General features: G+C 45.4%; 10 protein-coding genes, 3 long non-coding RNA genes and 1 other non-coding gene across 48 annotated transcripts in view; 5 read left to right on the top strand and 9 right to left on the bottom strand.

The window, feature by feature from the left end:
• Window positions 1-16103: 16103 nt before the first annotated feature.
• On the bottom strand, window positions 16104-661528 carry TSPAN4 (tetraspanin 4). Of its 14 annotated transcripts, none has more exons than XM_039535296.1 (12): window positions 560252-562347; window positions 543256-543331; window positions 424986-425065; window positions 371532-371579; window positions 369786-369866; window positions 299439-299518; window positions 107989-108180; window positions 79670-79744; window positions 38444-38545; window positions 24658-24789; window positions 19567-19650; window positions 16104-16427 (listed from the first exon to the last, which is right to left on the bottom strand). In XM_039535296.1, exons 6-12 carry the CDS (start codon window positions 299499-299501, stop codon window positions 16359-16361), a joined length of 717 nt encoding a protein of 238 aa, XP_039391230.1. In that variant the 5' UTR covers window positions 299502-299518; window positions 369786-369866; window positions 371532-371579; window positions 424986-425065; window positions 543256-543331; window positions 560252-562347; the 3' UTR covers window positions 16104-16358. The 14 variants fall into 14 exon arrangements, with proteins under 14 accessions (XP_039391230.1, XP_039391232.1, XP_039391231.1 ...); XM_039535298.1 differs by having other exon boundaries at window positions 369786-370159; XM_039535297.1 differs by having other exon boundaries at window positions 369786-370169.
• Window positions 125236-128718, top strand: LOC120403746. Its single transcript, XR_005597710.1, has 2 exons — window positions 125236-125359; window positions 128583-128718. It is a non-coding gene; the product is annotated as an uncharacterized LOC120403746 (long non-coding RNA).
• Window positions 661529-661582: 54 nt separating the features above from the next.
• On the top strand, window positions 661583-667483 carry POLR2L (RNA polymerase II, I and III subunit L). Of its 2 annotated transcripts, none has more exons than XM_039535304.1 (3): window positions 661583-661718; window positions 663392-663499; window positions 667052-667483. In XM_039535304.1, the coding sequence occupies exons 2-3, from the start codon at window positions 663405-663407 to the stop codon at window positions 667158-667160; spliced, it is 204 nt and encodes a 67-aa protein (XP_039391238.1). In that variant the 5' UTR covers window positions 661583-661718; window positions 663392-663404; the 3' UTR covers window positions 667161-667483. The 2 variants fall into 2 exon arrangements, with proteins under 2 accessions (XP_039391238.1, XP_039391239.1); XM_039535305.1 differs by lacking the exon at window positions 661583-661718 and adding an exon at window positions 662072-662290.
• On the bottom strand, window positions 665352-678061 carry LOC120403745. Of its 2 annotated transcripts, none has more exons than XR_005597708.1 (3): window positions 677812-678061; window positions 671002-671085; window positions 665352-666700 (listed from the first exon to the last, which is right to left on the bottom strand). It is a non-coding gene; the product is annotated as an uncharacterized LOC120403745 (long non-coding RNA). The 2 variants fall into 2 exon arrangements; XR_005597709.1 differs by lacking the exon at window positions 665352-666700 and adding an exon at window positions 667443-667728.
• An 8396-nt stretch (window positions 678062-686457) lies between these two features.
• CD151 (CD151 molecule (Raph blood group)) lies at window positions 686458-760048 on the bottom strand. 3 transcript variants are annotated; one of them, XM_039534373.1, is made up of 9 exons: window positions 759962-760048; window positions 720925-721035; window positions 708876-708979; window positions 707380-707571; window positions 700852-700926; window positions 697964-698068; window positions 695392-695547; window positions 692294-692380; window positions 686458-691133 (listed from the first exon to the last, which is right to left on the bottom strand). In XM_039534373.1, the coding sequence occupies exons 3-9, from the start codon at window positions 708957-708959 to the stop codon at window positions 691074-691076; spliced, it is 759 nt and encodes a 252-aa protein (XP_039390307.1). In that variant the 5' UTR covers window positions 708960-708979; window positions 720925-721035; window positions 759962-760048; the 3' UTR covers window positions 686458-691073. The 3 variants fall into 3 exon arrangements, with proteins under 3 accessions (XP_039390307.1, XP_039390306.1, XP_039390308.1); XM_039534372.1 differs by lacking the exon at window positions 759962-760048 and adding an exon at window positions 751240-751422; XM_039534374.1 differs by lacking the exons at window positions 720925-721035; window positions 759962-760048 and adding an exon at window positions 751240-751425.
• Window positions 757463-760112, bottom strand: LOC120403373 (late histone H2A.1-like). Its single transcript, XM_039534375.1, has 2 exons — window positions 759962-760112; window positions 757463-758057 (listed from the first exon to the last, which is right to left on the bottom strand). The coding sequence occupies exons 1-2, from the start codon at window positions 759974-759976 to the stop codon at window positions 757644-757646; spliced, it is 429 nt and encodes a 142-aa protein (XP_039390309.1). The 5' UTR covers window positions 759977-760112; the 3' UTR covers window positions 757463-757643.
• Window positions 760113-771610: 11498 nt separating this feature from the next.
• Window positions 771611-851890, bottom strand: CRACR2B (calcium release activated channel regulator 2B). 5 transcript variants are annotated; one of them, XM_039538244.1, is made up of 18 exons: window positions 851732-851890; window positions 817044-817280; window positions 815969-816080; window positions 805885-806056; window positions 801527-801673; window positions 800726-800816; window positions 799598-799690; window positions 792508-792695; window positions 791245-791316; window positions 790551-790605; window positions 782703-782782; window positions 780094-780400; window positions 779722-779857; window positions 779042-779123; window positions 776489-776603; window positions 774460-774675; window positions 773137-773213; window positions 771611-772062 (listed from the first exon to the last, which is right to left on the bottom strand). In XM_039538244.1, the coding sequence occupies exons 2-18, from the start codon at window positions 817245-817247 to the stop codon at window positions 771978-771980; spliced, it is 2232 nt and encodes a 743-aa protein (XP_039394178.1). In that variant the 5' UTR covers window positions 817248-817280; window positions 851732-851890; the 3' UTR covers window positions 771611-771977. The 5 variants fall into 5 exon arrangements, with proteins under 5 accessions (XP_039394178.1, XP_039394181.1, XP_039394180.1 ...); XM_039538247.1 differs by lacking the exon at window positions 851732-851890 and adding an exon at window positions 817389-817598 and having other exon boundaries at window positions 774493-774600; XM_039538246.1 differs by lacking the exon at window positions 851732-851890 and adding an exon at window positions 817389-817598 and having other exon boundaries at window positions 774460-774600.
• Window positions 851891-858338: 6448 nt separating this feature from the next.
• On the bottom strand, window positions 858339-909018 carry PNPLA2 (patatin like phospholipase domain containing 2). Of its 3 annotated transcripts, none has more exons than XM_039535831.1 (9): window positions 908052-909018; window positions 879914-880146; window positions 879572-879637; window positions 866855-867064; window positions 865806-865866; window positions 864409-864585; window positions 863410-863542; window positions 861923-862045; window positions 858339-860613 (listed from the first exon to the last, which is right to left on the bottom strand). In XM_039535831.1, exons 1-9 carry the CDS (start codon window positions 908236-908238, stop codon window positions 860349-860351), a joined length of 1455 nt encoding a protein of 484 aa, XP_039391765.1. In that variant the 5' UTR covers window positions 908239-909018; the 3' UTR covers window positions 858339-860348. The 3 variants fall into 3 exon arrangements, with proteins under 3 accessions (XP_039391765.1, XP_039391768.1, XP_039391767.1); XM_039535834.1 differs by lacking the exon at window positions 908052-909018 and adding an exon at window positions 902064-902094; XM_039535833.1 differs by lacking the exon at window positions 908052-909018 and adding an exon at window positions 897957-898060.
• An 11989-nt stretch (window positions 909019-921007) lies between these two features.
• On the bottom strand, window positions 921008-929002 carry RPLP2 (ribosomal protein lateral stalk subunit P2). The gene is made up of 5 exons (XM_039539101.1): window positions 928849-929002; window positions 927750-927873; window positions 923935-923983; window positions 921696-921788; window positions 921008-921127 (listed from the first exon to the last, which is right to left on the bottom strand). The coding sequence occupies exons 2-5, from the start codon at window positions 927870-927872 to the stop codon at window positions 921051-921053; spliced, it is 342 nt and encodes a 113-aa protein (XP_039395035.1). The 5' UTR covers window position 927873; window positions 928849-929002; the 3' UTR covers window positions 921008-921050.
• On the bottom strand, window positions 923600-923732 carry LOC120405476. The gene has a single exon (XR_005598591.1). It is a non-coding gene; the product is annotated as a small nucleolar RNA SNORA52 (small nucleolar RNA).
• A 15692-nt stretch (window positions 929003-944694) lies between the features above and the next one.
• PIDD1 (p53-induced death domain protein 1) lies at window positions 944695-1024758 on the top strand. 3 transcript variants are annotated; one of them, XM_039533464.1, is made up of 16 exons: window positions 944695-945020; window positions 947052-947465; window positions 948416-948619; window positions 949771-949825; window positions 950464-950665; window positions 951980-952108; window positions 954422-954601; window positions 959254-959401; window positions 964046-964181; window positions 964895-965045; window positions 966477-966600; window positions 967867-967985; window positions 968470-968577; window positions 969807-970012; window positions 970616-970886; window positions 1024718-1024758. In XM_039533464.1, the coding sequence occupies exons 1-15, from the start codon at window positions 944756-944758 to the stop codon at window positions 970851-970853; spliced, it is 2679 nt and encodes an 892-aa protein (XP_039389398.1). In that variant the 5' UTR covers window positions 944695-944755; the 3' UTR covers window positions 970854-970886; window positions 1024718-1024758. The 3 variants fall into 3 exon arrangements, with proteins under 3 accessions (XP_039389398.1, XP_039389396.1, XP_039389397.1); XM_039533462.1 differs by lacking the exon at window positions 1024718-1024758 and adding an exon at window positions 975871-976279; XM_039533463.1 differs by lacking the exon at window positions 1024718-1024758 and adding an exon at window positions 973822-974713.
• On the top strand, window positions 1007435-1126052 carry SLC25A22 (solute carrier family 25 member 22). 10 transcript variants are annotated; one of them, XM_039533471.1, is made up of 13 exons: window positions 1007435-1007602; window positions 1009547-1009853; window positions 1010527-1010582; window positions 1048299-1048415; window positions 1052057-1052102; window positions 1057286-1057411; window positions 1058932-1058987; window positions 1068159-1068249; window positions 1079626-1079744; window positions 1082215-1082386; window positions 1083609-1083763; window positions 1086964-1087039; window positions 1087857-1089591. In XM_039533471.1, the coding sequence occupies exons 6-13, from the start codon at window positions 1057398-1057400 to the stop codon at window positions 1088008-1088010; spliced, it is 837 nt and encodes a 278-aa protein (XP_039389405.1). In that variant the 5' UTR covers window positions 1007435-1007602; window positions 1009547-1009853; window positions 1010527-1010582; window positions 1048299-1048415; window positions 1052057-1052102; window positions 1057286-1057397; the 3' UTR covers window positions 1088011-1089591. The 10 variants fall into 10 exon arrangements, 6 of the variants coding, with proteins under 6 accessions (XP_039389405.1, XP_039389400.1, XP_039389401.1 ...); XM_039533466.1 differs by lacking the exon at window positions 1052057-1052102; XR_005597352.1 differs by lacking the exons at window positions 1009547-1009853; window positions 1010527-1010582; window positions 1052057-1052102 and adding an exon at window positions 1125921-1126052 and having other exon boundaries at window positions 1087857-1088456.
• Window positions 1126053-1126077: 25 nt separating this feature from the next.
• CEND1 (cell cycle exit and neuronal differentiation 1) lies at window positions 1126078-1128481 on the top strand. The gene has a single exon (XM_039533472.1). The coding sequence runs from the start codon at window positions 1126122-1126124 to the stop codon at window positions 1126515-1126517; it is 396 nt and encodes a 131-aa protein (XP_039389406.1). The 5' UTR covers window positions 1126078-1126121; the 3' UTR covers window positions 1126518-1128481.
• A 9412-nt stretch (window positions 1128482-1137893) lies between these two features.
• LOC120404900 overlaps window positions 1137894-1153433 on the bottom strand; it is a 16755-nt gene continuing 1215 nt past the window's right edge. Inside the window, exons 3-5 of the long non-coding RNA XR_005598241.1 lie at window positions 1153411-1153433; window positions 1141287-1141371; window positions 1137894-1138065 (exon numbers count right to left, since the gene is read on the bottom strand). The exon at window positions 1153411-1153433 is cut by the window's right edge and continues 64 nt beyond it. This is a non-coding gene — a long non-coding RNA (uncharacterized LOC120404900). The remainder of the gene's footprint in view (window positions 1138066-1141286; window positions 1141372-1153410) is intronic.

The following is a 1153433-nucleotide window of genomic DNA, read 5'->3' on the forward strand; positions in this document are numbered from 1 at the left end:
TCAATTTTATGGAGACCCAGAGGAGTTGTAGGGTGGAGATGAGCAACTCTGCTACCCGAACAGAGAACTTGCTGACACTTTAAAATGAACAAACATTTCTGCATGGAGATATTAAAGGTGAATGCAAAGATAAAATTATAATTGAGTCAAGCCTAGAGATGTGTGCCCCCAATAACCCATGTGTGGAGGCTGTTCAGCATGAAAATGAATTTTAACTTGCATTTTAAAAACTATTCACCTCACCCTCCTCTGCAAGATCCTCTGGCATGTTCTGATTCACTTAAACATTCCAGCATTGCAATATCCTCTGACATCAATAATACCAGCCGTACCTACCCAGGGTATTGATGTGGTCACAACATACTGCATTCTGAGATGCTATCAAGTGAACCAGAAAACCACAATATTTCACAGGAGATCAATTAATATTTTTAAAAGACAATTTACTACTATGCAGAATGCCTCTGATAGCTGAGTTACTGGAGAATTGTGCACATATTTATGGGGATTATCTCTATTTTCAATTTAACTTTTCAGTTTGCCATTAATGTGCTCTTAAGCACTTAGGGAAACTAATTTTAAGGGAGAGCTCACTAAATGAAATAACCTTGCACCATCAGCAATAACAATGAGAATAACATCCAGTATTCTGGTTTGCATACTGCAATAGCTCTTCTTGTAAACATGGCACTGGAACGTTCAGCTAGTCAAGAATAGATCACATTGACCAAACGTTCTTAGGTGCTCTGTGATAGCATTTATGTTCCTGATGATCAACCTTTTTAGCCTACAGGACACCTGTGCTCCATGTATGTCTGTGAACTGGTGACACATTGCCTGATGGACACTAGATGGGGAGAGCTCTGAGAATTCTTGCCCAGGTATTTGTCTTTCCAAAAGTCTCGGGGTCTAACTGATCACCATATGTAGGGTTGGGGAAGTACTTTTCCCCTGGGTCAGATTGGCCAAGACCCTGGGTTTTTTTCACTTTCTTCTGAAGCATGGGGCACAGGTCACTTGCAAGTTTAAACTAGTAAAAATGATGAATTCTCTGGAACTTTAAGTATTTAAACCATGAGGACTTCAGTAACTCAGCCAGAGGTTATGGGTCTGTTACAGGACTGGGTGGGTGAGGTTCTGTGGCCTGCGATGTAGGAGGTCAGAGTAGGTGATCACTTGGTCCCTACTGACCTTAAAGTCTGAGTCTGTGGTGCACTGAATTTTTTTTAAATGTCTTGGAGCCCAGTAGTTTTCCCCTCATAGTTAAGTTACACACAAGTCCGTCCATCGTTCCCTGGGTCACATTCCATTGGCTGTGAATGCTGTGTCTGGCTGGGGAAGTACTAAAGGTATGTAGACACTAAGAGGAGGAAACGTCTTGTTCCCCTCGCGTTTGGTAACCATTTCCATCATCTGTAATGTCTTGTGTTCTTAAACAGCCATGAGCTTAAGCTGTCTAGGACAAGGAGTAACCGGGGATTTCACTCAAGTTAGTGAGGGGGCAGGAGAGCTGTTGGAACGGGATGAAAGCAGAGTGCAGAGAAGAACAAATGAGCAATATTGTAGTGCAGAATCTTTAAATCCTAGACATTGTTTGTGACTGCTTCTCTTTCTCCAGACATTGCCTGTCACATTCTGCAGCTGCTGCTGCAGGCAAGTTGTGTGTCTGCCATTGTGAGATGCTGGCTGTGTCTAAGGGATTAGTTGCAGTTCTAGAAAACCAGGGCATCTTCCAGAGCACATCATGGCCGTTGATGTTTTGTGGATCTAAATAATAGATGTTCGGATAGCACAGTGCTGAGCATTGTACAGATTGGGGGGAACATGTCTGTGTTAAACCTGAGAGACCCACCATCTCTGAATTAACTGAAAGCTTGAAAAAAATGGTGTGTGGGGAGGGGCGGGGAGCAGTGTTGAGAATTGGGTTTCTCCGCTCATTTCCAAGTTAACTCTCTCACATTTCCATCCTCCTAATTATACACTTGGCTTCCATCATCCATTTTCTGATCTCTCTCTCCTGACTGCAACCTTCCCTCATGCATCCATCCCATCTCTCACTCTTCATTTTCACTCTTCAGCACAGATCTGCCCCAGGTGTCAAATCTTGCTGCATTCACACTGCTCTCCTCACTCCCTTATCTATCCCTTCCTTTACTCATCCAGTCATTATGCCCCTTTCCTTCTCAGCTGCCCCCTTTCTTCTCCTCACATCCCAACTTACTCTCTCCTCTCTCACCCACACTTCCCCTTGTCAGTCTCCCTGCCCACTATGCCTTCCTTTTTATCCACTTTGTCTTTCCTCCTTTATCCAATTCCTTACTTCCCTTTCCCTTCTTGAGAGGGAGAGAGAGAAAGAGAGTGTGGGACTAGCACAGGACTAGATTAGTTTTACAGTTTGTGACAAAGTGGGAATGTTCTTGCTGTGTTATGTGAATACTGAGTGGGGAGTTTTCAGTTTGAAGCTGGCTGGGAAATGGAGAGGGGCGCCTCGATGGAGCTTGGGCTTCCCAACGAGGCTGAGGCCTCCCTGGGGGCCCCAGATGGACCTAACTAAAGGGGGTCCTGTTGTCTGTACTGGCAAGACCTGTTTTGGACTGTGTTCCTGTCATATCAATAAACCTCTGTTTTACTGGCTGGCTAAGAGTCACGTCTGACTGTGAAGTGGGGGTGCAGGACCCTCTGGCTTCCCCAGGACCCCACCAGGGTGGGCTCGCTGTGGGAAGCGCATGGAGGGGCATATGCTGAACGCTCCAAGGGAAAGGAGGCTCCCCAAAGTCCTGACTGGCTTTGTGGGGAGCAGTTCCAGAGCATCGCCCGGGGACTCCGTGACACAGCTATATTAGAAAATGAATGATTGGTTATTTCATTTACCAAAGGTAACTGAAGCAGATATTTATGAAGTCATTGGGAGGTGAACTATCTCCAATTCAACAGGTTAATCATTAATATTTGGAGCATTTTCTTGCCATGATGTATTAGGAGGAGAACATCACCAGACAGACATTTAAATTGTTTTATTTAACTAAAACAACAACGTTAAGTATTCTGGATTTTTTTCTTCAACAGCAAACATATAATATTTTAATAAAAACAAACATATGTCCCTTGCTTCTCACGTTTATCTCCAGACTTTCTTCTATTCATTGAACTTTTTGAAACTTTGCACTTTTAGAGAGAGGTAAGGGGTTGAATCTATTGTCCCTCTGCAAATTTGCATACAGAGAGTTGAGGGCTGTTATTTCTCACCTCTATTTATTTATTTATTTATTTATTCATTTAAAAACTTGTTTGCTGTTAACAAGCATGTTACCGCTGGAGACACAAATCCAGTTTGAGAACTGCAAAACTAAGCATTTCTGACGGTATCTTCTAGACTGAGCACTGAGTCCTGTTGGGTAGATAGATTATTTAGATTAATCTTTCTATCCAGAAGCCTGTGGAACCCCATACGATTGGGTCCCTAATCCATGAACTATTGGAACTCATTTACTAAACTTTTCTTAAACATCACATGAATATATTGTCTCATACTATAGAATTAGAATTTTTAATCCCTATTCCGTGATGAGAGATCTTTGAGCTATAATGTATCTTAATTAAAACTATCTTTACATAGGTTTTTTTCCTCAAAAAGCATTTTATCAAATCTGATTTTTTTTTAATTGTTGATTTTTATTCACCCTGGTTTATAAAGCTCTCTGAAGAGTGTTCTGACTTCACACAACAAAATCTGAAAAACTACACAGGCACAGTGGGGTCCCAAATAACTGTGTTTACTAGATAAACACAAACATACAAGGCCTAGCTACATCCATGCTGCTTCTCTGATGGGGTTCTGGCAGCTTCTAAAACATAGAACATGGTGCCAGCCACTAGAGGATTCACAAACTATTTAACAGAATACTACCCTTTTCCTACACACCACAAAAAGGGAAAGTGCTCTTTAATTGCTAAGTATCATCCTCTTTACTTCTCTCCATTTGCCTTCACGTAAGAACAAAAGAACGGCCATACTGGGTCAGACCAAAGGTCCATCCAGCCCAGTATCCTGTCTACTGACAGTGGCCAATGCCAGTTGCCCCAGAGGGAGTGAACCTAACAGGTAAAGATCAAGTGATCTCTCTTCTGTCATCCATCTCCACCCTCTGACAAACAGAGGCTAGGGACACCATTCCTTACCCATCCTGGCTAATAGCCATTAATGCACTTAACCTCCATGAATTTATCTAGTTTTCTTTTAAACCCTGTTATAGTCCTAGCCTTCACAACCTCCTCAGGCAAGGAGTTCCACAGGTTGACTGTGCACTGTGTGAAGAACTTCCTTTTTATTTGTTTTAAACCTGCTGCCCATTAATTTCATTTGGTGGCCCCTAGTTCTTATATTATGGGAACAAGTAAATAACTTTTCCTTATTCACTTTCTCCACACCACTCATGATTTTATATTCCTCTATCATATCCCCCCTTAGTCTCCTCTTTTCCAAGCTGAAAAGTCCTAGCCTCTTTAATAATAATTTTTTTTTTTTTTTTTAGTAATAGGAGATATACCAATCTCCTAGAACTGGAAGGGACCTTGAAAGGTCATCAAGTCCAGCCCCCTGCCTTCAATAGCAGGACCAATTTTTGCCCCAGATCCTTAAGTGGCCCCCTCAAGGATTGAACTCTCAACCCTGGGTTTAGCAGGCCAATGCTCAAACCACCGAGCTATCTCTCCCCCACATCTTTCCTCATATGGGACTCGTTCCAAACCTCTAATCATTTTAGTTGTCCTTCTCTGAACCTTTTCTAATGCCAGTATATCTTTTTTGAGATGAGACCACATCTGTACGCAGTATTCAAGATGTGGGTGTACCATCGATTTATATAAGGGCAATAAGATATTCTCCGTCTTATTCTCTATCCCCTTTTTTAATGATTCCTAACATCCTATTTGCTTTCTTGACTGTCGCTGCACACCGCATGGATGTCTTCAGAGAACTATCCAGGATGACTTCAAGATCTCTTTCCTGATTAGTTATAGCTAAATTAGCCCCCATCATGTTGTATGTATAGTTGGGGTTATTTTTTCCAATGTGCATTATTTTGCATTTATCCACATTAAATTTCATTTGCCATTTTGTTGCCCAATCACTTAGTTTTGTGAGATCTTTTTGAAGTTCGCTTTGGTCTTAACTATCTTGAGCAGTTTAATATCGTCTGCAAACTTTGCCACCTCACTGTTTACCCCTTTCTCCAGATCATTTATGAATAAATTGAATAGGATTGGGCCTAGGACTGACCCTTGGGGAACACCACTAGTTACCCCTCTCCATTCTGAAAATTTACCATTTATTCCTACCCTTTGTTCCCTGTCTTTCAATCATTCTTGATCCATGAAAGGATCTTCCCACTTATCCAATTACAATTTAATTTACATAAGAGCCTTTGGTGAGGGACCTTGTCAAAGGCTTTCTGGCAATATAAGTACACTATGTCCACTGGATCTGCCCTTGTCCACATGTTTGTTGACCCCCTTCGAAGAACTCTAATAGATTAGTAAGACATGATTTCCCTTTACAGAAACCATGTTGACTTTTGCCCAACAATTTATGTTCTTCTATGTGTCTGACAATTTTATTCTTTACTATTGGTTCAACTAATTTGCCCAGTACTGACATTAGACTTACCGGTCTGTAATTGCTGGGATCACCACTAGATCCCTTTTTAAGTATTGGCGTTACATTAGCTATCTTCCAGTCATTGGGTACAGAAGCTGATTTAAAGGACAGGTTACAAACCATAGTTAATAGTTCTGCAATTTCACATTTGCGTTCTTTCAGAACTCGGGTGAATGCCATCTGGTCCCGGTGACTTGTTACTGTTAATGCAGCAAAGAGTCCTATGGCACCTTATAGACTAACAAACGTATTAGAGCATGAGCTTTCGTGGGTGAATACCCACTTCGTCGGATGCATGAGGGTATTCACCCATGAAAGCTCATGCTCCAATATGTCTGTTAGTCTATAGGGTGCCACAGGACTCTTTGCTGCTTTTACAGATCCAGACTAACACGGCTACCCCTCTGATGCTTGTTATTGTTAAGTTTATCAATCAGGGTTTATCACCCTGTCTTTGCAGCCTCATCTGTATCTTCCATTCCTGTGATTCTTTCCTTTTTCTTCCTTTCCTCCCTTTCTGTGATAGATTCAGAGCAACAGGCTTTGTGGACAAACTGGAATTTTGTCATCCATACCAAGCAAGTGCATTTGACCATTATATGTCTGAAAAAAGTAAATGTATGTATATAGATTGAATCTGCCTGTGAGAAGAGAGACTGATTTGTACATAGCTTTAAATAAATGCCACTTTTCCAGGTGAGAATGGTTCTGGATCCAAGTGAGCACTTCTCTAGAATGACATTTCAGAGACGAAGGGAGTGTTGTATTGAGGTAATGAGCTTTGGAGCACAGCCAGGGAGTTAGTTGCCAAATATGTAACAGGGAAGAGCCTGGACTCATAAGACCTATCCTGAAGTGGGATTTAAAGCGTCAGGGTTTGAGGTAGTACCAATTAGCGAGTTTCCATGATTGCAGGCTATGCTACTACTCTGATATTTAATTTGGGGGAGTGTGAGTGGGATAATGTACCCGATAACAATGCAGCATATAAACTCTCATCTATTTGTATTTACAAATGTACAATTCCCACACAGACTGGGCTTTACTTATATGTGGGCCCGAGTTTCCCAGTCTGAGCTATCACAAGGTTTTGGTTTGATTCTCTCTCTTTCTCTGTTTGACACCCCAAAGCAGCATAATTCAGCTGTTCACATGGAGGCTAACAGCCTTTCCTATGGCTGCTGTGGAAAATTTCAATATTTCGCTTTCTAGCCTAGCTGTTTGCTTTCGGTGTGTCCAGATGTTGCAGTTGTTCTCATATTTGAAAGAGCTATGCGTCCACAACTCCTCCCCAAAAGTTCACCCATAGTGAGTGCTTTCCTTACTTGGCTAGTGGCAACCTGATTTTAAAATTGAATTGGTTGCAAGCGTGGTGGCCATGCATGGGAAATGGGTGGTTTCTCAAGGGATCTAGAGAAGCTCTTTGTAGCCTGTATTATCGTAAACCCACCTGTGCTGCATGCTTATAATATTAGAGGGGGGTTTTCAAGAAAGCACTGGAAATCTTGACAGCATTTATGAGCTGTTTTTTCCCCCCTTGTCTCTTTTCCTGGAGTACTTGTAGCTACTCTACCTTAACTGAGTCTGGAAATGGGGCGAATCAATGGTTTGACAACTGAAAGCCAGCTAAAAACTGCTTTCCTTGCAGATTCCACCTACCTCAGTAAGTTGTGCTGCCATATTCAAACCTTAGATCCATCACATCAGGTAAAAACTAGGAGTATCCTATTCCATTAACATCAGAAGTGCATATGTGCATTTGAAATAAGACTTATGGGAACAATTCTGATCTGTGGTGTTTTTCAGATATTCTGTATCACAGGTGTTAATTGTCTGAACTATGATTTAACTTCAGAGCAAGTTAACTGCATATGTATATGATGCACTTGCTGTGGGTGAGATTCCTGGCTAATCAGGTGAAGAGCCCCTACATTGTTAGCCTCTGGAGAAAGGTAAACCAAGTCTTGATAATTCTTCTAGTTAATAATACTTGGTGCACATATAGCAATTTACATGTTCATATCAGTGGCTACTCAGGGCACTCGGTACCTGGCATGTCTGAGCCCTTTGTAATCTAGATGCTTGTCTGTTGTGAAGGCGAGTGTAAACAGCATTGTGGCAGGAGGCAGTGTTGAAACAGCTATGTGCATAAGCACCATAGTCAAGCATATTTTTAGAAAAGCAAGATGAGGTGCATCTGAACAGACTCCCAACAAGCCAGTTCCTGAAATCCATTTATTTCAGTGGTAGTCATTAGTATCTCCAGAATGAGTGCTTTTACACCTAAAACTTGTATCACTGCCAGTATGGTAAAATAAATACAGAAACAACAATACATTTTAACATTCTCTTTTTTTATGTTGTACCTTGTACAAAAACTAATTTTGTATTATATATAATTATATACATAGTTATATTTTTTGTTGGCTGTCATTGAATAAAGTCACATACTAACAGTTCCATGAGAACATATTGGAAGGTTCATATTGAGTAAGGATCTCGTTCCTTTAGTCACAAATACAGGAAAGCCTCTATTTAAACACCTCTTGTGCATAACCACTTATAGACCAACAATTTCTGAAGACACAAGTTTTACCCATGCAGTGTAATGGAGAAACCATATTAACTGATAAAGCGTTTCGACATTAAAGGAACATACACTGTAGGGCAGTGGTCCCCAACCTTTTTCATCTGGCGGGTGCCAGATGACAAGCCACGGAGGACCGTGGTGGTGGACGAGCATCTGCCGAAATTCTGCTGACAAGCGGCAACATCAATAGGCGTCACTGCCGAAATGCTGCTGATTTTCAGCGGCATTTCGGCAGCAATGCTTCTGGATGCTGCTGCTTGTTGGTGGCATTTTGGCGGATGCTTGTCCACCGGCCAGTACGCGGGAGCACTTAGATGCCCCAGCGGGCACCATGGCGCCCGCGGGCACCGCGTTGGGGACCCCTGCTGTAGGGGATTGATGGCTGTGAGGTAACCTATATAATTAGCTGGTTTATACTGATTTAGGTATTGGTGGATGTAATCCTATTAACAGCCTGCCAACTACTAGAGGAAGTGTAAACCAAGCTCTTCTTCCATGAAGGTGAAAGTAAAATTTTCTACTGAATAGAATAACCGGTGTTAGTTATATGGGGAAGTATTTATATAGTAAGGAGCATGGCCATAGGCAGAAAAGTGATGGTGTAAGAATGACAAATACATGCAGCCATGGGCCAGGGTTTTTGTTTGTTTGTTTTTAAACAACCTCTCAAATTACATTTGCAGTGTAATGGTGTAATTATCTGATTTTTCCATGTCAGTACCACTAGTAAAATCTATGGAACCCACATCTACTTGCAGTCTGCCAGTCCCCAAATTTTGGGTGCAGTTTTAAAGGCTGAGTTGAGGCCTGTTGGAAAATTTACCCTAATATCATCTCTCAGCACTGGCAGGCCACAGAAGTAATAACTATTCTACCGCAAAAATATTGTCAGGTAGGTTTGGGTTCCGTGGCTTTTAGTAATGGTGATGAGATATGAAGCAGAGTTTCTCACATCTTGATTTTTCAGATGGCATGCTAGGTATTAGCTTGTTCTAACTTCGTAAATTGAAAGTAATTGGAAAATCAGTAACAAAAGAATATAGAAGGTTTTGATTTGTAACCATGCACTCTTCTGTCCTTTTCTACACTTGTAAAATATGGATTCCCAAACTGGGTAGTTAAGTAGGGTTTTTTTTGTTTGTTTGTTCTCTTTCCTCTTTTGGAATCTAACTGCTGAGCTCAAGTTTTTAAGCTACCCATAAACTTGAGCTGAGTGTATCTTTTAACCAGTTACCAATCGATGAGAGGACCTTCCCTCTTATCCCATGACAACTTACTTTGCTTAAGAGCCTTTGGTGAGGGACCTTGTCAAAGGCTTTCTGAAAATCTAAGTACACTGTCTCCACGAGATCCCCCTTGTCCACATGCTTGTTGAGCCCCTCAAAGAATTCTTGTAGATTGGTGAGGCATGATTTCCCTTTACAAAAACCATGTTGACTCTTCCCCCAAAAAATGTTATGTTCATCTATGTGTCTGACAATTTTGTTCTTTACTATAGTTTCAACCAGTTTGCCTGGTACTGAAGTCAGGCTTACTGACCTGTAATTGCTGGGATCATCTCTGGAGCCCTTTTTAAAAATTCACATGTCATTAGCTATCCTCCTGTCATTTGGTACAGAAGCTGATTTAAATGCTAGGTTACAAAGTACAGTTCATATTTCTGAAATTTCACATTTGAGTTCCTTCAAAACTCTTGGGTGAATACCACCTGGGCCTAGTGACTTCTTATTGTCTAGTTTATCAGTTTGTTCCAAAACCTCCTCTAATGACGCCTCAATCTGGGACATTTCCTCAGATTTGTCACCTAAAAAGAATGGCTCAGATTTGGGAATCTCCCTCACATCCTCAGCCATGAAGATGGATGCAAATAATTCATTTAGTTTCTCCACAATGGTCGTATCATCCTTGAGTGCTCCTTTAGTATCTCAATCGTCCAGTGGCCCCACTGGTTGATTATCAAACTTCCCGCTTCTGATGTACTTTAAAAAAAATGTTGCTATTACTTTTTGAGTCTTTGGCTAGCTGTTCTTCAAATTCTTTTTTGGCCTTCCTAATTTTATTTTTACACCTCATTTGCTAGAGTTTATGCTCCTTTCTATTTTCCTCACTAAGATTTAACTTCTACTTTTTAAAGAATGCCTTTTTATCTCACTGCTTCTTTTACATTGTTGTTTTGCCACTGTGACACTTTTTTGGCTCTCCTATGATGTTTTTTAATGTGGAGTATACATTTAAGTTGAGCCTCTATTATGGTGTCTTTAAAAAGTTTCCATGCAGCTTGCAGGGATTTCACTTTTGGCACTGTACCTTTTAATTTCTGTTCAACTAACTTCCCCATTTTTGTGTAGTCGCCTTTCTGAAATTAAATGCTACAGTGTTGGGCTGCTGTTTCCCCGCCATAGGGATGTTAAATTTAATTATATTGTGGCCACTATTACCAAGCGGTCCAGCTATATTCACCTCCTGGACCAGATCCTGTGCTCCAGTTAGAAATGTCCCATGAGGATAGGCTTCTCCATTATGAGGTTTCTTGCATCTTCCTCTGAAACAGTTTGCTGTATCCACTCCCTGGCAATGTCTACACTGCAGATTTCTGCCAGCACAGCTGTGTCAGTCGGGGATTGAGGGTGAAGAGGTGTGATATATGATTGACATGCCAAAATTCTGCTTTTCCTGGTATAGCTTGTTTTGCAGTTGGAATAAAAATTAAAAGCATTGTTGTTCTTGCTAGGAGTGCTTTATCGGTATAGTATACCAGTATTCTTATACTGGTAAAACATTCATAGTGTAGATATGGGCTCAGGCAGGATACCCAATTAGATAGACCTCTCTTTTGATTTGCCATGGCAATTCCTATGTTTCATTTTAACATATAGCCAAACATTATTGACAGCCTCCTGCTGTCTCAAAAAAAAGAAAAGGAGAATCCCTTTTGTTTCGAAATATATTATCCCAATCATGTTCAGCTAAATTTAAAAATCAAGCAGAATAAAACGATTTGTGTATCCATGATTAAACAAGTACACTGACATGAATCCCCACTGTCATCTTTTTAAAGGGATACTGGCTTGTGAAATCTGTAAAATAATCTGCTCCTAACCAAAGAAAATTGGCCTTCACTTTCCTGGTAGAATTGGCAATCTGCTTATGCAAACAATAGATATGATAAAATAGATTAAAATTAAAGGCAGGCTATGGGAGATGAGAAAATGGAAGCAGGCTATGCAGTTTCTAGTGCATATATACACGTCTGTAAGCATATACACACTGTATATATTATAGCATAGGTATGTACATTATAAAGAACACAAGACATTCAGCTGTAAACTTTAAAGAATATTTAATAACTTTTAAAAAATAAAATGTATATTTTAAATTTTGTTGTCCTCTATATGGTGCACAAAACTGTATCATTCCTTCTGTTGCAATGACAAAATCCAAGTAACCAATAACTGTCCAATGAGATATTGTACAGATGATATTCAAATTGAACTCACAATGCAACTCCAAACAGAATTTTCCATGGCGATAACATTACTGTGAACAATCTAATATACAGTGTATAAAATTCATGAATATCCCCCCCCCCCCCTTGTGAACTAAAGTACTAGTTTAAAGATCAGCCATGTCCCCACTTTCTCTCACGCTATGTTTATAGAATGGCTGTGAGGGTATCAGGTATGCCTCATGCTGGTAGCCCACTCCCATCAAGCTGGGACCATTGTCACATTTAGCAATGTTGGAAGGGTTTTGGGGGGGGAGGGTGTCACAACCCCAGAGATATTCAATTGCGCAATCTTTAATTTGTTTTTTAGAGGCTTTTGTGTAGCAATCATATTTACTGATGCCAGATTAATATTTTTATACAACATCATTGCAGTTCACTATTCATTACTACTAAGTCCAAAGGGAATCAAGAAATCCCATGTCCAGGGTTTTTTGGCAGGTAGATATAGAGCAGAAACTGGAGTGAATTTTATTGAGTCTGTGCTACAGGGTGTAGAGTTAATAAAAGATGGCTGCTATGGACAGCTACCGGAAAATAAACCCTTATTATAAATATATTTAATAGTTATGCTACAGGACAGCAAAGTTAAAAGTATGGCAGACAGAGACTTAAAGACAAATCCTGGCCCCACTAACTTCAATAGGACCAAATTTGGGCCTTGTACAGTGAAAGCAATCAAAAAAGGGCCTGACTCTTTTAATTAGGGACATAGTCTAAACCTTAACTCTGGGTTCCCTGGTTTTGGTCCTGTTTTACAAGTCCTTTTTTATTAAAAAAAAAACAACAACCCAGCCCTTAAGTCATAAAAACACTGATTTAGGAGAGCAATTGGAATGACCTCTGTGCTGCTCCGGCGACATAGAGCCTTTTAACATGTGCCAGGTGTACTATGTGATGATGATAATGAACCAGTCTAAAGTTAAATGTGAACTAAGGAAATGTCTCTTACAAGGTGTGGTGGTTGTTACAGATACACCACCCAATCAGTTCTCTTACTCAGAATATCTCATTTAAAAAAAATTGGAGGTGCTTAAGTGGATTGTAATATGGGGCAATGGTTTGACGTCAGATTGTGTTGGTAGTGTCTGTAAGCTTTGTACCATCTGTCTGGTGGCCTATGTGAAAAGAGTCAATAACATAGAATGCAGTCTTGAGTTCACTAATATCTGCACTGGCACCGTGCTGGAGACCCAGATTAGACAAATAACAAAGTCTTGTTGCATTGCTGTTAATGCCTTTCTGGCTTTACACACCCCCAGTTACTTTGGTTTAGAAAGAGATGCTCACACCTTATCTCCTAGGAAGCTAAAAAACAGAGAGGCAATTTACATAATTGTAAAGCAGTACAAACCGTGGCAAATGATTTCAGCACAATCAGAAGGAGTGTTCTAGCCTTCAGTCATTTTACCTTTTCTCCCTGCATTCCTTCAATGGACTTGGCCAAAATCTTGCAGTCTCCACTGAGCTCTGCATGTGAACTAGGGGATTCACATGTGGAACGGGTTGTACTCCCTACCCTTGAGACCATTTTGTAGAGCCTCCAATCCAGTTCTGCCACAGGATGGTGCATTGTTTTCAGCTGAGCCAGTAGGACTACTGCCTGCATGATAATTTTTAATGACAGACAAGTCTATTTGTAGCACTCCCACTTATCATTTTTAAATCAGTGTCTTGGTAATGCATTCCTCACTCCATTATTCTGCTCCTCAGAGATGGAACCCAGAGCTGTCAGCAGGAATGCCTGGGACTACAACTGTTCTAATGAGCCAGGGCAAGAACTTATGCTAATTGTACAATTCAACTTTGGAGTAGGTGGGAGAGGGAGGCAGGAATAGAAGAACACACTAAACAAAAACTGTTCTTTAAGAACAGAATTAGCCTCAGTCCTGCTCACATGTGGAAGATTTTCTGCATCGTGCCAGGTAACGGCACACAAAAACCTGATTTGTGATACATACCCAGGAGCTCTTTAGTGGTGCTTGACTTCAAGGCTTCATCATCTTGTTTTCTGCATTTGTGAAACTCCCATTAATGTTGCTAGATGTCAGTGCCCACTAGAACGGTGGTAAGGAAGTCCATTCCTCACATGTGTGAACCACACTACAGCAAGAACCTGCACTAAGCCATTAAGAGTCTGGATACTCTGCTCCAGCTGTAGTAACTCAAGGATGCATACATGTGTTCTTTAGAGAGAGATGGTGGCGGAGGTAAATCTTCTATTGGGCCAACAAATGATATTCCTTCACCCACTTTGGCTATTTAGTAGCTTGGAATCAACATGCCTAAACCAAACTACATACACTTGGCTTTGGAAGTCAAGGAGGAGAAAGCCAGCAACTGCAATTGCCACTGCTCAGGGTTGCTGAAGAGCCTTACCTCAGAGCAGCATGGTGTTGCTTTGGGCAGGTTCCACACCCCTCTTTTGGCCGTAGGGATGGTTCTTCTCACTAGGCCCACTGCTTCCAACCACAGCAACCCTGTTCATGATGTTACAGCTCTCTGAAAACATTGCCAAGACTGATCACTTATACCACCACCTCAGGATCTGACAGAGTTAAATAGAGGGTTCATTTAAATCAGTTTCTCACTTGTTATGTAATGGCAGAAGGGCAAGGGTGGTACAGAACATCTATAAATCACCATAGTTGTAGCAACTTTTCTCTAATACGGTGGTTCCCAAACTTGTTCCGCCGCTTGTGCAGGGAAAGCTCCTGGCGGCCCAGGCCAGGCCGGTTTGTTTACCTGCCGCATCCGCAGGTTCAGCAGATTACGGCTCCCAATGGCTGCGGTTCGCTGCTCCAGGCCAATGGGAGCTGCTGGAAGCGGCGCGGGCCGAGGGACGTACTGGCTGCCGCTTCCAGCTGCTCCCTTTGGCCTGGAGCTAGGAGCCGCGATTAGCCGAACCTGCGGATGCGGCAAGTAAACAAACCAGCCCGGCCCGCCAGGGGCTTTCCCTGCACAAGCGGCAGAACAAGTTTGGGAACCACTGCTCTGATAAATACTGCCCAGGGCTTGGCTGTCAGGGTCAAGATGGAGCCTGGCCTAGCAGACACAGTAACTCAAGGCTGTATGTCTACATTGCATAATACTGTAGGCTGTATTGGGCCTACCCACTGTTTAGAAATTTGCTGGATGAAAAGTTTTCTTACAATTCAATTAAAATTTCCTCAAAGCACAATTCACACATTCTCTTCAATTATGACACTGGGGGAACACACACGGAATTTGTTTTCCTGCACTTAGGAGTTGTGACTGATGCTTGTTTTGCAAATTCCAGCAGGGCCAGGTGTTGCTACTGAGCAAGCCTGCACAAGGGGAGAGGAAAAAGCTTGAAAGTTGACTCCAGTTCCCACTGGGAACCATTTTCCTTAGATGTTGTAAATAAGTAGTTGAGATGTTTTCCTGCTTAGAAATGCTAAAGGCTTAAGGACTGTGTAACACATGTTTCTTTGACAAGGCAAACCCTATACTATCTGCAGATGATATTATCCCAGGGAAAATTAATGACATTCAATGAAGAAACAGCTGACAGCTCTTTAAGTGCAGAAATGAGTGATAGTTGCTGGTAGACTGACTTGAAACAGGAATGGAAAAAATAAAACCATAGGAGAGTGACAGAGAAAAGCCCACTCACAAGTTGTTTACAGAAATGAAGATACAGCTGAAAGTAATTACTTGTTTCCCCAGAGGTAATAGTGATAGTGTCTCCTACAAGAAATAATACGCCATTATTTCCCTTTGAGTATTTGTTCACTTGGAATGTGAAATGGGGTAGAAAGCTTCCATCTTCTGAGGTGAGATGCAGGGTTATTTTACCTCCCTTCAGAATGGTAAATGTCTATGAATATATCATACACGTACACCCTTATTGGTTCTGTACCACTGCAAATTAATAAGTGACACAATAGCCATTAAGACTTTTTTCCCTTACCAGGCAGATCTCATTACTCAGATCCTGATTAGCTCCTGACTTCAGAGCACATGAAACTAAAAACACTTCTGAAGATGACCCACGCCTGGCTGCAAAAATCTGCTTGAGACAGTTTGGAGGCTTGCTGTGACACTAGCTGCATACAAAGACAAATCGTAGTAAAATGACAGTTCCAGCAATATTAGCTATTCCACGCCTTCTTTTTTCAATGTGGAAGGCTAGTTAACTTTCCAGTCCTCCTCTACCCCACACACACATCAGCCCATGATATATTCTGGAAGGAAACCGTTCTGGATTCCTGGAGCTCTTTTCAGTGTCTGCAGACTATGCTAGCACTGGTTTGCAGACCAGCTCCTCTTAAGCAGCATCTTCAGTCCATGCAAAGGAAACTGTTTTCTTCTGTTACGTTGGTGCATTCTTTTTTTTTTTTTTTTTTTTTTAAAGACACTGCTTCTTCCTCCTGCCTATGCCAATCCAAGTACTGATCTTCTCTTGGCTTTTTTTTTTCCATCCCTTTTTTCCTCCCTCAATAAACTAGGGTGATTTACAAAATCTTCAGAGATATAGGATTATACACAGTTTATCTTACATAGAAAAAAGATCAGATGAATGAACATGAAGGAGCTTTCTCCTATGTCCTTTTGAGGAGAAACATAGCGGCTTGAGATGGTTTCTATGCACAGTAAGTGTCTGCCTTGACTACCTGGCAATACATGGTCATTGCGAAGGTCAGTCCAAGAATCTAAAGAAACAAAACAAAAATTAAATTGACAGACATAGTATTACAAAAAAGGGTTAGATCCACCTTATTGAGGGTGCAAAGTCAAACACTGAAAAGTCAGGAAATGCAAGAATTAAGGTTACTTGTGCAACATGACTTTGCCCCTATATGCATATGTCTTATGATATAGTCTTTAATTTTGTGATCACAGGATCCTGTTCTGCTCTGCTTCACTCCTCTGTGCCCCTCTGCTCCCATCTACACCACTCATTCAAGGGTGCCAGCAGGAGGACATGGACAGACAATGGCCCTGCTCTCAGTTCTGGTGTCAAGTATAAAAACAGCCCTTATTTGCCAGGAAATAATGAGGTGTCAGTTGCTGAAAGATATTTTACTTTACAGTAGCGACCCACCCAGACGGCCGTGGATCTGTATTTGTCACAGTATCCATCACGATGGGAGACAATGTTTTTGTCTCAAACTTAAGGATAGTGCCGTTCTTCCCATTTTCCAAAGCTATGTGATCTCATGAACACATCCATGGAGGGAAGAGTGCTGACAATCATTAGGGCCAATCTCTGCAAAAAAATAAGCAGGCTCCATCAACAGTGCACCTGCTCCCAATAGGCCTGAGCAAAGCCTTGAGATTAATCAAGAGGCTGTGGCCCTACATTGAGAATTAGGAGAAATGGTTTCTATTCCCAGCTCTGCCATTGACTTACTGTGTGTATCCTCAGAGGTATTTAGGTGCCTAACTTCCACTGACTTCAAGGGGAATTAGGTGCCTAGTTACCTCGGAGGATGTGGGGGCTCATCTCTTTTCCTAAGTTTTCCTACATGTAAAATAGCAATCATGATACTTACCCTCATTTGTAAACTACTTGGATAAAAGAAGGAAGTGTAGCTGCTGCTATTTCTGCCAAAGCTCAGCTGTAATCACTTCCTCAGGGTTGAATGTTTATCATGTAGCAGTTCTTTATATATATATTCTTTGAAATGATTATTTTGGCCACTTTAAAATCAATTGATAGTCTGGTTAAATGGCAATTCCCTACAAGGATTATTTTTTAAACAGACTTTGAGCAATGGTATTGGTAGTTTTATCTGAACACAGACACAGACATTTTTAGGTTAAATAAATGACTCTTGATCTCTAACTTCCAGACTTTGCTCTGACTTTTTATACCACGGAATGGAATTCTGTTGGCTATTAAAGCAGCTGCTTTATTCATTAGAACACTGACCTTTTCCTGACTCAAAGCAAATCAGCGTGTCAGAGAATGCCTGCATGTCGCAGTCTCCAATAGGGCGGGTTAATTTGCACATTTGTTTATTGAGGCCCCTAGCATGCACCAACTCAGAAGATTCTCCTACTGCACTAGGTACATGTTGTTGTTTTTTAAGGGGTTACTTGTGTATGACTTCCTTGCACAAGTGCACTTCCTTGCACTTCAAAAGTGCTAGCCAAAAAAGTTGTCAAGCAATTAGGGCCTGATCCAAATCCCAACGAAGTCAATGGAGAGAGTCTCATTAACTCACAATAGGTTTTGGATCTTTAGTCAATAATTAGGTTCAAACAGGTGTGTGGAGGGGGGGAGAAAAGGGGGAAGACCCTGGCAAAAGCTTTTGAGGCTTGAAGTATTTTCTGTGCATTTCATAATTTTCACTACAACCTCCAGTAAACATTTCAAAAATTGTCTAAAATTGTTTTCCTAATGAAAACAAGTCATTACAATTGGTCAGATGTATACAATATGATTTTAAATGCTCTACATATAAACACTGTCTATTGGGGATGGATGATACGATCTTATGACCAGTGTCATAAGAGTCTTTTAAAGACTCCCTAAATGCGGCAAGTGTACTCAACAGCCACCCTCTAAAGTGTGGTTATAGACCAAATAGGGAGGTGCAAGCTCTGTTTGCTACACTATTTCACTGCACAGATCCACTCCCTAAGCATCTCCACTCACCTCTGTTTGAGAAGAAAGTAAGTTTCTCATCATTATAGTTCCCTGCTCAAATATGTGCTTTGCCAAAGCGGGGCCATAACCTGCCGTGCCAGGAGAAGACTATGGAAGTGTCAGATGTATGCAGTTCTGCCTAATGCATCATCAGCAACACCGTGAGCCAGTTCTGATTCCAGACTCTCTATTGCTGGAGGCATGCAAAGCATAAAACCACATCTTAATTGAGAGTTACTGCACAGTTAGTGTAGAGTAACCATGCTTCCGACTTGTAAGCTGAGTATGAATGAGATTCAAAAGTCAGTGCTAGAAAATAAGGGTATGTTTATGCTGCAGTCAGAGGTATGTCAGAGTCTAGCTTTAATCTAGATAGCGCGATTACCAAAAGCAGTGAAGCCACAGCAGCACTGATTTTAGCTTGGGCTAGCCAGCCAAAGTAAGTATCCATGGTCCTGGTCAGGCTTGGACAGCTCACTCTGAAGCCTGTGCTGCTATTGGCACTCCTGTTAGCTGGATTAAAGCTAGACTGGGTATGTCTCCATGTGCTGCAGGCATCCCTCTGATTGCAGCATGGGCATACGTAACCATAGGGCATTAGCATGCTGTTAATATTTAGCCGTCTTTCTGGTCATAGCCATGCTTGAAGTACAAATATAGGCCCTGCGCCTGTAAAGAAATATATACATGCCTGACTTTATTCATGTGCATAATGCTATTGAAGTTAATGGGAATACTCACAGAAAGAAAATTAGGTCTATGATTGTGTATGCAGGATTGAGGCTTTCATTTAAGTGCTTTGTTAAAATTTAATATAAAAACATTCCCTTGCTGGTATTGCAAGCTAAACCCACTCTTACGCTAAGGCAGGAGAACCGGAGGATGAAACTGACCTGTCTGGTTTTGCTGGCCATGCTGAGTGACAAAAAGTAAATAACTAAATCAGATCCTAATCATTTAGGGCATTAAAAAAAGGAAACTGTGTGTGTGTAGATATTCATGGTAACATATGCTGCATGTAGTTTTGATTATTGCAGTTTCCCTCTGATATTTTGATTACATTAAAAATCCAAGGAAGATTTAATAGAATATTTTGGAAATTGTTAAAAACAGGCTGGGAAGAAACCAGTTTGTTTCCATAATTTGTAATCCAACTGCAATCACTCAGGCAATAAGAAATTGAAATAAGAGCCTACCTGAACCAAAGCTGTGCACAGGGCAAAGATCCCCACTGCTAGCAGGTTTTCCTGGAGCCATATTTTCACTGTCTCATAACACGGCTAGGAAACAGAGAGTACTATATTAGACACAAGCATAAGCCTCTAGTCCACTGGAAACGTGAAGGCACATATAGGAATGAGACAGGTCAAACTGAGCTGCTGGGTAGCTAGAATTGTCATTTCAGCATTGTAACCAACACAATGACTTCCTGGCTTGAGACTTTCCAATGTAACATTGATTTTTAATGACACAGAAGGATGTGCATCCAAAAGGCTATATGGGATGGGCAGTAGGCATGAGGTGCTGCTGCTCTAAAAGATACAAGTCCCGTACTAAAAGTGAGCAGGTGCTGGTTTCTAGCATGCTTTTTTGCCCTGTAAGAGCTAAATATCAGCATTTTGTAATTTTGAAATACATTTTACTGTTTTCCTGGAACACAGAAATATGTGAAAAGGTTGAAATAACGTATTATAAAGAAAACAGTTAATCCGAGTCTCTAGTAAGAGCTGTTATGTTGTGCCTCCTGCTTTACAATATGTATTCACCCTATACCATTCTGCATAACTTAGGTTTGCATTACAGAAGTTCCTCAATTATTTTCTTCCTAGTTTAATTACTAGACGTGGGGCACACCTAAGAATATAACATACAAATGGCCAGACTGGGTCAGACCAATGGTCCATCTAGCCGAGGGGTCGGCAACCGGTGGCTCGCGGCTCGCCAGGGTAAGCACCCTGGCGGGCCGGCCCGGTTTGTTTATCTGCCGTGTCGGCAAGTTTGGCCGATCACGGCTCCCACTGGCCGCGGTTCGCGGTCCCAGGCCAATGCGGGAGGCAGGAAGCGGCGCGAGCCGAGGGATGTTCTGGCCGTGGCTTCCTGCCTCCCGCATTGGCCTGGGACCGCGAACCGCGGCCAGTGGAAACCGCGATTGGCCGAACTTGCCGACGCGGCAGATAAACAAACCGGGCCGGCCCGCCAGGGTGCTTACCCTGGCGAGCCGCGAGCCACCGGTTGCCGACCCCTGATCTAGCCCATTCTGACAGTGACAGATGCCAGATGCTTCAGAGGGAATAAAAAGAACAGGGTAGTCATCAAGTGAGCCATCTCATTGTCCAGTTCCAGCTTCTGGCAAACAGAGCTTTAAGATGATGGCGTTGAATCGCTGACCATCTTGGCTTACAGCCATTGATGGACCTATCCTCCATGAACCTAACTCTTTTTTTAACCAAGTTATGCTTTTGGCTTGCACAAAACCCCCTAGCAAGGAGTTCCACAGGTTGACTATGTGCTGTGGGAAGTCCTTCCTTATGTTAATTTTAAAATCTGCTGCCTATTAATTTCATTGGTTCTTGTGTTGTGTGAAGGCATAAATGACACTTCCCTGTTCACTTTCTCCACACAATTCATGGTTTTATAGAACTCTATCATGTCCCCCCTTAGTTGTCTCTTTTCTAAGATGAACAGTCCCAATTTTTTAAATCTCTCCTCAAATGGAAGTTGTTCCATACTATTAATCATTTTCATTACCATTCTTTTTCAATTCTAATAAACCATTTTTTTTTAGATGGGCGACCAGAACTGCATGCAATATTCAAGGTATGGTCATACCATGGATTTATATAGGTGCATTATATTTTCCATCTTATTATTTTATTCCTAGCCTTTGTTTCCCATCTTTTAACCAGTTACTGATCCACAAGAGGCCCTTTCCTCTTATCTCATGACTTCTTATTTTGCTTACGAGCCTTTGACGTGGGACTTTGTCAAAGGCTTTCTGAAAGTTCAAGTGCACTATATCAACCAGATCACCCTTGTCCACAAGCTTGTTGACCCCCCTCAAAGAATTCTAATAGATTGGTGAGGAATGATTTCCCTTTACAAAAGCTGCGTTGACTCTTCCCCAACATATTGTGTTCATCTATGTGTCTGATAATTCTGTTCTCTAGTATAGTTTCAACCAGCTTGCCTGGTAATGACGTTAGGCTTACCAGCCTGTAATTGCCAGGATTGCTTCTAGAGCCCTTTTTAAAAATCAGCTTTACATTAGCTATCCTCCAGTCATCTGATATAGATGTGGTATGTAACCTGTTGCTTAAATCAGCATTTATTTCTGCAATTTCATATTTGAACTACTTCAGAACTCTTGGGTGAATACCATCTGGTGCTGGTGACTTAGTTTATCAATTTGTTCCCATACTTCCTTTACTGACACCTCAGTCTGGGACAGTTCCTCAGATCTGTCACCTAAAATGAATGACTCAGGTTGGGAATCTCCCTCACATCCTCTGCAGTGAAGACCATGTTCTGATGTTACTGGCCCAGCCCTTTAAGAGCTCTAGCTGCACCATAGTAAGATGTATCCATCCCTTAAGAGGTCAAACATGCAGTACAGTTCTATGTGACTATTGAGAAGGTGCTGGGAATAGCTTGTATTAAAAATGAGTTGTTTTCCAGGCTCATTATCGTTTAAAATTGGACAATTAATTTGTAAATGTCTGAGGCCACAAATATTTAATTCTTCATAGACCTTTTCCCTGCCATTAGAATATTTCCTAAGGCTGAACATTTTGGTTTGGGGAAGGGTTTGGAAGGACCTTTCTATCTATTCTTCCTGCTCCTCATGAATGGTCACAGCTCCTCTTGCTATGCAGCATGACATAAATTACATGGGGAGCTTCAGAATACTGGCACCCACCCACCAAGCTCACATAAATGGTCATGAATCTCCCTTACCTCCTTAGCCCGATAAGCAACCCCTCCAGGAATTTGTGGACAGCCAGGAGCATGATTGCAGGCTCCTGAGAGTCATGCCGGGGTGGGGTTTTCAATATTGCCTAAGTAACTGGTGATCGTAAGTCTCATTGAAAGTTACTTAGGAGCACAACCCCCATTGCATGAAGTGTTTTTGAAAACTCCACCCCAAGAAGAGGGCTGCAGCTGATGAAATTGTTTATTATCAGGGCTGACTTTTCAAGAGGAGGTGCTTGACCAGTGGAGCTCATGAACTCTGCCTGAATTCTCCACAGCAAGTGCCTCCTATGAAAACATTTCCCTGATGCCTGCATTGCCTTTAGCCTCCTCAACCACTGCATGGTGTGCTCTCCACCAACCCCCTAGATGGCCATTCACGTGGCACAGAAAGGGATTTAGCATGTGCAGCTGACTTACAAATAGGAGAGTGCGAAGGCCTTATGCACATACACTGAAGTGGCTGGTTTGCTTCCTTTGTGCCAGTCCCAGCCCTGGCTGATGGACTGTGTAGTTGTTAAACATCTAGTCTGTGTTACTTTCACAATATGTATAAGGGAAAAGGTATTAATCTACAGCAATGACTAGGGGTTTGGCCCTGCTCACCGGCTCTCATCCCCATATTCAAGAACAAGAAAAGCTGTTTGTTTTTTTATCCAAAGTGTTCTGTAAAGGTAACTGGAGGCTGTACAGTAGAGCTGGGAGACGTGTTGATTAGAACCAAACCAGCTTTGGCTGGAGTCCAGCCTCTGTTTAGAAATTTCAGCCCATGCTTCTGAAGTTTCATTGAAATCAGGCTGAGAATTTAATTTCTTTTTTTGCTTCAATTGGAAAGCAGCAAAACTCCCTTATTCCACCTCAGTAGCTGCCCTTGCCCCAAGACCTTCCCTACAGCTATCTATGGTATAAAAGGAGGGTCCTAGGACTCATTTAGGAGATGGGAAGGGTGTCTGGCTACCGGCTCAGGGAGGAGCTGGGTGAGGATTTGGGGGTGGGGCTTACCTCTGGAGGCTTAAGTCTGATGAAAGCAAACCGCGAGGGTTTATTCGTTTTTGAGCTCTGAGAATAAATTCCAGCATTGAGCTCACAAATGCTGGGTCTGATTCAAAGACCACTGAAGTCAGGAGAAAGGATTCAGTGGGACTTGGATCAGGCTCCCAGTCAGGAACTGAACTCTGCAGGGTTACACCGCTCTAGTGCCTGGTGAATGTCTGTGCCACTCCAACCTGTCGCTACCGGGTTCCACATCAGGACCTCTGAAAATCATGAGTGTGTGTGTTTGGCTGCAGCCTCTTCCACCCCTACAGATGCAACACTAAACTGAAAGGCACTGTCTCCTTCCTAGTCAGTCGGAGCTCCTCTGCTCATGATGTAGGCCAAAAGCCTAATGGGAAGAAATTGTCTCAAGTAAAATTGTACTTTATTTTGCCTTATACTCTATTTTGCTAGCTTTGGATTAGTAAGAAGAAATTGTTCTGAGTTTATTTTTTGCGGATTGTGTTAACATTTGTTCTTAGAAGGATGGAAGTTTTATGGCTGTAATTGCCTTATTTACTGTTTGGTGTGAGTGAAGAATGTATGGTAATTAACTGAGAAAGGACAACTGGGCCGGATGGCAATTACTTATCAATCACCAGGATGGCAGATTAAAGCAAAGGCATACACCCCAAGGACGAGATAAGGAGTTGAGCCAAAGGGACAGATAAGAAACAGCTGCGGATCCTCCTGGTAACAACTCAAAATAATGCTAATTAAGAGCAACCTTGAAAACCTCGTGATTGACAGCTCCAGTGTTACACAGCAAGGTCCAGAGACTTGTATGGGAACTTATTACTATAAAAGAAGGATGTATTGCCATGGGACTTTGGGTTCGTTCTGCATCAACATCAGAGCTGCAGATGCTGATTTTAATGCTTAAATTATACTCCCAATAAACGTGGCATATTGCCGTATCCCCTTTTAAAAAAGATTCTGTGGGCTTCTTATAAGCATAACAATGAGATCATTATCAGCAGTAGCCATGTGTCCGGAGAGATGCATGTGACTTCCAGAGCCCAGTGCTGTCTCTTGGGAGAGAAGAAGCCTCAGCCCTCTGGAAAACTATTCAAGGTGCTGGCTTCACTGCATGGTACAAGGTGAAATAATGGCCCTTGGCAGCTCTGTGAGGCCATTTTATGATGATCAAGTTTTAACGTCTCCAGTCCACCTTTGCCTCCTGTAGACCTGTTAGTGGCCATCCCCCATAGCTCCCTTATGTCGGTTGAATTAAAACAAGGCTTAGGTAACTGCCCGTGCAGCTGACTGAGAGGAATACTCACAGCTTTCCACCAGGTCCCCGGGGAGTGGAGTCCACAATTCTCACTGAATTCCAAGCAGCACGAGTCTGGCACCCGTGTAGTATTGTACACTTCAAACCAGTCGGTGTAGTTTGAGACTCCACAGCATCTGAACTGGAGGAGGAAAAAGCAAGGATGACGTTGTGAGTGTGCTCTGCGGTTTATGGGCAAAAGACATCATTCATTACATAATGCCGCATTTTTACTTATTTTAAGGAAATGGAAGAATCTTCCACACCTCCTGCTGGGCACAAGCATTCTCTTATTCCTACTGCCTCACTCTGTATATTGGGATTAGGCTAATGGGGCGAGGAGGGCCCGTTAGACAGTAAAGAAATAAACTCCTGTCTCCCTGCTTTGCTCAGGTAGTTTTCTTTTCCCCCTTCCTTGCATGTCTCCCATGCTGTTTAAGCTTGTTGTCCCATGAGCAGCTTGGATGGGAGAACCACTAAGCAAAACCAAACATTTGTAGTGGCAAAACAGTGAAGGAGCTGAGACACAGGAACCACAGCCATGGGTTAGGATTATTCCCACTTTGCCTAAAAGAATTAATCTGCCTGAGAGCAACTAACATGGTGTTTTACTCCTTGCTGCCAGGAGTCATGGCCTTGAGATGCTTGTCTGCCATCCTCCAAGTGGCAAAGGGACTGTGTTTTGTATTGAACACTGTAGCAGACAGACTCATGATTAGAGTCACCACCACACTGTCCTCCTCTGTTGTTCATTGCTAATGACTGACTCTCAAAGTCTTTGTTCCTCAATTAAAGTTTTTTCCCTTCCTCCCCCGGCACAATTCAGTAACATCATAGTTTGAGGACACTACATGACGTCATGAGCACAAACTTGAGACATCACTGAAGCAATCACTCAGAGTGAAAAAACTGATGCAGAAGAGAAAGCTTCATTACATTTCAGCAATGGGAAGGAAAATACAGAAAATGTACATAGCTCATCCATGAGATTGGCTCTATAGCCACCTTTCTCCTCTGGGAGCTGGGTTCAATACCACCCATGTCACATGAAATGGGCTAAGGCTCACTGGCATTTTTCTCCCATCCATCACCTCCCGTGCTACTCTTATAGGCATGGACTCAGTACTTGTTTTGGCGCTTGAGTTCCGATGAATAAAAATACCTTGCATGGATATACAAACATTAGTTCTCACCAATCATGAGCAGGAATGTAACATTTTCAAAGCTCTTTTAAAAATCAGCTAATTAGTTTACAGCCACGATGACCTCTCAAGGTTTTATTTTTAAAGTTGATTTCATATCCAGGGACATGGGATATCTTTTGAAATCTGTATGGACGATTGCTGCTATTTGTAAGGGATGCATGGTCACACAGGAAATGACAAAACTCAGGTCCTGCTGCTTTCATGGGAGCTAAAGAAAACTCTTCTTTATAACAATAGTATTAGGGCTAATTGGCACACAGGTGTGCAAGGATTGGCTCTGCCATTCTAGCCATTAGAGTTGCACAGTACCCAGCACATCACACCAAAACTAGTGTTCAATAGAAACATTTCTCTGTGCTCTCACATAACACCTTTTTCCCCAGCAAAACTCAAAAATATTTGCTGGGAGAGTATTTCCCCTCTTCCATCCCCCACACTTCTTTGATCTTTGGCTGGTGCTGTAGATCAGTCATTAGCATGCACTTTTTTGACTTGTGAGATCAGAAAACAGCCTTTTAAAATATATTTAAATTTTTTTTAAAAAGAGTGACCTGCAAGGAAAAATGTTTGTTTCTTTTTGCTCTTTTACGATATTCATCTTTGTCTTTCCCTTTAACATTGTTCTTTCACTGCTTGTTTTTACATTTGAAATCTGAGGGCTTGTCTGTTCTGTTTTTGATGGTGGACTCTTGGATGACTGGAGAGCTAGCAGGCGTATGATACTACAAGAGACTGAAAACTGAGCAATTGAATGGGGAGGAGATTTTTAGTCAAGACTGTCCAAAACTATTATTTTAACTATTTGACTTAGCATCTGACAAATATTTGAGAGTAAAAAACTCTGTTAAAAATTCGAATGCCTCCAAGTTGATTTTTCCAACTGAAGACTTCGAAAATGCCTATCCTAGCTGGTTTTCATAGAATCATAGAACTGGAAGGGCCTAATCCAGTCCCCTGCACTCAAGGCAGGACTAAGTATTATCTAGACCATCCCTGACAGGTGTTTGTCCAACCTGCTCTTAAAAATCCCCAATGATGGAGATTCCACCACATCTCTAGGCAATTTATTCCAGTGCTTAATCACTCTGACAGTTAGGAAGTTTTTCCTAATGTCCAATCCAAACTGCCTTTGCTGCAATTTAAGCGCACTGCTTCTTGTCCTATCCACAGAGGTTAAGAAGAACAATTTTTCTCCCTTCTCCTTGTAACAACCTTTTATGTACTTGAAAACTATCATGTCCCCTGTCAGTCTTCTCTTCTCCAGACTAAACAAACCCAACTTTTTCAATCTTCCCTCATAGGTCATATTTTTTAGACCTTTAATCATTTTTGTTGCTCTTCTCTGGACTTTCTCCAATTTGTCCACATATTTCCTGAAATGTAGGACCCAGAACTGGACACAATACTCCAGTTGAGGCCTAATCAGCGCGGAATAGAGGGGAAGAATTACTTCTCGTGTCTTGCTTACAATACTCCTGCTAATACATCCCAGAATGATGTTTACATTTTTTGCAACAGTGTTACACTGTTGACTCATATTTAGCTTGTGATCCACTATGACCCCCAGATTCCTTTCCGCAGTACTCCTTCCTAGGCAGTCATTTCCCATTTTGCATGTGTTCAACTGATTGTTCCTTCCTAAGTGGAGTACTTTGGATTTGTCTTTATTGAATTTCATCCTATTTACTTCAGACCATTTCTCCAGTTTGTCCAGATCATTTTGAATTTTAATCCTATCCTCCAAAGCACTTGCAAACCCTCCCAGCTTGGTATCCTCCACAAACTTTATAAGTGTACTCTCTATGCCATTATCTAAATCATTGATGAAGATATTGAACAGAACCAGACCCAGAACCGATCCCTGCGGGACCCCACTTGTTATGCCCTTCCAGCATGACTGTGAACCAGTGGTAACTACTCTCTGGAAACCATTTTCCAACCAGTTATGCACCCACCTTATAGTAACTCCATCTAGTTTGTTTATGAGAAGGTCATGTGAGACAGTATCAAAAGCCTTACTAAAGTCAAGATATAGCACATCTACTGCTTCCCCCCCAGCCACAAGGCTTGTTACCCTGTCAAAGAAAGCTGTTAGGTTAGTTTGACATGATTTGTTCTTGACAAATCAATGCTGACCTATTTTCACCTTATTCTCTTCTAGGTGTTTGCAAATTGATTGCTTAATTATTTGCTCCATTATCTTTCCGGGTACAGAAGTTGAGCTGACTGGTCTGTAATTCCCTGAGTTGTCCTTATTTCCCTTTTTATAGATGGGCACTTCATTTGCCCATTTCCAGTCTTCTGAAATGTCTCCCGTCTTCCATGACTTTTCAAAGATAATTGCTAATGGTTCAGATATCTCCTCAGTCAGCTCCTGGCATATTCTAGGATGCATTTTGTCAGGCCCTGATGATTTGAAGACATCTAACGTGCCTAAGTAATTTTTGACTTGCTCTTTCCCTATTTTAGACTCTGATCCTACCTCATTTTCATTGGCATTCACTATTTTAGACGTCAATCGTCACCAACCTTCTTGGTGAAAACCAAAACAAAGAAGTCATTAAGCACCTCTGCCATTTCCACATTTTCTGTTATTGTCTTTCCTCCCTCACTGAGTAACAGGCCTACTCTGTCCTTGGTCTTCCTCTTGCTTCTAATGTATTTGTAGAATGTTTTCTTGTTTCCTTTCATGTCCCTTTGTGCTTTGGTTTTTTCTAATTTTGTCCCTACAGACATGTGTTATATGTTTATATACATCCTTTGTAATTTGACCGAGTTTTCACTTTTTGTAGGACTCTTTTTTGAGTTTTAGATCATTGAAGATCTCCTGGTTAAGCCAGAGTGGTCTCTTGCCATACTTCCTATCTTTTCTATGGAGTGGGATAGTTTGCTTTTGTGCCCTTAATAATGTCTCTTTTCAAGAAATCCTCCCTCAAAACAGAAAGACAAGTCTTCATATACCTGACATCTATGATTTTTAAAAAATGGCAGTGGGGTTGGGGGAGAAACTGGATCTACTCAGGGAAAAAAGGCTTGGAAAGGGCTTAGGAGGAATCTGCAAAGGGACCTAGTTGGAGGCCTAAGAGACAGGTTGTCAGAAAGGTTCAGAATTTTAAAGAAAGGTAAGCTGTGTAGATTTTGTTACAGAGCAGTGGGCATGGGGGCTGGTAATAAAGGGTTGTTGAAACGTGAGGAAGGGGTTGTGTGTGTCAAGCTAGAGAACCAGAAATAGCCAAGTCTTAGGAAGGAAACTAAGGGACCTGCAGAATGAAGGAAGGGGTTATGGACCAAGGAAAAACAGAAAGTGTGTTATATGAACTTTGAGTGCAACTGCTGTTTTGTAGCCCACAGCCAGAGGTTCTGAGAGAGGGGTGAGTGGAAGCTCCCCTGTATTGGGGTGCTCAAGAGGTAGCTTATACCCTTGAGATAAAAAGTCTGCAGAGAACAGCTTGGAGCCATTGTTTATGTGGATTTTCTTTTACCCCAGATGGGGTAAAGCATTTGCCTTGACAGGTGCATAACCAGCAAGGAGCAATTGAGGCCATGACACTTGATAGTGGAAAAGTAAGCTACAGGCACAAACCCACTTCATTCTTTGCAGTTCACATTTAGAGTCCTGTATTGTCCCCTTCATTTCCCCAGTAACAGGGTTAGGCAAGATGGGCTGATTGGTTTATTCTGCCCCTAATTTCCATGACTTTATCAAAGAGAGGGAAACGAAACACCTACATTTTCAGAAGTGACTCATGACTTTTAGTGCTCTAATTTTTGGGTGCCCAGATTGAGATAGCGTAAAAGGGAGATAATTTTCAGAAAGCACTAAGCACCCTCCCTCTGGATATCAGGCCCCTTTAAAGGGTCTCAAGTTGGGCACCAAAGTCACTTGTCCCTTTTAGAAAATATAGTCCAATAGTTTGACAGAATATAGGGTTAGAAAAGAAATCAAGCAAAACTAGCTTCTGGACAGCTCTTCACTAAGTCCCTGGTGATGACCATCTCTAAGAATATTGATGTTTTCTGCTGTTACTTTGTTTCACTTAAAAAAAACAAAACAGATTTTCTTCATGTAGGAGGCTCTATCTCCCAAAATGTCACAACACTTTATTTTTCTCCTTTGTAAAAGAGACACCAATCACACCCCCATATTGATTACCCATCTGGTGCGCTGGAGGAAGGTTCCCAAATGTTTAATCAGCAGGCTGCAACTCCAGACAGTATGAGGCTGACCAATACTATATCTGGAGGGTGTGTTGTTGGAGAGACCTTTGCCAACTAACGAGCATTAAAAAGCACTGAAGCTTCTGTGCTGTGTTTATGGGATGCAACGCTGCTCCTGGAAAGCTTTGTTTCTGTGTTAACAAGCAATTGTTACCCTTGCATGGGATATCTAGTGTTCATACTTAAAGCTGTGCACAAGGCTTCTATCTTACTGCAATGAAAACAGAGAAAGGGTTACACTCCGGCTTGCGTATTTATTGCCTGGGGCTGTCACTTGCACTGTATCTGTTTTACTCACCCCGCTAGTAGTTAAGGCAAATTTTGAAAGATCCTTTATGCAAGCTACAGTCTGCTTGTGGTCTCTGTGCTGAACACTCATTGAAGTCATCCAGGTTGGGATATGGCCTTATGAATACAAGTGAAAAAGCCCAGACACTGCGGCCCAGTCCCAGCAGAACGTAAGCAACAGCATATTCTGTTCTTGTGGCAGAGACAGTGTTTGGCAACAATGGCACTTCATAGCCTGGATAACTACACAATGGTAGCATCATGGTTTAGATCTTTGAGAAATTAGCATTGCTTATTAAATCATGATGTTTGCTGGATGGTCCGGATTACCATGGCAGTATCCAGAAGTTGGTTTTGAATCAAAACTGGGCTCAATTGCATGGAAAAATTACATAAGAGTCAAATTCTGTCTGAGTTATACTGGTGTAAATTGAAATGAATGGTATTATTTTGGATGTACATAAGTAAAACTGAGCAGAACTTGGTTCCTCTTGCTTTTTTCCACATATTTCTCAAATACTTTACCTAATTACTTACAAGGTGGTCAAACAAAAGTGCTCAGATCTTGATCACAAAGATGTTGGGTATGAAACTATATTTTAAAAATCAATTCCCAATTCTCATCACCTGATGGTTTTGCACCTCAGCTCAGACTTGAGTCCTAAATTAGTGGGATTTAAGTCATGTTTATTCAAATAACTATATAAATCTATGTAGTGCACCATGTCCTAATATGTAAGTTCTTCCCTGCACTTTGCAGACCACAGAACCTCACTCACCCACTCCTGTAATAGACCCATAACCTATGGCTGAGTTACTGCAGTCCTAGAAATCATGGTTTAAAGATTTCAAGTTACAGGGAATCCACCATTTATATTAGTTTAAACCTACAAGTGACTCATACTGCAGAGGAAGATGAAAAACCTCCAGGGTATCTGCCAGTCTGACCTGGGGGAAAATTCCTTCTTAACCCCAAATATGGTGATCAGTTAGATCCTGAACATGTGGGCAAGGCCCACCAGCCAGACACCTGAGAAAGAAGACTCTATAGTAACTCAGGACACTAGATGGGGAGGGCTCTGTCAGGAGACATTTGCTGCTAGCAGTTGCAGATCAGCTACATGCCATCATAGGCAGTCTCTTCATACCATCCCCTCCATAAACTTACCAAGCTCAGTCTTAAAGCCAGTTAGGCTTTTCGCCCCCACTGCTCCCCTGGGAAGGCTGTTCCAGAGCTGCACTCCTCTGATGCTTAGAAACCTTTGTCTAATTTCAAGCCTAAACTTGTTGATGGTAAGTTTATATCCACTTGTTCTTATGTCCCATTGGTGCTTAACTTACCTCCTCTTCTTCCCTGGTATTCATCACTCTGATGTATTTACAGAGAGCAATTGTATCTCCCCTCAGACTTCTTTTGGTTAGGCTAAAAAAGCCAAGCTCTTTGATTCTCCTCTCATAAGGCATGTTTTCCATTCCTCAGATCATCCTAGGATTCCTTCTAGGTGAGGTCTCACCAGTGTCTTGTAGAATGGTACTAACACTTTCCTGTCTCTACTGGAAATACCTTGCCTGATGCATCCTAGGATTGCATTAGCCTTTTTCACAGCCGCATCACATTGGCATCTCATAGTCATCCTATGGTCAACCCATACACCTAGGTCTTTCTCCTCCTCTGTCACTTCCAACTGATAAATCCCCAGTTTATAGCAAAAATTCTTGTTGTTAATCCCTAATCCCTGACCTTGCACTTTGCACTATTAATTTCTATTACTCTGGTTTTCAATATCATCCAGATCTTCTTGTATGATATTCCAGTCCTCCTCCATATTGGCAATGCCTCCAACTTTGTCCAGCCACAAATTTTACTTTTTGTGCCACGGTCATTAATAAAAATGTTAAATAAGATCGGTCCCAAGACTGATCCCTGTGGAACTCCACTAGTGACCTTCCTCCAGCCTGACAGTTCACATTTCAGTATGACCCATTATAGTTTCCTCTCTAACCAGTTCCTTATTCACCTTTCAGTGCTCATACTAATCCCCATCTTCTCCAATTTAATAATTTCCCACGTTGAACTGTATCAAATGCCATACTGCAATCCAGGTAGATTCCAGGTATATGTTCTCTGTCCTGGTGCCAGTGGATGTCTCTCTCTACATCACAAGAGGAATTGTCAAAACTGATCTCTTTATTGGCAATCTGAACAGACCAGTCACGGATTGCATAAGAGTAAATGACCTAACATCTCACCCTAGAGATGGGATGGAAGGGATTGGCCATTGCTCGGCCCCCAGTGTTGTCATTCAGAGAGGATGTAAAATACCACTATTCTGATATGGTGTAATTGTACACTCTTGTACCTGTGTTTAAGTGACTAACACAAGATACAAGGCAGTGGAGAAAAGAGCATTCCTGCTGCCAGTGCTGCTTATTTCCGATGGATTAACAAAGTACTTCAGGCTCCAAAGCTGTCCAGGTCACCTTTCACTAGCACCAGCTCTCTTTTTCAGGTTAAAAATATAACCCTATCAATTCCACACACATTGGGGGTCTCTATCCTGTGTTTGTTAATGTCTAAAATCAGGTCATGTATGTGCATATTTAACACATCCATCTGGGTTGCCTAGGTTTCCCACCTGAAAATGTGTCTTTATTACAGGGTAAATACTCAAAATGACCATGGCACAAATAGTATCACTGTCTGTCCTGGATGGAGGGATAGCTCAGTGGTTTGAGCATTAGCCTCCTAAGCTTAGGGTTGTAAATTCAATCCTTGAGGGGGCCATTTAGGGATCTGGGGCAAAAATCAGTACTTGGTCCTGCCTAGTGAAGGCAGGGGGCTGGACTCAATGATCTTTCAAGGCCCCTTCCACTTCTAGAGATAGATGTATCTCCAATTATTATTAGAAATGTCATCACATTTTCTAGGGTTTTTCCTCCCTACACTGAAGATATAACTCAATGATTTATGTGAAGAGTGCTAATGATTTTCACACTTGAGAAAGAAACAAAATCAGCCTTCAGGGGTGACTTCATCTATACTATCTTCATTGCCTGATGAAATTCCTCTCCAATAGGGGATCAGTCAGGGACTCCAGATCACCACCTGCTGGATGTGATTCTGTTTCGGGCTAAATTGTTTTTCCTCCGGTGAAGTATGATAGAAAGTATAGCACTATACAGTATGATCAAGAATATAGAGCTATACAGTATGATAGAGAGGCCCAAGCTGAGTTTGGGGGTCTCATTGTACTAGGTGCTGTACAAACTCCTACCAAGTGACCATCCCATCCCTAAATAGACAAAGGGAGGGAGAAATGAACTGTGGCAGAGCCACAATTGCTAGGGTTCCCAGTCCAGAGCCTTAAGCACAAGGCCATCCTTCTATGCAAGCTAAGCGTGGTGTTTTCACAAAGATGGGGACTGTGGGGGTGGAGGGAGTAGGGACAGAAGATAAACTCCATTAAGGCTCCTGCTATTGCTCATATGTTTTTTCCCCCCTGAGGATGCTGTTCTCCATCTATGTATGTGCATGGCCCATTGCCCAACCAATGACTGATCTCTACTGGGTCCACTAGAGAAAGGAGTACTGAGAACCATTCTCCCATATGGCGCTATGATTAGCTCTGCTGGCTTTTATGTCAATAACCACTAAGGAACAGGAATACAAACATAATGCCGGAGCCAGGATCTCTCATACTATATACTAGACGTGATAACATCCACCCTCTAACACACACACATTTCTCTCTCAAGCTATTTGTTCTCTATAGAAAAAATATTTCTGAGCCTCTCTCGTGTCCTCCCTATATACTCCTAATTCCCCCATAGGTGATTACACTCTACTGATTAGGAAAGGAAGGCAATAATTATTCTTGAATGAAAAAAACAAAACAAACAAAAGATTGGCACTTATACAATGCTATTCATCTTCAAAGTGCTTTACACAATTAACTATATTGGGATTTGATGTTGCTGCATCACTGCAACAGCCTGTTACTAAGTATTTGTGAAGGATAAGCATGAAAAGCAATTAGACAGAGTGCTAAAAACTGCTCTGGGAGAGCTCTTTATTGTCCGCCCTACTGCCCAGCACTGAGACTTGTGCATGTTTAAAAACTACAGCACAGACACAATCTAACAGTTACCATGCTAGCAAGCGAGAGCTTTAACACTGTGCAAGATTGAATTTTTCTATTATCTTGTGTGCTCTTTCCCGAAATATAACAACTAATAAACCTTTCATGTGAAGATCTCCAGAATCTCCAAACAGCAGTAGATCCTAAGGTCAGAAGGAACCATTATGATCACCTAATCTGACCTGCATAACACAGGCCATAGAATTTCACCCAGTGATTCCTGCATCAAGCCCATCCCTATTAGTTAAGCTAGAACAGACCTTTTAGAAAAACATCTGGTCTTGTTTTAAAGACTTCAAGTGATGGAGAATAAACCATTTCCCTAGGTAAGTTGTTCCCATTGTTAATTACCTTCACTGTTAAAAATTACTACTATTCTGATTTGTCTAGCTACAGTTTCCAGTCATTGCATCTCGGTATTTACCTTTGTCTGGTAGATTTAAGAGTCCTCTACATGGGGAGAAGGTTTCTGAAAGTAGACTAAGTTACTAGTTACTTCTCTATCTCTCTATTATTAAAAATTGATTGAGCTCTTTTCTTCTTTCACTGAAAAGGGTTTTCTTCCATCCTTAACATCCTTGTTCTTTTCTCTTTCTCTCTTCTCTCCAGTTTTTTTTTTTTTTTTTTTTACAACAACAACACTGACATAGTATTAAGTAACAAATTTTTTATTTGGGAAGTAGAGATAGAGGCAGCTGGGCTGGGCCTCCACAGAACAACCACAACACAATCTTGACTGCTTGGTGCCCTGCATAACACCAAGAAACAGGACTCATTCTCCTAGCCTCCTTCTTGCACTCTGAACTCTCTCTCTCTGAACTGCAGCCAGTTTATTTAAAGTTAGAAAAAGTTAGCCAGGGAAATACACAGCATTTACATTTATTATTTTACTTTTTTTTTTAGTTTAATATTAATAGATCAATATAATAAAAAAATAAAAATAAAAAATATTAAAAACCTTAGAACAGTAGACCCACCAACAAACACCCTGGGAATGGAGGATGAAAACTCTGAAAAACTCTCAACTCTGAACAAGACATTATGGTTGTTCTTTCAAAAGTTTACAACTGAACATTGACATAATACAGTTTTGAAACTTAACTAGGCAGAAGTAGTTTATGTTTAACATAGTACTGTACTGTATTTGTTTTTTCTTTCTTTCTTTCTTTTTTTTTTCTTTGGTCGCTCCTGCTGCCTGATTGTGTACTGCCAGTTCCAAATGAGGTGTGTGGTTGACTGGTCAGTTCATATCTTTGGTGTTCATAACACTTAGGTTCTACTGTATTTCATACAGTCTAGTCTGCCTACTGAATGTTGCTGGCAACTGAGGATAAATTTACCTTATGAGCATTTAATACCCAGTCTTTATTTGATCATTATAGAGTCTCAAAGTGAAATGATAGCAGATATGTAGCATTGAAACCTTTGTAACTGTAACAGGATGACCTTCCCACATTCAATTCTTGGCATCAGGGAGGAGAAAACTAAAGACATATTCAGGGGAAAATCACACTGGCAAGAAAATCAATTTCTATTTTTTCCATATCTGTTGTTTCTTAGTAGTATTTTTTTTCCAATCACACGTCAGTGAACTGTTTGTAAGCAAACATTTTATTCTCAGCACTAGAGTGAAATGATATTTATTTTCCATATGTGCTGTTACCACCAGGAAAAATGAACAGCAAATGAAATGGTTACTGCAATGAAGCCTGCTCTATTGTATTTTTTTAAAGATGAGTGGCTTCAAAGTTCCACAACATTCCAACTTGAAATTGTATATGACATTTAGTAATATAGATATTCATGATCTAGGTACTGTGATTGCAGGCAGCAAACTTTTAGAAATTGCATATACTCAACTTTGATTTTTATCTCTTCTACCTTTCCTCCTCAGAATGTGGATGAGAATTTTAGTGCTCATGAAAGCCAGAGATATAAAGCACTGGCTAAATGAGAGACTGTTTGCTGGTGTTGTTCTACCCGTTTTCACACACAGTTCAGCCAAGGCCAATCCATAGCACTCCCGGCTATCCCACTCCTGAGATGCTCTGTCAATGCACCTTGATCCTAATTTGTATCATCCTCTGGTGTCTAGAACTTGGTCCCTATGCAACATTGACAACACACTTTAACTCTAACCTGTAGCATCCTCTGATATCTCAGTTCTGGGCCCTGCCAATGATCCTTAATTGTTCTAGTCCTAGAGGTCCTTCCTGAACAGTGTACCATATGTTATGACTTGTGTTGTATAGGGTGACACATCTGTGAGTCTACGCTGGGACCAAACCAAAAGGCATAATTGAAGATTTCAACCCAGATTCAACCAAGGAAAGTCAAGGGTGAAGAGGATGATTTATCACAGGGTAGTCTGGTTGGATAGCAAAAGGAAAAAAAATGTGATATCCCATCTGTCAGTTTGGATAGCTTACATAATTGTGGGGGATATCCTTGGAGTTGGTGCTCCCCTTTGGCCATTCGGAGAGTGCTGCAGTAAGGTACAGCAGCCACATGGGGGAGGAGGACAATTTGGAGGAGAGCTACATGAGTGAGTGGGAAAGAAAAGCAGGGCAAAACAATGGCTGTGCTCATCTACCAATCTACCTTTTTTGCACAACGATCCAGTTGTGGCATGAGTGACTTTGGAAGAAATGGCCTCAGGGCCCTTCCATGTAATGGCCATAGCAATGCTGCTAAAGGGGAAATGAAGTTAAGAATAAAAAGGGGGTCCCACCCTCTGGAAAATGACTGCAAACTCTTCCTAGTTCATTGTCATAAACAGATAGTTAAGGGTTAATTCCTCTTTTACCTGTAAAGGGTTAAGAAGTTCACCTAGCCTAGCTGACACCTGACCAGAGGAACCAATGGGGGACAGGATGTTTCAAAAGGAAGGAGGGAAGTTCCCTTCGTCTTGGTCAGTTTCAGTTTTGGGCGGAGTGGAAAAGATCAAGGAATCAGCCTCTTATCAGAGTAGTGAGTATTAAGGAAGGGAATAAACAGGTTTATGTTTATTTTCTTTTTGTAACTTGTCTTGGCATTAGGGGGATAATCAAATTGGGTATTCTTGTGTGTACTAAGGTTTTTGCCCAGGGGAACATCCTGTGTTTTGAACCTGTTGTCTGTGAGATCAGCTTGTATGCTATCTCCCAGAGGGTTTTTTTTAACCTTTCATTAAAAAACCTTTTTTTTAAGAACCTGATTGATTTATCCTTGTTTTTAGATCCAAGGGGATTGGATCTGGACTCACCAGGGATTGGTGGGGGGAAAAGGAGGAGGGGGGGAATGAGTAATTCTTCCTTGTTTTAAGATCCAAAGGGTTTGGATTGGTGTTCACCGGGGAACTGGTGGAGGAGTCTCTCAAGGCTACCCAGGGAGGGGAAGGTTTTTTGGGGGAAGACAGAGTTTTCCAAATGACTCAAATATTTGGATGTTGGCAGCATATTGATCTAAGCTGGTAATTAAGCTTAGGGGTTCACATGCAGGTCCCCACATCTATATTCTAAGGTTCAGAGTGGGGGTGGAACCTATGACATTCATCTTGGAGAAACAGAAGCAAATTACCTTTCATGTGCCGTTCCTCTGTACTATTATACATTGGGTTAAACTGTGTTATGGGTTGAGTTCAAACCTCATTGGAACTGATGCAAACATGCTCTTGATGTAAGATAATTGTAAGAGTCTGTTAAGAGGGCACACTCAAAACAAGGAATAATGGAGTCTGCACAGAAACTAGCACTGTGTGGGTGAGGGGGTCCACTGGATATTGTGACCAGGTGGGTGGGTCTGTCTGTGGGTGTGGAAAAGTCTAGCTTGGGGGGAGGGTCAGGCAAGAAATAAAGAGAGACATGGTGTTGTTGGTAGCACATGAATGTGTAATCCCAGAAGAGACCTCTGAAGAGACCAGAAATAAATTAAGAGGAAAAACAAAACAAAAAACCTTTAGACTTACATCTGTTTGAATGATGCTCCATGCATTAGTTAGGCCAATATTTCCATCTGTCCCATACAAATGAAGCCCTTTTTTCAGATCCTGCTGAGCATACTTATCAATCTGAAAACAGAACAAATAACACTGCATATAAGTGCACTGAAAATTAAAATGTTCAGAGTGCCACCTCTCAGATGAGTTCCCCTGGGAAGCCAGGGTGACAGTGATATAGCAAGTGGGTGGGGAAGCTTCACACTGGGAATTAATCACCTAATGCTACTCTGTATATGAGTGGCTTAGAGAACTGGTTCCTGCCTCTCTCTATAACAACTGTTAAGTGAATACCTAACAGGGAAGTCAGTTTGATGGTCTATCCTTTCTTCTGTCACAGACCCTCCTACCACAGGGTCCATCTTCCTTCCCTCTCTCTCAGCTAACCCTAAGGCAAGCAGGTCTGAACTAGTTCTAGTTACTCTTCAGAGGAGGCCTAGAAGTGATAACATCCACCCTCTAACACACACACATTTCTCTCTCAAGCTGGCTATTTGTTCTCTATAGAAAAAATATTTCTGAGCCTCTCTCGTGTCCTCCCTATGGTGTCAGCACAAGCACCTGTCTTATATTCCCATGCTCCAGCTTTTTCTTTATAGCAGCTGTGGGACTGACAGAGAGGGATGCAGGAGCATGGAGAGGCGTAGGGAATAGCTCTCTAATGTAGAACGATTATGGACACTCAGGGGACTGAGATACAGTCTGCTAAGCGGAGGTGCTCTTGAATAAATGCATTCATATTGACGTAGTACAAGTGAAAGGTTCTGATTAATGGTCCTTCCAGCTGAAGTTGGCTGTTTATCCATAGGATAGGTATAGCACGATGAGTGCACAGTTATACTCTGCCCCACCAGTCTGCTTTAATCCTACCTGAGAAGGGGAAACAGCCGGCCAGAGCCTCTAGTTAGTCACTCTCTAACTGCCTTGCTGAGACTCTCAAGAAGAACACGAATGCAAAAATCAAACATTCTGCATATGCACAGTGTCAACTAATGTACAGTGTCATAGTCCATACAGGACAAAGGAAGTACAATCCATGACCTTTAGAGGGTCCCCTTCTGGCCCCAGTTATTCTTCCAGTTGAAGGAGACAGAACTGAGTGAAGCTAGTTCTTAGTTACCATGGGCTGCAAGGGTTCTCTAGCTCCAGCACATCCTGAGGGCCTGATTCTCCACTGCCTTGCAAGTTGGGTAGTCGCACTTGGGCAACGTGGGTTTAAAATGTTCCCAGAGGCATGAGGGGAGGATTTTGATTTGGTAGTGTTGACATCTGTATAAAGCAACAGTAAAACGAATACATAACATGCAAGGCAGTGTGGAATTGGGCCTCAAAAGTCTAGGACATCCTCCATCAGGAAATCTCCACTGTGTGCAGAGGCTATACTTGGATCTCTGTTCCCTCGCTTCCTCCTCTGATTCTATGAAAACAAACTTAGCACAAGAGGCATTATATTAATATGAGCCACTGATAAAAGGCCGCTATGATGCTTGTAGGAGAGAGTCATATTTGATTACCAACACTGTAATTGCCATGTTAACACTTTATATTATGTGACAATCCTGAGCTGTGACTTCTATGCACTCTACTATATTTAGCATGTAAGCAGCTTGTGATTTTAGTCAGGTACCCTATTTACAGGAGAGTTCTGAAGGTGAGCACTGTCAGTAAATTTGGGATTCATTTAGTAAATTACAGAACATGAATGATAAATCTGCAGGAGCAGGGGATACTTACCCCTCATTTCAGAATTAGATTAAACTTGGGTTTCATGTTCTCTGCCTACCCTCCTTCCCTCTAATTTATCTAGAACCACTGTTATGTGGAGGAGAAGCCACCAGATAGAATGGAAACGTGGCTGATCAGTTGGATTGGTGCTTTATTTAGTATCTTTCAGGAATGATGGGGTGAATGAATTGTTGACAAACTACTTCCCATCTGTATAGTTCACAGTGGTGGGAGGAACGAAAAGGAGAAGGGCTATAATTGAGGGGTGAAGTCTGGGTGGGGAAAGATATCTAGGCAAACAACTTTGTTATTCTGGAGGTGAAAAATGAAGGGATATTTAGGAAATTGATTCTTAGGCTTTACAAATTAATCTTCAAAATTAAGAGACCAATATATCATCCTCAAGTTCAAATCTCCACTAATCTGAACAAGGGTGCCCAGGTCAAATGAGAGAGCGGGGTGTTTGCCTGAAAGGCAAATGATGTACTGTTAGAAAGATACAAAATGCCAAGATTCCTTTTCTTCAATCAATTCTGCATTTGCAAACCATTTGACACAGCAGCACAGCGTGATAATCCGTTTTAGTGGGACTCAGACACCACCCTAGTAAATGTAATCTTCATGCTCTGTTTCAGATCAATACATTTTAATAACCCAGTCAGCATTTATAAAGAGCCTGAAAGATCAGAAGCAATATTTTGATAGTCCAGGTACGCTTTAACATGCTCTCATTTTATCATAATAGGTTGCTTAACCATGCATTCCTGCTCAACATTTTACATGTAACACATTCACTAATGTGCAACTTGTAGCGGCAGAAAAGAACAGCCATCTTGGAAAGATTACCACTGTTCCCTGGTTGGGAGACAAAAAGAGCTGTATGAATCTGCCTGACGTCACAGGGCCACCTCCATAGGTGGATTTAACAGCACACTGCCCACTAAGGTTAATGGGCATCACATGGCTAAATCCCTGTGCACTGCACCAAATCTTAGCCCCAGTCAACCAATTTACCCCTGTTGTGTGCTATTGATTATTTTCACTATCTGTTGGATTAAGGAGACAGTGCCTGTTTGCTTTTCATTGGAGAAGTAAGCACTTCATGTAATCTCATGTCTGTGTGTGTCTCTCCTTTTGCTTGTCACTGCCCAAAAAAATAGAGATACTGTCTTACAGTTCTGTAGATTGGTGGCAACTCTAGGTAAGTGGTAGGTCAAATGCTGTTAGCTGAGTACACCTACATCAGCATTCTCTTCTGTATGCACAGCTGATTAGGTTGGTGCAACTAATAGTAAGTGTTAGTGACAGACAGCTTAATATGTAATGGGGTTCATTTATAGTGGCCCTGGCCAGTTGGCCATACACTGATATACAACTGTCCTTTCCCCTACCATCGCAGAACAATACCAGTGATGTACCTCTAATGATGCAATTTCCTGCAGCAAGTGGATGCTCTGCTAGCCACAGGGACTTCCCTCGCTAGAGCAATGCCTAGGAGAGCCTAATCTTTGCTCCTTGCAGGCATAGTTTTGACCTGCAGAATCTCTTGGTAGCAGTGATGCATGAGGTAAAGGACCCACTTGACTCCCAGAGTCCAGGCAAATTTGTTATGGAGACAAAGTAGGAAGAAGGCTGCTTCTTCCTGTAGAGTTATTTTTTAGACTAGAACCACATTTGTAGAACAGAATGTAAATTGTGGTCCACTTGTGTCAGGAGAGAGGAGTACTAGGCACATAGCCCTTGTTCTCCCTGCCACTTGGCCTGCAGCAGAGATGTGCAGAAGCCATGCAGGGGAAGAAGGGCTATGTGGCATGCATGGCTGCACTGATTCAAGTCAAGTCTTTTAATTGTTAATAAATAACATCTTGCATTAATTAATGGATTTTATTGCCATGAGCTTGGGGCAGAAGGAGCTGCTGACCTCAGAGCATCTGTTGGATAGCTGTTTCTTTTAACAAAGATAATACTGCTAACTGTGCTATGTGTGACCACATGCTACCTTGCTTGAGCACTGTAACCTTCTCTGTGAATTACCTGCCTCTTGGGGTTTGAAGTCATGTTTCCCCTAAATGTTTAAGGTCTGCTTGAGGTTCTAGTCATGTGATTCTCATTGACTTTGACAAAGGGCTTTGTGTAACTAAATCACAATGCCACTCTGAAAGTGTAGGCGGTAGATATTCCCCAGAAGGCACTCATTTTGTGCTAATACCAAGTTTGTTTCCTTCACCAAAATATTTTTAGAACACCAGAAACTGTTTAAAATGTCTTGATATCTAATTTAATTGCCTCTTACTTAAATAAAAAATTCAAAACAATCCTGAACTTCTTGCACATTCCTCTTGTTATGCCTTCAGTTTGGGTTGTTCAGGAATGAACTTATCAAAAACAAATAGCGGAGAGATCATCCCACCCTGCTGAAAATGTTCCCACCTAGTCTGCCAGCTGTACTTGTTTATCTCTGTGCTACCAGCTTACTGGGTTTTTAACAATCAGGATAGATGCCTAACACAAACCAAATACTCTGCACCATGAATCTGCTGTGTTCATCTTTAGGCAGGTCATGTCTTTCATAATGCATGATTCCATTTAATGACCAGGCGCAAAGAAGCGTAATAAAATATTGTCTTGCCTGTTGAGAGATTTTAAATAAGACACCTATTGTTAGCAGTGTGGAATACCAGAGGTTTCCTTACCTGAAATGGACAAGATGGGTGACTCTCCCATTACCCTGGAACTAGAATAGAAACAAACTCCCTCTCTTTGGGATTCATCAGGCAAAGGATAGGAGACATCAGTTTCTCACAGATGGCAAGTTGGAGTGTGAATTACAATAACTGCTTTGGCTCCATATCCAGAGGAATCTTACCCATCCATGTCCATCCATAATATCAGATTTCAGTGCACTTTCTGCTAACATGGCTTGCCTGTTTGGTATGGACCAGGTAAATCTATTTTAAAACAGTGTTAGAGAACCACTTGCTAGAGCAGCATATTAGGACCTCTAAGGTCAGATCCTGTCCCACTGAAATTAATGTGACTTTTCCCCAAGGAAGATCTGGAGCGTGTCCACCTCCTGCTATGGCATGAGGTGTGAAACTGGGAATGCTCCATGGACGAGCCTTGCATCTCCACTTCTGGCTCCAGATGAGATAACACAAGAACTAAAGAGGGTGAACCAATATGCTGCATCTGTTTGCACAGCAATCAGCTAGTTCCAGTCTTTACAGTAATTGGAAGTGGATAAAATGTAGGTATAATGGTGCTAAAGAGCCTTAAAGTCTGATTCAAACCCCACTGAAGTTCAACGGGGTTTAGATTAGGCCCTTAGACACAGATTAAAGGTATTTAAGTACTGCTCTTCTCAGCCGTGCAAGGCCTAAGTGATTTAGGAGCCTTAAATCTGGGCCTTAGTGCTTTGCAGTCACAATTCTGGCATTGGTTAGGTATGTGGGGTATGACTGCATCAGGCCCTCGTACCTCATTCTGTCATCCTGGATGTTGAGCTGTATGATGACTTGGTGAACTGCCCCATGCATCTCCCTGGGAGGCTACATCAATACCATGCCCACAGAAGAGACTGTGGCAGGAGAAGAAAGCAGAGGACCAAGCCTGCCTACCAGCCCTCCCACCCAAGTTGCTATACTGTAGCGCTGGGGTAAGTAGCAGGTGGCTCTGCTGTTACTCTTGGAGGGGAGGACGCCTCCTGCCACCTCCCATACTGCTGTCCCTGCCTCTCTGGGAGGGGAGGGGAGTGTCTATTGCCACTTCATGTGTGAGCAGGACCACCAGGGGGCCGCATGTGGTGTTCCCAAGTCACCATGGTGTCTTGCTTGTTGTTACATGAGTCAGTGCTGAAAGTCCCTGGAAAAGCTTTTAGAGAGAGTCCCCAAGGACCTTGCCGTCAGCATTCCCCAGGTTTCTAACCTGCGACTGAATAGAGAATTTTAATTTCAAGCCTCATTGCTCCCTACAGCGTCATGAACAAAATATTGCCCCAGCCCCCACAAATTACTGAGATCCCAAACAGCAATTATCAAACTGGGCAAAGCTGCTAAGCAGCATTTCAATATTGGTAAGTAAATGTTCCTGACCTTTCTGGTGATTGCTTTCCTGCCACCTTCCCTCCCCACCAAAGGAGGAGAAGCTGTAAGGAAATGACAATATATCCAATTGTTTCCCACTGGGTGAAACTTCTAATTTCATGCCTTGATAATCATTCTTTACAGCTAGCATGGAGAGGGACACTGAATGTAAACAGAAAGTCCCTAATCTAAAAGGTCATTCATGGGAGCTCTTTTGCTTGCTAGGGAGAGATGCGATTGATTGTACTGATAGGTAAGTCTCCCCTTAAACTGGGCAGGACTTAACCCAGCACCTGGGTTGACTGTATGGATGAAAATCGGAGGGGCTTATTTTGTGCTGGGGACTGCACCGCATTCTGGCTCTTGAAACCCTCCTTGCCCCATCTGCCAAAAGAATGAACATCATGTAGGGCCTGATAAAAAGCCCAGTGAGGTCAGCGGGAGGCTTTGCATAAATTTAATTGGATCAGACTCTTAGGAGCTATTTGATCCTATGTGGGGAATGAGAGAACGTGCTATGGACCGCTAACCATTGCTTACTTAGTATATATGTTAGTAGCATTGGTTTTAACGGTGCGTTTCCATGGTATGGCTTGTAGGATTCGAGTGGGGGGCAGGAGGGGAAGTGGTTGTTTCTGTTCAAATTTGAGATGTCTCTAGTATTGAGTAGAACTTTTTTTATTGTTTTGGAGTATTTACTGTGTGAATTGCTTGACTTTAGCTCATTCCATAACACTTCCCACCTGGTCGTACCTTCATGTTTAGAATCATGTTGGCTGGAAAAACGTGCACAGTCAGATTTCTTAATGCTTCCCTAAATTCTAACCAGTTCACTGATGTGCTATTAGCACCCAACATTGTCACAAATACTACAGGCAGACTTTATCCAAGAGTGCTACTTTGTGTATGTGTGTGTTAATACATATTTTATATTAGAAATTATTTAGACTTGGGCAACAGAGGTCTAATAACTTAGCCCTTCAGTAACATGCATTTGATAAACTATTTTATATAATTTTCCTGAGAGCACACACATATATATCAACAAATTCATATGCAATATGGGCCATTTGATACCATTAGCCCAATACACACTCTAAACACAAACAAGTGAACTGTTCATCCAGCTTGTATATATGGGCCATGGTCTCAAAATTTAGCTTTTGCATCCTCCTGCTATGAATCAGAGGTTTCAGCATTTCTCATTTTATCCTTCATATGTTGTCCAGTGATTACACACATTCTCTCATCCATCATCCGCCTATGTGCCAGAGAGGTCAATCTACATCATACACCTGCCCTATTTGTGCTGGAAATTTCACTGAGCTTTGCCCTATTCACACTGACAAGTGCAGTCCGAGCCACGACACTCTAGATACATTCTTTACTCAGTCAACTGTGCCCCAGAGTATCTCATGCATACGGGGCTTTATTTCTGTGCCTCTCCCTACAGAGTAAAGCTGGTACTGCAGATAGTTTTTTCCTGAGCCTCCTTTTACCCTGGGCAGCAAGCACTGATCAGACTAGACTAGACTAGATCAGAACTTTGGTCCTAATGGACCACCAGATGTTTCAGAGGAAGGTGCAAGAAAAGCTGCAGAAGGCAGATGTAGGTATTCTGCCCACCCCATGAATATTTCACCCCAATAAAGATTGTTTCAAGGTTTAAGGCAAAATTCTATATTTCTTCCATCCCCATCCCGCCCCCTTTTATTTTTGCATTAATTATAACAATGCTGGATACTGGTATCCATTAAAACATTCAAGCCCTCATTAATATTGCAATATTCTTGTGCTCAGTGACATCCTGTGGCAATGGGTTCTACTTATGTATTATGTGGGAAAAGTATTTCCCTTTTATCAATTTTGAATATGGCACCTTTCAGTTTCACTGACTGTCCACCCATTCTTATGTTGTGAGATGAGGAGAACAGAAGTTATTCTTGCAGTATCTTATTTCAAATCAGTGTCATCAACAGCACATTATAATGCCATGTTTTATTGAAATAACAGGAAACATCTGAACAATCCTCACTTAGTTTATTCATTTTCAATTGCTGAAAATTGCATCACTCCCTCCAAGAGCATATCTGTTTTCTATCAGGCGCCATGAATAAGAGCTATGTAACGGCTTCCTTCATTAAAACAAGGATGGGGGGAGGGGCATTTAGCAGCAATGACTTTCATTTTTGAACCTTCTTTCATCCACAAGGATCCCAGCATGTCTTACAAACCAATTTACAAACTCTTCACCAGCCTTTGAAATGCAGTTACATCAGGAATAACATATAGTAACTGTTGGTGGCGTTTAGAATTTCCACGATGCTTGAGATGTTGCTCTCAAGGGAAAAGGGTTTACAATTGTGTATATAATGTGAGTGGAAGCATCTTTGAGCTATCACAGATATTATCAGGCAGATCCTTAATTGGAATAAATTCAAGTAGCTCCACTGAAGTCAGATTTGTACCAGCTGGGAACCCGGGCCTATAAATTCTGTTGGCATATGCTGTGATATTTTAAAAATTTATTTTAATTTATTTTTGTGTAACTGCACCTCAGTTTTGGATAGGAAGAAGAAAAGAACGTTTCCACCAGAGACTGGAGGGTGAATTTAGGTAAGAATGTAATTAATCCCACTGGAGATTATCCAGGACATTGGGGTAACTCACTGCTCTTTGAAGACAATACCACATGATATTTAATGACTGCAAATGGTTGTTCAATTGGTTTTCCATCAGCTCTGAAAGACGGTAACTGTCAGTCACTAGATGAATGCACCTCTGATCCCCTCCTGGTCTCTTTGAGCACAACCGCCTCAGGCCTTGAGCCATCACCTCTCTCTTGGGGTGGAATCGCATGATTTTCCCACACTGACTGGGTGGTAGGCTCCCAGTATAGCACTGACAATTGTCAAGTACTGTTTTCCCCACCTGATTTAATAATCACAAGGAGTTCCTTATATTTTACATAGGAAGCCCTTTGTTCACACAGTGAACAGTATGAGCTACATGTGCAGAGCTACCTCTAGTTTACATCAGCTGAGGAACTGGCCATACGTAGTTTTCTAATAAACTCATACAGCTTAAATCAGGGGCGGGCAAACTTTTTGGCCTGAGGGCTGCATCGGGTTTCATAAATTGTATGGAGGGCCGGTTAGGGGAGGGGGACATGGCCCAGCCCCCACCTGCTATCTGCCCTCCCCCGGGACTCCTGCCCCATCCAACCCCCCATTTCCCGACAGCCCCTCTGGGACCCCTGCCCCATCCACACACCCCTGCTCCCTGTCCCCTGACTGCCCCTGGAACCCCTGCCCCTGACTGCCCCCTGCCACTCCATCCACCTCCCACTCCTTCCTGACTGCCCCCCCGGGAGCCCTGCCCCCATTCAACCACCCCTTCTCCCTGTCCCTGACAGCCCCCGGAACCCCTGCCCCTGACTGCCCCCCGCCACCCCATCCAACCCTCCCTCCTTCCTGAATGCACCCCTGGGCCACGCCACCACCGCCACCACCATGCAGCTCAGAGCACCAGTTCAGGCCCAGCTCTGCAGCTGTGCTGCCCCAGGAGCTCACAGCCCCGGAACGAGCGAGCTGAGGCTGTGGGGGAGGGGGAACAGCAGGGGAGGGGCCGGAGCTAGCCTCCGGGGCCAGGAGCTCGGGGGTCGGGCAGGATGGTCCTGTGGGCCGGATATGGCCTGCGGGCTGTAGTTTGCCCACCTCTGCCTTAAATATTTACAGGTGTAGAATTTACCCAGAGTGCAGATTAGATTTTTTTTCCAATCAACATGATAATGGATGCCGGAGAAATATTTGACTTGATATAATTGTAATTAATTTGCTGCTTTGGCCTCTTGCATGTGTAATTGATTTTTTTTTAATCTGTCGCTTTTCCCTCATCCCTTTCTCTTAGTCTCAGCAACTGTGGAATTGTTTGTAATTCATAAGCTGTGAGCCAAGGATAACTGTTCATGGAAGATTTTTGAATGTTTACTACAAATATATAAATAAGATTTTTTTAAGAGCGGTCCAGGACCAATTTAAGAACACATATACATACACAATTACACAAAATCAGTTAACTGTGTTTGAAAATTCATTTAATGAGGCAGTTGCACACGGTTACCTGATAGGTATGCACAATTCTAGTAATTTTGTAGAGAAACGAGGGACACATTTGCATACATGGTTGCATCCCAAAACAGACTGAAAATCAGATGCCTACATTTCTGAACTAATTTTGATGTAAAATATGCTCTGTTCAACCACATTGTATTGGGCTTGATGCATGAATTAATGGGTGAAATTCTATGGCCTTCTATGCAGAAGATTAGACTAGATGATCACAATGATCATCTTTGGCCTTAATGAAGATACTGTCTAATGTTGTCCTGTACTCTTTGTCACAAAAATGTGATTCTTTTAACCAGTTACCACCAGTAGGAGACTTAAGATCAATTTTAATTTAAATATGTATCTACAGCAATTGAAGTGTTTCTCATCTCTTGGACTTTCAGGATGCCAACTTGAGCAAAACGGGTAGTTTGCTATAACGCTTTGAGTTTGTCCTTACATCACCTAGCCTCATTATCCCTTATATCCAGCTGGCTAATGTTCATATATCCAGTTAACTTGTCAAGCTTCCACCATCTCCAATATGCAGTTCCTTTTGAAAGGACTCAGAATCTGTGATGCTGCCGTTTCGGTCCCAGCCTGTTCTGGTTACTGCTGATGGCAGATAGAATCCAGTTTGATTTAAGGCACAATGATGGAACTGAGGTCCTTTTTGGGATCTTCTGTTCCAACGTCTTATTGTAAATCAATTCTGAGGTTTTTTTCAGAGTCTAATGCATTACCTGGCATCTCCAGACCCATTTCCACTGCAAACTGAATCCTACTGTGTATTGCACAATTGTGAATCCTGAAGCACATAGTCAGCGTAAGCTGTTGTTTTGACAGCATAGAAATGCTTCAGACTGCTCCTTATGTGGTATCATTTTGTGAAAGAGACAGAAGTGTGCAGTGGGGGATATATCTCAATCTTCTTTCTGTAGCCGTAGGATGACAGACCTGCTTGTCTCACCACTTTTAGAGGTTGGCTGCATCTAACACCTTGTCTCCATGGCAAGTTACTGTGTGAAACCAGTTAGAACATCCAGCTGAACTCTGTGAATTTCACTGCTCTGTGGCAGTGTCCACACGGGATGGTACTGGTAGCAGGCTTGTGCACTGTAAGTATATTCACACCATGACTTGCTGTGCAGTAATTTGCCATATAGACAAGTCCTGAGCGTATGCAATCCTTTAAAAGGCCTTTAAAGCCACTATTGGGATTAATCAATGTATTTACTAGTATCAGTTTGTACCTTTTGGGGTAATGGATTTTCAAAAATTGGCTTCCTCTTCTGTGGCCTCAACGGTTTGACAGGTAGGGATCTAGGTACTGGATATGTAACACAGGAAGAAGCTTCTGTCCAAGTGACAATGACGGAACCAGCAATTATTTTGGAGCAACATAATTTTGGGCTGACAACCAGGCCTTTCGATTTCGTGTTAGCCTTTTTAATATCAGAGGCACTGCAGCTACTTGGGTCTTTTCAGTTCAATCATCTTCTCATTAGTTTGTTTTTTTCTGATTCAGGTAAAAATGGCTTTTTATCAGTGTAAGGCCTCTGGGTACAGAGCTTTTCTATGCTAGGAACTTCAAAGGTGGAAATCTCTCCCTGAAATCACTCCAGATAGTCACACGTCAGCTCTACTGACCAAGTATCTGTCCTGTTTGGTTCTCAGCATAGCCTTAGTAGCACAGAATGATGTATATTGTAAACCACTTGCATGGTACAAAAGGCACAATATAAACGTGGTATTGTCCTGTGCGTAGCAGTGCTCCCAACCTATGAGTACCACTAAAAGGTAATTTGCCCACTACTTACTATAGTAGTAACTGAGATACTGCAGTTTACCCTCATATTTAGAAGGACATCTGCTGGCAAGTATTGACTCCCCCCACCCCCATAGCAATGTTGTTTTATGGTAATGTCTAAAGGCCCCAACCGAGATCAGGCCCCCATTTTGCTAGGTGCTACACAAACAGAATAAGATAGTCCCTGTCCTGAAAAGCTCACAATCGCAATAGACAAGTATTGCCCCATTTCACAGATGGGGAACAGAGAGATTAAGTGACTTTCCTCACAGGAAGTCTGTGGAAGAACCAGAAATTGAATCTTGAAGGGAGATTACTGGTACATATCAGGTCTGGGGTAATTAATGTGCAATCAGAGACTGAAGTATCAGAAGAAAGAGTGCTGGAACAAATTGGTAATTAAAACAACTAGTAAGTCACTAGGCCCCAGTGGTACACATCAAGAGCTCTGAAGGGCCTCACACATTAAGTGGCTGAGCTGCTAGCAAAAATATGCACTCTCTCATTAAAAACAGCTGCTATACCAGAGGATTGGAGGGTAATAAATATTGTATCTGTAGTTAAATAAAAAAACTTTAGGGGATTACAGACCAGCAAGCTATACGTGACAAATAGGTTGAAATGGTAATTAAAAATAGAATAATAAAACACCTGGAAGATCATGCTACAATAGAGTCTAAGCAGCACAGTTTCTGCAAAAGAAAAGAGTATCTGACTACTCAGAATTCTTTGTTTTGACAAGGTCCCTCACACGAAGCTACTAAAGAAGCTAACTAGTCCTGGGTTGAGAGGCAAAGTATTGTCATGAATCAAAAACAGACTAAGGGGTAGGAAACAGAGAGTAGCAATCAATGATTGATTTTGATCATGGCAAAAAGTTAATGGTGGACTGCCTCCGGGTTCTCTATTTGATTCAGTGATGTTTAATATAATCATTAATGAGCTGGAAAGTGGGGGTGGATGAACAATAAAGTAGTAAAATTTCCAAATGATAAAGTGTTTTTTGTAGGTTAGTCAAATCCAGAAAAGACTGCGAGTCACTTCAAGGGGACACAACCAAATTAAGTGAATGGGAAACATGATGACCAATTAAGTTTAATGTTGATAAATGCGAAGTAAAGCACATAGGAAGGAAAAAGATAAACTGCTCACACATCTTGCAGGACTCTAAATAAACTAATGTCAACTCCAGAAGGGGATGTAGGCATCTTTTGTACACAGATGAAGAAATTTCCTCAGTGTTCTGCGGTGGTCAAAACTAATGACATTAGGATGCATAAGTAATGGAATGGCAAATAATACCAAAAATATTATAATGCCTCTATATAAATCAACGGTGTCGCCTCATCTGGAATATTATGTACAATACTGCTCACTGGATTTCAAAAAGGATATAGCAGAGCTTGAGCGAGTTCAGAGAAGAGTAGTGGAATAATCAAGGGCCTAGAGAAATTTGTATGAAAAAAGACTGAAAAGATTGGGATTGTTGACTTTAGCAAGCAGATGAATAATAGGGGACATGACAAGAATATATTAAATAATGAAAGGCATCTGGAACAAATGTTCCACCATCTCTATTGTTTAATTGTTTTTTTCCCACTGGAAGGTTGCATTTCCCCCCTGAAGACTGTCCTGGTGAAGATGGTAGGTGGTGACTGGAGAAGAGAAGGGAGTCATTTCCCAATAGCTCATGGATAATAAACTGGGACAGATGGCAATTTCCCCATGTGGACAGTATGTGTAAAGAGACTGCAGTTTCCCCTCCAGCAGAGCAAAATGATGTAGGCTGTATTTCCCTATCACTAGAGCAGCATTTGATGTGCAAACAACAGAAACCATGCTAAGCAACAGTAAACTTAGAAAAAGAGAGAAACTTTGAAAATCTTGAGGAAAAAGCCAAATATCAAGCTGATTCTGCTGGAAAATCTGTAATCCAGAATGTGACATGTGCATTTTATGGCTGCCATACACAACTGTGAGTTGGCTAGAGGTTTGGCTCCTATCCCAGACAACATCAAGGAGAGCAGCAGAAGACAGTAGCGGTGCCTCCTGACAATGGCAGATGCTGTTTTTAGAATTACACAGGGTAGGTGCCAGGTCCATTTGTAATAGCATCACAGTGTCAACGGAAACGTGCAGCCCATGTGTTTAGATATCAAAGTCAGCATTTGCCATGGAGGGCATTCAGCTCTCTCTTCTCAGGGGCTCCGGCAGAGAGACAAGCTGGAGCTCATTTTCATAATGTGTAAAGATTTCATGGAGTTTCTGGATCTCATCCAAAGAGAAGGGAGGCAAAGATACAATCTGGTGTCATAAATCTCATCCATCAACAAACCACTATGTTACACAGGAAGAAGGAATATATTGATTTAAAAATGACACTGTACTTTGCAATTTAAAACTTTTTTTCTTTTATTGAGTTTTTGTGTTTATAAAGGGCACCAGCTTGACAGCTCCAGAGTCTGAAAGTCTCTGCCTGGCCAAAAGAAAAACAGTTCCCACCAGCAGCAATACCAGCTTATTTATATTGCTGTCACCAGGGGCGGCTCTAGCAATTTCGCCGCCCCAAGCACGGCGGCACGCCGCGGGGGGCGCTCTGCCGTTCACTGGTCCCGTGGCTTCGGTGGACCTCCCGCAGGCACGCCTGCGGATGCTCCACCAAAGCCATGGGACCAGCGGACCCTCCGCAGGCACGCCTGCAGGAGGTCCACCGGAGCTGCCTGCCGCCCTCCCAGTGACCGGCAGAGCATCCCCCCGCGGCATGCCGCCCCAAGCACGCGTTTGGCGTGCTGGGGCCTGGAGCCGCCCCTGGCTGTCACCCTGACCTGGAAGGGCCACAGCTAGGAATGAATGGGAAAGTTCTTTGTGACTCAGTTTAGTCAATGGCCTCTTTATTGAGACTCAACACGGGTGCAAGGTGATGTCAAATAGAATTTGGACACCTGTTCAGTATGAAATGGACAGAGACCGGCAAATCAAATCAGAAAGGCCACCACACCACCTTCAGATGGCAGTCACTTTCAATCAGTTCTGAACCCTGGCTGCATTTGAATCAGTGCCCTCAAGTATCACAGGGGTAGCTGTGTTAGTCTGGATCTGTAAAAAGCGACAAAAAGTCCTGTGGCACCTTATAGACTAACAGAGGTATTGGAGCATAAGCTTTCGTGGGTGAATATGTCTGCCCTCAAAGGGTATGTCTACACCAGAGATTTTACTTTGAGTTGACTGTCTGCCAATTACCTGCCACGTTTGTAAAGGTTAGTCTGAGGAGATTTGATTTACTCCAGTTATCAAACTAAAGTAATGTTAGTTTGGCACAAATGTTTGGGGGAGTGTCCAGACTAGGCTATACAAATGTGCTAATTGCCTCAAGCTATTGCTAAAACAATACTCTAGTGAATACAAGCCTACAGCGGAAGATTTCATATCCTATTAGCAGGCCCCTATGTTAACCCCTCCCCCCACTTTTTTATTTAATTTAATTCAGCCCTAAGAACGTCTTCTGACAGGAGGGCGCACATCTAGCTGTGTTCCCTGATGAGGATACGTGTCTTGAAACAGACCTAATTTTGAGGGACTGTATAGGGCTAGAAATGTCACTTTCACATACTGAGAAAATGTTTCTGATGGGGGATGAAGTCTACTAGTTCCATTTCCTAAGAGACACCACTACAGTCTACCACAGCAGTCCCCCTTACCTAAGGTTGCCAACTTTCTACTCGCACAAAACCAAACACCATTGCCCCGCCCCTCCTCACTCCATCTCCCCCCCCTTCTGTTGCTCACTCTCTCCACCCTCACTCACTCGCTCACTCACTTTCACCGGGCTGGCTCAGGGGGCTAGAGTGTGGGAGGGGGTGAGGGCTCTGGCTGGGGTGGGGCCAGAAATGAGTTTGGAGTGTGGGAGGGGGCTCCCGGCTGAGGCAGTGGGTTGGGATGTGAGAGGAGGTGAGGGCTCTGGCTGGGGGGGCGGGCTCTGGAGTGGGGCCAGGGATGAGGGGCTGGGGGCGCGGGTGGGGGCTCGGGGGGGGGGGGGGGCGCCGAGGTGTTCGGAGTATGGGAAGGGGCTCCAGGCTGAAGCAGGGGGTTGGAGTGTGGGAGGGGGTGAGGGCTCTGGAGTGGGGCCAGAAATGAGGGGTTCAGGCTGTGGGAGGAGACTCCAGGCTGGGGCAGGGGGTTGGGGTGTGTGAGGGCTCTGGCTGGGGGGTGCAGACTCTGGGGTGCAAGAGGGGGCTCTGGGCAGGGACCAAGGCATTTGGAGGGTGGGAGGGGGATCAGGGCTAGGGCAGAGGGCTGGGGTGTGCGTGGGGGGTCAGGGGTGCAGGCTCTGGGTGGCACTTACTTCAAGCAACTCCCGGAAGCAATGGCATGTTCCCCCTCCAACTTCTACATGGAGGCACGGCCAGGTGGCTCTGCGCACTGCCCCATCTGCAGGTACCACCCCCGCAGCTCCCACTGGCCGCAGTTCCTGGCCAATGGGAGCTGCAGAGCTGGCACAGGAGGCAGGGGCAGCATGTGGAGCCCCCTGGCTGCTCCAACACATCAGAGCGATAGGTGGGACATGCCGCTGCTTCCAGGAGCTGCACGGAGCCAGGGCAGGGAGCCTGCCTTAGCCCTGCTGCACCGTCAACTGGACTTTTAACGGCCCGGTCAGAACCCAGACACCTGGCAACCCTACCCTTACCTCGTCCATGCCCCCCAGCCTCCCTCAGAGCTGGAAGAGGGGCTGAGGCTGGGGCTGCAGCCGGGAGTGGGTCTGGGAATGGGAGTAGGGCCATGGCCAGGGACTGAAGCTTGGTATGGGGGTGGGAACGGAGCTGTAGCCAGACTGTGGTGGGAGCTGGCAGCTGGGCCCGCAGCCAGGTGCAGCCCTGTTCCCACCCCCACCCCCAGCCTCTGCCCTGGGCTGAGAATGTTGCTGTGGCCAAGGCTGGGGGCAGGGCCGGGAGTGGAGCAGCACCAAGGCTGGGGATGGGGCCAGGCGCAGGCCCGGGAGCCAGGGACAGGACCAAAGCAGAGATGAAGGCAGGGAGGGGCTGGGCGGTGCTCCCACACACCCCACTCCCTCAGACATTCCTCCATACCTCCCCAGGGGGGCGCAGACCACAGGTTGGGGACCTCTGGTCTACCAGTTTCTCTCCCACTATTTAAGAAATTCTTAAAACTTACAGGGAAGACTTTAGGGACCTCGCAGAGTCCGAGCATCGCCAGACCTTTGCCAGGTTAACCCTAATGATGGGAATAAAGATACACCCTGTCTTATACCATAGCCATCAACTGCTGTGAATTCCTTGGGCTGGCCAGCCATGTGTATCCCATTTCTTAAAGCACTAGCCCTTAAGCTACCTCTTACCAGTCCCTGTCAGGCTTTTCAGATGACAGAAAGTTAGTGTGCTGGCTTGGTGACACACTGTCTTAGGAGGGGAAACATTTCCTGCCGCTTTCATACATGCCTGTCGTGATGTTAACCTCAGACTCCTCTTAGTCACAAGGCAACAGCATAAACAGAAACCAGACCCAGATCTATGGAAGGAGAGTGAGAGAATAGGAACCTGCAGTGCGATGGTGGATGACTACTACATGCTCCTTTAGAACTGACCTGAATTGTCAAGAACAAATCATGTCAAATCAATGTAATATCCTTCTCTGACAAGGTAACAAGCCTTGTGGATGGGGGAAAGGAAGAAGAAGATGTGATATATCTATAGTTTAGTATGGCTTTTAATACAGTCTCACATGTAATTATCAACAAATTAGGGAAATATAGCCTAGATGAAGGTGAATGCACAACTGGTAGGAAAATCATATTCAGAGAGTAGTTCTTAATGGTTCCCAGTCAAGCTGGAAGGGCACGTCATGTGGGGTTCCATGGGGATCTGTCCTGGGTCTGGTTCTATTCACTATCTTCATAATTGATTTGACTAATGGCATTCAGAGTACACTTATAAAGTTTGCAGATGATATCAAGCTGAGAGAGGCTGCAAGTGCTTTGGTGGGCAGGATTAGAATTCAAAATGATCTTGACAAACTGGAGAAATGGCCTGAAACAAATAGGATGAAATTCAATAAGGACAAATGCCAAGTACTACACTTAGGAAGGAACAGCCAATTGCACACATATAAAATGGGAAGTGACTGCCCATGAAAGATTACTGCAAAAAAGGTTCTGGGGGGTTACAGTGGATCATAAACTGAATATGAATCTACAATGTAATAGTGTTGCAAAAAAAGATGTATTAGCAGGAATGTTGTAAGCAAGACATGAGAAGTAATTCTTCCATGCTACTCCGCTCCCGATAAAGCCACAACTGTGTCCAGTCCTCGGCAGCACACTTCGGAAAAGATGTGGACAAATTGGATAAAGTGCAGAGAAGAGCAACAAAAATGATTAAAGGTCTAGAAAACATGACCTATGAGGAAAGACTGAAAAAAAAATTGGGATTGTTTAGCCCAGAGAAGAGAAGATTGAGGGGGGACATGGTAACAGTATTCAAGTATGTAAAAGGTTGTTATAAAGAGGAGAGTGATAAATGGGCTTAAATTGCAGATAAAGTTAGACTTTAGGAAAAACTTCCTAACTGTCAGGCTAGTTAAGCACTGGAAGAAATAACCTAGGGAGGTTATGGAATCTCTGTCATTGGAGGTTTTTAAGAACACATTAGACAAACACCTGTCAGGGATGGTCTAGATAATACTTAGTCCTATCTCAGTTCCAGGAACTGGACTAGATGACCTACTGCAACCCTATCCACTCCTACATGTCTGTGATTATATGCTAACTGCTAACGCTGTTCTCTGATGTTTCAGGTACTCTATGCCGCAGAGTAACTCACTATTGCTAGTGACACAACCTGGAAGAGGGACCAATATATGAAATGCAGAAAACCTATCTGGCAGAAATCAGGCCACTGTCTCTCTCTCTCAAACGTTTGATGTCTGCTAGGCTCCCAAACAATTAATTCTTGCAAATCTGAAACGGTAGTGGGAAACTAACCATCAAACAGCAAATTTATTAGAAATCGCACAGCAAACCCATAACATGCCTGTTTCTGGTTTTGCTCAGTTAGGATTGCTCCCTTCTGAGAAGACTCTTGCAAATAGGATTAATTAGCCATGGAGCTCAAATGATCGGAGCTGGAAGGTCACAGCTCATATTGGGTCAGCTTGTGAATGTCACCAGTGCATCTCCTAGCCTGTTTCGTGGTGCTAATGCTTGCCATGGTGACTCAAATCACCTAAGGTCTAACAAGCAAATAGATGTTTGTGTGATCACCTGCAGTACCAACAGCATGGAATTCATGGGCACCATCTGGAAAAATCCCATGAGACTCTCGTATAGAAAAAAACAAAAAACAAAACAGGAGGTACATCTGCTATCACACAGAAATAGGAATGAATCTCTCTTGGATTTCTCTGCTGAAATAGAAAAGCACGGCATGTAATTCTAATGATACTGAGGTAGAGAGCATTACTGAGCCCGATTCTGATCACAGGACTATCCACCCATCTCAACTTTTGTGTTGCTCCTGCTGGCCAGACAGTCACTGATTCTCCCAGTGTAGGGGAAACTCTGGGTGACATAGAGCTTGGCTACGCTAGCTCTACATTGCTTTCCCTTGCAACACTGGCATGCAGGGAGAGTGCATGACTGGGGCACTGCCGCACTATGGCAATCCCTGGCTGGCATAATGGCTCTTCAGTGTAAAGCTGTAAGGGAATCAGATGATCCCTGCATACACAAACATATATTATGGGCCTGATTTTCCACTGATATCCACTGAGTCTGACCATTTACACCAGCGCAAAGTGGGAGAAGTGGAATGCTAGCTTTCAATTTGGCAGTATATTACCCCCATGTAGCACTGTTCTAAATGACCACAACCAGCACAGAGCAATAGCAAAGTGAGCCCCTATCACTTCAAAGGAATGATATAATGGCCACTGGCAAAAGACTTGGAGTCAGTGTCATCTTGCTGCGACAGCTCAGGTGCTGCACCCAAGAAATTGCATTGAATGGCTCCTGACGGTAATCCAGGCAGGCTTAGACACTGTCAATTATAATCAAGTTTATTCAGACATGGCCTCAGTCACAAGTGGTGAGCTATCTCATCTCTCATGGCTGACAAAAGGTCAGGTCCATCATGTATGACAAGGGTGTCGGGAACGTCTCCATGGATTGTACTACACATGATTGCCCCAGACTTGTTTTGCATTTACTTGCTTTTCTTTTCCCACTTAACATGTTAAAAAGAGTGTTACCCTCCACTGTTGCACTGAGAGAACAGCCTCTCTATTAATGCAGCTAATAGATAGAATTCCTCACCAAAAGAACTGTTGAGTAATGAAGCCAGAATAAGACAGGATTATAATGTGGAATTCACAAGATTGTGGGAATGTCTCTGTCATTCATGACAAAACAAAAATAAAGGGGACATGACTATATGCAAAATTGAAAACAAAACTAGCAATAAGATCATTTTTCATGCCTGTTTAAGAGAAATTCACACTGGGATTTTCAAAGGAGTCTAACAGTGTTAGGTGCCCAACTCCCACTGACATTCAGGGCTCCTGTTAAGAATCTAATCCTCATTCTCAATTGGCAAAACAAAACAAAACAAAACAAAATGGTAAAAATCACTTAATTCAGTAAATTTCACTTTTCTATTCTATTCACAAATTATCTGCAATCAGTTCACAACTGTCTCCAATGCACTTGTTTGAAATGATTTGCCAAATAAGTTTTGTAAATAATTTTGATCGGTAGTTTGTTCACACTCATTTCCTTGAAATAGTGACTGCAGTACTCACAATTGAGAACGGTTTTGATTGGCTATGCTCAATCACTTTCTGTTCCCTATGTGGATCAGTGTAACTTTTAGAATCAGATTCCTGGTGTGAATACTCATGGCTACCAGTTCAGAAATGACTGCTACTCAAGAAATTCAGTCCTTCATGCTGATAATTTGACTAATTTTCATTCTGTATCTAATACATAATTTTTAGTTAAGACTACTGAAAAGTTTGTGGCTGAATATTTAGTAGCCTCAGTTTTCTTTGACTCCTCACATTCCAGGTACCAATTGGGCTATTGTGCTGGCTGCATTGGTAGATTATTTTTTCTTGGTGGTGGATGATGACTAGGGTCCAAATTCTTTGAATATTTAAAACAGGGTGACCTGAGAAACTATAGGAGGATTAGCCTGACATTGATCTCGGGCAACATCATGGAAAGATTGATATGGGACACAATCAGTAAAGAGTTATGGTACGGTGGCAAAATTAATGGCAATCCACATAATTTACTAGAAATTAAAACTTGTCAAACAAATTATATTGATTTTGATAGGATCACAAGTTTAGTTGATAAAGGCTATGTTGACATAATAGACTTCTGCAATGCATTTGATTTACCCCCATATGACTGATAAAAAAAATAGCACTAAATAAAATCAATGCATCCCCTATTAAATGGATTAAAAACTGGTTAACTCATAGACCACAAAATGTATGTGAGGAATGGAAGTGTTTCTAGAGAGCTCTACCTAATGCTATCCAGTAACTTCATCCCTACTCATCAAGAAAATATAAAATCATTGCTGGCAAAATTTGCAGATGATACAAAAACTGTTGTAAATAATTATGGGAACATACCAGTTATACAGGCCACCTGATCACTTGGTAAGATGGCCTCACTTGATCAACATGTGTTTTAGCAAAGCCAAATGCGAAAGCATACATCTAGGAACAAAGAGTAGAGGGCACACTTATAAAATGTGGGACTAAATCCTGGAAAGCAGGAAAGCTGTGAAAAGGACTTGGGGATCCTGGTAGATAATCAATTGGACATGAGCCCCCAGAGCAATGTGTAGCTATCCTTGGGTGTATAAGCAGGGGAATATCAAATAGGAGTAGGAAGGTGGTATTACCTCTGGTATATGGCATTAGTGAGACCATTATTGGATTACCGTGTCCAGTTCTGGTGCCCACACTCCAAAAAGGATGTAGAAAAATTGCAAAGGATACAAAAAAGAGCTACAAGAATGATTTAAGGTCTGGCAAGTATGCCTTATAGTGAGAGATAGAGAGGCTCAATCCATTTAGTTTATCTGAGAGAATGTTGTGGTGACTTGATCACAGTCTGCACGTACCTTCATGGGGAAAAGATTTATGATCATAGGCTTTTTAACAGAAAAAAGGCATAAGGAGATTCAATGGTTGAAAGCAGAAATAATGTGCAAATTTTTAACAGTGAAGGTAAATAATCATTGGAACAATTTACACAGGAATAGGGTGGAGTCTGTCACTTGTCTTTAAATCAAGACTGGAAGGTTTTTTGTTGTTGTTGTTTTGTTTTTGTTTTTTAAGATATGCTACAGCTCAACCAGACGTTATGGACTTGATGAAAAAATTACAGGTTGACATTCTATGGCCTATGCTATGTAGGCCACACTAGATGATCATAATAATCCTTTCTGGCCTTAAAATCTATTAATTTGGCCAGCAGGTTGCAACTTTTTCTTTAGGAATGGTACCTTGCTCTTGGCATCGATACTTTGTCCACCTTGAGATTATATTAATACAACGCAATGCACATGGGGCTTTACTTTAAATCCATCTAGAAACCAAAGCCTGCACAAAATGCAGCTGCCAGCTTTGTGCATCTCACCGTGAACACTTGGCCCCAATTCTCGAGGAACTGCAATGACTGTCTGTTGGGTTCATGGCATAGCTTAAGGTGTTTGGGTGTAACCTATAGTGCCGTAAATGGCTTATGACTCATGCACTTGGAAGATCAATTCTTTCCTGTGCAATACTGCTGCAGTTATAATCAGTGGGAACTCTTTGCTATGAGAGCTTCCTCCCTTCCTTGCTTCATCTGTTGGCTTTGCAGTATACCCTGAAGGTCTACCTCTGTCATATCTCCTGAAAGTCCAGGCCTTTGGGGAGACAGAAGACCAGAGAGAATAGATGTGGTGCTGATGTTTATTTCCTTGCTTAGTTTATTCCTGCAATGGGGGCTGAGGTGAAATTGCTGGATCTATAAACTAAAGAGATTTGAATCTTAAATAACTGTCAGGGAAGCCCAGATTTTGGGATAGGCATTTTTCATTATTTTGTACAAAGCTAGATAAATAAATACTCCCCAAGCAGCAACAAACATGTCAAACCAAAGGCACTTTTGAGGAAAGTTTTCTTCTTCACGGAGTTGCTAAACAGTCTAGAGCAGGGGTAGGCAACCTATGGCATGTGTGCCAAAGGCAGCACATGAGCTGATTTTCAGTGGCACTCACACTGCCTGGGTCCTGGCCACCAGGCCGGGGACTCTGCATTTTAATTTAATTTTAAATGAAGCTTCTTAAATATTTTAAAAACCTTATTTACTTTACATACAACAATAGTTTAGTTATATATTAGACTTATCGAAAGAGACCTTCTAAAAAGGTTAAAATGTATGACTGTCACGCGAAACCTTAAATTAGAGTGAATAAATGAAGACTCAGCACAGCACTTCTGAAAGGTTGCCGAACCCTGGTCTAGAGACTCCCTCTCTCCCCCATCCATGCACACTGATGAAAGTGACCATTTAAACCTATTAAGAACCCTTAAACCTCTTTTGGGTAGATACAATTGGCTTAGTCCATAATTCTTGAGTGTGGGACAACATTGTGTGTATTGTTGTTGTAGCCATGTTGGTCCCAGGATATTAGAGAGACAAGCTGGGTGAGGTCATATCTTTTATTGAAGCAACTTCTGTTGGTGAGCAATGTTGGCAATATTAAGCAGTCTAGAGCCTGGAGCACAAGACTGGGAACCAGAATTAGAACCCTACAGTGTCCTGGCTAAGTCACTGGCCTAGGCAAGCTGTGAAACTTCTTTTGCCTCAGTCAAACCAACTGGAAACCTTGGTTAAAATTTGAGGCTGTCACTCAAAACCAGTTACTGCATCCAAGCTGGAAGAATAGGTTACCCATTCCAGCACACACAGCAAAGGGGAGAGAGTTATTGCAGGAAGAGGCAAACTGTAATTCCTTTTAAAAAATAATAGTAATTCCTACAGAACCACCTCAATTTTGACCCAGTACATAATTTATGGATGAGGAAAATGCCACCTTTGAAATTACTTTGGCCCTGTAGTTTTTAACTGTCAGAGGCAATTTCTTTGAAATCTAATTCACAATTTGCAGGCTTCATTAAGTTTTCGCAAGTAATTTTAAACTTAAATCACCATTGGCAAATCCATCATTTATTGATAGAAACATTAGGACGCTAATGGAGTGTGACTCATGATGAAAACAAGATAAGAAGGGATGAGGGTGGGGAAAATGTTCCCACCTTCCACACAAGAGGAAGTCCTAGCTCTTTTGACTGGAATACTAAGGAGAGCTTATAAGCTGCTACTGAACTGCCTTCTAAAACCCAGGCAGAGAGGAACAAGCAGAACACAAAAAATAATGTTTTCTGATTGAGATGCTGAATCAGACCCATTTTTGGAGGGATTAAGGTGAAATTCCTTCCTCTCCTAGAGAAGGGAGTAAATAAAATTCCAGAAGCAAGTGAAATAGGATAGTGACATCAACAGATCACGTCAACCCATCTCCTCAGAATATTGAAGAACGAGCTCTACTCAACTGGGGATCTGCGGATCTGGCAGGGAACATGGGGCAGAAGAGGGGGTTGAATACATTTTAAACTATTGTATTGCTAGCTGAAACTCTCCCAGGCATACAACCTTCAAATGATGTAATGTAGGTGCCTTCTGAGAGACTTCATTGCAAGCAGTCACAGCTTGTATGCATCTACCACTGTCTTTCAAATATTTCCACAACCTCCCTTGTGCTACTCTTATCCATAGGTAGCTAGGTAAACAGGATTAAAAAAAAAAATTTCAGCTAGCCAGCCAGTAATTCTACTCTTCTACTCTTTATTTAAAATATAGCTATTCACTTTCTCCAGCAATTGTTGTCTGTGCTGGTCATATATTTTGATGGGGTATGATAACTAACATACTTTACAGATAACCAGTAACTCTGAAGGTGACACTAGGTAAGGTAGCTGTAAGAACCACGTTGTCAAAGAAAGAAATGGTTGACCAGGAAATTTCTATATTAGTCAGACAGATGTCTGCTCCTCCTCTTCTCTGTGATAGCAGCAGGTAGTAATGGAGACCAGGTTAACACCAATGAGTGTGTTGACAAAACAAATCTCGGCACATCTGATAGCAGTGAAATTAATTTCAATTGACCACAAGAAGGGTTAGGGAACTGGAATGTTGAAAAGGCACCACAGCTTCCCCCCATGCTGGTATCACATGAGGAACCAAAAGAGTGAAAACTCTGAAAACTTGGAGCAAATTGAAAAAGAAAGGAAGAGCAGGGCTAGAAAACAAAATGAACATGGTCTGCATGGGTGAATCCCTGCACCCACAGAAAACCCCACTGACTTCAGTGGGCCTGTGTTTGAGTCCACCTGAGCAGAGTTCACTGAAAGATCAGGTCCTAAACTACTTATGGAAAAGGTTGGGTCTGTTTTAAAACAATTGCTCTGTTCACTTTGAGTAGGTTTATAGTTTTTGTAATAAGAATATTAAATAAGCTGCCATGCAAAACATTTTAAATAAACATACATCTTCTTCATTAGATCTAAATTAAAGGCAAAGAAAATAAATTTAGAATGCTTGGGGCTAAATTTACAGCTGGGAGCTTAATGGTTCTGCTGATTAAAAATTCACACACACCTGTTGTGCCCATAAATGAGAGCATTTGCACACACAAATACACATGGCGGTGCATCTAATTTTTCATCTGCAAATATGGTTACCTAGTTAGTACGTGCAAATAAAAGGGCAAAACTGATGTATGCAAAGTTCAGGGTCTGTCTTCATTTTAAAGTAGTGTTAGGACAACTAAAGTACTTGCTCAACTTTATAACAGTAGTGGGGGCTTCCACTCACAATCATTAATTCTTCTAATAAATACCGTTATCGAGTTTCCAGCATTGTACAATGCTATTAATGTTTTTCTCCATGTTAAATCATTTTAACATGGGGATTGTGATATTAACGGTACTTTATATTGCTGCTTTCAACAATTCTCCTTATTGTAATATACAAAATAAACAAAGGCTTTTGGGATTCCGTTATAGGTTCATTTTTATCTCAAAGCAAAGGCTGTGCAAGATTTGTGGCTTCAGACTCATAACTGGTGATAAGCTTCCCCCTCCCTCCTTGTCCCAAACTAAATATATAAAGAGAGACTTTAACAAAATTAATTGCAATATTCACCATGCATGAATTTCAATGCTCATGTAATTCATTTTCCTGCAGCATAGAGGATCTCTTGCTGCCAAGGTTACGGGATTCATGAGCATATCCACTCAGGCCTAATGGGGAATAAGTAAAGAATCACTCCTCTCACTGGGAGCTGGCTTTTAATCGCACAAAATTACTTGTGCTGTCAGTCCACGTTCCTACCGATGTAAGGACATTAATGTAACAACTGCTGCATTTAGCATTCTGAACAATCATTTCTAGCTGTCACTGTATTTTTTAATCATGAAAAAATAAGAAAACTGGAATCTTCGTTCCCAGCATAGAGTAGCTCTTATCCTAGTCTGACTCCCCTAAGCTCCACCCCGTTTCCTCAGCCTACCCAAATGCAGGGTTCAGGTATGATGTGGGGAGGCAACCCCTGCTCTCTGGGAACTCCCCACTGCAAGCAAGCAGGTGGAACCTGTGCTCGAGCCCCACTCTACTATTCCCTGGCTAGAGCACATACGAGGGGGAAGTGAGCTGCATTCAGTAACTTGCCTCTGCAGAATAAGAGGGGAACAGAAAAGGCATTATGACTCATTGGCCATACCTGCCCAGGGCTAGACTCAGTCTAGCCCTTGATCTATTACTGTAAACCCAATGAAGTTCCACATTTAAATACTTTAAATATTTCTTACATTAACTAGCTTTTACACATACCAAATTTAAAAAGATCAATGCTGGGTTCCTCACCTGCCATCCACCCTGCATTAAAACTCCAAATCCCTCCTTTTAATGCGTCTCCTCCCGTGTCCAGAACTTTGAGGGAATCCCGTTAGGCTTCGGAGCTATTTGTTTTGTTTCCTCTCTTCCTCTACAACTTTCTGGCCTCTTTTATAGGCTAAGGAAAGTCATTCTCATGTTCTGTAACCACTCTATTTCACTTTGTAGTTGTCTCACCCATACCACTTGTGAGATGACAGCCTCACACCACATGAATCTCTAGCCTAGACTGTGTGCGTGTCTGTGTGTGTAGAAAAGGGAATGTCACTCCCTGCCTATCTGTTTCTGGAGCTATACATTTAAATGTGTGAGCCCTTTGGGTAGTAGAAAGTAGGTCCATTGGAAGTAGGGACAACTCTCTACATTTACCCTTCCATGCTCCTTGGCACATGAGCCAGGACAGTCAGTGGAATCAGTGCAGTTAATCTCTCCATCCTTCCAATTTTGCCAATATACAACCTAAGTACATCCATTATTTTGGGAAAGGGCATAAACTGAACAGGAATCTCCCTCTCTAGTACTTGGATTTTCTTGTGGGTGGGGAAACAATCAATTTTCTACATTTTGAGTATAATTCACCTCTGATTCCCCACTCACTACCTACTTTTATAAATCTGTCTTGTAAAATGGAATCATCTTACTTTATTCTGCTTGGAATGGAGGACAAGTAACTCCTCAAGCACTGAGTGCACCATTAGTTTATGAGAATTCAAGAAACTCACAGGTAAAGTGATCCAAAACCAATATATTAACCACCAGGACTGCATTTTTCTTCGGATCGTCCCCCACACACACGCACTCTCTCTCTATGGGGAGAGTGGAAGGCTTACTACTGTGGCCATTGATCACTGACCCACAAAAGGGGATTCATTAACATGTTTTTGTTTAGAAAGTGACCCTCCTTGAGATTCATCCTAACTCCAAGAAATCTTCCCTCAAGCAGTTTACTCCTGCAAGATGGAATGGAAGAAAGATGGTGCTCAGATGCAAGAGTGATGGGTATCATATAAGAACCCTCAACCAAGATTTTCAAACGTGATGGGTGATTTGGGGTGCCCAACTACAGGTAACTTAAAGAGGCCTGATTTTCAGAAAGTAGCAAGCACCTACCCTCTGAAAAAAACAGGCCTCTCTAACGTGTGTCAAATTGGACACCTAAAAAATGAAGCAGCCAAAATTACTAAGCACTTGAAAAAAAACTCTTGGATATAGATAGATAATTGCCTCTGTAGTCCCTAAATAAAAGGTATGAATCGAAACTTATGCTGTGTTTTTTTTCCTTTAGCAGCCAGAGTTCAAACAGTTTTTCAGCAGATTGCAGCTTCCAACAAGTAGAGCATGGTGCTAGATTACGATCAGACACAACCAGACAAAATATAGTAATTTGGGCTCCTTTGCAAAATCATTGCTGACCTGAACTGGTCACAGTGCTGCTCCCACAACCATTGAATACTTGCAATGGTGATAAAACCCTTCTCTCCTCACCAAAAGAACCATATACACCAAAACTAGAGTCTCATAACAATAGCATTTCACTTAGCTGGCTGTGAAATACGGGATTTGACCTCTAAATTTAAACAGCCTTTTTAAAGACAACAGCATTTACCTAACGAAGGAAAAAGAGAGACCTGAGTAACTAACTCACAGGAAAGCTAGAATGGTACTTTCCTACTCAAATCATCTTTCCACACTGCAGAGCCACTGAAACAGATTGAAATATAGCATTTCTACCTCCTGGTGACAAAGGAAACAGAGGAACGGGTGAATCGGTCTTTGCTGCACACAATGCTTGTAGCAGTACCATAAACTTGGATCCTCTGTAACATTGCAATGCACAGTCCTTTGTGCTAGTCCACAGAGAAGGTTGAAGAGGGTTTGGGAGTGGGAGAGAGATACTAAGAAATCAATCACAAGCAGAAAAAAATCTCGGCTCCTTGGAAGTCAATGGAAAAACACTCATTGACTTCAATGGGCCCGGATTTAATTCCCAGGTGGTGCGGGCCCACGCATGTTTCCTAGTAACCGTTACCTGAGGATGTCCTAAAATGGACACCACAGAACTGTTGTAATATCCTGAGGCCCAGAGCCACTCCGCTGTCCTGGCCCTATTTACGGAATTGTCTCTTACATATAAACTGACACTTGGAGGCGGGGGAGAGGGGAGACATGATCGGCTATCAGAAAAGCAATCCTCACTCGCTGCTCAGTGCTCATCTGTGATAACAACAGTCATTATGAAAAGGTTGCCTTTGCTGCTTGTATATAAATCAGTGTCAAACACAGCTCTAACCTCCAGAGACAATGAGCCAGCTTTCCATTGAGCACAGCCTGCCATGTGAATTAGCACATGACTGCTGAATGGCCAGTATTGTTGATGGTAGCAGCAGGAGCAGCCCACTGACATTTACTTAAATACCAGGTGATCTTTTCAACAGATTTGGAGGTTTGTGACACATTTTCCTCCTGCCTTCCTGAGTGCCCCCTTCCAAAGAGAAAATCAATTTCCTTCTTTCCTCAAGCTGTCTGACCTTGAAAAGCCCATTGCTTTGCTTTGTTGGAATATACTGAGCTGATCTTCTGCCAACTATAATTTATCAAGACGAAGGTGAAAGGAAACAGCAGGATTTTTTTTTTTTTTGGTGTTGCATAAAGAATAATGTTGCTTTTTCTCCTAGCTTTTCAATATTCTATAAGCACTTTTGGTTAATTCAAGTGTTGTTGTAACTCTTTTGTTACCAAATCTTTGAAGGAAAGACTAATGGGTTAAGTAAAGGATCTAAATAACATGTTTTCCAGTCATAAGATCTTTTCTCTTCTGTGTTTCATGACTTGAAGTTTCATTGATCTCTTGAGAAAAACTTTTCAATTGTTCTTTGCTTTAGGTGAACAGTATGTAATCACCTGCTTGGTCTTCACCATTGGAGATCACTGATCAGCAAGTACTGCTGGGCTATGATGATTATTTTCAATACGACTCACTGGATCCAGGATCTCAACTGAATTAAAGTAACTTGCCCATATTATATACCCTCAAAAATGTGCCTAATGTATCTTAGTGGCTCCAATCCCTACTCATATACTTGGTCCTGGTACCTCTGATCTCCAGCTAGTTTGCTTCCCAGCAATAGTGAAGCCAGGCTTTGAGCATTGGTGGAGCCAGGGAGAGTGATAGGTTATCGGTGGTGCTACCTTCAGTTATACCTGGCTTGAAAAGGCACAACACATACACGTAAAGGATGCTGGAAGGGGACCGGGGTCACCACCCCTGCCCACCTATTAGCTCCATCACTGCTTCCAAGCATTTTAGAGAGCTGGTATCTATAGCACTGTAGGATGTCCTCCATCATATCTTTGACACCAATGGCAAGGACTCAAGGCACATATATAGGGAGGAAAAGCAGATCTCACAGTGTGGTTATATGCATGATCTGGTGTTTGTAAGAGAACACGATATGTCATTTTATGTGCAAAATGGGGTTTGAATGACAGAAGTCACCTCACCATGCTCCAGGTTGCCTGGATTCTAATCCTAGAGCTCAAACAAATCAGCTATTACCTATTAGGAGTATGGTCTGTCAGCTTGTCTGTCAGGCTCCACACCAGTTAATAAAGAGAGATGCATGACCAACATACTGATCATACTGATTTGAGAGATACATGACCAACAATTTCAGCTAGAAGTTATTCCAGGTACATCACTGCTGAGTTAAATAAAAGGGAGAAAATGAAGAACTTCAACTGCAAATTTTATCTAATAAAGTGGTCTATTCCCAACATTATTTTCAATGGCAGCTGGCAAATCTAAGATGAAGGGTGTATTCCACTGGCCAGCCTTCAGTCAGATAACGTGACAAGTCATTTTCTTCCCTCTTTTTTATATGTAAAAAATGCTAAACATTTAGTTTACTGTCAACTTAAGTTGTCTAAAATATATATTCACACTACAAAAATGTTCGTAGAGTGAATAAAAAAAATGTACTGTCAGTTTCAATATACCACTCCAGTCGTTCCTTTACAGTTGTTGCAGTTTGGTTTTACATGGCTTGTTCTGCCTCCATTATTTATTGATTATATCAGCCCTTGAAATTTCTCTTTTCCTTTCAGCTGCTCTTCTCTTTTTGAGACAGAATCCTGGGGGCAAGGGCGGCAGCAGCATATACTAATCGGCAGAGCAGAGTCTGGGCAGCAGGAGCTATGGGGCTAAATCAGCACCTAAAATCAGTGTAGCTCAACTGCATAAATTGGTGGTGTGCTACTGACTTCAACCAGGTGACGGGCTAGCCCATTGCCCTCTACCCAGAGACTTCAACTGGCTTCCTGAATGACCCTGGATGAGTCACTTAGAGCTTGACCCTGGGAGATGCTGAGTGCCTCCTGAGGGGTGCTGGGAGCTCTCAATTCCCATTGACTTTACTGGGAGTCAGTACTTCTCAAACGCCACTCTGCACCTCACAGGATCAAGCCCTTTATCTCTATGCCTCATTTTCTCCATCTGTAAAATAGGAGCACATCTACTTTTCCACCCTTTGAAATGTAATTCGAGATCCTTGGATGAAAGCTGTTACATTACAGTACAAACTATTAATTATTAATATGTTCATATTGCAGCAGCATCCTTGAGAGAAGCCAGCTGAAGAGATTAGGTCATGAAACAGCAGAGGTCACCTGTCTTTGAAAAAGCATCCATTGCAAAAGCTCCAGTTCAAGCTACAAGTCTGGGAAACAGCTGATCTAATTATGGAAAAGCTTCCCATGACAAAAAATATGAAGATGTGCTCCACTCCCTCCATTGTGTGTTACCTGGGCACTCAGCTAGCAAGAAGGCTGCAGAGGTGATTTACCCTCTGCCATATGCTACCTGAATGGTACCAAATCATTTAAAAGAAAAGCCAGAAGTAAAATTTCATATTCCTGAAAGTAAGGGACTGGTGACACTGATTTGAGCCAGGCATAGTGCAGATAGCAACCATAAAGGATTTCCCCACACAGTTCTGGAAATGCACTTCCAGCCACCCATCTTAGTAGTCCAGCCCTGAGCCTCTCCTGAGTGGAAGCTCTATGCCAAATTTGTGATGGTTTTGCAATATGAATAAATATCCAGTGGTGACAGTGACAAGACACATGAAGCTCACTTCACTTGTGAATGGTAACAGACCACTGAAGTAGCTAACCCTCAGGCAGGTGGGTACTAGCATTTGGTGTGGAGTCATGCTTCCCTTTTATTGAGGAGAGTTGAATTTTATTTTATTATTTTTGCTAATGCGTTATTCTAAGATTCCATTAAGCTCTGAGCACCACAGTTCAAGCATTCCCATAGGGGAACCCTAATGCATTTTATATGCAGTTATTGTTTAATTTGCTTTTGAGGAACACCTAATTCAGAGTGTGCACTTAACTCTTGTCATCAGTACTTTGGTATCCCCCAGTGACCAATGCTAACAGCATTTTGCATCTGCGCTTTCAGTTCCTGCTTTAACAAATGAATTAGAAGAAGTAAAGGATTTTCTTTTTTGTGTTTGTTATTTCAAACACACAGGCAATGATTTCCTCTGCCTCAAATAAAAGGTTAATACAGGGCTTCAAGACTCCAGGCAGGGAGCTGTTATAGAGGATAAAAAGGAAAATACAACGAATAGAGCTTTATAATTAATCAAAATTAATTAAATGCCACCAGATTCCCTATGGAATTAAATAGTATACGATACATCCATTAGAGTGTCCAAAAGAATTCACCATGAGTAGAATTTCCTCAATGAGGTCCCAACCCAGCAAGGCAATTAAATCCATGAATTAACTTTAATGAGACTTAGACGCATGCTTAAAGTTAGGCACATGGTCTTAAGCATGTGCTTAAATATTTCGCTGCACTGGAGCCAAAAAGAATGGGGTACAAGTAGCTGCTTGTGACAATGCTGCTTCATCTCCTAAAATATGGTATCACCTTTGAAATACAAATAGCTTGGTTAAGATAAATGGTGTTACCATGAAAAATAAACCGCCCGCCGCCACACCTAGCTGTCATTTCCATTTTAACTATCTCATTCTTTTAGCACTATTCCGTGTCATTGAAGTATGTAAAGTGCTTGACCGAGGTCTAATACATCACCCTTATAACAGGCAATTAGAACAGAGAAATTTCTACAGAGGACAGAATACAGAATTCTTGCCAACCAACCTACTTACTACTGTAAGTTACTCACTAGTTATAACAGACACGTTCCAGACTTTTACGGATATCAGTAGTGCTCTGAAATGAGAGAGTAAGTGCTAACAGCAAGATGAGGGCTACATGTTCAATCCACTCCTTTAAATGTAAAACAAAGAGAGTTTTAGCTGTCTGCTGAAGAGCCATTCACACAGGTATTAAAACCAGTATTGCCGGAAATAGTTTTAAACATGGCATGTTACCACAGCAAACCCAGGCAGAAATACCTGAAGGAATTTATGACGATCCTGTTAGCTTTCATTCAGGGGCTCCTGCTGCTGCACACTATCCCATCATACCATCCCCTCCATAAACTTATCAAGCTTAGTCTTGAAGCCAGATATGTCTTTTGCCTCCACTACTCCCTTTGGAAGTGTTAGGCCTGAATAAAGATGTAGCACAAAACCAGTTATGCCAACCTGACTGAAGTCAGGCTAACAGAGGTTTCTGGGTAATCCCAGAGTGGAAAAATACTGAGAAGCAGCATTGTCTCACAAAGCCCTGGGAAAGAGTGAGATAAGTGAGGGGTTGGTACCAGCTGTGTTATGTTAGGAACAGTGTTTGAAGAACTGATAAGAAACACTATCCCACAGTTCTGACTAACTCCCCGGTTTAGTTTTCGGTGTGTTTTTAACTCCCTTACATTCCTAACTTTTGGCGCTTGTTAAGATATTAACAATTTAATACTGTAGAGACAAGGCATGCGTATATATTAAAAGGTGTCTAATTTCTAGTTGTTAGACAAAGGGGGGTCAGTTGCTCAAGTGAATGATCTATGACGTAATAAAACTGTCTATATAGGCTAATACTAAGCTGTAAAGGGGGGGGCTGGTTCTCTCTGGAGCCGAGCTGCTCTCTATTGATGCGTACACTTGTCAATAAAGAGCTTTTGATCGGACCTTGCTGGTGTTGCCTGTCTCTCTGCGGTCAGACAACGAACTTTGCTGTCGGGGTTCGAGTCCCTGACAGAAGGCAATTCCAGAACTTACTCCTCTGATGGTTAGAAACCTTCGTCTAATTTCAAGTCTAAACTTCCTGATGGCCAGTTTATATCCATTTGTTCTTGAGTCCACATTGGTACTGACCTTAAATAACTCCTCTCCCTCCCTGGTATTTATCCCTCTGATATATTTATAGAGAGCAACCATATCTTCCCTCAGCCTTCTTTTGGTTAGACTAAACAAGCCAAGCTCTTTGAGTCTCAATGGGCTTTCTTTCCCAGAATTTTTGCAATGGCCCTTCTTTGTGGTGCACCCTGGCATCTTTGTGAGAAGGGATGGATCCCGCAGTGCTTTCCGATGCTCTGTTAACTGTCATGAAGACATTGTGGATGGCAGTGCAGTTAATCTTGAAGTTCCTAATTGAAGAAGACTCCCAGGCACCCAACATGATGCGTGATATGGATAGGAGCAACTTTAGATTGCTTTTGGCATTCACAGAACAGCTGCATAGGGTAGACCGTCGCTTTTGGGCTTGGGAAACAAGCACTGAATGGTGGGATCATATCGTCATGCAGGTCTGGGATGAAGAGCACTGACTACAGAACTTTTGGATGCAGAAAGCCACCTTCCTGGAAGTATGTGTGGAGCTTGCCCCAAAACTGCAGTGCAAAGACACCAGAATGAGAGCTGCCCTATTGGTGGAGAAACATGTGGCAATCGCTGTGCGGAAGCTGGTGACTCCAGCCTGCTACCAGTCAGTCGCAAATCAATTTGGAGTAGGGAAGTTGACAGCTGGGGCTGCATTAATGCAAGTATGCAGGGCAGTAAATCGCATCCTGCTACGAAGGATCGTGACCCTAGGAAATGTGCGTGAAATAGTGGACGGTTTTACAGAAATGGGTTTCCCTAACTGAGGGGTGCACCTCATGGGGAAAACAGCTCTTTGCAAAGGTCATGGTGCAGCATTCTAGGGGGAAAAAAATCTAAAATTCTTCCACACTTTTCACAGGCAGGGGTCATTCTAGCAGACATCTCACTGCTAAGGGTAAGCAAGGAAGTGAGGGCACATCTACCCCATGCTTGTGGCTTCTGCCCTGCTCCCTATGCTGCTTGCCTAAGTGCCACTTTGGTCCCTGCACAGGTGATTGCTGAATGGTGTGGGAAAGTTTCCTACAATGGGAAAAGGAACAAAGCAGCTCTGCCAAGGAACCTTGGGCAGAGGATTGCTGAGTACCTCTAGGAAATTTTTTCCGACAAAAGTCACATTGCAGTGTGTTCTCATTATCTGTTTGGTTGACCAAAGGCAATTTTGGTTGACAAAACTTGGTAGCATAGACAAGGTCCAAATAACTTTAGCCCTCTGTTAGCAACTTCTTGTATAGGGTGCATGATCAGCTCTTAATCCACCTCAGCTTCTCCATCTGTGAAAAGGTGTTAACTGTAACAGGTTGGCCATGTTTGCTTTAAAGCACCTCAAGCAGGTCTTGATCCTGCTGAGAGGAATGTTAAGTGGATTCTTTTGTTTTAATGGTACCGCTGACATGCTGCAGATATGTGGAAGGTGGAAGTGGCTTTTTAGGCCTTGTCTACACTTACCAAGGGTTCGACCCACAGTGATCATGCATCAGCAGTTAATTTAGTGGGTCTAGTGAAGACCTGCTAAATTGACTGCCGATCACTCGCCCATCAACTCCTGTACTCCACCTGAATGAGAAGCGCAAGGAGAGTCAATGGGAGAGTGATCTGCGGTCGACATCGCAGAGTGTGGACCCTGCGGTAAGTACATCGACTTCAGCTACATTTTTCACATAGCTGAAGTTGAATAATTTAGATTGATCTCCCCCTGTAGTGTAGACAAGGCCTTAGAGAGGAAAGGATGCAGTGTATGGGCTGAGCTGTCTGGAGGGAGGAATCTTGGGAGCAGTGAAGTTTAGAGAGGATGCTTAAGATGAACTTTGTTATGTTAATTTCTTTCCTCAGACTGTGAACCCCTTCCTCATACTGGTGAGCAGCTGGGTACAAAGAGACTATTCCTGGGAGTAACTGCTCATCGGTGAGAATAAGAGTCTGGCCCTTTGCTAATAAAGCCAAACCCCCAGGAGGGGGTGACTGTGGCCTCTACATAGTATATTTGAGAGCAGGTTGGTAAAGGCCATCTGCTCACATTAATCTACCTCACAGGTGTGTAGCAGAGATTAGGTAACACATATGCACATGCTTACCTGTGCTGGTAATGTTCAACACAGGTGCCAGGATTCTAGGTGGCAATTTTCAATGGGTTTTAAGGGAGTCAAGTGCCCAATTCCCACTGAAAATCCCAGTCCTAACCCTCAATTTCCAATGGCACTAACTGCTCATATAATCAACCCCATGCCCCTTCAAAGAGCCCTCACTGTTTCTATTCCTTAAACTGCCCTGTATTATTTTAGTCTGTCATTTAAAATAATAAAGTTAATGTTTATTTATGCCTTTCCATTTATGGGTGCTAAATAGCAGGAGTACATACTACTACCTATAAATCAGAAAAGGGGGCCATGTGAATTAACAAACATACTGAAAAATGATCTTCATAGTTACAGAAGACAGTAAATCTAGACTTTTTCTGTGCCTCTGGGAAACCAGTCATAATAAAAATAAAGACAGATGTTCAAAACAGAGGGACTGAAAAGTTATTACTGGTACATCACCCATGCACCTTATCTGCATTGCTTATATTCTTAAAGGGCCCAAATCTGTGAAGTGCTGAGCTCAACTGGGAGTTCATGGGGTTCAGCAACCAGAAGCAGCTCAATACCTCATAGGATTGAGCCCCAATGCTTTGCTTTTGTCAGTGTAAAATTGAGCTTAACCTCTTCATTATTGCCTCTTAGAATACCTAAGCACCCACACATCATAAAAACTAACTCATAAAAAATGGCCTGAATATGTATCCTAGGTCAAGTGCTGGTCTGTGCCGATGAAAGCAAAATGAACACATAGTAAGGGCCAAATTCAACCCATACATCGGTGGACATACCTCCTCTGATGTTAGTGGTGTTTGGGCTGCTTCCCCAGGGCTGAATTGAGCATTCATGCTACGGAAGTGGCAATAATGGGAATAGGAATTCTCCTGATAGCAGCAGCTGCACACACAACCTGCTCCATTTAGACAGATTATTCTTGCCCCAGGGTAAAACTAAACTGCACGATGCGTATGTGCATGCGTTTGTGCATTCACAGATGTCATTGCCAGCTCAGGGATGTATATACCCAAACATAAGGCGAACTCTCTGTCATGCCACCCCAAAACACACCTCTGTTACTACTGTGCAGGGCACCTGGATCAACCTCTTTACTGCTTTTGAAGGACTCAGAATCAGAGGGAAGAGTTTCACCTCCCTTTCCCCACACCACCACCAGTCCCCCCCCCCCACCGAAGTGGCACCTATACGCAACACTCCACTAGATCTGCAGCACTCAAGGTGTAAGTTATGGAGGGTGAGTGGCAAGGACATCAAGGGGAACGGCATACAGAAAGTGATCTCAGACTATGAAAGAGAGATCCGCAGTGCAGCTCTGAGACGCTACTCTCATTCCCCTTTCATTCCAATGCTACGTATTGATGGGTTGTTCGCTGAGCATCTCTCACTTTTGAACGAGGAGTACTTGTGCCACCTTGGAGACTAACAAAAGCTTACGCCCAGATAAATTTGTGAGTCTCTAAGGTGCCACAAGGACTCCTCGTTCTTTTTGCTGATACAGACTAACACAGCTACCACTCTGAAACTTCTCACTTTAGAGTGTCACACCTCATGAGCAGTTCCTGGAGAGGACCATAAAGCAAAGCAGAATGCTTCTCTCACCCAACCTGAGATTGAGACAAGCTTTCACACATTAGAAGCAATTCATTCTAATGCATGAGCAACACTCAATAATTCATTACTCAGAGAAGCCTCTTTTAGTAAGAATGGAAACAAACATAATTTTTGAGCACCGCCCCCTCCGTCCTGACTAATAAGAATAGCCCAGTCTGAGCTGATGAGCTTTCCAGGGAGTTATTTTGCTCATCTGGATAGCAGCATTCTCGTCCAGAGCAAAAGGAGCAGCAGTTCTTTTCCCAAAACAGAAAAAAAAAAACCTGATAAGTGATTGACTGTAAAATAAACAAACAAAAATAAACAATATTTTTAAAAATGCTGGTGCTATAGAATACTTAACATGCTGTTCAAGTGTGTGTCATGGTGATTTACATAGAAATAGTCTTCTTTGCAGCCCAAGAGACAACAGTAAGTTACTGTAAACGTGCAGCCAGATGCATAGTCACTCCCTCGCTAATACTGCGCTGCACTCTCTAGTTTATCATTGTGCACATTCTGCAGCAGAAGAAATGAAAGAGAGGCATCCGTCTGTGGAAGTACACTATTAAATCAACCACTGAAATCAGCTCAGCCTTTTAACTTTTCTGTAGATTTTTATTTTCTTTTAGTCTTGTGGTTAAGGCAAAGCATTGGGTTCTAGTCCGAGTGCTGATACCATCTTCCTTTGTAGCCCTGGGCAAGTCCCTTAACCTCACTGCTTCAGTCTCCCAATCTGAGTGGGGATAGCAGTACTGCTCTACTTCACAGAGTGCTGTGAGGATTAATTAATGTTTGTAATAAGGGAGTAGAGTATTGGCCTCATGAACTTTACACTGTCAAAGAAGCAAGGGGTGATGGAGGGCTGTTGCGGATCCTGGTCCTTCTCCGTTTAGCCTCCTCTTACGCCAACAACAGAGTATAATGATCATTCCCCATTTTATACCGGGAAGAATTTTATGTGCGCACTTACATACACCCAGCCAATCAACAGCAGGCCTCTGGGTACTACAGAAACCTGTTGCTTTCTGAATATGTTTATTACACAGAAGCCTGTTGAGTCTGACTTATTTGTGATAAAGGCTTGAAAAGCTAATACTGTTTTCTTCTGATGTGTGGATGTTAGCATACAGTGTTCATTAAAAGATATTCCAACAAGCCGCATTAACTGGATAACCCCAGTGATTAGGCTCAAACTTCTCTGATTTAGACACATTTCTCACACCAGTATGTATAACAATATTGTTCTTCAGATCAGGAGGGCTGACATTACTCTCACTATGCTGTAAGGAAATATTAGTTTTAGACTGCTAATGTTTTATTTATTTTTAGTAAGTCTGGTATAGAGCAGAAACACAGGAAATGCAACCCAGACAATGACCACTGATCCACCTAGTCTAGTATTCTAGATTTAAAAGATTAAGGAATTATGATCATTTAGTCTGACCACCTGCATTGCACAGGCCATAAAAATCTCACCCAGTGATTCCTGAAGCAAGCCCAATAACTTGTGGTTGAACTAGATCATATATTTTAGAATGAGATTAGTTCTTTAGGTCAAGCTTGTCATGGTTCCAGCACTGCTCTATATAAAATAATTCAAAGGAAAGTGAGTTCCTTCCCCTCCTCATCAATAGCATAACCAAACAATGTTGCAAATGTACAGGGCATGGGGAAATGGCGAATGGCATTCCTTCCTGACTCCTGCTAGCAACCAATTTATGACCTGAAGAATAAGGATTATTATCTTTTGTAACTATTAACTCAGCCAGTGTAATAGCACTGAATGATTTATTAATGTAAACATCCAATCCTTTTCCTTCCACCCACCCACATTTTACTAAACTATTCGCCTCAGGGAATTCTATGGGTTGATTATATACAACATAAAAAGTGTTTCTCCTCTTCTGAACATGCTTTCTTTACATTTCAAGTACACCTCCTGTGCTTGTGTTAAGAGGAAAATGTGGTTGGCCTTCACTACACCGTTCATTATTTTAGATACCTCTATCATCTCTCTTCTTAATATCGTCCCTTTCCCAAACCAAATCATGCTAGACTTTTTAATCCCTCTTCATATGAAAGTTCCCTCCCCCAGTGCTTCTAATCTTTTTCATTACCCTTCTCTGAAATGAGGTGACCAAAACTCAATGCTGAATTCATGGTGAAGTCATTCCATCAATTTACATAATGGCATTATAAAATTTCCACATGACTCCCCTTCTTCTACAGCCAAATGTTGTATTTGCTTTATTGAGTGCTGCTGGACATTCAGCAGATGCCTTCATTAAACTGTCCTCTGTGACGTGTACACCTTTCTCCTGAGAAGTCTCAACTAACTTCAGAACCCATCAGTGTGCATGAGTAGTTTTAAATTGTCCCTTCCAGTGTAAATTATCTTGCAAGTCAATTCTGAGTTTTACTTGCCATGCTGTTGCCTAATAAACTAATTCTTTTAGGTATTTTTGGAGAATCTCTCACAATCATCCACAATTTTTATTCTTGTAAATAAGTTTGGGCCTTCCAATAAAACGGTGGCCATCTTGTTATTCACTATTCTATTCCTAATCCTAGAAGCACCTTGCTATTAATGACTGTTTCTCAGAATGGAAAGACATTTATTCCTGCTCTTCACTTCCCAGCTCCTAAACAGTTTCTAATCCATGGCAGAATTTTATCATTCAACCTGCAGTTCCATAATAGTCTATTGTAAGAGATGTCAATAGAAGCCTACTGAACGCCTAAAAATATTGAATCCAATGCTTCTCCTGGACTCCTTATTTTGTTATCACTTTTCAAAAACCCTAGTGGGTTAGAAACATCCAGTTTATCCTTATAACAGCTGTGCTCTTTTGTGGGGGAAACACAGGAATTGCCATACTGGATCAGACCAGTGGTCCATCAAGGTAAAATCTGAACACAGGAAACGAAGGGCTCTTGTGTTAACCCCAAACACTGTTACTGTGGCAGTTAGCTGGAATTTCATTAGACTGTCCAGAGGTGCTCTCGGGAACAAGTTTGACAGATGACAACCTATTTGTCTCTGCCTTTTACATCTCGGGCATCCAGACTTTCTAACAATCTCAAAGTCACTTCTGAAATGTAAACATAATAAAAAAAATATTCAATTGCCATTAGCTTCCACCTCTGAGGTACCTTTCTCTTTCCCATCCCTTCCCAGCTGAGAGTTCCCTTTTTTCCTAAATGGTGATTGCTTTGGTAATACCTCTGACCTTAACTTGTGCATGAGAGAGGGGGAGAGAGAACACGTGCAAGAGACACAACTCAAGCCCTGGAAATCTGTTTATGTATTCTGAGAGCACATCTTCAGAGGGGGGTGACTTGAGAAAGAGGGAAGCATAGTGTGTATGCCAAGGTGAGCACTTCATGACTTATTTATAAGGGAAGGGGCATAAAAAAAATTGCTAAAGGAGAAAGAAGAGAGAAGAATCTGACTTACCTTGTCGGTGTAGACGAAGAACAGAATCACGATGGTGAGCTCCAGCAGGAATATAATTAACAGCATGATAAAAAACTGTCAAGAGAAGAGGGGACAGGGGAAGAAACAAAAACCCAGAAATATCAAAATCTGATTCATCTTCCTCCTACTGTACAATAACTACATTCAGCAGGTCATGCATGAAAAGGGGATTTTGTTTTATGGACGACAGGGTACAGAGTTACTGCTTTGAGACCAAGAGAGGTGTTTGCACCATGCAGCATTGGAAAGCACACACAGGACTAATCAGGGACACAGTATGTGCAGACACACACACAGCCTACTTCTGCTCCTACTAACTTCAGTGAGAACAGAGGCTTTTGTTTGTTTGTTTGTTTTGTTTAACCAAATTTTTTCAGTTAATGAAGTGGCATGGACATCTCTATTCTTCTCATTCCGTACAGGGTGCTTCCCTCTCTGGAACAAGGAAGCCACAGGTCACTCCATTATGGCTACTGGGAAAGTGAAAGGAACATTTAAATGTTTGTGTACAAAGTTAGCATGAAGAATGCTTCATGCTAGGTATAAAAATGTCTCAAAAGTTTGAACTGGAAGCTGTCTCATTTATACTTATAGCATTAAAAAAAATTATTCAGTTTAGCTTCAGGGCTCTGAGGAAACATCCCATCTAATGCCAGAAATGGGATTTATAAAAAGTACCTGAATTCCTGGATTACGGATTTCAGGTAGGAGTCTCAAAAGGGCTCAGCTCTCATTGACCTCAGTGGGAACAGAGGTAGGCCAACACTGAGCACTTCTGAAAATCCCACCTTTCCCATTTTGTGATGAGGAAAAAAAAATGTTGCCCCTCCAACTCTAGACAGGCTGTGGTGCAGTCATGGCAGAATGGCACTGTAGAGTTAAGAGACTGAAGAGAGCTACTAAGCAAGCTAAGCTATCTTTGTCATCTCCAAGGATTCCCTGCAATAACCAGGCCTGATGCAAAGTCCATTGAAGTAGGCAGAAAGAGTCTTATTGATTTCAATGGGCTTTGGAACAGCCCCTAATTAACAGTTCATGGTGTTATGAAAAGAGGATTATTTAGAAATCACATAAAATCAGGAGGAGGACATAAGATTGCTCACAGGCTCCACTGCCCCCTACAAGTTCACACACCTACCTCCCTGCAAGACTAGAATTTTATAACTGAACAGTACTGCTTTGATTGAAACCTCAGTTTCAGGGGGGGGGGGGGGAGAAATCTACTGCTCCTTTTGCTTCAGCCACTCAGCAGCAAACCTGTAAAACTTCAATGGCTAAAAAAGTGTTATCAGAGCTTTTCTTTGCCTGATGAGTGGAAGCCAAACCTTTGAACCTATGAATTTCTGTGATAAAATAAAGGGCAGAAGATCTGGAGACAGAAAATTTTCCACCAGTACAATGACACACATTTTGTTGCATTGGGCCCCAAAAGTTTTAAATTATGGTTTATTTTCACTTCGCTGGAATCTAAAGACTAGAGTGACCCTAGTACAGGAATCTACTTTCAGCCAGTTCTAGGTCAGGACACCCATTCATGGCAGCAACCTCCCAGGCAGGCCTCCTTGTCATTATCATCCAGAAATTGGATGAATTGGTGAATACCAGCCCATGTGTCATTGGTCTTTAATACTGTGATTTCAGACTGCAGCATAGTATTCAGTGAGCAGGGACAAAGTATATCACCATGTACTTGAATGCCCTGGTACTGCAAGAACACTCTGTTCCTTGATACCTACCTCTACTGGGACATGTCACCCCTCAGAGATACTGGCATATCCATAAAATGTATGTGAATTATATTGTGTATGTCCATAAACTGCACTTTCCCTTTGAGAGTGTAGGGGGTCACCCCGCCAAAGCTGGTGAGTAGGTATATCATGGCCACTCCCTATTATTAAGGTAGCCTTACACTTCTGATTATAAGAATTTGTTTTCAGTTGCTCATAACTTTTCCTAACTTTGACCATTTTGGCTGAAATTTTCCATGCCAGGTGTCTTGCTCAGGCTGCCATCCCCACAGACCAATGAGCATGCTCCAGCCTGCAGTGCTGACCAGACTGCACATGTGCTATCCCCCACAGAGCAAATACTCATGCTCCATCCCCTCACAGATCCTATACATAACAGGACTGTGTATGCTCCAGTCCAGGTGTACAGGGATTCAGAAGAACTTTCCTTATAATGGCTCCTCCCAGCTGCTCCGGGCTGGAGTGAAGCCAGGTGCCATCACTGAGAGCAAGCAATTTATTCCTCCTGTGCTTTCAATGACCCCTCTGCTGGGACACAGGCACTGTGACAGAGGAAGTTGTCTGATTCGAATACAGAGAGGATAAAAGCCAGACCAGAGGGGGGCGGGAACGTGGAAGGAATAGACTGGGACAAGGTGTCTGTAAAACTGGAAATAGTCCCAGTTCCTCTCCCCCACCACACTCTATGTGTGGGGAGGAGTAGACTGGAAGTTGAGGGGTGAGATTAGGATTCAGACAAGGAGTCTGGAGGGGAAGTCTAGAATGGGCTGAGTAAGGACACAGGGATGAGAAGCATGAGGAGACGGACCTGGGTAGGTTAAGAGAATGGGACTAGGATAATGACCCAGAAGGGGGTGGGGGAGGAGACAGGTCAGTAGAAATGGGGCAGAAGGGGCCAAACTTGGGGGAAATGGGCAGAAGTGTCTCTGTACACTAGACCAGAGACTTCTCCAGAGCCTGGAATAGAACCCAAGATTCCCGAGTCTCTCCTTCCTCTGCTTTCAACAAAAATCTACAAAACCCACTCACAAAGTGTCTCTCTCATCCCATTCTAGGGTTGGTTCACACAAGGGATGACAACCTACTATTGTTATCATTTATGCTTTTAGCTCAAGTAGCAGAGGTGTGGGTGGTGGACCCACAGGGTGGGTGTCAATACAATGCCAACCTGCTGGAATTCAGGGATAGCTCAGTGGTTTGAGCATTGGCCTGCTAAACCCAGGATTGTGAGCTCAATCCTTGAGGGGGCCACGTAAGGATCCGGGGCAAAAATCAGTACTTGGTCCTGCTAGTAAAGGCAGGGACTGGACTCAATGACCTTTCAGGGTCCCTTCCAATTCTATGAGATAGGTAGATCTCCATAAAGAATACCTGCTCTTTAAGTTTGCTTTTAAATAAAAAAATATTAACAATGTTGCAAAGTCAAAAGATAGGAAATGTCCAACTTAAGGTTGTCTGTGGAAATCTCATTTGGTTTCCTTATACATCTGCATTATGATACAATCTTTAATTACAGGATCACATGCTGTTTTTGATACAGGACTGATGCCACTTTCTGTGCACGTGATGGACCTGCTCTTGTGATGAACTGGGGTTTGCGTAGTAAAGGAGGGTGTTGTCTACAGGTTCATTTGTTGAAGTTGGAATGCGTGTAGTGAAATGACAGGGGATTGCAGGAAGAGAAAGGATGGTAGGAAGCTGAATGTTGCCCTGGAAAAGTGGTTTACATTTCTGCCTCTGCCACAGAGGTCTCATGTGTAAGTCTGTGAATCATTCTCTGTGACTTTCCGTGACCTCCATGAATTTTGCAGTGCTTGTGTGGCTGACCCCAGGACCACCCCAGCAGCCTGGGAAGCCCCGGGGCCAGCCGCACCAGCCGCTGCTCTGGCAGGCCCAGGCAACTGGTTCCCAGCATTGCCCTGAAGCAGCAGGCCCCCGGGCCGCACCCCAGCGGCAGTCTTCAGGCATGCCCCCCTCCCAGCAGGTAAGATTTAGTCACGGGTATTTTTAGTAAAATGGACAGGTCATGGGGCCATGACTTTTTGTTTATTGCCCGTGACCTGTCCATGACTTTTACTAAAAATACCCATGACTAAAATGTAGTCTTACTCATGTGATGCCAGGCAAGTCACTTAAGCCAAACTTTTCAGTGTCTATTACTACTGTGTATTCCTCATTTTCTGCAGTTGAGCATGCTCAGCACTTCTGTAAATTAGTCCCGAGTCTCAGGTTGTCTGCCCAGATACTGATGATGATAAGGGCAACATAAAAATCTATTTAGAACGGAATAGCTCTGTGAACTTTTCAAAGCACAATATGTTAGGATTTCTCTCCATCTCCAAAGCCACAAACAAAACAAAACAATGATTTTTCTCCACAAAATAATAGTATTGTTTTAAACAAGGCCTTCAGCCTTATGTCTCTCATATCTTGTCTCCACTGACAAAACAAGGTACATTTTTACTATGGGTTAACTAACATGCATGAGCTATCCTGCTGTAAAAATATAGTGGAGACAAGGCACTGTAGTTTGACTGCCATGTAGGTGAGGTCAACCTCAGGAAGGAGGTGCAGTGCTCACCTCACCTACCTACCCTGTGGTAAACACTGCAGGTACCCTGTCTCCACCTAGGATTTTACAGAAAGGTAACTATTGTGTATTTCTCACTGTAGAAAGACACCTTTGTAAGGAGTGAATTTCAGTGTCCCCCAGATGTAGTGGTATTACAGCTTAACCCTGCACAGACTGATCTGATGACCATAATCTCAGACACGCACTGCTCCACCATATTCCTCCACCATACTCCCCCAGAACCTACCGCCACAAACTGATCTGATTTTTTCATTAACTTCCAAGGTGGAATTAAGTCAAACATGAGAGCCAAGGCAGGATTGGCATATAGCAGACAAGTGTGAGCCTATACAACCCCTGCATGCCCCCTGAAAACCCTCACCATTTCTTTTGCAGCTCCTGAACTCGGGTGATAAATAAGAAGAATAAAAAATAAGCTTTGCTGCTGTCCTGTGAGACTACAGGCTGTTGATATAATAAAGATTTATGTGCTGAGAAACAACAATCCCAAAGCAAAGTGTTCATGTAGAACTCCATAAAGAAGATTGATCTAACCTTGTAGCTAGAGATACTTCACCACAGCGCTTGTCAACATGGCAGAGGTTCACAAGGGGGGGTTAAGCCAAAAATAATCCCACGGGCTCTAGGACTCAGTGGGAGTGAAAGAAGGGCAGGAAAAGAGCTCCCTCCCTATTTTGCTGCTGCTGCTCCACCCATAATCCAATTCCAGCGCGACTTCTCAGCCCTTCCCCTCCATTTCCTTCACACCCCTCCCTCACCGCTTCTCCACACAGAACTCAGCTGAGGGAGTAGAGAAGAGGACACTCACTGGGCTGAAAAGGATACTTTGGAGTTGATGCAGCCCCCAAAATTAAGCACAGCCAATGTGTGTGGGGAGGAAGGAGAAAACAAAAGGAGGAAGATCCTCACTTGCAACCCCACCCGCAACCGGTGCCAGCTTCCCTCATCCAGCACCGGGCTATGACTCAGAAGATCTGGGTTTATTTCCTTGCTCTGCCACAGACTCTGTCCAACCTAGGGCACGTCACAATCTCTCTGTGTCTCATGGACCCATCCGTAAAATGGGGATAATACTTCCCTTCCTCACAGGAGTGTTGTGACGATACATTTAGGAATGTTTTTGAGGCACTCTTACAAGTCTGCTCCAGCCAGCAGGAAGTTAAATTGTGCTGGGGACAGGTTTGGCCTCTGGCAGCCCCAGGATCAAGAAAAGAGAAACAGGACTGACAGTCACCTTTCTTCAGCTGCATTGAGCATGACCTTCGCGCAGTGGGGGGTCTAAACCTTTAAGTCCAGGTGAAAGGCAGTTTGCAAACGACTCTGGATAAACAAATCCTGACTGTTCAGCTTATGTATCACTGCTTCCTTCCGAGATATTCATTTCCCCACGTGCACACTTCTGAAATTCAGAAGCCCTCCTATTTGACTACACCTTTTGGCCCTTTCACATTAGATCTCAGAACGCAGTTGTATTGATTGACTGGCAAGGGTTTTAATTTGCCCTTTGGTAGAAAACTACACTGAAGTAGGATGTTTTTAAAATGTATATGTTAGATCAGACAATCAAAAACAGTCACAAGCACTTTATAACAGATTTATAAGAGAGGCAGCATGGTCTGGTTTGTTACGCACAGAACTGGGGCTTCAGAGACGTACAGCCTAATCTTGGCTCTGACACTAATTTGCTGCTGTGTGGCCTGGGACAAGTCACAATCTCTGTTTCCACATCAATAAAAAAAATTAATATACTTATCTACCTCACCAGGATGCTCTAAGGATTTAGTACAGTGACATTTGTATAGAACTTGGAACATGTGAAGTGCTAAGTAGTAGTAGTATTTCTACATATGCTGTCAGAGTCACCCTTATGGTATTAGCGGCCTTTCATCTGAAGATTCATGCCAAAACACTTTTGTTGCACTTCACAGTTCTCTCAGCCATACCAAAACACAAGATGACTCTCTCATAACATGCAAGGTTCCCCTCCACTCGTGGTACATGCTCATAAAAATTATACCCAGTATATTTTCAGTACACGCTATCTGGAGCATGGTGCATACCTCTAGGTTTATTAATGTACCTGGTGCTAAAGCATACTGTGACGCTGCACCCCATAATGCTTTATGGGAATATGCTTATGAATGTATATATGACCTAACTGGAATATGTTTTATGCTACATATGCCATGTAACATATCTGCAAAGATTATGAGCTACTGAATATGTTCATCCTATTTGTATGCATGTGTCATTTTTGTATTTAAAGTTATGAATATTGGCTGTGTACTTTTTTTAGTTTAAAAGAAGCCTTAGTAAAGCATTTGGTCAGCTTCTTAAGAAAGGAATGTGCAAATTAATTGCCCAATCAAGAAACACAACTGATAATGGATCTTGGAAGACCCCAATCCACATAGGAAGTCTTCCTGGAGATATTCAAGATAGCATGTGGGCAATGGCTGCTGCCTGTAAAAACTGAGTCATGCATGGACATGTGACTTGCCCATGTGACTCAAACTCCATCTTGGAGCTAGAGTTTGCATAGGAAAGAGGACAGAGTCACCACCCACAAGAGAAAGTCTATTTAAGCCCCTGGGAGCCCCTCCATTTTGTCTTCAGCTGGCTCAAGAGATATCCTTTGGGGGTAAAGAGGCTACCTGAAAGAAACTGGAACAAAAGACAGTAACCATGGGGGTGTGAGTGATTGCTGGACCCAGATTAGAAGGAGGCTAGTCTGTAAAAGAAGCTTATTGGAACATCTCTGAGGGTGAGATTTCCTCTGTTATCACTTTCTTACTGTATTAGACTTGCGTGTTTTATTTTATTTTGCTTGGTAATTCACTTTGTTCTTTCTGTTATTACTTGGAACCACTTAAACCCTACTTTTTGTATTTAATAAAATCACTTTTTACTTATTAATTAACCCAGAGTATGTATTAATACCTGGGGGGGGGGGGCAAACAGCTGTGCATCTCTCTCTATCAGTGTTATAGAGGGCGAACAATTTATGAGTTTACCCTGTATAAGCTTTATACAGGGTAAAACGGATTTATTTGGGGTTTGGACCCCATTGGGAGCTGGGCATCTGAGTGTTGGAGACAGGAACACTTCTTAAGCTGTTTTCAGTTTAGCCTGCAGCTTTTGTGGGACGTTGTTCAGGCCTGGGTTTGGGTTTGTAGCAGGCAAGCGTGTCTGGCTCAAACCAGACAGCGTTCTGAAGTCCCAAGCTGGCAGGGGAAACGGCTCAGGGGTAGTTTCAGCACATCAGTTGGCAGTACCCCAGGGGTTTTCTGTGATCCAACCCGTCACACATACATATGTGAACATGTGCACAAAAGCCTGGTGGACTATGTAAAGTGAAAGTGGGCAACAGCTGACAATAAAGAAAGGCTAGAATGACTAGTTCGGAGTTTGTTGTCCAAGACAAATAAAATGCAAAAAAGGAGACAAAGAGCATAAATGAGGGAAAGTAAATCAGATTTTCTGAACTATTTCAGTTTTAATAGCCTAGGGTGTTACAAATAGAGCAACACTGGCACAATGTTTTATTTTTAAAAAATATAGAAGTACATAGCACCAATGAAGCCAACAGAACTACATCAGAATTTACACCAACTAAGGATCTGCCCCCATGAGTTTCAAGCAATCTGCTGAACTAAGAATTGTAACCTGTATTTAGTGCACTAAGCGATTCTCCTGTCAGTAAATACACAAAAATTATTATTTATCCTGAAATATCACCAACTAGCCTCAATCAGATCAGAGGCCCATTGTGCTAAATACTCTACAAACACACAGAATATGACTGTTCCTATTCCTTACAGTTTCAGGCTCCTATCCTGCAAAGATTCATGCACTAGCTTAAGTGTTTGCAGGATCAGGGTACAGGAGAGAACTTACAATTAATAGTGCCAGGTTGCTGCATTTCTTGTGTAAGCATTTGAAAAAAACCCACACAGCTATGCACCTACACCCACCTATTATACATACACAAAATAAAACACAGAGTCTTCAAATTGATACATGTATTGGACTACTGAGTATAGAATCTCCTTCAAACACAATATTTGCCCTTTCCATCACAGGTCACCAGAAGGTCAGCCATCTTTTTTTTTTTTAATTGGAGTTCAACCTTTCAAATGCCCCTGTGAGACACGAATGAGAATGTGAAGCAATTGTTCACTATGGCTTGCCATCATCTCTCCCTTTACAACATCTCAGATCCCAAATTTAAACTATGACCTTCCCCTTAGAGGTCACCAAAAAGCCTTAAGTCTTCTTGCATTTAAACCATTCACAGGGGTCTTCTGAGCCAAGTTCTTAAAGTCTGGTTTACTCATTCATTACACACCTCATTAGGGGAGGGGAAAAAAGAAAAGAAATTTGACATTTCTATCAAACTGTGCGTTACCAAAAGGTCACCGATCTAACTTAGGTTGTAAGCTCTTTGGGGAAGGGACTTCTTTTGTCCTGTGTTTGTATAGTGCATCGCACAAAACTGGGGCTTCTTGGCCCTAGGAAAATACAAATAATGAAGAGCAGTTTTCAACACTAACCTCATGAGCCTTTTGCTATCTAATACACACCTGCTAAGACTACTAAAGTTCCAAACCTTTGTTCAGCTTCAAATTTCTGCTTTTTTAAAATCAACCTGCTACATTTCCCTCTCCCCCAGTGTGAAATTTCCCCTCCCCCCTCCAAAAAAAAATTAAAAAATGGATTTAAGGCCTGTCAACTGGCAACTCTACAGGGTAAAAAAATTAGTTGCCAAGATTCTCAAAAGTAAATAAGTGATTTTTCGGTGCACCCCCAGGAGAAACACTTTAAAAGGACTTCATTTTTAGAAATGCTGAGGTATCTCCGGTTGGGTACCGAAAACTGAGGAAGTCCAATTCACCACTCTGAAAATGTTGGACAGGAGCTTTACTGCACTGGAAAGTGGAGATTTCTGCCCTTTCACTAGCATGCACGACACTTACTTCTAGTCAACATAGAGAGATAACAGACTTTTAAGTTATGCTATTTATATGTGTAGGAAAGGTATTGGAGGTCAAGTTTAGAGGCTTTTGGATTTTTATTTTAAGGCTCCCTTCTCAGCCATGTACAGTTTGACTTGTGGAAAGTAAGGCTGGGCCAATATTTTTAAACTTAGGTACCTAAAGTTAGGCACTTAAAGTGGCCAAATTTTAAGAGGTGTCGAGCACCCACAACTGTCATTGATTTCACTAGAAGTTATATGGGATCCAGGCCTCTGAAAATGAGACCACTTTTATTTAGATAAGAAGCAAACCAGCACCCACGGAAATCAATAAAAGCACTCACTGACTTCGCTGAGCACTAGACTGGGCCCTGAACATGGATTCAGATGCTTATCAGTGGTACTAGTGTTTGAAAACGTTAGCTCTGGCCGTACAGGTAGAGGAATACAAAAATCATCCCAATACATTTGTTTTTAAAATCTCTAACAATAACATTTCTGTAACATAATGGTACATGACATATGCAGAACACAGAGTGGTGTGGTGCAGTATAAAAATTTTATCAATGCTCATTTTAAAAAATCAATTGTGTTTTTCCCCACTTTTAAAAGCAAAAGCTTTTAATATTTAATTGGTCTCGTAAAAAGTCTTATTTTGCATAATTCCCAGAAGGCATCTTGATTTGACATGTTAATAGGGAATAGGAACATTATGAAAGGCTTACTTATTTCTTTACATTGTCTTGGATAATATTTTTATGAATACCAAAGTAAGGGGAGGAGGAGGAAAAGATGGGAAGGGAACGGCCCTTGCACCTTAGAAATGACTCCTCCTGCTGTTTGGAAAACTTCCCCACAAAGTCACTATAGGAGACAATAACAAAAGATGCCCAAGACATGAACAATAACCATGACTGAAGTCAACAGCAAATAAAATAACGATCTAGGAGTAAAGGAGTTTCTTAGGACTTGTCTACACTGCTCTGCAGTTTGGACTACGGGTGAGTATATAACCGTGCACCAGAGTGCTGTGCTGTAACTTCTCTGTGTGGATGGTGCGGGTGCGAACTAAAAGGTTCCTATTTCACATTAATGCACACTCCTGTATGAAAAGGAGGACTATGTTAATGCAGACTAGGAACCTTTTAGTTTGCGTCTGCAGCATTCACACAGGGGAGTTACAGTGCAGCACTTTGGTGCCCGCTGCTATTCACACCCCTGTAGGCTTTCAGTGTAGACATGGCCCTATATTAGAAGCATGTCACAGCAGGTATTAGATCTTCCTATATGTTTTTACAGCACCTAGTACAATGGGGTCCTGATCTTTATTGGAGCTCCTTGCGATAGCATAATGTGATTTTTTTTAATGGAAAAACGGGGGCGGGGACTTGGGCGGCGCGGCACGGCACTCGGGGGGCTTGGAGCTCGGGGGGGAGGCGGGCTTGGGTGGCGCGGAAGGGCTTGGGCGGCGCGGCGGTTGCGGGGGGGTGTTACCACAGGGGGGCACTTTTTTTTTTTTGGCTTGGGGTGGCAAAAAAGTTAGACTCGGCCCTGCTCAGCAGAGACTTTCTAGAGCTTCACAGCTAAATTCCCAAAAGACTGTCTGCACTGGGCATGCTCCAGCTGGGCAATTGCTGCTCTGGTCTGCTGCAGGTCAGGCTGGGGATGGATAGTAGGAAGTCTGTCTCTCCTTTGCTGTCAATACATAAGCAACCCCAATTCTGGCATTCCCTAGCTTCTGAGTGCTTGGCTTTGCATCTTAAATAATGTTCTTTTAATGCAGTTTGTGCATGTGTTTACACAACAAGTTAAAGACCAGTGATTAATCATAATTTAAGCACTGTCACCTGATAAACCTCTTTACGTTACGGAGTCACCACGGAGTGCTATTTAAAAGACAAGTTCTAGAAGCTTGGCCTGCATATTGTCGTAAAATATAGATCTAACGTGGGCTAGCCAAATTCACAGTGGATAGCCAAACAAATTATTTGTGGTCTGGGTTAACTAGATCAATACTTAACCAAGCTGGAAGCCAGTGTAGGAGGTTCTTCATCACATTAACAGTTTCCCCTCTCCATGCATACCTCTAGGTTAATTGTCCTGCATACTTTCTGAGCTTCCTGATGCAGTCTTAACTAACAAATGGTTTGACAGAATAGATTTAGAGTGATCACCAACCAGCACAGCAATAGTCTTATTGTCCAACACCAAGCCGGGACAAACGCATCAGTTAGATCAGGCTAAACCGGTGATTTTGTAAGAGGCACTTGCAGCTGCCAGAAAAGGCAGGGGCTGTAGTTTCACACCACCCCCCAGTGGAGAAGCATATTGATTGGAGAGAGCAAATAGCTATAAAGCCATCCAGAGCAATGCAGGATTGTCCCCCACAGTACAATTTCTATTTTATTTTAGTCTAGTTTTAAAAGTCCTATGCCATGAAGTTTCCACCTCTTCCCTTTGGAGACTATTCCACATCTCACTGTCAGAAAGTTTTTGCTGACATTCAGACTAAATTCTCCCATTGCTCCAACTTATAACCCTTTGTAACGCACTATATAATTCCTCTCTGCCGATAGTATTTATACTCCTGAAATATTTGTAGATTTATGTTCCACCTGAGTCTTCTCTTAGCCCCGCTCTGCGTATTTAGCTCTTTTAATCTTCCCTCAGAAGTAAATCTCACCAGCCCCTTGATCATTTTTTGCTACATAAAAATGGTAAGTTTGCTCTTATATATTACTGCATTTTTACAGTTTATGAGCAACCCTATGAATAGAAACTCCATTATTAAAACAGCATGTATCTAAATTTGGTTCATCAGCTATTATTCTGTAAAAGCCTTAATAGTTAATCCACTGGGATCCTGACAAAGGCTTGCAATGCTTGATGCCTGCCGGATATATCTTACAGATCTGTGTATATTTATACTCTATTTATGTGCACACACAGTCATCCATCCTGATCAATACAGCTGAAAGGAATCTGCAGTCATTATCTGCGTGAAGATATAAAATGAAGCACCATGTTTTGCTGCATGGTTCAGAAGTCCGACAGTACAGTCACAAAGGTGGCCTTCCTTTGTTAGACAGGGAGGATAACGTAACTCATTTATTCAGCAAATCAAATACCACCATTCTGCATCTAAACCAGTGGTTCTCAAATTTTTGTACTGGTGACCCCTTTCACAGAGCGAGCCTCTGAGTGTGACCCCCTTTATAAATTAAGAACACTTTTATATATATTTAACACCATTATAAATGCTGGAAGCAAAGCACAGTTTGGACTGGAGGCTGACAGCTTGTGATCCCCCCATGTAAGAGCCTCATGACCCCCTGAGGTGTCCCAACCCCCAGTTTGAGAACCTCTGATCTAAACCATCTAATTTGTGCATGGACATGGCTGTGCATAAAACCTGCATGTAAAGATTCAAACTGGAAATATCCAGTTTGAATATCTGGACTTGCGTGCCCCAGAGAGTGGTAGCCATATGATCCCAACTGTCCATTCTTGCATTCTATTGGAGAGGACCACCACGTGTTTAGCCCTTAGCACAGCATCATCAATTTCAAATCCTAACTTAGGTCCTAAGTAAGAACAGACCTTTTGGTGCCCTCCTACACAGTTGCAAATATTTGTCCACATTACAAAACCAAAGCAGGAGGACAGAAATGGATTGACAGAGGTGATACAAGCTAGTACTGAGAGGCACTAGGAGAGCTTTCTGTAGGGTAGGAATAGGAAGGGGAGGTGTTGCAACTCAGCAATGAAATTAATGAAGAAAGTCGTGATGTAGCACAAGGACTGCACTATGCCTTACTAAAGGTCAGTCATGGCAAATACAGCAGTTGCAATAGTGTACAAGATATACCAGCACTCAAGGAGTTAAGAGGAAAAAGACTCAATTTAGATATAGAATTTTTCTGAGGTCTTTTATTCTAGTCTCACTTGTGCTTTCTACTTAAATTATCCAATCTGATTAGTTTAGCAATTTAGAATGTATTCCTTGAACCATATATCTCAGCAGTTTCAAATGGTATTTTGTGGCCTTTCTAGTCATTTTATGACTTTTGTAAAAAACGTATTCCAAATCAATGAAATATCATAAAATACCAAAACCATGCATCAGTCACATCACAAGCACACGCTCAGCACAACCTCAGCTAAACATGATCACAGAATATTACACTATGGCTTAAAGGAAGCTCTCACTGGCTTTTTCACGCTCTTCAGGTGTTATCACTTCCCCTGCCCTAAGGGAATGCACAGGTAAGATATGACCAGAGTTACACCCTGGTCCTTCATAATGAAGTTCTACCATCTGTTATGCAGCAATCTACTATACTAATATCATGATCCCACTTAGACTATGTCATGGGGTACACTCATTGCTAATAGTGCCTCCTCCTGGCCGTCCTGGGGATTAGTTCTGGCCAGGCATTGAACGCTCCTCCAACAGTGTCTCCTGTTGTTTACTCACTGTCTGCCACGCAGGGGGCTCCCTCTTCATGCCTTGGCCGTCCAGGCAGGTCACCACACATTTCCCCTTTCAGGCGGTGGGGGCGGGGGGAGAAGAGGGGAGAGAAGGGGCAGGCAGTATCCAAGTCCCTCCATACAAAATGGCAGTCTTCCCTTTATTGATCCACTGTGCCACTCCTCCAGAGGCTGGTAGGTGGATCCGGGCCCACCCTCTACTCTGGGTGCCCACTCAGGGGCACTCTCAGCAGCGGCTAAAGTCTGACCTGCCCCATAGCTTGCTGCGTTTCCCCTGAGCCTTGCCTTCCTCTCTGGCTCTCCCTCTTCTCTGGGCTTGCTAACTCAAACTCCCCCACCCAGGGAGTAACCGTAGGCTACTTGCCTCTAGCCCCAAACACAAGTCACTTCTCCCAGGGAGTGACAGCAGCCAACTTCCCTGCAGCCTCCTCTTTTGCCAGCTTACTGGTTTATACAGGCCCCACCCGTTCCTGCTCAGCTGAGTTTCTTCTAATTAAATCCCTGCTCCCTGTCTCCTTCTCCAAGTGCAGCCTAGGCAGTTAATTGGCCCACTTAGCCATCTTAGCTCCTGCAGGCCTTGTGTGGAGTAGACCCGGGCTAAAGAAGTATGACTGGAATCTCAATGATCTGCATATGTGCAAGCCATTCAAAACCTTTGAACTGGTATTTTCAAATGTGTCTCGGGGAATTAAGTGCCCAGTTCCCAAGGAGTTTCAAGGGGACTTAGGAGCCTCACTGCCCGAGTCTCTTTTGAAAGTCCCAGTCCTGGGTTTTAGTAGAATATGCGGATTTTAGAGCACTTTGAAAAATCAGCTCTAAACAGAAAGTTTCACTCAACCTTAACTATGATGAAGCTGTGGCATTACCCCATAACAACATTTAAGGGCCACAACCTCAGCTGGGGTAAACTGGTGTAGTTCCTTTCCCTTCCATGGAGCTGTGCTAATTTACACCAGCTGAAGAGCTGGCTCTAGAAGTGAGTTTACAATGTTCTTTTCAGAATTAGCCAATCAGAGTTCTAACAGAATTTTCACTGAAGTCAATGAGAGCTCCATGCATGCTGGGTTGCAGGATTGGGCTGATAATATTGTAACTGTGCATGGTACTTTTCAGCAGGGAAACTAAAAAGAAAAAGATTCCTGCCTCAAGAACTTGCAAGCTAAAGGGACATTCAGGTACAGTACTATTAATAGTGATAGAGACAAAGGGAAAGGCATTATTGGTGCAGGGTTTCAGTGAAGAGCAAGGGTGTTTTCAGAAGGTTTCTTCTGAAAGAGCAGGGGAGGGGGCTGCAGGCTAACATTAATTAGGAGCTTTTTCCAGGTGGATGGAGCAACATAAAAAAAATGGGCCACGTTGTGTGTGAGAGCTGAGAAAGGGTGCAGTCAGGAGGGAAGGTCAGGTGGAGTGTTGGCTGCAGGAGGACAGAAGAGCAATTATGAAGGAAGAAGCAGAGTTGTAGAGCATTCTGGATTGTGGAATGAATGCCCCAAGTAGCAAGAGAAAGGGCATATTCAGAACATAATATTTTTGGAGGGAGGCAGTCTCAAACTGATGCCAGCTGAGCCCACTGTACTACAATACCATTATAAAATCAGTGTCCCTGAGACATGGTATTACTGATAGCATCATAACACCTTCCAGCATTTCTGCTGTGTTCTGACACGTTATCATCCTTCCTAAAGGCACCTTTGTTTCAAAAAGTTCCTTCTAAGAATGATGGGGTGAAATATGGTCCCACTCACTCCTACTCCCCTTCCACACCAGAGGCAGATAAAGGGACTAAGTTTCAAAGTATCTTTCCTAGCTGAGAGTCAATGAACATGCCAAGATTTCCATTTAGGGCCACATTCTGATACCCTTAACTCATATTGAATAGCATCACACTCCATGGATATCCTGCTGAAATCAGTGCAGCTCTCTGTGGAGTGAGGTGCTACTTAATATGGACAAGGGCATTAGAATCGCAACACATTCCCAAGTATGAAACAGTAGCTGCTCTAGTCCATCTGACATGGCTAACTGGAATGTACCATGCAGCTAAAAGGCCCTGAGATTGGTTTGGATCCAGTACCACATTTTGAACAGAGCACACAGACACTGAATAAACATCCAAACTCGCACCCTTCTTCAGGTTTCATTTTAATAGATACTCTAAGCAGTAACATCACAGAACTTCAGCCTGAACTTCTTGCCTGGACTTAGCATCTCTAAAGTTTTCCTCCTGTGTGGAGTTCCTAGAGTTGCCAACTTTATAATCACACAAAACTGCACCTCCCAGACTACTCCTTCCCAGAGGCCCCACCCACTGCCCCGCCCCCTCCCGAGGCCCTGCCCCCACTCACTACATTCCCCCTCCCTCAGTGGCTCACTGTCCCCCACCTTTGCTCACTTTCACTGGGCTGGGGCAGGGGGTCAGGCTGCGGCAGGGGATGAGGACTCTAACTGGTCTGCATGGATTGGAGAAGGCTCCTATTGTCCTGCTTCCTCCTGCTATCCCACATGAGCTCCCAAGAGCAGCTGAAAAGGGAGGAGGCAGCACCTAGATGTTGGGCAGACGTAGGGGGACAGGAGCTGCACAGGGGGTTATAGTATCTGTAGTTGGGGGAGGATTCTAAGGTGCTGTGGGGTTTAGAATCTAAGATGGATGATGCCAGAGAGCAAGAAGTTAGAAGTCTAGAAGCTGGGCTGGAACAGGGAGAGGTGCTGGGGAGCAGAAGATGGAGAATACTGGGATAAGAGGTAGGAGTAGGACCTAGTTGTGTGGAGGAGCAGAAGCCACATGGTGGTGGCCAGTAGGGGGCTGAGTAAGGGGATGGGGGCTCAGAGCTTATCCTATTCATGCACTAAGGGAAGTGGTACTGGTTAATGGTGTGGCAGGAGATGGTGTTTTTGTGAGGAGCGAGGAGGTTACAGTGCAGGGAGAAGTGAGCGGTAGGAAGAGGGTATGCTAATTCATTTATATGGTGTACGCTGGGTTGGAGGGAGGCCCAGAATCTGACCCTATATCTCCATGCACTCTGGCGTGTGACCTGGGCATTGCATTTGTCTGAATGTGATCGTTAGCTCTTTAGTGTGAAGATCCTGTGGCGTTCTGTATGAATAACAGTAATTGGCTGGGTCTGGCATGTGTAACAGTGCCAGGGAGGAGGAGAGGGGGGAATCTGTAAGTGGCAGAGAGAGGAGGGAGCAAAGAGCTCTAAACAGGAATAAAACATTAAAACAAATGGGTTTTGTGTGATGGGGTATAATAGTCATAAATAATCCATACAGACATACTGAGCCAGATCCCCCACTGGTCTAAATCAGCACAGCTTCAATGGAACCACATTGATTTCCACCAGCCCAAGGATCTGACCCATTTCTTTATTCATCATCCTGACAAGTACTTGTGACTGCCTCACTAAACAAACCCATTCACATTATTGAGCACTCTGAGGAACCTTATGGAAACCTGAACTAAAGTGAGAACAAAATTCTTTTTGTAAGGAAGCCTTGAGCATGGCCTACGTTCTGCATTCATACAAAGACAGGGTGAATGTGCACATGCCATCATGTCAAAATGTTATTGAACAAATAGCGGATACCGACAACGATCCTTATATGCTCCAGCTCCGATGTGAAGGAAGATAAACTCTCCCAGCATTAGGTTTCCCTGGGGAAATCAGAGGCACGAGTATCTCTTGAAATAAATAGACAGCCTTGTGGTGTGTAATCTCACAACTGAATGCAGAGGCAAGTTGACGGCTGAAGCTGGGGAACAACTCTCACTTGGTTTCAGAGAGTGACATTCTGTGGCATTACCTTTCTTTGGTTTCTGAAAATGTTACAACAAAAGCTCATCTCTTTGCAAACACTGTTGGGTCTTGGAAGCCGAGTGCCCCTAATGATCACCGTGCTGCAGTATAAGGTGTAAGGGCAGCGTTGTTGACAAGTGAAATTTGGTGAGCCGGAGCCTCTGTCCTGAGCAGGTGACTGAACCACCAACAGTCTTTTCCTCTCTGGGCCTGAAATATAGTTTATGCTGTAAGGGTCTGATCCAGCGCTCATTGAAGGGAATGGAACGAGTCCCATTGGCTTTAATGGGCATTTGATCGGTCTCTAAGGGTTTCTCTCAACATACAGCAAATCTTTATAAACTACTTTGCAGTAAGATGGGAGTGCAGTTCTGCTTCCTCCTGGGAATGTGTTTGTTCTCATTGTGAAGACTTTGAGTACCAATGCTCATCACCGTCCATGTGTTCCCTCTCTCCCTATAATCTCTATGGGGCATCTTGCATCCATTGTAACATACTGGCGTGTGCGTTTGTGTGTGCGCGAATGTGCACATGCCTGTGCGCTCGCATACACAGTTGTTCTCTGCTAAATAGAGTCACACTTGCTCAAGTTCTTGTGCCTGTTTCCCTATAGTGGCTGACCTATAAAAATCTCTGAATGAGTAGCGGCCATAAAGCAAAGGTGGTAAAGGCCTGTGTTTACGGAACTGAACTGCCTGAATTCTGTCAGTATCCTTCATATAAGTGGTTAGTGGGAATCTATAGCAGTTTTATGTTTGCAACCATGAAGTCATTATATGACACATAGTGCATGTTAAAAAAAATCCCAGCTGTGGCTTTTAAATAATGATTGATTTATATTATTATTCATTCATTCATTCATGCCCGTCACCCCAACCGGGGTATGGGCCGCCAACAACAGATCTCCTTATTATTAATTTGTATTAAAGTAGTCCCTAGGGGCCACAGTTGAAATCAGGGGCCAGTTGTGTTAGATTCTGTACAAACTCTTAGTGAGAGACAGTCTTGCCCTGTAGAGTTTACTATCTAAATAGTCAGGGCAAATGGGAAGCAGCATTATCCTCATTAAACAGATGTGAAGCTGCAGCATGCTGAGATTAAGTGACTTGCCCAAGGTAACAGACGGAGTCTTCTGGAGAGCTATCAACTGAACCAAAATCTTCCAAGTGCCAGTTCAGTGCCTTAAACACACTCCCATCCTTTCTCTGTTTAGGGCAGTGTGCTTCTCGGGGCTCAATCTACTGCACTAGACCTTAAACAACCTTTTAGCTTTCTAAAAAAAGGTAATTTATATTTCTCTTTTTGCTGTCAGGCTAAAAGATGAGTAAACACTCCAAGACAGAACTAGGGCTCAGCTTTTATCTTGCTGAAAGTGGCTAATTGGCTCAATTACCTAATTACCCTGAGCCCTGCTTCAAAATGGTAAGCCAATCAGCCTAATAACAAAAATACCTTCAATTAACTGTGAAGCAGGAGATTCAAAGAAGCCCTATGAAAGGAGTTCCTGACCATTGTGTAATGCAAAACCTTTGAAAATAGGAATCCAGTGCTCAATCCCCATAATTAGAGTCATTGGTAAAGTTAGTACTGTGTCCTTGGAGAGGTGTTGTGGTTATTTAACACACACTCCAATATCCATGATGCTTGAAATCATTTGTGTTTTAGGACAAATAATAGCCCTCCTCCTGGAAGGAGGCAAGGTATTAGAACCCTTTTTCTGCATCCTCTTTCATGCTGCCTGTTTTTTCAGGGTTTGGTGCAATGAACCAGATCCTTGGCCCCAGAACTGACAATGGAAAGTGGCCAGTCAGCTGATCTAAAGGGACAGCCAAGGCTTCTGTTTGTGTAGGGAAATCCTTGGAGGGGATAAAGGCAGCACAGTTGGCTCTATACCACCAACATCCCTCACCGCTGCATGTGTGTCAGGATTGGGCAAGGCCATGCCACACAACCGTGCGGGACACCAATCCTTATCTGGAGCAGCCATCTCTAGTGAGCCATTGCGGCCAACATCTACATTACACTGTAACATAGGCAATGTCTGTGCTGTAATTGGGAGGTGTGATTGCAGCAGGTGTAGACCTACCTGAGCTAGCTTTGATCAAGCTAGGTCAAAGCTAGCTTGAGTAATAACAACAGCGAAGCTGTGACAGCACAGATGGTTGTGTGAACTAGCCCACCCGCCTGGGACCCTAGGTAAATACTTGACACCCATGCTACTGCTCCTTCCCTGCTGTGGTTCCTTGAGCTAGCTAGGTCAAAGGTAGCTCAGGTAGGTCTGCACATTTTGTAGTCTCACCCCCCCCCATTGTGTTAGGAAGCTATTTAATCCTCCAGTCAGACTGAGGCTCAGGGGGAGTGGAAAGATGGGTTAGATCCATCTTATTTCTCCTTCCCTTGAACTGTGCTGAAGTGAGGCTAGGACAGGAAGCAATGGGCTTAAATTTCAGCAAGGGAGGTTTAGGTTGGATATTAGGAAAAACTTCCTAACTCTCAGGGTGGTTAAGCACTGGAATAAATTGCCTAGGGAGGTTGTGGGATCTCCATCACTGGGGATTTTTTAAGAGCAGGTTGGACAAACACCTGTCAGGGATGGCCTAGTCCTGCCATGAGTGTAGGGGACTGGACTAGAAGACCTCTCAAAGTTCCTTCCTACAATTCTGTGATTCTAAGATGGAGCCCAGAATATATATAGAAAAACCTACCCATCCACTGTATACTGTTCAGGGTGTGTGTGTTTGAATAGTGCTCTATTTGAAAGTGCTAAGAGGGCAGCAATGAAGGGGGTTCATGGAGTGAGAGGAGCTGAAGAGTGGTTAATTAGAAGGTTAAAAAAAGAGAAAGATCATTAAAAGATGGAGCTATGCGTTCAGTTCCATTTAGTAAATGTGAACCTCGTGTAAATAAGGAATAATTCCAATAAAGTCACTAGTGTAAACAAGATCAGAATCAGGCCATAAGACTGTTTGCTCAGCACTATCTGTGAAAAGAGCCTTGACCATGCCTATGTCTACACTATGAGCTAGGATTGTGATTTCCCAGCTCACATCCACATACTACAGGTAGCTCGATGAGAGCTTCAGGTGGGTTTGTATTTGGCACTGCAGCTACTACCACAGCTACACTACTATTCATACTCACGGTGACTCTCGTCTACTACCATGAGTATGTGTACGTGAGCTGGGGAATCACCCTGCTAGCTTGTAGCTTAGAGGTAGCCCAACAGGCAACTGCTTACAAATGGTCTCATACTGCAGAAGATCTTATCTACGGAATAGTCTCTGTGGGGAAAATGACTGTCCCTGAGGTTTTATACTGTGCATTCAAGGTTTCTTTGTACCCAACCCCAGCTCATCTGTGAGCAGAGACAGAAATTAAGAAAACAAGGAAGAAATGTAATGACTGGGAAGAAGAAGAGAACCAAAAAAGTGCCTTCCAGCAGCGTCATTGCACCCTACCAAAAAGCTGACAGCCAAAACTCTATCAGTGACAGAATTTATTTTGGCTCAGATAAATAGGAGCGAAAAGCATCACGAATGACTTCCTTTCAGTAATGTTCTGCCACAGACCAAGTAGCAGATTTAAAAATGTTATTAAGATGATGTTTTAAAAAAAAAAGAACGGTACAGAGTTTAAGCATAGAAGTTTCTGGTTATCAGGGAATAACATACAGATTATCGAGGGGTGCAAAGTTTGGTTTAAGATCAGTGACATAAGGAATACATAATCTGCAATATCCCCGATTGGGGTAAAAAGTTGATGGGTCAAAGTACAGACATTGAGATATAATGGCTACATTTGGGTGTGGAGTATAATGAGTGGATATGATGATGAGGATGGATTGACCCTCATTTGGCAAGATTTAATGTTCAGGGAGTTTATAGTTCCAGTTCATATGTTCCAATGGAGAAAGTCTCTTGGTCCTGTTCTTGTAGTCAAAGAACGATGTCACTCCGGGTCATGCCTCCTGGTACTGTTGGTGGCCAGTGATGTGTTCGATGTAGATATCCCTGGACCATTGGATGGTATCTGAGACCATAAGGCGCCGCCTTAAGTCCCATCTAGTGTTTCAGCCTCTCTTCTTTTAATGGCCTTAGACAGGGCTAGTAACAGAGAATAATCCTGGCTGCAAATAGAGCTATTGGTGGGCAAGAGATGCAAAGACCATCAGAGGATCAAGAAGTCAAAGGGAACATAGATCTGCAGCTCCAAATGTAACCTTACAATGTCATTCACCATCACCGTAGACCACTCCTTCCCCTTCTACACTAAACTGTAGCATGGTACCAATACTAGCTGATATGCTATCTGACCGTAATACACATAGACAGATGTCTTTTGTTCCATTACCAAGAAAGTGCTTTGACAGCAATCAAATGCTGTAACACTATAATGTACAGATGTCAATGAAGCTACACTGATTTATGCCTGCAAGGGTCTGGTCCCTTTGTTTAAGTGACTGGCTGGTGCTGATGTTCCTGAGTGATGACTGTGTGATAATGCGTTTGCTGCCAGTTGCTGGCAGACTAATTAATATAGGCTTCTAAAACATTATAAATACATCCAGAGAGCTCAGTGTTGACTTCAGTAGAGTTAGGCTGTTTTACATTCACTGGGGGACTGGTCCATAGAGTCACTTCCTTCTCCTTCCCGTCTAGCCACTGAGCTCACTGTCACTTTTCTTGTATTAAAATGGAACCCAGGCCCCACCCATTTTAGGAGGAGGCACAGAAACTCAGTCTGGGCTTGCCCTGGGACTATGGCACAAGTTAAAACAGGTCTCTCTAATAAAGCCTAAACTGGCCTCAGAGAGGGAGAAGGATTCACTTGGCCTGTTAAGGAGAGGGAAGAGCAGAGCAGGAAGTGCCTGCTCTGAAGGAACTCCTGAGTTTTCCTCTGGATCTTAACAACATTTCTGTTTGCATCCAAATCCTCTGTTCACCATTCCTGCTATGTTAACAGCACATTGTAAAATACACAGATCATTGAATTCCTTTCATCTCAGGATCTGAATTACCTGAGCCTGAGAATGCCCCTGGCAGTTAGTTATCCCTATTTTGTAACAGAGGACACTGATACAGAGAGGTTAAAAATCACCCCTTGGGAGGGCAGATTGGTGGCATTGCCATGGGAAGGTGCAGGTAGAGCTTCTCTGATGCTGCAAGGCTTTTGTATTTCCCTGTATGAAAGCAGATTCAGCTAAAAGAAATAAGCTACTGCTGACTTTTCTAGCATTAATTTTTGTAATGCCACTGCGAGATTGCCCGTGAGCATGCCTGACTCAGCACTCCCTGGGAAGCTTGTTTGGAACAGGACCTAGCCTGGACAGGGAACAGGACACTGGAGAGAAATCAGACAATTTAGCTAAGGAGAAATTAGCATTGCTATAGTGGGGCCTTGGTTTGAGTACTCATAGGAGAATACTCCTTGCCCCTCTCTCCCTTCTCAGCCACCTCCCCCTTACCCTTTCCTTCACTTGCAAATGCAAGCATTGCCAACACTCCTTCAAGACCCTGTTTTCCTCTCATTTATTTTAATTAGCAGGTCTAGTCATTTTGTAGGGTACAGATGGGGGTGTAAATTAAGATGAAAAGCCTGACAGTTCGGGAGCTGTTTTTCTTCATCTCGTCTTAGTCAGTTCTCTGACACTGTCAGCTGATCAGCACTCTCAGACCTTTTATCCAAAATGGTTAGAGGAAGAGTTGTACTAGCTCTGCTTTTCCTGACAGAATGGAGAGCCAGGTGTTAGAACTCTGTATAAAGTGGCTAAAGTTGACTGTGGCTCTTGGTAGAGAGGACGACAGGACGCAGCTTGACTAACACTTTCCTGATACCAGAGGACAATGCAGATCCCTCCAACCTCATTTCACTTAGGAACAGCTAGGGCTGCCAGGCTTCTAGTCTTCGACTGGAATGCCCAGTTGAAAAGGGACCATAGTGGCTCTGGTCAGTACTGCCAATCGGGCCGTTAAAAGTCCAGTCAGCGGTGCTGCAGGGCTAAGGCAGGCTCGTCCCTACCTGTCCTGGCACTGCGCTGTGCCCCGGAGAGGGCCAGCAGGTCCACCTCCTAGGTGGGAGTGGCCATGGAGCACCACGCGCTGCCCCCGCCCTGAGCACAGGCTCTGCACTCCCACTGGCCGGAAACTGTGGCCAATGGGAGCTGGGTGGGGCATGTGTGCCTGCAGGCAAGAGCAGCACGTGAAGCCTCCTGGCCCCCCCGCCTAGGAGCCGGACCTGCTGGCTGCTTTTGGGGTGCAGCGTGGTGCCAGGACAGGCAGGGAGCCTGCTTTAGTGCCCCTGCTATGCCATTGGTCAGGAGCCACCGGAGGTAAGCCCATGCCCCAACCATGAGCCAGTACCCCACCCCTGAGTCCCCCACAAACCCAGAGCCCCCTCCTGCTCTCAAACCCCTCATCCCTCAGCCCAGAGCCCATACCCCTTTCTGATCCCCTACCCCCTGCCTCAACCTGCAACCCCCTCCAGCTCTCCAAATCCCTCAGCTCCACCCCCCATCCTGGAGCCCCCTCCTGCACCCAAACCCCTCATCCCCGGCCCCACCCTAGAGCCCACACCCACAGCCTATACTCCCTCCCACTCCCCACCCCCCTGCCTCAACCTGCAACCTCCTCCTGTACTCCAAATCCCTTGGCCCCACCCCTCAGCCTGAAGCCCCCTCCTTCATCCCACACCCCCTCCTTCATCCCAGACCCCCTACCTCAACCCACAGTCCCCTCCCACATTTCACGTCCCTCATCCCCACCCCCCCCCAGCCCAGAGCTCTCTCCTGCACCCCAAACCCTTCATCTCTAGCCCCATCTCTAAGCCTGTACCCCTAGATGGAGCCCTCACCCCCTCCCATGCCCCAACTACCTTCCCCAGCCTGAAGCCCCCTCCTGCACCCTGGACTCCTAATTTATGGCCGCATCCTGGAGCCCACACCCCAGCAGGGGAGAGCAGAAGGAAACAGATACTGTCGTTCGAGCAACATGAGGGGATGCAGTGCAGGTGATAGCAGCAGAAACTCTGATTTGGTCTCGGGAATACCCCATGTGTCTGCATGGTTTGCATAGTCCCAAGCTCGTCTCTAGATGCAGGTAAGAGGCTCTTGAAGGAGATTTCAAGAGAATTAGCTTGATGTGGAGTATGAGAGGAAGACAGTGAAGGATTTAGAAGAGAGAAACATATGGGCAGAGCAGCAGGAGCGTAAGAGGACTGTAACATTAGGGGAGCTTTACTGCCAGTTATGGTTAGTATTTCATGATCACATCTTACTCCCATGCTGTACTGAGAAGAGATTGGAGGGAGATAAATGAAACATGCTAACTGGAGATGTGCAGATATTCTACTGAGTGGAATCAGCATCTCTCCATGGATACTTTGGTGAAACCCAGATAGCTGCCAACTTGCCATACCCTTACAGTATTCCTGGAAATACTCCTCTAGCTTTGATGGCTGAAACTCCTTTTCTTTATGGCCTCCCCCAATTCCACCTTACCAGACTCCAACAGGGGCAGAATGCCACAGCCTTGTTTCCGACATGAGCCATGAAGAAGGAATACGCCTTCATCTTCAAACAACGCTATTGTTTCCCCTTTCATTTCAGAATCCAGTTAATAATTTCTTTGTTTTTAAGCCCAACATAAACTTGCTCCAGCCTTCTTCAAAGACTTTGCTGGTCTCTGCCACCCATCTAGCTCCCCATATTTGCCGCCTCTCTCATGGACCACTAGAGCTGGCTGATTCTCAGAAAAACGAATTAGTCAAATATGTTATTCAATGAAAAGCAGCAAATTTAATCAAGCAGTGTGTTCAATTAATAGTATTAAACCAGCTCTATCAGCCCACCCTAAACATACCTTTTCATCCTCACTGCAACTATTTATTATTTTAGGCTGGTATTTCTGAAATGGCTTAAAGGAGTTAGGTACTCTGATCCCATTGAAATCTAACGGGTATTGGATGCCTAAAACCCTTAGGCTCCTTTGGAAATCCCAGCTTGACTTTTTAAAAAATAGTTAGCCTGAGAGATGCTATTACCAAAACAAAATTCTACCATATTGTGCACGGTCTAAGAAATGTGTCACGGACATCACAGCCATGACAAACCTCTATCTGCAGTAATGTCACACCATTCAGAAAGGGCCAAGCAGACAGTCATCACAGGAATTAGGTTTAAATAAGAATAGACTTGAGGCTAGAAACAAGGCGAGATGTAAAGACTTGCCCTGGTAGACATCAAAGGGAGTTTACTCGCCCCTTTGATGATTGCTAAACACACTGTGAGTCGTGTGCAGACAAGATTTCCAACTCTTAACTGCTTTCCCATTGCCAAAATTAGCAGGCTTGTCCTGACACTCCATTGATTTCACAGGAACATTCCCACAGAAGGGAAAGTACAGAACTAACAGCGGAAAAGTTGAACAAAAACTCACTTTGTATGTTTTGGGGCAAGAGGTTGGGATTTTTAAAGGGCACCCAGATTGATTCCAACACCAGCCCTTTTTTGATAGAAGATCATCTTGGGAGTAACCGTGAAAATTGTGTTGCGTAAGGAAAGGGTGGCCTGGGATAGTACTTGATCATATATGGAGTGAACAAAGCTATATTAAATTAGTTACTTCAGTCAGTTACTGTGTTCATGAATTTATTTTGATTTATAATTTATCTAGGAAAAAACACACCTGTCCCAAGCTATAGATACTCCTGTGATTAATTAAAATTACAATTTAATCAAACCAAACCAGCAGCGTGAACCAGAATATTATAATAATAAATAATAAAGTAGAAACAGACCCATACAATACCCCATCTCGCCCACAAACAGCAGGCCTTGTTATCCCTTTCCCTCCCTAAAAGGCTAGCAGTGGGATTGTCAAAAGCACCCATGAGAGTTCTGAATCTCACTAACATTCAGCAGGAGCTGGTAACTAACTTAGGCTCCCCTGAAAATCCTAGACTTGGTAAAGGGATGATCCGTATATCAGATCCTGAAGGCCAACAGGTTTAAGCTATTTTCCACACTAAAAGATGGGGGAAGTAAGGTCCAAATCTGAGAGTCCATCCAGCGGATTTCCACCTAGACTCTACTCTGATGCTTCCACTAACTGGAAGCTGATCAAGATTTTTCCCCAACTCCAACAGGATAGGTAGACACCCGCTATCAACCCATAGGTGGTAATGATCAGTCCCTGACACTGGCACAATTTCTAGCTGCCTTGCCCCAATATGACCCCCAAAAGAGCAATGGGCTGTGTCCCAGAGCGAGCTGAGTACTCTGGCTGTGATCCAGCAAACATCTTAAGCACGTGAGTAATCCCATGGGACTTGGCACCTTGCCAGATAGAGTTGCATGAGCATGGAGTCAATAAGCATGTGGGTTAGCCACATGGCTGACATGACAGCCACATAACTTATTCAGAAAGTTGGTCACCCATGAGGCTATTAAAGTCGTCAAGCAGTCTCAGCCTCAGACCCTCCATCCCACCCTGGTAAAAAGGCCTTAAAGGCTTCTTGGTTTCAAGGGACATGGCTCATTTTAGTGCCAAAGTCACCTACATTCCACAGAAATGTGGTGCCCCTCACTTCCACTGTTAAAAAATACGTCAGAATCAAAGAATCATGAAACAGAGGCTATAGAAAGCCTTCTATACACTAAAGAAAGGGATCTTGCAGAACTAAAAATATTTTTACAAAATAATTTGTGTCCCCCTCATTTCTGGTCACTTTCACACACCTGACCCCACATTTGGGCCCTGGCAGGCTGAGGTGTGTGGTGGGAAACAACTTCAGCTCACACACAGACTTTGCAATGCAGCAGGGGAATCAGGTTACCAGGCCTAGTCCCAGCTTCACTCCACCTTGGGACACTGGATTCAATCCAGTTGTGGGGTGTGAAACCACTTATATTTAAGGCTGGATAAACAGTGTGGCCATAATGCCATGACCTCACTCATCCTCCTTTAGCCTCATGCTACACAAAATATTCACCCAATATTAACTGTAACTGGCACCAACTGTGGTAAACCAAAGCAGTGGCATCAAATCAGGTTTCAGTAAAACACAAGCAAGATCTGTGGCCTCAGTTAAATCTGGACTATCCACACCTTATTAACCCTTAACCTCTCATTTAACAACCTAACTCTTAGGTTGGGATCTTTGCTTGCCAACATCCCAACCTTTTAAGAGTTAACTACTGGCAAAACCAATGGTGGCATCAAGATTACACATCTCAATTCCAGTTTAGGCCAAACTCATAATTTCTCTCTGCGCTGCCTCCCCTCGTCAGTGATCCCCGCCTCAGGCCCTCATATCACCAGCCCCACTACAGTAGCTATTGAAGGGATGTAGCTGCTAAAGCTGGATGAATAAGGACAAGGAATTCAAGGGCATGTTGCAAAAGCCATCTAGGCAAATCCCTCAACCCCCAAGAAGCACACAAATGCACCACCACCATCACTAACCCCTCCCTTCTTGTGAGCGTCTCATCTTTGGAAGAAGTGTTAATAGAAGCAGGCGTGGTCAGGAATGACCTGGGAGATCAGAGAATGACTGAACCATGACTCATGCCTCGTCCCGGCCCAGAACTGACCAGTCTGCTTCTTAAATACTGTACATCACTCTAACGTGCATTGCAGTGACACCAGCATCAGGAAACAATGGACACCATTGCTGACCGCGCATGTCTTCATACTCACACTCAGCAGGAGGCCCTTGTTTTCTTTGATGGCACCTATACAGCCGACGAAGCCGATGATCATGACAAAAGTCCCTGTGACAATCAGCAGGTTGGCAGCCGACAGGGATGGGAAAGAAGAAGAGAGGGTAGCAAAGTTCCCTTGGGTAACAGCCAGCCAGATGCCAACTCCAAGGATCCCGCAGCCTCCCAGCTGGGAAAACAAAGAGAAACAAAGAAACTCTGTCAGAGTATCCATTATTAGGATTATTTTTATCATCTATATCACAGTAGTATCTAGAGGTCCCATTGTACTAGGCCCTGTGAGCGCGTGCGCGCACACACACACACACACACACACACACACACAGAGTAAGAGATCATTCCTACCCTAAACTGCTTTCAGAATAAATACACAAGACAGACAAAGGGTGGAGGAAAGAATAATTATTATCCCCATTTTACTGATGGGGAAACTCAGGCACCGAGACATGATGTGACCTGACCAAGACCATGCTGCATCTGTGGCAGAGTTGGAACCAAGATCTCCTGAGGCCCAGTCCAGTGTCTTAACCACAAGGGCAACCTCCTCCTCTCCCCTTCTCTGAGGGAAAAGCAGGCATTCTGGGAGGCAAGGGTGAAACTCCCATAATTTCTGGTCTGGTTGTGGGCCAAAATAGAGTGATCAGACAGCAACTGTGAAAAATCAGGACGGGGTAGGGGGTAATAGGAGCCTATATAAGAAAAAGACCCCAAAATCGGGACTCTCCCTATAAAATTGGGACATCTGGTCACCCTAGGCCAAAATATCCCCAGGCACTATTTAGGCAGCTCAGAGAACTGCACATAAAGCAGTGTGTGCTACACCCCCTCTGCCTCTTCCCCATGACACACAATCTCCCACTCCTGGCAAGCCCCCTACATCAAGGCTTGCAAGAGGGACTGCATAGTGCTCCTTACAGCTGTCCTAGGCAGTGCCTGTGCTAGGGAAATTCTCCATGGCCAATTAAGGGGGGAGGGGCTGTAGTGGGAGAGAGGATCCCTTCCCTAGTATTGCAAATAGTGACACTGATCACCCGTACTGTGGCCTAGTTACTTTGATAATTCAATTCTCAGCAGAGAACTTGAAGACTCCTTGGGCTGGTCTAGAACAGGATCAAGTGAGAAGCAATAGTACACGATTCCCCAGATACGTAAAAAGTGAAAAGGCTGCACTAAGGTGTGGGCAGGCGCCATCACAAAAACAACATCTCTGGTGGCTATATTCAGGGCCGCTCTACCATTTTTGCTGCCCCAAGCAAAAAAAGAAAAGAAAAGCCTCTTGGACTGCCGCCTGAACTGCCGAAGCAAAACAAAAATAAAATTAAAAAAAAAGCCGCTCAGACTGTGCTGCCCCAAGAATGGACGGAATGCCGCCCCTTAGCATGTGCCGCCCCAGGCATGTGCTTCCTCCGCTAGTGCCTGGAGCCGGCCCTGGCTATATTCACTGGGACTTTTTTAAAAATGTGTTCATTTATCAGCCTGCTGTTTATAATTGTGAGAAAGCCCACAGAATTGTAACAATTCAAGTAAAGTTGTGAAATTAAATAGACTTAAACAAAAGGGGATTTCATTTGATAACGGTCCCACAGCAGAGCATCACTTAGGTTTCTTTCAGTCTCTCTCTTTAAAATAACAGATTTTTTTATTGAGTTTTATAATTGCACTTTATTATCTAAAATCAATTAAAGGCTGGGAAAGAAACCATGTTTACATAGTAATAAGTCACATGTATCATTCTCTTTCAGATGCATATCAATTAAATCTGCATGAAGTGGGCGAACGTAATGCAAATCATGAACCAGGAAAGGGAAGAGAAAGAGCTAGCCACAAACTCAGGCATTAGATCTCAGAAATGGAAAAGAGAGAAGAAATCCAAGGAAACTGCAAAGTAATCTCTCAGTTCAAATACCTCTAATCAGTTATTTAGGGCTGGATTGTGCATCTGCACTGCCCCCATCCCCCTGAGGGCCAGTGCAGAGCCACACAGCTCAAGGCAAGGCTGAGGGAAGGTGCACAGACTGCACCATCTTTTTAGTATGTTTTAGCTGGTTCCCCCAGTTGCTCCCAACATCTTTGGCAGGGTGGTAAAGGGCTGTGGCAATACCTCACACCCGCCCCACAAGATCAACAGAGTGTCATACAGAGGAAATAGTCCTTGTGTTTCCCTCAAACACAGGGACTACAATTGTCCTTGGCCCTTGTGTGGGATGCCTGAATGTCAAACAGTTTCTTATGCTCCAAAAGATTTAGAAAACCTGACCTACAAGCAAAGGTTAAAAAAAAACAACAGGCCTGTTTCATCCAGAGAAAAGAAGACTGGAGGAGGGGGTGGACCTGATAACAGTCTTCCAATATTTTAAGGGCTGTTATAGAGAGGACTGTGATCAATTGTTCTCCATGTCCGCTGAAGGTGGGACAAGAAGCAATGGGCTTAATCTGAAGCAAGGGAGATTTAGCGTAGCTATTAGGAAACACTTTCTAACAAGGGTAGTTAAGCTCTGGAATAGGCTTCCAACGAAGGTTGGGGAGTCCCCATCATCGGAAGCTTTTAAAAACAAGTCGGACAAATACTTGTCAGGGATGGTCTAGGTTAACTTGGTCCTGCCACAGTGCACGGGGCTGGACTTAATGACTTCTCAAGGTCCCTTCCAGCGCTACATTTGTATGATTCTATCTCCTGCCACACACCCTGCACAAGAGCCAGGGACAATTCAGCCCATATGATTCCCCCAATTATATATAATATAGGTACACAATAACCAATCCATGCGTCGTGCGGTCATTGCCAAGATTTCCAAAGAGGTGTCGTTTGACTAAACAATTTGTGTTCATGCTTCAGGTACCACCCCTCCCCTTAGTCTCTGTTTAGTGTGCTTCAAGGAGGATGCAAATAACAGCAATGAAAATAAGCAAAGGAAACAACAGCTTAAGAAAAATCTCTTAAGCACAAAGGTCTATTAGACTGGAACAGCATCTACAGAGAATCCCAAAGCTGGACTCAGTTAAAATCAGACTGGTCAAAACAACTGAAATACACTCAGGACATTCCTGCCCTAGCAGGGAAGATAGGTGCAAATACCCCTTAGTTTTTTCTCTCTCTCTCCAATTTCTATGATTCAATGCCTCAGAATCAGCCTCTGAGCACGGGGCACAACAAGGCTACACAACTGTCTCAATAAGGCAGTAACGAGTGCAGATCCCCAGAAGCACTGGAGGCATCCATTTGCAATCCATTTAGCTATTATCTTTAATACAGTGCTTATGAAATTCCTAGGCACCAATAACATGCAGCATATGTCATCCCCGTATCATGGCACTTATCATCGTTATTTTGTTGCCTTGACTGATAGTGAACGTATATGACTGTACTTTGTAATCTGCATGAAGTGCGTCTCACTAGCAAGCATTATTATTCACGCAGCAACCGAAAGATTTGATTGCAGCAACCGTTCCAGCATCACCTGTTAAATTCTTTGCCATATGAAGGGCATAAAGGATATAAAGTCCTTCAAACACCATTGCCCCTAGGATCCTAGATTTCCCCCAAAACACCTCTAGTATCAGACTTTTAGTTATGAGTACATTGATCCTGCTCTCCCCACACCAGTACACGTTCAAACAGAAGCACTTGAACATGCAAATGCTGGGGTTTGCGGGTGTACGCATTTAGCCCAGAGCTGAAAACTTAAGGCCAGTTTGTCAGCCGGTGTACATCACCATAGCTCCATTAACTTCAATGGAGCTACACCAATTTATACCAGCTGACAATCAGGCCCAAGTCTTCAGACTTCTAAAAGGAAAAGTTGATTGACCAAAGCTGACAGTCTGGAGACAATCGCACCAGCATTCCAGTGTCTTGGGAATGACTCTTTCAGCAAGAGGCCCAATTAACTCACTCTGACTCACACCAGGGGATTGCACAAAGCCCTTCTCATGGGAAATGACAACCATGCCCAATCCTTCTTACTGCAGTTCCGTTCATTCCTCCCACATTCCAAACCGTTCTCTCCTTCCAGTGCCCCACATCAAAACCACTACATGGCAAGCTCTGTCCTGAGAGGCAGGGACTCCCTTTAGAGCTAAGCAATGCAGCTTTTAAAAACCCTGATACCACAAAGCACTTAAGCACACTCCCCATTCATCAAAACACTTAGGTGTATGCTTAATTGTAAGCGTGTGTTTATGTCCCCTTGACTTCATCAGCACTTAAGCATTTGCTTACGCACTTTCCTTAATAGCAGCCTAAAGGTCTGATCCAAAGCCCACTGATGTCAATGGGAGTCTTCCAGTGGGCTTTGAGTCTGGCCCCAACTGACCAAATGGACTGTTGCTGAGCAACGAGATACACTGGCCCTCACCATTCTCTGAGTACAAGCTGCTACCTCTGCCATCCTGAGAGTCTGTGGATTTGAGAGACCTTGTTTATTTACATTATAGATTTTGAAGCAAAGAGAGACTAACGTAAAAGTTTTGTTGCAGTTGATTCCCTGCTGCCTGCCTGTCTGTTTTGATTTCTACTTGACATCTGAGGAGCTGCAATTTATGGATAATTTTACTCGGTTATTTATGCTGTTTTTTTCCTCCTTGTTTGTGCCAAACACTTGGAGGAAGAGTGATGAGATGATAGCTCTTGACAGCTTTCAGGGCTTGCGGTGATGTGAAATAAAACAAAAACAAAACCACTAACGGGGCTGCTTTTGATAGCTTTCCTGTGTTCAGGAAGGCTCCAAAATTGTTGTGGTTAAAGGAGATACTAATCACTGAAACAAAAGAGTGTCAGAAAGACTGTGGCAGTGGTGTGATATATTGGCAAATAAATACAAGCCCTTATTGAGTTCATGTGGCAGGTGAGAGACAGGACCTGCTTATCACAGATGACGCCATATGCCAGATTTCTGATTATGGCTTCACTCATTCTCCTTTGAATTAAAAAATTTATAACATTTTGCCCAATTATTTTTGATGTACCATTCCTTTGCCAATGGCACCCCAAAAATTAATCTCAAGACAAGATCTGAAACTGATCACAGCTCATCTTAGCAAGGTTTTGTTTCCATAATTATATACTTTATCCTTCTGTAGCACATTTCCTTCAAAAACCTGACAGTACTCAGAGGAGAAAGATAATTTTGTGGTTAAAGCACTGCACTGGGACCCAGGAGATTTGGGTTCAATTCTTGGCTCTGCCACACACTTCCTGTTGTGAATCTTAGACAAGTCGCTTGATGTCTCTTTGCCGTAGTTTGCCAACTGTAAATTGGGGATGACAATCCTTCTGTTATCCATGTTGTCTATTTTTGTAGAAGATTGACAGCTGCTCAGAGCAGACTGTTTCTAACTATGGATATGCACAGTGACGAGGACAACTAGGCCTTGATCTTGGCTGGACTTTCTTGGCACTACTATAACACACATAATAAAGCATTTCACAAAGATTAGCTAATCCCCTCAGCACCCCAAGTGGGATAGAGATTATTACTACACCTCTACCTCGATATAATGCTGTCCTTGGAGCCAAAAAATCTTACCGCTTTATAGGTGAAACCGTGTTATATTGAACTTGCTTTGATCCACTGGAGTGTGCAGCCCCACCCCCCTGGAGCACTGCTTTACCGTGTTGCATCCAAATTCATGTTATATCAGGTGGTGTTATATCGAGGTAGCGGTGTACCTACTTATTATCCCCAAGCGTAACCTTTGACAGAGAGAGGTTAAGGGATATAACTGTGGTCCAAGGGTCACTAGCAGACCTAGGAAGGAAATGTAGGGGCTTGAATCTACTCTCACTGAGCCCAAGAGAGAATCCAGAGAAACTCCACTGAACACAATTTCACCAGTGTAAATCTGTCTGTGTATGTGATCAGTCTACAGTCCTAGGAGTCCTGACACTCACGTCCTGTGCTCAAATGACTAGACAACACCTTTTTCCAATAGTCCCAGCCATGAGATCTCAGCCATGCTTGGACCAGGAATGCATAATTACTAACTTCACGCAGGTGGCAGGCACCACTCTTCAGTGTGCCTTGCTCGCCAGATCTCAGTTGAGAGACAGGGTACCAAATTACGCCTCACTGTATTTAACAATGCCTTGCATGAGAGAACACACTGTGGTCTCTTCACTGTGTGTTGCTAAACTAATAATGGAATTTAACTCCTTGTGTGCCTATAGCCCACAGCACACAATAGGTCCTTGGAAGCAGCATACACATTAGGACTAGATGAACAGTAAGAATCTAGCCTATTTCAGGAGCTATAGGGATTACAGTGCCTGTAGAGAGACATCTATGTTTTAATACAAAATAGGCCCATTGTTCAAAACAATGGCTAATGCTGCTGCGAGACTCCCCAGAGATGTAATGTGCACATATCAAACTGTGGGCCCAGTTCACCAATCCAACCCATGTACACTAGGTACCAATTATGCTGAAGTCAGTGGAGTTCTAGGGAAGTGAATTGAGCCTGCAAAAAAGGAGAATTAGGCCCCGCATGTTTGTGCAGCGAGTCTTGCATGCTGTGCAAACTGCAAGAACAAAGAGAAAATGATTTAAGTGTTCTCCTTTTGTGCATAAGCAAAAAGAGAGGAAAGAGCTCAATAGCTGTGTCTGTACCAGGCTCCTCCGAGCTGGCTCCAACTGCACTCATTCCTTGGCCTCTTTGAAGGGGACCAGAGGTATATGATATTCATCAGTTGTAGAAGGAGCAAATACTGAAAAAAATCAGTAAGAGCCCCTTTTCTTGACACCCTCCTCCCCCGCTTTCCTTTTCCTCTTAAAATAGCAGTGAGCAGTTTCTTGCCTGGAGCTTTAGAATATGCCCAGCCAAAACCCCTCTCTTGCACAATCAGAAAGAAACTAGAAGCATCTACGTTAAGTTTACATGACATTAAAAGGACCACCTCGTCCCAACTGAGAGACTCCCCACTCTCAGCTTAGACACTCAGGACATCCACAGCAGGACATCCAGAAGGCAAATAGACTCAGCTTCTGTCAGGAGCAAATTCCAGAGTGAAGAGCGCGCCACTGAACATGCCCAGCACTCAGCCCTCAATTACGTAAGCCTAGGGACTCTCACATCAAGCTCTCCAGCAGGTTCAACTACCTGGCTAAAATGCTGGGAGAAAAGTGCTCCCTGAAATAATTTGCACCAAAACTAATCAAAATGAATATTCTGAACTGCACCTAGAAATAAACTGGCAGCTAGTGCACCCTCTAGTGAGCTGGAGTCCTGTGTTCCCTGCAAGATGTACTGCTAAGTAAGGGCTGGATTGAAATCTTGTAAATCCAGCCTGAGGAAGGAACCACACTTCCCCAGGAGCAGAGCCCAGCATATTGTGAGTCAGAGTCGCAGTCCCTTTCCTGCTTCCCCCATGCTCCTGGCGGAGGGAAGTCATTTCTGTCAGCCCTTTTGCAGGCACAGGTTGCTCCCCCTCGGCGCCAGCTCTGATGCATGGACTGTTGCATTGCATGGGAGTGGAACCAAATCTCTACCCACACCCTGGCCATAGCCACCCACTGCCTGCCAACCTGCACAAGAGAGAAAGCAACATCTTAGTGGCAATTGCTCTCCCTTCTGCACAGGTTTCAGTGATATGGGTAGACCATGCAACTGAATAAGGGGGATCTTTATGTCCCTTCCTCCCCTGCATAGGCATGCAGCAGGGCTCATAACTGAGTCCTAAGTAGCTAGGTGCATTCAGTACCACCAAATGGTCTTCAAGTTTAGTTCCAAGTACCGTGCACGGTTTAGTCTGGTGGTGACAAAGGCATGGACAGTTATAGCAAGGTTCAAAACTGAAGGTAACATCCCACTAAGCAAGCAAAGATAAAATCTCTCTCTCTGACTGACACACACACACACACACACACACACACACACACTCTCTCTCTTTGGGTGGGAAAACGGCCTGTAGAATTAGATCTTTAGAATAATTCTAATGGGTTAGAAAATAAATTATTCAGGCTTCAGCACATACGTTTAAAATTGATCTTACAGCACTGTCAACAAAAGTAATTCCAAGCAGCCCCAGATACATGCATGCAACTGGAGGAATTAATTCTGCAGCTACAGCTACTCGCTTACGATATAGTGGGAGAAATTGCCTCATTGTTCATCATAATAGCCCTGGTGTCCTTAAGTGATTTTTTATTGGTTTTATTGCATAGAAAATGCATCTAATCAAGGATTTTCATGTTGTATCTGATTAGGATCAACACACCCTATCTCATCGTTTAGATAGATGTTCTTTTGCATTTAAAAAAAAATCAACTGATATTGGTCGTACATTACGCTCAGATTATTTGGTTTTGCAGTAAAACTAATTCACATATTCAGATATTATTATTATTTGTGTTTATAAACTAACAGGCGAATCGTGTTAGCCTCTTAGAATCACACTGGCTATAAAGTCATTTCCTGAATGCATACGCTATCACCGCTTTAACTACAAAGCAGAATAAAAGTATACAATGGAACAGTAATGTCATAGTATTAACATTGTTAGTAATAGTTATTGGTCTAAATAACATAAGGCATACCTAAGCTATTGTTCCCTTTATTCCTCCAACAGCTCTGGTTTGTCACAGACATATTCAAAAGAAATGAGAACCCTTCATTATAAAACAGCTTCTTCCTCTGTGCTGATCACAACTTGTTAGAGAAGTACATGTGGGGGACCTGCCAGTGGTTCATCCAGATGAGGTGACACTTTAGAGGTTATCTATTATGGAGAAGAAAGGGTTTGGGAGGGGGCCACACAACTGACTAGCTCTTCCTTTGGGAAATGGGGTTCAAATCAGCAATTAAGCACAAGTGGAATATGTCAGGTGGACTCAGTCAGATAGCCTTGTGGACATTTGTCCATCCCACAAAAATCTCACTGGAGTGTGGCACTTGTTTGTTCAGTGTGGACCTAGGACTGAAATAGCAGAGCATGTCAATATGGCATGAATGGGATGCTTTCGCAGAACTGCTGGGGAAGGTGACAACTCATACAGGCCTCCATACCTACATTCAGCTAACGCTATGTCTCTTACTTTCCAAGCTCTGAAATTCACCAAACGTTATGGAAAAGAGGGGAAGGACAGTCATCTGGTTAAGGGTATGAATTGAGATCTAGGAGATCTGGGTTCAATTTCCTGCTCTTCCACAGAATGACTGTGGGAAAATTACTTAATCTCTCAGTGCCTTGACTCACCATCTATAAAATAAGCATAATAATCCTTTCTCCCACCTCTTGTTTAATTAGATTGTCTGGGCAGGAGAGGGACTGGTTTTTACTGTGTGTATTTACGGTACCTAACACAATGGGACCCTGATCGTCTCTGGGGCTTTTAGCAATAATAGTAAGTAAGTAAATAAATAAATAAACAAACAACGAAATACATAAAATTAGAAAAAGATTCTGAAAATGTTTTGGTTAGTGGGGACATGATCCTTTCCTTCATCCCCTGAGCTTGAGCTCTTATCTCTTTTGCAGAGTTCAACAGATCTAGCAACTGTTTCCTGGCTACATCAAAATCCATTTAAAACATCCATACTAGAGCAAAATTCTCCATGTAACACCCTGAGAACTGGATTATTCTATTCAGATACTGCCCTGAATAGGGAGTTGCAGGAACTTCATTGTCTGTGAGAAGGAGCTCAGGGAGGGATTGTCTCTCAAACCAGCACAATACCTGTCTTCACTCCCTGATATTCAGACAATTCCATCCTATGTTATTGAGGTTCTTAGACCATGCCCATCACTAGGTCATCTGAATGCCTTCCAGTGATACTATCCTTTAGTGCACGCTCTACCCATTCTTGTGCTCTACAGACCACTGGGAGGAGGGAGCAAGGCTTCTGAAGTCTCTTTCATGCTCTTGAGGGTGAATGGAGCTAGCAGTCCCTTGCGTTTCCCAGGTTTAGATACTCCAGTTCCCCTGGCCCTTGTGTAAGGTTCCTTTTCCTCTCATTCTGGGCATCGCCACGAGGGCAAGGGACAATCTGGGTCTAAAGCGTTGGCTGTAATGAGATTGACTTGGTTTGGAAAGATAACTACAACAGAACAGTTAAAGGTATCAATTGCCCTGCTCACACAGAGCAGAAGAGCCATTTTGAGGTGAAGGCCTAAATAGATACCCTAGGGGAAAATAAAAGCCTGAGTATTTCAGACATAACTTATTATGCGGTGACAAACTAATGGGAAATGGAGCACTCGAGAAGGAGACATCTCTGCTGTAAACTGAATGAATGTGTCACCTCCATCACGAAGCACGCGTTATTTGTTTTACACTACCTGGGACTAAAGACACTGAGTTTTTCTCTTACCTGCATTGGGTAACTACTTACTAATGCCAGCATGTTTGGAGGGAGCGGCTGAAGGATTTGTAGCCACTAGGAGACAACTCTTCAAGATCTCCAACGTTATGTGACTTAGCATATCTAAATGACGAAGGTAAGCTATGGAGATGAACACAATGGGCCAGACCCCAGCTGGTGTAAACTGGTGTCACTCCATTGAGTTGAGTATTCACTATCCTGAAATGCTAAACTTGCCATCTTCTCCCATTTCAGAGACAAATGATAATACAAGCCCCACCCTCCTTCCCTCCCCACCACCAGTTTGAATGTGAACTTTCTAGTGCAATTTTAATTTCTTGCTTCATTCGTCTAGCACCAGCCTATTCTCAGGGGTGGGGGGCTGCAGACATGCAATTAGTTAAACCGCTCCTAATCCTGCTACTCGCCTAGCTGTAATTCAGCTCTGATTGTTGCACCTGGGAGAATGCTACTCTTCTTAAATCAAACAACAGAAATCCCCAATGTAATTAGCTACAAATCAAAATCTCTCTCTTTCTTGCTCAGATCCATTAGGCATATAAACCATATTTCCTTACAGATGGGCACAGGAATCCAATGGAGGTTTGTCTTACTCCAAAATTACCAGTGGTGAGGGAGTCCTCTACTGGCCTGACACGCAGACAATTTGTTACAATTTCTGCACTTTTGATCTGTGACAGTTGCAAGCATATGCTAGATGAGGTGCCTACAAGAAATGGATTCCAGTTTCATCACTGATTCTGAGAGTCACTCTCTGAACTAGAAACAATACTTGCACCAAATGCGTTCTGCACTCGAGTCATGATACACTGAACAGATCAAAGGAATTTTAACTGTGAGCCTTCTAAACACACAATTCCTCCTCCTTTCTACTGCTGTCACCCCTGCTTCAACCCCTTGGGTGAGCGTTTCAAAACAGCTTAAGGGAGCTGGATGCATGGGGCAGATCCTCAGTGTATATGAGGATAGCTCATTCATTCATAGCTCCATTGCCCCACAATTCCTATGAAAATCAAAGGGAAGTGGCTATCCAAATCCTCTAGGCAGTTATGAAGATATCTGCTCTTATTTTAAAGTACTGGGCAGCCTTTCTAGAGCGATGTTAATGCTCATGTGAACAGGAATGCTTCAGGAGGGCTGGTGGAGCACAGTGAATGAAAGTCCTACCCTTTCCACAATAAAATCAGCCATGTTTGCAAATGAAAATGAGTCTGGTAGTCTCAATATAATTCCTGGTGAACATCTATCTAGGGCAGTGGTTTTCAACCAGCGGTCCACAGACTATGTCTTAGATTTTCAAAGGGGTCTGCACCTCCATTCAAAAAATGTTAGGGGTCTGCAAATGAAAAAATGTTGAAAACCACTGGTCTATGGGCACAACACAGCATAAGTGTCTCTAGTGTATTTCAACCCAGGATTGCAACAATAGGATGTACCACTTGAGCTGTAGGGGAAAATTTTGCAATGTGCAAGGCTGCTCTAAATAGGACTATAGCCTGGGCAATCCATTCCTCACTAAATTCACTTTAACTTGTAATTCCATTGCTTCCAAAACACACACTGCCTCAGCTCAGAACAAAAGTGCCAACTCCACCCGGCATGGAGCTGATAATTCCATGTCAATAATGCGTCACAATGCAGATATGCCTCTACTACCAGGTTCAGGGCTTCATTTTAAAAACGAAATATATTTCTTGCTGGATTTTTTTTTATGTTGGTATTTTATTTTGCTTGGTTGTCATTTTATGTTGCTGTTGTCTTGTTGCACTGAGATTCCTGCAACCCCTAGGTAAGGACTTTCAGATGGATAGGACTGAGTTAGGCACAGAGCATTACAGCTGCCACTCCTTGCAGTTCTGCAGATGATAAACAGAGCACAGGGATTAAAAATTAAAAGCTCTATGAAACTAAATCTTTGGCCTGCCATCCCACTTCCTTTTCATCTGGTTGAAAAATGAATTTATAACAGCAAAAAGCTACAATTTGCAATGCTGATAAAACTCTGAGCTTGAAACATGGGCCATTATTTACATACGCACCAGACAAACTCCTTCAAAAGTTACTAGTTTAGATCCTCAGCTGGGATAAATCAGTGTGGCTCCAATAAAATCATTGCACTAATTTACATCAGCTGAGGATCTGGCCCATGGTGTTGTCTTAAACATCAATACCTTGAATGGCAGGGTAATGTGCTGCTTTCCCTGTTTCTGAAATGAACCTCCTGCCCAGCAGTGCAATCTGCTGCTTTCCATTGTGCTGAGCATTAATTGAAAGGGAAGTTCAGTGGGTCATTATCCATGGTCCTGAAATCTATTATCCCGCATAGTGCAATGTGTCTTATTCCAGGTTTGTGGGTGGAAGGGCTTGTTTGTTTGTTGTTTATCTGGAGTTTACTGCAGAGTACACCGACTACTTATACCTGTGATCCTGAACTGTATCAAGTCTGTCACAACAACATCCTGCTCTCTGCATCCTTGATCCTCAGTGCCCTTTCTGGCAGTGTAATCTGTTGTCACCTGTTCCAAGCAATGCATCTCTGCAATTTATATTGTTATTTTATTTCCTTTGAATAAAATGTAGCCCATAAGTTAAGCTTTCTTTCGGGAGCTTTGGTATTTGCCAGGCTAATACACCGTGCTACGCATTTTCTTGTCAGTCCTAAAAATTCTACAAATAACTCAGCAGGCCACTAAAAGGGCCTTTGTTTTGATAGTATCAATAACAGCCACATTTAAAATTACACTTTTCTAGTTTCCATTGGTGAAGTAATGTCCTCTCCAGAAATTCATTACTCTTCTTCTGCCTAATTAACCTTCCAAGTTGCACTCCTGTATAATCAAAGAAATATATTTGAGTACAAATAGTGACATCAAAATAAAGGAAAGGAAATTAGAATGCTGTGTTTATGTTCCTATTGGGAAAGTGTACCAGAGGTTATTAGGTTGATCTCTGATGTATTAGTAGCATTCCTCTAAGGTAGGTTCATTCCTCTAAGATATATTCCCCATGTCAATTGCATTTGCAAGCAGAACAAAACTACAATACCTGTAACTTAATCATATCCAATCCAAAAATGTATGTGGTGTTCCTTGTACAAAAACTTATTGAAGCTGTCTTGGTTGGGGCTCAGAGACCCCAATTCAGCAGAGCAATTAATCACATGCTTAAGTCCATCCTTGTTCAGCAAAGCATTTCATCATGTTAAGTACCATTGACTTTAATTAGTAATTTCTGTAGTATGCTTAATTGCACCATACTGCAAAGCATATCAATGACTGAGGATGCAAAAATGCAGAAAGATAACAGATGAAGATGGCCTACAGTGGCAGTGTTACACATGAAAGATTAAAAAATTATCTCAGAGTGGTTTGAAATTGATACTTATCAATGCCACGAGTATCTAATTTGGAAATTTGCCTAAACTTTAATTCACATGGAGGTATGATAAGTAAAGCACTGAGTTAATAACAACTTAACTGAAAATGCAAAGCAAATGCATGTATTAGAACGAGATCACAAAATGATTAAGAACTGAGAAAAAGATTATACGTCTGCTTCAGGTTCTAGTTTTAATTGACGCAAAATTGAAAATGTTAAAGCTTATTCATCTGCTCCTCAAATGTCATTTCCAAATCTACCTGGGATGGTCATAATGAAATCAGTATAGTTGGAAAGAGAGAGATGTGTACAAGCTCTGAAATCTGAATCCAACAGAGGAAGTGAATGCTGTTTTGAAAAGGCAAACAGAATTGGAAGGATACAGGTTGTGGTCTGGAGCTCCTATGTTCTGAAACGTGATCCAAAAGGTCTCAAACACAGTCTTTAAAATAACACAAAACAGTGTAATGACACCACTGCAAATGTTGGCAAGGCCACATCTGGACATCTGTGTCCAGTTCTGGTCAGTCACTTTAAAAAAGCCATAGCAGAGGAGATTGAAAAGAGAAATGAAAACTATGGGATTTAAGGTATGAGATGGACTTACACATAATGCAAAAAGCATGATGGTTGCAAAGGAGATGAACTAGAGGGGACTTACTTACAGGATCCTGCAGTATGCTGAAAGGAAGAATGGTCCAGTGATTGGGGCAGCAGCCTGAGAGTCAAGAGACCCAGGTTCAAATCCCTATTCTGCTACAGACTTCTTAGGCTACGTTTACACTATGAGCTAGGGGTTTAATTCCCAGCTTGCATACGCATGCTAGTCTGAGTGTAAAGAGTAGTGTAGCAGTGGCACAGTTTAGCAGTACAAACCCACCTGAACACTTTAGGTACATACTTGGCTTTGCTAAGCTGGGCCTGTGCTACTGTGGCTATGCTATTTATACTTGTGCTAGCATGAATATGTGTAGGTGAGCTGGGAATCACACCCCTCGCTCATAATATAGACCTAGACTTAGTGTGACCTAGGGCAAGTCGTTCATTATCGTTTGTAAAATAGCACTTTCCTCTCTCACAGGGCTAACGTGAGGATTAATACACTAAAATGATAAGTTGCTCGATAGTGGGGGACACACAAGTTCCTAAGATTAGTAGATGGAGAATCATGAAGGGTACAGGAACAACTGACAGAGTCCCTCCTTTTTACCTTCACTCAAAATATAAGAGTAAGTAGTGACTTGATTATCTTTGAAAAGGCAGCATATACCAAACAAATAAACTCAAACATTAATTTATGATGAATGTACAATCATAGAATACAATATAGAATTATTCAGATACTATAGGGCTGAGGGCTTCAGAAAACTTTATCCTGGATGTAGGTATAATAAAAATTAAAAAGCAAAGTTGATTTTAACTATAAAAAAGAAGAAAAAATACTGCCACTGTAAAGAGCATGCTGAAAAATTCTGAAATCCTCTTCAAAAAGAGAGTCTTATATATAAACCCAGGTTTGATTTGCAAACATGTCTGAATAAAAGGCAGAAGGGCATGCTGCTGTCCTTAGTCCTGAAGTAGAAAGCAGACCAGCATGCTGCTCTCCTTAGTGCTGAAATATAGGAGGGGGTTTTGACAGCATGATCCACTGCTGCACATACACTTGGTCCTTAATAATCTGCGGGTGATTTTAAGAGCAACCTCCATTGTTCTTAACCTGCACAGTGCTGCCATCTTCTAATGTAAGGTTCCATAAATTTACTGTGTATTTACTGCTTGAGCCCTTATCACAGTAACACTACCTGTATTTGCAAGGATATAGAATGCATGATCTAATAGGTCTTCTCTGACTCACTGAATACATATATTGCTGTCCCGCACGTCCCATCAGATTCAAGCTCCTGAAGCTTAATAGCTTGCTTGGCAGTCCAATGCACTGCTGGAAAGGACGCAGTGGCAATAAAGGTAATGCACAGGGCAAATTCGGACAACGCTGCCAGCTCTGCAGCCCTAAAGGGACCCAGGGTCAGGGACAGGTTCAAATGCTAGTGTGATGCTTACTGCATGTGATCCAGCAACACATGGTGTGGAGTATGAGCTGCTTTGTTCTGACTGTGTGCTCTGTGCTGATAATAACATATATGTGATATATCATAACCCTGGCTTGGGTACACAGTAGGCTCTTCCCTCTTCCTGTTTGATAGGAAACTGCCACCCACAATTCCCTGAAGCCCCCCAAAAACACACACTCCAGTTCAGGGTACATTCCTATTCTCCCAACTTCTCCCCTCAAGGAACTGAATCCTTCCCCAGCTGACATGGCACAGAAATTTGGAGAAGGATGGTTTGAAGCTCATTCACTGAGTCTCAGTCACTGGAACTGAGGAAGCCCAACAACAACAACAAAATATGTACAATAAATAAAGATGCAGACAAGGACTTCACTTTCTGAAGCTTAGCCCCTTCACTGGGAGGGGGAAGCAAATGTGTCTCTCTAAACTGGGCTTTCTATGGGGAGATGCCTTTTAAATGTACTCTTCAATCAATGTGTAGCATTCCAAACCTGTAGCAACAGGATCCCCCAGTATGGGGCATTGAATCACTGATCTATACCATATTGGTGAAAAATAATCACATTCTAATGACAAGCGGAAAATACACAGAGCAAAAGCATCATCTGGTTGCTTTGAAATTAAACAGAAGCTGAGAGAAAGTAATTCAGAATCCTTTCAGGGTTGCTTTTAAATGTATTGTTCATTTGCTTATATAAATATTATTATTCTAATTACATAATACCACCATGTGAGAAGTCCTTTATAATAAAACTGTTTTTATCATCTCTTGCTTTTATAGCTTAGATTTTTTTCCTGTAAAAAAAAACTTTTCTACATAAGCGGGGGTAAGAGAGAGAGCACAGACCATCCTCTCATTTCATTTTAGCCATTTTTAAATAATCACTTATTTATCGTAGGCTCTGCTGTGCACTAGCTCATCTGAGGCTTTCCTACACTCTTAGCTATGCTCTTTATACACCATGGACCATCTCCTGAGCTATCTACAGACATGGACAGTGTGCCACAAGCACCACCTCAAATAAACCTTTCTTTGCACTTGCAATGTCCGAAGGAAAGCGTTTACCCCCGTCTTTTCATCATGCTAACAACTGGGATGGGGGCATTTCTACTATATGGAGTATAGATGGGTAGCCGATCAGTAACTCCATAGCCATGTACAAAAGGAATGCCCATGGAATTGTTTGCTTTTGGATTGCATTTCTTTTGGGAATCAGCAAATGAGTGGGAGTATCACAAAGCTCCTGAAGTAAAATCAGAATCAAATCATCTGCATTGGGATTGTCCAAACAGGGAGTTTTGACTCTCTGCCAGCTACAAGTATTCCTTTGGCCAAATAACTGCTGCTGCATCATTTGAGCCCCAGAAGGAGATGCCTGGGTTTATCTTCCTAGTAACCTTGTGACATATTGCAATATGTCATCATATAGCATATGTCATAATGTAACCCTGAAAATGCCATTTCTGGAGTCGTATCATGAGATCCCACGATACTCCCCACGTTAATTCAACAATCAACTCATCTGGACTTTTTAATTAGAACAATGTATCGTGTGTTCTTCCTTCCAATAGGAATATGAGGTTTGTTAGCATCCTGTATATGTACATTAAATGTGGAATTCAGATTATGTATATGTTTAATAAGGACTTTCCAATTGATATCTATGGAATGTATTTAGGAAGCTCTGCTTATGTTCTTACATTGCCTGGTGTATATATTGCTTAGCACAGCTTGATGAAGGAGTATGACTGACACCAATTCATAGCATTTTTATTGCTTTGCTCCCTCGTCTTATAAATTCCTAATGCAGTTGTAATTTATTGCATTTTTTATGTTTGTCGATTTTATTTACATACTCTCCCTTGCTATCAGAGGGAAAAGGGATTTGGATTTCTGGAGAGTCTCAATCTCTCTGTGCTCTTGCCTAAGATGGGAAAAAAGCGTTCTAGCCCAAATCAAAATTAAGCAACACCTCAAATGCTTTCTCAGCATAACACTTTCCATCAGGAAGCATCATTAAATAAATATGATTTTATAAATTATCTCTCTAAAGCCTTTGCAACGCACAGAACTTTACAAATAAATGTTCCACTATAGCTGTTTTTCTTTTTTTAAAAAAGGTACAAAATCATTGCCAGCAATGATGAATTCTTGTAGCTTAACAATAGTTGAGGTGACAAAGCTGAAAAGTCCCAGGGTATACCGTGATTCAGATGCCACAGGTGGAGGCCTTCACACAAATGCAACAGCATTCAGCAAAGAGAGGCAACCTGCAGAAAGCTCTTATGAACTAGGCTGTCTAGTAATCCCAGGATGCCCACCAAAACAGAACAGAAAGGTAGAGATTTTGGTGTAAATTAAATGGGGTTTATCACCCCAAACTAAACTGATGCCCATCAAAAGACTGCATTCCTTTAATACAACGTGAGACACACTGACACATGCAAAGGCAGCACTTAAGTGCTGTAACAGAAAGAAAATAGGAGAAGCCTGAAGCAATGAGGTGTGTGTTGTTTGTGTTTGATTGATTGTTGTGGGAGTTTCTGTTTATTTTTTATTGGGAGGTCCTGGTTTCCTTAAGGGGAACAGCAGGCTGGGCTCCTGGTTCCAGCTTCCCTGGACGCCATTTCACAGTGGTATTGCCCACCCTACCCCACACTCCTGTACTAAAATCTTGTCCACATACATTTTGAATGAGATTACAGTGCAACTGAGCTATATCTATGGCTTACTTATAAGGCCAGGAAAAAGCAAAGGTACCACGTTCAGCAAGGTTTGTAGGATTTAGCCATGTTTACCACAGTTTTAGGGCTAAGTCCTGTGTACCATGCTGAGCACTGAACACAAATCCAGTGCCACAAAATACAGCAGTGGAGTACTGTAATCCTGCATGGGTTGAAAATAAACCACAGCATGGTAGGTTTTGTGGGACATTGTATCCCTTCCTCATATATAACAACTGGGAGTTCTTCGGTACAAAGTGCTAACATACAAATTAATTAGCATTATTCTCATGCTTTTGATAAAAACTACAATTCAGAAAAGCACAGCAACACTCGTGGCATAAAGTCATACAGAGCATCCACAGATCATTTTTTAAAGGCAGGAAAAATTAAAAAAAAAAAAAAGGCAGAAAGAGAGGAAAGATGGCCTTGTGGAACTGGACTGGGACTCAAGAGATCTGGGATCAAAATTCCAGGCTCTCCTAAAGATATATAGTGTGACCTTCGGTAAGTCACTTCACTTCTCTGCTTTTCATTTCCCCATCTGTAAAAATACAGTAGTGCTTCCTTTTCCCCCACACTTTGTCTTTTATCTAGAGTGCAGTCTCCTTAGGGTAGAGACTGACACTGTTGGTACAGTGCTTAGCACAATAGGTCCCAGTCCCAGCCAGGTTCTCTAGAAAAAACAAAGGGTTCATCCCAAATGGATTTAGAAATTACATTTGAGGAGCAGAGGAATAAGCTCTGATTTATATCAACAGACCTCTCAGAATTAAGGCAATTTTTACCTAGCATGTGGAACTGCCCACAGGAAAAAACACAAAGAGAAGGAGAACTGTCTGGAAGAAACCTCTTATTTGACATCACTATAAAAACAACACACATGCAAACAGCAGCAAGATGTTCTCTTTGATTCACCAATATGTCACCATCTAGACACTTAGAGTCTGCAGCTGTACTGTAGAGAAGCTGCTGCTAATTAATGACCCTTGGCCACCTAATGCTAAATGATTGATTTCAAAAGGTAAATGCATGAACAGACCAGTAATGAGAAAGCATCTCCTGATGATTTTAAAAGGTCTTCACTCCAATCACATTAACTATTTAACAGATGAAATGCAGTAAAAGGGAAGAAAGCTCTTCCTGCATAGTGTTCCTTCTAACCACTCACCTTCAGATGACTTAAGAGTCCTCTGTGGGGCACCGACTTCAATACTCTGTCTGGGCCTACCACAAAAACCTTTAAAAATCCCTGGGTAAGGGCTTACCTATTGGTAGTAACTACAGACCATGCAATAAAATGCCAAGGTTTCAATTCCAAGTTTACTCTCTCTAGGGCAAGTGAGCCACATATCTGATAACAGCAAGGCTTGCTGGCTAATCTAGAAGTAGCAATGCAAGAGTTCCACAATGAACTCCATGCCTCCTGCATACCAATAGTTCTGATGCAAGGCTTCCTGACCACAGAGGAAGACGGTGTGGAAGAAACATGGCTTTTCAGGGGCTCACATTCACTTCAGTTTCCCTCTCCTCTAAAGCCTGCAGACTGATTGGGAGGGCTGCATAGTAGGTCTCTTTCTTTGGAGATGGAGGATGGCTTCAAGAAATAGTTTTGTGGCTGTTGTGAAGGAGTGAGGATGATTGGAAGTCTGAGAAGCTTCAAAAAAAATGAGTAAACCTAAAGTAAGGTAACATCAGGTGAAATGCCCCTGCATAAATGGCCTACTCTCCTCAGCGATTTTCCTTGCTTCACTGACCTAGCTGAATCTTTCCACTACATCCTCCTCTACGTTAATTCTGAAATATAGAACCGCAGTGGTTTTGCTACTTTAGAGGAGCCCTTTATTCCTCAATGATATGAAGATTTTCCCTTTCATACTAAAATGGGAAGACTCTCCACTCAATGGCCATAGCCTCTGATCCACCTCAGAGGTTTGTGGCTCAAAGAAGCTCATCTCCATCAATTTGGGTAAGGAAAGCATGAAGCACGACCACCCAATAGAAAGCTTAAATTGCTCCCATATGACCAGTTCTCTAAGTCTGAGACCGTCATCATAAATTTCTCTATTTTGGGTTGCAGGTCTTTGCAAATTGGGAAACCACTGGTAAAGTTAACCTCTGATGAAGAGATCTGCAATTCACCTTTCCACAATGTTTCTAAGGTCCCAGGCTGAGTGGAATGCTGAGAGATGACAGTCTTCTGCTAACTATTCAAACTGCGTCCTAGTTCTCTTATCCACTCTGCTCAAATGATAACATACACATCCGGGGACAGGGCAGGATCACTTGCTGCTCAATTGTTAAAGTGCTGTCACTTTCTCTAGCAGCTCACAGGTTTAGGAATGTTATTGCAAGTGATCATTCAGAGGCACTGATTGCCCCTATCTTTTGTAAGCAACCCTCCTAAAATAATTCGCAGCAGAAGCATAGAGCACCAGCTATATCCTGTGATGGATGCTCCATGCTGGATGCCAATCAGTTGTTGAGTGGAAAGAAGCAGTAAGTTCTACTCCTTGATCACTGTTGCCCCAAGGGGCATTAAACAGAGAGGAACATCTCATTATATAATCTTGGCCCAAGGTGGCAGGGAACATAGATGGAGAAGACTTGGGGGAAAATGGGGACGAAAGAGACACATGTGAGTGCATGGGGAAACATTTAGCAAAGAAAGAAAAATCAATTAGAAGGAACCAATGGTGGAAAAGCCAAATTTTTTAAACATAGGTACCAAGTTAGGCACCTAAATCCATATATAGCTATCACTGTAGACAGCATATAAATAGTACTTCTAAGATTATAGCAAAGGCTCGGTGGTGCTATTGCACAACAGATCCAGAGATGAGTAATCATTCAAATTTTGCTAAAATAAAACAAGTGAATAATCGTGGCCTGATTTTCAAGGTGCTGAGCAGCCACAGTTCTCACTGAAGTCAATGGGAGCTGCAGGCACTCAGCATCTCTGAAGACCTCTTTAATTGAGGTGTCTATATATGGCTTTAGGGCCAAGATTTTCAAAAGAGACTAGTGATTTTGGGTCCCTTCCTTAAAGAGGCCTGATTTTCAGAAGGTATTCAGCAGTTTCTGAAAATCAGGCCCCTTTAAGGCACCTCAAATTTGGCTCCCAAACTCACTATTTATTCTTGGCTTTGGTGCCTAACGTTAGGCATTTAAGTCTGAAACTGTGGGGCCAAGCAAATGAAACACGCAGGCACAAATGGAGAGAGAGAGAGAGAACAAAGAGAACAAGAAGACACAAGGAAGATCTAAGTTATTGTTTCTTCTCGATCTTTGTATGTGCATGTTTTATAGAAATTTTAACCTCCCTCAAATTACCATACAATGCACACACCAGGAGGTTTGACACAACACCATCATGTAGCGTAGGGTCCTGGGATACAGGCATGGGAACCAGGAGTTCGTACATAAACAGGGACAAAAACACCTTTGTTCATGCCCCTCTAACCCCACACCGCCTCTGCATTGTAGTGCCTGGCATTTGAGAAGAGATATATACACATGTGCTCGGAATCCAGTAGTTTTAGTGTGCATTTGCTGGTATGTCAATAAAATATAACTTGTCATTAGCTAGTTACTCTACTGCTGAAGTCCAGATAGACACGTGCCAGGTAAGCGCTTACATATTTTGCATAGTGTTTTTGTTCTGAGATGTCATATAAATCTGCTGAAATGCAGGAAATTGCATCTGGCATTTCAGCATTTCCCAGGGGAGAAATCCTGGGCTTCCCTATTTTAATTTTTTCCCTACGCTGAAGATCTGTGTAACTTGGGTCAAGTCTAAACATCAGCATGTTTGGAACTAGGAAATGGGTCTACCAGGTATCTACCCTTCCACATCTCACCACAGCACACACTCCTTTGCTTGGGGGAAGAGAAGGTTGTATTTGGGAGGGAAATGCGCAAACATTGCAATGTTGATTAATATGCTATCTCCGCTGTCCAATTTATGCTTCACTCACTTCTTTAAAATGGCTCCTGCCTTTGACCCCAAAGGCATTCCTAGTGGCATACTTTACTTGTATTAATCAGCTGTTCACCCTCCAGATATCCCAGCTTTCTCTTGGTACCAATTCCCCTTCAGGCCAGGCTGTCACTAGGGCTGAATGACAAATTCACAATCATTTTGGTCAAAAATGTTCCCAACTGTTTGTCAAATTATGAAATTGCATCCAAAAATTGTTAAATTTGAAGAATTTTCAACCAGATCCAGCCTCTCCCTGCCACATGCTCTCTACCTGGGAACTTGCAGCAATAATATACAAAGCATGTATTTTGTGACAAGCATTTACAGTGACGAGGGACTAAGGCAGGAAAGGAGGAACAATGGGAGATCATGATGATCAGACGCACTTTTGTTAGTGCGCCACTAGTTTAAAAGATGGGCTGCTGGCAATGTGTTGCCTTGAGGGGTCTGAGAGTTGTTGACTCTGGAAGTCACTTCCCTCCTTGAGTCCAATAAATCCTGAGTTTCTTGACTTTCAGTACAAAGCTCATCTATTTTCTCTAGGACTTGTTAGTCTATAAGGTGCCACAGGATTCTTTGTTGCTTTTACAGATCCAGACTAACACGGCTACCCCTCTGATATTTTCTCTAGGTTTTCCAGAGGTCTTAGTTACAGGACTTGCTTAACTGTGTCGCATTAATATGAATGATCATGATGAAATCCTCAAGCCTTACTAGGGTCTCTGTGTTACTGACATGTTCTGAAGCAGCTTTGGCCAGGAAAGCCTATTTCTTACAGAGTATCTTTAATTGTAGCTCATAATCTCCATACCCAATGCAAGCACCCAGGATTAAATGAGGTGGCTTCGAAAAGAATAAGAGATAGATTAGATAGATGATACTCCTGAGAGGACCTTCAAGGAACTGTGATCAAAGGGCAACATTGCGTGTTCTCAAATCTCTTGATACCTGCATCAAAGTCAGCTCTATTCAGGCATTACATATAAAATCTTGTCCAGCTCTCTCAAGCCCAAGAAAGTATTTGAAAGCAGAAAAGACAAGAATCAGCAGTGGAATTAACATGTCTAGCAGATCTTGACACACACCCCGCCCCACACACACACATAAGAAACACTGAAGGGGAAAGGCACCAGGCTGACCCTCCTGCTGCCCAGTGGAACCTATCAAGTATATACATCCAAAGCAAACCTCTTACCTTTTTAGAGAAAACTTCTCAACCACCAGGCCCCTTTAAAATAATGTCTTCTTCAAGATAGGAGAGACTTTGCCCAGATATTCTTCTCTCTGTCCCGATTCCCAGTGGCCCCCTGCCTGCTTGTAAAACAGCACTGCTTTCTTTTGCACTGATTTGGAGAACTTTTATTTAGACATCACCGCCCATTTCTTTTGAATTCATTCAAAATTGGATCATTCCCCTTATACCAATAAAATTCAGGGCAATCTGTGTAACAACACATCAGTGAGTGTAGGCAGTAAAAACAAACCAAAAATTCCAGCAGCTCAATGGTACAATAAGCTCTTGGCAATTACCTCATTCAACAGACTTTGGGACTCTCCCCGAAAAGGGTTTTCAACAAATAAGGCATTTGGCTTCTCTCTCTTTCTCTATTAAACTGACAAAACAAGCACAGTATTACCTCAGAGCTGGCTAGAGGGGGGAAAGAGGGGAAATTACCTTTGACAAGGGGACAATGGGCTCACAGTAAAACTTTCCATCTCCTAACCAAGTGCAGCTCTAGACAAGGTAGTCTTATTAAAGACACAGTTGGCTTACAATGAAACTTTGCTATAGGGCGAGAAAACCAACAGCATACAATCATTTTGCCCTGAGAACCTCTGCTGAATTACTTTAGTGCTGTTGCCAGTACTCACTGCAGAATAAAACAATGGAAATATTTATAAGGAAAGCAAGGATGCTCAAAATCTGTTCTGAGGAGCAGAGCCACCTCCTACCCCGAGGGTGCAGAGGGCCCCACACAGAGCGGGCATTGTGTGGCTCTGTTGCGAGTACACAGAGAAGGAGCAGGGTCTGGAGTTCAAGATGCTGTACGGTAGGTGTGCAGCGTATGTGCTCTATGTGAAGCATAACTCTATGGGGGCAAACAGAAGGATTTGGAGGTGGGGTAAAACCAGTGAATCTGCTGCTCTGTGGAACCACCAGCCATTGCCCTCAGTGCAGTGAAAGCTTAAGATAAGAGGAGGCTATTCCAGCCCCGATGTTAAAGTAGCATTCAGTGTGTTTGTGGCCACTCCTCAGTCCTCAGGGAGAGTTCTGATTTTTTAGGGGGAATTTAGAGGACCATTTCACAGCATCGTGTGCAACGCCCAGGCCTGAGCATTACATTGTACCTCACCATAGTGCCCACTGCAGTGTGTTCTGGATGGCCCTGGCCATTGCAAAGCTCACTCTTGAGAACCAGAGTGCCCTGCGACCACCTGTCCTACTGAGAACAGATTGATGTGGGAGCAGCCATAGTCATCCTGGCATTGACTGGGAGAAAATATCAGCCAGGCAACTGATATGGGGGAGACCGAGGCAATTCCAATTCCATATATCCTGTCTGAGACGTTTTGAGAGATTTAGGTCTGGGAGTTGGCAATTACTGAGGAAAGCAGTGGCTGTGCATAGAAATACTTGTGGAGGAAGACTCACCTATGCACTCAATTTTCTGAATATCATATGAAGCCTACTCTGCTGAATTCAGAGTATTTTACAAACATGTAATTCACAGACAAATTGCAGGCAGGTTGCAGTTACACATCACTTTTCTCCTCCGCTCCAGTATCCTTTTCCCTGGACTGACTGTAGATGACTTCTTTATGAAAAATTCTTTGCATTCACACACCATGTTTTCTGCTTAGATTTAGCAATAAACTGGCAACATTGGGGCATTAATATAGATACACACCATGAGCCTGCAAGCCCAGTAGTTGGATTTTAATCAATAAACTGCCTTTTCCCAGGGGTTACAGCTGTTTTATGTTGGGTATGTGGTGGAATCTGAACATGCCCGGGAAAGTTTATCCAAACCTGATCTGCTATAAACGATCTCTGCTCTCCACGCTATAATGAGCTGAGCCTGCAGTCAGTCAAAGCAGATGAGAGAGAAACAAACCAGTTGCAGTCTCTCTCTGTGCTTCAGATCATATCAAATAATTCCACATTCAATGCAGTAGGTGTTAAGGTGAAGGGAAAGGAATTGCTAAACAGAAAATCTATTGAAAAACTATATATGCTCATACATGCACAGGTATGCACATAGAGAGAGAATATATTATGCAAATTCTTTGAGAGTATCAGAGTTCTCAGGTCAAAACTCTGATGTAATGCAGGTGTTCCCAAGGTTTCATAGCATTGACCACAACTTAACATTAAGAGGGCCAGATTCCAAGCTGGGGAAAGTCAATGTAGCCGCATTTACTTGAGTGGAGCTATCTATGCCAATGTACACCATCTGAGACTTGATCCTGGACTGTCTTGTGGCCCACCTTCCTCTTCCATCTGAGATGGCATAATACCCTTGTGGCAAACACTGCAAGTACTTAGAAAAGGAAAATATTTATGTATGCTTCACTGTCTAATTGAACGTAGCTGCTGGAAATAACATGTAACCAGGCAGCTTGCTGCAGAGCAGCAAGAAATATTCGACAAAATGTCAGTGGTAGACCACAGTGTTTGAACCACTGATTTTATCCTGCACTCATTGAAGTCAATGGGATTGATCTCATTGATTTCAGGAAAAGACATTTAGACATTTCATGTAAAAGAAAAGAGGATCTGGAATAGTATTAGAACCTCTATAGAGCGTTCAGTGCTAGAAGCAACATCAAGAGTAAAGAGCCTAAGTCAATTTCTCTCTTTCCTTTTTTCTTTAACTAAACTTTCTCATTTCCAAGTTTGAACAGCTGAGAATATCATCTTTTTAAATAGAGAGGCAGAGCAGCTCATGTTACTTATGAAAGTGCTGGGGCACAGTGAGTCCAGATCTTTTTAAAGTTGTATTTTCTGAAGGAATCCTGCTGGGATTAGACTGAGGATTTGGTACGAAAGGGAAGGATAGGACCTGCAGGCTTTTCTTTTCTCCAACATCCTCCCACACTGCATGGGCCATGAGGATGACACACCCGAGCTTTGGAACAAAGAATGTACAAATCAGTGATATACCAGGTCAGGGAGAGTTAGTAGAAAGAAACTTGTTAGTTCTCCTCTCCCTTGTGCCTCCCATTGAATCATTTTCTGAGTGACATTAGGTTCTGGAAGTGAAACATTAAGGATAGCGCAGTGGTTTGAGCTTTGGCCTGCTAAACTCATAGTTGAGTTCAATCCTTGAGGGGGCCATTTGAGGATTGGCCCCCCTTTGAGCAGGGGGTTGAACTAGATGACCTCCTGAGGTCCCTTCCAACTCTGATATTCTATGAAACACAGAAAGCTGCATTTAGATACCTTTTGAAACCTGCTGCAGGACTCTGGAGTTCCTAGCTGCCAGTCTTGCAGTCACACCATGCCACTCTCTAGACCTGATCCAAAACCCAGACTCCCTTTGATTTCAATAGGCTTTGGGTCAGGCTGTCTGTCAGTCAATAAACCTTAGCATAGTCAGTGGTAATGCCTTATGGTCCCAATGCCACTGTTTGGTACAAAAAGTCCCCAAAATACTCTGCACTCATAAGAGGACTCTGACTAGCATCAAAAATAAAACTTTTTGAAGGACCCTCCCATGTTATAATTAATTTTGGGTGGGGATTACACATACACAGTTTACTTCCCCCATTCTGAGATAAAACAAATGGCCAATTTTTTCAAAAGTGAGCACCCAAAAGGGAGCTGACTGCCCGAGGATGGGTCCGTCACACTTTCTGAAAGCCAGGCTCCTTTAAGATGTCTCCAGATGGGCACCCCAAATCACCAGTCATTTTTGATAATTTTGACCAATATACGTATTGCAGTGTCTTTGATGGATAATCATCTCATTTATTTATGTTTATATGCATGGTTCTTGAGTGTTTTATATTTCTCAAATGACTCAACTGCCTTCTTTAAAGGACACTGTCTGATGGATACTGCTTATTCTTCATTGTTTACAGAAGACTTCTGGAATGTGCATTCTACAGCTGGATTCACACAGAATACTGCTGTGCAGCCTCACCATAGGAAGGGTCTGTTTCCCTTTTATTTGACTACTTCTTTTCTCCTTTTGTTGCATGGAAGCAAAAGAAGCCCGAAAAAGGCTGGTTTTATTACAGCCATTGCATTTTTTGGTGTTGATGTGTTTAATATTTATTTTATTTCTCTTTTGTAAAACGTAAAATCCAGTAAGAATGGCTTTTCATTTTGTTGCCACAATGACTTTTTTTTTAATTTCACATCACAGCTCTATGAAGAAGCAGAGAAACTGCCACCTGGCACAGCAGGGGTTAAAAGGCTCAGCTAGCCTAACCCCGCTATACCTGCAGCCAATGACAGACCTGGAGGGGGGATAAAAGGAGGGAGCCTGGCTCAGTTGCAGGCTGTCTGGCAGGAGCTCTCTGTTTGCCTGCCTGAGGGGACGGATCAGGGACCGGCCAGCCAGCCAACACAGCCACTGGAGGCAAATAAGCCTTCCCCTGCAGCTAAGCCCCAGCTGTGGGGTAATTGAACTAACAGGGCCACGCCCCAAACTAAAGAGTCTCTAATAAGAAGTAGCCCAGGGAAGTAGGTTTTGAACCCCCTCTTCTGCCACAGAGAGGCCGACCCATCAACCCCTGTTTAGGGGCTGAACTACACAGGGCCATGGGGAGGGTCGGAGTCCCCCTTCTGACCAACCATCTAGCCACTAGGCCGGCTGGCGACCAAAGGCTCTATCACAAGCTCAAAAAAATCTTATAAGAAAATAAAGCATCGGAATACAGCAAAAGTAGAATTGAGATGCAGTTCTTTTCATGTGTGAGCAAGTTTTTCCATTACAGTTCTTTCTGAAGTCAGATTTGAATGTCTTTAAGCAGCAAGCACCACAGTATGGGGGGGTTTAAGTGAAGAAAGATTCAACAGCCCACTGAACCCAAGGGCTCTTTTGAGAGTCTCATTAAAAGTTCTCTGCTACTCTTCTAGCTATTAAATGCCATGTATTCAAAACATCTGACGGTGCATAGTGGAACATTACTAATATTAGCCTAATTGACATGCCCTTTAAAAATTACTTAAAGGAAATGTCCAAGAAAAATTAAGCAGGCAAAAAAAAAAGAACTGGATGATGCTATAAATGCAAACTGATATTACCACATGTGCAATAAGGGGAAAAGGGAGACTAATGGGACAGATTCTCAGCAGGTGTAAATCATCATAGCTACATTGACTTCAACAGACCCATGTCTGGTGTTGTCATATAACACCTCAACTCCCAACACCTGCTCTACGCTGGACTCCCTACACTCACCTTTCTCATCGAATCTAAAAAATTTCCTGGCTAAAATAAGCTTCGCCTGACACATTCCCAATCATGTCCCTGCCCTCTTTGAATCTGTCCACTGGCCTCTTTTCTATTTCGTATCAAGTTTGAGTGTCTCATTCTCAGCTTCAGGACAGAGTATAACTGTGTGTGTACTCTGTAGCTCTGCTCATCTCCTTCTCCTCCTTCATAAACACCCTTTTCATATTCCTCTGCCATCCCTTGCTCCTTTTCTCACCGTTTACATTTGCAACTCCTGCCCTTCCCCTGGTTTGAATCCTTCCTTGATCTCTCAAAGCCTTTCAGCCACAATCCACCATAAGAAGATAAATATTGTTGGCTTGTTTGTTTTTAAAAATCCCTCTGCACTGGTTCATGACAGAGTCTTCATCTAGATATCTACTGTACAGTGTGTTTAAAAAGTACTGCCTGTCTAGATTACTAAGGAAGCCCCTTGGGGCAGGAATTGTATGTTCTGATGGCATACCATAAATAAATAATGGCGTATTTTTGCTTTTTTTTAAATCACCCCCTCCACCCCCCACCCCAGAGAGTTCTGTATTTGAAGATTTTTACTTAATGTGTGAGAGGAACATGGAAGAAGCAATGCAGAGAGTCTGATTCACTCTAACAATAATAAAAGAGGCAGCAGAAGACATTCAATCAAATCTGAAAGATGATAATCATGCTCTTTGTAGATCACTGTGTGAGACGTAAGGGAATGCTACTTTGATACCAGCATTCAAGGGCATTTCAGACAGAGAGGCCCAAGGCAAAAGGCCTCGTCTTCCATTAGGTTTTGGTAATGCTATGCTGTGGTCATCTAAACTCTTCTTTACACCAGCAACCCACATCCCACAAACCTCACACCCGTTCTGAAATGCCAGTCCTAAATGGGCTACACCAGGGGTAGGCAACCTATGGCACGCGTGCTGAAGGCAGCATGCAAGCTGATTTTCAGTGGCACTCACACTGCCTGGGTCCTGGCCACCAGTCCGGGGGGCTCTGCATTTTAATTTAATTTTAAATGAAGCTTCTTAAACATTTTTAAAACCTATTTTTAAAAATAAGTGATGGTCACATTAACACCACCCTATACCAAAAACCTACTGACCGCTATGCCTACCTTCATGCCTCTAGCTTCCATCCCGGACATACCACAAGATCCATTGTCTACAGCCAAGCACTGAGGTACAACCGTATCTGCTCTAACCCCACAGACAGAGACCAACACCTAGAAAATCTCCACCAAGCATTCTCAAGACTACAGTACCCACACGAGGAAATAAGGAAACAGATCAGCAGAGCCAGATGTGTACCCAGAAGCCTCCTACTGCAAGACAAACCCAAGAAAGAAACCAACAGGACTCCACTGGCCATCACATACAGTCCCCAGCTAAAACCCCTCCAACGCATCATCAGGGATCTACAACCCATCCTGGACAATGATCCCACACTTTCACAGGCCTTGGGTGGCAGGCCAGTCCTCACCCACAGACAACCTGCCAACCTGAAGCATATTCTCACTAGCAACTGCACACCGCACCATAGTAACTCTAGCTCAGGAACCAATCCATGCAACAAACCTCGATGCCAACTCTGGCCACATATCTACACCAGCAACACCATCACAGGACCTAACCAGATCAGCCACACCATCACCGGTTCATTCACCTGCACATCCACCAATGTAATATATGCCATCATATGCCAGCAATGCCCCTCTGCTATGTACATCAGCCAAACTGGACAGTCTCTAAGGAAAAGGATAAATGGACACAAATCAGACATTAGGAATGGCAATATACAAAAACCTGTAGGAGAACACTTCAAACTCCTAGCCACACAATAGCAGATCTTAAGGTGGCCATCCTGCAGCAAAAACTTTAGGACCAGCAGGGCGGGCTCAGACCAGCAGCGACAAGCACGCGCGGCGGCGGCGGCAGTTGGGGTCAGGGGCGGCAGGGGGGGCCCCATGCGGACGGGGCGGGTGGTGTGGTGCGGCTCGGCTCCTCCCTCTCCTGAGGCATGACGCTCAGCGCTCAACGCGAGCCGCCGACCGACCAACCAACCGCCGCCGCGGCGGAGGTCCAGCCGAGCCCGGACCTCACCCCCCTCAGTCAAGCCAGCGGCCGGCGGCGGGCGCGCGACGCCTTGGGGCGCATGGCTGCTTGGGGCGGCCCGCTGAGGACCAGACTTCAAAGAGAAACTGCTGAGCTCCAGTTCATCTGCAAATTTGACACCATCAGCTCAGGATTAAATAAAGACTGTGAATGGCTTGCCAATTACAGAACCAGTTTCTCCTCCCTTGGTTTTCACACCTCAACTGCTAGAACAGGGCCTCATCCTCCCTGATTGATCTAACCTCGTTATCTCTAGCTTGCTTCTTGCTTGCTTACATATACCTGTCCCTGGAAATTTCCACTACTTGCATCCGAAGAAGTGGGTATTCACCCACGAAAGCTCATGCTGCAAAACGTCTGTTAGTCTATAAGGTGCCACAGGATTCTTTGCTGCTTCTACAGAACCAGACTAACACGGCTACCCCTCTGATACTTTTAAAACCTTATTTACTTTACATACAACAATAGTTTAGTTATATATTATAGACTTATAGAAAGAGACCTTCTAAAAATGTTAAAATGTATTACTGGCACGCAAAACCTTAAATTAGAGTGAATATATGAAGACTCGGCACACCACTTCTGAAATGTTGCTGACCCCTGCGCTACACAGTGTCCCAGGTCATAGAGGAGATACTGTTCCACCAATGGCCTTTTCTCCTCTCCTGTTAATGTCCGTGGGATCCACGTGTCTGCATGGAGAGGAGAACAGACTGTCCCAATACATCCTGTACTTGTGAGTTTGATATTTCATGGGGGAAAGGGCAAAAGGACTTAAGATGAAGAATCTTAATATCCCTGTTCTTCTGCCTGTGTAAGCCTCTTGGGTCCTACCAATTTCATTCCTTCTCACCTCATTTGCAAGTTCCCTAGCCATGCCAGAAGGGAAACAGAGAGGTGTTTGCCTGGACCTCAGAGACCAGCACCTAATAGCTATGCTTGGAGAGTCAGTCATTTAAGGGGATGTAACTGCCAATCTTGGTTCCCTTTACTTTGGTAGTCTCCTCCATGGGGTTTAAGATCCTGCAGCTCAAGTTTCAATAGGAACCGGGCAGCTGCATGAGTCCATTGCATGGTCTATGACAGACCCAATGAATTATCAACCTTATGGCAACCCAAGGTTTTGCCAAGCAGGCAGATGCTTTGAGCAATTCTTACTTCTGAGCTTTTGTTTTTGCAATAAACTCTCTTCTTGTGCCATGTTACGGCCACTTTTTAGGCCCTGAGAATTATTTTAAGCAGATGAACTTCATTCCACTAAAGTCACATCCCTTGTAATACTGCATCTAAATAAATATATTACAGAAATCTTCACCAGAGCATATTGATTAAGAATGCATATAGGGCACAGTGCTGTCTCCCAGACAACTTCTCCAGTTGCTGATGAAGCATGCACCTGCTATTTGATAGCAAGGCACTTGACAGCATTGTGGAAGACCAACAGGTTCAAAGCCTGTTTGCTACATTCTATTTGTTGCCCCATGTAAAGCTGCTTGTCTTTTAATAGCTTCCATTTGCTAACATAATAACAGAGGCGGCAAAGGTTAATCTCACACCTGTTTCAAGATCTCAGTAGACCAACTCATTATGCCCACTGGAAATAAAGGTTATGGCTGTGTTATACTTAATGTAAAAGCTCAAATAATTGCAGCGCATGATGCTGCAATGGTGCAAAGAACACAAGTCACCAGCGTCAGTATTGCTGGCATGGTGGTGCAGTGCCAGGGGGGTGCACTGCACAGTTAGAAGTGCCTTCCCTAATAGGTTATTTCCTCCAGGACTCCAACAGGGACCCGCGGAAATTAAAAATTACAAACTGCACTTTTTGAAAACTCTAGGTAAGAATGTTGGTATCCTGGCTGAACATTTTGAAAATTCAGTCTGGCCCCTTTGTAAGGGCTCCGTCCTGCAGCCCTTATTTACCCAAGCAGTCAATGGGACAACACACACTAATAAGGTCTGCAGAAGCAGACCTTACATGTGTAAACTAAAAACATAGTAAAGAACTAAATACTAGCAAATAAGGAAGCCCAGATTTAGTATGCAGGTAAGGGGGGCGGGGGCAGGGAGAGAAGAGGAAACTCTCCGAACCAGAGTCCCACCATGCTTTCTACTGCAGCCCAATGCTTGATCATTAGCTCATCCTAGGAAAATGGGATACTAGTGCCCTCTTTACTGTAATGCACCAATTTTTTATGAAGTGTGTTTAAATTTTGATTGCCCTTTGCGGGCTGATTTGATTTTCTTGCAGAGCACTATGACATGAGTTTGTTCAGGAGAGAGGATGTGTGCATGAACTACAATACAAGACAGCACAACAATTATTCATGCCAGCTCCTGGTTTCCACAACCCCAGCTGCATGCTGTTTTTAGACAACTGCAGGCTGGAGAGTAGCTTGGGCTGATTGCCAGGAAAAGGATTGGGTGGGAAGTTAGCGAGTGAGTTTTTGCATATTCAAGAGCATGGAGCAAAATATAATGTAAGGTGGTGAGTAAACTTGCCTGAATCTTTATAGGACAATATGGTCTAAAAAATATCTCTTGCCCCTGAATTTTTCAGCAAATAGGTGCCAGAAAGCAGAAGCTTTAGTGACGTGACCTGATTCCAAGTTCTGCAAAGCTCAGCTCCTCATGGAAGCAGCCCTGTTTCTGGAACTGTGAAGTCAGCATAGCAGTGGAAAACACAGCAACAGTCAGAAGTCTTTTAAATCACTGACCAGCATACAGGAGATAAGATCGTATATGGCGAAAATGTCCCCATAACCCAAAAGGAATCTTTGCTGTAGTGGAATTCCAGGCTTCAAAGGCACTTGCTAAGGAATTGGCTTTGTAATAAGGGATTTCCCTGTTAAGGCACAAGTGCTACAAAAGGAGCCCTAACATTTTCACATGCCTGCTCTGAGCTGAATAAAGATAGCATTGCTGAAGTGCTGCATTACTTCTCCCAAAGCTGCAGGGGTGCAACTGCTGTGACTAAGGGCTTGCCTTCACTACTGGGGAGGGCGACGCTGCTGCAATCGATGCAACAGGTGTCAATTTAGCGGGTCTAGTGAAGACCAGCTAAATCAATGGCAGAACGTTTTCCAGTAGATTCCGGTACTGCACCGGAATGAGAGGAGTAAGTCAACTGGAGAGCATCTCTTGTCAATGCTGCATAGCAAAGACACCGGAGTAAGTAGACCTAAGTTATGTTGACTCCAGCTACTTTGTTCACATAGCTGGAGTAGCATAACTTAGGTCGACTTACCCTAGTAGTAAAGACAAGCTCATCATAGCATATTTCACTTTTTTAATTCAGTTTTTGAGTGCTTTACCACCATTAATTAACTTAGCCTCACAAAACGTGTGAGGCAGGCAGGGGTGAAAGTAACTGAGGACACTTACCAGTACGGGGCGGGGCCTGAGGCGGAAGGGGTGGGGCTGGGGGTCAGCATCCCTAGCCAGCCAGCCCTTCCAAGCCACCTGTCCTGCGCTGCCTGGGGCTCCTGTGTTGATTTAAAGGGTCTGGGGCTCCAGATGCCACTGCTGCCGTAATGGCAGCAACGTCCAGAGCCCCGGGCCCTTTTAAATTGCTGGCCCCAGGGCAGCTGCTCCCTTTGCCTCCCCCCCTCCCGCCCCCGCCGACAGGGGAGGCAAAAGGGGCAGGGACATTAAAGTGCTGCCGTGGCAGTGCTTTAATGTGGGCTGGGTGTGGGCCAGTGCAGGTTCTTACCGGTACGCTGTACAGGCCCGTACCAGCTCACTTTCACCCCTGGAGGCAGGTAACATTATCCCTATTTTACAGAGGTATAGTGAGGTATAGACGAGGTGAAATGGAAGGATGTCTGTTGGAATGGAATGGAAACCATCTCTCCTGGCTCCTGGTCTTGTACTTTAATTACTAAACTATCTCCTTCCTCAATGCAGCGTTAACACAGGACTGCTCCGAATGAGGAAGTACTGCCTCATCACATTCAACTGCCCCAGTATCCACAAAAACACCAGCTTCAAGTAAGCAATTCAGATTGTGTGATCTCTATGGTAATAGGTGGTCAAGTTGATGTACGTTAACATTGTGGCACGCACCAGTGTTGAAGTTAGATCCTGTCTACACAGAAACTTACACCAGTTTAACTAAAATTGATTTTTATTTTGATTTAGTTAAACTGGTACAAACCCCTGAGTGGACACTTGGTTTAAAACTGGTTTATATTGGTTTAGCTTGAGTTGATTCCTTGATGATGGAGGTTGCATCCATACTAGGGGGAATAAAAAGGGGTGTGTCTGTACTTTGTGGTAGCTAAAGTGGCAACTAACATCGGGTAAAATCCTAGAGAAGACAAGGCAGTTTGTAGTTTTCACATGTTTTGGCAGATTCAGGTTAATCCTAGGCTCACGCATAATCTTGACCCCGACCTGCTAACACATGTGAAAATAAACTACTCTGTCTTTGCTAGGATTTTACCTCCTGTTGCTTACCATGTGTTAGCTAACATTAGCAAAAAACATGCCTTTTTTCTTAGTGAAGAAAAGGTCTGAAGCTAAATCAATATAAAGCATTTTAAAACTGATTTTAGAGAGAGCATCCACAGAGCAGTTCTCACTGGTTTAACTAAATTAGGTCAGACGTAAACACTTAGTTAAAACTAGTGCAAAGTCTGCATGTGGATAAGGCCTTAAACAGGGATGTCAATGCATTCCAACAGGGAAGATTCAAAAGCCAATGGCAATGGATTAACTCTGGTATATTACGTGGTTTTGCTAGCCCACTCATTCCAGACAATACAGTCCACTGTACGCTGATGGAAGTATTCGGGGGAGGGGGGGTAGGAGATTCTTTGCCATGTAGTGGCACTACCCCTAGAGAGCCAATTATTGACTCGCCAGGAGCCACGCAATGTTGTATGTTTCCTTTTTTACTTTGAAATATGCTCCATGAAGATGTATTTGCTTTTATAACTGTGGATATGAAATGTAAATCTTCTCCTTCCCCGGACATTTTTTTTCCAATACACAGTTTATAGCAGTTCACTTTCTTTGATTTTTTTTTAGTAACTTCTGTTGTGTCTGGCACTTTGGGGAGCACCTGCGACGGAAAGCACTTTATTACTTCTCTGTTTGAGTTCACTGCAAGGCACTCACCAGTTGATATCAAAGAAAGGATGAGTGTAGGCAGCAATTTAATCAAGCAGCAACTGAAAAATTAAATGGGGTGGTGATTGATATGGATTCAGGACTTCTTTTGTTTGAATGGGTTTTAGGTAGAGAACTCGGTAATTATTTTTTGGAGAGGAGGGCAGGAAGGATGAACAAAGGAAGCCTGTTTAGGCAAATCATTTTCATCCCAGTTACAGTCAAATAAAAGAAAGGGGAACAGGTTGCTTCTCAGCAGGTAATGAGGCTTGTGTTGTCTTTGGGAGCTGTTCCCCATTAATGGGGGGAAAAAGAAGGCTCCTAAGACACTGCATGAGGGTCCAATGGATTCCAGGAGAAGTGCACACTAATGCTTAGAGCAGGGCATTCCTATTTTGCATGGGGCACTGGCAGTTAGTTTGGTGGCATGACCATCTGGCTACGGGGGACACATCCAAGCAGAGGTAACCTATGAAAAAAAATTCTTTTCTGATCTACAGAAGACCTGGACCAGGCAGGGAGGTCCAGACAGCCAGAAAGTATCAGGCAATGAGGATCCACTGCCTTGTAAGTTGGAAAAGATAAAGGAAGCCTGGCTGTTGTAGATGAGGGCGGCACACTGGTTCCATGTATTCTGGAGCTTTGTTTTGATTTGCCTTTATGCCAGAGGGGGAAGACGTTTAGGACCTGATCTGGTAAACTGTTCAGTGTAGGTGGATCTCTGTGCCCCCAGGGAGCCCCTCACTGATTTCAATGTGGCTCTGCACATACATAGGAGTCTGCCCATTTGGAGTAGCTGGCATGATGGGGACCTTATTTTGGATTGATGTCGTGATTGGGAGGAAAGGAAGGATTTTGTCTAGGGCCTGGGCAGATTACTGTAAGTCTATGGGCAGGTCTACACTAAGGGCGGGGGTCGAACTAGGGTATGCAAGTTCAGCTACATGAATAGCGTAGCTGAACTCGAAGTACCCTAGTTCGAACTACTTACCCGTCCAGATGCCGCGGGATCGAAGTCCGCGGCTCCAAGGTCGACTCCGCCACCGCCGTTTGCAGTGGTGGAGTACCGGAGTCGACCGGAGCGTGCGGGGAGTTCAAACTATCGCGTCCAGATTAGACGCAATAGTTCAAACTCCGAGAAGTCGAACTCACCACGTTGACCCGGCAGGTAAGTGTAGACTAGCCCTAAGACAACCTAGTTGGGTAAAATACCAGGATCTCATATGCTTCCTCTGGGCACAGCTTCACAAGTAAATAAATAAATATATTTATTAAAAAGCGTAGGGGAGATTGGAATAAAGTCTTCAGAATCTGATAAAAAAGCCCTAAATCCCACTTAACAGAGACAGGAGCAGCAGGTTGGAATGACCCTAAAGGGTATCACTCCATCTCAAGAAGAATTGACTTAAACACAGTCTCCATTTCTCAGTTCCAACAGAAACGTAGGGTATTGGAACCCTCAGCTGGCCCATGCCAACTGGCTTGGGCTAAGAGGCTGTTTAATGGCGGTGTAGATGTTTGGGCTCAGGCAGATGCCTGGGTTTTGGGACCTGCTCCTCTTGTGTGGTCCCAGAGCTTGGGATCCACCCCTAGTGTCTACACCACCATTAAACAGCCTGTCGCAGGGTAGGTACACCCCGTCATGGGGATTGGGTCACGTATGGGGTGAAGAAGGGATAAAGAGCTGAACAGCAGTTTGTCAGGTCCTATGTTTGTGACCCTGACTACAAACATGGTAGTACAGCCTAGTGACTAGAGTCAATGAACAGCCCTTTCACTCAGGGCAGCAGGGGCCTAATGGCCAGAGTCAATAAGGTAGCCCATCTCTGTGGGGTTGTGTGACCTATTGGGAGAGTGGGACACCACTTAGGGGGTGTGTGGCACCTAGGGGAGAGGGACTAGGGCCCTCCCTGCTCCTCTGAGTCCCAGCCCAGGGCCCTGGCGGTGGTGCTCACCACCGAGTCAGTGGGGATCCTCCCGAAACACACTGACCGGTTCCCACTTCCATTCACCAGAGAAGATTCTAAGCCCTCTGAACTGCTTCCTCCCCTTTCTCCCTCAGTGAAGCTCCATGTTTTCCCCAGGTGTCTGAGGTCCTCCAATGGCCCAGCTCTCAACGGCGCGGTCTTTCCTGGGGCTCGTCAGGTAGAATGCAGTCCGTCTAGGCCTCTGCACGCCTTGCTCCTGGGGTCGGGGCCTGCAGCCACTCCCTGGAGAGAGCCTGCAGTCTGTGTCCTCTCCCTTCAGCAGCCTGCCTAGACTGAGCTGGGCTGCTTCCTTTTATACTCCACCTCCAGGCTGAGTATGCCCAGCAGAGTCTGAGGGGAGGGGCTACCTCAGCCTGTGAAGCACAGTTAATCCTTTCGGGGCTGGTGTGGGGTAGGTACACCCTGTCACACAACCACTTAGTGTGAGCCCCACAAGCTCCAAGTCAGCTGGTGTCTAACTGCAATGTAGAAATAACCTTAGGGCAAATTCACTGTTGCTCTGCTTCTTCATGTACAGTCATTTACACTAGGCAAAGATCAGGTAGTCTATGTATTTTGCTGCCCCAAGCACAGCAGTCAGGCGGCTTTCGGCGGTGTGCCTGCGGGAGGTCCCACGGTCCCACGCCTTTGGCGTACCCGTCGCCGAAACTACGGGCCCAGCGGACCTCCCGCAGGTATGCCGCCAAAGGCAGCTTGACTGCCGCCCTCACGGCGACCGGCAGGCTGCCCCATGCAACTTGCCGCCCCACGCACGCACTTGGAGCCGCCCCTGCAGGTAGTGCATTGCACTCATTATGCACTAGTGTGAATGACTACAGGGTGATGATGAATTCGGCCCTTAGCAGGCTATAGAACCCATGGGTATGAGAATCATAGAATATTAGGGTTGGAAGGGACCTCAGGAGGTCATCTAGTCCAACCTCCTGCTCAAAGCAGGACCAATCCCCAGATTTTTACCCCAAATGGCCCCCTCAAGGATTGAACTCATAACCCTGGGTTTAGCAGGCCAATGCTCAAACCACTGAGCTATCCCTCGCCCAGTGAAGTGAGGAAGAAAGTGATGAAAGCTTTTGACCTTGTCTATACCCAGACACTGCATTGATTTAATTAAAATTGGTAATAAGCCAGGTTTTTAAATAGATCAGATTGCATGGGAAAATGATATCAGCCAAGTATGAATTAAATTAAGACTGTGCACACACAGTTTTGCCTCTGCTTAACTTAAAGCATACCTTTCATTAAACTGATGCAACTTTGTGTATGAACCAGGCCTTAGTTTCTCCCCCAGCAGCAAGTCACTACTGCTAGGATGTCTTGTACAAAAATACTAAAGACATCTTGCATCTTTCACACAGCGTTGCAGAAATTAAGGGGAAAGCACAAAAAAACATCATCAAAGAAAGAAGGCAATTTGAGAATTAAAAGCTGCCTTTTCTGTGAGGTGCTTTCATTATATCTAATATCATTCACACTTATTTCCCCTCCTTTTACTAGGGAAGGGGCTACCTGTAGCAAGAAGGTGATTCACTACCTTTAAGAACATTTCCCACAAACACTATGTCTCATTTTTTGGTGTGCAGAGGGATGTCATGATTATTCATCTCTGGAGAGGAGACGGCATCCATATTCATAGGAATTCACTTGAATTCCTTCCATTTTGGAAAGGGACAAATAATTATTTTTAAAAACCCAACCTTATGAACAAGACGGGGCTCTGGAGATAAGTGAGCATCTTGAGCTAACTCTTCCTATCTTACTCTTATATAATTATATGATTCCCAAGGGGGGCCTTTAGTTGAATTATGGGGTGTCTGAGTGGAGGTGGGAGTGCTGGGAAGCAGACTCTATAATTCAATTCTATATACCCCTGGGCACATGCATAATTACGCTATAAAGCAGTTTTGCCAAAAAGAAAAACAATTAGAGAACACTATGTAGTTTACTGTTTACAGTTAAGAAGGATGGTTTAATTCTTTGCACATACACAGCGGTAAATGTAAAGTGGAACAATTCAGTGAGCTCTGGTGGAAAAGATGGTAGCGAGATTTTTTTATGTTGCGTGAGCAGGAGGCATTTTATATCCTGAATCTAAACTTTGGCAACTTATAGCCAATAAAGTGCTCTAATTGGATGAATGTTCTTAACTGGTTTATAATCATTCAAATCAGAATTTTAATAGCAAGGAGGGCTGCGCACTAGGGATCTGCAAGAACCCAAATAAACCTGAACAGCTCTCTGTTTTTGTATTTGTTTTTCTACAGGGTTTTTCTCTGCACCAGGGAGCCATTTATGGGGCCAAAATAAAGCAAGACCTATTTGTACCAGGCAGGAATTGAGAAGTTAGAAAAACAACCTGTATATAACACGAACACAGGTTCCAATACTAGACCCCTAATAAGAGGGGAGGGAATGCAGGTGGAGATAGGGGGGAGTGGGATACGTGAAACACAATAACATGTATAAAGAAGGGTTTGTGGTGTAATAACTAGAGCAGGGGAAGATGGGTCAAGGCAATTTACAATGTTGCCACAGATTCACTTGGCTTGAAGAAGTCACTTCTGCCAACATTTTTAAGAGCAGTTTTTGCCTGGCACCCCAATATGAGAGACATTCTGGCTTTCTAAGGGCCAAGCACAACAGCTGAAGTCACATCAGCTGGGAGCTGCAGGTGCTCAGAACCTCTCTCAAGCAAGTCTTAAGGCATCTCAGGTTGGATACCTACAGACAGAGGTTCCTCAAATTAGTTAAAGCTTTAGAAAACACTGTCCTTGACCTCTGTGCGTGTCAGTTTCCCCATCCATAAACACAGTCCAACAATATTCTCACACCACTCAGGAGTATTGGGAGGTGTAATTGCTTTTGCAGACCGCTTTGAGCTGGGGAACGACAGCTCCTATAGAAGTGCAAAATATTATTATTACTATGAAGGTGTGATTCAATGACACAGACCTCTTTGAACGCTGTCAGAGGTGGCCTTTTCCTAGCAAGGTGTTTAATTGACCTCTGACGACAAGTAGCCACAAGTAAAATAAGGAGAAGTGCTTCCGTGGAGACACAGAACCATGAAATGTTATGTGGGCAACTGAGCTCCCACAAACCAGTGTGAAAAGTCTGGCAGGTATGTATGCAGTAGTGACTTGCTACCAAGCAGGAAACTAATCTCTTTGTACTGTGGGGTGAGACAGGACTCGAGGTCATTTCATCTTGTGGTAAATCTCCTAATCTAGTCACCCATACAGCATCACCTGCAGTAAACAGCTAGCTGCCGCCCACAAAAAATGAACTCAGCAGCAGCCAGGAGCTGTCAGCAGCCAGGAGCTGTCAGCAGTCAGCTGCCACACACAAAACGTGCTTACCGGGGAAGCACTGTGGCGGGATTTTGTCATTTTAATTTTCTTTAATCAAGGTGGCCCTACAGAGTCATATTATCAATTGTTTCCTCTCATTGTCCCCCGTTATCCCTTCGTCTTTGCCTACAGTTTTGATAGATGTGGTAGAATCAAGCATATCTACGTGCCAATTTCTGTCGGCTGTACAGCCCATTACATGGATGAGATTAATGCACATGCACAGACCCGTCAGCCTGGCCCTGACTCTACTGTTCTTTCGCACAAGTCTGCCAAATGACTTGCAGAGCTGCTGTGTCCTTCCCTTTTCCTCCCTTCCCCTGGATTTTGCTCAAACTGGTCTTCGTTCCCTGTTACCAAATATCTTTTTATAGACCCTAAGGGCCCAAAGGAGGAGCCACATGGCTCATTCCCAACCTATCAGCCAACATTATTGCTTCCCTATAAAAAATTAGAGGTAATGCATAGCGTAAATTGTTAATATTGCTCTCTTTCTCGCCTAAAAAGACACTGCCAGTACCAGACTGCTGTGCCTCGTGCATAATTCATCAGGTTCCTTAATGTGCAAAGCTCTTCTCTGCAGCTCATTTCTTTACATAAGAATTAGCCATAAAAATCAGGTCCCGCGTGAAAAGTGAATTTTAAGGGGCCCATTGCCTGCTTCAACAACAACAAAACAGCATCAGGGAATGGAGATATCCAAGTGATTGCAGGGCAGCAGGCTGAGGGTCATGGCAGAGCTATGAAGGTGAGGAGAAGCAAGAACAAATGGCACAAACATTATGTTGCAGGTGGGGTTGTAATACAGGGCACTCATTCAGTTGCAAACAATGCTCCATGAAAGCACTAGACTGAAGCTCATGCAGGGCCAGGTACAGAATAGAGCCATGCACTCCCACCAAACAGGCACCACTTTTCTCCCAGAATGTAATGGAGAAACTTGCTTCATGGGAGCTCTATCAATTCCTCAGGGAACTGGCACTGCACATTTTGTGGAAGCCCTTTGCAATGTTGCCACAGGTTTTTAACCATCTCCAGGCTTAACTTTAGGCTTTCAAAGACTCCCAGTTTTCAGCTGGACACTAGTGCACCATCTAAGTATCCGAACCACAATTGCTAACCACGGATGCTCTGCCAACACTGATTCTACTCCACCCACCTGATCCATCCAAGCCACGTGTCAAATCATTCTCTTCTCCCACACCTGTTCCCTCACCTTCTATACAGCCTCAATGTCTGGATCTAATTTACCATGTGACTAATTTACCATGTGACACCATATTCTTCCTCCTTCAAACAGACTTCATCCAAAAGGACTAAATACCCTAGCCGTCTCCTCTGACAAGTAATAGGAGATTTTGAACAGTTCTAAGCGAAAGAGGTAGAATTACCAAATTGCCTCCTACTTCCCAACACACTATCTGTCATCTATTTGTTGTCTCTTCTCTGCATATATTGACTGAACTGCCTAGTATATTTTAGGAGTGATAACTAACAAATGCCTTACCAGCATGCCATTTTGGGTAGCTGGCAGAAAACCATCACTGGGTGGGTTCTGTGGCCTGCATTATGCAGAAAGTTAGACAAGAGGGTCATAACGATCCCTTCTGACCTTAAAATCTGAAGATCTATGAAAGCCAATGCCTAGTGTAGACAATGCCAAAGTTGATTCTCTCCTTCTATTTGTCTGCTTTGACCACAATGGCCTTTCCACACTGCATTTACAAGTGGATGCTTCTATGAACTGATCCATAAGGTCACTATACCCTTCTCCTTCAAATCTACCAAGATGCTGACAAGAAATTAGTCAACTAAATATTGGATTGAGGGCAGTTGAGGCTAGCCAATATTTATAATTCTCTCTCTCTCTCGCTCTCTCTTTAAAATATAAACAACCCAACAAACAATGCTATGTTAAAAGAACATTTAAAAAAAAAAAATCAAGCAAAAAAAAAAAAAAAAATTGAATTCTTGTCTCCTTCAGTACACAGAACAAATAATGCTCAATATTTTCTTTTCCTTCATTATTCAAATGTGGCCTTGCTCTACGGACAGAATTATTCATTTTATCATGGCCTCTTCTATGGCATTCATTACTACAGTATCTGAGCACTTTATTAACATTAATGAAATTATTGACACAACACCCCTGTGAGGCAAGGGGGTCTCATTAACCCCATTTTCCAGATGGGGAACCAAGACAGAGAGATTAAGGTCCAAAATATTCACTGAATTTTGGATGCCCAATTTGAGATACCTAGGACTTGATTTTTCAGAGGATGTGACATTATACTTCACTCTATATGTCCAAAGCACAACTACCATTGACATTAGTTGCAGTTGAGAGTGCTCAGCACTTCTGCAAATCAAACCCAAGCATATCAAGTCAAGCACTCAGAAAATGAAGAACACCTAATTAAATTATTGAGCACCTATGAAAAGTATGGTTTAAATAATTTGCCCAGCAGCACATAGGAATTCTGTAGCAGAAGAAGGGATTGAATCCAATTCTCCAAGGTAGCATTCAGCTGATGCAACTGTGAGACAAGTATCCCTTCTTTTTCCACAATCCCCTGCATCATTCACTCCCCAGCTTCCAATATCCAAAAAAAAATGAGGCTCTCTGGATATCCCCCCTCCACCACCAAAGCAGTCCATCCCTGTGCACTGAATGGGGGGAGAGGCCTAATAAAAAATATATGTGATTATGTAATTAAAGACTGCATCATAAATGTAGTTTTGGGCCTTGAAAAAAAAAAAAAAAAAAAAATGATGATGGGCCTATAATGTGTTGTGTAAAAAAAGAAAAAAAAACCTTGTCACCTTTTGTTTTTTCACATAATAAATAAAGCATATGTTGATTTCTGAAGTTAAAGCCCTCTAGTAGATCTGGTGTAGCTACATCAGTGCAGACCCCAAGTATAGACAAGGAAAGCTGTATATTTGCTCCAGTGGAGCTTACCTATTACAGAAAACAAGACAAACTCACCAGTATAAACTGTGTCTGTCCTTGTCTACTCTAGAGGTTTGTACTGGTGCAGCTCTACTTGTTGGCCATTGACAGTTAAAAGCAGAGCTGAGCCCATGTATAGACAATGCCTCAGTCATTGCCTATCTGGGATTACATCCCTCTAACACAGCACAGAAAACAAGGACACTCTCGGCCACAAAAATAACGCAACATCTATTTTTACAGTAATGAAACAATTACCGGCTAACATGAACTGACCAAACCAAGCGGCACCAACATGATTGCACACGAGCATGAGGAGGAAACACATTTTTCAAAAAAGTCACTGTTTACTGAAGCAGCAAAGGATCACATGACCTTCACTCTGGCATTTTGGAGAACAATAGGAGCACTTTGGCTTTGAGGCTGTCCATAAAAATCTAGCTAATTTGTTTCTGTTTCTCCTCCTCCCTCCCTCCCCCCACCATACATAGAGGAGATGCCTCAGTCTGACACTTTTCCATTTAACACTCAATTAGATGCAACACGGAGAGTGAAGCACCATCTATAGCTGTAACATTAGTCTGAAGGGGAGAATATATGATACTCCAGGAGCAGTAGTCTGCCGAGAGAGAGTCATTTAGTGGCTAGAGCACACCAAAGGGCATTATGACAGATGGGCTCTACTCCTGTCTCTGTCTCTGGCTCCATGTTTCAAACAAACCAAGTCACTTGGGGCCTGGTTTTCAGAATCCCTGCGCTCCTAAACTCCAATTAAATTCAGTGCGACATGACAGCTCAGCACCTAAATTCATCAGGCCCTCAACATTTCTGTCTCTCTGCTCCCCCATCTGTAACATGATCACAATAATGCACCATCACTCTTTGTTAAAGCACTTGGAGATCTTTGAATGGAAAATGCTATACAAGTTATTTTTATGTCCTTTCTCCTATTTAAAGTTGTGCTCCCCAAGGAGTCCCATGTTGAGACACAATGCTACTTTGCAACAGCCAATGATCTGAACAATTAAATGAAACACTATAAATTATTGGATCACTGGGATCTTTGGGTGAGATTAGAAAAGGAATATGAGGCTCCTTTAAAAAAAATCTAGTGCATGGGAGACAGCTGGAAAACTGTTCAAATATTGAGCCAGATGTTGGCATGTTTGTGGCAAAGAGAATGTTTTCCACCTGAATCACAGCAGCTCTTGACATGCTTGCTGAGAAGACGTGTCTCTCATAAGCTCCTGTGGACCTCCTACTCCAGAGATCTGCAGCACTACTGTGGTGGTTGGCCCTACCCATGGAGCCCTGATTGTCTGGGGATTGGCAGAGGGGAAGCTGGCCTCTTCACTTTCACACAGCCTTGGATGGTTGGCTAGAGAAGCTGGCAGGAAATCCCATCCCTACTTCCTGCTACCAAGCTCCCCTCCAATCAGAGGATGCGGAGATGCCATTCGAGAAGGGACGGGTGAGCGGCAAGAGGGAGGACGTGCTGCCACTGTAGGCTGAGAATCTGAACTAGGAAGTAGCTTGTGCATATGGTCCCTCCGAGTCGGCGGCCCACACAAGAATCAGCTGCTGCCCAATAGGAAGAAAGAGCCTTGGGATTAAGCTCACTAAAACCAGGTGTGAGGATGCTGCAGCACAGGCTTCCATGTTGGCGGCACAAGCAAGTACCTACACACTGACTGTTGTACTCCCACTGTCTGTTCTTTTCAATGACAATGGGCATCTGTCCATGCTAAAGAGGCAATGGGAGAGATCTGTGCATTGCTGGCAATTTCTGCCTTCACAAATGATTTAAGAGTTTGGAATAACCTAGCACCCCCATCACACTGCACATGAGAGCATATATAGCATTCCAGGAGGGGAGAACTGGAGTTTATCCAGATCATCCCCTATTTTCTCTGGAGAACAAGAGGAGGAGGATGAGAGGCTTAAATGACTTGCAGGAAAAACATATGCATCACATGGGTGTTATATTTGTGATGCTCTATAAGACTATATTGAGAATCAAACTTATGGGAGGAGAGGCACAGATTTTGTCCCCTCACCCCACCCCCATTCCCATAAAAGAAGTGAGTAGCTCATGGACAATAAGAAAAGTTAATTCTCTCTCAGGTTTTGTGGACTCTTGTGTCAGTCACAGATTGGTTTTTAAATAAGATTCAATTTTGATTCTTATATGAGTTATGCTTCTGTTATTACTGGAACTTGGTGGGTGATGAACAGAGTATTTTTAGCATGCTTTGCAGCAGGCTGGCTAAACCTTTCTACCAAGCCTGCTCTTTGTAATGCCAAGATAACAGCAAAAGCACCTGGAAAAGATATCAGGCTTAGATGTGGGAAGAGATCGGTTTCAATCATGTGCTCTGGGACAATCATGGGAAGCCACGAAACGAGATGAAGCAGTTAGTCGAGCTGTGCCTGCAGGGCTCCAGAATCAGTGATTTACCCCGGAGAGGAGTTCTGTTGCTGCAGTCTACAGGGCACATTGTTAAGATGGGGTTCCCCGAGTCATTTCGTACCTGTGCGTGGGCACAGTATGGGATGCTCCGCTACTGACACGTGGTTTTTGTTCATATAGTTCAGCAATGCATGTTTGATTCCCCCAGGGATGAAACTAAGACCATGAGCCTGACTCTCATTTACATTAAGGCCGCTGTAAACTATTCTGGCTGTGAAAAGGGGCCTCAAAGTGGGTGCAACAGTAATTTACTCCTACTAACTTCCCTTTGCGCTGCCTGAGTAGAACAAAGGGGCCTTAGTGGAAATAAGAATCTAGCCTTATATTTCGAAGTCCTGACACTTTAAAATCCTGTGTGTCTTCACTTATATCCCTTTTTTCTCTTCCCCACCCCGGAGTTTTTCATTAAAAAAAAAAATCATCTCCTGCGGAGCAAAGCTATTTAGCTGAATTGTGTCCAGCTCCATGATGCTCATGAGCCCTAAGGTACAGTAGCTTGTTCATTTTTCTGCCAAGTCTAGGTTACGTTAAACATGCTGGACCTTTGCAGCTTTCTGCTAAAAAGTATCTTGGTAACAGTGAAATTCATTTGTCTTTAAACTTACTGGAAATGCTCATGAAACGTAAGTCATCCTCCCGTCCTCTACTCCCCTCCCCCATCCATATTATATATTCATATGGTTAATACAATTATATGTAATCATAAAGGTAAGCTGTGGCTGTGGTTGAAACATTTTGGCAGGTAAGTTATAGTCTCAAAGACCAAGGAAAAATATTGGGGAACATTAGATATATGAGAGTAAGAACACCAGAAGCAGGATAAAATTAAGGATGAGGTCATTTAAAAGGCTGGAAGCGCTCCAATTTCCCAGCAAGAAAGACAAATGTAGTAAGGGCACTGGAACACTGTGTCCCACTGGGGACTGAAAGCAGATGAAGTTTGGACAGAAAATTTGCATTTAAGTTCATGATGATGTTGGTACTTAAACTATCGGTCTAACTTGCCTTTTTTCCTTCTTAAATTAGAACAGCAGAACTATACACCGTAAGTGCCTTGTTCTCTCTTTAGAGATGTATTGCAAATATTTACACTTCTTTTAAGTTTCAATAGATCATCACACTCGAGGGGCTTTGAGTAGGATGGCAATATCCCTTAGAGATGGAAAAGACAACAGAAAAGGAAGCGGCAAAGCTTTGATTTGTGTTTTGTTTTTTGTTTGTTTTGCTTTTGTTTTGTTTTGTTTCTTTTGGGGTTTTTTAACCCTCTGTTTTTAAGGTTCCCAGGATATAAATTGTGCAGACTTCACAATTATTAATACATTTGTATTTAAAACACTACCAGTTTCTTTTTCTTGTACCTGCCGAGTGCTGAGTGCAGGATTCCGTGTTCCCGTAAACAAGCGGGATACCATTAGGAACACCTACATCGCCGCACAGAGCAGGGAACTTTGTACAGCTAATGACCATATTGGCAACTCCTAAAGAGCCTTAAGGCCAAGCTTGTGTCTCAGCAGCACATGCTTAAGTGACATGGAGATCAATGGTGTTTCCACACTGCTCATTAAACTAGCCCCCTAGAATAATCTTTCTGCACTGAAAGAGTATGATTCTGCAACACTTGCACACATGTTTAACCTTGCGTACTGTAAGTAGTCCCATGGACTTTAGAGTATTGAGGTGCACTACACAGACTTCAATGAAGTTATTCAGTATAAGATCAGGTGTTTATAAGTCTTTGCAGGATCAGGCCCCCAAGCACCTCCTACTCCGTCGTTTCATAAATTCACTTGTGTAGAGCTGCGAGTAGTGGTATGGGAATTGTGTGCATGCGTCTGTCCATTCATTTTTGTTATACTACTGTTATTAGGTTATTTGATTTTATCTTGAGGTAACTGATGGGTCTGTGTTTTTTTATTAGTGTGTTTCTAAAAGACAGTCATGGGCTCCCTGAGCACTGCATAGGAACTTGTACTGCATAGTAGTAAAAATAGAAATAAATAAATATGGCCCATGGAATCCAAAAATGCAGCTCACTGATGTCTTCATCTTTAATCCTGAAGTGTAGCCTATGATAATACATGTGCACTGCTTCAGCCTAATTAGTGTGGCCGTCTCGGCTAGTGTTTACTGGCAGTATAATTCATCATCTTGGTATTGTGACACCAGCAGTCGAGGTGGAAACCCACTAATCAAGATGCCACGGTGCATGTTGGGTACAGGTTAAAAGAAAAGCATCTACAAGCTACAAACTACACTTCAGACCGCTGTGTTGAGGGACATACATTTCTACTGCATAGGTAGGGGATGGTAATGTTGCACTTAGACTAGTTTTACAAAATTTGTGCATGAAGCTGGGGTCTAATGGTTCAGTCCTGCAAAGTGCTGAGGACACCAATGTCATGGACCAGGAGGTAGGTGGTCAGACCTAGTGGTCACAGCAGTGGTGGTTAGGCCTAGTGGTCAGAGCAGGAGTTGGGCACCAGAGCCAGGAGTCAAGCCAAGGGTCAGAGCCAGGAGTCAGCAGCCAGGAGCTGGGTGTAGAAGCAGGGATCTGGAACAAGGTAGAAGGGCAGGAATCTGGTACAAGGCAGGAAGACAGGATTGAGGAGCCAGGCAAGAAGGTGGGGTCTGATAGAACAGCCAGCTAAAGATTCACATAGTTGCTTGGACAACTTCCTGTGCCTCCTTCTGGCTTAAATACTGAGTCAGAGGCAACTGGAGAAGCCACAAGTCTCCTCTGATTGGCAGCTTTGTGGGAGATGCCAATGGTGAGCAAGAGTCACCCAGCCCACACTCTCCGCTGGTACCAGCAAGCTGCCAGATGGTGGCTGCAGTATGAGGACTGCCTGAGGTCCTGTGAACTCCACATCTGCTTCCTGATCCAGTCCCAAGAGAACTCCCATGGCCATGGTAGGATTAACTTCTTTCACCTGAATTTCAGAGGCATGATGGTTTCTTTGGCATATGTCAATGGTCAAAACAGTGGCTGAAAAGGAGACCATAGTCAAATACTTGGGGGCTCCTTACTCCACACACACACACAATCACCTGTGTCATTGTTTGAGTTCGGAATCTTACTGGGTGGTGGTGAGGATGGGGAGTTGGACTCAATATAACACACAAATAGTAGGTGACGAGTGCAAAGATTTTCTGACATTGGGTTTGAAACACTTGTCAGTATTCTGTAATGCCCTGAGCTACGTTAGGTTATGTTATTTAATCCAAAGTCTGTTCTGTCCCCATCTGCAGCCTCAGTGAAGTCTATAAAGAGTTCCACAGAAATAATTTTAAATATTCATACAGTGTGCATCCAGTAAACTTACAAAGTAAGTCCCAGTAAACTTACAAAGACACCTTGGGCATCCTAGGCAACCCCTCTGTAAAAACAACACGCTCACATGCCAACATTTTGCTGTGTACTGTAATAAGACCATACTCTGCTGCTTGCAACATTAAACATTATTCAGAGGAATAACATTCACAGTATTAACACTACAGTATACACACTATGAAAAGCCTTATGCCCTTTTTCCTGGGGCCAAATGGGATATAGAACTCAATTCTTGCCATTTCTGAAATGACTAGTCAAGCATGCCTGCGGATGCTCCACCGGAGCCGCGGGACCAGCGGACCCTCTGCAGGCACGTCTGCAGGAGGTCCACCGGAGCCGCAGGACCGGTGACCGCCAGAGCGCCCCCCGCAGCGTGCCGCCGTGCTTGGGGTGGCGAAATTGCTAGAGCCGCCCCTGATTCCACCTACTACACAATAACATCATGAAGAGATATTTCTGGACTCCTACAAGATTTTGTTTCAATCAAACTTCCATTTTCTGCTGAGTGTTGGAGATGTCAACATTCCCCTGTATCTTTATCTCCTATGCTTTGGTACCATGATAAAAAAAATCTCTTCACTATGGCCAGAAGTATGCACTTTTATCTTGCAGTCAGCTTCTATACAACGAGGCCTATTTGAAATAGACAAGAGGTAAATCCTGAGAAAAAGTGACAGCAGCACTCAGCTCTTTTAACAAGATTCCTCCTGCATTGCTGCAGGATCCCAGTGAATGGAAAGACAAGATGACTTCAAAAAATTACCTCAGACAGAAATGCTAATCTGAGTCTTCTATTTCACCCAGGATCTTCTACTAGGTAAAAGTACTAGGTACAGTAATAGCAGTTACAGCCACTTCCAGTATTACTGTGTGTGTCAGTCAGACTGTCTCTTGGCAGCCACCTACTCTTCCAATTTACTATTACGAATTATTTGTATTACAGTAGTCATGGACCAGGACCCCACAAAAAAAATAGTCCCTACCCCAAAAATCTTACAATCTAAGAATAAGACAAGAGGTAAAAGGTGGAGACAGACAGGTGGGGGAGCCCAAGGAGACAGTACTGGTCAGCATGATAGCACTCACATCAGACCAGAGGCTTAACCATTGACAAGTTTTTTGCAGGCCTCAGAGCTGGGGCCCTACCAAATGCACAGCCGTGAAAAACATGTCACAGCGTGAAATCTGGTCTCCCCCGTGAAATCTGGTCTTTTGTGTACTTTTACACTGTACTATACAGATTTCACAGGGAAGACCAGCATTTCTCAAACCAAAAAAGGGTTATGGGGGGAGGGAGGGTTGGGCCACCCTTGTTTCTGTGCTGCCTTCAGAGCTGAGTGGCCAGAGAGCTGTGGCTGCTGGCCAGGCACCCAGCTCTGAAGGCAGTGCCCTGCCAGCAGCAGCACAGAAGTAAAGGTGGCAATACCATACCAAGCCATTCTTACTTCTGCGTTCTTGCCTTCAGAGTCGGGTCAGAACCCCTACAGTTACAACACCGTGAAATTTCAGATTTAAATATCTGAAATCATGAAATTTACAATTTTAAAAATCCTATGACCATGAAATTGACCAAATGGACTGTGAATTTGGTAGGGCCCTACTCATGGCAAAGGAGATTTAAGGACATATTTGAAGAAGGACACACATCCTTTCCCAACCTTGTTTCCTGTCCTCCTCTTTTCCTCTGTTTTCATACATTAAGCCTTATATTTTGGGGTTTGTTTACCATCGTTGGTCATTTACTAAACTTATTTACTTCCTGGGGCCTGGTCGAAAACCCACTGACCTCCGTGGAAGCCTTTTCACTTTGGATCAGCCCCTTGACCACTATGCAGGGAGAGAGCGGGAGACCCAAACGATTTGGTACACTGAACTCCATTTTTATTATATTAGATATACATACATATATACTGTATGTCTTGTCCTGTGATTGCACACAGGAATGAATTCTTGATTATTTGTATACTTTAATATGACAATTCAGTCATGGATTAAATTTACTGGAAAAACCATTTAGAACAAGAAACTCTCTCAACTGAGAATGAAACATGCGTGAGATCATTGCTAGTAGGATACTGTACCATCTAGAATGCCAGCTATTTCCTTTCAACTTCAGCCTCTATTCCTCCTCCCTTCCCATCATGCATAATCAGCTTTAAAAGTTCATTTCACGTGAATTGCTCGCTGGGGTTATATTTGCAGATGAAATCTGTCCTAGAGACAGTTATTAGCAGTGGTTGATGCACTGCTTTTCATCACTGGGGCACAGAAGCCCCTCACTTTGTGAAGGTATGTGGACAATGCCTGTGTCATTCTGACGGTCAAATTAAAAGCCATAACAGAGCACAGAAGGGTTTTTCTCTGCAGAATCACTTCTCCATGTACAAGCACAAAGAAGAAAAACTGCTTATTGGTCCTGTTCCAGGAAAAGAACGTGACATGGAATAATTATCAGAATGATTTTTAGATGGGAGAGTTTATTCATTCAATCAAAATTGATGTGTAGGAGCTGTATGGAAAGGAAAATTAATGTCAAGGGCCAGTCTAAATATTCTCACTCTCATCAAAAACATACCTGATTTGAGAAAGTTTTTTTTTTAAAACAGCAGACTGACAAGGGATGAACTCAGTTAACTATGTACACTCCTCAGTAAACTATGGATGACCTGGATAACAGAGATTCCAGTTAATTAAAAAAAAACCCAGAAGAAATAAAGCACCAGCACTAAGCAGCTGGATTTAGTCCCTCAACAGACAGTACATGCAGTTAAGCTGGAATAGCTGAGGAATAAAGTCTCAGAAACTGGACAGTCTCAAGCAAAGCCTTCAAAATACTTTTCAACTGTAACGTGAAGGGACAGTGTTCAATGCCTTTAATGGTATAATATAATACACATGACTCCCTGACTCTCAGAAACTTGTAAACAAAATTTGCTCACAACTTTATCTGCTTCCTTTTGCTATATTGGGCCTGATACTCCCATGGTTTTTACGCCACTGGAATTCCACTACAGTCATTGTAGTAAGTAAACAAACACCTGCATAAAACCCTAATAATGGAGTGGAAAAATCAGGCTCATTGATTGTACTCCTCTGCCTCCCCCAAAAATACAACTTGAAATTCACTGAGCAGCTTTTGTTTACATTGTGCATAATAACTGATTACAGCAGGTCTGTGTAGTTCTGGGAATAACACTGGTGAATTTACAAAAACGGCTAAGGTAGAACCATCAGAGGCAGCACAAAACATCGTGGTTCTGGAATGTTTTCAAAACTCCAGAGCCCTGACTGCAGGGAAGAATCCTATAGAGTACAATGGACCACTGTACAATAGACAGTTTCTACGGAAAGATTTTAAAAGGCAGTCACCTGATTCCTATATTAACCTCCATTTGTGCTTTTGGAAACCTCCCCACTATAGGTTTTTTTGATCCATCCTATAAGGCGGGGTGGACAAACTACGGCCCGTGGGCCGGATCTGGCCCTTCAGGGCTTTGGATCCAAGCCGTGGGATTGCCACTCATGGCCCCGCACCACTGCTGGAAACGGTGGCACCATGTCCCTGAGGCCCCTGGGGGAGGGGAACAGAGGGCTCCGTTCACTGCCCTCGCCTCTAGGCACTGCCTTCCGCAATTCTCATTGGCCGGGAATGGGGAACCGTGGCCAATGGAAGCTTTTGGGGAGGTACCCGCAGGGGAGGGCAGCGCATGGAGCCCTCTGCCCCCACTCCCCCAGGAGCTGCAGGGATGTGGTGCTGGCCGCTTCTGGGACTGGCGCAAAGTGGGGCCAAGGCAGGCAGGGAGCCTATCTTAGCCCTGCATGCCGCTGCCACCCCAGAGCCACTCCAGGTAAGCGGCGCCAGGCCGGAGCCCACACCCTGAACCCCTCCTGCACCCCACACTCAGGAGGGGTGCACCCTGAGCCCCCTGCTGCACCCCTCCTGCACCCCAACCCCCTGCCCTGAGCCCCCTCCCACACATCCCAACCCCCTGCCCTGAGCCCCTTTCTGCACACCTCACCCTCTCCCACCCCCTCTTTTGCACCCCAACCCTTTGCCCCAGCCCTATATTCATGGCCCTGCATGCAATTTCCCCACCCAGATATGGCCCTCAGGCCAAAAAGTTTGCCCATCCCTGCTATAAGATCTAGTAGAAAATTTACATCTTTACCATAGGATAAAAGGGATTGCCCTACAGTGACACCATCAGGAAATAAATGAAAAAAATCAAATGTCTGTAGAAGTACAGTTTAATCTAGTCTGAAACTACAAACACTATTATGCATTAATCATAATTATACAGTTGTATTAGGGTGTCACTACCAAGCTAAAGTTCTTCAGGTTCCCTAATCCGAATTGTGCATTTCCATAACTTAATGTGTTTGGATTTTTTTTAAGTTTGACATTAACTCTGAATTTCCTGAGTTTATAGTGATTGTTTTGGGGACAGTTGAAGCTCCCCTGTAATGTTTTTTGCCCTAAGTCACTCATATATATACACTTAGCTCCAGGGTAATTTTTTGTCTGTATGTTGCTTTGTGTGTGAAAGCTTTCACAACATTGCATTTTAGTAATAATGCTATAAACGAAGACTGTCATCCCTACTGAGACTGGTCTAAACTTAAAAAGTTACGTTGACAACGGGTGTGGTGTGGATATGCCAACAAAACCCCCAGTGTAGACACAACTATGTCAACAGACAACGGCTTCTGTCGATACAGCTAATGTCACTCAGGAAGGCGGTGGTCCTGCATACATACTAGGAGACTTTGCAGGCATAGGTTCTATAGTGTAGACACATGCTGAGGCTATGTTTTCACTTCAGTTAACTCAAATTATCTCCATTCAAGTTGACTCCTCTCAATTTAGGCCAAGTCTACACTATGAATATTTTGCCTATATGGTTATACCAGTATACTATACCAGGAAAGCATTCCTATCATGGATGCAGCTTACCTAACATAAGTGAGCAAAATAAGTTAAAGCAGAAAAAGTGTGGTTTTGCTGATAGAACTGTGTCTACATTAGGGGCTTTTGCTGACCTACATGAGGGGCTGTTGGTCACAAATCACACTTCTTCACCTCCCTGGCTTTGTAGTTGTAGTGTAGACTTTGCCTTAGCCTACCTTGAGTGAAAGCAGCCATACTGAGAAATGACAATGGAGCTCACAGAGTGATTGTGTTACTGCACAGAGTAACTGCATTAGCAGTACAGCATGACTACATTAGCAGTTGCTGAGTTGTGCTAACTCGAGCTATAGTTTAGCCCAGGGATCTCAAACTCAGATCACCATGACGGCCACATGAGGACTAGTACATTGGCCCAAGCACCGCATCATTGAATCCTTTTCATACAATGATACAAAAGTATAGTTAAAAATGAAGAGTAATATAGTATGCTATTAAAAGTCAATGTATTAACTTTTTAAAAACTGTAATACGAAAAGTCAGTGCTAATTTTGACAGTCATTTCATTTTTGGCCACTTAGCTGGCAGCGTTAATTTGTTAATTGTAGGAGTTAAAAAAAAATACTGTCAGCCTCTGATGGGGTGTCCATCCCACACAAGCCCTGAGTGGGTAAATGTGGGCTAGAAAGGGCCAATTAACCTTATATGTTGCACTTGGAGGGAAGCCAGGGATTGATAAGAACTAATGGAACATGAAACCCAGCAGGGGGAAGACCTGGGCTAGGATGATAGAGTCAGGAAGTGACAGCAGGAAGAAGGCTGCAGGGTGGAAGTTTGCAACCACTCCCTAGAGCAGGCCTGCACAACTCGTAAAGCGGCAAGGGCCATATTATTCCAAAGAAAACAGCTGAGGGCTGAACCCCCCATGCCCCACTGAACCCCACCCCCCAGAGCCGCCAAGCCCCCCTGAAACACAACACCCCCCCCAGCGCTGCTCAGCCCCCCTGAAATACTGCCCCCCCAGCAGCACCTGCCCTGTGGAAACAAACCCTTCTTCCCCAGCGCTGCCCCACCAAAACAGCGGCATTGAACCTTGGTAATATGTTATAGTGGGCCCCTAAGGTAGTATAATTAAGGTAAAAGAAAAATGTCTTTTTGCTAGAAGTAGAATAAGATCTTCCCCCAACTTTGTAATCAATTGCCCTGTTGAATGAATGAGGTGTGAATGAGGAAGGCGTGGAAGGCAGGACCTCCAGACAGCTGCAACCCTTGGAGAGGGGCTGGGAGCCAGACCAAATCAGTAGAACAGGTCAGCCACTGACTCCTCGCTTGCCTCCTCAGCCCACCATCTCCCCACTCCTGCCTTGCCTACTCACCCCCCACCACTGCCCGCCCACTCACCTCCTCAGCCCCCCTCCCTCACCTGCTGCTTACCTACTCACCCCCCGTGGGCCGCACAGTGAGCCCACGCGGGCCGCATGTTGTGCAGGCCTGCCCTAGAGGGAAAGGGAGTTCGCTAGAGACAAGGAGGAGGTCAGAAGGAGAGTAAACCCTATGGTTCTGTCCTGGATTAGGGATTCTTACAAGAGGCCTAAAAGGGTGGGGTACCCACAAGGAGGTGCTCCTGCAGTGAGTGGACCCCTTTACACAGATCTGCAAATGTACCTTGTAATTTCAGTGCTGCAGTGTTCTTTCTCATTTACGCTTCTTCACCAGTACTATATTCTGCAACTGGAATTTCTAACTCCCGTTGAAATCAATGGAAAGAATGTCATTGACTTCAATGGGGGCTGGATTAGACTCATGATCAAAAGTTCTGTTGATGATGCATAAACCAGAATAGCATACAGTTCATGCTCCCTCTCCCTGCCCCTATTCCAACCCCTTCCCCAAATCCCCGGCCCAGCCCCACCTCTTCTCCGCCCCCTCCCTGAGCGTGCCATGTCCTAAGTGTCACCAAACAGCTGTTTGGCGGTGGGAAGCGCTGGGAGGTAGGTGAAGGAGCGGGGATGCGGCAAGCTGGGGGGAAGGGGTAGAGAAGGACAGTCAGCACCTATGGCAGACCACAGGAAATAGCTCTGCATGTTTGAGACCCCAGGGTTAGCCTATATCCCCTGATGCGCCAGTCAACTCAACTTAAAAGTACTACCAAATCTAAGAGTTTGTGTGCGGGGACAGGACTCAAATCAGTGGCAACACTCCAGTTATAATTCCACTTAGCTCTGCAGTGAAGATGAGCCCTGAGAAATGAGCTGGGTTGGGCAAAACCCACTGACTAGACCTGAATTACAAAGTAGTTTTCAGTCCTTTCACAATGGATGTATTGGCCTCAGAGTGCAATGGGTTCCTGTATACTAAAAAAATAAAATAAAATAAAAGACTCATCCCCGTTAAGACGGGCAAGATAAAGTCTCCAGGAATGTACATTTACCTGACATTGTACAGTCAGTTGTATGCTAACAACCTCTCCAGCTATGAGTTATTTTAAATGTAAAATGACCAGTAGCAAAGCACTGGCATTAGTTCTGCTTTAGTTAAGGATGCACTGCCTAATACTTTGGTGATAAAACAAGTGTCAGAACCTGAACAGAACAGAAGTTAGGAGAGCCCAATTTCTGGGTTAATTTCAAGGATTTGAATTTTGAGATAAATCCTTGTGTCACAGGGTGAGCGCAGGCTCTCCCACTTTTGTGCCTGCACCCTGTGTTTAGGCTGGTTTAATAAAGAGTGTTCACTCCCTCTTTTGTTGAATCACCTCAGTGTCTTTATTTACAGTGCTCGTGAGTGCCCAGATCCCCCAACAGTTAGTGCCCCACAGACCCTCCCCAGGGTCTCCTGGCCCTTGAGGCTTCCTTATTGGCAAGGAGACAGATACTGCCCTCCTGTCTCCTCCCAGGCTAGCCTCCCCACTGAGGTTTGCCCAAGGCTTTTACAGCCTTTTCCTGCCTCAGCCCACTTGTCACTACTTACCCCAGCAGGTTCGTCTGAGCCAGCCCTCGTTAGGGCTTGCAGTTGGGCTCCCTGCTGAGTACCTGCATCTCTACCCCTGGCCTACCGGCCAGAGAGCAGGGCTTTAAAGGGGTTTTACCCCTACCCTGCCACACCTTGCCTAAGTCAAGATATGAGTGAACTGAGGCTGATTTATGACTTTGGATGCACACTGTGTGAAACATAGTGGCTCTGCCTATGCCTACGAATGGTGGGTTTTTTTGTTTGTTTGTTTAGGTTTTTGTTTTGGTTTGGTTTTGTTTGTTCACTTGAGCATAAAACTCAAAGACAAACCAGGGGTGGGGGTGGGTGGGAAGAGGGCTTAACATGAAACAACAAAAATTTTGCAAACTGCTGAGAACTGAAAGCACCAACTTTCACAGAGCCCTTGCTCATAACTTAGCCAACATTCATCTCAACAACAACAAAAATTCACATTCAACTTGGACACTGTTCACCATCACATAAGGATACTGTATTAAATATTTTAACTAATTTTCTTTACTTACTTGCTGTTTTATATTAACCCCATTGCAAGCTTGAAGCTTAAGCCAATTTCCTCCTTTACCGGTTGTCTTTTTCCACTTTCATTATGCATGCACAGCAGCTTCTCTATCGTGAAGCTGTTCACTGCTCATTGCATTACTTTAATTTTTTAGGGAAAAGACTGTTGACTTGAAAATATAGTGTGCGCCCAATGCACTTCATTTCTGGCTTCCATAGAGCTGTTAGGGATGTTACGCACACATTTTCATGAGATAAAGCTAAATAGGAGCAATATATGAAGTGTGATATAATGATGGCGCGCAAAATACAAAAAGCGCTTGATATCAAAATTGCATCTCAGTTTGTATTAGCGAAACATAGTATCAACAAAAAGACACAGCTATTGCAAACTGAAATTCCCATTACAGATTCACTCTCTTCATAGGAACCTTTCCCAGCATGCTTTTCTGATAGTTGGCCCTTGAAATTTTTCAAAGAGTAGCTGCAGCACTAAAATAGCTATGTGGCAGTCTGCTGCTGCATCTCTCTCCATTCCAATTCCTACCATGGCTTCTTCTCTCTTATAATGGAGGCAGTGACGTGACCTCACAGAACATGGGTGCACCAAAGAAATGTAGTGCGGAACAGTAGTTCCGAGCTGTTTCTATTGTGCAGAGAGGTCTGTATTAGAGATGAATTTTAAGCAAAACCTCAGACCTAAATCCCTGGAATTTGGGGTGGGAGTCCAGTATCTGCAACCAAATCTGTACCCAATTCAGAGTTTCAAAACTGCCTCCTATCTTTCTAATGGACTGATACAACACCTCAGATTCAAACAGTCTCAAACTTTGGGCATTGAAAATCTGGATCTGAAATTTGCAGCTTAGACCACTTTCTAATTTGCGCTCATCTAGTTCTGGCATCTACCCATATAGAGTCAGATTCTGTTCTCCTTTAAGTCACTTGGCTCCCTTTAAGCCATATGCCTGCAATTGTTTTTGCTTCAGCCCACTGCACTGCAGCCATGAATGTTCCACTACAGATGGTGGGCTTGGTACCTAAAGAAAACGTGCCCACCATTATTATTTGCAGACAAGTGCCGTTTCCACGCAACCCCATAATGTTCCCTTTCTGACATGCACTGGTAGCTGCAGAAACAATTTTGTCAACAAAAGCACATTACAACTTCAATTGTAAGCAGCAGGAATAGAGTAACCAGATTCTGCATAAATTAAAATACACAACACAAATAAAACTATTTAAGCCCGAGCCTGCAAAACATGCAGACCTTTACACATGTGACTAGTCTCACAAATTCAATGAAACTTCTCATATGCATAAAGTTACGCACGTGCATAAGTATTTGCGGAACTGGGGCCTCAATGATTATTCATTTTGCCATGAGACAGAAATAAATGAATGCCAACCACCTGACAATGATAAAATAAGCCCAAACCTTTGGGCCATCTCCTCAGGTAAAGAATAGGAAGACATCCTCTGCATTTAAAAAAACAACAAATGAGAACATTAAAAAAAACAGTCTTAGAAGATATGACTTAGTTTACATTATATCCAAACAGATTTTTTTTCAAAGTTTCTTATAAAGTATATGTGGGTCTTTAAATAAATTCTATTTTTTTGCTATATAAAGCTAGCTAGGCTTCTATTTAGCATATGCAGCTACTGTGCGTCTAGAAAGGTACTTGGTATGGAAGTGTCCTAGATAGCTGTCATTGTTGTCCAAAGACAGTGGTGGGATGTTCAAGTGGTTTTAATGATGCTCCTCCAATGGAGAGTGCTTCTGCTCAGCGAGACAGAAAAGGGTTATCAGTGCTGCAGTCACAGATAATGGACTGTCAGCCCTGTTGACCCACAGCACATAAGATGATGATAACTGCTTTACGGTCCCTTGCTCTGCATAATCATCATTATTACTCTGTTTGTAAAATACAGGTGACTATAGGGAGAAAGAGGGAGAGTATTTAAGCAGGCTGGAGTGCACATGTAACTTCCAAGCTACTTTAGTTAAAAAAGGCTCTTATTTCTTTGTCCTAGGAAACCTGTTTCATCATTGGACTATTGCAGATTATCATCATCATCATCACAGATACAGGAGGAAAATGCTGAGGAGAACTTATGTGCTATATGTGGACTTAATGCATGGGAGTAAAGTGAAAAGGTCTATAAGTATTGCCAGTGTTTATAATTAATGGCAAACAATCAGGAGTAACAACCTACATGTTTGACTGGTTTATTTTTGGCTCCTGAGAGGCGTGGGGTGAATTATTTGCTCTGCCAGACTCCCTGTGTGACACTGGGCTAGCCTCTCTGCACCTTGACTCCTCATCAGTAAAATGGGGATAGTAGCACTTCCTCACCTCAAAGGAGTGCGGTGAGGATAAATACATTAAAAATGGTGAGGCGCTCTGACACTACAATAATGACGAGCATACAGTACCTACAATAGATAGTTCTCTCACTGATTTGAATCCAACCCAGTCAAAAGTCACCATCTGATGGCTGCTTGGTGACCCATGTGGGATGGGTTTTAGTGGTCTTGGTCCAAGTCATAACACAAGAGCCACCAGCATGATGGGCACTACTTCACATCCTTGTTTGAAGTCACACCAGAGATGTTCAGGACGGAATGGGCACAAGATCTGAGCGATTACTCTCTCACTCCAAGGTGGCCCCTCACAGCAGGGGTGAGGCATACTTGTGGGGCAAAGTGAGAAAGTTTGATATGCTTGCTGCCTATGTGGTATGTGTCCCCTAGATCAATAGAGGACTTCACTCTCTAAGGCTGTCAATCCGACATTGTTCACAAGGCCCAAATTCCTTTTTAAAAAATTAACACAAAAAATCCTACAGTTTGCCTTACTTGTGCATTCTGTTCATCTCACTTTCAAGCATCTTCACTATACAATTATTTCCCTTTCATCCTCATCCATGCTAACCCAGTCTTCGCTTTGAACGTATCAGTGGGAATTCTGCCACCTAGATGCCACTAGGGGATTACTTTGGTGACCAACCTGTCTGACACACATTCCTTATTTGTCTGTCTGTCGCAATCTACTAGCAGGGAATGGTAAACTGCACGTACCTAAACTGACAGCCTGCAACTTCTCTCCCCAAAACCACTGACACTACCACCAATAGCAGCAGTTATGCTTGTTGATGGGGGAGGGGCATTTAGAAGAATGGAAAAAGGTGGCATGCCAGCCTTTATGAGAATCTTTAAGGACACTATTATTCTCAGGACAGGTGTTTCCTCTTAAAGGGAGAGGGGACATGGTTGCTGAAGGAGAAGAGGTGGAGAGTTTGGAAAGAAACCTAGTCAGCTGTGTGTGTAAGGTCTGAGCTGCAGTTCTAAAGTTAGATGATGGGCAGGAAACTTCCCTCTTCCATTCAGTGGTAACTAATCAAACTGGTCTGGTGTGTTTCCAGCCAGTCTCCATCTCACCAGAGCAAGACAGCAGAGCATGCTGGGAAATGTAGTGCCCATAACTGTATAGTTAGATTCATGGTACCTATAGCAGTTTGGATGTATGGGCACAGTGGTATGAAAAAAGTATCTGTTTTGAGAAAAAAAAAACTCTGATATTTCTAAAATAGCTCTTCTCTAAAATATGAGGCATATGCTGAATACATGATAGTGTATTGTAGTACCTTATAAAGATTTTATACTTGTTTGGGATGATATACATAACTTGATATTACCATAAAACTTTTGCCAATAAAACTCATGGCAATAAAAATCTTTTATACCATGCCCTCAAGTATTCTCTCTGTGTCTAATTATATAGATAGAAATAAAATAATGTGATGAACAGACATAGGACATCAATGAGATATTCCCATTTCTAAGTTAGATGCATCAGAAGACATAAACCAGTCAAAATCCAAATAGCAGTAAAGTCAGGGAGGTTTAAAAATGATTATGGCCAATAGATCTGTGATTATCATACAAGAGCTGTTGCCTACTATGGCAATTAGTTGTTCTCACAGAGCTACATTAAGGCTTACAAACATTTGAGCTGCTATAAAATACTCTTGGGATGGATGGGCTCACATGACAGCACTCTCTAGTAAAACTGATAGTCAAGAAGAGCTGCTCCCTTTGCACTATGGTCTAAGACTTGTGCCTTAGGAGTTGAAGATCCTGGGTTTGCATACTGCTGCCTCTATTTGATGCTGCATGTGCACAGCTGGCTAATGACCATGTTCCATTATGTATATGGTCATTTACTGTTATACAGTCATGTTACTAATATCCCATAGAGTATTTCTCTGAGGTGTGACTGTGGGAAATATTAACGCTGGATAGTATGAGAACAAAGGCAATTCTGATCACAAGGCAAGAAGAAAGCTACAATGCGCCAAACATTTCCATCTGCTCAGAAAACAAATAGATATTAGGGGCCTGATTCACCTCTTCTGATGAGTGTGGGTTAGTGGCTGACAGAGCTCTGGAGATTCACAGGAGCCCTGCTTTTGAATGCTGCCACTGGACTGCATTGAACTGCCACCTCCTTTGGTTGATCACCATGTACCTTCCTCCTTAGCCAACACTCCTCCCTTTTAGGCTGTGTTGGTCTGCTACAGCCCACTTTGGCGAGCATTCCGTAGTGCAGCAGCCTCCTTCAGAAAAACCTTCCAGTGGCTAAGAGTACTGCATCCTCGGATATCAGAGCAGAAGCGAGTGTATTCTAAATACAGATGACTTAACTTTCAACATTTTGTGCTTTGTTTTACAATATGTTGTTGCATTTTATATCCTATTTGCCCTTAAGGTCCTCCACTGGAAATGCAATCAAAATGTTGGAATGTATTATCAAAATGCAGTTATAAAAATAGAAACAACCTCTTTTTTCCTGTCTTAGATTTTCAAAAATTATAAATTAATATCTGTGCCATCACTATCTCCCAAATCAGACAGCACAAGTACATTGTTTCACTGTTTTTCAGCAAGGGACCCTTAACTCTAGAATTCAAATGCCCCCTTACTGACTCCCAGCTGAGTTTCAGGGAATGCGACAAAATCCATTTATTTTCCCAGGCTTGTCTGAAGGGGGACATTTTGTTAAAGGGGTGGTGGGTCTGTATTAATCTTTATGAGGTGAAAGCTGATGGAAAGATCAAAATGTTTGTTTCCAATATTGGTAAAATTTGCTAATGTATTTTAATGGCTAGGTGTAAGGATAGGCACTCTTAAAAAAACGCTAAGGTCCATGTGACAGTATACACCTCCCTGTTCACACCCTACTCACTACTATAATAATTTTTGCACAGTGCATATGTTGTAAAGAATCATTTGAAAATTCATAATTTCTTGGTCAGTATCATCCTGATAAAATGTGTGGCAACATTGTATGTGAAGTTACAGGATTCCACTCTATGGTGTTATTAACACATGTTCCAAACCTCACAGCTCAGCCTAAGCTGAGGTTGGCAAACAGGTCTGTCCTAAGAAAGGAATGTGTGCTCTGCTTAATTTGCATTTAAGCAGCAAACAGAACCATCAAACAGGGAGTGAAACAAAGAAAGCTCAAACACATGAGAAAAAAGAAGCTGAGACTATCCTTCCATATGGATTCTTTGTCTCCTAGTACCCAGCTGGAAATGCTTTTCAAGAGGGTACTGAAACTAAGGAAGGGACAAACACCCCAAAGGACACCTCTTTCTCTCCCTGCCCATTGCATTCGCTGCACCTGAAGCCGCAAAGGAAGCATTTGTTAGAGACTCTAGGAGGGGTCCTGACCTACAGAGTTTGGTCAGTAAAACTGCTAAAAGCATGTGGTAAGAAACTCTGCTTGAATCTGGTAGAGTTAAGTTAGGTATTAGTAAAAGTCTTATCTTTATTTTTCTTGTTACCATTTCTGATTTGTATGCCTTATTACACTTTTACTCACTTAAAATCTCTCTATGTAGATAATAAACTTGTTTTATTGTTTTATCCGAGACAGTGTGTTTAAATTGAGGTGTCTGGGTAACTCTATTTGGAGTAACAAGTTGTGTGCATTTTATTCTCTTAAAGGAATAACAAATATTTTGTACTGTCCACAAGAGGGCTGGGCACTACAGGACATATATTTCTGGGGGGAAATCTGAGACTAGGGGTATGTTGGGAGTCACCCTGCAGAATAACCAAAGCTGGTGAGAGCCAGACAGTAACCCAAGTGTGGCTGGCAGGCTGCAGTTACACACAGACAGGCAGAGTGTGACATGCATGCTGGAAGACTGTGAGCAGCCCAGATGGGAGTTTCTTCAGCAAGGTATTGTAAGACACCCAAGGGTGCAGGGCATGGTGACACAGCTGCTCATTAGTCTGGATTGTACCCTGGTAGGTCACAGTGCATTTTTTTTAAATCAACATTAAAAATAAAACATTTGTCTGTACAAAACATTCTGATTGGGGAAGTGTTGTGACACTTCTGTTTGAAAGGCATTATACGTAGAACAAGACTCTGTTATGTCATGTTACACGTGCTCAAGACACCAGGGGAGATTAGTTGCTGTCAGGTGTTTTTCCTGTGGAATCCTATCACTCACTGATCTCTTTCCTATGGAGGCACTTATATGTGGCAACACTCAGAATCAGCACACGAGTAGTGCAACAGAAAAAAGAAATGAATAAGTCCACAGGGTGAGTAACATTTGTTTTTGATGTATGCTTTGCCTATCCTTTTCATTACACTTAACTATGTGCTGATGACAATAGCATTCATGCGTACACTCAGTTGTATGTTGTGACAATTCATCCCTAAAGAAATGAAGATTAATGTTCCAGCTAAAACTGAGCTATTACAAGGTTTATCAAAAGGGGCTATAGTAGTTGTTCTTTGCAACACTTTATATATTAAAATGTTCTGGGAATGTGGACTGACTTTTTGGCTCAATATGCTGTGTCTCGCCTGCCTTTAAATGGGAGTTGCACGCTCTTTGACTAATGAATAGAGAGGTTCTCTAGTTTCACTGTAGTTTCGGTAAGTACCTCTCTATCCCCTGCTGAAATTCTAAATATCCTCTCAGTGAATCACAACTGATATCCCTATATTGATGGTACCCCCAGAGGACTCTCCCCCCCTCTGCCCCCGCAGTATTGATAAAACACCAGTCATAAAAGCTGTGTAGAATCAGAATTCTGGTCCTTTCTGACCTACCACTCAGTCCAACCCTTAAAGCACAAGCCCTGATAGTGAGTTTGGGGAAAGCGTTGCCAGTCAAAATACTGAGGACTTATACCATATTGAAAGAAGTAGCTAACAAGACCAAAGGTCTTTATTTCAACATTTTGAGCCTTAGCCTTTTATTTTAAATTACAATAATAAAACTACCACCATACAAATTATTGGGGCAGTTACCATTCTGTGTGCACATTGTAGATTGTGAACGGTTTTGACAGCAATAGCTGTTTTTGCCTGAGGGACAGTAAAACTACCGAGATTATAACAGTAGTTATTCCACAAAGCTGATTATTACACAAATGACTTAACTCTTCTACCATGCAAGAAATATTGTACAACAGCCATGTGTCAAGAAGTTACTTTACACTCTGCTATACATTTTACATGGAGAGTTCTCTTGAACAAAGTCAGGTGTGCTGCATCAACCATTTTGAGAGCCTAGCATGTCTGAAAATGTGCAGACATCTATTACTTTACTTGTAAACTACTATGAACAGCAACCTCCTCTGAAACCAGTGCCTTTTTAGCTTCACATGTCAGACAGCAGAGGCCACTAAGGCACCAATTCAGCAAAACGTTTAAGCATAGTCTGCAGTCCATCTCTCTTTAGAAAAGCCTTCAAGTGTATGTTCAACTTAAAGCATATGCTCAATGGTACTTAAGCATATATTTAACTTTTAAGCACTTGCTTAAGTGTTTTGCAGAATAGGAATAGTCTACTAAATTGGGGCCTAAAGGAATATCACAATTACTATGTCTTCTCTTTCCATCCTTCTCTCAAGTCTTCGACAAGTATTTTGCTGTTACTTTTTGCCATTTGTCCTCCTCTACAATCATCAGGGTGTTTTGCATCTCAGCACTCTGGCACTGTGTGTTCATACTGCCTAATGATGCAACGGCCCCAAACATTAGCCCTACAAGCCGAACGTGCAGGATGTAAAAATCATGCCACTGAAATCAGGATAATACTGAAAAATTTGGTCTGTGCAGCATTGTCCCAAAACATTTCCATAATAATAATATAAGAACAAGATGAAGAAAACATCCTACCTGCAAAATTAAATGTGCCTGGTTAAATGAATATATTTGGAGACAGATGTTTCTCTGAATCAACACCTGCCATCCACTTGATAACACTGATAGCTTTCAAGACGTGCTAAAATGGAGGATACAACAACAGCGAAAAAAAATTAGTGTTGCTAATTATACTATTAATAACACAGACTATCTGCTGCTAATCTTATTGATATAAATAGTGTTATTAATTCCATGAGGCATCAGCATTGATGTTGAATGGCAGTGTGTATAGTAATCTCCCTTAATGACTTGTTACGCTTATGGAGAAATATCACCTCCTCCCAGCTGAACCTGGCCTGCCTCAGGCATTAATTACTCAATTGTCTTTGCTTCCTCTCAAACACTTAAATAGTGCAATAAAGAGACACGTATTATTATTACATAAAAAAACCCTATATTTAATTAACATTAAGGTTGCAAAGTCAGGATATGCCAGAATCAAGGCTGCCCAAGCAACCTTAATTTGCCCCCTAGTGCACATGCATTATAATATATGGTCATATACTATGTTTTCCACAGGACTCCTGACTCGTTTAACGAACGTGTTCAATATTTCTTCTCATCCTCCACATTCAATGTGTGGCCTTATTTAATGCACACCACCTGAACCCTACACTGATTGCAGCATTATTACTTTCCTCCAGGGCATTTCTGTGATGCTCTCACCACAGTAGCTGAGTGCTTCACAAACATCAAATTAATTTATCACATGGATATTATGAAGAAGCAAGGTCTTCAGTTGCAGTAGTGAGCACTCCGTACATAGACACATCTGGCCCCAGGTCTCTCCAGTTGGGCACCCAGAAAATGAAGCACACACAATTAGTGACCAAATGAACATTTTTCTTGAAGTGACTTGTCTACCATCATATAGGAACATTATGGCAGAGGCAGGAATAGAATCCACTTCCTTAACCAGGAGACCATCCTTTTTCTTCTGGCAATTCCCTTCCTCATTCATTACACGTCTTCCAATTTGTGCAGCAAATGAGGCAGAGGTCCTACAGACCATTAATGACACAACCCTGACTGATTCCTAGAGCACCATCTATACTATGTGCTGAATGAGATAGGGGTTCTGTGGAAAAAAATAGTATGAGACTATGAAATGAAAGACTGCATCATACTCTAACATGTTGTGTCTGTGTAATATTGTCTGATTTTGTATTGTCTGGTCTTGCACAGCACTGCCAACTTGTAAAGTTGTGTAATTGCATAATTTTATTGTGAAATGTGTGGCATTTAGTAACATATACAAGCTCTAAGTTGTCTACCTTTTTTAATTCATTTGTTTCTTTAGGAAAATTAACAATCACAGAAGACTGCATCATAATGCATCTGTACAAATAGGACAAATAAAAGTTATACAAGCACCTTAATTCTAAAATTTCATAACAACTGAGTGCTTGACTTTGCAACCTTAACATTATTTAATGTCTTTTTTTTAAAATTAATGTGGACTGAATCTTGAATGTCTGTCCTCCCATGGACCCATGCCTCTCTTTACTGCCTGAGAAACTTATTAAGAGCTCACACACACCCCTAGTTCCAGCTCCTCAGTTATTAAAAAACTGAAATTCCATTATGTGGAACCCCACTGACCCCCAACTTGGGTCACCAGCTAGGTTCTGACCTTTAGATCCACAGCACATTTGAGCTAATAGAGTAAATGGTAGCAGTAGTAGGCTGCTGTCCACTATATGGACCAGTCACTAGCTGGGGAATGAGATATACGCAGCCAGTGGGCTTCAGTTATTTGCTGAGAGCAGAAGAATGTAGAGACTCAGAACTTCGAGGTTCAATTCAAGTGGTTATAGACCTTTTTGCCCCTGTTCCCCTAGGCTGTCACTGTCCCCACTGCTCCTATCTATTACCCCACTCTGGTTTCTGCCCCCCTCCAGTCTTCTCCTATCCAACTCCCTACCCCCACTCTGGATCGTCCCCCCGCCAACTCTCCTCTGCACCTATTCACTTTGACCTGATCATGACGCCTGCTCTAATCAAACCCGCCCTATCCCCCTCCCTCTTCTGCCCCCACCTTCTGGCTCCTGCAATCCCCTCTTCCCTTGTTCCTCTCTTTCCATCCCATTTCTCATATATCTGCATTGCAGTGTGGCTGCTTCCTCCTTTTCCTGCTTACTGCCTGAGCAGCAGTGGGAGCATGGATTGCACAGCTCTGGGGTCTGGCATCACAGTGGCCCCCAGCAACCAGGAGGAGTAATTGCAGAGAAAGTTTTGTTCAGCCCCTACAATCATTTGATGGAGCATGCCCAGTACAAACAATCTTCAGGGAATTTGGCTGCCAAACTCTAACAAGTCTGGAATGAATATGGGTCAAGAGAGATTTTTCAGAGACTTACAATATGTCAAATTTGTGCAAATTTTCACAGGAACAAAGGGCAGATCCCTTGACAAATTTTAAGTCCCTGCTTCAAAGTATGGAGGCAGCACTAGGGTTCTCAATGTACATTTATCCTCATCCATTTTTTAAATGGGCCAAAACAAAGCATTTCCCCGTAACCTCACCCTCTGACCCAGTTCAGCTGAAACTTAAAAAAATCTGCTTAAGGCAGACAACCAGCATGGAAAATTTCAGCCCAAACCAATAAAGTTTGGCAGAGTTGTAAGCAGCTGAAAAGACAGGGTTTCATAGAGGGAAGCTGTGATGCTGGGTGCCCCTCCATGTCCACATGGTGGACAGCGTACCATACTGTAACTCTTATCAGACCTGACACACTCATTACTCCCTATACAAGACACTGTTGTCATAATATGTATCTAAAAGGTGTCATATAAGATATCTTTGGTAAACTGGTGACATGCTGGTCCTGAAAAATTATTGTATGATGTATGTAGGGGTTGTGTGCAAAGAATTATATATGCATGCTGGAAATATGTTCTGAAAATGTATTGCAGAAACAGGCAGGGGCCCCCGTCATAGACCAGGGCACTACTTTGCTGGGTCAGACATTCCCTGCCCAAGGATTTTTCTTATCTCTTCATAGTATCTCTGCAGGGGCTGAACAGGTCCTTTACTTAGCGGGGAAGGAAAGCTGCTAATTGATGACATCAAGAAGGCTGAGGTGTTTAATGCCTATTTTTTCTCCAGTCTTCAGTAAAAAGGTTAATGGTTACCAGATACTCAACACACTTAATATTAATGAGGGGGGAAGAATGCAAGCCAAAATAGGGAAAGAAAGGGTTAAAGAAAATTTAGATAAGTTAGATGTATTCAAGTCGGCAAGGTCTGATGACATTCATCCTAGGAACTAGCTGAAGCAATGTCGGAACCATTAGCAATTCTGAAGGTTAAGATTTTGTCATGGATATTTTTGATAAGTCACGGATAGGTCATGGGCAATAAACAACAATTCACAGAAGTCTGCAACTTGTACCTATTACTAAAAATATCCAGTGGGAATAACAGTCTGAGCCCTGCTGCTGAGGGCTGACCACCAGCCGCTGCTTCAGGGCCACTGTTCCAGCCATCAAGGCTGCTGTGGCCATGGGGGCTGCTCTGGCTCCGAGGACTGACCCAGCCTTGGCTACTACTCCAACCGCTGGGGCTGCTCTGGCCTCCAGGGACTGATCCAGCCCTGGGGACTGACCCAGCTTTGGCTGTCGCTCCTGTTCCTCAGGCCAGGGCTGAAGCTGAAACAGTCATGGACATCCATTAAAGTCAACAGAATCAGTGACCTCCGTGACAAAATCATATCCTTAGCAATTATCTTTGAGAACTCATCAAGGATGAGGGGATGAGGATGAGGTTCCAGAGGACTAGAGAAAGGCAAAGTACCTATATTTAAAAAGAGGAACAAAGAAGACCCCGCGAATTATAGACCAGTCAGCCTAACTTTAAAGATACCGGAACAATTTATCAATTTCTGAGCACTTAGAGTAAAATAGGGTCATAGGTAATAGCCAAAATGGATTTGTCAAGAACAACTCATGCCAAACCAACCTACACTTCCTTCTTTGACAGGGTTACTGGCCTAGGGGATGAGGGGAAAGCAACACACGTGATATATCTTAATTTTAGTAAGGATTTTGACACAGTCCTACATGACATTCTCATAAGCAAACTAGGGGAATGTGGTCTAGATTTATTTACTATAAGATGGGTGCACAAATGGTTGAAAGACCATACTCAAAGAGTAATTATCAGTGGTTCCCTGTCAAACTGAGAGGGTGTATCTAGCAGAGTCCTGCAAGGATCAGTCCCAGGACGGATGCTATTCAATATTTCCAATATTAAATAATGGAATGGAGAGCAGGCTTATAAAATTTGCAGATGACACCAAGCTGGGAGAGGTTGCAAGCCTTTTGGACGGGTGGATTAGAATTTCAAAAGGACCTTTACAAAGTGGAGAATGGTCTGATTCAACAAGATAAAATACAATAAGGATAAGTTCAAAGTGCTTCACCAAAAAAGGTAAATACATGGGCTGTTGATTAATTGCAGTTAACTCACGCAATTAACTTAAAAAATTAATTGTGATAAAAAAATTGTATTTTTTAATCACACTGGCAGAGCCAAGAGAAGCCAGGCAGTAGAACTCTGAGCAGCTAAGGAGAGAAGTCTGAGCAGCTTGACAGGCATCCTGTCCAGCTTATAGCAGCCCCTCACATAGGGACATCCAGAAAAGCCAGAGAGGGGGGGGCCCAGAGAAAAGAGACAAAACCCAGGACTCTATACTTACTCTCAACATCTGTAAGCCCTTCTTCCCTGTATTACTTGTTCTACATTCCAGCTGATACCATGCCATATATCTGTCATTAAAATCTGAATGGAATTTTATAGCTGCTATTTGAAGTCAAATCTACCCTCCTCAGAAAAGATCTCCTCAATACATTAAGTTTGGAACAGGTTAAAAAAAAAAAGCCTCCTTGCCATCTCTCTTCGCCTCCTTGCACTACTGAATACATTACACAGAAGCTAATCTTCTTGTCTGATAATCAATACTCATCAAAGTTCAGAACCTTAGCTTCTAACCAAAGTCTAAGGATAATATTCAGACTAATGATACACAACACCACTTCATTAGCATTCCTGGATTCTAGGGTCTAGGCATTTGGATAAACTACTAATGCATTGACTTGCTGATCCAGACCAACAGAGCTTTCAACACATTGACTTGTTGATAACCCCTATAAAATACAAATATAACTGAGAACTGCTGATCCACTCTAATGCACTTACTTCATGATACAGTCCAATAAAAATACTAATGCATTAAAACTGCTGATGCAGTCCCATTAAATCAAGGTTTCTTTACCATGGAGGTGTCCTAGTTTTCTTTCCCAAGAGCAGCCCTTTCAGCACGAGTGAGGCTGTACTGCTTTGAGAAGGACAAAACACTGAGGAACCCTGCCCTGAGTCATGACAAGGTTATAATGGCTCAGAAAAGGTGACGTGCTTGACAGGAGTTTGGCAAAGAAGACATTCTGCAGCCTATTTCAGACACAGAGAAGGTGTGGCGTGGCTAAGGTAGATAAGCTCAAGGATGGGGAAAATGCAAGACACTTTTCCATCATCTTCAATTTCTCACGCAGAACTGGTGGGTAGATTTGCAAAGGATATGTCTTTAGGGGCAAGGACATCCTGTCATAAAATCTAGGGAGCAGGAGGTGCTGTTTTGACAACCACTAAGGATTCTGCGCCAGCCAAAGGAATTCTATAACATGAATGCCAGTTTTATAGGATTGCCATTATGTGCCCTCGCAGATGTTAAATAATAGGACTTTAGGGAATGTAGCTTACAAGAATGTTACTTCTCTTGTTAAGATGGCATGAGGCAGGGGAGGACTGACTCATTATGAACCTGATAAGCTTCTCTAAAACTCAAGACCATCCATCTGGATAACGTATGATTTGAAAACAGGCAATTCCAGTGTTACCAATTTCCAAAGACAAATTATTTATCACCTTGAATCACTGTGTTGAATCCAAATACAGTCTGTTCTATTTAGTCTGTCATTTGTTGATGTACACAGTCTTAGGAAAGGGGTCTTATTAATTAAATTTCAGAGTTAACTGAAACAGCCAAAATTACTTCCAGCAAAACAACAGATCAAGCTGTGTAAACAGGGCAAAATTAATAAGTCTCACAAAGAGATTGTGTACTCTGAGGGCCTGTATCTCTTCTAATCAGAATTAGCACTAACAAAAAGTTGGACATATGAAGTATGTAGATTTTAAACACTCCAATGTGGGCTCCAGAAAGGACCCCACGGCTAAGCGTAGATTTCATGAATCAAAATATCAGTTAAAAACCTGGGTTCAGTTCAAAATATATCCGTAGAACTGGGATGTAAGATGCTCTATAAGACTGTACTTAGAAAGCAGAAATGGTTATGGAATATTCTCTTCGACCAGCTGTTGTAGCGTGAAACGCAGCCTTAAATAATGTAATCTGTGATTGAGTTAGAATACAAAGTATGCGCAACCAATACATTTAAGGAATGGTAAGGTTCCAAAGTGAAGCCCTCCAAGGTCTGGAGAGGACACAATGAAGGTTGCCTGTGCCAGCCTGACTCTGCCCCCTTGTGAATATGCATTATGATACTGTCTTTAATTAAATGACCAGTGTCCACCGCACACGAGACAGACTAGGTCTTATTAGGTGAATTAACCTTATAGGCAGCACCTGCAGGAGAACCAGGGCTCAATAAAGCCTAACCAAAGATAAAGTTTGTCTGGGAAGGAGCAGGTCAGGCCTGTGTAAAGGGATAAAACTGAGAACAGAAGGGGGCTGCGGGGAAAGTAGTCTGCAGTCACTCCCTGGGAGAAGGGAGGTTTGTTTGGGGCTACAGAGTTTGGCAAATTGTCAAAGAGGGGAGACAGTCTACACTTACTCCCTGGGAAGAGTTTGGGTTGGGAGTGGGGAGGAGAAGATAGAAAAGGGAAGTAAGAAGGTGTCCAGAAAAATAGTGACAGGGTCTGGAGCAAGTAGATCATAATTGCTGAACTCAGGGTCCCTGGGCTGAACCTGGAGCAGTGGGTATTCTCTTGGGTTCTCCTACCAGCTTCTGGGAAAGTGGCACAGGACCTGGCTTGGGACCAGAAGACTGTCTGGAACAGCATGTGAACAGCAGATTCAGTGAGACTTTGAAACCCCGGAAGGGGAGGACCACAGTCCTGGCTGGAGGGCTGAGTCATAAAGAGGGAGCACTGTCTGCGAGTCCTGTAGAGCAAGAGGGATGCAGTGTGAGCAACCAGTGGAAGGGAGCATCTGACCTGAAAAGAGCCACTGGGATATGCAGCCACAAGGAGGCAATTCGACAGCGAGTAAACCCCGTTACAATCACAAACTATTTTTTCTGCAGGATCCCTCTCTCATTCAGTGCAGAGGACCAACTCTGCTGAGTAAGAGAGGCATCTTATCAATATTCTTTTAAACTTTATTGTTCAAGGTGTGGCCCTCTATCTCATTTACTGCCCCACTATCCAGCCCCTGCACTAGAGAAAGCATTAGGCTTCTATATGGCTCTAACTGTTCTCATCACTGAGCGCCTCACATACCTTGAGGAATTTATACTCACGATACCACTGTGAGGTGAGGAGGTATTATCATCACCAACATACAAATGCATAAATTAGATGCCAAGAGCTAAATTCTTTGTTACCCTACAGACCAGAGCTAGCACATGAAGAATCCACAATCCTGACTGCCACAGCACTAGTACACGGGGAATCCATAATTTAGCATTTACATAGCACTTATTTATTTAATTCAGAATTAAAACCAGTAAACAACCAATGCACAGAAGTTGTAATCTAGATGCACACAACAGTAATTGTATGTTCTGATTATAAATCACTAGGGTACTGACTATTTAAAAATCTAGATCCAAACAACATTGCAAATTTCACATTTATTCCCCATAACAAGCTCATTCCTTTTTTATTACAATGTTCACATACAGCATGTTTACTATAAAATGGACAAAACCCAGCTCAGACATGCTGATGACTTATATAATCTGCAGGCAAACACAGTATCTTTATGGCAGCTGATGCCATAAAACGGCCTTCATTCCCCACAAAAATAGGCTATGTGCCATTATTCAGCAAAGTAATAATCATCACAAGACACTTCCAGCTGGACAGAAGCCCACGATACACTGAGAATCCAATACCCTTTCCCCCATCCAATATTATCTGAAATTTGAAGGAAGCAGAGAGAAGAAAACAAACTGGGCAATGAAATAACAAAATACAAAGTAATCTTCATGTTAAAAAATATTGCTAAAAATACTTAGAATCTGGGTTAAACTGATTAAATAGATTTAGAAGGCTCTTGTTTTGTAGAATATGTCTAAACAGCACGGTGTGACATATACACCTCTACCCAGATATAACGCGACCCGATATAACACGAATTTGGATGCAACACGGTAAAGCAGTGCTTCAGAGGGGCGGGGCTGCGCACTTCAGCAGATCAAAGAAAATTCAATATAACACGGTTTCACCTATAACACGGTAAGATTTTTTGGCTCCCGAGGACAGCATTATATCGGGGTAGAGGTGTACTAATAATCTCAGGTTTTACATTCTTTGGGCTCTAGGGACGGATTACTTTTAATTATGTCTGAAAAGCCTTTTTTTCTTATTTTAAGAAACCTTTTTTCTCAGATTAATTTTTAAGAAACTTTTGTAAAAACACAAAGTTGATGCTCACACTGCCTGCTCCTACAAACAGCAGTTAGTGTTAGCTGGTAGGCAGGACAAACTCACAGCTCAGAAAATCTGAAAATCCTCAGGATACAATTTTCTTGTGAGATTCCCTGTACAAACAACACATATCAGAAATATACCAAACTTTTATTTCCTTCTCTCTTTCTTACGTACTCCTTTTGTTTTCTTTGGGTATCGAAGGACCTGTGGATGTTTTAACAAAGAAGGAATATAAAAACATGTTTTTTATCAAAGCATTGGAAGGTCAAAGCTGAGTCAGTGAAGAGAGGAGGACATAGGCAATAGAGGAAAATAAATGTCTTGGATGAGCAGTCAAAAGGGCTTGTTGGAATGATCATAATCAGTGGTGGAAAAGTATGGTGCAGAGTATTGAGGAAGCCTCTAAAAGACATAATCAGAAATGTGTATTTGAGACTTTGAAGGTCCCAGTTGGATGTCCATTCTCACAGCTTCTGCCAGTATTGGATAAAAATAGAAAATACTGCCGAGATATATGCACAATTTAAGCATTGGTGTGAGCATTTTTGTGAATTAATGATCAGATTCTCACCAAGGTGTAAAAGGCAACTTAATCCAAAAATGAACCCAACAGAAAAGAAGCCTGTGATAGAGAAAGACTTACAGACAAAGAGCTACAAAATGATAAAGCACCTGGGTCTTGACAATATTTCATCAGGATTGCTAAAGAGTGGAGGTGCGAATTTAATTCACTGGCTTCACAGGGTTGTCTTAAAAGTTTGGGGAAAATGGCCACATTCCAGTAGATTGGGAAAGGGGGAGCATCATCCCTTTTTCAGAAAAGGAGAGTGATCAGCTTGCTCAAATTATAAGGGAATAAAACTGCTGTCAGTCCCAAGGAAGGCGATTATGATCATACCACTGAACTGACCGGAATACTGTCTCAACCCAAAAATGAGAGACAGTGTGGTTTCCATACAGGTCAATCTACATTATATATGCTCTGCAGAAAGTTACTGAAAAATAACTAGAGTGACAAAAGGAAGTTAAGCATCCCATTTATAGACTTTGCAACCACTTTTGACTCAGTGCATCCATCAGCACTGTGGATACTGCAACACCAATATAGGGTGCCTGAGGACTTACTGGGGCTAGTGGAGGAACTGAACCATGGTACATTTAGCTATGTGAGGGTCAACAGTTGTATTAGGCAGGTTTTCAGTAGAATCAGGAGTATGCCATGGATGTGTTCTCTCACCTATGTTTTAATAGACTATCTGATAGTAAAGCTGCCTGAGGCCAAAGTATGAGGTATAAAATTTAAATCTTAGAGGATATTGAATATGTTGATAGATATTGTCTTACTTGTAGAGGCTACTTGCCAACTACAGCTAATGCTGGAAGAGCTGTGAAAAACTGCAGAATCTGTGGGATGTAAGATCAATGGTGATAAAACCAAAGCTATTCATTGCCTCCTATAAAATGGAAATGAATGATCTGCTGATGCTGCACGTAGATGGCAATGACATTGAATGGGTGAATAGGTTTATCTATCTCGGTAGTTCTATAACGGAAGAAGTCACACATTGGATCAATCTTCCATCAATGGCATTTCAGCATCTTCAAAGACTGCTGTTTGGGAGGCGGGGTGTCTTTGTGATGACTAAGATATGAGTGTTCAACTCAGTAGTGATGACAACACTGTTATATGGAGCAGAAACATGGCTGTTAAAAACACATGAGGAGAGGAAGCAAAACAGTTTTCGGTGTCAAAAGTTACGGCGTATTCTTAACATCTATTGGCTTGATTTTTGTCACAAACGAGAAGATACTTAGATGATCCTGGGAAGTTGTAGTCTGGCACCAATTGAGAACACAATGACTCCAATGCTGGGGTTAAATCCAACATTTTTACAGAAGGTTTATAGAGCTGAGGCTGAAGAAAGTAGAGCACAAGGCCAACCACAAATGAGGTTGGAGGGAGCAATTCTGAGGGATTTAAGAAATCTAAATCCTCCCCTACTGACTCTTGCTGAAAGGAGCCTTGCAAAGGATTGTTCAAGATGGAAGTCTATTCTACGCACCATCACAGCCATGTGAACCTGCTACTGTTTCTACCAAAGCAATATAAAAGTGCTGTTGAATGTCTGCCCTGAGGTTGGTACTCATGCTCGTGAGCCACTCCAGATAGCCTGACACATGGACCTTGTGTTGCCCTTCACTCTCCAAGAGCTAGATTCAAAGGGGATCACACAATTATTTCCCATTTTTAAAAATATTAGCATTCCTGTTCTTAAAATTTGAAAATAGCTTAGCTCTGTAGTAGTTCTACCAATAATTCTCACATTTTCTTACTTACAGAACACTCAACCATCAAATATTAAAATGCTCCAATATCTACCTATAGGCAGGTTTTCTTGAAGTTACAAAAATCAGTAAATTATCCCCAATGGCATTTGTTATTCATCTACTTACACATTTTAATGAATATAGTTATTAATTATTATTATTGCTACACACATTTATATGGCCTTCATCTTAGTATCTGGGCAAAACTTATGTGACCATAAAGACTAAAACTTATCCTTTTTATATATTTATTATACCCAGGGCCGGTGCAACCGTTTAGGTGGACTAGGCGGTTGCCTAGGGCGCCAAGATTTGGGGGCGCCAAAATGCGGCTCCCCCCAATTTTTTTTTCAGTGGTTGAGTGACCACTGCTGCTGGGATGGAGAGGGAGTCTGAGCTGCCGGCGTCAGCGGCAGCCGGCATCCCAGGGGGTCCCCTGGGTCAGGGCGCCGCCGCAGCAGCCGGCAGCCCAGGGGGTCCCCTGGCCCAGTGCACCGCCACGGCAGCTGGCAGCCCAGGGGGTCCCCTGGCCCAGTGCGCTGCCGCAGCAGCCGGTAGCCCAGGGGGTCCCCTGGGTCAACGCGCCGCCGCAGCAGCCCAGAGGTTCGGGCTGCCAGCGGCGCGCTGACCCAGGGGAATCCCTGGGCTGCCGGCAGTGGCTCAGAATTCCTCTCCCTCCCAGAGCAGGGGCTCCAGCCTATGCAATTTTTCTCATTGCCGGTGGAGGCGCCGGCGGCTGGGCAGAGCTGCGCAGCTCTGCTTAGGGCACGTGGCAGGAGCCCTGCGACGGCACGACACCAGGGCTTCTGGAGGAAAGGGGCGGCTGCCTCCTGGCTCAGCCTCCACGTCAGCCCCAGCGAGGGGCACGGAGAAGAAAAGAGCCTCAGGCGGCGGTCTGGTGGAGCGGAGGAAGAAAGAGGAACCCGATGCCCATGCGTTGGGCAAGGTAAGCAAGTGCTTCCCCACAGCTCGGCCTCAGGCGCCTGTGCTCCTGCCCCCTTGGTCCTTGGCTGGTCCCTGCTCCTGCTCCCCTTGTGCGTGGGCAGCTGGAGAGAACAGCAGCCTGCAGAGCTGAGCTGCCCCAGTGCCCCCCTCTCCCTGCTCCAGCCTCTGTCATGCCTGATATTTGAGTTCAGGGCCACCCGGGGGCGGGCAAGTGGGGCAATTTGCCCCGGGCCCCGCAGGGGCCCTCACGAGTATGTCGGAGGCTCCTGAGACAGGGGGCAAACGGCATGATAAGGGGCTGGGGCCAGGCACCCCCCTGACCTCATCCCCCCCACAGCCCTGACCCCCAGCTCTAAGCCCAGTCCCTCTGAGCTGGAAACCCCCCCACAGCCCTGACCCCCAGCTCTGAGCCCTGCCCCTCTGAGCCGGACACCCCCCTGACCCCATCTCCCCACATCCCTGAGCCCAGCCCCTGTGAGCTGGGCACCCCCGAACCCAGAGCCCAGCTCCCCACCCAGCCCTAGGCAACAGCAGCACCACCCCCAGGCAGCGACAGCCCATTGGTACCAACCATCACCATCACCCAGCAACAGCCCATTATGTAATTGCAAATGTATACATACCATTACAGCTTTTAATGTTTTTAAATAATGTATTTAGTGTATTTTCAAATTACTACAAATTAATTTTTGAATGTATTTCACTAGTTATTTTTTACATTTCCTAATACATGTTACTACAGTATTGCAAATGTTTTGTGGAAGGGGCCCCCAAATTTGCTTTGCCCCAGGCCCCCTGAATCCTCTGGGTGGCCCTGTCTGAGTTTTAAGCCATGCTGCTGTGTTATGCCTGCAACAGGCAGGACTAAGCCTGTGAGTGACCCCCATAGCAGCTGCCTGAAGAAGTGCTTGGGGGAATCATGCAGAAGGAGAGTGATATTTGTTTGAGTTCTCTCCTCATGGAGGCTGTGCTTCACTTGGTGCAGGACAGCAGTCTCAGCAGGACTCTAGGCCCAGCACTTTGCCTCAGTTTGTAGACTTGTAGTCCACCCGTCACCGGGCTCAGTCTGGCATCGCTACCCCTCACCAGTGCCCAGGAAGCAGTCAAAAAAGTTGGATGGACTGGTTAGGTATTTGTCATGCTGTTGCTTGGCCAGTATAGAGACCACTGAATGCATAATATTCCTCTATGATGTTCTGTCCTGAGCAAAATTGGCATGTTATAAGGTAGTGCCTGTGAGGGACAGGTGTCTGTTTATGTCATCCAGCCATCATGTCTTAGGTCTTCTTGGGGGGGAGCTTTTCCATCCTGCTTTCATTGGATCAAAGTCAAAGATTATTTTCACAGGGAAGTTAGTAGGTATTTAGAGCAGATGAGCATACCACCACAGAGAGCACTTGGCAACCATTTGAGTGTGTGTGACCTATTTAGTTAGAAAATGGAACTTTTCATTCAAATTGAGTTTGTACCATTTGATGTTTTTAATCATTTGGAGGTGCATGGCTAGTTAGACAGAATGGGTTCCGCAGCACTCCCAGTCAGATTTTGATATGAAGGAAGGAAGTATACGTGACTAAAAAGGTGTATTTCTGATTACAATCAACATTGCTTAATTTTAAGGGAAAGTCATCTTGATCTCTTAATCAATATTTACGTCAAACAGTTGATGACATTCAAATAGTGAATTATAGTAAGTGACATGCATTCTCTAGCCTTTACTTTTAATAGTGAACAAGAAAAAGGACTGATAGGAATAAAATTTCATTTTTTTTCGTTTTCAATTGATGCAGCCTCATGGCAGATAAAAAAAAGGTCTGGGGCACAATTTCATAAGCGGAAGGCTGATAAGCAAAAAGAAAGAAAGAAGGTTCATTTCTGAAATATCTCCATCCACTGGCCAGAGATGAAGGTAGTTCAACATCAAAAGATCAAGCAGAGATGGAGGTGGAGGTGGGAGTTTCACAAGCTGAAGAAGAGTTTGAAGAACATAATCTGAATATTGAAGACGAATCAAGTGAGACACGCGAGGATCAAAATGAAAGCGAAAATGTCACTCGTTTGAATTTGAGCTTTAGTGATCCTGCTACTTGGGCCAAATGTGATGATCAAGTCCGACAAATTCTGGTGGAACATGGGCCGGAACAAGTTCAGCAGTTCGATTTTCCCAAAGATAGTAAGCAAAGAAAATTCTCGACAATTCATTACAAATGTAGACTTGTTAATGGAGAAGAAATGCACCGTCAATGGCTGCAGTATTCCACATCAAGTGATTCTGTCTTTTGCTTCTGCTGCAAGTTGTTTGGCAGTAGTACTATTGGCATATCATCTCTTTCTGAAAAAGGCTCAAGGGATTGGAAAAACATGTCTGCAATTCTTTCATGGCACGAGAAAAGCAGTGAACATTTGACGAATGTTCAGACATGGAAGGAACTTGAACTGCGATTGAAATACAAGAGGACAATTGATGAAGAACATTTGCGCTTGATTAAGCAAGAAGAAAAGTATTGGCAGCAAATACTAAAACATCTGATTGCTTTGGTCAGAGTTCTTGGTGTGCAAAACCTGGCCTTTCGAGGAACACATGAAGAACTGCACACTTCTGGTAATGGGAATTTCCTCAAATTTGTTGAATATCTATCTTTGTTTGACCCACTTATGGATGAGCATCTTCGCAGGATTAAGGACCAGGAGATGCATGTACATTACCGAGGGAAAGACATACCGAATGAGCTTATTCAGCTCGTGCTGCAAAATACTTTTCGATCATTCTATATTGTACACCAGATGCAGGCCACGTTGAACAAATGACCATGAGCATTCAGTTTGTGGATAGGCCTACTTCAGAGACTGAGAATTAAACTGAATCAGTATGTATAAAGGAACACTTGTTGGGATTTGTGTTGCTTACGGAGACAACTGGAGCTGGTATGACAGAAACTATTCTTCACCAGTTAGAAGAGAGGTCACTGCCTAGAGAAAACTTGCGTGGTCAAGGCTACGGCAATGGGAGCAATATGAAAGGGAAAGAAAATGGTGTCCAGCGAAGAATTCTGGATATTAATCCACGAGCCTTTTTCGTTCCTTGCAGTGCACATTCATTGAATTTGGTTGTTGATGCTGCAAAGTGTTGCTTGGAGGCAACTGCCTTCTTTGATTTAGTTCAACGTGTGTATGTGTATTTCTCAGCTTCTACACATCGCTGGGAAGTTCTAACACGCCATGTATCTAATCTCACAGTTAAACCATTGAGTGAAACAAGATGGGAAAGTCGAATCGATGCCTTGAAACCTCTTCGCTATCAGCTTGGTGATATCTATGATGCTCTGGTAGACATCTATAAGACACTACTCTGACAGGATCATCTGGCAATACATCATGAGTTGATGCAAAGGCGCTTACAAAGGCCATTTCTAGTTTCAAGTTTCTTGTTTCTCTTGTTTTGTGGTATGACATATTGTTTGAAATCAACATAACTAGCAAACAACTTCAGGCAAAAGAATTTGATATATGTGATGCCATTAATCAACTTGGAGAAACCAAGAAGTTTCTTGTGGGCCACAGAAGTGACGCAGCCTTTGAGAAAACATTGGTATATGCAGGTGAACTTGTAGAGGAGTTGGATGCACCGGCACTTTTTGAACCAGATCCAATCCGTATTAGAAAGAAGAGGAAGCAGTTCATATATGAAGCAGATGATGAACCTATTTATAATCCAAAAGAAAAATGCAAAGTGAACTTTTACTTTGCAGTCATTGACACAGCAATACATTCGGTTGAAGAAAGATTCACATTGATGCAGCAAATTAGTTCAGTATTTGGCTTCATATATGATGTTTACAGTTTGCAAAATAAAAAACAAAAGCAAATTATGGACCATTGCTTGAATCTGGAGAAAGCTTTGCAACATGGTGAATCCAAAGATATTGATGTCTTTGACTTGTGCAGTGAACTGCAAGCTATTGCAAGACGAGTCCAAAGGAGTTCATCACCACAAGATGTATTGAACTTCATATGCACAAATAAACTGACAGATAGTGTCCCCAACACAGTTATTGCTCTTCGCATCCTCTTGACTCTCCCAGTTTCTGTGGCCAGTGGTGAGCGAAGCTTCTCGAAGCTCAAGTTGATAAAAACATACATGCGAACATCAATGTTGCAACAAAGACTTGTTGGGCTATCTACCTTGTCAATAGATCATGACATTGCTCACATCATTGACTTGGAGGAGCTTGTTTCTGAGGGCTGGTCCACACTAAGAGCGGGTCAAACTACTAGGCAAAATTCAGCAGCTACGTGAATAGCGTGCTGAATTTGAACCTAGTTCGAACTACTCACCTGTCCCAGGCCTGCGGAATCGGTCCGCGTCCCAAGGCTCCACTCCGCCACCGCCTTGGTGGTGGGGTGGAGTGGAGTAGTAGACTCGAAACTCGAATATCGTTCGCAGATTAGGATTAGAGAGCGATTAGTCGAAACTCGAACGAACTCACACTCACACAGACCAGTAGTGTAAGTAAAGACTAGCCCTAAATTTGCTAAACTTAAAGCGCGGAAACATAAATTCTAAATTATAACATGTTACTCTGTGACCTTGTATTGTGTATACAATTTTGGGCGGGGGGGAAGAGAACGCAAGGTGGAAGTTTCGCCTAGGGCACAAAATATCCTTGCACCGGCCCTGATTATACCATAGAACTATCCATCACACATGTAACAACAACTTTGAAGGACAGAATTGAGAAAAAACATGCAGTAGACTAAATGCCAAGGTAACAGAACAGGCACTTATAATGTGCATATCTACCCCTTTAAAGAATGCAGTCATATCTATACAATATAATAAAATCTGCTTTTACTTAGTCTCGTTCCTTTGAAACTCAAAGTAATGCATTTCAAAATGAGTTAAGAATTTGTGCAGTAACTATTCAGGCAAATTTTGAAACCATTATCTACTCAGCAACAGCCTATATAAAAACATAGGGCCACATCCTCAGCTGGTGTAAAGAGGCATATCTTGCTCCACTGAAGTCAATGGAATTACACCAATGTATGGTAACAGAGGAGCCGACTCATCAACATGGAATCTCTTTTACTGAGAGGGGAAGTGTTGGTCAGGATGAAACCTTCCAATTTTAAATGTGCCATAGGAGCTTAAACATCCAACAATGGACGGACTGGACTTCAATTTAACGTTACTTCAAAGTAACAGTGCAGCACACACGTTCAGACACTTAGGACCGTGCTGGACAGGGAGAAATGAATATGAGCCCAAGGGCTGGTGTATATTTTGAAGTTATAAGTTTCTGCCCCAGTTGCTCCCCCACTAACACTGTCCTTCCTTCAATCATATTTATGTGCTATAGTTCCTTTCACAAGAATGTCTAGAGGAAAAAAATTTCTATAGCTGACATTTAAGAATGGGCATTGGTATAAGGAAAACCCCAAATCACAATATCAGCCAATAAAGACATTCACATACCATGGAGATGAGTGAGGCATAATAATTTAAATAGAATAGAAACAAATGAAAACATACACAAAGTTACTGAAATGCAATGCTGAAAAAATGGATCCACAGAGAATGTAGTTACATGACTAGGAGCAGGAGGGAAGGACTTGAAATTGGTTCTTAATAGTTGTGATTGTCTTTTTGCTAGCTTAGTTCTTTGGTATCTAACACCACCTGCTTGACTCCATTGTGAACAATGTGCTTCAGTCAGAATGTTGCCTTTTAATCCCAGACTGACGGCTTGTATCCTCTGCAAAACCTTCAGTATGTCAGGCTACCAGCCTGGGAATAGAGAACTGATAAAGGCCAAAATAATAGCTTTCTGTGAAAGGGCAATGTGATATTTAACCTCTGAAATAGAAAAGCCTATAGTAGCATGAGTAACAACTTTACCTAAAACCCATCCTGTTCTATTAAGCCATATCTGCAATAACAAATTGACTCATTGCTGACAAGCGGCATCATCAACAGGTCCAGAGGAACCAATGCTGAAAGCTGTTTAAAGGCTAGTATGTATAGGACAACACTATTTTCAGCACTGTTGCAAGAGTCATTCTTGAGTCCCAAGGAGAGGGCCAGATTGAGGCCATCATTTCAACAAGTGAAACAGAATCAATCACAGGACCTAATCACATCAGCCACACTATCAGAGGCTCGTTCACCTGCACATCTACCAATGTGATATATGCCATCATGTGCCAGCAATGCCCCTCTGCCATGTCCAAACCGGACAGTCTCTACATAAAAGAATAAATGGACACAAATCAGACATCAAGAATTATAACATTCAAAAACCAGTTGGAGAACACTTCTATCTCCCTGGCCACTCGATTACAGACCTAAAAGTCGCAATATTACAACAAAAAAACTTCAAAAACAGACTCCAATGAGAGACTGCTGAATTGGAATTAATTTGCAAATTGGACACCATTAAATTACGCTTGAATAAAGACTGGGAGTGGATGGGCCATTACACAAAGTAAAACTATTTCCCCATGCTAATTTTTCCCCCTCTACAGTTCCTCACATCTTCTTGTCAATTGCTGGAAATGGGCCATTTTCATTACCACTACAAACAGTTCTTTTTCTCTCCTGCTGATAATAGCTCACCCTCCTTATAGTGTGTATGGCAACACCCATTGTTTCATGTTCTCTGTGTGTGTATATATATCTTCCTACTGTATTTTCCACTGCATGCATCCGATGAAGTGGGCTGTAGCCCATGAAAGCTTATGCTCAAATAAATTTGTTAGTCTCTAAGGTGCCACAAGTACTCCTGTGCTTTTTGAGAATCAATCAAGCAACTGGCAGTGCAGGTACAGAGGGGCAGGGACTTCACTTGACTATGTTTGGTGGTTCAGGAGAACAACAACAGAGGGCTAAGGTCTCAGGAGAATCAGACAGCACATCAAGTATTGTATGGGTGTCCAAGAAACAGCAGGAAGCATCAGGGAACTGTTAATTCTGGGGGTCTAAGACCTTCCTTACCTGCCTGCATGGCATTAGTACTATTAATCCTTCACTCTCATGAACATCAAATTCTTAGACTTTCAAATATAAATGTATGTCTAATATTACATAAATACACACACACACACACACACAGGGGGGGAGGGATGGTAGCACCATCTATTTTTAAAGTTACCTGACACTTCCCCATTATAAGACCTTGTTTTCAGTTGCTTATAACTTTGTCACATTTTAACCATTCAGGCTGACATTTTTCAGGCCAGGTGTCTCCCTCAGGGAATGGATAGGTGAGAAAAATGGGACTGGAATGAGGAGACAGGAATGGGGAACAGACAGGACTTGGACAGGTTGGAGAGGATGGGCACAGAGGTTCAAGTTTTGGGGGAGTCAGGCAGGAGAGTCAATGCTAAAGTACCCACTGAAGCAAACTCTCCGCCAGAGCCTGAAATGGAACCTATAATTCTCACCATTCCTCTGTGGTCAGCAAATATCTGTCAAACCCACTGGCAAAGTATGTTTTTTCATCTCACACATAGAGGATGACAACCTACTATTGCTATCAGTTACTCCATTAGCTCAAATAGCAAAGGTCTGGACAGTGGATCTAAAGGTTCCAACTATGCTGATGACTCATGGGAGTGTCAATATGATGCCATGTGATGGCGTTTCTATTTTTTCAGTTTGCTTTTTTTTAAAAAACCTAGGAAATGATACACATACTAGATTAAAAAGAACACTAAGACAGTTGCAAAGTCAAGCTCTCAAAAGTTAGAAAATGCCAGAATTACAGCTGCCTGTCTTCAGAGCAGGGCTTGAATAATGTGTAGTAAACAAAGCCTAGGGCCACACATTGAACAATAAGGATAAAACAAAACATTGAACAGATGCTCATTAAGTGAGCATAGTCCATTCTATGAATTGAATGAGGCAGGGATCCTGTGGAAAAAATGTGTGATCATGTAATTAAAGACTGACATAAAAACACATGGGGGCTGAATTATGATTCCACAGGCAACCTTAATTCTGACATTTCCTAAGTTTTAAGTGCTTGACTTAACACATTTTTAACAATTTGTGTATGTAATATGTATATAAACACAAACACAGAGTATGATTTACATTATTTATGTGGGGTTTTATGCTGCTAATGAGAACACTTAAATATCCAAGGGGGAAACTCACAAAAACCATGCATGTCATCGAGGTTCTGGTTCTAAAGACATCTAACAAACAAACCAAAGAGAGGAAGGATGGCCCAGTAGATACAATGTTCGCCTGGGACTCAAATGACCCAGGTTCTATTTCCCTGCTCTGAGACCAACTCTGTTTGACCTTGGACAAGTAATTTAGTCTCTCTGCACCTCTGTTTCCCGTATTTAAAAGGGGGATAATAGCATTTCCCTATCTCACGGAGGTGTTATGAGGATAAATACATTGAATATTGCAACGTGCTCTGATACTACAGTAAATGGGGATACATAAGCACCTTACATAAGGAGAAATATTCCAGAGAATTAGAACTTGTTTCCCAGTTAAATTTCAGGTCAAGGAATATGGACATCCTCTCAAACCTTTTTCTCACATGTTTACTGAACTGGAAACCTAGTTGTCTCAAACTTATCTCAAGCTCATCTGGTGGTGTCTAGCACCCAATTCCCCCAGTGTGCTGGCCACATGCACTCACCTACTCCATGGTTCTAATTCCATGGTGCTGATGTGACAGATGCAGTCGCTGAAAGCTCTTATAAGAGCAGGAGGTGTGAAATAATAAAAATGTCACATCCTGTAATTGCCTTTTATACATTTGTTTTTTAAAAAATGATACAGTAGACTCACTGACACTAACTTTCAGAAGAGACTTGAAGAAGTCTAGCTTCTCGTTTTGCTGCAGCTATCAAATCTGTGTTCTGTCATCCAAGTACTTATAGGGCCTCCATAGTATCTGGGTGCTTGTGAGTGCATTGAGTTAATATTTTTCAGCACTCAGCTGTGCACAAAACGGACAATGATAATTTTCGTGCAGCTACAGAGACTTATTTTTAACATAGTAGTCAAACCACAGGTTGCTTATATAAATTATATATTATACTCTCTCTTTCTCTCAAAAAGATCTTTAAAATGGGGTAAAAGTTTCAAAATCACCTAAGTGATGTGCTCCTAAGTCACTTAGGGTATGTCTACACGGCAATTAAGCACCCACCGCTGGCTCGGGTCAGCAGATTTGGACTTGCGGAGCTAAGGCTTCAGGGCTAAAAATTGCTGTGTAGACATTCAGGGTCAGGCTGAAGTCTGGGCTCTGGGACCCTCTCCCTCACAGAATCCCAGAACTCTGGCTCCAGCCCAAGCCTGAACATGTATATAGCAATTTTACACTCCTGTGGGTGTTTAATTGCTCTGTAGATGTATCCTCAGGCACTTTTGACATTTATACCGAGGGTGCCTATAGTTAAGCTGCTTAGCCCATCGGCAGATATCTAAATGTAAGTGACTTGATTTTCAAAAGTGCTGAGCACCCAGGAGCTCCCATTAATTGCTTATTTCTTAGCAATTTTTTTCCTGACAAGAACAGCTGTATTTGTCCAATTATGGGGTTTCTCAGAGCAAATATTACACACTACTGAGGAAACAGGAAAGGATTTGCTGCATCTATTTGGTGATCCCTTGACCAGCACCCTGAAACAGAACAAGGATCAGTCCACGGGATGAATGCCATCTCTGATTGTTTCTTTCTTCTTAATAAATAATGGTTCACTACAAATAAGGTGGCTTGAATCTATGACTACATATAGACCATCTCAGAGAGATTAAAAGACCTCTGAATGAACTCTAAGGGAGACAGGGTAGGAAGTTACCTATTCAAGATCCTTAGTCAAAACATCAGGGACTACACTATCCTCTCCTTATAAGGAGTTCTACAGTCAGATGCATGGGAAATGCCCAACAACTACTGTATGTACCAGAACTGAATAGGACAGTGGTCTTCACAAAGCCATGAAGAAGTCCTTTAAGGTTGAGGTCTCTGGCAACAGTTGCTAGGAAAAGCAGAAATACATCCCAGATGTCAAATGAAATGATCTCTTGGTCACTATTTTGATGTCACAACAGCAACCTAGTTCAGTCAGCAAAGAATTGGCATAGGGACCTTTGAAATTACTAACAAGGGAATCAAGGTTCATAGGAGAGGATCTAGACCAAACATTCTCTTTTTCCCCTCCCTTTGAACAACAGGTTTATTAAGGCATGGCCCAGAAGTCCAGGTCAATTACCAGAAAAAGGCCAGGGCAATTGGATGACTTTCTACCTCATTAAAGGTGAAAATAAAAGGGATTTGGGCAACAGCAGCTTCTTGAGTGCTTGCTGATGGGATTCAAAATTTGCTATTGATTTTCCAAAGTGGAGGCACTTAGTTCTTCTTATTCTGCTGAAAGGACATTGTGTCATTGAAATGAATGACAACAAAAATTAACCCTCAACTACAACTAAAGTTAGAGACTCAGAGTTAGGTGATACTACACCCTGGAGGAGGAATATTTAGTATTATTACAAGACACGCCCCCTCCCCTCAAACAATGGTGTTATTTGTCTGAGATAATGAGGAGGAGATGAAAGAACCTTTGTTAAGTCTAAGTTCTAAAGTACTCCAGAACTGTTCAGAGGTCTAATATCTCTCAGAATAAAAACACTCTACAAAAACTTCCTAAAATTCCTTCTCTCTCTCCCTCCTCCCACCCTGCCACCACCTGTGAGGGTACTAAAACTGGAATACTACCCTGAATAAATTACTTAAATTAGAGCCTGTAGGTTGAAAACATAAATATGTAGAGCTAAAACTGGACAAGCCCCATGGCTGGAAGGGTTCTTCCAGTTACTATGAGTCCAATTTTGCCACCCTTAGTCATTGATCTCAGTGAGACTACCCACAGAATAAGCTACTATTTAACGTCTGTAAATGGTGGCAGAGTTTGTCCCTATATACGATTATGACATCACAAGTAAATAAGTAGGACCTTCAACTAGGCATATAAGCAGAAGGCACAAATGAACACTGACGGGTTCGGTCATACAGACGCTCTTGGGACTGTCACCTGACGTGCTGGAATTACCTCTGAGCCCATTTTCCCTGGCAGCTTGGGACTCCAGAACCCTGACTTGTTGAGCCAGACATGCTAGCCTGCTGCAACACAGACCGTGGTCTGGTCCATGCCCCCAAAGCTGCAGAGTTTAACTAAAAACAGCTCTGCAGGTTACTTACTCCAGCACCCAGACACCCAGTTCCCAATGAGGTCCAAACTCAAAATAAATCCATTTTACTCTGCATAAAGTTTATACAGAGTAAACTCATACATTGTCTGCCCTCTATAACACAGAGAGAGAGAGATGCACAGCTGTTTGCTCCTCCGGGTATTAATCACTTACTCTGGGTTAATTAATAAACAAAAGTGATTTTATTAAGTATAAAAAGTAGGATTCAAGTGGTTTCAAGTAATAACAGACAGAACAAAGTAAGTCACCAAGCAAAATAAAGCAAAAACATGCAAGTCTAAGCCTAATACATTAAGAAATGGATTACAGATAAAATCTCACCCTCAGAGATGTTCCAATAAGTTTCTTTCACAGTCTAGACGCCTTCCTAGTCTGGGCCCAATCCTTTCCCCTGGTACAGTCCTTGTTAGTTCCAACAGACATCTTAGGTGGAAAACAGGGGCTCTCTCATGACAGACCTCCTTTGTTCTCTTCCACCTCCTTTTATACCTTTGGCACAAGGCAGGAATCTTGTGTCTCTCTGGGTCCCCACCCCTCCTTCTAAATGGAAAAGTACCAGATTTAAGTCACATGTCACTGAAATACCTCATTCTTCATTACCCACGGGCTGGCCCACACGTACAAAGGAAGGCTTGCAGGTAAATAAACCATCCACAACCAGTTGTCCTAGTCAGTGGGAGCCATCAAGATTCTAAACCACCATTAATGGCCCACACTTTGCATAATTACAATAGGACCTCACAGTTATACTTCATATTTCTAGCTTTAAATACAAGAATGATACATGCATACAAATAGGATGAACACACTCAATAGATTATAAACTTTGTAATGATACCTTACAAGAGACCTTTTGCATAAAGCATGTTCCAGTTACATCATATTCACGTTCATAAGCATGTTTTCATTAAACATATGGAGTGCAGCATTGTAACGATGCTGGTTCTTGGTGGGACCCAACTGTGAGTGCCAATTCAAGACAAATTGCTTAAAGCAGGGCAGTTACAGCCCAAGGCTGGGGTTTTTCCACCTCTGAGGCAAACCAAACCAGCCAAACAGAGAGGACTTTGGTTTTACCCCACTGGCTAACCACAAGTCATACAAGCAATTCCCTTAGACACTCCAGTTTCCCAGTATCACCACCAGTGCCATTTGTTATTGGGATGAATGGTTATGAAAACCAATACCCCAGTAAAAGAAAAGAGGTTCTCTCAATCCCAAAGGACCAAGCCCCAGACCCAGGTCAATATACAAATCAGATCGTACCCACAAATCACGCTGTTGCCAATCCTTTGAATCTAAAATCTAAAGGTTTATTCATAAAAGGAAAAAAGATATAGATGAGAGCAAGAATTGGTGAAATGGAATCAATTACATACACTAATGGCAAAGTTCTTGGTTCAGGCTTGTAGCAGTGATCAAATAAACTGCAGGTTCAAATCAAGTCTCTGGAGTACATCCACAGCTGGGATGGGTCATCAGTCCTTTGTGTAGAGCTTCTGTTTGTAGCAAAGTCCATCCAGAGGTAAGAAGCAGGACTGAAGACAAGATGGAGGAGCTGCAGTGGCTTTTTATAGTCTCTTGCCATGTGGTCTCTGCTTTCTTTGTCCCAAAGACAAGCTGTCCATCACATGGCAGGGAAAAACCTCAGAGTTCTGTCCATAGGCATGTACCTGCATACCTTGCTGACTCACAAGGTGTATCTGCCTTCTTTCAATGGGTCAATTGTATAGCTGATGGTCCTTAATGGGCCATCATGCAGGCTAGGCAGAGCTGACATCAACTTCTCTGGGGTGTCACCCAGAAGCATAGCACAAGTTTGGACTAGAGAGAGTCTAGGGCCAATATTTATATCTTTAAGTACAAAAATGATACATGCATACGGATAGCAGAATCATAACCAGCAAACCACAATCTTGTCGTAGACACCTTATTTGACCCCCTTTATACAAGATTTGGTGCCACTACAGGACCTTGGTTGCAACAATGATTTATACGGTCCCAGTTCATGTCAATAACATCACAAACGTCACAAACATTTTAGATATAGAGGCTATTTTTCCTGAAATATCCTTAGCAGGAAAGAGTAAAGGAAGAGAAACAGAGAAACTAAGTGTGACAAACATTACAATTCCATGCAGTATCTTTGGGGCCACTGTATTAAATTTATGAATGGTTTTTGTATGATCACATTCTACTCCATGATGGAGGGTTACCACAGTGCCTTCAGGAAATACAAACAGTGGTGGGTGTTTAGTCTCAGTGACTCACCCTAAACTACTCTAGAAAGGTTCCCTCCTCAAGAGTGGTTTGCATATACTGGCTCAAGATGGGTTTTCCAGAGACTAGGAGACAAAGAAATGGCTTCTGGTTTAAAAGGGATGAGCTTGAACTGACACAAGGCTTCTTTCTGATTCAGGAAATGGACAGGAGCTTCTGTCCCAACTCTTGAAGATGGGTTGGAAAGACTTTGGTCTGCTAGTGACTCCTGGCATGTTTAGTGTGTGCTTAAATCTATGAATTATTTTTACTAGGTTTTCTCTGTATTGCTTTTACCTTAAAAATAAAGATGCTTGGCTTAGAAAGAGCTGTGTGGTAACTTGTAACTTCTGTAAATACACTGTTCATAGCCTTTGGAGAGAGAGAGCAAAGCACAGGTACTGGCCTTGAGGCAGACTGGCTTGCCATGGATATCACAGTGTAAGACAGTAGCTGTGAAGCCTTACAAAAACCCCGATCAGAGGAGAGTGGGACAAGGGTCCATACCCCAAAACAGGTGATGACAGATGTTCGGAGACCTTAATTGGGTGCCCTTGAGGGACCAGGGAGGGGAAGTGCGGGTGCAATTACCCTGGAACTGTGATACTAATGCAGGATATTGTGATACTAATGCAGGATATTGGATAAACATGGTGCCTAAAAAATGTTCAGCAAAGATTTTCATGGCATCGCCACTCATTAAATCTTGGAAAATATTCTTACCAATATTTAATATTTGTGTTACAGTAGTCCCCAGTGTGCTAGGTACTGCAGAAAGGCACAGTAAGAGACAGTTCCTGCCCCAAGGAGATTATAATCTTAACAGATAAAACAAAGCGTGGGAGGGGAAAACTATAGGCACAGAGAGGTGAAGTGACTTTTCTATGGCCACAGAGTAAGTCAGTGGCACAGCCAGAAGGAGAACTCAGGTCACCCAAGATCCACTCCAGTGCCCTATCCACTGGAGCACACTGCCTGAGATAGATATAGCAGAATCTAGATCATGGTTAGATTTGGTTTACCAAGGGGAAAAACAGTTCCCTTTAAAAACTCTAAGCTTTGCTTCCAGGGCAATCTCTTGTCATTCAAAAATCTGCAAGTATCCTCACCAAGGAAAACAAAACTACAGAGATGAGCATCCAAGGGTCAATACAGTCCAATGCCATTTTTTCCCCCCACTATATATCTGAGAACTAGCCGTGTGTCCTCTTCTGACTGCTTCTCAAGAATAGTTTCCCAAGATCAGAGACCCCATGGAGCAAAACTGAGCCCTAGCAGAATATAATGGAGTGTTTTTTAACTTGTATTTATTTTCAGTTTGCTGTTGATATTTAAAATAATATTTTCAATTTTTTTTTAATTTAATGCTATTTGCCTTTGAAACATCCTTGGCAAAAATGGGGAGTGAAGGGGAAGAAAAATTTAAAATCCTCAGTGCCCCACACAAATCTGAATTTTAGAATATGGAAGACATGATTTTTTGTAATGCTTTAATATGGAACTAACTAAAGGGAAAAATCTAAATGGCATCCAAGAAACCAACAAAATGACAGTGATCTTTTTCATCATAAAAAGAGGGATGTAGATGGCAGCAACTTTCTATCATAGACCAGGAATACATTTTGCTCAGAGGAACCCATCAACTAAACTGAACAGAAGCAGGAAGCACACAACTAAGCCTTCGACTCCCATAAAACACAGGATAAATTCTTGGCTTCTTTTGTCACTGCAGAGCTAGTTTTAAAAAAAAAATTCCTTTTACTGTGAGTATTTCAAGTGCAGAGCAAAAAGTAGTACATGTAGTTAATCAAGTAAATTGCTAATGTCTCATTTTGAAAAGTAAATTGCTTAAGTTGTATTTCCTCTTTCGGCAGCCTAGCTAAGGGCACTGAAGGCTGAATTGGGAGTCTTTCAGCATAAAAATGAAACAAAAATGTCTATTTAATATAATCCCATAATTAATCACTCACTGTTCAAAAAAAAAAAAAGCACACGTGGGTGTTTGCTTCTCACCTTTCAAGCAAACACGTAGCAGGACCGAGAAACCCATGAGGATTGCCAGATCCATGCCCTTGCTGAGATATCCAAAGGAACTAAAGGCTGTTATGTGACATTCAATGGGAGTTGGAAACTTAACTCTGTTAGTCTCCTTTGAAAATACCAACCATACCGGTCAGGGCAGTCCCTAGACATTTTGGTGCCCTATGCAGCCCCTCAGCTGACCCCAGGCCTCCACAGGGGAAGGCGGTCCCCAGGCCTCCGTGAGGGAGTGTCTGTGGCCCCAGGCCTACCGTGGAGGGCAGGAGCAGGCTTGGGGGGCGGGGGGAAAATTGCCCCCCAGCATGAGCTGGCAGAGCGGAGCAAGTTGGGGCTGGGTCACTCCACTTCCTGGTGCCCGGTGATTGCAGGGCAGGCGTGACCATGCACTCACGGGGCAGCAGGAAGTGCCGTGACCCGACCCCAGCCCACTCTGCTCTGCTCCCCTGGCTCCCAGCCTTGGCACTTGGGGGGCCAGGGAGGAACCGCCCCCCAACACTCACCAGCAGAGCGGAGCGGTTTGGGGCTGGGTCGCTCCACTTCTCAGCGCCCGGTGAGTGCTGGGCGCACCCGACCCCTGCTGCAGTCCCCCGGAATGTAGCTCAGGGCAAGGGGTGGAGTGGGGGCAGGGCTGAGGCACAGCAGGGGTGGGAAGAGGCAGAGCAAGGGCGGGGGCAGCTTTCCTGGCCAAGGGACTGGGTTCGCTGCTGGAGCAGAAAGCAGCTGCATAGGGCACCAGGAAATTTGGTGCCCCAAATTTCCTGGTGCCCTACGCAGCTGTGTAGTTTGTGTATGGGAAAGGACGGCCCTGATAACGGTTAATGTATAAGAACATTTTGAAGCAGTCTCTTCTCTCATGTATGGTATTTAAATGTTTCAAGATCCTAAAGTAACAGAATAGTGGGAATCCTCCCATTATATTCTGATCATGCAAACACATTGCTCTTCCCCATACACACATCACAAGTAGACAACGAAAGTGCCAAAACTTCCAAGTGTACTTCACGCTAGCAAGATAACTTGCTTGATGCTCGGTTTCCCCTTGAATGACTCAAAATATTAAACCAATAATGGAAATCAGCCAGTCTTGAAGCACTTAATACAATTTATACATTTTCAAATATAATTTAAAAATGCAAGGCCAAATTCTGAAATATAGCTGCATAGGCCCCCATCCTGCAAGCTGCTCTATGGGATGCACCGTGGATCCATGACCGTGCGGAGCAACTTGCTTTTAATTTGGACCCTCAATTTTGTGCATGTAAACCCCTGAATTTGCAGCAGTGATTGTAAACCAAAGAGCTAACTACTCCATTTGCCCTCACAAGTGCTCACCACATGTGAAGAGGTATTGTAGGGGTTTCATATGAAAAGGGCCTGGAGCAGCAGCTAGGAGAGAGACCCCCTGACCGAGATGCTATTGGATGCAAACCTCTTATGGGGGCGACACCCTCCACAGGCACCGGTGGCCTTCCCTGCTCCCAAGTCTAACCCTGTCTGCTGATTTGTTGTTTGCCCCTCCCTCCTTCTCACCCACCCTCCCTCACAACCCTTCTGCTACCAGCCTCACTCTCTTAGGCCTCCATTCCCCACCCTTCATTTTTCCTACACCCTGGCTCCTATTTGCTTATCCCTTCTTGCCTCCCACCCTCATCTCACCCATAAAACTAAATACATAGTAAACGTCATAGGCTCATGACCACCCTGATCACTTTGCTCATATGTTGTACTACCTCCCACCCTTTGTCTGCTTTTTTCTTATCAGATTGTTTGTGTTTATGAGCAAGGACCAGGTGTTTATCCAGCACATCACACACTGGGGCCCTGGAACAGACCGCTGGGAGCTACCACAGTATTAACAAACAGAAGCAAAAATGATGTAGACATAAATTTAAAGCCCTTCTGAAAATCTGGCCCTTATCACTTTTAATGTGTCTTAAAGAGTACACATACTAAAATGCAATTTAAAAAACCCCCATGTGGTGGGTTGTCACCCCAGGGTGCTACCTGGAACTGGGGTACCACTGAGCCCTCTGCCTCACCAGCCTGGGCTCCCTCTCACACTGTGCTGCTGTGACAAGCTGTAGACCGCTATCGATCCTTCACTCCTGTGAGGGGTTGCCCCCCTCCCATCAAGGTGCCACGTGATGTGCTGAGATACCACTGCGCCTGTTCTGCCAGCCTGAGCCCCTTTAACCTGCCTTGCTGAGCCAGGCTCTTAAGCTTCCTCTAGCACACACACACACGCAGGGCCACACCCAGCTGCAGAAAGACACAGACACTGAGATCAGCTCTGGGAAGACTCAGCTTAAGGGACTTGCCCCAGCAGTCAGCTGCCCAACTCCCTTGCAGTGCAGACCCAAGGGTATATTGTCTTGCACTGTATAGAAAATTCTGCACAGCGCAAGCTCAAAAAGATTTCACCCTCTCCCTCAATGTGAAGAGAGATATGCACAGCTTCTTGTGCCCCGCCCCCAGTTAGAAATTGCACAAACTGGGTTTAATAATAAACAAAACAAATGTAACTATAAAAGGGAGATTTTAAGTGATTATAAGCGATAGCAAACAGAACAAAGCAAATTACTGAGCAAATAAAACAAAACACACAGACTAAACTTAATACACTAAAGAAATTGGCTACAAATAGTAATTTCTCACCCTAAATATTGTTTCAGGCAGATTGCAAAGATTCTTGAAAGCCAACTGCATTGGCCTGCAGCTTGAAACTTCAGGTATTACTACTCACAGGCTCGACACCCTTCCAGCCTGGGCTCAGCTCTTCTCCCCCCCAATTCAGTTCTTGTTTCCCTGTGTCTCCTTGGGCGGGGAGGCAGAGGAGAACCACAATGTCATCACTCCCCTGCCTTATATAGCTTTTGTGTATGGCGGAAACCCTTTGTTTTCCAGTGGAAAAACAATGGCATTCCAAGGTGGGGCCCAGTACCAGATGACTCAGTCACATGTCTCTGCAGGGTCATAGCAGCCATTACTCGCAAGCTGTTTGGAGCATCCATAGGAAAATGAAGCTCTTTCACAGTCCATTGTTGTACCCGAAGGGCTAGCTGTGGGTGTCGTCCGAAGTAGCACATTTGAAATACAGATATATGCTCAATATTCCTAGCTTCAGATACAAAAATAATACATGCATCCATATTGGATAAACACATTCAGTAGATCATAACCTTTTCAGTGATACCTCACATGACCCCTCTTGCATAAAACATATCTTAATCATGCCATATTCATATCATAACAATATTTCTATGAAGAATATGGGGTGTAATGTCATAACTCCCACCAGCATTCACACAGGCTGGGCCACACCCAGCTGTAGTTACATGCAGGCTCCGACCAGCCACTGCATGAATCAACAATACAGAGGCTAGAGCCAAGATAGGCTGCGGAGCTGGGGGTAAGACCCTAGAGCTGTACTGTCCTGCCTTGGTCAAAACCCCGACCAGTATGAATGTATTACTCAGTTCGCCCTCCCTTGATGTGGAGAGGAATATGCAACAAGCCTGTGTTAAATAAGCTGAGATTTTTCCCTAGGCACTTCAATCAAAGGCAGACTGTGGTTTTGTTTATTTACTTAATAATCTGTTTGCTATTACTCATCACTTAAAATCTATGTATTGTAGTTAATAAACTTGTTTTTTGCTTTATCTAAACCAAAAAACAAGTTTATTAACTACAATACATAGATTTTAAGTGATGAGTAATAGCAAACAGATTATTAAGTAAATAAACAAAACCACAAACTAAGCCTAACATACTAGACAGATTGGATACGAATTAGCAACTTCTCACTCTGGCTGATGATACAAGCAGTTCACCAGGTTTCCATACACAGGCTAAAAATTCCTTTAGCCTGAGACCAGTGCTTCCCCCAGTTCAGTCTTTGTTCCTAAGATGTTTTCAAGAGTGTCCTTTTGTGGGGATATATATACAAAATGATGATACATGCATATAAATAGGATAATCATATTCAGCACATAACTTTTCCAATAACACCTTAAATGACCCATCTTGTACAAAATGCATCATAATTATGCCATAATCATATAATAATATCACCATGACAAATATGGGGTATTGTGTCACACCCCACATAAATATAATATTATTATTACATATATTAGATTGTTAGCTCATTGGGGTAGAGACTCTCTTATCCTGGGAGACCATGTTTGTTCATAGTGCCTACCACAATGAAGTTCCATTCTCCATTGGGGTTCTGAAGGCACTACCATAAAACACTAATTAACTGCAACAACAACAAAAAGGTATTTTAAAAGTTGGGAGAAGCAAACAGACAGATGGAAGCTGGGGAGTCAAAAGTTACACTCTAGAAATTGCCACAGCAGTGACAGAGAAACCTCTAATAAGTAGGTGCTGTCAGAGTGCAGCTACACACCTGGATACAGCTCAATGATCAGGCTTCTAATACAGCCAGATATGCAGTCCTTCCACTGATATCTTTTACCACAGTCCATCTGCAGATACAGGAACTCTTTCAGCATAGTATGTAAAACTGGCATGACCCTGTTCACCCCTTGACAGAAATATGCCAAAGCAGATCTTCTTTGGGACAACACTGATGGGCAGAATCCACTAACAGCCAATTGCTTCCTATGGTGAAAGCCATTGTTCCTCATTACTGTCAGAGCCAAATTAAATCAAAGCTGGATTGGATTAGAGAGGAGCTGTTTAGCTTCAGTGAATGCACAGAGGCTATCTCTGGTTAGATCCCATGCTCATTAAACACTCAGAAAGATGTGGGTGATGGAAGACAGAAGGGGGAAATAGGGGAGAGAGATGCCCTCTGTGCAGAATTTTGCATGGAGTCAATGTTGCTATTAGTAAGATGGGCTGTTAGAGACAGCTGCATCAGAGCCTCCTTCACTCTCAGAGGACAATGAATGCTTCAGGTGTCAGAGAGTCTCATCAGATTAGATGCATTTTATGGAGCTTTTAGGAGGAGGAGGAAGGAAGTGAGAGGCTAATGTTTATCATGAACAACAACCTTCACTGTTGGCTGTAATGGCAGAATGGAAGCACATTAGAAGTGCACAGCAAGGTACTAACGGATTCCCAATGCTGGATCAGTCTCAGAGGCAGCCCAGCATTTCTGAGCTTCCCAGAAATGGAAATGTGGCACAATCATGCATTTGCTTTTCTGTTTATTGCAGATTGAACACATCTGCATAGTTTCAAAACCTAAAAAGGCAAAAGGTTCCAATTTAAATCAGACATAATTGCATAAGAAGGGTTAGAGCTGTTGAAAGGAGTAAAAAAACAACATATTTTGTTACACACAGATCTTATTAGTTCCTGGTTTTGTTTTTTATTTTACCATCACGTATAATAATTGGAGGAAGCAAAATCAAGGAAGACACCAGGGGAAAGGGTTAGAATAGTTTTTTGTAAACTTCATACAGCTGAGCCCCCATTTCAGGAAAATGGAGCAACTTGTGCCCCCACACCAGGTATTATTAAATGCCTACCTATCTTTATTTACACATCTGTGCTCACACTCCTTCATCCTCCCTAAAGAAGAAGCACCTCACATGATGGGAAATGCTGGGTTCGCAGAAGCTCTTGTATTAAATCTGTGCATTGTAACGTAAAGCATTAATCATATATATATTCTCCACAGTGCTTCACCAACTCACCACAAGACAAGCTACTGTTGTCACTGGCACAGTCCTGCACTTGATAGGTACTCGCGTATATATATATATATTTTTGTAATCCACAGTGTACCAATTAAGCCGCAGAGGCACTGTGCTCGTGACAACAGTACATTGTCTTGTGGTAAGTTATTTGTACGCAGTGGAGAGGACATCAGAGACCTTGTAAGATTGTGCTGAGCATCTGCTCCCTTTGGAAGCCACATATATTACAAGATATCAGTTCAGAATTCTCTAAAAGAACAAAAGACTTTAATCTTTCCCAGACTCCTCATCTTAGACCCTGTGTTGCAGAAATGGGATGGGGAAGGAATAAGATTTCAATTAAATGACCAATTTTGCTTGGTAGAAATGATAAACTAGCCCAAGGCATTATATACACCCTCTAACAATAATCATTTCTAAAGCTTTTATACTACCACCTTAGCAATTTATGTTTTTGCATGTTGCCATGACTCTTCAGTCATTTCCTCCTAAGCTTTATGACGTATTTGCACACACAACACCCACACCCTCTAAGATTATTGGCCAGAAGAAATTGAAACAGTGCTGCACAACATATAAAAACAGAAGGTCACCAAAGAAAGTGTAATTAGAGCATAGGACTAGGGTTCAGGATTCCTGGATTCTATTCTGGCTATGCTACTGACTCAGTCATTGTGGCCCTTTGGACAAGTCTCTTAACATCTTTGTGCCTCTATTTTCCCATCTATAAAATGAGTATAACACCTAGCCATGAGGCCTGATCAATGTTTTCAAAACACTTTGACATCCCCAGATTAAAAGCACTATAGAAGTGCAAGGTGTTGCTATTCACAGATGAAAAACAAAAGCAAAACAATTCCAGTTTAATGCATCTTTTTAAAGACGGACTATGCTAATTGACGAGGGGAGGAAACTACAAGAACATTGCAATTACCCAAAAGCAACCTTGAGACAGCCAGGAAATTCAGAATTAAGGTTAAATTTAAGGAAAACCCAAACATTTATAAATATGGAAGTGCACTGTTAACACACCCAAATGAAAACACACTTAACACCATTCCTTTTAACAATACTAAAGCCCCATATTCCCTAGTTTGTTCCCATAAGACCTACTTTGTAAAATGGGTTATTTTTGGATCAAGGACTTCTAAGGGCTTTAAGAAGTCTTCAACAACTAGTTTGACTTCTTAAACTTGAAATAGGCACTGTACTGGTTGGATAACCAGAACATCAGCATCATCACATTCTCTCTTTTCTTTAAATCTCAAAGAAAGTCTACAGCATACGACTGCAAACTTTTTGTATTAAGAAAAAGCACTCATGTACTTGTACAACTTGAGCACAGAATATTGAAAATATGTAATTCCAAAGCATTGTTTTCATACCTGCTTGTCCCTGGTACTGAGTGTGTTGTTTCACTATCACACTAACCTTTGTTCCTTTCGTGTAAATGCCCTTAACTTAATGATCTTAGTGTAGGAGGTTTGTCCAAGTAGATACACTGGCTCTGGGTTTAATAACACTTGTAATACTTGTTTAATAACACTTATAATTGGTGGCATGTGGAATCTTAATGAAGTCTAAGGAATGTTAAGCATATTTTTCTGTGGACTCTGCATAGCCATAGAGAAGTCCAGAGTTCCACAACAATTATCGGATGAAGGGCAAAGTAGTCCAGTCTTTGTGGTCACTGATGAAATTATGCTATTTAACATGGATGGATAAGGTTGACACAGTGTTTCTGAGTTCTCTCAGGACATTGCTATGGGGGCACTGTTACGTTTGTTTGGGGCCTTTATTCTGAATGTCCATAATTTGAAATATTTAGCACAATCAATGAAGTTATGGGGCAGAAAATGAAAAATCAATACAAAGAAAGACTTCTTAAGGCAGCATATAGTCAGTATGTGGAATACACTGCTGCTGGAATTCCTCCTGACAGATGCAGGGCATGGATTTTAAACAGGGCTGGATAATTTTCATGGCCTCTAATAGTGTATGTCACTATGTAACTGAAGAAAACATAGGTAAATAAAACTCCTATTTGGGGTGTAAACTGCCAGCTTCAGAAGCCAGAAAAGAATCTTCCCACCCACATCACCATAGATAATACTGTACAAGTGGTTAGGTACATTAGTGAAAAGGACTTGGGGTCACCTTGCTTTGAAGGGTCAGGTAGTAATCACTGTTAGAGGCTGTATATGCTCACATACTGATTGAACCAATGGTCTAATCCAGTGAGGACAAATTCTATGTTCCCATAACATCACGTTTCCTGTTATATTCCTGACACATAGACTGTGAAGAGTGGAACACATTCACCATCTTCCCCAAGACATTACAAGAGAGAAGGAGAGTGCAAAATTTGGTCTGCTGTATGGTATTGGTGACCTTGGACATCTTTGAAGTAAAATAACTTAGATAATGTTTTCACATTTTAGCTCATAGAGCCGAGAAAATCTACAAAGAGCATGCACTTCTGGCCTAACAGAGTCCTTGAGACACATCTGTAACTACTGAAGCTCACATTTTGAGGAGAGAGACCAGACTAGTCAAAGGGGAAGTTCTTTGCAGATATTTCATTTCAGATTAAGGCTTTCTTTTGTTCTCACTTGAAGACCAGTGTCTGGACACCAGTGGAAGTCAGTTTCAGTCTGGCAGTACTGCAGAGCAGCCAGATAAAGGAAGCTTCATCCCAGCTATTTACAGACTCTGAAAGACTTTTACTAAATTTTTATTTACTGTCCCTTGCCCATGATATAGCCACAACCTCATTTAAGAATGGATATCAAGGGGGGCATTTTCAGAAGTGCCTAAGTAATTTCACAGAAGTCCCCAAATCCCACCCCACGTTATATTAGAATAGGAGTGACTAATGCCTGTGGCTAAGCTTCTCAGCAAGCCTAACATGAACTAGAGGTTACCAGAAACTTAAGCAAGCTCTGTTTAAACTTGCTGCTCTTGTGCCTTCCCTCCCATCAACCTGACTCTGGGTGCTCATTTAACATTATACATTGACCCTGCATTCCACCTGCAGAGAAAGTAGACAAGAATGTCCCTAGTGTCTCAGCACCCTGTTGAGAGCCTCTGTGTGGTGTGCTGGTTTCAAAACCACTAAACTGTTGGCTTATCAAAAAGGAAATTTATCCCTATGTTACCCCCAAAAGCATAAAGGTCACAAAAAGAGTAGGGATGGGATTTAGAGAACAACTCTAACAAGGTGGCTGTTATGTTGGCATTTCAAGTGGGTGGGGCTTGACTAGTGGATGGAGTTTACAGGACTACCATTACTGGAGCTAGTTGGGACTCCTGTCAGAATGATTTTCTGATGGGAAATGCATTTTTTTTTCCATTTTCTGTCAGAGAAACCAAAATGAACTATTCCATTTTGGATCCGTTGGATCCTTATATTTTGGGTTTTGGAAATAACTCAAAATATTTCATTTTCCTATCAGTGTGTTGCCTTGTGGGAGCTGTAGTTCACAGCCCAGGGGCTTGTCTACACAGTGTGTTAGTTTGCACTAGAGGGGTGTAAATCCTAGTTCACAATAGCATTTGCACACTAACTGGCCTGTTTGGACCCTGCTGGCATTCATGAAAGTTTCCTAGTGCATATTAATAAAATCCCGTTTCAAACAGCACTACATTAATGTGCACCAGGGAATGTTTAATGTGCACCAGCAAGGTCCAAATCGGCCTATTAGTATGCAATGCCCTAGTGTGCACTGGAATTTACATCCTTCTAGTGCGGAGTAATGCATGTCGACAAGCCCCTATTCTCTATTGGCTGGGTACCTGGAAAGCTACGTTTCCCACAATGCAATGCAGATTTTCCTCTGACCAGTTTGCATGGCACATCAAGGGAGTCACATCTTTGTGCGCATTATGGGAGAAGGCCAGGGAGCCTGGAGGCATCAGGATCCCGAACTACAGCTCTCACGAGTCCACCATGGGAAAAATGAAACTTTTCAGTTTGGGGAATGTCAAAATCTTTTGTTTCAGTCAAAAACGTCAAAGTGAAACATTTCGACATTTCCAAATTGAAGTTTTTCAGAATTTCTCTTCTGTGAAAAATTTCCAAATGTCAACTTCTCATCACAATTTGGGACAAAACCAAATAGTCATGGAGTTGAAGGGCAGAAGAGACCCCCAGATCATCAAATGTTGAACAGCTGGAACTTCTGGCAAGATGGAAATTCCAAATTTCACTCAGCTCTAACCACTACTTTTTTCTTTTGCCCATTTTAGCCCCTGGGCATAGTGAACCTGGGGGCAGAGGTGCCTGATTATTTGCTTACTTCAATTTTATTTAGAAAATAAAGTGAAATTTTTCAAACTTGGGTGCCTCAAGTTAAGCTTCTAAATCCATCATTTAGCCACCTAAATAAAAGTGGCTAGATTTTTAGTGATGTTGAGCCCAATGGGAGATCAGAAACTGGGCAAAAAAATCAGGCTACTTTTAGTCAGATGCCTAAAAACAGATCTAGGTGTGCAACTCTAGTCACCTAAAATTGAAAATGTTGACCTCATGTGCTGCAAAAGAAAGAAATGGCTTCAGCTTCTAAACGAAACTGCTATGTAATCTAATCTTTTTCTCTCCAATTGTATTATGAACTGTCCATGCACCACCATGCAATGAGACATGAAATTATTTTCCATCCTGTGACACACAGGAAAACAGTCCTTACCCTTTTGCCCTATGTATGTATGTGAATTCAATCATGTGCCCAATGACGTGGGCTGAGTAAATCTCAGTGACAGGCAATCAAGCACAAATGGATAACAGAGAGGTCAGTGGCAGCAGGGGAGTTGTGGAATGTATGAAAAGCTCTGCCTGTTCCTAATGAAACATTTATATGCTGATTTCAGGGAGGAGAGGTGACATTACATGTTTCTTACAGGTGAGTAAGGAGAGATGCCAGCTCCTCAAACCAGTAACTAATCTTTTCAACACTTCACACTACTAATAGCACAAGCCTCTTCAGTATGAAATAAAAGTTCCCAGCAGAAAGGCTGAAACAGTCAGATTCTATTATTTCCAGAGACAACCTATGATTTTTTCTTTTAAGCAAAGACCAGAGAGCTCTACTGGACCATATTTTTCATGCTGCTCCTCCCAAACACCAGGTTAACCATTCTCTCTTGGCCTCTATTACATCTGCAGGCATTCTAGAAGTGACACATTCAATGTCAGATTAACAAAAAAGGCAAATGTTATCATCCTCTTCTTCCTGGGCTGAATTGGTAAAACTTTGGGCTATACGGTAGTCCAGTGCTTCTCAAAACTTTTTGCCATCATGTGCCCATACTGTTATCACAGCAAGTGAGCTCAGGAGCCCACTTTCTTGTGCGCTGGAGACAATGTTCCTACAGAGCAGCTGTTGATGAGGAAGGAGAATTCTAAAGTGCAAGTAGTTACACCAGCCCAGAGTTACCCTGGCTCGTTCCATTAAGATGGAGGATCTTGTTACTGGGTGCACAGAGAGATTATCCAGACTGGAGATACGACCCAGACTGAAACTGGAGAGTGACCTACCAGTCTCCCTTTGGCTCAAGGGAGAACACACATGGAGGTGAACAAGGGCTCAAGGGGAACCTGTATCTCCCCAGCCTGTCCCCTCACTCTTCCTCTCATCTCCTTGCCAGCAACACCCTGAGGCAGCCAGTGACCACCAGTACAGTGGCTGGGTACCTGCTGGCAGGGCCGGCTCCAGTTTTTTGCCGCCCCAAGCGGTGAAGAAAAAAAAAAAAAAAAAAAAGATTAAGCCGTGATCGGCGGCACTTCGGCAGCTGCACAACCACACCGCTTCATTCTTTGTCGGCAATTTGGCAGCAGGTTCTTCACTCCGAGAGGGACTGATGGACCCACCGCCAAATTGCCACCAAAGACCCGGATGTGCCACCCCTTTCCATTGGCTGCCCCAAGCACCTGCTTCCTTCGCTCGTGCCTGGAGCGGCCCTGCCAGCTGAGGCAGCCTGGAGTGAGGAAGAGGAGAGACAGTTTCCCTGCCTCAGTGCTGACACCACAGCAGCCCCTACATGCCAGAAGGAGTCTCTTCGGGGGAAACCCTGCTGGGCTGGTTTAATGAGAGACCACAGTCAGAGTCAGAATATCCTAGGCAGCCATTTGCATTTTCTTATTTTCCAGATTATGAAAAAAACTTAGGCCCCAGTCAGCCATTGTCTAGGCCCCACCACGGGGTTTCAGCCCCAATTTGACACAGCCAGTCTTAGTCCCATACCAAACACCACCACAGAGACTAGTCTTCATGCATAGATCACCTATGTGAGGTGGGTGCACAATGGCGCACTTCCCAACCCCCAAAGAATTGCTACCCACAGAGGCTTAGGAAGTGTTGTGACATTCTTAATCTTTCTCAGCATTACTGGTTTGCAGCTATGTACAAGGGAAATGAAAAAGATGAGAGAGAAACATTGCCCTAGGCTGCCCATGCCACAGGCAGCTACTCTGGGGATCACAGGGACACCCAAGCCCCATCCACCTTTGCCTGGCTATGCTCCCTATATAGTGTAGGAGGAATCCTGGGAGCCATCAGAGTTTGCAGTGGCTTAGTGCCACCAGACAGGCGAAAGTGGCCAGATTACACTGGTGAGTCAAATGCTGTATCCTTAGGACTATCCTCATGGAAATTCCCATGATTGAACATTTCTATGGTAACGTACCAGAAAAGCTCCATTCTCCATACAGCCTGATATCCTGTCTCCAGGTGTCACCAATGTGGGATTCTTCAGAGAAGGATGTAAACCCCTCATTCGGCACTGAATTGTACAATACTAGCCTATAGGGAAAAGTTCCACCAGATCCTAGCTTTTAATCAGCTTATGCCCTGAAGAATTTACATTGCTAAGATTTGCAGTTTTCGATAAATCTGCATCATCAGAGAGGCATAAAGCCATTAGTAGCTTGTCACACACACAGCAGCCTAGAGAAGACTCTTCTGGTTTTAGGGAAATTCCTTTCAGGATTTTAATAGCTATATGGAAGGTTCCCCTTTGCCAATTTCTGTTGATAGGCTGTTCTCAGAAAACACCATAAGAAAGAACATTATTTCAGAAATTTTCCATTTATTCCTTTTTGTAGCCCAATTGTTTCATGTTGACCACATAAATCTTAAGGCAAAAACATTCACCACAAACTATCAGCCATAAGAGGATTAGAGTATCAACAAATTGAAGCTGGAGGTCTTCAATTAGTAAGAGCAAAAACATCAGGAGGTTCTTCACCATCTTTACAGAATGCCGACAGGAAATGGACGAATTAGACTACAGAAAGTAGGAGCCCTTCAACTTACGATCACCAGCTCAAACCCAACCCAGTCAATAGAAGTTGAAAGTCATTATTCCCTGAAGGTTATTTACATTGGTCTATGTGAAATGAGTTAGTGGTTTCAGTTCTTAAAGGATTAGTCTCCATATTATTTAATAATAATGAAGTATTCTAGACTAATCTCTAATGCATGGATCATCAGGCACCAAATGCTAGAATTAAGTGTTACAGAAAATTTGCACCTCTATTTACAGTGTGGCTAGAGAAACAAAATTAAATGTCTAATCAAGTCACAGATTCATAGATTCCCAGGCCAGAGGCGATCGTTGTGATCATCTACTTTGACCTGATGTATAATGCAGGCCATAGAATTTCCTCAATATAATTCCTAAAGCAGATCTTTTAGAAAAACATCCAATCTTGATTTTAAAATGGTCAGTGATGGAGAATCCACCACAACCCTGGGCAAACTGTTCCAATAGTTAAATTACCCTCACTATAAAAAAAGTGTACACACCTTATTTCCAGACTGAATTTGTCTAGCTTCAACTTCCAGCCATTGAATCATGTTATATTTTATTTTGATACATTGAAGGGCACATTAAATATTAGTTACGTATAAACTGTAATTAAGTCACTCCTTACCCTTCCCTTTGTTAAGAGGAGTAGATTGAGCTTTTTGAGTCTATCACTGGAAGGCAGGTTTTCTAATCCTTTAATCATTCTTGTGGCTCTTCTCAGAACCCTCTTCAATTTAGCTACATCCTTCCTCAACTGTGGGCACCAGAACGGGACACAGTATTCTAGCACCAGTCACACCAGTGAAAATATAGAGAGAAAATAACCTCTCTACTCCTACTCGAGATTCCCCTGTTTATGCATCCCTGAATGACATTAGCTCTTTGGCCACAGAGTCAGATTGGGAGCTTGTGTTCAGCTGATTATCCACCATGACACCCACATCTTTTTCACAGTCAGTGATTCCCAGGAGAGAGTCGCCCCACCCTGTAAGTCTAGCCTACATTCTTTGCTCTTAGATGTATATATTAACATTTAGACATATTAAAATACATTGTTTGCTTGTGTCCAGTTTACCAGAACCAGCAACCTGCCTCCTCTTCATTATTTACCTCTCCCCCAGTTTTTGTCATCTGGGAACTTTATCAGTGATGATTTTATGTTTTCTTCCAAGACATTGAAATCAATGTTAAATAGGATAGGTCCAAGAACCAATCCTTGCAGAGCCCCACTAGAAACATAGCTGTTCAACGGGAGTCTTCCTTTTGATTTTAATAGGCTTTACATCTGATCCTAAATGAGCGCAGAAATTAAACCATCCTCACACCCCTAGAATAATGGTGCCTCCAGAACAAGGCTGCCACACCTTGGCAGAGGATCACAGTGGAAGCCAGAACTGTGTCTGTCTATACGTATCTGTTTCATTCAAAACATTAAATTCATTAAGTGCCAAATCCTGCCAACTGCTCAGTAGTCCCAGTGCACCTTGCATCATGCATAGGATCCACAGAGAAGTCCAGCAATCTGTGTGCTGGGGAAAGGGAAGGAGAGGGAAGAATAGTTTCATGTATGCCAGCGGGAGTCTCAAGAGGAATACAGTTAACAGGCAAAAGAAGGATAACTTTCAGAATCGAAGCAAATGAAATTAATGTTACATTTCACATATTTCAAAGATCAAGGAAATAAGAAGAGTTTAATTCCACATATCACAGCACTCAGATGTCTTATGTTTCTCAACTCCAGCCAATAAATTCCAACAATAGCTTAAAAAGCACCAAGGAAGGCATTCAAAAGGAACGTAGGGCAGGAAATAGGAAACGCAAGTTAAATATGATTGTAGTAAGAGACTGAACTGGGAACTTTTTTTTAAGCTTTGGTTCATCCAAATGTATTACAAGTAAAGGGGGTAAAACAGCCAAAACTTCTATGCCTCATTCAGACTATAAGTACATAATAAAGCTACTGAGGAATGTGATTTGAATGAGTATTTTATAAAAAAGCTTATGTGATGTAGATGTGGTTTAGCTGAACGAGGGGATAAAAGTTAATGGAAATGCTCCCATTAACTTCAATGCGCTGTGGATCAGGAGATCCTTATGAAAAAGAAGGAGGCTATAAACCAACAAGCATGTTGAACTGGATGGATATTTCTCCTCCTTACGATTTCCTATGCTTCCCTAGCTATGTTATTAATATGCAGTACATTGTGGAAAACTTGTTTCCTGCCAAAACAAATATTCATATTAGGACAACAGAGCCGTCACACAGTCCAGCTGCAGCAAAACTATAGGGACAACAAAACAAGAAAGAAAACCCACAAAGGCTGACCTCTTTTAGAAATTCTTATTTGGTAGCTTCTTGCAGTCTGGGCCTTTGTTTTTCCTTTGTATTGAATGTTCTTTTTTTTAAGGGTGTTTCCCTGGATTCCCTAAAACCACTGCTCCCTCAAAGACACAGAGGCATGTTATTCTGACTAGCTGTACACTCCTGGCAACTGGCTGTAGAATACTTTCTTCTGAAAACAATCAATAGCATTAGAACAAAGCTTCAAAATGCAGTTGATTATCATGAAGTACAGACATAGCACTTGGCGTCTTTGATAATGTTATTTGATGCTATAAACAGTCACTTCAGTTGGTGCCAAGAATCTGAGGCTACATACAAAGACATTAATTTTCCTGATTTGAAACCTATTAAAATCTGGGTCTCATACATATATATATTCACACAGGATGTTTGCTATCACCACCTGATGTATTCTAAACGTGATGTTTATTGAGCTTGACAAAGATGACCCTTGGTTTTCTAATTCCAGCAGTGTTTTCTGCATTATTAGCATCAACATACAAACTATGTAAAGTACAGGATTAAGGAATAGCCAGCAAGGATTTGTCAAGAACAAATCATGCCAAACCAGTTCAAAGTCAGCTTATAAAAGCTCTTCATAAAAGTCATTTTGGCATTGTATAGATGAAGGATATAGCCCAGAGTCATGTCCGGTGACTGGGGATAGACAAAAGATGTGGAGAGAAAGGCGAAGTACTGTATTATAGGTCAACAAATTCAGCATGATTTTGGCCCTGCTCGTCTACACCCTTGGTCATGGACTCGGACTCCTTGGACACATTCACGTGGACTTTGCCATGTGATTAGAAGTTTGTACATTTCTGGCCTTAGTCAACGTCCATTCAAAATGGCCAGCAGTTTTCAGAATAACTTTTACTACAGCTACCAGGATCACTGGACATCTTCACATCTTCTTTAACCAATCTGGTCTACCATTACAGCTGGTAAGAGACAATGGACCTCAGTTCTGTTCTGAAGAACATCAGAAGTTCCTAGCTTCAAATGGAATTCAGCACATATGTTCTGCTCTATAACATCCTTTCTTGTTTGGAACACATGGGCGCCAACTTATATGGGCTCCTGGGGCTTTAGCCCCAGGAATATTCACAGACAGGGGCTCTGTTCCAGCAATATTTGGAGCTAGGTTTCTCCCCTGCTCTGCGCTGCCGGCAGCCCAGAGCCCTTTAAATCTCAGCCGCGGCTGGGAGTCAGAGGGCTCTGGGCTGCCTGCAACCGCGGGGAGCCCAGAGCCTTTTAAATCCCAGCCGCGGCCGGGAATCAGAGGGCTCTGGGCTCCCCGCCGCAGCGGGCAGCCCAGAGCCCTCTGACTCCCGGCCGCAGCTGGGATTTAAAAGGCTCTGAGCTCTCCGCCACAGCGGGCAGCCCAGAGCCCTCTGATTCCCGCCCACGGCTGGGATTTAAAAGGCTCTGAGCTCTCCGCCGCAGCGTGCAGCCCAGAGCCCTCTGATTCCCGGCCGCGGCTGGGATTTAAAAGGCTCTGGGCTCCCCGCCGCAGCGGGCAGCCCAGAGCCCTCTGATTCCTGGCCGCGGCTGGGATTTAAAAGGCTCTGGGCTCCCCACGGTTGCAGGCAGCCCAGAGCCCTTTGAATCCCAGCCCCTGTCCGCTGATTGCCCCCTTCCCAGACCCCTACCCCAACTGCCCCCCAGGACCTCCACCCCCTATCTAAGCACCACTGGTCCTTGTTCCCCGATTACCCCCTCCCGAGAGCCCTGCCCCTAACTGCCCCTTGGGACCTCAGCCCCTATCTAAGCCTCCCTTCTCCTTGTCCCTAACTGCCCCCTCCTGAGACCCCACCGAACTTCCCCCCCAGGACCGCACCCCCTACCTGTCCCCTGATAAACCTCCTAGACTCCCATGCCTATCCAATTGCTGCCTGTCCCCTGACTGCCCCTTCGAACCTCTGCCCCATCCAATCCCCCCTGCTCCTTGTCCCTTGACTGCCCCCCAGAACTCCCTACCTGTTCTCCAACCCCCAAACCGCTTACTGTGCCACTCAGACCAGCGTATCTGGCTCCGTGCAGCTCCAGACAGTTGCTGCCATGCTCCCCCATGGAGCCCACAGCCCTCTCCCACCCCCAGCACCTGCCTTCCAGATTTGAACACCTCAAAATTCAGGAGTGCTCAAGCTCGGTTTGGGCAGCTTTTACTTCATTTCTCCCAAATCAATTTCCCCTGCAAGGTGCCAACTGAAGGTGTTGGAGAACAGAGAGATCGGGTGGCCTTCTAATGCCTGGAAAAGAGACAAAGGCCGGAGGAGGGAGTGTCAGTGCCTGTGTGGACTTCTGGGAAGTGCACGGTGTGGAAGGGGATGCTGTGATGCTTTGGAACAACTCCATACAAAGCCAGTCAGGACTCTGGGGGAGCCTCCTCTCTTGGAGCATACTGTCTCCAGGGCAAGAAGCTTACACCTTCCTGGGTCTGACCTCGGAGCATTCAGCTTGCCCTTCCACACCATGCACTTTCCAAAGTGAGTCTGCCCAGGCTGGTCCTGGGACAACCAGAGGGCCCTGCATCCCAACTCCGCAGTCAGATGTGACTCTCAGCCAGACAGTACAACAGAAGGTTTATTAGATGATGGGAACACAGTTTAAACAGAGCTTGTTGGTACAGAAAACAGAACCCCTCTGTCAGGTCCATCTTGGGGGGTGGGGAGCCCAGAACCAAGTTCTGGGTCTCTCCCCATTTCCCCAGCCAGCTCCCAACTGACACTCCCTCCTCTGGCTTCTGTGTCTCTTCCGGACAAGGAGGCCACCTGATCTCTTTGTCCCCAACACCTTCAGTTGGCATCTTGCAGGGGAAACTGAGGCACCCACACAGTATTCAGAGAAAATATTAAGAACATTCCCACTTCATCACAACAGGTGCAACAAAATATAATACTGTATATTGAAGTAGGCAAGTGCTGCTTCTGACTTTCCACTTTTAATTGACCCTTGTAATCTTGTGGCACTGACGCGTTGTAACTTCATTTTATATCGGCTTACAGGGCGGGAGCGGGGGGGCACCACCATTTTGGGCCCCACCAAAAATTATACAAACCTGCCACCTATGACCACATGCTATTACCCAGGAGTCATCTGCAACTCATTTTTTAAGAGATCTTTGCATACCTGTTGGGACCTGCTATGTCCTGATGTTGCCTCACATGTAGCCAAATCCTAAGCTAAGCAAATTGATCAACAACGTGAGATCTGTCATCATTCTTTTCAAGTAGGAGACTCAGCATGGACTTGCAGCTCTGGTTGTGGAGTGAAATGGGTACCTGGAGGACTTGTAAAATGCAAGGTACCTGTTTCATTCATGGTTAAACTATTTGGCAGTACTTTATAGAAACAACACATGGATCAGTTGCAGCCTTGACAAGTACAAGAGTCCAGGGATGTTCCAGTAGGACTTTGTTCCTCTGCTAGAACCTCTTTCCATTAAAACTCCTAATTTTGACCACTAGGAAGAAACTTTGATACCACATCCAATTGATTCCATACTAGATCCAGTTGATGCCTTACCAACGACTGCTCTTATCACTCAGCCCCACTGCCGTATCACCATCACCACATTATCCTAAGACAGTGCAAAAACCAGTGGTACACCTGAATTTATAAATTGTTTAGCTAAGTGAGTTGCTATTCCAAACCAGAATAATCCCTTGCAGTTTAACAGTCTGCAGTAGTCCACCTGTAACGGTCACCTGACACCTGTCCACCTGTAACTTTTAATTAGGTTACACAGTGTTTTATGATGCCATGTAAATAATAATTTATATAGATTTGGAAAGTATTTTAAAGTAGTGTGGAGGACCGCAATGTCCTGAGCTTTAAATGGTTTGGTCATTCTGCGCTCAGTCACACTTTGATTTTGGTTTCTGTTTTGCTGTTTGAACAATAAAGCTACCACATCAGACGGCTGTGTTTCTGTCAGCTCCACCTGTGTCTATCTTTGTTTCTGCTAGATCCAAATATAACAATGGTGATTTTTGCAGTGTTCACATTTGTCCAATATGAACTGGACTGAGATCACTAACTCATTTTGTAAAGGACACTGAGCAGCCATCTTATGGTAACAACTTTTCATCTCTAATGAACTGGGCTGGATTTGAAATGAAAACTGATGAAGGACTCCAGACCTCTATCACCTGAACCACTCAATATCCTGTCATTTTAGATTTATAGTGCTAGATACTCTTTAACGCGCTCCAGGGAAGGCTCACTCCAGTATGTGGGTAATTCTCCAATGGCACTGAGCCAATGTAGAAGCTCATACATCATACAGACTCTCTGTTGTCAATGTAACAGGGAGAAGGCAGCATGGTCTTCTTATTCATCCGCCATGCCAATCTAGGGCTACATTTTCAGACTCTTGTAGCTGTTGCTGTCATGCATTAGAGTATCCTTCAGGCAGGGGGACTGGCCACACACAGAGCAGCGTCAGGATCTGAGTGGTGCAAGGAGGAGATGCAAGACACTCTTGAATACCACTCTGATTTGCACACACTACCTTTTGGATGCACTGGACAACCAATACTCTTAGATCAGTGCCACATGTCTCAAACTGTTATTTCTTCTATTAAATCCAGGAAGTCCTAGAGATTTTCATTTCCCCCCTAATTTTACTATCTCTTCCTATGCTTATACTGCATGTGTTGTAGCAAAATTCTCTGTTAAAAAAAGCATGGCTTACTTCAGAACAGGCTAAGCACTGCTTTTTCTGGCACTTGTTTGGGGAACAGTTGCCAGTAACAAGGTTGTTCTTACTCCTCAAAAAAAAAAAAAAATCCCATAGGCTAATCACACAACTTCCCCAGCACTCCAAGTGTCAACTGGCATGGAGGCCAGGAGCCCAACTTGTGACCACAACTTGGATCTCATAAATGGCAGCATGTTGCCACTACATCAAAGGGACTGGCCCACTCTTTTCAGTTCTAAGTATATGGCTTAGAAAAACAATCCCAAGTGCTGATGCTAAACTACCTAAATCATAAGATGATTCAATACACCACCATTTGTTATTGCCAAACAGAGGAATTATTGCTACCCAAACCCAGGGGATTTGGAACAATTTTTATAGTGAGAGTGCTGAAAGCCACTGAACTAAACTGTAAACCCTGTATATGATGGAAACCATGTCTTTGATTATTACTACTACTTTAAGCCGGGAGTGCTGCCGCACCCCCAGCACCCCTACCCAAAACAACTCCAAAACCACTTAAAAAAAAGAAAAACATAGCAATCACATTCCATACAACGCTGGCTTTTCCATTCAAAGTCTGATTCAAAGCCCACTGAAGTCAGTGAGTTCTTCCATTGACTCGAACAAGCTTTGGGTCAAGTCCCATAACATAATAGGGTGCATTCTTGAACACTCTAAAAGCTCTTTGCTTCCTACCTTTCCTCCCTCCTTTCACCCCCACAGGATCATGCTTAATATTATGTCCATAATTACTCTGACTCTTAAACAGTGACAAGCTGTGAAGGCCACACAAAAGGCTATTCCATCTTCTATTTTAATAATCCTTGTAAATAAACCTGACTCAATTTAGAATAACTGCAGAATTACAGGATTTTCAGTCCAGTGTGAAATACCGGCTGCTGCTGCTTTATACTAGAAGAAAATAAAGGTAGGGGAATAGTTCAACTTTTCTTCTAATTCAATAGAAATTAGGGCTGAATGAAATATAAAGCAACATCAGTGAATTTGCAGTTGTTGTGAAAATTATGTTTCCTCCCAACACTATACTTTGAAAGAGACTTTCAACACAAAATGAAGGAACTTAATTCCCCTTGATGCTGCATGCAGCTAACCCAGGGATTGTTCCTGAAGTACCCAATGGAAAACAAAATGTAATGAGAGGAAGGATAGTTGTGTGGTTAAGGGGCTAAACTAGGACTCAGGAGATTGTGGTTCAATTTCTAGCCCTGCCACAGGCATATTACCTTGGACAAGTCACTTAATCACTTTAGTTCAGTATCTGTGAGCTCTTCAAGACAGAGACTGTCTCTTGCTATGTCTGTACAAACCCAGTAGGACCCCAATGTCAGTTCCGATGTGTATATTTACATCTGTGATTCACTGGTTATAAAATTTTGTATGGTTTCCTCCTAACCCATCCTCTAGAAAACATTTTAACAGTCAACACAACTGATTTAGAGGCATTCCTACTGTATATATTGGCTTTCAGTCATTAACAGGTGGCTTGCAAAGTACTTTGCTGATTTTCAATAAAAATCTTTTAAAGTAAATTTTCCACAAAACACTGAAAGTGGAAAATGTTAGGCTGAAAACCAATGATGCACCATGTCTGCCCTCTTGCTAAGCCACTACATATATCACAGGAGTGCCTAGACACAGGGCATTATGGGAGATGTAGTCTAGATGGGGAACCTGGCCCATAGAGGAGAACAGGGTAATGACACACCTGAACTACAACATCAATGAGGCACCACAGCAACATTTCCGAATTCAGATTTTTGAGGTTTTGGATTGATTTTGTTTTCGTGTGTTTGGGGTTTTTTTTTAGCAAAAAGTCTAATTTTTCCCATGGAAAGGAGATACTTCTTGTGAAGAGCTTCATTTTGTCAAAACCCCAATTTTCTACCAACAGGGAAGGGAAATTTTCAACCAACCCTAATATCTATACTACAAATAGAATACATATACATATATGTATATGTATTATGAATGAATTCAAAACACGACTATTGAATGCTAAAAATATATGTATAGAATACCATTTTTATAATATATCCACATTTTCAGCCCTGGATATATTGGGTGCACCTGTTTTTTCGAACAGAAACCCATATTTGTACATGGATTTCTTATAGATATGTGCTTAACTGCCCATTAACTCATGCTGCAGATTTCCTGAGGTTGAATAGATGCTTTATCTGTAGGCTCACCACTTGTGCCCTATGCAAAGAATTTGCCCTATGCCCCATTCAATAAACCACTGATCACCATTTAACCTGGATTTATTTGCATTTTCTACAGAGAATTACCTGACAAGAGATGCCTGAGAGAAGCCATTTTGGCTATAAATAACTTTTAATTTAGTCTTTCATATTTCCTCCTATTTGAAATAACTCTGCAGCACACCATTATATCTTATGCATACCAGTCTGTTTTGTATTTTTGAGAGAAATGAAAAAATGCTAAATAGTCATCTTTAATAATCCATCACTGCTTTGGGGGGCAGCTCAGTTCAATTGCTTTTTTATTTTAACCACATCTGATCCTAGATAGCAAGAAATCAGAACAAAAACTCCTGAAAGTATTTGCAAGCCTGGCTTCATACACTCTCCATTATGATTATTGCATTAAATGGATAGTATCAAGTAGTTTAGACCCAAAATGTAGGTTTGGAATATAAGGCTCACATTCTCCCCTGTATTCATGCCACATCACTGGCACAAAGCAGTCCTAGCACCCATATAACCTGCCATAGGACTGGTAATCAGTGTAATTAGGGCATCTTTAACTTACTCTGGGGACAAGCCACATCTAGCTTTAACTTTCGCCAAGGAGTGGGGGAGCATAAAGTTGGCTAAAAGCCCTTTATCACACCCCTGAATTTTAACTTCTTGTGTGCTCTAAGCTGAAGATGGGGTTCTATGCAAAAATTTATTCAACTTAGTATGAATAGAAATATTAACTTTTTTCCCAAGAAGATAAGATTATTTAAAAAAATAACCAGTCTCTTCCAGCACTGAAAATCCAAATTCAATAGCATTGTGTTAGTCAATGAGAACCATAAAGTGAAAATAACTACAGACCAAAAGTGATTCACTTGGTTTCATCATCCCAGGCTAAGCAAAATGCAGAAAATAAATAAAGTGAGCACAAATGGTGAAAATAAAAGTAGAACTTTTTAAACTTTCTGTTGTAATATTGCTAGTAATACAGGGGATGATTCTGGAATTTAAGTAAATTATTTTTATCTTCGCAATATCCATTTAAACCATAGAAATCCAGGATGAAACTTTAAAATATAGTTCCCCAAAACAAATATAATTATGAATGAATTCAAAACACAGCTACTGAATGCTAAATATTAATTATGTTACAGCCCTGACTGCTGTGTAAACCCAAATTATTATGGTATATTGTTTGGCCTTATGCAACTTTGTAGTTACATGTCTCCTTTAGTTAAAAACAAGTGCCCTGAAAGAAGCAAATGCAGAATTTATCTCAGATGGTTTAATATAAAGTACCATTACATAGTTCACTGAATCATAGTAAGAAAAGTTCTCCCTATAAATCAAGATCTTAGTGGATGGAACTTGAATACAATTATGAGGATGAAAGAAAAAGACTTGATTTGAAGGACAGTGAGAGATAGGAAGGTTAACGGATTAGAAATTGATCCATGAAACTTTTGAGCCAAGATAGGCTCTGTACAAGCTGAATTCCATAGAAGTTCCATAAGCACACACAAAGCCACAGAAAACACATTTGTTGGGATTTCCTATGGTCAAATGAGGACTGATTTTGACTGATTCAGGCAAAAGACAGCAGAAACCATTTAGGGTAATCCAAGAACAGGCAGAAACCACCACCACCACCTTAAAACTCAACATGAGAACACACCAAAGCTTGAGGTTTAAAAGTGTTTGACTAATGTTTCTCCTCATTGTTCATTGTCATGTGACAAGTCCTGGAGCAGAGATGCTGAAATACCAAGTAGAAAGTTGGGTATGTGATTATGTGCCTGACCAGAAGTAGGGAGCATCAGAAGTGTCAAGAGAAGGCCTGGTCTCCAGCTAGAATGACAAGACAGCAAGTGTGAAAAATCGGGACGGGGGTGGGGGTTGATAGGATCCTATATAAGGGTATGTCTATACTGCCCGCCGGATCGGCACGTAGTGATCGATCTATAGGGGATCGATGTATCGCGTCTCGTCTAGATGCAATACATCAATCCCCAAATGCGCTCCCCATCGACTCCGGAACTCCACCAGGGTGAGAGGCGGAAGCGGAGTTGACGGGGGAACGGCGGCCATTGATCCCACACTGCGAGGATGCGAAGTAAGTCAATCTAAGATACATCTACTTCAGCTACGCTATTCTTGTAGCTGAAGTTGCGTATCTTAGATTATCCACTCCCCCCTCCCAATATAGACCAGGCCTAAGAAAAAGACCCAAAAATCGGGACTGTCCCTTTAAAATCGGGACATCTGGTCACCCTATCTCCAGCCTACTTTGCATATTTAGAACTCAGTCCTGCTCTGGCCCCATCCAGCAAAATACTTCAACATATGTTTAACTTTAAACATGTGACTAGTCCTACTGGCTTCAATAGTGCTGCTGATGTATTTAACATTAAGCAAGTGCTTAAGTGCTTTGCTGAATCCAGGCCTACGTGCTTTGATGGATTGAGCCAGGGTGCTCGGCATCTTTTGGATTGATCCCTCAGAGAAGCCTGATTCTGATCTCACAATAATGCACACCACGAGTAATCCACTGAATTCAACTTCCATTTACTTCAATGAAGCCAACATTTAATCCAATGGCTGAAAAATCAGTGTAAGTGAGAATCCAGTCCTAAAAATTCAAGCTATTGTAAAATAGAGAAGTGTCCAAACTGAAACTGAACTTGGAGGTTCACCCAGGACCAATTCTGGCAGATGATGAACCAGACATGGTTTGAAGACCAAAATGGCAACAAAAAAGTAGATATTGAAATCTCAGCTCTTTCTGAAAATTGTTCAACATTTTTCTAAAGCAAGAATGGAGGAGTTGTGTTTGTTTATATTCTCAGTATGAAAAGATTATTGAACAAATGATCCACTCTAAGGCCCTGATTCAGCAAAGAACTTAAGCATGTGCTTAAGTCCTATTGAAATCAGTGGGATATAAGCACACGCGTAAATACTTTGCTAGACTGGGACCTAAATCAGTGTCTCTGTAGAAATCTGATCAAGCTCTCCATTCAAGTTAGTAGATGTCTTTCTACAGACTTTAATAGCAGCTGGATCAGGAAATAAGTAACGTGAGACTGAACCTGAATCAGAAGATGGAGAGACACAAGAGACAATCTCCTGGAAAAATAGATGCTGAAAGCCAACTGCTTGGTAACATTCTCTTATCACCTAAAATTAAACAACAGCACTAATAATATACAGTATCAAGATATTAATTATCAAGCCTCAAGCTAGCCAACTAGGCTGGTGCGGTGCAATTTAAAGAAAACCACTAATGCAAAAGTGAAATTCGCTGCATTTGACATGAGCAGAGCCAATGAAAAAAGTTGATTAGAACCAGGCAAAACTCCAGGTAATTAGCCTGCAACAGCTTGGCATTACCCAAGGAGGGTATGGATAATTGGGTTCAGCGTCCCTGCAGATCTGCTATGTTATGCTGGCTTCTCAAACCCAACCCATTTTACAAGGGCTATTGACCCAATAATTTGCTTGTCAAAACTTGTTAGTCGAGCCAGGACAAAAGCAACGAGGCATGTTGTTAATCCAAGAGATTAATTTGTTTTAATGACTTTCAGGGATGCTAACTATTCTGCAGGAGATCAAACCCAGCTCTGGGCCAGTTTACTCTGAGCAGGAGAGCACGTGGTAGGAGAGGAGATGCAGTGTGAGGATTATTATTTTGTTTTATTAGAAAATGGCTAAAGCCAAAGATATCTTGGCATTAGAGACATATCATATGCACAAAGGAGTTTTCTGGTTTAATGAATGCAACAAAAATTTACAAGAAAAAGGAAGAGAAAACTGAAAAATAAGAAATAGTATATCTCTTGATCCAGCAAAACAACTGACCATGTGTGTGACTTCAACCATGTGAGTACTCCTGGGATGAGTCACCTGGTTAAAATTACACATACTTTATTCCTTTGCTGGATTGGGGCCATAATGGAAAGATATATTTAATTAATAGAACTGGGAAATTTTTGCAAAGAAATTTTAAAAAATCCTACAAATTTTAGTCCTGTTCACATTTTGCTACAAAATTGAAAGGCACCCCATTTCTGATAAAATAAATGAAAAAAATATTTTTCCATTTGAAAATAAGCCTTTTTTAGACCCATTTTCTAGCCATAGAACATGAAATTGCAGTTGAAAACTGACTTTTTTGGGAAGTTAGGGCAATTTTTAAATAAAGGTAGATTTGCAATGAAATCAGGCAAAAATAACTTTTTCACCTTTTTTAAGGCTGTCAAACGATTTAAAAAACAGTTATGATTAACTGCAGTTTTAATCACACTGTTAAACAATAATGGAATACAAGTTTAAATTTATTATAAATATTTTAGATATTTTTCTACATTTTCAAATATATCAATTTCAATTACAACACAGAATACAAAGTGTACAGTGCTCACTTTATATTATTTTTATTATAAATATGTTCTTATGTTCTTAAATATTTTCACTGTAAAAAATAAAGAAAAGATAGAGCAATCTACAAGTCGAAGCATAAACGGGCATATGAATGTTTAGCATATCTGGCACATAAATACCTTGTAATGCCCACTACAACAATGCCATGCAAACGCCTATTCTCACTTTCAGGTGTCATTGTAAATAAGAAACTGACAGCATTATCTCCCATAAATGTAAACAAACTTGTTTGTCTTAGTGATTGGCTGAACAAGAAGTAGGACTGAGTAGACTTGTAGACTCTAAAGTTTTACATTGCTTTGTTTTTTGAGTGCAGTTATGTGAAAACAATAATTCTACATTTGTAAGTTGCACTTTCACAATAAAAAGATTGCACTACAGTACTTGTATGAGCTGAACTGAAAAATGCTGTTTCTTTTGTTTATCTTTTTTACAGTGCAGATATTTGTAATAAAAATAATATAAAATGAGCACTGTAAACTTTGCAGTTTGTGTTGTAATTGAAATCAATATATCTGAAAATGTAGAAAAACATCCAAAAATATTTATAATACATTTAAACTGGTATTCTATTATTGTGTAACTGTGCGATTGAAACTACATGTACATGTTCGTGGATGGTTTTGTAAAAAGTGATGCTGGCAAATTAGTGCCAAACAATTCATTGTAAATACATGGTAACTTACGTTACTATTACATGGCTGTGAACTTATCTTGATCAAGTCCATTCCTATCACTTTGGATTGATCTGCTATCTGTATGACAACCATGGGTTGCTGTAGCCTGCATATCGCTGTGTGGTGCTTACAGGGCCCAGTTTTTGAACTATGGTTGAAGAGCTGAATACATAAATGTGCAGCCAAGGGCAAAGCTGGTATCTGTGTATATGCAAGACTCAGTTTTGCTTGAGCAAACCCTTAGCCTGTACACAAACAGAAATTGCACATGTAAAAGTGGAGCTTCCTTAGCCATTTGCTCCTCTGCCCTTGATACAGATTCCCCAGCCCCATTTTTCAGCGCAAACAGCAGCTGAGCTGGCCTGTAGCAAGGTCGAGACTCACTGGTGCGGTGCCTTCTGCTGGCAGTCCTGGGAATTAGCTCTTTTCCAGCCTTGGAGTGTCCTCTGCTGGCCAGTGGCTCACCTGCTTCAGGCCCCCCTGTGTCCCTCCTGGACCCCAGTGCCCCTTTACCTCAAGGTTCTGCCCCAAGCTGTTCCCACACTCTGGGTGTCCCCTCCCAGGGGAACCCCCCAACCCTCTAAACCCACCTTGCCTCAGTGGCTACTGCCAGTCATCACCTAGCACTCTCTCACTGGGGCAAACTGCAGTCCATAATGGCCACTCATCTTTGGCAAGGGGGTTGGACCAGCTGCCTCTACCTATTCCCAGGCTGCACCTCCCAGCCCCAGTACCTGCGTTGGCCTTGATCAAGGCCTCAGCCTGGGGAGTTGCCAGGCTGGAGCTCCTCAGCTCCTCTTGCCCTTCCCTCAGCACTGCTCTGTCCAGTGTACCCTTTGCGCCTTCAGGCAACTAGGTCCATCTCTCTCCAAAGCTAGAGAGAAACTCTGACCCAGCTCCTCCTTTAGGCCTTCTTATACTCCCAGCCCAGCCCTGATTGGCTGCCTCAAACCGGCTCCTGATTGGCTCCCCGGGGCAGCCCTTTCCCAGGGTTGTTTTTAATCCCTTCCACACCAGACTGATCGCCCCACTACATGGCCCAACAGCATTTTCAAAGGGCTCCTGGCTCTTGCATTCAGTTCCTCATGGCAGTAGTCCCCTGAGCCATCACTTGCTGCCACAAAGCTTGAGGAATGCTTAAAACAATCAGTTTTGGAGGTAAGAAGGGTTTCAGATGAAGGAGGAAATGGCCAGCAGGCTTTGAAATAGCTTCTGGCTGTGCCCTAGAAGAGAATGTGTGCTGGCTGTGCAGACCAGCTGGCTTTAAAATCTGGTTCTGATATGAAAGATGACACTGGAAAAATGGCAACGTGGGCATGCTTGTGTGAATAATTTCCAGTTCAGAGACCAATTTACAAATGAGCTCAGATTCCAAGATTACAAATGAGCTTTTTCCCCCTCCTAACTGCCAGTCCTACAAACTCGAGCAAGGAACTGAGAACCAAGCTGTTCTCCTTCCAGCTCTCATAACATCACCGATAAAAACATTCCTGATGGCCAAATTAGGCCCTCAGTGACACCTATATGGACCCACTGTCTCCAAATTATGCCCTGAATGAACCTTGTGCTACTACACTGGCTTTACTGGGTTTGCCAAGGTATATAACGGGATGGAATTCCGTAACATTAAAGTCTGATAATGAGGCACAATAAGGAACAGAATCCAGCTCGATGTAGTATTGCCAACCTCATGCACACAGAAACCGCAAGTCAGGCCCCTCAAAATCATGAGATTGACCTTAAAATCATGATTAATATATAGTTCTTTTCATTTATCTTCTGGTTCTGAACCTTTAAGGTACACTTGGCCCACATTTCTCTGCAAACATGAAGGCTAAAAATGTATGGTTTTAAAAAAGGAAACCTAAGATTTCAAGTATTGACACGACACCAGCTAGGGCTTTAAGAAAAAGAGCAAGGCTCTGACTAAAACTATCAGAATTGGTAACTGTCTCACTGTCCCTTAGCTATGGTGGCTTTGCAGGGTTAATAGGGCAAAAAGAAGTAAAATCTTCTATTTGTCCCTGAATTCAGTACCTCAGAGGCTGAATACATACAGGATCCAGATCTGAAGGATAAGGTGGTGCCATTTGTATATAGCCACTTTTCAGAACAGAACCACTTTTCAAGAAGCCAAAAGAGTCGGAGCACAGCCCTGTTATTACACCTAGCTGACAATCTCATTGCTCTGTGAGGCTGGGCAGGGAAAGCATACCTGAAATGTGAATTAACCTGGAGTTTCAGCTAACCAAATGTCAGTACCCTGGAACTTTAGAGAGCAGTTTGATCCCACTCTATGTTACACCTATGAAAGCCTCCCTTTAACCAACACACCCTGTGTCTGCATGTGAGAATGTTTAACTTTAACAGAGAAGAGGCACCAAGAAAAAAAACAACATCAAACCAAATAGTCAAGGCCTTTTGTTTCCTTACCATTATCAGATTATCACCAGCTATGGCATTAAAATATCTTTTCTTCTCCACATGCACATGGCAGAAGCATGAACAAGATAATTCCAAATGTGAATCTCAGAAAAAACTCATCACGTAAAAGGTAAGGATAAGAGGGAAATCCTAGAATTTTTTTTTTAAAAAGCCTATTTAATTTAAAACAGAGAGATTGGCTCAAGGGCTTTTTGTTTGTTTTCTTGTTGGTTTTAATTAACAGTTCTTCATTTTCCTATTTATATCACTCACTGAATCCTCTCCTCACACCAAACAGTGAGACACCTGGTATCTAAGAATCTTAGCAGGGCTCCCCACTAGCTTTTCCACCCCCAACTTCCTAAGCAGCAACCAAGGCCATCTGGTTCACATATGGCACATTTATGTCACATGCTATCTTGTCATAGTGAGGTACTTATCTGTCAAGATTCACCTCTCCTATTTGTAATGACATCTAGGCTTCCAGCCACTGTCTAATTAGGAATTTGCCAATAAGCATTAAGAATCACACATGGAATCATTACTGGATCTTTGTCCATAAAAGCACAAGTTCTTCCTTGACTCAGACAACAAAGATAAATACTATAGCTGAAGAAAGTGGTGTTATAGCCATATCAGTCCCAGAATATTAGAGAGAGAAGGTGGGGGAGGTAAAATATATTACCTCCCCCACCTTGTCTCTCTAAGTGTTAAAGAAAGTCCAGCATTTCCCAGACAGGCATAGTAGCATATAGACTTGGAGACTGCATGCTGAACCCAACCTAATAGTAACCTCTGCAGGCTAACAATAGACTCGCAACCCTATCGACCAACTGTTCCCCAAAAATGCATGCAGCTGTCTTCTAAGCTGTGTGGAAGGAGGTGGGGAAAAATCAGTCAATTTTACATCACCGACCCAGGTGAACAGCCTGTGGAAGTCTAGGATCTACATATGGGGAGGGCCAGGGATGAGGGAATGTGCTCCAAAGCTTTTCAAAAGAGGCGTAAAGAGAGAGAGTGGTGGGAACTGGAGAAGCAAGAATAATAAAAAGATTATTGCATTTAGGATCTTAGGACAGCACACACAGCAGTGCTGTCACTATGTTCCAGAGAGGGAAATATTCGGAATTTCTACAGTGCTTCCCAGAAAGCAGTTCAAGGCACTTCACAAAGAATTCAAAGTCAAACACAAGAAATTTGATTATATTATATTGTGGCTCAATGCAAGAGCAACTGGGTGAAATTCTCTCACCTGTATTATACAAGAGTCCAGATTAGACGGTCAAGCACTCCCATTTAGCCTTAAAAATCTATGACTCTGTGAATAACGAATGAGCTAATCTTCACAAGAGCACCAGGAAGTGCTATTTATCTGTATATAACAGATGAGGCTACTGAGGCACAGAGAAGTTGAGTGACTTGCCCAAGGTTCCACAGAACTTTCTGGCAAGGTCAGGAATGCAGCACCCAGGCCTCTGACTCCAACTTTTGTGTGTTGGCTACAAACCATCTTCTTTCCTTCCCCTGTCTACCCCCCTTTCCCAGCATAAATGAATCCTTGGGAGGCAGGGTGGGAGGGGAGAGTAAAACATTGACTGTTAACATCATCCAAGCGCACTTCCCCCCACTGTCAAATGATGTGGAAGAGAAAAATCATTTTACAGCAAAGAGTTTCTTAAGATAATAATATTCTGATATTTCACAATGCCTCATAACCAGCTTGTTACTACTTGTTTAGAACAGGGGAATGATGAGAGAGAGAAAAGTCATTCCATTCTCATTAGGCATTCAGACATCTCAGAGCAAGTTTCTCTGTCAGCATCACTTTTTTCCCCCTTGTACATTTATAGAATAGACACAGAACAGAACGTGATTATATTATATTGTGCCTTCCAGACCCAAGGTATCCTGAAGCATTTCCCTAAGCAATCACCTTGACGCTGGCACTGCAATTACTGCTGCAGGCAAACAGAACAGCGCTTTGTGTTAGTGAGGACCCTGAGGTTACCCCTTATGATTTAAGGGCCTAAGTCCAGTCCCACTTCAGTCAATAAACACTTTATCTCTGACTTCAGTCAAACCAGGATTTTGCCCCTAAATAAAACAAACCATGGAATTTGCTGCCATTGACGTCAATGGCAAAATGTTTAATGACTTCGATAGACAAGACTGAACTCATTAACAGGCTCTGAAGATGGGCAAGGAGGAATTAGGTTTTGCAAGTCATTAAAAACGAGTGCCCCCTTGTGCCAGACTACTATAAAAGCCATTGCTAGGAAATGACGTTATTTAGTATAGGGGTTCAATCTGTGATCTTCCTACTATTAATTCAAAGAACCAAAGCACTAGAAAGCAGGACTAAGATATGATATATTTCAAAATCAACCTGGTTTCATTTTTATTCTGTGTTTACTTGTTAATAAGGTGGGCCAGATCCTCAGATGTGGTAAATTAGCACAGCTCCATTATTTCAACAGAGTTGTACTGAATTACACTAGATGAAGATCTGACCCAAAATGTTGAATAAGGCATGATGTTGTGTACCATGTAGCCTGATTCTTTTTCTTACACTCGAGTCAATCGGAAGCAACTCCATTGAAATCCAAGGTGTAGGATCAGAATCAAACCCCTAATGTGAAATGATTTTTATGCACTGCACACATCAGGACCCACATTTTAAATCTCTGACACCTCCCTTATAACCACCAGAGGACTGTGCTGATCCTTCTATGTAGACTGAATAATCTAAAGAAAGTGCTTGCAAAAAGTATAAAGACTAAGTGGTGAATCCTTATTATTTCTCTTCAGATTCATTGTGAACACCACAAACCAGGAAACAATGATGGAAAATTTATCACAGAAGCAAAGATGGACCTTTTTTTTTTCCTTTAAGAATTATCATCTTCTAGTCCAGTGTTTCCCAAACTTGGGCTGCCGCTTCCGTAGGGAAAGCCCCTGGTGGGCCGAGACGGTTTGTTTACCTGCCCCATCCGCAGGTCCGGCCGATCGTGGCTCCCACTGGCCGCGGTTCTCTGCTCCAGGCCAATGGGAGCTGCTGGAAGCGGTGCAGGCTGAGGGACATACTGGCTGCCACTTCCAGCAGCTCCTATTGGCCTGGAGCAGCAAACCGTGGCCAGTGGGAGCCACGATCGGCTGGACCTGCGGACGAGGCAGGTAAACAAACTGGCCCGGCCTGCCAGGGGCTTTCCCTACACAAGCAGCGTCCCAAGTTTGGGAAACACTGTTCTAGTCCAATAACACTTTCCCAGACACTCTCCAATGCATGAAAATTTATCAGAGAACTTCAGGTCAATGCATGCATTTAGCCTGTCAAGTTTCTCTTTGCAGGGGTTTCAGATAAGAATGTACACTCCTAGCCAAGGACCAGTGACCACCAAAAAGCCCACAATGAATGGGAAGTCATTTTAAACCGGTCAAATCCTGAAGTGGTTCAGAACATTCCAGACTGGAATAAGGACTTTATCTGAAAGGCATGTTAGTGACTCTCATTCAACTCTTATTGCCTTCTACTGGAAAAAAGCAAACCCTGCAGCCCAAAGTCAAATTCTAACTAACTAAGAGCAGTAATGCGCACTACAAGGATGTGAATTCTAAAGCACAGCAACACGTTCCCTGCTAACCGGCCAGTGTCTACGCTGCTGGCCGAAACTAAAAGTTCCCTAGCACAGGTTACTGTTTCAAGAGGATTACGTTAACACGCACTAGGGAACTTTCAGTGTGTGCGCCAGCAAGTTTGATGTTGGCCAGTTATTGTGCAACACGTTCATGCGCCTTAGAATTCACACTCCTCTAGTGCACATTGCCACACCATATAGGCAAACCCTAAGTCAGCTGACTCACCTCAGAGCCGATTCTTATCAATAACTAACAATTCCGGGCTTCCTTCTTTTCCATTTACACTCCCCGCACACGCACACACAGCTACCAACCTTATCATTAAATTACACTAGAAAGACCTACTTTGTTCAGCTAAACTACTCCCCATGCCTTGCTATGTCTCAAGCAACAGGACCTTTCCTGACAAAGTCTTTTCTGAATTTCATCCATTCACTTCTAGTTACACATTCCTGATATCAAACTAATTCCTCTCCCCTCTATTAAAATACGTGTAGGCTTTTATCATGACCCCTATCTCCCACAATTTGTTGGTTTCTTTAATCAAGATGCACAATTAACCCATCTAATAGTTTCCTCCTAAGTCACTTTCTCCAGCCGTTTTATAATTTTTGTCTGTCATCTCAAAATCCACTCAAGTGTGCTGACAACATTCTGGTATCAAAGTGCCCATAACTAAACCTGGTACTTTGGTGAAATCTTATTTGAAGCGTATGCATGAGACAGATTGTCACCTTCCTGTGATACCTCTTCAAATAGCCTCAATCCACATTGGTGTTTTTACTGCCCTACCACACTGCAAACTCAACTCTAATCTAATGTGTCCTGGCTCCCATCACTGTGACAGGTTTCCATCCTTCCATCAAATACTTCTGATGTGACTTTTATTACTGGAAGTATTAGCTTACATACTTCAAAGTTGAATTTAATTTATTTTCCTCCTATTTCTAAACTTTCCAGGTGCCTTTGTCATATTTTTCTGTCCTTGTTGGTATTCACAAGACCTCCCAATTTAATTGCAAATGCAATTTTAAATTAATATTCTCTTTACCACTTCCTCCCTTCAGATAATTAAATATACACCTCTACCCCGATATAATGCGACCCGATATAACACAAATTCGGATATAACGCGGCAAAGCAGCGTTCCAGGGGGCAGGGCTGCGCACTCTGGTGGATCAAAGCAAGTTCGATATAACCCGGTTTCACCTATAACACGGTAAGATTTTTTGGCTCCTAAGGACAGCGTTATATCGAGGTAGAGGTGTATTAAATAAGACTACACCCTAATACTGATCCCTGTGCTAATCCACTACACACCTCCTACCTAACTCAATAAGACAATGGTAAAAATCTCACTTAAGGCACTGGGGTGCAGGATCAGACCCTCTATTGTCATTTATTACTTCCCTTTTTCCATGGTTCTTCATCCGGTTTTCAGTCTGAATGACTATATTGACATCCAAACCAATTGGAATTAATTTTGCAAGTAAATTTTCCTGAGGCACTGTACCAAATGTTTCCTTTCATCTTACTATACAACCATTGCAACCATTATTAATTGGTTTTAGAACCATTCACAATGTACCTGCACAATGCTGTGCAGGCCTAAAGAAAGCTACTTTTTTTTAAACCCACATATTTCCATTGAAGTCAGTGATGCTAGGCTAGTTTACACCAGCTCAGAAAGTGGCCCTATGTATTTTTGTTAAACCAAGGAAAAGTATTTGTTAAAGTACATTAACAATCTGACAGACAGACAACTACATATTTTGCTTCATGCTGAAAGAGCTAGTCATAGCTGCTCATTAAACAGTTGAGCACTACAGCTGAAATGAAGAGAAGGATGTCATTCATTCTAGTCCCGAACCATGTCGTTTCTGGGACGTTTCAAGAAGCAAAAAGGCTCAGAAAACTTTAAACAGTACATCAGACCTTGACTGCGGTTCATCAAGGCCACTGGGAATCACTATGCATCAGCTAATAACTCTTTATTTTTACAAGCCCAGAAGAACTCCAGCCCTGTGGTATGGAAATGAAATCCATGAAAAACGTTTTAATTAAAAGGAAAAGGACAGCTGCCGGTGAGAGGTGGAAGTAGGGCATGAGAGATGAACCGGGGGAGTCTTGGCTTACTGTGGTCTATTTATAACTGAGTGGTTTTTAATGATGTCTTATCTGGAAGGCAGTAATGACCTTGAAGTGTATCAACTAAACAGAGGAAAGATGCCAAAGAAGAAACACACCTTTGTATTGTCCACCAATAGATTCAAAGAACCACCTTGAACGGTTATATGTCCCCTTCCTATACGTAGACAGCTTCCTTTGCCTGAAGCCTCCTGGTCCCCAACAATAATTTGCATAAGGTTAGAGGAGGAAAACTGGGAGTCAGGACTCCTGGGTCTCATTCCTGGCTCTGTCACTGACTCACTAAGGCAAATCATGGCACCTCTCTATGCCTTAGTTAACCCTTATGTAACGTTTATCTCACAAGGGTCTAGTGAGCCTTAGTTAATATTTGCAGAGAGTTTTGAGGTGCTTGTCTGACAGGCATTCTGTAAGGGCTCAGTCCTGCAAGGTGCTCTGCACTGTGGCCTTGAGCCAGCAAAGCACTTCCTCATTTGCTGAACTTTATACATGACAGCAGTCTCATTGACTTTAATAAGACTCCTCACGTGCTTCAAGTTACACTTGTTTAAGAGCTGTGCTGGATGGATAGTGCATGCCCCTTGAAGGATTGTACGGCAGTCCTTGGTTTTAGAGCCTCCACCCACCAGAGGCGTACAGCTTGTCCTTTAGGCTTTGTATCCAAAAGTCTCCAAACACAGCATGATACCGTCTCTATTTTCCTTCCAGAAATTGGTTCTCTGCTCCACAGGAAATGGCAGCACCACACTGGTACAGTGCCCTTCCCCCTGAAAGGAAGATATTACTGTTCACTAACTGGAGGTGTGGGCAGCCTCAGGCAAACTTCATAGCAGCCAGTGCCCAACATTAACCCAACCATTTTCAAGCAAAATATCTCCTTTTGTCCTTTTCCTTCCCCTCCATGTGCCACTATATTTTTCCTTGCATTGACTCTGATCACCCTAAGTAAAATAGGAGTTATTTTCCATATAGATACTAATAGTTATTGCCGATGTGTTAAAGTCAGAAGAACATCCCCATACATAGTCAAAGACTCAGCATCCAATTTAAAATGGCATATGCTACAAAGCAAGAAAAACAACATACAGCAGCCAGTGTTTAAAATGTGTTTTGCAATATCACTGAAGCATTAAAGAGGCTTTCCCAAAAGATGTTGCATTTCTATTGATAAGCCTCACTATTACATCCACTTCCAGAAATACAGGCCAAGCCTATTAAATTTTGTATCAATGGAGCCTCCCATAAGTACGAAATGTCTAGCACTCTACAAACGTGTAGCAAGTGAAATCATGTAGAAGGCAATTTTAATTTAATCTTCACTCGGGATGTTTCCAAAATCGATGAGAAAAATGTCATCTAAATCTTTGCATTTTAGAATGTCAGAAGCATATTCTTATATATCTCCTTTCATCTTACTGGTCATTTGCAAAAAGGGATCCAGAAAGATCATCTTGATTTTCTCCTTAATAGCTAACACAACAGAATAGTTTGTGTCTACTAAACTTAAATCCATAGAGCCATTATGTTCCTATGATGGTGAGTTAGGACAGCAAAGAGCCTGCCTGCCATCCTGAATCAGGCAATTTAAACCCAATAGGTATGCAATGGTTACTCATTTAAAAACATTAACCCATGTGTAAACGGGCCGTACTCACCCCTGCCGCGCCTCCTGCTGGTCGGTCCCGGGATGTCCCTCAGTCCAGCCCTGGAGCGCCCTCGGCAGGCTGGGCCTGTTCTCTGTCTCTCTCCCCCCTCCCTCCTGGACCCCCCTATATATATAATTCTCCCCCTCCCAGGGGACCCCACCCCGCGCCTATCCGCCCCTCAGTGTGGTAGTGGACAGTGCAGAGTCATGGTCACCCCACGGGGGGGGGGGCAGCAGCAACTCATCACAGGCAAGGGGGCAAAGGGGGTTTGGGCTGCTCTGCCCCCCTGCCCCTCCTCTGCCCCTCTGCAACCCACAGCCAGGCCCAGAGCCTAGCCCCAGCCCTGGGCTGGTCCTGGCTAGCTCTCCCTGGCTCCTCAGCTATCCCCCAGCTCTGCTTCCCTCAGGTAACTCATGCCCTGCAGCCCCTCATCTCTCTCCTCTGGCAGAGAGAGACTCTCTGCTCCTCCTCCCCTGCTCTGCCTTTGCCCCTGCTCCTCCTTTTGGGGCGGGGCTTGGCAGCAGCCCCAGCTCCTCAGCTCAATCCAGCTCAGCTCAGCTCAGCTCTACCCCAAAAAAAACCCCGCAGGGTCCACCCTGCTACACCATGATAAAAGCAGTGGACCCCAAAGGAATTACTCAAATGACCCAGAATAATTTAAAAGGCCTGATGGAATGTGGACAATAAAAAAAAATCCCAAACACAAACCCTTTCTATATAAAAATGCATTTAGCTTTTAACTTTTACATGAATAATATTGTTTGATCTTTACTCATAATCAAGACCAGATTATAGCTGGAAGTACTTACACTTTGTATAACCTATCTATGAAAGTAACTATCACTGACAACAGCTCTTCACTGTAATAATGGAGTAAGCCCATTGTAACAGGAAATTTATGTTTACAGGGAATGGATGGTAATGATGAACATCTGACGAAGTGGGTTATAGCCCACGAAAGCTTATGCCCAAATAAATTTGTTAGTCTCTAAGGTTCCACAAGGACTCCTCATTGTTTTTAGGGTGAAATCAATGGCCAAACTCTGAGAAGCTTTCCTTCTAGCTTTGATTATTAGGATCCAGGAGGGGTTGATGGTAACTTTCCAGTTACTATCACCTGACTACTGTAAGGTACCTACATGAACAAATGAGCTGCTGGTTTGGGTTGAATTTCTAGTTGACAGGTGTCCACATGATCATTTATCATGGCAACCCTGAGGACAATTTCAGCAGAGGCACCAACGACTGAACCATCAAATAATGGACCATCTTTATGGGGGGCAGAGATGGGTCTCTCCAGATAGCATGTTTCAGGGGATATGGCTCTGGACTGGGTGTCAGCTTCTATTCCTTTCTTTACCATGGATATACTGGGTGTAAGAACCTGCAAGGATAGAACTTGTGATCATGGGGGTTCTGGGCTGTTGCTGCCTCCACATCACCATATGGTTGCCAACATTCTGGCTGCAGAAAACTGAACACCCTTTCCCTGCCCTGAGCCCACCCCCCCCCAACTCACTCCATCCCTGTTCCCTCCCTCGCTCATTTTCACTGGGCTTGGGCAGGGGTTGGGGTGCGGGAGGGGGTGAGGGCTCCAGCTTGGGGTGTGGGCTCTGGGGTTTGCCCATGGATTAGGGGGTTGGGGTGCCGGTGGGGGCTCCAGGCGGGGGGGAGCAAGGGGTTTTGAGTGTGGGAGGGGACTCTGGGCTGGGGCAGGGGTGTAGGAAAGGGTATGGCTTCTAACCGGGGCTGCGGGCTCCGGGGTGGGGCCAGAAATGAGGGGTTCAAGGTGTGGGATGGGGCTATGGGCTGGGACAGGGGATTGGGGTATTTGAGGGGGTGAGGGCTCCAGTTGGGGGTATGGGCTTTGGCATGGGGCCAGGGATGAGGGGTTTGGGGTGAGGGAGGGGCTCCAGGCTGGGGCAGTGGGGGGCATTCTCTGGGAGGGAGTTTGGGTGTGGGAGGGAGCTCAAGAATGGGGCAGGGAGGTGGGGCGCAGGAGGAGGTGCAGGACAAGGGCTCTGGGTGGTGCTCATCTCGGGCAGCTCTCCCCAAGCGGCAACGTCTCTCCTACTCCTAGGCGGAGGCATGGCCAAGCGGCTCTGCATGCTGTCCCCGCCTGCAGGCACCATCCCCACAGCTCTCATTGGCTGTTGTTCTGGGCCAATGGGAGCTGGGGAGCTGGCGCTCAGGGCGGGGGCAGCACACGGAGCCACCTAGCCATGCCTCCGCCTAGGGGCGGGAGAGACATGTTGGCCGCTTCCAGAAGCCTCACGGAGCCAGGGCAGGTAGGGAGCCTGCCAAAGCCCTGCTGTGCTGCTGACTGGACTTTTAACGGCCTGATCAGTAGTGCTGACTAGAGCCACCAGGGTCCCTTTTTGAATGGGCACTCCAGCTGAAAACCAGACGCCTGGCAACCCTACCTCATCACTGGAGGCTTAGGCTGGGTTCCACAGGAGGATCCTGTGAAGGTAGGCGCAGCAGGAAATTCCACCCAGCGATGTCTCAGTGGCAGCCCCTCACAGCCCACTGATTGGCTGATGCCAGAATTTAAACCAGGAAGCTCTCATGAGGAGCTGTCTGAGCAACAACACAGACTACCTGCCTGCTTCTACTAGGTGCTAGACTCTAGCTCCTGACCCTTCTTTGTCCTTGACTTGGCTATTCAATGGCTGTCTATAACCTGGTGCCCAACCGTGCCTTCCTGGTATCCTGACCTAGCTCCCCTCAACCCCTGCTATCTGCCTGCCACCTGCAACTCCACGCCTAACCCTGACTTCCTGGCATTCTGACCTGTCTCACTCCTGACTCCGCAACTCATGTCCCGATCACAACTTAGCAGCTGACCAGGGCGTCCCAGATGCCTACGGCCTGGTCCTGACTCTGGGTAACCTTGGGCAAGTTCTTTTTACCTCACTTTGTTCCAGGGCTCCCCATCTGTAAAATGGGGCTAATGATACTGCCTTTCCTTGGTGAAAAGCTTTGAGATATTCATGGACAGAGAAAGCTACAGAAGCACTAAATGAGTCCCTCAGTTAACTGTTGCCTACTGTCAACTAACAGCAGCAGCAATCCTGTAAAGAATACCTGCAGAGCCACTCCAATTGCAGGGGCTTTGTAGGAAGGTGCTTTAATTCTCATCCTGCCAGAGCCTATGTGCTAATTCACTAAGATCCAACTGGCTTTTAGAAACAAGATTTTTTCTTATTGGTGGGGAGAATGCTCGCAAGCAACCCTGCAGTAACAACTGAGGGTGTGCGTAGGCGGGCATGTGCGCACATGATGGAGGGAAACAAATTGATAAATATCAACAGGGGAAAGAAAAGACGAGGATTTAAAAATACTCCTGGGCAGTGTCCACTTTAAAGGGGGGAGATGGGGTTTAATTTGGGGACTGGTAGTTGGAAGTGCTGTGCAAAACACAGAGTTCAATCCTCTGCCACAGAGTCTCCGGTTTCTTGGGGCTAGCATTGACTGTGCCTATTATACAGGCTGCACACCCAGCTGTGGGAATGCAACTGCTACCCCCTTCATTCTTAACTAGCCTCTCTGGCTGGAATGAGGAACTTTGAGGTGTGTGATACAGAATAATAGAGGAAAATAGGAGATTTTCACACCCTCTGCTGGGACACAGAATACCTTAGTGAGGAGAAAGGCTATTAAGTAAATGAACTTAAATACAGCTATTATTATTAAAGGTTATTTATACTCTGAATTTAAGCAGATATGCAATAACTTCATATCAAACAAACACATAGAAATAAACGAGATCCTCATCTGAGTAAATCAGCATCGAGAGCTCACTTCACTCAATGGAGCTGTACAATTTACACCCGCTGAGTGTCTGGCCCAATATGTAGAGCCCTGCGTGGATACAAAATTTGTATCTGCATCCAGTCCGTAAAAATGGTCTGTGGATATCTGCGGATTTGTAGGGCTCCACCAGCATGTCCTGATGCAATGGTAACATTTCTGGAGTGACACTGAGCTCCTTGTCCAAGGAAAAGTTGGTTCGTTGGTTCTAGTGTTGCCACCTGAACACTTGCCCTCCATGCACAGATGGCAATATGGCATCTGCTTTCGCTTCCATCAAGCTCCCACTCTCCCTGGTACTCATTCCACCTCCAGGCTGCCACCTAGCAAAGCACTGAAGGCAAATGGGATCCGTCAGGGGCCCTTGGAAAAGGACATACGCTTAAGGATAAGCAGGGAATGTGTCCCAACAACAAGCATGTAGCTGGCACAGGCAAAGGAGATGTCAGCCTGATTCTTTCAAGGTCAGCTGCCTTTGTACATTCCTTCTCTCACTGTGCCCTTGCAAGTCATGCAGATAACTCCTGAATGATGCAAAGTGAAATGCAAGTTGGCATTTTAGTCTTGAAAAGGGCAAGATGTCTCTCTGCTGCAATAACTGTGCAGAAAAGCTCCCCTCCTCCTCACTCTTTCTGCCCAAAGCTGCCATTCCAAGATGGTTAGAAAGCTTTACACAAAGCAGATTCTCTCTAAAGGGAAATCAAACCATTTATGGCTGATCTCTCTTTAAGGATCTATACAATACAACTCCGGTTAGCTGAAATTGAATTATGGCCCCTGAGGATGAGCTGGATGAGAATGCCAGATGGTTCTGAACTAACTCAAACTAGTGTGGCCCCCTTAAAGCCTGCCAGCCCTTCAAAGCCAGCTGGCATGACCATCATAGTCCAGGATGCTGGTACGACTCTTGGCACAGCTGTCTGACTTTGACTCCAGTCCTGACATTCACCGTCACTCCTAATCCGAATTCCAGATCAACCTTTTGTGTGACTCCTGAGCCCACCTTCAGCCCTGACCCTTGGCACGATCCTTACTCTGTCTTTGTCTCTCACCCTGGCTTTAGTTCCTGGCTTCCAACCCCAGTTCTGACCACTAGGCCTGACCACCCACACTCTGGTCCCTACAGCAAGGATTTCAGGAGGAGTTTTGATATGAAAATTCAAGCGGAGAACAAGGTTCAAGTCAAACAACAGGGTCCTTCCCTTTGTCTGAGATTGTAGTGAGCAGGCAAGCCACATGTGAGGATGCACTTCAATTCTGGAAGTAAATATTTCTTCTCTGATCTGTACTGCAGATCTCTTATCCACTGCAAAGTCCTGATTCTCTTTTGCCCGGCACCTTCTGTAGTCATTTACTCTAGTGCGGTGGTTCTCAACCAGGGGTATGCATACCCCTGGGGGAACACAGAGGTCTTGCAGGGGGTACTCAACACATCTAGATCAGTTTCTCAACCTGGGAGTTGCACAACAGGTTTAGGGGTGTTGCAAGTGCAGGGCTGGTGTTAGGGGATGGCAAGCAGGGCAATTTCCCAGGGCCCCACGCCACAGGGGGCCCAACGAAGCTAAGTTACACGCTTCAGCCCTGGGCGGTGGGGCTTTGGCTTTAGCCCTGCCACCTGGGGCTCCGGCTTCAGACAAGGCTCAAATATCACACTGAAATGTAAGTACACTATTTATAGTCCAATCGATTTATTTTATAATTCTGCGGTAAATATGAGAAAGTCGGCCGTTTTTCAGTAATAGCGTGCTGTGGCACTTTTGTATTTTTACGTCTGATTTTGTCAGCAAGTAGCTTTTAAGTGAGGCGAAAGTTGAGGTACGCAAGACAAATCAGACTCTTGAAAGGGGTACGCTAGTCTGTAAAGGTTGGGAGCCAATGCTCTAGAGCAAAGTGATCATGAAACGCTATTTTTCAGATATAGTAGCCCGGTGTAAGTGATCAACATAAAGTGCAGTGCAATGGTGAATCAGGCCTTGTGTTTCTCTATTACAATGAGATTTCCACATGCTGAATGAGTACAGGAGACACAACAGAGATCCATAGGGGTCAGGGGAGCACTAAGGTTTGAAACAGAGAAGAGAATGAGATGCATCCCCTGCTGAGCCACTGTGAAAATACATCCCCTGCTCTCTGGGCCAGAGACAGCTGAGGAGGCTGCCCTCAGCTACTTCAGGCCAGGACAGATTCCACTGTTGGCAACAAAAAAGGTTGCTCTTGCCTTGGAGACAATGTGGATTCATTACAGATCCCCCATGGTCTCTGAGGCTTTGCTGAACTTTAGGAAGAATGCCTCCTTCTGAAGAGCAGAGGTTCCAACTGTGCAGGTCTCTAGTACAACAGTTGCACAAGTTGGGACTCATCAGCCAACTGTACAGAAGTGCAACCAAAAATTAAAATGATACAAGCTACAACCCTTTAAGCAGTTCAGTTATATCAAATAACTACAAGCTGCACACGTAGTCAAAGGCTTTTCAGGCCAGGTCCTCAGCTGTTGTAAACCAGCAAATCCATTGACTTCAATGGAGCTAGGCTGACTTACTCCAGCTAAGGATCCAGCCCTTGGTCTTCAAGTTCATGCCTCCATGCATGCAGCAGAGCAGCACAGACATGAACTACATGGGGTCCAATCCAGCACCTTCTTAAATCAAGGGAATTCTTATCCATTGACTTTAATGTGCTTTGGATCTGGCCCTAATTGCATGACATGTTAGGGCTTATTGTTAATATCTATTTTACACTCATAACCTTCAACCTATGAGCAATGAGCTTAAGCTGCTTTGATCATGCAAATAGCTGAACTAAGAGCTTTCAGTGCTCTGGTTTACTGGAAACTATACAATGGATGCTTCTCTCCATTAATGCTGTCAATTACTGGTTGAGTAAACTAAAGTGCTCAGGTTGCGGGGTCCTCTTTCCCACCTGCTTCTGGAATTAATCAGTGGCTATAGGTCCTTACTCGATTTTTACCCCATTTCACTGGCTCTTTTCTTTCCTTTTAATTCCGATTATTTCCTGAACTGCAATGCCGAAAGGCCAGCGACAGAGAAAAGCCAAATCAAAGGCATGTAGCAGTTATGTGCTGGTCACTCCTGCTTCTCTGCTCTCCTCACTAAGTCAGTGGTAGTTGGCCCCATGCATTCACTAACACTAAATTAGAATGTGGAAATGCAAAGAATAAAGACTCAGGTTTTCAAAAGTAGCCTCTTAATTTGGGTGTCCAATTTTTGCAATCTAGGATCTGGTTTTCAGAGGTGGTAAGTTCCCACAATTCCACCTACACTTTTAATCAAAAGATGTTACTTGAGGCCAAAACGTTCAGGACTGGCTGCTTATTTTGATGGCCCAGCAGTGACACATGCAGGGCTTCTTTGTCAAAAGCACTAAGTCTCCACAAATCCAACTGAAGTCAATGAGAATCCCTTTGGGCTTGATTGTGCAATGATTTGAGCACCAGCTGCTCTCATTGACGTACAGTCAGTGGGAGCTGTGAGTAGCCAATATCTCCCGTCAGCACAGGCAGTGTCTACACCAAAGTGCTACCGTGGCATAACTGCAGCGGCGTAGCTGTGCCGCTGTTGCCTTTTAAGCATAGGCAAGCCCACAGATTATAAACTCTGAGACAAGGACTGTGTTTTTGCTATATGTGTATGCAGAACCAAACACAATGGTGTCTTTATCCCTCATTGGAGCCTGAAGATGCTACCAAAGTACAAATAATGAATTAATAATAATAATAATGCGAAGAAACAGGTCTGAGGTGAGTTTTGTTTGGTTTCTAAATTCACTCATTTTTGTTCAGGAAAAAAAACCTCACAGCATACCCAATGTATGTGGGTGCCTCCGTTTCACAGTACCACCCTACTATACAGTGAACATATGGCTGAAACAATATATTGATAAAAATATACTGGCTGGTACTTGTCATAAAATTCACATGTTGGATGGGCTACATCATGAGTGGCAGCTCCCACTCCAGTGATTCATATTCTTCTGCTTCTTCCCCACTGCTATTTTTCATTATGGTAGGGAAAGGCTCCAGCAGCTCCCCCCACATCAGTGAAAGGCTCCAGCAGTGGGGAGAGACTCTGGAAGGGGGGAGGCAGTGAGGAAAAGCTCTGCCAGCAGAGCTGCCTCCCTCCTGCCACAGCCTGTCACTGCTGCATATAGCAGTAAGCGTGTATGGAGCCTGCCTTTCACTGTGGCGTGTAGCTACCCGTACCCCATGCTGCTGTAAGCAAGGTCTTAGGCCTGGTCTACACTAGGAGTTTATGTCGAATTTAGCAGCGTTAATTCGACTTAACCGTGCACCCGTCCACACCAGGAAGCTAATTAGTTCGACCTAGAGGGCTCTTTAGTTCGAATTCTGTACTCCTCCCCGACGAGGGGAGTAGCGCTAAATTCGACATGGCTATGTCGAATTAGGCTATGTGTGGACGGAAATCGACCTTAGTAGCTCCGGGAGCTATCCCACAGTGCACCACTCTGTTGACGCTCTGGACAGCAGTCCGAGCTTGGATGTTCTGACCAGCCACACAGGAAATGCCCGGGGAAAATTTGACACGCTCCGGCACCTTGTGGATGTTCTGCAGGACCGCAGGCAGGAGGACAGAGCCCCCCTGCACTGTATCTGCAACCGCCCTCCCCCGCCACAAAGTCCCAAACCCCCCTCACCCAAAGTAACAAGAAGGAGGGGCGACAGGGGCCGTGAAAACTGTCACTGCACCCCTGCAGAGTGCACAAATACAAGAAGGCTCTCATTCCCTAAATGTTGAGAAGTCCTTCCCTTCCTGGCTCACCGAAGCCCCAATCCCAGTTTCATCCCCTAACTGTGTAGTTGATTATTAAAAGTAGTTTGCTGTTAATTACTATTTCCGTCAAGTTTTTCTACAGAAGACTGTCTGTGAAGGGGGGGGAAGGGGGTTGTTAATTGCATAGGACAGTCACCTTTACCAGGGTACAGACACGGGGGCAGGATCAACAGCAGGTCACACACACAGTGCAGTCAGTAGGCACCCTGGTCGGTCTGGGAGGTGTTTTCCATGTTCTGTGTGGGTGGGGGGTACGTGACTTTGTGGCATGGGAGGGCGGTTACAGAACTTATGCAGCGGTCCTTGTCCCGGACCACAGAGCCACGCAGCAGGGGAATCTGTAACCGTCCTCCCCCGCCACAAGGTCACATAGCCCCCGCACACAGAGTCCCGAAAAGGAGGGATGGCAGGCTCTGTTGAAACAACCAGTCCGGCACTGCAGACCGCTCTAGGAGCAGGAGCCTATCATTCCTCGAGTGTAGAAGCGGTGTTAACATCACTGCACACCCTACCCACCACAGTCTGCGTCCCTGTTTCAACCCTTTAACGCGAATTCATTAATAAAGAAAACGTTGTTAATTAACAATGTTCCATTAACTTTATTTTTAAACGTGTGTTGGAAGGGGGGAAACGTGGTGAACGGGGTATGTAACCACAGAAGAAAGTCAACAGTAACTGAAGCAGGGGCAGGTTCAGCTTCTCTGTAAAGAAACTGAACAGTCACAGGTTACCCTGCTCCCTGAGGAACCTAGCTTTCAAAGCCTCCCGGATGCACAGCGCTTCCCGCTGGGCTCTTCTAATTGCATGGCTGTCTGGCTGAGCATAATCAGCAGCCAGGCGATTTGCCTCAACTTCCCATCCCGCCATAAAGGTCTCCCCCTTGCTCTCACAGAGACTGTGGAGCACACAGCAAGCTGCAATAACAATGGGGATATTGGTTTCGCTGAGATCCGAGCGAGTCAGTAAGCTCCTCCATCTCCCCTTGAGACGTCCGAAAGCACGTTGAATGATGACAGTTACCCAAGACCACCCTCAACACATTTTTCCCCCCAGCATGCATTGTGGGGAAATCCCAGAATTCAAATGGGCAGCGGGGACTGCGGGAACTGTGGGATAGCTTCCCACAGTGCACCGCTTCCAATGTCGATGCTTGCCCCATTAGTGTGGACTCACAAAGTCGAATTAGTGTCCTTAGTGTGGACACAAATTCGACTTTGTAAGGTAGATTCCACAAATTCGAATTAAGTTAAATTGAACTACTCTGGTAGTGTAGACATACCCTAAGAGTGCACAGCATTTTGGCATGCAAGAAGCTAGACAGATGCTAACACCACTAAAATTCCCAGCTGCAAGTTTTTGCACGCCTGGGCTATTTATGCCCCTTCAGCCCACCTCATATCCCTGTGAGAGGCCACTGGGACAGAACATTGTGCTCAGCTGACTTCAGAAAACGAGAGGTGTCAGTGACTTATTTCCAGAAACCATCTGCCAAGGTTCCCTTAAATATTTATCACATGACATGAGTAACCCTCCTCAGATAATTCTTTTTCTTCCCATAGCTGAGGTTAACTCTAGCCAGAAGGGTCTTTCTAAGGTCTAGTCTATTCCCCAAGGCAAACTGCAGGAGGGTCATTGCTTACTGTCAGAATCACACTCTGGGTTTAACAAAGTGAGATAAGTACAACTCTAAAAACACACACTCTAAAATAGCTGAGGCAGACTGCACCTACAGACCTAGCCACAGTCTCTTGCAAATTTTTCTGCACAGGGACAGTCCTGTGCATTTTCACTATTCACAATACAAAACAGTACACAAGGAAAGCAAAATATACAGAGAGGACATATGGTCCAGGGGTAAGGTCTTGGCCTGGGACTTAGGAGACCCAGGGTCAATTCTCTGCTCTGCCAAACACTTCTTGTGTGATGTTAGCCAAGTTGCTTAGCCTCTGCCTGCCTCTGTTCTTTGTCTGTAAAATGGGGATAACCGTATTTCCCTATCTCAGAGAGGTGTTGTGAGGATTACAGATTATATGGTATTGGGAACTACATAAATACTTTGAACAGATACTGGCTCAACAGCCTCTGGAAAATAAAGAATTCTACAGCTTTTCTACCTGTTTCACAAGTGGTCTTCACCAATCTCAGAGAGTGCTCCCAGAAGTCCAGCCATCTAATTACACCCTTTAGCCGGGTATCATTCAGCATAAAAAGATGTCATAAGTGGACAAAGAACTGAGCAGAAAAGGCCTGCACTAAGGATCTGGGCATTCATGTCCTATGGAAGTATTTAAAAAAAACCACTTGTCTTAATCAAAAGATGTTACATGAGGCCAAAATGTTCAGGACTAGCTGCTTATTTTGATGGCCCAGCAGTGACACATGTAGAACCTCATTGTCAGAAGGGTTAAGCCTCCACAATTCCAACTGAAGTCAACCAGAGCAGCTGATGCTCAAGACATTGGACAATCAAGCCTCAAATGGCTTGAATTGGGCACCAAATTCAGAGGCTCTTTTGGAAAATGTGGGCCTCCATTTTTCATCTTTTCTCTTTGTGGAAGTTTGCAGTTTGGGTGCAGCACTTATTGTTGTCCATGAGGGCAGGGCCCCTTTGCTGAACCAATGGTCCCAAGGAACTGGAATGCAGATGATGCTGTTTGAGTGCTGGAACCTGCAAACCTCCTACCAGGTACCTCCTACCTCTAGTAATTTCCTGTGGCAGAGTAGAAGCCAAGAACTTGTAAGGGAATGGCTATCAAATGGTGAGTGTGCTTTCAAGTTTGCACATGATATGTATAACTATGTGAGATGGAAACCTATCTATGCATGAAAGTATAGACATAAGAGAATTAAGACAATAGCATATGTTTGTATGAATAAGACAGGGAAAGCACATAAGAGAGATTGTCTAACTAGTGCCCTGATCCAGCAAAGCACTTATCCACATGCTGAACTTTAACATTGGTTTAAGTGTTTAAAGTTAAGCATGTGCTGAAGTGCTTTGCTGAATCGGTGCCCTATATGAGTAAGGGCAAAGAAAGAGGGAAACTTTTGATTTTACACTTCTGAAACCTGATACCTCCAGCTTGCTAGCTTGGTGGATCTGCCTGCTTTTGACTTCCATAACTTCTTAACATAGATATGCATTTGGATTAATATGCAGGTATAAATATGTGTGTGCACACATGTGTGTGGATGCATGTGACAGAGCACAAACACGTTTACAAGTGTGCATGAGTGTGTGAATTTATGACACTTTTTCTTGTGCTATAATAAAATGGAACTCCAGCCTTCAAGAAATGACTAGCTGCATTTATCTGCATGTCAAATCTCTTGCACTTAAAGCAGCATCTTCTAATAAAAACAAAACAACACCAATTAACAGTCTGTGAACAAAAGGACAAATTGCTACACGGCAGATGACAAATACCTGTGTCTGCATTACACATCATTAGGGTTTGGGTTTCTTCATTTTGTTCCGCAGTGTTGCAAACTCAAAATTTTATTGCAAATCTCAAGATATTGGGGCTTTTTCTTAAAGCTCCAGCTCCTGGAATCTTGTGATTATGTGACGATTTCAGCTTTCGTTTTTTGTCTTTGTAGGAAGTTTCTAGTCCTCATGGTTGTAGAAAAAAGCATGACCCGAGTTCACCCAAAAGGCAACTAAAGATCCCAACATTATTTTTTTAATTCCATCATTTTAGAATCAAATCTCACGGTTTTTTGAAGCCAAAACTTTTTTGCCTGATGAAGAACACTATTTTTCATTTTTTGGCCACTCTGAAATTCAGCTAAACCCCCAAAACTTTACATTTTCTGTTTTTCAAAAAAACCCAAAACTTCTGAAGGAAAACTGTGATAAAAAACTTTTTTGTTTGGGCTGAAATTTTTCACTGGGGGTGGGGGGAGGCGGAGAGGGGGAGAGCCATTCCTAAAAACACCTTTGAATAATTGGTCCATCAGAGCAGAATGGGCAATTCCCTTCCTTGTACTGTTTCGTCAAATCAGAAGATGACACTGGCAATGCAGAGTCAATTTCACTCCTGTTCTGAAACTTGATGGATCCACTGGGCATAACCACAAACCATATCCTAACTTGGTGGAAAATTATAAGACGCGAGCATGGCATGAAAACTATACCACTCCTGGAGATGGCAGCGAGACTGCTCCTGAATGCATAGCTTGGGAAGAGGTTCCCAAGTTCTGAGTCTCCAAACAACAAAAGCTGTCTTTGCTAATCAGTTGCTGAGCTCAAAAGCTGGTGGATCAGCTAGACCAGCAAAGTAAAAGTAACCAGTTAGGTAAGAGTAAAATAAGCAGCCCCTCTTCTATGTTCACTTAGCGCTGTTTTCCCCAGCTCTCAATTCCAGTTTTGGGTCTGCTCTATTTCTAAGCAGGATTTAGGACTTCATAATCCTTTCTTTCCTAGTCTCCATGAAATCTTCAGGAACAGTAGGACCAGCCTCCTAAATCAGAAGTGAAAGGCCCAAAACGTCCATTAAATGTGTGGAATTAGAACGAGTATTTGTCATTAAAATCACAGGATGCTATGGACCTACATTTGTCGATGACCCCTTATGTAAAGGTAGAAATGGGATCAAGCCATGGATCTAAAAAGCCCTGCGATTTGCAAAGGTGCTAAGATGCAGAATCCAGATCAGAATCTTACAGCTGTGCCTTCTTTATATAATGGTCAAAACTCTTAATCAAAACAGACTCAAACTGAAATGCAAATGTAGATCTCAATCAACATTTTGCACTTCAGATCTATCTTCAACTGAAAATGCAACTATAGAGGCTAATTGTGCCCAGACATTGCACAGCCATGCTCCCCCTGCCCAGCAGCTGGGCACAATGGCAGAGCTTGCTCCAGGAGCACAAAGACCAACTAAGACTAGCACCCACAGAAATATTACCTTCTACACCAGGAGCAGAGAGATAGCAGGGCCAGGACCAGCTACAGGAAGAAGTAAATACTACAACAGAATTACACAGTAGCTATGCTCTAGACCAGAGGTGGGCAAACTACGGCCCACAGGCCACATCCGGCCCGCAGGACTGTCCTGCCCGGCCCCTGAGGTCCTGGCCGGGCAGCTAGCCCCCGGCCCCTCCCCCGCTGTCTCCTCTCCCCTGCAGCCACACCACCGCACAGGCAGCGCTCTGGGCAGCGGGGCTGCGCGCTCATGCAGGGCAGCATGTCTGGCTCTGGCCAGGAGGCACGGCTCCAGACATACTGCTCTGAGCAGCATGGTAAGGGGGCCGGGCCCGGAGGGTTGGATATGGGGCAGAGGGTCCTGGGGGGCAGTCAGGGGACAGGGGGCGGTTGGATGGGGCAGAGGTATTGGGGCAGGGGACGGGGAACAGGGGGAATTGGATAGACATGGGAGTCCCGGGGGAACTGTCAGGGGGTGTGGGTGTGGATAGGGGTCGGGGTAGCCAGGGGACAGGGAGCAGGACGGGTTGGATAGGGGGTGGGGTCCCGGGGGGCAGTTAGGGGTGGGGGTCCTGGGTGGGGGTGGTCAGGGGACAAGGAGCAGGTGGGGTTGGATGGGTCAGGAGTTCTGAGGGGGGCAGTCAGGTAGCAGAAAGTGGGAAGGGTAGGATAGGGGGCAGGGGCCAGGCTGTTTGGGGGGGCACAGCCTTTCCTTACCCGGTCCTCCATACAGTTTCACACCCCAATGTGGCCCTTGGGCCAAAAAAGTTTGCCCTCCCCTGCTCTAGAGGCTTGGAGTTCCTGTAGGGGCAGCTGCATCTCCATGTTTCCAATCCCCATCTTCCATTGTGGGGCTAGGCTCTAAAAACATCACTGAGCCCAGTCAGCATAGCGACTGTATAAATGACATTGTGGGCCCTGCATTTATTGAATTTGTGCTCAGTTTGTAAGTCAAGATAGCAATTTTTTTTCTGTCAGCCCATCATCACCCAGCTCACGCAAGGAGTGGAAAAATCATGTTGTGTTCCTCCTGCCTATTACAGGGCCACAGGTAATAAAGACTCTGAGATTTCATATCCAGACTCAGCTAATGATTTATGTTAAAGATGCACTAGGCAGAAAAGATTCCAGCTCACTCTTCCATAGTTTTATGGGCTCTGCAGGGAGAAGAAGAATAAAGACTTGGATTTCTCAAAATACACAGATGACTTGAAAACACACTGGGGGCAGATTCAGGCATAAGGAAGGAGTCATTTTTACTTAGTCACTTCTCTGACCGAAACTATACTTCCATATATATATTTCCTGGCTTTAAAACTCCTGGAAAGACAGCAAATAGCTCATCAGGGACAGCAGTGGTGCAAAGTTAGTGGAACAACATCCAAATGTCTGTGCAGTACAGAAAGTCAATAAACGGAGATCAGTGAAGTCCTATGACAACGGGGGGGAGAGGGGGACTTTGAAATCTCCCATATTATTCAAGTACAGCAGATGTAGCCGAACTAAAACTGGACAATTTGGTTTGAAGCTGGAGTGTCCATTTCGGAGTCACTTACAACAGCAGCATTTCCTGTGAGGCAACACAACAGATTACTTTCATTGCCTGTCCCACAGCGGCAGCACTGTGCTTACAAATTTCAATCTGATATGGCCTTTGGATTGAGAGGTGGCCTCTGGCAGCAATGCAGCAGCTTCAAAGCTAAAATATTTCTACCTATTTACACTCTTCATTGTTTTATGTATACATTTTTTCTGTACTGACAGGCATTGCCTTCTCCAGGCAGTTTGGTTGATATTCTTCAGTCCTGGCTTGCAACACCTCCTGTAGGGTGACCAGACAGCAAGTATGAAAAATCGGGATGGGGGTGGGAGGTAATAGGAGCCTATATAAGAAAAAGATCCAAAAATTGGGACTATCCGTATAAAATTGGGACATCTGGTCACTCTAACCTCCTGCTATTCCAGGTATGGGGCCCTTCTCAACAGAGACTGCCACTCATGTCAGCCTACACAATAACCATATGTACCATGCATGAGAGGACATCAGGACTTGTGTTGAGTCTGTAGAACTCAGTTCATTTATGATAAATGTTGATGCTTGGATTGCTGGTGGTGAAAAGGCCAGCTATCAAACTGGTAGCAAGGTTAGCCTGCCTGCACCCAAATGACAAACATGTAAAAATCAGAGCATGCCTTTGCTTTATCTGACATATAGCTTGTATTAAACCTGGCTCTGGCACAGATTTCCCATGTGACCTTGGGCATGTCACTTAACCTCTCAATTGCCTCGGTTTTCATGCTCTAAAATGGGGTAATACTTCCTCTCTCACACCTTTTGTCTTTGTTGTCTGTTTAGACTGTAATTTCTTTAGGTGCAAGGATACTCTCTTACTATGTGTTTGTAAAGCACCTAGCTCAATGGAGCCCCAATCTCAGATGGGGCATCCCTCTGCTGCCCTAATGCAAATAAATAATTATAATCCAGTTTCTCCATCATTTCTACCCCTGAGGGCCAGCTCTAAGCACCAGCAAACTAAGCACGTGCTTGGGGCGGCACATTCTCAGGGGCGGCATTCCAGCCATCCTTTTTTGTTTGTTTGTTTTTGTTTTTTGCTTCAGGCGGCAAAAGCCTAGAGCCAGCCTTGGCAGCAGCAGCATGTCATGCACGGGGGGGTGCCCTGGGGCCACTGCGGTTCACGCCACGGGGGAGCAGCACCCACACCCTGGGCTGAGGTGCGGCCTGCGAGCCCTGCTGCTTACCCCGACCCTGCCAGCGCCAGACTGGCTGGTGGCGAGGAGGGAGTGGGCGGAGTCAGCATTGGTGGGGGGGAGCCCAGGGCTAGGGTGGCAGAGGATGTGGGTGGGGGAGGGCACTGGTGGGGAGGTGAGAGCCCAGGGCTGGGATGGGGGGCAGCCAAAAAAATTTTTTGCTTGGGGCAGCAAAAAACCTAGAGCCGGCCCTGCTACCCCTGCAACCTTCTCACACACTGAACACTCTACGCCAGGGGTAGGCAACCTATGGCACGTGTGCCGAAGGCGGCACGCAAGCTGATTTTCAGTGGCACTCACACTGCCTGGGTCCTGGCCACCAGTCTGGGGGGCTCTGCATTTTAATTTAATTTTAAATGAAGCTTCTTAAACATTTTTAAAACCTTATTTACTTTACATACAACAATAGTTTAGTTCTATATTATAGACTTATAGAAAGAGACCGTCTAAAAACTTTAAAATGTATTACCGGCATGCGAAACCTTAAATCAGAGTGAATAAATGAAGACTTGGCACACCACTTCTGAAAGGTTGCCGACTCCTGCTCTACGCTGTGGTTAGGGACTGCCTGACTAGTCAGTTGCTTCTGAACAGAGAAATTCTGGCTCATTACCAGTCTTCAAAATCTTATCAACAACAGAGACCTACCACCTTGAGGAAGCCTTTGGTCAAAGAGCTTTTCTCCAGAACAGCTGCTGCTGAGCAGCCCTTGCACAGAGCCGGAGTAAGTATTTAGACTGCTCAATAATAAGCAGGGAAAGCTCCATTAAATTAGGCTGAACCGAGTGTGGGAAGCCAGGACGGTCCCCAAGAAGAACTTAAAAATAAATTTTTTTAAAAAAAACCTTCCTCTTTCACATTCACCTAAATGTGTGAAAACAAAACAAGTTTGTGCTGTGAATATTTTAAAGGGAAGTGCTTTTATTTCAAGACAGACATTTCTGCTGGAAGAGCTGCGTGGTACCTAGGAGTGAAAACACACCTCTGCCTGCAATAGCTCTTGTGTGTGAAGTCTGAAATCTGATCCTATAAATATGTATAAAAGGGAGTGGGAAACACACTGACAATAGAAGCATGGGAAGCCTGACAGGATAACTGCTCCTCTGCCTACATGTACTAAAGCATCAGGTAAATATGTACACAAGCTTTGGAGTTTTGCCTCTAAATAGCCATTATTTACCTGATAGAATCACTAATGACACCTCTTTGGAGCTGAGTCATGTAAACCTGTGTTTAGGTGGAATTGTTCTTACACTCACAGGGAGAACAAACTGGAACAACTCAGGCCACATGGGCAATTAGCATACACTCTTCCACTTTTCACCCAATGTAAGGGCCACATGCTGGAATCTGTACTCTCATGTCAAGAAGTAGCTCAATCCACAAGCTGTCCCACTAAAGTCAATGAGGCTAAGGTGCTTCTCTATGTGAGTAAAGGCAACAAAATCTGGCCTTTTATAATCTTAAGGACAAGATGTTTAAAAGCGACCAGCGATTTTGGGGCTCAATTTTCGGTGCCTGATTTGAGACATCTCAAATGGGCCTGATTTTCAGAGGCGGGGAGCCCAGCATTTTCTGAAAATCTGGGCCCTTTAAGGTGTCTCACGTTGGCAGGGCCGCCCAGAGGGGGGGGCAAAGGGGGCAATTTGCCCCGGGCCCCGGGCTCCGCAGGGGCCCCCAAGAGAACAGCGGGGGCTCCCGCCTCCGCCCCTCTCCTGGAGCCTCAGCGCATCAACCGCCGAGTCTCCGCCCCGCTCAGAGCCGCGTCGTCAGGGAGCGGGGCTGGGAGCTCCGGGCTGAGCTCCCCTCCCTCCGCTCGGCGTGGAGCTCCCAGCCCTGCCCCCTCCCCACGCGGCTCTGAGTGGGACGGGGCTCAGGCCCCGCCGGCCACACGCTGCGGCTGTCGGGCGAGGCGCTGAGACTCCGGGTGAGGAGGGAGCCGGGGGTAAGAGGTTGGGAGCGGGGCGGAAGCGGGACCCGCCGCCGAAGCGCAGCCCGGTCTTCGGCGGTAATTCGGCGGCGGGGGGCCCTTCCGTTCCGGGACCCGCCGCCGAAGTGCCCCGAAGACCCGCGGTGGGGGCCCCCCGCCGCCAAAGACCCCGGGCCCCCGGAATCCTCTGGGCGGCCCTGCACGTTGGAGACAACATTCCCTCTTATTTGTCTCCCCTACAAACTACACGTCTGAATCTGTGCAATCACTCTTCATATCAAACTCTTTCCATGCCTCTTAGTAATTTACATTGCCCATCTATGGACCCCTTCTTTTATGAGATAGGGTGACCAGGACAGAATTGCCAAACTGGCTGAGACCAGTGATCCAGCTATCCCCAGTAACCTGCTTCCACAAATGACCAAAACCCAATGATTTCAAGGCCTGGAGGCATAAGGTTAACTTACCCTTATCATTATCATGATCTTAGCCTGCATTGTTAGGAATGTTATTTGTGGCCTAGGAGTCATCATGTCCTTTTAAAAATCCAGCACTTTATTTGACTCAATAACCTCATGCAGCAATGAATTTCACAGACTGACTATTCACTGCATAAAGCAGTATTTCCTTTCATGGGTTCCACATTTCCTGCGCTTTGATTTCCTAGTGTGCATTTTCTTATTGTATGATGGGACTTCGTAACACAGAGGGTCTGAGCAGTGCACCAGAGAGGATTCCACTTGAGTCAGCAGAAACATGATGCAAATACACTAGGAAGCAGGAAGGCAGCTACCAAAATGAGATTTATTTAAAATTAATTTAAAAAAAAAAGAAAAAGAGAGGGTCATATTGAAACAATTGTAATTTTAAAAGCAATAGTTCCTTAAGCCTGGTTTAATACCAGCCCAGTTCACTGCTCATTACAGTGTGGCAGGGAAAACAAAGCTGAGGGAATTGCTAATGATGCCAGGAATACGTATTATGCATTTTGTGGTTCCCAATCTTTTAAAACAAAAACAAACAAAAAAACCCAGCGGTTGCCAGTCCCTTGATTTCAAATCAAATTGCTAAATGATTCCACTTAAGAGCACTGGTTTAATTAGATTCCATCAGAGAATCACTGAAAGTCACAAGTTCTTGTCTCTAAGCAGCTGAGTGAGGGCACGTGAAAAACATCTTGTCTACCATCAGCATCTGCTTCACATCCATCTTTTAATGGAGTTGTTGATAACTAGTCTATTCTGCCTAGGTCTAACCCTCTTCTTTCTTATCACCACACCAGGCTGTATTATTGATCACCTTCATCTCCTTTAGCCCAGTCCTTCTGGATCTGCCGGACACCATGATTCCAGTAAAAAGCCAATGCAGATCATCCTTCCCCATTAGGGCCCAGATTTTGCAAATGGTGAAAAACTAAGTGAACATATATGACTTAGATGAATAAGACCCTTGATGTGGGCACACAAATCAGGGTTGTGCAAGTGCATCATTTTTTGTGTATACTCCTATGTCAGGCAAGCACAACAGCTCATGTGAAGTTTGGGGTGCACCTTGGAAAATTTGAGCCTAGATGTCCCTACAGCAGCCACTCCTGTCAGCAGGAAAATGGCCACCTTCTCTAGCCTGCACATGATTTCTCTGGTGGTTCTCCAGTGATTTTGTTATTCTTCTCCTCTGAAGAATAAGTGCCTAATGCAAAGACCATCCCCCCAGCTGATTTCAGTGGGTTTTGGATTAGGCCCCACATGCACCGATACTTTCTGCAGATCACTGTAGGATTTTCAGTACTATTGCTTTACATAATACTTGTTCCTTCAATACTCCAGATAGTACTTAATTCTTCTTTGTTTTTCCATTTTTGTTAGGGGAAATATCTGGTGATATTTGGGGTCAGTGAACCAGTTCTCAGGCAGCATGGACAACAGATCCAGTCCCACTGGAGACATCCATATCATTCAGCTAGTCCCCAATCTATATGTGACAGTCTTTCTACCCATCCTGAAAAACTACAATCCCTGGAAGTGGAGTGTGCATTGCGCAGGTAATTTTTCTTTCATGATCTGGCATGACAGTCAACCCATTGTGACCAACAGACACCTTTGTAGAATTCAGTGCAAGACTGAATAGTATGTTCATTCCATACTGAAGCCAATTGCCAACATCACTCCTATTCATTTTTCCTAAAACATTTGGCCAGCGACACTGATCCAAGCGGTAGATTGATATATACAGTGATGCAGCACTGTATAATGGCCATGACTACTGTATGGAATTTTAAAAACACATTTCCCTTGACAAGGGAATATGGGGATAACAGTAGTAAGGTCGTCACCAGAGATAGCAATGTGTCAATCTGGTTTTGTATATCTGATGTCTAGCACATTTTGGGAGGCTCACAAATACTAAATAATGGCTAGATTCTGATCCCTTTAGCTTCTTCATAGTTGCTATGGAAAACTGTTCCACCTATCTTCTCCTTCCGTGTCTTTGAAGCACATCTGTTTACTTCACTATCACAAACAAGTCTTTATTCATTTACACTGCACAACCAAGTACAGTTATCAAAGAGCACAGTAGATTTTTTTCTGCCTTGCATGTCACCAGCCAAATTATCAGCAGAATTCTGACTGCAGAATCTTTATTACTATTATTGTTTAAGCACAAACATAATACAACAGGAGCAGAATCAAAGTGTATATTCAACAAATGATCATATTGCTCCTCTTTGCTGCTTGTTACTATCACTTGTTTTGCCTAAAAGTAGATCATAATCTCTTTAGAGCATGGGTGAGATCTTCACTCCCACTCCAGTCCCTTTACACCATGCAGAAGGGCTGAAGAGGCATAACGGAGCCCCAAAAGCCCCATAATCAGCACCACTCCAGTACAGCAGCTGAGGACCCGGCACAAACCTTATATGTACCATGGGTATGATTTTCAAAAGTGCTCAGCACTCACCTAATTCTTATTGCTGAATACAGTGGGAGCAGGGTTGGGCCAATGCTGGGAGCCTTTGAAAATCTGCCCCACCACACATGTTCATTAGAGGCCTGACTGCCCTGCACCACTACACAGTAAACACAAAGTAGGCATAAAATGCTGCAATCCTCCCACCATCAGAAAGCATTTTCTCCAGAAGGCACATACGATGGGTGTTACAGTTGCATTGCAGTCCAGCTCAAGTAACAAGCTATTCCAGCCTAGCTTAGGTAGTCAGCAAAGCCTGGTATGGCACGTGATGGCTTGTAGAGAATGCTGACGGCAAGGTCGAGGTGGGGGAACTAAACAGTGCAGCTAAAGCAAAGACGTATCAAAAGAAAAAGACAAATACCATTGACAAGAGCCAAACTATCTGCACTCGGGTTTTTTTGTCCCTTTCCCCACTTTTTACTTAGTAGTTCTGGATGCAGAAGCAGAGCCTGATCCAAAGCTCACTGAAGTCAATTAGATTCTTTCCAATTACTTCAATATGCTTTGGCTCAGGACCTGTCTTCAGTTCTTAATATACTATTGATTTTACCTTCCTTGAAACAGGAACTATAAACGCTTAGAAAAGGATGGAAAGATTGTTTATTTTCACTCTGAGTCTCGTTTCTCCTGCTTAAAGAGGAGCATGGCCAGAGGAAAGGGGATGTGGCTGGAGCAGTGCTGAGCTCTGGCCATCCCTAGTTGCCATGACAGCCACTAAGGGGCTCTTGCAGCTGCATGTAATTTAGAGACGCCCTGAGGATGAGGGGTAGAGGGCATAAAGCAAAATACAGCCACCTTTGCCCTCCCCACTCCAGTACTAAGCACAGCGTAGCCAGACATGAAGATTAGGCCCCTTGCACCAAAACTTTGTATTGCGGTTGTTTTAAAAGATCCCATATAACCTTACACCCAAATCCACACCATTTCCAATCACTAAAGCATACTGCAGAACATATCCTATGGTCATACCATACATCGCTGATCGTCCATGCATGGGAAAGTGCCAGTAGTCCTCTTGCCTAAGAGTGTGTGAGATGCCATAGCAAAGGGGTGTTGAGAGATCAGCCATGGTGTGACACTCCCGTCGGTAGGAATAGATTTCCCCTCTGAATTACGAGCAGACCTTCAAATTGGCATTGAGTGTTGTTTCCTGTCTGAGAATGGGGCATCAGTCAGTCAGAGGTGTAATAGGCTGGTTTCATCTGTTACAGCTCTCCAAGGAGACTTAACAGTAGGTCTGATACAGCCATGTGCAGAAGCACATACAGGTTGGATGTTTCTGTATAATTCAAGCATCCACTAATAACACAAGTGGCTGCATTCAGCTCCGTGTTGACAAGCTAAATTTATAGATCTTCACTTTCAAGTGTTCCAGGTGAGGCCAGTATGTCAGGCTATGATTGAGTTTTACTCCCAGGTATGTGACAACCAGATAGAATGGCAGTAGCCCTACTTGGGCATGGACCAAGATGGGCTGATTGGCAAGATGACTGTTTAGAGGGAAAGTAGTGCCTCTGCCTTGATTTCAATGAGAATTAGTCTCCTTTGCTGGAAGTAAGTGGTCAAAGTATCCATGTATTGGTTGAGATTCCCTTCAATCTTGTGGAAGTATTTCTAGTGTCAACAATACAGATGTCATCAGCATACACATACTTCTTGGCCTGTCTTTCAGGAAGGTTATCTGTATATAATACATTGAACAAAAGAGTAACCAAGAGTGACCCTTGTGGAAGACCACTGCAGAGGCATTTAAGGGGACTGATTTTCTCCCCAATTTGCAGGATAAAGCTTCGATTGTTAATCATTTCTTGAATGAACCAAACCATTGGCCTACAAGGAATAACTTGCAGCAGCTTACACAGATGATCAGCGCTGCCAGTGAGTGAAAACTACCTCCTTACAGAGTGGAAGCATCAGTGAGAAAGAGTCTAACAAACTAAATACATTCATAAGTCCATCGCTTGCCCTTGTCTCCTTGTCATCGTAGAGCCTGGACCAGCCTCCTCTCTGACTCTTCCGGAGTTGCCACAACCAGGCACTGGCTTGGCCTGGTTTCCAGCCACTAAGTGATTGTGGGGCGGCGCTACAGACAATAACTCATGTAATGGGAGAGTGCTCATCCTGACATTTGGAGGGTAGTTCACCATGCCTACCCTCCCTTGAAACAGGGCTGTCCTCTGGTTAAGGAACCTGGACATCAAGCTCTGATGTCTGCATACAAGAGAGAGAGATCATACATGCACTGCTTACTGCAAGGTACCTGGAAACATTTACATGCCTAATTCTATACCCAGCAAGGTAGAATAAAAATGTAAGCCAGATCTGTTGAAATATTAGTGAAATTAGGGTGACCAGATGTCCCGATTTTATAGGGACAGTCACGATTTTGGGGTCTTTTTCTTATATAGGCTCCTATTACCCCCCAACCCCTGTCCCGATTTTTCACATTTGCTGTCTGGTCACCCTAAGTTAAATTCTCTGCCCATCATAGGACCTTCTGGTAGTTATAACATTCATTCCTATGACTTAAATTGGGGCATTCTTATTTCCATCTGAATGATTGGCTCACAGCATGGCAAACACTTTTAAAATCTCACAGAAAACTATGCTGCATCTGAAAGTAGAGTATGAAATTACACTATCACTGTACAGCAATTCCCACATCAGATCCAATCAAGTGGCTAGAAAAAAATAGAGAGTACCAGAAAAGTTATAGGAGATAAGATTGATCCCAAAGTCAAGAAGCAGTCTAGAAGAGAAGTGAAAGATAACAAAATCAATCCATGCTGCACAGACTGTAAGAATAGTTTGCTAGAGATTAAAAAAAAAGTCCATATATCATCTTCTCTGGAGTGCATGATGCACACTCAGGTTGGAGTTTATTTCTGTACAACTGAATGTTAAAAGGTCAAGGAACAAAAGGGAAAATTGTGGGGGGTCAAAAGTCAGATGGGAGTAAAGAATACGATTAATTTTATATAAAATCCTCACTGCAGAGAATTATAAAACACTATGTCATGAGCCAATCATAAAAAGGGAACAGTAAAGTTTTAAGGCAAGATAAGTGGAGAGGAATTTGCTGAGGGAGAAGGAGGGAGACAGCATGTATAACAAGGAAACACAAGGCGAAAGAGTAGCTCTGTCACCAGGGAAAGTCAAGGGAAGTGGAACAAAAGGAGGTCAAGATTGGAGTAGTAGCTGGGTACGAGCTCAAAGAGACGCAGTTTTAAGCACATCTGTCTGTGGAGAGCTTGAAAAGCTAGAGACAGAAGTTTTTTTCATTAGGATATTTCTCTCTGGTTGAACAGTCATTAATTAGATGACATCTGAATATCAATGGAAATAATTCAGTCAGAGCTGACTGGTGCTTTCCATCCAGACCCACCCGCTAGTGAACTAGTATTAAATATTGTTATGTCAATTAAATTAATCGTTTTGGTTTTGGGCTAGAAGGGTTCGTTAGCATCTAGTGTCTGATCTCTTGCATAACACGGAGGGTGGGGGAAGTGCTGTGCTCTCTAAGGCAAAACTCAAGACCTTCAGATTATGACAGAAACACTAGAAGCTCTGCTAAGAACGTACCCCCGTAAAATGAGTCCAGCCAGCCGGCCCAGGGTCCTAACACTAACGCACATGTACACATGCAGTGTTGTTGTCTCCCATGTTGAAATCTTCCGATAAAACATGGCATCACATACATGCTGATTAGTAACATATTAATGTCTACCTTGCCTTTGTGTTTCAGCACTCCTTCCACCTGCTACCAATCCATATTCCCATCTCTTCTTCCTGCACAGCACCTCTTTTAAGCCTACTATTTTCAAGGTGCACCTGTGAGTCACTTGCCTTCAGTAAATCCCCTGTACATTGAAGGATTCTCTCCCCAGAAGGAAATCCCATCCTCCTCCTCATCTGTATTCATTGCTGCCTTCCTCTGAAGAAGGCTGCACACGCCAGCAATCAATTTCTTTAGGCAGCTTTCCTGTCTTTAGCACTAAGTGACTACTTCTTAGATGGATAGGGGAAAGCTGTAGCCTGTGGGCAGTAATATTCATCATGGCAGTGAAGAGCTTTCCAATTCGGTATGTGGCTGGGGGCTTGGAAGGAAGAAGAGGGCTAAAATTCTGCCAGGACTGAATCCTGGCAATTCAAGGAGTCCAGTATCCTGCAGGATGGGAGGCCAGATTAAATAAAATCTATCCCCATCTCCATCTTCCAGCTGCTGAATGCCAAGAGAAATATTGTTTTCATTTCATCGTTAATCTGCAAATAAAGTTTGTCTTTAGGAATAGCACAGAGGGGTGGGGAGGAAAGTGAGGGGCAGATTAATTATTTTTCCCCTTCAGACTAGGTCAGCATTACTCTATGCATAAACAAACTACAGCTCAGAAAATGAACCTTGGTGGAGAAAGTTCAGAGTAGTATTGATTCTCTAATGTTACTGCAGACGCTCAGGGTCTGCAGTGGAGTTTTAATGAATTAACGAGGAACAGAATTTGTGCCTCTCTGGGCAGACTGCATCTACGTACATGCAAAGCCGCAGAGCCAGCTGTTTGGTTTTGTTTTTATCCCACCCATGAACAGCTTCAGATGGCCATGGAATCGGGAACAGAAACACACAGGTGCATTAGAGCCTGCAGACATCAAATGATTAACCAAGCCATTAAAAGAAAAAGACTAAACATCAACCAAAAAACCCCAAGGCTTTCCTAACTCGGGCTGGAGATTTTCTGTCGGAGAGGTTTCAGAGTAGCAGCCGTGTTAGTCTGTATCCACAAAAAGAACAGGAGTACTTGTGGCACCTTAGAGACTAACAAATTTATTTGAGCATAAGTTTTCGTGGGCTACAGCCCACTTCATCGGATGTATGAAGTGGAAAATACAGTAGGAAGATATATATATATATATATATATATATATATATATACACACACAGAGAACATGAAATAATGGGTGTTATCAGACACACTCTAAGGAGAGTACAATAATATTACAACAAAAAACCTTCAAAAACAGACTCCAGCGAGAGATTGCTGAATTGGAATTAATTTGCAAAATGGACACCATTAAATTAGGCTTGAATAAAGACTGGGAGTGGATGGGCCATTACACAAAGTAAAACTATTTCCCCATGTTTATTCCCTCACCCCCACCACGCGTTCCTCACAACTTCTTGTCAACTGCTGCAAAAGGACTATTTTGATTACCACTACAAAAAGTTTTTTTCTCTCCTGCTGGTAATAGCTCACCTTAACTGATCACTCTGTTACAGTGTGTATGGTAACACCCATTGTTTCATATTCTCTGTGTGTGTGTGTGTGTGTGTGTGTGTGTGTGTGTGTGTGTGTGTGTGTGTGTGTGTGTATATATATATTCCTACTGTATTTTCCACTGCATGCATCAGATGAAGTGGGCTGTAGCCCACGAAAGCTTATGCTCAAATAAATTTGTTAGTCTCTAAGGTGCCACAAGTACTCCTGTTCTTTTTCTGTCCGAGAGTTAAGCAGATCAGCAGTGTCTTGGGGAAAGGTGCCAGAGGGAAAGACTCTTGTGGCTCGGACAATAGCTGGGTTTATGTCACACACCAATTTTTGCCCCTGTTATAGCAACATCACCTATTAGCCCACAAAGCCTGTCCATATCCAAACAAAGTGCAGGAGCAGAAATGGAAACTGCACAAACTGATTAAATAAATGCAGCTCAGGGATGATGTGCATGGCAGTGTTGCCAACTCTCATGATTTTGTCATGACTCTCATGACAATTACTGTGTTCCTTAAAGCCCCAGCTCCTGGAGTCAAGTGGATACGTGATGATTTCAGCCTTCATTCTTAAAGAAAAAGTACGTTTCTAGCCCTCATTGCTGTGGGGAAAGCTTCCAAGTGTGATCGCAGTGCACCATAAAGACTCACCCTAAAGCAGAAGGCAAATAAAAAGACCACCACATCTATTATTTTTACACAATCTCATGATTGTAACGTCAATCTCATTTTTGGTGAGCCTGACTCATGATTTTTGAACATCTGGGGTTGGCAATATTGCACAGGTTACCTCCCCTTACGCTCAGCCTCCCTTAGGCCTACTTACACCTACCTCCTGATTGTACAGGAGTCCAAACTGCTGAAGCTTACCTGCTGAGACGATGGAAGGAAGTGCAAGTTAAAACAGTCTCCTACCAATTTTAGCTTACACCTTCTAACTGGCACGTAAGTTTAACTAGCCCCCCCATACCTGGTGTGCATAAGTAGATCTAAAACTAGTGTAAAGGAGCCATATTTTCCTCTCATTTACACTGATGGAAATCTGGAGTAGCTTTATCGACTTCAGTGGTGTTACTCTCTATTATATTAATGTAACTGAAAGCAGAAATTGTCGCAGGAAGTCTAACTTACACCCCCTTACGCGCCACTAATTAATTTGGTTCTTCAGATCCAAAATCTGGTTAGTTGATTCTTTTAATAACGTAAGTTAAAGCCCATTGGGAAGGAGAAAGGCTGGCTCTATGAACCAGCCTGCAACGTATAAGGGAGCAGCAAAATGTTTCCTAACTGGGGCTATGTGGACGGAGGGGAGTAGGGGGAAGAGATTTGCTGCTTTGATGAGGGCAGCAGAATCCGTAGAGGTAGCTCTGAGGTCCTAGCAGCTCACAAATTTAACCTTTGACCCAACTATTTCATGAGAAAATTGCTGTAGTACAAAAGAAATGGAAACTCACAAGCCCTTTCTTGTCTCTTTGATCTGCTGACTACACTTACAAAGAGGTATTTGTTTAAATCAATGCTGTCACATGTCTATAATTTTAGACAGGTCTGTTCCTTTCATCCCTACTGTGAGCAAGAGTCTCAGCAGGTGTAACAAGGCATAGCTCCATTGATTTCACTAGCGCCGCTCCAATTTACACAACCAAAGATCTGCCCCATTTTATTCTTTTTTCCAGGTAACTCTGCTGGATTTTTGTGATGCTGCTTTTAAGGCAATGAAATAACCAGTGGTCACTGCTGAATCCTCACCACCAAATGCAGCCACCTTTCTCTTAAGTCACAGGCATTCCCAAATTCTGTAGCTGCTATATGGCTTCAACAACGACTTCCAAAGGAATAAATAAGGGCTGAGGGGCAGATTTGTAAAGGTATTTATGTGCCTAAAGATGCAGCTAGGCACCTACTGGGATTTCAAAAGCACGTAGGCACCTAACTCCCATTGTAGTAAATGTGAATTTAGCATTTTGTAAATCTCATGCAACAACCATCTGCATCCTTAGGTGCCTAAATATCTTTAAAAATCCAGCCCTCAGCCTGTGGGGTAATGCAGCAGAAAGCTGGTCCGAATCTTTCCTCTTTATTCTCCTAAAAGCAAAGGATTATTTCTTCCTCTTCGGCAGCTGGGATCTGACATCCTGGTGCCCTGCTGTGTTATTAATCATTGAAACACTCTTCTCTCCCTCATTCCCCCTGAACTTGTGGATTTGTTATGCAAAAAAACTGTAGCTCAGAAAGTAGTTGACAAAACACAACCCTGAAAGCAGCACAAATGCCAGTCTTAAATGCTGCTAACATTTCCCCCTCTCTGCCCCAGAAAAAAGGGGACAGTGAGTGCGGTGATGCTGGGAAAAGGTGTATCTGCTTGGTGGCAGCAGTGCAATATGTGAACATACAATTCTAGGACTGTGACGTTTGTACTGCAGCATTGCTGGGGATGGGAGCAGGAGGGTAGTCAACTGACTCCCATTCAACATTTTTCACCCTCATGTGTTTCTTCTCAAAGGTTTCTGTCTAATACCAAAGCAGTACAAGGGGATGTATTTTCTAGCATGAATGATGGGGCTGTGATGTAACAAGAAATGTTTGGTTGAGAATTCTTTGGGAGTGTCTTAATCATAAGCACAGCGAGTATTTTGGTCTCATGGAGAGAATGAGACGTGGATTAGACCGATTCTTTATTCTAGCTGAATTCCAAGGAAAATGAGTGCTGACAACTCCAAATTCTGCACGTAAGAAGATAAGAGTTCAGATTCTGATACTTTTATTCTCATTCTTGAATAGATTACTCCGCAAATAGTCCACTGAAATCAGTAGGACCACTGATTGTGTGCAGAGTGCTATTCAATATGAGTAAGGGTATAGGAATCTGGCCCATAGACCAGTCAGACTCACCGTGACTTCTGACCCTGATTCATACAACCAGGCTAAATTTAAATTTGAGTTAAATTTAACCAGAGATGGACAAAGGACACCATAATGGAAGGATGGATGTATAGCACCAAACTAACACCATGATGGCAAAGGGCAAGGTGAGATTCTATCAGGGATCTGCACATGTGCTGCAAGTTGTTTGTGGGTCTGTTGGTAAATACAGTAGTGGCACTGGAGCTTTAACTCTCCTAGTAGCTCTAAGAATTCATTACCACCAACATATAGTGATTTAAAGATGTGAAGCCTACCAGTTATGGAGGGATAGTCATGATCAGTGTCGGACGAATAAGAGTGGTGCATTTCTAGCAGTGGACTCTCAACCACAAAAAATAAATCTTCAGTGGATACAAATATTTATTAAAAAGTAGAAATCTGAAGGCAATGGAGAGAGAAGAGGAAGAGGAGAAAAAGAATAGAGAAGTTAATGAAGGAGAAGCAGCATGGAGGAGAGAAGAAAATAGCATTGGTTCATTCTGTATTTGCCATATGACACTATATAGCCTTTATGGAACTGAAGCTGCAAGTAAAAAGACATATAGCATAGATGGGGAATAAATAGATGACTGGTGAAACAGGCAGATTAATATTAGGACAAGCAGGAAAAACTAAAGAATTCAAAGAGAGAGACTGAGAGCGCAAGCGCATGCACAAAGTTCTGAGCTGTCCTTTTATTGTGTCTTGCAGATAAACTCTGAATCATAAGTGTCCTCAGCAATAACTTCTGCCTGTCAGCTGGTGCTTTCGCCTGTCCAGACATAAGGCAAAAGTCAGATAAACTCTCTTCAAATGGGTGATGTGTGAAAAGACCCTCAGTCAACAAGCAACTCTACAATAGATGTATTTTCCACTCATTTTTCCTACCTACTTTAAAAGGGAAAGCGTGTCCACCTGGCGGCTTCGCTATCTAGCAAAGACAATATTCTGTGGCATCTCAGCCCCAACCAGCTCTGTTCCCATAACAGCATGGCAGGCTCCCTCACTTCGCTTGCAGGAAAATGTTCTTTCTGAAGGTGGATTTTCACATCAAGGAAACCTTAGAAATCTACTGCATATTCTGAAGATCAATTAATATTCCTCCTTTTGTTTCTCCTACTTTACCTTTCAGTTTTTATAAGTAAAAAATATAATAGTACTTTGCATTTCTATAGAATCTTTCATTACAGTAACATCAATCATTTTACAAACATTAAAGAAGTCTCATAACATCCTGTGAAGTAGAAAAAGGTACCTCATTTACAAATGAAATGAAGTCACCTTTGCATTGGAATGCAGCACTTGTTTAATAGTACAAAGGAAACAGCACAGCAGTAAGACAGGAATGCAGAATTCCATATCCAATTGAAACTGCAGGGGAAATATAGGTTGTTGGACTGTAATTATTGCATGTTTAAATTTGATTAGGATATCAGTGTTAACACTATTTTCTGACTAAAAGTGCCATGGGATCTTTGGTGACCACAGACGCTCTGAACCTCTGTTGGATGTCTCATCTGAAAGACTTCACCAGCCTCCAGCAGCACAGTGCTCCCTAATGCTAGGCTGAGCCACTGGTTCGGCATCACCTCAGAAGGAAGAATGGCACTCCTCCAGCAGCACCATCACCTTCTGCAGAATCTTCCATGACGTTCTCCCCACCTAGCCCAAACCCTGTTTAGTTTGTGAAATCTGACCACAACCCAAGCTGCAGGAGGACACAGTGGGACATACTCTGATAAATGGGTTTGGTGAATTTTTGTGGCTGCCTGCCCCATTTCCTTACAAAGCATTTAATGGGAACAAACCTCCACATTCTAGTGAGCAGACACTAAGTAGCACCAGGGGCGGCTCCAGGCACCAGCACGCCAAGCGCGTGCTTGGGGCGGCATGCCGCAGGGGGCGCTCTGCCGGTCGCCGGGAGGGTGGCAGGCAGCTCCGGTGGACCTCCCGCAGGCGTGCCTGCTGAGGGTCCGCTGGTCCCACGGCTCTGGTGGACCTCCCGCAGGCATGCCTGCAGAGGGTCCGCTGGTCCCGCGGCTCTGGTGGACCCTCCGCAGGCACATCTGCAGGAGGTCCACCGGAGCCACGGGACCAGCAACCGCCAGAGCGCCCCCCGCGGCGTGCCGCTGTGCTTGGGGCGGCGAAATTGCTAGAGCAGCCCCTGAGTAGCACACACTGTGGCTTACTCTAATGGGCACATCACTTTACGCGCAAGCTTCACCATTTGTTCTGCCGTCTAATTACAAAATGTAAAATGAACATCATTCATAACTGCATCATAAAAAGTGAGCTATGAGTGATTTAAAGGCATGGGGTAAGCTCTTTATTTAATGCAGCAGGCATTTGCTAGGTTTTCCCTGGGTCATCTTTCAGGCATTCAACTGGAAGAAAGTAGAAGGTAACTGCTTTCCCTGGATATCGTAAAATGTGTTCCTGACAAGCAAGGATTAATTCCAAGTGTTTTCCATGCAACCTTAGTTTTACAGTAGTGTGTGCGCATTATTGTCAGTTTTATACAAATACACACATGCATATTTTAAGAACAAACATACAACACCAAACTCTGACGATGAGGTCAAAGTCCAACTCTGGCCCCATCTACACGGGCAAGTTTCTGTGCAGTAACTCCTGAGGTGTACACACTGCCAAGCCACTTACTGCACAGAGACGACACAGTTGTAGCGCTCTAAAAAAACCCACCCCGACGAGAGGTGTACAGCTTTCTGCGCCGGGGCTACAGCGCTACAGTGCCAATGTAGGCACCATGGTGACTTACAGCGCTGTGACTGGCCTTGGGGAGGTGTCCCACAATGCCTGATCTCACCACTCTGGTCATTGGTTTGAACTCTACTGCCCTGCCCTCAGGTGATCAACTGTCATCCTCACCCTGTAAATTCCTTTGCAAATTTGAAAATCCCCTTCCTGTTTGCTCGGTGATGTGTGCAGTGGTCTCAGCGCATCTTTCCAGGCGGCCATGCCTGCTCCACGCACCAGGCGATTCCCCGCTTCGAGCAATGCCGAGCTGCTGGACCACATCAGTATTTGGGGAGAGGAGGCAGTGCAGTCACAGCTGTGCTCCAGCCATAGGAATTATGATACCTACAGACAGATTTCACAATGCATGACAGAAAGGGGCCATGACCGGGACACACTGCAGTGCAGGTCAAAGTGAAGGACCTGTGGAACGCCTACCACAAGGCACAGGAGGCAAACCGCCACTCTGGTGCTGCGCCCACTAGCTGCTGGTTCTACAAAGAGCTGGACACGATACTCGGTGGTGACCCCACCTCCACTGCAAAGTCCCCGGTGGATACTTCATTGGCTTCATTGCCAGTCGAGAATGGACTGAGCCAGGAGGAGGAAATCTTGGATGAAGAGGGGGACCCAGAGGCAGAGGATGACTGGGAGAGGCCAGAGATGCATGCAGTCAGAAGCTCTTTTCTACCCTGGAGGAGCCTAGCCAGTCACAGCTGTCAGATCTTGGTGAAACGCAAACAGGAGAGGAGGCCCCAGGTAAGTGGATCTGATTTTCGCAATTGCTGAAGCGATTTGTTGGGGGCAGAAGGGTTGCAGAAATCAGGCTTGTCTCCCACCGCATGCCTAGTCTGAGTGGCAGAACAGGCTGCTGATTGACTCTCTTACTTCACGGGAATCTGCCTCAGAGATCCCCAGGAAACTCTTGTGGAGATACTGGGCAATCCACTGCCACAGGTTCCTTGGCAGAGCTGCTTTGTTCCTTGCCCCATTAACGGTAACTTAATGGCTCCACTCTCTACCTGCAGCATTCCACTCCTTTCTCCTCACAGTCTAGCAGTGAGGACTCCCACTACCCACTGCACTCAACACCCATCTCTCTGCAGTTTGGCCCTGCTGAAGTACAGCACCCACTGCACTGTACTCCAAAGGAGAAGGTTGGATAGATAATCCCTGGATATACGTAAATCTGTAGCCATCTCGGGACCCCTCCTCCTCGTGATACCTTCCCTTCCCCCATCCCCCTCCCTGCTGATGAATTTTTTCGTTTGACTCTCTCCTCCGGTTGTTGTTTTTCAACAAAAGAATTGTGTTGATTTGAAAGCAATCTTTATTCTATTAAGTGGTTGGGGGGGAGGGTAGCTCGGTGGTTTGAGCATTGGCCTCCTAAACCCAGGGTTGTGAGTTCAATCCTTGAGGGGGCCATTTAGGGAACTGGGGTAAAAATCTGTCTAGGGATTGGTCCTGCTTTGAGCAGGGGGTTGGACTAGATGACCTCCTGAAGTCCCTTCCAACCTTAATCTTCTATGATTCTAAGTGAAAGCAAAAAGAGCACTGCAAAGCAATATACAATTATGTTAAGGCCCCTTCTTCCATCATGTGCACCAATCACCTCCTAGCATTCCAAGCACAGCAACAAATATTAGTGGCTTGCTGCCTCAAGGCATCCCTGATCCTTATGGCCCCGCGCTGTTCCCCTCTAATAGCCCTGGTCTCTGGCTGTTCAAACTCAGCCTCCAGACACCGAGCCTCTGCGGTCCAGCCCTGAGTGAAGCTTTCACCCTTCCCTTCACAAATATGATGGAACGTACAGCCTGAGGCTACAAGCATAGGAATATTGTCATCGGCCATGTCCAGCTTCCCATACAGGCATTGCCAGCGGGCTTTTAAACAGCCAAAAGCACACTCCACAGTCATTCTGCACTTGCTCAGCCTGTTGTTGAACCACTCCTTGCTGCTGTCAAGTTGCCCCGTGGATGGCTTCATAAGCCACAGCATCAAGGGGTAGACGGGATTGCCAATGATCACAATGGGCATTTCGACTTCCCCTACAGTGATCGTCTGGTCCGGGAAGAAAGTCCCTGCTTGCAGCTTCCTGAACAGGCCAGTGTTCCGAAAGATGCATGCGTCAGGTACCTTTTCAGACCAGCCTGTGTTAATGTCTGTGAAACATCCACGGTGATCCACAAGCTCCTGGAGGACCACTGAGAAATACCCCTTGCAATTAATGTACTCAGTGGCTAGGTGGTCTGGCGCCAGAATTGGAATGTGTCTGCCATCTATCGCCCATCCGCAGTTAGGGAAGCCCATTTGTGCAAAGCCAGCCACAATGTCATACACGTTGCTGAGAGTCATGGTCTTTCAGAGCAGGATGCAATTAATGGCCCCGCAGACTTCCATCAACACAAGTCCAAAGGTCGACTTTCCCACTCCAAACTGGTTAGCAACTGATCGGTAGCAGTCTAGAGTAGCCAGCTTCCACAGTGCAATCGCCACACGCTTCTCCAACGACAGGGAATCTCTCATTCTCGTGTCCTTGTGCCGCAGGGCTGAGGTGAGCTCATCTCACAGTCCCATGAATGTGGCTTTCCTCATATGAAAGTTCTGCAGCCACTGCTCATCATCCCAGACATGCATCATGATGTGATCCCACCACTCAGTGCTTGTTCCCCAAGCCCAAAAGCAGCATTCCACAGTGGTCATCACCTCCGTGAAAACCACAAGCAATCTCGTGTCATAGCTACTACATGTGGTGAGATCAACGTTGCACTCCTCTTGCCTTTGTAGTTTAAGGAATAACTCCACTGCCACTCATGACGTGTTGGTCAGAGCGGGTAGCATGCTGGTCAGCAGTTCGGGATCCATTCCTCCAGCCTGAAAGAGGCAGGGCATGCAGTACACAAACTGTTGAAAGATGGTGCCAAATGTGGCTGGAAGCACAGGGTTTGCTGGGATGCGAAGCAATGCATCACAGGGCATTGGGACTGGACCCAGGATGCCCTGCAACCCTCTCTGCCTTCCCACAAGTCTTAGCGGCAGAAGAGAAAGAGGTGCTCAATGGGACAGCTGTCCAGAATGCACCACTCCAAGTGCGAACACGCCATTGACAGCTGCCTGCGCAGTGTGAACACACGACAGCAGTTTTTCTTCGGCGCTCTCTGAGCGGCGCTGTGACTGCCAGCACTGTAACTTTGCCAGTGTAGATGTGCCCTATGACACTTTACCATGGATTTGTGTGTCTATTGCATTTTTAATAGAGTGGGTGGCACACAGCTTTACCCTACTGGGAATATCGGGTGGGGGGGTGGGAGGATTGTGCTTACTTTAAAAGTGGATGGAATTGCTGCTGTGGCAAAGCAACAATAATGAATCACCATAATGGAAGTCTTAATTATTCAGCATGTCAAGGCTACAGTCGGCATTGTTGTGAATGGGATGTATCTAGCCTGTAAAATTTCAAGTGTTCTTCACGACATTCTTGTGCACACTGGAGCCCAAGTTTCTCATATGCACGATAGGCTGAGGTGGAATGAGGGGAGCCAATAGAAATAAGAGCAAGCTCTGGAGTTGTATTCTGTGACTGTCAAAGTGGCAAACAGCACCTGACCATATCCTGGGGTGCTGTTATAGGAACTGGTTGTCTTCATGTGGCCTGGAACGTTGCAGATATGCACACCACTGTGCTTTATTAGCAACTAATTCTCTTACCAAATATGAAGCTCTACCCAACACGCCTAGCAGAATACATGCTGCGTTGCGTACATATCAGGGTCATTTTTCCAGGGGGTTGGGGATGTATGCCATTTGATACCACAATGGATGGCTAGACTGACTAGATTTTAAGCTGCTTTGAGTCTTGCACAATGTCAAACATAGCACTGGGGACTGAATAAATCATTCAGATATACTGTTGTTGTACTGATCAGGTGTGGAGAGTCTTGAACCCAGGTCTGTTGGGTTACCAAGCTAGAACTTCACACTCTGTGCCATCACACTGCAATGTCAGACAACAAAAATGTAGCTAAGACCCTGCTGCCAGAAACTACACCCACTGACTCAGCTTCCTACTCCTGTCCCATCCCATGTCTGAGCAACTAGTTCAGAGGTGGGCAAACTAGGCCCACGGGCCACATCCAGCCCACGGGACCGTCCTGTCCGGCTCTTGAGCTCTCAGCCAGGGAAGCTAGCCCTCAACCCCTCCCCTGCTGTCCCCCCTTCCCTGCAGCCTCATCTCGCCATGCCGCCAGCGCTCCTGGCGGCGGGGCTGCGAGCTCCTGCCGGGAAGCGCAGCTGTGAAAGCTGCTGGGTGTAGTGTATTAAATTGCTCCCCGTAGGAATGTGCTACTTACAGAACACCAGGACTGGCAGCCATTAGTAGTACACCGTAAGCACATTCCTACGGGGAGCAATTTAATACACTCCATCAGCCCTCCATACACTTTTGGAACCCCAATGTGGTCCTCAGGCCAAAAAGTTTGCCCACCCCTGAACTAATTGCTAAGGCTGCTACTGACCAGATCTCTGAGACCAAGTCCCTCGCTCCTTGCCTGGGTTCCCACTCCTTGCTCTCATTATCACTCCTTGTTCCTTCTTCCTCACCCTAATCCCAGTGACTGACTCTGGATTGACCCTTGGCATAACTACTGACTGAGACCTTGAGTTCACCCCCCGGATCTAACCACTAAGCCAAACTACCCTGTGACGGGCCCTGACCTCAGTTAAAAAACCCTGCCTCTGATAATACGGAGAGGACTATAAAAAAGACCAAGTAGTAAATGGCTGTGATAGACCAGCTCGCTGATAAACAGAGAGACGTGATAACTGGCATGGCCTCTACCCTGGATTGATACCGCTCATGGTCCGCTGCTAAGAAGTGAACAGTGCTTAAAAAGATGAAGAGTCCATATCAGAGCTAACGCCTGGATAGGCAGCATTGTCCATCCTTAGTGGAGTTAAAAATCCATCCCAAATTCAGGTCCAGTTTTGTAAAGTTCATTGCAAATCAGGTCTGAGATCCTTAGACTTGAGGCAAGGCATCATGGGATTAACGGCACTGTCTGAATAGTACCTGTGCCTGATAGCTCAATACTTCAGATACCGACGTCTGTGTTTGAAGACAAAACAAATGGTCATTTAGGGGTCAATAAAATTCCTGCTAAAATAGGACCTCCCTTCTACTGGCCAAGTTGACAAGAAGTTGTAAAGCAAATCAATAGAGGTGGGTAGTGATAATATTATTGATAAAGCATCCTCTTTGCCAAGACACTCTGGGCTCTGTGTTACACTAAAAACCACCTTCTAACATTCAGAAACATTAATAAAAAGATAACTCTGTACCCAGCGGCCAAGGATAGATCAACAACAGATGAACTGGATGAAAGACAGGCAGAAATCAAAGAGATACATTCTGGAATAGTATCCGCATATCAGACAAGGGAGTTAAAAGAAAAATAGGCATGCAGCCAAAAATAAATGTTTTAAATGTCTATATACTAATGTGAGACGCTTAAAAGCTAAAATAGGTAGAACTGGAATGCCTGGCAATGGAAGAGGACTTTGACATAACGGTCATTTCCTAAACATAGTGGAGTGACAAAAAGCAATGGGACACTATACAGAAAGGACAGAATAGATCACAAGCATAAGAGAACATTGTTATATCTGAAAAATTCCATAGCATCTACTGAGATAACATTATTGAGTGGAGGGGACTACACAGTAGAAACTGCAAGGATACAAAGCCTAAGTCTTAAGAATATAAATCTATTAGTAGGGTTATGCACACAAGTCCAAAGCAGTTAAAAAGACTTGCAGTAAATTCCTGGCCCCACTGAAGTCAATGGGAGTTTTGCTATTTACTTGACTGGAATCAGGATGTCACCCTCAACATTCATCTGGATAACAAGAACATACACATTGCATCAGATAAAACTAAAAATATATATACCGAAATAAACCTTCATGTTTCAAAGTATAAGTCAACCACAAGCTAATGGGGATTAGAAAGAAATTCTCCCATTGGGAGAGGTTTATACGTTTCCTGCTCCTTTCTCTGAAGTCTCTGGTACTGCCTGTTTGCAGGTGTGATACTGCATTAGACAAACCACTGGTCTAATCCAATATGGCAAATTATGTTCCAAATCCAGTGATACAGTGCAAAAAGGAGATAAGGGGCAGAGATGCAGGTAGTAAATATGGACTCAAGAGTGATCATAAAAACCCACCTGCAATAAAAATATCTAAAGGAGATTTTTAAAACTGGGAAGATGTGGACTAAGAGGGATGTCACCCAGAAAAACATTCAGGTCTACAACTCACCACTGCACAGGCATGATCACTGGCAAACCTGAGACGGGATGGTGAGATGCCTACCTAAAAGGTGGGTACTGCCAGAGCAGTTACCCATCAGTACTAAGTTGAAAGAAGCTGTCTCAAATAGAGCCAGAGCCCACAACTGGAAAAATGATTAGATTGCCAACTTTAAGCCAGAGTGAAGAATGCTAGGCGAGAGCAATAGGGCTAGAATTACTCAGATCAGCGAGCAAACATTCTGAACAAACTGCCAGGGACCTGCCACATGATCCAGTTTTATGATAACAAGTGCATATGTTATTGTGTTATGGGTTAGTGAAGGGTACATAAGGGTGCAGCTGACACAAAATACGCAACTGAAGATAACACTTTCCTATCATGTCCGATGCATGTGGCTTTCAGAAAGTGATGCCAGCTTTCTTATCCTGCCTCACAAGCTCAAAATGTGTCCCATCAGACAAGGCAGGAGCAAACACTTCTCTTTTCTCTGTGATGAGGACGAGGGAGCTCCAGCAAACCCAGCCAATGACATTAGCCATGCTCTCCTAATCAGAGGTCATATTGGCAGGTTACATGGAGCTAGAGATGTATTGTTATGTATCGCAGCTGTACTGATGACAGAACCATAGAAATGTAGGACTGGAAGAGACCTCGAGAGGTTATCAAGTCAAGTCCCCCAGGCGCCCCACCCCACGTGGCAGAACCAAGTAAACCTAGACCATCGTTGACAAGTGTTTATCCAACTTGTATTTAAAAGCTTCCAATGATGGGGACTCCACGAGCTCCCATGGAAGTCTATTCCAGAGCTTACCTACTCTTAGGGTACATCTTCACTACCCGCCGGATTGGCGGGTAGCAATCGATTTCTCGGAGTTCGATATATCGCGTCTCATCTAGACGCGATATATCGAACCCCGAACGCGCTCCCGTCGACTCCGGAACTCCACCGGAGCGAGTGGCGGTAGCGGAGTCGACGGGGGAGCCGCGGACGTCGATCCCGCACCGTGAGGACGGGTAAGTAATTCGAGCTAAGGTACTTCGACTTCAGCTACGCTATTCACGTAGCTGAAGTTGCGTACCTTATATCGACCCCCCCCCCCCGAGTGTAGACCAGGCCTTACAGTCAGAAAGTTTTTGCTAATATCTAACTTAAATCTCCCATGCTGCAGATTAAGCCCATTACTTCATGTCCTACCTTCAGTGGACATGGAAAACAATTGATCATCATCTTCTTTATAACAGCCTTTAATATATTGAAAGATTGTTATGAGCTCACCCTCTAGTTTTCTTTTCTCAAGACTAAACATGCATAGTTTTTTTAACCTTTCCTCATAGGTCAAGTTTTCTAAACCTTTTATTATTTTTGTTGCCCTCTTCTGGACTCTTTCCAATTTGTCCACATCCTTCCTAAATTGTGGTGCCCAGAATTGAACACAGAACTCCAGCTGGGCCTCACCAGTGCCAAGTAGAGCAGGATAATTACCTCCTGTGTCTTATATACAGCATTCCTGTTAATACACCTCAGAATCGTATTAGCCTTTTTTTTTTTGCAGCTGCAGCACATTGATGACTCATTTAGTTTGTGGTCCACTATAACCCCCAGATTCTTTTAGCAGTTCTACCACCTAGACAGTTATTCTCCATTTTGTAGTTGTGCATTTGATTTTTCCTTCCTAAGTGAAGTACTTTGCACTTGAAATTCAGTGCAAGTGGAAGACATCTTGTTGAATTGAGACCAAGCCTCCAATTTGTCAAGGTCATTTTGAATTTTAAACCTGTCCTCCAAACCTGAATTTTAAACCTGTCCTTGCAACACCTCCCAGCTTGGTGTCATCTGCAAATGTTATAAGCATACTTTCCATCCAAGTCATTAGTAAAAATATTGATTATTACCAGACTCGGGACTGCGAGAACCCACTAGATATGCCTCCCAATTTGACAACAAACCATTGATAACTACTTTTTGAGTACAGTTTTTCAACCAGTTGTCCACCCTCCTTATAGTAAATTCCTCTAGATCACATTTCCCTGGACTGTCATGCAGAACTGTCTCAAAAGCCTTACTAAAATCAAGGTATATCATGTCTACTGCTTCCCCCTATCTACGAGATCAATAATACTATCAAAGAAGTAAATTAAGACAGTTTGGCATGATCTGTTCTTGACAAATCTGTGCTGTCTATTCCTTGTAATCCCATTATCCTTCAAGAGCATACAAACTGATTGTTAAATAAGTTGCTCCAGTATCTTTCCAGGTACAAAAGTTAGGCTGACTGGTCTATAATTCCCTGGGTCCTCCTTGTTCCCCTTTGTAAAGATAGGTACTACATTTGCCCTTCTCCGGTCTTCTGGGACCTCTCCTGTCCTTCAGAAGTTCTCAAAGATAATTGCTAATGGCTCCAAGGCTGCTTCAGCTAGTTCCTTAAGTACCAGAGGATGATACTCCTATCTAGACTCATCTCACAAAAAATACTTCAGAGACACTAGGCAACAGGAGAGATATTTAAGGGAATCTGCATTTCTAACCCCTTGCTAATGACATACTGACTTGTCCATAATGACTTGTCCATCAAAACCAGTTGATTCTTGTCTTCTCAGATTTACTGAAGCTACTGGGGGGGATTTAAACATACCGCCAACTTCCTTTAGTAGCAGAAGCAACAAACAGCCCATGGTCGGTCACATCAAGAGCTGCAAAGAGGGCCAAATCAAACATCCATTAGAGATTCTTGCACTAGACACAGGGAGACACAGCCAGACTCTTCCCCCAGTGAAACAGGATCATTGATGCAATCATTTTTTACAGACATCTGCCCTTTGAGATGCTGCATTTGAAGTGGGCAGCAGAGAACTGGTTTGCTACATAAATGCTACATCCTGATCTTAAGTGTGCAAATGCAAAGCTACCTTCAAATTTGATGAACTTGGTCAAATAGATGCTCAAACAGCTTTAACAGCTTACTCAGTGCTGGATTAAACTCTTCTGGTCATGTGATCGTTCTGTCAAACTCACGATGCATCTTATTAGAGGGAAGAGTCAGAAACCCAGCAACAGGTGTTATTAAACACAAAAGATTGCTACATATAAACCACGTTCAGGTCATCGCACAAACCCCTTCAAGTACCGAGGTAGCAACAAAGAAAACTGCACACCTAATTAATGAGGTTTCCAAAACAAGCAGACAGTTTTGTAAATTGGGCTTCCTAAAACAGGGCAGCCAGGAGTCAGGAGAAAGGAACTCTTGGGTAGAATCAGTCATACATAGGTACATGCAGGCAGCTCATTAAAAAGTCCCTTGGTGCTGAATCTACCTGGGAATAAGCAGGTCCATTTGTCTTGTGGTCCTAGGAGATGCTTTCAGGGACTTGCGAAATGCAGGGATGGTAAAGTCTGTACAAACAGAGAAAGGGAAAACAAAACAGAAATAATTCCCTCCCCCGCCCAAATTTGTCCTGTTCATCCATGTACCAAATTGCTACATTCACCTGTAGAGTGCACTCATCAATCTGAAAACAGGACCTCCATGGATATAACAAGCAGTGAGACAGCAATGGAAGGGTGAAAAGTTAGGCAAGGGAGTAAGGGTTCCCATGGGGTGCTAAGCCACAGCTCTCTGGAAGGGGTGATGAGGATACACACTGCCCCATCAGGAGATGGAAGGACAGTACAGCTAGGTGCAGTGTTTGTCTGCATGGGTCCAGCATTACTGGTCTGCATGGAAGGGATGAATGGGACCAACATGTCCTATTTGCCTCACCCTAGGAGACTCACACCTATGAGGGTGCTAGGCTGGAGCAGTCTTTGCCTCAGGAGAGGTGCCCAGGGGCATACCATGGGTGAGGAGTGTCCTTGTCCCAAAACAGGGGGCTGGACACAATTAGGGCACAAAGAGAGGCAACAGACTGAAGAACCTGACATCCAAAGAAAAAAAGGAGTAAACTGATGCCTAGACGGCAGCCTTACAAAACCTTGAGATGGATTTAAGCATCTCCACTGCTGATCAGCTCCAAGACCAATGAATCTTTTCTGAACACAAGTTAAAACCTATACCAGGATTTTCAAAAGCTACCCAAGGGAACTGCTTGCCAACAGCTCTACCGCTGCCTATGACACAGGCCCCCCCATTCTCTTTATCATGATTTTTGCACAGAAGAACTTTCTGTCAATTTCCTTCTGTGTCGGAGGTGACAGACTCCTAGACCAAAATCCTGGAACTAAAGTCCATAGCTAAACACCTGGTCAGCCTCAGCAAATTTTAAACAAAGTGCCCGGGAAAGGTTAAAAACATGCTCAAAAAGCAGAAAAAATAATTCTGTAAAGATTCTAAGGTGTCCATGTTGCATCAGTACTGTTCATCCTCCTCATCCTCCTCAGTGCAAATGCACCAGCAGCTTTCTGAGGATAAAACTGACTAAATGGAAGAACTGTTTATACGCTGAATTTAAAAGAAAAAGAAATCGAAAAGCTACACAAGACCATCAGAAAAGGGAAAGAAATCCAAAGGTGATCATAGATTCCCTAGCATGAGTCCTTATTAAAAAAAAATTGTGATTAAATTTTCAAACGTGACTCATGATTTTGATTGAGTGCCACAATTTTGGGAGCCCTATTTGAAACACTTTAAAAGGCCCTGATTTTCAGAAGGTAGCTGATCAACACTTTCTAAAAAACAGTCCCCTTTAAGGTGTCTCAGATTGGCCCCCAAAACCACCCAAAAGTCAATTTAGGCCTCAGACAGGTTTCACCACATAAAGAAAAAATATTTGATTCAAGTTACTCAAGGTACATAAAGTCCTGGCTGAAACCATGTGAAGCTGTCCTTAAGGCAGATGCCTCACTTCCCCCATCAAGAAAACTCACTGGAGGGTGCTACAGCACTCCAAGAGCCAGCAGACAAACACACCAAGTGCAATTCACAGGAGGACTACTACAGCCCCACACAAATTCACGTCCTGTATTGTCATTGCTCTGGCTTCACTTACCTGTGTCAAGAGACTATATCAGATGATTAGAGACAGAGCTAGAGCTCGGTTTATTGAAAATCACCCCAACCTCCAGACTTCCATGTAATTTATACAGTAGAGGACACTGCATGTGATACGATTCATTTTTCTGTTAAGTCTCTACATTTGCCAAGAGTATAATTTGGCTCGGAGCTAGGAGGGAGATAAAAGCAGCTCTTCAGAGCTCCTGTGGACAAAACCAGGGGCCCCATATTGGAATAAGATAACTGTTTCAAGAGGCTAAAGAGAAAAAGTTTTCAATTAACTGGAATTTTTCAAAGGGCCTGAGGGAATTAGGGTGCAAAGCTCCCACTGAAATTCAAAGGAAGCTGGGTACCTAAGTCTTTTAGTCCTGGTCTACACCAAGTGGGGGTGGATCGATCTAAGTTACGCAACTTCAGCTATGTGAATAACGTTGCTGAAGTCGACGTACTTAGATCGACTTACCGTGGTGTCTTCACTGCGGTGAATTGACTGCTGCCGCTCCCCCGTCGACTCTGCCTTCGCCTCTCATGGCGCTGGAGTACAGGAGTCAATGGGGGAGCACTCGGGGGTCGATTTATCCCCACTGGATCAATCACTGCCAGCCGATCCGGCAGGTAGTGTAGACATACCCCACTCCTTTGAAAACCCTAAGCCTTAAGTACTTTCTCTAGAGCAGAACCCTCATCAGCAGAGGTGGTTTTGTCACAGTCAGCCTTGGATATGTTTTAATTGACGACCTAGAGGAGGAAGGATTCATACTCCATTAACAATCACCTGGCCTATCCAACCTTAGCCTTTATGCCCCCAAATATATACGTGTGTACTGTTTGCCCAAGAGATCCAAAACAAAGCTCCTTTGGAATTCATCCAGCTAAAATATATGGGAGTGGGGGAATATTTTTAATGAATTAAGTACCTAATAGACTGGAATAGCATTGATTAGATAAATAAGTATGCAAATAATTGTTTACAACAAAGGCTATAATAGCTACTTTATTGTATAACACACATTATATTTAGGATGCATTTTGAAAATGCATGCTGAAATTCTTTTATAAAAGTCACTAGCGCTCTTCTGTAGTAGCTACTTTTGAGTGCAGAATATTGTTAATTAAGGACACCCTAAAATCCTGATTATTGTCTTGATACAGTGGCCATCACAACTAAACGCCTGTTTTTTTAAAAAATTCTCTAAGACTTAAAGCTGTTTGTGGAATAAGAATATGATAATCATTGCATTTCATCTTTATTTCTTCTCCCCCTAACCTCTGTTTGGCAACTTCTGTATCAGAAGACTGGGGCTTAGAATTGGAAATCTATTTCACATGGAGTTAAAAACCACATCGCTATATGATATTGTCTAAATATACCCTCATTTCATAATATTTTTATTAAAACTGTCCCAATTAAACAATAGTCATTGCCATTCACTATCATTAATGGGACACCAGCTTAAAATTGAGTTGACTTAAATTATATATAAGGGTAAAATTTTCAAAAACACGTAAGTCACTTAGGAGCCTAAGTCCCATTTTGAAAAGGTACCCAAAAGTAATTTCAGCTACTGCATCTGTCCCAGAGCCCCCTGCCAACTCCTTTTTTTTTTTGGCATTTTTTTGCAATCACTTCTTCATATTTAATTTTTTTTCTCCCCTGTTGCTGTGTAGAACAATAGGGAAAACTGTCACAGTACAAAAGGAGAAAATGGTGAAAATGACTGCACACAAAGAGCTGAGAAATGAACACCAAAACATAGACAAAAATAACATTTTTCTTCTAATATTTCAGTTATTGTAATATTGCGTGTTGATTATAATAGCAAAGAAAGTTTCAGCAAAAAGTGCAACTTTTAAATTGACAGTGTCACTTTAAGTTAAATTGGTTACTTGGGAAACTTCCCAATAAAGCCACAATTCAAATTCAAGACCCAATCCTTCTCCCTTAAAGATGGTGCCAGAACTCCCAGGAACTTCAAAGGGAGCAGGATCAAGTCAGAACAGCCTATCCGGTCTCCCCGCTGCTTTGAATTAATTTCCTTTAAAAAACTAACTGCACTTAGACCATGTTATGAACTAACCTCGTTCCCCTTTCCACATACATGGAGTTTGTTTAGAATTGCACAAAAAACCCATGACTTCCATTGGTGACCAGTCACTTACACAAGTAGTCCCATTCCCTGCAGTTAGACTACTCTTGCGAGTAACTGCTAACCATTGTTAGATATAAAGGGTTCACACCAAGCAGCCCTAAGCTATTCTTTTTCACACTTGCATAGTTTAAAAACTTTAAAATATTTGCCCTCAAACAGATATTTAGGCCTCTTATGCCAAAGACAATGTTTTTTTACTTCTGAAGTATGAAGTTTTAAACAAAGGAAGATTTAATGGATACTCTGGCGCAGCCTGAACTAGTGTCAGGCAGATGTGCCTCTACAATGCATTCTGATGCACTAGTTATATCGTCATCAGAGAGTTCTCTTATTACATCTCTGTCAATCCAATCTCCAGCCCAGGAACTTGCCCTAAGAATCTGTGATAAAGCAATTGAGTGGAGAAGGGGACTTGCTCGGCTGCTATTGTTTTAATGCTCAAGTGGCTTTCTGTGTTTACTTCTGAGCTGCTTTTTTTTTAATTGGATAATAAAAGGGAATTGGTTTTTCAAACCCGTGGAGACCTCCCCAACAACGTTAGATCTGATTTTCTATTTTTCAAAAGCAGTTTCAAATAAAGTTCTGCAAAAGATAAACAATCTGATTTATGAATTCTCTCTTCAGCATATATCCTGGTTCAAAAAAAAAAAGTAAAAAGAGGTTTGTATTTTATCAACTATGGGTCTTGGACATTTAATTATTTTCATTAAGTTGCTCTTTGCACAGTGTCTTTTGAGTTCTGGCTCTTATCTATCTGTATTTATTTCAACAGAATTGATTGAACATGCTTTTCAAGTCCCTCGTACAACCTGATGTATATGTTTTTGCCATGGGACAAAATCAGTCTGTTCAATATGTACACCTACTGTTCTTATGTAATCATTAGAACATGACTTCCAAAGCTGGCACATTTCTAAGTCCCACAGCTGTCACTTGTTATTTAGAATTCTAATTGAGGCAGAATCTTGTTAGCCAAAATTGAACGCCCACTCCACAAAAAGCCAGCTCACACACACAAGTGATTAAACCATTTGGATAAAACAAACAACCAGCCCAATTCTACAGTATGCACAAAACACAAACTACATCTGAGCTGAACCCCATTTCTTTGTTGAAAGCTGAAAGTTTTTTCAAATCTATTTCATTTTTTCAGGCTCTTGTTTTCCTGGTTCTGGACAGAACTAGAAGCAATAAAATATCACAAGAAAGTCTGTCCTTGCAAGGTTTCCAGAGAAACTTGGTAGACTGAGGCTATATCACTATAGTATAGGCACTTCCTACATTGACTGAACGGGTTTTTCCATTGATGTATGTAATCCATCTCTCCAAGGGGGAGTAGCTCAGTTGATGGAAGAATTCTTCTGTCGACCTAGCTATATCTACACTGGGCATGCACAGGGCTCAGGGTATGCAATTTGTCACAGCCCTGAGCTATGGAACTAGGTTGATCTCAGGGCTGATAAGGTTCCAACTGGCAGAACAAGCACCCAAGCTTTTGAAAACCTTTCAAAGGTTGCCCATTATCACCCATTCTTATATACCATGCTTTATTCAATAAAACCCTACCTTTACCTTTCTGCACATGGAAACATATCTTCATGTGCACCCATACCACACACCACATTCCCCCACTAATGCATACACTTACATTCTTTCCCAGATCTTCACTAGGGCCTGATCCAAAGGTCAACGGCATCCTTTCCACTGATTCCAGTGGGTTTTGGATTAGATCTTTACATTGCAGCAGTTCTTGAAAATGTTCCATACTTTCATGAATGAGGCCAAATGTGTGTCAGAAAGGGTAGCATGCTGCCTGGATTTGCATTCACCGTTGGGTTCTTCCATCGATGACAAATGTCGCTGAAATATAGGAAAATAGGCCACGCATGCATACCATCCCTCTGAGACACCTTCTTTATATTTTTTTGGACAAGGACAAACAAAATAACAATATATCATTTGTATTGATATTAGCATCCTTAACTCCCATTCTGGAACAGGGCTCCATTGTGCTAGGCACTGTACAGTTACACAGGCAGAAACAGTGTAGAACTCATCATCTAAGCAGGCAAACAGTGAGTGCAACAGGGGATGTGTGTGTTGTGTGTGTGTGTGTGTAAAAAAATACACACACAAATTGTTAGGTACAAATATACATTGGCTTTCAGTGGCCTTAGGGATCAGTTAAGGGACAGTGTTCATGTGTTAAGGGGTGACATGTTAGAAAGGACTAGCATGTTTGTGGGAGAAGTCAACAAGAGTGTGTGGAGGCTGGCATCACAAGTGGGTAACACAATACGAGGTGGGATTAAACTACAAGAACATAGGTACCAGAAGTGTTTACTGAAACGCAGCTGGCCTCTGATGGAGTTTAGATTGATTCTTTTTGTTTTATGTTGGTTTTATTGCTTGTCCCTCCTCTGTTGCCTCAACTGCTTCAGTTATTCCCTGCAAACCTAGTGATTCCACTGACGCCTACTGACAAGGGCAGATCATTTCAACTCCCAGTAACCTTGTCACCAAGCTTAGCTATCAGGTTTGCTCTGCTTTCTGGGGTAAGAAAGGAACTGTACTTTATTCCAAAACCCTCTTTCCCCTCAGTGAAACGATTTAACCCTCTTGAGAGATCAAAGCAAACTCAGCTCTAGGCTCAGAACAAAGTGCTCTGATCTCAGCAATGTCAGGCAAAGGACCCCAGAGTCCCAGCTAAGATTAAACAGCCCTCTTTCTGTTCTTCCTGGTGGAAGCTTTGCCCGGAGAGAATGAAGAAAGGAGGGTACTACAACAATGTTCAAGAGGCACAGAAAGGGAAGCATATTTTACAGCTGGTTTAATCTCACTAGCTCTGCACATTTACAGCTTGGCAGTTTCATGTGTCCCTGTTCTCTCTGCATTGCCGTTAGTCAGCTTCCTTGATTCCCCATCTAACGCAGGCAGAGGTACAATGTCTGGCCTCCTAACCCCGCTGCTGTAAGAATATCTTTTATATGACATGCACAATCGCCTTCTGAAGAGCTGCTGATTGGTAATTGAACAAATGAGTTCAACCACAAGTTACTAGACTCGATTGTGATGGCTTGGATAGGGTGACCAAGTGTCCGGGTTTCAACTGGAACACCCGGTCGAAAAGGGGCCCTGGTAAGCTCCGGTCGGTGGTGCTAAGGCAGGCTAGTCTCTATCTGTCCTTTCTGGCACTGTGCCGCACCCTGGAACCAGCCGGGAGCTTGGGGGCGGTGCCTGCAGAGCAGCACGCGGAAACTCCTGCCCTCCTCCCCACACCTACTAGCATCAGACCTGCTGGCCACTTCTGGGCACCCTGCACCACTGACTGGGAGCTGCCCCAGGTAAGCCCGTGCCCCAACCCCTAGCCCCAGCCTTGAACCTCCCCAACCCTCACCCCCCCTGCACCTCAACCCCTGCCCCAGCCCAGAGCCCCCTCCCACACCCTGAACCCCTCATCCCCGGCCCCACCCCAGAGCCCTCACCCCTCCTGCACACACCCCAACCCGGAGCCCCCTGCTGCACACCCAGCTGGAGGCCTCACCCCCTCCAGCATCCCAAGCCTCTGCCCCAGCTCAGTGAAAGTGCGTGAGGGTGGAGGAGAGGAAGCCACAGAGAGAGGGGGAATGTAGTAAGTGGGAGACGGGGCCTCGGGGAATGGGTGGGGCTAGGGTGTTTGGTTTTCTGCCATTAGAAAGTTGGCAACCCTACTTCCATAGCAGGGCAGAATAATTCCCTCCACTGCAGGAATAACTTGAGTGAAATTCGATGGTTTGTGTTATGCAGGAATCCAGACTAGATAAACATATAGTGGGGTTCCGTCTAGCCTTAAGAGTTTATTAAATGGGAGCTGAGCTATTTTGGGGGAGTGAGGGAAGTTTTTCCCTAGCAAAAAAGAGTTACTGGAGAGTTTGCTAAGGAGGAAAGTCCAGTGTGAGGAAACAATGGAAGACTGCATGTCAATTTTTCAATTGTTCTACTCTTTGCAAAACACAAAGTTTGGGACTTTGTGTGGTTTTGCCAAGAATGCAAGTTGTTTCTGTGTTGCAGATCTGCCCAAAGCCCTTTTTCAAACATATTTTTCTTGCAAAATGATCAAATGTCCACCCCAAAAATTCTCCTGAAACTGAGGAGCCTGAGAAAGAATTGGTGTTTGCCTCTCCCTGCACTCCCAGTGGACAACAATCTTTGCAGCTCTTTCTGGAGCCATTACCTCATTCTGCCTCAGCCATCAGCTGGTATCTTTCCCTAGAGATTAAACTCCCAGCTTCCCAGCCAGCGACTTGGAAACCTGTCTGTGCAGAAGGCTACGTTTCTAGTGCCATCTACTGCTGTCTCATAATTTAAACACACACACACACACCACAACAACAACAACAAAAAGCCATCTCCATTTCATTTTCATGTAGCTAATATCCAAAGCAGTGAAACCTCTTAGTCCAGACAACTCTTGGAGTCAGAGTCCCAAATTTCAGATATACAAAGACCTCAAAGGGTTCAAAGTCATCTTCGGAGAAGACTAGACCAGACTTTTAAATTCCCATAAATTAATCCTCTCCCAGTATCAATCAAATGCTCTCTCTTCAGTTTCAGAACCATCTGAAATAAACAAGGACAGCACTGTTTTTCTTAGGTCTTGTCTACGAAAAGAAAGGTTTTGCCAGTATAACTGTACTGACAACTCCCCACATGGTGTGGAGACACAGCGTATGCAGGCAAGAGATTCCTTCCCCCGCCCGTAATGCTCATACCAATTTCCCAAACTAAATAAGCTATACCAACAAAAGGATTTCTTTGCTGGTATAACTGAATCTCCACTAGGGATTTTTGTTGGTTTAAAAATGTTGTAAAGAACCAGACCCCTAACCAACATTATTATATCAACAAAAGATCTGGCCGTATCCTCATAAAGAGCACACAAATTTCATAAGAATTTTAGTTTACAATTGCTTAAAAAGAAAACCTAAATAGGTCATGCTCTCAAGAGTTTATTCTTCCATTAAAAAAATTCATGTTAACAGATATAGCAGTATGAGCACAAGGACTGGGAGCCACGATCCACCAGGTTCTAATCCCACTTCTAACACTGAGTCAGAAAGGTGACATTTTTTTCATGAAAATGTTTGCAGAAATTGAAAAAAACTGCCCACATCAATAAATACTTAACTTCCTACCTCACATGAATGCTAGTGTTTGAAAAGCACTTTGCGGGTAAGTACTAAGCATTATAAACATTTTGGATAGATATTTTCCAAAGCACCTTAAGTCCTATTTTCAAAAGAGGCTTAGCCATTTAGGTGCTTTTGAAAATTGTGTCGTTTGTCCAGTGTTTGATAACTAATATCTCTAAAAGTGTATGACACAGAAAAGTCTTGTAAAGAAGAACAAGGTGAATTTTTACAGGGAAAAAAAACCAAAACAACAAAAATACCAGGTGGAAACATTCATCTACATGATTTTTTTCTCATAATTTTTTTTCTTAAATCAGATAGGAAGTTAGGGTGGGCCTGAATTGGGAAGGGACTTGAAGGTAAGAACAAGAAGTTTATGGCTGGAGTGAGGGAGAAGGGACTCAAAGAGAGGGATGGCATAAAGCAATAGGCTAGGATGATCATTTTAGCAGCAGTATTTTGAATAGATTTGAGAAAGGACAAAGTGAAAGATGTTTAGGGCTTGGATGAGAGTTTTGTGACTATGGGTAGAAAGAAAAGATCATATTTCGGAAATGCTGAGTGGAAAAAGTGGCAAGATTTAGATCACAGATCTACAGTCCTAACATATAAACCCCTTGTTCCCCTACAATTGCTATTTCAATTGCAGAGAGTCTCTAAGGCCAATCTCAGACAATTGTTCTAAATTATGTCAAACGGTATGATTTTTTTCCAGGTATGTTTCAAATAAGTTTTTTGGTTTTTTAGTTAGAAGAGATTTTGAGATGCATTACAGTCTGACTGTCCAACTACAGCTCACAATTTAATTACGTTTACTTATATGGCATCTTGTAACAGTTTGACATTTTCAGCAGAGACAATTGTTGACAATTTTAAGAAATATAATCTATTGATTGCAACCCTCATAGGTATTCTTCGGTTGAAAGCCATATCATATAGCTCCAAATTTTCATTTTTTTTTATAAACCAAACAGTGCTCATTTATAATTTCAGCACTATCCAGACTTTGTTTCTCATACAAATATGCCATGTGAACCAAAAAAATGTATTTAATAAAAATGAAGCAATAAAATAGCAGTACCGTTCTTATTATGAATCATGTTTATCAGAGTAATTTCTAAGGATCACCCCAAAATGGGGCCCCCTTGTGTCAGGCACTGCACAAACACAGAGTGGCAGAAAGACTGCAAACTCTTCTAGGCAGGGACTAAGCAAAAACACAGGCCCAGGCTGGAGGAAAGGGGTATAACACAAACAGAGTGAACTATGTGATGGCAGATAACATTATAATGCCATGGATCGGAAATCATGCGTGAGTCGCAAGCACAGGCCTGCCATCAAAATCTTCCAATTCAGTACAACAGAGAGACGGGGCTGGGAACGATCTCATCCCGATTTTTTACTCCCAGCTGTGTTGAATTTACTATCTTCCATTGGCCTGCACAGAAAATATGCAGTAACCATTATACTGATCATTTTAGGCATGCCAGCTTCTCCTTAGCCAAACATGCCATATTCTACAGTCCATTCTGTCAGTCACTGGGGTTTCCCAATTCTTTTCACTTATTGTTTTTTAAAGCGGGCAAAATGAGATGTGGTGGATCTACCTGATAGCAATTCTGGTAGATAGGGTTGCCAGCCCTCCAGGATTGTCCGGGAGTCTCCAGGAATTAAAGATTAATCTTTAATTAAAGATTATGTCATGTGATGAAACCATACTCGTACAGCCAGATGTGGCCCGTGCCCATACTCATGTTAAAGTGTACTTCATTATGCAAGCAGTTCCATGTAAAGCAATGGGACTACTCGTGGATTAAGGCACTACTCATCGTGAGTAAGGGGAGAAGGTACCTAGCAAATAGGCAACTAGATATAAAGACAAATCCTTCTCTTCTGTTAACAAGCCTATTTTTCTTTCCAGTTAAATTCTGCCCCAAAGGTTCAATTTTAGGGTAAGACCACAAGCGGTAAATAAGTGTCCATATTCCTTTAGCAGAAAAGGGAACAACTGCTCCTGATTGCAGGATCTCAGGTTCATGACAGTAGCTGCACCCCTTAATTTATCTGGATGAGCACTTACTCACACACGTTATCCTGTTGAAAGCAATGAGCCTATTCACCTGCTCACACCAGCCTGCGTAATGGCTCCACAATCCAACCCTTAGCTTTCTACCAATTTCTCTACCTACTCCCTCCCCTTAGAAGAAGGGATTAATCACATAACACTCCCTTACGATCTAACAGCTGCAGCATTCCTCCTTCTATTTCAGTACTACAAGAAATTCCGTGAGGGGATAAAGACACAAGGCCCAAGCTGATACTAGTGGAAGAAGGGGGAACTTTTTGCCAGTTAATCAATCTATTGTTGTATTGTTTCTAATAATTTAAAGTTGGCTGCCTAGGACGACTGGGAAATGTTGGCGATCCTCAGCCTTTAACACGCAATGAGATTCCTGGCCATTTTAGTTATTCCCAGTCCTATTCCGGGGAATGACATATACAGAGGGGTGGGGAGCCTGGTTCAACAATATCACCTTTTTTTCAGCATTCACAACTAGGGCAGCAAACATGGGTTCAGCCAAAAGCGCTCCTCCCAATTTAATTTCGTCGGCAGGTTTCTGGTAGAGTTGCTCGCTCAGAACTGAAGAAATGTCCCATCTCCTCCCAGTGATCATGCTCAGAGGAGGTCAACGTGCATAGGTTGAAATGTTTACAGAGCAGCCACCCAATAATACATTTGGTTCCTTCTCGTTTCCAACTCTTGGGGACGTGCAGGATTGCCTGTACATTTGGAGTATTTTCCTCTTCCAGACATAACATGCCAAGGACTAGAGTTGTGTCTCTAGAACAGTGGTTCTCAACCTGAAGCCCAAATTAGCACACAGCTGCAGCCCAACTATGCTAAAAACAATTCAAAATTTGCTGCTCTGATCTGGCAGGGGGCGGGGCTGACTGAGGGACAGGCAACGGGGGCGGGGCTCTGGGCAGTGAGGAGGTGGAGGTGCTGGGCAGTGGAGGGTTTGTGGGTGGTGCAGGGCAGCATAGGCCTCAGAACTATGGGTGTGCGGGGGTGCTGCAGCACCCCCAGGTTTTACTTGGGGTTCGGCTCTTGGCCCCACGGCGCAGGGTCCCGGCTCCTGGCCCTGCTCTGTAGAGGGGTCTCTCTGTGGGGGGCACTGGGCTTAGGGGTCTGTGTGGGGGGTCTCTGGGCAGGGGAGCGCTGGGTATAGGGAGTTGGGGGAGTGCTGGGGGGGCAGCAGGTGGTGTGGGTCTGCCCCCAAGGGGAAAGGGCAGACTGGCAGTGCAGGGTGGGTGAGCCAATGTGTGCCTGGCGCAGTGGTTCTCAGCCTGCGGCCCACAATGGTAAATAGGTTGAGAAGCACTGCTCTAGGACACAACCTTTAATAAAGGGTGGTGCATTGCTGTGCCACCTAAGGAGTTATACAAAGAGGGAACTGTAGCTGAATTCCCATCTCCTCCTCCTCCCCAGTTGCTCCTAGAGGGCGCTGACACACCAGCTCAGCTATGCTGGTTAGTGCATGATGAGGACAGAACAAAGGCTCCACCCAATCCCCATCTCTTCATCTGCTCTTGTGTGTGCATGTGCGCATGCGCACGTTCAGGGGGCAAGCTTGTGCTGCGCTTTTACCTAGGCAAACCCAGATATCCTGTACAGAGGTGTAAGGGGAGGGTCTTACAACCCCACCTAGGGGCGCAGCCAGCCTTGCAATCTAGCCCTAAACTATGCTTACTTCTGACATGGGCCAGTGTCCTCTAAGCACTAGAAGGTGATGCTAAGTATCATTTTTTCACTTGTGACTTACATTACAATTGGAATTAATCTATTCAGAGGTGAAAGGCTAATGTGCCAACCCAGCAAAGAGAGCTGGGTGGTGCAATGCTGGAAGTTTTAAACAAGAATGACCTCTTTTTTAAAAGCAGTGACCGCAAAGCTGTCACACATTGTCTAACAGTGCTGCATTTCAATCAGAGAAACCATATTTCGGATTGTTGCAGTTCAGTGTTTAAAAGGACTGCATTTTTCTGATTCAGAAGCCATGGTGAAGCGGTGCCAGACTTTTCAGAACTGTATCAGTCAAAAACTTTATATGGATTAGAAACTGAAACAAAAGGAGGATTTGTTCAGCACTAGCAAAGCAGACCAAGTGTCTTGCTCTGAGGCTTCCCAGTTACTCACCACACTCAGATGTGTCCAGTAGGTAGCACTGTGCCAGTCTACCAGTAACACAAATTACAGCACTTCCCCTCCCCCTGCAGTGTTCTCTTTGGTACGAGAGAAAATGTTCACAAGATAGGGATTTCAAGCCTTGGAACTAATATTAGAAATTACCTAAAAACATGGGGACATTTCCATAGAAATCATCAGCGATAACTACTAGGCTTCTCTGCCTCTGACCTTCTTCCTTTGGTTTTTGTTACTGTTTGTTCTCTATGCAAGTCTTCTTCCAAATCATTGTTGTGCAGCTTCTTTTCTTTACTGATGTTTTTATTGGCTCGTGCATTATCTGTTGCTTCAAAGATAACTCTTAATTTTACTGATGGCAGAGGTGCTACCAATCCTGTCCCTGCTCCAACAAAGGACTCTGTATGAAAAGCAAGAGACACTGGAAACACGAGCAGAAAAGGGAAACACACAGAACCATACATCTTAGAAACAAGTTTTGGGGAAAGAAGGTGGGAACATGTGGAGCAGTTTGGGTAGTCACAGAGGGTAAAACAGCATCAATATTCATCTTTTAGCAGCGCTCAGACTGCCCTAAGAACATATCCAACCTTGGAAACAAAAAGCCTCTAGCGCAGTGGTTCCCAAACTGAGGTTCATGAACCCCTGGGGGTTCACGAAATGTTACAGGGGGTTCTTGGGAAAAAATTCCCTAATGGCGGACAGAACTGTCCTTAGGGACCCCGGGCAGCACGGAACCCTGGACTTCCAAGAGCTAAGCAGATCAAAGCAAGCATCTCTATCACACTGAGGAGATTTAAACCTCAAGACTCCTTATAAGAAATGGAAAGGGAGATGGATATTTTCTGCTGTTTTTAAAATTAAATAGGCAGCTAGTCTAGTTTTAAAAATTATTGTGAAGAACAAGTTTAAGCTTTGTTGTAACGTGCGTTTGCCTGAACTACTCAAGACCTGAATGCTTGTATAAGAGGAACTCTTTGAGTTGGCTTCTTAGATACCTTCATGCTGTTTCACATCTGATACTTCTTGATGAAACATAGGAGGCTTGTCTTATAACAGGCGTATTCAAAGTGATACAAGCTACGAAAGTGAGATCTTGGAAGAGTGTTGCCGTTTTCATAATGTAATAAAAACACTGTAGTGATAAATAATAATAATAAATAGTGTGTAATGTGTAATAAGCATGTCACAAAAACAAATTTTATATTTCCAAGATCACTGCTTTTACAATTTATACTCAGGTAAAGTGGAAAATCCCTGGAAATATTCTTTTTTAAGAGGAGGGTCGTGAGACTTGCCATTTTGGTGACAGGGGTTCACAGGTTGTTAAAGTTTGGGAACCACTACTCTAGCGAAAGGAACAGGCACAGCAGTGTCTGGGGTTATAAGCACAAAAGCAAGTTGTTCATTTCACTGACTGTCATGAGGAAACTTTGTGAGTGAGGAGGGCAGAAGGGAAAGAATTTGGTCTTCCCTGGGTATTTCACAAGGAGAATATTCTGCCTAGTGATCAGTAGAAGAGGGAGATCTGTAGACTTCAGAATTATGGAGATTCAACAGAGGAAAAATATATATGGGCAAGTGTTACATAGCATGTGTCTAAAGCTGGGAGCGTTTACAAGCCAATGCAGTGATACAATAATGACTGTATATAGCAACTCTCAGGGAACTGTTAACACTATGGCAATTCCTTTACAAGTGATGCCTTCTAATAATTACAGGCCAGATTCTGATACGTGTAGTCCAACTTAGTAGTACTCTACTTTATGAGTAAGGGCTGATTTCAAATGGGATGCTTCCTAAAGGAAAGAACTATTGTCTCAGACTATTAGAATCTAGCTCTATGTAAATAACTTCTTGCACAGTGTAATAGCATTTAAACTCCCAGCAGAATGGTTCACATTCCCAGCATTGGTCAGGCCCTTCAGTCAATAACACCTGCAAAACTTCCCAGTATTTTACCCAGCAACGGGAGAGGGGAGATTTTTGCTCTAATTTCACAAGTTGTACAACAACTTGTACTGTCACAATGAAAGTCCAACACTTAATCCAATAAAGCATGCCAGGAATGTTTAAAATCCAGACCTTTGGGATTTCCTCTTCTATAAATGCAACGCAGTCAGAGCCAAGAATAGCTCTGAGATATGAAATACTGAACCCACTGGAGCTACACACTGGTGAACCATTCTCCCCTATCCCCCATTTTAGGTGGGAGATCACCACAGGTGAATGGAGAGGTATGGCATGCATGGAGCCTAGCAATGGGAACAGAGGGACGGTACAAGAGAGTAGAATTATACCTTACGAAAAGAGAATCTAAGTATTTGCTCATCCAGAACATAAATTGGGAACAGTTTATTGGAGACACGAGGTTTCTGTCATTTAATGCAATGCTTTCTCTTTATTCTTGGAAAAAAACCTGCTGTTTCTATTTAAAAGGCAAAGGATATCAAAATACTGTCTCTTTTCTGGCTTTCTATTGCCTGCCACTAGATAACCATCTAGAAAAGTTGAGGGAAGAGAAACAGGATAAGGGGATAGCAAAAGCATTGGCAGGTACTCATGTAAAGATAAATCCTGCTTGCACAGACACTTTGAAAACTCTTTCTTTGGTTTCTCAGCAAATGCAGTAGCCATATGACTGGCAACAGCTTTAAAAACAAAACCCAAACCATCAGTCCACAATCACTGCAAAATTGTCAAGTGTTGGAAATACACCCTTTCTGCTTTTCTTTAGAGAGAATCCACTTAAACCTATATGCTTGTTAATAGCTTATATTTATTTACTCTCTGCAGTATGAGAAGCCAGAGATCTGCAACAGTTACAGCTAGATACCATGCAAACCTCATTCGGACACTGTCATCGTCAATCATCCCTCCTGTGCCGGAAGCATGTCAAAGGGAAACAAAATAGCGAGTGTGCTGCAGCACTTGACCCCACCTCCTCCCCCTGCTTGCACGGCTGAGTTAGTTCAGAGCCTTCCTGGCTCAATGGTATTCTCTTTTCGAACAGTCCCCCCCATCACCACTACCCAATGCTTGGAGAAAGCTTTGATGTCTTCAGGGGAGAAAAGCAAACCCTCTTTATCTGTCACTCTGAACGATTGCTAAGGCATTGCCTTTGTGAAACACTCCAAAGAAACAGTCTGCCATCAGCCCACTGTAAATGCATGCACGTTACATGCAGAAATACCTTGTAAAATATATGGGTATGCATCAGTGCAGGATGAATGGAATAAAAGGAAGCAGCACACAGAGAATATCCCTTGAGGGGCTGCCATGGCTAGTTTCAAAAAGGACTGTTCCTGCCAACATTCTGTGGGATTTCTCCAGCACAGGCTTCAGCTGGCTGACTGCGCTATAATCTCAGCCGGAGACGGACAATAGCCTTAGAAGAAGCATAAGGCTTAAAAGGGCAAGAGAGCCAGTGTTCCCATCTTTTCAGGAAGCTTTGGGGGTAAGCTGGGATAGACATCAGGAGATATTTCTGCCCCCAGCAGCGTGTGAGAGAATGTGAGTTGGAAAACAGACCGCAGTCCTACTCAGACTCTTTCTATCAGCTTATCTGAGGCTTTAAAAGGGCACCCTCTTTGTATTTCATAGTGCCTCTTAGTACGAGGCCAACTCAGTGGACTTGCATTAGTTTATCATGTCCTGAATTCTTGGTACCAGAGCGTTACACTAGTGCCGGAGGAAGTTACCTACACTCAGTGATTTCTGATGCACAAGGCACTGCAGCATGCGTGGAACAGACAATTGTACGGTAGTGCTTGATAGGGAGAATAACACTGTCACACACACACAAACCCCCTTCCTTATACCTCTGGCAACACATGAGAGAATGGAGAGTCTGTAGTAAGCAAAGCATCATTTCCAACCACAGCCCCCCACGACCACCCCCAAATGCCAATATGGTGCTGCCATTGTTTTACGACACCCCATCCTTCCATTCCCTGCTTATGATCCACCATGGGAAAATTCAGATGGAGTTGCTTAAGATAGGCACTCCAACAAAACACCTTCCCATGCAGAGATCTGGATGGGGCTACTTTGAAACAGGAGGAACTCCCTTTCTCTTCTGCCTTGCCAATCAAGTCACTTCATTTTTACATGGGGAACAGCATTCATGATCCATATCCCTGACCATGCTTCCTCAATCAGCCTCCAAACCCCTCACTTTCCTGCGCCTGGCACAGAAACACCCACTAGCTGGCGTTTACCAGCTGTTTTATCTATTAAAATGATGGCATGTACGTGCGTACATCTCTACGTCATCATGTGTGCTCCGGTGACGCGTGAGTATTGGGTAAATCCAGGCCACATAATAATAACCTCAGATAACTCAAACTAGGCGAGGCAGGCATTACATTCTACCCATAGCTCAGAGACATTCACACAAGGACCGACAACTGCCGGGGAAGAAAAGTCACCTCCAGACTCCTGATACAGGGCTTAATGCTGCAAGGTGCTGATCTAAAAGAACATTTAAGCATATGCTTAACTTTAGCCATGTGAATAATCCCTCTTACTTCAATGAGTCTATTCATGTACTTAAAGTTAACCACTGTATTCAGGTAGACAAAGGCATACATACAAGTGACCTTCTGTTCAGTATGTTTTGCCCTATATCGGGGTTGCGACCTACCTGTGTAGAACACAGGGAAACGGGAGGGTAATGAGGGTACCTATATTACCTTGATCCTGACTTACCACAACCAAAGAAAGATTGGCCTAGACATTGAAAGTTGGATGTAAGCAGTGCTCACAAATTGGAGGAAACAATTAATAAAAAAAAAACTCAATACCCAGTGTTTTCCCCCCACCTCTTACTAAAAAGGGGGGCACAAAGGCAAACATCTCTTGGTCTCAGATGCGTACTCACCCAGAAGAGAAGGTTGAAGACAAACATTAGGTACTTGATGCACTGCAGGCAGTTGTGAGCCATGCTGCACCTCTTCAGCTCTAGGAGAAAAATAAACGAGAGATCCAGGTAAAAGACAACGTACTTGTTCCCCTTCGGGGACGTGTACTTAGCCTTGGTGGCTTTAGGGCCCGGGTTGGTGTGGAATCCAAAAAACGAATTGCTGGCGGCCCCAAACTGGCCGCCATACATGCTGCTGTAGCGACGGAAGGCGCCATTTGGAAAACTGTAATCCTTGCTGTCCAAAGAAGGACTCCTGTGATAGGTCGATTCATCGGTGCTAGACCTGCGCATGGTGACTTCCGATTGTTCCACGGTTACTACTGATGTGATAGTTGTTGGATGTTGGCGGTGGGGGGCAATATGTTTATTTATTTTTTCCTCTCTCCTTATCCCCCTATTGCTTTGCACCAGCTGTTCTTTGGTCTGCCATTCTGTCAAGGAGTTAAGTGTGCTGTAAAGCAGAGGTTGGCAAACTGGAGTCTGCTCAGCCAGGAGTTAGGGAACAGCGTGCTTCCGTGTGAGAGAGACTTCTGAACAAGTAAACATTCCCTTTGGTTTCACGCTTTCCCCCCCCAGCCCGCCCTACTACCAAAAAGCAAATGAAGAGACAGAGATATACTGTACCCAAAGCAATTAATTTAAAAAAAAGGAAGTATGATCTTGCTTTTGTCGCAAATGCCATATAAAACCCTGGCTCCACATGCTAAACACACACAAAAGGGAAGGTGCACAGACTTGTGGGCAAGAACAGAAATTATCCAAAAGGCAAGCAGCTCCCATGCCCCATTCCTCTTTGCCACATTGCTCTGCCCTGAGATGCTCAGCTCACTTTAAAGATCCCTGTTTCTCCTCACACAGACAGAGCCTATGGTAAGTGAGCCACGGAGCTTCATTCACAGTGCTGCTGACACTCCTCTGTGACTCCAGTCCAATCATGCTCTCTGCTAGTATACAGTCACAGCTCTGTGGTCCATCCCTGCATCTGAAGCGAGAGGCAGAGAGAATGAGCGTTCTTACTGTATCTCATGAATGCCTGCTCAGCATTCTCTCTGGCTTCTGCCCTCCCTCAGCCAATCAAAATTACCCTCAGACAACATTACTCCGCACCACCACTACCTTGTTTAAAATAAAAACCTCCCCTTGGTTTCTTCTCAGCAAATCCAACATAAGCTGCTTTTAACCAATCACTGCACAGGTGGAGGGACTACAGTATGTATCTTAGATTTACCCAGGTCCATTCCCCTGGGTAATTCTATTCTCTATCAGTCCTGTGTACATCAAAGCTTGGAGCAGGTTTTAATCATCCTAGCTGCTAGTGGCTCCTCAGATTTATAGTTCTCAGCAAAGAGCAACTGAATTTAGATTTGGTCTGAAATGCAATTGGTCCTGCAAGGATTGGGTATGCATATATTACACATCCAGATTCACAGGCACACACATAGAATGTGCTGCATATGGCATACACATAGAGAGTGCTATAGATGACAGCAAATGTATTAATTAATCCACTTATGACTATCAATCAGATTTTAGACCCCAAAAATTGTAACAGTCCCATGCATATATATTTGTTTTTGCAGGAGATGCTATTAAAACTCACTTGCCTGAAGACTGGTCTGACCTATCTATTATGTTTACTCAGTGTGGGGACTTCTCTTTTACTTTTTTTCAAATCAGTATCATTTGACTTGTCACTCAGTTTAATGCTATTTCATTACATTTGCTTCTCTACCTACCTATCTGTTTTCCATACTCAATCTATTGGATTGGCATCACGCTCTGCGTGTGGGGCTCACCTCCCCACAACTGGCCCAAGCTGCTCTAACACTTCAGCAACTAGTAGAAAATCTTTCACACAATGCAACTTTCTCAGAGAGGAAGGATGTGCTTGTAGTTAAAGCATTGGACTAGAATGCAGGAGAGCTAGACTCAATTCCCTGCTCTGTCACAGACTCCCTGTGAGATCCTGGTAAGACGTTTTTTATTTCCTTCTGCCTTTGCTCCCCATCTGTAATATTAACACCTCATTTCTGCCATCCTTTGTCTTAGCAATTTATATTGTAAGCCCTTGAGGCAGGGACTGTCTGTTACTATGCATATTGGGGCAGCGTGAAGAGGTGGCTGGCTGATATTTTTAAAGATTTGTTCAGGTGAAGAAATAGGCCAGATAAAACCAGGTCATGTGCGCACGCACACACACACACACCAATCAATTTATTTAACAGCAAAGTTGCCTTTCTTAGTTCATTCCTGCAAACAAGCCCCTGATTCAGTTCATTTATAAACTGTGAAGACTTCCATTCATCTTCTTCCCCAAGATATAAATATACAGCACACACCTGCTGCTAGTATTAGAGAGAAAGCACTGCACTAGGTGCTCAGAACATTCCAACTCTGGCTCTTAGCCCAGACGCCTCTACAGCCTTGTGTAAATCATAACTTTTTGGTACCCCAGTTTCCTTATCTATAACAACGAAGATATTTCACAAGTGGGGCTCTTCCAGGCCTACAGCAGCTGTCCTTCCCTTTCCTTACAAGTACAAACTCCATCCCCAAGATAAACTCCTTCTCATCTAGGATACACAAAAGGTCCAAAACAAACAATCCTTCCAGCTCTGAGCTTCTGATTCACCACTCACTTCTCCTGTAGCTTCCCTCTCTGCCTCCCTACTTCCGGCTGTAAGGCAGGCAGACCCATTTGGCTGATGAGCTCAGCTGCCTCAACCTTACAGGACCTTAACCCTTCCCTATCTGGTCCCTGATTGCTGCAGATAAGCCCAGAAGAGGATGAAAATTTGAATCATCTGACCTCTATGAGGTGGCCCCAGTGTCTTCGTAAGACACAGATCGGTAGTGTACCCTGTCCATAACAATACCGACCCACCTCACAAAGGGATGATGGGGATTAATTAATGTTTGATAACAAAAAATTTAGATGAAGAGTACTTAAGTATGATAACAGCCTCTCCATGACCATCTCAACACAAATTGTTTGCTATCATCATTTAATTCTGGTTGTTTCTTTTTAAACCACTTTGCTCATACCAAACATATCTAGGTGCCTCTGATGCACACATCCACTTGGTGCAGCCCAATGTACCTGGCAGCTCTCAATATCCCAGAATGTGGGAAGGGTGACCAGATGTCCCAATAAAATTGGGACCGTCCCAATATCTAGGCGTTTGTCTCGATATTTCGCGGTATTCCTTTTTTTTTTTTCCCTCCACCGGTGACACCACCCCCCTCCGTGTCCCGATATTTTCTTCCTCTCATCTGGTCACCCTAAATGAGGGTAATGAAGGGAATGATAATCCAAAGGGAATTTCCCCATGCATTTTAGAAGCAGGCTTTCTGTGCCTCTGCCCATGCCATCCAAGTTTATCCTTACAGGGGTCCTGAGGAAACTCAGGGATTTTAATCATTAAACCTCCCTTACTTCCCATCTCTGTGCTGTACAGAGCAAATTCCATTCTCCAAGCAGGGAAACCCACGACCACTTCACCTAAAACAGCCTGAAAAGACGTCCCTGGGAAAGAGTGAAGCACCTCTGCAGCAATCCCCACCTCTACCAACATGGGGGATGGGAGAGTGGTGTAGGACGGAGGAAAGATTAGCTCCCTGTTTAAGGGAGTGGACTTAGAAACAGAAAATCTGGGTTCAATTCTCAGCTCTTCCACAGACTACCTGTGTGACCTTGCACAAGTCATTTGGTAGCTTAGTTTATCTTCTGCAAAATAGGGGTAACAATACTTCCCAAACTCACTGGGGTGCTGTGAGATTAAAATAATGTCTGAGATGCACTCAGCTACTGTTATGATGGGGCCATATATGTGTGACCACATGCACCCCTGTATTCACCCATCACTGTAATAATCTGTACAAAATATGCCTTGTGAGGTATCATTTGAAAACTAACAACAGGCCGGTCAACATAATCATGGTGAAATGTGTGTAGCAACATTATATGTGAAGTTATGAACATAAGTTGAAATCATGACCGAAGTGCGTTCACCACTTGGAGAATGAGTAAACCTGCTTCTCAAAGAAAAAGGACAAGCTGACACCTTACCAAAGCTGATGGGCAATCACCTAACAGATGGAAACAGATCTGCATCTAAGTGAATAACAGCATGGAATCTCTTTCAGCACTTTGGAGGGGGGGGCAATGGACCTAATAGATCTGGACTGTCCAGGAGAGGGCTGGACAGTGCTGCACACACATTTTGGGGGGGAAATCCAGGACTGGGAGTGTGTTTGGGTCATCTTGCAACTAGTAACCAAAGCTGCTGGAAGCCAGAGTGTGACTGGTGTTTGCTGACAGGCTGCTAGTGTCAGAGTTGCTGGACCAGGGCCATAGCTATATACAGACACTCAGGGTGTGACCTGCATGTTGTTTGGGAGGAGCCCAGGTTGGGAGCTACAGCAGCAAAGCATTGTGAGGCATCCCAGGTTGCAGGGCAGGGGTAACACTGGGACTTGGGCGGTGCAACCGACACACACGCGGGGGCGGGGACGCGCGCGCGCGCGCGACGCCGCCTGGTTACACTGCCCCACACTGGTTTGGATTGCAGCCCATAATGCCATAGTGTGTAAATAAAAAGAACTACCAAACTAAAAGAATGGAGTGGTGTATGTAGGTTGCTAAGCACTGCCTCTTCCTTAGGGGCCAGCAAACACCCATGTGCCTCCAGGATGTACAATGTGAGTGAGAAGTGATTCACACCATTTAGCACACACCCTCTGTGAGCCTACAGAAATGCACACCATTATAAATGAAGCAATATAAAGAAAAACTACGGTAGATAGAATGCCTCTCATACTCTGCTGAAATAGCGTCATGTCATCATTTATTACTAAAATTGGTGCCCCACAGTGTTTCCAGAGTGTAATAGGGACCAGTTTAACATCTCCATTATAAACCCTATTTCTGAGGAGCTCAAAACCAGTTCATTTGTACTGGCTGCCAGATGTCACATTATGTGCAAATGGCATCCATTAAAACAGATTTGACCCTCCCTCATGGCAAGAAATCAATCACCCAATAAAAATAAACAGCAAATTCTCAAGCTTCTTTTCTCTCCTCCCCGTTTCCCCCCCACTTCCCAACATAAGGTCCTGGGGAACAGGAAGGAACCTGACACTCTTGAGAGGATGGCACAGCACAAATATTAAAACCTGCCGCACAATCAGTCCTTAATGCACATGTGTGGATTTATTTATAAAGCCAAGACGTGAAGCAGAAGAAAGAGTTTCTAAAAGTGGCTCCTGGGTAATAAATAATAAACATCATACAGGGCTACCTTTAAGACAGGAGTCTTTCCACACTGAGGTAGCCAGACATGGGCTAGTGCCAGGGCACCCCCATATGAAGGATGGTTCCACCCTCAACCTTCACCACCCAGTGACAATAGGTCTCACAGTATTGGCAGCTCTTTTAAGGCAGCGTTTCTCAAATGCGGCCACCAGGGGCTTTTCTTGTGGCCACAGCCTCCTGGGCTGTTATGGGGCTGGGGTTGGTGGTGGGGAGAAGTAGCAAGTGGCCCCTCCCCCCGCCCCCACTGTTGCTCCTGGATGCACTGTCTTGATGTTGATTGTTGGGGCACCAGCATGGGTGACACCTGGGGCACAGTGTTAGAGAACTAGACAGCCAGTGAGTTCCCCACCTTCCCAGGGGCGGTTGGGCTCAGGCTTCAGCCCTGGAGTGGTGGGGCAGCACCCTCTGGCCACAGGGCTTCGGGCTCCGGCCCCCACTGCCTCCCTCCCATCCACCCCATTCCTCCTGGCCCCTGCTGCCCCCCATCCCTCCACCCCCATATCCAGGGCTTAATTTATCCCAAGGCTTGACAGGGCTGAGTAAATCTGTTGTGAAAAGCAATACTTGTATGTCTGTTAATATCACAACAGACTTACTAGCTAGCAATAAAAAATTTACAATGATTTGGACACATATATGTGCATATTTATTTGTTTTTCCTAAAGCTAATTAAGTATTTTAGGAAAAAGTGTGAGAGCGGCCACCAGCAAGAGTTGGTAGCCACACTCTGAGGCCACCAAAAAATTTGTCCCGAGAACCCCTGTTTTAAGGCATCTTTTTGGCAGGGAGATTGCTATTCTCTCTTCTGTCTAATACCTATCTGTTGCTCACTATTGGTTTGAGCATTGGCCTGCTAAACCCAGGGCTGTGAGCTCAATCCTTGAGGGGGCCATTTGGGGATTGGTCCTGCTTTGAGCAGGGGGTTGGACTAGATGATCTCCTGAGGTCCCTTCCAACCCTAATAATCTATGATTCTAATATACAGTAATTCAGTGGCCGATAACATGCACATATAGAATCCACCTCTTTTTGATCAATTGTTATAAATTAGAAATTCCTGCAGGAGACAGGAAGAAGTTTTGCACCTCAAATGCAGAGCCCTATAGAAACAGCATTGCCATCAAAGGGCTAGATTCTGACTTGGACTATGTGCCCACAAGGCAGTCAAAACCCTCCTAACCACTATCCAAGGGCTACCTGGACTTTAAATATGGGTGATTATGAGTAAACAAGGCTACTCACTTGTTCCCTGCCTGGAGCAAGTGAGCAGGAAAAAGCAAGGAATGGGCAGAGCCCCCTTGGTCTCCAGCCAGAGTAGCTGAACCAGTCCAGGAGGGAGGTAGTAATTTTCTGCTGATATAGGCCAGCAATAAATTAATTCCCCCGTTGAGCAAGGAAAAAACAGGGAAGGAATCCCAAACCAGCCCACATTAATCTTTATTACCCATCCACTTTCCACATTCTCAGTTGCATCTGTACATTGTTATCCTTTGGCCAGTTCATATTGATTCTCACATACAAGAAAGAAATCACTGTGCAGCCTCACTAACAGAGATTCAGTTGGTGCGGGTTTCAGTGATACACTAACATTTATGTTTGACACCTCTGTCCACATTGGTGTGAGTGGAAGTGTCATGTCATGGTGGAGTAGATTTACATCACAAAATCCTGGCCCATGGAGTAAAGAAGATTGCACAGTAATAACGTAAAACAAAGTCCTGGCAACAGATCAATACCGTAACAGGCATAGATGTTAAAAGCACAATTGTAACAACTCCATTACCCTTTTATGTCCTATCTCTGAGCAATCTCATCCATTTACGTGGCTTCAGGTATCATCTCTATACTAACAACTCGCAAATCTACCTCTTCACTCCTAATCTGTCTCCTTCCATCCAACCATCTTGGCCTGTCTCTTTGACAACTCCTCTTAGCTGCCTCATCCTCTGCTTACACTTAACAAGATGAAAACCAAACTCCTTATCTTCCTTTCCTAAACTTACTCAACTTTACCCTTTTTCTATCATGATTAACCAAACTGCCATCTTTCCTGCCACATGGGCCTGTAATCTGGGAGTTATATTTGGCTACTCCCATATCCAGGCCACCTCCAAATTCTCTTCCTTCCTCCTCCTCAAGAGTTCCAAGGTCTACGCTTTCCTTTCCATCACTGTGGGTAAATCTTGCAGAGGCAGATTTGAAGTCAATTGAAACCAATGGATTTTGGATCACTCCTTCATTGTGTCCACCTTCACTACTACATCCTCCCTCCTCTATGACCGCACACACACACACTCCCCTCTTTGATCCATACAAGATACAGTGACTTAACTCATCATCTTTCCTCGTCAGGTTGTGCATGTCACTCCTTTCTTTGAATCATTCCAACGGCTCCCCATTTGCTATTGCTGGAACTTCAAGCTTCTTTTCACTGTCTTCAAAGCTCTAGATAACTCTGTCCTTGCCCTTAATCAAGCTGGTCTCAACTTGCATTACCCCCTCTCCTATGCTCCAGCAGTGTTGCTACCTTCAACAGCCCATTTGTGATCTTCTCACAGAAAAACCTACCACATATTCTCCTATGCTGCCTCCTACATATGGCCCAATAGTCCTTTGCTCATCTGCAAGAATCCTACCTTGTCTTTCTTTCCAAGAATTTTCCCTTTAAATTGTGGAGATGATTCCAGAGCAGTCAAAACTGTCACCAAGTAGCTGACCAAATAAAAATGACAAACCACCACAAAAAAATATAGTTTATTTAGATGTCTCCATCTATTCTTGCATCATGTGTATGTGCAGCACTGCACTCTACTAGATCGAAAATGACACCGTTCAAATATGTGGTTCTAAGACCTAATACTATCACAGGAATGTCTCTTTCATAGGTTACTGTGATGGTTCCATGGGTTAGTATGATAATAAATCAATTATGGGTTTATTAATACACAGTAAATACTTAAACATGTTAATTAAATATACATACACAGAGACCTTCAGTGCTTCACATTAAAGCATTAATTAAAACCGATCGCACTGCTTCTCTCTCTGCAACAAGATAACTAGTAAATAAACCTCCTTTCTGCTGTTTTTCCAATGCGCACGTAACGCCTTAAGAGCTGCTGTGAGGTCAAATTTGGCCCAAAAATATAGGTTTGTAAAAACAAGCTCTTCCAAAGGCTAAGCCTAATATAAATGTTTCTATTATACTTTTAAATGTTACAAGAGAATCTTTTAAAAATATATAAATAAGCATTCCTCTGGCCTCTTTGCAACTCCAGTACTGTGAGAGTGAAACTGAAAAGAAAAAAAAATCATGAAGCTGACAAGTCTATTTTCATTGTCTAAGCCTAGAGAAATGCAAAAAGTAAACAAAGAACATCAGCAGTGAAAGATGCATTTGAAAGATTTTTTTTAAAGTTCTTTTGCTGTTAATAATCCACAGCTATCAAAACCACAAATAACTAACTTCTTTCACAATATGGGCGTCCCTGGCGTTCCACTGACCTGCACCGTGTGTAGTAGTTTACACTCAGCCAAAGTGGGGACAACGCGCGTGCTCTGATCTGGAGACATTTTACACTCATTTTGCACAGCTGTAAATGATTTTTACAAAGTGCAGGACAACAGAGAATCAGGCTTACGATTTTTGACCTGACCATGTCCCTGTAAGATAAATGATGGAACAGAGCCATTTAAGGTACATAGTCTCTGTTCAAAAGGCAGAGAGCTCTCTAATGTGATCAGACATACATGAGCACGTTGACAGATGGCTGTATTATTATTATTAATTATTTGCGTTGGAGAGCAGCATTCTCATCTATAGGGCAAGGAGTCGAGGATCTGGTGAATCATTGTCATAGTACGCTAGCCTTAATCGATGTAATGACCCCTCTCCTCCCTTTCTCCCACATAGATTTTCTTGATTTTCTGACACGCTGCACCCTGGGTCAGAAACTTGAATGCCGACGGTAGAAAACTAAGGCTGAAATAGACAGGCTGAAACAGAAAAAATATGGTTAAAGTCCATGATCAAAGGATATATCTTGCTGCCCCCTGACTCCTGTGTTTCTCCTGCATTTGCTCCTTGTGGGGAGGCAATGGGAAGTAGTGAGAGCAGCGGGTTTTGGAGATGGCTATCAGGCCTCTGTGAGGGGGACAAAGCTCCCAGAAGAATGTGCGTTGGGCCTGGTTACGCTGTTTCTGTATGTACAGTTCCTGAACAAAAAGGGATTATACGTAAGTGAGATAGGCCCAAAAAACCTAATAAGAGCTGAACAGGCAAACCAACGACTTGTTTGTCACATTCTGGGCTGCGACCACAGGGTTCACCTGTTTCAGTAGCAATATTTTGGCATATGATGGAGTGGGAAGCTTAGGATGAGTATCAATTTAACAGCCTTTTATCATAGACAGAATTATGAAAAAGTTCATAACCACAGTGGAACCTATTTCAGGAGAAACCGAATGAACAGTTAAAGAAGAAGAAGGAAAAGGCCCTAGGGATTTGCCTTGCAGTTGTTTATTCCAGCATGGAACACATTCCTTCCCTTCTGTTTACAGGGTCCTTGCTTTGGCATTGGCAATTTTAGTAGCTAGACTTTCAGTTTAAAGAGGCTAAGCCATGGATATTAGAATGTAAGTGATGCTCTGATACGGGAGGGGAGGGAAGGGGAGAACAGACATCCTAGAGGTTTGCTCAACTATTTGAATTTATGTCTTTTGGTACCCAAGCGCCCTGTCTAACTTTTTTTCTTTTAAGAGCTACTGATGCCGCCAACAAAACTTTGAAACACATTCAACTCAGAAGCAATTCCACTTATATAGCAGATATGTTTTCTATAATTATCTTTCCTTATAAATTAAGGAAATTTGCATGAAAAAGGATATTCACTTAACAGCTCTTCCTCTCCTCCTGCTGATATACACCTGAAGTCATGATCTTTAGTTCATGGCATAATTAGTTGCTATGGAAATAATAAAATCATAGAAAGAAGATATTTTGGGCATGATTTGCAATAGCCTTTATTTATGCATTAGCAAAGTTGCATACGCAGGAATTGCCCCACTTTTTATGCGCATTCACCTACGTGCAAAGGCGGGCACATGGGATTTGCTCATGACAATTCTAGCATCTGCAAGCCCAAATAGCAGTGCAAAGAAAGCAGAGGAGCTGATGCGTGTGTGCATGAGCAAAGTGCTTGCTCCTAAGCCCAGTGGAATCAGTGCAAAGACTGTCTTTGACAGAGGATTCTGGATCAGGCTCAAAGTTCTATGTGCATGACTTGGAGGCCTCCTTTTCCATATTGGGCCAAGTTTCTTGTACATTTCTCTGTTAACACAGGAGTTTTCCCTGGGTGTTTTAGTGCTTTGTGCTGTCTAATATTTAGTTTCCCTAGGAATAACTGTTTATTTTTATGTCATGAGCAGAGAGGATTATTGCTTCAGATGAGGGATAAGCAGCTCTAGCAGATGAACTCTTAAGAAGCAAAAGACCAGTTCTCCTGCCAATGCCCTCAGTAATAAAGAACAAAGGAATAGAAATGCAGATCACGTGACATTCTGTATAAGCTGAGTTGTTGCCCAAAGAGAATCGTTGCCAGACATTTCCATGCAGAGTCAGCAGCACTGTACAGCACCAGTGCAATATATGTGGTAGCTTTCTTAAAATTAGGTTGCATCTTCTAACCTGAAAGATCAGCTGAGGTTCAAAGAAATAGCACTTCAAACACACAGCCAGTAAACATACTCCTGCTGTCTAGTACAAAGTGATGAATCAGACCTAAAAATCACTGTAACTGCCCACAGGCATAGTAACCTGAGATGGCAGATATTTTAAAGCAGCTGTGAAAAGGGAAAAAGAAACACCATTGGTTTTTAACAACGATAATCATTTGTTGTATCCTAGCCAGCATATAATTTTTATTACTCTCAATACTGCAGCTGCAGAACAATAAGTTCAAAATTAACTGTTTGCTTCCACGCATCTTCAAAAACATACATTTAAAGCCAACATTTTCAAAAAGCCAAAAGTTAAGCTCCTACATCCACAAGCAGGCTCCTAAAATAAGTTTCAAAAGCAATGAATACCCAGACGTCCTCACTGATTTTAATGGGAGTTGCTGGGTGCTTGGCACTTTTGAAGATCAGGTCACTTAGGCCCAAATTCAGCAAAACACATGAGCATGAGCATGAGCTTAATTTGCAACTCAGTGGAACCGTGGGCGGCGTGTGAACTGCAGGCTGGGGGAAGCTAGCCCCTACCCATTCCGCTTGAGGCCCCGCCCCTTGCATGCACCTCCCCCTGTTGGAGCCCAGAGCCCCTCCTCACTGTGGCCAGCGGCCCTTGCCCCAGGCTAGTGCCCAGGGGTGGCTCCAGGCACCAGCACGCCAAGTGCGTGCCTGGGGCAGCAAGCCACTGGGGGCGCTCTGCTGGTCGCCGTGAGAGCGGCAGGCAGGCTGCCTTCGGCAGCATGCCTGTGGAGGATCCGCTGGTCCCACGGCTTCGGCGGACCTCCCGCAGGCGTGCTGCTGAATCCATGGGACCGGGGACCTCTCGCAGGCAAGCCACCGAAGGCAGCCTGCCTGCCGTGCTTGGGGCGGCAAAATACCTAGAGCCACCCCTGCTAGTGCCCTCAGCCCCAGAGTGCCGGGAGGGTTATAGCTGTGTGCCACCCACCTTCCTGGCACTGGGGAGCTAGGGCCGTGCCCACCTGCCCTCCCGGCATTCCAGAGCTGGGGGGCTAGCCTGGGGCAGGGGCCGGTGGTGAAGAGCTCCCAGCTCCGGCAGGGGGAGATGCATAGAAGGGGGGGGCTGGGGGCTAGCCTCCCCCAGCCTGCAGTTCACACACTAGGGCCATTGCACACGGGGACTGGAGCCACACTGCCACACACAGAGCGGACAGGAAGCAGGAGAGGGGAACCTAGGGGCTCCGCATGAGCGAGGCCACGCCTGGCTGTTTGGGGAGGACCCGCCGCCCATGAGTGGAACTACTTGTGTACATAAAGTCAAGTATATACTTAAATGCTTTACTGAATCAGGGCCATATTTAGGGGTGTGAGACTGTGATTTTCAAAGAAGTCCAGCTGGTGCCTAACTCCCTTAGGCTCCTTTGAAAATCCCAGGTGAAATATAAACAAACTTCTGTTTTTGAAAAGGACTTAAACTCCCGTGGGGAGCTACAGTTTCTTTTTGACTCGGTCTTTCCCATTTGAAAGATCGTAACTTCTGAGGATAAGTAAAAGAACATTACTTTTTATAGGCAGCTAAACCAAAATATTAGGGAGGTTCTACAGCACCTATCCAGAATGGAATCCTTATAAAGCAAGCTTCACCGGAGAGCGTTTAAAATTAAACTGAAATATGAAACAGTCTGCAGCAAATTAAATGACTTAAACAGCGTATTTGGAAAGGAATAATAAACAAAACACTAGGCGACTATTAAATTTTAATATGAAAAGGCAATGCACCTGTTTAAGGGAAATGTGACAAGCCAGATATATACAATGCCATCAGCTATTATCCTTTCTTCTTGATGTATAAGCAACCATGGAGGCTTATCTCATCCTAAATACTGACAGTAAACAGCAGGGGTTCTTTTTCCCTGACATCTCTGTAGCCACTCAAGCAAAAAAGGGGGAACTCCTGCTACCTGAGAAATGTTATGTGCAGGCAGGGGCACGAGCTTTTGTCTTCTGACTCCTCATACTTAGCATACAGAACAATGAGAAGTCAGATCCAGCTTTAGAGGCAGAATCAGCAGAGAAGCTTCAGAATAAAATATTGCAACTCACCGCACAATGTAAGTGCCTGAAAATGAAAACATTTAAATTCACAAAATATTTAGTTTTAATTATAACAAAAGATATTTAGGACCCAAATCTCCGCTGGCATAAACTGACCCCACTGAGGTCCCTCTTCTCCTAAATGTTATCCACACTCTAGCTGCCAGGCCAGCCAAGCTGCTGTGCCCAGCTTCTGTCCCTGGAGGCAACCTGGTCTATCACCTAAGCAATATGAGGGACCTCAGGCAAATCTGAAAAGATCTGGTCTGACCAGGGGCGGCTCTAGGCATTTTGCAGCCCCAAGCACGGCAGGCAGGCAGGAGGTCCGCCGAAGCCGCGGGACCTGCGGACCCTCCGCAGGCATACCGCTGAAGGCTGCCTGCCTGCTGCCCTCGCGGCACTGGCAGAGCGCCCCCCGCGGCTTGCCGCCCCAAGCACGCGCTTGGTGTGCTGGAGCCTGGAGCTGCCCCTGGGTCTGACTATTTACAAATCTTTAATTAATTCCTATCAGATGGAGGCTATGTCACTCTCCTTGACCCTTCCTTCCTTTTCTTTCCATTCCTTTATTTCTTTTCGCCTTTCCCTGTCCTTTGGGGAGAAAAAAAACAATAAAATATAAACAAAACAAATGGACCCAGCTACATTTAAATCACTGGATCAGCACCCACCTATTTACATCAGCACACAGATGACCTTTAACCTTATATTCCCCTGTTGAAATTTCTTACTTGACTGTTAGACACTAATGACTTTTATGTTGTTACTCAATGAGGCGTCAATTCTGCAAACTTAAGTTAAATAAAATGCATGGTAAGTCTATGCCTATTCACCAAAGCAGTTAAGCCTATATTTAACTTTAACCACAGACTTAAGTATCAATTGAAGTCAGTGTAACTTAAGCACATATTTAAATGCTTTGCTGATTGGAGAAGAGCTAAAGCATATAAATTTATGCATTTATTGAACAGGTGCCTAAGAAGAATTTTCAATTTTTAAAATATTCCCCCATTTTGAATATTTGCTGAACTTCTGAATTTGGATAGAAAAACAAAACAAACGTATTGTATATAAAACTAAGCCACTGCACTCTCAGGGTTAACCCCGCAACCAGAACGCAGTTGTTACTTTGTTATATGTATGGCCATTCCTCAGGGTGGCCATAGGTAGGTTGGTTTGTTACCTCTCTTCATCGGACCATTATGAATTAAACAAGGAAGTTGTCTGAGGTTGTTTCCATGCAAATGACATTGTCAGGGATGGCAGGGAATGGACACTGAAGAATGCACAGTGATCACCCATTTGCTTCCTTGATTTACAACTTTTTCCTTTCTCTAACTGTATATTTTATCAAGTCTCCCAAAATTCCCACAGCAAAATAGCAGCCAGGGCATCACAGTAATGGTTCTGAACATTAAACGTTAAGGGTCAGATCCATCTTTGGCTTAAGATGGCATAATTCCATTGATGCCAATGAATGCAAAGTCAGCTCCGTGGATTCTAGTGAATTTGACCCAAGGAGTGTAATTCTGAGTTTTTCTCTAACTGTTCAAACCTGTAGGCAAGCTTTCCTATCGCTTTTTAAGAATTTAAATAAATAAATAAAGCAACTAGGAGCACTCAGCCAACTGGACTGCTTGAATGTTCTCACCTTTCCTTGTGGAACAGAGATGCCATCCTTCCCAATTAAACACCCATACAACACTTTAGGCTTGATTCTTGGCACCCTGTAAATTCACATTGCACTGACAGAGCAGCACAAACTGACCATGAAGCAGATGAGAACTCCCTGATGTGGGAGAATCCTAGCCTGGTACAGCTTTATGCTACTTACTTCTTCACCTTCTAGCATAAGAAGCATATCAGGAGTGGGAGCCAGCTGATCCTCAGCCAGCAAAATGCCTCATAGGGAGCTGTTCCTGTTACCACAAAATAAAGCAGGCTTGAGGCTGCTCTAAAATATGCCAGGGGCTACATCTGCTCCTGACTAGCCCCTAAATTGCTGGGGATGGAAAACTTCAGCAAGCTCAGCTCAGGTGCATCTGAGGATTGATCCTTATACCTGAAACTAATGAAGGCAGGGACATAAAACTGTGGATGATCTAAAAATAACTTCTAAGAATATCAAGCTGGTTTATGAAATATAGAAACAGAGATGGTGATCTTTCCATAGGAGATTCAGACCGTCTCTCTTTCCTTATTACAGTGCCCAGGTGTTTTCACTAGGGTAAAAGAGAATCTCTGATTTGATTGGGGGCACTTAATATGCATAACCATCTCCAGACATTTGAAGATTGCCATATAGGTCTAGCAGTACCAGTAAAATTACTATAAAATGGTGTATAATTGTGAGCCTATTAATCTTTAATTAGAATGCCTGATGGACTTTTCTGAGGGCCACCCAAGCCTTGTGTTTGGGAGAAGACATGCTTACTTTAAATTACTATTTGTTAATGTCCACCCATTATATCTGGGCCCATGGTAAACTATCATAAAGCTACAGCTGTCCCTACTCTGTGTAAGGAGATTTGTTACGTCAAAGGCTGGAAAGTATTTCTTAGGCCAAAGTCAATTTGAAATCTGCTAAAACTGATCTTCACTTGCCTCCATCTGTCCTGGAATAATAATAAATAATAATAATAATAATAATAAAAACAGCAAATAGCCCACTAGACCAGTGCTTCTCAAAGTTGGGCCACTGCTTGTTCAGGGAAAACCCCCGGCCGACTGGGCCGGTTTGTTTACCTGCTGCGTCCGCAGGTTCAGCTGCGGTTCGCTGTACCAGGCCAATGGGGGCTGTGGGAAGCAGCACAGGCCAAGGGATGCGCTGGCCGCCGTTTCCCGCAGCCCCCATTGGCCTGGGACGGCAAACCACGGCCAGTGGGAGCTGCGATCAGCCGAACCTGCAGACATGACAGACAAACAAACTGGCCCGGCCCACCGGGGGCTTTCCCTGAACAAGCAGAAGCCCAACTTTGAGAAGCACTGCACTAGACCATCTCCATTCTTCCAGTTCTCAGAGGACCCAGCTATAGAGATGCTAGAAACAAACCTTCCCTGCTTTCTTAGCAATTTAGACTTGAGGGACAGTGGCTATTTTTTGTGACTATCACAGAGGACAAAAAGCCTACTGTACTAGGAAGCAGGGGCGGCTCTACAAATTTGGCCGCCCCAAGCAGTCATGCACGGGAGGCGCCCCGGAGCCGCGGGAGCAGCGGACCTCCCGCGGGCATGACTGCGGAGGGTCCGCTGGTCGCGCGGCTGCGGGCGGTTCGCTGGTCCGGCGGCTCCGGTTGAGCTGCCGCAGTCATGCCTGCGGGAGGTCCAGCCGAGCCGCGGAACCAGCGAACCGTCCGCAGTCATGCCTGCGGCAGGTCCGGTCATCCCGGGGCTCCGGTGGACCTCCCGCAGGCATGACTGCGGCAGGTCCACCGGCCCAGCCTGCCGCCCCCCTGGGAAACGGCCGCCCCAGGCGGGTGCTTGCCCCGCTGGGCTCTAGAGCCGCCCCTGCTAGGAAGCCAATCCAAAGTTCACTGAAGTCAACAAGAGTCTATCCATTTACCTCAACAGGCTCTAGGACAGGCTACTCTCAGTTACAGCTGTGCAGCCCCGTTAACAGAATTCTCCCCTCAGTTAGCCACACAGATCTCACTGCCAGGGTGTGGTGTAAGCGTTTCAGACTGGGATTAGTTACACAACTATCAGACTAGGTTTATAACAATCATGCAGACCCAGTGATGCCTGTTCAGTTAAATTACTGTGGACAAAGGCCGCATTTTAACAAGCCTTGTAATTCAGCAGGAAGGGCAGTCATCTGCTCCCAAGATTTCCATTTGAGGGTATAACCTCTGCATGTGACAGGAGGCAGGGGGAGCAGAAGGAATGAGTTTGGAGGCTCACCCAGTTGCCACAGAATCAGGATTCTCACAGGACTGGTGAAGGTCAGGCAGAAATGTGACAGATGTGACAAGTTCTTAAACCGTGGGGGTTGAGAGGAGAGGAGGGGCTGGAATTGTTACTCTATTTGAGTGCGCCCTGTGATGGTCTGCCGACAGTGTGGAACTGACAACACTCCCAGAGGAGCCATGTGTCCACTCCTCCCACTTCAGCCAGATGCAAGACACTGTACTAGGATGACAGCTGCCTCGCCCCTCATCCCCTGCATAATAACCATCCAAAAGGCTTCAGTAGAAACATACCCCCATTAAAATTCACTTTATCATACAAGATTCCTTATGGTTAAAACTTGCTCTAATGGCATAAACCTCATTTTCCTTGACAAACCTACATCACAAATTCCACAATCCGTGCACTACATGGGTAAATTGCTCCAAGGATTCTCACCCTGGGATCTTTTCACCCACCGCTGCAACATGCTCTATTTGGCAACTCTGAATGCAGCCATAAGCACTATGGGTCCTGGCATGATCTCTCCTCGGCCTCACCAGTTCCTGGGTGTCGAACTCTGATAAAAAGGGAACCGTGCCACAGTCAGCCTTGGCACAGGCTAATTTACAAATCTGATTTCCCTGAGCGTAGCTATTTGCATACCTTATAAACTAGTGTGTCGTTTCACTGGAAGCCAGTGTACCACAACTTCATATCAGAGGGAGGGTTTTTTTTTCTTTTTTTAAATATTAGATACTCACTGATTGCAGCTTGACAACTCTGGAGTCAATTAGATGATAAAGGGCCCATTACCTGTTGGTTGGCTCCAAATCTATAGAAAGCGACACAATCGGCACAAAGAAATGCACACTTTACATGTCTCCTGGTTTTCTTAATCCCAAACTACAAATCATAAAATCCACATAACAAAAACCACAAATCAGAGGATTACACAGGAGGTTCCCCTTTCTCTGGCCCTAGGGATAGTCTGGTCTCAGCTGCTTATTCAAGCTCAGCAACAGACAGACTTCAAAACAACTTCTTCTCTTCTTATAGTCCCAGTGGTTCCCAATAAGAAGATAACTGGCTTTAGCTCAACTTGGCAACATTCCCCCATGGCTGCATTCCCCAGCAAGCCTGCCTGGCACCCGCTTGCAGCTCTCCACTTCCCCCGCCAAAAAAGCAGGTGGGAGGTTATCCACCTTGTCAAAGAGATAACCGCAAGGCTGGCCAGGCCACTGTTGGGCCTACCTTTACCTCTGTTTGCAGAGTCCAAGTGCTTCTAGATCAGAGCGGACAACATTTAAAAGGTTCTTTTTCATTAAAAAAATAAAACGAATAGAATGTAATACCATCATCCTAAAATAACCCTACCATGCAAATGAGAGAGCAGGCTGGGCAGGAGCTGGCTGGTAAGTGCTCTAAGAGGGATTTAAGCCACTGACCCATGCTGAGCATTGATGGGAAGGGGAAAACACATTCAGGATTGAGGAAAATAGTAGGGCATTAAGGCAGCTGCTCCTCTGTTACTGGACAGGCTGCCCTGGGGACTGAGGAAGGATGATCTTGTGGTTAATGTACCTGGCTAGGACTCAGGAAATCTGGGTTCAATTCTCTTCTCAGACACAAATCACTAAATTTCTCTGTGCCTCAGCTCCTCCCAGGGGTAAAATGGGGGAAAACTGTTTCTTTCTCCACCTAGTTTATGTCAGATCTCCATATGTTCACGTCCAGCACAATGAGGCCCACATCTTGTTTGGGCCCTCTAGATGCTAGTTTAAGGGCTTATCTACGCAATGGGGTAATGTGCACTACAGGGGTGTGATTTCTAAAGCGCACTCCTGTGATGCACATTAATTGGTCCATGTAGATCCTGCTGATGCACACTAACAATTTCCTAGTGTGCTGTAACGTATGTTACCTAGGTTATGGTGCACTAAGAATCTTTAGTGTGCACCAGCAGTGTCCACATGGAGCAATTAATGTGCATCACATTAGTGCACATTACTCCACTGAGCATTCGAGCCCTTACACAAATAATATGAACAACAAATTGCAAAGTGTCACCAGGCTGTTCTGAAAGGTACTCAACTGGAAATCCTAAAGCAGCAGTCAAGAATAGGAAGGAGGAGGAGGAAAAGGAAGGTAGGCTCTGAAGGAGAAAGCCACAGAGAGAACTTCTTAGACACTTGAAGCAGAATAACTGGAGAAGGGGGTGCAATGCAGTATTCTTCCAGCAGAGGATCTTGCATCCTAGAAGGTATTGCGAGGGGAAACATACAGACCTGAAGATGGAGGAGGAAGAGACAGCAGTGACTTAGCAAGGGATGAACATGTAATAGAAACTGAAATTGCTGGGTTCAGATGGTGCTATCACATTTTACCAATTTAATTTGTTTGTAACACCCCTTTCCATTCCTGCATCCAGTGTGCATGGTGCATGTGTTGGTATTAACAACAGCAGAAATATACACCAGCATCCATTTCAGTCTCTGCTCCATCCTGATTATCTTCTCTGACATACCATGATGCCTTAGATGGTAAAACAATGGGCTTTCTGGTGCCACAGCACCGCTTCATCCCAGTTTGGAGACACATACCAAAGGAATTGAAAACAATATCACTGCCATCATTTAATTTAGTTTATTGACCATGTTAAGCTCTGCCAGGAGACAGAGGCTCCAGCAAGAAGACATGCTCTACTCTGCCTTTAGATGTTACATAGAATCCCTAAGATGTCGCAGGGCAACAGAGGTGTAGCACACAGCATTTCAAAGCAAAACACTTTGCAGTAATAACATTCAAACACTAAGGAGGCTTACAAGATTTGTCATTATACTTCAAATAAAAAACAAACACTTTCCATGTGGAAAATAATACAGCTTTAAAAACAAAAAAAATTCAGTAGACTGCACCCTGGATGGCAATGGCCCCAAACCAGCAGGAGCATGTTGGCATTTTTCCCCAGGGTGGATAAAGGTACACTTTCATTCTTTGCAAGATGGATGAGGCTCTTTGGGGGTTATTCCAACCTCAGCAGTGTGGAGAGAGCTACTTACAGGGATCTAGACGTACATCAGTAAAGGAGAGGGTGGGGTGGTGGAGGTATTCATTGGGATATAGTCACACTTCAGTACAGGCAGGAGTTACCCACAGAGATATGTTCCCATCTGGGTGGAGGTGTTACCCAGAGATGGCCACATGTCAGTAAGGGTTAGTAATGCAGCCATGTCAAATTCAGACCCATAAAACCTTCACACATAGGGATTAAAGTAAGGGGTAGGGCAGCAGGGTGCAATTCTGCCTTCCCTGATAATAGCAAAGTTAACAGCTGCTCTTTTGAAATTCTTGCAAGGACTCGGATGAGCAGGGCAATGTGAGGGGAGAACAGCTGGGGTTTTCCTGAACACTTTCTGCATCTCCAAGAGTCCTTATTTGTGGGCTTCGTGACTTGTCTCTGTGTTCTTGGGCCGAAGGCAGACAGTTAATAGTGTCGAAATGGCAAATTAACCAGGCCCATCTGCCAAATGAATGCAGTAGTTTATCTCCTCCTGCTCCTAGATAAACCTCTGTAGTAGAGGCCAGGGTAGTGGGGTTTCTTCCCAGGGACCTAGGAGCCTCCTCTTGCAAAACAGGCATGCTCTTCGCTCAATGTCCATTAGCGGCAATAGCCAGAGCTGATGCTATTCCCCTACTACAACTAATGGATTTTTGGCAAATAACTTTAGCAATAACCACAGCACACACAGAGTTCCCTCTTTGGCTGAGCAGAGCAGAGGGATAGTAGAAATCAATACTTTATTCTCATAAACCTGGCATCTTTTCATTAAGAAAAGAACTCCACGCCTTCAAAAAAGTTTTGCCTATGCAAAAAGATGCAGAGATCAAGGGGCCATGAGGAAGGATGGTAAATACCAAAAAGGACTTGAAGATACAGAAGTCAATGAAAAAACAACAAGAAGTCCTTGTGGCACCTTAGAGACTAACAAATGTATGTGGGCATAAGCTTTCATGGGCTAGAACCCACTTCATCAGAATTCAATGAGTTAAACTACCATTCTTTTGAGGGGGCAGGGCAGAAGAGACACTGGAAACAATTTACTACCTCTTAATGAAGCAAAGGAAAAATACAGCTGTATTTATTCTACAGCTGTGCAAATTTTCATGTAGTCAATTAAGTTATCCCCCTTTCACAGTTTAGAGTTTAAGGCCAGAAGGAAGAATTAGATCATGTTGTCTGACTTCCCGTATATCACAATACATAAATTTTCCCGCAGCTACCACTATATTAAACCCAAAGCCTACAATTACACTAAAGCATTTCAGTGCTCGGGAAATTGCTTTGCAAATCATCTATGAGATGACTCTGAGTTTTACAAACATAGCCATTATTAAAAATATACTGAGAAGTGTTTTAAAGGCTCAAATGGAAATTAGGCACCCAATTCAATGGAAGTTGTGTACCTAAGTGTTCTTCATACCTTTGAAAATCTTCCTCTAACTCATTATTGGTTAATGGGAATATATTTCAGCCATAGTAGCTTGTAAACTGTTCACTGTGACTGTTGCTTTCAGTATTCACTTTCCGATTTACTATTCTCACCTTGTTTGCTCACCTAAGTCACAAGTTTCTTTATTCCCTGATTGGACCAGACCCCCTAAGTCCAACAAGTGGTTTCAAGATGGCTATGCAAATGTTACCAGCACAAATATTCATGTGAATACATTTCTGCATGAGTATTTGTGTCTGAGCACATATTCATTGTATTGTCTCTTTACACAAGCATTCTGGTGAACAGAATTTCACTGACAAACATTGGTGAAAGATGAATAACATGTTTATTTTTAAAAACTGTTTTTGTCAGGTTTGAATTTCAGTGAGAAGAACATCATGGCCAAGTTCCCACCTGCCCTAAATTGGCACCTCTCTGATACTTCAGTGACAGAGACCAGTTATCCATCTAGATGGGTGGATTGGCAGGCTTCACCAGAGTGGTACTTGCCTTTAATGCCATATGCTGATTAATCATCAGGCTCTGAAATGAACTGCTCTGATGCACACATTTTCAGTCATGATTCAGATTTATAGACCCGATTCTCAGCCAATGTAAATAAATACAGCACCACTGAAGTCATTGGATTTACGCAGATTTACACAAACTGAGGATCCAGCCAGTGGCCTTTAAATTGCTCAGGCTTCAGTCACCCAGGCAAACAATGAGACTGATGATATATTTTCCCCTGTGTACACCCAGGTACACTGGCATTTTCATTCCTGCTGATACCTTGAAAAACGTCTGTGGCAGCATTTGCTTTAGTTAGAATTCAGATTAGATTTAGGTAGATTTTGCCCTCTCTCTTCCTCTCCATGGGTTTTGTTTCCCTTCTTCAATTCAGCTGCATGTTCAGAGGCTTGATTCATGCAGCTTGCACTGGAACTGAAGAGAAGCAGGTGAGACATCATTCCTGAGCTCTGGCACTGGCCCTGCAGAGGATTCAGCCTTTAGCCAGCCTCGCAGCAGCAGCTCATTTCACTTTGGTCTAATGGATGTGGGGAAACCTCAGGGGGTTTGGACTCTGAATGAGCCCTCTTAAGCTGCATCTCTGATCAAGTTTGACCTCTCTCTTCCCAAAGGCAAACAGCCGATGCAGGCCAGAGGTCACCCTACAGTCATCTACTGCCTGCCAATCCATACAGTGCAAGCCAGTTGCATTACAGAAGGCAGGCTTTAGGTTTACTGTTTCCTTCTAGGCAGTAATGGGTAGCAGGATACTGCTGCCAATTACGTTTTTATTATAGCCTTTGCTTGGTACTGAGCACCGTAGTTAACTCTGTGTCAGGAGTTTCATTATAACTCCACTTTCAGCTGGCTTTTTTGGGGGGAGAGGGGAAGGGGGCGGGTAAATGCACCTTTTGGGCTGAGATCCTCACTGAGCAAGGCCCAGGTGGGTGAAGGGAGCAGCAGAATGTTGCATGGAGTTCTGGCCAAAAGAGTCAGGATGAGAGGGAAAGAAATGAGAGAACAACATGGCTTCACGAAGTATGGTCAGAGCAACCCATGGCCATGAAGCAGCTGCAGCTTCTATTGGGATTTATTATTTTGGAATCTGAATTACATTTTTATTAGTCTATGGGTCTGAACCTGCATCCACTAAATGCAGTGGGAGCTGAAGTTTTCCTTTAAAAGTAAAATCAAAAAGTATCCTGGATGATGTATACTGTGATGAAGCCATTCTAATTAATTTTGGTTTCTGTTTCTTCATGTTGTATCATAATCTGTGGCATTCCAACCTCAAGCATTTAAAAATCATGAGCCAGCCCCAAAAATTATGAGATTGGTTTAAAAATAATCTTTTAAAAATAAAGTTTTGGTTCCTGTTATTTGCCTTCTGGTTTTACAGCCTCTGTCCCCAACCAGAAAGTTCAGAAACTTTTTTTTTTTTAAATAAGCTGAGATTCCCATGTAATCACAGCCACTGGGATTCTAAAAGAAATACCGAATACCACAAGATTCATGATCAAACCACAAAAGTTGGCAACAGTAAATTTGCTGAGCACCTTCATGCTTGGGTCACGTAACAGAGAAAGTTGCAAGATTAACTCAGCTATTCAAATTGTCAAGGCCTGGTGGGCCAGAAATGGCCAAACCATCCTACCATGTATTGTCATGTCCCTAAACACTCAGATGAGCACCAGCCAAGGAGAGGAGAGAAAGAAAATGGGTTAAGAGATAAACCAATGAAATGTGGAGGTGCATCAGAGTAACAAAGGGTAGTGGGTAAATTACAAGGATGTTTTGTGTAGTCCTCAAAAAGCCACTTAGGGCTAGATCCTGCCTCCTATTGTAAAATGTGCTTGAGGGGCTCTAAAGGGAGAACATTTCTCCACCCATCTTCCTATTCAGTGACTCCCTCCACCTGCTTGCAAACCACCACCAAAGATATGTGCAGAGGCCTCGTGCTGTCCCCCAGCAGCCTGCTCCCTGGCAGCACAGCTCCACCAGATGAGGGCTCTGCAAAAAAGATAATACCACAGTAGGCTGTTACACCTGTGTCAGACTAAGGTAATGCAGTGGTGAATCGGACCCTGTGGGCTGGTTTCTCTGATCTGTCAAGTTCACTTTGCGCTGCTCTTGCTTTGTTTTGTTAACAAATCTCCGTCACCAGGTTTCCTTAGCAATAAGCGACGAGGCAGGCATGGCGTAGTTGTAGGATAGAGATCTTTACTGAGCATACTGAGAAGCCAGTCTTACGTTCTGAGGCGGTACTGTTTGAGTGCTAGCAGCGTTTTCCTGCCTTGTCTTATTAAGCACAGTTACCACATATAATTAGATCCCTCCTGAAGCCTCACCCTCATTCTCCACTTCCCCTCATCATACTATTGTTTATAGAGCACAAAGCAAACCTAAAGCAGACAGAGATTCCAGCTGGAGAATTCCCCATCTAGGAGGAATCTCTGCCAGCACAAAACTAGTGCAAATGGCTCTACAGTCTCCAGTATTAGAATTCCCACACCCTGCTATATGGGAACAGAGGTGGGGCAGGAGAGGGGCTGGGACACCATGAAGATCCTCTACACCTGAATCTCCACTGGTATACAGGCCTGGAGGGAACCCATGTCAGTGGCATCAGTTAAAGCTGACTCCTGCAGTGGGGCTGGGCAGCTGAGAATCAAGGATCCGCAACCGTTCCGACAGCCTCCCCTCCCTAGCGTGCCTGAGAACAAGCTGCCTGTGTTTAGGAAAACCCAAACTGTTTGCTGTGTTTCACTGAATTTAAGGAAATGGTGCCTTCTGGGTGGTGTGTGCCTGGTTAAGGGGTGTGGGCAACAACTGGGACAGATGAGAGCTGTCTCCCTCAAGAAGTGTGTAGCCTAGTACACTGGAGTTAGACGACCTGTTTTCTACTCCTGTCTCTGCCACTGACCTGCTGTGAGGCCTTGGACAAGTCACTTCACCTCTCCGTGCCTCTGCTTCCCTCCCCACCTTTTTCTGACTAATCTTCTTAGACTACAAGCCCTTTGGGATAGGGACTCCCTCGCTATGTATGCATATAGAGGGCACCACCCATCTCAGTGGATGTTTCTAGGCACTCCTGCAGTACAGTTAGTGATAAGTAGTACCATTAGAAATCTGAAAGTTCAGTGGAGACACAGAGCAAAACGACTTAGGCCTGGTCTACACTGGGGGGGGGGGGTCGAACTAAGGTATGCGACTTCAGCTATGCGAATAGCGTAGCTGAAGTCGAACTACCTTAGTTCGAACTGCCTACCTGTCCAGACGCCACGGGATCGAAGTCCGCGGCTCCCCCGTCGACTCCGCCACTGCCGTTCGCGGTGGTGGAGTTCCGGAGTCGACAGGAGGGCGTTCGGAGTTCGAACTATCGCGTCTCGCGATAGTTCGAACTCCGAGAAGTCGAACTCTACGCGTCGACCCGGCGGGTAAGTATAGACCTACCCTTAGAGCCACTAACATCGTGCAGGTGAATTGCCAAGACAGAATTGTTCTGAAGCTGCTTTTATAACAGCACCAATAGGTGCCAGCAAAGGGCTCTTCTGAGCAAAATGTCAGATACGTTGCTAATTGCCATTATAACAACTCTCAGCCTGAATTACAATGCTTCGTGATTTTATTGGGAGAGCAATTCCATGTTACCAGTCACCCTAACATTGATTAGTTTCTACTTGTTCCATATAGCACATCAGCTGGAGCAGAAGATAGAACTGTATGCAACCTCGGCCCTGTTTCAGTGAAGTTAATTTCTACACACACATACTATATCAGTGATGATTGTATGTTTTCTTACAGGTCATCAATAAACATGTTAAACAGCATACGGCCAAGAAAGATCCCTGAGGGACTACAGTGGAAACAAACCCACTCAATGATGATTCCCTGTTTACAATTACATTTCGAGACCTATCGGTTAGCCTGGTTTTAATCCATTTAATGTGTGCTCTGCTATGTTACTATAATTTCATATCATTCTCCTTTTTAATCAGTGTCATGTGATGCCTTGTGAAATGCCTTACAGAAGCCTAAGAATATTGCAACACTCTTACCTTTATCAACCAAACTATGTAATCTCAGGGAAAAAGTTAGTTCGACAGGATCTATTTTTCCATAAATCCATGCTGATTGGTATTAATTACATTAACCTCCTTTAATTCTTTATTAATCCCATACCAGCCATTCCATTAATTTGCCTTGGATCAATATCAGGTTGACAGCCCTATAATTACTGGGTCGCCCTGTTTACTCTTTTTAAATATTGGCACAACATTAGATTCTTCCAAGACTTCTGGTACTTCCCCAGTGTTGCAAGAGTTACTGAAAATCAACATAAGAGCCCTGCAAGCTCCTCAGCCAGCTGTTTTAAAACTCTTGGATGCAAGTTATCCAGACCTGCTGATTTTGAAATGTCTAACTTTAGTAGCTATTTAACATCCCCCTGAGTTATTAGTGGAATGCAAAGTGTTTCATCATCATCCGGATGTAACTATGTCAACTGGGTTTTTGTTTCCAATACAGAAAAGCGGTATGTGTTGAACATTTCTGCCTTTTCTGCATTTTTATTGACAATTCTACCATTTCCATCTAGTATTAGACTCCCATTAACTTCTATGGGCTTTAGATCTAATATGGGTAAGTCACAACCTCTCTGGGCCTCAGTCTGTAAAACTGAAGCAGAAGTGGCCAAATCAAATATGCTCAAGTCTAATGCCTTCATACTTTACAGGATAAAGTGTTTTTAGATCCTTAGTGGGGAAAGGCAGATCCAAGCCCAATGAAGTTGATGGAAAGATACCCATTGACATCAGTGGGCTTTGGATCTGTCCCCACACAGTGCAAAGTATTATTAATGCCCTTATGTTTTATTGTTTGCTCACTTACCTGATAAGTTATGAAAATCAGTCATTTGCAATAATTCTCGCAGAAATTATGGGGAATCCATTTTATTCTGTACTGAGACCCTTGCTACATAGCTCATGTCTGGATATTTGTTATTTACCAGTGTTGCAGTATTTTGTCTGATAGACACTGGTTTGTTCAAAAGATATTTCTTCTAACAGTACAGAAAACCTGGATTCTTGAGGTGATAGGCAACACTGTGGATCAGGAATCCTAGTTTACCTACGTGCAACTGAGTTTAGCATCACACTAGTTGCATAGGATTATTGGACAGGAGGGCCATGTTGGACATTTATACCATTTTACCACATGCCCTACCCAACTGGCAGGCTCTGCTCAGCAGAGGCTCAGGTATGGAATATGCTCAGGATTAAAAGGTACATTGATGGAGTAGGGGAGTCTAGGCCAGGAACAGACGTCAGAGGGGCTTCAGGGGCACACTATGGTGCACTGGTGTAGCTATGTTTGGAGCCATGACTGGCCTAGCAGAAGGGTACTGCTGTGCAGAAGGAGCACTGGAGGCCAGAACTGGAATAGCAGGGGGTGTTGCAGGTCCACTGGAAAAACAGTGAGATGAGTATGGTGGGGGGAAGCTGAGGAACAGCATTAGAACAGCAGTGTTGCTGCCAGTCAGGATGTAGTACAAAGAGAGTGGGAAGCAAACTGCTCACTACCAGCTTCCTCTTTGGTCAGGCTCTAGTCAGGATTAATCTCTCTCTGTAAGAGTAACAAATTCACCTTCAATTCCATTCTGATTGGCTTTGGAATTCAATTGCTCAATACTTCTGCCAACCAGAAAGCAGTCATAAAAATACTTTATTAAGAGTACTCCGCACCTTAATTGGGGGGGGAAACGGGTTTTTACTGCTCCAATACTTTTTCCCCCTCAGAATACAAACAGCCAGCAATCTGATTGGCCAACATCAGTTTCCCGCAGTAGTTCCATATAAATCTGATTGTTATGAAGACAAATAAGCAGCAAAGCCAACATTCCAAAAGCCTTTTGGTGGCACTTATTGGTATGGTTAAGAATTTCACTCTGTTGCTAACTTCCCTTTTGGCACAGAACGACATCTTCCATTGTTTCAGCCAGGTTGGTCCCAGTATATTAGAGAGACAAGGTGGGTGAGGTAATACCTTTTATTAGATCAATTGCTGTTGTCTAGAGAGCCAAGCTTATGAGCTACATAGAGCCGCTCTTCATCTGGGTAAGTTTGAAAGCTTCTCTGTCACCAACCAGAGTCGATCCAATAAAAGATATTCCCTCACACAGCTTGTTTCACAGAATGACACACAATTCTTTTTTTGTTTTGAGGGTGATCTCTTTTGACACTTGCTTTGTCCCTGTCGCTGGGAGACAAGCGAGAACAAAAGCGTGTGCATCTGTGTCCACTTGGAGAACGGGCCAGATAAAGTTTTCACCTAAGGATCACCCCCATGTCTATATTTTTTGGCCACTTGGTTTCCCTCACACTGTGCAGCACCTGTGAAGCTCTGCTTGCTTTCCTACCAGATACAATGGGAGCAACATGTTGGTCACCAGCCTGTGAGATCCAGCACTTCTCAGTTTACATTGAAAACAGTGATTTGTGGTCACAACTCACTACTGGTAACAGTATTGGGTTATCTTCCAATGCCACTGTCTATTGCTCAGCAGCTCTGCCATTAGGACACCACTGTAGTAACCCAAAATATAGCTTAGAATCAAATCCAGGAACTACCTAGCAGGAAGATTTCTTCTCCTACCTCACCCATGTCACACTATCACAAACTGAGATCGGCAGGGGCGCCTGAGCTAGAGCCCTATTGGTATAAATGAGGCAAAGCTGCTTGCTAGGCATTTTCTGTGGTGCCCGGCAGCTATGGCATTTGGCTACCTCGTTGGTCCAAAACAGCCCAAATCCTACTGCCTTTACAGCATTTGAAATTGGGAGGGGCGCTGGTGGGCAGTGTTAGAGTAAAAGGGAGATTTGAATTTTTAAGTTTAAGTTGCTGGTGTTCAGTTCTGCTGAGTTTTCCTAGAGCGTTTTAGTTTTGCTGGGAAATTATTTTTGATGGTATTTTTAAGTTACACCTAGAGGGCAGGCACTGATTGTAGCATTTATCTAAGTCCAAACAAACAAACAAAGCTTTTGCACCAGAAAGGAAAAAAAGCAATTAATGTTGTAAATCTAGGACACAGGTTGCAGATTGGAACACTGGGGCATTAGAAAGACATAAATGTATAGTGACACATTGGAGCTCACTTTTATTAATAGCTGAAGAGGTACAGGCCTGACAAAACAATGCATTTTCCATGTGGCAAGATACCAAAGGAAAGCCTTTTAAATAAATAACTCATAAAGGGATGAATCTAGGAAAAGAAAAACCTTCCAGTGTTTTTGAAAGGGACAATACAACAAAAATCTGATGTGTTTAAAATAATAATAATTGTACAAATTAATGGTTGATGGAAACAATGCTGGTACCGGACTAGTCTGGGGAGACGCAGGATAAGCAACTGCATGAGGTACCTGGGTGTAAAGGACATCCATGTGACTAGTATGTTGTGAGTATACTTGTTTCCCACAAAAGAAGCAACTACTCCCTTTCTGTCATGTTAACCACTTAAGAACGGCCATACCGGGTCAGACCAAAGGTCCATCTAGCCCAGTATCCTGTCTACTGACAGTGGCCAATGCCAGGTGCCCCAGAGGGAATGAGCAGAACAGGTAATCATCAAGCAATCCATCCCCTGTTGCCCATTCCCAGCTCCTGGCAAACAGAGGCTAGGGACACCATCCCTGCCCAATGCAGCATCTCTGCAGAAGAAGAATGGAACACTAGCATATGATTGGTGATATACTGGCTATTTTAGGCAGGATTAAAGGAGTTAATTTTAAAATCAGTCTCAGCCCACTGGCTTAGAATTATTGCCTATGTGTTTTTTTTAACTGAATAGAGGCAGAGTTCCAGACCCCTCCAGCTTGCAGATTGCATTAATCAGATCTCTGCTGACTACCAATGGAGAGGATGTGCTTCTCTTGGCATCCTTTCTTTGAAGTCAAGCTTAATAAGGCAGCTTTTGTTTTGTTTAAAAATCTCCCACTGGACCCATATAAGGCCCTATCAGAAGATCAGAAGCACTAAGGCTCTATCTGATAAACCCAAAGTATATTCTGGAGAACAATGCAGTCGAGGTGCCACAAGGTTCCTAATTTAACAAGGTTTAGCTATAATAACTTGGCACATCATGGGGGTAACAATAGTTCATGGCTATCCATTATGGTCATACTCCATTGGAGGAATGGTGATGCTAAACTGCTATTGTTCTTACGGCTGCGGCTACCCCGGCAAACTGAGGATTCATCATTCGCCATTTGAACTAAGTCAGTGCTAACATTATGTGTTTTTACCAGTGTCAGTGGAGAATTACAGGTCCTTAACTTATCAGTGTAGACACAGCTATAGGAAGATCTCCACCTCAATATTACCATTCCACCAATGGCTGTGTCTATGATGGATATCCTTGGACTACAATTGCTCCAAAATTTAGAACAGACTATCGCTTTAGGCCACTCTAGTACTTCTACTGAGCATTTGGGTTGGAGATACCTAATGTACCACAAGACCAACAGGAGAACAGTTTAAAAAACTCCGGGCAACCCTGAAAAATCAAGTCAGCCTGGAGCTTATTGCTACTTATGTGGGAAAGACAAAATTGCTATGGGGTTTATTCCTGCATTTTATATTAGTTTAACATTTTATGAATGAGAGTTTTTAACTTTGAGATCTTTTAATATATTTACATTTCAAGTGCTTTTGGGGTGGAGTGGTGGAAGAATTCTGGTTGCCATAGAAACTCACATCTTACCTTACTTGCAGAGGGAAATTAACTTGACCTTCACATTTTTGTCAGGTAGAACCTATAATCAGCAGCCATTAGCATCACACTAGGAAGACATTTACTTTCTCACATGAAAATAGGTGGGGAGAAATTGACACCTTCAGATAAGAAGAGCAATGTTCCTTCTGTCTAGCACATACGTACCATTTCCCTTTTAGTAAGTGAGGCAGTGGTGGAGCAAGATAATACCACCTTCTAAGAAACCCTTTAAAACAAAACAACATGCTCTTCCTCAGCTGTGCTATTGTCAAACTTTTTTCAAACCATTGTGGTATCTCAGGGGTTTCCTAGCATTGCATCCATGGGTCAAGACAGAGAATTATAGTACAGTAACTTCTCACTTAAAGTCCTCCCAGTTAACGTTGTTTCATTGTTATGCTGCTGATCAATTAGGGAACATGCTCGTTTAAAGCTGCACAATGCTCTCGTATAATGTTGTTTGGAAGCTGCTTGCTTTGTCCACTGCTTGCAGGAAAAGCAGCCCGTTGCAGCTAGCTGGTGGGGGCTTGGAACCAGGGTGGACCGGCAGCACCCCCCCATCCCAGCAGGCTACCAATTGCCAGCAGTTCAGCTGTCCCTCCCCTCACTGCCATGTGCTGTTCCTTCCCTCTGCCTTGGAGCTGCTCCTGGGATCTCCTGCTTGCTGTGCAGGGGAGGGGGGAAGAGTGGGGCTAATGTCAGGGTGTCCCCCTTCCCCCTACTCCTACCCCCCGCTTACCCCTTCTCCATATAGAGCAAGGTGGAGACATGACATGGCTCAGGACAGAGAGAGCTTGCTGGTCACAGCTGCTGTCTCAACTTTCTGATCTACTTAAAAAGGCAATGTACTTAGAGTGGTGTCAGCGTACTTAAAGGGTCAATGCGCATCTCTCTCTCCCCCACACACAGGGTGTGTGTCTCTGTCTGCCATGCTGTCTCCCCTCCCTCCATTCGTGCTGCCTTGTAGAGTGTGAGGCTACATTAACAACGTGTTAACCCTTGAGGGCTCAGCCGAGTGCTAGTTCATCATTTAGCAGTAAGGCATTCCCTGGGAAATATCCCACCCTCTTCCACCCTCTGACTTCACCACCTCAACCAAGCTTCACAATCATCATTGCTGTGTACAGTATATAATTGTTTGTTTAAAACTTATTGTGTGTGTGTGTGTGTGTGTATATATATATATATATATATATATATATAAAATATATATATAGTTTTTTGTCTGGTGAAAAAAAATTCCCTGAATCCTAACTCCCCCATTTACATTAATTCTTATGGGGAAATTGGATTAATTTAACATCATTTCATAACAATTATTTTATTTTTCTTCATAAGCCAAATCACATTAACATGCTAATTCGTGGGACTGCCTGCGTGGCTGCTGTATCTGCAGAGTGCTCCATACAATGACAAGAAGTGATACAGCAAAGCAGTCCAGTCCATCTTCTTTTTATGTGTTCTTCATAGGGGGTGGGCTTGACGTGATCTCTGTGATGGCTATTGCTTTTTAACTGTGTCACAGCCCGCCCCTTCCTGGGCACAAACATTGTCCAGCAACAGTGTCTGGGTTGCTAGTACAACCCTTTACTCCTCTCAGGACACTTACCTGTGCAGAGCAGGTGATCCTGGCTGCTTTCTCTAACTCTTTTTCAAGGGCCCCCATCAACTTCTAGGTTTGAAAAACCACTAAACTTTTATTTAACCAGAGTAAATGAAACATCAGAATAACAATAGCATCCAGTAACCCTTCTACTTATTCCCAGAAAGACTAATCTGATAAGGGCCCTGCAGTGCTTCCCTTCTCCATCACAGTCTAGCTCTCTGACCCCCTCGGATCGTGCCCCCTCTCCCTTCAGGAGCCAACTGATGACCCTTCAAAGTCAAACCCACAAGGTTCTACATGGGTAGTCTGGGTGGAGCACCCATGCAGGAGTCCCAGCCTCTGTCTCTGTGCACCTAGCAGCACGTGTTATTTTGTCTTCATCCTACAACAGGGGTGGACAAACTATGGCCTGCAGGCCGCTTCCAGCCCGTGAGATGTTTTATCCAGCCCTTGCGCTCCCACCGGGGAGTGGGGTCGGGGGCTTGCCGCGCTCCAGCCAGCACTCCCGCTGGGGAGTGGGGTCGGGGGCTTGCCGCGCTCCGCCTGGTGCTCCCAGCCCCCAACTCAGTGATGAGCAGTTTGACTTTGAGCACCATCTTCCTGGAAGATTCTTCTGCCACGCAGAAGAGCCACATTGTGCAGGTGCGACTTCACCACCCCTATGCAGCAGTGCATCAAATCCTCCCCCAGTCTCCTACGGCCCCACCCTCGAGATCCTCGAGCGGAGGGAAACCGCCCAGGGGCTGCAGCTGCACCCATTCTAGCTTGGGTGCCTCCGCACGTGGCACGGCTGCCTTGGTGTCACACTGCCAGTAGGGCCCCTAGGAGTCCCTGGTATCCCACCTGTAGAGCCCCTCATACACCACACCTCATGAGTCCTCACACCTCACCTCAGTAACATCCCTTACCATATACAGACCTTTAATGAACGCAACAGTGCAAACAGAACTCAAAGTACAACAGTAAGAACATTCCTGGGGGGAGGCTGGGCACAAAGTAACAGGTGAGTTTACACCTGCCTCTGCCTCTTGTCCACATGGGTTCTGGGATAGGGCACCATGGCTCAAAATTGTCAGGGGCACTGACGCCTGACAAATACAAGCTAGAGAGAGGGCCCAGTTTTTTCCACAGTGCGTGCCATCTTGTAAAACAGCAGTTTGAAATAAGGGCAGCAGTTAGGATTTTCTTTTCCCTTTCAAAAATGAGTGCTGCAAAAAAAAAATAGAAAAGTGGACAGTGAGTGTCGGGTTTTCAACAAAGAATGGAATGCAAACTATTTTTTCACAAACGTGAACTTGATGGCTGTATGCCTGATTTGTCAGGAGAGCATTGCGAGGTTCAAGGAGTACAATTTGAATCGCCATTTTTTCAACGAAACATCCTAATTATGGCAGCAATTTAACAACCGAGGAAAGGGCAAGAAAAGCTAAGAAACTCGCCACGAACTTAAAAACTCAGCAAAATATTTATGTGCGACAAGCTGCAGTTCAGGAAGCTACTACAAAAGCAAGTTATGTTCTGGCGTTTAAAATTGCTAAACAAAATAAACCTTTTGCTGAAGGGGAGTTTTTGAAAGACTGCATGGTTGATGTTGCTGGCATGCTGTGCCCAGAATACCAAAACAAATGTGAGAACATTAGTTTGTCACGAAGAACTGTTACTCACCATGTAGAAGTGACTGATGAACATTTGGCTTCTGAGCTGAACAAGAAAGCACAGGGCTTTACGTTGTTTTCATTAGCTCTCGATGACAGCACTGACATTAAGAACAGAGCACAGTTATTGATTTTTGTCAGAGGAATTGACGACAAATTTGAAATCACAGAGGAATTTTTATCAATGGAATCAATGAAAGTCACAACTAAGATATTGGATTTATATGAGAGGGTGTCTGACTGCCTTGAACATTTGAAGCTCCCCTGGAGTAAACTGGCAAATGTAACCACAGATGGATCATCAAATTTAACTAGGAAAAAAGTAGGACTTTTAAAAAGAATTCAGGACAAAATAAAAGATGACGACCCTGATAAAGAGGTGATTTTTCTGCACTGTATTACACATCAGGAGGCCCTCTGCAAAAATATCTTGGACATTGATCATGTTGTTCGCACAGTAGTGAAAATAGTGAACTACATAAGAGAGAGGGGACTTAATCATCGGTAATTCATTTCCCTTCTTGAACACACTGACGCCGAATACCAGGACTTACTTTATCATACAAATGTCCGCTGGCTCAGCCTACGAAAGGTACTGCAGCGAGTGTGGGAGCTCAGAGATGAAATTCATACTTTTCTGGAGATGCAGGGGAAAGAAAATGATTTCACTGAATTAAAGAATTCAAACTGGGTGTGCGACCTCGCTTTTGGTGTGGATATCTTGGCACATTTAAATTAACTTAATGTAAAGCTGCAAGGAAAGAATGTGTTTGTATAGAAACTGAATTCTAGCATGACAGCTTTCAAAGCCAAGTTAGTCTTGTTTTCTAAACAAATTAAGGACAAAGTGTTCGCTCACTTTCCAACACTGAAATACTTGGAAGTGTCACCAGCGCAGACAGAAAAGTACAGCAAAATTTTGAGTGACTTGCACAGAGAATTTCCTCGTCGATTCTCTGACTTTGAGAAGATAGAGAAGACACTGGAGCTGGTGTCATGCCCACTGTCATTTGACAACAAGAAAGCCCTGCAAGAATTACAATGGGAGCTCATTGATCTCCAGTGGGATTCCACCTTGAAGGAAAAGTACAATTCAGAAAAACTGGACAAGTTTTATGAAGTGAAATAAACTTCCTAGAGTGAAATAAACTTCCCATACATCCGCAAGGTGGCACAGAAAATCCTTGTTTTGTCTGGCTCCACCTATGTGTGTGAACAAAGATTTTCCCTACTGAATTACAGCAAATCTTGCTACAGATCCCAGTTAACTGACCAGCATCTCAGCTCAGTATTGCAGATTTCCACAATGAGGATGACATCGGATTTTGCTGTCATTGTAAAGAAGGGTGACCAGCTGCATTGTTCACATTAATCAAAGAGGGCATGGAAAGAGGTTAAGTTTGGTTTAATTATTGCAATACGTTGTTACAATGGTATATTTACAATAGTAAGGAAGGTTTTATGTTTATTTCCACTAAAATGTATCCTTATTAAATAGAGTTTATTTGAATATCTCTGAATTGTTAATTTTGTTAGTGTTCATGGCCTGCCATACAATTTCCACACCCAGATGCAGCCCTCAGGCCAAAAAGTTTGCCCACCCCTTTCCTACAACATGCCCCATCTTACAGTTCCATTTAACACTTCTCCTATAACATCTTCTTTCACACAATTTCAAGTTAACAGAGCTGCTTCTCCACACCTGCCCTCTGTCCCCCCTCTCTCCTCACATGAAAGATAAACATGATTTGTGTGCACACTGATCTGGTCTTAAGCATAAATGACTGCACGGGGTCTCATCTGCCCCTCCATCATCAGGATCAGAGGGGAAGGCAACTCATTGCTCAGCCCAGCCCTCCAGCAGCTCGGGGCCGTGTAAAATGACAGGGCAATCCCCTGGGCATACATCAGATGCTACAGCTGGTGTCTTCCCTCCCTCCAAAGCAATCCAGGACACATGCCAAGCACCCTCTCACCTACATGAGGCTGCGACTTAGTACAATAGCTGGGCAGGCGGTGAGGCGTGGAGAACATTATTCTGTCTTCTTGGTTTCTCCATCTGGATATATTATTCTAATGCCTCATCCTATAACAGCATCTTTCTCCAGGAGTAAACCACCACCCCAATTCCTACCTCTACCAAGTATCATCTCCGAGCCTCCACCAGTCCATAAGGCAAGAAAGATGCTTTTTCTGTCATTTAGGTCTATTGTGTCATTAATGCAGGGGGGATTTATATAAGCAATGCCAGCAGGAACTACTTACAAAAATCCCCTGTGCTTTGATGGAGAAGAGAATAATAGAGATCCACCACACACAGATGGGGTCACCATTAAAAGCAAGCAGTTTTACTGACCCCACCAGCTTATCTTTTGATTGATGTGGGAGCTGATCCTGTAGTCAGAAAAGTGACTTTAAAAAAGGTTGCGTCATTCACCGTATTTGCGTCTGCAGCATTATCCCCGATTAAAGAAATACCAATCTGAGTTGGAGGAAATGTATGACTTTTAAAACAAATGCTTATCACAGCAACTGAAGTCATCAGGAGGCCAGTTCTGCATCCCTATGTTCAAATACAGGGCAGAGTGTGAGCCAATAGGGAGGCAGCACAGTGATATTTCTGAGTTTTAGCATTTGGAAAGGAAGAGAATTTGCCAGGGTGGGGAAATGCACCAATCACCACCCTGCTCATGGTACGAATTTTCTTATTTTACTATTAGTACACAAGCTTTTTCCATTACAAGGAAGCAAAATGGAGGTCTAGGACAGGGGTTCTCAAACTGGGGGGTTGAGAGGTTATTACATGGAGGGTAGTGAGCTGTCAACCTCCATCCCAAACCCCGCTTTGCCTCCAGCATTTATAAGGGTGTTAAACATACAAAAAAGTGTTTTTAATTTATAAGGGGGGGGGGTCGCACTCAGAGACTTGCTATGTGAAAGGAGTCACCAGTAAAAAACATTTGAGAGCCACTGGTATAGGAGTACAAGTGTTTGTATGTATATCTGCATGCTCCAAAGCATTATGCAGTTTGGGATATTTTAGAACAATCTTTTATTGTAAAATCAGTGCAACACGTGCAGCGTGTCCTGCCCGCCAGAGTCATCGCCATGAAGAGACGTCTTGGATGGTATGTGGCAACTGGGAGGGGCCTTCCAATGCTACTACAAAAAGACACAACCCTGGATAGGCACTTCTGAGAGGTGATGCTTTCACTTTCCTCGGAAGGATAGCATCTGCTTGGCAACAGCATCAATGAGAAGAAATATAGTGGCAGATGATCTAGAAGTCTGATGGCCAAAGTAACATGAGTGGAATGAAAACAGGGAAAAGGGCAAAGGGATGATGGTGGATAAACACCAGACATTTAGACTATGAAAGGACGTGCTTTAAATGAAACCCCAATTGGGGACACAAAGGGCAATACTTAATTAGGTGTATTAGTAACTGGAGCTTGACCTCGTAATCCTGAATGAAGAGGAGCCCAAGCAGGGCAAGATGTCATAGTTACTAATGGTGGTGGCGTCTCTATCTAACTCTGGGTGTGTAAGGTTTGCCATACTAGATCAGATCACTGATCCATCAAGTTTCGTGTCTACATATGAGCCTGGCAACTACCTGTTGCTTCAAGGAAAGTGGAAAGAAAACCATAATGCACATGTCCAAGTATATGCTGTACGAATTCTGATTCCAGCAGGTGAACAAATCCTATGCTTCAGAGCATCAGCTGATTGCCACATTTTTTTAAACGATTCATAACTACCTATGATTAATTCTGAACTGGATCTATGTCATCATGCAAAGACTGTGACCGTTCTTTTCTAGGTTCCAAGGAAACTGGTGCCAAGGGGAAACCCTTCTTTGACATAACAGGTGTGTGAGCAGCATATGGAGTGTAGGTGATGTAGACAAGGAGCAGTCAGTCAAAGTCACACTGTTGTGTTCCCTTACTCAGTTCAATGATATTGCAGCCTCTGGAATTTCAATCCATTTCCCCACTGTTTTCTGTGCCTCAGATACTTTTAAAAAGTCAACATTTGTAAACATTTAATTTGAATGTATTACTGTTGAAAAGTGCCAGACTGACAGCCCAAGTCCTTGACTAGCATATTTATCACAATTTCAACATTGCAGTGACACTGATGCAGCTCCACCAGCAGTAGCAACAGTGGGAAAATTAACAAACCAGCCACTAGTAATTAACCACCATGTCATCTAACCTGGCTCAGAGCAGTAGTGCAAATGCATGAGACAAATAAGTACCTACTGGCTTCTATGTTTATACAAATATTAGATATAGTACAGTAACTCCTCACTTAACGTTGTAGTTATGTTCCTGAAAAATATGACTTTATGTGAAACAATGTTAAGTGAACCCAATTTCCCCATAAGAATTAATGTAAATAGGGGGGTTAGGTTCCAGGGAATTTTTTTTCACCAGACAAAAGACATATACAGTATAACTTTTAAACAATTTGAAACAAACATTTTAATATTGTACACAGCTATGAATGATTGTGAAGCTTGGTTGAGGTGGTGGAGTCAGAGGGTCGGGTATTTCCCGGGGAATGCCTTGCTGCTAAATGATGAACTAGCACTCGGCTGAGCCCTCAAGGGTTAATATGCTGTTAATGTAGCCTCACGCTCTACAAGGTAGCATGCACTGAGGCAGGAGGGAGGAAACACAATAGATGCAGGACAGTAGCTGCAAACACTTCCGTGCAAAAACTGAACAGGATGAGGAGCCCACACTATCCAGCAGGAGTGCACCCCTCCCTTCTCCTGACAGCACATGCATGGCTGCACAGGTGCTGACTTTCCAAAGTGCTGGGGGGGGTGCGTGCATGAGGGAGAGAGAGAGAGACATGCATTGCCCCTTTAAGTATGCTGACGCCACTTCAAGTATGTTGCCCTTTTAAGCAGATCAGTCAGTTCAGACAGGAAGCAACAGCTTCCAGCAAGCTTCCTCCTTTCTGTCCCTGAGCCCTGTCCTCCTCCTCCACTTTGTGGAGAGGGGCTATGGAGAGGGGGACAGGGGGACATCCTGTTATCAGCACACACCCCCAGCAAGCAGGAAGCTCCCAGAAGCAGCTCCAAGGCAGAGGGCAGGGCAGGAGCAGTACAGCATGGGGGGAGGGACAGCTGAACTGCTGCTGGGCAGCTGCCGAGCCACATACCTTACAAGGAATTTAGGGGAGCTGATGACAGGGGAGATGCCGGCCCCCCCTGGTTCTAACCCCCACAAGGAGGGGCTGCTCTTCCAGAGAATCCTGCAAGCAGTGGACAAAGCAGGCAGCTGCCAAACAACGTTATAAGGGAGCACTGTGCAACTTTAAACGAGCTTGTTCCCTAATAGATCAGCAACGTAACAATGAAACAACATTAACTGGGACAATGTTAAGTGAAGAGTTATTGTACAGGCAATTGCAGTGAAAGTTTCCTACCCACTAACACATCTCCTAGCGTGCCCCAACCCTGCTGCAATGGGACTACCCTTAGCAATGAGACAGAAGTTAAATTCCAGGCCGATTCAGTCTGCTGAGCGTGCAAGGGAGCCCAATAATGGAGCCAGTTATGGCGGTGGGTTTTGTGATGTGGACATCTGTTCACTGGAAACAGGACGGAAACCATGAAACTTATTTCACACACACTCCTGAAAAATCATCCGATGTAACAACTTTCAGCCCCTATTGATTTTTGCCAGAGTCAAACCAGCTGAAGTGACAGGCTCCATATCTCATTAGCAGCTCCCTGAGCCTATCCATTACCTCCGACATAGCATTTCTTTTCAGATGCACAAATAAATTAAGGTCATGGTCAAAGCGACAGGTCTATGTCACCCGTCAATAGCTTGGTGGAGACAGCAAATCAAGAGTAGCTGCAAGGAATTAGTAAAACACTTGAGGGGAAAACAAACCATTTCTGACAAAGGTGAGAACACCCAATTTCCCACGCCTAAGCACTCCCACGCCCTGGGATTTCTCTTACAGGAATTAATCATCTGGTCAGTATATACCATATATAAATACGCACTGTAATGGAATAAAATAGCATTCTGTAGATGCTGGCCAAGCTCACTGTGAGCTCACAGTTATTACCGTATATTAAAGAGCGCCAATTATAGCCAGTGTCCCAGGAGAGGAATCATGCTGGTTTGTTACATTTGTTTTGAGCCAAAATAGCAAGTTACTGGCCGAAAGGAATTCTGTTGCCCAGAGGAATTTCTATCGCTTGTAATCCTAGCTGCGTGGTTGGCAAATGTGGGCTACTGTATCCTAGGGTACGTCTCCACTTAAAATGCCACAGGGGCGCAGCTGCCATGCTTCAGCGTAGCTAATCCATGTCCCCGAGAGGAGGTAGCTAGGTCAATGGAAGAATTTGCACCTCATAGAGGCGCAAATATGCCGATGTAAGTTACCAGTGTAGACTAGCCCCTAGATGGAGTTTGGAGTGAAACTCCCAGCACCACTGTGCCTAAGGATCCTGCTGCTAATAGCATCAGAGAATCTCAATTACCCAGCAACAAATGATTAAAAAATAACCCAACAACAAAATAAACCCCGCTATCAATCTGTTAAAGCATGGAGAACTATAAGGGCAAAATCTGTTTTAATACACCCACGCTGTATTAGCAACGTCATCGACTCTCAATGCATGGTATGCGTATATAAATAAAGTGACTGTGATCATGCTGTCTTTCTAAAGTTCAGCAGCAATAAGGGTGGCGAGAGCACAGTGAGATTTCCACCCAGCCTTGGACTTTTGGAATAATGCCGCCAGCACCTGGGATGTCAAATCATGTCAGCCCACTCTGATATACTTCTTTGACAAGGTAACAAGCCTTGTGGATGGGGAGAAGTAGAAGATGTGATGTATCTCAATTTTAGTAAGGCTTCTGAAATGGTCTCACATGACCTTATAAGCAAATTAAGGAAATATAGTCTAGAGGAACCTACAATAAGGGGTGCACAACTGGTTGAAAAAACATACTTAGAGAGTCATTATCAATGGTTCCCAGTCAAGCTGGAAAGGCACATTAAGTGGGGTCCTGCAGGGATCTGTCCTGGGTCCGATTCTATTCAATATCTTCACAAATGATTTGGATAATGGCATAGGCCATAGAGAGTACACTTCTATGATACCAAGTTGGAAAGGATTGCAAGTGCTTTGGAGGACAGAATTAGAACTCCAAATGATCTTGACAAACTGGAGAACTGGTCTGAAATAAATAGGATGAAATTCAATAAGCACAAATGCAAAGTACTACATACTTAGGACGGAATAATCAGTTGCACAAAAGCAAAATGTGAAATGTCTGCCTAGGAAGGAATACTGCAGAAAAGGATCTGGGAGTTACAGTGAATCACAAACTAAATACGGGTCAACAATGTAATACTGCTGCAAAAAAAGCCAATATCGTTATGGGATGTATTAGTGCAAGTGTTGTAAGCAAGACACGAGAAGTAATTCTTCCACACTACTCAGCACCTATAAGACCTCAACTGGTGTATTGTGTCCAATTCTGGGCATCATATTTTGGGAAAGAGGTGGACAAATTGGATAAAGTTCAGAGGAGAGCAACAAAAATTATTAAAGATCTAGAAAACATGGCCTACAAGGAAAGATTGAAGAAAAAAAAAGAGTCTGTTTAGTCTGCAGAAGACAAGACTGAAGGGCGGAGGCATGATAACAGTCTTCAGGTATGTAAAAGGTTGTTATAAAGAAAAGGGCGATAAATTGTTCTCCTTATCCACTGAGGACAAGACAAGAAGTAATGGGCTTAAATTGCAGCAAGGGAGATTTAGATTTGACATTAGGAAAAACTTCCTGTCAGGGTGATTAAGCACTGGAACAAATTACCTAGGGAGACTGTGGAATCTCTGTCATTGGAGGTTTTTAAGATCAGGTTAGACAAACACCTGTCCGGGATGGTCCAGATAATACTTAGTCCTGCCTCAGTGCAGGGGACTGGATTAGATGATCTACTGAGGTGCTTTCCAGTCCTACACTTCTATGATTCTATTATAAACATCTCTCTTTCTGGAATTCTGCTGCTGCCTCTCACACCCAATGCCACCATCACAACCGTTTTGCATTCCTCCCCTTATGCCATGTCCTTCATTTGTTCCTTTCTACTCTGAACAAATGCCTAGTGAATCAAGTCCTGAGTTGGACAGATACACACACAGGCACTGTCAGTGTTGGCTGAGAAAAGGTCTATGACAAGAACTCACTAAACGCTACTCAGGCCAATCGCTGCCACTGAACAAGTATGTGTCATGTTCAAGTAGCCAGCATCGATATACCAGATGAAGAATCTCATCTAGTATGTTGGGTGTGGGTTGCAGGGGAGCTCCTTTGAGTGGGGTGGAGGAGAAGGTTAATGTAATGTAATTCCTTCCGGAATGTAATGTTGGCTAAATGGTATCCTAAATCGAAAGTCCAGAGAAAAAAGTTTATCTTGGAATCTCATCCAAATCGGAGAAAAAAGACAAATGTGGCTCTTTCTATACTTACTATGCACTAAACCCCTGGTGTGTTGCTATCCTAGTTATGTTCAATGTCTTTACACAGTCATTGTACCAGGTAATTTACCCAGCAAGATCAGAACAGTTCATTACTCTGTACACATATTGTACAAACCCTTTGAAAAATGCCAGCATGTCTCTCACATGCTGTGTTCACAGGGTGGGGAGAGGTTGTGGGTGGGGGAAGCATTTATCAAGCAGTGTTTTGTAAAGGGAATACACCACAAACCTGCAATATGCACTATTTCCCATAGGAAGGTCGGGATAAATGATGCATGTTGTCCTTGCAAGAGAGATGTGATCACATCTTCGTTATAGTACTGATTACAGCACTTACACTTCTTGGCTCCTACATACACTGAAGTCCAACAGCATACGCAGGGCACAGTAAAGCTTTCTTGGATGCCCAAGAAAACTTAGCAACAAGGCCCATAGAGCCCAGGTGGGATAACACACATAAATCCAGTCCAGGTTAGTTATGACCAGATTCCTGGTAAATTACCTTCTTCGTATCAGCAGTAATACACAGGCATGATCACAGTCACCATCAGGCTAAAGCGAAAGGGGAAACCAGGTGGGAAGAGAGAGTGGATAGGTTCAGCTGTGTTCCTCTTTTCCATGTGCGGCCTCACTAACCCCATAAGGTTTCCATAAAGGGACCTCGGTCAACCAGCAACAATGCCATGATGTTTTGCTCACAAGCTCAAGGGTTGGGGTGAGGGGGAGAGGTACAGTCCTAGAATCCCCATGAAGCTCAGCAAAGGGAGCACAAACAGAGAGGGCTGGTGGGGAGGGGAGCAGTGCACAGACAGGAACCCTGATCAGAGATGGGAACAGAAAAGGGAACCCTGTGTCAGAGTTGATGGGAAAGCAGGAGGACTGGAGAGCCCTGCCTGCTTTTAGCTTGTGCACAGGCATGAAGGGGACAGAGAGTGTTCCTGCTGAAATGACTAATTTTTTTTTTTTTTTGCGCAGAGGGAAAAGTCCCTTTGGGCCCGGTATCAAATTTGCTGATTGCATGGCTCTGTTAATTTCATCCCAGTATTTTCTGTTTGATGACAGACTGAACTGCTGTCAAGTGAACCAGGGTTATCTCCCCCATGCATTACCAGTCTGGTAACCAGCAGGGAACCTGGCAAGTGGAACTAAGAACAAGGACAAAGTAATCTTCTCTCAGAGGCCCACTGCCAAGAGACAGAGCTGCCAGCCTGCTAGCAGCAGCAGTGCTTCCACCAGGGAGTCAGAGCAGGAGCTCCTCTTTCCCACAGGTGAGTGCGCGTCATCTACAGGGCAGCCCATCTGCCACCTTCACTACATGATAGGGACGGAGGGAGAGAGATGGTGGGAGTTAAGAAAACAGACTCTTGGCTTGTCTCTGCAATGGGTGCTCACCAATGCACTCTTTGTCCTGGCTCTTGTGCTTTATTGTTACGAGACAAAGATCTGGGAGATGTGATGGTACCCCCACTACCCTCCCATGCTGCCCCAAGCATCAATGCCACAGTGTCCACATCTCCAAGTTCCTAGGGAAACTGCAACTCCTGGTGCTGCTGGCTGAAATTTCAGTGCATACAATCAGGGCTGATTGAGTTAGATTTGACCCTTAGAGTTCGCATAGCAAAGCCTGACTAAGCGTGTTACTGGGAAGGCTCACAGAAGCTCTGGGATGCTAACAGCACAATGGTTTAGACACGGTGCTCCAGGCTCACTACTAATAGTGTTACAGGATTTCACACTGGAGCTTTAGCCCTTTCCACTAGCCATTTGCAGGCAGCTTATTGGGACTCAGCTTACTGCACCTTCAACCACAGCAGAGTGAATATCAGAGGCCTACGAGCTAGTTCACAAAGGGTGCACTGGTGCATAAACTCCAAAAGTCAAGGATCTGAGGTGCATCAAGACCGCAAGGAGCCACACTGTTTAAATCTTTTATAGGTGTAATGTCTCTAACTTGTTTGCTCATAGATATCAGCTCCAAAGGCCTGGGATTTTTCAAGAACATTATAATGAATCATCAGAGCATTGTGGGTGCCTCACAACTGGTGCACCACATGCCACGGCCCACTCCTCCCTTAACCCTTTGGAAACCAGCCCCGTGCCAGACCATGGTCCACTTTGGAGCTGGCTACATTTCCATCCAGTTGGCTATTTGTTTTTGTAGCACTGTGCCGGGCTAAGGAGCAGGAAAGGTTTCTCGCAACAGCATGGGCTCTTTGGAGTAGTAAGTCCCAACCAGGCCTCATTTATTATTTTTTTACTTGTATTTCAGTTGCGCCTAGGAGCCCTAGTCATTGACCAGGGCCCTGTTGCTCTAGGTGCTGCAAAAATACAAAACAAAAAGATGCCTCCACGCCAAAGAGCTTATATCACTGTGTCCCTCCCCATCATGGATCTTCTGGCAACATCTGTTTCCTCCTCCTGCCAGTTCCCAACCACTCTTCAGCACCAGGAAGGGTTGGTTCAAGACAATCAGGCTGCTGTTACCTAGTATTGTCTAGGGGGCGGGACCAATACAAGGCAGACCCCTCCCCTTAGATTGTCCCAATTTAGTACGGAATGGGCAAGCCAGATGGGAGCTGCCCCTAAAATTTAGGCACCATAGGTAGTTGCCTGTGTAGCCTACCCCTAATGCTGGAGGGGGAGGTGACAGGCATCAGCAACTGGGGCCAAGGCTGAAAAAGCCAAGTCAGTTTCATGCCAAAGTGAAGCTAGCAGCTGCAAGGAGTGTAATGCTCTCTGCTTAGGAAGGGCTAGGGAAGTGGGAATGGGTCCTCTTTTGGCCAGATAAGGGAGAGAGAGGAAACAGGAGCTGGGTACCTGGTTGCAAAAACAGAGGGGAAATGCAGAGGGAGATGGAAGAGAAGAAATGTGTTCTTCAGCCTCTCACTATGCCACACTGAGGACGAGCACACTCAGACCATGTCCTCTGGGCTAACCAGAGCACTCCACACAGCAGGCCACTCAGCCTCTTCCTCTCAACCCCAGCTGCTCTGTGCAATCTCTTTCTCCTGAACTGTGCATTCACAGAATCACAGATGCTAGAGGTGGAAGAGACCTTTCAGCTCATTGAGACCATCTCTCTGCCAATACTGTCCGCTCACCCCACCACCACTGACCAGCCCCCACTGCCTCCTGCCCCATTCTCAGCCCCCGACTCCTCTCTTTTCCTCATTCCCCTGGTAAATTCCTCCTTACCAATGCACTTCACAGCCTCCCTTACTCCAGTCCGTTTCATCTGGGGGTCTGAGGATTCTATTTTTTGCTATCCATCTGGAAATACCTATTCTAAAGGGGCTCTGTCAGATCCATTCAAGAGGAAAACACATGCTTTTGCAAGTGCAAATCTTTGCAAAGGTTATGACCAAGAAATATTTGCATGATTATTTCTTTTATTTCCAATGGAAATGGTTTTTCATTGGGATCTAAATATTCCTGCTCTGATGGCGGCAGCTCCAACACTGCACTAGTGCAAGGGAGCCAGAAAGTGAAAATAGCTAGAAACAAAATTAAAACCAGCATCTGCGGGGGGTATTGTCAAAGGGCTGTTTCTGCCCTCTTAAAGGCCCCTTATGCCAAAAGAGCATCATAAAGGAGGCATTCATGTGAGTGAGGATTAGACCCAAGATCGTCATCCAAAGGACACGAGAAATATTAGGTTTAAAAAAAATATCCCTTGCAATTTATCAGTGTGATGTGTAATTAGTAACAAGAATGGACAAGCTTTTGGAGTGTTTTAAGAAATGCATGATTTGATTCCAACAGTGTGCCTTTAATTTTAAATGAAAACATTTATTTTCTACACTCATAAAACAATAAAGCAAGAAAAAGAGAGTAGAAAAACCATTGGTAGAACAAGTCAGGCTGATAGGAAAGACACAGCCAAGAATTGTGCCATGAAGGCAGGAACTTTAAAACATTTCTCAAAGTCAAAATCTGAAAGATAATCATATTGTTTAAAAGAACATTTTCCTGTTCTGTAGATTTGTACATTACTGCAGCCCTTGCCATCTCCAGCTCTGCACTTTCTGCACAACTCACTTTCCATTCCCTCAGATATGCTGACATCTCTTTAAAAAGCAACATTATTCACAACTGCACGGGAAATGTAGCTCAAGCTCCGAGTCGTGCACAAGATTATTCTGAGCTTTGAAATGATACTAAATTTAAGCTGCAATTCCAAGCGGCTGCAGAGAGACTGGCAATTTAACGGCTGCCTTTCCCCCACTTTCCCCTCCCTTTTGCAAAATCATCCCTTGTGTCGGCCCATCAGGACCCTTCAGATTCTTAGCTGAATATTCAGATCAAATATCGGAATCAAATCAAGTTTTAATCAAGCATTCAAATCACTGGAGGTAGGCTCATTTGGCAGCCTCAAAAACCAAGCACCCACTGAAGTGTGAGGTTTACAGATGTGGTGCTGGAGCACTGATGCAACACAAACATGAAGGGCCCTGACACAGGAGACTACTAACTAGATAGTTCAGATCAACTTGGCCTTAGTACTTCTAACACAACACAAGAGACTCCAAACTTTGGGGCACAGAAGATTTCATAGGTAACTTCCCAGGAACCCAAGGCCTGCACCTAATTTACATATACATTAGTGGACCTCACCTGCTTGTCTGATACCAGATTCACTTCTTTTTCTGCTATGGGAGTGACTCCTTCTTATAGGTGATGGAGTCTTGCTGTTCTGATTTGTTAGTTGCTCTCCCTGGGTTAGGCAATTAGCAGAAAAGCCAAAAGGGGGCGGGGGGATAGTTCCCACACAGTACATACTATATTAATAAGCTTGCTCCTGCACTTAGTTCTGACAGCAACCCCAGAAATACTGAAGTGAAGAGTTTAATTTTCTGGAGAGTTAAACCTTTTTGTTCAACATGAGGGAATGGAGCTTTTTCCACCTGGAAAACATTAAAAAAATTGATAGGAGGATTCATAGATTCATAGAAGTATAGGACTGGAAGGGGGACCTCAATGGGTCATCTAGTCCAGTCCCCTGCACTCAGGGCAAAATATATATATATATATATATATTTGGTTTTAGGTAAAAGTCCTACACTTGTTCCTATTCACTCAGAGTCTCCCCCATATCCACAGCCATGATAGGAGGAATGTACAATTGGTCTGTCTAGTCCAACTCTGATTCCTGGTATAGCCCACCCACCTTTTTATGAGATGGCATAAACCAATATTTGTATGGAGTAGAATTTTCAAAAGCACTTGGCATTGGTGCAACTCTGCTCCCACAAGTCAATGAAGTTTTACTTTTGACTTCAATGGAGTACAGTTAGGTCAATGACGAAAGCATATGAAAATTCCACCCAGGAGTTCTGCAGTACTCAACCATTCCAATCTCCATTGAAAGTAGCAGAATATTACTTCTCCACTGAAAGTTTGTTTTTATAAATAACCTTCCCTCCCAAATGTCATCTTGGTGCCTTAGCACTCAATATGACAGTATGTTTTTCTTTCTGGTCACCCTATCTTTTTGGGGCTCTCTGCTATCCCAAGGTTTGCCCAGACTATTGTTGACATTCCACATTTTCCTTACTTTCAAGCTAGAATCAGCCCAAAGATAGATGGATTTACCCTCCCAGCCACAGCAAGACATTCAAATCTATTGCATACATGCTCTTCTCATGTCCATTCTTGGTGATAGGATAAAGGGATTTATCATTTACCTCACCTACCTCAGCAGGTCAGTTAAATATTGTGCAGAGTAACAAAGATGTCAGTGAACATCGGCACAATGTTACTCCACAGTCAGTACTCAAACTCTTTCATTTGTGAGGAAGAAATAAATAAAAACAACTTCCAGAGCCATTGCACACATTTTCATTACCATTTTAAAGTGACAGTATGGGTTGTCTTAGAGGCAAATTCTGTGTCCAAATGTTCCCCTTCTCTCCTTTGTTCAGGATAAAATAGAAGTCATGGTTGGGTGGTTAACAAACGGTTGACGTTACCCCCCACAAAGGAGAGAGGCTCTGAAGCAAAACATTCCTGATTCTGGTGTGCAGAGGAAAAAAACAGCCCTATAATTCATACATATGCAAAAAAAATAAGATAAGACAGATTGAAATTCCTATCTGTAATAGGCAGTCGGTAAGATATAAGGCACTCTTCCAGCCTTACCCATGCTAACAAACATCAAGCACTATCTGGCATGTGTTGGAATGATACATTTCCCCCTCCCACTTTCCTTTTCTTGACAAGATTAGTTTCCCTGAGATGAAGGCAAATTGAAGAATGTGGCACTGATGCATATAGTCCTGGGTCTATGATAAGCACAGACAGAATGCTCGCCATGCTGAATAGTGCCTAACATCTGCTGGGCTCATGGGAACTAGATTATGGGGTTTTGCTGTTGGTTTATTTTATTTTATTTTTCTTTAGGGAACTGAAATTAAGCCTCCAAACTTCATTCCACTTGTTGTAGGCTAAGTACCTTAACTGCACTTCCTGTATTTCTGGTCAAGAGTTTCAAAAAACGAGGAAGAGGGACTTGATGGATCAACCCAAATACCTTACATATCTGGAGATCTCAGCCTCTCTTGAGGACATCACTCTCAGGGCCAACCTTTTGCCAAGAGCCGTTAGAACAAAAGTAAAGATTATTTATATAGCAGGACTGCATTTCATTTATAGGCCAGATATAGCAGCTGTATATCTGGCTGAGAAACTCACCATTCCCTTTCTGACTTCCCTCCCTAATGCAACAACCCATCCAAAGAGAAAGGAAGACACACCCTGGTTGCTGCATTGATAGGAATAAACCAGTGGCTGTTTGTGCTACTTGTACACCTATCTACCAGTACATGTGCTTCAGGGCTCTGATGACTAGAACTCTAGGTCCGCTCCCTTCCTGCCTTAAAGATTAGCCTCTGTTTCTCATGGGACACTACTGCTTCCCATTCAATTGTGTATAATCTAATCCACCATGGGCCCTGCTCTACAAACTCTAGCCTTGTCAATGTAAGACTGTAGTTTGGAGAGTCACCAGTTCTCGGGTGCCTGCCAACTAAAAGGAGGCAGCAGGCACCAGGCGGTATAGCTGAAGTCTTAGTATGATAAACTGGTACAGTTGCCTGATATAGTCAGGCATCAGTGCACATTGTGTTTTTAAAGCTGATGACACATGCTAAGGAAAGAATTCAAACGTACGGCCTCTGCTGACAGAGTGATTAAGTTGGCAGAATTTCATCTGGAGAAATCCCTATTCACTCCTCACCCCTATTCCCTCCTTAAATGTATTCCATAACAGCTACCAGGTGGCCCCTTTCACTGTGAACTTGTGCTCCTGTCTCTTTATGAGACAAGGTGTCCCACATTCCATTCCTACAGCAAGCTACAGGGAGGACATCTTCCTTTATTTTTGTCTTTATTCCTCAACAAGTAGAGTTGAAAGGTCCACCTTTCCTGCTTGCTTGTCAGCGTGATCTCCTCCCCGGTCTTTGGCTCATCTCTTCAACCCCCCTCTCATAGCAATAAAAAAGGAAAGTCCTTGGTATTTCTCAGAAATCACACCAGCATTGATCAGCTGTCTGGCAGTGGCACCTGCTGCTAAGGATACAGATGTACAAGGTGAACTAAAAGGCATCTGTCTATACAGCAGACGGCATGGCCACAGATATGTGATATTACATATTTCTCTTACCATCTGGTAGACCATTTTTACTCAAGGTTGTACATTTTCAGAGAGGCTTAAAAAAAACCTTAAAATGTCTTCATAGAAACCTCATTAATGAAATGGGGAAATTGGATGGATTTGTTTGCATTTTAAATATAGAAAAGAGTTTCTGTCATTAATTTTGAATGGAAACATTACATTTAAAACAATGATAAATAAAACAGCATGAAAACAGAGTAATCTCATCTCTCTCAACAAGCATTTTACAACAGCAAAATCTCTCACTTGAGCAACATCCCAGCTGGGCTGCACTCAATATCTACATGTACCTGAAAATAAAAGGAGGCATGCATTAGATTAGATAGATTTCAGCATGGCAGACTCTTCTGGGGAAAGCTTCATTTCAGCAAGGCAGATCCCAAGTTCAGAGGGAATTTTAGCGAGACCCAAATATAATGTCCAGGAAAGACTTCTGTGATTCTGTCCAGGATTTCAGAATAACGACAGTAAAAACGGCCACTGGAGAACCCACCCTACATTATATACAATACCCTGTACATGCTAAGTCAAGGCACTAATAAGAGTGCTTTAGTCACTTCCACAAGGGCCACCTGGATGTATTCATTGAAGATGCTAGTTCTTTATCTTCATAGTGAGTTTTCCAAGAACTGAGACGAACATTATCCAAACACAAATGGCCAGATTCTTGGTTCCTCATCTAGCTCTTTTGTGCTGCTCATGCTATACAACGTAGTTGGAAAATTGCCCTAAAAATACAGCTAGGGAATCTCTTGCATAAAGTAATTCACAGGTGGCACAAATCTGGTGTGGGTGGTGTTGAAGGCAGGGAAAGGGAAGGAGGGAGCATGCCTGGGACAGGAGAGGAGGTAGACAAAATGCCTTATGCTACAGCAATCCATAACCAGTGGGGCAGAACCAAGCAGGCCATGCCATTACAGCTGGCATAATTTAAAGTAACCCATAGATTGCTCAAAGTTATGGAGGGGGCTGAAATGACTTTCTCTCAACCCTAGGATCAATGGAGTAGGAGGGTGGCTTAGAGCAGACCATGGTTACAGCTCAAGATTCAGCTCAAAAAGTTAACTGCAGCTCTTCCATCTTGTGCTGCAATTCTGTCAGTTCTCCAGATAAATAAGCTAAGTCTGAGGATGGGGTGGTGGGTGGTAGAAAGGAGTACTGGTGATTCAACAGATGTCACTCTTCCCTGTGAGTCAGTACTGAAGCACTGCATCAGCAGAGCACTACAACCCCATTGCCTTGGCCAAATTCAAACTCAGAAAATTATATTCTGCTTCCTTGCATTCTATCTGCATATTCACTTAAATAGGATATTCTTCACTTCTTCCTCTAGACCAGGCGTGGGCAAACTATGGCCAGTAGGCTGCATCCGGCCCTTCACATGTTTTAAATCTGGCCCTTGAGCTCCCACCAGGGAGAGGGGTTGCGGGCTTGCCCCACTCTGCATGTCCCGTGGCTTCCAGAAGCAGCGGCATGTCCCCCCTCCAACTCCTATGCGTAGCGGCATGTCCCCCCTCCAGCATGTCCCCCCCATTGGTCGGGAACCACAGCCAATAGGAGCTGCAGGAGCGGCACCTGTGGACAAGGCAGCACGCAGAGTAGCCTGGCCGCACCTCCGTGCAGGAGCCGGAAGGGGGACATGCCGGTGCTTCTGGGAGCTGCTTGAGGTAAGCACCGCCCAGATCCTGCACCCCTTACCCCCTCCTGTGCCCCAAACCCCTGACCCAGCCCTGATCCCCCTCCCGCCCTCCAAACTCCTCGGTCTGAGCCAGGAGCACTCTCCTGCACCCCCAACTCCCATCCCAGAGCCCACATCCCCAGCCAGAGCCCTCACCCCCCCTGCACCTGCCCAGAGCCCCCTCCCACAGCCTGAACTCCTCATTTCTGGCCCCAGCTCAGAGCCCGCACCCCCCAGCTGGAGCCCTCACCCCCACATACACCCCATCCGCCAATTTTGTGAGCATTCAATGGCCCGCCATACAGTTTCCACACCCAGATGTGGCCCTCAGGCCAAAATGTTTGCCCATCCCTGCTCTAGACCTCAGCAGGATTCATAACAGGATTAGAAATGTATATCGATAATGAGAATATCCACAGTTACATTAGGAAGGATTTTAAAAATGTTTTTTAAGGCGGGATATAAACTCCCATCCTTTCAGCATAAGCCAACCACTAATAAGTCAGGAAGAAACTTTCCCCATGAGCAGGCTATTCCATAATTATCTATTTTGAGATTTCCTCTTAAGCATCTGGTATTGGTCAATGTTAGGGAGAAGGGACTGCATTAGATGGACCATTGGTCTGCTCTGGTATGGCAATTCCTGTATCCTGCCTATTGGCTACCCTTTTAAACAGTTGTTACAGTTCACCTCAAACATGCTTTTCACAGCTGGTTGAAGAGACTCTTTTCTGTAAAATGCTTTGGGATGATTTGCAATGAAATGCACTACAGAAATGCATGTTGTTATTAAAGTAACACGGCCCATTGCCAGTATGCAATCTTCAGTTTGAGAAAACTATGTCCGCACTGTGGCTGACCCAGGACAGTTGTCTCCTACTGCACCCTGCTGATGGACTTTGTCCTTTAGCTCAAGTGGTAGTGCCTTGTGCTTTGAATTTAGAGGTTGTGGGTTCAATCTCTGCTGACAAACCTAGCTAGCTGGTGTTATATATTTAATTATTTACATTTGTGTGGTCTAATACCTTCTTATGTGTGGTTCATTCTATATGTGAAACAAAATGGAAACCAACTACATGACAATTACCCCCAATACTCCATCTAATAAAATGATCTTGGGGAAAGCCAAAAAATGTGGACATGTGGCAACTCTGTCTCTGTCTCACCTTGAGCACATCTCTCTTGGCTAGTTGCATTTCATTGTCTTATCCTATAACTTCCCTGTAAAGATTGTATTTATCTTACTACCAGCTTTCTAGATTTATGCTGCTCATGTTTCTGATTTTATAGGGCCTTTTATGACTGGAGCTTAAGTGATTACTGAGTATCCCATCTGAGAGGGTTCTGCATGAACTTTTCACAAAGGGGCATCAACTTTCAATTCTGCTTGCAACTTAAACTTGAAATGTGATCGATTCACTCTGGCAAAATCACCACCATTATTAATTATTCACCATCTCAAGAAAAGCTCATCTCCTGCAACTTAAAATTTCATTAACTCAACAGGCAGCAGGGAGAACTATCCAGGATGAGAAAAGGCATAGTCTGCTGCTTTTTAATATTAGCTGCTGGGCATCTCACCTTGGAACAAGGACCTCCACTTATTGGCTGTGCCAAGCCTTGTATTTAGAAATGTCCTGTGTATGCATCTCTCACATGATGGGCTTCTTAGCTCATGATCCGTAACTGAGACTTGCTATTCTGCCGGGCTATGCTAGCTGGAAATAGCCTGGGAAGCACATGCTCTGGAATTCCCAGCGAGGATGGGAGAGCAATTGATGTCTCAGTTTGATACTGTTTATTTTCTCATTTTTATTATTCTACTCTTGCTAGCAGCTGTTTCCACTGTACTTCTAAGCTGAGGAGAAGTGAAGCACCAAGAATCCACTTCAGATGGGCACAGAAAACCCCCCAGTGTGGATTCCCCATGACTGCAGCAGGCAAAAAACTATCTAACACACTAGGATCACGAAGGCTCCCGCAGATGGCACACATACTTTGGAGTATGGAAAAGGAGAATATCCTCCTCAAGTAAGCTCCAGCTTCACCTCTCACCTTCAACTATCCACTTCCATTCCTAACAACCAATAGATTGACCCAAAAGGGTTGCCATAAAACCAGCAGATAATTATTCCCTATTCTTTTCAAACACACTGTAGGGTCCTTAACAAAAGATACAAGGCAGAAGTGTCCTTGATTGAATATATCTGAAAGATAGTGCCTACCTCCAACCTCTTCCCTCCTACTGACCCACATACCCCACTGCAGCATCAGCACTGAGAGCGTGAACACAAGTTCTGCTGTGGGGCTTCAACACTGCTTCATCAACATAGGACTCAGGAAGCTGGCCTCTGTTAAAAAAATGCCTCATTTTACATGGCAACACGCAGGAGGGTCCCTTCCTCCTCCCCTCCCCAATTCACTCCCCCAAATTAAAAAAAAAATCAGACCAAGGCTGAACACTACTTATTTCTAAACCTTGAGTTCTCCGAGTCTCTCAAAACCCTAATAGAACATTTTAGGTCACCTCAAGCTAACATGGAGTTTCTTGGAAAAGACCCAATCACACAATACACACTATAGAAATGGACAGGGCCATGCATCTGGATCTCAACCATCTCCAAAGTGCTTTTTTGAGGGCCTGGGGGCTGCTGAGAGGGCATTCAGAACCCATGTCACAGCTAAGGCTGATGTACAATACAGTTTTTCGGGATGATGAGGTTTGGATAGTCCAGATCAGTATCTGACCCTTTGGATGTATCTCTGAGCTGAACAAAACCTGTAGATCATTTGCAGTTCTCTAACAGCTAACATAAACAATGAACAGTAGCCGAGCCAATCACTCTGGTGCTTCATACGCATATATTTATTTTATCTGCAGTAGGCCAAATATATCACATTTAAACTGCAGTTACTGGAAATAACTGCAGCACACTGCTGATATTTTCAATAGTAGTTGACAATTTTGCCATGTCACTTCTTGAAAATATCCCTCAAACTATTTTAGAGCATGACGATGACTAACCTAACCCACTAGGCAAAATTCAACTCCTAATGAACTTTTCAAAAGGGAAGAATACAGCTGGGCAGGGCACTGGGGGGCAGGATTACTGTATTCTGTTCCTGTCCCTGTGACTGACTTCTTGTGACATTTAACTACCCCATTTAGATTCCCTGTATCTCATTCTCCCATCTGTAAAAAGGGAATAATAATAATAATCATAATAATATTTTATGTCTCTCCCAGAAGATCTGCTGATTCCGAAGTCGGACGTGGCCTGACGGTAAATGGGTCCATAACAATAAGTCTGACAACCCCTGAGCAATTGGAGTTGGCATTTCCTGGCACATACAACCAGGGTGGCCAGGCAGTTCTGAGCGGTGGCCAAGCAAAGCTACAAGCAAGTTAACATGATGGCCAAGGGTAGTTCTGAACTGCCATTTTCCTGTCTTATGTATAAAGAGAAGTAGAAGCTGTGAAATATTTCAGCCCCGTGTACTACCCTTATTTTACCACTACTGTATTTTCTTCTTGATTCAAATAAAAACAGTTCGCTCCTCACAGTCCAAGATGCTTACTATTTTACATGCCAAGGCACCTGAATGCCTTGCTGACCGGGTCCAAACAAAAGACTACGTACTGCAGTGGAACTGCTTTGATTTTTAAAACTTTACTCCAAAAGGTCCCTGGGACCCAGGTTCTAGAGTAAAATGCTTTTCACATTAAAAGTTGTTTTTGCTTGTGAGAATTATCTTCCAGACACCCTCCTCCCCTCCCACCCCAATTACTTTTGCAAATCATCCTTACAAGTTGGGGGCTACAGATGAAAACAACATGATGCACCTGAAGTGTCAGAAGAGCTCTGGAGAGGCAATGCACTAGGAAGGAATAAGTGAAACAAAACCACAAAGAGTTGTGCAATGGTTGCTAAGGCCTCGTCTACACTACCGGGGTAAGTCGACCTAAGTTACACTACTTCAGCTATGTGAATAACGTAACTGGAGTCCACGTAGCTTAGGTCGACTTACTGTGGTGTCCTCACTGGGCTGCATTGACAGGAGACACTCTCTTGTTGACTTACCTTACCTCTCTCGTTCCGGTGGAGTACCGAAGAACGCTCTGCCGTCAATTTAGCAGGTCTTCACCAGACCCGCTAAATCAACCCCCGCTGCATCGATCGCAGCAGCATCACTCCCCAGTGGGTGTAGACATGACCTAAAATAGCACAGCACAGATGCACACAGCTTTGTCAAGGACAGATGCTAGGACAGTATATGATAGGGCCACACACCAGTACCTTTTAGGGATGCCACTTCTCCAAGTTTTCCCAGGATCATCCCTTATTGGAGGCAGCTGTCCTGTGAAATCTGTAAGGGAGCTCTGCATACACTGCCAGCGGTCCAGTTTTATGGGCTCAAGATCATCCTTCATGTCCCAGTTTTTTCTACCTCAGAGGTGGCAACCCTAGTTCCTCAGGCACCAGAATGGCACAGCTTAGGGACACACAGCTGTTCTTGGATTGCAAGCATAGCTTAGGGCACCCGACGAGTAGTGGAGGGGTGAACACAGCTGTATCCAGGACTCTAGCAAACAGGAGGATACTGCACTGGCACGGTTGCGCCTGGCTGCAAGGCTAGTGGGTAATGCACAGCTTTGCCCAAGGTGAACACATACACACAACCTGATATACACATCATGCCAAGAATTACAAAAAAAAAAAAAGGTAACTTTCTTTCTCAAGGTCCTACTAACAAGGGCCTAGGCGATATGTAAGGGTTAAAGCTTCTCAGAGAAAACAGCTTTTAAAGGGGAAACACTGACCCTAAAACCTTGACGGCATCCTAATGGCCCTCTCAATGAACTTGCTTGAAGAACAAAATGATCCTTCCCATGAAACAGTGTATTTAGTAGATAATTACTCTCTCTTTCAGACTAGTCAGATCTGGTATTGACCCACACGTACTCTATGCTTCACTGTCACAGAATTCTAGTCTTAAGACAAGATGCATGAATGAAGCATCCATGTGCTAGATAACATTTTTAAAAAGTCTCACCGCAGAATGACTTAAAGAGAGCAATCATTATTTAAATATCTGTACATTCCAGGCAGGGATATGCATGTTGGAAAATTTCTGAAACACAAAACGAGAATTTGTCCGAAGAACCAGGAACAATCCTGGGACCAACACTGTTCTGATGGGGACTGAGTAGCCAGAAGTTGCAACCAAACCTCAAATCAATACATGACATCCTAGATCTCAGGCAGCATTAATGTATACAGCTACAGACCATTGACAGAACGAATTCACACAGTAGAACCACTTTTAAAAACCATCTCGCTCTCTCTTCAGCAAGGAATTTTGCATGGCTTGATGCATTTTTAATATACAGGGTAAGACAATTAGATAAACTGCCAGAACCCAAGATATTAACATACGGTACCTTGTTGGGACTGTACAAGCAGCACAGGTCCCTCCCAAAATATTAGTGATGCCGGGGTCGGACTCATCCCAGCTAGCTGCTCCCCTCCTGCCTCCAGTTGCAGAGCTCTCACACTTGGTCTCACACAGACTGAGCATTGAGCCCTGATTCATGATTTCAGGCTCCAGCCATGGAATGCAGCCATTGAAAACTCAGAACTATTTTTACCCTTAACCAGCCGCAGCATTTCTGTCCTATAAAGACTTCTAAAGATAAAGCCTTACTCTAAGCACACACACACACACACACACAGATACACACCCTCCTAATTAACTAGGGCTGCCTGCAGTGCTTAATTTGTGCCAGGGCTTGCCAGATATGAGCCCCAGCACCTCTGGGCTTGGGAGTTCATAGCCCCAGCACCTCTGGGCTTGCTGCATCAGTTATGAATGTAAAAATATTGCTTGAGCCCCGGCACCTCTTTCATTACAAATTAAGGACTGGCTGCTTGGCATTTAATGTGGCTTTAAGCTGCACAGCTGCTATTAACAAGAAAAGGCAGTTCACAACCTGACATTATTGACAGCCGTCAGAAGTCAAGCGTTTGAACTCAGTTGTCAAAATGAAAAATTCCTCAGCAATGCTTCACTTCAGGAGGTAAGATTAACTTGGGCAGGGACCGGCCATATTGTCTGTCTTGTACAGCACCAAACACACTATCTGTATTTAACAGATATGTAACAACAACGTAGACTGACCTTCGGATTCTAGTCGCAGATAAAATCTCTACATCTCTCAGCTCTGTTCTTACAAGAAAACCCCACCACGAGTCCCACACAAATCCTACAAAACTGACAGGGAATCTCAGCTTTCTTTGACTTCTTATCAAGGGTATTGTTAAGCGTACTGAACTGTCTCAAATTCATGATCAGTATCCAATCACAGTCAGACTATGTTACAAGAGCTAAATCATAAAGATTACACTGGCCATTATGTCAAAGTTCAAAGGAATAAACATTAGCAGCTGGCACACATTGGGTGGTTCTTCCTCCTAAGGATTCCAGCCATGTATTTAAGAGAAAATAAAATCTCTCTGAGGCAGAGGGAAATACAGAACAAAACAAAAAGAAAACAAATACCTTAGTTACTGCATAACTTACCAGAATCAAACCTGTGCACATGTACTTTAGTAGAGAACAGCATATAAACAAACAGGACCATAACAGAGTTTAAAAGAAAACTAGATAAATTCATGGGGGTTAAGGCCATTAATGGCTATTAGCCAGGATGGGTAAGGAATGGTGTCCCTAGCCTCTGTTTGTCAGAGTGTAGAGATGGATGGCAGGAGAGAGATCACTTGATCATTACCTGTTAGGTTCACTCCCTCTGGGACACCTGGCATTGGCCACTGTCAGTAGACAGGATACTGGGCTGCATGGATTTTTGGTCTGACCCAGTATGGCCATTCTTATGTTCTTATGTTAACAACTGCATAACTGGACACATACAATGGGCCATATTCACTACTGGGAGCTCACTAACTCAAACCCTTGGTTGGCTCAGATCCTTTTAGGGACTGGCAAAGATCTGTAAGCATTTATGAGGAACACACAGAATGTGTAAAGTGAGATCCAAAATTTTAGGACAATTGTCAGTAAAGATCAAATATTATTAAAATCATTATTATTTGTATTATGAAAGGGGTCCAGACTCAACTGTGATAGACACCATTCACACAGATAAGAAGATGGTCCCTCCCCCAAAGAGTTTCTAATCTTATGAGGAAAGACAGCAGGCAGATACAACAAACTGAAAGGGGGAAATACAAGTTACTGGGGAGGCAATTATGATTAGCATTAATAAGCAGCTGTCACAAACTACCAGCTTCCGGGACAATTTTAGGTACCACAATCCTGACAGTGTCCCTTCAACAAGCAGCTGCAATGTGACCTATAATGCCCTGTAGTAATGACATAAAATGCAATCCTGTGATACAATGATGTAGGCCTGATCCAACATATTCAACAGTGCGATCTTGGTAAGAAACACAAAAAGGCAAAAGAATAATCCATTGGCTCATAGGGACGCCTCTTTTGGCTTTTGAGCAGAGTCCCTCAGGCACCAGATGTAATGTTTTTGCAGCACAGAAGGATGTGGCCCCTTTAAATAAGTCTGGTGCCGGAATTCTACCCCCTGCTGGCTGAGTGCATTTGGAATGCCGGTTAGGGAGCGAAGGGTTGGTGTGAGGGAGAGGAGAGCACGCTGTGCCTTGGGAGAAGGAGCATGTTGCAGTTAAGTTCTGTGCATGAGAACATGAAACATACCTTCAGAGGGCCCATTATCTGACACCAATGACCTAGCACTTGGAAAGGGCACTAAATACATAAAGGAATGATGTGAGGCTGTAATGTCTTGAAGCTTGTGCCACTTTAACCTAGTGTTGTGGGAAATAAAGTGGAAGAAATGCTGTTACTGTAAATGTCTCTCTCCATGAGGGAGTATTCCTAGTAAGCACACTCCTGCTATTTGTACAATGAGCTGACTCTCCAGCAGGTCTCTCTAAATTGCAATGAGCCACCAGAAACTCAATGAGCTGCAGAAATCCAGAGGAGAATAAGACTGGCTAAAAAAAGACCGTATGCAATCAGCATTACAGCGACAGCCACCTCTCTATACTCCGAATTAGGAAGAAAAGGCTCCCGAGCATTCAAGCAATAATCACCTGCTGGTTCTGTTGATAGCACCAACAATGTCTCAAATTACTGACTTTCCACAATGAACAGAAAGGTTAAGAGAGGCACTGAAAAAAAATCTACTGCTCTGCGGCAACTTTTGGGGCTCAGTCATATTCTACTAAATAGACTGTAGCAAAGTTCAAGTAATAGGCTTGTCTAATTTGATCGCTATGGGCCCGATACAAAGTCCACGAAATTTAATAGATTTTGAATCAGACCCCTGCTGTCTGTTTCACCGCTACCTTACTCCAGTTCTTCCCCCCTCAGTGTAACTCGCTTTAAATCTATGGCATATAACTGGAGTAAGGCAGTGGTGAATTAGTCCCTAGTGTGACAGACCCAGGCCAGTGGGGTACAGGAGTCTGGTAGAGGGCAAATATACTGGTCACTGGCTGAGTAGTTTTCTGTTCCTTGAGTGACCAGAGCAGGGGCTGCACTAGAGTAATCAGGAACCTGCTAGAACCAATTAAGGCAGACAGGCTGATTAGAACACCTGCAGCCAATCAAGGCAGGCTAATTAGGGCACCTGGGTTTAAAAAGGCGCTCACTCCAGTCAGGGAGGGGAGAGCCAGAGGAGAGGAAGTGCGTATGAGGAGCTGGGAGCAAGAGGCACAAGGAGCTGAGAGTGAGAGGGTGTGCTGCTGGAGGACTAAGGAGTACAAGCGTTATCAGACACCAGGAGGAAGATCTTGTGGTGAGGATAAAGAAGGTGTTTGGAGGAGGCCATGGGGAAGTAGCCCAGGGAGGTGTAGCTGTCATGCAGCTGTTATAGGAGGTACTATAGACAGCTGCAATCCACAGGACCCTGGGCTGGAACCCGGAGTAGAGGGCGGGCCCGGGTTCCCCCCAAACCTCCCAACTCTTGATCAGACACAGGAGGAGTTGACCCAGACTGTTGGGAAGATCACTGAGGTGAGCAAATCTGCCAATAAGCGCAGGACCCACCAAGGTAGAGGAGGAACTTTGTCACACTAGATATTTAGGGATACCTAGGATGCCCAAGAACAGCAAGCATTTTTGTTTTAATTTGAGAAGTCTTTGAGACATTACGCAATATGGCTAGATTAGTGGCTACAGTGTGCATACATGCTGTGATCACCAGAGAAGGAGACCTGTCCTCCAAGAGATGCAGAGGAATTGGAGTAGAAACTTCCTTCCCCCTCAGAATGGGTAATAGTTTAATGAAGGATAAGATGCCTAATCTTTATAATGAGAAGTCCATGTTACCTGCAGCACCAAAATCCTGTAACAAAGATGCTCGGTTTCTGTAGTAGTGTAAGAGGCACAGAAAGATATCCTAAAATGGGGTTTATAACCAGATCTTCAGAGTTCCACTGACTTCACTGGTCATCCACGTGGGCACAGTGGTCTATGCTATCAGTTCCCAATACAGGATTGAGGCCTAACTTCTCATCCAAGACTGGGCATGTACAAAGCTATGCATCCAGACAGTCAAAATCAGTTGGGCGGGGAAGGTGTTAAGGGAAAGCACCAAAGAACGATCTATGTTAAGCAAGAAACAAACAAGGTACGTGAAAGGCAGTTTGCACTGGAGAACATTTGTCCATCATGCTCTTCATGGTGAGAGATCAGGGGTATACCAGACTGGCTTTGGCTTTCTTGAGAATAGCTTGTCTGTTACAGCTGTACAAAGTCTGTTGACCTCTTTGTAAACTAAAGGTTAAAAAAAAATTACATAGAAGTTAAAAGCAAATCTTCCCCCCCCCCCATAAATGTCATGCCTTACTGAAAGTAAAGTAGCAGCACAGGAGTATTAAACAGTTATTATTCTGTTATTTACAGCCCAGTTGATCAAGAAATTGCCTGTGATGCAATCACTAGACAGCAATGGTTTAGAAATAATAATTACAAAAAAGAAAAAATTAAACACCCAAACCCACACACAACTGTTTCTTCTCCAAGCTTTTAAGTCTCAAAATAAAGAGGAAGAGATCCACAGATGTCATGCAGTAAGAATAATTACAGTGACTAGAGGAGATTTTAATACATCAAACAGAGATGAGAGGGTGAATGGACGAACTGACAAAAGCAATTAGTAATATCAGGTGCCTAATTTGAGACAACTTAAAGAGGGATCTGGATTTTAGAAAATAGTGACAGCCTGCCTTCTGAAAATCAAGCCTTTTTAAGGCATCGTGAGTTGGGCACCCAAAAATCGTTAGTTGCTTTTGAAAAATCTTGGCCTACATTTTTATGTAGAAAGGGACAGAAACAACGTATCATGAAACAACATATCTTCCTTACATGGCATTGTATAATATCCCACTGTTTTGAGACCAACATAAAGAAACAGGTAGAGAATTTGAGACTGGTTTACTGAATTTTAGTTTTTAATGTTCAATAAAAATTTCCAACCCACGACAACATAATGCAAATGCCAAAACCCAAAAAGTTTTTCTCCTGTTTTCCTTTATTGTTTAAGATACATGGCAAAGCTGTGGGCTCCAGCTACAAAGGAGAGGTTGAGGGAAAAGATTTGACAGCTGCCCTAGTTCCCACAACTTCCTAACAGTGCTCAGAGGACACAGCACAGCCATCTCTCACAGGAATTGAAAACAAAAGTGGAGAGGGAAAAAACCGAACAGCACAGATTCCAAAACAGGAGCTTTATTCCACGCTTAGCCCCCAAGTTAACTGTTTTATAATCTCTCTGATTTTTGTCTGCACACAAATGTAAACACACACAAGTACCCATACACAGACACTCATTTCCCCATGGGACAGGTAGACTCAAGATCCAGTGCCCGCAACTAATTGTCAACAGTTCCCATCAAAAAGACACAAATATTGAAGTGACAAACATGAGAGAGAGAGAGCGTGCATGCTATAATGGGGCAGATTTTCAAACAGACTCTGGGATCCAGCTTCTGTATTGTGGGCATGAGCCGTGCCCACAAAGGTGCCATACTATTGAGCAGAATTTTGCAAGGTGCTGAGTACCCTCTAGTCTCATTCACTTCTTAGAGGTCTTGACTATTTGGAATTAGCCATGGTTCAGCAGTCAGTGGCCAGGAACTGGTGTACTTTGCACCTATGCAGACCTACAGTGTAAACAAGGAAAGCCGCAGTTTGCACTAGTTGAACTTCAGTTTCAAAAAAGAGTGAGGGCAACCAGTGCAAATTGTGCCTTTTCTAGCCTATGCTCGAGGCTTGCACTGAAGCAGGTACAAGCACAGACAAAACACACAGCACTTCTCAGGAGATACTGAAATTCTTTGCAAGATCAGGCTCATTGGTAATTAGTAGTGTTCTCTAATTTGTAACTACAAACCATTAGAGGTTTCACCATTGATAACTATTCTCGTAACATTATGAGCACAAATTGTTGTGTGCGCCAAAATGTTGTCCATTAATGAAAATCCGGGACAATGTGGGTGTGGAGTTGTCGCATATGAATATTTTTGTTTGGCTGAAAACGTCTATAAAATTGACATGAAAAACAAAAACCTGGAAATCCTAGCATTAACGTCAAATCTGAGAAATCAACCTCCAGAAATCCCAGAAGCTTAGGTTCAACACTCAACTCTAACACTCCCAGAGATGAGAACTGTAACAAGCCAAGCTACCTTAAGCTAACTGTGAATATAGAATGGTAGGATCGATGACTGGAGGATCTGGGTAGGGCAGAGAAACTGGAGCTATTCCTTATTTCTATTAATTTCCTTCTTTTCCTTTATTACCTTGTGGACTGTGACTAGGGGCTGGGCCCCAGGATAGAGTCCTGCTGAAAACATGAGCCTCCTGAGGAGAAGGTGGACACATTGTAGTTAAGTCACCCAGGGAAGGAGCAAGATCTCTTGCCAGACCCACCACAAGGGTCCCTGGGCTGAAACCCAGGGTAGAGGGAGGGACTGATTCCCTTACAGCCACACCAGCAGGACTAGCCAGAAGACTCCCGATACAAGAGGCCAGAAAGACTATTGGACCTGGGATTATTGGGTGAAAACCCTGGTGTGATGCGGCCAAGTCAGACGCTAGCACTTATCCACGCTGCAGCCATTAGCTAAGAACTGTAAAAGCAGCAAAGAGTCCTGTGGCACCTTATAGACTAACAGAAGTTTTGGAGCATGAGCTTTCGTGGGTGAATACCCACTTCGTCGGATGCATGCATGACATGCATCCGACGAAGTGGGTATTCACCCATGAAAGCTCATGCTCCAAAACTTCGGTTAGTCTATAAGGTGCCACAGGACTCTTTGCTGCTTTTACAGATCCAGACTAACACGGCTACCCCTCTGATACTTAGCTAAGAACTGACAACCTTCTAGCTGGAGACCAGTTCAGGTCACCTTTATGTTAGTTTTGTTCAAAACAGGTATTAGTCTTATAAGGATGTATTTCATATTTAGACTCTATGAAATGCTTGTAAGTTGCTGCATGTATTAATCTCACTTGTAATGTCTGTATTCCATGCTAGAAGGAAATAGGAAAGTTCAGCTTTATAATTTTGAAAATGTTTGCTCTGAAGTTGTGAACTCAGGCATGGGAATCATCCCACCCCACCACATCCAGTAGGGCTATCAAAATCAGATGGACCATCAAGGTTAATCAAAATACAAAGGATTGGTTAATGGCCCTATTGCACCTGGGAAATGCTACGTGTAAGGACGATCATACTGTGGGCTGAATGAAGAAAATAAAACAAAGCCACAGGAAAATTTTTGGCTGTTTGAATTCTGAAGGGCCACAGACTCTAAACAGAAGCCAGAGATCCCCAGCGGCTGACTCCTGGGTCTGCACTGAAAGACACTTTGAATTGACAGATCACTACAACTCTGTTGCTCTTGGGAATTAGATGGTCACTCATCTGCATGTATATGCTTGCTTGATTTAACTTATAAATAACTCTTATTTTTTCCTAGTTAATAAACCTTTAAGTTAGTTTATTACAGGATTACAAGTGTTGTGTTTGGTGTGATATCTAAGATATAAATTTATCTGTGGTAAGCGACTGGTCTCTTGGGACTGGAAGCAACCTGAATATTTTGTGGTTTTTGGTATAAATGACCATTTATCACTAAGTTCAGCTTGCCTAAGTGGCAAGATAGACCGGAGAGCCTCAGGGGACTGTCTGACTCCACAGTAAGACTCTTATAGTGATCCAGGAGTTCACATTTGTTATTGGCTTGGTGAAATCTAATTATAGAACATACCAATAGTTTGGGGTGTCTGCCCTGTTTTTGACAGTCTGCCATGAGGAAAGCACTCATGGTCATGAGCCACTCCAGACAGTATGATGCCTGCAGACCAAAGGTGGGCCTTGCTGGTGGGCCAAGCCAAAGGGGAAGGACCAGCAGACCTGGTCAGCCGGACTGTAGAGCAGTGGTTCTCAACCAGGGGTACATCAGCTCATCTAGATATTTGCCTAGTTTTGTAATAGGCTAATAAAAAGCACTAGCAAAGTCAGTACAAACTAAAATTTCATAGACAATGATTTGTTTATACTGTTCTATATAATGTACTCTGAAATGTAAGTACAATATTTATATTCCAATTGATTTATTTTATAATTATATGGTAAAAATAAAGTCAGCAATTTTTCAGTAGTGGTGTGCTGTGACAATTTTGTATTTTTATGTCTGATTTTATAAGTCTTTAAATGAGGTGAAACTTGGGGGTTCACAAGACAAATCAGACTCTTGAAAGGGGGTACAGTAGTCTGGAAAGGTTGAGAACCACTGCTGTAGAGGACAAAGCCCTGCAATACCACACCTAACCACAAGGAGGGGCACCAATTGGTGAGTCCCTTTGTCACAGTATCATTACATATTTGTTGAAAAATGCAACATGCAACGAAAATTGGAATTTCTTGTACAAACTCTAATTTCTCTCTAAGCCTCATGTTCTTACCCAATCTGTTCCTGTCTCTCTCCTCTTCATCCCCTCTTTCTCAAACTACCCCCTTCCCTCCACCCCCATTCTTATTGTAAGTCTCCTGCATACAGAATTCATTCTTCTCTCTGCTCTGATTTGCTAATGTCATATTCAGTAAGGAAGATCTATTGGACTATCTGTTGGACACAGTGTCACCTGTGTGGGAAGAGGAAGTAGTATATCTGGGTTCCATACAGCGGCTCCAGCTCCCAAGTAGCTAATGCTGGTGCCTCTAGGTCAGCTCCAGGGCTGCATGAGGGCAGCTCACCAGAATAGGAAGGAGGACAGGAAGGGACAATAGTGGCCACAAATAATTTGGCACTACGGGTAGCTGCCCACACTACCAAATGCCAGCCCTGTTTGAAATTTCTGGGTGTGGTTAGGCCTCCTAATTTACTCACTCATTATGCCCATGCCATATCCATTGTAATGTCACCTGCGGAACTGAAGGATGGCACCTGGACCCCAAAATCATTTGTTTCTTCTGGGTCCTCCACCGGCAGCCTGCGGCCAGCGGTATGTCATGCTGCCTGCTTCTTAATGACTCCTTGTTCTTGTCAGGGTCCTCTGAGAGGCCCAAATCTCAAGGATCCTTCCTTAATCCTCCCACGGAGAATCCCCAAGTCAAAGTCGCAGAGTATTTCATTCCAGGCAGCACCTTGATTGCTAGTATGAAATGGAAATTCATATACATCTGTATTCATGGGGTTAAAATGGCAGCAACTTCCACCAAAAACGTGTGTATAAAGAAACCATAGCTAGTGAGAGAAATAAATCTCCTGTATTCCTACGCTATTGTAAAAATTCCCAGTCAGAGCCCTTAGTAGATAAACATGTAGGAACAGGAGGATTGTACATGACATCTACCAGACTGATGTATAATATATGGAGATATACCTATCTCATAGAACTGGAGGAGACCCCAAAAGGTCATCAAGTCCAGCCCCCTGCCTTCACTAGGAGGACCAAATACTGACTTTTGCCCCAGATCCCTAAGTGGCCCCCTCAAGGACTGAACTCACAACCTGGGACTTAGCAGGCCAATGCTCAAACCACTGAGCTATCCCTCCCCCCACATAGCTGTTCAGTGTTTTAACTTTACTAAATGGAATTGCAATGCACACAGCACCACAACAAGATAAATCACCCTGACTTCCCCAGCTTTTTAAATTACATTTTGAGCAGTGTATAAAAACAAAGCCACACGGCTTGTGTGAAAGAGCACTGCCATGTCTGCCTTATTACAAGGTTTACTTTTAAGACCATTCCCCTGGATAAGATATTTTTTAACACCCCTCCACCCCCAAGTCCCTACAGAAAAGAGACAGAAACGGTTTTGTGTTTGAGAATCAGTCACCAGTTAGACAAATACCAATAAAATATGGCAGCTTATGGCTGATAGTTCTTGCATGCGTGTACATCTGCCCACTGCCCCCTCATCTGTCAAACTCCAGCTGTCTGCAACACACTGGATTTAGGAGGGGGGGTTCAAAAGTACCTAAGCAACTTAGGTATCTAAATCCTATTGATTTGGGAGCTTTAGAAAATCCCATTGTGAATGGTTGGTGAAATAAATACCCACATAATTGTCCTGTCTGGATGTACTCTGATCTCCTTTGGAAAAGGCATTTACAAGGCTTCACTAAACAGTGTGAACTGTAATCTGCACAGAGGACCTGGGATTCAGCAAGGTGCCTAAGTATGTGCCTAACTTTAAACATGTGAGTAGGTCCACTTTAAGCATGTGTTTAGTACCTTACTGAATAAGGGCCGGAGATGAAGGCCTTTCTATTCATGTCTTACATAGCTAGTGAATAAGGGCCGGAGATGGAGGCCTTTCTATTCATGTCTTACATAGGACAATTATGTGGGTATTTATTTCACCAACCATTCACAGTGGGATTTTCTAAAGCTCCCAAATCAATAGGATTTTCATTTTTCCCTAAAAATAACACGAGTTCCCGAAGAAACAACGGAGGATATTTCATGCTACCGTGACTGACTGCTAATGGAGATTCTTCTCTAGAACCAGTGGCAGAGCATCTTCTCTGACAGTAGGAAGGAGTTAAACACAAACGATATCAGGGATTATTTGAGGCCCTATATATCTAGAGCACCATGTACCCTCAGCAACACACTGAGTTCTATATTCAGGTCACATAGATCATAAAGCCACAATGGCATCCGTACAGTTCCTAGTCCAAAGCTGAACAGTTCCCCACCCAGTCAACTTTGTAAACACTTCTCTGTCTGGAACATGGAAGCTGAAAAGGGAAACAATAGTCTCCTAGGCCAGTAAGAAGCAATGAGAATTTGCACAACTCTTATCTGACCCTCCAGTTCTGAAGCACATAACGGACTAGTCAAAGCGTGGCAAGGAACTTACATCTGCTTTGTTAGTTAGGTGGGACGGAAGGTGTGACACTCTGACGTGTCCACAATTAATGAAAGCTTGTGGCATTCAATAATAACGTTTCTGCTAGTAAACAAAGCACAACCTTCCAGCAGTGTACACCCTAGATGAATCACCTTAGACTTTTGTCATCCGGAATAAAAAAAGTCCTGTACATTTCCTCAAATGATATTCTTCCATTGTTGTCATAAGGGTTGGTATATATTCATAAGTGGTGGAACTAAGGTCCTGGGGGTGCAGCAGCACCCCTGGGCTTGAAGTGGTTTCCATCATGTACAAGGTTTACGGTTTTGTTCAATGTCTTTCAGCACCTTCACAATAAAAATTGTTCCAGCGCCACTGTATGTATTTTAACAGCCCTTAGGTTGATTGTAATCTCTTAAAGAGGCAGACTAGCATTTGGCCTTTCTTCGTCATTTGGGATTAGCCAATGTGTGACTCATTCTTTGTAAATGCTGTATTATTTTTAATACCAATAATTTGCATGAATGCTACCATAAATTCAGAGAGCCTGATGACCAGCAGATGTAAATTAGCATAGCTCCATTCACTTCAATAAAATTACACCACTTTACACCTGCTGAGGAACTGGTTCATATATTTTTAAGGCTGAAGGGACCATTATGATAATCTAGTCTGACATCTTGTATAGCAATGTCCAAAGAACCTTACCTTGTAATTCCTGCATGTGCATGGATGAGTGAAAACTTTCTTCCCTATTGCTGTCACTTTTAAAACCTCCCAGTCAAGGTTTTACATTAACCTTTTACAACACTCCGATCCCGTACATCACATAAACCCAATGCATTGGAAAATTGTAAAGTTACAATTATTCTGGTTAACATTATATACTTGACAGCTCCATTTTCATTACATTTTTGGCAACACAGAAAGCTTTTTACTCCCCATTTAACAGCTATTTTTGTAGAGGCCACCATTACTATTAATATTACAGCATCAGTGGTTCTGGCTGCATTTTAATCAGAGCTGGTCTCTTGACACTCATCCAAAGAAGCAGGAGAATCACCTGTGTGCCACCAGTTTGTTAGCACACCATTTTATATATGGGAGGAATAAGGAGATATATGGAACACCCATATGCACCCATAAATGCAGCTCAAGCCTAAGACTTCCTACTGTTAGAGACACATGGTGGGTGAGGTAATAGCTTTTATTGGACCAAATTCTGTTGGTGAGAGAGACAAGATTTGAGCTACACAGAGCTCTTCTTCAGGTCTGGAAAAGGTACTCAGAGTGTCACAGCTAAATACAAGATCAAACAGATTGCATATACCTCAACCACCTTGTCTTTCTAATATTCTGGGACTGACACAGCTACAACATCACTGCATACTTCCTATGGTTGTCACTTATTTCATAGCTTCCATCTCTAGAGAAGTGGGTATGATATTCCAGGGTGCAATTCAGACCAGTGATAGGCTGTATCACCCCTGCCCTACAAACTTGGGTGCCTCACAATGCTTTGCTGCTGTAGCTCCCACCTAGCCACTGGTCACACCCTGAGTGTCTGTGTTTAGCTGCTGCATGCAGCCACACAGATACACTCTGGCTTCCACCAGCCATCATTACCACTTGCAGGGTGACCTGAACACACTCCCAGACCCAGATTTTCCATCAAAAAGTATGTTCTGCGGTGTCCAGCCCTCTTCTGGACAGTTCAGATATATTAGGTTTGTTGCCCCTCTAAGTGGATCAATATACAACAGTTTGGTACCTTAAATGGAGTTGCCCACACAGTTCACAACACTGGATTGGTTTTGATTAAAGAATAAAATAAGTTTATTTAACAACAAGGAGATAGGTTTTAAGTGAGCACAAGTATAAGGCATTAAAGTCAGAAATGGTTACAAAAGAAATAAAGATAAAATGCTTCCTAGTACTAAAACTTAAACAAACTAGACTTGGTTCAAGATGAAGTCCCTTACCACATGTTCCCAGTAACACTGCTGACCAAACTCTCAGGCCAAGATGTGCTCCCAAATCCAACCGCTGTTTCTTTCTGTCTTCTTTGGTGAAAGAGAGAGAGATGGATAGGAAGAGGTAACTTGAAGTGTTTTGCCCTTCACTTTTATCATTCAGTCACCCTTTCAAATGCATTTTCCTGAGGATTACCCCTAAGTAAAGTTCATTGTGAGGACGGAGACAAGGAGTCCACTGGTGAAAGAGGTTCCATGCTGTTGTTTGCTAAGATGCAGATCTGTTTGTTTCTGCCCGTTTCTTGCTGAAGAATAGCCATTTGACAGGTGATTGCCCATCAACTTCAATGACACCTGGCTTGAGGCATCAGCTTCTCCTTTGTCTATGAGAAACTGGTTTACCCAGACTTGTCTTGTAAACACATTTCAGACCTAAATTTAGCTTATGTTTATAACTTTACATATAATGTTGCCACACACATTTCACTGTGATATTATTGACTGATGAGTTACTAGTTTTCAAATTATACCTCACAAGGCATATTTTGTACGAAGATTATAACAATAGTGTGTAGGATGTGAATACAGGGATGCATTCAGTCACAGTGGATAAACTGAAAGGCGGAAAATAGAGCAACTTTCGATTTAGGCAACAGACCCTTTTGCATTAGTGACTAACCTTGACAGAGTCCCTACAGGGTCCCTGCTAAACAGAACCTTGAAATGATATTGCAGTCTTGTGCTATAGAACTTACTGACAGCTGCCACTCAGCTTCTGATAACCTATAGCAAACGCTTCAGTGAATTCCTACCTGAACTGGAAACACAAACTGTTGTATTGGGAGCCTAGGCTTGAGGAGAAGCTTTGAGCTTTTGCACATCGGGTTGGTGGAAGAAGTTAATGCCAGAGCTGATGCTTCTAGTCTCCCAACTCAAGTGTCTTAAATCATGGTAAGTGGCTAACATCTCCGATGTGAAGTGTGTGAGAAGGTATTAAGTAACCAAAAAGGAAAAGTACCCAAGGAAAGATGTAGGAAAGTTACCCAGTACAGTTGGAGATATTCTCTCTCTGTCTTAGCCAGAAATCACTCAGTTTTATATTTGAAGTAAGATAATCATAATTTTGTTCTAACTTGCCTCAGTTTGTTCCATAGCTCTCTTTCTTATGCTCCTCCTATAGTTCCATATAGCAGCTTAATAGCAACACTACTCTTACTGCTTTAGTTCTAGTCAATAGTGTTCTGGTACCTGCAGTATTGTGAAACCTCAACAGTGTGTGCATTTGTTGGGGTTATTGATTTTCATGGGTCTCTCCCAATATAATGTACAAATGTACAAACAGTACAGTCTGTTTCTCCTGTCATGTATGTTGGCAATGTGACAGCTTTGTGTTCCTGTAACCAGGATAGCTCAACCACTGCATCTTTTGCAGACAGCTATTCATTGGACAGTCATGCCTAGTGCACAGATTTCTTTTTAACAGTTATGAATTCCTGATGAATTTAAACAATCCACTTATGCTCTGGTAAGGGACTAGATTCCATGGTACTTGCAGTTCCTAGTATGTGGGAGATGCACACTTTCAGATGCCATGTTACCCCTTTAAATGCCTTACAAGGCAGCCTTTACATCACACTGGTCTACCACAATATACACAGTGCATTACCTCAGACCAGTATTGATGAGAAAAGCAGTTCTAAAAACAAGACAGAAACTAGAGAGAATACTCCACCAATGAAGAGAGAAGACACTCACTTTCACTTCTGTTGCTTGTTTAGGTCTTATGATGTTTCCCAGGAAAACCTGGTGGGGAGGGGAAGAGAGAAAAAAAAAACATTATCCAAAATCTGAAGTTAAAACACCAGAAAGCTGTGAGAGCGCAGAAATCATACATACGCCAGATAAGAAAAGCGTGCCCAGGAAGTAACTGCAAACTCCACAGATGTAAAAGAAATATCACTTCAAGACTATTTAACCCATATAGGCCCAGTTACTACAAATGAATACATGTGTTTAACTTTATTTACAAGGTCAATGGGACTTGAGCATATTGTGACAGTTTGGGGGCTATATCTGAGTGAGCTATATTTTGAGGGCAACCATGATTATGTCCTTCACTGTATACCATAACTGCCATGTTGAATTGCATCAGCACTCTTGTGTTAGGGAGCCTAGGGCCTAGGTGTCTGACCCTGAAGGAGAGTCAGTCATCAAAAGGCCATCAGCCCATTGAACAGCCTTCCCTGTTGGGACAACAGGAGTTGGTCTACAGGTAGAGAGACTGATTTTCAGTGACACACTGCCAACAATCCTTTTCTCATGGGCTGGATCATGGAAAATCCCAGCACAAGAAGAGAAGCAGGAAAAGGCATAACAGACTGCTTTTAAAAAGACCCGCTCTTCAGCAAGGGAGACACCCCATCACCAACATAAACTATCCTGGGAATCAATGACTCTGGAAAAGACTTGGGGCATGGTAGATAATCAATTGAAAATGATGTCTCAGTGCAGTGCTGTGGCCAAAAGGGCTAAAGCAATCTTTGGATGTATAAACAGGGGAATGTCAGATAGCAGCAAGAGTGATATTACCTCTGTATCTGGCACTGGTGTACCTGCCAGGGCCGGCTCCAGACTCCAGTGTGCCAAGCGCGCGCTTGGGGCGGCATTTTGCCGGCAGGGCGGCAGCCGGCTCTGGCGGACCTTCCGCAGTCATGCCTGCGGGAGGTCCACCGGAGCCGCGGGACTGGCGACTGCACAGAGTGCGCCCCACGGCGCGCCGCCCAGGATTCCTAGAGCCACCCCTGGTACCTGCTACTGGAATTGTGTGTCCAGTTCTGGTGTTCACAACTCAAGAAGGATGTTGAAAAACTGGAGAGGGTTCAAGAAAAAGCCCAGAGACTGAAAATAAGGCACACATTTTTAACAGGGAGGGCAATTAGGTAATAATTGGAGATATGCCAATCTCCTAGAACTGGAAGGGACCTTGAAAGGTCATCAAGTCCACTCCCCTGCCTTCACTAGCAGGACCAATTTTTGCCCCAGATCCCTAAGTGGCCCCCTTAAGGATTGAACTCACAATCCTGGGTTTAGCAGGCCAATGCTCAAACCACTGAGCTATCCCTCCCCCCATATTAACTGATAGACCAACTTGCCAAGTCTGTGGTAGATTCCCCATCACTGGCAATCTTAAAATCGAGGATTGGATGTTTTTCTAAAACAGATGCTCTACTTCAAACAGGAATTAATTCAGGGAAGTTATATGACCTGTGTTATATAGGAAGTCAGACTGGATGATAACAATGGTCCCCCTTGGCCTTATGCTCTATGGATCACTAAAACCAGAAGACTGAGCAGGAGGGGGGACATGGGCCTCCTAAAATATACTGACTAAACCCCAAAAGGCCATCCGGGGTGTGTGGACACTGCATGAGGAACCTGCATTGAGATGTTCATTCCATAGATCTGTGAACCTCTCTTGCTCTGTATGAGTTAAGTGTGTGTTTTTAAGGAATACCAAGCAAAGCCTGCGCTTCCTTGCTTTACATGGTGGTCCCTGATGGACGCAACTGGAGAAACTAGAGGCACTGCAGCAGGTCACTTTCCCACTGATAGAGAAAATGGTGTCTTACAGGCAGGGTATTTTCTAGTGTAATTTATTTACAGAGATCTTTCAAAACTGCCTGGGAGATTCAGGCACTCAATTCATATCAATGTCCAAATCCCCTAGGCAGCTTTCAGAATCCCACCCAAAACGTACACAAATCCAGTTTATCTTAAACAGAGGTCAAAACGGCACATAGGTTATTCCCTCAGTTAAGACACCACCATCCTGCTACCAAAAAACAGCTCTCTTGGTTGCCAGCCAGTATAGAACATCCTGCCGTCTTTTAATCAGTAGCCACTTTAGAACACACTGTCCCCTTCTGCTGCCCAGGCCACTGGGTGACCTGCTGGTCCAAAGCGCATGTATTACAAGAACATCTCTGTCCAAATATTATTATTATTATTAATGCTAGAACTGCAAACAGCCTACTATTACCTGCCTGTGCGATATATTTAGCAATGCTAAATCAGTGGTATTGGAAGGGGAAAGGATTTTTTGCCAAATAAAGTAGAAACCAATACAATAAATTACTTTTTCCATGAGATGGCCTCAGGGAAAAGATCAAATATAACTTAGGAGTAATATAGCAGTGGTGTCGTGCTGCCCCATGAATAGAGAGGCCACCCAGAATTGACTGTGCCACCACCAGAAGATTGATAAGTCTGAGCCTTCTTCATTCATCGCCCTGAATCCATTCATTTTCACATCCACACACCATAAAGAATGAACTCAAATCCACCTGTTTGCTAGTGTAAAAATAACTGTATTGATTAAATATTAATTGGGCATTAACTACTTTTCATAGTTTGTTTTCATTATTCTGTTTTTATTCTTTTATTATTTTCAAATACTTGAGAGCAAAAGACATTTCCTTACCAGCTTTGACCTTTTATACTTGGCAAAGAATCTTTTTTTTTTTATAGCAAATATTTTCTATTAACAACAGTGTCTTTAAACTGTTGCTGCCTAAACAGAGGACACTGTTTTATTCTTAATTTCTTGGCAACTATAGTGAGTTTTAAAAATCAACAGCAAAAAAATACATTTTAAAATTGAGATTTCCCCCCCCCCCCCATCAGATTCTACCCCTTGGAGCAGAGGGAAGGGCAACTTTTGGACTTGTGTTACTTGACAGACTTGAAAGTGTCACTTTAAAGAACACTAAGGAGTGTGATTTGTGTGCCGAGTTAGTGTACTGTCCTTTTATCTCTAGCAGCCTGGATTCAAATTACTGTCTTTGGTCGCAAGGGAAAATTCACTTAGTGAACCCAGTAGACATTTCCACATATCACAAAATACCACTACACAGCTCGGTACAATTGACAGCTTCTGCTTGGGACTGAAATAACAGGGGATGTAGCATGCTAGCACTAAGGAAGGATTGGCTTGTGTTTAAGGAACTAAATTGGGACTTAGGAAATCTGGGTTTAATTCTTGACCTGGCACAGACTTCCTCACTGATCTTGGACAAGTCACTTTGATTCTCTGTCCTTGTCTAGGACTTGGAAGATATTAACTAATACTTGTTAACATCCCAGTGTAGACAAGGCAGTGTGCCTTTAATGTGTGTTAAGCTGTTAAAAGAAGTGTCACTCAGTTCCACATTCTAAAATAGAGATAACAAGATTTCCCAACTGCACACAGGTATTATGATGATTCATTCATTGATGTTTGCATGGTACTGCAGAGACGGAGTTCCTAGACATATAGGTGCACACAGTCTGGAGCATCATTGTTATCACTAGCCAATGATATCAGTTCTGTTTCCATGAGTATTAAAATTCACTCATAAAAATGAGAGAAATAAAGGACAGCATGAAATAACTCCCAGTACACAATTAGACAAACAACACAGGGCATTCCAAATCACATGCTAAAATCAGCTCTGCCACATCCAAAAAGGATGCAACAAGTTTGCCAATTAGGGTGACCAGACAGCAAATGTGAAAAATCGGGATGGGAGTGGGGGAGTAATAGGCGCCTATATAAGAAAAAGACCCAAAAATCAGGACTGTCCCTATAAAATTGGGACATCTGGTCACCCTATTACCAACTGAGTACTGGGAAAGCCTTCTCTTCAGATAAGATGATTTAGCTTTCAGGCATTTCTATAATTGCAAATCTCTCTTGACAGCCGTAAATTCATCTTAAAGAGTGATGGCAATCAAGGAAATATATTGTCATATTGCAGAATCTCTCTCTCTCTCTCTCTCTCTCACACACACACACACACACACACACACACACAGTCAAGGTTTCTTTCCCCACTCTGAACTTTAGGGTACAGATGTGGGGACCTGCATGGACCCTTCTAAGCTTAATTCCTAGCTTAGATCTGGTAACGCTGCCACCAGCCAGAAATCAATGTCTGGCACACTTTCTGTCCCTCCAAAACCTTCCCTGGGGAACACAGATCCAAACCCCTTGGATCTTAAAACAAGGAGAAATTAACCATTCCCCCTTCTTTCCCCCACCAACTCCTGGTGAGTTCAGACCCAATTCCCTGGATCTTAAAACAAAGAAAAATCAATCAGGTTCTTAAAAAAGAAAGCTTTTAATTAAAGAAAAAGAAAGGTAAAAATCATCTCTGTAAAATCAGGATGGAAAATGCTTACAGGGTACTTAGATTCATATAGCCCAGCGGAAACCCCCTCTAGCCTCAGGTTCAAAGTTACAGCAAACAGAGGTGAAAATCCTTCCAGCAAAAGAAACATTTACAGGTTGAGAAAACAAACATAAGACTAACACGCCTTGCCTGTGCTACTTACAAGTTTGAACATAAGACTGATTCAGAAAGATTTGGAGAGCCTGGATTGATGTCTGGTCCCTCTCAGTCCCGAGAATGAACAACCCCCAAAACAAAGAGCACAAAACAAAGAACTCCCTCCACCAAGATTTGAAAGTATCTTGTCCCCATATTGGTCCTCTGGTCAGGTGTCAGCCAGGTTTACTGAGCTTCTTAACCCTTTACAGGTAAAAGAGACATTAACCCTTAACTATCTGTTTATGACACACACACACACACACACACACACACACACAGATATTTAAAGACATCACCCTAACTTGTCTGTGCCTCATGGCCCAAGCTGTCAGGAGAAACATGGAAGTGTTGCAAACTTTTAGGTAACAAGCTTTCAACTGAGAAACTCAATTGAACGTTAACCCATTGGAACATTTCACAGCCTCTCTCTCACACAGAAGCCAGTTTAAAAATAGAGACTACTGACCCAAAATATCATTTATACGGCCAATCATTTCCCCTATGCCTTTATTATTTTTCATGTAATTTCTGTGCGAATAAAAGCTTTTCTTATTCAAGAAAGGAAAGATGGTTTGGTGTTAAGGCATAAGACTGGGATGGGACTCAGGCAATCTTAGTTCAATTCCTGGCTCCAGCACAGGCTGTGTGTATCCGCTTGAGCAAGCTACTTGCCTCATCTTTCTTTGCCTCACTTCCTCACCTGTAAAATGAAGATAATAGCACTTCCTTTATCACTCCATTTGTCAGTGCAGGGACTAGCTCTTACTAGATCCATGTACAGCATTTCACAGAATATGGTCCTGATCTTGATTGGGGCCTCTAGAAGCAACTGTAATTGAAATATTACAACAAACACCCATTGTCTCTTCCCTGTGTATCTTTTAGTAAGACTCTCAGAACTGCATCTGTGATAGCATGGAGCTATTGTTCTTCAAATTCACCATTTTGACCTAATTGCAAATTCAACATTAGACACTTTATTTAATAATCGAATAGGAGAAAATGGTTAGGAAAGGGCAAGTCCTTGTTTAAAAACACGTATCCATAATATAATATCCCCAAACCTGCCAGGAATAAATTACATTCCCATTGAAGTGTTCTTCCATTGCTGCAACAATTTTGACTTACTAAAAAAAAAGATTGCCAATGGCCTATAGAGGTGTAGTAAGATCTCATCTTTGGATTTAGAATTCAAAACCCAATATACCCCCAAACATTTGCAAACAATCCTAGCAAGGACAAAACGCTAGGTACTATAACCATCATCTATGAGCTCTTTACAGGTTGGTGGTAGAGAATAAAAAATGAGAGCAGGAAGGAAGCTACCTCTGATGTCACAATTCCACCAGCCCATGAATTTGTAATGAGTAGGACACATTCTTCAGTCATTATAAATACAGCAACAACATTCTGAGGACAAAGTGAAAGGTAAACAGATTAAGTCTGAAAAATTCCCCTTGTTTTCCAGCTCATCAGTGAAGAAAGCACCTTCCAAGATGTGGAAGCTGCAGTTGCATTGATGTGCCCAAAAGATGCAGTTACAGGCTACTTTACATTACAAATCTGCATTTAAAAAGTATCTGCATAGTTATTTATTCAATATTGCTATTTAGTAGATGTATTGTGATGGTGTCTAGAGGCCCCAAATCAGTCCCCACTCTTGCTTGTACAAGTAATAAAAAAGAGTGGATGGGATTATTATAGTCACTGCTTACTTGCATTGCCTATTCCCTACATTTTCTTATCAAGTATTAGGACCATATTGTGTTAGGTGCTGTACACGCAAACCAGTATAATAAGAGACAGTTCCTGCCCCACAGAGTTTACAGTCAAGAGGCGGATACTGTTACCAGATTTGCCCATTAGGGTTGCTCTTTGGGGAGGGGAGTTCTGTAATTCTATCAATGTACTGCTTACGTCACTTGTGTTCTCATACGGAGCTCTACTTCTCCCTTCTGCAAGTACCCTCCCAATGGAGCTACCCTGCAGGACCCAGGTTCCCCAGGGCTGGGTTCTTCCAGCCCCAGAATTAGATGAACACATGCACATATTAACAGAGCGCATCTGAGAGGACCAGGTTAATCAACACTTCCAAGCTCACAATGCAATTAGGCAGCTTCAGTATTTTGGATACCAGTAAAGGATTTATTACTAGAATTAGTCTGATAACTACTGAGCTAGGTATGTGCAGGCATGGGTTCATTAACATCTGGAGCAGAGATCCCCCATCAGGCAGTGCTTTCCTGCTTTGCTGGTCACAGAGTTCAGTGCAGGTTTTGCCTTGGAATCTCTGTTCTCCATTCTGTATGCTAATGGAGATGCCTCTCTTTCCCATCTCCAATGCAAATGAGGCTAGGGGAGTTTCCTTAATCCTGTCACCCTTGTCCAGAGGGGTTTAGGTGTGTCTTCCACTGCCTTTTCATTGCTTTTTGAAAGTCTTTCTTCTGATCGGCTTTGGTTCAAGCAGAGGCAGGGTGGAGGGAGGAGGTCTTCTGTGAGTCAGACAGGCTGGGCACTGCGCCCTGGTTCCCCAAGAATACAGAGGTGATAGGTAACAATACAGTGTTTGTACTTACTAAACAGTTGATCATAAGTAGTTTTGACAACCACAAAGATTAAAAGCCATAAGTCAGCCACCCCAACCCACACCCACCATAGAATCAGTCTTAAAAACCATGGGATTGTTTTTTAAAAGAGTAATTTTGGGTTTATTTTATTTGCCTCTGGGTTTCTGAGCCTTTAGGGGTCACTTGGATCACCTTTCAAACTTTTCTCTGCAACCATAAAGGTTAGAAATGTACATTTTAATAAAAGCTGAAATTCTCATGTAATCATTTAACTCCATGAGATGGGGCTTTAAGTAACTTATCCAATATTGCAAGACTTGCAATGAAATCATGAAAGTTGGCAATACTCCATAATGGATCCATGAAGGACAACTGACATGTATTTTATGAACAGTCTGCACTCTCATGGATTTTGTTAGAGAGATATACCCTCTTCACACGTTAAGGTAACTATCCCAGCTGGATACACCTAAATATATAAATTATCATTGTCTGAATAGTCATAATCTCATGAAATCTGCTATGAGGCCACTATAGGGAGAAACTATAAGCTTTCTCTAAGCCAGACTTCCCAGGAGCGCAGGAGAAACAAGTTCAGATATGCTTTCATAACACGTATTGGAGACAATACCAAATGGGACAAGAGAGACCAACCCTGTTGAGAGAAGTGACCCAGATGTTTTGGGAGACCAGAGGACACTGCTCTTCCTAGGACAGCCTGCTATGAACCGGGATATAGGGAAAGGAACAAGGAAAAGGCAGAAGTGGATTTGCATGTGAAATTACAGCTACCACCATTTTACCTTTGTCACTTGACCCATAGTAGTACTATTCCCCACACAGGCACTCACAAGAACATAGGAGTAAATAATTTTCTTTGTTCCTTTCTTCTCTTCCTTAAATAAACAGCACATTGTCTAACCTGAAGCTGTAATTTGGATTTGTGCCTTAATAGAAGGAACACGTGCTGCCTGTGATTCGGAGAGGATTATACAGGCTCTGTCTTCTGAAGAGAAACATCCCCCCACCAATCTAGGCAAGCCAAGGTCACAGAAAGAGTGCATGAGAGAAATCACAAAGAACTGTAAGGGACCCTTACAGGCATAGAGGGACACTCTGACCTCAGCCACTGGGGATACAGAAACCAGCTGCAACAGTAACTAAAAAATAGAGGGATTCTCACACAGAAAGTCATGTTGTTACAACAGAAGAGTTTGGGCTTCAATCCACAACCAAAAGGAAGTTCAGAGTTAGGGTTTTAAATCTGTGTCTAGGGACTATCAATGACATGGTCCCTGAATCAGGAGACTCTCATGGTTTAGGAGGTCATCAGCATCCCTCGATGGAATTATGTAGCATTAAATTAAATAGTGGATTATCTATTCTTATTTTGTCTAACTTATGAAAGCCTCACTAAATAAGGAATGCTCTGAACCACATCCTGCAAATTTTCATAAATTAGGGAGCTAAGATCCAATCCTGGCTGATGGTTTTGTTACACGGAGACGCTACGGAGTTTTCAGGGTAGTTGATTTTTACCACATTGACTTTGCAGACATCAGAGCTAAAACCTGGAAAGGGCAGGCTGAGCGATGTGGGGGATGAGAAGTCTATTCCTCCTTCTCACTGGGCAGAAATTCCCCAAGCATCCCCTTTGTTAGTTCAGAGCTGCCTCATTGTAAATCAGTTTTCATCCAGAGGGACGTGAGAGACAGAAAACACCCATGAGAGAAGGAATGGATGTGTTTCTGAAATGGCTTTTCACTCAACCCCAGCAACATGGAAATGAAAGATAAGGACTTCCAACACCCAGGGGCTAAGGGGTACATTGTATGCTGAACACGTGTCCACACAAGCACAGGCAGTGCCTAACTCTCATTAATGCTAATGGGAGTTGAGCATGCACAAAAAGGAAGACAACAAAGCCACTGTTTTCACACTAGCTTGTAGGGGAGGGAAGCACATGCTGTTTAATTTTCCTCCAACACCTTCAGGGAGAGTCCATTACCGTGTTCACTAGAGGAAAATGAAATGGAACAGAAACAGGTGCCAATTAGCTGAAACCATTCACATTACAACATCATTCAACAAGTCCCTATCTGTATCTGCATTAATTCATGCCTCAGCTGGTCCATATGAATAAGGCAAGCTGATTACATTTGCAGGCAGCAAGATCTATGGCTAAATAACTGTAAAATCATAAACAAAATGACAAAAACGAAAAACAAGTAATAAAACTTGAAACAAAGACAGTACAAGGAGGCTCTGACTGTGAATGATCAAGAGTATATGTCCTCTGGGACACAGAGCAAGACAGGAATGAATGCCTCCTAAGACAGGAATGCATGCCTCAGCTACCAGAAAGGGATGGAATAGCTCCCAGCTGGGTTAGTGCTATGTGGCATTCACAGCAGTTCAGAATGCTGTGTGATATTTGATGGATGACATCAGCAATGCAGTCCTCTAACTCCTCTTCAACCTCAGGGTTCATCTGTACATTTCCACCATTCATTCCTTCTACCATTATAAGTGCCTTCTAAATGTACCAGGAACTACACATAGATTTTCTCAAAATGGACCAACCACAAGACAAACTCACAGAGCAAAACTCTCAATTGGTATAAAGCGGTGCAGCTCCACTGAAGTCAACAGAGCTACACTGATTCACACTAGCTGAGAATCTGACTCATGGCACTGGCCAGATCACTTAAGGATGCTGAGGCAGACAGGTTATCTGTAAAACAGAGATTGTATTACCTACTTACCTGTCAGAGGTAATGACTAGTCATTAGTTAATGACTGCATCATAATACTTTGAAAATGTAAAGGTGCTATATACTATAAGACTTTGACTTTGATTATTATTACTATTGCATTCAGCAACTTCATATTATTTTTAATACTGCAGCTTTTTCCTGAAGTCACATTCATACATCTTATGAAAATCAGCCCAATAATACACATTTCTAAGATACTGCTTATGCCGACACAAGGAACGTAGTGTGGACATGTTAAAGTGATTTAATTACTGTGATGGCTGTACATTGAGGTAACTTACATCGACTTAATTTTGTAGTGTAAACTTGCCCTAAAAGCCGGATGGAGATCACACCAGAACACAGTAGGAGTGACACAGAATGGTATTAAACTAAGAACTTCATTAGGTTTAAAAAGGAATGGTGATGGTGTTAAATTAGCATATATAGGCTTCTCGGATTACGTGGGTTTTTAAGAAGGCTTTGAATTTAGGAGAGTCCTGCTTTTCCCTCTGGAATAGGGAGGTTGTTTTATGACTAGAGGGTAGTATGAGGAAAATGGGAGAAGAAAAAGAAAAGCGGCTAGCATCATCAGAAGAGCAAGGGGAGTAATATGGAAGTGATAAGAAGCAAAAGCAGAGATGCAAGTTTTATAAACATTGTCTATAGATGTATTCACATTATTTGCAACTCAGTAATAATTATTTGTAGAGAAAACAGAGGAAACATTGTGATTGCTCCAAAGAATTTACAAGTTGTGGCCCTGATTCTGTGAATGCTTAACATTATGCACTGTGGGTGAAATCCTGACCCCTCTCCCCGCACATTGATGGGATTTTTGCCATTGACTTCAGTGGGGCCAGGACCCTGAAAGTCAATGGAACTATTCACACCATGAAAAAAGCTTAGCACATAACTAAGGCCAGGTCTACATGAGAAAATATTTAATGAAAAATATGAGGTTGTTGTTATGGAAAAATTAATGCACCAATTATGTACCCTGCAAAAGAGAGGACAAATAGATACTCAGATATTTGGTAACTATTTATTCAATATGCAGACAAAATACATTCACCTTAAAAAAACCCAGCACATCCATCCTATTATTTTTTAAAATATTTATACATATTTAGCAGACCACACATAGAGATTTCACTCACTAGAAATGACATGTCATGGGTAGAGAAAAGATGCTCATTCTGTAATATGGAACACCCTATTAAATGGAGAGATCTGATGACTATATTACTCTTAAATGTTCCTCTACACAAAAAACAAGAATCATTACAACAGCAAGCTTATCTCTGATATTTACATGGCAAGGATTTGTAAACTTGTTAAAACTTTCTCAATAAATCAATAGTTTAAAAGAAGAATGTTTTTTCTAGTATAGCAATACAGGCAAATTCTCCTACCATAGATGCACCTTATACTGACAAAAAATGTGCTTTTGCCAATACAGCTTATACTGATTCAGTGAGCAAAATACGCTACATGGGCAACAGCACTTCTAGGGCCAGGATTTCAAACAAAATTCTCAAAATCTGAGCACGTTTGCATATTGTGGGAAATTCAGAGTTGGTCTAGTTTTCACAAAATGTTCATGTAAAATAGAAACACCACTGAGGGAAATTATTTTTGCTTCAAAACCATAAAAATATCTTTCTAGGTTTGCTCAGTCAAATAACCATTCATCTGAAATTTCAGTGATGCTGAAATTGGCAAAATGAAGTCTCACTGAAGATTTTGTGAAATCTTTTCTACAATTTTGCATGGCCTTACTTTAACAAACCCATGTCTTCAGAGGTAAAAAGTTAGTGTATTGGCCTACTATGCCTGACAGTCTCCAGAGTTGGATTTCAGTTAAACCAACTGTATATTCTAAAAAATATTTTAAAAAATTCCTACTTCAAAAAGTCACTATCCAAAAATGCTACCTACTGAAAAGATAAGTTCTTTGTAAGAATTCATGATCATATCTGCTGCCTTTACTTACTTAAAATAAGTTTTTATTACTTACTCGCAATAACCTTATTAGCATCAGTACAGCTACAGGAGAGTAACTTGGATTCTATTACTTGCATCTTGCATATAATCAACAGAACCATTAATTAAGCTCTAATTGCAGAATCTTTATTGTTGGTGATGCTTCAGACAGAAAGAGCCCAACCTGACACTCTGATTGCAGGTTAAGTTTGCCAGGTAACATAGGAATCATAGGCCTCATTCTGCACTACATTACACTTCTTTTACATTAATGGAGTTATGCTGGCATACAACTGGTATAACATGGTATCAGGCCCAATATCTTTTTTCACTGGGAAAAACCAGGCAGCCATCAAAAAAAAATATATGGTACCCAGTATGTCACTGTTACAGAGTCAGTTTGCAAATTAGAGCCCCATTATTTTAAGCATTTCCTCTACCTAAACTAATCTTCATAACGCTACTCCTCATTGAAGCATGTAAACCAAGCATAGCGGTCGCACTTGGGAGAAACGAGTTCCAGCATATGTATGGGAGTGGGAGAGGGATACTGTGTAGAATTACAAAGCATAGTGCTGAAATCAAAAGCATTGCTGGTGCATTCTTCAAAGCAGCAGAAATCTAAGATTTCTGGAAGTGAGACACATAATGTAACTAAATGTGGATCAGCTTCTACTAAGAAGATCTCAGGAAACAGATGATGATAGTGCACCAGCAGCATTTGATCATTTTATGAATGCAGAGCATGAGTAGCAAAGTATGTGCATATTTTTGTAGCATTGCTTTCTAGGGCGTCGTTACAGTCTTTGTTTTCAGATATTGATGATATTCCCACAGGAAAACTTTGTTTAATGTTCATTAAGTTTGCTCTGTTCTGCTTAAATAGCATTTTCCTTAGACTGTTGAAAGCTAGCAAATATCTAGTTAAGGTCAACAAACATGCTTCTGTTTCTCTACCCACATAGCAATCATGTAAAACTTAACTCTTGCCTATTACCGTCCTCTTTCCACAGCTCATTGTTAATACCCAGGGCCCAGTAAACTACCACGAAGCCTGACCTCTGACATACATAGGAGGACACACTATGATATAAAAAGCAGGAAATAAATGAACAATAGTACTCTGCATTTATATGGCACCATTTCATCCTTGCAACTCTCAGACATTCATTATGCCCCAAAAAACCCTGTACTCATTTTAGAGGCATAAATGGATTGGGATTTGCCCAAGGCAAAGAATTCTAGTTTCTGTTCTAACCACTAGATTACATAAACTCTCATAAATAATTAACCCAGTCCCTTTCATAAAGGATTTTGATGGAACAGCTGAGTCTGATGGTGTTGAAAGTATCAAATTCCAGCAGGGATTTCTGTCCCTCTGGGAATGTGCATCTCTAGCAGAGGCAGCTCCAGGCACCAGTGCAGCAAGTGTGTGCCTAGGGCAGCAAGCCGTGGGGGCGGCCCGCCAGTCACTGTGAGGGTGGCAGGCAGGCGGCTTTCGGTGGCATGCCTGCGGGAGGTCCACCAGTTTCGGCAGCAATTCAGCGGCGGGGATGCCGAGGGCGCGGCACCGGCGGACCTCCCGCAGGCATGCCACCGAATCCGCGTGACCAGCTGACCACCTGGTACAGTTTGATTCATTTAAGATTTTTACTATCTTTGACTCTGTGCTTTCTGTCTCATACAGTGCCACTCCTCCACCAGCATGACCTAATCTCATTCCTATTTTTGCTTGGGGTGGCAAAAAACAGAGCCACCCCTGATCTCTACGTCTGTGCAACTAAAGAAACTGCTCTTATTTCATTGAAACCATTTCAATTTGCAGCAAAGTAGCACCACTGAATTTTATGTTTCTATCATAGGCCTTGAAGCCACCCTAACAGCTGTGGACTGGAATACTCTCCTCTAGAAAGCATGCCAGGGATAGAGTCCCTGACCATTCAGAAACCAGCAAGTCAAATCAAAGCTAATCTGCATTCATAAATATGTATATTCGAACACAATATTCTCTCTTACACACACACCCTCCCTCCCTCCCTTTCTCTGTTTAGTGATTGTGACAGCAGGGAAATTATATACTGCAACTTCCACTCCTCCTCCTTTACATTTGTTCCTACACAGCTAGTTCCCACAGACAGGGATAAGAACAGAGCTCATTTTCTCCGCCCCCTGAAACTAGCATCCCACCAACGCATTTAATAGGGCTCAACATTTGAAATGGCGCAGGGAACCTCACCAGCCACTATGGCATGCAATTTTTTGTTTAAATTCTTGCCTTTTTAACCTGGTTATACAGCCAGAGTGAGAAAGGCAATTAGGTTAAAGTGAGTAGATTATCAGATTGAAACAACAGGACATCTGACACTCCCTAGCCAGTGGAGAGTCTATTCCACACACTCACTCTCTTCCCTCCCCTCACAGGCCAGTGTTGCAGTTGCTGGCTGAATCCCAGGCTCTTGCAAGCACTATCTGCCAGGCCCAGTGCAGTGCTGCCCTGGTACGGCCAGCCTCTGCTTGTAAACGGCTGCTGCAGCTGCTTTCCCTGGAGCTGTGGAGAATGGTACCCCAGAGCCTGCAACAGCATCTCCTGCTGGGTTGATTAGTGAGGGGAGCTGCTGAGTAGAGAATGGGACACCTGTGCGTCCTGCTTTAAGGTGCCAAGATTTCCTGGTCAGGGAAATGAGACCTGTTTTTTTTTCTGGGACAGACTGTCAATTAGGCTGAAGTCTCCTCGGTCATAAAGGTGCTGACGAACCAGCCACACTGGCAGAGCTGTGTGGAGTTCCCCAAGGAGCCACAGCCCAATGTAACCTGAGGTAAATAAAGCACATTCCCCATCCTCAGTGACACACAGCTCCCCTCCAGGCTTTCCTTCACCTTCTTCATTTTCTTCTCTCGTTCCATCTCCCCTGCTTCTCTTTCATGTCTGTTCTGTTTTGGCCCCCTCTCAAATTCTCTTCCTGACTTCCTCCTTGCATGGTTTTAAAGACAAGCAGCCTTCCCTCGTGCTGTGGGGGCCTCCCCTTGCCATTGGCGGTCCCTCTGCTATCCTGCTTTCCCCCTTGTCCTTTTGAGTCTCAGCTGGCATCTCCCTCTTTCCATTCAGTGATTTTCCTCATTGTTCCCCCTCCCACCACTTGAGCAGTTGCTCCCTTACCCTCCCTATCAGCTGTTTTGTTCTCTCCCTCACTCCATCCCCCTCCTTAAGGCCAGACAGTTGTTACGCCAGGTGACATCACAGTTGCTGTTCCCTAACCACAGTCCCTCCCCTCTCACATGCCCGGGGGTGGCTCTCTCCTCATGCCCTCTGGCACCCAAAAGGGACAGGGAGAGATGGGGACACACACAGCCCCCATTGACACAGCATGATGGGGAGCAACAAGAGGCACAGAGCCTGATAGGCACAATTCAGACCTTTGGAGGTGTCTCCTTACTCCAGTTTTCAAGGATGCCAGAGCCTTCCCAAAAGCGGGGGGCTGTCCCGCCTGAGGCCCCTACCTCCAGTCAAACCAGAATGGGAGCAGGGAGCCCGGCCCCCACCTGGGGTGGGGAGACTGAAAGCAGCCCCCTGCCTAGGTCCCCACCCCTTGGGGACTCAGCCTAGGGCAGGTGGAGGGGCCTCAGAGCTGCAGCCTGGCCATGATAAGAGTTGCACAGGCACCTGTGGGGAGCGGCGGCGGCAGACCCACCACCTGCCCACAGTGCAGGGGGCCTGCCAAGAGCAGCCCCCAACCCATGTCCCCGGCCCCCCACCCAGGGCAGGTGGAAGGTCTGCACCGTGGCTCCCCACAGCTGCCCGCACGGCTCTTACCATGGCTGTGCTGTGGCTCCAAGGCCCCCGCCCCCAGGTGGAGCTGGGTCGGGGAGAGCTGTGTGGACAGCTTGGTGAGCCGGCGTGGAGTCACGGACCCTTCACTTGCCCTGGGCTGGGCGGGGAATCCAGGGGGTAGGGACATGGGCCAGGGGCTGCTCTCAGTCCCCCCCACACACACCAGGGGCAGGTGGAGGTTCCATGCGGCTCACACAACTGCCCAGGCTCCCTGGCCAGGCTCCATGCTGGCCTGGCCATGGGGAAGGGGCCTCGGTAGGAAGAGGAAGAGGTCTGCCCCAGCGAAAAGTGGACAGGCCAGGAGCCACTACCAGTTTATTCTCCATGCTCCTTTCCCCGCTCCCCCATCAGCTTCAGTATTCTCTCTCCTTGTTTATCCCTCTTTCTAAGGCCTGGTCTACACTACGAGTTTAGGTCGAATTGAGCAGCGTTAAATCGAATTAACCTTGCACCCGTCCACACAACAAAGCCATTTACTTTGACATAAAGGGCTCTTAAAATCAATTTCTGTACTCCTCCCCAACGAGGGGAGTAGTGCTGAAATCGACATTGCTGGTTCGAATTAGGGTTAGTGTGGATGTAATTTGACGATATTGGCCTCCGGGAGCTATCCCACAGTGCACCATTGTGACCGCTCTGGACAGCAATCTGAACTTGGATGCACTGGCCAGGTAGACAGGAAAAGCCTTGGGAACTTTTGAATTTCATTTCCTGTTTGCCCAGCATGGAGAGCTGATCAGCACAGGTGACCATGCAGAGTTCATCAGCACAGGTAACCATGCAGTCCAAGAATCGGAAAAGAGATCCAGTATGGACCGTACGGGAGGTACTGGATCTGATCGCTGTATGGGGAGAAGATTCTGTGCTATCAGAACTACGTTCCAAAAGATGAAATGCCAAAACATTTGAAAAAAATCTCCAAGGGCATGATGGAGAGAGGCCACAATAGGGACTCACTACAGTGCCGCATGAAAGTTAAGGAGCTCAGACAAGCATACCAGAGAACCAAAGAAGCAAACGGACGCTCCAGGGCAGAGCCGCAGACATGCCGCTTCTATGCTGAGCTGCATGCAATTCTAAGGGGGGGCCGCCACCACTACCCCATCCCTGACCGTGGATTCTGAGGAGGGGGTACTCAGCCATGCCTGAGGATTTTGCGGACGGGGGAGAGGAGGAGGAGGAGGAGCTTGCAGAGAGCACACAGCATACCGCTCTCCCCAACAGCCAGGATCTTCTTCTCAGCCTGACTGAAATAAACTCCCAACCCTCCCAAGGCAGTAACCCAGACCATGAATCCGAAGAAGGGACCTCTGGTGAGTGTATCTTTGTAAATATAAAACATGGTTTAAAAGCAAGTGTTTTTTAATGATTAATTTGCCCTGAGGACTTGGGATGCATTCGCAGCCAGTACAGCTACTGGAAAAGTCTGTTAACGTGTCTGGGGATGGAGCGGAAATCCTCCAGGGACATCTCCATGAAGCTCTCCTGGAGGTACTCCAAAAGCCTTTGCAGAAGGTTTCTGGGGAGGGCAACCTTAATTCCGTCTTCCATGGTAGGACACTTTACCACGCCATGCTAATAGCAAGTAATCTGGGACCATTGCATGACAAAGCCTGGCAGCGTATGGTCCCAGTATTGGCTGGCATTCAAGCAACATCCATTCTTTATCTCACTGTGTTATCCTCAGGAGAGTGATATCATTCATAGTAACCTGGTTGAAATACGGGAATTTAATTAAGGAGACATTCAGAGGTGGCCGTTCCTACTGGGCTGTTTGCCTGTGGCTGAAAAGAAATCCTCCCCTCAGTTAGCCAAGTGGGGGGGGAGAAGGGGGGCATTGGCGCTGAGCTGTTCGCGTTTGGCTAGCAGGGATCTTCCCTGATACCAGCCACGCGGTGGGGGGAGGGGTAAAGCGATCATCTCAGAGAATTGGACGGGGGAGGGGTAGTTTGGTTTCTGCTGCTGCACTTTAACACGAAAACCGCAGCACTCAACGGGCTTTGCTTAGTATGGGAAAGGAGGGTGCTGCTTTTATGAAGGTTGCAGAAGCTGAAAGACAATGGCTTACCATAGCTACACATGCAAGCTGAATTCTGTTGCCCGGCCCTGCATCAGGCACTCAATATTAAGATGCAAAATGCGACCTTGTACCGAAATCACATGTGCTATGTAATGTGAATAGTGTTGTTCACCGTGAAAGAGTATACCCATTGTTCTGTAAAATTTATCTTTTTAAATACTTCTCTCCCTTTTTTCCCCTCCATCAGCTGCAAATTTTTCAAGCCTCCCTCCTCCATCCCAAAGGCTATCTCAGATAAGGCGGCGAAAAAAATGCATGTGAGATGAAATGTTCTCTGAGATCATGCAGTCGACCCGCAATGAAAGAGCTCATCTGAATGAGTGGAAGGACACAGTATCACAGCACAGGAGAGCGGCCAATGAACATGAGGACAGGAGGGACGAACATGAGGACAGGAGGGACACTCGAGATGAGAGGTGGCAGCAGAAAGATCAGAGGAGGCAGGATGCAATGCTGGGGCTACTGCGGAATCAAACGGACATGCTCCGGCGTCTGGTGGAGCTTCAGGAATGGCAGCAGGATCACAGAGTGCCGCTGCAGACCCTGTTTAACCACCCTCCCCCCCCCCCCAAGTTCCATAGCCTCCTCACCCAGATGCCCATGAATGTGGTGGGGAGGCTCCGTGCACCCTGCCACTTCACCCCAGTGGCCAGCCCAAGCAACAGAAGGCTGTCATTCAACAAGTTTTGAAGTGGTCTTTTCCTTCCTTCCTCCCCTCCTCCCACACCCCACCCAGGCTATCTTGTCAGTTCTCTCCCTATTTTTATAATCAATTAATAAAGAATAAACGGTTTTTAAATGATAGTGACTTTATTTCCTTTGCAAGCAAGCTGTGATCAAAGGGGAAAAGGTGGCTAGCTTACAGGAAAAGAGTCAACCAAGGGGGAGGGTTTTCATCAAGGAGAAACAAACAGAACTGTCACACTGTAGCCTGGCCAGTCATGAAACTGGTTTTCAAAGCTTCTCTGATGTGCGGAGCTTCCTCGTGTGCTCTTCTAATCACCCTGGTGTCTGGCTGCATGTAATCAGCGGCCAGGCAATTTGCCTCAACCTCCCACCCCACCATAAATGTCTCCCGCTTACTTTCACAGATATTGTGGAGCACACAGCAAGCAGCAATAACAACAGGAATATTGGTTTGGCTGAGGTCTGAGCAAGTCAGTAAAGTGCGCCAGTGACCCTTTAAATGTCCAAATGCACATTCTACCACCATTCTGCACTTGCTCAGCCTATAGTTGAAGAGCTCCTGACTACTGTCCAGGCTGCCTGTATATGGCTTCATGAGCCATGACATTAAGGGGTAGGCTGGGTCCCCAAGGATAACTATAGGCTTGTCAACATCCCCAACAGTTATTTTCTGGTCTGGGAAGTAAATCCCTTGCTGCAGCCGTTTAAACAGACTAGTGTTCCTGAAGACGCGAGCGTCATGAACCCTTCCCGGCCATCCTACGTTGATGTTGGTGAAACGTCCCTTGTGATCCACCAGTGCTTGCAGCACCATTGAAAAGTACCCCTTGCGGTTTATTTACTGGGTGCCCTGGTGCCAAGATAGGGATATGGGTTCCATCTATCGCCCCACCACAATTAGGGAATCCCATTGCAGCAAAGCCATCTACTATGACCTGCACATTTCCCAGAGTCACTACCTTTGGTAGCAGCAGCTCAGTGATTGCTTTGGCTACTTGCATCACAGCAGCTGCCACAGTGGATTTGCCCACTCCAAATTGATTCCCGACTGACCGGTAGCTGTCTGGCATTGCATGCTTCCACAGGGCTATCGCCACTTGCTTCTCAACTGTGAGGGCTGCTCTCATCTTGGTATTCTGGCGCTTCAGGGCAGGGAAAAGCAAGTCACAAAGTTCCATGAAAGTGCCCTTACGCATGCAAAAGTTTCGCAGCCACCGGGAATTGTCCCACACCTGCAACACTATGTGGTCCCACCAGTCTGTGCTTGTTTCCCAGGCCCAGGGTCGGCGTTTCACAGCATGAACCTGCCCCATTAACACCATGATCTCCAAAGTGCCGGGGCCCGCGATTTGAGAGAATTCTGTGTCCATGTCCTCAGCACTCTCGTTGCCACACTGCCGTCGCTTCCTCCTCACCTGGTTTTCCAGGTTCTGGTTCAGAATAAACTGCACGATAATACGCAAGGTGTTTACAATGTTCATTACTGCTGCATTGAGCTGAGCGTGCTCCATGCTTGCCATGGTATGGCGTCTGCACTGAAAAAAGGCACTAAATGATTGTCTGCCGTTGCTCTGATGAAGGGAGGGGCAACTGACGACATGGCTTACAGGGAATTAAAATCCACAAAGGTGAAGGCTTTGCATCAAGGAGAAACACAAACAACTGTCACACAGAATGGCCCCCTCAAGGATTGAACTCAAAAGCCTAGGTTTAGCCAGCTGTTGATTTCACAGAGGGAGGGGGGAGCAAATGAATACAAAACAAATCGGGTCTATTTCTTGTTTGGATCCACTCTATCTATCTTTTATATCTTAGGCTGGCAGCAGACGGTGCAGTATGACTGCTAGCCATTGTCATCTCCTGGGTGCTTAGCAGAAGATGCTGCATTATGACTGCTAGCCCTCATCATCTCCTGGGTGCTCGGCAGAAAATGGGAAATGACCTGAGTCACTCCCATCTCTGTATGATGACGAAGGCTTTCAGTCCTAATGCACCATCTGCTGCCAAAAGGCAATGAGCTGCTGCTGTGTAGCAATGCAGTCCCATGTCTGCCAGCACCCAGGAGACTTATGGTGACAGTCAGCTGTGTGGACTCCATGCTTGCCATGGTATGGCATCTGCACAGGTAACCCAGGAAAAAAGGAACAAAATGGTTGTCTGCCGTTGCTTTCACGGAGGGAGGGAGGGAAGGAGAGGGGGGCCTGATGACATGTACCCAGAACCACACGCGACACTGTTTTTTGCCCCATCAGACATTGGGATTTCAACCCAGAATTCCAATGGGCAGGGGAGATTGAGGGAACTATGGAATAGCTACCCACAGTGCAACACTCCGGAAGTCAATGCTAGCCTCGGTACTATGGACGCACACCACCGAATTAATGTGCTTAGTGTGGCCGCATGCACTCGACTTTATACAATCTGTTGCCAAAAATTGAATTCTGTAAAATCGGAGTAATCCTGTAGTGTAGACATACCCTAAGAGAAAGACTCAGCATGGTGCCCCACTGGGCAGGTACTTGCTCAAAACACAGACATGAGACTTGCTCAAGAAGTACCCACCTGATGGCAACTAGTTAGGAGGAATTTCAACCTCTGACCTCAGTTTGTCACTGCAGTGACAGAACCTATCTTCATCCTTGCTGTTCCCCTAAACCTAACAGCAACAACTACCACAACAGAGGAGTTCCGCTGCCTTACCTTGTACACTCCCTTTAGCAGTGTGATTCCTTACATACATACTGTATACTATTTCCTTTTCTCCCACCCTAGCAGAAAAAGGCACGATGAAAATTGAAATTGTACTGTTCCAGAGGGACCCTCCTTTTGTTTATTACCTCCCTCTTTAAATGCATTATTAGAGGTTCAGAATTAATAGTGGCAGTCCCATGCACTAGCAGAAAGTTTTAATTTTGCAGATAATATTACACTATTACACTACATTAATATTACACTACATTAACTTTACTGTACAACCCAGTGAGTGGAAGCACCCAAGGGACTTAGAAGCAATTAATATAGTTAGTTTATTTACTTACCTCTGACACACAGAGGGCATTCAAAGGCAATTGGAATAGTGTTTACCTACACAGAACTATAGGGCTTCTCCAATATTATCAATGAATATCCTGTCCAAGGGTCACTGTGCTACTTAACTCTTTCAGGCAATGGAAAATGTGAAAACAGAAATTGAAATATCAACTTTAAAAAACAAAAATCTTCCCTGCATGCAAGAATAAGACATTAATGATGATAGGATACAAAGACAATTCTTAGCTCTCATAGGCTCCATATTTGTCAGCAGTGTGAGAGATACTTAATAAAGGCTAACACCACCCCCTGTTTATTACAGACTTTTATCATGTTCCAATACAAGAATCTTAATGAAGATATAGTTAATGTTGGAAGCAGACATCATTTCAAATAAAACAACTTTATTAGAACATTGAATTTTTTTCTATAATTACAAACATTTAAAAACCAAGTCAAGGTTAAAGTTTAATAACAGAACTGTTGGGGGGAAAAATATCAGGAAATTCATAGTTTAGGTTCCAGAAACAATCTTAACTCTGAATATTTGTCAATGTCTATTCCCTGCCTGTCCATCTATCCTCACCTTACATCCAGCCACCATACTGCCTCATGCACATTTCCTGTGTGGACCCAAAACCTCAACTACCATACTGTAGAAACAGTTATGATACAAAGAACCAGACCCTACATTTTCAAGAGGGACTAATGATTTGGGGTGATCAGCTGGAGAGACCTTAAAATATAGCCTGTTTTTCAGAAAGTTATTGCATATTCACCCTCTGAAAGTCATACCCCTTTAAGGTGTCTCCAGTTGGGCACCCAAAAATGGAGGCACCAAAGATCACTAGTCACTTTTATACATTTAGGCCCAGGGTAACACGTTTTTATGTAGGCTGAAAAAGATCAGGTGCAAATTCAAAGAAGTAATCAAAGCCTACGGTTTAAAATTTTAAAAAGTTACATTTGAGGGTGACATCAAATGGACTTCAGCTTCTGTTAGACGCTGGGGGATGAATATCTCATTATTGCAATCAAAACAGCGGGTACTAAACTATTACTTAATTAAAACCAAGAAACAATGGGAAGCTTCCTGTAATGGGGTGGCACCCACCTCTCATAAGCACCCCCTTGGTCAAGTGCATGCCTGCAATCACTCAGTTCGTGGAACGGGGTGGCACCCACTTCTCATGAGTACACCCCGCCCCCTTTGGTCAATGGTTTCTTGGGCAGGTTTTCAGTGACTCAGCCCTCTGCCCAAGTCACACACGCTGTCTGTAGGTGGAACAGAACCACTCCCTTGTTCCGTCCCTGGTATGGGGCTATACCCCCAGGGCTTCCTCCCTGGAGACACTGTCTTCCTGCAGCCCTCTCTGGGCTCAGTTCTTGCTCAGTCCCAGCAGCCAGCCAGGAGCTCCTTCTTAGCTCCCCCAGTCCCTGCCTGCACTGATCTGTCCGTGATCCTGCTGCTCTTTCAGCCAGTCAGAAACACTGTCCTTTCGCTTCCAGCTCCAGGCAGCAACTAACTCGGTCTCTGCTGCTCCTTTTATTGGCCACTCATGCAGCCCCTCTGATTGGCTCCCCTACAGTCACTTTAGACCACTTGGAGGACTTCTCTTCTGCTCCTCTCTGGGACAGGGTGTGACAAGACCCTGAAGCCTCCAACAAGGGGCCTCTGGGTCAAACCCACCCCCATCACACTTCCATTCAGCTCTCTCATTGCAAAGTAATAGACAAAAAAAAAATCTCAGTGGCAAGAGATGAATTGACTCGTGATTTTCAGTCCCACTTAAGTGATATTGGAATTCCTGCATGTGCCAGGAAAATTGCTGACATTTTCCAACAGCTTGGAAAGCAGGCAAAAAGATGAGGGTTTGTTTTTTGTTATTGTTTAAGAATTGTGTTTTTAATTGTGTGGGAGATACGTCCCTAAATATGTAATTGCAAAGTAATATACTGAGATTTGTTGTGCAGAATGTCAGGAATGCATTACTGTCCAGAACAAGGCAGTGTGAAAAAAACTTTCCCTGTGTGTATGCTATATACGTATTGGCTTAGGTTTTCCACACACAACTCACACTAATTTCAATGGGAACTGCATACAAAATTCCCTTAGACAACTTAGCGTGTGTTTTACAATGCTAATTTCTGCCAGAAAATCAAGTGGATTTGTTAAAGAAGTCTTTTCTCCTGTAGCAGCCAAGGTAAAGAATCTAGGCTCTCCATACAGTTAACAATGAACAAAATAATACATTATATGTCTGTAAAATTAAGTAACAACATTCAACTGAAGATCTCACAGCACACCTTACAGATGTTCATTAATTAATCCTCATAACCATCTTGTGAGGTCAGGGCCAGATTCAAAGCCTATTGAAGCCAATGGAGTTTTTTCATTGACACCAATGGCCTTTAAATGAGGCCCTAATTAAGTATTATCACCATTTTACAGATAAGTAATATTTAGAACTAACAAAAAGATTAAATAACTTGTAGGTCGGGTTGGGAATAAGATCGACAATACTGGCTTCCTGTCCTCTGCTTTTAACCACTTAAACAACACTCCTACTATGTCATAAGTGACTGGACTACTACCAGTCAATAGAAATTTAATTTTCATAAAGTAGATTTACCCTTGTATGAAAGCACATGAACACAAAAAACCACATTAAAAATGTTCCCATTAATCTGCTCTCTCTCTCACTCACTCTCTGTCAATGTTGCAGCTTCTGTTTTAATTCCCAGTAAAATTTGATGGTTTGTTTTTACATTCTGAGCCTGGTTCAGTCTGATTGGTTTTCATTGCTGGATGCTCTAGTGAACCTCTGAAATCTGCTTTATTTCTTCTTTTAATATGGATATGAGCTGGCTAGAAAAGGCTCTTTGCGGGAGGGCTCCCTCATTTACATATCCTACTATTTTTTTTCCTTTTTAGTGGTTATGCTGCATATTTTGAGCTCAAAGAAAAAAGAAAACACCCTCTAAGTCAACTTAAAAAAAAATCACACACACATTTGGATTCATGTAATGAAAATCCCTGTGATTTAGAGGGAGAGGCGTGAGGAAATCTCATCCACGTCTTATATTCAATTAAACCAATCCTGCTGCCCTGGAAGTCAATGGGCATTCTCTGATCGAGCCTAATTCTGCTTCCAACTGGGTGAAATTTTCAACACCTGAGTGATTTAGGCGCAAAAGTCCCCATTTTCAAAACTGACTTAGATCAAGATTTTCAGAAGCGATTGGTGATTTTGGGTGTCTCAAATGTTGATTCCCAACTTGAGATACTTTGAAGAGGCCTGATTTTCAGGAAGTGCTCTTTACCCACCTCTTTGAAAATTAGGTCCCTTTCAGGTGCCCCAAGCTAGGCACTCAGATCATAAGAACATAAGAACGGCCATACCAGGTCAGACCAAAGGTCCATCTAGCCCAGTATCTGTCTACCGACAGTGGCCAATGCCAGGTGCCCCAGAGGGAGTGAACCTAACAGGTAATGATCAAGTTCTCTCTCTCCTGCCATCCATCTCCACCCTCTGACAAACAGAGGCTAGGGACACCATTCCTTACTCATCCTGGCTAATAGCCATTTATGGACTCAACCACCATGAATTTAACCAGTTCTCTTTTAAACGCTGTTATAGTCCTAGCCTTCACAACATCCTCTGGCAAGGAGTTCCACAAGTTGACTGTGCGCTATGTGAAGAAGAACTTCCTTTTATTTGTTTTAAACCTGCTGCCTATTAATTTCATTTGGTGAGCCCCTAGTTCTTGTATTATGGGAATAAGTAAATAACTTTTCCTTATCCACTTTCTCCACATCACTCATGATTTTATATACCTCTATCACAGGGGTCAGCAACCTACGGCACGTGTGCCACCTTTGGCACGCGAGCTGATTTTGCCTGGCACGCAGCTGCCAGCTAGGGTCCCGGCCGCCGGCCCTGCTCAGCGTGCGTGGCCAGCTGAGTGAAGCGGGGCTGGCGGCCGGGACCCCAGACTGGCAGCAGGCGTGCCCCCTGGCTCCCCCCTCACCGCGCTCGGGTTCTGCGGCTCCCGGGAGTGTGAGCCGCCGGGGCACGGGGCCCTGAGCCTGCTGCAGGAGGGGCGGCAGCGGCAGCTCACACTCCTGGGAGCTGCAGAGCCTGAGCGTGGTGAGGGGGAAGCCGGGGGGTGCATGAGGCCCGCTGCCCGCATGCATCCACTGCAGGAGCCCCCCCCCCGGGGGGACACCGGGCCGCAGCCTGGGCAGGCGCACCCCCCGGCTCCCCCCTCACTGCACTCGGGTTCTGCAGTTCCCGGGAGTGTGAGCTGCTGCCGCCGCTGCCCCTCCCACAGCTTCCCCCTCCCGCTGCCTAAGCACTCTGCGGGGGAGGGGCTGTGTGCACAGCAGCCTGGCAGCATGTTTTGCCTCCACGAGGAGCCAGCGTCTCACCGGCATGGGCCTGGTAAGGGGAGTCCCGGGGGGCAGTCAGGGAGCAGGGGGGGTTAAGATGGGTCGGGAGTTCTGGGGGTCCTGTCAGGGGGCGGGGAGTGGTTGGATGGGGCGTGGGAGTGCCCGGGGGTCTGTCTGGGGGTGGGTGTGTTCATAAGGGTTGGGACAGTCACGACAGGTAGGGGATAGGGTCATAGGGGGGCAGTCAGGGTGGGAGGGTCTCAGGAGGGGTCAGGGGACAAGGAGCAGGGAGGCTTAGGTGGGGGTGGGGCTCTGGGGGGCAATTAGGGGCAGGGGTTCCAGGAGGGGGCAGTCAGGAGACAAGGAGCGGGGGTGGGGAAGTGGGAGGGAATGGATGGGGGCTAGGGCAGGGCTCTCCCCTCTTTTTTGATTGTTGAAAGATGAGTGGGGAGCCAGGGGGCGCATGGGGGCTGGCACCCACATACATCCACTGCAGCCTACAGGCGCAGCCTGGGCAGGAGGGGCGCAGCTGCTCCCCATTAGCAGTGCCACTACCGCCTTTGCAGGGCTGCTACCCCCCTGCACCACGCTGGCTCCTCCATGGCTGGGGCTCACTGCTGCCGCAAGCGGGATGCTCTGGCTCTCTGGCGCCTCCGGAAGGTGGCTCCTCCCTGCTGAGCTGCTGCAGTGGCCCAAGCCTGACAAAGCCAGTGAGTGGACTCAGGGTGGGGTTGGGAGGGCTCGCAGGGGGCTGTGCACCCTCCAGGGGAGTTCAGGGGGTGGGGAGAGGGGAACCTGGTCTGGGGAGCAGCCCCTGGGCACGGGCTGGCCCCTGGGGTCTATAAAGGCTAGTTGGGGATTTGCCCCTCAATGAACCAATGTGCAAGGTGGAAGTTTTGCCTAGGTGGCAAAATATCCTTGCACCGGCCCTGCCCCAGGAGGTGTGTGCACCCCAGGTTAAGAACCACTGCACTAAACTGATAAGATCTGCATTTTAATTAAATTTTAAATGAAGCTTTTTAAACATTTTAAAAAACTTGTTTGCTTTACATTCAACAATAGTTTAGACTTAGAGAGAGAGTGAGACCTTCTAAAAATGTTAAAATGTATTACCGGCACGCAAAACCTTAAATTAGAGTGAATAAGTGAAGACTCGGCACACCACTTCTGAAAGGTTGCCAACCCCACTCTATCATATCCCCCCTTAGTCTCCTCTTTTCCAAGCTGATCATTAGTCTCTTTTGGAAATCTTGGCCTTAGGCACTTAGGAGTATAAACCCCACTGACTTTCAATGAGACTTAGGCTCTTAAATGCCAAAGAGCCAGATAGACAAAGGTATTTAGGCATCCACACACAGTTAGATACCTAGGGGATTTTCAAAAGCACCTAAGCATATGTTAAGCGCCTAACTGCCAATGGGAATTTAGCACTTCACTTAGTTAATTGCTTTTGCAAATCGCATTAGGCCTCTATCTGCATCTTTTGGCAGATAAATACCTTTGTAAACCTGGCCGAGTCCCTTTCAAAATGGGACTTAGGCTCTGTCACAGCTACCAGGTGAACTGTGTGCTAGACCCTTTCAGTCCTTCCTGAGTGCACCCCGTAGGCCTGACTTCCTGCACCTCTCTCAAACCTCCCAGTCCCACCACTCTTGCACTGGATCTCTGGGTGGCAGCCCCCCTGCTTGCCAACCATGTTACTATGACAGCATAACTAGGTTTGGCACCTGTAAGCCCTTTTCCTCTGGAGTCTTGTGACCAGAAAGCTGTTTCAGTGACTCACAAACAGCTTCTTCAGAAGAAAGCATTATTTATTCAACCAAAGGGTACGTAGCATGCCGAGCAAAGGCTAAAAACAATAAAGCCCAATATGCATAGTTCTCCTTAGACACAAAGGTTAATCCTTCCTTGCAAGCTTTGGTAAGTTGCATTCACCTCAGTTCTCTCCCATTTCTAGTTGCAAAAGACAAAATGAGTTGCTGCCGCATGTTCTCTGTTAGAGATTTTACCTTCTGGGAAGCTGTTGACAACTCACTCCCCCTTCCAGGTTCTATGGGGTTCTTTAATAGTGTATGGCTTTTCTATCTCCAGGTTTGCAGCCTTGGCACCCCAGCTGCGTAACTCTGCCTGGCACCTGGAAACCAGCATCTTCCCAACTGATGGCCCAGCCATTGTTATCTTAACCACTTCAAAAGGATTTACTCCAGGTGTCTTATCTTTGCCATTCTTTCATTTCCTGTTCTTTCCCTCCTGACAGCCTCCTTTGATTTAACTCCTGGCAGTCAGGCAGGATGATATCACACAGGTAAACTGAGGCACAAATGCTTTTCATAAAACATAATTCACGCATTTCTCTGTATCTCCACAGATACCCACTGGGAAATGTCACAACATTTCTCTTTCTTTTTTTTCTTTAACATCTTCAAAGGATAATTCCTGGGCAGCTTGAAACTGAAAGCTGTTTCCAAGGGTTGTTGCCCCTCCATAAAATGTGCTCACTGCTGCATCAGAGAAATTGCTCCTTAGAACTGAGCTCCTGGCTTTTATTTGTGTTTAATGAATCAACAGAACTGAAACAAATGTGTAAACATTAAAGCAGAAATAAAAACAAATCTAGCAGTGACTCAGCAAGCCACCTTAACCAAAAATATTAAAGCAAACAAGGCATAAACCTTCCCACAATAGTTATACAGTCTGACTTCACTGACTTCAATGGCGCTACACCAATTTACACCACCTGAAGGTCTGGCCCTCCATGTTAAAAACAAACAAAGGACTAGAAGTTTTACTGAGTATACTCAGCTTTGCTGGAGATAATGCTAGAAGTAAAACTGATGAAGAGGCCAGTCCCAACCAGGGTCTTATATAAAATTTAGGATGGATTCTATGATGGCTTTCTTTCTTCATGACAGATATTCCAAGCTTTGCTCAGGAACAGGAAGGGTTCTTGCAAGGGGAAATGGAGGTTTATTTGGCTCAATTATTGTTGATCAGCTGCATATTAACAGGGGTGTTTAGTCACATACCTTTCAGCTTGCCAAGGCCTAAGAGTGGGACTCAATGAGAAATGAAGCGCCAAGATGGGCAACACAAAAGAATAATTCAGGCAGGAACACTGTGGGATTCTTTCCATGAGTGTAAAAACCATTTCCTGTAGCCGCAGTGTCATCATATGTCATTTCTGATGTAAATAACAGTCAATAATAAAAGTGGAGGGACACCGTACTTCTGCATGGAACGCAGATTACTTTAGGGGGGAAATCAGCACTATCCCTTGAAAAGAGAAACATGAGAGAGATTTCCAGCAAGGAACTAAACAGAAGTGCTAGGAACATCTCTTATAAGGGGAATCAAGCTGAAACCATCAAATTCATTTTTTCACTGAGAATTCTCACTGTAGATGATCCTGGGGGCCCTACTCTTCTTTTCCGAATAGAAGTAAGTCCCATTCACTCCTGCAGAGCGAGGAAAGAGGGCCAAGGATCACAGAGCTGACACAGCTGCGGGCTTTGTTCTCTATAAACATCAAACTTCAACGCTGTCACAAATGCCGTGTTGCAAATGGCTGAGCAGAAGTGCACATCTCCTGGTTATTGTCCCATAACATTAAATACAGTGAAATTACAGCGCACTTATGTATGACACTTCTGAGCTTGACATTTTCATTGCTAATGTCACCCACAGCTTAAGGCGTTTTTCCCATAAATCAGGCAGGATTTTTTTCCCCCTTCCCAGGCAAGGTTACAAGTCTAGGAGTTCTATTTCATGAGACAATGTCAAAATTGCCATACACCCTCCACGTTCATTTAATAATAAATACATTAAGAAGAAGATTCTTTGTTCTGGAAGCCATAAAAAATGCTGATATTGAGCCAATTTATATTAAAGAGGTGTCCTCCTCACCTCACTAATGACTTTGTACTAATCTATGATTTCTGTGCTGGGCTTTTTACTTTTATAATGCAGTTACACATAAAAAAAACTGATAAATTGTAACGTACACAGCTAATTTCTGAGAATAATCCTGAAAATGCACACACACAATCTCTCGGTGTGTTTCTTTTATTTCAAAAACAATTTAACAAAACTGCTGACCCAGGTTTTTCTCTTTTCTCTGGGGGAGAATGCAAAGAGGAATTAAGGTGTAATGACTCTCCAGTTCCCCAGCTGACACCTTGTGATCTAACTCAGCCAGCTAATAATAAACCTGGGTTTATGAGGCATAGAGGTGTTTTCACACTTCAGCCCCACTCCATCAGCTTCCACATCTCTTCCTCTGCCACTGCAATAAAAGCACTCTTTTTTTAAATAGATGGCTGCGACATGGGGCTGCGTGAGCAATGGGCTCTCAAAAAAGATATTAAAATAAATGAATAAATAAATAAATAACATGGAAAGAGGGGGAAAGGACAGAGCACGATGGCTGATCTGGAACTTTTACTGCACAACACAACACTGAAAATGGATCACACACACTCCTCCTCCCAGGAACCGCAATCTTTCATATAACCTGCATTGCACTCTAGCAGAATACAAGCACAGAGACATCGCTTTCGCTGTTCCTTCCATGAGACTCCTCTCACATGTGTGTCAGGCACTGAACAGGGGTCCTGACTGTGCAAAGGATTTGTGGGTAACACTACAGAGAGATGACATAACCCAGAGGTTAAGGCATTAGACTGGGTCCCATGAGACCCGGGTTCTTCTTTTCCTGGCTCATCTGCTCTACTGCTGTGTGACCTGAGCAAATCACTTCTCTTCTCCATGCTTGTTTCCAACTTTTGAAGCTCCTAAATTTAAGGTAAAATTTTCAAAAGCACCTAGTAACTTAAGAGTCTAAGTCCCATTTTCAAAAGTGACTTAGGTGCCTAAAAGTTAGTGGGACCTGGGCTCCTAAGTAACTTGAGTGCTGTGGAAAACTTTGCCTTCATTTATTTAGTCCAGGGGTCAGTAACCTTTCAGAAGTGCTGTGCCAAGTCTTCATTTATTCACTCTAATTTAAGGTTTCGCGTGCGAGTAATACATTTTAACGTTTTTAGGTCTCGTTCTATAAGTCTATAACTAAACTATTGTTCTATGCAAAGTAAATAAGGTTTTTAAAATGTTTAAGAAGATTCATTTAAAATTAAATTAAAATGCAGAGCCCCTCGGACCAGTAGCAAGGACCCGGGCAGTGTGAGTGCCACTGAAAATCAGCTCGCGTGCCGCCTTCGGCACCTGTGCCATAGGTTGCCTACCCCTGACTTAGTCTGTAAGCTCTTTGTGGAAGGGACTATCCTTTACATCACCTAGCACAATGGGGCCCTGATCTTGGATGGGACATCAAGGTGCTTTTGTGAAAAGAATCATTTCAAATCAAGACTTCAGGAAATGTTAGTCTGGGTAGCAGAGCAGAAGTAGAGAGATTTTTATGTGGAATCACAAAACATTATTATCACTGTTAATTTGTATTACAATAGCACCTAGGAGCCTCAATCAGGGACCAGGGCCCTATTGTGCTAGGCACTGTACAAACACAGAATAATGATGAGTTTTGCCCCCATCCTGGATGGTATGGGCCTGCTACAAGAAAAAAACCCTATTACCCCAATTACATTTCAAGTACCCCGTCTGTCTTTGGGATCTCAGAGAGAAAAGACAGTGTGCACTGGAAGAGTCTCTTATTTAGCTACACTCCTCACCTCCCCTACAGTCCATTTCCTTGCCAACACAGGATTGTTCTCAGCATCATCATATGCAAATTTCAATACCACGTTAGAGGAGCTGCTCTTCAGAGTAGCTCACTCTATGAATTAGTAGCATTAGTCCAAACACCTCCCCAGTACTTACACTTATCACAGTCTTCAACTCAGACCTACGCTGAGAGAGAGACAGAAACCTAACCGTTTTAACCCTTCGTTTTTCCATCTTGCAGTGAATTTGCTATTGATTTACTCTGGCTGCTCCTGCCCTGTGAATGCATTTCTGCCTCCATCGGAAGGCCAGCACACTACTAACTGTTTGTAAACCACATCAGATATTGCTCTCCAAGACACTCTCCGTATATTACAAATTCATAATTCTCCTCTTCTTCTCTACATCCCAGGTCTCTAACATGCATCTGACAAAATGGTTGTGTATTTCCTATTGCCACACCAACACTGGAAATAGCTGCCATGCTGAGATGAGGCACAATCTTATGATGTTGTTGTTAATTACTAAGCATGAATAAAAATCCATAGGATTTAATTTGATACAAAAGTTATAACAACTAAGGACTGATCTCTGCAGGTGAGGAGATCCATGGGCAATTCGGAGGATCAGAGTCTTACTTTTCACCAAGCTACATGCCATTTCTTCCTTACACATCGCTCAATTCAGGCAGAACTTAGTTTGGTCAATTTCATTTGTTGTTTAAGGTCCCATTTTGTTTCTTGGTGTCACCCACATCCAAACGCTGTTATGTCAAGTTTTCCAACATGCAGGGCAAGGCCTGAAAAATACACATACTCATAGTAAGTAGGAAGCATCTCCTGTAGAGAACAGAGACCTAAGCTTTCAATTTTGGTAAAATCTAAGCTTTCATTTAATGCCACTTCTCCTCCCGCATTTAAAAACAAATAAAACCTAATTTTTGGAAATGTCAGAGTAATATTGGAGTGCAAACAAAAATCTCTGTGCCATGTATAGAAGGAACCCTTTCTTTATAACCCGAACAGTAATATTCTACTTCTTAGAGCTCTTGGGCAGATCCTCAGCTGGTATAAATTTACATACAATCACTGACTTCAGTGGAGCTATGCCAATTTACAGCAGCTGAGGATCTAGTCTTTTGCATGTAAATCTCTTACTTCTCCATATAGTTGTCCACAGAAGTTGTGCCTGAAAGGAAGTGACCAGCAGAATTACCATTTTTGGTTGAGATATTTGTGGCATAATCTCCCATTAGAGTTAATAGAAAACATGCACCTGTATTCCCAAAGGCTGCTTTGTAAACTTCAGCTGCTATTGTGTCTGTGATGCTGATGCTGCTTCTTTCGTATGACAAGAGAGGAGAGTAGCAACATTCAAATGACCAAATCCAGATCACGTATGTAGTGTTGTTGTAGCTGTGTTGGTCCCAGATTCATGAGCCAGTGGTTAGTTTTGGAAGTGACTTGGTGTAAATCTGAGATGCCACCAGCAAACACCTGAGGCAGGCCTGGATTTACAATGGTATATGGCATGGTGCTGCTGAACAGTTGTTACATGCAGCCAAATCTGTACACAAGCCAGTGTGTAGTCCATTTTTTTTTTCATTTTTTGTAAACTTTGCCAACTTTTCTTAAGGGAAATGCCTTTTTGAATTGTAATAATTAAGAACAGGTAAGAGGATTGTAAATGGGAACAATGTCCATTCCCCAGCATTTCCCTTTTCTTCCACCAAACAAGACTGGAAGGAATCAGCAAACATAACTTTCTCTGAAAGTTACAGTACTTGGAGCGAAATGGACCTTCAGTCCAGTAGGAGGTTTTAGCAGGAGAGAAACAGAATTTCTTCCATCAAGGTTCATTACTCCCCATCCCTATTAATTTGTTTGTTCCTATGTCTGTGCTGTGAGCTTTCCCTTCATGCAAGAAAAGTCCCCTTAATGGAGAATTATTTTTTTTTAAAGGAGCTAAACACAATCTAGCAGCCCAAGGGCCCCTCCTCTTCCTCCTCCCGACACGTGTATCTCACTTCTGGGCTCCACTGAAGTCTCAAGCATCACAGAATTTGGTGTTCCTTTTGCTCAAAGTTAATGCCACATGTCTGACAGTTGGTAAATTGAGTCTCCTTTGTTTCCCGTGCTGGATTTCTCACTCGTTATCTTTCCGTTCACTGAAAAAGATTGCTTTCAAAATTGAACTTGTCAAGTCAACCGGTTCACTTCTGAACGATTGCAGGAATGCATGCTTTCTGAATCTATTTATTTCTGTTTGTTTGTTTGTTTGTTTCTTTGAGGCACCTTGAAAGTGAGTGCAATGGAAAAAGTAGTTGCAGCCCACTCCCACAGAGGATGACAAGTGGGCTGTGTACTTCACAGTAAAGCATAGCTCGGTAGGTATTTAATATGTATACATATGAACACATATCTGTATCTACAAACACCTATGCCTGTCATTACCACTCACAGAACAGATGTTAGCAAATCTGAAATGAAATCAGAAAAGTAGATGAAGTGTAATAAAGACCAGTCAGTGAGATAATTGGATGGAACTTCTGTTGCCAAGTCAAGGATTTATACTGCAGCTTCTGCGCTATCCAGAATATTGAGCACAACAGGACATGAGAAGAATACAAGAGCTAGGAACTAAATTACTAAATTGCCAATACTTCACCATGACTAAAGGATTCTGTCATTATATTCTAAAGCCTGCATTGGAAGATATAAATGTTACCTTTCTCCCTGACAGCAAAATTAAAGGCAACATATAGTACAACTACCGGTAATTTTTTTTTAAATGCAGAACTTTTCCAGGATGGGGAGAGTTTGGATAGGTTTATAGGTCAAACATTCAGATATTCATGGCAACAACAGGAATAGATCTCAGAATCCCCTACTCTGCTTTTTAGAGCACAAGAATGGCCATACTGGGTCAGACCAATGGTCCATCTATTCCAGTATCTGGTCTTCTGAAAGTGGCCAATGCTAGATGCTTCAGAGGGAATGGACAGAACAAGGCAATTTCAAGTGAGCTATCCCTTGTAGTCCTGTCCCATCTTCTGGCAGTCCAAGGCTTAGGAACACATAGAGCATGAGGTTGCTTCCTTGATCACCTTGGCTAATAGCCATTGTTGGACCTGTTCTCCAGGAACCTAACTAATTTTTTTAAACCCAGTTATACTTTTGGCCTTCACAACATCCCCTGGTGAGGAGTTCCACAGTTTGACTGCACTGTGTGAAGGAGTACTTCCCTTGCTTTATTTTAAGCCTGCTGCCTGTAAATTTCATTGGGTGACCCCTAGTTCTTGTGTTATGTGAAGGGGTAAATGACACTTCCCTATTCACTTTCTCCGCACCAGTCAAGATTTTATAAATCTCTATTATATTGCCTCTTAGACATCTCTTTTCTAATATGAAGAGTCCCAGTTTTTTTAATCTCTCCTTGTATAGAAGCTGTTTTTAGCTGCTAGTGGTTATTTTTATTACATGGCAACACAAAACTATAGATGACAGTCACCTTGGACCAAATTCAGCAGGTTTAACGTCCACTGATTTCACAAGGAGTTGTGTTCACTTATCCCAAGACTAATTGTTGTCAGTTTCTTAGCAACGAAAAGGTGACTTATTGCTTGATCCAACTCCCAACTAAAGTAAACGGGGCCTCTATTTTCAAAAGTAATTACTGGTTTTGGGTGCTCAACTTAAGACACCTTAAAGGGATTTGACTTTCAAAGGGCAAGTGTTTGGCACTTTCTGAAAGTCAGGCCCCTTTAAAGTGCCTCAGATTGGACATCCAAAAAGTCATTGTCTCTGACATGCATCAGACAAACTGCTTCTGCACTTTCTCGTCCCCTTCCCCTTGTTGCTTTTCAAAATGTAAACCTTGGAATCTTCAGCAGACTTTAATAAGAATCAGGATCATGCCCGTGCAGAATTTGGACAGGCTTTTAGGTTAAACTGTTTTTGTAAAAGATTTCTCCATCCAGGTTAGTTCATGGGATTATAAATGGCTTGGTTCTTCACGCTTTCTTGTTTTGGTTAAAAATAAATAAAACCAATAGAAATGAAACTAGCCCTTTCACCCTGTGTCAGTTTTTAATAAGTCAATATCCAGCATGTTAACTTCCTGTAATGACAGACTGAGCATGAGCTGGGTAGCTAGGGCACTGATGGCACAGTGAGTGTGGTTTGCTCCTGGCCTCTATCCATGTCTTTACGTTCATGGCTCTCTGTCTTAAGATGAGAGAGGTTTTAGCATTTTGATATTACATGAGGGTTTTTTTGTTTGTTTGTTTTTTAAGATGTAGCTACAAATTATGGGTCAGATCCTGAGCTGGTGTAACTTGGCATTGCTCTATGGATTTCAGTGGAGCAATACTGGATTACCTCACTTAGGGTCTGGCCCTCTATTTGTTAATGATCTGTAATGATAGCTTGCTTTCTGTATTTTATCAGTGGCTGCACTGTTTCATTTTCAGATGGTGAAACACCCAAACAGACTGGCCCTTTCATCAACTGCTCATCAGGTGTGAAGCACGCTAGTTATTTGGATCAGCATGGCACTTTGTGACACATGTATCATAGCTTATCATTAGCATAAAGAAAAGAGGAAGATGAGGTCACCTTAGTTTGTAATTATCTATTTAACCATTTCACAGCTGGTCCAGCATGTCAGCATCTGTGCTGCCACACCCTACCAGGTTCCTGTAATGTGGTGAGTGAATCCCTGACAACCAAAAACTCTTAAGGCTTCTCAACATGCCCCATCCTATCCAGGTTCTTATATAGTACCCATCACCATGGTATCCAAGAGGCCTCTCGGCATTATCAGGCGCACACAAAGATATATTAATTTTCTCTCCCCCAGTCAATGGGATGGTAGCTGGCCCCTGACTACTGCACTGAATAGTGAACCTCAGTATGGGGCTCTAAAGGTTTTCAAAGATTTTTGGAGTCCATGTCTGAAATGAGCCTGACCTCACACAAAGTAGGATGCCAATTGCAGGAGCACACAAGGTGATGAGCCAATTAACTATAGCTACCAAAGTCCCTCCTTCCACACCAGGAGGTAGAGAGAAGGATAGCATCCTACATTCCCCTCCCAGATGCTGGGAAGAAGGCATGGAGAGGAAGGGACAGGAGAGGCACAGAGAGAGAAGAGATATTGGGCCATGCCCTGCTCCCACTGAAGCTTAATCGGGGCACTGTTCCAGATACCATCAATGATCATCTCCACTGGCTTCAAGCAGCTTATGGCACTGAGACAAGCAAGTGTCATTCAAATCCAGGGCAGTCAGTTCCCTGTGAACTTCATCAGCTCCCTTAGTAGAAGGCACTGCCATGTGGAATCAGAGCAGGCCTGTTAGGTTTCAGCCAAGGGTACTTGCACGCACACACACACACACGCATGCACGCACGCCAGTGCAGCTCTAGGCCTGGTTCACTAGAACTGCAAGCAGTGAACCAGAAGACACCAGAAGTCAAATGTTCAGTCATGCCTCAAGAATGTAGGGGAAGGGAGAGTACAACAGTGTAAAAGTAAGGCTGTTCATCAGCTCTGGGCGGATCCTTTGATGTAGTAACATTTAGAGGCCACTATGTGTACTGCCTCCGCGAGTGTGGTCCAGTAGACAGGACCCAGAAGCCTGCCCTATTCCTGGCTCTGACATTTATTGTGTGACTCACTCGGCCTCCTTTCCCCTCTCCCTTCAGCAGCGCTGGAACAATTTTTATAGTGGAGGTGCTGAAAGACATTGAACCAAACTGCAAACCCGGTACACGATGGAAACCACTTCAAGCCAGGAGGTGCTGCCGCACCCCCAGCACCGCTAGTTCCTGCATCCCTGCCCCTCCATGTATAAAATTGGTATAATAATACTGACCTACCTGATAGTGAAGCTTTGAAGCTTAATTAATCTTTGAGATCCTTGGATGAAAGGCACTCAGGAAGTGAAAAGCATTGGCAGGGTTTTTCAGATGAAAGTACTGCTACTCTGATCTATACTACAAGCCACATGACAAGTGCCAGTTACACTCACCTACTTGTGAGGGCCCCTGGAGAAAAGAGTCAGGAGGCCTGCAAGCTGGCAGCATTACTGAGCTCCACTTCATGCAAGAACAAGGTGCGCTGTGGTTGCAGCTGCCCTGAATAAGCAGCAGAGCCCTTCAGCTTAGGAAACTACTGCTATCAACTCAGTGTTCAATGGGTGATGAGGGAAGCATTTGCATAAAGTCAGAGCAATTTAACAAAACAACAACAAAATAATAAATGAATGAAGCTTTAAAAACAAACAGCTCCAGATTTCTTTATATAGAAACACACCTGTGATGGCCTTTGGCACTACAGAAACATGAAAAGCTGACAGTGTGTATATACACACACACACAGGCATATGTGCCAGCAATTGTCTAAGACAGGCTACTGTGTCTGAACAAGATGGTGGGCCATATTCCCTAGGGATGTAAAGAGATGGACCCCCGTCGGTTTCCACAAGCAGAGAATCTAGCCCATCAGATCTTGCTGGGCATTCCTATTAAAAATGACCCTATTTCTATTTCAGGTCTTTTCTGTCTTTGCTCCACTTTTCATCCTCTTTGTTTTCACTCCTTCTCCTTCTGATATTTCAGTATTCTCCTCTTGTCTGATTCTTTTATCTCCTTCACATTCCATTCTTTTCCATTAGACACGTCTCGCCCTCTTGCATCCTGCTTCATGTAACACATTGCTCTCTTCTCCTCTTATCTTCCGAACCAGAAGATCTTTGTCTGATTCAGGAGACAGCCTCATGTTTAAACTATATTGTTGTGAAAGGGAGGGATGCTGCGGGGGGCAAGAATGGATTGAAAGGCAGAGTATGTTTAGAACTGGGACGTGCATTTTTTACATTATGTGGAAAAAGTGTCGTTTGCTATTGCTAACTTCAAAAAAAGTGATAGGACATTATGAAGAACCTGGCTGTAGATATATCAGGACAGGTCCTCAGCTGGTATAAGTAGGCAGAGCTCTACTGAAGCTGTGCCAATTTAAACCAGCTCCAGAACAGCTATTTATGTAAATTTTCAAGTGTGGAGAAACCTTTAGGATCTGGCCCATCATATAGAGAAATCCCATCATGTAGAGAAACACCCCACAGTCAATTCTCCTTCTCTGTATTGTTGTTCAAAGTTGCCTGCTACTTCACCTTGTTTGCTGCCTATCACGTCATCTGTGTTACTACATATGCTCTTGCTTCCATAACAAGAAACAAGATGTTCTTTGTATTGTGTGGGGGTGGCAATGGGCAGGGCTATAGGGTTATAGTTTCCTTTCCCCAAACGCCTCATCAACAAAAGCCTTACACACTGGCTAACCTAGGTTGAAAGACAAAGGGCTCCTTTTACCACACCTGCTAAGGGGGAGGGGAAGCTGTAGGGGTATGCTACTTCCCCAAGCCAAAGAGAAGACAGGGAGCTCTCCCTCTGCTTTTAGCAAAGGAAGAATAGGCGTGTTGCCTCTTGCTCCCCTTTTGCTTTAAGCCAGGGGTAGGCAACCTATGGCACAGGTGCCGAAGGCGGCACTCAAGCTGATTTTCAGTGGCACTCACACTGCCCAGATCCTGACCACCGGAGGACTCTGCATTTTAAATGAAGCTTCTTAAACATTTTAAAAGCCTTATTTACTTTACAAACTACAATAGTTTAGTTATATATTATAGACTTATAGAAAGAGACCTTCTAAAAATGTTAACATGTATTACTGGCACACGAAACCTTAAATTAGAGTGAATAAATGAAGACTCGACACACCACTTCTGAAAGGTTGCCGATCCCTGCTTTAAGCCATCGCCTTACAGCAAAGTTTTAAATGGTGATGTTCATTTTTAGATTAGGTGGAGCATAAGAGTAGTACTCATTAAGCATGTATAAGCTGTGCATAACAGTAGTATCCACCCAGCCATGCATAACAGTAGTATCCACTAAGCATGCATAAAAGAGTAGTATCCACTAAGCACTTTTCTAATGAAGCTAGACTTAAAATGTGATAGGGACACATCATACAAAAGTCATTTTAAAAATCCTTTTCTTGACTGGCCAGCCAACTATATGATAAACTGGTTTAAACAGGAACTGGGCTTAGGGTCTCATTCAAAGACCACTTAAGACAATTATTGGAGTCAAATAGACTCTGTTTTTGGATCAGGTCCTTAAAGAGGTTCCTATTCAGAGCCATGAGGCCAATACCAAAGGGAAAAGAAGGCTCCCATCTCCTTGCCATTCCAAGTCTACATCCAAGTTCCATCCCACTTTCAGTCAGATAGTGGAGGAGGCATTGAAGGACTAGTGCCCATAGACTGTTTTGTCATGGGGCTAACTTGAGACCACAGTGCAGCTACAATCAAGGCAGCTTGACTCAGTCTGCCCTAGGCCACACCAACCACGGTAGCTATCTTAATTAATGCCATGAGCAACACATCATCGAGGGGGTTGCATCTGGATGGGGCTGGTGGGAACTACTGATGCAGCCCTCAAGCTCAATCTCTAGAGAAGACAAAGCCGAAGGGGCTAGAGGTTTCTTCAATTTTTCATGTGTGTTCAGCAGAACCACGCTTCTTAGTAGGTTACAAACTGTTTAAAGAGCAGAAATACTCTCCTGCTACTAAATTGATGTATTTCTGCATGGATGGGGCAAAGTCAGCCCAGACAAATTGACTAATGTGTGATTTGGGAGGTGAAGTTTTAGAATTCTGCCTCTTAGAATCATAGAATCATAGAATCTCAGGGTTGGAAGGGACCTCAGGAGGTCATCTAGTCCAACCCCCTGCTCAAAGCAGGACCAAACCCAACTAAATCATCCCAGCCAGGGCTTTGTCAAGCCTGACCTTAAAAACCTCTAAGGAAGGAGATTTCACTACCTCCCTAGGTAACCCATTCCAGTTCTTCACCACCCTACTAGTGAAAAAGGTTTTCCTAATGTCCAACCTAAACCTCCCCCTCTGCAACTTGAGACCATTACTCCTTGTTCTGTCATCTTCTACCACTGAGAACAGTCTAGATCCATCCTCTTTGGAACCCCCTTTCAGGTAGTTGAAAGCAGCTATCAAATCCCCCCTCATTCTTCTCTTCTGCAGGCTAAACAATCCCAGTTCCCTCAGCCTCTCCTCATAAGTCATGTGCTCCAGCCCCCTAATCATTTTTGTTGCCCTCCGCTGGACTCTCTCCAATTTATCCACATCCTTCTTGTAGTGTGGGGCCCAAAACTGGACACAGTACTCCAAATGAGGCCTCACCAGTGCTGAGTAGAGGGGAATGATCACATTCCTCGATCTGCTGGAAATGCCCCTACTTATACAACCCAAAATGCCATTAGCCTTCTTGGCAACAAGGGCACACTGTTGACTCATATTCAGCTTTTCGTCCACCGTAACCCCTAGGTCCTTTTCTGCAGAACTGCTGCCCAGCCATTCGGTCCCTAGTCTGTAACAGTGCATGGGATTCTTCCGTCCTAAGTGCAGGACTCTGCACTTGTCCTTGTTGAACCTCATCATATTTCTTTTGGCCCAATCCTCTAATCTGTCTAGGTCCCTCTGTATCCTATCCCTACCCTCCAGCGTATCAACCACTCCTCCCAGTTTAGTGTCATCTGCAAACTTGCTAAGGGTGCAGTCCACATCATCCTCCAGATTGTTAATGAAGATATTGAATAAAACCGGCCCCAGCACCAACCCTTGGGGCACTCCACTTGATACCGGCTGCCAACTAGACATGGAACCATTGATCACTGCCCGTTGAGCCCGACCATCTAGCCAGTTTTCCATCCACCTTACCGTCCATTCATCCAGCCCATACTTCTTTAACTTGCTGGCAAGAATACTGTGGGAGACTGTATCAAAAGCTTTGCTAAAGTCCAGAAATAGCACATCCACTGCTTTCCCCTCATCCACAGAGCCGGTTATCTCATCATAGAAGGCAATTAGGTTAGTCAGGCATGACTTGCCCTTGGTGAATCCATGCTGACTGTTCCTGATCACTTTCCCCTCCTTCAAGTGGTTCAGGATTGATTCCTTGAGGACCTGTTCCATGATTTTTCCAGGGACTGAGGTGAGACTGACTGGCCTGTAGTTCCCTGGATCTTCCTTCTTCCCTTTTTTAAAGATGGGCACTACATTAGCTTTTTTCCAGTCGTCCGGGACCTCCCCCGATCGCCATGATTTTTCAAAGATAATGGCCAATGGCTCTGCAATCTCATCGGCCAACTCCTTTAGCACCCTTGGATGCAGCACATCCGGCCCCATGGACTTGTGCTCATCCAGCTTTCCTAAATAGTCCTGAACTACTTCTTTCTCCACAGAGAGCTGGTCACCTCCTCCCCATACGGTGCTGCAGAGTGCAGCTGTCTGGGAGCTGACCTTGTCTGTGAAGACAGAGGCAAAAAAAGCATTGAGTACACTAGCTTTCTCCACATCCTCCGTCACTAGGTTCCCTCCCTCATTCAGCAAGGGGCCCACACTTTCCTTGACTTTCTTCTTGTTACTAACATACCTGAAGAAACCCTTATTGTTACTCCTAACATCTCCGGCTAGCTGCAACTCCAAGTGTGATTTGGCCTTCCTAATTTCACTCCTGCATGCCTGAGCAATACTTTTATACTCCTCCCTGGTTATTTCTCCAATCTTCCACTTCTTGTAAGCTGTTTTTTTGTGTTTAAGACGAGCAAGGATTTCACTGTTAAGCCAAGCTGGTCGCCTGCCATATTTACTTTTCTTCCTACACATCGGGATGGTTTGTTCCTGCAACCTCAATAAGGATTCTTTAAAATACAGCCAGCTTTCCTCGACTCCTTTCCCCGTCATGTTATTCTCCCAGGGGACCTTGCCCATCAGTTCCCTGAGGGAGTTGAAGTCTGCTTTTCTGAAGTCCAGGGTCTCTGTTCTACTGCTCTCCTTTCTTCCTTGTGTCAGGATCCTGAACTCGACCATCTCATGGTCACTGTCTCCCAGGTTCCCATCCACTATTGCTTCCTCTACTATTTCTTCCCTGTTTGTGAGCAGCAGGTCAAGAAGAGCTTTTCCCCTAGTTGGTTCCTCCAGCACTTGCACCAGGAAATTGTCCCCTACACTTTCCAGAAACTTCCTGGATTGTCTGTGCACCGCTGTATTGCTCTCCCAGCAGATATCGGGGTGATTAAAGTCACCCATGAGAACTAGGGCCTGTGATCTAGCAACTTCTGTTAGTTGCTGGAAGAAAGCCTCGTCCACCTCATCCCCCTGGTCTGGTGGTCTGTAGCAGACTCCCACCACGACATTACCCTTGTTCATACTTCTAAATTTAATCCAGAGACTCTCAGGTTTTTCTGCAGTTTCATACTGGAGCTCTGAGCAGTCATACTGCTCTCTTACATACAACGCAACTCCCCCACCTTTTCTGCCCTGCCTGTCCTTCCTGAACAGTTTATATCCATCCATGACAGTACTCCAATCATGTGAGTTATCCCACCAAGTCTCTGTTATTCCAATTACATCATAATTCCCTGACTGTGCCAGGACTTCTAGTTCTCCCTGCTTGTTCCCCAGGCTTCTTGCATTTGTGTATAGGCACTTAAGATAACTCGCTGATTGTCCCACTTTCTCGGTCTGAGACAGGAGTCCTCCCCTCTTGCAGTCTCCTGCTTGTGCTTCCTCCCAGTATCCCACTTCCCCACTTACCTCAGGGCTTTGGTCTCCTTCCCCCGGTGAACCTAGTTTAAAGCCCTGCTCACTAGGTTAGCCAGCCTGCTTGCAAAGATGCTCTTCCCTCTCTTCGTGAGGTGGAGCCCGTCTCTGCCTAGCAATCCTTCTTCTTGGAAGACCATCCCATTGTCAAAGAATCCAAACCCTTCTCTCCGACACCATCTGCGTAGCCATTTGTTGATTTCCACGATTCGACGGTCTCTACCCTGGCCTTTTCCTGCCACAGGGAGGATAGACGAGAACACCACTTGCGCCTCAAACTCCTTTATCCTTCTTCCCAGAGCCACGTAGTCTGCAGTGATACGCTCAAGGTCATTCTTGGCAGTATCACTGGTGCCCACGTGGAGAAGCAGGAAGGGTTAGCGATCCGAGGGCTTGATGAGTCTCGGCAGTCTCTCCGTCACATCGTGAATCCTAGCCCCTGGCAAGCAGCACACCTCTCGGTTTTCCCGGTCAGGGCGGCAGATAGATGACTCAGTCCCCCTGAGGAGAGAGTCCCCGACCACCACCACCCTCCTCCTCCTCCTCTTGGGAGTGGTGGTCGTGGAACCCCCATCCCTAGGACGGCACATCTCATGCCTTCCAATCAGTGGAGTCTCCTTCTGCTCTGTTCCCTCAGATGTATCATCCACTCCACTCTCTGCACTAGTACCTGCAGAGAGAACACGAAAACGGTTGCTCACCTGCATCTGTGTTTCTGGTACATGGACGTTTCTGGTACTCTTTCCTCTTCTGGATGTCACATGCCGCCAGTTATCCTCACTGGCCTTCTGTCCCCGCTGTGTAGCCTGCTCTGAATCTTCAGAACATTGTGCCCACTGAAGCTGATTCTGACGTCTATCCAGGAAATCCTCTTTTTCTTTTATGGAACGCAGGGTTGATATCCATTTCTCCAGACCTTGAATCTTCTCCTCCAATATGGAGATCAGCTTGCACTTTTCTTGGTGCTCTCCATCTCACGTCTCAGCACTAGGGCACAGATTTTCAAAATGGCTCATTGCTCACAATTGGGGGATGGATTTTTAGAAGAGCTCCACTGCCGTTTGGGCAACTAAATAAGGGACATGTTTCTAAACATGCTCAATACGCAACTGCTCTTGTGCTAACACCAATAGCCAGATTTTCACAGCACCCAATGTGTACCCAACATGCTGAGCACTTTTATTTCAATGTATAAATGGAAGCTAAGCACCCATGATACTGGACTGATTTTCTTATCCCTTGCATCTGTTTTACATCAGTGTAACTCTGATGACTTCACTGGTTTACACCAGTGTGTGCAAGAGTAGAATCAGGCCCCCACCTGTTGACTATATGTTTTTTTTCCCATCTATATGAAGAAAAGTTGTGACACAGTTTTCACTTTTGGATACTTCATGGGTACTGTGCAGCTTTCAGATCTGCAAAGTGAACTGAGTTGCTAGTTTCTGTCTCATTCTTCTAGAGGCCCTGCCAAAAGACACACAGGTTTGCTAGCACCTAAATGGAAAAAAGAATTCAAAAAGCAAGCACTGACCATCATCTCTACCAATACCCAGTTGTCTTTGTCTCCAATCTCCCTTTATGCACCCAGCACTGAAACTGTCTGTCACCATTGCCTTCTACAGCCTGATTCCATCATCATTTTATCACCATCGCTGCAAAACAGCCTGACTGCAACAAAAGAGTTGATAATGAAATCAGCAGACTCAAAAGAATTGTTGAAACTGGTCATGATTAAAAACAAAGAACAAATTCCCCCTCCTTCCCATCCCCCCAAAAAAATAAAAATAAAACTATAGCAGTGTGCAGCAGTAGGTAAAGGTGTGTTTGGATATCTTCACAGCAGCAATACAAGTGAGGGGATCAATCCAAAAAAGAGACAGAAGTAAGTTCCCAATTCAGCAAGGTATTTAAGGATGTGCCTAATTTTCAGCATGCGAATAGCCCTAGTGAAATCATGTGCTTAAAATTAGGCATGTGCTTAAGCACTTTGCTGGTTCAAGGCCTAAAGTTTCCCCTGCCTTTCTCCCCTCCCCCCCTCAAAGGAAGAAAAGATTCTCTGGGTTATGTTGAGTTTGTAGACTACCTCAGCTTTGACCGGATGTGTCTTTGCAGCGCTCTCCATTTTACACTGCTCGTGTTGAACTTTGTAAGTTAGTTTATAGAACCAGTAGTTAGTAGATTTGTGCCCTCGGCATTTGGGAGATGCCTGCCTTACACATCTGGCAGTTTTCAGTCAAAGAGGGAAAGCCAGAGATGAGAGTTTTCTAAGGCCCTGGGTCAAGACTCAAGCAAAATCCTTCCAGACCAAAGAATCCCCACATCATCCAGTGCACTTCAACCTGGCCTCCACGAATAAGAACAAACAGCACAGTGCATGTAAATGAAATAAAATACTAAAAATACTACTACTAATAAAAAATCCACATGCAACATTCCTCCAGTGAGAAGGTAGAAAGGTGGAAAGAACTGAATTCACTAGTGGAAAACGCTTAGCTACTATGATGGGGGCACAGGGTAAGAACCATAATAGGGCTGAATTCTCACAGCCATTAAAAGAAGAAAAAGAGAAGAGGGTGGAATTTGGGAAATGATTCACTTTGATGAGGCCCCTATTAGATATTTTTCTCTATCAGATTGGCGCTTTCTAGGTGAGTTTCAGATGTTATAACCGGTTTTGCCTGTGGAGAGCCTCAGAGTATGTTGGGTTGTAGCCTGCCAAGGACCTCAATGATGCCTGGTGAAATCAAGCCTGGGTCATTTTGGGTCTGTTAACAAGGAACAGTATCAATTCCACATGTCATGAGGGAAAGGAGCCAGCTGGAGCTCATTAAATGTATTGCATTTCAAAATTTTTACAATTTGCTGTTGTTGCAACCTCCCCTTACAGCAGGAACTGTCAGACCTCGTAAGATGCCTACATTTAGAAGCCAAACATTGGGCACCTATTTTTGAAAACTTTGACCAAGTTCTCTACTCAGAGGTAATTCCCTAGTAGCAGCGGTAACACAGAGTGCATTTACTGACCTTTGCAGAGCATGGCAGCTCGTGACCTCCCCTCCAGACTGGATTAGTGAAATGTGGTTTCCCTGCAGATCACGCAAACGTTAGATAGTGCAGAGTGACAGAGGTATCTCTTGCATGGAGAATATTACATCTGTGCAGTGAACTCAGCCCCCACCTCCAGTTTGTTCCTCACGGCAATTCAAAGTGTTGGCTTTGATCTGTAAGCCCTCATGTGGCTTGCTCATGGCTACCTCAAAGAGCATCACTCCTTGTGCTTCATCCCAACAACCGCCATCAGATGGATGATCTTGCTAACATTCCCTGGATTTGTACACGTGGAGGCTGGGTGACTCCTATCAGGAGTTGTAAAGCATTTCCTAAGGACTGGACACCAAGTGACCAATTTGAAAAACCAAAGCCATTTTGGTACACCTTTTAATTTGTGTATGGCACATCTAGACTGGGTCACTGAGGAACACATTTTTTGATTGACAACTAGAAGGCTAAGAATTGATTTTGAAAGACACCTAGCACTTAAACTGCTGTCCTACTTTGAAAAGAAACTATGTAAAAATGCTGCCTAATCAGTTCATTGATAGGCTTCCTGTTTGCTTACTCAGCGTCAAACCTGCTTACTTTTGTGACAGTATCCATCTAACAGAAATATGGTTTCGCTACTTTTCACTCCTGTTAGTACTTAACAGCCAGTACAGCTTTGGGAACAGCTGGCTTGTATTCTGCTTCACTCATCATCAACAGACTCTTTAAACTCTGATTGCCTCTGGTGGGGCAAGATAGAGTGCATCTTGACCTTCAGATTCTAGGCTGAACTTGCAGGGCTTATGTCTCTATTCTGCAAAGCGCTTAAGTATCTTACCAATGAAATTCTGAGACAGAGGTGAGAATCAAACCTAGATCTCCTAAGCACCATCCCTGTGCCTTCGCCACAAGAATACGTTTTTTCTCTATCAGGACACTTCACTCATGGAGTTCCCATTTTATGGAAAAAAGTAATGAAATATTTCTTGCTTAACATTTCACTCTTCTCAGGGGTAATGAAACAAAATCTTTGTAGAACCACAGATAAATCAAATGAATACAATGCCAAGCTACTTTAGAAATAAGCTATTCAAAATAACAGACTTATCTCAGGGGCTGCCATTAATTGCATACTTTTATGCATTTGGCAAAGATGCTACCAGAAGAAATCTGATCATATAAAAGACACTATATCTGTGCATCTCTTATGTAAAATTAATTTAGTGCTGGCAAAAGGTGCCTGATCAGCATCACTGATATGAAAACCCTCTGGCACATGCACAGACAACGCTAGCTCTACTGATGAACTCCAAGTAGAAGTGAACCAAATGGGAAGCAGTGGACAGAGCACTGGTCTGGGACTCTGGAGATATGATTTCTATTCTCAGCTCTACCACTAGCCTGCCGAATGATCTTGGGCAAGGTTTGCCTCTCTGTGCCTCAGTTTTCCCTTTTGTAAAATGGGGTTAATGATACTTTGTAAGGCATTCTGAGCTCTCCTGATAAACAGCTCTATAAAAGAACTAGGTGTTATTATTATTATGAAATGCCCTATTATAGCATCAAGCCACATAGTGAGTAAATGGAAAAGGTGTTCAGTCACAGTAGAAGCTGAAGAGTGGGTAAAGCAATACACAATATAGTCACATTTCTACTATTGCTTATTGCAGAATGATGATAGTAAGAGCCAATTCCAATAGTTATTCAGCCTTGTAACCTCACAAAACAAGGGTGCATTAGTTATACATAAAATTTTTCCTATTATGTTTTGTTAATAACATGCTATTGTCACTATAACACAGCATGAAAATATTGCACTGCACAGAGAGCATCTAGTTTTGATTAAACAGGTGCTATGGGAATTTCAGTCCATCCCTAATCATAATTAAACATTGTTATTCCCATTTTCTATGAAGACATGCGGGCAGTGAAGTCTATTCGGAAAATAATGACTTATTTCTTTTAGGGAAATGATGAATTTATTTGTTCCTAAAAATAAAGCCAACATACGTAGTTAAAAAGTTAACTCTGCTCACTCCTTTGCACACCCATTAAGATAGAGGATTAAATGCTTGATCCTGTGAGGAACCGATTCTCTGCATCTCCGCCTGCCTTCCATGGGAGTTAATGGTGCTCAGCATCCTTCAGAAGGCAATCAGCACCCTCCCACAGCGAGTCCTATGACATTCAGTGAAAGCACTTGCCTAGGCCCTTGCACTGGGAGAGCACAGGCGTGATCAGTGCCTAGACTGTGAGCTCTCTGAGGCAGGGACCAAGTTCTTTATTACTTGTTTATACAAGGTCTTGCACAATGGGGGCTCTGATCCGTGACTGAGCTATCTAGGTGCAACATACCCAAAACAAATATATGACCATATTGCTCTCTGTGTCTCTGAAACACTGTTTATGGACACTAGCAACATTGTGACTTGACACTACAGACTGCAAGAGGACGGAATGAGACCAGGAGTCTCTCTAGAGAGTTATGGGCACCATCAGTGCCAAGTATATTATCAGCATTTAGTACTGACACCAATTTCAGGAGGCGAGCATGCCACAGGCAGCACAGGGAAATGTTTGGTTCTCAAAGCTCTTACATGGGCTAAGATTGCTGCTCGTATATTTTCAGAGTTCTCTCTCAGTGTTTCACCTTCACAAGTTTTGTTTCCCTTTGTAGACAGAAGAAAAGGGATTTTCAAGTGACATTTCTGTTTCTTATTGATGACTGCTGTCAAATGAGCCTGCAGATCCCTCCCTCTTGTCAGCGAGGGGGTATTCAACGTCGAATGCCAGCCTCCTGTCACAAGCAGCAAGAGTTGAAGAACAGGGTTATGTGGGGGTGGGGAGCAGAGAGGATTATTCACCTTCATGGTGGGTCGATTTTTACCCCTCCTACATAAAGGCAAAAGGACTTGAGACAGCCCAGGGAGCATTTTAAATCCTATAGCTGTCCTATACCTTGGCAGCTGCTAGATTCCTTGCTTGTGCTTAAGCATCTCTCATACGGACTTCTCATCAAGAAAAAATAGATATCACTTCATCCAAATATTCTCCATTTCTTCCTTTTCTCTCTAGCCCGTATTTCACAGTCACCATAGCAGAATCTGAACATTTTGGTTAAATCACATCCCTTACTGAATTTGAAAGGAAATTTTAGACTGCATGTCTCTAACAGTACAGTGCTGTGTGGGAACCCCTCTCACTCCATATACCATTTACATACCTTCAAACTCCATTACATCTACCATGAACCCAAACAGGTGTTCTGAGCTTTCTCTCACTATTTTCCATCAACTGTAACAGTAACTTTGTAAATTCTCCTTTGGCACCACTGATCAAAAGCATCGGTGCTATTGCTGAGACACAAGTTTCATGAAGTCAGGCAATAAATGTCTTTTGCTGAGAAACATTTTTCGTATGTTACTTTCATCACTATTTTATATAGTCATATTGATCTGCATGATGCTGTAAAGACCGGTAAGTAGACGAGGTCCAGGTCCCATAGAGCTTCAATACTAAATTAGACAATGAACTTCAATGAATATTTACAGTTATAAAACAACCAAACCAAGCCAAAGCATGTTAAATCATTTGTTTTACTAAACTCTCTCTTCAGATGGAATCAGATATAGGTAGACCTGGTACTAACGGTGCAGCCTTAATCAATCAATCAATCATTGGTATTGTGGTAGCATGATCAGGACCCTGCACGCGCGCACACACACACACACACACACACACACACACACACACACACACCCACCCATGACTCCGGCCACAAAGAGTTTACAATCTAAGGACCTGATCTAATGCCCACTGAAGTCAATATGAGTTTTTCCATTGACTTCAGTGGGCGGATCAGGTCCTAATGCCTAGATCAGGAATTGGCAACCTTTGGCATGTGGCCCTCCAGGGTAAGCCCCCTGGCAGGCCAGGCCAGATTGTTTACCTGCCGCATCCGCGGGTTCAGCCGATCGCATCGCCGCGGTTCGCTGCTCCAGGCCAGTGGGGGCTGCAGGAAGTGGCGCGGGCCAAGGGATGTGCTGGCTATCGCTTCCCGCAGCCCCCAGTGGTCTGGAGTGCTGAACTGCGGCCACTGGGAGCTGTGATCAGCCGAACCTGCGGATGCAGCAGGTAAACAAACCGGCCCGGCCCACCAGGGGGCTTACAAGCACTTAATCAGATACATAAACTGACTCATGTGAGTAGTCCCAGAGAAGTCAGTGGGATTTACTGTTGTGAGTAAAGTTACACATGTGCTTAAGTGTTTGCAAAACTGGAGCTTAACTCCACAGATTCATCGAGTTAAAGGCCAGAAGAGATCATCAGATCATCTAGTTTGATCTCCTCAACGTCTCCCAGTTTCCCCTGCGTTGAGACCAATAACCCGTGCTTAAATGAAGTATGTCTTCCAGAAAGATATCTAATCTTGATCTGAAAACATCAAGAGATAGACAATCTGCCACTTTCCTTGGTAATTTGTTCCAATGGCTATTCACCCTCACTGTTAAAAAATGTGCCTTATTTCTCATTTGAATTTGTCTGGCTTCCAACTTCCAGCTATTTCTTCTTGCTATGCTTTTATTTAGTACCCAATATTTTCACCCCATGAAGGTACTTATATACTGTAATGAAGTCACCTCTCTATCTTCTTTATGACAAGTTAACAGATTGAGCTCTTTAGGTCTCTCACCATAAGGCATTTTCTCCAGCCCTCATTCATTTTTGTGGTTCTCTTCTGTATCCTCTCCAGTTTTTCAATATCGTTTTTAAAATGCAGACACCGTAACTGTATGTAATATTCCAGCGTCAGTCTCACCAATTCCCTATATAGAAGAAGTAAAAATCACCTCTCTGCTCCTACTCACTACTTCCTTTTTATATATCCGATGACTGCATTTGCCTTTTTTTTTACCACAGCTTTGCACTGGGAACTCATGTTGAATTGCTTGTTCACTATGACCCTACATTCATTTCAGAATCACTGCTGTCCAGGATACAGACTACCATTCTGTATGCATGTCTGCATTCCTTGTTCCTAGACGTGCAATTGCATTCTGCTGTATTAAAATGTATTTTGTATGCATGAGATTTGCTTCCCAACCAATCCAGATTGCACGATATGACACCCCTGCCCATCACCATTATTTACCACTCCACCAACCTTTGTGTCATCTGAAAATTTTATCAGCAGTGACTTTATATTGATTTGCAGATCACTGACAAAAATGGTACTAGGCCCAAAGCTATTCAACATTCTATGCAGCACCCTCCCTAGAAGAACCCCATTCGATAATGGTTCCCCATTGACAACTACTTTTTTAGGTCAGTTAGCTAGTTCTTAATCCATATAACATGCTTTATTTTAAAGGCAAGAAGCAGCAAGAAAGTGTAACAAGCCACAGGTGGGGAGGAAACAATAACCATTCCAAGCAGAAAAGTTGTTCCCAGGTAAAAGTTATCAAAAGCAGAAGCTTTCTTCAAGTGTCCTTTTTCTAAAGGGTCCCGAAGAACTAAGGGAAGACAGAGGAAGAAATAAATACTCAGAGCCCAATTTTCAAACCTGAATGCCTAAATCAGGTACTCAAACATCATGAGGGTACTCCAGGGGCCATTTAGCACAAAAGTATGATCCAGGCCACACGGAAGTTAAGAAGCATCTTTCCATCGACTTCAATGGCACTGTATCAAGGCCTTGAGACAGGCATTTGAACACATAAATGCCCACTGGAGCATCCAAATGCAGACACTACATGCCTAATTTAGGTGCCTACATTTGAACACTGGGCCCCCAGAGCATGATCCCAAACAAACCCCTACCAGTCTTGTAGTCATGGGATGCTGGTGGTCGGAAAAGAAGAAAGCCATTTAGTCTGAGTTTGACATCAGAAGCTGGCACCAGTAAATAAGCACTCTCAATACTGTTCTTGTGTGAAGCCATTAGGTGCATCCAAGTCTGAACTAAACATCGCACCTGTTGGCTTACGACTCATTAGAGGGGTGCAGACAGCAGAGTTTCTAAATCAGCAGTGGAGAGAAGACAATCACCCTGATGTCCAGTTTGAATTTTAGGACCAGTCTCCTGACCTGCTTCTCATTTCTACCAAAAGTAGAGCTGGTTCGAACCCTCGTTATCCTCCATTTCCAGCTCTGCTTTGGAGCTGCCTTTATTCACATTAGAGTTTCAGATTATAAATTAACTCTCCTCTCTAGTCCTAGAACACAGTCTTGAAAGGAAAAGTTCTCCTCTCTCTCTTTCCCCTGGGGTATGGAGACCTTTCCTTCATTTCTTTGCTGTGACTCACGTTGCCCTCCCAAAGATTTCCAGAGGGGTCTGACATCTTATAGTAGATTTCTCTTGTTTTCTGTTTTTCATTCCATTGCTTCTGTCTGCCCCATGAAGCAAAGCATTCTGGAGATAACCACCACCATTAGGATGGCCCTTCTATTAATATTGGATCATTTCAACCCAGCTGCTTGGTATTACATCATTACTGCAAGACTCTAGTGCATAATAAACTATCTACCTCAGTGTTTTGTAGAGGGTCCATCACAATAGTGTCTAAATACTTCCAAGGTAGATTACATCTACATAGCAAGGATACTAGTGGACTTCATGGAGTCTCCTGCTTCAGTTAAATACATAATCATATTAACAAAAACCAAGCAACACTATGCTCCGCCGGCAGCACTCAGCTTTTTCTTATTTATTTATTATTATTTTTTTGCTCTGCTGGCGGACCCCTCCCCCCATGGTGTCTTGATATTTTCTTCATCTCATCTGGTCACACCCTAACGTTCCCTGACTGAGTAATACAGCAAATTATCTGTAATATTTGGAGAACAGGGGAGAAATTTCCCCCACTTGCTGTCAGGCAGCATCTTCCAAGTCCCCACTTGTCCCTCTCCTCAACACCTTTTCAATTCATTTTATCCCCTCCTGGCTCTCCTCCAGGTGAGGGCACTTCTGGCTGAGAAGGACTAGATGCTGATTTTAATTGTAATAGCTTTGAAATTTCCCTCTCAAAGAACCCTTACAGAATGTCCTAAAATACAAGTCCAGTTATCCATTTTGAACTCTGATTTGAATCTATAAACTCACTCACATACAGTACCTTTCACAGGGACGTGAGCTCACACCAGCCTACGAGATTCCGAAGAATGAGGTGGCCTGCAAGGTCTCAGGAAACAGACACTGGGGGGGAAAAAAAAAAGTCTGGGTGTCAGATGCCAGGTGCCATTTGTAAAATAGAAAAGTTACTTTATAACAATTCCATGCTGGGAAGGAAGGGTCAGGGGCCTGAGCCAATGCCCAGAGGAAGGTCTCCCATTGACTTCAAAGGGTACTGGATCAGGCCCCAGTAGAGAAAGAATATTGCTTATTCTGGGGAAGGGATAAAAGTTATCAGAAGTGTTACCCAAGTGTTCAATTTGCTAGACTGGGCCTTGGGTCATCAAAACACTTAAGCATGTTTAAGTCCCACTGAAGTCAATGAAAGTTAGGGATGGCTGCGATTTTTAAAAGTACATAAGGGGTTCAGGAGCACAAGTCCCACTGACTTTCAATGAGACCTGAAACTCCTAAATCCTATAGGTACATTTGAAAATCCCACCCCATACACCTTAGATTCAGCACATGTTTAAATGCTTCATTGAATCAGAGAAATATTAACAGCTTCTCTGTATAACCTCAGTCATTTTAAACTTTGATCTGGATACAAGTTCTTTACTTGTTTTAAACAGAAAAGTTAAAAATTACACAGCTGGCAGGTTTCTTTTACTAATCCATTATTCTGGATAAAAGACATGGTCAGCCAAGGAGGAAAGGGGCAGCAGATTACAGTATTGCCAACCCAAAGCATTAAAAAATCATGAGAGGTTTAAAAATAATAGATGTTGGGTCGTCTTCTTTGCCTTCTGATTTTTCAGCCTTTAGGGATCATTTCTCCAGCTTTTCTCTACAACCACAAGAACCAGAATTTTTATGTTTTTTGTGTAAGGAAAGCTCAGATTATCCCATTATCATACGACTCCAGGAGCAGGGTTGGAAGAACTGGCAATGCTGAGACTACACTGTACAGAAGGGAAGGGTGATCACACAGAGTAGTCCATAGGATTAGGAAGGTAGAAGAAAGCAGACCTCACAAAGTCAAAATAATTGTAGGAGGACTGGAGGTGAAAAACATTCCTTGAACCAAACAATATAAAAACTATGTGCGGGCACAGTTCAATAAAGAAAGATGTTTTCTGCACTAGTAACGAATCATTCTTTCCAAAAGGATAGAGAAATGTCAGGCAATATTGTATTTCAAATCCCTATGATGAAGGAGAATAAAAATGACACACCATAAGGTTAGTTTATTGCATGTCATGTTCTTTGTAATAAAAGCAGCTTTTTCATTTCTGCAAACAGATGCTTACACACACACACACACGAGCACACACCTAGGTGTGTGAATGCAAACTTTAAAGAACCACATACGGTAACACTTCACATCAGAGGTGCTGTTACCGCATGCCCTGGCTTGAAGTGGTTTCCATCGGATACAGGGTTTACAGTTTGGTTCAATGGCTCTCAGCACCCCTGCTATACAAATTGTTCCAGCGCCCATGCTACACATTTCTAGATAAAGAAGATGTCAAGTCTAAAGACCACCTTAAAAACCCCAGTCATAACTATGCTCCACCTTTCATTTCCTAATCTATTTTCTTTGCAATCCTGCTAATACAAGGAAGAAACAGCTGTCTTTTCAAAGGCGGTGGAACATTTGGTATGTGCTGATGTTACATCCTGATAAGATGCCAGACAGCCTAGGAATCAATGAATCTTAAATTCTCCACAGACCTGTTAGCAGCATGTAGTACAAATAGGGCTTGGTGACACTTCCCTTCCTCCCACCAGACTAGAGGGTGTGGTCATGAAAAGCACATGAGGACTTTACTGATTCATGAACCTAGTGATAACAATCCCTGCCCTCCTTACCCCCATCAGCCCTGCTACGGAGGGCATGAAACATTTCATAGAATCATAGAATATCAGGGTTGGAAGGGACCTCAGGAAATCATCTAGTCCAACCCCTTTAATAATCTATAGGCAAAAAGAGAGAGAAGAAATAAGGACATTTTTCCCATTCAAGCACATTCTCAGTTTAGGATGAGTAGGGGCAGAGAAAATCTATTACATAGATGAAACAATTTAAGCACAACAGTAAAAAGTCTTTCAAATAAGTGATACACCTTAAATTTTTAAGGGAAAGGACACAGTGAACAATTGATTGCACTAGTCAATCTTTAGCTATTGTTGGACACTTCTGCAGTTAAACAAGCACATTGCATTGGGCTCAGAGGCTGTGGTACCATTCAAGGAAGCCAGGCCTGATTCTTAATTGGTATGGAAGGAGGCCAGGTGCTCTTTACTTTCAATAAGGGCAGTTCAGTGTTGTCCATTGCTAGAACACAGTATCATCTATATTAGCCAGTGCAATTTCAGTGCCATGAGACAGATTAGCGCATCAGGTATCAAAAAATCAGCTGATTGAATCTAGAATTTCTGGAGTGTCAAGTCATCAATTCCCCCCCCCCCCCAAAAAAAAACAACACAACACAACACACACACACCCTTCTCTGAATCTTTGAACACTGGGCAGCAAACTAACCCTCCTCTGGCAGAGGTCTTCACTGCCTCCCATACCAGCCACCTCCCCCACCCCCAGCATAAGGGGAGTGGTGGCTTATGTCTGGGGCATTCAGGGGGCAGGAGGACCTCCATTCCACTGTGCTCCCACTATGCTTGAACCTTACTGATGTAAGATCTGTTACGGACCACATGCCAGTGGGAAAACATTGAGGAAGTTAGAGTGGCAGGGTATTTACTCTAAGGTTTGGGCGACTGAGTAGCAGAAGCTGCAACCAGCTCCCTGCATCTAGGACAGAGGTGGGCAAACTACGGCCCGCGAACCACATCCAGCTCACGGGACTGTCCTGCCTGGCCCTTGAGCTCCCGGAGGCTAGCCCCCGGCCCCTCCCCCGCAGTCTCACCTCGCTGCACCGCCAGCACTCTGGCCCACCGCTCCTGCCGGGCAGTGCGTGGCATAGCTGGCTCCGGCCAGGCTGCGAGCTCCTGGATAGGGCGTGGTCAGGGGACAAGGAGCAGGGGGTTTGGATTGGTCAGGGGTTCTGAGAGGGGGCAGAATGGGGGCGGGGACCAGGCTGTTTGGGGAAGCACGGCCTTCCCTACCCGGCCCTCCATACAGTTTTGCAACCCCAATGTGGCCCTTGGGCCAAAACGTTTGCCCACCCCTGATCTAGGAAGTAGTGGCGAGTCAGCGGCTTTGTTCAGGAGCAGAGACAAGGCCTTCCTAATGCCCTTCGCCAGCCAAGAGGGACAGAGCTATCTACATGCCTCCTGAATGTCAGCTAGAGAAACCACGAGAAGCTATGGCATGTGTCCTGTCCTACTCCAGTGTTATCACAACAGTGGGTGCTCTGATGGTAAAGCCTCTCTCCCTCCTTATTGTTGATTTTCACCATCATTATTGTACCCTCTGCTGACTTACTACAGGGAGTATCTTCAACTCTCATCTCTAGACCTCCTTCATAGTGACAGGGCACGAGGGAAGAGGCACTGGTTTCTCTCTCTCTGCATTGGATGCACACCTGCCTCTCAGAGACCACATAGCACAAGAATGCTGCCCTTGTCAACTTGACACCAAGAGGCCAGAAGTGCAGGCTTCACAAACAGACAGAAATCTGGTAGAGTCTTACTGACATTGCCAAGCTAATCTCTGTCATTTTCCCCCCTTACACCAGAAACTAGTTTGGTCCTGAAATGATTTGTGTCAACACTGTATATGAGCTGCTGACTACTATCTAGTCATAGTATAAGCTACAGCTGCCAAATTCACTGCAAGAACAATAAAATCTCTCAGATGGAGATAAGCTATAGCCCCACAGAGAATAGGCCAGTATTGTCTATCCAGAAGTCACCCAGCTCCCTCCTTACACGACTCATGTTGCAGATAATTCCAGAGAATTAAAATCTTAGGGCTTGTCTACACTACAGGACTTTTTTTCTCTCACTAAGTCGAATTGTGGATTCGACGACAAAAATGAATTTTGTGTGTCCATACTAATACAATACAACTTTGAGTCCACATTCACGGGCCAGCTTCCTTTTGGAAGCGGTGCATGTGGGAAGCTATCCCACACGTTCCCGCACCCCCGCTGCCATTTTGGTTGGATTTTTCCCCCCAATGGGAAAATGGGAAAAAAATGTCAAATCATTGAACCGTCAATCTCTCTCTCTCTTCGCGAAGGCGAAATCTGTTCGCGCGCCCTTCTTGCTCGCCCTCTCGGCAGCGCTGACGCGCGCGCCCCGCGCATGCGAGCATGGCATGGAGCCTGCTGCATCGCTGCACTTATGCGCACGTTATCGCCCACCCTCCTCACGGTCAGATGCTGAGAAAGCAACAGAGAGGGAGAGGCCGGGCGAGAGGGCTCCGGAGAGTGGCAGAGTGGCGCAGAGCAGGGGGTGGGGATCATGGTGGCAATGGTGGTGGGATCATGTGGTGGTCAAGTTCATGGGCCGGTGAAACAAGCACAGACTGGTGGACAAAACAAGTGACTGGTGGACCATAGTGCTGCAGGTCTGGGCTGGGACAGCACAGGTGGCTGCGAAATTCAGGATGCGACTGACACTGTCCTTGCTGTGTGTGAAACTTGCTGGCTGAGCAGCCCTGGAGACACAAGGATCGACTGCAGCCTGACTGGGAAAAGCGAGTGGCCAGAGCCCTCTGGAAGCTTGCCGCCCTACCAGCTACAGTTCAACGACCAACCACTTTGGGCGGGCGTAATGGGGATGGCTATGTCATGCTCAACTGCTCAAAGGTAGTGACTGTCGGAAATGTCAAGGTAGTCACTGTCGGAAATGTCAGGTCATCATATGATGGCTGGCGCTGGGGGATCTCCAACGGTGGGTGGGGCTATAGGGGGCCTCATCCCCCTATCCTGGCGCAGATCACACCAGCAGCGGTACATTAAGGGCTGGGCTACTTTCAATGGTGCTTTCAAGCTGTGTGTGGACATGGGGGGGGGCAACATCAACAGGGCGTGGGCGTGGAACAGGAATGGCAAGGTTCCATGACGCGAGGTCTGTTTTCTTCCTCCGTCTGTTTAACGGCAGGTTACCACAAATTTCAACACACCACACGGATGGTGTGGATGCGCCAGCAGATCTCGGGGGGGCGCCTACCGCTAACCCGCTCTGCTCTGGCTCGCTATAAAGGAAGACAGTGAAAGGAGACACTGGACTGAAAGGGACGGCTGAACGCTGAGAGGAAGTGGTGCAGAATGGTGGTGGGTGCGGAGGTCCGGACTGGAGGGGAGATCTGTGGACCTTGCTGCTGCTGTTGCCGAAAGAAAGCGAAAGGTGCTCTGTGCTGTGCCTTGCTGGACACAATCTCTGTGGGGAGAGGTCGAGCTTTTTGGTGAGAGAGACACCCTTGGGAGGTTGAGGCTGCTGTTTAGGCTGCTGAAGCTGATTTCAGAAGCCAGACACATGCCTCAGGGATCAGAGCAGGGTAAGAGGGCTGCCGCAGAGGAATTTTGCAGAGTTTCTCGACTGCACTGTAACCTGTGTCCGACTTTCATTTTTTTTTTAAGTTTGATCATAAACCCAAGGAATCCCCAACTATCTTTTAATTTAAAACTAAGGATTTGTTTTTTAATTTAATATTTTTGCTTTTCGTTGACTTTTTGTTTCTGTGGAGTCGTGGAGGGGTGTAAGAAGGGTTTCTGTGCTGGTTAAGGTGGGCACTGATGTGTGGAGCGGGGAGGGGGAATGGCGGGGTGGGGGTGGGGGAGGGTGGGGGTGGGGGGTGGGGGGGGGGTGAGTATCTGGGTGCTGGAGGGGGTCTTTGGGGCTCGGGGCACCGGGAGGGAGGATCACTACGGTCCAATGCATGTGAAGGGAAGGAAAGACTACCTTCGGATCATGGATGTGAAGGACCTGGACCCTACACAAGGGGACAGACCGTGGCAGCATACACACCCACCAGGTCCCACCTGTGCACTGACTGTGACCCTGGTGTGTGTAATGCAGTTGACCCACAGTCTGTGTTGCACTGTACAGGCCGCCCCCCCACACACCCCTGATAAAAAGGTGTTGAAAGGAGAAAAACGGAAAAAAAATAAAAACAAACAGATGTACAAAATAGTGGAAACAGAAAGGGAAGGAACAGGATTTGGGACAGGGTGATTGAGTGAGGAAGAACTCAAGAGGATTTGTGGGGGTGGGTTTGGGTTGTAGGTGTGCGCTCTGCAGGCACGGCCCAGTCTGGCCTCACCCTCCACTCAGTCTTGCCTGCTGACTGCTTCACTGGGGGGCTTGGACTTCTTGCGCCTCTTGTGCGTGGCAGCTGCACTGCAGCTGCAGGTCTTCTCCCTCCTGCCAGCTTGCAGAACATCTACAAGGCTCTGCTCCGGAGCCTCCTCCCCTCAGATGGTGTAGCTCCCGCCTGAGTCGCCTGCTCCTCTCCCTATCCTCTCCCCTCCTCCCGCTCCGTTGCTGTCCTGGAACATCTCTGCTACCTCCCTCCTCTGCCTGTGTCTGCTCTGCCGCTGCCGCCTCTCTGAGACTGTCTCTGCTCTGCCGAACATGTCGCTCTCCTCTTTCATCAGTTCCCTGAACATGTGGGTCTTGCATTTCAGTCATGGATGGGCACAAGGTGAAAGGCCAGCTGTAAAGTGTTGATCGAGAACCAGGCGGGGAAGTAAGCGAAGGTAGCTGAAAAGTAGTCCAGTTCACAACAGTTGACCAAACCAGAAGACAGTCTGAGTGAACAGAGACAGGAGATCTAACTCAGACCAAGGAGATTTAGAGATAGCCTCAGAGAAGAGGAGGCGATTGCTTGCCAGAGTTGCTGAGTTGCCTTAGCTGCAGGCAGCGGGTGAAGAAGATAAGATAGTGCTGCACATCTCTGGCTTATCAGATGGTACAGAGCTGGCAAAAAGATGGTGCTGCAATGTGTGCTACAGAAAAGATGCAGCGTGCATGCTTAGCTGTGCTCTAATGCGGCGAAAAGATGTGCAAATGCTTAAAAAAATTATGTTAAGCCTGGCAATCTGGGCAAGGTCATGCTTATGCAAAGTCATTCTCTGGGTAAGTAAAACATTCATAAGCAAGTGCAATGTCATTCTTATGCAAAGTAACACTAATTGCAGCAAAAGTCTAGTGCAAGTCTACCATGCACAATAGTAGCAGTACACTAATTCCACTAATTCCATGCATAATAGAAGCCCTGCACAGACCTCTACCTGTCAGAGTACACATGCAGAGCAGGCCTATTCACCCTCTTGTGCAGCACATGCCGCTATGCTGCCATGCTGCCCTCTGACTAGAAAAACTCCTGCCCCAGAGGAGAGCGCGCTTCAAGGGTGCCAGCCTCCATCACCCAGAAGCAACTTGCTCCAGAAACCTCTTGCTGAGGCTTTTCCATTGTTTCTGTGAAACTTTTTTTTTATTTAAAAAGTTGCTGTTTTTTTTGTGCTCCTTTGCTGTTTTTTTAAATAAATATTTTTTTTATTTTAAAATTTTTTTCCTATTATATAACCTGTTTCTTATTCCTGAAATGTTAAAAATGACCGTCAGACTGCCTTGTTACTTACCGCCTATCCCTTCCCTGGTTCCAGGTAAAGGCGTGGTGGGGGGGGATGGTGACGGTGGACTGAGAGAGAATGTGATGAACTGATCCTGGCTGTCAGGGCTCGAGGTGTGGCCTCTGTCCTCTCGCCCTCTCGTCCTCCTCACTATTCACTTCTCGGCACTGGTGGACCTGCCTTCTGGGCTCGCAGCGCCTCTCGAGTCCCGCACTGCTGACCCGGTTGGCCTGAGGTGGTGGCACCAGACCCACCTCGTCCATGTCGCAGTGCCTGCCACGGGCCCACTAGCTTATTTGATCTTTTCGTATTCTCTGGTCATATATAATTTAGTAAAGGCCATGTCAAAACTGGTTAGGAGCCAGCGCAATCCTGAGGAAAACAAAAGCTTACTTCAGCCGTACTGAAGTCTCAGGAACAGATACAGAAAGGCGACTGTGAGTGACCTAAGACATTACTCCCTGCATCACTGCAGCAGCAAAACACTCTTCTGAAAAATAACAGGAGCTTTTTGCAATATATCACAAGTCTCAGACATTTGAAAAACAAGAAGATTATAAAATGTCAAAGCAATTCGATTTTTTTGTTGTTGTTCCTTACTTGGTGCTGGTGATGGGAAGGCGTATGACATGAGCAGGTAATGCAGACTTCAGAACTTCAGACTGCCAACATCAGGGAGAAATATGCACGTGACACTAAGCAAGGAAACCAGTGAAAGGAAATAGATTGCCCACTTCTCCTTGCCATGGTGTAGAATCTCCACACTGCAACTCTCTTTATGACAAAATTATTTTGATCCATTCACACAAATGAGTCACAGAACCACTGCATTCTGAGACTCCTGAGGCATCTATTCCAAAATGCCCAGCACCACTGCTAGGAGTAGGGGCTTTTGGGTAATTCCCCAAACACAGGGCAATGCATTGCAAAATGGAGTTAGGCACATTGATGAACCAGTGAAGTTGCTACACTTCCTGTCCAAACTGGGAAGACACCTTTACAGATGGCACCAGTTCAACTGGACCTGAGACAAAGAGCTCACGCCACTTCATGCACTGCAACTAATACCTGGTTTAGCTGTTTTGTGTACACACTCGGAATGGGTGTGGCCCTGGCAGGCCAAGTGTCAGCTTTTGACAAGGCTGCAGGCACTAGCTAAAAAATGACAAACTCATAGCTGGGGACCAGACCAGTTCACTTATGTGTTAGTAGAGCTCAAAACAGCTATTACCTTTATAAGACTGTACTTAGTGTTTAAACTCTATAAAACATTTGTAAATTGGTGCATGCATTAATCCCACTTGTAATGTCTGTATTCCATGCTAGAAGAAAATATGTACATTTTGCTTTATAAACTTTGAAATGTTTGCTCTAAACTTGTGAACTCAGATGGGAAGAGTGTTTCCCCACACCCATGCAGAAAAACTATCAAAATCAGATGGGCCACCAAGGAACATGGCAATACAAAGGACTGACAAATGGCCATGTCACGCATGCAAGGAAGCTCATCCTAAGGACTTGGAGACTGAATGGAGGAAATAAACCAAAGACAAAGGAAAAGTTTCCATCTCTTTCCTATTTGAACTTTCACAGGGCCAGGGATCCCAAACTGAAGCCAGAGATCCTGAGGGGTTACCCCTGGGTCTGCCCAGAAAGACACACTGTCACTCTTGGGATTTAGATGGTAATTCATTTGTGTACGTTTGCTTGCTTTAACCTGTAAATAACTCTCTTTTTCCTAGTAAATAAACCTTTAAGTTAGTTTATGACAGGATTGGCTACAGGTGCTGTCTTTGGTGTGAGATCTAAGATACAAATTGATCTGGGGTAAGTGACTGGTGTCTCGGGGTTGGAAGCAACCTGAATGTTTCGTGATTTTTTTAAATGTAAGTGACCATTTATCACGAAGTTCAACTTGCCTGGGTGGCAAGATAGACAAGAGAGCCTAATAGGACAGTCTGTGACTCCATGGTATGACTCTTATAGTGATCTAGGAGTTCACATTTCTTACTGGGTTGGTGAAATCTAATTATAGAACATACCACTAGTTTGGCGTGTCTGTCCGGTTTTTGACAGTCCCACAAATGATTAAACTGGAAACCTACTGCTCTGTGACATTATCTAAATCTCATTAATTATGCTCGGTTTAATGGAAACAATAATTTAATCATTACTGATTGTTGTTCACCTGCATACTCTGGTCAGAATATTTTGGGTTGTACATAGATCAATTCCCTGATTAATTTTACAACAACTTGTTACAAAAACATTAAAAATCCAATATAAAAATCTCTAGGCAGTGCAAACTTTCACCTTCAGAAAGTTATGGTGCTACTGTAGTAAAGTTAGACGGGTTGGTGTTCATAACTTTAAAACACCTGCATTTATAGAAAATTAGTTTGGAGGTCTCAGCACTTTACACACACACACACACACACACACACACACACACACACACACACACAAAAACCCAAACATTTCCACAAATGACTGACTGGCATTATTATAATTATTACGACTAGGGTAAAGCCAAGAAACCTCAATCAAGATCACGATCCCATTGTGCTAGGCACTGAACAAACAGAATAAGAGGCAGTCCCTGCCCAGAAGAGTTTACAATCTAACTAAACAAGACAAAGGGCAGGAGAATGGAAATATTATTCCCATTTTAGGGATGGGGAACTGGGCCACCGAGAAATTAAGTGATTTGCCCGAAGTCACTCAAAAAGTCTGTGGCAGAGCCAGGAACTGAACTCAGATGACCTGAATCCCAGCCCAGTGCTTTCACCACAAAATCATCCTGTTGGCAATTTTAGAAGAGGTCAAGGAGTTTAACACCAGAAAATTTAATGGCATTCCCATGTCAGTAAAGGTCACCCCCTCTAGGGCAGGGGTTAGGAAAACTGGAAGGAGAGAAGTTTGTGCTGCTTCCACCTGTACTGTACCTGCTCTGTGCATAAACTAACTAAACTAGCTTCATTTCCAGGCCTGCCAAGCTTCACCTACCATGAACACTAAGCTCACACACTGTTTGTTTTGCTCCACGTATTCTGGACTAATGGATGTCATCCAACTCCTGCCCCAGCACACTTCTGGTGGGGGACATGGCAAATACCTCCGTTTAGATATGATTTTTTCAGTGAGCTTTCCCCATTCATCTTCAGCTTGTCATGAGCCTCTAAAAGCTGCTTGTTCTGAAGATCTGGTTGATGGTTTATTCCAATTAGTCCTGCTGTTACAAATGCAACATAAACCAATGCCTGTATGACTAATGTGTACATCATTCCTAACCAGCTGGCATGAAAATTCTCTTCTCCTTTCCATTCTTCTTCCACTGAAGGATCTACCCTGACATCATCAATGTGAAAGCCGTGATTCTAATTCTATCACTCAATTCAGACTTCCCAAGTGAAACAAAGCATGCTACTAAGCACGGGAACAGACCCCAAAGGCGACCCTTAGTGAAACAGACCGTGTTGTGACAGAGTGAAATCAGAGCTAAAACTGGTCCCACTGAAGTCTATGAGGGTTTTGCCATGGACTTCAGTGGGTCTAAGATTTGGTCCAATGCCTCAGTTTCTATTAGTGCAGTTGACTATGCCCTTCCATAGTCTGAAGTGGAACCAACAACATTAAACACAGCTCCCTAAAAATAGTGGGGCAAAGACCATGACTAAAACCCATTGGTTCAAACTAGTTGCCAAAAACATTCAGCCAAAGGCTCTGCTTTGGTTTCCCTTGTGTTATAGGCATTACAGTGTACAGAGGCTCACGAAGTGTTGAAGCCTCATCTAGGTACATTGTAAAGAGTGGAAGAGGGGGCATAGATTGCAGGTGGGCAGGGAGCAGAAAGGTTACAACTCGTATAACCATGGTCAGGTGGTTTCTTGGAATCTGGCAGTAATGGAAACTTGTTCTAGACAAAAGTCACGCCGAGTCTCATCGGGAAAGGGGCAAGATGACTGTCAAAATTCTGCAAAATACAGCCACAAATAAACAAGCAGAACCTATATTTATAGATTTGCAGGAAGAGAATAAACCCACGGGAGTATTAGTAACCCTCCCTTTACCCTCTCAAGCGGAGGCACTCGTGTGTGTGATAAAGATTTAAAATGACGGTGAGCTAAATTCATCCCTGGTGTAATTCTATTAAAATCAAAATAATTCTACCTGGAAGAAGCCAGCTGGAAATCTTTTAGAGGTCCTTAAGAAAGGAGGGGAAAATGCAGCAGGGAGTACCTGGAAGAGCAGTTTTAGTCAATGAAGATCTTTCCAGGATTGGCAAAGCTCAAAAGTAATGCATAGCCCCTGCTTTGGGAAGCAACTCCCTGCACCCAATGGTAGGTTATCATCATCATTTGCTTTGCAGGAGCACCTAGAGGCCCCAGTCAAGAACCAGAGCTCCACTGTGCAAGGAACTGTACACACACAATAAGATAGCCCAACTCCCAAACTACCTACAGTCTCCATATGTAACAAGAAACAGGTGGCTTCAACAAACAAACGGTGGAAGCACAAAGTGATGGGGGGACGATTATGATCAGTGTATCAAGCAGCGGTCACAACACACCAGCTGCCTAGCTGTTAATTTAACTGATCACAGTGGAAATACTAAAAACCAGCTCCATTTCTTTCTCACCTGAAATGATTTTCCAGAATTAGTTGACCCTTAAAAAAAAAAACCAAATAAAAAACCCAGCAACTACTTCAAATAAAGTTTCTTTTCTTTTCCATTAAAAAGAAGAGGTGGTTTGAGGGTTTGTAACCCTAACACATGACATCCGCCCTCAAAAACCACCGCCACCCCATTCCCATCTCTGGAGATACTGATCAGAGGAGTTTGATACCATGGTTTACTGGAGTGTGATGTTTTAACTGCCTTCAGATACATGTGAGCTCCAATTAATTGAATGAAAAATCATTACAAAATCTGGGGAAAGAAGGCTGAGACAAGGAAATGTCTTCTCATTTCATATCACCTTCAGCAGCGTGTCTTCTAATGGTCCCAGGACTGCATTTTATAGGCTAGTTAAAAAGGAAAGGAAGACACCTTGAAATTTATGAGGAGCTGGGGGGAATATATGGAGTGCCACCTTTGTTGTTTCATTCCTCATGCCACAGGCATAAATTGGGTTCATCGCTTGTTCCTTCATTTAATAGGCATCTCTCTCCAGCACTAATATATCTTCCTCTGCTAGTTTTTAGTACTATTTACCAAGATTCATTCCTTCTTGCTGCCTTTCTCCCCAGGTCATTCTGCACACCCCTGATGGAGCCCAGGAAATGCACACCTTTCCCCCTTAATTTTAACCCCCATCTCTCTAGGAATCTTTTAGCAATGTATGCAGCAATCTTCTGGCTGAGGAGAACTAGCTGTGACTCATTCCCCCACCAGGGCAGAGGGGTTATTCTTTAATGTTAGATGCCTCCAGCAACTAAAATAAATAGTTTAGTATTACCACCGCAGTCCCAGATGCAGAAAACGAGAAGTCAGGATCAGACATCAAACCTAAGTCTCCCCAGCAGCAGTGCAGTGCCCAAGCACCATGCCAGTGGGCTGGCTTGGAAGAGTAAATACATGCTACAGGATCTGAGTCATGCATTTACTCCTTGTACAAAATTGTTTTCTCAAGACAGATATTTCTCATTCACTGGGTTCTCTGTGCATGTTGGACAGCAGCTGAATCTAGCTGATGAGCCACTAATGCCCAAAAGATGCATAATACAATATTTCACTAAATTCCAGCAAGGAAAGTCTTACAGAAAAGTCATTCAAGAAGCAGGAACCATTATCATCAAGTGGTCTCTGCTGCCCCTGGAATCAATATTCTGAAGTCAGAAAAACGAATGAAACTGGCTCGGAGTGAAAGCAAAACTTTTGGAGAAATTATTCAAAACAGTACTGAAAAGTTAGTTTTTCATATGGAGCTCCAACAGTGTTGAAGGTCTGCCATCAATCTGTGTGATTCAAGAGCTATTCTTAATAAAGGACAGCCCCTCTCACTGATTTGAATGATCAAACCCCAGGGAAGTAGAGGCTATAGATAATCTAGTTAAAAGGAGAGAAGGATATAAAAAGAGTGGATAGAATTGTCAGCATCATTCATTTATATTGTGGCCCTTTCAGAGATCAGGGCCAGGTTGTTAGGTGCTGTACATGTACAGATGCACAAACACGTATAATAAAGATATTGCCCCTGGCCCCCAAACACATCAAATCTAAATAAAATAATATGCAAAATGCATACTAAGTAGCCAATATTTGGGGGCTTGCGTGTTGTTTCTATTAGGAGGAGAAACTGGTGATGCAGTAAGACATTTATTTGATGCAATCTTGTTTATTTACAAAGTCCCATTTCCCTGAACATAGCAGGTGACAGTTTCTTTGCTCAAAGTTCCAAGCCTCTTTCCAGTCAGAACTCTGCCCAAAAGCTCTCCCAACTTTTTTTCAGGATCACCTGAACAAGTGCTTCCCTAGATTTCTCTGGGGCTTCCTTGTTGCTTTGTGTGTCTGCTTGTTGTGGTTTTTCTCCTGCTTTCTCCACACACACATCTCCCTCAAACAATACCCAGCTCCCTCCATTTGCTTTCAGCCTCCAGTTAAACCCCTCTGCCCAACATAGCTCAAATGCCTGACCAGCCCTGGATGTGGCCTGGCTTGGTGCTGTAACTCCAATTTTTTCAGCCACCTTATTCCATAAAGGAATATAATGGCTTCATACATTTATCCTGAATGAAGCATGGCTAGTGCCCATCAGCTTCAATGAGGTTTCACCCTGCCCCGAGCATAACAATACTGTATTGGCACATAGAATGTATTACCTCACAATCCCCCTTGAAGTTAAGAAAGAGAAATATCCATGGTCAAGATTTTCTAACATGATTAATGATTTTGGGTGAGAATTACAATGAGGGCACGTGCTCAGCACTATCTGAAAAGCAGGCCATTTGAAGACACCTCAAGGTGGGCACCCAAAAATTGAGGAACTCAAGATCACTTTTGACAAATCTTGGACCCCTTTTTACATGATGGAGAAATGGATGCACAGAGAGGTGAAGTGACTTGCCCTAGCTCACACAGGAAGTTTATATTAGAAGCAGGAAGAGAAACCCAATAAACCGCACACAGTTGTACGCCCTGACCACAAGACAATCCTTCCTCTACCTTCACATTCCTAAGAGATCAATATCATGTTTAGGCAAAATTAAGGATTAATATGGAATCTGTTTTTTCCTCAGAGAATTGCATGCAGATGTTTTCTGACTTATCCAAGCAAAACTTGATATGTTGGCAAAAACTGGGTGTGCATAAATCATATTTGTCAGCTCAGTGCAAGGGCTTCTGTATTCTATCCCTCAAAACAGCATATTATCTCTTGGGTGGGATAAACGTCTTTATTATGTTTATAATGAAGCTAATCAATTTTTTTATTGTAAAATAACCCCGCTCCGAATCTTGATGAAGCGCACGACATATCCTCCAAGGAACCTATTGTTAAAGATCCCTTTTTACTAGAATTTCAATAATTAATCATGTTTTCCAGTAGTTTTCTGTGTGGATTATCCTTTGATGATCTAATTTACATTTATGATGATCTATTCCCCAGTGGATTAATCGCTCATCTTATTTTCTCTATTAATCGGACATCAACACTTGCATTAGAGATGACAGCATTTGCATTATTCTCATAACGTTAACTGGCAGCCTGATGCAAATGATAAATACTTTTCAATTCTAGGGGTGAACTCGTACCTTGTCCCATTTAAATGAAAAGATTTTTAGGATCTTACAACTCTTTTTAAGTAGGTTGGTTATTCTTTGGTGTTTATCATCATATTGGTCTATTTGAAAGTATTTATAAACATCCTTCTCAGAAAAGCAGTATTACATATGTGCAAATATATAGCTCAATTGTAGCCAGAAACTGACCAGGAATTGTGAATCAGTCCCAACCTGGTTCTCTCCTTGCTGCAGGAAGAGGGACATCTTAATCTCCTTCAAGCCAACAGCTAGCTCAAATGACTTCTCCCAATGTGCTGGCTTAGCTGTGCTGGCCAGTATGCCTTGGCTAGGTCACTTCCTACTGCTAGCCTGCCCACTCCCCACCCTGCCACTTTGTGGCAGAGGGAGTAGCAGCTCCAGAAAGGCTGTTCTCCCACTGTGCTGCTACCTATGATACAGTTGGCTGGCACAGGGGAATAAGAAATGGGAACGAAGCCACAATCCCAGTCTGGTCCATTGTTGTTATTCCACCAGAAGTTAGTTTTTCTGCCTCAAAGTTTTCCCTGATTCTCTAACTCAGCACCATCAACAACAGATCCAGTATCCTCTAAGTAAATGCTTGTTAAACTTTGCCAGCATTCAGTTTACAACAAAGGGGAAGATTCCACAACAATAAATATTTATCCCAGTCTCTGCATTGCTATCAGGAAGGGAGCGTAAATATATGGTGTTTCACAAGCAAACATGGCAGGAGCCATGCTTTTTACAATGAGAGGAAAAGTCCCCCAAGGATATGTTGGGTAAATTTGAGAGCCCAACTACAGGCTCTCTTGCTTTTTCTCAATTGCTTTCAATCAGTGCTACAGCTGCTACTTTGAAACTTATCAAGAAAGACATAGTTCTGAGCCTGTCATCATATGAAATCCAATCTGTTTCTTTCACCCTATGAAATTCAATATTTCCTCCACTCAACCCTGATTAGATTTTGTGTGTGTGTGTGTGTGTGTGTGTGTGTGTTTGTGTGTGTGTGTGTGAGAGAGAGAGAGAGAGAGAAACACCCTTTCTGTGCAATTCCACTTTAAAAACTTTTTCTACCTCATTAGAGAAGAGATTCCATTTTATTGTATTGTATTTCATGGGTCACTGTCTGTCTCTCTCCCACCTTCTCATAGTTGGATCAATGTGATTGGATCCACAGAGAAGCAGCATTAAAGTTATCATTGTAGTCTAGTCACCAAAATCCTAAGGTGGGTTTATTTCTCTTTCCTCACCACCTTGTCTCCTCTACATCACTCTCACAGACCAGTAAGGATCACAATCTCTCTCTCTCTCTCTCACACACACACACACACCTCTATCCCCTATGCACCTCACTGTGACTGCACCATACTGGTGGCTTGCCTGTACCAACCACCCTTCTGCCAGTCAAGAAAAACTGGATGGAACTCCTTTTAATACCCACTAAGAAGGAAGGATGGACAAATCGATAGAGGACTGGCCTAGAACTCAGAATATCTGGGTTCAATTTCCAGCTCAATCACACTTTTTCCATGTGACAGTCAAATCACTTAATTTACCCTAGGCTTTATTTTCCCATTAATTAAAAAAAAAAAAAGGTGGGAGGATGCAGAACACCACCTCAGAGATGTTGTAAGGATAAAATCCGTTAAAGACTGAGGCACTTGTATCCCACGATGATGAGGGGCATACAAATGCCTAGACTGACAGATGACAGGGATGCTGAGTGATATGGACACTCCCCTTCTCACGGCAGGGGCTGAATATGCTGAATACATATGCCTGGACATGAGACCAGCAGCCCTCAGGAGCTGACAAAAGACAGCGGTGTGGCTCCTCAGCGAGATGGGTTACAGCAAGTCCTGCCAGCCTATCCCCATCTCGCTATAGACTATCTGGCTGCCCATAGACTATCACATGAAGGTCAAGATTTCAGTCCTTAACAATCTGGGCCCAGGGTACCTAAAGCTCCTGGGATGAGGACACCTGTCAACAGCTCGACTCCTCCTCTGGCACGACGGCACTATTTTCTTGGACATTGGCCCCTGGAGTTTTCTTGGGGGTTGGCCCAAGGCAGAAGAATGAATTCCCACAGGATCTAAGCTCCACTACAGATCTCACCCACCCTCTAGTGCAAGGCACCCTTCCTCACCTGAAAGCACAGGGACATCTGGATTCTCTTTAAAATAAGGAATATTTGGTTCTCATTGAGCCATTTGTTTAAAAAGTCTCCCTCTGCATGCTAACTATTCAGATGCAGCAGCGGTACTGGTACCACATTAACTTCCTTCCCCCTTTGATATCTGGTCAGCCAAAGGAGCAGGAGTAGGCAGTGCTATTAGGCCACCAAAGATTAACTATTATTTAATTCTATCACAGTAGCATGCAGGCTCTCCAATCAAGGATCGGGGCTCCGTTGCGCCAGTACTGATTGGCCTGGACTGAATAAGACAGTCCCCCATGCCCCACCAATCTGCACATCACACAGGACACAACGTGCGGATGAATCAGAGAAATAGAGCGCAGACAGGTTGGGAGGATACGGTAACAATAAAACAAACATCTTATAGAAAAGCTGAAAGTTCAGTTCACCACTTGCCTAATCAAAGCCAGATGAAAGTGATCTGTAGGCCTCATCCAGGATAGGTTTTAAGGGGGGGTAGATTTAAAAGAGGGTAAGCTGGCAGCTTTATCAATTTTGACCAGGCGTTTTTCCCATCACTCAAGGGGAACGGGGGCAGCATGGGAAAAAGCATGGAGGTGCTTGTGGGAGGAATGGACAAATAGGAATCAAGGGAGGGCTACAGTAATTAGTTCAGGCAGTTGGATACCAGCCTATGACATTTTTCTTTAAAGTTCTTTTAGATTTTGAGCAGTTCCTATTGCAAGTTTTTCCTCATAAACTGTTTCCATGTTGCACACAAGATAATCTTACACAAAATTGAATTTAGTTTAAAACTGAAATTTAAGCAAAAAATCCTATGGAGGTGAGAAGCTTCTATAAAAACTTTAAAATTATTTCAAAAACCATTTTTGACCCATCTAAATCGCACCATGCTAGTCCTCTGTGTCGCCACTCTGATTCTTCGCCATGTCTTTCTAGGAGATGTAAGGCAGATGCAAGAGAGAACAGAGCAGGAGGTTGCTCTGATTGAAACACACTGGATCAGGACCACATATGGAGAGCTGGGAGGTGCATTTTGGCACCAGCCCTAATTATCACAGCTACTCCATTTACAGTTACTATTTTGCAGTGCCACCTGGGGAGATGGTAGCTACGGAGATACTAGACGCAGATCTAATTAACCATTTCTGCTTCTGCAAAAACAGGCACATTCCTGCCAGAACAACCGCACACACCAGTGAGTGCAGTGAACTTGTCAGCAACAGTCTGTTGCACTAATTTAGATGGAATAAATGGGCCCAAAGAGTCAAAGGTATTAATGGGACCTTGTCACTGTCCAACACTGGATCCTGTCTTAAACAAGAGGGCTTGAGATACAGAGACCTTGGCCTGTTTACTACCATGGCAAACACACCAATAAAAAAACCCTTTTATTAAAGTTGTAGTAAAAAAGGGAAAACCGTTAAAACATTTGAAATGTAAAGTATTAAATACAGCTTTCATTTTAACAACATCCCTTTCCCTTTAGCTGTAGAGAGTCTCTATCAGGAAAATTCCCATTGTTTCATAGTCTCTTGGGTTGTATTACAGATGGTAATAACTGTCCTTTTGGTGAAAAGAAAAAGTAGTTCATTGAGATGGCCTGGAGCTATCGATGCTGTTGTTATTAGAGTCCAATCTCATTGTCTTGTTTTGCCTTTTAGGCAAACACGCATAAGAAGGGAAAGACAAGAACAGCAAAGATAGAAAATGCAGCCTCCAATCTCACTGCTGGAAAAACATAGGCACAGCAGACAGTATTATCAGCCACTCCAAGACCCTGGCGAACGGGTACCAGCATCTGGCTGTCTAGAAAACTGCTTTTAGCTGCCTTTCTGGTCACAGGCTTATAGCAGTGTTGCAAAAAAGAGTTTCAGCCAGCTAAGTCAGACTTTCATCAGAGAGAAGGAAAAAGGAGGGAGAGATGAAAGAAGAAATAAGATAGGGAAAGAAAAGGCTCCATGGGGGTGTCAGGGAGACAAAGTCTCACATCCCAGGTGGTTGTCAGGAGTTAGCTGGAGCTGGCAGTATCATCTGGCTCCCTCTCGCTGGCCTGGTCTGGTCAGGACTTCTCTCCGGATTAGGATGAAAAAGGTCGAGGAATCCCAGAAGATACCGGGGGTAGCGGCCATGACAATGAGGCTCACTCCTTCTGCTTCTTTCAGTCACCCAGTGTTGCAATAGCCAGTCTCTTCTTTGAAGGACCCCAGGAGGGAGTGATGTGTGTGTGTGTGTGGGGGGGAAGCCTATCCCTTCATTATTCTGTCTATGAGTTAGGCCAAATTTCCAAGACAACAATTGTGGTTGACTGATTTCCAGTCCCACCCATCTCTTGTTTACCAGGCGTCATCTTAACACAGTCCTGGAGTTATATCTGGAGGCCTTTTCGTTTGTACTAATTCAGTCAGTCACCCTTTTGCACCTTTTCCCATCAACACTTATTAATATAGGTTATGGTGAAACTTCATAAACATTCACTCACTTTTCACAGTTGAGTTCACAATTAGGGTAAAATTTGTAGGTTCACTTATCGCAAGTCCCAAGGACACGTGGGTCCCAAGGGCGTACCAAGTACAGCATTCAGGGAAACAGAACTGAGATGCTCTCCAAGTAGCAAAGGGACATTGAAGTTCAAGGCCAATTGAAAGGTGGAGGGTCTATTATACCCCAGAGCAATTAAGCCACTTTTAGAACAGTCTATCGAATATATGATATAAGTATTAGCGTACGTGGGGGAAGAACCGCCCGATTCCTCACCTCTGGCCAGATTGTGATCCCCTTACACTGAACAGTACCTGCTCCACAAAAGGTCTCAATGACTTTAGTGGGATTGCTCATGGAGTAATGTACTATTCAATGTGAGTAAAGGTATCACAATCTGGCCACTAACAAGAGCACCCTCAAATCATCCAGCTCAGGAATAAACCATACAGTACACACAAGCTACGCTAGAATATAAAACACAGATTTATTGGGGCACAATTCAACAATAATTGAAAAAGTGACTTCAGGAGCCCAAAACACACAGCCACTTATGACAAGATTTTAAAATCAAGATGGCAGCTAGAACTACTTAAAAATAGTGAAACGCTACTAGGATACCACACATGTATCCATGGGGAGGGCACAATGTAAATGTGTGGCTCTGCCAGTTCTGGATTAGACAGGCTGCCCAGTATCAGAAATCAGAGGGCAATGCTAGTTCCACTTCTACAGTGAGCAAATGGAGCTTGTGTTTCAAGTCAAAATATAAGCCACCACTCATGATCCAGTTGTGAAATGTGTCTCTTTTCCAGTGCATTGGATTTGATCCCTTAACTGGCTTCATGATCCAGCTGATATTGCTCAACAAAGTCTCCAAATAACTATTTTATTCATTGGGTAATAACAACCTCAAGTCCTGTATCTGCTAGTGGATGTTGCTTATCAAAATACACGCCGCTCAGAATGTGACGCTGTTCGAATGCATTTGACGCCTCATCGCTGATTATTAGATTCTGTCACTCCAATTTGGTTTTGGGTTTGTTTGGGTTTTTTTACACTGCTAGTTCACGCAGTGTATTCCCAGCATCACTAACTATCTGAGCTGTAAACATATTTTTCTTCATCACCCGAGCTCTGGAGAAGAATTGTGAAAATGCAGGTCTCAGCCAGGTCAAAGTAACCTGCCCCAGTGAGAAATGAAACCTCAGACTCTTGCGCTGCTCCAACACTTGTACTGTTGAGCTGCCATAATGACATACTACATCCCATTAATCTGCAATTACATGCTGACAGCGACTGTCAATCTAATCCAAAATCCATTTGGCGGAACTAAATAGACCATTACTGTCCCTCTCACCATCGCTGTGACTAAAACTCTGAGAAATAAGGTTAAATGTGGGATTTAATAGGGCTGCAAGCATTCCTAATTTCTTTAAAAGGGGGAAAAGATTAAGGTGTTGATGGCCCTACCACTCTTCGGCTTGCGGCAAAAAAGACTGTACGAGATTTGTCCAGAAACACACACACACACACACACACACACACCCCTACCTCTCACCTGCTCCACCAATCTAGCCTACCAGTTTCATGTTCCCTAAGCATGATGACTGTGCAGAAGCTTTCCAGATAACCCCTGCTCTCCTAGGTACTGCCCTATCAAAAGGCCTCCTTGTCACCAGGTATGTCTGTCTCAAAAATATCCAATACCCCTTGACTGCTAGTCTCGTTCAGCCCTGCAAACCAAAATTGATGTCAACATTGGCATCCACCTGGAGGGAACAATACAACAGCCAATGTTTGCAGTGGGGCACAGGGAAGCAGTGGATATGACAGCGTACTCGGATGCAAGACCTCAGTTCTATTCCCAGCTCAGCCACTGGCCCACATGTGACTTTGGGCCCGTTTCCTTTTCCTCCATCTTGTTAGTCTAGACCCCAGTTCAGGAAACCATCCCTGTCTGGGACATCACTTAAATGCACCCTTAATGTTGAACATTAAGTTTCAAGTGCTGTCTTGAATAAGCACGTTCCTAAATCTATTCTTAAGTGCTTTCCAAAATTAGGACTTTAGACCATAAACTCTTCAGGGCGGAGACAGTGTTTGTGCAGCACCGTGCTCAATGAGGCTCCAATCTCAGCTGGGCCCTGGAGGTGCGACCCTAATACAAATAGCAATGGGTTGGCTTTTCCTTCCTCTCCCAATACAGTTTTACTACACTTAAAAGCATTTGAATTTCATGAGGATTTTCCCCACCCGTGCATCTGTTTCTATTTTATTTTTACCACCACCCAACAACAAAACAAAACACACAGAATCCAAGTGTCACAGACGTCTTCATAATCAGCATTACTGTCTGGGAGAGATGCAACCATTTTAAACACTGGTTTTCAAAACAGAATGTTCCATATTTCCTGCTACCTCGTAGTCCAGCCTATAAAACGAAAACTCCAGATCCAAGGGGTGAAATAAGAGGACATTCTAGTTCCTATGGTAGGATTCCTATCAAACTTTCAATGTGACAGCAATATATATCTTGCTGAGGGCAAAATTAAACCCAATAAACACACTGCTGACTACCACACTTATCTAACCAATTCATTTGTCTGTCTTCTTACCAGCCTCAAACCTTAGGACATCAAAATCCTATTTCTCATTATTTACGGAAAGGCTATTGGTGCCCAGCTTTTCAGGTACTCAGGGCAGGCGCAGTTCCCATGGATTTCAAATGGAGTAGTGGGTGCTCAGCACCTTAATAAATAATCATCAGATTTCACAGGCTTCAGAATCTGGGTACCCCCAAAATGAGTCATCCACATTTATTAGTCTCTTGAAAATTTGAAGCTCAGCCTTGCTGCTCAGGCAGTGCAAAGTAGCCAAATCTAAGGGAGCTTATACTTCCTTTGGAATAGGCTACTCGCTTCAGGTGAAGTTACACTGACTTGGCAGGTAATAGAGAGCACAAAGGAAACCAGATGACTTTTGTTAGTTTTCCAAGAAAGGTAATAATTATAAAATATTCAAGGGGAAAAAATGGAAAGAGAAGATTCTGCACTGTATTATAAAGGTGACAGACTTTACGACCTTAAATAACAAAAGCAGCTCCCAGCGCAGAAAATGGGGAATGTGGAGTCAGAGACTTATTTTCTTTCTTTAGAGTTCCCACCCATATATCTATCTTTGATTTGGAAAGAGCAGACCTGGTGTGTTGGCTGCAGAAGAGGTTTTAAAACATCCAGGCCTTTACATGTCAGTGGTGCCCAGTGCATTTCCTCCTAAACAGTTTCACAACCGTGACTGTCCCAAGCAAGATCAGCGATGTCTGGACATGACCTCACAATGTAAAACTATAAAATAAGTGGATAATCAACCACATAATATTGGGTACTGCTCCATGAAGAGGTGACGTTAAAAGCCACAAGAAGGGGGTTCAAGGGGAATATCCACTGTCAGGGCCGGCTCCAGGCACCAGCTAAAGAAGCAGGTGCTTGGGCCGGCCAATACCAAGGGGCAGCCCTCCAGCCGCTATTGGGGCAGCTCGTCGGGCTCTTCGGCAGCAATATGCCGGCGGGTCCCTCAGTCCCTCTCGGAGCGAAGAACCTGCCACCGAAGAGTGAAGCAGTGCGATTGTGCTGCCGCGGCTTTTTTTGGGGGGGGGGGGAGGGGGCACCGCTTGGGGTGGCAGAAAACCTGGAGCTGGCCCTGTCCACTGTACTGAAAGCAAAGGGGGAGATTTTCAAAGGTGTGCTAGAGGATTTAAAGAGAAGCAGTCCTATTGAAAGTATTTTGTTAGAGATTTTTAAAATTGCCAAAACGCTATATTATAGCGAATAAGTACATACATAGCACAAAGATTTATGATAAGTGGGCTCTTTAAACTAGCAGAGGCGGAACAAGATCCAGTGGCTGGAAGTTGAAGCTAGACAAATTCAGAGTGAAAAAAGACACATGTTTTTAACAGAGAGGGTAATTAACCATTGCAACAAGTTACCAAGGGATATAGTGGATTTGCCATCACTTTAATTCAAGGCTGGATGTCTTTCTAAAAGATACGCTCTAGCTCAACCAGCAGTAACGGGCTTGATGCAGGAATCATTGAGTGAATTTCTATGGCCTGAATTATACAACACGTTGAAATCTATCACGTTTGTTTTTATATTATATGGTAAGTATACTTCTTTTGATGGGGCAGAACCTCGGCTGGTGTAAATCCACATAGCGCTATTAAAGTCAGAGCTATGCCAACTTACTCAAACTGGGAAACTGGCCCATAATGGATTTTTATTCTATAATCCAAAGCCAAGGGTACATTACTGCTGATGTGATGTGATGTTATACTACATGAATTACAAATGAAGGCACCAATAATATTGAGAGTTAAACTAATTTTCAGAAATTAGCAGGATCTACTAATTGAGTGTATGCATGTAAATCAATAAAATTCAATCAAATCTTCCACAAAAAACGGCTCATTCTTTAGCCATACATCAGCCTGGGTATCATTAATCTCTCAAGGCGCTGTGGGCAGAAATCAAATTCGAGACCTTGTTGTCAATAGAGGGACCATGATGATATTTACTGTGACGTACAGCACAACCCTCATCTTTAAGTAGCCTAGGACAGGGGTCCCCAAACTTTTTCATAGTGTGGCCAACATCTCAATAAAGAGACTGACTGATGGACACATCCCTTCCAAACCGTGATATGCACAGACCACATCTCATCCCATTCACAATTGCCAAGGCTACCTCCCTTCTCATTTGCTGATTGAAAAACATGCCTATGGCAACTATAATGATTGATTACCCATGGAAAAGCGGTATTGGAAAATGTTCAATGGATACTGAGCTGTCTCCAATGCAACAGGTATTTTGTCTTGTTTGAAAAAAATTATTCTTCTTTTGCTCATAATTTCATATACCCCCCCGGTCTGTTCTGGTTCTCTCAGCTGGAAACAGGGAAGCACCATGTGACCAGGTGGCTCCCAACAAGTTTGTGAACTGGTGATTTTAGGAGGAGTTCAGAGACTACCATGGCTGAGACACAATGGGTACGTCTACACTGCAACAAAAATCCCCACAGCACCGAGTCTCAGAGGTCCAGTCAAATGACTTACATTCATGTGCTCAGGCTATGGGGCTAAAGACTGCAGTGTAGATGTTAGCCTGGGTTCCAGCCCGAGCTCATTCGGACCTTCCCCTTTGCCGGGTTTCAGAGCTCGGTCTCCAGCCCTAACCCATATGTCTACACAGCAATTTTACAGCACCCACAGCCTGAGTCCTGCAAGCTGAAGTCAGCTGACCTGAGTCAGCTGCCACCATGCCATGGGTCTAGCATTAAGGAGATCTGGGTTCTATCCCTCGCTCAACCACTGAACTCCTGTGTAATTGTGGGAAAGTCACTATCCCTCAAAGCCTCCTGCCGTCCTTTATCTGACCTATTTAGACCAAGCTCTTCAGAGCAGGGACTCTCTTACTCTGTGTTTGTACAGAACTTAGCACAATGGGGCTGTGATCATGCTGAGGCCTCTAGCTAGGCACTACTCTATTACTACTAATTCATACATTTGTCCTGAATCCACAGACATATTGTGTGTGAGAGACAGAAGGAGGGACTAGTAATTTACATTTGTGGACAGCCAGAAATATGTTGGGTTTTCAAAGTAACCAGGATATATTATGAAACTCTGGCTCCCAACTGCAATGATAGAAATTAAACTAAATACTCTGAAAATGCTTTCCTCTTTCTGTAATTTCCTTTGAATTTTCTATGTCTAGGAATAAAAGCCATTTCAGCTTCAATAAATACAACAACTTGGGGTTACTTTTGCTTTCCAGTTCAAATACCTTTTTAAAAAGCTTTTTAAACATACCCGTAGAGGGACTGGCCATGCTGCATTTTCACATCATGCATACAGGCAGTGAAATTACAGGGAAAGCAGTGACTTTTGAAGCTTATGGTTCCTAAGATGCCTCAACTGAGAATGCAACTGAAAGCACTAGGATTTTATCCAGATAGGCACAATTCAAAACATTTCTCAGAGAAGAGAACGTCATCTCTATTAACGCCGGCATCGACAATTCAGCCCTGCTTGTCTTTCGTGTCTGATTTCTGTGCAGCTTCCCTTTTCCCATTTCCCACTCTCTTTCCTTTACTCTTACTGCTTTGTAAGCACTTCTGTCTACTGCAATATCCCAGACTAATTCAATTAAATGCCCACCTTCACTGCATCTTCAAATACACCACAATAAAATCCAAAAGTGTACTTTGTTAAAATCTCCACAGAAAAGTATACTAAAATCCTCACATGAAGCGTGATAAAAACTCTGCACCACTGCACATGGACATTAACATTTACAGGAATCATGATTAAAGCCTTATACAAAAGCAAATATACATTGCTCACAAGTGGCTCTTATCTTCAAAGTAGGAGCACAATGCATCCCTGACTCTGTTCTGGAATAGTTGCAGCAATATATAGAGGTCCCTTGTCTGGCTGTTTAAGATGGTCAGCAAGTCTGCCAACTTCCTCTTCCCATCCATCTGCAAGGCCCTCTCCCTTACTCTCATAAAAGTTATGCAAAGCACAGCAAGCAGCTATCATAAGAGGCAGAGATTTTTCACCTGTATGCAGCCTCGAGATCAGCCTCCTCCATCTAGCTCTTAATCTTCCAAATCACATTTCAAGGTCTTTCTGTAACTACTCAGGGTAAAGTTATACAGTTCCTTTCTGCTAGCCAACTCTTCAGGAAAAGACTTCATAAGTCAGGAAAGCCAGAGTAAGTTGGAGCTCCCAGAATGCCTGGAGGAATGGCAACCCCATCAAATTCCATAGAGACCATGGGAGCAAGAGTTCCTTTTCTCATTGCAGAAAACAGTCCAGAGTTTCTAAAGATCCTGCTGCCTGGTGTGGGGAGAGCACTACCTATCCTACCGACCAATACACACTTTATTTCCTTATACTCCCCTACTGATCTCTCTGTATCTTCTGTGGTCTCGTCTTAGAGTGTAAACTCTTTGGGGCAGGGAATCTTTTTGTTCAGAGTTTGTATAGCGCCAAGTACATGGTCCATAACTGGGACTCACTAGCGCTACGATAATACAGATCATAAATATTCGTGAACCTTCCACTGTGATCAACCAGGCCTTACAGCACCATGGAGAAATCTCTTTCCACTGATGAATGCCAAGACCTAGTGTTGCGGGCAAAGAGTATGCACCTGGGTTCCCATCAATGGCTCCAAGACAATTCAGGAACCTCAATGAAGGAAACCTATTAATAACCTCCTGTGCATTGCCCGTTCTTATGACTTGAGGGCAGCACCTTCTTGACAGCAGCACACATCTCCATGACAATGCTTTGATTTAAAAATTTAACTTGCTCATGGGCAGACACTTGCATGCATGCCAATATGTCAAGTCAGGAAGAGACCAGGGCCCTGATTCAGCAAAGCATTTCATCAAGTATTTAAGCCCACCGTTATTTATCCCTGAATAGGGGAATGGTGATCTATTGGTTATGCCTAGGACTGGGGAGCACTGGGTTAAAGTGTCTGCTGTGCCACAGACCACCTAGATGACCTTGAGCAAGTCATTTAGTCTCTCTGTGCCTCAGTTCTCCATCTGTAAAATGGGGATAACAGTTTTGACCTGCTTCAAAATGGTGTTGTGGGGATATATACATTGAAGACAGACACTCCAATACTATTGTCACAGGGCCCACAGGGGGAGGGGAGGGTCTAAGAGAGAGAGACTCAGCAAAACATTTAATGAGGTGGTTCCAATAAGACTTGTACTCCTAAAACATTGAAGTGCTTTTCAAAGTCAATGCAATTTGTGGTCTTAAATCACTCAGGCACTTCTGAAAATCTCTCCCTGAACATAGAATCATAGAAATGTAGAAATGGAAGGGACCTTGATAGGACATCTAGTCCAGTCCCCTCCACTGAGGCAAGAATAAGTTTTATCTAGACCATCCCTGACTGGTGTTTGTCTCATATGTTCTTAAAAATCTCCAATGACAGAGATTCCACAACGTCCCTAGGTAATTTGTTCCAGTGCTTTGCTACCCTTGCAGTTAGGAAGTGTTTCCTAATGTCTATCCTAAATCTCTTTTGCTGCAATGTAAACCCATTACTTCTTTTCCTGTCCTCAGTAGATAAGGAGAACAATTTATCACTCTCCTCTTTATAACAACCTTTTACATAGTTGAAGGCTGTTCTGTCCCCCCTCAGTCTTTTTGTCTCCAGACTAAACAAACACGCTTTTTTTTCCTTCAAATCTTTCCTCATAGATCATGTTTTCTAGACCTTCAGTCATTTTTGTTGCTCTCCTCTTGACTTTATCCAATTTCTCCACACATCTTTCCCGAAGTGCAATGCCCAGAACTCAACACAAGACTCCTGCTGAGGCCTTATCAGCGCTGACTGGTAGAATGGAAGAATTACTTCTCGTGTCTTGCTTACAACACTTGGGCTAATACACCCCCAAATTATGTTGGCTTTTTTCACAACAGTATTACACTTTTGACTCATATTTAGCTTGTGATTCACTGTAGCCCCCAGAGCCCTTTCTGCAGTACTCCTTCCTAGGTAGTCCTTTCCCATTTTGTATTTGGGAAATTGATTACTCCTTCCTAAGTACAGTACTTAGCATTTGTCCCTATTGAATTTCCTCCTATTTATTTCGGACCATTTCTCCAGTTTGTCCAGATTAGGGTGACCAGACAGCAAATGTGAAAAATCAGGACAGGGGGTGGGAGGTAATAGAAGCCTATAAAAGAAAAAGACCAAAAAAATCGGGACTGTCCCTATAAAATCGGGACATCTGGTCACCCTAGTCCAGATCATTCTGAATTATAATTCTCTCCTGCAAAACACTTGTAATTCCCCCACCCTCAAGCCTAGTATCATCCTCAAACTTTACAAGTGTATTCTCTATGTCATATTTAAGTACCATTGCCTAGTTCCATGAAGAAAGAGTATTAAAAGGCAGCAGCAATGCTACAGTTCAGCACTGCCTTAAATCTTCAGAATACACTTTTCCTGAAGCAATGATTCCACTGAAGCGAATGGGCGGCCACAATAGTGCAGGAGGGAGACAGAAGGCTGGGAGAGGAGGGGGGAGGATTTTAAAAATTCCATCTATCCCCATTGCAGTCAGTGTAGTACAGGGAATTAACTACCAAATGTAAAACTAACCCAATAAACATGAACAGAGACAGAGATCTAAACCAGTAAAATAAATAAAAACTATTAAACCATTTGAATGTGGCAGAGCAAGCCTATTACTCTCTCTGGCATTCAATTAACCAACAGCTTTAAAGAGGCATTACCACTTTAAATAATCGGTGTCACTGCATATATAAAACATTCATTAACTCTCTTATTGGCACAAACTGCAAAAAAAGGAGAGGTTATTGACCCTGTGGGTACTCCACTTCAGGTGCACATGCACCCATGTGCCTTTGATTGGAGACTTTGTTAGTAATGCCTGTTCGGTCCGTGCATGCACCTTACACATCCTTTTGCCCTGCATCAAGTTTAAGTAGTGCTGCGCAAGTGAATCACCCTCAGTTTCTTCTCCACCACTAAGTCCCATAAAGGAAATTCGGAAGTAGAAGGGAAGAAGGGCAGGTAAGTGGAGCACCCATAGGGACACACATCTCAAAGAACTCCAGTTACTACACTTCTCCAAGTAGCGTCTTTTTGGGTGCTCTACTTCAGGGGACTGCCAAGCATTACCCGCAGCAGGAAGAGGGAGCTTCAGAGTTGAGTTGAAAACTGTAGATAATACTGCAGTGCCAAAAGCAGAATCCAAAGCTGAATCATGGATTACTGCATAGTGTTTTGAAAAAGCGTGTATAGAAATTCAAGTTGCAGCCCCACAGATCTCAGCAATGGAAACATTCTTGAGAAATGCCACTGAGGTAGAGAGAAACTTTGTTAATTGGCTAATATCCTAGATGGAAGTTGAATATCAGTAGATTGATAAGATATCCTTCTAGAGAGTCTTTGATCAGAAATAGAAGATCCCTTCCATCTGTCAACAATTGATATGAACATTCTGGGAGATTTTTGAAAAAAATTTAGCCCTGTCCAGGTAAAAGGCAACAAGTGTATGTAACGCAGTGTCCTCCCTGATCAGAACTGGTTTAGGGAAGAAAACTGGAAGATAAATGACCTGTTTTATATGGAATTCAGATGATACGTTAGGTATGGATTTGGGGTGCTGGCATGGTGAAACCTTATCTTTGAAAAATACTGCAATGGCACATCCTCCCTTCAGAGTCCCTATTTCTCCCATTCTTTGAGCAGACGTAACGGCTACTGAGAAGTCCATCTTCAAAAAGATGTTCAGTAGAGAACCGATCTCCATTGGTTCAAAAGCATCTCTGTGCTAAGCTAAGATCTCAAACCGATGCTTGATTTGAGGGAAGAGTTTCCCAATCCTCTAATAAATGTCACTGTTGTAGCATGGGCAAACACTGAGAAACCTTCTACCGGAGAATGAAAGGCCATTATAGCTGCCAAGTAAACTCTTATAGAGCTCACAGATATCCTGGAACTGAAGAAAGCGAGGTTATCTTATAGAGAAGAAGAAATAGGTAAAAGATGTCACAGACCACACCTAGTGGTTCAATCTCTTCCAGTGGTTCAATCTCTTCCATTTCCAAAGGTACGTATTGCAGGTAGGCTCTCTCTTCTGCTGTTTAAGAAAACAAATTGCACCTCCTCAGAGCAGGTCATTTCTATTCTATGAACCACAGATGAGCCATGCTCTGAGATGAAAAACTCAGGTTGCAGTGAAGGATTCAGCTGGCATTCAGGGAAAGGAGATGGGGAACGGTTGGAAGGCTGATTGCTTGACACACTGTCAGCTTCATGAGGTAAGGAAACCATGCTTGTCTCAGCCACATTGAGATGATCAGTATAACCCTGGCCTTGTCACGTCTTATCTTGTTCACCACCTTCAATATTGGACGTGTTGGGTGTAATGCACATAATAGTTACGATGTCCACGGTAAAAGAAAGGGTCCCCCAGGAACCCTCTCGAACAGAACTGAGTGCAGTTTTTTGTTTATCGCAGTGGCTAAGAGATCCACTTCCATGAGACCCCAAACCTGAAATATATGATCAGAGACAGTCCAAGGGTCCAGCTCCCATTCATAATATGGGGAGAAACATCTGCTGAAAGTATCCACCATGGTGTTCTGAATACCAGGAAGATACACTGCAGAAACTGGGATATGATTGTGTATGCACCAATTCCATAGTCTTATAGCTTCAGCACAAATAAAAGGTAATCTTGCCCCCTCCTCTTGCCAGTTGCTATAAAACATGCAGGTCACATTGCCTGTCATGATCTCAATGCACTTGCCCCTGATTAAAAGCAGAAAATGGAAGGTGAGTGTCCAGATGTGCTCCCCAACCCAACAGAGATGTTCTTGTTATTACTGTGACCACTGGGGTGGCTGGGTAAAGGGAATACCCATGCAGACATTGTAGGAATCTTCACCAGTTGAGGGAGTTCTTTACCAAAGAACTGTCTGTCTAAACTGTTTGGAAAAAAGATGGTTCTGAACCACCCTTGAAGGCAGCAAAGATGCAACCTTGCATGGCCCTACTACAACGATACATACCACCACATGCCCCCAAGCACTGATGACAGTTTCTTGCTAATGTTTGTAGGCTGACTTGGATTGTAGTGACAAGGTTTGATAGAGTTATAAACCTGCCCATTGAAAGATAAGCCTTGGCAGTTATCACCTCTAGAGATGCCCTCTATGAATTCTAAACCTTGTACAGGGGGTTTCTGTTCCCGGTTGTATGCTATTGCTTTGGCATGGTGCTGTTGTCCATGTTCGATCACTGCCTTGACAACCAGGGAACTGGGAAAAGGACGTGAAAACAAAAACTCTGCATCCTTTGATGGAACTTTTTTTTTTTAAAACAGACCTTCTTACAGGTGGGCAGTACTGTCCCTGGGGAATGCCAAATTGTCCTGGCAGAATATAACAGAGCCTCACTGATGGATAGGCCAATTTGAGCAGACAACACTGTCTGTAGAATGTTCAGTAGTTTGTGCTGTGACTCGATCTCCTCTAGTGGTATCTGTTAAGAGTCCGCCATTTTTTATGAGGTCCTGTAACTGCTTAAAGTCATTAGCTAGCGCCAATTGGCGAGACATGACCACCTCATCGGGTGTGGTGGCTTCCTCATCTGCTCTCACCTCCTTAATCCAGAGGGTGGGGGGTTAATGAGGGAGAAGACTGTCTACCTCTTTCATGTCCATGAGTGTGGCTAGAGTTTCTAGAGAACTGCTGGTAGCTCACTGCCCAAGGGTTCCAACATGGCCACAAAGGAGGGCCATATGGGATGAATGAGACATCCAGTCGTGTTCATCTCTCCGGGATGGAGTTTCAGGGTCTCTCTCTGAGGTCTTCTATCTCCCTGTAGGGGTCTGTAAATGGGTTTCCCATAATGGTGAATAAGATAGCCCTGTATGGAGATTTGAAAGGCTGAAGAGAAATCCCCATCCTCTTCCTCAATGTTTTCTATTGGGAGCACCACTAGAGAGTGGTGGTGACTCCGGCAGTACTGGAGATACATGTGTGCCCAGAGACCAGGTGGATCTCGGTACCAATAAGGGGTCAGTACCCAACAGAAGAGAGTCCAACAGATCCGCAATGGCCAGGTCTCTGAAATACGTAAATTCCTGTCATGGCCACACAGCCATCACTACTGAGGGAGTAGCTTGACTTGGTAGCTCTCTAGTGGAGGAAATAGATATTGCCAACAGTTTCGGTTGCGCCGAGGTGTCTCTGGAGATTTGGCTGGCTGTTTAATCTTCTGTGGTACCAAAGCATCAGGTACCAAGTGTTGGGTTGTTTCCAACACTTCCGATCTGGTGGGGATGGACTTTTTGTCCTTGCCATCTTGCTAGAGTCCCATTAGTACCAATCCCTGGCTGGAGCTGAGGCTCTTTGATGCTAGGGACTTAATAGCACTGCCAGTACCAGAGGAACCTGCAGCCTCCATGGTAAGGGATCAAGAACCAGAAATCTCTGACACAGTCATCTTACATGGAAACCAAGAGCTTTTTGGTGCAGTTTCCTTATGGGAAGAAACAGATGTCCTTTTCTTAGAGAGTCTTTCTGAGAGGCCTCTGGAGTCTTTCCCTTAGACAGCCTAGAATAGTGTTGTGCCGAAGTAGCAGGAGCCCTTAACTTGCCTGGAGATGGGTGCACAGGGTGGATCCTTTGGCCCAGATCTGAGCTCTCCATTGTTAGCAGTCTTGCATTGATTTCCTGGTTCTTCCTGGCCCTAGATTTATGTACTGAGCAGAAGTTGCTTCTGCAGGATGTGTGTTTCCCCCCAATGCAATGGAACCACTGGGAATGCCGGTCACTCACCGGGATGGCCTTCCAGCAAGTGAGGCAATGTTTAAACCCCAGAGAGCCAGGCACACCCACCCAGTGAGGTGAAAACCTTCCCAGAGGGGGAATAAAAAGGACAACAATTCTCTGAGTAACAAACCACTAACACTAACTGAACACACACTAGGGAAAATAACTCCAACAAGGCAAGCTCAATGTGGACACTGCTGAAGCTGCATCTCAAGCCCAGGTGGTTGGAAAGGAACAATTTGCCTGCGCAGCATCATATAGCCTCAGTGCAGGGCACAAGTATGCACAACCTGAATGGGCACTGCTATCAAATGTCTCCAATCAAAGGCACATGCGCACCTGAAGTGGAGCATCCATTAGGACATGCTGTTATTTGCAAAATCAAAATCCACTGCAGGATTAGTGTGATGCTGTTTCTATGGCCAGTATTCTGCTGTCAACCAAAGGAGGGACAAGTCTGACAAAGGACTACAGCAGAGAAGAGAGCTACCCATCCCAGATCACACCATTGGCCCCCTTTTTAGAATCCCGATTCCAAGTTTTCAATGACTTGAATGATGGCTAGGGTTACCACCTCTGCGGTGCAAAAGAACAGGACATCTGGGATGATCTTGAGCCTATATAACTGGACAGCTTGCAGTGTGTTCTGAGCACAGTGTCATAGATTTCCCCAGACAACTACCGCAAAAAAACCAGATAGCTGGCAGCAGGTACTGAGAGCCCTTACAGATTTCCCAGGACAGCTACCTAAAAAAAGGGATGATCCTATGGACAGGTGGCAACCCTAGTTAGGTTGCAAACTGAACCAACTGCAAACCGCTGCAGTGATCCTGCCCAAAGCCTGAAACCACAATGTAACCCATTGTTGACTGCATGTCATGTGTCCCCCTCTGTGCCCGATCCACAGAGAATACGAGTTTCCTGGCAGCTCTCGGCTACAAAACTTTTTGCTCAAGCTGGTGCAGTTCATGTTTTAGCTCTGGAGGTCCCTGGTTCAATTCTCAATGACAACCAAGATGGCAGTCATCCCAACAGCTCTGACAGGGGTGAGCTGTCCCTCTTCTGCTCAGCGATAGGTCAATCCTAAAGCCTAAGTGGTTTAAATGTTGACATTGTTAACGATTTCACTGTTGACCAAAGCACACGAGATGAGTGGCGATGCGCTAGTTTCACTACATGTAGAGCATGCAAGGAGGATCTGCATGATATACTGCGAATGCACCTCATTTTAGCATCTCAAGGTTGGCGGGGAGGGGGTGAGATTGAGAGAGTACTAATATTTCTTTCACACTCCTCATTTGACCCTGGGTCCATCCCATCAGACAAACTGCATCAGTCTGTGCTGAATTCTCTGTTCCTTGTCTGTCTCTAAGGATAGTGCAGGGACACAGGCAGAAGTAAAAACATCTGTAAGCTTCTGCCTCCTACAGAACTAAGAGGCATTGGCAGAAGGCCTAGCTCCGCACCTCTGAAAAGAGAGAGCAGTTCAGGGACACCAGCTGCAGGCATATGAATGGGAACAGAGCCAATCACCTGGGAGACAAACCTCACAGCCTGGGAAATGAAGAAAGGAAAATGTGAAGCTGTGCAGGGTCAGTGACTACACAGGTCTGCATTAGCAAGGCTGTGACCTCCTGGAACGCTCGGCATGCAGCACCAATGGGAGCCGTAACAGGGGAGGGTCTGAGGCACGGGAGAGGCGGCATATCTATTACTCCGCGTTTAAAATACCCTTGTGCTGTTCTAAAATCCCTAGTGGCAATTCAGCTTCTACATACACACCCAGCTCCGAGTGCATTCTCCTGGGACTGGCTACCACTGTGAAGGGGTAAATCCGTGGGGGGATCTAACACGACACAAGAGCTCACTCCCAGACAAGGGTGTAGGCAGCTAAGCTGAAAATGTACGCATCCTACAGATGGGCTAAACGGGGAGCCATTTCCTTCTGACCCCTCAGGTTCTCAGTTAGGCTAATACCCCTTCATGACACTCTGGCAACGTAAACGGATCTTAAAGTGGGTGGAAACCAACTCCCAAGAATACTCCCAGGGCAGGAGCCCTCCCCTTTAAGTGCAGGCATAGCGTAAGGGCTCTGAACTCCCAGCTCCCAGACCCTGGCAGATGGGGCACGCCGGAGGCTTGCCAGGAGCAGGGCATGCCCAGAATGCTTTGTACGGTGGCTACTTCCTGCTTCCCAGGTCACAAAGAAGGCCATATGAAACACAGCATAAGTTAGAACAGACTGGAGGCTGCTGTGTGTCCACCAGGAGCCCAGATGCAGAGCACAAAAGTGGCTTAAAGCCACACGTCTCTCCTCCCTCCTGGTTCCTGCCCCAAAGCCAGCAACTAGGTAAAAGTTGTGGGGGTTCAAACAAATGTTTCCCATTTTGTCCCACCTCGAGTGCACATCCCTTTTCTGACTTGCGGAACCTCCACACCACTCCCTGCCAGCGACTTCTTTGCCTGTCCCTTTCCCATTACCTCCTGAGACAATGGATGAAACCTGTTCAAGCAGCATACGCAGCAGCCCAGGCTGCAGCACATTCTCTGGGGAAAGCCATCCGAACTCGCATTAGCCTCCCTTCCACAAAAGGAACCGTAAACAAACAATAAAGAGTAAAAATAAGAATAGTCTCATCTGTCTGTTCTGAATTTACAAGGAATAAAACATTTAGATAGATTTTCAGGAGGCGGCGTTTCCTGCCCTCATCTCTCCCCCAGCCCTGTTGCCATTATACTTCATGTGTCTGTCACAGCATACAAAAGACATACGCGGAGCTAATGAAATATCTGGGCTGTGGAGTATGTGGGTGTATAAATGAGCCTGCAGGGCCCCTCAGCGCACCAAATAGCTCCAGAAAACTGATTTCCAGGACCTGTCAAGCCTCATTTCTTTTAAAAGGAAAAAAAAATAGCAACTTATTTTTCCCCTTCAAAGACTGGGAAAAAAAAAGTGTATTAACTAAAAAGTAGGGAGGTTTCTGACAGGCTCCTTTCTTAGACCCCAACAGAGATCAAGGCTCCACTTGTGCCAGGCACTGCAGAACCAAAGTATGATACACTCCATTCTCTGAAGACTTCACAGTCTAATTGGAAAAGACAAAGAGGGTGAGGAGAAAAAGCTGCATAGACAAATGAAGGTACTTGCCAAAGTTAACATGGCAGATCAATGTCCTAGGCAGAAATAGGGTTCAGATCTCCTGCGTCCCACTACAGTTCCTCAGCCAACAGACCACACTGCCTTACCGGTGCTTTCCCATCAAGGGCCTGAGCTCCTCAGTTACTACCTTTCAACTGACAGAGCTAGTCTGTTAGCTCAGAAAGGAGAGGCTCATGCCGCCTGCAAACAACTGAACCAGCAGAATCAGTACAAAGCGGGGATGGGGATTTGAGCTATTGTAGGCATCTGAAGCAAAGGATGGGGAATGTATAACTAACCCAGTGAGACTTGTCTCTCTCTAGTACACAGGTGGGCAAACTATGGCCCGTGGGCCACATCCGCCCGTGGGACCAGCCAGACCGGCCCCTGAGCTCCTGGCCCGGGAGGCTAGCCCCAGCCCCTCACCTGCTGTTCCCCCTCCCCCGCAGCCTCAGTTTACTGCACTGCCAGCGCAATGCTCTGAGTGGCAGGGCTGCGAGCTCCTAGGGCAGTGCAGCTGCAGAGCCGCAGCCTGACCCGGTGCTCTGTGCTGCACGGCGTGGCTGCCTGGCTGCCTGTCCTGGTGCAGTTGTGTTGCCAGCCATCAGTGCTCCAGGCAGCACAGTAAGGGGACAGGGAGTGTGGGGGGGGAGGGTTGAACAGAGGGCAGGGGGTAGTCAGGGGTTCGGGGTGTGGATAGGGGTCAGGGTATTCAGAGGGCAGGGAACAGGGGGGTTGAATGGGGGCAGGGGTCCCGGGGGGACAGCTAGGAAGGAGAGAAGGGTTGGATGGGGTGGTGGGGGTGGCAATTAGAGACGGGGAGGTCTGGAGGTGGTCAGGGAGAAGGGGTGGTTGGATGGGGTAAGGGTCCATGGGGAGGACAGTCAGAAAGGAGGGGGGGTTGGATGGGGCAGAAGGCGGCAGTTAGGGGTGGGGGGATCCGGGGGCAGTCAAGGGACAGAGAGCGGGGGGGGGGGGGTTGGATGGGGCAGGGGTCGCCAGGGGGCCATCAGGGGGTGAGAAGCGAGGGGGGGGTCAGATAGGGGGCAGAGGCCAGGCCATGCCTGGCTGTTTGGGGAAGCACAGCCTCCCCTAACCCGCCCTCCATACAATTTCAGAAACCCGAAGTGGCCCTCAGGCCAAAAAGTTTGCCCACCCCTGCTTTAGTAGCTAAACCACAAAGAGGTTTATGAGTGTGTTACAGCCTCTAACTAATGCACCTGATCTTTTATATAAACAGCAGAGGCTGTTCATATCCCGGGCCTACCATGCAGCTCTGCCAATACATTTCACCGCAATAACGCGCACCCTCATCACAAACACTATTTCAGTCCTAGGCCCCCAGACCACTCCACCAATGCATCTTGGTATTGATGTTACACTCCCCGCTGCCATGCCACTGAACTTCAGTCCTGATGATACAACAAAACTCGACTTGCTCCCCTAAATCCCACTGGGGATATTATCAGCTGTGTGATGGGCTTTGGGAGGTGGGTGACTATCCAGACTGGACTGAGTTGCTTGTGACAATCCACATTTGAATCCAACGTGTCCTGAAACCCTAGTGCATTATCTTCACCTAAATTTTTCAATGCCAGGTCATGTGCCCAAATCTGAATATGACAAAAAGCACTCAGCCACCTTTCCGGCACTTTCCGCAGAGCCCGGAGTTCCTGAGGGAGTGGAGACTGGCTGAGATGCACATTGATCTATCTCTGGTATGTACATGCCCCCTTCCTGGGGTATCACCGTCGCTAATGCATTTGTCCTCATAATTCCTTTGTGAAGTAGGGCACTGCTATTACCCCCATCTTACACATAGGGAGCTGAGACACAGAGGGGCTAAGTGACTTGCCCGAGGTCATACAGGGAGTCTGATAGGGCAGGGAACTGAACCTGGGTCTCCTACATAGCACTGGACCATCCATCCTTCGCCAACCTGAAGCTGTGTTTTCTTTCCTATGGGGTTTCCCATGGGAATCCCTGGTATCATGTTTCTATTAGAGCTGCAGGGGAGGGGAGAGAAGGGGGAACCTGTCTACATTGGTGCAGACATAGGCTTTCATGCATGGGTCCTTGGGCCACTTCCACAGGAAGCAAACCTCAGTTCCCTACTGATGGGATGATCTCTGCAAGGGAATCCCCAGGGAGATTTCTCCTCCCCTTTTCCCTCACCCTAGACCCCATCTATGGAAATTAGAAAGAGGGAATGGTCTGGACTATAATGATCAATCTCTCTCTCTCCTTCTTTCAACAATGAAGTAAAAACATGTTATCTGGTCTGAGAACTCCCAGGCTAACAGTTAAGTAACATCCCTCTCAGGACACTGTCTGAAATCAGCTTATGTCTGGTTCCTCCTGTTTATATGAAACTCACAGTAATATTCCCTTAATTGTATGTCTAGGATTGTGTGTGGCAGAAGGGGAGGGAGTGGGGAGAGATGTGCTTTTGATTTATGTTAGTTGACAAGGATTAGTTTCTGTAATGCTCTTGAGATAAAAACATCAGTCGGAAAAACCTTTACAAATAAAACAAAACACAGGCTGCATTGTATTTTGTTCCACTTGAGTCTCCCGTCATATACCTTCCCTCTTATCTCTTCTCCATACATCCCAGGCTATCCGTAAAGCAGAAAGGCAGAATCCCTTTGGGCTTGTACACACTAGCGCTTCCTTCGGTAGAATTTAAATTGCTCAGGGGTGTGAAAAAGCCACCCCTGAGTGACACAAGTTACACCAACAGAAGCGCCGGCATGGACAGCTCTGTTGGCAGGAGAGTTGCTCCTGCCAACATAGCTATCGCGCACAGGGAGATGGAACAATTATGCTGATGGAAGAGTTCTCTCTTGGCCCAGAGCATCTGCACTGGCAGAATTACAGTGGCACAGCTACATTGGTAGAGCTGCGCTGCTGTACCAATTCTAGTGTAGACTAGCTTTATGGCTATATAAGTTCAAAACTTATGAAGTCTTACGCTGACATTCTCAGGCCTCAGCTGGTGTAGGCACCACTCTTTAAGAAAGATGTGGATAAATTGGAGAGCATGTCCAGAAGATAGCAACAAAAAATGATAAAAGTTTTAGAAAACCTGACCTATGAGGAAAGAGTAAAAACAAAAAAAACTGGGCATGTTTAGTCTTAAGAAAAGAAGATTGAGGGGGTCCTGGTAACAGTCTTCAAATATGTTAAAGGCTGTTATAAAAAGAGGACTGGTCAGTTAGAACAAGACAGAATCTGCTTAGTCTGCAGCAAGGGAGATTTAGATTAGGTATTAGGAAAAACTTTCTAACTATCAGGGTAGTTATGCTCTGAAATAGACTTCCAAGGGAAGTTGTTGAATCCCTGTCACTGGAGGTTTTTAAGAACATGTTGAACGTACAGTTGTCAGGGATGATGTACATAGGCTTGGTCCTACATCAGCATGGTGGGGGAAGGTATTGGAGGACCTCTCAAGGTCCCTTTCAGCCCTAAAATTTCTCCGATTGTTATTCATACAATTTGCTAAACCAGTTTCTAGCTCTGGATACTGGTAGCTACAGCTAGAAGTACCAGAGCGACACAACCCAGCCAGAGACACCTAGAGCTACAAATGGAGCACTAGTAGATGACATTCACCATCAACAATAGCAAAGTGACTTCTACACAGAGCCGTGGTGCTCAGTTAAATGGCATGCCTTTTTATCTGAAGTGTCTATTTGGAATATCATCACAGGACGTTGGCATGGATTTGTGTGTCCAGTAGAAAGAGATGTTGGGTAAATCTGACCTTGACTCTAACTGGCTGCTTATCAATTATGGGAAATTACTGAAAGTAACATCAGAGGGTCTAGCCAACATCAGAGTCCCACTGTGCTGTGTGCAGAAGGGAGCAGTGACTTGCTCAGGGTCACAGCTTGTCAATGGAAGAGCTGAGAATAGAACCCAGGTCTCCCACTGACTTCTTCCCTTCTGCATTAAGGCCAAGCTTTTCCTTCCCTGACCTTTGCCCTGCCTACAATCTTTCACCTCCATCTCCTCCTTTCCCATTTCTCTCCTTATTCCCCACTCAAACTTCTCCTCCAATCCTTTCTCAACTTCTTTGTCCAGTCCCATTTGCACACCACCCATACACTGAACAGCTTCCTGGTCCCTGTTATGTTTGCCAAACCCCTCCTCTCACCTCTTTCAAAACACCCCCCAAACCTCACCTGCCATGATGACCACACTGGGTTTCTTCTGTTTGTAGGGCCCAGTAATCCATTTGGTGCATCATAACTGATGGTAAAGCATCATTTGTGCTTCCAGGGCCTGATTTTCAGAAGGGCTGAGCTTCTTCTGCTTTCAGTGGGAGCTGATGGGTGGCTCAGCCCTTTTGAAAATAAGGCCACTTATCTGGTGCTTCAGCAAGGATTTAGGAGCCTACCTTTAAACACCCATTGTGAGAAATCTTGGCCAGCGTGTTCTACTTCTCAGTCCTGTGTGCTACTTCCTAGGACTCCTGCTCTATTCCTGCCTCAGTCAATTGACTTACTAGATGACGTTGGACAAGTCACTTAACTTCTCTACCTCCGTCTCCCCATCCATAAATGATAACACTCTCCCATGTGGGCACACTGAGGTTTAATTTGTCAGTGTTTGTAAAGCACGTTGAGATCCTCAGATGGAGGCTGCTGCTGAAGTGTGCAGCGTCACTATTACAGGAGACATGCTCCTTCGTTGTTGGAGAGCAATCAATCTTCGAGGGAAACAGCGGCTGCATGAAACGCGTGTCCTTTAACATTTTCAATTTCAAGTACGCTCCTGTTCGCTTTTCACTTCTCTTCCTCCCTCCCCCCAATCCCGACTTTATATTGGGAATCACGCTCAGAAGCTGAGTGCAGCCAGTTCCAATGACAGCAAAAGAACCCTTCCTTCACAGGGGCTTTGTATCACAGAACCCCTTTGTGGGGATGCCCATCAATCGAGGAAACACAGGAAACCATTACGCGTGTCACTGCTACCAAGAAAAGAAGTCTTGTTGTGCCATAGCCTCAGGAGTTAGGGAGCTACATGCAAATTAAACTGCACTTTGCACCAGGCAGATTAAATAAAGGCCCACGCCTGTAAACACTCACATCTGACTCTACCTAGGAGCATGAGAGAAGACTCAGGAAAGTCAATGGGATTGTTCATGGAGTTGAAGTTAAGCATTTGCGTAATTGTTTGCAAGATCGGGGCCTAAGCGGTGCAATGTCTTCTGTTTTGCTAAGGCTCCTCCTTTCACACATGCAGAGGCCTTCGGATACTGAACACGGCTCATACTGGGTCATTTTGGTGGAAACCCTATCCCCCTTCCCCATTCCCTGTAGCATTAGGAGCAGTACCCAGTAGAAGAAATAACAGCACCCAGCCTCCTCCTAAAAATACACGTGCCATGGTAGCAATAGATTCAGCCACTGGCCTAAATGGTGATACTAGCATCTTCCACTGAAATCGGGGTTCTATTGTTCTAGGTGCTGTATGCACCCATGCCTGCCCTGAAGAGCTCACAATCTAAACAGACAAGTGAGACAAAAGGGTGGGAGAACAGAAGTATCACCCTCATTTCACAGATGGAGGCATCGAGAGAAAGAAAGCAACGTGTTCAAGGCCCCATACGGTAGGTCTACGCTGCAATAAAAGACCTGCAGCATGGTTACAGCTGGCTCAGGTCAGGTGGCTTGGGCTGCAGGGCTAAAAATAGCAGCATAGATTACCAGGCTAGGGCTGGAGCCCGGGGTCTGAAACCCCATGAGCGCGGAGGGTCTCAGACCCCAAGTTCCAGCCTGAGCATCTACACTGCTATTTTTAACCCTGCAGCCTGAACCCAGGGAGCCTAAATCAGCTGACCTGGGCTCTGAGACTGGGTGTTATGGGTTTTTTTAAATCACATTGTAGACATACCCACAGTGTCCAGCAGAGAGCAAGGATTTGACCCTAGATCGCCCACGTACTAGAGTCCAGTGCCTTAACCACAAGCTCACCCATCCCCTCTTCTAAAATGCTGCCTTAGCAAACCATACGATTCATATCAATCTGTGCTACACACAGAGCTGGAGTTCAGATGAAAATATCCAAGCATGTGGAGATGGGAAGGGGATACAAATAAAAATAAATAAGTACTTGATGTATTACATCAGCATCTAGAGGCCTCAAACATGAGCAGGACCCCGAGTGCTGGTCTCTGAAAAGATGTGGTTGAATTCCTGCTAAAATCTGTAAAAGTTGGTCCTGAAGCTAAGGTCTAGAATGGTGGGGTAGTTGGCTTCCTCCGTGAATAAAAGGTGGTCTTCAGCTTCCAGCATTGATTAACTGATTGTTGTTTACTGTTATCTAGAAAATCCAGAAGAACGCCCTTTCCATTCAGAAATGGATTTCAGAGCATGTCCCTGGTGAATATTAGGGTGAAAGGGGAATACAGTGTAAAATTCAAAGAGGATGGGAGGAAGAAAGGAAAAGCACAGAGCTCAGACAAGTACATTTTGGCTCCAAGAGCAAGGAATATCCATGGGGGAAGGGCTGTCTGAGCAGCAGCGGCTCCAGGCACGAGCACTCCAAGTGCGTACCTGGGCAGCAAGCCACAGGGGGGCGCCATGCCGGTTCCTGTGAGGGCAGCAGTCAGGCAGCCTTCAGCAGCATTTCTGCAGGAGGTCCGCCGGTCCTGTGGATTTGGCGGCAGGTACACCGAATCCACGGGACCAGTGGATCTCCCGCAGGCGTGCCGCCGAAGGCAGCCTGCCTGCCGTGCTTGGGGCAGCCAAAAAGCTAGAGCCACCCCTGTGACTGAGGGAAGGACAGCTAAATAATATTTACTTATGTGACATTTTTATTATTAGTTAGTGCTCTGCATAAATAATAAATAATTGGTCAGGCATTTTCATAGCTGCTTTCTTATGACAACCTATGCCAGTGTCTCTGGCTTTTCTCTTGTTCTAGACAGCAGAGGTTGGCAAGCTGAGCATCCCCTCTGATGCAGATAAGGCATCATTTTTGTGTCAGTTAAGGTCACTTGCATCTGCTCAGTCTTGTATCTCAAGGGCTTCAATTCATCATTGCCAGCACAGTCAGAAACTAGGATCATCCATTTGCAACTGCTGTGAGCCTGGTTCAGAATCTCAATGCAGGAAAACCATTGTCAAGCTCTCCCCTGGTGCACACACAGAAAGAAGTGAATAGATATCCACTCTCAGTCATGATTGTGATCATTGCACATGTACCTCCGGCAAGGCCAATTTTTTTCTTCTTTCAAACCTTTGTTGAAAAGCTAGCTATTCTCTGCTGTGTATCCAACTGCATTATACAGGGGGTGACCTGGGTACTGCAAGGCTGATTATACTGATCTGCAACAGGAAAATGTGCCATCATGCAACATACCAAGAGTACATAACCTATTTTGTGTGGCATGATTTGCTGCAACACTATGGCACAGGCTGATGTGCACAGGCTGATGTGCACGGTCATGGGAGGAATGGACTGAGGGGCATTTATTTTCTGTGGTGCGAAGCAGAAAGAAGGGCCAAACTTTTGAAACTCAAATGCCTAAAATTAGACATCCAAAATTTATATTTAGGCACTATGGCAGAGCTCCGACCTTGCCCCGTGGGTCCCGCGCTTCTAGGCGGTTTATGCTAGGCTCAGAGGCTCACTGCGACCCTCCATGTAGCCCTTCTCTCTCTAGGGCCAGGGTACAGTCTACTGAGCCCTTTTCATCATAAGCCAGCAAGAAGGTTGGTGAGAGAGAACTCCCACAGTCTCTGTTGTCCCTACAGGCTTATTCAATAACAGTTGAGTCTCCTGTCCTGACAGGGACCTGTCTTCCCTTCCCAGGAGGTGTTTCTGTAGTGGCGGGTTGGGGGGAACCCAGGCCCACCCTGTAACTCTAGGTTCCGGCACAGGGACCCTAATGGCAGCAGCTGTTGGCAGTCAACCTTTCACTGCCAGAGTTGTTACATTTCCCTGGGCCACTTCCCCACAGCTCCCCTGCTTCTCTCTCTCAACGCCTTCTTCACCCTTACCTTAGGACTCCCTTTCCAGTGGTTTCAGGGTGTCTTCATTACCCAGCCCTTCAGCCGCACTTCCTCTCCTCTGGCTCCCTGACTCTCTTTGGCCTGACTGGAGTGAGCCCTTTTATAGCATCAGAGGGGCCTTAAGAGTCAGGTGAGGTTGTTAAGCACCTGACTCTAATTAGCAGGTTAATTGGAGTCAGGTGTTCTCAGTAGCCTGGAGCAGCCCCTGCTCTGATCAGTCAGGGAACAGAAAACTGCTTATCCAGTGGCCGGTATATCTGCCTTCTACTACTCTGCTGTTCCCAACTGGCCTGGGTCTATCACAGCACCTAAGAAGAGGCTTGATTTTGAGAGGTGCTAAGCACCTGTAGCTCCCATTAGAGTCATGTCAGGCATCCAAGATTGGAAATGTTGGTCATAATATACCTGGCTGTATTCAGAGTTCATTTATACCATAATTCAACTGGTTTAAATACAAATACTACACCTTTACCCCAGTGTTACTAAGCTGAGAATCTAGGTCATTGGTCTTGCATATTATCTTGATATGCTGCTGCAAGAGAAAATTTCCCAAAGTTTTTTCACCATCCAATGAAAAGGTATCTACTTAAACATAGACACTAGCTGCTTCCATAGTTAGAATCCTTTCTGCGAACAACACATCTCTTGGGTCTCTATTTCCAGCCAAAATTATGCACTCACGCATTTTATAGACAACAGTAATTTCCAAAGGTGAATAGGATTCCTCCCATACATTTTATTGGCTATAATAAAAAGAAGCTTGAGTTAGCGGAAGAGGTGAGCAGGGAACTGTTTGGGTGGGGGGGAGCTGGCTGACATACTGCAAAGAAGATGAAGGAGCTGCAGAAGAATTCCCAGGGATACAGAGAGGAGGGACTGCAGGAGGAGGAAGATAAAGGAGAATGTAGCAAAAAGGATGGTGCGTATGAAGGACACGATGAGGTGAAGTCATAGAAGGTGGTAAATATGGAAAAAAACAGTCAGAAAAAGTAGATAAAATGCAAAGGTGGATGAAAATGGCAAAAAAGAGCATCAATAGCGGATTACAGCTTCTGATTGGTTAAGAATCATGCCTATACTATTACTTTTGTTCCCCCTGGCTCCCCCACCTCGTGCACTGACACACTTTTGCTTGTCTCATCCAGGGCATGTATTGTTTTTTCAAGTATAAGCAGTTTGAGACAGGGACTTTCATCTTCTATATGTTTGTACAGCACCTAGCACACAAGGGCCTCTAGCTACTACCTCCTTGTAAACTATAAATCAAACCAACAGGTAGGGAGAACAGCTCAGATTAACCAGTGTGAGAACACAAGAATAATAAGACAATGAATGAAATTAAAAGGAGGCAAATTTAAAATGGATGAAAAGAAATTTCCCCTCACAATAAAAAAATAGTCTGTGGAACTCATTGCCACAAGATATTATTGAGCCCAAAAAGCTTAGTAGGATGCAAAACAGTATTTGCTATTTATATGGATAGTGAGACTATTCTGAGCTATAGCAGTAAATATTTTTAAAAACAAGAGTTTGGGCAGGGGTAGAAACTCTCCTGCTTTATGGCCGGAGCCAACCTCAAACTCTTAGGGCTCCAGAAGGAACAGTCCCTTGGGGCAGGTTATCCCATAACCGCCAAGCACAGGACTAAAAGAATCTGACAGGCAGTGCAGGCAGCACAGAATGCAAAGCACTAAATTCTGGTGCTCAGCATGAAGACTACTTGAAGGAGTCAAGTATCAGAGGGGTAGCCGTGTTAGTTTGGTTCTGTAGAAGCAGCAAAGAATCCTGTGGCACCTTATAGACTAACAGACGTTTTGCAGCATGAGCTTTCGTGGGTGAATACCCACTTCTTCGGATGCAAGTAGTGGAAATTTCCAGGGGCAGGTATATATAAGCAAGCAAGAAGCAAGCTAGAGATAACGAGGTTAGATCAATCAGGGAGGATGAGGCCCTGTTCTCGCAGTTGACCCATAGGGTCTAGCTCAGACCCTATGTTACCAGCACTCCCAGCTATCTCCGTGACACCACTGATTTCCTGAGGAAACTACAATGCATTGGTGACCTTCCAGAAAACACCATCCTAGCCACCATGGATGTAGAGGCTCTCTACACAAACATCCCACACACTGATGGAATACAAGCTGTCAGGAACAGTATCCCTGATGATGCCACAGCACAACTGGTTGCTGAGCTCTGTGCCTTTATCCTCACACACAACTATTTCAAATTTAATGACAATATATATCTCCAGATCAGTGGCACCACTATGGGCACCCACATGGCCCCACAATATGCCAATATTTTTATGGCCAACCTGGAACAACGCTTCCTCAGCTCCCGTCCACTCACGCCCCTTCTCTACCTACGCTACATTGATGACATCTTCATCATCTGGACCCATGGGAAGGAGACTCTGGAAAAATTCCACCACGATTTCAACAGCTTCCACCCCTCCATCAACCTCAGCCTGGACCAATCTACACGGGAGGTCCACTTCCTAGACACCATGGTGCAAATAAGTGATGCTCACATTAACACTACCCTATACCGAAAACCTACCGACCGCTATGCCTACCTTCATGCCTCCAGCTTCCATCCCGGACACACCACAAGATCCATTGTCTACAGCCAAGCACTGAGGTACAACCGTATCTGCTCTAACCCCGCAGACAGAGACCAACACCTAGAAAATCTCCACCAAGCATTCTCAAGACTACAGTACCCACACGAGGAAATAAGGAAACAGATCAGCAGAGCCAGACGTGTACCCAGAAGCCTCCTACTGCAAGACAAACCTAAGAAAGAAACCAACAGGACTCCACTGGCCATCACATACAGTCCCCAGCTAAAACCCCTCCAACGCATCATCAGGGATCTACAACCCATCCTGGACAATGATCCCACACTTTCACAGGCCTTGGGTGGCAGGCCAGTCCTCGCCCACAGATAACCTGCCAACCTGAAGCATATTCTCACCAGCAACTGCACACCACACCATAGTAACTCTATCTCAGGAACCAATCCATTCAACAAACCTCGATGCCAACTCTGCCCACATATCTACACCAGCGACACTATCACAGGACCTAACCAGATCAGCCACACCATCACCGGTTCATTCACCTGCACGTCCACCAATGTAATATATGCCATCATATGCCAGCAATGCCCCTCTGCTATGTACATCGGCCAAACTGGACAGTCTCTCAGGAAAAGGATAAATGGACACAAATCAGACGGTAGGACTGGCAATATACAAAACTGTAGGAGAACACTTCGTCGGCGGGTCCTGGAGCAGATCTTAAGGGCCATCCTGCTGCCGAAGAACAGGGCCCCCAGAATCCTCTGGGCGGCCCTGAGCTTGCTTCTTGCTTGCTTATATATACCTGCCCCTGGAAATTTCCACTACTTGCATCCAAAGAAGTGGGTATTCACCCACGAAAGCTCATGCTGCAAAACGTCTGTTAGTCTATAAGGTGCCACAGGATTCTTTGCTGCTTCTACTTGAAGGAGGCCCTCTTTCCCTGATGTACTTGGAGAAGGTGGTGGAGATTGTTAGAGGGCTTTCCCTTCACCCTCTCCCCTGGTTTTTGTCACACAGGCAGAGAGTAGAAGTCCAAAGTGCAGACAATGCGATGTTTATTACGGTTAATTTCCAGCAAACGTATCCCATAACTCTTACGCTGCAGAGTCTTGTTTCCCAGTGTTCCGACTCCCCCCTCCTCAGCGGGCAGAATTATGCCTGAAATGCATGCTCACAGTCCCACCTCTTACAGCTTATGGTCATGTTCCATTTTGGGGGGATCGTGGGTCTGAGGTCTTCATTCCTACCCCCCTAGGGGAGGGGTAAGGAGTGAGGTTGTGCTCCAGTCAGGGGCAGGCATTTCTCTGGTCTTTTAGTGTTTTACCTCCCCCCACAAATCCTCCCTTGCCCCTCCCAACTGGTTGCTTGATCTTGCCTTAAGATAAAAAGTTGAGCCAGTCTTTAAGTGTGCGCTCATATATTTTAAAATGTTATTAAAGCTAATGTTAAAAAATTATATAGTACACAGGTTGAGAAAAGTGTGTCTGTACATCTGGGTATAGTGCTTAGATTACCTAGAAATACAAAGTTTGCTTTTAAAGTGATAAGATACATATAGTGCATAATCAGCAATAACCCAAATTTAGGTGAATAAATGTAAGAATACAATTTAGGTATTAGCATCCAAGTATTCAGGTACATCACTCATGAAAAGTGATACAGAGAGTTGGTTGTGGAAAGCAAATATAGCAATGAGTGAAGATTGTCCCTCAGTCATTGAGAATTTAGGGTAGGTTATCCATTTAGAAAGTACAATCCAGAAGGAAATTTCAGTTACTTTCCCCACCGTGCTTCTCCTCGGCATTCCAGCTCATCCCTCCTGGAATTGCCAATGTCCGGTGATGTGTTCTGTGTAGATGTCCCTCGACCACCTGATGGAGTCTGACGCCATTACACTCCCACCCCGCCCAGTAACACTTCAGCTGCTCTTATCTGTTCCCATTATACTAACAAACCCCTCTGGCTTAGGCAAAAGCAACATTTACAGTGTCCATCTTTGTCCTTAGTAAGAACCCTTTTGTTCACACATATTAGTAAAAATGTATGTATATCAAAACTCAAAGTACTATCTCAGGCAAAACTACAGGCCTGGATCCTACATTGTTAGGAGTATTGGTGTCAGAGATGAGAGTTGCTCTCAGGTTTATTCACCCCACTCCTCGCCTGTGCTAACAGAGGAGCATACGAATTGCCACTCTGCACCAAACCAGTGCTTCTATCTAATCTAACAGTGGGCAGCACTTAGGGGCTACACAGGAAGGTGCAAGGAAGCCTGCACTTTGCAGTTAGTGACAATCTGCTCCCAGAGAAAGTTCCCCTTATTACCCAAAATACCAAAGGCTGAGTTAAGCTGTAGGGCATGAAGGTTTATATCCCTTCTAGTACTCTTGCGGTTGTCACAGTATTTACTGCTACAATTCCGTATGTCCTTGTTACCTACATACGTATCTGAATCCTGCTAAGCATTTGGCCTCCATGATTTCTTGTGGCAATGAGCTTCACAGACTAATGCTAGTTTTATGAAAATAATTATTTCCTTTGATCATCTTCAAATTGGCCACCTCTCAATTTAGTGCCTGTTTCCTGCTTGGGTTATAAGGTAGGGTGAACCAAAGTTCCCAGTCTCCCTTCTCCATACTAGTTATGATTTTCTCTCTTTTGGTCTTGTCCCATCATATACATCTCCGCGCAGTGCACTCTAGAAAATTTCCAGAGCTACCATGGAAAGATTCTTTTTCACATTTGTTTTCCTAGCACAGGATAGAGCTTTGTGGTCAATGAAAAACAACTTGCATGGCTAGATAAACAGCGACTCCTCAAGAAGAGCAGAAGCGTGTAGCAATTAGTCATTAAACTCCGACCCAAAGCCCTAATATGTTCTTGAGGAGCAGGGTTTTTAAAAACTGTCCTTCCACTACTTGGGCTATTAATTACTTGTGCCCTTTGAGAGTCTAGACAATCACAAATAATGCTGCCCAGGAGGAACTCGGGGGAAGCGTGATCATTTGTTTTTCTACCAGACTAAATGCTATCACCACACCATGTTCACCCCAAGGCGCAAGCAGCAACACTGGCTTCAAGAGGAGGATTAGCAAATGCCACAGCAACGAGCATTCAGTCATCATTGCCACGGTTTAGTGAAGACAAAGCTGCACTGACAGGAAGGTGAGACGGTAGTTCAGAAGAAAAATACTAAGGCAGAAAGACAAGTGCCTAATGAAGTCCTTTGCATGAGCACATCTCTCCCTTAAGAAAACGTCATCTCAAAATGATACATCTGCACTGTCTTTGCGAAAGCCAAAGGGAGGGAACCTATTTGAGGAATCCCTCATATTAAGTGGCTACAGGGCTGTGCTTTTAAAACAAGCCCGGTGAGTGAGACACAAGATGAGAAGTCACGAGATCTGGGTACTCTTCCCAGCTGTGCCAAAATCTTGCATTAGGACCTTGGGGAAATCATGTAATCTCTCTTTTGACAATCTTGGCCTATGTACATACCACTGTGTAACAGAATCTGCTGGTAGCCTCATGGCCACAATATTTTCAACAAGAACAGCCTTGGGAGGGTGAGAGAGTCATGAAAAATAGAGCTGTTGACAGCAGGCCCCTATTTTCCACTTTCTTGTCATCCCGAGAGTCAGTTACATCTTTACAAGCTGCAAAATCAGTATGGTAGCATTTTATACCCACTTAGCACACACAGATGACCACACAAGGGGTAGGGCAATGGATAATCAGTAAGGCTGCGAGTTTGTCATGGAGGTCACGGAAATCACAGATTCCATGACTTTACGTGACTTCTGCAGCAGCTGGTGCGCCTTGCTCAGGGGCAGCTCAGGCAATCACCGCGCCCCCTACCCTATCCCCAGCAGCAGCAGAGTTTGGGTGTGGGAGGGGGCACGGGACAGGGTGAGGCGGGCTCTGGGCAGCGCTTACATGGGGGGAGGCTCCTCGGAAGCAGCGACATCCCCCTCACTCAGCTGCTAGGCGGAGACACGATCAGGTAGCTCTGTGCGTCGCCTCCGCAGCTCCCATTGGCCGGGAACCACAGTCCCTGATTGCAATGCTCTTACTTGCATTGCACAGTACCTTATACCAGAAATAGTCCCATTGGAGTCAACAGGGCCAATTGAGGAACGAGGTACAATGCAGTGTGAGTAAATGTACTGGCCCAGGGTTAGCAGTGAAAACAGATCAATCCTTACCTGCCCTTGTTCCCACCCCTTAGAGATGCTGGTTAATTCTCCAAGCTATGACAACAGCAGGGATGGGCAAAATAAAGGACAGATGAAAGCGGAATGGAAGATATATAAGAGATGATTAAAGGAGATGAAGAACTTAGACTGTGAGAGCTGTTGAAATATATAAAGGCCTCATTGGTGACAAGTCAGGAAAAAGGACGAGAGACCCCATTCCAAAAGGCCCATTTGTCTAGCATCATCTTTGCCTAGGTTTTTTATGGTGGATTTTTGCCTTGAGCGGGACCATCAAGCTGTGAATATTTGAATAAGGAACATTTAAATTAAGAGACAAAAAGAAATGAGATTGTAAATGTTTCATTAAATCACTCTGCAAGCTCCATGGCAAAAGGGAAGGTATTTTACAAGCTGCCATCGGATTAAGATACAGAGAAAGAAGCTGGGCAGGTCTACTCAAGGTTTTAAAACCTTTGGTATAGCAGGCAGGACAAAAGCATTAGGTACCATGTACACACAGATTACAGCTCAATCTTGCAGCACTTAAGCACTTGCATTGCTTTATTCTGGGGAGCAGTCCAGTACACTTCTACGGGTCCACTCAAGTGAGGAAAGTGGCACATGGTTGAGTAGCTATAAAAACAGGCCTCTGTTTATAGGCCCACATTTTCAAAAGCAATGATTGATTTTTGAGTGCCTAACTTGAGATGCCTTAAAGGATTTTCAGAAATTGCTAAGCACCCACTCTGTGAAACTCAGGCCCTCAACCTGGTCACTCCAACATACTAGTCACTTGAAAATTCTAGCTAAGGGTCCATGTTCCCTTCCCCCAGTTTGTCAGATACGTTGCATGTAATAAATGCTCTTACAGTTACGTAAGATGATGTTGTTCCCTAATTACCAATTACCATAAGAACCATAAAGGCAATGGAAATATGTAACCAGGAAGTAAATACACTTCTCCAGCCACCCTCAGGCTAAAGCAGACATGCCCGAGGAGGGATAGCTCAGTGGTTTGAGCATTGGCCTGCTAAACCCAGGGTTCTGAGTTCAATCCTTGAGGGGGCCACTGAGGGATCTGAGGCAAAAATTGGTCCTGCTAGTGAAGGCAGGGGGCTGGACTCGATGACCTTTCAAGGTCCCTTCCAGTTCTAGGAGGTTGGTATATCTCCAGTTATTACCTTTATGCCCTCATTATTATTTTTTGTATATGGCATGTGTTACACACCACCAGGCTTAAAAACCACTAGAATTCTGTGAGCAAACAACATACGTTCTCTCCTCCATAAACTGGGAACCTGATGATGCAATGGAAACCGCCAGTGCAACAAGCGCCTTTTACCCCAGAGGGAAAGGAAGTGGAGTTCTCTTTCTCAGCTCAGAAGGGTAAGCAGTGCACGGTGATGGAGGCCAAGAACACAGACGAGCAAAAGAAAAAACATATAGGGAGGAAAAAAGACCCGAGTACATAATTCTCTCAGGCACATTAAAGAGAGCCATGTGGCATACCAATAGCAGGTTTATAAGTACCTGAAGGCTGAGTCACAACTGAAAGAAACCATCCCCATGACCTGATTTGTTCTCCAAGTATCAATCCCTCCCTTTTGTTTGCTAATGAATAGTTATATTTCCCCCGTTGCATGTTCTGAGTGAGAGACAGGGCTAAGTATTATATCAACCCTGCCACTGAACCATATCAGCAGAGTATTAGCATTTGGAGCATTGCAATGTCTCTACACATGTTACGCTGCTTAATTTCTCAGCTAAAGGCACTCCAAGGAGAAATACCTATAATGGGCAACTCTCTGAAAGAGCTGCTGGGAAAACTCAAAGGGGATTGTCTGTGTTCATTGCCTGAAAACACAAATCAAAGGTAGCCCAGCAATGGGTGAGAGATGCTGCCCCTAGCCATCCGCCCACTTTAACCAAAACAACCTCCCCTTTAAAGAAATGGGCAGTCTTGTTAAAAAAAAAAATTAGGGACCAGATCATCAGCTGGTGTAAATCAACATCACTCCATTGACTTCAGTGGCGCTATACTGATTTACATCTGCTGAGAATCTGAGCCCAAGATTTCATAAAAAACCTAATGCTTCCCTGTAAAATGGCACTTGGCATCAGACTTTTCATCGGCCACCTCCTTATGAAGCTTTGGGCTTCCTCGACCTTCTTTTCCCTCTCAGACACAATGGATATGAAGGCAGAAGAGTGGAGAGAAATGCTATAGGCTATTACATATTGGTAAAGTCACTCTAAATAGGGTTGGCAAACCTATGCTAGGTATTTTTACCAGCCATCAGTAGTTAAACCAAAGGCATGAGAAAGGTAAGGATGCGAAAGATATTCTCCAATGGTGCTGAATCCACTGATTCCTCATCCTTTTCCTGTTTTGTGGGACAAAGAATATCCTTCCAAAATGCTGGTCACAGAGGAAGACTACAGTATCTTCTTCTCATGGTATTATATCACACATATCCCTGCACTCACAATCAGACAACCACTGCAATAAAGCAACAAGGTCAACATATTGTTGGCCTTCCATTGACAGTCTCCTATTAAGGAGTCATACACAAGGAACTTTGTTGTGCAACAGTTCACTTTGCTGCACACAAACACACCTGACAGAAGAGCAAGGAAAGGATAAGGTGAGCTATTTCACAGTGCATCTCTCTCTGCTCTTCATAAAATATCAGGGTTGGAAGGGACCTCAAGAGATCATCTAGTCCAACCCCCTGCTCAAAGCAGGACCAATCCCCAACTAAATCATCCCAGCCAAGGTTTTGTCAAGCTTGACCTTAAAAACCTCTAAAGAAGGAGATTCCACCACCTCCCTAGGTAACTCATTCCAGTGCTTCACCACCCTCCTAGTGAAAAAGTTTTTCCTAATATCCAACCTAAACCTCCCCCATTGCAACTTGAGACCATTACGCCTTGTTCTGTCATCTGGTACCACTGAGAACAGTCTAGATCCATCTTCTTTGGAAACCCCTTTCCGGTAGTTGAAAGCAGCTATCAAATCCCGCCTTATTCTTCTCTTCTGCAGACTAAATCCCAGTTCCCTCAGCCTCTCCTCATAAGTCATGTGCTCCAGTCCCCTAATCATTTTTGTTGCTCTCCACTGGACTCTTTCCAATTTTTCCACATCCTTCTGGTAGCGTGGGGCCCAAAACTGGACACAGTACTCCAGATGAGGCCTCACCAATGCCAAATAGAGGGGAATGATCACGTCCCTCAATCTGCTGGTAATGCTCCTACTTATACAGCCCAAAATGCCATTAGCCTTCTTGGCAACAAGGGCACACTGTTGACTCAGATCCAGCGTCTCATCCACTGTAACCCCTAACTCCTTTTCTGCAGAACTGCTACTTAGCCGTTTGGTCCCTAGTCTGTAGCACTGCATGGGATTCTTCCGTCCTAAGTGCAGGACTCTGCACTTGTCCTTGTTGAACCTCATCAGATTTCTTTTGGCCCAATCCTCTAATTTGTCTAGGTCCTTCTGTATCCTATCCCTACCCTCCAGCATATCTACCACTCCTCCCAGTTTAGTGTCACCTGCAAACTTGCTGAGTGTGCAGTCCACGCCATCCTCCAGATCACTGAAGATATTGAACAAAACCAGCCCCAGGACTGACCCTTGGAGCACTCCGCTTGATACTGGCTAACAACTAGACATGGAGCCATTGATCTCTTTACCCGTTGAGCCTGACGATCTAGCCAGCTTTCTATCCACCTTGTAGTCCATTTATCCAGTCCATACTTCTTTAACTTGCTGGCAAGAATACTGTGGGAGACTGTATCAAAAGCTTTGCTAAAGTCAAGGAATAACATGTCCACTGCTTTCCCCTCATCCACTGAGCAAGTTATCTCGTCATAGAAGGCAATTAGGTTAGTCAGGCATGACTTGCCCTTGGTGAATCCATGCTGACTGTTCCTGATCACTTGTCTCTCCTCTAAGTGCTTCAGAATTGATTCCTTGAGGACCTGCTCCATGATTTTCCAGGGACTGAGGTGAGGCTGACTGGCCTGTAGTTCCCCAGATCCTCCTCCTTCCCTTTTTTGAAAATGGGCACTACATTAGCCTTTTTCCAGTCATCCGGGACCTCTCCTGATCACCATGAGTTTTCAAAGATAATGGCCAACGGCTCTGCAATCACATATGCCAACTCCTTTAGCACCCTTGGATGCAGTGCATCCGACCCCATGAACTTGTGCTCGTCCAGCTTTTCTAAATAGTCCTGAACCACTTCTTTCGCCACAGAGGGCTGGTCACCATCAAGAGGAACACACCTTAGCATTACATGCCACAGAGACTACACCCCACACCCTTCCCCTCCCATCCTCTGGATGCCAGCCTTCCAGCATCCTGCTTAGCCAACTACTCTCTCTGAACATACTCACACTTACACGTAGGATGGTATAGTTTTTGGGCTGGTGCACATCGCATGTGTATATTATAGTTCCTGGGGAAAAATTAGTTTTCTGATAGTAAATGGCAAAAAGTCCATTTTTATTTGTTTTATGGCCTCTCATTAATCCCTTGATCAGTCACTTCTTCCAACTTTCAAAACAGCATTTTGTTTCTCTCTCACACACACACCTGACATTTTGTATTTTTAAAATCCTGCCCATTTTACAAGAACTTCTTCCAGGGAAAGTCTTGTTGACTGGGTAGATAGGAAGAAATTGAATTGTCATTGCTCACTGCCAAAATCCCCTATAAATAATGTCACACTTTATTTTTTTATATTTATTAAAGTAAATAAATATATAAATCACAGCTCCCATTCTGTTCTCTGGAGGGGACCATAAATTTCAGTGTGTCTAGTTGATTTATTTGTCTTTGGAAACCTTGCTCTGACTTACATTCTCTCTGCGAGGATCCAGCCATAATAAATCTAGTGGTACTTTAGGGAATTCACTTGTTTCAATGCAATGCAACCTTCCACCACCACTACCACGCCACTATTTCACGCATAAAATTCTTGAAAGAATTTAGTGAAGAGAATGAGCATTGGTTAGAGCCAGGCACTCAGCAAGGAAATGAAAAGCAAGATTCTCCCACACTTCCACAGAAGCAACTGGTCATTGACACAACTGAGGACTTGTCTACAGGCCAGATTATTGTGCAGCAAGCCAAGGTGAGAGTCTGTAACGTACTAACACTGTACTGTAATATATTGCATGAACATTGCTATAGAATCAAAAAAGTCCCAGCGTGTGGCTTGACAGTATCATATGCCAAGCCACACTCCAGGAGTCCCATGTAGACACTTGTGACAGTGCAGTGAGTTACTGTGTGGTAAGCTAGAATCTGTAGATTCATACACTGGCTTGCCGGATAGTAACTTGCTACGTAGACTGTCCCTAAGAACCACTGCAAATCTCTCAACCTTCCACTGCAAGGGCAAGATGTACTGCACGTCACCTTTGCCTTTCTTAATATAAACACGCATCATCGTATACACATAACATGTTCATTTAAAAAAAGAGAAATAAAAAATCCATACACAAATGCTCACTGGGAAGAAGAAAAGAACCACAGGGAGAAATAGCAAAGAGATCACAGAAGGATAAATGCCATTTTCTTCCACCATGGGAGGACTGATTTATAAGGGGATACATGATTCTATGCTTGTTTTTTTACAATCTTGCCACGCTTATTAAGAGTGTACTATAAAACCACCAGTGAAACTATTCGTGCTGATATTGACCAACTTTGTGATGAGACATTAGCATACTAATTAGAACATTTTTTGCTTAGTTGTCCCCTGCTCCTTTCATTTTCCTTTTAGTGTCTCGGTGCAAATATGAATGGACCAATCATAATGAGCCAGGAATGGCACCTAGCTGTAGAATCATTAATGTTGGTCCATTGAATGATGCTCCTTGAAACAAATAGGTGTGATTATTTCCTTCCCTCCCACTACTCTCTCCTCCCATCTCCTTATTCTCCCCATCCCACTCTTTCCACTGGGAGCTGTAATGGACAGCTGTTTCTGATCCAGCATTGCTCTATTTTGAATGGATGGATGTGCTTTTTCTGTATCTCTGTGACAGAATGTAACCTGGTGTCCACACCCTATTGTAATAACCTTTGTACAAAGTATGCCTTGTCGGGTATCATTTAAAAACTCATAATTTGCTGGTCATTATTGTCCTGGTAAAAAGTGTGGAGCAATATTGTATGTAAAGCGATAAGATTCTACTGTATGCTGTTATTAACACATCCAAACTGAGGTTGGCAAACACGTTTGTCTTAAAGGAATGTGTGCTCTGCTTAATTTGCATTTAAGCAGTAAACAGAGTGCTGAAGCCAGAAGGGAAACAAAAGAAGCTCAAATAGCTGAGGAAAAAGCAGCAGGGAACATCCTTCCACAAAGAACTTTTGTCTCCTGAATCTCAGCCGGAAATGTTTTTATAGTGTGCATCCTTCTCTTGAAAAAGGAGGGACAAACAGCCCAAGACACCACCCCACCCCACCTCCCTGCCCTTCACATTCACAGCACCTGAAATGACAAAGGAAGCATTCACTGGATTCTGGGAGAAGGGGCCCTGACTGAAGAAATTTGGTCAGTAAGACTGCTGAAAGCTTGTGGTGAGAAAACAAACTATGTTAAATTCAAAGCAAAGTTAGGCACCAGTTTCATTTTATCTTTATTTTTCTTGTAACCATTTATGACCTTTATGCCTCATTACTTTACTCACTTAAAATCTCTTTGTAGTAAATAAACTTGTTTAAATTGAAGGGTCTGAGAAACTCCATTTAGGGTGGCAAGTTGTGTGCATATTATTTCTATTAAAGAAATAATGAACTTTATAAATAAACTTGTATTATCCAGGAGAGGGTAGGGCAGTACAGAACATACATTTCTGGGGGGGGGAATTTAAGACCGAGTGTGTTGGGGTCACCCTGCAGTATAACCAAGGCTGGTAAGAGCCAAGATGTGGCTGGAAGCTGTGAGTAATCCAGGCTGGAGGCTACAGCAGCAAAGCATTGTAAAGGGCACCCCAGGCTACAGGGCAGGGGTGATACAGCTAGACATTAGTCTGAATTGTGCTCTCATATGTCACAATCTCATATTCTGCTTGTGTGTTTATGTAATGTTTTATGTTCAAGGAAAATCCAGTTGATGTTCCCACTTTTAATAAGTCACAATACGTAAGGATGAAAAGCCTGAATTTTCAAAAGTGCTAGTGATTACGAGTGCCCAACTTGAGACACTGAAGAGGGCCTGATTTTCAAAGGGCAGATGCTCTATGGTGTCGCAGTTGGGCCCTCAAAAACTGCTAGTCAGTAGGCAAGAAAATATGCCCCATGGACTATTAATTTATTCTGGTCAACAACAACAAGATCTTGTTCTTTCTTTATAGATCATGACCCTTTTCCTAAAATGCTTATGGATGTTCACCTAGGATATGGGTCACTTATGGACAATTGTAGTATTATGTTTTACTTCAGTGCCTTCAAATAAATAGAAATGGTGCCCTGAAGGAGCTTCTCTTTAAGCACATTTCATCCAGTCACATTCAGCTGAAGACCTTGAGACTCAACAGTTCATGACATCTCACCCCTAAATACAGTGACCCTTCAAGGGTAAAATATCGATATTACAATTGCCCTCAGTTCAGTTTGTCCACATAATTCCTGAGACAAGAGGCAAAGTTGGTGATTTTTCCTCAAAGTCATCTGTTTCACAAGGCTGCAGCATGCTCTAATCATGTATCCAGAAAGCTTCAAAATTCACAGGATGATTTACAGAGCATAGATGCCTAAAGGTGAACTGTTGTGACAACTGTGCCTACAAATTTACCCCAATTGTGACCGAGCCTGTAAAAAGTATGTACGGGTTCATAAGATGTTACAATAACCTATGACAACAAATATTGATGGGAAAAGATACAAAAGGGAGACAGAATAACTGAATTAGTCTAAACAAAAAGGCCAACATAATATGATTCAAGGACTGTGCTGAAATTATGCTTGTTTAAAACAGGAGATATTGAGCCAGAAGTTAATGAGCCAAAATTGGTAGATAGTAGGCCTAATCAGTAGACAAAATAATAAGGGGATGAGCTATTCCACCCATCACTCCCTTTTTAGGTCCTTAAAAGAATAGGCCGGGGGGGCGGAGGCGGAGAGGTGAAGAGTATAGACGAACAAAAAGAAAAAAAAAGACAAAGAAAGAACAGACAAAGGCTATTGGTGCTAGCTTCACCATCATGGCTGCCACTCTCACTGTTTCCTGCGACTCCAGGCCTTCATCATACCGATCCTGAGAGGTGTCCTGACCAACAGGGGCCAGAGAGAGAGACACACACACACCCAGATGACATCACCATCCCTACCAGCTGCAGCAAAATCCCAAACACCATTTGGGATGACAGCTATTAGCATCTTTGATACCATCTAAGAGAAACAATTGGGGAAGGGGGAGGGGAGAGTTCCTACTAAAACCTGTCTACAGCTAAAGGGAAAAGGAACAAGGGATGTTATTAAAATCAAAGTTTTATTTAGTACTTTACATTTCAAATGCTTTAACCGTGTTTCCTTCTTTTCCGTACCTTTAATAAAGGATTACAAAGATTTTTAATGATGTGTTTGCCATGGTGCTAAGCAGGCTGAGGTCTCTGTATACCAAGCCCCAGACCTTATTTAACACTGTTTAATGTTAGACAGTGATTAGGTTACATTAACACCGTTAGCCCATGTATTCTATCCAAGTTAATACAATAGAACCATCCCATTTGATAGATGTTACATTGGTTATTCACTCACACTTGCCCTGAGCTCTTGAACTAACAGGGTATATAGCTGGGAGGGATTTGCACGTCACTAATATGAAGGCAGTCTGATCTAGCGGTTGGAGTAAGGGACTGAGAGTCAGGAGACCTGACTGTTCCCAACTCTGCTACTGACTCACTGCATGACTTTGGGCAGTTACACCCTCCAGTTGTGCTTCAAATTCTTCCATGTGTAAAATGAGAGTAATAATACCTAACCACCTCTGTAAAGTGCTTTTAGAGCCTCAGACAACAGGCACTACGCAAGTCCAAAGTATTTTTTTTATTATTAACGTGTGGCACCGTTCCATAAAAGGTTTTTTTTTGGTGGTATGAAAAAATGTTCTCGCAATGCTGCACCTGGAGGACTTACCTGTCACCACTGTGGGGTTTCTAAACTTTATTTTGGTTAACTTCAAGTGAAAGTACATTATTTCCTTTCCACCTTAATGTAGTCCTGTGCTTTAAGTGCCACCTCGATGAGGTGACGTATTTGAGAGCGTTCAGCAGGGAGCAAGTGTTTTCCTATTATAAGGACAGCACAGCATATATATTTAAAAAAAAAAAAAAGTACTTGCGCCAAGTGACAAGACTGGAAAGCACAATTCAAGTCATAACACAGGCCCCTACCCATTCAGAGCTCTCTGCAAACCACTGTTTCGGATCCACATGAAATAAGCCTGCGTTTTATGGAGCACTGTAAATTTCAGCTCACTATACAAATCTCTAGAAGCCAAGTCCCCAAACTCATAATTTTTTCCCAACGATCAATCTGCTGCAGCCAGTTCCAGCCAATACAGGTTAGATCAAGAAATTTCAGAAACAGAACTAATGGAGGTCTGTGCAAATTTATAAAGTGGCAAGGCACCAGGGCCTAATGGGCTCCCCATGGAGCTCTCCAAAACATTACTCCAAAAGCCACCTGACTCAAAGTGTTTTTTAAACACCTTCCTTCTCTCTCTCCCCTTTCTTTTAATGCAACCTATTCACAGTGTAGATGCACAGAGCTCAGTGCCAGGACTTCCTAGCTTTAACTGCTATAAAAGTCAGCCAATAATTGAGTTTGGGGTAAATGGGGGAAAGAAGTGGACTCTCACTCTCACCTCCCCATTTTTTTTCAGTCACCATATATAGTCAATATACAGGTATCAGCTACTGCACCACAGAAGTTATGGATGGATTACATCTATTATTTTATCCTGTCCAGCTCCCTACCAGGTACAGACACATTACAGCCTACATTTTCAAAAGTGACGAGTGATTTGGGTGCCCAGCGTGAAACTCTTAAAGAAGCTTGATTTTCAGAGTGCAGGTACTCAACACTTTCTGAAAATCAGGTCCCGTTAAGGCAGTGGTTCTCTAACTTTTTATATTGGTGATCCCTTTCACACGGCAAGCCTCTGAGTGTGATCCTTCCCCCCTGCCAGGCATGGCTCTGCTGCCTGGGGGATGACAGCTTGCGACCTCCACGTAACCACCTTGTGACCCCCGAGGGGTCCTGACCCACAGTTTGAGAACCCCTGAAGGTGCATCAAATGGAGCACCCAAAAATTGAGGCAGTCAAGATCACTACTCATTTTTGAAAATTTAGGCCACGTACACACACACTAAAGATGAATGTCACAGAAGATACATCAACGTAATTTGAGCAAAAGAGAGCTATGGATGTAAGTTGATGATTTATTTAATTAAAACATCTCTTCCCTGCCCACCCTGTCTTCTTAGAACAAGTCTTCAGCCCTCTTCTTACACTGCCCTGTGCTGGCCCAAATGACTTACACACAGCTTCCAGACATGCCACTTCATGCCCAAAGGGTTATGAGGAGCAGCCAGGAGTGCAAACCTTAAGAGGGGGAGGAGGAGATGCCATTTGGCTAGAAAACCAGGCAGAAATCGGATGCCAGCCAAGAAAATAAATTGACTTCTGCCAATAGTTTTTTTTATTCAACATAAGAACACAGAAAAGCAGATTGTCTTGCTGAAAAATGAACAGGTGGGGACTCTACTTAAAACCTATTTTAAAGCATGGCCTTGGTTCAAGATGAATGCTGAAGCATAAAAAAATACATCATCATCATCACTTATACCAATCATCATAATTTCTAGTCGTGAGCTCTGGCTTTCAGTTCCAGATAGACGTGGGGATGCGCAAAAGTATGCTGCAGTGCTGTGATGTGTATAAAGTGCACTGTATACACTGATAGGCTGCACATAGATGCTAAACTTGAAGGATCCCAAGAATCTTAATTTACATGAAAACAAAGACAAAGGTGTGAGTCTAAGCCCTCCATATTATTTATCCTTTTAAAGGGAGAATATTTGCTTTTGTGTTGGCGGAGGGGGGTGTGGTTTTCAAGTATGGGGCCCTTATGAGGTATCCATACATCATATCTATGCTTAGATTAGCACCATGGCTGTGTACATGCCAGAGTGCTGATCTAAACGTTCACAGGCAAATGTTGAGCATCCTATTAAGATGACCACATTGAAAAACTGGGCTCCCAGTGATGATAAATGACAGTGGGAGAGGGATCATTTCATCCTTAATCTTAATCTGAGTTGTTGTGAAATTAAAATCCTAGTAAAGCGAGGGCTGTGCAGTGAAGACCAGCAGGCACTGACTCTGTTCTGCCACTAAGGGTCACTGTTGATTCACTTAGCTGAGCAGTCTGTCTGTGGGAGAAGGGCTTCTGATTTACAAGTAGTAGTTTTCAGTATAGAACTGGCTGCTGGTCTCTGATACATGCCTGCCACGACTGGGAGACCTATATGTGAAATAGGGCTGGTCCCAGAGAGCAGGCACTAAGCAGGCTGTTTGCAGTCATATGGACGCTGAATGGAGATTAAAACCTTTTCCCAATTCTTGTACTCCCACCCCAAAATTGAGTCTCAGCTGGTGCGAATCAGCCCCAGCAGTAAATTGGCAGGATACCAGCTGAGAATCTGATCTCTCATCCCCATATCCTGAACTGGCCATTAGCAACCCGAGCCTGGGCTCCCAAAATATGCTTTTAGCTTTGCCTCTCTCTCAAGGCCGCAGAGGGAGTTGCAGCAATGGCATGGGATTCTCATCTTTCTGGCCATCTGGTCAGGAAAGCTCTTGAGAACAGCCTGTTTGCTGCTTTCAGACTATTTTCTTTACATAGCTCTCAAAGCTCTTCCTGCTGGGCTATTGTTGACTGGTCTAATTACTCAGTCAAGCCCTCCATTGTTTTTTGCTTCAAAAAGAATTACACCCATGTCATCACCTTATATAACTTAAGAGAAAAAAAGAAATGTTGTGTCCTTACGCAAAAGTTACTCCATGCCTCTGTGCCAGAGGCTATGTCTACACTATAGACCTTACAGCGGCAGAGCTGTACCGCTGCAGCTGCATCACTGTAAGGTCTCCTGTGTAGTTGCTCTATGCTGGCAGGAGAGAGCTCTCCCGCCAGCATAATTAAACCATCCCCAATGAATGGCAGTAGCGTCTCCCGCCAACATAGTGCTGTCCACACAGGTGCTTTTGTCAATGAAACTTACATCGGGCCGGGGTGCAGGGTTTTTTAAACCCTTGACTGAGAAAAGTTTTGCCAACAGAAGTGCTAGTGTAGACAAAGCCTCAGTTTCCCAACCTGTAAAGAGGAGTGTAACTGGTGTTTATAGCTTTAATGCTAATAACTAAGTTAGTAACTAAGTTAGTGATGTCAGAGCAGTGCATCAATCTTATGGATGCTTGTGAATTTAGGTTTTTAAATGGAAGTGGAAGCTGGAAATGGACCAGAAATATGCAGTGAGGGAGGAGGCTAAAGAACCCAGAGTAGAGAAATACAATGAGGTACAGAATGGTGAGGAGATACAGGCTATGTCTACACTACGGGATTATACCGATTTTACAGAAACCGTTTTTTTTAAACAGATTGTATAAAGTCGAGTGCACGCGGCCACACTAAGCACATTAATTCGGTGGTGTCCGTTCATGTACCAAGGCTAGCATCGATTTCCAGAGCATTGCACTGTGGGTAGCTATCCCATAGCTATCCCATAGTTCCCGCAGCCTCCCCTGCCCATTGGAATTCTGAGTTGAGATCCCAGTGCCTGATGGGGCAAAAAACATTGTCGCTGGTGGTTCTGGGTACAGCCTCACCCTTCCCTCCGTGAAAGCAGCAGCAGACAACCGTTTCGCGCCTTTTTTCCTGGGTGAACTGTGCAGACACCATACCATGGCAAGCATGGACCCTGCTCAGCTCAAGACAGCAATCATGGACGTTTTAAACACCTCGTGCGTTCTCGTGGAGTCTATGCTGAACCAGGACCTGCAAAACCAGGCGAGGAGGAGGCGGCTATGACAGAGCGGTGACGAGAGAGATGAGGACATGGACACAGAATTCTCTCAAACTGCGGGCCCCGGCGCATTGGAGATCATGCTGGTAATGGGGCAGGTTCTAGCCATTGAACGCCGATTTTGGGCCCGGGAAACAAGCACAGACTGGTGGGACCGCATTGTGTTGCAGGTGTGGGACGATTCCCAGTGGCAGCGAAACTTTCGCATGTGTAAGGGCACTTTCATGGAACTTTATGACTTGCAACGCCAGACAGCTACCACTTAGTCGGGAATCAATTTGGAGTGGGCAAATCTACTGTGGGGGCTGCTGTGATGCAAGTAGCCAAAGCAATCACTAAGCTGCTGCTACGAAAGGTGGTGACTCTGGGAAATGTGCAGGTCATACTGGATGGCTTTGCTGCAATGGGATTCCCTAACTGTGGTGGGGCGATAGATGGAACCCATATCCCTATCTTGGCACCGGAGCACCAGGGCACCCAGTACATAAACCACAAGGGGTACTTTTCAATGGTGCTGCAAGCACTGGTGGCTCACAAGGGAAGTTTCACCAACATCCACGTGGGATGGCCAGGGAGGGTTCATGACGTTCGCGTCTTCAGGAAGACTAGTCTGTTTAAATGGCTGCAGCAAGGGAATTACTTCCCAGACCAGAAAATAACAGTTGGGGATGTTGAAATGCCTATAGTTATCCTGGGGGACCCAGCCTACCCCTTGATGCCATGGCTCATGAAGCCATACACAGGCAGCCTGGACAGTAGTCAGGAGCTGTTCAACTACAGGCTGAGCAAGTGCAGAATGGTGGTAGAATGTGCATTTGGACATTTAAAGGCGCGCTGGCGCACATTACTGACTCGCTCAGACCTCAGCCAAACCAATGTCCCCATTGTTATTGCTGCTTGCTGTGTGCTCCACAATCTCTGTGAGAGTAAGGGGGAGACCTTTATGGCGGGGTGGGAGGCTGAGGCAAATCACCTGGCCGCTGATTACACGCAGCCAAACACCAGGGCGATTAGAAGAGCACACCAGGAAGCGGTGCGCATCAGAGAAGCTTTGAAAACCAGTTTAATCACTGGCCAGGGTACAGTGTGACTGTTGTGTTTGTTTCTCCCTGATGAACCCTCCCCACCTTGATTGACTCATTCCCTGTAAGCAACCCACCCTCCCGCTTCGATTACAGCTTGCTTTCTAAAGAGATAAAGTCACTCTCGTTTAAAAATCATGTATTCTTTATTAATTAATTATAAAAAGAGGGAGAGAACTGACAAGGTAGCCCGGGTGGGCTTTGGGAGGAGGATAGGGGGGAAGGAAAAGGCCACTAAAAAAATTTCAAAATAATGACAGCCTTCATATATCCAGCGCCCTCCTTTCCCAAATAGCAAGCAAAGCAAGTTGAGTGCTGCTTCTTTCCTGTTAACATGCAGCACCAGAACCCACCCCCCCAGCATCCAATTCTCTGGGATGATCGCTTTACACCTCCCCCCACCATGTGGCTGGTATCATGGAAGATCTCTGCTAGCCACCCACCCACCCCCGCCGCGAGGCTGGTAGCAGGGAAGATCCCTGCTAGCCAAACGCGAAAAAGCTCAGCGCCAATCACCCCCACCCCCACCCCCCTTCCCCTGCTTGGCTAATTGCAGGGAAGGATTTCTTTTCAGCCACAAGCAAACAGCCCAGTAGGAATGGCCATCTCTGTCCCCTTAATTAAATTCCCGTATTTCAACCAGGTTACCATGAACGATATCACTCTCCTGAGGATAACACAGCAAGATAAAGAGCGGATGTTGCTTGAATGACAGTAAACACCGGGACCATATGCTGCTAGCTTTGTCATGCAATACCACCAGATTACTTGCTACATGCATGGCGTGGTCAAGTGTCCTACCATGGAGGACGGAATAAGGCTGCCCTGCCCAGAAACCTTCTGCAAAGACTTTTGCAATACCTCCAGGAGATCTTCATGGTGATGTCCCTGGAGGATTTCCGCTCCATCCCCAGACATGTTAACAGACTTTTCCAGTAACTGTACTGGCTGCGAATGCATCCCAAGTCCTCAGGGCAAATTAACCATTTAAAAACGCTTGCTTTTAAACCATGTTTTATATTTACAAAGGTACACTCACCAGAGGTCCCTTCCATGGCTTCATTGTCTGGGATACTGCCTTGGGAGGGCTGGGAGGGTAATTCCGTCAGGCTGAGAAAAAGCTCCTGGCTGTTGGGGAGAACGGTGTGCTGTGTGCTCTCTGCAAGCTCGTCTTCCTCCTCATCTTCCCCGTCCGCAGAATCCTCAGGCATGGCTAAGATTACCCCCACCTTGGAATCCACGGTCGGGGTGGGGTAGTGGTGGCGGACCCCGCTAGAATTGCACACAGCTCAGTGTAGAAGCAGCATGTTTGCGGCCCTGCCCCGGACCTTCCGTTTGCTTCTTTGGTTTTCTGGTAGGCTTGTCTGAGCTCCTTAACTTTCACACGGCACTGTACTGAGTCCCTGGTGTGGCCTCTCTCCACCATGGCCTTGGAAATTTTTTCAAATGTTTTTTCATTTCGTCTTTTGGAACGGAGTTCTGTTAGCACGGAATCCTCTCCCCATATAGTGATCAGATCCAGTACCTCCCGTGCAGTCCATGGTTTTTCGATTCTCAGACTGCATAGTTACCTGTGCTGATGAGCTCTGCGCGGTCACCTGTGCTGATCAGCTCTCCACGCTGGGCAAACAGGAAATGAAATTCAAAAGTTCACTGGGCTTTTCCTGTCTACCTGGCCAGTGCATTCGACTCCAGATTGCTGTCCAGAGCGGTCACAATGGTGCACTGTGGGATAGCTTCCGGAAGCCAATACCGTCGAATTGCGGCCACACTAACCCTAATCCGAAATGGCAATACCGATTTCAGCACTACTCCCGTCATCGGGGCGGAGTACAGATATCAGTATTAAGAACCCTTTATATCGATATAAAGGGCTTCGTTGTGTGGATGGGTGCAGGGTTAATTCGGTTTAACGCTGCTAAATTCGGTATAAACTCGTAGTGTACACCAGGCCACAGACTGGGGAAGGGGATTAGTTTTTAATCATTCTATCTAGATTCTTATGTGGACTCCATCTCCAGAACAGCTGACTGCCTCCCTAAACTCCTGTGAGGTACGATCACCATTTTACATAAAGGGAACTGAGGCACAGAAATCATGGACTTGCCCAGAGCCACCCAGGGAATTTGGGGGATAGCCAGGAATTGAATTTAAGACTCCTGAGTCATAATCCAATGCCTTAATTACAAGACTAGTCATCTCTCTATTACATTTGGCACTGGTAGCAGGTCCGCCCTGAGCACTATACGAGACAGGGGTCCTGTGGAAAAAAATACTACATGATTACGTAATTAAGGCCTGTATCAGAAATTCAAGCGGGCCAAATTAAGGTTGCACAGGCAACCTTAATCTGGCATTTCCTAACTCCTCAGTGTTTGACCTTGCAACCTTAATAATGTTCTTTTAACATATTATGCAAGGGGTTCTCCACTTTTGCCACAGTAGGATCCTCTTTTTCAAACAAGGACCCCCAGCACTCCCTCACATTTAATGATATGGGAAGAACAGAGTAGTCATGATCCCCTGAGACCAGTTCATGAACCCTAAGTTAAGAACCTATTTTGCAACTAACCAGTCAGCGTGTCCATGCACAATTACCCTCAACCAGAGAGAACTGGAACGGTTCAACAGCATGTCAAAGGCCCAGTAGAATACACATAGATTCTATGTGACCAAAAGCATTAGGGACCTATGCAAGAGCCCTATGCATAGTCCCACCATGAAGATTCAAAAGGTCACAATATCCTGCATAGTGACAACCATGAAGTCCTGTGGGATCATGGGTGTGTAACATTAAAAGTTCCAGAGGTAAATATTGCCTCTGTAATAACAGAAACAGCAGATATTTTGTGCATGTCCACCATATCACATAGGAAACAGAGGTATACACACACACACACATCCTACATCAATTTGGATGATCTCCAACTTTGATGCTGTGCCTTGAAATTATAGTGCAGTGCCTGCATGTGCTCTCTCACTTTCCCTGAAGGCTTCAGCAGATTGTGTGTGGCCCTTATAACAGCATTCCACTTAGAAGCAATACAAAGGTGGTAGGAGGAAAGAGACTCAATAGTTTTGGTACCAGTGATCAGAATGCTGAGGCCATAGACCCGGATCACCAGCTGTCACCATTCACCACTGACTTGCTCAGATATGAGAAGCAATTCTGATTTTACAGTCATGAGCACAACTTCCATAAGCTTCATCACAATGAATTGCGCACACACGTCTGAGGCCAGAAATTGGCCCAATGCCCCCATAGAGACTATCTGTGCCAGCCACTCAGAACAATGGATGCCTCACTGATAAAAGTTACATTTTAAACAAAAAAAGCCTATCAGAAACTGGCTAGTTCCCATACATCTAGGAACCCTGTACTGTCACGATCAGCTGGTCAGTAATTAGCAACATGCTGCCTGCCATAAATTTATTCTCAAAATCTGTCAGAACATAGCATCAATGAAAACAGAGTGGGCAACATCTTATTCTGCACCAACATTCATCAGATGAAGTGAAGAAATGTACACAAGTCATTTCATAGAGTAGAAATAAAATCACCTTAATAGAATTCTGTCACAGGATCAATGTCTCCTGCTTTAAAAATGAACATCAAGGCTTTGCAATGTCTTTTATCTAGCAGCGGAGACATTATTCTCTAACAGAATTCAATTTCACTGACATTATCTCAAACATATTTTGGATTTCACAACACTAAACACAACTTTGGATTTCATCTGCACTAAAACCACACAGACCTGGTTACATACATGCCGCCCTGCACGGATCATACCAAGATACCCAATTTTAATTATAAAAAGTCTTAAAGGCAAAGTTAGCTTTAAAAATGAATAGTGGACAGCTGGCCTAGCAGTGTAGTGGCAGCATAATGTGCTCCAATATAGAATCATAGAAGATTAAAGTTGGAAGAGACCTCAGGAGCTCATGTAGTCCAACCCCCTGCCCAAAGCAGGACCAATCCCCAACTAAATCATCCCAGCCAAGGCTTTGTCAAGCCTGACCTTAAAAACCTCTAAGGATGGAGATTCCACCACCTCCCTAGGTAACGCATTCCAGTGCTTCACTACCCTCCTAGTAAAATAGTTTTTCCTGATATCCAACCTAGACTTCCCCCACTGCAATTTGAAACCATTGCTTCTTGTTCTGTCATCTGCCAGCACTGAGAGCAGCCTAGCTCCGTCCTCTTTGGAACCCTCCTTCAGGTAGTTGAAGGCTGCTATCAAATCCCCTTCACTCTACTCTTCTACTGATTAAATAAGCCCAGTTCCCTCAGCTTTTCCTTGTAAGTCATGTGCCCCAGAATATAAAATATAAAACACTTGGGGTTAAGTCTTTGGCCCCCTAATTCCCCAAGCTAACCATTTGCAAAATTATTTCATGGTATTTTCTTAACAACATGAAAGAAACAGAGAGAGAAAAAAAACAATGGTTCTGTATCCATAATGACATATGAAGAGATCTCAGTCTTTAACAATCAAAAGACTGATACACTGTATAATTTCTAATATTAAAAAAAAAATTAGTCCCATTCATGCTTGTCAGTCTCTGTTTCTTTTTAAATAAAAGGAATTTAGTGTTGGTTAAAGGCACTGGCTCGCCAGCTCAGAAGACTGAAGTCTTCTGTTTATGTACAGGGCAAAGAGTGCAAGCAGCAGCAAGAACAAGCTTCCTTTCGTTTTTCCCCTCCAACGTGTCATTGATGAACCTACTCTCAGGTGAGAGGGTAATTCAGCTTCCATGGTCCATTCAGAAGTGTCAAGTGTAAGGGATGCCACTACAGTTTGTGGGGATTATCCCATGCCATGTGACAGTGGTATAATCTTTTGTAATCCTAACCCACAGCATGTGACTGCGCCAAGAAATAAGGAGCAGCCTCTTACCTGCACTCCTGCATGTGACACCAAGTAGCGTCTGTAGTGGTGGATTCTGTGATGTGGACACATGTTCACTAGGAACTGATATGAGACCACCAACTTAATTCACACAGGCCAAAAGTCGGTCATTAGATGGTAACCGCTTTCAGTCACTACCAACCTGAGATGCACCTGAACATGCAAATTCGAGGTATATGACTCCAGAATCAATGACATCACAATCACGATTCATTATTTCCCCAGCAGAGTGGGAGGCAATATTTTATACAGACTAAGGTAATAGAGGTTTCTAAGTTGACAGGGTACCTGCCAAAAAATTGTATCACAGGGTACCTCCTGGACAGTTTGGATTCAGGCTAGGGGGACAGTGAAGCAAAACCAAGTAGTTCTATCCCAGAGAAGCTGTGAATGACAGAGTCTATTATAAATTTAGAGGGACACTCAGCGACCCTTGTAAATGTATTACTAAGCATTGAGATTTATATTAATATTTGCAGCTGACAAGGTCTCTCTTCTTATTTAATGACCCACTCGTGAGCAAGTTAAGTGAGTCCATAGGGGCTGTGAGGCAAAAAGATGAGTGGTTCTGTCTAGCTTCAACACAGACTGCAATAGCACGCTAATATGAAGAGCAAATCTCTGGAGCACAGATCATTATATTATCAAGTGCTCGCTGACAGTTAAAATAATTCAATTTAAAGGGAGGAAAAACACTTTGCAGTGCACAAAGAGCTAGATTTCTACACACAAATCTGGCAAAGCTCAGACTATCCACTTTGTGCATCTTGATTACTACAACCTCCTCCTCTCTGGCCTTGACACATGCCATCTTGTCACCCTTACATCTATTCCAAATGCTGCAGCAAATATTACCTAGATTGTTGCTTCCACCACATTACCCTCTTTCCATTCCTCTACTGCCTTCCACTTCCCCACAGCATAAAACACGAGTTATTCATCTTCATTCTACGGCCCTTGATGGTTTAGTCCCACCCTATCGATCCTCACGTCTATGTTATTAGGATAACAAACCCCAATATTGCCCTAATAACGATATCAGTCTTGATTGCTCAATGTTTTCCACCTTCACATTGCTGCCCGATGTAAAATTTCCACGGCCAGTCCATTGACCTCACCCAACTCTCTCCTTAAAACTCTCTGCTACTGAGGTGCCTACAAAAAAACAACAACAACAACAACAACAAAAAACAGTGCCTGGAGAGCTCATGTGCTGGGATCCCCACCAACCACACTGACTGTAACCATCTCACTGTTACCTTTTACTCCCCAGAGTTGTTTACTGAATCCACCTATTGTCTCTCATCTTACACTTGGACTGTAAATCCTTCAGGGAATAGACTAGAGGTAGGCAACCTATGGCATGCATGCCAAAGGTGGCACGTGACCTGATTTTCAGTGGCACTCACACTGCCTGGGTCCTGGCCACCGCTCTGGGGGACTCTGCATTTTAATTTAATTTTAAATGAAGCTTCTTAAACATTTTAAAAACCTTATTTACTTTACATACAACAATAGTTTAGTTATATATTATAGACTTATAGAAAGAGACCTTCTAAAAACATTAAAATGTATGACTGGCATGTGAAACCTTAAATCAGAGTGAATAAATGAAGACTCGGCACACTACTTCTGAAAGGTTGCCGACCCCTGGAATAGATGGTCTTCTTGCTATGTATTTGCATGCCATCTAGCACTACAGGCCTGAGGCTGTTAGGCGCTATTGCAGTACAAATAATAAATAAATAAAATAATAATAATAATAATAATAATAAAAAAAACAACTAGAGGCATAAGTTTAAAAGCCAAGTTGATGTCCCTTAGAAAAAGTGGCGTAGTGGCTAGTGATAAACGTAGGTTCTTATATGATCGCCATCCCCATAGTGTTTGAGCGCCTCACATATACTAATGAATGTACCCCCCTTACACCCATGTGAGGTAAGAAAGATTAAGCACCATTTTACATATAGAGAACTGAGGGTTTATGAGATTAAACAACTTGCCCAAGACCACATGGGAAGACTGTAGCAAAAGACAGGAACTGAATCCAGGCCTTAAAGACAAGACCATCCTTCCTCCCTATGGGAGCTATGGCTTGACTTCTGATCCCAGTCTTTTCATTGCTTGACAACATGCTCAGCTCCCTGGTGCCAATTAAAGAGCAGCACGAACAGGCTGTCTCTAAGGAACTTCTCCCTCCTGCTTATGTCTGTGACATGCGGTCAGAAGGAAGGTTTAGGTGGGGAGGAAACAGGAGAAATATGTGGGTGGGTTTGGGGTATCCTTTGCAATCCAGTAGCAATACAAACAACTGGGAAATGATACCTAAACTGTATTACAGAGGTTTCTAAACCAGCCCTCCCCAAGGGCAGGAGGTAAAGAAGGTAGTGTCCGAGAAAGTTTGGATCAGAAACCATTTTTTAAAATATCTAAGCCATATTTAAATACCTCCAACCCCTCTACTTCCAACAAAAGTGACAGTGGAACAACCCTTTATTGCCACTATAGACAGTGGCATCACCAAACAGAAGTCATTGAATGCCCAGCATGTTAAGCAATGTGACTGGCTGAATACACTTTGACGTTTTAGAACATGCAAGAATAATGTAATGAACACATCTTTATTTCCACAAAATCATGAATGTTCCTCTTCATCTCCCTAAAGCAGGGGTTCTAAAACTTCATTGCACCGCAACCCCCTGCTGACAACAAAAATTACTACACAACCCCATGAGCAGGGACTGAATACTGAGCCCACCTGAGCCCCACCACCCCAGGTCAGGAGGCCAAAGTCCGAGCCCCATCATCCCAGGTCGGGGGACTAAAGCCGAAGGTCAAGGGCTTCGGCTGCAGGCAGGGGGCCTGTAACCTGAGCCCCATAGCCCAGGGCTGAAGCTCTCAGACTTTGTCTTCGGCTCCAGGTGGTGGGGCTCGGGCTCCAGCAAGTCTAAGCCAGCCCTAGCGACCCCAGGGGGCCCGACCCACAGTTTGAGAACCGCTGCCCTAAATGAAGGATGGTCTTATTGTTAAGGCACTGGACTAGGAACCTTGAGATCCAAGTTTAATTCTCTACCCTGCCACAGACTCCGGGTGTGACTTCGGGCAAATTACTTAAGCTCTGTGCCTCAGTTCCTCATATGTAAAACAAAGATCGCAATACTTCCTTTCTGTCTTGTCTATGTGGATTGCTAAGGGTTATGGGTCTCTTACATTATGTCTGTATAGAGCCTAGCCAAATGGGCCCTTCTCAGTTGAACTGTTCAAGTGAAAAATAATAACTAAAGTTATGATAGAACAGTTGCTAATAGTTACAATGGAATGAGATTCCCCCCACCCATGCCCTCACATGCTGAATTATACCTGTAGGAGTGTTTGGCTAGTCCAGGAATCTGATCATCTGAACAACTTACAGTTACTTATAGTTCCAGTATGAGACCCTCACCACCACCCCCAGTAATGCACTGAGGGTTATTCAATGGCAGTGCTATAAAACTCTGAGGGGGAAAAAAGTGACACTTAATGAGAGTAGGTATAGAAAATATACAAGAGATTATTAAAGCCAACCATCTTGTAACTGTTTCTATTTAAGTGTGTCTACAGTAAGAAGCATTAGCAAGTATAATAATTGCATTTAGCTCACTGAATGCTATTTAGCAACTTCATATGCCTCTAATACAGTGGTTCTTAACCTGGGGTGCACACGCCCCCTGGGGGTGCGAGATGCCCTTTCTGGAAGTGTGAGACATGACAGATTTTTTTAGAAGGTAAATCATTGAAAACACAAATTAAGCACAGGCACGTAAGTACCACTACTTTGTTTCATCAAACCTATGTATTTATTAACATTATCCATTTTTAACGATTACTGTAATATACAAACAAAAAATATATCTAGGTTTAAAGAACTGATCTACTTCAATGATTTTTGATAAAGGGTGCGAGAACATATTTTGAGAACCAAAGGAGGTGCAGGCTGCAGTAAAGGTTAAGAACCACTGCACTAAGAAAACCTTTCTAAACAAGCTTCAAAGAACACAAACAACACAATTTACTATAGTTGGGTCCTTCACAGCACCAGAGTTAGAAATTAGTAATCATGAGGATTTATACAAAATGTTACAGTTCTACATGAACATACAAGTAACAGCTGCCCAATAAGTATGTATTTATGACATTGCAAAACACTGTCAATCATATACAACATTTATATGAATAAGAAAAGCAGCGCAGTTAAGCTAGCTATGATAAACAGGGTAATGGTTATGATTCCTCTTTCAGGGCATAAGCTTTTTACAAGCTGCAGTCAGAAAGGTGTACTCTCCATAAGATGTTGTTATATGATGTGGTGCATTAATGGGCTTTTACAACACCTACATTCCTCTGAAGCATCTGGCACGCATCACTGTCAGATCCTGGATCCCTGAGGAGGGGACCATTGGTCAGATCCAGCAGAACTTACATTTTCCTTTGGCAAATCTGATCTCCATGCAAAATGTTTCTTCTCTATTTCCCTGTCCGTTTTTTTCAGCCTGTCACAGGGTACACTCACCGGTAAGGGACCTCCTTGTTGCTGCATCTGAGTATTCGCTCCAGTCCAATGTCCCTTCCCTTGCCTCATGGTCTCTCTCTCGCTCTCTGGTACTCCTCCTTTGTCACTTAGCCCTCCAGACAGGTCACTGTACAGTTCTCCCCTTCCCAGGTTTCAAAGTTCCATTGGATGATTATCCCAGGCCATCTTTGGCTTCACTGTCAAGTCTATGCCACTTTCCCAGGGGCTGGTAGGGGGACGTGGGTCCACCCTTTACTCCAGGTTACAGTCCAAGGACTATATGTCCAACAATTATGGTCTGCTTATACCCCGCCCATGTTGCTGTTTCCCTAGACTCCTTCCTACTACTCTGCTCTTATCTTCTGACCTCCCTGAATTTCAGCTCCAACTCCCTTCTCCCAGAAAATGACTGCAGACTACCTCCCCTGCAGTACCTATCTGACACTAACTTACTGACTTTATGCCAGCTTTGCCTGCTCCTTCTCAGCTGCTCTCTCCATTGTCCATCAACCTTTCAATCCCTGGCCCTGCCCCAGGTGCAGGCTGTCAGGTTAATTAGCCTAATTTAACCTGCTCTACCCTGGGTGGGGCCAACACCCCATACAGAGAGCTCACCTTTTCATTGTGTTTATTTTCACAAGTAAGCAGAAGTCAGCACGCTACAGGAGTCTGAATTTTGTCTTTATAAAAATTATCTGCTTCACAACTGTCATATATTGCATAATTCAAGGACCAGCTTTGATCACTCATATGCTCAGATGAAAGTCACTCCCCCCTATGAATACCTCCTCCCTACCCTAGCACTCAGCCAACTTATCCTCCGTTCCAAAATCAAAATTGAGTCTAGTGTTCAAGCATTCTTTTTTTTAACTTAAATGCAACAGTCTTTGGCCTATGTCACCATCAGGTACACCTGCCAACGGCTTCTAAACTACTTATGCTTACTACTTAAATACAGCCGTTAAACATGTTTGAAAGCCCTGGGCAGGCAGGGCCTTAGCAAACGAGAGAACAGTTGAAAATGATTTTTTAATGTGAATTCAGTACAGGTAAAAGGTGCCAGATTCCTGCAGACTGATGTCTGCTATACATGGAGCAGGTACAGTACAGGCAGTGCAAGTGCAAGTTGTACTCCTGGGGGGATTCTGCACCACTGCGCATGTGCAGAATTCATGTACCCCACAGATTTCTTTGCTTCCCCGCAGAAAAATGACTTTCTGAAAGGGAAGTAAAAGGGAAGCTGCAAGAGCAGCCATGCACCACTCCCTAGCAGCACAGATACATCATTTCTGCACATCATTCCTGTACCCAGCTTGTCCTACACACAATTCTCTCAACTCCACACTTGTATCCCCCCACACAGAGCCCCTCCACACTTGGATCCTGCCTGGTTGAGCTGCCTGTCCCACACCTGGTGTGCCTGGCACAGAGAGACAGAGCCCCACAGTGTTTCTGGGGCAGGCCCAGACTTTGTGTTATGCCAGGTTCAGGTGCAGCCTCACCACTGAGTCAGTGTCCCAGGGGTAGGGAGGCTGCAGTGTGATCTCCCACCTTCGTGCAGCCAGTGACCAGTGCTCCCCACCACCATGCTGGAGCCTCTGCATTTATTTGACAAATAAAACTTGCAGAATTTTTAAAATATTGTGTGCAAAATTTTTAATTTTTGGTGCAGAATACCCTCAGGAGTAAAGTTGTCACTACACTGGCCTAATCAAGATGCCCTCATCTCTAATGTGAAATTCCAGAAGCAAGAGGCTAGTTCAGAATCCACAGCCCAGTCCCTCTCTTGGGGCCTTTCTTCTGAGACAGCCAACAATGGGGCCAGTTAATGCCAAACGTCATGCTGGATTTCCAAAGTCCAATGAGAAGGCACGCTGGTTTAATAATGTCCCCTGTGCAAGAGGATCTCCATGAGAGCTGTAAGTAAGTATGAAGTGAGTCATGAGCCCAGAAACCCAATGAACTGCAAGTAGCTCTAAAATAATTTTATTATTCAGGTATAGTAGCTATTTAAATTGTTAGCTCCTTGGGGCAGGGACTTTGCCTGAAAAGCACCAACATGCTTTTGGTGCTAGAGAAATAATATCCACAGCTTCTAAATATTAAAAAGAGGTGGTCCAGTGAGAGTGCAAAGTGTTGCCTTGTAAGAGATTTATTTTTAAGACACTGTCCTGTGGGTAGTGCTTGTGGGGCTGACGGTTGGGGGCTGTTCTGGTGTAAAGGAATCCTCTCTCATTCAGAGAAACAGACTGATTTCCAAAGGGAGCACTGCATCCATCAGCATAGTGGAGGTGGATGAGATACATGTTTGGGGGTAACTCTGTTTTGGTCTGTTCCTGAGTCACACACGTTGTGCCCAGAAACTACACTAATAGATGTCATACAAGAAAAGAAAAAAAAGAATGTAAGAGAGGCATGAAATTCACACTTAAAACAAAGACCACAACTGAACAAAACAACGAGGAGTCTTTGTGGCACCTTAGAGACTAACACATTTATTTGGGCATATGCTTTTGTGGGCTAAAACCCACTTCATCAGATGCATGGAGTGGAAAATAATTTTGGTAGGTATTCCCACTCCATGCATCTGATGAAGTGGGCTTTAGCCGATCCCTGCTCTATGTTTTGATATTTGAAACTGAGGTATAGCTATCTTGTCTTGTTAGTTGATAAACTCTTTGGGGCAAGGCCTATTTTAGCACAATGGGACTCTAATCTCAGCTGAAGTTCTAGACACTACCACAATACAAATAAATAGCAGCTAGCACTGGTTGGAGAAAAATTGGCTGAAACACATTCCACTGGCATATACAGTTCCGCTAATATAAAACATTCACCATAATTTTGTTTTGGGAAAAAGGATCTGACTACATTAAAACCTCCTGCTTTGACATTTTCAGAAAGAATTATTTCAATTTTTTGTCTTGAAATTACTTTGTTTCCATTTTAAAACATTTGAAGTTATAAAATACATTTGTAAAAAGTCAAAATCTAAATGAAATGTTTCAATTCCATCAAAACAAAACATTTGATAAATCTCCCTTTTTTCCTCCCAGAATTTTCCTTCACAGAAGATTTAAAAACTTTTGGGTTTCATTCCAACTCGGCATGAAGCCAACTTTCAAAATCCTTTATGAAACACATTTTCTGCCCTCTGCAGAATAGTCTTTTGCATCAGATAAAGTGAAGACAAATGACAGAGAGGTAAAGTATCACCAGTTTTCAAAGCTTCACTGAGGACGCATTTAAGAAATCCACCATCAAAGGGTGACTTTCCCTAATGATACCGCTGACTCGAAGACATTGCATACCAAAGAGGTACGTCTAGACTCAAAAGACTCCAAGAGCCTACAAACAGTTTCCCAGACAATGAAAGCTCAGAGGGGGAATGTCATATTTAACAAAATAAACAAGACTGGCAACTGTTAAAGGAGAACACTTCACATAGAAGAAGGAAGTTTTAAAAAAGAATACCCGGCAAATTAATCTGCTGCATTTAAAGTTAAAATACCTTTCCCAGTGTCCTGTGGCAGTCGGTCCATCTCAAAGATCAATCTTAGTACCAGATCTTGAGTAACTATAATTGTAGATAATAGTGCACCTTTAATAACAGCTACACTGCATGGACATGCATTGTTCAAACACATATAGGGACACCTGAAAATGCAGCACCTAAGCAGACAGAATCCAACTGAAGAGATGGGGAGTGATGGCAGGAGGTAGTGCAGGTTATCACAGGATATCACACCACATAGTAAGTCCATCAAGTAATGTGTGGTTAGGGGTATTAGCTTGGAACTTGGGAACTGACAGAGACTTCCTGTGTCACCTTGAAGAAGTCACAATATCTCTGTGCCCAGCTGCAAAATGGAAACAAGAGAACTTCCCTACCTCCCAGGGATGTTGTGAGACTAAAATACATTAAAGATTGTGACGTGCTCATATACTGGGGTAATCGGGGCCCTACCTGTATCTCAGATACACGGTAGAGAAAGATGCTGTGTGATGTCAGGATATCTCACAAGGTACTTTGAATATCACAAGATTTCAGACTCTAATCAAAGTGATGACAGGAGTTAATTTTCAAAGTCATTAATACAACTTTTTCAGCAATGCTTGTTTCTTCGAACCCTTCACATTAGGAATTATTGACTTTTCCATGCCCCAAACCCATAGATACTGAAAAATTCAATTTTTGTCAAAATATTAATTAATCCCTTCTCGACATCCCCTGTACCTGAAACATCTGGCAGATCTCTCTCTTAATCAACACAATCCCCAAAGGCTCAGTGTTTTAAACACAGTTACTTTAAATAACTCCAGTCATCAACACTAACTCATTTTTTGTGCTTTTGGATGGCTGAAAAGATAATTACTAGAGACAATCAATCAATTCCTAATTCCTGAGGGTGCCTGCTGAGATGTCTCGTATTTGCCATGGGCTTGATGAGAAAACACATTCGTTGGCTAGACTCTTTTGCAAATGTATGTTATTTTACAAGACAAGAAAAATTAAAGAGTGCAGGAAGGATGGTTCAGGAGATCAGTCATGATAGATGCAGTCATTCACCTCATGTCACTGAATTTGGCTCACACCGATACCAAATACAAAGAATTGTTCCATCCCAATTCCTGTTGGGTGGCCTATGTAAAATGATCTCCTAATGGATGAGCTTCCCACATCAGAATTTCACCTCAGAGATGATCCCTCTAAAGCAGGACTGAGGCATGCTGGAAGGATACTGTGGGACTCTGGTACTGCCACTGTTCATACTTTACCTGCTCTTGGACTAAACAGAAGACATCAGTCCTCAGACCTGTTAATCCCTTATTTTAATGAAGATTATTTTTTCCACGAAGGGAGGGTGTTGAGAAGCACTGGTGGAGTGGTGTCCCAGCCCAGGACTGCAGTAGCAGGGAGCGTTGAAGTTCAGAATTGGAGCTGGATTGTTAGAGCTACATGGGGACCTCGGACTCGAGATGCACTGGCAGAGCGATATGGATTAGTCAGCAGCCAGAAAGCAGAAGTGTTAACAGAAATGCATTGGGAGACTTGTAGAGAGGGAAGCCAGTTCTGCCATAGCTGGTGGTGTTCCAGAGCAGAATGGAAATCTTCTGCCAGAAGTGTGGGGTGAGGACTTGCACAGAATATTGACCCTGATTCTGCAAGTAACTATGGGGGGACACCCACATAGAACCACACTGATTACAAAGAGGCTCTGGGTACGGGGTCTAACCCAAGACACATGCAGGGTGGTAGTGGTTGTCTGAGCAACACATTATCCCACATTTTGAAAAAATAGTGTCAGATCATTGTAAGATGCAGTCAGCACCAAATTCAGAGGCAGGTCAGTGTCTTAATGTTTTAGGTCTACAGAAAACGTAACTGAGTCCCATCATGCACAACAAAATAAATGTTTCCTGACACGGATACCAAAATCGGCATTACTTCTGAAATATTTGCCTTGCACCATTTGTCACTTCAAGGAGGAAACAGCTCTCAATAAATAGAAAGGATGTTGACCTGTGGTTAAGAAAAATGTTGCTAAGGTGCATAGCCTGATTGCAACTGTCAAAAATTTACTGGCAATTACTACATCTGATGGATCATGGCCACACATTTCCTGATATCCAGACTGAACTCTTCAGGGGCATCAAATCTCCTAAAATTCAACTGCCTGGGAATATTACAGAAAGATACATAAAATAATAAAAATGTATAATACAGGTATTAGCACTGGTATCCTGACCAAATTAGAACATAAGAATGGCCACATTGGGTCAGACCAATGATCCATCTAGCCCAGTATCCTGTCTTCCTACAGTGGACAGTGTCAAATGCTCCAGAGGGAATGAATCGAACAGGGCAATTATCAAGAGATCCATCCCATTGTCCGGTCCCAGTTTCCGGCAGTCAGAGGCTTAGGGACACCCAGAACATGGGGTTGTGTCCCTGATCATCTTGGCTAATAGCCATTGATAGACCTATCCACCAGGAACTTACCTGATTTTTTAACCCAGTTATATTTTCAGCCTTCACAGCATCACATGGCAATGAGTTTTTCCAATTCTAATATACTTTTTTGAGATGGGGTGGGTGAATAGAACTGCACGCAGAATTCAAGGTGTGGGCATACCATGGATTTATATAGTGGCATTATGATATTCTCTGTCTTATTATCTAACCCTTTCCTAATGGTTCTGAACATAGCTGGCTTTTTTTGACAGCTGCTGCACACTGAGCGATGATTTCAGAGAACTATCCGCGATGACTAAAAGATCTCTTCCTTGAGTGGTAACAGCTAATTCAGACCCCATCATTTCATATGTATAGTTGGGATTATGTTTTCCAATATGCATTACTTTGCACTTATCAAAAAAGATTGCTGTAATTTTTTGTATCTTTTACTAATTGCTCTTCAAATTCTTTTTTCACCTGCCTAATTATACTTTTATACTTGACATGCCAGAGTTTATGCTCTTTTCTCTTTTCCTCAGTTGGATTTGACTTCCAATTTTTAAAGGATGCCTTTTTTCCTCTCACTCTAAGTCCTAAGTATTTTCAACAGTATTTTACAATATCAAGATTTTAATGACTATAGTTCTTCATTTGCTGCATTCCCTGATTAACTCATTGGTAGTCTCTAGTTTATTCATAACTGAATACCCAGAAGATAAACTAGGACTGAGTCAACACTATTTACAACTCCAATCTTAGGATATTTTGCACCAGCTTCCAATATCAATTCACTTAGACTTTAAAATGGTTTTTGTTTTTACTTCTAAAAAAACCTTTGTGATCTGGGTGACCAAGGTATATTGTAATGAATCATACGGTGTTCTCTCCTTCATGCTCACTATAGTCCCCTAAGGTAGGACTATTATTTGGATATTTACATAATTTAAAGCATTACTGATTACATTTTCAAAATCACATCAGTGACAAGCTCTTAAATCAATGGGACTTGGGCCCCTAAGCACTTAAGTCACTTTTGAAAATATAACAGGCTCCTAAGTCACTTTGCCATTTGTGTGCCTCATTAGTGAATTCTTCTGCTCTTGAATCTTCCCAGTCTGGAAATTCTCTCAATTTTTAAGACTCAATTAAGTAGCTCTCTTTCAACCTTGTGCTCAGCTGAAGTTTCCTGATTTTCTTATTTTATTGTGAAGTGCTGTGAGCCACACCCTTAGTATTAATTATTACTTGCATTACAATAACACAGGAAGGCCTCCGCTGAGATCAGGGCCCCATTGTGCTGGGCGCTGTACACACACACACCCTAGTGAGAAGCAGTCCCTGCCCTGAAGAGTTTACAATCTAAATAGAAAAGATGAAGCGTGGGAGAAAGGAATTATCATCCCCATTTACAGACGGGGAACTGAGGCATAGCAGGATTAAGGACCTTGACCAAGACCACACATGAAGTCCGTGGCAGGGGCAAAAACTTAACCCACACGTCTTGAGTTCCAGTCCAGTGTCTTAACTATAAGAATAGCCTTCCTCACAGCCGTATGTCTACACGATCTAAACGCATCATGCAGTATACAGTACTGGTCCTTGGCCTCAAGCCTTATGACACCATGAGAGTCATCATGATTTAAGCTCTTAGAAAGTACCACTGACTGGTACATCTTTATGGCTTAATTATAAGATGACTTGGAAGAAGGAAGCCATTCAGTTGGTTAATACAGATTCTGAGCTGTGTAAGCATGAAATATTAAAAAAGCCATTTTAAGAGCACAATAATATCCTCCAGGTTGCGCTGCTCCAGCATCATGTATTCATTTCCTAGGTGGTGGAAACACTTGGCTTTCCATCTTCCGCCTCATAGCTCCCTCAAGGCTTGCATATGAGACAAGCAGAGCAGCAACCCTTGTCATGTACCATTTACTTACGTAAGAAAATGCTCTTTGTCCAAATAGCAGCTACCTAGAGCTTCCTAATGTACAGACACTGCGTGGGAGGGTTTATTAAAATCCTTCCTGAAAGATATGCTATATAAAGAACATTAAGATTTAGTTAAAAGCAGAATCTTTAAAAGCCAATTAATGGCAATATCGTTTTTCATGTCCCTCCACCCCGTTTTGTTTTTTTTACCTTATTGTAGGATATTACATTCTTCCCCCTCCCTTTTAAGGAGCTGTTGTTTTTTGTTTGTTTATTAGTGGAAGCACCACCAAAACACTGGAGAAGCAGTACGCAATATGTAGTAAAGACTCACTGTAGAGCGCGAACAACAGAATGACATGACAGATACATGAGTGAAGAGGAATACATTTTTAATGCGAAGCAATCCATAAAACCAGCAAAGTACAATACCCATCTCAATTGATCTGAGATCAGTACAAATGAATTCTGGTAAGTACTAGGATTTGAGTACAGATGCCCTGCCTGCTGGTGTGAACTTCTATTCCTATTTTCCCCTGGTCCTCATCTTGAAGGCTTGCTGTAGCCGTACTTCTAGGGTTGAATGGAATAAGTCAATAGGGACCGAGCAGGGAAGTAAAGTGCAACCTTTCCCTACCCATGTGCCTCAGGCCTGTTCTGGAGGGATCACCCATAGAACTGAAACAGTCATTTTTACAGCTGATTCAAATTTTTCTAGTCCAAAGTAATTTAGATGAAAAATGGATTATCACTGAAAATGAAAATTTCACAGAAAAATATCATTTGACAAATTTTCTGATGTTTCAATGAACAACAAAATGTCTTTGGGTCAAAATGTTCAGGGTTTTGAAAACCAAAAACTAACTGAAAATGGTTTTCTCAAAACTCAAAATATTTCTCTTTTGGGGGTTTTGCTTTAGAATAGGGAATTGTCCATTAAAATACAAATAATTTTTAAAAATCCTAGAAAAAAAAATCAGCATTTTTCATCCAGCTCTTCTTTTCCCATGTCCATTCAATCTCTGACATGTCTACACTACCAACTTAAGTCAACTCAAGTCGACATACAGCCAACCACTATAATTGCCACGTTTTTTCATGTCCACACTAGCCTCCTTCTGTCAGTGGTACATGTCCTCACCAGGAGCACTTGCACCAACTTAAGAGGGGTTGTATGGGAGGCTGAGAGACTGGACTGTCAGCTCAGCGCCCCCACCCCACCCCCCACTGGGAGCCTGGCTACCGCCCAGCATGGACCTCCCCACTGGGAGCCCAGCTACCGCCCTGGATCTCAGCTTGAGGCTACCCAGCAGCCAGGTTCCAGCTGGTTAGCTCCATGGGGAGTGGGGAGCTGAGAGCCCAAGAGGCAGCCGGGATCACAGCTGGAGCTCCCCACCCACCCCAGGGTGGCAGCCCAAGTTGTGAGCCCAGCGAGAGGGTCACAGCATGGAGACTACCAGCCTTTCTTGTCAATGTCACCGCTCCAGCTTTGACCCCCTGCTACAGAAGGGAGCTTTGAAATTGACAAGAATGACAGCCAACACATGATGTAAGTAACGCAGTGTCTACACAGACACTCTGTCGCCCTAACTACACAGACATAAGCACTACGCTTCTTGTGGAGGTGGAGTTATGATGTTGGTGTAGTAGGACACTTACATCAGTGGGAGCAAGGCAGTAGTGTAGCCTTGTGTATGTTTAGAGGTGGGTTGGATGGGCTGGAGGATAGTATATGATTTGGGGCGAGTTGTGCGTATGTGACGTGGTTAGAGCACACATCTTAGTTGTCCTCTGCACACCTGCCTTTCCCCTTCTCCCAGGGGAGAAAGTGGCTGGGGGGAACACAGTGTGAATGGGGCAGGAAATGCCCTGCTGGACCCCCAGGGAAAAGCAGAAGGGGACAGGAACCTCCCATTACTTCCTCCCTCTAAGGGAAGGAGGAACTAGAGCTGCCTGGACCAAAGGCGGAGGCCTGCAGTCATCGTTAGATGGATGGGTAGGGTACCATCTCACTGAACCTCTCTCGTGGGGTGAGGCAGGATGGAAGGACGCAATGGCTGGCTCAGCGATGGCGTAACAGGCTGGCTATCGTGCCTGACCAATGGCAAGAGGGGAATGGATCAGCGCAGCTTAGTTTAAAAAGCAGGTGACTAACAAGACTTGTGCTTGTGCCTTTTTGTTTGTCTCCTTTTCTGGTCTCTGTAGACTAAAACTGGCCAAGCAGGGAGCTTCTCTGACTATAGGTCTCTACACCACCTAGCACAAAAGAGCAGGGCTCCTGCCTAGGGCTTCTAGGCATTAATCCAATACAAATAAAAATTCATTAGGCTGCTTTTTAGGTTTAATGTGGGGGGAGGTGGGGAGGGTATTTACATTTTTGTCAGACAACTGGAGGCTCCGGGCAAAGCTTATCTGTAAGAAACATTTACTTGTATAGCAAATAAATACTTGTGCTCAATTAAAAGAAATAAGAGACAGAAAACAGTGCTGGGAACAAGCTTCCCACCTCCTCCCGGTGGCCCTGTCCTGATCACGCCCTCCCTCCCTTCCCTGATCTTTCCTTCATCCCCTCCCAACAAAACCTCACCCAAAAATTAAAAATAAAACAAAAAATCATGGCCCTAACATGACATTTGAAAACCATCACTCTGCTCATGCACTCAGCTCCTTCCTCCTTCCCTTTGTCTGTCTTGTCTATTTGGACTAATCTCTTTGGGACAGGAACGGTCTCTTACTCAGTGTGTGTATAAGCACCTGCCACAATTCTGTTTGGCTCCTAGGCATGACTGTAACAAACATAATAAATTTTAATATCCAGCAACCCAGAAACTCAAAGACCAGAGCATGCAGAGGCTGCCACATCTTGGACTCAAGGCTGTTATAGCTCCTATTCCCCTCCTCTAGAAAGAGTTCATAGCAATATTTATAAATGAAATTTGTTATCCTGGGTCTGAATATGTCGCAGAAGCTAAAAAGAGATTTAGTCTTTTTTAAACAGTCAGCTTTAAAATGGGGATTGAGTGACAACTAGTGGAAGATTCTTATTACTGCATCTCCATGGATTTCCTCTCACAACACCATTTGTATCAAAATGCTAATTCAAATCAATAAACTATACACCATATAGTTATATAGTGGGATTGGGGAAGAAAGCCAGAAAAGCATCATATGCATCTCATATATACCTATTAATATTAACACTCTACTAAGCTGTTTATTACCTTACTGGTAATAGCACCCAGATAGCCCAGATATATAAACATACATAAAATAAGCAACCAAAAACTAAATGCAAGGCAAGCCTGATCTCTCATTGTGTGTTTCTACAGTGTCTAGTACAATGAGGCTCAGCTCACATTTGGGGCATAGAGATGCTTCCTTAGTAATAATGATCCAATAGTGACAAGTATCAAACGATTCAGGGGAAAGTGCAAGAAACTGAAATGGCGATTATGGAGTAACTGGCCCATAGGGAAAGTTTCTGGGGTTTTGGACTGTGCTATATGCCCATTTCCTGAGCACTAGATCTCACCCCCTTTAAGATCAGAATCTACTGAGATTAGTATACAGAGGGCTCAAATCCTTGTGCAACACAACTTCTGGATTTGTTATGCTTTCCCCAGAGGAGGAGGAGGAGGAGGAGGAGAAGAAAAAGTGTCCCCCAAGATACAATTGCTCCAAGAAACTTAAGCGATAGGTATCTATCGCTATTCACAGGGAGATGTTGCTTTAAGGCCTTTCAAATTAGAACGGACTCAAAAGGGTACTCAGGCATTTACAGAAGGTCGGCCAGCTCTCACGGTTTTATCAGGAGTCTTGTGACATGTTGTTTTCTTGGAGTCATGTGAATACAAGAGAATCTCAGCTTTCTTGTAAAACAAAGCACAATTACGCTCCTCCCACTCCTTGTTGTAGAAAAAGGTTTGGAAATTACCAGAAAAGTTCAAAAACCAGAAGGCAAAAAGAGTCCAAAATACATTTTTAAATTTCATTACTTGAAAACCTCATGATCTTACGGCCCTGACTTGTGATTTTTGAATGTGTCATGGGTAGGCAACACTCTTACAATGATACTAGTAAACTTTCAATTAATTTATTCAACACTTGCCCTTTCAGTTTTCAAGGCAGGCCAAGCAATATTACATACTAGCCAAAAAAAGGTGTTCATCTCCATCCAGAATATTTCATATTTTTAAACCATCTCTCCAGATTGGGAGCGTTAGCCTAAATCCAGCCTGCTATTAATGTGGCCCACATAGCATATTCAGATTCAGAAGAAGCTAAGCTTCCCTTTGAAAAAGTTTTTGTAGCCCTCATGGTTACATAGGAAGCCATCCAAATGTGACCCCAAGCACAGAATGATGCAGTATTGTCTGCCACAGTCTGCAAACAGAGAGCCTAGAGCAGTGGCTCTGGGAGGGATGAAACCCCCTCGCCCCCATTCATTCATATCATTGGGGTGTTTACTCCCAAGGCCAGGTGCCACTTTAAGTGAAACATTAACTGTTTCACTGCTGACCAATTTAACAGATGGAATGAGGAAAGGCAGAGACTGAAGCTCATAGGAGTACTTGGTTGTTGCAAAAGAGGGGGAAGAAGAAAAGGGGCGGGGGGAAGAGAGAGAGAAAGGACAGGGCTCAAAAATTGGGCATCCTAACCATGAGCCCTGAGTGATTATTAATGTAAAAATAAATATTTGAGGTCTTACATAAAGGCCATATTGACATGCAGTTTACCCTCGAGACTGACCTCAGTGGGAGCTCTAATGTGGAGAACAGTACACAGTCCTACATTTATACCCTGTTCACTAAAAATTGAATCCATCCCCCTGCACTACAGTATATTTTACTCTTCCCAGCTCACCCATTCATAGCTCTAAAGCACAGTTAGACTCCAGTATTTATTCGAGTAGCATGTGTCTAAAACGGAAAGCAAGTAGTTAAATAGTAACCCAGGTTGAAAAGTAGGTTTGTAAACAAGTTTTGATTTATTGATCAGGTTTAACTGAGAGGCTACTCTATTATCCCTCTCACTGCTAACGTGCTAACCCTTTTCATAAAAAAGTGTTGTTTCCCCAGGAAGGGAAAAGTTGTTGGGAGTTTAAACTGTACATGTGGCATGCACACACATATACATATCAAAAGTTTTCCACCACCACCCCCAAGAAATCTCTCCACCCTCCTACAGTGAAATTGATTGCGTGCAGGATCACTGAGAATGTTAAGCTAGTGGGACCTGATTCAAAGCCCACTGAATGGGAAGACTCGCATTGAATTATCAGACTTTGAGAAAGGCCATTAGCATATGTATGGTTAGCACACCTGGATAAACTGCTGGGCAGGAGCAGAAAGTCAACTCCGGGGCAGTGAAAAGGCTGTGGTCAGCCAAAGGAAACCAGTGAAAAGCCCAAAACAAGAGACCTACAGTTTAGACCCTGCCACGAGCATCCCACAGGGCATTACATACTGTTTTTTCTAAAGATTTAAAAAATAGAGCCAGTGTGAAGCCAGCACTTAGAAACACATGAACCAATATTATAGTGTGTTTATACAATATCTCCAGCTTTGCAAGCTTTATAAAATACATAAACAACTGAACCACACAAAAGCAAGAGGAGACAAAATAGGTCCACAAAATTATCAGCCAGGGAGAAAATACAAAATCACTTTTAAGGGGGCTTTGTTTGAAAATGCAGCGGGCTATGTTTTCTTTTGCTGAGGAAGAAATGTCGTCCATGAGATATGTGCTTTAGCTTTTACATAATTTTACATGTTATAGACTATAGCAATGATAAATTAACTGTGTTTATTTGGGGGTAACACGATAGAAGTCATGTGAGCTGGCATAGAGTGGCCAGTGGAGAAAGTCTGCAGTCATTATCTGCAATTTGTGCTGTAGTAGAGCCTAGGACAGGGGTCGGCAACCTTTCAGAAGTGCTGTGCCGAATCTTCATTTATTCACTCTAATTTAAGGTTTTGCGTGCCAATAATACATTTTAACGTTTTTAGAAGGTCTCTTCTTTCTATAAGTCTATAATATATAACTAAACTATTGTTGTATGTAAAGTAAATAAGGTTTTAAAATGTTTAAGAAGCTTCATTTAAAATTAAATTAAAATGCAGAGCCCCCTGGACTGGTGGCCAGGACCTGGGCAGTGTGCGTGCCGCCTTCGGCACCCGTGCCATAGGTTGCCTACCCCTGGCCTAGAGGGTCCAACCCCATTGTGCTAAGCAATTTACTTACAAATAGCAAAAAGCTAGCTCTGAGTGTAGACATAGTTTCAGCGTAAGACAACTGGATGCACGAAACAGATGCGGGGAGCACAAGGTAACAGAGAGACAGTCATGATCAGTGTGGCTAGCCCCAACCTCAGCTGAATTTTTCCATAGGCACCAACGCAGAGGATAGTTTTAAGGGGGGATCTGAAGGATGACAATGTGGTGGCTTTGGGGATTTTCTACAGGAGTGCCTCCCATGCTCACGCGACGTGGGGGAAAACGCAAAGGAGCTTGCTGGAAAATTTGACAAGTGAGCAATCAAGACTAGCAGCATCAGCAGAGCAGAGATAGGAGTTGACATCTCAATACCACGTAAGACAAGATTGGAAGGGTGAGAATAAGCTATGAAACGACTTAAAAGTGAAGACAAGTACTTTGTTTTTTATATGGTGGACAAAGGAGATCCAGTGGAGGGGAGACGATGATGTGGTCAAAGCAACACACCGGAAACAATCTTTGCAGCCATATCCCCAGTGCTGTTCATCATATTCATAAATGATCAGGAAAAAGGGGCAAACAGTGAGGTGGCAAATTTTACAACATTACTTAAGATAGTTAAATCCAAAGCAGACTGCAAAGAGTTACAAAAGGATCTCACAAAACTCGGTGCCTGGGCAACAGAATGACAGATGAAATTCAGTGTGGATAAATGCAAAGTAATGCACATTGGAAAACATAATCCCAACTATCAACACAAAATTATGTATGTCTACATTAGCTGTTACCACCCAAGAAAGAGATCTTAGAGTCATTGTGAATAGCTCTCTGAAAACATCCACTTAACGTACAGCGGCAGTCAAAAAAGCTAACAGAATGTGAGGAACCATTAGGAAAGGGATAGATAAGACAGAAAATATAATGCCACTAGATTAATCCTTGGTACACCCACACCTTGAATACTGAATGCAGTTGTGGTTGCCCCACCTCAAAAAAAGATATATTAAAATTGGAAAAGATACAGAGAAGGGCAACAAAAATGATTAGGGGGATGGAACAGCTTCCATATGAGGAGAGGTTTCAGAGTAGCAGCCGTGTTAGTCTGTATCCGCAAAAAAACCAGGAGTACTTGTGGCACCTTAAAGACTAACAAATTTATTTTAGCATGAGCTTTCGTGAGCTGCAGCTCACTTCTTCGGATGCATAGAATGGAACACACAGACAGGGGATATTTATACATACAGAGAACATGAAAAGGTGGAAGTATGTATAAATATCCCCTGTCTGTGTGTTCCATTCTATGCATCCGAAGAAGTGAGCTGCAGCTCACGAAAGCTCATGCTAAAATAAATTTGTTAGTCTTTAAGGTGCCACAAGTACTCCTGGTTTTTTTCATATGAGGAGAGACTCAAATGATTGGAATTTTTCATCTTGGAAAAGAGACTATTAAGAGGGGATATGATAGAGGTCTATAAAATCATGACTGATGTGGAGAAAGTGAAGAGGAAGTATTATTTACTCCTTCACATAACACAAGAACTAGGGGTCACCCAATTAAATTAATAGGCAGCAGGTTTAAAACAAACAAAAGGAAGTATTTCTTCACAACACTCAATCAATCTGTGGAACTTGTTGCCAGGGGATGTTCTGAAGGCCAAAAGTATAAGTGGATTCAATAAAGAATTAGATAAGTTCCTGGAGGATAGGTCCATCAATGGCTATTAGCCAAGATGGTCAGCGATGCAGCCTTATGTTCTGGATGTCCTATGCCTCAAACTGCCAGAAGCTGGGAGCGGACACAGGGCTCACTCAATGATTGCCTGTTCTGTTCATTCCCTCTGAAGCATTTGGCATTGGCCACGTTGGAAGATAGGATACTTGGCTAGATGGACCATTGGTCTGACCCGATATGGCTGTTCTTATTTTTATATTTTGTACATGGTAAAGATCATTTGTGCAGGAAACAGAGCTTCCTCAGGGCCTGTTCGAGAATTGCCTCTTGCTGTAGAACTGTACTGAAGCATCTGAGCCTTTTTTTAAAAATTACTTTTCTAGCCCCCAAGGTTACAAAGAACAACTTCAAAACCTTAAGGCATCCTGATTCCCTGCCCCAGCCTCATGGCATTGAACTGCACCCCAACTGCTCTAACCTAATTTGCACCAGCTGACTACAGTCCTCAAGAATCATGCTCTGGTCACTCCTCCTCCCTGCTCCTGGTCTGCTCCCGTGACAGAGGCTGCAAGGAGGGAGGCACATAGGAACTGGCTACCCTGGCTCTACCTGCTGGGCTCTCCCCCATGCCACAGGAATGCCTGGCAAGGGATTTGGCTCACGTGGCACAAAGACAGCAGAAAAGGGCAGAGAATCTGCCCCAACATCTGTGAGAGGTGTGAATGGCGCTATCTCAACAGCTGTTAACCCACAAACCAGAAGAGCAGAATTTAAATGGCAACACTCAACACTGCTGATCATTTTAGCAGAGACAGCCAGCTAACATGCTAATCCCACCATCCAAACTGCCTCCCCTGGTGCAAAAAGTGCCAGGGTCCCCTATCCAGCCTCCAAAATTTTCCACACTGCAGTTGTCAGTACACAGATTTGCTGACAGTTGATAACTGAAAATAGTTGGGACTGTAGGTAAAGTAAATGGAATTTAATATCAGCAGAAATAACACACCAGGCTACTGTATTGCATTGCCTGTTTCATATTTAACTCAATAAAAGTCTCCGTTTTTTTTAGTTCCCCTGCAGCTACAGCAGAACTTCCAGTCTGCCATAGTAATCAGGAGTCTTATCACAGAATATAGGCTCATATAGCCACCGACTACGCTAATGCTAAGTCTTACAGGATATATCTACACCGCAGCAGGGAGGTGTAATTCACAGCTGAGGTAGTCGCACACGCTCTACCTCTGATCAAGCAAGTGCACTGAAAATAGCATGGCTGCAGTATCATAGCCACCTGTAGGAACACCCATAGGGGGATACATCTCAAAGAACTCCAATTACTCCATGAAGTGAGTAACCTCTCCTTCAAGTAGTGTCCCTATAGGTGCTCCACTTCAGGTGACTTCCTAGCCGTACTGCCAGCTGGGGGAAGGGAGAGCAGGAGTTTGGAGCCAAATCCAAGCTTGAAGACAACACATCACTTCCAACAGCAGCATCTGAGACTGGACCATTGCACAATCTTGGAAAAGGTATGTATGGAAGATCAAGTGGCACCCCTGCTAATGTCCAGAATAGGAACATTCTTGAGTAATGCCACAGAAGTAGACAGTGATCTTGTGGAATGGGCCAACGCCCTAGGAGGAGGTTGTATATTTAAAGATTTAGAGTATAATATAATACCATCAGAAATCTAGCTTGGAGAGTCATGAATAGTCACCAACTGTCTGGGTGACCTGCCAAATTACTTAGTTCTTTCCAAAAGAAAGGTTAACACCCTCCTAAAATCCAAAGTGTGTTAAACAGCCCCCTCTCTGGACCAGTGAGGCCTGGGGGGAAAAACTGGAAGGTGGATAACCTGGTTGATGTTAAATTCAGATGACACTAGGGTAAAAATTTTGGATGTGAACATAATGAAACCCATCACACATACATCATTAAGAAAAAAGGCACAACCCAATATTGTTTTCATTGCAGGTCACCTTTAAGATTACAATCTATCTTGACACAGGGACAGTAGTTCACTTTCTAGTTAAGGTAATTCATCACTTAGTTACAATCTGAAGTGCATAGAGAATATATTCTTTGGAAATATTTATTTGCACATCTTTGCATAATTATTTCAAACATCTGATACTGGGAAGAATTTTAATTTTTCATCCTTCTCCGGGAATTGTCGTACACTACAGAAAATGACAGACTGTTCAAATTATTCACTTGACCACATGTTATTTTGAGTTATAATCTCTCCAAACAGACAACTTTTTAACACTTGTTTGTATAGAGCGCTTGAGCACTGGTGACAGAATACATAATTTTAACCTCAACTCCAACACCGCTATATTATTATAGTTATTTATTATTTGTTTTATGGTAGGGCTCAGCTGAGACCAGGGCCCCATTGTATTAGATGCTGTACATATACATAATGAGAAAAGGCCCCTCCCCAAAGAACGTGCATTCCAAATAGCCAAGATAGACAAAGGGTGGGAAAAATGAAGCATTCTTATCTCCATTTTACAAGTGGGGAATAGAGAGACTGAGTGACTTGCCCAAGGTCACACAGGGAGTCAGTGGCAGAGCCAGTAATAAAACCCAGGTCTCTTGAGTACTAGACTACTGTTTTAAACACAAGACCATCCCTCCTCTGAAAGCTTTCACCAAATTATGACTGTTTGGTCATGAATATCTTTGTCTCGAGCTGTTCCTAGTGAATAAGTTTCCACATCACTAAAACTACTGGGACACTTTTTGGGCAGTCTGAGGAGAGAGTCCAAGATTTTAACAGACCGTGGAGACTGAACAACCTTCTTCCTTCAGCTCAAGGCCGGGCTCACTGTCAGAGCAATGTGAAGAAAACTGCCTGTCGGTGTAAATCAGTATTGTCAACTCTCACTTTTATCGCAACTCTCATGGTATTTAATGTTTTACCTCAAGCTCCAGCTCCTGAAGATAAATCTGTTACAAAAGAATCTTTTTTTAAAGTAAGTTTCTAGCCTCATGGTTGTGGAGAAAAACGCATCCTAAAAGCTCAAAAACCAGCAGGCAAACAAGAACAGCAAATTATTGTTGTGACCTGCACAGGATGCGCCATGTTTGTCTTCCTTCCACAGGATAGAAGCGACTTTGTCTGTACAAAGTGCAAGCTGATCTCCATATTGGAAGAGAAGATTCAAGGTCTGGAGAAACGAATATCAACCCTGCGTTCCATAAAAGAAAATGAGGATTTCCTGGATAGACATCAGGATCAGCTTCAGCAGGCACAATGTTCTGAAGATTCAGAGCAGGCTACGCAGCGGGGACAGAAGGTCAGCGAGGATAATTGGCGGCATGTGACTTCCAGAAGAGGAAGGAGTACCAGAAATGTCCATGTACCAGAAACACAGATGCAGGTGAGCAACCGTTTTCGTGTTCTCTCCGCAGGTACTAGTGCAGAGAGTGGAGTGGATGATACATCTGAGGGAATAGAGCAGAAGGAGACTCCACGGATTGGAAGGCATGAGATGCACCGTCCTAGGGATGGGGGTTCCACGACCACCACTCCCAAGAGGAGGAGGGTGGTGGTGGTCGGGGACTCTCTCCTCAGGGGGACTGAGTCATCTATCTGCCGCCCTGACCGGGAAAACCGAGAGGTGTGCTGCTTGGGGCTACGATTCATGATGTGACGGAGAGACTGCCGAGACTCATCAAGCCCTCAGATCGCTACCCCTTCCTGCTTCTCCACGTGGGCACCAATGATACTGCCAAGAATGACCTTGAGCGTATCACTGCAGACTACGTGGCTCTGGGAAGAAGGATAAAGGAGTTTGAGGCACAAGTGGTGTTCTTGTCTATCCTCCCTGTGGCAGGAAAAGGTCAGGGTAGAGACCGTCGAATCGTGGAAATCAACGAATGGCTACGCAGATGGTGTCGGAGAGAAGGATTTGGATTCTTTGACCATGGGATGGTCTTCCAAGAAGAAGGATTGCTAGGCAGAGACGGGCTCTATCTCACAAAGAAAGGGAAGAGCATCTTTGCAAGCAGGCTGGCTAACCTAGTGAGGAGGGCTTTAAACTAGGTTCACCGGGGGAAGGAGACCAAAGCCCCGAGGTAAGTGGGGAAGTGGGATATCGGGAGAAAGCACAAGTAGGTGAGTGCAAGAGGGGAGGGCTCCAGCCCCATACTGGGACACCAGGACAATCAGTGAGTTATCTTACATGCCTATACACAAATGCAAGAAGCCTGGGGAACAAGCAGGGAGAACTAGAAGTCCTGGCACAGTCAAGGAATTATGATGTAATTGGAATAACAGAGACTTGGTGGGATAACTCACATGATTGGAGTACTGTCATGGATGGATATAAACTGTTCAGGAAGGACAGGCAGGGCAGAAAAGGTGGGGGAGTTGTGTTGTATGTAAGAGAGCAGTATGACTGCTCAGAGCTCCAGTATGAAACTGCAGAAAAACCTGAAAGTCTCTGGATTAAATTTAGAAGTATGAACAACAAGGGTAATGTCGTGGTGGGAGTCTGCTACAGACCACCAGACCAGGGGGATGAGGTGGACGAGGCTTTCTTCCAGCAACTAACAGAAGTTGCTAGATCAGAGGCCCTGGTTCTCATGGGTGACTTTAATCACCCCGATATCTGCTGGGAGAGCAATACAGCAGTGCACAGACAATCCAGGAAGTTTCTGGAAAGTGTAGGGGACAATTTCCTGGTGCAAGTGCTGGAGGAACCAACTAGGGGGAAAGCTCTTCTTGACCTGCTGCTCACAAACAGGGAAGAAATAGTAGAGGAAGCAATAGTGGATGGGAACCTGGGAGGCAGTGACCATGAGATGGTCGAGTTCAGGATCCTGACACAAGGAAGAAAGGAGAGCAGTAGAACAGAGATCCTGGACTTCAGAAAAGCAGACTTCGACTCCCTCAGGGAACTGATGGGCAAGGTCCCCTGGGAGAATAACATGACGGGGAAAGGAGTCGAGGAAAGCTGGCTGTATTTTAAAGAATCCTTATTGAGGTTGCAGGAACAAACCATCCCGATGTGTAGGAAGAAAAGTAAATATGGCAGGCGACCAGCTTGGCTTAACAGTGAAATCCTTGCTCGTCTTAAACACAAAAAAACAGCTTACAAGAAGTGGAAGATTGGACAAATAACCAGGGAGGAGTATAAAAGTATTGCTCAGGCATGCAGGAGTGAAATTAGGAAGGCCAAATCACACTTGGAGTTGCAGCTAGCCGGAGATGTTAGGAGTAACAATAAGGGTTTCTTCAGGTATGTTAGTAACAAGAAGAAAGTCAAGGAAAGTGTGGGCCCTTTGCTGAATGAGGGAGGGAACCTAGTGACAGAGGATGTGGAGAAAGCTAGTGTACTCAATGCTTTTTTTGTCTCTGTCTTCACAGACAAGGTCAGATCCCAGACAGCTGCACTCTGCAGCACGGTATGGGGAGGAGGTGACCAGCTCTCTGTGGAGAAAGAAGTAGTTCGGGACTATTTAGAAAAGCTGGATGAGCACAAGTCCATGGGGCCGGATGCACTGCATCCGAGGGTGCTAAAGGAGTTGGCCGATGAGGTTGCAGAGCCATTGGCCATTATCTTTGAAAAATCATGGCAATCGGGGGAGGTCCCGGATGACTGGAAAAAAGCTAATGTAGTGGCCATCTTTAAAAAAGGGAAGAAGGAAGATCCAGGGAACTACAGGCCAGTCAGTCTCACCTCAGTCCCTGGAAAAATCATGGAACAGGTCGTCAAGGAATCAATTCTGAACCACTTAAAAGAGGGGAAAGTGATCAGGAACAGTCAGCATGGATTCACCAAGGGCAAGTCATGCCTGACTAACCTAATTGCCTTCTATGATGAGATAACCGGCTCTGTGGATGAGGGGAAAGCAGTGGATGTGCTATTTCTGGACTTTAGCAAAGCTTTTGATACAGTCTCCCACAGTATTCTTGCCAGCAAGTTAAAGAAGTATGGGCTGGATGAATGAACGGTAAGGTGGATGGAAAACTGGCTAGATGGTCAGGCTCAACGGGTAGTGATCAATGGTTCCATGTCTAGTTGGCAGCCAGTATCAAGTGGAGTGCCCCAAGGGTCGGTGCTGGGGCCGGTTTTGTTCAATATCTTCATTAACGATCTGGAGGATGGTGTGGACTGCACCCTTAGCAAGTTTGCAGATGACACTAAACTGGGAGGAGTGGTTGATACGCTGGAGGGTAGGGATAGGATACAGAGGGACCTAGACAAATTAGAGGATTGGGCCAAAAGAAATCTGATGAGGTTCAACAAGGACAAGTGCAGAGTCCTGCACTTAGGACGGAAGAATCCCATGCGCTGCTACAGACTAGGGACCGAATGGCTGGGCAGCAGTTCTGCAGAAAAGGACCTAGGTGTTACGGTGGACGAAAAGCTGAATACGAGTCAACAGTGTGCCCTTGTTGCCAAGAAGGCTAATGGTATTTTGGGTTGCATAAGTAGGGGCATTTCCAGCAGATTGAGGGATGTGATCATTCCCCTCTATTCAGCACTGTTGAGGCCTCATTTGGAGTACTGTGTCCAGTTTTGGGCCCCACACTACAAGAAGCATGTGGATAAATTGGAGAGAGTCCAGCGGAGGGCAACAAAAATGATTAGGGGGCTGGAGCACACGACTTATGAGGAGAGGCTGAGGGAACTGAGATTGTTTAGCCTGCAGAAGAGAAGAATGAGGGGGGATTTGATAGCTGCTTTCAACTACCTGAAAGGGGGTTCCAAAGAGGATGGATCTAGACTGTTCTCAGTGGTATCAGATGACAGAACAAGGAGTAATGGTCTCGAGTTGCAGAGGGGGAGGTTTAGGTTGGACATTAGGAAAACCTTTTTCACTAGCAGGGTGGTGAAGCACTGGAACGGGTTACCTAGGGAGGTGGTGGAATCTCCTTCCTTAGAGGTTTTTAAGGTCAGGCTTGACAAAGCCCTGGCTGGGATGATTTAGTTGGGTTTGGTCCTGCTTTGAGCAGGGGGTTGGACTAGATGACCTCCTGAGGTCCCTTCCAACCCTGAGATTCTATGATTATTTGTAAACTATATCATGATTTTTGGAGGGGGCGGGGCCTGACTCGTGAGTTTTTAATGTTCGGGGTTGGCAACTCAACAAGCAGTGAAATGTCATACACACAAAACCAAAAAGCTATAAGCAGTGATGAGCTGCCAAAACTTTAACAACCGGTTCCCTATAAAAAGTTCTGATTTAAGGGGGGGGGAGCAGGGGAGGGGCCGGGGCAGGCGGAGACATACTTGTGGGGCTGGAGGCCCCTGTAGGGCCTGGGGCAAATTGCCCCACTTGCCCCCCCAGCAGCCCTAGAGCTTGCAGCCCCCTCCCCCCTTACCTTGCTGGCAGCTCAAAGCAACTCTGGAGCTCAGCTGAGCTGCCCAGCTGATGCCGGCGGCTGCAGCGGGGGAAGGGCCGGGGGAGCCTCAGCCTTCCCAGCTGGGAATCCTGGGAGCAACAGGATGGTCCGGCCCGCGGACCGGAGTTCTTTGCCCACCCTCTGGCCCTTTAACAACCGGTTCTCCATGGAGGTCTAATTTTAGCAACCGGTTCTTGGGAACCTGCTCCAACTCACCACTGGCTATAAGGGAGAAAAGGTTTGCTTCAAAAGCCATGAGAGAAACACACATGCTTCTCTAGCCAACTTGTGAACCAGAATACTCCAGCCAGAACCTTACCCACAATTTTCATTACCGCCAGTGTTTTATGTCATCATAAAAGATCACATCAAAACAAATAATTAAAAAGGCAATCACGGTGTTACTGCAACATTAAAATGGCAAATTTAAAGACACACAACAAGTCAGGGAACAAAAGTTCTCACAGTACTATCAACACATCTCTGTGGTGCATACTGTCTATGAGAAACACAGTATATACATTTAATAGCCAAAGCCTCCCAGGTTTTTACTTGAAATTCAGATCATCCTTAAAAAAAAAAAAGTTTTAACACCTTTAAAAAAAAATCTCTTACTCGCTCAGTCTCCAGGTTTAATTCTTGGGATTTCCCTTCCCTTCCAAGAAAGAGAATATTTTTAGCCTAAATAACCTGATAGTGTCCTTTTAAATAATACATATTTTAATGTTAATGTAGTGCCAGTGAAAGGTGCCACCTTGACCGCTCTGGAGACCAAACTCCTCTGTTAATCCCCAGGCTCCCTGCACAATGCCATCTGCTGTATCTTGAACTGATCTGGAAGAACAGATGGGTTCTGTCCCCCAGATCCATTAATTCCTTGGCCTCTTTGCTGAACTGGCCAGTGAGAGTGTCCAATGAGTTTGGTCAGTTATTACGTGGCACCTGACGACCAGACTGAGACCAGAGACACCATGAGAACTTTTATAAGTGGCTTATGGAGTCAGGCGCAAGGCAGGGTTACACATCAATGACTCGTTCACAAGGGAAGGTGCTGCCTTTTAGGAGTAAAAGATGGGATTTGACTGTCAGCTGCTTTGTGAAACTGCCCCTCTCCTGTCATTAGAAAAAAACATTGGCATGGTTTCAACTGGGGAATAGCTGAAGTCCAGCTTTCCTTCTCCAGTTCAGCAGGGATGAGAATTTTACCACTGCCTGACTAATGGATTTACAACCCTGGAAGCAGAGATCCTCTGTATTCACTGAACACACAAGCGGCTGTGAAAGCCTCCCCATGCCTCCTCACCAATGTACCCAACCTACAGCTGTGATGGGGATCTCTGACAGGTAGAAGAATATTTCAGTCTCCACGCCAGTTCAATTCCTGGCTGATCCAAGAATGCCAACGAGTGATGCTTCCCACTAGGAAATGGATTGAGACCAAACTCATTGCGCACCCAAAAACAGATGGCAGAAACTAAAATGCCACCAACTTGGTCTGGATTTTGACCAGCATCCTAAGAGGTTAATGCAGTGGGGTGAGATCCTCAGCTAGTATAATTCAGCATAGCTCCGTGGAAGTCAATGAAGCTACACTGATTAATGCCAGCTGAGGATCTGGCCCTGAGTCTTCATTATCTATCACCAAAACTATTCAGCGGAGCTCTCACCCCCCACAGTTCAGTGCTTTTCATTTTCCAGCTTAAGGGAAATGATTCTGTATTTGCTCTTTGCAGAAAATACTGAGCCTCAGGAAAGGGAATGAAATTTATTTATTTATTTTAATTTTTTTGGTTCCCTGTCAGATTTTTACTAGGCTTACAGGGTTGATGCAGGTCAGAGGGGATGAGATGCGTTCTTAGAGGCTAGTCCCCTGGCGGGAAGCACAGACTGAATATTACCAAGATGGTACGTGCCAGTCATTTGGATGCTAATTGACATCAGCAGGGCTCTGGTGACTGACGCAAACATCCTAGCTGTCACCACCTGGAGGCACTGCTGCAGGGAATAGCTCTGAGGAGCCCACAGGAAAGAAGTAGGTGTACGGAAGTGGAGGGGCAAGAAGACTTACAGCTATCTACAGCTGTCTATGTCGCATATTTAAACCAGAGGAAAAATACTTCTGCCTTCCTGCACCACGCTGCTAAAAGTTCTACTTTAAAAAAATCACTTTTAGTAATTTACATTTAAATGGAATTTGCTCATGAAGCAGATTCTTTTGCTGGTCATGTTTAGATTTATTCTTCCTCCCCCTTCTCAGGGCTTGGTGACATGTTGCTGCCAGTCTCCTCTTCCATTTCCTTTTCCCCCACCCTATTTCATTAAAACCTCTTCCAAAATTAACTTTTCCAGGTCCCCATCTCCTTGGACCACTGCACTGCTCTGTCTCAGAGGATCGATATGCCTGACAGCGTGCGAGGTTGCCTGAATCCTGATCAGTTGCAGCGAACCTTGTTTAAGCCTCTTGAGGTGAATGAAATGTGAGCCAGTCACAACCCAAGTACTAGGATGCTGCTCTTTCTGGTGAGAAATGCAGATTAGAATTGTCATTTTCTCTCTATCCCTGAACTCAATGTCCTATACTGAGGCTTGGAGCCAGTTGCTGTAATCAGAAGAGTGACAGATTTATATTACCTTTATTTTTAAGCATCTTGTCTTCATAGGCCCAGTATGTTACTGAACTGGCCGCTAGCTTTCAGAGAACTTGGTAAAAATTCTGACTTGGGTCACAAGTTTGATGACTTCATCATAGTATTCTAGACCTAGAGTACTTGCGCTGCCAGCATCCCCCAGCCTCATGTGCCTCTTATTTAAGAGCAAATTCAATCTAATTAGGATGCAAATAAGTAAAAACATCACAAAATGTAAACAACTAAGATTCAGCACCTCCTCTTGCACAGCCTCAGAGCCAGGAAGCAAGTGGTGTTGAAAGTGGCTCATAACTGAGGTGCGCTGATAGATTCAAAAAGTTTAGGGAACAAAACCTTTCCTATTCCCTAACTACGAAAGGAAAGGAGTTCCAACTCAGAGGTCACTGCCACTCTCCTCCCCCAAAATCCCCTTGTAAGCCCTTATTGAACCCCTTAACTTTATGGATCTAGTGAAATGCAGTCATCCTGGCAGCCTCTCAACTGGGCCCTGATTCCCACTAATCCCCACTAATTAAAAATCTCATTGGCTCTGGAGCATACACCACCACCAAGCAAGGGAAGTTTCATGCGTGCCAGGTCAGCTGCCTTCTCCCACTCCTGTCTGGAAAACAAACAGGAGACAGAATGAAGGCAGAGCTGTTTCAGGGAAGAGGATGTTTCGTTAGGGCAGGCTGAACATTTTCCAACAAAACTGCACTCCTATAGAAAAGTAGGTTTTTGACACAAAATGTTTTCAAAAAAGGGCTGCTTTTTGAGAAAAAAATCAATTTTGTTGAAAAACTGAACATTCAAAACCCAAAATATTTCAATTTAGAAATGCCACCATAGTGCCCCATGAGCGTTGTAGTTCAGATGCCTCATGCCACAAGTTCTCTACAGGCTGGGCTTCCCAGCTGGACTATGTCTTCTATGATACATAATGTCCAGGGACTCCCATAATGCACTGCCACCACTCTCCAACAGAGGAGACCACAGTGCATCACAGAAGACATAGCCCAACCAGAAAACCCAAGTTATAATGGAAAATGACAGCATGATGCACCCAAACTACAACTCCCATGAGGCACTGTGACAGAATTTCCAAATCAAACTACCTTGGGTTTTGGCTGAAATTTCTCAGTATTCAAATTCCACAAAAAGAAAAATCAATTTTTTCTGCAGAAAATGATTTTTTTCATTTTAATTCAAATTTTCCATGAGGGGTTGGGGCAGGGAGCCAATTTTTGACTAGCTCTAATTTTCATGTAGGTGTCACTATGTTTGCTGCTCTTACTGCTAGGAGCAGCAATAAAATAAAGACCTGATCCTCTGCTTCTGAAAGAAGAGAAGTAATGTATCTGCTGTTGCTGCTTATACTCTGCCCAGTGAAATTAGCAAAAAAAAAAAAAATTATTAGGTGACAGTCACATGCCGCTGTAAGACTTCATCTCCATTCCCCATGGGCTGGCCCACACGTACACAGGAAGGCTTGCAGGTAAAAAAAACCATTTGCCACCAATTGTCCTAGTCAATGGGAGCCATCAAGATTCTAAACCACCATTAATGGCTGTGACAGGGTCAGGCCAGATGGCTACAGGAGAGTGTTAGAAGGCAGATATATTAGTCCCAGATTAAGCAGATCCCTTTTCCCTGGGTAAGGTAACAGGGGCAGTTCCAGAACAAGCAGGAACTTGCTGGAGCCAACTAAGGCAGGCAGGCTAATTAGGACACCTGGAGCCAATTAAGAAGAAACTTCTAGAATCAATTAGGATAGGCTGGCTAATCAGGGCACCTGAGTTAAAAAGGACCTCACTTCAGTTTGTAGCGTGCATGCGAGGAGCTGGGAGCAAGAGGCACTAGGAGCTGAGAGTGAGAAGACATATTGCTGGAAGACTGAGGACTACAAGCATTATCAGACATCAGGAGAAAGGTCCTGTGGTGAGGATAAAGAAGGTGTTTGGAGGAGGCCATGCGGAAGTAGCCCAGGGAGTTGTAGCTGTTGCACAGCTGTATCAGGAGGTACTATAGACAGCTGCGATCCACAGGGCCTTGGGCTGGAACCCAGAGTAGAGGGCGGGGCCGGGTTCCCCCCAAACCTCCCAACTCCTGATCAGACACAGGAGGAACTGACCTGGACTGTGGCTTCTACCAGAGGGGAAGGTCTCTGGGCTGTTTCCTGACCCACATGGTGAATCTCTGAGGCGAGCAAATCCGCCAATAAGCACAGGACCCACCAAGGTAGAGAGGAACTTTGTCACATGGCCCACACTTTGCATAATTACAATAGGACCTCAGAGTTATACTTCATGTTTCTAGTTTCAGATACAGGAATGATGCATGCTTACAAATAGGAGGAATATATTCAGTAGATTGTAACCTTTGTTATGATACCTTACAAGAGACCTTTTGCATAAAGCATATTCTGATTACATCATATTCACACTCATAAGCATATTTCCATAAAACATATGGAATGCATATGTGTCACAACAAGGTTTGGTCCTGCCTGCATGAATGAAACAAAAATAATATAACTATGTTAAGCAAAGAGGACTCCAGCACTGGTGCTTTAATATGGTTATAACACATACAAGTACATAAACAACAATCACACCTTAAGGCCCCAATCAAGATCAGGACCCATTGCATTATTGTACTCCAGTGTACAAAAAAGAACTAGATAAGTTCATGGAGGATCGAGTCCATCAATGACTATTACCCAAGATGGTGAGGGATGAAACCCCATGCTCTGAGTGTCCCTAAACCTCTGACTGCCAGAAGCTGGGACTGGTCAACAAGGGATAGATCACTCATTAATATCCCTGTTCTGTTCATTCCCACTGAAGCACCTGGCATTGACCACTATAGGAAGATGGCATTGTTGGGCTAGATAGACCACTGTGGTCTAACCCAGTATGGCCATTCTTATGTTCTAATGTATGTTCTGTACAGACACATTGTGAAAGTCTCTGCCCCGAAGAGTTTACAGTCCAAATACAAGAGAGATGGGCAGGGAAGCAGGCACAGAGGCAGAATGACTTGCTTAAAGTCATACACCAAGCCAATGACAGAACCAGGTCTCCCAAGTCCCAGCCCACTGCCCTATCCGCTGGACCATACTGCCTCTAACATGCTTTAGTTCCATTCAAGCAAACCTGAATAGATGAAGCTGTGTTCAAACTTGGTCATCCCCAGATCACAGGAAGCCTGAGGCACAAACACAGTACATTGTATTTTGTAGACAAGACCTAAAATAAACCAGAACAAACTGAGAATCAGTGGTTTCCTTACTGTCGCTTCCTTTGTGCCCTCTGGGTTGACCTTCACTTTCCTATTTGTGTGTGTTCTGTCACTCAGCAAAATGTATACATCAGTTATGGATACAAAGCATAAAATGCAAAACTAGCCAAAATTACGGGGGGGTACAATGTACCAACATCATTTCAATAAAACAAAGAGAAATATTACCTACCAAGTTCCAAGAAGGTTAGTATTACAAAAGGAACAAAATATTGGCTTGACACAGGCAAAAGATCCTCCTGAATACAAATTTGTTCCATGCAGAAAAATAAAAGGAGCTACCCTTGCTATAAAAGAAATTAAGTAATATAAGGTAGAATTGGGGGGAGGGAACCACACAAATGGAAAAAAACAACAAGGGCTCTGAAATCTGTTATTAGTTCTCCCCCTTGCAAAGCAGAAGATTTATACTTTTTCCTTGGAAATGTAGTTTTTGTGAAATTGGACCTGAGTGTGTGGACTCTATTAGAATACCTCTTGTTCTGTCCCCAGAGGACTATAATACTGATTTATTGGACAGAGAAATGTGCCTTGCACTTCCATACAAGACATTCTTTGGATTTCTGAAGTTAATCTAGGACTCAGATGGATAAGTGATAGGCTGACACTGCTGGAAAGATACAGCAAAAAAAAAAAAAAAAGTTTGTATAGATAACAGAAGGTTTCTGAAGGCCAACATTGTTGTCTTGGTGGAGAAATTTCCACTCCCCAAATACAGAATGGAGAATAAGAGCAGGAAAAAAATAAAGGAGGAAAATTCAGTTCTTGGAAGTAGAACACCCAGAGACTAATCTGAACCAGTAACTCATAATTAGCTGAGATTAACAGTTAGAACTATAAGAGCACCTAGTCTCTAGTGATAATAGCATACAGTGTGGAGCTTAAAAGGTAGAACTAGATCTTGAAAAATTCACTCGCCTATTCATCCAGCATGAATGAAAACTTTCACTGGCGAGGGTGGAGCCTAGCACGATTTCTGCTAAATGTATACGTCCAGTTAAATTAAGAGTTAGCCTTTACAGCCGTAAAGAAAACCTTCCAAATAGGGGCCAAATGCAGATAGATGCCAGGCTGTCTTTTTGAGTCTGCAGCTTGGCAGCTCCAGTGCTTCTGCTGCTGGTCATAGCTTTGAAAAACTGCAACCAAGTGCTATTAAGATTCTCATCGATTTTGCTGCTCCAAAAATCAGAGCTTGTCAATTCACGTTGGCAGAACCATCTCCTGGCTCCCAGTGCGTGGACAGAACTCCTAGAACACAGCCTCACCCGAGGAGGAAGAAAAAGGACGCAAGTATCAATTTACTAATTCAACATAGTGTGTTAAGTTTAAAAAAAAAAACAGCACAAAATAAATCCGAATAATATACAACTTGACGGGTCAGATCCTTGGCTGAAGTAAGCACGTGCAACTGTTTGCAGTAATAACTGTGCCTACTTACGCCAGCAGTGAATCTGGCCTGATTAGACTGTAAGCTATTTGGAGCAGAGACTGTCTTTTTGTTCTGAATTGGTACAGCACCTAGCACAGTGGGGCCCTGATCCATGACATGGGCCCCCCCAAATGTTGCCAAAATATAAATAATAATGGAATACAATCAGGGCACCTCTGAATACGAGGACATTTGTTGGCCCTCACACAGGTTCAATATGCTGCTATTAGTGCTAACCTTTAAACTCCTTAGGAACCGGCCATCGGCCATTCTTTCACCTCACAGTGGATGTCACTTAAGAGCAGGATTTGAAAGGTAGTTCCTTAATGCTCTGAGACCACCCTCACAGGACCCTAGGAGCACCAATGCCATAGTAAGACTGGAAAACAGTTTCTACTGTAGAAACCCTGTTTCAAGCATTCGCCTTTTCAGCCATAACTTTCTATGCTTAGTGTCTGGTGCAAAATAAACGATGGGAGAGGGCAACAGAAACTCCCAACTTTCCTCATTGTAAAAAAATATAAATAAATAATTGTAAAATAAATAAATACTTTTAAAAAAAATCTAGTCAGGCTTTTCTGAGGGGCTACAACAAAGTTTGAAAGGGGTCAGTGCAATGAAAGCAACAGGAATGTCAGCTTGGCTATGCTACACACGAGGCGTTTCATACAGCAGAAAAACTAGACATTTAAAGCAGATGTTCATCCTTTACACACACGCACCTTTGATAATGAGTGAGGTGAAGGGAACTGTAATTACAGAGGTGGAGAATTATTCAAGATCAGGCAGGTTTGTGGTAGGTTAGTTTAATTGCTGCAGTTAGGACATATTTTAAATGATACCCAGGGTGCACAGAGCATATGGATGGGTGCCATTTTTATTAAAGCTAAATAAATAAGATTAAATGTAAAGATCTGTGCCTTTGTTAAAACAGATCTGATAAAAATCTTCCTCAGTCAAACTAACTTGGAGGGGTATTTTTTAATTAATCTGAATGAAATTATGAGCATGGAAGTTAAATTCCTGTAAAAGCAATTTGGCAAAAGCATTTAGCCCTGGATTAGAGCTTTAATAGAGGGAGAAGAAAAGAACAATTTGTTTTCTAGCTACGTGTTTTGAGTTGAAATCTTGAGGCAGCTCATCCACATTGTTTTTTCAACAGTTAAGGTGCATTACGCTAATAATTTTTAAAATGTCTCTCATTGTTCGTCTATTATTTGTATTGTGGCTGTGCCTAGCAGCCCCAGTCATGGACCAGGACCCCATTGTGCTAGGCTCTGTATAAACACAGGACAATAAGACAGTTTCTGCCTCAAAGAGCTTCCAATCTAAGGCTAAGACAAGAGACAACAAATGAGATACAAGAGGCAGGGGGAGCACAAGGAAACAATTAGAGAGTACTGGTTGGATAGGCAGCCATCTAGCACGAGTGCTGGTTGACAGGCCACCAGTGTTTTTATTTTTATTATTGGTATATGTCAGCAGCCAATCAGTACTAGCATACCCAGTGTTATTGGTCTTACAACAGAGCCTAGAGCAGGGGTTCTCAGGACACATTTTTTGGTGGCCTCAGGGTGCGGCCACCAACTCTTGCTGGTGGCCACTCTCACACTTTTCCCTAAAATACTTAATTAGCTTTAGGGAAAAAATAAATTTGCACAGACATGTCCAAATCATTGTAATTTTTATTTACTGCTAGCTAATAAGCCTGTTGTGAAAAGTGCTATTAACCAACATGCAAGTACTATATCACTTTTCCCAGCAGACTTACTCAGCCCCGGCAAGCCTGGGGACAAATTAAGCCCTGGATGGGAGGGGAGGGAGGAGGGCCGAGGGAGGCAGCAGGGGTCTGCAGCCTGAAGCCCCGTGGCCGGAGAACATAGCCCGAAGCTGCACAGCCAGGAGCTGGGGCTGGAGCCCAAAGCCCTGCAGCCAGAGCCTGCCCCCCTGCAACCTCAGGGCTGAAGTCCAAACCACTCCTGGGAAGGTGGGGAACTCACCGGCTGCCTGCTTCTCCAGCCTTGTGTCCCAGGTGTCTCGAGGGATGGGGGGGAAGGGAAGGGGGACCCCTGCTGGCAGCCCTAGCAACCAACACCAAGGTGGTGTATCCAGGAGCACTAGGGAGGGGAAGGGGCCACTACTTTGCTCTCCTCCCCCCCATAACAGTCCAGGAGGCTGTGGCCATAAGAAAAGCCCCTGGTGGCCGCATTTGAGAAACGCAGGCCTAGAGGTTCCAACCAGGACCAAGACCCCATTGTGCTAGGCCCTGTACATACACAAAGTAAGGGACTGTCTCTGAGATCTTATAATCTAAATAGACAAGAAGAGAGGTATCACTAGCCACGCTTTACAGACAGGCACCGAGAGATTAAATGACTTGCTCAAGGTCACACAGGAAGCTTGTGACAAAGCTAGGAATTGAACCCAGATCTCTGGCATCCCAGGCCACAGCCCAAATCACAAGTGCCTCTCCTCACTCCCTAGCACTGGTGAACCTGCACTGCTACTAGACCAACAGTGGGAGAATTCCTTAAAACCTTCTTTACGCACAAGGGCTTAGGGAATGTGGATGACTGACAGACTGACATCACTGGCAAGAAGTCAAGCATATCACACAAGGGGTTTTCCAAAGGATGAGGGATCCAGAGACCCTGTGGGGGCTAGAAGCTTACAAGCAGTTTAACTTCTTCACACAAACCAGAGGAACTCGGTGAGAGGAGGTCATTAATTATGAACTATACATACTACTCTTTGTATAATTACTGTTGGTACAGTGCGCCAGCATCTTCTCAGGGTGGAGGGAAAGATTTTCAGCTGGGATTATTAATTTTGGATGGCCGGCTTAATACACCATAAAGGGGCCTGATTTTCAGAGGGCAGAACTTTGTGAAAGCCAGGCCCCTTCAAGGTGTCTCAAGCCGGGCCCCTAAAATCACTAGTCACATTCAAAGATCTTGGCCACAGGCGTAGTAGTTGTTTTGTGTGCTCTGCTAACTCATGAGTACTAAATGGGGAGAAGACTGCTAGGTTAAAAAGCTTTCTGATATCAGAAAACAAGGGCATAACACAATCCAATGGCTCGAAGCTAAAATAGATAAATTCAGACAAGAAACAAAGGCACACATTTTTAACAGCAAGGGGCAATCAACCATTGGAACAACTTTCCTGGGGTTGAGGGAGATTCTCCATCACTTGGAATCTTTAAAGCAAGACAGGATATGTCTGTCTAAATAATGCACTCTAGCTCAGCCAGAAGTAGTGGGCTTGACTCAGGAATAGCTGGGTGAAGTTCTGTGGCCCATGTTATGCAAGAGGTCAATCTAAATGGTACCACCTGGCATTAAAAATCTATGAACTTGTTAGCTGACAACAGAACAGAAAGAATATTTGTGAGTACAGGGATTTTACTGAGTGCAGGGATGTTCTGTATTTATTAAGTTTGCTTAGAGATGAGATTTGCAGGGGGTGTTGCTCTAAGAAGCTACACACAGCATTTCAAAGGATGCAGCAGTAGTTTGAGGCTCCAGTGAAACAATAAAAACCTATCAAATCCATTTATCAAAGCTTCTGCAGTTCCCGTTTCCAGGCAGGAGAAATTTTAATAAGTATCAAGCAAAGAATCCGATCTGGAGTGAGTGGCAAGATTTGGCAAACAAAATGTCAGGAGAATTCTGCACAGGACCATCAGCACTGGGTGTTTAATTCTGGATTAATTCTAAAGGGTTCATTCTCCCTTCTACAAGCCCGTTCCAAAGCCCATTGGAATCAATGGGAGTCTCTCTATTGACTTCAGAGGGCTTTAGATTAAGCCCAATATGCACATGCAATTTCTAGTAATGATAACTAAAGCTGTGTGCACACACTGAGTGGGAAGGCTATGGGAGTCCTCCTTGTTCTCTCTGGGTCAGAGGGCAATTTCTTGACATGCTAGTTCTCTGAAAACCTAAAGTATATTTTAAAAGGTAGGAAATGTGGCCTGGCAGATAGTGCACCGGGCTGGGACTCAAAAGAATCAGAGTCCATTCCCCACTCTGCCACTATCCTGATGTGCGACCTTGGGCAAGTCACCTGACCTCTCTGTGCCTCAATTTCCCCTCCCACACTTTGTCCATTTAGGACAGAGACTGTCCCTTACTAGGTGTGTGTGGAGTGCTTAGCACAATGGGGACCTCAGCTATGACCTCTGTTCATTATTACACTACAAATAATAAACATCCTTCCTGCATCAGTCCTTTAACCTCCTGCATCCTACAATACGATGTGCCCTTGTGGAGCTGGGGTCCCCCCAGCAAGGCATGGTTAGCCCCTGCATCACACAAAGACAGAGCAAACACTCACCGGGATACATCCGGACATTCACGGAAAGAACTGAACAGGTGCTAATGGAGGCAGCAAGCAAACCAAAGCAAGCTGAGATCAGCCCTGCTCTGATCTCAGCAGCAAGCAGAGGTTTACTCTAACCATTTTAGCACCTCAGAAAGCCTCTCTGCACTCAAAGCTTCCCCTCCTTGGAAAGCCAATGAGGACACACAAGTTCTGCTGCACATGGGGCTGTCGTCTAAGATTTATGTGCTGATAATCTCCAAACTGGTTTACTGAACCCATTTCTATTCCGCCCTTCCTGCCTCATGGTCCCACTCACCTCCCAGAAGGGAAGTGTGTTTGGGTATTAAAAAGCTAAGAATAATTCAGATTTTTGCCTCTAACAAGGCAAAGCTTTGACTAAACCGTTTGAAAGAGTAATGTGATTAATCTGACCACTGAATCTCTACAGTGCTTCCCTGTTCAGTTTTTAAAAACATTTCAGAAACATTCAATAGGAAGAAAGATTCCCTGTGGGCAAGTTATTCTATAATCTCAGGGTTTCTTGCAGGGCTGGCTCCAGACCCCAGTGCGCCAAGTGCGTGCTTGGGGCGGCGTGCCGCGGGAGGGCGGCAGGCGGCTCCGGTGGACCTCCCACAGGCATGCCTGTGGAGGGTCCGCTGGTCCCGCGGCTCCGGTGGTCCACCGGAGCCGCCTGCCGCCCTCCTAGAGCCGCCCCTGGTTTCTTGCACCTTCCTGCTCTGAAGCAGCTGATAATGGCTCCTGTCAGAGACAAAAAACACTGGACTGGATGGACCATGAGTCTGAGCCAATCTGCCAGCTTCTACATTCCTATACATATGAACCTTTCAATCATTCCCCTTATTATGTTCCCCAAACCAACAACAAAGTTACTAAGACTAACCTGCAAAGGGGAACACATCATTCTTTGTGGTTCATTCCCTCTGCCTCCACTTCTTTGTTTGTGGAACAGACAAACCATGTTCTCTCCTGGAATGCCCCCAAAATGCACACAATCTCACCCATAGCACAGACGTAAGTCACGTTTCTCCCTGACAGCAACAGCTGCTGACACCGAGGGAGGGGCGATCAGTCATACAGGTCTCCCTGGGCTGGAATCCAAAGTGAGACTTTTTTTCTTTGCAACCTGGAGCCAAATACATTTCTTCAATCGGCCTGGTCCCCTGCATAATGCAGCTGACCTGTTCACTTGCCAAATCCCAGAGAACATACTTGAAATCTGAACCTCCCGGCCCAATCACCCAACCGCAGCGAAGAGTTGAGTAATGGCAGAAGAGTTGCTTGCACTATTCTATCCAGTACAGAACCAAATTAATTACATTTGACTTGGGTGCCTTTCCCTCCATTTGTTTGCTCGCTAGTTCCCCCCACTATGATACAACATAAATAAACTAATATGGAAAAACACAATTTCCAGTAAGTTCTTGGAATGTATTGGGGACAACTTCTTATTTCAGAAACTGGAGGAAGTAACCAGTGAGGGGGAGATGGCGGGGGGGGGGGAGAGGGGTGAGCTTGCTGCTGACCAACAGGGAGGAATTCGTTGCAAATCTGAAGGGGAAGGCAATTTGGACCATGAAATGATATATTTCATGAGTCTAAGGAAAGGAAGGGGTGAGACCAGCGGAATAAGGACAATGGACTTAAAAAAAAATTCAGACTTTAACAAATTCAGAACAGGTAGGTAAAGTCCCATAGGGGAAAATATCTAAGGGAAAAAGGAGTCAGTGAGTGCTGGCAGTTTTTTCAAGGTGACAATACTAAAAGCTCAACTGCCAACTCTCCCAATGCAACGAAAAGGTAGGAAGAATAGTAAGAGACCAGTATGGCTCCATTGGGATCTCTTTAAATTACCTGAAAATCAAAAAAGAATCATACGAAAAGTGGAAACATGGACAGATTGATAAGGAGGAGTACAAAAGAGCAGCACAAGAATATAGGGATAAAATCAGAAAGACTATGGAACAAACTGAGTTGCACCTACCAAAGGACTTAAAAGGCAATAAGAGAAGGTTTGTTAAATACATTTGGAGCAAGAGAAAGACAAAGGAAAGTGTAGGTCCTCTATTTAGCAGGGATAGAGAATGCTGTGCTAACGTTACCACTCCAGTGCTATATATCACTTCACTGCAGGCTGCTGGAGCGACTGAGCAATCAGGAAGGAAAGAGAAAATGCATCACTTTTCTCAGGGCTGAGAGAGAATTTTATATTGATCGCCCTGGCACAACTCTACTCACCCACCCACCTGGGGCAAGTGACTGTTTTGAAGAAGGTTATTCGGCAGTGAAGTGGTTGGGCACTGAATAGATTTTAATGCGGTCAGCAAGTTAGTGAATTTCTTCCTAATAATGTCTTGACAAGAGAGACGCATGCTGAAAGCCAACATAAAATACGCACACCTGCTGCAATACATAAGCATGACGGCACAAAACAAAGAAACCAAGAAAATCACACTAGGCCATCATTGTCCATTACTAGGCCCTGGCCAAGTAATACAGATCTAGGGTATCGGAGTTCTCATTGCCCCAGATCTGGGCAGGCACCCTCACGGAGGCCAGCCCGAGGCATGCCCATATGAAGGCTTCTTCTAATTATGATCCAAAAGCAGCTTTGGAAACCAGCACTGACGCACAGCAATTGTACAGAAATAGATGCTTGTGAAGAAATGCACTCAACCTACCTATGGTATTTATATGGCACCCATTGTCATAGCATTCAAGTGCCTTAAAATCTTTAATACACACCTGTGAGAGTAATGACAGGCTATTACACCATTTTTCAAATGGAGTACTCTCTCTCACACACACACGTATGGCATCTGCACTGCAATGTTGTATCACTGTAGCTGCAGGTCCATAAGCCATTTCAAGGCCTCCTCTGTGACACTGGAGATCATCCAATCACCTTTGAATCCATATGTGATAAATGAGCGGGGGAAGCTCCTTTTTATGGACACCCAGCCAGCCAGTTAGCTATAAACCCCCTGTTAGGAGCTGTTCTCTACTTTTTTTTTTTAACCTGTAAAGGGTTAACAAGCCCACAGGTAAAAGGAAAGGAGTGGGCACCTGACCAAAAGAGACCATGGGAAGGCTAGAACTTTTTTAAATGGGGAAAAAACTTCCCCTTTCTCTCCATTGTTGTTTCTCCAGGAAAGAGGGGAACAGGGAGCAGTTATGCTATGAGAAGCTTTAAGCCAGGTATTATCATAAATCATCAGATCATACCTAGAACTATTTATTTGGAACTCCCAAATGTGTAAGTAGATCAGGAATGTTTAGCTAGACATGATTAGGTTTATTTCTGTTTATTTCTTATACTAATGGACTCCTCTGTGCTAACCCCCGATGATTTTGCTTGCTTGTAACCTTTAAGCTGAACCCCCAAGAAAGCTAGTTTGGGTGCTTAATTTTTGAAATTGCTCTTTTAAAATCTAGCAAAAGTCTAAGTTCCAGATGTATTTTCTTTCTTATGTTTTTAATAAAATGTACCCTTTTTTTAAGAACAGGATTGGATTTTTGGTGTCCTAAGAAGTTTGTGAACATGTTGTTTAATTAGCTGTTGGCAACAGCTAATTGCCTTTGTTTTCTTTCTCTGCTCTTCCCGGGGGGAGGAGTTAAAGGGCTGAGGGTACCCCACAGGAAGGAATTCCCAAGTGCCCCTTCCTGGGTTCCAAAAGGGGTTTTGCATTTGGGTGGTGGCAGTATTTACCAAGTCAAAGTCAGAGAAAAGCTCTAACCTTGGGAGTTTAATACAAGCCTGGAGTGGCCAGTATTAATTTTTTAAATCCTTGCAGGCCTCCATCTTCTGCACTCAAAGTGCCAGAGTGGGGAATCAGCCTTGACACCATATTTGGGACACTGTGTTATGTGTTCAATGGTTTGGATGTTCTCACCTCAGTCGCACGAAGGGGAGTCTTCGATTTTCCACTTGTGCATCAAATAGATGCATCTTCCATGGTTTGTTTGGATGCAGTTCAACGTGGTCCAAAGTCTACATGGCAGGTTGAAACCAGGAGGATGGCTTGTTGGGTCAGTAATAATGTGCTTGTTTGGAGCAGTAGACGAGGTCTGACACTTTGCCATTCCCATGCCAGATACAGACACACGAGTTGGTCACGTGTGGTCCATAGTGGTTTTCGCAATTCCAGGAGTTGCTGGGATATGTTATCCATAACCTATCAGATGGGAAGTTCTGGGTAGTCTTCACAATCTTTAAGTTCTTGTGTTGTGCCTATATGCCAGCGGATATATGGAGGTTCAATGTTTGCTAACGCAGAAAGCCACGGCAGAGGTGATGCTTTTAGCATATGGGGTACTGAGGCACACTAAGGCTACATGCCTATCAAGGTCACATAGGAAGTATGTGGACACAGCAGGGAATTGAAAATGGGTCTTCTGAGTGCTGGCTAGGACTCTAACCACTGCATGCATGCAGCCCAGTTTGTACTTGTGTGGAGAATTTAGAAGACTTTGCAGTCCTGGTAGAGAGTAGAGGAAGTCATCCATGGAAGAATGACCAGTGCACTACATTAGCGAAAAGACCAAATGAAGTGGGACAGCTGAGACAGCAATGCCTGCTGTCTACTTTAGCACTGCACAAGCGCAGATTGCTGCACGAGTGAGCCTTGCTCAGAGCAAGTGCAATCCCAATGAAGTGAATACCTCTGCATGGTGGCTATCTATTGTGGGTACTGGGGCAGTCGGGCTTGGGCCCACCGAGAACTATAGGCCCACACCCTCAACAAAGGGGGAGGAACCATTAAACCAAGGCCACAAAAGAATTTGTGGGGCAATAAATGAGAAAAACAGAAATGGAATGAGCTCAAAGGTTAACAATCAGGGAACCTGAAGGGGACACAGAATAGAGAACCCCGTACAGCACCCACTGCTCCCAAAAGCATCTAAGGAGTATGTGAAAACTGCCCAGAGGAACTCTCCCCAGGTGGGAAGTGACTTTGGATGGTGTGTTACAGGCCTACTAGGGGGGTACAAAGGTGAAATGCTGTAATGTAGACAAGGCTTTGATGTTCACCTCCCACAAAGCCACACTTTGTCCCAAGTTAGTTTTGACAGATGCACATGGAGATGCCTTTGGTGACAACAGCAGGGTCTCCCAATCCCTAAACAATCCTGGTACATCTAAGGGCCAAAAGGAGGAAGGCATTCTGAATACAGTCTCAGAAGAGAGATTTAAGATCAAAGATGAATATGTGAGATTGATGTTGCAGTCCACATGAGAAATCATACAGGTCAATGTCAAAAAAACAGCCATAAGATTTTAGTTTGCAGGGAGTGAAAACCATCGGCTGGTTTACAGTGCTAATCCCTGACATTTCAGGCTATTTGTAAATAAAAACACTCAGAATCTAATCTGAATGCTCTTTGAAATAGTGCTGTGCAGCTAAATGTTATGGGCCAGATCCTCAGATTGTGTAAACTGAAGCCTGTGACGTGACACGGATTAAAATGAGCCGAGGAACTGGCCACATAAAAGTCAGGAAGCCTCTGCCCCAGGTGATGTGGTCTATCAGTTAACAGAGGATCGGTCTCACTCATACCCTTGGCCTCTCCTCTTGGGGCGCACCTGGCCTAAGCTCATAATCTACACTGAAGTCTGCTTATAAAGTGAATTCTCTACAGGCAAAGGCTACAGTCTGTGAAAGTAATGGGGAGAAACAAAAGGAAACATCCATGACAAGATGCCGTTGTCTCCTGAAAAGGCAGAGTGAACTCTCAGATTCTGTACACAGCAGAGGATCTCAGAAGCGTGTTTCATCAGTCGCATAGACTGAGCCTCCTTTTTAAACTTTCTGTGAATAAAGCAATTACTTACGTTCAATACGAAATCAAAGGAAATGCAATGCACAGCTAGCTAGCTCCAAGTGCTGCACACTGTACAGACCCCTACATTCCAACATTCCTATTTTTCATGTGATATCTACATTCCAGCTTGCAAAAGAAAAGGAACCAGCAGTGTCCAAAGAGCTCAGAAATCCCAGTAATGCTGACGGGGAAGAACAGCACTGATACAATGTGCAGCCATAGCCTCGATCAGTATTCCTATAACTTCAAATATGCAGCTTAGCATTCTGCATGTGGCATTTGGACCCAGCCTTCAAGCTGGGTAGCTGTGTTTTCTTTGACTTTGAGCCGCTGTTTTAATTATTTTTAATTAAAGTAATCACTTTTGCTCAATGCTGCCTTTGTGGCAGGTACAGCACCATCATCTACCACGTAATCTGCAAGCTCGCTCGCTCGCTCTTTGCAGGATATGATAGCAGCTTGCAAGGGTTATCTTCTGTTATTTCCCAATTCATATATTATTTATGTACTCGCAATACCAACGAAGGCTAGCATGACATACTGCATCCGTGCTCTTATGTCAAATCCTTTTAACTGAAGTTTCTTGGCTTTTTAACAGTGCTACTTGTTCATTCTCCCATTCTCGTCCGTTGTATTATATTTACTTACATAAGGGAAGCTGAACAGCAGTCTGAACACAGATTGTTCACTTCTCTTGGCCCTGACTCAACAAGGACAATGCAGGCTCAGCACCCAAATCCCACTGAAATTCAGATTAGATTAAAATTCCCTCAGCACCATTAAAAATTCCATCTCATGTCTGTGGGGCTCTCGGGTCCTCCTTAAAACAAATGCTTAGGGCTTGGCTACACTTGAAAGTTGCAGCGCTGGGAGTTACAGCGCTGGTCGTGCAGCTGTGTAGGGACAGCGCTGGTGTGTGGCCACACTGACAGCTACCAGCGCTGCAGTGTGGCCACATTTGCAGCATTTGCAGCGCTGTTGGGAGCAGTGCATTATGGGCAGCTATCCCAGCATTCAAGTGGCAGCAACGTGCTTTTCAAAAGAGGGGGGTGGGGTGGGGTGTAGTGTGACAGGGAGCGGGGGAGAGAGAGAGAGTGGATTTTTGGAGCCAACACTGTGTGTTAGCTTCCTGACTTGCAAAATCAGAAAATGTTCCCAACCCCTTAATCTTAACTGCAAACAGCCTGCATCCAACGGACTCCCGTTCTCCCCTCTGCCCCCGCTGTTCCTCGTCAAGCAAACACTCAACCCCTGTGAATGAGACAGGCAGGGGGTTTTCTCATTTAATTGTTCACAGTCAGGTACAGATTGATCACAGCAAACAGGAGCTGTGTTTGTTTTTTAGATAAGCAGCTCCCTGTGGTCCGGAGCGCCGCGGAGCTCCGAGTTCACAACAAAACAAAGAGAGGCTGCATAACAAAACAAAGAGTAATTTACTTAAAAGCATTCTGGGATATCTCCTAATACCCTGGAGGCCAATAACAGCGCTGGTATGTGGCCACACTTGACGAGCAGCGCTGGATCACCAGCGCTGCACTCGTTATACCCCAAGCAGACCAGGTGTACAGCCAGCGCTGCAGCCAGGGAGTTGCAGCGCTGGATGTGCCTTGCAGGTGTGGACAGTTACTAATTGCAGCGCTGGAAAGCCTCCACCAGCGCTGCAACTTTCAAGTGTAGCCAAGCCCTTATACACAAGACTCATTCCAGGGCTCCAGCACCACCACTCTCCCCATACGTGCCCAACATATACACACACACCATAGATACATTAAGCTCTCCAGATTGGAATGACAGATCAGACGCAGGCATCTCATTTCACAGAAAAGAGGAGCACTGTTGCAAATACTTATTTCACCCTACTTTAAAAAGGTATTCAAGCTCCACGGTCAGGTGAACATGTTCTGTTGAATTATTGATGAAGGAAAGCAGAAGATTCACAGCAAAGTCAATGGAAAGTTTGTACTGAGACTGGAAGGGGGAAATGTTTTCTTCAGAGTATTTTTAGCTCGGATTTTCAAAAGGGCCTGAAGGAGTGAATTAGGCACCCAACTTGCACTGAACCACCTAACACCCTTAGGCGCCTTTGACTATCCCAGCCATCAGTTTCAAAAGCATTAATAGAACCACACAAATTACAGATGCAAAAGGCCTATCAAAGCATCTAACCTGCCCAACTGCTACTGCTGGACTGTTACCCTATATTATATTCCAGAGTGCTTGGTCCAGTCCATTTTCAAAGCATCTAAAGGAATCATCTCTCACTACAGGGTTCTGATCCCCACTCTCCCCACCAATGTTTCCTTCTCTTTCATGATTCAAATGAAATGCATCTCAATGCAAAGGATAAATGGCATGACTCAAGATGAAAGATATATCTGATGCTGGATTTTGCTAGCAAGAGAAGGATCAAATATGCACACATTGAACTGGCCTCAAGTTAAAGTGTGGTTATGGTCAGAAGACAATGTCGCTTGAACATTCCAGGTATCATGCTGAGCTTCCAGTGCGCACATTCAGGAAAAAAAAGAAATATAGCCATTGGGTTTGGGACTGGCAAATTGAACAATTTCTCATGTAGAAAATCAACTAATGGAGCATAAATGTGGAATAACCAAGAGGTGGTTTTTACAAAGACACTTTCTGGGTCACGCAGCCTCACCAAAAAGATTGTAAGTGCAGAAACTTACCGTGGCTGGCAGTTTTGCTGATGACACACAAGATGGACCAGGATGCAGCTTTGATCTCCCACAGCAATAATGGCCACTGTAAAAACAACCAACCAACACATCTATCAGTAAACTAAACAGATAATGACTCAGAAGACACTTCAGGAATGCAGGAAGTGCAAGAGAGAGGTGATTTCTTTTCAATCCAGTCACTTTTAGAACCCTATCACCAGTGCTTAATCTGTAATGAAAGACATACTGCGATTCGAACAGTTTCTTTACTTTTATGACTGATGCCACAAGCCCTGAGCTGTTGGGGCTATGTACTGCCAAACCTAGTGGTGCCAGGGCTCAGCCCTGGCACAAATTAAGTACTGCCTAGAACCCTACCCCATAGCCCCCAACCCCTTATCTTTGCTCCTATCCACATACTTAAAACCTCAATAAAAGCTTGGTATCAAAATAAATTACTGAGAGCAAAATTACTGAGAGGTAAAAGTCACCCTAGAGTGACCAGATGGAGGGGAGGACCTCCCTGGCTGCTTTCCCGCTCATTATCAGACAAGGAAAGACCTTCTTGTCTACACAAATTTATACATAAAATAAGAAAACTGCTGTGGAAATGTGATGTTGGGACAAGTGGGGGAGCGGCAGCAACTCCAGACAGATCTCACACCCCAGAATTATAGAAGTAGTAACTGCCATCCTTCCAAGATGCAAGCTGCTATCGGTCCCAGTGAATGATATGTAGGAAACCCAACAAGAGAAACCCAATTGTGCAAATATGCTCCATGAAGAGAATGATCATGGCCAGAAACAGTAATAATTTGAAGTTTTTCTAAGACCTCTCATCTGAGTTGCTCAAAGGGTTTTATAAACCTCAGTGGATTAAGCCTGTGAAGTGGAGAAAAGGTTCTACTGTAATCAGTTCATCCCTTAGCAAAGTACAGACATCCTCTGTATGGAACATGACAGCTACTGTACAGAAACCCTGCACCACAGTTTAAGGAAGGAAGGCTGTCTCTACCCTGGCAAAAATCAGATACATAACTCACCAACAGTTCTGCAGTTTTGTCTATGGTAGCAACAACGGAAGCTGTAGTGTAGACAGGACTCACTAACAGTACCCAAGCTCTGCTTCCTACACTACAGCTTCCATCATTGCTACCACAGGTGGTGAATACTGTGTTGCCAGCACAGATGTGGCCCTAGCAAAGAAGAAGTGTGCTCTATCCATATAGAAATGCAAAGGGGTTTTAGTTAAGCACAATCCAATCATCCTAGCAGTAATTTTGCCAGACCATCAGAGTTAACATGACAACTCCTCGGAAAGTACCACAGCATCTTCACTCACCACCAGCAGTCACAATCTTGGTTTAACATCTCATTTGAAAGATGGTTGGCTTGCAAACCACTGTCACAGTTCAGGGTAACTAGACCTTTATTTCCCCTCAGGGATCAGCCAGGGCACCTACACTCAGGCTTCCAGATCCCAGCTGTTGCCTCTCTTTGATGGAGACCTGCTCCCTCCCCCTTCTGACTGGAGTATTTCCAAGCTGTACAGTTCCTTGACTACGCTATGTTATCCCCGGTAGAGACAGGCTGCCCAAACAGAACCTGCTTGTTTTGGCCTTAGAGATGGCTAACAGCTGTAACTTCTACTGTTATAACAGTACAACAGCACTTCCTATGCAAGCCTACTTTATTCTTAGGGTAAAAAGCATGACAGAGAAAACATTAAAAACAATAAAAGAACCTACCTGCATGCTAATAAAATGAGCAGTGTTAACCCCCAGTGCTAAGATGGATTCCATCAGGAACAGTCCTTCAAACCCCCAACCCAAGGGGTTACCAGTTCATCATAGTTTCAGCTCAGAACAAGCACCCAGACCTTCCAACCCTACCCAGTAGACCTGTCCATTTGCTGGATCAGGAGGAAGGCTCTGAGACAATTTAAAACCAGGCTATTTATCCAAAAACCCTTTCATTGTCCAATGGTTCCTGGAGACTCCAGTTTGAACTAATATATGCATACTTCTCCAGGGGGATGGCTTCAACGGACTGATAACAGAGGAAGTACGTTAGTATCCCCCTTCCCTAGCAGAAAAGGTACACACAATGCCACAACAACACATACACAATTGTGTTTTAATACTATGTGCCCAAAAGGTATTAACCTTAACTTGATAAGATTTAACTGAATTCAGTAAACTTTACCTTAATTCCATAAGGTTTGTTCAGGACATAGTCAGTCTGTCACCACCACTCAGATTGGTTTACCATACTTTAACTCACATTTATAGCGAGTGGCTCCAGGTGCTGAATGCCAATAATTTCCAGATGGGCCCCAAATCCAGCAAAAAGGAAATCAGGCAAGACAACGGAGATCCTTGCTAGGTGAAGGAATGTTTCTGTCTGACATTTCACTGGCATATAAAGCTACCTGGCCCTGCGGAGAATCAGTAATACTTTCCATAAAGGTTGCTTTATTTTTAAACTGAGAATTAATGAAGTTGACACCAAGTGTTTCTTGAGCAGATATAGCTGTCTGACAGTTTTTAAAAGTCTTTAAAAGAAAAAAAAATCTTACATTGACAAAATACCAGGAGCAGCAACACCTTTTAAGGCAGAAGGAAGCTGAAAACCAAGCCCTAGTTTTTAAGCATGCCTGAGTCATAACAGAGAGTCCTCCACTAAAATCAAATTCACTGTCTGGGAAAGAATGAGTTAGGTGCCTGTGTGATAAGGACTAGAAAGGATCCCTCTTTTCTCAACATTTTAACCTGCTGGAGTAAGTCAGCTGATGTGGGTTTTGTCCCTTTGGATTGACATGGATTTGGCTCAATATGCGGCTTCAAGGCTCAGCACTGAAGTCTGTATCTCTGATTTTGGGGGGGTGGGCGACAGGGAGTGGAGGTGTTTGGCTTGGAGAGTAAGAGAGATGAGCAGTCAGTGAAACAAATGGAGCTAAATAATGGTTTCAGAGAGCTGTCTATTCTTTCTCTTGACAAGAAACACATTGGAAACATCTCCCAAGGCAAGGGCAGCGTCACAGGAATCATGAAGTGATTTCTGATTTCCTCTCCCTTGCTTTTATTTATTTATTAAAAAACAAACAGAAGATACAGGGCTCCCATCATCTGCCCCCACACCCTGAATGGTGGCAAACCTATGACCGATCTCTCAAGGAATCAGCTCACACACACATTGGGCCTAAATCTTCCATCATACAGGTGTACCCCCACTGAAGTCCATATAGTAAATTGCTCAGGAGACCTGAGGGTTTTTTCCTGGCTATGGAAATGATCTGCTGTGAGATCTTGGATAAGACCCTTCATCTCCCTATGCCTCTGTTTCCCCTCCCACGTTTTGTCGGTCTTGCCTCTTAAGACTGTAAGCTCTTTGAGGCAGGGACTGTCTCTTACTATGTGTTTGTACAGTTGGCTAACATAATAGGGGCTCTGTGCTACTTTAATGCTTCTACTACTAGTAATAAGAACAAACTACACAATGTCTCAGATTAATAATACAGAGTTTCTCTCATAACTCATTAATACTATATCCAATGGTGTGTTTTATTTTATTATTTTCCAGTGATTCTGGACTGTTTTAAATGTTTCCTGTTCTTCCTCCGGTGTGCACTGCAGATACAGTCGCACTCCAGTGTACTACAGTCGCTCTAATGGAAAATCTCTGACAATTTCTAACTCTTTAGCAGATTTCTTCTGGCTCACTTCACAGTTATTTAGCCCATTCACTGGCATGATCTTGAGTGGAGGAATTGCATCCTGGAGTGAGATAGCAAACTGAGCACCAGAACCTTAATTCAAAATGCTGATTACAGACATGTCACTGACAGACCAGTTCTCTAGAACCAGGACACGTTGAACTAGAAAGACAGGTAGTGTGAATCCCTTCCCTTCCCCTACCCCTTCCAAAACCTTGGTTGTCAGAACCTGCATTGTGTTTCTCTATGTCTGGGGTAAGGAATCTGGTTTCCACCTGCAACACAGCTTACATTTCTCCAGCATCGTTTGTTGCTGCTTGCTGGAATGTTTAAAAGTGGGTGTTACGAAAACAGAGGCATAGAATCATAGAAATGTAGGACTGGAAGAGACCACGAGAAAACATCACGTCTAACCCTCTGCACTGTAGCAGAGCCACACCTACACCATCCCTGACAGGTGTTTGTCCAGCCTGTTCTTAAACACCTCCAATGACAGGGATTTCATAACCTCCCTTGGAAGCCTAATTCCAGAGCTCAACTACCTTATAGTTAAAAGCTTTTCCTAAGATCTAACCTCTCAATCTCCTCTTCTGCAGATTCAGCCAACTACTTCTGGTTTTACCTTCAGCGTGTATGGGGAAAAAAAATGATAACCATCTTCTCTGTTAAACCGTTTAACATATTTGAAGACTTATCAGTTCCCCCCTCAGTCCTCTTTTCTCAAGACTAAACAGGCCCAGTTTTTTTCAATCTTTCTCCAATTTGTTCACATCTTTCCTAAGATGTGGCACCCAGTACTGGACACAGTACTCCAGTGTCAAGTAGAGCAGGACAATTCTCTCTCGTGTCTTACATATGACACTGCTCTTAATAAACCCCAGAATATTAGCCTTTTTTTGCAGCTGCATCACATTGTTGACTCATATTCAGTTTGTGCTCCACTATAACCCGCAGATCCTTTCCAGCAGTACTACCACCTAGCCAATTATTCCCCATTTAGCAGTTGTGCATTTGAATTTTCCTTCCTGAGTGAACAACTTTGCACTTGTCTGTATTGAATAACGTGCACTGATGTTGTGCTAGACTCCCATAAACACAACTCTGGCAATGCATCCTAATCTTGACCAGAAAATAACCGCACCCACCCTATGATTACAGTTCCGAGCCTCTCAGGAAAATATACAATAAGTTGGACCCAACTGGGTGGAGACTTTCTGATGCAGAAATACATTCCTGAGTGGGATGAGATCACCTAATACATTTAGCTGTGACCCTGGCAGGAGGGGAAAGGCTGGAGTGCTGACCTACTGCTTCACTCAGCATATCTTGGCAGAAGCCATCGTAAAGCAATGTTCCTTCCCAGGATCTGAGATACACACAGGTTTGACATTTACCAGCCTTCTATTAGCCAGAAGACAAGGTCTACTACCAGAGGCCATTAAAAGAGGCTCCATTCCTCCCAGACAAGCTGGTGAGTGGCATTATTAAGTCCTCTATGTGCGCATGCACTCAGAGTGATGATCCTGGAAGGTAGGCAGGTGGCTACCTCTCACCGCCAGATCAGACAACTGCCTTAACCAGTTCAAGTGACATGGTTCAGTTTGCCTTCCGCTTTCCTACCATCACAATCTTGTTTGTAACTCTGCGCCTGACATGCTGCCTGAACAGGTTTTTATTAGCACATCTGGGCAAATTTGGTCATCTCACCCCTTGTGTCTCTACAGGGGATTCAGTAGCCAGAGACATGCACAAAGAAAGGCACCTGGGAATGTCCATTCTGGGACGTCCTGCTGAACGTGGAGCTCAGAGGAAAATAAAAACAGATGTGTTGTTAAGATTTTTTTAAAAGGGGAATAATACCAACAAACTACATTGATTTTTTTAAAGGGACATTTTGCTTGTTGCCTGTATATTTTTTCAAGTGAGAATTCAATTGATTCCAGCCTGTTTATTTCAAATTATTTTCCTTCAATTCACATTGAATGCTACAAAACATTACCTTACCCTAACAGAAGGTTAAGACATGCAACACTTCATTGCCTGATGAAACTGTCCCATCAACAGGTGCTATAGAACTGGCATCTTAATAGACAAGCTATATCCCATTGACATCTGCTTCTGCTTCAGCACTTGAAGTATCCTCTTGTGTTCTCCCATCTTCAGCACTGATGCTCCCTCATCTTTCACCTAGTCCAACACTTCCTGAACTCTCTGCCTTTCACATCCCATCCTCACCTGCGGAAACTGCCTGATTCCATCGACATCTGCCTCAGCACTGTCTCCAAAGGACACTGAACTGTTTTTGAACTTCAGACTTCATGACTAAGACCCCCAAGATCTTCTGCTATACACAGGGGTACCGTTGTTAGCAACTGGAGTAGTGGGTCTGAGCTTTCATGGAGCTAGTGCAAGGGCAGCTGAAGGCACAGTTATTAATTTGCACTGAGTAACCAGTCGCACTGTATGTCCATTCTGCAAGTCACAGTGGGAAAAGTGGGGCCCAGTCCAAAGTCCCTTGAAGTCAATAAAAGGACTTCCATTGATTTCGGTGAGTGGTGGATCAACCCCTTGGTGAATAGTAGATCTAGTAAGGCTCCGACCGTTCATAACTACGTCCCCAATAACATGACAAACACCGAGGAGTCCTCGTGGCTCCTCGTTGTTTTTGCTGATACAGACTAACACAGCTACCACTCTGAAACCTGTCATCATGACAAACACTGGCTCACTTAGCTATTAGCTCATTGGGATGCTATATTCTTGTGCAAAATCCACAAAACTGCAAATGAAAGTGACTATGGTCACTGGACAACATTCTTCTCCTAGTCTTGGTTCTGTCACTATAGTGTGATGAAGCAACTGAATAGATTAGTGCTGCCGTTTATTCAAAAGCAGTTGACCCAGAGCAGAGAGTGATAGACTTGGCAAATTATGAGATATGTAATCTGTTCTATATATGTGTTATAAAACCCTTACCACCATAGTATCAGAGTGCCTTCTAGTAGTCCACTAAGCAACATGACTAACATCTATCATATGTTGTTTATTCTCCCATCATTTCCTCAGAGGGAGACGTGTGTACAGTGGACGGTCTTGTTTTAGTAAGGTGTGTGTTTTGTTTTTTGAAAATATACACACCGCTCTGTGTTTATGTTAAAGAAGGCAAGTCAAACAAAGCACCTTGCACTTGAAGTGGAAGGTGGTACAGTTTGTGATAGCCCTGAGTTCCTGGCGGTATTCATTTCACAGTCTTGGACCAGCCCCTGAGAAAATTCTCTCCCACAGAAAAAAAGAGTTTTACCTTTATTGTAGAAGGCTCCAGTGTCCAGTGCACTAGAGGAGCATGAGATGTTGACCACAATCTTCAGCCTGGAGCTTTCGTCAATCTTTTAGCGCCTCAGACCGTGGTATGCCTTAAAGATAAGGATTGAGACCTTGAACTTAATTTGAAACTCTATGGGAAGCCAGTTTAGAAGAAAGATTGAATGAGTTTGCAGTAGCCTGTGTTTTGTGAGAAGATGCACTGCAGTGTTCTGTACTAGTAGGAGTTTTCTAAGAGCTGAAGGCTTCATACCCAAGTATAGTGCAATGCTGTAGTCCAGCCAAGAGGTGACGAAGGCATGATTAACCAAGGCCATGTCATCATCCACCAGGATTGGATGGAGTCTCCTAGTGGATGGGAGATGATGGAACACATTACTCAGGGATCCTGCTTTGTGAAAGCTTAGCATCAACAAAGAATTCAAGAGTACCACTAAACTATGGACAGACTGAATTGTGAGTGCGTATCTTCAACCAAAGGAGACTGCACCATGGCTGCAAACTCTTCAAAACACTTCCCTTTACTCAGCAACGTCACTTCCATCTTGTTCTGGTCCAGCTTCAGCCAGCTGCTGTTCATCCATCAGCCGATCTTATTCAAGCACAGGGCCATCTTGGTGGTAATGGTATGATCATATGTGAACAAGGATAAGTAGAGGTCTGTCATCTACATATTGATGGCACTTCAAGTCCATGTTGTTTGACAAGTTCATCTCATGGCTACATTTAGACATTGCAAACAGCTGGAGAAATAATTGATCGTCAGGGGAATCCACAAGTGAGTAATCTAATGGTTGAGGTGAAGTTTCCCAACACTAGTCATTGGAAGAGTTCCCTCCAGGAAAGACTTGAACCAATTTAGCACAGTACCATGGACCCCTGCCACTTCACTCAAGTGAGACAGCAGTACCTCATGGTCAACAGTCTTAAATGTTTGCACAGAGGTCTATACTCTATCCATTGACAGGAGGAGATCATCCATCAGTGCCACCACAGCAGCTTCAGTTCCATGTACTAAGTTGAATCCAGATTGTGCCAGTTCTAGAATATTAGCTTCAATTAGATGAGCATGTAGTTGGCCTTTGGCTAGCTTGCTTCTCTCTGAATTTGCTCAGGAAAGGAAGGTTTGATACTGGGTGGTGCTTCACTGGGTACGTCAGAACTAGCCTAGTTTTCTTCAGTGTGAAGGAGGAAGTGAAGGATGCATTGACTGTTTCAGTCAGGAGTAGCACCAGTTGTTCATGACTCTCTTTCAAAAGCCAGAAGGGCCTGGGTCAGATTCACAAACCTTGTGTCAAGACTCCTTTTGGGTGTTCAGAACTCCTTGATGAGTGAACTTACAGAACTCTGTGAATGCAGGTCAGCTGTTGGTTGGTGGGTGGGTAGGTATAAGCAGAGCAGATCTATGTCATTTGAGAAGGCTTCCCAAACATATGTGATCTTCTCAACAAATTAAGACGACAGTTCTTTGCAGTGGTTGCTGCTCGGTTCTGATGCAGACTGTAGACACTTGGAGTTGAAAGTATTTTAATCTCCCTGGATAGCTCCTTGGGATCGAATTTGGCAATTTCAATGGAGGCTGATAGGAAGGTTCTCTTGGCCTGGAATACAGCCTCAGCATAGGCTTTGAGGCATTTATTATGTTTCATCCCGTCTATATGAGCCTTTGTTTTTCACCGGGGCGCTTGAGTTTCCACCCGCCTCTCCTCATACAGTGAAGAATGTCAGAAAACCATGGAGGTCGGTGTGGGCAACAGGGAGGAAGGAGCCATTTGGGGGCCAGGGATTGTTAGGTGACCTCAACAATCACGGCAAGCTGCTCTAGATCATTTTTAGAAGTTTCTAAACATTTTTAGTTATTTCTCTCTCTTCCTGCCCTGTACAGTTAGCTTCACAGCACTAAGAGCGCCTGGCCTTACTGGCTGAGGAATATGAAAAACAGCACCAATACAAATGGTCTGTCCCGAACACATGGCATACACAAAACTTGACAGTGTGGTATGGGATAATAGTTATGCTGGCATTTGTTTGAGATGATGACCAGCACAACTCACTCATAACTTTCACACTCATGGTTCATACAGCCATACCAAACTTGGGTCAATAAGTGGAAATAAGTCACAAATCTTAACAATGAAGATAATTAACCACTGACAGATTACCAATGAATGAGGTAGGAAAGTATTATTATCCCTATATTACAAATGGGGAACTGAGGCAGAGAGAGACTGATTTACCCAAGGTCTCACAGGAAGTCTGGGGACAGAGCAGGGGACTGATCCCAGGTCTCCCAAATCTCAGGCTAGCATTCTAACCACCAACCATCCTTATTCGCAGCTAGTTCAACCACAAATGGTTGGGCTCAGTGCAGGAACTGCTGTGTGATATTCTATGGCAGCAAATCAGAGTGGCCCTTTCTGGCCTTAAAAAAAAATAAAAAAATCTATCATATTTATGTTTACTTTTGTGGTTTGCCAGAAGTGTTACCAAGTTTTCCAGACTTTCTATGTTAATCTAGGCTCATTTTTTGGCTTCAGATAGAAACACGGAGAAACTCAAAATGTAACTCAGGCCTCGTAAACCCAACTGAATGGCAGCTGGCAAGTTCTGCACATCACACACAGGGTACACATGGGTGTCTCAGGAATCGTTCATCACCCCAAGGAAAATAAATTTGCACTTTCACGCCAAGAACTGCCTCCCACTTGTGTCTTTAATTGACATTTCCCTGTCTATGCCTTGTGAGCACTGGTGCTCATGAAACAAGGAGATTGACAGCTAGAGCCCACAAGAGAAGTGTGTAGGCAGCTGCTCTTTCATTCCATTACAATAAAGTACCAGGCTCTTATTAGGTACCAGAGAGCAGCCGGCTCTGTTGCACAACACTACACAGGAGAAAAGTAGGTTAGGTGCAATTCACATGCAGCCAGGAACATATACAATTTGGGGCACTGATGGAGGGAAGAGAGGGAAAGCAGCCCACCTTCACCACAGTGACTTCCAGTCCCACAGTCACAGCCACCTAGTTTCCTTGTGTCATTCGACAGGCTAACTAGGCAATCACACACAGCATTTAGGCAGCTGGTTAATGACTTAGGGCTTGTCTACACTGGCAAGTTTCTGTGCAGTAAAGCAGCTTTTTGTGCTCAAACTGCAGACATGTACACACTGCCAAGCCACTCTGTGCGCAGAAACTCCTCAGCTGCAGCGCTGAAAAAAAAAAAAAAAAAACCTCGACAAGAGTTGCAAGGCTATTTGCGCAGAGGCTCCATCACTCTATTGCCGGTGTAGACACTTGATTGCTTTCTGCGCTGTAACTGGCCTCCGAAACTGCCCCATAATGCCTCAAGTGACCGCTCTGCTCATTGTTTTCAACTTGGCTGCCCTGGAGACATGTGCCCCTCCCCTTTCAAAGCACCGTTTCTGAAACCCTTGGGTGCTGTGCTGATCTGGTCCAGGACACAAAGCAAACCATTCATGTGGAATGCCCGTGCTGTTGAACACAGAGGCGAGTGTGAGTGTGTAGGCGAGAGAGAGAGAGAGCTGTGTAGAGAGCCCAGGGAGGGAAGCAGGGGCTGATGTCGGGGTTTTCCCCTCCCCTGGCTCCAGAGGTGAAAGTAAGCCGGTCCCGTCCAGTACGGCGTACCCGCAAGAGCCAGTACGCCGTGCCGGACAGCACCGGCTTCCGCAGCGGGGATTTAAAAGGCTCTGGGCTCCCTGCTGCAGCGGGCAGCCCAGAGCTCTTTAAACCCCCCTCCCGTGGCTGGGCTGAGGCCAGATTTAAAGGGCTCTGGGCTGACACGGCTGCGGTCAGCCCAGAACCCTTTATATACCCCGCCTGCGGCTCCGGCGGCTGGGGTAGGGCCAGATTTAAAGAGCTCTGGGCTGCTGCAGCTGCAGCGTTTTAATACAAGTGGTATAACTTGTCGCACAGAAACTTGCCAGTGTAGACATACCCTAAGTGTTTAACTTCCCAGTATTAGGACAGGCCACATTTTTACCTTTATAGACCCCTTTTCACCTCACACTGAGAATAGCTACCGCCCTTAGTGCATCCACACCAGCAAAAGCCAGATGCAACGATGGCAAACTGCCCTGCGACATTTTTGCCAGAGCACATGCCCCTCAAGAGGTGGCAAGGCAATGATCGTTCTATCCCTGCCCCTTCCTGTAAGCAGGCCGGCGCTGAGGCAGCACCTTCCAGTTTAAGGCAACTTTGGGAGTCCTGCTTCTCACCAAACCCAGCCAGCGGAAGCTGCCACAGTAACAGTGCAAAGCAAAAAGGAGGTCCTTTCACTCCAAAACTGAGACACTTCCATGATGCTCCCCTGCTCCTGCCTGCTCAGAGAGTACATGGGCCTGAACATGGACCCCTGCACGACAGAGCGATGACCTATCACACATCAGACACCTATTTGTAATAACACGGAGCCTTATGAAATTCTCTTTCCTGACCAGAATCAGCATACAATGTTGTAGTTCTGGCACGCATTGTAAAATGAACAGTGCGACTGACATGGAGCTGCTATGTCATAATCTAAGAATACCGCTATGTAATAATGGTATGAACACCGTTGGGACTGGCTGCTATGAAATATATTGAAAATACTGCTGTGAAACAATGGTACGGATTCTGCATGCAACCTGGTCAGTGAGGTAAAGTAACTGCATTAAATTAGGCTTGAATAAAAACAGGGAGTGGATGGGCCATTACACAAAGTAAAACTATTTCCCCATGCTAATTCCCCCCACACACAGTTCCTCACATCTTCTTATCAATTGCTGGAAATGAGCCATTTTCATTACCACTACAAACAGTTCTTTTTCTCTCCTGCTGATAATAGCTCACCTTAACTGATCACTCTCCTTATAGTGTGTATGGCAACACCCATTGTTTCATGTTCTCTGTGTGTGTATATATATATCTTCCTACTGTATTTTCCACTGCATGCATCCAATGAAGTGGGCTATAGCCCACGAAAGCTTATGCTCAAATAAATTCGTTAGTCTCTAATGTGCCACAAGTACTCCTGTTCTTTTTGTGGATACAGACTAACACAGCTGCTACTCTGAAACCTGCATAGCTACAGTGGGTATTAGAATTTCCTGGATGAGTGTCTTGATCTAACTTAAGAGGAACCCAGTGGAAGAACAAGCAGGAAAGCAACACAAGCTCCCTAGCAACCTCTGGCACACATTTGAAGAACAATGGGGAATGAGCTATTAGTTCCCAAGATTTTTTATCCTGTCTCCAAGAAAAATACAAACCTTGTTTTGCCAGGAAACAGTTACAACCCCTCTTAGGACAAGTAGAGGTAGGAGGATTAATTGCCAGGCGCTGTCTAGGGGACGGACTGACACCAAGAGGGATGACACAAGGAGTCTGAAGGGAATGGCAAGCCTTATGGAGATGCAGGCATGCATATAGGCAGTTTCATTGTTTTAAAGTCGGTTTTCTCCTGCATACTTTTGTTCTAAATAAACAAGACTTGCTCTTTAATTGCTACTTAACACAGTCATTGCTCCCAAAGAGAACAGACCTGCAGGCACTGAACGCAAGTCAAACCTGTTGAGGTAATTACGACTGATACACAGGGAACTGCAACCCAGGGTACAGTCTGAATGGGAGAATCATGTGTTTCATCCCAAGACAGGTGACAGTGCAAGCCCAAGAATGGAAGGGGGGTGCACTCAGAGACCCGGAGGGGTCAGAGGTGCAGTTAACCTGGTAACCGTAGCAACGGTACAATGTAAAACTTACCTATGAGACCTGTACTGGGGCTATAACACAGAACTACTCATGAATAAGAAATAGGGACAGATTATCAGAAGTGCTGAACATCCACTAAAATCAATGGTAGATATGGGCACTCAGCCCCTCTATAAACCAAGCTCTGAAGGTCTCCTACAGCAGCCTGACTTGGTTCTTTTTTCCTAGGGCCAATGAAATGTTGACAGACAGGATAATAATGATACTTTTCCTAAGGGCCAGACCCAAAGCTCACTGAAGTCAGTCAGCATCTTCCCATTGACTTAAATGAGCATGAGGTCAGGCCTTAAGGGTCGAAAAGTAGATTCCTGCCTGAGCCGATACTTTTTTTTTTTTTTAAACACACAGGCTACTGAGGCTCTCATTAAACAATCTGATTTATTCACAAGCTCCTACTGTAGCTCTGTGAGAAACTAATACTCACCTCCCTGTAACCTCTTCACTGGGCAAAAGCAGCATTACCCACCACCCTTACAAATTTGCAGCGCTGCAGCAGGGTGTGAAAACACACCCTTCTCCAGCGCTGCAAATTGCGGCGCTGCAAAGCGCCAGTGTGGTCAAAGCCCCAGCGCTGGGAGCACGGCTCCCAGCGCTGTCCATTATTCCCCACATGGAGGTGGAGTACGGACAGCGCTGGGAGAGCTTTCTCCCAGCGCTGGCGCTTTGACTACACTTACACTTCAAAGCGCTGCTGCGGCAGCGCTTTGAAGCGCTAAGTGTAGCCAAAGCCGTCTGAGAGATGCCATTTTAGACTGCTTTCCGCTAGTCACTGCCACCAGGCATTGCTGCAAACCCTCAGGCCTTATGTCGTCTTTTTGACTAGCACATTCCAGTTTTAGATTACTCCTGGCTACCTCCTTAAGCCATTTCAGTTATTCCCCAGACTACAGTACATCCCCAGAATTAGTCATCTTGTTACAACCCCCTCCTCAAGTCCTGTAAATATGTGGTATGCCTTAGGAAACACTCTCTTTTGGCTGTGACAAGAGGTATGACTCTCACTTTACAGATGGCTGAGAAGGATAACAAGGAATTTATTCAGGGCTCTGTACAAATTAGACTATCATCTTCCAGACAGAATCAACAACAAACATTTCCCAACCACATGTACTTAGAAAGCCCAAGGAAGCATTTTGGTCACCATCAGCAACCTCAGAATAATACGTGACCGTATGGAACAGCACCTGCCATTATGGGCAGCCATGTCATTCCACTCCAGTGGAAAACATCGCGGATCTGCTTTAATGGGGCAATCACCCCCACTGAACCCGAGGAAAACCAAACATACTCTCTTAAATCACACATGGAAACTGGGCTAGTGCTATGGAGCTGGTCTCAAAGTGTCACTGCAGAGAGGAAGGTGGGGCTTAGGCTTAAGGCACCAGAGTCAGACTCAGGAGAGCAAGGGTTCAGTTCCTGGCTCTACCCCAGAGTCTCTGTGCAAACTTGGACAAGTCACTTAGGAACAGAGTAAAATTTCCAAAAGCATCTGAGTAACCCTAAGAGCTTGTCCTTAAATCCCAGAGGTGCTTTTGGAAGTTTTACCCTGAATTTCAGCAGCCTAAAAAAGAATCAAGTCCTTAATCTCTCTGAACCTCAGTTCTCCACATCTAAGGTGGGGGTAATAATACTTCCTTTGTCTGTCTTGTCTTGAGAGCGAGACAGTAAGCTAGTTAATCAGTTGTAAATGAACGGAGGGAGGGGAAAGAGAAGCAGGACTCCACTCTAAGAGGCTATGACTAGGGTCCTACCAAATTAATGGCCACAAAAAATACATCATGGACCGTGAAATCTGGTCTCCCCCCGCCCCATGAAATCCGGTCTTGTGTGTGCTTTTGCCCTATATTATACAGGATTTCACAGGGGAGACCCATGTTGCCCAAATTGGGAATCCTGACCCGAAAGGGAGTTGCAGGGGGTCACAAGGTTATTTCAGGGGCATCACGGTATTGCCACCCTTACCTCTGCAGTGCCTTCAGAGCTGGGCGGCTGTTGGCCAGGTACCCAGCTCTGAAGGCAGCGCCCTGCCAGCAACAACACTGAAGTAAGGGTGGCAATACCATACCATGCCACTCTTACTTCTGTGCTGCTGCCTTCAGAATTGGGCAGCCGGAGAGTGGTGGCTGTTGACTGAGGGCCCAGCTCTGCAGGCAGCAGTGCAGAAGTAATGGTGGCAATACCACACCATGCCATCCTTACTTCTACGCTGCTGCTGGTGGCAGCTCTGCCTTCAGAGCTGGGCTTCCAGCCAGCAACCACCACTCTCCAGCCACCCAGCTCAGAAGGCAGTGCCACTGCCAGAAGCAGTCAGAAGTAAAGGTGGCAGTACTGCAACCCCCCCTACAATAACCTAGCAACAGCCCCATAACTCCTTTTTCGGTCAGGACCCCTACAATTACAACACTGTGAAATTTCAGATTTAAACAGCTGAAATCATGAAATTTACAATTTTTAAAATCCTATGACCGTGAAATTGATCAAAATAGACCCTGAATTTGGTAGGCCCCTAGCTATGGCAAAAAGGATCCCTTCCGGGGGGTCATAACTGAAAGAAGGAGATGACAATAGTACTGGTCACTGATGACAACACAGAGCCACATACCAAGGTAGAGGGGTTGATCTCTCAAAACAATCTAAATTAAATAAAGTGTTGCATTTCCCTGTTGCCTTTCATCTGGTGGGGTGGGGAGTGGAAGAAGATGTGGGAGGGGCTGATCAGAGCATTTTACAATCACACAGATGCTGACTAAGGAAACGCCACTGCAAGTGGAGATTAAACAGGAAGGATAAGGGTCACTCACAGGTCTGTTGGTATTTTAATAGTTCCATCGCTTGACAGCATGTTTCTTGCTAATTCCTGGGCACTGGTATGGTCCCAACACAGCTATCCCACCCCAGCAACTTCTGCCACTTTCCTTTCCATCTCTATTTTACCTTCAGCCTGCCTCAATCTCCCTGTTCTGAAACAGTTCCCCAGGTTGAGCCTTCTTGATACGATTGTTAATAACTAACTTTGTACAGCTAGCGTCATGCAGTCCTGCACACACTTCCCAGAAGCCTTGGTTTAATGCCAGCTTTCGAAAAACCTGCACACGCAGCTGTAATAAAAACAAAATGCCTTTGTGTCTTACAGGGATGCGGGGAAGCTGCTAAAATGACTGTATAAGCATGAATTCAGATCACCCAGCATACTTCAGTTTCTGGGGCATAGAAGACAAGAGAAAAAGCATGGGAATCAGTACAGAGATCAAGTACTCAATTCAAGAATGCACTTCTGCTCGAGACAGCACTTAAGTACCTGCATAAATATTGTCCTAAGCGAGAGCCTTCATGCATAACAAGAATAGAGCATTTTTATTATTATAAAGGAGCAGTGAAAGGAACATGTTTCTGTATTCTGTAGTGCTGAATTGTTGTATCAACATTACTTTTTCTTTGCGTTTACCTAGAATCCAAGTAGCTGCTGTGTGAAAATATCAATCTATACAGTGCCGTAAGTGCACATAGTACTGTGCTGTGGCTGATCTGCGGCTAAACTCTTAACAGGGCTCTGCTGCAAAGAGTTTACAGTCTAAGGTGTTAAGCCAGCAATGCGTTTAAGCATATGCTTAAAACTTTCTGAGAACTGATGTTGACTTCAGTGGGACTACCAATATGCTTAAAAGTTAAGCATGTTGGTAAGTGCTTTGCTGGATCACGGCTTTAAGGCAGAAGCAAACTGAAAATAATCAGATATAAGACAGAACAGAATAGAGTGTGAATGCTAGAGCGAGATGGTACAGATCAAGACTCACAGTTGGTAGGAAGTAGGAGCAGAATATCTACCACAGGAAGCCAGACAAGGAGTGGGATCTGGCTGAAGGAAGTTACTCCCTCAGGAAAGGCTGTAAAGAGTGAGCTGCTAAGAGTTACTCTCAGGTTGAGCAGAGCAGGAAACCAGACTTACGAAACCACCTTCTGACCCCTAAATTATGGGTTGTTTCTCATGCATCTGACCTATCACACCGGAACATTCCCAACAGCTTTATTCAGAGATTAATTCATCTCACTAGTCTGCAGAGAGTGTTAGTGGGTGAGACTCAGACATCCATATCCAGTCAACTCAGTTCCTGCCTGTAGCAGGTTCCCTGCTGGGCCCACCTGCCTCCTGCCCCCACTGGGCTGAGAAAGTCACTCAGAGTCCTTGTTACAGTGCTCACCTGGTGCTTTATTTTACAAGTAGTGTTCCCACCACCTTTTCACCACAATACATACAATCCCTTTCTACTTGTCTACCAGCCAGAGAGCAACCGGACAAGCTACTTCTCCCTTAGTGCAGCTTCCCCTCTTCCCAGCTCCTCCCCTGGCTTCCTTCCCCTGGGGCTTTTATCCAGCCCCAGCCTAATGAGGCAGCAGCTGTTCCAGCTTCTCCAATCAGGGCCAGGTGATCTACTCAGCTCCAATTCACCTCCCTTAATTGGAGCTGGAGTGACAGGGAGTTGGCTAAGCAGCTTTCTGCTTAGCACCCTGTCACACACCTCCCTCCTTTTTCCAAACCACTCAGTTTGATTGTCCAGGTCCCTTCTTCCCCTTTCTAACAGGTGGGTCCCTAGTAGGGAGGTCTTCATCTTTTGAGTGACCTACTGGGGCTTCCTTGCAAGGTTCAGCCATCCCCCATCTGCAGAAAGTACATTGCGTTGGGGGTCAGCCATCCCATAGCACTGCTTCCGCCCAGAGGTCATCACACCAGTCACACCCCTCAGTGCGCTCCTTCACCTCTGGCAGGGATTCAGGATTGGCCCTGGCTTCCTCCTGGGCACCCAGGACCTCTGATTCCCAAGACCCCTGAAGCAGTATTCGGGCCTCGTCTCCTAGGGGTCTGCCTACAGCGTTCTGTTGGGCCCACTGACTCTGCTGAGAGTCCTGGGGTGGATATTCCCTCCCTATCTTCATTCTCCTTTTCCTTGTCCCATTCTCCCTGACTCGGGCTCTGTTGTCTAAGGCTTTCAACCTTTTCCATCTCCTGTCCTTCCTGACTCGGGCTCTGTTGTCTAGGATTCTTTAGCTGAGAGACCTCAACCGGTCTCTCTCTTTCCTCACCCAATCTCCCTTCCCTCTGGGCCAGGGGTCCCATCACCACAGGGTATGGCATGGTCTCTACCACCCTGACCCATTTCCAATAGAACTGGCCTCCAACCTCAAGAGGTACGTGGGCCATTGGGCACTGCCTCTTATCCCCATGGATGCATCCCAGATTTTGGCCCCAGGAATTATCCCCTGCGGCTTCACCAGCCCCCTCCTTACTAGAGGGCAGGCTGAGGCTAAGTCCACCAGACTCCGCTGGGGTTTCCTCCCCACCTTAACCGGAATGGTGGACAGTTTTCGCCCCTTCCTCCACCCTCCAGAGTTGGTCCACCCACAAAATTCCACAAAGCCACAGTCCATATCTGGGCAGTCCTGCTTTTTATGTCCTACTCCCCTGTACTGCCAGCAGATGAGTTGCCTGGTCCCAGTGGTACCTCCCCCAGTGGTCTCCCGCTTTTTCTCCAGACCCTTTCCGGTCAGCGTTTCCTGGGATTTTCCTCCGACGGTCCTCTTCCTTGTGGGGTGCCCCTCCTTCCTGAGGGAGTCTGCCTCCACATACTCCTCTGTCAGCTTTACCGCAGCCTCCACTGTGCCCAGTTGGTGCAGTCTCACCCATACCCTTGTCCTCTCAGGGAGGCCAGGAAGGGAGCTACCTGCAGGGCCCAGGTTGTCCTGTCCCATCCTGCTCCCATGGCTACCCGCTCAAACATGCCTAGGAAGGCATCAGGGTCATCTGCCGGGCCCATTTTATATAGTCCTAAGCCCAGTGCCCGCACGCCATCCCCTCCCGGGGGACTCATCGCCTTCTGGAGGAGCTGTTGCTGAATGGTGGTCTGCTCCCAAATGGAGTCTTGCAGGCTCCTCTGCTGTTCAGCTTGCCGGCTGAGCAGGGCCTGCCTCTCCACCTGCTGGGACTGCTGAAAGGTCTGTACTGCTTTCTGCAGCTCTTCTTGCTGCTTGATTAGCCAATGCAAGGTCTCCTCCATCTCGGGCAGCCAAACTCTTGCTCTGGCACAGATCCCGGACAAGCCCCCACATGTAGCAGGTTCCCTGATGGGCCCACCTGCCTCCTGCCCGCACTGGGCTGAGAAAGTCACTCAGAGTCCTTGTTGCAGTGCTCACCTGGTGCTTTATTTTACAGGTAGTGTTCCCACCACCTTTTCACCACAATACATACAATCCCTTTCTGCTTGTCTACCAGCCAGAAAGAGCTAGGACAAGCTGCTTCCCCTCTTCCCAGCTCCTCCCCTAGCTGCCTTCCCCTGGGGCTTTTATCCAGCCCCAGCCTGATGAGGCAGCAGTTGTTCCAGCTTCCCCAATCAGGGCTAGGTGATCTACTCAGCTCCAATTCACCTCCCTTAATTGGAGCTGGAGTGACAGGGGGCTGGCTAAGCAGCTTTCTGCTTAGCACCCTGTCACACTGCCTAACAGCTCATCATTAGTCCACGTGGCCCTGCCTCATTTCTTTAATACAAGAAAGGTGACCTCCAGCAACTGTCACCTGTCCCCACCCAGACTCATTTCACGTGATTAAATGGTTAAGCTGCTGTGGGTGCCCAAAATTACATCCAAGTTCATGATATGGCACTGGGTTCTCCCTCAACAGGGCACGCTTGTCAGCAAGACCAACATTGCATATGGCCAAGTAGGCAGGTATCATGCTCACCTTCCTCTTCTCAAGCCCCTAGGTTTCCTTAGCATGTTGCTGACCAGGATCTCATTCAGTGACCGCTACCTGCGCAAGCAACACATCATGTTCCTCTCACACACGCCCTTTTGGGAACAAACTATGGCTCCTGGGACTCGATCCATCATTATTTATTATGTGTATTACCATTACACCTACGAACGCTAGTCATGGATCAGGACCGCACTCTGCTAGGCGCTGTACAAACACAAAACAAACAGATAATCCCTGCCCCAAAGATCTTACAATCTAGGTGCAAGATCAGAGACACTCTCACTTGGGAAAGTGAGAATCACCTTGTGGATTCAGCTGCGTAACTCCAACCTGGTGACAGAATTAGCAGGAACCTCAGTTACTCCACTGTTCTAAAACCTTGTCAATCAGATTCTCAGCTGGTGTAGCTTCACTCACTTTAAAAGGAGCGTGGCTGATTTTCCACATAAGTGGATTGTATGGCCAACACATCCACCCCGTTCTCCAGTGAAAGACGGGGCCGTAGCCAAAGCAGTAAAATGTTCTTCCATTATCCCAAACACTTTATTACAGTAAAACAGCTTTAAATCGTATGCTTTGAAAATGTCTCTCCCCTGTGCTTTAGTAGCCATGCTCTTCACAAAGCAAAAAAGGTTTATAGATCACTGCACTGTACTCAAAGTTATATTCTCAAGCAGTCCCCAAATGCCCATAATGATGTTCTTTCCCAGCATTTAAGAAGCTGACATGCTTGCGCTGAGAGGCCTTTGCAAATACAGGTTCCTATTTGCTGCATTAAATCCAAACAAATCCATAAATACTTCCTATCTTCCCCAGCATCTCCCTAGTTCCCCTAGAGCTAAAGAGTCACTTAACAATAATCCTTCCTCACTTATACCCCCATAATGCCAGCATCTCCCCTTCCCCGGCTTGCTTTCTGCCTTCACACTCATCCCACCCGCCATGGACAAAGCCAGGCTCCCTCACTCATCCCCTCACTGTTTGATTCCCCCTTCCGCCCTTATGATGCTGCCTTTAACTCTTGGCCTTTTCACAAGGGACAAGAATAAGGAGGCAGACAAAGCAACTGAGGGATGAATTTATGGAGACGTGAAAGGTTACAGGAAAATTCGGCATCATCAAGGTGCCTCAAAAGCCAAATACTTGGGGCAACTTTTCCCTTCCTCATCATGTCACAACAATGAAAGCATCACTTGGGCCCACTGATACAGGCACTGTTAAGACAAACAGAAATAGACTGAGCCTACCCTGAACAGCTTACAGCCAAACAGATAAAACAAAGGGTGGGAGAAAGAAAGGATAATTAACTCAATTTTACAATGGGGAATCATCACTCAAGATAACACAGCGACTTGTAGAAGGCCACATAGGGGGTCTGTCACAAAGGCAGAAATTGAAGCCAGATCAGGTCTCTTCAGTCCCAGTCCACTCCTTTAACCACAAGACCATCCTTCCGGTCAATAATTAGTGCTCTAATACACAGGAGGCCTAGAATCAGTTCCATGTTCCAGTCATTCATTACCTGGGGGATGACAGGGACTTGGAGTCCTTTTAACTGTTTTAGATTTGCAAAGGAGCCATGAAAAATTCTCATTGCAAGCAAAGCCACCCTCAACCTACTCCACCTTTCCCTTCCCCCTCTCCAGCAAAGAATCATGGACTTGGGGGGAAAAGTGGTGCTTTTCCCCAAAAAATTCTCTCCTAAGACTTATCCAAAAGCTCAGGAAAACACCACTCTTCCCATCACTGTCAAACATATACAGCTCTTTTTGCAATAAATCAAATAGAGTTGACACATTTGTGCCAGAGACGGACTTGTAGTAAGGCGCCTTTGGGGGATAAATTATTATGAAAAACTCCCTCCTCCTAAAAAAAGATGTATTAATAGAGCCCCAGATCTTGCAGTTACCTCTGCTGCTCTGCACTATGAATTAATGGATTAGCGTTACTTGTTAATGTACTTCCCTCTAGACACATTTGCCAGCCTCAGTACAAAACATACAAGAAAAGGAATGGGGAGGTTGGCAGGAGGAATAGTGCCTGACAGCCAATCCCCTCCAGAAAACGGTTTCAATTGTATCTTTGCAAAATATAATAATCTCATGGTCAACAAACCCAGGAAAAAGAAGGCGGGGATAATAAAACAAAGCAAACACCCCACAAGTCTTGGATTTATCCACTGGCAGAAACTACCTGCAGGCAGCTTAGGGGAGATAACGTCTCAGATGGAGGATACAGCCAGGCTGGTGAGCAGATGACAAATGAAGGGTAAAAGCAAACAAATAATAACCCCCTGCATCTCCACTTTATTAAAATGCTTATAGGGACATGGAAATCACTTTATTGGACTAGAGCAATGGTTCATCTACCTCTGCATAGTCTCTGTGACTGTGGCCAATGCCAGATACTTAAGACAAACAGCATTGTAACGGGGTGGCATGCTGCAAGGCCTGATGAGCCTGAGGCTAAACCAACCCTGATTACAGAATGAGCCCCACCTGAGAGGAATCAGGCAATTCCAGTATAAAAGGACCAGGAAGTGGCAGAGAAGGGAGAAAGCCCAGGAGGAGGTCTCCAACAGGACCCTGAGTCAGCAGGGGAAAAGCACCAGCTGAGAAAGCAAATTCCAGGCCAAAGGTACTGGGAAGCTGAAAGTCAGTCCCTCAGAGAAAAGGGGCTGTGCCCAGCTGAAACTAGGATGAAGGCTGTGGGAGTCTGTGTTTTATTTGAAAGATGTTATCTTGGACTACCTGGAGAGAGAGAGACTGAACTAGGGTTGGGACCTAGAGGGCCACTATGTACCTGAGGACTCAATACACTGGACCTCCAGAAGAGGATTGTTTTAACTACCTTTGACCTGAGTGAGTTCTTAAGGGGCCCTGAGGAGAGGGAAACAGAGGCAGGCTGCCTGTAGCATGACCCTGCCTAGGCCATGAGGAGGGTATGAGAGGAGACCAACCCCACTACAGGCATGAAGTCCTCGCAGTGATGTGATCTGTGCAAGATTACAGATTGTGGGAGGGGAGGGAAAATTAACTATAGCTGTTGTCCCTCACAGCTTTGCCTGCACAGAACCCCAGTGATTTAAATGGGGGCACTGCATGGGCACAGCAGTCTGCACTAGGCAGGCCCTTTTCCTGGAAGTAGCTGGCCCTCCCTTCAACTGCCCAGACACTGCACCATACTCCTCACCTTGGTGCTCAAGCATTACACTCTCAGTACCTGTATAAAAATGGCAAAAATGCCAGAGAAACTTGTTAAGAGGAGAATGCAGAAATTGTAGGTAGTTGTGGGGGGAGGGGAGAGCTAGTTTATTTTTAAGCAAAATACCTAGTTGGGAGAGGGACTGACATTCCTCCCCCGGTCCCCATTCTAGGTCACTGCCGCCTATTTAAAAACCAGCGTGAGGACAGAGAATGAATAATGTTAACAACAAATCACTGCCTCTCGCCCACCTTTCATTTATAACATAAGAACTGTTATTTTGCCAGGTGTGACTGACCAAGCTGGGAATTAACACAAAAGGGAGTAGCTCTCAGCCAGATTTACTGAGGAACAAGAATATTTGCAGACAGAACATTTTTGTAGCCAGGCTAGTTATAGAAATTAACTACATGTAGGAGGTGCTTGGAAAATGGTATGAAATCTCCTCACAACTAGGAAATAGGAGGATAAAATGACAGCGTTCAAATGGGAAATTTCCCCTTCATCACCAGCCCTTCCAGCCAAGTATTTAAATAAAGGTCTAACTGCAGTTAAGAAATCAGCAAGGCCAGGTCTACACACAGATTCTGCACTGGTATAACTATGCCATTTAGGGGGGTGATTTTTTTATCTTAGTATTTATACCAGTACAATCATAGTGCGGATGCAGTTATACCATCATACCTTATTCTCCTTCCCCTAAGGGAATTCTCCTTCTCTTTTCGCTACCAGCTGGATCATCGGGCAGCCATTGATCCAGCAGGGATTGATTTATTGTGTCTAGTCTAGACACGACAAATCGATCCCTGAACGCTCTCCCGTCGACTCCTGTACTCCAGCTCGGCGAGAGGTGCAGGCGGAGTCGACTCACTGCGGTGAAGACATTGCAGTAAGTCGATCGAATTACATCGAACGTAGCTGAATTGCGTAACTTAGATTGACACCACCCCCCCTCCCCCGCAGTGTAGACCCGGCCTAAAGGAATAAGTGATATGGGCATGAATACCTTTACACCAGTATAACTGCATCCACAGCAGGAAGCGAACCACTTTAACTATACCAGTTTAAGTAAAGCCATACAGATTTTTTTATATAGACCCAAATAAGGCTCAGCAGCACCCATTCCATGAAGGATAAAGAGATCCTTAGATCAAAGATGTAACCATCAGCACTGCATGGTGGGGTATTAACCCTTCAAAACTTGCCAGCCATATGAATCCTGAACAGCATGCATATGAACAGCTATCCCCCCAAAGAGGGGGGTGGAGAGGAAGTGAGAATGTGTTTGTATCTTTATCTTCATTTCCTTACTTTAAAGAGCACATCCATATAGTGGAGCTGTGATTGTCAGAGTATGTCCTGCAAGGCAGAAAGTTTAAGTCCATTTCAGATTAATCTCTCTTCTGTTAACACTTCATGTGTAAAATGATAAGTAAGTCCCAGTAAAGTCAAAATTGGCTTTTTCCCTCTGGAGACCTAAATGGCCTTTTCAGGAAGTATAATCGCTTTCATCTCATGGAAGCCATTTTAGTAGTGGAGGTGGATTTTCTCATTTCCATTTTATTACTATACATCTGTTAGCCATCCAGACAGCATCACATACACTTTATAGCACAGTCACCAAATGACACCTGTTTGTTGAATATATGTAGGTTGCAGAAATGAGGCTCAAGGGAATCACCTGTGTGATTTACTCCCGTAATGTCTAGCCAAACACTAGATTATTTTGGCCTCCCCTAGATCATATGGTTAAAAGGTACCTGTATGGCTCTTGCATGTATGACTTGTGAAGTTGGAAAGAGGCAAGATTTTGAAGGGTCAAAGAGATCCCTAGGAGAGTGCTCTTTGGGGAAAGGAGAGTCTTTGTTGTGTGTTTGGACAGCGTGCAGCACAATGGGGTCCCAGTCCATGGCTGGGGCTGCTAGGCACTACCACAATAGAAACAATAATAATAAATTTTAGTTGATGCAAGGTGTGATGTACCACTGGGAGCCCAGCTTTTAATAGCACAAACAAGTCTTGGTCTACATAACTTTGTCTTCTTTATAAGAGTGAAGAAAATAGGTACAATGGGATGGCAGCACAGAAACAGAGTGTTACACACAAACTCATGTCACAGTTACATGATTAAGCTTATTAATTACTATTCTTTATATTGCACAGCGCTCAGAGATCCCAATCAGCCTGGGGCCTCCTTGTGCTAGGCACTGTATCTATCCAGGGTACTTAAATGGCCCCTGTTACTATAGTATCTGTGTGCCTCATAATCTTTATTGTACTTCTCCTCACAACACCCCTGCAAGATAGAGAAGAACTGTTATTCCCATTTTACAGATGGGGAAATGAGGCAGAAACTAAGGCCCATATACTCAAAAGGTATTTAGATACCTTGAGAATGACAAGATAATTAGGTGTTTAAGGGATACTCCTCAAGCATCCTCAGGGGCTTTAAGAAACTCGCCCAAGGAGACAAAGGAAGTTTACAGTAAAACAAAGAATTCAAGTCAGCTCTCCTCAGACATAAGCTAGCATCCTAACCACCAGACCAGCCTTCCTCTTCATCTGCATATGAAATGACCATCCCTTCCCCACAGAACTGACACTACTTGCAGACAATGAGAAACATCAGGGGGAGAAGACAAATACAGATATTAACTATGCACGGGTTTGACATTGCAGGGTCAAAATTGATGCAAGAGTGCAATGTGTTTTAAGCAAGTCAGTGCTGCAGATCAACACTTGAAAAAATCTCTCTCTCCAGGAATCAGACAGACAGTTGAACAGATTTATGAAACTCTCAGAAATGGGTCAAATCTTTTGCCAACCAGCCTTAGCAGTGTCCCTTTTATCAACATCAATAACCTGTTAGAATCAGTAGCAACTCTAAAATAAGTCTAATCTTGATTAATTCCTCTGGAATTTATGGTAATAACATGAATCTTGGACTCATTTAGCATTAATTCTTCTACAGAATTTCTTTCTGCAACTCAACATTAATGTACCAGTTAATAACTATATTAGTTTTTGAAATATTACCAACTTTTTTCTAATACTAACCTTCCATTGGAACATCAGGAGAACAAGACTGCCTGGCGCGGGGTGCGAAGGGAGGAGCAGGATGGGTTTCTTTACCTATGCCCAAAATGCCATGTTTAACTAAGACCCTAAAAAAAGTGTCATATTTAAGGAATGAAAAAGCCTATCCTTTTGCAACTCATACAAAAAAGGAGGAAGGATGGTCTTGTGATTAAAGCTCTGGGCAGGAATTCAGTAGCTCTGGGTTCAATTCCTAGCTCTGTACTCCAAGGGAGACCCTAGAACATAGTCATTTATTCTCTCTGTGCTACAGTCCCCCATCCAGACAATGGGGATAATACTATTCCCTTTGTCTCTCTCATCTGTTTAGATCTTAACTGCCACAGTTTCAGGGCAACTTCACCTGTATTCCCCCTTCATGGTCGACTGACAGCACATACTTAAAGGCCTCAGGCTCCCAACAATCACCTCTCTTGATCAGAGACATCTCTCTCTCTCTCGCTTGCTCCTGATGGGGGAGGGGGGGTTTGTGTTAAGTTTGGACAGTTCCCTGGTTTAAAGTGTGATATCCCCAGCAAGCCAGTCTGCCTAACCAGGCCAGCATCTGCACTTTGCTTTCACTGAAGAGGCTGTGAACAGTGTAATCGCCCACAATTACAAGTTTCCACACAGCTCTTTCTAAGCAAGCAATTTATTCTTAAGGTGAAAGCGTGGCAGAGAAAACATTAACACAATAAAAGAATCTACATGCCTGCTAAAAGGCTAACCAGAGGTCACCCCAACTCCAACCTCAGGCTGTGGTAGGTGTCAATCCTTCATAACCCACAACTGGCTTTTCCCCCATGGTTATAAGTTCATAACTGTCTGATTCAGAACTGGATCACAGGCGGGACCCTTCAACTGTTTCTTTATACATCTCAGGCCTTTGATCTTATCTCCAGGAACAGGGAATCAGCAGACAAATAACCACTCCTCAGGGTGGAGCTTCAAAAGTCTGGATTTTTGCATAACGGGAGGTGGGGAAACTTGCATTGACCTCTCCCTGGGAAATCCATGTCACACACATTGTCCCAAAAGCCCATTTTAATCTGGCACAATTTCACTTTACAGTAGGTGCCACATGCTGAAATCAGAAATGTGATTGCATCACACAGAGATACCTGGGCTAGCTTTAATCTAGCCAGCACAAGTACCAATAACAGGAAAGCTGCAGCAGCACAGGCTAGCTGTAAGTAGCCAGGGTCTCAGGTGGCTTATACTGCCTGTGCTACCGCAGCTTCACTGCTATTGGTATTTTTACTAGCTAGATTAAAGCCAGCGTGGATATGCCTACACATGCTGCAAACACCCCTCTGACCACAATGTATACATTCCCTTTGTCTCATCCTGGAAATGTCTTTATATCCAGCTCTGCCTAATCTCACTTCCATATAACAGAGTTATTGCTGGAAGGAGCAGGAGGAAGTTGGGGCTATGACACTGGACCAAAGAACGTGTTGATGATTGAAACCAGCACCTTTTTCAGAACACTTTGCTGCAGTGTTCCACATCTGGTGAGCCTGATAATTTCCAGATCCCATTTGGTGGTGAAGGCCTCAGCACAATTAAAACAACAAAAAACAACCCTGTGCTGCTTGTAAGCTGGTATGACAGGATGGGCCAGCTCTCTCCATTACCTACAGCCTCCTCTCCATTACCTTGCACAGAAAGCTCCACTAAACCGAATCCTCACATTCAGACACTCAAGAAATTATTCTTCCTCTCCATGCACTTGCGTAACTCCCATTAACTGGAGGCAAGTTACACAAGGGCATGAAGGACAACCCTTTTAGCTGAGATTTCTCCATTCCATTCTGCAGCCAGGTCTCCAGCTGTTCCATGCTATGGGGAGCTCAGGGTTACATGGTCATCACAAAACAAACTGTTTGGTAATAACTGTTTAAAGGAAACTGAATTTCTGCCTCCTGAGAGCTAAGCAGTAGCTGAAATAACTCAGGGAACAGATGCTTTAACTATAGCATGTGCCTCTTAAATGAAAACCCTTGTGGCAGAGACAACAGATTCCTTTCACGGTGCCCCATTAAAGGAGCAGCACAATCTACTTATTTTAATAGGAAGTTTTTTTCCACGCTACTTTCTACCAATGCAATTGTTCGTGACGTGCTCTCAGATGCTTGCAGGAAAAAGTTCCTTCCCTATTGAGAGTGTCATTTACCTTTGAGGCACATATTGTGTTTTTGGTTTTCCCTATGCTGTGAAATGGAGCTTGAAAATACAGTACTCCTGAATTAGTTTGCATGCAGGGCCTTTCAAATTCCAGGTACCTCAAAGCAAGGAGTTGAATCCCACTTTAGTACTTCCTTAATTGCAGAAAGTCATGAGCAATCTGTGTTGTTGTTTATTCGTTAACTTGTTCTCCTCCTACTGGCTCTGCAGCATAGAACACAACAAATTGTGTGGGTCCTACATAAATAGTAGCTATTGCTGTACTGATTCCCCTTATTAATTTTGGGGTTGCAGAGTTGGATATTTTTATTTAAAGAATGATAATCTGATGGGGATCATCATCCAGATTCACAGCTATAATCCTGGCACTATACATCTTCTTGGAGCGCAGCAGAGTGAGGGGTATATGATGCTCCTTCAGCACTTCTATATATACTAGCATCTAGGAAGAAGTAGTCAAGGCTCTACAATAAGGTGAACAAAAGTCAATGAATTTTTTAAAAAATAGATGTTTTTATTTAATCAGATTTTTAAATTGAAATTAAATACATTTTCTTTTTAAAAATCAGCCATATTAAAGTAAAATTAAATTGACAAACTATGGTATGTCTAACTATAAACTATTAAAATAATTTTTTAAATTTACAAAAATGATGCTGCATCAATGATCCCTCAAAATGTTAACAAGTTAAAGGAAGCTGCTTTTTTAATTATATACAGAATCTAGGGGTGAAAACGTCTAACTTTTGAGGTCAACTCAAGCTCTGTAAATACATCACAATTTCATATACTTCATTAAGTATTGTGGAAGTAGAGAAAGAACTGACAGGGATTTGTAGGGGATCTTAATGCATGATAGTCTCTGTTAGCAAGAGTTAGGCTAACTGTAACCCTAATAACGCAAGATTTGTAGAAGCGAGAATTGTGTGAGGCGAGTGGAAAAGAACTGTGAGAGAAGCTGTTGTGACCTTGTGTAGAGAATGTGTAGATAATATGAAATATAGACTGGCGTCTCTTTAGAAGTGAGAAAAACAAGATATCAGGATGACCTATGTATAAACAAAATGCAGCTGTTGCTTATTATTGTCTGTAACAAAAGTATAAATGTTTGCTGTAACTGTTTACCTCTTAAGAGACCTGTCTAGGAAGGGGAGACTATGTCCTAGTGCACTCTCCCCTTCTGTAGCTGCTAAACAGAATAAAGTATCTGACTTTGCTGTACCCAACCAAAAAGTGAGAACTGAGTTTTTCTCCAACAGTATGTATCTATATGATTGTCCATTTTTACAGTGGAGTAAATGCTGGTATTTATATTTTTCCAAATGGCAAGTACTTTAGTTGATAAATCAGCTAGAAGCTGACAAAGTAGGGAAGCTTGTTTTCCTCTTCCAACCTTAAATAAAAGCAAGGTGGGAGAGGCTAAGATCTGTAAGTTCTAAAAACATAAAAGGACCGGAGCCAGATTTTTAAAAGTAGTTAGGTGTCTACAGATGCAGATAGGTGTCTAGTGGGAGAGTGCCATGAGGGACATAATTTAGGGTCAGAACTAATACCTAAGTCGTTCAGAAATACTTCACTTTGGCCCTTAGGGAGGATGTTGTGACCCTTGTTGCAAATTTGAAAGAAAAAAAAAAAAAGCTTCTGTAATAAAAACAAACACAAAATGCATGACTAAAAGGCAAATTTAAAATCTATTTAAATTCCCACTAAAACTACTATCTTTTACACTAATTAAGAATTAAACAACACAATTATCAAAACAAGATTACAACTGCAATTGAGATAATAAATCAACGAGTTAACAATAATATGGATTAAAAGCAACAAGAGACCAAATCATCAGATGAACACAATCAAGACTTAAATCATGAAGTTAACATAATACATGATCAATTCTTATACATATTAGCCCTGGAAACCTAAGAAAGCAGTCTACTTCTCAGCCCTATGAAGCAGTACTTACACTCCTTCCTGGTTGACATTTACTACGTAATTTCTACAGCTGACTCTTTCACTGAGTAATTTCTCTCTGCTATCATAACAAGTGATCAACAACCTCTAACATTCCTTATTAGCGGAGAGTGGTTTCTGTAAACACTGTTTTTACAACCCCAGGTAACACGTGATGATTTAAAATAGGATTTACTTAGCACATGAATATCCAAATTCTATTTTTCACACACACACACGTGTGCGCGCGTGCACACACACACACAAAATACTTAAGGGTTGGGGGGGAGAAAAGAGAACAGGTGAAGAGGGTTACTTAGAGAAGAGACTGGCTCTTTAATTTGATCTTCAAAACATCAGTGTCAGGACTGCTATTCAGGAAACCAGATGATGTCATCTCTGGTGGGTACTGTAGGCTGGCCAGTGGGCTTCCTCTGGGCATTTGGCTGGTCAGGCTGGCATAGCTGATGGAATTTTTGTCTCCTCTTTCCTGAGGGAGGGAGGTGTATCATCCCTTCTTGGCATTGTGGTGGCCAGGGAGGATCGCACCTCCTTTTGCGTTTACCTAGATCTTCAAGATTATGAATTTGGTTTGCTGCATCTCCCCAAAGATGATCTGAGCAACTCAGGGGATCATAGGTCTAGAATACAAATAACATGGTCTGCTTCACCTCCTGGCACCTCCCCAGAGATGATCTGAGAACATCAGAACATTACAGGTCTCGTATCCAAATAACATGGTCCAATCCAGGTTGAAGGTGGGCAAACTTGACCTTTGGTCAATCTGGAAAGTCCCATCTCCTACTGGTAGTTCTGTAGCAATACATGTCACTAGACCACAAACACAGATGTGCTCCGAAAATATGAGATTCAGAGAAGAGAATTCCATGGATGAGGTTCTGGGGTACTGTGTACAAATGATCCAAGTTCCTGTAGGTCCCTACATGCTCTAGACATGATGGATGACCCAATTATTATTTGTTACTTCGCATATACTTCCACTCATCCGTACTTCACTCTCTCAGCATTTCTTTAAATATTCTGGACTTTTTAGTGGTAAAGAATCAAAGAACTAACCATTCATAGTCTGACCAGGTGAAGGGGAAGAGAGATGAGGAAAGGCAGAGTGTGTCCACCACAGAGAAGTGAAGAAGGAGGAATTGCACACAGCTAGAAGTTTCAAACCAATACCAGGTCCTCAAAATGGAAACTAAGGAAGATACCTCTCAAGATCCAGCAGGTACAAAGGGACAGAGAAATGTAAAGGGCCACACATGTGGATGGTAGCTTGGTGCAATCTGTAAAATCAAGCTTGCCTGCAAAGAGTTATCCAACCATCCAAGGAAGATGGCCAATCCCTGTTGGAGATTCAATAGTCAGAAGACTCGAAAGAACATTCTGCAAGGGACAGGCGGACAGCAGGATGGTGTGTTGCCTTCCCGGAGCCAAGACATGAGACTTCACTCTAAGGTTGGATAAGCTTCTGAAGTCAACTGGCAAGGATCCATTGGTGATGGCTCATATCAGCACTAATGACAGTGTGTCAAGGATATCTCACAGACAGAAGATGACTTAAGGGACCTCGAAAGCATGCTAAAGAAGAATAATGTTGAAGCGATTTTCTCAGAGAAACTTCCTCTCCCATGGGTGAAAGAAGACAGAAGAGTCTAGAAGTGAACTGCTGGCTAGATAAGTGATGTAGGGTTTGGGTTCTGTGTAACATTGGACCACCTTCTATGAGAAGAAGAGGCTTTATAGTTTGGATGGCCTCTGCCTCAGTAGAAGGAGGACCAATCTCCTTGGGACAGGCTGTCTAGACTAATCAGGAGAACAATAAACTAATATCAAAAAGGGAGAGTAATAAAAGGGAAGATATAAGAATTCAGCACAAAATTGAGATGTTGAGAACAAAATTTGCCAAGGAATCAAAGGACAAGAGGAAAAGAAATTCTTGAATTGCCTATACACCAATGCTAGAACTCTGGGTAGAAAACAAAAGGGATTAGAATTGCTCATTTATGAGCAAAAATTCAATCTAGTTAGTATTACTGAAATTTGGTGAGAAGATTCACACTATTGGAATGTTAAAATCAATGGATCAAACCTATTTAGGAAGGATAGAGTGGGCAAAAGGGGAAGGGGAGTGTCTCTCAATGTCAAAAATAGCATTACCTCCTTCCGAATCACTGATAACTTGAAAAAAAATAATCTTGAATGCTTATGAATCAATGTCCTAATAGATAAGGCACAAGTTGGGTATTAGTTGGTGTTTGCTACAGACCACCAAATTGCACCAGGGAACAGGATGACCACCTCCTTAAACACCTATTTATAATCTATAGGAAAAAACGTTGTGTGATCATGGGGGACTTCAATTTGAGTGACATGCTGGAGGTCTCATGCGCCAGAAATAAAAACCTTGGAATTTCTAAACTTTATAGATAAGTTAACTAACTCAAAAAGTGTTGCAGGCAACTTGGGGGCATCTTTTACTAGACCTTGTCTGAACAGATAAAGAGGAATTTATCACAGAACTAAAAATTAATGGTAGTTTAGGTCAGTGATTCTCAACCAGGGGTCTGCAGCTCCCACAGCCAGTTTAAGAGGAGCTGGGAGCCCTAAACCTTGGCGCCCTGTGTGGCAGAAGCCCCAAGTCCATGGGTGGAGTTGAGGGGATACTGGGGGGGCTTTGCCCCCCAAACTACAGTGCCAGAACAGGGCAATCCCAGGGGCAGTTCCACCCCCTCAAACCTCCTCCTCTCCCCCCTGAGGCCCCGCCCCTTGGCCAGGTTGGAGGCGGAAAGCCAGAGCCAGGCACTGCAGGGCGGCGGCTGCTCTTGCTGGTGCCCTGGAGCAGGTAGCAGTGTTCCTCTCCCTGCACCCTGAGCTATACCCCTCACTACACACAGCCCCTAGCTACCACTCTACCTGCACCCTGAGCAGCTGTCAAATTTTGTGAGCTGAGCCCCCGCTTTGATTTATAATTTTTGTTTGTATCCCCCCCCAGCCCAGACAGACTGGGTGGGCTGCTGAGGTGAGTCAGGAAATGGATGTGGTGCTCCCTCCCTGGGTCACGCCCCGCCAAAATAGAAGTCAAACTATGCCTATGCCCAAGCCCCCACCACCACCACACAACAGCCAAAGTCTGAAGCCCCAGCGCTCCACAGGGCTAAAGTCCAAAGCACCCCTGCCCAGCAGCTGAAGCCCAGACCCCTGAGCTAGCTCCCCTTCGCCATCCCACTGGGCCCCAGAGCTTTTATAGCATGTTGAGGGGGGGATCAGAAAGAAAAAGATTGAGAACCCCTGGTTTAGATAACAAGTGATCATGATTTGTTATGTGCAAGTGGACCAATAATATATATATATATTGGTGCTTTAATAGGGCCAATTTGACAAAGCTGAAAACAATTAAGAGTTAAATCAGCTGGGAGGAAGAATTTAATCAGAAAAACATGAATGATAATTGGGAATCTTAAGAACACCTTACTTGATGCCCAAAAAGCCACAATTGAGAGAGAAGGCCATACTAGTTAAAACAACCTGGTATAGAAGGGAAGTGAAGACAATTATAAAATATATATGTATAACAAATGGAAGAAAGGGATGTTGATAGTAATGAAAATAAATTAGAAGTTAGGAATTGTAGAAAATTGATAAGATAAGGAAAGGTACAGAATGAGAAATTTAGGGCCAGCAGAGTTAAGGATAATAAGTAGTATTTTTTTTAAATATATTAGCAACAAAAAGAGTCCAGACAATGGTATTGTTCCACTACTCCATGAAAATGGCAGAATTATCAATAATAATGCAGCAAAGGTCAGAGTGTTCAATAAAATATTTCTGTTCCATTTCTCAGGAAAAAAAACAGATTATATAATCTCATCATAATATGATGATAACACTCTTTCCACTCCACTAGTATCCCGGATGAGGTTAAACAGCTACAAAGGTTAGACAGTTTTAAATCAGCAGGTCCAGATAACTTGCATCCAAGAATTTTAAAAAACCAAACTGAGGATCTTGCTGGACCATTAATGTTCATTTTCATTAAGTCTTGGAGCACTGGGGAAATTCCATAAGACTGGAAGATAGATAACGATGTGTCAATTTTTAAGATGGGTAAAGGGGATGACCCAGTAATTACAGGCCTCTCAGCCTGACATTTATCCCTGGCAAGGTAACAGAGCGGCTGATATGGGACTCAATTAATAAAGAATTAAAGGAAGGTTATGTAATTAAAACAAATCAACATGGGTTTATGGAAAATAGATTCAGTCAAACTAACTTGATATCTTTGAGATTACAAGTTTGGTTGATGAAGGTAATAGTGCTGATGTAATATACTTTGACTTGATACCACACATCATTTTGATTAAAAAACTAGAACAATATAAAATTAACATTGTGCAGATTAGAAACTAGCTAATTGATAGATCTCAAAATGTAATTATAAATGGTGAATCATCATCTATCTGATGTATTTCTAGTGGGGTCCCCCAGGGATTGGTTCTTGGCTCTATGCAATTTAACATTTTTATCAATGACCGGGAAGAAAACATCATCAAAAATCATCACTGATGAAATATGAAGATGACAAAAACTTTGGGAGTGGTAAATAATGAGGAGGACAGGTCCCTAACTCAGAGTGATCTGGATTGCTTGGTAACCTAGGCGCAAGAAAACAATATGTATTTTAATACAGCTAAATATAAATGTATACATCTGTGAACAAAGATGGTAGGCCATACTGACATAATGGGGGACTTTATCCCAGGAAGCAGTGAAATCAAAAAAGATTTGGGGATCCTGGTGGACATTCAGCTGAACATGAGCTCTCAATGTGACTCTATGGCCGAAAGAGCTAATGTGATCCAGAGATGTATAAACAGGGGAATCTCGAGTAAGAGTAGAGAGGTTATTTTACCTCTGTATTTGGCATTAGTGCAACCGCCGATGGAATACCGTGTCCAGTCCTGGTGACACAATTCAAGGACGTTGATCAATTGGAGACAGTTCAAAGAAGAGCCACAAGAAGGATTAGTAAACTTGCCTTATAATGATAAACTAAATAGATTGTTAGACTCAAAAAGTTCAAAGAAAAGCTTAAGTCTGTAAGTATCTACATAGGGAACAGGCAGTTAATAATGGTCTCTTCAGTCTAGCAGAGAAAGGTATAACACAATCCAAAGGCTGGAAGTTGAAGATAAACAAATTCAGACTGGAAATAAGGCGTAAATTTATAACAGAAAGTAATTAATCATTGGAACAATTTATCAAGGGTTGTGGTGGATTCTTCACCACTGACAATTTTTAAAATCAAGATTGGATTTTTTTTCTAAACTACATGCTTTAGGAATTATTGTGGGGAAGTTTTATGGCCTATGTTTTATGGGACGTCAGAACACAGGATCAGAATGGTCTATTCTGGCCTTGGAAAGGGTCATCTCTAAGCAAAACAGCTGTCAAATTTTGTTAACATAAACCTTATTTAAGCTAAAGAAATAGTAAGAGTTTGCAGAACAAGAAAACTTTATAGACTAGGCCTCACTGAAATAGGCACTATGAGGAAAATAGGCCTATCTGTATATTTAGATACCTAAATAAGTTTAAAAATCTGGCCAATAGTGACCAAAAACATTCAGTTAATATCTGTTTAATAAATCAGTTAATTTTAAAATGTGAAACTTGTTTTGATAAGGGGAAAAAAGTAAGTTTATGTTTCCACCATTTAAGGTAGTTTCATTTAATAAACAAACAATTTTTAAACATGGGTTTTGTGCTTTTTAATTGAATTCCCATTTCCATCCAAATATAGTTCATCACAGATCAAGAGTAAAAAAGTTATCATTCAGTAAATAAGAAATTAATCATTCACTATTTTCTAACAAATTAAAAAGAAATCTGTGTTACATTATATAATTGTTTAAATAAGTCTGTGTGTGTAGATATGGTGTATCCGCCCGGTTAGCAAAAAAGTAACATTTACTACAAAGACTAAATATAGCTGAAAACTGATGTGTTTGAATGGTTATATCAACCAATGAGAATGAACCTCTCTTTAGGAATACAACTAAAGTACAAATGCAAAACAAGATTAAAGTAAATGATTTAAATCAAGGTTTCCTGCCTGCTGATTTAAATAATGATTAGAGTCAGATTTAAATCAATCCCCCCCTGCTCCACCTTGCAGGCATCAGCCTTTTACCGCAGGGAAGGATGAACACCACTCCTTTAATACTCAATCATTGCTACTTTTTCAAATCAGGCATTCATCTCCTGTAACAAGGTATAGACAACCTCCACTTCCCCAGGGGTTAAATGCACTCTGCCTCCAGTATTCTGCAACATTCCCCGCAGTGACAGCAAGAGAGTGGGAACGAGAATCAACCCTAAGCATCCCAAATTACAGTGTGCAGCACTGTTCCCTTAAGTCACTGGGACTGATGTTTGCAATTGCAAAGAAGGAAAAGTTGACCAATTCCCACTCAAAGAGTTCAGCTTTGGCAACCGCAGATATTGTGATAAGTTTCATCACCGCAGGCCCATGAAAGAGTCATGACTGTAGCTGACCAATGGAGAAATATTTAATAAGTACCACATGCTTCCCAATTGCTTTAAGACACAATGTATCATAAAAAACAACAACACGACAACTGTGCAGCTGCCTGAATGGATCATGACTTAGGTATTTGGTTTGCAATTGTATCTTACAACAAAGCAATAAAACCACATGCAGCAGAAGGCAAGAGAATAAAGAGATGCAAAATGACGGTACTGATGGAGGACATACGATCAGCACAAATCTGGTGAGAGGTGGGAGGACACAGCTGCAACTTAAGGTACAGGGGCTTGTCTCCTTATCAGCTCTGACTGAGTTACTCCCATGGCTCTGATCTGATAATACTGCCTTATGGTACATCCAGGGCTCCCCATGTCACTTAAAGGATACAGTTAACCTCAGTATATACCTTTCCTTGCCTCTCAGGCTCCCATACCCATAGCCCTCATGCCACTGTCCTACATTTATTTCCTTCCTCTTCCCATCAGATTTACACCCTCTGCCTCCATAATATCTACATGTAATTCTTGTCACGCTGAGGAACTGCCACATTTCCTAATAAGTATAAGACAGTTTCTTGATTTAGTTAACAATAAGACACATGTAGTTAGGAGGTAGTAAGGCCAGATGATGCAATGGCATAGTCCAAAACCCTTTTATATCAGGAGTTAGGGGTTCAAATCCAACCTTCTGCAACACACAAAAAAGTGAGTTTGGTAGGTTCCTCCTAGTCCCCATTTAGGGCCTCATTCTGCGCCGGGGTAGTCTGCTCCTGAAAGTTAGTGGGTCCTCCTGGTCAGCCTGCCCAGTCATTTACAGACCTGGGAGATACTGAGGAGAGAGGAGTGGTCTCGGTAGAAAGAGGTGTTTGGGCTGGGGGCAGGGAAATCCTGTTACTGTTTCTTTAAGGGTAAAGAGCCAGGATCACTGCAGAGAGGGTGAGACAGGGCCCCTCCCCCAAATAATTGGGGATGAGCTCAGAGAAGGGGACCAGCATAAATATTGCCTCTTCCCTCAAAGCAAGGCAGACACCAGAAGACATCAGCAGGGCAAAGCTAGCCTACTGAGCAGCCTGATTAAGGAAAAGGGGTCAGCCAAAGGAGAGGCTAACAAAGATCCTACAGGGGGCTAATCCATTACTCAGCTCCAGAGAGGAGAGCTGAGGGGTCATGCGTAAGGAAGGACTGAAAAGAAATAAACCAGAAAAGCAACTGGGGAGTGTTCCAGAAACAGTCACAGGGAAGAAGGAAGGAACCAGAGAAGACAAACGTTCTAGGCATATCTGAGTAAGGTCCTTCTTATGCTTATGGCTGTTATTAATAAATGAGACCTTTGGGGGGGGAAGGAGTGGGGGCTTTAGATTAAAAAAAAATCTGTCTAGACTTGTTTAGAACCCAGGTGATGGAAAGTAAAACTCACCTATGGTGCCATGCCTGACCAAAAGGGAGCACACCAGGGTGACCTCCATGTCATCACAGAGCCAAAGCCACTGAAGTCAATGGAAAGATTCCATTTCAATGAGCTTTGGCTCAGGCCCTTTAACTTCACTGAAATCTGGCACAAGTAGCATTCTTTATGCTCAAGGAGGCCAAGTCCCGAAAGAGCAAAGGATCATGTGGATCAGAATTGGGGTGTAGTATTGGCAAAACTGTGAGGAAAACACTTGCAGTATTGTCTTGCTCAGAAAGAGAAAGAAGCCTTTTTTGTAAATAAAAATTCAAGTGTCACTGAATTCAGTCCCCATGAAAAGGCCCCTCCTCCTTTAATTATCTAGTGTATGTTCTGGACAAGGAATGCATTACTTTTTACTGTTAGCAGACTCAGTTTAATTTCATTCCTACAAGAAAGGCTTGTAAGATACGATGGAGAAAATGTCAGGGGCACTATAACTAATGGTACAAATTTCAATGGCAATTATTTCCTAGCAATCATTTTATCATTTGCAGGGTTTCACAGCATAGGTCAAACAGCTATTTTCTTCTTATACCCCGCAAGCCATATGCAGTGCAAAAAAAAAAAAAAAAAAACCAACCACGCCTAGGAAAATAAAGTAACAACATTGCTGGTTCTTGAAACAAAATTGAATTGGTGGATTATCTTTCTAAAGTAGATTTATCTACTCAACCTCTGTTTGACATCTCAGTCCTTAACTCCATTTAAAATAAAAAAAAATCACTCTATACAGTTAGTCATTTCACACACACACACAAAAATAAATTTGTTAAAATTCCCTCAACAGTCTTAGTGGGGTGACATTATACCCGTTCATTTACTGGAGGACAAAAAAAAATTTGATATTCAACGATGAGGAAAGCAGCTTAGCTGTGGTGCTGCTTTGGAGACAAGATGTGGCTTCCCTAACGCAACAGACAAGTTCCCAGTGATCAAACCAACTTCCAATATGTATATTGTTTACCCTGTGGTTTTCCTTCCATGTTTACTACCATATTCTAAGGCCCTGATTCAAAGCCCTTTGAGGTCAACGGGCTTTGAATCAGGTCCTAAATAGAGCAATCCCAACCATACATAAAATATTCTGAATTTGCACCTTTTTTTGTAGGGGAGGAAATTACTTATTTCTACTACTTGAAACTATTAACAGTGCTTTACCTGCATCCTGCTCACTGCTTTTATCCCAATAGCAATCAGATAGATTCTACCTCCCCATCCTAAAAGAACAGTGTGACATTACACCCCATATTCTTCACAGAAATATGGTTATGATACGAATATGGCATAACTAAGATATACTTTATGCAAGATGGCTCATGTAAGATATCACTGGAAAGGTTATGATTTACTAAATGTGATTATTCAATGTGCATGCATGTATCATTTCTGTATCTGAAGTTAGGAATATTGACTATGTAACAATTACAACTGTGTGCACAGTTGGGGAGAAAGGGGGATGCCCTCCAGACAATCCTCCTGAATGACCCATTTAAGAAGAACAATAGAACTCTGAAGAAACTTATCGCCCATCTTCCTGGGATGCTGCATTGACACTACAAGGTTAGGTGATGATGGAAAATAACCCCTTGGACACTGCTGGTACTTTTCCACTGTAGGGGGATTCCCACCTTAGGTAAATACCTTTTAAGGGCTGGGGGAGGAGGGTTGGACTCTCCTCCATTGCCTACCCAAGAAGAAAGACTGCTGAAAGTACCTGAGGGGAAAGGCAGAGGTGAGTCCAGATTGAGACGGGTCCAGTCTGTAAACAGAGATAACTGGAACTCTAAGCTACAGGAAATCTGCATCCTGCCTAATTCAACATTTAGGGTGAGAAATTACATTTTGTAACCTGTTTCTTTACTGAATCAAGCTTAGTTTGTGTGTTTTGTTTTATATGCTTAGTAATCTGCTTTGTTCTGTTTGCTATCCCTTATAATCCATTGAAATCTGTCTTTTGTAGTTAATAAACATTTCTTGTTCATAACATAACCCCATTTGTGAAATCCATATCTGGGGGTGCAAGAAACTGTGCATCTCTCTCTTCACATTGAGGGAGGGGGCGATTTTTATGAGTTTGCGCAGTACAGAGCTCTCTATGCAGCGCAAGACAATATACCCTTGGGTCTGCACTCCAAGGGAGATGGGCACCTGAGTGCTGGGGCAAGTCCCTTAAACTGAGTCTTCCCAGAGCTGATCTCAGTGTCTGTGTCTTTCTGCAGCTGAGTGTGGCCCTGCCTGTGTGCGCTAGGGGAGGCTTAAGAGCCTGGCTCAGCAAAACAGGGTAAAGGGGGCCCAGGCTGGCAGAATAGGAGGGCTCAGTGCTATCCCAGTACAACAGGTGGTGCCTTAAAGGGGGGCAACCCATCACAAACTGTTCTGTGCAAATCATGTGCGACTGGAAGAGTTGGATTTTGAGGCTAAATCAGTACACAGTTTTCATACTGGCACAGCAATCAGTATTCTCCAATGGAAGTTATTTACAGCTACTGAGGATAGAGAGCACAAAAAAAGATGTCTCACTGGAAATATCAGATTTATTTACAGTAACATTTCCACTAACTATGTTACCCACTTGTGGGTAAAAATGAGTCCAAAACCAGTGTAAGTAAATCTAAATATATGAAATAGTTTGGATAGTTGGGATTCTCTCCACATGGAATGACAAGAAATAGCCTCTTGGGAAGAGGGAAACTACAAAGACAACATACCATGTCATAGGTGATGTCTGAGAACACCATATTACTATGTTAGAAAGGGCCTGATTTAAAAAAAAAATTAAAAGATGCCTATTTGCATGCATGCAATTACCATGTAAATCCCAAAATTGCAGTAGGCATGCATGCAATGATAAGTGCAGATTGCAGCAGAGACCTCAGGCCTTACCTTATGAAAATCAGACCCTGAATGTCATACAATAAGCTCCAAGGGTCAGATTATCAAGGGCATTAAGGCACCTAAAGATACACATAAGCACCCACAAGGCACCTATTAGCATCTGAAATCTGGCCCTAAATGCATACCGAGAGCCAAATTCCAGCTGTGGCCCATAACAGGCGTGATGGACAGGCATGCAGCTTTTGCAGTGTATTAACCTGCACCCACATTCTAACAGAGAAAAGCCCCATGGACAGCTCTCTTCATAGAGTCTACCGGGAGTAAACTCAATCTGCATAGGGAAGGCTGTTCATAGGAGTCATTGGTAATCAAGAAACTATGAGCAGCAGCGAGGGCTAGTGGAGAGACCACAGGACTGGATCTCAAGAGCCCTGGGTTCTATTTCCAGCTCTGCCACTGGCATGCTGTGTGATCTGGGAAGGGAGTCACTTCCTCCCTCTGCATATGTCTACACTGCAGCTGGGAGTGAGCGCCCAACCCAGGTAGACAGACTCTCACTAGCAGGGCTTGAGCTATCATGCTAAAACCAGCAGCATGGCTGGGGTGGTAATTTGTGCTACCCACCTGAGCTTGGACCCAGGGGCTGAGATGGGCTGCAACATCCATGAGGCTATTTTTAGCACACTAGCTTGAGCCCCACTACCGGGGGATCTGGCTACCCACACTGGGAGACTTGCCCCCAGCTGCAGTGTAGACACACCCTCTGGGCCTCCATTTCCCCTCCCCACTCCTTTGTCTGTCTAGTTGGATTATAAACGCTTTGGAGCAGGGGCTGTCTCTCACTATGTGTTTGTACAGTGCCTAGCACAATGGGGCCCTGATCTCTGTTAAGGCCTCTTGGAACTAATGTAATACAAACAAAAAATGAAGACCAGCTCCCTCCCCTCCCACACACACCACCACCACCACCACCCTCTAGGCCATGTCTCCCAAATCCTCCCCAACTTCTGTTGTAAGTTTGGTTAATTGAGTGATTTTTGGAGGATTTGCTGAGAGTTTTCCCATGCATGGCCATACGCAGCATTAGCCCTTGAGTTGTAGAGTCTTTAAATCATGCATTGCATGTATTTAATCATTTTTTTAAACAAAAATATGCAAGCAGCAGGCTTGAGGGTTGTGCCTTTGGCATTTTATAAAGGTCACCCTTTCATGTAGAGGAAAAGAGGGTTGAAAGTTAATTAAATTATATTGAATACGCATCCAGATTCTCCAAAGCAAGCGCTTTAACATCTGTAAACAACAGCCAGTGCTTTTAGAGGTATTTTGAGGATGTGGTCATCAGATAAATCTGACTGTGGGGCTTGTAAGAAATTTGGCTGCATTGTGCATATTTTGTTTGTAAGTTCCCTCAAAGATATTTTTTACCATATTGGGAGTAGTTTACTACTTAGATGCTGAACACCTCCTGTTAGAAGCATTCTAAACCTAGTGTATAATAACAACTGTTCATGCCTCAGACTATACAGGCTTATGATGGCAATAATAGCCTTTCAGATGGGACCTTTTGTGCTGATGGGTATTAACACATGCATAGCAGAAGGATTCCGACAGTCATAAAGTAACTTGAATCCTGTCAAAGGCCAAAGTAATTTCAGCCATTATGTTAGTGGGAGCATGCTGCGAGCATGTAACAAAATACGATCACTGGGAAGCATGTGGGAAGCTTATGATTTTCTTAAATTCATCTGGCATAAAACGCGTGCATTCTGTGTAACTGGTTCTGTGGCCGTGACAGACCTGCATCTGATTCTTTCTCATACTGTACAGTGCATCCATTACATGCCTTAATTAGGCCTCATGCCTACAAGCTACTCTGGGCAGGCAGCCCCTGGCAACCATGCGTAGTAACTTGCAGGTTTGGGGCATTAGCAAACAATGACAGGCATTAAAAAAATGACAGCCAAGAGATCCACTCAATGGTGCAGCACGTTCCCACCTTATGGGAGGAGCTCCCAAAGAAAGCAGGAATTGATGGCTGCATGGAAGTGGCTGCCTGAGTTGAAGAGGATGGGAGGCGTTGTCACATATACTAACATTCATAGACAGCCCCAATTTTCACAGGGCTTCCCCATGTCCTGCAAGCCAGTCTGCAAGTTAATTAATACCACAGCACATGCCAGGCTTCCTTATGCAGCATCACAACTATTGTGCCTCTGCATACTGATGCTGTGTCAGCAAGCAATGTGTGTGTCGTGATATATGGAGGCAATGTCCCACACTGACATCAAGACATGAATCTGATGCAGTATTGTGGCATGATGTTCCTAGGAAAGAAACAAAAAAGAAAGAAAGATGTCGCCCTGTGGTAGGGGTACCAGCAGGCAAGTGCTGCTGTCATGAATGCTAAATTCTATGGGGAAGGAACAAGAGTTTAAATAGATTCCTTGCCCTGGACAAGAATGAGAAATGACAATCTACAAACAGAACAGTGAAAACCCTCCACCCATTCTAGATTGTCCTATCTACCTATCTGTTACTATCATCTGTGTGATTAGGAACATAGGAGTTGCCATATGGGATCAGCCCAGTGCTCCATCTAGTACAGGATCCTGTGACAGTGGCCAGTATCAAGTGCTCCAGATAAGGTGCAGGAAATCCTGATTGTTAGATGGTTTGTCAAAAGCCTTAAAGGAAATTCCATCAAAAGATCTGGATCAGACAGGCCATCCAAGGGGCAGCACATTTCAAGGAGGTTACAGGTTCTTCTGATAAATAACTCTATTGACAGGGCTCAGCTACCCTGCAGCAACAGGTTTAGAGTGTGGTCCTTGCTGTTTGTTACCCTCCTTTCCAGCTGGGTTAAATGAGGCACCAGTGTTACACAGGGAATCAGTAGCTCAATCAGTCTGAATCCCCAACCCCGTCTCCTACACTGAGCACTGAATTAGACATTCTTTGTCATCCTAAGGAGTAGCAATGGGGAAGATAGTTAATGAACTGGAAGTACAATGTCCCCTCTTCTTAAGATTGTTCTTGTGCATATTATATAAAAAGGTCTGGGTTTGTAATGAACTTCAAGTAGCACCCAGGGGCACAGTCAGGGCCTTTCACCAGTTACAGAAACCCCAGTACAAATTGTCTCTTCGGATGCCCAGCTGTTCTCCTCTAATAAGCATTGACAAAAAGCAACTGGGTTTATGATCTGCACATAGGTTCAGAGAGCTTAAATTAGTGTTATAACAGCAGTAGCCGTTGTTGAAAACAGGCTGCTGCTTAAAAGACAAAAAGAAAAAATTAAAAATAGGTTTCCTGCTCCAGATTTTATTAGTGGCAGACACATTGATAAGACTCAAAAGTCTAACTAGCCTGCCTAATCAATGCTGTTAAAGCAGAGCCTGTTTTTGTTCAGAAAAACAAATATCTTAAAGAGAGAGACCTTGCCTGGATCAGTGCCCTTTGTTTTAATAAAGCAGGCAATAAGGCCATATTTTGGGCCAGATCCCCAGCTCATGTAAATTATTGTTGCTCCACCGATTTCAATGGGGATATGCCAATTTACGCCAGCCAAGGATTTGGGTCAGTTTTGCTATTTTTGGATTGTTCACTTTGCTCTTATGTTGTCAAGTAAGGTAGACAAAATCCTTGTGCCAGAAAGCTTGCTGGGATCTGCTCTATATAGGGCTTACCTTCTCATGACTGGTTCTTCATTGGATGCCTTTGACCACATGGGATGCAAAATCTTTTCACTCAGTCACTGCATTCCCCCTGCCAATTCCACCCATCTAACCAGCTTCCTCACAGGAGAGAGGAGTCCACTGTGCTTGACTGAACTGACCCCAAAACACCACAGCCAATTCCCTCTGTAATGATGGGAGGCCAAAATCACTTCCAAGGTATGTCCCGCCGGACCTGCCTCTCCAGAAATGCAATGGAGACACTCTCTCCAATTAGTGGACTAATCCAAGGTTATTTTCAGTATAAGAAAAGCTAGAACTCCTGGCAGTCCACAAAGCCCTAAGCAATATGCACAACCACCTAGGCACCAGATGCCAGTTTGTCAGATTACAAAATATTGTCTTACCTGACCCAACTGGGAGGCCCCAGGTTGCAATGGATGGCCACTCTGGCTATAGATATATCTATGGCAAGTATAGCCTCACCACTTAGCTCATGTAAAAAGAAGCATCCATGAACAGAGATATTGTCATCTGTAGCCAGAGATAGACTTATCTATAAAATACCAGTGGAGAATCTTCAGAGGGGAATGTTTGCCAGCTCAATCACAAAACTCCAGCATTCTTCTTTGAGATTCCCAAACATGAAAGCAGTGGGAGGAAAGATGTATTCTTAATCCTTTTATCAAGCCCATGTATCTACCTCAAATATGGGTCAATGCAGTTTGGCAAGCTGCAGGCTTTTAGTATCAGATACTCCTCTCCTCAAGGCAGAAATAAGTTATACATTCATTCCCTGATTTCCCAAATAACAAAAACAAACAACAACCCACAGATTTGTTCAGATTCATTCCACAGAATTGAATGGCATCGCAATAGAGATTAATTTGGCCAACTATCTTTGATTTTAAGAAAGGGTAGTTGTGTTTATTCGGAAAGAATAAAAAAAAAAGTTTTGCCACACCCAGCTTATTCCACTAAATGTTTATTAATAAATAAATAATAAAATATAGGATACATGTATATACATACTCTCATCTCATCATCTTTCCCATCTTTGAGTACACTTCAGTCCCTTTGTTTGTCTAAAACATCAACATCCATCTTTTCCTCTCAAAGGAAGAGCACATCTCAAAGGACTCATTTCAAAAGCAGAAGACAAGGGCCCTCTGTTACTTCTTCTAAAGTCCTTTATGTCTTCTCCAAAGCTCTCTCCATCCACTGTGGCTTTTTTAGCCAATACTGTAGATTTTATGCTACATCTCAAATTCCCAGGAGAACATGAATTGAATATGTACGGCCAGATCTTCAAGCAGGGCAATGTGCTGCAGCTCATACATTGAAGTCAATGGGACTACATAGATGCTTAAAATTAAGCATGCACTTCAGTGCTTGGCTGGAACAAGGCCATGGTACCATAGGCGGCGAGTTCTATGGGCCCGTGGAGCCCAGGCCCCACCAATAATCCTAAAGGTGGGCCCAGCTCCACCAATGTTTGGGCCCCAGGCCTTGTGCTTTGGGGGGGTCCCCGCGTTGCAATGCCAGGCGCTCTCACCGCAGCAGCAGCTCCCGGCAGAGGCCCCAGCAGCATCTGGGCTCACAGCCCATTGGCCGGGAACCCCAGCCAATGGGAGCTGCCGGGGGTGGTGCCGGAGCTGCCTGGCCGCGCCTCCACAGCAGGGAGGGGGAGCGAGCTACCAGCAGCGTCTGAGCCCTGAGCAGAGCAGCAGCAGGGTCTGTGCCTGTCAGACAGACTCAGCCGGTGAGCTGTGGGGGCAGCCAGACACATGGACACAGCCGGGGTTGGTGGGGACAAACAGACACAGCCAGGGGTTGGGGACAGACAGACACAGCGGGGTGGGACAGACAGACACAGCTGGGGGTGGTGGGGCAGCCAGCCAGACACAGCCGGGGGGTTGTGGGACAGACACACACAGCGGGCGGGGGGGGGCAGACAGACACAGCCGGGGGTGGTGGGGGCAGACAGACACAAAGACACAGTCGGGGGGGGGGTGTTGGTGGGGACAAACAGACACAGCTGAGGGGTTGTGGGACAGACAGACACAAGGACACAGCCAGGGGGTTGTGGGACAGACACACACCAGGACACAGCCAGGGGAGTTGTGAGGACAGACAGACGGACACAGCTGGGGGGTTGTGGGGACAGACAGATGGAGCCGTGGGCGGGGAAAGGAGCAGCAATGGGCACCCTGGGGCTGGTATAAAATACACAGGATGGGGGGAGTTTCCTGAGGGGACTATAGCAACACCCCCCGCAGAGCAGACCCAGGTTGCAGCTGGCTCCGCCCATCACAGCCCCCTGCCCCACAGAGACCCACACAACCCTCTGCCCCCTCAAGAGACTCCCAATGACCCCTGTCACTCCTCTCCAGAGAGCCCTCCCCTTTGTGCCAGCCCACTCCCCTCCCCCACTGCCTCCCCTCCTCCAAAGCTCCCTACAATCTCCCCCTTTGCCTTCCGCCCCCCAGCCCAGCCCATTCCATTGGCCGGGAGGCTCCCAGTCTATTGGCTAGCAGGGACCACGGGAGCTGCACATGAGGCAGGGTGCCTGTCTGCAGATGCAGACCTGCCTGGCTGTGCCTCCACAGCACAGGGAGGGGGAGCCCGAACCACAGGAGAGCAAGCCCTGGTCATCATCACAGGCCCAGTAATTCTCTGGATATTTAATTTCACTGAGGCAAAATGTGTGCAATTTTATGGGTTGAATGATTGAATGACATAATACCCACCTGCCCGCATTGTCCATCACTAAGTCCAGTAATTTTGTCAAGTGTTTGTTGCACAACATGGTGGTGCCTACCCTTACCTTGTGCTTCAGGGGGTGATGGGGTCCAGGGCAGCCTGTTATAGCCTGTTATAGAACTACCTGATTAGTAATTGGATATGTTGGCTGGCATCTTTTTTTACGTGTTCGCTCCCCCTGATGTTAGAACCTGGCTACACCACTGGGGAGGGGAGCTTCCTAGACCTGTGCAGCTGGGGCTTAGGTGAATTTTGTGATACTGTGCCCCTCCCCAGCTACCACCCTGCAGTCCCCACTCCTGCACCATGCTGGGCAAGGGGCAGCCCCATCCCCAGTGAGGCTATGGTGAGGGGTGGCAGCAGGGGAGGCCACACGTGATGGCAACCTCCCGCCTCGGTACCCACCATAGGGGAGGTGAGTGGGCTTTCTGGACCTGAGAGGGACCTAGGAGCATGTGCAGTGAACTGCGGGGGAGAGGAGGGGTCCCTCCCCTGGAGCTTGCTGCTGCCAGGGAGGGTGGGGGGAGTCCTCTTTGGCCCTAGCCCTGGGGCAGCCTGTCTGCACCCCAAGTTCCTTATCCCCAGCCCTGCCCCAGAGTCCTCACCTGACGGGAAAAACACGCAACTTAAATTTGGTGGTCAGTTTAGAGTATCATAGAATATCAGGGTTGGAAGGAGCCTCAGGAGGTCATCTAGTCCAACCTCATGCCCAAAGCAGGACCAATTCCCAACTAAATCATCCCAGCCAGGGCTTTGTCAAGCCGGGCCTTAAAAACCTCTAAGGAAGGAGAGTCCACCACCTCCCTAGGTAACCCATTCCAGTGTTTCACCACCCTCCTAGTGAAAAAGTTTTTCTTAATATCCAACCTAAACCTCCCCCACTGCAACTTGAGACCATTACTCCTTGTTCTGTCCTCTGCTACCACTGAGAACAGTCTAGATCCATCCTCTTTGTAACCCTCTATCAGGTAGTTGAAAGCAGCTATCAAATCCTCCCTCATTCTTCTCTTCTGCAGACTAAACCATCCCAGTTCCCTCAGCCTCTCCTCAGAAGTCATGTGCTCCAGCCCCTAATCATTTTGTTGCCCTCCACTGGATTTTCCAATTTTTCCACATCCTTCTTGCAATGTGGGGCCCAAAACTGCACGTAGTACTCTAGATGAGGCCTCACCAATGTTGAATAGAGGAGAATGATCATGTCCCTCGATCTGCTGGCAATGCCCCTACTTATACAGCCCAAAATGCTGTTAGCCTTCTTGACAAAGGCCAGAGGAGGGAGTGTTAGTGCCTGTGCGGACTTCTGGGAAGTGCATGGGGTGGAAGGGGATGCTGGGATGCTCTGGAACCACTCCTTCAAAGCCAGTCAGGACTCTGGGGGAGCCTCCTCTCTGAGCAGACTGTCTCCAGGGCAAGAAGCTTACACCTTCCTGGGTCTGACCTCAGAGTATTCAGTATGCCCTTCCACACCATGCACTTTCCGCAGTGAGTCCGCCCAGGCGGGGTCCTGGGCCAGCCAGAGGTCCCTGCACCCCAACTCCGCAGTCAGATGTGACTCTCAGCCAGACTGTAAAACAGAAGGTTTATTAGATGACGGGAACACAGTTTAAACAGAGCTTGTTGGTACAGAAAACAGAACCCCTCTGTCAGGTCCATCTTGCAGGGTGGGGAGCCCAGAACCAAGTTCTGGGTCTCTCCCCATTTCCCCAGCCAGCTCCAAACTGACACTCCCTCCTCTGGCCTCTGTGTCTCTTCTGGACAAGGAGGCCACCTGATCTCTTTGTCCCCAACACCTTCAGTTGGCATCTTGCAGGGGAAACTGAGGCACCCACACAGTATTCAGAGAAAATATTAAGAACATTCCCACTTCATCACAACAGGTGCAACAAAATATAATACTGTATATTGAAGTAGGCAAGTGCTGCTTCTGACTTTCCACTTTTAATTGACCCTTGTAATCTTGTGGCACTGACGCGTTGTAGCTTCATTTTATATCGGCTTACAGGGTGGGAGCGGGGGGGCACCACCATTTTGGGCACCACCAAAAATTATACAAACCTGCCGCCTATGCATGGTACTGATTTCTATGGACCTCCACTGAGTTACACCAGCTGAAGATCTGGCCCTTTCATTTCTTCTTGGGACAAGAATTCCTTTATTCAAGTTCACATAGTCATAAGAATTTTATGTTAGTCTCAGACACAAGAGAAAAATATCATCTCTGATGTTCAAAGACAGGTTTACATGCTCCGAGAGGTTTATAAGGTTCACTTTCATTTTTTGTTATGTTGTTCCACACTGTGAATACTAATGTTACATTGCTGACACTCTAGCCTCTCTCATGATACGTGGTGCAAAATCCATGGTGAGGGGACAGCCAAGCAAATTTTACAGGGGACTGACTCCAACAACCAGCATTTTCATGCAAGGATCTGTTTTGCCTCCTCCATTTCTAACTGAAAAGGGATACAGGGAAAGAGGATGAGAGAGAACAAACCACACATAACAAATGTTAGTTTAATGCACTCCCTAGAGGCACTCAGAGTCTATGGTGATTAGGGACAGTATAGCGAGAACAGAACCGAAGGTAGAAAAAGAATATGGGTGAAATCTTGGCCCCCACTAATTTCTATAGAGCCAGGATTTCATGCTGTATCTCTATTACTTTCAAATAAACCTGTCCTTAAAATCAAAGGTAATTATTTTCCATTTAAGAGGTTCTCAAGCTGTGTCCATCAGGTAATGGAACAGTTCATTTAGGTTGACAGGTTTCAGAGTGATAGCCGTGTTAGTCTGTATCAGCAAAAAGAATGAGGAGTACTAGTGGCACCTTAGAGACTAACAAATTTATTTGGGCATAAGCTTTTGTGGGCTAAAACCCACTTCATTGGATGCATGCAGTGGAAAATACAGTAGGAAGATATATATATATATATATATATATATATATATATATATATATATACACACACACACACACACACACACAGAACATGAAAATATGGGTGTTGCCATACCAACTATAATGAGACTAATCAATTAAGGTGGGCTATTATCAACAGGAGAAAAAAAAATCTTTTGTAGTGTTAATCAGGATGGTCCATTTCCAACAGTTGACAAGAAGGTGTGAGTAATAGTAGGGGGTAAATCAGCATGGAGAAATAGTTTTTACTTTGTGTAATGACCCATCCACTCCCAGTCTTTATTCAAGCCTAATTTAATGGTGTCCAGTTTGCAATTTAATTCCAATTCTGCAGTTTCTCGTTGGAGTCTGTTTTTGAAGTTTTTTTGTTGGAGAATTGCAACTTTTAGGTCTGTAATTGAGTGACTAGGGAGGTTGAAGTGTTCTCCGACTGGTTTTTGAATGTTATAATTCTTGATGTCTGATTTGTGTCCATTTATTTGCGTAGAGACTGTCCGGTTTGGCCAATGTACATCGCAGAGGGGCATTGCTAGCACATGATGGCATATCACATTGGTAGATGTGCAGGTGAACGAGACCCTGATGGTGTGGCTGACGTGATTAGGTCCTATGATGGTGTCCCTTGAATAGATATGTGGACAGAGTTGGCAACGAGGCACCTCAGAAGTCACAGTCCAGGGCCTAAGGGCTTGTATACACAGCGATTACAGTAACTCCTTGTTTAACACTGTAGTTATGTTAATGAAAAATGCGACTTTAATTGAAATGATGTTAAGTGAATCCAATTTCCTCATAAGAATTAATGTAAATGCGGGAGTTAGGTTCCAGGGACATTTTTTTCACCAGACAAAAGACTATATACATACATACACTGTGATGGGGCAAGGCCAGATGGCTACAGTAAAGTAGTGAGGAACAGGTATGTTAGCCCCAGGCTAAACAAATCCCTGGTACCATGGTAACCAAATGGCAGTTGCTCCAGGTTAATCAAGACACCTGGGGCCAATTAAGATCTTTCTAGAAGACAGTGGAGATAGCTACATTGATTGGGACACCTGAAGCCAATCAAGGGCTGGCTGGAACTAGTTAAAAGCCTCCCTGTTAGTCAGTGAGGTGTGTGTGAGGAGCTGGAAGCAAGAGGTGCAAGGAGCTGAGAGTGAGAGGGTGTGCTGCTGGAGGACTGAGGACTACAAGCATTATCAGACACCAGGAGGAAGGTCTTGTGGTGAGGATAAAGAAGGTGTTTGGAGGAGGCCATGGGGAAGTAGCCCAGGGAGTTGTAGCTGTTGCACAGCTGTACCAGGAGGCACTATAGACAGGTGCGATTCACAGGGCCCTGGGCTGGAACCCGGAGTAGAGGGTGGGGCCGGGTTCCCCCCAAACCTCCCAATTCCTGATCAGACACAGGAGGAGTTGACCCAGACTGTGGGTTCCACCAGAAGGGAAGATCACTGAGGTGAGCAAATCTGCCAATGAGCGCAGGACCCACCAAGGTATAGGAGGAACTTTGTCACAATACACACACACAGAGTATAAGTTTTAAACAAACAATATAATACTGTACACAGCAATGATAATTGTGCAGCTTGGTTGAAGTGCTGAAGTCAGAGGGTGGGATATTTCCCAGGGAATGCTTTATTGCTAAATGATGAACTAGTACTCAGCTGAGCCCTCAAGGGTTAACACGTTGTTAATGTAGCCTCATACTCTACAAAGCAGCATGAATGGAGGGAGGAGAGACAGCATGGCAGACAGAGACACACATCCTGTATGCCTGTGTGAGAGAGAGAGATGTGCATTACCCCTTTAAGTACGCTGACACCATTCTAAGTACATTGCTTTTTTAAGTAGATCAGCAAGTTGAGAAAGCTGAGCCTCCCTACCCCCCCAACCCCATGGAGATGGGGTAAACTGAGGCAGGAGCAGGGGGGACACCTTGACATTAGCCCTCCTCTTCACACACACACACACAGCAAGCAGGAGGCTCCCAGGAGCAGCTCCAGGGCAGAGGGCAGGAGCAGCACACGGCAGTTGGGGAGGGACAGCTGAATTGCCGGCAGGGAACTTAGGGGGGCGGGGAGCTGATAGAGGAGCTGCTGGTCCACCCTGGTTCCAAGCCCCCACGAGTTAGCTGCAACGGGCTGCTCTTTCTGCAAGCAGTGGACAAAGCAGGCAGCTGCCAAACAACATTATAAGGGAGCATTGCACAACTTTAAATGAGCATGTTCTCTAACTGATCAGCAACAAAATGACATTAACCCTGACGACTTTAAGTGAGGAGTTACTGTATACAGTTTGAAACAGCAAGAGATCAAAGTGCATCAGGGAACATTTTGTGAGCAGCATCAGGATCCATGTGGCCACAAACTGCACAGCAGGCTGGTGCGCTGTAGATTTTCACCCCGGCTTGCCATTCACTGAATCACCCTACAGCCAAACCCTTAGCTACAAGACCATCCTTGCTGTGATAAAGCTCACTGAGGCATCTGAAATACTGGGTGACTAAAGACTTCATCTTACATTGTGCTGGAGCCTCTCTGGAGCGGCAGAGAATCTTGAACTGCCAGTGAGTGCAATGAAGTTGAGGGTGCTTAGCACCTTGCATAGTCAAGCCTGACACGAGTCACAAGGGAAGCCAACCTAACCTTCTCCATCTGCACCCCCGAAGCCATCCTAACCACCATAAGAGTTGGCCATGCTTGCCCTCATGTTTGAGCACACTATGGAACATTTTGTGTTTGCAGCATGTACTGTTAATTTTAAAAGGGACATTCCAATTGTTTATACCAGGGGTCGGTAGCCTCTGGCACGCAGCTCGCCAGGGTAAGCACCCTGGCGGGCTGGGTCAGTTTGATTATCTGCCGCGTTGGCAGGTTCAGCGGATCGCGGCTCCCACTGGCCGCAGTTCGCCGTCCCAGGCCAAGGCGGGAGGTGAGAAGCCGCGGCCAGCACATCCCGCAGCGCTTCCCACCACCCCCATTGGCCTGGGACGGCGAACCACGGCCAGTGGGAGCTGCGATCCGCCGAACCTGCTGATGCGGCAGATAAATAAACTGGCCCAGCCCGCCCGGGTGCTTACCCTGGCGAGCCGCGTGCCAGAGGTTGCCGACCCCTGGTTTATACCCAAAACATCAACTGTAAATCCTGTTATAATAAAGAAATGTCACCGGCTTACAAAATGAACTAAAAACAATGAAAAGAGGTTTATTAAAGGATTACCCAGCACAGACACACCTGTAGTGTTGAAAACGCAAACAATGTAATGAAAGTGTCAAAAAACACAAAGTGAAGCATATTATTTTTATAAAGTTAAATGGCCCAGATTGGTTTCACTGTCCAAAGTGAGTGATATGCAAATTTCCTGTTTTAGGGCCCAATTAAATTTTTTTATTGAGTTAAATGGGCGTTATTACAAGACAGGGTTAAAGATTTTAATTTTGATAGTGTCCTTTCTAAGGTTATGTCCCAACACTGGTACTCTAGTATATTTTAAAGTTTCTTACACTTACACTTCAAAAATAGCTATACAATTACATTTAATATTCAGCAACTGTTAGCTGTGAAATGATTTTTAAATCATAATTCCAAGAACCATTTCATTAACATTTATCAGATTAATGCTAAAACATCAAAATGAAAGAACTGTGTCAAACATTTAATTTATCCAACAAATTATGGAAAAACCACAGAGTGAAAAAACAGGATTTTGTTGGTTGATTTTCTCCATCTCCATCATTTTAAACAAGCAAATCATTACCATAAATTCTGATTTGCAACACAGTTCTTAATGCAGAGACTCTGATGGCAAGGAAATAGATGTACATTATGAGCTGTAGGAGAGCAAAAAAGTGAAGCGCTCTCTGGTTCCTACATAATTTAATTCACTTCTGACCTGTAAATAATCAAAAGAACGATACTGTTTTTAAGAAGATGTGTTGTTTAGATGATACTTATTAAGTGTGGGGGGAAAAATAAACCCCACATTTATAAGCACTTCCCTGCCTGTTTCCTTCAGGTATTAAAAAGTGTGCATATGAGTACTGCAAGTCACAAGTGAATGATTTTTAGATGTATCCAAGTATCTAGCACCTTATAGTCCAGAACCAGACTAGCAAAGAAGCCTTCGTAAATCTATGGCCTAGTGGAGAGAGCAGACTAAGAATCAGACAGACATTCTGGATTCTATTCCTGGCTCTGCCACTGACTCACTTTGACACTGGGCAAGTCAACTGGGGCATAGTTATCAAAGACCCTTGCCATGGCTCACAGTGGAGCTTTCCAGGGGGCTACAATGGGGTCCATTTTCAAAAAGCTGTGTGTGCACCTAGACACCTGGAAAATTAGGCCAAAATAGTAACAGCATGGTCGTTCACACAAGTTTTGGCTGCACACCCAGCAGGAGTTTGTGCATAACTGTCAGCTTTACTGCACACTCCTCTTCGCTTGCACCTCCAGGTGTTGTATCACCCTTTTCACATCTACATAGAAAAGGACATGTGTGAAGAAGCACCTCACCACTGGGCACAAGTGGATGAAAAACAGATGACTATGAAGGACAGTCTTAACCCCAAGCTGGCTGAAAGTTGCAAGTCCTGGAACACAGAGGAGACAGCCAGAATGGATATGCCGATATTGTTACAATATACCTATACTTACACCTCAAATGCTGTCTGCTTCCCATGGAAGAGGCACTTATTTCTGAACTTCACACTAACCACACAGCACCTCAGGAGAAGGTGCTCAGAATGTTCACCAGATGCAGGGAGTCTGGGGGCAGGAGGGGTAAGCTTTTAAATAGGGTTCGGTGTGGCTAGAAATGGAGGTCAAACAATCCCTCATTCAGACAAGTGAAAATATCCTGGAGAGGATCATACTGCCAGATACCAGCCTGTTGAATTATGCTGTCCTCAGCCCAAATCCACAGACAGGTCCATTTGCCCTGGACCATTTCAAATGGATGCTACCCACTGACAGCCAGGAGCCGTGGAGCATTTGAAAGCACTACAGTGGTTGCTGTGGCACGGTCAGGATGTCTAGGAACCTCATGGGCTACACTGCAGGACTGGATTAGACAGTACTTCGCTGTCCTGACAATATCAGATTGGAGCAAAATCCAAATTAATTCCTATATGTGCAAGATGCTCTCTCCCTCCTGTTGCCACAGCAACCAGTTCTTTCCCTCCAGGAGCAACAAACAAGAAGCACAATGGTTAGGCAATGAATTGCTCTGGCTTTTTTGGAGGCCTAGATGCTGTTTCCATCTCTTATTTAACCCCAATGTCGTTCCCTGTATATAAGCACCATTCTGCCACAGCCCCAATAAGAATGGGGCAGAGCATGCTCATCCCTGCCCCGGGGATTCTCCTTTCCTCAAGTCCACAGACATGGCAGTGTGCAGCAGAGTAGACTCCCTGACTTGAACCAGTCAGCCCCACAGTATGACCCACAAGTTAAACAGGCCAGACTCCTCACTGCTGCAGTGCACAGGTCTGCACCATGTTTGATAACCATACCTCCTTGTAGCAGAGCAGTTACTCCGCTCCTGCCCTGATGGGCTTGAAACAGCCCCGGGAGAGGGCTGTGGCAGGGGAAAGGCTGGGGTGATTGGGAAAGCAGCCACAGCTGCAGCCAGTGCAATCAGGGCTCAGATGGCCCTTATAAGAGGGCAGTGGGCCAGAAGGAGAAGGAGACACTCTCTCTCTCTCTAGCCTCTTGGGAGAGAGAAGGACCTGGCTGCCTGGGAAGCTGAGGAAGGGTACCTAGGCTTGAGCAGTGCTGGGGAAGGGCAGAGGGAGCTGGGGAGCTCCAGCCTAGCTAAGCCACAGGCGGAGTTAAGTGCCCACAAAAAGGGGACTAGGGCTGCAGAGGGGCAGCCCAGGAATAGGCAGAGGCAGCTTGCCGATGATGAGTGGTTAACAGACTGTAGTCTGCCCCAGGGAGCGGGGGCTAAATGGAAACTGACAGTAGCCACGGAGGCAAGGTGGGGCTAGGGGGTTCCCCTGGGAGGGGACACCCAGAGTGAGGGGGTATTGTGGTGGGCAGAACCCCCGGGCAAAGGGCACAAGGGTCCGGGAGGGACCAGGGGGGCCAGCGGCAGGCGAGACATCAGCCGGCAGAGGGCACTCAGGAGCCGAAAAAGAGCTAATTCCCTGGACAACCAGCAGGAGGCGCCGCACCAGTGAGTCATCCCCCACCACACTCCTGCAAAGAGCTTCCTTTATCAGGTCACCTAATGGGTGAAACAAGGACTTGCTGGTGATCAAGAAGCTCCACTGCCCCACATTTTTTCTCCCTCACTCCTCTCACGAGGGGACTCTCCGGCCCACGTATGACTATTTCCACAGGGGGTGCCTGCTAAAGGCAAGGCTGTCAGGAGGAGGAAGAGGTTAGGACACACACAGCTATCATGGAAACTGACCTTACTGTTCACTCGAAAGCAGTTACTGCTATGAGGTTCCTTAGAACTACAACATGCTACTTTAAAGCAGACACTTTGCATCTACTGACAAACCAGATGGTTTTACCACTTATGGGCACAGTTCGTGTAAACATAGCTGGCCTAGGGTTACCAACTTTCTAATTGCAGAAAACCAAACACCCCTGCCCCACCTCTGCCTCACCCTTCTTAAGGCCTCGCCCCTGCCCTGCCCCTTCTCGGAGGCCCTGCTCCCACTCACTCCATCCCCCCTCCCTCCATTGCTCGCTCGCCCCCACCCTCACTTACTCGCTCATTTTCATTGTGCTGGGAAAGAAGGTTGGGGTGTGGGTAAGGGCACCGGCTGGGGGTGCAGGTTCTGGAGTGGGGCTGGGATGAGGGGTTTTGGGTGCAGGAGGGGGCTCCAGGCTGGGGCAGGGGGGTGGGCTCTGGGGTGGGGCCGGGCCAGGGATGAGGGGTTTGGAGTGCAGGAGGGGACTCCATGCTAGGTCTGAGGGGTTCAGAGTGTGGGAGGGAGTTCCGAGCTGGGGCAGAGGGTTGGGGCACAGGCTCCAGGCAGTGCTGACCTCGGGCAGCTCCCAGGAAGCAGCGACATATCCCTCTGGCTCCTAGGCGGAGGGGCGGCTCCCCACACTGCCCCCGCCCACAGGCACCACTCCCGCAGCTCCCATTGGTTGCGGTTCCTGGCCAATGGGAGCTGCAGAGCTGGCACTTGGGGTGGCGCATGCAGGCAGAGGCAGCACACAGAGCCGGGCATGGAGCCTGCCTGCCCTGCTGCGGCCAACTGGACTTTTAGTGGCCCAGTTAGCTGTGCTGACCATAGCCACCAGGGTCCCTTTTCAACCGGGTGTTCTGGTCAAAAACCAGACACCTGGCAACCCTCACTTTGCATGCAGGCTCCATTTGTCATGTATGGGCCCTGAAGAGCACAGGTACCACTCAGGAGAGAGCACCCAAGAGCGCAGTCTCTTTACAAACAAGCTTTCAAACATTGAGACAGACATCGACCACATCCTGCTTTGTCATATTTGCATATTATAATGATCCATTAATCTATGCATACTGGCCTGACCACACAAATATTACAAATCAAGACAGACTGGCTGCAGCAGCATAAGAGGATCATACATTGACACTGCCCAGAATATCTTATCTGGGCTATACAACTCTGAATGTCCAAATGTCCTGAGTGATCTGGTAGTCCATAAAATTTACATTCTATTCCTTACGTGGGCGGGATTTGGGCTACAGAAGTTACGAGCCAGGGGAGCAGGGACAAGCCTCTGTTTGCCTCAGTAAGTGACAGGGCCATTTTATAAATCCATGTGTGTTTAAGCATAAAGTACCTTCGCAGCAGTCGGTCTGCTTGGAGCACACACACTCTCAGATCCTCAGCAGTTCTGAGAGCTGCAGGATGAAGGCTGTTCCGGCATTGAATACTGCCAGCATGTTCAGGATTAACTAGATCTTCTTGGAGGCCCACATTACTCATACTGGTCACCCTTTGGGGGAAATGTGAATGCAATCCCTAGGCAGACCTGGGAATTGTACCATCACATAGACCTGTGATGTGCTCTCCTGCTCCAAGCTCAGCATTGCTGCTTGTGCCTCAGCCCCTCCCCAACACAGCAGCTGCTTCTTGAGGTGGTTCAGCAGCCACTGTGCTGGGAGTCCACCTGGCCTGCAGGTTTACGTTTGTTTGCCTTTGGAAGAAAATAAGTTCATCTGGATGAATACAGTTCTGCTACTAGACTTGTGGGGATAGCTAGCACATATACACAAAAAGAAGAGAATGAATATGAAACAAAAGGTAATGGATGAATAATTTCACAAGGAGCAGTTAGGTAGATCCCATTCCCATTTACCATTGATGCAATATTTGTTCCATTACTTTATACAGTACCATTTTTTAAACACAGCAGAACAGCTCTTTATGCCCATTCTCTAAAAACTGAGTCCACATTCTGTATTCTGTACACTGTGTTGTTGACAAACGAAAGTGACTGCCAAAAAGCACCAGATCCTTAATTCTGAAAATCTAATTTATTCTCTCTGCACAAATAAACTCCGGCTTTACAAATGTCTTGCAGACATCTAGACATCTGAAATGTTAATTAAAACATGAAAAAAATTAATCAAATGTTTACATAACATCTCTCTCCCCACTCCCCCACTTTTGTAGCGCTCTGTGGGCAAGATCCTCAGCTGGTGTAAATGGACCTAGCTACACTGACTTCAATGGAGTCATGACAATTTACTCCAGCTGTGCATCTGAGCCCTACGCTCTGCAGGGAAGCAGCCTAAAAAAGGTAAGCTCTGCAGGAGAAGTGTGTAGAGGAGCTCAGCTCCTGTACAGCTTAGCTTTGGCCTTGCGGCGCTTAGGAGTGCCACAGATCTGAAGTGCTGTTCGAACAATGCAATGGGGCAGGGGGAGAGATGTAGCCAGTCTTGGTTGACCTGGAGTCCCAGTTAATTAGAATTCATGGGAAGGAAAAATAAAATCAAGCTTGGACTGAACTGGTCTGGCTTTGAAGAAAATTATGGGAGACATATCTCCTTACTGTGAGTTAGGTCATTAATTTTAGAGGCAAAATTTACCTCTATGCCCCACTCACCAGCTGTTTCCGAGGTCTCCATATGATACCTGGGTCTCCCTGTCACAGTAATCAGGTGTTACTATATTTTATTATCTGAAATGCTGACTCATTCATGAGGTTATGCAAAGCTTGCAGTGATAATTTCGTTAGTGCTGTCCTCTCTGCTATGTAGGGTTATGTTTCTCATTATGAGAGTCTTTATAGGGTGACCATATGTCCCGTTTTAGCTGGGACAGTCCCCTTTTTAAGCCCTGTCCCAGGCATCCTGACTTTTTTTGGCAAAACTGGGCATTTGTCCTGTTTGCTCTTCCAGACTGATGATCAGGTGGCAAAACCAAATGGGATAAATGCCCAGTTTTGCCAAAAAAGTGGGACACCCTCCCCCGCAGCGTGCAGAGGAATGTTTGAGGGGCCTAGCAGCGATGCCAGCCCTGCATGGCCTGGGTCGGGCAAGTTGCAACACCAGGCAGCTCAGGCCAGCCCCACACAGGTTAGAGGGGCTCAGGTGAGCAGCTCGGGCCATCCCTGTTTGGGGGGGGGGCAAAGGGGAGCTCAGCAACACCAGCCCCATGCAAGGGGGAGGGGGCTTGGGCGAGCAGAGATGCCCACTCCACGTGGGGAGGCTCGGGCGAGTTCCCATTTTCACTTTGAGAAATATGGTCACCATAAGTCTTTATCATGCATTTGAGCTTCAGCAGGCTCAGAGCTATGGTGGGCAATGATCACATGAGGCAAGAACCGGGTAAGATCTGGGAGGCTGCTGTCTCCATATGGCAACTGCTGTTTTTCAAAAATGAGGGAAACAAAACAAAACATCACTACCACACAGACAGCTGTGCAGGAAGGCAAGAAGTTACCGGATACACACCTATACCAGACGTGCCACGGATTCAAAGCCTATTGGAGTCTAATGACCAATTGCAATTGACTTCAATGAGCTTTGGAGCAGGCCTTATCTTTAAGCCTTCTAAGTTCTTTTTTTTTATATAAATAGATAGTCCCTTTACCTCATCCCCCCAGAGGACGGGAGGGAGGGAGGGAGCAGAGTAAAGAGCTTCACAATGAAATTAATCAAACAGAAGGAATTATAATAGGCTTTAAGATGGGAACACATTAATACCAGCTCCCCAGAGGTAAATGGAGCCAATGACCGAGTGCGACTTCAGCACAACTCGTTATCCACAAGAAAAGCACAATTAGCTTTACAATGACTGAAAGGCGCAGTCTATGAGCAGAGGGACAGAGGAGGGCTAGATAGATATACCGGGCTGAGAAGATCTTTGGACATTCAATTCACCCATCAAAAAAATAAGTGAAGGGAGATGAGAGCTTTATCTCAGGCACTCAGCAAATAAATTATGGTTTTGGCCTTTTCTGTATTAAACTTCAGTTTTGCAGCACTTGACTGAGGCACTTTGAAGTACTTAACCCTTTCCTGTCTCATATATTTGATACAACTTGAGAGGAAGACTCACTAAATTATCCCAGGCCAAGCACTGGACCTATTTGCTGAGATCAATTGAGCAAAAGTTCAGTTTTCCTATTCTGCTCCTGTCAAAATAAAAACAAAGCCCACAATCCTTTCCTAACCCAGGACGAAGGCTGCAAACTTGCCCCCACAGATCTTCCTTTTGTCAATTTAGCAGCCTATGTGGCTGTGATGCTGGTCCAAGTTTTTCTAAATAAATTATTTTTTTGTCAAAATCTGGCCTTTAATGCCATTGAAATATTTAATGTCTTCAAAAATTTCCAGTTGAAACTTAAATTGAAAAAAAAAAATAGAGCTGGCTGGTTGTTCCACTCAATGTCTGTTTAGTTTCTGTACTACTACTACATAACTTTTGAGTGGTTATTTTACCTACAGATAAATATTCCACTACCTTTCCTCTGTGTTAGGTACTTATATGGCTCCCACCACTGTAGTATCTGAACACCTCACAATTTTAACGTATTTATCCTCACAACACCCTTGTGAGGTAGTGACGTGCTATTTACCCCCACTTTACAAATGGGAAACTGAGGCACGGAGATACTACGTGACTTGCTCAAGGTCACACACAAAGTCTGCAGCAGAGCAGGGAACTGAAGATGAGATTTTTCTCATCTATTTTCACAATTTCAAAATTGAAAAATCCCAGTTATGAAAACAATTCTATGGAACAACACTGGAAAATGAACAAGCTATTTCAAAACACAAACAGAATAGAAAATGCTTTTGAATTTGCAAGAGATATCTGATGAATGGCCTCCCACCTATTTTTCAACTCGCTGTGTTAGCCAGGATCAATGTTGGGGACAGATTCCACTGAGCAAATACAGGAGGATAACTAGGTGATCATCAGTTCCTATATGAACCGCTCTTCCAACTGAACGATAAGGCATCTTGTCAAAGTGCCAGTCAGAGGATTAAGGGCAATAAATTTCAGAAAACACTGGACCACACAAGAAATGGCATTTCAAAAATAAAAACAAGTGTTTAGTTTTAACCCCCAACTTCTAAGATCCATGGAGTAGAGTCCCTACTGTTTGGAAGTCAGTTTTATTTGTAAGATACATTCCTGTTTGTAGTCTTGGGCCACATTTAAAATGTTATAAACATGATACAATAGAAACCTCAAGAAGACTCAATATTCAGGCAAAGTACATTCACCTGCAAAATAACCAACACACCAGTCCAATTATTTTGCATATTAACATGTGATAGACCTGTCTGGTCTGTGAAATATGTATAATCAGAGATTTCACTCCATTTAATAAAATCACTGGTAAAGACATGTCATAGGTGTTGAATGATGCTCACTCTGTAATACAATAATACCCTGTCAATAGAGAGGTCTGATTACTATATTCCTGTACAAATCACCATAAACAAAAGCTCATTGTTGTTATGGTTATTGTTCCGTTTTGTTTCTGATATTTACATGGCAAGGATTTGCAAACTTGTTAATAGTTCCTAAATAGTTTTTTTTAAAAGCTCAAAAAAATGACACACCCAAGCCAACAAGACCTCCTTGACCCACAGCATCTCATACCGTTTATTCAGGGAATGTCTGGGTCAACAGCCTGAGCTTCCGAGCACACCACAAGGCCTTCAGAAACTGGCTCAGTCAGACCAATAGGCCAGAGTCACAGGCCCCCTACAGAGAACAGCTGTATTAGGACAGGTACTCCAGGTTATTGTGGCTGATTGAATGGTACGTTTAGAGGGGTCCCGAGCAGAAAATTAATACGACACCCTCTATACCACTGTAATGAGGAGCAGGGTAGCTGATGTAGAGGTCTAAGTCACAGACACAATCTGTATTACAGCTGAAGAACCTCTATTATGGTGCAGGAAAAATGCCTCCACAGCTACAAGGAGTGGGAATTTTGCTTTGAGGTGTTGTCTTACTGCTACAGGAACCATCCCAGCTACTGCAGAGTCTCTCTCGTGGAAGAAAACTAACCTGTGACTTTCGGAGAGCCCATTGGATAACACATGAAGGACTGCTCTTACAAGGTAAAAGGTTTGATTCTTGCTGTGAAGAACCAGAGTTGACTCCCAGACTCTGGAATCAGAAACATTAGATTGATTGTTTAGGTCACTTATTTTCTAGAAGGATGTGGCTGATTTCTATGGCCTAGCTCAACAAATAAAGAAATAATTGTATGGGGAGTTTCCTTGATCTTTGAAGAAGTGGGTTGCTACTGGAATTACCTTGTTTGTCTGATTACAGATCACAAAGGTTTTCAAAACACCACTTTGCTTTCGAATGATAAAAAAGCAATCACTATAAACAACATCCTTGAATGTTGTTTGTCCTAGTGAGTAAGATTAGATGCCAACTTAGATAGGAGTAGGAAGCTGTTCTGACACTCCAATTTCAGCATATTGTGATGTTTTACTAGGTTATAAAAATTACCTACATAATTCTCTGTTCATTTTTTAAACAGAAAACTCTACCTTCTGTCATTTTATTTGATGCTTTAAATAAAGCTTTACCAGTTATTTCTTCTGTCTCATCTTACTGCCTTTGCCATCTTTTCACTGACCCTCAGTAGAACAGGTCTCAATGTGCCCAAGCCCTAATGTGTGACAGCGACCTTTAAAGGAGGACTTCCATAAAATAGTGATCAAACAGCAGAATATCAGTACGTACAATATTGCTGCCTTCTCTCCATGTGTGCAAGAGATTAAAAAAAAACAACCAGCCAGCTCTCTTCAAAGAGCCTCCAGGAATTTATATGTGCTAAGACATTATTATTATGTATGTATAACAGCCGTGACTAGAGGTCTCAAGTGAGATTGAGGCCTCATTGTGCTAGGAACTGCACATACACAGAGTAAGAGACGGGCCTTGACGTGAAGAGCTTACAGTGTAAAGAGACAAGGCGGGCAAAAGGTAGGAGGGCAAGGAAAGACACAGGGAGGTGAAGTGACTTGCCCAAAAATCACATAGCAGATCTGTGGTGGAGGCGGGGCCGACGCTTCCACTAGGTGACCCTAGGCAGTTGCCTAGGGCGGCAGGATTTGGGGGGGGGTGGCATTTTGCTGCCCTTGGCGGAAATTCGGCGGCAGAGAGTCCTTCTGCTCCGGGTCTTCAGCGGAAATTTGGCGGTGGGTCCTTCACTTGCTCCGGGATCCGTCGCCAAAGTGCCCTGAAGACACGGAGCAGAAGGACCCCCGCCGCTGAATGCTCAGAGGAGGAGCGCTGCTGCCTAGGGTGGCAAAAACCATGGCGCCGCTCCTGGGTGGAGGCAGGATTAGAATGGATGTCTTCCAAGCCCCTGCCTATCCCATGCCCTCACCACAAGATCACACTGCATATATATCTGCTCTTCGGAGCCCCGCAGGAAAAGAACTGAACTGCTGGTGAATATTACGAGAGGCATGACAGATGAAATATCCCTGCAGAAAGAGTATTGTGGGATTCTTCTCTCTATATATAGGACATGATCTACCACATCAAGTGTGGGCCTTTACACTTCATAATAAACTTAGATGGAACAGGTGTGGTGAACGGATATGAAACAGCACATTCTGACCATTGGTGCAGGTATGCTGAGAGTGCCACTTGCAGGCATAAATGGCATGTGTTCACCTTTATGTAACCCAAGTCCATTAACTTAAATGAGAACTGTGGTGGCTCTGTGTTTTCCCCAATATCAAGCCATTAAATATTTCAATATAAAACGTCTATACTGGTCTATTCACTTCTACCATACATCAGGAAACCATTTTTTAAACACACAACCACAAGTTAAACATGGTTGCCCTAGTTAGGAAAAACTGGGAGAGAAAACCTTTTTCTAGACTAGACCAAACTTGACCTAACTGGCACTGAAGCCCTCAGCACATGAATAATTAACATTTATTTCAATTTAAACACGCAAACGGCATATGAAATAGCTTTCTAGTGAATGATATGTGAAACACAGATCCTGGCCACCCATGGTTATTAAGGATCCCACGGCACTTTTTGCAAAAGATGTTAACCTTATGGTCCTGGGAAAATTCCAACCCTAGTAATTACGTTCTACATACCCGGCTTCCTCAGCCCCAGTTTAGATACAGTATTCTTCACTTCCTGTCCTACATGGTTACACAGTATTTCTCTGTTGCTGTTGAACAGCTGCAACAGCCAACAGCAACTCTTCAGCAACAGATGAAAGGAGCCATGCATCTCCCTTACCTGCGGGGCGTCAGAAATTACTCATATAGCATTCTGCGCTCCTGAGATGAAAGGTGCTAGAGAAGAACAAAATGTTATGGCTGGGATTTTCAAAGGAGCCTGAAGGTTAGGTGCCCAAATCCCAAGGAAAGTCAATAGAATGTGGTGCCTAAACCCCATAGGCCTCTGAAATTCTATCCTATATTAAAACAAGTTTTATTCACAGAAGAAGAAAAACGAGGCTCAGTGAATCAAGTGGGGAGAGATGTGTACCAACTGCTTATCCTTTCTGCAGTGGGCTGTGTGACAGGCCACTTATGTCAGGCAATCCAAAAGGGAGCTGCCTCCCTGCAGCAGGATCCCTAGGAGCTGTGTTGTACAGAGCTGGAAGATGCTCTATGTATATAGAGAGACAGTGCAGGCTGGTACACACTGATCCCTCTGGTCCAGGGATTATACATTTCTATGCTTTCGAAACATCCTGCACTGAATATCAAACGTGTAATCTGCTGGCAAATCAATCCCCTCTGTTCTACTCCATACAGGTTCTTACACTGTGCTCACATCATTGTAGGATCCAAGGATCTCTCATAATGCATTAAGTGCCATGATTAACATCTGACACGTGTGGTTCATTTTATTCCTCTCCCCAGGGGAAGAATTGTATGTGCAGTGGAGCATTTTCTTTTGGTATGCTTTTGGGTTTTAGTTTTTGTTTTTAAATGGAATGCTGCTCTGTTTCTCTATAGGAGAAGGCAGACCAAAGAACCTCATCTGGCACTTGCTATGATAGTGGTGAGATTTGCAGGACTCAGAAGATCTGGATTCTATTCCCAGCTCTGCCACTGACCTGCAGGGTAACCTTGGGCAAATCACTCCCCCTTTCTGTGCCTCTGTTTTCCCATCTATAAAATGGGGGTGATACTGGCACTTCCTTTGTAAAGTGTTTTGAGACATGCTGATGAAAGGCCCTATGTAAGAGCTAGGTGGTATTATTACTACTACTGTGATGATTCTTAGTTCCTGTGGGCCATGCACAGATAAGCTCTACCCTCCCTGGTGGCACGGAGTTCCATTGGGCCAGAGGAGCAGAGTTGTTGACCATGGTCCTCACCCCAGAGCTTTTGTCAAGTTTGTTTCTTTTAGCTTTTAAGGCCTCTAGGCACTACTGTAATACAAACAATGCAATAATTAATGTTTGCAAAGTGCTTTGGGGATCTTTGGACAGGCTACAGGAATATTATATAGGACGACTATTAATTTAACATCAATATTTCCCTCCACTTAATTTCTTCTCCCCATCTGTTAGATTTTCTTGCCACACGTACCAAACTCTGAAGTTCTCCTTGACCTAGAACTATGCCTTCTCCACCTCCATAATGTTGTCTTTACCCATCTTTGTCTCAGCTCCCCATCTGCTCACATCCTTATCCCCACACTCATGCCTAAGGCAGACAAGCATATAATGCTTCTTAAAAGTTAGATGAAATGTTTGATTGTATCTTAGTGTAATATTAGATCGTGCATGTAAGCCAGGATTTTCAATAGGTCTTTAAATTGAAAATCCTCAATCTAGACTGTAAAATAAAGAATGAAGTTCTAAAAATGGGAAATGAAACAATATAAGGATGCTTGTATGAAATGTAAAAAATATAAATCCATTTTTGCAGCATAAACAGGCCAGTCAATTCTAAAGAGCTTCTGTAAGAATATTTCCTGCCCTAAAAGGTAATAAATTGGAGATATACCAATCTCCTAGAAATGGAAGGGACCTTGAAAGGTCATTGAGTCCAGCCCCCTGCCTTCACTAGCAGGACCAATTTTTGCCCCAGATCCCTAAGTGGCTCCCTCAAGGATTGAACTCACAACTCACAACCCTAGGTTTAGCAGGCCAATGCTCAAACCACTGAGCTATCCCTCCCCCCATCCCTACAAAGAGTCAATAGCAAATGATGTCCCAATATAATCTAACACTGTTGATGGACACAATGCACTTCTTTCCAAGAACAGAACACAAGGGCTAGTCAAAAATTTTCCATTGTAACCGTTCTGTGATGGACAGATTTTCAACTAATCCAAATTTTTTGTGGAAAGAAAATCTGCCCTCTGCAGAAAAATTTGAATTTTCATCAAAAAAACCAAGAACTTGAACACTGAAAACTTTGTGGTTTTTTTGACCAAGCTGCAAAAATGTCCAGTGTTTGGCCAGAAATGTTCATTTTTTCATTGAAAAGTTGAAATTTTCCACAGGGGTAAAAAATACAACCAGCTCTATTGAACATACTACTTCTTTAGAACCCCAGGCCTGCAACTGATAGCCTGAGAAATAGTACGCATTCTAAAGTCACTTATGCATCTGCCGTTGATGTAGTTACTATATGGAAGATATTGACCCATCCTATGATGGAAAGTAGTAGCCAGAAAAGACCTTGGGGCTCCAGCAGTTTTAATGCTGGCTCCAGATTTAACATTAATAAGATTTTTTTTAGTTACAGTTAAGCTCCATAGGGAGGTCAGAGATAGATAATTATTTTTTTTAAAACACATTAACAATGAAAACTTAAGGACTTGACTTAACTTCACAGAAAAGACAGACAATCTCACCTGACTCTCCAACTTGATGATATAGAGCATTAATCACTATACCATCAGGATCAGGCCAGTCCTTACCATCCACACATTGTCTATCAAGGCATTGCCTTGATCATCTCCACTGGTGAACAGTCACATCTTGCATCTTAGCCAGGACTTGGCTTAGTCACTACCCTCAAGGAGCGGTGTTTATTCAGGAAACAACCACCAATGCTGAACCAATATCCAAGGCTGGTGTTGAGGGCACTATGTTACTGGGGCATGCAGGTTTTGTTGTTGGGTTTTTGTTTTGTTTTTTTAAAGGAAGACATAAGACCAAAGTCCTCACCACTTGGTTAGTAAAGATTCCATACCACTTTCACATTAGCCCTGGATCATGGGGAAATTACACTCTGCCAAAATCTCTAAGCCCTCCTGAGCAGTTTGTTGGATAACCCAATATTCTCTCTCTGCATCACCTTTTCAGGGTAGACCATCAGAACAGATCATCCTAAGGTCTCAAGTAACCAGCCTTAGAATTGTAATTTTCACAATTGACCATTTGAAGGAAAAACTAGATTATGATTCCCCAATGTAGCTTGCTTGGAGGTCATAATTTGGATGCTTGTCTCTAAACAGGTACCAAAACAGAAGGGTATCTTGAGACAGAGAAACCCATAACAAAAGAGAAGTAAATGCTTTTCAGGTGTAAGGCAAGAAAATGGAGAACTGCTTTTTTGCTCCAAGACAGAAGGTACCTCAGTAAATCAAACCCCTTTCCTCTTCCAGACAAATACATTCCTGTAGATCAACAAACCTCTAGAAAGGAAGCAGAGGACAAAAGAGGTAAATTACAGTATCGTAAATATGACAGCAGCCTCGGAGTTATAAAACTGTTTTATCTCAGGTCTGTACTGCAACTAGTTTCTCCCTATGTCCTTTAGAAATGACAAGACATAATTCTACTTCAGGTTTAATGACACATTTCTCTCAGACAGAAATACTGCTTAATAGCTAACAAACTTTACTGCTAATGCCAACCCACTTTTGATTTTGCCTTTAGGGGCCTAGGTAGAAGATACTTATGTGAGTGGCAAGTATTTTTATATTCAGATTTCTGCATATGAGAAGGTCTTCAAACCCTGTCCAGCTGACAGAATATGGAGCTCTAGTCACATCTATATATGATACAAAATAGAGAAGGGCCTGAATGAATATCTTGACTATTTTATTGCTGCATCCTGTATTATTTTTATCCCATCTGAAAGGCTGAAAACTAAAACAAATATTGTAATTTCTGCTGATAGCTCATTTTTCCGGAGTTTTCTTCCCTTGTTCTTTGCACTAAGGAGATTCGCAGGAGATAGCCCCTGATCCAGCAAAGTACATTAATAGTCCCACTGAAGCCACATACTCAAGTACTTTGCTGGATCCGGGCCTAGGATCTTCATTTCGTAGGAGTTCATCAGGTCCTGCTTCATATCCCATCCCCTCAACAGCCATATTTCTGTGGTGTCATTTACTATCTCTATTACATTGGTGGTGGTAGCCAAGTATTAACCCACATATGCCATCATGATATAGTACTTTTAGCTTCCTGGGGCAACATTTTTTAAAAGCATGGGGAGGTTCTTCTCCCAGCTTTGTAACAACACAGCTATCAACACTTGTCATCAACAGTTTCCCTTGCTGGGTTAGCGGTCAGATGGCATGCAACAGCTTGTTGCCTTGGGGAATAACCGTGAAACAAGCAATGTAGTATTTCTACTTAGAATGGCCAATCTGTAGTTGCCCTCTGCTCTCAGCAGAACCATAATCCCACACAGTAGACATGGTATTATACACAATGGGCCACATTCTGCTCTCGATTACACTGATTCAATCCCAGTGACATGAGTGGGGTTTGCTCTGGTGTAACCAAGATCAGTGTTTGACCTAACAGAACCACTAACATACCTGGGACAGCTAGCTAGAGAGATCTGGGAATGTGTTCATAAAAGGTTTTATAAAGCCAATAAGTATAATAAACATTGCCCCAAGGAAATTAAAAATGTTATGTTGGCGTTCAGACGGCATAAGTCTACCCAGGCTCATGGGCCTCTGGAGGGGAACATAGATCAGCCAGCATACAGACAAGTTGCACAGTGCCATTGGTGAAAATGAACACTGGTGTAGGTAGCAATGTTACAGATAGAGGAAGAGGTGTGCAGATGTCAGATGAAGAGCAGGAGCTGACAAACTCTTGAGTGCTGCTAGTAATACAGACTGAAGAGAAAGAAATGATGATCCAGGAGACTTATTTCTCAGTTTGCCTCATGCCAGCAACACCTCCTGATAACCTTCTCCATCCTGTTCCTGAAGACCCAACACTTATCTGGGGGGCAAGTCAGGAAAGCAATTTCCTCTGAAGCAGTTTCCTGACAATAAGCTGGAAAGACATGATCCTCTAGCAGGCACCCATCTACCCATTCCCAAAGCCATACTGCAGCACCTCCACAGCACTGCCTGCATGTCGGATAGCTCTGCTCCTTCCTCCACTTCTCTCACAGGAAAAAATGACGTCTCCAATGCACTAGCGTCTGAAAGAGAAAGAGCAGCTCGGGGGCTGCTCTGCTCCCTGCATCCCTTCCTGTTACAGGTGCCGTGGTGGATCTGCTCTAGAGGAAGGTGAAAGTCAAAGACAACAAAGGAAACTTGGACAAAGTAAGCAAGTCAGTCTCTTGAACATCTGGATGTCTGACCAGTGGGGTCACTCTGCTATAGGACCAGCCCTGTACAACAGAATTCCTGCACCACAGCAAAGTGACTCCACCAGACACTCCAGCCTCAAGAGACCGGTTTTCTTTCTTTTTTTTTTTTTTAAAAGGTCCCCTCCGTTTTCCCCACTAGGAAGCAGTGCAAAGAGATACATTCTCCTTTTCATGAAGGGAGGGGCAGCAAGGAAATGGAGCAGAAAGGAGGGAACAGGAGCTACCACTGCTTTTCCTGGAGGAAAGGGGAACAAGGAGAAAAGAGGTCTGTGTGGAAGAGCTAGTAGGCAGACAGCCTCCTGTGTGCTCAGGAGAGGGGCAACCCCAGAAGTGGCCTGCAAAGAGGGATGGAAACCTAGCATTTGTTAATAGCAGAGAAGGGCCTTCACTGCATTCTCTCGGAGGCCATGGAAGAGTTCAGAATTCAGTAGAGATTGGCAGTGCCCAGAACACATCAGTGGGCAGAGCCAAAAATTCACTACATGATATGGAGTGGGGAAGAGCCTACAATTTAATAGCAGGGAGGCCATATTTAAGAGGTGGAGCCCAGAAATTATTATCTAGGAGAAGGGGCTTCAGCAGATTTTTTGGGGGTGGGGGGGCATCTAGAATTGATTTATTGGTGGGGGAGTGAAGATAGGGCAACATAAATAACATCCGTGTTGTTTGGGGAGGATGTGGTGATGCAGGTATTTTTCATCCAGGACTTTGTAGATTTAGTCTTTAGGCAAGTAGGAACTATACAAATTTTTCAAGCCTGCATGAAGTAATAATAATAGTAAACTGTCCAGTAAAAGAACTGCTTTACATCAGATGCAGAAAAAATAGCAGTCCAGACTTTCTACAGAGCACAAAGGCAAAACAAGATTCAATTATGCAGCTAGTGGGTGGGGGGGAAGGAAATACAGCATAAAAGGAACTAATTTCTGTGTCTCATGAGATCCATATTGTTTGTGGGAAACTGAATATATGCCAATAGCTCTAGAGGAAAGAAATTTATTTAAAAACTCCTTTCTTTTCTTGATTGTGAAAATCTAGCCATACCTTCTTCCCTCTACTGGGCGAATGCCCATTCAGGAACAGAAAGAGCAGCAGCAGATGAAGTGAAAAAGAAAAGAGGACCAAAACAAGTCACCTTTCAGTTTCAGAGGTGACAGAATCCTGGTCCTATGGGCTCAGAAGGATCTTTAGCAGAGAATCCACCAAAGACTGAACTGGAAGCTGATGCCAGGAATAACAAGAAAAAAAAGCAAACTTAGAGATTCCCTCCATCTCTGTGTCTCACAGAGCTTGTGATAGAGCAAGTCCTATTGGCCATAGAAACAGTCTCACCATCCAAGATGTGGTGTGATTTGGCACCCACTTTCGAACAGGGTTACAAGTGTGCTGCATCATATACCCCACCATCAACTCCTTGGTTGACTACGTGCTGGATGGGGCCAGAGGGGACTTCAGTTGCTACATTTTCTTCCCAAGGCTGAAATCCATGCGGCTTAGAGAACCCCTGGGGAAAAGGAAGTCCCTCCTTCACTCCATGCAGAGAAAGTCTCATATTAGAAAGCACAAGGAGCATATGTCCATTTACCAAAGCTAACCACACAAGTTATTGCCACTTACTGAAATGCCTATGGTGCTACACTAGTATTGTCTAGAATTACTCATCTTTACCAACAGAAGTTGGCCCAATAAAAGATATTACCTCTCTAATATCCTGGGGCTAACATGGCTACAACAACACTGCACTCATCTTTACAATGGCAAACACTACATACATTTAAACTAAACAGTTTTGTCATTGAGCTAACGCTTCCCTCTAGCTCCAACTGGATAGCTCAGAGGACTGATAATGGGACAGTGTACAGTATGACTAGTTCAGAACAATAACAAAAAGTCACTATTGTTCCGTGGCCAACATGAAACAAGTTTGGTGATCTCCATTACAGCCCAGGGAGGTGCGGGGGAGGGGGAGAGAGAAAGAGAGAGAAGGGCAGGAGATAAACTGTGTAAATTGCTGTTTGAACTGGTTTTATAAAATTCAAATTTAAAAACCAAATCCAAAAATTCCAACAGTCCAATAGCAGATCGAATCCCCACCCCATACACACACACACAATTTTTAAAAAACTTGGGGTTCTCCCCTCATCAAAAGTCAAAGATATGACAAAAAATTGTCAAAAAATCGATATTGGGAGGATTCTGACCAGCTCTAGTCTCAGTTCTGTTCCTACCAATCATGTGTCCACATTAAAACTGGGGGGAGGAGGAGGCATCCTCTGTGGAACCTCTGAGCAGAAAAGCATGCACACCATACTGTCCCCTAACACCTAGAGGGGGTCTCCGTGTGTCAGGGTTGAAGCACTTTTGCAGGAAGTGTTGGGGAGATTACACTGTTGCAGCCACCTATACTATACCTGCATTGAGGACTGAAAGACTTGAATCTCCGGGGCTGTCAATTTGGTGCTCTTTGCGAGCACTCAATTAGCTTACAATTAAAGAAAATAAAAGGACAAATTCATTGACCAGTGAAGCCTTTGAACAAACCTGGTACTTTGCCATCACTTGGAAATGAGGGGAACAGACTATGAGCAGTCCAAACAATAGGAGCCAAAAATTCCTTCTATGACAACAATTCCCCGAGTCCCCAGGTGGCATCTTTGGCTCTGATCAGAGAAGCTAATGGAATTATTTAAAAAAACCCGCATATTTCAACGTAGGTACCAAGCTAAATGGCAACCACCTCAAAATTTCTGTGTACAAAAACAATTAAATAATAGCCATGCACACTGCAACTGTGCCATTAAGTTGGTCTGTCCTACTGAAGTGCCTAGAGAATTGGTAACTAACTGAAACACAAAGCACATTATTAAAATGGAAAGGGGTGGTGGAAAGAGCAAGCAAAAGCTGTATTCCGGAATCTCTCTCTGCACAGAAAGTTAACTGGAATGAAAACATTAAATCACTTGTTTTCATTCGGTATGTGAAATAATCCCAACTGCTTTAGGTCATTATAATGACAGCCGGTTCTTTTATAGACAGATCAGCCTAAGAAGCTGAATATTTTTAATAGCGCAAAACTGTAATATTACTGAACTTGGGCGTTGCCTTGCCATTCCCAATGTGTTGTATTGATCACCTAATTACAAGGGTCAACAATAGGCCAACGTTTTACCATTGACAAACTATAGTGATTCCAAAGAAAAGCGAACAGTGACTAAAGTCCTACCATTTCTTTAGCTGGTATATACAGCAGTAGCCTTAGAGCAATACCACTTGTGGACTCTGCTTTTATGTTCATAAAAGGAAGCTGTTTTTCAATTATGAGCTCCAGTGACCATACACATTACAGTAACTTAAAACAAGTCTGTAAATGGCAATAGGTATTAACACTTCTATAGCCCCATTATCTCGTGACAAAGTAGGCGGATAAAGCAGCTGGCCACCTCTGCATGCAGCAAACTTACTTGAAATGCCACTGTTTTCCATTTCCTTAGCTGCAAAAAGCCCCTCCTCTCTTTCCACCCCCAAAACACATGCAAATGAGCATGTCAAACTAAACCAATTATAAAAACATTGTCTATCAGGATATCATTTTTGTAGATCACAGATCTGCATCCTAAAGTGCTCTTTGGAAAATAAACCACCACTCGTGCCCTCAAAGAGATGGGAAGAAACTGGGTTGTGTGTTCCCCCCCACACACCTTTTTTTGTTGTTGCTTCTTTATTTATTTATTTGTAATAAATAAAAGTTTCTCCTTGTTTTTGCCTTCAAAATACCAAGAATGCCAAGTCCCTTTTACTATGGTATTCATTAGAGGATTTGGAGATGCATATTAGGAGCTTTCTCAGCCCTTAATCCAAGAAATGGGTATATTCAAACTTTAACAATGATATTTCTTCTCCCAACAGTTCATTAGGCATTAGAGTTAGACACGTGTTAACAAAAGCAATTAGTTCCCAATAGCCTAAAATAAAGATCACTTGTATGATCTCTGTTCTTCTATAATCCTAATAGTTTTTGTCATCCACAAAGTCTTCTAGGAGAAACAGCATAGACAAGACCTACATTGCAATGTAAAAATTAAGCAGAAAACTGTTTAAAAAAAATCATTTCAGTCCTTATATTTACATAATAAAAAGGTACAAAAAGCCTATGTTTTTTTCCTTGCAGAACTCCTTTAAACACATCAAATGCACTCTCATGATCTCTCTACCTAAGAGCTTTTATTTTCCATCTCTGGGTTGCTCTATTTCTCATCCAAACAGCCTGAAAATGACTTTTTGGTTTAAAGTCAAGGCCCACCTGAGTCCAACGAGCTAGAGTCTCAAGGCAAACTGTCTGAGAGAGACACAAGGATATAGACTCAGGACACAGATAAAGCATACATGGAGTTACATGGGAAATAAAAAATGTAAGGCACACGATAGGTCTGTGCACTGCAAGGCTGGAGCTGTATTTCAAAGCCAAATGACATTATTGAGGGCAAGAGAGTTCCACCTGGATAAAGAGCTACAGGAAGGAGAAAGGAGTATAGCTTGTTATGCATTTTAACTGCCCACGTGCAAATCAGATGACACGTCACATCATCTTGCCGGATTACTTTTTCCAGAACAATAGGCAATCAATAAGAGACTTTGACACCATAAATGACACTAGCATGAAGGCAAATTTGCTGTCATTTCAGTGAGTTAAGTTATAGTTACTGCCCCATTGCAACTTCTTAAATGCATAGTAGCTGGCAAGATGCCATGACGACAGGACTGTGAGAGACATCCGAAATGAGTGCTACACAAAAAAATGTGCAACAGAGGGGAGGGATAGCTCAGTGGTTTGAGCATTGGCCTGCTAAACTCAGGGTTGTGAGTTCAATCCTTGAGGGGGCCACTTAGGGATCTGGGGCAAAAATCTGTATTGAGATTGGTCCTGCTTTGAGCAGGGGGTTGGACTAGATGATCTCCCAAGGTCCCTTCCAATCCTGATATTCTATGATTCTACTAGCATGTTCCAGAGTACTAGAGAGGAAAGACAGATGTACCCGGGGGGGGGGGCACCCCAAAACCACACAGCAGGAGGAATTAAGTTTGGATAGGGTCTCAAATTCTCTCAAATTGCAAGCAAGATACTTTCTTGAAGAAGGGGTGACTATTTTGGACTGGGGGAAAATGGACGTCCTGTACACTACTCCAGACACAAAATGCAGACAATTAGCCCCTAGTGATTCTACTGACTAGAAAACATAATGGATTTCCTAGCAATCTGGCATGCAGGTGGTAGAATCCCAAGAGAGAAGACAAGCTTTACAACTCCTTGCCCTTTCTGCACTCCAGCAACATCCCCTTAGAGATAAGGGAAGCTGCTTTGCCTCACATCTCTGTCCAAATTCTTGAGCAGAAAGATAAAACGCAGCAATAGAGGTAGAAACTCAAGGAAGAGACTTCTGTGCTGATCCATATGGAAGATAAATCCACTTGGATCAGAGAGCGGCAGATCATCACAAAGATTCTATGTACACGCACACAATATTTTATATGGTATTTGGTATATTTTTAAAAATCTTGAGCTAGATGTCTCCTTCCTGAAGTACACAATTTATTTCATTTCATAAAACTTATTTGCAAGTAGTGGGTATTCATGAAGAAAGCTTTAATTTTTCCATGAGGACTATATTTTCCTCACAGAAAAATCATTCCTCTCTGATGAGTGAGCCACAAAGGAGATATTCATATGCTGTCTGATTGGCTGACAGGCAAATAATATTTTTCACTGAATTCAGCCAAAGCCAATCACAATGCAAAAAACTTACATATACAATCTGATCCGTCAACAATGTTAAGACCTTATTATTGCCGACATCAAACCTCAACAAGAGAAACATTTTGCTATGTCACATGACCTTTCCAACACTCAGGAGACAAGATTTCCTCTGCCTGTGTAACAATATAAATTTATCCTGGCAAATGTGAAAGTCTTCAGCCTCATTGCTACATTTGACCCCAGAAATGCACTTCCCTTGTCTAAAATTGCAAACTGGTCTTCCTGCTGGAAAACAGCAGTAACAAGATCATTCCCAATGAGAGGCACAAGGATGATTTGGCATTATGACAATATTAAAACAGAGGTACATATTCTTATTGCTGGTGAAAAGTTTTGGAAGTTCAGTTTCTTCTGTACGTATGCTCTCATCAGTAAATATAACATCTAAGACCCTGACATAGCAAGTGACCTCACTAGCACCCCATTTGGGCACTGAATCCACTCCCAGGGAGCTCACTGTGGGATAGGAGCCTATGGTACAAACTGCTCAATCTTCCTTTATAGAGACACCGTCAACAGGTTTGTTATAGGCAAAAAGGACATGTTAAAAGAAAGTTATGCGCTAAGTATGACCATGATACTCTTCATACTGGCCTTGATGTGGCACTGGTTTGGTCTGGTATGTATATACAGCTTCTAAATCCTTTTATTTGCAAAATGTTTTTAAACAAAACCTGTTACTAGAATTGATTGTTTTTGTTTAAATGGAAACAGATGTGCTTGTTTGTTTGTTTTAAAAACTTTGTATTTAAACATTGCCTTACAGCAACAGCACCCAAGTCACTTTAGCTCTGTGACAGTTCATGAGAACCAGAAGGGGACATAGGAATCTCCATACTGATCAGACCCAGGGTCCACCTAGACCAGCATCCTCTACCGCTGCTGGAGGTGAGCACAAGCTGCTTCAGAGGAAGGTTCAAGACACCCTGCAGAAGGCAGATATGGGATAATCTTCCCCCATGGAAATCCCATCCCAGCTCCAAATAGTTAGAGACTGGTTTAAACCGTGACGCATAAGGTTTTATATCACTTCCAAAACTTATTTAAGTGATCCTAAAAAGGGACACTGACTAGCATATTTTCCATTGTTCAAGATGAATAATTCTGACTAATCTACACTACTGGTAACACATGTAAGAATTTTTGTTTTTTAACATGCATTATTTTTCAACTGAAAGTCTCCCTTTAAATTAGGACATTGGACCCAGGTATTGGTGGGCAAGAAACAAAACAAACCAGGCTGAATAAAGAAAAGTCTTTGTGGCCCAGTCTGTGAAGTTTTATTTGCAAAGCTATTAACAGCATAATGAGCACAATGTCTTGGATTCTAGCATGCATGGAGTCTGAGCTTGTCCTCTGGCTGCTGTCCGACTAGCAACATTGCCTGGGTTCTTTGCAGGAAAGTTTGCCAGAAAGAGTTTGTTATTTTAAGCCGAAGGCTGGGTTTTATCTTATTGTTTCAAGTAAATGAAAATGAACACACTGTATGGGGGGGGGGGGAAGTGTTTTTAAAGCTTCCCACACTAGTCTGAAATCTCAGCCAGTGTTAAGTCTATCTAAAATTTCCATGGAAAGCATCTGCCCAGGGGAATTACATAGCTAGAGAACCAGTAACTATACAACTCCCCAACAAGAACAAGATTTGCAGAGATGCTCAACACCCAGCAGCTTCCATTATGACACTTATGGAGAGATTTAAAAAAAAAACCCACCACCCAATGTACGGAGCTCTTCTGGAAACCTGGCCGTTTAGCTAGGTGCCTAAATTATTACTAAATGGGAGCAGACCCCTTTTGAAAATCTGGCCCACGTGCCTTGGAAGAGGGAGGTGATTTTTAAGTGATGATGGATCCCCAGAATGTATTTAAAGTCCCATTTGGTGACCAACACAATCCCTCTTTTATCCCAAGCTTAGTCATGATTCTTGTTGAAGGATATCTGGAAGTGGCCCTTGAGAAGCAGCGGGGAACCTGTTGGCAAAAAGAAGCTCCTCACTAAGAGAGACTTGGTTAGGAACGCTGTTTTTCAAGTGGCCTCAGCCAATTATAAGCCCAAGCAGCAGCAAATCCTCTCCCGCCCCCCTTTGGGGAAAAGTGACTAACGGCAGCACTCTGAGGAATGTGGAGCTATTTTTTTCCAAAGGGAAGTGATTATAGGTTAAAAGGGCAAGAAGAAGCCATGGTGAAGTAATCATTTTACTTGCATGTAGCATTTATCTGGTTTTCCTCAACTAATTCGATGGTTTAGGTGAAATGGGTTTCTGTTGCACTAACAACCCTTCCATACAAGAAGTAAACACAGAGAGACATTCTTTAATTTCAAACAGATCCAGAGCCCGGCACAATTTTGGAAATCTCAACAGGACAGTTGTAAGCATTCCTCCTCCTAACTTTGTTCATGTGAGTTCCTGGAATGTCCACAAGCATCTGGATAAGTTCCCAGATTCTAAGAGGGGCATGAAGTAATTTATAGTCGTATTTATTTTAAACTTATTTGTAGGCCCAGGTTCACAGATCCTCTGACTCATTCCCATTGAGTGCTCTGGTTGCACCAGCTACACACTGAGAGCAGCAACTGAAATATAAAAGGGGCCAGAAATCCAAGATCAACTGGCCAGCCATCACCACCAAAGAAAAAAAGCCTGGTGCCATGCTTGCTTCTCAAGTTCTCCCTCTCCTAGCAGCTGTGATTTACTATCCACAGCTGGGAGACAGCATTGCCCGGTAGACAGGGCACTGGGCTAAGACTCAGGCGACTTGGATTCTAATCCCAGCTCCACCACTCACCAACTGTGGGCAAGTCATCTCATCTCGCTCTCTGCCTCTGTTTCCCCACTCAAACTTTGTCTGTTTAGACTGTACATTCTTGAAGCCAGGGACACACAATCTCTCTCTGTATACAGTACCAAGCACAATGGGACCTGATGTCAGTTGGGGCCTCCAGGCATTATGTCAACACAAAGTAGTAGCAACCAGCACCATCCACTAAAACAGCCACCTGCCAGCACAAAACTCCAAGCCTTCAGTAAATATAAATGACAGATAACATGCAGAATCGAAGCAAATTAAGTTTGGAAAGAAACACTGGAGGGAAAGGAATACAACAGAGCTCCTCATTAGCTGAGGCTCCACTTACCCGTGATCTATGGTGCTCACAACAGCTCTGCTCCACTGTAAAACATGCACAGCTCTGAACGGCACTGTGGCATCCACCAAGTCCCTTCCCTATTCATCTACGTCAGCAATGCAATGATATAATTTTGGAATTCAAGAGCTCATCTATCTGATCACCACCCACCACACCTTCAAGTTCTAGAGCACCTTTCACCAGAATGTGTGAGCCACAAAGTGCTTTGAAGAATAGCATCTCCATAGGTCTGATCCAAAGCCCAATGAAGTCAACGTGAGTCTTGCCATGGGCGCCAGTGGATTTTGGACCAGGCCCCATGGCCCTGAATGATCAGCCCCCATCCCTATTCAGCAAAGCACTTAAGCACTTGCTAAGCCCAATGGTCCCTTCATTTTCCAGGTAGCACATATAGAGGCCATATTTTAATATGTCTTATCCTAAAATCTGTCAATTGTTTTCCCAAAAGGACCACGTTCAGAAAAGCATTGAAGCATGTACTGAAGTGCTCTGCTAAATAGGGAAAGAAGTAAGCAAGTGCTTAATGGCCAGATTTTCAAAGGTATTTATGTGACTAGTAGGATTTTCAAAAACCCCTACGCAGGTTAGGCACCTAATTTCCATTGACTTTAATGAGAGTCTGGCACCTAACCCAGTTAGGCGCTTTTGAAAATCCCATTCAGTGCCTATCTTCATTGTTAGGCACTGTAGTGGGGTGGTCACCCACTCCTGCCTTAAAAGGCTTAAAACAGCCTGGAGAGAGGGTTGTGGCAGGGAAGGAAAAGCGAGGCTGATTGGGGAAAGCAGCCTCAGCTGGGGGCCATGCCCCAATCAGGCTGAGGCTGGTTAATGAGGGCCCAGCTGGCCCTTATAAGAGGGCAGTGGGCCAGGAGCACAAATAGACACTCTCTCTCTCTCTCTCTCTCTCACACCTTTGAGAGGGAGGGGCCTGGCTGCTGGGGAGCGTACCTGAGTACCTGAGGTGGAGCAGGACTGGGGGAAGGCCAGAGGAGCTGGGGAGTTCCGGCTTGGTAACCCACCAGGCTGCAGGCCTAGTATAAGGCCGAAGAGGTACTGGGGTTGCAGGGGCTGCCCAAGGGTAGGCAGAGGCAGTAGGTCCAAACCCCCCTTGCCTGTGATGACTGGCTTATATACTGCAGTCCGCCCCAGTGAATGGGGGCTAGATGGAGACTAGGCAGTAGCCGTATACTGAGGTGAGGTGAAGATAGGGGGTGGGGGTTCCCCTGGAAGGGGGAGACCCAGAGATTGTGGGGTTACTGCCAGGGGGCAGCAACCCAGTGGAAAGGGGCACCGGGAGCCGGGAGGGACACGGGGGCCCAGCAGTAGCAAGACACCAGCCGACAGAGGGTGCTCTGGAGGCTGGAGAGCTAATTCCCCGACGGTACCAGCAGGAGGCGTCACAGGGGTGAGTCTCACACAGTTACAGGAACCTAAATGCCTTTGAAAATCTGACCTCAAGCACTTTGCTAAGCAGAGACATACATAAACATGTGCTGAAGCACTTTGCTGAATGGAAGCTCATGTGATCGAACAATTCACCAGCTGCATGATGATCAGAAAGCTGGGTACTCGTTTTCTATAACAGAGTGGGGAACATGAGCCTTCCCTTCTTCCTCACCCAGCTTCTTCCTTCTGGCTTTCCTTTCCTCTCCCCTCCTTAGCAATGGGTAAAACGGTTTTATAATTGCAATCTACATCCATTTCAGCGCCCTGGCTGTCGCCATGTATTTGGCAGATGCTATAAGAATCATTTATTTTTTTGTTGTAAACGTCTCTTTTCATAACAAAAAGAACAGGAGTACTTGTGGCACCTTAGAGACTAACAAATGTATTTTAGCATAAGCTTTCGTGGGCTACAGCTCACTTCTTCGGACGCATAGAATGGAACACACATCCGAAGAAGTGAGCTGTAGCCCACGAAAGCTTATGCTGAAATACATTTGTTAGTCTCTAAGGTGCCACAAGTACTCCTGTTCTTTTTGCGGATACAGACTAACACGGCTGCTACTCTGAAACCTGTCTTTTCATAACGTTATTTTCTCCCAACCATAAAACAAAGAATTTTAATGAGTTTACATTACGCCTTTCAATGGCCAAACCACTTCTTTAGTTGAGACAGGGTGGTGACACACAGTAATTTAGCAACATTACAACCAGTTCATTAACTGCAGACAACTAGGCGAGATTTGGTACTATTAAAATATAAACTCCTGGATCCACGGAAAGGGAATAAACAGTGTAGATTCAAAATGGGAGAGAGAGGGAAACCACACAAGGACCAAAGTAATTTCTTCTAGTCCTGCTATTACAGTTTCATGCAATCAAGTATTAAGAGTTTCCACAGGGAAGGGATGGGACAGAGATTCAGAGGAGCCCATGACAAGGTACCTGTCTCTATGGTCCACAACAGGAACAAAGTCTGATGACCATGGTTCCAAACCAGTAGTTTTCAATCTTTTCCATACTGGGAGCCCCAGGAATACCACCTTATTTAGTCAGGAACCCCCTTCCTCCTCCTCATGCTGTAATATGGAAATGGCTGGGAGATCATTGCCTCTCACATCTGGTCATTTGCCCCAGGTTTAGAACCTCTGTCCTAGAACCAATCTATCCAGATAAAGAATGAAAATTACCAACACCAGACATATAGACACTTATCCATGCCAAACGTTATGGCTCTGTCATCAACTTTCAACTGAGCCTGTAAGCAGCTGCTGGCATGGTTGTCTCTAAACACGGTGAGAGTTCACACAACACATGGTTGTTAGTAACCATGGCACCTGACAGTGTGTCATTCTTGCTAGAAGCCTAGGCCTGCAATCAGTCCTGCATACTGGTGGTTTTTTGTTTTGCCTTTCTTTTTTTGCATTGCAGATGCACATGTGATTAGCAGGTCTAAGAAGTCTGGCCAATCCTCTTTCCTCCCAACTGTGTGATAGGACATCCCAGAATGCACTGCTGGTTCCATTGTCTGCATGTCCTTTACTCTCAGATGAGGCACTGTGGGACCGTGGCCCTGATTTCCCCAGCATGCACCAATACAAATACGGTCAGGCAGCGTGTTCGGTATTGACCGCAAATACGACTGTAATGGCAGGAAACACCACTATGTGGAGTCAAACTAAATCATATTATTTGTAAACAGCTATCGTGACCAAGCCCCTAAATGGTTACAGAATCCGTGAAAACTGTAGCATGGGCTAGGGCCTTTATGCTAATCTTTCCTCGGCATGAATGTGAAGAAGTGAGAGGCCAACTCTTCCCTGTACAGACTGCACAATACACACACACACACACACACACACAATGCTGCCCTTGAAAGCTAGACTTTCCCCACTCTTTAATTAGATACTAGCTGCAGTTCAGTGCGTGAGAAATTTATCTTAAGTGCACAGATACAGTCAGGCAACTGCAAGGAATGCTTTACAATCTGCTATGGCACTTCTTAGGCAGAGAACAGGATGCCTGTAACAGGTATCCTTCTACCTCTCAGACTGTAATGGAAAAGCACCTCTCTTTGCAAACAATTAAGGAAAATAATGTGGCCAACTAAGCCCAGTTGAGAGAAAGATTAATTATCTACTTGAGGCTGCATGTGAGAGCCAGCCTGTCACAGTTTAAAGAGAAAGAAAAAAGTTAAATGAATTAGAGGAAGGTGGCAAAGCTGCTAAGCTAACACTTCACTTTCTTGGACCTTCTGAACAACTCAATGCTAGATGATGGATGTACAGTATTCAGAAACAGCGCTAAGGCCAAACCAAAGCAGGGTAATACAGGTTCCTCTGAACAAGACTAGGAGAGTGGTGGGATTCAGTCTGTGCTGATGAGTATTCTATTTGTTTTACCCCTAGATAACCTATCTACCCACACAGCTAACCACTCCCACATCCAAGAGTGGGGAAAACAGCTGGAGCCCCACTGGGATTCTTGGGGAGTGTCATGATATAGGGTACGTCTACACTACGGGATTATTCCGATTTTACATAAACCGGTTTAGTAACACAGATTGTATAAAATCAAGTGCACGCAGCCACACTAAGCACATTAATTCGGTGGTGTGCGTCCACGGTCCGAGGCTAGCATCGATTTCTGGAGCGTTGCACTGTGGGTAGCTATTCTGTAGCTATTCCATAGTTTCCGCAGTCTCCCCTGCCCCTCCTTCCTCTGGGAAAGCAACGGCAGACGATCATTTCGCGCCCTTTTTCCCTGGATTGCCCTGGCAGACGCCATAGCATGGCAACCATGGAGCCTGTTTTGCCTTTTGTCACTGTCACCGTATGTGTACTAGATGCCGCTGACAGAGGCGATTCAGCAGCGCTACACAGCAGCATTCATTTGCTTTTGCATGATAGCAGAGATGGTTATCAGCTGTTCTGTACCATCTGCTTCCATTGTAAACTGACAATGAGATGATGGTTACCAGTCCTTCTGTACTGTACTCACTGCTGCTATCATGGGTGCCCCTGGCTGAGGTCGGCCGGGGGCGCAAAAGACAAAAATGGGAATGACTCCCCGAGTCAATCCCTCCTTTATGGTATCTAAAAATAGAATCAGTCTTGCCTAGAATATGGGGCAAGTGTACTAGAGAACCAGTGTATCAGAGAACCAGAAAGCACAGCCGCTCCGTGTCAGATCCCGCAGAAATGATGAGCTGCATGCCATTCACAGGGGGTGCCCCTGCAACAACCCCACCTGTTGCTTCCCTCCTCTCCCAGCCTTCCTGGGCTACCGTTGCAGTGTCCCCCCATTTGTGTGATGAAGTAATAAAGAATGCAGGAACAAGAAACAGTGACTTGTTACTGAGATAAAATGAGGGGAAGGCAGCCTCCAGCTGCTATGATAGTCCAGACAGGACATTAAGCAGTGTGGGGGAGAGGAGCCCAGCATCCCGCTGCTATGATAGTCCAGGCAGAACAGAATCTTTTCTTTACACATGAAGGGTGGAGGCTGATGGAGCTCAGCCCCCTGTTGCTATGATGAAGACAGTTACCAGCCGTTCTGTACCATCTACTGGGAAGTAGTAGCACTCATGGGCTGATGATGAGGACGGATACCAGTCCTTCTGTACTGCACCATCTGCCACAAGCCTGATGATGACGATGGATATCAGTCATATTGTACCATCAGCCACCAAGGAGGGGGGGCGAGGATGCTACAGTTCACTGCCACAGCATCGCGTCTACCAGCAGCATTCAGTACACATAGGGTGACATTTAAAAAAGAGTCAAGAGACGATTTTTTCCCCTTTTCCTTCTGGGGGTTGGGGTGGGGTAAATTGACGAGCTATGCCCTGAACCACCCCGGACAATGTGTTTGACCCTACAGGCATTGGGAGCTCAGCCAAGAATGCAAATGCTTTTCGGAGACTGCAGGAACTGTGGGATAGCTTGAGTCCTCAGTCCCCCCTCCCTCCTTCCATGAGCGTCCATTTGATTCTTTGGCTTTCCGTTACGCTTGTCACGCAGCAGTGTGCTGAGTCCCTGCTGTGGCCTCTGTCTGGAGATTTTTTTTAAATGCTTTGGAATTTCGTCTTCTGTAACGGAGCTCTGATAGAACAGATTTGTCTGCCCATACAGCGATCACATCCGTACGGTCCATGCTGGAGCTCTTTTTGGATTTGGGACTGCATCACCACCCGTGCTGATCGGAGCTCCACGCTGAGTAAACAGGAAATGATATTCAAAAGTTCGCGGGTCTTTTCCTGTCTACCTGGCCACTGCATCCAAGTTCAGATTGCTGTCCAGAGCGGTCACAGTGGTGCACTGTGGGATACCGCCCGGAGGCCAATACCGTCGATTTGCGGCCACACTAACCCTAATCCAATATGGTAATACCGATATTAGCGCTACTCCTCTCGTTGGGGAGGAGTACAGAAACCGGTTTAAAGAGCCCTTTATATCGATATAATGGGCCTCTTAGTGTGGACGGGTGCAGCGTTAAATCGGTTTAACGCTCCTAAAATCGGTTTAAACGCGTAGTGTAGACCAGGCCATAGAAAACCATAGACGTTTTTAAAACAGGAGGCATTTATTAAACAAAACAGCTACAAACTACAGACAAACATGCAGGTTTCCATATAGCTTTAGCCCCAGTTTTGGTCCCTTGTTTACCAGGGACCACATCCTGGCTGGAGTTCTATACAGAACAGAGACGTCTACTAGCTGAATAATATAATCACTAGCATATATAATTAAAGTGTAGGGAAAGGGAGGGCATAAGAACCTTAGCCCTACCCCCAGTAGCCCCACCACCTTTAGACACTCCAGACATTCGGAACTACTGAAAGCTGTTCCTGATTATCTATTTACTTTAAATCCCTCCTGACAACCTTCTTGGGCCCAATCTGTGATCTCTGACGTGGGAGAGGGACAGGGAGCTGAGGAGGATTGATGCTGGATTTGAGAAGTAGGGTGGATCAGGGACAGATGGCAAGATGATGTAGGGAAAGGAAAATAAAAAATCTGATAAGCCACATGCCACACTTCATCTCGCTCCCTTTGTATGCGATCCTCTCTCCCTTAGGCGCAGGTTTTTTTCCATTTATAATGTAAGACCCTGCCTTATCCAATGTCTGCGACTGAGCTCAGGGCAACACTCAAGTGCCGTTTCTGAAACGGTGTGGAATGCAATTTGGTCCTGTCTACATTTGCAGTTAACAGTTTTCAGCACTGGTTCCTCAGCATTCATTGCTGACAGTCAGCAACAGGTAAGTCTCCTAATGTAGAGGAGGCCTAAAGGACTCCAAGTGCCCAATCCCAGCATTTAGTAGAGATATGCCTGCAAAACACAGGGGATAGAGCCAAGTTTCACTTTACCAGCTAGATGGTGCTCCACTGTATAACCAGAGAAAGGAAACCAAGCTTAATTTGGAACTCACCAACTTTGAACATGTCCCTTTAGCGTAAGTGAGCTTTCCTTCAGCTTTGCACTCCACAGAGATTGAGAAATCGCAGTCAGACAATACATACTGTGCATGTCACCTACATTCTCCAGCACTAGGTGTATTAGAAACAGCTCTATTAGATACAGCCAGATGTTTAATATCAATGTAACCCGGTCCTGCTTAGCTGGGGATTTGTTACGTTCTGAATGCTGCTATTAGTTCCAGTTATCCTGCCTTCACCATTCACATTCACCTCCAGATGGATACAGAAATGCCTGACATTCTGAGCACTTTTCTGGCCCCTCTACACCAGCAAGTGGAAAAAACCTTTTTGTTTTAAACCCAGGCATGCCATCTACGCAGAAGCAAAGCCAGCCCTGCAGCCAAGTTTCAGCAGCGGTAAGTCTAGTTTTTGGCTGCTGATGTAATTTACTTAAGGGTTTTGGGAAACCGCACTTACATCACAGCAAGGGACAAACATCAGGGTAACAATCGGTCTAACATGAATCAGTGACCTTGCCATGATCTTTCTATCATAGGAGACTTACTAGGGTTCATTTCCTGCTTCCTTATGCTAGAAAGCTCAGCAATGCAATATAGTGAGTAACCCAAGCACCAGCATAGTATTTGGCTGGTGTTCACTACACAGGTAACTCAGATACATAGATTGGAAGGAAATAAGTGAACACCCACATAAGGGAGGCAGTGTGACTTAGGGTATGTCTACACTACAAAATTAGGTTGATTTAATAGAAATCGATTTTTTAGAAATCAATTTGATACAGTCAATTGTGTGTGTCCCTACTAAGCGCATTAAGTCAGCAGTGTGCGTCCACAGTATCGAGGCTAGCGTCGACTTTCGGAGCGTCGCACTGTGGTAGCTATCTCATAGTTCCCACAGTCTCCGCTGCCCACTGGAATTCTGGGTTAAGCTCCCAGTGCCTGATGGGGCAGAAAGATTGTCGCGGGCGGTTCTGGGTACATGTTGTCAGACCCCTCTCCCTCCCTCCGTGAAAGCAACGGCAAAAAATCGTTTCTCGGCTTTTTTCCTGGGTTAACCGTGTAGATGACATACCAAGGCAAGCACGGAGCACACTCAGCTCACTGTCACCGTACGTCTCCTGGGTGCTGCTGGCAGATGCGGTACTGCAGTGCTACATAGCAGCATCCCTTTGCCTTGCCTTGCGGACGGCAAACGGTGCAATACAACTGCTAACCATCATCGTCCCACGGGTGCTCCTGGCTGACATCGGTTAGGTTGGTTGGGGGCACCTGAGCAGACATGGGTGCTCCTGGCTGGCCTCGGTGAGGTTGGTCGGGAGTGCCTGGACAAAAATGGGAATGACTCCAGGTCATTCTCTTCTTTAAGTTTCGTCTAATGGAGATTCAGTCCTGCCTGGAATATCATGCCAGCTGGAGGCTTCTGCCTCAGGCTGCTCTCCCAGTCAGCAGCACCACGCAGTCACATCTACCCCAGCCTACCCCTTGATCCCATGGCTCATGAAGTCTGGACAGTAGTAAGGAGCAGTTCAACTATAGGCTGAGCAAGTGCAGAATGGTGCTAGAATGTGCCTTTGGACATTTGAAAGTGCGCTGAAGCAGTTTACTGACTCGGTTAGACCTCAGCGAAACCAATATTCCCATCGTTATTACTGCTTGCTGTGTGCTCCACAATATCTGAGAGACTAAGGGGGAAAATGTTTATGGCGGGGTGGGAGGTTGAGGCAAATCGCCTGGCCGCTGATTACGTGCAGCCAGACACCAGGGCGGTTAGAAGAGCACAGCAGGGCGCGCTGTGCATCAGAGCAGCTTTGAAAACCAGTTTCATGGCTCGCCAGGCTACAGTGTGACAGTTCTGTTTGTTTCACCTTGATGAAAACCCTCCCCCTTGGTTCACTCTACTTCCCTGTAAGCCAACCGCCCTCCCCTTCCCTCTTTGATCTCCATTTGCAGAGGCAATAAAGTCATTGTTGTTTCTAATTCATGAATTCTTTATTAATTCGTCACACAAATGAGGGGATAACTACCAAGGTAACCCAAGAGGGGTGGAGGAGGAGGGAAGCACAGCGGTGGGGTAGTTGTAGGGGCACCCCCTAGAATGGCATGCAGATCATCATAGAAACTGCACGTCTGGGGCTATGACCCAGAGTGGCCATTTGCCTCTCTGGTTCTTTGGTAGGCTTTCCTGAGCTCCTTAAGTTTCACATGGCACTGCTGCGGGTCCTTGTTATAACCTCTGTCCTTCATGCCCTTGGAGATTTTTTCAAATATTCCGGCATTTCGTCTTTTGGAATGGAATTCGAATAGCACAGATTCGTCTCCCCATACAGCAATCAGATGCAGTACCTCCCGTTCGGTCCATGCTGGAGTTCTTTTGTGATTCTGGGATTCCATGGTCACCTATGCTGATGAGCTCTGCATGTTCACCTGTGCTAATCAGCTCGCCACACTGGCCAAACAGGAAATGAAATTCAAAAGTTCTCGGGGCTTTTCCTGTCTACCTGGCCAGAGCATCTGAGTTGAGAGTGCTGTCCAGAGCAGTCACAATGGAGCACTCTGGGATAGCTCCCGGAGGCCAATACCATCAAATTGCGTTCACACTACCCCAAATTCAACCCAGCAGGGTCGATTTCAGCGCTAATTCCCTCATCGGGGAGGAGTACAGAAATCGATTTTAAGAGCCCTTTAAGTCAACAAAAATGGCTTTGTTGTGTGGACGGGTGCAGGGTTAAATGGATCTAATGCTGCTAAATTCGACCTAAACTTGTAGTGTAGACCAGGGCTTAGTGGATAAAAGCACTGGACTGGGACTCAGGAGACCTGGGTTTCAATTCCTGGCTGTGCCACTGGCCTGCTAGGTTACCTTAGTGAAATCACTTTACCTCAGTTTCCCTATCTGTAAAATGGGAATGGTACTGACGTCCTCTGTAAAGTGCTCCGAGACCTACAGATGAAAAGTACAATACAAGAGCTAGGTATAATTATTCTCTTATATGAACTGGCTAAGTCTGGCTGACAACATGGGAATAAACCACTGAGGATTTCTTCTCTCCTTGCCCCATATGAACTCGTTTTCTCTACTAGGCAACAAGGGAAGAAAGATGAAAGTGTACTGCGGAAAACTCACAGTAAGAGATAGCAGCAGCTGTATAAATCCAGTAACACACAGAGGAGGGACCACTAAAGTAAAGGCAAAAAAATGTGTGAGAGATGTGAAACAGGCTGGCTCATGACAACTTACCACATGACTCTGAAGTGAGATGGGAGAGAAAGTAAACAGCCAGCCCAGACCTCTGGGGTCACTAAAAGGGAGTCTTCTCTTAAGCACAAGGAAAAAAAACAAAGGCAATTGAGCAATCTCTCCTGCTAACCAACCCTCTTCAATCACAAGCCCAAGCTGCTTCTGCAGCTGCTAATGGTAAAGCAAAAGCAGGCAGGAGGAGGGGCTAGGTTGCCTGATGTCTTCCCTTTCCAGCTGTTTATAGAGTATGTTTCTCTGCGCTCGTGTTTACTTCCCTGGATCAGCCCTCATTGAGACGTCTATCAACCACACACCATGACTCACAAAGTTGAGGCACTTGCTCTCTGCCTCTGTGCACACCCATCCCCTGGCTGCCCCTGTTCTGCTTCGCCAGTGGAATGCGAGCAGCGGAGAATGGGAAAAGGGAAGGCTCCTTTCTACACTGCACCAGGGCTCTGTCTTTTGGTTTGTTTATCGGTCTGAATGCTGGGAAGGCTTTAAAAAGAGAAGACAGATTTGAGAAATGGGACTGGGCAGCCCGACAGGTCTCTGGGGCAAAGTACCAGATGTGCACAATTTCGCCTCCTTTTCCATGAGCAGTGCAAGGAAAACAGCACCTTCCCTCATTGAAAATAAGTTGGCTCACTGCACGCTGCCCATGGCATTATGAACACACTGGAGGGGAGGCAGAGAGAAGGGATTCCTGTCCGCTCTGGCGGGGAGGAGGAGGATGGCTTAGATCCTTCCCTTTCAACAAGGTTTGTAAGGGAGTCGAGCGTCATTCTCAATTTCATTGCCTCGCAGATCAACTCACTCTCGGATCTGCCGAGGAGCAGCATCCAGCACTGTGGAAGTGCCTCAATTTGTTTTCAACAGCACTAGCCTTATGTAAAAGGTTACAAAACACTGCCTCCCCCCACCCCGCCCCCATATGGGGCCAGCCCAAATTCTCTCCATTGGCACAGAGAGCGAAAGCCACTCTGGCCCACTCTCAGCCTGTGGGATGGGAAATGAAGGGTAATTTCACCCCTTTGGCAGGAGAGTCACAGACGAGAGGCCTCCCACTTTGGGGGACTATCCTGGAGCTCCCTGGCACCTCACAATCTCAAGGCCAACAAGCATATTTGACTCCCCAGGAAAAGGAAAAGCTTGAACTGGGTGATCCTGGTTGGGTTTCCAAACACAGGACCAGACCCTCAACCCCAAAGGCACTTCATAGCATCAGAGCAGCACAAAGGGACTTTAAGCTGCTCTAAATGGGCATTAAAGGAAGCCCCCCAGTCATGGAGGAATTCTCGGCTGCTGTCAAGCTGGCATAGCTGTTTCTGTGCAGCCCATCCTGTTCCCCTCACCCACCAGTGTAGGGGGCATGGCAGAGGCTGGGAATCACACTGCACTGTGCTCCAGTGACTCTGATTGGCACAATGGCTCAGAAGTGGCCATTACAAGTCAGTGCAGGACAGATGTGGAGCCTCTTTCTGCCTGCATCCCCCATTGTGGGCTCAGTGCCCTGTGGGACTGTACTCACTGAATCTAAGGGTAAATCACAACACATGATCTGCTCTTGTTATTTGCCCTTCCAAAGAAGAGTTCAACCCTGGTTTGTTTTTTTGCATTCTCCCTGACTTTTGATTCCCTCTTAGGGATAGGGAGGGATAGCTCAGTGGTTTGAGCATTAGCCTGCTAAACCCAGGGTTGTGAGTTCAATCCTTGAGGGGGCCACTTAGGGATCTGGGACAAAAATTGGTCTTGCTAGTGAAGGCAGGGGGCTGGACTTGATGACCTTTCAAGGTCCCTTCCAGCTCTAAGAGATTGGTATATCTCCAATTATTACCTCTTCCCTTTCCACCCTCTCCCCTCCCTGATATTTCCATGACAGACACAATGATACTTCAGATTTCAACCTGGGGGGTTTGGTATCACAGATTCTCGGAAGTTTTCACTTCCATTTCTTGCTCTTAAATCAATTCCTTACTCCTTGTCCTGAGCAGAAATTCAGAACTACATACAGCTCTGCTGTTCATGTTCACTTAACAACACAAACCCGTATTTATCACTATGGTAGCCCAAACACAACATAAGTCTCCAAAAAGTTATAAACTTTGTTTGGATTTTAAATATTTCAAGTACAATTTCTACTATATCAGAGAAATGCAGGGCACAGGCAGAACCAAGCCTTGTGGCCAAACAAGTTCCCTGCAAGCAAAAGCAGAGACATTACAGTGCTGGCAGAATTATGCTGCTGAACTGCACAGCGTGGTTGCAACTGGCACCTAATTTTTCAACATTGACAGCTTCAGAACATGTCATAGGTAGCACAGTTCTGGGCAATTGCACCTGTATTCCCCTTCCATGATTCCTCAAGGGCACCCACTCTAGGCTCCTGGATCCTCAGCCATCACCTCTCGGAGGGCATGGGAGGTGGGAAGACCCACATCTCTCTCCCTCCCTCCTGATGTTTTTCCAGGCTGCACAGTTCCTTGTCTACACTGTGATATACCCAGCGAGCCAGGCTGTCCAAACAGGCCTGCCTCTATACTTTGCTTTCTCTTCAGAGGCTACAAGCAGCTGTAGTTGCCAGCAGTTGTAAGCTACTACACAACACTTTCTAAGTAAGCACATTTATTCCTAAGGTGAAAGCATTACAAAGAAAAACATTAAAATAGTAAAAGAAACTACAGATGCTAAGAAGTTTACCAGAGATCACCCCCACCCTGACTCTGGTCAGTGTCAGTCCTTCCACGAGGATTGCCCCCAACCTCTCACCCTTTGGCAGAAGATTCTCTCCATTTTCTAGATCAGAAAGAAGACCCAGAGTCAGTTTAATTTCATGCTATTTATCCAAATGTCCCTTCTGTGTCTGTTGGTCTCTGGAGAATCCAGTCTGAATCTCTATACATGAGCCTCCCCAAGAGGTGTTACCTCTCTGGAGATGTTACAGCTCAAGTGAGTTTGCATAATCACCCCCCCCCCCGTGCTTAGTTTATGGAGAGTCAGTGGTCACCCTCCCCTACAGAATTACATATAATCCCTGGCCCACAATGATACATAAACTTAATACCGTAAGATCTCCCAAAGATACTGCAGGAAATTGCCATATCTGTCACAGCAGGACTGCAGTTTTCCCTCCATGGACTGTACAGCAGTAAGCTAAATGTTTGCCATAGTTCTGCTCCTCCATTGCAGGCATGTATTCAAAGAAGGTAAAGTCAAAGCCAAGCTCAAGCTTAGACCAACTTTTCTACCTCTTATTTACAATGCACTTTTCCCTACCGGGATCTCACATGGCTTTGCTTGGATTTGATCCCAGCTGAATCCCCAAGGAGGGACAGAAAGAGGTATCATGCACCAACTTTTTTTTTTTTTTAAATGCACACTCAAATAGTTTTTAAACATCAACTATTCAGAATCAGGAATTTCTTTAACCCCTCTAGATTTACAATGGATTATAACAGTGAAAGCTCAGTGGTTCAGGAGCCAAATGAACGATCAACAAAAAAGAAAAAAATGCCACAGCAGTGTGAATTCATTGTTTAATTTACTATAGTATTATCCATGTTTAAACAGTATGACGGGGAAATATTTAGTTTTATATATCTTTTTTTTTCCCACAGCAAAGAGGTTAATAATTTAGCACAAGTTGATAACTTTACTGGTTAATAAGAAAGTGAAAGCATCCTGACTGGTTAATAACTAAATCACACCGTGTTTTAATATCATGTGCTGCAAAGAACCGCACTCTGAAGTATCACTGGGTTATAACTAGGGGTAATGGAAGAAATGAATAAAAGGAAAATTTGGACTCGTTACCAACATCCAAAGAGCGTACATCATTCAGTTGTGGAATAGTCCTGCCAAGAGAAGTGAAAGCCTCATCACTGGATGTTCAGAATAGGACTAGACAAAACCCTACACGTATGCTGAAGGGAACAGCCCTGAATTTGACAGTAGAAGAAAACTAGTGAATGCTATTTTTCTCGGATTGTTGTGATTCAAATAACCCCCTTCTGACTTCGCACCACTGACTAGACATGCAGACAAGTGAATAAGAAACCAGCCTCTACTTTGAAGATACAGTACAAACAACAGGTCAGTGCCGAGCTCTCTGGGAGATGTGAAAATTGACTCATAACACCAATCACCTATGAGAGAGGCAGCTAAAAACAAACACAAGAGGCCATCAAATTAATATTCCTCACCCTAACAAACCACCGAGTCCGTAAAATGCAGTCAGCTCTGGTGTGTAACACAGCTCCACTTCAGAACCAACACCTCACATAACAAATGGAGCCTCAGCCTGCTTGAGGTCTGCAAGTGCTACAGCAGTATAAATGTTAATAAATAACATCCCCAGATTGTGCCTGGATTAGCTGGATTGGAGGGGACAGGGAAGGGAGCTGGAAAACAAACAACACTTTGGCATGGCTACACTTGCAGATGTAGAGTGCTGTGAGTTAAACCAGCCCTCGGAGAGTGCAGCAGGGAAAGCGCGGCAGTGTGTTCACACTGTCAGCTGCAAGCGCACTGACGTGGCCACATTTGCGGCACTTGCAGCAGCATTGGGAGCAATGCATTATGGGCAGCTATCCCACAGAGCACCTCTTCCCATTCTGGCGCTGTGGCTTGTGGGAAGGGGCAGAAGGGTGTGGGGCATTCTGGGTCCTGTCCCAATGCCCCATGATGCATCGCTTCGCATCCCAACAATTCCTGTGCTTCCGTCCACATTTGGTGCCATCTTTCAATGTTTTTTGTACTGCACTCTCTGTCTTCCCTTTCGGTCTGTGGGAATGGAGCCTGAACTGCTGAGGAATATGCTGATGGGTATCACCAGCACATAATGAATTTCAGTTGAGTTACTCCTTAAGCTATAAACTGACAATGAGGAGTCAGAGGATGATGTCGACTTGCATAACGCATACGACACAAGATTGCTTGTGGCATTCACGGATATGCTCAACCGTGGAATGCCGCTTTTGGGCTCGGGAAGCAAGCACTGAGTGGTGGGATCACATCATCATGCAAGTCTGGGATGATGAGCAGTGGCTGCAGAACTTTCGGATGAGAAAAGTCACTTTCATGGGACTGGGTGCTGAGCTCGCCCCTACTCTGCGGTGCAAGGACACGAGATTGAGAGCTGCCCTGATGGTGGAGAAGCGGGTGACTACTGCAATCTGGAGCCTGGCCACTCCAGACAGCTACCGATCGGTCACTAACCAGTTTGAGTTGTAAAGTCGACCATTGGAATCATGTTGATGCAAAAAAATCACTTATTGAAAAGAAACATAACTGCTTGGGAAACAGAAACGGCATGACACATCTGTGCTGTTTGGGAGGAGGGAAGGGGGTGGGTGGGGAACGGGACAATCACAGATTTGCATATGTCCTGTTATCAGACTCAGTCTTCCTGTCTGGAGAGCCGTGCAAGGAGTGCTGCACTTCATGCTGGCTAAAATGCATGGTGATGGGGGTTGAGTGCAGTGGGTAAGGGTCATAGTTTGCAGAGCTGGGTGGTGAAGCTACAGGTGTTGGAGGCAGCTGGTGGTGATAAGAACCCAGATATTGTGGAAAGTGGGTTGGCGGTGACATGGGGGCACAAGGGAAAGAGCAAAATTAAGTGTAAAAAGGTAATAAGAAATGTCAGAAAGGAGTTTGAAGAACGGCTAGCCAAAAACTCAAAAGGTAATAAAATGTTTTTTAAGTACAACAGAAGCAGGAAGCCTGGTAAACAACCAGTGGGGCCCCAGGAGGATCGAGATAAAAAAGGGGCACTTAAAGACAATAAAGGCATTGCAGAGAAACTAAATGAATTCTTTGCTTCAGTCTTCATGGCTGAGGATGTTAGGGAGGTTCCCAAACCTGAGCCGTCCTTTGTAGGTGACAAATCTGAAGAACTGTCACAGATTCAAGTGTCACTAGAGGAGGTTTTGGAATTAATTGATAAACTTAACATTAAGAAGTCACTGGGACCAGATGGCATTCACCCAAGAGTTCTGAGAGAACTCAAGTGTGAAGTTGCGGAACTATTAACTACGCTTTGTAACCTGTCCTTTAAATCAGCTTCTGTACACAATGACTGGAAGATAGCTAATGTAACACCAATATTTAAAAAGGGCAATTACAGACCGGTAAGTCTAATGTCAGTACCGGGAAAATTACTTGAAACAATAATAAAGAATAAAATTGTCAGACACATAGAACGACGTAACTTGTTGGGCAAAAGTCAACATGGTTTCTGTACAGGGAAATCATGTCTTACTAATCTATTAGATTTCTGGGGATTGGTCCTGCTTTGAGCAGGGGGTTGGACTAGATGATTTCCTGAGGTCCCTTCCAACCCTGATAGTCTATGAGTCTATGATTCTTTGAAGGGGTCAACAAACATGTGGACAAGGGGGATCCAGTGGACACAGTGTACTTAAATTTCCAGAAAGCCTTTGACAAGGTCCCTCACCAAAGGCTCTTATGTAAATTAAGTTGTCATGGGATAAGAGGGAAGATCCTTTCATGGACTGAGAACTGGTTAAAAAGACCGGGAACAAAGGGTAGGAATAAATGGTAAATTTTCAGAATGGAGAAGGGTAACTAGTGGTGTTCCTCAAGGGTCAGTCCTAGGACCAATCCTATTCAACTTATTCATAAATGATCTGGAGAAAGAGGTAAACAGTGAGGTGGCAAAGTTTGCAGATGATACTAAACTGCTCAAGATAGTTGAGACCAAAGCGGACTGTGAAGAACTTCAAAAAGATCTCACAAAACTAAGTGACTGGGCAACAAAATGGCAAATGAAATTTAATGTGGATAAATGTAAAGTAATGCACATTGGAAAAAATAACCCCAACTATACATACAATATGATGGGGGCTAATTTAGCTACAACGAGTCAGGAAAGAGATCTTGGAGTCATCGTGGATAGTTCTCTGAAGACGTCCACGCAGTGTGCAGCAGCAGTCAAAAAAGCAAACAGGATGTTAGGAATCATTAAAAAAAGGATAGAGAATAAGACGGAGAATATCTTATTGCCCTTATATAAATCCTTGGTACACCCACATCTCGAATATTGCGTACAGATGTGGTCTCCTCATCTCAAAAAAGATATACTGGCATTAGAAAAAGTTCAGAGAATGGCAACTAAAATGATTAGGGGTTTGGAACAGGTCCCATATGAGGAGAGTTTAAAGAGGCTAGGGAAAAGTGGAGATTAAGGGGGGATATGATAGAGGTATATAAAATCATGTGTGGCATGGAGAAAGTGAATAAAGAAAAGTTATTTACTTGTTCCCATAATATAAGAACTAGGGGCCACCAAATGACATTAATGGGCAGCAGGTTTAAAACAAATAAAAGGAAGTTCTTCTTCATACAGTGCAAAGTCAACCTGTGGAACTCCTTGCCTGAGGAGGTTGTGAAGGCTAGGACTATAACAGGGTTTAAAAGAGAACTAGATAAATTCATGGAGGTTAAGTCCATTAATGGTTATTAGCCATGATGAGTAAGGAATGGTGTCCCTAGCCTTTGTTTGTCAGAGGATGGAGATGGATGTCAGGAGAGAGATCACTTGATCATTACCTGTTAGGTTCACTCTCTCTGGGGCACCTGGCATTCGCCACTGTTGGCAGACAGGATACTGGGCTGAATGGACCTTTGGTCTGACCCAGTACGTCCGTTTTTATGTATATGTTCTTATGTTTTGGGACAAGGGCTACAGGGGGGCAGGCACAGAAGCACTCCGCCTACATTGCTACGAGCGCCTGTATCGAGTCCGCTTGGCGCTCCATGATGCTTAGCATGCTTTGGTGCCAGTGATCCACATTCTGCTGGCGGACCCTCCTTTCACTCTCCCGCCACTCCTGTACTTTTTGGTTTTCACTAAGAGACTGCTGCATTACTTCATGCAGCATGTCCTCTTTGCTTCTTCGCAGACTCTTCCTGATTCTTTGGAGTCTTTCGGCCGTTGATAAAGGACAATGGCTGGGATCTCAAGGTTGCATCTGTAAAGCCAAAATGCAACACTTAACAGAGGCAGCATTGTTCACACCAGACAGAGCAATGATTCGGCTGTACTTAAAGACACGCACAGTGTACACAATAGCATAATGTGCACATCCCGAAGCGAGCACATATAACCCACAGGACCCCAAAATGGTGAGTAAGCACAGGGGCAAGGGGGACTGATTGTTTCACAGCTGTACTGTCCTCTGGGGTTCTGTGCCTTGGGGAGAGCCAGCAGCTGCAGGGGGCCACTATACTGAACACTGTCCCCACATTTTCCACAGGATGAGTTCGTCCTGGAAGATATCTCGCTGCTGAGAGTGACCTGGGAAGCAAGGGACGGTCTTCTACTACAATGCAGCTTCTGCCCTGGCCCATATGCAGCTTGCCTGTGTGCAGCAATGGTCCCCCCACCTGTCACGGCACAATGGTGCGGACATGTTAGCCTTACTGGGACAAGGAGCACAGTATCTATACCAAGGAACCTGCACAAGTGGATTGCCCAGCTTCTGCATGAGACCTCTGAAGAGATCATGGAGGCCGATTACTGTGATGTGAGAGAGCACATCAACGCCCTATTCCAGATCTAGGCATGCATGCAGCCCTAACCCTCCTCACCCCAAGAGCCCGCACCAAACAACTTTCTTCCCAAAATAAAAACTGCTTACCAGGCACCTTCTCTGGTGTCTGTTCTTCCCCAAGTGCCATCCGCTGCGACTGGCTACCTGCCTCCCGGCTTGAAAACAGCTCCTGGCTGCATGCATGTAGGGACGCCGGGGTGTCTCCATCCTCCTCAGCACCCTCGCTCCTGCTTTCCTCCTCCTCCTGCCTTGTTGAACTGGGCTCTTTAGTGTCCATGGTGGTCTTCGGAGTGGGAGGTGGGGTCGCCATGTATTGCATCCAGCTCTTTGTAGAAACGGCAGGTCACGAGGGCAGCACAGGAGCGGCAGTTTGCCTTGTGTGCTTTGCGGTACGCATTCCGCAGCTCCTTCACTTTAACCCCACACTGTGTCCCGGTCATGAACCCTTTCCATCATGATATCTGCCCAAAGGTATCGTAATTCCTGTGGCTGGAGCGCAGTTGGGACTGGACAGCTTCCTCCCCCAAAACACTGATGATGTCCAGCACCTTGTCATAGCTCCATACTGGGGATCGCCTGGCACATGGAGGCATGGTCACCTGGAAAGATTCGCTGAGAGCACTCCACACCTTGCTGAGCAAACAGGAAGGGGATTTTCAAAATTCCCAGAGAATTTAAAGGGCGTGTCTGATGCTTGGTCACCTGAGGGCAGGGCAGTACAGTTCAAAGTAATGACCAGAGTGGCTAGAACAGGCATCGTGGGACATTTCTGGAGGCTGATCGGAGCGCATTTGTCATAGATTTATTCCCCACTTTGAACTTTAGCATTCACAAGATGGGGACCTGCATGGACTCCTCTAAACTAAAATCCTAGTTTAGATCTGGTTCTTGCTGCCACCAGTCAAGTTTTAAGTGTCTGACACACTCCCTGTTCCTCCAAAACTCTCCCTGGGGAACACAGATTCAAACTTGAATCTCAACACAAAGGGAAACAACCCTTTCCCCGCTCCCCTCTCCTAGTGCTTAGGAGAGATACCTGGATTCAAATTCCTTGAATCAAAACAAAGAGGGATTCACTTTTCCCCCCTCCCCTTCCCCTGAAAATCCAAACAAGGGAAGAAATCAATCAAGTTCTAAAAAGAAAAGATTTTATTAAAAAGAAAGAAAGAAAGTACACTATCTCTGTAATACCAGGATGAAAAAATATCACAGGGTCTGACTTATAAACCTGGAGAGACTTCCCCCTCCCTCTTCCTCAGAATAATCAGTAACAGCAAACAGAAATAAAGAATTTTTCCAGCAAACACACAATTGCAAATACAGAAAGCAACTCAAAAGACTAATCCACCTTTTTAACTAATACTCACTATATTGAATAGAAGAGGCTATTTCAGGAAACTTGGAGAACTTGAAGGATATGACTGGCCTCTCTTAAATCCAAAAAGAGACTAACTCCAAAAAAAGAAACACAGACAAAGACTTCCCTCCACAGAGATTTGAAATTATCTTGTCTCTTGATTGGTCCTCTGGTCAGGTGTTCATCAGGTTACTGAGCTTGTTAACCCTTTACAGGTAAAAGAGACCTTAACCCTGACCTGTTTATTTATGACAGCATTAATAGACCAGGGCGTCCACACTGGCGCCGCGGTGCTCCAGCCGGAGCACAGCAAGCATTCCACCTCCACGAGGAGTGTATTACCAGGAGCACTCCAGCCGTGGAGTCCGGGCACTCTATGTGCCTTGCTGGTGTGGACACATCATGAGTTAGGGTGCCTGGGGCTGCTTTAATGCACTCTAACTCACAAGTGTAGCCAAGCCCTTAGATTGCAAGCTCTTTGGAGCAGGGACCTCTGTTTGTTCTGTTTGTACAGCACCTAGCACAACAGGGTCCCAGGCCCTGACTGGGGATCCTTGGTGCCACCACAATACAAAAACAACAACATGAAACCTTCCCTGCTGCCAAGAAGCAATAACTAAGAGCTCATCCTGGCTGCCATTTTAAGAAAAAGACTTGGATGTAATATGGCACTATCATGCACCGGGCTTATGAGAGTTTTCCCAAGGATTTATGGGAGTTTGACCTCTTCTCCTACAATTCCCTTGGGCTCCCCAAGGAATTCCCAAAGGCCTTTTGAAGCCTCACAGAACAATTGCTTCCAGGAGCTGTGCCAGGGACTGAGAGTGGGATACCCAGAAGGCAGTGCAACTTCAACCCTGTAGCAGAGCATAATGGTGGATAGGAGATGTAATTTCCAGTGAAACATAGCCCTACTACCCAGCCCTAAATACAGTTCAAAATGCAGGATGCTGCAAAAACAGCCCTTTACAAACATTAAAAGCAAACAAAACTATTCTAACAGAGCAATAAGAGTCTGCAGATGAACTCCAAGAATCACTGGGATTTCAAAAGCATATATGGTGTTCAGGAGAGGAAAACTGTGCTCCAGAGCCTGAGCTGAGACCAAGTGGCTATCCAAACGACATCCCCTCCTGCTGGAGTTAGGCTAACCTTGCCCTCCAGGTGGCTTTGGCTCTCAGATGCCCAGTCATCCAAGTGCCCCCTTCTCCTGGGGTGAGGTTTCCCTCAGATACAGTTTAGCACTAGACTGGGAGAAACAATGCTCAAAGGGGCATTAGAGACAGCTCTACAGCCTCCTGATATGGCCCAATACTCGAGAATCACCTCCAGCTCCCCTACACTGCAAGCGCCTCCAACAAAATGGCTGGAAAAAAATCATCCTGTGACCCACATCCTACACTCTTCGGCAACCACAGAAGATTGTGGGATATGGGAAATTTTTTATTTTGTGGGCCACCAAACAAAATGTTGAAAATCGCTGCCTTGAACTGAGCCCCCTTGGGAACTGGTTTCTTCCTTCCTTCCTGAGCCTGCTTTAAATCCAACCCAGTAGAGGAGATTGCTCCTGGCCTCCAGCTGTGAGGAGGCATATTAGATCTCAACGCATTTTACAGGGTAAATGTTATTCTCTTTTACAGTTGGGGAAACCAAGACACAGAAAGTAGAAGTGACTTGCCCATGGTCACACAGCAAGCAGGTGAGCGGCGGAGGTAGGAACAGAACCGAGGTCTCACCTTCCAGTCCAGGGCTCTATTCATTAGAATACCCACAGCCTCTGTTTAAAAAAAACTGACCTAGGTTGCCTTGGAGTTACAGTCTAGCTAGCACAGTGACACTCAGATCTCAGTGGTTCAGCAGCCAAATTAGTGATCAACATTACCCAAAAGAGCCACAGTAGTGTGAATGACAGGGGAAATATTTAGTTTATATCTATATATTATTCTGACAGCAAATAAATTAATAAGTTAGCACAAGTCGATAACTTAATTAGTTAAGAGTAAAAGCATCCTGTTGAGTTAATAATTAAATCACACTGTTTTAATATCATGCACTGCAAAGAGCTGCAGGGGACACATTAAAGAGCCACTTGCGGCTTGAAAGCAATAGTCTGAGTATCACTGGTCTAGCATAAATTGACTAAGGGTATGTCTACACTATGAAATTAGGTCGAATTTATAGAAGTCGATTTTATACAGTCGATTGTGTGCGTCCCCACTAACCGCATTAAGTCGGCCAAGTGCATCCACAGTACCGTGGCTAGCATCGGACTTTCGTAGCTAACCCACAGTTCCAGCAGTCTCCCCTGCCCATTGGAATTGTGGGTTGAGCTCCCAATGCCTGATGGGGCAAAAACATTGTCACAGGTGGTTTGGGGTACATGTCGTCAGTCACCCCTCTATCTGTGAAAGCAAAGGCAGATAATCGTTTCACGCCTTTTTTCCGTGCAGACGCCATACTGCTTTCAGCAGATGATGCAGGAGGACTGGTAACCATCGTCATCCAACCACCGCTTCTGCTGCAACTCTGCTCTCCTAGCGCCATGAATCCACCTCGCAGGTCCTCTCGTCATTCGGTACAAATATCTATTCTCGTGGCATCCATCATCATCCACCACTTCGGCTGCAACTCCGCTCTCCTGAAGACACCATACCATGGCAAGCATGGAGCCCACTCAGCTCACCGCTGCTGTTGTGAGCATTGTAAACACCTCGCGAATTATCCTGGAGTATGTGCAGAACCAGAACCTGCAAAAGCAAGCGAGGAGGCGACGACAGCGTGATCATGATAGTGATGAGGACATGGACACAGACTTCTCTCAAAGCACGGGCCCTGGCAATTTGGACATCATGGTGGTAATGGGGCAGGTTCATGCCATGGAATGCCGATTCTGGGCTCAGGAAACAAGCACAGACTGGTGGGACTGCATAGTGTTGCAGGTCTGTGATGATTCCCAGTGGCTGTGAAACTTTCGCATGGGTAAGGGCACTTTCGTGGAACTTTGTGACTTGCTTTCCCTTGCCCTGAAGCGCAAGAATACCAAGATGAGAGCAGCCCTCACAGTTGAGAAGCGAGTGGCGATAGCCCTCTGGAAGCTTGCAATGCCAGACAGCTACCGGTCAGTCAGGAATCAATTTGGAGTGGGTAAATCTACGGTGGGGGCTGCTGTGATCCAAGTAACCAACACAGTCATTGAGCTGCTGCTATCAAGAGTAGTGACTCTGGGCAATGTGCAGGTCATAGCGGATGGATTTGCTGCAATGAGATTCCCTATCTGTGGTGGGGCAATGGACAAAACACATATCCTTATCTTGAGACCGGACCACCTTGGCAGCCAGTACATAAACCGCAGAGGGTACTTTTCAATGGTGCTGCAAGTACTGGTGGATCACAAGGGACATTTCACCAACATCAGCGTGGGATGGCTGGGAAAGATACATGACACTCGCATTTTTAGGAACTCTGGTCTGTTTGAACAGCTGCAGCAAGGGATTTACTTTCCAGACCAGAAAATAACTGTTGGGGACGTTGAAATGCCTATAGTTATCCTTGGGGACCCAGCCTACCCTTTAATGCCATGGCTCATGAAGCCATATACAGGCAGCCTGGACAGTAGTAAGGAGTTGTTCAACTATAGGCTGAGCAAGTGCAGAATGGTAGTAGAATGTGCTTTTGGACATTTAAAAGTGCGCTGGCGCAGTTTACGGACTCGATTAGATCTCAGCGAAACCAATATTCCAATTGTTATTGCCACTTGCTGTGTATTCCACAATACCTGTGAGAGTAAGGGGGAGACATTTATGGCGGGGTGGGAGGTTGGGGCAAATCACCTGGCTGCTGATTACGCGCAGCCAGATACCAGGGCGATTAGAAGAGCACAACAGGGTGCGCTGTGCATCATAGAAGCTTTGAAAACCAGTTTCATGACTGGCCAGGCTACAGTGTGACAGTTCTGTTTGTTTCTCCTTGATGAAAACTGCCCCCTTGGTTCACTCTACTTCCCTGTAACCCAACCGCCCTCCCCACTTCAATCACCACTTGCAGAGGCAATAAAGTCATTGTTGTTTCAAAATCATGCATTCTTTATTAATTCATCACACAAGTAGGGGGATAACTGCCAAGGTAGCCCGGGAGGGGTGAGGGAGGAGGGAAGCACCAGGTGGGGTGGTGGATGAGGGGAGGAGGGAAAGACAAGGCCACACTGCACTTCAAAACTTATTAAATGCCAGCCTTCTGTTGCTTGGGCAGTCCTCTGGGGTGCAGTGGTTGGGTGCCCGGAAACATCCCCTCCCCGCCCTATGTTATTCGGCATCTGGGTGAGGAGGCTATGGAATTTAGGAAGGAGGGCGAGCAGTTACACAGGGGCAGCAGTGGCGGTCTGTGCTCCTGCTGCCTTTCCTGCCGCCGGAGCATATCAGTTTGATCCCCAGTGGCCTCAGCATTTTTTCCTGCCTCCTCTCATCGCGATGCCGCCACCACTCTTCTCGTTCATCCCTCATGTCCTCGCATTCATTTTCTGCTGACCTGGACTCTGACATTGTTTGCCTCCACACATTCTGCTGAGCTCTTTCATTGCAGGGGGACTGCATGAGCTCAGAGAACATTTAATCGTGAGTGCGTTTTTTTCACCTTCTTATCTGCGCTAGCCTCTGGGACGGAGATGATAGGGGGAAGCGTTCAAACATTTGCATCTGCGAGAGGAAAAAAAGGGAGAGTAGTATTTAAAAAGACACATTTTAGAGAACAATGGGTAGGCAGTGAACCAAACTGCTACCATTACATAGCACATGTGCTTTCAGTACAAGGTCGCATTTTGCCTCTTATACTGAGGGCCTGACAGTTTGGTGTGAGTGATCACACACGCAGGGCCGGGCAACAGAATTCGGCTTGCAGGCAGCCATGGTAAGCCACAATCTTTCAGCTTCTTCCACCTTCATAACATGTGGGAATGGTTTCAAACATCAGCGCCCTCCTTTCCCATACCAAGCATCTGTTGGGTTGGCCATTTAAAAGGAGGGGCTGTACTGGCCGCAAATGCATCCCAAGTCTTCAGGGTAAATTAATCATTAAGCACGCTTGCTTTTAAACCATGCATTATATTTACAAAGGTACACTCACCAGAGGTGCCTTCTCCGGCTTCATGGTCCATGAGCCCACCTTGGGAGGGTATTGGCTCCAGGATGATAAACAGTTCCCGGCTGTCGGGGAGAATGGTTCCTCCACCTGCGTGCTGTACGCTATCCTCATCCTCTTCCACCTCCGCATCTTCCTCGTCCCCAAAATCCTCATCCCTGTTGCATGAGACTCTCCCCTTGCAGGTGTCCATGGACAGGGGTGGGGTAGTGGTAGGGGCCCCCCCTAGAATTGCATGCAGCTCATCAAAGAAGCGGCATATCTGGGGCTCTGACCCGGAGCGGCCATTTGCTTCTTTGGTTGGCTTGCCTGAGCTCCTTCATTTTCATGCAGTACTGCTGCTGGTGCCTGTTGTAGCCTCTGTCCATCATTCACTTGGAGATTTTTTCAAATATTTTGACATTTCGTCTTTTGGAACGGAGTTCTGATACCACAGATTCGTCTCCCCAAACAGCGATCAGATCCAGTACCTCCTGTTCGGTCCATGCTGGAGTTCTTTTGCGATTCTGGGATTGCATGGTCACCTGTGCTGATGAGCTTGCCACACTGGCCAAACAGGAAATGAAATTCAAAAGTTCCCGGGACTTCTGCTGTGTACCTGGCTAGTGCATCTGAGTTGAAAGTGCTGTCCAGAGCGGTCACAATGGAGCACTCTGGGATAGCTCCTAGAGGCCAATACCATCTAATTGCATCCACACTACCCCAACTTCAACCCGGTAATGCCGACTTCAGCACTAATCCCCTCGTTGGGGAGGATTACAGAAATCGATTTTAAGAGCCATTTAAGTTGACAAAAATGGCTTTGTCGTGTGGCTGGGTGCAGGGTTAAATCGATCTAACGCTGCTAAATTCGACCTAAACTCGTGGCGTAGACCAGGGCTAAGACATGAAAGACGTTCAGGGTTACTCACAATGCAAGGGATATCCTGGGTGGAGATGAAGCAAATACTCTCCAAAGAAATTTCAGTGGCTTTTCATATTTAATTTTGGAAGGGGCAAGTGAGAAGGAGGGGATCTTGCCTCAGTTTTGGCTAGGCAGGAGCGGAAGGCAGCTAACGGACAAAACGGCAACCTTGATCAAATGTTATGTTTATTCAGACCAAACATGAATGCAAAATACTCAGCCCCTGAGCATAGCTGGCTACCAACTATCAGTCTACTGTTCTGAAAGGGGTTATCCATCTTTACAGACAATGCGCTGATCGGGGCATATGATTAAAGGCTCTCTTTTATTATTCCCACTTACCACAGGCAAGTGTAGCTGCAGCAGCATATCAGATCAGACGGAGTAGAGGCTGCCCTTCAGTACAAACTCTTGAATAACTGTTCCCTGACGTGCTCGGGTGTATGATTTAATCACACACCCTGGGAATGCAAGAGTTAGAACATGCCACAAATACCACACTACTACTTAGAATGTTTAAAGAGGTGACACACACTGACAGCCAGGAAATTCAAAGTTGACTCTCAGTCCTTAATTCACTCTACCAGGCAAGAGATCCTTTAGAATTAATGATATGATAACAACACAGTTACCCAAGGTACTGTATATAACTCAGCAAGTTCCCTCTCCCTACCATATCACCACACACTTCAAAAAAAGGGGTGGGGGGGCTGGCTTGTACCACTGGGTGGAGCTGATCACGCTGCTGGAAAGCTCTGTGAAAGCTTCCCCTGAACAGCTCTGCCAATGCATCTCAATCCCTAATGCAACATCCCCTGAGGCCCCAAATGCATCTCACCAGTAAGCTGTCAAATTCCCTCCCTGTACTATTACAGTTCTGGGGCCTCCCACCTCCTACCACCCCCAAGCCCCCTCAGAGCATCTCATATCATGACCTGCAGCCCCCTGTTACACCAGTGCTGCTATTACAAGGTGAACAAAGTCCTGCTAGTGGCACTTTGAAAGGGGAGGAGGCAGAGAAACATTCACTAGAGACCAAACCAGCTTCAGAATCCATATTTATAAAGGTGTGGGAAGGTTTAAATGGCTTTTTTTCCCTCTTTACCCATTGGAACATAACAGTTCCTGGCCCATCATATAAATAAGTGCAATAAAAACCCTTTTGCAGAGTAGTTACTGTGCATGTGCAGCCACCACTTGAATACCATAAAGTTCATTAAAAAAAAATTAATACAACAAGAGTGATTCAATGGACTATCCCTCTGCTAAATTTCAATTTAATATCTGCACTTTAAGTGCTGGACCCCTACAGTTACTGTTTCTGCAATGCAATAGCTTCAGCGCCTCTTGTGAGACCAAGCATGTCGCCTTAATGCATCCTTAAGGTGACAGAACCACCAAGCTGAGCAGATTTATCACCCTAAGGGCACACAAAGTAACATGCTTAATCTGATGAGTGATGCCAAAGCAGCGCCTGTTAATATTTTATGAACCATTTGGTTGTTTTTTAATTTAAAAAACAAAACAAAGCAGCAACTCAATAAACAGAACGTTCCTTATGGACGGAACAATCCTGGACGTGCAATGGCCCATTTCATCCGAGTGATATATTATCTCCTTTGTGTTTACACCTTTTTTCATGCCGATTGCTGGAATCCCACTTCACCACAAGACTTCAGGCTCTGCTTCCCGACAAGGATGGCTGCTTAGAAAGAGGATCGTCTCTCATCAAGATGTGACAGGCCTCTCGCACACTGGCAGGGGAAGCTTCTGGCCTGATTTAGAATGTTTAACTTCCATACAGCACCACAATCTGAGCACGGCATGTGAACATTTAACAAGGTGAATTTGCCTGCCTAGCTCCTTGCCCTACCAATGCTACTTCTTCCCTAGTCCCGGGAGCTTGAATCCAAATATTAGGGTCCATTGGCCTCCTCCAACCTCAGATCCATGGATTCAGCCACAACTGACTCCTTCTTACAGTTGGAGTTCCCACTCCTAATGTTGCTATGCAGTCTTGCAAGGGGCAAGAAGATATGCAGAGAGGATGGCCTAACATCAGGCTTGAAGTGCAACCACAAAAATCCTCTGGAACCACAGGGTTCAATCCCATTAGGGACTCAGTAATTCATCATTCCAAGACACACATTCACTATCACATATCGGGGGTCTCTCTCATAAGATCTTGAAAGAAACCAGCAAAGCTCTGATATTTTGTGCAATCATTAATGAGCTCAGAAAACCAGAGCACCTGTTTAAAAGAGCCGTGTTTTGCTGTAGTATCCTTAACCAAAATGTTTCTCTCGCCTTAGTACTGTACGTACTGGTTATTAATGTAGCTAGGACCTTTCCACTCAGAAGATGGCCATGGTTCCATGGTGCTGTATGAATGTTTCTGCTTCTATTGGATATGCTTCTGCTTTCCAGGAACACGATCAAGCTCTTGGAGACCAATCCTACAAATGCTTACTCATGCCTGGCAGAATCAAGACCATGAGTTGCTAATCACTTTTGGGTTCTTTGGAAGGAAAAGTGTTATCAAAATGTAACAAAGTAACTCCAAGAAGGAGAATAGTTATTATGACATCTGAGGACACTTGCAGGAAATGGCAGAGCTGATGGACAGCTAGAGCAGTCTTATTGATTAAAATGTTGCCATGGGATATTACTGAGGTTTTGGAGTTTTTGTTTTGTTTGTTTGTTTTTGTTTTGTTTGTAGTTTTTTTTTGTTTGGTTGGTTTTTTTACATGAAATGGTCAATTAGCTAGTCATGTCATCAAGACTTTTCTCTCGTAAGGCGTGTCAATCACCTCACTGCATAAACAAGACTAAGGAAAGCAAAAAATAGTTTTGCCTTGAAACAACCTTGCTGAAACCAAACATATCAGATCAATGCAGCATTGAACAGGTTAAACATCTGCACCTGGGGAAACTGAGGAGTGTGGGTGGGATCCTTATGGGGTTCTCTTTGTGTCCTTTCCCATCTCATTTCTTCTGTGAGAAGTGACACAGACCATTGCAGGGAAAGGCAGATCTAGAATTATATATATCACACACACACACACACACTCTACCTGTGGCACTTTTTGCAAGTGCCCTTTCATAATAGTTTCTGTGACAAAAACGTCTTTATAATGTCAGACATCCAATGGACAACTCTTGATTCTCAGTTATGCTAATGCCCCTTTACAACACTGTCAAAATAAAAAGTCTTACTAAAATGAGTGGAAAGTACCCTCTGAGAATGCTCCCTGTGCAAAAGATGTTCCCAAGCAGAATAAAGCTGGCATAAGGGCTCTGCTCCCAGCATAGGGGACATATTGGGGAGGGGCATGGGCAGAGTATACTGCTCTATAGCTACTCTCTACTCTCAGGGCCAAGACCCACTATGGGCCTGGGAAAGCAAGTCAAATTACAGCAGCCCTCAGGCAGCTCGGACTTACACCAGAGGCGACAACTTGCCACAGAACACAGCTTAATGCCAGTTTTGTTCCCCACCTCTGTTCCTGCCCAAAATCAGAACCCTTGTCTCCACAGATTGACAAGAAATGCAGTAATTCTTGCCACTTTCCAAAGGGATCTTTTAAAACAGTTAGTATTAATTATTTGTATTGCAGTAGCACATAGAAACCGCAGTCATAGACCAGGACCCCATTGTGCTAGGTGCTGTACTAACATGACCAAAAAAAAAAAATAAGAGACAGTCCCTGTCCCAAAGAGATTACAATCTAAAAATAAAATAAATCTTTACATGAACGTAGAACAAACTTTACATCCAGCACAATGTTTTACACAACATTACAGTGAAATATATACATTTGGGATGTGTTGGTGGGACTGTCATAGGTTTTATTTTTCTAAAAATGGGATTTTAAGAAACATCTGCTACTCAACATATATTTTTATATAAAAGGACGCTATGCCGATAATAGAAAGCAACTCTTTGAATCCTTTCCATCGGTCGTCACTAATGAAGTTTATGTGTGCAAAACTGAGTTCATTCTGCCCCCATTAGGAAGCCAATTACACTGGGAAAAAAATGCAATTAACAAGGTGTAGAATAAACAGCCTGCCACCTGCCTTTAATAGCAGCCCCACTTCAAACAAGTCAAGGTCTCGGCACAGCTTTCAGAATTGGCAATGGATATTATACATATTTATTCAGCAGCTGCTCTTCATTGCAACAAATATTACAGGCTTACCAGATAAGGTCAACATATTTTTTAAAAATATACTAAGTATTAAACCCTGCTTTGAAGCTGCAAATGTTGCTTTTAATGAAATCAGCAGTATCAGGCTTTTCTGTATCACTGTGAAATCTGCAGTTACATTCCCTAGCTTATAGTCATATTTCCCTTCATTTCTACAGGTTCAGCAGCTTCTGAATTCGTTTCACTAAATCCAGGGGCCCGGACAGCTACTAAACAGCACACTGGAGGTGGGGGTGGGGGCTGATGGAGCTGTTAAACAATGCAATGCATTGAGAAGCCCAGCAGAGTAGACCATTCATTCCTCCTATCATCGTTCCTTCCTTTTGTTCTGACCTTCTGCCACCACTCCATTGTCAGATGCAGAAGGTACATCAAGTGAGGGCAAAAAGGGCAAGTTTCCCAGTCAGCCGTTGGTGTAAAGGGCATCCAGTCAAGCTTTCAGCTCTGCCCTTTCCCCCTTAACCAGCAGAGGGTGGAGTGCTTAGGAGGAAAAAAAACAATACTCTCATGTCTTATGTGGGGTGGGGGGAGAAATTAAGTGAAGGGTGGGAGGAGTTACTGTGCAGCAAGTTTTCTGGCCCCTTCCAAAGCAGTGTTGACTAGTTGCAGAAGTAGTCACATTCATCCCTGCTTGGACGGAATGTCAGTGAGTGAGAGGCACTACCGTGTGGTACACAAGGCCTAGTGGTAACCGAAGGTAAATCCTTTGTAGGCAGAGACTGGTCTACACTTCAAACTTGGGTCGATATAAGCCGCATTAAGTAAATCTAGTAACGTATGTGTCTACACTACTGAGTCCCTTCCGCTGACCTAAGTGGCCTGTAAAGTCAACTTCTGTACTCCACCTCCGCGAGAGGCATAGCCCTTGATTCGACATCCACGGGTCGACGTGGGGAATAGTGTCAACAATGCATTGTGTAATTCGAACAAATTGGCCTCCAGGAGGTGTCCCACAGTGCTTCATTGTGACCACTCTGGAAAGTGCTTTCAACTCTACTGCACGTCAGCCAGGTACACAAGAAACTTTTGAATTTTCATTTCCTGTTTGATCAGTGTGGAGAACTCACCAGCACAGTTGATCATGGAGACTCAAGGCCGCAAACATGCTCCAACATGGAGTACACAGGTGGTGGTGGATCTTATTGCTGTGTGGGGAGAAGAGTCTATGCAGGCAGAGCTCCGATCCAGCAGAAGAAACATTGACATCTATGCCACAATTCCACGGAGGATGGGGGAGAAGGGCTACCCCAGGGACACACAGAAGTGCCGCATGAAAATATAGGAGCTTTGGCAAGCATACCAGAAGACGAGGGAGGCAGACATTTTTGTTCTGCACCACAGACATGCCATTTTCACGAGGAGCTGCATGCAATTCTTGGCCTCAGTATTACCCCAAAAAGCTCCCTGGCTACCTCCCAGGAGCCCCGGGCAACCTCATTCAACAACGAGGAGGACACTGTCGATGAGGAGGAGAATGTGAGGCAGGCAAGCAGAAGATCTGTTCTGCCCTACAGCCAAGAACTGTTTTTAATCCTGGAGCCCATCCCTTCACAGGACCGGTTGGTGGTGGCGCATGATGCCGGGGAAGGCACCTCTGGTGAGTACACATTTCCAATCAAACTGCAGAGGTTATATGCTATTATTTTTTATGTTTAATCTGACCCCAAAAAAAGTAGGTGGAGTGAGTATTGGTGGCCATTCCAGCTACATAGAGGGTGCTCTCTGAAAAAGACTATTTATGTGCATGGGGATCCTCCAGGGAGATCTCTAGGAAGCTTTCATGGAGGTACTCTGCAATCCTTTGCAGAAGGTTTCTGGGAAGGGCTGCCTTATTTCGTCCACTAAAGTCCCTCTGCAGCCTCTGCTGAACCTGCTGCCATCTTTGCCCAGTTCTACATCCTCTCCCCCCAAATGTCAAATGAGGCGGGGCAGAAAGTGCGGTGTCCCTTGCACTCCACACCAGGCAAGGGTACAAGCACCAGAAGGTGCCCATTCCCATATCTTTGATTGTTATTGCAGTGCACCTATAAGCAAGCTTTCCTTGGTTTCTCCCCCTCACAGTGTTATCAGCCCTTTTACCCCAGGTTATCTTACTTTTCTTTGCTGTCTCGGTGTGTTTGTGTGCATAGTAAAACTTAACAGATTGAGGAGAAAAGGCTTGGTTGGTGGGAGTGGAGTTTGCAGGAGACAAAATGCAGTGGAGGGGACAGTTTGTTAAGGAGTAACACAGATAAAAGTGTCACATTACTCTGGCTCATTGCTGAAATCGGCTTTCAAAGCCTCACGGAAACACAGAGCACCTCAATATGTTCTTCTTATTGCCTTAGTGTCTGGCTGCTCAAAATTGGCTGCCAGGCAATCTGCCTCAGTACCCCACCCCAGCAGAAACTTCTCTCTCTTTGTTTCACTGATATTATTAAGCATACAGCAGGCAGCAATAACAATGGGGATATTGCTTTCACTGAGGTCTAACCTAGTAAGCAGACAGCGTCAGCAACCTTTTAAACATCCAAAGGCAGATTCCACCACCATTCTGCACTTGCTCAGCCTATGGTTGAACCAGTCCTTACTGCTGTCCAGGCTGCCATGGTACGGCTTCATGAGCCATGGAAGCAAGGGGTAGGCTGGGTCTCCCAGGATCACAATTGGCATTTCAACATCACCAATGGTTATTTTGCAGTCTGGAAAGAAAATCCCTGCTTGCAGCTTTCTGAACAGACCTGTGTTCCTAAAGATATGCACATCATGAACCTTTCCCGACCATCCCATATTGATGTCAGTGAAATGGCCACTGTGATCCACCAGCGCTTACAACACCATTGAGAAGTACCCCTTTCAGTTTATTTAGTCTTTGGGAAGGTGGTCAACCAAGATAGGGATATGCCTTCCGTCTATAGCCCTCCTGCCATTAGGGAACCCATCACGACAAAACCATCCACTATGTCCTGCACGTTACCCAAAGTCACTACCCTTCTTAGCAGAAGCCTGATAATGGCCCTGAAAACTTGGATCACAACAGATCTCATGGTAGATTTACTCACTCCAAACTGATGCACCACTGACCGGTAGCAGTCTGGGGTTGCAAGCTTCCACACAGCTATCGCCACTCACTTCTCCACTGTCAGAGCAGCTCTCGTTTTAGTATAGCTGCGCTTCAGGGCTGGGGAAAGCTCTTTATACAGTTCCTGGAAAGTGGCCTTACACATTCAGAAGTTCTGCAGCCACTTCTCGTCACTCCATAGCTGCAGAAAGATGCACTCCCACCAGTCAATGCTTGTTTCTCGGGCCCAGAAACTGCGCTGAACCATGTCAAGGTGATGCATGACACCCACCAACAACTGCAAACTGCTCTGCTCTATGTCTTCCAGCAGGGCTGCTTGCGTGGGATCACATTGTTCTGTGCGGCAGCTCATGCATCAGCTGTGTAAATACCGCAAGGTGTTTGTAATGCTCACAACAGCAGCGTACAGCTGAGTGGGGTCCATGTTTATCGTGCTATGGCGTCCGCACAGGTAACCCAGGCTTACGAAAAAGGCTGGTTTGTTTGCTGTTGATTTCAGGGAAGGAGGGAGGTAAGTGCATCATGGGAGGTTAACACCATGTTCCCATAACCACCTGCACCAATGTTTTGGTCCCATAAGGCATTGCAAGCCCAACCCAAAATTTTACTTGGCTACGTGCACTGTGAGATAGCTACCCACAGTGCAGTGTTCCATGCATCAATGCAAGTCCTGCTAGTGAGGATGCGCTCCGCCAACACAATGAGTGTAGCGTGGACACGCAAGATCAACTTGCTTAAATCGGAGGCTCGATGTCGACTTAACTTTGTAGTGTAGACACTTCGTAGGTGGGAGAATGAAAGAAGAAACCAGCAATTCCTTTCTCCCCCACCCCCTGCCCTCAACCTCTGATCCCTAAAATTCACACACTTTTTTCCTGTAAGATTTTTCACTCTCCTTGATTCATTTAAGAGTCAGTAGCGTGGCACTGAGAGGATACCACCCATGTTTAAGGCATCAGATTGACACTTCTGATGAACCAACTCTCCCTGAGATGGACCAAACATGTCAATAAAGATATTTCTTCTCTGAATGACCAAGGGAGAAAGCAGGAAGTGGACCTTCTGTTTCTAATTAGACAAAGTGCCAAATGTCCACAGATTTTTAAAAGGGTGCTGGTCAAGACTAACTGGTTTGAAATTTTACCTATCTCAAAGGAACACTTACAAAAAAGAATCCTTTTGACTTTCACCAAATGTGGGTTGCGATGGAGATACAATCAGAGCTTCCCACACCTGGGAAAATCAGGTCACAACAGGCCACATTCGCCACTACTCAGCACCTTTTGTGGTCATTTACCCCAGGTTAAATAAATGTACATTCAGAAATACACCCTCACTGCACAGGTGTAAATGTTCACACAAACATACAATGCAGCAGAGAATCAGTTCCTACCTGTATAGAGTGACCAGATAACAAGTGTAAAAAATTGGGATGGGAGTGGGAGGTAATAGGTGCCTATATAAGAAAAAGCCCCCCAAATCAGGACTGTCCCTATAAAATCAGGACATCTGGTCACCCTATACCTGCAAGAGAGTACAATCTCTCTCTCTCGCACAGACACCCTCCCTCCCTCCTCAGAGTATTATGAAAAGGAAGCCTCCAAACACATGCTTTAGTTTCTCAGCTTTACCAGCAGGCGGAGCAGGCATCTATCAAGCCACCATTCTGCAGTACAAACTACAAAAGGAGAAGGTCACAGGAGATGCAGCCTTTCAACATGGCTAGATGCAGAAAGTCACTTGCCCTCACACATTATAAAAACACTTTAGGGATGGTTCAGCCAGGCAGGTCACTTAATTGGCTGAATATTCTTAACCCTCTCACTTGAGAAGCAAAGGTGCCCCAGGGCAATGGAGTGGCTGCTGGAACAACAGACTACAGTATTTCACAGAAAGTGCTTTATGAAAAAGAGTAGGAAGGAGCATTTGCCTTGTATCAAACACGTATAATATAAGTATTCATCGCTGTGAGTGTTTTATACCCTACACCTAGCTGTACTTTGCAGGTTTACAAAGTCATCCACCCATCCAAAATCCTCAAGATGTGTTCAACCCCTACAGTGTTCACGCCAAGGTAAGTACAAGTAGCCTTCGAAAGTTATGCCAGCATCAAAGAGAATCTATACGTATATAACGTCTAGTGCATTAATCAGAGAATGGGTTATACAGATGTCTGTAATTTCATAACAAAGCAGCACAAATGGCAAAGTTTGCTTTAAGAGATGCCCCTCCAAAAATGTGTTGGGGGTGGGGGAAAAGGGTCTCGTGTCACACATCTTTATTCTTCAGAGAGAAGCAATTTATTCAATCAAACAAAAATATGAAACTAGTCCACAATCTGCCACCTGTTCCAATTCTATCCGTCTAGACGACCCTCTTATGATCATTGTTGAGGAACACTCTGATAGGGTCATTAGTTCTGAGCCATATGAAGCATCCTGCAACCTTTGATAACAGTTCAAAGACACAAAGATCAGGGGGCTGCAACTTACTGAAAGTGGTGGAAGGCCTGGGGAATGGTATAGTGTGAAAACGTCTTGGCATGTGAAATATAACTACACACTTCAAGGGGCACAGAGAACTCCAATACTTGCAAAAGGATATATTTTACAAGTAAGACCCAATTTGATTTAGTGCCAAAGAGCATGGGTTAGTATTAGAACATATAAAACATTTAAGGGTAGAGGAGCTGGGAAATCCCATGGGATGCAGCTATCCACCCAATGAAGTAGCAAGGAATCACCCTAACAAGAATGTGCCAAGATTCATAAATTACTGACTCTGCTTCTTAAAACACACAAATCTTTTAAACAGCCCGTTGTGGCTTGGCAGGCAAATACGCTCAGAATAACAGGATACACAATGTGCAGCATAAAATGTTCTCAAATGTAGAAATCTCTACAGTTCACAGAACATAACAATCCTTAAGTTTCACAAGATCAAAGGAGGACATAAAATCTATTAGATCATTAAGCCTCTCACCCAGCCAGGGTAGGCTGTACACACAGTACAGATCAGATGGTAAAATTAATACCACGTCTAGAGCATAGTAATGTTTTCTTGATGAAGATGCAAATGAAGTAATGTCTGAGAATTTAAATCCGAAAGTTGCTGTCAGGTTAAAATTCAGTTTTGTCTTCCTTAAAATTAATGAACACATTTCCACAACTTAACAGTAAAGCCTTGACCTACCTGAAGGGTTACCACTCTGTCACAAACCACCAGCAAGAGCACCTACCTTTCCCACTCTCGCTTCCTACTTTCTGCCTGCAAATACAAACACTTCTCTTCGCAGTTCAGCGAGAGAATTTCTGTAGATCCCCAGTTCTGAAAAGGTATCAAGTCACGATCTCTAAGTTCACGCACAAAAAAAAAATCAAAGGAGAAAAATAAATAATGAACACGCACACAGTTCTCATTGGCCTCAGAATCTACAGCTCTCAGCAGTTCATCTGCCACTGATGCCAAGTCAATTCATTCTGTTCACAGCTAAAGATAATTATTGTTCCTGGGACTGCAAAAATCATAGTCGCTTCGCTGGTGCTTAGAATTGTTTATAAGTGGTTTTATAATCCCAAACCTCATTTGTTATAATGGAAGTATTTGCTCTTCTACAGTTCAAACTGTGTCTGGAGTTTCTGTGTATTGGGTCAATAATCTATGTTTTCAAAATAAGAGTCATGTAAGATGTAGTAACATAAACTGTGCATTAAGACAATTATTTATATGCTGGGCAGTAATGGCTCCACACTGTGCATTGTATCAAATCTCAGAAACTTCAGAAAATTACCATTTTAAATAAAGAAAATTAGCATAATGTTACCGTTGTAACAAGCAGACAGTAAGAATTGTCAAGAGTCAGACTGATTCTCTATCTCACAATCCTCACCTCCCCAAAAAAACAACAAGATGTGCCCCTAATGCTGGCAGCAGCCACACCTGTTTACATTTTTAAGCACATATACTCTGCTACTAATACACTTCCTCACATCTTTAACTTAGTCTAATGAAATACCTCCAACAAACAAAACAAAACAATTTAAGACGCATCTTTACACATTACCAAAAGTCTCTTAGTTTTTGGGGTACACAATGAGATCATTTGTCACCTTGTCTACACCAACCCCTCAACTTCTCCTCAGTGGGGCATGACCCTTTCTTTCCCTGCTCTTCTCCCTAGATATTGCAGCAGCTTTCTAACAGTGCATGATGGAGCTCTACTGCCTTAGCACAAAGGAAATGAGCCAAGACTGGTGTGTGCCAGTGTTAAATTGGAACATTCTTACTTTGGCCACACATTGTCTTTTAAATTTACATTAACAACATGAGACACATTAACATTTGTCCCTTACAGGGCCATTTTCAAGTTTCATTTGGCTCTCGTTTAGATTATGTAAAAATAAACTCTCTTACCAACATAAAATAATTAGAACACTCCCCATTTTGTTTTAATTTAAATGAAAACCGTTGTTTTAAACCAGTAATCATCTCCCTGCTGTATGAGAAATTCATCACTAAGAACATGGAAGTGAAACTGACAATAAACAAGAATAAAAGAAACCATAGTGATTTTCTTCATACAAGCTGAGAGAAGCGTAAAAACTAAACAGAGTGGCAAAGAACTTGGATTTTTAAAAATTATTTATTTTTTAAAACTTGTATGTGCTATTAGTAACAGATAAACACATTTGTTTGCTACCAATAATTGATGTCTGTTTTTAATTTGGCAGAGTATGTGACTTTTTTTGTGCAAATACCTCCACAATTGCTGCCAGATTCAGGAACTTCACTTTTAATAGAAAAATTATTAAAATACAAAGCAGAACATCAGACTTCCCTTCCTGCAAATGTAGGGTGCCTTGAAGCACACCTCCATTGACCTTTGGAATGGTTACTTCAGCTTGAGAGATTTGTATTTGTACATAGTAAGTTTTTTGTATGACATCAAGTATCAGATCTATGAAGTGTCACTCGCTTGGACAGAGACTCCCTTTCGAATCAAAAGCACCATATTAATAAAATACTAGACAGCATTGTGAAATCAGGTCGGATTAATTTCCAAGGGCAGATTTTGTGTGGGTGTTTTTAAGTCTCTCCCCGTTAGGATAAGGGATTTTGCACTCTGTGGGGTTTTTTTGTTGTTTGCTTGTTTTTAAATCTCAGCTGGTCATCACGGCTTCCAAGCAGCCTTGGGGGCATGTCCTTGCAAACCACGACAGAACCCTAGGGGCATTTCTTGCATTGCAAAAAAGGAATCTACAATTAGCGGTGTCCAGAACAGAAACACCCCGTGCTCTGCCCTACTTACACCCCGAAACAACAACAGGTGATGAATGCCCTGAAGCAACCGAGAGAAGCCCCTCTTCAGCTCTACCTCTCCTCCCTGCTCCCCCCGCAAGCAGGCACAACTTGTTGGTGCTAAGCTGCAGCCACCAGTTGCACTTTCCACTCATGCACAAACCCAAACACTAGCTGGGCTGGGAGATGGGAGGGGGAGAAATCTGACTTCTTTTCCATCCCGTTATTAAAGCCCAAGCAACAAGTGTCTGCAGAGAGCGCATGGGAATCGTTAGGAGCGAAGAGAGATACCTGACACTGCGCCGCCGCTGCCTCCAGCCTCTGTGCTCCGCTGCTCCAGCTGCTGCTGGGCGCTCTACGCTTCGAGAGCGCCAGCTGCGACTCAGCGCACGCGAATCGCGAACCCTCCCTGAACGAGGCTATCTTGAGCCAAACGAGATGCCGTCGATTTGGGATGTACCATCCTGAAGCCGGGGGGGGTTGTTTATCTCCCCACACAGACGTGCGCTATGCCGTAGATCACTATTATCCCCGGTTGCATTGTGCCTTGTGTCTCGTCACTGACCCCCCCCCCGCCAAATCAGGTATAGTGGTATCGCCCACAGCGGGGCAACTGCCGTTGGAGGAGCAACCGCGGCGCGTGGGGTGAAGCTACCGGACGCGGTGCAGGCCCTGCTGAGGTAACTGGACCCACTAACTCGGGGAGGGCGCCAACTTCCCCTGCCTGGTCTCCGGGAGGCGGAGCGGGCCCCGCCGTCACCACCCCCTTCCCGGGAGCGGTTCCCCCGCCCGGAGCCATCCACCTGGGACCGGCCCGCGCCTCTTCCCTGCAGACACCCACCGGGGTCCCCCCCCCGGCTTCGCGCGCGCTTGGTACAGCGCTCGGCCAGGGAGCCCCGAGCGTCCCCTCCCCCTTATTCCGCCCGCAGGCGGGACGGGGAGATGGTCCTGGGCCGGCGCATCCGGGTGGGTGGGTGTAAGGCGGGGCCCTGCCCCGTGCGCGGCCCCGGGCGGTGGGCGTTAGGAAGCGGCGCGGAGTTGAAGGGCCCGGGGTCCCGCGGAAGGACCTGCAACCAGTCGCCGCGGGCCAGGCCCCCACCGTGAACCTTGTTTCTCCTCTAAACAAACCAGCCCGGAGCCGCTGCCTGCCGCCCTGGCTCTAGCACCGCTGTAGCGCGGAGCTCCCGTTCCATGAGCCACTTGATCCACTCAGACGCCGCCGCCCCCCCCCCTTTTTTATTTCTAATCCAAGGTATGTCTCGCAGGACACCATATACCACCCGTGTGAACCGCTTAAACGAGCGAGGCTGTGTCCACACTGCCACTTTCAGCGCTAAAACTAGTCATTCATTGGTATGAAAAAACACCCCCCCGAGGGACAAAAGTTTTAGCGCTGAAAAGCACCAGTATAGACCGCGCACCCGGCGATGAAGCTACCACCGCTCGTTAGGAGTGGGGGGTTTTATTGCCGGGAGAGCTCTCGCCCAGCAATAATACACTGCCCATGTCACAGCACTGCCACAGCCGCAGGGTAACATGGGTAGTGTAGACATCCCCTATACTGCCCATGTCACAGCATTGCCTTGGCCAAGCTGTAATGTGGGCAGTGTAGATATACTCTAAAGGGCCCTACACAGGCTCTTTAGGTGCCCCCGAGTGTCTCTTACATGGCTCTTTTTAGTAAATTTACCATCCCACTCCCAGAGCCTTTCCACTCCTGCAATAGGGAAAGGCTCCAGCAGTGGGGAAGCTGCCGGGGCCATTCACTGCACTGTGTACGTACCACAGTGAGGAATGGGAATGCAGCCTGCCTTTCACGGCAGTGTGGAAGTAGGTGTGTAATGCCTGTACTCTGCACACTGTGGTAAGTTGAGACATACCCTCAGGGGGTTGTGTTAAAACTGCGTGTGGACTGAAACTTGGCATACAGCTGCTCTATACTAATAATAGGTTAATCAATCCAGTAGTATCATTAAAATAAACAAAAGGAGAATGTTTATACTTGAGTGAAAGCAGCAAAGAATCCTGTGGCACCTTATAGACTAACAGACGTTTTGCATCCGAAGAAGTGGGTATTCACCCACGAAAGCTCATGCTGCAAAACGTCTGTTAGTCTATAAGGTGCCACAGGATTCTTTGCTGCTTCTACAGAACCAGACTAACACAGCTACCCCTCTGATACTATACTTGAGTGGTGGAGCTGACCCTTCCAGCAGTGGTGCAGTCCTGGAGTTCCCACCTCCCTTTTGCCCTATGTGAAAAACTTCCATGGTGATATTTTATAGATGCATCAAATGCATTCTGACATGTAAACACAAGTGGTAAGCATGTTATTTGGTTAATGTTTTGACAGTTACTGCAAGAAAATGATTATCCCAGTCAGATGCTTCACCTGCGGCAAAATAGTTGGAAATAAGTGGGAGGCATATCTTGGCCTTCTGCAAGCAGAGTACACAGAAGGGTAAGTATTTCTTTATGCTCCTTGGCCCTGATCTTGCAAAGACTTAGCCAGACCTGGTCTATGCTACAGAGGTAGATTGACGTAAGGCATCTTATGTTGACTTATATTACAATGGTGCTCCTGCTGATGTAAATTGCCCACTACATTGACTTAATAACACCACCTTCACGAGAGATGTGGAGCTTAGGTCGATGTAGCTAGGGTGGTGCAGTGTCCGTGTAGACACTGGAGACCGGCCCCATCGCTGACAGTCAGCCACCAGGTTCACAGCTCTTCCCCCCTGCACTGTCAGCAGGGCATTGGGCTCAAGGGGAGCTGGAGAGGAAATGTGAAATAGTAGCCGTGAAACTGACAAGAATGTCAATTCACTTCTGGCAAGCTCCTGCTGTAAAATTGATCCCCACCCTGGGCACACAGTGCCCCTTGCTCCAGCTATCAGTGCCCCACAATGCCCCACTGCAGTTGGAGCAAGTGCTCCTGGTGAAGATGTAAACCACTGGCAGAAGGATGGTAGCATGGACACCAACAGCTGATTTAATTGCTGTGGTGGCTGTAGGTTGACCTAATTTTGTAGCGTAGACAGGCCCTCAGTATTCATCCATTGACTTCATTGGGGGTAGTGCCTTAAGTATATGTGTAAATATTCACAGGCCCTAGTTTGCCACTTGACTGCTTTCCCTGCCTGTTAAGTTTCCAGCAGGGTTATAGGAGTTTTCACCAGCCCCCCTATGTCTTGTCTGTAAAATGAACAAGGGCACCCACAACTTGATTTTTCAGATATACTTGGCACTCACATCTCTTATTGAAGTCAGTAAGTGTTCAGCAACTTAGAAAAACTACCCTTTCTGTCCAGCGCTTTTTCTAATAGCTGAAGGGGGAGCTATAATGGAGACTTCACCACAAAGCCACACCACTGTTCCTTCAACCATACAGGCAGAAAAAAGCTGTTATGTCACCTAGTGAATCCTTGTGCCACCTAGCCAAAAGGATGATCAGAGGCTTGAGTAAAGACCCAACAATCTCAGGCTATGTCTACACTACAGTTTATGTTGGCATAACTTACATCACTCAGGGTGTGAATAAACCACCCCGAGTGACATAATTTATACCAACATAAGCATTGGTGTGGACGGCCCTATGTCAGCAGGAGAGTTTCTTCTGTCAACATGCTACTGCCTCTCACAGGGGCAGGAGTAGTTAAGCCAGTGGAAGAGCTCTCTATCACTGGCATAGAGCAGCTACTAGTGAGTGCCTCTGTATACTCTCTAGTGTAGCAATGCCCTTAGATGAATACTGTATGGGGGGGAAATAAACTGAATTCAACTTTGCCAGCAGTTTGTTACATCAGGACTGCAACTGGAAAATACATGAAAGAGGAGGGGATGAAAAGTGGAGGCCAAGATTGTCAATAGTAACTAGTAATTTTGGGTATCTACCCACTTGAGCTGTGTGCTGGAGTATGTAATTTCTGAAAGTCAAGCCCTTTTTAAGGTGTCTCAAGTTGGACACCCAAATTTGCTAGTCATCTTTGAGAGCTGACTGAGGGTTTTTTTGGGAGTATGTTCTATTCTTCAGATGAAATGATTAATCACATAATTTTCTCTCAATATTTGGTTGATAACCATAACGCTACTCCACATTTAACACAGTCTACTTGGAGCTGCCCAAGAACTAAAATTATCCTGTAACTTGAAGGAGACTTCTCTCAAGTCACGCTATAAATCTCAATTATGTACCAGACAGATCCTAAGTGTCTGCTTCAACATTAGGAAGCATAACACTGTGCATTGAAAATAAGCTTTCCTTTCATAAGTCATTTAAAAGTAAATCACACAAATCATTTGTAATTTTTTACTGTTATGTACAATTGGCAGATCAGAAAAAATAATTCATTATGCATTTGACAATTCATTATGTATTACTACTTCCAGTGTTTATTCTGCATAGTCTGTTTCCCGTTAAGACAATTTCTAACAAATCCAGCTTTCAGTGAGGGTTGAGGCTTAAGACTCCCAGCTTTACCAGAGAGACTATGAAGATGAGATTAGTTTTAAAAAAAAAAAAAAACTAAAACCTAAAATCTTCCCTTGACTAGCCGTTAAACACATGGGGATTCCTAATCCACCCCTTTAGCCTCTTCAGAGCTTCTTGCCAAGGTTGTAGAAAAGACTTATCTCACAACTGAGATTTTATTTCTCATTTGTCAGTTGTGTTCGATGAATGTGCCAGGCACTACTTTTCCTAAATCCCATTGCTATCCTGGAGTGCATACTTGTAAGTGCCCTTCCAGAAAGATCACACCAATGGATGTTGTTGAGCTCAGATACTACAGGTCCAGGAAACAAATTATGGCAATGTGTTATAGTGTTAATTATAGCCTATAGTAACGATACAGAGCAGGCTTCTAAGAATTTTTTTTGTAATGCTCTTTTTAATAGCTATTTATCGTGGCTGTTTTCAGTGGTAGCTTACTAATTACCATTCAGTTCCAAGATAGTGTATTTGTTTTTTCAGTCTTTAATTTAAGTAACTCTACTTAGAGGAATGCCAAAGCCATCATGAACTATTTGTATGTGGCAGAAATGTATGTTTGAGACTTGATAGGATTGTTTTGACATATTGTGGACCTGGTTCTGATCTCACTAGTGTAAATCAGGAGCAATTCAACTTTGTGGAGTTACACCATTGTAATATCAGAAGAAGGGCTTCTGGCTCTAGAACTTGGGCTACGACTACACTAGCCAGGTTCCTAGTTAGTATAGATGTGACCAAACCATATCCAAGTAACTGGCTTAAAATCCCAGACAGTTTAAGGCTTTTATCACAGTAGTGGGGATGCTGTTATAGTACAAGTTTCTAAACAGCATCCCTGTTACCAGGGTAATGTTTCTGATCATTCAGATTTTTAAACCAGAGTAGGTCACCCTCTATGCTACCAATTGCAACAATAGTGAAACCAAGTCCCCTTACTCAGTTGTTATACTGTAAGCATGGGCTTATTTAAAAGTCATGTTCACAACCATGAAGTCTAAAAAGATGTTTCCTAGCAGGAAGAACTTGCATTCAGCAGACTGGTCATGGGTTGAGTTTGACATGGTCTTTCATAGTGGAGAGAATCCTTCTGAACTAGACATAGAGCGTTTGGATTTCCAAAAGCAGTTAATTGTGTCCCCATGGGAATTAGGCAGTCAGATTTACCACCTGTAAGAACAAGGTGGAAATATCAATGTCAGTTTGACTCTGTGTTTAACTTTAGTTCCACAGAAAGGGTTGGACCCCCTTCTTTAATTAATCTGACAGGAAGAGCAGGCTTCAGCTATGTATCCTGCTCAGCAACAACACTGGAAAAGAACATTAACAGAAATAAGATACCTGTCCAGGACTGAGCAGGAGCTCTTAAAAGCTGCTAACTACCCCTGTGTTTCTCTTGTCACTCTAGTTTAAAGTATTTTGTCACTCTTAAATTTAAGTTTTAAGTATGTCGCTTAGGGCCACTTTCAATGCTACTATTCTAAGGAATGCTTTTTCACTGTGTCATTTGTTCATTGTCAGGGATGCCCTGGATGCCCTAGGATTGAAGAGATACTGTTGCCGTCGCATGCTGCTAGCCCACGTGGATCTGATTGAGAAGCTCTTGAATTATGCCCCTCTGGAGAAATAAGCAGTGGGTGGATGGTTTCATACTACAGCCATATGGGCCAAAAAGCACCACTAGCAAGTCTCCAACTGGACTGTTTAGGAATTAGAGAGATGCAAGCCATTCATACACCAGCCAGTGAAGGATTTCACTTTCCAGCCGCTAATCTCTTCCAAGGAAGCATTTGAAAGATGAAATCCACTTACAGTCCAGCATTGGAGTTTAAAGTATGGATAGAAGGTTTTTTGCAGCAGCTTGACAGTCAAGTAGGCAGTTTCCCTTTCCTTCAGTCCTTTTAAGAAATTTTCACCCAGTAACAGTATTTAATAAATTTTTTATGAAATGTAGCCAAGTTGTTTAGTGATTATTACAGAATTGTATTTAGTTATTCCCTTTCTCTCCCCAATCCAATTTCAGTTTCTGGATTAGGGTTTTAGTGTCCACTAAACTTGAAATTCCTTGTGTTAAAGTTAAAACACCACTCAATGCTGAGATGAAGTTGTTCCTTCTCTTGAGCAGTTGTCTACACTAGTGGTCAGTGAAGAGGCTGGGTCTGAAGTTCTGAGTTCCAACAGAGTAAGGAAAATAGGTACTGTGTAAGAAGAGAGAGGTCATTTTGTAAGAGCAGACATTCCTCTTCACTGTCAGTGATAGTAGGGGGTATTTCCTACCCCTGTGAAGGAGGCAGATGGCCTTCCCTAGAACTAAGTTTGGGAGCACCTATGCTTCAGTTAGTTTAGAACATTGACTTTGGAAAAGCAAAGGGAGCAATGATTATAGCCCTGATCCTGCACACACTTAACAGGCTTAACTTGTGAGTTGTTCCTCTAAAGCCAATTAACAACTTAAGTGAAGTTGAGAATGCATATTAGTATTGGCAGGACAGAGGTCTATGGCCTTGATCCTGCAAGGTGCTGAGCACCCTCCATCTGATTCAGCAAAGCAGGTAGTTGGGTGCTCAACTTAAGAATACATGAGTAGTCCTATTGAAGTCAGTAGGCCAATTCACATCTTAATGTAACATATGTACTTAACTGCTTTCCTGAATCAGGGCCAGAATGCTCAGCAGCTTGCAGGACTGAACACTGGGTCCTCAGCAGTAATGCACATAAATCTTGGCTGTTACCTCTTTAAGAAAGAGTGAGTGTTAGGCAAGTCTTTCCACCACAAGTCTGGAGGATAGTCACCCCTTAACCTTGGGATGCTGTCAGAAGAGACATCAATTTAGTATCATAGCTAAAGGAAGGACTGTACTTCTTACAGCACCCTTCTCAGCATGTGGCACCTCTATCTCTTCTGGCTGAAAGACTTAGTTTCCTCATACAATTTCCCCCCCTCACCACCCACAAAGAGTAAGAGGCACAGGTCCTGCATTGTGTGCATGCCCAGAACTCTCACCCTTGAGAATGCAGCTTCAGCCTACATGCAAATGTCAGACATAATTCATAGCCACACTAGGTTGCTAGAAGATAAACTGGAGCAGATAATACAATAATTCTCTAACTTGGAGACCATATTCCTTGGCAACATTCACTTTCTTGGCACATACAGCTCAGCTACTGAGTAAAAAGTAACTGGATTTTTTCCCCATAAAGAAAACTGCAAAGTTGGGTTAAACAAAATCTGGTTTCTAGATGAGTGCTATTTGATAACTAGGACTATTACTGGGCACAACTGCCTCAATACAATGGACCAGTTTTGCCACAATACTTTTCATTGGGCGTTAACAATTCTGTATAAAAGAGAAGTTACCAAGGTTCTAACTATATTGATCAGTCCCAGGAATCTTTATAGTTTAAACTTCCTTTTCAGTTTATTACTGACAGTTTTCCAAATGAAAAACTGCTGAATGTGGACTGTTTATTTTAAAAGACATGCTTTATCCTAATGCAAAGGGCATTAAGTGATTAGTTTTGGCATTTGTGTTTCACAGTTGGATAGCTTATGTTCTGCACATCTGCCATATTATCTAGGAAAAATACATTAAAAACATTCTGTTTAAGGCTTCATGGTTAAAGGGACACAGTCGTGTACATTAGGTACCTTTCCAAAAGTAGACTCTTCCATTGGAGAACAATCCTGCACACTGGTGTGCAGAGGCTGGATTAAATGAGCTAACATGGATTTATTTCTAGTAATTCCTGTGATATTAAGCAAGTACCCTGTTTTTACACACTTGTTAAAAAAAGTCATCTTGGGGACACAAGTCTATTTTCTTTCAGAACAGATGCAACACAATGTAGTGTGATAATAGAGGCAGAAGCTCTAGAACTCTGTTTGTGTAGGTCCTACAATGGAAGTAGTGATTCATTTCTTAAAACCACAGATCTAGTTCAAAAGACATGGAGGGGGGCTCAACAGACATGCTTCTCTTGGGCTCCCATTGTGTTTGTGCTTAAATCTTGAACTTTCCTACCTTATGACTCCAAATTGAGTCTCTTGCAGTCAAAGACTGGACCTTTTGCTTTTTTTTTTTTTTTTAAGTGGGAATGGTAAGTCAGTAAACAAGCACTGGAAAAAAAAAATACAGCACCTCAGACAACCTGTCCGCACCATAGTCCTAGCTAAGGTCCTGGATCTGTCAAACATCCTGAGATTTTATATCAGCACAGAAAATGATCTGTCATGAGATCACACAAATGGACAATGTACTGGAACAGGCTAGTGCTTGCCTCAATACCACAAACCCTGGAGCTTTAGGAATAAAGAAGGTGGAAGGTGCTGAGCAGGAATGAGCAAAAAACACTAGAAGATGCAACAGAGGTACATGAAGTACTTGACTTCAATTTTGAAGTCTTAGCTCAATCTCTTAACCTATACTTTGCTAATTTTGGGACTACAGATAAGGAAGAATCTGTATTTAGTTAGCTAATTAGAAAACCTAGAGGCTGATCTCATCGGTATGAAGAAACTAGCATAGAGTCCTTATGAAATATGACTAAAGCCATAAGCAGTAAGGAAACAGTTCTCCAACTTTCTTCTGATACAATACAGTCTGTGGCCCGAGAGCCATCTATAGTGTTTTCCCAGGTACTCAGACAAAAATACATGCTTTTATCCCTTTGAAGCAAAGCTTTTTAGGAAGAAAATTTAAGGTTGTATTGTAGCTAGCCAAATGAAAAAAATGTAAGAGACAAGACATAAGAGGACTGTGAGGCAGCAAAAAGACTGAGAATATAATGCAGCAGCAGCTTGTGAAGTTGTGCCATAGACACTAAGGCCCAGATCCAAAGCAACTTGGGTGGTGCAACACTGAGCAGCCCTGTGCCTAACTTTTAGGGATGGCTTGTGGGAGAGGGGAAGTAACAGGAACACCACCATGATCCAGAAAGCCTCTTTAGTTGTGGAAGCAAGGAAAGAATTAATAAGAATTTGAAGGGGATTTTAATGCATGTTAGTCAGTCAGCAAAAGTCAGGCCATACTGTAACCCTAATGACGTGGCCAGGATTTCACCCCTGGTCCTTTGACTATGAATGCTCCGAGAGTGGTTCTCTTCCTACAGCTATGACTTAGATGTTGTATAAGAAAAGTGAAGGATAAATGCTAGAGTCTAACATGAGCACATCAGATCGTCTTTCTAGGCCACCAAGTCTATTTGAAAAGAGTAATCAAACTGATGCACAGCAGAAATAATCAATATTGAACCTTGAAAGCTAAGATGGGGGAGGGGGTTGTTTTTCTAGGCAAACTTGATCTGCCCAGAATCTTCACAAACGGAGAACTTTTCACTTCAGCTTAGTTTACTCAGAAACACACTGTAGAAAGAGATTGTGCTACTGGGGCAACACTAAATTAAATGTAGAAATCTGTCAGCTAGAGGACCTATAGATATCTCAGAGATTTCACCACAGTATAGTCGCTTACCTGCTTCATAATCATTTTTATTTTCCAAGTGGAGTTTGGAATTCTATGGTGGAAGGATGCATCTGAGATTATATTAACCTGAAACTAGAACACACATCAAATAAAAATACATTAATAGAAAGAATTAAACAACTAAAAGCAACCTGAATTATAGACTGAGTCACTGGATGTTCGGTGCCTAGCACAATGAGGCCTGATCTTTGACTGGGTTTTTAGGACTCTAACAAAAATGGTGAGTGAGCAATAAGAGACAGCTATTTAAGGGGGGTGGGGGAGGGATAGCTCAGTGGTTTGCACATTGACCTGTTAAACCCAGGGTTATAGTTCAATCCTTGAGGGGGCCATTTTGGGATCTGGGGCAAAAAATCTGTCAGGGACAATACTTGGTCCTGCTGTGAAGGCAGGGGACTGGACTTGACGACCTTTCAAGATCCCTTCCAGTTCTATGAGATAGGTATATCTCCATATCAGAATTATTAGAAGTTCTTCAGGGTAGAGATTGTGCTAGATCCTTTACAAAGACACAATGGGGCATCAGTAGTATTGCAACATTGTTTATAGTTCTTTGAAACAGCAATTTTAACAAAGATATTCTCATGCAGCACATGAACTGAACTAAGTTTAGTGCAGCTGCACACAAAATCTTGGGCCTCAGACCTTCAAGGGCAGTTCTACTCTGAAAAGTGACCCTGTAAGCATCTCATTGGAGGGTTCCACTTTATTGTCTCGTTAGTGACTCCAGATCAAGTATCCTGAGTTTACGTGATTTTCCAGCTGCCAGTCCTGCAAATTCAACCTGGACTTTGAGACTGTTGATGAATGAAGATATAACATAGCCCTTTTTGCTAGCGATCTGCACTTCCACTCGAGATTAACATGGGAGCATTCTTAGGAGGATCCAGGGCCGTCCGGGAGGCAAATGGGGCAATTTGCCCCGGGCCCTACAGGGGCCCCCACGAGAGTTTTTCGAGGGCCCTGGAGCAGGGTCCTTCACTCACTCCGGGGGCCCCAGAAAACTGTTGTGGGGCCCGGGCCCCTGGAGCTTCTTCCGCTCCAGGTCTTTGGCAGCAATTGGGGGTCCTTCCACTCTGGGACCCACTGCCCAAGTGCCCCGAAGACCCATGGCGAGGGGTCCTTCCGCCCCGGGACCCGCCGCCGAAGTGCCAGGTCTTCAGCAGCAATTCTCCCTGCCGCCGAAGACCCCAGGCCTCCTGAATCCTCTGGGCGGCCCTGGGAAGATCTCTACATACCAGCACTTTGTAGAGAAGTTTGCACCTGCTGTGGCTTTGGCACCCTATTTACAGAGCGATACACACAGTCAAAGCCTCAGTGAGCCAGTCAGACACCTCCTTTCATAATGCCCTTCTATATAACTATAACCAAGATGCAGCACACAGGATTTCCATAGCCTGACCCACTTTTTTGTGGTACCTACTCTACATGTGCTGTGCTGAATGTAATCATAATGCCTTGTAAGAGCTGAATCAGAAATAGATGCAGGAAAATCCTTTATTTATCCTTCCCAAATGTAAGAGCAAGAGCTTTACTAAACCCAGTTGGTTATTTTCTGCTTTTGGGGGCAGACCTAATGGTGATCAAAGAAAACATATCAGCTGTTGGGCATGCAAGGAATAAACATAGTTAACACTCCTAAAAAGCCAAATGTTATGGGCTATGGCCTAAGTTTTCCAGAAGTGACTAGTGACTTTGCATGCCCAATATGAGATAATTTGAAGGGACCTGGGTTTCAGGGGGCAGACGCTTAGGACTTTCTGAATATCAGACCCCTCTACAAAGTGTCTTAAGTTGAGTACCCCAAAAGTCACCAGTTGCTTTTGAAAAATTTAGGCCTGTGGTTTTAAACAAGAAGGACCTGAGCCAAAAAGTTAGGATCCACACTTTGCTCAGTATCAGTGCCATGTCTGTCTACTTGAAATTAACTAGACAAGGGCCTGCACTAAACCCCTGGATTTGAATGTATTCTACCTCAATATTATGCTCTTCTTAATACCATGGTATCTCAATGTTTTAAATATGCCATGTGTATTAAACAAAATCATCATCAATACCTCTCTTTAGGGACCCGATCTGGGATGCTGACCTCAATGAGCTTCGAATGTGGCCCAACAGCCTAATCTGATCCTCCCTTGACAGGCAGGACTCCCATTGCTTTACCTGGGATGTTTTCCATATCTCTGCCCCAATGAAGGCCATGTTAACTACTTGCCAGGAGCAGAACCACCCCAGCTAATTAGCACACTCATTTGCATAACTTAAAAACAAGCAGTAAATATGTACAGCTATGGGGAAGGAAGGACAGGCTTATAGCTAAGGTACTGGGCTGGGTCTCAAGAGATCTGAGTGCAGTAGCAGAGCCAAGGACAGATTTCCCACGTGAGCTTAGATGAGTCACCTAATTTCGCTGTGCCTCAATTTCTCCCACTTGTGAGACCGCTAGCTAGTTTATGAGGCTTTCAGATACCATTGTGACAAATACCACAGAAAAGTCCAGCTGATATAATAGTCCTAACATTTGCTTCTACTTGTATCTTTCCAGACTGATAAATAGAAGTGGCTTTTTGAAGACTGCAGGTCACTTGCAATAAGTTGATCAGCTTCATACTCATTCTGCAATTACAGCACAGTCAGGAACTAGGTTCTATTATTCCTCTACGGGTTGTGTTCAGCCCTTGGGCACCGTACTGTGCACTCCTGCAATATTGGATGGAGCTTTTACTGGGAATTGAATTGTGTACAGAAACCCTACCCCTGGGTTGGCAGACACACAGTGCAGAACATAACAGGTAGGTTAACCACTTTAACCATCCCTTTCTAGATATATTTCCTGCTTTCCCTTATTAAATAACTTGTTTAAAAACTGCTAGTGGGAAAGGAGAAAAACCTCATAAGTTCTCCAACAGGTGGAGTCTTTAAATCAAGATGGGATCTCTTTCTAGAAGAGATACTCAAGTTCAGTGAATAGTTGTTGGGCTTGAAAGTCTATGCAAGATTTCAGATTATATTATCATCACAGTAGTCCTTGCTAGTCTAAAATCTATCAAGTTATAGCCTAGTGATCTCAACTTGTTTATTCACAGACTGCTGTGACTACTACAAGCTATGGGGGGTTTTCACTAAGGCCTGTCTATATTACTAGCATTAGCCTTGTTCAGATATGAATGAGACGAGATGAGTGGCGCTAAATGTAACTGACTAGTCATCACAAAACAGGACAAACGATGTTCAGCACTGCGTCAGCTATTCACGATTAAACCCTGGGTTGCTGAAACAGAACTTGTCTTTGTCTACACTGACCAGTTAGTACCAGGCCAGCTAACACGACTCTTACCAATTGTCTTTAAACGCAGTAACATTTTCTAACGTACAGAAGCCCTAAAGCTAACAGGGCCCTGAAAAATTGGAAGTTCAGTACTTTTATAATTAAGTTTACAAATAAATTCACAATAATGAAAAACTGAACACCTGGGCTGGAAGTGTAGAACAAGAGGCTTTGCTTAAGTTCATGCTAGAAATTTAACGAAACGAAACTGAATTAACTTTGTCTTGAGCTGTAGGCCTTTCCCCGTGCAGCCCAAGCTATTAACTGTACTTTTTTCTAACTAGCAATAGCCGTTAGACCAGGAGGGCTTCCTCCAGGAATGAGCTAGCAAATGAAAGCATTAAGTTAATAATGGCTTGAGCGTGTCAGATCATTATGGAGAAAGCCTACAGCACCAAGCACTGCTAACTTGATTTTTTATTGTCAGCGTGGCTTTAAGAAAACCCCCTTTGGTTCCAGTCAGTGTTAAGTGTGGCCTTGACAAATGGCTGTTCTTCTCCATTAAGCATAATTTCAAGAGGCAAAAAATAATTAAAATCCAGTGTTGAGTAATTGTTTGTTTGCCAAACAAAACCACCCCTATCATCCTCTAGGGATTATTGAGTTACCCCAACCAAATTACAGCCGAAGGAGATTCACATCAACATCAGACACTGTGATGGGCACGAGAAACGTGATGGCGGTGAGGGGGGGGAAAGTCACTGGGTCAGCTACAAAAGGAAACGTTTCAAGATGCACAAGGGCAGGGCTTGATGGTTACGGAGAAATTCTGGAAGGCAGGTGGCTGGGGGAGGCCAGAGTTCCAATTCTTTTTGTGGGATAGACTTGCTGTTGATTTCCTTGGAAAGAATTCTGCCCACCATTTAGTCATGTTAATAATACAGTTTAGAATGCCCTTTGCCCCATCCCCACAAACACCTTACCAGTAGACAGACCACCCTGTACCACCTCAGCCCTCTGCCAATGCCGACTCAACTAGAAAGGCTATACAGCATGCCCAGAAGGACAGCTAATTCAGATCTTGAGCCAGGGCAGATCATTCCAAAGGAAAGTGACCCTTCCAGAGAATTCGCTGCCAGCAGTGCCCTCCCTTCTGCTTAAACTTCCCCTCTTCCCTCCCTTCAAAATCCTCTCCTAGGCTGAAGTTTCTAATGCTTGCTCCATAGTTATTTATTACTTAGGGAAATGTGCATGAGCCAAGCATGAAAGATGGTGCTTTGGGCCCCAATCCTCCAATGATCTCTCTCTGGAAGGACCCCCCGGGAGCTCAGTTGAAATCAATGGGGGTCTACCTGCATCCTTCCTTGATCAGGAAGTTACATTGGCGATATCTTTCTCCTATGCCTTAAAAATATAGTGTTCAGATATCTCAAAAAACAGCCATTGGATCATGTCCAAATATAAATCCACCACAACAACTAGGGAAAACACAACAGGTAATATATTGGAAGAGGAGCACACTGAGGCCAAGAGAATATTGTCTCCATTTCTAGCTGTACTATTCATAACTGAAGCCAGGTATCATGTTGCTATATTAGTATGTGGTATTGATTTGTTCTTAATACAGTGAAATGCCCCTGTAATGAACTCTGCTGTGCCCTTAATGATTTCATATCAAAAGATGTTATGTGCCTTGCTCATAACAGGGTAACTGCAGCTCCAGAAATAGCAAACCTCATAATAAAATGTTATGGAGGATCCTGGATTTCAATATAAAAAGGACTTGGCTGTACTCAAGGGCTTAGTGGAAACAAATGCATACTTAAGGGTTGTATTAAAGTCATGTCAGTGACCAAATTACACCAGCACCAGGAGACGCTACTTCAGGCAGTGACTGAGCCCTGGGTCCCCAAGACACTTGTAGACAAATGCTGTACAGAGTGAATTTAATCCCGTGGACCAGATGACAAGAAAACAGCTGGGTTCCCCAGCTTCTGACAGCTGCTGACTAGGGAAGGGTGGAGTGCAGAGGGGGACTGTAGTAATGGGAAAGAAATCATAAAAAAAAAAAAGGACTCAGAATTTAAGGAACGCCTGCATTCTAAATCTGTCTCTATCACTGATTCATAATGTTGCCTCGGGCATGTCACTTTACCTAGCTCTCCCAATCTATGGAGAGAATAAATCCATTTACCTCTCTCTCCTGAGATGTTGGGAGATTTGTTATCCAGTGTTTGCAGGGGGACAGATTTCCAAGGGCTCACCTCCCACAGTTAGGGCCTGACATTCAAGAGATCTCAGCTCCTGTTTAGGCACATAAATCAGGGCCAGGTATTCAATAGCACTCAGTGCCCAGGAGCTCCCATTGTGATGCTCATGGCCAGACTGTCAGGAAAGCACAGCCCGCAATGTGCTTTGCCCTTGCAAAAAGTGGGCCCATTGTGTTCTGAAGCACTGCACATGCTAAGATATTACTATTAAAAGTTAGTGGATTACACACAGCAGAAGGTCTAAGAACTGCTTCAATAATGCAGTTGCCTCACTTTAAGTTTCTCCTGCACATGGGCCTCATATAAGAGAAATATTGACTCTGGCAGTGGAATACAGGTTGAGAACAGCAGTGGAGTCAGACTTAAGCTCTGTGGAGCAGGAACGGAGAAAAAGGAAAGAGAATTAATTGTTGGCATCCTATAAACCACAGGTGGTTTGTTAATTACCAGGATATCTACCAACTAACATACATGAGAAACAAGAGGGCAAGACTTGCAACTGATGAGAGAACAAATTCCCTGTTTTAAACAGTTAAGAAGTGAGGCACTAGGGGATTTAGGGCCTGATCTAAAGCCCACTGAGGTCAGTGGGAATCTTTCCTTGGCCTTTGGATCAGGCCCTTAGAAGTGATCACTAATAAAGAGGAAGTCAGAGTTTCCCCTGATACACGAACAGCCCTCTCCTCACTCTGCCAACGGTGCTTCCAGCAGGGGTCACCGATGTCTGGCAAGGTCTGCACACCCACTTGTCAGTTTCACTCACTTGTTGCAAGCAAGTGCATTTTCAAGTCAAGCTAATATAGTAAGGGAATCAATATGTCAGTCCCTTATGAGAGAACAACACGATGAGCGATAAGCAACACAGGTTCATAAAGAACAGATCCTACCAGACAAACCTGATTGCCTCCTTTGACAAAATTGCAGATTTAGCTGACAAAGGGAATAAAGAGAATTTAATATAGCTAGATGAAGACAGGCTTTAGGCAGAGTCTCTTGTGGAAAAATAGCAGATTGGGATGAGTTGTCTTCTGATTAGAAGACATCGGAGAGTTTCCTGTTATCCAGTGCTGTAGAGAGAAATAGTCATATAAATAAACAAGTTGCTAAGAAGATCCAAGTACAAGTTTCAACACTTCCATGGGAGAGACTGGCTGCAAAGTCATCACATAGAGTCAGCCACAATCCTGGGAAATAGCCGAACTTGGGAGGAAAAGTTTCTATATCTCCCCACCCCCAAAGAGGGGACTTAATGGCACTTACCTTATACAAGAGATATTTAAGGAGACACTGGAAAGATCCACTTCCCGTTCCTACTCATCCTTTCCTACATCCCCTCTTCTTCTCTCTCCTGCCTCCTCAGTGCTCCTTTCACACACACAGAAATAAGGTGTCAGTTGATTATCAAGCACATAAACTCCACTCTGCTTCTTTGCTCTATTCTTCCCCCAGACCAAGGCCTTATCTTGGCAATAAGCTCAACAACCTCCCTGCCCCAGCATGGAGCTCATTAGAGCATATGGACACCTTGCTAGGAGAAACTTCCTGTTAGGGAGGCTACTGAAGACAAGCTAATCACCTGAATGTGCCACACCTGGAATATTCTCCTTAGCTGTTTTCAAGCAGATGAACAGGGAGATCTCTCCTTTCCCCTCACACCTGTAGATAACCGGAAAGCAGTTCAGAGGCGTTGACTTGGACTGTAAGCTACTGGGGTATGGACTGTCATTTATTCTACTGGCAGAGTTCCTGAGATGCAATGAGTCTCAGATGTCAGTGCATCTTTTCTTTAACAATTGCATCTGCAACATAATGGATGATGACGGATTCAGTATCTTCCTCAGAAAAATTCTAAACTGTTGCCACTCTATCTCTAGCCTACTTCCTGCTAGATACCTGCAGGGCCCACAAGATGACACTGTGCTACAATGTGTGCGCACAGCCCCTAGCGCAATGGGACCCCATCTCAGCTGAGGACTAGTGCTAGTGCAATAGAAAGAGAAGCACTTTCCAAGGGTGTGTGGAGAATACAGTTTATCTCTGTTCATATACAAATTTCAGAAACGTTCTGCCTATAAAACAAACAGAACTGAATTAACTCAAAGCAAAACGATATTTGCCACTGAACAAAAATTGAAATACTTGCTGAAACTAGATTTGTTTTCCCGATTGAAATCAATGTAATAGAAATGCTGTTGACGTTCAGCATTTTCATGGCTACATAACCGCTTCGATGCAATAATTTTTATTATTATTATTTCTGTTAGAGGAGCACTTTCAGGTCCCCCGACAGATAAGAGTTGGGCTAGACCTTGACATGGTAAGAGAAACCTGACAAGCTAAAGGGACAAGACAAAGGAAATACCCGTAGCCCTGTCTGTACAAATGGGAAACAGAGGCACGGAAAGACTAACACCCAGATTTTTCAAAAGGGCCCAGCTGCATCTATGAGTGGGGCCAGATTTTTAGGTGAGCTCAGCTCCCATTTGGGAAAATCTGGGTTTAGATGCCTAAGGTGCTGTCCCCTCCTCAGCTCCATAGAGAACAGAGGAAGCTGGCAGATGCTGAGCACGTATGACAATCTGTCCCCTTCTTCTAGGTGCATAAACAAGCACAGAACTCTTTTGACTTGGCCAAATCTGTGGCAGAGCTGGCAAATGAACTCGAATCTCCTAACTCCCTGTCCAGGGCTTTAGCCACAGTTAAATAAAAAGTTTTATTGCGGGAGGTTTGTATTTTAAAAATCCAGCTCCATTCTGTTTGATTTAGGGGGTGTATGAGTCTGAAATCTGGATAAAGCATTGAAATATTCCTTTTGAGACAATTGTCACATGGCTATAGACGTGACAGACCATAAATAAATTAACCCTGAGCCGAACCCCATCAACATAGCATGAGGTATGAAGCAAAGATGCATCAGATCAGTCTTGGGCTGGATATTATTTAAAGAATGGCCCGGGGGGTGGGGAGGGAATAAATTACACTATTGATCACATTTGCGGATCAGACAAAACTGGAAGGGACTGAAAAAACAGAGGAGGCTGAATAGAAATTACAGTGTGACAAAGAGAGATGGGCAAGTCGAAATGTGATGAGGTCTGAGTCAGCTAAATGTACAATACTATGTGATGCACAAGCGTAGGCACATATAACAGGAGAGTGCTGTCTCAAGAGGAGCAATGTGGAAAATGAATGCAGGGGTGGGGCTAGTCTGCAATGTGACACTGATGGAAAAAAAGATAAAAATGCCCTTCAGCGGTATATAACCAGGGTTGGTACCTGTAGGAATAGAGGGATAAGGATGGCTCTTTTTACAACCTTGACTTAGATAGGATTTATTATTTGTACTGCAATAAAGCCTAGCAGCCTTAGTGTGTCGGGTGCTGCACGTACTCATACAGCTAGACACTAGAACTCTAAATAGACAAGACAGGCAAAAGGAAGAAAGAGGAGTCTGTGGCAGAGCCAGGAACTGATCCTGATCTCCTGAGTCCCAGCCCAGTCTTACCCATAAGACTGTCACTCCACTCAGTCTACATTTTGGTGCCTCACATTACAAAACAGGCATCAACAGCTTAGAAAATCCAAAGCAAGGGGGTTAAAAGTTTAGAAGATCTGAACTGTGAAGAGAGGCCTAAATGTGGATTAAATAGGCAGCTCTTGGAGGAAAAGGACCAGAGAAACATACCAAAGCTAAGCAATAGCTCAGTATCTCTGAGAGCATGTGGTCCAACGATTACAGTACAGCATTTTATAATACTGGATCCTACAGAAAATCCACACATATGACTGTGATTCAGGACCTCTGGATTCCATTGCCTGCTTTGCTTCTGACTTGCTGTGTGGTCTTGGACAAGATTTGGCCACTCTGTGCCTTGGTTTCCCCATCAGTAAAATGGAGATAATACCTCACATGGGTGCTGTGAGCCTTAATAAATGCTTATGAGATTCCCTTCAATGAAAGGGCCTTGGGAAGCAGCTAGGATAATGTTTCCATTACCAGTGTGAAAGGTTTTAATATAAAGATATAGGGCAGGATTATATATAGTGCTTCAGAGTGGCCAGAGCCCTGGCTTGAAAATTAAACTGGGCATGTCAGGTTGGAGAGAAAGCAGTGTGTGTGCTGTGGATGACCTGCCGATGAGCTTGGATATTCCTGGGAGAGGCAGCCGGCCTAGACATCCCTCAGGTAGGGGAGCAGCTGGTGCTTTGTCGCTGCCAGTGTGTGAGAACCGGTCAGCTAAAACTCCAGGGGAACTCAAGTAGAAGTGAGGCCCTCTCCCTGCAGGGAGCAGTGCTTCTTTGAAAACCTGAGCAGGTTTCTATGGTGACCACTTAGTGGGGAGTCATTTTAGTGGGAACCTTCATTCTGAGCAAATTAGGAAACAAGTTGCTCTGCTGCTTCCACTGCAAACTCCTTTCCCTCCCCCCACGCAACAGCACAGCAGATATGTGTTGCCTTTGCTGATTGGGCAGCCAGAATAATGGAAAATTGGGCTGGATGGCGGGAGAGACGGAGGCATTTCATGTGTGAGGAGAACTGATCTGAAAACCTAGCTTTCCCCTCTTGTCTCTGCTACTATATTGTAACAAATCTGCAGCTGCCTGGGACATGGTGGTTGTCACTACTGTACACCGTGGCCCCAAGCATTTCACAATAGCAGCAGAGATTTCACCCAGCTCCTCCTCCTGTTTTCAAAGCACAGGACTGTGTTCCCTGTTTTGAAAAAGAATCTCCATTAGCTGCTGTGACATTGCAGTCTATGTGATTTTATAAAAGTTGATAATGAGTGAATATAATGTAACTGGAATATGCTTCATGCAAAAGGTCTCTTGTAAGGTATCATTACAAAGCTTATTGTCTACTGAGTGTGGTCATCCTATTTGTATAAATGTATCGCTCTTGTATCTAAAACTAGAAATATGAAATATAACTCTGAGGGCCTATTGTAATTATGCAAAGTGTGGGCCATTAATGGTGGTTTGGAATCTTAATGGCTCCCATCAACCAGGACAATTGACTGGATGGCTCTGTTTGCAGGGAAGGAGGAATGAAGTCTGGGGTCTTACAATGACGTGTGATCATGTTACATGAACTGGAACCCATCTTTAACCTGGGGCTTTTCTAGTGACCAGGGACAGGGCTGCCGAGAGCAGGTTCAGGCCCTGATGAAAAAAAAATTTCCGGCCCCCCCAGCAAGGGCAGACAGGCTAAACAGGGCCAATGAAGCCGGGCCCCCTCCCAGACCACTGGGCCCATGTAATTTGTACCAGCTTCCCCCCATCTCGTTGTTCCTGGTGGGGAGTGGAAACTCAGAGGGACAAAGGATACCCGCCTTATGCAAAAGATATATAAAGGGGTGGAACAGAACAAAGGGAGGGTAGGAGCCATCATGAAGAATCCCCTCGTCACCACCTGAGCTGGAACAAGAGCTGTACCAGGGGAAAGAATTGTGCCCAGGCCTGGAAGGTGTCCAGGCTGAGGTAAAAACTTACTGAAGCATCTCTGAGGGTGAGATTATCTGTATTCAGTTTGATTAGACAAAGATTTGCGCATTTTATTTTATTTTGCTCGGTGACTTACTTTGTTCTGTCTGTTACTACTTGGAACCTCTTAAATCCTACTGTCTGTATTTAATAAAATCACTTTTTACTTATTAATTGACTCAGAGTATGTGTTAATACCTGGGGGAGCAAACAGCCATGCATGTCTCTCTATCAGTGTTATAGAGGGCAAACAATTTATGTGTTTACCCTGCATAAGCTTTATACAGGGTAAAGCGGATTTATTTAGGTTGAGACCCCATTGGGAGTTGGGCATCTGAGTGTTAAAGACAAGCACGCTTCTGTGAGCTGCTTTAAAGTAAACCTGCAGCTTTGGGGCAAGTAATTCAGACCCTGGGTCTGTGCTGGAGCAGACGGGAGTGTCTGGCTCAGCAAGACAGGGTGCTGCAGTCCTGAGCTGGCAGGGAACAAGTAGTCTTGGCACATCAGGTGGCAGCTCCCAAGGGGGTTTCTGTGATCTAATCCGTCACAGCTGCTACCAGTATATAGCCTAGGACACACAGCTGAGCAGTTCTGAATGAGGACAGCATAGGCCAGCCAATTCATTACAGTAGTTAACTCTGTAAAGCATTTTGGGGGAACAGTTTGAATGAAATAGGCTGCACATTGCATATCTTATTCGTGCAGCTCCTTGTCTAAGCAGGGTCAAGGGAGGTCAGTGCTTGGATGGAGACCTTCAAGAACACCCATGTGCTGTAAGAAATAATGCTTGCGAATCAGTCCAGGGCAGTCTTCCCTCTTAGTCAGTACTGAGTAAATGCCCCAGCATGGCATTAAGGGCACTTCTGCCCTGGAGGGCACATAGGGTGAGCCAACAGGTGAGCAGACTTCTCCAGAGTCTCAGCTTGCATTTTAAAGAGTTCATCTCGAGCTGTTACAATTGCAAAGAAAACCTTCAACACGTAACCTAAGTGTAACTAATGTCGCAATGTCTGCCTGAATCTGCAGAGAGCCTGAAACAATAGTGCTGAAGCCCAAGCTGTTCTCTTCACCTCACTGAGTGACTATACTGGCACTAGAAAACGTTCAGAGAAGGGCAACTAAAATGATTAGGGGTTTGGAACACGTCCCATATGAGGAGAGATTAAAGAGGCTAGGACTTTTCAGCTTGGAAAAGAGGAGACTAAGGGGGGGATATGATAGAGGTATATAAAATCATGAGTGATGTGGAGAAAGTAGATAAGGAAAAGTTATTTACTTATTCCCATAATACAAGAACTAGGGGGTCACCAAATGAAATTAATAGGCAGCAGGTTTAAAACAAATAAAAGTTGTTCTTCACACAGCGCACAGTCAACTTGTGGAACTCCTTGCCTGAGGAGGTTGTGAAGGCTAGGACTATAACATCGTTTAAAAGAGAACCTCCGTGAATTTATCCAGTTAAGTCCATTAATGGCTATTAGCCAGGATGGGTAAGGAATGGTGTCCCTAGCCTCTGTTTGTCAGAGGGTGGAGATGGATGGCAGGAGAGAGATAACTTGATTATTACCTGTTAGGTTTACTCCCTCTGGGGCACCTGGCATTGGCCACTGTCGGTAGACAGGATACTGGGCTAGATGGACCTTTGGTCTGACCCAGTACAGCTGTTCTTATGAGTGCTAATTCAGAAGCTAATGATGGTACTTTACATACCACCATTGTTAACTATATCTCTGCTCTCCAAAACATGTGACAATAGAGGACATATATTGTGAAGACCTACACAATCTGAGTGAGCCCTTATTTTGGGTAGGCCTTTTGCAGCACATGGCTGAACTGAAAGGGGATGCTAGTGGATTTGTTTTCCTGATGGTGGCTCAGCTTTGGGAAATCCTGCCCCGGGGTATGTTTGCAAGAGTGTTAGCACTTGAGAGGAACCAGCATTTCATACGGGAACGTAGCTCACTCTCCCGGCCATGCAGGAATCTCTGGAGCAGCGATTAGAAAGAGAGAAAGCAACTGATCTTAATGTGCTCAGTGAGTGAATTTCTTTCCCTTAATGTAGGCAGTAGTTACGATGCCAAGGAACAGGCTTCTTTTACAGTGAGTAAGATGATTTTAAACCCCTGTATGCCTAATGGTTGAACAATGATTCATTGAATACATTCGTTGGGCACCAGCCATCCCTGCTGTTCATATGACTATAGCTTGTTTGAGTGAATAAAACCTCCCCAAAATGTACTTTTTCTAGGGACTCTGCATAGATCTTCTGTTGTCTATTCCTCCTCGCCTCCCAGCAAGCCAGGAGATATCACCAACGCAGCCACAGCCCCTAGTCATGATGCGGCTTTTAAACAGAGCAGCTTTATTAGCTAGTTTTTCCTGCAGTAACCTCTCTCCAAAGAGGAAAGTGACACAGTTGGAGGTTATAACAGCTGCACTTTAATAGCACGGAAATAGGCCAGGTTACAAATAGCAGAACAGTAAAAGCCCAATTGCTATATTAGCATCTTATAGCAGCTCCCAGGGCCGCGTGTGAGCAATGTTAGCCAGCGGTGCAGTGAGCAACACGTGCACCTCACAGGCACACACCTGGCCAATGCTAACCAATGCAGCGCCTCGGTCCCTGCGCCAGCTGTGCTAACCAGTGCACCGCGAACCAAAGACAGGCAGCTGGCAGTGAAATGCTAACAGGTGCCCTGGTAGGGGCTAATATCTTGCAAATCCCGATGTCAGGGTCAGCCGCCATCCACATTAGTACAAAAACAGTTATACAAAACATCAGTCATGGCTAAAAGCACCGTTCTGCAACTAAGGCGCTTGCAATATCATGTTCTCCATGAAGCAGTGTGCCTTGCTGAACCCACTCAGAGCACTCAGAGAAGCGCAGAGCAGCATGAGGCAGATTCATAGATTCGAAGGCCAGAAGGGAGCACTGTGATCATCTCATCAGACCTGTATAACACGGGCCCTTGAACTGCCACAAAATAATTCCTGTTTGATCGAGGGGATGAACGATATTATGGGCAGCCCCATGGTCAAAGAGAGGGAGTAAGTGGGGATGGAGATGGGAAGGGGGTCTAGTGTCTGTGCACAGGCGCCAGGGGAAGCAGCAGCAGCCAAGAACCATGCCAAGGAGGGAATTCATAGGCTGCAAAAGAAACAAGCTTTACAAGGTCTCTTGGGAAACCCTCCAGATTAAGTAGGAGACATGGGAGGAGTGGGGCTCTCTGCAGAGATCCCAATACATGTTCTTGGCCTGGCGTCTCCTGGGCAGGGGCGGCTCTAGACCCCAGCGCGCCGAGCAGGCGCTTGGGGCGGCCGTTTCCAGGGGGGGCGGCCTTTGGCTCCGGTGGAGCTCCCGCCGGCATGCCTGCGGCAGGTCCACCGGAGCCCGGGACGAGCGGACCTGCCGCAGGCAAGACTGCGGCGGGTCCCCTCTTCCCGCGGCTCCGGTTGAGCTCCCGCAGGCATGACTGCGGCAGGTCCGCACGTCCCGGGCTCCGGTGGACCTGCCGCAGGCACGTCGGCAGGAGCTCAACCAGAGCCGCGGGAAGAGGGGACCCGCTGCGGGACCGGGGAAGGGCGGCGCAGCGCTCCGCGCTGCTTGGGGCAGCGTGATCTCTAGAGCCGCCCCTGCTCCTGGGAGATGGTGAGAAGGCAATTGGGTTAGTGTGAGGCATACAGCAATGCGGAGAGGGTAGCTGGGTTAGCGTGAGGCATACAGCAATGCGGAGGGGGTAGCTGGGTTAGCGTGAGGCATACAGCAATGCGGAGGGGGTAGCTGGGTTAGCGTGAGGCATACAGCAATGCGGAGGGGGTAGCTGGGTTAGCGTGAGGCATACGGCAATGCGGAGGGGGTAGCTGGGTTAGCGTGAGGCATACGGCAATGCGGAGGGGGTAGCTGGGTTAGCGTGAGGCATACGGCAATGCGGAGGGGGTAGCTGGGTTAGCGTGAGGCATACGGCAATGCGGAGGGGGCAGTTGGGTTAGCGTGAGGCCTACGGCAATGCGGAGGGGGCAGTTGGGTTAGCGTGAGGCCTACGGCAATGCGGAGCGGGCAGTTGGGTTAGCGTGAGGCATACGGCAATGGGGAAGGACAGCGGGGTTATCCTGAGGTGTGAAGACGAGGACTATCCCAGGAAGAGTGGTGTGTTTTCCAACACTCCCAAAAGGACCAGAGATTTTGTTGTGTGCCCATTGGGCTCCAAGAGCTAAGCCAGTTAGAACCGTGATAGGTGTAACAATAAAGTGTAACTGGCCCGCCGTGAGCTCAGGAAGCACAAGTGAATGAGCTCACGCCAAGCCGATGGGGCTCAGTGGAGGAAGTGCTGTGTGATACTTCTGGCTGGGCCAGTTCCAATGCATGTGAACTGCCCAGGGAGGAAACAAAGCTAGGAACATGAGGGAAGGACAGGCAGAGGGTGAACCAAGAGCAGTATTTATTACATAAGGTGGTTTGAACAGGCTTTTGTTCTTGCATCCCACCTTTTAGGCCTGAGTACGTTGCAACATTTCCCCAAGCCCCAAGCCAACCTCAGCGCAGTCTGCGATAACAGCATCTACCATGTGATATGAAAATGCACATTTTTCTAGAGCTGCGACTAACTTCCTTCCATCAGAGGAGGGAAGCAGAGGCCTCTCCACTTCCACTCTTCTGGAGTTATGTGCAATATGCTCTCTTCACGTCTGGTGAGGCACCTGGCAGGTGCACCCCCTAAAAGCTGCACCATTTGCATTAGGCCCAGCGCAGTTAGCTGGGATGCAGCAATGCTTCATGCGATACACTCTATGTGGGATGCACAGTGCCACTCTGTGGTCAGACATGTTAATGGCAGGAGGACATTTCTCCAGGCTTTTGCTCCTATCACATTGGCACAGGGCTAATAAGGGGGACACTTGTGGTTTACGGTTGTCATTTTCAATTCCTAAGGCAAACGCAGGGTGAGCTCAAAACTAGGCTGCAAAGAGGCTGCCAGACTTGTCTGCTCCTGCACTCTCCGTGCACACGTCCAGGGCTGATGCTAGACAGCTGTGACCTATGCCAAGGGCACGGATGTGCCCAGGCCACAGACACAGGAATGCATCCCTGCAGCACAGGCCCCAAGACAGAAGCAGAGCTCATCGTATGGCACCACACTGGTGCTGGATTCCACTGACCTGCGGTAGCCAGTGCAAGCCCCTGTACCAGACGTGGAGGACTTCAGTTAAGTGTAGTGTGCACGGGTGGGTGGGTGCAACTAGTGGGCAGACGCTCGAGCAGAATTAACCATGGAACAGGGCTCTCTGGCCAGGGGTTGGACTCACTGCTCCTGCACATCGTGCCTGTTACTGCTGCCAGGACTTGAACACAGCCCCTGGCAGGCCAGAGGCAGCAGCACTAGCCGCTGGGCTGGATAGGAGCTGCCCTCGAGCTTGCCTCAGCTGTCAGTCTTTGCATGTGTCATGGACAGCAGGGCCATTCCCACGAGGGCAATGACTGTGAAGCGGAGCATGCGGCACACTGTGTGCGCTCACTCAGGGCCTGACTCTATGAGCTGCTGGGTCCTCAGCTACCTTAGGAGCTGTGGTTGCTCTGCACCTTGCAGGACTGGACCCCCATCAAGCTGGCTAAACAGCGTCATGGAACTCATTTGTCTCCTGCTTCCCACTCTCTTCTCCCAGATCAACTTGGTCAGGTTGAAGGACCGGCTGGGTCCAGCAGGTTTTTTTATCCTGTCCCATGCTCACTATTTATTCAGCCCTTGTTATTTACAGAGTGTACTGTATACTATGTGCACTCGTGCCCCGAGACTCATGCTTCAGCATGGGCCTGCACCAAAGCCCAGTGAAGCCAATGGGAGTTTTCCCATAGACTTCTATGAGCTCTGATCAGGCCTCTTGTTGGGAAACAGGAGGTGCCAAGTGCCCTAAACTTGTATTGGCTTCAATGGGGGTTAGTGGCGCTCTGCACCAGGCAGGATCGGATATCCAGGAGCGCTGAGCATCAACAGCTCCCAGGATGCGCGGGTGCTCAGCATTCTGAAAACCAGCTCCTGTAGATCAGCGCTTTTCCAGATGGAGACCCCCACTCCCACTTAGCAATATGGGAAGGGCGGGGTTGTTGTAATTTCCTCACAGTTGTTTGCAACCCCTTTGAGGATCGTGAAGCCCCAGACTTAGAACCTCTGCTTCCAGCTTTGGCCTGTTTTCTCCGAGACCCTTCCTGTCGCTGTAGACCCTGCAGCCCTGCTGCGACAACAACTACTACATGTTATCTCTTTGGTATTGTTACAAAGGATAAGTAGAGAGGCTTTAGCTTTATTGTCTATTGACCAGCAACTTAAACTGAGTTATTAAAAAAAAACAAAAAACAAACCCATGAATATTACATAGGGGAATATAAAACAGCTCAGCGGACAAAGGCCTGGTCACTCCCTCCCTCTGGACAGTATGCCTTCCAGGGAGTGGGTATAGACAACTAGCAATACACACTTAAGTAACTAGAACTATTGCTTGAAGCAATGTGCTCAGTATTTTCCTTTTTGTTAATAGTCAATTTCTCAGGAACCAAAATGTAAAATGAGCAATAATTTAGAGTTTTATCCTTTAGAGTGTTTGTAATAATTTAGGTTCTCTTTCCCCCTTCCACCACCCCAGGGGCCAAAATGCCCCTCCTCCCCCATTCTCTTTGTTAGCATCTAGAATTATTTCATGTTGCTGCTGCATTGGGGATTCCCAGTTTCACCTGCCCTGATTTTTTTTCCCCCCACGCCTTTTAAACCTCTTACCAGGAGGCTTTTTGTATATGGAGCAAAGCAGGCCCTGTGGGGGATTCCACAACTGTTAACTGTCTGGCTGCCAGGCAACAACAAACTCCATAACAAAAGGCCAAGGAAGGGAATAAGACACTCAGTTTATACTGTCTCCTGCAGTGAATGCACTTTCCCAAACCACGCTCCACCTCTGTTCACTCGTACTGACAGAGGAAGTGGCTCCAAGGATCCACGGACACTTTTAGGCTGGGACTTTCAAGAAGGCCAACCCACACAGCCCTGTTATTCACTTTTCTACACAACCCCACATGTGCTTTCACTTCACTTCATCACTTCACCCTTTCTTCACACTTCACCCTGGACCTGCTGTTCCTGGCCAACTTCTGAAGGGACTGAGAGGGGAATAACCAGTTTGGGGGGGATGGGATTTGCAGTTGCTGAACATCAGGGATAAATTACATGCCTTAGTAGCTTGTGATTTCTCCCCTCTAGCACCAGGACCACAGAGATCTCTGTGAAACAAAACTTATTCAGAGCATCTAGGATCCAGCTCCAGGGAATGCAGTGAATCTGTTGCTGTGCTGGGTGGCGTAGTAAATCCTTTGGAGCAGGGGTCACCATGCACAGGATGCTGTACTGGGTTCATATAGTGAATTCCTGGGATGGAAGGGGGTTACTGAGCGTGCTTATGATGGGAAGCACTCCTGCATCAAACCTATCTCTGATGGTTGAGCTTGAGCGCATTTTTTTTTTTAGAAAGGCATCCAATCCTGATTTAGTTTCACTTCAGAGCTAATTACCAGTTTGGGCATTCGAGGACCCAATTTTCACCCATGCGTCTCTAAAGGCACTATGTACATTTCACAGCTGCACTGATTTGTGTGTGCAAAGCCTGCCAGGTGCCCGAGTGCCGGGTCTATCCTTTGGAAGCACCGATGGAACACCGGCGATTCAAAGTAATATCCCTTGGCGGCACAGTGGCTGCTAGGAATTCAAGCTAGCACCCAGCTGGCATCATGGTTCACAGCCATAGGGAGAGACTATGTTGGCAACAGATGTCTTTTCCCCTGAAAAGTGCCAGGGATTCTAGTGAAGTCATGATACATTTACACTAATCAGACAGTTAACTAGCATCCCCTGGTACTACCAATTTACCAAGTCTGTTTTGCAGTCAGATGAAGCTGATCCTGCAGGCTATTGGGTGAGAGGAATGAGAAAGCAGGGTTACAGATTTAATTAGAGCCTAACTGATTAATGAGATCCAGGGAGGCCTGTACAAAACCCTTAGTGCATTTCCTTCGCAGCGTCCACACCCGTCTCTCTTGGGCATACTGGGGAGTATCTCGTCACATCAGAGGGTTTCTCTGGGGAGGGTGTTTCAGTAGGCCATTCAGTAGGGCAACTGAAAGGGCAAAGGATTTAAACACCCATATGCGGCAAGGTACAACACATTCCCCTCATGGCCCACTGTAAGGCCTGTCAGACAGGGAGCACAAGAGGGGACAAGTTAATTTTTCCTATTTACACTGGAAGCCGCTAAATAAAATATAAATCGCAGAGAATCAGAAAATGATTGAACACTCCCTCTCCAGTCACTGAAGGCAAAGAGCCCCTGTTCCCCCAATGGACTCTACGTGGGATGGAGGCTTTGAGGAAGAAGGGGCAAGGTAATCCCAGCCGGCTACGCCTCAGGCAAGATCAGAGTTCTGGCAGGTCACCCTCCTGCTGGGGAGATGGAGAGAGGTGACAGCAGCAACTGACAAAAGCAGGTACAGATGGAATATAGCTCTGTTAGGGCATGGGCATGGCCCAAGGGGAACTTTCTGGATGTGAGAATTGATGTGGGCTCCCACCCAGCACAGAGACATCATCCGTCCTCATGGTCGGTGCACAGGCTGCTGAGTGGTCTATCAGCCAGAGCAAACCATTGTTCTTGTGTGGAATCCCGATTCCTCAACGGCTGGGCCCCAATGGGCTTGGATGATTTCTCTTTGAGGTTGCAACATGGGCCTGGTTTGTTAAAGCTTCTAGCAGAATGGAATCTGCAGTTCAATTGCTCTAGAACACACAGGGAACCCCCTGCACTCCTGGCCGTCCTGTGCCACCTCAAGGAGGGTGGCCTTCTCTGGCAGAGGCAGGGTAGGTGCTGGATGATCCAAGAGTCACCTCATAAGGAAGGCAAGTCCTTGAGTTACTGATGTTTCTTTGCTGCTGGGTAGAAGCTGGTGGGGTTGACAGACATTGAGGGTGGTGGTAGAGGGGGAGCTGATGGATTTCCTGGTGCTCCTAGTATGGTTCTGACTTTAAACTCTTGTACAAGCAGCAGGTGAAGATCATTCCAAAGATCTAAAGGGTGAGGAGATAAGAGATGGAGAAACATGATGTGTGCTTAGACCCATTTTTACACAGCTGCCCCTATGTACCCTAACGGGTTAATAGCTATCAGCCAGTTGGGTCTTCTCACAGAGGCCAGTTTGACTCCTCTGTCTGACACAGGACTTGATCTTCAGAAGTGCTGAGCACCCACAACTCCAGCTGAAGTTGCTGGGAGCTGCATGTATTCAGCACCTCTGGAAAAATCAGGCTCCATAGGATTTAAAGCATCTGAGAATTGACTGTACTTCCAGGAACCCTGCAAGGGAAGGGTCATTCTGGATGTAGAGAGGATGAGGAGAAAGCAGCTCATAACGTTCCTATTGGACCTTGATTGCAATGGGTGCTCAGTGGATGAGATGAGCACTTGGGAAACCCAAGCTCTGTGTTTCAATAAAACAGCAGGAGACAATGAGCAAAGCAGGGCATCTCCCCCTACAACCAGCCACAGACATGCAACTGGTGCGGTTCGGTTACTAGCCAGAAAAAGGGGAACTGAGATCATATCCCACTGTTGCTCCCCTGGGAAAGCCTGAATCTTTAACCACAGAGAATACCCTGCACCTTTCCTCTAAGACACAGGCAGGCTAAAAGGATAATGTACCGGCCCTGGAATGTGTGTCCCCTTTTCACATTATCCTCACAGTGGTATCAAGACAACAGCACCATTCACCTCTGGTGACAAAGCAAAGGGAAAAAAAATGAGGCACAAAACTACTCTGGTTCGGCAACATCTATGCTGGTAATTGTGGGGGGTCCCCACTAGAGGTCTCCCTCACTCTGCAATAGATAACAGCAGGACCCAGGTCATGTCCGCATTTCAGAGCAAACCCGGAGCTCAGCTCTCCCCAGCCCACTGAACTGGGTTTTAGCCTCGGAATTTCTCTCTCGGAAGCATAGTTAAATCATCTGTTTTTATAGACACAAGGAAAGGAAACTAGCTCAGGGCATCTGTACCTTGGATCCCACAAGTTTAGATTAGCAGTTTGTGGAGACCCACACACCAAACTTCCGATGAATCAGTGCTATAACTTCCTAGCCATGCTCTGGGCTCAGCAGATGCTGCGTCACTGTCCTAGGGTCCTTCTAACGTGGGCCAAGCTTCCCCACTCCCGAGCAGTTAGTCCCTTTACCTGAACACAAGCAATGCCAATCCCCACTGCTCCAATAATTTTCAGGTGTTCCTGGATGAAGTTTTCCAACTTAGTGATGCAGCCACCCTGTGGGGGGGAACGGGAAGAATAGACAGGAGTTAGTTTTGGTTTAATCCCTTGCCCCCTCATGCATTACAACGTTTGCAACCCTGGAAGGTGGGTGAATGAATGGGAGTGAAAACTAACAGGACGGATTCCTTAATACAATTTATTCTTATCTGTGTTATGGTGGCATCCAGGAACCCCAGTCAGGCATCAATGTCCCGTCGTGTTAGGTGCTGTACAGGCAGAATACAGAGAGCTCATAATCTACACTTCCACCCTTGTTACAGATACAGAATGTAACAGTGCAGCATGGACAGTAACCACTGTTATAGCAGGGAGCCTGGCAGAAATGGCTAGCAGGCTTCAATGGGTCCAGGCAACAGCCTTACAAATGGTAAGTGAGCAAGGCAGTGACTGCAGAGTTTAGGCTGAGAGAGCAGCCCAGCTGGGCACAGGCGATGGGGAGGCAAGAGACCAACATCACAGAGACCAATATCAGCCCTGCAGCCAGAGGTGGGTGAGGCCGTGACCTCCCGTACGCCTGGGGCTGAGTTAAGTTCTGGTGGCAGAGGGGAAATCTTTCCCCAAGCTATTTGGAAGGCCTCATCCTTGCCAGAGCCTGCCTGCAGGGGATACTGCATCAATACCCGGTGACCCCAAAGGCGCCACCCTTTGACTGTAATAGCTTTGATCTGACAAAGGGCAAAGAAGCCCTTGCCAGGTCTCCAGGACCTGCAGTGGGACCAGTCACAAGGTCTCCTGAAACAGCAGCCGCCCTTTAAACGAGAATTCCATGTAGGATTGTTTCTAAGAGCGATGAGATGGGGCAGCATGGGCCCAAAAAGCTCATCTCAATTGACTGGCCTCTTACAGTTGATATGGCTACTTCCACCTTTTCATGTTCTCTGTATGTATAAATATCTTCTTGCTGTATGTGCCAGTCTATGCATCTGATGAAGTGGGTTTTAGCCCACGAAAGCTTATGCTCAAATAAATATGTTAGTCTCTAAGGTGCCACAAGTACTCCTGTTCTTTTTGTGGATACAGATTAATACGGCTGCTACTCTGAAACCTCCATCTTGTAATTGTGTCCTTGGCTGGCAGCCTGCTCCCCTCCCAGCCCTGCCAAGTCATTGCTGACACAGAAGCAGCAACAGGGTTGGCTGAATATTGATCCAAGGGTCTTTAAATGATTAAGTGGGTTAATCTAGTGAGGCAGATCTTCTGTGGGGCGGGGCAGGGCATCTTCCAAACAGAGGGTAACAAGGCTCCTGCCCCAGAGAGCTTACAACCTACAGAGAGAGATGGAAGGAGGGGCCAGGAGTGTAACATACAGGCAAAGGGGGTGGGGGTGGAGAGGCACAGGCCTTGCTTGGTCCATGGTTGGACCTCTAATTTCCTGTCTCAAGGCAGCCAGCCATGGTGCTGACTCCACAGGTTAGGGCGCTGGCTATGCTGCTGGGAAAATCAGGCTAGAAAGCCAGTGAACAGTCCCTAGGTTGAGGCAAATGTATTTATACTGTTATGAGCCAGGTGAAACTTTGCTATAGGCTTAGTTAAAACCTCGTTCAACCTATGTGTGAACAATAGCTGCAAGAGACAGCTATGGGGACACATCTAAAACAAGGTCTATTAGAGCCTGCCCAGAAGCTTGCCCCATGTGGGAGCAGGGTTCCACTCGGTACTGAGAACAGACAAGATGGAGAGGGAGGCTGGAAGAGTAGAAAGTGTGGGTGTCAAAAGCAAGAAAGCCAAGCAAGGAGTAGCCTGTGTGACGTTGGGGAAAGCTAGAGAGAGCTTTGGGGTCTCTCTGGGGGTGGTTAACTAGAAAACGGCTCCTTTTGTTCCCAGTTCCTCCTGTGTTAAGAGAAGCAGGACTTGGTGCGCTCCTTGTAAATAAACATGATTGCATTAAAGAGAATACCGGACTCCATGACTTCCCACTTCTAACTGGAACATCCTCAGGGCCCCAAAATTTGATTAGCCACTCAGGTCAAAAAGGGGCAACAATACTGTGGGTGCCTGAATCAATTCCCCCTGCAAGACCTCACCCCTCCACGAGTGAGGTAGGTGAGTGCTTAGCTACCCATTTGTGTGCTCTGCTCATTTGTTGATTATTTTGTTTGTCAGAGTAAAGAGGAGTTTCCCTAGCCCAGCCTAGCTCAGCTCTAGCCAACAGGGACTCTACTAATTTGACCCTACGCCACCCCCTTTCCCTCCTCTTCTGACCTCTTTCCTTCATGCTGTAGGCCAATCCATCCACCCTACCATCCTAGCACCAAGCACCCTTCCAGATGAGGACTGGATGGGACTCCATTCAAAGCCTACCAAAGCCAAAGCTGCTGAGATGCCACATGCATCGTGGGACCCAAACCCAGGTTTCCTGCCCGGAACTGAAGAGGAGAAGCACTAGGCCAGCCTGACTTCCCACCCCCCACCCCCCAATCAGCAACATGCTTTCTACTCTTCCGTTCCCCATTTCCTGGGGTGCAGTTCTTGTCAGCATCATGTTCCCCACCCATAACCAAGTTCCCTGCTAGTTGTGCTGCGAGTTGCTAGCGCTGTCTGCTGCACAGGATTCTTTAACATGCTCCTTGAGCTTTTTAATGCCTGAAGGCAATTTCTGCACTGATTTTAAATGAACTACTTGCCCAATCCACACTCCCATCCGCAAGGTGCTACCTAGGTAACTTGTACCACACTTACTCGGGACGTCAGCTCTGATCCCACACCCATGACATCTATGATTAGTACAGCACTTGTCATAATGGTCTTGTGGCTGGAGAGAAGACACCCTGATTCCTGGTGCTTAAAGGTGAATAGTATCCTTTCCCTCTCCTCCCCAGATGGGTGCATTTGGGATTGGGGGTGGGGAACAAAGTTAGCAAACTAAAGCCTTCAATGGAGAGTCCCTGCCCACCCCCTGACTTCGGTAGACTTTGCATTCAGCCCTAAGCAAGCACCAAACCAGTCTGCCCAGCCGGTCCCCCACAGTGTGATCCTGGGAATGTTGATGTCAGCCTGTTCTTTACCTCCTTGTAGATGTTGGAAGGATGGTCTCTCCGGCCACACCCTTCTGTTATCGTCTTACAACAGCTGTCTGGGAATTTCCGCCCTCCGGCCTCCGCGGATTTGATCCAGATGCTCTCACTCCAGTCTGTAGCATTATTGCTGCCGCAGCACTTGAACTGTATGCGCACAAAAGCACAGGGATGAGTCTGCAGTTTGTCACCAGAAAGCACAGCACCATCCCCTACATCCATCCTCACCAAGCTCCTAGTTACATCGTCAATCGGCCAGTCCAGCTGCTTATGTCTGCCTGTGTTTTTATGAGCTGCTCTAATTATGAGTGACCTGTGTGTCTAAGGTTCCTAAAAATGTCCCTTAAATATCCGCAATGACTGTCTTTTAGCCACTTACTTCTCTGTACAGAGATGGGCCTCGTCTGCAGCTCCTTCTGCTCTTGACAGTCAACAGCACCAATCATGCTTGTGTTGAATCAAATGACAGGTGACTGCGGGCAACTCTGCTGTTCGGCACACCCACAGCCTAGGGGGTAGCTGTAGTCAGCAGAATGAGCTTGTTCCCTGTGTGGGTCCCCACACAGCTGTCTGTCTCTCATCCCACTTATGGGAACAACTCATGTCCTCAGACCATAAAGGGCTGCATCCATGTGCCCCTCAGCGCACTCACACCCTGATAGCAATGATGAGGGGGAAGGCAGGCGTGTGGCCAAGGACTGAGAATCAGGAGAGGACAGCTCAATTCCTACCTCCATCACAGAGGGCACTGAGTGAGTTACTTAGTCCCACTTTTCCTCTGCTTCCTCACCTGTAAAATACTCACCCGACAGCGGCAAGGCCCGGATTAACGTTTGTGCATTGCTCTGGGGTCCTCAGACAGGAGGCACTACAGCACTGCCGGGTAGTATTATTCATTGACAAACAGCAGTGCTTTGACTGCTGAAGACTGGACCTCTCTCTACTTGTGACCTGAACGGGCCCCAAGCCCTCAGCTCCATGGATTCCGTACCTCGAGAATGGAATCAGGAGACACCAAGCACTAGAATACACACTGAGCCGCTCAACACCTTAACATGAGGCATGAGAAAACAGATCAGAATGGGGAATGTGAGAAAGCGCTACGGCAGGCCACCCCGGCGACGTGGGAGTCTGTTCTGAAGCCTGTACAACCCTCCCGAGAACCTCACGTCAGTGAGCCTGCATGTCTCATGGATATGTATCATAACAGAAGTGAGAGTCAGGCAGTGGGACATCAGGCTGGTGTGGGTTGGAGGTAAATTCAGGTCTATAGCAAGGGGCATGTCTCCTGGGGAGGGGTTGAGAGGTACTGGATTATGAAGTTATCAAGACTATTCAGCCATTCTGATCGCTCAGTCCCCCAACTTTCTGGCAGTGCCTGGAGCAACAGGGCACTTCAGTCATTATACTTCACTCTTCGGGGTATTGGGAAGCTTAATTAACATTAGCAATTCCCTCCAAACTCCTCCACTTCCATCCTGTAGACAACCTGTTGGAAGCAGCTATCAATACTGAACTGGCCAGCCCTAGTTCATTCAGCAAGTGATGTGAATGTCATCCCCTTTCAAGCAATCACACTACTCAGAGAGCAGGAGTCCCAGTCTCTGTGACAGCAGACACAACATCATATCCATCCTGTCTGAGTTGGGGACAGTGGGGTGTGATGCTGGTAAGCCAGGTGCCATTCTTGCCAAGGCTGGAGGTGTCAGCTGAGCACTGACAAATTCACAGTGGAAACCAGACCCAAGCACCTTGTATGTTAATATTGTTCAAGGTAGGCTCTAGATTTGTAAGGATGTGTTTAATGTTTGGACTCAATGGAATGCTTGTAAGTTGCTGCATGCATTAATCTTATTTGTAATGCCCGTATCCCATGCTATAAGGTAATATGAAAGTTTTGCTTTATAATTGTAAAAATGCCTGCTCTGATCTGGTGAACCTAGGCAATAAACGTGGTTCCCCCGCCCATCAGGAAGGACTATCAAGACTAAATAGGCCAACATAGGACAAAAACTTTGTTGGTCACCCCATCCACCCATGAAGAAGTTACATGAGGAACACTCATCCTATCAGTTTGAACTCTGGGGGAAGGGCATATAAAGATGCTCACAAGAAAAAATGGTTATATCTTTGTGGTTTGGATTCTCGCAAGGGCTGGACCTAGGAAACAAAAGCATTCTCTTGGGACTGGAAGCAACCTAATATTTAGTGATTTTTGGTGTAAGTGACCTTTTGTCACTAAGTCTGGCTTGCCTGGGTGGCAAGATAGACCGGAATGCCCAAGGCGACTATCTGTCACTTCATGGTAAGACTAGTACAGTGATCCGGGAGTTCACATCTGTTACTGCTTTGGTGAAATCCAATTATAGAACATACCACAAGTTTGGGGTCTCTGCCCTGCTTTTTGACAGTCTGCCCTGAGGCTGGCGCTCACGGTCATTGACCACTCCAGACAGCATGACATGGGGAACACCATTATCTCTTTAAGGAGCCAATGATCTAAGGATGGTATAATTTTTAGCTCTATCATAGGTTTAATTCTCCCTGTGTCTTTGAGACCTACCTCCTGCTGCAATTTGTCCACCGCGCTGGTCACGCCCTCCTCTCCCTCCTTCCGATACTTCTGGGTCATAGTCTCCTTCAGGTTTTGCTTCAGCTCCATACTCAGCTAAACAAAAGGGGTAGTGGAGGTGAAATCATGAGGCAGACACCTTCCTTATCATCACCACTTTATATTTTTTTATCATCTTCACTCCTGGAGAACAGCAGAGAACTTTGTGGAAGCTATAACCCCACCTCCAGTGTAGAACCTATCGGTTCCAAGAAAGCACAAGCACTTATTTCTGCCTCTCCTGACTCTTTAAACATCATTCTCCCCTGCAAGCCCAGCGTGGGCCTGCCTCTACATTGAAAGGGATCTAGGATCAAAAGGGCTGGAAACAGGGCTGCCAGAGAACTAAATCCAAAAGGATCTGGCTAGGAGTATTAGGAATTCAGAGCCCTGGGCCTGCTGGGCTGAAGTTGTGCAGTCTAAATACCTTTTATATCAGGGATTGAAAGGGATGTCGCACAAGGAGATTGAGGAGGGATCTTAAGACTCCTGCCTCTCAGACTGCAGCAGCCCTTGTGATACCAGAGATAGGTTCAGAAAGCCAGAATGACATTGCTCAGAAAGAGGGTCTGATATTTGGAGCATGCCAGGCACGAAAGTGTCCTTTGCAGTGACACACACACACTAATGTATCCACAAACTTCTCTCTGTCTAGCTGGCTGATGCTCCACCAGACTTCCATGTCCTTTTCTGGTATTTTCATGCCCATCCTTGCGGATAGACAAAATATAGCTAAAATCTGCCTCCTTTCTAATCAGCCTCCTCCTGCCTGGTCCATTCAGTAACAATGCCATAATCCAGTGGCTGTGAAATCACAATTCTCCCATGCTCCTGAACAATGTCATCACGTGTGTAGATGGCATCGCTGAATAAACCAAACAGGAGGAAAGGCCAGATAGGGAAAAAGCTTCTCTATGTACATGTATTTCTTAGTAACAAGCAATCATTGTGGGGTGGAATGCAGGAAAAGAATGTTCCGGTTACACCGAGTTGGGGGAATATGGCCTGAGCTTTTCCCTCCTACTTCAAATCAGCTGAATGTAGTAGTGGTTCTTCATCCCTCTTCTGTCAAATGGGGGTAACACCTACCTCCCAGAGGTGATGCGAGACTTCATTCATTAACGTTTGCAAACTGCTTTGAGATCTTGGGCTCTTTAGAAGTGCAAAATATTTAGAGCAGCAAAGACAAGAAGAAAAGTTTGGCAGCTCATGAGCACCAACGGCAAACAAAGAGACAGAGTTCACTAGCGGAAATATTACACAAGATAAAAACAGTTACCTGCAGGCTCACAGGGAAGAACTGCAGCATGGAACAAAGACAGCAAAAGAAACACCCAGTTTATACGCACGCACTAGACACGACAGCAAGGGAAGGGGAGAAAGAAAACCAGCTGCACAGAGAGAAAGCAAATGGAGCCCAGGGAATGAAGGACTTTTACATAAAAGGGGGGGGGGGGGAGGAGGAGAGATGAGTGCAGCTAGTAAGCCAAATGCCAGTGGGTGATCTACAAAGCAGCCTGCGGCTCTGCCAGAGAGACTACAATCCCAGTATGCCACGCTTCACCTTGATCCAAGAAGTTTCCTCCATTTCATCCATGCCATGTGTTACTTTAGTCTTTGCTCAGTCCCAGATGGAGCATGGCTTTCTGGGTCCAATAGCCTCCATGGGGCCGATCCTCCATATTAAAGACAGAGGCAGCTGGAATGTATTCCACTTGATACAAATGAGGCGTAGCTCTTTGGCTACAGGCAAACTGCTAATGCCACCTTTGTAGGAGATGGGGGGCAAAGTCTGGGGGCCCTGAAGCAGGATGAAAGTTCCCAGCTTAAGGGTGTAATCCAGGGAAGCCTACAGTATGTGAGCACACTGAAAACGCCTGTAACGCTCTGCAATGTACACTTCCCTGCAAGACCCCTCCTCAGACATCTCCAACAGGCTGCCCTCTTCAGACACCCAGCCTCCCTCAAAGGGTGGGGGGAAGAGAAGCCTCGTCTGAGGGAGCCTCCCAAGCGGTATGCCTCTCGTCGGCCATATCCAGCATGATAATGTGAAGCCATCGCTCCCTCGGGGGGATCTCAAGCTCAGTTGTCTACGACTGCAGCAGACCCTCGGGGATATTTTGAGTTGTGGCGGTGTTGCTCTATCCCCAGCTGGACCATTTCCCATCCATGAGCTTCCTGGATTTAGCAGGGAGCGTTTCTGCTTGGCTATTAGCAAAGACGTTCAGGGACGTAACCCCATACTCTGGGCATCCCTAAGCCTCTGACTACCAGATGCTGGAACTGATCAACAGGGGTGGATCATTTGATGATTGCTCTGTTCTGTTCATTCCCTTTGAAGCATCTGCCATTGACGACTGCTGTCAGAAGACAGGATACTGGGCTAGATGGGCCATTCTTGTGTTCTGCTTCATGGACATACTAGATGGCACAACTGTAATTACAATTGCCTGTGTTACCTTTCTGGACATCAGAAAAATCCTCAGGCTGATTCTCTGTACTAGAAACAAGACAATTCACTCCGACAGCTCTCTTCACAGAGGGAGGGGGGAGAAAAGATGATGTGTAGGAAGGAGCTGAACTTCATCTGACTCCCAAATACACACGTAACAGACTAAGGCCTTGTCAAATATGGTTTATAACCTGATGCATTTTGTATACTGGGGGACGTGAGTAAGGAGGGAATCAAGCTGGGATGAGGAATAGGTGGGGCCAAACCAAACCACAGAGTCAAAGCCCTTGAAATGTTGGTTTAGGCCCAATCTCTAAACAGAAATTGGGTGATAAGTAGCTGCTCCTGCTCTCTCTGGATTGATCCTCTTAGTTCGACATCCACTTACCTGTTGGTAGTAGATATAGGCCAGGATTCCAGCAATGATCTCAAGCAGGAAAATACACAGTAGCAATATGAAGTACTGCAAAACAATGGTAAAATTGTATATGTTAAAAAAGAGTCATCAGGAAGGGTGGGAGAGAAGTCCTGGAAGTTAAATTTAGATGATCAGGAAAAAGGCTTAAATCTATCAGTATTATTCTTTGTATTACAGAAGCTCCCAAAGGACTTGATTTGTGTTAGGGGCTTGTTGTATTGGGTGCTGGGCATGGAAAAGGTTATAATGTAATTTAAGACAGGCAGCAACAAGAGGGTTTATCAAAGAGTAGGAAGTAAAGGAGGAAGGAAAGATGAGGGTAGTAGTGATATACGTATCTAATAAAGGGCAAGACAGAAATTACAGCTGAACTGGAGGAGACAGGCTCCTATTTACCCTTTTTCCTACTTCAAGAACATGGGGGTATCCAATGAAATTGAAAAGTAACATCTATTGATATAAGGAGTTCTCTTTTTACATGATGCAGGCTTAGGGTGAGGAACTCTCTGCTACAATGTATCATGAAGGCAAGAGTTCAGCATGATTCCAAAAGAGACAGGACACTGACTGGATAAGAACATCCCCAGTCACATTAGGTGGGATACAAAAAAAAAAAAAATGTATAAGAGAACTACATTTTCATATTTCAGGGCATATCTCAAAGGTGTTAGGCGGAAACTATCAGTGTGAGCAAGTTAATCCATAATTGTCTATTCTCTAGGGGCTCTTTCATCATTCTCTGAAGCAGTGTGCACTGCCCAGCAACAGACACACACACGGCCCCACCAGAGAACTTTGCCCAGAGCTGGAGAGACTCTTCTAGGGACTGTCACATACTCATTCTAACTGCAGCCCTTTGCTACCATTGTCAGGTAGTGTCAGTTCTGATGGTGATTTACTCCACTAGGAACCAGACAGAGACACTGCCCCGTGCGCACTAGCTTATTTCACAGAAAGAACTCATGCTGGAAAGTCTCATGTTTGCCCCACCCTGATGGCTGTTCTCCTTGCAGCCTCGTGTGGTTCTGCATGGGAAACACACTCACTATTGGATTTGATATCTAGCTGTACCAGCAAAGTCCCATCAAGCACCTGCAACCCCCCAAACAGCCAGCCCCCTCTGCCAATGCATCTTATCTCTGTTTTGTGGGATTCCCTGGAATTCCAGTCTTTGGGCCCCAGCTGTCCCTCAGTCCTGAATTACAGCACACCATGCATTACCACCACCCTTGGCCCCAAAAATCCCTGGTTAGCATCAAATAAATGCATCTATATGTTACAAAAAGCAGACCACCACAAAACCCTGCCAGGAAAAACAAAGAACTGGAGGCAACACATTTGCCTTTGCATCACAGCTTGTCTTTGCTGAGTGACCCCTCCGTTTCTCACTGCGCTCCCCGCCCTTTGTCAGAAGACACAGGTAATCAAAACGCCTTGCCCCAGTGAGATTATGCCAACTCAGAATCCTTGTCCATTGGGTCAGATTTCCTCTTTCACCCTCTGCTGGGATTCAGCAGCTGCATGGGAGGGACAACTGGGTTTTATCTGCAGGCTGGGCTTTAATAGGAGTGTACAATCTCAGGCATTCACTCCCAGCCCTAAACTCCCCCACCGGCTCTCAGCTGAACATTGCAAGTGTCTGCACATGCTTGTACAAGGTACCCATTCATACCATGGGAATGAGTCACCCGATGGAGTGCTGGATAACCTAAGGCTGGGCGCCACACTAATGGGAGGCTGAAAGGGACAGAAAGGAGAGGAACACTCCTAAACAAAAGGTTTCTTTCTTTTGTGGGAGCCCGGTTATGTAATACCTCTGACATCATGGTGCTGTCAGGCTGCTGCATTAGGGGAAAGAAAACAACCAATTAACTGGAAAGTTTCTCTTTCCTTCATACGGGGTATTTTCTGCACTGATGTCAAAGGCATTCCAGTGCAGCTGGTATGTATCACAAGGCCTCAGCTCACCATATTATCTTAAAGAGCCCTCCCACTTTTTAGCAAACAGGTTTTATCAAAGCCTATATAGAGTTAAGGTTACTACAGCTACCACCTGTGCACTCAGCTAGCCGGCGCTAAAACATCTTGTTGTTATTGTTAGCCCTGCCTGGTTGTTTCATTTACCTGTTACATCTTATCTATTTAGACTATGTTCTCTGGGGCAGGAACTGTCTCTTACTCTACGTACAGCACCTTGTACAATGAGGCACCAGCCTAGCTGTAGCCTCTGGACACAGCTGTAATCTAAATAATAGCAGCAAAATGCTTTCCACCAATTCTCTTTTCCAATGAATGTAAATATTCTAGAGAGGCATATATATGTGGGAAAAACAAGGGCTATATATCTTTTATATTCAGCTCTTCTATCCTACAGAAGAGCGGCCATATTGGGTCAGACCAGAGGTCCATCTAGCCCAGTATCCTGTCTTCTGACAGTGGCCAATGCCAGGTGCCCCAGAGGGAATGAACAGAACAGGTAATCATCAAGTGATCCATCCCCTGTCACCCATTCCCAGCTTCTGGCAAACAGAAGCTAGCGACACTGTCCCTGCCCATCCTGGCTAATAGCCATTGATGGACCTATCCTCCATGAATTTATCTAGTTTTTTTGAACCCTGTTATAGTCTTGGCCTTCACAACATCCTCTGGCAAAGAGTTCCACAGATTGACTGTGCATTGTGTGAAGAAATATTTCTGTTTGTTTTAAACCTGCTACCTCTTAATTTCATTTGGTGACCCCTGATGGGCTCCTGCTTTTATCATGTGCACTATGTTTGTCTCCACATGATTGTTAAGACTCATGATCACCCTACCTGCTTGTAATGAGCTGTGTACACCAATAGTGACATATACATTATGTTCCTGATTCTCAGTTACGTTTCTCCCTGCTTTATGCTATCCCAGCAGTGTAAAACATAATGAAAGTTGGCTCAACGGCCATTTCCTTGGTAAAGGGGGAATCCTAGGTGGCAACCCTACACCTTTGCAGTCTATACGATAGGGACATCTCAGGGTGTGCAACCTGAACATCTCTGTGCCCTGATTGACTGTTAGAATGGCTACAGAATCTGAGCTCCAGTTAGAGCAGGCCTCGGGATTGCTCTAGCCTATGCTAGGGACCAGATGATTCCTTGGCCTGCTGCACCATTGGGGGGTGGAGGGGGAGGGAGAAGAGGACCTGAAACTCAGAGTCAGGGTGAACTATAACAAGCCAGATTTTGTGACGTCACAGCTCATCACTGTGGGCCTGATCCTGCAGCTCTTGCTCACGGGAGTGTCTCTCACTGATGTCAACAGGCTGCAGGCCTGGAACCCACGGAAGGAACTGTGGCGTCACAAGTGCTTGGATCACTGTGGCATCCCTGAGTGAATCTGGCTGGCTGCGAAAGAGAAAAATGCTCTAGACACAAATATCCTGGTAATCAGCAATGAGAAACAAAACACAGAGGAAAGCCTTGAACTGGGAGTGAAAACTCACCAGTGGCTATAAAAGCAGCTAGAATATAGCTTCCGGGATCAATCCCCCCACCCACATGCACATATATCCCCAGCCCCCATCTGAAATTATTCTTGCAACTTGCTTTAAAGAGCCACTGGATTCGGAAAATTACAGGACACTCCCCATCGCAGCGTTCCTCGCTATATACATGGCCCTTTGGTACAGACAGAAATTGGGACAGACTGGCACAGACGCCTTTGTCTTTGTTGTGAAGATGTTGGGATTACTGGCTGAGCTCAGAGCTGGCAGGAACCTCCAGCCAGACCAACCCAGCCCTGCCCAGCACAAAATATTTCTTTTGTGGTTTACTTAGTATCAACTAAGCCAGCGGAGAGGAGAGACAATAGATCTGTCACAGGCAGCCACTCAGAGCGGGAAAGAAAAGACAGAGAACAACCTTTTGTTTCCATGAGACAATTATTAGTTTTCTGTGTCAGAATAACAAAGAAAACCCACCAGATTTTCATCTGTAACTTTGGGGCGGGGAAGGACACACACACACACAAAGGGAAATGAATAGAGCTCTTTAGAACAGTGAATAATTGTGCTAGGGCCAAAACGAACTGCTAAGGGCCAGGGGCCAAATACCACCCCTCAAGAACCAAATGAATGAGCCACTAACAAGAGACCCTGAGAGCTCGTCATAGGCCTTTTAGGGGCATTTTCCACCATCTTGTATTTTCAGTTCACACCCCCACCCCACAAAGTGGGATCACAGAGGGTACGTCTGGTCGGTATTGTTCATCGTGGCTCCTTTCCCTATCCCCACCCCAGTCTCCACTCCACTCGGACAAAGGGGATGGGACATTCAGGCCAGCAGCAGTTTGCAAAACTGAAGGAACGGTTAAGGCCCGAGTGGAAGTGTCCCCTTTTGTTACTATGAAATGACAATTAATGGCCCTTTGCTTTCAGTCACTACACTCACCACTGCAGATGGGCTGCTTGATGAACCACTGCCACCCTCTGGACCGTAAAGGAGATTTGAGAGAGAGCGGGTGAGAATTAGGGCACGTCTACTTAAAACACTGCATTGGCCCAGCTGGGCTGCTGTAGTGCTTTACTGAAGACGCTCTACGCTGGGAGTGGACAAACTTTTTGGCCTAAGGGCCACATCCGTGTTGCGAAACTGTATGGAGGGCCAGGTAGGGAAGGCTGTGCCCCACAAACAGTCTGGCCACCACCCCTTATCCGCCTCCTCCCACTTCCTGCCCCCTGACTGCCCCCCTCAGAACCCCTGCCCCATCCAACCCTTCCCCTGCTCCTTGTCCCCTGATCGCCCCTCCCGGAACCCCCTGCCCCTAACGGCCCCCCCGGGACCCCACCCCCTATCCAACTCCCCCTGCTCCCTGACTGCCCCGACCCTATCCACACCCCCGCCCCAAACTGCCCCCCGGGACCCCACCCCCTATCCAACTCCCCCTGCTCCCTGTTCCCTGACTGCCCCGACCCTATCCACACCCCGCCCCAAACTGCCCCCTGGGACCACACCCCTATCCAACTCCCCTGCTCCTGACTGCCCCGACCCTATCCACACCCCGCCCCAAACTGCCCCCTGGGACCACACCCCTATCCAACTCCCCTGCTCCCTGTTCCCTGACTGCCCCGACCCCTATCCACACCCCCACCCCACACTGCCCCCTGGGACCACACCCCCTATCCAACTCCCCCTGCTCCCTGACTGCCCCAACCCCTATCCTAGTGTGACTGGATGTCCTGATTTTATAGGGACAGTCCTGATTTTGGGGGCTTTTTCTTATATAGGCACCTATTACCCCCCCATCCCCATCCCGATTTTTCACACTTGCCCTCTGGTCACTCTACCCTATCCACACCCCTGCCCCCCGACAGCCCCTCCCCGGATTCCCACACCTATCCAACCCCATTCCCATCCCCTGACCGCCCCCTGCCAAGAACCACCGCCCCATCCAACCGCCCCCTGCTCCCTGACTGCCCCCTGGGACCTCCTGCCCCTTATCCTACCCCCCGACCCTGGCCCCGGCCCCCTTATCATGCTGCTCAGAGCAGCAGGAGCTCGCAGCCACGCCGCCCAGCAGGAGCGGCGGGGTGGCGCAGTGTGCTGTAGCTGCGGGGGAGGGAGGACAGCAGGGGAGGAACCAGGGGCTAGCCTCCCCGCCCAGGAGCTATGGGGCCAGGCAGGACAGCCCTGCGGGCCGGCTGTAGTTTGCCCACCTCTGCTCTACACCAATGGGAGAGAGCTCTCCCGTCTAATCCACCTCCCATTAGAGGCAGTAGCTATGTCGACAGGAGAAGCTCTCCTGGCAACGTAGCACTGTCTACATGGAGGGTTTGGTCAGTATAACTACGTCACTGGGGTGTGGATTTTTCACACCCTTGAGCAACGTTGTCACACAAATATAGGTCTGCAGTGTAGCCCAGACCTGAGATTTATTATGGCTGGTCAAAAATGTCAAGTGATTTTTTTGTTTGTCTGACCAAAAATAAATAAATAAATAAATAAAGTGTAAGAGTGTGTGAGTGTGTGTGTGAGTGTGAGTGTGTGTGAAAGAGAGAGAGAGAGAGAGAGAAAATTTTTGTACTGTTTGAAATTTTGCAATGCTCAACAAACCAATCAAAACAACTGTTTTGCTTTGAATCAAGTGGAATCATAACTACTTATTTTTTGGTTTTAAATGTCCCACTCTGCCTTCTCCTCCAAACTTATTCTCATTTTTTTTCCTACCAGCCTGAACATTTCCTTTGCTTGGTAATGTTTTGACATGCTCAGATGAAAAGTACTGTATATTTATTATTTAGCACCTTCTGAAACACACAGAAACCAATACATTCTCTGGGTGGGACAGAAAGAAAGGAAAGTCTCCTTTGTAACAGAGACCATCCATCCCAAACAGGGGGAGTGGGCCAGTCAGGGAGTCACCGGTACATGTCTCCAGGTCCAGAGGAACAGAGATGCAGCTCTCTCCCCATACGTACAAGACGTTTGGTGCCCAGCGCGGTCCTAAGGCAAACAGGAAACCTACCACTCTCAGCAGATTCCGCCGCTCTTTGAAAGTGGCGCAGCACCCGAGGATGCCAGTAATCATGACAACGATCCCCGCCACCACCAGGATGTATGCAGTCGCCATGTATGTGTTGGAGGACAGGAGACTGATATAGTCGCTCTTCTCGGCCAGAGTCCAGATACCCACCGCCATCACCGCCCCACCTGCCAGCTTAATAAAGAGAGAAGCAAGCAAGTCAGATGCATCTGAGGTGGGCACTTCCTCCTTTTCAGGAGTGGCATCCCCTGCTCGGCCACAGGGATCAGTTTTCAGCTCGCTGACAGAGGGCCTGATCCAAAACCTATTCAAGGGAAAGACTCCCACTGATTTCAGTGGGCTCTGATCAGGCTTTAAATGAAGCCTATTCTTCCTCTCTCCCCAGTCTCTCAAGGGCCCTGGGAGGTTCCAGGGAGTCAAGGCACAGTATTCCAGCTGGAAGGGGATGACAGCTGGCTGGGGGTTTGCCCATGCCAGGCGGGGAACTTTGTAACTGGAGTTCTAAGTTTCCAATCTTAATCAGGCTCTTTGGCTCTCATGATTGCTTGAGTTCTGCCTAGATGCCAGGGAATGGAGAAGAGGAGAGGGAGGGGATGCTTTGCTTTACACCCTTGCTGGCTGATCCAGGAGTGATACTGACTGCTTCGAAACAACAGCTGTGTCTACCTGCCTCCGGGACAGAACCACTGGGGGGCAAGGCTATAAAAGGTGGGAACCCTGGTTAGCTAAACTCCAGTGAGAATGAACATTAGCACAGGAATACCTTCGCATTCGGGGCACATTGGATGAGCTAACTTCTCTCCTTCAGGCTCCCCTTCCTCTTTATGGGCCTTGTGTTCCCTAGAGGTTTTTACCTGGTTGCCAATTCACTGAGGCAGTTCATAATTCATTCCTCTGTAAAGGCTAGTCTGGACCCTCCCCAATCATTTCTTCTAGCCCACGGATGTCTGTGGCTGACAATAGGCCGGTCCCTTGGCCAGCAATTAACTTGAGGTAAAAAACTCTGGTGTAGACATAACCGCAGCGATTACCCCCATAATCCCAGCCTAGCCATCTTCATTCCACTGCCAGCCTGTGCTATGCCACGGGGCAGAACGAGAGAGGAACTGAAGGATGTCCTTTGTCTATGGGCTGCCCTGGAGTATCTGATGCCTTAAGAATTGTGCCCTGGGTCACCCTCCTCTGAAGTGGGCAAAACAGCACCTTTCCAGGCTGCCCACTGCTGTCGATACGTGATCATTTCAGGGCCTTCTCCTGGTCAGTCAGGTTATAGTCCTTCCGCCCAGTGTTGGAAGCTTGGGTCTAGTTAGATACCTGGGGTGAAATCCGGGACTCACTGAAGTTAAGGAGCATTTTTGCCATTGTCTTCAGCGGGGCCAGGATTTCACCCATGCTATCCATCCCACCCCCCTGGCCACTGAAACAACAGGAGGGATGCGGTGAGGCACACAAATGCGGTGGGGGAGCTGGCACATTACCCAGAAGAAGAAGTTAAAGATGAAGAGCAGGTATTTGAGGCAGATAGTGCCGCACGTCTCCTTCTTCTCCGTGTACTCACGCATCTTCCCGGCTCAGCAGGTCTCTGAAACGTGATACAAGAAGAAAAGCCTGTTAGTTTTCCCGTCTCCCCCAAGGAGGCATCACTGCTCTCCTCTTGCAAGCAGCAACCGCTCCTCAAAGCCTGTGCTGAGGTGCCCAACCGAGGAACCCCAGCATGGTGACCGATAAGACTCCAGAAAGAGCTGTAAAATGAAAACTCCTGCATCCTGATTGCATTCGATCCCTCCTGACAGAATCGGAGAGAGGCTGTGTAATCCTCTCATCTTATTGTGTTATCCCCCATCCACTCCTCTTTACGCTTGGTAGGCACATTTCTTATGGCTCATCTGCAATTGGACCGCACGGTCTTTGGGGTAGGGACCAGGCAACCCACGTTTGACAGCGCCTAGCACAATGGGACTCCAATCCTGACTGGGGCACTGTATTGCCTACTGTAATAGCAACCCCAAACATCACTAAGGAAACATCTCAGGAAGAAAATGGACACATGCTCCTCCCCACTTTTCATTTTTTTCCCTATTTGAACAAAGGAAATGCAAGTCCCATGCCTGTTCAAAACCACACCCTCTAGCCAGATGGAACAGGAATCACTCCATAAGAATGTCAGGGAACGGAGAGGAGTTTCGTGGACATGAAGGAGTAAGCGCTATACAAGTGTGATTCACCCTCAGGATAAGAATCCTCTCATCCTAGACAGTGGCCAGATGACTCAGTCCCTTCCTGGGAATTCTTCCTTACATTTAACAACCATCTCCAGCAGGAACTATTGTACCAACCACTTCCCGTTGCCTGAGCCTAAATCCTTTATGTCAACACTTCTCTTAGGGATCACCAGACTGGATCAGACCCCTGGCCGATACAGTCCAGTATCCTTTCTCCCACAGTAGGCAGCACCAGCTGCTTCAGAGGAAGGAGCAAGAAATCCTGTAGTTCGCAATTATGGGATATCTGCCCCCTAGAAAAGTTCCCTCCTAACCGCTGTAATTTAATACAGGTTGCCGTAAACCTTTAAGCAGGAAAATGTATAACCCTTCTGAACTCCTGCCTATTATAACTCTGGACTTGTTAAGCAAACAAATATCGAATCCTTTTTTGGAATCCTGCGAAGCATTTGGCCCAAGAGATATCCTGTTGCAATGGGTTCCAATGGCTAACTGTTAAGGCTGTGAGCCTGTCATGGAGGTCACCGATTCTGTGACTTTCCCAAACCTCTGACACTTCTGCAGTGGCCGGTGCAGCTGGCCAGGGGCCGCCTGAGCAGCTCGGGGCAGTCTTGCCCCTCCTCCCCAACAACAGCAAGAGTTTGGGTGTGGGAGAGGGCTCAGGGATGGGGCAGGGGCACAGGAGGGGGTGAGGGCTCCGGGTGGTGCTTACCTCGGGGGGGCTGCCGGAAGTGGCGATATGTCCCTGGACTCCTAAGTGGAGGGACCGAGGGCTCTGAGCACTGCTTCCACCCACAACCACAGCCAATGGGAGCTGCAGAGCCGGCGCTCAGGGCAGGGGTAGTGCATGGAACCCCCTGACTGCCCCTGTGCCTAGGAGACGAGGGACATGTCCCTGCTTCCGGAGAGCTGCGCAGAGCCAGGTAGGGAGCCTGTGAGCCCTGCCAACCGCCACCCCCCAGCACCAGCAGGGGTCACGGGTTGCCCTGCCCGCATGAGTGCCCATGGTGCTTCTGGGCTGCCTCCTCGCCCCCGAGAGGGCACAAGATTTAGTCAGGGGTATAGTACAAGTCATGGACAGGCCATGGGCCATGAATTTTATTTATTTTTTAAACTGCCTGTGTCCTGTCCATGAGTTTTACTAAAAATACCCATGACTAAAACATAGCCTTATTAATTGTATGTTATCCCTTTCCATCTCTGGGCCAGCCTACTTCTCCTATAGATGATGAAGGCCCTAAGCCCTTTCCAAGAGCCAGCTCTGGCTCCCAAGGTCAATTTTAACAAGTACTAGGAGGGACAAGCACATGCAAATTGGTTTCATATGCTCTGCTGGTCATTGCACCCCCGCCCCGAGCAACACAGTTAGCACTGTCTACACCAAGGGTTAGGTCAATATGTGTTGACAGGAGGGTTTCTCCTGCCTCTCATGGCGGTGGATTGACTATGCTAATGGAAGAAGCTCTCCGATCAGCACAGTTGTGTGTTCACTAAAGCGCTACAGCTCTCGTGCTGTACATGTAGACGAGTCCTTAGGAAAGGCAGGCCAGCCCACTGCAGGGAGAAATTTCCCTTTGTTTTTCTCTGGTCAGCAAACATCCAGGATAGGCCAATGCTTTAGGAGCCAGCAAATCAGACCCATAGGAATGCAGCAATGGGAATGCGCCCATCCCCAAAGCTGATCTGCACCTGCCTGTCCTGATTTCACAAGAAAACATTTTCCCCTAGAAGAGGATCTAACACCATAGTTGGCAAGAGAAAGTCACTTCATATGGAAGGGGAGTGGCTCTGAGTTTAAGGTATTTATCAGGGAGAATAACCACCAGGTTCTTTTCTCCTGGCCTCTGGCCATCTCCACTGTCTACACTGGCAAGTTTCTGCACAGTAAAGCAGCTTTCTGCACTGTAACTCCCAAGGTGTACACACTGCCAAGCCATTTAGTGCGCAGAAACGACAGTTGTAGTGCTGTAAAAAAACCACCCCGACGAAAGGCGTAGAGCTGTCTGCACCGGGGCTACAGCGCTGCAGTGCCAGTGTAGACACCCTGGTCAATTATAGCACTGCGACTGGCCCCCGGGAGGTGTCCCACAATGCCTGATCTCACCTCTCTGGTCATCGGTTTGAACTCTACTGCCTTCCTCTCAGGTGACCAACCATCATCCCCACCCTGTAAATTCCTTTGGAATTTTGAAAGTCCCCTTCCTGTTTGCTTGGTGACGCGTGCAGTGGTCTCAGTGCATCTTTCCAGGTGGCCATGCCTGCTCCATGCACCAGGCGATTCCCCGCTTGGAGCAATGCCGAGCTGCTAGACCTCATGAGCATTTGGGGACAGGAGGCTGTGGAGTCCCAGCTGTGCTCCAGCCATAAGAATTGATACCTACGGACAGATTTCACGATACATGACAGAAAGGGGCCATGACCGGGACACACTGCAGTGCAGGGTCAAAATGAAGGAGCTGCAGAACGCCTAACACAAGGTGCGGGAGGCAAACTGCCACTCCGGTGCTGTGCTCACGAACTGCCAGTTCTACAAAGAGCTGGAGGCGATACTCGGTGGCGACCCCACCTCCACTGTGAAGACCACTGTGGATACTTCGGTGGCTCACGTGCCAGTTGAAAGTGGACCAAGCCAGGAGGAGGAGGAAATCTTGGACGAGGATGTGGGCAGGGAGAGGGGACCCAGAGGCAGAGGATGACTCAGAGGTCAGAGATGCATGCAGCCACGAGCTCTTCTCTACCCCAGAGGCTAGCCAGTCACAGCTGTCAGATGTTGGCGAAGCGCAAACAGGAGAGGAGGCCCCTGGTAAGTGGATTTGATTTTGGGAATTGCTGAAGCGATTTGTTGGGAGAAGGAAGGTTGCAGAAAGCAGGCTTGTCTCCCATCACACGCCTAGTCTGAGCAGCAGAACAGGCTGTTGATTGACTCCCTCCCTGCACAGGAATCTGCCTCCGAGATCTCCAGGAAACTCTCAGAGATACTGGGCAATCCACTGCCGCAGGTTCTCCAGCAGAGCTGCTTTGTTTCTTGCCCCATTAACGGTAACTTTCCCGCACCACTGTGCCATCACAAGGGGGTGGGAACAATTGCTGCACACCGGCAAACCACATAAGGGCCAGGGTAGATGCCACAATCTTGGAGAAGACCCTCCCTTGATTCCCTGCTCACCCTCAGCAGCGAGATATCTTCCATAATGATCACATCCTGTGGAACATGTAGGGACACGAATGATTATCAGGCCTCCCCCATACAGGGCTGGTTCTCCCCAAGAGCCACGTGCCCAGTGTACAGCAGAGTCCAGGAAGATTTCCCCTGCCCCTGCAGCTACTCACCATTTTGGGGGGCTTGTGGCTCATGTGTGCTTGCCTGGGGTCAGCCAGTTAGTGACAGGTGTGTGAGAACTGACTGTGTTTTAAATCCCTGAATCAGTGTTCTCAGTGTTGTGAACAATACTGCTTCTGTAAAATGTTGTGTTTAAACTTCACAGAGATGACCTTGGGAGCCCAGCCTCCCTCTTTGTTATTGGCGGCCGAACGGCTGTGAAGAATTAGAAAGTGGCAAGAACTAAGGAGGACTTTCTGCATGATGTTATGATGCACTCCGCCACCAAGAAACAGGAATTGAAGGAGCGGTGGGACAGTGAGAAAAGTGACCAAAAGGAGAATGCGGCATGCCAGAATGAAGCCACGGAGGGGCTCTTAAAGGTTATGGAGCGTCAAGCAGACACGCTCCAGGTGCTACTAGCACTGCAAACCAAGCAGCTCCACGCCCTCCCTCTCCTGCAGCCGCTAGAGCAAATCTCTTTCCCATGCACCTCCCCAGATACCGCTAACACACTCTTATCAACCTTCTGGCTCCAGTCTATACCCGCAGCATTCCACTCCTCCCCCGTCACAGGACAACACTGCGGACTCCCACTATCCACTGCACTCAACACCCATCCCTCTGCAGTTTGGCCCTGCTGAAGCACAGTACCTGCTGCATTGTACTCCAAAGGAGAAGGCTGGATATGACCCCTGGACACACACACACATCTTTAGCCATCCCGGGGCCCCACCTCCACTTGGGACCTTCCCTTCTCCCATGCCCCTCACTGCTGATTTTTTTTTGGTTTGACTCTCTCCTCCGGTTGTTTTTTAATAAAAGAATTGTGTTGGTTTGAAAACAGTCTTTTTGCTTTCAATTAATAGAATAAAGAGCCCTGCAAAGCAACATACAATTATGTTAAACCCCCTTATTGCATCATGTGCTCCAATCACCTCCTAGCATTACAAGCACTGCAAGCCCGAGCATAGCAACAAATATTAGTGGCTTTCAGCTTCAAATTGCTGCCTTAAGGCATCCCTGATCCTTATGGCCCCGCGCTGTGCCCCTCTAATAGCCCTGGTCTCTGGCTGTTCAAACTCAGCCTCCAGGCGCTGAGCCTCTGTGGTCCAGCCCTGAGTGAAAGTTTCACCCTTCCCTTCACAATTATGGAGCGTACAGCACATGGCTATTAAGCATAGGAATACTGTCATCGGCCAGGTCCAGATTCCCATACAGGCATTGCCAGCGGGCTTTTAAACGGCCAAAAGCACACTCCACAGTCATTCTGCACTTGCTCAGCCTGTTGTTGAACCGCTCCTTGCCGCTGTCAAGTTGCTCCCCGTATGGCTTCATAAGTCACAGCATTAAGGGGTAGGTGGGGTCTCCCAGGATCACAATGGGCATTTCGACTTCCCCTATGGTGATCTTCTGGTCCGTGAAGAAAGTCCCTGCTTGCAGCTTCCTGAACAGGCCAGTGTTCTGAAAGATCATGCACCTTTCCAGACCAGGCTGCATTAATGTCTGTGAAATGCCCACGGTGATCCACAAGCACCTGGAGAACCATGGAGAAATACCCATTCCGATTAATGTACTTGGTGGCCTGGTGCCAAAATTGGAATATGCCTGCCATCTATTGCCCCTCCACAGTTAGGGAAGCCCATTTGTGCAAAACCATCTACAATGTCACGCACGGTGCCCAGAGTCACGGTCTTTCAGAGCAGGATGCGATTAAAGGCCTTGCAGACTTCTGTCAACATGAGTCCAACGATAGACTTTTCCACTCTGAACTGATTAGCGACCGATCAGTAGCAGTCTGGAGTAGCCAGCTTCCACAGTGTAATCACCACACGCTTCTCCAGTGACAGGGCAGCTCTCATTCTCGTGTCCTTGCACTGCAGGGCTGGGGCAAGCTCATCACAGTCCCATTAATGTGGCTTCCCTCATCCGAAAGTTCTGCAGCCACTGTTCGTCATCCCAGATGTGCATGATGATGTGATCCCATCACAGAGTGCTTGTTTCCCAAGCCCAAAAGTGGCGTTCCACTATGGTCAGCACCTCCGTGAATGCCACAAACAATCTTGTGTTCTAGCTACTACATGTGATGAGATCAATGTTGCACTCCTCTTGCCTTTGTAGTTTAAAGAATAACTTCACTGCCACTCATGATGTGTTGGTTAGAGCAAGCAGCATACTGGTCAACAGTTTGGGATCCATTCCTGCAGCCCGAAGAGGTAGGGCACGCAATACAGACACCGGTGAAAGATGGTGCCAAATGCAGACGGAAGCACAGAGTTTGCTGGGATGCGAAGCAATGCATCGGGGGCACTGGGACAGGACCCAGGATGCCCTGTGACCCCCCATCCACCTTCCCACAATTCTTAGCGGCAGAAGAGAAAGAGGGATAGCTGCCCAGAATGCACCGCTCCGAATACCGCTGCAAGTGCCGCAAATGTGAACACGCTATTTCACAGGCAGCTGACAGTGTGATCACACAACAGCAGTTTCCCTTCAGCGCTCTCTGAGTGGCGCTGTAACTCCCAGTGCTGTAACTCGGCCAGTGTAGACATGCCCTTAGAGAAGATTAATTACCACATGGCTGAACGAAAGCACAGGGGAGTGGATGGTAGTGCCATCATCCGCTCTGAATAGCCTTGTAATATCAGAGGGTTTTTTCCCTCCTTTTAAACACTGTTCCTATGAATTTCAGATTCCTGGAAGGTGAAAGATTTTAAGTCCCAAAATCTTTGTTTAGCCACAGAACACTTACAGCAGCAGCAGCAAGGCTAGTTTCACACACTGTGCTATCCGTGTGCCTCAGCCTACACCTGCCTAGATAATCTCTAGGTAATTCAGTCTCTAGGGCCCATGCTGTCCTTGGCCTATTCCCCAAGACTGCCAGGAAGGGGGCCATGGAGATGTGAACCCTCCTGAGATCAACAAACGCATTTCACTGAATAGCCAGGAAATTTTAACAGTTGATGCCAGGGTGTGTAAGATTTGAACTAGCAACCTAGATGTGAAAGGTCTACAATAGACCATTGCTAATCCCCTGAGCCATCCAGCACCCAACTCTGGAGCCCACTCCTTCCCTCATAGGATCCCAGGATACAGATGCCCCCCACAACATTTTCTTTCCCCCACAAAGAACCACGCAATGCAGTCACCTGACACTGCATCAGCTTTAGTTAGAAAGAGCAACCACGGTAGGTTGGTGTATTGGTCTTTCACATACAGCAACCTGGATGTAAGTGTACATTAAAATCAGTGATGGAAATACATCTTAGTCCCTAGTAGATATTTATTCACATCGTGAATCCACCCAACAGTTGGATGAGGCAACACAAGTGGCTATTTTCCCCCAGGAGAAGATCCAAACCAAAAACAGGAGGAGCAGCAGCAGGCTTTGGGATTGAAGTGTAATAGCCGGGGGGGGAGGAGAGGACGAGAAACTAGAAATAGTAAAAGTAAGAGATGAAGAGGAATCAAAGCTGAGGTGAACTGACCGAGCTGCGTAAGGGGAATGAAATAGCGCGCGCGAGAGAGAGAGAGAGAAAGAAAAGCTTGCTGAGCAATTATCCCAGCTATTCTTGGATCAAGCTACCAGTGATTTACTTCCACCAGCACTACATTTCCCCTACACTCCCCCCCCAAATCCACGCTGCTATGACAACAACGTGTAGCGAGGAGGAGCCTTTTGTTTCTTTGGCCTCATCAGCATCCTACCCCCAGTGAGGTGCCTCCAGGAAGGTATGTGTGCATGGGGGGGCGGCGGGGGGGTGTCTCTCTCTCAATTCCCTCTGAAGCCAAGGCCTATGCTGAACACTCAATGGAAACGGTACCAGGGAATTGCTCTTCTGCTTGCCGCATATCGGGAGCAGGGCTATGGCTACACTTAAACTTCAAAGCGCTGCCGCGGCAGCGCTTTGAAGCGGCAAGTGTAGTCAAAGCGCCAGCGCTGGGAGAAAACTCTCCCAGCGCTGTCCGTACTCCACCTCCCTGTGGGGAATAACAGACAGCGCTGGGAGCGTGGCTCCCAGCGCTGGGGCTTTGACTACACTGGCGCTTTGTAGCGCCGCAATTTGCAGCGCTGCAGAGGGTGTGTTTTCACACCCTGCTGCAGCGCTGCAAATTTGTAAGTGTAGCCAAGCCCCAAGAGATTCCTGAGAGGCGCAGCAGGGTGTCCTCACCCCATACAGCATTTTACGGTGTATCCTTATAACGTACGTACAGCAACTAATAAAGGGGGCGGGGGAGGCAAGCCTTTCCCCTCCCTTCCCAAGAATCAATCCGATGCCCCAGGATTGGGTATCACTGGAAGAGATAAGCTTGAGTAGGAGACTGGGTGTGACCCTAAGAGCCCCTCAATGCTCACTGGCAAAGGCCCCACTATAACATAAATCGTCTCAGGCCTGACACATTACCCCCCAATACCCTGTGATGATATAATATTAAAAGGTGTCTGCGTAAGGTATCACATATAAACCGGTAACACACTGGTCCCAAAAATCAGTGTGTGATGTACGTAGAGGTTGTATATAAAGAATTGGGTGTGCTAGAAACACAAAATTTTCAAATGTGTTTTGGAGGCAGTGTATACAGCAAGTCTGCCCTAGCCAAAGGAATGGGGATTTCACTGACTGGCTTGATTACAGTCAGAGAACAATGAAAATACATTTACATAGAAGGTACACAAAGCAATCAAGTGCAGGAGGAGGAAACAGTTTAGTGAGCAAAGTCTGCATGTCCAGGAAGTCTTCCTGGCTCTTGAGACAAAGACAATGAACAACAGAAAATGTAAAGGGAACAAAAAGACATTCTAGTTATCCATCACTAGGGGAACAGCAACCTCTGAGCCTGTGAATGGTGGATCTTCTTGGCCTGAAGAGCAGGAACTGCTGATAACTTGTTGTAAGTGACAAACCATTTTAAGCAAAGGTATAACTTTTAAGGAATTACATTTTAGGCTCTAGAAAAGAGGTTATTTTTGTAACCCTTTTTTCCTCTCTTTTATGCTTGGTTGGTATCAATTAAATCTCTGTTCTTTATTAATAAACTTATTCTTAGTTTTACTCTAAGATATCTTAGTGCTGTTATATTAAATATAGAGAGACTCCTTAGCTAACCTAGCAGATTGGTGTGTACATCGTCTCTTTCAGGGCAGCAAACGTAATAATTTCTGAGTATCTAGTGAGAGGGACTGGAAATTACAGAGAGAAGTCTCTGAGGAACTCAGTTACTGGGGTGCACTGACTGTTATCTGCAAAGCGAGGTTAAGACTGGCAGAGTCTCAAGGAGCTTGCGGGTGAAGAGGACAGACTGGTGTGGCAGGGAGCTGACAGTCTAATCCCCCACAAAGCACACCCTGGCTAAGGCAGAGGAGTAACACAGTGGCTTATGGTTCTGGGCTGCCTGGTGGAGGGCATCATTTGAAGAGGGGTGTTGAGGTTTAGTAGCTATTGCACTGGACTGGGAATCAGGAGACCATGGTTCTATTCCTGGTTTTGCCACGGTCTTGCTGTGACACCTTGGGCAAGTCATGCTCAATATCTCCGTTTCCCCTCTCAGCGTTTGCCTGTCTTGTCTATTGAGATTGTAAACTCTTACTCTGTGTGTAAGAGTGTATACTAAGCCTAGCACAATGGGGCCCTGAGTTTCACTGGGGCCTCTAGGTGTTACTCTAACACCAATAATTAATAATGAGATCTGGACAGGAGACTTTGATTTTTGTCATTATTGAATTCTGGCAAGTTATCACTGTGAGCCAGGTCCTCAGTAGGTGTAAATCAGTATAGCTCCCTTGGCTGATTGGCACCTGCTGAGGATCTGCCGTGTATCTCGAACAATGTGCCCACGTCCCCTGAGCTCCATGGGATCAGATTTTCACTTCACCTAATCTAACTAGATGACCGCACTTTTCCATCAAAAAAATAATAATAATAAAAAAAAAAATAGGGGCTCTTTGATGGCATCTTCACTGCCAAACCGCAAAAGGTACAGCCTGTTACTATTGCTGGGTTGCCTTTTTGTATTTCACTCTCCCTGCCCTGGGGCAGATCCCCTGCTGATTGACACCTCCCAAGGGTCCCATGTATTTAAAGTGGGAGATGTCAGACTTGCCAGAATCTTGTTGTGTGTTTGAGGGGGGGCAGGGGGCGGGGAGGAAGTGGACATTCAACTTAAGGCTCTAAATCAACCCTGGGTGAGGCAGAGTCACTACATACTCTCTACACCAAAACCTCTGCCACTGCTCAAAGCCTCCTGGGAATTTCCCTCTCACAGTCACACACACACACACACGTACGTTTTTATCAAGCCTCAGCTAAGGACTTTTCAGAGGATCTCGCAGAACTACTCTCAACTGTTCTGACAAGAGGAGCAGTAAAAGCACACAAAAGGTCCTCCGCTCTGTTTATTTTCAAAGCACAGGCAGAGAACAGCTGCAGGTTTATGCAGCACAATGATTCATGGAAGGGTGGTAGCCAATGAATCACAGAGCAATCACTGCTGTCTTTCCTTTGATCTATCCCTCCTAGCCAGTACAGGCTGCTCCTGCGTGCTTAGTGACTAGTCACGGAAACTATTCATGGAAACACGTGGTTGTTTCTGGACCCTCCCTTTTGTGTGTCATGCATTTTATTTTCCTTGTATCCCGCAGAGTAGACTAGCTCTCTGCAAGAGGCTATTCCAGGCTGCCCTGTAGGGAGCAATACCCATCTTCAGGGAAATAGATAAAGGAAAGATAGATCTGAACTGAACCTCTTGCCCAAGCAGTTAAGAAGCTGATCCTGAGCAGCGGTGAGCATCCATGCCTTCCATGATGTTTAAGTGCATCACCGCTGGGAAAGCCGTGGAGCATTAACATGATCCTTTGGGGCCTGGTTTTCAATAGAGCTCGGCATGCTGGGTGCTGAGCTCCTCCAACAATATGGCCGTAAGTAACACAGTGGGAGCGGAGCACTTTTGAAAATAACCCCAACTGTGGCACTTGAAAATCCAGCCCTAAACATAGTACTGTAGCATCCATTACCCTACGCTGAGGCATCTGCATCTCACGGTCTGGTTATGGGGTCCCACCTCAGCCCACTGGATTTTGTTGGCTGATCTATGTATGTGCACAGGCCAAGGCTATGAAAACACATGCACCCACATTCAAGTAGGTTATAGGCACTTGTTTAGTCACACACACAAAGTGGCTCCATGCATCTGCCTCTACTTGCCCAGTAACAGGAGTCAATTAGACAGCAAAGCAAGCAAGCCAGTTCTGAAGACATTTCTGCATAACCTGCCCTGAAGCTATGTCTAATGGATGGGAAGTTAAGGCATTGTTTCTTAACCTAAGTAAATTAAGTAACTCCCAGGCCATAAAAGGCAACACTTAATAAATAGCAACTGGAGGATATTAGTGTCCAGGGTGTGCCCAATGATGTGTCTTTATTGTCTCCCCAGTTTATACAAGTCAGACAGAAAATAAGAGTATGTAGCTGTTCAACCTTTTGGTGGCACCGATGGCCACAGTAGCTAAGTGCTGGACAGATGCAGTGCAGCTGTACTGTAAAGGTCCATAGTGGACTTCATAGCCCATCTTCACCCACATACGTAATGCACAAGATAGGAGTGTCTAGTCCTCAGGTGAGACTAAGTTCTAATTCTGGTTTTGCCAGCCACTTGCTGTGCTTGGATAAATCACTTAAAGCCTAATTTTCCGAGAGGCTGAAGGGCAATTACAGGTGTTCAGCACTTCTGAAAATCCAGCCCTTAACCTCTCTGTGCCAAATGAAAATCTCACTACCACTTCCTGATCTACCAGCTAGGATTTATTTTTAAAAATGCATCCTGCTGCTTATCACCTCTGCCCTTGGGTGTCTTATGGCACAGAAAACAGCTCTGAACCATTAAATACAGCCTTCCCGCCAGCTGCTTGTGAAGTGCTCTGCAATGCATAAATGCTATTATCTGTCTAAAGCAGATGTTCAAGGGGGAACAAACATGGCTACCACTGACCTCTCAGGGTGAGTAAAAGTTGGAGCACAAATGAGACCTTTTAGTTTTCCACAGACACGTCTTCCTCTTTCTCCTGCTCTTGTCTTCAATGGGATACAGGAAAGAGAACAACTGAAAAAGAAGGAAGACAAACTTCAGCAAAAAATTATTCCCTTTCCCTATATTAAAAAGCTAATAGCTTGTCTGTCCAGCAGACCTTCATTCTGTAACATCAGAGCGTCTGCTCACAAAGCATGCTACACACGTGTGTGTTGGGAGAAGGAAAAGAGGGAGGCCCCTGTTGCAGCTCTGGGAGATATGATGGTAGGCCTCTACTGCTGGAAGCTGCCAGAAAGGGGCAGCCAGTCATTGGGTTTATATTCACATGTCTGTAACATTACGTAAACCTAGCTATTGTTTTGGCCAAGGCTGCCTAAACCACAGCACAGGTGCACTCTGGCAACACAAAGGAGCCTAAAAGGGGGTGGAAATGGCTCCCTGAGAAAGCCCATGGAGAATATGCCCTGCACAGGAAGACACCCCAGCCAGTGTAGAGCTGGCATAAGGACTCTGCTCCCAGCCCCTGGCATAGAGGGCACATCAGGATTGGGCCAGGGGTATGGAGTGGGCGGAAGTGGGCAAGCAGGAGTGGGAATGGAGCACATGGCCAGAGCACACAGCTCTACAGTTATTCACCAATTGCCAGAGCTCATAAGGCGCTCCAGAAAGCAACACAGATAAAACAGTTCTGAGGCGGACTCCTGGAGCCAGGAAGGGCCCCTGGCTGCTCCAAAACATGCGGAGCACAACAATGGTTTAAAGTCACCTTTTCTCAGCCCCAGCTCTGTCCCAAGCACAGGAGTTGAGGGACCAAGAATTGGGGCCTATGTGCCAAGCAAGTCTCTGTCCAAGCGCTAGTTATCAATGAGTGATCTTGTTAGCAGGCTAATGGCAGCCCAGTAGAACTGCTGATCCAGCTCTGGCTCTGGTCGGACTTCCCCTGCCTGTCTAGGTTTTTATATCAGGCTCAGCAGCACAGTGTCTCTCTCAGCTGAAAAGGCCTCTCAATCAGGGCTGGCTCCAGACCCCAGCGCGCGCTTGGGACGGCGTGCCGCAGGAGGTCCACCGGAGCCGCGGGACCGGCGACCGCCAGAGCGCCCCTCGCAGCGCACCGCCCTGCTTGGGGCGGCGCAAATCCTAGAGCCGCCCCTGCTCTCAATCCTGACATAAGACCAAGCTGTACTGCCTGGACATAGCTCACCACTGTGATTTACCAGCCACTGCCTCCCCACCCTGCCTAAGGCCTCTTCCCCCAGTTGTGAACTGACCGGCCCTCCAGAAAGGATCTCATTCTCCATTAAATATTACAGGCTTTTGAGAATAAATTTCTATACAACGCTATTACATTTCTGTAGACCTCTCCTGGAGTCTTCACTATGAAACCCTACAGGGACTTTCGCTGTGAAGTCAAATGGGCAGCCAGCTCCAACTTTTCTCTCTCTCTCTCTTTTTTTTCTTTGGAAGGGGAGAAAATGAGGAGGAGTTTAACAACTTGCCTGTTCTCCAGAAAGAGCACTGCATGGGTTGACTTGAAGTCTCCATGGGCTGCATCTTTACAGAAAGACTAAGAATGGCTACAGTTAATTACAGCCCAAATCAGGTGCAGCCCCGAGGCTCTCGATAAGCTGCGTTTGGCAAGGCTTGGGAATCCTGAGTCATAAACCGCAGGCCATGAAAGGCGAGCAGGAGGCAGGAATTCACCTAAAGCCACTTATTTATATTTCAGACCAGGACCTCACCATGCTAGACGCCGTACAAATCAGAATAAAAAAATCCCCATCCTCCCACCATCAGTCTCCCTCTCTCAAAAGCTAATATTAATGTATCCTCCCAGTGAGAGTTTCTTCCCCCCCCACTCCACCCCACCCCATGCCCTGCTTTGCCCTTTAGCTGCTTATGGAGATACAGTTGGGGAACTGGAATTCCTACTTGTAAGCAGTTGGCACAAATCCCCCTCAAACAAAAATACTGCCTGGGGTTCAGGGAGTTAAAGGAGAGCAGAAGTATAGTGTTAACGGCTGAGCTGACTTGTCTCTACTCCCACTGCTTTCCTTCCCCACCCCAGAATAGAACACCTTTTACTTCTGTTGTCTTTAAAGTCACTCTCCTAGCTTCAGAACAACAGGAGACAAGCGAGTCAGATTTTTCTCAAAATGCTGGGCAACGCAGAAACACTGAGGATTCCACACACAGGAGTTTTTCACTCTCTCCTGAAATCTCTGCCCCTGCTGGCAATGCTGCTGGGGGTGAGGATGGGGCTTTGACACTGATTTATCCCCTGAAAAGGTGGTGTGAGCCAGCAGTTTGAGCACAGGATCAGGACCCCCAGCATTCTACTCCCAGCTGTGACATTAACTCACTTTGTAGCAAGTCACTTCACCTCTTGGTTTTCACTAATACTGACTAACCTGCCTTGCTCGGATGTTATAAGGATTGGTGTTTGCTACACACCTGGAAGAAAAGGGTTAAGTATGACCAAAAGGCCAAAACCCCAGGTTCTCACCCAGTTTTTACTCAGGCAGTTGCCCCTTGAAGTTATTAGGAGTTTGAATAGGACCCACAGGAAGTACAAGGGATAAACTGGTCCGCAGGAAATACAAGGGATAGAAATCTCATGTACTTCCAACATCCCTTCTTCTTCCTCCCACTCCCCGCAAAAAAAAAACAAAAAAAACCCAAACCCTGGAAGGGCAGAGTTAAGTTCCTGGCAGCGAAGTGTCTATTAGACCACATCTACATTACAGCATGTACAGCAGCCCAGCTGTGTCTACCATAAGCGCTACAGCAGGGCAACCTAAGCTGATGGGAGACCCGTCGGCTTAGTAACTGCTGCCTCTGCAAGAGGTGGTAGCTATGTCGGCGGGAGAAGCTTTCCCACCAACCTGGCACTATCCACACCAGTGCTTAGGTTGGTATAACTTGTGTTGCTCAGGGGGTGTGAAGAGCAACATGAGTTCTACCAAAGTAATCGGTAATAGACAAAGTCTTAGATCATGGAACAGTCTCCCAAGAGAAGTGGGAGCAGCCCCAACATTTGAGACACTCGCAAGTCACCTGGAAAAAGTACTGGAATATAAACGAAGCTAGAAAATAATCCTGCATTGTCAGGGACTGGGCTGGGTGAGCTAGGAGGGACCTTCCTAACTCTTCTGTCTGTGTTCCTAGGAGAGCCATTTAAAAACAAATGAGCAACATTACCAATGTTAAAAAATAAAATTAAAAAAATAACAATGAAAGGTTGCCAAACTCTTCTCCAGACGCTCTCTACACCAGCAGACTGACACTGAGTGACATAGCACCACTGCCAGCTTTCTCCTCCTCCCTGATGTAAAGCTGCCGACCTCAATGCACAGCACTCCAGACAAGGGCTCTGATTTGCTAGGACCAGCCTTTCAGTCTAGCTCAGCTAGATTCAGAGTCATTACATGTATATACAGGTCTCCACCAGATCTTCCCCCCGGCTGTCTGCGCTCACTAGCTCTAATAGCTCATGGACTCTTAACTGAGGCTCAGACAGTGCAGCAACTCATGAGCCAAATGTCCAGTCCTGCCCCCTCATGACATGCTGGGCCTGATATCTTCAGGAACTTCAGCTGTGTTCTACCCTTTGTTGAAGCTCAGTATGAGGCTGCCCCCGTGCCCTTTCCTCGCAAGAGGACAATCGTCTCCAGGATGCAAAAATGCATTTTTCATTTCAACCAGTTAGAACACGCTTGAAAGTCAAGCCACCAATGCCTCTAGGGCTGGTGAAAAGCATGAGTGTGATCAAATCCTTAAACTATATGAGACAAGGAAGCTACTCAAGGGGCAGACATATGGAATGGACATGGACTGAATTCCTCCCCACCCCTCCCACCTGATTCCCCTTTGTTTTTTTTTAAATGGAAGTATGATCTAGTGCAGAGGTTCTCAAACTGTGGTCCATGGACCACCACTGGTCCACGAGCTCCATTCAGCTGGTCCGCGGATAGTTCCCTCTAAGGTGCGCACCTGCGCGGCCGCACATGACAGAATGAAGGGCCACCCACCTAATTAGTGGAGCCACACAGGTGTGGCTCCACTAATTAGGTTCCTGGACCCTGAGAAGATGCACATGTAAGGTGAGGTGGTGGCCTTGGTGAGAATAGAGGGGAGGTGAGTGGGGGCAGTGGGGTAAGGAGAGGGAATGAGGGGAATTTGGGACATGCAGGGCTGCGGCGGCCAGAGAAAGAGGTGACTTTCCCTGGCTGCAGCTGCCAGGGAGAGACTCCCCTCCTTCCCAGCCCCAGCTCGGGGGCTGCCGTGGCAGGACGTATTCCTGGATATTTCATCCCATGACATAACCTTTAGTTAAAGATTTAGTTAAAGATTCATCTTTAATTTGTGAAGACTCCAGGGCAATCCTGGAGGATTGGCAACCCTAGGCCAGGAGGCTACAGGCCACAGCCCCCAGAACCTGATCCTCTGGAAAGCAACAGGTCCCTCAAAACAGATTACAAAACAGCTGAAGGTGGTACACCGTGCAAAATACAGGGCTGCAGACAGAGCAGGTTTGGAGATGGGCACTCTATGCGTGGATTAATGAAAGCTCTTCTGTGCAAACCTCATCATTGTGTCTGAAATAAAGCTCCTTTCATCCCGAAGGATCCCAGAGCACTTTATACACAGGAACCACTTCACCAGCCACTGAGCTGAAAAGAGGGATAATAAAAGGATTTTCACTCTTCACTAGAAGTGCCAGAGGCTCAGGGTCGACTGTGTGTTTGCAAAGAGCTCCTTGCGATCTGAGGAACAGCGGATGAGTTAGGTCAGTCTCAGCTAACAGACAAAACAAACCTGCTGTGACTACACTACCTTTTCCCTCTAAAGTTCCCCATTGTTACTACTGGTGTAGCTCGGCCATGGTGGCAGTGGTAGCCTGGACAGGGAGCGCTCGGGTAGGCCAGCCTCTGGTGTTTTTAACGCCATGCTATCCAACTCTACTCAAAGCCCTTATGTAAAAAGCAGGGCTCTCGCCTACACTAGAGAACCGAATCCAGTGCATTATGCCAGTTTAATCACAAGCTATTTACCGTATTTTCCAGCGTATAAGGCGACTGGGCGTATAAGACGACCCCCTAATTTTACAGATAAAAACATAGGATTTGGCCTATACTCGCCGTATAAGACGACCCCCCCCTTCCGAGGGGGGGAGCCCAGAGCCTTTTAAATCCCAGCCGCGGCCGGGAGTCAGAGGGCTCTGGGCTCCCCGCCGCAGCGGGGAGCCCAGAGCCTTTTAAATCCCAGCCGCGGCTGGGAATCAGAGGGCTCTGGGCTGCCCACTGTTATACCCGGCGTATAAGACGACCCCCGATTTTAGGGGGTTGTTTTTTAGTATAGAAAGTAGTCTTATACGCCGGAATATACGGTAGTGCATCTGCATTCACCATGCTAAATCCATGTAAGTTACGCCCCTCTTCATACAGACTAATGTCCTGATCAATTCCCTAATCATTCCCACTCAATTCCCACAGTTGGTGCATCTGGGCGATTCTCCAAGGTCCCCAGTGCACTGTGGTAGGACTAGTTGAATCCTTTCAGCTTCCGAGTCCATGCTGTCACTAAATTAGTTCAGATTCAACTGGGTGTCCCACAATGTCCATCATGGTCAGCAGTTTGAACTCCACTGCCCTGCAGCCATGTAAACAACCATCTACCCCTCCCCATTAGAAGCCCCAGGAATTTTTGAAATTCCGAGAGGTCTCATCGCATCTTCCCAGGTGACCATAGCAAGTTATCGCAGCAAATGCTCTCCTGCTTGGACCACTGTGCAGCTATTGGATGATCTGATCAGTATATGGACAGAGGCTGTGCAGTCACAGCTGTGCTTGAGCCGTAGGAATTGGAATACCTAGGAGCACATTTCTCGAGGCTTGTGTGAAAAGGGCTATGATTGGGACATGCTGCAGTGCAGAGTGAAGATAAAGGAGCTGAGGCAGGCGTACCATAAGGTAAAGGAGGCAAACCGTTGCTTCGGTGCTTCACCTAAGAACTGCCAGTTCTGTAAGGAGCTGGACGCTATCCTCAGTGGTGACCCCCACCTTCACCACCAAGAGCCCCATGGATACTTCAGTAGGCCTGGCGGCGGTGGAAAGAGGACCTAACCTGGAGGATGAAGTTATTGATGAAGAGGTGGAGTTAGACGACAATATGGAGCTCCCAGCAGGGTCACCCAGTGGGGCAGGCAGCCAGGAACTGTTCTCCACTCCAGAGGTGTCTAGCTAGTCTGAGCAGTTGCTCTCTGGTGAGCAAGAAGCAGGAGAGGCGATACTCAGGAAGTGGCTGTGGTTTGTGTGGTGTGGAGGTGAGTTCAGGGTATGGAAATGTGGGAGGCTGGCTGTGTTTCTGTGAGTTGGACATTTCCCTGTGCAGCTAATTGGTACAGCGGAACGGGGTGTTGATGCATGCCGAGATCTCACGGGAATCCTCCAGAGAGATCTCCAGGAAAGTTCCCTGGAGGTAATTGGCAACCCTCTGCTGAAGGTTCCATGGGAGAGCAGCTTTGTTCCTTCCCCGTTGTAGAACACTTTTCCGCGCCATTTGGCAATCACTTGTGTGGGGACCAAAGTGGCACACAGGTGAACAGCATAGGGAGCACGGCGGAAGCCACAAGCATGGAGTAGATGTGCCCTCGTTTCCCTGTTTACCTTTAGCAGTGAGATGTCTACTAGAAGGACCCCCGCCTGTGGAAAAGCGTGGGGAATTTTAGAATTTTTTCCCTAGTTAGCTGCACCATGACCCTTGCAGTGTGTGTGCTTTTCCCCCCATGTGCAGCACCATTTCCCACCCCACCCCACCCCGCAGAGATGTGTGCTTGCCAAGGGTCAGTGAGAAAGTGATTGTTATGTTGCAAAAGGTGTATTTAACTGAAATATTTCAATGCTGTGTGTGAATTTAACAATCCCACTTCTCTGCATTGTCCCTTGTGCTTCGGCAGATGCGGCCTTCAGGAACAACCCATGAACCCCGGCCGAACGTCACTACCAGATAAAAAAGCACCCAAGACAGAGCAAAGAAGACATGTTCTGGGAGGAACTGCTCTGCTCCAATGCAGAGAAAAGGGAACACAAGGAGTGCTGGGAAACTGAATGGCAGGACAGAAAAGAGAATCAGGAGTTTGTTAAAGACGCAACTGAGCAGATGATTAAAAGTAATGGAGGAGCAAACACAGATGCTAAAGTCCTTAATAATGCTGCAGACTCAGCAGATTGGTGCTCCCCCTCCCTGCAGCACATTCAGAACTCTTTTCTATGCCCCTCCCCCCCGACTCCACCCACACTTTCCTTTCCACTGCCCCGGACTTCTCGGTTTCCCCTTCACTCCACCCCCTCAGATAACTTTCACAATGATGGCTGCACCTAGACACAGCTGTGAAAATCTGCCCTTTCCTGGTTCCTCCTTTCCCAGCAGGCGTGTGTGTGTGTGTGCGCATGTGCGCTGTTTCTTTTGCAATAAAAGCAAAGTTTTCAAATGGTAACTTGTCTTTATTTGTTTCCTAGAAATTGAGATAGCAGGCACTACCAATACACATACAGGCAGTTTAATCATTGACTTATTGGAATGTAAGGCCTCAAATATCACCTTTGCTTCCTAGGAAAACTACATGTGGTGCTTCAATGTTACACTACTCACAGATATACACATTACCGGTTCTCATTTTAAAAGTGTTGCCTCAAAGCCTCCCTGATTCAAATTGCCCCATCTGGGCTCCCCTGATAGCCCTGGTATCTGGCTGCTTAAAATCAGCAGCCAAGAGGTCTGCCTCAGTACTCCACCCCTAAGCAAATCTTTCAGCCTTAGCTTCACAGAAAGTATGCAACGTACAGCAGGCAGCTATGACCATGGGAATATTGTCCTCATTACGGTCTAAACTGCCATAAAGGCATCACCAGCATGCCTTTAATCTGCCAAAGGCACACTCAACTGTCATCCGGTACTACTCAGCCTGTTGCTGAACCACTCCTTACTGCTGTCCAGGTGTCCCGTGTAAGGTTTCATGAGCCATGGCTGTAAGGGGTACGCCAAGTATCCCAGGATCACTATGGGCATTTCAACATTTCCCACTATGGGCATTTCAACATTTCCCCATTTCTTTCTGGTTTGGAAAGAAAGTCCCCACTTGCAGTTTTCTGTACAGGTCGGTGTTCCTGAAGATGCATGTGTCATGAACCTTCCCAGACCACACTGCATTGATGTCAGTGAAATGCCCATGGTGATCCACAAACGCCTGTAACACCATGGAGAAGTACCCCTTCCTATTGATGTACTCAGTCGCAAGGTGGTCTGGTGGCAAAATTGGGATGTGTGCGCTATCTATCGCTCCTCCACAGTTAGGGAAACCCATTTATGCAAACCCATTCACTATTTCATGTACATTTCCCAGAGTCAAGGTCCTTCGTCACAGGATGTGATTTATTGCCCTGCACACTTGCATTAACGCAGCACCAGCGGTCAACTTCCCCACTCCAAATTGGTTCGCAACCAACCAGTAGCAGTCTAGAGTCGCCAGCTTTCACACAGCAATTGCCACACGCTTCTCTACTGATAGGCCGGCTCTCATTTTGTTGTCCTTGCGCCACAATGCAGGGGCGAGCTCTGCACACAGTTCCAGGAAGGTGGCTTTCCGCATCTGAAAGTTCTGTAGCCACTGCTCATCATCTCACACCTGCATGACGATACGATCCCACCATTCAGTGCTTGTTTCCCAAGCCCAAAAGCGACAGTCTACCCTATGCAGCTGTTCTGTGAATGCCAAAAGCAATCTAAAGTTGCTCCTATCCATATCACACAGCATGTCAGGCGCCTGGGAGTCTTCTTTAGTTAGGAACTTCACGATGAACTGCACTGCCATCTGCAATGTCTTCATGACAGTTAACAGAGCATAGGAGAGCACTGCGAGATCCATTCCTTCTCACCAAGATGCTGGGGTGCATAGCAAAGAAGGGCCATTGAAAAATGCCATGAAAGAAAGCTGGAAGTCCATGGAGTGCTGGGACAGAAAGCAATGCATCACGGGACATAGAGCCCAGTCCCAAGATGTACCACGACCTGCTTCGCCTTCCCTCAACACCTAGTGATAGAAGGTGCATTGCTCACACTGTCAATGACAGTGCCCCAACTGTGGATGTGCTCTGCTGACAGAGGGAGTGAGTGTGAACATGTGATTCCAATTTTCATTATGCCAATTTCTGAGTGTCAACATCACCTTTGTCGACAAAGCTTGGTAGTATAGACAAAGCCTAAGTGACTTGTCCAATATTACACAGGACAATGGGAAAGCAGGGAATTCAACCTGGAGTCACAAGCTAATTCCTCAATCGCTAGACGGTCCTTCCTCTTTAAAGGAAGGGAGAGCTAATTAAGTCAAGCTCCCTCATGTAGACTTCTCCTATACAGTGACCATGTGAGCACACGTGATTACAGGCAACGCAGTAGGGAGCACACAGCTGCTTAGAATGCAGCCAGCCTGTTGATTCTGAGTTTACTTTTAAGTTTCTTCTGCCATGGCAGAGTCCTTACTATTATTTCACTCTCTTTGCAGCAAGAATGTGTGACGTGAAAATCTTGGCTCACACCTCTGAATCCATAGCATGGATCCCTCCACTTGCTACCAGCCCCAGTATTCAGTTCTGCACAGTGGGGCAGTGTTCATGAAGCAATGGAGAAGAGATTTGATAAATGATACTAGGGTGTCAAATTTCATAACTTCAGACACCTGGTGCCAAGTAATCCAGTCCTGGTGCCAATTAACTCCACTGAGTGTGCATCATTTGAAAAGGTGGGTGAGGGAATATATTTTATTGGACCATCTTCTGTTGGTGAGAGAGAGAAGCTTTAAAGCCATACAGAGCCCAGACCTGTAGAGCTCTGTGTGGCTCAAAAGCCTGTCTCTCTCACCAACAGAAGATGGTCAAAAAAATAAAAAATAAAATAAAGATCAGAGCTTTGGAGCTGTGCTCCAGCTCTGAGCAAAAACCTGCAGTTCCACTGCTCACTAATATCTTTGGACCAACCTGGCTACAACAACACTGCATACATCCCTGGAAAAAGCAGGGCCGTTAGCTCATAGCACATCAGCAGGAAACTCTGCATGCAAAACACCCACGCATAGGGCAATGCACTCTGGGATTTTCCCTGCTGTCAGTGCAGTGGGGTACGGAGGATCAGCAACCTGGTTACACAGATAATTTGGAGATCACTGTGATGTTACACTCCATAATGCTTTATAAAAATATGTTTATGAGTGTGAATATGATTTAACTGGAATATGCTTTATGCAAAAGGTCTCTGTAAGATATCATTACAAAGCTTATAATCTACTGAGCGTGGTCATCCTATTTGTATGAATGTATCATTCTTGTATCTAAAACTAGAAATATGAAGTATTACTCTGAAGTCCTATTGTAATTATGCAAAGTGTGGGCCATTAATGGTGGCTTGGAATCTTGATGGCTCCCATTAACCAGGACAGTTGGTTGTGAATGGCTGTTTACTTGCAAAACTTTGTGGGTAAATGCAGACCAGCGCTGGAAGAATAAAGGCTGGGGTCTTACAGTGACATATGATCATGTCACTTGAACTGGAATCCATCTTTAATCTGGTGCTTTTCCATTTAGGAGGGGGTGGGAACCCAGAGAGAGACAGAGGATTCCCGCCTTGTGCCAAAGATATAAAAGGAGGTGTAACAGAACAAAGGGGGCTGCCAGTCATGAAGAAATCCCCTAGTTACCACCCGAGCTGGAACTAACAAGGATTGTACCGGGGAAAGGATTCAGCCCAGACTAGGAAGAAGTCCAGTCTGTGAAAGAAACTTATTGGAACATCTCTGAGGGTGAGATTTCATCTGTAATCAGTTTCTTAATGTATTAGGTTTAGACTTGCATGTTTTGTTTGGTAAATTACTTGAAACCACTTAAATCCTACTTTTTATACTTAATAAACTCACTTTGTTTATTAATTGACCCAAAGTAAGTGATTAATACCTGGGGGAGCAAACAGCTGTGCATCTCTCTCTATTGGTGTTATAGAGGGCGGACAATTTATGAGTTTACCCTGTATAAGCTTTATAGAGAGTAAAACGGATTTATTTGGGGTTTGGATCCCATTGGGAACTGGGTGTGTCTGGGTGCTGGAGACAGGAGTACTTGCTAAGCTGTTTTCAGTTAAGTCTGCAGCTTTGGGGGGTGTGGTTCAGACCCTGGGTCTGTGTTGCACATTAGCGTATCTGGCTCACCAAGAGAAGGTTCTGAAGTCCCAAGCTGGCAGGGAAAATGGGCTCAGAGGTAGTATCAGCACATCAGGTGACAGTCCCAAGGGAGTCTCTGTGACCGAACCCGTCACAATCACCTTTATAGAGTTAACAGTGCCATGATTGGGATTACAGGATGACAGCCATTGACAGCCACAGCTACCGACAAGGATGGCACATGGTTACTATTTCAGTATTTAGCCACGTGGCATGGGAGCCCGGACATGTTTAGAATCAACTATGTCCCTAACTGGTGACAAGCTCTTCTAAAAACGATAGCGTAGCTAGAACCTTCATGGGCTAGGTGGTCTTCTCCGTCTATCATTTCTATATTTCTCTGGTTTCCATTTCTCTGAGGGCTCAGTTTTCTGAAGCCTGAGTATCTCTGGCTATTATTAAGGCTTTGAGTAGCTCTCTCCCTCTTTTCCACAGTTGAGATCATTTACTAAAAAGACAGATCAAATACTGAGCCTGTTCAAAGGCAAATTAAATGATAGTTCATTTCCTGAAGCAGTAGGAGCCTCTCTCTCTGCTGCTGTAGCAACAGCAACCTGTTATGTACGGCAAACTCAGTAATGAGCTGCCTCTAAAATAATCCTCCTTAGAACCAAAATTAACACCCCATTGCTAGAAATAAGAGTCCCTTCCATCCCTCCCTCCCCCTCTCTTTTGCAGCAAACTTTAATGGCTCCACAAAACCATTTACTCAGCTGTTTGTAGAGCAGCCTGCAAACATCAGCATGTGAATAAACAAGGAGAAGGCATGGGCTGTTTAAAGGCAATTACAGGCTGGCTGAGTACCAATATTAGGAGGGGTGGGGGAACAGCACGCTCAAACAAGCTGTAACTCAAGTTCCTCTGAAAGATGCCATACTCCCTCTCTGCCCCCATTCATATTCCACTGTCCCTACAGGAGCCAGTGAATGCTCCGTCACCAAGAAACTGTCGACACACAGCTTTGTGCTGCTTTAACTATACCGGTACAGTTAAGGCGGTGCCACGCCTCGCAGAGCGGATGCAGTTTTAGAAGTATACTTTGGTGCAAAGTAGACTCTGAATCCATCTCAGCGAATCACTGTCCTTATTGAGAATTAACACACCACTGATCTGTAGCTGAGAGAAGAGATCCACTGCATTTCAATGCAGTCTGTTAGTCAGCACTCTGATTACGGCTGGGAAATCCTGGACTGGATTTCTGCAGCTAGCCGACATGCTCCATCCTTCCATCTCTCTGGTTACCCCATAAGGAAGGAGGTAGCCTCATCACAGATGAAGTATAAAAGCAGTTTTGGGTTCACTCCCTCTATTTTCTCCCCATACAGTTTAAGGCCAGAAGGGACCATTAGATCATCTAGTCCAGTGGTTTTCAACCTTTTTTCATTTGCAGACCCCTAAAAAAAAAAAAAATTCAAATGGAGGTGCAGATCCCTTTGGAAATCTTAGACAGTCTGTGGACCCCCATGGGTCCACGGGTTGAAAACCACTGATCTACTCTGATCTCTTGCATAACGCAGGCCAGATGATCTCACCTAGTAACCTTCTATTGAGCCCAATAACTGATTTAACTAAAGCATAGTCTTCCAAGTCAAGACTGGATGCCTTTCTGAAGGCATGAAGACATGGAACAAACTACCAGGCATGTGGTGGATTCTCCAATGGTTCTGCTCTTGCAGATGGCTCTGCCTGATTCTTTAAGCTCATTAAATACTAGCAGAGTTCAAAGGGAACTCTGCCAATGTGACAACTGTCCAAGGTAACAGGCTCACTGTCCACTTCCCAGCATGTCCCCATGGCATTAGTGGGGCTGGGGGAACAACCAGAGCTGCAGTGTTTAAATTCGGCCTTTAAGATCTCAGCATTAAGAATGGGATCTTTCCAGTCCTCCGTTTTTGACAAAAATAGTGAGAATTTTCAGGAAAGCTACAGCCAAAGTGTCCAGACGTGACCAGTGATTTTTAGGCGCCTCCATTTTTGGGTGCCCAACATGGTGATAATCTGAAGGGGCCTATTTCTTAAAGAGGGCAGGAGCTCAGCACTTTCTGAAAGTCAGGCCCTTTTAAAACCTCTCAAATTGAGCAACTGAAAAATGAGGCTCAGGCTATGGCTACACTTGCACTTCAAAGCGCTGCTGCGGCAGCGCTTTGAAGCGCTAAGTGTAGTCAAAGCGCCAGCGCTGGGAGAGAGCTCTCCCAGCGCTGTCCGTACTCCACCTCCCTGTGGGGAATAACGTACAGCGCTGGGAGCCGCGCTCCCAGCGCTGGGGCTTTGATCACACTGGCGCTTTGCAGTGCCGCAATTTGCAGCGCTGGAGAGGGTGTGTTTTCACACCCTGCTGCAGCGCTGCAAATTTGCAAGTGTAGCCATGGCCTCATAAACAAACAAACAAAAAAAACAAATACCAACCCAAAGCCACTAGTCACTTCTGCAAAGGTAGATTTAAATCTAAACTTCATGCTGGAAGTAGCCATGACAACCTCACATAGGATCTAATCCTATTCCTTCTGAAATGAGTGGATGGGTGTGTTGCTACTGATTGCAATGGCAGCAGGATCAGGGCCATACTAGTGCAACTGAACCAACTCCTCACATCAGCCTCACACAAGTTACAAAACACCATCTGTCTGGAAGGCCCCAACAATCAACCTGGACTCTAATTATCTCAGCACAGACACAGAGAAGGAAAGAATCTGAACAGGGAGATACAAGGAACACAAGTACAGGCTGGCCCAAGCAGGGTAGGGGATGAAATACAACCTTGCTGCGATATTAATGGCCATGGGCTGTGTGCTGGCTCCCCTCCCCTTGACAACAGATATTTAACACTCTCAGGGCTTATCTATATGGGACAGTTTCACCCGTTATACAGGAATAATTATACCAGTATAGTTACACTGATAGAGTTACACTAGCGTAACTCCCGGTGCGGACAATCCCTCGGGAGTGGATGGTGAAGAGGGGCAGCGTTTGCTACACATCCCACAGCTTGCATCTGAGGGCCAGGCCCAGGGAGCACCGCACCCTTCTCCAGCCACTACAGCAGCAGGTTTCCTACAATACTGATAACCCAACCTCCTGGCTCACACAGCAGCCACAGGCTCAAGGGAAAGCAGCCTAATGGTTTCTCCTCCCCAAACACAGAGAAAGACCTTGTCTACGGTGTGGATTTGTCCTTATTTCAGCATCAGAGCAGCTACAGTAGACATGGGAAGCTGGTGGTTTGCACTGGTGCAGCTGGCTCAGTGGTTGGCAAATCCCCGGCATAGACAAGGCCAAGGGTGGGAGAGGACTCAAAGTGATGTGCCCCACTTAAGGAGGAGAAGTTCCTAAACTCCCTTGCAAACCACTGTGTGGGCTTCCTGGGATTACAAGGTAACTGGTGTCAGTGGGGCTACAGACCCCAAAATACAGCTTAAGTCTAGAGGGCAGCTCTGCCTCTTATTGGGCTGCATTTCAATACACCTTGGAGTTCATCCCTTCCCACTCCAGTGCTTGATTTACTGCCACTGCAGAGGAATCTGCAAACACAAAGCCAAATGTTTTCCTGTAGTTATGCAGTTATTTAATTAAAAGACAGAGAACCAAACAGGGAGAAGAGAGTGGGAATCCAAACAGGGTCTTGGGGTTTTTTTTATAAAGACAACACTGCTCAGAGTGTTTGTGGCACCTCAACCCACTAGGTGATCAGTTCTATCTAAAGCAGGGATCTCAAACTCAAATCACCACAAGGGCCACATGTGGACAGGCCCGGTCCCTGCCCCACCTCTTCCCACCCCTTTCCCGCCCACATTCCAACCCCTTCCCCAAAGTCCCTGCCCCAGCCCTGCCTCTTCTCCACCTCCTCCCCTGAGCACGCTGTGTCCCTGCTTCCCCCCCCCCCGCCCCCCACCTCGGAAAGTCCTAAGCACTGCCAAAGAGCTGTTTGGTGGTGGGAAAGCACTGGGAGTCAGGCGGAGGAGCAAGGACCCAGCATGCTGGAGGGGAGCTTGGCAGGCCACAGAAAATAACTCCAGGGAGGGGGGGGGGCAGGAGAGCATGGCAGGCCACATGTGGCCCACAGGCCGCATGTTTGAGACCCCTGATCTAAAGCACCTCCTGCTCAGAGGTGGCACTTAGTTTGTGCTTGTGTTCTAAGAGCCCCAGACGCTGCTCTGCGACTGCATGCACCGCTCCCCAGGACATCCAGGGGAGTTCAGGGTGCAGCCCTCAAGAAAGAAAGTGAACAATTAAAAAGCAAGGCGCAGTTGTCAGGGGAGATGGATGTTAATTCTTCCCTTACAGATTCCACGGAGGCCAATGCAAGATACCAAGAGTGATTCACAACCCATGACTCACTCCCACTGCTCCTGGCACCTCAACTATGCTGCTGGCCGGACAGCATGTCCAAATGCTTGGTTCTACACAGCATGGAGATTCTGCTGAAGTCTTTCTTCCACTGTATTTCTTCCGCTTTTGTGTTACCTTCATTGGAGACCAAAGGACCTTTGAAACACAGCTCTGCACACACCATAGGCTACATCTGCTTTTAGAGTTTAGGGGTCACTAATCAGCCACTTTAAAAAAGGAAGATCCACAGCACACACATCATTTTTAAATGTCACCAGAAATTCCTGCCTCCAGTTCGTCCTGTCCCACTATTTTCACTGCATTCTATGTGGATGAAATGTGCTAAACTGACATAAGTAGTCTATTATCATTTGTATATGGTATCTGAGCTCACAGTGCCATTGTGCTTGGCACTGTGTGTACGCAGAGTAAGGGTTTGGCTACACTTACGGTTTGCAGCGCTGGTCATCCAGCTGTGTAGGAGCAGTGCTGGTGTGTGGCCACACTCACAGCTACCAGCGCTGGTGTGTGGCCACATTTGCAGCATTTGCAGCGCTGTTGGGAGTGCTGTATTATGGGCAGCCATCCCAGCGTTCAAGGGGCAGCAACGTGCTTTTCAAAAGAGGGGGGTGGAGGGTGGTGTACTGTGACAGGGAGCGGGGAAGAGAGAGAGAGTGGGTTTTTTGAGCCAACACTTTAGCTTCCTGGATTGAAAAATCACAAAATGTTCGGGAACCCTTGGTCTTAGGCTATGGCTACACTTGCAAATTTGCAGCGCTGCAGCAGGGTGTGAAAAAACACCCTCTGCAGCGCTGCAAATTGCGGCGCTACAAAGCGCCAGTGTAGTCAAAGCCCCAGCGCTGGGAGCGCGGCTCCCAGCGCTGTCCGTTATTCCCCACAGGGAGCTGGAGTACGGACAGCGCTGGGAGAGTTTTCTCCCAGCGCTGGGGCTTTGACTACACTTAGCGCTTCAAAGCGCTGCCGCGGCAGCGCTTTGAAGCACTAATGTAGCCATAGCCTTAATTGCAAACAGCCTGCCTCCAACGCTGTTTCTCTGTCAAGCAAACATTCACTCCCTGCCTCTCATTTGATCCTTGGCAGCCAGGTACAGATAGCTCCTGTTTGCTGTGATCAGTGTTTGTTTTTTAGATAAGCAGTTCAACGGAGCTCCGATCGGAGTTCACAACAAAACAAAGAGAGGCTGCATAACAAAACAAAGAGAGTAATTTAGTTAAAAGCTTTCTGGGATATCTCCTTATTCCCTGGAGGCCAATAAAAGCGCTGGTGTGTGTCCACACTTGATGAGCAGCGCTGGATCACCAGCGCTGCAATCGCTACACCCCAACCTGGCCAGGTGTACAGCCAGCGCTGCAGCCAGGGAGTTGCAGCGCTGGATGTGCCTTGCAGGTGTGGACGGTTACTAATTGCAGCGCTGGAAAGCCTCTACCAGCGCTGCAACTTGCAAGTGTAGCCAAGCCCTTAGAGACGGTCCCTGCCCTGGAGAGCTTTTGATACGAATAGACAAGACAGACAAAGGAAGTGTTATTATCCTCATTTTCCAGACAGGGAACTGAAGCACTGAGCGATTAAGTGATTCACTCAAGGTGACACAAGAAGTCTGTGGCAGAGACAGAAATTGACCCCAGAGCTAGGACCATGCTTTGTTGGCAATAAACCTGGGTTGTATGCCTTCGTACCTTAATGGATCTTGTGATCATTGATCAGTTCGCTCGAGGTCTGCTGTGACAGTTGTCTCACAGAGCTGGGACAGCACACAGAGAGGACACACACACACACACACACACACACACACACCCCAAACATCTAACCACATCCTCTTTAGCAATAGTGCTTTGGTAACTGAGGAGCAAAGAGGCCCAGGAAATGGTTCTGATTGCATCTCACAGCAGCTTAAGTCCTTACATTTACAAGGGTCTCCGCAGCTTACAGATTCCCACTTTTATTAAAAGCCTTTAACAGCAGCTAATTATTTTCAGAGAAGATGCTGATCAGTCTGTTAATGGCTCTGAAATTCTGCCAGGGAGAACGCTCCTCATCTCACACATAAGGACCCCCACTCCTCCCAGCTTTCTATGGCTCAGTATCATTCAATGCAGCCCAAACCCGGCTTCAGATACAGACAAGGAATGTGGCACTGTGATGTAGCAGAGCTCTGTAACACAGTTGGCTGACATAAGCCACATTCACTTTCCTCATTTGTCAGATTCAGATTTCAAATACATTAGCAACAAAGTCTCTCAAAGTTCTTCTCTTCTTCCCTGCCCACTCTGCTCCTGCACTCACCTGGGTGGGTGGGTGGGTGCGTGCACACGCTGCAGTTGTAATTTCAACTGCATACACTGGCACCATTTTTGAGAACACGAGTCTTTCACGCTGCATGCTAGGAGCAGCATCAGTGCACAAATGGACACACACAGGCTAACATCTCTTCCAATGCCCTTCCTCCCTTGAATACACGCTCTGTACGCTCAGGCTTATACAGTTTATCTGCCCCCTGAGGGGACATGAGAAATGTGCACTGAATATCATATGCATCGGGGGGGGGGCGGGGAGCAGACTTTGCACCTTTAATATTAGGCTCCAGCACCAGATTAACCTCCCCCTCCCCCTCAGCATCTAATGCCAAGAAACTACTTTGTTCACAGCTTTCAGCTCTATTTGTTCCTACAGATCAGATACTGTTGCCAAGATCAACCCACAAGTCTGGCTGACACCCCCTCTGGTCCTCCACTTACTGTATTTCTCATTCCCTTTTCCCCAGTGGCCTAGGTGCAACACACAACTGACAGTGGGTGACTCAACTCTACTGGGCAAAAGGGGCAACTTTGTTATTAGACTCCATAGTACGTACTATCCTATGCCAGAATTGCCCTGCCGGATCAGATTGATGGCCCATCTGTCCAGTATCCTGTCTCCAATGCTGGACAGCGTAGGTGCTGACTTTTTACTTTTCCGGGGATGCTCCACCCCAGTTTTACCCCAAGGTCCTGGCCCTGCCCCTTCCCACCCCTGCTCACAAACTATTTTTTCCCCCATGGGTGCCCCAGAGCACCCCTGGAGTTGGAGCCTATGCTGGATGGTACCAGCTGTATCTGAGGAAGATGCAAGAATGGAATAACCTTAACTCATGTGGGTAGCGGTTGGCATGAGCCCTGAAGGAGAAGATGACAGCTACATTTTATTGTATGCCTCGGAGACCCAAAAGTACTTTCAGTCACCCACAGGGATTATTTCACCAATCGCTGAAATGTAGCCATTGCTAGAGTTGAACGGAGCAGCAACATCACACAACAGTTTACAGAAAGTGAAGAATCTCATCACCTAGACCTGCAAGGGGAATTTAAGGTGGAAACAAGGATGGAGCTAATCAAGTTGCAATGTGGTTTTGACACCAAAGTGAAGGCCCTGATTCTTGCATAAAGTACTACAGGGTCTTTAATAAACATAGTCCTGCTGCCTTTCCTTTCCCTTGCTGTGCAGTAGTTTATTACACAGTAGCCGGGGCACAGGGTTAACATGACTAACTGAAGTAGCTTTCTCTGCATGTCAAGCTGCTGAGGTGATGAACAGAACAATCCAACATGCTGATATGAGCAGGTTACTGGCATAGGCTTAGGCACCAGGATGGAGCAGGAAATGAGAACATACGGTCACTTACACGCATAACAGACCTCTGACACTTCTAAACAGGGGCTGGGTGCAAACTCCCTTAGCATCACATGGAAGACTCTACCTGCACTTCTGCCAAGGAACCTCATTCTCAATCTGCAGTTCCCCATCCCCTCCAGGCCTCGTCCCACCCAATATGTGAGTGAACCCCAACTCAGGGCACCATGATGGGTGGGAGCGTTTCCCCAAATAGAGAAGTTTGCAAACCCCCACCCAGGATGGCTACGTACACACAGTCACCAGGCTCCCAAAAGGGCACATATGGGGGAGGAAGGGAGAGCAGGGCTATGTTGCAAAGTAGGATTTGCTTCATTTATTAGGTTTGGCCACAGTCAGAAGGTGCGGCAGGGAAAGGAACACATGGGGTGTAAACAATTAAGAGGTATAGGTGGGTCGCAACAGCTGAGAGGACAAAAGGGGGAATGTGAGAGATGCAGGGAGATCTAACCTCAACCCTCAGCCTCCTGAAGTTTTGAAACTGTCAAGACTAACTTAATTTCCTGGTCTTGGTAGGAGCCCACTGGAACTGATATGGTAGGGAGGGGCCTGACATATTGGTGGAGCCACCCTGCTTCATTCTGGCTGACACCAGTCCTCTAACCTAAAATTGTCTGGGGGACACAGCCCAGATGCAGCAGCAGCTCCTGGAGGTAACTGGCCATCGAGACTAGAAGTAGGTAGACAGCAGAAGGCTCGACTCCCTTAAGTAACTGGGCAGGTGGGTGAGATAGGGGGAGCAAAAACGGAGAGAGAATGGCAGGAATGCCGACAGGGGCTTGCAGGGCATGGAGCAAGAAAGGAAATATATGTAAATACAGCTCTTTTCCTTTCTGATCCCACTCTTTCTTCAGCTTGTGTGTGCTACCTATGGGAAGTGCCGCATTGTATTACATGCGCTGGACTCTACCTGCTATAAACTAACATGCCATAGGGGTGAAAGAGCAGTGGGGACAGCACCTCAGCTGGAAGCCAGGTGAGGAAGCTACAATGAGATGCATGGAGAGATCTGACAGGACAGTTTGCTTCCCGCTAATATTGGTAAAAGAGCAGTGGGGCGCACGGAGGGTGGAGATATCCAGCCAGCTGTTTTTCTTCCCAAAAAACTCTCACTGAGGGGAGTTTTAAAGTAACACTCACATTTAATATAACACATGCATATTTAGCCAGAGGCAGAAGGAAGTAGCTCACTGCATTAAGAAAGGGCCAAAATTTTCAGAACTAATTAGAGATTTTTAGGTACCCTGATTTTTGGCCACCTAGCTTGGAACAACATAAAGGGGATGAGTTTTCTGAGGGTGAGCAAATACGTAGTTGCAGACTGTGTAACGTTCTCACAGAGTGAGCAGCTACAGCAATTGAGCTACAATTATAATCCAATCTGCATCTTGAAAGCCCCACAAGAGGACCATATTAGCCCTGCATCAGCCACCCAAGTCAGAAACACTGTTTTCCTCTACAAAGAAAGGTAGCAGCTTCTCTCCATCCCCTCCTAAAGAATCTCTCGTTTAAGCCTAGGGAGGCCACACTGGAAATGTTCCTTGTGGAGCCAGGATTCAGACAGTAAGCACTTTATTATGCTTCAGGAGAGGCGACGTTAAGTGTGTCGGCATAGCACGAGGCTGAGTGGGAGCATGCCTGCACTCAGGCAGGGTCTGTAAATCATTTCCAGCCTGAGGAGATGGGGCCGGGTGGGGAAGAAATACACTCAGGGCTTGGCTACACTTACAAGTTGCAGCGCTGGTGGAGGCTTTCCAGCGCTGCAATTAACACCCCGTCCACACTTGCAGGGCACAACCAGCGCTGCAACTCCCTGGTTGCAGCGCTGGCTGAAAACCCATCCGGGTTGGGGTATAAGAGTGCAGCGCTGGTGACACCAGCGCTGCTCAGCAGGTGTGGACACTCACCAGCGCTTTACCTGTCCTCCAGGGAATAAGGAGCTATCCCAGAATTCCTGTTCAGCCACTCTGCACATCAGTTTGCACTCTACTGCTCTTGCCTCAGGTGACCCGCCCTTTAAATGCCCCGGGAAATTTAAAAATCTCCTTCCTGTTTGCTGCAGCCAGGTGTGGAGTGCAATCAGTTAATCAGTTACAGGTTACAGGTAACCATGCCTCCACGCGGCAAACGAGCCCCAGCATGGAGCACAGGTGAATTGCAGGACCTCATCAGTGTTTGGGGTGAGGCGTCTGTTCAGGCACAGCTGCGCTCCGGCCGTAGGAATTACGATATCTTTGAGCAGATATCAAGGGACATGCTGGATAGGGGCCATCAACGGGACGCACTACAATGCAGGGTGAAAGTTAAAGAGCTGCGGAGTGCCTATTACAAAGCCCGAGAGGGGAATCGCAGATCCGGATCCGCCCCCACGACCTGCCGTTTTTACTTGGAGATGGACAACATACTTGGGGGTGACCCCACTGCCAATCCCAGGGTAACGATGGACACTTCTGAGCAGGCTGGGGGACAGGAGGAGGAGGAGGCTGCGGGGGGGGGAGAGGAAACCGCGAGTGAAGCTCCTGGGATGGGGGAAGAAACCGCAGATTCCCTGGAGGCATGCAGCCAGGAGCTCTTCTCAAGCCAGGAGGAAAGTACCCAATCGCAGCAGCAGCCAGCAGTTGCAGAAGGACAAGCAGAGGAGCGGTGTACCGGTAAGCGGCTTTTATTTTCTGGGTGGAAATGTTTCTGGAGAGGAAGGGGGGTTATGGATGCATGCATGGCAGCGTCTAGATGTGGAATAGCCCGTTGATGTGGTCTATCACGTCGCGGTAATCTGCTTCAGTTATCTCAGCAAAAGCTTCATCCAGAGCGTGGGCAATATGCCTGCGCAGGTTTATAGGCAGAGCCACTGTGTCCCTTGTCCCAGTGACGGTGACGTCCGCGCCACTCTTCGGCCAGGGGGGGGGGGACCATTTCTGAACACAGGCACGCCGCATAGGGTCCCGGGCGGAATCCACATTGCTCTAAAAGAGCCCCCCGCTGTTCCCTAGTGACTCGCAGTAGGGAAACATCTTCCAGGATTAAGTCCTGAAAATGTTGGGAGACTCTTTAGTGAAGAGATAGGGAGATAAGATCACCCCTGCATCTGCATCTTCACTCAACCCCTCTAGCACTCCAGATTACCCGAAGCAACCAGCTCCCCTCTCACTCAAGCCCCACTCCTCACTCACCATTTCGTGGCTTCTGTTGTGTTTTCCTTTTGGGATAAAGAATGCAAGTGAGAACTTGCAAGTGAGAACTCCTCAGTGTAACAATTCATGTCTGGAGATAGTGGATACAATGCTGCCCGTGTTAAATGTTGTCATTTCTGTGTGTACAGTGACCTTGACTGGACTGCCCAGATGTTCAACATCACAGAGGCTTCAAAATTTGAGAAAAATCCCGAAAGAGCAAAGAGGACATGCTGAAAACTGTTCTTCAGCACTCTGCTACAGAGAGAAAAGAATTGAAGGAGTGGCGAGAGAAAGAAAGCAGGACCCGCAAGAGAAATGCAGTGGCCAAGAGGAAAAGCACGGAGCGGCTGCTAAGCATCCTGGAGCGCCAAGCGGAGTCTATAGAGTCACTCGTTGCCATGCAAGCAGAGCACTACCGTGCTACTCCCCCACCCGCCCGTCCTTTGTGCCTTGTGCCCCAATGTCAGCTCAAACCACCTTTCCCCAGCATCCAGGCTCTTACCACCACCAGCTGCCTCCAACACCTGTACGTTCCCCAACCAGCCCTGATACCTACCACCACCCTTACCCTCTGCATTCAACCCCATCACCATGCAGTATATGCACCCTGAAGTGCAGGATTCATTAAACAGCAATCCAGACATGGCATATGCAAACTTGTGACTGTACAGTTCACCAACCCACACCCTTGCCCTCTTGTGTTAATGAAATGTTGTGTGTCTGTCTGTCTGTCAAGGAAGTTTTTTTCTTTTCAATAAAACAATTCTTGGCTTTGAAAACAGTCTTTATTATAGCAGATAGTGAAAGACACCTTAGCCCAGTAAAGAAAGAGGCACTGCAAATCATATTATTATTATGGATAATAGAATAACAGTGTAAGCAGTGCAATTCACTCCCATGCAAGGCAGCAAACATTACTGTTGGCTTTCAGCCTCAAATTCTTCCCTCAAGGCATCCCTAATCCTTGAAGCCCTGTGCTGGGCCTCTCTATTAGCCCTGCTCTCTGGCTGTGCATATTCAGCCTCCAGGACTTGAACCTCGGTGGTCCATGCCTCACTGAATGTTTCACCCTTCCCTTCACAAATATTATGGAGGGTACAGCAAGCGCTTATAACCGCGGGGATGCTGCTTTCCCCCAAGTCTAGCTTCCCATACAAACATCTCCAGCGAGCCTTTAAACGCCCAAAAGCACACTCCACAGTCATTCTGCACCGGCTCAGCCTGTAGTTGAACCGGTCCTTGCTCCTGTCAAGCTTCCCTGTATAGGGTTTCATGAGCCAAGGCAGTAACGGGTATGCGGGGTCTCCAAGGATCACAGTGGGCATTTCGACATCCCCTACTGTGATCTTCCTGTCTGGGAAAAAAGTCCCTGCCTGCATCTTCCTGAACAGGCCACTGTTCCGAAAGATGCGTGCATCATGCACCTTTCCAGGCCAGCCTGTGTAAATGTCAATGAAACGCCCGCGGTGATCCACAAGCGCCTGGAGAACCATAGAGAAATACCCCTTACGATTAACGTGCTCTGATGCCAGGTGGGGCCAGAATAGGAATATCGTGCGTCCCATCTATCGCCCCTCCACAGTTAGGGAAACCCATTTGTGCAAAGCCATCCACAATGTCCTGCACGCTCCCCAGAGTCACGGTCTTTCTTAGCAGGATGCGATTAATTGCCTTGCAAACTTGCATCAAAACGATTCCCACGGTCGACTTTCCCACACCAAACTGGTTCCCGACCGACCGGTAGCTGTCTGGATTTGCCATCTTCCAGATTGCAATAGCCACCCGCTTTTCCACCGTCAGGGCAGCTCTCAATCTTGTGTCCTTGCGCAGAGTGGGGCGAGCTCAGCACACAGTCCCATGAAAGTGGCTTTTCTCATACGAAAGTTCTGCAGCCACTGCTCGTCATCCCAGACTTCCATGACGATGTGATCCCACCACTCAGTGCTTGTTTCGAGCCCAAAGCGGCGTTCAACGGTGCTGAGCATTTCCGTGAATGCCGCAAGCACTCTAGTGTCACACGCGCAGACAAATCCATATTGATATCATCGTCGGACTCCTCACTGTCACTTTGGAGCTGAAGGAATAGCTCGACTGCCAAACGTGTTGTGCTGGTGACACTCATCAGCAGAGTCCTCAGCAGATCGGGCTCCATTTGCCACAGAAATCGCGATTCACAGAGAGTAACAGAAAGACACTCACAATGGCGCCAAACGCTGCCGGAATGAATGCTGGGATGTGAAGCGATGCACCACGGGGCGCTGGCAAACAGGAAGCGGAATGACCCGCACACTTCCTTCCCCTTCCCACAATACTCAGCGCCAAAACGGCGCCAAAACGGGACGAGGTGTTCTGTGGGATAGCTGCCCACAATGCACCTCTCAATACAGCGCTGGAAAGTGCTGCAAGTGTGGCCACACTGCAGCGCTGGTAGCTGTCAGTGTGGCCACACTCCAGCGCTGGCCCTTACACAGCTGCATGAGCAGCGCTGTAACTCCCAGCGCTGCAACTTGTAAGTGTAGCCAAGCCCTCAGAGAAACAGCCCAGGCTGCATCTAGGCAAGGGAGAGAGAGAGAGAGAGAGTCTGTGCTAGCAAAGGTCATCACCACAGTTACTGTATTTGATCAGCAAGGGCAGACAGTGCTGTGCAGGGAGATCTGGGCCTGCCAGAGAGCCTGACAGAGGTGAGACACCTACAGTCTCACACTGCACTTTGATTACAAAAACCACTGGTTTCATGAGAGCAATACAATATCTCCCCCCCGGCCACCGCACTGCAAGAATGCATGTGACCATGAGTGCTGTTGCCACACACTTTACAGGATAATGTCATCTCAGAGATGTGCTCTGAGCCATAGGCGGCAGGTTTGTATAATTTTTGGTGGGGCCCAAAATGGTGGTGCCCCCCCGCTCCCGCCCTGTAAGCCGATATAAAATGAAGCTACAACACGTCAGTGCCACAAGATTACAAGGGTCAATTAAAAGTGGAAAGTCAGAAGCAGCACTTGCCTACTTCAATATACAGTATTATATTTTGTTGCACCTGTTGTGATGAAGTGGGAATGTTCTTAATATTTTCTCTGAATACTGTGTGGGTGCCTCAGTTTCCCCTGCAAGATGCCAACTGAAGGTGTTGGGGACAAAGATCAGGTGGCCTCCCTGTCCGGAAGAGACACAGAGGCCAGAGGGAGTGTCAGTTTGGAGCTGGATGGGGAAATGGGGAGAGACCCAGAACTTGGTTCTGGGCTCCCCACCCCACAAGATGGACCTGACAGAGGGGTTCTGTTTTCTGTACCAACAAGCTCTGTTTAAACTGTGTTCTCGTCATCTAATAAACCTTCTGTTTTACTGTCTGGCTGAGAGTCATATCTGACTGCAGAGTTGGGGTGCAGGGACCTCTGGTTGCCCCAGGACCAGCCTGGGCAGACTCGCTGTGGAAAGTGCATGATGTGGAAGGGCATGCTGAATGCTCCGAGGTCAGACCCAGGAAGGTGTAAGCTTCTTGCCCTGGAGACAGTATGCTCCAAGAGAGGAGGCTCCCCCAGAGTCCTGACTGGCTTTGTATGGAGTTGTTCCAAAGCATCACAGCATCCCCTTCCACACTGTGCACTTCCCAGAAGTCCGCACAGGCACTGACACTCCCTCCTCCGGCCTTAGTCTCTTTTCCAGGCATTAGGAGGCCACCCGATCTCTCTGTTCTCCAACACCTTCAGTTGGCACCTTGCAGGGGAAACTGATTTGGGAGAAATGAAGTAAAAGCTGCCCAAACCGAGCTTGAGCACTCCTGAATTTTGAGGTGTTCAAATCTGGAAGGCAGGTGCTGGGGGTGGGAGAGGGCTGTGGGCTCCATGGGGGAGCATGGCAGCAACTATCTGGAGCTGCACGGAGCCAGACACGCTGGTCTGAGTGGCACAGTAAGCGGTTTGGGGGTTGGAGAAGAGGTAGGGGGTTCCGGGGAGCAGTCAAGGGACAAGGAGCAGGGGGGGTTGGATGGGGCAGAGGTTCGGAGGGGCAGTCAGGGGACAGGCAGCAATTGGATAGGCATGGGAGTCCAGGAGGTTTATCAGGGGACAGGTAGGAGGGTCCTGGGGGGAAGTTAGGTGGGGTCTCAGGAGGGGGCAGTTGGGGACAAGGAGAAGGGAGGCTTAGATAGGGGCTGAGGTCCCAAGGGGCAGGGGTCTCGGGAGGGGGTAATCGGGGACAAGGACCGTGGTGCTTAGATAGGGGGTGGGGGTCCTGGGGGGGTAGTTGGGGCAGGGGTCTGGGGAGGGGGCAATCAGCGGCCAGGGGCTGGGATTCAAAGGGCTCTGGGCTGCTGGCAGCCGCGGGGAGCCCAGAGCCTTTTAAATCCCAGCCGCGTCTGGGAATCAGAGGGTAATGCGCTGTCCGCTGCGGCGGGGAGCCCAGAGCCCTCTGATTCCCGGCCGCGGCTGGGATTTAAAAGGCTCTGGGCTCCCCGCCGCAGCGGGCAGCCCAGAGCCCTCTGACTCCCCGCCGCGGCTGGGATTTAAAAGGCTCTGGGCTCCCCGCCGCAGCGGGCAGCCCAGAGCCCTCTGACTCCCAGCCGCAGCTGGGATTTAAAGGGCTCTGGGCTCCCCGCCGCAGCGGGCAGCCCAGAGCCCTCTGACTCGCGGCCGGGATTTAAAAGGCTCTGGGCTCGCGGTGGCTGCCGGCAGCCCAGAGCAGGGGAGAAACCTAGCTCCAAATATTGCTGGAGCAGAGCCCCTGACTGTGAATATTCCTGGGTCTAAAGCCCCAGGAGCCCATATAAGTTGGCGCCCATGCTCTGAGCACAACTCTAGAAGCCAGGAACTCAGTTGTTCTCATCTTAGCTGTAACACTGACTTTGCAGCAGCTTTAGGCAAGTTACTTAATTTGTCCGCCTCAGTTTCCTTATCCATAAAATTGCAACAATACTTCCCTACCTTGCAGGCACGTCAGCAGGCTTAAGTGTTTTGAAGATGACAAGTGCCATACAAATGCTCAGTACAGGATGCCCACAAGGTGGTTCCTTTAACCCCAACAGCCCCCAGAGCAGGGTGCAATCTGGCCAATTTTGCTATTTGTTCATGCTAATCAGTGCTCTGTTCCCTCTATACTGGCTGCACAGAGATGAAACCATTAGACCAAGTATTTCTGAAACACACCTGGCCTCTGAGGAAGCTCAACACGAAGGGGAAGGGAGACTTTGCTGCCCACCCACTCTGGCAAAGAGGGCATGGGGAAGGAATTGAGAGCATGAGGGGTGCAGCTGAACTGAGCAGAGCAGGAATGAGTGAATGCAAAACCGCAAGAAGAAATCAAAGGAGGAGCCTAGTAACTTATCTCAAAACTACAGCAGGGCTGCAAGGCCTTTGTACCAAGCTGTGGGAGCGGAAAGTCTCATGGTGACTCTGGGAGACTGAACAAAATAGGCTCTTTTGGACTTCTCTATTGCCTTTCAAGACACCAAACACAGGGAGACATGGACTAATTGATCTGGCACAGTAAAGTGGCCAGCTAGAGAACACTCAGAAGCTGTTTTGCAAGCTTCTGCAAATGATACACAACAATTTCAAGTCAGGCAGTGAAGAATATTGAAACTATGGAGGGAAAAGGCCATGGTATGAGAGGGGCTTTGTGGGTCAGAAGCTACAGATCTCAAAAAGCAGCTTAGCTCTTCTGGTCACAGTGTGGTAGTCTGTTACCACAGGGAGCTGCTGAGCTCAGTAGCCTTCACTTCTCTAACAGAAAAAAACAATTCCCTTTACTGCTGGAGGCACTGGGTTTGTTAATCATGTTGATTTACAATAGTGCCTAAAAGTGCCACCCAAGAATGCAGCCCCATTGGGTTAGCAATGTATAAACACAGTAGTAGATGTGACATTTGACAGCCTATGTTATACGAAGAGATCAGCATAGATTAAAGTAAAAAAGGCACCACTGTGATCAAAGTCTATGAAATCTTATCCAGTTTGTTAGATCAAATAGAGTTGCAGATCAGTCACAGCATACAAAGGCTGCACCCAATTTGCCCTGAACTCCACTTTCCCTAGCCTATGGCAAGAGGCACGTTAACAGGAGCATTATGGTAACCCACAGGCCTAAAGGCAAACTATGTGCTAGATGCTATAAGGGGTTGTCTTCCTACCTTCACTGCAAACTAATACCCTGAGGCTGAGGTTTTAACTCAGAAGGGGCTTTTCTGAGTCTCCTCCATTGGCAGCAACCATTTTTAGAGACTGCCAAAGTCCAGGGGAAGGGATGGGGCAGACCTTTCTGGTCTGTCTTCATGTTGATTTAAACAATTGAGAGCACCTTTGGTCTGCATGTTAACTAGATTATATCTGTCACACTAGAAGCTTCCCTCACAACCTAAGCCACTGTTAAAACATCATGGACTGTAGAAGCCAGTTTTCTGACACTGGGATCCCAATTGTTATCTTGTATAGCATAACTTTAGCAAAATGGCTGCCACTATGCATCACCTCTGTAACCTTTAATTAAATCATTGATCCGTGGGAAGGGCTGATCTTTAGTACCTTGTGAAACCCCAGAGCAAGCGGGGGGGAGAGGACAGAAATAAGTTACAGCGTTTTTAATGGGGCATCCAGAGGTTTCTCAGTTAAATATACTCCTCCCCAATACCAACAAGCTGCTGCAATGGGATGGATTCATTATCAAGGGCTTCTATGATCAAGACATCCTGACTGCTGTCTATCTTTTCCACCAGATGCCATGAAGCAAAGCCTGCTGGGGAATGCTCTGCATGTCAAGCAACAGGATGGTGCTAAAGTGACACACAGCCAGCACAGCTCCTGCCAGTTTCAAAATGGGAGACAGGGAGAACACATAAGCAGCATGTAGAGCATAACAATTGATTGGATTTCCTGGTAAATATTCCCTCTCCCCGGATTTCACCAGGATTTCAACCTGAAGGCCAAATCTTATTTATACAGAAGGGGAGCCTTAAACAAACCAAAAGTGAAGAGAGAGAAGCTCTATGCAACCAAGTCAAGAGACTACACCGAACCCCTGTAGCAAGACAGCCCAAAAGGATTTGCTAGCGATAGAGGAAGTCATGTTTAAAAAAAAAAAAAAGGCAACCACAACATAGCAACTCGCCTCTCAATAGGGAGGAAAATGGTCTGGTGATTAAAGCCCTAGAGCCGGCCACAGGAGATCACCGACGTGCGCCCTGGGGCTCTGGAGAAATTGAGAGAAAAGCCCGGATTTCTCATGAGGCAGCTCCGAGGCTGCATGGAAATGCGCGGCCTCCAAGGGACCAGCGGGGCACTGCCCCAGGAACGCTCTCGAGTCACTGTCTGAGCCAGCCCCTTGGTTCACGACGTGGTTAAAGGGGCGGGAAAACCCACAAACTTGTCATCTTTGCACCTCGCCGAGTTTGTTCCAGTTGAAAGCGCCAGTGCAAAGTGCCGTGCAGCAGGGAGAGCTCGGCACTTCCCAAACAGCCTTTTCCAGCGCGGGAGGCGAGAGGCCGGGGAAGAGTTCGGCCGCCCCCGTGTAAACAAAACGCGCCCTGGGTGGCAAGGAAACGCACCCGGGAAGGTGCTGTACCACGGCCCCCTCCCTTGGGGAAATCCCCGGAGAGCCTTTCCCGTGCCTATCTCTGACTAAGCCCAACAAACCCGGGCTCCGATCCTCCCCTGCTAGTCCTGGAAAGCGGGGCTGGGGGGGGACAGGGCTTCCTTTGTTGCTGCTGCTGTTTCAGGTGCGCTCCCCCACGCCAGCAGCTCCTTGCTTTGGCCATTGCGCGCTTCTCCCCTGCAGACAGAGCCCGTCCGCAGACAGACAAAGGGGCTCAGGCGAGCCCCGCGCGCCCCCCTTTACCTTTTCCTGGCGAGCGGAGTCCCGACCCACGGGGGAAGGAGAGCGAGTCCCACCTTCTCTCCGGCGCAGCTGCTGCGGCAGTGAAAACAGGCAGCGCGAGCCCTGCTTTGCAGCCGCTGCTGCAAACCCCTCCCAGTCCCCGCAGCTGCTCCAATGCTTAACTGTTTGAATAAACTCTGATCCTTCTCTCCCACAACCCGGAGACCTCTAGTGGGCAGCGGGACTAGAATTGCCTAGTGTGCTCTGGAGGCAGAGCAGGTCTGTATCAGCTTGAGAACTTCTCTCTCTCACCCACAGAATTTGGGCCAGTAAAAGCTATAACCTCACCCACCTTGTCCCTCTAATAGCCTGGGACTCACATGGCTACAACAACACTGCACTCAGCACGAGACAGTGAATCCCTAGTCAGAGAATAAGACACACCCCTCTTTCTGTTCTAGTTTAAACTTTATAATTATTCAAAAGGCTCAGGCAAACTGGTCATTGAAAGTTACCAGATACTTAAACCTCAAGAAAAGTCAGCTATACAACAAAACATTTGTTCTGGGTTGTGTGTGTGTGGGGGGGGGGGGGGTACATATGTGTACCCACACACACTTTTCTGCTACATTCCTAAGTGGCCAGTGCACTTTGAGGATCAGACTTAACCCTCCAAACAACTGGAGCAGGGAGGTGGCAGGAAAAGATAAAGACGAGAGGGAGGAAAATGCTTAGCCTGTGATTTTTGACACACATTGATGGCAGTTGTGGGTGCCCCATGGGAGCCACCAGCATTCAGCACTTCAGAAAAGTTTCTGAACCCTGTAAGAACCCGATAACCTACACGGTCCCCTGTGCAACATACTCAACTGCAGAAACTCATATGTCATGAGTCAAGCCCCCAAAATTGAGGGGTGTTTTTGTTGTTGTTTTTAAAGAGAGAGATTGTGGTTTTGGGTCTGTTCAATGATCTCACACACACACACACACACACACACTGGGCATGGCAAGAACAGCATTGACAACTCAAAGTTTATAGAGTAATAATTTTTGCACACCCACTCACCCTACAGGAGCTCTCCCTGTGTGCCTGTAGGACTCCTCACTTCTACCCAAGTCCCAAGATTCCAGTTAATTCTGCACCCCACCTCTGCCTGTCCCCCTCACCCCAAGACTTATTCACCCCACCAACCCCCACATCAATGCTGGCTATCCCCATCCTTCAGTGTAGCTCTGCTTCTCCAAGGGATCTTCACCAACCCCCCACTGTAATTGCCCCCATTCTCTCCCTTCCCAGGCTAGTGGCTACCAACTTCCTGTATTTTATTGTGAGTCTCATGCTATTTGGTGCTTTTCTTAAAGCCCCAGGTCCTGGACTCATGGGATTCCATGAGAATCTCATCTTTCATTTAAAACAAAGGTAAGTTTCTAGCCCTCTCAGTTACACACAAAAGATTGAAGGGGTTACTCAAGTGCCCCCTACAGGCTAAAAATCAGAACAATCAAGCAAGCAAAACACAGTTTCATAATTTTTTAAAAGGCATGCATGATTTTTGGGGGGCCTAAGGCATGATTTTGGAATGCTTGGGGTTGCCAATACTGTACAGGCATTGCTGTCATACATACAAGTTACAGCACCATGCCCCTTTGCATCATATCAGCAAAATTAATACGGTCTAGCCAAAGGCTGTGCCCTTCTAGAGGCTCCAGCGGCACGTATACTTGTTTAAAAGACACTTGCTAAGGAGGTTTCTACAGTGAAGCCTAGAAATCATGTCAGATTGCCTTATCCTTCCATTATTTCCCATAAGCTTTTAGCCTAAATGCCTCAGCGTTAGGACATGCCTCCACACAAGGAACTGGAACAAAGATAGACCCTTGTCCAATCCTCTTGCCTTCCTTAGGATACACTGGTAAGCAAGGGGCCACCACAGCGTGAAGTCTGATATTCTTTTATTTGCAGACTTCGGGGGGAGAGAAGAGGGAAATTCATTTGCAGCTATAGCTATTGAATGGTCACCTCAGAACTGGATCTTCACCTCTGGGTCAGAATAGAGTTATCCCTCCTTCTAGCAAGGAGCAAAATAATAAATTCATATGTGATAAATGAAGGGGTGAGGGTAGCTCCCTTTTATGGACACCCAGCCAGCCAGCTATAAAGTCCCTCTTGGTGGCTGCTTGCTTTACCTGTAAAGGGTTAAAAAGTTCCCCAGATAAAGAAAAGGGAGTGGGCACCTGAGCAAAAGAGCCAATGGGAAGGCTAGAACTTTCTAAAATGGGAAGAAAGCTTTCCCCTTTGGATTTCTGGGCTGAAGAGACAGGGGCAGCCAGAATGCTGGGCAAAGTTTGGACTACATATGAACATTCATTGTCCAGACCTAGAAGGATTTATTGGGAGAGGGAATGTTTAGACAGATGCGATTCAGTTTATTTCTTTTATTTTCTGTAAGGCTTGTGGACTCCTCTGTGCTAATCCCAGATGTTTTTGTGTGCTTGTAACCTTTAAGATGAATGCCCAAGCAAGCTATTTTGGGTGCTTAATTTTTGGAATTGCTCTTTTAAAATCTAGCAAAAGCCTAAATTCCAGATGTATTTTCTTTCTTTTTTGCTTTTAAATAAAATTTACCTTTACAAACAGGATTGGATTTTAGGTGTCCTAATTGGTTTGTGCAGGTTGCTAAATTAGCTGGTGGCAACAGCTAATTTCCTTTGTTTTCTTTCTCAGCTCTTCCTCAGGGGGGCGGTGTGTGTGTGTGTGTATATATATATATATATTATATAAAAAAATAAAAGGGCTTGAGGGTACCCCACAGGAATTCCCAAGTGTGCCTTTCTGGGATCTGAAAGGGGTTTTGCATTTGGGTGGTGGCAGCATTTACTAAACCAAGGTCAGAGAGAAGCTGTAACCTTGGGAGTTTAAGACAAGCCTGGAGTGGCCAGTATTAATTTTTAAAATCCTTGTGGGCCTCCCACCTTCAGCACTTGAAGTACCAGAGTGGGGAATCAGCCTTGACAACATACTAGACCTGGGCTATTGCCTCAGGTCAAGTGAGCTAGCTTATCAAGGCCTACCTAGATTTGTAAAAAAAATAAATCCAGTTTGCTTCATCACTATTCATTCTTCAACATAGTATCTCCATGGGATGATATTTATTTGGAGGACTAGCTTCCAGCCAGACACTAGACCAGCCCTTGGTGGGAGCCTTGCACAGTAGGGTCTTATTAGTCCACAGGAGAGAAAGAAGAGGGAGTCTTCTCCATCCACAGATCAAAGGATTAGTAAAATACAAGGAAGAAGTGATGACTAGGAAGGAAGAGGCAGATTTTAAATGCAAGCAAGTAATGGGGGGGGGGGGAACCACCCACTAATGAGATTGTGGAGTGGTGCAGAGCTTGGGAGAGCCAGGTTCCCCCACCTCCTTTCCTGATTTAGGGAGAGTCCCCTTCCTGTCCAACCTATTTGAATCACTGTATGTAGCAGGAGGAAAAAAACTGCCCTCGACTTCTTTCAGATCAGTGCTAGATGGAAGGAGGAAAGAGAAGGAGGAGGAGCAGGAGGGCAGGGAAAAGAGTGTGGAGATCAAGCAGACAGCACTGTGGAAGGAGGTTCAAGTCTGGAGCCAGAGCAGAAGTGAGCATGAAATGAAGAAAGGGAAGAATGGGGGGAGGGGGGGAAAATGGCTACACTAGATCCAACTGGAAAGAGGAGCTGTCATAGGTCTCACCCCCACTTAGAGCTGTTGGGTTCCAAAATGGGGACCTGCATGGACTCCTCTAAACTAAAATCCTAGTTTAGATCTGGTAAAAGCTGCCACCACCCAATAATGTACGTGTATTGGTACACAGTCCTTCCCCAAAATCCTTGGGGATCCCAAGAGCCCCAAATCCATGGAGTTCTTACACCTAGGAGAAATAAACCATTCCCCCCTGCTTCCTCCCCCCTCCCTTTTCCTAGGAGAGATACTGGGATTCAACTACAGAGGAATGCCTTCCTCCTCTCCTTTCCCTGAGAATTCACCCAAGGAAAGATCAACCAAGTCCTTAACAGAAAAGATTTATTCAAGAATAAAAAGAAAGTAACTGTCTTTGTAATACCAAGATGGAACAATACACAGGGTCTAAACTTATCAATCTCTGGAGAGAATCCCCCCTCCTTTCTTTCTCAGTAAAAGCAATAACAGTACAGAATTAAAAAAATTCTATAGCAAAACACAGAATTGCAAATACAGAAATAAAAGTATAAGAATACTAGTTCCTTGCTAATACTCACTAGCTTGAATAGAAGAATTTATTGCAGAAACCTGGGCGGACTTGAATAAGATGTCTGGACTCCCTTAACTCCCAAGAGAGACTCTCTCAAAACAAAGAACAGAAAAAAAAAATTCCCTCCACAGGGATTTGAAAATATCTTGTCCCTGATTGGTCAGGTGTTCACAGGTACTGCTTGTTAACCCTTTACAGGTAGAAAACAAACCTTAACCCTTAACTAACTGTTTATGACAGGAGCACACAGATATTTCAGTGCCTGGGTAAGGTCAGATGCTGTCCTGTTTGAAGGTAACCATGATACTTCTGTTGCCGGCCCAAAAGGCCTGAGGCAGCAAACAGTGGTTCATTGCCCGGTGTGCTTCGCTCCAATAAACACACCAAGGTGGAGAAGCAGACAAAGTTTATTTGAGATCTCAAAGCTTGTGCAAGGAGACACACACATCTCAAATCAAGCACACAGCTACAAACAACTTCTCTCTCTTTGCCTAGCTGAAATCATGTATATTCTCATTACCCCCCGCTACTCCCCCCTCCCTCTACTCCCCTCCCATATCGTAGACACATTGTATAGCTAGCAATTACACTTAGCAGGTTAAATCATTCTTGGCAACAAACAATTCATCTTGTTAGTGACTTTTCAAGGCTGTTAGCTTGTTTTACTCCCTTTGATTTGTTATCCTCCCCCCTTAGCCAGTCACAAGCAGGCCTCTTTATTATCTCCTGGTACCAGTGGTGCACTGATAAGGAGCTGTTACACATTCCATTCTCGATTCTGGCCTGTAAGGTCGGTTAGAGTTTAAACATGGAAGCAGTTTGGGCAAGCATAGCATTAACTTTGATTCATTCAGGCCTGGTACAGAAAGGCTTCATTAACACTGTGGTTTTCCACCCTCCTGAGTTACCTAGGGTTATGCCAAATAGGACACCAACACTTGGACACAGCAGGTTGAGCAGGTAGTGATAATACACCCTCTGTACATGCTTAGGACAAGGCCCAGGGAGGAGTCAACCTAGTCTCACACCAGATTCCCCTCTGGCAGTAACCATGTGGTTCAGTCTCTACACTGGTGACATAAGAGTTGTGCCTCATTCTGGGACAACTGAACATTCTCACTTAGGTTTGGGGTAGACTTGCTCACAGCACATTAGTGTCATTAGCGGAGGGGGCAAGACCACCACCACAACGCCTCTTACAAGGCTTCTCTGCCTCCCTTGTATCAGGATGGCCCTTCTCCCCACTCCCCTGCTGTAGGATTGTGGAAATGCCAGTTTTCTGCAAGGGTCTCCCTTTAGGGTGACCAGACAGCAAGTGTGAAAAATCGGGATGGGGTGGGGGTAGGAGTAATAGGAGCTTATATAAGAAAAAGACCCAAAAGTCAGGACTGTCCCTATAAAATCAGGACATCTGGTCACCCTACCTCCCTTCCTCCAGATCCAGTACTGGTTGTATTATGGGAGCATCTGAAGGCCCCAATTGAGATTAGGGTCCCATTGTACAAGGCACTTCTCTAAGTAGACAAGAAAGAATTATCCCTATTTTATAGGGGAGGAACCAAGGCAGAGATTAAGGCTCAGATCCTCAAAGGAGGGAGGTGCCTAAATACCTTTGAGGATCTGGGCCTAAATAACTCATTCAAGAGAGCACAATAAAGCCTGTATCCAGGGCCATCCCTGTGGAGGGTATGGGGCCCAATGTGGAAGTGACAATGTCACATCTGGGACCACCTGCACTCGGCACCAGCCAATCGCACTGGTGGGCTGCAGGGCCCCTCCAGAGCATGGAGCCCAGAGCAGTTGCCCCAGTTTGCTGTACCCAAGGGAGAGCTCTGCCCGTCTCAGAATCAGGACTGAAACCAGCTCTCCTGTGGCTAAGGCACTAGACCAGGACACACTGCCATTTTTCTCTAAATCATACAGACCAGAGCTGGATTCTTTGTTACAATCTATTGCATAAATAGGAATCACAAGAGCCAGATAGTCTAATAAACCTGTATTTCATACATCAAAGATTATACAAATCACCCATCTGAATAAATATTCTTTAGCAGCAAACACACAAACCAAGTGCACTAAATGAAGCCTGTGGTACAGAAATCCACTCTCAGTGAGCCAGACCCCACCCCTCATTTCAAGGCTCAGCTGCAGTTGGAGAGGAGCTAGCAGGGGGCAGCTCTCTTTCTATGCACAGACTTTTTGTTGGTTTTCTTGGTCAGAAGCAGCTTCTCAATTCTGGGTGGGACACCTCCTTGTGGAATAGTCACATGGTTGAACAGTTTATGCAGTTCATCGTCACACTTAATGCCCAACAGGATGTGCCTTGGCATGATGCGGTGGTACCCCTTTGCTTGGGTCACGTAACCTGCTGCCTCCAGCACTTCGGCACTCAGGTACTGTAGCACAGAGGCCAGGTAGACTGCAGCACTGGGGCTTATTCTCACGGCATAGTGCCCCTTCTTCAGGTACCGGTGGACACGGCTCACAGGGAATTGCAAACCAGCCCTCTTTGACTGGGATCTTGAAGACCAGGGCTTTGCCTTTCTCTTGCCATGTCCAGACATTCTGTCAATAGGCTAGAAGAAAGAGTGAACTGTCACCCAGTGCTGCATTGGCACAGGAGACAGGAAACTTGGGAGCACGTGTTAAACTAGATAGAAGCCCCAGTAGGAACAAACCAACATTCCAACACTCTAAACATGGTGAAATGGTTAGCGGAGGACAATGTAGCAGCACAATTACTATTACTCTTCACCTTGGAAGCAGGAAGGATGTTGTACACCATAGGACCTGTTAGTCAAAGCTCATAGCCTGTGCAATAAGTGAAAGCCTAGGTCAATAGCACAGGAAGTTAAAGGGTAAGGGTCCTGGGCAGTAGCTTTCATTAGAGAAGTTCTGGTGTCCAAGTCTGGATGCCAGCTAGTGTCCAGTATGTGAAGGAACAGGTATTGCTCTTCTGGTCTGTGTCCTTTACAGGGGAGAACTAGTTTATCTGCTCCAACCCTTCTTTTTCATAGCTTCTCTGAACACCTACTGCACCACTATCCTGTAGAGGAGCCCAGCTAGGTTGAAGTTCATACCTTGAAGGGCTTCCCCTTTGCTGGAGACAGTTTCCCACATGGCTGAGCAAACAGACTATCAGTAGAGACAACAAAGCCACAGGGGTGGAAAAGTCTGCTCGGAAAGCTGAGGAGTTAAGCTCTTCCTGTAGATTTTCTCTGTTTTTTCTCCCTCCCCCACAAACCAAGAACCTACATTCCTCTCCATCCCATATCCATACTAGCTAGACAAGCCATATTTAAGTCTCGTTCAGACACACACATAGCTCTTGGAGAGTTGTAGACTGGGCCTTCCAGTGCTTTTTGCTGAGCCATCTGTGAAAGGAGAGCTTTTCTATTACAGCAGATGGACTGAGAAGAGGTTCCCCTGACCCTTTGGTCTTTCTTTTTCCAGTAGCTATTTTTGCCATGGGAAAGAGGCAGATACTTCAGGGGGTTCAGGTCCTGCACCCAGAAATGACCAAGGTGGAACCACACCAAGGCTTATTTGTGACACCTGGGGGTGCCACTCATTACACTGCTTTGAAGCAGAGCTCCAGACCTGTTTGGGGCTCTCACTTTGCCAGAGAGCACAACATTAGGCGCCACTAATCAGCATAACACCTGGTTGAGGGGGCACCATAAGACTGAATATTAAAAACCATGGTCTCACCCTACACCTTGGAATTTGAAAGCCCCCAGGGTCTTCTTGATATGACATCTGTTGTAGCAACATGGAGACCCCTAGTACATAGAGAACTAGTTATAGGATAAAGGTGGGAAACAATTTGGGGGGGGGCAGGGACAGACTCTGTGAAGGCCTATGTTAAGCCATGGAGCATGCCCACTATGAACCAAGGTGAAAATTTCAGATTTGTATAGATTTAGTAGCTCACTCTGAGCACTCATAAGAAGCACCCAGAATTACAGACTATTAGAAGCATTGCATGCATAGAGCTCACTGAGTCCAAAGAGAGTTAACTGAAGGTGAAAAAGGAAGGAAGGAAGGAGCCAGGCCACTTATTTAGGCACTCAACACAAGAGCATAAGTCTGAAATGCAGACTCAGTTCAAGGTAGCTGTTCAGTTAGCAAGAGCATGGTGCAATTACACAGACCACACCTATACTGGGTCACTAGTGTCAAAGTGCAGTTCTATCTGACCCAGCAGACCTATGCTAAGAGCATAAACTTATGCTAGAGAGAGACAGCCATCTCCCAAGTCAGAGTTTAGACAAGGATGCTATGCCTACCCCCTTTGGCAGCAAAAAAATGTTACAGCAGTAGCTTTTCCCCTTACAAAGCCTTTTCTTTATGGCTTTCCTGTTGCTTATTAAATCTCTCCCAACATCATACTACCCCAGGACAGAAATCCTCTCCTAAAGAACACAATTCCTTCATGCAAAAGAACTAAAGAAAAGACAAGAATAAGTCAATATTTCACCTCTAAAGTTTTCATATCATTTCCTCACAGTAGCCTGTTGTCTGAGCCAACAAATGTTTCAAGGGGTAGCTTCCAGCTGGTCCTTTTTAACTTTCTCAGAGTAAATGCCTCATCAGCTCCACTTCCATAATACTTAGTCCTAAAGCCAACACCTGGATTACTGACTACCCATTCATCTCCCCTCCTCTCCCCCAACTCTAGGAGAGGTAAAGGGAGATGGTAAGTAGAAGAAAACATTAAAAAACCCAGACTGAGCTGGTCAGTTTGCTGATTGGGAAAGAAGAAGTTGCCAGTGGCTTGCTGTCAAACTGAGAGATGTATCTAGTGGGGTCTCACAAGGGTTTGTCCTGGGTGTGGTACTATTCAATATTTTTGCTAATGACTTGGATAATGGGTTGGAGAGTACGCTTATAAAACATACAGATAGCACCAAGCTGGGAGGCATTGCAAGAACTTTGGAGGACAGGATTAGAATTCAAAATAACTGTGGCAAATTGGATAATTGGTCTGAAATCAACAAGATGAAATTCAATAGACAAGTGCAAAGTACTATACATAGGAAGGATAAACCAAATGCACAAATAACAAATGGGGAATAACTGGCTGGGAGGTAGTACTGCCAAAAAGGATCTGGGGGTTCTAGTGGATCACAGATTGAATATGAGCCAACACAATGATGTAATGGGAATAAAAGGCTAATGGGAGTGTTGTATCTAAGACACAGTAGATAATTGTCCTGCACTGCTCAGCACTGTTGAGACCTCAGCTGCAGCATTGCATGAAGTTTTGGGGGCCACACTTTGAGAAAGATGTGGATGTTTGAAGGGGGTCCAGAAGAAAGCAACCAAAATAATAAAAGGTTTAGAAACCTGGTCCTGACCTATTAGGTTAGAGAGTAGGCAAGGCTTTCTAACTATATGGACAGTTAAGTATTGGAACAGGCTATCAAGGGAGGCTGTGATCTTCCTGTCCCTGGAGGTTTCTAAGAACAGATTAGACAAACTGTCAGGGATGGTCTAGGAGGTTTACTTGTTCCTGACTCAGCAAGGGGGCTGGACTAGGTGACCTCTTGAGGTCCCCCTACATTTCTATGATTCTATATGTATAACTTTACTCACATGACTAGTCCCACTGACTTCAGAGGGACTAATCACATGAATGCAGGTAGTTGCAGGAATGGGAGCTTAGATTTAAGCTGCTTTGGGCAAGGTTATTTTTTAAGAGCTATGTCCCCCTAACAGCACTCTCTAAGTAATTATATTGACTTCAGAGTGAGAGGACTGAATCTACTACCATAGTGCCTCAGTATATCTGGGGCCTGAGTCTCCACTCCACTCCACTCCTCTTCCCCCAGACAGAGTGAATGTGATAGGGAGGTAGAATGTTGCTATATCAGAATGATACTCTGTGATACCTGCTTTGCACAGGTGGAAAAGTGACTCTGTCAGGTGCAGGCATTGGGGAATCAGAGCCCATCAGACAGTGTTTGCACTGTTTCACATTAGTGTAGTAAATACAGCCCTCTACTCTTCACCATTTCCCAAACTCCCAAGATAGGGTTGCTTAATCTGCATCCCTCACACATCATTTTTATCAGCGGAAGAGAACAAAATGTCCGAAACCTTCGGGATGATGATCTTTGTCCCATGGGAAAGTTCTAGTTTTAAATTTAAAAACTGGGGCCTTTTCTTAACCTCTGGTTAGGTTTCTCAAAAGGAACACTGCCAGGATAATTCACTTTTTAATCATCAGATTATTAAACTGGAAGAAGCTGAACACTCTTAAATTCCTCTTGCCAATGTACAAAACTTTGTGTGACCTTGTCTATTCACTGGAGCGGCTGTATTTTCTCCTCATGCTTCACTGCCTGTACTTGTGTACACAGCTGCACTCTTAGAAGAGACAACATATATTTTCCAGCCTGAAGGAGAAAGGGTTTTTAGTGTTATGATCCCAAAATGCTTTATAGGTTGTGCGCATGGGTCACTCCCCTACCAGGAAAATGCAGCCAGTTTGATGATGGACCAGCTCTGGGCAGAGATCACCATTTGTGTCACTCAAAATCAGGGTCATCCCCTTTTTCATTCATTTGTGCTGCAACTTCCAGTAACACCTTGAAAATTGGGCTTGTAAAAAATCTTCCATTGAAATATCTTTGATGAAAATCTGGGTTTTTGGTGAAACTAGAGATGTTGTGTAAAGTGTCTATTTCCCTCCAAATTTTAGATATTTCAGCAAAAATCCAGAAAGGTTACAGTTTTCAGCAGGTATGGGGTGGATTTTTTGTTGTTGTTTTTCCCCCCACAAAAGTTGAAATTCTGCAGAGAAAGAATCCATTTTCCAACCAGCTGTATTTGCATACACAGTGTGAAACACTCCCTAGCACTTACACCGCCTATGCAGCCTCAGAGAGCCCCAGTGCCACCTCACAATGTCTGACATGACAATGTTGCCTGGCTGTGTTGAATGCTAGGATGTGATAAAGTCCCTTTAACACATTTCCTGCGCTAGAAATGGAAGTGAGTAATAACTTCTCCATTTGAATGACAGACGAAAGTTCTGTGTGGTACACAATGTAAATAACCAAGCTGGAATTTGGCCAGGGCAATATGAAAAATATGTCTAACTCTTGTCAAAAGAATGCATGGAATTTTTAAAATATTATTAAAACTAGACCCAAGGGTGGCACCCAACCATGTGCCATGCATGAAGCAATACATTGTCCAACACTTCTGGGGCTCTGGATCTGTTAACACCCCAATAGGATCTGCCCCTCCTAATGATCCAAACCAAGACTTATAACCTTTAAAGATGAATGTGCAGGACCCCACATTCCTGCACTGCCTCAGAGAGAAGTGTCCTAAGCCAACCCGTTTACCTGTTGTCAAAGCCACGTGGTTGTATCCCTCCACCAGTTGCAAACTTCTCAGCTTCCATTCCAGAGGATGTAACCTGTATAGCATACAGGTAAACCTTAAAATCTGGCTACCCTCTATCACACAGGCAATTACCTAGGGCAGCCAAATTGTAAGGGTCTGGGTGCCTTTGGACTGATATGGGCAGAGGTTTGCCTGTATGCTATGCAGGTTACAGAGGTCTGCCTGAGGACTTTGTACAGGGCTCTTCATAACCTAGGGCCAGAAAATCTATAGAGTGGTATTTGTGTCTATTAGCCTAGAACAATGATCTCAGATCCTGAAAGGCATTCAGACCATGGGAGCTTTCAAGGGCATTGGTGCTCCAGACCGTAGATTTACATCTCAGCTAACAGAGGACCAGACCCTCCACTGTATACCTGCTGTGTAACTCCATCGAAGTCAATGGAGCTGTGCAGGTTTTCAGCAGCTGGGGATGCAGCCAGGAAACTAACAGTAAAATGGCGTCTGAGACAGGGGTCCCTAAATCACTGTCACTGGCGGCTTTTGTGCTTCAGGGAGAGGCCGTTGAGTTGCTCGGTCCCTCACTGGCAGCTGGAAAAGTGCAGTTTGCTTGTTACTGCAGGGTCATGTGTTCACCCCCTTACACACCAGGCTGGCATAGCCCAGCCACATGGCGTTAGCCTTTACAACGCATCTCCCCACAACATGAGAGCAAAATACAGCTGCTAAATCACTGGGAAATAGCACTGGGGTGAGGTATGTGTGTGTTTTCTTCTCCCACCATGCTTTAGCTGCTTGGGATTCTGGCTGAAATATAGCAAGAGCCACATGAGAGAGAGAGGCAAGATCTCCAGCCTCAAGCTATGGGGTTTTCTCACTTCACCTGGAAACAAGATGAGCCCAGACTCAAAGGGCTGGCATTGTTGGGAGCTTATGAGACAGTCTCCAGCACCAAGCCCACCACCCTTGTACCTAACATTCTCTTCTACGCATAAGAAAGAGGACGGTCTTTGAAAATGTTCCCCAAACTAAATTTGTCACTAACCCACCTCTTATTATTTAGTATTACACTAGTGCCTAGAGGTCTCAACAGAGCTTGGGGTCTCTACACATCGTATGGGACAGATAAGTTTATGGCGTCTTAGGCACTGACCACTTCCACATGGTAATGTACTCACTAGTGTGCCACTGCTATCTACTGGATGGAAATGGAACCACTTGTCTGTGCGTTAGAAGCTTGATATTGGTTACAGCTAATGGAGATTCTCTTAACTCTAGTGGTAGGGTCTTGTTCTATGCGGGGCAATCAGGAGAACTTTGGCTCGATCTCTGCTATAACCCTCAAGCAGCTGGGGTGCAGGATAGTGGCAGTTGTTACATTTCTGGCTGGTTATAGCTTATTTACAATACCAGTGAAAATCCATCCGCTGGTTATTATAGTTAGCAGTATAGAACTATCATGGCCCTCGTAGATAGAGGAATAACCAATATACAGTTGTATAAATAGTTTCAATACATCAGGTATTGTCACCCTTCTTCCAGTTGGTGGCAGGTGTTAGGATCCTGTAGGTTGGCTTCCCATTGCGGGAGAAATTGGCAACACAGAATCTGCATATTTTCTTATTGTAACTTGTTTTATTTAGCCCAGGGGTTGGCAACCTTTCAGAAGTGGGGTGCTGAGTCTTCGTTCATTCACTCTAATTTAAGGTTTTGCGTGCCAGTAATACATTTTAATGTTCTTAGAAGGTCTCTTTCTCTAAGTCTATAATATATAACTAAACTATTGTTGTATGTAAAGTAAATAAGGTTTTTAAAATGTTTAAGAAATTTCATTTAAAATTAAATAAAATGCAGAGCCCTTGGCCCAGTGGCCAGGACCCAGGCAGTGTGAGTGCCACTGAAAATCAGCTCACGTGCCATAGGTTGCCTACCCCTGATTTAGCCATACACCAGTCCTGGAACAGAGGTGGTCACAAACAAATACCAAGGCCCAGTTCCTCGCAAGCAACTTACCCCAACATTAACTTTCACTAGAGAGATTAAGGCTGTGAGAAATCGCCCCTGCTGTTTTCAACAGCTTCCCCAAAGAACTGACTTCATCAAGCTACCGACAATGCAGCATTTCCACCAAGCCTGTACACTGCTTCTGCAAAAGGAAAAATAACTTGTAAGACCCTGGGTAACAGCACCAGCTGGTGATCTCTCCCATAACAGTGTTATATTGTAGGTAGTAAATGTGTTAGCCCATGTTTTTCTACATGCAGTCTGTATTCAGCTTTGTTTTATGTTGTCGATTCTGTACAAAGAACACAAGAGGTGTAAATTCATTCTCTGCTAGCAAAGCTGCGATGTGCTCTTTTCCACCACTAGTGAATGCGAATGGCCTGGGTTCAGATCCTGCCCCATGGCACAGGCTCACACTGCAGTTGCTTGCAATATACTGCAATATGTGCTCTGTCCTGGATGGATGAGACAGAAACAAGTTCCTCAAGCCTTGATCAGCCTGTAACTGTGTTACATACCAGCTGCTGATCAAAAAGGCGTCTCCAAGTCCCATTACCTACAGCAGCTAAGGGAGCTTCTCCTGTAGCTCAAGTAAGGAACTTTCATAGAATCATAGAATCTCAGGGTTGGAAGGGACCTCAGGAGGTCATCTAGTCCAACCCCCTGCTCAAAGCAGGACCAAACCCAACTAAATCATCCCAGCCAGGGCTTTGTCAAGCCTGACCTTAAAAACCTCTAAGGAAGGAGATTCCACCACCTCCCTAGGTAACCCATTCCAGTTCTTCACCACCCTACTAGTGAAAAAGTTTTTCCTAATATCCAACCTAAACCTCCCCCTCTGCAACTTGAGACCATTACTCCTTGTTCTGTCATCTTCTACCACTGAGAACAGTCTAGATCCATCCTCTTTGGAACCCCCTTTCAGGTAGTTGAAAGCAGCTATCAAATCCCCCCTCATTCTTCTCTTCTGCAGACTAAACAATCCCAGTTCCCTCAGCCTCTCCTCATAAGTCATGTGCTCCAGCCCCCTAATCATTTTGTTGCCCTCCGCTGGACTCTCTCCAATTTATCCACATCCTTCTTGTAGTGTAGGGCCCAAAACTGGACACAGTACTCCAAATGAGGCCTCACCAGTGCTGAGTAGAGGGGAATGATCACATCCCTTGATCTGCTGGAAATGCCCCTACCTATACAACCCAAAATGCCATTAGCCTTCTTGGCAACAAGGGCACACTGTTGACTCATATTCAGCTTTTCGTCCACCGTAACCCCTAGGTCCTTTTCTGCAGAACTGCTACCCAGCCATTCGGTCCCTAGTCTGTAGCAGTGCATGGGATTCTTCCGTCCTAAGTGCAGGACTCTGCACTTGTCCTTGTTGAACCTCATCATATTTCTTTTGGCCCAATCCTCTAATTTGACCATGTGCTCATGGTTTCTAACCCCCTCACTGCCACTTAGCTTTGTGGGTCACTAATGAGCCTGACTGCTGTTTTTGTGTATGAGGCATGGATCATTATACGGTGCCACAGAAGGGGATGCTACATGGTTACAGGTGCCTGTTGGAGGAGACCTTTCTTGTTGAAGGTCATTGGGGAGGCAGTTAAGGCTATTAGGTGCTTTTTGAAGATGACGAGAGAGCCCCAGGACCGCTATTCCTGAGCACAGAGTAGCTGCTACCCTAGTGCATGTGCTCACTGCACCACTCGTCTCTGGCTCACTGCATCACCTGGGACACCTGGCCTATCAAAGTGCCACTGAACCCAAGTTCTAGTGTATTCAGTAAACAGCCTGAATTCCATTGGCAGTGAGGCGGGGAAAATACCCAGCAGACTTAGGGGATAGCCATGCTATTCTGTATCCACAAAAACAATGAGGAGTCCAGTGGCACCTTAAAGACTAACAGATTTATTTGGGCATAAGCTTCTTCAGATGCATGGAGTGAAAATTACAGATGCAGGCTAAATATACTGGCACATGAAGAGAAGGTTGTTACCCAGGGTGGACCACAGGCACCTTGACTGAATTGGCCTTGTCAGCACTGGTTCTCCACTTGTAAGGTAACTCCCTTCTCTTCATGTGCCAGTATACTTATGCCTGTATCTGTAATTTTCACTCCATGCACCTGAAGAAGCGGGGTTTTTACCCAAGAAAGCTTATGCCCAAATAAATCTGTTAGTCTTTAAGGTGCCACCAGACTCCTTGTTATTGTTCCAGCAGACTTAGATGTTCGGCTACTCCCTCTAGTCACAGCTTCCATTTCCTTAGAGATAAATGTTCTCATCTCTTCCAGAATCCAAATGCAGAGGGCTGTTTCTAAGGAAAGCCTGTGCTGCAGCTGTGTTGTAGGTGACTCAGAAGGCATTCCCTACCCAGGACATTCTTGGGGAGTTCTGACCACCAGCAGTCGCCACAGAAGCCTGAATCATTGCCGTGGCATGGGAGGGATCAGGCCAACCAAATATTAGGGCCGAGGCATTTATTTATTTTTAAAGTTTATAGAAGGGGAAATTTGGTTGGCCTCTTGGTAACATGCAGTGATGGGGGCTGCAATGGTTGGGAGCCTTTAAGTTCGTACAGAAGGGTCCCTTGCAGCTTGAGCTTCACTCTTACATGTGTGGTCCCTAAACAGGAACACTTGATGGTGATCTGCAGAGAACAGGCTGGTCACATGGTGCTAGGTCTCAGACTTGTTTCCACCTGCTTCCTTGCACTAAAAGCAGATAAAAATACTTTCCTTACCTTGCTTTTTCTACATCAGCCACTGCTATGGTCACCCCAGAGCTGCTACAGGCTTATGAATGGGAGTGGGAGGGGAGATGGGTCTGAGCAATCCAGAAGAGGAAGGGAAGAGTCCACCACACAAACATTTGATACATTAGGTCAGACATGAATGATATCTGAATAGAACCCCCTTTCTCTCCATCCCTCACAAAATCCCCTAGAGCAGAGTCCAGGCTGTGTCCAGGCTCAGTGTGTGCTAATAGCACGTTTCACTATAGAAGCAAGTTTCACAACTGAAAAGACTCATTGCACACGCCAACTGAGGTTTAAAATGTCACAACCACCAAGACATAAGGCCAGGATCTTCTACTGCTTGGTCAGATTTTTTTCAGAGCTGCTAATAATTCAGGATGGGCAGTGCCCACATCTCCAGGAAAGGGAAGGGTAAGGCAGGAAGAGAGGAAACAGAAGGACAGGCCTGAAGTGCGATCAGTTTGAGTTATATAACAGCCGCAATGAATGGTGACAAAACAATGAGTGTTAGCAGCACAAGGGCGAGCTACGATTCCCTGAGCAACAGCTCTACAGGCTGTAAACAGCCCTCAGAGCACACGACGAATACTAAAGCTTCATTAGGCTAATTAAAAAAGCGGAAACCTAACACTGTCACTGGGGCTGATGGCTAAGAAAAGTCATTTTCTCATATGGAATTAATGAGCTACAATCTTGGCAAATCAAGGCTGGGTTTCCTTTGAGAAATTAGAGCCTGATCCAAAGCCCATCAAAGCCAATGGGAGTCTTTCCAATGGCACCATAATAACAGAATAACAGAAGACCCTCCTTTGCCCCTCTTCCAGAGTATTTTCCTTAGTACTGTTCTGCCCTGTGGTTTCTCGGTGACACTCTTTTGATGGCAGCCAATCCACCCTTTATCGTGTACTGTGGGCCTGGCAGGATGAGCCTTGCAGAGATTGAGGGAGACGTCTGCATTACTGTTTATGAATATCATCTACACCTCAGTGCATGTGTTTAATATTATCCCGCCTGACTGCACAGAGCTAAATCCAAGGAGGTTGCTAAGGGGAAACAAAACAAAGATCAGGTATCAGACTTCAAAATAAACTATGATACATCTGAAATTTTAGGACTTAATATCTCCCAAAGGATATGTCAGCTACATACATTTAAATGGGTAAAGGGAATCTTTACATTATTTAGGAAAAACTACTGTGGTGACACATGAAAAGCTTTTAAAGGCAAATTATCCTCCAATATGGAATAAAATAATAAAGATTTTGAAGGAACAGAACAAATATGAAATTTCTTGGCTAAGCAGGGAATCCTAGGGGAAGACGAATGGTCTTCCAAAGTTGTTATTTTTATTTCAGTGCATTTCTGTTGGCATCCCTGACGTGACATTAAAAACATGTCAGGATGCACTAGTAAAATTCAGATGGAAACATAAAAGACAAAGGGTGAGTTCAAAACTTGTGTGTCACTCTACAAATCAGCTTGCCCTGATTTGGCTTGTTGTTATGATACATCACATTTAAAAGATGTGATTGTGACAGATATTCCAACCACAGGCTGTATCTTTGGGGGCACATAATGTATTATGGTTATGTACCACAGGGGGCAGGCTGAGTTCTGGATTTAGCTACGTTTGGTCAATTTTCCAAAAGTGATTTAGGAGCCTAAGAGACATTTTCAAAAGCGACTTCATCTTTGTCCACACACAAACGTTGTGCCGTTTTAGTGCTTAAGGTGTTACAACGCACCCCCATAGTGTGGACTCAGTTATACCAGGATAAAGGTTTCAAACCAGCAGTATTTAGTCCTGTAAAGGAAGGGGAACAGCTGTAGTGGTATAAGCGCCCTTATCCCAGTGTAATTGCGACCACAGCAGGGGTTCTACTGATTTGTGTATCCTAGTAACGAGCTCCTCTCCTGCCCCCCCAACCGACGGAGTTATTGTGATACGAAACCAGTGTGCAGCGCAGACCTGAGGCACTTAGGAGCCTAAGTCTCAATGAATGGAAAGGGGGCTTATGCGCCAAAATCTCTTTTGTAAAATGGGGCTGCCATCTAAGTGCTCTCGAAAATGTTCCCTGTTGTTTCATCCCTTCCCCTAAGAGACTGAGCTACACCTGTGAGATCCGACCCTTCCCATGAAACCATTCCTGACTTGGAAATACAGGAACACACAAGCGCCTGATCCTTTGATAAGCCTGCTGGGGCAATGTCAAAAACAAGTAGCAAATTCTGACACTACCCATGGACTACCACTGAAGGTAGCACATTATGACAAGGCTGCACAAAAGAGCGTCCTTACAGGCCAGTGACTGTTCATGGTAGCAAAACCTGTCGGTAGCAGTTGCAATGACACAACTGCAACACAGCAAGCAACTTCTCTACACCAGGGTCAGACAATGCTGCTGAACTAGCAGCAACCAGCCTGGGGCCCTGTCCACCAGGGGTGGAGTGAAATGCCACTCGTTTATTTACTGCTCCTGCTTCACTGATACCTGAAGCAGGGCACAAGGGCCTTAGTGCTGGGTGTGCTCTATAGGGATAGCAACTAGAGCTATTCAGGAATCAGGAGGTGAACCCCTCCTGAGCTATTCAGGAGCTGCACCCAGCAAGTGACAGACAGGCTTCTTCCCAGGATAGCTGCAACACAGCCTCAGGCATGAAAGGGTTGCAGAGCTCTCTGAATTTGCCACAGGTCCTAACCCTCTGGAGTTTGGCAGCCTGGCATCAACAGGAGCTAGATCCAACCCTTAAAGTCCCAGGCTAGCTACAATCCCAGGCTGAATTTCCCCCGAGTTCAGAGGTTTGCTCAATCAGGGGCTTGAGTTTGGGCAGGTCTGTGCTATCCTCCAAACTTCACCAGCAGGAGAATCCATGTGCATTGAGCAAAGAAGAAAGCTAGTGTCAACTACTCCAGTGTCACCTTCTCAGCTGGCTTTAGTTGAAAGATTAACAACAGATGTTAGGGCCATAACAGGTCCATGTTCCTATCTAGAAGGCAGGAAAAAAGGTTTCATTATAACCTTAGATCAAAATGCCACGAGGCCTACACCTCCCTTCAAAAAACACAAGTGCAAAAGCCAGGTAGAACCAATGCTGTTTGGGTTGACACTGGGGTTTGAACCAAGCACCTTCAGAGCTATAAGCATTCACTACTTGAACTAAAGCAGTGGTTTTCAAACTGTGGGTTGCAACCCAGTACTGGGTTGCAGAATGTCAGGCACTGGAGCGTGGCGGCTCTGGTCAGCACTGCCGATCGGGCTGTTAAAAGTCCCATTGGCGGTGCTGCCTGGCTAAGGCAGGCTAGACCCTACCTGTTCTGACACCGCGCTGCTCCCCGGAAGCGGCCAGCAGCAGGTCTGGCTCCCCGGTGGTGTGGGGGGGCCAACGGGCTCTGTGCACTGCCCCCACTCTGAGCACTGGTTCTGCACTCCCATTGGCTTGCGGGGTGCAGTGCAGTCCGCAGTGCCAGGACAGGCAGGAAGCCTGCCTTAGTATCCCCACTGCGCCACTGACTGGGAGCTGCCCGAGAGAAGCCCACACCCCAACCCCATGACTCAATTCCTTGTCCCAGCCCTGAGCCCCCCCCAACCCAGAGCCCCTTCCTGCACCCCAAACCCCTCATCCCCAGCCTCACCTCAGAGCCTACACCTCCAGCCCAGAGCTCTGACCCCCTCCTGCACCCCAGCCTCCTGTCCCAGCCCAGAACCCACTCCCACACCCTGAACCCCTCATCCCCCGCTCCGTTGGGTCGCGGGCATCAACAATTTTCTTCAACTGGGTCGCCAAAAAAAGAGTTTGAAAACTACTGAACTAAAGGCCTACCTCCCTAGACTCAGACACCTTTTAAGTGGAGCAGCCACTAGAAGGAGACAAAGAGCCACACTCTCCTAGCACAGGTTACATAGTTGAGTAACTCTGATTAGTCAGTCTGCTCCCAAAGGCCAAGCAAACGTCACCTTTAAGACACACCAACACTCCCAGTGCTGTTTCCAAGTTTAAAATAATCATCTCTTTATTACACAGCTGGACATTGCTTTAGCTTATTTAAAACGGAGTGTTAGAGGTGCCCTCCATTCACCTGTGTGTGACACAAAACGAACAAGCAAAGGGGAGAACCAATTTCTGTGCAGCCAATGCAACATCTCAAGCAGTATGTCCCTGGAGTTGGGGGAGGAGGGGAATGCTGCAGTTGTATGAGAGCATAGGGATAGAGGTGGGGAGGGAGATTAGAATTATTCTGTTGCAACAAGCTTGCTTCATTTTAACGTCTGGATGTTCCCTCTTGGGACAAGCTTGCACCTTCCTGAGTCCCTGTGGAGCTGATAACCAGCCAGCCATGTGCAGCCCCCACATGCTCCTGAGGGATGCTCTTTACTTCGTCACATGCAGCATCCCTTCCTCTTGTGGCACTCTTCCAGGTGCAGGGCACTTTCCCTCTGCTTGTCCTCTTGAGCTGTCAGCAGCCTGGAATGATCAACACATTAGCAGTTCAAGAACACAGCAGTCTGATATTGCCTGCTTCCTGGTCCCCATCAGGCAAGAATAAACTAGATGTTGAAGAGTGAAGGGAAATAGTGAGAGCTGGGCTTCTTTTGGAGTTGGGCTACATAAAAGACAGACAGACAGACAATATTGGTGAGAAATTCCAAATCGATGCAGAGGAGGAAGTAGCATCTACTAGAGGAGGCAGTGTGTCATAGTGGGTAGGGCACTGGCCTACGACTCAAAAGATGTGGGATCTATTGCTGGCTCTGCCACTAGCCTACTGGGCGACCTTGGACAAGTAATGTGCCTCAGTTTTCCCGTCTGTAAAATGAGAATGCTGCATCCTTTGTAAAGCACTTTGAGCTCTACTGATGAAAAGCACCCTATAAGAGTTAGGTGGTAATATTACACTAAATTAGAAACACAGCTTAATAAACTGTTAACTACTAGAGTGGGTCAAAAATTGTAAAAAGATGTTACAAACTTTTGTGTTTCAAAGAGAAATTCTTTTTCTTTGTTTCCCCAAAAAATGTTTGTGAATTTTTTGAAACAATTTAAAAATGATTTTTTTTCAGATTTGACATTTTTTGTTTCCCTGCCCTTTTCCCATTTGGCCACTAAAAAAGAAATATGAAAAAAGCAGAAGAAAGGGAGGAGAAAGGAAAAAATGAAAACTGAAAATTAAAATTGTCCAGTTTCCATAGAAAAACCCAAAAATTTAATTTGGGGATTTTTTAAAAGGTCTTTTTTGGCCACAAAAACAAAACAAAAGTGGTCCAAACATTTTGACAAGCTCTGATCTTTTCTTAGGATGTGACAGTGTCCAAACAAGGTGCTTTCCACACACAGGGGAAGACAACAACCACTCCCCTGGCATGTTAATGCCTCAGCCTGTTGAGTCACCAAAAACAATGTGCTACTCCAGCTTCTCATTTGGGACCAAGTTCTATCTCAGATGAACCCCCCTTCTCCTTGTCTGTACCTGAGAGAGATTGTAGCAGCTTGGCCATGGCTGAAAAAGGTACCAGGGTGATGCTGTTCCGCTCCACTCACCTTGCCATATGCAACATGGGCTCCAGGATGTTATAGCCAGTCATAGCGCTGCACTCATAGAAGACAGCCTTGTATTCCTGCAGGAAAGGAGAGTGAGCAGATAACTTCTGCTGCTGTCAACCCCCATCACCCATCACACCTAGTCAGTCTCTCTCTCTCTCTCTCTCTCTCACACACACGTCTGGTTGGGGCCCTGGCATCAAGAGTGTGTCAAAGCTCTAGCAGCCCAGGGGAGCACTGGGTTGGGTCTTTTAGCTGCTGGAAGGACAGGGGGAAATGCCCCCTCACTGGCCTGTGTGTGCTGCCATGTAGTGGAACCTGGGAGAGACAAGATCCTGGTCAGGTGCAATCTGGAGCACCTCCTGCTCCACTACACAATTCAATGCAGCAAGGCCCAGTGCAGGAGTCTTTTCGGCTAAGGGGAGGCAGGGCCCACTAGACATTGAAACCAGGAAAATAAATTCTCATTTCATAATCAACCAGTGCATTCCTGGCAAAACTAGGGTATGCCAAGAGCGTGGAGCCTGGACTGGCAGACTTGCTAGATCCCTGGTTAAACGGTCACTATTTCAAAGGAATGCTGTGGGCTGCACCCTCAGCCTGAGGGGTCAAATTCACTTTAAGGATGCACCGAGCCCAAGCACAAAGAGTTCTTCCAGAGTCAGGGTCCATCACAAGCTGGCCACTTGATATTATCATTAAGGCTAAGATTTCATCACGGATATTTTTAGTAAAAGTCATGGACAGATCATGGGCTATAAAGAAAAATTCATGGAAGCCCATGACCTGTCCCTGACTTTTACTAAAAATATCTGTGACAAAATGGGGAGCCCAGCTGAGGGGTCCCCACACCGCCTGCAGAGGTTGGGCAGTTGTGGGGGCCGCTTCGAGCTCTGGGGGCTCCCACTGCCTATGCAGGCTTGGAACTCCAGGGTCCCCGGGTCAGAGTTCTGGGGTACCCCCACCACCCATGGCAGCCGGGAGCTCTGAAGGACCCCTGCTGTCTGCGGCGACCAGGAGCTGCGGCCCCACCTCCCGTGGCAGCTGGAAACCCCCACAGCTTCTGGCCGACAGGGCTGAATTCCTGGAGGTCGCCGGAAGTCACAGATTCCATGACTTCCATGACCTCAATGAAAAAATTGTTGTCTTAATTATCATTTAAGGATTTCACCCTGCACCACTGAAGTCAAGGGGAGCTTGGCTGTTGATTCCAGGGGGTGCAGAACCATACTCTGCAATAGCTGTGAGCATAGGAGAGTTCCCTCCCATTTCCTAAATATGGCAGGGAGCAAGCAAACCAGACCAGAGTGAAATCTACAAAACCTTTGGAGCAGAGAGTAGCATACAGAGCCGCACCTTCGCCAGCCTTTCCCCCTCCATCTTGGGCACGTGCTGGGTCTCTCTCTCTGCTGCATCCATTTTGTTTCCAAGCAGAAAGATCATGGCTCCATCCTCAATCCCTTCCTGTAGGGTAGACAGAGCAAGGCTCCCATGAGAACCGTCTGGAAAACAGGAATACCTCGGGGCTGGATACTGCTCCTGCCAACATGAATAGAAGCCTTGCTGTTGACTTCCGTGAAAGCAGGAGCAAACCCCGTGGGACCTGCCAGCGTGCCAGGAGATTTTGTTTATTTAGGAATTGTTCTGCAAGCTCTTCAAGTGACACTGGGAAAGGAAGTGAAACTATGGGAATGTGCTGATTCCAAGTGGTCGATTTATCAAACCTTAATGCCAGGGTTTCAGTGAGTGGGCCAGGGAGGAGATGGGATTTTAATGTGGGGAGGAGGAGCTGTATTTAGTTTCACTGGCTTTTTAAAAGAAAGAAAGAAATCTGCCCAATGAGAATTTAAAAGTCCTGCCAGTTTTTCCAGTAGAGCCTGAATTTCCTTGGTCTGGAGCCATTCAGCTTGATGCCTGCTGAACCCAGCCATCCTTAACTGAAAATCCACAGGCTAAACAGGGTAAGCAAATGTAAGCCCTCCCATCGCATTTTAGTAGCAGCTGTCATTCAGGGGTCACATCTGAAGTCCCTTATTTAGGTAAAACCCCCCTATAACTTCACTGGAAGTCAACTTGAATAAGAACTTCAGCATTTGACCCTGGATCATATCCGAACTTAAGTATTCTACTCTGCACCATCCACAACATTTGAACTGCTGAGGCTTAGAGTCAGGTGAAAAATATGGGCCAAATTCTCAGACGTGACTAGAGATTTTAGATGCCTCAATTTTTGGGTGCCCACAGTGGCCTGATTTTCAGAGGGCAGGTACTCAGCACATTCTGAAAATTAGGCCCCTTTCAGGTTTCAAGTTGGATTAAAAAAAAAAAAAAGCACCTGAAATCACTAGACATTTTTTAAAATCTTGGCCTTGAATCCTTAAAATTCCTTGGGGAAAAATGACCAAACTATTTCTAATGGGTATGCACAAACTTGCTGACATTATTAATAAAACTAACTAAGCAGATTTATTTTAACCTTGGCTTGATTTTTATGTCTCAGCGTGATCTACAAAACAAGCAAAGTTTGACATTCTCAGCTTCTGCTTTGCATCACCCATAGATAAAATATCTACTCAGAACATATAGGGAAAGTATTCACCCCTTTCCTCTCCCCACAACTCAAATATATCTGAAATGATTTTGCTTTCAAACTTTCAACACACACACAAAAAAACCTCTTGCAAATCAATTGAGATTTTTGCAGAATAATGTCACTCCAAAATAATATGTTTGTGAAAGTTACAACAAACTGGAAAAGGGGTTGGAAGAGAATTTGTTTATTATTAGTGTTACAATAATGCATAGAGGCTCTAAATTGAGATCAGGTCCTCATTGTGTTAGGTGCTGCACATACACATAGGAGGAGACAGTCTCTGCCTCAAAGGGCTTTTGATCAAAACAGACCATCATCATGTCTTTGCTCTCTGCACAACGGTAAGAATATTAGGAAACAGCTGAGTTCCAAATAATCAGGTTTACTAAATATATACAAACATGCTACACTTAGCTACATAAATACACTGTTGCTATGCTAGGTTTTGGTGACTTCTGCAACAGAAGACAAGGAGGCCCACTAGTGGCTTTCAAATAACTGAACAGAATACTACCCAATTCCTATCTACTACAATCACCCAAACTAAATCTTGGCTATCTATGATGTCTGCTATTATGGTTAGTACTGTTTGAGTACCCTACAGACCATAGGACCTTCCAGGCCTTTACTAGCATACAACATGGCTGCTTCAAATGGCCTCCTTTCTAGAGCAGGTCCATGCAGGGTCATTACAGTAAAAGGAGAATCTTGAGCAATGCCAGCATGTCAAAAACAAGCCCAAATGTGTCTCGCTCTTACCTGGATGCTACTCATCCAGTTCCGCACTGCCACAAAGGAGCACTCATCAGTGATGTCATACATCACAAAGATACCATCCACCTTCCGGAAATACTGCTTGGTGATGCTCCGAAACCTGAAGTCAAATGAAACCGAAGACACTTCCAGCATCCATTCAGCCGTTAACAAGCAAACAAACTATCCCTTTCTTAACATGGATCCTCTTTGCAGGGCCTGGTGGCAGCTGCAGGAGGCTCAGTCTTTCGGCCAGCTGTGATTCCCATTAACAAACAGAGGCGATGAAGGCAGGTGTCTCGGACTCTTGAGATTCCATCTCCATGGAGGGGCCCAAGGGAGCAGTGAATCAAGGAGTAAACTACCATCTGTCCAGAAGCATGGTGTTTAGGAAGCAGGAAGGAAAACCATGCCTGGGTTAGGCGGAAGAGGACTGTGAGGAGAGTCCATTTGAATGTGATCAGGGAAGAAGATGAAGGATTTGTCATGGGGAAATCTGGGGCTGGAGGCAGGGAAATCTCTGCAGCGTGACGTTTTGGTGGATCTGTAACTTGGACCTTTTCTACACTGGGATTTCAGCCACTGGTTTAGCTACACCAGAGCAAACAGCATTGACCCAGAATAAACCATGTCTGTATGAGGACTCTCAGCAATGCAGCCACACCAGGAACAAAGCCTTCATCTTATTTCTGCCCAGTTTGCAAGTGTCTCATACAAAGCAGCCACCTCATGGATGACTTAGCAGATAGATTTGAGTTCCAGGAGAAAGTCCAGCGGCTTGGGTAAGTATGTATTTTGGGGAACATACATTCTAGTTCAGGCACATTGTTCACTGAGTTAAACGCAGTAGAGATAGCAAGATCTCCACATATCAGTGCTTTATTAGAAGGACACTTTAGGACGCAGGCTGACAAGTAAGTCCATTCTCTTGGATAAAGGCTAGAAGAACATGCAGCAGGAAGTGATGTTTCTAAACTAAATAACTCTGCTTCCCTTGGAGCATGTTCTCTTCTATGGCCTATGGGGGGCGCTGTTTACCCTAAGAGCTGGCATCAGGAAAACTCTCCATTTGAGAGAGCCAATAGTGTGTCTCTGGAGTTCCAGCAACACCTTTGACACTGTAGAGCCCACTAGACAGTGGAGTGATGACCACATGTAGTGGTTATTTGCTTCTATGGGCCAAAAGAGATCATCAAGAAGCTCTCCCATATGTGGAGGAGTGTGTCCCCCTTGCTGACACCAAGCATTGTCTGGGTGCTGCCAGTTAGGAGCTGTTACATCAATATTTTCAGAGCTAAGGAAGATTTTTGCAACATTCCAAGGTCCTGATTCAGGAAAGCAGTAAAGCCACGTGCTTACATATAAGCACATGCTAAAGTCCCACTGATTTCAAAGGAATTTACACACATGCTCGAGTGCTCGCCTGAGGAAAGATGATTTCCTGAAGTGGGGTCCCCGAGTGATTCAAGGAAAGCATGTTACAACTAGGTTAGAAACAATTATCACCTGACAGCTTTGCCTTGGCATAAATATGGCTGCAAGAACGTGTTTAAATGGAAATGTTGCTTCTTTACATGTGTCTGATTTGGGGCAGTCTCTATTTATAATAACCAAGTATATGGCACTTCTGGACTGCAAAATCTGATTGGCTGAGATGGGGCTTGTATCATTGTTAGTGGCCAGCATAGGGTCACACCATCCCTGTGACTCAACCTCATCATGAGATAGGTCTGACATTGCAGCATATTTAGAGGAAAAAAATGCACAGTGTTTGAGACAATCAGTGCATTTACGCCACACTCCATGAAATTAAATGGCCTCCGTAAAATGGTAAACTCAGATTTGAAAACAGGAGTAGCACATAGTAAATAAATGTAGTTCACTCTAACACAGTGTAGTTCTTTGTCCCCTGTAGTGGCTAGACCACAGGAGAGGTTTATCATTGTGTTACTGGCTCTAAGCTAAGAAAGCTAATGCTTTATCTTAAGAAGTAGAGGTTGGTGCTTTTAAATCCAGAGGTCCTAAATTCAATCCCCGCCAGGGCCATTGTTATTTAAAATTATTCCCCAACATTCCTGGAAGCATCAGGAGCTGTTTTTGAGTTCCACCTGCCCTGTTGTTTTTCAGGAGCACATCAACTTAGGTAGGAGAACTTTGAGGCCCAGAGCAAGTTTGTATCCTGGTGCTAATGATGCATGATGTTTGTATCCTGATGCTAATGACGAGGCTGGCCACAACCTTAAATATGTGGACAAGTACTCCAGGTGTATTGAAATTCACACCCTTCCCATGACACTCGGAATCATCCCCTCCACAACCTGCTTGGGAACCACAGATCCTATAGATCTCCTGCATGGAATTGTGATACAGACACTGATGACAGAACCTTCTGGTGCCAGCTAACACTCCCTATAAGGAACATCACATTCCTTGGGACCTGATACAGGTCTGCTCCCTCTTCCCACACCCTGCCCACAAGCTCAGTAGCCACTCTCAGCACTTACTGTTACGTGACAGGCAGCATGAAATCCTAGCATGGAACCCAAATGCTTCATTTACCTCTCCTGGCCCGCTGTGTCCCACAGCTGCAAGGCTACCTGGGTGTTATCCACCATTAAACTCTTCACCTGGTAATCAATACCTGTAGGGGAGGCAACAGCACATGGTGATTGCAGGATGGGGCAGTGGAAAACAGGGAAATGAGGCCTATAGAAAGGATCAGTTGAATTACTTCAGTGAAACAAAATTGTAGGGGCAGGGACTCTGTCTTCCTCTGTGTTGGGGAGGGGCCCAGCTCATTTTGAGAGCTCCTGCAGTCTAAAGAAATAACGTTACAGTGAAGACACCAATCCTTCCCAACGCTCTCTTTTCCCCAGAAATAGGTCAGACAGCTCCCTGGATAATTCAGAGATCAACAACCCATCTTCTGAAGATCTTTAAGGTGTCTCAGGTTGGGCATCCCAGAATCACTAATCCTTTTTGGAAAATCTTGGCCATTATTTCTCAGTGTCGACAACATGTTCAGTGCTGTGTGGAACATACAGGAGAGAGAAATTATCCACTCTGCTAATGCTGAAGGAGATGGTTCTTATGGGTAACTCTGCACTGCCATGGATCAGAGATACAACAGTGGGATAATTTCAAGCTTCCTTTTTTGACGTGTCATTCTGTCCCTCATTTCCCAGGCCAGAGGCTCACACTGCTGTGACCTGGCAGCACGGGGGAGCCCTTTCACTTACCAATGGTTGCACTGATCTCAGCCAAGAACCTGTCATAACAAAAGCGATGGATGAAGGAGCTCTTGCCTACGCCAGAGTTGCCCACAAACACCACTTTGAAGAGACGTTCTGGGGAAGAGCTGACTGGTTCAGGTGCCTGAATTTGGGGAAAAGAGGGTGGGAAGAGAAGAGGAGAAGAGAGTTTATAGAAACCAAGGTCTGAGTTGTGCTTTATGAGACAGAACTACAGCTGGTGTAGACCAATGGAGCTTGGAGGTGGGTGGTAAGGTTTACAAAAGCTCAATCTCCACAAGATTCACCCATCTTTCCCCATCCCCCCACCCCCTGGTAGCACATGAAGGAAAAGAAAGAGCCCTAAATGATTAGGCTTACCATGGTTTCAGTGCCAATGGGCTGCTCTCTGGAGGACAATGGGGCATCATCATCCAATTCATCTGCTGTTTGCCTCCAGTTGACATCACCCTTCGGAGCCATCTTTGGGTGTCTGCCCGCCCCTGTCATTTGCTGCCGCTCTCGCTCGCAACTTGAGGTGCGGCCCTCTCCAAAGCTCATTCTGCTTGCTTTCCCCTTCTTCAGTGCCGTGGTGGTGGCCAGGAAGTATTTACAGTTCTTCTTGTTGGGCTCTTCCACAGTTATGTCCTCCAGGAAAGTGAGAGGAAGATCCCCAGGAACCAGCTGTCTGCCAAGACCCATATGTGCCCCAGAGATGGGATGGGATGAGGGGGGCCAGAAATGATCAATGTGACCAAGTTAGAGCACACAGAATACTGACTGGGACGCACACACCAAGACACAAGACCAACAGTGCCCCCTAGGGGAGGAGGGAGGTGAGAGGCCACAGCACACATCTCCCAGTTCTGCAAACACTTATGCACGTGTTTAAGTGTTTGCAAGATTGGGGTCTGAGACTGTGGATCTTACCCACATGTTATATAGGTTCAAGGCCTCTTAATGGAGCAAAACTAAAAGGAAACTCAGAGATGGTGGCACCAGCAGGGGTACGGACAGGCTGACCAAGCGTCCATTTCAAACAGCTTCTTATGGCGACTGTCTGTGTTGTAATTAGAGTGGCTCAAAAAAAAAGGGTTCAAGGTGGGGGAGGGGACTCTGGGCTGGGGTAGGGGGTTGAGGTGTAGGGGGATCAGGGGGGTGGGCTCTGGGGTGCGGGAGAGGGTCAGGGCTCTGGGTTGGGGCTGGGAATGAGGGGTTCAGGGTGGGGAGGACTCTGGGCTGGGGTAGGTGGTTGAGGTGTAGGGGGATCAGGGGGGTGGGCTCTGGGGTGCGGGAGAGGGTCAGGGCTCTGGGGACTGGGCTCTGGGTTGGGGCTGGGAATGAGGGGTTCAGGGTGGGGGAGGGGGCTCTGGGCGGGGGTAGGGGTTGAGGTGCAGAGGTGGGCTCTGGTCAGGGCTCTGGGCTGGGGACTGGGCTCTGGGGTGGGGCTGGGAATGAGGGGTTCAGGGTGGGGAGGGGCTCTGGGCTGGGGCAGGGGTGAGGTGCAGGGGTGTGGGCTCTGGGTTGGGGCTGGGAATGAGGGGTTCAGGGTGGGGGAGGGGGCTCTGGGCTGGGGTAGGGGGTTGAGGTGCAGAGGGTGGGCTCTGGGGTGCGGGAGAGGGTCAGGGCTCTGGGCTGGGGACTGGGCTCTGGGGTGGGGCTGGGAATGAGGGGTTCAGGGTGGGGGAGGGGGCTCTGGGCTGGGGCAGGGGGTGAGGTGCAGGGGGTGTGGGCACTGGGGTGGGGCTGGGAATGAGGGGGCTCAGGGCTGGGGCCGGAGGTTGGGACACAGGCTTACTTTGGGTGTCGGTGCTGCGGAGCCAAGGCAGGCTGCCTGCCTGCCCTGGGGCACCGTGCTGTGCCCTGGAAGCGGCCAGCAGGTCCGGCTCCTAGGAGGGGCGTGTGGGGAGGCAGGAGGCTCCACAGCATGCGCTGCTCTCACCTGCAGACACTGCCCCCCCAGCTCCCATTGGCCAGTGCTCGGGGCAGGGGCAGCGTGTGGAGCCCCATGGCCCCCACACCTAGGAGCCAGATCTGCTGTCTGCTTCTGGGGCGCAGCGCGGTGCCCCAGGACAGGTAGGGACTAGCCTGCCTTAGCCCTGCAGCATCGCCAACTGGACTTTTAACAGCCTGGTTGGTGGTGCTGATGGGAGCCACCAGGGTCCCTTTTCGACCAGGTGTTCTGCTCACCCTACTTCACAGAAGAGTTTTCATCCATGCCAAGGCAAACCACCACCTCAGGTGGAGTGGAGCAGTTGCAAGTTTACAGGCTCTCTTGAGGTTACAGCAATTCTTAAGTAACATGCTCGACAGCAGGAATGGGAACAGGATGATCAAGCACCCTGCCCCCTTCCCCACACCACCCCAATTGCCAAGCCTCTGCCCTGCTAAGCCCTTTAGATCATCACATGCCAGCAACTGTGTGCTGGATCTCCAAAGGAACAGCTCTTGAGAGGAATGGGAGGACAATATCACCAGGCCCATCTGGTCCAATTGGGCAGAATCTCGGCAAGAGGCTCAGGGAGCCTCTCCAGCTTGTTCAAATTCCCAGCAGGTGATTTGCTCAGAATTTGTAAGCCAGACTTTTACCAGGGGCTTAAATATGTGGCCACTAAGGCTGCAGGGGGAAAAAGGGGGGTTGCATGCAGAGTCTGGCAAACAGGCTAGTGGCTAAAGGAGCGTGCACACCAGGAGTTAACTGCAGACTCTTTTAGCTGCAGGGACAAAATTGGGCCCTCACAACTGCAGATTATTTCTTAAAATTAGTCCATATGATGTGCAAGCCTTGTGTGTAGACAAAGAACACGGCTAGCAGCTCCTGTCCTCATCATGCTGCAACCCAGCACTCTCCAACAGTTAACCTATCATTGGCCCACATTGTGGGGTGAGGGGGGGGGTGGCAGATACAGAACACAGCTGGTCCAGCAGGCTGGTCCAGCTGATCACAGACTTATGGCATGCGACTAACACGACACAGATTCCTGTCTAACCGTTTGACCGGCTTGTCCTCCAACATGTATTTGCCTATCACTGAGCCTTTCTTCAACAGGGGCCTTTTGCTCTGAGGTGCCTGGACATTAAAGAGAGGGGATGAAAAGAGCAATTAGGATCCATCAGCCAAATGACCAACCACCAGATGGCACCAGCTCAAACCCCACTGAGTGAATGGCAGCTCCAGCCTCACAAGGGAGATGGGTTTTCAACCCTTTCAAGGCTTTGGGATGTACAGCAACTGAGGCCAACCAATAGCCAACCGCTTTGGCTGGACATGCAAGAGGGGTTAAAGAATTATATGCAGTTAGAAGGCATAATGGGGAGTGTTAGGAGATTTTCATGGTAACCGATACATTACATTTCTGGGCCCTGAGTCAGGAAGGTACTTAAGCATACACCTAGCTTTAAGCACATGAATGGCCCCAGTGAAAATCACCAGCCTTATTCTCAGCATGAGCCAAAGTAGGTAGCTGAATTTGGGCCCTTCTTATGATTTTTCATACTTTGAGGTGGTAAAGGCAGTGTCATGATTGGAAGGATTATGGCAAATGGGCATTTCCTGTTAAGTAGGGAATCACACTGTCCTTCTGTATGGATCAGTGTCTCATAAAGCTAGAGGTTCTGGTTAATGCACACATTGTTCTTAATCACAACTGTGGCACACCTGTTCACCTAGTCCCATCCCGTGTAGGTACTGCAGCAGATCGAGAGAGATTGGTGCTCAAAGGGGATCCGTGTCAGGACCTCCTCCTGCTTGTACTATGCAGAAAGCCACACGTACTCCATAGGAACAGCAGGTGAGAAAAATCACTTCTCCAATAGAGGCTTTGATAGCAACATGCATGTGTGTCTAAGGAGAAAATTTTACTTGGCAGCTGTTGTGATAATTGGGCCGACAAAGTTACCAGAGGTGGGAGCTCACTTTTAAGACATGCATGAAAGTTCACAAGATGTTACAATAACCTGTAATAACAAATGTTGGTGGAAAGTCGGTCAAGTTGTCAGCAATGACTGGTATAAATAGATGCAAGAGAACCAGAGACTAACCGAGTTCAAACCAAAAAGGCCACATTGCTAGAACTATCTTCTAGTTCTTCTAGAACTCATGCTTGGTAACAACAGAAAATGGGGACTTGGAAAGCAATGGACCAAAATCGGTGTGGTAGCTATTCTGCCAAATGGGTGGACCAAACAACGAGGGGGTGGGCTATTCCACTCACTATTCCCTTTGTGGGTCCTTAAAGAAAGAGAGACTTTGGGGGGAGAACATAGAAGAGATGGCGGCTACTGGAGCTAGCTTCACCATCATCGCTGCCACCCCTGCTGTCTTCTGGGACCCCACACCTTTGTCATCCTAATCCTGAGTGATGTCCTGCCCACACCAGGCCAGAGGGAGGGACCCAGATGACATCACCATGCCTACCAGCTATAGCAGAATCCCAGCCACCCCTGAGGTGAAATGGGATCAGACTAACAGTGGCAGGAACAGCTCTAGCCAGTGGCGGCTCCAGGCACCAGCGCACCAAGTGCGTGCCTGGGGCGGCAAGCCGCGGTGGGCGGCTTGCCGGTCGCTGTGAGGGTGGTAGTCAGGCTGCTTTCGGTGGCATGCCTGTGGGAGGTCTGCTGGTCCCGCGGCTTCGGCGGCAATTCGGCGGCAGGTACGCTGAAGGCGCGGGACCGGCGGACCTTCTGCAGGCACACCACCGAAAGCCGCCCGCCTGCCGTGCTTGGAGCGGCAAAATACATAGAGCTGCCCCTGGCTCTAGCTCATCTCAGCTAACTTCTCTTTTACCCTGAAGGGCAGTTCTGACTGTCTTTGATCCCGCCTCAGAGACTGTCAGACATGGGGGTTTTACCCTTCTAAAATCGCACTCCAGCTACAGGGAAAGGGACCAAGGGATGTTCTTAAAATCAAACCCTTATTTAATGCTTTACATTTCAAAGGCTTTCATTGTTTTTTTTTTCTTTTCTTTATCTTTAATTAAAGGTTAAAAGGATTTTTAATGGTATGTTTGCCATGGTGCTAAGCAGGCTGAGGTCTCAGTATAACACTCCCAAGCACTGTTTAATGTTGGATATGACTGGGTTACGTTAATACCTTTGGGCCCCTCTATTCCATCTAAATTAATACCACACCATTGCTGCTTTTTAATGGCATTTCTCATATTTATCCTTGTCTGACTGGCCCCTTCCCTGCAGCCAGCTTCCCAGAGAGCATGGAAAAAAATTATTAAAGTAAACTAACACGCCTGTGAGGTAGGGACGTTCCCACAAAGAAAGCCTCAGTGACTTGCCCGAGGTCAGGCTGGGGTTCTATGACAGAGCAGGGAAATTGAATCCAGGCTAGCACGTTAACCACTGGAGCAGTTTGCCTCTCTTCACCCAGCTGGCCCTCTTCCACCCCCCAGCCACAACAAAAGAGACAAAGCACAGATGAGGAAGTGTGCTCCATATGCTGGTTTAGGGGAGGGGTGAAGTCTCTTTTCCAGATTACACATCATTTTGGAGGCCTACAGGCACAAACACAAGATTTTGAGGGGGTGGAAGTGGGAGGGGCGAGGATGTGGAAGTGGTTTATAACCTACTCTACATCCACAGGAGCAGCAATTCTTGGCCTAGAGAACCCCTGCAAATGGCTCATGCTAAGTGCTCCCAGGGGTTGTGCTTCACATGCACACAGCCTAAACTGGGGTCTTTACCTGCCCTCACCCCCCCAGTAAGAACCCCCCCACACACACACCTCAAACAACCCTTCCCCCCAAATCTCATCCTAAGGCAATTTTTTAAAAATATAAACAAATGTGGACAGTGGCTTCTCAGGGGACAAGAACTCTAAATCGGTGGTATTTTAAAATAGTCCTCTGGAGTCAATGGCCTCCTTTGCCTACAGGGCTAAGCTAAACTGCAAGTTGAAAAAATATTACCACAGAAAATAAACACTTGGACCAGATCCCACCTCAATGGAAACCAGCAAAAAGAGCTTCTGTTTCTATTTCCAGAGCATGGCAAAGGAAAGGGATTTAAATATACACCATGTCATTCCCTAGGGCTGATGGCATCTGGTTATAAAAAAGGAGCTCTGCCAGGGGCTAGTTTATATCAGGAGGTCCTGATTCTCAGACAGCCACAGACCACCTATCCCCCACTGTAAGGTCTCAAAGTACCCTTGGTAATCCACTTCATAAAGCTCATATTAGAATGTGGTGCAAGTGTTCCTCCCAGGGTGAAGCAAAGCACTGGAGACACTCAGCCACAGCAGGAGGAGAAAACATGCAGGGGTCCGACTGGGAATAGCAGTTGAAATTTGAGTGCATTCTCTCAACGCTTGGAACCGTGTAGCCATCCCATCCCATGTGTCACATGAGCCTCGGGCAGTCCCGCAGAGCCCGTCAGTCACCTTTGGAGCTCAGGTGACTCCTGGGTAATCTGTTACCAGCTGGCCCTACCCAGAGAGTAAACGTTACCTACTAAATAAATACCTATTTCTAAAAAAAGAGAGACAGTTGCTGGGATTTTTTTTCCATTGGTTCGTCAGGCTTTTATTGGCTTGTTGGCTTCGTGTACCTTTGGCTCTTCACATAGATGGTACAGACACAAACATGACATCACAACTGTACAACACACAATGCCATGAAGACAACAGAACACATAGACTTACTATGGGGGGGTAAGGGGGAAGGAAGGCATGTCCTCTACTTCTCATTCACATTCCAAGGCATGTCCTGGCAGCCTAGGTCCCAGTGCCTTACTAGTGGTGAATAGAGGAATCTTGCCTGATCAGGACAGCACCTTCGCTAACACACACACCACAACTATAACAACATGGCTGGGGATCAAACCTGGGACTTCTGGATCTAAAAGCACAAGTCTGTACTGCTTCTGCTGAAGGATCAGCTGTTTGCTCATAAACCTGTGTGTGTGGTCGAGCCACTAGAGGGCGATGCAAACCCACACCATGTTAGCCTGGATTGCACAGATATGCCCATGGCAACGTTAGAAGCTTTTAGGAAGAACGAGGGATAAAAGCCTTCCTAAAAGAGTGCAGAGGATCAGGCTTCTTGTTGCAATTAGGCACATACAGTCCCATATTCCTCACTCTAGCCCATGTGCTTGTTCCTTGCACCTTCATTTCACAGAAATCACATTATCCAGTCCTTCCTAAGATTTATAAAGAGCTAAAATGTTAAATTATTTTTGCGTATTTAAAAAAATAGATCTAGTCCCTCTCCACGAGGGACTGTGTTTAAACACATGTGCCAGAACCACAGAAAAGGGCAGGTAGAAAAGGCCCCATTGCTGCTGCCGATGGCTAGAACTTGCATCGCCATCCAGTAGGCAGAGTCCCTGTAAGGGAGCTGTGGCCAATCAATGTCCCTGGCAGCCTCACAGGCCTTGAATTACTTCATATTGAAATGAGATGTGGATTGGTTGACCACCAGAATCCTGGGTCTAACAGCAGCAAGCTGTTTCCACTGGTCAAATATTAATAGAAACATTAGGCTGGGAAGGCTGAAGTCCCCGCACCCACCCCCCGCTAGGGGTTCACTGTGGAAAGAAAGCCCCGTGTCTGGAATACATGCCTCCAACTTTGAATGCAGTTCTTATTATAACCTGCCCAGGTTACCAGTTCTCTCTTGAGGGATAGATTTTCTTTGCACCATATCACCAGTATGATCTGCTCTTAAAGCAGCATGAAGTTGATTGGCCGGTGGTACACAGCTGATGTCAGGGTTCTTACATCATTCCCTCTCGCTGCTACCACCATAGGAGGGGGAAGGGTAAAGGCAGCACCTGTGAGCCACACTGTTCTTAGGCTGCATTTCAGCCTCGTGGGTCTGTTACAGCTGGCACAAGTCAGAGCAGCCCTCAGGTTGCTCTACTGCAGCACAAGGAGATCAGCCCTGGACAGAGCTACAGCAGGAGCAGGGCATGCCAGGTGAGCTTTATGCCACCTTTGTGTGCATACTCCTGAACTGGACTCTGTGCATCAGCCATACCACAGCACCTGGCTCATGATTTTAAATACACATTCTGTCATCTATATTACATATAGATGCATGCACACACACACACACACACAAACAATAGCTAAATGTTTGAATAGTTCAAAATAAGAGACTCAACTATTGTTGTAACAGCTGAAGTGGCCTGGTCTTGCCTGAATGCTGAACTGGCTTTTCTTCTGGAGCAGATTTTAACGGCAATCTATGGTGAATCTAAGCCTATGTGTAACTGAGGTTTTGGTTGCTAACTCTATACAGTAACATTTCACATACAGGGCTAGAAAAATGGGTCTGATATAAGCCTCACTGACTTCATTTGAACTCTGCTGATTTACACCCGATGAGGATCTGGTCCCAAAATGCCTAAAATAAAGAAATATGGCAAGAAACGGATCAGTGTTTTCTCCTGACCTGTCGTTTTGGGTGTGGCTGAGGTTTCAATGCAACGCTCAGGCAGGGGCTCTGGGACAGATTCCATTCTCCAATACAGACTGTGCCTCAGGCATGCTATGTTCAGTACAGAAGCATTTTCTGACCTCTTTAATGGCGTCCGTAGCTGTTTCTTGAATAAGTTGCTAACTTTTTTCCTATTGCCATCACCCCCGTCAAGTAAAATACATTTAAAAGACCCAACTAAGAGAGAGAAGCCCAACAGTTCTGGGGCAGAAATATCTTAGGGTGGAGGTGTGTCTGTAGTATTCCTCTGAACAGCTCTAAAACAAAACAAAACAAACAGATTCTGTTTCTGCCCTTTAGGCTATATAGACTGCCTCAAACTGGGTCCTTTCCCCCATTTTATTTAACATCAGAAATACCAGGCCCTAAATTCCTTCATATTGGTGGAGGACCAAAATGGTAATATCACAACAGGCTGAAAACTGAGCTGAACCTCTCCAGGCACGAGGAGGAGATACTAAAGCCTTGTCCACAGTGGGAGATTTTTCAAATATTTGCACCAATGCCACTGAACCAGTGCAAACAAGTTGCACTGGTATCACAAGTGCCTTGCACCAGTTCAACTACCCCAGTTTGAAATCAAGGGAAAAGGAGCTGGGGGGCAGGGAAAGTTTCCTTGACACAACAGATCATTAAGAAGAAACGCTAGGATGCCAGGAGGGTGGTTATCATCCCAACCACCACTGGAGCTCAGAAGCCTGGGTAGTTGTGATGGAAAGGCCTGGCATTGAAGCAGAATATAGAGAAAAAGGTAAAAGCACCCTTTTCCCCCTGTTTGCATTGGACTCTGCAATAAAGTGATCTGGTTTTATTGGGTTATTTTTCCAGGAGAGGGCAGTAGGCTAACATGCCAATGGCACATGATCCCTATGATAAAGCCAGCAGGTGGATTGGATATCCTGAATGACTGCATACCATCTCTTGGTGCAGCAGGGACTCCGGTTACTCCGGAAGAGGTGAGCTGGTACCTCCTCCAGATGGCTTAGCTAACACTTTACACCCAGGACACAGGCAGAGCTGGAACGCTACCTGGAACTGTGTGCTCTGATAGGGTGGATTCCAGCTATGGCCTAGATCGTGGCTAGCTACCCACCACCAGTTGGCACCATGACACTCACACATGCAATTAGCAGCTTCAGCAAATCCCCATGCAGGATTCAGAAACAAATCCTGCCCCCTGAGCCCTAAAGGAAATAGTCAATGCAATTACGTTGTTCTGAAAAAAGCCCCTCCTTCTTTGGATTTTACTCCAGCCTTTCTTCCAGGAGGAGCAGCTCGCAGCCAAAGCGTAGATGGGATCCCTGGAACTGACCCCACCATGCTTCCATTCACACGTCATCATGCTGGTCTTGCTGGTTTTACTGGCCCCTACCCAAGTGCCAGCCTGGCTTGGACATGTTGGATCCTCCTTACCCCAGCCCTCTGCTTTGCCTCCTTGCATGCTCATTGACATTGCTGGAAGGCTGTCCCCTCCACGTCTTCACCAATGGAACACGGTGGCAGGGCTGGGGGAGGATGATCCATGGTTGCAAGGATGGATCTAAGTGTGGGTGAAGGGGAGGGGAAAGGAGCTTTGCTAGAGGATGAATGAAGGGCCCACAAAGACGTCCACCTACACCACAGGCTCTTGCTAGTCTGGGAGGCCATCCAGCCTTTAAGTAAAAGCTGGGATGCCGGTGAGCCTGCCTGCCCTATGCATCATATGGTGCCAATAGCTCTGCTCACCCCGCACCGAAGGCTGCCTCTTGAAGACGATCAGACTGTGGGCGAAGGTGATGCAGATGAGGCCCACAGTGAACCCAGTGATGCTGTTCCCCGTCCTTTATGGGGTCTGAGCCCCATCCCCCTCCTTGTGGGCTTGCTGCTGCATGTCTGTGCTGCACATTTGACAGGGATGGGGCTGGGACCAGGCTGGCAGCAGCTGGCACGAAGGGGCTAGGCAGTACTACTTGCTATAACCTCCAATGGGGCCTGGAGGCTGCAGAGATGGGTGCCAGCAGGCAGACAATCTCTCTGGACTCTACCCCCTCATCACCATTCAGGCTAACACAGCCTGACCTCTGGCATGGGATTCAGCACCAGTGCCCTCCAGGCCTTGAACTCCCTGGCTCAAACACAAACACCCCTGATCCCCACACCTGGGCTCCCCCTTCACCACGGCCACAGGGCAGTGTACTCCAGCAGCTCCTTCCCACTGGCCTGAATGCAATCCGCACGGTGCTCTCCAGAACGGGAGAAATGCGTGGAAGTCTAAGGTGCCACACCAGGCCTCGGGTGCTTGGGTCAGTGTCCCCCGTGGAAGTGCAGGGCCCCCGAGTGGTGACAATAACAGCAGCAGACGAAAGGGCGGTGGTTGGGGATTAGGATTTTCTTTCTTAGACTAACCAGCTTCTTGGCTTCAAAGGCATCTCTGTCATCCCGAAGCTTCTTGTTCATCTCTCTGCTCCAAAGGAAGGTGAGAGAGAGACAAGCAGAGTGGTTACCAAGTTCTCCTTGGGAGCAGGGCAGACACCAACATTGGAGAGCTAATTAGGGAAATAAGGATGCCCTTCCTGCCAGATGGGTTGGGTGGGGGTCTCAGTCCAGATAACGATGGGACTCCATAGTATTCCCTTAAAGAGGAGGAAAGAATAATCTCCTCCTCTGGATGAATCGCTGGGTGACAACCTATGGCCTGGGCTATGCAGGAGGTCAAGCTAGATGATCATACTGGCCCCTCAGTGAATCTATGGATGCCACCACAGTACATTAAATATGATTACAGCTTCCTGGAGAGACAAAGAATCCGTACGGTGCTTCAGCAGCGTTGGCACATCTGGAAACAAGCTAGCCAGAAGAGGACCAGAGCTACGAACCAGCCCAAATCCCTCTGGCTATTGGTTGGAGGATTCCCAACTCCCACCCCAAAGAGTCACTGATTCTGGATGTCAATTTGCTCTTCCAGAGCAAACAAGCATGCTTGGGCACTGCTGGAGTTCTGAACCTATTTCTGTCTGTGGGGTGGATAACACCTCTGACCTTTCCACCTCTTCTCAAGTCTCCTGTCTAAGGAAGTAGCAGTCTCTCAACACCCCCTTACCTGAGGAGCTCCAGCTGTCGAAGAAGACTTTGTTTCTCTTTCTGCATATTCTTAGAGACTCTGAACACATCCCTGTGTAAAGGGAGGGGAAAAGAAAACGAGAAAGAAAAAGAAACAAGGTTAAGCAAAAGATTAGAAAGGATGAAAAATCCGCCCGCCCCACAATGGCACTGTCTCTCAAGCACACACAAGTGATGTTGCTAAAGATACAAGCCTGCCAGCTTCAAAGACAGTTCAGTGGATAGCGCATTGGCTTTGGAGGCAGCAGACCTGAGTTCTACTCCAAGCTCTGCCACAAGCCTACTGTGTGTCCTTGGGCAAGTCACTTTCCTTCTCAGTACCTCAGTTAGTCCACTTGTAAAATAGGGATAATGTCATGGCTGGGCCATGGGCAGCCCAACCTAGTAATTAAAGCCAGAGTTTACAGTCACAATATAGGACTTAAGAGTTGGCTGGGTCAGGATACTGGGAGGTCAGAAGCAGGAGACAAGCTGGAGGTTCAGGAACCACAAGTCAGATGCTAAGAGTCAAACTAGATGGAGATGCCAGAAAATGGATCAGGAAGCACAAGGCACGCAGTCCAGAGCAGGATGGTGCCCAGTTGTTCAGACAGGTTCCTGCTGCTGGCTTACATAGGACCAGGGGGCCACACTGGAGCCAGACTTTGTAGGTCCCACATAAGCTGCTGCCAGGTGGAGTGTGGCTGCTCCCAGAGAACCTTGTGGGCCCAGGTTTGAGACATAATGATACATGCCTCTGTTTGTTAGTGCATCATGAGATGAAAAGCTGCTATGTAAGAACTAAATCTTATTATTAGGTAAAGGCTGAAGAGATGCACCCCACAGTGGCTGCGATACAATTATTGTAACCTCTCTAGCTGAGGCTACAATAAACTGGAGAGCACATGAAAGAACCCCCCCTGCTGCTTTAAATCAAAATAACAATTCTTTGCCCTTGTACAGTGCTTTCCAGCCAAGCATCAATTAACACATTAATTTAGCCTCACAATTCCCCTAGCAGGGGACTATTAGTATTAGTCATGTTTTATCAATGAGAAAACCACTACAGGGAGTTGATTACTTGTCTTCCCCAGGATCAGGTATCGAGCTCATGACAGAGCCAGTAATAGAACCCAGGTCTCCAGCTTCCAAGTGCTGTTCCTTAACCAGTAGGCAGCTCCTCTTATTGGGTACCAGGTAAGTCATGCTGCACAAGCATCTACCAGCTTCCACTGCACATTCTGTAACCGCTATCCAGCCATACCTGTCTTTCTCTTCCTGTTCACACTGAGCCTCCTTCTGGAGTCGCTCCAGATGCCCCTTGGCCACCTCCAGCTCCCACTTGCTTCTTTCCAGCTGCTCCAGGAGGTTTTCATTCAGAAGCTGGAGCCGCTCGTTCTGCACCCGGGTCTCCAGCTGCTCAGCGTTCAGAGACTGTATTTGATGTTCCAGCTGGGAAAGAGGAAAAAGGCAGACAAAGAATAGTAAGAGCCACCTGCCAGATTGAGGAAGCCACGGCCATACAGTGGGCCAGAAAAGCATATACACAATGTGCTATCGAGGAGCTGCTTCAGGTAAGCTGCCCAGAAGGATGTGGATAGGCTGTCAGCATTACACTCAGTGTGACGTAAAGCCACAAGCTGGGTATTTCAAAGCCTGCTATCCTGTGCTGACCCCCCCTGAACTGATACGTCACAGCACACAAATGTGGCACAATCGCACCCCACTGTGGAACGGCAATATCAAAGGAGAAAGGGGAAGAGTAAGGCGGGAGAAGCAGCAGTAACTCTGCTCACCTCACACCAAGAATAGGACATTATTATTTACTGGTTGTATTACAGTAGCACCTTGCAGCTCAGTCATGGCCCAGGAACCCAGGCTGCCAGGTGCTATATAAACAGAACAAAAAGAGCCACTTCCCCCACGAGCTCACTATGGAAGTATACAACAAGAAACAGATGGATACAGCAGACACAAGGGGAGCACCAGGAAACAACGAGACAACATTGGTCAGCATGATAGGCAGTGGTCTCAGACGTTCATTGAGGTTTGAGAGTTTCAGGTTAGGTGTTTGCTTGGCAGAGGCAATGAGTGAAATGATTAGAGCAGGGAACTGGAAGTTGCCTGGAGCTCACTCAAAATACCCCTTAATTCTCATCTTGCAGCTGCCCGCTCACAAACTGGAATGAGAAAGCAGGGCTGCCCAGACGGGGTGCGGGGGGAGACAAGTGGGGCAATTGGCCCTGGGCCCTGCAGGGGCCCCCACGAGAATATAGTATTGTATAGTATTGCAACTTTTTTTATGGAAGGAGCCCCCAAAATTGCCTTTCCCCAGGCCCCCTGAATCCTCTGGGCAGCCTTGTGAGAAAGTTTACAGCACTTTGGCAGGGGCTATCCCTGACTGGCGTTCATGCACCGGAATGTCACAGGCAAGTGCACCCCATGGAGACAAGTAGATGTGCGCTACATTACCGAGGCACAAGGTCAAGTTAAGGACAAGGTAAGCTCTCATCTCATGCACATGCCAACCTTGCTAGGGCCCCTCTAGGAGGGGATGTGTACGCTGAACTGCCTTCTTGCTGCAAACTTAAGTCAGACCCTTATCTGAAAGCAAGATAGAGAGAGAGAAGGCAGGATCTCATGCATGGCCATCTCTCGACAGAAGACTCCCATGGAATGTAAACATCCAACTATGCGGGTGAAACCTGGCTCTCCTCTACAGCATGGTATGCTGCACCTGCTCTACCAGGCCAGATGGAGACAGGTGTTATGTGCAAACACTGGATTGCTAGGGGTATGTTTGAGCAGGGGCCATTCATTCTGGATTTCTTGGAAGGCCACATACGGAGCCTTACAGACAGCCTCAAAGATTAAATATTTTAGCTTGCTAAGGATCTGGAGCAGACCCAGTGAATCCCAGTTACTTGAACCCCATCTCTCCAAACCTCCCTATCTAACAGATAGCCAACATTCCTCCATGCCTGTTGATCCTCAATTAGATAGAGCTGCTTGGTGCTGTTCAAGCCATGTGGCTAACTGTGATCCTACCATAGCCCTGAACAAGAACTAGTTTGTACGTCTCTAAAGCAGAATCATTAGCTGGTCTGGTTGTGGAATCTACACAAAGGAAAACCCAGAAGACACACAATGAGCGAAATGTCTCTGATATTTTGCTTGCTGCAGATTTGCCTAGTCCATGGAGTTCCAGCTAAGCCCCTCCCATCTCCTACAAACCATTTCTGAAAACCTAGCTCTTCCACAAAGAATTCCAGATAGAGCAGGTTGGAAGTTGGGTCCTTCTTCCCCCTGTGTAAAATTTTGATTTTTTATTAACAAACAAACAAAACTAAAAACTAAAATATGTTGGGTTGAAAACAGAAAAGATTTCCCTTTTCCACAAAAGCATTGAAATGTGTTGATGGAAGCACAGAGATGCTTTCAGGACAAATTTTTTACTTAGCTGAAAACCCTATTTTTCATCCAAAAAAGTCTGAGCCCTAATACCAGCTGCAATGACTGCATGGCACTGGGTGTCTAAACTGAATCCAACGAGCTTGTACTTTAAGACAGCAATTCTTTCAGGGCAGGGATGTGCTATTGGTTTGAGGCAGTTTGTCTGCTACACTGAGCCAAGAATACTCATGGCAATAGATATATACAAATATTGCCACTTCAATATGACCACCAGGGAGTCCCCTCCCAGAGCAGCAGCTCTGCTATCCAGCGAGGCTGGCACTGACATGAGCACCTCTGACTGGCATGAGTTCTCCCTGGATCCAGTCAGCAGGTGCCAGGCAGGTAATTTGCAATGAGGGAGCTCTCAAGCAGAGGGAGGAGAGCAAAACTGGGAGCTGCTTTAAGAGAGGCAGCCATTGAACACGAAGGTCTTGCTGTGCAAGGCAAGATTAGGACCATCACTGCTGCATAAATGAAAATCGGGGCAAGGGGAACAGAGCAATCAGCTTATATGCAGCTGCGCTACTCAGCCTGCGTCTCTGTCACCTCAAGCATCAGCGAGACAGGCCATCCCCATAGCATGTCACAAGGTGCTTCCTCGCCTTTTCCCTGCATTGCAAGAGTGCTGCCGCCACGCTCCTAGGGCCTGACCTAAAGCCTATTGCAGACAGTGGGAGTCTTCCCATTGACTTCAGTGGGTTTTGGATCACATTGCTACGTCCTTAACAACCCATAGAGCTCGAGACTCAAACATAGAGCCTCACCTTGTTTTGTCACTAGACTTGCTGTCCCCACCTTCCCCCCCAGCTGTGGGTTTAGTCATGGTGATCCATACATTAGCAACCTCCACTCAAGGTTATTGCATTTATCTGTGCCAACGTATGAAACCACCCACTTTACAAAAGCCTGAGTTTTCCATGCAGGATACACAGGGCATCCTGGACACGTTCCCCCGTGCAAGACCCCAGACATTTAGCAGAGGAGTTAACCAACAGTTTACTAAGGAAGAGGAGATGGACCATGTGAAAGGACATGAAGTCTGTCAATTACAGACTGGTGATTTCATTCTTTGAGAGTATCTCCTCACAGGTGGGAGTGTTATCATTCAGTCTCATTGTGCCAGTAAGGGCCACAATTTTCCCTATCATGGGAAGGATTTTGCTGCCCTGGTTATTTCAATGGTGGGAGATGAAGCAGATCAGACAGATGTTCTACATCCACTTCTCTGTTAGTTTTAGCTTCACAGTCCATGGACCAGAACTGCAAATTCATTCTTCCCAAGAGGATTTGGGGATGGCCTATCCACTCCTGGTAGTCACCAGATCATAAGTGTCTCTGGCATGATACGTTTATTCTTTTTGTTAGCCCTATCCCCTTGGTTAAGGCGCCTTTATCCTCACCAAGGAAAGAGGTAGAAGACTCCTCATGCCCAATAGTGAGTGGATATCAGGCAAGGTCTTGTTATCTGTTTGATTTGATACCCTCCCTCCACTCACCCGAAGATGCCTCTTCCCTCCCTAACTTGGACTTTGGTGCCATCAGATAGTACACTTGGACTTTAGAACCATCCTCTGGACACTGACTGCACTGTTTACAGTGTGCTACAGTGTATGACCTGCATCATGGTTATCTGCTGATATGGGCTATCATCCATGGGCAGTTCCTAGTCAGAAAAGTATCTACAGAGCTTTAAACACACACACACCCTCACACCCCTAGATGGGTGAGCTTGAAAGAGCAACCAGAGAAGTATATCTCACTTTTATTCATAGACAATATCTATCCCAGTTCTGAAAATAACCTAACAACAGCTATACTGGGTCAGACCAATGGTCCAGCTAGCCCAGTATCCTGTCTTCCGACAGTGGCCAATATCAGGTGCTTCAGAGGGAATGAACAGAACAGGCAATCATTGAGTGATTCATCTCCTGTCAGTCTCTCCCAGCTTCTGGCAATCAGAGGCTAGGGACACCCAGAGCATGGGTCACATCCCTGACCATCTTGGCTAATAGCCATTGATGGATCTATCCTCCATGAACTTATCTAGTTCTTTTTTGAAACCAGTTATAGTTTTGGCCTTCACAACATCCTCTGGTAAAGAGTTCCACAGATTGACTGCGCGTTGTGTGAAGAAGTACTTTCTTTTGTTTTAAACGTACTGCTTATTAATTTCATTGGGGGACCCCTGGCTCTTGTCTAATGTGAAGGCATAAATAACACTTCCCTATTCGCTTTCTCCACACCAGTCATGATTTTATAGACCTCTAGTATATTCCCCTTTAGTCGTCTCTTTTTCAAACTGAAAAGTCCCAGTCTTTTTAATTTCTCCTCATATGGAAGCTGTTCCATACCCCTAATCATTTTTGTTACCCTTCTCTGTACCTTTTCCAATTCTAATATATACTTTTTGAGGTGGGGTGATCAGAACTGCACGCAATATTCAAGGTGCAGGGTGTACTATGGATTTATATAGTGGCATTATGATATTTTCAGTCTTATTATCTATCCCTTTCTTAATGGTTCTGAAAATTCTGTTAGCTTTTTTGACTGCTGCTGCACACTGAGTGGATGTTTTCAGAGAACTATCCATAGTGACTCCAAGATCTCTTTCTTGAGTGGTAACTGCTAAGTTAGACCCCATCATTTTATATGTATAGTTGGGATGTTTTCCAATGTGCATTACTTTGCATTTATCAATACTGAATTTATTCTGCCATTTTGTTCTCCAGTCACCCAGTTTTGTGACATTCCTTTGTAACTCTTCACAGTCTCCTTTGGACTTAACTATGTTCAGTAGTTTGGTATCGTTTGCAAATTTTGCCATCTCACTGTTTGCCCCTTTTTCAAAACGCTTTGCACGTTTTGCTTACCATCTCATTTATCGCGTGGAAGCGAGTGAGGCTCCCCTGTATTTTTACCTCAGCATTAGGAACTGTAATAGATTCCTAACGTAAGATGCAGAGTGCTTTATCCTAATGCTGTTGCCAGCCAAGGTCATTCAGTAAGAGCATGGCCCTTGAAGCAGTGCGAGATTTGGGACCAGATCCTCAGAGGACATAAGTTGGCCCAACTCCACTGAAGTCAGTAGAGTTATGTCAATTTACACCAGCTGAGGATCTGGCCCTGGGACTCTATTCTCCATCCCCACCCCAATACACATACCCACTGTGTGCATGCAAGGGGGGCAGAAAGGGGAAGGCACAGGTCTAATAGGCACTGAAGAACGTGGCTACTACTCATGACACTACTTTAGAAAGTCCTCATCAGGACATTAGATCAAAGCAAGACCCTCTCACCCAGTTTATATACAGAATTATATCATTCATCGTATAAGGAGCTGAGCACACCCTATGCAAATATTGACACGATGATTACCTAGGCAGCATAGCGTTACATGACCCAGAGCACTTATTTCTTCACTACGCTCTTTTAAGACGACGTAGCCCTACAATAATGAGGAAGAGTAAACACAGTTGCCCTTCCTTATCTTGATAAAAAGGGGACTAGCTGGCTGAAACTAGGATTATAGCAGTGTTGGAGTCAGGCCAACATTTGGTGCCTGTAGGTCACAGAGCACTAGTACCTCTTGTGAGTGGGAGGTTGGGCTAAATTAAAGTGGGATCCCCTATTTTTGGTGGCTGAAGTCAAACACCAGAAGCCTATGAGAGCAGAATGTAGGAATGCTGGCCCAGTACCACTGGATTCGCTGATAGGCTAGTAGATATGCTTGGGGTTAAACCATGCTCCCGGTTCAGAAAGCTACATCATGACAGAATGGAATACATATAGACTGAAGCAACACAGGAGATTTGCATGCATCTCAGTATGGGATTTACCATATTAGATTGCTTTGATGATCCATCTAGTCTGGTATAAACTTTCCCAGAAAGCTTTAAATCCATAGCTCCCAAAGCACTTTACAAAGGAAGGCAAGTATGTGAGTTATAGAGAGGTTAAGTCAATTACCCATGGTCACCTACATCAGCACCAGAGCTGGGTATAGAACTCAGGCATCCCAACTCCCAGCCTAGGACACTGCTGACATGACCACAACACCTCCTATACGCATGCTTCAGAGGAAAGCAAAGGCCACCATAATGCACATGTTCACTTGTGAAGGTACATGAACAGGTGAGAAGATTCCTTCGTGGCCCTGTGGGCAATCAACCAATACCATGAAGCAGGGGTAATCTATTTTTTGTCAAGGTATAAATTTCTTGGTCAAGGTATAGTCAAGGTCCAGATTCCAGAGAAAATAATACTAATAAAAAAACAACAATAATGATAATAATGAGTAAATAAAAAGATTTCAGGGTCCATTCAAAAGTATCTTGGAGTCTAGATTCGGCCCATGGTCTGCCTATTGATTACCCCGCCGTGAAGAATGAGACAGGAGCACCCCAATTTCAGCACATACAACTGGAGGAGCATAAAATTATCAAAACACTTTTTAAATCCAGCTGCAGCATTTTACTCCACGAGTTATTCTGAAGGAGATAGAAAACACAAACCACAGAGGTTAAGGGGAATTGCGGCTGGTGTGCCCAAGCATGAATTGCTTCTACCGCACGGCTTTGCTGGTCAGAATTCTGGAAGGACACACACACACGCTTTATTGTAAATTATCCTGCAGGAAGAAGAAAAGATTCCAAAACGGATGGGAAATGAATACAGTAGCATTTTTAAATGAACTCTGGTAACCAGCAAGAATGCTCAGGGCAGAGCCCCGCTGGAAGGAACTGGACTGACTGGTGCAATGCAGCCAATTATCGCCCACTCTCAGCACGACTTCAGGAGCAGGGGGGTAGCTTTCAGGGTTGCCAAGGGCAGTTGAAAAGGAATTAAAGGAAGACACTGTAGGGTGCCTGTTTCTTCAGGAAGGCTCTGGGCCAGGTTACCTTTTTTTGCCGATAGAGGATTTTCTCAAGCTCCTGCTCCTTGCTGCGCAGCTCCTTCTGCAGCAGGTTGCTCCTGTCGTGCCTCAGTGATTCCTGCACAGAGGAAAGACCCACAGATTTTGATACTGTCCACAGAACCCTGGAATGACATTTCCCAATACCAGGGAACAGAATATCATTGCTGCCCAGGAGCCTGCTGCTAAATGACCCACCACAACCCCCTCCTCCTTCAGAGACAGGAAAGTTCTAGGGCTCTCCAGTAAGCCTGGTATTGAAGCCTGTTTCCCACATGGTGGTTGAGTCTCCCTGGGGAACAGGCAAGCTTGTTGCCAGTCCCTTGGCCCACCCATTTCCCACCTCTATTTATTTAGAATCATAGAATCTCAGGGTTGGAAGGGACCTCAGGAGGTCATCTAGTCCAACCCCCTGCCCAAAGCAGGACCAATCCCCAGACAGATTTTTGCCCCAGATCCCTAAATGGCCCCCTCAAGGATTGAACTATTTTTTGCCTCGCACTGAAGAAGATTTACAAGGAACACCTGTCCCTTTCTTCCAACAGCCTCATTGCAGGGGAGTTGCTCATAGAAGAGCAGGGCAGGGCAGAAGACACACAGCAGTTCTTCTAGAAGATGCTTCTGGTTGTCTTTATAGTCTTCCTGGATGCTAAATTCCCCCTGATCAAATGAAATCTCAACAGCCACTCTCAAGCTGACTAATATCACAGATGGGAAAAGGACACTCCACAATTAACATCTTCTGCATTGAAAACAAGAGGGTGTTCTTCAGGCCCCTTGAGAGCAGAGACCACAACCTCCCAACAAGGCAGAGATAAAAAATGAAGCCTAGATTAGGCTGTAGCTGTTGTCAGTGCCAGAGCTTATTAACTGAGGTTCTGTGTAGAGATGCACCATGAGCACTGCAACAGGGGGTGTCCTGGCCAAATCTCCTCCAGCTAACATAGATCCTTGCACCAGTAGACAAACTAAGCTACTGAAGATTTCAAAAGAAGTCACATGGGGAGCAGAGGCAACAGGGTCACCTCCCTTTCAAATGTAGAGGAAACCAAATATTTGCCTCATTTAAGAATCAAAATGCATGCCCAACTGAGCACATGTAGGGAGGATTCACCTGGCAGAGCAGTCGTTCCTTTTCCGCTTTGATCTGTTGCTCCATTTCTTCATAAAGACACCTGACTTCTCTGTCATGGTCTGTCTCCTTCCTACCAAGGAGAAAGAGTGTGTGATGGAGGGAGACTGAGAATGAATGTGAAAGGAAAACAAGGAGAAATAAAGAAGGAGAGGGAGTGGGAAATCTTCTCTCTCAAATAGGAGGATACAGATTTAATTTAAAATCCACACTAATCATTTATGGGTATTGCCCCATTCCCAAGCACCTGGGCTCACATGCACTGCTAAGGGATTCCATGGCCACTGGAGATCCATGGGAGTATATTTATTTGCACAACGTTTTATTTATTAGAGTATTTAATATGGCTTCCATCAGCATAGTATCTGAGTATCTCACCATCTCTAAAATATTTATCCCACCATCCCGGTGAGGTCGGCCAGTATGATTATCGCCATATTACAGATGGGGAACTGAGGGACATGACTTGCCCACGGTCACACAGGAATTCAGCGAGAGAGGTCTCCCAAGTCCTACACTGGTGCCCTAATCATTAGACCATCCTTCCTCTCTGCAAGGAGAAAACCACGTAAATTGGAGCTAGGATTCTGGCTATACGTTAATGTCAAATCTGGAGGGAATGGGCTAAGAGAGTCAATGCAGCATTATATGTAGCACAGAAGTCTTTTCCTCCTTAATCTCAGCCTCCGCCAGTTTCTCCTTGTGTTTGGGGATAAGGCAATGGGTCAGGTTGCATCTAAATGAGTACCAGCTGGTTCCCCGCTGCCATGGAGGCCTTCTTACCTCTTCAGTGCCTGCTCCATGGATTCCTTCTCATAATGCACCTCCCTGATGTACGATGAAACATGGAACAGGAACTCCTCAAAGTTGGCTAAGAGATCTGGCCGTTCTTTCTGGAGACGAGTCCAGAGCTCCTGAACCTCACTCTGACTGGAGCAAAGAGAAGAGAAGGAGAGCCAGGGAGTTTCCATGTTATCACAGGATTGGTATTCATTCCAACTTACACATGTTCAAGAAGAGAAGGGCTGCCCTCCATTGACCTCAGAGGTTGCATTGGATGGGCCCGTAATACTGAAGTGTGGGGGGTGGACCATGACTGGGAATAAAGACTATGAAGTAGTGGGTGGCCAGAATGAGGTAAGTCATCTCAAAACCACCCTATAAAGCTAACTCAGCATTGCCAATGCCAAGCATTGGGAAAGAAAATCATGAATCAGCCTCCCCCTCCCCCAAAAAATCATGAGGTTTAAAATTATTATAAGGCAATGATTTTAGAGCTACTTTACAAATATTAATTATCACACAGCTACTGTGAAATAGATCAGCATTACCCCATTGTTTTACAGGTGGGGAAACTGAGGCACGGGGCAGTCAAGTACCTTGAACAAAGTCCCATGCCATGCTAGTGTCAGATGTAGGAGTCATGCCTTCCAGTCCCTTTATGCTACTTTTAACAAAAACCTGAGATGAAACACCCTCTCTCAAAATGACCCAAGCATTCAAACTCTGGTGTCTCTTTAGAGCAGTGTGGACTAGCAGACAGAGCACTGGATTGGGACTCAGAAGACCTGGTTCTATTCCTGCCTCTGCCACTCTCCTAGGTGACCTTGGGGAAGTCTCTTCACCCCTCTGTACTTCAGTGTCCTTCATCTGTAAAAGGGGAATAATGATGCTGACCTCCTTTGTAAAGTGCTTTGAGATCTACTGATGAAAAGCACAATATAACAGCTAGGATTTATTATCATTTTTCACCACTAGAACCATGCATCTTAACTTACTGTTTCTTTGTGTGTGATGGGAAAAAGATGGAAGAGGTCTCCATAGCCCTGTGGGAATGGGATAACCCCTCCTAAACCCACAGCCCTTCTCAAAATGAAATAGGCATCTTAAAATGGTGTCAAGTAATGATCTCAAGTTGCAGTGGAGGAGGTTTAGGTTGGATATTAGGGAAAAAAAATTCACTAGGAGGTGGTGAAGCACTGGAACGGGTTACCTAGGGAGGTGGTGGAATCTCCTTCCTTAGAGGTTTTTAAGGTCAGGCTTGACAAAGCCCTGGCTGGGATGATTTAGTTGGGGATTGGTCCTGCTTTGAGCAGGGGGTTGGACTAGATGACCTCCTGAGGTCCCTTCCAACCCTGATATTCTATGATTCCATGATTCTATGAAATGCTGCTCACCAATAGAGTGAGAGGTAGGGAGGGGCGGAAATTACTTCTGTGCCCTATTTCTGGAGAAAACATCTTTGGGGCAGGGACTGTCCTTTTGGTCTGCGCTTGTACAGTGCCTAGCACAATGGGGTCCTGGTTTAAGCCTGACACACTAATGCAGTACAAATAATAAAACAGACCAAAAAACGTAGACTAAATCTTAGCACTCTCACTTTAAAATAATAAGACCTAGCTCTTCTGTAGCACTTTTCACCAGTGGACCCAAAAGTACTTCATAAAGCAGATCAGTATCATTCTCCCCATTTTACAGATGGAAAAACTGAGGCATGGGGCGGGAAACAACTTGCCAAAAGTCACCCAGCAAAGCAATGGTAGAGCTGGGAATTGAACCCAGGTCTCATGACAAAAAAACAGGAAATTAAGGGAGCAGTGTTCAAAAATACTCAAGGGATTTAAGAACAGACCCCACTGACAGTCAAACAGGATGTGTGCACCAAACCCACTAAGTGCCTGCAGAACACATTTAATTGAATCATAGAATATCAGGGTTGGAAGAGACCTCAGGAGGTCATCTAGTCCAACCCCCTGCTCAAAACAGGACCAATCCCCAGACAGTTTTTTGCCTCAGATCCCTAAATGATACACCTCAGGGATTGAACTCACAACCCTGGGTTTAGCAGGCTAATGCTCAAATCACTGAGCTATCCCTTCCCCAAAAGCTACTACACCCCCTGCCAAAAAAAGCTTTTATATTTGAGCTGATCAACATTTTTCAAAGGTTTGTCCCCTCAAAAAATGGTCTTTTTTTTCAACCAGTTTTTTTGCATAAATGTTGTCACTGACTTTTTTCATGACCTGAAATCAGATTATCAATATTTTAATTGACCAAAACCCCAGATTTTAGTAAACAAAAAATGTCCATTTTGAACTCTCTGAAACAAAAATATCAACACCTTGTGATTTCCCCTTTTCCCCCACAGTTCTCAACGAGCTCAGCTTTGAATTCATCTTTTTAAAAAGCTAGTTTGACCGACACAAATTCAATCTGAACATTAATTTCACTATATGTTTCTGCTGAACAGACTCCATCTAGTGGACAATACCGTGCAAAATATTCCATTTAACTGGGACAACTCTTTTACTGGGATATTTCTCGGGGGACAGAGGTGAATGGCAATGGATGCTGTTTAACTGGGATGGTAATATCATTATGGTAAAAGTGAGCAGGTGGTGCTATTTCAGATCAGTTTCCCAGTTCTTTTTCTTAGCATGTGAGCAAGTTTTTAGCCTTAAAAGAAATGTTTGTGACGTGGTTAGTTTTGTTATGCAAGGCTCCAAAGAGGAAACTTTGTGAGCAGCAGGAGAGTTTGCTCTCTCCCTTGGTCTCTCACGGGATTCAGTTCTTGAGTCAGAGAGTTGCTCCCTGGGAACTGGTCATTGGTGTTGGCTGAGAGTCTTAAAAGAAAGGATTTCCATGCATGCTGTTTGATTATCTCTTTTCCTGAACTGATAGATGTGCATAAATAAAACAAGTGACACTTTGGGTATACCCAGACTCTGCCTCACTGATTTCCCCTTCACGGAAAATCACCCAGCAAGGCCTTGGAATTCTGCTACTGCCAGGCAGAGGGGCAACACTGATCTCAGAAGAAGGAGCAACAATATTATCAATTCCATGTACTGGGGACACATTTACCCTGTTGCAAGTGATTAAGTGGTGCTTAGACAGATATACAAGTCTAGTCTTAAAGAAGCTGTCAGATTTCAAAAGAAATAAAATAGGAATGAAGCCGGTATCATTTTATTCACTGCAGCATTTTATGGCATTTATTTTTTTTTGGAACATTGCCTGTTTAAAAGTTCTTCTCTGAAGTCAGGCAAGGTTGTCCACAGGGATGCTTGCTGCGTGGTACATCTAAATTCCTTTGGATGGTAACCGAAGACCATGCCACCTTAGCCTAGTGAAGAAGTTATATTTCTTTAGGCAAGGTGGTCAGTTCTGTTGGGGTTTAGGGCAAATGTTTAATTTAAAAACTATTTCTCTGGGCCAAATAAACTTTTGCCTGGGCTGGTGGATCAGTGACCATTTCAAGGAATATCTCAGATGAACCAATGAGGGTAGAGACTGATGATCTACATCACTGGAAAGTTGGACACTCCAGCTTTTGACTGATGTATGGCAGCTTTTTCTACCTATCACGGTTCGTGATGTATCCAATCATGCGAGTCACATTTGAGCTGTGCATGTATGTCCACTGTGCCCTGCTCTTTGGAGCAGCAGCCTGGCCTAGGACCCAGCCCAACCCACTCTTGATCATATTTAAAAGAGAATCCTGAAAAGGAGAAGGAAAAGAAATCCTACCAGCTGAGGAAAGCGTAGCTATTTATTTCAAACAATGATCTGCCCTGGGGTGAATGCTCCATCTGAGGGGATGGCTAATGATGTATGCATAAGATCTGAATTACCAGATTCAAGTCCCAACAGGGTCAATTTACTCCCTCATCTTTTTAGGTGGATCAAGCAAACTCCAGGCAGTGCATTGTGCAGCAATCTACAAGAAAGACCTTAAAGACCAAGATCTTCTGCATGGCTGTTGAAGACTTCATGTTACTTTTGAAAAGCCAAATAACTCATCTCTTTGCCTAAATCCTCCCCATGCCCATGGTTGTGCTGCGTACTGTGCACCAATTTTGCCATCATAGCTGAAACGTGAGTCTATAGCCTGCAAAGTTATTTGGGAAAAGTGCTGCATTAAAGGCCGCTGGTAAATATTCAGGCTAGATATCCCAGACTCCCTGGCATTTCTAATGCAGCACATGACACAAGGTTGGGATACAAAGTGCCAAGGCAACACTTCTGAAAGTATGTTCTTGACGATAACCAGCAGTGCCAGGTCAACTTCTCTCGGTCTGTGCGGAAGCACTGAGGTTTAGCTACTGTAAGATCAGACCAGGACAGGATTTGAGACTTACTCTTCAAAGACCTGGGCTGCTCCAAGCTGCTCCATCATTGAACAAAATCGCTTCTCCTCTTCGTCATCTGTCTGGTCCAAGTCGTCTGACCAGCCTGACTCAAAGGTCTCCTCATGTCTGGAGTGATCTGTGCTCCCAGACCCTTGGTACAGCTCAATCCCTATGAACTTCCCTGCAGGAAGGGGGAGGAGGGAAGAGAGAGCAGAAGGTCACTCTATATTTAGCACTAGGAAAGCTCTTTGAGGGGCAGCCTGAACCAGCTCCATTAGAGATGGCCAAATCAAATGGTGCCTATTAAACACTGCCCTCAGATAGCCTGTTCTTGTATCATTATGAACGGGAGGAAATTGGTCGGTATCCAGTAAGAGCTGAATCACGCCCCCTACTGGAGGTTCAGGAACTCAGGAATTTCAGCTGATGTGCGTTTAGAGTTCAGTTCATTACAGCACAGTTCAGGCATGATAAGACTGGAAGGACAGGTCTGCACTTAAGGCAGTGGACTGGCGCTGGGGGTTCAAGTCCCATCTCTGGCACAAGCTCCTTATGTGATCTCAGGCAAGTCATTGAATCATTCTGCGCCTCAGTTTCCCAGTCTGTAAAATGGAGATAAAAATCCTTCCTTTCTCCTGCCCTGTATCTACCTTGTCTATTTAGATTAAAGTTCTTTGAGGCAGGGCCTGTCTCTCGCTATGTGTTTATACAGTGCCTAGCACAGACTCTCTCTGATCTCACTTGGGACCTCTAGGGGTTCTACTATAATATTAGTAATTCTCCTCTCACCCAGCTCATCTCCCCAAGTACTATGCTGAACAAAACAGGGACAGCTCTCTGAACAAGGCCCCCTCCTCCTCGGGTCTCAGTTCATCCAGAGCACTACACTAGGAAAGTGGCAAATATTGGGAGTTGAGATGGAAAAGAGTGGGGAGGAAATTCTTCCTAAAGGAATACATCAAGCAGCTCTCGCTAGAAAAAAAAATAGATTTTAATGCCAAAAGGGACCATTATGATAATCTAATCTGCCCTCTTGTATAGCATAGGCCGGAAGGCCTCACCCGGTGATTCCTGCATCAAGCCCATCACTTATGTTGGAGTTATAGTGTAACTTCAGTACCTGGAAAGATACAGGAACAAACAATTGAACACTCAATTTATAAGCACCTAGAGGATAATAAAGTTGTAAGGAATAGTCAGCATGGATTTGTCAAGAACAAATCATGCCAAACCAACCTGATTTCCTTCTTTAACAGGGTTACTGGCCTGGTGGAGGGGAGAAGCAGAAGACAGGATATATCTTGATTTTAGTAAGCCTTTTGACTCAGGGCTTGTCTTCACAGATCAAGGCGGATGCAATCAATGCAGCATGTGTCAATTTAGCAGGTCTAGTGAAGGCCCGCTAAATCGACGGCAGAGAGCATTCCGGTCAACCCGGTACTCCACCTCCCCTAGAGGAGTAAGGGAAGTTGACAGGAGAGCATCTCCCGTTGATTCAGCACAGTGAAGACACTGCAGTCAATCGACCTAAGCTACATCGACTCCAGTTATGTTATTCACATAGCTGGAGTAGTGTAACTTAGGTCAATTTACCCCCATAACGAAGACAAGCCCTCAGTCCCACGTGACATTCTCAGAAGCAAACTAGGGAAACGCAGTCTAGATTAAATTAATATAAGGTAGATGCACAAATGGTTGAAAAAAACATACTCAGAGAGTAGTCATCAATGGGTCCCTGTCAAACTGGGATGGCATATTGTAGCAGGGTGGACCCTGCTCTGGCCCTGAAGGGGTTAAAACCAGCCCTGGGAAGGGGCAGTGGCTCAAGAAAACAGCCTTTAGGCTGGGCTGATTGGGGAAGTGGCTGCAGGTGAGGCCACGCCCCAAACTGAGTGATAGCTGGCCCCTATAAAAGGCCAGGGAAGCCACAGAAAGACAGTCTTCCTCTGCCTGAAGAGGAAGAAGGGCCTGGCTGCAGGGGCTATAGGCAAGGTACCTAGGGTGAAGCAAGGCTGGGGAAAGGCTGAGGAACTCCAGCCTAGAAAGCCCCAGGCTGCGGCCTAGCGAAGGGCCAACAGGTACTGGGGGTTGCAGAGGGCAGCCCAGGGGTAGGCCAAGGCAGCAGGTCCAAACCCCTTTGCCTGTGATGAGTAGGCTGATACTGCAGTCTGCCCCAGAGTGTGGGGCTAGACAATGACTGGCAGTAGCCAATACTGAGGCAAGGTGGGGATAGAGGGTGGGGGTTCCCTTAGAGGAGAAACCCTGAGAGAAAGGGGTTACTGCCAGGGGGCAGCACCCCCATGTAAAAGGGCACTGGGTCCAGGGAGGGACATGGGGGGCCTGAAGACAGGCGGATCACCAGCCTGCAGAGGGCGCTCCAGCGCTGGAATGAGCTAATTCCCAGAGTCACCAGCAGGAGGCGCCGCAGGGGTGAGTCCGACCCGTTACACATATCTAGAAGGGTCCTGCAGGGGTCAGTCCTGAGTCCAGTACTAGTCAATATTTTCACTAATGACTTGGATACCAGAGTGGAAAGAATGCTTATAAAATTTGCAGAAGACACCCAAGCTGGGAAGGGTGTAGTAAGATGAGGCTCTTAAACATAAATTCTTGTGTCAGAGGCCCAGTCTGAGGCCTGAAGCCTGAACCAAAGTACTTCCAGGCACTGCTAAGCAAAAGCTGGGCTGTGAGCCAGAGGCAGGCCCCACTCACAGAAGTTGGCAAAAAGAGGGCTGCTAGAAGCAGGTGCATCCACACATAAGTGCTAATATGAGGAACTTGTGCCAAGATGGCATCAGAACACTCCACAGAGATAACAAGGAATAGGCAGGTGCATCTTAAAGACGGGGTCAAAAGGACAGCATGATGGATAGATCTGTTTGAAACAACATGATCAAAGGAAGAGACAGCACACTAATGAGCCAAGGGGTTGTACTTCAATACGTCAGTAGGGATGAGTAATCTGTCCTGTAACTGTATAAAAGTAGGTCCCGGAGTGCACATCCTTGTCTGGCCTACGGGGCAGTGGAAAGTCCCACCACTGACTGAGCCGGTCCATTGCTGGGGGCACAAATTCATAGTATGTCCTGTAGAGTCTACGGGAAACTATTGCTGTGCTTTGTTTGACAATAAACCTGGCTCAGGTTCCTTCATACCTTACTAGAGTCTGTGGTCTTTGCGGGTTCTCTGGGGGTCTGCTGTGTCAGCTATCTGTGCAGAACTGGGGCAGCACACAGAGTGAACACGTATGCAGCCGACTGTTATCATCATCGAACAAGAGCAGAGCACCACACCGGTAGCTACTGACAACAAGGAGTTGCAAGCATTTTGAAGAACAGGATTAGAATTCAAAACAACCTTGAAACCTTGGCAAGACCTTCACAGTTGGTCTGAATTCACCAAGATGAAATTCAGTAAAGATAAATGCAAAGAACTTCACTTAGGAAGGAAAAAAATCAAATGCACAGCTACAAAATGGGGAATAATTGGCCAGGTGTTGCTGAAAAGGATCTTGGGGTTATAATGGATCAAGATTGAATATGGGTCAACAATGTGATGCAGTTGGCTAATATCATTCTGGGGTGTATTAACGCGAGTGTTGTATGTAAAACATGGAAGATGATTATTCCACTCTATTCGGCACTGGTGAGGCCTCAGCTGGAGCACTGTGTCCAGTTCCAGGCACTGTACTTCAGGAAAGATGTGGACAAATTGGAGAACGTCCAGTGGACAACAAAAATGATAAAAAGTTCAGAAAACCTGACTTATGAAAAAAGTCAAAACTGGACATGTTTAGTCTTGCAAAAAGATGGCTGGGGTGGGGGGAACCTAATAACAGTCTTCAAATATGTTAAGTGCTGTTATAAAGAGGACGGTGATCAATTTTTCTTTCATGTCAGCTGAAGGTAGGACAAGAAGCAATGGGCTTAATCTGTAGCAAGGGAGAGTTTGGTTAGACATTAGGAAACACTTCTTGATATAAGGGTAGTTAATGCTCAGGGAATTGGCTTCCAAGGAGATTGTGAATTCCACATGATTGGAAGATTTTAAGAACAGGTTAGACAAACACTGCTCAGGGCTGGTGTAGGTTTACTTGGTCCTGCCTCAGCACAGGGGGATGGACTAGATGACTTCTCTAGGTCCCTTCCAGCCCTGCATTTCCATGATTCTAGCTTTTAAAAAGACATCCAGTCTGGACTTAAAGATAAGCAAGCAGAGGCACAGGGAGGCAGTGTCTAGTTTCCTGGGCCAGGAACTTCTGGGTTCTAATCCCTGCCTTGAAATATATTTATGACTCTGGGGAAACCACCTAACCCAGGGGTGAGCAAACATTTTGGCCTGAGGGCCGCATCGGGTTTCATAAATTGTATGGAGGGCTGGTTAGGGGAGGGGGTCGTGGCCCAACCCCCACCTCCCATCTGCCCCCCCCCCCCAGGACTTCTGCCCCATCCAACCCCCCTGTTTCCTGAAGGCCCCTCTGGGATCCCTGCCCCATCCAACCACCCCTTCTCCCTGTCCCCTGACTGCCCCTGGAACCCCTGCCCCTGACTGCCCCCTGCCGCCCCATCCAACCCCCCTCCTTCCTGACTGCCCTCCTGGGACCCCTGCCCCATTCAACCCCTGTTCCCCACCCTCTGACCGCCCTGACCCCTATCCACACCCCCACCCCCAGACCACCACCCTGTATTCCTCTGCCCTCTATTCAACCCCCCCTGCTTCGTAACCCCTTACTGCACTGCCTGGAGCACCGGTGGCTGGCAGCGCTACAGCCAGGCCGCCTGGCTGGAGCTGGGCCATGCTGCCACCGCACAGCACAGAGACTGGGTCAGGCCTGGCTCTGCAGCTGCACTGCCCCAGGAGCTCACAGCCCCACCACCCAGAGCATTGCGCCAGCGATGGAGCGAGTGAGTTGAGGCTGTGGTGGAGGGGGAACAGCAGGGGAGGGACTGGGGCTAGGTCTGGGGCCAGGCAAGACAGTCCCGTGGGCCAGATGTGGCCCACGGGCCGTAGTTTGCCCACCTCTGACCTAACCCCTCTGTGCCTCAAGTCAATAGCAGAGTAGAATCTTAACTCAATCCTTCCTGGCTCCAAGCTGCATGCTCAGACCATATGTCTACTGCATCCTTTCCATTACCTACGGACAGCATTTTGGTATGTCATTTGTATGAGACACACTACAGTCAAGCACAGTGTTTTGTTTTATTTTGAATGAGATCCTGTCATTCCTCTCAGCCTGCCCCTAATAGCCTTGATCAGTGCTCTCTGTGCCAATTCATAGAACTATGAAAACTTCAGTCTCAATTCTCTTATCAGTGGAAGGCCATAAACATGTCTGGGCAGTTGCCATTCTCTGACATGTGGAACATGTTCAGGAAATAGGTGGGTTGCACTGTAATAAAAGTGTATCCTTCTGTAGTAGCAGCAGTTTAACTCTCTGCACTTGAAGTGACTGCTGTAACCCTACAGGCTTGATGCCAGCATACAGTGCCAAGTCTGATATGGAAGGCAGGCCTGCTGGTATTCCTGCCTGATCAGATTAACCCATAAACCTAGGAGCAATGCCAGAGAGCAGCGTACCTAGCACTGCTTATCTCCATTATTGTTACCTGGCCAACCATGTGCCACAAGCCAGTTACTCATATAAAGAGTCCCTGATCCATAGAGCTTAAAAGCAAAAGACGCAGAACACAGGAAGTACCAGGACACACAGAAGCTGGGTCAGGTTAGACATTTGTAAATATACTTGTGTGTTTCTGCAGTTTTTTATAAACCAAAACACTCTATACCCGAGGCTCTTCCTGCTGTCCAGGCCTATTCCTTGAGGTGTCTCTTAAAATTCCTCTTAAAGACACAGGGCCTGATTGGCCACCAAGCCACTCCAGTTTTACACCGGTTTCAATGGGCCAGACTAGAGTAAAGCTGGAGTAACAGACCAATAAATCAGGCTCACTGTCTGTTGTGTTAATTTTGATGGAGTAAGTGGGCTCATAGAATCAACATGACCTTGTCTTGAGAGAAAGGTCTCCTTTAGATTAAGGAGATGGTAACACACACACTTGAGCCAAGATTTTCACAAGTGGTTATCATTTCTGAGCGCTCCATTTTTGGATACCCAACTTGAGACAAGGGAAAGCACTGAGTATCCGCCCTCTTAAAACCAGGATCTTTAGAGCATCTCATAAGAATATAAGAATGGCCACATTGGGTCAGACCAGTGGTTCATCTGTCCTGTATCCAGTCTTCCAACAGTGGGTGGTGTCAATTGCTTCAGAGGTAATGAACAGAACAGGGCAATTAGCGAGTGATCTATCCCCTGTAGTCCAGTCCCAGCTTCTGGCAATCAAAGGCTTAGGGACACCCAGAGCATGGGGCTACATCCCTGACCATTTTGGCGAATAGCCATTGATGGACCAATCCTCAATGAACTTATCTAGTTCTTTTTTGAATCCCATTATAGTTTTGGCCTTCATAACATCCTCTGGCAAGGAGTTCCACAGGTTGACTGTGCTTTGAGTGAAGAAGTACTTCCGTATGTTTGTTTTAAACCTGCTGCCTATTAATTTAATTGGGTGATTGGTTCTTGTATTATGTGAAGGAGTAAATAACACTTCTGTATTCACTTTCTCCGCACCATTCATGATTTTATAGACTTCTATCATATCCCCCTTTAGTCGTCTCTTTTCTAAGCTAAACAGTTCAGTCTTTTTAATCTCTCCTCATACAGTAGCTGTTCCAGATCCCTAATCATTTTTGGTGACTTTCTCTGTATTTTCTCCAATTCTAATATATCTTTTTTGAGATGGGGTGAACAGAACTACATGCAGTATTAAAAGTGTGGTTGTCCCATGGATTTAGATACTAGCATTATGATTTTTTTGGTCTTATTATCTATCCCTATCCTAACGGTTCCGAACATTGTTAGCTTTTTTGGGTGCTGCTGCACATTGAACAGATGTTTTCAGAAAACTATTCACGATGATGCCAAGATCTCTTCCTTCAGTGATAACAGCTAATTTAGATCCCATCATTTTGTATATATAATTGGGATTACGTTTTCCAATGTACATTACTTTGCATTTGCCAACAGAATTTCATCTGCCATTTTGTTGCCCAGTCATCCAGTTTTGTGAGATCCCTTTGTAGCTCTTCACAGTCAGCTTTGGGCTTAACTATCTTGTGTAATTTTGTATCATCTGGAAACATTGTCATCTCACTGTTTATCCCCTTTTCCAGATCATTTATGAATATGTTAAACAGCACAGGTCCCAGTACAGATCCTTGGGGACCCTCCTCTTTACCTCTCCCCAATGTGAAAACTGATCATTTATTCCTACCCTTTGTTGCTTGTTTTTTCAGCAGTTACTGATCCATGACAGGACATTCCCTCTTATCCCAATACTGCTTTCTTTACTTAAAGAGTCTTTTGTGTGGGACTTTGTCAAAGGCTTTCTGAAAGTTCAAGTACACTGTATTAACTGGATCACTATTGTCCACATGCTTGATGGTATCCTCAAAGAATTCTAATAGATTGGTGAGAAATGATTTCCCTTTACAAGAGCTGTGTTGACTCTCCCCCAACATGTGCATCTACATGTCTGATATATCTGTTCTTTCAACAAATATATCTGTTCCTTTAACCAATTTGCCTGGTACTAAAATCAGGCTTACCAGCCTTTACTTGCCAGGATCACTTCTGGAGCCTTTTAAAAAAAAATCCATGTCACATTAGCTATTCTCCAGTCATCTGGTGCAGAAGCTGATTTAAGTAACAGGTTACATACCACAGTTAATAGTTCTGCAGTTTCATATTTGAGTTCCTTCAGAACTCTTGGGGGAATACCATTTGGTCCTGCTGACTTATTACTGTTTAATTTATCAATTTGTTCCAAACCTCATCTACTGACTTCTCAATCTAGGACAGTTCCTCAGATTTGTGACCTAAAAAGAATGGCTCAGATGTGGGAATCTCCCTCACATCCTCTACAGTGAAGACCAACGCAAAGAATTCATTTTGCTTCTCCTTGTCTTCCCCAAGTGCTCTTTTAGCACCTCTGTTGTCCAGTGGCCCGCTAATTATTTGGAAGGCTTCCTCCTTTTGATGTATTAAAAAAAAAGAACATAAGAACATAAGAAAGGCCGTACCGGGTCAGACCAAAGGTCCATCTAGCCCAGTATCTGTCTACCGACAGTGGCCAATGCCAGGTGCCCCTGAGGGAGTGAACCTAACAGGCAATGATCAAGTGATCTCTCTCCTGCCATCCATCTCCATCCTCTGATGAACAGAGGCTAGGGACACCATTCTTACCCATCCTGGCTAATAGCCATTTATGGACTTAGCCACCATGAATTTATCCAGTCCCCTTTTAAACATTGTTATAGTCCTAGCCTTCACAACCTCCTCAGGTAAGGAATTCCACAAGTTGACTGTGCGCTGCGTGAAGAAGAACTTCCTTTTATTTGTTTTAAACCTGCTGCCTATTAATTTCATTTGGTGACCCCTAGTTCTTGTATTATGGGAATAAGTAAATAACTTTTCCTTATCCACTTTCTCAACATCACTCATGATTTTATATACCTCTGTCATGTCCCCCCTTAGTCTCCTCTTTTCCAAACTGAAGAGTCCTAGCCTCTTTAATCTTTCCTCATATGGGACCCTCTCTAAACCCCTAATCATTTTAGTTGCTCTTTTTTTTTTTTGCTGTTAGTCTGTGTCTCTTTTGCTAGTTGCTCTTCAAATTCTTTTCTGGCCTGCCTAATTATACTTGCTTGCTCGAGTTTATGCTCCTTTCGATTTTCCTCACCAGGATTTGACTTTCTGTTTTTAAAGGATGTCTTTTTGACCCTATCTGCCTCTTTTACACTATTGTTTAGCCATAGTAGCATATTTTGATCCTCTTGCTGTTTTTTGTTTTTATTTCTTAGTTATTTTATTTCATACTGTTTTTATTTATTTGTTATTTTTATCTCAGGTTGAAGTATCGCAAATTCCCAGTCACTTTTGGAAAATCTCAGCCCTGATTCATACTTTATCCCTCTGTTCCGAGCCAGAGAGCCATTAAATTGTCCACGTAGCCTAGCTACACAACCTAACACACACAGAGATGCCTCTTATTTAAACAATTAAAGCCAACCGGGAGTGTATATTCTAAGACTTCATGACCAGCTGGAGGAATGGAGTGGAGGTCATGGAGGTCATGATGTTATAAACATTCCTCTCCCGCATCAGTTGTGTCTTGAGCTGCATCGGCAGCTGCTACTGTGGACCTGTTTACAGTACCAGCATTTTCTAAGTGGCTAACAAAGAGTACTGTAACTAACAGGAAAGCAAGGCTTCATTTTCCTTCACTGTATTATCAAACCAACAGCACTTCCATCAGCACACAGGACAGCTGAAGTGCTGCATCATATAAATCCATAAAGGCATAAATCTCTACTAGTGAGGGTAATTAACCATGGGAACAACTTACCAAAAGTGGTGATGGATTCGCCAACACTGGCCATTTTAAAATCAAGATTGGATGTTTGTCTAAAAGATACTCTCTTGGAATTATTGTGGGGAAGTTCTATGGTCTGTGTTATACAGATGGTCAGATCAGATTATCACAATGGTCCCCTCTGGCCTTGAAATCTATGCATGGAGCTGAATTCCAAGGTGCGGATTTTGTCCCCTCATAAAATAATGTTCCTTATGCAGCCGCTTGACCTGGGATTTCCTGCCTGCTGGGAACACCAGAGGGAAGCCCAGGCATGGCATGTGGCCAGCTATCCCCACCAACTGTCTCCTATCAGAGAGGTTCAGAGATGTGGCTGGCAGTTATGAGGAAGTACTGCAGAAGCTGAGAAAAGGAATGTTCTACAGGACTGGAATGACAGGAATGCTTAGGAGGGTTGGGAGACATCTCAGGGTTATGATATACACACACAAGCAAGGTTAATATTAGCATAGGGTGGAAAAGAAACAAGAAGAATTGGGCTAACTAGTTGTAGGCAGTTGGCAGGTGAGTGTTTAGAGCCAATGAGCTCTGCGCCATCTCTCCTATATACGTTTCAACACATACACACTGCATTACCCACATGTACCTGCTGCTCTTACCTAGTCCCATGCTGAACTCGACAGGTGTCAGGTACCCATTATTGTCCTGCTCCAGGCTGTCAAAGACAGCCTCCAGCTGTTCTGGGGTCAGGGGCAGTTCGCTCTGCAGCCTCTGCACAGACAGGGGGAGGGACAAAATAAATACCAAACTCTGGACCCACGTACAGCCCAACTCAAGTCTTTCCAATGACTCCCACTGGGCTTGGATCAGTGCTCTCAGCCCCACCCTACTGGGAGTGAGAGGCTACAACTGTTAAGGCAATGCAGCTGAGCCAGTATGCAGCAGTTTGGAATGCCCATCAGCACAGGGAACTGGATTAATGGGCAGGACTGTGCAGAGGGCATTTTGCTTTCTACAGGTTACTTGGTTCTCAGGAGCATTCTTCCAGGATCAGCCCTTATCCCCAACTTCTTCCAGGACCACCTGTTATGTTTTTAGTTGTCCTCTGTCATCTACTGGGCTTTTCCTGTCATTCTGACTGAGGAGGGCTGGCTGTGGCTCTCTCGGAGCATCAACACTCCAAGATTTTAACTCAAAATAGGCAGCAGAGAGATGACTCTCTCCGGATCACAGTCATAATTCAGTCCTGGAGTTAGTTTTTAAAGGAGACAAACCATCCACAGACATTAGAGGTACAACCAAGGTGAGAAAAAATCAGTGTGTCCTGTTATGGGGGCCGTGGTCGGGAGATGGGACACAATATTTTTGTAAAAGAAATCCCTTTCCCCTCCCCCCGCCCCATGCTCTAGAGTAGGCCAGGGTAGTGGTGATGGTAAAGGGGGCGCATTTTTGGAAAAACTCTGACAACTTTCCTCCTTCTCTACCCCAAAATTAGAAATTTTCATCAAAATGTTATTTTTATATATCAAGCTGCTTCAGTTCTCTCTGTTTTCCAGTGGGCTACTGGTGCAGTCCACCTGAAAGGGGCCATAAGACAACAGAGGTTATACATGGCCTAACCAAGAGCACCCAGCAGTGTGTGGTAAAGCAGTCCCCATGGAGTGCAGCCTTCTGGCTCACCTGCTTCCATAGCTTCCTGCCCGGAAGCAGAGCAGGAGGGATTCTTCTCCTTACCTGCATGTCCAGCTTGGTGATGAAGCCCTTCTCCTCCTTGTCACACAACTGAAAGAGCTCCCTGGCCTTTTCCAGCATCTCCACCTGCACGTCCCCTGCTTCACTCAGGCGGAGGCTGGAGGAGGCACTGGCAGCCACCCCATCCTCTTCCTCTTCCTCTTCCTCCCAGAGGGCATCCAGGAGCTCTCCTCTCCGGTTCTCCATCTTCCCAAAGCTCTCCCGGCCAGGGTCCAACAGCTGTGATGGAGAAAGCCAAAACAGTTACATTAAAATGAACTGCAGTTAACAGGTGCTCCAACCCACCACATGCAGGCTTCAGAGAGAGGCCAACTCACTGCAGGTTACCTAGTAACGCCTCCTTGGTCAGAAGCACATTACTGAGAGCCTCTCACGTCTCTGACTGGGGTCACTGGGGAGGCAGGAGAAGAGGCCTCAGACGGAGAGAGGGCAATACCTCTGATTGCCTCACAAAGAGCTGCGAGCTACAAACAAGGTGCAGGCATTGCTGAACTGATATCAGAGAGCTAATGCTGCTGACTGCGATGGGGCCGGCTCTTGCCGTGACCTCACACAGAGACGTGCACATCTTCGGCTCAGTCTTGCAGCGAAGTCACAATTCTCCATTGGCAACAGTTGGTTGCCAGGAAAGAGTCAGCAGGATGGGAGCACAAACTAAGAGAAGATGGTACAGGAAGGAGCAAAGCCCTTATTTAAACAAACCCAGCAATTTTCAAGAAGGGATGGGATATTGTTTAAATCACTGGGCTAGGACCCAGGAGAGCTGGGTGCAATTCCTGGTTCTGCCATGGGCAAGTCACTTTAGTCTTTGTGCCTTAATTTCCCACATACACAATGGCATAATAATCCTTCCTTACAGGGGCCACTTTTCCTCCTTATCCCCAAGCCTACATGTTCTGAGAACTCAAAAGCTGCCAAATAGAATTTTAATCTAAAATGTTAATTTTGTAGAAAGAAAAACACACACACAAACTTCAGCTGCCATTGAAAGCAATTTCCAATAAGTTATGAGGATCTAAAAATAAAGGCATCAACTTGACTATAGCATTGCTACTGTGATAGCATGTGTGTACACACACACACACACACCACCTTCCAAGTGAGAAGTCCAGAATAGTTCCCTATAGACTATTTTTCCTTGTTACCAGTAACACAATTTAAGCCTTCCTGAACCAAATTGCTTTAGATTTCAACTCTGCATTGCAGGGGAGGAGTGAGTGGGACAAGAGGATGGAGACAGATTTAACAGCACTAACCAAGGAATGTATTTAATTTTCAAGAAATTAAAACCATTGTACAGGTGCAAGAACAATAGCTGAGTGAATTTTTGTTTGCACTCTTGATACGCTGGAAGGACAAAGAATGTCATGTACGTAAGCAAGAAGTAACTGACACTAAACACAAAAGGACTAGGCAGTTATGTACCACACTATTGACTTTTTGTTCGTTATTGCTATTTAGAGAGTTAAAATGTGGCTCTGCTCTGAAAAGTGACTGAGCAAAAAGGTGCCATTTTTACCTAAGAGATCTCTTCCCTGAGAGCATTCAGAATCAGGTCTCCTGATTTTTAGCAGCAACCATGACGGCATATTTATTTACAGTATATTATTCAGAGGTCTCTGTGTGCTGTATAGATCTCCAGACAAGCAGTGGTCCCTGGTAAACAAGGGAAACTACACTGGAAGTTGAGCTGTGTGGAAGCCCATTTGTTTGTATCTGTCATTACAGTTGCATTCATTAACCCCCCAACACCACCCCCGTTTACTATAATAAGCCTTTATACTTATTGTTCTTGTAGTCCTGTAGAGCCAATGCAACATTTGGAGATTGAGTTGGACTCTATTCCAGCTTATGTATCATTATCTTAACTGTTAACTCATTCCTGACTGCAGAATCTTTACAGAAAGAACTCAGCTTGATTTTCACATTCTGGGATGAGACTGCAGGGTTGGCACTCACAAAAACCACCCTTGGACCGTGTAGCTTTATGAATGTCTAAGGAGACAGGTTATGTGGCTATACCTTGATGGGTGATAATTATGGGTGGTAACAGGCTATACTGCAGAAGCTCCCAGGAGAGAAGAGCTCATCCAGATCACTGTTTCATAAGTGGGTGATTTCCTTGGTGTCTCCAATCGCATAGGAAAGTTAAAAGATTTAATAGAGAGTCATCACTACTACCAATGTTCTTCTAAAACAGACTGGAATAGGCTTATCTTCCTCTTAGCCTGAGGGACACAATTTGGTCAATAGCGTGGTGGAGTAACTCAGAGCAGTGTAAAGTAAAAAATGTCATGCCCAGGGTTTCAAGCACCACATAATCTGGGCCTTTGCCAATGACAGGTTGGAGAGTGGTGAGTCTGACAATGCCAACCTTATGCATCTGTTAGCGTAGCTGATTGGAGTCTTGCTGGAGTCCAATCAGGGGTGGCTCCAGGCACCAGCACACCAAGCACGTGCCAGGGGTGGCCTGCCGGTCGCCGTGAGGGCGGCAGTCAGGCGGCTTTCGGTGGCATGCCTGCGGGAGGTCCGCTGGTCCCGCGGCTTCAGCAGCAATTCGGCAGCAGGTACATAGAGCCGCCCCTGAGTCCAATGTCATCTTCAGAATGTCACCATGTAGGGAACAGAGAGCTTGCTCTGCTTGGGGTGTGAGAAGATGGCTTTGCTGTTTGAGAGAACACTGGGTGATTCTGGAGCTGACACAAAGGTAATTCTGTCTTCTTACTGATAAGTGGCAACGCCAGCCAGAGTGGGAGGGTACCATGGCTGGTGATGTGTTGGAGAGGAGGGATTGCAAGACAAGAGGAAGAGCAGCATCAGCATTGTGCAGATGGGAGGTAACAAGGAACAAAACAAATATGTGAAAAAAAGTCCCATTCAATTATGTCATGCAATAGGGGACAGCCAAAAAATGGCAATTTTTTAAAATGCTTATATACCAATGCTAGAAGTCCAAATAATAAGATGGGTGAACTAAAGTGCCTAGTATTAAAGGAGGATATTGATAAAATAGGCATCACAGAAACCTGGTGGAGAGAGAATAATCAATGGGACAGTAATACCAGAGTACAAAATATATCGAAAGGATAGAACAGGTCATGCTGGTGGGGGAGTGGCACTATATGTGAAAGAAAGTATAGAATCAAATGAAGTAAAAATCTTAAATGAACTAAATTGTACCATAGAATCTCTATGGATAGTAATTCCATGCTTGAAAAATAAGAATATAGCAGTAGAGCTAAATTACTGACCACCTGACCAGGATGGTGTTAGTGACTCTGAAATGCTCAGGGAGATTAGAGAGGCTATTAAAATAAAAAAACTCAATAATAATAATGGGGGCTTTCAACTATCCCCACATTGACTGGGTACACATCACCTCAGGAAGGGATGCTGACAAAGTTTCTTGACACCTTAAACGACTGCTTCTTGGAGCAGCTGGTCCTGGAACCCACAAGAGAGGCAATTCTTGATTTAGTCCTAAGTGGAGCACAGGATCAGGTCCAAGTGGTGAATATAGCTGGGCCACTTGGTATCAGTGACCATAATATAATTAAATTTAACATCCTTGTGGCGGGGAAAACTCCACAGCGGCCCAACATTGTAGCATTTAATTTCAGAAAGGGGAACTACACAAAAATGAGGAGGTTAGTGAAACAGAAATTAAAAGGTACAGCACCAAAAGTAAAATCCCCGCAAGCTGTGTGGAAACTTTTTAAAGAAACCATAATAGAGGCTCAGCTTAAATACCGCAATTTAAAAAACATAGTAAGAGAACCAAAAAAGAGCCCAAAGTAAAAGAAGCAGTGAGAGGCAAAAGGCATCCTTTAAAAAGTGAAGATAAATCCTAATGAGGAAAATAGAAAAGAGCATAAACTCTGGCAAATGAAGTGTAAAAATATAATTAGAAAGACCAAAAAAGAATTTGAAGAAGAAGCTAGCCAAAGACTCCAAAAGTAATAGCAAAAAATTTTTTAAATACATCAGAAGCAGAAAGCCTGCTAAACAACCAGTAGGACCACTGGACGATCGAGATGCTAAAAAAGCACTCAGAGATGATAAGGCCATTGCGGAGAAACTAAATGAATCCTTTGCATCAGTCTTCACTGTTGAGGATGTGAGGGAGATTCCCAAACCTAAGCCATTCTTTTTGGGTGACAGATCTGAGGAACAGTCCCAAATTGAGGTGTCATTAGAGGAGATTTTGGAACAAATTGATAAACTAAACAGTAATAAGTCTCCAGGACCTGATGGTATTCACCCAAGAGTTATGAAGGAACTCAAATGTGAAACTGCAGGACTACTAACTGTCATCTGTAACCTATCATTTAAATCAGCTTCTGTACCAAATGACTGGAGGATAGCTAATGACACACCAATTTTTTAAAAGGGCTCCAGAGGTGACCCTGGCAACTACAGGCCAGTAATCCTCACTTCAGTACTCGGCAAATTGGCTGAAACTATCGTAAAAAACAAAATTGTCAGACACATAGATTAACATAATTTGTTGGGAAATAATCAACATGGTTTGTAAAGGGAAATCATGCCTCGCCAATCTACTAGAATTCTTTGAGGGGGTCAACAAGCATGCGGACAAAGGAGATCCAGTGGATATAGTGGATTTAGATTTTCAGAAAGCCTTTAACAAGGTCCCTCACCAAAGACTCTTAAGCAAAATAAGCAGTCCTGGGATAAGAGGGAAGGTTCTCTCATGGATTGGTAACTGGTTAAAAGATAGGAAACAAAGGGTAAGAATAAATGGTCAGAGGTAAATAGTGATGTCCTGCAGGGATCTGTACTGGGCCCAGTCCTATTTAACATGTTCATAAACCCAGGGTTGTGAGTTCAATCCTTAAGGGGGCCATTTAGGGATCTGGGGATTGGTCCTGCTTTGAGCAGGGGGTTGGACTAGATGACCTGCTGAGGTCCCTTCCAACCCTGATATTCTATGAATGTGCAGTGGCAGTCAAAAAAGCAAACAGAATGTTGGGAATCATCAAGAAAGGGATAGATAATAAGACAGAAAATATCATATTGCCTCTATATAAATCCATGATATGCCCACACCTTGAATACTGCGTGCAGATATGATCGCCCCATCTCAAAAAAGATATATTGGAATCGGAAAAGGTTCAGAAAAGGGCAACAAAAATGATTAGGGGTATGGAACAGCTTCCGTATGAGGAGAGATTAATAAGACTGGGACTTTTCAGCTTAGAAAAGAGGCGACTAAGTGGGGATATGATAGAGGTCTAGTAAATAAGGAAGTGTTATTTACTCCTTGTATTATGAGAAGAACAAGGGGCCACCAAATGAAATTAATAGGTTGCAGGTTTAAAACAAACACAAGAAAGTATTTTTTCATGCAACACACCGTCAACCTCTGGAACTCCTTACCAGAGGGTATTGTGAAGGCCAATACTATAACAGGGTTCAAAAGGGAGCTAGATAGATTAATGGAAGATAGGTTCATCAATGGCTATTAGCCAGGATGGGCAGGAATAGTGTCCCTGGCCTCGGTTTGCCAGAAGCTGGGATTGGGTGACAGGGCATGTTCTTATGCTGTTATGACAAAAAAAGCCTGCTCTGTGGTGCGTGTAGGTGGTGGTGGGATCTCTTCCGTCACTGCCAGCACACACAAGGCCTCGTCTTCCTTGTTAGGAGATTAATCATTTCCATTTCAAAACTGGGAGCAGCCCACATGGATAATGAGCCCAAGGCACTTTTCTTTGGTACATAAAAGGTTGAAGAGGCAGGATATTCTTGCCCAATTATGAGACCTATTCATGAGCTGGAATCAACCATCTCCAAGATAAATTGCTACCCTCCACCCCCAGCACTTTATCATTTTATCAAAAGACCCCATTTTATTATAGTTCTGAAGTAATTAGCAGAGCTAAAAGCCTTCTAATTAGAAGACCTGGGACTTGCTTCTGGCAAAGTGAATCCGAAAGGGTTTGAATCACCCAGCTAAAGGGTTAGCTAATTAATTCTGCATTTCAAGAGAGTTCTCTCTTGTGTAGAATGATCCATTGGCTCTGGTCTTCATGTGACCCTGGCTGACTTGAACAGAAATAAAAACATACTAAATAAAAGGGAACATGGTAAGCAAACCACTCAAAACTTTCAGTGACTTTTCTCTACATGACCATTTATTAAGAAGTTCTTCTTCACTTGTGTACAGAGACTGGGGCTCTTTGGGGCAAAAGAACTCAGAGATGATTGGGTTTTAGCCCAGTGGTATCCAAGTTCTGCCCCTCAGTTGGCCAGAACTGTCAGCTTGCTGGGAGCCCAAGAGCGACAGCTAGCTTGCATCAACAGAGCAGGTGCCTTCATCTTTAGTGCCAAGGAGCAGCCTGCAGAGACTACAGGTCCCAGCACCCAGTGCTTCACCTCAAGCCAAGTGGCTTGCCCCAATGAGGCCCATGCCTTCAGGATGCGAACCAACAAACAACATGACATTTTACTATAGTTTAGAACGAGATGCACACACTAGGGGAGGACAGGAGCATCCTCAGGATTACATTGCTCCCATGCCAGCTGGGTAGGAAATTCATTTAGATGATCCTGGGTGAGGACTGTCATCTAAGTCTAAGCTGGTACTGGGGCATCTGGACTGGAGGAGGAGAGACCTTATTGATGCCTGGATGGGACTCTGGTTCTGCTGGTGTAAACCGGACAGATGCGTTCCCTGCTGGATGGTTGTTGGCAATGTGGTGCAGGACAAGCTCCGAGTCAACTAGCTGCACAGCTCTAAAGGAGAGGCCTGTGAGCACAGCACACCTTGTAAACCTGGGCTGAGCAGGACCCAAGCCTTGTGGGTTACAGCAGCTGTTTCCTGCCACAGGCTTTGTTCTGGCCCAGCAGGCAGTAAAGACAGTTACTGGATCCTGTGGGGGCAGCTTCCTTAGCAAGAAGGCCTCATGGAAATGGACCCCAGGCCTTAGCTCAGAACTGAGTGTCACTGCCTAGACACAGCGGAATCAATCGCCAGTCAAGGTGCTACCTACAGGCTTTGCTTTACTGAGACAGGGAGTAAGTGGGGCTTTAATCCCACACCCCCGTGCCTTTTAGTTAATCATTATAAAGAGTCAGCACTAAACAACATGAAACTGGCTTCCAGACGGGCTGAGAGATGCCAGAGAGACAGTGTGGGCTAGAGAGTGGGGAATCATTCTGGGCCTGCCTCTGCCCTGCTGTGTGACCTGGGGCAAATCACTTCACCTCCCTGTGCCTGTCATGTTGCCAACTCTCATGAGTTTATCATGAGTCAGGGGTACCAGAACAGGGGGAGCCAGGGGGGCATGGCCCCCACACTTTTTCCTGGCCATAAGGGTGAGCAACAGGGGGAGGGAGCAGAGAGGAGTAAGCAGGGGGCAGGGCCTTGGGGGGAAGAGACAGCATGGGAGTGTGGCCTTTGGGGAAGGGGCAGTGTGAGGGTGGGGGCTCAGGGAGAAGGGGCAGTGCAAGGGGGGAGCAGTGGACACCCACCCACACACACACTTTTAGGGACCTTCTGCTACTTCTGTCATGAGTCTCATAATAGCTGGTGTTTTATTTAAAGCCCCAGCTCCTGGAGACACGGGCTTAAGAGAGAATCCCAGCTTTCATTTAAAAAAAAAAAAAAGTAGTGGTAAGTTTCTAGCCCTTATGTTTGAAGAGAAAAGGTTGAAGGTGTGAGCTGAGCACTCCCGAAGGCTCACAAACCAGAATGCAAAGAAAAAAAACCCCAAAGCTCTTATTTTTTGGTGGGAAAAAAATCTCATGATTTTTAAACCAGTTTCCTTTTTTGGTGCCCGACTCGTGGTTTCTGACTGCATGGCAGTACTGTGCCTGTATCCCCTCACTGCTTGCATCTGTCTTATCTATTTAGGCTGGAAGTACTTTGGGGCAAGGACTGCCTATCGGTGTGTTTGTACATGGCTACTTCAGGAGTACAAAGAAAACCCTTCCTAATTATTAGGAGTTGACATCCAAAAGTGTCAGTCTTCGTCACTATTCTCTTTTGATTTGAATAATGCTGGGGGGTGGGGTCTTGTGTCAGTAGGAGGCTTGAAAACAGATGTAAGCGACGTGATTAAAATGCTGGTGGCTACTAGCACCTCATCTACGTTAATGCTACCACAGGGTGGATGTGACCTGTGAGCTCTGCTCTGTGTACATGTGCTGTCTCTTTCACAGGCTGTAGGGAATTACACTGTGGAATTCTTCATGTCCAATCAAGGCAGGAGAAGGTGGGAAAGGAAAGCAGGGTGTCTTTATTCACTATAAGTCCTTGCAGGTGTTATTCATCTTCAGAGCCCCCAACGGCCCAGTGAGGTCGGTCACTGGTCAATCACTGTTTCGCAGATAAGGGCTGGCTGAATGACTTGCCCATTGTCAGTGTTCAGAGCTGGGATTAGTATGTGCACGTGTGTATGTTCAGAATTTGTGTTGTTTTCATTCCTAGATATTTGCAGAAAGTTCCTGCCAATCCTAAGGGGTGCCATGAGAGAAAGTGCAGAGCTGCTGGTGGGGAAATGTTATGACTGGGAAATCAAGAGTGGCGTAACTCTGACCTTGCCTCGTCTCTCCCCAAAGGTGATTTTTAAGTTTTGAGTTTAAAACAATCCCGCCATTTGTTGAGAATGAGGAGAGGAGAAAAACCCTTTTCCTATTATAAAGCAATTCTTGTGACTTTAAAAATACCCAACAACAACAAAACCCCAGCTGTAGTGCCAAAGGGGTTTAGGCTAGAAAGCTGACACTCAGCAGGGGGGAGGTATTTGAGGAGAACATGTGACTTTCTGTGCTCCAGGAATATAGTTGCAGTTTGGCTGAAAGTTACAAGGGCTCATACGTGTCCATTAGCTTTCTTAATAATGATAATGTTTTTAAGAAGATATCTCCCAATGCACCAAAGCCCAAATTCAGCAACACTTGTTTGATATTAAGTGTGCAGTCATGCTTAAAGTAAAGCACCTGCATAAGTGCTTTGCTGGATCAGACTAGTAAGAAAAGAAGATTGCACAGCAAGTAATTTAGGTTCACATTAAAACAGTTAGGCAGTACCATCTCATTCTATGCAATGTGCTCAGTTGTGCATTGACCATTCCATATGATCCTTTAACGTGAGCATTGAACGAGCCAGGGGTTGTGTAGAAATAATAGCATCATGTATTGTAATGCCCAGGCTCGAAAGGGGCAACGTTAAGTCTGCACATGCTACCTGAACAGTAGCACTGCCTCTCTTCTAAGTGCTAAAATGTACATGCTGAAATATTCTCTTAAAGCAGCTGTACTGTTGGAATGTGTGTCTTATGATAGTGTGGAATCGTATAAAGTTTGTATTGCATGCATTTGGGATCGTTGTATTACTGGTGAGTAGTGCAGTCACATGTTGGTTTTAAGGCAAGAGGCAAAAAAACTTTATAGGTCCTTATACCGTGTCATACAGAGTTTATGCCACTTGCTTTATTTATTCCTTACTCTTCTCTGCTTTTTCCCCTGCCCCCTTTGAAGTTACATTGGTTACTATGGAAACAGTGTCATTGGTATAGGCAGAGCATAGTGACATCCACAGATGCAATATGCAGTCAGCTATACAATGGTTGGGGATTTGTGCCCTAGTCAGACAGCTATAGGTACTGGAGATTATTACCCTGGTCACATACAAAACCATGTACCTTGAATACCCCGATGAAAGTAAAGCCCCATAAGTCTATTGGAACAGGTCAGTTTAAAAGATTCAGAGAAGTCCAGCCAAAGAACCACAAACATCAATGCCCTAAACCGATTTCCCCCTGTATGTATGTAGGCTGAGGTTTTCAAAACTGCCTAAGGAATTTGGATCCCATTAATCTGAGACTGCCTTGAAAATCTCAGCCCCACTGTCTCGAAAGACTAAAGTTACAAAAATCATTCTTTCCCCTATATGAACAGTTAGTGTCCCTTGTTCTTCATTTGTTGTTGTTTTTTTCATACAGCGACAAAAGGGGGGGGAATCCATTAAAAACAGGGAAACAAAATTGTAAAAAAGAAAAAATAAGCAAACAAACACCTCCACAAAAGTTGGCCTAGGGACTCAGGAGCAGGTATAATATCTGGAACTACATCTCTACAGCTTTCTTTTCTTTTTCTAATTGACTAGATTTCAGGTTGATTGTATCTCTTTAAGGAAACAGGAAAGAATCCAGGAACCTTTATGCTGTTTGTTCAGCAGAAGAAGATTAGCCCCAACCGGGTAGCAGGCTGTGCTAATACTGCTGCAACCTTTATTGATAACTACATAATGGAACGAGCCAGAAAGATAAACTGGCTTATTCACGGAACACACAGACAGTTGGAAAAGGCCTTGCCATTGAAGAAATAGTGCAACCAATAACAAATAAATAAAGCTGACGCTCATCTCAGTCTCTCCATCCCTCCCCCTTACTTTATCCCATGGACGTTTAAAGAAAGAGAGAAAAGAGCCCTATTTGCTGCGTAGTTACAGTAAAAATGCTGTTCTAACCACACTCCGGTTTGTTTGACTAGTGACGCTCTACCTTAATCTGAAAACAAGCATGGAATTTCCTTTGCCTGCAACAACGACCTATATTTTGACATGATCTTTGCCAATAAAGTTCTTTCCCTGAGAACTCATCACAGAGTTTGATACACTTATTCTATATTCCTGTCTATAAATAGTAGAAGCTTGATAACAAATAAATACAATGGCTCCTTATTTCAGAAAATCAGTACATATTATATACTTAAAATTGTATCCACTGATTAATGCTCTGACCCAAAGGGATATGAAGTTAAAATCAATATTAAGAATACATTCTGTTACAAGCAAAATCTCAGGATATTAGAATAGAAGAAACAGTCTCTTGTCATTTAGCACTCTCTATTAGGATCATTTACAGACAAGCCAGTTTCACTTCTGTTTCTAATCAATTACACCTTGTGCATCACACACAATGTTTGGATTGCAAACAGTGAGAGGGAATGCTCATTTTGGCACAACTGTTTCTATTAGAAGCTGTTGTTTTTATTAAAATTGTGGCCGCTTCTGATATTATATATTTTATCATTTGTTTTCAAAATATATAAAACCTAAATTTGGGGGCAAAAATTTGTCTCTACTTTCCTTACATGACACTAGCACAGTTTATGCCATTTCACCAGATACAACTAATAGCGTACAGGCTACTGATATAATTAAAGTGGTATGCAGATGCATTTTTCAGACTATAAGTAATATGGCAGTAATCCTACTATCAAATACATTGAAACAACTCTGAAAACAATTCAAACTGTGTTTCGCTTTAATGTGGATTTATAGTTCAGATAACTCAGTTCTTTAAAATAAAATAAAGATATTTAAGGAAATAATGCCACATCACCACATGCATGCTGTGTGATGCTTGAACACCTATTCCATAGCAACAAGGGGAAAGATAACAGCTACTTTAAGGACCTGATGCAATGTCCTTTGAATTCAGTAGAAAGACTTGCACAGATTTCAATGGGTTTGGGAGCAGACCCTAGATCTACAAAGGACACGATAGCCAAGAATGAGCAAATAAAGCCCATTCATTCAATTTAATAATGGAGGGGCTGAGAAATATCTGAAGTTGCTTTACTAGCAATGATGCAGTGAAGTTCTTTGACAATTTAAAGATCACTAATGGAGGCGCCTGAGGCATTGAGGTCATCGATCAGATCCATGACATTATTTGAAACGTATGAGAAATCATTATTTCTTTCCTAATGACCTTCAGCGCATACCAGTCTAGGAGGAGTTTGCACAAGATTGTTCATTCAATAACAAAAATTATGAAAGTAGGGTTGGGCTTTGTTTTGAATACAGCAATGTGCCAGTGTAAAGAACTTGCTCACTCTATGGCAGATGCCCCATCAGTTGACAAATGGCTAATCTTGTTTTGCACGATTAGTGACGGCTAAATAGGAGAGGCAGCTGAGCATGACTTGCTAGAGGAGTGTCACAGTGACGGGAAGAAGGTTCTATGGGGGGGTGGGTAGGGTGACCAGATGTCCCGATTTCATAGGGACAGTCCTGATTTTGGGGTCTTTTTCTTATATAGGCACCTATTACGCCCCGCCCCCCCCCCCACGCACACACCCTGTCCCGATTTTTCACATTTGCTGTCTGGTCACCCTAGGGGTGTGGGGGGAAGACCTGGAACTTTAAGATGATGAAGGTTTAGCACCAACAACACTGGGGTTTCATGACCAAGCACGGCTGCCTTTTCCCAGACAATCCCAGCTTATGGGGGCCTGCAGGGCTAGGGTTACAGAGAACCCTATCGCATAGTGCTCGCTCGCTCTCGGCAGGTTACAGTGCAGCAAGCTTGAAGAAGCGAAGCTTCAGTAACACTAGACAAGCCTCCAAGCCATTAACAGTTCCATTCCCAGGCAGGTGAGACAGTAACACAGGACCAGCGCCTCCTCCCTGGGGGTAAATTGACATAGCTCTGTTGACTTCAGTGGAGCTTTGCGGACTTACCCCAGCTGAGGATCTGGCTCTCTGAGCAAAGAAAGTCAGTCTGTGCCCGGAGCACTTCATGAAAGCTCTAAAGAGCGAGAGTCAGCGCCACTCTGTTGGGCCCGGGCTATTTGTTAATCAACAGGCGATGTGCCATCCAGGAAAACTTAACACATGACTGCCACTAGCTCAGCTACCGGAGCTCAGCAGGGGCACGTCAGCAGCCGCGAGACTCCTCTTGTGTCCTGCCAGCGCGCCAGTCTCTCTCATGTGCAGCAGGGTATTTCATTGCCCAGGAGAAAGCAGTTACTGCCTTGCCACACACACTTGGATGCTGTCCAATGTGGAGAAATGTCACATTGGAGAGAGAGAGGCTTCCCTTGTTACCACAATAATCATTTAAAAAAAATGCTGGACATCCTGTACTACATCCTGAACATACTTCAAGGTCACTAAAAGTATATTACACGGGAGGCTGCTTTTTCATAAGCAGAGCGGGTAAAGGGTTCACACACACACCTGCCTTCACTCTAGGTTCTGCATTTACATAAAGCTATGACCACTGATCAACTATTGGTCTTTTAACTATTCAGCATTGGAAGGAGCCAGTTAAAAGAAAGGGGTGGGGTGCCCCCCTGTTCCCCCAGCTAACCTCCGAGTGTGAACAGGGGTCACATTCCCTGTCAGGATGCACAGCTTGCGTGGTACATGGCACATCTGGGCTACAGGATCATGGCATTTACTATATCAAATCAGACCATTGGACCCTCACATCTTGAGGGATGCTGACCTTGTGGCTAAGGCACTGAACTGCAACTTAAGAGCGGTGGGTTCGAGTCCCCACTCTGACTTTCTGTTCAACCTTATGAAAATAACTTGTGAGATGTTCAGACCACTGAGCTTTGGCCTAACGTTGCTGCTAGTGACATCAATGGGAGCTGGCTTGCACGGGAGCAGGGTTAGGCCAAAGTAGAGTGCTTTTGAAAATCCCTCTCAGTCTCGCTGTGCCTCAGTTCCCCCTCTGTAAACCAGGAAGTGATATTATTCCTTTCTCCCACCCTTTCTCTGGCTCGTCTATTTAGACTGCAAATCTTTTGGGGCAGGGACTGTCTCTCACTGGGCATATGTACAGTGCCTAGCACAATGAGGCACTGATCTTGGTTAGGCCCTCTAGGAACTAACAACAACAAACTACATTCCAAGCTTCTCAAGGGTCACAATGATTATTTAATGTATTTGCTGTACAGAGATGGTCTCTCCAGCAGATCTCTACAAGCTCTCCACAGCACCTGGCATGAGTCACATCACTACATGGGATGCTGGAGATACAGATAGTTAAGAGACACTGCATCCATATTCCCTCACCCCAGCACGTTCATTTCACGTCTCTTTAGAAATGGACAGAATGAATCGGAGGGTCTCTTCACCATAATGTTTTCCAGGCAGCAAGTGCCACACAGGGGAAGGAAGATAGTCTCACACAACCTAATGGGCAGCGTGAACAGAACCATACATTCGCTATTCCCAGCCTTTGAGATGGATTCAAAAGCCAGCAATGGTTTGCAAAAATTAAAAGCAGAAGAGGGTTTCTAGACACCAACATCTTCCCCAACTCTGTGCTTGGTTTTGTATCGACCTCTCCCTTTTGCAGTTTACAAGGCTCCTAGAAAGCGTAACTTTTCTGCACAAGGCATGTTCAATAGCAAACAAGCATCATCAGCATGGAAGCATGTCCTCTGGAATGGTGGCCGAAGCATGAAGGGGCATACGAAAATTTCACATATCTGGCAAGGAAATACCTTGCAACACCGGCTACAAAAGTGCCATGCGAATGCTTGTTCTCACTTTTAGGTGACATTGTAAATAAGAAGCAGAATCCCCCATAAATGTAAACAGACTTTTTGTCCTAGCAATTGGCTGAACAAGTAGGACTGAGTGGACTTGTAGGCGCTAAAGTTTTACATTGTTTTGTTTTTTAGTGCAGTTATGTAACAAAAAAAAATCTACATTTGTAAGTTACACTTTCACAATAAAGAGATTGCACTACAGTACTTGTATGAGGTGAATTGAAAAATACTATTTCTTTTATCATTTTACAGTACAAATATTTGTAATAAAAATAATAAAGTGAACACTGTACACTTTGTATTCTGTGTTGTAATAGTAATCAGTATATTTACAAATGTAGAAAAACATCCAAAATATTTAATAAATTTCAATTGGTATTCTATTGTTTACCAGTACAATTAATCACGATTATTTTTTTGAGTTTATCCCGTGAGTTAACTGCGATTAATCGACAGCCGTAGTCTGAAGACTTACATATTTTTATTTGACTATTCTACCACAATGTCTCATGGGAGTTATAGGTCAGTTGTTTCACGCATCCATTCTCCTCTATGGGTTGGTCTCAAAGGTCAGGCTATGCACAATGCACCAAGGTCTCACCCTCTTGGAGAAAGTTGGCAGTATATCAGAGGAGTCGCTAGCTGTGGTGCATCATGGGAGATGTAGTCCAGCTGTGGCCCACAGTTTATAAAGAGCAACAGGGAGATGAGGAACTGCAGCAGCATATCCAAGTCAAAATTTTCAGGGTTTGGCTGAAATTTCAGCTTTTGAATTTTTGCCAGAAAAGTCAAAATATTCAACAATTTTTTTTCCTAACCAGATCTAGTATTTAGTTTTATAAGAGTATTTTGGGAACCTATCAGGTATTGCCACAAAAGTGCCACAGTTGTTTTGAAACGCAGCTACCCTAATGGTTAATCAAAAATGTAATCAATAAGTCTGCCTCCGCAGATAGCAATGGCCACCACTATTTATTCATTTATTTATTTGTAGCAGCACCATGCAGTTTTCTTCTGTTGAGATGAGTTCCTGTCTGCATCCTGTAAAACTTGCCCATACCAGTATTGCCCTGGCCTCTTCTTTTGTCATTCAGTGTTGACCGCATTCTAAACCAATATGCATTTCCTCACCTTTTGGGGGCGAAGCCAGACTTTAAGGCACCTGCTCCCCTACTTGGTGTAAACTTTGCTTGTGCCAATCAGAAATGAACACAAACAGGTTTTGGGCCCCGTCCCCTATGACACTTCTATGATGTCATAGTTGGTACTTTAGGCCTGCAGGGAGGGAGAGGAGAAAGAAAAACGAATCCTGTGTGTCCTGTGTACACCCGTAACCGAGCCTGATCACCTCAAAGCCTCTCTCTCAGCTCACGTGTTTCAAACAGAGCTGCTACGTTTGCCGGTCGTTATGCGTTGGTTTGTATTTGTAACTATCAGTTATTACTAAATGCTGCATCTTTGTTTATAAATATTGTTAGTAGATACTTTAGTCATTGTGTGTTTTAAGTTTCATTAACTCTATTAGCTAATCATACGCTCCTCCCTTACCCCTTGTAATTATCCCCAATAAAACTTTAAATTGATTAATTTTAGTGTGTGTGTGTGTATCTGCAGTTTGCATCGTGACCCATACTCTCCTTGCATCCCTTACCAATATAGTCTGTTGCCACGTGCAGCCTGGTAAATAACAGGCCTGCATTTTCTTTCACCCCTGCGAGTCCGTGGCAATCTACATGGCGTCACGAACAGGATGCAAGGAAGTTGGGCCATGCCTGTGGCACGCTGCAGACCGCGCAGATGATGAAACTGAACAGTTCCAACATTTGCAGTTTCACCTTTTTACTAGCCAGAATTAGACTAATCCAAAAATAGAATGGATCTGTTCCCTTGGCTCGGGCAAAACTCTAAAAGGCTATACTGTGCCATTAACCCTGGCAGATACTCTGAGGATGTTTCCACCGTCCTGTTTAGCATGATATGCAAGGCCCTCGATCTGTGCTCTGTCCTCCACGGGGGCACAATGTTTGCAGCTAAACAGGCAGCCCCAGGCTCTCCTAAAGATGATAATGAGGAGAAGACAGAAAAGGTAGAGCCCATCACTACCCCCCCAAGTCCCTCTCAGAAAATTTTGCCACCCCCATATGAAGCTCCTAAAACTCCTCTGTATCCAGCTCTGCCAACAGCCCCAGAATTTACTGAATCTAAAACTGTAGCAGAAGCTTTGCCTATTGTGATAACTAACCTTGATAGAGTTAATCTTTCTTGGCTCAGGTCTCGCTACCTTCCTAGGTTGCTCTTCACCCCCCCCCCTTCCCCTCCTCCGCCTCTCCTCACTTCGGCTCTCTCTTTTTGTTTTAAAAGTTAAAAGCTATAGTTTTTACAGAAATCTCCAAAAAATAAAGCAATTGAAAACAGAACAAAACAAGAAACAAAAAGAAAACAAGGTAAAAACTTTAAATCCAGTAAATTAATTATTTTAACCCTTCAGGAATGCAACAGCTGGAATTATTCCTAACTTTCTTGAAGATATGGTTGCCAAGCAACAGAAGTGCACTCTCTGCTTCTTATCCTAACCACTAACTAATATTTGAAACATGGGCTTTTCTTATTTCCATATAGCAGAGTTTTAAAATAATGTTAAATATAAAGTAATGCAAAATTCCTTGTTACCGAATTAATACAATACATTTGGCAAATACTAATATATTTTTATCAAATTTATGCTACAAGTTTTAAATAAAGGTAATAATTTGTTTATTCAAATGTTTAACCCTTTTACTTTTTATTTTTGGTTGTATTATTTTGTATAAATATGAATAGAATTTTGGCGCCATTTGTTTTTAATTGTAAGTTTGTCCTGTATGTCGTGTGTGTGTGTTGTGTCTATGTTGTGTGTGGCACTTTTTTTTTTTTTTTACACAAATTATTTTTATTTTGTTGCAACAAAAGTCAATTTTATACCCTTTTAAAAATATATATATATGATGTGGTACCACACTATTTTAAAATCATGGTTGGGGTGTAATCATAGTATATTAACACCAACTTTTTGTGCAAAGTTCAAAAAGGTTTCAGTTACAAATATATGTACATATATTTCTGCCTCAACAAATAATGCAATTGCAAACAAAGGAATTCTCTTTTATCAATCACAGTTTTGTTTTTTAATTTTTTTTTTAATTTGTTATTCAAAAAAAATGTAAGGGGAAACCTCAACATTAAGGTAAAGATAATATTAACAAATGTCAATTTCTTGTTTGGGCTTTTTATAGTTTGCACTTTTAATTATAGTTATAAGAATGTCATAACCAAAATGTTTTAAAATAACAATTTATGCATAAAGCTAACCAAACAATTTCAACAGGTTTCCACATTTTCAATAGGTTTCCACCTTTGGCTCCCAAACATAACAAAGCATCATAAAAGTATACCCTCAAATACCCTCAAAGTATTTGCATGTATCTGTATTTAAAATTTCTTTTGGTTTAATTTTATAGTTGGTTTGTATTTGTTATACTGCTCTCCCTCGCAACATCTTTGTCCATGGATCCCTTAGGAGAGGGTGGACTACAAACTTGGTTCGCCACCTACTGGGTGCTGGAGGTCAGCGGAAACCAGTCCCTGTCAGCGCTGAGTCCAGAAGATTGTCTTGTTTGCTCCACTCAGTTCTCACCTAAATATCCATTACCCTTTCAATTTGTACCAATAGTTTATAATTTTTCTTCATTTAATATATCTAGTGTAAATTGTTCTTCCCCCTATGTGCAGAGGGCTGCTTCTAGTGTTTGAAATAATTGTTCTTCACAATTTAATTCTTATGTGTGTTTCCAGTTCTTAATGCTTCAGGTCGAAGTGATCATAGCTTTCCTTTAATTGAGCGTATTAGAGTTCCAGCATCTCATTGTTGGGTTTTTGTTGGTAATAGTTTAACCCCAGCCCCTACTTGGGTTTGTACTTATTCTAATTGTTCTATGTGGAGTTTCTCTTATGCTAATACCTCCCTAACTTAACCCACTCTTAATTTTACCTACCCCCCTCCCATTAATTGTTCTTATCGTCTTAATTATAATATTTTTTTTGGAACCTTCTATACCTCCATAACACATACGTATCTGTTTCATGCCCAGCATATGCATCATGCTGAGGCTGCATGTATCAATCGTGCATCCAGCTTTTATTCTGTAACCAATAATGGGTGGAGCCATACCACAGTTTCTTCCTTAGACCCGGTCATTTTTTGATTTGCGGTAATGTTGCATTTGCTGTGCTTCCTCCCAATCCCCGGGGTATATGCACCATTGGCACCCTGTATCTACAGGGCGGAGGTATTTATACCTTGCCATCTAGCCACCGACACCATCGTAGTACCCACTTTTTGGACTCGTTTGCAAACAGCAGCTTCCTCCCTCGCCTCCTCTATTGTTAGTTTTAACCCTGTTGGTTATATGATGTTACGTGATCAAGTGCTGTTTCAATCCCTTGCTATTGAAATGCTTGCTAATACTTCGGGCAAGGGCCTCTTCTTAATTAATCAGCAGTTAAATTCCCTTGTTCAGTATAGTATTCAAAATAGATTAATGATTCAATATTTGTTACAATCTTCCTCATTTTGTACTAAATTTGCTGAAGTATATCCCGACTTTGCTGATAAATGTTGCATTTCTTTGCCTTCTATTTCTCCTGATTTGTCCTCAATTGTTAAAGACCTGCAAACGTTAAGCTCTGCTGTCAGAGAGTCATGAGAGTCCTTCCAGTTTTGGTCATGGCTCGATTGGCTTGGCCTTGCGCCCTACAAATCCTATTTCCAATCCCTGTTTGTGTCCCTTCTGGTTGGGCTCGCTCTTCTCTGTCTCGGCTGTGCCATCATTAAAGCCTGCATTCACAAGTTTGTTGCCTCAGCCTACATCGCTTCCACCCCCGAAGCGCATCCCCTCGTAGGTGGGGATGAGGAGTCGGACTCGGAAGTTTAGGTTTTCGGCCTAACTATTTCGGCCAACGCACGGGGGCATGTTGAGATGAGTTCCTGTCTGCATCCTGTAAAACTTGCCCATACCGGTATTGCCCTGGCCTCTTTTGTCATTCAGTGTTGAACGCATTCTAAACCAATATGCATTTCCTCACCTTTTGGGGGCGAAGCCAGACTTTAAGGCACCTGCTCCCCTACTTGGTGTAAACTTTGCTTGTGCCAATCAGAAACGAACACAAACAGGTTTTGGGCCCCGTCCCCCATGACACTTCTATGATGTCATAGTTGGTCCTTTAGGCCTGCCTGCCATGTGCAGGCAGGGAGAGGAGAAAGAAAAACGAATCCTGTGTGTCCTGTGTACACCCGTAACTAAGCCTGATCACCTCGAAGCCTCTCTCTCAGCTCACGTGTTTCAAACAGAGCTTCTACGTTTGCCAGTCGTTATGCGTTGGTTTGTATTTGTAAGTATCAGTTATTACTAAATGCTGCATCTTTGTTTATAAATATTGTTAGTAGATATTTTAGTCATTGTGTGTTTTAAGTTTCATTAACTCTATTAGCTAATCATATGCTCCTCCCTTACCCCTTGTAATTATCCCCAATAAAACTTTAAATTGATTAATTTTAGTGTGTGTGTGTGTCTGCAGTTTGCATCGTGACCCATACTCTCCTTGCATCCCTTACCAGTATAATCTGTTGCCACGTGCAGCCTGGTAAATAACAGGACTGCATTTTCTTTCGCCCCTGCGAGTCCGTGGCAATCTACATCTTCCACTTATCCAAATCCCCATCCCATTTGTGTACTGTTCCTTTAAGTCTAAAGCAAGAAGCCAAGGTTGCTAGGGAAGGTTCTAGGCAGGAGCTGTGCAATGAAGCAGAGAGACAGAGCAGCTTTTGGGATAACAACTCTTTGTGCAGCTCTTTCCCATTGTCACCATTCGCCCCCTACCCCCCCACTCTACACCACCCCCCAGGGTTTCAGATGTTCCTGTAACTCTTCAAAGACAGGAATTATCCTTCACTTCTCACTCCTGGACCTGCCAACATTCCAAATCTAAAAGCAGGGAAGGAAATGAGAGAGGGATACACACATCAGTGCCATCAAAATGAATCATCAGATCAGGAGCAGCCTAGAAGGCAGGGCTCACTAATGGATCAAGTTATAGGGTATTTTGCTCTGGGGTAAGCTGTTTCCTTTAGGAACACAGATGTTACCAGCCCCTAGTACATCCATCCTGTCTCAGACAATGGGCAATACCAGCTGCTTCAGAGGAAGATGCAAGACATTCTGAAGATGGCAGTAATGGGATAACTCGTCCCAAGCCCCAGAGAAAGTTCCCTCCTAATCCCCATTTGTTAGTGGCTGGTTTATGTTCTGAAGGAGGAGGGCTTCTGTCCTTCTCTGTTTTGGAAGGGCTTCCTCAGGCAAGGTGGGAAATGAAAAGAGGTAAGAGCATGGAGTCAGACAGCCGTGGCTTAGATTTCCAAAGCAGCCTAAGAGAACCCATCTCCTCTGGAATTTCAGTAGGTGCCTAATTCCCTTTGGAAATTCTGTCCCATGTTTGTCCCCATGTTTTGTGCTTTGCTACCTACTTACAAAGAGAAACACATATCGCTTTGGGGCGAGAGAGGAAGAAACATTAAACATTTGGCTAAACAGGGATTGGTCCTCCACAGCAGAGTAAAGTGGAACATAGGGTCCCCATAAGTTCTCTATTAAAACCAGCCTTTGCTCGTCTCCTCTCTCCTGGCACCATCCAGAGAATTCCCCTCCCTCCAGTTTTCTCCACTGGAAAGAAAAAGCCAGCCCCTGCCAATTTGTGATGCTGAACCGGGACTCTGGTTTGTTATTAAAGACAGCAGCTTCAGGGCTTCAAGCCAATACAAAGCTGTCCTTGGCCCTCTCTGCTCCTATTAGCTGGGCTGGGGCCTTATCACAGGGCCAGGAGGAAAAAAAACACACTGAGGCCCCGACAGGGCAACTCACCATTGTGTGGTCAGGTTTAATCCCTTCAGTTTCCAACATATCTCCACAGCAGCCCTCAAGCTTAATATTTGTCCAGCAAACTCAAGTCCTGATGTACAAAGAGTGACCGGATGGGTGGAAGTGGCCAGCTCCTTAGAGATAAAACATTCTTCAAAACGTTACCAGCTCAGAGATTCCAGCCAGTAGATTAATCGAAAGAAGAGGCTTTTTATCAGTTATGTGATTTACAGCCTGTGGAGGGAGGATTTGTGGACTGCAAATAATCCCCATACCTGCAGGAACCAACGATAACATGACCTGTGGAGAGCAAAGGTAAATGCGGGTCCTTCTGAGGGAATTTGTGAAGTATGATCTAATGGCCCAGACTCCAAAATGGAAGAGAGGAGGTACTGATCCAGTCGCAAAGGCTGTCACCCACGGGCACACGTGTCTTCAAATGACTGCGGCGCAGGTGTGTGTGTGGGGGGGACTCACACACTAGCTCAGTCAGGAGAGACAGGTTTAGGTTACACACAAAGTGTGAATGGTGGTCTCCAGTGGAGCCGTGCAGCCAGGGTGATTTGCACATGTTGGTAGAACCAAGTCATATTAACCTCCAGATACAGGTACACTGGTTAGGTGTATAGTTCTCTAGCTCTAGGATGAGCCAGTGTATGTTCTGGATACGGTGCCAATGAGTCCATTTGTGATACTCCTTTCCGTCCCTCTCCTACTCCAGCCTGTGCCTTTTTCCATTTTGCCCAAATACATGGCATGCCCTCCCCAAACCCATTTGCCAAGTCACCACCTGAGCCCAAACCCTCCTTCAACCAACCAATCGAACCCCCCCACAACACATCTACACACAAGCCACAAACCACCCCAAAACCAACCCCCCGACTTTTGCTATCTCACCTATGGGAAGTGAGGAAAGATGAACAAAAAAAAATCTTAATTCACAGAATCATCAATATGTAGACAGGCCTTACATCCCGATCCTGTAGTCTGCTCTACAAGAATGGACCCCTTTAATCATGCAGAACCCCACTGGCTTCAGAGGGACTCCACAGACTTGCAAGCATCTGCCCATGAGATTACAAAATCAGCTGTTACTGATTAACAGCATCATCTTCTTACTCCTCTCCTCACCAGCGTGGCTCTCGCTGTCATCTCAAATTCAGGCCTGTAGGCTCCTTGGGGCAAGCTCCTGTTCAGTGCCTAACACAGTGGACCCCTGATCTCAGCTGGAGCCTCTAGGAGCAAGCATAATGCAAATAAAGAAGGGAACTGTTTGTTTACATCTGAGTTTTGCAGAAGATTTCTCATGCCCACAGCATAGTCCCCTCCTAGATTCCTTTATAAATCTGAGCCACATGTTAAAAATACTAGATTTCCCTGAAGCTAGTTTTGAGCTTTGCACACTGAAACATTGAGCTTATTAAGTAAAACCATAACAAAAATCAAAGCCACGTTAATGCACCATTAGGGTTACATGGATAAAGGTCAGGAAATGCAAAGTTAAGGTTTCCATAGTAATGCTAATTCAACCATATTGCTCATCCGGTGTTTTTCCATGGTACCTGCTTAAAGGGAAGAGAGTTCATCCACTGAGGCCAAAAAGGGTTTTGATTTAGTTAAAGTGTTTTGTTTATGGATTTTTAAATTTTGTTCTTAGGGCAAATGGATTTCCAGGCAGAATTCATACTACTGATTAAACCGTATGGGGTTAAATCAGGGCAACAGCAAGGATTTTTCAGAAGGGACTAGTGATTGGGTGCCTCCAAGTTTTGGTTGCTCAACTTAACTTAAAAGGACCTGATTTTCAGAAAGGCAGAGCACCCACCCTCTAAAAAAAAAATCAGGGTTTTTTAAGGCATTTCCAGTTGGGCACCTAAAATGTTTTGGCACAAATCTAAGAAAGAATCATTGAAGTGACATACACACCAAGATCACCCTTTCTCGCTACTCCAGCTCAACAGAACCAGTGGCAGCCAGTACCAGAGAAAAATGAAGAATAAAGGGGATTAAAAATGTTAAGGAATGTCTGGACAGCAATTCTACAGTAAGCTACATCTTTTTTTAAATGTGGATTAAAACATATACAGCATGCAACTCGATCTCATGAATGTCTCTCAGGGGACTTCCTATAGTTCTAACACTGGCACTTTGATATTCTGTTAGAGTTTGTTCAATGCAATTTCTCTCTTCTCCCTTTCCTCTTCTCACCCCCCAAACACAGAGAAAGGGGGGTGTGTGGGTGTTTTTTTTTTACACTGGATAGCCTTGTGACTCAGACACTACCCTGGGAGATTTCAGTTCTCTTCTCATGTGACCTTGGACAAGTCATTTAATCTCCCTCTCTCTATGCCTCAGCTCCTCATCTTTAAAATGGGAACAATCCATCCCTACCTCACAGGGATATTGTGAAGATAACATCCATTAATAATCATGAGGCACTGGGGAACTATGGGAAAGAGGACCATAAATGCCTAGATTGATCAACGGATTATGTAGGATTATGTACACCATTGAATGGTCCATTACTGCAAGGGAGCAGTTCAAGAAGCTAACAGAGTATCGCAAAGCTGGGCTGACATGAACAATTTACTTCACCAGCACAAACAAGCTAAAGAGACCAGGATCAGGTATGAGGGACCATGAGCATTTCTCTCTGTCATCAGTCCAGGCCTTATCCCGCTCACACAGCTGCTGAGGTCTTACCTTTAAATTCTATGCAACTCTGGTTCACATCTTACTGGAGGGGAAAAAATGTAAATGGATCACTTGACATGGCAGCTTAAATCAGCAGCCAGATTTGCATGGAAAGCAACAGGATGAGCCAAATATTTCCACTGACAGAGCAAAGAACTGAAACCTATTATCCATCCATACTGGAGCTTACGGCTACTAACCCACAAGTGAAAGGGGCACAATGGGGCTGTATCTTACCATTTGATCAGCTCACTCTGGTCCTGCTAGACTTTTAAGTACCAGTTTAGAGGTAGATTAGAGACACTGGGAAATTCTCTTTAGGTAAGAAGGGAAAAACTGCAGAGAAACAGGTTGCTGTTGGACCTGAAAGCTGCCATTGTGCCTAGAAGATGGGAAGCCAGACTCAGGCATTTGTGGCAGGATTTTTCTTACAACTACCACAGGTGAAAAGCCATTGGGTAAGGTTACATGGCCCTTGTCAGGTGATAGCCAATCCCCCCCTCCCCCAGCCCTGGTTATTCTCTAGAAAGCCATCATTAATTAAATTAATTAAACACTCACAAGGCCTGATGATCTTGGGAAAATTTTTAAACTGAATTTTAATCCCCCTTCCCTGACATGGGCACTGGCAACACTTGCTCCCCCTCTTCGCGCCAGGAAACAAAGATAAGAGCAAGCAGCCACAGCCCTGTCATGAGCAGTATCACCTGCAGGAGGGTTCCCCCCCCCACCGATTCAGAGCTACAACCTGCCACAGTCCCCTGCAAGTTCCCAAGAGGGGTACGTCACATTCACACCTACCTCTCAGGTCCCAGCTAGTCCAGAACGGCCCACAAATCCAAGCCAGAATGTAGCCATGACTGCTAGAGCTGAGAAGGATTAAATGCATTTTGCCTCATCTAGAGTAGGCCAGTCTCAGCCTGGTTATTTGCAAGATTGCACCTAGGACGGGAGCTGGATTCAGTCTGGCTAAATTAGGGAATTTTAATGTAAAAGATTTCCAATGAAGAGCATGGGAATTTGCTAGGGTTGCCAATCCTCTAGGATTGTCCTGGAGTTTCTAGGAATTCAAGAATAATCTTTAATTAAAGATTATGTCATTTGAAGAAACCTCCGGGAATACATTCAACCAAAACTGGCAACCCTAGAATCTGCTATGGTGGAAAAGGAAAATCTGCATACACCCTCCATCCTTTCCCCCAAAACGCCCCCAGTGCTTTGGTATGAGCCATCACCAACCACCCCAGTCTCACACAAGCAGCCAGGAGGGGGCACTCTCATCGCATGAGCCAAAGAGGCGGAGCTGTGCAGCTGAGAAATATTCACAGATGTCCTCTTACTTTTGCCTCTGTGTCTCAGCTGTATTTGCGATGGTTGTGCAGCTGGATTTCTCCAGACACTTTGAGCAGTCACCATACTCCGTGCCTTTAGATTAGGACCAGGAAAGAGTAGATGCACATGTACTGAAAAACCCCCACTGAGTTGGGTTTACATTCTTTTATGAAGGCAGCCAATTCACTCCAAGTAAAGATTTTCATCCCAATAGTGGCATCATGTTACGCCCAGTCATTTACAGCTTAATGAACACAGCATTTACTCACATGATACAATACAGGATGCAGAACCATGCAGAAAATGTATGCAACTCTCCAATCTTCCGGAAGCCAGCAAAAAAAAAAAAAAAAAGAAAAAAAGAAACCAGAGAGCTAAATAGAATCTCTTGCCTAATAAGATTTTGTCCAGCTTCATCCTAACCTCTGCGGAAAAGACCACAGTTGATTTGTTTTTTCTTTTCCGCTGTTCCTTAGCAAGATGCCAGTTTGCTTTTCTTTTATTTATAAGACCCCTTCTTTGACGTTAGCATGTTAGATCAATAAGTCCCAATATTCTAGTACTGAGACAATGAGAGTTACATCAGAAGGTTCCCCCTACAAAAACACAGATCAGGAAGACAAATAATTAAGATTCTTGCACTTTGATCCAGACTACTTGGTGTACATTTAGACTGTCAGACAGAAATGTAGATGGTTATGATGAACCACATCGTATAGTAACCAATATCGGTTAATCAAAACAACTCTCCAAGCAAGGTAGAAGGATGGTCCAATGGTTAATGTGCTACCCTGGCCCTTGGGAGACTGGAGTTCAATTCCCTGCTCTGCCACAGACTCCCTATGTGACCTTGGGCAAGTCACTTAGCCTCTCTGTGGCTCAGGTTCCCAGCTATAAAAAGGGCATGGTAGCATTGCCCTACCTTACAGGGATGTTGTGAAAATGCTCAGATACTATAGTGATGTGGGCCATGTAAGTACCTAAGAGAACAACTTCCTCCTGTATACAGCAACACCCTCCCTATCACAGGAGTTACTCACCTGATATCATATACGCCCGAAGGATAATAATTTCAAAATGGCACAAAAACTCTCAGCATATCCATACATTCATTGATCCTTTCAAGTAAGTGCCTCCTCAACACAGGCAGGTGCCAGTTACCTCATGCTACATTGCTATGACATCAGGGCCGGCTTTAGGCCAATTCAACCAATTCCCCTGAATCGGGCCGGGCCCCATACCCAAGCCCCATTATGGCTACTGGCAAGAGCCAGTGCGCTGTACCGGGGTGGCCCGGCTTCCCCAGGGGGCATTTTAAAGGGCCTGGGGCCACTGCTGGAGCCCTGGGGTAGGGCTGCAGGGCTCTGGGGGCTATTTTAAAAGTCTGGGGCTCCCATTGCTTCTACTGCCCCGGCCCTTTAAATAGCTGAGGAAGCCCTGGGGTAGCAGGGGGCTCTGAGGGCTATTTAAAGGGCCGGGGCTCCAGCTGCCTCTGCCACCCCCGTCCTTTAAATAGCCGTCGGAGCCTCACCACTTCCCCAGGGCTCCCTCGGCTATTTACGGGGCAGTGGAAGCAGGGGAGCCTCGGGCCCTTTGAATAGCTCCTGAGCCCCTGGCTGCTGCTGCTACCCTGGTGGGGGAGAAAGGAGGAGGGGGCACTCACCCTACAGGGTGGGCTGTACCCCCTGTACCCGCACCCCCTGCCCACAGCCAGCCCCTGCTGCACCAGCCCCATACTCCCTGCCCTGCCTGCACCAGCCCCTGCCCGCAGCCAGCCCTGCACCCCCTGCCCGCAGCCAGCCCATCTCCAGCCAGCCCCGCACCCCCTGCCCTGTCTCCAGCCAACCCCTGCTGCACCCCTCTGCCTGAAGCCAGCCAGTCCCACACTCCTCTGTCTCCAGCCCTGCCAACCCCTGCCACACCCCCCTGTGGCCCTGCCTGAAGCCAGCCAGCCCACCCCCCAGCTCCCTGTCTCCAGCCAGCCCCGCACCCCTTGCCCTGCCTGCAGCCAGACCCTGCCTCCAGTGAGCCCCTGCCCTGCCTCCAGCCAGCCCCATGTCCACTTGTGCCCTGCAGTTCCCAGGGCAGTAACCCTGCACACCTGCTTCAATGAGGGGTGCAGAGAGCAGCTGGGACCCACACGTGCACACTGGCCCCCAGGGAGTGGCAGGGTCCCACACATGTGAAACTGAGCTCATTTCTAGTTCAGGCCCATCTTTTTAAAAAATAGATGTAGGTAGGGTTAACATACATCTGTATTTTCCCGGACATGTCAGTCTTTTTGGTTCTTAAATCACCATCCGGGAGGAAAATACAGACGTAGGGTAACCCTATTGGTACAAAAAATACATACTGTGGCACATCCCTTAAATCAGAACTTTTTATAAGGAACCGGTTGCTAAGAAATGAAAGGCTTTTTTTTACTTTTTTTTTTTTCCAGTCATCCCTGCCGGGGCCCTGCCGAAAATGTTTGAATTGGGCCCCGCACTTCCTAAAGCCGGCCCTGCATGACATCCCCAGGCCTAGAGTAAGCTCATTGGTCTCCATCTGGCCACGTTCTGGGATCGTCTGAGCGTATGTAAGAGGATTCAATACTTCCTTGGCTACTTCTCATAGACAGGGGTGTCTTTCTCCCCATCACCGTGAACTCTGCTAGCCCCAAGAGTAATCCCTCAGAGATCTGGCCGGGCCTGTACAGCCCTCACTGCTGGGGCTTTCCTGTTGCAGGGGCTGAGCTAGCTAGCTTAAGGCTAGCTTGGGTATGTTGTCTCAAGCTTCAATCATTCCTCATGACTGCAGTATATACACATTCTAAGGGTGTGTCTATCACTAGATATTGCTATAGATATATATATAAAAAAAAATCACACCAGCACACATACAGACAGCATGGGTGGCAGGACAGATAGCCACCCAAGTACAATCCCATCCAGGACCCTGGGTACTCTGTAGACAGACATACCATTCGAGAACGGGGTATGGATGCTAGTAACATCCTCCCATGCAGACATAATCTAACACTTATGTCTCCTCCAGCCTTGCCTATCAGCTCAGAACATCAATGCCTAAATTTAGCATGCTAGCAATAAACATCCCCCTCCACGAACAAACTATGAGTCAAATAAAGCATTCTTGGAGTCTGTGCCAACATTCTAGACATGAGTCATGAAGCACTGCCACAGGAGGCAAAGGGGGAACACGTGCTGGGAAAGCCTGCCTACCTACCAGCATTTGGGGGATGCAAAACTCATTCTCCCAACCTGGGTTAGGGCCAGGAGAATTCAACAGAGCTCTGACTCAAAGTTCACAGGGCCAGAATCTCCACACGACCCACAACAGATGCCAGCCTGAGGGGTGCAGTGTTGTCAGCTCATGATTTTGTCACAAGTCTCACAATATGTGCTAGTTTTCTGGAAGTCCAGCTCTGGAGTCAGGTGATTTCATTTAAAAATGAAAAAAAAAAAAGTCTCTAACTCTCCTGGTTGCAGAGGAAAGCTTGAATGCATGATCTGAGGACCCGGGAAAGGCTCAGAGACCAGAAAACACAGGCAATGAACCCCACAGCTTATTTTGAAAATTCTCATGATTTTTAAGCCAATCTCACGATTTTTGGTGCCCGATTCATGATTTTTTCTTAATGTTTTGAGCTGGCAACATGCAATGTGCTCTAGAACAGGGGTAGTCAATTATTTTTGTCAAGGTCCAAACTTCTTGGTCAAGGTATAGTCAAGGTCCAGACTCCAGAGAAACATTTTTCACACCACAAGTGACCCTGTTCAATGAATACATACAATGCTGTACATTAATAATGTACCCCATTGCTTATATTTTTAGTGCATTAAATGAAAAAGAAAATCAAACCACTGTATAACCTAAAAATAACCTCCAAGAAAGATGTAATAAATTACATCTGAGACTGAGAAAGTACATATGCTCGGGTTTTTTTATTGGCAGAAACTGATGAAAGCAAAAATTAAGCAAATAAGGAATAAGGAGGACCAGTCAATCCTTAATTCATGGTATAACGTATTAGAAATCGCATTGTGAGAGAATGAGAGGGTCAAAAAAATTAAAAATAGCAATAATGATAATAAGTAAATCAAAAGATTTTGCAGTCCAGTCAAAGCATCTGGCGTTCCAGCTATGATCCACCTATTGACTACCCCTGCCCTAGAACATGGGACAAGCAGAGAGGGAATAACTCACTGAAGCCACCTCAGGACTCCCTGTACAGATGCAGAGTCAAGATGATCAGAACATCTCCAGGTAGCATCATCTCCATTTCACTCCTCCAGGCTTCGCCAGACCTCACAGTAAGCACAGTGACAATCAAAGGAAAGAGAAGCCGGCCAATATTCATAGTGCTGCTCTTTTTTATGTTGCAGTAAAACCAATTGCTCAAGATTCAAATATTTAGTGAAACAAAACGTGCACCTTAGTCTCCGCACAGAGATCCACGGCTGGTGTCAGATGACATAGCTCACCTGAAGTCAATGGAGCTGTGCCATTTATACCAGTTGAGGACCTTGTCCAGTCTCTCTAAAGCCAAGCTAAGCACCTTCAAGTAGATTAAATGGGATTCAGCCCCTAGGGTAGCCCCATCATCAGACCAGAACAGGTTTAGTTAGTGAATCCCATGTACGAGATTTTTGCCATTCTACTGGGGAAAGTAACTCTGTCCTACTATATGTCAAAGCTGTTGCAATTACTGATATCTGTAAAGTCTTTTCAGCATGACAAATGTCACGTGGGTAATGAATTTGGTACTGGCATGATTTGTTTCACTATCAGTTGATCGGATCCCATATTTTTTCTCTGCTGCTTCTTGGCAAAGCTATGAGCAATAGCAGAGAAACAGGAAGCTGTCTTCTGTCTGCAGACTAAGGAAGATGGTACATCTAGTTCTCATTTGGAAATTAATCTTTGCAACAGATAGTAGAAGATTATTGTTTTAATAGCTTATATTCTGCAGAAATTGATGGCAAGGGCCCTTCACTTGCATGAGAAAATTTTCTGCTCACTAGTGGCAGACAGCATAGGCACCGACTCCGTGGGTGCTCCTGCCCCAGAGCACCCATGGGGAAAAATTAGTGGGTGCTCTGCACCCACTGGCAGCCCAGCTCCCCTCCCCACCACCTCCTTCTGGAGTACGCCGCATCCCCACTCCACCACCTACCTCCCAGTGCTTCCCACCCGGCCACCGCCAAAAGCTGTTTGGCAGGATGAGCATGCTCCGAGAGGGAGGGGGAGGAGCGGGAATGAGGCGCACTCAGGGGAGGAGGCGGGGAAAAGGTGGGACCACAGTGGGGATTGGGGAAGGAGTTGGAATAGGGGCAGGGAGGAGGCAAAGTAGGGGTGGGAACATTGGGGAAGGGATTGGAATGGGGGCAGAGGCAGGGAACAGATGGGGGCCAAGGACCCATGGGACAGAGGGGAAGTTGGTGCTTATGGCAGATAGTATAAATTGTTAGGGCTTGAAAAATCAGCTGATTGGCTGGTCTCTCTATTGATACTGGCTACAAAGACTGAGAGGTTCTGGGAGTAAACAGATCTCTCACCCACTAAAGTGGTTTCCACATATCATGGTTGAAGAATACAAACAGGCAACCATCTATCCTATGAATCAACACAGAACTTCATCAATTTAAATGTTGGAAGGGATCTAAATCTTCATGCTTCAGGTCTTAAATCTGTCTAGAGATTAGGCTGAGACCTTTAGAGGGGAGAGATTACTCCATATTTGCCTACTGCAGGGTTCCTTTCACCTTCCGCTGAAGCAGCTGGTGTCAGAGGCAGGGTACGGGATTAGATGGAGCACTGGTCTGATCAGATATGGCAATTGCTATGTTCCAGTCTCCTGGGCTGTCCAGCCAGCACTTTTAAAAAAGATATGCATTCTGTGCTGCTAAAGTATATGTTTCCTTAGTAGTATGATCCCAACAAAAACCTATATTAAAAAAGGGAGAGGAAGGTTTGAATTACACCCAGAATTCAGGGTAAACCAGTTTAGTAAGAGGTTCTAGGGTTTTAGATGTTTTCTTTATGCATGTGCAGTGTGTAAAGGACACATTCCTCAGCTCACAACAGCAACCTTCTGGACATCCCCACCAGAAAGTCTTGGATAGCTGAGAGAGACACTCCCAGCTTATTATGTCTCTGCAGGAGGTTCCTGGCCAAGATTCACTGACGTTTACATGGATCTGAGGCTTGCAGTCATTGGCCTCTTTTCCCTGCTGCTTTCAGGAAGCCCCACAGGAAGGATCTGAGGTTACATACACAGTCACTGCAGTCGTCCATACTTGTGTGTGGATGAGAGGAAGGCACCAGAGTTCAAAGACGGGGCTTTCCTTTGTCAAGCGCCACACTTTCCTGGCTCCGACTTGGAAAGTTCAGCTAGCAGAGAACCATTACAGCTGTCACCAACACCCCACCCATGTATCACCCCCTTCTGCGCACTGAAGGTCATCTGCATCCAGACACTGGCAAGGGAGGAGGCTTCATGAAGAGAGGAGGTGGATCACCACCCGGTTTGCATGTAGATATTGGAAAAAGGAGGAGGGAAGAGCCCCCCCATTGAAGTCAGTGGGAGCTTTGCCTGCACACAATGACTTGCAGCATCCAGAGCCTACATTGTAAACTCCTCTGGTCAGAGCCCACATCTTTGTTGTCTGTAAAGTGCCACGTGCTCCATAGTGCTATATACAAGCGCAAAAGCAATAGCAAAACTCCCAGTCCCATGCACTTAGCCTCACGGTTTGCTCCCTCCTATAGGGCTAGAGCCACATTTAATCACCCTAGCAGACTACGGCAGTATTTGGGAGGGAAGAGGGCTTAAACCAGGGAGGGTGCCATCTTTTACTAATAATAGTTAGGCAGACAGGGTAAGAAGAAACCTCCGGTGACTAGGAAGAGGGACGTATTTAATTCTGAATGAGCAAGAACATTCCCAACTCAGGGGGATCATCCCAGTGCGGTATTAGGCCAACGTTCCCCATGTACCTACATACCCCACACTACAAGCTTTCAGATAAACGCCGAGTAAAGCATAAAGCGTTTTTTTTTTTAAGAGCCAGTGAGACCTACTTAATCTGGGCAAGGTGATCCAATAATGCCAGGTGAGTGTTCAAGTGAACAGGGGGCTCCATTGACTAGTCTGCATGAGAGTGAAGCTCTGTGACTGATCTTTGCCAACGATTTTGTCCTAATCCCCTGACTACACATTTCTCTCGCTGGACTCTGCTGCGAGCTGCCTTCAGAATAGTCACTTTTAATGGCTTATGACCAGTCAATACCTCCAGCTTTAAACTGTCATAATCACCTCTCTGCCCTACTGGAAATGTACAGGATGAGAAGCAGGGAGCTGTGAAAAGGGACATAAATATACCCTTCTAAAAACCCAGATGCAGCTCTAGTCCACAATCTTTTCATAAAAGCCTTTTAGAATCACAAGTACTGAACTTTTATCGTTCTCCAGCTCAGGGAGAAAGAAAGGCTCAAAAATGTCCTTTCTTGTTGCTCTCCATGGTTATTGCTGCAGGACCTGAGCTAAAGGCTTAAGTCAAAACATACACTTACAATGAATGCGTGAGACAATGCTCTGTATAAAACACTCTCCTACACCAAGAGGCCACTCTAACAATTTCAGGGTAATCAAACATTAGTGATCCAATCTAAACACTCAGCCAAGCAGCAGCACTGATAGGCGTGGGGAGGGAAAGGGAGTCTATACAGAGGCTAAAGCAGTAAAAGCTCTGAATGATGTCTCATAGGACCTAATCACATCAGCCACGCCATCAGGGGCTTGTACACCTGCACATCTACCAACGTGATATATGCCATCATGTGCCAGCAATGCCCCTCTGCCATGTACGTTGGCCAAACCGGACAGTCTCTACGCAAAAGAATAAATGGACACAAATCTGACATCAGGAATCATAACATTCAAAAACCAGTGGGAGAACACTTCAACCTCTCTAACCACTCAGTGACAGACTTGAAGGTGGCAATTTTGCAACAAAAAAAACTTCAAAAACAGACTCCAAAGAGAAACTGCTGAACTCGAATTAATATGCAAACTAGATACAATTAACTGTGGCCTAAACAGAGACTGGGAATGGTTGGGCCATTACATTAATTGAATCTATTTCCCTATGTTAAGTTCTCCTCACACCTTCTATGGGCCATCTTAATTATCACTTCAAAAAGTTTTTTTTCCTCCTGCTGATGATAGCTCATCTCAATTGATTAGACTCTTCCTGTTGGTATGCATACTTCCACCTTTTCATGTTCTCTGCATGTATAAATATCTCCTGTCTGTGTGTTCCATTCTATGCATCCGAAGAAGTGAGCTGTAACTCACGAAAGCTCATGCTGAAATAAATTTGTTAGTCTTTAAGGTGCCACAAGTACTCCTGTTCAGAAGAGACACTGAGCTGGTAATTCAGAAACACCGTTGATGGGCAGCAGGATATACAGCCCCCAAATAGAGTAGATTAGGCTTGTTGTATCTCTAGCCAGCTGGTGGCATTCCTTGGTCACCCCCAGAGTGTAATTAACTACCCCCATAACCTTTCACAACACAGATCAGGGTTTCCCTGGCAATAATTATCATCCACCAACCTGCCAGGCAGGGGCACTGGAACCATTTGTATAGTGGGGGTGTTGAGAGCCATTGAACTAAACTGCAAACCTGTATATGATGGAAACCACTTCAAGTCAGAGGGTGCTGCAGCACCCCCAGCACCCCTAGTTCCAGCACCTATGTTGCCAGGGGCAAATGGAGTACAAGGATCCAAAAATTAAGGACACGCGTTGGGCAGGGGGAGCCTGATGGAATGAGAGTTTTACGAGCATGTGTCACCGGCTCATTACTCAGCCCGCCTGATGGAAATAACATAGGGCAAGAGAAAACTGGGGGGGGGGGGGAAGGAGAGAGAGAGCGCGCACGTGTGGGGGCCACTGATCATTCTGAAGGGAGGGCCCTGGAAATGGCAGGAGCTGGGAAATCTGACACCCCCAGTTCCCGGCCAAAGGGGCAGAGCCAGACTGAATAGCACTGGCTCCAGGGCGAGCACCCCAGGGCAGAGCTGTCAAGGAAAACGCCTCCCTGCTTCTTGGGCTAACAAGATCCAGCCCCCTCGTGTTGACTGAACCCTACTTTACCCGCCAGGCTTTGGGATTTAGAAGCGAAGGCACAGGAAGGGCAGAGAGGAGAATAGCCGGGGAGCGTGGGGGCTCGCCTGGGAGTCTGCGCTCCGAAAAGCATCTGACTTGGCAAATGATCCCTCCATTGGGCACACACGCCCCGGGACAGCTGCTGGAGCCAGGCACCGCGCGCAGGGGAAAGGGCGAAGCTGCCGGCTGCTCTCCGCTTACCTGGCTCCTGGGCTCCGGGCGAGCTCCGGGGAGCTGCCGGGTTACCTGGGGCTGCAGAGCGCAGCGGCTCGGCGCTTGCAGCTGGAGGCGTCTGAACCCGGAAATGCCAGGAGCCCAGCAGGGCCAGGAGCCAAGGCAAACCTCCCCTGCTGAACTTTCGCAGCCCCACACACGCCAGGCGGCTTAACCCGCTGGCTGCTGGTTTGCAGGCGCAGCGCTCCGAGCCTGGCCCCCCACTGCAGCCTCTGCCGCGGGGGCTGGCTCGGGGGGTGCCCCCACCCGCGCCCGGGCTGGAGCAGCCGGGGGAGGCTGAAGGCGTTTGGCCCCGCTGACCTTGCAATGCCCACGCGGAGTTATTGCTTTTTCCACCCCGTGCGCGGGGAGAGCGCCCCGAGCGGAAATCCATGGAGAACAGACAGGGGCGGGGGATCCGCGGGGCTGTGTGTTTAATGGAATTGGCCCCAGGCTGAGACACTGAAAGGCAAGCCAAGGAGGGAGCCAGCAGCCGCTTCGGGGAGGGGGGCGTGCAAGCAGCGAATGGGAATCGGTCTGAAGGGCTCACACGCGTGACGCGAGGGGGAAGAAAGCCCACGGGCCGGCCAGGTGCCACGGGCTGAAATTAACAAGCCCTTCATTTCAATCTGCCCCCCGCCGCAAACTATGGAAACGAAGGGTGGCCAATGAGCAGGGCAGGGCAAACCTGTGAAACTAGCAAGAGCAGCAGGTCAATGGAACACTTGGAAAGTTTGAATATGCACAAATTAGCCTGACCAGATTGTATTCATCCGCAATCTGTAGTGAGGACATCCGACCTCAGTCCTGCCATGTGTTAGTTGCAAGCCTAAAACTAACGCTAATTCATGTTTAATTAACAAGGCTTCCGCTTAATAATAACCCTTTGAGAGAGAGGGGGGAGCGGCATTTAAGGGGGGAAATCAGGAGAGATTTCCTCAAAGTGAGATGAGCCTGTAGAAAACATCCCCAGGGGAAGGAGGCTTTGTGTCCTATCTAATTTTTCCGAGCCATGGCAATGTGCAGGATGGAACACACTTCAATAAATACGCATTTTCAAGGGGAAGTTAAAGTTTCTCCCCTGTAAAGCTCTCTTGATTTATTGGCATGGAAAATTGTGGGATGTAAGAAGGTATGAGTTGAGCATCTTAGAAGATCAGAGCCTTAATTTGTATATAGGAAAAAATGGTTCTATAATCGATTTTTATTACTTTGATTCAGCTACGAGTAGATTCTATATGGCCAAATTAGACCCTTGGAGAATATGGGTTGTTGATGAAAGGTTACACATGTTCTGTCATATTATACCTGTACATCTGCCATACACTATACATCCTAGTTAGTGAGAATTATACATCTCTTTGCTAAGAGTCAGATTGTGATGCTTTTACTTATGCTAAATAAGTAGCCTCCACAAGTAGCCCCACTGATTTGAGGCAGAGTGACGACCGAGGGGATAGCGCTCTAGACTAGTATGCAGGAGAGATGATTTCTATTCTGGGCTGTTATTGGCCTCCTGGGCAAGTACACCTCCCATATCTCAATCTGTAAAATGGGGATATGGATACTGACTTCCTTTGTAAAGGAATATGAGATCTATAGCTGAAAAGAGCTAAGTGCTATTACTACTACTACTGGTGTTGTATCATACAGTCCAACAGGGCCATCCAGAGGATTCAGGGGGGCCTGGGGCAAAGCAATTTTAGGGGCCCCTTCCATTAAAAAAAGTTGCAATACTATAGAATACGATATTCTCGTGGGGGCCCCTCCGGGGCCCAGGGCAAATTGCCCCACTTGCGGCCCCCCTGGGCAGCCCTGCAGTCCAAGATAACTAAGGGTATTACAATCTGCCCCAAAATTGCTTAGGATGATGCATTTCCTCATACCTTAACCTAGAGTAAGAATTGGGCCCAAAATGTTGTAAGGATCCCTCCCACCTCACTTGTCCTGAAAATTACCTGAAGTATTCAGACAAATCCCTCTGTTTCACCTCCTTTTTCCTCTGTCCAAAGAATGTGGGAATGGCCAGCAGGAAAAATATCAGGAATAAAAGCAACCACAACCTGAGGATGAAACAGTACCCGGGCAAAGCATCATCTGTGCTCAGCTACATGGCAGTTCTCACAGCCCCCCCACACCCACACACACACACACACACTCCGGTCACAACCTGCATCCAAGAATAAAAGGCATCTCAGGTATCACAAAGACCTTATTGAATGACTATAAATATATGACTTGAATATTGGGTTGTTCTGAAGAATCCAGCCCTATCATTAAAGGCAAAAAGGTTGTTCAATCTGTTGTGCAGGACTACAGAATGTAAAATATGGCCCCAATTTCCACCCCCTGCTGGATCTTGAACCTGCACATCCCTCTGTATCACATGAAGTGCACAAAATTATTTTACTGTTGTCAGTATTGGCAAACTCAAGGGTTTGAAAATTAGGAGTCAGGCCAGCACAAATGATGAGATCTTTTAAAATAATCTCATTATTTTAACCCAGACAAGTTTTGGGGCTCTTTTTTGCCTTTTTTTTAAATTTTTATTTTTTAAACTTGAAGCCTTTCGGACGCACTCAGATCACATTTTCAAACTTTTCTCCACCAGAGTGCTAGAGCCTTTAAAAGAAAGGTCAGAATCTAATATAATCAAATGACTCCAGGAGCTGGGGCTTTAAAAAGCTGACGCTCCAAATATCACAAGAATTGATACCACTTATTAAACCCTGGGGTGAAATCCTGGCCCCATTGAAGTCAATGGCAAAACTCTCATTGACTTCAGTGAAGCCAAGATTTCAATCCTGGCATCTACCATTCAGTGGAAGGAGCAGCGCTGTTGTCTAGCCCCTCTGAAACCTCCCTCTTCTCCCTTGTTTGGAAGCAGGGGAAGTTGAAATGTAAAGGAGACTCTCAGCTTTCATTACAATTTTTTTAACCCTTTGAAGAGCCTGGCGATTGGCACCAGTTAGCGGATTGTGGAGGCTGAACAGGGCCTGCATCTGGGCTCTCTCTCTGCAGCCGGAACCAAGGGACCTCACAATCTTACACACGCCTTTTATGGCAAGTGAGTTTGAGCTGTACCCCAAAGAACCATTTTGCCAATCCCAAAATAACAGGAAGCAGCAGCCATTCGGGGGGAGGGGGAGGCTGCCCCAGGTTCCCACACCCCCACTTATTCTTAGCAACTTGCCAGAAAGTTAGTAAGAGCAGGGATAGAAACCAGGTCTCCTGAATCCCAGGCATGTGCACTAGCCACTGGGCAACACTGCCTCCAATGCACTCAAGCGTGGCGGCTCCCATTAGGCTGCCTAGAACTTGATGAACTGGCTGCAGCCCAAAGTTTCCAATGTACATCTTGGAGTGCATTTAAAATCTTTCATAAACTCTTAGTAGAAAAGGGAAGAAAGCAAGCCACCACCCCAGCTGAGAATTTTTAGAAAGTTTTTATTAGAGGTATATTTTTGCCAAAATAAATAGTTACACTTTCTTCAGCAAAACATTAGAAAACAAGAACAGGAGGGGGAAAAAAAGGCATCAAAATGTTAATGCTGAACGTTCAAGTGACTGAGTGCTACTTAATGACACTGCTGTGTAAATAAATCAATTGCTTACGTTGTCACTGGTCTAATCGCTGCTCTGACTTCCTGCAGTACTCTACCTTTACTCTATATGCTCTGCACTAGCACACCTCATCAGCAGGAGAGCTCTCGGGAGGAGCTGGCATACACAGTTCTCATCTATACACTGCAAGTGAAACACTGAAACAGAAAAGTTTTATTTCTAGACCTGTACTTGGCATCTGCGGTTCCCTGCACTTTGTAGGAAAGCCTGAGTGTATCAATTCAGGGCAAGGGTGCTAATGGATTAGAGATTTACTGTAGTGGAGCCCTGCACCTGGGTGGGATGGTAGCAGATAGATTTCTCATTTCCCTCCCCGATATGAAGCATATTGAGAAACAACTCACTCCAGCCGCATTCAGAAAGGCAGATTCCACAGGGAGAATGGAAAGGGAGAGGTAGGGAGTGTGATGGGGAGCGCGACAAGGAAGGGAATGGCTGGGAACATGGTGTAAAGAAGGCACATGGTGGAGTCCAGCACAATGCTGAACTGGCAGATGCATGTAACTGACCAAGCTAGTCCATTGTTTCCTCATCTCCTTCTAAATCAAATGCCAGCTCCTGTATGAGAAAATATTTATGCGCTCTGAATGGCGAGCTCATGGGACCCTTGCAAAGCTCAACATAGCATTGACTAGAGAGGGACTGCGCAAGGCAGACAGCAGGAATCTTGTCCACACCCCCCCTGTGAACACAAGAGCCCTTTCTCCCATGGGAAGTGGTGGAAGTCTCATCACTGAAGTCATTGAAAACCAGACAGAAGTAGGAAGACTATTGTAGGCTGGTAACAGCCCTGCATTGGCAGAGGGATGACCTAGATGACTGGAGAGAGCTAAGTTTCTCTGGCCTTCTATGATCTTCCAGAAGGGAGCGATCGCCAGGACCACTGAATATCAGAGAAGAGTTGGGCATCCCCTTTAAGAGCCACTTGCAATAATATTAGCATTGAGGCAGACCCCACACAAACCCAGCATACGGTACATTCATCGTGGCTTACAGAGCAAGTTCAGAAGACATTCAGTGTTGTGCATAACAAAATAACTACAGCACAACGTAATTTAGTCATTGGTTATATACACAAGTTCATTATGTGCCTCATTACAAGCAGCAAGTGGTATTTACATAAAGTATATTTATTTTCTTGTGCACGTGGGCTAAGGTGCTGTATTAATAAGCTTGACATTACAGAAAGCAAAAAGGATCCTCAAAGACACATAACCTTGGTGTGAAAGTGTGGAAGCTACGTGGCTCAGAACATTAGAGAAAGCACTAGCAATCTGCTGTAGGGAAGTACCCTGCACTGGATCCCAGGCGACTGGCTCAATGTAATAAGAGTTCTCTCTCATTTCTTAAAGCCACACACTGACTAGGACCAGCAGCACCACATTCAAGGGCTCTGAACTATTGTGTGATGCACATTAAAGTTGGTTTCAGAGTAGCAGCCGTGTTAGTCTGTATCCGCAAAAAAAACAGGAGTACTTGTGGCACCTTAAAGACTAACAAATTTATTTAAGCATGAGCTTTCGTGAGCTACAGCTCACTGGTTTCTCTCAAGCCAAGTTTTCAAAGTGTCCTCTTGTGTTGGGCACTTCAGATTTTGGGCTGATCAATGTTTGTCTAACCAAAGAATGAGTTACAGCTGGCAAGGAATGGTAGAGATAACAAGAAGGGGCTCTTCAAATATGTCAGACATAAAAGAAAGATCAGGGATGGTGTGGGTCCGCTGTTCACTGGAGAAGGTGAGCTGGTATCAGAAGACAACAGTTAGGCAGAGCTGCTCCTACTTTGCTTCAGTCTTCTCACAAAAAATAATGTGACCAGACGACTAGCCAAGTTACCATAGACAATAAAGGGGAAGGGATGCAGATCGGGATAAATAAAGAACACGTCAGAGATCTTCTGATCAATTTGAATTAATTCAAATCAATGGGGCCCTATGCTATTCACCTGAGGGTACTGAAGGAATAAGTTGAAGAAATCTCAGAGCCAGTGGCAATAATATTTACAAACTCATGGACGACAGGAGAGGTCCCGGAAGACTGGAGAAGGGCTAATGTAGTGCCCATCTTTAAAAGGGGGAAAAAGGAGGAGACGGGGAACTATAGACCAGTCAGCCTGACTTCCATACCTAGGAAGCAATGTATAAAACATTCAATTTGCAAATACCTGGAGGATTTGCAGCCAGCATGGATTCACCAAGAACAAATCGTGCCAAACCAGCATGATTTCCTTTTTTGACAGGGTAACTGGTCTTAGGGGGAATGCGATGGACATAATATACCTGGACTTCAACAAGGCTTTTGACAGTCCCACGTGACATTCTGCTAGGTAGACCAGAAAAATGTGGGCTCAGTGGAATTACTATAAATGGATACATAATTGGTTAAACAATTGCAAACAAAGAGTAATGATTAATGGAACGATATAGGGCACAAAACGGGGGGGGGATTGCCCACACTTTGGAGGATAGAGCTAAAATTCAGAGCGATTTCGATAAATTGGAGAACTGGGCTATGGACAACAAAATGAAATTAAACAAAGACAAATGTAAGGTGCTATGCTTAGGGAAGAAAAAACAAATGCACAAATACAGAATGGGGGAAAACTGGCTAGATTGAACCATTTCATCAACTGAGCAGGCACTTGCGCTATGCAGGTAGTGTCACTTGAAGGTTGGCAAGTGGACACTCTCTAAATCACACAAACTTGTTTCCAGACCAGTGTCTTGTGGGAACAGACAGGTCTACCACCACCAGAACACTCCACCCTCAGAGTCCTGCTTGCAGATGGCAATCACAAAATGAATGCTGTGGTTACCTGGTGAGCTCCTGGCTGCTTTTTGCCAGAAGGTCTCTATGGTGCACGTCATTATAGGCATTACAGCAATGCTCCTTTTGGTAGAGGCGGACACTCTCACCCACACCAAGCGTATCACACAGGCCATGGCTGCTAGCAAGCAGCATGCAACCTCACCTTCAGGAAGAGACACACCTTTTCTCATCGGGTCCAGGACAGGTGTGCTCTCCTGGACTTTCTAGCTGTTAGTTATTTATCACGTGCCAATCACCAGAGTTTCTGGGTGCATCTCCTTTTTTTTTTTTCTTTTTACAAAGTGGCATTTGAGAACCTTGTACGAGTCACTATTCTATGTATACAGTATATAGCTGAACTTTAGGCACCCCGTGTCCCTACCTCCCAAAAAGGACACATGCAATTGCTTTGGCCTATTGCAGATTGTTTGTGCTAGCAGAGGTAGAAAGAAGCCCCTCACAGCCAGAGGCATTGCAAGGAGAGGAACCTTGAAGATGGTTGTGTCTCACAGACACAGTCACAGTGTTAGGATTTTGGCTTTTTCAGTACATACAATCCCCACTCGAAGCCATATCTCCCCCTCCCACTGAGCAGTGAGGCAAGCAACAGGTGGGACTAGACACCCATCCTCTCACGGAGAATGTGCCAAAGAAACAGCTTTGCTAGAAGCATATGTCCAATGGGATGCTACTGGGTTACCTTGGGACACTGCATATTTCAAGGCAACACCCTTCCAAACACTGGGCAGAGTTCAGCTCTGGTATAACGCAACGGACTCATCTTTTAAGTGACAAAATAAAGATACAGCGGCCTGCACACGGATTTGGCACGTCTTGCTTCACCTTCCCGACTTCCTTGTTCCTCTCGCTCACACTATGCTGTCACCTTCGGGGCAGTGCCACCTTCAGTCAGAATGGGGGGCACACAGCTCCCACTTGGGAAGCTGACACAGTGGCACCTCTGGGACCGGCAATCTGCATCATCCAACGTCAGCTCCTTCACTAAGGTCCAGACTCACCACAAGCATACGCAGGTGCAACGTCACTGGCTACCACGGACTTCCGTCCATTTGCGCCAGCGGGGAATTTCGTTTCAGGGTTCTCCAGCTCCGTGATCCTGTGGAGCTGGAACTCATTCCCTCCCAGATGACCACCTCCTGGGCACCTGCTGCGACATTCCACCACAAGCCATTTGGACACAACATGCACTGTGCAGTCTTCACCTTCAGCCTTCCTACAAGCCCTTCACATTCCTTCCCCAACGGCAGCCATCGGGCCAATCCAGGGAAGGAAGGCTGAGATTTCGCAAAGCCACCTAAGGCTAGTTCAATTTAAATGAATGGGAATCAGGCATCTAAATCTGAAAAATCTCAGCTGAACATCTCATGTCTCCCCCCCACCCCACCCCCAAAAATAAATTTCCCAGCCAGTTTTATCACTACAGATCTCAGGCCTCCGCAGCTCAATGGAGACAAAGATCCCTAAAGGAGAGACGCAAGAGAGACCAAGAAGAGATGAAGAAAGCTTAGAGCAACAACTGTGGGTATCCAGTTCTCTCCTGTAACTCTGCAGTCCCAATGCCAATGAAATCTACATTAACAGCAGCAGGCTCAGAGCTGGTTTTGAGTGAGGACAGAGGTCAAAATTTGGCTCCAGTGAAGGAGAGCTGAGAGGAGGGTTTGGGCCCATATGATAGCTGCTTTGGCACTATGGGCTGCTTTACCTTTTGGTAGCACAAACAGTGAAGAGCCACAGGGTGCTGGATTGTTTAAAACAAAAACAAACAAACAAACAAAGCCACAGATGTGTAGATCTAAAACCGGAGACAATTAAAACAAGCTCCGGAGCATGAGCTACATCCTGATCTAGGCTAGATCCTCCAGGTATGTCTCCTGGAGGAGCCCACTGGAACCGTTACAGCACAGCCAGGGACTGCCACCTCCCCCACGCTGGGTGCTGATACACATCTCTAAGTGGTCATCATCAGCAAACGTGTTCACTTTAACACTGTGCCCCTCCCCTAGTCAGGCAAGTAGCAATTGGCTACACTGGATGCCACAGCTTTGTTCATGAGGAAGCTCCCATCACAGGCTTGCAAGAATCAAAGGTGGCAGGTTGCTGAGATGCAGGTCTGACCCCGTCTGCCCTCCTCCTCCTGGCTGCGGCAGGGGGGCTCAGAAGAGTGGCAGGCTCTCTTGCACACGGTCTGCTGGTGAGAGTCTCATCTGCAGCCCCTCTGGTGGGAAGATGGAGGCCTGCATGTCCACGTTGATGCAGAACAATCCCAGCATGAGCTGGCGCTGGTATTCCTCCCACTTTGTCTTAACATCCATCAGGGAGAGGTTGCTTCGCATCCACTGGGGCAGCACCTCGCTGTACGTAGAGGCCAAAGGGATTGGCAGGCTCTGGGTCCTTCGGAGCTCAAAATGGTAGTAAAGCCTGAAAGGCAATGAACATGGGTTACAACTTAAATACATGGGGGTAGGGCCACTTAGACAGCACATTGCAGTGGCCAGGGCACTGGACAGAGAGTTGGGAGACCTAAGTTCTATTCCCGGTTATGGCACCAACCTGCTTGTGTGACTTTGAGCAAACCACTTCACCTCTGTACCCATCCATTTCTGTCCCCATCCTTTGTCTATCTTGCGTATTTAGACTTTAAACTCTTCTGGATAGGGGCTGACTCTTACTAGGTGTACGTACAGCATTGAGCACAATGAAATCCTGATCTCCTTTGGGACCTCTAGGCTTTTCCATACCACAAGGAATATTATTTAGATAAAGCATTATATTCTCACCTCAACTTCGGCCCACGCGGACAGGCAATACTGGAGCTCTCCCCAAGTATCTCAACACTAGAGCTGGCTGGGAATTTTTTGACAAAACCGTTTTCTGTTGGAAAGTCCAGATTTGTCAAAACGGAAACTTTCTATGGGAAAGAGTCAGTTTTGATTAAACTTTTGTTGGGAAGGTTTCCTAAGTCCAGGATAGAATTTCTGGATAAACCCAGAGACAAAGAAAGAGCTGTATCCCAGAATAACCAACAGCTTGGTGTTTAGGGCACTCCGCTGGGAGACCCACGTTCAAGTCGCTGCTCTGCCCGATTCAGAGCCAAGACTTGAACCTCGGTCTCCCACGTCCAAGATGAGCGTCCTCCCCACCAGGATGTTATGGGAGGTGGTGGGGGGTCTCTCTCTCACAGTCACACGCACCTCGGTTTTGTCCCAATGCAGAATGGGAATTTGTTTTGAAATCTCCACAGTTTTCATGGGATGAGAAAGTGGTTTCCCACCCAGCTGTACTCCATTCTGACCTGGAATACCCTGGTTACCCTAGTACTGCCCCATGCTACTCCAGTCATAGGCCTCTAAGCAGAAATGGCCACTTGAGCTGAATTATCTTCAGAGGAAGCTTTGAGGCTCCAGAGTCCTCTAGCTGGCGACTGCCATGCAGATGGGCATCACTGCGTCTTCTATGAAATGGAGCCGGGTGGACAAGTGAGTACGGCTTTTATACCACACCTATTGCTATGGTACCTGAGCGTTTCAATACAGTATCATCCTGGGAGGGAGGGAGGCAACTTTACCCCAGGACTAAGCAACCCAACAGACAAGGTCTCTTGATTTGCTCCAAGTCAATTCAGTAAGAGTGACACAGCTGAAGGTGAAACGGGTGTCCCCCCCCTCCCACAGGCCATACCCACCCCTAGATGGCTGCAGAGGGAAGGCTGGGAGGAAAGCAGAAGAACCTGGCTGAGAGATGGCTTCCCAGTTTCTTCTTGGCTTCCCTCATGAGATAGGTGCATAGATTACTCGTCTGTTCCTTCATCCACCTAATGTCCTCAGGGACATCTGGCAGCCATTCCAGCAACCTGAACAGGAGAGGAGGGACATAAAGAGAACAATTAGCTGAGAGGTCACTTCTTCAGACATGACAGCTGGAAAAAATCTTGCAGACCCTCTAGTCCTAGCCCAGCAGGGCCAATGCAAGATCATTTTCCAAAGCTTCAAATCAAATGACTTGAATGATGGCGCTTCCACCACTTCATTGATAAAGCACATTCTCGTTTTGCCTGGAACAGCAAGATATATATGGATTTCACCCCTGGAGGCACGACAGTCGGCAGCTCCTTTATGTTGCTATCTCATGCAACTTTAGTTCATGAACTCCATGGAGGAGGTAACTAAGAGATGAAAGGCCACTTCACATTCAATATTCTATTCCCTATTCAATCCCTGAATTCTCTACATTTTTAAGCCTTCTTAGAGGTTTGGAAAGTGGTTTTCCTCTGCCTCTATTGCCTTCTTCCAGCCAGAAACACTGTTTTCATGCAGTGAGTCAGTTCTTTACACCAATACTAACAAACCAGAGACTTGTTGCTCTCCCCTTCCCCCTAGGGTGGCAAAATGAGGTCAAAATTCAAATCCAAAATTATCCTTCTCTCCCTCCCTTCCCCAATCGGACCACAATGGCATGTTAAACCTTCTAGGACTCATCCCACCCCCACATTAACAATCAGGAGGGATGGGACTATGCTAACACCACCCCTCTCTATCCTAGTTTCGCTCTTGTATCCTTCCACTCCCGTATTAGCTGCTCTGGGGAAGTTTACTACAACTCTCAGAGCAGGATGTACAAGAACTACGGGTCACCAAATGAAATTAATAGGCAGCAGGTTTAAAACAAATAAAAGGAAGTTCTTCTTCACGCAGCGCAGTGTCAACTTGTGGAAATCCTTACCTGAGGAGGTTGTGAAGGCTAGGACTATAACAGTGTTTAAAAGAGAACTGGATAAATTCATGGTGGCTAAGTCCATAAATGGCTATTAGCCAGGATGGGTAAAGAATGGTGTCCCTAGTCTCTGTTCGGCAGAGGATGGAGATGGATGGCAGGAGAGAGATCACTTGATCATTGCTGTTGGGTTCACTCCCTTGGGGGCACCTGGCATTGGCCACTGTCGGTAGACAGATACTGGGCTAGATGGACCTTTGCTCTGACCCGATACGGCCGTTCTTATGTTCTTAAGTTTCCAAACACAACCAGCTCTCTTCAACCTAGTGAATCAGATGGCCTGTGGCTGAAGTCCCAACACAGTGGCCAATAGAGACTACTTCAGTTCCTGTCCTGGGCAGCTGTTGTACACAGGAGGGCTGGAATAGATCCTCGCCCTGACATGCCCTACAGGCCACATCACATGCTACACAGTGCTACCAAGCGAACGAGTGGGAGGTTTACCTGACTGTGAAGGAGACAGCTGATTCCACAGGCAGCGTGTAGGGGATCATCATGGCAGAGGCCAAGCGCACAGGCAACAAGTTGGTAATGCCAACTAACAGGCCCCTTCTCTCAGTGCAAGCTTCCAAAAGGGCTGAGGACAGAGAACAACACGGGTCAGACCAGCCACATGGCAAATACAGCGTGATTGTCCACCATCCCCTCCCCAGTGCTACAGGAGCTTCAAAAATTACCCCACCTCAGGGAAAGTCTCACTCAGAGCATGTGCAGTGTCAAACGAGGAGACAAAGAGTTCAAGCATTTGGCTTCACCTGGATCATGAGGAGCAAAATCCAGAAACCGCCTTCCCTCCCTCCCACAAAGGGGAGGCAAGTGAGTTCCAGCTCACTTAGGCCACATCTGTACTACGGGGACTCTCCTGGCAGAGCTAAGTAGCGTAGAAGCAACCGACAGTGACAGAAGGGGTTTTTCCCGCAGGGTAGGAACACCACCTCCCTGAGCGACAGTAGGTAGGTCAATGGGAGCATTCTTCCACCAGCCTAGCTGTGTCTACATTGGGGGTTAGGCTCATGCAGCCATGGTGCTGGAGGGTGTGGAGTTTTCACAGCCCAGAGTGCTATAGCTGTGTCAACCTAACATGTTAGTGTAGACCAGGCTGTAGTCTCTATGGTCCCCCAGAAGGTGGTGTGCAAGCATAACCCACTAGGCAGGATGTGTTGCACATGACCTCCCACCCCCGTCCCCGATGCCCAGTCTATACATAATGTGAGCTTGTATGGCTCTCAAGTACAGACCCTGGCTTTTTAGCTCAAGGTGTAGAGGTTCCAGGTTTTAGCAGAAGAGGGCTCCAGTTCAATACACAATACATTAGCTAACATGGCGGTCAACAAGCAACACTCACATCCCAACAGGCCAGTAAGCTATGCTGGTCAGCTTAGAGAGGAGAGAGTTTTTCACTGGAGCAGCCAGAAGTCTGCACTGTCCTCCTAGGGACCATACCTTGGTTCAGTCTGGGTGGCAGGTGTTCAAAGATGTGGTCTTCGACAGCAGCCAGGGCAGCGTTCTCCCTCAGCTGGTCTTCAGCTCCCATCTCCTCCTCCTCCTCTGGGTCCCCCTCCCCTGAAGAGTTCTCAACAGCAAGGAGAGGGCGTGAGGGCCGTGGGCGGTGAAGGAGCCCTGGAGAGGGAAGGTGAGTGGTGGGACTGTGGCAATTTAGCCAGTTGTTTTGCTTGCCGATTGGTTAGAGTGCTAGGTTTCACCTCATCTGATGCCACGAGGTGGGGGATTAACATTACAGCCGTGAAATAAGCCTTCTATCGCCAACCGCGGGCAGCCATTTTGGCTCCCCGTGTTATGATGCATAGCAAGGTATATTAGATACCTGCTCACCTAGGGTACGATGTGAAGCTGGAGTGCCTTTCTCAGCCAGATAAGCTAACGCCTCCCAGTACACTCTAGAAATACCGTAGGTTATTGCTCTCATAACTTTTTTATTGCTCTATACTCGAGCCATAGGCAGAATTCAAACCCATACAGGTGTATCAGACCCATGCTTCATCCAAACCTCTCTGATTTACCGTATGGCACAGATCCAGCCCACCCTGCAAGACTCTACTTAATTGTAACTTCACCATTGGCAGACCCTGCCTACATGAAGGTCATTTGCGGCAGTGTAACCACATTTACTGGTGCAGGCCTCCCATACTGATGCACTGTGCTGGTAGAAAGCACAGCTTCCCACCAGAGCTAGGGTGACCTGATGTCCTGATTTTATAGGGACAGTCCCAATTTTGGGGGCTTTTTCTTATATAAGCACCTATTACCTGCCACCCCGTCCCAATTTTTCACACTTTCTGTCTAGTCATTCTACCCAAAGCAGCATCATCCAGTAACATAACAGAGACACTGCCTTTGTTTCCTTAAAGTCCATTGGGGCCGGGCGGGTGGGGGGGGGGGAAGCATACAGGACAAAATGAATGAGTAAGCTTGATCTGCTATAGGCTGGCCGCAAGGTGGCACCATAGGCACATGCAGCGTGTCATGAAAACAGTGTTAACACAGGATGCCAGTAAAGTTGGAGCAGAAGCGTCTCATTGCATCAAGGCAGAGGATACTAGAGCTCTGTTCCCTGAAGTGCTGAGACACACCTTCATTTATTTCATTGCTTACTGGCTTTGAAGTATCAGAGGTCAAATTCACACCGGGTCTAACCCCAACTTCATTGCAGTTACACTAGGAATCAATTTGGCGCTGAGTTTTCCTGCATATCCCTCCCCAGCACCAACAACTTACAGTTAAACCCCATGGCCCAGCACAGAAGGGGTTAGCCGAGTCAAACAGTGTCCCTTTAACATAAGCAAATGCAGTCAAAGCAAGGAGGTAGCCTGGTGCCTTACCATTCTTCTTCAGGAAGTGCAGCGCATCCCGGTAGCCCTGCTTGCACATGTCCCGGAGCACCTGCACGGAGACACAGAGTGGGTCACTGGGGAGTTTGAGTGCAAGGTTGTTTGGTCGGGTGGAGTGTGGTGCAGATTTCAATCCTGGGTTGGGATTTCTAGAGGAAATGCAAGAATTCTCTCCCCATCCTGCCCCATCTGATCAGGAGGTTCATTGCTTATCCTTCCCCCTCCCACAAACTCATCCCTGCCAACCTCTTCATCTGCTCCCCACCCTGGCACTTGAGCAGCAAAGGAGGGAGGGAAGGGTCAGAAACAGTCTTGGGGGCAAGGGGACACCATATGAAAGGAAGCACCACCTGCATGGCCATTTGCACCTCAAGAGCCAGCTCTCTCGGATCCAAGTTCACAGTGGGCATGTCACATCGATACACAGCCCTAAAAGTATCTCTTGGCCTCCCTGGTAAGCTGCTCTGATTGGTAGGTAAGTTGTGGAATCCTTCACCAACAGAAGCCAGGACGGTCCACTGGATATCTGCCCTTATGAAGCCCTCCAGAGAGCGGGAGGGGGGTGGGCAGCGCATGTGAATCAGAGAGAGAGACAGCTCACGCTGTCCAAGCTATTCATGGCACTTGTACCAAACAAGCACACTCAAAATGACAGTGCCTATCAGCTGGTTGACGGGCAGTCACTCTGAGTCACCAATGGCAAGATGATGCTTAATCCTATGCCTAAAGGTTCCAGACTGGCTTTTAAAATGCAGGGGCGGATTGGTCCTGGGTGCATGTCCGTCCTTGTTCAGAAGTGGCACCCATTTCTTGCATGTTGCCAATTAAATCAAAAGCCACCCACAGGAGGATATTTTCAGGGTTTCCACCAGCGCCTGGATTCAGGATTTCCCAGGGGGAAGGACACCAGTGTAGCTTGTTTAAATGGCAATGGGGTGGACTCCGGGGGCTTAAATGTCAATGCAAACATAGGATCCAGAGCTCTACCCACCAAGCTGCGGTGCACAGTCAGCATTCTGCTGCCCCAACAGGGCGCTCACCTGAGGCTCTGGGGGGAACAAGGCTTTCGAGAGGCGGTAGAGGTTGCGAAGGTTGAACTGGATGCTGGTGTTGGTGACTCTCAGCTCGTGAATGTTTGTGGAGCTGTCCCGGGGGCAGATGTCACTCTCGCCTGAGAACGGAGACACTGTGATAGTGTTCTTCAGCTCATATTGCGGCAAGTTGTCCGAAATCCCTCCATCAACGTACCTCTGGAGGGAAGGAGACATAAATGATTGATAGGGTTTTCCCCACCACCACCACTCTCTCCATAAACCAGTTTCTATCAATGCTCTGCATTCCTATTGCACACACTCACAAGCCAGGAGAGTACTACAAACAGAGTTTTCACTAACAGTGGCTGGACTGACAGCCATGACTTCCCATCTAGGGATTTCTTGATTCTTTCTAACTGACTTTTTCTGTGCCTATTCACCTGAGTGAATTTTTAGTCACACAGGAATGTTTGTGGAGACAGGAAAAAAGTCACCACTTATGAATACGGTATACGGATTCAAAAGTATTTGCATCAGAAACCATAATCAGTGCTCTTTGGGGGCTTGGGAGCCATCCAATCAAGGAGCAGAAATGATATGGTGACACTCAGGTGACCAATCACAGTGCAGGTGGCACTAACCCAAGCTACATTCACCGTGACTAGTTTGCAAGGAAGTCTGTACTTCAAGCATTCCTATAAACCACACATCTAATCATTTTAGAACAAATGAGTTAGTAAATACAGAAGCCTGCTGGTGGATAATTGGGCGATAAAAAAAATTAAAGCATAGACTTTTTGCTGCCAATTTGTCTGCTCAGCTGGAAAAGTCACATACCTGCCGGTTTTAAACCCTTTTAAAGGAATCCATCAGCTGGCTAGGTTTAGCTTTGGCATAGGAGTGGAATAGGAGGGTTCCCTGGTTTTGCGCACAATAACCATGCTCTTTTAATAGCGACGGTTACTGCTAATTATCCTTGGTGGAGAGACAGTTTTGGCACATTCAGATTAGCTAACTGGGTCAATTCAAAGCGTCCTTTAGCTTTTGCACAACCATAGACTGAACAAGACGACTCCCATAATGGGCCTTTGTGATGGCCCAGCAAGCAGTATCCAGATGCTAAAGGGATATGTTACTGGCTAGGCTGACAGAGCAATAAGACAGAAGAGACTCCTGCAGAGCAACAAGGTAGGAACCTGTAATCTCTCAGATCAGGCTCCCATTGACTTGCAGAGGGCTGCAGGGTCAGCCCCAATGTCAGAGACCCTTCTGTCTGGGCAGGTGTCTAACAAAAAGGAATGCCTGGATGACAAATAGCTGGCTAGAGCAGAACCCAAGCAAGACTGAGGAGATGCTGGTAGGAAGAGGGAAATGCCCACGCACATAGCTCCATTGAGCAGCCCATTAAAAGGACGGCAAGGCTGAGAGCACACTAGCATAACAACAAGAAACCGGCAAGACCTTTTGGAAGTCAGCCCAGCCCCTTAACAGGACACTCGAGTTCTGGCTCCTTTTTCAGCCAGGCCCCTAACAAGGGTGGATCTTTCGCTGTGCAATGCCGAGGAGGGTTGGATGTTGGGGGTGGAGGAGAGGAGAGGGGAGGTAGGAGGAAATGTTTTACATTTTGTTCTCTCTAGCTGGAAAGGAGACAAGTGGCTTATCTCTGAACAGTTCCCATCAGCCCCGTGCTGGCACTGTTATTAACGTCCTTATGTAACAGGCCAGAAAAAATTCCTTCTCCACAGATGGCCTTTCACCTACTTCCACTGGGGAAGACACAGCACATGCTGAACTTCTCCAGCAGGCTCCCAGGGCCCCGGTGAACAAGTTCACCTGCATGGTTCCTACTCCCGTCTGGACTGAGTGCTTTTGCCCACCAGGTGATCTCATGGATCGTGACTCTGGGCTGCACAGCATACTCCTCTGAGATAGCCCAGGGTGTTGCTTTCCCCCAGGTGTTTTACTGTTAGGTTTGCAGGGCAATTCTGATGCAAAGGCCCTAAAAGTAAGAGTTCAAGGAGGGGCTGGATTCCGCAACGGTTTTTACAGGCAATGCATGCCATGGCTCCTACGGCAACGCAATTAGCGAATGGGCTGGGTGGTGTTTACTGAGTGGAAGCTGGCATCTCGACACACCAGATATGTGGAACTCGGTGACCATGCGGGAGTCAGCAATAGCAAGGTGAGAGAGAGATAAAAGAGGGAACAGACAAAACTCAGGGGGGAAAACACAGCACGGAATAGCAATAAATGACCCCTGCACAGGGCGCTGCCTGGGCATTAGTGAACCCAGCCTCAACAAGTCGCTAGGGAGGGCTCTGCAACTCCACCTGGTATTTCACAAACAGTCCTCCTCTATCCCCAGCCTGAAGCCAGCTGCAGCTGTTCAGTACCATTCCCAACCCTGGCAGCAGCTCATTTGAAGGGTCCCCCTGTACAGCCAGAGGTGGAGACACATGCTAACCTCACAATTTCCGAGGGAGGAGAAGGGAAGGCAGGAGGAGAATAGCTAGAGGAGTCTGCTTTACAATATGCGAGGTTGTTGAATGTTTGACTACCTTGGGCCAGGGACTATCTTTTTGTTCTGTGTTTGTACAATGCCTAGTGCCATAGGGTTCTGGGTCACGACCACAGTTCCTAGGCACTACAGTAGTATAATAAGAGTTTAGACCAGTTGTTCTCAACCAGGGGTACGCACACCCCTAGGGCAGTGGTTCCCAAACTGGGGTTCATGAACCCCTGGGGGTTCGCAAAATGTTAGAGGGGGTTCTCAGGAAAAAATTGCTTCATGGTGGACAGAGCTGTCCCTGGGGACCCCAGGCAGCATGGAGCCAGCAGCCCAGACCCCCTGGACTGCCAAGAGCTAAGCAAAGCATCTCTATCACGCTGAGGAGATTTAAACTTCAAGACTCCATATAAGAAATGTAATGGGAGGTAGATATTTTTTGCTGTTTGTTTTTAAAATTATTATGAAGAACAAGTTTAAGCTTTGTTGTTACGTGCGTTGTTTGCCTGGACTGCTCAAGACCTGAATGCTTGTGTAGGAGGAACTCTTTGATTTGGCTTCCTAAATACCTTCATACTTTTTCACATCTGATACTCCTTGATGAAACATAGGAGCCTTGTCTTATAACAGGCTTATTCAAAGTGATACAAGCTATAAAAGTGAGATCTTGGAAGAGTGTTGCCATTTTCATAATGTAATAAAAATACTGTAATGATAAATAATAATTAGTGTGTAATAAGTATGTCTCAAAAACAAATTTTCTATTTCCAAGATCACTGCTTTTATAATTTATACTCAGGTAAAGGAGAAAATCCCTGGAAATATGTATTTTTAGGAGGGGATTCGCGAGACTTGACATTTGAGTGAAAGGGGTTCACAGGTTGTTAAAGTTTGGGAACCACTGCCCTAGGGGTAACACAGAGGTCTTCAAGGAGTACATCACCTCATCTACAGATTTGCTTAGTTTTACAACAGGCTGCATAAAAAGCACTAGCTAAGTCAGTACAAACTAAAATGTCACATGACTTGTTTATACTGCTCTAGATACAATTCACTGAAATGTAAGTACAATATTTATATTCCAATTGGTTTATTTTATAATTCTGTGATAAAAATGAGAGTCAGCCATTGTTCTTTAATAGTGTGCTGTGACACTTCTGTATTTTGTGTCTGATTTTGAAAGCAAGTAGTTTGAAGTGAGGTGAAACGTGGGGGTACGCAAGACAAATCAGACTCCTGTAAGAGGTAAAGGAGTCCTGAAAGGTTGAGAGCCACTGGTGTAGACCATGGCACAGCCAGTGGTTTTGTAGCCAGGGTGAAGCAGCAGATGCTTTCCTGCAGGTGGCAGTATAAAGTAACGGCTCCAAAAAAGGGTGTTTTACTGCTGCAAAGGTGATGGTGCAGAGGGCCTCTTTCATCAAAAGGAACCTATATGCGGGTCTACGCTCCCTGCCATCTGGTTGACTGCTACTGACTGTTCCTAGTTCAGGCTCATCTGCAGAGGCACCTTTGCCACAGTGCCCATCTCTAGCCACCACTACTCGTGTGCAAACCCAGCCTTGCTCTACACAGCCTGTTCTAATCTAGGCTCCAAGTCCTTGAGCAATCCCCTCTCTCCCTCTTCCTACCCAGCTAGGCTGGTTAGCTCTCAGTCCTTAGGAGCAGCCAGGATTGGGGCCGGGCCGGGCCAGGTGTCTCAGTCAAGGGTCCTCTTTTGTGGAGGAGGATCGATCTCTGGCTCCAGTCCAAGGCATGTTACAAGCTCCATTTCTTTCAGCTGGCCAGGAGTAAGTTCCGGGCCCCTTTCCCCTCCTTTTATGTCTCCTCTCCCCAGCACCTGCTGCCTCAGCTGATCTCATAGCGGGAGCCTACTGACCCTGCCCTTGTTTGCGGAGCACACAGATACAGGGCACACCCACAGAAGACTGGGCTGGTTGCTTCTTTCCATTTTCACTGCTGGGAATTGGAATTGTCACGCCCCGCACTTGGCTCCTGCGGAAATGGAGCCATCAGCAAACAAGGGGCTGTGTTCAACCCCCCCTCTCTCCTCCAATAAAGGGAGACCCATGGAATTCCTTTGGATGCACACCAGGAAAGCAACAGGCCCAACCCAGCAGGGTGAGGAATGTTTAGTGGCTGATGGTCTCCTCAACAGCAAAACCAGGAGCTTTTACTGGGAGAACAGGGGCCAAAGGGAGCAAGGAAAGGAACTAGTCTGAAGCCTGGTCGTAGAGAACACCCTGAAATATTCCACCTGGTGACATGGCCCTTTCTTGTCACAGGCCTCCGCAGCTCCCGTGGAGCCTGTGGCTACAAGGCCCAGGCCGTGTTCGGCATTACAAATAGGGGCCATGGCGGGTGGGTTTAGTACTGTCAGATATTTAGTAATTTTACAGAAGGTGGCTTTTGTTGGGTTAAGAATAGCCAAGAAATGCCTTTGCTGTCTCTGTCCTCTCTGCTACGGGCCCTAGGGCCGGAAGAGCTGCTCATTGAAGCACAAACTTTACCCTCCTCGTGTACCTCCCCCTGAATATTGTACCTGCTGCACAGTCATCAGGGCTGGCTCCAGGCACCAGCTCAGCAAGCAGGTGCTTGGGGCGGCCAAGGGGAAGGGATGGCACGTCAGGCTCTTCGGCGGCAAGTCCCTCTCGGAGGGAAGGACCAGCTGCCGAATTGCCACTGAAGAAGAAAGTAGCATGGTAGAGCAGGCGCCGATCACGGCTTTTTTTTTTTTTGCCGCTTGGGGCGGCAAAAATCCTGGGGCCAGCCCTGACAGTCACGGGCCTGCTCTGGTGCCAGCAGGATACTGGCACTGAGAAGTGGTTACAGCACCACAAGCACAGGCTTGGGACATTGTTGCTTTATGACAGGAGGAGGAGAAGCCCCCAAAGCGCTGAATCACACAAGAAACAGTCTGAGGGGCCTAACAGTGCAGGAACACTATGAGGGACTTATGGGAGATGTGCGCATGGCCTGTATGTTGTTATCCCTCGCAGGCTGTAAGGGGAGGCCCCGGGCTACATCTGTCTGAGTAACTACTGGGGTAGTTCTGTGAGATAGGGCTGTGCAGTTTGATGACCTGATTTTGTACTGGAGTTGTCAGGGTGGGCTTGGGAGCAGTGTAGTGTGTATGAGCTTCAGTAGCCCTTTTCTCATATGCTCATGCACTCTTTTTGCCAGGGTGGCAAGGTGGTGTGTGGCAAATGGTGACCATGCCCTTGCTGTGTTCTCCACCTCTCACCAGCAGCATGCTGGGTGCCATGAAATCCAGGGGCTAAGTATATTCCCCTCATGCACACTAGGGAGTTAACCCTCCAACTCTAAAGGGTATCCAGGGGAGCCACAATCATATTGCAGGAAGGGGGTGTGGGAATATACTTCTTCATTCCATCTGTCCCTCCCTATAAGAGACCTTGACCCCATGAAAAGTTATGTTCTTGATACATCAGCAAAACCACGTGGCAAAAAGACAAAACATCTTTAATGTTCTGGATGAGCTGTGTTCTTGGAAGTTAGAGGGAAAAAAAGCCTTGAGTATTTCATGTGGTTTTGGAATGAAGGGTTTTGGCAGAGATGCGCCACCGCAGAATGGCACAATCAACAAGTTCTCATGCAGCACTGACCAGACCCAGCGTCAGCCCCCTCTGCCATTCACACTCCCTAGGGGTGAGCCTAGGCACATGCTCCTACTTCAATCACTTTTCTAAAAGGGCAGCAATTTCTCGGATTAGCCTTGTGCCCCCTTTCTCCTCCCTGCCCGCACTGCTTGCATAACAAAGGAGAGATCTATGCTGTTTGAGAGAGGGGCTTGCCTTGTAATGGAGGTACTGGCTGGGCACTCGGGAGAGCTGCGTTCAAGGCCCTGCTCTGATACAGACTGCCTGTATGACCTTGGGCAAGTCACTTCAACTCTCTCTGGCCTCAGTTTCCCATCTGTAAAGGAAGATAACACTTGTGTCTGTTTTGGCTGTAAGCTCTTCAGGGCAGGGACTGCCCTTTATGTGTAGGAACAGCAAGTACTTGGACCTAGAAAGGTGCAAAGCCCAAGGAGGGAGAGAAACTGTCCAGGGTGATCCCCACCAGAGGCAGCTGAAGAAAGAAGCAATGTTTAAGCAGAGGCCCAGGACAAATGTGTTCACTGAAGCAGGGCTGCCCGGGGGGGGGGGGGGCAAAAGGGGCCCCCCATGAGAGTTTTTCAGGGCCCCTGGAGCGGGATCCTTCACTCACTCCGGGGGCCTTGGAAAACTCTTGGGGGTCCTGGGCCCCTGGAGCTTCTTCCGCTCCTGGTCTTCACCGGCGGGGGGTCCTTCCGCTCCGGGGCAGAAGGACCCCCCACCAGCGAATTACCACCGAAGCGGGATCTGCCACCGCAGTGCAGCCAGGTCTTCGGTGGTAATTCGGCAGCGGGAGCCCCCTGCCGCAGGTCATCGGGGCAGTTCAGCGGCGGGTCCCAGAACGGAAGGGGCCCCCGCCGCCAAACTATCGCCGAAGACCCGGCTGCACTTCGGCGGCGGGTCCCGCTTCAGCGGTAATTTGGTGGCAGGGGGTCCCCGCTGCAGGTTGTCGGGGCACTTTGGCGGCGGGTCCCGGAACAGAAGGACCCGCCGCCGCCGAATTACCGCCGAAGCGGGGCCCCCCCGCCACCGAAGACCCCAGACCCCCAGAATCCTCTGGGTGGCCCTGCACTGAAGAGGTCTCAGCCTGTGGAACAGTATCCCCACCAGAAACGGTGGAAAGAAAGCCTCCTAGGTAAGTGATCTAGAACTAGACCGGACAAGGCACTTGAGAAAATCCTAGAGGAAAAGCCAGCAGGAAAGAGGTTGGCTTAGATGACTAAACCTACTGGATTATCTGCAATTTCTATCACTGATTAACCGGGCAGCACGCCTTGGGAATTTGGCAAGCCCCGGGGAGCCAGGCTAGCTCTACCAGGAAGCCAAAGCAATAATCTGATAAATCATCAGGTGGTGGTAGGGTTAGGTGCCCACCCCAAGCAGACAGACAGGAGAAGTGAGAGCAGCAGCAGCCGCCATTGCCAGGTCTCCAGCACGATGACACTGCAAATTCAACCATGCGGTTGCCCTTGGCAGGGACGGCGCCAATACCCTAAAGCAGAAAAATTCCACTGCTACACCTCATTGGCTGCAGCAAAAGCCTTAACCTCTGTTCTGTTTTTGCAGCTAACCCAAGCCACAGGAGGAGCATTACATACAGCAGGTTGCACTCGCAGTTCTGCAATGCAGTTTCCTCCCAAGCCTGTTCTAGCAGGTCAGCACATTCCACTTCAGATGAACAGCTAGGCCGAATCCTGGCCCGTACAAGATAATTCTGATTCACCTCCCATGCCCTGGGCAGCATTTACATAGCAAGGGACCCATTTCCACCTCCCACCCCATTTTCCCTTAGGGAATCCCCCCTCTGCCCAGTTCCAACTAACGCTGCCCAGTTAGCAAGGAGGGAAGAGAGGCCACTCCGGCATTTTAACAGACTCCCCTTGTTCTGGCACTGACTGAAGTACGATTGTTATTTGAAGGGCTTCTGTGTCAAAACAGCAAGGGGCATCAGCTGACAACTTCCCGAAGCAATTCACCCAGCTCAAGGAGAGCTATTCAGGATAAACACAACCCACATCTGCTAACTGGGCTGGGCTTTGTAGGCCTCACGCTTCCAAACCTGCAGTACAGAGTAGCAACTGGTTGATCATAGCCATGCCAGGTAATTCCTCTGCACCATAAGAAAATTATTCCATAGGTCGTGGCAGCCAGATGTCTCTCCACACCCACCCACACGGGGGGAGGAGAAGGGGGGAGGTTGTCTAACATTCACACACAAAGGTTAACAAATATCCTTATGGACATTTTAGTTTTTCCTCTGCTGTGGCAGGGGTGGGTCTGAAGGCAGTCAGGAAAGAGGCAGAGTTTTTAATCACTGTAGACCAAAGAGTCAAGTTTTGATTTTGCAAATCCAAGGATGGTTTGTATCCGCTTTACCAGAGCTTGATAGGATGGCGGTGGGGAGGAATCAGATTCTAGATACCAGGCCTGACTGAGCTCTAGTATTTACTGGGCAGAACATGACTGCTGAGGTTTTCACTGTATCAGGGCAATAAGGTTGACAGCATAGGCAGGAGTTCAGGAAGGCAACTGAATCTAATGAGACACAAATCATGGGTGACTAACTCCCTGCATATGAACTGGGCAAGTGTCATGGTGGGACAAGGTATAGGGGAATAAACACCTCTTGGCTGCTCCAAGAAGCAATAATTGTTCTACAGGCCACACAAGGAGAAGCTAGTTTTGATTTCACCCCAAGTACCATGCAGAGTTAATTCAGAATGTAACTGTAGTTGAACCACTGAGTACTAGTCACCACATACAACTATTAAATGTGACATTCCTGGTGGGATTGTACCAGAGACTAGTATTGGATATTACAATTTAGAGGGGAGGTGAAGTGTATAGGAACTGGGTGGTATCTCTTTAAAAGGTTTGGGAGCTCGTTTGCAGACCTCCCCGTTTTCTATTGCAGAGGCCACCAGAACACAATAGAGCAGCAGTGTACATGTTACTCTTGGGGGAATTCTGTGCCACTGCAAATGCACAGAATTTATGTCCCCCACAGATTTCTTTGCTTCCCTGCAGAAGAATGACATTCTGATGGGGAAGCAAAGGGAAGCCACAAAACCAGTCATGCGACCCGCCCCAGCAGTATGTTTTGGGTGCCCAGGGCAGCCAGCAGAGAGGTAAATCACTGTGGGACAGGACTGGGGAAGACTCGGCTGGTGGCTCCTACCTTGCGCCAAGCTCAACTGCTAGTCTGGACTGGGCTTGGGAGGACAGGACTTCCTCTTCCCTTGCATAGCATCCGGGGCAGTGTCAGAACCACCCCAGATTTCTCACCTGGCTGTAGGAAGCGCTGCAAACTCTCTCTCTCCGCCCACCTCCCTCCATGTGCTTCCTGCACCCATCATTCCTCAGCTGTAGGGGGAGGGATCACTGTACAGGGAGCTGCTCCTGCATCCACCTAACCCCTGTGCACCTAGACCCCCTCATACCCAGACCCTCCTGCTGAGCCTCACCCCGTTCATGAGCCCTCCTCCCCCAACAAGCCACCCGCACCTAGATCCCCACCCTACTGAGCCCCACTCCTCCAGCATCTGGACACACCCCAGACACCTCCCCCTCCCCCCTCCCCCCCCCCCGAGCCCTAACCACCCTCACCTGGACCCCCCCGCAGAGCCCCATTTCTGTTGCACCCAGAACCCCCAACATGCCCCTGTGCATCCAGATTCCCCCTCCCCTGCCCCACACCTGGATCCCCCACCCAGAACACTCTTAACCCACACCTGTACCCCCCCACACTAAGCCACTCCACACTTGGATCCTGCCTTGCTGAGCCTGCCTGCCCACATCTGGTGCACCTGGCATGGAGGAGCAGGGCCCCAGGGTGTTTCTGGGGCAGGCCTGGTCCTTGCACTGTGTCAGGTTAGGGGCAGCCTCATTGTTGAGTCCAGGGGAGGGAGGGAGCTGTACAGTAATCTCGACCTCTGTGAAACCAGTGGCCTGGTGTTCCCCAATGCCATGCTGGAGTTTCCACATTTGACAAAAAAATTTACTAAAATTGTGCAGCATTTTTAAATATTGGGGGCAGAATTTTTAGGCGCAGCATGCCCTCAGGAATAACACGTGTAGCAAGGCTTTGTATGTTTAAATATAGATATAGATAGAGTCATTTGGAACCCAATTGCTTCTGTGTAATGTCCCCTAATATTCTTAATGTTATGTAGCGTGCCAAGACAACAGGAGGGGATTCTAAAAATAAGGAAGTAGGGTTTAAAAAAAAAACACCACACACACCACACTGAAGTCAAATGTGAGGCAATTAAAATTAGACTCGGTTCAGAGGCTACTTATGCATCCCATGTCTGAGTCACGAGAGGAAGCATACTCCCTATATATGAAAGGAAGCAAGAAGGCAACAAATAATCACTCCATTTAATCATACGGGTCTGAGCCAAGCCATTGAGAAAACGGAAACCCAACACATGTGAAGCCAATCAATTGATGTGCCAGGAGAAAATTAAGAGGGCCAAGAGAAAATGTGAAGTGCAAATAGACAGCTACAAGAGACATAAATGGGTTTCCTGTGACAAGATTGGTGGGAAAGGGATAGGAAGTAAACAAAATAATTATGGAGGATACAGATGCTGTGGAGAGGCTCAGTGGATTTCTTAGCACCAATCTTCACTACAGGAGGTTAGGGAGATGCCTACCTACTCTTCTCAGACAATAAAGATGCATTATCTGAAATTCTGGTGTTGAGAAGAAAAAGTTGATGATAAAGCAACAAGTCACCAGCCCCAGATGGCTTACACGCAAGAGCTCTGATGCAATTTCAGAGCACACTGACTAAGCAGCTAGCAATTAAAGGACAGGTCTGTAGTAAACATTGTACCCATCTTTTAAAATAAATATAATAAAATGGCCAGGGTGACTGTAGGAATTACTGGTCAAAGCCTGCCTTCAGGAACAGGAAATTTTAACCAGAAGGATTTAAAAGAATGAATTATCAGAGTGCTGGAGAAACATGATATGATAGATATCAACCCCGTTCCACAAAGGAACAGGATCACGCCTCTCCAATCCAATGGACTATTTGAGCAGGTCATCAAAATAATGGATAAAAAGAGAATTGGTTGACAATTTGGACTTTCAAAAAAGCCCTTGACAAAGTTGCTCACAAGGGGCTATTATGGCAACATAAATAGTCATGAGATGAGAGGCAGAGTACAGCCATGGTTTAGTAACTGGCTAAGAATCTGAACACAAAGGGCAAGACTCAACTCTCATGTTCGATATGGGACTCCCCAAAGCGTCTGTACTGGAATCTGTGTTTAACAGATTTGTTAATGGCCTGAAAAAGGGGAGAGAAACTATATGGGAAAATTTGCAGATGGGTAAAGTTACTTAGGTAAGATAAGACCAGAGGAAGTTGTGAGGAACTTCAGAGGAAGAGCCAAAGCAAGCAAGGTGATGGGGCAGCCCTACGGCAGAGGAAATTCTGTGTTGACAAACGCAGGGGTAATGCACATTGGAAGGAACCATTTGAACGGCTGGTACGCATTAAATATGTTCCAAATTAATTGTAGCCACTCAGAGAAGACGCCTGATTATCCTGGTGGGCTGCTCCATGCAAATCTCTGCCAAATGTGTAGTGGCGGTCAAGGCAGCAAAGTGCATAAAGAATTCAGTAGAAGATAATGAAAATGTGAAATCCTGATATAAGTTAATGCCATACCCTCATCTGGAGTACCCTGTTCGGTTCCAGTCACTGGTTCTCAGGAAGGCTATAGCAGAAACAGGCATTTAAAGAAGGTGAGAAATAGTTAAAGGCAGAGATTTCCAAAAGGACAGACTGAGTGTCTATTTTAGAAAAGAGACATGAAAGAGATGTACAAAAAAAAAAAAAAGAAAAATGACAGAAAGGAGGTAAAATAAGGTACTCCTAGTTTCCTTCTCTCATAATACAACAGCAAGTGGCTCCCAATGAAAGTGAAAGGCAAAATATTTCCACCTGACAGAGAAAAAATGATTTCCCAGTGCATAATTAGCCTGCGGAACTCCCTACCATGAGAGATCACTGCAATCAAGGGCTTAGTAGGATTCAAAAGGGATTAGATACTTGTATGGATAATGAAGATAACCACAGTAGCAGCTGAAAGGATTAGAGCTGGTCAGCAAGTGTTCCATGGAAAGTTTCTATGATTCTTAAAAATTTAAACATGGCCCCCAGGCAAGCAAAAAACTTCTTGGCTGAAATTTTCCCCTCTTGTTTTCAGTGGAAGTTTGTTTTCAAGGCAAGAAAATACTTTGTGAAAAGTTTTGTTTTGTCAAAAACCCTTTGAAAAAAGGACTGATGGAACATTATCAGCCAGCCGTAGGTAGGACTAAAAACATATCTAAGGAATACAAACCTTCAGGCTTCAGGGCATAAGCCAGTCACTCACTGATGGGGTTAGGAAGCAGCTTCCATTATGGGCAAGGTATTCCATAAATAATTGATCTCAGAGTTACTTGCAACTCTTTTAAGTATGTTACCAGACACTGCTGGACTCAGGACTAGATGGACTATCAGCATGATCTGTCACGGCTATTTCTAGGTGTCTCACTGTTTTGCACACAACTCCACACAAGGGGAATGTTATGAGGATTACTTACCACTCCCTGCAGGCTTGGCGGGATCAACCCACAGTACACAGGGATGAAGGTGCTGCAAACACAGGCCTGAAAGAGAGAGCACAAACCCAGCATAAGAGATAGGAAATATTTTTGTAAAAAAAGCCAGGCTCAGTTCTTCTAGTGGCTCAGCCACCTGCTGGATTACCGGAAGAGAGATGGTCTATCAACCACCAGCAACCTGTTCAGAGTGTCTTGGCTGTGGTTATGCTCTAACGTGACAGAATTTTGGAACAAAGACCAACCCCTCAGCAATTCTCCGACAGAGGAGGGAGCCTGCAGACATCCCCATTCCACCGTTCAGGTGATAATTTCCCCACTCACCTGAATCAGCTCCTCTTTGGAATTGAACTCCGACAGTATCACATTCTCTCCATCAGAGACCCGCGTCAACGAGATGCCCAGGCGTCCTCTAGCCACTTCATGCCCATTGTCCGGCAGGGTCTTGTACAGGCAGCTGCGGATGATTTTCACCAAGTTGAAGGATGGGTGTAAAGGGCCCAGGAACCTCTTCCGGGCTTCTTTTGAGACCTGAATAATATTAGCGCCTGCCTCACCTACAACCAAGACAGACAGCAAAGAGTTAAAAGATGCACCATGAAACTCGAGGCGGGTAGACTTAGAACCAGGGAAAGGAAAAACCTCGCACAGTGGACAGTCACCTTGTGTGATGGGAGTCACTGAGACAGATACTGGAGCCAGATCAGTTAGTTTTATGACCATTAACAACATCTGTAATTATGCAGCTTAAGATAGAGGTGAATGAGTCTCATTCTTCAGAGCATCAGGTGATCTGCCTTGAGATTAGAAATATTTCCATCCCACCCCACCTCTATATACTGCACTGCCTGGTTGCACCGGTGCATTATCCCCATAGCACAGACTGAGTCAACCCAAGAGGCCAGTCCTTAAGACAACACACAGATATGATCAGACCCTCCTCATCCATCCCCTCCATCATCCCTACTGGCCCAACTTTACTGCCATCCCATACATTCCTGCAGGTAGAGCAAAGTGAAATTTGGCATTTCAGTCCTGTGGGAAGTTGATATTTCAACACTTGTTTTCATTCCCAATTGGGACAAAAATTGGAAATCACGGTTATTTTTAATGGAAAGAAAAGTTTCTTTACAAAGTTTTATTTTGGAAGTATCAAAACATTCCAAGTCAGTTTGACACAGCATCCATGTAAGAGGCAGTTGTGCCTTACAGAATTGGTAATTCTGGTGTCCCTTTCTCCCTTACTGACTAGGATCCTTGGCTGCACTATATCTCCCATGATGTACCATGTGACTTGGTCAGAGGGGAAGTTGCAGTGCATCATGGGAAACAGCTTGGTTCAGTTCAAACTGAAATGTTCCTATTCAGGTGAAATCAACCTGAAACATTTTCTTCACACACACCCCCCAACTGGGTGGGAAAGGGGTTAGTTTAGTCAAAAATGGAAATTCTATGGGAGGTTTCAATTTGAAACTTTAATTTTCTCTTTAAAACAAATCATGGGCAAAAAATTCTAGACCAGCTCTACTTGTGGCTTGTTAACTGGCATCTGACAAGCCAAGTCCTGGGGATAGGATCAGTGTTATACAAATGTCACCTCAGTTAACTGTATTTCCTATCACATTCCCCTGCCCCAGATGGGGGGCAAATTCCCCTTATTTTTCATAGACTATCAGGGTTAGAAGGGACCTCAAGAGATCATCTAAGTCCAACCCCCTACTTAAAGCAGGACCAATCCCCAATTAAATCATCCAACCAATTTTTGCCCCATAATCCCTAAATGGCCCCCTCAAGGATTGAACTCACAACCTTGAGTTTAGCAGGCCAATGCTCAAACCACTGAGCTCTCTCATTCTTCTTGTTTCTATTAGCCTGACATGTGGGGATAAGCTCCACAGTTTACCTAGCCTCTCAGTTTTCCAGTATGGCCCTTTACTAGCCAAATGTAGGTCTGGCAGGTGCATCTTTATTGAAGCCAGCACCTGGGCCACCCCTGCTTATGCCCATGGATAGACCTACAAGGAAATGCCTTTTGAGGGAAATTTCCTAGCTTAGACTCAGACTCAGACTTTAAGGTCAGAAGGGACCATTATGATCATCTAGTCTGACCTCCTGCACAACGCAGGAATGAACTGTCCTGCTACTAATAGAAACAGCGAGTGCTTTCTAACCATTAATTATCCTCACAACTCTGTGAGCACCACCCACATCTCAGATGGGAAAACTGAGGCAGGGAGGTATAGGCCACCACTTTCCAAAACAATAGGTCTTTTAAACTTGTATACCTCAGTTATTTAGGTGCCCAACCAGAGACACTCAAGCCTCAATTTTAGGGAGAGGGATAGCTCAGTGGTTTGAGCATTAGCCTGCTAAACCCAGGGTTGTGAGTTCAATCCTTGAGGGGGCCACTTAGGGATCTGAGGCAAAAAAAAATAAAAATAAAAAATAAAAAGTGGTCCTGCTAGTGAAGGCAGGGGGCTGGACTCAATGACCTTTCAAGGTCCCTTCAAGTTCTAGGAGATTGGTATAGCTCCAATTATTATTATATTATTAATTTTCAGAGTGCATGTGTTCTGCACTTCTGTAGATCAAGTCCTAGGGCTTTCAGGTCAGGCACCTAAATGACTGAGGCACCTAAAATTAGCACAGCTTTAGGAAAAGTTTTGGGCCAAGTGATTGCCTAAGACATTGGAGAAAGAGAGAGTGCACACAAGCGCATGCTCATGGCAAAGCTGGGATTCATACACAGTAAGCCCTTGCTCCCAGAACTCTTCTCAGACCCCACCTCTCTAGATTTACCACCTCACCTTGCTCCCACTTCCACAGATTGGAGATTCAGCCTCTCCAGAGGGCCAGAGGTCAGCTGGCCACCAAGACCTCGTATGTGACCATCAACCCATATCACCAGGAAAGCAAGGAAACAGACACTAATGACCCTAGGTTGGACTTAAACGAGGGGTCTAGAAAGGAAAGGCTCCATATCCCAGTTTGCAGGGCACTGCTCTAGCAGAGACATTAAACCAGTGGCTAAATTAGACTGAAACAGAAGGAGAGGTGCTCCCCACAGAAGTTGTGGGGTGAGGTGGGGAGCACTGCTCAGTCAAGCCAGGGACTGGTCTCCCTCTACTTTTACTAGAGGAGCGGGAGTTGTGATTAAAATCCTTCCATAGTTCCAAGCCTAGAAGGGAACATTTAGAAAAGGTTCAGCTGGGGAAGGAGCCATGGTCTAGGATCTGATTTGCTGAGCGCTGTTACAGTCTGACAGCGTGACCTAGTGACACTTTCCCTGCGGAGCGGTTCCACCCCACCTAACTTGAGCTGCTCTGGAGAAGGACCCAATGGGAAGCAGGGATTAGGCAGCCTGCTTCAACTGTAGCAGTGACCTAGTTGGCACTGGAGAGGGATGCAGCCATCTCCCTGCAAGAAGGAAGGAAGGAGCAGCTGATTCTGCGGAGCTGCCTCAAGCAACCCTGTTTGGGAGGAGCACCAAAGCTCTGCTAAAAGAGAGAGAGAGTGATGGGAACAGAGGCAAAGCGGGCATAGATACCAGCCTGAGCCAAACCAAAAACCAGGCTGCAGTGCTGCTGTTTGCATGCACAAACTGCCACCCCTACAAGCCTCTTCTAGCAGAGCTGGGAAACAAGAGCCTTTGCCTTACCTGCAGAATAAGAGGTACTCTCAGAGACAGAGGGAGAGGGGACAAAAATCAAGAATGAAGCTTTATGTTGTGGGGGAGGGGGTGAAGGACTCTCATAAAATAGACCTTCAGCTTCATTCAGGAACTGTTTGTTCGATTTGAAGAGGAGGAAGGCAGAGACCAAGTTAAAAATCAGCTCAAAATCCAGTGCCACCCCCCTCTCCAGCTGCAGGAGGGATACATTTGGCATGGAATAAAAAGGATTACAATTTGCTAATAAGCAACAAGCAATCACATCATCAGAGCCCTGAGGTATTGTGACATTTCCCATTGAAACCAGGAAATGAAAAGCCAGTTAGCACATATACACACCACTCTTTCATGGTTAAAAGCATTCGGAAGCCAATTCCATACCATTGAGTCAATAGGACCTTTGCCAGTGACTTCAGTGGGTGGAGGATTAGGCCCTTTAACGTCACTGAAAATTTATAAATAAAGAGGTTCCCATCTTTAAGTGAAATTTGGAAGCTGTTAGGCTGTAACAGAGCAGAACAGACAGTCTGAGCTCCCATCAACGAAGCAGGTTTCAGCACTATCCACCCTTTGTCCTGCTCGCTCTAAGACCAGTATTCAGTGAGTGGCTTCACTTCTGATCTCAGTCCAGTATGAAACAGCCACACCCACCCAATCTCCTCTTATCCCCACCCCCATTCTATCCCTGCCTATCTAAAGCTGGTAGCCTTAGGGGGGTAGTGTTATATACCGAGGTGCTCAACCTTTTTCTTTCTGAGCCCCCATTCCCATGCTATAAAAACTTGGTGGCCCACCTGTGCCACAAAAAGTGTTTTTCTGCATATCCAGTAGATTGAAAGCCAGGGCCAGCATTAGGGGGTAGCAAGCAGGGCAACTGTCCACGGCCCCATGCCACAGGGGCGCTGCAAAGCTAACTTGGCTTCATCCCCATGAGGCAGAGTTCAGGCTTCAGCTTTGGCCCTAGGCAGTGGGGCTCAGGCTTCGGCTTTCTTCCCTGGGCCCTGGTGACTAATGCCAGCCCTGCTTTCTGGTTTATTTTGGGAGAGCCACTGAAACCTGCTCATGGCCCCCCAGGGGGCCTCGGACCCCTGTTGAAAACCACGGCATACAATCCTAAACAGAATACCGATGACCTTCTAGGTTAGGTTATTATAACATAAACATCACCATAGTATCCAAGTGCCCCAGATACTCCTGTAAGGGACAGGTATATTAGGCCTATTTTACTGATGGGGGAAAAAAAACAGTGGTTAAGTGACTTGCCCAACATCACGCAAGAAATCTATGGCAGAGCTGAGATGAACCCAAATCTCCCAAGTTCCATTCCAGTGCCTTAATCACAAGGCCATCCAGCCCCCATGTGAAACTGGGTCAATTCTGGGATGTGCATGTTGGGGAAACTATGGGTTGAGCCGGGAACACCAAGCTCCCTTGCTGTGCTTCCTGCACTCTTGATTTGAATGCCTGCGCAGGGAACGAGAGGGGCACAGTGTTAAAGACCCACATAGGGAGGATTACGCAACAAGAGATGTTTACTGACCAGAAGAGTTCTTAGAGCCAGCGCTTCAGTTTGCTGGCTCAGAGAGAACATACGCACAGTTAGCGCAAATATTGTTGGTATTTTAGCCAGTTATTGATTAGCAAAACATCTGGGTGGGATTTTTTTTTTTTAAAGCAGAGATTGAGCAGCAAATGCTAGGTTAAGCTGAGATATGTGCTCCTCAGATCTGAGCATCCACCTATGCCCCCCCGTTCCTCCCTCCCTCCCCCAGATATTTGTAAAATAGGGCCTGGTGTGACATGGAAGGAAGAGGGCAGGAGGTAAAATGAGGAAGATGGGGAATGAGGCAACACTGATGAGAAGAGGCTAGAAATCCTTTCCCTCCCCTACCAATCCCTTCCCCCGCTTCTCAAACAGGGCACAGCAGAAATCTTTAAAAAGCAGAAGCCTTAAAACCTCAGATACAAGGAGTATGAGGTGCAAAGATATAGTGAACTGGAGCCCTGCGGGACTGAGAGTGGACATCATCTTTGGGGACTTCTCCTGCCTCCTTTAACGCTATTCAGTGCCTAAGTACTGAGGTGAAACTGCAGTAAGCTGTGGGCTTCTTAGGTTATTTTGAGTTATTACAGACAATGGTAGGATGGGCATACTGAGCTCTCGCATTGGAGACTTCACTTTCATAGAACTGGAAGGGACCTCAAGAGGTCATCTAGTCCAGTCCCCTGCACTCATGGCAGGACTAAGTATTATCTAGACCATCCCTGACAGGTGTTCATCCAACCTGCTCTTAAAAATCTCCAGTGATGGAGATTCCACAACCTCCCTAGGCAATTTATTCCAGTGCTTAACCACCCTGACAGCTAGAAAGTTTTTCCCCCCCCAATGTCCAACCTAAACCACCCTTGCTGCAATTTAAATCCATTGCTTCATGTCCTATCCTCAGAGGAGCACTTTAGTTCTCCCTTGTTTTGTTGTTTCCTTCAGTCATTTAGACGAAGAGCATCAGTGTATTAAAAAAAAAAAAAGTGTATCATGATCAGGCCAGTGGGTTCATCTAGCCTGGTATCCTGCCTTTGGCAAAGGCCAGCACCTAAGCCTGCAAAGGCAGGGGTCTTAGCACGCCATGCAAGACTAATTGTGCAATGCTGTACAGAGGTCGAGGGGGAGGAGAAGCTTCCAGAATGCCACAAGAAACAGCTAAAAAGCAGAAGCATGACATTGGATTACTCTTATTGCAGCTTGCATAGCCAGAGGCTTATTACTAGTCACATCAATTACCCGACCATTTGATAAATGGTTCTTATGCCCTCCCACAGCAGTAGGGTGACCGGACAGCAAATGTGAAAAATCAAGACGGGGGTGGGGGTAATAGGTGCCTGTATAAGCCAAAGCCCCAAATATCAGGGCTGTCCCTATAAAATCGAGACATCTGGTCACCCTACACAGCAGCCAGTGCCATGGGCTGACACCACAATGTAAGTAAAGAAGTTGGATAGAGGGTCTGTCGATCAAAAGTAGCAAGCCCAGTGCCCCAGCTGGGCTGAGAAAGCTTGATGGAGCAGCACTGGGAGCTGTTTGCACTGCTGCTGCCTATACTGGATTTGTTCCCTGGACAGAAACAGTCTCCAAGGCTGTCAATACCGCACTTTTCACCAGCACTAAGCTCACCACATTACGTTAGATGAGCCACGAAGGGCAACTGCTCCTTGTGAGCTAGTTGTTCTTTGAGTCCTTACATACAGCAAGTTGTAAGTATATGAAAAGTGACTATTAGGCTACTTCATTTAAAAGCCGCCGTTGCCCTCAAAGCTTGGGCATGACAGCACTGAAGAATAAAGACCCTCTTGAGGAGAGATGGGCAGAGTGAACTCCAGAGCCAGGGGCTTTCTCAGAATCAGGGCCAGTGCAGAGGTCCTGCCAAAGGGGATCAGGTTCATTCATTTGGGTGGTCATTGTCACAGGACAGGTGACAGCTGTGAAGGCATCTGAACATAAATGGGCAGGTGTTATTCTCCCATGACAACCAGAGATGCTGTTCCAGGAAAGCGCAAAACAAAATTCTGCTTTGGGTTTTGCTAGGGACTGTCAGTGAGGATGACCAGAGAGAGCTGGTGAAGGCCAAACCGCAAAGAAAGAGTGGAGGGGAGGAAGCCCCACCCCCCAGGTACCAACTAGCCCGCAATAGATGTTTGTGCTTTAGCATTAGCCTCATTATTGGGCCCAATCTAATGCCAACAGAAATCAGTGGAAAGGCTCTGTACCTATTGGGTTTCTGGGAACTGGGCGGGCGGAGGCCCATGGAAAGGCTCTGTAGTGGGCTGGTCTCCCCACCCCTGCCTGGAGGGGTTAAGAACAGCCCTGGAGAGGGCTGTGGCTGGGGAAAGGCTGATTGGGGCATGGCCCCAACTGAGGCTGCTTCCCCAATCAGGCTGCAGCTGGCCCTATAAAAGGGCTGCTAGGCTGGAGTTAAGTCAGTGTCTCTCTGGATGTTGAGAGGGAGGGGCTTGGCTGCTGAGAGGCCAGAGGTGCTGGGGAGATATACTAATCTCCTCGAACTGGAATGGACCTTGAAAGGTCATCTAGTCCAGCCCCCTGCCTTCACTAGCAGGACCAATTTTTGCCCCAAATCCCTAAGTGGCCTCCTCAAGGATTGAACTCACAACCCTGGGTTTAGCAGGAGCTCTGGCCTGGAAAACCCCCAGGCTGCAGGCCTTGTTAAAGCCAAGAAGGTACTGGGGTTGCAGAGGGGCAGCCTAAGGGTAGGTAGAGGCAGCAGGTCCAAACCCTCCTTGCCAATGATGAGTGGCAATTATACTGCAGTCCGCCCCAGTGAGCGGGGGCTAGATGGTGACTGGCAGTAGCCAAAGACTGAGGTGAGGTGGGGATAGCAGGTTGGGGGAGGTCCCCAGGGAGAGGAGACCCAGCAAGACTGTGGGGTACTGCAGGGGGCAGAACCCCAAGAGAAGGGGCACAGGGGTCTGGGAGGGACACCAGGGCAGGTGGCAAGAGAGACACTGGCCTGCAGAGGGTGCTCCTAAGTGGACAGAGATAATTCCCAGGATGACCAGCAGGAGGCACTGCAGTGGTGAGTTGTTGCTCCATTACAGGCTCCCATGGATTTCAATAGGTCTTGGTATAGAAGAACCTGACCTGTATGCCACTTCTGTCTGCTGCTAGTTGTGCCTATGGACATATGTAGGTAGTCTGTCTAATGAAAGTCATTTTCCACTAAAAAAGACAGGTCAATGGAAAAAAAAAACTTGACCAACTATAGTTATAAACAAACTCCCCCTCCCCCCCACCACCCCCCTCATTTGGTCCTCTGTGCAAATTGGAATGCTCCTGAACAGCACCTGCCTACTGGAATCCCAGGACATGGTAGCACCTGAGAAGTGCCAGACTGACAGCCCTGGAGAATGAAGTCCTAAATATCCCTGTACCATGGCAGAATCAGCTCTAAGGAAAGGCCATATTTCAGTCTCCAAGCCTGCTCAGACCTTAGCCTCTGTGTAGAGGCTACCAAAGGGGTGAATTAGTACTAGCTGTGGGGCTGGTTTGATTGTTCTTAGTCTGGTTCCTAGCTACACCAAACCTGATTCCACATAAGTTACTATATGGCTAGACATGGTGTAGACTCCCACCACCTGTGAAGCTGCTGCAGTCTGGTTCCCACCTCTGTACCAGAAGTCCCCATTGCCTGGCACATTGTGTGGTCATTCACACATTAGCACAAAGGGCGAGTAAAGGAACACAGTGCACAGGGCAACAGAACTGGGCCTCAAGCTGCCAGGAGAAGTGGGGAAGAGGAAATGGAAGAGTAGGAGAAAGCCATTTTACAGAGATCTAAAGGAGCCTACAAGCCTATGCTCTCCAGTGAGACCAAGCACACTACCAGGGGTTAAGGACAATCTAACGACACTTCTGCAATAAGGTTTGGGGTGGGGAAAGGGGATGATAGTTCCAGTTCTAATGCTGAAAATGGCCTAAAAGCAGCACCTTGAATCAAGGGCATATGGTACAGTACTAAAGAAAGCAAAGCGTCACCAGACCTAATTAACATCTGCTCTCTTAATCAGAAAAGTACATTTGACCTGCAAAATATTTAAGTGAATAAAAAACAAAATGGAAGAATGACTGCAAATAAAAAGATAGGAACAGAGTGTCCAGGAGAATGAAAGAGGAGATTTAACATTAGCCTAAAGCCATTCCTGCTGTCAGTTGTGGCTCCCTTTGGAAAGGCTCCATCTCGGTATAAAGAGCACCACTCTATGCCAGGGACATTCCTGTTTCATTAGCTATAGCAGCTGGCACATACGGAGCATGAACTTAGGACTTGGGTGGAGAAGCAATTTGATGCTGGATAGAACCACGAGTAAAGGAAAAGTTTATGGCATCACTGTGCTTGGTTTCCAATGTAGCCAGAATGGATGAGGCTAAAGAGTGAGGAATGGATGGCTCTGTAACACTCTGTCTGTCACCCATCCCCAGGGGGGTAAGAAATGGATAGTAGCCCCTCAAGAGAGATTTAAGGGCTTCAGATAGAATTCAGGCATTTCATGAAGTCAGGGGCAGTGCTGGACAGGCCAGAGCCCCTCCACCTCTGCCAACACCAGTGCTAGGCACCAACATGGCTAGTTTGGGTGCAGCTTTCCCATTTCTAATGCACTCAGACCCATTTTGCTGCCCTTGGCTTTACCCCTGCAGAAGAACTGCTATCAGTCAGTCACTCTACAGTCACCAAGAGCATTCAAGTGAGTTCTCCTCTGCATAGGGAATGGCATGAGCAGCGGGATGTTAGTCAAGCACTATGATCTGCCTTGGCTATTTAGAGTGTAAACTCTGGAAGGCAGCACCTGCCCTGAAATGTGTGTACACAGCACTCAAAGTCCCAACCAAGATCAGGGCCCCATTTACATGCTGCTGTAGTACAGACACCGTAACAGAGGGTCTGATCAGATGTTCACATTCCCAACTTCCCTGATTAGCCTCTCGTAATAAGGAGCAGAATGTATGTTCTCCTCCTCCTCCTGCCCACCCCCTGCCCCCAAAGCAGATCCATCCTCCAGAATTACAGGAGTTGCCTTATTGCCTTCCCTGGCTCTGGTAAAGCATTACAGGTCCTGTCTGCTACTTTCCTCTTCTCTCTCTCCTGCTCAGAACAACTTTTCGGAGGGTTTGCCTGCTTTTCCCCTGGAAGCAAATGATGTAGAACTGAATTGTGCTCTGCTCACTCCACATAGGGGTCCATGTTGTTACACTCACCTGCTTTCTGAATACTGATGGTAAGCGTTACACGCTATTTCCCCAGTTGTCACCTGGATGGTTATGTTTCCATTTTAAATGTTTTAAACAGAGCTGATCTGGAATTTTCCAACTGAGGGGTTTTTGAGCAGCGGGTAGAAATCAGAATGCTAATCTGTCAAACCAAAACTGTTGGTGGGAAAGGGTCAATTGCAACGAATCTCCCGAGTCAAAGTTTCCAAACATCTTATCTTGACATGAGATAAGACATTTTTCAGTTCCAAGTGATTTTAGTATTAAAAAAAAAAACCCTAAAATTTCAAAACAAAGTGAAAAACAAGAAGGTGAAATTAAACAACATTTTGATTGACCCGACTAGAAATTCTTTGGATTGGTTCATGAGAATTTTTAAGATTGACTTTTCATCCAGATTCAGGATGGGGAAAGATTTTGAAATCTCAATCTCTCCAGGGACTGGAAAACCATTTCCTGGCCAGCTTGAGATGTAAACAAGATTCACAGCAACAGGATTTGCAAATCAACAACATGGGAATTTCACAGGGAGAGAAGATTGGCTTATGGAACTTTTCCTTGGGTAGCTTGACTGCCAGAATGGTCTCTGTTCATCACTTACAAGTACCTTGCATGGCTGCAAATTAAAGAACAGTTCCATTTGCTTTGGGTGGATCAGTTAGTAAATTCTGCTTGTGGAAGATCATCATAGTTTGCTTTGCTTTCTGTCACTGTTAACATCCACTGATGGAGCAGTTTGATTTCTGCCACCTGCCCCAGGAGATGGTCGGAGCCAAGGGCCAGATCCTCAGCTGAGGCAAGTGGAGCTAAGCTAGTTTACGCCAGCTGAGGAGATGACCCAAGAGATGTGCTCAGTACATCCCTATGGGACAGGATGTATGTTAAGGGGCCCTTCAAGGATACACCCATACTAGCAGGACACAGAGTTGAGAACCAAACTCTATGATTCTGTGTGAAAGTGAAATTTAGGGCTGGAAAGGTCCTTGAGTGGTCATCTAGCCCAGCCCCCTGTGCTGAGGCAGGATTAATTATATCATCAGTAGTTAGGATTTGGGGGAAGGGGAAGGAAGAGAAGAGAAGTCACAGCTGGTGATGTTTTTAAACTTGTTTTGAAAGCCACTTCCCCTTTCCTGTACTCATCAACAGGAAAACAATGTTCACACTATGTACCACCAACAGCTCACATGGCCCAACCAGCCTGCCCCCCAACAGATAGCTCAGGGGAGGAAAAAATTGTGCCTACAAAAAATGAAGCCAAGTCTGCAATTGACAAGGGATCCAGGGACAGTATCAGAACCATTCTCTGAACTCCAAGGTTAAGCCATTTCTGCCTCTCATACAGTAACCCAGGGAATCACACAGCAGTGTAACTGGGAGGGTGCAGTCCCCTTCATTAGCTGTCTCTTGCAGGCTCTCTCTGCTGCTTTTATTCCTGCTGTCACTTTCTCCTGGGTGCCTTAGGGCGAGAAGCAGTGGATTTGGTTGGACTTTTTACAATGTTTAACAGCAGTTAAAGCTAGGGAATCCAGAAGGGGAAGGGAGCACGTCAAAGCTCTTGAGCAAACTGGGAAAAGGGGCACCATGCCAAGAAGGAAAGAGGTAAGAGATTCCTTCACCCACCACCAATATGAACAGAAAATTAACTCCATGAAAAGCCAACAAGCGATCACTGCAAGTCACAGGTCCTTAGAATCTGGAACGGAAACAGTGCAGACAAGACTTGGACATTTCAGTTTTTTCTTGCCATGCTTCACAGATGACATCCATGCTGAAGGAACATCACAGAACCCACATCAGGCTATTCACTGGGGAAGGCTCAGTGGGTATCGTGGCAGGCGGGCAAACTGGGTTCCAATCCTGGTTCTGCCACAGATACTTGCATGACCTTGGACGTGTCACTGAGGGCCAGGTTGTCAGGCCTTAACCTCCTCCAGGCATATGCACATGCTTACACCTGCATTTCACAAGAACAGACACCTGTATCTATACTAACAACTGCATATGCAGAACAGTGGAATTATCAGGGGTTTGCACCTGGAGTGTACTGTACATGTGGGGGTGGGGTGGTGCTCACAGCACCCACATGTGTATTTTTGGCCCATCTGCAGGTGAAGACCAGGCAGCAGATCACCTGAAAACAATGTATCCCTTACTGTGTCTGCCTCAGTTTCCCCATCTCTAGAGCAGGGATTGTATGATACCGAGTAATATACATGGCTTTTCTGCAGCGACTGCTTCCTGCATCCCAGAACCATGTACTGTATCTTGTTTGGGCAGAAGGTGGGTGTCGGATTTCTCACAGGCATTAGTGTTCTACACCTTTTCAATTTTGTTTGCTGTCTGGAAATTGTATAAATCTTTAGATTATAAACTATTTAAAATAATATTTCCAGAGTCCTGTCAGAGGAGTTAGAAATAGCATGAACCTTTTGCAGGCATTCGGTATTCATGAAACCCAAGCATGTTAAGGAGTGTCATACTAGTACAAAGTGTTTCTTGGGACTTTTTTTTTTTAAATCGATTCAGTCCCTTTCCACACCCCACCCCATTGCTTTGGCACCTGTTAATGAGACGGTGATTGGCTGACTGTTCCCAATGAGCATACGGGAAAGGAGGCTTTTCTGAACTGTAGACATAGGAAATACAGACCCCCCAAGGTCAATCTATAGGTCAGCCTTGTTGCACAGTCAGCTACTCCTATGGTAAATGCTTCATTCGTCAGAGGGCCCGTGCAGAACTCAGATATAGCACTGTACAAACAGTTCTGCGAAGGTGGGTTCCTAGAAAGCCTGGCCATAGGCCATAAATAATAGCCTGCTTTTTTCCTTGAATTTTTAGGCTCATTTCCCTCTAGTTTCCAATGGGAGCGGAACAAGGGATCTGTTACAGTTCCCCTATCTAGATAAGTAAGTATGGTTACCCTCTATGGCAGACTTGTCCCCACAAGGGTGCCCTCCTGTGGGGAGACAGACAAATACTGTCTCAGTTTCTCCTACAGTCCCTGGAGCTGACTGCGTTTCCCTATCTTCTCTACCACCAATCAAACTGACTCATCTCCTCGGTCGAGGACAGCAACATTACCAACCCAATTCTAGCCCTGCTTCTGGGCATAATTTTTTTTTTAGTATAGATGCAACTATCAGCAGATCCTTCAGATTATGACTATTCTCAAAACCACAACGTAAAACAGATTAAAATGTAGCAGTTCTCAGCCGCACTCCAGGTACTGTCTCCAGGCCACCCACCAGAGAGTCAAACAGTCCCACTTCAATTCCTCTGCCCCTCTTCCAGAGCCTCTATGCCCCTGAAAGTTCTCCAGGCTGCTCCGACTCCTCTCCCACAGCCCACGAACTTAGACCTTCTGCAAGAGGGCTCTCTGCAGTGTTCTGCTCCTGAGGCCCCGTCGCTGACAAGTCCTGCCCCTACTCATGGGAACCTCCTTCCTGAATCAACCCTCTTGTTCCTGGGCTCGGCCTGCACTGGCTGAGCTGGTTCTTCTCCTTTACCGAGGGGCACAAGCCTTCTCACCAGGGCTTCCCTGGTCTGGCCAGCTCTTTCCAATGACTCCCATCCATAGCACTCTCTCCCAACAGTGCATCAGTTCTCTCTCTACACTAGTCCCCCCGCAGCTCCTGACTATGCCGAGCCCTTCTGGAACGTCTGGCCCAGACTATAGGTGCCAAGTACTAGCAGGTCTGGCTTCACATGACCTGCCTAAAGACACAGGGCATGGCAGAGCTGACAATCGGACTTCCATCTCCTGGGTCCCAGGGCAGTGCTTCAGCCACAAGGCCAGCCTTCCTCCTAATAAATAGGTATTATGTACAGGTTATTTTAATTGTTTCAGTCTGAACAAAGAGGCACTGGCCACAATTTATTTATAAAAAAAGGACTAAGCCCAGAAGGAGCCTTTAAGAGACCGGGAGGAGCGGCCATCAGCTGTAGTCCAGTTTCCTATTAGGCGATAAACCTCAACTAGAAATAGGTCTGTCCCCTCTCCCTGCCCCACCGAAGAGCGAGGAGGTGGTGAATAAAAATAGATTTAAGCCACCTTGGGTTTTGCCTCCGCTCTCACAAGTCAATCATCCCACATTCTGCCACCTCCCACCCTGCATACCCAGCATGATAGTCCATATGTAAGCACAGCTGTTTGCCTTGCTTAGATGGAACTCAGCTGGCAACTCTGCCAGAGTGCAAGGCAACAGATATTGACCACGAAGGGCTAACAGGAATTCAGTTGTGTTTTTTCAGCTAAACAGACTTGGGAGAGCTAGTGGGAGCAGGCGGGTGAACTGTACGAGCTGCCATTCTTTGTTACGTTTTACATCTAAACCTTTACATTAGAGTCCAAGGCACTGCACAGCAATAGTAAGCCATGTGGACAGCAGTCTGACTCACTACTGCCTTTGTATGAGGCATTGAAATACTTGCCTATGCCAAGCCACGTATAAGGGAGCCACTATGGAGCAGGGAGGCAGAGAAGAGCTTAGCTCAGACTGGCAGCCAGGATCATTCTGCTTTGTTGCTATTGGGATTAAAGCCTGGATCATCTTTTCTTTCATCATAAGATAATTCCCTTATGTAAGTCTTAATATGGTGATCAGCAATGCAGCATTAGAAAGATGCTGGCATGGTAAAACAAAGCACAGAAAGGGGAGGTTTTAAATAAGACTGACCCTCTCTATTCAGACATACCAAAGAGCCAATTTCAGCCCTCTCTCTCCAGGCAACCCTTCAGGATTCAGTGGAACCGCTCTGATGCGGGGACAGAATGAAACCCAGTAAGCACAAGGGAAGATTCTGTTTTGACCCCTGCTCCTGGGTTAAGGAGAGATCAGAACTTTCTGCCATCTATAGGAGCTGTGATCAATCAGGAGCTGCATGCCCAGTGCACTGCAATGCTCATTTCTTTGCTGCCCCTCATACAGCATACATGCTGTAAATGCCAGAAGCGGGAAGACAGGAGACAAACACACACACTACTCCAGGGGAGTTAAATGGCCTGATTCACTACTGCCTTGCACAGGCATAGATGACCACACACAGGGCAAAGCGGGACTCCTCGTGCAGTACAAATCTGGAGCAACTCCACTAAAACCAATGGTGTTGCACCACAAGTGTAACATTGGACTAGTTTCTCATTTCATTCAATGAGTGTCAGGTGCAGGTAAAATGCTACCGCTCAAACTCACTAATGGGTGACACCACTTCACATGGGGTTAAGTGACTACCTAAGGTTGGAGGCAGTGAAGAATCAGGTGCTCAGCTGATTGGTCTGCAGGACAAGCTAATATCAGTACAGTGAAAGCTGGTGTCCTGGTACAATTGTGTCACACTGGTGCACCTCCACTATAGGAGCTATCAGCTACATGCTCTCGCCCCAAGGTATAAATGCAATAGGGTTATGACACAGAGGAGTCTTGCTTTGGGAGAAAAAGCCCAACACACAAAAAGCTAAGCCCAGCTCCTCAACTGGTGTAAGTCAGCCAAGCTGCATGGATTTACATAGCTGGGTGTCTGCCCTGTAGCATTGGTGTGGCTGTTCAAGAAGCTGCAGTGAAAGCTGACAGCCTTTCTGCAAGAACTCTATTTCCATTTCAAGGCAGGAGAGATGCAAAGCAGCAGCAGTCAGTCTGTGCCCATTTTCAGGGGCAGACGGCAGCACAGAAAAATCCACTGAGTACTTGACAGATTTGATGTAGCCTCAAAACCCCAGGGGAAGCAGAACTACTATACACAGCACATCCCCACCTCCACCCCTGCAGAGCTCAGGAGGCAATCTGCCTTGGAAAGCCGCAAGGACAAAGGTCATTTCTACCCTAGTCAGCTGATGAGAATCAGCCCTTATCACCTCGGTTTTTCCTGTCACTCACTAGGACTGGAGAAAGCCAGACTGCTTCTGTTGAGATCGGGGCCCTGTACTGACCGGGTCTGGGGAGTTAACAACTAGCCCATGAGGGATGAGCACGAACTCAGGAGTCATGCTGGCTGTGTCCGATTACCAAATGAGTTAGTTTCCTGGCCACTCTTCCTCCCACCCCACCCAGGCCCCTGTGGTCCTGGTTTAAAAATATATCTATCCCAGGGATTAGCAGCCTAACCCAAATCCCATTGAATGTAGAGAAAGAAAGAAAGAAAAAAAAAGGATTCCCATTCCCCAGATAGGAAGGACGGACTTGTGCCTAAAGCACTGAACTAGGCCTGAGAAGACTTTTGTTTGATTCCTTGTTCTGCTACAGAGTCTCTTGTGAGCTCAGGAGAGTCATTAATCTCAATAAAAAGGGGCTAGGAATGCTTCCTGTGTCTGAACAGTCTCTTTAGGGGCTGTAATTTCTTTAGCACAGGGACTCATCCCTTAATATGTGCATGTACAGAGGTCTCCTTTTGCTAGAGCCTCCCAACCAAGATAAGCACCTACCACAATAAGAACAATAGACTTCAAGAGCTTGCACCAATTCTCATTAATTAGCACTGCACCAGGACCACCACACAGAAGACAGTATCCTTCAGATAACTACATGTTTGAAGGAGACAAGGGGGTTACAGTTTTCATACACACTAAGAATACACAATCTGCATCATTTATCTTTGGGATAAAAGACGGCAAAGAGCATAGAAAATTTGTGTGTACACACACACACACACTCTCTCTCATATGAAAATACAGGGCCCTTAAGGAACAGCGTGTTAGGCTCCAAGCACATTCTGTGCACAAGAGATCAGCTTTTCCAGTTGGCACTCTATGCCAGCCACCTTATGTTATGCAAAGTGCCTGCCTCTGTGCCCATTATGGCCCCACTTGCTATGTCCTCTTTGCCCTTCCATCATGTGGATATGCATTACGGGCAACCTTACACCAGCCAACTTTTCTCCAGCGGCATTAGGTCGTTCAGGGCAAACTGACAGCAATCAAGTCATAATGAGAAATTTTGCTCTGAGTCACCCTTGGAGGAGACCAGGGACACATTTAGCTTTGCGAGGAATACCTTTCCGCATGGAATTTATTTATGGAGGTGGGGAGGAAGGGCTGAAAGGATAGCAGGTTCTCTTGGGGTCCTGTTACAACAATACCCAAAGATGAAGGTAAGCTTATCACCATGGCCCACAAGCCACCGATTCTTGGGCACAAAAAAAGGATTGATGTTTCTAACCAACTGAGATCTGAGCATACTGGTCACAAAGCATAGCATGCAGCCCTGTTTAAGAGCAAACCCTCTGCTCCTCCTACAAGGCTGTTAAACAGGATAGAAGCCTGAGGAGTCAGACAGCCGACAGTCTAGTGAGAGCTGCCAGGCAGAGCAGAGCCCTCATGGAGCCAAGAATGTGCCTGGAATTGGCTTCTCTGTACATGCATGTATTGTAGGAGACTTAGGGCTTGTCAACATGGGAAAGTAGAACTATACTGGTAGCTCTTCCACACACACACTTATTTCAGAACAAGAGCATCTGCACAGGGAGTTATACTAGTTTAAACTATTGTGGTTTAAAATTCACACCCTACCATATGCCAGCATAACCTTCCTGTGTAGCCAAGCCCTAAATAAGCTGCATCCAGGGACCCCACTAAGAGGTGAATTGGGGCAGGTCATGTTGGACTTGCTTTGGGTGAGCTCTTCAGTAATCCCCAATCATTACAATCTTTCATCACTTTCTGCCCACTCCTCAACCATGATAATTGGCAGGGGAGAAAGTCTCCAAGACATTGCACCAGGCTAAAGCTCCAAATGGTGCTGCAGCCTTCAAATCCTGCTTCCGAACAGGGGTCTTCAAAAACTCCAAGAGACTCTTTGTGGTGTGAATCCATTTCCCCTTCTGCTTCACAGCAAGGAACAATAATCAAGGTTTCTCACTCAACCAAGGCTCTGGAAAAATGGCTGCTCAAAACACATTCACCAGGGCTTTATACACTGGGCACTTACCAGACTGTAAGCCATTAGGACAGCTACACCTGCACCAGCATAGTGTACTGGTGCAGCTCATCCTGGTTCCATCACAGCAGATATGCTTCACAGTAACAACAGTAGGTGTCTGCTCCACTGAACTGGTTGGCCTTGGATGAGTAATGTAGCTGTAGGCTATGGGAAGTGGCCAGCAGGATGCAATGAGCTTCTAATTATAGAGCTCCTCAGATTGGCCCCCCAATACACCAGTGAAGTCCCTACTCTTCCATTCATAGTTTGGGGATCATTCCTTTAAGAGCCTGAAGCTCCTGCAGTTTGATCCCAGTGGGATCCAGGAAATGCTAAAGGAGTCCCCCCTCCTGCAGTCTGATCACAGGTAGTTACAAAGCCCCAGAAGGCTGCACCTGAAATGTAATGGCAACAGACTTCCACACCTCACCCCTCCAGGCACTGATTAGACCAGGCAAGTTACCTGCCCTAATTAATCCCTGCTGGGATCACATCAATGTCTTTTTGTTTAGGCATTTTAGTTGGAGATCACTTTCCACAGAAATGTGTTCCATGCGGCCTGCACAGTACTGTGAACAGATGTTGCAAGTTCTTGGCTATGCCCACAACCAGCCCTGAACGTGATCTTTTTGTTCTTCTGCCTGGGAAATCGGAGTGAGAATCTTCAGGTTGATTTTGTTAAGAGGTGTCTTGGCAGGCCAGGCCAGGCCTTAGCATCACATGTAAATTCTAATCTAGTGGATTAATGCCTCCCTCCCAGGAGCCATCTTAGAAAGGTCATCACAGGACATTCTAATCACTTTTCAGAGTAGCAGCCATGTTAGTCTGTATCCACAAAAAGAACAGGAGTACTTATGGCACCTTAGAGACTAACAAATTTCCAGCAGAATCAAGCTTACCCACAAAAGCAGTTAACAAAAAAAATAAAAATAAAAAAAAAATCAGCCAACCCCTTTAATATACTTGTTACTGCTTGACAAGCCAGACAGCCTGACAAGAGTGCTCAGAGGGACCACTCCCAAATCTCCAGGATTCTGGGAGATCCTAGGCTACAGTCCAGCTCCCCTCCCTTCTGTGCCACCAGGCACGCTTAGCAACTGAAAGAGTGAGGGAGCCAAAAGGTTACAGAAGTGGGCAAGTTTAGAGGCTATGAAGAAAAGCCACCAGTGTGACAGGATGTCAGCAGGCTCAGCATTCAGGAATCAGCTGTATTTTGCCTGGGGAGCAGCACACACATAATGCCACCCACTGTCTTTGCTCCATTCTTGTGAGCTGAGGGGGTGCGGAAACTCCCAAAGACAGTGCTCTTTGACAGTAGGATTCTTGTCAGTTTCCAAACCCTGCCAGCTCATGTGAACAGAGAGCCTGATTCTCCACTGCTTTGCCACTCGCATGGTCCCTTACTGCGGTATGGGGTTTGTGCAATACGCAACTACATCAGAGGGCTTCACTCACTCATGCTGGTCAGGTATATTACACCCACTTTGCAGGTGTGTAAACGACAGAAGATGCAAGGCAGCAAGAGAGTCAGGCCTAGAAAGTCTGAGCTGAGTGGAGAGGAGGTGTGAGGCAAGACCCAACCACAATCATCTGCAAACCCAGTGCTTTGGAAGTGAATGTGGCTGAGTCACCCAATTTAGAGGAAGTGGTCCAACTGGCTACTGGACAAACAAACAGACACACATAGCTCACAAGCCTAAAGTTTTCAGACTCAGAAGAGATTTTGGGGGAGAAAAGGACTGATTCAGTCTGGAGGAGCCCAGTCTTGACATAATTCTTTGAAAGGTCAATGAAATAGAATTATCATTTCCCTTCAGATAAAATGCTAACCTGACATGCATTAGCAGTGGCTGATGACAAACAAAAGAAAAAAGACTTTCCATATTATAGGCAGGCCTCACAGGATCTCAAAAGGATTTCTCTAGAGGTGAGCAAGTAATGATAATCTATCATCACTGGTGTCATCTTTTTCCAGCTGGGGAGACTAGTGAGGGTGCAGCAAGTGCAGGGACCTGTGGAACCAGGGTGGGAGGGGAACTGTCAGTCTGCAAGCCAAGGACATTTGCCAACTGACAGATTTGACGGCATGCAGATGTGGTGCCTGTGTGGATGCATCATACCATCATAATTTAAGACTCAGGGCTTCACCTCTGATTCTGGAGAATGTTCTACTGATTGCTGGGAAAGGAAAAAAGGAGGGGGGGAGAAACAACCGATGGAGTATTTTCAGGTAGATGCAAGGTGGCAGTTCTTCCAAACAAGGCCATAGCAGCTAATTAAAGTTTGAGGGGCCCTGCACCATGCACAATTACAGATTTCCATACAAGTTCTTCCCAGTATCTTAAGAAGCTGTCCACATGCCACCATTATGCAATCTGTACCTTGAGTGGGGATCTCCTTTTCAGGCAGAAATGGCTTCAGGCTGTCCCATTTCCCTCCCTCTTTCCATGATTGCACAGAAAGTCATATACTATTGCCTCCCAATCTGCACTTCACCAGCCAGACATCATCTAATGTAAGATGGGGTCACTCTGACTTCAGAGCAGCTTTGCCTATTTATATTAACGGAGGATTTGGGCCAACATTTTACACACACACAGTAACCTCTGCTGTCTGTTGATAAGCCATTGTGTGTGCACTCTATGAACAAACTCCCTAGGTGTCCTTTTTAGCAAGGGGTTATTTTTGTTCACTGACCTCAGTGAACCTCAGCAGAAAGAAAAATGTGCTGCCCCCACATAGGTCTCTGGTGTTGAGCAGTGTTCTTTCTTGTGGTCACATGACAGCTTGTTGTGTTACCACCTGAGAGCATATACCTGAACATCAAATAGCCATTGCCTAGTCCCAGATCAAGGCTGGGACAAAAGGTCTTAACTATGACACCAATAAAACCTTTGTATAGCCTCTAACCTAAGGACAACCTCTTAAAGAATGTCATGAGCAAACAATATTATCCTGTTCATAAATCTGTGGCCTCCTCTATGTTGGCTCACAGCCTTGTGCTCAGGATTCTCATTACTGGTGATGTCCTTACATGCTTTATGGCAGTTGCTGATAGTGTCACAGCTGATTTATGCTTCAGGTGAATCATTGAGGCTCCCACTGATAACGTGTTTTCGTGGTAGCCAGGTGAGTACAATAAACCCACCTCCTCCTTGAAAAAGTGGCTGATTTAGCAGAGCCAATCTGCATTTATTTATGCTTCTCTACAGGAGAGAGCAGTTGCAGGTTACAGGAATACCGGAGATGGTTACAGGTCCATGGACATTATAGGTTACATAAGCCAGAAGGGATGATCTGCTGGTCTAAGCATCAGGTTTAAAATGCCACGGTTCTCTAGAACCACAGGTTCAAATTCCAGAAGAGTTTGATATTGCCAGTCATCCCTCTAAGGCAGATCTATCAACTATGCTATGGGAATATTGGAGATGGTTATAGGTCACTCAAAGGGGGTCAGGAGAGATTTTACTGCAGAGTTGGGAAGGTCCCCAGTTTAATGAGTCCATGGCACTAAGAACAGAGTTCTGCCCTAGAGTTCATATCCAAGTTTGCCCCATCTCACTTCCCCACTATTTAAAAACCAGCAGCTTTCTCCTCTCTGACCCAGACATGGCTACATTTTAGAAAGTGGTTCATTCTACCTACAGCTATTTGCACACAGAGCTAATATACACAACTGTGTTCCTTCCACTATCACCCTTGTCTTTGCCTTGTGTTCCTCACTCACCTGTGGCATCTTGCCCCTGTTTAAAGTAGCAGGTCTTTGGTCAGGGATTCTGTTCCATGTTTGTACAGCACCCACCACACTGAGGCCCTGATCTTGACGTGTGCTCAGCCATAATACAAATAAATTGCTCCGAATTCAAGAATGATGGGGAAATCAACCCAGTGACAAGCTGGAGGCAATCGGAGACCATGATAGTTACATGCTGCAGCAGGGACCAAGTGCTGACTGGGAAGCTGTTGCTACTAACAGAAGCCTGACTGTAGGGGTCTTGGGGCTTTGACTCAAAGCCCAATGAAGCTTGCATAAGGAGTCTTTCCACTGATTTTGATCAGGGCTTTTGAGACAGAATGAAATCAGGTAAAATGCTCTAACATACAAAAGAACCTCACCCTGTCCAGACAGCATTTAACACAGCATGATGGGGTCTGGCTGAATTCAGAGGCAAGGCACAAATGTACCATAGCCTCAGATCATATCTGCAGGCAAACAAACAGGGCTTAGTGTTCTAATCTGAAAACCAGAGAGCACCACAGGACAGTTTCCACAATTAGCATTAGAACCCTGAGCAACTGGTATCCTGAAGCACCTGCTACCACCCAGCCTCCTGCAGTTGTCATGCAGCCACTGATAGCTTTTCCTGGAACAAGCTGTTTTGCTGACAAGTGCAGGAATCTGCAATCTTTGTGTCCTCTCCCATTAGTGATTCAGTCCACGCACTCCCTAAGCCTAACCCCTGAACTACAGTCTAGAGTTCAGAGTCAAGTGTTTACAACAGGGGTAAGGTGCTGGGACTGTTGGACATGCACCATCTGGGCACCATGGCTCTTTTACCTTCAGTGGCAAACCAGAGTCGGCCACCTTGCATTCTGTTGCCTTTTCTGCCCTCCCATTAACAGGAAATGACAGGTTCCAGCTACCTACTGAGCTCCACACACAGCTACAGAAATAGACTGGAGATGCCAAGTTCAGCTCAGATTTCAAACCACCCTCCAGAACACAGAAGGGTTTCAATCTAGGTACTGAATCCTCTGCAGGCATAAATCAACTTAGCTTCATTGACTTCAATGGAGTTGTGTTGATTCACACCAGCTGAGGATCTGGTTTTAGGCTTGTCTCTCCTCAGCACTTATTCCCCAATACCCTCCAGGATATAGGCAAATAAATATTAATCCTAGTTTATACAAGTCCCCAACTGTGAATTCTCTGGGGAGGGTCTGTGTGTGGACAGCACCTGACATACTGTAGGTGCTACCAGAATACAAACAGTAGTAATAGAGATAGACAGGATAAGTGACTTGCTTGAGGCTACAAAGGGAATCTGTGTCAAAGCCAGACACAGTACTCAGGAGTTCCTGGCACCCAGTCTCTTGTTTACACCAGTTCTCCCGCAGAGTAGGTGGCAATGGGATTCTCCGAGTAGAAACTAAGGCTATGTCTACCCTACAGCCTATGTCGGCGTACCTTATAAACCACTCCCCTGAGTGACATAAGTTACACCAACATTAAGAGCTTGTGTGCACAACGCTATGTTGGCAGGAGAGCTTCTCCAGCTGATATAGCTTCTGCTGCTTGTGGAGTTGGGGGGGAGAGGTGTTATGCCTATGGGAGAGCTCTCTCCCGTCAGCATAGAGCATCTTCACCTCACGCACTGCAGCGGCAGAGCTGTATTGGCACAACTGTGCCGCTGCAGCGCTGTACGTATAGACATGGCTTAATTGTTCTGCCATTGAACAAAGTTGTGGCTGACAGAGAAGCAGCTGCATCAAGGGAGGTCCCTGTCAGTGGCAGCTCTCTCTAGACTGATTCCTCCATGGGAAATAATAGATTAAAGAAGTCCTACCCCCTCCACCAGAGCAACAAGCACAAGGAGCAAGGCTACAGTCCCAGACTGCAAATTGGATGGCCCATATACTCCCCATCCAAGGTACATTCTGGCAAACTCCCAACAAGTAAGTGTTTAAGGTCCCATAGGGTGCAGTTCTATCTAGGCTTGTCCTCACTGTGGAAGCAGTCATGTTGAGAGAAAGGCAGTTACAGTCTATAGACTGTGGTTCTCAACCAGGGGTACAAAGTCAGTACAAACTAAAATTTCATATAGACAATGACTTGTTTATATGCTTTATACATGGACAAGTCAGTACAATATTTATATTCCAATTTATTTTATAATTCTATGGTAAAAAAAAAAAAAAAAAGAGAAAGTCGGCCATTTTTCAGTAATACCATGCTGTGACACTTTTGTATTTTGAGGTCTGATTTTGTAAGCAAGCAGTTTTTAAGTGAGGTGCAACTTGGGGGTATGCAAAACAAATCAGACTCCTGAAAGGGTACAGTACTCTGGAAGGGTTGAGAGCCACTGGCCTTTAGGTCCCCAATGTAGGTAAAACATGGTTTGGTCTTGCCACATAAGTTGGCCTGATCCATTGCATATAGGACCCCCACTCCAAAACCACAGCAGGTCCCACAGAACAGACAGAACTTTTAAAAAGGCCTCACATCCAGGGCTCAAGGGAGACAAACGTGAGTAGAACCACTTCCTATTGTGCCCAGATTTAGGCTACGTCTACACTACCCGCCGTATCGGCGGGTAGCGATCGATTTTTCAGGGATCGATATATCGCGTCTCATCTAGACGCGATATATCGATCCCCGAACGGGCTTCTATCGATTCCGGAACTCCACCGCCCCGAACGGCGGTGGCGGCGTCGATATGGAGAGCCCCGGACATCGATCCCGCGCCGTGAGGACGGGTAAGTTATCGATATAAGATACTTCGACTTCAGCTACGTTATTCACATAGCTGAAGTTGCGTATCTTATATCGATTTTTCCCCTTAGTGTAGACCAGCCTATAGAGTGTGATAGTTCAGTACAAAGAGGCAGATGCTTGTGAGCCATTGTTAACCCCTTCACCTCTGAATTCTTCGCAGCCAAACACAAAACATGCCTCATATTATATATTACACACACTCCTCAGTTTAGTTACACATAACATTTTAAAATCAATTATACTGCTGCATGTTGCACATGGGGGCATTTCTTAGCTATACAGGTCTGGCAGTCCAGTCCACCAAGTGACTAAAGTTTCCTGGACATTTTATCTATGGCATCTGTGATAAATGAAGGGGGTGGGGGAGGAAAAACACCCAGCCAGCCAGCTATAAGTCCCTCATGGTGGCTGTTCTCTGCTTGCTTTACCTGTAAAGGGTTAAAAAAGTCCCCCAGTTAAAGGAAACTGAGTGGGCACCAGACCAAAAGAGCCAATGGGAAGGCTAGAACTTTAAAAAAAAAATGGGGGAAAAACCGAAAATGAATAAATAAATACATAAATAAACCCCGCAACTTCCCCTTTGTGCCTGTTTTTCTCCGGGAAACAGGAGAACAGGGAGCAGTTATGCTATGAGAAGCTTTAAGCCAGGTACGATCATAAATCAGATCATACCTAGAACTACTTATTTGGAACTCCCAAATGTGTAAGTAGATCCGGAATGTTTAAAAAGATGTGATTAGGGTTATTTCTGTTTCTTTCTTATGGCTAATGGACTCCTCTGTGCTAACCCCAGATGCTTTGGTTTGCTTGTAACCTTTAAGATGAACCCCAAAGAAAGCTATTTTGGGTGCTTAATTTTTTGGAATTGCTCTTCTAAAAAAAAAAAAAAAATCTAGCAAAAGCCTAAATTCCAGATTTTTTTTTAATTTTATTTTATTTTAAGAACAGGATTGGATTTTTGGTGTCTTAAGAGGTTTGTGCATATGTTGTTTAATTAGCTGCAGCAACAGCTAATTTCCTTTGTTTCCTTTCTCAGCTCTTCCCTGAAACGGGGTGGGTGAAAGGGCTTGAGGGTACCCCACAGGAAGGAATTCCCAAGTGCGTCTTCCTAGGTTCCAAAAGGGGTTTTGCATTCCAGTGGTGGCAGCGTTTACCAAGCCAAGGTCAGAGAGAAGCTGTAACCTTGGGAGTTTAATATGAGCCTGGAGTGGCCAGTATTAATTTTTAAAATCCTTGTGGGCTCCCCACCTTCAGCACTTGAAGTGCCAGAGTGGGGAATCAGCCTTGACAACATCACTGAACTCCTTGTATTATAGGGTCTCATAGGCAGTTCAGGAATGAACAGCCACAAGGCCCCCTATGATCTCACTTGGTTGTTGTCCATGGCACACACAAACAAAACAAAACTTGCTGACTTGTGCACCTGTGAAGGAGATATTCTGTAACGCTACATTTCCTTTTACGTTCCAGAGGAAACATCTAAGCAGAAGGTTGAATACTGCAAAAGAGCAGGTTTAGAAAGGTGATTACCCCCTTGTCAGCCTCTCTATTTAAAAGAGATTTCCTGGTTTCTTGGAGACACACATAATCAGCATGGGTGGCCAAACTCATAAGCACATTATATGCTGCCCCCACTTTTTCTCCAGCCACTTTTCTGCTTCTAGTACAAAGCCATTAGGAACTCATCGGCTGTAAGTTTGGTGGGGAAAGAGTGACAACGAGCAATGAGTATGTTTCTTTTAACTACACTGAAGTTACAGAACTTAATCAAACGCTGAATCTTCGCTTAGCCTGTGCCACTGTGGTCCAACAATGATACAGGTTTATTAAAAAAGGATGTCATCCTTAATTTCCTATATTAATTGGCTTTAATCAATCTGCATCACAGCCATAATGCTAGTCCATTACCATGAATGTACAGCAGTTCCCACCTAACGTGACAATGTTATAACAAAAGTACCTTTTTAGAACAAAGTTGAATGAAAGTTCCACATTTTATCAATGCATTACAATGTACAAAACAATCTCGTTGCAAGACATGCTCTAATGCAGGGGTGGACAAACTACGGCCCATGGGCTGGATCCGGCCTGACAGTCGTTTTAATCTGGCCCTCGAGCACCCACTGGGGAGCAGGGTCCGGGACTTTCCCCACTCCGGCACTCCAGCCTGGGAGCAGGGTTGGGGGCTGCTCCACGCAGCTCCCAGAAGCAGCGGTATGGCCCCGCTCCAGCTCCTACATGTAGCCAGGGGGCTCCACTCTCCATACTGCCCCCACTCCAAGAGCCACCCCCAAAGCTCCCATTGGCCGGGAGCTGCAGAGATGGTGCATGCAGACCGGGCAGAGTGCAGAGCCACCTGGCCTAGCTGAGGTGGGACATGCGGCTGCTTCCGGGAGCTGCTTGAGGTAAGCGCCACTTGAAGCCTGCACCCCTGAGCCTCTCCCCGTGTCCCAACCCCCTGCCACAGCCCTGATACCCCTCACATCCTCCAAACCCCTCAATCCCAGCCCAGAGCACCCTCTTAAACCCAAACTCCTAATCCCCAGCCGGAACCCTCACCGCTTACCACACCCCAACCCCAATTTCATGAGCATTTATGGCCCACCATACATTTTCTATTCCCAGATGTGGCCCTCATGCCAAAAAGTTTGCCCACCCCTGCTCTAAAGACTCCCTATCAACTACACTATAAATTGACATCCAGTACAGGGCCACCATACTCACTAGGCATCCTTGTATAAGTTTTCATGGGCTATATCAGGCCCATAGTGATCACTTACACAGAAGCTGGTCTGTGAAAAACCAGCTTCACTGAAGTCTATCCACATAATCCATATTAGTCTTGTTGTTTATGGATGTGTTTTCACTTTCCATTTCAGATGGAATGTCCCTCTTTGGTTTTAGTCCGTGCTCCTGCACAATCTTATGTAACAAGAAACATAAACTAACTTGAAATAATATTTTGGAAGGAGAATACAGGAGAAGTAGTTCCCTAGAGGTGGAGACATATAATTTAAGAAAAAGAGATCCCATGTGGGCACTCTCTTGTAAAATAGTCACTTTTATTCCAGAAAAGAGTGTCCACAGGGGGAGCTGTTCCCAAATAGCTTATTCCACAACAGTAATGCCGTTCCATTTCCCCATGAAGAGAAGCCATAAGAGACCGTCAGTCCCTGGTTCAAAGAGCTTCTACATTAAAAAACAAAAACAAGACTGCTTATATGCAGCACAGAATTTACCAGCAAAAGGGATCGCCTGGGGGCAAAATAGTTTGCATATCCGAGTGTATTTGTTGTTCCCGTGATGAACAGAGAGGATCCCTTATCGGCCTTCTCTTGTCCAATGGATCTCAAACTTTTCCATCCCATGGCCCACCTCCCATCTAGCTAAGCTCTAGGGCAGGCTCATGAACGCCCCCTCCTCCGCCACCACACACACCCGTTTATGACACACACGCGCGAGTCACAACCCCAGGTTGACACACACACACACCGGCCCTACTTTACATGGGCTGGGAAGGCATAAGGCCGGATCCGCCCTGCACTAGCAGCGGGGACCGGCTATTTGACTTCTCACCACCGCGCACCCCAAAGCTATGAACTCCTCACCCAAGCAGGCTCCAGTGACCAGGGCCGTGGCAGTCAGGGCTCCGGCGGAGGCTCCGTAGATCGTCTTGGCGTTGGCTACCAGGAAGGGGGCATGCTCCTGGAGGCAGCTGGCCACTCCGATGTGGTACACCCCCAGGAACCCGCAGCCTGCGAAGGAGATACTCCAGGTGGAGTCCAGAGGGAACATCGCCTCCCCGCCTGGCAGCGCCTCTGGGAGGAGAGAGATGGGGGGAGGGGGCAGAGGGCAGCCGAGGCTCGCCAAGCCCTCAGCGGACAAACGCCCCGCGCCCCGCCTGGGCAATGCGAGCGGAGGACCGGAGCGGGGGGCAAGAGCGAGCTAGGGGCAGGAGAAGTTGTGGCACCCCCGATCCGCGTGCGTCGCTCTTCCCGCTCACATTCTACTGGGCTTTGCCGGCCCTGGCCCGGGATAAAGGGGAATGGATGCGCTGCGCCTTCCTTCCTGTGCCGGTCCCTTCCTGCTCTGCTCTGCTCTACCCTCTTCCTCCGCCTGCTCCCCCAGCCGCTGCCTGCACCTGATGAGCAGCAAAGTGGGGAGGGTGACAGTGTTATATCGGATACGGGTCTGGCAGGGGAGGGGCTCCGGCTTGTCAGCTGTGGGGCCGCAGCAGCCAATCCCGCGCCAAATGCAAGGGGCCGGAGGGAGGAGACTCCTGCACCGGCTAATGGCAGCGGGGTGAGCCTATCCCGCCCTCCCGGCGGGTGGGGCTATGCAAAGAGGCTTCTGAGTGGGGAAAAAAATCCTTGGGAGAGGACTTCCCGCTCGGCACCGGCGCCAGCCCCAGCTGCCGGCTCCGTTCTAAAAGGGCAGCCCGCAAGGGGAGCTGGGCGCGCAGCTGTGGAACGCACATCTGGAATGCACATGTGGCTCGCTGGGGTGCGCTCCGCGGTTATGGCTGCCGGCTGCGGTGGCGTTCCGCCCAGACTGATGACAAGAGATCCACTCACTGGCCAGAGGAAGTCTAGCTACTGCGCCTGTGTGCGTGTGTGTGCGTGTGTATTGTGATGACGCTTGTGTGTTTTGAGGACTGTGTGATGGGGTGTGTGTGAAGGAGATGAAGGGCTTTGGCCTGGTGCGTATGTGTTTTTGTGGGGTGTAGAGTTCTGGAGGTGTGAGCGATGGGTTAGGGTTGTTGTGGCATGTTGTGTGTGTATTCTGGGGTGGTTTGTGTATCTGGGAGTAGTAGTTTTGGAGTGGGGGGATGTTGTGGGCATACAGGGTTTTGGAGTGGGGGTGGGTTGTGTGTGTATTGTGGGAGTACAGGATAATGCAGTGAGGTCTGTATATTGTGGGGTGGGTTGTTTGTGTGTGTTGCTGATGAACAAAGAAAAAATATTTGTGTGTGTGTGTGTGTGTGTGTGTGTAGTGTTGCTTTTGCTCTCTATAGCCAGGGCTGCCCAGAGGATTCAGGGGGCCCGGGGCAAAGCAATTTCGGGGGCCCCTTCCATAAAAAAAGTTGCAATACTATAGAATACTATATTCTCGTGGGGGCCCCTGCGGGGCCTGGGGCAAATTGCCCCACTTGCCCCCCCCTCCCCCGGGCAGCCCTATCTGTAGCTGGTCTCCCCTTGTTTACCCAGCCCCCATTTTCCTGCACATCATCAGTGAGATGACCACACATGGAAACATATACGTCACCCTCTAAAAGGAGGATCCAGATCCTTGGTGTGGCTAATCTCTACATCAGCTGGAGGGGCTATGGGAAGAAGGAAAAGCAGTAGCTGCAGGAGCACAGGTACCAGCTGGAGGCAGAAATGGGGAGGGAAGCCCAAGACTCCATATTCCACTTTGGGGACTAACAGAGGGGGAAGAGGCTCTGCATAGCACAGGAGGATTGCAGAGACTTGAACCTCCCCATTCATCCATGGAAATGACACATCAGCTGTGGGAGACATGACTGTGGGAGCTGAACCACCTCATTCAGCTCAACCTAGGATTGTGAGTTCAGTCCTTGAGGGGGCCACTTAGGGATCTGGGGCAAAATCAGTACTTGGTTCTGCTAGTGAAGGCAGGGGGCTAGACTCTATGACCTTCCAGTTCTATGAGATAGGTATATTTCCATTTATTATCTCAATGGGTGCTCTCCCCCTTCTCCTATGATCCTATGCCCTATTGCAGAATGCCAGTTTTCAAGGCTACCACCTCACTCCCCTGCCTGTGGATTTTAGAGTAATTTTAATATTAAAATGTGGTCCTTAGTGGGGTGGGGGCTGTATCTGAGGAACCCTTTGACCAAATTTGCACCATAATGTATACCCTGGCTCCTATTGTGCCATACCAATATTCAAGATAATTGTCCTATGTACATGGATGTTTGAGCATTTTGAAAATTCAAACTGCTCATTTTGTGGGGGGCCATATGTTGGGATCCCCCTTCCACTGGCCCCAAATTTTTACCACAAATCCCAGACTCTGTTGCAATCAGTGCTCAGTGGTTTGAGCATTGGCCTACTAAACCCAGTGTCGTGAGTTCAATCCTTGAGGGGGCCATTTAGGGATCTGGGGCAAAAAAACACAACTGTCAGGGACAGTACTTAGTCCTGCCTAGTGAAGGCAGAGGACTGGACTCGATAACCTTTCAAGGTCCCTTCCAGTTCTATGAGATATGTATATCTTCATATATTATTATTATGCCAGTATAGCTGCACACACGGACTCTAGAGCATTCTGATTAGGAGCATCTCATATTGGTGGGGCTGCATCTCAGGAAACATTTGATCAAATTATGCTGAATTTGCTTCACAAACACTGCTAAGCTGCTTTTGTGCCTCTGGGCACCCGCCTCCATCACTCACCTACCAAATCCCATCTCTCCCTGACCCTGGTAAGATTGGAGGGACCATAGCATTGCACATAAGAGGTGGTGGCATCAAGATGGAGGAGAGAGGTGATCCAGAGTTCCTACCCCAGATCTGGGCCTCATATTGGGAAGGGGATCTGCACATCTACCTGCAGGTTTGGAAGCAGAGATGTGAAATGGCCCCATTAATCTCCAAGGATGTTCTCAGTTAAAAAAGTACTCTTCATGGCACTTAATGAAGCCTGAAAATAGTTCTAAGCTGTGAACTGCTCCATTCATTTTAATGGATGTTCTCATCCCTGTCTCCCTGCCTTACAGTTTGTCTACACATGGATTTATTCCGGAATAGATCTTGCACTTTAAGTTCATACCTTACTTTAATTCAAATAGTTTCCCCAGTGTAGACAAGTCCTAAGTGCCTGTCCCACACACTAAGCATGCCTGTTCTCCATATTCCTTCCCTCCACCCTCCTGCAATGCTGTGTCCCTGGTGTGTGCATCCAGCAGACCTGTTCCAGGGGCCTGCAAAATTCTAGTCCATCATGCTGAAAGCTATCTGGTAGGAGCTCTACCAGCAGAAAACTGATTCATCCTGGCTGGGATTCTTGCACCAGCCTGCTGATGTCATTTTTATGTGGCACCTAATCTCTCCCGGATCAGCCCAGCCCCACACATCATACCATGCTTCATACTCCACATACTGCTGCCCACATGAGCCCAGGGCAGGACTTTCACAGACAGGTAGATGGAATTGAGGGTACAGTTGTGGGGGGCTGATCTCCCTCAAAATAATGAACATCACTCGCACTTCCAAGGAGAGCCCTATTGTGGCCCCAGTTTCCAAGCAAAGGCAGGTTGTGCACAGCACGCAAATATCCCAAGGAACAAATTCAGACTCATGGTTCTTGGGTACAAATAGCTGAGAGTGTTCCCCATAGCTTCCATGTAGTTTCACCTCTGCTCAGAAGTGCTCTGTAAGCAGAGGTGCTAATGCCTGTATTGCTTCCCCAGAGGGGCAGTGGGTGCTGGACACCAGCTGACTAAAATTGGGGTGGATGAGTGCAATAGTTTGAGCTTATTGTGCAGAATAAGACGTAACTGTAATATGTGGATGTGATTTTTTGGGGAGTGTCTCAGGACCCTCTTGTTCCAATGACCCAAATATAGACCCTAGGATGAATTCTACTGAGGCACTGCACAGCCTGTGGCGTTTAGAGCACATAGTAGAGTCAGCTGTTAAACCGTAAGTCGTTCTCAGCTATGGTGGAGCTACTGCCCCATTATAACAGAAACTATGAGCCTGATGCCAAGTGCCCACAACCATCACTGAAGTCAATGTGTGCTGTGGGAGTCCGGAACTCCCAGGATCAGAGCCCGAAGCAAAGCACTAGTGGGAACATTTTGAGGAAAAATGGAGGAGCAAGGAAAATTCACGTTTGCAGAAAATTTTTTCCATTTCCCTGCCACTTCTATCGCTGGTCAGAAAAAAACAGAAACTGTGCTGGAAACGCCAGGATATATGGAACTGACAGAAGCACACTCATGAGACCCAGTCCTATGACCCTTATTCTGGTCACCCCACACACACTTTGAAACCAACAGAGGGGGTTGGTGGACTAAGGAATGCAGGATCAGCATCGTGCTGCCAATAGGGAGACCAAGTCCCATGAGTAATTACACAGCAATTCTTCCCCATTTCCTATAATTAGCTGGATGGACCAGGCAGCGGTTGTGCCTCTGAGGAGTGGTGGTGCTCTTTATAATAGCAGATTTGCTGTAAAGTAATCGAGACACAGGTTCCAATTGAGTGCTCTAGTGCTGTAGCCTGCCTTCCCCAGGCACTCCGCTTCTTGGAGGTCGCTGATCCAGAGGGATAGCACAAGGAAGTTCTTGGAAGGAAGTGCCAACAAACTTGGATGAGAGAGGATTATCTCCTTCAGTGGAAGAGAATGCAAAGTACAGAGAGGATTATCTCCTTCAGTGGAAGAGAATGCAAAGTACAGAGAGGATTATCTCCTTCAGTGGAAGAGAATGCAAAGTACGGGATGCAAGGGGATCCGTGTGTCCACGTTCTTCATTTTTTGTGGGAGGGCAGGGAGTGATGGGTAATACGGTAGTGAGCCATCTCTGGGACAAGATGTTTTGGCCCTGACCCAAAGCCAGACGAAGTCAGTAGAAAGACTGTCATTGACTCCCATGGGCATTGGATCAGCTGCCTTTATCGGATTGTCCCACAGACAGCATGACAAAGTACTATCTCAGCACTACCTCAGCACACAGGCCCAGAAAGATCCTGGAATGTGTAAGCCATATTTATGGCCCGCAGCTGAAATAGCACAACAATGTGAGGATGAGAAGTGCTGACGGGAAACCAAAATTAACACTATAGGAAATAGAAAAGACTCCCAGGCCTAAACGGTGCTTTTTTAGATCACTTGTGTAACTGCTTATTTAGAGAGGCGTTAAAGGAGAGTGAAAAAAAATCAGAACAGCAGCAAATTAAGCACCAATAAAGTCAGGTTAGGAACACTTGCAGTGAGGGAATCCAGTATCCTAATTGATATTGGCTTCAATGGTTTCAGGATCAAGAAAAAAATGAAACACTGATATGCATATAACCGGTGATGTCTTCCCATGTAGACAAAACCTAAAAGTTAGCCTGTGCCCTGATGAGCTCACAGACAAGGCAGATGAAAACCTTGTCTACACAGGAGAATTTCTCCATTTATGCCAGCATAACTGCCCATGTGGACACTCTTATTCCAGAGTCAGAGTAGCTATTTTTGGTTTAGCTTAACCCCCTCCCTAAGCCACATAAACTAACCCCAAAGAGACTTATACCATAAGAAGAACAGCTCCATAGGGATTACACAGGTTGCAGCAGGAAGCTACACAGCTTGGCTTGAGGCCCATCCGCTGCCTCAGTTTCCCTCACTCCAGCCAACCACTGGCATCCAACTCTTTAGGTGCTGGGCACTAGTCAGACCTGTCATCCTCCCTTGGTCACAGGGCTTACCACATCACCTCACTAAATGACAATACAGTCTTTCCATCCTCCTCACACACGACAGCAGTCTGGGGGCACCCACATCCACTCTCTACTACAGGTTCCAGATCCTGGGAACCCTCCATAATAGGGTTATCTAGCCTCCCTCTGATAGCCTCATTGTGGGGCTTCGATTTCTCAGGGCCTCTTCCTAGATTCACTCTCCTCCCACTCTTTATAAAGCACTAATTCTGACTTCCTCTGATCTCCCAGGTCTACTGCTGTTTGCGATTCCTCTCTGCTCATGCTCCACAGACTGTTCACTCCCCAGCCCCAACAAGCCTGGTTTAGTCACAGGCCCTTTGTCACATGAGTTCAGCACTTAGCTCCTTCTGGGACAAGTGCACCCCAACCCTCTTAAAGGGCTAGCTCAATTTGTGACCTCATGTCTCAGAATCAAAGAATCATAGGACTGGAAGGGACCTCGAGAGGTCATCTAGTCCAATCCCCTGCACTCATGGCAGGACTAAGTATTATTTAGACCATCCCTGAGAGGTGTAAATGTATTGGTTTAAATTCATACTTTAGGTCAGGACCGGGCAAACTTTTTGGCCTGAGGGCCGCATCGGGTTTAGTAAATTGTATGGAGGGCCGGTTAGGGGATGGGGTTGTGGCCCAGCCTCCACCTCCTATCTGCCCCCCCCCAGGACTCCTGCCCCATCCAACCCCCCCGTTCCCTGACGGCCCCTCTGGGACCCCTGCCCCATCCACACACACCCCTGCTCCCTATCCCCTGACTGCCCTCAGATCCCTGCCACCCCATCCAACCCCCCACCCCATCCTTCCTGACTGCTTCCTGGGACCCCTGCCCCCATTCAACTCTCTGTTTCCCCCCCGACCACCATCCACACCTCCGCCACCTGACACCACCCCGAATCTCCCCTGCCCTCTATCCAACCCTCCCCCCCACTCCGCTCCCTGCCCCCTTACCGCGCTGCCTGGAGCACCGGTGGCTGGCAGCACTACAGCCGTGCCGCCCGGCTGGACCTGGGCCACGCTGCCACCGCCACCACACAGCACAGAGCACTGGGTCAGGCCGGGCTCTGCAGCTGTGCTGCCTCAGGAGCTCACAGCCCCACCGCCCAGAGCATTGCGTCGGCGGTGGAGTGAGCGAGCTGAGGCTGTGGGGGTAGGGAGACAGCAGAGGAGGGGCCGGGCCCCCGAAGATGAGCCTCCCAGGCCAGGAGCTCGGGGGCCGGGCAGGACGGTCCCGCGGGCCGTACTTTGCCCACTCCAGCTTTAGGTTATACTGAAAAAAAAAACCTTTCGGCTATAGGCAAAGCCAAAGGAAACATTCCTAGCCACATTTTACAAAGGAGAACTAAGGCACAGAGGGTTAAGTCACTGCCTCAACATCACATAGGAGCTGGGACTCAAATCCAGATCCCCTGCATTCTAGCTCAGTGCTTCAACCAAAAGACCAACTTTCCTCTTGGGCTAATGTTGCTTCTGCCTGTTTTTCTGCACCTTGTAAACTGCAGGGGTCAGTCTGTATCTGAAGGAGAAAAACAACGGTGCTGGGGCTGCACCAGTTGAGAAACATCTCAGATGTTTACATCACTCAGTCTTTGGCCTTCAAGGTTATACACTGAGGACTTATTATTGCCTGGCAAAATAGCACAACATTGTTATGATTGTTGCAATAAACAGTGTAAACAGTAATTTCTTGCTGAACACTTCCTGGATTCTTTAGCTGGTAAGAAAATGTTGGCAAACAAAATAATGATGATGTTTTTCTCCCAGGTGGTAATCCCACAAAGCCAGTGATTTTTCAGTAAGCAACCAGTGGCAGGGAAATCTGTGTGACCCTCAAACGTGTTGTGTCAGCAGGCTTTACACCATTGCCTTTCTGACATGTTGGATGCTCATCAAAAATTGCATGTTCATTCATGTCCATTGAATGCTCTGAATGCAATGAGAAAGCTTTTTCTGCAACCTTTTCATTACATTCTTGTTAGTCACCTGAGTTACATATAATTAACATGATGCTATTATTATGGTACAGCACATACACAAACAATGTCAGCCTCTCTTTTTTATGATATTCATAAGTTACAGCTTGACTACACAATGTTCCTTTAGACAATCCAGGGCCTGATCCAACTCTTATTAAAGCTGAGGGAAAAGACTCCAGTTGACTTTCTCCCTATTTTAGGATTGCCTTTGTGCATTGTGACTGTGTATTAGACCTTCATAACACAGCTCTGCTTTACTAGTTTATGCCAGGACAGTGTCTTTGCTTTCATAGTACGGCAATATTTGTTCTTACAACTACTTTTTCCTTTAAAAAACAAACCCAAATTTAATGCAGATAAGTGTCAGCTGGAGCAATAGCCTGGGTAGTCAGACTCGCGCAAGATGGGCTCAAGCTACCATGCTAAAAGTAAAAGTGTGGATGTTGTGGCTCAGGCAGCAGCTCAGACTCTTAAGCCCAGCCCATCTCTGAGCTTCTGTAGCTAACCAGTCTCCACCCCAGCCACAAGTGCCACATTGCTATTTTTAGCATGCTCGCTTGAGTCTCTTCACCTGAGCTGGGAGGCTTGCTCCCAGGCACAGCGTAGACCTACCCTCAGTGACTCAATGGAGAATACTAATTGACTTCACAGATGCCACCACGGAGCCATCACTTCATTACTATTTCCAGTAGCACCTGGGATATACCTGATAGTTTCCAAATAGAGATGACGTCATGCTTCCTGCTCTGAGGTGCTTTCAAGAAATGATTTTCCATCAGTGCTGAACTGGAGTAGAACTAATATCCCAGAGATGAAAGTTTCCATCTCTCACCACCAACCTTATTAGCAGAGCACTCTCCCTTGCTAGGTATTTTATGGTAATCAGTTACCACCATAACCTCCAGGATAAAGATTTGGTTCTCCTTCCTTTCCCAATATTGCTAACATCACTACCTTTGGAACAGAGCTTGTGCCATAGGATGCACCAAAATGAGCCCTGTTCCTGACATTGGGATACATAAAGAGAAAGGGATATCTTTAGAGGATTATAGTGTATACAATATACCACAACTTTCTGGGCCTTACCTGTGGTTTCAGTAGGAACAAGCCCTTGTCCTTATCTTTTAAATCACCTTTTATGATGATTCATGCAAGAAGCATTATGATGTGAAGAAGGAAGCTACAACTGAAAATACAGAATAGCATCTATAGACACAAAGCAATGGGCCAAATTGCTCATTGGTAGACACCTGCTGAAATCAATGGAGTTAGAACTATGATTAATTTGGCCCAGTGCATTAGAGGAAGCTGATGGAGATTTCTAGATATAGCACTCTGATTATAAACCAGTTCCATGGGAACTAGAAAGACTGGGAGTTGGGGAGAATAGATGAAAATACTTTGCTTCCTTCTTTGGAGTAAACTGTTATCATTTCACAAGACAGACTAGATGGTTTGTTATTGAATTGTGAAACAGGCATGCAAACTTCCTGCACTGCCAATTGCTTAAAACATACCTAAGTCCCCCTCCCTCTGTAAACTTAATGGAATGTTATGTAAAGTGTATTGCCACCTTGAGGGTATTCTGGGAACTCCACCAATGCAGTATTTAACAAGTGCTGGTATGTTCAGAACACAGAAGTGGTCTCTGCACTCAGGGGTTTACCATAGACTATCCACATGCTGCAGAGAAACAGAGCACCAAGTGATCTGATTATATATTTATCACAAAGTGGTGTGATGTAATCAGTTGGTTTTTAAACACACAAACCTGAGACTATGTTTTCCAGGGCAGATTAGTTGCATAAGGTTTAGCAGGAATGGTGCATTTTCAGAAGGGTTTTGAAGTAGATGGTAGGTGGCCAATACATCAGGTTGGGTTGATAGCTCCAGGCCTAAAGAACAGCATAGGAAGGCAGGCGAAGAAAGGGAGAAGGACATTTGGAGTAGTTAGGCCTCTTGTGCAGAGCACAGCTCATACAAAGTGCTAGACAAGGAGCCATTGAGACTCGGCTAGGCCAGTTATCAGCCTGTATCTCAGCTGCCTTTTCTGGTTGCAATTATTGAACAAATGGTGACAATCAGGTGGCTGCAGTACCTTTGGACACTTGTTAATTTGGGGGCATAGGACAGACCAGCTCTTGTTACATCAGTAGATAATCTCCTGGCAATGGGTCAAGATTGCATCTCCACCCTGACATTCTTAGAACTATCAGCTGCCTTTGATACTGATGATCATGAGGTGTGTGGACTCAGTTGGGGGCTGTACCAAGAGTGAATGGGGTTGCTTTGGGGTGGGACCATTCTTGTATGAGTAAGGGATCTCAAAGGCTGCTGGTGGGGCCCTCCCAGAGACTGCTACAGGGTTCCATCTTGTCACCTGTACAAGGGTTGGTGAGGAGGTGGAAATTGCTGTGCCTTCACTATGTTCATGGGGCCCAGCTCTTTTATTTTCCGACCAGCCAGAAGGGTCAAGTGCCTCAGTTGCTGTTTCCAACCCTCCCATTCCCTGACAGTCCCTCTAGGACCCATGCTCTATCCACACACCCCTGCTCCCTGTCCCCTGACTACCCCTGGACCCCTGCAGTCCCATCCAACCCCTCCTCTCATTCTTGATATCCCCCCCTCCCCCCGATGATCCCTGCCCCATCCAACCACCCCTTCTCCCTGCCCCCATTCAACCCCATCTCCCCCCTGACCACCATCCCAAACTCCCCTGCCCTCTATCCAACCCCCCCCCCCCAACTCCCTGCCCCCTTACTGTGCTGCCCAGAGCGCCGGTGGCACTACAGCCACACCACCCAGCTGGAGCTGGACCAGGCTGCTGCCACCATGCAGCACAGAGCACTGGGTCAGGCCAGGCTCTGCAGCTGTGCTGCCCCACGAACTCACAGCCCCACAGCAGTAGCAGAGCAAGCGAGCTGAGGCTGTGGGGGAGGGGGGACAGTAGGGGAGGGACCAGGGGCTAGTCTCCCAGACCAGGAGCTCAGGGGCTATCTGGCCCGCAGTTTGCCCACCCCTGGGCTAGCCCAGCATTTGTGGGGCAAGTGAGCAACCTAGGAGACTAGCTGGCCTTCCAGCTGCTATTAGAAAGTCAGGTAGAGGCTACAGCCACAATCCGCTTTTTTCAATTACATACAAGCAAGAGGCTGTGCCTTTTTCTCTCAATGGTCAACTGTGCCTTCATCCTCTCTTGTGCAACCACTATGACATGATCTGTGGTGCTATGCATCTTAAATCTATCCAGAAACTGATACCGGGTTCACTTGTTATAGATACATCTTACCTTGACACCAGTTTTTCCAGGACATGCAATGGCTATTTATTACATTGGAACTGTAGCATAGTTAAGGTTGCATCCCCTGATTTCAGTTCAACAGGAAATTAAAACCTTTGTTTTGTACAAATCTCATTGAAATGGCAAAACCCAAAGTCAGTTATCTGTGAGCACTGCTTTATCTTCTCATGGTGGGCTGATGAAAAATGGGGAGAATAAAGTTAAAAAAAGACCTCCTTTTTGGCAAATTTTCACTCTTTTCTTTGTATCCTTTTATAAAAAAAATCCAACACTCTTGAGGCCTGTCCATTGACCACAATATTGGTCATCTTATGCGGATTATCTATGAATAACTGATAATTGAGCAGTTATTATAGAGTATTTTATGTTTTAGCCTTAAGAAAAAAAGATTTAAAGTAAGTTGATTCTGCTTTGCATGACTCAGACAGGCAACCTAGAGGAAAGGTCTTTGAGCTGGGAAAGAGGAAGTCATTTCAAAACTCACCTGTTTAAATTTCCATGTAAACTACCCTTAATATTGGCCAAGCTCATGAACTTTAACCTAGAAGGCAGTCAAGGAAGAGCTGTTAAATTCCCTGTGTTTAAAGTAAGTTAACACAGAGCCTATGCAAGGACACTGCATGCATGAAACCCAGGTCTCTAATGGTAAACAAGTTAGGCACCTAAATACTAGTGACTGTCAGTGGAACTTCAGTGCCCAAGTTACTAAAGACCTTTTGAAAATGGTACCATAACTTGACAAAACACAACCCTATCCCCCACACAACACTGCGTTTCATATTTGAGCCTGGTCTACACACAGATTTTCTATCAGTATAACTATGTTGGTTAGAGGTATATTTTACTGAAAATTATACATATATAATCCCTAATGTAGATGCAGTTATACAGCTGTAAAGGCATCTTACACTGAACTTACTCCTCTTCCCATACAGGAATAAGCTCTACAGGTAGAAGAACCTTTATACCAATCTAGAATTGCATCCTCTAGTGTCTGGGTTGTACCATTTTAAGTATACAAGTTGTACATCTCAGCTATATCCGTATGTAGACAAGACAACAAAAGACTATACATCACTTCAGCAGTGTTAGCCACAATAACTTCCCAAACACATGAAACGCAAGTCAATCTGTGGTCAGAGGTTCTTAAACTTCATTGCTCCCACTTCTGACAACAAAAATTACTACACGACCCCTGGAGAGAGGACCAACGCCTAAACCCTGGGCCCCAGCAAGTCTAACCCCAGCCCTGATAATCCCATTAAAATGAGGTCATGACCCACACTTTGAGAACTGCTAATATAATTGATATCAAAGCTATGAAGTGATTTAAGATTGTGTTTGCACATTTGATGAAGTTGAGGTATGCATTGCTTTTAGAGATGTGTCGGAGATGGAAGTGAAATCCCTACCGAATGTGTTACTGACAGCATTGTAGGCAATACGCAGGTGGAAAGGAATGCACAAGTCTTGGAATAAGATCTAAATCAGCAAAGAAATCAGTGCCGTTTTGGTCATTTACAGAATATAATCATTTGACAGTTAGCTTTGAAGTGATGCAGTAGAATTTACAAGCTAATTCTGATTTTCTGCCCATTGGATTTCACAACATGATTTAGCATCAAGTACATGTTTAGGTGCCTCAGGGTGGGGTTTCAAAGGTGTCTAAGTGATACAGGAGCACAAGTTTAATTGGCTTCACCTACATACAGAATCAATGAGGCTACTTAAGATTTTTTTTTTCCCTTTAAACAAAGCCCAAATCCAGATCACTGTTCTTAAACAAGAGAGAGAAAATTCCAGGGGCATTAGGGTTATTATAACAAAACACCTCAACATCCATTTTACACAAAATGTTTTATTAGCTTCTGTAGCAAAAGTTTAGTCAAATAGGCCAAATCCCATGTCATCGTCAGATTCCTCAGACTCCTCCTTCTTCTCTTCTTTCTTCTCCTCAGCTGCAGAGAGAAGAAATTTAAACAGGGTTTACTCTCATCTGGGAATATTTACAGTACATTTTGGACACTGCAGGTGTGAGGAGATCCCAAAACACGCTCTCTTCATGGAAGCGTATCTTCCAATTAAATGGACACAAGTCACCCCTTTAAGTTTCAGTCTCCATATCTACTCTGTGCGGTACTAACAGATTCAGTTTCTTAAAGATTAAGTGCCAAATTTTGCCTTCAGAGACCTGCACAACTCTCAATTTCATCCACAGGAGTTGCATACACATACCTGAGGGTCCATTTTGGCTCTATAGACTTAAACCAGAACAAATTAATGAAGATGAGGAGCAAGCAACTGTGTATAACTCCTACTGGTTGGCTGGTTTTAACTAACTGCCTTCTATAGACACCACTTTAACAGTTCATTCCCAGGTACAGTGCAGAGATTGTTTTTAGTGCTAAACCATGTCAGTTAATATTTCAATCTCAGGATAAGAAGCCAAATTACAATAAAAGAAGGAAAAGCTTCCTAAATTTACATGATGGGAATTATGGCACTAAGATTTTAACATATACTCACCAGCAGCAGGTGCAGCAGCAGGAGCAGCGGAAGCTGGTCCAGCTGAGACTGCTACAGCTCCACCAACGGGCATGCTGGCAAGTTTGCCATTACCTGTAGGGAACAAAAGGGTGGGGAATAGTAATTAAGCTCTCAGTAGACCTGGCCCTGCAAATACTGCAACATGCAGAACCAAAGTTATGTAGTAAGATGGCACCTAGTCAATATGGTATATGAACATGTCTATGATAGGACGAAATGAATGAGAAAAGTATATAAAAATACATAAGGGATGTGATTACAGGCTAGCCTCTGACAAATTAATCCACACTAGCCACTTGCAAGGAACAACAAGGTTCTGGGTATTTTTGTTTGTTTAAAATACAGCACATTCTACAACAAGATTCCAGAGTTTAAGACTGAAACACTGGGCAGCTAGCCTACAATAACAACAAAATCAACCTGGTGTTGATAATAGTTTTGGACTAGCCCCTGGTCCCTCCCCTACTGTTCCCCCACCCCCACAAGCTCTCTAAATCCATATTAAAAGGACAGACATCTTCGAGAAGAGCATTTCCAATATGACCTCTGCTGGGTCCTGCCTATTCTATATTGTCTACAATGTGCTATAACCTTGGACTTTGCAGGAATGCAGCACTGTTTGGGAATATGATTAGATTCCCATGTATAGAAGGAGACCAAACAACATTTTAGCTGTTCCAAGGACTACTGTGTAATAACCAGGCCCCTCCAACATGGTAGGAATTACATTACAGATGGGGACCTTTGAGATTAGTGAACTCACTACTGCTTAATGTCTCCAATTTCTGGAAAGTTAGCTCTCTGCCTTTTCCCTTGTGAATACTGACTCCCTCTGCTTTCAAAGTTTGCTTACCCAGTCTTTTTGCTTGTACTCCATTTCTAAGAATCAATTTCTAAATAATTCCTTAGAATTTCAGATTCCTATAACTAGCAAAATAAACATGTTTTATAATCATGTCACATTCTAGGAAGCCACATACAGTAGAACATCAGTTACAAACATCTCGGGAATGGAGGCTGTTTAACTCTGAAATCTTCATAACACTGAACAAAACATTATGGCTCTTTCAAAAGTTTACAACTGAACACTGACTTAATACAGCTTTGAAACTTTACTATGCAAAAAAAATCTGCTTTCCTTTTTAAAAAATATAGTTTACATTTAACACAGTACTGTATTATTTTTTTTTTGTTTTGTTTTTTATTGGGTCTCTGCCGCTGCCTGATTATGTACTTCTGGTTCCAAATGAGGTGTGTGGTTGACTGGTCAGTTCGTAACTGAGATTCTACTGTATTTCTAAAATAAAATTAGGGAACAATTATTTCTAAATAATAAAATTAAATTCCATCAGCAGACAACTAAATCATTTTAAGTCTGTGCATGCATAAAGGCTCTCTCAGGTCTTTATACAACATTCACAGAAGTATCTAATAGCTGCTGTACTTACTGAAATCATTAAGGCCTGATCCTGTGAGCACTTAGGCATGTGAGTAAAGTTACAAAATTATCTGCTTAAGCGTTTGAAGGAATGGGGATTAAATCATTAGAGCTTTGGGCTACTTGAAGTATTCTGCATGCTATCTAAAAACAACATATTTGGTCAGAGCAAAATATTCCACAAGTGGAACATTCAAATTGTTGTGCCTTTCTAAATTTATATTTATTAATTTTGCACTGAAAATAAAATGTGATTTTTCACTTCAGTGTTCTCTCTCAGTAAGATTTATCATTTCTAGGTCTCCCTGAAATAAAGAACAGAAGGCTTGTGAATGAAGTGTTTAGTTAATGAAGTGACTTCTCTGAGAAAGTTCAAAACCACAACTGGGTAAACCAAGAACTACAATTTAGAATGCTAAAGTCTGGTTCATTCTCCCACCTAGCAACATGTCCAGAAAACTCTTGTTACGAGCAGACTAACTGTAAACTCATATTTAAGAGCACTTTCCAGTTTAATCTGGTCCACAAGCGAAACCTAGCAGGTACTGGCACTGACCTGCAGGCATTAGGATGGACCCCTACCCATTATATGATTTATCACATTTGTATCTTAATTGAGAGCCCTCTAAAGCAAGTCTGATTTAATGAGGAAAAAACAAAATGAGGAAAACCAACAACTGGTAATTCTCTGGTCTTAAGGGTCTTTAAATTAGTGACTGAACTAGAGAGGCAATCATCATAAATGTCACCCCCATGTCAACACCATGAGATTGTACTTACCCTGAGCAATGACATCCTCTATATTTTTTCCGTTCAGTTCACCAATAACCTATGGAAATTACATACAAAGTATTAAAACAAATTGTTTGATAAGCTGTTTTAAGTGTTATTCAATCAGGCTTCTATGCAATACCACCTAACCTGCTGCTTGTAAGATTCCATCTTGCCCTATTTCTCAGGAAAAACAATGATCAAGGTTTTTTTTAAATAACTTATTTAAAATTAAATTTTAAATTGACACGGTATGTTAAGACCTAAACTTATGATCTATTAAAATAATTTAAATAATTACAAAAATAGTATTAAGTAGTACATGTTTGCTGTTGAAGTTTTAAAGAAAGTCAACCTACTGAACTGGGGAAAAGCACTGGTTAAGCACCAGGAACCGGAGTTCGTTGAAGTGCTAAACCAGATTTTGACAGCAGGAGCCTCTCTACAGAGAATATTCATTTCACTTTATTCCCCTAGTTTGGTTCAATGACTAGTTCATTCAAAGTTAAGAAACCAATTGGGAGCTGAAGAAGCAGGAAAACTTGTTTTCTTCTTCCAGTCTATGAATAAAAGCAAGGTGTGAGGAGATCTACTAGTTCTAAAAATAAGGACACAGTGACCAGAAATAATCAGTTCAATTCAACAACTATAGATAATATTTCCTATGTTTAATAAATCAGTTTTAACTGCAAAACATGTTTTGATAAACTTTCTTCCTTAGGTATCAAGCACATCAAGATAGGTTTTTTTAATCAAAAATTAAATCCTGTTTTTGTGCTTTGTTTAACTGAATTTTAATTTCCATCCAAATAGAGCCACAAGTAAAAATTAATCTAGTAAATAAGAAGGGTCATTCATCATTATCTAACATAAAAAGGTAAAAATAAATGGAAGTTAACCTATATAACTGCTTATGTAAATATAGTGTGTCCACGTGGTTAGCAAAAAGCAGGACTAAATTTAGTATAAAAGCTATATTTAGTAGCAAATAAACATATTTCAATGGTTACCGTATCAATCTCTTTTTAGGAGAACAACCAAAAAGTATAAATACAAAACAAGATTAAAATCTATGATTTTAAATCAATCCACTCTATAGGACACTGAAATCCAAACAAGTCCACAGTGTTTGTTTTTATTTCCAACTAAGTGTGCCATGAGATTAAAACTGAAGACTGACACCTGTGCTTTTCTGTAGTCATCTCCTCATAAAATCCATCTCACTGAGTTCACAATGAATTCAGGAAGCTGACAGCAATAAAGAACATAGAAGCCTTCTACAGCTCCCAAAACAGACCCTCTGCAATGGTTTGTTAGGCATTTATTAGACTGATGCTGTACCCCCTTCCATGTGCATGCTCTGCAGCACAGGATTCTGAACCAGTATCCTAAAGCGCTGTGCGTTCCTCAGTACTCTGACATATGCTAAAGCCCAGCTGATCATTTCAGCTTTTCACTGGAATGGAAATTTTACTATCAAAGTTGGAGTCCAGGCTGAGAAAGATTAAACAGGAAAACAGAAACTGCTACCATCTCAGAAACAAGCATTAAAGGTCAAGAGTGCTGCAGTTCCTCCAGGTGCATTTCAGCTATGGATAGCAGCGCAGGATAATGGAGAGTCACAAACCAATGTAAACAAACAATGGAGGCAAGATTCTAAAGATAGGACCTGTAATGTCAAAAGTACATTGCAGCTCAGCGATAGAGACATATCTAAACAAACAACTAATCTCCTGCTCAAGTGAAGCATGCAATATGTGAATTGCCATGTTTGTGTTTATTTACTCTGAAAGGTGTGTTTGAAGAATCCTCTAGATCCGGTCAGTGTTAACAAATACAGATAAGTCAATGACGACAAGAACAAATTCCAACATAACATTGTGGGAAAGAGATGATCAGTGAAAGAGTTTATGAAGGCCCTGGAAACCATAATAAAAAGTATCAATTTGAATCACACAACAGAATAAGAACCTCTATTTCAGAGTGCAGAACTATATCCTAGCACTGCATGGATTCTGGTTGCAGAGAACTAACCACTCTGTTGATTGTATAGTTGTAATCTTCAGAAATCCATCTGAAAAACCTAGTTTCCCCAATATCATCTCTCTTAATGCATCTCTTGTAGTATCTGACACACAGTGTCTGCAAATAAGATTTCTCATTTGAAAAAAAATTATAGAATTTCATCAACTGTTTTCTTTTCAACACCCTTTAAAACAAACACACACACAAACATTGAAAGCTCCTCCACGCTGAGAAGTATTTAAATCTTGCTTCACTGACACTAACCCTGCAGAATCTATTTTTTCCTAGATATTGTATCATCTGGGTATCTCTCATTTACTTCCCTGCCATTGCAGGGGCCTCAGGCATTGGTCCACCTCAGTGTCTCCTATGCTCTGCCTCTGGCACGCAATAGTTTGTCTCCTGAGGGCTGTAATACTTTGGTCTAATTCCAGTTGTTAGGTTTAGGGTGCGAGTGGCCAGCTTGTATTAGTCACCTCTGATATACAGGAGGTTCAACTACATCAGGGGTAGGCAACCTATGGCACGGGTGCCGAAGGCGGCCATGCGAGCTGATTTTCAGTGGCACACACACTGTCTGGGTCCTGGCCACTGGTCCAGGGGGCTCTGCATTTTATTTAATTTTTAAATGAAGCTTCTTAAACATTTTAAAAACCTTATTTACTTTACATATGACAATAGTTTAGTTATATATTCTAGACTTATAGAAAGAGACCTTCTAAGAAAATGTATTACTGGCACGCGAAACCTTAAATTAGAGTGAATGAATGAAGACTCGGCACACCACTTCTGAAAGGTTGCCGACCCTTAAACTAGATGATATAGTAGAGTTTGAGGCCAGAAGAGACTATGTATGACTATTTGACTCCCTTCTCTTCATGTGTCAGTATAATAATGCCTGCATCTGTAATTTTCACTCCAAGCATCTGAAGTGGGCTTTTTACCCACAAAAGCTTATGCCTAAATAAATCTGTTAGTCTTTAAGGTGCCACTGGACTCCTCGTTGGTTTTGTGGATACAGACTAACATGGCTACTCCCTGATATCTGACATATGTCCCTTGTAGCAGTGACAAGGACTTGTGTGTTTTATAGAAAATGCTGTGTATACACTTGGCACCCCATAAATCTAGTGCAATAATGTTGCCAGAAACCGGGAATGGGTGACAGGGATGGATCACTTGATGATTAACTGTTCTGTTCATTCCCTCTGGGGCACCTGGCATTGGCCACTGTCGGAAGACAGGATACTGGGCTGGAGGGGCCACTCTTATATTCTGCCTTTTTCCAGAAACGTGTAACCCTCCACTAGAATTATATCCATTTATTTTGAGGCTATGCATAACTGAAAATTGAACACTATATCTCACTGGAATTTTTTTTTTTTTTTTTTTTTGCCACTGGTGACCACTAACCAGGCAACTACTAGCCTCTGATAAGAGCCATTAGGCAGACCCTGTTGTATGCAGTGTAACTGTAGCCGTCTCAGTTCCAGGATATCACCCACCTGTCTCTCTAATTACAGAGACCAATCAGTTAGAAACACAACTTGTATTAGCTCTGTCCAGTGAGGTTATTCAGTCTGAACTTTTGTAAATAAGAGAGCCTGAGAGCTACAGAAATGCTACCCCCAAATACTTTTTATTGGGCAATTGGCACTTGAGAGACTGTAACCACATATACCCATACTTGAAAAGAAACCCATTTTTAATATCCCTTGGATTAAGATAAGATTCATAGCCAAGTGAATACAGAAGTGACTCCCATTTGGATATTACACGGTCAGTTACTGCATTGTCACCTTGTTCAGGCGTTCATCATCCGTCTCAATGCCTACACTGTCGAGAATCTTCTTCAAGTCCTTTGAAGCGGGGGACTCGTTGCCCCCAAGGACGGCCAGAAGATAAGCTGCAACGTAACGCATTCTGAAAGAGAATTAAAATCTTTATTATGGAGCATGTTACAGATTTAAGAAGCCAGGAACTTGTTCCCAGCTCGCTGGAGCCCTGTCCTAGTTACAAAAAAGAAAAGTGTGTTCTTAGCTTGAGTTAGCTAACAAGATAAAATCCCAGTGAAGACGAGGCAGTTTTCATGAGTTAGTAGATCGAGTCTTTAACTGCTAAGTTATATGAGAACTACAAAATTACCTCATCTTCCCTAAAATGTTACCTCCAGTTAAGAACACACATCCCCTCCCCACACCCCATGAAGACAAGGCCTTAGAGAAGCTGTTAGTCAAGACAGTTGGTTTTAAGTGTCCTAAAATAAATGTTTTTTACCTAAAGCCACTATGAAAGTTAATACATAGACAACTCTACACTTCCAGCCATTAATAGCGACATCAGAGGAGGGGTTGGGGGAGAGAATTTGAGCAGGCAGCAACTCGGCACCTTTCTGAACAGAGCCCACGGGGTAAGTGCCCATCTCAAGCTGAAAATACTGAATGCAGGCGGGGGCAGCCCGTGCCCAGCTGGACGCAGCCCTGCCTCGGAGGGGCTCAGCGAGTCCAGGAGAGGGGGCTCCCCGAGCTGTGCGGGCAGGGGGCTACAAGGGGCTCTGCGTAGAGGAGCAGGTGCTCGGGCACGAGGCTGATGGCAGAGGCGCCCCAGTGACCGCCCCCCACTTTGCTACGCTCCCCGGCCCAGGTTCCCATCCCCCACGCCCCGTCCCAGTGGCATCCCGCTGCGGTCCCAGCACTGCCCCCCAACCCCACTAAATCCCCCCTCGCTGCGATCCCAACCCCCCAGGCCCGGCGCGGCAGGGCACATGGCCGCATCGCTCCTTCCGCCCCCCCCCCCCGCCGGCTCCGCATCGTCTCGCCCCAGCCCCGCTCACGGCAAGGGCAGGGGGCTCCGGGCGCGCTCATTAGAGGGAAGGGGGGGGGGGGTCCGCACACTTACTTCACCGAGTGGAGGTAGGACGGGAGCTGGGCCTAGGGACGTGCACACGCTACAGCGGCCCGGCGGCTAAAAGGAAGGGGAAGGGCCTAGACAGCCAGTTCTTCCTTTTTCCAACGCCCCACCAACCGGCTCTGCCATTGGACGAACCCAGGCGGGCAGCGAGCCAATGAGCAGTGAGATTGTTACTAGGGCTGCGGCCGCCATGACACTAGAGGTTAAAGCGGAGCCCGGGGTGGGAGGCGCACCCAGGGATGGCACGTGGGCCAGGGGAGCAGCTCAGACAGGCTGAGACATTACCCAGGGGTGCCAAGGCCTCCTGTCCGTGCTGGGGGCAGGCAGCATCATAGCACCACCAGGCCCACTGGGGAGCAGGGGACCTGACAAGGGCAGCCTGACAAGCTGTGGGTAGTGGGGCTGCAGAGAGGGCAGAGCTCTCCCAGTGCTTTAAAAAAAAGAAAGAAAGAAAAAGAAAAACCACCACACCTCCATGAGCGCAGCTCCCAGCGCTGGTGCACTGTCTACACTGGCACTTGAGAACACTGCATGTTTGAGGGCTGAGGGGGGTGTTTTTTCACACCCCTGAGCGAGAAAGTTGCAGCACTGTGAAGTGCCACTATAGACAAGACTTAAGCATCTCCTCATATCGAACCTAAACCTCCTTTGGTGCAGATTAAGCCAATTACTTCTTGTCCTACCTTCAGGGGACATGAAGAACAATCAATCACAGTCCTCTTTATAAAAAGTTAACATAGCTGAAGACTTTTCACTTCCCCCTTTTCGTTTTAAGATTAAACATGCCAAGCATTATTTAAGCTTTTTTCATAAGTCAGATTTTCTAAACCTTTTAACATTTTTGTAGGTCTCCTCTGGACTCTCTCCATATCTTTATGGAAGTGTGGCACCCAGAATTGGACACAGAATTCCAGCTAAGGCCTCACTAGCACTGAATAGAGCAGAACAGTTATCCTCTCAAGTCTTACATACAATGCTCCTGTTAATACAGTCCAGAATGATATTAGCCTATCACACTATTGACTCATTCAATTTGTGATCCACTACTGTATAACAGTGATTCTCAACCAAGAGTATGCAAACCCCGGGGGGTATGGAGAGGTCCTCCCAGAGGTACATCAACTCATCTAGATATTTGCCTACTTTTACTATAGGCTACATAACAAGCACTAGTGAAGTCAGTACAAACTAAAATTTCATAAAGTGACTTGTTTATACTGCTCTATTAACTAGACACTGAAATGTAAGTACAATATTTATATTCCAATTGATTTATTTCATAATTATACAGTACAAATGAGAAAGTAGGCAATTCAGTAAGTGTGCAGTGACACTTTTTAATTTTGTAAGTAGTTTTTAAGTAAGGTAAGACTTGGGGAAACAAATCAGACTCCTGAAAGAGGTACAGTAATCTGGAAAGGTTGAGATCCACTGCACTATAACACCCAGATCCTTTTCAGCAGTACTGCTGCATAGCCCAGCTATTCCCCATTTTGTATTTGTGCATTTGAGTTTTCCTTCTTAAGAGCAGTATTTTGCCCTTGTTTTTATTGAATTTCATTTTACTGATTTTAGACTAATTCTCCAAATTGTCAAGGTCATTGTCAATTTTAAGGCTGCCCTCCAAGTGATGGCAACCCCTCCTAGCTTGGTGTCATCTGCAGATTTTATGAGCATACTCTCCACCCCATTACCCAAGTAATTAATTCATTATCACATTATCAAATCCAGAGCACCTCCAGTCATCATAAAGTCCTGGCAAGTGAGAGAAGAATCACACCCATAGCATACTTATTTTCTGGAGACTGGATGGCTGAAGGAATTTTTGACTGGATAAGGAAGTTTAATTTTCTGCTTCAAATCCATCTTGAATTAGCAGTAACTGAAAATTATCACCTCCTGATGGATGTGCGCAAAGAAAGTTTGACTGTTCCTGTCCAATTTTCTAGCAGATAAGAATCCACATAGCAAGAACTGTGGCTCATCATCATGGTTGGCAATCTTGGCAAAGAAGCTAAGGACTAAAATAGGCATGGAGACTCAGTTATTAATATTGCTATAACACACAGAAGCCCCAGTTAAGGTTGAAACAATGGTGGAAGTATTTCAGGGAAACTTACTGCCACTGCTCATGCTGTACCTATCCTGGATACAGGAAATAATAAAACTGATAGTTATAAGCACTTCCAAGTTACATGCTATTGGAACTAGGTGCCTTCTATAAGCAGCACAGACACTGGACTATCTGACTGAAGTAAAGCTTCAGAAAAGCAACATGGTAAATTAAACAAACAATTGCCATGTGTATAACTTCATTAGAATTATAGAGTTAGACTAGATGACCCTTGCAGCCCCTTCTAACCCCCTGCCAAGATGCAGGATACACTGTGTTTAAATCATCCAAGACAAATTGCTATCCAGCCTCCTTTTGAAAACCTCCAGTGAAGGCGATTCCACAACTTCCCTAGGCAGTTTGTTCCACTGTCCTACTGTTCTTACAGTTAGGAAGTTTTTCCTGAGATTTAATCCAAATCTGCTATGCTGTAGGTTGAACCCATTACCTCTTGTCCTGCCCTCTGTGGCAAGAGAGAGCAACTTTTCTCCATCTTTTTTTATGGCAGCCTTTCATGTATTTGAAGACCGCTATCCTGTTGCTACCTCCAAGATCACAAACCTTCCTGGAGGCACTGCTGAACCCATGTTTACCTCTGAAAAGAAGGGGGGCGGGAACTGGGAACCATATGTCACTTGCATATCCCAGGTGGACAAACATATCCCATTGCACAGCAGTACAATGGTGGCCCAGGGTATAGATGTGCTGCTCAGAAACCTGCAATTACAGGAAATCCTCCATTACTTGCTACTTACAAGTTGATAACATATGTGCCATGGTTAGACTGAGTCAGAACATGGCATTATGCAGAGTTAACACCAGTCTGATCCAGGAAAAACCCTCCAGTAGCAACTTGGATTTGCAAAGTTTTTCTTTTTTCCATGACAGTTTAAAATGGAAATCTACCTAACATAAAATTTTTTATTTTAGATTGAAAAGTTCAAAGTGAAAATAATTTATCAAAAAAGTTCAAACTTCACAAAACAATCTGATTTCTTCAAATAATTTGTCAAAACCAAGTTGACAAAAAGTGTTGCTTTGCCCAGTTCTAATTGCAAGAATAAACTTGCAACCTTACAATGTTTATAAAAAAGAAACAAGCAAACATTCATTTGTGAGGGCAGAACTGCACCTTAAATTTAGGAAGTGAAATAGAAAAAAAAAAATGCAATGTTGACTAGTACATCTTTGTTCTTTGACAAGCCTGCAAATAAACCAAGTGCAGTTCTGCTCTGAAGCTGTAAAAACGGCACTGTGGGGTTTATTCCTGCACTAAAAACTGGTCAGATTGGTTTGTGACCGATTTGATGTGTAACATTTTGTGATGGAAAATATTTTCATTATGGTGGAGTATTTTTTAACCGACTAAAGTTAAAGACTTTTTTTTTAGACAAATTCCCATTTTAAGTATCAGTGCCATAGGACTCTTTGCTGCTTCCTATTTTAAGGTTTGTCATGGAAAAAGTAGTTTTGTGAAAAGCTTGGAATGAAAGAAAAAAAAACTTTCATTACTACATTTTCAGCCAGCTCTATTCACAATGATTTCCAGAGAAAGTTTGGTCACTTTACAAGTAAAAGCTGCTTTTTCTAACTGATAGCCCTACAAACTGAAAGCGCAATCAGCAGGTTCTTCCTGGATCATACATCTTGAATCAAGCCCCATTGTCAGACATTACTACATCTGTGCAGCTCCACTATCTTAAATTGGGTTATACAGATAAACTTGGAGCAGGAGACTTGACATGATAATTGGAATTTCATTAACAGTCTGTAGATGATGCAAGAGCCAGGATAGAATTCAGCTCCTGCTCTCAGCTAGGTAGGCTCTAAAGAGTTAACATTAATTTTGACCCTTGAAGTAAACTAAACAAAGATCTGTTGAATAAGAAAGTAGCCATTTTACATAGCTCTGTTTCAGAGTACAACAGAGAAAAAGAAAGGGGAGCATAAGGACCCTACACAGTGGTCTGATGGCAGCATGAGCATGTTTCCTTGTACAGGGGTACATGGAGGAGCAGAGTTTTGTGGAAAATTGAAGAGAGAAATCCAGCTCGACTGGTATTTCACCATGGTCATTTGCTACAGCTGCTTTAGCATCAGGGCACCTATTGACACCATAGGGAGTGTAAAATAAAATGACTGCATAAATGAGATGTAGAGAAGAAGCATTTTGACCCCTGAATAGTGGATAAATACCTGTAAATAAGCCACTTGCATCTGAATAATAGGTACAAGGGGTTGGACTTTGTATGTCAAATAGATTGAAAGGGGCTTGGAAAGCAAAAACCCATACAGCTTATGTATATTAACAGTGCACCTAGACCAGGGGTTCTCAAACTGGGGGTCAGGACCCCTCAGGGGGGGTCACTAAGTTATTACATGGGGGGGTCCCCAGCTGTCAGCCTCCATCCCAAGCCCCACTTTTCCTCCAGCATTTATAATGGTGTCTAATATATTAAAGTGTTCTTAATGTATGGAGGTGGGGGGGGTCACACTCAGAGGCTTGCTGTGTGAAAGGGGTCACCAGTACAAAAGTTTGAGAACCACTGACCTAGACAATCAGACAAAGCACTGGTCTGTTACAGGTAAAACCAAACCAGGCCCCCATAATACTGATGTGAACTCTATGCATACAGAGCCACATAGAATCCCATTTAAGCCAATGGGGAGTCTCTCTACAAAGCACTCATTGCAAGATGCAGACCCAAGCCACTGAAGCTAAACACAAAGCAAATGATTTCTCACAGCCAGAAGTCAAAACAGTAAGGCAGTCTTGGAGTCCTCTTCTTTAAATATACAGCTTTGGGCTAATTTCCTTCCAAGCAGTCTTACCATGTTTCCTACCACACAGGAAAACACATTCCCTGCATTAACACCACTCCAAACACACACTACCAGCCTTTCCTTTTTATACTCCTTGAATGACCAATCATCTTCTTCACCTGAGACCAGTCTCATTCTTGCCACCTTCCCCTCATGGCTGAGTTGTTTCTGTTGCACTTGTTGTCCCCCTGGTCAAAGACAGAGTTTAACTCTCTCTGAATTATCACATCACATTGTTATATCATGGCATTCAGATTGTCCTGTACAAATACACTCAGATGGCATTCTGGATTAGATTAGAAAGCTGAATTACACTGCAGCTGGGACCATGTTTTCCTGTGTATTTGTACAGCCCCTAGCACAATAGAGCCCTGATCCTGCTTGGGCCCTTTGGACACTATTAAAATGCAGAAAATAGTGTTATGCTGGAAGGTATTAATGGCTGCCAATAATCATAGTGTTAGTTAAAACTGATGAGTGTGCTAACAGTCCTTCATTCAGGCTTGATGGAAAGAGCAGTCAGGCCCATTTATATATAGTGATCACTAGGAACAATAGGAAGCCACTGCCCAAGGTAATAGGCTGCATTAGAAAACCTGAGCAGAGTTAAACCCTGTATCTGCAAATAAAGGGGCTAGAAGGGGATTGATTGTTTGCTTGCAGCTATGTGTGCATGTATGTGTGAGGCAGAAAGCCAAGGCACACTACAGAGAGAGAAGTAATGGTGAGTGTGTCCCTGGAGAGACATTGAGGTATAGGGCTTATGGTACAGTACTACTGAAAAGGCAGATTTGGGTTTCTGAGCAGAGAGACTGCCTTTTGTGGTTTGTTTCTATTTCTTCAGGGAAACAAGTTTGTGTAGATTCTTTGTGAATAAGCAGAGTTGCACCCAGAAATACCTGACTCGTATCATTAATTTCTCTCAGCAATACCCCCTAATATTGACTAACCGCTTGGGCCGCAGAAAGGGTACCAATAATAATGGCTGTTTCCCATGTAGGTGCATGGAGCTGGCTTATGAATGTAACCCATATGTCATTATGTATCCATATGTTGTCTCTTGTCTTATACTTACTGTGACAGATATAGCAATTCCCTGCAATATCCTGGACAAACCTTACTGTTACTGAGTTATATTAAACCTTACTGATTTAAGTTTAAATATCTTAGGAGTTCATTGTATTAAAAATGCAAATGTTTATATATTGCTGTAGGACTGTATGTAACATCTTTAAGGGGGAGACAGGACTAATGTAAAGCTTGGGAAGTGTTATGAGCTTCAAAGGACTCTCTTGAAAAAACAGACCAGACAAGATTTAGGGCTAGTCTACACTGACAACGCTAAAGCACCAGCACTTTAATGTGGCTTTTGTGGTCACAAGGGGCGTAGCTGTGCTCCCTGCACTGGTGCGCTGTCTACACTGGCACTTTACAGCGCTGAAACTTGCTGTGTTCAGGGGGGTGTTTTTAGTTTAATGCATTTCCTAGGAAATACCTGAGGAGAATCCCATTGTCTGCCTGAAACAATGAGTCCTTGTGGCACGCTCTGCATATCAAAGACTCAAATTGGATAAAGGAGTGACTCTTAGGCTTTGGCTACACTTGCACTTCAGAGCGCTGCCGCGGCAGCGCTTTGAAGCGCTAAGTGTAGTCAAAGCGCCAGCGCTGGGAGAGAGCTCTCCCAGCGCTGTCCGTACTCCACCTCCCTGTGGGGAGTAACGGACAGCGCTGGAGGGGCTTTGACCACACTGGCGCTTTGCAGCGCCGCAATTTGCAGCGCTGGAGAGGGTGTGTTTTCACACCCTGCTGCAGCACTGCAAATTTGCAGGTGTAGCCAAGGCCACAGATTCATGGGGGTGTTCTGAGCCAAGGCCATAGGGCCAGTGCTACCATTAAGGTGAACTAGGCAGTTGCCTAGGGCGCCAAGATTTGGGGGCACCAAAAAGTAGTGCCCCCAATTTTTTTTTACAGCGGTTCCTCCCCGAGTGCACGATCACTACTCCACTTCTCCCGCCTCCCAGGCTTGCAGCGCCAATCAGCTGTTTGGCGCTGCAAGCCTGGGAGGAGAATTAGAACGGGGGTGGCGTGCTCGGGGAGGACGCAGAGCAGAGGTGAGCTGGGGTGGGGAGGTGCCACACAGCTCCCTGGGCCGGGGGGGGGGGCGGTGGAGAGCTGCCCTGGGTGTGCCTCAGGGCGGGGAGGGGAGCTGCCACAGGGCTCCCCACCCCAGCTCACCTCTGCTCCGCATCCTCCACGAGTACGTCACCCCCGCTCTAATTCTCCCACCTCCCAGGCTTGTGGCGTCAAACAGCAGAGGTGAGGTGAACTGGGGTGGGGAGGTGCTGCATGGCTCCCCGGCGGGGGGAGCTGCCGTGGGGGGGGCGCCACAGGGTGAGGGAGGAGCTGCTGCTGGGGGTGCCTCAGGGTGGGGAGGGCGGGAGCTGCCGCAGGGTTGGAGGGGGGCACAAGGTGGAAGTTTCGCCTAGGGCGCGAAACTTCCTTGCACTGGCCCTGCAAGGCCATTGTGAATTTGTAACCACAGGAAAATCTCTTGGTGCGGTTTGAAGGATTGACTCCTACCGGAGCCCTTGCTGGAGCTGGGGTGATCTCTGGTAAGCTTATACAGGTGGGTAGCTTTTTATTATTTTTCATATATTTTCTCTCTAGTGCTTTTACATTGAGAATGTGCTTCCTTATAAAGAGCTGTGTGGTAATTTAGCTGTGAGCAATTATACTGTTTACCATCTCAGAGGGGAAAAAAAAATAGGCCTTACTTGTCTGACTTTGCTGGGGAACTGTGCAGCCTGGAAAAATCCCAGTCAGGAAGCAGATACACAGGTCACGGCACAAGAGAGAAGATGGCTGTGGAGCCTAGAGTCAATGGCCAGTATGGCTGGCTGGCCATTCTTATGTCTTATAATGTCAGCAGATAATATCAATGTTTATTTTTAAGCATTTTTATCTATTTAAATTTTCACAGTTTGTGGAAATTATGGAGGGTCAGACAACAATTATTAAATAACAGTAGACACTGAAATTCAAAAAGTTATAGCTTTATTATTATTATTATTTATTATTAAAACACAGATTGTCAACATCATATGTCAAAATATAAAAAGTAAATAATATACTTAAATCAAACTCAAGTTCTCAAGCAGTGGGTTTTTTAAAATTTGCCTCTCTGTAAATTTTGATTTTTATCAAAAACATTATGTTTTGTTGGTTGGTGTGTGTACAGTGAAATCAATGTTTAATGACATTTACCAATAAAAATCAAATCCTACCAAGCCTATTTATACTGCAGCATTTGATTTTTTGTTTGTTTGTGGCCTAAAGAAAGAGAGAAGTGTGGAGAATGTATGCACACTATGTGAAGTACCAGAATTTGGTTTGCCTCTTAAGTGTTTGGTAAAAAATGCAGATGTTGATGTTTTTTCTCAAGCTCAGAAGCATGCAGCTGACTACAGAGACTGAGAAATCATCTCTGAAAGAAGTTAATAGTGCATGTGTGTTTTAAAGCAGAGAACTTTAACTTATGTTAGAACCATGCATTTAAATACATGTAACAGCAACAAAGTGGGAGAAGTTTGTGATCTGATCTACACTTAGGGTGACCAGACGGAAAATGTGAAAAATCAGAACAGGGGGTGGCGGGTAATAGGAGCCTATATAGGAAAAAGACCCAAATATTGGGGTTTTCCCTATAAAATCAGGACATCTGGTCACTCTATCTATACTACAGACCTATATTGGGATAACTATGTCACTCAGGGGTGTGAAAAATCCATGCTGCTGAGCAACCAACCTAACCCTTTTCTCCTCTGTGTGAACAGTGCTCTCTCCCTCTGGTGTACAGAATCTTCATTAAAGCAATACAGATGCAACGTTTTAAGTGTAGACATGCAGCGCTGACGGCGGGGGGGAACCTGTACAAATTACCAGGGCCTGGCAGCCCTGTTTAGCCGGTCCATCCTTGCTGGGGGGTCCTGAACCCACTCTCCGTGGCCCTGTAGACATGCCCTGTAGACATGCCTGGTAGACTTACTACTTAGCAGCTTTTGTTTAAAAATTATGCATGAGTACTCCAAATACTATTTACAATGTTTTTGTGTGTTCTAATATTTATTTACTAAGGAATTGTACACCACTCACTCTTTGATGCTGATTTGCAAATTGTAACGGCTTCATTCCATTAACGCTTTTTGAAAAGGCATACCTCTGACTTGTGCTGCAGTACAGAGTGAAGCTGAAGTACAGGAAAAGGGGGAGTGTAAAAAAGTTACACATGGCGTTGCCTCAGCACCCTCTCCCTGCTACTGCACTTGGCGTATGTCTACCCGGACAATAATAAAATGCCTGTTGTCCATGTTAGCTGACTGAGGGCTTGGCTACACTTGAGCGTTGCAGCGCTGGTGGTGGCTTTACAGCGCTGCAACTCACTCACCGTCCACACTGGCAAGGCACATACAGCGCTGTATCTCCCTGGCTACAGCGCTGGTTGTACTCCACTTCTGCAAGAGGAATAAAGACTATAGCGCTGCTGATGCAGCGCTGCCCCGCCAGTGTGGCCACCCAAAGCGCTGTTATTGGCCTCCAGAAGTATTCGGCAGTATCCCAGAATGCCTGTTCTAGCCACTCTGCTCATCAGTTCGAACTCTACTGCCCTGGCCTCAGGTGACCAACTGTCAGACCCGCCCTTTAAATTCCCTGGGAATTTGAAAAATCCCCTTCCTGTTTGCTCAGCCTGGTGTAGAGTGCAATCAGTGAATCTTTCCAGGTCACCATGCCTCCACGCGCCAAACGAGCCCCAGCATGGAGCAATGGCGAGTTGCTGGACCTCATCAGTGTTTGGGGGGAGGAAGCTGTGCAGTCCCAGCTGCGCTCCAGCCGTAGGAATTACGATACTTATGGGCAGATATCAAGGGTCATGCTGGAAAGGGGCCATGACCGGGACGCGCTGCAGTGCAGGGTTAAAGTGAAGGAGCTGCAGAATGCCTACTGCAAAGCCCGCGAGGGAAACCGCCACTCCGGTGCTGCCCCCACGACCTGCTGTTTCTACAAAGAGCTGGACGTGATACTTGGGGGTGACCCCACCTCCACTCCGAGGACCACGATGGACACTTCAGAGCAGGGGGAGGAGGAGGAGGAGGAAAGCGAGAGTGAGGGTACTGGGGTGGGGAGAGACACCCCAGAGTCCCCTGAGGCATGCAGCCAGGAGCTCTTCTCAAGCCAGGAGGAAGGTAGCCAGTCGCAGCAGCCGGTACTTGGTGGAGGACAAACAGAGAAGCGAGTTCCCGGTAAGTGGCTTTTATTTTCATGATGGAAATTTTTTGGGAGAGGAGGGAGGGTTAGGGCTGCATGCATGCATGCCTACATGCGGAATAGCGCATTGATGTGATCTATCACGTCGCTGTAATTGGCCTCGGTAATCTCTTCAAAAGTCTCATCCAGAGCGTGGGCAATGCGCTTGTGCAGGTTCATTGGGAGAGCCAGTGTGGTCCTTGTCCCAGTCAGGCTAACGCGTCCGCGCCACTGTGCCACGAGGGGTGGGGGGACCATTGCTGCACACAGGCAAGCTGCATAGGGGCCAGGGCGGAATCCGCATTGCAGTAGAAGACCCTCCCGTGCTTCCCAGGTGACCTGCAGCAGCGAGATATCTTCCAGGATAAACTCCTGTGGAAAATGTTGGGATAGTGTTCAGTGTAGGTGCCCCCTGCAGCTGTTGGCTCTCCCCAATGCACAGAAACCCAGAGGACAGTACAGCCCTGAAACAATCAGTCCCCCTTACTCACCATTTCGGGGTTCCCGTGGGTTATGTGCGCTCTCTTTGGGATGGGAAAATTATGCTATTGTGAAGACTGTATGTGCCCTCCTTAAGTGCAGGGGAATTACTCTGTCTGGTATAAACAATGCTGCCTCTGTTAAGTGTTGCATTTTGCCTTTGCAGATGCAACCTTGAGATCTTGGCTGTCCGTGTTATCACCGGCTGAGAGACTGCAAAACCTCCAGAAGAGACCGCGGAAAAGCAAAGACGAGATGCTGCAAGAAGTGATAAACCAATCTCTCACAGAGAATCAGAAAGCGCAGGAGTGGAGGGAGAGGGAAAGCAGGATCCGCAAGGAAAACGCAGCACACAGGAAGCAAAGCACGGAGCGGCTGCTAAGCATCCTGGAGTGCCAAGCGGACTCTATCCAGGCTCTCGTAGCCATGCAGGCGGAGCACTACCACCCCCGCCCCCCCCTGCACCTCTTGTCCCAAAGCTCTTTGCCTTGTGCCCCCATGTCAGCTCCAACCTGCCTTCCCCAACATCCGGGTTCTTACCACCACCAGCTGCCTCCAACACCTGTATGTTCACCAACCAGCCCTGAGAACTATGACCCTTACCCTCTGCACTCAACCCCCATCACCATGCAGTATAGCCAGCCTGAAGTGCAGCAGTCATTGCACAGCACTCCAGACAGGACATATGCAAATCTGTGATTGTACAGTTACCCACCCCTTGCCCTTTCAGATTCCAAAAAAGTTGTGTTTCTTTCAATAAATTAATTTTCTTTTCAATAAATGAATTTTTGGCTTTGAAAACAGTCTTTATTATTGCATAAAGTTAAAGATACCTTAGCCCAGGAAAGAAACAGGCACTGCAAATCAGCTTAGCAAACACAGATTCCTACTAACATTGTAACCACTGCACTTCACTCCCGTGCAAGGCACCAAACATTACTGTTGGTTTTCAGCCTCAAATTCCTTCCTCAAGGCATCCCTAATCCTTGCAGCCCTGTGCTGCGCCTCTCTAGTAGCCCTGCTCTCTGGCTGTGCAAATTCAGCCTCCAGGCGTTGAACCTCAGAGGTCCATGCCTGACTGAATCTTTCACCCTTCCCTTCACAAATATTATGGAGGGTACAGCACGCGGATATAACCACGGGGATGCTGCTTTCCCCCAAGTCCAGCTTCCCATACAGAGATCACCAGCGGCCCTTTAAACGGCCAAAAGCACACTCCACAGTCATTCGGCAACGGCTTAGCCTGTAGTTGAATCGGTCCTTGCTGCTGTCAAGGCTCCCTGTGTACGGTTTCATGAGCCACGGCATTAACGGGTAAGCGGCGTCTCCAAGGATCACAATGGGCATTTCAACGTCCCCTACTGTGATCTTCCGCTCTGGGAAAAAAGTCCCGGCCTGTAGCTTCCTGAAGAGGACAGTGTTACGAAAGATGCGTGCATCATGCACCTTTCCGGGCCAGCCTGCATTAATGTCAGTGAAACGTCCACGGTGATCCACAAGCGCCTGGAGAACCATAGAGAAATACCCCTTCCAATTAACGTACTCGGATGCTAGGTGGGGTGGTGCCAGAATAGGAATATGCATCCCATCTATCGCCCCTCCACAGTTAGGGAAACACATTTGTGCAAAGCCATCCACAATGTCCTGGACGTTCTCCAGAGTCACGGTTCTTCTTAGCAGGATGCGATTAATGGCCCCTGCAAACTTGCATCAACACGATTCTAACGGTCGACTTTCCCACTCCAAACTGGTTCGCGACCGATCGGTAGCTGTCTGGAGTTGCCAGCTTCCAGATTGCAATAGCCACCCGGTTCTCCACTGGCAGGGCAGCTCTCAATCTCGTGTTCTTGCGCCGCAGGGTGGGGGCGAGCTCCTCACACAGTCACATGAAAGTGGCTTTTCTCATCCGAAAGTTCTGCAGCCACTGCTCGTCATCCCAGACTTGCATGATGATGTGATCCCACCACTCAGTGCTTGTTTCCCGAGTCCAAAAGCGGCGTTCCACAGTGCTGAGCATGTCTGTGAATGCCACAAGCAATTTCGTGTCGTATGCATTACACGACTCGCTATCATTGTCGGATTCCTCACTGTCACTTTGGATCTTTGGCTCAACTGCCAAACATGATGTGCTGGCGAGACTCGTCAGCATACTCCTCAGCAGTTCGGGCTCCATTTCCCGCAGACTGCGCGCTGCACAAAAAACGTGGAAAGATGGCGCCAAATGTGGACGGAAACAGAGGGATTGCTGGGATGTGAAGCAATGCATCATGGGGCATTGGAACAGGAACCAGAATGACCTGCACCCTGCGCCCCCTTCCCACAGGGCAGAATGGGAAGAGGTGCTCTGTGAGATAGCTGCCCATAATGCACCACTCCCAACACTGCTGCAAATGTGGCCACACTGCAGCGCTGGTAGCTGTCAGTGTGGCCACACTGCAGTGCTTTCCCTACAGAGCTGTACAAAGACAGGTTTAACTCCCAGTGCTGTACAGCTGCAAGTGTAGCCATACCCTCAGGCTGTAAATTGCAGTGTAGCTGTTTGGGCTGGGACTGGAGCCCAGGCTCTGGGACCTTACACTTCAATATAATCACTGGCAGAAGGAAGGAGGAGGATGCAAGCTCATTGCTAGCTAAATCGGTTTGGTTTGGAAGTGTAACTCCAGTGGTGGGGGAGAGAGAGAGAGAGAGTGAGAGTGTGTGTGTGTGTGTTGCTTTAGGAGGGGGGGTGAGCCACCAGGTCCGTGCACCAGCGTGGCTGCACTTCTGGCCAAGCAAAGCTGCCAGTTTCCCGCTTCCTCAAACCGCGAGCAGCCGCCTGGCACACAGGTGCCTAGACCAGCCGGGCTGCAGAATTGGCTGCAGATCGCCCCTCCGCCCCCCGGGGAGTGTCCCTTTAAGAGCGGGGCGGGCTCCAGATCGCGGCGCTGGCGGGTGCAGTCCCGGTCCCTTGCCGCGCGGGGCCCCGTGTTCTCCCGCCCGGGTAAGAGCCGCGCGGGGCCTGGCAGGGCTAAGGGGCGCTGCTCCGCGCCGCCTCCCAACTTCCACCAAGTGCGCGGGGCGGCGGAAGCGGGGCTCGCGGCGGCCCCGGAGCAGGAGCCCGCTCCCCTGCCCCAGGCAGCGTCGGGACGCGGGGTAAAGTGGGGCAGCGTTACCCCCCCCCCCCCCGGGCTCTGGCTTTGCCCCCGATCCCCGCAGCTGCAGCCGGGCGGCGCGGGGGGGGTACAAGGGCCCTGTTCCCGGCCGCTTTGCGTTTCCTGCGACCGCGGAGGCGCTGGGGCCACGTCCCGTCCCGCCCTGCTGTGGCTCATGGCTGAGCTAGTTTAGTTCCCTCCCTCCGAAATGTTCCTTGCCTCTCCCCGCAGCCTGCGTCCCCCCAGCCTTAGGGGAAGCAGCGCTGGGGGCTCCTCCCTCAAGAGCCCGTCGCTGCAGCTTCTGGGCTTGCCAGAGTGTTACCAGACAGCTCTGTGGGGCTCAGCTCCCCGTGGCTATGGGCCTTGCCTAGGGGAGGCAGTACAGCGGGTAGAGCACTAGGCTGGGACTCAGGAGAGCCACATTCTCTTCCTGGCTCTGCCATCGGCCTGCCGGATGATCTTGGGCAAGTTGCTTCCCTCCCTGTGCCTCACTTTCCCCTTCTGTAAAATGGGGCTAATGTACTGAACTCCTTTGAAATGTAGGGCTTAACGGTAACACCTGTGTAACTGCTAGCAAAGCAGAATGACTAATTGCATTTTGCATTCAAATTACACAGGTAGATCAGTGGTTTTCAACTTGTGGTCCTGCAAACTATGTCTAACGTTTCAAACACAGTCTGCACATCCTCTTGCAGGGGTTTGCAGATGGAAAAAAAGGTTGAAAACCAGTGGTATAGATGACCGCACAAGGTGAAGGGGGCAATGAAGAATTTATCCCCCATTGGTCTTTCCCTCTTCTCCCACTCTCATAACACGCAAGGCTGTGTGTGCTTCCCCCATGGTACTCCTGGTCCCAGCTAGTGCATAAATGTGATGATTTTTTTCTTTTTCATTACATCACTGCATAGTTACATCACAAGTTGTGTTCCCTAGTCCTTGTGTTGATGTGAGCCAACCCACCTCTACTTTCTCTTCTCTGCAATTTCATCCCATTGCTCCTAATTACACAACAGTCAGTATGGCTTATTGGATCAGGTGCTGGCCCAGGACTTAGGCACAGAACCCAGGTCTCCTGGCTTTGCCCTTGACCTGCTGGGTGACCTTGGGCAAGTTGCTTTGCCTCTCTGTGCCTTTGTTTCCTCATCTATAAAATGGGAGTAATGATACTGATCTCCTTTGTAAGGCACTTTGAGACCTACTGATGAAAGGTCCTATAGAAGAGTTAGGTATTATTATCCTAAGCAAGCCTTCTCCTTTGATTACACCCTCTACATTTCTGGAGATGACTCTGTTTTCTGGCTAGATGGAGGGGATGCACCAAGGTGGCTGTTCCACCTCATTGCTATACGTAGCACATAGCTGCTCTGCCATTGCTAGCAGCAAATATCTCCAATGGCTGGTGATGAGACACTAGATGGGGAGGGCTCTGAGTTACTACAGAGAATTCTTTCTCAGGTTTCTGGCTGGTGGGTCTTGCCCACATGTTCAGAGTCTAATTGATCACCATATTTGGGGTCAGGAAGGAATTTTCCCTTGGGTCAGATTGGCAGAGATCCTGCTGGGGTTTCACCTTCCTCTGTAGCATGGGGTATAATCATTTGCTTGTTTATGTAAATGGTGGATTCTCTGTAACTTGAAGTTTCTTAAACCATGATTTGAGGACTTCAGTAACTCTGCCAGAGTTCAGGGGTCTATTTTAGGAGTGGTTGGGTGAGGTTCTGTGGCCTGCGATGTGCAGGAAGTCAGACTAGATGATCATGATAATGATGGTCCCTTCTGGCCTTAAAGTCTATACCAACTGCCCATAAAATCTGTAGTGATGTACTGTATGTAAATCCCCATGCATCTTGTTGCGGTTGGAAGATGCTGTGTTTACAAGCTTCTTCTAGCCAGGCTCTGCAGAGGCAATAGGGCTTCACTGTGTGCTCCTGTCCCCTTTCAGAGCCTCCTTTCTCGTCATCACGGCTGCCTTGTGGCGCTGCCAGTGCCTGCCTGCCTGCCTGGCAAGTCAAAACATGCTCCGGCCCCAGTGGACTAACAGCAGAAGATGGCAGAGCTGCCGGAGGTTGGGGAGGCTTTGGGGGAGGGCAGTTTTGTGACTGCCGCACTTGAGGGCTGCCGCCTTGCAGGCAACAGGCTGAACCTGGATGTGTACCCCGATGGCTGTCGCCAGTTCCTTGAGCTGTTTGAGAAACGAAGGGAAGAGATGGCCCAGGTGGAATTCCTGCGGCTGAACTGCAATGATGCTCTCATAGACTCCACTCTGGGCAGCATTCCTGTCCTGAAGTGCCTGAAGTCCCTGGTGCTCAAAGGTAAGACACAGAGAAGCATCCCTGCCCATTCATCTAGGCTTGGCTCTTTTTCTCGGCTCCTACAGGATGGATGTGCTTTATGGTGTCCATTGTGCACTAAAGCCCCTTGCAGCGGCTTTGGGTCTGTTCGCCTTACAGGGAGCAGCATGCAGATTCAGGAAGATCCAGCGTAGGGGCTGTTATTACCATCCTTTGTTTCCACAGCTGTTGGGGACCACTTTCCTCACTTGATTCAGTCTGACAGGTGCAGCCTTTTGTTTGAATGTCACTTGAATGGAGACTGGGTTGGATCTTTAGTTGTGGAGAGTCTGATTGAAATAATTTTTGGTGATTTCCCCCTCCCTCCACCTCGTTGAGGTAATGATTCCTTTTACTGCATTTTGTTCTGCTGTAGCTTTCTGAACAGACCCTCATCCTGTGTCCTGCAGCACAGGCTGAGAACATGGTTTGAGAATGAACAGCAAAGAAACTAACTTATCAGGAGCACAAAAAGTATTGGAGTGGATATGCCTATGACTTGTAGCCAATGGCATGATGACATTCAATAAATACCTGTTGACCATTGTATTTCTTCTTTGGCTTCCCAGTTTTTGTATGCTAGGAGGCTGTGAATACGAATGGTGTGTTTTTAGTAATCTTGGAAAAATGTTGAACCACTCAGTCTTCTGGGGGGAACTATATGAGCATGTCAGAGAGGAAAGGATGGTCCAGTGGTTAGGACACTAACCTGAGAGTCAGGAGACCTGGTTCATTCCCCTGCTCCACCAGAATGCGACTTTAGGCAAGTATCTCTGGCCCAGATCCACAAAGGTATTTGAAATCAAGGGAGGTTAGAAGTCTAAATACCTTTGTGGATCTGGGTCTCCCTTTTCCCATCTGTAGAATGGGCATATTAATACTTCCTTACCTCCAAAGATTTATGCTGTGAAGTGCTCAGATACTGAATATCTGGAAAAAAGTAGAAAAACTTGGTTCGCTATGAATTCCTTATTTAAACCGTACTATTTGCTAATCCAGGGTTTCTCAAATATTAATCTTTCTTCGATTGTACAACAAAAAATCCTGTGGTATCCTCTAATGTAAGCATTTAAAATTGCACTGCAGGAGGGTGGTGAGTAGGAGGGAGGGTATTGGTACGTTTATGGAAGTGTGAATTTAAATCATATGGCTGCCACTCTCTGCCCCCCCGCCCCCCATGGGTCACTTGCCCTGGTAGTCTCAAGCAAGTCAGAAATCCTTTGAATGTGCTGGATTTGTTATTTGGAGCCAAACTTGCCCTTATATACCTGAGCACACCTCCCATCAAACCTAGACCTGTTGAAGTTAGAGGTGGGGAAAGCTATTAGACCGTGTAGTCCTCCTTCCTGCCAGTATGGGTTATCACCAATGTGCTGCTGTTCAGGCTAGTTTTAAATGTCCCAAGCAGTGAAGCTTCTATCATTTCCCTTGGGGAAACTGTGTGACAGCCAAATATGCCTCCCTCTCAGGGACATTTTCCCATCTTCAGCTAAAATTGCCTCTTTCATAAGTGCATCCTATAACTCCTAGTTCTCCCTTCTCCCACTGTGTACCAGATAAATCAATCCTCTCCTCCTCGGCTGTTAAAACACCAACATTTTAGGTGTTCAACATCCAGGGGTCAGATTGAACTGAAAAAAGAATGACTGATAAAACAGACCCCTCATACATATAGTGCAGATGCCCTGCTCCACAGAACTCCCCCCACCCAATTGATACAGCCCATTTTACAGATTGAGAAAGTGAGACACAGGTGAAGTCATACAGGTGACTCACTCAGTGACAGTGCTGGGAATAGAACCCAGGTCTCCTGAGCCACACTTGAGTGCACTTGCCATTAGGCCATGTATACATCTTGCATGCACCAATCCCTCCAGCCCCCATTAACGTTGTCTGAACTTCCAGTTTGCCATGCTGTTGATTTCAGAGGGAGCCGTACATGCCTATCTGATGCTAGTTTAGCAGAATCCATGTAACATGGACTCCTTTTTCTCTGCTTTTCCGTGCCCCCAGGTGGGCATACCCAGGATGAATTCGGTGCTTGTCAGCAGGGTTCCCTGACAACCTTGCCACAAGATTTTGGGAGTCTGCTATGTCTCGCGCATCTGGATCTCAGCTTTAATAGCTTCTCCAGTTTGCCCAGCTGCGTCACTGACCTTGCCAGCCTCCGTGTGCTCTTGGTGTGCCACAACAGCCTGGTGGAGCTGCCCGAAGACTTTGGCCGGCTCAGTAAGCTGACTTTCTTCTCTGCCATGAAAAACCAGCTCCGGGATCTACCACGGAGCATCGGGGAGCTGGCAGCGCTGCAGAGACTGGACCTGTCTGAAAACGCCCTGCAATCACTTCCCGATGAGATCGGGTGTCTGTATAACTGCATGGAGCTGGATCTCTCAGGGAATCAATTGATGGGTGTCCCCGACTCACTTGGTAAGAGGTGCACCCGGAAGAAAGAGAGAATGAATGTCCCCAGCTCCTGACAAGGAATGGGTGGGTTTTAGGGAGTCTTTGAACAGGAAGGCATGTAACACCTAGCCTTTAAATGGGATTTGGTGTCTGTCACTGCCCCCCTTACTTCATCACCCCCCAAGCAGGGCTGTGGATCGGGAGGTATCTCTTACACAACTTGCTAGGAGCAGGATATTGTCTATATGGAGCCCTGTCAATTTAGTCAGTGAGCAAACTGGGCACTTTGAAGATTCTGAAGACTCTGGGCCAGATCCTGAGTTGTTATAAATCAGGACTGGATAATGCCATTGCCTTCAAACTGACATACACCAGCTGAGGATCCAGCCCTTTGGCAGGCTAGGGCACTGGCACCTGACAGGATCCCAGCTTCTCTGCAGTTGTTGATGTGAGGCAACACACTGAGGGCTAATTATATTGATAGGTTGTTCGGTTTTAAATGACATCTGTGTTGAGTCCAGACCAATCCAGAAAACTTTTCAGTGCTGGACTCTGAGATCTCAAACCTGTATTCTGAATGAGCCTGTTTCCACAGCTTGGATTTTTGTATTACTATGCCCAGTTTTCTGCCGTGGTTGTTATATTGCTGTAGCATCTAGAAGCCCCACGCATGGACTGGAATCCCATTGAACTAGGCTTTGTGCAAACAAAAGGACAGTCCCTGTCCCAAAGAACTTACTGCTCTCCCAACCTGCTAATTATCTGAACCCACGAGCTTTGTTCCTCTCTCATGATTTAAATATCTGTGATTTGTGTGTGTGTTTGGGGGTCTGGTGCAGGCAGGCTGGGGTGGCGCTCTAGGTGCTTGCTGAGGGGAATTGGGGATGGATGTGTATGTTGTTGGGGGTTGTTAGAATCACTACTCATGTATTTACCAAGAGGGGAGCAATTTTTCTTCTTGTTCTAACTTGCAGCCAATTTGCAGTCTCTGCAGCAGCTGCGTCTTCACAGCAATCTCCTGGTGACTGTCCCCGCATCCCTTGCCAGCCTTCCCAACTTGTCCAGGCTTGACTTGCAGAACAACAGGCTCCGCTCCATCCCCCCAGAGATCCAGCACTCTCCCTTCGTGCACCTGCAGGGCAATCCGCTAGGAGAACCTGAGATCCCTCTGCAATCTGGTAATTGCGTCTCTGGCTTGACTGCATCTCAGACAGCTGCTCCCAGGTTCTAGCAAGTGTCACAAGCTGGTGTGTGAATGTGATTGATGGAGATGAGGGGGAGAAAATGGATCATTATAGATATGGCATCATTGCAGGTGTATTTTGCACTGCACAGACGCACAGAAGAGTGAGCCCCTCGCTCAAAGAGTTTACAATCTAAGTTAGATGTGGGCTTCATTGTACTAGAGCCAGGGTAGGCAACCTATGGCACGCGTGCCAAAGGCGGCACGTGAGCTGATTTTCAGTGGCACTCACGCTGCCCGGGTCCTGGCTACTGGTCCGGAGGGCTCTGCATTTTAATTAATTGAAGCTTCTTGAACACTTTTTAAAAACCTTATTTACTTTACATATAACAGTTTAGTTATATATTATAGACTTACAGAAAGAGACCTTCTAAAAACGTTAAAATGTATTCCTGGCACGCAAAACGTTAAATTAGAGTGAATAAATGAAGACTTGGCACAGCACTTCTGAAAGGTTGCCAAACCCTGTACTAGAGGGTGTGTAAGGGAGAGGATGGCTATTCAGAAGTTCCTACACTAGGTTGCCTATGTCTTCAATTACAGGCTGTGCTAGTTCTGTGGGAGGGATTATGATTTTTTGAGTCAGTTCTAAGGTGTGAAAAAAAACATCTCTGGAGATGCTTTTGCTCGGCCTGATCATTGGAAAGGTGTTGCTGGTGATGCAGAGGTGGGGTTGTGGGAAAGTCAATGGGCAAAAGGAAGTCAGCCTTTTGGGAAGGTCCTCAAGCTGCAAGCAAAAAGATCCCAAAAAGCATCTGCTATTTAGGTCATAAACAGGCAGGGGTAGGGAAGAGTCAGCGATGCCAGTACAGCCTGGCCAACAGCTGCTAAGTGCAGGAAAAGAGATGCATCAAAAGTTCACTGACCTCTGTCCGTCCTCCTTTGGAACCCAATCCAAAGCCCCGGGGGGAGCGGAGGGGGAGAATATGGAAAATCTTGCACTGACTTCACTGGAATTTGGATCCAGCCCCTGATGAGCACAGTGTTGCAAGAGAAATACTCCTTTATCACCTGCACCCCTCAAATCAATGGACAGTCTGCATGCTACTCACCTCTGTTCATTTCTTTTCTTCTGATTCACTGCAGATGAATCCAGCTCAGGAGAGCTAGGAAGAGTGTTCCTTGTTCCCAGTGAGGACAGGTATTTCACACGGTGTCTCTGTTGTTTTTGTTACTATTTATTATTTTGTATTGCAGTAGCACTTAGATGTGCCAGTCAAGATTAGGGTCTCATTCTGCTAGGTGCTGTACATACACATTATTAGGGATAGTCTCTGCCCCAAATTGTTTCCAGTCCAAATAGACACGTCAGAGTTTTACTCCATTACATGCAGGGAGTTCGTCTTGCCAGTCACAGACACAGGAAAGCAAAAGTTTAATGGCGTGTGATGTCACGGGAAGACAAGTTAAGTGAAGTAATATCTTTTATTGGACCAGTGTCTGTTGGTGAGAGCAACAAGCTTTCACACTACACAGAGCTCTTCCTCAGGTCTGGGGCGTGTCACAGCTACATGCAAGATGGAACAGAGTTTTTTAGCAAAAGTAGTTAGTGCATATTCTAAGGGACCAGTCATGTTGAAGTGGCCCATTAACACCCCTATAGTCATAGGATAAAAAGGGGGGTTAGTGTGTTACAGATTAAGTTGATCCAATAAAAGATATGACCTCACCCACTTTGTCTCTCTAGTATCCTGGGACCCACACGGCTACAGCAACACTGTATACATCAATGCGAGTCATTTCAAGATGTTGTTCATGCATCTCTTCTTTTTTTGTAAGCTTTACTGTGACCCCTGATGGCTGCAAAGTCATCCTGGCCTGCGGCATCCGGTTTTACTTTCCCCCGGGTGCTGCCACCTCCTCAGTAACGATCCATTTCCAAACGCTGTCTCCTGACCCGCAGTGGGTGAAACTGAGGCACCATGACATCCTGCTGAGTGAAGTCCTGGAGCTGCAGCCTCATGGGGTTGTATTCCAGCAGGTAAGAACATGTGATGGGCAGGATGGGGCTGGGCAGGACTGTGTGTGTGTTATAGCCCATCATGGGTCCATATGTGCAAATATGACTGGCCAGAAAATCCTTGTTTGTGGCCTGAAAGGATCATGTTGTGGGGCTTCCAGGCCTCAGTATGTTGACTGCTGGGATCCGTGAACCACAAATCACTGCTTGTAAATAGCCCCAAGGATCAAACTTGAAAGGGATTCTCAGCACTAGGGCAAATCCCCAAAAGGGTAGTGTCTTCTCCCCCAGCAGCACGCTGTCCCCACACCTTCCCCATCCCTTCTGTTACAATGCAGGCTGTTCTCTGAATGAGAACCTCCTCCCTCCCAGCTCATGAACTCCTCCTAAGGGGAGAGCTTGCTCCTGGGGATGACCTCTGTCTGCCAGGAAAAGGACCCATTGATGGACGCATACATGAATACCCCAGTGAAGCCAGTCTTGGCCAACAGGAGCTCACTGGCCTTTCTGGGAGGCCATTGCACAACATTGTCCGGAGCATAGCCAGGGAACTGGGGGCAGCTGTTCTGGCTGTCTCCAGGGCTGGTGGGCTGCAGGAGAGATCAGTTTTCATAACCACCCCCCACTCTCTGCCTAAAATCTGCCTGTGGTGGATTGCACGTACTCCTGTGAGCGTCCCCCAGTGTCTGGGTGTGGTGTTGCTGCTCTCGTCAGCTCCCAGCGCCCCCGGCAGGCTGTCAGCGTACCTCTGTGGGTCTTCTGTGGCTTGGCCGGGTCACGCAGTTCAGATCCCTTCTAGGGTACAGCCAACTTGGATAGAAGCAGTCCCTTGCCCTTCAGATGGCTTCTTACCCTTCTGGGGCTTAATTCCCTCCCCAGAATTAAATCAGCAGGGTTCTTCCTGAGCTCCGCCTGCTGATTTGTGGCCAGCAATGGGCCCTGGCCCAGTGTGGTTCCTTTGTCTGTAGCCTAGGGAGCATCTGTCCTCACACCACCGTCTCCAGCCAGGAACTACCTTGCTAGCAGCAGGCAGCTCCTTTTCTTTTGGCCTTGATTGGGTGTTGCTGGAGAAGAAGCTCTCCATCGTTCTGCTCCTGCGATGCTTCCCTAGGTAAGCCTAGAGATCTAGTGCTCACTGCTCTTTTCCTCTCAGAAAGCTGTTTCCAGGGGTGGTGGGTAGCAGAGCAGTGGTGCCTCCAGCGGGGAGTGGAGCGCGTGGAGGCTTGCCACACCCCGTCACGTTGGTCTCCCCTGCTTGCCCAGGTAACAGTGTCTCTAGAGTGGGGGTGCTGTTCTGTTGGTGTCTCATGGCAATGCCCTGTTGTCCCCTGCCAGGAGGTGCAGATCTGGATGCCTTACACCTCCCCTCAGACGCTGCGTGAGCGAGAAGTGGTAGTTCGGACCTTCAACGGGCAGAGCTGGAGCGACCTGCAAACCAAGGTGGAGCGGAGAGGAAAGCCGAAGGTGAGCAGGTTGGATAAACTCCTGGTCATAGGCAGGAGATGTGACTTGCCCTGCAGCAGTTTTCCAGTCCCCAGGGCTAGCTTGGAAGCTTCTCGTGAACCTGAGATGTGTGTCCACTTGGTATAAAGGGATTGCACCTGCAGTCCTCATCTCTAATACAGAGGGGCGTGGCTACTAGAGCAGGGGTTCTCACAAGAAATTTTTTGATGGCATCAGAGTGCGGCCACCAACTCTCACTGGTAGCCACACGGACTTTTTTTTTTAACCTAAAATACTTAATTAACTTTAGGAAAAAAATTAAATATGCACAGATTCACATCCAAACCACTGTAATGTGTATTTGTAGGGTTGTTTTGACAGACTCGGTAACAATAATGCTGCCTCCCCTTTTGGCCTTTCTGCCCCATCCATGGCTTAGTGGGCCCTTGGGCTTGCTGTGAAAAGTGATATTTGTTAATATCACAGCACACTTAGTAGCTGCCTGGAAGGCTATGAAAAGTGATCAGTGATATTAACAAACATACAAGTATCACTTTTCACAGCAAGCCCCAGGACCCATTAAGCCCCGGATGGGGAGGCTGAAAGGAGAGGCAGCGGGGGTCTGAGGCAATGGGGCGGGGATGGATGCAAGGCCAGGAAGGCAGAAGGGTCCAGGGTGTGGGGGGAATGGATACAGGGCTATGGGAAGTAGTGGGGGCCAGGGGCGATGGGGGTAGGTGATGGACCCCACTGTTGCATGGCCAGAGCCAGGGCCTGGTGTCTGCTGCCATGCAGCCAGGGCTTGGTGCCCACGGCCAGAACCCGGAGCTGGGGACAGGAACTGCATGGCTGGAGCTAAGGATCGCAGCCTGCTGCCACGCAGCCAGAGCTGTGGGTCAGCGCCCAGGGCTAGTGTCTGCCACTGCATTGCCAGAGCCTGGTACTGAGTGCCGGAGCCCAGGAGAGTGAGGCGGGAGTCAGCACTCGATGCTGCGTGGCTGGCTCCAGACCCCAGCGCGCCAAATGCGCGCTTGGGGCGGCGTCCCGCGGGAGGGCGGCAGGCGGCTCCGGTGGACCTCCCGCAGACGTGCCTGCAGAGGGTCCGCTGGTCCCGCGGCTCCGGTGGAGCATCCGCAGGCACGCCTGCGGGAGGTTCACCAGAGCCGCGGGACCGGCGACCGCCAGAGCGCCCCCCATGGCGTGCCGCCATGCTTGGGGCAGCGCAAATCCTAGAGCCGCCCCTGGCTGGAGACAGCACTTGCAGCTACATGGCCAAGGCCAGGGGTTGGCACCCAGGGTCAGCTCCTGCCACCGCATGGCTGGAGCCCAGGAACAGACCTATGGGTCGGTGTTTGCTGCCTTGCAGCTGGAGCAGGGGATCAGCGCCAGGGCCACGTGGTTGGAGCCCGGGGTCAGCGCCCGCCACCGCACAGCTGGAACTGGGGACTAGAGGCCAACTGAAGCTCCACGGCTGGAGCCAGGGGTCAGCACCTGCTTCCTTGTGGACAGAGCCAGGGATTGGTGCCCAAATCCCCATGCTTGGAGCCCTGTTGCCCTGCATCTGGGGCTGGGAGTAGGCACCTGTGGCCAGCGCCTGCCGCCACACAGCGGGAACTGGAGGCTGAAGCCCCGCACCTGGAGGCCCGGGTTGCGTGGCCAGAGCCGGGGTGGGGTCAGTACCCGCAGTCACAGCCCAGGGCCTCATGGCCAGGTTCCTGAAGTCCCACCACTGGAGCCTGCTGCTCAAAGCCAGCCCGCCCCCCCTTCCCGGACCAGTGGCCAGGACCCAAGCACTGTGAGTGCCACTGAAAATCAGCTTGCGTGCTGCCCTAGAGACTACAAGCTCCGGAATGCAATTTTCCATCTCAATTTAGCATTGGACTGATAGATCTGCTGGGCTGGGACCTCATCTGACTCCATGTTTTGTGAAGTGCTGCGGGGGTACTGTGCTAAATTCAATCTGTGCTCTCCCTACCAGCAATCAATCCCGGGAGCACAACATGTGCTGCAGGCTCTCGTGTCCAAAATGTCTAGGCTGCTTCTGCAGTCTGTGCAGTGTGACTTACACCAGGAGTGGGGTATGAAAAGTCACCTCAAATGCCAGCTTTGATGGTGAAAATCTCTTCTCAGGTCTTTAAGAAAATAGGCTTTATTGGTGGTGCTTCTTTGCATCTAAATATGTGCAATACATCTGCATATATACCAATGAAACATTGAGCCGTTGATTTTTTTTTTCAGTGACTCCATTGACATCAACTGGTGTCAGTGTGTCTGAAAGATACTGTAAAATGTCACTCAGCTGTGTTTTCTTTGTTCCCCACCTTTTTGTAACAGAAGCACGTGGCTTGCTGTAGCATCCCCCACTTCTCCTGGTTCCTGGTCGTCTCTCGGCTCGTGGAGAATAAATGCAGCGTCCCATCAGAGGGGACGTTGCTCTTTTCCACTGTGGATCCAAGCATCAAAGTGACCTTCCCTCCTGGAGTCACGGAGGAGACTCGGAGTGTCACATTGCAGGTGTGTGTGCATGTTAAAACTAAAACACAAGCTCTGGTATTACTGCTGGCCTGTGCTGGAGATGAGAGTAGGCAATAGGATACATGCACTAAATGAGAAAGAAGGATGGGCCAAGCATCAGCCTGGGAACTGGGTCTGACTTGGCTTTAGGCACATCACAGAGCCTCCCTACCTGAGTTTCCCCCACTGTGAAATGGGCTGGGTCATTAGCTGTCTGGCGGGGGTTAGCACTCGCATAGGCCATATGTGAAATATTGTAACTTGTTAGGTTTCTCCCAACAGACTTTTGGTGGCCTCAGAATGCAGCCACCTACTCTTGTTGGTGGCCACTATGACAATTTTTCCAAAAAACTTAGTTAACTATAGGAAAAACAAATAAATATACATACAAGTCCAAATCATTGTAACAATAAGGTGTTTTTTTGCAGACTCAATAATAATAACAACGTACAGTTGTCTCTATTCTTTACTGGACCTAAACAGAATAGAAACACAAAGAAGGTGCTTTGCATGTTCTTGTCTTTTTGTTGCTGTTGTTTCTTTTGCCTTTTTGGTTACTGTTTTTGTTTAAGAATTGCTAGCTAGTAGGTCTGCTTCTGTGAAAAGTGATATTTGTTTGTTTGATTGTTAATATCAGTTTTCACAGCAGCAGACTTGTTAGCTAGCTGGGAGCGGTGAAAAGTGATATTAACAAACATACAAATATCATTTTTTTCACAGCAGACTTACTCAGCCCTAGCAAGCTAGGGGACAAATTAAGCCTTCAATGGGGAGGTGGGTAGGGAGGCAGTGAGGGCCAGGGGTGATGAGGGGGGTTGGTGAGCCCAGTGGCTGGAGCCTGCTGCCTGCCACCCCAGGGCTGAAGCCAGAAGCCTGAGCCCCACCGTCCACGGGAAGATGGGGAACTCATGCTGACTGTCTGCTCCTCCAATGTTTGTGACTCCAGATGTGGGAAGGGCCCCATCCCCTCCTTGCAGAGCCTCCCATCCCCTCCCCTCCGTTATTGCCCAGGAGGCTGTGACCGCAAGAAGAGCTTATGGTGACCGTATTTGAGAAACGTAGCACGTCTTGCTGAGGTAGGGCCTGGTTAAACACCCAGTGGAGTCAATAGGTGTTAGGTTGGGCCCTGAGTACCTCACTTCTCAGAGTGCTGAATGCCTGCAGCTGCCACTGGCCTCAGCTGGTGTGCTGGGTGCTGAGGAGCTCTGCACTCATGCATTATGGCAATAATTTGCAGTGTTCTTCCCTTTGCGTCCCCCACCTTCTGCCACATTCCCCAAGGCTTTGATCTTTCCAGGCTATAAATATATCTGGGCAGGTCACAGTCTGGGGCTTGTGGGACAGGGGAGTTGGCAAGGCTAATCCTGTACCCTGTTTAAAAAAACACAAACAAACCTGTCTCTTTCCCCTCTCCCATACAACCGTCCTTGATACAGTCCTGGCCCCTCTGTCCTTCTGTGGGGAAGGCTGAATGGGGTTCTGCTCAGAGCTCTGCTACCAAGGCTCTTGATAAGCCAGCAGGCAACACTGTCAAGGGACGTGCAGCTGTAGCCTCTTGCTTAGTCTCCAAGAATGAAAAGCATGACAGACCAGCTCAGCGAGTGAGATTGAGAGGGTTAAACTTTACTCTTATTCATGCTGTTCTAACTCTGAAGCAGCCCCATTAAAGTTAGTGGGAGGTGGTCGTGGTAGCTGTTTGTTTAAATGTGTGACAGTAGCATCAAGAAGACTCAATCAGGATCAGGGCCCTGTTTGCCAAGTTTACACCAGTATAACTCTGAGCAGAATATGGTTCAGTGATTAGGATTCACACTCCCACTTGGCAGCCAGCCTGTGCCATTGAGTCAGGCATGGCATTTGAGCAGTTGGGGCCTGTAACCGTGCCTTCTTGTGTCACAACTGAGAATGCCAAATTCAGGACAAACTGCTGAGAAATACGGCAGATACATTCCAAGACTGGTGGCTAATCCCTCATAGGATATACCAAACCGGCAACAAAAATAAACTTCTGTTTCACCACACTGGCTAACAAGAAGTCATAAAAGCAATTTCCTCAGTCCTTGTATTACCACCAAAAACACTAGACCAAGGGTCGGCAACCTTTCAGAAGTGGTGTGCCGAGTCTTCATTTATTCACTCTAATTTAAGGTTTTGCGTGCCAGTAATACATTTTAACATTTTTAGAAGGTCTCTTTCTATAAGTCTCAGAGGGGTAGCAGTGTTAGTCTGGATCTGTAAAAGCAGCAAAGAATCCTGTGGCACCTTATAGACTAACTGACGTTTTGCAGCATGAGCTTTCGTGGGTGAATACCCACTTCTTCGGATGCAAGTGGTGGAAATTTCCAGGGGCAGGTTTATATATGCAAGCAAGAAGCAAGCTAGAGATAACGAGGTTAGTTCAATCAGGAAGGATGAGGCCCTGTTCTAGCAGTTGAGTGAAAACCAAGGGAGGAGAAACTGGTTCTGTAGTTGGCAAGCCATTCACAGTCTTTGTTTAATCCTGAGCTGATGGTGTCAAATTTGCAGATGAACTGGAGCTCAGCAGTTTCTCTTTGAAGTCTGGTCCTAAAGTTTTTTTGCTGCAGGATGGCCACCTTAAGATCTGCTATTGTGTGGCCAGGGAGGTTGAAGTGTTCTCCTACAGGTTTTTGTATATTGCCATTCCTAATATCTGATTTGTGTCCATTTATCCTTTTCCTTAGAGACTGTCCAGTTTGGCCGATGTACATAGCAGAGGGGCATTGCTGGCATATGATGGCATATATTACATTGGTGGACGTGCAGGTGAATGAACCGGTGATGGTGTGGCTGATCTGGTTAGGTCCTGTGATGGTGTCGCTGGTGTAGATATGTGGGCAGAGTTGGCATCGAGGTTTGTTGCATAGATTGGTTCCTGAGATAGAGTTACTATGGTGCGGTGTGCGGTTATTGGTGAGAATATGCTTCAGGTTGGCAGGTTGTCTGTGGGCGAGGACTGGCCTGCCACCCAAGGCCTGTGAAAGTGTGGGATCATTGTCCAGGATGGGTTGTAGATCCCTGATGAGGCGCTGGAGGGGTTTTAGCTGGGGACTGTATGTGATGGCCAGTGGAGTCCTGTTGGTTTCTTTCTTGGGTTTGTCTTGCAGTAGGAGGCTTCTGGGTACACGTCTGGCTCTGTTGATCTATCTCCTTATTTCCTTGTGCGGGTACTGTAGTTTTGAGAATGCTCGGTGGAGATTTTGTAGGTGTTGGTCTCTGTCTGTGGGGTTAGAGCAGATGCGGTTGTACCTCAGCGCTTGGCTGTAGACAATGGATCTTGTGGCGTGCCTGGGATGGAAGCTGGAGGCATGAAGGTAGGCATAGCGGTCGGTAGGTTTTCGGTATAGGGTGGTGTTAATGTGACCATCAATTATTTGCACCATAGTGTCTAGGAAGTGGACCTCCCGTGTAGATTGCATCCGAAGAAGTGGGTATTCACCCACGAAAGCTCATGCTGCAAAACGTCAGTTACTCTATAAGGTGCCACAAGATTCTTTGCTGCTTCTATAAGTCTATGATATATAATTGAACTGTTGTATGTAAAATAAACAAGGTTTGTAAAATGTTTAAGAAGCTTCATTTAAAATTAAATTAAAATGCAGAGCCCCTGGACCGGTGGCCAGGACCCGGGCAGTGTGAGTGCCACTGAAAATCAGCTCACGTGCTGCCTTTGGCACATGTGCCATAGGTTGCCTACCCGTGCACTAGACTTAGAGATAAGTGATTCTTTAAAACCAATCTGTTCAAATAAAAGGTTCTTCTGATCCCAAAGGATCAGCCACACACCCAAGTCAATATATAACTTAGATCTTACCCCAAAATCATGCTGGTACCAGTTCTTTAGTATCTAAAGGTTTATTCATAGAAAGAAAGGTGAGAGTTAAAATTGGTTAGAGGAATGAAGTACATATAATAAATGAACCTCCTTGGTTCAGGCTTGCAGCAGTGATGGAAATAAACTGCTGGCTTGGTAAATCAAGTCTCTGGCTGCTTCCAAATCATTGAAAGTCCTCTGTCCATTGGTTAGAATGCTCCCATTAGCATAGTCCAGAGGTTTGGGCAGGAAAGAGGCAAAATGGAGGCGTTCCCAGGGCCTTTTATCTCTTCTGCCATGTGGTGCCATTGTTCTTACTCTTGAAAAGTACAGTAATAAGATGGTAGTTGGAGTCGCATGGACAAGTCACATGTCCACGCATTTCACCTCCGCAGGACAGTCCATTCAGTGTAGATGGGCGTCTCCCATGGTCCATTGTCAGTTAAGTGTTTCTTGATGAACCACTTAATTTGAATAGTCCCTTCAAGATGTGCTGGCTAAATATCTTGTGGGCGTTACCCCAGGAGCAAACATTTGAAATCCAGGTATAGAGCCAGTACTCATAACTTCAAATATAAAAATGATACATGCATACAGATAGCATAATCATAACCAGCAAATCATAACCTTTTCACAGACACCTCTCTTGACAACCTTTGTACAAGATTTGTTGCAAATTTATAACAGTGGTTGCAACAGTGATCAATATGGTCATATTTTAATCCGATAACATCACAGGGTCATTGCCCTCTTTCTGCCTCAATTAACTCAAGTATTCAGGCATCAGACGTTAAGCTGATTTGATTATAATCACCACCAGGTGTTGCCAGTGTCAGCAGAGGAGCTGGCAGAGATCACAGATGATCCAGAGTCCAGAACCGGTCCTCTGCTCTGTCTCTCTCAGAATTCCACTGTGGATTTCCTCAGGCCAGTTAAAATTCAACTCCCGCTACCTCCAGGGGTCACAGGTTAGTATATTCCCAGAAATGCCAATGGAAAGCTTCTGTGCTAAAATCACACTACTTGGTAGGTTATCTTTCAATTTCCCCCAGGGAATTGATGTAATAAACTAAACTGTGAACAAAGGGCAACTTTCAGGGTTTGTGCATTGGACCCTGATGTTCCTAACCACAAAGCTTAGTACATCAGTAGTAGAAGAACTGTAATAGGCTGCTAATATTTCCCACTGCTTTCTGAATACTGTTGGTGGGATAGTTCCTCTTTCATCATAAAGGAATACTGACACCAGTGCCATCCCATGGAAACAAGATATTCCTCCCTTAGTCCAGAGTAATGGATCAAACGAGGTGGGGGAGGTGGGAAAACACTTATACTTTGCCATCTACAGAAAACACTCTCTTGATTTAGTGCCTTCTGGCTCCCTAAATGCTTCACAAATATTACATACTGTTTAAATGCACAAGAGTAAATGGAAAGCAATGGTAAGGTTGTAAATTTGGTGCCTGATTCTGATCTTGGTGTGAATCATGAGTGACTCCATTGGAGTTGCAAGTAGAATCAGGCTTTCGAACACTAGCAGTTCAAGAAATGTAAAGATGTAGGTTCCAGCAGTGCGCATAATACGGATTGATTATATTGTGAACCAACATCAGGGACTGACAAGCTGCTGTTTAGCTGCAACATTCGCCTAATAAAGGTGAAGCAAAACTGGACTGGGTACATCCTGGTGATGTTTGGGAAGTGGTCTTTTAATACAGGATCTAGACCAATAAGGGTGATCTCTGGTACATTTCACAATGTATTCATCAAAAATATTATGGCTGTTTTGGATTCCCAGTTCCCATTGATTTTAAGCAGTGCTTTAATCTGTTTTGAAAATCTCAGCCCATCATGGTAGCCAGGCTTACAATGTCTGTGCTCCAGTCTTCAATTGTTACTTTTTTTTTATTTGCTTTTTTGTAGTATAGCCTTTGAGCAATTATTAGTGCTCTGCTTAGCCACAGTTTTTCAGGTGCTTCTAGTTAACATCCATTAGGTTTAAAAGTACATGTTTAGCTGGTAACCCGATTTTATTTCATTGGAAAAAATTAACTCTGCAATTAAGTTCTCCCCAAAACATACACATTCCCAGAGCACATGGGTTAAATTAGCACTTGTTGAATCACAGCGCCAGCATTTGTCTGACTTAGTGGCACCTGTTTTGAACAGTGGGAGAGTGATCCAAAGCATCCTCTGTATGACTTTCTGCTGGATTAATCTTAAATGGAGGTCCAAGGAACAGTTTGAAGTACTGGCTAAAACTTGTTTCTATTGTTGAGCAGACAATAATTGGCCTAGTTCCTCCCCCAATCTATATTTAATTCAAATTTGCTGGCCAAGTGTGCATATAGTGTTGTGCCATAGGTCTTGGCAATTGGAGTAATATTTGGAGATATGCAAGCAGTTCAGGTGAGTCAGAGGCATCGTAGGTATCAAAGGCCAAACAGATGGGAGATGGTGTGTTTAAGTTGGATATATTGCCACTCCTTCTTAGACTCTAGATTGAACCTTTCTTTTAATATTGATAGTCAAAATCCCTTTCCTAATCCAGGCTCTCCAAATGATGGGGTTGCCTGCTAGAGTTTCAGGTTAGATAGAGACCAGAGATCCTGGTATGTAGAAGGGGGTTGTTTTTAAATTCAGTAGACTTGCTACGCTGCTTATTTTTGCCTCCACAATAGCTGGTTCTTTAGCAAATTGGTAATAATGTGAGTGCAGCACCATGGGAAAGGGAAAGAGAAAAAGGAGCAACCAATTCTGGGACTCGACAGCATGAGGGAAGGAGCCACTGTGCTGTGTGGCTAAGAATGTTTGCCTGATGGTAAAGTTTAAAGTTGGGGAAATCTCAAACCACGTGTTTTGACAAGGAGCTGTACTCTTTGCAAGGCTACTTTAGTTTGTTACCAGCACCCCACAGAAAGGACCTGACCATGTCGATTTTGATAAAATAAAAGAGAGGACTATGGATAAGGAGGGAATTCAGAATACAGGCTCCTGAGAAGGGCATCCATTTTAATTGTTTATTTTTTCCCCCAAGGAGGGGAGGTAGTGCCTGTCATCTATTAAAATTGCTTATTATTTACATGGCTAATTGGGTGAGGTTATCCTTGACTGTTTTTAATTTCCTTTGGGAATAGGATGCCAAGATAGCTGAGGTTTGTCAGTTAACATCTACATGTCCCTACAGGAGAAGCCACTTACAACTAGATCTCCTGGGATCTTCACTGCTTCAGACTTATCCCAATTTGTCCTGTAGCCAGATAATTTGCTAAAGTTGATCATTTGTAGGATGTTTGGAATGGATCTGGAATTTTTAATAACTAGGAGAATGTTATTGGCATATAGAAAGATTTTTTTTAAATTTTTTTTTGTCTTTTTGTCTCCTGAGTCCCTGATTTGATCCCTTGGTGTTGCTAGTCTTAGAGGGGCAGCATCTCCTTGCTCAGCCATCTTGGCTGCCAGAGGGTTGTCTGGCAGCTTCTGCTTTTGGGGATTTTATAGAAAATCTGGAAATGGAGCAGCATCCATAATGGTATTAAATTAAAAGAAAAGAGTTGTAGAATAATCTCTGATGAATATTATATGAGGGGGAGGGGAAGTGATTCAATTGCCGATGGCTGTGGACTATAGGAGGTGAGGGGGGGGAGCTGTAAAGCTATGCAGCCACCATTCCCCAGTCTAGAATGATTATTACAGTATCACACAAGAACCCTAATTGAGATTGTGCTAGGCGCTGTCCAGATGAGTAATAGGAGAGAGAGTTCTTGCCCCAGAGCATTAACAACCTAGCTAGAAGCCAATTTGCAGCTTTTCCCAGAGTGCCTGTTGCTGTCTGCATGGGGGTATAACATGGTCGCTATTCAGTGAGGCTCGAACTTCACTTCCTGTAGCTTAGGACAGTGCCAACTGAAATGGCACACACAGATAATTGCCTTGACAATTTAATTTATCTTTGGTTAAATTGATTTCCTGCTCACAGAGACATTTTTCTGGATGAGATGGGGGTAGTGCCTAGGAGGGGACGCTAGCAAATGGAGACACTTTGCTTGTCTAAGCCTATTAATTCCGGTTTTCCTTTGATCTCCCTTGGCTTTCTGCTTGTTTCTATTAGCGTAGCGCACAACAGGCTGTGAGGCTTCCCGGGGTACTCAGGGTTGTGAGGTACCTCGCTTCCCCCTGCCCTTAGTGTGAGGAAACCTTGTCTGAATTTGCCATGGGTCAGCTCCCCAACTCTGCCAGCCATGGGCAACACAAGCACTTCCCTCTCAGCCCACATGGGCTCCGCTGTCCCTCTGCAGGTTAGTGATAGGCACACGCCAGCCCCTGAGTCCTCCAAGCATCACCCTGCAGTTTCCAACCCCTGTTCCACTAGAGACTCACAGAATTCACAGATCCACTGCTCCCAAAGGAACAGTACCCCCCCATCCTCCAGCTTGCCAGTTCCACCTCACCTCGCAGCTCCACTTATCACACAGCACGTAGAGATGATTACAGTGAAAACAAGTACAAGTGTATTTAACACAGAGAAGAGTCACATGATAGCAAGTCTCGGTGTATTAGAAACAAACGGTTGCCTAGACAGTAAAATGATAACTCGCATTCTAGAACCTAGACTTATTTAACTAGTTACTTTTATGTCTTCTAGAGCTAGGCTCACCCCAAATATTTCCAGTGTATTTCAGTCAGTCTTGGCTGTGCCCTTCAGTTTGCCCTCTGTGAAAGATCCCGGGTGTAACTCTGTACCCCCAGTGATACCTCCATGACTCCATTGTCTTTACTTATAAACAGGATGCTCCCCATGCTGATTTTTTTTCCTCCCCCCCCACCCCCCGTGTTGTTTTTGTTTTTTTTTTTTTCCATGTCAGCTTCACAATCTCTTAACATTTGGTTCAGTTCTCCACTAGGACACGGACAATACACACATGACTAGACAGATACATATCTCTTCCCTCCTGCCTGATAGGAGCACGTTTATCACCTTCTGGTGATCTGTCATAACTTGCATACCTTAGGAATGTATTTTTAAGTATGGATACATAACTCCTTAAATAATATTTGTACATACATCTCACAGTGATTAGGATGACCACTGTGTTACTGGTTGTTGATCAAGACTTCACGTGCCACCCTTTGGCACTCTATTATGTAGACATCGGGCCCAGGGAAGCCCGTTTAAAATCCTAGGGACCTCCTGTGCCCCCTGCCAGTTGGCATCAAGAGGCCTCTGGAACATGGGGGGAGGCCCGTCAGGATTGGGGTCTTTTTGTGCCAGGTGCTGTATAAACATATAGGAGTCAGAGGTAGAATAATACCTCTTGGGTCATGGAATCCATCTGCTTAGGAGGTAATCAAGTGGCTGGCACGTTAAGGCTAGGAGTCCCACTGGAATAGCAAATCAGATATTCAGGATATTTTTCAAAGAGGTGCCCTAGGTGAGCCGGAATTTGGCATTCCCAAATGTAAGCATTTGTGGCTTTTAAGGAAGAAAAAAACAAAACAAAACCCTTACCTAACGCTCCAGCTGCTTTGCACTTGGATTTGTAAAGCAACAAGTGAGGCAAAAAAATCCATATTCATCTAAAACTAAACAGGCTTGTGTCTCTTGATTGTAGGTCTCACCCTAGATCGCTCCAGGCTGCATCTTCTTCACGGCAACCTGCAAGCCCAAACCTGGGATGACATCACCAATCAGGTGGTTCTGGAGTTCACCCACCTATACGCACGGTTTGAAGTCACCCACTTCTCCTGGTGAGCTCTGACCCGCTCACAGACCGTGTTTGAAGGCGAGGCTAGAAGGTGTATAGCTGCGCCTTTCCCCAGATAAGGGGCCGTGCAGCTGCTGTTGCCAGTTTCCCCTTCCAGCGCCTTCCCAGGGTTGCTCTTTCCCATTAAGAAGGATGGAATGCCATAGTTTTATACCTCCTGTTAATACTCCCAATTCCTTGGCACACAGTACAGCCGCACTGGGGAAAAAAAGCTGGTTTTGTGTCTGTGGGGGATGTTCTATTTCTCCTCCCTTCACGTCCCACTGGCTTGCAGTGAGCAGATTCGTGGTAGCCCTTGTAGGCCAGGTTTCTTTAAAGGGGCCATGCTCAAGCTAGTCCATTCCCACTCAGAACCGATATCCATTCAGTAGTGAGGTTCCTGGTCACCACTCCTCCCAGCTGCTGGAATCCTTCCCTCGTCCATAGGCTGCTGATGCAACCTTTGCCCCTCATTTGTAAGTTCTCTCACTCACTCTTGGGCTGCCAATCTGCTTTTTGGAGGATAACCTGTGTCAAGGAGACAGGATGGTGCCTGTGACTAAGCTCCCTTGAAATCCAGATTTTCCTAATTTTTGTCTTTTTCCCCTTTGATAAAAAGGAAGCGTCACTTTCCGATTCCCCCCCCCAGGTTCCCATCCTTGCCCTTGGCTTCTCTGCTGGCAGAGGAATCTCTCCCTCATTTGCTCCCTTCCCCAGGTACTGGCTGTGGTATACCACCAAGACCTACATCGGCGGCATCGCCAGGAAGGTGTACGAGAGGCTGCGCCTGTACCAGGTGAACTTCATAGCGCTGCAGAGGAAGAAGGACCCAGAGCAAGTCTTGCTGCAGTGTGTCCCCAAGCACAAGGTACTGCACGCGCTGCCCTGCCAAGGGGCCTCAATCCAGAGCTGTTGGAGAGGGGGTGATTGATTGATTGAGGGTTCTTGTTGCAATGGTGGGTTTTTGTGCTGGGGACACCTGTGTGAAATATGCTGCTGTCTGGTGCAACGATCACCAGTCTAGTTCAGCGACTTAATGGTGAAAGCTGTTATAATCCCCTGGGCTGGTCCCACTTCCACATAATTCTTGTGCATTGGGCTCCAGTATTGAAATAAAACACATTGATAAACACCGGAAGGGAAACTTCAAGCCTTGGGTGTCAGGGGTGAAATCCTGGTTTCAGTGAAGCTAAAATAGCAAGACTCCCGTTTGACTTCAGTGGCGCCAGAAGTCTGTTTTCCTAACAAGGAAGTTGGTCCCAGAGAGTTCACTCATAGGATATTACAAATCCATGTGCAGGATGAGATATGCTGCACAGCGTCAGCCTAACTCAACCTGTCTTTGAGAAGTAAGAGCTTATAATCTTTGGGTATTTGCATGCTGCTACCCCAGGATGAGGCTTTCAGTAGAGGCACAACAATCCTGGCCTCAGCTAAGTGGCATTGCAGCACAGGAGTAGTGTGGAAAAGATCTCCTCACGACGAAACGTTTGGGGGAAAAGGAGTGCAAACTTCTTGGTTTTAAAGGGTTACTGACAGGTTAAAATCAGTCTGCTCTAACACCCAGACACTACAGTTTCTAATGATGCTGAAGGACTTTTCAACCTCTGATTGCAGCATTGTTGTAGTCACGTTGGTCCCAGGATATATGAGACACAAAGTAGGCGTGGTAATATCCTTTATTGGACCAACTTCTGTGGGTGAAAGGTACAAGCATTCCAGCTACGCTGAGTTGTTCTTCAGGTCTGGGGAAGAAAGTCGAGAGAGTCTGAGCTAAATAGAAGTTTGGCCCAACTTGTATTTAGCTTAGACACTCTGCTTCCTTCCCCAGAGCTGAAAATGGAATTAGACCAGCCAGTTTACAACTGATATGCGTCAGCACCCTGCTAGTGTAAGAAAAGGAGGTCCAGCTAGACTTGGGCAGTACCGTCCACTCTGGCACTAGTCCAGCGTGGGCTGGAATAGTTCAGACCATATTTAGTCCAGCTGACAGCAAGGCAAACATAAATAGTTGTTTCTCCCACGCCACAAACTGTGGAGCATACTTGTGTGCATGGACGCCATGTGTTTTATAAGCATGCCAGGGGAGCCATGTGATTCTTAGCTACAGTCACTTTTTTAATGACAGACTAGACCTTTAGGGGAATGGTGGTTTTTTGTTTTTGTTTTTCTATTGGAAAAGTAAGTTCTTTCCATTGAAAGTGCAAGAGAAAAATGTCTTGGACCCATGTCAGGGGGTGGAGGGGCTGTGAATGTGCAAAGCCTAAACAGACCCCCATGTCGCTTTCATCCCTGGTAGGTCGATCCTGTTCTGGGAAAGCTTCATGACCGCTACCAGGGCCCGGAGCCCTCTGACATTGTGGAGTTGTTTGAGGGAGAGCAATTCTTTGCGGCCTTCGAGCGAGGCATCAACATCGATGCCGGTATGGCGGAGCCTTCTTGTCCAATCTGCCCTCCTTCTTTCCTCCGTCCCTTTCACCTTCAGTTCCCTCCCATTCTGTATTTGCTGAGCTGGTCTGGCAAACGGAGCTTAGCACTGCTGCCTGTGCTGATCGACTGATGGGCAATGCAGCGGTCCTTCTGCTCTCTGGAGACAGAGTGAGAGGCCTGCAGGACATGCTTTTGGTAGTGAATTCTCCCTAGGGAATCACTGCTTCCAGGACCATGCTGAACTCTGCTCTCCTCATAGCAAACCACAACAAGCCCCAGAGGACTACAGTCTAGTGCAGTGTATTTATTCCATAGGTAAGCGGTGTACATGACCTGTATACTAGCACACGCTAGCTGATCTAACAAGTTTCATCCATTTCTGATGTAGTCTACATACAAAGTCTACATACTTTCTTTCTATGGAAAGAAAGTCCTTGGAACAGTCCAGCCCAGAGAACTCCCTGTGTGGAGTTGAAATGCCTCTCTGTCTTGCTGGCTGTCCTCATTTTATCTCCCTCTCTCACTAACTCCGCATACAGGGGGTGGGACTAAAACTACACGACTGTATCCTGGGGCAGCCAGGTGGGAAGGGGTGTCAGAGCTGCACTCTGAACCTGCTCCTGATCTCTGATACCCTAGTGTAATTCCGTTGTGACACATCAAAGACAATAGAGTCACTCTCGATTGGCCCTGGGGTAGATGATCCCACAATCGGACCTTTTACTACTGACTCACACAGGACTCTGTAGCCTAGTCTCAGGGCACCAGAAGCCCTCACCTACCCTTTGTCACAGGCATTTGGCAGGATGGTACAGTATAGGAGTCCTAAGGCAACATATGCAGCATTATTTTTTCCTTTATCCCTACGCATATTCCCCCCTCCACCTCCCCATTAACGAAATGTAAAAAAGACAGATGGTTTATTTTGTGTAAACAGAAGTAACTTTCCAGCTGGTTCCCCCTGCTCATTAGTGATCCGTTCCTGGGAAGTACAGATGCAATATTTAACCTCAACATTTTCACTCCCCCTTTCACACTCCTTGCAACTCCTCTTCCTCCGGTGGCTGGTTTCCTTTGCTCCTGCATGATCTGCGTCCTCCATGGTCATGGGTGGCAGTCCTGTCCCAGAAGGGGATGAGCCAGAAAATGGGGAGAAGTGGATTTTGGTCTGGGAAGCTGCTGATGTAGCCCTTGCCTAGGAGCAGAAAGGTTTTCTGTGCATTGATTGATTGAGTTTTGTTTTCCCTGGCTCCGCTCAGACCGCCCAGACTGTGTGGACGGACGGATCTCATTCATCTTTTACTCCCACTTGAAGAACATGAAGGAAATCTATGTGACCGCTGAAGTGGACAGGAAAGGCCAAGCGGTGAGAGGGCAGGTGAGTTTCTGGGGATAGTGCTCACCAGCCCAAGAGCCTCGTTTTCTTTTTCTGCAGTCATCGGCTGTCCTGTGGCCACTCAGTGCCTCAGCCTTGAGTATGTCAGTGAATCGAGTTTCTGCTTTTCCTCACCCAAAGACTGACTTGTAAAATATGCCCACAGGGGAGAGAGTGGCTTGAATACTAATGGGCACCCATCACCCAGACTGGTGCCCAGGGTTATCTGCCTGCCATTAACTCTTGGTCCGTTAGCAGTAAGGGAGAAGGGGCTGGACTCTCTAGTGGATCCTTGTATTATTGTTAATGGCACTCACTCAATCAAACTGCAGATGGCACTCCAAGTGGGGATTGTGTGGTCTCCTGTAGGGACTGGGTGGGAAACGTCCTACATAATCCTTGCCAAACGGAAAACAAGCCACATAGATAGATGGCATTTCAATGGCCATGTCTAGATCTTACTCTGTGATCTCCCCTGCTTGTGAAGGTCTCCTTCTATCGTGGCGAAGTTCCAGACAATGTCCCTGAAGATGCCACCAAGAGGAGGAAAGGGCCTGACTCCCACTGGCTGGCTACTCTGCCAATCAAACTGCCTGTGAGTTACTTATTTGGCTTTCCCTTAGGTGACCCTGGATGGGGAAACATATTTGTCTGTCTGCTAAGCTGAAGTCTCCCATACTTAGCCCTGAAAAGAGTGGGATGGACTACAGCCAGAGACGTTGTCTGCAGAAACTGCATGATGGAAAATGAAGAATTTATTTTCCTTTGAAAAGGGGGAGTGTGTGCGCATGCAGCCATGTGAGTGTAACTGGTAAGGAGAGACTAGCTGTGCATTTGCTTTCATGTGTCTTAAGTGTGAGGGGTAGGGTGCTGGTGGTGAGATCACTTGAAGGTGACCAGGCACAATTGCACCAGCTTTCTAAAGCTCTTGTAAATGGCCATGGGCACTTTCTGTGTATCTTTCCCTACCAAGAGATTGCTGCACTCCTCCCCAGGGAAGTGTGTAACTGGAAATGTTCCCCATATCTCTCTCTAGTTTATCCACCTTCCTGTCCTGTTCCATTTTGCACCGTTCTGAGCTGGCACTGATGTGATGAAATGTTGTCGAGGACAGATTGTTGCTCTGAGTGAATGAGGGCGCTTGAGGAGGAGGAAGCTGGTTAGAACTGAGCACAGTTTCTGTCTTGCATATGAATACCCTGGTGATGGGTATTGTTGGGAAGGTGGATTGTCCAATGCATGGCAGCTCAAAGGAGTTTTGATGAAACCATTGTGTTGAAGTGTGCTGGAACGAGCCAAGGGTGCCTTAAAGGGACCTGGCTGGCCAAGCTGCGTCATGGCAAGTTTTATTTCTCTTGAGCAGGCTCGAACCAGTAAATATTGTTGTCTTTCTTTGAACATCACCGTAAGGCTTACCCCAAAGTAAGCGTTGTGGACTGCGGTCCCACTTCTGGTACATGCACAGCCTCGGTTTGGGGCCTAGAGCAAGAGCTCTCTGAACGCTGTGGGACATGTGCTTGCGGAAACAGCTGGTAATGAAAAGTGAATCTCCAAAGACAGGGCAAGGAGGGATTTCCTGCTTCAGGCTGTGATTGTGGGTGGTGCTGAGATTGGCAGAGGTGCTGAGCATCCATAGCTCTCACTGGAGTCCATTAAACCGTGGGTGGTCAGTACTTCGCACAATTGGGTCCCTAGAGTCCATGTTAATTCTACCTCTTTGCACCTTGGGGAAGTAAAGTTCAACTAAATGACTTGGCACAGCCCCTTTAAAAGGAAATCATTTCAGCCAGGAGTACTTCTGTCACTCTCTCCTCCATTAAACAGAAACTGAAATCCCGCTCGGGTGATCATTCAGAGCCCAAGAACGGCTTCTCCTTCCCTCCTCTGAACCTGGGGAATGCCGAGACCGGCTACCTGACACAAGCTAATCTGCTTGGCATCGCCGGGCGCATTGGAGCCGACTGGCAAACTATTGGCTTGAACCTGGGGCTGCCCTATCAGCAGATCGAACGAATAGGATACAACCACAGGTGAGCCGGGTGTGCAGGGGTCAATATGGTGGCCCCAGGGACTAACAGATCTTCAGGATAGGAGTATCTTCACTAGGGCTGGTGGGAAAAATTGGGTTTTTCACTTTTTAAAAAAAAAAAGTCACAAATGTTTTTTAAATATCAAATACCTAAAATATTTTGTCTGAAAACTGAAATATGTCAGTTTGGAAATGCTCCTATAGTGTCTCATGGGAGTTGTCGTTTGGGCACCTCCTATGCCCTATCTTTATGGGCAGGGCTCCCAGGCAGGATTATATCTCCCATCATCCACCATGGTTAGGGACTCCCATGATGCACTGCCCCATCTTTCTTAAGAAGAGAGACTCTGGTGCATCTTGGGAGATGTAGTCTGACCAGGGAGTTGAGCCTGTTGACAAGAATGGGAGCTTGAGGCAACATTGTCAAATCAAAATAGTTTGGTTTTCAGCCAAAAACAAGGGTTGGGTAGTGAGAAGATAGTCCCCCTGAGTCATCTTACTGTGGCATGATGGCACTTTCTGGGGTCTGGACCCAGTCACAGACTAAAGTAAATGCCATGAGGGATGGTAGGTTTGTTTCTTATGTGCTTCTTGCTCTCCTCAGGGAGGACCTGGATAGTCAGATCCGGAACATGCTTTTCTCCTGGGCCCAGCAAAACTCTGAGGACCAAAACTGCGTGGAGAAGCTGATCACAGCCATGAAGGAGAGTGGCCGCCAGGACATTGCGGATGAGATTGAAACTGTCATTGCGCTGGGAAGGCAGAAATACAGGGCGTCCATCCGCCGGGTGGGCCTGGACCAGGAGAGCAGCACTGAAGACTCTGCGATAGCCATGGTGTAGCAGCCAGCAGAAGGAACTCTGCTTCTTACTGTGGTGAGCCCCTCCCCTGTGCACAAGGTGGCATGGCTGCCTGGGGAACTCCCAACTGATCCACGTGCCACCATCTGCCATGGGAGCTGGGGGGCACCACCTGGATCGTGATCATCCACTACTAACCCGCCGGGCTCTGTGAAGGGTGTGCTAATGTGTGACTTCTGTTCAGCCCATACATGCCAACTTCCCAGTGTATGGGAAAGGCTGGTGAGTGCTGCGTTCAGGCTCTCTGGCTTTAGGTGTTAGGGACATGGAGAAATTCAGAGCAGTTAAATAATGGAGAACACTGCTTTTAATAACGTTGCTGTAATAGATATTTATATATAACTTATGCCTAAACCTATGGTCTGCTAACGATTTGGGATCTGAATATTCCCCACCACGTTGGTTCCTTCAGCATTTCTGTAGGGACAGATTCATTTGTATTCTGGTGTTTGATGTAAAACTTAATGGGGGAATCCAACTATACTAGCTTGTGCTGTGATCCTCCCAGATCTCCAAGCAAAGGTTGGGTCAGTAGTTGGATGGGGGACCTCCATCCATCTATTTTAGGTACCAATATGGTCCCCATTGCCATAATATCGGAGCACTTCACAGTCTTTAGAGTGGGAAATCTAGCAACATTTTCATTTCCCCTACATTTCCTGTGAAAACATTTTTGTCTTTTTCTTTCCACAGACAACCAAACCCTGAAAAATAATTGTTTTTTGGGGGAGGGAGGGGAATGTTTGTGTTTGGGTAGTTTTTGTTTGTCGTTGGTAGAAATTTTCCAGTTTTTCCAACTTCTTGTTTTGTTCAAAAACCATTTTGCAATTTTTTAAAAAGCCTCAATTATTTTTTTGCCCAACTCTAGGGCTCTGTGGGGCTGGACGTTTTATTTTATATTTGGAGATATACCAATTTCCTAGAACTGGAAGAGACCTCAAAAGGTCATCGAGTCCAGCCCCCTGCCTTCACTAGCAAGACCAATTTTTTGCCCCAGATCCCTAAGTGGCCTCCTCAAGGATTGAACTCACAACCCTGTTTAGCAGGCCAATGCTCAAACCACTGAGCTATCTTTAGGACAAGACCTAAAACCTGGCAGCTCTTGACCGTAAGTTCCATTTTACTCTTTGCAATAAATTAGGAGGTTGAACTCACTGTCCTGACCAAATGCCAGTTTGGATTCTAAGTTGCCTCTTAAAGTTTCCCAGCAGTTTCAAGTGGATACTGTATTCTTCACTTCCTCTCTTACACTATTTGTGCAGTGGGACTCTGCAGTACTGAGCAGCAGGTGAGGCTCAGCTCAGAGGTCACAGCACTCACTCCTGTGTATAGTTTTCAAAGCACTGTGGAGTGAAAAGCACAATATTCATGTGGCGTTTTAAGAGCTGATCAGGTCAGCTGCAGGATAGAGCAGAGCATTGTGGGATCTGGTTGGAATGGTGCTGACCTCACCTTTAACCTTCCTAATTTGAGTATCCTGTAAATGAGAATTCTCTATGGACTTCCCCAGGTCTCCAACCCATCTCATAATGGGCCTGAACTAAAGATAATAGGAGTCTTTCCATGGAGACTCCCAAAAAACATTAGAATCCCTCTCCTTAGGAGACCAACTTGAATGGCATAGACTGAATCCTGGGAGCAATACTTAAAGGCATACCGTCAACTTGAAAAATCACAGTTCTATCTAAAATTCTTATACCTACTATGACCATTGCAGCTGGAAGAAGTTAGCAAAAACCACTGATTTCTCTGGGGGTAGGTTTTTAGCCTCTTTGTGCATCATCACTTTCACTGTTTCTACCTCAGAGTCAGTTTGATTTGCTGAGAAAACGTATAAATATTAACAAGGAGGCAGAAAAAACATTAATCTTTTTTGAAGGAAATTTTTTTTAATCTCCTTTAATATATTGAATGCTAAAGTTTAAACACTAACCAGTGGGAATTAGGAGAAAACTTCCCCCCAGGGTGAAATTATTCCATAATTGTCCACTTGGGTTTCTTGCATCTCTTTCTGAAGCAACTGATACTAGCCAGTGTCAGAGACAGGATGGTGGGCTAGGTAGACCAGTGGCTTGATGTGATATAGTCAATGCTACTTTATTCTATAGAAATTGAAATTTTGTTATTGTTTGGTGTTTGTATTAAGTAGCACTTACGCCCCCAACTGAGATCAAGCGCTGTACAAACTCGTAAGAAGAGCTTACAATCTACACAGACAAGAGGTGGGAGAGGAAACAGGCATAGAGAGAGGAAGTGACTTGCCCAAGGTCACACAGCTGGACAGTGGGAGACATGGGAATAGAACCCAGGTTTGCAGTGCCGCTTTAAAACCTATTTCTTCTTCGAGTAGTGTCCCTGTGGGCTGAGCCCTTGATTGGAGATTTTCAGTTAGCAGTGTCTGTTCGGCCCGTGCATGCGCCCTATGCCTCCTCATGCCAGAAACCGAGGCGCTGTGTGTGTGTGTGTGGGGGGGGTGAACTGCCCGTAGATCCTTCTCAGTCACCTTGCCTTGAGAGGGAGCCTGGTGTGCCCACCTTGAGCGTGCCTTGCCACTTCTAATATTTCTATAGTGATTAAGATAGTTTATCTAGTTAGTTAGTTGTTAGCATAGTTATAGATAGTCAGTACAGGATTGTTTTACTCCTTTCTTACCCTTTGGGGAGACTTATTTTTTCCTGGCAGGGCATAGCTGGCTTGCCAGGCTTCAGATGTAGCCTCTCCTGCTGAGAGGCTATCCCTGTGAGCAACGGTCGCTCTAAGGGTGTCCATTACTTGGAGGAGTCCCACGTCTCCCAGAAATGCAACTTCTGCCTGGCCCTCAAATGCAGGGCACGGAAAACCAGAAAGATTAAACTCAGACAGTTAATGATGGATTGCTCCCTCCAGCTAGCTTCTGAGTCAGGTCAGGCGTCACCCCCTCCCCCACCAACATACATCTGTCTCTGGACAGGTCTGGCACTGCTTCTACCTCAGCACAGGCTTCCTCTAAGAAAGGGAAGACTTCCAAAAAGAGGCGCGTGGATTCTCTCCTCAAGGAGCCAGCTCCAAGAAAGTCCACGTCCCTGGCAAGATCTATGGTCTCTGAAGCCTCAACCTCTTTACTTGATACCGTTAAGTGGAAGGACTCTGCAGCACTGCGAGTACTCGAGGAAAAGTCCCAGAGCATGAAGGAGAGAGACTGCTGTGTTAGAGCCTCGGTACCTTCTACAGCAAAGAGAGCAAGAATAGACACTTGGGACTGGCACCATTGAAGTCAGCCCAGCCTTTGGGACCCATGCATGCAGCACCCTCGGCACTGAGCAAGGGGCAGCGCCAGATACCATCCGCGTCTACTTTGGAATGCCCACCATCAGCAGTACTGTTGGCTTCAGCAACCATGGCCATAGCTACTATTTGATAGCACAAGAGTTCAGATATAATAAAGACCTGTTGATAACAGAAGAACTGGAGTCTCCACTCCTTATGGGTACCAAGCATCTCCCTGTAAAGAGTCCCTGATCTCTGGACTACCATCCTTTGGCACCGCAGGACTCTCCACCGTTTTGTGCAAGTGGTACTCCTCTGGATGAGATGGAGGAGGATGAAGGAGACTTCCAGTCGGTTTCCTCTATTTCTGTTCAGAGTTCTAGCATATCCCTTCAGGAACCCATTTTCTGAAAGGCATAGGGAAGATCGAGCTCATTATCCAGGGTGGTGGAACCAACCTTACATGCCACTCCCAGGAATCTGTACTAGGACCAGTGCTATTCAACATATTCATAAATGATTTGGAAAAAGTGGCAAGCAGTGAGGTGGCAAATTTTGCCTACAATACAAAATTACTCAAGATAGTTAAATCTAAAGCAGACTGCAAAGAGTTACAAAGGGATCTCACAAAACTGGGTGACTGGGCAACAAATTTGCATTTATCAACATTGAATTTCATCTGCCAAGTAATGCACATTGGAAAACCCAATCCCAACTACTCATGCAAAATGATGGGGTCTAACTTAGCTGTTACCACTCAAAAAAGAAATCTTGGAGTCATTGTGGATAGGTCTCTGAAAACATCCACTCAATGTGCAGCAGCAGTCAAAAAAGCTAACAAATGGTTCACCTACACCTTGAATACTGCGTGCAGTTCTGGTCACCCCATCTCAAAACTGATATATTAGAATTGGAAAAGGTACAGAGAATGGTAACACAAATTATTAGGGGTATGGAACAGCTTCTGTATGAGGAGAGATTAAAAAAGACTGAGACTTTTCAGCTAAGAAAAGGGGAAACTAAGAGGGATATGATAGAGGTCTATACAGTCATGACTGATGTGGAGAAAGTGAATAAGTAAGTGTTGTTTAGCCCTTCACATAACACAAGAACCAGGGGTCACCCAAAGAAATTAATAGGGAGCAGGTTTAAAACAAACTAAAGGAAATATTTCTTCACACAGTGCTCCATCAACCTGTGGAACTCATTGCCAGGGGATGTTGTGAAGGCCAAAACTATAATAGGGTTCAAAAAAGAACTAGATAAGTTCTTGGAGGAAAGGTCCGTCAATGGTTATTAGCCAAGAAGGTCAGGGATGCAACCCCATGATCTGGGGCATCCCTAGCCTCTGATTGACAGAGGCTAGGAGTGGATGACAGGGGATGGATCACTGGATAATTGCCCTGTTCTGTTCATTTCCTCTGAAGCACCTGGCATTGACCATTTTTGTAAGATGGGATACTGGGCTAGGGGGACCATGGTCTGACCCAGTATGACCGTTATGTTCTAGATCCAGCATGGGACTTGGTTTTGCAGTACTATCTGCAGTTCTGGACTCTGTTCCGAAACTCCCTCCTCCATCTGGCAAGACTGTTCAGAAGTTACTTGGAGTGGAGCACCCATAAGGACACTCCTCAAAGAAGAGGTCACTCGCTTTGTGCAGTAACTGTGGTTCTTTGAGATGTCTCTCTCTATGCGTGCTCCACTACCCACCTCCCCTACCCCTTTCCCTCTTCTTTGGACTGATCTTTAGGTGATGTCTGGGTGGAGAAGGAATTGAGGGCAGTTCACTTGCACACTCCTGTATAGCCTTGGTATCCAACATGAGGAGGCATAGGGCGCATGAATGGACACTGCTAACCGGAACTCTCCGATCAAGGGCTCGAGAGCCGCAAGCACACTTCAAGTGAAGCACCCGCTGAGGGACGCATCTCGAAGAACCGCATGTACTGCACAAAATGACTAATCTCTTCTTCCTGTTAGTTTTGTAATGTGTCGTGTGTCATTTCTGTCTGGTCTGGGGAGTTACTGTTCTTTGCTCCAGCTTTGGAGTGATGCACTTGGGCATGTTGCCCTAATTTGTAATAAAAGAAACTTTAATCATGTTGTATCTTGTAAGTACATGATGGGTAACAACTCGGCATGGGCTGCAGTGTATATATAACAGCTAATCACGTAAGGCCTTACCCTAGTCTAGCTCACAAGTCTGTTCTAGAGAGAGCACGTTAAGGCCCTGTCTGTGCTGTAGACACACAGTTGCATTGTGGGATCTGGTTACGTCATGACTTTGTCTTGTAGAGGCGAGTGAGCTGTGCTTTGACTATGTTCCTGGTCTGCATTACAGCCCAAAGGCTGTCTCATGTTTCAGGAACCCTGTTAAGTATTATTCAGTCCCCATCCTTGTAATGGGCTTGTCTTCATGAGGAAAATTAAGTAGGAGTTGAGGTAACCAGCATGATGCTAAATCCCTCTTAGCAGTCAGTATAGACAGGGCTGAGTTGTGGTGAGTAAACCCTGCTGAAACAATGTTAAACCCAACTCCTTCCTGTGTATGCTGATTGTAAATCTATTCTATTTAAGTTCTTGTACCATCTTTTCCCTGTAGTATCTGAACACCTTCCGGTTGTGCACTAACCACCGTGATTAACATGTGTCATGAGTGGTTCATTCTGTGTCATCCTTGGTGCTGCACTCACCCCTGTGCGTTGCTAGGACTTCTGGAGTCATATTCCATGGGTTTTTTTGTGCTGCAGTGAGCTGAGCTGTTCCTATGATACCTTCCCAGTGAATTGTGGGGGAACTTGTCTGTTGTATTGGGCACACGGGAATCATGTGAAGGGCACCGGAGGATTATTGGCACTCAAGTAACAGCCTGTGTCCTCCCTGCAAAACTGGTGGGTTGCTAGCTTGAGGGAAAACGGAACCTGAGGTCTAATGAACCAAGCCCCTCCCCCCACATGCCAGCCTCTCCAGGTTTAAAGCACCACTAAATTCAGGTGAGAGGCTGTGGGTGTGGATGGGAGGTGGGGTTAAAAGTAATCGTTAAGCAAGCACCTGGGTTAACTAATGAAATCATCCCCTATAAGAACTGAACCATATTGGGGGTTGTGAGTTATTACGTGGGGATTGCGAGCTGTCAGCCTCCACCCTCAAACCTCGCTTTCCCTCCAGCATTTATAATGTTAAACATGAAAAAAGATGTTTTTTAATTTATAGAGGGGGGTCACACTCAGCGGCTTGCTGCATGAAAGGTGTCACCAAGGCAGAACTTTGAGAACCACCGCTGTAGCAAATCCCTTAAAATGACAAAAGCCATTACAAGTGAGACTGCTCGAAAAATAGTAAATGTTCTCCAGGAAAACTGTTGCATTAAATGAAAACTTTCTATTGTTTTTTGAAATTTTTGTTTGTTTTCAAACAAAAAAAAATCATTTTGATTCTAATCTAAATGAAAAATTCTGGTCCCCATCTCCCTCCACCTCCCAAGTGATTTTTCCACTGATAAAGGAGAGGAGAAAGGAAAAAAAGATAGAGAATTGTGGGGGAAGGGAGGGAATCCTACAAAAATATTTTGTTTATTTAGAAACAAAACAAAATTAAAATGTATAATTTGAGGTCAATTTTTGAAAACACGCAAGCTTTCCTTGAACTATTTTTCATAAAAGCTATTTTTCACTTAACTCCCTCCCCACCTTCTTGATGGAAATACAACAGCCAGCTCTAGTTAGAATTCTGTATTGGCAATGCACTTGTAACTTCTGTGCTCTAACATGCGATTGTCAGCATCATCTGGCCTTTTGTAAAGTGCTCTGCTGCAGAGGACTAGCGCAGAGCAAGTGTGCAGTGTTCCATGTACAAACTGTGTACAGTACGGCTGTGATTATCCAGCACCCAGAACCTCCACATTACTGGGACCAGTGGAGTCTGAGGTGCTGCTATGATGCATCTGAGCTTGGGAGGAGCATCAGGAACATGTGGGTCCTCGAGCCTCCCTGATCAGTTACTGAGCACCTCCTCTTTGAAATCTGCAGCTTCAAACTGGGGACTGTAGCCTTGCTTCCAAAAAGCAAGGTTTGTATAATCAAGGCTGCACTGAGAGCTGGTGAAACAACCCACCTCTTTTTCCTGTAGGAAAAAATGTTTATCCACAGGAAATTTAAAAACAGAATAGTTAGGTTTGGGATTTTTGGTGAGTTTTATTCACCCTTTTTCTGACACTTTTTAACCTTTCTCCACCTCTTTCCAGTGGAGAAAAATGGGATGTACAAAGGGGAGAAAGGGAGGAAATCCCTGAAAGAAGAAAAGGAACATTTTCAACTTCTGAAACCCAAAACAATATTTTAAGTTAAAACAAAAATTTCTATTTAGAAATTCCCCAGGGGTGGGATATTTTTGTCATAGGAATTGAAATTTTCCACAAATAATTTTAGTTTTACCAAAAAACTCATTTTGGGGGGGCAGCAAAGCTTTCTGTAAACTGCTGCTCTCCCAAACTGCTGACCAGCTCTCATCGGAGGGGCTGAAGGCTGATATCACTTGATGAAGAGCTTTTATTTTGCTAGAGCAACAGTGCCGTCTAGTGAGATTCTGTATAAACTACTTTATTGTATTCAGTGGGACTGTCACCAGGCGTGCAATAACTTCTACTCCATGAAATGGGAGTATATAGGATGGAAGGTATCATTGACATGAAATCATTAATAATGCTAAGAGGGCTGCCAAAAACTAAAGTGGCCTTCAGGCAATTCAGGAGATTCAATATTAACATGAAGCCACCTTCACTGTCTCCAGGGCTTTGGGTCAAGCCCCGTTCTGGTATTGATTGAGCTCATAGGTGCCGACTCTGTTGGTGCTCCGAGGCTGGAGCACCCATGGGAAAAATTAATGGGTGCTCTGCACCCACCGGCAGCCAAGCCCCCCTCCTCCCCCCCACGTGCACTGTGTCCTCACTCCTCCACCTACCTCCCAACATTTCCCACCCAGCCACTGCCGAACAGCTGTTCGGCAGTATTAGCATGCTCTGGGAGGGAGGGAGAGGAGCGGGATGGTGGTGCATTTTGGGGAGGAGGCAGGGCTGGGGTGGGGATTTGGAGAACGAGTTGGAATATTGACAGGGAGAGGGAGGAGTTGGGGCGGGGACTTTGGGGAAGGGGTGGGGGCAGGTCTGGGGGCAGAGTGGGGGTTGAGCACCCACCGGAAAGCAGGGAAATCGGCACCTATGATTGAGCTGCTCAACTTCAGTTCCAGGAGCATTAAATGCACTCTCCAAAAAATGTCTCTGGTATCATTGTTCAGCTAAGGATAATCCCCTACTCTGTCACGGGTATCTGTAGTGGGGCTAGATTCATAGATTCCAATGCCAGCAGAGAACAGCGCAACCATCTAGTCTGGCCTGTATAATGCAGGCCATAGAAGTTCCCCAAAATAATTCCTAGAGCATGTCTTTTTAGAGAAGCATCCAGTCCTGATACAAAATGGTCAGCGATGAAGAATCCACCACAACCCTTGAGAAATTGTTCCATTGGGTAATTATGCCCCCCATTAAACATTTGTCTTGTATCTAGTCTGAGTGTGTCTAGCTTCAATTTCCATTCATTGAATCGTGTGATACCTTTCTCTGCTAGACAAGAGACCATTATTTAATATTTGTTCCCCATGTAGTTACTTACAGACTGTAATCAAATCACCCCTTAACTTTCTCTTTATTAAGCTAAATAGATTGAGCTCTTTAGGTTTATCATTATAAGGCAGATTTTCTAATCTTTTCTTGCGGCTCTTCTGTGAACTCTCTCCAATTTATCAACATCCTTCTTGAACTGTGGACCCCAGAACAGGACACCGTGTTCCAGCAGTGGTTACACCAGTGCCAAATACAGAGATAAAATAGCTGCTTTACTCCTATTCAAGATTCCCCTATTTATGCATCCCAGGATCATGTTGGCCCTTTTGGCCCCAGCATCGCTCTGGGAGCTCGTGTTCAGCTGATTATCCACCACAACCCCCAGATTTTTTTCCAGAGTCACTGCTTCCCAGGATAGTGTCTCCCATCATGTAAGTATGGCCGATATTCTTTATTCCTAGATGTAGACATTTACATTTAGTTGTATTAAAATGCATATTGTTTGCTTGTGCCCAAGTTATCAAGTGATCCAGATTGCTCTAAATTAGTGACCAGCCTCCTCATTATTTACCAATTGTTGTGTCCTTTGCAAACTTTATCAGTGATGATTTTGTCATCTTCCAGCTCATTGGTAAAAATGTTATAGGACCAAGAACAGATCTCTATGGGACCCCACTAGAAACATACCATCTCATTGATGATTACCCTGTTAACAATTACATTGAGATCTGTCAGTTAGCCAGATTTTAATCTATTTAATATGTGCCATATTAATTTTATATTCTAGCTTTTTTTTTTTTAAATCAACATGTCATGTGGTACCAAGTAAAATGCTTTATGGAAGTCTAAGTCTATTACATTAGCACTATTACGATTACAAGTTCGGTTGATAAAGGTATAGAAAAAGATATCAAGTTAATTTGATAGAATCTGTTCTTCATAAACCCATGTTGATTATTAATTATATTATCCTCATTTAATACAACACAGACCCAGGTCTGAACCACGCCCCCCAAAGCTGCAGGCTTTAAGTGAAAACCACTCAGCAGGTTACCTAACTCCAGCACCCATACACCCAGTTCCCAATGGGATCTAAACCCCAAATAAATCTGTTGTACTCTGTATAAAGCTTATAGAGGGTAAACTCATAAATTGTCCACCCTCTATAACACTGAGAGAGAGAGATGCACAGCTGTTTGCTCCCCCAGGTATTAATTACTTTGGGTTAATGAATAAAATTACTCTTTTTAAATATAAAAAAGTAGGATTTAAGTGGTTCCAAGTAATAACAGACAGAACAAAGTAAAAAGAAAGAGGAGTACTTGTGGCAAATTTGTTAGTCTCAAGTACTCCTCCTTCTTTTGGTTGATGCAGACTAACATGGCTACCACTGTGAAACCAAAACAAACTAAATTACCAAGCAAAATAAAACAAAACATGCAAGTCTAAGGGCTGGTCCACACTAAGAAGTGGGGTCGAACTAGGGTACGCAAATTCAGCTACGTGAATAGCGTAGCTGAATTCGAAGTACCCTAGTTCGAACTACTCACCCGTCCAGACACCGCGGAATCGAAGTCCGCGGCTCCAAGGTCGACTCCCCCACCGCCATTTGCAGTGGTGGAGTACCGGAGTCGACCGCGGCGCTTCCGGAGTTCGAACTATCGCATCCAGATTAGACGCGATAGTTCGAACTCCGAGAAGTCGAACTCACCGCGTCGACCCGGCTGGTAAGTGTAGACTAGCCCTAAGCCTAATACATTTAAGAAACTGAATACAGGTAAATCTCACCCCCAGAGATGTTCCAATAAGCGTCTTTCACAGACTAGACTCCTTCTTAGTCTAGGCCCAATCCTTTCCTCTGGTACAGTTCTTGTTAGTTCCAGTTCAGGTGGTAACTGAGGGTTTTCTCATGACTGCCACCTCCTTTGTTCTGTTCCATTCCCTTTTATAGCTTTGGCACAAGGTAGGAATCTTTTGTCTCTCTGGGTCCCTACCCCTCCTTCTAAATGGAAAAGCACCAGGTTTAAGATGTATTCCAGTACCAGGTGATATAGTCACATATCCCAAGCCTCCATTCTTTCTGGCCTGACTCACACGAACACAGGAAGGCTTACAAGTAAATAGAGCCATTTACAACCAATTGTTATAGATAATGGGAGCCATCAAGATCCTACGCCACCATTAATGGTCCACACTTTGCATAATTACAATAGGACCTCAAAGTAATACTTCATATTTCTAGTTTTAGACACAAGAATGGTACATTCATACAAATAGGATGAATACACTCAGTAGATTATAAGCTTTGCAATGATATCTTACAAGAGGCTTTTTGCATGAAGCATATTCAAGTTACATCATATTCACACTTATAAACATATTTCCATAAAACATATGGAATGCAACATCACACCATTGATTTATAAATGTCTAACTGTAATAGCTGCTGTTTAACATATCCAGAAATACCAGTGGAATGGAAAGTGTTATCATCATCACATGATGAGACTATCATCTGTTTTTTCCCAGATCCATTACAGAAATATTTATGGATCACTTTTGCCTTTTCTATATTATTACTATTGATAATTCTGCTATTTCCATTCTGTCAAGCTTCCACTGTGGGCTCTGGGTCTCTATCCCTCACCCAGTGACCATAGTAACTCTGCATGCAGGAATGACATCCTGTTTCTTACTTCTGGATGCTTGTTTCCCTGCCCCCAGCAGTCTGTTACTATTCCTGTGAGGCCCATAGGCTCCCAACCAACCCTTCCTATGGAAACTGCCTTGTCTCCAGCTAACTCTTCAGTTCTATTTCACCCTCATCTCTGGACATCCATGGAATCTACCATGTTAGCTGGACATCTTCCCCATGCAGGTCAGATGCTCCAAGGAGCAGAGTGGGCTCATGCCCCAAGGAGCCTCTGCTGACCTTTTAGCAGTTGTACTGTATGACTGCAGGGAGTGGAAAGATAGATCTGCAGGTTCTGGGAGAGGAGAAAGGGAATCCCCACCAAACGGAAAAATGGGGCAGAGATGGGTTCTCTGGCATCCAAAATCTCCCCATTTAATTGATGCCTGGTGGAAAAGCTGCTGGAATTAGGGTGTGTGCTGAGAAGGAAAAAAATGGGATCGTGAAGGTCTGGCTATGGAAAGGCAATTCCCCCAGAGAGAGTTAAGTGCCTCAGAATAATGGCGGTGTTACTACTGTGGTATTCACTGGAAGTGAGGATGGTGGAGATGGAGCCCTTCAGCGCCGTGTAGTGCCTTTGCATTCAGCCCGTTTGTACTGATGGGAGATCCCCACCTGATGCCTATTTTGTGGGGTCAGTGTGTGAGGCGCTGGTGGCCTGAGTGCAGTTCGGCGAGAACAGGCATCCCAGTCATTAAACTTACCGTTACAATTGCTGAACTCTCCTCTGCCCCCTAGAAGTCGAGGGTCATGCTGGCTGACACTACACATGCTGTAGATGAATACAGGCCTTCTGGGGCCCTCAGTCTGGCACCTTTCCCCATCCTGGATAGTCTGCTAAGGGCCTCTTCTCATTCCCTTGCCTTGGCCCTTTGACCGGCCCACCCACCCCTGTGCTGTTTCTCTTTGTCCTCTGCATTTAGCTGAATTCTGTGTTATGGCCCTGCCCCTCTGTCAAGAGGGAGGTGGTTAGATTTTTCTTTGGGGGCTCTGCCCATTTACTAGAGCTTAAATAGGCCAGGCTTGGTGAGAGTTCCATGCTTGGAGACCCCAGTGGTTCCCTTGTATTGTCCCTTTGACCCCATGCCCATTCCTGTACCTTTGTCCTGTCCCTCTTCTGAGGGGTGACCAATGATGTTCCTGTGAGTGAGCACTTTCCAAGGCCCTCTCTTCTTCTCTGAGGTCCAATAGACTGGCACCTTACTTTCCTGCATCCCCAATAGCGTAGCTTCTATGGTGAGCGTGAATCCAGAGACAATCGGATCACTGCTATATTCACTTATGAATACAGGGTAATGGGAGCAGAGGAAGGAATAAGTTTGACTACAGTTTTTACAGTCAGCAGCCATTGCTTACCTGCTACTTTGAATGTCTTCATGTAGACTTCTTATGTGGATTGGAGCCTTCCAAGATCCATTGTCACTTAAGTGCTTCTTGCTTGGGCACTTAATTTGCACATTCTTTTCTCAAGAAGCTGACCAAATGCTTTACAAAGGCTACTTAAAAATCAAGCCAGTACACAACCAATATTCATAACTTCAAATACAAAAATGATACATGCATACAAATAGGATTAATAGATTAAGTAGATCTTAACCTTTACAGAGATATATTACATGGCATATGTAGCATAAAACATATGCTAGTTATGTCATATATACATTCATAAGCATATTTCCATAAAGCTTTATGGGAGGCACCGTCACACTTGTAACAACCTTTTCTGTACTTGAAAACTGTTATCGTGTCCCCTCTCTTTTCCCTTCTCCAGACTAAACATACCCAGCTTTTTCAAGCTTTCCTCATAGGTCCTGTTTTCTAGACCCTTAATCATTTTTGTTGCTTTCCTCGGGACTTTCTCCAATTTGTCCACATCTTTCCTGAAATGTGGCACCCAGAACTAGACACAATACTCCAATTGAGGCCTAATCAGCACGGAGTACAGTGGAAGAATTACTTCTTGTGTCTTTCAGAGTAGTAGCTGTGTTAGTTTGTATCCACAAAAAGGATAGGAGACATTGTGGCACCTTAGAGACTACACTCCTGATACATACCAGACTGATGTTTGCTTTTTTTGCAACAGTGTTACCCTGTTGACTCATCTGTAGCTTGTGAGCCACTATGCCCCCGGATCCCTTTCCACAGTAGTTGTTCCTAGGCAGTCATTTCCCATCTTGTATGTGTGCGACTGATTGTTCCTTCCTAAGTGGAGTACTTTGTATTTGTCCTTATTGAATTTCATCCTATTTACTTCCGACCATTTCTCCAGTTTGTCCAGATCATTTTGAATTTTAACCCTATCCTCCAAAGCACTTGCAAACCCTCCCAGCTTGGTATCATCTGCAAACTTAATCAGTGTACTCTCTATGCCAATATCTAAATCATTTATGAAGATATCGACCAGAACTGGGCCCAGGACTGATCCTTGTGGGACCTCACTCATTATGCACTTCCACCATGACTATGAACCACTGATAATGGTTTTCCAGCCAGTTATACACCCACCTTATAGTAGTTCCATCCAGGTTATATTTCCCTAGTTTGCTTATGAGAAGGTCATGGGAGACTGTATCAAAAGCTTTACTCTAAAGTCAAAATATATCATATCTACTGCTTCCACCCATCAACAAGGCTTGTTACCCTGTCAAAGAAAGCTGTTAGGTTGGTTTGACATGATTTGTTCTTGACAAATCCATGCTGACTGTTACTGATCACCTTTATTATCTTCTAGATCAGGGGTTGGCAACCTACGGCACATGTGCCAAAGGTGGCACACGAGCCGATTTTTAATGGAATGCGAAGGTCCCACCCGCTGGCCCCACTCAGCCCTCTGCCAGCCTGGGTGAATGGAACCGCAGGCTGGCGGCTGAGACCCCGGCTGGCAAGAGGCCAGCAGCCGGAACTGGAACCCAGAGCCGGCCAATGCTGGGGCACAGTGCATGGCGCACTCCCAGCTTGGGGGCTGCTGGCTGCCGGAACTCTCCTGCATGCTGGCGCCGGCAGCTGAAGCAGCAGGCCGTCAGGCAAGTGAAAGGAGCCAGCGGGAGGTGCGATGGAGGTGTCCGCATCCCAGCCTGTCCTGCTGCCCCTCTCTTGCCACTGTGGCTGGACACCAGGGCACTGCAGGCACATGCCATCCCTGCGGCCCCTGGGGGAAGGGAGTGGCAGGCCAGACGGTCTTCTGCAGGGCCGGCTCCAGTATTTTTGCTGCCCAGAGCAGAGAAAAAAAAAAAGTCGCGATCTTCAGTCTTCGGCGGCTGGTCCTTCCCTCAGTGAGGGACCCACCGCCGAAGAGCCGGACGTGCCCCGCCCTCCATTGGCCGCCCCAAGCACCTGCTTGCTGGGCTGGTGCCTGGAGCCGGCCCTGGTCTTCTGCTGCCGCCCCCCATTTGCCTGCAGATGCAGTGCCCCCACACAGCTGGCCCACAGCTCCCTTGGCAGAAACAGGAACAGCGTGGGGTAGGGACCCATCCACCATCCAGGTAACCCGGCCAGCCCCAAGTCCCTGTCCCCCTATACCCCCCAGTCTCCTGCCCTGAAGCCCTCACGCCACCCAACCCTGACTCCTACACCACCCCCATGCTCCCAGCCCTGACTCCTGCACCATCCACATCCCCACCCCCTGTCCTGATCCCTCCTGCACCCCAACCCCTTGCTCTGAGCTCCTCCCCCCCCCCGGGGGGGGGGGTTGTAATACGACAGTACCTGTAAGAAATTTAAGTTACTTTTATCCCTGCTGGAACCCCAGACCAGCAGTTGACTGAGCGGGGCCAGTGGCAGGCTGAGAGGCTTAGCCCGCTGCCGGTCTGGGGTTCCGGCCGCCAGCCCCCCTGCCAGCCGGTGTCCAGACATTTGGCCCCGCTCAGCCCACTGCTGGCCTGGGGTACCGGCAGCCAGCCCAGGCCTCTGCTCTTGGCCTCAGCCACTCCCTGCTGTGGCGCACATTGGAAAACTCAGCAAGGAAAAGGATCACACTATACTGATAAGATCGGCATTTTAATTTTATTTTAAATGAAGCTTCATAAATATTTTAAAAACCTTATTTACTTTAAATACAACAATAGTTTGTTTATATAATATAGACTTATAGAGAGACACCTTCTAAAAACATTAAAATGTATTGCCGGCACGCAAAACCTTAAATTAGAGTGAATAAATGAAGACTCGGCACACCACTTCTGAAAGGTTGCCGACCCCTGTTCTAGATGTTTGCAAATTGGTGGTTTGATTATTTGCTCCATTTTCTTTCTGGATACTGAAATTATGCTCACTGAGCTGTAATTCCCCAGGTTGCACTTATTTACCTTTTATAGATTGGCACTATATTTACCCTCTCCCACTCCTCTGGGATTCTTCCATCGTCCATGAGTTCTTGAAGATAATTGCTAATGGCTCAGATAGCTCCTCAGTCAGCTCCTTGAGTATTCCAGGATGTATTTCATCAGGTCCATAGGACATCAAACTTGTCTAAGTAATTTTAACTTGTTCTTTCTCTATTTTAGCCTCAGTGAATGCCAGTGAAAACGAGGTAGGATCTATGTCAGATGTCCAATCGCTATTAACCTTTTTGGTAAAAACGGAAGCAAAAAGGGCATTTTGAACTTCTACCATTTTTCCATTTTCTGTTATTGTCCTTCTCCATAGGCAGCAGGTTATATATACCTGCGGTGCCCGGGCTCCAGGAATATTCAGGGCCAGGTGCCCTGCTCCAGCAATATTTGGAGCTGGGTCTCTCCCCCGGCCCTGCCTGGATCGGGCCCTGGGCCCCGCGGGCCTCCCCCCGCCCCACCCACCCCGCCGCGTCCCTGCTTAGAGCAGGTCCCAGCCCCCGCCTGTCACACACCCCCACGTGTCCTCCCCCCACCCCGTCGCACCGTGTCCCTGCCTGACTAAAAGCAGCAGCGCCTCTCCCCTGCCTACTGGAGCTGTCAGAGATCGGCTCCCGGCAGAATGGCTGTCTGCTGCCCCAGGGTCCTAGTGCCTGCCCTCCACTAATGGCAAGGCAGGCTGCCCTTACCCTGAGCCTCTCCAATGCCCCAAACCCTCAGCCCCAGCCCAGAGCCCTCATCCCCCCACACCCTAATCTTCAGCCCCAGCCAGAGCCCTCATCCCCCCGCACCCTAATCCTCATCCCCAGCCCTGAGTGCCCCTGCATCATGAACCCCTCATCCCCCCGCACCCGAATCCTCAGCCCCAGCCAGAGCCCTCATCCCCCGCACCCTAATCCTCAGTCCCAGCCCTGAGCCCCCCCGCATCATGAACCCTTCATCCCCCAGTCCCAGCCAGAACCCTCATCCCCTCCCCCCTTAATCCTCTGCCCCAGCCCTGAACCCCACTGCACAACATGAACCCCTCATCCCCCCGCACCCTAATCCTCTGCCCCAGTCCTGAGCCTCCCTCCACAGCATGAACCCCTCAGCCCCAGCCAGAACCCTCATCCCCTCACACCCTAATCCTCTGCCCCAGCCCTGAGCCCCTGCATCATGAACACCTCAGCACCAGCCAGAGTCCTCATCCCCACACCCCAACCCTCTGCCCTGAGCCCCCTCCTGCATCATGAATCCCTCAGCCCCACAGCCCTCACCCCGTACTCCCTCCTATCCCCAAACTCCCTCCCAAGAAGGTGCACCCCCTCCCCCTTCCCACACACCCCTTCCCAACCCCAAACTCCGTCCCAAAGCCTGCACCCTTCACCCCCTCCTGCACATCCACCCCCTGCCCCAGCCCAGAGCCTGCACCCAGCACCCAAACTCCATCCCAAAGCCTGCACCCTGCACCCTAATCCCCAGCCCAGGATCTGCACCCCAGACCTCCCCCGCCGAGCCCCCTCCCAGAGCCTTAGGCAGGTGGGGGCGGAGTTTGGGGGGGTGGAGTTGGGGGGTGGGTTCTGGGCACCACCAAAATTTCTACAAACTTGCCACCCATGTCCTTCTCCCTTCAGTGAGTAATGGGCCGACCCTGTCATTGGTCTTTCTCTTGTTTCTAATGTGTTTGTAGAATGTTTTCTTGTAACCCTTCGTGTCTCTAGCTAGCTTAATCTTATTCTGTGCCTTGGCCTTTCTAACTTTGCCCCTACATGCTTCTGTTGGTTTTTTTTATATTCATCCTTTATCATTTGATCTAGTTTCCACTTTTTGTGAGACTCTTCTTTGAGTTTCAGATCATTAAAGATCTCCTGGTTAAGCCATACTTCCTGTCTTTCATACGCAGTGGTATAGTTTGCTCTTGTGCCCTTAATAATGTCACTTGCCAGTTTTTCAAACTCTCTCAAACTGTTTTCCCCCTTGGACTTGCTTCCCATGAGATCCTACCTACCAACTGCTGAGTTTGCTAAAGTCTGCCTTCTCGAAATCCATTATCTTTATTCAGCTGTTTTTCCCTCCTACCATTCCTTAGAATTGTGAACTCTTACCATTTCATGATCACTTCTACCCAAGCGCCTTTCCACTTTCAAATTCTCAACCAGCTCCTGTCTGTTTGTCAAAATCAAATCTAGACAAGCCTCTCCCCTAGTTGCTTTCTCCACCTTCTGAAATAAAAAATTGTCTCCATCACCAAGTCCTGTGCTTTGGATGATTGTTAGTTTGTTTTGTTTTTTAAAAGCCTCATCCATCTCTTCTTCCTAGTTAGGTGGTCTGGAGCATAGGCGCCAACTTTCCCCAGTGCCGGTGGGTGCTCGTGCCCCCCTTTCCCTGGCCCTGCCCCCATTCCAACCCCTTCCCCAAAGTCCCTGCCCCAACTCCGCCCCCTCCCTGCCCCGATTGGACCCCTTCCCCAAATCCCTGCCCCAGGCCTGCCTCTTCCCCGAGTGTGCCACATTCCCCCTCCTACCCTCTCCCTCCCAGCCACGTGAAACAGCTGTTTTGCGGCGCAAGCACTGGGAGCTGGGGGCAAAAGTTGGCATGCAGCGCGCTCAGGGGAGGAAGTGGAGGCAGAGCAGAGGCGGAGGTGAGCTGGGCGGGGGGAAGCTTCCGGTGGGGTGCTGAGCACCCACGGAGTCAGTGCCTATGGTCTGGAGTAGACCCTATCATGACATCACTCTTGTTTTTTTAACCTTTTTTATCCTTATCCAGAGACTTTCAAGAAGACTATCTCCTATTTCCATCTCAACCTCAGTGCAAGTGTTTAGATCTTTGACATACAAGGCAATGCCTCCTCCCTTTTTTCTCTGCTTGTCCTTCCTGAACAAGCTGTATCCTTCTATACCAATAATCCAGTCATGTGAATTATCCCACCATGTCTCTGTGATGCCAATTATGCCATAATTGTGATTATTCACTAGTATTTCTAGTTCTTCCTGTTTATTCCCCATACATTTTGTATTCGTATACAGACATCTAACATACTGCTTTGATTCCCCGCCCCCATGTTCCCTGTTGCCTCTCCTTTGTCCCTGCTATAACTTCTCGTGCTTCCCCTAGATTCCAACCCTTCACCCAGGGCTCCATGGTTTTGATTTATCTGCAGTGTTCTAGGTTGCAGTTTGGAGAAAAAGATCAACGTGTGATTTTTATTTTCTGCACTGGGATGAGGTTGGGTTGTCCTGTAGTTTGGGCTGAAATTGAAAACAGTTTGTAGCACTACTGGCAGTGGTAGCACCTGCTGCCTCATATGTCTCTAGCCCCTGCGGAAGACTCTCTTTTGGACTCCCAGTGCAGCCTTGCTGTGCTGATATAGGAGTTTGTGGGGGAGAAGGAGAGAAGAAATCCTTTGATCCCCCGGCCATCCTTTATTCCCCCTCTCCGTATTGCTCAGTGAGTACTGAGCCAAGCAACTGTACAGTAGCTCCTAACCAAATATCCCTTACAATAATAGCCCAAGTACAGAAATGAGGATGTTGCTGCTTAAACAGTACATGGTGCAATGGACAGCTGCTGAGTATCAGCAATGGCTTGAAGACCAAGATGGTCACAAATGAATCCATTAGCTTCTTAAAGCAGGGGCTTGGGAGCTCAAACTAAGAGGACACTGAAATAACTGTGGGCACCCCTTCTGTCTCTCTCCTGGGCTCACTGGGACCAAGGCTGGCTTGGAGCATCAGGTGTAGCTTAGCCCCACAAAGGTATGGGTTAAATTATTTCACTTTCAGAGGGTGCTTTAAACTTCTGCTTCTGGGACTCCTGTTTTAACAGCAGTGGAGCAAACTCACCTCCCTGTGCCAGGGCCGCCCAGAGAATTCAGGGGGCCTGGGGCAAAGAAATCTTGGGGGCCCCTTCTATAAAAAAATTGCAATGCTATATTCTCCTGGGGGCCCTTGCGGGGCCCACGGCAAATTGCCCCACTTGCTCCCCCCCACGGGTGCCCCTGAGAAAAATAAACCTTCCGCATTTTGGCACAAACCCAGTTTTGAGAAAACTTCTTTACAAGGTATCACTGGTTCTCAGCATCAGCTAGTGCTAAAAGGCACTAAAGCTCATTAAAAGGGCTGGACAAATATTTTCCATCAAAACTTTTTCTGGGATCGAAAACTAGGGGTTTTTAAAAAGCAGGAAAAAAATCACAATGTCTGCTTTCCTTCAAAATTTGTTGTGGTTTTTTTGATTGAAAAGCTGAAATTAGTCTGCCAAAACCTGAACATGGTTTGAGGTTTCAGAAGTGTGTGGCCAAATATTTGCAGCTTGCTGTGTTTGATTGTTTAAAGAAACAATAAAAAAATTCTGCTTAAAAAAAAATCTGAAACTTTTGAACCACCTCAGCTTGTAACCAAACACCTGAGCCCCTCCAGGCAGAGATTTTTCCAGGTTTCTGATACTCTGCTGGCTCCCTTGACTCATATCTGTCTCCTTAACTTTGGGTTCATTTAGCTTAGAACATAAGAACAGCCATACTGGGTCAAACCAAAGGCCATCCTGCCCAGTATCCTGTCTACTGACAATGGCCAATGCCAAGTGCCCCAGAGGGAGTGAACCTAACAGGTAATGATCAAGTGATCTCGCTCCTGCCATCCATCTCCACTCTCTGAGAAACAGGGGCTAGGGACACCATTTGTTACCCATCCTGGCTAATAGCCATTAATGGACTTAACCTCCATGAATTGATCTGTTTCCTAGAGACGGGCTCCATAGGGTCCCTCACAAACTGGAGACGGTTACTGTGGGTTTGTCTTTAGTATAGCTTATGTACATACTCCACGAACTGAGCATTTGAGCTTGTTCCAGAATCTGGGATGAGCCTATGTTGTCAAAACTGAAATGCTTAAAATAGCACATGCATGTGAATGGACACAGGGTGCTAAAATTAAATTAACCCAGGGGTTCTCAAACTGGAGGTCAGGACCCCTCAGCGGGTCACGAGGTTATTACTGGGGGTCGTGAGCTGTCAACCTCCACTTCAAACCCTGCTTTGCCTCCAGCATTTATAATACTGTTAAATATATAAAAAATGTTTTCAATTTATAAGGGGTGGCGGGTCGCACTCAGAGGTTTGCTATGTGAAACGGTCACCAGGACAAAAGTTTGAGAACCACTTGAATTAACCCCTCTGAAACCTCAGGGAATGCAGGGGAGGGGGGTCTCCCTTGATAGGGTTGGGAAGGATATTGCTCTTCTCATGTGATCCCTCCCCCAGTGGCTAATTTTAAATGAAGCTACCTTCCCCTGACATGAATCTCCCTCTGGCAATGAAATTACATGTAGACTATAATTTGGCATTTGAGAAGTGAAAGGGATGGGAGCCCTAATGGAAAAGCTAACAGCTTGGCTCTTCTGCAAGCCTCAAACTGCTGAATGAGCTTTAGGGTAGGGAAGGCTGTGCCTCCCAAACAGCCTGGCCCTGCCCCCATCCAACCCCCACCCACTTCTTGCCCCCGACTGGCCCCCTCAGAATCCCCGACCCATCCTGCTCCTTGTCCCCTCAGCGTCCCCCAGAGACCCCCCACCACCACCCTGGGACCCCACCCCTGCTCCCTGTCTGCCCCAACCCCTATCCACCCCCCCCCCCGCTGAGTCCTGACAGATCCCGGAATGCCCACAATCCAACCCCATTCCCTGCCCCTGACCGGCCCCCAACCTCTGCCCCTCCCTGTGCCCTGACTGTCCTCAGGACTCCCTGCCCCTTAGCCAACCCCCCTGGCCCCAGCCTCTTACCCCGGGGCCCCTCCCTTCCTCACCCAGAGCCTCAGCGCCTCGCTGAACAGCTGCAGCGTGTCTTGGGCGGGGCCTGAGCCCTGCCCCAAGGGGAGGGGGCGGGGCTGCGGGCTCCACACCGAGAGGAGGGAGCTGAGCTCAGCCCGGAGCTCGCAGCCCCGCCCCCTCCCCACGCGGCTCAGGGGCCCCGCCGGAGACACGCTGCGGCACTGTCTGAGGGCACCGCTTGATGCGCTGAGGCTCCAGGAGAGGGGCGGAGGTGGGAGCGTCCCCTGTTCTCTTGGGGGCCCCTGCGGAGCCTGGGGCCCGGGGCAAATTGCCCCACTTGCCCCCCCCCTCTGGGCAGCCCTGGGCAGGATTCCCTCTGCTGCTCCACTCAGCAACAGCCAAAGGCTTGCACTTCAGTGATCTTCATATTGGGCCTAACTTGGACCTCCTATCCCTCTTCAAAGTAATAAGCCAAATGGATGCATCAGAGTATTAGGCTTGAACTAACACCCTCTTGACAATAGGTGGCAGTACACTGCTTCCAACTCCATGCTTTTGGAATGGGAACCTGAGCCCAAATTCTCAGCCAAGACAACTCCATTCATCAGCACTCAATAAAACAAACTGCTTAACTTCTTTATCTGGGACTGGGAGATAAGAGCACAGTGGAGACCACTGTTTGTTTCTCTTTCTAACCTGCATGTGGGACTCCTTGTTGGCATCTCCCTGCATGTGGAGCAATACTTGAGAATATCAAAAGAGGGGGAAAATCAACCCTTTTGCTGCCCATCAAAATTTCTGTGGGAACCCAGGAGTCCCACGCAGGGCAGTCTCTATAGATACTAGATACACAATTCAAAATGGCCTTGACAAATTGGAGAGTTTGGTCTGAAGTGAACAAGATGAAATTCAATAAAGATAAGGGCAAAGTACTTTACTTAGGAAGGAAAAATCAAATGCACAACTACAAAATGGGGGATAACTGGCTGGGTGGTGGTACTGCTGAAAAGGATATGCGGGATTATAGTGGATCATAGATTGAATATGGGTCAACAATGTGATGCAGCTGCAAACAAGGCTAATCTCATTAACAGGAGTGTTGTATGGGAGACACAAGAGGTAATTGTTCCTCTCTGCAGTGGTGAGGCCTCAGCTGGAGTATTGTGTCCAGTTTTAGGCACCACACAAGTAAAGATGTGGACAAACTGAAAAGAGTCCAGAGGCCACAAAATAATAACAAGTTTAGAAAATCTGACCTATGAAGAGAAGTTTTTAAAAGGGCATGTTTAGTACTGAGAAAAGAAGACTGAGGAGGGGACCAGATAATAATCTCTAAATATGGTTGGGGTTGCTATAAAGAGGACCATGATCAACTGTTCACCATGTCCACTGAAGGTAGGACAAAAAGCAATGGGCTTAATCTGCAGCAAGGGAGATTTAGGTTAGATATTAGAAAAAAACTTTCCAACTGTAAGAGTAGTTAAGTCAACCAAGGGAGGTTGTGGAATCCCCATCATTGGAGGTTTTTAAGAACAGCTTGGACAAACACCTGTCAGGGATGGTCTAGGTTTACTTGGCTGGACTGGATGACCTCGCCGGTCCCTTCCAGCCCTACATTTCTGTGATTCTATATTCATTAGCTCCTTGGAGGTATAGGTTTTTGGGGACAAGGGCTGCCTTTTTACTAATGTATCTACAGGGCCTAGTACACCAGGGGCCTTGGTCTGTAACTAGACCTATTGATGCTTCCACAGTACATACAGTCCTGGAGATTATGGTTACATCTTTAAATGTTTACTTGGGTATTTGTAGTGTGCATGTTGCTCCTTCAGAGGGAGCTGCCCATTTTGCAGGCCAACTTGGGTGCTACTTTTGTGGTGGTATCATGCAGATTCATAGGGAACCCACAGCGGACTTGGATCTTGCTAGTTCAGTTTTAAAAGTCACCTACAAAGGGGAGAACACAGAGTCCAGGCCCTTTTTTGCTGCTTTGTGATCAATAAAGAAGACCTGGAAGAGTTTTTCTTGCATTTTATTTTGTTCTAATTTCTTGGATGTCCAGGCTTGTTTCCCTGTTTTGTCTGGAAAGAAGAGGAAGTTTCTTATCCCTTAATTGAATGAGGATTTCTGTTCAATCTTTAACAGAGAGCTTTTTTCTAGTATGTTAGGTTTTTGAATTAAATAGGTAATAATAACTATGATTTAAAAAAAAGAACTAGATAAGTTCATGGAGGATAGGTCCACCAATGGCTATTACCCAGGATGGGCAGGGATGGTGTCCCTAACCTCTGTTTGCCAGAAGCTGGGAATGGGCGACAGGGGATGGGTCACTCGATTACCTGTTCTGTTCATTCCCTCTGAGGCACCTGGCATTGGCCACTGCTGGAAGACAGGATACTGGGCTAGATAGACCTTTGGTCTGACCCAGTATGGCCGTTCTTATGATTCATTAATAGAGTTTAAAGGCAGAAGGGGACATTTGCTCATCTACTTTGCCTTCCTGTATGTCACAGGTCATTAAATTTCATCCAATCAGCCCTGTCTTAAGCACTATAGGTTGTTTGGCTAAAGCATATCTGCCAGAAAGGCATCCACTCTTGATGTGAAGAGCTTAAAATACAGAGAATCCACCACTTCCCTGGGTGGTTTGTTTCAATGGTTAATCATCTGAATCACAATTTAAAAAATGTATCTGGCTTCAGCTTCTAGGCGTTGTTCCTTTTTGTCTCCTTTCTCTGCTCAATTTAAAGAGTTCTTTAGTGCTCAGTATTTTCTCCCCATGAAGGTACTGACTTACTATATCACCTCGCCTCTCAAGCTTCTTTTCTATAAGGTAAACAGACCGAGCTCTTTAAGTCTCTTATGGGAAGGCATTCTCGCCAGCCCTCACTCGTTTTCATGGCTCTTTGCTGTGCCCGCTCCAATGTTTCCACATCTCTTTTTAACAAGTGGGCACCAGAGTTGTATGCAGTGCTCCAGCATCTCTCTCACCAATGCGGTATTCCGAGGTAAAATCACCTCCCTCTTCCTACTCCCCTTTTCTATATATCCACAGCTCACATTACTGCTTTTTGCCACGGCAATGCTCTGGGAGCCCATGCTGAGCTGCTTGTCCTCTATGACCCCTAAATCCTTATCAGCGTCAATCTTTTCCAGGATCTAGTCCTCCATTCTGTAGGTATGGCTGGCATTCCTCGTTCCTAGATGCATAACTGTGTATTTGGCTTTATTAAAACACGTTGTTTGAATGGGCCTAGGTTACCAAGCAATCCAGCTCATGCTGCATGGTACCCTTGTCTCATCATCATTTACCAATCTTTGTATCCTCCACACATATTATCAGCAGTGCTTTTATATTTACTTCCAGTCACTGATGAAAATGCTGAATAGGGGCGGGCTTAGAACTAATCTCAGTCGAACCCCGCTAGAAATGCCCTCATTCAGTGATTCCCCATTGACAGCTACTTTTTGTGATCTGTCAGTTAGCCAGTTTTTAATCCATTTAACATGTGCTTTATTGATCATGTATCGTGCTAATTTTTTAATCAAATGCCTTCCAAAAGTCTAAGTCTGTAACAACTACATATTTACCTCTATCAACCAAATTTGTAACCTCAAAGAATGAAGTCAGGTTTGTCTGACAAGGCCTATTTTCTTTAAAACCCTGTTGAGGGCAGTAATTATATTCCTATCCTTCAATTCCCTATCAACTGAATTCCTTATCATTTTTACCTGAGACTGATGTCAGGCTAAGGGGCCTATAACCCTTGCCCTTTTTGAATATTGGTGTGATATTAGCACTCTTCCAGGCTTCTGGAATTTCCCTGGAATCCCAAAACTTACTAAAAATTGAATGAGTTGTAAAAATATGAAATTGAAAAATGATGACTTCTGAACAGTCTCAGTAAAACTCCTTTCTTTTCTCAGTTAAGCGTCATTCATTTTGTTAGTACCTGAGATGCTGTTATAGCATTGGTTCTCCAGTCATCCATAGAGTCTTCCAGGAAAAATAGTGGGGACAAGACTTGAATTTTTAATGGGAAAAAAAAATTGAGAGCTCTTTCATGCCTTTATATTTTCTGTGAATCTCAGATACACATGGTTTTCCCCTGTACAAATCACATTTAACTGGACTGCCTGGACCTATCCAATAGATTTAACAGTAGGTAATGAAATTGATTTTCCCTGTAATTGCACTAGTCCAGTAGTTAGATGTCCTTAAATAATTCCTAACATGGTGCTACCCCTATTACAAATAAAGATCAGTCTGGAGGCTGAGTGAATAGTTTTTATTTGAACATATTTGCTAGTCTCATTTATTATTTGCTCCAGGGCAATGATCTTAAACACAGTGACACCTTTAAAAAAAAAACCCATCAAATCCATTTCAAGGTGCGACTGATCTTTAAGCTCCCCTTTGTGCAGAATGGTTTAACATTTCTCTCCCGGCTTTCAGAAGAAAGAATTCACATTCGCTTAGAACAGGAAACCTTGGCAACAGCTTTGGGGTTGGCTGAATCTGCATCCTCTTTCCTCTGTTTCTTTTCTTTGCAGCTGTCAGAGGAAGTGGGACACTTGCTACATGCAGGTTTCAGACCCAGCTTGAACAGGGCCGACTTTTTATGTAGCGGAGCCAAAAAAAGTAGTACAGTGACTGCAGTATCAAGAGAGCACTTTAAATCATAACCGTTTTAACCCTTTCCTTGCTAGATGAAAGTACACGTGGTCCCCAGGATGGCAATTACCATAAAAAGTAATGTCCGCAGGGCAGTATGTACGCTGAGCACAATTCATCCCTAGGCTGAGTCCACTTGGCCAAATAGATTTATGGCATTTAAAGGTGCACTGCACCTTTAAATGCGATCTCAAAGCGCTTCACACATATGAGTGTAATTCCCACCTTCTCGGTGTGCATCTCTTGTCTCTCTCTAGGGGCAGGACTATGTAAGTCAAGGGTGGGGAAACTTTTTGGCTCAAGGGTATGGAAATTGTATGGGGGGCCATGAATGCTCACAAAATTGGGGGTTGGGGTGCGGGAGCGGGTGAGGGCTCCAGCTAGGGGTGCGGGCTCTGGGGTGGGGCTGGAGGTGTAGGAGGGTGCTGTTGGCTGGGACCAAGGGGTTTGAGGGCAGGAGGGGGATCAGGGCTAGGGCTGGGGCTGGGGGTCAGGGCGCAGGAGGAGGTCAGGGGTGCAGCCTCCAGGTGGCACTTACCTTAAGCAGCTCCCAGAAGCGGCAGCATGTCCCCCATCCAGCTCCTACATGGAGGCATGGCCAGGCAGCTCTGCGCACTGCCACATCCACAGGTTCTTCCCCTGCAGCTCCCATTGGCTGTGATTCCTGGCCAATGGGAGCTGCAGGGGCAGCGCTTGGGGCGGGGCAGCGTGCAGAGCACCCTGGCTGTCCCTACACGTAGGAGCCAGAGAGGGGACATGCTGCTGCTTCCAGGAGCCACTTGGAGTGGGACAAGCCCCCAACCCCACTCCCCAGCTGGAGCACCAGAGCAGGGCAAGCTCCAGACCCTGCTCCCTGGCCAGAGCTCGAGGGCCAAATTAAAACATCTGGAGAGCCAAATTCAGCCCCGGGGCTGTAGTTTGCCCGCCCCAATGTAAGTGATTGGGTGAGGCTGCTACCATTGCCAAACAAATGGAGTTCCTCCTTTAGCTCAAGCAGTAGAAGTTTTAGATCCAGGTGTTCGGGGGGTAAATCCCTGCAGACACCCCTGCTAACATTAACATTAAGTAACATTAAGTAAGCTTCACAACACCCTTGTAAAATCGAATATTAGCTGCAGTTTACAGAGCAGGAAATTGAGGAAGATGGACAGGTGGTGACCATTTGCCCTGTGCCCTACATCAGTATCTTTGGGCCATAGAAGTCTCTCTTTCAATTTGTAATATTACACTGTATTGTGATGTAACTTCAGTTTGCTCTGGAACAGGGCTGTCTAGTGAAAGCAACACTAAATATACCCCAGTACCAGTACTCCCAGGCTGAGTCCCAGTATCCACTTGTTACAGCAACAAACAAATCAGAGATCGAAAAAAAACACAATAGGTCATTGGTTTATAAACACCATGTCCTAGGAGCATTAAGAATAGTATTGTGATTGCATCAACACCTAGCGGCACCAACCAAGACTGGGGCACCATTACACTAAGCACTTTATATACATGGAGTGAGACTGGGCTGCCCCAAAGCTCTTACAATCAAAATGGGCACAGAAGCGTTATCTCCATTTTGCAGATGGGGAACTGAGACACAGAGGTTCAGGTGAAGTCCCACAGAGAATCTGTGGCAGATCAAGACTTAAACCCAGATCTCCTGAGTCCTAGCCCTGGGCCTTAACCAGAAGGCCATCTAGCCTTAGAGCAGGGGCAATCAATTATTTTTTTGGGAAAGGTCCAAATTCCTTGCTCAAGGTATAGCCAAGAGCCAGACTCCAGAGACAATAATAATAACAATCATGATAAGTAAATTAAAAGATGTTTACAGTCCGTTCAAATATGTCTGGTAGTCTAGATTTGGCCCGTGGTCCACCTATTGACTACCCCTGCTCTAGGGTGAGCCTCTGCCTATGCACAACAAACTCAACACTATATTTTCTCATGCTTTGCCCGACCTATGTTTTCCTGTTCTTAACAGCCTCCCATCACTTCTGCCCTTACACCTTTTATGATAACTAACTCCTCTTGCTCCCTTGTGTGTCACTATCTCAAATATTTGCAGTCTGTTACGTGCCCACCTCAGGTCCCTCCTTCCTGCTGCCTGTCTAGCCTTGTGGCTATTTTCCTGCTGCTATGTTAGCTCGGATTCTCCCACACCGAGGCTTATATTCTAGGGCTGGTGGAAAATTTTCAAAATTCAACATTTTTCAATAATAAAGAAGGGACAAGTTTCTCACAAAAACATTCCTGGTTTTTGAGCAGCTCTGTTAGTTTCTTAGTTCATGTCCCCATGTCTGACCCTTACTGGGGGCCCAGTGCAGAGCCCAGGGACATTAATGGGAAGAATTTAGAATGACTTCAGTGGGTATGGGTTCAAACCCAAAGTCCCTGTGTACTATTTCTCTGTCCTCTGTTCACATCACCACTAAATTCAGCATCAACTCTGAATGTCATTAACATGCTGTTTCACTCCTCTTAGTGAAGATGGTAAATAAAACAGGACCAGACATCTAGGCTTGCTGCAGCTCCCTTGGTACATTGCTGTTTATAGCTCTGACTGCATTCGCTCAGTTTTCAATCCACGTGACAGTGCCAGCAGAATTAATTGTAGAGGTAAGGCTTTGAGAACACACACAGACTGATTTTTGCTCTCACTTCCATGGGTGTAAATCAGGAGTAAATCCACTGCCCATGGAGTTGCACTGACTGGTATAGCTAAGCAGAGAACCAGGCATGCAGGGGATGGAATATAGCTTGGGTCTCAGTAAGGCATCTGGTACAGTGAGCCTTTGCAATTCTATCTGAGAAAGCAATCCAATTTGTCTGGCATCATTTGTGCATCTGAAGCAATTTGTGCTTCTGAAGCATATGGTGCGTATGGCTCACCCGCTGAAGGTCCATCACATGATGGGGGTCTAATCAATACCTCATGTCCCAATTGTCTTTGCTCTGCGTTCCAAGTAGGGTGACCAGATGTCCCGATTTTACAGGGACAGTCCTGATTTTGGGGTCTTTTTCTTATATAGACTCCTATTACCCCCCACCCTTGTCCCGATTTTTCACATTTGCTGTCTGGTCACCCTAATTCCAAGCTGCATTTCTACATAGCCAAGTCCAGACTGCAAGAGCATTTGCAGGGCTGTATGGTGACCCCTTTCTGCCTCCTCAGCACTGATCTAAGAGTTGTTATTCTCAACACATAATGTGTGTGAGAAAATCAAACTCCATCTGTTCTGATTAAAAATAGGAAAAATCAACAGAAAACTTAACTTGCTAAACACTACTTACCACCATCTCCGGCTTCATAAAAGAAACCGGTATTCAGGAGAGTTGCAAAAAGTAAATCTACCTTCTTGGTAAGGTAGCCACCTGATCTGCCAGTCAGTGCTTAATTTGTGTCATGGCTGAACCCTGGCGCCTCATTACAAATTAAGCACTGTGGCCAGTCATCCCAGTGTGTCACCAGTTAACTGACTGAAGAAAAACAAAAGTCACTTCTAACTTCTACAGGCCAAGAGGCAGATTCCAATGTCAGTGACAACAGTGCAAATCTGAAGTGGTCCCACTGGCATCACTCTCGGTTTACACCAGTGGAATTGACAGCAAAATCTGTCCCAGGGAGCCTTTGAGCAATGTGTGACACAGGCACATTGGTTCAGGAAGCAAGAAGTTTTTCAGTGATTGACCAGAGGTTATGAATTTTGCCATAAGGATGGTTTTATTATGCTTCAGGTGTTTACAGGTTTGTTTCTCCTAATATTTGTTCTGTTATTTTACTAGGGATTGAAATTAGATTTACTTGGGTAGTAGTTGACATTTGTAACACTGATCTGTGGGTTTGGCAAAAGCATGACAAAATTTTCAAGGCAGGCATTAAGAGGTGGGTGGGCAAAATGGAGCCAAGTCTTAGCCACAGAAGGTACTCCTAAAGCAGGGGAGGGCAAACTACGGCCTGCGGGCCGGATCCAGCCTGTCAGGGCTTTCAAGCCGGCCCAGGGGATTACCAGCCCCATGGCGCAGCAGGGCTCAGGCAGGCTCCCTGCCTTCCTTGACCCTGCGCCACTCCTGGAAGCAGCCGGCACCATGTCCCTGTGGCCTCAATGCTGTGAGAATAGCATCAAGTAGGAGAGCAGTGCTTCGGTCCACAGTTGTAGGCCCTGATTCTGGGCTGCACTTCTCAGAAGGCACAGCCCAGGCTGGCAGTGCATGTGGCAGTGGAGGAGAAGACAGCTTTGTGCTACGTTTGCAGCTTTGTAATTCTGGGGCTGTCTGGGGCAAATCAGCCCCAGGAGCTGCAACCTAGGCATGCATTAGAGCCAGTAGTTTCCCCAGGAATTGAAATTAGGGGGGGTGTTTGAATTTACAGAGGGGTGTCAGGGCTAATGAGATATATAAAAGAGATATGAATAAAGTAAATGTTTTGTTAGGATAATGCAAATTTAACATAAGGATAATGCAAGTTACACATAACAGGTCTAGATTTCAAAAATATATATATATATATTTTAAAAAATGTATTTAATTTAAATTGACTTTTGAAAAGTAAGCCATCATGGGATAAGAGGGAAGTCCTCTCATGGATCAGTAACTGGTTAAAATATTATGGGAAACAAAAGGTAGGAATAAATTATCAGTTTTCAGAATGGAGAGAGATAAATAGTGGTATCCCTGAGGGGTCGGTACTGGGACCATTACTGTTCAACATACTCACAAATGATCTGGAAAAATGGGTAAATAGTGAGGTGGCAAAATTTTCAGATGATACAAAACTATTCAAGACAGTTAAGTCCCAGGCAGACTGCGAAGAGCTACAAAGGGATCTCACAAAACTGGGTGACTGGGCAACAAAATGGCAGATGAAATTCAATGTTGATAGATGCAAAGTAATGCACATTGGAAAACAATCTCAACTATACATACAAAATGAAGGAGTTTGAATTAGCTGTTACCACTCAAGAAAGAGATCTTGGAGTCGTGGATAGTTCTCTGAAAACATCCACTCAATGTGCAGCAGCAGCCAAAAAAGCAAACAGAATGTTGGGAATCATTAAAGAAAGGGATAGATAAGACAGAAAATATCATATTGCCTCTATATAAATCCATGGTATGTGTACACCTTGAATACTGTGTGCAGATCTGGTCACCGCATCCCAAAAGAGATATATTGGAAATGGAAAAGGTACAGAGATGGGCAACTAAAATGATTAGGGGTATGAAACAGGAGGAGACATTAGAATGACTGGGAATTTTCAGTTTAGAAAAGAGACGACTAAGGGGGGGATACGATAGAGGTCAATCAGCACAGGCTAAGTACACCTCTACTGACCTTTACTCATACAATAAGAACAATATTTCATTTCCCCTCCCACCCCCTGCATTCAAGTGATTTGTAACCCAACCCCAGCCAAAATCTATCACTTGGGCAACACAGCTCTGTTTGCTGGATATCTAGGTAGATTAGGTGTGAATGTAAATACAGTCTGGTCCTGAAGCCTTTCCCCCCAGCCAGGGCCGGCTCCAGACCCCAGCGCGCCAAGCGCGTGCTTGGGGCGGCATGCCGCGGGGGCCGCTCTGCCTGTCGCCAGGAGGGCGGCAGGCGGCTCCGGTGGACCTCCCGTAGGCATGCCTGCGGAGGGTCCGCTGGTCCCGCAGCTCCGGTGGACCTCCCGCAGGCGTGCCTGCAGATGCTCCACCGGAGCCGCGGGACCAGCGGACCCTCCACAGGCACGTCTGCATGAGGTCCACTGGAGCCGTGGGACCGGCGACTGCCAGAGCGCCCCCCGCGGTGTGCCGCCGTGCTTGGGGCGGCGAAATTCCTAGAGCCGCCCCAGCCCCCAGCTCATCACTAGCTGTCAGGGAAAGCTCATTTAGACTTTGCTTACAAATCATCATTTGAAATTATTAGGTTGGCCAACATCATCGAAATGAATGCACTGACATTGTCATAAAAAACAGCTGTATAAGGAAGCTGGTCTATGTTCATACTTTTGAAATCTATTATACTTTTTCAGATCTATGTATTTTATCATACACTGTATATGCTTTTAAAGTGTGTATTAATGTTTCAATTTCAATTCAAATTTCCAAATAGTCACTAAATTGGCATGTTTCAGAGTAGCAGCGGTGTTAGTCTGTACAGGTCTGTCTCATCTTACGCTGGGGTTACATTCCGCGGTTAGCGCGTAAAGCGAAAACCACGTATAGTCAAAATTACATTGAGTTGAATGGCGGGCGGAATCGCCCGCACTACAGGAACAGTATTTAAATTGTTATTTTTCTCTTTTTTTTTTGTTTTTGCCAACCGCGTAAAGCTGACTTTGCACATGTTAAATGCACGTAAGATGCGACAGATCTGTATCCGCAAAAAGAACAGGAGTACTTGTGGCACCTTAGAGACTAACAAATTTATTTGAGCATACGCTTTTGTGGGCTACAGCCCACTTCATTGGATGCATAGAATGGAACATATAGTGAGTGTGTATGTGTGTGTGTGTGTGTGTGTATATATATATATACACATACATACACACACACACACACACACACATATATACAGAGAACATGAAAAGGTGGGAGTTGCCCAACCAACTCAAAGTGGTTAATTAATTAAGATGAGCTATTGTCAGCAGGAGAAAAAAAAACTTTTGTAGTGATAATCAAGATGACCCATTTAAGATAGTTTGACAAGAAGGTGTGAGGATACTTAACATGGGGAAATAGATTCAATGTGTGTAATGGCTAAGCCATTCCCAGTCTCTATTTAAGCCTAAATTGATTGTATCTAGTTTTCATATTAATTCAAGTTCAGCAGTTTCTCGTTGGAGTCTGTTTTTGAAGCTTTTCTGTTGCAAAATTGCCACCTTTAAATCTGTTACTGAACGGCCAGAGAGGTTGAAGTGTTCTCCTACTGGTGTTTGAATGTTATAATTCTTGATGTCTGATTTGCGTCCCATTTATTCTTTTGCATAGAGACTGTCCGGTTTGGCCAATGTACATGGCAGAGGGGCATTGCTGGCACATGATGGCATATATCACATTGGTAGATGTGCAGGTGAATGAGCCCCTGCTGGCATGGCTGATGTGATTAGGTCCTATTATGGTGTCACTTGAATAGATATGTGGACAGAGTTGGCATCGCGCTTTGTTGCAAGGATAGGTTCCTTCATTCATCATTCATTCATGCAACAGATCTCCATAGTCTTCTTTTTGCTATCAACCTGAAGGTCCGCCTTCCACTGCAGTGCCTGTGTGTCTCAGATGGCCCCAAAGGACCTCTCTGGTGGAGTTATAGGTTCCTTGGTTAGTGTTTTTGTTCTGTGGTATGTGGTTGCTGGTGAGTATTTGCTTCAGGTTGGGAGGGCTGTCTGTAAGCGAGGACAGGTCTGTCTCCCAAGATCTGTGAGAGTGAGGGATCATCTTTCAGGATAGGTTGTAGATCTTTGATGATGCGCTGGAGAGGTTTTAGTTGGGAGCTGAAGGTAATGGCTAGTGGCGTTCTGTTATTTTCTATGTTGGGCCTGTCTTGTAATAGGTGACTGCTGGGTACTCTTCTGGCTCTGTCAATCTGTTTTTTCACTTCAGTAGGTGGGTATTGTAGTTGTAAGAATGCTTGATAGAGATCTTGTAGGTGTTTGTCTCTGTCTGAGGGATTGGAGCAAATGCGGTTGTATCTTAGAGCTTGGTTGAAGACAGTGGATTGTGTGGTGTGTCCTGGATGGAAGCTGGAGGCATGTAGGTAAGTAAAGTGGTCAGTAGGTTTCCGGTATAGGGTGGTGTTTATGTGACCATCACTTATTAGCACAGTAGTGTCAAGGAAGTGGACCACTTGTGTGGATTGGTCTACGCTGAGGTTGATGGGATGGAAATTGTTGAAATCATGGTGGAATTCCTCAAGAGCTTCTTTTCCATGGGTCCAGATGATGAAGATGTCATCAGTGTGGAGTAGGGGCATTAGGGGACAAGAGCTAAGGAAGGGTTGTTCTAAGTCAGCCATAAAAATGTTGGCATACTATGGGCCATGCGGGTACCTATAGGAGTACTACTGACTTGAAGGTATATATTGTCCCCAAATGTGAAATAGTTGTGGATGAGGACAAAGTCGCAAAGTTCAGCCACCAGGTTTGGCATGTAACTAGTTCACAAAACTGGGGGGGTGTTGGGGAAATTCAGGGGTGTGTGTGTAGGGAAATCACTGATTAGAGCAACGGCCCCCAAAGGATCACCCAGCAGCCCAGAACAGCTGGAGGTCAGAGCAGTCTGGCTATATCTCAGCACACCTCAATACCAAGGATACAAGTGGGGGAGCAGTGAAGGGCTGTTATATCAGCCCTGTGAGACCCAGAGGAATTCCATGAGGGGGAGATCCAGATCCTTTATGCTGCAGCATAAGAGGCTAAATTCACCCCAGGTTTGCCCATGGGGAAAGGAGGAGAAGGACTCCCTAGGTGCCCTCTTCTCTATTGAAATGGTGAGTAAGTCCCATCAGTCAAGATAGGATTTATTGCTTATTACGCAGAATAAACTGGTGCTATTCAGGAACCTGGTGTCTAGGAAGTGGACCTCCCGTGTAGACTGGTCCAGGCTGAGGTTGATGAAAACACCATCCTAGCCACCATGGATGTAGAGGCTCTCTACACAAACATCCCACACACAGATGGAATACAAGCTGTCAGGAACAGTATCCTCGATGATGCCACAGCACAACTGGTTGCTGAGCTCTATGACTTTATCCTCACACAGAATTATTTCAAATTTGATGACAATATATACCTCCAGACCAGTGGCATCACTATGAGCACCCGCATGGCCCCACAATATGCCAACATTTTTATGGCTGACCTGGAACGCTTCCTCAGCTCTTGTCCACTCACGCCCCTTCTCTACCTATGCTACGTTGATGACATCTTCATCATCTGGACCCATGGGAAGGAAACCCTGGAAAAATTCCACCACGATTTCAACAGCTTCCACCCCACCATTAACCTCAGCCTGGATCAATCTAGACACCACGGTGCAAATAAGTGACGGTCACATTAACACCACCCTATACCGAAAACCCACCGATCGCTATGCCTACCATCATGCCTCCAGCTTCCATCCCGGACACACCACACGATCCATTGTCTACAGCCAAGCGCTGAGGTACAACTGCATCTGCTCCAACCCCTCAGACAGAGACCAACACCTACAAAATCTTCACCAAGCATTCTCAAAAGTATGATACCCCCACAAGGAAATAAGGAAACAGATCAACAGAGCCAGACGTGTACGCAGAAGCCTCCTACTGCAAGACTAGCCCAAGAAAGAAACCAACAGGACTCCACTGGCCATCACATACAGTTCCCAGTTAAAACCTCTCCAATGCATCATCAGGGACCTACAACCCATCCTGGACAATGATCCCTCACTTTCACAGGCCTTGGGTGACAGGCCAGTCCTCGCCCACAGACAACCCGCCAACCTGAAGCATCTTCTCACCAGTAACTACACACTGCACCATAGTAACTCTAATTCAGGAACCAATCCATGCAACAAACCTCGATGCCAACTCTGCCCACATATCTACACCAGCGACACCATCACAGGACCTAACCAGATCAGCCACACCATCATTCACCTGCACGTTCACCAATGTAATATACGCCATCATGTGCCAGCAATGCCCCTCTGCTATGTACATCGGCCAGACTGGACAGTCCCTACATAAAAGGATAAATGGACAGAAAACAGATATTAGGAATGGCAATATACAAAAACCTGTAGAAGAACACGTCAATCGCCCTGGACACACAATAGCAGATTTAAAGGTAGCCATCCTGCAGTAAAAAAACTTCAGGACCAGACTTCAAAGAGAAACTGCTGAACTTCAGTTCATCTGCAAATTTGACACCATCAGCTCAGGATTAAACAAAGACTGAATGGCTAGCCAACTACAAAAAAAGTTTCTCCTCTGTGTTCACACCTCAACTGCTAGAAGAGGGCCTCATCCTCCCTGATTGATTCTTGCTTGCATATTTATACCCGCCTCTGGAAATTTCCACTACATGCATCCCACAAAGTGGGTATTCACCCACGAAAGCTCATGCTCCAATACATTTGTTAGTCTATAAGGTGCCACAGAATTCTGCTGTTTTGAGTAAGGTGCCTGTACAGCTGCAGCCTTGGCTGCAGAGTACTAGTTCTACAGGTGCTGCTGATGAGAGAAAGGCAGCATTTAGCCGATTTGTGAGTCACTCTCTCCCAGCCTATGCTAATCTGGGCACCACCCACTTTTGCAGCCAAAAAGGGTGCTTTCTGGCAGGAGTGCACGAAAGTGACTCATCAAGAGAGAATGCAGCGGCAGGTATCCAGCCTTTCTGATGCTGCAGGGTTATGACTCAACCCCACGCTAGTGGGGAGTCTGAATCCAGCCAGAGACTGACACGTGCTCCCAGTGTAAGTACAGATCGCTCTGCGGGCTCTGAGTGAGCGAACCGCTGCAGCTGAACCCCCCGTGCTTTTGTCAAAGGGAAAGCACAGAAGGAGCGAGCAGGAAGAGCCACTTCAAACGAGAGAGCCCAGCCTGCCCTCCTCCTCCGGGGTGCCTTTGTTACCTCCCTGGGCGACTTCTGCTCAACAAAAAGGAAGGTTCGCTTTCCTGCAAGGGGTTTGCTCTGTGTGGGTGTGTACGCACGTGTTCGGCTTCAGTGCTGTTTCTTTAAGAGGACTGTGCCCTGTGACTGCTGGGAGGCTAGTTACGGTTCCTTGTCACTCCCCCAAAGATACAGCTTGGCTGCGCTCTGCTGGAATGGCACGGAGACCACCCAGTGTCTCGATTTTGGGGGTGGATCACTCTGATCCCATCCTATCCGGCTCTTAAAGGGACAGTGCTTTGTTGGGAGAACCCTTGAAGAGCCTTGACAGTGATGAGTGGCTCCAGACACTCTGTTGCAACAGCAGGATAGGTCTTGTCACACTCTGCTGATATTTTGTTGGGACATGGTGGCTTTATGTCATGAAGGGTTATTTAGTCCTGCCTTAGGGCAGAGGGATGGACGTGACATCTCTAGATTCCTTCCACCTCTATGCTTTTATGATTACCTCCTAGGAGCAAGTATCGGGGTAGCTGTGTTAGTCTGTATCCACAAAAACAAGGAGTCTGGTGGCACCTTAAAGACTAACAGATTAATTTGAGCATAAGCTTTCACGGGTAAAAAAACTTCTGAAGGAGTTTTTTTTTTTAAAACCTGTGAAAGCTTATGCCCAAATAAATCTTAGTCTTTAAGGTGCCACTGGTCTCCTAAGAGCACTGAACTCAGAGAGGGTCAGGTAATAGCCTGAAATTGTAGGCAGTGATCCTCCAAGGGGTGAATTCTGTGGCACTGTACACGTGCAGAATTCATGTCCACTACAGATTTTTTTTTTTGTTTTCCCGCAGAACAATAGATTCTGATGGGAAAGCAAAAGGAAGCTGTGAGAGGTCACGCACCCTCTCCAGGAGTGGTCCCTAGTGGGCTCATCAGTTAGGGCATTGGGAGCAGCTGGGAGCAACATAAATCACTGCTTGGGGGGCTGGGGCTGGGCATATGTGCGAGAGACTGTCCCTCTTGCTCGCTATCTCCAGCACCGAGGGGAAGGGTGTTTCTAGGGCAGACCCGGCTCTTGTGCTGTGTCAGGGTTGAGTGCAGCCTTGCTGCTGAATCTGTGCCCTGGCGGGGGGAGGTCTGCAGGGTGACTCCCTCCCATTTCTGTGGAGCTAGTGGCCTATGCTCCCTGTTGCTGTGCCCACCTTGCAGGGGCTGTATTCATTCGCATGGACAGTCAGTGCAAGTTCTCCTTATGTAGTATGTGGCTGCAAGTAGAGCTGAGTGACATTTTTGGAACAAAACTTGTTTTTTGGGGGAAAAAATGCAGATTGGGTGATCCCCAAATGTTTTGCAAATTTGTGTCAAGAGTGCCACATTGTTTCACATGGAGATCTTGGAAGCAAAATGTGTTTAGGTTTTTTTTTTTGTTTTTAAATCTATTTTTTATTTTAAAATCAAAAACACTGAAAACGACCAAAATCAAAACACAATGTTTTGTTGGGCCTGATGCACAATTTCCTCTCCTGACTTTTTAGAATGGCCAGTGAACTGAAAAATCCATGATTGACCCAGCCCTAGGGCTGGGTGCTCTGCCCCTCTGAAATTCAGGCTCCATAGCTTGAGCCCAGACTGCTGGGCCGATCAGTAGCATTGTTTGTTTATAAATACACCCTTTGCAATGCCAATGAATATTTCTGCCAAAGGGATTGCAGAAAAGGAAGTTGATTTCTTCTTTTCCCGGAAAGGCAGCTCTTGCCTAGCAAGGACCATGTGCGGGGGGGCGGGGCTCTAACCTCATCCCTGATGCCCGCAGGTGGCGTTAGCAGTCTCGTGCTATTGCAGCAGCAGCAATGCACCCATGGTGTGTGTGTTAGTCATGGAGACTTTCTACTGACGTGGACGATTTCACGTGAAACCTCCTGCTGGGGACTGGAACAGAGGGAGCTTGTAGCTCTGCAAAGCGGCCAAAGGGGGCGGAGGCGAGCTGCCTTGTGGGGCTGGGAAAGGAACCGTGCAGACATCCTGCTTTGCGCCAGTTAAAGGGAAAGCCAGCGAGAGGGACGCAGGGAGGCTGCTGCTGCTTCCCCATCCCAGGCAGAAGCAGAGCAGCGGGGAGCCCGGTAAGTGTCACTGAACGCCCCTCCCCACGGCTCCGCAGCCTCCCCAGGGGAGGGATGTGGGTCGGGGTGTAGGATGCTCATGCCCGTCCCTTTTCCACCCCCCCCCCCGCCAGCGCTGGGACCCGGCGTCTACCTTCGCCTGGGGGAGAGCCGCGGTCAATGCTGTGCAAATGCACTAGGGTTTGCGAGTTCCCCTTCGCTGTGCATTGGCTTGCAGCCGGGCAGGGATTAGGCTGCCACTGTGTGTGTCCTTTCTCCCTCTGTAATGCAGAGAGAAACAGTGGGCTTACATGCTATTGGCTGCAATGAAGTCCTCTCCTACTACGAGGTGGGGGCATAATCTCCCCCAGCTCCACTCGAGGTACCTTCCCCCCCCGTTTGTTGCATTATGCCCCCTTTTTGTAAATGTTTCTTGCTTTACCGTGAACTGCGTCTCAACCTGTCAGCTCCAGGGCAGCAGCATTTCCAGTGAGGAGGAGATGTCACTGGGACACCCCCCCAGCCGCCCCAATCTATGTGGCTCACCCATGGTGTACTGGAAAGTTGGGCAAATTCATGTTGCTGTTTCTTTCCCAAAGCTGCTTCCCCTCCCTGCACTCGCAAGAGATAAGAGGAAACCAGTGAATTGAGCATTGCATGTTCCAAGACCTGATTTGTTGCTTTGTTTCTGTAGTTTTGCACTCACGGGGTGTCTGGAAGGTACCCAGTGGTTGTGGCAGGGACTGTGAGGTAAGACTCCGGGTTTCTGTTCCTGGATGTGACACTGACTTGTCTGTCTGTGACCTTGGGTGAGTCCCTTCACTTCCCTGGACCTCAAGTCCCCCATCAGTGAGCTGGGAATGACTAATTTGTGGTCAGATCTATCTCAGCTATGTGGTGGTGAAGCTTAATTAATGAATGTTTGTAAGTCTCTCTATGGACTGATGGAAAAATGCAGGAAGTGCAGGAGGTGGATGTTGGTTTCTTCTGACTTCTACCACATTAAGACTGTGGCTGTGTGTTTGTCGTTGTATTAAATCGAACTTTCCAAAGCACCCAGCCTTTCTCAATCAAGATTTCTGACCTTTTTAATTCATACTTCCTGACAGTCTGCTGGAGTCTAGCAAACTTCAGGGTAGAGTGCAAGGTGCATTTACTTGGTTTATCTCTTGTTTTGTTTAAATTCCCCAGTGGATAGAAGCCCTGGTCTGGGACTTGGGGCACTTGGGTTCTGTTCTCTTCTACTGATCTGCTATGTGTCCTTGGGTGAGTTGCTTCACTCTCGGTGCATGTTTCCCCTCCTGTCTGTTCTCTCCCTTGCCCATTTAGAGTGTAAGGCTATGGCTACACTTAAACTTCAAAGCGCCAGCGCTGGGAGAAAACTCTCCCAGCGCTGTCCGTACTCCACCTCCCTGTGGGGAATAACGGACAGCGCTGGGAGCACGGCTCCCAGCGCTGGGGCTTTGACTACACTGGCGCTTTGTAGCGCCGCAATTTGCAGCGCTGCAGAGGGTGTGTTTTCACACCCTGCTGCAGCGCTGCAAATTTGTAAGTGTAGCCAAGCCCTAAGCTATTTGGGGTAGGGGCCGTCTCTTACTAAGGTGCGTGTGATTGTGCAGCCCCTTGCACAAAGGTGCATCAATCTCTGAGCCACTACTGCGTCAATCTAGATGCTACTGTAATACAAATAACAGCATGGTGGTTGCTGCTATTTCAGGCCACAACTGCAATGATTCTGATCAATGTTACTCTTTGCAGATAGCTTTAAATAAACCTAGCTGCAAATAGACACTTAATGGGTCATCAAAATAAAGTGGTAAATAACAGATCCCTCAGAATCTTATGTGAGAGGATTCTGACATTAGCTAGTTTCTCTAGACTTGCTGCCTACGGGGCTAGCTCAGCTGGGTAGCCTTGAAAGCAAGGCCATAGCAGACTCCTAACAAAAAGAGTTATTCTAACCTATGCCCCAGAAAGTAAGTACAAATCTTTAATGGGGTTTTACCTCCCTTGACAGTTGCCCCACACTGAAGTTCTTATCTTCAGGATTTCAGCTGTGCATTATTTTATTTGGATTAAAATCCAACCCAGTAAGTCATGTTATCTCATCACTATGTGTGGGCCAGTTTGTTTTACAGTGAGACTTGGAGTAAGGCTGCTTATGTGGAGAATCACAATGATTCCATTATTTGCAGGGGGAGGTAAAACATGGATCAAATCCAGACTTTAGAAGAATTACAGTATGGGAGTATTGTCCAGTAACATCAATGGTCAATTTTTAGATCTAGCAACCTTCTTAATATCCTATCAAGATACCAGACACCTAGTCAGATTTCCTGTCACCATCGCGTGAGGGATATATACAGTGTTTGGTTAACCGATCAGTATAAATGATAATCTGTCAGGCCCATTCACTTCCCTTACTGCCCTTCCCATTCATTTGGGTATTGGCAATGGATAACATTTGCATGATTTCCTGGTCAGCGCAAAGGGCTTGTGAGCATGGAAATAGGTCCCAGCTCTTGTTTTGTTTGATCCCATATTCTAGATTTCTATCTATGCAATGATACCTTGGCATGTGTCATAGCTAGACAGAGGCTTGAGGTAAATGTTTTGATTTTATATGTCCTCAAAGTTTGGGAGCTTTTTGGGTCTGGGGCTTTGGTTCAGGCTCATTTCTAAGGAGAACTTCACTGATCTCTAGTGCACTAGGGTACAAGCCTCATATTTCACATGCATGTACAATAACTCTCTTGCATAACATCTGTCATGCTAAATATTGTGAAATACTTCAGAGGGAGGCCAAGCAGAGAGGGAGCTTTCTGGAGTTGGGGCAGCAGAAGAGAAAGCAGAGAGGGGAAATGTGCAGAGCTGGAGTGGAGTGAAAGGTGAGAGCTGACACTCCTTGCTCTCAGGAGTGATGCTTAGGATGGGGTACAGTGCTTGCTACATGGAATAGTCTTGCTCGGGTGTGTGTCCTGGCTGTACAAAAAATTAAATAGATAATTATTAAAATCTCAGAAGTATCAAGGGATCATCTTTTCACTGGAACCAAATAACCCCAAGGAACTGGAGAGGTCCCACAGAGAGGGAGTGACCAATCGATAACCCACTCTTGGGAGGGTGCATCCAGGTGTTATACAGGGATGTTGTGTATTCCCCCTCATCCTTGCCCAGCCACAGGGGATGACGCTGTGCAAGCCTGAGAATCTGGCTTTACAGCTCAAGTTGTCAAGCCCAAAGCCTGAGTCTTTGGAACTCCCCGTTTCAGTACCTGCGTTGTCCCAGATGGTGGCCATCTTGCAGACTCGGCTGAATCTTCACTGGGCTGAGAGCCCAACCCAGACTTCATCCCCTAGAACTAGCTGAAGACACAATCTCTCTCTATTCTAGGGTAATTACCAAGCACGTGGCAACTATGGAGAAGTGGCACACTTTGGTGAGGCAGCTGTGATGAGAGGGAGGTGGCTCCAGCTGCCTTGGCAAAGGGAAGATCTATCCACATTCACTCCACCTGAGTGGACTGTGCTCCCCTAAGCAAACTGGTGAGGTTTTCTGAGGAACCCTGCCAGGCTGGCTCTCACTTTAGCTAAACAGTGCTTCCTTTTCTGGGCCCTCTGGCTCAAGTGGGTCTCATTCACTGGGTTACCTTGGGAAACACCAGACTCAAGAGGCTCCACTTCAGCACCTCTCCACCCTTTTCTCTTCAGACCGCTCCCCACACCACATTACCCAACTGCCATTATCTGGGCATCACTCCATTCATCTCTCTTTAGAGCGCCTCAGGTGCTGTTAACCAGCATGGTGGAGGGAAAGAATGTTAACCACAATTGTTCCTCACTCCCTTTTTATTGCAGACTTTTAGTGCATTCCCTTGCTTTCCACTCTTTCTTACACTGGCTACATGGGAAGGGAATACAGTGGTTCCTGCAGAAATTCCTTCAGCTCAGTATTTGCAGCAGGACTATGATTTATAAGCTGCAAGACCTGCCAAGGTGTAGTAATAGGTTTAAATATAACTAGACCTACAGTTTCCTTTTCAGTCGACACTCTGAATTTTGGGGCCATACGGGGGACCTGCCTTACCACTGGTCTAAATTAGAGCAGTCACAGGGCTACTCCAGCATACACTCTGGTCTGAGAAACAGACTATCCAGAGCACAATGTGCCCTGGCCACACCTCCAGCATATTTCTCATCGCCTATCTGTGTCAGGGGCATCTAGAAACAGGGTTAGTGCAGAACCCTTCCTCTAACTCCTCAGTGCGGCCCTCTGCACAGGATGTATTTTCAGTGGGCTGTTAGCACCCACTTTAAGGTCCCTCGTGTATGCTGCCAGAGTGGCATAAAAGGGCCTGATTCACAGTTATGCTAATGACCCTCGGGTGTGTAAAGTCCAGAGGCCTATGTTTATGAAGAGAGAAATCCAAAATATTTTGTGAGGTTGTCCCAAGCTGTGGAGATATGTAACAAGCTCTGGTTTGGAATGCTCAGGGCTGGCCGAACTCTCTCGTGAGCGCATTTAATATATTGTATACATGTTATGGCAGAACATAGGTCTGTTCAGAATCATCGCCATTATTTCTCATTCTCTGGACCACTTCATCAGAGACAGACACAGCCTCTCAAGGACCTAGCCCCGCTCCCATTTGCCTTTCTAAAAACTTTCCCCGGAAATGGCTCTGCCCACCACTGGTGTTCCATAGACAGGGGGGAAAAAGATCCTCAGCTGGTGTAAATAGGCATGTTTCTGGGAAGTCAGTTGAGCAACTCCTGTTTGCACCACTGAGGATCTGATCCATAGTGTGAGAACCATTAATCTATATTAAAGCACAAATAGAAATCCAAACAGTATGCAAAGAGAATATTCATTTCATGATCAGGCACATCCAGATTTTGAGTGCTTAATGTTACAGTTGCCTATGTAACCTTAATTCTACCTCCTTGTACGTATTCATTATGGCAGACTTTAATTATTGAGGAATAGCATATTGTATGTCAATGCTTTTCCTTCTATAACTATATATAAGATGCAGTGTATGCATGTAACACTTTTCAGTTCTCTTATAACTGCAGTAATATTGGGGGGAAAAAAGGGAGCACCCATGTATTATACTAAGCTGTGGCAGCCCACTTTTCTTAGGTGCACTTCAGAGAATGGGGCAATTAACTGCCAAACTAACTTAGCTGATCACATCTGCACAGCAATGTTTTCTTAGGTGTAGTGCAGGTACTCAGATACCAAGGTGATGCTGACCGTCTACAAATCTTGATATAAATCAGGGGTCGGCAACCTTTCAGAAGTGGTGTGCCGAGTCTTCATTTATTCACTCTAATTTAATGTTTCGCGTGCCGGTAATACATTTTAACATTCTTTTTTTTTTAGAAGGTCTCTCTCTATAAGTCTATAATATATAACTAAACTATTGTATGTAAAGTAAACAAGGTTTTCAAAATGTTTAAGAAGCTTCATTTAAAATTAAATTAAAATGCTGATCTTACGCTGCTGGCCTGCTCAGTCCGCTGCCGGCCTGGGGTTCCGTTCACCTAGGCCGGGACCCCAGCTGGCAAGGGGCTGGCAGCCGGGACCCCAGACCGGCAGCGGGCTGAGCAGGGCCGGGACCCCAGACTGGCGGCGGGTCTGGGGTTCCATCTGCTGGCTCCTGCCAGCCAGGGTCCCGGCTGCCGGCTCCACTCACCCCGCTGCTGGTCTGGAGTCCCGGCCCTGCCCACATAGAATGGGTATCTACCTTCTCCCTGGTTCTGGCCCATTCTCTTCCTCTCTGCACTGAGCACAGGGCTGGGGGTGAAGGGTCTGGCGAGGAGCTAGAATGAGGGAGGGGGTCAGGGTTGGGACAGGAGGTTTGGGTGTGGAGCGCTTACCTGGGCAGCTCCCATTTGGTACGAGCAGGGGCGGCTCTAGACACCAGCGCGCCAAGCAGGCGCTTGGGGCGGCCGTTTCCCGGGGGGGCGGCATTTGGCTCCGGTGGAGCTCCCGCCGGCATGCCTGCGGCAGGTCCACGGGCTCGGGACGGCGGACCTGCCGCAGGCATGACTGCGGCGGGTCCCGTCTTCCGCGGCTCGGTGGAGCTCCCGCAGGCATGACTGCGGCAGGTCCGCTGGTCCCGGGCTCCGGTGGACCTGCCGCAGGCATGCCGGCGGGAGCTCCACCGGAGCCGCGGGAAGAGGGGACCCGCCGCGGGACCGGGGAAGGGCGGCGCAGCGCTCCGCGCTGCTTGGGGCAGCCTACTGTCTAGAGCCGCCCCTGGGTACGAGGGGTGCAGGTGGGAATGTGTGTGGGGTGGGGGCGTGCAGGAGCTCCCGTCTGGTGCTCAGGGTGGGGATGATGGGGGTGCAAGAGTCTGGGCATGTGGTGTGTGGGGGGGGGGGGCGGGGTATGTGTGGGGGGTGCCAGAGTCAGGGCAGGGGTCGTGGGGGGAGGTACAGGGGTCAGGACAGAGGGCTGGGTGGGGTGGGATTGGGGCGGGGGGTACTCCCAGCTCCCTGCCCTGAGTGGCTCACGGTAGGGGGCTGGAGGGATACGCCCTGATTCCACACCCCTTCCCCAAGGCCCTGTTCTTGCCTCTTCTCCGCCTCCTTCCTGGTCTGAGCAGTGAGGGCACTGGGGCTCCTCTTCTCCCCTCCCTCAGCAGCAGGGAGGGAGAGGAGGCGGGGCACAACGCGGCACACTGAGGGAAGAAGGAGCTTGTCTGCTGGCGGAGCCTGCCCTATGGCAGCAGCCGGTAGGACCAAGCTTCTGCCCCTGCCGGAGAGAGTGGTAGGTGGGGTGTGGAGAAGAGCGAGCTGGGCCAGGCAGGATTTTTAATGGCACGCTGCTGCCTGCCAGGGTCCTGGCTGTTGGGCCCCAGTCAGCCTGCTGCTGGGGCCAGAGGCGGCCGCAGCGTGCTATTAAAAATCAGCTTGCGTGCTGCCTTTGGCACGTGTGCCATAGGTTGCAGACCTCTGATATAGATGGTACCAAGGCATTTACCTGGAAAGCTAAATGAGCTGCAAACGTCAGCCAACATACTGCAGCATATTTTTCTTTTGTTGTTCTATTCTATTATTACATTGTGTTGCGTGCCAGTATGGCTTTCTGTGTTTGGTTGTTTTTGGTTTGTGTGGGGTTGTTTTTTGTTGTTGTTTTTCCTCCCCATGTAAATAACTTTCAGGGACTCTCTCTGGTCTATCTGGGGTAAGACCAATTGGTTCAAATAGCAACTTTGCCTGTCCGAACTGGTGCAGCTATACTGCCGGTTGTCATCAGGGTAAATACCCAGTGTAGACAAGACCAAAACTTGTTTCCTCCTGAACTCTACATTCTGCAGGATGAAATTTTCTTGTGCTTGGGTTTTCCTGTATGGCTGTACCCTACAGAAGTAATAAGCCTCAAGGAAGGGAATTGGAGTGAGATCCACCACTGCTGTAATCCTCCAACTTGGCTGTGAATTTCCATGGGTACCAGAAAGTAAGAATGTAATAATGCACAAAGTATTTAGCTGGAGGAAGAATGATGCAGGGTGTGAGAGAGTGCAAGCTTATCTGATTTCACATCACTCTCTGCAAGTCTTTAAAGAGGCCATCAATAATTAGTGAGCCCTATTGGCTTCCTGGGGACATTAAGTAATGGAATAATTCAAGCTCCTCTTGTTTCAGTGGTGCCTGTAGCTCTGAAAGCTCATTCTCTGGACTCGCACTGAAGGAGAGGCCAATCTTCAGCTGATGTGACTGTTCTTTGTGTGTTATGGGTGTTCTTTTCCCCTGCCCCTTAAGTTGTGTGGCGTGCCTCACTCTGTCCCGTCGCAGTCTGTCCCAGTTTATTGCTGAGATACTTGACGTTCAGGTTCTCAGTGGCTGCCATGACAGAAGGGTGGGCTGAATGTTTCATGGGGGGTGGTTAGGACTTGCATGCACAGTTCCTAGTTATCGCTAATGGTAGCCTGTAGCTGTCCCTGCTACAGTCTGAAAAAATATATATGCATGGTGGAGTTGATGCCTCAGGGGTCTGGTAATAAGCTGCAGGCTTTCATCTCTGCATCATGAGTTCAAATCTAGGCCAGGTCATTAGCGATCAAGAGTTGCTTTGGGTGTCAGATGTTAAATGAGTTTGCTAGTCTCACTCCACCTTACTGAAAGCATCATGGCCTTAGCTGGCTCTGTTATTGGTCACCTCAACAGAGGTGAAGGACTGAATGGGCCAGGAGACAGATCTCCCTTCTCTTGTGCAGGAGGGATACCAGGTCAGAGCTGAGGCATTTTGGCAGGCAGTGTGCATTCCCTTGCAGTGCTGCTGCTTGTGATTGGTCTGTGGGTAAACCAGAGGACTGCAGTCTGCAAGGCTGGGTTCCCTTTGTCATCTGGGGGGGTGGGGGGGAAGCTTCCATTCTTTAGGTGGGCCTCATCCACTACTCCCAGTCTTCAAATAGGCTGGGATCTTTTACCTGTGCTGCATGCTAATAAAAATAACATGGTAGCACTTCATAAATAACACTGCTTTGCACAAACCCAGAAAACCTAACTATGAATACGTAGCTTTGCTCTGGCCTGGTCTCCTATCACTCACCAGCATGGAGGCAAATCATTTTGTTCAGATTACTTAAAGGCAGAAATAAAATTGCTTGGCTTTGCCAGCTAGCAAAACTATGTGCTGCAGCTTTAACTTTGCAACATCACCCAAAATGAAACAATACGGATTCTGATTTTAAAGCTCTCACTGTCTGTGGCTTGGTTTCTCCTTTGGGCAACTTCCCTTTACATAGCTGCAAATATTAAACTCTTGAAATACTAACTTTTTCCTATGACAGCTGCTTCTGCTGGGATTATTGCTTGAGAAGGGGTGTGCATGCTGGAGTGCGTGTTTATTCTTTGACTTCGTGTCGGAGGAGATTTGAATGATTTTTTTTTAAATGGGGCTATTGAGGTCTCAGATTAGAGCAGCCCAATGCAGTCTCTTTGTAGGGGGGGGACAGCAATGCAATTTGCTATTTGTTTCATTTAAAACCTTTTATACTGTAATTAGCTCCTGCTCTTGTTTTCCACTGCTTGGTGCTGTTGTCCCTATAATGCAGTTGGATGACTACACACTTTCAGGCCTTCCTGTGCCAACGTTCTGCCCATGCTGTCTGTCAGCCTGTGGGGTTTTAAGATTTCCTGGCCCAACTCTCCCCCTTCCCTAGGTGTGAACAATTTACCATGTGCTTTCTAGCCAGAGGCCTATAGGAAAGAAAAGAGGGGTTGGTACCAACCAGGTTCAGGAGCAGTGACCTGCTGGAAGCCCATCCCTCCGCCCCTCCAACTGTTGAGATTCTTGTTGGTGATTAAATTCAACAGAACACTAAAGCATGTGCTTAAGTCCAATCAGTCTGTGCTTTGCTGGACAGAGGCTAGTCTGCTGGACTGTGTTTAGATGTGCTCTGGGCATTATTACTCTTTGCGTTGCAGTGTCACCGGGGGGCCTCAGCCAAGACCTGAGCCCCATTGTGCAAGGGGCTGCACATATACTTAGTGAGAAACAATTTCTCTGCTCCAAAGAGCCTACAGTCTAAATAGATAATATAGACAGAGGGTGGGAGAAATGAAGGATTTTCCCCCTTGTTTTATAGATGGGGAACCAAGGCACGCAGAAACTTGCGCAAGGTCATAAAAGAAGTTTGTCAGAGCCAGGAAGCGAACTCAGATTTCCAAAATCCCAGTCCACTGGCTTAACAGCAAGACGGTTCCCTGCCTGAAAAGGAGGCACCCAGTGAATATAAGCCCTTGCTCCATGTTATCTGGCTGTTGTTGGAGGAGAGCAGCCGCCGCCACCCCCCCCCCCCCCCTGCACTGCATAAGGGAGAAGAAAAATTCTGTTTAAAGAGAATTGCCACAGTGGCTAATGTCTGAGCACCTGAGGAAGTTTCCTACTCGTGCCTGGTAGTGGGTGGATTTTTTTCAAGCCCTGGACATGTGCACTCTCTGCATCCCCACCCTGGGATACAGAGGCCACCTTTTGCTTCTGCCACATTCCTCTCCCTCTGATGTTTCGTACAAGACACCTGCACTCACTGGCAATACAGTCTCTGCTCTTCCAGCTGGGCGAGGCCACTTTAGCTGCATTTTTGTTCTTCCCCCTTCCAGGCAGATTTATTAGCTGTCTCTGAGGCACTGTGAACATGAAACTGTTACTTCTAGTTCCAGCTCCCAGACAAGTTCTGCTTTGCCTATTAACTAGCATGGAAAGGGGGGTGGAAAGCCTGATCTTGGCAGAAAGCGAATACAGGATCTTGTGAGTTACTCACATCTATTTAAACAGCTCATTGTTTCTACCGTTATGGTGAAGGGAAGGGGAAAGTGAACTGTACAGTGAGCTCTCCGTGCTGGGGGAGGAAGAATGCCCAGCTCTCATTTTGCAGATGGGGGAGGGAAACTGAAGCACCAACATATTCAGTGGTCACATAGGAAATAAGTTCTAGAGAGCTGGGAATTGAACTCAGAGCTCCTCTGAACCAGTCTAGTGCCTTACCCACAAGTTCATCCTTCCTCTTTGGGTTCAAAACAGGGCTCCTGGCGAGCTCAGGCCATAACATGGGTCTGTACAGTTGTGCCTAATAGCTGATGGTGTGATCCAAGCCCATGGTTTGGTCCAACTTTGTGTGAACTGGGCCAAGCCATGTTAGAAATTGTTTTGGAGCCAGCCCCTGATGCGCGTGCACCCCCCCCTTTTTTTTCCCCTAAGGCATGGTTCTAAGTTTTTTGGGGATTGGTCTTTAGGTGCTGGCCAAACAGTATCTACAACATGGTTCGCTAAAGACCATGTCTGAACAGCACCGTCACACGTGGCTACTGTATCAATGTAGCTGGGGCCTTGGTGTGGTTTTTTTTACCAAGGCTGTTGGGATGGGGAGACAACCTGCTCAGAGGCTCACATTTTTCCACTGACATCAGTATTTGATCAGGCCTCCAGGGAGCCTTTCACTTTGAGGTGTCTGGTTTCAATCCAGCTCAGGGCATTAACGACCGGAGTTGGTTACTGTGCAGCAGGGGTTTGAGGGCTGGTGTGAAGCAAGAAGGCCCACCCGCCCACTAGCATGCCAATTGTGACTGGCACTTGTGGTCACTCTTACAGAGCAGGCAAGGATTGAAAGGGGGAACGGAGCCTGAGTACCCCTCCTTCCCCTAGAGCAGGTGGTATGAGCAGGGCCTGGCGAAGGCATTGCTGCTGTCTGTCGCATACTTATTCCGTGGCAGAAGAGATTTCAGACACCTCCGTTGTTAATCCGGCTCCTTTCACTTGTCCGATGGCCAGTGCAACTGGGCTAATGACAAAGGGGGAGGTAACATGCTAGGTACGAAGCCACCTGGAGAAATGTGCCCTGTCTAAGAAACATGCCCCGGGGTGGCTTGGTGTCTCACGAGATATGATAAAATTCCTGGCAATGTATAAAATCAGGGTTCAAACACTATCGTGCCATGAAAGACACTGGCAAGGTGGTTATCATTCTTGCACCAGTGTTGGTGGCATCAGGCATCTGGTAAATGAACCAAAGTTATTCTATGCTTGTCTAGAGGGCCCCAAGCTAAACTGTAATCGACCTCACAAGCCAGTAACGGAGAATGGAATGTATAGCAGCTAGTTATCAGTGCAACACTGATACCAGGAGGCGATAATTAGGCCTGCTTGCACCTGGCTAGAAGGAGGGGGTGGGAAAGCAGGATAACGAAGAGGGAGTAAAACAAAATAACCAGTCAAGAAAAAGTCACTAACGAGATGATTTGTTTGTTGCCAAGTATGACTTAACCTGCTTAGTGTAATTGCTGCTTTATAATGTATCCGCTATATGGGAACTATGAGAGGGGGGAGTAAAGGGGGATAAGGAGTGGGGGTAATAGAGATGCTTAGCTGAAATCATGTATAAAGAGAGAGAGCTGCTTTTATCTGGGCTGCTTGATTTGAGACGTGTCTGTCTCCGAGCATCCACCTTTTTTTGAGATCTCAAACTTTGTCTGCTTCTCCACCTTGGTGTGTTTATTGGAGCGAAGCACACCGGGCAACGAACCACTGTTGCTGCTGCCTCTGGCCCTCTGTGCCGGCAACACCAGGGCAGGGAAAAATCTAGCGTCTCACTTTATATGATGATCTGTGTCTCTCTTCCCTCCCCTCCCCTCCCCCCAAGCGTATACAGTAGCAGCTAGCTTGAAAAATGTCTTGTGTATTTCACTACCGTATTCTCTGAGCCTTTCAAGTGCACGCTCTGCACGGTCTACAGTGGGACACTTATATGCACAGAACAGGGGAAACTGCACTCTTCCAGATGAGGAAGTGAACCAGAGGCAGTCTGGCACACTGCACAAAATGGTCATTGAAGCACACTAGGAATGGGGTAGAAGGAGCAGGTGCAACAGTGCAGCTGTAGTGCCATCACTTTCAATCTTAGATACTTGTAATGGAGCCCATTACTTTAGTATCTGAGCCCCGCACAATGTATTTATCTGCCCAGCACCCCTGTGAGGTAGGGAACTGCTGTTGCCTTTCCATGCAGTGGGGATAACCTCTCTGAGCCTTAGTTAAGTGACTTGCCCAAGGTCACACAGGAAGTCTAGGGTGGAACAGAGACTTGTACCTGGGTCTCTGAAGTCTCAGGCTAGTGCCCTGATCACTGGACTGTCCTACCTTTCTACCTTCAATCTACAATAGTGCTGCAGCCCTGCAGAGTGACTTGATGTAAGCTGTGATGGGGGAAGCCTGGCTCCAAGCACATGCAGTTGCAGTGGTGCTGGTACTTGTGCATTATTGCAAGCACTCTTGTGTGTGGCTGTGGCTATAATAAGCTGTTTAAAATTTCCTACTGTTGCAGCTCCATTTGTGGTGGTGGTTGCAGTTTCAGGGTAACTGCACCTCTACCCATCTCCCTCCATGGTCCACTTCAGAAGTGCCTCATCAGGTCTACAGTCATCACCTGTCTCTGGGCAGGGACCCCATCCTGCTCTCTTCTGAGTGAAGGTTTTAAGGCTGCACATCCCCCTGCTTTACACCATCCCAAGAAAGCCAGTCTGCCTAACAGCCAGAGCCTGTGCTTTGCTTTCTCACCGAGGGCTATGAATGATATATTGTCAGCAGTTCCAGTTACCACACAACTCTTTCTATGCAAGCACCTTTATGCTTAAGGTAAAAGCATTACAGAGAAAACAAACCGACTGATGTAAACCTACCAGGAGCCACCCATCAGTTCTATGGGGCCCTAACAGGCCAAAGTCTTTCCAACCCTGCTCTAATGGCTGTCCCGTGTCTTCCTCCCGTCCCCCCCAATAGAAGGGCCTGTCCGTTTGCTGGATCAGAAAGAAGGCTCTGAGTTAGTTTAAAGGCAGACTTTTTTATGCCAAAAGCCGCCTTCCCCCCACCCCCTCTGAAGGTATTTACAACCTGACGGATTCACCTTCCACTGTTTTTTGGTTACTTCAGGAGTTCGGGTCCCCCTCCCCTCTGGAGCTGCATACAGTCCCCAGCCTACAGTGTTACATAAACTTAATGCAATATGGCTCCCAAACATATGGCATGGGATCAGTGCTAGTGCAAACAGGACACCTGAAGTTTGGAACCGTGTAATCTGACCCTCCTTCTAGCAGAGCTAAATGATGTATTGGTGGGAAGGGGCGTACATGACAGCGCCTTGTCTGAACTAGAGTTTCCAGCACTAGTATCAATGTTGCAATTTATCTAGGTACTTGTATGGCCATCTGCTGGAGTATTTGTGCCCCTCACAATTAATAGATTTTTCTCTTCACAACACCCCATTTTTACAAATAGGGAGCTGGGACAGGGTAGCCGAAACAACTTGGCCAGAGTTGCACAGGGGATCTTCGATTGGGAATTGAATCTGGGTCTCCTGAGGTCCAGTATGCTATCCAGTAACACCATCCTCCCTACCCTAGCCGTGGGAAAGCTTAAGAAAAATCGTTTTGTCTCAATGTCTGATGAAGAGGAGGGATAGTCCAGTAGGACCAAGGATGGTCAGTTGAGGGCGGGGGTGAGAGTAGGACTTGGGACACCCTGGTTTAATTATTTGCTCTGCCACAGACTCCCTGTGTGACCTTGGGCAAATCACTTTAGGTGCCTAACTCCCACTGATGTCAGTGGGAGGTAGGTGCCTAAATACCTTTTGCAGATCTTGGCCTCCCAGTATCTCCAATCCCCATCTGTAAAACTAGGATAACCGCATGGCCCTGCCTTATGGGTATTCTGAGGCTAATGCGCTAAAGATGGTGAGGTGCTTAGATACTATAGTAATGGTAGGCCAGGTAAGTACCTTAGGTCTGTTGCATTAAAGCGTGATCTCCCTTTTTGGTCGTTTCACTTCCCTCTCCGGTTTTACATTGCTCCTCCAAAACAAACCTGCATTTTAGAGACCAGGTAGGTAAGGTAATGACTTTTATTAGACCAGCTTCTGTTGGAGGAAGGGACAAGCTTTCAAGCTTCACAGAGCTCTTCCTCAAATGCTTTATGAAGCTTGAGATCTTGACGCTTCCATGAACAGAAGTTGTTCTAATAAAAGTCATTACCTCCCATTATTCAATCTGTCTCCTATCCTGGGACCAACACAGCTACAGCAACACTGTAACCATCCCACATGTAACCATCCCGCATGCTGCCCATAAGCTTCCTTTTCAGCCCATTGGTGAAAAAGCTCTCAGCCTGTGTGCATATGCAGCAGGCATTCTTGTTAGCCTGTCTCATTCAGTGGGCCTGGCTGTTTTATGGGAGCATTTTAAATCCGTTATAAACCTGTGCTTGTGCAAAATTACACTGCATTGCTCTGACCCTCGTTGGCTGGATAATCTGTGGGAACAGTCGTCTTATCACTCGGTTTGCAGTCAGAAGTTTGCTTGACCCAAGTAGCTTTTGTCTTTCAGCGTAAGTTTTGCAAAAACGGTGGAATGGGGATGCACCGACCTCTCTCCCTCCTGTTCTTTGAATGTAGTTAAGAGTGCAACGGAAGGGGCTCAGATCCTACTGTGACAAGTGCTGTAGATAAATAACCACAACCAGCCTCCAGCTCTAACCGAAGGAAGAAGTGATTTGCAGAAATATTTCAACAGATGGTCTGAATTTGGCTCTGGAAGAAAAGATGGTGTGGTGACTGCTGTGCCTGGTGTGTGGGCGTATGCATGAGCCAAGCTCTGCTCACTGTTGGAGATCCCTTTGCTGTGTGAAGGACGGGGCATGGGATGTTTGTCCCCCTCTTGGGCTTGTATAGCATTGAAGGGATGGGCATGCTTATTCAGTATCAGCAGCAGTGCAAAGGCATCCTTGAGCTGCTCCTTCCAGGCAGATCGGGTAATTCATAGTTTGGGGCAGACAGGGTGACGCTTTGCAAGTATGTGCATAGCCTGCTCAGATGGGCATATGTGTACCCAGGCACCTTGGTGTCACAACGTTCATCTGTCAGCTCAGTGCAGATGTGATACCTCCTACATATGGACTTGCTGATCCCAAAGGATCATTTAACCCAGACATACGGGTGTTGTACATTCTGATCTGCTGGAAAGTCATAACAATTTTGTTAGTCTTAACAACTTTGTGTGACACTAGTGCCTAGAACTCCCAGCTGAGATCAGGGCCCTGTTGTGTCAGGTGCTGTACAAGCACATAGTAAGACAGTCCCTGAAGCACTTGTCATGTAAATAGACATTGTGGGAGAAAGGGAGTATCAATATGCCCATTTTCCAGATGGGGGAACTGAAGCACAGAGGCTAAGTGATTTGCCTAAGGTCAGGAAGTCTGCGGCAGAGCGCCCAGTCAGTTTCCTTAACTGTGAGACCATGCTTACTCTATTGCTAACACAATTGTCTTATGAGAGCTAATATCAGATTTAATAGGGTGGTTATTGTATGCTGTAGGCCGGGTGGTGTAGAGAGTGTTTCTCAATGAGTGGACCAGTGCTGGTCCCTGAGATCTCCCTGACACAGTTTAGGAAGGCAAGTGGGTCACTGTTATCAAAAAGGTTGAGAAACCCTGGTTTAGAGGCTGCAGCACAGGGCTGGGAATTGAGAGAGCAGGGTTCTTGTGCAAGCTTTGAACAAAGGGATAATTTTGCAAAAACCCTTGAAGATTCTCAATGGTATGTGGAAATATATGTATTATGCGGAATTTATTTATTGAGAATCGGCAATCATGTCATAGACCAATTACTCTGGATGTACCTGGGGGATTGGGGGGCATTGGCCAGTACATGTGTAATTTTACACATAATAATTGTCTTATCTGATTATTGATGTGTAAAATGTGTCCCACATCTACTTTCACTCAATATACATATACAAAATGTGCTTAAAGCAAGAAAAGATCCCATATCCAGGACAGTGTGCATGTTTTGTTTGTCTGTAGCTTTTATCAAATACTGGAAATAGCTAAACAGCTTCTCTGCTTTAAAGACCACCGAAGAGACTGCTATTTCACAGCGCCTGATGTGAGAGAGAACTTCAATGAATCACTTTATGCCAGAGAGTCCAGAGTCAATTGGATTTGTGCCATTGTAGTCGCCTTGGAAATGCCAACGGTTGGCATAGAGATAGTATCCATAGGCTTCCCCGGTGTAACCACTAACCTCTTTAGGGAGGAAGTAGCCAATGCATCCCTGTTTGAAATGCTCTTAGATAGGAGCCATTTTGTTGTGTTCCTAGGCAGTGTCAGCAAATGGTGGAGATGGGAGGGGAACCGTGTGATTTGTGATGTTGGAGAAGAGCAGGTATGCTCCTGTACCCATGAAACAAAGGGCTTGGCGGACTCAATAGATTCCTGTGCCATCCTGAATCCCCACCCCTACAGCTCTATTTTCTGTTGAAGGCTAGAGCAGGTGTGGCCCCTTCTGAGAGGTGAAGAACGTTGAGGCTGCCATATTGGATCAAACCAGTGTCCTATCAAGTCCAGTGTTCCTCTCCATCAGTGGGGTGTGCCAGCTGTTTCAGAGAGAGGTGCGGTTCAGTTATGGGATAACCTACCCTGTAGGGAATCCCAAGTTCCCTTCCAACACCCAACTGCTAGAGGCTGATTCCTGAGGGTTTATACCCTTTTTGAAACTCTTGGTTGAGTTTCCTTAACCCTTACTGGTGTTACTCTGGATGCCCTTGTTATCTATATAAATGTCCAGTCCTTCTCTGAATGCTGCTGAGCTCTTGGCTTCAAAGACATCTTGTGGCAGAGAGTTCTGCAGGCAAATCATGTGTTTGCTGCTTTTCCAGGAGGACTGCTGGAGGCAGCGATCATTCTCTGCTTAACCCTGCAGTGGGAAATGCAGGCCCAATGGGCTGTCTCTGGATTTCCATTTATAAGTCCTTTTATAGAGTCCAAGCTGTGCTCCACAATACCAGAATTAGTGTTACATCTCCAGCTGGTTTCAGAGTGGTAGCTGTGTTTTAGTCTGTATCAGCAAAAACAACGAGGAGTACTTGTGGCACCTTAGAGACTAACAGCTGGAGTTATTTATATCCTGTGGCAGGCAGCACTACTTTCTATATGGCTGGTCTCATGCTTACTACAAGTACTTCCTCTAAAATGAAAAATTTAATAAAAATCTGTCCTTAGTTGCATTGAATAATTTTTTTTCCTTCAGGTTTCTTTATATTTAGCTCATAATGAGCCTCCCCACCCCCCAGAAGAAAATCTTTTTTTTTTTTTTTTCCCCTTGAGGCAGAAAGCAAGTACTAGGTTCAAAAGGCATTCCTGCCTCAGGGCTTGTCTACACTTAAAATGCTGCAGTGATGCCGCTCTAGTGCTTCAGTGAAGACACCACCTACGCTGACTGGAGGGGTTCTCTCCTCTGCGAAGGTACTCCGCCTAGCCACGGGGCGGTAGGCTAGGACAATGGGAGAATTCTCCTAGCACTGTCTGCGCTGCGGGTTAGGTCAGTTTAACTGCATCGCTCAGGAGTGGGGATTTTTCACACCCCTGAGCGATGTTACACCAACGTAATTTCCTAATATAGACCAGGCCTCAGTCTCTCTCTCATTTGGGGGTACTGTATTGACTTCAGTGGGCCTTAGAACAAGCTCTCACTTTGGAAAGCAGATCATGCAGACTGAGGGCTTGGCTACACTTAGCGCTGCACAGCGCTGCCGCAGGAGCGCTCCCGCAGCAGCGCTTTGAAGCGTGAGTGTGGTCGGAGCGCCAGCACTGGGAGAGAGCTCTCCCAGCGCTGTCCGTACTCCACCTCCCTGTGGGGATTAGCATACACTGGCGCTTTGCAGCGCCACAATTTGCAGCGCTGGAGAGGGTGTTTTTTCACACCCTGCTGCAGTGCTGCAAATCTGCAAGTGTAGCCAAAGCCTAAGACTGTCTCCTCAGGCGGTTCCAGGGGAGGAGAGCAGGTTGTGAAAAGACACCCCCCCCCGCCCCCCCCGAGCTTCTGTCTCTTTGTTGGAAGGAATGAGGGAAATCTTGGGGAGGCTATTTCTCTCTTCCTCATGAGATGAGGTAGGAGACTGCATTGCTTTTGCTCCCCCCTCCCCATGTGTATAGTGTTTTTTCCCTCTTAGGAATAACCCCTCTCCCCCGCCCCGGAGCTGTATGCTGATATAGCCATGCTGGTGCAGTTACACCTCTCTCAACTCCCCAGGTTGACACTCCTATTCCAGAATAAAGGTGGCTTTTTCCAGTTTAGCATATATGGCTTCCAAAGCGACATAAGCTAAACCAGGGAAAAAGCCCTCTTTGGCTAGAGTAAGTGTCTACATGGGAAGTTATACTGGTATAACTATACTGGTTTATCTTAAACCAGTATAACCACCTATGTAGACAAGCCTTTAATTACACTGTCCAAGCTCCCTCTGAACACTGGGCCTCAAAGGGCTGCATTGTTTGAATGTGATGGGAAGACTTTGTTCTCCCAGAGTTTCAGTGTGGTGGCTGTTGTGTTTAATATATTAACCTAGTCACACAACTCAGAAGGGCAGTTATTTTTAACAGGGCCTCTTTTCCCCACACACCCCTTTCTGGAGAAGGCACCCTATAGATCTAGGGGGACACCATTTGATTCTAAGTGTTGTGTATGGCAAGGTCACAGGCAGGTGACTTCTGATGCACCTTCTGTGGGAGCAGAATGCAAAACGTTGTAGGCCCTATATAAACAATAGCTATTTTTCTTTCTTATTTCTTGGCAAACAATTTTTTTGTAAACAAAGAGCACCCCATATAAGTATTTAAGGTCAAAGGATGTCTCCCTACCAGATCTTAACTGCTTTAAGATTGGTTAAAACTAAGGGCTTGTCTATACTTGAAGCGCTACAGCAGCAGTGCTATAGTGGTTCAGTGTAGACGCTCGCTAGAGCGACAGGAGAGGCTCTTCCGATGGGAGAGAGGAATTCTTCTGTCCGCCCAGTGCTGTCTACACCGGAGGTCGTCAGCTTGACTACGTTGCTCAGGGGTGTGGATCATGGGATGCAGCTGTGACCTTGCATGGCAATGGTAGGATTTTGCAAGGCAGGTCACAAACATAAAGATGATTGCCCTGTAAGTGCATGGTCACGCATCCCCTTTCTAGCTTTCCAGGGAAGGTCATGTAGAGTCAGTACTGGAACTGCCTCTGTTCACGAATGTACTGCGTCATACAAGTGCCCGTTCACAGTCTTGGAACTGTCATGGTCTAGATAATACTTAGTCCTGCCATGAGTGCAGGGGGCTGGACTAAATGACCTCTTGAGATCCCTTGCAGTCCTATGATTCTGTGGTATTTTATGGGAGGGTAAATGTCAGCACTTTTTTCTTTAAGATGCTTTACAATTCCTGTGCTCTGTTCCGTCTCAAGAGCTGCTATGATTTTTTTTTTTTTTTCAGGCCTACGAAGCGTCAGTTCTGTGCATAACCAGGTGCCTGTGGCAGAGCAACAAAGGGCGGGGGGACTCTTACTCCATTCAGTCTCCCAGGCCCCTAGGGACTGTACAAACATGGGCATGCTTTAGAAAGTGCTCTGTGTATGCGTTTCCTTGGAGGTGTGAAGAAATATGACCAACCTCCTCTGCTCTTCCTCCCTCCCCACTATTGCACGCACCAGGGGGAGGTGACAGCACTCAACAAATATAGCCATGGTGTGAGCAGAGCTGTCAGAAACACTCCTCTCTAGTGATGGTAGAGTTCAGGGATCTGGCTACCTCTGTGTTAGAGAGAAGAGAGGCTGCTGGGATTGCCTGCTTTTCCTGCCAGGGGAGAGGGGGTGCCAGGCCTCTGCTCAGGAAATCCTGATCTGTTTTTCAAGTCTAGGAGGCTGATATAACAATTTAATCCCCTTTCCCACCTCCTACAGATACCCAGTCCCAGGTGGGCACGTGAACTGAGGTGGGAGATCCCCCCGTTAAACAGTAGGGTTCAGTATAAAGCAGGGGTGGGAAAAATACGGGCCAGATCTGGCCCATCTAACATTTCTGTCTGGCTCACCAGGCTCTCTGGCTGCTCCCTCACGATCTCCGGGCTGCTAGAAGTCCCGTGGGGCAACAGGACGCTCAGCCGTGGCCCCACACCACTCCTGGAAGCGGCCGGCTGCTGGCACTGTGGTGGTGGTGGGAAGGCAGCTCTGCCTGCTGCTCCCACCCCCAGAACTGTCCTCACAGCTCCCCGGGCCAGAAACTGGCCCAGGGGAGCTGCGGGGGCGGTGCTTGTGGGCGTGGCCAGTGCATGGAGACCTGCTGCCCTCCTCCTCCCCCAAGGGGCGTGCAGAGATGTGTCAGCAGCCGGCTGCTTCTGGGAGTGGCGTGGGGCCATGGTATGCAGGCAGCTTGCCTGAGCGTCCCACTGTGCCACCGGCCAGGAGCCGCCTGTGGTAAGCCCCTCCCGGCCAAAACCTACACTTCACATCACCTCCTGCCCCCCACCCCCCTGCCCCAGGTCAGAACCCCCTCCTGCACCCAAACTCCCTCCAAGACCCTGCATTCCCTCCATTAATGTAGTAGAAATGTGCAGCCTGTGGTGACTTACCAAAATTCGTGGAGCGGCCCCCCTGTGAAAATTATTGCCCATCCCCTGGTGTAAGAGATTGGGATCATTGATCAAGGTCAGTTGCCCTCTGTGTCTGCATCAGCCCCCTTCCTGTTGTATGGTATCGAACCCCTGAGACTCAGACAGGTGATTGGCAGCTGGCTGCTCGATGTGGGACTCTGAGGCCCACCCGAAGCAGTACTGCAGCTTATGGTGATGACGTCCAAATGACTCTTAAATAAATAAAAGAAAATCTCTCCTCATGCAGTCCCCATTGCTGTATGTCTCCTAGTGTCCCCTAGGATCCTCTCCCTTCCCCATCTGATAACATTGCCAGGCCTCTTGGTGCTTCCATTCCCCTCTCCTTTATACCGTTTAACGGTGAAAGCTGACATGTCGGTGGCACTTCTGGGACTTGAGTGCATGTGAAGCATTGAGTCTGTGTGTGCCATGGCTGGGGAGTTGAGGGAAGAATAGTGATTTGAAACTGTTTTGACTCTCTTCTATCCCTAAATTGCCAACAAATTGACCCCCCCAAAAAAACAACCCCGTACCCCACGCAGAGTTTTGATGCTGAAAAGGGAGAAGAGCCAGAGACCCCATTCAGTGCACAAGGGATGTGGCTGTTGCTATTGCTTTATACATGGACACTGCTCTGACACTGCAGCATTAGAAAACCCTAAGGTAGACAATAAACTGCTTTGAGCTCCCTAGTTGGAGTGCATTAGAGAAGTGCAAGCTATTAGCATTATGCTGAACATCCACACACCCTGTTACGCTGATTGAAGATTAGGACCTGCCCCCAAATTGGTGGTGGTTTTGTTTTTTTTTTTTTTTAAAAAAACATGTAGGCTGCTTCTTCTCACCCCTGGGATGGGATTTTTGAAAGCGTCCAAATTATTTAGAAGCAGAAGTCCCATTGCCTTTCAAATCACTCTCTGGTAGACACCCAGGATGGGATTTCAGGGGTAGGGTCCCCCTAGGCTTTACTTAGATAGCTCTAGTTCATAGAGGCATTGTCTAGACTAGGATTAAAAGATGTAAGAGTTACCAAGTTAAATCAACCAGTTTAGCAGGTGCTGTTAAAATATAGTTGTTTTTGTCTAGAGTTTTGAAAGGCATTGGCTAGAGTGCACTAGATAACTTGATCTAATATCAGACCTTTAAATCCTAGTCTAGACAAGATTGTTTTACTTTTATGCCATTCCTCGATACCACTCACGACTGGGTTTGTTCTGCCCTTTGCCTAGGTCACACGAGGATTGTTTGAATTAATATAATTTGTACATGCCTTATTAGGTCAGTAAAGCACACACAAACGTGTGTCTTAGTAGCCAGGTTAAGCAGATCCTATTGCCTAATAATGACATCCTCTTCTCTGCTTGGCAGGAGTGCACACCAGTTGTTCCTGCCAGACATCTAGGTGGTGACTCAGGATCATCCAGTTTTGAAGGAAGTGTGTGTGTGTGTGTGTGTGTGTGTGTGAACAGAGCTCATGATTCTGGTGAAATACCAACATGTGCAAGAGAGAAAACTTTAGTGGGAATTTGCTGAATAACTAATTCACAAGATATTTCCAATAACACTTTCAATATATGTTAATAGACTTTGGTTCCTTCTGGCTTTAAATCTGATCATCTAGTCCTCCCGCAGAACACAGACCATGGGGAGGAAAAAATAAAGAAATAGTGTTTGCTTTTAAAAACTTTGAAATGAAGAGTTGAATCTTGAGCTGGCAGGGGAACAGACTAGCACGAACGATCTAATGTATCTCTTTCCATCTCTATTTACATGAGTCTGTATGCGAAGGATCATGGTCTCATTGGGCCCACAGTAAGGCCATGTCTATACTAGAAATGTTACAGCCCCACAGGTGCTGCAATGCATCTGCGTTAAACACTTACCACTGCAACACAAGGGGTTCTTCCATCCCTGTAGCAAACCCACCTCTCTGAGAGGTTTTTTTCCTTGACCTACCACTGTCTACACCAGGGCGTAGGCCAGCTTAACTACATTGCTCAGGAGTGTGAATTTTTCACACCTCCGAGCGATGGAGCTGGATCGACCCAGCTTTTTAGCATAGGCCAGGCCTGAGTTGTCAAAGTAGCCAAGAGGGTGGGCAATTTAGTGGAGGAGTTGGCTCACCAGCATTTAGTACTATAAGATAGGGTGGGGCAGAAAAAAATGCCCATCCCTTTTAGCCCCAAAAGGAAATAGAAGTGTGTTCAGTTGGGTCACATAGGGGAACATTGTTCTCGTCCACTGCAGTGGAAATTGTGTGTGTGTGTATATATATATATAGCATAGCCTGTGGTGGTGATCCTGTTGGAGAATGTCTGTTTGCAGGGATGGAGGGAAATGCCAGGTTTGGGACAAGGCAGGGAAAGATGGGTCCCAGAGATGTGGGTGAGGTTAACAAAGTATCGATCCTGTGTTCTTCTTTTGGTGCAGTGCTGCAGCAGTAGCTGAGCGTCAGAGCTCTTGCTGCCTGATTTGTAGCATTGGAATATTTGTAGCAATAGCAGAGACTATTTCTGGCATTTGGTGCTATCATTCAGCATCTGCCAAAAGGGATAACTTAGGGGGCAGAAGGTTTTTTAAGAAGGAAAATAACTTAGCCTTATACCAGACTGTAAACATCATTGTGGGCAGATGTTAATGCTTGTGAGATTCCCTGGCTCTGGCCAACAGCCAATAGGTGAGCTTCCTTTTGTACAAACTCTCTCTGCAGGGCTTCTAGCTATCCCAGTTCTGCTTATGCCCCTCAACCCTGACCTGCACAATCCCCTGCCCTGGTCCCCCTCCCACAGCTCTGCCAAAGCACCCCCAGCCATCCCATCCTACCCCCCCTCCACCAATGCACCCCAACCCTGACCAGTAGCATGCACTGCTAGTCTAACCTTAATACTCTCCTGAGGCTGTGGCTACACTTGCATTTCAAAGTGCTGCCGTGGCAGCGCTTTGAAGCGCTAAGTGTAGTCAAAGCGCCAGCGCTGTCCGTGCTCCACCTCCCTGTGGGGAATAACGGACAGCGCTGGGAGCACGGCTCCCAGCGCTGGGGCTTTGACTACACTGGCACTTTGTAGTGCCGCAATTTGCAGCGCTGCAGAGGGTGTGTTTTCACACCCTGCTGCAGCGCTGCAAATTTGTAAGTGTAGCCAAGCCCTGATTCAAGACTGCCAGTTGGGTGCTAGTAGGGCCTAAGATGGAGTCTGACGCTCATGACCATTTGTAGTTAAACCCAAGACTACAGAGGTGAAAGGCTGGTGCATCGAGCCAGTGCCTCTCTATGGAAGCTTACTGGAGAGCACGTAGCCCTGAGAAGCCATTCTGAGGGCGTTAGGCACTGCTCCTGATGAGATGATGCAGGGATTCCTGCCAGAAGTGAAGTTTAGTCTTCTCGATGGGGCCTCTGAAGGCCCTGTTTTTGGAGTACAGCAGCTGGCTCTGAGCCAGGATCCTTATTTTGTCACTCATGGGGAATGAATGGGGCCTTTCATTCCTGGAGATCTCAGCTGGGTGGCAGGTCGCTTCAGCGTGTTCCCACTATAAGTAATGAACTGGGGGGAGACCTTCTTTATACCAGGCTTCTTGGGTTTTTAATGACTTGCTTTTATATCTTGATTGTATTAAAGCACTGAGGAAACTTTTTTTTTTTTTTTCTGGCTCTCATGGCCCTGCTCTTCGTATACCCCTGCCAGTAGCCCCTTGTCTGTCTTTTGGTACCCACAAGAATCGGAATAAATGGTCTAAGCCACTCACTCTGCATCTATGCCAAACCCTTCCTAAAGTAGCTAGTTAAAGGACCCCAGTCAGCTGGTGTGTCTGTGTCTATCCATTTTGGGTTTTATTCTCCATGGCCTGTCAGACCCTCTCAGAATATTGAAAAAGAAATGCCTTTTCTTAACAGCTTTGTTTTTCCATTTAGCAAACTTCAGTTTCTCCATTCACTGGCCCCCTTTCCCTTCAAGCTTCTCATAAATTTCAAGCCACAATGGTTCTCTTTGTTTTGTTTAGCTCCTGGCTTGTGTACTGGGACAACACTGGGAATGGGGTTGGTTAGTTCTGCTCCCTCTGTTGGATAATCAGGCACAAAATAATGTAGGACCAATATAAACTTTTTTTTTGGCTACCCTTTTAACAAATTTCATCTCTTGGCAACAATAGTGAATTAAATATATTTATATTTTAAAATCACCATGGTTGCCAAGAAATGGAAAAGTAATATGTATTAGGTTTTGCAATTCAGAGGACTTTCCTTACTGTTCTTAATTGCTTTAAGGTTGGTTTAAAACAAAATGCGGTGCTTCAACTTCTGGTGCTGTGTTACAGCTCTGACCTTGCGTCACAATGTGTCTGAGGATTTTGCAAGAAGAAATGCACGTGAAATGTCCTGCTGGCTCTGCAACGCTATGGTCATGTATCATTTCTAGCTTTCCTGTAAGTCACACATTGGGTCAATATTGGAATTGCCTTTGTACATGAATGGCACAACCTTTGTGTCTATTGCTCTAAGAATTATGATGCATGTTACAGTAGCATCAAATAAATAAATAGAGACACCGACCAAAACCAGGGTTCTGTTGTAGGAGGTGCTGTACATACACACAATAAGGGACCATCTGTGCCCTGAAGAGCTTACAGCCTAAATAGACAAAACATAGGATGAGAGGAGAAAAAGTGACTTGCCCAAAGTCACACAGCAAGTCATTAGCAGAGCAAAGAATAAAACCCACATCTCCAGAGACCTAGTCTATCTTATCCATTGGACCAAACTGCCTTGCCAAGAATTTTTTTTTTAATGCTTCTCCTAGAATGTTTTTTAATGGGAGTTGGCACAGGTTCCGTAAGTCTTCATAATTCTAGCAACATTTCTTTTTTTGCGAGAGACGCTGTGAATATTTTTACACCTGTCAAGTCTCGCTCATCTGAGGGAAGATGCTTTAATTTGTAAGGGAGCACTTAAAATGTCTCCCTCTTTTATGTAGCAGAACTCCGCCCTGTGAAGGTCTCGCTGAACTGCAGTCTTGCTTGTACTTATTTTTGAAAACTCCCTCCATTAAAATTCTCACTACTTGACAGCCCTGATTTCTATATATCTTCTTGGTGTCTTGGAGCTTGCCAATGCTAGCAAATAGCCCTGACATGGTAATTGGGGAAGCTGCACGGGTGGTCAGCACCAGTGCAAAGTGTTGATAAGAACAAACTGGGATTTGCACCAGTGAACTAGGGGGACAGCATTGTCTAGTGGATATTGGGGGAGTTCTGAGTTCTCATAGAACCCTGATTTCAAGGTTCTGTTTTCACCTCTGTCACTGACCAGCTGTTTGCATGCCGCCTCTTCCTCTCCCTCTGCCCCCCAACCATTTGTTATGTAGAGTATGAGCTCTTCAGGTCAGGGACTGTCTCTCACTATGGGTCTGTACAGCTCCTAGCACACCTGGGCTCTGATCTCAGTTGGGGCCCCGAAGTGCTACTGCAATACTGGTATTAATTATACCTCGGTTTAAATGCAGGTACACTAATTTCTGGCTTCTGGTTATTGGATTGGAGCAGTTTCCCAGTGCAGTCAAGCTTTTCAGGTATAGCTGGAGTTCATTTCAGATTGAGGCAGACCTGCTGTTCAGGCCTTTCTATCCTTCAGTCTGGGGAGGTATGTCTGTCCTGCAGTCACCAGGAGTGATTGCAGCTTGAGCTGGCATATCTGATCTAGCTTTTATCTATCTAGCCCACGTACTGGAGCAAAGAAGCCGGGGCAGTGTGGACTAGTTCCATGAGTTCTGAGTGGGTTTACACAGCCTGGGCTGAAACTTGAGCTGCTGTGGCTTCCAAGTTCTGGACCCCAAGCTAGGTTAGGTTTGTCAGCTCGAGCTGCAGTTAAATCCTGTGATTGCAATATAGACTTACCTCAGACTAACCAGCCTGTGGTTGCCTGGCTGATTGGATGCCTTTTACAAGCCCTGCTATGCACTCCTGCTAACCATTCTGGAATGTGGCTGGCCTGAAAGTGACTATTTTGTGCTGAAAGCAGTGAGATGACTTCCTCTGGACTGGGCTCCTCTTCCATGAGGTGCTGCTCACTGGACCACCAAAAGGGGGTTGTATTGACACATGGAGAAGTCTCAGCAAGGCCCCACATATGAAGCAACAGCAGAGACAAGTATATATCAGATAACCTCTCCCTCCTGAGTCTAAGCAGCCACTGCTTATCCTCACTAGTTCTTCTGTCTGCGCTGAGGTGAGTGGTTTATGGGGCACATGGCTCAATCTTGTCCATATAAAGAGACACTCCCGCCAACTAAGGAGAAAAGCGTTTGGTTTTTCTCAGAGGCTTTTGGGACAGTTTCTCCAAGGTGCTAAACAGCCCCAACTTTGACTGAACTCAATGGGAAGTGCTCAGGTGCTGTGCTGATAGATGCCAGTATAAGAACATGAGTATTCAGGGTGCCCTCTCTAACCCGCAGGGGGTGCTGAGCAGTTTGCTAACAAACCCATCTTTTGCAATCTGGGTCTTCCTTTAGGTCAGCCCAATCTCCCTCCTTCAATGCAGAGCTTAGTTAGATTGTAAGCTCTTTGGCTCATGGACTCTTTTTTTTTTTTTTTTTTTTCCCCTTCCTCTTTGTACAGTGCCTAGCACTGTGAGGTGATGGCCAATGGCTGGGCGGCTAGGTGCTACCACAGTACAAATAATACAAGCAGCAGAAGTTATGCAAACCATGCCCCATCTGGAATCTGTTTGCCTTGCTCGCTGCAGAAATGCCAGGGAGAAGAGGTCTTTCTTGGTTTCCTTTTAGAGAGGAAAATTACAACTCCTGGGGGGTTGGGAGGGATTGTGGGGGTATTTGGAGTGTGTCCACAGAATGGGCTCTGGAGATATGTACCTGCCATTGGTTCCTTGGATCACACAGAAGAAGGAAGAACAATCCAGTCTGAAGATTGTCTCCCGCCCACAGTGCTGACACGGCACTGTCACGGCCCTTTCCCTCTCACAGTTCTGGGCAGGGGAGAGGACCTGGTAGGTGGAATCATCAGTTTATTAACCAGTTGAGTGCTATGCACAGGAGAAATGATTCTGTCTTCATTACCCTCATAGCACATTTCATCCAGCGGTCTCAGTGCATTATAAATATCCATGAATTAAGTCTCTCAGCACCCCTATGAGGAAAGCATTCTTATTCCCCATTTTACAGACGGGGATACAGAGACCAGGATCTTCAAAAGTGACTTGATTTTTGAGGTGCCTTAATTTTTGAAGGCCCAACTTGAGATGCCTTAAAGGGGGCCTGGTCTTGTGGGGGTGCTCAGCAAATCACAACTCAATCTTTACAATCTGGGGCAGGGAGGTGAAGGGATTTGCCCAGATGACACAGTGAGTCAGTGGCAGAGATGGGATTATACTTCAGCCATTCCAGCTGCCAGTCATGTGCTCCAGCCACTGGTTTTACATGCTTAGACATCCTGGCATGTCTGAGAAGCACAAACTGAGTCTGCAGAACTGAATGCCTTTAGAACATGCAGGTTCTCAGCCTGAGGGTTGTGACCCTCTCTCCCACCCCCATGAGCACAAGACCACACTTAATTTTTTTTTCTTCTTTATGGCTAGATGGGAAGGGTGGGTCCCCTGAGACTTTTTGGTTGTAACATGGCCTGGAACAGGTTTAGGAACCCTGAGATAACAAGTCTATTTAGAGAGTGAATCAGGGAGGTGGCGGCTGGAGATCTGGACAAACTGTGACTTGCTGTTTTGCAAGCCTGGCTGTCAAAACTCAAGGCTGGAATCTGCCCCAACATCATTTCTGGCTTGGGACTGAAGGGCAGCCCTCCCCTGTGAGAGGTCAGACAGCCTGTGGGGATCGCCCATTTGACAAACGGGGGAGAAAAGCCTTGTAAAGGAGATGAGGGGGAGAGGTGCTGCAGGCCTGGTCTGTGGTAGGAACGCCATTCTTGCAGGGCTAGGGAGCAGCCTGCTGTGAGTTGCTGATTAAGCAGCATCCCTGCAGCTTGGGTAGGTAGAGGCCTTCCAGTGGCTGTGCTGCCCTCTGTTGCCCAGCAGCCAATCAGAAAGCTGCTTGGCTTAACGCCTTCCCCCTCCCCTCTACCTTCAGGGACTTTGGTCTGTATCTGCCGAAGAGCAAAGGCAGGGAGGAGAGGGGAGTGAGATTCATTCCCTGCTTTCTGTTACTTAAAGGCACAGCCTGTACAGCGATGACCAGCCTATAACCTTTGTGCTTCTGATGACGGGTGATGAGTTCACATCTGCATCCCCAACGGTATTTTATAAATGTAGCATTTGGTGTTTGCGCTGTGGAGAGGCGCAACACTGTATTGCCATCCAGCGGTTCAGGGGGCATCTGTGTTTTATTATCTAAGCCCTGTGAGGTGCCCAGCCCTGTGTGCGACTCAAACAGTCTGCTGCACAGAGCCTACAGTCTGAAAGGCAGATGGCGCGCAGGAAGGAAATACAGAGTATTTAAAGTATCAAGTGAGAGCAGTGTCTGATTCACCAGGAGCCCCCGGGAGAGATTTCTCAGCGCTAGTACACAGTGGTCTATTATACGGCGGGAGGCTAGAAGACTTCTCTCTGGAAACGTTTTCAGTTAATTTACATTCCCAAAATGTCATCGCAGTAACTGTGTGGTTGCCTTACTAGTTAGTGAAGCTTGGCAGATGTATCTGCGGCTCACTATTATTGGAAAGGACTTCACTTTGTAAAATACACAAATGGATACAGTGTAATAGGATACCATAACCACATCCCTAACTGCAGGCTTGGGATGGATTGAGAGGCATCAAGTGATGGGTCAAATCCATCCAGCCCCTAGGAATTGTGGGGATTAACCCAGGACATCCTTGCTTGGATAAATGGTGAGAGAGTGGGAGTGTGTGATCTAATTTAGTGCTAATTAGAGGTGCTGGCCTAGTAGCCCTGGAGACTGAAGGCCTCTCTCTAACCATAGCAGAAGCATCAGCAAAGTAAGGATCCCCAGAGCTGTACCCTGCAGGGAGGCAGGATGCTATGGGTAGCCCTGCCCTGAAGGTTGTTTTCTAGCTGTCCCAGCAGAGTTGGCCTCTGCGGTGACCGCTCTCACTTGTGCCAGTTGTGCTGAGCACACCTTGGAGCTGGGCTTAGATCACCACCTCGCTTCTCATGAGCCATTGCATCCTGCAGGCCCAGGCCACAGTGCTGTTGTGTGTAAAATCTTCTTACCTCATGGCTGATCCCTACACTCTCTGACTGTTCCTGCACCAGTTTCCATCTCCTCTTCCACACAGTCACTCTGAGTCTGAACACTGCTCGGTATTAAACCTACTTCCCAAGAAGGATGACATCTCTGTTCATAAGCTACAACCCCAGTGATCCAGACCTGGTTTGGATTGATTCAGCTATCTGAGTGTTAGCCCTTTCCTGACGTTCAGGTTAGTGTCTGGTTTGTACTGGACAATTAACAGGTGTCGTTGCTGATCAGAGACACACCAGCTGAGTGTGTTCAGTGGGCTAGTTCCCTCCCAAGAACTAGCTGCAAAACTTGTCTTGAGTAACCAGGGAAAATGAGTCTGGTCTCCTCCTAGTCCCAGTCTTTGCACATCACAAAACATTTTCAAATAAAGTAACAAGATTAACAATCTCTACTCAAGTGGCCCAAAGACTAAGGCTTTGTCTACACTACCAAGTTTTGTTGACAAAACTTACGTCGACACCCAAAAGTCAACAAAACAAAAATCACCAAAGGGTGTTCACACTTGCTCCCTCTGTCGACAGATCATGTCCACGTTGTGGGCACCATCATTGATAGTGTGAGAAATGCACCGTGGGTATGTTGTGGGAAGGCGGAGTTGATTGTGTGCACACATTGGGTAGCTCTGTGAGCTCTCCGTGCTGAAGAATGGCAAAGCAGCACAGCAGTTCCCCCCCACACACACCCTCCCATGACTGTAGTCTGCCTGCCTCTGTGTCCCTAGGGCCGGGCAGAACAGGAGCATTCCAATGATTTGCTCTTTGTTCCCTAAAGGGCAGCACCCTCAGCTGTCAGATACTTCCCGCAGCTTTGAAAGGGAAGGGGCGCATGCCTGCAGGGCAGCAGAGGTCAAAACACTGAGCAGAGGGATCAGGACAGGCATTGTGGGATACTGGCAGAAGCCAGCTCTGTTGACAAAACAAACAGCAGTGTCTACACTGGCTCTTCATTGAAAAAGGGAGGGGAAAGGAAAAAAGTCTCTGATGGGGTGGAAGGCTATTGTCCCCGAAACCGGGCATTTTTTCCTGACAAGTCATGTTGCCTTACACTGTGTACGCTCTCACCGTTTCGTTGCCAAAAAGCAGTTTTTGGTGACAAAACTTGATAGTGTAGACACAGCCTGAGGTTATGGTTACACTACAGCTTAAGTCAACATAAGTTATGTTACTCATGGGTGTGAATTAGCCCCCCTCCCCTTGCTACATAACTTATGCCGATTTGAGGACCAGTGTGGTCAGTGCTATGTTGGCGGGAGATCTTCTGAAGGTTGGGCTCTGGTTGGAATCCTCTTGAGCAGGGAACAGGTGTGCAGGAGAGCTTCCTTTGGTTTAAAAACTGGTTCTGTGGGTTAGTCAGATGTTTGGCGGGGGCCAGGTGCAGGCTCTGCAGAAGAGACCTTGGTGGCAAGTGCAGGTTTTGCTGATCTATTCTGCAACACCAAAAGTGGCATCTCGGCCAGGTGAGACTGCCGTCTCTGGAGAATGACTGTCTGCTGGCCTCCTCACAGTGTAAAGGTGGGTCAGATGATGCCCCAAAATTGCCAAGTGGTTCTGGGGCTCTCCACAATACACCTGGACATTAACGCACTGTCCCTTCAGCAGCGTTTGCGGGTACAGGTAGGTTCAGACAGATCAGCTGATCTTGGCCCTGTGCTTTGAATGGGCGTTGCCAAACTTGGGGATTGGTCCTGCTTTGAGCAGGGGGTTGGCCTAGATGACCTCCGGAGGTCCCTTCCAACTCTGATATTCTATGAAACTTGGCAAATCTAACAACCCTGGAGGGAAGTGAGCAGATTGGGAGCCCTCAACTCTTCAGGTGACCCGCAACTGAATCCAGGCCTGGTTAGTGTTCTAGATGGAGTAGCGGGGAATGGCCTGATGGCAGGAGCATGGGCCTGAGGGTTGGGAACTCCTGAGTGCTGACTCCACGGTGCCACTTCTGCTGCTGCCTTGTGCATGCTATTCAAGCCCTGCCACCTCATTTTACCCGTGGGAATAACCATACTTATTAACCTGTCTCCGAGGGCTGTGGTGAGAATCAGCCGGCTAGGGTTTGCTTTGAATGGGACATGCACTACACAAGTGTCTTTGATCACCTAGTAAGGTCATTGGAAGTACCTGAGGGTCCCGGCAAACTCCTGCCATTCCTGTTCCTCCCCCTTGCCTCTTTCCACATAGAGTGGTCTGTTTGCACAAAGAGCATTTGCGCACACAGTGGGCTGTGATTCAGTGATAAAGCACTTTCCTTCATGTGATAAGGTGAAGGGAAACAAAGGTTAATAGCCAGCCAGGTGCACAGGGATACACTTGCACCACAGGGGTCGGAGGTACCAAGGTTGCAGTCCCTGAAGAAAACTGCTCGCCGGCTTGAAAGGGTAAAATTTGATGCAAGGGGTATTCAGTTGTGGACAGTACATCAGAGATCAGTGCATGTGGAGGGAGAGAGATCGTATGAGAGGAATATATTAATTTATCTTCTGTGAATATTTCCTCCTTGTAGACTGCATGGGGGGAGGGCACAGTGGCATTTGAAACTGACTGGGTTTGCATTGTGGTGCTACCTGATGTAGCTGGGTGTGGTGGTTCCATCTCTGTGGGGCTGTTTTGGGGAACTAGGTGTTGGAAAAGATAGGTTAAAAGTGATGCACTGACTTGCTAGAGAGGTCCCCTGGATGGGGTTTGAGGTGTGGGCGGCAGAGGGAGGTGGGACTTATTTTATTATTTTTTTTAAATTGGTTTTGTGTGTAATTCCCTCTCTCACAAAGAAATGCAAAGGGAGCCGTTTGTAGCTGTAATGCAGAGCGGTGATCTGATCCAACGCAGCCAGCACAGGATACTGGGTTCACAAGCTCCAGTTCCCATGGGGATCTCCGTACCTTGGGTTAGAGTTCTGTTCTTGGCATTAAGCAGCAGGGTGTTTCCTTGGGAGGAAAGGAGGACAGTGCACTGGACAGCTGTGATCCCTCACAGGCATGACTGGAATTAGTGGGAATGACTGCAGAAAGTGTGTGTGTGAGAGAGACAGAAGGTGGGGGAAGGGATAATTTGATCTTTGGAATGTGACCCTTGGCTACACTAGGACTTTAGCCTGAGGTGCAGCTTCACACCAGACCAAATCCTTTGATGTAAATCATGTCTACATAATGTGCTGCAATGTGTCAGAGTGCAGTTTATTCTGGTTTGAAGCCAGTATAAACCAGGTGTATGCTGGGAGTTTGCCCTGATGCAGCTGCACCAGTGGTCAATGAACCAGGGTGGCTCAGGGCTGTTGGGAAGTTGTGGGAACAGAATGAGCTACAGCTGCAGAAGCGTTCACTAGGGACCCCAGCACTCCAGAAGTGTATACCCACGTCCTAGCACCTGAGCCTGGGTTATCATGAACACTTGCCCTCCCCAGATTGCTAAATGGGACTGGGGCGGGCTGGCTGGAAAGGGGGTCTGGTAAGATGGGGTTGCTGTCCTGAGATGGTTCTGGCTTGGAAAAGATTGAGAACCACGAATGTAGACTAGTACTGGGCCCAGCACTGAATTATCGCGTTAACCCTATACAGGCATTTATAAAATAGGCAGATGAAACGGAGCGATTGTCTATACTGTGGCATTGGCTGTAATGCAGCATATATACCCTTAATGAGTGTGCCATTAATGTACTGTGTCCCACGGTTCTTCCCTAGGATTATCTGGCTAGAACTCTAGTGCATCCTCAAACAATGAAGGATGTGCCTGTCATGCTAAGACTAATCTGCTCGATCATGTTAATAAACATAAAAGGGAGATCCCGGTGCGTGAATAATGGAGCATTAATCCATGCCTGGCTGCACTAACCACACGCTAGGTGAAAATTAATACCCCATAATTCATCCCATGGGCGGTTCTTCCTACTTAATAAGGCACGGCTTGTAAAGTTTAGGAACTGCCACTGTTCAGGGCTCATTGGCTAGTCCTGCTTAAAGGAAGGACCCCGCAGAAAACACCTCTGCTTGCTGAATGGTACACTCCTCTCTCCCATTTGAGGGGCAAGAGATGGTCTCCCCCACTCTTTCTCTGGTGTTACAGGTTAGAGCAGGGGTAGGCAACCTATGGCACGGGCGCCGAAGGCGGCACGCGAGCTGATTTTCAGTGGCACTCACTGCCCGGGTCCTGGCCACCAGTCCAGGGGGCTCTGCATTTAAATTTAATTTTAAATGAAGCTTAAACATTCTGAAACCTTATGTACTTTACATACAACAATAGTTTAGTTATATTATTATAGACTTATAGAAAGACCTTCTAAAAAAGTTAATGTATTATTGGCACGTGAAACCTTAAATTAAAGTGAATAAATGAAGGCTCGGCACACCACCTCTGAAAGGTTGCCGACCCTTGGGTTAGAGAGTTCTTGGATTTTCCTAGTTTCCTATCCCTGCTTGCATCCAGTCCTTTGCAGAACCCATTTGTTACCTGGGCTGCAGGAAAGTGGTCTCAGCAGTGGTGTGACTCGCATGGCTGGCCTCTAGCATTTTGGAGTGACCATGTGGTGGTTTCTAGGGAAACTTTCCTTGGCACCATCTGTCTTGCTGCAGACATGATCCAGCTGCAGGGCAGGAATTTAGGGCTGGTCTGTACCAGAAAATTAGCTTGACCAAGCAACGTCGCTTAGGGGTGTGAAAAATCCATACCCTTGAGCCACGCAATTAAGCTGACATAAATCCCCATGTAGACAGTGCTAGGCCACATCCGTCGACGTTCTGTTGACATAGCTCCTGCCTCTCGGGGAGACAGATTACCTTCGCTGATGGGAGAAGCCCTCCCGTCCGTGTCAGTAGTGTCTACACTGGGAGGCAATGTAGTGTTAGAAGCGTAGATGAGTCCTGACTATGAAGGTGGGAATGAATCCAGGAGTCTGGATCCCTGAAATATGCCCCAGGAGTGAGTCTGGGCACTTGCTGTGCTTCAGAAGCTTCACTTAATTGTTTTGCGCTGTTGGTTATGAAGAGCCCTGTGCTTGACACAGATTTTTCTTAGTTCTCTGTTTTATTCCTCTGTTTCCCTGTTGAGTGTTTTAACCTCCTGCAGAATTTCCCAGGGATGGTATGCTCTCCCTGTGGCCTTTTTTCCTGGCCTGAATTCCCCCTCGCTCCCTGGATGGAGCTAGTTAGAGGAACTGGAATCTGGCCCAGTTCTCGGATCTTCCCAACCACAGGGCATGGAACTTTATTTCATACCTTTTTAAATGAATGGTGGGATTCTGGAGAATACAGCAAAGTGCACTGGTGGAGTTTAAATTGGCATTTGGGGCTGCTTTGCAAATTGGCATCAGCTGGGATAAGCCTGCCTTCTGTCATGGTTTAATGCTCAATCACCAGGTGTGGTTAGTCTAACCTAGCGTGCCCTTTGGCTCTGGTAGTTCTGGAGGTGCAGGGCTCCCCTGTGCTAGGTGCTGGGCACACCTAGCACACAGACTGTACCTGCCCTGAAGAACTGACAATCTAACTGGTGGGGAGGGAGGAAGAAATAGCATCAGCTCTCATTTCACAGAGGGGGAGCGGAACTTAAGTGACTTTCCCTAAGTCTCTCACACACACAATGTATAGCAGAGCTGGGAGCTGAACCCAGGTTTTCGATTCCTAGTCTAGTGCCTTAGCTACAAAACTGTCTTTGCTCTGTACCATCCCCACTGTCTTGGGAGATCAAGAAGCTACATGGTCAACTGTCTCCTGAGCATCCATTTTTCCTCTTGACCGATCAAAATGTAAATACACCTCTACCCTGATATAACACGAATTTGGATATAATGCGGTAAAGCAGTGCTCTGGGGGGTGGGGCTGCGCACTCCAGCTGAGCAAAGCAAGTTTGATATAACACGGTTTCACCTATAACGTGGTAAGATTTTTTTCGCTCCCGAGGACAGTGTTATATCAGGGTAGAGGTGTATTTAACATTACAGTGTTGAACTATTCTACATATTATGTAGCATATCTGAAATGCAGCTGCCTCTGGGGTAGAGGGCAGCAGCTGACTAGTATGCAGCAGTGGTGGGACCATGTATTATGGGCAAAAGCCCTATTGTGAAAAGCAATTTGTGAAACTAATGCCTCTGTGATGGCAACAGAGCTATATGAGGACTGTGTGTGGAATTGGCCAGATCTCTTCTATCCATATAAGGGAACACCCTATTTATTGTAGTTGTTACCGGTGAGTTTTCATGGTTTAGGGTTTGCTTACGTGGAGGTGTACCAGTTTAACAAAAGATATAAAGGTAAGCTGGTGCAACCCCCTTTGTGTGTGTATACACTCTTACTTTAGTTTGAGTGACTTGTGTCTGTTTAGCTTAGTGACCTGAGAAGCAGTTTAAGCTAAATGAAAACATGTCCACACAGAAGATTGCAACCATTTTAACTAAATGCTACAAGTTTTGTGTGTAGTCAAGGCCTTAGTTTATAGGGATTTTAGTAAATTCTCACTTGTCATTCACTAATTTTTGAAGAAGACTGGTTGTCTGAAAAGAAATCCCAGAAGACATGCAGGTGAATGAAGTCAGAGCTGAGTATACTAGACGAAGCTCCATTCCCCAGTGGGTTAGTGCACTGGCCTCTCATGGCTTCAAATAAGTCCCAGATCTCAAGTGCAAATGGATTTGAAGGCTCAGCCTAATTGAGGTGGATGGCTGTGCAGATACCACCAAGCCTGTCACTGAAGCTAGAAGTCTCTGCCCGAGAGAGACCCCCAGTTGGACTATCGGGAAGAAAGTGGGGATTGTAGGTCAAGACTGAGGTGCGTTAGCAAAGGTGTGTGTGTGTGTGTGTGTGTGTAATCTTGTGCAGTGCCTGCCTGCACTGTAGCTGGCTCCATGCAACTCTGTGCATTCCTCCTTGTCGCAAACACGAAGAGTCATGAAATTGTACCCTGCAATGAAAATGCAATGTTAGCCTTTAAAGCAGTGGCTCTCAACCTTTCCAGGCTACTGTACCCCTGTCAAGAGTCTGATTTGTCTTGCGTACCCCCAATTTCACCTCACTTAAAAACGACTTGCTTACAAACTCAGACACACACACATACAAACGTGTCACCACCCTATTATGAAAAATTGCTTAGTCTCTCATTTTTACCACATAATTATAAAATAAATCAATTGGAATATAAATATTGTACTTACATTTTAGTGAATTGTATATAGAACAGTATAAACAAGTCAATGTTTGTATGAAATTTTAGTTTGCACTGATTTCAGTAGTGCTTTTATGTAGCCAGTTGTAAAACTTGGGCAAATATCTAGATGAGTTGATGTACCCCCGAAAGACCTCTGCATACCCCCAAGCTGTACCCCTGTTGAGAGAAACTGCTTTAAAGTCTCCTTACAGACTATGAAGGGGTGTGTATGTTGAAAGGACTCATGGGTAACCCAGTGGCACATTTCGTTGCTAAGCCAGAGAACAAACAGTTTGTTTCCAGCCTATGGGTTGCTACTCCCCAGGTAACTAGAAAGGAAGCTGCCAATGAGCAGCACTGCATTACCATATGGGAACTGGGGACCAGCTGCTTTCAGGGATGAGGAGTAGGTGGCAAGAAATGACAAATATTAAAGGAATCTAAATGCTGAATCTTCAAAATGTCCATCTTCTGGGGGTTGAGTTCCTTCATGGGCTGGGTTCCAGCATCTCCCTGGTAACTCTGTGGGGCAGCAGAATAGAGAGAACAGGCTCCTCCCTGTGAGACCAGATGGTGTGGAAGTCTGACACACACCTCCTTCCACCTGCTCCCAAGAGCAGACAGCTGCAAAACAGGCTGCTGTCCCTTTAAGCCCTGCAGGGCGCTTGCAGCGTCTGGCTGCCATCCTTCCCCTCTCATGCGCTGGAGCATGGTGCTCTTGGCAGCCAGCTAGAGACCATGGGGTGGGTGGGTGTGATGATTTCACAGCCTTGCAGCTTCTTGCCTGTTCCTTCTGTGTGTGGCAGAGGGAAAGTCATTTTGTAAAATTTGCCTCTCTTAAAAATAAGAGTGAAACGATCTGACTAATCCTTCTTCCTTGCTGAATAATCTGTGTCTGGGAACTGCTCACAGGAGTCTCTGGGATTAGGGTCAATGACTTCCCCAGGGTCAGGGTTAGGGGCATGGACGCTCAGGCTCTGTCGTCGGAGCGTGTCGTGCTGTGTGTGTGAGGCATTGGCGAGGCACCAAGTACAGACTGGGCAGTCCCTGAGCAGAGTGGGGGAGGGAGCCTGTGTACTCTGCCTACTAAGGTTTGGGCTTTTGGGGGAATGTAAAGTCCTGTTCTCAATCTTGTCTCCTTGGTGTTTCTCTCTCACCCTTCTCAGGAGAACCACTCGCCAGGACTGAGGGGGATCAAAAGAAGAAGTTAAGGGACATTCAGGAGGAGCAAATTGATTTTTAACAGGATCACGTCTGAATTAAATGGCTGATACACAGATCAGGTAAAAAGTTTTGTGGTTCCTTTTTTTAGGAGTAACTGTGGGCCAGATAATCTCACTCGATGTACAAGACTAGATGATCCGATGATCCCTTCCAGCCTCTAAAATCTGTGACTCTTTTCCCCCACTCCTGTGATGGGGTTCAGGGTGCAATCCAGACCAATGAGGGGCTGTGTCACCACTTTCCCTGCAAACTTGGGTGCCTCACAATGCTTTGCTGCTGTAGCTCCCAACCTGGGATGCTCACAACAAGCCTACAAGCATGCGGGTCACGCCCTAAGTGTCTGTGTGCTAGATACCCCTGGTTCAGCAGCTCTAACCCACACAGCCTGTCTACAGCCCCACGGTCCCACTCTGGCTTCCACCAGCCTTGGTTCATAGAACCACAGCGTTAGAAGGGGCCTCAAGGGTCATCTAGTGTAATCCCCTGCCAAGCTGCAGGATTTGTTGTGCCTAAACCATCCAAGACAGGTGGCTGTCCAGCCTCCTTTTGAAAACCACCAGTGAAGGAGCTTCCACAACCTCCCGAGGCGTCTGTTCCATTCCCCTGCTGTTCTTACAGTTAGGAAGCTTTTCTTGAGATTTAATCTAAATCTGCTATGCATGTAGTTTGAACCCACTGCCTCTTGTCCTGCCCACTGTGGCAAGAAAGAGCAACTTTTCTCCATCTTTTTTGTGGCAGCCTTTCACGTATCTGAAGACTGCTGTCATATCCCCTCTTAATCTCTTTTTCCAAAATAAATATACCCAGTTCCTTCCGCCTTTGCTCATAGCTTGCCTTCCATCCCTTTGATCATCTTTGTCGCTCATCTCTGGATCTTTCCCAGTTTCTCTACATCGTTTCTATTTGGTGACCAAAATTGGACACCATACTCCAGCTGAGGCATAACTAGCACCGAGTAGAGCAGTACCATCATCTCCCGTGACTTGCATGCTATGGCTCTGTTAATGCAACCTAAAATTACTGCTTGTAGGTTGACCCCAACACACTCATTAGTCCCAAATTTTCCCCAAACCCTGTGCTCTGTAATGTCCGGTCCTCTCCTGGACAGTTCAGAGAAATAATAAGGTTCATGTCTTCCTCTGAAGACACACAAGTACATCACCGCTTATGTATTTAACTGGGGTAAATACACCATGCCCTTAAAACACAGCACTGAGCTGATTGATAGTAAAAATATAAACGAATTTATTAACAACAAAACATAGACGAAGTGATGCCAAGTAAAAGGAATAAAGTTAGAAATGGTTACATGCAAATAAAAGTGAAAACGTCAAAAATATAATCTAGCAAGATACAGGCTTTGTTCAAGATGGTGTCTGCCTTCAATCATTTTCCAGAGACTTGGACCCGGCCTTGGCTGAAGGACCCATCTATCTCAGCGTGCCAGAGCTCTGCTTCCTTGTGTCGGTCTAGTGATGGAAGCCAAAGATGGCTTCCGTCTCTCTGCTTATCTCTTCCAGAGTTCAGTGACTTTGTTTCAAGAGGCAGGATGACCTCATGCTGTTCTTCCCTTCCTGTGGCCTTCCTATCCCCCTGTATGTAAATAGAGCTTCCATTGTTTTGATTCCACCATGCTTGATTTACATAGGAGACAGGTAATAGCTGTGACATTCCCTCCTGCCTAGGAGGGAACCTGCTTCTTCTTTTGTTTGGACAGTCTCTCTCTAAAACAGTGTCGTTTGGTATCCATATTTCCTCATGTAGTGTTAGTACATACTTTTCACAATGCTCTTAATCACCAGTGTGTCTGTCATTCACTATCAGAACAGACCTAACTCTAGGCACACAATATTACTGTAGTATAAAAGTGCAATCAATTGATTCAGTTGCTTATTACTTGGGGTTCAGCCCCCCTGTCTTTATAGACCAGTAAACCTTGGCAATGGATTCTTCTGAAGGTTCTCTCCAAAGTAAAGTTTATTCAAGCTGTCTGGTGAAGGAAGCTCCATGCTTTTTCTTCCCCCCACTTATTAGCTCAAATGCAAATTGTTCTGTTTCCTGCCATTTCCTCCTCCTGCTGCCTTGAGGGTTCTGTTTACTGCTTATGTGTCGGTTGAGGTAAATACACATTCCTTTGTTCCCTCTGCCATACGTGGTTTACACACATTCAGTCATTATTGCAGCATATATTCATAACTCTTAGTACACATCCTGTACATACGTCACTCAATATTATATGATCAGCGAGTTGTTAGTTTTCAAGTGATACCTCACAAGGCATATTTTGTACAAAGATTATCACAGCAGTTTGTAGCGCATGAATACAGGGGTGCTTGGTGTCACAACTCCTCTCTCTCCTTTCTTGTGTCCTCTTTCTATTGTCTTTTCCTTTCATCCTGCCCTACACCCCCCACTTCCTGTTTTATCTATCCACGCCCCCAGCCTCCAATTCATTCCTCCTTATTTCCTCCCCTCTCCTTTTTGAAGGCCAGTTCCACAACTGGTTTCAACTGGGGTCGTTCTGTTGACTTGAATACACTAATGTCAAAGGAGCGATGCCAACGGGCACCAGCTGAGGATCTGACACTTGCTATTTGGGAACAATACACAGCAGTAACCTATCTTCGTCTTCCTAAAGCTTAGCCTGTCCATCTAATCATAGGCAACTTGGTATCCAAGCACTGATGCTACCAGGTTTAAAACAACTAGATGATTTGAAGACACAGCAGGCAGCTTGCAGACTTTGCTCCTGGCTTGTCCCAGAACTATTACCTGCCTGAAGGACACGCATAATCTGCAATATGCTTTGGATTGTTGTGGATTATGCTATTTGCCTTCCAGGAACCATGATGGCTGGCCCAGCATGGTCCCAAGGGTGAGTGTAGCTTTCTGTTAGTGTGGGCAGGGTTTACACTTTCTATTCATAAAGTTTTTCCTGATGAAAGGTGACTATTGTCTGGCTCCAGAACTTCACTGTAGTCCCACTGTCAGTGCCCCTTTTCTAACACCTGACCTCCCCAATGCATTGTTTCCCAAGAGCACCTTTGAACAGAGTGGGAGGGCTAGCCTGGGTCAGATAATGGTGTCCCTTTGATTTGGTTGTGTTGACGGTGGGCGAGAAAAGGGCTGCCCTTATTGGGACTTGTCAGGATTGTTCTATTTTTCTGCAAGGCACAGACAGCTGATGGAAAAGAGCCTCAGGCAGAGCAGACAGCAGCAAGAAAACATCATTGCACGTTTAACCCCCGAGCGGTGTCTCTCATCCATTAACCGATTCCAGGAGCTCTATGGTGTTTGTGTGTATTCTTTCCTTAGTCTGAATTGCAAGCCCAGATTCATCTCTGCTAGGCCACATGGCTGTACGTGCCTGATAGCCCCCATGGAGTGAATCACGTGTGTCAGCAGCTGCGGACTTCAGCTATTGCTCCAGCTGACCAGGCTGGAGGTGGCTATGCAGGACACTGGAATTCTGTGGCAGAGTGGAATACTCCTCTGCATGCTGTCACGCAGCACGTCTTCTCAGCCCACCGCTCTGTCCATGGCAGTGCCGGCGCATGGAGCACAGAACGATGAGGAACTTCTCCTAACTCTCCCATATCCCGGCATTTTAATCCCTAGGGGGTGATGGGTCTGTTCCCACATCTGCAATCTACTTGCTGTATAAACTTGTGAAATTATTTAATCTCTGTTTATATTACAGTAGCACTTAGAGTTCCCGAAGGCAGTAGGGGCTGTGCATACACATGGTAAGAGATGGTACCTGCCCAGAAGAGTTTACAGCCTAAATAGACAAGACTGAGAGAGGGTGGGAGGAAGTTACTAGTATTGCTATTTTACAGATGGGGAGCTAAGTCAAAGAAATTTTGAGTGACTTGCTCAAGATCACACAAGAAAATCTGTGGCGGAGCTGGGAATTGAACCTAGATCACCTTAGTTCCACTGCCTTAACCACAGGTCATCCTGCCTCTCTGTGCCTCAGTTTCCCCATCTGTAAATTGGAGGATGATACCTACCTAACATAGGTGCTGTGAAGCTAGATCCATTTGTGTGTGTGTAAAGTGCTTTGCAAGACTCATCTGGGAGATGCTAGAGAATGATTATTTAACATAAGAGCGGCCATACTAGGTCAGATGAAAGGTCCATCCAGCCCAGTATCCTGTCTGCTGACAGTGGCCAATGCCAGGTGCCCCAGAGGGAATGAACAGAACAGATAATTAAGTGATCCATCTCCTGTCGCCCATTCCCAGCCTCTGGTAAACAGAGGCTAGGGATGCCATCCCGGTCCATCCTGGCTAATAGCCAGTGATGAGCTGCCAAAATATTAACAACCGGTTCCCTCCTCCTCACCCCATGAGGGGGTCATGCCCCCACCCCCCGGGGACTCCTGCCCCATCCAGCCCCCCCCTCGCCCCCCGGGACCCGTGCCCTATCCACCCCCCTTCCCTGTCCCCTGACTGTCCCTTGCCACCCCATCCAACCCCTTCTCTCATTCCTGATGGCACCCCGGGACCCCTACACCCCATCCAACCACCCCTTCTCTCTGTCCCCTGACTGTCCCTGGAATCCCCACCCCTAACTGCCCCCCACCACCCATCCAACCCCTGCTCCTTCCTGACTGCCACCCCGGGAACCTTGCCCCCGTTCAATCCCCCCGTTCCCTGCCCTCTGACCGCTCCAACACTAATCCACCCACCCCAACTCCCTTGCCCTCTTCCAACACCCGCTCCCTGCCCCCTTACCATGCTGCCTGGAGGTGGGGGCCCAGCTGGGCTGGGGCTGGGACCGGAGCCACCCGGCCGACATCGGGGCCTGGCGAGATTGCAGCAGGACCGGGGGGGCAGGAGCCGTGCTGCCTGGCCCCAGGGCGCCTGGAGCCCTCCTCCCGCTGGCGCCCCCACCCCCTGGCCCCAGCTCACCTGGTGGAAGCCTTCTCAGCCCTCCCAGGCTTCCCGCGCAAACAGCTGATTCGCGGGAAGCTGGGGAGGGGGAGGAGAAGCCGGAGGAGCTTCAGAAGAGGAGGCGGAGTAAGGTGAGCTGGGGCCGGGGGAAGGGTAGGGAGCTGCTAGAGCTTTTGTTAAATTTAAAAGCCCTTTGGGAACTAGTTGTTCCTCCAGGAACAACCGGTTCTAAAGGGGCTTCTAAATTTAACAACCGGTTCTCGCGAACCGGCTGCAGCTCACCACTGCTAATAGCCATTGATGGACCTATCCTCCATTAACTTAGCTAATTCTTTTTTGAACTATTTTGACCATGTGAGTCTGTGTGCATGTTCTCCTCTTCTAGGTGGTGATCCTGGAGGAACCGGAATAGATGAATAGGTGTATTGAGCAATGCTTTCCTGCCCTCAAATAACAGGGGTGGGGAGAAGCTTCTCACAGCCGTCACTTGCAAATTGCGCATGGCCTTATGCTCTCTGCATGTGTCAGCATGCCCAAGCCTTCTAGTTTGTCCTCTTCTATGTTTGTGTGGTGGTGCTGGGGTCCACACTGAAATGCGTGGGCTTGTCATGCTTTGTGCATTCTATTGTATACTGTGCTAGCTATGGGGCTGGGTTCCCACTTGGTTTCTTCTTAGCGCTAATTTCTCCTTATTGCATCAGATTGCCAGAGTTAGGATTGGGGCTGCCCCAGTTCCCAGCATGACTCTCCTCAGGATTGTGATTTACCAGCAGATGCTTTGAAATCACATTTAGGTGTCAGGCTCCCATCCTTCCTTAGCTGCATGAACAGATCCAGGCAATAATGTCCTTTGCATCAGCTGAGCTCAGTTCACCTGGCTTTGAATGTTCCCTCTTTCTCCTTTCACTGGTGTCTTGGTCTTACTTCACTAATGCTATGCCCTGTAATGGTGACCTGTCTAAGGTACTATCTTTTCTCTAGCCTCATACCTCAGGGTGGGTCCTGCTGGAAGAGTCATGTGTGAGGGCCCTGAGAACTAGGGTTGAGAAGATGCCAATATAGCTATTGGAAACAGGGTGTCTTCCTCAGGAAACTAGAGCTTTTAAAGGGGCCTCTGCTTTGTGAATCCATTTTAGTTTTTATATTTCCATTTTTTTTGGGGGGTGCACATGTTGGAAATTGTAGATGCAAGATGTTCAGCTTCCTTTGTGACTCTTCAAATGGGAGAGTTAAAATGCCAAAATATTGATTTTTCTGTTTGCACCTCTGATTTACTGTAGAGGCAATAGGAGAGTACATGTAAACACAGAATGGGGGCTGAGGTTCAGCTGAAAATCTGACGCCAAGAGAGCAGCTCTGCTCTGTAACATTGAGTGCCCTTCCAGAATGGCACTGTATTGTCCCGTACAAAAAGTGCCAAGAAATGGCTCAGGTTCACCCGTCTGATCTATGGGGTGAAAGGTAGGAGAGGCAGGGCCTAGAGGGCATCTAACCCTTATTTTCCCCCCCTCACCATAGCCCTAGGATTTTATATAGGAGTCTGACTCTTCCTATTGGGGCACCTCTCCTGTCGCGTGCACTCTTCCAGCCCTGAATCCCTCCCTGGGTTTTTAGCTTTGCAAAAGTTATAGTCATGCCACTGTGCGTGTATAGAAAGCCAAGGTTACTTTCTTCTATACGCTGCTCTGAGGCCTTTACCAGGAGGTCCCCCTAACACACATACATACTGTCTTTCATGCCCTGGGCCTTCTTAGTCTCAGAGGGTTTCCATCAGGCCTGTAGCAGAGAGGCAGACCTTCCAGAATACCTGTAGCTGGACAGCTTCTGAAGCCTGGTCTCTGCTGTCGGGCAGCCTTCATCCATTATTGAGCCCTCTGGAATGCCTCTGAGCAACGGAGGAGTTAATAGGCCTTTCTGCTCCCCTTGCTTCACTCCAGCAACTTATCCCTGCCAATTCCTCCGTTCAGAGCAGTGCACCACTGACGGCCCTGCCTGCTGGCATCCTGTGTGCAGTGTCCATTATTCTTCAGAAGGGAGAGGCCTCTGAGGCAGCCACGTGGGATCAGTTGTTTCTCGGTCCGTTTAGCTGTGATCAGGAGTGCTTATCAGTCATCAGTTTAATAGCTGATTTATCCTCTGTTCAAGGGTCTGTATCTTGCCCTTTGCTGGACAGAATGCCCTTGAAGGATCTAAGAGGCATCTTCTGTCTCTGACATCAGTGATTCATTAGGTTTTTAAATGTCAGATGTTCCAAGTAATTGAAAGAGTGCTGGACCCTCACTGAGCAGAGGGGTAGATCGGCTTTAAAACTGAGGTGCATGTAGATACCAGGGAGAGCTGCTTAGAAATAAAAAAGGTGGGTGGAAAAAGCTCAACTCAGACCCCCTCCACAATACCGCCTGCTTTTGTCCGTTTTCTTTGCTATGTGTAATCTCACTCCTCCGTATCCACATGCACTCAGCTTAACCTCTGTCTATTTGGCTCCACTGACTGTTGTGTCACTGATATATCAGGAATCTAATTCCTCGCATGCACAGAGTCTTCTCTGCTCACAGGAGCAGTGTTGGAAATGTCTTACTGGTCCTGGAAGTATGTAGGGCTAGCCTGCCAACGAAGCTCCTTTGCACTGGTCTTTCCCACAGGATGTTAGCAGCTGACGTGTCATGAACCACTAGTTAGGTGCATGTCTGATGCCAGCTTTCCTCTGCTGTTGTAAAACATTCATTTCTAATCCTAATGGTTAGTGAGACATCAGATCCTTTAAACGAGGTCAGTCTACACTGACCCCATTGGTCTGACAGAGCAGTGACTATAGAGAGCCTTGCACCCTGAACTGCTGTAACTTTCACTCCCAGTGTTTCTATTCGTGGGCCTGGGCAAGTATTTCCCTGAATCTTGGGCCAAAGCAGGTGGATTTTCCCAAATCTGGGCCCATGGCTCTATTTTCTGGCAGCTGTCTGGAAAAGTGGGGCATGTTTCTGCTTATCTGGCAAAAGCTTTACCTCACTCAGCCCCTTTTGGGTTTCTGAATGAATCCCAAACCACCTGAAGCCACAGCTCGGTGGGGAGTGTTGTATCGCTCGGCAGTGCCACCTGCTGGCTGGTCAGGAGCAACAAGAGCCAAACCTGGATGGAAGCTCTGCTCGACCTTCTGCGCTGGAGGACAGAAGTGATGAGCACTCAGTGCACAGAGAAGGCAAAGAGGAAAGGCACAGACTCTAGTCCTACCTCCTCCCATCTGCTGGTGGGTTCTAGATTTCATGACTAGGTTTCCCCAAGTCTACGGCAAGAGGTCACACAAAGGGGGCAGCGTCGGACAGCAGCTGTGTATGTTTATTTTTTGTATTACGGTCGCATCTAGAGGCCTTCACAGAGATCAGGGCCCCATTGTTTTAGGTGCTGCACATACACACATATGGGGTGAGCTTGAGACAGTCTAAACAGACAAGGGATAAAGAGTAGGAAGTGGGGATGATAATCCTTCCTAGTTGTGCCTCAGTTCCCCATCTGTCAGAGAGATTTAATGACTTGCCCAGGGTCATACGAGGAGTCTGGCAGAGCAGGGTATTGAATCCAGATCTCCAAAATCCCACTCTGGGCCTCACCCACAAAGCTAGCCTTCCCCTGTGGAGCTGGAAGGATCCCAGTACTGTACTGCAGGAAGTGGTCACAATAAGACAGTTTAAGGCATTTTCAGCAATCCCCCTCATTCTTTCTTAGTGGCTGGAGCATGGCGATGTGCCTTGTGTGTGGGACCCAGGCACTCTTGATTCAGTATTTGAGCTTGGATTCTGTGCCTCAGTTTCCCCATCTGTAAAATGAGGCCAATTATAGCCCCAGCAGAGCACTTTGTGTGTTAGGTGGAAAGCGCCAAGTGCAATATATTATGATGATTTGCTTGTGGGAAGCTTGGTTTATTTCAGCTCTTCACTCCTGGTGAAGGTCCTGGTTCTTTATTCCTCTTTTTTCCCTTTCGGTATCTTGTTGCCAATGCATCTGTCTGTTTTTTCTTTCCCTCCCTCCCCCCGCAGTTTACCTGCCAAGTTGATCAATGGAGGGATAGCTGGGCTGATTGGAGTCACCTGTGTTTTTCCCATTGACTTGGCGAAAACTCGCCTGCAGAACCAGCAAAATGGCCAGCGGATGTACACCAGCATGTAAGTACTGCCTCACCCAAATGGACTCAGCTGGGACCTCCTGATCTGGCTGGGTGGGATTCTCAACTTTCCCTGCCCCCAACACACACTTATGGTGACATCAGCATTTCTAGGAGTTTAACTCTCGTAAAATCAGCCATCCAAAGGAGCTGTAATTAAAATAAATAAAAAAAAATAACTAGCCCAGGCTGAAACTCCACAGGTAAGGTCCCTGCTGGGTGTATTTTTACTTGTGTGTCTTGCATTATATTAATTTTTTCACCCCTAGAAGCAGTGCATTTTCTTGCACCAGAGCTGCGAGGAAGGCTGGGATTATGGTCAAAACATGGCCTGTGAATCAAGAGCTGGGTTCAACTCTTTGCTCTGCTACAGACTGCCCCTGTGAAATTGCCATTTAATCTCCCCCTGCCTCAGTTTCCCAGGTGTAAAATAGGGATAACCATATCTCCTTTGCTTCATCTATTCTCATTACAAGTTTTGTGACAGAGGCTGCCTGTTATTGTGTGTGTGTGTGCAGCACCTAGCACAGTGGGGCTCCGAACGCACACAGGTGTCTTATTTGTTCAGGCTTGAAATAAAAACAGAGTGACGTTTAAACTCAACCAGTAACATGTTTACACCTGCCACTATCTAATGCCAGTCTGACTTACTGGGAAGGGGTCGTGAAGCTGTGGATGGGATAGTATTGTCCCTTGTTAATACTGGCTTGTTGCACAGGGGGTAGTGAGTGTTAGTTGGTTTATGGTTTTCCGAGTTCTTTCAAGATAGCTCTGAAGGTGACCCTTCTCAGTTCCTAGAGATCCACTCAGTGGAAGTTTAGGGTCTGGCTCTGCTCCTGCTGAAGTCAGTGACCAAATAACCATTGACTTCAGTGGCAGCAGGAGACGGTGCATTATTCTTAACAGGAAACTTGGGAGGCTTTTTGGGTTCAGGTCACAGTGTGTGTGGATCTTGTGTTTATTGGGGAAACACATGGAGACATGCAGTTTTTGCTCAGTGCATGTGGGTCTGATCCAAAGTCCACGGTAGACAATGGGATTCTTTCCACTGACTTCATTAGGCATTGGATTGGGCCTTATGCAGTAATTTTCCACTAGTTTTTAAAAGAGCCCCCAACATCCTGAGTTCCTTAAAGTGACAAAGCAGGTTAGGGTGGCTGTGCAAAACTTCAGTTTCAAACCCAGCTCTTTATTTTCCTTCCTTGAGCAGACCTGATCACTGAAACATGTTGCGCTATTGTTTTTGGGCTCCCATCTGGTTAAGGAGCAGCTCCTCCAATTAACATTTTTCCCTTCTGAATTTGTAGAAAGCAAATTTGTTTTCTGTGTACGGGGTGAACCAGTATTTCACCAAGGACAGGAGTACTACTGGGGCTCTCACAATGATGGCGTCCATGGCTGACACTCTTCTCCTCTCTGCCTGGACTTTGGCTGACAAACTGTAAATGCAGATTGCTTGATTAGATTCCTCCCTCTCCACCTTTGAACTCCTGAGGTTTTATCTGTGTCTCTTGTTTGCAGGTCTGACTGCCTCATTAAGACAATCCGGTCGGAAGGTTACTTCGGCATGTACAGAGGTAAGGGCTGGAGGCAGAGCAGAAGTGCAGCATCTGACTCATCCATCCTAGCCTGAAATGCTGTTGTGACCGCAGGTGAAATAAAAACAAAGCCACTTGCCTCTCTTTATGGAGTGAGGTATTAGGGGTGCCCTGAACTGGTTGAAAAACCTTGAAAAAGTCTCACCTAAAAACTGAGAGCTCAATATACGAAACACGGGCATTGCCAGGCTGGCTTAGACCCCCTGCTTCACCCAGTCCAGTACCCTGTCTGTGTCAGTGGCCAGTGCCAGATGCTTCAGAGGAAGGGAGTTATGGGGTAATATGTCCACAGGGAAAATTCCTCCTAACGCCCATAAACTGAGAGGTTGGTTCATGTCCAGAAACAAGTGGGTTTATATCCCTTCCTAAGCCCTTGTTTTGTTATATTTACTATGATAACTACTGGCTGGTCTCATTGTCCATACAAATAATACCTAGCTCTCATGTAATGCTTTCATCAATAGGTCTCAGAGCATTTTACAAAGGAAGTGAATATGTCCCAATCTTCTCTTGGCCTCAATAATTGGCAACGAGTTCCACAAGCAGATCATCTCTAGAGAGAACTCCATTGACAAATGTTACCTCTTTGTTTTATACATAAAACTTGGAGATTTTCTGGCAGACTGAGACAGCTATGGCGGTTTCCTGAAGTTTCCAAATAAGGTCTTCCAAGGATAAAGTTTATGTATTATTTTGGGCCTGGAGTGTATGTAACCTCTCTGTTGGGGGGTGGGGGGTGCATTGGGAGAGACATGGGACTTGGGAGTTCAAAAGACCATACTGAAAATGTGCTGGATAAGTATGGACTTTTGGGACTATAAGCGTTTAGGGATTCCTCAAGAAATCCACTTGGGAGAGGTTAATGCAAATTCCCAAACTCCAGTTATGCAAAACCCAGCCCAGAGGAGAGAGCATTGTCTGTCTGTCTGTCTGTCTGCTGATTACCTATTACAGAAGGCCAAGAACAAAGGCCCAAGCTGTATAAAGAACTGGCTGATCTGCCCAGCTGTGGTTCTGGTTCTGGATTTAAGACGGATGAACTTGTAACTGCAGGGGAAACCCAGTTTGGGGTTTTGAAGGACTAAAATCTACCAGAGCCCAAGGTTGGAGCTGGGGTGACCCTCTGGTGAGCTTTTTAGCATGTGTTCTAAACTGGCTATGAACAAATTCAGGCTGGAAATAAGAAAGTTCCTAACTATCAGAGGGGTCAGGTTGTGGAAGAGCCTCCCACTAGGAATTGTGGGGCCAAACAACTTACATTGTTTTAACAGAAAGCTGGACAAATTTGGCAGTGGGATTATATGCTGTGGTTGCTTGTGATGAGAGGGGCAAGATTCAGTGGCCTTCCAGTTTCTTATGTTCCTAAAGCTCGTGATTCTGGGCTTTAGTTGGTCACCTGCAGGGGTCAGGAAGGGTGTGTGTGTGTGTGTGTGTGTGGTCTTCTTCCTCTGAAGCATCAGGGAAGGTCATTGCTAGAGGTGAGACATTGCACAGGATGGGCCAGTGTTCTGACATGGCACCCAGGATTCTCTCTCTCTCTCAGATGCTAGCTGGCTGTTTTTTTGCCCACATGCTCATGGTCTAACTGATCGCCATCGGTGGGGTCAGGAAGGAATTCCCTTCTCCCCCCCGCCCCCCCCGATCATATTGGCAGTGATCTTGGGGAGTGGGGAAGGTTGGGTTTTGCCTTCCTCTGCAGCATGGCATGCAGGTCACTTGCTGGGATTATCTGGGTGTATCTCAATCAATTCACTGCCACTGGACATCGGTGTACCTCGGTCCCTTTTGTTCTCCGTCTATGGCACATAATAGCTTAGTCTCCTGTGCTCGATAATACTTTGCTCTAAGTCTGGTTGTGGGGTTTCATGTGCAGGTCCTGGGTGGTGCTGGGGGCCTGTGATGTACAGGAGCTCAGATTAGGTGATCTGGTGGTCCTGTATGGTCTTAAACTCTATAACTGGTATCTAGCTGTAAGTATATGGTGCTATATAAATACCTCAGAAATATTTGCAATCATCATAGTATCTATTCACTGGTACAGATAAAGAACAGGTTCTCAGATTACTTGATTAAATGAATCCTTGCTCCCTTTGTTAGTGGGACTCCAGAGATCTTTGAGTTTTGCGGCTCCCGGGCATGCTATATCTTGCCAGTTCTTTGTTAGGTTTCCAGGGAAACAGGAATACTGTGGTTTGATATAATGGGAACAGCGGATTGGCTGCTGAGAGCAGCCTTCTCTGGCCCAGGTTGTTGATGGGAGGAAAAGGGGGCGGCGGGGTGGATTCTGGTTACGGATTGGCTGATTGTGGTGGTGGTTTTGGGAGCAGTGCCTAAACAGGGAGGCTATTAACCTAACAGAACCTTAGCAAATTTGATCTTAAAGAAATATTCCAAAGCAAATGATATTCACATCTCCAAGGGCTGGATTTCTAGGGTGCTTTGTATCCTTGGTAAATACATTGCAGCAAACAGGGTGATGTCAGAGCTAACTGGATCCAGCTCTACCAAAGTTGTGTGTGTGTATATTTTTTAAATCAGATGTAAAAACACGTAGAAGTCATAGTCATCCTATCAAAACCATGCAGAAACATACCGGCCCAAACTCACCCCCGGGTCTAAGCCTGGATTTGGCCACTGCTAGCCATGCTCTAGGCCACCGGTGGCAGAGTGTTCACTGGTTGGAAGTAGGGAGGTAGTGGTGTTGAGAAGTGGCTGCAGCTTCCCCTCTGTTACAGGTTTGCAAGGGAGCAATGTGGCCATGGATGGAGCACGGTCAGTGCAGCTGGGGGCTCAGCTCTGCCTCTGTTAAGGGGAGAATTCAACCGGAGTGGAAACAACTGAAAGAGGGCAAGGAGTGTCAAATAGCTTTACGTTCCCCTGCACCATCTTAGAGCAATCTAGCCCCTTGTTCCAAACCCAAAATGCCCTACTAACCCCCGCCTGTGTGTGTAGGAACAGTCAGCACAGGAGGTGGACTCCTGTTGCTCCCAATCTGAGTTATATCTGAGCCAGTGATCTAGGGGCGAAAGGCTCCGTATCGTCTCCTTGCCAATCCCTAAATCATTCAGCCTGCCACATCCGGCTGTGCTCAAAAGCATGGTGTTTACTGCTGGTATCTCTCAGTCCCTGGCTGAGAGGCAGGGTCCTATGTAGGAGAAAAATGGGAGCTGCAGGATGACAAGGGGCTCTGACAGGTGGCTTTGTTGACTTTAAACAATGCTTCAGTCCAGCTCTACCAACTGGACAAATATTATGGCAGTGTCTGGGCTGCATTCCTGCTGCAGTTGTTTACTGGCTGACTTTTTGGGCAAGTCACCGGGGCCTGGCCTACATCTAAAATGTAGGTCGACCTAGCTACATCATTCAGGGCTGTGGAAAAACATCACACCCTGTGCGACGCAGGCTGACCTGTCCCCTATTGCAGATGCAGCTGGCTCGACAGACGAATTCTTCCTCCAGCTACTGCCTCTCGGACAGGCAGATTAACTATAGTGATTGGAAAAACCGCTTCCGCAAGAAGCATCTACACTACAACAGCACAGCTGTAGTGCCATAGCTGTGCTGCTGTGATGTACATACCCTAAGTGTCTCTGTGCTTCCATTCCCCATCTGTAATACAGGGGTAATAGCACTGCACTCTACCACGCAGGGGCATTGGGAGGATAAGTGCATTGAATATTGTGATATATGGTGGTGGGGAGGGGGGACATAAAAGTACCGAATATAGCTAGAGAGGTAAGAGGAGCCTTTATTATCAGAGCAGTTTCCATGTGATCTATCACAGGACAGATGTGCGCTTTGCACTTCTCTGACCCAGAAGTAACTGTGTAACCTGTTACAAGGAGAACCCAAGATTTTGTTAAGGGGTCCAATGGCCTGATCCAAGCCTATTGATTTTGTTTGTTACACGTATCCTTCACTGTAACAGAAAGGAAGGTGGGATTCCACTTGCTCACATACACTCTAACATGTGGCCGCCTTTGGGTCCCGGTAGAATTCTTGGCAGCTAGTCAGATAAGCCCATGCTGTGCCTCCCAGCCGGCTCTGTTCCTGAGTCACTTTGGATTTTGAGCATGATGCTGTCGCTATGCCAAGCTGTCTCCAAACTGCAGCATGACAACAGTGCTTCAGTCCTTCGCACGCAAACTGGACAGCCTTCTGGGACTCCTGCTAAGAATACCCTCAGCGACGTCCCCTGGCTTGCACGATACCTGCCAAAACTATTCCAGGCTGCTGAGGTCATGTCCAAAAAACGTTGCCTTAACGTATGCTATTTATATTCTTGGTGGCTATTTTTATATTGCTCACCCTCTGCCCTCTCCTTTCCCAAGGAGAATGCAGCAGAGGTGTGCATGTATGGCAACACCCCACTCTCCTCTGACCTCCCTGGATCACCCAGGTTCTGTATTGGTTCTGCAGTACCAAACTGGTTTGAGTTTATTTTTTACCCTTAATTTTCCTTGCTGGAAGGTCTCCAGAGATTCCACTTCATCCACGTTCTTTCACCTTGTTGCATTCACATCATATCTGCATGCAACAGAATGTCAGACTTCCCAAAATATGAAACCCTGCAAATGGAATCCAAAGCAAGGCCACTCCAGTATAACAACCCTACCCAAATAACACTGCTGGTGGGAAAGCTGAGCTGGATTTACATGCCTCTTGCTAAGTTTTGTTTGTTTCTGGCCATAAAACATCAGGTATGTAACTACTGAGTCACGGTCATGTGGGCGTTAAGACTGTTGTGGGAATCTCAGCTGTTCAATGGTTTACAGTATTAATTTTGAACTCTGGCAGATCACGAAAGCTCAGACTGAAATACCCATCGTTCCGATTACCATCATGCTTTCTTGTGTGTCACTTCACTTGGGATTGGATTTTAATGGCCACTGTCTCTCTCTTTTCTAGCTCTGGAAACCACTGCTTTGTACAGTTGCGCCTAATGACCCGAGAGGGCTAGATACTCTTAGGACTAATACCAACATTTTTCAGGACTAGTATATTTCTAAGCCTTGATCCTGGATTACTTTTATTTTAAAAAAAAAAAAAAAAAAGGCAATTTGACCTCTGGAGCACTTTGCAGGTTGCTGCTAGGACACAGGATTTTATGAGAGAATATATTTTATAACAATGCCTGGAGGATTTTGTAAACGGAAGGCCCGCATAAAAGATTTACTAGGGCTGCAAAAGGGTCGGGCAGTTACTCTTGGTTGCATGCTGAAGTTTATGGGATTTCCCACCTCTTTTAAAACCTTTTTGTTTTATGGTAGCGGTTTATCCTGCCTCCCAATCCTTTGCTGTCAAGTTTTTTCCACAATACACCATGAACTAATCCCTAGAGTGGCATGTCTGTGTACCACTGCATGGATGTGCTGGCATGGGTATGAGTTGTGCACAGCAATGCAGTGTGGTTGCTCAAAGGTGATCTTGGAAAGAATGGGTTTGCAAGCACCGGTCACACAGACTCGGGTTTACTATGCAGTGCAGACATACCCGTAGAGATCCTGTTGCTTTATTTATAGTCCATGGAGAGCTCCAACGAGTGAACTTGGGTTAGAAAAAACATCTGTGTATTTTGGATATGCAAAATATTTTGCGGGGGATGGCATATTTGGGTACTGCAGAGGTTGCTTCAGTCCTCAATTTCTTCCTCCTGTGGTGATTTGGAAGCTCTTGTGGATTACTGAGAACAAGGATTATTTATATTCTCTTAAGCAGCTTTGCTGAAAATGTCAAAGGTTTAGCAGAAATCCCATGTCTATTAATTTTTACATGTAGTGGGGGTTTTCTTCCAATTGATTTGAGATTGGGAGATAATATTGATCTGAAACACCCTCATTAGTTTGAGGGCTTCCACATTTGTCAGCGCTCTCCCATTTCCCACCTTCTGGTGTCGTTCGGTTTTTTTCCCCAAAGCATCTGCACAGATATGAAATTGGGAGGTGCTATTTGGTTTTCTTTCTTTTACCTAGGTAACGTTATTTAGTGACATAGGGTGGGAGGTGAGGAGGTGTATTTCTCAGCTGCAAGAATCTCCTCTTAACACTGTGTGTGTGTGTGTGTGGGGGGGGGGGGTGTTAACTTGGTTAATTATCCAGCTCTTGCATTTGGGCGCACACATCTGAGAATGGGGCCTTGTGAACATGCTGCCTATTTACTCTGGGGAGTGGCACTAGGGAAATCCAAGAGAAAACATTCATGTGTCAGTGGTGGGGGTCAGGTGTGTGTCACCAGAGGGTCGAGTTTGCAATTATTGATCACATGCTCAAGCCCCTGGGATTGAACCAATGTCTGGCCTCACGAGGAGGTTGCAAGAGTCCCAGTAAGAGTGAGAGACTTGGCACAGGATGTCCTGGATGTAATGCTTGTGGAAGTCACTGCCATCTGACATTTGCTCATTGATGAGGTGAACTGAGGAGATTGATCCGTCTTTGGGTACGTCCAGACTACCCGCTGTATCGGTGGGTAGTGATCAATTTTTTCAGGGATCGATATATCGTGTCTCATCTAGACGCGATATAGTGATCCCCGAACGCGCTCCCGTCGACTCCAGAACTCCACTGGAGCGAGCGGTGGTAGCGGAGTTGACACAGGGAGCCTTGGACATTGATCCCGCGCAGTGAGGACGGGAGGTAAGTCGGAATAAGAAGTTGCGTATCTTACATCGACACTCGCCCCCCCTCCCAGTGTAGACCAGGCCTGTCTCTTACCAGGAAGGTGTTTAAGATTTTGCCTCTTAAGTCTTAAGATAGACTCTTGGTAGCTGGAGAGAGGCTCGTAAGCATGTCCTGTCTGGCAGGAACCAGTGAAGGCTCTTTGCTTACAAGGATGATTTTTCACAGTGTGGAGAGAGGTGTTGCCTGAGCACAGGACCTGTAGCCAGGGTTTCCAGAGTTCTGGTCCCAGCTCTGACCCTGGTTCACTCTGTGACCTTGGGCGAGTTCTTGAGCGCTTCCATTTTCCAAAAGTGCCTGCTAATTTTGGGTTCTGCAATGTGGTTTTTGGGTGCCCACCCTGAGAAACATGGGGCCAAATTTTTAGAGGTGCTGAGCACCCACAGTACTCATTGACTCTGGCTGAATTTCTAGGTGCTCATTACCTATGAAAATCAGGAGGTATGTCAGGTTTGGCACCTGAGATCAGTGGATCCTTTTGAAAATATAGGCCTTAACCTTTCTTTGCCTGGGTGCCCCCATCCCTAAAATGGGGATAGCACTTCCTCACATGCATGTGGTAGGGCTTTGTTCCATAAAATGCTTTGTGAATGGAAGAGACATTTCCCAAGTATTGTGGGTGCCAGAGAGCCCGATGGCCTTGTGACGGTGTGTGACTCATCCCTGCAGCGCCTCCTGCTGGTCATCCAGGGAATTAACTCCCCAGCCTCCAGAGTGCCCTCTGCAGGCAAGTGTCCCACTTGTTACTTGGCTTGAGTCCCTCCTGGACCCCGGTGCCCCTTTCAGGCTGGGGTGCTGCCCTCTGGCTGTACCCCACAGTCTCTGGGTCTCCCCACTCGGGAACCCCCACCCACTACCCACCTCAGTCATAGGCTACTGCTAGTCCCCAACTTGCCCCCGTGCACTGGGGCAGACTGCAGTGTAAGCCATTCATCATAGGCAAGGTTGGGTTTGGATCTGCCGCCTCTGCCTACCTGTGGGCTGCCCCCTGTAACCCCAGTTGGCTTTCCACTAGGCCACAGCCTGGGGGGTTTCCCAGCTGGAGCTCCCCAGCTCCCTTGGCCTTCCCCCAGCCCTGCTGCACTCGAGGAACTTTCTCTCAGCTCTCTGCAGCCAGGTCCCTCCCTCTCAAAGCTAGAGAGAGTCTGTTTGCTCCTGGCCCACTGCCCTTTTATAAGGGCCCGCTGGGCCCTTATTAAGCCAGCTACAGCTGTGGCTGCTTTTCCAATCAGCCCAGCTTTGAGCTGCAGCCGTCTCCAGGGCTTCTTTTACCACTGCAGCCCTCCCCAGGGCTACTTGTACCCTTCCAGGGCCAGAGCGGGGTGATCACCCCACTACAGGCCTAAACTGGGTGCCCTCTCTTGAGGGTGACTTAGGGATCGATCCTGCCCCGGTGCAGGATGGGAATGGACAACATGACCCTTGGAGGTCCCTTCTGACACAAAGGTCTCTCGGAGGCTCAATGCCCTGAAGCAACAAACCAAACATTATGACTTTTTGCTCAGGCCAGGGTGCAGCAACTGTTTTATTTTCCCTTTCAGGGTGACTTAACTAATGTTAGGGTGCCCCTGTGTTTTACTAGTACTGGTCTCCATAGCTGTCAGTCTGGGGATAGAGCAGGGCATGTCATTCATTGTGGCAGCCACAATATAGGGATTTGCCATTTGTTTCTCTCAATAATAGCATACTTTTAAAAGTCCAGTGGGTGTGAAGCGCAGTTTATGTACCAGCGCAGAGGGAGGCAGTCTCCTTGCTCCAGTTGGGACTGGTCCGGGGGCCCTGGTGCGATGTCTTACAGACAAGGAGTGAAGCGCAGTGGGAGGCTGCTGGAAAGATGACACTGACAATAAGGAAATACAAGTGCAAGCGCCTAGCCAAAGGCCTGATCCAAAGCCACTGAAGTCTCTGGAGAGACTCTTATGGACTTCAGTGGACTTTGGATCAGGCCCTGGCCTGTATATGTTACCTGACTTGCAGACAAATTAAGTGTGGCAGTCTTGTTCTGGGGGCTTGATGCTTCCTGGCTGGGAAGAGGCATTAACAGGCTGCCTGCAGGGCTAATAAAATGTGTCCTTCCTCCTTGGGCGGCCTGATCCAAAGCCTGCTGGAGTCCGTGGGAGTCTTTCCTTTGACTTCAGTGGGATATGAATTTGTGAGAGAGAGAGAGAGAGAGAGAGGTGGGCTGCACCAATGCCATGGGAATTATAAACAGCTTGTTTAAAGTGGAACTGAGATGCTTCAGGGAGATTTTCAAAAGAGCCTAATGTGTTTAGACACAAATCCCATTCGTTGACTTTCAGTGGCATTTATGTGTCTAAATCCCTTGGGCACTTTTGAAACCTTTCCCCCTTTTTTTGTTCCTAGCCCGGTTTTGACTTCAACTCCACTAAAACTTATCCACTGCACTCCTGAATGTGTCTAGCTAACAAGTCTTTCCTGCTGCTACAGTGTTCTCTTCCTCTTGTTTCTTTCCCAGGGGCTGCGGTGAATCTGACTCTAGTGACACCAGAAAAGGCCATCAAGCTAGCGGCCAATGACTTCTTCCGGTATCATCTCTCCAAAGATGGGTGAGTGGATGGCTTGCACCACTGGCAGTGCTGGAACGGGATTTGTGCTAGGACGTGGGCTCACTGGGACTGGTCTCCTCTGAATAACCTGGTGATGTGCAGCTGGGCAACTTGCAAATTTGATTAATCTTTGAACCAGTTCAGCCAGCACTAGCATTCTGTGTGCACTGTGCTTTAGAACTGAAAGTGAAAAGCCCCTCCCTGGAGAGTTTTATTGAAGCTCCCAGAAATAGTCCCAAATCTCAGCCAGAATTTCCACAGAAAACATCTGCACAAGAACACAGCATCAGCGACTGGTCACGTAACTGCTGAGATGGTCTCGCCTTCTCAACCCCGTATTGGACTCTCCCCTGCTCCTCCCATCCTTGCAATGACTATATTTTTGAGCAGGTGGTAAGTTGAGTTCTGGATGGTCTCAGACCCCAAGCTTAGCACCAGCTCGTGGCTTTGCAATCTCATGGGGTTTGATTTCTTTGAAGATATTTGGCAGCTGGGGAGTGGGAGTGAATTTTGAGTCTCTGATGATTGGCATTTGCTACTTCACCTGCATATAAAGGTCATAAGTCAGTAAAACAGGCTTCATTTAATGTTTGTTCACGTGAACTTAGTGCCAGTGAAAGGTGCCAAATTGATAGCCATGAAGTCTGAAGTCCTGTATCCATTGAATAGTTACTGCTTGTTTTGCTAAGATATTGCTACTCCAGCCGAGGGGACAGTTCAGGGGCTGTGGCTCATTTAGTCCTTGACCTCTCTGACCCTGGTGCTAAGAGGGCCATCTGTGGTAGGGACTTCTGTGGTGTGGATGTCTGTCCCCTGGGAATTAGATACCTGTTTCACATGAGCCAGTAAACAATAGTCCTGTATAGGGTCACAGCTCTTGACCACTAGCTACCTGAGCTGGATTTGCACTAGGGACCTACAGCTGAAAAGGTCCATATCCCATTACCAATTCTTTGATTCATCAGCTCCACATAAAGTACAGGGCCAGATCCTCAGATGGTGTAATCAGTATAGCTCATTGACTTCAATGGAGCCATGCTGACTTACCCCTGCTGAGGGTCTGGCCCATTATGCCTTTTATGTAATGTGACTTTTTAGTGATTTAATAACCCCAGAACAAGAAGTTATGGATCCTCATGTATGACCATTATGATTCACCAACCAATAGTCCTGTAATTACTCATCATGGGTTTTTTTCCTTAGATTTTAAGTTTCTTTTTCAGTAGCTGTGGCTATTCTGTGCTATGTACAAACAGGGAGAGAATCTGTCCTTGTTCCAAGTAGCTAAGTCTGAAGCTTGGAGGGGAGACAGAGCTGTGATTGCATTGGGTCTGAGCCCAGATGTTGCAGATTGTTAACTTGCTATTAACGTTGGGTTATCTGAGGACCAGAGGCACCAAACCGGTGAAGGCTCCACAGGCTTTGGAAGGATCACGTTGAAAGGAAGTGAGAATGGCCGGGGGCTGCCAGCCATTTACCCTTGGAGTATCTTTTCAACCAGGTGATCCAGAGAGCAATCAGTTGAGACTGGCAGAGAGAGAGCATCCTCTGGCAAGCCTACACTTCAATGTACCTAGCATCCTGGCAGATCAATGTTTAACCCTGAGTCTTTCAGCATGAGGAAGGCTGGATCCTACCCATGAAGGCTCTAGAGCTTTGAATAGAAGAGGAAAGGACTGTACCTTGAATCTTCCATGCACCCTGCGACTATCTGACTTGTTGTGACAAGCAGCCCCAGGCAGTGCATAGGCTGGGATGCAGCTGGTTAGCATGACTTGTGTTTGGAGTCATGTACAGCAGTGTAGTAGGTCTTTGTCTGCAGCTTTGGGAGCGGACTTCCAGTTTTGATTTCTTAGGCTCCTGGCTCCCTTGCATAAGGGAGGAGGTGGGCAGTGCTGTGGTTGAATCAGAGTGTGTGGGGTTGTTGTCGTTAGGATAAATAGGCCTCTCCATGCAACTCCTGCTGCTCCTGAATGCATATTGTGGCAGGGACAGGCCCTGCATTAACTTGGGAAAGCGCCATTTCTGCAGTTAGCAGCGAGCTTTCGTATTCCAACCCAAACAGTCTTGGAGTCTTTCTTGGAGATAGTGAAATAGCTGGTGCAGTTTCTCACTTGGCTCTGGATAGCTTGGTTGCAGTCTGGTCTAGGTGGCATGAGAATCCAATTGCATGTGGTCTCGGCTATGAATTGCCTGGTGGTTTAGTGATAGGCGTAAACGCAAGGCACTGGGGGGAGGGGTGTGTGTGTGTGGGGGGTGATTTGGCAGGCTCTGCTTGAGAGAGTCCCAGGACTAGTATAGCCAGCAGGGATCTAACTTAAGACTCTGCTGTGTTAGAGCAGGACGGGGAGTTGGGAGAACCCTTACTCCCACTGTGCCTGGCAGTAGCCAGTGCTACCAGCCCCTCTTCATTTCCATTGTGAAATATTGCAGATATAACACTATAGACACCCCCCCTAAACTGATGAACAGCTGCCTGGCCCCAGTGCCATGGCATGCACTGCAGTCATGGATCGCACAGGGACTCTGGGGCTGTACTGGGCAGTGCTCCCAGTTAAATACCGCTGGGAATGAATAAAGTACGGAAGATGCCACTCAGTCCTAATCTGTTGCATTCAAATAAAAGGTCCCAGACCACTGAACACGGAGGCCGAGCTGTCGTGCTGAGTCAGTGCATGTTGCCTCTCCCTCTCCTGCCTGGGGAAAGGCACCTGGCAAAGCTCCTTCACAACCCACTCTGATCCTCAGCCAAGGTGACAGCCTAGAGCATGAATAGGCTATTGGGGAGCCAGAGCTGGTCCTGCCTGTGTGATAAACATGAACGGTCCCTGCTCGATTCTCTCACTGCCTGGCCCTGGATGAGCTTTGAAGCTCTGTGGGATTTGAATGGTGTCTTGTCCTTTCGTGTTGACCTTGTGGATTAAGGGAGGTGTTTTTCTGCCACGCTGTCCTTGGATCCCCCTTCAAGAGGGAGGGGGGAAGGGAAGGTGCTGGCTCAGCCTGCCGCATGCCCTGCCCTGCAGCAGCGGGTGGATGCTGGCCGGAGTTGGGGAGTGAGAGTCTAGGCCAGGGAAGAAATGCAGTGAGGCGTTTGCTCTGGAGCAGTGTGTTTCCGGTCAGCTGGAGAACTCTGGGAGGGAAGAGTCCTGGTTCGAAAGCAGGAAGTGTCAGCTGATGCCCAGATGTGGTGGTGGGTAGTTCACCTGTGTCCCTAGAGAGATGGGAATATCTCTCCTCTCCTCTGTGGAAAGGGGGCTCTTCTAGGCTGTCCCTTACAGAATATTGACTGTCCCATGTCTGTGGTAGGTGCCCAGATTTAGATCTGATTTTTAAAATGGAGTGAGGTCTGGAAGGTCCTCGTGTTGTATGGAGTGTGGGAGGTGGCTGAATGGGCAGTAATGTCTCCTGGGTAGCATAAGGGCCAGCAGAAGCTGCTGCATAGCATCCTTTTTGCCCTGTAACTCTTAAGTGCCTTGGGATGGAGAGAGGTGTAATCTATAAAAAGAGCTTGCCCATTGTAGTGCTCTTCCCATGCTGCTGCCTGAGCATTCACTGGACCTTCTCCGAGCTATGGCAGACCCATGGTTAACTATAAGATGACTGAAGGGGGCCATTTTGCCCTGTTCATGAAGCCAAGCGTATGCCCCCTACAACTCCTCCCTCGTTCACCTTGTGTTTGATCCCTTTCCTCAAACTGCTTGCTGTGGTGAATTTTTCCATCAAGGCAGCTCTTTTCCTTTGGGGGGGAAATGCCATCTCCTCTGCCCCCTTCCCTGCAATCCAGGCTTGTCGGGCAGGGCTGGCAACCCAGCAGACTGAACTACTCTGCTTAAACACAGAGCAAGGGACTGCAATGCCAGCGCCAGCGTGAGCTGCATCCACCCTGCCCTGCTAACACGGCTCAGCCTGTGCCCCCTGGTCTGTGACTAAATCAAGAACTCCAGGGCTGTCGATCAGCAGCGCCTTGGGCGAGCTCTTGGTACAAGACCTAGACATGAATAACAAACTGCTATCTTGTAGAAAGGCAAGGCTGCCCGCTGCATGGCAGGTGAATGCGCCTCCACTCCTGCATGTGTGATTACAAGGATTGTAAGGAGCATGAGAGCTCTGCAAAGGCATGTGTTTGAGGTGGTTTATTCTAGTCCAAGGGCCTGTTGTCTGGAGTTTAGTTTTACATGGTGTAGGAAGGAGGTCTTGCATTAACAGAGCAGGTCATATTTGCTGGAACAGTTAGTTCTTCTGTATGTGTAGCTACAGTGCTCTTAAAACACATATTGGCTTTGGCTGATGCCCAGCCTAGTGACGCGATTGCAGCTTCTCTTTTTTTGTCTGACTGTGGGAGCTGCGAAGATCTTCTCTGGCAATTTGAATTTGAAGGTCTTAACTGTAGATCTGCCAGTGCTGCCCAGCTGGAAGTATGCTCAGGATTTGCATGAGTCAGCATTGCTTGTCTGATAAAAAGCGCGCGCACATGTAAATAAAGGGAGGGGGGTGTCCCCGTCCTGTATTGTGGCAGATGCCATATGACCCCAAACAACCTATCCTTGAGTGACACTGCAATCCACAAAGCACCTGGCTATCTTTATTTTCCACAGAAAATTGCAGTCTTACAGTGAACCTGCCTTGAGTGACCAGCAAAAATTAATTGCTTCAAAGATGTGGATTGTGTCAGGAGTCAGGGTTTGCTGCAGAGCCAGTCTCCAGGCAACCTAATGAGCACAAGGGGCCTGTAATAGACGGCCTGATTGGTCAAAAGGGTCACTGGACCGGCTCTTAAACCCAGCAGCAGTTCAGTGGCTGCGCCAAGCATTTGCCTATGGCTGCGATGGGTCCTGCAACTCGGTGTTCCCAGCCTTGCCTTGCCGCACGGCAGGTAACCCAGCTCTGACCCTCAGCTCCAACTTCTGATTTCTGACTTCAGCTGACCCGGGGCTCTGGTTCCTGGTTACTGCCTCCTGCTTTAACCCCTGGGCATGACTCCTGCTCTGACCACTAGGCATGACTGTGTATGTCCCAGTCACTGACAGTCACAAAAGGCTGACTGAGACTGTACTTAAAGTGCCCCCAGGATTTCAAGGTGTGGGGGTGTCTCATGATCTGGGATTGGCTATTGCTGCATTTCCCTCTGTGCTTTTGTTTCTCTGTTTGACTTTACAAAAGAAAAGCTTCTTTTTACCCCTCACTGTGTCCAGCCAAGGAGTCCACCATGGGCAGCTGGGTGCAGCAGGCCTCATGCTTGTAAGATCTCTTCCAAGTGGAAACCAGCCGACAGGATGCTGTAATATCCTCCAGGTTGCAGCTGACCTGGTTTTGTTCGGCTTGGGGCTTGCTGTGTGTGTCTCAGATGCAAAAAAAAAACCTTGAAGGGAATTCTGAGTCTCTTCTGATTGTGCCTCATCCCCATCATTAGAGCTGATGTCATCCTCTGATTTTGGTGTCTCAGCTAGGCAATTCTCTGGGGCTCCAAGAACTACATAGACAGAGGAGCCACATGAGGGTTCTCACTCTGCTCCTCTTATGCGTCTGTCCTTTCTGAGGCCCCTCGGACTAGGAGAAGGCAGGAGAGGGAGACTAGGGGGTTTCCAGTCTCCAGAGAATGGAGAGAGGTGTTCTTCCTGCACCTCCTTGAAGCTGGAAGTCTCTGCTCTTTCCCGCAGTGGGAGACCCAGGTACATAGACCAGTCGATAAGATGCGTTTGTCCTCCAGAGAGAAGCAATATGTAAACAGGAGAGGAGTTGCTAGGGCCCCATTGAGGAAAGCACTTAAACATGCGCATAAGAACCCTTGACATCAACGGGGCCGCCAGCATACGCTTAAAATGTTTCATTTGTGGGTGTCCAACTTGAGAGCTGTTTTAAAGGACCGGATTTTTCAGAGCGTGGGTGGTAAGCACCCATCTGAGAATTGGGCCCCTTTAAGGTGTCTCATGCCAGGCACTCTCACTCAACAGTCACTTCTGGAAATCTTAGCCTTGACTCTCAGCCTCTACAAAGCATTTGCACTGAGAGCAGCCTTTAAGCTGCCCCACAGGATTTCATCCCTTGCCTCTTAAACTCAGCGTGCTGTACAGCTGTGGTGGGTGGTGGCAGTTATGTAGGGTGTCTCGTATTTAGGCTCTGCCCAGTATTTTGGCCTCAGTGGGTTGAAAATTGTCTCGGTTTGTTATAAAAGGGGTGCTTTGCTTACAGAAAATCCCAGTGTCCGGACGGCTGGCTTGCTGAATGCTCCTCTCCAAGGCACATTCTCAGAATTGATTTCCCTCCCCTCCCCTCTGATATATTATCTTGACCTTCGCTTTGTTTGCTGTTCTGGAGCAGGGCTGGAAAGCTGCTGATTCAGTGATTTTGGTTCCTAGCAAGCCCAGCACAATTGCGTTAATTGCTTCTTTGCTGACAGAAGTGAATTCTGCAGGGAAATGGGTATTTTTCCCCCCTCTTTCTTGCACTGTGTACAGAGGATTGTCTTGCTCGGTGAAGAGAAATGTGAGAGATTTTAGTTCCCAGTACGTGCTGGGGACTAATGCTGCTAGAATGGCAGGCACCCTGACCGTTCTGCCGGCTCCTGGTGGGAATACTTCTTTCCATCAGATCCCAAGTTTGACCCTGACTCCTCTTTATTTCATAATGTCTTGCACTCTTCCCAAAAAGTTCAAATGTACTAGGAATCTGATCCAAAGCCCATGGCAAGACTCCCATTGACTCCAGTGGCCTTTGGATCAGCCCTGTATATTCTGTGGTAGTGTTGATGTGTGTGGTTAAACAGCTGTTGTGTTCCACCCCAGAGGTGACTTCTTCTGAGGGGGGCTGTGTTTATATTTATACATTGTCTCTCTCGTCCATCTTTTCTCCCACCACGGAAGTACTGTCACCGCTAGGCTAGAACATGACCGCTGTTTAACCCCGCGCCCACCAATGCGACACAACAGGGTGCCAATTCAGATACTACTTGGGATATTTCTCGCTTACCCACACAGTGCATGAGCTGGTGCTGCCAGGAGTCGAGATCTGGGTGCATTCCCCTGTGCTCTGCCATGCAGGAACAGACTCCCCACACACCAGGTCACAGCACCACTTGGCCTGGCTGCCCCTCTGTCTGGCTGGAGGGACGGCTAGGTCACATTTCAGCGGTGGTGTGACCACTGAGCTGGAGCAACGCTTGAGACAATGCTGCCCTGGCCCCTCTCACTTCTAAACTGCATGCCAAGTGCACTGCCCTGGAGATTGCATTGCTAGTTCTGGGAGCCAAGTGTTAGTACCGTCCTAAAGGGGGGCAGATGTGGGGTGAGGGGATTAAAAAGGGATTGATGTTATATCCAGTGGAGGAACAGAACGTATCTGTCACAGAGAGAAGTGGTTGTAATGTTGCTTTTTTAACTCTCGCCATCACAGTGCGAACTCTACAGTGACGCTACTGTGGTTCGCTCTTCGTTTTTGAAACCACAGTTCCAGTTGCTTATAGCCTTCTCGAGATCACTGACTCAGGTTAAAAATCCTCATTCTTTGTCTCAGGCTGGCGTGTGTGTACAAGGGTGGTTTGAAGGCCACCATTCAGCTGTTTTGGAGGATGGAACATGGTACCTTATGGTTGCAGTTTTTATGACATACAGTATGTCAGGAAATTCAAATGGATGGCTTCCACACCAGAGTACTCAGCCCTGATGCATGCTTGCCAGAAGGTATTCTATTTTTACACCAGGTGCAGGAATGGTACATGGTCTCTGCATTGATAGGGTCAGACTGCCATTGGGGTAAATTAAGTGAGACTCCTCTTGAACTCAGTTGCTCTACCCCAGTTTAAACCAGCTGAGGATCTGGTCCACAATTCCCTGTTTACTGTAGTATTTAGGCACCTAGGATGATGCATAGATGGAGCTGGTGCTTTCTAAAAATGGTGTATGCACAGATCCTTAGCTGGTGTTTGTCAGCATAGTGACATAGAAGCCAGTGGAGTCATACTGACATACACCAGTGGAGGTGCTGGCCCTACGCTTAGTGTGCAGGTGGTAGTGGGTGGAATCTACTTGTTCTGGTGATGCTGATAGAACATGGAGTGTTTATTTGGCATTCACCTTTAATTGCACACAACCCTGCCTGGTGCCTGAGCGACTGAAAGGGGTGAGGCCCTTGCTTCTTGGGCTCTTGTACAATCAGAGGCTTGCTGAATAGCTCTCCCAAGAATTCAGAGCCCTCAATCCAGCAGTGAGGGACAACTGCCCTAGGAAAACAACCACTTCCTCACTGAGTCTCTTAAAACACCTCAACGAAGGGGAGAAAAGGTCCATGTGGACCCAGACTCTCTGCAGGTGACTTTCTAATAATTCAGCAACTCATTGATCATCCTGTGCCCAGGGGGCTTCGAGAAGGAAACTCGGTGAGAAATTCCTTCCTTCATTCTCAAGGGGGAAATCTGTCTTTAGTCATTGATAATCTTCACTGAGGCCTTATGCCCATAATCCCCTTCCCTGACATCCTCCCCCGGAGCAGATGTGAAGTAGAGAAATCTGAACAGCTGACATGCAGGCTATGGGGGGATTAGTTGCGGGTAGCAGCCTGACTAGCAATCCTGTCACGTCACTGGATAGGTGAATTTAGCCTTGAGGGAGCTTTAAAGGGGTGGGGGTGGGAGGGGGGAATGTTGCTGAGGAGAGGGGAGTGAGGCTATTTCTCATGCTACCTGATTCTTCCCTATGGCAGGAGATGCTGACAACTCACTGGATCTCTGACCCACTCTTAAGTGCACTGTATTTTGTTTGAGGTGGTGGTGCGGAAACTGTGTGACACTTCCATGAGCTTATTTATAGTCTGGGCTTGAAGGATGCTTTCAAAACATTATTTGTTAGTGTAAATCCAGCATCGCTCCACTTAAACCGGTGGAGTTGTGCTGAGTTTGCACCGTCTGAGGGTCTGGCCCATTAAGTTCAATATATGACACAGAGATCTGTTGGCAAAGGTTCCCCTGTTCTTTGCAAACAGCTGTAACCTAAGACCTGACAGATTCACCAGGCCAACACATCTCACAGGCTATTTATTCATAAAGAGTAGCATGTAAGACTCAAGACTCATAATTGTTGCGAGATGTATGCACGGATAATGTTTAAGGAATAATTATGTCTATTGGGAATATTGAAAGTACGCTGTCTGGTCTTGGAGGAGAAATTAGTCACCAGGAGGTACTGTGTCTCAGTGATGACCCAATCAAACCAAAGATAGTTGTTACTCCTCCCTAATCAGCCAGCAGGGTAATGCAAGGTTCTGTTGTCTACCCTTGCCACAGTGAATGGAAAACTGTCAGAGACTGTGACAAACAATTGAAACCATGGAAAGGTAGAAAAGAAACTGCAGCAAGCAGGGGTTTGTCCTGCCTGTGAATAGAAACCAGTCTGTTTTCAGTGTAATACAATGTAGGATAAGGCACTTTGTATCCATTCACTGAAGAAAATCCCTGCCTGGGAGGGCCGGGTGCTTTCATGAACTTCTGGACACTGGTTCTTGAGAAACCAGCCAGCTCTGCAGTAGACTGAACTTTGGGAGGAAATCTACTTTATTAGATAGGAAAGGGAACACTTGGTAAGTGTAGACCCAGGTTTGTGTTTTTTGACTTTTTTTTTTATTGTAACTACTTGTTTCCAGCACTCTTGTTTCTATTTAAATTTTTATTCATAAATAAACCTTCTTCTATTTTATTATAAATGCTCACAAGTGCTGGGTGGTTTACAGCTAAACCGGGGTACATTGCACCTTTGGGTGCAGGGGGTCTGGGATTTATGTGAATAGCCAGTGTCAGGGGTGGGGATATCACAGGGGAACAATTCAAAGGGACTTGGGGATTGGGGTGCACCTCTTGTTAATCGGCAAGGCGAAGGAAGGGCTGGCATAGCCCAGAGAATGTGTCACAATGTTTATACATCTTATTACTTAAAAGACTCTCTCTTAGAGGCTTTAAAATAAACCTGATTTCCCACCCCCACTCCCCAATCACTTACTGATGTGTTTTGTTCTTATTCTACTTGGAAACTGTTCAACGTCCTCCCCTCTTTTGTAGAGAGCTGGAGTTAACCCTCAAAACACAATGGCTGTTAAAGTGTTTGGGTCAATGCAGTGGGATATTGTTATGGTTCTGTTAACAAGCGAATGGGGTTGTATTTATATAAATGCAGCTGTATGTCTTGCTAACCCAAATTGACTTTGTGTCTGTATCATCAGTGGTATCGGTACCACCTTGGAATAGTGTGTCAGTGAAATATTGCCATAGAGCCATCAGGAGGAGCAAAAACATTGCTTTAGAGTAACTCCTATTAAAAAATAGTGTTTGGGCTGTTTATTTTTCACCATGGTAGATTTTTTTTATAGTAAATATTTAGGATACAGAGGACTTTTATCAGATTATTATTATAACCTTTTTTTTAAGGTAGGACAAATTTTGGGATGACACCTTGACACTGAGTCTCTTGTAAGTGTAGGCAACACCTTAAAACGCTACAGCTGCACCACTATAGTGCTTCAGTGTAGATGCTACCTGTGCTGACGGGATGAAGTCTCCTGTCAGTGTAGGTAATCCAGTTGCCCAAGAAGTGGTAGCTAGGTCGATGAAAATTCTTTCATTGACCTAGTGCTGTCTGCATGGGGATTTAGGTCAGCTTGACAATGCTGCTCTCACCCTTGAGCAAACTAGTTAAACCAACCTAATCTTTTAGAGTAGACCAGCCCTAAGTGAGGGTGCCTGGCTATGGCAGTCAACAAACCTCTGGCTGATTTGATTTTTTTTCTTAGAAAACTTTTTTATAGTGATCTTGGGTGCCCATCTTTGGTGCCTTAAGGAGACCTGATTCTCAAAGGGCTGGTGCTCAGCACTTTCTGCACATTAGGCCTCAGTAAGGTGTCTTAAGTTGAACGCCCCAATTCAGCAGTTCCTTTTTGAAGTCTTGACTCTGTTGTTTTGTGGGGTTCTGGCTTTTTGGAGGAGGTGAAGGAGAACATATTCCTGGTTGCTGACCTCTGCAGCCGCAGGCCGTTAAAGGCTAATGGCCCTGTGGTAACTTCTGGTACTTCTGACTTTCCTGGGAGCTCAGTGTATGGGGGAGCTGTGAGCTCCCCTGCTCCAGAGCAGATTATGCTGGACCAAAACACCTAGCCTTTGACACCAGCTGGCTCATTGTGCCCAGTACAGACCACATCCACTTTGCGTCCCAGCCTGTGCATCAGCGGTGTGGCCCAGGACCATCTGTCCTGTAATTCCATCATGGTGGGGATGGAGCCTTGCATGGTGGGGATGGAGAGCGGGCATCCCTCTCAGAGGGAACCCAGCTGTCTGTGTTGTTCCAGAGGCACGTTACTCTGAGCCAGATCTTCTGACTGAATCTCTCTTTTGCTGGGCAGGAAGAAGCTGACGCTGCTGAAAGAGATGCTGGCCGGCTGCGGGGCGGGCACCTGCCAGGTGATTGTCACCACTCCCATGGAGATGCTCAAAATCCAGCTGCAGGATGCAGGCCGAATTGGTACCTTGCACATCTCTTCTCTCCTTGTACAACAAGCGGGCAGTGGGGGTGGGGAGAGTGAGACTGTGGGAGAAGGGGAGGAAATGAGTGTAGAGGTCACTGCTCCCTTCTGCAGAGGGGTCTTAAGCTGTAGCAGAGCTTTCCCCATGCTCTTCCCTGCAGGCTTTTTTCACTGGCCTCTTGGAGCCCCCTCTAGTGGCACAAGGAAGCACTTTTCACTACCTGTGCTTATGTCATAGGAGGGGATAGGTGGGCTGCTGTGCATGCTGTAGAGATGATCGCATTCAGCTCACGAATTATTAAAACTTGTCAGTTAATGCCACAGGAGAAGGGTTTAACTTCCCCTTGTGCTTGTCCTGTGAAACTTCCCCTCGGTGTGTCTCACCCTGTTATCCCCTCCTCCCCCAGGCCGTCACAAGTGGCTTGTTGCCTGTAAAAGTCCCGTAGTACAGTTCATCTGTTTTGTGTTTTTTTTCTTGTGAGGGAATGAGAACAAGAGTCAATCGGCTCTTTTTGAACAGTGACCGAAGTTCCCCATGTGGGGCATGCTGCTCTTGGGGGGAGGGAGGGACCATTTCAGTTCTGCTCTTCCTGTGGGACTTTGTCATTGTCCCGTATCCTCCTCGCCTCTCTGGGTACCAGTTTCCTCTCTGATCTCGGAGCGGAGTCTCTGAGGAAATTGCAGACTCTCTCTTGTCAGAGTGAAAGGAGAACTCTGGTTCAGGGCTAGAGTGTGCGTAATCAGCTCACAGATAGGGACAGACAAAGGCACATGTAGCCAGGGAATGGAATTCAATTTCAGCTTGGTCTCTAATAGAGAAGGATGGTATCATTTGGCACCTTTGGTGCTCTTTGCTCAAGAGAGGCCTAGGGCTAGAATAGCAAAGGGTGCTGCAGGTAAAGGTCGAGGTTCATAGGCAGAACTGTGTAGGAACCCAGGAGTGGGGTAGCAAGTGGTGTTGCAGGTCAGGACTGGGGTGCATTGGCAGAGCTGCAGGGAGGGGAAAGAGGGGATCATGAGTACAAACCAGGGTGATGTCAGTTCTGGGATTCGTGGGCAGCGCTGGGGATGGGGAAGGGAGTTGAGTTAAGACTGCGTAGAAGTCCTGTTGCAGCCCACGTGAGACATGTTGACAGAGCTGTTAGTTCTGCACCAGCTGTCCACCATGGGCTGGTACTAGTGTCTTCACAGAAATAATGTAAATAGAATGATAAGATAATTACTTAGAATAACAGAATCTGTGGAAAGGAGAGAAGTGTTGCTAAAAACCTAAATCTCTTCTGGAGTCCCACCAGAAATGCTGCATAGGTCCTAAAATCCCCTAAACGATGCCCATCAGGTAGAGTGTTAATGGTGCTACTCAGCTAACCCACAGTGGCTCCCACGCATTTTCCCAGCTCCAGGCTGCGGCCAGCTTAGATCAGGATTCTTCCAGCTTGGCCTCCATATTACCTGTAGGGTTACATTCTGCAAAGCAGCTAAATTGTCATACCCAGCATCCCAGGGGAGACTGTATGCCCAGTGTGATGTGTACATAACTGCATGTCCAGGGACTTTCTTCTGTGGAGGTACCATTATGATTACACATGGTAACATCACACCCTAATTGTGGGACCCCATAACCCAAACACCCCCAGAGAGTTATAGTTTCTCTTTCCCTTTTCCTCTCCAAGAACCTTCCCTTGCCAATTTTAATGCAAACCTTGCTCTGGGGTGTGTGTGTAAACTATTTACAGGGGGTTTGAAAAAGATTACCACTACTGTGAACAGTCAAGGCCTAGTTTCTGTGTTGCGATGCAGAGTGTATTTATGGGAGCTGCAGAATGGCCTAGGGATTGACATGTGCTCCATCTACTGACCAAACAGTAGAAGTGCATTAGGGCTTGAAAGGTAATGGGAGATAGGTAGCATAGTGCGTAGATCTAGGGTACTTTATTTCAGGGCGCTCTTCAGTTTTATTTTAATGTGGCTGTTTAAGGGAAGGTACTAAGAATGAGCGTTACTTATTTTTAGGGTGCTTTGGTGGCCTTTCCCCTCTGAAGACCTGTGTCCCAATAGGTTTTAAAGTCCCTGTTGCATTGATCTCTTGTACTCGGCTTAGTCTATAGCAGTCAGTTCTCCACACCACGCAAGCCTGGCATGATTGACCATGTCTGCTCAGGAGAGACCCAGGAGTAGAATTGCAGGGGCGATGTTACAGGTCAGGACTGAGGTGTGGTGGCAGAGTTGGGTTTGAGCCCAGGACTGAGGCATGCTGCAGGGCTGAGGGGAGGGAGCTTGCAGGGTACATGGCTGGCTTTAGCCAGTGCTGTGAGTCCCTCCATCTCACCAGTATCCAATTTACACCACAGACATCTTCCTTTCTGAAACGTCCAAGTCCCTGTATAGCCTTGGCACTGGTGCCGTGCAGTAATTGAAAGTTGTGTTTTTCATAGCACATGTTTATAAATAACTGTCACTCCCATGCAGCGGCCCAGAAGAAGCTAATGGCAGCACAAGCCCAGCTCTCCTCCACCACTAGTGCTGGGGCAGCAGAGTCGGTAGTGGAGACACGGACCACGGCGATGCAAATCACCAGGGAACTACTTCGGAGCAAAGGCATCGCGGGGCTTTACAAGGGCCTTGGGGCCACGCTGCTAAGGTAGGGTTGTGCTTGCTGAAACTCAGAGCACCTTCATCTATAAAAGACTGAAGTAATCCTCCCAAACCCTGCTCCTTGCAATGGTGCTGCTGCTGCATTGGGGACTGTTTACTGGACAACTCTATCATCTGGGTCACTAGGAAAAATGTGTGTATCAAGCACCCAATTCTCCTCTCCCATAGATCAGTGTGATACTGGAGTTCCCCTGGTGTAGAAATGAAGTACATGAGTGGAGAGTAAGGCCTCTAGTGCTTTTGTGTTGGGCAGAGAGAGAGAATGAGAATTCTTGGTAGCCTGACTTCCTTCTAGTCTACATAGGTTCTTGTACCTCCCTGATCACTGTAGTTGTGCATGAAGAGATGTGACTGATATCTGTCACATGTTGTTAGTTCTCTCATCCTCTGCCCTTGAAAAATGTGTGCAGTGGAGTGTCTTGTTTTGGTAGGGTGATTTTGTCTTGCTTTGCTTTGTTAATACACATGTGGCTCTGTATTCATGTTAGAGCAGGCAGGTTATAAGAAATGCACCTTGCTCTTGGAGCGGAAGGTGGTGAGCCTTGTGATGGTCCTTAGTGCCTGGGGGGAGTTTGTGCCCCAGTCTCGGATCAGCCCCTGGGAAAGTTCCGTCTCCCATGCAGGCGAGCTTTACCCTTATTGTACAGACTTCCATTGTGCCAAGTCTTCCCCCCCGGAGCCTTAGGTGATCTTTTGGCTATCCTGGGCCCCATCCATGGAGTGCCTTGAAGATAAGGACTGAGACTTGAGCTTGATTTGATCCATAGGAAGCCAGTGTAGAGAGTGGCTCTGAGATAGCTCTTATCTTCTCAGGTGATTGACTCACTAATTATTGGTGGTAACACCCAATGGGACCCACTGGGCAGGAGGAGGAGGGACTTTAACTCTTTTAAAAAATTAGAACTCTGGACATGCTGGGCCAGATCCTCAGCTGGAGTACATAGGTGAAGCTCTCTTGGCTCTGGCAGAGCTGTGCTGAATTATACCTGCTGAGGATCTGCCCTCTGACTCTTGTCTGTGGGATATAGACACTGCAGAGGGAATGTCTTTCACAAACCCCCTCGCACGTCATTCCAGTAGCTGGGAAAGAGGCCTGGCCTGGCACCATTGTTGACCTGTGAAGCTCCTAGTCCTTCCTGCCGTGACTGGCTGCTTTGTCTGGGGGTGCGGCTTTGCTGATCACTCTTCTCCCCATCCCTCCATTACAGAGACGTCCCGTTTTCCATCGTTTACTTCCCGTTGTTTGCAAACCTGAACAAGCTGGGCCAGAAGAACCCTGACGTCAAGGCCCCGTTCTACGTGTCCTTCCTGTCTGGGTGCCTGGCGGGCAGCACGGCAGCAGTGGCTGTGAATCCGTGTGATGGTGAGTCCTGAGTGGGGAGAGATGCTGTCAGCCTGAGAGTGGTGACGAGGAGTTTCACGGACACTCGGTTGCGGATCTCCCGGCCCCTCATGGGCAGTGGTTACGATGGATCAAGTGAGGAGGAGAACTCACCACTTATCATGGCTGTGTTACCATGACGTTGGTGTCAAATGTTGAAGTGGCCCTGTGCCCCCTTGTATGATGAGATGTGGCATGGGGAACAGGGTTAGGGAGTCTATGTCCCCAAGCAGCCCTGGAATCAGCCAAACACTGAGGGAGTCGGGGAAGGAGATGGCTTGTGTGTTAGGGGGACATCCCTTATGCCCCCACCTCACCCATGCACCCCTTTGTATAGTACCAGGAGAAAAGCGAGCACTGACAGCTGTTCTGTGTAGGGGAGTGGAAGTGGCAGGATCTCCCTTTGCTCCCCACAGAGAGGTGGGAGAACTGGAGGCTTTGTGTCCCTCTGGTGATCTGAAGGAACTAGCAAGGAGATAGATAGTCCTGTAGAAGAGAGGCTCATAGCCCCATGAACTCCCCAGCCAGATTTAAAAGAATCCGTATGTCACAAGCCTGGAAAGAGGCATAAGAGTACTCCTGGGGGAATTCTGTGCCACTGCGTGTGTGCAGAATTCACCCCCACAGATTTCTTTGCTTCCCCACAGAAAAATGACTTTCAGAGCAGTCAAGTACCACTCCCTAGCTGCACAGGTATGTCGTTCCAGGCACCTGGAGCAGCTGGCGGAGAGGTAAATCACTGCAGGGCTGGGGACACCCCAGCCAGTGGCTCCTACCCTGAGCTGGGATCAGCTGCTAGTCCAGGCTGGGTTGGAGGCAGGAGAGGATGGGACTTCCTCTTCCCCTGCAAGGAGTGGCTGGGGCTGTGTCAGACCCACCCCCAGAAACTCCCCCCAGCTGCAGGAAGCTCTGCATCCTCCCCTGCTTCCTGTCCCCATAACTGCTTAGTTGCAGGGGGAGGGGTCACTGTATGGGCAGCTGCTCCCCCATCTGCCCAACCCCCATGCATCAAGACCTCCCATACCCAGACACCCCTGCCAAGCCTCACCCTGTACACTCAGAACCCCCTAGCCTTCCATACCTGAACCCTACCCCACTGAACCTCAACCCCTGCATCTGGAGCCCCCCTACACCTGGACCCGCTGCACCCAGACCACTCCCTACTGAGCTTCCTACAGTCAAACCCCTACCCTGATGAGCTCCACCTTCTGCACCACCCTGAGTCCCCACATCCAGACCTCCAACTAGCTCCGTCCAGACACCCACCAATTCCCAAGCCCCCAGCACCCATATCTCCCTGCTGAGAACCCCACACCCAACTTCTCTGCTGAGCCCCAACCACTTTCACCCCCGCAATGAGCCTCTGTGCATCCAGATCCCCCGACACACACACACCTAGACCCTGCCACCCCACTGAGCTGCCTGCACCCAGATTGTCCCATACAGAATCCTCTCACCCACTATCTGGACCCCCCACACTGAACCCCTCCACATTTGGATCCTGCCTGGTTGAGCCTGCCTGCCTGCCCCACACCTGGTGCAAAGGGGCAGGGCCCTAGGGCAGTGATGAGCTGCGAAAATCTTAATAACCAGTTCCCTATAAAAAGTTCTGATTTAAGGGGGGAGGGGCCGGGGCAGGGGGAGACGTACTCGTGGGGCCGGGGGCCCCTGCAGGGCCTGGTCCAATTGCCCCACTTGCCCCCTCTCCTCCCGTCTCCTCTGGCCAGCCCTGGAGCTTGCAGCAGCCCGACCACCATCACCACCTTGCCGGGCCACTCAAAAAGCAGCAGCAGCAGGACAACTCCCAAGCTCAGCTGAGCTGCCCAGTTGGTGTCGGCGGCTGGCCACGCTGCAGCTGGGGGAAAGCAGGGGAGGGGCCCGGGGAGCCTCAGCCTTCCCAGCTGGGAGTAACAGGATGATTCGGCCTGCAGACTGGAGTTCTTTGCCCACCCCCTGGCCCTTTAACAACTGGTTCTCCACAGAGGTCTAATTTTAGCAACTGGTTCTTGAGAACCTGTGGGAACCGGCTCCAGCTCACCACTGCCCTAGGGTGTTTCTGGGGCAGGCCTCACCACTGAGTCCATGTCCCAGGGGTGGAGGGTGGGGAGATTGCAGGGTGATCTCCCATCTTTGTGCAGCCAGTGACCAGTGCTCCCCACTGCCATGCTGGAGCCTCTGCATTTATTAATTGACAAATACAACTTGCAGAATTTTAAAATATTGTGCGCAGAATTTGTAATTCTTTGGGTGCAGGATGCCCTCAGGAGTATAAGAGGGAGATCTCTGGGGTCAGAGCTCCCCCACCCTCCCCCTCCCAAGCTCAGGAGAGAGAGCTTACCCACTGCTTCCAGCTGAGAAGGAGCGGAGCTTTCCCTTTACTTCAATCCCTGCTCTTGGGAGTGCTCACTGTCTGTGGTGTATGTTAGTTAAACCAGATGGAGGGAGGACACTTGGTGCGGAGGACCAGAAGTGGCTATTATCATGTCTCTGTGATGGATGTGTTTCTGTGTAGAAACCTCTGTGTGTGTGTGTGTGTGTGTGCATGCACACAGCACGCGCCTTTGTGTATTCAGGCTTATGTACATCCAATGTGAGCACTTGGGAAGCCATTACCTTATTGTCTATTAGACTGTGTGTGCCTTCCAATAACACCGCTTGGTCTCGCCTCTGCAGGGCTGACCTGTGAGAAATGATAGAAAGTAGTTTTCCCTCCCATAATCGTATATTACCAAGATTTTTAAGAGTGACCAGTGATTGATTGATTTTTGGTGCATCAGTTTTTTGGGGTGCCCAATTGCACGCTGGGCTGACTTTCAGAACGTGCTGGGCTTTTGAAAATCTGGCTCCTTAAGAGCTCTGGACATCCATGAATCAGAGTTAGTTTGGAAAATCGTGTTCTTTGTGTTTTGTGTGGGGATTTTTAAATCCGTTTGTAAAGGAACAGTTAAGGTTCTCCCTAGTTTTCTGATATTCTGATTAATCTCACCTGTGATCATAATCCCAGTAATCTCAATTTGGGTTTGCTAGACCCTAAATGATCACTCTTGCCTACTAAAGAGCTATGCAGCAGTGTGTAAAGCACCCGGCAGGTGCTTCGTGGGGGGGGGGAAGAACCAGAGGCAGCCCATGGCCTGTATGAATAGGGTTCTTAAAGCTTCTTTTCTCCTTCTCTCTGTCCTCAGTAATCAAGACAAGGCTGCAGTCCTTGAAAAGGGGAGTGAATGAGGACACATACTCAGGAATCCTAGACTGCACCAGGTAAAAGGTCTCCTCAATGGTTACCAGAAGATCCGGTTGCAATGCGTCTGTTCTAGGCATCTTCCATTGCCCGCTGCTTGGCAATGGGAGGGAGTTGCAGCACCAAGGGCTTCTTTTTTTAATAGTTTTATCTGAATGCCTAAAAGGGTTTTATCCTGTCCTTGGGGAAGGCTAATAGGGCAGGTGTCCCCGTCTACCAGAAAACCCCAACCACCTCCTTCCCCGAAAAGCAATAACCTCAAAAACAAATACACAGCCCCAAGCAGAAAAGAGAGGAGAACCAAAGACTCTGTGGACTTGACTGGGGGTATTGCTATTGCTGTTGGTTTTAACATGAGAAAGTGCCCAGATCCTAGGGTGGGCAGCACTATAAAACCCTAAGATAGAGAAGGGTGAGATCTGCAGCAACTACCACTTTCTCTGTGATCCTGCCTTATAGGAACTCCTGTACATTGCAGGCTACAGAACCCCACCCACACACTCCTGTAATAGACTTAAAACCTCTGGCTGAGTTACTGCAGTCCTCAAATCCTGGTTTAAAGACTTCAAGTCACAGAGAATTCACCACTTATGCTAGTTTAAACCTGCAAGTGATCCATGCCCCACGCTGCAGAGGAAGGCAAAACCCCCCTAAGGCCTCTGCCAGTCTGACCCAGGTAAAATTCCCTCCCGACCCCACATATGGTGATCAGTTGGACTCTGAGCATCCTGATTCTGGTGACAAAGACAATAAATTACTTTGGAAATATTTGTGTTCGCACAAGTGACACTATTATGGGCAATGGGTGGGATCAACTCATGCTGTCTGTCTCTGTAGGAAAATCTGGCAGAAGGAAGGCCCCCTGGCTTTCCTGAAGGGGGCGTACTGCAGAGCCTTGGTCATCGCCCCACTCTTCGGCATCGCACAAGTCATCTATTTCATAGGCATCGCAGAATTCTTCCTAGACATGCTTCCAAAGCGCCGGGGTTAACCCTCGCGCACGCTCACTGCTGGTCAGAATTCATCCAGCGTTCGTCGTCGTCAATGGTGTCCGAGCAACAGCACAAAGGGTTAAAGCAGCAACCTCGAGGGTGAAGGTCGTCTCCAAACAAAAAGTCCCTTCCACCTCTCGATATGCCCTCACCCCATCTGGCCCTCCAGGACAATACTTAATTATGCATATCTATTATTTTTAATTGTCATTCTTAAAGACACTGGTTAGCACAGACTGGGCTCACAGACCCCGGACCTTCTCCCAGCAGTGGGGGGGGAGGGGGGGTGACCGACAGCACCTTCTGAATTACCAGGTAGTCAAGAAAGGAGCAAAGAACCAGACTTTGTTCCCCCAGTCCTTCCTCTGATGTTCCAGGCCTCTGGGAAGACAAGGCCCCAGCACACCTTCTAAAGGGGGACCCATATTGTCAGTAGAGGAAGCAGGTAGATGCCGCAATCAAAAAGTTTCTTTATAAGGACTTGTCCTGAAACTCCCCTAAAATCAGCTGGACTTGGATGAACTTCTTGGAGATCAGAGGAGGGGGAAGGTTTATTTTAATCAAAGGGACTTCCTTCCTAAATAGGGGCCAGGGGGCCTGTGTGGAGGGAGATGTACGCTGCACGTACTTGCAACACGTCTGCTCTGAAAGAGTATGTCCATGGGAATGGGATCATGTGTGAATGTCTTCAGGTGCATGAGTGTTTAGCTACGAGCTACAGGTGGGAGAGGGGAGAATTTAATGACATGGGATTAACTTTTTATTTATACAGGAAAAACAAATCCAATTACATTCCTTAAATCAGCCCAGCTCTGATGTGTCAAGCAGTTGCTCTACCCAGAGTACTGGTTGTGTGTCTTTTGGCAGGGGTGGAGGGTGCGTTCCTCTCCTCCTTTCCTGTGGTTGTTTGCACCCACAAAGGGTCACTTAAAAAGATGGTCTCAGTGTCAGGCCTTTTGGTTAAAGATCAGGATAGGCCACACCCTCAGCTGGTGTAAATGGTTGTAGATCCTTTGAAGTCCGTGAGCTCTATTGAAATCAGTGGGACTATGATCGTTTACAGCAGCTGAGGATCTGGCTCAATGTACTTGGGGATTGAGTTGCCAACTTCTTTATCCAGACCAAAATTGGGATGTGGAAAAGAAATGAGGCCAGGACATCTGTTTTAGTTCCACAGGGACTTAATTCCATGTGACTTACCGTTCAAAGGCCAGGTCTGGTTTTGCTATGATGTTTTTTTCTTAAGTACATTCAGAGAGGCAGTATGACCTCAGTCGGATCCACACCGGCACAAGAGCCTGCCTCTGTGTGTCCAGTTGTGGGATTGAGGATGATAGCCAGACTTACTGCTCGCTTTAGGGAGGTAGTCATTGACTGGATAACAGGCTGGCAACCCTAGACACATACAGATTCTGTTAAAGGGACACTAATGTTTTTAAAAAAACCCAAACCTTTTCTTTATCTATATTCACAATATCACTTTGAATTCTCACGAGGGAAAGAACTGAAAATCTGGTGTGCTTTATTATTGCACTTCATTCCATTTCCACATGTAAACTAAACTGGTCAGTTTCACTTTTTGTTTGTAGTCTGCTTCACTTTCTGCTTCCCCATCACTAGCATCATGGTGCTGTTTGTGTTTCAGACACAACAGATGAAGAATAATTTAAAAAAAACAACAACCCAGTTTCCCCTTGAAATCTCTGTATTTCTACACTCTTTATTTAGGTTTTGTAAAACTTTTTCTTTGTAAAACCTAAATTGGAGGCCAATTGTCTGATCATGTACCTTTTTAATGTAGAAGAGGTTGTTACACAGCTAAGTTCTCACTTTTGCCTATGTGAGACATAAAAAATGACTGACTCTGCTATGTAGAGAAGGGAATCTGCATAGATGACCTCTCTATTCATAACAATTGTTTGTGATCCGTACTATGATGCTTGTGTCGCTCTGGAATTTTCTGAGTTGCACTTAAAGCTTTTCTTTTTCTTCCATAGGGTGACTTTTTTCTCCTGCTTTATGATGTATAATGAAGGCCTGAAAGGTGTTGGAAGTTTTTAAGGATTTTTTTTTTCTCCTTGGTTTTTGCATGCAAGGTTCCAGCCTAGATAGGGATCTGAAGAGTGATGGTAGGAGAGCTAGTGAAATGGTGGTTCCCACAAGAGAGAAAGTTGGACAGTTGTTAGGAAAGGATTTCTAGTCACTAGTTCAAACTTGTTTTTTTCTTTTTATGTTAACACCTATTTAATGTTAACGACTAACTTACATTTTGGAGAAAAGACGTTTTTGTTTAACCCTGTCAGTTATGGTATGAGAGCTCAGACTAAACATCCCACTAGCTTCCCAGATGTCATCCAGCAAGACCAGGGAAACCCAAGAGCTGAAATTCCTGATATTTAAAAGGTAAAGAGGAAGTGACCTTCTCTTCCTCTTTAAAAACAGGCCTTCTCTATACATCATAAAGAATCCAAAAGGAACAGCAGCCTCATTTTTTGAACAGTCCTTTGCATTTCGTGACCAAATTTTAATGTTCAAATGGTGATTCCCCCCTCCCCCGCCCCCCACAGCCAATACATTACTGTGTATGAGACTTACAATTTGGGGTTAAAAATACATTGCCAGTAAATGTGTGTCAGAAGGAAACAAAGAGCTCTGTGGCAAATACAGGTTTGAAGCAGCCTCTCCCCCGAAGATATGCTGCTCTTACTATGGATATCTGTGCTCCCAACTGTCTGCCTTGTTCCCATTTGGGTTCACACTGCAATGTGGACCAGCAATGTTGTTGCCATGGTTATTGGGCGCAGAAAAGGGCCTGGAAAATGCTGCTTTATGGCCTCAGACAAAGATCCATGGAAATATCCCTTCCTTTCTCCCATCTTCCCCCCCCACCAGTTTTTATTTTTAAATTTCAGCAGAATGACCGCACCCAGCGAGTCCTGTGCGGTATGTCAGCGTGGGGCCTTTGTGAGCTGAAGTTCTTGGTGCTGACGAACTCGCGCTGCTCCAGCCTAGTGAGGAGTCCTCTTTAGTGCCAAGAGACTTAAGGATGGACCTGTAAAATTCTGAACTCAGGAGCAATTGCATCTGCCTGAGATCTGGAATTTCAAAGGGGGGCTCTGGTGTTACTGCAGTAACTGTCTCTAGCTGGTGACCCTGCAACCCGTCAAGTCAGAAACTCTTACATTAGCATTTAATATCACCCCTCCCTACCAGGGCTAAGCCCTGTCCCTTCCTGGCAGGGCTGCCTGGTGCCACCCATAAATGCTGATCATTCCAGCTGTGGAGGGGAGTGGTCAGCATTGGTATTGGCAGCTGTAGCCCATTGATTACAGTGGAATCAGCTGCACTGGTGTAGTTAGCGGGTACGCTAGGGCCTGGCACCAGTGGTTCATATCCCCATGCGGACAAGGCCTTAGTGCAGCTCTAGAGACCAAACTGTAGAAGTTTCCATTTAACAGAAGCGTGACTCCCTGTTAGTTCCATACACCCTGCCCCACCCCCTTCACGCTGGGCATTACCAAAAGGGCCAGCACTTCCTTGCAGGTGGTGTAGCTAGGGCCATTGGGGAACTGCAGTGCTCAATGACTAGATAACACCCTATGGTCACCTTGCCAAACCCAAGTGCAGAACCCACCCCTATTAAGGCCCTAGGCCTGGATTAATAGCAGGCAGGAGTGCAGCTCCCATCCCTGCAAAGCTTTGCCTGAAGGAGGAGAGCAGGATCAGGGTAAAGAGAGTTCAAGGTGAGTCCCATATCTTCATTCCAGTGTCAGATTGAGTACCACCCTATGACCCAGCAGGGAGCTTGCAGGCCCATGTCTCACAGGGATTTCAGAACATGCCCAAACCCTCTGGAAGCCAGGAATGTTGGGTTTATACCCAAATCCCCTTTTCACTGGCTTCATGAACCCAGCAAAGCAAGTGTCTGGCACCATCATTGTACCGGTGTGTGCACTACAGCTTTCAGCAGTGTGTTCTGCCTTTTGGGGAGGGAGAGGCCTGGGGCAGGGTCTGAGACTGGTACAGGGGAGGGGAGACTCCTTTTTAAAATGTATTTAATACTGTATGTTAAAAGGACCTGCTCACATCCCTGTTTCCCTGGAGATCGTCTCCTGTCACTCCAGCAGCGGAGGCCTAGAATGCAGAAATGCTGATGTTTTTTTCTACATGGGAAAGCAGCGATCTGTTTCCCATGGTCCCAGGACTTTATTTGCTGGTGATTCTGCTGGCAACTGGTTTTCTGGTTGGGAACTTGATTTGAGGTTGCAACACTGGCTGGCTCAGGGGCTCAAACAGAAGCACACTAGTGTGTTGAAGCTGAATGCTTGTAAAGAGATTACCTGTTGCAAGAGGGAGATCAGTGGCTGGGATTAGACCTAAAAATGGATTCCTTGGAACAACCTCTTGAAGGTTCCAACGGGGTGTTAAACCTCTGATACTGGTGTTTCTGTGGACTATGCTTGTGCATGGGCATAGAATGCCCAGCCTGTTGCTTTTGTAGGACGTGCCTGCTATTGTCCCTTTCTGATATGATATGCACCTCCAGGTTCGTGTGAGCTGCACCATGAGTCATCTTTGGTTTGTTTCTTTCCATCTCAGAAACAGGAAGGCTAAAATTTTCAGAAGTGATCTCTGATTTTGTCTGCTCGGTCCTTGGGTGCCCAAACTCGGGTGGTTTGGGCCTGAGTTTTTTTGGAAGAGCTGAGCACCCCAAATTCTAATTGAAGTCATTGGTGCCTCCGGAAATTTGGCTCATGACAACATGTCAAAGTAGGCACCTAAAATCAGGCTACTTTCAGAAATGTTGGTCCTAAATTTATAGCTAATAGATGTGGCTGGGGTCCTGACAGCCAAGACTTTGGCTTGGGACCCCATTAACAAAAGCCAGTGTTTAGACCTAGCAGTTTTGAGTATTTCCCTTGCAGAGGTCTCAGAGTAGCTAAGAGGTGGTGTGGGAAACACAGAGAAATAACTTAGTCTCTCAAAATGCAGACCCATCCGGACAGAGCTGTAATGAGCATCCAGCAGGCTAAGCTGACTGGTAATTGTGACACTCTCCTAGGAGATCTGACACTGTCCTCACCATTCGGTGTTCCTGGAGTCGGCAGGAAAAGGGTCTCCATGGTAGGGGAAGAGGAAAAGCATGATGTGTGGACCAGTGCTAGTGATCAGCAAGATAATTTAGGTTTTGAGGTGGTGCTTTGATATGGATTTCTGCTCCCATTAACTGCTTTGTTGTGGTCCATGATCGAGGATGGCTGTGGCTTTTCCAAATAGCTTTTGGGAGCACTAGTTGCTGATCACCTAGCTGTGTATGCATGCAGAGCCTCGTGCCCCATGATACTCTGCTTCAGGTGCTTTGTTGGAATGGGGACCCATGGATGTCCCAATGTCTGCCCTAACTCTTGCAGTAGAGGCCAAGAGGTTTGGCCTATCAGGACACAATTACAAAATCCAAAGGCAAACATGAGGGCATTGGCTCCAAAAACCTGTGAGCCAAGAACTGTAGTCCAGGTCTATTACCCCTTTGTTCCACCACAGTGACCTTTTGTAGTGCATGCAGCACTAGGAGTCTGTCAGGCTGCCTTTGCCATCCAGCTCTGCCTGTGGCGTACCCCACAAGGACTGTCTGCACTGGAGAAATTGTCTAACCAGTTCAGCTAGACCAACTTTTTTTTTTTTTTTTAATGAAATAGCCGGGAACCATTGCCTAGCCCTGGACTGAAGCAGTTAAGGCAGCCTGACCCAGTTAGAAGGCCAAGTGGTCAAGGCTACTGCTCTGATTGGGTTTTAAAACCGATTTAGCTGTGCCGACTTGAGCAGTTAGCAAATCTGCCCAATGTAGACAGGCCCTTAATGCTGGGCTGTGTAAGATCCTTGCAGTTCAGTGAATCATTGAAGGCCAGAACCCTATGACATATGGAAAAACAAAGCAGAGGTCACAGCATTACAGTGGCCGAATGCTTCAATTTCCATCAACTATGGCCACTGCAACAGTCGTAGCTTCATTGTATACAGTTCATCTGTGTGATGTGCCCTGAGCATAGGCATCTTGAACAGATTAGTCTCCTTTGTCAATAGACTTTTTAGACTAGATGATAGAATCAGGTGAGGTGGTTTGTAACTGACCCCTAAGGGTGAGTGAGTGTGGGGTAGTGGCTAATCACAGGAATGGGAGATGGGAATTCTGGGATCCACCTGGCTCTGCTGCTAATTCAAGTGCCCCAGTGAGATGGGGGGAAAATCCTTGCCTACCTTGCAGACATGGTACGGCTTAATCCGTTTGTCTCTTGAGATCATCAACTGGAAGGTACTACAGAATGCAGCTTACGGGTATTATAAGAAGGGTTGACTGTTCTTCAAATATAAATTGAACTGAGCATTCAGGCCCAATTAAATAACATGGATTCATGTGTCTTGGGGAAACCTGACCGGATGCAAGAACGATAATGTGATAGCCAGAATGGAGCCATGCTAATTTACATCAGCTGAGGATCTGGCCTTTACTTTGCAATTAACATGCACAAAGCAGAATTTTTTTTTATTATTATTATTATTAAATCTGCACTATGTAGCCACTGCTCCTTCTGGATGTCCGGATTGTTTGCAATAGGTTCTCTAAGTCACCGTAATGAGACCAGCTGGTATATTCCACTTTAGCCTGATGTTCACTTGTCCTTAGTCTCATCCATTCCTAACTAATCAGATGTACAGGGTGTGAAATCTCTTGCATTCCTGCAAAGTTCAGGGAGAACAGAGCAAACTGTTGACCGGCCTGCAAATAGTGCTGATGCTTTTGGGAACCTCAGGCTGTCTATGGGCTTTTATAGGACATGTGTGCTGTTGTCCTCAATGGACTCTGTGAGGCATGTGACACATTAAACTTGTGTTTTGTTGTTGTGCACTCACCAAAAAGGGAGCCATTGGCTTGATTTTTTTTTTAAAAGTAGCCGCATGAGTGCAGGTTAATAACAAACTGAGGCCATGGTACATGGCCCTTGAGCAGGAACTGGAAGAGGCACAGAGAAAACTGGAGGGGGGGCAGTCATGGGGCTTGAGTCTGGTGATGGTAGAAAAGGTTTTTTTGGAGGGTAGGGGATGGGGAGTGGCTACAGAGGGGTTCTGATGTTCAGTGGCACTTGGTACCTGCCATTCCCATTAACTATAAGGTTGAAGGTTCAGCACTAGAGCTGGTCAGAGTGGGCTTTTTTCCCCATGGAAAATTTAGACTTTTTAGTGTGGGGGGGCGGGGAATCCAAAATATTTTGGTTTGTAAATATTGCCATGGTGCCTCATGGGAGTCATAGTTTGAGTGCCTAGTGCTCCCATTGTCCTGTAGAGACTGGGCTTCTTGGTATCACTGCATCTCCTCATGGTGAGGAGAGCTGGATGCATCATAGGAGTCCTTGGCCAGAGTACATCATGGGAAGATATAGTATGGCTGGAGAGCCTGGTTCACAGAGGAGAAAGGGGACATGAGGAAATCAAACTACAGCTCCATGAGGCACCATGGCAGCATACCCAAACTGAAATGTTTTCTTCTTTGGATGAAATAGTTAGATTTGGAGGCATTTATTTTATTTTTTACAAAATGATTACATTTTCCATGGACACTTAGTGAAAAACTTTGTTTTTGTGTTTGGGGTGTGTGTGTGTGGTGGTGGTGGTGCGGTTGTGTTGTTTTGTGTGTTTGGTTTGGTTTTGGTTTTTAATGGAAAACTTTTGACCAGCTCTATTCAGCCTCTCTGAAAATGAGGCCCATAGAAGCAGGGGGAGTCTGTGAAAACTTCTGATTGAAAGAGGGGAATAGTGAATACAAGGGCCCAGGGAGAGAAGTAAAGGGGGGGATTGTGTGGAAGGGACCTGATGGCGGTTGGCAGGGGGAATGTGGAGGGAGTATGTAACGTGGCACAGGGGAGCTGAAATGAGAAGAGACTCTGCACAGAGAGGAGGGGGACTGGCTATACAGCAGGTACCAGACCTGAGAGGAGGTGTATAGAAGGGACCAAAAAGACATGACTCTGAAGAAGCCTTTGCTATAGCAGCCAAGGGTTTGATCCTGCCAACACTGGGGAGTGGCAAAGCTTGTGTTGATGGGTCCAGGCTTGAGGGCCAGATGCCCTGTGTTATGGGTTCTGTCCTGCTCCTGGATGTTTTGCCTTTGGTTTCTGTGGGTGCAGGAGCAGGCCCTTTATCTTCTGTCAAACAGCACAGTACCCAGTTACCTCACTGACATGAGCTGTGCAGGCAAACAGGAACTGAGTGGAGGCCCAATGCTGCTTCAGTAAGCACAACTTCCACATGGGGGGACACCTCTAGGAAGCTCTACTTTGGTACTGATGATCCTAGGGACCGAAGCCTGACAGCAGCAAGGGCAAGTATAAAGGTTTTCACTAAATGGACCCCTCGAAGGATAACCGGTCTTCCCCTGGCACGTGTGTGGGGGAAGCAGGCTGGCACAAGAGAAGGGGGTGTTTTGCTGTACATCTCTAGGATGGGGTGAGCTATACTATCAATGTAGGTTTGTGTGCAGCGAAAGACCTTTTTTCCTCAAGTTACTCATACGCCATAACCTATTTTGAATATTGCGGGGCTCAGTGATAGGAGGTCTCGCCCACAAGCGAGAGGGTCTGGATTTCTATTCAGTGTATTGCTAGCTTACATGGACTGTATATTTTGAGCTACAATTGACTGTTGCCTACGCTCATCCTTCACTGAGCCTGGAGTCCACGATTGGAATCCGTCACATCACAGGAAGGGGTCGTGTGTGTGTGTGTGTGTGTGGATTCACTTTTCTCCCTCCTACAGCTTGATTCTCCCTGATTCATGCTTTGGTGTGGAAGGGGTCCCGCCCTTCTCCCGTTTTCATGGCTTTTGGGGACCATGTTGAGCCTCAGGAGAAGGTGACTAATGTGATACCTGGAATGATACCCTGGGTTCCATGAGCTTTTGGCTCTGCAGGCTTGGCCTCCACTAAGGTGACAGTAAAAATTGAGCTCCAAAGCTGCCTTTGAGGAACGCTGTGGGTAAACAGGGGACTCCATCCTCCAGAGCTGTCAACCCAGCACCTGGCCCCAGAAGAATTAACTAAGCCAGACACACACAATGCTTTCTGGTTCAGAGTAGAATTGATTTCTCTCAAGAACTGGAGCAGACTCCTGTTTCCATGGAAACAGGACTTCACTCCCTCCTACCCTACTGTATGTGCCATGCACTAAGCTCTTTGAGGCAAGCCTATTTGTTTCCTAAGAATCAGGGACCGCAACAACATGTCCTGTAGCATGTGTGCGGTTGTGCCTGAGGAACAGCAGAAGTGCTGCTGCCTTTTGGTATCTGGAGCAAATATTTTGAATGAGGGTGTGCAGAGCAGGCTGGGATACTTGGAGTCCTCTTCCCCCAAACCCTTCATGCTAAATGTGCTCCATTCTCTGTCCAAGAGTGTGTATGCTTCTGATCAAGAGTACAAACCCTCTGGAGAGACACTGCTCCCTCTGGACAGTGCAGTCTGTTTAGTGTCAGCCAGTGGCTGCTCTAGACTTGCAATTCTGGAAGGGAAGCAGGGAGTCCTGAGACTATCATTTAAAGGCACAACTGCATCACAGCCTTTTCTGGAGACTAACATCAGTGGGTCTTAATTTCTTCAGAGAAGAAATTTGTTCCCATACTATTCTGGCCCTGTCATACTCTTCATTCCTGGATCCTACAAACACTGGAAAATGCCCATAGATGAAGGTACAGTTGAAGAAAACCACTGCCACACAAAAGCCAGTGGTTTGCATGTGTCCGTTTGTGTGTGGTCACCCTCCCTGAAAAGTGCTAGACATCCCACTGTTGCTTCAGACAGTTTGGGAGGCAAGGGGTGGTCTGAGCATTGGCCCAAGAGCCAGGAATTTATAAACTCTAATATCAGCTCTGACACTTCCTTCCCTCTGTGATCTTGGTCAGGTCACTTAAACTTGCTGCCTCCCCTTTTTTTCCTTTGGTAAAATAGATCATTTCTCCTACCTCACAGGGTGTTGAGACTGAATTAGCACTTGTAGGCAGCACTTTCCAAACAGAAGCTGTGTTGCTGTTCCTAGACTAGACTGAGAAGAGGCAGACTTGGGATTTGCTATAGTGGAGCGATCCATAAAAAGCTGAAAAAAAATGACCGTTCTTGACAGAGGCGTCATCCAAAGCTGGTTGCAGTCCCTGGAAAGACTCCCACCAACTACAATGGGCTTTGGATCAAACCCGTGTGGGAGAAAGGAAGGGATATTTTCTTTGCTGAAATAAAGTAATGACATGAGCAAATCCAAGGACAGGATGTGCGAGACAAGCATGCCTTTGGTTAGATGCTCTTCCTTTGGCCCTGCTTGTGCCTGGAAGGCTCTCCTATCCCGTGCAGCGATCCAGGCACATGTCACACATCCACTTCGTGCACAGTAGATGTGCCCAATGAACAGGAGGTGAGGGTATGTGTGAGGGTAGAATTGTCCAGCTGTGTGCGGGTACAATCTGCATGCACCCTTTGTGTATATGTCAGGGTTTGCACAGCTCTGCACTGTTGTATTTAGTGTGTGTGTGATGTCTTCTCTTTTTGTTCTAAGACGTTTTCCCCCGCACCTTGGAAGGGAAAGCTGAACACGTGACCCTTCCAAAGCCCACTGAAGTCGATGAGAGTCCTTCCATTGTCTTGACTGGGCACTGGACAGCGCCAAGGGGACCAGCATCATAAAATCCCCCTATGTTTGCATCACCCGTCTTTTCTCCCCAAATGTGGCCCACTGTGTGGCGTTGCAGTGATGAAGTGAACGATCCCTGCTGTAGAGTGCATTGTTGGTGTCTGGTTTGGTGTCCAAGGTTCTATCTGCTGCTCCTGAGGCATTAAGGGAGCCAAGCTATGAAATTGGGCTTCTTTGTTGTTACCCAATTTGCTAATATTTGCTGTTTTATGTGAGGTTCTTGTCAAGTTTGGCATTCCCAATGCTGGCATGATTCCGTGCTGTTCTGAGTGCACCCTGGGACCTTCTACTAATGAAGAGCTCGTCTTTTCATTTCCAGTTCTTCTTATTTTCTTGGTGTAGTTCTTGAGCAGTAGCTAATCAGGAACATGGAAAAAACCAATAGATCCCCATATAACCTATCCCATTCAGCAACACTAATCTTGGTTAAGAGTGTTTTGACTGATTGGACTATTTTCTGTGTAGATTTATTATTTATTTCTTGGTGTTAAAAGGGGGAGACCCACATTCCATCATTTAAAAACCATCTGGTTCAGTTCCATGTTCCGCGTAGTAATGTTTGACCATTCCATGTGTGTTTTAAACTTTTGCTGTTCTCTTCAATGCGTACAGTCCTCGACTTCTGGTGTTTTTTCAATAACACCATATAACATTGTATCCTGTTACTGTAGGATCCTGGGCCATACCTGTACTGTTTAAAAACTGCTGCTTTAAGGGGGAGAATTTTTTTTCCTATTTGAAGAGTTTTTAAAAATATTGTAATTTTTTGTGTGTATTGTCTTGTAAAATAAATATTCTAAATATAACTGGATTCCCTCTGTTGCTTGGGGGGGGATGTGCGATCTGTCTGCTTATCTGGCCCTGTTGCCATAGTATCTGAGTGCTTCTGGTTGATGATCAACTTTGAGACACACCTGTGAGGTAGGAAAGTATATTCTCATTTAACAGATGGGGAAGTGAGGCATGGGGGTGTTTGTGGTAGAGCCAGGAGCTGAGCCCAGATCTCCTGAGTCCCAGCTCAGTACCCCATTTGCTAGCCCATCTTTCCCATCCCTATTGGTGCTGGCCTATGATTAGGTGTTTCTATTTCTTTTTCTGCTGGTTCTTTTGTTATGGGGGGTTGCATCTGAGTGCCCAGGAAAGCCAACCGAGGGATATAGAAGTAGGGATTTGAACAACTGTAGCTAATAGAAATATTCAGGACATACCTGCTGTGCTATGAGTGTGGTGTGTCTGTCTAGCTCATTATAGAGGTTTGACCATATCACAATCACTCCACGGGTAAGCATGATCTACTTAATTAATGCTAGGGAGGAGACTAGGTGGAGAGACGGTGCTGTCTAGTGGACAGGACACAGGCCTAGGAGTTAGGAGACTCTGGTTCTGTTGTTGCTTCTGCCATTGATCTAGTGTGTGACCCTGGGCAAAGTATATCTGTGCCTCTGTTTCCCCCTCAAACCTCTTGCCAGTCTTGTCTACATGGATTGTAAACTCATCAGGGCAGAGGCTGTCTCTCACTGTGCACAGCACCTTGCACAATGGGCCCTGACCTCAGCTGGGGCCTCTCTGTACTACCTTAATATTACTAATAAAAGGGGATGTTGTTGATCACTGGCCAAATTCTGGTCTGTTACACTGGTGTAAATTGAGAATAGCTTCATTTGAAAAAAGAAAAGTGGGACTGTAACTGGGATCAGAAGCTGAACCCAAAAATGAGGTGCATGAGCCTGGCTTGTGAAGGCCCGGTAGTGCACTATTAGGAGGTGTTTTGGGTGAAGAATCAGATGTGTATGGGAGGGAAGTCATGCTAAAGGGGAAAGGAGGCAGGACGGGGAAAGCAGGGAGTCTTTGCAGATCCGTGATTGAAGAGGATTAGCCTAGCTGCCTAGAGATGACATACTGGTAGTAGTAATAATACCACCACACTGGCATAGCAGGAGGCAGTGCAGTTTGTGACAAGTGCATTTCCAAACCTGTGCAGGGATCGTGACATAGCATGGCCCTGCACTCAGCTTGCCGCCTGGTGGCACTATAGTCCTGCACCTTCAAGAGAACTAAAAATCCACTAGAAAAAATGACATCTCGCTTTTCACCCTGGCTATGAAGTTACTCTAACACATTGTGTGTGGAGCAGGGCAAGCCATGAACGCATGTGACGTGGTTCCTTACGAGATTGTACTGCGTGAAACAAGATGTGTGCCGCTTCTATGGAAACGTGACTGTAAAAGTGGTTGGACCATGTCCCAGACAGGGCCAGCTCCAGCTTTCTTGCTGCCCCAAGCGGCAGGGGAAAAAAAAAAAGAAAAACCCAAGTCGTCCCGCCGAAGAGCTGCTGCCGAAGAAAGAAGAGGACAGAAGGACCCGCTGCCAAATTTCTGCCGAAGACCGAAGCGGAGCAGTACCCGCCATTGAATTGCTGCCGCAAAAAGAAGCGTGACGCCCTAATAACAAACATGCCGCCCCTTTCTATTGGCCGTCCCAGGCACCTGCTTCCTTCACTGGTGCCTGGAGCCGGCCCTGGTCCCAGAGCTACAGCTCTGCCCTCTCCCTATGGGAGACTCCCTAGCCATCACCTTGCCTCCCTTCCTCTCCTTGACAGTGGGGCTGTGACATAGTACCAGTGTAAAATCAGAGGAAAATCCTCCTCTTAATTTTTAGGCAGTGAGCTTTCTCGTATTTACCCTAGTGGAAATCAGGAGTAGCTCCCAGAAGTCAGTGGAGGTACAGGCACGAGACCAGAGTCAGATCTCTCTCCCTCCTCTGTGATGACCTCTGCAGCTCTCTCCTAAAGCAGCAAAGCCACCTGGTACATTCTGACAAAAATGCCCTGTTTCTGGCCATTGTCTGTGTGGCTGCCATCTTCTGGCCAGCTGCAGAATAGCAGGTTTGCAATCCTAGCCCCTTTGCAGATGGTAAGGATTTCAGGCTTCTCTAGCTGGGGAAGTGGCATAACTATACCAGTCTAATAATACAGCTGTAAATATACCGGTATAACACCTCGTGTGGTACACTAGTATAACTATACCCCATTAATTAGACCGCTACAACAAACAGCTAAATTGCCCCCTGTAGATGACCCTTTCTATTCAGCCCATCCTTGTGACAGCTGGGCACATGTTACAGAAACATCAAGCAAATTCCTGTCCACGGTTGGTAGGAGTCACTCCTCCCAATGGCTGAGGCTCCAGAAGCACCTCTCATTAAGAAAAAGCTACAGTGAGCTAAGGATGTCAATGGTCAAATTCCCATGATCTTCAGTGGAGCGGGATTAAGCTCCACCCAGCCTCATTTGGCTCATAACAATTTCCCAAGGTGCTAAAGGTTTTAAAAACAGCCTTCCACTGTATGAGTTTGCCTGGAAAATCAGCTCTGTGCAAGCCACTGTGGGAACACTGTAGTGCATTGTGTTCTCTCTAACAGCCCCATCTATATGGCTGTTGTCCCTTCTAACGTGGTCAAGGCAGGGCTGCTCTCCCCTCCCCGTCCCCCAAATGACCATGTCAAAACTCAGTTTCCCAGTTAGCAGCAGCAGGAGCCCTATGCAGCCAGGAGGCAGGTACTTTTACAGATTGATCAGCAGTAGCGCGTGGGGAGGGAGTCACCATTCCACAGGACCCCAGCCTCTTAGCGGCCCCCCTCCACCCTGGCTTCTGACCAACCATCTGAGATTTTGTACCTCATTCTGCTGTGAATGTAGATTTCATAGGCCATAATTGATACATTTTAAGCTCATGGGGAGCACTGATTTCGCCTGGCCCCTGCTCGATCTGAATCAGTACTCCTGGGCTCCACCATGCTTTGCTATTTTTCGCTTCGCATTAGCAAGGCGTGACCCACTTATGGCTACTCTCAGAACAGCAGGAAATGGATCTAATTTATAGAGGCTCTTCCATGCTTCACAGTACAAAGAGGGATTTTCTAAATGCAAATGGTGCAAACACAGTTCAAGCTATTCTCCCTCTAGTGTTCAGCACTCGATCTTCCTCTTTGTTAGATTTATCAATAACAATATTTATAACAAACTCCAAAACAGAGTAAGAAAACTGCAAGGCAGATGAACATGCTCACTAGATTCTATAGGTATCTCCTATGAAAGGGCGAGAGAGAATGAATCCTGGGCACTAAACACCATAGAGCTACGCACATGCAGGCCAACGAGGGGTCATTGATGGGCCTGACTGATTCTCATATATGCTAAGGTTCCTTTATGCTGCAAAGGAGCCTGAAAGGGGATAGAAATGCGCCCCTGTTGATACATCCCAGCTGATGTAGAGCTGGTATAAGTGCTCTATACTGGGACCAGAACTAGTCAAGAGTCATGGCCAGAGTGCACTGCACTACAGCTAATCTCTGCTTCCTGCATGCCAGGGCTGGGGCTGCTCTGACTTACCCAGGGAGCCAGGCAGGCGCTAGAATACAGTGGGTACAAAGATGGCTTAAATGTAGCTTCATCCATCTCTCCACTCCTGTGCGTGGCCCAAGTGTAGGAATGGAGTATGGGAATCCAGCACGATACAGCGTAGATTCAGCAAACACATTCTCCTCAGTGAGGGCTGGGGTTCCACTTTCAAGCCATTGATGTTTTATATGTTTCTAGTAGATTTCATTTATGTGGATTTGTATGGTCAGTAAAATATACTGCAGGAGGTGATGCTTTATATTGAAGTCAATGGAGCAATGCTGCTTTAGCATTACCGAACTGAGGATCTGGTTCACCTCGTTCACTCTTTGTGCGCCATCTCGTGACACTTTTCCTTGTTCTGCTACTCAGCTGCCCTGTATAAGAGGAGAAAATAGCATGAACTTAAAAATAAAGTTTGAAATAGTCTCAGTTGCCCCTGGAGCTGCCGGAAACCATGCGGCGTTAACGTAAGACTTTAAAGTGATGGTTCTGTTTTATGACTGTTGATTTGAATGGTGTTTATGCATGGGATGAGTTTTGTCCATTTTGAGGGTGAGCACTTTGGAAAAAGAAGGAAATGTTCCCCTATGCTTCTCTGAGATGGCAGGCACTATTCCTGCCGGAGTTCCCCTATTGGCTGAGAAAGGGTGACAGCAGTGAACAAGGAAGCCAAATAGAACCAGTAAGCAGCAGTTTCCATTTCCCAGCTGCTGGGAGGGGCCAGTTCTGTGCATTATTTGGTTGGAATACAGCAAGGCCCACATTTTCCAGTTGGGCTGCCTGTAGTTAATTGACTAAATCTGTATGTACGTGTCTCACACGGTGAGCTGACAGTCCAATATGATGAGCACTTGTGGTTCCCATTGAAATGTTGGCCCAGCTCGTTACGACTCCCACTGTGCTCCATGCCATCACATCACAGCAGGAATCCCATGCTCACAGTTTTATGCTTATTTAAAGCAAACAACCACAGTGTCCCCGCCAGGGCCCCGGGAGCTTTTTTAAATTAACAGACTGAGAATCAATTGTCAGGGTAAAGAACTAGCAGCCCGACTGAATCCAGTGGGCCTGGCTGGAGGTCTAGGAAATGGCTGGCAAAATGCTCAGCAGAGCGTCTTGGGGAAAACCTGGAATTGGTTTGTTCGGGACTTTCTCTGCTTTTGTCAGGAAGGTGGGGGCGGGCTCTACCCTTCAAAACGTGTATTGCTGCACGTGGGTCAGGCTCTTTGGGTGAAGGGGATGAGAGTGAGTGAGCAGGATAAAGGATCTGGACACAGAATAAATCCAGCATAAAGAGTGCACAGCAATCCCATGTGATTTCTTCTTCCTTCCACGGAGTAAACAAAAACATATGCACCTGCATAGACGTGCAGTGCGGGGTTACTCGCACACACATTTGGTGAGCTTTGATCCATCCTTCCTTAACAAATGGATTTCTACCCACACAGCCATCCCCTTAGCAATCTTTCTTCCCTTGATACTCCCTCCCTCCACACACTGTCCCTTAGGAATCCAGTTTTATATGACAATCCATATTGCAATGCATCCCCTGCCCCCAGCATGCATATATGCTTGGGAATCCATTTCTTTGGTGCGGGGGATCCAGCTTTGATGATCTGGATTAAAACCCTCTCTTTCCCCTTCTCTCTCACACACAGTCACCATGAGGGGTCTTGTTTTATTGAGCAATAGAGAATAACACTCCCCACGTACCCTCCACCACCACCCTTCACCACGAGGAATCCAGTTTGCTGCAAGCATGCTCGGGATTCCAAACAGAGAGAGACAATGCAGCAGCTGCTGCTCCTCATGGCAGGCAGGAGTTCAGCGCTGTGCTGTGGGGAGAGCCCCTAGCCACAGAGCCAGTCCTGGCTGTGAGCAATCCGCTGGTCTGGGAGAGAAAAGGATTCCTGGGGCAGTGACCCAGATTCCACATTTCTGGGGGAGTAATAAGGACCCAGGAGACTGAGATGACCCACTCTTAATCTCCCCATTTTCCCCCTCTTGGCCAGTCCTCAGCATCTCTTCTTCCTCCAGCATCCTGGCCCCTCTCTTCTGATTGGTCCGCCCACTCTCCCTCCCATCTCATCTCCTCAGCTTCATGCAGACTGCAACGATGCATTGTGGGAAACTCCCAAGTTGCTTTTTTTTTTCCCCCTCTTCCGTCCTCCCTCCCTCCCTCCTCTCTGCAGAACATCCAGCTTTCAAGGTGTGACTTGTACGAACAACAGTCTGGGGAGAGAAGGTAGGGGCTGCTGCTTTTCTTACCTACCCTTCCATACATGCCAGACCCAAGGAGGGAGAGAAGAGCACACAGGCCTGAGTCTGTGGAAGGCAGTGTGTGTGTGAGGGGGGGGGAGATAGTGCTTGCATGCAGGTGAATATATAAAGAGAGATCTGGATCTGCCTGTTAAAGGTGTGTGTGCTCATTTCTGCAGCTCTCTGTGTGAGGGAGGTCATGGGACTGCCATGCCAAATGTGTTTGGACTGCCAGTAATTGTCTCTATTGATGCATTTGTCTCTACCCACACAGGCAGGGCAGTCTGGCCAAAACAACAGTGAAATGCAGAGGAGAGCTCTCTTTGAATGCCTTCCGTTCCCAACCCCGCTCTCCTATGTCATGCTTTGCTCCCTGAAGGTCAGATAGCGAAGGGAGATAGTCACACAAGTGTGAGCGCTGCATGTGCCTAAAATCCAGATGGACAAACTGAATGGCTCTGTGTCACTTGATTTTCTTCGCTTGCTTGGTTTGCAGGAGGTACCACTATTGCATAATTATTGCTGTGGATGCTCCCGAGAATTTCCGCTGTGATTTCTGGGGTGGGGGAACGTTTAGCATTTGTCCTAAAACCAGATTAGAAAGGGAGAGCGGCAGCAGCATGCTGAAAATACAGACCTGGGTTTAACGAAATAAAAACACAGATGGCTAGATTAGGAAATCCATTTCTTTTTTAAACTGTACATCAGCTAAAATCTCTTCAATAGGGGGGAAAAAAAGGAAATGGGGCCTTTTAAAAACCAATTGCCAGCCTTTGTTTTGGATTCTAGCTGTACATTTTTTTTTGTCTTGAATGGATTATCTTGTTCATTCTCATTTGCATTCTGCATTGACGGTTTCATTTCTCTGTTTAATTAGTCATTAATCCTGCAGGTAGGATGCTAAACAAACAAATACACTTTGAAATTCCCATCAACCCAATTAGTTGCTATTGACATTTTGGGGGAAAAAAATCGTTTGGATCCCCCCCCACCCCGCCCCGTTGTGCTAGAAACAGCTATGTGTCAGAGTCTGCCAAAGAAAAGGAGATGGACTACAGATGCTAGCTACAATATAGCTTCCTTTAAGCTGTCGTAGCAGGTTATAACAAATGAGGAGGACGTAGCAAGGACACAGACAAAGTTGGAATCACCTAGCCTGTTGGCTGCAAAGAGGCACCGATATATTGATCATTGTAGGGAAATGTCACTCCCTTTAAAGACATATTATTCTTACCATCTGATTCCTAATGTACAGTTTCTGGAGTGTTTTAGGAGAGAGGTTTCTATCTATTCAGATGCTTTTGCTTCCTCTTTTTGTCTGTGTATCCTCACAATAGAAGTGTGAAAATGCCTGTTGATTTGGTCTCTTTGCTCCTAATTAAGCTGTGTGTGCATATCCATGTGATCCTGATTCTGATGGAGCCCGGAGGTAGGTAGGGGACAGTTATTATCCATGAATCAATGCCATCCTGGGCAAACTTCTCCTGCATGGAGGTAGCAGGGGGCAAGAGCCTGGATCTGCCCATGGCATTTCCCTCTGAAGGAGGGGTTGGTGTAGGGATGGCATAAGGAGACAGAAGAGGGATTGAGATGACTCAGTCTGTTTGGTGCTCCTCACTATTCACCATCTAGAAGTTTGACCTTCATGGTTTTGACCTTCATTGTTTTCTTTTCTGGGTGAGGGGCATGGGCCAGGCTCCCAATACGATTAATCTTTTAACCGTGTTGCATGGTAGAGATGTGCCAAGGACAGTCCCATGCTCTCATAGACCTGCACATTCTTTGGGAGTCTTGTTCCTTTATTACCACGCACTCCTCTGGATGGCTGCCAGGGCCACAGTTCGGCTAGCGCTCTGTCACAATGGTATCTATTCTGTTTGGTCAAGCCTCTGCCTGGGAGTCGGGAAAATCATTGCAGCCAGGAGCGGGGATATTTTATAGACAAATGTTTATTGTGTGGGTTACAATTAACATACAGTGATGAGGCAATGGAGGCTGGTCACATGCTCTTCAGTAGATCCTTTATTGGCATTAGCACAGTGTCAGAGAGAGAGAGTGCAAATCTTTTGTTGCTTAGCTTGGTAAATCACAGGTGGGCATTGCCCCGGGGGATGTGTGCTCTTCTCAGCTACCAGTCCTAGCCTCAGTCTGAATCCGTATCCGCAGTGGATTCATTTATTTCAAATGTAGAGTGATGGATTTAGGCCTGTGTCTGTAATCCACAGAGTGTAAAATTTGGGATCTTGTTTTGTCCATTGAAAATCGCTCATCCAATCTTTTTGTCTGCCACAGCACAGCTAATAGGGGAATTGCTGATGACACAGATAGGACATTATATAGTCCAGAACTCAATTAAGGGAGAACAGAAGGGACTAGTTATTAGGAACATTAATAAGCTAAACAGAGCTGTCAGAGGCATTTTGTATTTATTATTATTATTTATTTTATTTTGCAGTGTCCGAGATTGTCCTTCCCCTTTGGTCTGTGATTCACTGTACTTGAGAGGGAGACGAGTCTGCTGATTCACAAGCAAGAAGCAGACTTGAGGGCTAGGAAGGGCTTCAGGAAGGGGGATAAAGTGTTGTCGATCCCCTGGAAATGACAGTTCGCCATTCAGGGCTGAGCACCCGGGAAGAATCTCATGAAATCAGTCAGTGAAGTAGCGCACAGGTGACGCTGCAAGCCTGACATGTAGATCATAATGCACAACAAAGGAACTGAATCCCATCCTTGCTGAGTTTTGCCACTGATCTCAAAGGGAGCAGGATCCCAATTTTTGGGACACCCACAAGGGCATGGGAACAATTCATATAGTGGGGGTGCTGAGAGCCATTGAACCCTGTAAACCACTTCAAGCCAGGGGGTGCACCAGCACCCCCAGTTCCAGCACCTATGGACACCCACCGTCTTGGCTTATGCACCAGAGACCTCCCAGAACTAGCAGGAGAGTTTACAGCTAGAGCTAAAGAGCCAGATACTGTAGCAGGGAGTTGTAACACATTCATATGCTCTGTGAACTGAATGCTGAGGGGGATGTGTAACACACACTGACTCTGGCTGGTAGGTTACAATTGCATCAGCACTGCAAACCCATTACTGAGCAGAAAATCTCGAGCGATTGCCCTCATCAGGCTCACGTACTATATGAGAGGCTGGTTCTTCCCTTCTGAAGCTGCCAAAGGAAACTACGAAGCAGTGAACATAGACACTGGTGAGCAGAAGTGAGCTTTTCCTGAAACTTTCTGAGCACCTAGCTTCCCACACTGAGGGAAACACTGAGCGGAGTTGGACACAACATGTTATGAGGCTAAAAACAGGAAAGGGGAATCATTGGCTATAAAGGAGACTTTGCAATTGACATTGACTTAATAGATCAAGGTTAAAAGAACATAAATGGCCTCTAATGTGCAATAGCAAAAGAAAGCTGATGGGATGACTCCTTAATGGGCTTTAAGACATTGGTGGCTTCTCCATCCTCCTCTGTCAATTATACCTTCCTGCAGATCTCCCAGAAATCAAGAGCACATCCTCAGAAACATACGCACTATTTTTCTTCAGGAGTGCAAGCCTCAGAGACTAGCGTCATCTGGCTGGCTCTGGGGAGTGCTGGGGAAATGCCGGATGTCACCAAGAAGTAAAGAGGGTATGTCTGTTAAATAGGCAGGAGCAATCACCGTGCATAATGAAGACTGCCAGGTAATAAGGTAACAGGCAAAGCTCTGGGGGATGAGAATACTGTCAGGATGTCGGGATGGCTCAATGGTCTAAGCCTCAGGTTTACATTACCCAGGCTGTGACCAGAGGTGCAAATTCTAGTAGAGACCATCAAGTTCCTCCAGTGTCCCAGGTAAATAAATGGAGATCCCTGAGAGTGAAGCCTTCAAGATGCGATGGTAAAAACAGAGGTTCAATCTCTGCCTTGACAATGAAGGTCTTCACTGCAGTTTTCATATCAGTCAGTGTGATCTGGTAAAGTTTCCTTCCCCTCCTCACCCATACTGCTGCGTAGCATGGTGGTAGGCTGGAGTGCAGTAGCTCTGGTGAAGGGATCCATGGGGTGTTAATATGCCACATTTCTGGGGTTGATATCCCCGTAGTAAATATTCTTGGTCATGTGCCTTTGACTGCCTCACCTGCACTCTGCCCATTAATCCATCTCCTCCAGGATTACTTCCAACATTCCAGATCCCTGCACTGTCCAAGACAGCCACCATTTTAAAACAAATCAACCTGGGCACCAGTTTCCGTCTTTCCTCCAAATTCTCAAAATATTACATTGCTTCAAGGCTCAGGATGAGCAATATTCAGTCCTGGTCCAGGGGCAGGTTTAAAGTCTAATATCTCATGACTCTGAAGGTCTAGAAACCAAAGATTTATCTCACTGGATAAAGGGAGATTTCCAGCTTTCCAAGGTGCAATGAAGACATTGATTCTATTTGTGAGAGGCCCCAGGATAGCAGATTTTAAAGTAATGACATTTTTAAGCATAGAAAACCTTTTGGGGGATTTTTACATCCACCTTGCACATTATATATCCACCCAAGGTATATGGCAGCAGTGAATTGGGTCACTTCTGTAGAATTTGGAAAGTGCTTAAGGATTTGCATGGTGCTATAGAAATCTAAAATATTGGGTTGGTTGAGGTTTTGTAATAGTAACTTTCTTTCCTACAAATGTGAAAAAAAAAAAAAAGTTGAGCTGAGGCTGCTTTTTGGCATAACTAGCCACATAGCAAATATACATTTCATGTCCTTGGGAGACCTGGTGGGATTATTTACTGCTGATATGATAGGAAATAGCCAGCTTGTGTTTCATGTTCCAGTCTCCCAAGTGGCAGAGTATTAAAACAGTGACACCCTGAGTCTTCACCTCCTCAAATTAGCAGAGCTAGACTAAGAGCTTCTTTATTGCTTCTTGCCACAAGGTTATAACAAGATGGTGGAAGTGGAATTCCGTTTTTCTATACACAAAGAACACCTAAACATGACAGTTGGAAGGAACTATATTTTAGAATTAACAAAACCACACACACACAAACACCAAACCAAGAAAAGAACAAAAGTCAAATCTCCATGAGAGCATAGTGTGTCCCTCTTCTGTACAGACTGTAGCCATTCTGAAAATAAAATGGCTGCTGTCTCAATTTACAGAGAGAGTGCTTGAAATTTAAAGCTGTAGTATGCATGAGAACATAAGAATGGCCATACTGGGTCAGACAACAGTCCATGTAGCCCAGTATCCTGTCTTCTGACAGTGGCCAATGCCAGATGCTTTAAAGGGAATAAACAAAACGGCAGTTATCAAGTGATCCATCCCCTGTCATCCAATCCTGGCATCCCAGTCAGAGGCTTAGGGACACCCAGAGCATGGGGTTGCATCCCTGACCATCTTGGCTAATAGCCATTGATGGACCTGTCCTCCATGGATTTATCTAGTTCTTTTATGAACCTGGTTATACTTTTGGTCTTCGCAATATGCCCTGGCAATGAGTTCCACAGGTTGACTGCATGTTGTGTGAAGGAGTACTTCCTTTTCTTTATTTTAAATGTGCTGCCTATTAATTTCATTGAGTGACCCTTGGGTCTTGTTTTATGTCAGGGGTTCTCAAATTGGTGGTTGGGATCCCTCAGGGGGTCGGGAGGTTATTACATGGGGGGTTGTGAGCTGTCACCCGCCATCCCAAACCCCACTTTTCCTCAAGCATTTATAATGGTGTTAAACACATTTTTATATATTTTTAATTTATAAGGGGGGTCCCACTCAGAGGTTTGCTATGTGAAAGGGGTCACCAGTGCAAAAGTTTGAGAACCCCTGTTTATGTGAATGGGTAAATAAAACTTCCCTATTCATTTTCTCCACACCAGTCATGATTTTATAGACCTCTGTCATATCCCCTCTTAGTCATCTCTTTTCCAAGCTGAACAGTCCCGACTCCCAGTCCTTTTAATCTCTCCTCATACGGAAGCTGTTCCAGACCCTTAATTATTTTTGTTGCCCTTCTCTGAACATTTTCCAATACCAATGTATCTTTTTGAGGTGGGTTGAACAGAACTGCATGCAGTATTCAGGGTGTGGGCATACCGTGGATTTATATTGTGGCATTATGATATTTACTTTCTTATTTATTCTTTCCTAATGGTTCCTAACATTGTTAGCTTTTTTGTTATACATTGAGCAGATGTTTTCAGAGACAATCTGCAGGAGCAGCACACAGCACACATCAGCGATGAGAGCTTGTATCTTTGAATGCCCATGCTGTAAAAGGCCAGCTACTTACAAGCTGGACTTGAACTAATGAGGGTGCTTACTGCACCTATGCTGTTCGAATGATCTCGGGTCTGCTCTCAATGGGCCTGCATTATGAAGTGGGTGGGAAAGCGTCTTGAAAGTGCTGCATCACCAGCATGAGTCTCCATAGACTTCCAGTGGACTGAAATTGAGCTGCTCAGAGATAACATGCTAGGAGTCGAGTTGGCTTGAAAGGTCTCCCCAGCTGCCAATCCATGGACTCTCAACAGTCATGTACACTACTCCTTGTGACGGGGGAAAATTCCCCTCAGAAATGGCTGCAGAAAGGAAAGTAACGGCCCAAGCCCTTTCCCTTCCCAGGGCCCTGCCTGAGGGCCAGGTATGGAAATCAGCCTGATGTGAGGGTAGGGCAAATAGCCTGCGCTGTCACTGAATATCCTCAGTGCATCAACCCAGGGTATAAAAGCATTGGTAACTCCCTGAGGCAGAGGGAATAAGAGGCAGAGATGGGAAAAGTCCCGCAGGAAGCCATCCTAGGAACCACTAAGCTCTGGCAGGAAGTAAAAATGCTCATTGTTATCATAGTTAACAACACAGGCACCTCAGGAAGGAAGACAGTAAGTTTGAATGTGGTGTGTTTACTGTACTAGGAGCAGGGTAGGAACTCCACCTCCTCCCAGGCAGCCGGGATTATTAATTCAGAACACTTAAGGAAACTAGGTTTGCACAATCAGAACATTTCTAGTGTGATTAAGCAACTCACCTTTCGCATTGATGGAGAAGTTGCTTTAGAAGGACCTGGTTGTACAATAGTCAAGTGTAAAATCTCCTGTGGCAGGTTGTTATTGGGGTCTGAACTCAGGATCTCCAGGACCAAAAGCATGAATTGCTCCAGCCTGAGTACATAGGACAAACTCCACTGACTGGTAGCTGTGGTAACCTCTGTGGGCCAGCCACTACATGGGGACCCATAACATCCACTGAATGGTGGGGGCACCGGGGAAGATGCTGGGATTTCATGGGGGCAACTATATACTAAATAAAGTCCCTTTTAGCGTTTGAGAGTCTGGAGTCAGTGTCCCAATGCAGCATTAGTGTTAGTGCAACTGTGACATGGAGGTTTCTTTGGTGAATCTCTCTCTTTGGCTAGGACATGAAACAGCTGTCGCGTATTAAAGCAATTGCTAACATCCGACACTCAACATGGCAAGATTCAAAGAAGTCGCTTGAGATGTCAAGGAAGGGGGTGTATGGCAAGTGGCAGATTGGCAAAGGGAACCATAAAGAGCTCCTCGGAGAAAACTGGGTCAGCAGTGTTTGCTGTGTCTCCTGTCTTGGTACTGCTGATTGTGAGACTCGCCCAACCAACTCGGGTAAGGCTGGCAAATACGCAGGTGTAAGTGTGTGCGGGACAGACATCTGCTGCTGAGGCCTTTGAAAGAGCCTGTGAACAGAGGCATCTGACGTATGTTACATTTCACTTTATTGCTTTTACTGTCCATAGGACAGGAGGTCATTAAAAATAGGTGGGGATTTAAGCAACCTCCTTTGGGGAAGTTGGGCCGTTAGCCAATGCATTAAACGCAAACTCTTTATGTGAAGTTTTTATCATATTTACAGTAACTCAACATCGCCACACAAACATTAATGGCTTAATCCTCAGAAATACCCTTCTGAGACAGGTAAGGGTTAGTAACTCTGGCTTATAGCTCTCTCTCTAGCCCCCCATCACTGCAGTATCTGAGCACCTGTTGACCTTCAGTGTATTTATCCTCACAACAGCCCCGGGAGGTAGGGAAGTGTCCAATCCCCTTTTGCAAATGGGGACCTGAGCCACAGAGCCACTAAGTGTCTTCCCCACAGTCACATAGGACGTCTATGGCACAGCAGGGATCTGAACCCGGGTCTCTCCAGTTGCAGGCTAGTACCTGAATCACTGGACCATCCTTCCTCTCTGAGGCACAGAGATTTTAAGTGACTTTCCCAAGGCCGTGATGGATGTCTATGCTAGAACGAGTTTGCTCCTGGAGCCCTGTCCTTTGTTCAGTCCTCTCAGCTGTTACCTATGGGCTAAGATGAAAAAAACAAGGGCCCAAACTACCCCTATTGAAGCTAATGGCAAATTTCCCATTGACTTCAATGAGAGCAGAGTAAGGCCCTCACTTGCCTTTGGTCCTTTTCAGCCATATTAAATTCAGGCCTTCTCTATTCTGGGGATGACTCCGATTTCAGCAATCCATCGCCAGCCACTAGTGTAGCTGAATCAGTCAAACCCCTTGTGTAGCTCAGAAAACCCCTGGTTTGCCACAATGGCCAGCAGAGGTGAATTACAATGCGGTGTAAATTGTGGCTTTCTGGATCTGCTAGGGGCATGCACCTGTGCGGCTGATCACTAATCATTACAACCAAGGCTAATCCCCAGTGCAAACAAAGCCTCCTAGAGGAATCACTATTGAGGCCTGGTTGAGGTGAGGGAATCCTATTTCTATAGGCAGAGCAAAGGTCTATTTGTTTTGCACACAGGTTAATGGACACGGTGGGGAACGAGGCCTTCTCTTTTTCCACTGAGCACAGCTGCTGCGTGAGCTCAGCTTCCGCACAAATCAATTACGCTGCTCATTTCTCCCCAATGCAATGCGATCCGTCTGTCCCCCTTCTCTGTGTAACTGATGTTCACGTTGTCTTAAGGAACAGGAGGGGCACCACACAGTGCTAAGGATAGCTTCCAGGATGCTGAGGGAGGGCATGTGGAAAGAACACTTGGCATCTAAGCCTGGGCTGGGGGGATCACAATCCTCTCCTAAAAACCCTAAGGGATGAGCACATGAATGCAAGATGAAGACACTAGGGAAAACTGTGAAACAGCATGCACTGAAATGGCAGCAAGATGCAGATGACACCCAGCCTGGGGTTACCGTTAGATCAGATGCAAACACTAACCCCTCCTAGCTCTCCAAGGGCCCAGACAGGAGCAGGACTGAGGGGATGATGCTGGGCCAAGGGCAGCACTTCAAAGAACTCATTGTCTCCAGCACAGCACTGTCGGGTGAGGACCCTGCCTCAGTGAGGATGTGCCCTCAGGTCGCTGACCATCAAGAGAGCCTCAGTGGTCACCTGGTCATCTCATTGCTTTTGCATGCCCAACGAACCACGCCTGCAAAATCTGTCCTTTCCTGTTGGCAGCTCGCAGTCTGAGGCGAACAGTGTAGATGGCTGACTGATAATGACATGCTTGGCACCTGTCAGCTGTAGCTCTCAAACTGTTTTTACAAATGTGGGTACACATCATCATCCCCATTTTGCAGTGGGGGAAACTGAGGTACAGAGAAATGAAGTGACTTGCCCAAAGTCACACTGAATTCATGGCAGAGTTGGGACCAGAACCCAGGTGTTCTGACTCCTATGCTGTTGCCCCACCTATTTGACCCCTAATGACATATGAGCAAAGGTGTCTGCAGGAGGGAAGGAATAATGTCACAAAGTGAAGGAAAAAGGAGGCAGATTCTTGGAAAAACACCTGTTGCTTTGGTTTCTCATGATATGATCAATCTCTGTCTTCTCACAGAAGGGCCCTGGAGCTTTTTGATGCAGCCTTGTGTAACCACATCTCTAGTTCCTGGCGCTTGTAAAGCTTGGTGTTATCATGGGAGTGTTTGCTGGGGTCTCCACTTGCTGGGTTCACATCCCCAAGTTTTGGGATGAGCTTCAGTTTTGATCAAACTGTAAAATCTCAAAGCAAAACTCAGTGGAAGCCTTGACCACGCTGGTTTCTCAGCAGTCACATGCGCTTTCCAGATTCACATGGTTTCTCTTGGAAATCTTAACTCTGCCCCTGGTTAGTTTGAAATTGGGTCAGGTTTGCCTGAAAGGTCAGTGACCCTCTATCTCCCTTTCAGCCAACCTGAGCTTAGTCTCCTAGTTGCTACAAAACCAAACCCAGGTAGTTTCAGATTTAGTTGCAAACTAAATTTGGCCCAGGTTTACTTGCTCCCCTCACATGGCAAAATGAAATGGTATCGCCCCCTGGCAGAGCATTTGGTTCAAATCACTTTAGAGAAATCTAGTGTTGCGAGGAAGGCCACGTTTTGTGTGCTGTATTCCACAGCACCTTCTGCAGTTATACTGATCAAATGCTACAGATAGTTTACAGTCTTCTGTTGGCTCCTCAGAAAATACCTCTTTGGTGATGGTAATCATTCATCCTGATTGCTATTTGTTTGTATAAGTGTAGCACTTAGGAGCCCTCTGCTTTTCTACTTCTACTATGGTATCTTCCATCAGAGGTTCTTAAAGCCTTTTATACACATCACATGCATCCGACGAAGTGGGTATTCACCCACGAAAGCTCATGCTCCAATACTTCTGTTTAGTCTATAAGGTGCCACAGGATCTTTGCTGCTTTTACAGATCCAGACTAACATGGCTACCCCTCTGATACTATACACATCAGGGTTAGCCTTGCCAAACCTCAGTGAGGTAGGTAGTGGTATTCTCATTTTTCACATGGGGGAAACCGAGACAGAGAGGTTACGTGATTTGCCGACTGTCACACAGGAAGTCAGTGGCAGGGATAGGTTTCCCCAGTTACAGGCCCATTCCCTAACAACTAGACCATGCTTTGCTTTTTAGCCCGTGAGCAACCTATCTTTCCTTGCAAAGCTGACCTGATATTTGCAGGAAGTTGTTCTCTTTGGGGTGCTTTTTCAAAGGGGATGAGTCCCAACCTCCCTGTTGTGGGAACAAAATCTATATACTTTCACCTTAAGTCCCCTGACTTGCACCTACAAAGCGGAGCAAGTACTTGGATTTTTGGGTGCCAACTTTTTCGTGTGCAAATTGCATCCTCAGAATGGAAACAGCCCATTTGAAAATGTGGCCCTTCGTGTCACAGAAGGTTAGCTTTGATTTAAATGATGGCGACTGATTTTCAAAGCCAGCTACAGGATTTGGGAAGCTATTGAAATTAATTGACATTGGGCATCCGTATTCCCCTAGGCAACTGAAAAACTCAGCCTAAGTTGGTATAAGAGCGAAGGACGTGTGGCGATGGCTTACTTGTTTTGAAAACTACATATTGGTAACCGAGCTATTGTGAGGAGAATAAATCTCTGTTCTCAGTAGTCAGGCGATAGCATAAGCCATAGATATAGATGGCCCAATAGTGCTGGACACTATCAACTCTCATTGACTTCAAACAATGAGAAATAAGCAATTTCAATGGGAGTTGTCAATGCTCACAACTTCCATGGAGACCTTCAACGTTAGGGCCATAGTATTATGTATCTGCCTATTTCCCTGAGAGGTCACCCCTTTCCCTGACATGCCCCCACAGCTAAGGGCAGGAGCCGCATTGGCATGAATGAGAAGGGGCTACTAGCTGGGCATTCTTCGTGGGGAGCCCTGCACTCCTCTAATTTCTTCCACCGCCACCCCTTTGTCTGAAAAAGCCAAACCCAATGATCTTCAGGACGTGTCTTTTTTCCCAGGCATTTGCAAACAGGCTGTAAGGGCAACAAACCGTTGGAGAGGAAGGCGGGTGAGTTGAGTGGATAAGTGGCCTTATCCGTTGGTTGTGGGTCACGCTGAATGGCATGACCATGTTTCTGTTACTGTTGATGGTTATTCTGGGGTATTTTTATGTGATGTTGAGGGTACCTGCAGTGCGCTTTTCTAGAATGTGTCTAAATCCAGATAAATAAATCCTTGTATAGCTCACACTCATGCCAGAGAATTCCCAATGCTGTGGAGAGTAATTGGTTTGGGGAAAGATTCTTGATTTAAGCATTCTGGGTGAAATTCTGAGGTGTGGTTCTGCGTCACAGAGTCTCTTAAGGCTACGCCACTTGCTCGCAGCTGCGCCTAAAGGCACAATGTAGCTCATTAGTAGCATTAATAACAAAACAATATCAGTCACTTATACAGCACCCTTCATCCCAAACTATGGTGGTCCTGACCCCGCAGTGTATAGCCTATGTGTGTAGCAGTCCACCCCATGTTGCACCACAGGGGATCAAGGCCTTGGTAGTGCAGCCAACTGCTGCACAGGGTGCTGCATAGTGTTGGAAGAAAGGGTTATTTTGGTGCCACTTAAGCCCTATTTTCAAAGCTTAAGTGGTGCATGGATCTCTGCACAGGGCTGAATTTCACTTTTAAGGCTCAGACTTCCTGCTTCAGGTCTTCTTTAGCTAAGGGTGAAGGTGCTGGCTGAAGAAGGCTCCCCTTGGATGTTAAATATTGGGATTACCTGGAATTGTAGGTTCAGATCTTAGCAGCATAGATTTAGCATTTCATCCTTCTATGGAAGATAACTTGAGTTCCATGCATCTTAATATAGGGATTTTAGGGCAAGATTTGCAAAACTGAGGTCCTTCCTGCTCTGCCTGGAGACTGACGATCCTATGAGACTTTATAGGAAGAGTAGGGGTTTGCCCTGTTGTGCTTAGCCCAGGTTCCCTCCTTTTTCCAATGCTATGCAGCACACTGTGCATTGGTTGGCTGCTGTGTTTCAGAGATACTGTATGTACCCAGGCCCCGATCCTGGATTGTGCAGTGTGCAGGCAAACTATTGCACCCATACATTACACAATACAGAGTTGGGCCATAGCTGATCTACTCTTTGGGATGAAGGTTATTGTTCTATTAATGATACTAGTGAACTAGATTGTGCCTTTAGACGCAGCACTAAGCAGCATCCCAGGAAAAGCCACAAGGGACTGTGACTCAGAGACACCCCTCTAAGGCACAATTCCTCCCCGGTTCCTCTCTCTGGGGTCATGATTTTTTGCTGGTCTATATGGGCAGGAAATCACTATATTCCTTTGGTGCTGACTCAGCTATTCTGGCCAGTGAATGGGGGTTTAGCACCAAGGCCCCACTCATTCCTTGCCCACCTGCTCCACGGTGTGAGGAAAAGGTTTAGTAGCTTCTGACTCCCATGTGCCTGAACTTGGGGTCTGGGAAGCCCAAGTAGGGAGGTAAGCAGGTGGGGGCTCTTACTCCTTTGTGCTGGTGCATAATCTGAGTCAGCACCTGAGGATGATTTTTAATTATTCCATTAGGTTATGAATACTAGCTCAGTGCAATGTCCCTACTCTCCCATGTTAATGTGACACCATGGCCTACCCCAATATGGAAGTTGGGGCTATATGGAATTGTGGTGTATTGAAAATTGTAGGTGATCATTTTCAGGTTCAGGAGGGAAGCGTGTGATCTGGGCCTAGAAGTGGTTAGTCAGCAGCCGGCTTTGTCTCTCTCTGTTTTAGTGTTCTTGTGTGTTGTTCTGAATTCTAAGGCCTGGTCTACACCTAATTAAATCAACCTAACTATACCACTCAGGACTGTGAAATATGTTGTGCCCTGAGCACCATTAGAATGACCTAAGCCCTGGTGTAGACGTGGCTGGATTGATGGAAGGATTCTTCCATTGACCTAGCTGCAGCCTCTCAGAGAGGTGGATCAACTATATCAACAGAAAAATCCCTTCCAACAAGGTAGGAAGCATCTACACAACATTTCTGTAGCTGTGCCGCTGTAGCAGCTATAGTGTAGACATAACCTAAGAAATATAGTAGTGCAGGGGTGGCCAACCTGAGCCTGAGAAGGAGCCAGAATTTACCAGTGTACATTGCCAAAGAGCCACAGTAATACGTCAGCAGCCCCCATCAGATCTCTGCTCACAGCACCTCCCACCCACCGACAGCCCTGCCAATCAGCACCTCCCCCTCTCTCCCTGCACCTCCTGATCAGCTGTTTCATGGCGTGCAGGAGGCTGTAGGGGAGAGGGGGAGGAACGAGGGCACGGCAGGCTCAGGGGAGGAGGTGGGAAGGGGTGGAGTGGGGGCTGGGCCTGTGGCAGAGCCAGGGGTTGAGCAGTGAGGACCCCTTGGCACATTGGAAAGTTGGCGCCTGTAGCTCCAGCCCCGGAGTTGGTGCCAATACAAGGAGCTGCATATTAACTTCTGAAGAACCGCATGTGGCTCTGGAGCCACAGGTTGGCCACCCCTGAAGTAAGTTACGTTGCAACCTACCTGCAAGCGTATTTTATGTTTATCCAATTTCTCTGTCTGCATGCCATGACTATAGCAAGAATGGAAACAAAATCCATGCATTTAGCAATGTACTACCAGGGAGTCCACACAACTTGTACTCCATTCACTCAGCCCCATCAGCACACTGGAAAAGAGATCCCCACATGAGCCTGTATTGCAGTGTCTACTCCGCTCTGCAATTACGCCTGCCTTTATTTCTAACCTAAAATCAGCAAGGCTTGGGGGTGGAGGGGTGAGAAACAGGCCTTTTATAATTCTGGCACATTACAGTAAAGCTAACGGTGACTCATCCATTCTGTTTGGTGCAGGATGGATGGATCTTTCGTCTGCGTAGGCAGGGGATGCAGGAATAGATTTAGTTTCTAATCCTCTGGGGGCTGAGATGTAATTCTGTGAGCAAGTGGGGTGCCGGGGAGATACTGGCCCTATTCTATTGGCTGGGATTGGCAGTTACTTCAGTAGCACTGCATGGCTCATACTGCATTGACCTTGGAGAAGCTGCAGCATCAAGGACTGATGCTGAAGACTTTCCAGGGAGGCAGAAATTTGGAAGGGGTTTCTTTTTTCTTTGTCATCAGTGTTATAATCTCATCTCCCTCTTTGCAGACCCTTTTCCCAAAGAAAGAGCTGGGAAGCTGCTTTCTTGGCAGGCCAGCTCCCTTGAAGCAGCACTGGTTGTTAAACAAAGAAGTGATGAGGAGAGAACCCTATGCGTTTTGTGCAACCTGTTTGCAAGCACAGTCAGCTGTGTAGGAGGCAGAGAGAGACACAGAGCTGGAAGGAGGAGGGATGGGCGGAGAAGCAGAGAGAGAGAGAGAAACAAATGGCTATAATAAGGAATAAAGAAAAAAGAGGAAGATGGAGGAACAGGTAGTTAGAGAGAAACAATCTAGGAGAGAGAGAAAGAGAGAGAGAGAGAGAGAAAGAAGAAAGCTTAAGAGATAAAGGCCCCGAGGTTTTTCTCTTAGGTACTTGCTTAAAGTTAAGCCCATTGACTTCAGCCGGACAGCACAGTTGCTCAAAATGAAGCAGGCACTGAAGTGCTTTGCTGGAGTGGGAACAAAGAAGGAGGAGAGAGAGCTAGTTGAAAGGATTCAGAGAGGGTTTAAGCCAGCTCAAAGGATGGCAGGGAGCCTGCTACCCAGAAGGTTGGAGAGCATTAAAAAAAGGGGAGTTAAATTCTTTGCTGGTGAGAGAGGAGCACGGCTCTTCAGCACCCTTGAGGGCTGGTGTTCTGGGCTGGGAGACAGAAGGGCAGTGCAGGTGCCTGTAAGTGAATACGCAAGTGACTCCTCTACAAACTACCTTGTCAGCTTTGCCGCAGCCATCACCTGGGGTGCCTGCTCTCTTCAGGGATAAAGGGCATTTCAATCTCCTGGCTGCTCCACTCATCCAGCTGAGACCAAGGTCTGAAATGACACAGGGCAGTTCTGTGATGTGGGCCTTCTAGCACGTTGTGTAGACAGAGTGAAAAACATCTGCAGGTGGCATTAGTCAAGGAGAGGGCAACAGGAATGAATATTTTATTCGTATTATTTATATTACACTAACGCCTCCAGGGTCCAGCTGAGGTCGGGGGCCCATTGTACTAGGCCCTAGTGAGACTCGGACACTACCCCAAAGAGATTACAGTCTACATAGAGCAGACAGACAAAGGGTGGGAGACAGGATGGACGGGGCACTGAGGCACGGAGATTAAGTGATTTACCCCAGGTCACACAGGGAATCAGGGGCAGAGCTGGGGACTGAATCCAGCTCTCCCGAGTCCCAGTCCAGTCAGCCTCATGATACTTTTCAAACACTGTCAAATGAACGACCCTCTTCTTTGTTAAAATTCAAGAGTGGAGAGATTCCCAACGGCTCTAGTGAGAATGACTGTGGTGACTGAAACCATCACATAGCCATGTCCCTTGGCACTAGTCATTCTGCATGGTCTGGTTTTCCAGCAGGAGAGAAGTTTTCTCTCTTTGTCATGAGTGCAGCTGGTTAGAACATTTCTAACTGAGTGTCTTTTTGTTGAAATATGCTGTTCTGTCAAAGCCAAAATGTGTCATGGAAACGTACAGATTTCAGCATTGTTTTTGACCAGAGGTTCCTGAATTCCAGGGCTCTCTGGTCACAGGGAGAGAGAGAGAGAGACCCAAACTGAAAAACTGAGCTTTTCAATCCAAATTAGTCACTTCAACACAATTCTGTTCTGCAAAAACATTTGCAAGGCTTTGAGATCTTGGTTTTCCAATCCACCTCCGGCAGGGTGCACCAGGTGAGTGGTTCTGGCCTTTTGAGTTCGGAGTGGAAATCTTAACTTTTATATTTTCAATAGTACAAGTGATTATCATTTGCTCATTTTGTGTCTGGAGCAACATTTAATATTGTGGGCTAGATCCTCTGACAATGTCAATCTGTGTAGATCAATTATGGTTAGAGGAACTGTGCCAATTGACACCAGGTGGGGATCTGGCCCATATATACCTGTTACTCCAGTTTGGTAGCTGGATTTGATCTACACTGAAAGATTATTGTGTTTTATTCCTTATTTAAGGAGCCTGGGACTAGAGTGGGTTGGGAAATTAATAGAAGATGACCAATTATTCTGAACGTGGCCAGAATGGCTGTGAAGACTGGCAGCGGCATATGGAGCCTTTCACGTCTCTGTCACTACCAGTGTGGAAACAAGCAAGATTGGCCGTGGCCAACAATTGTACCATCTCATGGCTGTTTGTTGACTTTATATGAAGCGAGTTTGGAGGTTTCACTCTGGTTCCTGTAGGCCGGGTGTCCACAGCATGGCTAAGAGCCTTAGCAGGGCCTCACGACTGAATTTGCATGAAGCCTGCATTACATACACACCAGCTGTGCTGACCACACAAGTGGCCCTTCTAGATCAGAGCTGAGGCAGGGCAGGCTGGGGGAAGGTTACATTGCTGCAGCCTGTGCTGTACGTATTCCTTGGAAAAACAAATGTCCGACTCCAGGGCCGTCACTCTGGCACCTTTCATAGTGAATTGAATTCACTTCAGAAATGGCACTTGTGTTGATGTTACGTTCTTGGTGTTGTATTTTTAGCTACCTCCATCCTTTATTTTTATTCATTTTTTTTGCTTGTACTATGGTTAGAGATGGACTCAGACCTCAGAATTTGCATTCAGATCCAGACCTTAAATGGCCCAAAAGTTTTTATGGGGTTGATTCAGCCCGCTATAAGAACACAGGAATTGCAGGCCCAGAGCAGTGGTCCATCTAGACTGGCATCTTGGGCATTTGGTGAAACTAAAAAGGCAGCAAATGATAAAAGGAAATACTTTTTTTTTCCCACAATGCAGAATTAGTCTGTGGAACTCATTGCCACAGGACATCATTGAGCCCATGAGCATAGCAGGATTCAAAAATGTATACAGATAACAAGAATATCCAGAGTAAGGATTATGAAAAAAAGGGGGGAAATAGAAGGGATACAGGCCCTCATGTTCTAGGGCATAAACCAACCTTTAATTTAGGGGGAAAGGAAGAAATTTCTTTTATGGACAGTTTATTCTATTATTAAAAAGCAACAAAGAGTTCTGTGGCACCTTATAGACTAACAGTCATATTGGAGCATAAGCTTTCGTGGGTGAATACCCACTTGGTCAGATGCAATATTCTATTATTGGCCATTTTAGGGTCTCTTGCACCTTCCTCTGAAGTAGCTGGTACTTGCCATTATCAGAAACAGGATACTGGGTTTAGATGGAGCACCAGTATGGCAATTCCTATATTCATATGTCTCTGACAGTGGCCAGTACCAAATACTTCAGAGGTCGGTGAAAGTTTGACCCCACTGGTCAGTGTATATTGTGTCCCCCTCCGTGCCTGACCCACAGAGGATATGGGTCTATTACAGCCTTCAGCTTGGGAAGTTTGCTTTTTAGCTCAAGCTGCAGACTTCTGCTTTCAGCTCTGGAGCTCCCTGGTTCAGTCCCTGGTGTTGGCCAAGTTGAGAGCTGTCTGGGTTTTGAGCAGCTCAGTGGGCTTTGGTTGCACAGAAGCTGCTTCTCTCTGGAAGAAGCATGTAAGCGGCTGGTGTTACACCTCCCACTCCGTACCTGATCCACTGAGAATGTGTGCCAGTTATAGAACTCAAGCTACAGAGACCCAGGCGCCCAGGGAGGTGCCTGGTTCCATGTTGGGCAAAATGTTGGCCACCACGCAAGAAACCGCATAGTGGACAGCTGTGGAATAGGAGGTTTCTACCTAAAACCACGTGACAAGTAGTTGGCTTATTTTCCTTTGGTGAGCCCAGTCCCTGCACCCCTCTATGTAGCTTTATTCCAACCCAGCCTCACTTTGTGGGAGGGTGTAAAGTGCTAATTATTCTAAATGTTTCCCAGAGAGGGGGAAGCACATTGCACAGAAATATCACCACTTGCTGCAGCCCCTTATAAACAGGAGAATTAGAGGGTTTTTAACCCTCCCACACACCATCATTGATGAGATTTTTGAACTCGGTGGGTCATCTCAGAACAAAAGTGCGACAAATGAAGCCCCCTGGCTGCGGAGGTTTCCACGTGAGCCTCCTCTTCTAAGCTGGCTGTGTTAATAAGCTCATATTTCACTTAGCTGGCAGAGAGCTCTCCACAGGACCCTGGAAGCGCTGAAGGTCAGCGGGGAGATAATGAAGAAGGCTGCTCAGGTCTGACGGCTGCCTCCTATTTACTCATTATTTCTCAGATGCATCACTGACACCAGCACCCCTGCTGCAGCTCTGGCACAGAGCTGGCTGGCAGCAGCTTCTCTGTTCCTTCCATCACATGGAAGCTGGAACACCAGCCTGAGTCCCCGTTGATCTGTCTTGTGCTCTGTCCACTTGTCATTTATGCCTCCTGGGTAGGACTCCACCAAATTCATGGCCGTAAAAAACACATCAGCAACCGTGAAATGTGGTCTCCCACCGTGAAATCTGGTTGGTTGTGTGCTTTTTACCCTGTACTATACAGATTTCATGGGGGAGACCAGCGTTTCCCAAGTTGGGGGTCCTGACCCAAAAGGGAGTTGCAGGGGGTCGCAAGGTTATTTTAGGGGGTCATGGTATTGCCATCCTTACCTCTGTGCTGCCTTCAGAGCTCGGCGGCCGGAGAGTGGCGGCTGTTGGCCGGGTGCCCAGTTCTGAAGGCAGCACCCCACCAGCAGCAGCGCAGAAGTAAGGGTGGCAATACCATACCATGCCACCCTTAATTCTGCTCTGCTGCCTTCAGAGCTGGGCAACCGGAGAGTGGCAGCTGCTGAATGAGGGTCCAGTTCTGCAGGCAGCAGCGCAGAAGTAAGGGTGGTAATACTATACCAGACCATCCTTACTTCTGCGATGCTGCTGGTGGCAGCTCTGCCTTCAGAGCTGGGCTCCCAGCCAGCAGCTGCCGCTCTCCAGCTGCCCAGCTCTAAAGGTAGCGCTGCTGCCAACAGCAGTGTAGAAGTAAGGGTAGAAGTACTGCAACCCCCACACTACAGTACACTTACAACCCCTCCACAACCCTTTTTGGGTCAGGACCCCTATAATTACAAACTGAAAAATTTCAGATTTAAATAGCTGAAATCATTAAATTTACTGTTTTTAAAATCCTATGACCGTGACATTGACCAAAATGGACGGTGAATTTGGTAGGGCCCTACTCATGGATGTAGGGGTTTTTTTTTGGTTGGTTGTTGTTTTCCTGGCAGGACTAACTATTATCTAGACCATCACTGACAGGTGTTTGTCTAATGTGCTCTTAAAAACCTCCAGTGGTGGAGATTCCACAACCTCCGTAGGCAATTTATTCCAGTGCTTAACCACCCTAGCAGGAAGTTTTTCCTAAAGTCCAATCTAAGCTGCCCCTGCTGCAATTTAAGCCCATTGCTTCTATCCTCAGAGGTTGAAAACAATTTTTCTCCCTCCTCCTTGAAAACAATAAGCATTTTTCTTCCTTTGCTTATCTGCAAAATTCGATTATTATCAATGGAAATATTTTTGTGGTCTGTATGTATGTATGTGGTGAAATCGGTGTTTATTGACCTCTACTGATAAAAATCTAATCCTTCAAAGCCCCCATAAAATAAAAGGAAATCACTGCCTCAATCTATACAGCTTGTCTACAGTTTCACCGCAACCTACAAGTAGAGTGGTTCTGACTGTAAAACGTGCTCTCAGTGGCTCTTGTATCTAGCACTCTGTGCATCCTCTTCACTCACCTCTCATTTTCTGTTTGTTCTTCCAGGTTCTGTATCATGTCCTGGTGAAATATTGGCTGAGTGAGAAGGTTGCTGGGACGACGGCTACAAGGGGATCCATTTGAGGTCGATCTATCAGCCTGCCTACACCAGGTGAAAGCAACGTGGGTACATATAGCTAGTAGTAATATCCTGAGAGCTGGCCCTGTGAAGGTCAGGTCACGCCCCCTCCGACAGCACTCATAGGCATGGAATCTAAAGGAAGCACCCGAAGCGGAAGCAAACCTGATGCCAAGGCCGCCAGCTCTGGAAAGCCAGAGAAGCCCATCCCCGGGCCTGCTATGAATGCAGACAAGAAGGAAACCCCCTCCAAGGAGCAGCCCACCCCTGTGGCCACAACGAAGAAGGCAGCCAGCGAGGCCGCTGCACTGAATAACCACAGCAATCTGAAACCCAACCCTGCAGCCCCGGAGGTGCAAGAGGCCACCGGCCAGTCCCCTGACTCTGAGCACAAGGGAAACGGCGCGGAGGAATCCTCAGGCAGTGTCTTCGACAATGTGAAGCCATTGGCCATTGTTGGAGGCGTGGTGGTGGCTGCTATTGCTATAATTCTGGGAGTGGCGTTCCTAGCCCGGAAAAAATGAAGACTGAGAAAGGGTTGGGGGAGAGAAATATAATCAACTGTACAGTTCCTTTTGAAACACATGCATGCAGTAAATTCTATACATATCTATACATATAGAGAGAGAGCACTAGATAGGGTAACTACAGCACCAACAACTACGCCAAAAGTCTTGTTCCAAAGGAGCCGTGCCAGTTTGACCAGTATGGGTACTCCATGCACTCAATATGTGCTTTCGTGTAATATAACTTGGCTTGTACAACTGTGTATAGATTACAGCTTCTTCTGATCAGTGTAAATGCCGGTGTTCCCTCTCCCACGCTCCTCCCCAGGAGACTCTCCACTTTCCCATAGTCCCAGCATTTCCAAGAAGAGGTGTTCTACATCCCATCCTGAGTCCCTGCTCTATTTATGTTGATGTTTTTTAATTGGGTTGTGGTAGAGAAGAGGAAAGGGAATAGTACTAAGATTCAGTTCATCAATTATTGTGGTTTATTATTAATATTGTACCCCAACTTGTGCTGGGCGCTTTGCAGACATGTAAGAAGGCAACTCCGAGCTTATGGCCTAATAGATACATTATGTTCCTAATGCTTATCACCCAACCTTTAAAAACAGACAAGACGGGAGTGACCCATAGCTGGAGGTGAGCTGACTGTGTGATATAGAAAAGTGTAGATCACATGGCATTATAGAACCTTTTCTTTGTCTGAGATGCAAGCCAGTAGCTACAGTGAAGCTCAAGTGGCAAATATGTCTCACTGAGATCTACAGTGCCGTTTGCAGCTCATGGAGGCAACATACAAGGCTTGGGGTCCCATCTCATCTTTTAGTCATACAGGGGACAGTTTCAATCTGCTCCATTTTATGTATAGTCGGGGCAGCCCCAGGTACCCAGCCATTTGCCAACGCAGATAAGGCCAATGAGACAGAGTTTGGGCATTCCTGCCCTAGAGGGTGATAGACTGTTTTGGACATAATACAGTGTCTGATAAACTTAAACTGGCCTCAGTAGTGCACTAAGGGCCCAATCCAAACTGCACTGATGTCCATTGGAGTTTTTCCATTGACTTCAGTGGGCTTTGGCTCAGGCCCTTAATCCTGGTGCTTTTCCATCAAAGGTTGATCTCTCCTTGCGTGTGGTAGAAGGCAGACAAGAACTGGGCTTTAAGGGCAAGCAGCAAATTAAGCACTATGGGAATGACATACATGATCCCCTTTACGCTGGGAAAACCATGTGCAAAAGTGATGAAAACAGATGGGGCTTGGAGAGATCTTCTACCCCCTAATTTGAGTCTACTAGGAAGATGTGAAACATCCATCTCTTGAAAGTGGAAACAATCTCCCAAAACTTGGGAACAGCCTGGTTTCTTTGCTGGGGCGTGGGGGGTGCGGAAGGGGTGAGATCTAAAACCAGACCATGGGTAGGAAGGGAGAAGTAAGAGAGAGGGTAGATGGAAGCTCCATTTACTACATTCTGAGAAGATGGGACACACAACTCTTTGGAGGGATGAGTGACCTTTCCAGACTCAGAACTTCCATTACGACCCCCATTTGCTGCTGCTTCTATAGTATGGAAAGGATTCTTTAGCCAATGTTTTGTTTTAAATGGAGCCAGAATTGAAACAGAATAACCCAGAGTCATTGGAGCTCAGCAGTAGTACCTGCTAACCGGTGAGTGGTACACAGGCTAGACTGTGGTGTCTAGTGTCACAGTTTTGCAGCGATGATTGGCAAAGATACTGTACAAAAGCCAGAGAAACCGGTCCACATTCAGAGGGAATGTAGAAGGTGGGGTGTAAGTTACATGTCTGGAAGGGAGCCTGAGCATCCAGGAGTATAAGCCAGTATAAGGGCTGGATGAAGCATCAATTATGCCAAGTCTCTTAGTTTCTTACCCCAGATTTCTTGCATCTTCCACTGATACATCTAGTATTGGCCACTGGTGTTCAGGGGCGGCTCTACCTTTTTGGCCGCCCCAAGCAGTCATGCGCGGGAGGCGCCCCGGAGCCGCGGACCTCCCGCGGGCCTGACTGCGAAGGGTCCACTGGTCGCGTGGCTCGGCTGGACCAGGTCCGGCGGCTCCGCTTGAGCTGCCGCAGGGAGGTCCAGCCGAGCCGCGGGACCAGCGAACCGTCCGCAGTCATGCCTGCGGGAGGTCCACTGGAGCCGCGGGACGAGCGCCCCCTCCGCAGTCATGCCTGCGGCAGGTCCGGTCGTCCCGGGGCTCCGCTGGACCTCCCGCAGGCATGACTGCGGCAGGTCCGCCGGCCCAGCCTGCCGCCCCCCCGGGAAAGGGCCGCCCCACGGGCGTGCTTGCCGCGCTGGGGTCTGGAGCCAGCCCTGCTGGTGTTTGACAGGATACTGGACTGGATGGACCACATATCTGATCCAGTCTGGCAATTCCTATATTTCTAACTCAGAGTCCTTGAAGAATTTGGCCTACTGAGTGCACGTGGCTCACCAGAATATTTGGGCACAGCTTCTTTACAAATTCCCTTCTATTCCTGCAGTTAGTTTTTTCACCATCTTTTCTACAATATTCCCAGATGTATGCGGCCTCTTTGGGTATAAAATTCTATCTCCTGGTTTCCAAACTATTGTGTGTTTCTGAGTTTTAACCTGCATATGTTCTTTTCCATTGCACAGACTGATGCAATATGATCAGGTTTGCCCCATTGTTTAAACAAGTGCTAACAACCACCATGCTTAAACTTGATAGGTGCTAGCACTGTTTCACCTGTATTATGGACAGGACTTATAACTTCACCTTGTAATACAATCCCTCCTGTACTGAGAAGGCTCTGGGAAAACCTTAGTAAGAATAGACTAGCTACATCATGGGGGATTCCTTGTTGTTATTTATCCAGAAGGTTGTGTGGCTGGTTGTTTCTTTAATAACCTTTCCTTGTTGGGGAGCTAATTTGTCCCCATGATGTTTTGCAGATGCTGAGATGTTAATTTATTATTGTAGGCTGGGATGAGGATAGGGTGAAAAGGGGGCAGTGCAAGGTATAGACATCTGAAATGGAGAAGAGATCATAATAATTGTCTAGCTTGTCTCCTGCCAATGCAGGGCTGGTGACTCCTGGAACTTATGAAGCGGAGATTTGATTTCTAGTTTCAAGTGTAAATTACGTCAAGAGATGTTTCCCTGTTTGTTGCCCTCCCATTTAGTTCTGGCAGATTTGTTTTCCAGTGGAGTGTGTGATAAAAATCACAGATCTAGCTCCTTTCTGCTCTGAACTAACCAGGGTAGACAGAAATTTAAGGAGGAAAAGGAAACATTGGATGCTTCACAGGAGCCTCTCTCTCTCCTTTTAAAAGTATTTTAATTTGACTGCATTGATTTTTGGAAAACTGAGAAAAAAAGTTCTGAGTTGGGAGGGGCCTGAGCTGCAAAACTTCCATACAGATCTGAACTGTTCCCCAAAGCATTAAGATACGTGATTTTCATGCAGGCCCATCTCTAGTTCTAAGCCAATAATTTCCTCCTGAAATATGCCAGAGAGGTTATTGAGACATGGGAGACCGTGAGGGTGGCAGGACAAGAACTCGTCATCTTGAAAAATAACCTTGCCCTCAATCATATTTATGGCCGTGAAGAAATAGGTTAGGTCTATAAGGGAATCATTCACTTACTGTAATTGCTCGGTACTGTTGTCCACTGTCCATGACTCATTCTCCAGAACCCAGCTCGTTTGCTGGTCTGAAAACACCCATTTTTGTGTGGATGTGTACAACCCCACCGCCTTCTTGAAGAATATTACATGTATATATTACAGTTTACTGCAGTCTTTGTAAAGCCACACACCCCATACTTTTTGTAAAGAAAAATATTGAGACAACCCTTTATTTGTGCACCTGCATTCACACAAAGTGTCCATGTTTTCTTTTTTGTACCATTCACATTCTGCCATGCAATGCCCTAAGCAACATTTTTGGTCCTGGTTTCTTACCACTAAGAGAATGTCTGGCTAGGAAACTCCTGAATGTATAGCATCCCCATTGTGCTACAAGCTAAAAATTACTGTCTCCCCACCTTCCCCAAATAGTCACGTGGGCTACTTGCTTTCAAAAAGGTACTTCCTCTTTTAAAGTATTTTGGAATGTGTTGTGTTGTGTTGTAGTGGAACTAGTGCTGGTTTGAGTCTGGTATATCACAAGGAGGTGCCATGCAAGCTTCCTAAACACACAGGGTTTCTATGCCCTTCAGTCCTGACTTGCAACTACCCCTTTTAGCAGATGCTGCCTGTTATACCTTTGTGCCGCACTGCATGGTGGTTTCCTGTTGAGCACAAGTCCAATGAGAACTAGACTGAGAAGAGCAAATTATCTCTTGCTTGGAACCTACGACAGATTGAAACCCAATTTGTCACGAGGCAAAAGGCTAACGAATGAACTTGCTGTGCTAAATAAATAGTCGTCCTGTTTTGCGGGAGCACTGAGCACATGCCTTTATTTGCTTGATGTTTTGTGTTGTGTTTGCTGTAATATGAGGTCCTTTTAGTGACATCTCCTCAATGAGAACGAATTAAAGCTTGAAATTGATAAGATTCTGGCTTGGGGATTTGTAGGGATCTAGATTGCTAGTTTACTCTTATTGATGCTGTTTATAAATTAGAAATTTAATAGATTAATTATACAAACACTGCAGTAGAAAATGCAGCTTATCTTTAAAACAATAGATTCAATTACTATATTCTATTTTGAAGAAACCACCCCTCTCGACCCAATGCAAGAATGTCGCTTTTATCTCTTGGACAATTTAGTACAGGGTTTTCCCTGTCTCTAGCTCTGTAAAGCTGAAATTGACCACATTTCCTCTGATGCGGCCTGACCCAAAGCCCACTGAAGTCAATGGAAAGACTTCTATTGACTTCAATGGGCTTTGGATCAGGCCCATGCCTCTTAATAGTTTTGCTGTGGGATAGAATCAAATCTGAGCATGAGGGATGCTCTGACAGCATTTTCAGCATGGTAAGAATGTATTCTGCCAGGTGATTTCTATCTTACGTTGGCCCTGATTCACCAAACGCACTTAAGCACATGCTTAACTTTAAGTAGACCCACTGACTTCAATGTTACATGCTTAAGTGCTTTGCTGAATCAGGGCTTTGGGGGTGATCCAAAAAACATGAAGAGGAGTCTTTCCACTAATTTCAGGAGGCTGTGGATCAGGCTGTTAGAGTTACTTACCCATTTTCTGTTCTTAATTATTTGTATTGTGGTAGTGCCTGGCATGGTCCCTCTGTCCTGGGTTAATTTCACTCATAGGAAATGGGGAAAACAACCATTAGGTTTGATCCTTAAAGGGTTCCACATGTGGAGCTCTCACATACTTCAGGTTCTATCCTTCGATCTCATGGACTGCCAGGGAAGCCATAAGCAGAGACTATAAAGAGTGTCCTTCTCGCATAGTGCATTCAAACCTACTGCTCCGTTTACATCTAGTGACTTACTCCTAGCCCAAAAATACAATTTATTTTAAAACAATCCTTAAATAATCTAAGGACTTGGATCATCAAGAAATGACTTTTCTTGGCCCGTTGATTTTAAAATCTCTTCCAAGCCAATCGTGATTTTAGTTTAATCCTTCACCAAAGTCCATCTGTTGCAAATACTGCTTATTACATTTAACAGCATGTCCAATTATGTTAAGAGCATTGAGTGTAGGCTGATAAACCTTAGCTATTATGTTTAATTTGTGGCAGAAGATGAGGTGATACCTAAACTAGACTATCAAATGACATAAATTATATCTAATGTTCCTCTCCTTGGGCTAGACTCTCCTAGCCTTGATTACATGGAGTAGCACCTTTTCCCATTGACGTCAGAGGGATTAATCATGATGTAAGGTACTCTGTAGCCTAAGGATATTGCAATCTGGCCCATAGACAGTAGACCCACTGAAGGCCATGTGTGTCATTCAGTCCAATGTCTTCACAGGGCTACTCACTATGTCATTCCATAATGATGGTGCTTTGACCACGTGCCATTGAGAAGATCATTTCATTGCACAATTTTCTCATACAGTTAAGAACTTTTCCTCATTAGCTGCAGGTTTTTGCCCTTTTTCCAGCCATCATTGGAGAATAAATTCTGCACTTCCATTAACTATTAGGTATTCATAGACTATGACTAAGTTCCCTCCATCACTCCCAATCTCATTTCTAGTTTATATGGGCCAGATCCTCAACTGGAATAAATTGGCATAGCCCATTGACTTGAATGGTGTTACATTGATTTATATCAGCTGAGAATCTAATCCGGTACATTTGTTTCCTGATACTTAATGGCTTATTCTCCAACTTTGGAATAATACTCGCTTCCCTTCTTTGCATTTTATTTATTTATAATCTTCCCAAGCAATTTTCCAAGTGTGCTCTCACCAAGGCTATGTTGAAACCAGATTTCTGTGCCTGTCAAATGCAGGAGTAGAGTTTTAACAGTCCACCCAAAGAATAGCAAAAGTTATGCCATTTAATATATAGATGGAATACTCAGGGGCTATATATCACAGGGGGGGGGGCACAAGCTTTTAATCTGCTATAATTACCCAAGTCACAAGTAAATATTATGGCCCAAGTCTGCAAGGTGATGAGTTTCCTCAATTTCCATTGCAGTCAATGGAAGTTGGGGACACTGCTAGTCTCATTCTAGTCCTCATTATTGCACACCAGTGACTCACTCACTACATGATTGACACTCTGTTCAAGGGAGGCCCCTGACTGAAGCACTGAGGAATGATTGCAGATCAGGACTGAGATGCACTGGCAAAGCTGTGTGAGGGACGCTAGCGCAGTATTGCATGCTCTGTGCATGGCTCAAGTCAGTGCTATTGGTCCTTCAGTTATCTGAGTGCAGAGATGAAAGAAATTAAATATATTTTGTTGACAAAAGACTTGAGGCCTGATTTTGATCTAGGTCCATGGCATGGATCATAGTGGGCCTTGGAAATCTGCTAATGTGCATGGCACATGCTGTATTTCCCCCGCCACAACAGAACAGGTTTGAAGTTGGTGCATCAGCTGGGCACAGAAAAGTGTGCAAGCTTTGTTTCCATTTTGGTGGGCTGTTCAGATTGTGTTGTCCCATGGGGATATGTTAGTGTGAAGATGTGCTCATCACATGGCAAGTTCGCATTGCCTTGAAACAACAGCTTTCCCAATCAGATGAATCTCAGAGCAGGCAAACACTTTGGAAGGTTACTGGTCTTAGCTACTCATAGATGTGGCTCTACCTTCCACTGCTGCATTGCCCCGTCTTAAAATCTCCATTCTGTCAAACGCTGTCGGTGACTCACCTGATATGTAGTAATGTGACCCAGTTTACCACAAGCAGTGGGAGCAGAATCTGCTGTTCTACACTACTTTTCACTGATAAAATAGAACTGGCCTTGCCAGCACATACAGAATTAGGATAAAATGAGGTTAGGATCTACAACATATTCACATGCCACCCCTGTCCCTACTTCCCCCACGTAGACTAGAGTCTGCAAGCTTCCTTGCATAGCCATCTTCTCATTCCACCTCACCTTGGTTTTCACAGTTGTATCTGGCCCACTTAGGGACCTGAGTCAGGATCCCAAGAATCAAAGTTTCTGCCCTTGCACGTTGATGCTATGGAGCAACAATGCCCAGCAGTGAGAGGGAAACTTTAAATTCTGCCTATCTTCATGAAGCCCTATATATGTGCCAGACTCTATCGCTGTAGCGTCAAACAGTCCAAAGTTCCTAGGGCGAGTCAACAAAACCAAGGACAGCATCTTCCCACCGCCTTTCTTTTTAAAAAAGGAAATTGTTTGACTTTATTAAGTTTTGAGCGTCCCCTCTTAACCTTGTGGCCTTTTCCTGAATCACTGGTTAGGAACCTTTCTAAAGAAACCTTTAAAACGTGCAATCCCAACTATCCAAAATACTCCACCATCTGCTAAGGTAGGTTCAGGTTCTTTATGAGGTATCGGAGAAACTAAAGGTATATAAAGGAAACTTGCTGGTCTGATTAAAGGGGATTTTTTTTAACTAGTAATTCTTAAGAGCCTGATCCAAAGCCTATTGAAGTCAATGGAAAGAGTCCAGCACATTACTGGGTGAAGCCATGTTAGTTTGCAATTATAGTTGAGGTCAGTGGGAGTCTTTCCATTGGCCTTGGATCAAGCCCTAAAAATTTTCCAACTAATAGTAATTATCAGAGTGACACTTTGATTTTTTTTCCCTGTACAGACCTACTGGTTAACACACAATTACCTGTATTTAACATAGAGGTTTGATTTTGTTGCTTTCAGAGACAATATGCTGCTGGGTACATTTCCCAGGGAAAATGGACACCTATCTACACACAAAAGCTATACAGCTAATTTATACCTTTTTGAATTTATAATCTTGTCTATGCTTTTATGGACACTTTGTATGGGCTGCAGCTCAAATCCTAAAATAGTAAAGAATTTTTCCTTTCCCATATAGTATTCTCTTTACTTTGACTTTAAAAAAAAAGCGTATAAATGCAATAATGCAGGTAGACTAGAAATACTAGATTGAAAATTAAAGTAGTTTAGCTTGTCCCATTGTGACCTACAGTGTTGTATGACACCCAACGCTGTATCCTAGCATTCTCAAGGCTTCCTACGTAGCTGAATCTAGTATTAGCTTTGAAACCCATTGTGTGAATGGCGGGTGGGTGGATTGGAAATGTGTACTCTCTACACACTGTATGTTACTCACATCAGAAGCTGTATGGCCACTCCATATGCTGTGAAACTGTAAATGATTCCAAATACACCTGTAACTCTTATCAGGATTGTGTGAAATAAATTATATATATAGAGAGAGAGACATACTGTATAATGCTAATGTGACCATCTTTGTGTATTTGGGTGTGTGAGTGAAACTGGCCATTCCTTCTCTCGCTCCTGAGTGATAAATACCCATCTCTATGGTTAATACTGTTAGTCATGCTTAGAGACCCTCAACGGAGCTCAGGGACCCATAGTGCTAGGTACTATATATACATGTCATATGAGACTGTCACTGCCCTGAAGCACTTACAATCTACATAAGACAGATGGACAGAGGAAGCATTATTAGCCCCATTTTATAATTAAGGAACTGAGGTGCAGACCCCAAAGTCACAACAGAAATCCATGAACCCAAGTCTCCCGCATCACTGTCTGTTGCCTTAACTACAAGGCCATCTTTTCCCTACTGCTAGGAGCTGTTAAATCTTGACTTTTCACCCAACTGCAGTGTGATGTTTTCCTGAGCAAATAATCTAATTTCCTTCAAGCTTGGTTGTGGCACCTCCACCTCTCTCTCCTTACTGCCACTGGTTAAAAATTACTCACCTGGGTCATCCCATTGATTTCACTCTGATTCACCAATGGGAGCAAGGAGTTCACAATCTGGCCCAGAGGAAGCAAAGAGAGAACTTCAGAAGCTTAAGTCATTATTGATGAGACTTACATCATCCATGGCAGCATCTGGAGGCACTAAAGAGCCTTGGTTGGGAGCCTCTGAAAAAATCTAATTGCTTCTGGGCAGGAGTCTATGAGAAGTGGGAAGTCAGGTACTGGTTTCCCCTGGGACCAGGTGAAAGGCCCAGGGATAGTCTTTGGCTGGAGAAGCCTTATCAAATTCAGCATGTAAAGGGAGCCTTGCTGAGCACTCAAAAACTTCAGCTATAAGGAAGTCTTTATTATTTACAAGCTTGTCTGCCACTAAGTCACATTCTTACTGTGTGGGTCTGACCAAATTTGTTATTTAAAAGACTTCCAGGGCACACTGCAAGGCTCCTCTGTTTTCCCAAACTTTTGTCTGAGAGGTTGGTTGCATAGACCGTGCTTAGTTTTATTTTGGGAGTTGGGTGGGTGTTCCACTTAAAACTGACATTTCATCAACAAATTGCATATTCTGCTTCTAAGTGAAATGCAAGGGCTTGGCGCAGTTAGCAATCTCTTGGAAAATCAAATATTTCAACAGTCTTAGAGCCTGCACTTTTAGAATGACATTGTGCTCTGTAGTCTTGTTGAGGTGGCCACGTATGTTCTCAATGCTACAGTGAAAGGTTGGGACACAGGAGTCGAATAGGATCCGATCTGGACAGTAGTGCCACCTGTGTATGACTTCAGGTAATTTCTTCATTGTACCTCAAGCCTTGTCTATACTTAAGTTTCAGCAACCACTGGTCAGGAATCAATGTAGCCACATTGATGCAAACTGAAAGTGTAAGCAAGAAAAGCCAGTTTACGCCAGTTACCCTGCCTGAAACTAGAATCAGCTCAGCTGGTGAAATTGCAGTTTTCCTTGTCTATGCCTAAGGTTTACACATGAGAAGGATGCTAGCTACCAGCTACTGAATCAATGCTAATCCTAAGTACAGACAAAACCATAGACAAGTCCTTAATGCAAAACTGAGTAGAGAGCAGCTCAGCTGAGCTATTCTGGATGGGTATCTCTTTAAAAAGAGTTCTCCACAGGTATCTCTCTTAAAAGATACATACGGGGCAGAAAACACTTCACTCTCAATTCAGGCTGCTTCTGTCTCCTCCATCTATTGACTTTCCTCAGTGGACCACACTTCTCAGTGTCACTGAACATAGCTTTCATACATATGATTGAAGAACTCTCTATACTTCTCCTGAATACATGGCCGGCTGCTGTGCACTGGTGGAGGGAAGGAGTTGGCCTAAAAGCACAGGAGTAGGGATGGGTTGAGGTCTACCCAAACTAAAGTTCTGAACATCTGTGTTACAGGCTGGCTGGCCCTTTAATGGGAGTTGGGCCCAGCCCCACCGATGATAGATCAGCTACCTTTCCAGTTGATCCTGATCAGCTAGGGATCAGATGGCCCTGTTTAATCATTAGACCCAATTAGGAAGGGGTCAGGGGATAGCTACAAATTGCTATGAACTCAGGAGGTGGAGATGCTGCAGAAGGTTGGTTAGCTCTTCTTGTAGGCCCTTGAGAAGGGTAACTGCCAGGCAGGTAGCCTGGAGGAGGACAGAGGAAAGCTTGCTTGCTTGCTTACTCACTCCTGTGACTGGCCCTGGAAGAAGGGAGACCACTACAGGGGAAAAGCCCTGAGAGTCAGTGTTCTGTAGGAGAGTGGGAAAGAACCGACAGCTGAATCCAGAAGGAGCAGAAACCTCTTTTGTTTGTGTTGTTCTTGGTACTATTGTCCAAGTTTGTTACCTGTACCTTGTTGAGTGGTGCTGATAAACTCTCCTATGCAGTAATGTCTCCCATGTGGGGAAAACTGAGGCAGGGTGAACAATGGCATGGTGGGCCATGAGGGGGGTGCTGCAGAGACCAGCCCTGCCACAAGTTGGTGGAGAATGTGAGCACAGATCTAGCCCCTGCAAGAGGGAGCAAACTGGGATGGCAACACTGCCACACTCAGCTAGCACTAGATTTGCACTGTTTATTCACAGTGTAACTAAATTACTGGCTTTGGCTCATCATAATTCAAGGAAAAAGTTGTTGGTTGTTTGGGTTTTTTTGAGGAAACCATAAACTGTTACTCAGCTCCCGCAGCTTCCATCCTTCTTTTTCTTTTCTTCTTTTTCACACTTCCTAAATAGGAGTTAGAAACAATAACAACAACCAACGTTAATATCACACCTTGTTGTTTATCACCTTTTTTTGTTTAATATCTAGTTGCCTCTAATTTAATCTCTTCCTTTTTCTGATGCGTGTTCTAACACAGTGGTTCTCCACCTTTTTTTATTTGCAGTCCCCTAAAACATTTCAAATGGCAGTGTGGACCCCTTTGGAAATCTGTTGTCTGTATATATAGTTGAATTCTGTACAGTCAGTTTTCAGTCTAAGGCCTGGTCTACACTAAGGGGGGGGGGGGTCGAGCTAAGGTAGGCAAGTTCAGCTACGCAAATAGCGTAGCTGAACTCGAACTACCTTAGTTTGAAGTACTCACCCGTCCAGACGCCACGGGATCGAAGTCCGCGGCTCCCCCGTCGACTCCACCACCGCCGTTCGCGGTGGTGGAGTTCCGGAGTCGACGGGAGCGCGTTCGGAGTTCGATATATCGCGTCTAGATTAGACGTGATATATCGAACTCCGAGAAGTCGAACGCTAGCCACCGACCCGGATGGTAAGTATAGACGTACCCTAAGTCTTTCACAGACCTATTAGACATAGTCCATGGACCCCCTGGGGTCCACAGACCTCAGGTTGAGAACCACTGTTCCACCAGATCATTAGACCAACTCCATTCTACACAGTAGGAAAGTTCCACAAAGGAGCACAAAGCAGTCCAAAGCCAACAACCCCCTTTGCACCAGCTGATGGCGGGTATAAACAGGTATGAATTCAATCATGGTCACTTGTGGCATCTAAGCACCTGACTTTCAGGCACAGTTGTGTACTTAAAAGTCTAAGTAACAGTAATTCTGCCCTCAATGATGCAAGTGCGAAAAAGGAGTCCAAGTGAAGGATGGACCTAAAACTGCAGACTTTTGCCCTTACTGCAATATCATTGTCTTTAGAGGGGGTTAACAGGATATAAATAGGGATAATTTGACCCTTAAAGTCTAGCCTTAGAATGTACTAATCTCACAGCTAAATCCGCCCCTAGTGGTAGCTATAGATCTATTTGGAACTGATGTAGGGGAAACCCTGGAGTGGTGTAGTGCCAAGTTTAGCAGTTCTAGGTCACCAGCCCATTGCCTGGGGAATGGACTGAGTACTATGGTGCTCCTGCTATTCATGGCTAGTGGAAAGGACCTTTGGGGACATCTGCAGCAAGGTGCACATTCGAGTAGCCCAGCAGCTGCTCAGAGTTGTGCCGGGGGCACACAGTTCCCTGGCCAGGCCCAGAATAGAAGTGCAAATGTACTGTACAGTCCCTCCTGTCCACCTCCACTCAGGTCCTGAGCCAAGGGCAGTTTATCTCGGGAACTGGGCTCAATAATTGCCCTACTAGTAAAGTCACAAAGGCGTAGCCTATTGCTGTGTGCTCCTCAGCCATCTGTGCCTGATCCACAGGGGACATGGATCTGCTAGCACTCTGAGCTAGAAAGTGTTAGCTCAACCTGTAGCAGCTCTCCTTTTAGCTCTGCAGGTCCCTGGCTCAATCACCCGTGTGTCAGCACAGACGGTGGCCGTCACCCCTATAGTAGACTGTAGGTTCTAGAGTCTATTGTTTCCCCTGGAAATGTCTTAGCTATAAAAAACAAAAATGTAGGTAATTTTTTAAAATGACATTGCAAGGGGCTCAGCCTATTAGAGAGCATAGTTCTCAATGTAGCTACAAAATCAAGTCCATCATCAGCCAAGGGATACAGGAAGGATAAAATCCATTACTTTGTCATTCCAAGATGGCTTTTCTATGACTAAAGCTGTTTGTATAATGATTTTGGAACACAGCAGTGTGATAGACCCAGGCCAGTTGGGTACAGCAGAATAGCAGAAGGCAGATATACTGGCCACTGGATTAACAGTTTTCTGTTCCCTGACTGACCAGAGCAGGGGCTGCTCCAGGCTAATGAGAACACCTGACTCTAATTAACCTGCAAAGAGTCAGGTGAGGCCATTAAGCTAATGTGACCACCTGACTCTAATTAAGGCCCCGCTGATACTATAAAAAGAGCTCACTACAGTCAGGCAGAGGAGAGCTGGAGAGCCAGAGGAGAGGAAGTGCGGCTGAAGGGCTGGTTAATGAAGACACCCCCCAACCATCGGTAAGGGAGCCCTAAGGAAAGGGTGAAGAAGGGAGAAGCAGGAGAGCTGTGGGGAAGTGGCCCAGGGAAATGTAGCAACTCTGGCAGTGAAAGGTTGGCTGCCAACAACTGCTACCATTAGGGTCCCTGAGCCAGAACCCGGAGAACAGGGCAGGCCAGGTTCCTCCCAACCCACCACTACAGGAACATCTCCTGGGAGGGGAAGTCAGACCCCTGTCAGGACAGGAGGCTAAACTGTTCTGAAACAAGCCCCTAGGAACAACAGAGACTGTGGGAGTTCTCTCACCAACCTCCTTGCACGCCTCTGATGAAAAGGGCTCAGTAGACTGTACTGAGAGAGAGAAGCCCTAGAGAGAGAAGGGCTACGTGGAGGGTCACAATGAGCCACTGAGGCTAGCATAAACCACCTAGGAGCGCAGGACCTACGGGGGCAAGGTCAGAGCTCTGCCACAACAGTAATAAACGCAGCACTCATGTCTAGTAGAGGAGCTATATACCCAGGGCTGGCTCCAGCGTTTTTGCCACCCCAAGTGGGGGGGGGCGGGGAAAGACGCGATTGGTGGCAGCTCTACCGCTGCTGCTTCATTCTCCGGCGGCAATTCGGCGGCAGGTCCTATCCTCCGAGAGGGACTGAGGGGCCCACCACCGAATTGCCAGTGAAGAGCCGGACGTGCCGCCCCGCTCCGTTGGCAGCCCCAGGCACCTGCTTGCCGCGCTGGTGCCTAGAGCCGGCCCTGTATATACCTAAGCATGGATATGTCAGATATGGTATGATGGACAGTGACTGTATGGTGCCGATGCTGCCTAATGCAGGCACCTCTGGTACGTAGCAAGCCTCATCGCTCCTAATCACCCAACAGCTGTGAATTAACTGGAATTAGCACCCTGTTGGAAGGATGTTATTGTGATTACACAATGGATATTCTTTCACCCCATAAAATAGTTCCTAGGGAAGTCTCTGAATATTCTGTTCTCCCTGGCACAGTAACATTCTGGTTTCTTTGATTACTTACTTTAAAAGCTCTCTTTTTTATATATAGTTCCACAGCTAAAACTGATAGCGTGATGTGTAACACTTGTAGCACAGTAGGCACTTACCATCTATAGAACCACATGAGTAAAGCATACATCAAGCCCCAAAAAATGCATGCAGCAATCACAGCACCTAAAATGTACTTTCCAGCTGAAAATAAAAAAAAGACAAGGAAATGATTAGTTGCAGATTGGCCTTTCCACACACCTGTAAATACAAACCCCAACCTGTGTCGTATACGGCAATAAATTGCTGGTGTCAAAGCTAGTTCTTTTTAAAGCATTTTTGCCTGCACTTCGTCTCCTTCCTTTCCAGGCCTGGCCAAATGCCTCTCTTTCAAGCCAGGAGGAATGGGGAATGTCTGAACAACTTTATACTGGGAGAGACCAGAATCTGGTTGTACACCATTATTATTTATATTACAATACTACCTAAAGGTCCTAACCAAAACTAGGGCCTCATTGTGCTGAGCCCTGTGCACATACACGGTAACAGACCGTCCTGGCCCTGAAGAGTTTGCAATCTAAACAGACAAGCCAAAGGGTGGGAGAAAGGAAGTATTATTCCCATTTTATAGCTGGGGAACTGAGTAAGGCCTGGTCTACACTAAAAAGTTGGGTCATCATAAAGGACCTGGTTGTCACATACATTAACAGGTGGCTTCCTTTGACCTAAGTTGCCTCTAATGTCAACTTCTATAATCCACCTCTGCAAGAGGCATAGCGCTTAATTCGATTTTCATGGGTCGACTGCAAGCTAGTGCAGACACAGCGTTGTGTAATTCAACTTAATTGGCCTCCAGGTGGTGTCCCAGAATGCTCATCTGTGACCGCTCTGGAGATCATTCTCAACTCTGCTGCACGGCAGCCAGGTACACAGGAAACAGCCCCTCCCCAACTAAACCCCGGGAATTTTTGATTTCCCATTTCCTGTTTGATCAGCACTGGGAACATGCCAGCTTGAGCACAGCTGATCATGGAGATTACACACCCCAAACGCGCTCCAGCTTGGTCGCACAGGAGTTGGTGGAGCTCATCGTTATGTGGAGAGAAGAGTCTGTGCAGGCAGAGTGCCAATCCAGCAGAAGATCGCTTGTGGAATGGGGGAGAAGGGCTACATGAGGGACATACAGCAACGGCATGTGAAAATAAAAGAACTTCACCAAGCGTACCAGAAGGCAAGGGAGGCGAACAGTCATTCTGGTGCTGAACCCCACACATACTGGTTCTACAATGAGCTGCATGTGATTCTCGGGGGTGACCCTACCAGCACCCCCACAAGCAACGTAGGCACCTCATAGGTGTGTTAGTCTAGGGACAACAAGGAGGACAATATGGTAGAGGAGGAGGAGGAGACTGGGAGACAGGCGAGCGAGCAGTAGATCCATTCTCCCCGAGAGCCAGGAAATATTTTTAACCCTGGAGCCCTGTGGGGTGCAGGACATCACAGTGGCTGACCGTGATGCCGGGGAAGGCACCTCTGGTGAGTATACAGTTACAATGGAAGTCTAGTTAAACTTTAGCAGGCACACACACTCAGTGGTATTGCATGTTTACTGTGAAGAAAAAACGAGGTGCTGTGGTTCTCTGCTTACAAGAGGCTGCTCCAGCTACGCAGAAGGGGGACCCTGGAAAAGACTGTTTATGTGGACTGGGATAGCCCGGGAATCCTCCATGGATATCTCTAGGAAACTTTCATGGAGGTACTCTGCAATCCTTTGCAAAAGGTTTCTGGGCAGGGCAGTTTTATTTCTTCTACCATGGTAAGACACTTTCCCATGCAACTCCTGAATTAATTCCGCTGGCATCATTGCGGTACACAGCATAGCACCATAAGGACCGGGTCGATACCCAGACACTTGCAGCATCTCCTTCTTTTCCACCTCTGTTACCCTCAGGAGACTGATATCACATAGGGTCCCCTAGGGGAAATGAGGGAAGTTCTCATTAAAAGTGCCCTTACAAGAAAAAAAAAAAAGGGCATGTAGGCCCCCCACACATTCCGGATCGCCAAACCACGTGACCACTAATGTGCCTTTACTGTGCTCTTCATGGGTCAGCAAGTAGTTTAAAGTGGCTGATAGGGGACTGGGGCCCCACATGTGAGATTCCGCAATTCGGGAGTGAAAACTTTCCCTCTCACACCCCATTTGTTAACAGCTTCCCGTGGTACTATGGGGAAGGGCCATTGTTCGGCTAGCTACCTCTGCTCCCGACATGAGCCTACCATAAACTTCATTAAAAGCGTGGTCACGCATGACTTGGGGGGAGGAGTCTACTCACCATGGCTGGAACAGCAAAACGGTGCAGTGAACAGTTACGGATTCTGATTATGTTATGGCTTGTACCTAGTGTAATAAGGATTTTTTTAAAAATGAAAACAGCCTTACTATGGAAACATTTTATTGATGTACAATGGGTCCTTTATTTTTTCCCATGACTGACAGCTGGAAATGTGTCCTTTGGTGTGTCAACACCCGAAAGCAGACATTCGCTGATTAGAAGGAGGAGAAAGAGAATGCGGGAGGACATGTTCACTGAGATAATGAATGCCTCCTGGACAGCTGACACAGAGCTGAGAGCGTGGAGGATTTCACTCTCTGAGAAGTTAGACATGGACATGGAGAGCAGGAAAGCTTCCAATGAGCAAGAGCGTGCAGTGCAGGATGAGATGCTTCGTATTATGAGGGGACCAAGCAGACATGTTGAGGCGTCTGGTTGAACTGCAGGAACAGAAGCAGGAGGGTAGAGTCCCTCTATAGCCCCTGGTGGACAGCCAGCCAGCATGGCCTGGCACAGAATCACCCTCCCCGCAACGTTCCATGAGGCGTGGGCGAAAAGTCCATTATCTCTTTCACTTAACTCAGGTGGGAGGGTACAATGAATGGAAGGCACCCATTCACAGACCTTTGATGGTCTGGAATGTGGTGTTATGTTACACAGCTGAAAAAATTTCTCCGGTTCCAACTTTATAACCCCTTTCCCCCAAGGTTATCTTTTTTTTTCCTGGTCTCTCTCTTTACTTATGTTTGTTAAACAAAGTAGATGGATTCGAGAAATAAATGTTCTTTATTGAGTAGAAGCAGTGGTCTTGGGTGGGAGGTTGGCTTAACAGGGACAGTGATACATGGCAGGTGAAGGTTGGGAAAGCACAATGCAGACAAGCAGCTCACATTGCTGTGACTCATTATTGAAACGGCTTTTCAAAGTCTCACAGATTCGCAGCACCCCTTGTTGTGCTCTTCTTATTGCCCTGGTGTCTAGCTGCTCAAAAATGGCTGCCATGTGATCTGTCTCAACTGCCCACCCCTGTGGAAAATTTCCCCCCTTTTTTTATATTTTATATTATGGAGCACACAGCAGGCAGCTATAATCAGAGGGATGTTCTCTTCACTAAGGTCCAACCTCGTTAGTAAACTTCTCCAGCACCCTTTCAAATGACCAAAGGCACATTTGACCACAATTCTGCACTTGCTGAGCCTATAGTTGAACCGTTCCTTACTGCTGTACAGACTGCCGGTGTATGGCTTCATGAGTAAGGGTAGGTTGGGCCCCCCAGGATAACTATGGGCATCTCAATGTCATCATTGTTCATTTTGTGGTCTGGAAAGAAAGTCCCGGATTGCAGCTTTTTGAACAGACCCGAGTTCCTAAAGATGTGTGCGTCATGAACCTTTCCTGACCATCCACCAGTGCTTGCAACACCATTGAAAAGTATCCCTTTTGGTTTATGTACTCTTTGGCAAGGTGGTCTGGTGCCAAGAAGGGGATATGCGTGCCATCTATTGCCCCACCGTAATTAGGGAACCCCATCGCAGCAAAACCATCCACTATGTCCTGCACATTTCCCAGACTCACTACCCCTCGTAGCAGAAGTCGATTAATGGCCTTGCACACTTGGAGCACAGCAGCTCCCACAGTTGATTGGACAAGGAGGACAAGGAGTATGGGTGGCCAGGCAACTGGCGGATCCAGTGGCACCACAAGCCAGGACCTGTCTTTTTATTCCAGAGCAGTCTAGGCAGTCCCTACAGTGCAGCATGGGAGAGCCTGATGCAGGGGCAGGAACCTCTAGTAAGTATGCAGTTTGCTTTGATATTGCAGGGACACATCTGTTCATTTACTCTCTTTTTTTAAATCATGCTAGAAGAGGTAGTGAAATAGCAACTCTGCCTCTATCGGTTATCTGCCTCTCATTCCCCTGTACAGTTAGGCACAGGGAGCCATGCAAAACAGTTTATTTATGTGCACCAGGATGTCCCTTGAATCCTCCATAGAGATCATGAGGAACGTTTTCTGAAGGTAGTCTGTAATCCTCTGCTGAAGGTTTCTGGTTTCTTCTGCCACAGTAGGACTCTTTCCCACACCACTCAGCAATTACTCCAGCAGGCACCATTGCACCACTCAGGCTAGCAGCATATAGCCCCAGTCTGCAGCCAGAAGTGAGCAAGAGCTGTTACCCTCAGAAGTGAAATATCAGCTAAAATCACCACTGCCAGAGGAAAACAGTGCCAGCATTCAGTTCATTTGCCCTATCTGCAGATACTCATGCTCGTGAACTAACCCCCTCTCCCACTGTCCCAACCCACTCCCTCTCCCCTCCAGGCCATACTCACCAAGGCTGGGACTGTAACTGTGCTCTATGAATCCCAAGGAGAAGTGAGAACGTGGTGCTTGCAACTTGTGTGGCTCAAGAGGAGTGAGTTCAGTATACCATGTTTCCATGTATCTTGTACGATTGTGAGTATGTTCACCTCTGTGCATTGTATCTCTTGCAATGGAAATGTGGCCTTGAGGGCTCTCCATCCACACCAGCAGAGCAGCTCAGCCAGACAAGGGGGAGAAGGAAGAGGATGTAGGATGACATGTTCCAAGAGATCCTGCAAGACTTTTGGTGGTTGGGCTACTGAGCACAGGGTTTGGAGGATCACACTTGTGGACAGAATGGACAGGGATAGTTTGGAGAGCACAAGGAAAGGGGAGAGACATGCAGCAGGAGATGCTAGTGCAGGGGTGGGCAAACTACGGTCAGCAGGCTTGATCTGCTTGATCCGCTGGGGAGTGGGGTCGGGGGCCGCACCACGCAACTTGGCCCTGCTCCAGCGCTCTGGCCGGGGCACTGGGTCGCAGGCTGCACCACGCAGCTCGGCCCCGCTGTGGTACTCCAGCCAGGGCGCTGGGTCGGGGGCTGCTCCAGTGCTCTGGCTGGGGCGCTGGGTTGGAGGCCGCTGCAATGCTCTGGCTGGGGCGCTGGGTCGGTGGCCACAACACGCGGCTCAGCCCCGCTCCAGCACTCTGGCTGGGGCACTGGGTCGCAGGCTGCACCATGCAGCTCAGCCCCGCTCCAGTGCTCCAGGCAGTTTGCTAAAGTCTGCCCTCTTGAAATCCATTGTCTTTATGGATTACAACATCAAACTCCGCCATCAGCTCCACAATTTTAAGGAAGTTTCTGTGGTTTGTCACATATAGCTGATCTGAAGTGTCATTGTGAGAATGTTTGCTACCCAAAACCTAGCACTGCATGGCACTTCAGATCAGCTATATGTGACAAACCATGGAAACTTCCTTAAAATTGTGGAGCTGATGGCGGAGTTTGATGTTGTACTCCAGGAGCATCAAGAAGAGTCACCACCTGAGAAATGTACCCACACCACTACCTTGGAAAAACGATTCAAAATGAGATCATACAGTTACTGGCAACAAAAGTCAAACAGAAGATTGTGGCAGATCTGAAGTCAGCAAGATATTACTCTGTTATTCTGGACTGCACACCTGACATCAGCCATATGGAACAAATGACTTTAATGGTGAGTTTTGTAACAACAACAGAACCTAATGAAAATGTTCCTGCAATGGTGACTGTCAGAGAGCATTTTCTAGAATTTATTGACATTGATGATACTACAGGAGCTGGTATGACAAATGTACTTCTTAAAAAGCTAGAAGATATGGGAATTGTGATAGCTGACATAAGAGGTCAGGGCTACGATACTGGTGCCAACATGAGAGGAAAGAACAGAGGAGTGCAGACACGGATCCGAGAGTTAAACCCTCGAGCTTTTTTTGTCCCATACAGTTCTCATTCATTGAACTTGGTGGTCAGTGATGCAGCATCAGCATCTCGTGAGGCTGCTGAATTTTTTAATGTAATTCAAAAGCATCTATGTATTTTTCTCTGCATCAACTCATCAATGACAAATTTTGAAGCAACATCTGGGAACATCTTCTCTGACACTGAGTGCCACACGATGGGAAAGTCAAGTGGAGGTGATAAAACCTATCAAACACCAAATCGGGAAGATAGATGATGCCACAGTTGCCATTATGGAGGATAATGCTATGACAGGAACTGTTCGTGGGAGAACAGTAGCAGAGGGAACTGTAATCATCAGAAACATACATAACTTCAAATTTCTGTGTGGCTTAGTGTTGTGGCATAACATACTGTTTGAAATAAATGTTGTAAGCAAGAGACTCCAAGGTGTTGACCTTGATATATCTGGAGCAATGGAACAACTGGAGCATACCTATGCAGCTTCTCCAAGCTGAAGTTAATAAAAACACATCTATGCTCCACAATGACACAGGAGAGGCTGGTCGGCCTTGCAACCATCTCAACAGAGCATGAGCTGGCCCAAAGTGTGGACCTTGAGGAAGCAGTTCAAATCTTTGCAACCAAGAAGGCAGGGAAAGCACCACTTTGATTATTCAAACAGATAAAAATGCCAATGTTTACTATGCAGACAAGAAAAATTACATTTGCTGTTCAGGTGTTTGAAAGTTAAGTGTTACTTAAAATTTTTGAACAAGGCATTTTAAGTTGTTAGTTCTCTTTTACTGGGGTAGGTAGCAGAGCAGTACCATGAGAGGAGTAGAACAGGAAGAAGGCAGAACTGAGACCTTTCAAAGTTTTGGACCAAGCGAGGGGGCATGGGGGCATCATTTGAGCTCCCTGCCTCATGTGCCAAAATGTTGTGGGCCAGCCCTGCTGAACGGGCCTGTGTTCTTAAAGATGTGTGGCTCATGCACCTTCCCTGACTGTCCTGGTGATCCCCAGCACTTGTAGTACCACAGAAAAGTAGGGAGTTGCCAATTCAATCAGGGTGGATCAGGCTTCATTAGCACTGACCCCGCCACACTTGGTAAGGCAAATCCCATCTTTTCATGTGTTGTATATTCATACTGCCTACTGTATTTTTCACTCTATGCATCTGATGAAGTGGGTTCTAGCCCACAAAAGCTTATGCCGAAATAAATGTGTTAGTCTCTAAGGTGCCACAAGGACTCCTCGCTGTTTTTGCTGATACAGACTAACATGGCTACCCCTCTGAAACCTTTCACAGACTAGACTCCTTCCTAGTCTGGGCCCAATCCTTTCCCCTGGTACAGTCCTTGTTAGTTCCAGCAGGCATCTTAGGTGAAAAGCAGGAGCTTTCTCATGACTGGGAGCTCTCTTTGTCCTGCTCCATCCCCTTTTATAGCTTTGGCACAAGGCGGGAATCTTTTGTCTCTCTGGGTCCCCACCCCTCCTTCTAAATGGAAAAGTACCAGATTTAAGATGGATTCCAGTATCATTTGACCTGGTCACATGTCCCACGAGACCTCATTCTTCATTAGCCATGGGCTGGCACACATGTACACAGGAAGGTTTGCAGGTAAACAGAGCCACTTACAACAATTGTCCTAGTCAATGGGAGCCATCAAGATTCTAACCCACCATTAATGGCCCCCACTTTGCATAATTATAGTGGGACCTCAGAGTTATACTTCATATTTCTAGCTTCAAATACAAGGATGATACATGCATACAAATAGGAGGAATATATTCAGTAGGTTATAACCTTTGTTATGATACCTTACAAGAGATCTTTTGCATAAAGGATATTCCAGTTACATCTTATTCACACTCATGAGCATATTTCCATGAAACATTATGGAGTGCATCGTCACACTTGGTACTTATTTAGTACTTCACATCTTCAAAACACTGTACAAATACTTACTGATGGCATGGCTACACTTGCAAATGTAGAGCGCTTTGAGTTAAACCAGCCTTCGTAGAGCACAGTAGGGAAAGCGCTGCAGTCTGTCCACACTGACAGCTGCAAGCACATTGGCCTGGCCACATTTGCGGCACTTGCAGTGGCATTGGGAGCGGTGCATTATGGGAAGCTATCCTGCAGAGCACCTCTTCCCATTCTGGTGCTGTGGCTTGTGGGAAGAGGGAGGGGAGTTTGGGGCATTCTGGGTCCTGTCCCAATGCCCCGTGATGCATCGGTTCGCATCCCAGTAATCTCTGTGCTTCCGTCCACATTGGCGCCATCTTTCAATGTTTTTTGTACTGCGTGCTCTGTCTTCCCTTTCGGTCTGTGGGAATGGAGCCCGAACTGCTGAGGAATATGCTGAAGAGACTCGCCAGCATGTCATGTTTAGAAGTTGAGTTACTCCTTAAGATCCACACTGACAGTGAGGACTCTGATGAGGATATGGACTCAAATAACGCATACAACATGAGATTGCTTGTGGCATTCACGGACATGCTCACCACCGTGGAACGCCACTTTTGGGCTCAGTTAACAAGCACTGTGTGGTGGGATCACATCATCCTGCAAGTCTGGGATGACGAGCAGTGGCTGCAGAACTTTCAGATGAGAAGAGCCACTTTCATGGGACTGTGTGAGGAGCTCACCCCCAACCTGCAGCACACGGACACGAGCTTGAGAGCTGCCCTGATGGTGGAGAAACGGGTGGCTATTGCAATCTGGAAGCTGGCAACTCCAGACAGCTACCAATCGGTCATGAACCAGTTTGGAGTGGGAAAGTCGACCGTTGGAATCGTGTTGATGCAAGTTTGCAGCGTCATTAATTGCATCCTGCTCAGAAGAACCATGACTCTGGGTAACATGCATGATATTGTCTGGCTTTGCACAAATGGGTTTTCCTAACTGCAGAGGGGTGATAGATGGGATGCATATTCCAATTCTGGCACCAGCTCACCTAGCCTCCGAGTATGTTAATCGGAAGGGGTATTTCTCTATGGTTCTCCAGGCTTGTGGATCACCGTGGGCATTTCATTGACATTAATGCACGCTGGCCTGGAAAGGTGCATGATGCATGCATCTTTCGGAACACTGGCCTGTTCAGGAAGCTGCAAGCTGGGACTTTTTTCCCAGATGAGAAGATCACCATCGAGGAAGTTGAAATGCCCACTGTGATCCTTGGAAACCCTGCTTACCCTTATGCCATGGCTCATGAAACCCTACACAGGGAGCCATGACAGCGGCAAGGAGGGTTCAAAAACAGGCTGAGCCAGTGCAGAATGACTGTGGAGTGTGCTTTTGGTTGTTTAAAGGGCCGCTGGTGCTCTCTGTATGGGAAGCTGGACCTGGCCGATGACAACATCCCTGTGGTTATATCCGCATGCTGTACCCTCCGTAACATTTGTGAAGGGAAGGGTGAAAGATTCACTCAGGCATGGAACTTGGAGGTTCAACACCTGGAGGCTGAATTTGAACAGCCAGAGAGCAGGGCTATTAGAGGGGCCCAGCGCAGGGCTACAAGGATTAGGGATGCCTTGAGGGAGCAATTTGAGGCTGAAAGCCACCAGTAATGTCTGGTGCCCTGCAGGGGAGTGAAGTGCAGTGGTTCCAACGTTAGTAGGAACCTGTGTTTGCGACGCTGATTGCAGTGCCTGTTGCTTTCCTGGGCTAAGTTATCTTTTACTTTATGCAATAATAAAGAATGTTTTCAAAGCCAAAAAATCCATTTATTGAAATGAAAAAAATTCATTTATTGAAAAGAAACAAAACTGCTTGGGAAACAGAAAGGGCAAGAGGGTGGGGTGGGGTGGGGAATGGTACAATCACAGATTTGCGTATGTCCTGTTATCATACTCAGACTTCCCAGCTGGAGTGCTGGGCAATGAATGCTGCACTTCAGGATGGCTATAATGCATGGTGATGGGGGTTGAGTGCAGTGGGTAAGGGTCATAGTTTTCAGGGCTGGGTGGTGAAGCTACAGGTGTTGGAGGCAGCTGGCGGCGATAAGAACCCAGATGTTGGGGAAAGTGCATTGGAGGTGACATAGGGGCACAAGGGAAAGAGTTTTGGGACAGGAGGTGCTGCTGCGGTAGTGCTCCGCCTGCATGGCTATGAGCACCTGGATTGAGTCCGCTTGGTGCTCCATGAAGCTTATCAGACAATCTGTGCTTTGCTGCCGGAGTTCCACGCTTTTGTGCCAGCGCTCCTCATTCTGCTGGTGGATCCTCCTTTCACTCTCCCTCCACTCCTGCGCTTTTAGATTCTCGTTAAGGAACTGCTGCATTACTTCATGCAGCATGTCTTCTTTGCTTCTACGTGGCCTCTTCCTAATTCTTTGGAGACTTTCGGCTGGTGATAACACAGATGGCTGAGATCTCAAGGTTGCATCTGTAAAGGCAAAATGCAACACTTAACAGAGGCAGCATTGTTCACACAAGACAGAGCAATGATTCCCCTGTACTTAAGGGCAAGCACAGTTTACACAATAGCATAATTTGCCCGTCCAAAGCGAGCGCACTTAACCCCTGGGAGCCCCGAAATGGTGAGTAAGCACAGGGTCAAGGGGGACTGATTGTTTCATGGCTGTACTGTCCTCTGGGTTTCTGTGCCTTGGGGAGAGCCAACAACTGCAGGAGGCCCCTATACTGAACACTGTCCCCATATTTTCCATAGGAGTTCGTCCTGGAAGATATCTCGCTGCTGAGGGAGACCTGGGAAGCAAGGCAGGGTCTTCTACTGCAATGCGGCTTCCACCCTGGCCCATATGCAGCTTGCCTGTGTGCAGCAATGGTCCCCCCACCCCTCATGGCACAGTGGCACGGACAAGTTAGACTGACTGGGACAAGGACCACAGTGGCTCTCCCAAGAAACCCGCGCAAGCGCATTGCCCAACTCCTCGATGAGACCTCTGAAGAGATCACTGAGGCTGATTACTGCAATGTGAGAGAGCACATCACCACCCTATTCCGCATCTAGGCATGCATGCAGCCCTAACCCTCCTCGCACCAAGAGCCTGCACTGAATAACTTCCTTCCCAAAATAAAAGCCACTTACCGGGAACATCCTCTGGTGTCTATCCTTCCCCAAGCACCGGCCGCTGCGACTGGCTACCTTCCTCCTGGCTTGAGAACAGTTCCTGGCTGCATGCATCTAGGGATTCCGGGGTGTCTTCCTCCTTCTCAGCATCCTCGCTCCCACTTTTCTCCTCCTCCTCCTGCTTTGTTGAACTGGGCTCTGAAGTGTCCATGGTGGTCCTCGGAGTGGAGGTGGGGTCGTCCCCAAGTATCGCGTCCAGCTCCTTGTAGAAATGGCTGGTCGCGGGGGCACACCAGAGCGGCAGCTTGCCTTGCAGGCTTTGCAGTAGGCATTCTGCAGCTCCTTCACTTTAACCCTGCAGTGCAGTGTGTCCCAGTCATGGCCCCTTTCCATCATGTCCCTTGATATCTGCCAGAAGGTATCGTAATTCCTATGGCTGGAGCGCAGCTGGGACTGGGTAGCTTCTTCCCCCCAAACACTGATGAGGTCCAGCACCTCGTCATTGCTCCATACTGGGGATCGCATGGTCACCTGGAAAGATTCACTGAGAACACTCAATGCCTGGCTGAGCAAACAGGAAGGGGATTTTCAAAATTTCCAGAGAATTTAAAGGGCAGGTCTGATGCTTGGTCACCTGAGGCCAGGTCAGTAGAATTCAAAGTGATGACCAGAGTGGCTAGAACAGGCATTGTGGGACACTTCTGGAGGCCGATCAGAGCGTGTTAACAGACCAGGGCATCCACACTGGCGCCACGGCGCTCCAGCAGGGGCGCATCAAACGTTATTCCACTCGCCGAGGTGGAGCACCAGGAGCGCTCTAGCCACAGAGTCTGGGCACTCTACATGCCTTGCCAGTGTGGACGCGTCATGAGTTACAGCACACTGGGCTGCTTTAATGTGCTCTAACTCACAAGTGTAGCCATGCCCTAAGAGTAAAATTCACCCTACTGCAGCACAAGAAACTAAGTGGTACATAACCCTTGTTCTAGCCCCCTGAACAGGGGTGAATTCCCCCTTATCTGATTAATCCTTACAACAGTGCTATCAGATAGTTAGCAAGAAGGGGCCAGATCCAAAGCCTTTTGAAGAAGTTTAGGAAGCACTAATGGTTTTACCTTGTTCAAAGAATTCATCCCTC

The sequence above is a fragment of the Mauremys reevesii genome, linkage group 4 (genome assembly GCF_016161935.1).
Source record: "Mauremys reevesii isolate NIE-2019 linkage group 4, ASM1616193v1, whole genome shotgun sequence".
In the NCBI taxonomy this organism is placed as follows: domain Eukaryota; kingdom Metazoa; phylum Chordata; order Testudines; family Geoemydidae; genus Mauremys; species Mauremys reevesii.

Bases quoted from the DNA above. Each gene is read 5' to 3' on its own strand.
- TSPAN4 (XM_039535290.1), bottom strand. From the start codon at position 299,771: ATGCGCAGGTCTAGCACCGATGAATCGACCTATCACAGGAGTCCTTCT. The intron at 38,546-79,669 runs GTAAGTCAGATT...TTCTGTTTTCAG, and splicing joins TCTTCGTCTACACCGACAAG to ATTGATAAGTATGCTCAGCA. The intron at 16,428-19,566 runs GTAGGCTCTTAT...TTGTTTCTTTAG, and splicing joins TGTGCACAGCTTTGGTTCAG to ATTCTTGGACTGACCTTCGC.
- POLR2L (XM_039535304.1), top strand. From the start codon at position 663,405: ATGATTATCCCAGTCAGATGCTTCACCTGCGGCAAAATAGTTGGAAAT. The intron at 663,500-667,051 runs GTAAGTATTTCT...GTTCATTGTCAG, and splicing joins CAAGCAGAGTACACAGAAGG to GGATGCCCTGGATGCCCTAG.
- CD151 (XM_039534373.1), bottom strand. From the start codon at position 708,959: ATGCGTGAGTACACGGAGAAGAAGGAGACGTGCGGCACTATCTGCCTC. The intron at 707,572-708,875 runs GTAATGTGCCAG...CTCTTTATTAAG, and splicing joins TCTTTAACTTCTTCTTCTGG to CTGGCAGGTGGGGCGGTGAT. The intron at 698,069-700,851 runs GTAAGTGGATGT...CCTTTTGTTTAG, and splicing joins CCTATATCTACTACCAACAG to CTGAGTATGGAGCTGAAGCA.
- CRACR2B (XM_039538244.1), bottom strand. From the start codon at position 817,247: ATGGAGAACCGGAGAGGAGAGCTCCTGGATGCCCTCTGGGAGGAAGAG. The intron at 780,401-782,702 runs GTTAGACAGGAA...GGGTCTTGGCAG, and splicing joins GAGGACAAGCCGGTCAAACG to ACAGCTGGTTCCTGGGGATC. The intron at 773,214-774,459 runs GTTTTGTAGATT...CCTTTCCTGCAG, and splicing joins TGCTACTCTCTGCTCCAAAG to GAATACAAGGCTGTCTTCTA.
- PNPLA2 (XM_039535831.1), bottom strand. From the start codon at position 908,238: ATGTTCCCTCTGGACTCCACCTGGAGTATCTCCTTCGCAGGCTGCGGG. The intron at 880,147-908,051 runs GTGAGGAGTTCA...TCTTGGTTGTAG, and splicing joins GGTCACTGGAGCCTGCTTGG to GTGAGGCAGGCGCTAATATT. The intron at 860,614-861,922 runs GTTCTTCTGCTT...ATTGCCTTTCAG, and splicing joins GGAAGCCATCTCTCAGCCAG to GCTTTACTACCATTTTGAGC.
- RPLP2 (XM_039539101.1), bottom strand. From the start codon at position 927,872: ATGCGTTACGTTGCAGCTTATCTTCTGGCCGTCCTTGGGGGCAACGAG. The intron at 923,984-927,749 runs GTGACAATGCAG...TAATTTCCATAG, and splicing joins ATGATGAACGCCTGAACAAG to GTTATTGGTGAACTGAACGG. The intron at 921,789-923,934 runs GTAAGTACAATC...TGTTCCCTACAG, and splicing joins AGAGGATGTCATTGCTCAGG to GTAATGGCAAACTTGCCAGC.
- PIDD1 (XM_039533464.1), top strand. From the start codon at position 944,756: ATGGCAGAGCTGCCGGAGGTTGGGGAGGCTTTGGGGGAGGGCAGTTTT. The intron at 966,601-967,866 runs GTATGGCGGAGC...GGCTCCGCTCAG, and splicing joins AGGCATCAACATCGATGCCG to ACCGCCCAGACTGTGTGGAC. The intron at 970,013-970,615 runs GTGAGCCGGGTG...TGCTCTCCTCAG, and splicing joins CGAATAGGATACAACCACAG to GGAGGACCTGGATAGTCAGA.
- SLC25A22 (XM_039533466.1), top strand. From the start codon at position 1,048,396: ATGGCTGATACACAGATCAG. The intron at 1,048,416-1,057,285 runs GTAAAAAGTTTT...CTCCCCCCGCAG, and splicing joins ATGGCTGATACACAGATCAG to TTTACCTGCCAAGTTGATCA. The intron at 1,058,988-1,068,158 runs GTAAGGGCTGGA...TTTCTTTCCCAG, and splicing joins TTACTTCGGCATGTACAGAG to GGGCTGCGGTGAATCTGACT.
- CEND1 (XM_039533472.1), top strand. From the start codon at position 1,126,122: ATGGAATCTAAAGGAAGCACCCGAAGCGGAAGCAAACCTGATGCCAAG.